At 48.6% G+C, this 1,153,433-nt stretch overlaps 4 protein-coding genes and 1 long non-coding RNA gene across 6 annotated transcripts; 2 read left to right on the plus strand and 3 right to left on the minus strand.

Annotated features, from left to right (window-relative positions):
* Positions 1 to 27,714: 27,714 nt before the first annotated feature.
* Positions 27,715 to 140,229, minus strand: LOC141074885 (dual specificity testis-specific protein kinase 2-like). The gene is made up of 11 exons (XM_073562193.1): positions 139,934 to 140,229; positions 137,588 to 138,507; positions 94,065 to 94,186; positions 87,023 to 87,071; positions 85,533 to 85,679; positions 85,340 to 85,422; positions 49,902 to 49,983; positions 49,337 to 49,420; positions 46,575 to 46,664; positions 46,322 to 46,445; positions 27,715 to 32,092 (listed from the first exon to the last, which is right to left on the minus strand). Exons 2-11 carry the CDS (start codon positions 137,765 to 137,767, stop codon positions 30,534 to 30,536), a joined length of 2,520 nt encoding a protein of 839 aa, XP_073418294.1. The 5' UTR covers positions 137,768 to 138,507; positions 139,934 to 140,229; the 3' UTR covers positions 27,715 to 30,533.
* A 92,395-nt stretch (positions 140,230 to 232,624) lies between these two features.
* Positions 232,625 to 538,413, plus strand: LOC141074887 (uncharacterized). 2 transcript variants are annotated; one of them, XM_073562194.1, is made up of 10 exons: positions 232,625 to 232,808; positions 442,356 to 442,439; positions 442,800 to 442,938; positions 448,226 to 448,276; positions 499,770 to 499,820; positions 500,917 to 500,985; positions 530,815 to 530,906; positions 530,993 to 531,033; positions 533,814 to 533,939; positions 535,034 to 538,413. In XM_073562194.1, exons 1-10 carry the CDS (start codon positions 232,766 to 232,768, stop codon positions 535,148 to 535,150), a joined length of 813 nt encoding a protein of 270 aa, XP_073418295.1. In that variant the 5' UTR covers positions 232,625 to 232,765; the 3' UTR covers positions 535,151 to 538,413. The 2 variants fall into 2 exon arrangements, with proteins under 2 accessions (XP_073418295.1, XP_073418296.1); XM_073562195.1 differs by having other exon boundaries at positions 442,845 to 442,938.
* A 19,720-nt stretch (positions 538,414 to 558,133) lies between these two features.
* On the minus strand, positions 558,134 to 767,893 carry LOC141074888 (C-type lectin domain family 12 member B-like). Its single transcript, XM_073562196.1, has 7 exons — positions 767,793 to 767,893; positions 760,523 to 760,651; positions 733,236 to 733,319; positions 704,890 to 705,171; positions 699,024 to 699,169; positions 566,282 to 566,379; positions 558,134 to 560,551 (listed from the first exon to the last, which is right to left on the minus strand). Exons 1-7 carry the CDS (start codon positions 767,860 to 767,862, stop codon positions 560,344 to 560,346), a joined length of 1,017 nt encoding a protein of 338 aa, XP_073418297.1. The 5' UTR covers positions 767,863 to 767,893; the 3' UTR covers positions 558,134 to 560,343.
* LOC141074889 (uncharacterized) lies at positions 565,915 to 575,928 on the plus strand. Its single transcript, XR_012227239.1, has 2 exons — positions 565,915 to 566,524; positions 574,574 to 575,928. It is a non-coding gene; the product is annotated as an uncharacterized lncRNA (long non-coding RNA).
* Positions 767,894 to 976,666: 208,773 nt separating the features above from the next.
* LOC141074890 (uncharacterized) lies at positions 976,667 to 1,019,742 on the minus strand. Its single transcript, XM_073562197.1, has 7 exons — positions 1,019,639 to 1,019,742; positions 1,006,715 to 1,006,837; positions 998,482 to 998,571; positions 997,157 to 997,459; positions 989,039 to 989,184; positions 988,746 to 988,840; positions 976,667 to 979,072 (listed from the first exon to the last, which is right to left on the minus strand). Exons 1-7 carry the CDS (start codon positions 1,019,706 to 1,019,708, stop codon positions 978,886 to 978,888), a joined length of 1,014 nt encoding a protein of 337 aa, XP_073418298.1. The 5' UTR covers positions 1,019,709 to 1,019,742; the 3' UTR covers positions 976,667 to 978,885.
* Between the last annotated feature and the right edge of the window lie 133,691 nt (positions 1,019,743 to 1,153,433).

Consider the following 1,153,433-nt stretch of genomic DNA (forward strand, 5'->3'; position numbering starts at 1 on the left):
GAAAAGAAAGATGGTGGTCTCAGACCTTGCATTGATTACCGTGAATTAAATGATATCACTGTGAAAAACCAGTATCCGCTTCCACTCATCCCTGATCTTTTTAATCAGCTGTTGGGAGCCCGTTGGTTTAATAAGCTTGACCTCCGAGGAGCATATAATCTTGTTCATATAGGAAAGGGAGATGAGTTGAAAACCGCATTTAACACGCCCCTAGGCCACTTTGAGTACCTCGTAATGCCATTCGGGCTCAGTAACGCACCTGTAGTGTTTCGGAATTTTGTGAACGATATCTTCAGAGACATCTGTGGGGTATAAGTAGTCATTTATTTGGATGACATCCTGATTTATTCTGCTGACCTTATGACACACGTCCAACATGTCTGTTCTGTCCTCCAGAGACTTAGAGAGCATTCTTTATTCGTCAAACTAGAGAAATGTGTTTTCATGACTGAGGAGGTACAGTTTCTGGGATACATTGTCTCAGCTAAAGGGTTTCACATGGATCCTGCTAAGATCCAACCCATTAAGGAGTGGGCACAACCCATGTCTCTAAAGGCGCTGCAGCGATTTCTATGTTTCACCAACTACTATCGCAAATTCATTAAAGGTTTTTCTAAGATAGCCAAACCACTCACTGATTTGACTCGGAAAGGGGTGGATGTGGTTAACTGGAAGCCTGAAGCATTTCATGCATTTTCTGTATTAAATGAATGTTTTTCCTCTAACCCGATACTGGTTCAGCCTGATCTGGACCGCCCCTTTATTGTAGAGGTAGATGCCTCTGAAGTTGGAGTAGGAGCAGTGCTATCGCAAGGCACTGCATCCCTCACTCAACTTCGTCCATGTGCCTTCTTTTCCTGAAAATTCTCTTCCACCGAGTGGAATTATGATATAGGTAGACAAGAATTACTGGCAATCAAATGGGCCTTCGAGGAATGGCGCCACTTCCTCGAAGGTGCCAAACATAAGATCACCCACCGTGTGACAATTAAGAGCAGGGTATGTCCGAGAGTGGACCCTCTGGATCGTGGATCTGGAGCCCCTGGGGCGAGCACGCCAGGTGAAGACCGACCCCTATACAGGGATCGTTAGGGGCAGGACCACAGGGGGCAGAAGCGCGACAGCCGGAACCAAGAGCGGCGGCTCAGGACAGCAAGGCTGAGGGAGACAGATGGAACTTAAGGAACCAGAGCAGGAGTACCTGGGCAGGGAAGGAGAAGCAATAACAACAGCAGGGAAGGTACAGAAGGACTTGCGGAGAGGAACAAACACAGCTGACAGACTGGGAGGACACTGGGGGACACACAGACAGAGCAGGGCAAGGCAGGGAAGAGGAGGCACCGGAACAGGGATAGAGGCAGAACCAACGGAAGACAGGAATGCTCGGAAAGAGTAAACTACAGAGAACTGTAGCGGCCAGAAACGTGCAGGGTTAGCACACGATCACCAGGCGCCCTCCACATAGAGAGGACGCCTGAAATATCCTAGAGGCAGGAAGTACGTCCTCCAGCCCCGCCCCTCAGCAACGCCCCCCACCAGAGGAAGAGAGCGGATGGGCGTGCGCCCGCGACCTAAGGCTGGCGCGTGTGCCCGCAGCCGGGCGGAAAGCAGAGCGGGTGTGCATGTGGCCGTGCAGGTGAGGAGACGCTGCGGCGGGCGCCGCCGCTGAAGGTGCATCGGCGGTCACGGCCGCCGATGTCACAGTACCCCCCTCCTTATGTCCTCCCCTTCTGAGATTGGCCAGAAATCTTTTCATGATAAGGGGGGCATTGACATTCTCTCGAGGCTCCCAGGACCTCTCCTCGGGACCAAAACCCCTCCAATCGATAAGGAAAAGGGTTTTTCCCCTGACTCTTTTCATGGCCAAAATGTTTTTTACTTCAAAGATGTCGTCCAAGCCAATTGGTGAAGGAGAGGCAGTGGAAGCTGGTTGGAACCGATTCAGAACCACAGGTTTCAGGAGCGAGACATGGAAGGCGTTGGGAACCCGGAGCGAAGCAGGCAACCTCAGTTTATAAGCCACTTCATTAATGCGTACAATCATTTCAAAAGGTCCGATATAACGGGGGCTTAACTTGTAAGAAGGGACTTTCAAGCGGATATGTTTGGTTGAAAGCCAGACTTTGTCACCAGGATGGTACGGAGGAACATCCTTCCGTCTCTTGTCCGCATGTTTCTTGATTCGGGCACTGGCATTCTCGAGCGCCTCCCTGGTTTCCTTCCAAATTTGCAAAAATCCCTTGGCAAGAGTATCTGCTGCGGGCACTCCTGATGAAGTGGAAAAGGGCAGCGGAATACCAGGATTCTGACCTGTTACCACAAAAAATGGTGATTTGGCAGTTGATTCGCTGGGATGGTTATTATGCGAAAATTCAGCCCAGGGTAGGAGAGCGACCCAATTGTCTTGATGGGCATTGGAAAAGTGACGTAAGAAGGTAGTCAATACTTGATTAATTCGCTCCACTTGCCCGTTGGTCTGAGGATGATATGCAGAGGAAAAATCAAGAGATGTACCCATAAGCCGACAGAGAGCCCTCCAGAATCAAGAGGTAAACTGGACCCCTCGATCCGACACGATCCGCTGAGGAAGACCATGCAGCCTGAAGATCTGGTGGATGAAGATCTCGGCCAACCTCGGGGCAGATGGCAGTCCGGGCAAGGGAATGAAATGGGCCATCTTGGAGAAGCGATCTGCTACAACTAAGATGGTGGTACATCCAGCTGAGCGGGGGAGATCTGTCACGAAATCCATAGCAATTTGCTGCCAAGGAGTTTCTGGAACTGGTAATGGGTGAAGAAATCCGGAGGGCAGAGTTCTTGCAACCTTGGTCTGGGCACAGGTCATGCACGAGGCTACATAGTCCATAACATCCTGGCGAAGAGCGGGCCACCAATAATAACGGGAAAGCAGCAAGAGGGTCTTTTTAGTCCCAACGTGCCCAGCAACTTTGGAGGAATGCCCCCAGTGCAGCACCTCCGAACGTTTGTCTTGAGGAACGAAGGTTTTGCCTGGTGGAGGAGTAGAGAAATTCACGGGAGCCACGGTGATAACTTTAGCAGGCTTGATAATATACGATGGATCCTCATCCTTCTCAGGCGACTGCAAAGACCTGGAGAGTGCATCCGCTTTGATGTTCTTATTGCCAGGTCGGGAGTGAAGCTTAAAATCAAAACGGGAAAAGTACAGAGCCCATCTGGCTTGCCGGGAATTGAGTCTTTGGGCGGACTGCAGGTAGGACAAATTCTTGTGGTCTGTGAAGATGGTGAAAGGGTGTACTGCCCCTTCAAGTAAATATCGCCACTCTGCCAAGGCCATCTTAATGGCCAGTACTTCCCGGTCTCCAATGCAGTAATTGCAGTCCGCAGACGAAAAGGTTTTTGAAAAAAACCCGCAAGGCACCAGACGTCCAGATGAAGCCTGCTGGGAAAGAACCGCTCCATCTCCGGTAGAAGAGGCATCCACTTCTAGCCTGCTGGCTACTGGACGATGTAAGATTGGTGCTGATGCAAAAGAACGTTTCAGAGCAAGGAAGGCGTCTTCAGCTTCGGGGGACCAGCTGTTTGACTTTGTCCCTTTACGTGTCAGGGCTGTGATGGGTTTGGTGACTGTGGAAAAATGAGGCACAAATTGTCGGTAATAGTTAGCGAATCCGAGGAAACGCTGGATGGCTTTTACACCAACGGGATGAGGCCACTTGAGTACTGCAGAGAGTTTCTCTGGATCTATCTTCAGGCCGGAATCTGTGACGATTAGTGTTGAGCATTCCGATACCGCAAGTATCGGGTATCGGCCGATACTTGCTGTATCGGAATTCCGATACCGACTTCCGATATTTTTTCAATATCGGAATTCGGCATCGGAATCGGAAGTTCAGTTGATTGACGGCCTGATGTCATCATGATGCGCGGTGTGTGCGCATCATGATGCGCCGTCATTTCGGGCCTTCCGGGGGTCTCTGCCGGCCTGCCGGGGGGCTGTGCCGGCCTGCCGGGGGGCTGTGTGGACTGCCCGGGGTCTGTACCGGCCTGCCGGGGGGCTGTGCCGGCCTGCCGGTGGTCTGTGCACCCTGTGGGGGTCTGTACCGGCCTGCCGGGGGGCTGTGCCGGCCTGCCGGGGGGCTGTGCTGATGTCCGGGGGTCTGTGCAAGCATCGTCCGATGGGACTACAAGTCCCATCGGGCGATGCATGCTACCATGACAGTGATTGACACATTAGCCAATGATGGGACAGTAGTAGTCCCATCATCCGGCTAATGTGTTAAATGTTAAAAAAAAAAAAAAAAAAAAAAAAAAATACTACATACATACTACATGCATGCTACATACATACTACATGCTACATACATACTACATATATACTACATACATACTACATACATGCTACATACATACTACATGCATGCTACATACATACTACATACATACTGCATGCTACATACATACTACATACATACTACATATATACTACATGCATGCTACATACATACTACATGCTACATACATACCACATACATACTACATATATACTACATGCATGCTACATACATACTACATGCTACATACATACCACATATATACTACATACATACTACATATATACTGCATGCTACATACATACTACATATATACTACATGCATGCTACATACATACTACATGCTACATACATAACACATATATACTACATACATACTACATACATACTACATGCTACATGCATACTACATGCTACATACATACTACATATATACTACATGCATGCTACATACATACTACATATATACTACATGCATGCTACATACATACTACATGCTACATGCATGCTACATACATACTACATACATACTACATGCTACATACATACCACATATATACTACATACATACAATACATTCATACCACATATATACTACATACATACAATACATTCATACAATACATACATAGACATACAGTACATATAACATAGAGTAACATACTTACCAATACTTGTCACATTGTTCCCCGAAGCCATTGTCGTCTACGGAATAAATATTAACATAACAAACCACAAAAATACTCACCCACGATCCGAAGCAGTCCACGAGTGTGTCCCACGACGATCTTGGGTAGAGAACTGCAGCATCAGATGATGCTGCCGTTCTCTACGGGCTGCAGGAATCCAATGACGGAAGGTAGGTATCCTTCCGCACTGTATTCCTCCGCCACTTAAAAAAAAAAAAGTCCCTAGTCTCACTTTATGCCATTGCTGTGTGGGAAATTCCCACGCAGCAATGGCATAAAGTGAGACTAGGGACTTTTTTTTTTTAAGTGGCGGAGGAATACAGTGCGGAAGGATACCTACCTTCCGTCATTGGATTCCTGCAGCCCGTAGAGAACGGCAGCATCATCTGATGCTGCAGTTCTCTACCCAAGATCGTCGTGGGACACACTCGTGGACTGCTTCGGATCGTGGGTGAGTATTTTTGTGGTTTGTTATGTTAATATTTATTCCGTAGACGACAATGGCTTCGGGGAACAATGTGACAAGTATTGGTAAGTATGTTACTCTATGTTATATGTACTGTATGTCTATGTATGTATTGTATGAATGTATTGTATGTATGTAGTATATATGTGGTATGTATGTAGCATGTAGTATGTATGTAGTATGTATGTAGCATGCATGTAGCATGTAGTATGTATGTAGCATGCATGTAGTATATATGTAGTATGTATGTAGCATGCAGTATATATGTAGTATGTATGTAGTATATATGTGGTATGTATGTAGCATGTAGTATGTATGTAGCATGCATGTAGTATATATGTAGTATGTATGTGGTATGTATGTAGCATGTAGTATGTATGTAGCATGCATGTAGTATATATGTAGTATGTATGTAGTATGTATGTGGTATGTATGTAGCATGCAGTATGTATGTAGCATGCATGTAGTATATATGTAGTATGTATGTAGCATGTATGTAGTATGTAGTATGAATGTAGCATGTATGTAGTATGCATGTTGTATGTATGTAGCATGTAATTTTTTTTTTTTTTTTTTTTTTTTTTTACATTTAACACATTAGCCGGATGATGGGACTACTACTGTCCCATCATTGGCTAATGTGTCAATCACTGTCATGGTAGCAGGCATCGCCCGATGGGACTTGTAGTCCCATCGGACGATGCCTGCACAGACCCCCGGAGCCTGCACAGCCCCCCGGCAGGCCGGCACAGCCCCCCGGCAGGCCGGCACAGCCCCCCGGAGCCGGCACAGCCCCCCGGCAGGCCGGCACAGCCCCCCGGCAGGCCGGCACAGCCCCCCGGAGCCTGCACAGACCACCGGCAGGCCGGCACAGACCACCGGAGCCTGCACAGACCCCCTGGCAGGCCGGCACAGCCCCCCGAAAGGCCCGTACAGACCCCAGAGAGGCTGTACAAGGGCAGGAAAGGGTTTTTCTTATTCCGATACCGGAAGTCCCATAGACTTGAATGGGACTTCCGGTATCGGAATCGGCGATACCGATACTTTTTTTAAAGATCGGCCGATACCATCCGATACGATACTTTGAAGTATCGGACGGTATCGCTCAACTCTAGTGACGATATATCCCAAGAAGGGTAACGATGTTTGCTCCAAGAGGCATTTTTCGATTTTTGCGTAGAGTTGATTCTCTCGAAGCCGATGCAGGACCATGCGCACGCTCCTCCGATGAGAGGGCAGATCGGGCGAGAAGAATATCATCTAAGTACACCACCACGCAGGAGTAGAGTAGATCCTGGAACACCTCGTTAACGAATTCCTGAAACACAGCCGGAGCATTGCAGAGACCAAATGGCATGACTAGATACTCATAATGCCCATCACGGGTATTGAAGGCCGTTTTCCACTCATCCCCCACGCGGATCCGGATCAGATTGTAGGCTCCTCGCAGATCCAACTTTGTGAAGATCCGGGCCCCTCTCAACCGGTCGAAGAGTTCTGGAATCAGCGGGAGCGGATATCGATTCTTAACGGTGATGTTGTTCAGGCCCCGGTAATCTATGCATGGTCGCAGTGATCCATCCTTTTTCCGGACAAAGAAAAAACCTGCACCGACAGGGGATGAGGATTTCCAAATAAACCCCTTGGCCAGGTTTTCTTGTATGTACACTGTCATAGCCGTGGTCTCTGCTGGGGAGAGAGGATACGTTCTTCCTCTGGGGGGGAACAGCTCCAGGAATCAGGTCGATAGGGCAGTCATAGGACTGATGTGGCGGTAGAGACTCCGCTTCCTTCTTGCTGAAAACATCGGCGTATGCGTGATATGGTGCAGGAAGGCCTGGGCGATCGACTGGCCTAGGCGGAAAATGGGGACGAACTAGGACCCGCAGACATCGTTCATGACAGGAGTGCCCCCAACGCAAAATCTCTCCTGAGCGCCAGTCGATAACTGGCTCATGCAGCCTGAGCCAGGGTAGCCCTAGGAGAACAGCATGGGACAACTGAGGCAGGACATAGAAAGCTATTCTCTCGAGGTGGAGTGCACCAATTTGCAGGTCAATTTCGGCGGTAACCGTGGTGATAAGTTCGGGTATAGGCTTGCCGTCGATGGAAGTGATGGCCCGCGGATTTCTTAGGAAGACCACCGGAATCTGGAGTTTGTCAACCTCTTCTTGGCGAATGAAATTACCTGCCGCGCCCGAGTCCACATACGCCTCCACAGATCCGCGCCCCTGACCTGTAATAATCAGAGCTGAAAGGGTAAGTGGTAGAGAGGAGTTATGATCACCTAGGAGGTCCTCTCTTACCTGGCCTAGGTGGAGGCGTTTCCCTACTTCTCAGGACAGGTGCGTACAAAATGGTTGGCTCCACCGCAGTACAAACAGAGCCCATTTGTCATCCTCTCCCGTTGCTGGGAGAGCTTGATACGATCTATCTGAATGGGCTCGGGAACAGAGCTAATAGGAGGTGCGGAAGAACGCGGAATGGGAGCTTGATACAACCTAAAGGGCCTTCTCTCTCTGGCCGACTCTCTGGCGCGTTCTAAAAAACGCAGATCAATACGAGTAGCCAGAGAGATGAGATCTTCCAGGGTAGTGGGAGTATCTCGCCCGGTAAGCTCGTCTTTGATTTTACTGGAAAGGCCTCTCCAGAAGGCACCCACAAGGGCTTCATTATTCCACCCCAGCTCCGAAGACAGGGTCCGAAAGCGGATGACGTATTGCCCTACCGCAAGGGATCCCTGGCAAAGGTTAAAAAGGGCCTCCGTAGTGAAAGCTAGGCGCCCGGGTTCATCAAACACCTTGCGGAACGTCTCCAAAAAATTCTGGATAGTGGAGACCACGGGATCATCCCTCTCCCATAACGGATTCACCCAAGTTAGCGCCTCTCCCTCGAGATGGGACACTATAAACGCCACTTTGGCGCGATCAGTGGGGTATTGTTGGGGCAGAAGCTCAAAGTGCAGTCTGCACTGGTTTAAAAAGCCCTACATAACTTAGGGTCCCTGCTATACCTGGGAGGTTTTCCCAGGCGGGGAGGTGGAGAAGAAACAGCGTCCCGGGCTTGGGTAGAAGCGGTCGCGGAGGACTGCAAAGCAAGCAGTCGATCGTCAACGGACGCCATATAACCCAAAATGTGAGATTGGGCATCACACTGCTGCGTGAGCTCCTGCTGGAGGCTGGCTAAGAGAGAGGCATGCCCTGGGTCAGTGGTTTGCAGGGCGGACAGCCGGGTGTCCATGGATTTCATGAAAGACATTATCCGGGACTGATTTTCCCGTAAGAAAAGCAGCTCTTTCTGTGTAGTAGCCGTGGCACCGGCGGGGTCCATGGCCTGGTGATACTGTGACAATTCGGAGCAGGTTATGTCCGAGAGTGGACCCTCTGGATCGCGGATCTGGAGCCCCTGGGACGAGCACGCCAGGTGAAGACCGACCCCTATACAGGGATCGTTAGGGGCAGGACCACAGGGGGCAGAAGCGCGACAGCCGGAACCAAGAGGGGCGGCTCAGGACAGCAAGGCTGAGGGAGACAGATGGAACTTAAGGAACCAGAGCAGGAGTACCTGGGCAGGGAAGGAGAAGCAATAACAACAGCAGGGAAGGTACAGAAGGACTTGCGGAGAGGAACAAACACAGCTGACAGACTGGGAGGACACTGGGGGACACACAGACAGAGCAGGGCAAGGCAGGGAAGAGGAGGCACCGGAACAGGGATAGAGGCAGAACCAACGGAAGACAGGAATGCTCGGAAAGAGTAAACTACAGAGAACTGTAGCGGCCAGAAACGTGCAGGGTTAGCACACGATCACCAGGCGCCCTCCACATAGAGAGGACGCCTGAAATATCCTAGAGGCAGGAAGTACGTCCTCCAGCCCCGCCCCTCAGCAACGCCCCCCACCAGAGGAAGAGAGCGGAAGGGCGTGCGCCCGCGACCTAAGGCTGGCGCGTGTGCCCGCAGCCGGGCGGAAAGCAGAGCGGGTGTGCATGTGGCCGTGCAGGTGAGGAGACGCTGCGGCGGGCGCCGCCGCTGAAGGTGCATCGGTGGTCACGGCCGCCGATGTCACAGTACCCCCCTCCTTATGTCCTCCCCTTCTGAGATTGGCCAGAAATCTTTTCATGATAAGGGGGGCATTGACATTCTCTCGAGGCTCCCAGGACCTCTACTCGGGACCAAAACCCCTCCAATCGATAAGGAAAAGGGTTTTTCCCCTGACTCTTTTCATGGCCAAAATGTTTTTTACTTCAAAGATGTCGTCCAAGCCAATTGGTGAAGGAGAGGCAGTGGAAGCTGGTTGGAACCGATTCAGAACCACAGGTTTCAGGAGCGAGACATGGAAGGCGTTGGGAACCCGGAGCGAAGCAGGCAACCTCAGTTTATAAGCCACTTCATTAATGCGTACAATCATTTCAAAAGGTCCGATATAACGGGGGCTTAACTTGTAAGAAGGGACTTTCAAGCGGATATGTTTGGTTGAAAGCCAGACTTTGTCACCAGGATGGTACGGAGGAACATCCTTCCATCTCTTGTCCGCATGTTTCTTGATTCGGGCACTGGCATTCTCGAGCGCCTCCCTGGTTTCCTTCCAAATTTGCAAAAATCCCTTGGCAAGAGTATCTGCTGCGGGCACTCCTGATGAAGTGGAAAAGGGCAGCGGAATACCAGGATTCTGACCTGTTACCACAAAAAATGGTGATTTGGCGGTTGATTCGCTGGGATGGTTATTATGCGAAAATTCAGCCCAGGGTAGGAGAGCGACCCAATTGTCTTGATGGGCATTGGAAAAGTGACGTAAGAAGGTAGTCAATACTTGATTAATTCGCTCCACTTGCCCGTTGGTCTGAGGATGATATGCAGAGGAAAAATCAAGAGATGTACCCATAAGCCGACAGAGAGCCCTCCAGAATCAAGAGGTAAACTGGACCCCTCGATCCGACACGATCCGCTGAGGAAGACCATGCAGCCTGAAGATCTGGTGGACGAAGATCTCGGCCAACCTCGGGGCAGACGGCAGTCCGGGCAAGGGAATGAAATGGGCCATCTTGGAGAAGCGATCTGCTACAACTAAGATGGTGGTACATCCAGCTGAGCGGGGGAGATCTGTCACGAAATCCATAGCAATTTGCTGCCAAGGAGTTTCTGGAACTGGTAATGGGTGAAGAAATCCGGAGGGCAGAGTTCTTGCAACCTTGGTCTGGGCACAGGTCATGCACGAGGCTACATAGTCCATAACATCCTGGCGAAGAGCGGGCCACCAATAATAACGGGAAAGCAGCAAGAGGGTCTTTTTAGTCCCAACGTGCCCAGCAACTTTGGAGGAATGCCCCCAGTGCAGCACCTCCGAACGTTTGTCTTGAGGAACGAAGGTTTTGCCTGGTGGAGGAGTAGAGAAATTCACGGGAGCCACGGTGATAACTTTAGCAGGCTTGATAATATACGATGGATCCTCATCCTTCTCAGGCGACTGCAAAGACCTGGAGAGTGCATCCGCTTTGATGTTCTTATTGCCAGGTCGGGAGTGAAGCTTAAAATCAAAACGGGAAAAGTACAGAGCCCATCTGGCTTGCCGGGAATTGAGTCTTTGGGCGGACTGCAGGTAGGACAAATTCTTGTGGTCTGTGAAGATGGTGAAAGGGTGTACTGCCCCTTCAAGTAAATATCGCCACTCTGCCAAGGCCATCTTAATGGCCAGTACTTCCCGGTCTCCAATGCAGTAATTGCAGTCCGCAGACGAAAAGGTTTTTGAAAAAAACCCGCAAGGCACCAGACGTCCAGATGAAGCCTGCTGGGAAAGAACCGCTCCATCTCCGGTAGAAGAGGCATCCACTTCTAGCCTGCTGGCTACTGGACGATGTAAGATTGGTGCTGATGCAAAAGAACGTTTCAGAGCAAGGAAGGCGTCTTCAGCTTCGGGGGACCAGCTGTTTGACTTTGTCCCTTTACGTGTCAGGGCTGTGATGGGTTTGGTGACTGTGGAAAAATGAGGCACAAATTGTCGGTAATAGTTAGCGAATCCGAGGAAACGCTGGATGGCTTTTACACCAACGGGATGAGGCCACTTGAGTACTGCAGAGAGTTTCTCTGGATCTATCTTCAGGCCGGAATCTGTGACGATATATCCCAAGAAGGGTAACGATGTTTGCTCCAAGAGGCATTTTTCGATTTTTGCGTAGAGTTGATTCTCTCGAAGCCGATGCAGGACCATGCGCACGCTCCTCCGATGAGAGGGCAGATCGGGCGAGAAGAATATCATCTAAGTACACCACCACGCAGGAGTAGAGTAGATCCTGGAACACCTCGTTAACGAATTCCTGAAACACAGCCGGAGCATTGCAGAGACCAAATGGCATGACTAGATACTCATAATGCCCATCACGGGTATTGAAGGCCGTTTTCCACTCATCCCCCACGCGGATCCGGATCAGATTGTAGGCTCCTCGCAGATCCAACTTTGTGAAGATCCGGGCCCCTCTCAACCGGTCGAAGAGTTCTGGAATCAGCGGGAGCGGATATCGATTCTTAACGGTGATGTTGTTCAGGCCCCGGTAATCTATGCATGGTCGCAGTGATCCATCCTTTTTCCGGACAAAGAAAAAGCCTGCACCGACAGGGGATGAGGATTTCCAAATAAACCCCTTGGCCAGGTTTTCTTGTATGTACACTGTCATAGCCGTGGTCTCTGCTGGGGAGAAAGGATACGTTCTTCCTCTGGGGGGGAACAGCTCCAGGAATCAGGTCGATAGGGCAGTCATAGGACTGATGTGGCGGTAGAGACTCCGCTTCCTTCTTGCTGAAAACATCGGCGTATGCGTGATATGGTGCAGGAAGGCCTGGGCGATCGACTGGCCTAGGCGGAAAATGGGGACGAACTAGGACCCGCAGACATCGTTCATGACAGGAGTGCCCCCAACGCAAAATCTCTCCTGAGCGCCAGTCGATAACTGGCTCATGCAGCCTGAGCCAGGGTAGCCCTAGGAGAACAGCATGGGACAACTGAGGCAGGACATAGAAAGCTATTCTCTCGAGGTGGAGTGCACCAATTTGCAGGTCAATTTCGGCGGTAACCGTGGTGATAAGTTCGGGTATAGGCTTGCCGTCGATGGAAGTGATGGCCCGCGGATTTCTTAGGAAGACCACCGGAATCTGGAGTTTGTCAACCTCTTCTTGGCGAATGAAATTACCTGCCGCGCCCGAGTCCACATACGCCTCCACAGATCCGCGCCCCTGACCTGTAATAATCAGAGCTGAAAGGGTAAGTGGTAGAGAGGAGTTATGATCACCTAGGAGGTCCTCTCTTACCTGGCCTAGGTGGAGGCGTTTCCCTACTTCTCAGGACAGGTGCGTACGAAATGGTTGGCTCCACCGCAGTACAAACAGAGCCCATTTGTCATCCTCTCCCATTGCTGGGAGAGCTTGATACGATCTATCTGAATGGGCTCGGGAACAGAGCTAATAGGAGGTGCGGAAGAACGCGGAATGGGAGCTTGATACAACCTAAAGGGCCTTCTCTCTCTGGCCGACTCTCTGGCGCGTTCTAAAAAACGCAGATCAATACGAGTAGCCAGAGAGATGAGATCTTCCAGGGTAGTGGGAGTATCTCGCCCGGTAAGCTCGTCTTTGATTTTACTGGAAAGGCCTCTCCAGAAGGCACCCACAAGGGCTTCATTATTCCACCCCAGCTCCGAAGACAGGGTCCGAAAGCGGATGACGTATTGCCCTACCGTAAGGGATCCCTGGCAAAGGTTAAAAAGGGCCTCCGTAGTGAAAGCTAGGCGCCCGGGTTCATCAAACACCTTGCGGAACGTCTCCAAAAAATTCTGGATAGTGGAGACCACGGGATCATCCCTCTCCCATAACGGATTCACCCAAGTTAGCGCCTCTCCCTCGAGATGGGACACTATAAACGCCACTTTGGCGCGATCAGTGGGGTATTGTTGGGGCAGAAGCTCAAAGTGCAGTCTGCACTGGTTTAAAAAGCCCTACATAACTTAGGGTCCCTGCTATACCTGGGAGGTTTTCCCAGGCGGGGAGGTGGAGAAGAAACAGCATCCCGGGCTTGGGTAGAAGCGGTCGCGGAGGACTGCAAAGCAAGCAGTCGATCGTCAACGGACGCCATATAACCCAAAATGTGAGATTGGGCATCACACTGCTGCGTGAGCTCCTGCTGGAGGCTGGCTAAGAGAGAGGCATGCCCTGGGTCAGTGGTTTGCAGGGCGGACAGCCGGGTGTCCATGGATTTCATGAAAGACATTATCCGGGACTGATTTTCCCGTAAGAAAAGCAGCTCTTTCTGTGTAGTAGCCGTGGCACCGGCGGGGTCCATGGCCTGGTGATACTGTGACAATTAGGAGCAGGTTATGTCCGAGAGTGGACCCTCTGGATCGCGGATCTGGAGCCCCTGGGGCGAGCACGCCAGGTGAAGACCGACCCCTATACAGGGATCGTTAGGGGCAGGACCACAGGGGGCAGAAGCGCGACAGCCGGAACCAAGAGGGGCGGCTCAGGACAGCAAGGCTGAGGGAGACAGATGGAACTTAAGGAACCAGAGCAGGAGTACCTGGGCAGGGAAGGAGAAGCAATAACAACAGCAGGGAAGGTACAGAGAGACTTGCGGAGAGGAACAAACAGCTGACAGACTGGGAGGACACTGGGGGACACACGGACAGAGCAGGGCAAGGCAGGGAAGAGGAGGCACCGGAACAGGGACAGAGGCAGAACCAACGGAAGACAGGAATGCACGGAAAGTGTAAACTACGGAGAACTGTAGCGGCCAGAAACGTGCAGGGTTAGCACACGATCACCAGGCGCCCTCCACAGAGAGAGGACACCTGAAATATCCTAGAGGCAGGAAGTACGCCCCCCACCAGAGGAAGAGAGCGGGAGGGCGCGCGCCCGTGACCTAAGGCCGGCGCGTGTGCCCGCAGCCGGGCGGAAAGCAGAGCGGGTGTGCACGTGGCTGTGCAGGTGAGGAGACGCTGCAGCGGGCGCCGCCGCTGAAGGGGCATCAGTGGTCACGGCCGCCGATGTCACACACCGTAATTACTGACCACAAGAACCTGACCTACTTGGAGTCAGCAAAAAGACTGAATCCTAGACAGGCAAGGTGGGCCTTGTTCTTCTCTAGATTTGATTTTGTGATCACTTTCCTACCAGATACTAAGAACGTAAGGGCTGATGCCCTTTCTCGAAGTTTTTGCCCTTCACAGGTCGAGGACTCTGAACTGACTCCCATATTAGCTAAGGGGATTGTTATTTCGGCTGTATCTTTGGATCTTCTGGAATAAATCCGTAGATCCCCAGAACAAGCCCCTGAGACTACTCCTCCCCAAAAATTATTTGTCCCGCCACATTCTGCCTTCAAGTTCTGAAGGAATCGCGTGATTCTGTCCTTGCAGGGCATCCAGGTATCAATAACACCATCAGACTTGTAACCAGGAATTTTTGGTGGCCAACTATAATAAAGGACTGTAAGGACTATGTACTGGCTTGTGAAACCTGTGCTCGCGCTAAGCCCCCCCCATAAATTACCTGCCGGGTGGCTCCAGTCCTTGCCTACCCCTGAGGATCCTTGGATTCATATCTCCATGGACTTTATTACTGACTTACCGCTCTCAGAAGGGAAGACGTGTATCTGGGTGGTGGTGGATAGATTCAGCAAGCAGTGTCATTTTGTTCCTCTGTCTGGATTGCCTAACTCTGAGACCCTGAGCAAACTGTTCATTTCTCATGTTGTACGAATGCATGGTGCTCCTGTGAATATTGTGTCTGACAGGGGTAGCCAGTTCGTTTTGAAATTTTGGAGGGCATTCTGTAAACGGATTGGAATTGATTTGTCCTTCTCCTTTGCCTATCACCCTAAAACCAATGGTCAAACCGAGCGCACCAACCAAGCTCTTGTGCAGTATCTCTATTGTAATGTCTCTGAGCATCAGTCCGATTGGGTGGAACACATGCCATTAGCAGAGTTTGCCATGAATAACCAGTACCAGGAGTTCATCAAGACTACACCTTTTTACTGTAATCATGGACTGCACCCGCGCTTTGGTTCATTCTCTTCTAAGATGTCAGAGTTCCCTGGGGTAGAAAGATCCATACATCAGTTAAAAACTATCTGGTCAGGAGTCAACATAAACTTAAGGGGCTCAGACTAGACAAGCTTCTTCTGCTAATAGACGGCGCTCCAAGGGCCCGCACCTGGGAGTTGGAGACAAAGTCTGGCTTTCTACCAGGAATATTAAGCTTAAAGTGCCGTCTGCCAAACTGGGTCCCAGGTTTATTGGTCCATATGAAATTATTGAGGTGATTAACCCAGTAGCCTTTCGTCTGAAATTCCTTCAATCATTTAAACGGCCTAATGTATTCCATAAGTCCCTTCTCAAATTGCACCTCTCCGATTTGTCCTGTCCAGTCCCCTCCTCCGATTTTGGTCGGGGGTGCCTTGGCATACGAAGTCCAAAGAATCCATGACTCCCGCTTAGTGAGAGGATCCCTGCAGTATCTGGTGCACTGGAAGATCTATGGTCCGGAGGAAAGGTCCTGGGTGCCTGCCAATAACGTTCATGCCAAGGGTTTGATCAAGAAGTTTCATCTCCTTCATCCCAACAAACCAGGTTTTGAGGGTCCGGAGGACCCTATTAGAAGGGGGGTACTGTCACGGCGCCATTGGACTCAGGGGCTGGCGTTCCTGTCTCAGCCACTGGGAGCTGTCGGACTCAGGGGCTGGTGTTCCTGCTTCGGCAACTGGGAGGCGCCAGACTCCTTCGACTGGTGGTGCCGGCAATAGAAGGGCTATGTCCTCATGTGGTCCCACTCCTTTAATGCATGCCTCTTTCATTGGGCATCTCCGTATTTCTCCTGTGGGTGATGGTGGTGACAGAGAAGGGGCCCCTGCGCAGGAGTCTGGTGGGCACAGGCTTCGTTCTTCTGTCAGAGGTGATGGGGTTGGTGCATCGCCATCTGGCCTGGTTCTGGGGGCGGTCCAGATTAGGTCATTAGGGTGTGAGCCTGTGAGAGATAGCCGTATCCTTCAAATACTTTGGAGCCTGTCCTGCAGGCCACCAGAGATAGTCTTGGTTTCCCCAATGTTCTAGTGTTTAATTGCTACTTGACTCTGACCTTTGCCTGGATTTCTGACTCTGCTATAGCCTGCCGATTTTGTACCTCTGCTGCTCTCCCGGTTTTTCGACTCTGACCTGAGCCTGGATTTTGACTCTGCTACTGCCTGCCGATTTTTGTACCTCTGTTGCCCGCCCGTTTTGTGACTTTTGACTCCTCACTACGCTTTCGGTCCCGGTTTTTAGTCCCTTCCTGGCGACCGTCCTACTCTGGTCCACTGCTCTCATAGGCAGCTACCTCTTGGGCTCCGCTGTAATTCCAGATCCCCGTGTGGGGGTAAAGGGTCTCGGGGTTTCTCGGGGTGCTGTCTTACGTGCAGCTCAGACTTGCAACTGACGGACGTCACACCAAATTAATAAGTGGATAGCCATGTGTGGTTGTGAAGAGGTGCATAATACACCTCCACAAAAAAGAATGTATTTGAGGTTATGTTTTGCTGTGTTCATTCGGTGGTGTACAGAAGTCTTGCACAATCCAGTCCTTGTTCATTTTTATAAGAGTCAGCCTGTCAGCATTGTCAGTTGACAGGCGGATGCGTTTATCTGTTATAATTCCACCAGCGGCACTAAAAACCTGCTCTGACAGAACGCTAGTAGCAGGGCAGGCCAGGACCTCCAAGGTGTAGAGAGTCAGTTCATGCCACGTGTCCAGCTTGGATACTCAATAATTAAAAGGCACAGAGGAATCCCAGAGGATGTTTGTACAATCTGCAAGGTTCTCTCTCACCATCTTCCCAAACATTGAACTTCTTGTGACACACCCCTTGCCTATGTGGCGTCACAATGGGAGGGTCTGAGAAAACTGTCCCAGAACTTTGCCATTGTTCCCCTGCCTGAGCTGGATTGTACTTCTGTCTCTCTTGCTTGGACTCCTTGGTCGTACAACAAACTCTGACGTCTGCTGCCAGCGTTCTCACATGGGAATTTTTTCTGTAATTCCGCTACAATATAAATAGATTATTATTATTATTACTACAAGGGCCCTCTGGTACTGCCACATTTTTGTACACCTCTGCCTCTGGAAGAGATTGAAAGTTCTCCTTGTAGTGTGGGTCTAGAAGTGTCACCAGCCAGTAATAAGTGTCACCAAAAATTTTTAGAATGCAAGGGTCACAGGAAACGCAGTGCAACAAAGTCAGCCATGTGTGCCAGACTGCTAACAGGCAAGACTTCCGTGTCCTCACCAACAGGACAACTGAACATGCTGTCCTCCTCCTCATCCTCAGGCCATCCCCACTGAACAGACGGTATGAGAGCTGTGCTTGTAGTACCATCTATAGCGCATGAAAGTAGCTCCTGTTCTTCCTCCTCCTCATTGTCTAGCAATCCATGTTGCGACGACATGAGCCTGGGCTGAGTGTATTCACCCTGTATGGTTCCTTGCTCCATGTCCTCGTGCTCTGCCTGCAATGCATCCTCTTTAACTGTGAGCAGAGAGGTTTTCAGAATGCTAAGAAGCGGGATGATGCTAATTATGGCCCTTTTATGCTCACAAATCCTTTCCAACATATGCAGTGTAGAGTTCCAACGCGTGGGGACATCACACACCAGTCAGTGAGCCAGAAGCTGCAAACACTGCTGAAGCACGGCAAGGGCGGCTGAAGCTGTAGCTGACTTTCTAAAATGGGCAGACAGATGGCGTACTTTCACTAGCAGATCTGGCAGCTCTGAGTAGCTTTTGAGAAAACGTTAAACCATGAGGTTAAGCACATGGGCCAGGAAAGGTACATGTGTGAGCTGACCTTGCCTCAGGGCCGCCACCAGGTTCTGGCCATTGTCACACACGACCATGCCTGACTGTAGGTTCAGTGGTGTCATCCAAATATCTGCTCTTTCAGTGCTGTCCACAACTGTTCTGCATTGTGCGGTTTGTCACCTATGCAGATTAGCTTCAGCACAGCCTGTTGCCGCTTGACAGTCAGTGCTGCAGTGCTTCCAGCTTCTGACTGATGTGTTCATTTCAGAGATGGAGGCTGAAGAGGAGGTGCAGGAGCTGTAGTCTATGGGCGCAACCCTGACTGACATAGGGCTCGCAATTCTCGGCGTGGGGAGGATATGTTCCATCCCAAGGTCCAACTGGGTCCCGGCTTCCACTATGTTAATACAGTGTGCCGTCAGTGAGATGTACCGTCCCTGCCCACAAGCACTTTTCCATGTGTCCGTGGTTAGGTGGACTTTTCCAGTAACAGCATTGTTGAGGGCACGAGTAATATTGTGGGATACATGCTGGTGTAATGCCGATACGGCATAACGGGAGAAATAGTGGTGACTAGGGACTGAGTACCTTGGGACGGCCGCCGCCATCAGGTTGCAGAAAGCTTCCATCTCAATGAGCCTAAAAGGCAACATTTCGAGAGCAAGCAGATGAGAAATGTGTAAATTAAGTACTGTGGCCTGTGGGGCATTAGCTGCGTATTTCTGCTTGCGTTCCAATGACTGGGGTATAGACAACTGAAGGCTGGGCTGGGACAAGGACGTGACAGGCTTGATGATAGTGCTGGTTGACTGTGGGCAACAACAGGTGCAGGGCCCAAGGCATCTTGACAGGCACGGTGAACTGGGAATTGATTGGCTTGTGCGCAAAACAGTGGAAGAAGTGTTGTCACCTGCAGAGTGTTCCTGGAGCCTGGGGTTCGGCCCACAAAGTCAGGTGCTTTGCTGCCATGTGCCTAATCATGCTGGTGGTGGTCAAGCTGGTAGTTTTGCTACCCCTGCTGATGAGGGCATGGCAAGTGCTGCAAATGGCCTGTTTGGGGTTATCAGCAGAGTCTTTAAAAAATAACCAGACTCAGGAAGATCTAATCGAAGGAATAGCCACTTCTGTCCTGTTGGTGTTACGGGGAACGGATGCACGCCTTCTGTCTGCGGCCATCACACTGCTTCTTCCTGCCTGTTGGGGCAATATGCCTTCTTCTCCATGTGTGCTGCTTTCCTTGCTCTGCATGTCCTCCTGCCAAGTTTGGTCAGTCACTATGTCATCCATCACCTCGTCTTCCACATCTGCACCCTGCTCCTCCTCCTGACTTTCCGTCAATTGTCTCATCATCGTCCACCACTTGTGACCGTGGCTGCTGAAAGATTTGTGCATCGCTACATGGAATATCATCTTGACCCGCGTTAAGAGGAGTGGGCGAGAGGCACTAATTTCCAAATGGAAAACTAAACAACTCTTCGGAGTGTCCAAGTGTGGGATCAGTTGTCTCAGGGCACTCGGCATGGTGGAAGGAGGATCAGGGTAATATCCGGTCCACACTCACGGCTACTCGGACTTGACAGGGTGGAAGACATGGTGGTGGTGGATAAGTGACTGGAAGCATTATCAGCTATCCAACCAACAACCGTTTCACACTGCTCTGGCTTCAATAGTGATGTGGTGCGGTCCCATAGAAACTGGGACAGGAAGGTCGAGCGCGAAGATGTGGGTCTTTGCTGTGGCCCACTTTCAGCTTGGCCACGGCCTCGTCCTCTGCAGCATCACGTCCACTTCCCTTGCCCATTTTAAATGGACTACTGAAATATTTTAAAAGCTCAATACAATTGGATTTATTTGGAGAAAAATTATGTGATCAGTATGCCTGCAAAGTGAACATTTTTCCAACACAGATACACCAGGCCTCAGCCTGAGATAACAGACTGTATTAATTTTTTTTTTTTTTTTTTTTACATTTTTTGGCTAAATAGTTTTGTACATAAGTACAGTTTCACCCAGGACAAAAAAAGAAAACAGCCGTAAACCGGCCAAACTTGGAGCACGCACAGATATGAGCTGACACGGAGATACCACACCAAAAAAATGTGTGGCCTGTATTTCAATTACACCTGGGACTAGCTATATATGGCTAATATATCCCACAAGTAGCAGCAGCACCAGAATACAGGAAGGGAATGGACCTTCTTGATGTTTGCAATGATCTATATACATACAGTGCCTGCAGGCCTTACACTGATGTGTATACAGTGACGTACAGTACCCTGCCTAACACTGGAACCTATATACTCCGGAATTAGTCCTTAGAAGGACTGTTGGTTTAGCTGGATGTGAGTATTTAGGATGGTAGACCCCACACTAAGAAATCCCCAATTCTGACCCTATCTCGGCAGCCGCTCTCCCTACACTCTCTCACAACAGAACTGAATGCGCCAAGCAGGGCCGCATCCAGTCTCATACCTGTTGTGAGTTCATTTTTCCCTTCACCAGTGAGGTCTGATGAACTCCCTCTTCTGGCGAAGGAAGGTAGTGAGGCTGATTACCAAACAGCTGAGCAGGTAGATGATGACTGGGTCACAGGAACTGATGACTGGATATAAGGCAGCCGACGCCCTGCTGCCTTGTTGGTGATTTTCCTGCTGGATTCTTGGAGACCAGTCTGATTTCTGCTTCTCAAAGCTAAGTTTTGCTCTGCCTTTTGTACACTTTAGTTCTGGTTTTGTTTGCCTTTTTTTTTGGAGTTCAGCCATCCCCAGCCGGGGGTGAGCTGAATTCCATTTTTGTCTCTGATCTGTTGATCTCTGGCTCTGTCTTCAGAATATACCTGAGTGCTGATATAGTCTTTTTGAAGCCTAGCGACTTCAGGGCCTGTTTTTCCTATCAGTCTGTTGGTACATTTTTGGATAGGGTTTTTGCGGATTGCAGACAGCAGCTTTTCTATCCTGTCCTATTCAGTTAGCTTGGGCCCCATCATTTGCTCAACCTATCTTTCTGTGTTAGTGTTTTCATCTTGTTTCAGTCATTATATGTTGGGGGCTGCCTATTGCTTTGGGGTCTGCTCTGGGGCAGTTTAGATTTCCCCTTTCTGTCTTTAGGCTAATTTAGTTCTCCGGCTGTGATCGAGGGGTCTAGGGCACCGTAGGAACCCGCTACTGCTAGTTGTTGTGGATAGGTTCAGGGGTTTGCAATCCGATAGCTGACAACTTCTATGGTTTTCTGGACTTAGCTATTATTTTTGTTTTTTCCTCCTTCGGTGACTCATCCATAACACATACCCCTGATGATGCTGTGCGGCTAGCCAATCACTGCACGACCACAACCAAGATGGCTGCAGCATTTCATAGTCTGGCAGACAATGCCTGCAGTGTGATTGGGCCTCTAAAGTCTGCCAAAAATGCTGGGTGGAGATCCGAGTTCCCGCCGAGTAATCCCGGAAATGCTCGGTGCTCGCCGAGTACAGTGGTACTCGGGCGAGTACCGAGTAGTGGCGAACACGTTCGCTCATCACTAGTAAAGAGCACAACATTTAAGGGATACTTGACTAGGACATTTGTGGGAGGCTTCCTAAAGGTAAGCCAAGGAAATCAAATTAGGCATTTTCTTACAAATGGAGAGGCAGTGGGAATGATGTTTAGTTAGCTGGAGTCCTTCTGGTGAATTGTATCCATGCAGTGAGTCATAAATCCAGGTGTTAAATTGAGTCCTAGTGTTAACCCCTTAGTGACGGGGCCAATTTTTTAAATTCTGACCAATGTCACTTTGTGATAACTGGAACGCTTCAACAAATCCCATTGATTTTGAGATTGTTTTTTCGTGGCACATTATAATTTATGACAATGGTAAATTTAGGTTGATATGTTTTGTGTTCATTTACAAAAAAAAAAAAAATCAGAAACTTTACAAAAATGTAAAAAAAAATTGCAATTTTAAAACTTTGAATGATTATCCCTTTATCCAGATAGCCATACCACACAAAAACATTAATAACATTTCCCACATGTCTGCCTTACATCAGCACCATTTTAAAAATGCTAATTTATTTTGTTAGCCTTTTAGGAGGTTTAAAAATGTAGCAGTAATTTTTCATGGAAAGTTACAAAATTTATTTTTTGAGGGACCTATCCAGGTTTGAAGTGACTTTAGGGGTCCTATATATTGGAAAACTCCAAATGTGATACCATTTTAAAAACAGCGCCCCTCAACATATTGAAAACTTCTGTCAGATAGTTTATTAACCCTTCAGGTGATTTTCAGGAATTAATGGAAAGTGGTATAGCAGGAATGAAGAAGTGTTTGTTTAATTACCACCTAAATGTCACTAACTTCTGGACTGACCGCTATAGCCGGGAGATTCTAAGGCCGCTATTTGGCCATGAACTGCTATGGCAAACATCAGGATCACACAATCATAATCTCGGTGTGTCAGTTAGATTAAAGCAGAAGCCCCCACAATCTATTAACCATTTATTTGATGTAGTTTGATCTTTGTGATACAGCATGTTGTCAGCTATAGTGTACAGCCGACAGCTGCTGGATTGTCACCTGTATGGGGATGATATTCTCTTATATCTCAGGTCAGTAAAAAAACGTATTGGCTGTCATTAAGGGGTTAAAGAATTGAACATCTTCATTAGTTTAAATTCCCCAAATTTTCTCTCTCAGTCATCCTTAAAATGACATTTTAGTATTAAGACTTTCAAATCTGTCATACTGTGTCCAGGTCCAGAGAAATGTATTCCCACTTGCGCCCATTTTATTCCTAATTGTGTCGGTGTAGATTCACCCTTTTTTTTGTTACATGGGAATGTGCCAGTCACTGATGGTGATGAGAGGGCACTTCTAACATGGAGATTCCTTAAGTTAGGGGGTTGTTTATAGGAGAGAAGTGGCAGTTCTGGGAATATGTCTTTCAAATTGTGAAAGACATGTAAAAATTGGCAACAGACCCCTGCACTATTGACTGCTATGATATAGGAGATGGGGAATCCCCAAGGATAGTCTGATCGCTCGGAGGGTGGAAGCCACATCTGAAAATACCTTTAGGAGCCACTCCCATGCCCACTCATTTCACAAGGGTTCATCCTGCACTTATCCTTCTCAGATCACACCCACCGCATACCAGCAATGTTGCCCCTCCATTTTGAGGAACATGACCCTGGTTCCAACCATCAGCTCTTGCAGCCTTCGAGGTAAGTGTTCCGCCTCTACTACCCGCTGTTCTATGGACCCCCCAAACTCTTTTCAAACTCTTCTATGGACCCCCTTTTCCGTTGCCGGTCGTATGTAATGACCTCCCCCCAGGATGCTAACTCTACGTACCTTGCGGCTTACAGACCCACTAGCATGTGTCCAACCCCGATACTGGCCTGCCTCATTTTCTCTTCCAACCAGCCTAGGCCCCGCAGAATGCTCAATAGTTGCTGGATCTAAGTTCTCCTGTCTGCAGTCCGCAAGAACCCCAGCAGTGAAAGTTGCTGCCTGGGTTCGTGCCTTGGTGGTTCCAGTAAAGCGTCCGGTTCCGAACCACAGGTTCCTGCCACCTCTGATGTCGCGCCAGCTTGGTCTTTTTCCGATATTCCTCTGGTCACTGCTTTTGGAGTCTCGTGGGATTCTGCCATCTTTGTCACCCACTAAGTATGTAATACTCTATGGATGACTAATTGAATTGAGAAACATTGTGTTTTTTTGGATTGCTATATACCACCAAAATGTACCACAAAGAACATAATGTTCTATGGATGACTAATACATGGATCTCTCTCGATAGTTCTGTTTCTTACCCACCCGAAAAACGGACATGTGAAAGGGGGATAACAGATTTCCCTTTATAACAGATCTGATTTGGGGCACAGCTCTGAACTGAGAATAGCACTGATGTCTGTGTACAATGTGACCTATTAACTCATTTTCTGTACCATCATTAATAAAAGTCACATATCTGAGGTGATGAACGCCATTATCACACAGAACACATCGGTTCAAGGAGCTAGTTATTTTCTTAAAATGGAAAAAATTGAGGACTCAGAGTTGGTATAGTTTTATCACTTTAGCACTAGGTGGGAAATAATTGGATACCCTGAATTAAGTGGAAACCTTCCATCAGGAAGACCAGTGATGCATGTTAGCATCCTTCCCCTTTATATGTTCTGAAGATTTTTATATGACATGGCCTGATTTTTCTAGCTCAGTCAATACGTCAATATTCATCTTCTTCGCTAACACTGTGGTCCATGTATGGATGGCACTGCTCCCACTACAGAACCTAGTGTTTTTCATCTCTCCCAGTACAGAATCTTGTGGCCTACTCTACTCCCAGTAGAGAAACTTGTGTTCTCCACTTCCCCTAGTATAGATCCCTGTGGTTTTCCCTGCTTCCCGTTTAGATTATTATGATTTCCTCCTCTCCCAGTACAGAACCAAATGTTGACTACTCTTCCCAGTAGAGAAATTGTAGTCTTCCAGTTCAGACCCTGGTGTACTCCTCTGCTCCCGATGCAGATCCTTGTGGCCTTCAGCTTTGCTCTTGGTACAGATCCTTGTGGTCTGCTCTGCTCCAGATACAGATCCTTAGTAGTCTCCTCTCTAATCCTGGTACAGATCCTTAGTGGTCTCCTCTCTATTCCCGGTACAGATCCTTAGTGGTCTCCTCTCTATTCCCGGTACAGATCATTAGTGGTCTCCTCTCTATTCCCTCCAGGTACAGATCCTTAGTGGTCTTCTCTCTATTTGCGGTACAGATCCTTAGTGGTCTCCTCTCTATTCCTGGTACAGATCCTTAGTGGTCTCCTCTCTATTCCCGGTACAGATCCTTAGTGGTCTCCTCTCTATTCCCGGTACAGATCCTTAGTGGTCTCCTCTCTATTCCCTCCCGGTACAGATCCTTAGTGGTCTCCTCTCTATTCCCTCCCGGTACAGATCCTTAGTGGTCTCTCTATTTGCGGTACAGATCCTTAGTGGTCTCCTCTCTATTCCTGGTACAGATCCTTAGTGGCCTCCTCTCTATTCCCGCTACAGATCCTTATTGGTCTCCTCTCTATTCCCGCTACAGATCCTTGTGGTCTCCTCTCTATTCCCGGTACACATCCTTAGTGGTCTTCTGTCTATTCGCGGTACAGATCCCTAGTGGTCTCTCTATTCCAGGTACAGATCCTTAGTGGCCTCCTCTCTATTCCCGCTACAGATCCTTAGTGGCCTCCTCTCTATTCCCGCTACAGATCCTTAGTGGCCTCCTCTCTATTCCCGCTACAGATCCTTAGTGGCCTCCTCTCTATTCCCGCTACAGATCCTTGTGGTCTCCTCTCTATTCCCGCTACAGATCCTTAGTGGTCTTCTCTGTAGTCGTGGTACAGATCCTTGTGGTCTCCTCTGCTCCCATTACAGAACCTTATCGACTCCTCTGTTTCCAGTACAGGTCCATATTTTTCTTGTTGCTAATTTTCATTTTTTTTTTTAGCTACTACTTGCATTTAGCTACACATTTCATATTACCAGTGACATGCCAACAGCAAATCATTAATCACTCTCTTTACTTTGCTACCTTTCTCCCCAAGATCCTTCTTTTACATCTTTGCGACCCTTCCATTCTTTTCCCAGCAAAGAAAGCCGCCTCATTATTTTAACGCAGCCCTTCGCTAGTCGAGTCTGCAACCCAGTTCTCTAAATGTTAGGTTTCATCTGTGCCTCATATGTCCTTATATTATACAAGTAGAAAGCCACCATCCAGACAAAAAGTCCATTCACTGCTCACACCTACAATGGATTTATAGGCCTAAAGACAAAAGGACTCTGTTCAGAGAGTAAATGTCAGACGCGGTCCTCTGCATTAACCCACTATGGACAGAAAGAGCCCATGTGACACCTAGGAGCAGAAAGTCATTCACATTAACTCCACATTCTTCATACTGTTTCTTAAAGATTCACTGCTCTACTAACCTAATGGAAGCTGCAATAATCAGATATCATGACCATGAGAAGCAGCCAGCCTGTGGCAAGTCCTCCAGAATGGGCTAGATATTATATTTTCTATATGCTGAATTATGCAACTAAATTGAAAGATTTATTGATACTTTAGTGCCTTCGTCTACTATTATGTCGAGATTTGACCCCTACCCCTGAGAACCACCATCACCGGGGAGCAAGAAAAAAAAAAAAAAAAAAAAAAAAAAAAAAAAAAAAGAGTATAAAGGAACCACAGCACGGCATCACAGCTGACTCTTTTTGTGAAGTAAAACATTTCACTGCTTGTTTTTTTTTAAAAAAAAGCTTTACATCAAAGAAATTTGTAATTCCGTGCTGTAATGTCTGTCTATGATAACACTAGGCACGGATCTATAATACTAGGCACGGATCTATAACACTAGGCACAGATCTATAACACTAGGCACGGATCTATCATAACCCTAGGCGCGGGTCTATGATAACACTAGGCACGGATCTATAATACTAGGCACGGATCTATAACACTAGGCACAGATCTATAACATTAGGCACGGGTCTATGAAAATCCTAGGCACGGGTCTATGATAACCCTAGGCACGGATCTATAACACTAGGCACGGGTCTATGAAAATCCTAGGCACGGGTCTATGATAACCCTAGGCACGGGTCTATGATAACCCTAGGCACGGGTCTATGATAACCCTAGGCACGGGTCTATGATAACCCTAGGCACGGGTCTATGATAACCCTAGGCACGGGTCTATGATAACCCTAGGCACGGGTCTATGATAACCCTAGGCACGGGTCTATGATAACCCTAGGCACGGGTCTATGATAACCCTAGGCACGGGTCTATGATAACACTAGGCACGGGTCTATGATAACACTAGGCACGGATCTATAACACTAGGCACGGGTCTATGATAATCCTAGGCATGGGTCTATGATAACACTAGGCACGGATCTATAATACTAGGCACGGGTCTATAACACTAGGCACGGTTCTATAATAACCCTAGGCACGGGTCTATGATACCAATAGGCACGGGTCTATGATAAGCCTAGGCACGGGTCTATGATAACACTAGGCACGGATCTATAATACTAGGCACGGATCTATAACACTAGGCACGGATCTATAACACTAGGCACGGGTCTATGATAACCCTAGGCACGGGTCTATGATAACACTAGGCACGGATCTATAATACTAGGCACAGATCTATAACACTAGGCACGGGTCTATGATAATCCTAGGCAAGGGTCTATGATAACACTAGGCACGGATCTATAATACTAGGCACGGATCTATAACACTAGGCACGGGTCTATGATAATCCTAGGCACGGGTCTATGATAACACTAGGCACGGGTCTATGATAACCCTAGGCACGGTTCTATGTTAACCCTAGGCGTGGGTCTATGAAAATCCTAGGCACGGATCTATAACACTAGGCACAGTTCTGGAATAACACACAACACCTCAGTCTTTTGTAATATATAATTTTATTGAACATTTTAAATAAGCTTGGTATATATTACTCGCATTCTTTTTGGGTACCATTTCAAAAATAAAATCAAAGAAAATAAACACAAATCGGCAGTGCATCGTTACAAGGTCAGGGGTCAGGACAAAAACCTTTATTTACATGGGAAGGGATTACGGAAAAGAGATTTTTAAGGAAAGAATAAGCTGCAAAAATTTCAAGAGCGAACACCATTGCGGATTGTTATGATGAACAGAAGGCGTGGGGTGCAGATGCAATGCAGATACAAAAAGCCCTTAATGGTCAAAGGCAAAAACATCAGAGGGGTCCGACTATTCCAGAACTGGATGTTTATGGGGGAGAAGTAGATGGGTGAGCGCCCACTTACTGGGGCTATGTGTGGGGGCTGACTACACCCGTTCAGCTGGGTACATTGAAGCCCTTTTTTTTTTTTGAGGGGGTGGTTGCTACAAATCTATTGTGTCAATGGGGGTCAATCAGCCTGTTGCAGGGGAAATTAGAGCAGATACTGAAGATCGGCATCTGGAGGGATCGGGGTATGGGTCAGCGCAAAACACTGCCTCAGGAATGACCGATTGCATAGAAGGGGGGATCTTCCTATCTGCCCCTTAATATTGCTCTGAAAGGATATTTACTCAGACCCATCTGTGATCACCGATCAATGGAGATACTTAGAGAACTGAAGGGAAACCCAAAGAGTAAAGATGCACAAATAAATACCATGGCTGGACTCTCCCGCTATATGGGGCAGGGTCAACCAGTTTGCGGGTTTTTGCAGAGTTTATAAGTTACAGAAAAAAACATAAAGGTTACAGAATGTTCTAGATAATACAGTGCGGGGATCAGTGTTACATGCATTGAGGTAGTACAAAGCAATGTGAACCGGACGCAAGGGTGAGTGGGTGACACTGGCACCAGGGTATGCAGTGTGCGGCTTGGATGGGTCATTGGGGAGGTTAAGTGCTTTAGTTCACCAAAAGTTTCAGTAGCAAAACCAGGAACAAGACGACATAGTGCAGGTCATTGAAAAAGGACCGGGTCATTGCCAACACGGTCACAACCACCATCGTTGTGACCCTCATCATCACCACCATGGTCACGACCACCAACCATCGTCGTGATCCTCATCATGACCACCATCGTCGTGACCCACATTATCACCACCATGGTCACGACCACCATCGTCGTGACCCTCATCATCACCACCATGGTCACGACCACCATCGTCGTGACCCTCATCATCACCACCATGGTCACGACCACCATCTTCGTGACCCTCATCATCACCACCACCGTCACAAACTTCATCATCACCAAAGTTTTCATCAAGGCAAAACCGTTGTACAAAATCCAGTGATGGGACATAAAGTGCTTCACGCTGGTGACTGGACCGGGCAGCAGGAAAGTCCATGTGGGATAAAGTGCTTGTTTAGGGGGAAACAGTGAAGAACCTAAAAATGCAGATGATTGGACAGAAGATTGTCGAAAGTGCTGAAGATTGCAGGAGCTGGGCGCTCTGAAGCCGCAGATCAACTGAATAGTTCACCTGTCTTATGCTCCTGTCGCATCCAGACTCCATTTACAGATCCACCTCTCACTTCCCTGCTGCCGCATGCTAATGCAGTGTGCTGCAGTGCATCGTGGGAGATGTAGTGTTTAAAGGGCACTGAACCAAAGCTCCCGCTAAGCATTGCAGCAGAGCGCTGAGGACTGAGTGACTGCAGTATAAAGCAGTGGGGATTACGCAGACACTCAGCGTTTACATGGAGATATGGTATCGTATGGTGAAGTGTGTGTCATGGAAATGGCAGGGGTCACTCAACCGGCCGAGCATCCTTACATCAGTATCATCACCTCCATTCACCCACGATCTATCCATAAGTGTCTCCATCTCTTACCTCATGTGGAGGAAGCAATTATCTGCCCGAACATAGCAGCATTTCTGCCATTTCTGAGACACTTGGGTGCCAAACATCACAGATCATTTCAAAATAAACTGACAGAAAGATGTCTACCTCCAACAGGCAACAGGAACAAATTACCCAGACTTCACTTCAAGGAATAACAAATAGCAAGCAGTCATTGTGTCACATTTTCTCAAATCCCATTTATATTTCATCTAGGTTTAGCACCCAGCAGTTTTATTAATACTTGGAAACTGCTTCATACCTTACAAACTGCTGCAGTGTTGTGCAAGGTAAGCTCCGGCTGCAGTGTGCAAGACCAGCTGGAGCATGCAAGACGAGCAGCCGCTGCAGCGTGCAACACCAGCTGCAGCATGCAAGACCAGCTGCAGCGTGCAAGACGAGCAGCCGCTGCAGCGTGCAAGACGAGCAGCCACTCTGCTCCAGTGACATAGATAGGCTGCTGATAGTTGTGCAAGACTGTTGCGCATTGGCCTTTCGGCCATGACAAGCACATATGGATTCAATAACACTCCAGCAGATCTCATTCGGAGGTCTAGAAATTTCTATGTATTAGACTCATGGACCTGCAGACTGCATGCCAATCATTCCTGCCGTTAATATACTGATATAAGAGCTAGTGGAGAGGGATGAGGGTCAGCGTCCCAGAATGTACTAGACAAAAACATGCCGGGAAGACCCATAGATCGTAGCCAAGCTTGTGCCTCATGCTCATGACATTGTTTGTACATTTTGTCTATTCCTCGTTTGCACTGGTCGTAGGTAAAGCTGAGAGAAATTCTCGAGTAAAGACGTCAACCGGATACTGTAAACATAGCCACCACAGGGCACATGGCTGTATAGGATTTCAGGCATCAGTTCATGAGCACACCACTAAGTCTGTGCTTCCGGCAGCTTCCTACTGGGTCCTGGACGTGGAGAGCTGAGCCTCGGTGCTGTGTGAATAAGTCCTCGGCTCGCCTCACAGTTTAGGTTCTGATAGCGTGATGTGTCTGGGGGTGACCTTCGGCATATGGATATAAAACTAAATCCCCCCAAACAGCAGGTGGGACAAGACACCGTGTCCTCATGGTCCAGGACAGAGCTGGAAGACGCGTGGAGAGGAGCCATGCTATCGCTCTCCACACCTTCACAGCCGAGGCCAGGTAAGCTTCCTTCCCATAAATTACCCTCCAGAGAACCCACTGGGTGTGGATTGAGCAGGCCGACCCACCTTATGGGTTTACTGCCTACTACATTGTTGTTGTCTGAGACGCTCAATCTGTTCGGGACACTTTGTGCCTCTAGTTGCCAGGTGCTGACTGGAGGGGATGGGGAACGGGAAGATGAGGGTGTGGAAGATGTCGAGGATTGAGGAGAAGAGGAAGCAGCCAGAAGAGATCCATTGTTTTGTAAGAATGGTGGTCTTTTGCAGAAAGTATTCTCTTCTGTACTCTCAGGACTACTTGAGCAATCCATGGGTTCTCCTGTCCCAGAGTGATTCATGTCTGGATGTACCCCTGATGAACCTCCAATGGGTTTCAACTTTCTACTCCAGTCCTTCAATCTGTCTTGAAGTTTCCGGCCTCCTGAATCAGAAATTTTTTGGAAACGATCATCCTTCCATTCATGGACACGAGTAGAAGAATCTAAAGTTTCCTGCTCTGGCAACATGTTACCTCCACATGGAGGACTTCTTGTGGTCTTGTCTACATTATACTGTGGGATGCTGCCTTCTGTAGGGATCTCTTTCACATCGCCCATTATTGTCTGCAGGTCAATAGGCTGCATTGCTCTCCCTTGGGGGTAGCCAGGTTGAGTAATGGGGTTCAAAGTCAAGTCTTTATCTAACCGAGAGCTGGAAATCCCATTGGATTGCAGATTGTCGGGAGAGTTCTCCTGGGGAAGACAATTTTGAAAATGGTCTGGTAAGAAACCATTCAATGTCCGGGTGTCTGTGCTGCCTGGCGTGTGCCAGTAGTTGCCGCTTTCTCCATTATCTCGATGACTTCTTTGCACTGGGGTAGTGACGGGGCACGAATTCTCTCTACGTACAATTTCAGGTGAGGAAGGAAGGGATCTGCACCGTCTCGGCCTTGTCATCATGTCAGAAAATTCACACTGGGCATCTACCATGGGCTCAGGCGTTACTGGACTGCTCAACCGGTAAGACATTGGTGGGGGAAGGTCAAACGTTAGCGAAATCACTGATTTGCTTGGGGTGTCGTAGAGTTTGATTCTTCCACCTTTCAGATCTTCTCGTTGTGAGAAGGGATTGAAGCGGGCTGGAGTGTCAGGTAAGAAGTCAGAGTAGGGACCATGAGAGCGGAGAGCCAGTGGTGTCTGAGGAGAGAACATGTCGGACTGACTTCTGGACAAGCGCTGGTCTGGTGAGGTGGGAAGATCCCAGGTCCGCGCCTCATTGTCTGAGGGATCAGAATATCTTCCTCCATCTATATGAGAAATAAAAACTTTTTATAATGATATAATACTTTGTTTCTTCAAAAATAAGACAGGATCTTATATTACATTTTGCTGATTTTCAGGAGAGATCTTATTTTTTTTTTTCCCACACGAACAACAACCTACATTTATACTGTAACAAAAATATCAACTGGTATTCAAATATCATGTCATCACATTCTGCATAACTCTCCAAACCTTGAATTTTATTAAGAACGACATGAGATCCTATTTCCTTTTTTTCACGTACCACAATCTCCTCTTTACACTGGCTGATGAAGAACAATGGGCTTAGAACGATCACTAATAGTTCACTCTGTCCCCAAACATGTCATCGGCAGCACATCTCCTGTTTACAGCGGGCGATGTGCTGCCGAGAACAGTGGCCGTGATACATTGAGAGACGTTGTGCAGGCGCATTCTGAATAAACGGGACCACTGGAGTAAGATGCCCCCTATTCATTAAAAGGCGCACACCACCTAATAAATCAGGAATCTTACAAGGGCTGCGCGCCTCTGGCAAAAATGTACATACACATGAATATACACACACACTGCATATACACATTTTTATTTATATATATATTCATATACACACACACCGCACATACACATGAATATACATACATTGCGTATATTCACACACACCAGCGGGGATCTCACCCAGGTCACCGCAGTTCAGCCCAGCTGGGAACGGAGCCTCAGTGACCGGACATAACTTCGACAATGTCAGTATTGATCACTGAGGCTGCGCTCGTAGCAGCTCATTTACCAGTGGTTCTCAGCCTGGACGGTTGCATCTTGGCACCATCCAAGGTTGAAAACGGTTTATTCCCCAGACACGGATTACTGCGTGGGACAGAACAACGGACAGGTAGGGTATATTGTTATTTTTTTAGTTTACTTTTATTACAGGAGATCAAGGGCTTCGGTGGAATTAGGCGAGGTTGTAAGTATGGTTTAATTAAGATTATTAAAGGAGTCTGCTTCATTCTTTCAATTAAAGGACTTTTTTCTGGGTGTCTGTGTTTTTTTACAATGTGACTATAGGATTAGTAATGGATGGGTGTCTTATAGACGTCTCTCCATTACTAATCCGTGGGCTTGATGTCACCAGACAATACAAAGGAGACATCAACCCGACAAATATGAAACCCACTGGCCACAGCTAAAGGGCAAGTGGGAAGAGCCGGGCAAAGCGCTAGACTTGGCACATCTAATAGATGTGCCTTTTCTGGGCAGCTACAGACTGCTATTTTTAGGCTAGTGGGGGGGGGGGATTTCCATGGCCCCTTACCAGCCTGAGAATGCCAGTCCCAAGCTGTTTGCTTTAGCAAGGCTGGTTGTAAAAAAATGGGGCCGAACCCCACACCGTTTTTTTAATTATTTATTTAAATGATTAAATACAGCGTGGGGACCCCTCTATGCTTGATAACCAGCCTTGCTGAAGCTGAGGGTTGCAGCCCCCAGCTGTGAGTTTTGCCTGGCTAGTTAGCAAAAAATACAGGAGAACCTACACCAGTTTTTCTTAATTATTATTTTATTATATCCCAATATGGCAATTGGTGAACTTCCTTGTGTGAAAAAGTGTTTGCTCCCTTTCTAAATTCCTATTCTTTTGCATGTTTCTTACACTTAAATGTTCCTGATCACCAAAAAATGTAAATATTAGATAGAGATAACACAAATAATCACAAAATGCGGTTTATAAATGAAGGTCTTCATTATTAAGGGGAAAAGAAATCCAAACCTACAGGGTCCTGTGTAAAAAAGCAATTACCCCCTCCCCCCTTAAAACATAAATTAACTGTGATTTATCACATCTTTGGAAAGCTTAGTTCAATTTATGTAGCCATGCCCTGACCTGATTACTGACACACCTGTTCTCAATCAAGAAACCAGTTAAATAGGACCTGTCTGACAAAGTAAAGAAGAGCAAGAGCTCCTCAAAAACTAGACATCATGCCGCAAGCCAAAAAATTTATTTATGAAACAAATGAAAAACAAAGTAATTGAGATCTATCAGTCTGGAAAAGGTTCTAAAGCCATTTCTAAAGCTTTCAGACCCCATCAAACCACACCATTATCCTCAAATAGCAAAAACATGGAACAGTGGACAACCTTCCCAGGAGTGGCAATCTGACCAAAATTATCCCAAGAGCGCAGCGATGACTCATCCAAGAGATGAAAAACACCCCACAACAACATCCAGTTTTGCCAGAAAACATCTTGATTATCCTCAAGACTTTTGGGAGAATACTCTGTGGACTAAAGAGACAAAATCTGAACTTTTTCGAAGGGGTATGTACCATTACATCTGGCGTAGAAGTAACACAACATTTCAGAAAGGGAACATCATACCAACAGTAAAATATGGTGGTGGTAGTGTGATGGTCTGGGGCTGTGTTGCTGCTTGAGGACATGGAAAGACTTGCTGTGGTAAATAGAACCATGAATTCTCTTGTCTACCAAAAAATACTGAAGGAGAATGTCCGGCCATCTCTTCATGACCTCAAGTCCTGAAGCAGGATGATTCAAAACACACTGACAAGTCCACCTCTGAATGGCTTAAAGCGAACCTGTCAGCAGGAACTCCAGACAGTGTCAGGTCGGCGCCATTATGCTGATTATAATGAAACCATGGGTGATGAAATCAGTCTTGTGGTTGTTGTTTAATCTGTATTTGTAATTATTGGACTTTGGGGCAGCCTGTGGGCGGGGCTTTATGTGGTGCTCTGCTTACGTACGCATGCTTATGGGCTCCTGCCCCTGGTTTTACATACTGCATAGAATATTATGGTGGAAAAAAAATGCTAAAGCGCAGGCACCGGTGTAATGAATGTTAATTTTTTTCTTTCCCAACACAATATTCTATGTAGTATGTAGTATGTAAAATAGGGGGCAGGTCCCTGAAGGATCAGAGACGTGTCATAAGCCCATAAACATGCATACATAAGAAGATCACCACATAAAACCCCGCCCACAGGCCCAACCGAAGCCCGAGAATCTCACTAACTGAAAACTACAAATAAAGATTAAACAACAACCACAAGACGGATTTCATCACCCATGGTTTCATTGTAATCAGTATAACTGTGCCGACCTGACACTGCCTGTAGTCACTGAGCACAAAAATCCTGATCACAGGGCATTTTATGAAAAACAAAATTAAGATTTTGGAGTGACCTAATCAAAGTCTTGACCTTAATCCGATCGAGACACTGTGACATGACCACCTTAAAAGGCGGTTCATGCTCGGAAACCTCCAATGTGGCTGAATTACAACAATTCTGCAAAATTCCTTCATTGCAGTTGTTGCTGACAAGGGCGGCCCAACCAGTTATTAGGTTTAGGGGGCAATCACTTTTCACACAGGGCCCTGTAGGTTTGGATTTCTTTATCCCTTAATAATAAAGACCTTCATTTAAAAACTGCATTGTGTTATCATTGTCCAATATTTACATTTGTTTGGGGATCTGAAACATTTAAGTGACAAATATGCAAAAGAATAGGAAATCGGGAAAGAGAAAAGACTTTGTGTGTGTGTATATAATATATATACACACACACACACAAAGTGTTCAACCCCCTCATACAGTTATGGCCAAAAGTATTGACACCCCTGCAATTTTGTCAGATAATATTCAGTTTCTTCCTGAAAATGATTGCAAACACAAATTCTTTGGTATTATCTTCATTTAATTTGTCTTAAATGAAAAAACACAAAAATAATTGTCCTAAAGCCAAATTGGATATAATTCCACACCAAACAGAAAAAAGAGGGTGGACAAAAGTATTGGCACTGTTCGAAAAATCCTGTGATGCTTCTCTAATTTGTGTAATTAGCAGCACCTGTAACTTACCTGTGGCACCTAACAGGTGTTGGCAATAACTAAATCACACTTGCAGCCAGTTGACATGGATTAAAGTTGACTCCACCTCTGTCCTGTGTCCTTGTGTGTACCACATTGAGCATGGAGAAAAGAAAGAAGACCAAAGAACTGTCTGAGGACTTGAGAAACCAAATTGTGAGGAAGCATGAGCAATCTCAAGGCTACAAGTCCATCTCCAAAGACCTGAATGTTCCTGTGTCTACCGTGCGCAGTGTCATCAAGAAGTGTAAAGCCCATGGCACTGTGGCTAACCTCCCTAGATGTGGACGGAAAAGAAAAATTGACAAGAGATTTCAACGCATGGATGTATACAGACTGTGCCCTGCTACCTGCCACCATCGCACTCTAACAAGCATCTCTATTCTTCCGACAGGTATGTCCATCCACCCAGCTCTCCTGCTCTCCTGCTGTCTGTCTATGAAGGACACACAGTGCGTCACCCAGCTTTGCACATAGACTTGCCTCTGCACCTAGCATTCACATGGTATGTCCATCCACCCAGCTCTCCTGCTCTCCTGCTGTCTGTCTATGAAGGACACACAGTGCGTCACCCAGCTTTGCACATAGACTTGCCTCTGCACCTAGCATTCACATGGTATGCCTTTCAGCTAACCCCAGCTTACCCCAGTGTTATTTATGACCTTGTTTACTCTGGCTTGATCATATACATCTGGTCCACTCTTAATTGTCTGGCCAAGATGAGCAGAGACCACTCCTCTCTGCTTCACACCTGACTGCACTTAGTTGTACATATATTGCAGAGTACAAGTCTGCATTGTGATTGCTATAAGTGTGTGCTAGAAGTGTGAAGATTAATTTAAGAATTAAAACCAGAAGGATGAATACAGACTGTGCCCTGCTACCTGCCACCATCGCACTCTAACAAGCATCTCTATTCTTCCGACAGGTATGTCCATCCACCCAGCTCTCCTGCTCTCCTGCTGTCTGTCTATGAAGGACACACAGTGCGTCACCCAGCTTTGCACATAGACTTGCCTCTGCACCTAGCATTCACATGGTATGTCCATCCACCCAGCTCTCCTGCTGTCTGTCTATGAAGGACACACAGTGCGTCACCCAGCTTTGCACATAGACTTGCCTCTGCACCTAGCATTCACATGGTATGTCCATCCACCCAGCTCTCCTGCTCTCCTGCTGTCTGTCTATGAAGGACACACAGTGCGTCACCCAGCTTTGCACATAGACTTGCCTCTGCACCTAGCATTCACATGGTATGTCCATCCACCCAGCTCTCCTGCTGTCTGTCTATGAAGGACACACAGTGCGTCACCCAGCTTTGCACATAGACTTGCCTCTGCACCTAGCATTCACATGGTATGTCCATCCACCCAGCTCTCCTGCTCTCCTGCTGTCTGTCTATGAAGGACACACAGTGCGTCACCCAGCTTTGCACATAGACTTGCCTCTGCACCTAGCATTCACATGGTATGTCCATCCACCCAGCTCTCCTGCTCTCCTGCTGTCTGTCTATGAAGGACACACAGTGCGTCACCCAGCTTTGCACATAGACTTGCCTCTGCACCTAGCATTCACATGGTATGTCCATCCACCCAGCTCTCCTGCTCTCCTGCTGTCTGTCTATGAAGGACACACAGTGCGTCACCCAGCTTTGCACATAGACTTGCCTCTGCACCTAGCATTCACATGGTATGTCCATCCACCCAGCTCTCCTGCTCTCCTGCTGTCTGTCTATGAAGGACACACAGTGCGTCACCCAGCTTTGCACATAGACTTGCCTCTGCACCTAGCATTCACATGGTATGTCCATCCACCCAGCTCTCCTGCTCTCCTGCTGTCTGTCTATGAAGGACACACAGTGCGTCACCCAGCTTTGCACATAGACTTGCCTCTGCACCTAGCATTCACATGGTATGTCCATCCACCCAGCTCTCCTGCTCTCCTGCTGTCTGTCTATGAAGGACACACAGTGCGTCACCCAGCTTTGCACATAGACTTGCCTCTGCACCTAGCATTCACATGGTATGCCTTTCAGCTAACCCCAGCTTACCCCAGTGTTATTTATGACCTTGTTTACTCTGGCTTGATCATATACATCTGGTCCACTCTTAATTGTCTGGCCAAGATGAGCAGAGACCACTCCTCTCTGCTTCACACCTGACTGCACTTAGTTGTACATATATTGCAGAGTACAAGTCTGCATAGACTTCAGTCTGCATTGTGATTGCTATAAGTGTGTGCTAGAAGTGTGAAGATTAATTTAAGAATTAAAACCAGAAGTGAACCAGAAGGGAACTGAAGGTAACTGGACACAGTCACTGTAAACAATGTTTCTGTTTGTTTTCACTTTCACCCCAATAATCCTTCACTTTCTGCTAATTCCCCTAATCCCTACTCCTAGTAAGGAACTGTTCATCTCTTCTTCAATCCTCCCCATCCACCTCACCTCCGCCTCAAAACTGTTCCTTAACATACAATCCTCTGTCTCCAAACACAGACAGCCCCCTCATGCCCTCTCCTGCTCCCACCTGGTAACACTTTCTCTGCTCCTTCTCACTGCTGGTGATATCTCTCCAAATCCTGGTCCTCCTCACCACATTCCCACAGTCATTTCTACCTCCCATCCACGCTCTATCACAACCTTCCGTAACCTCTCCAACCTTATACCCATTCACCCAGCCCCCGCTTCCCCAGTCCCACTAACAGGAGCTCTGTGGAACGCTCGCTCTGTCTGCAACAAGCTTTCCTACATCCATGATCTTTTCGTTACTACCAAACTCTCCTTCCTCGCCATCACCGAAACCTGGCTCACCCCTTCTGACACAGCCTCTCCTGCTGCACTTTCGTATGGCGGCTTCCACCTTTCTCACACCCCCCGCCCCAGCAGCAAACATGGTGGAGGAGTTGGTTTTCTCCTGTCAGATACCTGCTCCTTCACCCCAATCCCACTGCCACCCTCTGTTACCCTCCCTTCCTTTGAGGTGCACTCTGTGCGCATCTACTCCCCCTCCAACCTCCAACTGGCTGTCATCTACCGCCCCCCAGGGCCAGCCACCACCTTCTTTGACCACTTCACCACCTGGTTACTTCATTTCCTTTCCGCGGACATCCCTACTATCATCATGGGCGACTTCAACATCCCCATTGACACTTCCCTCTCAGCTGCCACTAAACTTCTATCTCTCACTTCCTCCTTCGGCCTCACTCAATGGTCTTCTACAGCCACCCACAAAGATGGCCACACACTGGACCTCATCTTCACCCGCATCTGCTCCCTATCTAACCTCTCTAACTCACCTCTTCCTCTCTCTGACCACAACCTGCTCACATTCTCTTCCCTCTTCACTCCATGTCTACAATCCCCACCCCACAAACTTTCACACCCTCGCAGGAATCTTAAACACCTTGACCTACACTCATTCTCCGAATCCCTCCTCCCTCTTACAGATATAAGTTCCTTACACAATGCGGATGACGCTGCCGCTCTATATAACACCACAATAGCTGTAGCTTTGGAATCCGCTGCCCCACTTACACATACCAAAACTCGCAAAATCAACAGACAGCCCTGGCACACCAGCCTGACCAAAGAGCTGAGGCGAGCTTCCAGGGCTGCTGAGCGCAGATGGAAAAGATCCCACTCCAACGAGCATTTCATCGCATTCAAACAGTCCCTCACTACTTTCAAGACCACACTCGCCACAGCTAAACAAACCTACTTCTCATCTCTCATATCCTCCCTGTCTCACAACCCTAAACAGTTATTCAACACCTTCAATTCTCTCCTCCGCCCCCCAGCACCTCCTCCCTCCCCACTCATCTCAGCTGAAGACTTTGCCTCATTTTTCAAGCAGAAAATTGATAACATCAGGGACAGTTTTGGTCAACAACCCCCAGAGCCCTTCCTCCCGACTTCCCAGCCCTCCACCTTCAAAACCAACTTCTCCACCATTACAGAAGATCGACTCTCCACTCTACTCTCAAGATCACATCTCACCACCTGTGCACTCGACCCGATCCCATCCCACTTCATCCCGAACCTCACCACAGTCTTCATCCCAACCCTAACCCATCTCTTCAACCTATCACTAACAACTGGTGTTTTCCCCTCAAGCTTTAAACATGCCTCCATCACACCTATCCTCAAAAAGCCCTCTCTTGACCCATCCTCTGTATCTAGCTATCGCCCTATATCACTTCTCCCATACGCCTCCAAGCTACTGGAACAACACGTCTACCTTGAACTGTCCTCCCATCTCTCTTCTTGCTCCCTCTTCGACCGCTTACAATCTGGCTTCCGGTCACACCACTCCACTGAAACTGCCCTTACTAAGGTCACCAATGACCTCTTAACTGCCAAGAGCAAGCGACACTACTCTGTCCTCCTCCTCCTGGACCTGTCGGCTGCCTTTGACACAGTGGACCATTCCCTATTATTACAGACCCTCTCATCCATCGGCATCACAGACTTGGCCCTCTCCTGGATCTCATCATACCTAACAGACCGGACATTCAGCGTCTCCCACTCACACACCACCTCCTCACCTCGCCCCCTATCTGTCGGAGTCCCACAAGGTTCAGTCCTAGGGCCCCTGCTGTTCTCTATTTACACCTTTGGCCTGGGACAGCTCATAGAATCTCATGGCTTTCAGTATCATCTTTATGCTGATGACACACAGATCTACATCTCTGGACCAGATATCACCTCCCTACTAACCAGAATCCCTCAATGTCTGTCCACTATTTCATCCTTCTTCTCCACTAGATATCTGAAACTCAACATGGACAAAACAGAATTCATCATCTTTCCCCCATCTCACGTGACCCCCCCTACGAACCTATCAATTACAGTAAATGACTGCCCACTCTCCCCAGTCCCACAAGCTCGCTGCCTCGGAGTAATCCTTGATGCTGATCTCTCCTTCAAACCACATATCCAAACCCTTTCCACTTCCTGCCGACTTCAACTCAAAAATATTTCACGCATCCGTTCATTCCTCACCCAAGAATCTGCAAAAACCATAGTCCATGCCCTCATCATCTCTCGCCTTGACTACTGCAACCTCATGCTCTGCGGCCTCCCCTCAAACACTCTCACACCCCTCCAATCTATTCTAAACTCTGCTGCCCGACTAATCCACCTGTCCCCCCGCTATTCCCCAGCTTCTCCCCTCTGTCAATCCCTTCACTGGCTCCCAATTGCCCAGAGACTCCATTACAAAACCCTAACCATGACATACAAAGCCATCCACAACTTGTCTCCTCCATACATCTGTGACCTCGTCTCCCGGTACTTTCCTGCACGCAACCTCCGATCCTCACAAGATCTCCTTCTCTACTCCCCTCTTATCTCCTCTTCCCACAATCGCATACAAGATTTCTCTCGCGCATCACCCCTACTCTGGAACTCTCTACCACAACATATCAGACTCTCACCTACCATCGAAACCTTCAAAAAGAGCCTGAAGACCCACCTCTTCCGACAAGCCTACAACCTGCAGTAACCACCGATCGACCAAACCGCTGCACGACCAGCTCTACCCTCGCCTACTGTATTATCACCCATCCCTTGAAGATTGTGAGCCCTCGCGGGCAGGGTCCTCTCTCCTCCTGTACCAGTTATGACTTGTATTGTTTAAGATTATTGTACTTGTTTTTATGTATACCCCCCTCACATGTAAAGCGCCATGGAATAAATGGCGCTATAACAATAAATAATAATAATAATAATAACGCAAGATTGTGCAGATGTTGGATAAAGAACCTCGACTAACATCCTAACAAGTTCAAGCTGCCCTGCAGTCCGAGGGTACAACAGTGTCAACCCGTACTATCCGTCAGCGTCTGAATGAAAAGGGACTGTATGGTAGGAGACCCAGGAAGACCCCACTTCTTACCCCGAGACATAAAAAAGCCAGGCTGGAGTTTGCCAAAACTTACCTGAAAAAGCCTAAAACGTTTTGGAAGAATGTTCTCTGTTCAGATGAGACAAAAGTAGAGCTTTCTGGGCAACGGCATCAACATAGAGTTTACAGGAGAAAAAAAGAGGCATTCAAAGAAAAAAACACGGTCCCGACAGTCAAACATGGCGGAGGTTCCCTGATGTTTTGGGGTTGCTTTGCTGCCTCTGGTACTGGACTGCTTGACCGTGTGCATGGCATTATGAAGTCTGAAGACTACCAACAAATTTTGCAGCATAATGTAGGGCCCAGTGTGAAAAAGCTGGGTCTCCCTCAGAGGTCATGGGTCTTCCAGCAGGACAATGACCCAAAACACACTTCAAAAAGCACTAGAAAATGGTTTGGGAGAAAGCACTGGAGACTTCTAAGGTGGCCAGCAATGAATCCAGACCTGAATCCCATAGAACACCTGTGGAGAGCTCTAAAAATGGCAGTTTGGAGAAGGCACCCTTCAAATATCAGGGACCTGGAGCAGTTTGCCAAAGTAGAATGGTCTAAAATTCCAGCAGAGCATTGTAAGAAACTCATTGATAGTTACCGGAAGCGGTTGGTCGCAGTTATTTTTGCTAAAGGGTGTGCAACCAAGTATTAGGCTGAGGGTGCCAATACTTTTGTCTGGCCCATTTTTGGAGCTTTGTGTGAAATGATCAATGTTTTGCTTTTTGCTTCATTCAAGACAAATTAAATGAAGATAATAATACCAAAGAATTTGTGTTTGCAATCATTTTCAGGAAGAAACTGAGTATTATCTGACAAAATTGCAGGGGTGTCAATACTTTTGGCCACAACTGTATATATATACTAGCTGAAGAGCCCGGCGCTGCCCGGGCATAGTAACTAACTGTGCTGTGGTTAGTTATAGCAAATTATAATAATCCTCCATCCCATAGTCCCGTGCCCATATACCCATCATACATATCCTCCATCCCATAGTCGAGTGCCCATATACCCATCACATCCTCTATCCCATAGTCCCCTGCCCATATACCCCTCACATCCTCCATCCCATAGTCCCCTGCCCATATACCCATCACATCCTCCATCCCATAGTCCCCTGCCCATATACCCATCATACATATCCACCATCCCATAGGCCAGTGCCCATATACCCATCATACATATCCTCCATCCCATAGTCGAGTGCCCATATACCCATCACACATCCTCCATCCCATAGTCCCATGACAATATACCCATCATACATATTCGCCATCCCATAGTCGAGTGTCCATATACCCATCACAATCCTTCATCCCATAGTCCCGTGCCCATATACCCGTCATACATATCCTCCATCCCATAGTCCCGTGCCCATATACCCGTCATACATATCCTCCATCCCATAGTCCCGTGCCCATATACCCATCATACATATCCACCATCCCATAGGCCAGTGCCCATATACCCATCATACATATCCTCCATCCCATAGTCCCATGCCCATATACCCATCACACATCCTCCATCCCATAGTCCCATGACAATATACCCATCATACATATTCGCCATCCCATAGTCGAGTGTCCATATACCCATCACAATCCTTCATCTCATAGTCCCTTGCCCATATACCCATCATACATATCCTCCATCCCATAGTCCCGTGCCATATACCCGTCATACATATCCGCCATCCCATAGTCCCGTGCCCATATACCCATCACACATCCTCCATCCCATAGTCCCGTGCCCATATACCCATCATACATATCCTCCATCCCATAGTCCAGTGCCCATATACCCATCATACATATCCTCCATCCCATAGTCGAGTGCCCATATACCCATCATACATATCCTCCATCCCATAGTCCGGTGCCCATATACCCGTCATATATATCCTCCATCCCATAGTCCCGTGCCCATATACCCATCACATATCCGCCATCCCATAGTCCCGTGCCCATATACCCATCATACATATCCTCCATCCCATAGTCCCGTGCCTATATACCCATCACACATCCGCCATCCCATAGTCCCGTGCCCATATACCCATCATACTTATCCTCCATCCCATAGTCCCATGCCCATATACCCATCATACATATCCTCCATCCCATAGGCCCGTGCCAGTATACCCATCACACATCCTCCATCCCATAGTCCCGTGGCCATATACCCGTCATACATATCCGCCATCCCATAGTCCCATGCCCATATACCCATCATACATATCCTCCATCTCATAGGCCCGTGCCCATATACCCATCACACATCCTCCATCCCATAGTCCCGTGCCCATATACCCGTCATACATATCCGCCATCCCATAGTCCCGTGCCCATATACCCATCATACATATCCTCCATCCCATAGTCCCATGCCCATATACCCATCACACATCCTCCATCCCATAGTCCCATGACAATATACCCATCATACATATTCGCCATCCCATAGTCGAGTGTCCATATACCCATCACAATCCTTCATCTCATAGTCCCTTGCCCATATACCCATCATACATATCCTCCATCCCATAGTCCCGTGCCATATACCCGTCATACATATCCGCCATCCCATAGTCCCGTGCCCATATACCCATCACACATCCTCCATCCCATAGTCCCGTGCCCATATACCCATCATACATATCCTCCATCCCATAGTCCAGTGCCCATATACCCATCATACATATCCTCCATCCCATAGTCGAGTGCCCATATACCCATCATACATATCCTCCATCCCATAGTCCGGTGCCCATATACCCGTCATATATATCCTCCATCCCATAGTCCCGTGCCCATATACCCATCACATATCCGCCATCCCATAGTCCCGTGCCCATATACCCATCATACATATCCTCCATCCCATAGTCCCGTGCCTATATACCCATCACACATCCGCCATCCCATAGTCCCGTGCCCATATACCCATCATACTTATCCTCCATCCCATAGTCCCATGCCCATATACCCATCATACATATCCTCCATCCCATAGGCCCGTGCCAGTATACCCATCACACATCCTCCATCCCATAGTCCCGTGGCCATATACCCGTCATACATATCCGCCATCCCATAGTCCCATGCCCATATACCCATCATACATATCCTCCATCTCATAGGCCCGTGCCCATATACCCATCACACATCCTCCATCCCATAGTCCCGTGCCCATATACCCGTCATACATATCCGCCATCCCATAGTCCCGTGCCCATATACCCATCATACATATCCGCCATCCCATAGTCCCGTGCCCATATACCCATCATACATATCCACGATCCCATAGTCCCTTGCCCATATACCCATCATACATATCCTCCATCCCATAGTCCCGTGCCATATACCCGTCATACATATCCGCCATCCCATAGTCCCGTGCCCATATACCCATCACACATCCTCCATCCCATAATCCCGTGCCCATATACCCATCATACATATCCTCCATCCCATAGTCCCGTGCCCATATACCCATCATACATATCCACGATCCCATAGGCCCGTGCCCATATACCCATCACACATCCTCCATCCCATAGTCAAACATTATGACATCATAATGAGCGGCGGGGCTTGCAACCTATGACATCAGCGTCGCCATGGCAACCATTGTGACATCATAATGAGGGGCGGGGCTTGATACGCATACACTGTTTCTCTATTATGTAGATAGGGGCACATCATAATGAGGGGCGGGGCTTGACACGCACACACTTTTTCCCCAGTATGTAGATAGGGGCAAAATTGTTTGGTGAATTGGAACGCGCGGGGTTAAAATTTCATCTCACAACATAGCCTAGGACGCTCTCGGGGTCCAGACGTGTGGCTGTGCCAAATTTTGTGGTTGTAGCTGCGACGGTGTGGATGCCTATCCCGGACATACACACATACACACACATATACACACATACACACACATATACACACATATACACACATACACACTTTGAGCTTTATATATTATATATATATATATATATATATATCACACCAGCTTGTCTTCTCCAGATTCCTGCATTTGAGAGACCTTTGCTGGCATCATGGTCACATGACTAAAGTCACCAAAGGTCCTCAAGCAGGCTTCACATCAGAACACTGGGGGCATCTAAGAGACTTGGGGCCCTGGGCACCTGCCCAGTTTGATGCCCCCCTAACGCCAGCCTTGACTGTAACTACCGTAGGTCTTAGGTTTGGAGTTGGACTTATATTTTAAGCATACTCCAAAAATCCTGTAAAACCATGTTAGGGCTTATTTTCAGGGTAGGTCTTATTTTTGTGGAAACAAGGGGAGATGAGTACATGGCATAGGAAGTCACAGCTGCTGCATCCAGAAACAATCTTGGAGGGGTTCGCAGGAGGGGAAACTATAAAATACGATAAATGGTAATAGGTGAAAGGAAATCCAAGGGCTACTTATGACTCACCTCTTCCTGGCTTTTTCTGCTCAAAAACCTTGATCTGGGGGGAAATTTGGGCATCCATACTGTCCAGGATGACCTCGAGTCGCTGACTAACCTCGCAGCAAGACGGCCTGGACTCAGGCGTCATCTATAAGAAAAAGAGAAAAGGCTTCACTCAAAACTATTCAAGAGAGATGCAGAGGTTACATCACAACGTACACTCCAGTCACACCCGGAGCTGCTGTCATTAATGGACCAATCACACAGCAGCTCGTACCCAGCAGCAGTGGAATGCCAACTGTACGAAGGCAGGTGGGCAGTCCGGAGGCACCATGTCCCGGAACGCTGTGATGTCCAAGCCAAAGTCCTGCAGAAACCAAAGCAGCAAATGAGAGAAGATTACAAGAGTCGAGACGCCCCCACAACGCAAACATGTATAGAAGTTAACCCAGCCCCTCGTAACCAGAACTCACCTTGTAATGTAAAGGAACCCACCTCCTTGTATAAGATAACCCGTCGCTCCATCCAAAGGAACCTGCCTCCCCGTATAAGATAACCCGTCGCCCCATCCAAAGGAACCCACCTCCTCATATAAGATAAGCCTTCTCCCCGTGTAAAGCAACCCGCCTCCCCATTTAAAGGAAACCGCCTCCCCGTCCAAAGGAACCCACCTCCTCGTATAAGATAAGCCTTCACCCTGTCCAAAGTAACCCACCTCCGCGTATGAGATAACCCGTCTCCATCCAAAGGAACCCACCTCCTCGTATAAGATAAGTCTTCTCCCCGTGTAAAGCAACCCGCCTCCCCATTTAAAGGAAACCATCTCCCCGTCCAAAAGAACCCACCTCCTCGTATGAGATAAGCCTTCTCCCCGTCCAAAGGAACCCACCTCCTCATATAAGATAAGCCTTCTCCCCGTGTAAAGCAACTCTCCTCCCCATTTAAAAGAAACCGTCTCCCCGTCCAAAGGAACCCACCTCCTCGTATTAAGATAAGCCTTCTCCCTATCCAAAGGAACTCACTTCCCCGTATAACATCACCCGTCGCCCCATCTAAAGGAACCCACCTCCCCGTCCAAAGGAACCCACCTCCTCGTATAAGATAAGCCTTCTCTCCGTGTAAAGGAACCCACCTCTCCGTATAAGAAAAGCCTTCTCCCCATGTAAAGGAACCCACCTCCCCGTATAAGATAAGCCTTCTCCCCGTCCAAAGGAACCCACCTCTCCGTATAAGATAAGCCTTCTCCCCGTCCAAAGGAACCCACCTCCTCGTATGAGATAAGCCTTCTCCCCGTAAAACATAAGACTTCTCGCCGTCCAAAGGAACCCACCTCCTCATATAAGAAAAGCCTTCTCCCTGTGTAAAGGAACCCGCCTCCCCGTATAAGGTAACCCATTGCCCCCTCCAAAGGAACCCACCTCCCCGTATAAGAAAAGCCTTCTCCCCGTGTAAAGGAACCCACCTCCCCGTATAAGATAAGCCTTCTCCCCGTCCAAAGGAACCCACCTCTCCGTATAAGATAAGCCTTCTCCCCGTCCAAAGGAACCCACCTCTCCGTATAAGAAAAGCCTTCTCCCCATGTAAAGGAACCCACCTCCCCGTATAAGATAAGCCTTCTCCCCGTCCAAAGGAACCCACCTCTCCGTATAAGATAAGCCTTCTCCCCGTCCAAAGGAACCCACCTCTCCGTATAAGAAAAGCCTTCTCCCCGTCCAAAGGAACCCACCTCTCCGTATAAGAAAAGCCTTCTCCCCGTCCAAAGGAACCCACCTTTCCGTATAAGATAACCTGTTTCCCCATCCAAAATGAACCCATCTCCCTGACCAAAGGAACCCGCCTCCCCACCCAAAGGATCCCACCATACCAAGTAAGGTTACATTTACACATCCGTGTAACACATCCTAGTGCTGAACGTGTTTTTCTCGCCAGCACACTGTCCAATAGTTTCACTGTTCCATACAGACATCGCTTTTATCAATGTCTCTGTGTTTCCGGTCCCCGAGACTCAGGCGCCTCCCACCATCACCCACTTTGCAGGTCGAACTCGAACAAAGTCTATGTGGTCCCAGGAGACCCGGATGACTCACAGAAGACGGTGATCCACTTATAACGGATAAATTGCTAATATTGCAATTGTTAATGGATAAAAAAGTTCAGAAAGTTTCTACCTGCTCCAGTGAAAAAAGAGCAGAGAAAAAAAACACCCGAGAAAAAACAATTGGTGCGTTTCTCTCGGATGCGAGAATATGGCCTAATGAGGGTAGAGTGCGACAGATGATCACGGGAGACGCCCGAGACATGAGTATCGCATCGTCTTCGCACATTTGAGTCTAATAAAGATGGACACTGCCGGAAAAGAAGCAAACAGACCCATCTGCCTCATCAGGATGAGTGGCCGCGAATTAGGACTAAAGCTGTGCTGCCGCCATGACACCCAGAAACCGCTGCATGTAAAACCCAAGTGTGACCACAAGATGTCACCAAAACACAGACGGTAATTGGCCAGAGTCCGTAGTAGAGCCCCATGTTATAAGAAGCGGGGGGCTCACGCTTTGCTCACTCCCCTGAAAGAGGCAAAAAAAACAAAATTTCCTGCAGTTCTCTGAGCGGGGGGGATAGAGAGGGTCCACAAGAGTCACCTCAGTGTGGGTGTGACAGTGAAGGACCGCAGGACTCGCCTCACTGCGGGGGGATAGTGAGGAACTGCAAGAGTCACCTCAGTGCAGGGAGATAGTGAGGGTCCGCAAGAGTCACCTCAGTGCAGGGAGAGAGTGAGGGTCCGCAAGAGTCACCTCAGTGCAGGGAGATAGTGAGGGTCCGCAAGAGTCACCTCAGTGCAGGGAGAGAGTGAGGGTCCGCAAGAGTCACCTCAGTGCCGGGATGTGGGGGGTGGGAGGGATAATGAAGGTCCAAAGGACTCATCTCACTGTTGGGGGATAATGACGGTCCGCAAGAGTCACCTCAGTGCGAAGGTGGATTGCGAGAGTCCGCAAGACTCACCTCAGTGCATGCGGGATATCGATGTTCTGGAGGACTCACCTCAGTGCGAGGAAGATAGTCAGGGTCTGCAGGAATCCGAGCAATTATCTCACACAATATGATTCCAAAGGCAAATACATCGGCCTAGAGGGTGAGACAAGAGTGGAGTGAGTGGGAGCCATGGGCGGGGTGAATGGGAGCCAAGGGCAGGGTGAGGGGGAGCCAAGGGCAGGGTGAGGGGGAGCCATGGGCGGGGCAAGGGGAGCCATGGGCGGGGCAAGGGGGAGCCATGGGCGGGGCGAGGGGAGCCATGGGCAGGGTGAGCGGGAGGCATGGGCAGGCGAGGGGAGCCATGGGCGGGGTGAACGGGAGGCATGGGCAGGGCGAGCGGGAGGCATGGGTGGGGTAAGTGGGATTTATGGGTGGGGTGAGCAGGGGACAAGGGCGGGGTGCGTAGGGCACATGGGCGTGGTGAGCAGGAGACAAGGGCGGGGTGAGCAGGAGACAAGGGCGGGGTGAGCAGGAGACAAGGGCGGGGTGAGCAGGAGAGAGGAGTAGGGTGAGGGGAGAAGAGCGGGGATCACCAAAATTCTTCACATAAAAGGAAACAGCTGCAGCTTCTCACCTTCTCGTTGTACACATCCCCCCGCAGGACCTCAGGGGCCATCCAATATGGCGAGCCCACTACTGATAGTGGCTCCGTCTGACTGCAAAAGCAAGAGAAAGGGTCACCAGGAGGAGGAATCCTGCATGCTGCTCCTGCAGGTGTCTGCGCTGTATTGTGCTGCTGCGTGATGTCTGTGTGCTATGCCGGTATCTGCCAGAGGTGTGCTTACCTAAGGTGTGTTCTGTGCTGCCTAGGTGTCTGTCGAGGTGTGCGCTGTCTAGGTTAGTGATGGTTGACCCCTGGATGTTAGGTGCACACTATGACAGGTTGAGCAGTAAAGGCTGACAACCGGTGCAGTAAAGTGATGGTCAGCCGGCGAGCGTTCCACGCTGGAACGCACCTGAAGTGCTGCCGCGTCATTTCCTGCACCGCCCCTTAGATACTCAGGAGAGACCGTCTATCAGTACTCCAAGCATCCTCGTACGGTCTATCCAACACCTGGCAGGGATAGCCCCTCTGAATCTACGATAAGGTCCGCCTATAGCGGATATCTGGACTGATGTGGAACCTTATAGCGCACAAACCCTAATGACATCGAGGCTTTAACGGTGGTCCGGCATTGAATGCACACCAGCCATTACTGCACATAGCCGGAGTATCTAATGGAATTCACAGGAAATGATGCGGCGGCACGTCCGGCGTGGACTGCACACCGACTAACCACTGCTTTACTGCGCACGTGCGGGTTACTGACCTTTAGTGCACATTACTTTATAGCAGACAGAGAAGCCCAGTGAACAAATTGTTTCTTTTATTAGGTGGGTGGATTGAGCGATTTTGATCACTGGATATTTAAAGCCCACAGATTCGACCCACAGGTGTGCGGACAGTATCAGCATACTGCAGCTTTGGCATCCCCATTATCCACCATGTGGACGGTGAAACGCGTTAAGGCGCAGATTACTTCCATTAATTTATGAGCCAGCAGTGTGATTTATCTGTCCAAGACTAAAGAGTCCTTCTGTCATTTGCAGTTTGGGGTTCATCTTCCATCTATGTTCATCCACTACTGTCCACAATAAGGCTGGGAGGGAAAGACGCGTGGAGCCGCTGACAAGTAATACTTGTTCACAAGGAGCTCACCCTTACCATCACCTATAGGAGTCATTCGCGGGTCAACACAAAAAAATCACCAGCAAAGGTAATATGTCTGTTTCATGGAGTATGAGGTGCTGATTCCATCACATAAAAGTTTCTGAGATATAAATATTTTTATTACGTTATTTCTGCATTTTCAATGTATGTGGTTTTTCCTATGTTATTCCCATTTCTATGCTTCTCAGAAAGTCACACTTTATGGGAGAAGCTAACTGTTATGTGGCGGTAATATATGAGAAGCTGTTATGTAGCGGTAAGATGAGAAGCTAACTGTTATGTGGCGGTAAGTTGTGAGAAGCTAACTGTTATGTAGCGGTAAGATATGAGAAGCTAACTGTTATGTGGCGGTAAGATATGAGAAGCTAACTGTTATGTGGCGGTAAGATATGAGAAGCTAACTGTTATGTAGCGGTAAGATATGAGAAGCTAACTGTTATGTGGCGGTAATATATGAGAAGCTAACTGTTATGTGGCGGTAAGATGTGAGAAGCTAACTGTTATGTGGCGGTAAGATATGAGAAGCTGTTATGAAGCGGTAAGATATGAGAAGCTAACTGTTATGAGGCGGTAAGATATGAGAAGCTAACTGTTATGAGGCGGTAAGATATGAGAAGCTAACTGTTATGTGGCGGTAAGATATGAGAAGCTGTTATGTGGCGGTAAGATATGAGAAGCTAACTGTTATGTGGCGGTAAGATATGAGAAGCTAACTGTTATGTGGCGGTAATATATGAGAAGCTAACTGTTATGTGGCGGTAAGATGTGAGAAGCTAACTGTTATGTGGCGGTAATATATGAGAAGCTAACTGTTATGAGGCGGTAAGATATGAGAAGCTAACTGTTATGTGGCGGTAAGATATGAGAAGCTAACTGTTATGTGGCGGTAAGATATGAGAAGCTAACTGTTATGTGGCGGTAATATATGAGAAGATAACTGTTATGTGGCGGTAAGATGTGAGAAGCTAACTGTTATGTGGCGGTAAGATGTGAGAAGCTGTTATGTGGCGGTAAGATGTGAGAAGCTAACTGTTATGTGGCGGTAAGATATGAGAAGCTAACTGTTATGTAGCGGTAAGATATGAGAAGCTAACTGTTATGTGGCGGTAAGATATGAAAAGCTAACTGTTATGAGACGGTAAGATATGAGAAGCTATCTGTTACAAGGCGGTAAGATATGAGAAGCTAACTGTTATGTGGCGGTAAGATATGAGAAGCTAACTGTTATGTGGCGGTAAGATATGAGAAGCTAACTGTTATGTGGTGGTAAGATATGAAAAGCTAACTGTTATGAGACGGTAAGATATGAGAAGCTAACTGTTATGTGGTGGTAAGATATGAGAAGCTAACTGTTATGTAGCGGTAAGATATGAAAAGCTAACTGTTATGAGACGGTAAGATATGAGAAGCTATCTGTTACAAGGCGGTAAGATATGAGAAGCTAACTGTTATGTGGCGGTAAGATATGAGAAGCTAACTGTTATGTGGCGGTAAGATATGAAAAGCTAACTGTTATGAGACGGTAAGATATGAGAAGCTATCTGTTACAAGGCGGTAAGATATGAGAAGCTAACTGTTATGTGGCGGTAAGATATGAGAAGCTAACTGTTATGTGGCGGTAAGATATGAGAAGCTAACTGTTATGTGGCGTTAAGATATGAGAAGCTAACTGTTATGTAGCGGTAAGATATGAGAAGCTAACTGTTATGTGGCGGTAAGATATGAGAAGCTAACTGTTATGCGGCGGTAATATATGAGAAGCTAACTGTTATGTAGCGGTAAGATATGAGAAGCTAACTGTTATGAGGCGTTAAGATATGAGAAGCTAACTGTTATGTGGCGGTAAGATATGAAAAGCTAACTGTTATGAGACGGTAAGATATGAGAAGCTATCTGTTACAAGGCGGTAAGATATGAGAAGCTAACTGTTATGTGGCGGTAAGATATGAGAAGCTAACTGTTATGTGGCGGTAAGATATGAGAAGCTAACTGTTATGTGGCGGTAATATATGAGAAGCTAACTGTTATGTAGCGGTAAGATATGAGAAGCTAACTGTTATGTGGCGGTAAGATATGAGAAGCTAACTGTTATGCGGCGGTAATATATGAGAAGCTAACTGTTATGTAGCGGTAAGATATGAGAAGCTAACTGTTATGAGGCGTTAAGATATGAGAATATAACTATTATGTGGCGGTAAGATATGAGAAGCTAACTGTTATGTGGCGGTAAGATATGAGAAGCTAACTGTTATGCGGCGGTAATATATGAGAAGCTAACTGTTATGTAGCGGTAAGATATGAGAAGCTAACTGTTATGTGGCTTTAAGATATGAGAATATAACTATTATGTGGCGGTAAGATATGAGAAGCTAACTGTTATGCGGCGGTGAGATATGAGAAGCTAACTGTTATGTGGCGGTAATATATGAGAAGCTAACTGTTATGTGGCGGTAAGATGTGAGAAGCTAACTGTTATGTGGCGGTAATATATGAGAAGCTAACTGTTATGAGGCGGTAAGATATGAGAAGCTAACTGTTATGTGGCGGTAAGATATGAGAAGCTAACTGTTATGTGGCGGTAAGATATGAGAAGCTAACTGTTATGTGGCGGTAATATATGAGAAGATAACTGTTATGTGGCGGTAAGATGTGAGAAGCTAACTGTTATGTGGCGGTAAGATGTGAGAAGCTGTTATGTGGCGGTAAGATGTGAGAAGCTAACTGTTATGTGGCGGTAAGATATGAGAAGCTAACTGTTATGTAGCGGTAAGATATGAGAAGCTAACTGTTATGTGGCGGTAAGATATGAAAAGCTAACTGTTATGAGACGGTAAGATATGAGAAGCTATCTGTTACAAGGCGGTAAGATATGAGAAGCTAACTGTTATGTGGCGGTAAGATATGAGAAGCTAACTGTTATGTGGTGGTAAGATATGAAAAGCTAACTGTTATGAGACGGTAAGATATGAGAAGCTAACTGTTATGTGGTGGAAAGATATGAGAAGCTAACTGTTATGTAGCGGTAAGATATGAAAAGCTAACTGTTATGAGACGGTAAGATATGAGAAGCTATCTGTTACAAGGCGGTAAGATATGAGAAGCTAACTGTTATGTGGCGGTAAGATATGAGAAGCTAACTGTTATGTGGCGGTAAGATATGAAAAGCTAACTGTTATGAGACGGTAAGATATGAGAAGCTATCTGTTACAAGGCGGTAAGATATGAGAAGCTAACTGTTATGTGGCGGTAAGATATGAGAAGCTAACTGTTATGTGGCGGTAAGATATGAGAAGCTAACTGTTATGTGGCGTTAAGATATGAGAAGCTAACTGTTATGTAGCGGTAAGATATGAGAAGCTAACTGTTATGTGGCGGTAAGATATGAGAAGCTAACTGTTATGCGGCGGTAATATATGAGAAGCTAACTGTTATGTAGCGGTAAGATATGAGAAGCTAACTGTTATGAGGCGTTAAGATATGAGAAGCTAACTGTTATGTGGCGGTAAGATATGAAAAGCTAACTGTTATGAGACGGTAAGATATGAGAAGCTATCTGTTACAAGGCGGTAAGATATGAGAAGCTAACTGTTATGTGGCGGTAAGATATGAGAAGCTAACTGTTATGTGGCGGTAAGATATGAGAAGCTAACTGTTATGTGGCGGTAATATATGAGAAGCTAACTGTTATGTAGCGGTAAGATATGAGAAGCTAACTGTTATGTGGCGGTAAGATATGAGAAGCTAACTGTTATGCGGCGGTAATATATGAGAAGCTAACTGTTATGTAGCGGTAAGATATGAGAAGCTAACTGTTATGAGGCGTTAAGATATGAGAATATAACTATTATGTGGCGGTAAGATATGAGAAGCTAACTGTTATGTGGCGGTAAGATATGAGAAGCTAACTGTTATGCGGCGGTAATATATGAGAAGCTAACTGTTATGTAGCGGTAAGATATGAGAAGCTAACTGTTATGTGGCTTTAAGATATGAGAATATAACTATTATGTGGCGGTAAGATATGAGAAGCTAACTGTTATGCGGCGGTGAGATATGAGAAGCTAACTGTTATGTGGCGGTAAGATATGAGAAGCTAACTGTTATGTGGTGGTAAGATATGAGAAGCTAACTGTTATGTGGCGGTAAGATATGAGAAGCTAACTGTTATGTGGCGGTAAGATATGAGAAGCTAACTGTTATGTGGCGGTAGGATGTGAGAAGCTAACTGTTAAAAGGCGGTAAGATATGAGAAGCTAACTGTTATGAGGCGATAAGATATGAGAAGCTAACTGTTATGTGGCGGTAAGATATGAGAAGCTAACTGTTATGTGGCGGTAAGATATGAGAAGCTAACTGTTATGTGGCGGTAAGATATGAGAAGCTAACTGTTATGAGGCGGTAGGATGTGAGAAACTAACTGTTACAAGGCGGTAAGATATGAGAAGCTAACTGTTATGAGGCGGTAAGATATGAGAAGCTAACTGTTATGAGACGGTAAGATATGAGAAGCTATCTGTTACAAGGCGGTAAGATATGAGAAGCTAACTGTTATGTGGCGGTAAGATATGAGAAGCTAACTGTTATGTGGCGGTAAGATATGAGAAGCTAACTGTTATGTGGCGGTAGGATGTGAGAAGCTAACTGTTATGTGGCGGTAAGATATGAGAAGCTAACTGTTATGTGGCGGTAAGATATGAGAAGCTAACTGTTATGAGGCGATAAGATATGAGAAGCTAACTGTTATGTGGCGGTAAGATATGAGAAGCTAACTGTTATGTGGCGGTAAGATATGAGAAGCTAACTGTTATGTGGCGGTAAGATATGAGAAGCTAACTGTTATGAGGCGGTAGGATGTGAGAAACTAACTGTTACAAGGCGGTAAGATATGAGAAGCTAACTGTTATGAGGCGGTAAGATATGAGAAGCTATCTGTTACAAGGCGGTAAGATATGAGAAGCTAACTGTTATGTGGCGGTAAGATATGAGAAGCTAACTGTTATGTGGCGGTAAGATATGAGAAGCTAACTGTTATGTGGCGGTAAGATCTGAAAAGCTAACTGTTATGTAGCGGTAAGATATGAAAAGCTAACTGTTATGAGACGGTAAGATATGAGAAGCTATCTGTTATGAGGCGGTAAGATATGAGAAGCTAACTGTTATGAGACGGTAAGATATGAGAAGCTATCTGTTATGAGGCGGTAAGATATGAGAAGCTAACTGTTATGAGGCGGTAAGATATGAGAAGCTAACTGTTATGAGGCGGTAAGATATGAGAAGCTAACTGTTATGAGACGGTAAGATATGAGAAGCTATCTGTTACAAGGCGGTAAGATATGAGAAGCTAACTGTTATGTGGCGGTAAGATATGAGAAGCTAACTGTTATGTGGCGGTAAGATATGAGAAGCTAACTGTTATGAGACGGTAAGATATGAGAAGCTAACTGTTATGTGGCGGTAAGATATGAGAAGCTAACTGTTATGTGGCGGTAAGATATGAGAAGCTAACTGTTATGTGGCGGTAAGATATGAGAAGCTAACTGTTATGAGACGGTAAGATATGAGAAGCTAACTTATGTGGTGGTAAGATATGAGAAGCTAACTGTTATGTAGCGGTAAGATATGAAAAGCTAACTGTTATGAGACGGTAAGATATGAGAAGCTATCTGTTACAAGGCGGTAAGATATGAGAAGCTAACTGTTATGTGGCGGTAAGATATGAGAAGCTAACTGTTATGTGGCGGTAAGATATGAAAAGCTAACTGTTATGAGGCGGTAAGATATGAGAAGCTATCTGTTACAAGGCGGTAAGATATGAGAAGCTAACTGTTATGTGGCGGTAAGATATGAGAAGCTAACTGTTATGTGGCGGTAAGATATGAGAAGCTAACTGTTATGTGGCGTTAAGATATGAGAAGCTAACTGTTATGTAGCGGTAAGATATGAGAAGCTAACTGTTATGTGGCGGTAAGATATGAGAAGCTAACTGTTATGTAGCGGTAAGATATGAGAAGCTAACTGTTATGTAGCGGTAAGATATGAGAAGCTAACTGTTATGTGGCGGTAAGATATGAAAAGCTAACTGTTATGTGGCGGTAAGATATGAGAAGCTAACTGTTATGAGACGGTAAGATATGAGAAGCTATCTGTTACAAGGCGGTAAGATATGAGAAGCTAACTGTTATGTGGCGGTAAGATATGAGAAGCTAACTGTTATGTGGCGGTAAGATATGAGAAGCTAACTGTTATGTGGCGTTAAGATATGAGAAGCTAACTGTTATGTAGCGGTAAGATATGAGAAGCTAACTGTTATGTGGCGGTAAGATATGAGAAGCTAACTGTTATGTAGCGGTAAGATATGAGAAGCTAACTGTTATGAGGCGTTAAGATATGAGAAGCTAACTGTTATGTGGCGGTAAGATATGAAAAGCTAACTGTTATGAGACGGTAAGATATGAGAAGCTAACTGTTATGTAGCGGTAAGATATGAGAAGCTAACTGTTATGCGGCGGTAATATATGAGAAGCTAACTGTTATGTAGCGGTAAGATATGAGAAGCTAACTGTTATGAGGCGTTAAGATATGAGAAGCTAACTGTTATGTGGCGGTAAGATATGAAAAGCTAACTGTTATGAGACGGTAAGATATGAGAAGCTATCTGTTACAAGGCGGTAAGATATGAGAAGCTAACTGTTATGTGGCGGTAAGATATGAGAAGCTAACTGTTATGTGGCGGTAAGATATGAGAAGCTAACTGTTATGTGGCGGTAATATATGAGAAGCTAACTGTTATGTAGCGGTAAGATATGAGAAGCTAACTGTTATGTGGCGGTAAGATATGAGAAGCTAACTGTTATGCGGCGGTAATATATGAGAAGCTAACTGTTATGTAGCGGTAAGATATGAGAAGCTAACTGTTATGAGGCGTTAAGATATGAGAATATAACTATTATGTGGCGGTAAGATATGAGAAGCTAACTGTTATGTGGCGGTAAGATATGAGAAGCTAACTGTTATGCGGCGGTAATATATGAGAAGCTAACTGTTATGTAGCGGTAAGATATGAGAAGCTAACTGTTATGTGGCGTTAAGATATGAGAATATAACTATTATGTGGCGGTAAGATATGAGAAGCTAACTGTTATGCGGCGGTGAGATATGAGAAGCTAACTGTTATGTGGCGGTAAGATATGAGAAGCTAACTGTTATGTGGCGGTAAGATATGAGAAGCTAACTGTTATGTGGCGGTAGGATGTGAGAAGCTAACTGTTAAAAGGCGGTAAGATATGAGAAGCTAACTGTTATGAGGCGATAAGATATGAGAAGCTAACTGTTATGTGGCGGTAAGATATGAGAAGCTAACTGTTATGTGGCGGTAAGATATGAGAAGCTAACTGTTATGTGGCGGTAAGATATGAGAAGCTAACTGTTATGAGGCGGTAGGATGTGAGAAACTAACTGTTACAAGGCGGTAAGATATGAGAAGCTAACTGTTATGAGGCGGTAAGATATGAGAAGCTAACTGTTATGAGGCGGCAAGATATGAGAAGCTAACTGTTATGAGGCGGTAAGATATGAGAAGCTGTTATGTGGCAGTAAGATATGAGAAGCTAACTGTTATGTGGCGGTAATATATGACAAGCTAACTGTTATGTAGCGGTAAGATATGAGAAGCTAACTGTTATGTAGCGGTAAGATATGAGAAGCTAACTGTTATGTGGCGGTAAGATATGAGAAGCTAACTGTTATGCGGCGGTAATATATGAGAAGCTAACTGTTATGTAGCGGTAAGATATGAGAAGCTAACTGTTATGTGGCGGTAAGATATGAGAAGCTAACTGTTATGTGGCGTTAAGATATGAGAAGCTAACTGTTATGTGGCGGTGAGATATGAGAAGCTAACTGTTATGTGGCGGTAAGATATGAGAAGCTAACTGTTATGTGGCGGTGAGATATGAGAAGCTAACTGTTATGTGGCGGTAAGATATGAGAAGCTAACTGTTATGTGGCGGTAAGATATGAGAAGCTAACTGTTATGTGGCGGTAAGATATGAGAAGCTAACTGTTATGTGGCGGTAAGATATGAGAAGCTAACTGTTATGTGGCGGTAGGATGTGAGAAGCTAACTGTTAAAAGGCGGTAAGATATGAGAAGCTAACTGTTATGAGGCGGTAAGATATGAGAAGCTAACTGTTATGTGGCGGTAAGATATGAGAAGCTAACTGTTATGTGGCGGTAAGATATGAGAAGCTAACTGTTATGAGGCGGTAGGATGTGAGAAGCTAACTGTTACAAGGCGGTAAGATATGAGAAGCTAACTGTTATGAGGCGGTAAGATATGAGAAGCTAACTGTTATGAGGCGGCAAGATATGAGAAGCTAACTGTTATGAGGCGGTAAGATATGAGAAGCTGTTATGTGGCAGTAAGATATGAGAAGCTAACTGTTATGTGGCGGTAAGATATGAGAAGCTAACTGTTATGAGGCGGTAGGATGTGAGAAGCTAACTGTTATGAGGCGGTAAGATATGAGAAGCTAACTGTTATGAGGCGGCAAGATATGAGAAGCTAACTGTTATGAGGCGGTAAGATATGAGAAGCTGTTATGTGGCAGTAAGATATGAGAAGCTAACTGTTATGTGGCGGTAAGATATGAGAAGCTAACTGTTACAAGGCGGTAGGATGTGAGAAGCTAACTGTTATGAGGCGGCAAGATATGAGAAACTAACTGTTACGAGGCGGTAGGATGTGAGAAGCTAACTGTTATGAGGCGGTAGGATGTGAGAAGCTGTTATGTGGCAGTAAGATATGAGAAGCTAACTGTTACAAGGCGGTAGGATGTGAGAAGCTAACTGTTATGAGGCGGCAAGATATGAGAAACTAACTGTTATGAGGCGGCAAGATATGAGAAACTAACTGTTACGAGGCGGTAGGATGTGAGAAGATAACTGTTATGAGGCGGCAAGATATGAGAAGCTGTTATGTGGCGGTAAGATATGAGAAGCTAACTGTTATGAGGCGGCAAGATATGAGAAGCTAACTGTTATGAGGCGGTAAGATATGAGAAGCTGTTATGTGGCAGTAAGATATGAGAAGCTAACTGTTATGTGGCGGTAATATATGACAAGCTAACTGTTATGTAGCGGTAAGATATGAGAAGCTAACTGTTATGTAGCGGTAAGATATGAGAAGCTAACTGTTATGTGGCGGTAAGATATGAGAAGCTAACTGTTATGCGGCGGTAATATATGAGAAGCTAACTGTTATGTAGCGGTAAGATATGAGAAGCTAACTGTTATGTGGCGGTAAGATATGAGAAGCTAACTGTTATGTGGCGTTAAGATATGAGAAGCTAACTGTTATGTGGCGGTGAGATATGAGAAGCTAACTGTTATGTGGCGGTAAGATATGAGAAGCTAACTGTTATGTGGCGGTGAGATATGAGAAGCTAACTGTTATGTGGCGGTAAGATATGAGAAGCTAACTGTTATGTGGCGGTAAGATATGAGAAGCTAACTGTTATGTGGCGGTAAGATATGAGAAGCTAACTGTTATGTGGCGGTAAGATATGAGAAGCTAACTGTTATGTGGCGGTAGGATGTGAGAAGCTAACTGTTAAAAGGCGGTAAGATATGAGAAGCTAACTGTTATGAGGCGGTAAGATATGAGAAGCTAACTGTTATGTGGCGGTAAGATATGAGAAGCTAACTGTTATGTGGCGGTAAGATATGAGAAGCTAACTGTTATGAGGCGGTAGGATGTGAGAAGCTAACTGTTACAAGGCGGTAAGATATGAGAAGCTAACTGTTATGAGGCGGTAAGATATGAGAAGCTAACTGTTATGAGGCGGCAAGATATGAGAAGCTAACTGTTATGAGGCGGTAAGATATGAGAAGCTGTTATGTGGCAGTAAGATATGAGAAGCTAACTGTTATGTGGCGGTAAGATATGAGAAGCTAACTGTTATGAGGCGGTAGGATGTGAGAAGCTAACTGTTATGAGGCGGTAAGATATGAGAAGCTAACTGTTATGAGGCGGCAAGATATGAGAAGCTAACTGTTATGAGGCGGTAAGATATGAGAAGCTGTTATGTGGCAGTAAGATATGAGAAGCTAACTGTTATGTGGCGGTAAGATATGAGAAGCTAACTGTTACAAGGCGGTAGGATGTGAGAAGCTAACTGTTATGAGGCGGTAGGATGTGAGAAGCTGTTATGTGGCAGTAAGATATGAGAAGCTAACTGTTATGAGGCGGCAAGATATGAGAAACTAACTGTTACGAGGCGGTAGGATGTGAGAAGCTAACTGTTATGAGGCGGTAGGATGTGAGAAGCTGTTATGTGGCAGTAAGATATGAGAAGCTAACTGTTATGAGGCGGCAAGATATGAGAAACTAACTGTTACAAGGCGGTAGGATGTGAGAAGCTAACTGTTATGAGGCGGCAAGATATGAGAAACTAACTGTTATGAGGCGGCAAGATATGAGAAACTAACTGTTACGAGGCGGTAGGATGTGAGAAGATAACTGTTATGAGGCGGCAAGATATGAGAAGCTGTTATGTGGCGGTAAGATATGAGAAGCTAACTGTTACAAGGCGGTAGGATGTGAGAAGCTAACTGTTATGAGGCGGCAAGATATGAGAAACTAACTGTTACGAGGCGGTAGGATGTGAGAAGATAACTGTTATGAGGCGGTAAGATGTGAGAAGCTATCTGTTATGAAGCGGTAAGATATGAGAAGCTAACTGTTATGAGGCGGTAAGATGTGAGAAGCTAACTGTTATGAAGCGGTAAGATATGAGAAGCTAACTGTTATTGTCAGGAACACCGCACTGTACTTGCTCACTGAGCCAGTGCGCGTGTCCTGAGTGTCAGGATCCTGTCAGCGCCGGTGTGCAGCCTCCGCTGAGCAGGGACTCACCCGCACTGTAGGGGTACCGGGGTCAGGTACAGCCAGAAAGTACCGATGCACAGGACCTGTGGATGCTGAAGTTTAGCAAGCAGACACGGGACCTATGGTCATATGACTGCAAGGGGGCAGGGCTTACCGTCCTGCTTAGTGAGATGGAAAGACACTATACAGAATTACTCAGAGTCAGGCAAAACGGGGTTCACACACAGAGATAGCCGTAACGTACCAAGGATGACACAGAACGGAGAGTCGGGGCCAAGCAGAAGTCAAAACCAAAGACATAGAAGGTACCAAGCAGAATCCAAAGCGATATCCAGAGAACAGACCGAGTCATACACAGAGAATCAAGCAACCAGAACACAGCAAAAACATACTCAGGGGTCACCACACTATGCCAAGGGCAAGAGTATAACTGACAGGGATGGGAGCGTCCTGAGGCTATAACAAGCCTCTCCCAGAACCAGGGAGAGGCCACAATCATAGCCCCAGGTGTGCAGGTAAGCCTGCACCGGGATCACAACCTTTAACTCCAGAAATGCCAGTCATCAGCACTGGCTCGACATTAACCCCACGTGTGCGTGTCAAACCAGCACTGAGATCATGACAGTACCCCCCTCTCAATGGGGGCCTCTGGACCCCCAGGCTTACCCGGGTACTTAGCATGGAAAGCCCGCACCAGGCGATCAGCATGCATCAACCGGGCTGGTACCCAGGACCTGTCTTCTGGTCCATACCCCTTCCAATGAACCAGGTACTGTACCGACCGCCGTACCAACCTGGAATCTACGATATGACCAACCTCGTACTCCACCTGCCCCTCGACCAAAAAAGGAGAAGCAGCAGACTCGGAGTCTCCCTGGACTGCTTCAAAAGGTTTCAGTAGAGATTTGTGGAAGACGTTGGGGATCTTGAAAGAGGGTAGAAGGCACAGTCTATACGCCACTGGATTGATTTTTTTCCACAATCTTGTATGGGCCAATGAATTTGGGCCCCAACTTGGCTGAAGGAACCTTCAACTTAATGTTTCGAGTGGAGAGCCAAACCTTGTCTCCAACCTGAAACGTGGGCCCTGGTGTTCGTTTCCTGTCCGCGAAAAACTTATACCTGCCCTGAGACCTAGATATACTCCGTTGAACTTCTGCCCACGAATTCTGTAATCGCCGAATAGAGCCCTCAGCCCCGGGACACCCCGAGTCCAGACGAGAAAACTCACCAAAATGAGGACTGAACCCATAATTGATCAAAAAAGGAGTCATACCCGTGGATTGACTCACCCGACTATTGAAGGCAAATTCAGCCAACGGCAGTGCATCGCACCAGTTATTCTGTCTAGCAGAGGTTAGACACCTGAGGATCTGTTCCAGGGACTGGTTAGTGCACTCCGTCTGACCATTGTTCTCAGGATGGTATGCAGACAAAAAGGACAGAGACATCCCTAATTTCTTGCAGAAAGCACGCCCAAACTTAGCCACAAACTGCACACCACGATCAGACACCACATTCAGGGGCACTCCATGCAACCGCAACACATGCTGCACAAACAACCTGGACAACGTCTCAGCTGACGGTAGTGCGGACAGGGGTACAAAATGAGCCTGCTTAGAAAACCTGTCCACCACTACCCATACCACTGTATTACCCTTTGATGGAGGGAGATTGGTAACAAAATCCATGGATAAGTGAGTCCATGGTCTTTCGGGCACTGCCAAGGGCATCAGCTCCCCTGCCGGCCGGCTATGAGAGCTTTTAGAACGAGCGCAGACCCCACAACCAGCAATGAATTTTTTTATGTCCGAACCAAGGGTAGGCCACCAAAAGATCCTAGCTACCGCCAGACGTGTGGCTGAAATACCAGGGTGAGCACTCAGCTTGGATTCATGGAACTCGTGCAAGAGTTTCAGGCGAAGTTGCTCTGGGACAAACAACTTCCCCTCCGGCTTGGCCGCCGGGGCCCGCGACTGGGCCCTCTGAATCTCCCGTTCCAATTCAGATGAGACCTCTGCTATCACAACCCCAGGGTGAAGAATGGAGGACGGTGGCTCAGGGGGCGACACCGGCTGAAAACTGCGCGATAAGGCGTCAGCCTTGACATTCTTAGACCCTGGACGAAATGTAATCGTAAACTGAAAACAGGAAAAAAAAAGTGACCAACGGGCCTGTCTGGGCGTTAGTCTTTTAGCAGACTCAATTTATGCCAAATTTTTGTGATCCGTGATCACCGTAACCGGGTGACTGGCCCCCTCCAAAAAGTGCCTCCATTCTTCAAACGCCAATTTGACCGCAAGAAGCTCTCTTTTGCCTACGTCGTAATTTCTTTCCGCAGCAGAGAACTTCTTGGAAAAGAAAGCACATGGCCTGAGGTTGGTTAGAGCAGCAGGCCCTTGGGACAACACCGCCCCCACCCCCACCTCAGAGGCGTCCACTTCCGCGACGAATGGTTTGGACGGATATGGCTGTGCTAACACAGGAGCAGACATAAAGCTTCTTTTCAGGGTCGCAAAGGCCTCTTTTGCGAGCGAGGACCAGTTTCTCACATCCGCACCTTTACAAGTAAGATCTGTGAGTGGTTTGACCACCTGTGAAAACTCCCGAATAAATTTGCGGTAATAATTGGCGAACCCCAAGAAGCGCTAAAGACCCTTAAGGTCTCGGGGTTGCACCCAATCCGCAATGGCCTGCACCTTCTTGGGGTCCATGCGAAAACCCTCGTATAAGTAAATGACAACAAAACGACCAATAAGATCCGAGAATACCACGTTGATGAAATTCTAAAATATGGCTGGGGCACTGGTAAGACCAAACGGCATGACTAAATTTTCAAACAGTCCCTCGGTCGTGAGGAACGCGGTTTTCCATTCATCCCCCTCCCGGACCCTTATCAAATTATATGCCCCCCTAAGATCCAGTCAGGAGAACCATTTTGCCCCTGAAAGTTGGTTACACAAATCGACAATCAACGGAAGGGGGTACGTATTTCGTACAGTAATCTTGTTCAGCTAATGAAAATCGAGGCAGGGACATAAACCACCATCTTTTTTCTTAACAAAAAAAAAAAAAACCTGCCGCCACAGGTGAGACTGAGGGACGTATGTGTCCTTTGCGAAGACTCTCAGCAATGTAATCTTTCATGGCCAAGCGCTCAGGGCCAGATAAATTAAACAGACGGGCTTTAGGCAATTTAGCCCCCGGGACTAACTCGATAGCGCAGTCAAAGGGTCTATGTGGCGGCAACGTCTCGGCCTCGCTTTCAGAGAACACATCTTCGAATTCTTTCAGGTACTCCGGAATACCTTCCAGCTCGACAGATGACACAGATACAGATTTAACAGGTTCAACCAATAGTGCAGACTTATCACATAACATCGAATCATTAAACCCCCACTGAACAATCTCCCCCGTTTTCCAGTTAATGACTGGGTTATGGCGTTGTAACCAGGGCATGCCCAACACCAATCCTGCTGGTAGATTGTCCAGAACCAAGCAACTTAATTTTTCCACATGGATAGCGCCCACTTTGAGTGAAAACAAGTCAGACATAAAGAGAATTCCCTCTTTAGTGAGGGGGGAAGAGTCAATGGCCACCACTTTGATCGGAACCTTAAGTCTAACTGTCCCTATCTTACAGCGTGTGATCAATTGGGAGTCAATGAGATTGATGGATGATCCGCAGTCCACGAAAGCTGTAGAGGGAAAACAACAATCGTCCACTAACAGTTCCACATGAAGCAACGCCTTAGAAAACGAGGAAAAGGGTACCTGAGGGTCAGAGTAGTCTCCCCGCTGACTACCCAGACCTAGTCGTTTCCCATCGACCGGGTTGAGGATGGACAATCAGGACACTCCCTTTTCCAATGTCCCGTTTTACCACAGTAGAAGCATAACTGCTTTTCTCTCCGGCGTTGTCTCTCCTTTTCCTTCAGGGAGAGAGCCCCTACTCCCATGGGTACAGAAACAGTCTCTTTTCCACTAGGGAACAATGGAGTCTCCGCCTGCATCACCCCCCTGGCCCGCAGCCTGCGGTCCATCAGGACGGCCTGGGTCATGGCGTCCTCGAGAGAGTTAGGTGGGGGATGTAATGCCAAGGCATCCTGTAACCGCTCAGACAAGCCTCTGCGAAAGAGTCCTCGGAGTGTGGCGTCGTCCCAAGAGACCTCTGCGGCCCAGCGACGGAATTCTGTGCAAAACCACTCAGCCGAGTGTTTCCCCTGACAGACACTCATCACCATGTCCTCTGCCAATCGCACTCGGTCCGGCTCATCATATACAGTGGGGCAAAAAAGTATTTAGTCAGTCAGCAATAGTGCAAGTTCCACCACTTAAAAAGATGAGAGGCGTCTGTAATTTACATCATAGGTAGACCTCAACTATGGGAGACAAACTGAGAAAAAAAAATCCAGAAAATCACATTGTCTGTTTTTTTTTCCATTTTATTTGCATATTATGGTGGAAAATAAGTATTTGGTCAGAAACAAGCAATCAAGATTTCTGGCTCTCACAGACCTGTAACTTCTTCTTTAAGAGTCTCCTCTTTCCTCCACTCATTACCTGTAGTAATGGCACCTGTTTAAACTTGTTATCAGCATAAAAAGACACCTGTGCACACCCTCAAACAGTCTGACTCCAAACTCCACTATGGTGAAGACCAAAGAGCTGTCAAAGGACACCAGAAACAAAATTGTAGCCTGCACCAGGCTGGGAAGACTGAATCTGCAATAGCCAACCAGCTTGGAGTGAAGAAATCAACTGTGGGAGCAATAATTAGAATATGGAAGACATACAAGACCACTGATAATCTCCCTCGATCTGGTGCTCCACGCAAAATCCCACCCCGTGGGGTCAGAATGATCACAAGAACGGTGAGCAAAAATCCCAGAACCACGCGGGGGGACCTAGTGAATGAACTGCAGAGAGCTGGGACCAATGTAACAAGGCCTACCATAAGTAACACACTACGCCACCATGGACTCAGATCCTGCAGTGCCAGACGTGCCCCACTGCTTAAGCCTGTACATGTCCGGGCCCGTCTGAAGTTTGCTAGAGAGCATTTGGATGATCCAGAGGAGTTTTGGGAGAATGTCCTATGGTCTGATGAAACCAAACTGGAACTGTTTGGTAGAAACACAACTTGTCGTGTTTGGAGGAAAAAGAATACTGAGTTGCATCCATCAAACACCATACCTACTGTAAAGCATGGTGGTGGAAACATCATGCTTTGGGGCTGTTTCTCTGCAAAGGGGCCAGGACGACTGATCCGGGTACATGAAAGAATGAATGGGGCCATGTATTGTGAGATTTTGAGTGCAAACCTCCTTCCATCAGCAAGGGCATTGAAGATGAAACGTGGCTGGGTCTTTCAACATGACAATGATCCAAAGCACACCGCCAGGGCAACGAAGGAGTGGCTTCGTAAGAAGCATTTCAAGGTCCTGGAGTGGCCTAGCCAGTCTCCAGATCTCAACCCTATAGAAAACCTTTGGAGGGAGTTGAAAGTCCGTGTTGCCAAGCGAAAAGCCAAAAACATCACTGCTCTAGAGGAGATCTGCATGGGGGAATGGGCCAACATACCAACAGTGTGTGGCAACCTTGTGAAGACTTACAGAAAACGTTTGACCTCTGTCATTGCCAACAAAAGATATATCACAAAGTATTGAGATGAAATTTTGTTTCTGACCAAATACTTATTTTCCACCATAATATGCAAATAAAATTAAAAAAAAAACAGACAATGTGATTTTCTGGATTTTTTTTTCTCAGTTTGTCTCCCATAGTTGAGGTCTACCTATGATGTAAATTACAGACGCCTCTCATCTTTTTAAGTGGTTGAACTTGCACTATTGCTGACTGACTAAATACTTTTTTGCCCCACTGTATGTGCCCGAGGGCCTCAAAATACGCATCCACAGACACTCTCTCAGGGGCAGTGGGAGGAAGGGAGAAAGCCCAAGCTTGTGGGGACCCTCTTAACAGAGACATAATGACCCCTACCTTCTTGACTTTCGTCCCCAGAGGAACGTGGCCTCAAACTAAAGAAGAGTTTGCACCCCTCCATGAAGACCCTGAACTCCTTTTTGTTCCCAGAAAAAAAATCAGGCAGTTTAACAGGTGGTTCCGGGGACACCAAAACAACATCACTCGCCCCAGCCCCCAGAGACCCAGCAGCTAAAGCTCCCCGCACTGTCTTAGAAACCTGCTGCTGAGAACGAGCCGGAGCTGGCTGCTCCAGAGATAAACCCTGAAACATCTGACTCAGACTTTTCATTTGCTCAGCAAGAGATTGTATGGGATCCATAACTCTCAGCAGAGGAAAAAAAAAAACCCAAAAACTTAATGGTCAGTTATAATGTCAGGAACACCGCACTGTACTTGCTCACTGAGCCAGTGCGCGTGTCCTGAATGTCAGGATCCTGTCAGCGCCGGCGTGCAGCCTCCGCTGAGCAGGGACTCACCCGCACTGTAGGGGTACCGGGGTCAGGTACAGCCAGAAAGTACCGATGCACAGGACCTGTGGATACTGAAGTTTAGCAAGCAGACACGAGACCTACGATCATGTGACTGCGAGGCGGGGCTTAGCGTCCTGCTTATTGAGATGGAAAGACACCATACAGGATTACTCAGAGTCAGGCAAAACAGAGGTCATCCACAGAGATAGCCGTAACGTACCAAAGATGAGACAGAGCGGATAGTCAGGGACAAGCAGAAGTCAAAACCAAACAGACATAGAAGGTACCAAGCAGAATCCAAAGCAATATCCAGAGAACAGGCCGAGTCATACACAGAGAATCAAGCAACCAGAACACAGCACTAACACACTCAGGGGTCACCACACTATGCCAAGGGCGAAAGTATAACTGACGGGGATGGGAGCGTCCTGAGGCTATAAGAAGCCTCCCCCAGAACCAATGAGAGGCCACAATCATAGCCCCAGGTGAGCAGGTAAGCCTGCACCGGGATCACAACCTTTAACCCCAGAAATGCCAGTCATCAGCACTGGTTCCAGACATTAACCCCACGCGTGCGAGTCAAACCCGCACTGAGATCACGACACTTATGTGGCGGTAAGTTGTGAGAAGCTAACTGTTATGTGGCGGTAGGATGTGAGAAGCTAACTGTTATGTGGCGGTAAGTTGTGAGAAGCTAACTGTTATGAGGCGGTAGGATGTGAGAAGCTAACTGTTATGTGGCGGTAGGATGTGAGAAGCTAACTGTTATGTGGCGGTAAGTTGTGAGAAGCTAACTGTTATGAGGCGGTAGGATGTGAGAAGCTAACTGTTATGTGGCGGTAGGATGTGAGAAGCTAACTGTTATGTGGCGGTAAGTTGTGAGAAGCTAACTGTTATGAGGCGGTAGGATGTGAGAAGCTAACTGTTATGAGGCGGTAAGATATGAGAAGCTAACTGTTATGTGGCGGTAAGATATGAGAAGCTAACTGTTATGTGGCGTAAGATATGAGAAGCTGTTATGTAACGGTAAGATATGAGAAGCTAACTGTTATGTGGCGGTAAGATATGAGAAGCTGTTATGTAACGGTAAGATATGAGAAGCTAACTGTTATGTGGCGGTAAGATATGAGAAGCTAACTGTTATGTAGCGGTAAGATATGAGAAGCTAACTGTTATGAGGCGGTAAGATATGAGAAGCTAACTGTTATGTAGCGGTAAGATATGAGAAGCTGTTATGTGGCGGTAAGATATGAGAAGCTAACTGTTATGTAGCGGTAAGATATGAGAAGCTAACTGTTATGAGGCGGTAAGATATGAGAAGCTGTTATGTAACGGTAAGATATGAGAAGCTAACTTATGTGGCGGTAAGATATGAGAAGCTAACTGTTATGTGGCGGTAAGATATGAGAAGCTAACTGTTATGTAGCGGTAAGATATGAGAAGCTAACTGTTATGAGGCGGTAAGATATGAGAAGCTAACTGTTATGTGGCGGTAATATATGAGAAGCTAACTGTTATGTGGCGGTAATATATGAGAAGCTAACTGTTATGTGGCGGTAAGACATGAGAAGCTAACTGTTATGTGGCGGTAAGATATGAGAAGCTAACTTATGTGGCGGTAATATATGAGAAGCTAACTGTTATGTGGCGGTAAGATATGAGAAGCTAACTGTTATGAGGCGGTAAGATATGAGAAGCTAACTGTTATGTGGCGGTAATATATGAGAAGCTAACTGTTATGAGGCGGTAAGATATGAGAAGCTAACTGTTATGAGGCGGTAAGATATCAGAAGCTAACTGTTATGAGGCGATAAGATATGAGAAGCTAACTGTTATGAGGCGGTAAGATTTGAGAAGCTAACTGTTATGAGGCGGTAAGATTTGAGAAGCTAACTGTTATGTGGCGGTAATATATGAGAAGCTAACTGTTATGAGGCGGTAAGATATGAGAAGCTAACTGTTATGAGGCGGTAAGATATCAGAAGCTAACTGTTATGAGGCGATAAGATATGAGAAGCTAACTGTTATGAGGCGGTAAGATTTGAGAAGCTAACTGTTATGAGGCGGTAAGATATGAGAAGCTAACTGTTATGTGGCGGTAATATATGAGAAGCTAACTGTTATGAGGCGGTAAGATATGAGAAGCTAACTGTTATGAGGCGGTAAGATTTGAGAAGCTAACTGTTATGAGGCGGTAAGATACCAGAAGCTAACTGTTATGAGGCGATAAGATATGAGAAGCTAACTGTTATGAGGCGGTAAGATATCAGAAGCTAACTGTTATGAGGCGGTAAGATATGAGAAGCTAACTGTTATGAGGCGGTAAGATACCAGAAGCTAACTGTTATGAGGCGATAAGATATGAGAAGCTAACTGTTATGAGGCGGTAAGATATCAGAAGCTAACTGTTATGAGGCGATAAGCTATGAGAAGCTAACTGTTATGAGGCGGTAAGATATGAGAAGCTAACTGTTATGAGGCGGCAGGATGTGAGAAGCTAACTGTTATGAGGCGGTAAGATATGAGAAGCTAACTGTTATGAGGCGGTAAGATATGAGAAGCTAACTGTTATGAGGCGGTAAGATATGAGAAGCTAACTGTTATGAGGCGGTAAGATATGAGAAGCTAACTGTTATGAGGCGGTAAGATATGAGAAGCTAACTGTTATGTGGCGGTAAGATATGAGAAGCTAACTGTTATGTGGCGGTAAGATATGAGAAGCTAACTGTTCTGAGGAGGTAAGATATGAGAAGCTAACTGTTATGTGGCGGTAAGATGTGAGAAGCTAACTGTTATGTGGCGGTAAGATGTGAGAAGCTAACTGTTATGTGGCGGTAAGATATGAGAAGCTAACTCTTATGTGGCGGTAAGATATGAGAAGCTAACTGTTATGAGGCGGTAAGATATGAGAAGCTAACTGTTATGAGGCGGTAAGATATGAGAAGCTAACTGTTATGTGGCGGTAAGATATGAGAAGCTAACTTATGTGGCGGTAATATATGAGAAGCTAACCGTTATGAGGCGGTAAGATATGAGAAGCTAACTGTTATGAGGCGGTAAGATATCAGAAGCTAACTGTTATGAGGCGATAAGCTATGAGAAGCTAACTGTTATGAGGCGGTAAGATATGAGAAGCTAACTGTTATGAGGCGGCAGGATGTGAGAAGCTAACTGTTATGAGGCGATAAGATATGAGAAGCTAACTGTTATGAGGCGGTAAGATATGAGAAGCTAACTGTTATGAGGCGGTAAGATATGAGAAGCTAACTGTTATGTGGCGGTAAGATATGAGAAGCTAACTTATGTGGCGGTAATATATGAGAAGCTAACCGTTATGAGGCGGTAAGATATGAGAAGCTAACTGTTATGAGGCGGTAAGATGTGAGAAGCTAACTGTTATGTGGCGGTAAGATATGAGAAGCTAACTGTTATGAGACGGTAAGATATGAGAAGCTAACTGTTATGAGGCGGTAAGATGTGAGAAGCTAACTGTTATGAGACGGTAAGATATGAGAAGCTAACTGTTATGAGGCGGTAAGATGTGAGAAGCTAACTGTTATGTGGCGGTAAGATATGAGAAGCTAACTGTTATGAGACGGTAAGATATGAGAAGCTAACTGTTATGAGGCGGTAAGATGTGAGAAGCTAACTGTTATGTGGCGGTAAGATATGAGAAGCTAACTGTTATGAGGCGGTAAGATATGAGAAGCTAACTGTTATGTGGCGGTAAGATATGAGAAGCTAACTGTTATGTGGCGGTAAGATATGAGAAGCTAACTGTTATGAGACGGTAAGATATGAGAAGCTAACTGTTATGAGGCGGTAAGATGTGAGAAGCTAACTGTTATGTGGCGGTAAGATGTGAGAAGCTAACTGTTATGAGGCGGTAAGATGTGAGAAGCTAACTGTTATGTGGCGGTAAGATATGAGAAGCTAACTGTTATGAGGCGGTAAGATATGAGAAGCTAACTGTTATGAGGCGGTAAGATGTGAGAAGCTAACTGTTATGAGGCGGTAAGATGTGAGAAGCTAACTGTTATGTGGCGGTAAGATATGAGAAGCTAACTGTTATGAGACGGTAAGATATGAGAAGCTAACTGTTATGAGGCGGTAAGATGTGAGAAGCTAACTGTTATGTGGCGGTAAGATATGAGAAGCTAACTGTTATGAGGCGGTAAGATATGAGAAGCTAACTGTTATGTGGCGGTAAGATATGAGAAGCTAACTGTTATGTGGCGGTAAGATATGAGAAGCTAACTGTTATGTGGCGGTAAGATATGAGAAGCTAACTTATGTGGCGGTAATATATGAGAAGCTAACCGTTATGAGGCGGTAAGATATGAGAAGCTAACTGTTATGAGGCGGTAAGATGTGAGAAGCTAACTGTTATGTGGCGGTAAGATATGAGAAGCTAACTGTTATGAGGCGGTAAGATATGAGAAGCTAACTGTTATGAGGCGGTAAGATATGAGAAGCTAACTCTTATGTGGCGGTAAGATATGAGAAGCTAACTGTTATGAGGCGGTAAGATATGAGAAGCTAACTGTTATGAGGCGGTAAGATATGAGAAGCTAACTGTTATGTGGCGGTAAGATATGAGAAGCTAACTGTTATGTGGCGGTAAGATATGAGAAGCTAACTGTTATGTGGCGGTAAGATGTGAGAAGCTAACTGTTATGAGGCGGTAAGATGTGAGAAGCTAACTGTTACAAGGCGGTAGGATGTGAGAAGCTAACTGTTATGAGGCGGTAAGATATGAGAAGCTAACTGTTACCCCACGCGTGCGAGTCAAACCCGCACTGAGATCATGACACTTATGTGGCGGTAAGTTGTGAGAAGCTAACTGTTATGTGGCGGTAGGATGTGAGAAGCTAACTGTTATGAGGCGGTAAGTTGTGAGAAGCTAACTGTTATGAGGCGGTAGGATGTGAGAAGCTAACTGTTATGTGGCGGTAAGTTGTGAGAAGCTAACTGTTATGAGGCGGTAAGTTGTGAGAAGCTAACTGTTATGAGGCGGTAAGATATGAGAAGCTGTTATGTAACGGTAAGATATGAGAAGCTGTTATGTGGCGTAAGATATGAGAAGCTGTTATGTAACGGTAAGATATGAGAAGCTAACTGTTATGTGGCGGTAAGATATGAGAAGCTAACTGTTATGTAGCGGTAAGATATGAGAAGCTAACTGTTATGAGGCGGTAAGATATGAGAAGCTAACTGTTATGTGGCGGTAAGATATGAGAAGCTGTTATGTAACGGTAAGATATGAGAAGCTAACTGTTATGTGGCGGTAAGATATGAGAAGCTAACTGTTATGTGGCGGTAAGATATGAGAAGCTAACTGTTATGAGGCGGTAAGATATGAGAAGCTAACTGTTATGTGGCGGTAAGATATGAGAAGCTAACTGTTATGAGGCGGTAAGATATGAGAAGCTAACTGTTATGAGGCGGTAAGATATGAGAAGCTAACTGTTATGAGGCGATAAGATATGAGAAGCTAACTGTTATGAGGCGGTAAGATGTGAGAAGCTAACTGTTATGAGGCGATAAGATATGAGAAGCTAACTGTTATGAGGCGGTAAGATGTGAGAAGCTAACTGTTATGTGGCGGTAAGATATGAGAAGCTAACTGTTATGTGGCGGTAAGATATGAGAAGCTAACTGTTATGAGACGGTAAGATATGAGAAGCTAACTGTTATGTGGCGGTAAGATATGAGAAGCTAACTGTTATGAGGCGGTAAGATATGAGAAGCTAACTGTTATGAGGCGGTAAGATATGAGAAGCTAACTGTTATGAGACGGTAAGATATGAGAAGCTAACTGTTATGTGGCGGTAAGATATGAGAAGCTAACTGTTATGAGGCGGTAAGATATGAGAAGCTAACTGTTATGAGGCGGTAAGATATGAGAAGCTAACTGTTATGAGACGGTAAGATATGAGAAGCTAACTGTTATGTGGCGGTAAGATATGAGAAGCTAACTGTTATGAGGCGGTAAGATGTGAGAAGCTAACTGTTATGAGACGGTAAGATATGAGAAGCTAACTGTTATGTGGCGGTAAGATATGAGAAGCTAACTGTTATGAGGCGGTAAGATATGAGAAGCTAACTGTTATGAGGCGGTAAGATATGAGAAGCTAACTGTTATGAGGCGGTAAGATATGAGAAGCTAACTGTTATGTGGCGGTAAGATATGAGAAGCTAACTGTTATGTGGCGGTAAGATGTGAGAAGCTAACTGTTATGAGGCGGTAAGATATGAGAAGCTAACTGTTATGAGGCGGTAAGATATGAGAAGCTAACTGTTATGAGACGGTAAGATATGAGAAGCTAACTCTTATGTGGCGGTAAGATATGAGAAGCTAACTGTTATGAGGTGGTAAGATATGAGAAGCTAACTGTTACAAGGCGGTAAGATGTGAGAAGCTAACTGTTATGAGGCGGTAAGATGTGAGAAGCTAACTTTTATGTGGCGGTAAGATATGAGAAGCTAACTGTTATGTGGCGGTAAGATGTGAGAAGCTAACTGTTATGAGACGGTAAGATATGAGAAGCTAACTGTTATGTGGCGGTAAGATGTGAGAAGCTAACTGTTATGTGGCGGTAAGATATGAGAAGCTAACTGTTACAAGGCGGTAAGATATGAGAAGCTAACTGTTATGAGGCGGTAAGATGTGAGAAGCTAACTGTTATGTGGCGGTAAGATATGAGAAGCTAACTGTTATGTGGCGGTAAGATGTGAGAAGCTAACTGTTATGAGACGGTAAGATATGAGAAGCTAACTGTTATGTGGCGGTAAGATGTGAGAAGCTAACTGTTATGAGGCGGTAAGATATGAGAAGCTAACTGTTATGTGGCGGTAAGATATGAGAAGCTAACTGTTATGTGGCGGTAAGATGTGAGAAGCTAACCGTTATGAGGCGGTAAGATATGAGAAGCTAACTGTTATGTGGCGGTAAGATATGAGAAGCTAACTGTTATGTGGCGGTAAGATATGAGAAGCTAACTGTTATGTGGCTGTAAGATGTGAGAAGCTAACTGTTATGAGACGGTAAGATGTGAGAAGCTAACTGTTATGTGGCGGTAAGATATGAGAAGCTAACTGTTATGTGGCTGTAAGATATGAGAAGCTAACTGTTATGAGACGGTAAGATGTGAGAAGCTAACTGTTATGAGGCGGTAAGATGTGAGAAGCTAACTGTTATGTGGCGGTAAGATATGAGAAGCTAACTGTTATGAGGCGGTAAGATACGAGAAGCTAACTGTTATGAGGCGGTAAGATATGAGAAGCTAACTGTTATGTGGCGGTAAGATATGAGAAGCTAACTGTTGTGAGACGGTAAGATATGAGAAGCTAACTGTTATGAGGCGGTAAGATGTGAGAAGCTAACTGTTATGAGACGGTAAGATATGAGAAGCTAACTGTTATGTGGCGGTAAGATATGAGAAGCTAACTGTTATGAGGCGGTAAGATATGAGAAGCTAACTGTTATGAGGCGGTAAGATATGAGAAGCTAACTGTTATGAGGCGGTAAGATATGAGAAGCTAACTCTTATGTGGCGGTAAGATATGAGAAGCTAACTGTTATGAGGTGGTAAGATATGAGAAGCTAACTGTTATGTGGCGGTAAGATATGAGAAGCTAACTGTTATGTGGCGGTAAGATATGAGAAGCTAACTCTTATGAGGCGGTAAGATGTGAGAAGCTAACTGTTATGTGGCGGTAAGATATGAGAAGCTAACTGTTATGTGGCGGTAAGATGTGAGAAGCTAACTGTTATGAGGCGGTAAGATATGAGAAGCTAACTGTTATGTGGCGGTAAGATATGAGAAGCTAACTGTTATGAGACGGTAAGATGTGAGAAGCTAACCGTTATGAGGCGGTAAGATATGAGAAGCTAACTGTTATGTGGCGGTAAGATGTGAGAAGCTAACTGTTATGTGGCGGTAAGATATGAGAAGCTAACTGTTATGTGGCGGTAAGATATGAGAAGCTAACTCTTATGTGGCGGTAAGATATGAGAAGCTAACTGTTATGTGGCGGTAAGATGTGAGAAGCTAACTGTTATGTGGCGGTAAGATGTGAGAAGCTAACTGTTATGTGGCGGTAAGATATGAGAAGCTAACTGTTATGAGGCGGTAAGATGTGAGAAGCTAACTGTTATGTGGCGGTAAGATATGAGAAGCTAACTGTTATGTGGCGGTAAGATATGAGAAGCTAACTGTTATGTGGCGGTAAGATATGAGAAGCTAACTGTTATGTGGCGGTAAGATATGAGAAGCTAACTGTTATGAGGCGGTAAGATATGAGAAGCTAACTCTTATGTGGCGGTAAGATATGAGAAGCTAACTGTTATGAGGCGGTAAGATATGAGAAGCTAACTGTTATGTGGCGGTAAGATGTGAGAAGCTAACTGTTATGTGGCGGTAAGATATGAGAAGCTAACTCTTATGTGGCGGTAAGATATGAGAAGCTAACTGTTATGAGGCGGTAAGATGTGAGAAGCTAACTGTTATGTGGCGGTAAGATATGAGAAGCTAACTGTTATGTGGCGGTAAGATATGAGAAGCTAACTGTTATGTGGCGGTAAGATATGAGAAGCTAACTGTTATGAGGCGGTAAGATATGAGAAGCTAACTCTTATGTGGCGGTAAGATATGAGAAGCTAACTGTTATGAGGCGGTAAGATATGAGAAGCTAACTGTTATGTGGCGGTAAGATGTGAGAAGCTAACTGTTATGAGGCGGTAAGATGTGAGAAGCTAACTGTTATGTGGCGGTAAGATGTGAGAAGCTAACTGTTATGTGGCGGTAAGATATGAGAAGCTAACTCTTAAGTGGCGGTAAGATATGAGAAGCTAACTGTTATGAGGCGGTAAGATGTGAGAAGCTAACTGTTATGTGGCGGTAAGATATGAGAAGCTAACTGTTATGTGGCGGTAAGATATGAGAAGCTAACTCTTATGTGGCGGTAAGATATGAGAAGCTAACTGTTATGTGGCGGTAAGATGTGAGAAGCTAACTGTTATGTGGCGGTAAGATGTGAGAAGCTAACTGTTATGTGGCGGTAAGATATGAGAAGCTAACTCTTATGTGGCGGTAAGATATGAGAAGCTAACTGTTATGTGGCGGTAAGATGTGAGAAGCTAACTGTTATGAGGCGGTAAGATGTGAGAAGCTAACTGTTATGTGGCGGTAAGATATGAGAAGCTAACTGTTATGAGGCGGTAAGATATGAGAAGCTAACTGTTATGAGGCGGTAAGATATGAGAAGCTAACTGTTATGTGGCGGTAAGATATGAGAAGCTAACTGTTATGAGGCGGTAAGATGTGAGAAGCTAACTGTTATGTGGCGGTAAGATATGAGAAGCTAACTGTTATGTGGCGGTAAGATATGAGAAGCTAACTGTTATGTGGCGGTAAGATATGAGAAGCTAACTGTTATGAGGCGGTAAGATATGAGAAGCTAACTCTTATGTGGCGGTAAGATATGAGAAGCTAACTGTTATGAGGCGGTAAGATATGAGAAGCTAACTGTTATGTGGCGGTAAGATGTGAGAAGCTAACTGTTATGAGGCGGTAAGATGTGAGAAGCTAACTGTTATGTGGCGGTAAGATGTGAGAAGCTAACTGTTATGTGGCGGTAAGATATGAGAAGCTAACTCTTAAGTGGCGGTAAGATATGAGAAGCTAACTGTTATGAGGCGGTAAGATGTGAGAAGCTAACTGTTATGTGGCGGTAAGATATGAGAAGCTAACTGTTATGTGGCGGTAAGATATGAGAAGCTAACTCTTATGTGGCGGTAAGATATGAGAAGCTAACTGTTATGTGGCGGTAAGATGTGAGAAGCTAACTGTTATGTGGCGGTAAGATGTGAGAAGCTAACTGTTATGTGGCGGTAAGATATGAGAAGCTAACTCTTATGTGGCGGTAAGATATGAGAAGCTAACTGTTATGTGGCGGTAAGATGTGAGAAGCTAACTGTTATGAGGCGGTAAGATGTGAGAAGCTAACTGTTATGTGGCGGTAAGATATGAGAAGCTAACTGTTATGAGGCGGTAAGATATGAGAAGCTAACTGTTATGAGGCGGTAAGATATGAGAAGCTAACTGTTATGTGGCGGTAAGATATGAGAAGCTAACTCTTATGTGGCGGTAAGATATGAGAAGCTAACTGTTATGAGGCGGTAAGATATGAGAAGCTAACTGTTATGAGGCGTTAAGATATGAGAAGCTGTTATGAGGCGGTAAGTTTTGAGTCAGTCAGAAAAGGATGGTGATAGCAGCGAGGACTGGTGTGTGAGACAGACAGGAGACAGGCCTGTACAGGGATCTGAGCCCTGCCTCAGGGAATAGAAGGGAAGGCAGCGGACAGCCACCATAGTGAGAGGATCTTCACTGCATTTCTGGGAGGACAATTTGCCTCAGAGGGAAGAAAACAGCTCCGCCACCGAGGTGTAACTGAGAGAGGGTCTCCACAGAGAGAGAACCTGAGAGCAGCCAGTATCACCCTGAGAAGCTGCCTGTCTGCAAGTGTCCATCTGTAAGGAACAGGCTGAGCCGTTTACCTCACGACAGTATATAGTTATCTCCCAGATTACCGCCATCAGCGCTAAATACAAGCTGCCTCTGTCATCTCTGGGGAAACATCTACATGTAGTCGCCCGGCTCATCACATTTTTCTTTTTGTTTGTCATCACCATTGACCTGAACTTACTCTATTGTTTGCCCCGATAGTGGCTCAATCATCCAAGCAGATTCTGTGTGTGGTTCTTTTACACCAAAAGGCCAAGTACCTTCAATCACTCATGACATTAAGATGAAGTAACAGATGGACTGTAAGTGTCCACTTGGTGATGAAGACAAAAGCAGGCCCCCTCATGTGACAGGCTCAAGATGTTCAGGTGGTCATCATGACTGGCTGAATATGAGGACAGTGGCTATGCCATTCGCTGTTCCCATGATTTGGAGAGAACCCAGAAATCATAGTGATGACTGCTAATTGTTTTAGGCCTGTTTCACACATCTGTTTGTCACCATCAGTCAAAATCCGCCGTTTTGCAAAAAAATGGATTCGTCATTTTTCTTGGCGGATCCGCTTTTTTCCTCATTGACTTGCATTAGCGGCGGATTTTGACTGACGGTCGTCCGTTGCATCTGCATTTCTGAGGATCCGCCAAAATTTCGGCGTCCGCTGACATCATCGGACGGACAATGCAACGTTGTTTTGGGAGCCGGATCCGCATTTTTGACTCTTGCTACATACTTAACCCTAAATCCAATCTGGCTGCTGGAGAATTTCTCTCTCTCCTCACCGCGAGTTTGCCGGATCTCTCCTCCAGACCCCGCGAGTTTGCCGGATCTCTCCTCCAGACCCCGTGAGATTGCCCGATCTCTCCTCCAGACCCTGCGAGCTTCACCGATCTCTCCTCCAGACCCAGCGGGCTTCACAGATCTCTCCTCCAATCCCCGCGACATTGCCCGATCTCAAAGATGCCTGCGGTGATCGAGACCCGCACTCGTTCATGGAGGTACTCTTGCAGTCCTGCGATATCGCGGCGATACTTTAAAAGGACCGCGGTCACTTTAATTTCCGGCGCTTTCCTCCTTCCATGGATCCGTAGTCCGCTGTCATCCGATCTTCGCTGAATGGCGACGGATCAGTTTTTCCCCCTTTAGCGGATTTCAGCTGACCGCCGACTACGGATGTGTGAAAGAGGCCTTACCAAACTGAAGGGCAACAAAGAACATAGATGAATTACCCTGAGCTTGAATCTTAGGCCAGTTTCATGTGACAGTACCTTGCCAGTTCCTGTACCACCGTTGTCTGGACTGGATGAAAATGAAGTGGAATATGAAGACTATGGAGCTGAAGCTACTGGAGAAGACATGGAGACCTCAGGTCAAGATGAGAATGTACCTGGCGGAGCAGCCGGAACACTTCACTAAACATGAATTAAATGATCCATCAGAGACCTTTCATTGTCAAAACATAAAGCTGAACTTCTAGGTTGAAACAGGAGAATCTTCTTCATGATGATGTCAAAGTGTGTTATTACCGAAACAGACGTAACACTTTTACACAATTGTTCACAGCTGATGGACCAACGGTGTGCTGTAGCAATGTGAATGGCCTCTTTTAAGAACTGAAGAGTGTTTTGTTGCAGTTTGGCGATTGTTTACGGACTCATCCCACAGAAGTTTGAAAGCAGTGCTGCTTCACAATGGAAACATGAATCACTATTGCTCACTCATGTCATCTAAAGGAAAGTTATGAAGATCTGTCAGTTTTGGATTCTATACACAATATAAGCATCATCAATGGAATATCTGGAGATTTGAAAGTGATTGGTCTGCTATTGACAAATTGAGAATGCAAGGAGGTTTCACAAAATATTGTTGCTTCTTGTGTTTATGGGACGGTAGAAATACAGTAGAGCATTATATTCATCGTGATTGGGGACAGAGAAACATCTATGCTCCAGGTAGAGACAATGTCCAGCAGAATCCTGGAGTTGCTCCTACAAAAATCTTTCTTTTCCCACTGCATATAAAGATGAGATTGATTACAAACTTTGTGAAAGCCATGGCAAAGACAAATTCACAAAGGATCCAGTACACTTCACAGAAATTCTCCAGTATTTCACCATCAGAACTGAAGGAAGGGGCATTTGCTGGTCCTCAGATGTGGGAGCTTATGAGAGATGATGTGTTTGGAGGAACTTGTAAGTGATAAGCAATTGAGATCTTGGAAAACCTTCAAGTGGATCTGTGAAAACGTCTTAGGAAAAAAAAAAAATCTCCAGCAAAGGTGCTGAGGAACCGCTAAATGCATCCCAGGGTCCCGGATGTCGCAGGTCTCTGAACATGCACTTTCTGCATTCACATTTACATTTCTTCCCTCACAATCTTGGGGATGTAAGCGATGAACAAGGCGAGCGGTGTCACCAGGACATTACAGTAATGGGGCACCGCTACCAGGAGTGACTCAATGATGGCAGATTACTGTTGGATGTTATATAGGGACAACCCTGACAAATCATATCAGCGACAGTCTAATGTCAAGCACTTTAATTTCTGCTCATATTTTGGTTTCTATTTTGCATGAGAAATTATTCTGGGTCAATAAAAGCTGTTCTGTAAGGTGAAGCATATATTCCTGATCTGTAGATTACGGTTTACTTTAATGTCGCCAGTATATTTCCTACACCTTATAATAATGATGCTGCTCCATGAAAACTACCGGTATATGTGCTACAGAAAAACTATAGACATTTCTGGGATGTGCGCTACGCCGCTGTCAATATGGGACGTGCACTATGCCGCTGTCAGCATGGGACGTGCGCTGTGCCACTATCAGCATGGGACGTGCGCTGTGCCGCTGTCAGCATGGGACGTGCGCTGTGCCGCTGTCAGCATGGGACGTGCGCTACGCCGATGTCAGCATGGGACGTGCGCTACGCCGATGTCAGCATGGGACGTGCGCTGTGCCGCTGTCAATATGGGACGTGCGCTATGCCGCTGTCAGCATGGGACGTGCGCTGTGCCGCTGTCAGCATGGGACTTGCGCTGTGCCGCTGTCAGCATGGGACGTGCGCTACGCCGATGTCAGCATGGGACGTGCGCTACGCCGCTGTCAGCATGGGACGTGCGCTGGGCCGCTGTCAGCATGGGACGTGCGCTGGGCCGCTGTCAGCATGGGACGTGCGCTGGGCCGCTGTCAGCATGGGACGTGCGCTGGGCCGCTGTCAGCATGGGACGTGCGCTGGGCCGCTGTCAGCATGGGACGTGCGCTGGGCCGCTGTCAGCATGGGACGTGCGCTGGGCCGCTGTCAGCATGGGACGTGCGCTGGGCCGCTGTCAGCATGGGACGTGCGCTGGGCCGCTGTCAGCATGGGACGTGCGCTGGGCCGCTGTCAGCATGGGACGTGCGCTGGGCCGCTGTCAGCATGGGACGTGCGCTGGGCCGCTGTCAGCATGGGACGTGCGCTGGGCCGCTGTCAGCATGGGACGTGCGCTGGGCCGCTGTCAGCATGGGACGTGCGCTGGGCCGCTGTCAGCATGGGACGTGCGCTGGGCCGCTGTCAGCATGGGACGTGCGCTGGGCCGCTGTCAGCATGGGACGTGCGCTACGCCGCTGTCAGCATGGGACGTACGCTGGGCCGCTGTCAGCATGGGACGTGCGCTTGGCCGCTGTCAGCATGGGACGTACGCTGGGCCGCTGTCAGCATGGGACGTGCGCTGGGCCGCTGTCAGCATGGGACGTGCGCTGGGCCGCTGTCAGCATGGGACGTGCGCTGGGCCGCTGTCAGCATGGGACGTACGCTGGGCCGCTGTCAGCATGGGACGTACGCTGGGCCGCTGTCAGCATGGGACGTACGCTGGGCCGCTGTCAGCATGGGACGTACGCTGGGCCGCTGTCAGCATGGGACGTACGCTGGGCCGCTGTCAGCATGGGACGTGCGCTGGGCCGCTGTCAGCATGGGATGTGCGCTGGGCCGCTGTCAGCATGGGACGTACGCTGGGACGCTGTCAGCATGGGACGTACGCTGGGCCGCTGTCAGCATGGGACGTGCGCTGGGCCGCTGTCAGCATGGGATGTGCGCTGGGCCGCTGTCAGCATGGGATGTGCGCTGGGCCGCTGTCAGCAAGGGACGTGCGCTACGCCGCTGTCAGCATGGGACGTACGCTGGGCCGCTGTCAGCATGGGATGTGCGCTGGGCCACTGTCAGCATGGGATGTGCGCTAAGCTGCTGTCAGCATGGGACGTGCGCTGGGCCGCTGTCAGCAAGGGACGTGCGCTACGCCGCTGTCAGCATGGGACGTACGCTGGGCCGCTGTCAGCATGGGATGTACGCTGTGCCGCTGTCAGCATGGGATGTGCGCTGGGCCGCTGTCAGCATGGGACGTGCGCTGGGCCGCTGTCAGCATGGGATGTGCGCTGGGCCGTTGTCAGCATGGGACGTACGCTGGGACGCTGTCAGCATGGGACGTACGCTGGGCCGCTGTCAGCATGGGACGTACGCTGGGCCGCTGTCAGCATGGGACGTACGCTGGGCCGCTGTCAGCATGGGACGTACGCTGGGCCGCTGTCAGCATGGGACGTACGCTGGGCCGCTGTCAGCATGGGACGTGCGCTGGGCCGCTGTCAGCATGGGATGTGCGCTGGGCCGCTGTCAGCATGGGACGTACGCTGGGACGCTGTCAGCATGGGACGTACGCTGGGCCGCTGTCAGCATGGGACGTGCGCTGGGCCGCTGTCAGCATGGGATGTGCGCTGGGCCGCTGTCAGCATGGGATGTGCGCTGGGCCGCTGTCAGCAAGGGACGTGCGCTACGCCGCTGTCAGCATGGGACGTACGCTGGGCCGCTGTCAGCATGGGATGTGCGCTGGGCCACTGTCAGCATGGGATGTGCGCTAAGCTGCTGTCAGCATGGGATGTACGCTGTGCCGCTGTCAGCATGGGATGTGCGCTGGGCCGCTGTCAGCATGGGACGTGCGCTGGGCCGCTGTCAGCATGGGATGTGCGCTGGGCCGTTGTCAGCATGGGACGTACGCTGGGACGCTGTCAGCATGGGACGTACGCTGGGCCGCTGTCAGCATGGGACGTGCGCTGGGCCGCTGTCAGCATGGGATGTGCGCTGGGCCGCTGTCAGCATGGGACGTGCGCTAAGCTGCTGTCAGCATGGGATGTGCGCTATGCCGCTGTCAGCATGGGACGTGCGCTAAGCTGCTGTCAGCATGGGATGTGCGCTAAGCTGCTGTCAGCATGGGATGTGCGCTGTGCCGCTGTCAGCATGGGACGTGCGCTGTGCCGCTGTCAGCATGGGATGTGCGCTGGGCCACTGTCAGCATGGGATGTGCGCTGGGCCACTGTCAGCATGGGATGTGCCCTGGGCCACTGTCAGCATGGGATGTGCGCTGGGCCACTGTCAGCATGGGATGTGCGCTGGGCCGCTGTCAGCATGGGATGTGCGCTGGGCCGCTGTCAGCAAGGGACGTGCGCTACGCCGCTGTCAGCATGGGACGTACGCTGGGCCGCTGTCAGCATGGGATGTGCGCTGGGCCACTGTCAGCATGGGATGTGCGCTGGGCCACTGTCAGCATGGGATGTGCGCTAAGCTGCTGTCAGCATGGGATGTACGCTGTGCCGCTGTCAGCATGGGATGTACGCTGGGCCACTGTCAGCATGGGATGTGCACTGGGCCGCTGTCAGCATGGGATGTGCGCTGGGCCGCTGTCAGCATGGGATGTGCGCTGGGCCGCTGTCAGCAAGGGACGTGCGCTACGCCGCTGTCAGCATGGGACGTACGCTGGGCCGCTGTCAGCATGGGATGTGCGCTGGGCCACTGTCAGCATGGGATGTGCGCTGGGCCACTGTCAGCATGGGATGTGCGCTAAGCTGCTGTCAGCATGGGATGTACGCTGTGCCGCTGTCAGCATGGGATGTACGCTGTGCCGCTGTCAGCATGGGATGTGCGCTATGCCGCTGTCAGCATGGGACGTGCACTGGGCCGCTGTCAGCATGGGATGTGCGCTAAGCTGCTGTCAGCATGGGATGTGCGCTAAGCTGCTGTCAGCATGGGATGTACGCTGTGCCGCTGTCAGCATGGGATGTGCGCTGGGCCGCTGTCAGCATGGGATGTGCGCTAAGCTGCTGTCAGCATGGGATGTGCGCTAAGCTGCTGTCAGCATGGGATGTGCGCTAAGCTGCTGTCAGCATGGGATGTGCGCTGTGCCGCTGTCAGCATGGGACGTGCGCTAAGCTGCTGTCAGCATGGGATGTGCGCTATGCCGCTGTCAGCATGGGACGTGCGCTAAGCTGCTGTCAGCATGGGATGTGCGCTAAGCTGCTGTCAGCATGGGATGTGCGCTGTGCCGCTGTCAGCATGGGACGTGCGCTGCGCTGTTCCCTCATCTCTATCCCCCGCGTTCAGTCACATGACACTGCGCTCTTACCTGTGGTCAGGAATTTTCTCAGCCAATCCGAAGTCTGCCACCACGGCGGTGTATCCGCTGTCATCACAGCGCACCAGGCAGTTCTGGGGGAGAGAAGCAGAGAGGGCGAGCAGCGGGTTACTGGACGTCGCTGTATATGGAGGATGTTAGTCTTCATCTCTGTTGATGGTGCTCGCAGTACACGGGTCATTACCTTGGAGGTGAGGTCACGGTGGAAGACACCCTTTGCGTGCAGGTAGCGCAGGCCAAGGGCGATATCCAGGCTTAGCTTGACACGTACGGACCAGGACAGCAGCTCCGCGCTCTGCAGCAGCTGCTCCAGGTTACCTCCATTAATGTACTGAAAGAAGAGGAGATGGAAATACCCAGAATGCAATGAGTGACGGCTGCAGGCACGACTGTCCAGCAAGCTCAGAGTGACGGTTGCAGGCACGACTGAACAGCATGCTCAGGGCGATGGCTGCAGGCATGACTGAACAGCATGCTCAGGGCGACGGCTGCAGGCACGACTGTCCAGCACGCTCAGAGTGACGGCTGCAGGCACGACTGTCCACACACTCAGGGCGACGGCTGCAGGCACAACTGTCCAGCACGCTCAGAATGACGGCTGCAGGCACAACTGTCCAGCACGCTCAGGGTGACGGCTGCAGGCATGACTGACCAGCATGCGCAGGGCGACGACTGCAGACATGTCTGATCAGTACACTCATGATGACGGCTGCAGGCACGACTGACCAGCAAGCTCAAGGCGATGGCTGCAGGCACGACTGACCAGCACTCTCAGGGCGATGGCTGCAGGCATGACTGATCAGCACGCTCAGGGAGACGGCTGCAGGCACGACTGCCCAGCATGCACAGGGCGACGGCTGCAGGCACGACTGACCAGCACACTCAGGGCGACGGCTGCAGGCACGACTGACCAGCACGCTCAGGGCGACGGCTGCAGGCACGACTAACCAGCACGCTCAGGGCGATGGCTGCAGGCACGACTAACCAGCACGCGCAGGGCGATGGCTGCAGGCACAACTAACCAGCACGCGCAGGGCGATGGCTGCAGGCACGACTAACCAGCACGCGCAGGGCGATGGCTGCAGGCACGACTAACCAGCACGCGCAGGACGATGGCTGCAGGCACAACTGACCAGCATGCACAGGGCGACGGCTGCAGGCACGACTGACCAGCACGCTCAGGGCGATGGCTGCAGGCACGACTGGCCAGCACACGCAGGGCGACGGCTGCAGGCACGACTGGCCAGCACGCTCAGGGCGATGGCTACAGGCACGACTGACCAGCATGCACAGGGTGACGGCTGCAGGCACGACTGACCAGCACGCTCAGGGCGATAGCTGCAGGCACGACTGACCAGCACGCTCAGGGCGATGGCTGCAGGCACGACTGACCAGCACGCTCAGGGCGATGGCTGCAGGCACGACTGACCAGCACGCTCAGGGCGATGGCTGCAGGCACGACTGACCAGCACGTGCAGGGCGATGGCTGCAGGCACGACTGACTAGCACGCTCAGGGCAACGGCTGCAGGCACGTCTGATCAGTACGCACGTAGTTGTGGTTAAATTCTACAGCATTTACATAATCTTTGCTTTGTTTCAGGGAATGTGAACGTTCATAACGGACCCCAGGAGAGAGGGAAGCACCAGACCCACCGCGTGTGCACCCCACTTACCTCAGTGAGGGCGTGAAGCTGTCCCTGATGCACACAAACACCCATGAACCTAAAGAGAAAGAACAAAGAGAATAAAAGCTGCGCCCATCACCGGGTGTAATCACATCCCGCCCATGAGGTGCACAGTGACGATGTGAAGGTCTGGGTTATAATACTCAACTAGGCAGGAGAACAATGAAACTGTTTTTATTCCTTACATCCACGGTTTTACAACAATTTCAGGTGTCAGGATACATGGCTCCCAGTCCACAAGATCCCCTCCTTGGGGCCGATGGTGGGTATTGCTTGGTACGGGAGCAGTGGCACTGACTGCCAGCGTTTGGTTGGCCCACAGATTTCGTATCTCCGGCCAGAACAGTCTGTAGTCACAGTCCAGGCTCCTCCAGACGTCCATGTGTTCAGGAGAAGCAATCCTTAAGGCTTGTGAAATCCAGACAGATAATACAACCGTAGCAGAGAGATCCAGTCCAGCCGGCAACCGATCTCCAACACTCCAAAGGCCATCCATCCAGGACCCCAGCCTGGATCTTGTCCCCTCAACGTCACTCCAACAACTCCCAACTCAACATGGGGCTTTTTTTCCTCCCCCCAAACCCCCGAAGCTTTTAAGGGGTTTTGCGTTTTTGTTTTTTTGCTCCCCTTCTTCCTAGAGCTATAACTTTTTTATTTTTCCATCAATATGGCCGTGTGAAGGCTTATTTTTTGCGTGATGAGTTGTACTTTTGAACAACATCATTGGTTTTACCATGTCGTGTACTCGAATACGGGGATAAAAAATTCCAATTGTGGTGAAATTGCAAAAAAAAAGTGTAATCCCACACTTGTTTTTTGCTTGGCTTTTTTCTGCTAGTTTCACTAAATGCTAAAACTGACCTGCCATTATGATTCCCCAGGTCATTACGAATTTCTAGACACCAAACACGTCTAGGTTCTTTTTTATCTAAGTGGTGAAAAAAAATTCCAGACTTTGTTAAAAAAAATCAAGGACATAAAGTACAGAAGAAGAAGGCACAGCGCCGAAACGCGCGTTGGGGCGGGTGGCACCAGAGTCTCGGGTAACCTATCAGGCTTTTTTTAGTACTATCTATCTTTAATTCTTTTGCTCTGTACATTATGTCCTTGATTTCGGTATACAACCTTTCTGGACATTTGTGCTTATTCCGTGGTCAGGAGACACTGTTTTTCCAGGCTATACTATTGGGTGTATTTTTTATTGCACATATGCACTGGCACTTTTTGAGCAAAATTATTTACTGTTTACATGCCTGTTGGTTTGTCTGACTCCATCTGTGGCTCCTCTCTTTCTGGCATACCTCTGTCACATTCCTATTCATTTTTGCTTTATATAAATAATACTTTGCTGTCTTTAATAAAGTTTTGTATTTTTTTACTTGGTCTTTTTTGGTGCTTTTCCTTAGGTGATATCTCAGCATTATAGAATGCTGTAGATAAGCCCCGAAAGACAGTGGCCGCATCTTATATCAGCCAAAACAGCTGACAGGTTCCCCTTGTGTCTTTTTATTTTGCCTTACATACAAGTCATTATACAGATAAGAATGTTTCCGAACACTTTTCCCTGTAAACTCCATTTTATCATCAGTTTTGTATGTTTTATTGTCAGACCATAAAAGTGGAGTAATACTCTGACAACATTGATTCCAGCAGCGACCTGGGACTCAGATACACGATTTCAGCAAGTTTCCGCTCCTCCCCCCGCCCTCATCTTAGGGTCTCCTCCTCCCCCGCCCCCATCTTAGGGTCTCCTCCCCCCGCCCTCATCTTAGGGTCTCCTCCCCCCACCCTCATCTTAGGGTCTCCTCCCCCCCGCCCTCATCTTAGGGTCTCCTCCCCCCCGCCCTCATCTTAGGGTCTCCTCCCCCCCGCCCTCATCTTAGGGTCTCCTCCCCCCGCCCTCATCTTAGGGTCTCCTCCCCCCCGCCCCCATCTTAGGGTCTCCTCCCCCCGCCCTCATCTTAGGGTCTCCTCCCCCCCGCCCTCATCTTAGGGTCTCCTCCCCCCCGCCCTCATCTTAGGGTCTCCTCCTCCCCCGCCCCCATCTTAGGGTCTCCTCCCCCCGCCCTCATCTTAGGGTCTCCTCCCCCCGCCCCCATCTTAGGGTCTCCTCCCCCCGCCCTCATCTTAGGGTCTCCCCCCCCCCGCCCTCATCTTAGGGTCTCCCCCCCCGCCCTCATCTTAGGGTCTCCTCCCCCCCGCCCTCATCTTAGGGTCTCCTCCCCCCCGCCCTCATCTTAGGGTCTCCTCCCCCCCGCCCTCATCTTAGGGTCTCCTCCCCCCCGCCCTCATCTTAGGGTCTCCTCCCCCCGCCCTCATCTTAGGGTCTCCTCCCCCCGCCCTCATCTTAGGGTCTCCTCCCCCCCGCCCTCATCTTATGGTCTTGCTGGAAAAATGCTGGAGCTTCCCACTGACTTCCATTACACTCAGCCCATCCAGGCGACCGACCTGGTTGATTCGAGTACCGAGCACTCAAACATTTTAGTGCCCACTCATTACTAATGGGGCGGACCTTTACCTAAGAATATTGAGGCATTCAGTTGAATGAGGACGACCTTTACCTCAGGATATAAAAATTATGGTGCAAAACATAGGATGAGGGCGACCTTCATCTTATGTTATTGGGGTAAAACATGGCTGAGGTGGTCCTTTATTACAGAATATTGGGGTGATGATGTAAAACATGGATGAGGCTGTCCTTTACTACAGAATATTGGGGTAATGGGGTAAAACATAGGATGAGAGCGACCTTTACCTCAGGATAGGGAGGTGATGGGTTAAAACATAGGATGAGGGCAACCTTTACCTCTGGATATTGGGATGATGCTGTAAAACATAGGATGAGTTTAACCTTTACCTCAAGATTTTGGGGTGTGGGGGTAAAACATAGGATGAGCGTGACTTTTACCTCAGGATATTGGGGTGATGGGGTAAAACATAGGATGAGAGCGACCTTTACCTCAGGATATTGGGGTGATGGGGTAAAACATAGGATGAGAGCAATCTTTACCTCAGGATAGTGGGGTGATGGGGTAAAACATAGGATGAGAGTGACCTTTACCTCAGGATAGTGGGGTGATGGCGTAAAACATATGATGAGAGCGACCTTTACCTCAGGATAGTGGGGTGATGGCGTAAAACATGATGAGAGCGACCTTTACCTCAGGATATTGGGGTGATGGGGTAAAACATAGAATGAGAGCGACCTTTACCTCAGGATAGTGGGGTGATGGGGTAAAACATAGAATGAGAGCGACCTTTACCTCAGGATAGTGGGGTGATGGGGTAAAACATAGGATGAGAGCGACCTTTACCTCAGGATATTGGGGTGATGGGGTAAAACATAGGATGAGAGCGATCTTTACCTCAGGATAGTGGGGTGATGGGGTAAAACATAGGATGAGAGCGACCTTTACCTCAGGATAGTGGGGTGATGGGGTAAAACATAGGATGAGTTTAACCTTTACCTCAGGATAGTGGGGTGATGGGGTAAAACATAGGATGAGAGCGACCTTTACCTCAGGATAGTGGGGTGATGGGGTAAAACATAGGATGAGAGCGATCTTTACCTCAGGATAGTGGGGTGATGGGGTAAAACATAGGATGAGAGCGACTTTTACCTCAGGATAGTGGGGTGATGGGGTAAAACATAGGATGAGAGCGACCTTTACCTCAGGATAGTGGGGTGATGGGGTAAAACATAGGATGAGAGCGACCTTTACCTCAGGATAGTGGGGTGATGGGGTAAAACATAGGATGAGTTTAACCTTTACCTCAGGATAGTGGGGTGATGGGGTAAAACATAGGATGAGAGCGACCTTTACCTCAGGATAGTGGGGTGATGGGGTAAAGCATAGGATGAGAGCGACCTTTACCTCAGGATAGTGGGGTGATGGGGTAAAACATAGGATGAGTTTAACCTTTACCTCAGGATATTGTGGTGATGGGGTAAAACATAGGATGAGAGCGACCTTTACCTCAGGATAGTGGGGTGATGGGGTAAAACATAGGATGAGCGATCTTTACCTCAGGATAGTGGGGTGATGGGGTAAAACATAGGATGAGAGCGACCTTTACCTCAGGATAGTGGGGTGATGGGGTAAAACATAGGATGAGAGCGACCTTTACCTCAGGATAGTGGGGTGATGGGTAGAGTTGAGCGATACCGTCCGATACTTCAAAGTATCGGATCGGAATGGATCGGCCGATCTTAAAAAAAAGTATCGGTATCGCCGATTCCGATACCGGAAGTCCCATTCAAGTCTATGGGACTTCCGGTATCGGAATAAGAAAAATCCTGTTTTTCCCTTGTACAGCCTCTCTGGGGTCTGTACGGGCCTTTCGGGGGGCTGTGCCGGCCTGCCAGGGGGTCTGTGCAGGCTCCGGTGGTCTGTGCCGGCCTGCCGGGGGGCTGTGCCGGCCTGCCAGGGGGGCTGTGCAGGCTCCGGGGGGCTGTGCCGGCCTGCCGGGGGGCTGTGCAGGCTCCGGGGGGCTGTGCCGGCCTGCCGGGGGGCTGTGCAGGCTTCGGGGGTCTGTGCAGGCATCGTCCGATGGGACTACAAGTCCCATCGGGCGATGCCTGCTACCATGACAGTGATTGACACATTAGCCAATGATGGGACAGTAGTAGTCCCATCATCCGGCTAATGTGTTGAATGTAAAAAAAAAAAAAAAAAAAAAAAATTACATGCTACATACATACAACATGCATACTACATACATGCTACATTCATACTACATACTACATACATGCTACATTCATACTACATATATACTACATGCAACATACATACTACATGCAACATACATACTACATATATACTACATGCAACATACATACTACATATATACTACATGCATGCAACATGCATACTACATATATACTACATGCAACATACATACTACATATATACTACATGCATGCTACATACATACTGCATGCTACATGCATGCTACATACATACTACATACATACTACATGCTACATATATACCACATATATACTACATACATACTACATACAATACATTCATACAATACATACATAGACATACAGTACATATAACATAGAGTAACATACTTACCAATACTTGTCACATTGTTCCCCGAAGCCATTGTCTTTTACGGAATAAATATTAACATAACAAACCACAAAAATACTCACCCACGATCCGAAGCAGTCCACGAGTGTGTCCCACGACGATCTTGGGTAGAGAACTGCAGCATCAGCTGTTGCTGTCGTTCTCTACGGGCTGCAGGAATCCAATGACGGAATAATAATAAATAATAATAAATTTTATTTTTATAGCGCCGACATATTCCGCAGCACTTTACATTTCAGAGGGGATTTGTACAGACAATAGACATTACAGCATAACAATAATCACATACAGTAGATTATAACAAATACCAAGAGGAGTGAGGGCCCTGCTCGCAAGCTTACAGTCTATGAGGAAAGAGGTAGACACGAAAGGTGGGTGGTAACAGTGTGGGTGGTGTGGGAAATTCCCAAGCAGCAATGGCATAAAGTGAGACTAGGGACTTTTTTTTTTTTTTAAGTGGCGGAGGAATACAGTGCGGAAGGATACCTACCTTCCGTCATTGGATTCCTGCAGCCCGTAGAGAACGGCAGCAACAGCTGATGCTGCAGTTCTCTACCCAAGATCGTCGTGGGACACACTCGTGGACTGCTTCGGATCGTGGGTGAGTATTTTTGTGGTTTGTTATGTTAATATTTATTCCGTAAAAGACAATGGCTTCGGGGAACAATGTGACAAGTATTGGTAAGTATGTTACTCTATGTTATATGTACTGTATGTCTATGTATGTATTGTATGAATGTATTGTATGTAGTATGTATGTAGTATATATGTGGTATGTATGTAGCATGTAGTATGTATGTAGTATGTATGTAGCATGCATGTAGCATGCAGTATGTATGTAGCATGCATGTAGTATATATGTAGTATGTATGTAGCATATAGTATGTATGTAGTATGTATGTAGTATGTATGTAGTATGTATGTAGCATGTAGTATGTATGTAGCATGCATGTAGTATATATGTAATATGTATGTAGTATGTATGTAGTATATATGTGTTATGTATGTAGTATGTATGTAGTATGTATGTAGTATGTATGTAGTATGTATGTGGTATGTATGTGGTATGTATGTGGTATGTATGTGGTATGTATGTGGTATGTATGTAGTATGTATGTAGTATGTATGTAGTATGTATGTAGCATGTAGTATGTATGTAGCATGCATGTAGTATGTATGTAGTATTTTTTTTTTTTTTAACATTTAACACATTAGCCGGATGATGGGACTACTACTGTCCCATCATTGGCTAATGTGTCAATCACTGTCATGGTAGCAGGCATCGCCAGATGGGACTTGTAGTCCCATCGGACGATGCTTGCACAGACCCCCGGACATCAGCACAGCCCCCCGGCAGGCCGGCACAGCCCCCCGGCAGGCCGGCACAGACCCCCACAGGGTGCACAGACCACCGGCAGGCCGGCACAGCCCCCCGGCAGGCCGGTACAGACCCCCACAGGGTGCACAGACCACCGGCAGGCCGGCACAGCCCCCCCGGCAGGCCGGCACAGCCCCCCCGGCAGGCCGGTACAGACCCCCACAGGGTGCACAGACCACCGGCAGGCCGGCACAGCCCCCCGGCAGGCCGGTACAGACCCCGGGCAGTCCACACAGCCCCCCGGCAGGCCGGCAGAGACCCCCGGAAGGCCCGAAATGACGGCGCATCATGATGCGCACACACCGCGCATCATGATGACGTCAGGCTGTCAATCAACTTTGAACTTCCGATTCCGATGCCGACTTCCGATATTGAAAAAATATCGGAAGTCGGTATCGGAATTCCGATACAGCAAGTATCGGCCGATACCCGATACTTGCGGTATCGGAATGCTCAACACTAGTGATGGGGTAAAACATAGGATGAGTTTAACCTTTACCTCAGGATAGTAGGGTGATGGGGTAAAACATAGGATGAGAGCGACCTTTACCTCAGGATATTGGGGTGACACAGTCGATTCATTAGTTGCACCTCTCGGAGCATGTTGGCGCGGTTGCTCATCATCTTGTTCATCTTGAGCACCATGATTTGGCCGGACTGGCGGTGCCGCACCTGGAGACACCAATAAAAGGAGAGAATCAGTCATTGGGCCTTCACATGATCTCTGTGTCCATGCCAGTCTGTTTCCCTGTCTGTTAGACGCCATGAAGCGGAGACACCTGCTGACCGGACAAGATAACTTGTAATGCAGGGAGGACGCACATCATGGCACCTCTCCATTGCGTGCAGCGAGATCTGATAACAGGGGCTCTTACCACTGACAATGGATGTAAAGTCTACACACTCCTATTAACAGCCCAGGTTTTCATTATGTGAAGAATCATTTCAGAACTTTTCTCCCTTTAATGACATCCATAATTGGTGCAAATCCAGTGAAAACTAAACGGAAATCTTTTCGACAGAAAAAATAAAAATGAGTGCAATAATGTGGTTGCATAAATTTGTACACGCTTACACTAATACTTTGCTGCAGTCCCCTGTGAGTTTCTGACAGCATTCAGTCTCTTTGGGTTGAGATCTATCTAGAATGGTCGACGTTTGCTCCTCCTTGCAGCAGCTCCATATCGGTCCGACTGTGGGAGCATCTCCTGGGTATAGAGCTCTCTTCACGTCACCGCAGAGCCACAGATTGTCATTGGGTTCAGGTCTGGGCGCGGCTATTCCAGAACTTCCATCTTCCTCTGGAGAAGCCTTTCTTCTGGAGATTCGGAGGTCGCTGAAATGTGAAATTCCTCCTCATCTTCAGCCGGAGGCTGGCAAGTTCTGAGGTAAAATTGCTGTGCTGAAGTGAAAGCTCCCACCTCGGCTTATAAATGAGTCAATTGTCCCAGAAATCCGGCGGGAGAGGGGGAGTGCCGGGTGACAGAGGCAGGAGACGGCGGCTGTGGCTAAAGCCTGTGCTGCTGCTAAAGAGAAATGAATATTCATTTCTTTTATAGCACGCAGTGACAGCCGCCGGCTTCCTGAAGACATCCTACTCACCCTCCTGCGCTCCCTCGCAGCATCTCATTGGTCCCAATGCCAACAGCTCTTCCTGTGCCGAGCAATCACATGGCCCCGCTCATTAAGGTAATGAATATGCGTAACTCTCCACTCCCATAGGCGTGGAGGGAATATTCATTACCTTAATGAGTGGGGCCCCATGTTCGCTCGGAACAGGAAGAGCTGTCGGCGCTGGGACCAATGAGATACTGCGAGGGCGCCGGGACCAACGAGATGCTGGTGGAAGGTGAGCGATGGGGGAGCCATGCATACAAGGACAGCGATGGGGGAGCCATGCATTCAAGGACAGCGATGGGGGAGCCATGCATACCAGGACAGAATGGGGGAGCCATGCACACCAGGACAGGATGGAGGAGCCATGCATACCAGGACAGGATGGAGGAGCCATGCATACCAGGACAGGATGGAGGAGCCATGCATACCAGGACAGGATGGAGGAGCAATGCATACCATGACAGAATAACAGATCTGCAGGTGGTCGGGCATCTAGGAAATAGCGACCACAATATTGTACATTGTCACGTGTGTTTCGCTAGGGGGACTTGTCAGGGAGTCACAAAAACACTGAACTTTAGGAAGGCAAAGTGTGCCCAGCTTAGAGACGCCCTTAATCTGGTGACTGGGACAATGTCCTCAGAAATAAGAATACAGATAATAAATGGGAAATGTGTAAGAACATCCTTAATAGGCGCTGTAAGCGGTTTATACCTTGTGGGAATAAAAGGACAAGAAATAGGAAAAACCCAATGTGGCTAAACACAGAAGTAAGAGGGGCGATTACCAGTAACAAGAAAGCATTTACTACTAAAGCAGGACGGCCCCGCTGAGGATCTAACAACTATAGGGAGAAAAATACTTTATCTAACAAACTAATTAAAGCTGCCAAAAAGGAGACAGAGAAGCACAAAGGAGAGTAACACTAATCCCAAGCTGTTCTTCACCTATATCAATAGTAACAGAATCATAAGTGACAGTGTAGGAGCCTTATAAAACTGTGAGGGAAGAATGGTTGTAGATGACGAGGAAAAAGCGAATATATTACACACCTTCTTCTCCACGGTATTCACGGTGGAAAATGAAATGCCGAGAGACAAAGAAAACCCGATATTAAGGGTCACCAATCTAACCCAAGAAGAGGGGCGAAACCGGCTACATAAGATTACAATAGATAACTCTCTGGCTCCGGATGGCATACACCCACGAGCACTAAGAGAACTAAGGAATGGAATAGACAAGCCATTATTTCTTATATTTAGAGACTCTATAGCGACGGGGGTCTGTTCCACAGGCGGCGCATAGCAAATGTGGCACCAATATTCAAAAAGGCTCTAAAAGTGACCGGGAAATTATAGGCCAGTAAGTCTAACCTCTATTGTTGGTGAGATATGTGAAGGGTTTCTGAGGGATGTTATTCTGGATGATCTCACTGAGAATAACTGTGTAACGCCATATCAGCATGGGGTTATGAGGAATCGCTCCTGTCACACCAATCTAATCAGCTTTTATGAAGAGGTAAGCTATAGACTGGACCAAGGTGAGTCATTGGATGTGGTAGATCTTGATTTTTCCAAAGCATTCGATCCCATGCCACACAAGAGGTTGGTACACAAAATGAGAATGCTGGGTCTGGGGGAGAATGTGTGTAAATGGGTAAGTAACTGGCTGAGTGATAGAAAGCAGAGGGGGGTTATAAATGGTATATTCTCTAACTGGGTCGCTGTGACCAGTGGGGACTGCAGGGGTCGGTGTTGGGACCTCTTCTCTACAACATATTTATTAACGATCTGGTAGAAGGTTTACACAGAAAAATATCGATATTTGCAGATGACACAAAACTATGTAAAGCAGTCAGTACGAGAAGATAGTATTCTGCTACAGATGGATCTGGATAAGTTGGGAACTTGGGCCGGAAGGTGGCAGATGGGGTATAACAATGATAAATGTAAGGTTATACACATGGGAAGAAGGAATCAATATCACCATTACACACTGAACGGGAAACCACTGGGTAAATCTGACATGGAGAAGGACTTGGGGATCCTAGTTAATGATAAACTTACCTGGAGCAGCCAGTGCCAGGCAGCAGCTGCCAAGGCAAACAGGATCATGGGGTGCATTAAAAGAGGTCTGAATACACATGATGAGAGCATTATACTGCCTCTGTACAAATCTCTGGTTATACCGCACATGGAGTACTGTGTACAGTTTTGGGCACCGGTGCTCAGGAAGGATATAATGGAACTAGAGCGGGTACAAAGGAGGGCAACAAAATTAATAAAGGGGATGGGGGAACTACAATACCCAGAGAGATTCGCAAAATTAGGATTATTTAGTCTAGAAAAAAGACGACTGAGGGGCGATCTAATAACCATGTATAAGTATATAAGGGGCCAATACAAATATCTCTCCGAGGATCTGTTTATACCAAGGAAAGTGACGGTCACAAGGGGGCATTCTCTGCGTCTGGAGGAGAAAAGGTTTTTCCACCAACATAGAAGATGATTTTTTACTGTTAGGGCAGTGAGAATCTGGAATTCCCTGCCTGAGGAGGTGGTGATGGCAAACTCAGTCGAGGGGTTCAAGAGAGGCCTGGATGTCTTCCTGGAGAGTAACAATATTGTATCTTACAGTTATTAGGTTCTTTGGAAGGACGTAGATCTGGGGATTTATTCTGACAGAATTTTATAGGCTGAACTGGATGGACTAATGTCTTTTTTCGGCCTTACTATGTTACTATGACAGGACGAGGGAGCCATGCATTCCAGGACAGGGCGAGGGAGCCATGTATACCAGGACAGGACAGGGGAGCCATGCATACCAGGACAGGACAGGGGAGCCATGCATACCAGGACAGGACAGGGGAGCCATGCATACCAGGACAGGAAGGGGGAGCAATGCATAGAAGGACAGGACTGGGGAGCCACGCATACCAGAACAGGACGGGGGAGCCATGTATACCAGGACAGGATGGGGGAGCCACGCATACCAGGACAGGACGGGGGGAGCCACGCATACCAGGACAGGACGGGGGAGCCATGCATACCAGGACAGGACGGGGGAGCCATGCATACCAGGACAGGAAGGGGGAGCCATGCATAGAAGGACAGGACTGGGGAGCCATGCATAGAAGGACAGGACTGGGGAGCCATGCATACCAGGACAGGATGGGGGAGCCATGCATACCAGGACAGGAAGGGGGAGTCATGCATAGAAGGACAGGACTGGGGAGCCATGCATACCAGGACAGGAAGGGGGAGTCATGCATAGAAGGACAGGACTGGGGAGCCATGCATACCAGGACAGGACGGGGGAGCCATGCATACCAGGACAGGACGGGGGAGCCATGCATACCAGGACAGGATGGGGGAACCATGCATACCAGGACAGGACGGGGGAGCCATGCATACCAGGACAGGACGGGGGAGTCATGCATAGAAGGACAGGACTGGGGAGCCACGCATACCAGGACAGGATGGGGGAGCCATGCATAGAAGGACAGGACTGGGGAGCCATGCATACCAGGACAGGATGGGGGAGCCATGCATACCAGGACAGGATGGGGGAGCCATGCATACCAGGACAGGAAGGGGGAGTCATGCATAGAAGGACAGGACTGGGGAGCCATGCATACCAGGACAGGAAGGGGGAGTCATGCATAGAAGGACAGGACTGGGGAGCCATGCATACCAGGACAGGATGGGGGAGCCATGCATACCAGGACAGGACGGGGGAGTCATGCATAGAAGGACAGGACTGGGGAGCCACGCATACCAGGACAGGATGGGGGAGCCATGCATAGAAGGACAGGACTGGGGAGCCATGCATACCAGGACAGGATGGGGGAGCCATGCATACCAGGACAGGATGGGGGAGCCATGCATACCAGGACAGGAAGGGGGAGTCATGCATAGAAGGACAGGACTGGGGAGCCATGCATACCAGGACAGGAAGGGGGAGTCATGCATAGAAGGACAGGACTGGGGAGCCATGCATACCAGGACAGGATGGGGGAGCCATGCATACCAGGACAGGATGGGGGAGCCATGCATACCAGGACAGGAAGGGGGAGTCATGCATAGAAGGACAGGACTGGGGAGCCATGCATACCAGGACAGGAAGGGGGAGTCATGCATAGAAGGACAGGACTGGGGAGCCATGCATACCAGGACAGGACGGGGGAGCCATGCATACCAGGACAGGACGGGGGAGCCATGCATACCAGGACAGGATGGGGGAACCATGCATACCAGGACAGGCCGGGGGAGCCATGCATACCAGGACAGGACGGGGGAGTCATGCATAGAAGGACAGGACGGGGGGAGCCACGCATACCAGGACAGGACGGGGGAGCCATGTATACCAGGACAGGATGGGGGAGCCATGTATACCAGGACAGGATGGGGGAGCCACGCATACCAGGACAGGACTGGGGAGCCACGCATACCAGAACAGGACGGGGGAGCCACGTATACCAGGACAGGATGGGGGAGCCACGCATACCAGGACAGGACGGGGGAGCCACGCATACCAGGACAGGACGGGGGAGCCATGCATACCAGGACAGGAAGGGTGAGCCATGCATAGAAGGACAGGACTGGGGAGCCATGCATAGAAGGACAGGACTGGGGAGCCATGCATACCAGGACAGGATGGGGGAGCCATGCATACCAGGACAGGATGGGGGAGCCATGCATACCAGGACAGGAAGGGGGAGTCATGCATAGAAGGACAGGACTGGGGAGCCATGCATACCAGGACAGGAAGGGGGAGTCATGCATAGAAGGACAGGACTGGGGAGCCATGCATACCAGGACAGGATGGGGGAGCCATGTATACCAGGACAGGATGGGGGGAGCCATGCATACCAGGACAGGAAGGGGGAGCCATGCATAGAAGGACAGGACTGGGGAGCCACATACCAGGACAGGACATCGGAGCCATGCATACCAGGACAGGACGGGGGGGAGCCATGTATACCAGGACAGGGATGAGGGGACAATGCATACCCGGCTTATACTCAAGTCAACAAGCTTACCCAGTTTTCCTTGGTAAAATGAGGTGCCTCGGCTTATACCCGGGTCGGCTTATACTCAAATATAAACGGTATGTTAATATTCAAATTTACTTTAGTCGTGTCTCTACTATATAGGTATATTAATCTTCGTTCACACGACAATTATTATTGGTAGTTCTATTTATTACTCTCCTGATGTGTGTAGCAAGGCAGCTACCAAATATATGTTTTCCTGTGTTCGTAAGATCAAACCCATCTCTAACAAGGAGTCCATTATACAGGCAATTCTCTCCAGGGTCAAGAAAGCCAAAACGTTGCTCACGGCACCATCCATGTAGGCAGTTGTTCACCTGTAGAATACTATTCTCCTTGGTCCGTATCCTATGATTTCTAAGCAATGTCACTGTTGCAACACATTTCAGACCCTTCTTGATGACATCTTCACATTGTCCATTATTGATCTAATGCCTGGTGGTAATGTCTTTGTACCTTCTCCTGAATGACAACTTACCACAATCAGATCCCTTGCTGTGTTATCAGCTGTTTATGGACCAGAAAATGCAAGAAAAATACAAACCTCTCTCTGGGTTTATTCAGAATCACTATAATTGATGGCAGCTGTGTACGGACTATGTAACAAGAGGGGAAATGTGACTGGCTAAAATCTGAAAACAACCCACAGGTTCAATTATAAGAGCGTGCTCTCACTCATTCAACCACATCAGTATAGCTATTTTTACATTTTTTCCCTCAAAATAATTTCAGTTTGTTTCTCAACGGATTTGTAGAGTAAGGGCGACATTAATGGTGGAAAAAGAAGTGAAATGATTATTCTTGGTGTAAGAATCAGAAGCGAGAACCAGGATCAGCGCCGTCTCTTGGTAACCACGTTTGAATCGAGGACAAGGTCTGGTAGATTGCATTTTTTCCCTTTGCTGTTTTCGGTGTTAGATTATCTTATGTAATTTAAAAAAAATAAAGGTTCTCTGTGCATAAATTGGCCAATTCATGTAGGCCCAACGACAACAGCAAGGTCACCTCCCTCTGATGGGTAAGGCAAATGGGAAAAAATGCAGCCTACCAGACCTTGTCCTAGATTCAAATGTGGTTCCCAAAAGACAGCGCTGATCCTGGTTCTCACTCCTGATTCTCTCACCGTGGGAAACTCCTGGAGGCGATTTCCCCATCATTCGGGCAGTGGCCGCAGTCTATTACATTTGAATCCAAAGTAAAGCGGGAGTTGTGCCTCAATCAGTTACATTTACTACACCAGGTGAGCTTTACTACACCAGGTGAGCTTTACTACACCAGGTGAGCTTTACTACACCAGGTGAGCTTTACTCTACCAGGTAGCTTTACTACACCAGGTGAGCTTTACTACACCAGGTGAGCTTTACTGCACCAGGTAGTTTTACTACACCAGGTGAGCTTTACTACACCAGGTGAGCTTTACTACACCAGGTGAGCTTTACTACACCAGGTGAGCTTTACTACACCAGGTGAGCTTTACTACACCAGGTGAGCTTTACTACACCAGGTGAGCTTTACTGCACCAGGTGAGCTTTACTGCACCAGGTGAGCTTTACTGCACCAGGTGAGCTTTACTACACCAGGTGAGCTTTACTACACCAGGTGAGCTTTACTACACCAGGTAGCTTTACTACTCGCTTTATATTATTGGACACAAAGTTACTGTGCTTAGATAGCACCACAGCTTCTTTTTCTTTGTTAGCATATTTCCATACAAATATTCTTGGTGTAAGTTTTTTACATTACAAATAACTGGCATTTTAACAGGGGCGTGTAGAGTTTTTATATCTAGTATACACAGTTGTGTTCAAAAGTGCTGGCACCCTTGAAGTTTTTCCAAAAAATTAAGTATTTCTCCCAGAAAATTATTACAATTCCACACGTTTTGTTATACAGAAGTTCATTTCCTTTGTGCGTATTGGAACAACGCAAAAAAAAAGATGTCTAAAAAGGCAAAATTTACATTATTTCACACAAAACCCCCAAAGTGTGCAGGTCAAATTTGTTGGCACTCTCAACTTTATATTTGGTTGCACACCCTTTGGAATAAATTAATGCAATCGCTTCCTATAACCATCCACAAGCTGCTTACACCTCTCAGCTGGGATTTTGGAGCACTCTTCTTTTGCAAACTGCTCCAGGTCTCTCTTATTTGAAGGCGCCTTCTCCCAATAGCAATTTTCTAAGATCTCTCCACAGGTGATCAATGCGATGCCACTTCAGAACTCTCTCTGGGGGCTTATTGAAGTATGTTTAGGGTCACTGCCCTTTTGGAAGACCCATGACCTAAGGCACAAACCTAGCTGTCTGACACTAGGCACTTGTCAGAAGTGGCAAGACACAATGAGCACCTACCCGATCCCTCGAGCTTGGGGCACCCTAGATTATCCCGGGGGGTGTAGATGCCAGGGACTCGTACCTTGCCATGCTCCTATCTTAGCTGTTATCTGTTTCCTCCACCACCCAAGGAGGTGTGGGAACAGAGTGTTATGGAAAACACAAACCAGACAGACAGGGGTAGACAGACAGAGATAAAAGAAAACTACTATCATACAAATACACTCACAAAACAAAGTGGGAATCAGGGGAGGAATAGAAGGGATAAATGGGAGAGGATGAGGATAAAGACGCAAACAAGCTCTCCTGAAAAACTGTCCTACCACCTACTCCAAAAACTGCACTCTCTTCTTCAACTCCAAACCAGGAAGTAGAACAATCACTGGCAACTCCCAAGTGCCAGCATATGTACCAGAGGGGAGTGGCCAACACAGAACAGCTGAGACAATTCAGAATGTAGAGCTCCAGGACAGCAACAGAGCTGATTAATCCTTGCAATGGCAGGGAAAGGAAAACATGCACTATTAATAGGAAGATGAAGCAGTTCTAATCAGAGCAGAAGTTTGTGCAACCAGATGCCGCAATCTTCTAGCCCTTCTCTGTTGCAGTATTCCCGTGATAGAACAACATTGCAACCCAAAATATTTTGGTAATCTTCAGATTTCATGATGCCTTGCACACAGTCAAGGCACCCCAGTGGCAGAGGCAGCAAAACAACCCAAAAACATCTGTAAGCCTCCACCATATTTGACTACAGGTACTGTGTTCTTTTCTTTGTAGGCCTCATTCAGTTTTCGGTAAACAGTAGAATGATGCACTTTTCCAAAAAGCTCCATCTTGGTCTCATCTGTTGACAAGACACTTTCCCAGAAGGACATTTACCGTACTTACTAGCCTACATTTTGGCAAACTGCTGTCTAGCTTTTCTATACCTCTGCGTCAACAGTTGGGTCCTCATGGGTCTCCTACCATAGTGTTTAATTTCATTCAAATGTTGACAGATGGTTCACACTGACACTGAAGCACCCTGAGCCTACAGTTTGAATTTCTTTGGAACTTGAATGGGACTGTTTATCCACCATCCGGGCTATCATGCGTTGCAACAATTTATCGATTTTTCTATGCCTTCCATGTCCAGGGAGATTAGCTACAGTGCCATGGGTTGTAAACTTCATGGCTATGTTGCATACCTTCGATAAAGGAGCATCATAGTAACATAGCAACATAGTATTTAAGGTTGAAGGCCATGTGCACACGATGCATTTTTCCTGCGGATCAGCAGCGGATTTTACCCTAGTTCACCCCATAGCCTAACATCAACATCTCTGAAGATGGGCTTGTAGCCTTTAAGGTATGTGCACACGGTGCAGAATCTGGTGCAGTTCTGTGAGGAGCCGGTATACACACAGGCGCGGTGAGGAGCCGGTATACACACAGGCACGGTGAGCAGGGGCATATACCTAGGTGCGATGCAGAGGCAGTATACACACAGGTGCGGTGAGCAGGGGCATATACCTAGGTGCGATGCAGAGGCAGTATACACACAGGCGCGGTGATGAGGCAGTATACACACAGGTTCGGTGAGGAGGCGGTATACACACAGGCACAGTGAGGAGCCGGTATACACACAGGCGCGGTGAGGAGCGGGTATACACACAGGCGCAGTGAGCAAGGGCATATACCTAGGTGAAATGCGGAGGCAGTATACACAGGCGCGGTGAGCAGGAGCATATACCTAGGTGCGATGCAGAGGCAGTGTACACACAGGCGCGGTGAGGAGGCGGTATACACACAGGCGTGGTGAGGAGGCAGTATACACACAGGCGCGGTGAGGCGCCGGTATATACACAGGCTGGGTGAGGAGGCAATATACACACAGGTGCCGTGAGGAGCCGATATATACACAGGCGCAGGGAGGAGGCAGTATACACACTGGTGCGGTGAGGAGGAGGTATACACACAGGCGCGGTGAGGAGGCAGTATACACACAGGCGCCGTGAGGAGCTGGTATATACACAGGCTGGGTGAGAAGGCAGTATACACACAGGTGAGGTGAGGAGGCGGTATACAAACAGGCGCGGTGAGGAGCCAGTATATACACAGGCTGGGTGAGGAGGCAGTATACACACAGACACCGTGAGGAGCCGGTATATACACATGCTGGGTGAGGAGGCAGTATACACACAGGTGCGGTGAGGAGCCCGTATACACACAGGTGCGGTGAGGAGCCGGTATACACACAGGCACGGTGAGTAGGGGCATATACCTAGGTGTGATGTGGAGGCAGTATACACACAGGTGCGGTGAGGAGGCGGTACACACACAGGTGCGGTGAGGAGGCGGTATACCCACAGGTGCGGTGAGGAGGCAGTATACCCACAGGTGTGGAGGCGGTATACACACAGGCACGGTGAGGAGCCGGTATACACACAGGCACAGTGAGGAGGAGGCGGTATACATACAGGTGCGGTGAGGAGTCAGTATACACACAGTTGTGGTGAGGAGGCAGTATACACACAGGTGCGGTGAAGAGCCGGTACACACAGGCGCGGTGAGATGGTGGTATACACACACAGGCACGGTGAGCAGGGGCATATACCTAGGTGCGGTGAGGAGGAGGTATACACAGAGGCACAGTGAGGAGGGGGGTATACACAGAGGTACCATGAGGAGGCGACATACACAGCGGTACAGTGAAGAGGGGGTATACACAGAGGCACAGTGAGGAGGGGGTATACACAGAGGTACCATGAGTAGGCGACATACACAGCGGTACAGTGAGGAGGGGGTATACACAGAGGCACAGTGAGTACTGGGTATACACAGAGGCACAGTGAGTACTGGGTATACACAGAGGCACAGTGAGGAGGGGGTATACACAGAGGCACAGTGAGGAGGAGGTATACACAGAGGCACAGTGAAAAGACAGTGAGACTGTGGCACAGTGAGGAGGCGGTATACACACATGTATTGTGAGGAGACGGTATACACAGAGGTACAGTGAGAAGGGGGTATAAACAGAGGCACAGTGATGAGGGTGTGTACACAGAGGCACAGTGAGGAGGGGGTATACACAGAGGCAATGTGAGAAGGGGATATACACAGAGACACAGTGAGGAGGGGGTATACACAGAGGCACAGTGAGGAGGGGATATACACAGAGGCACGGTGATGAGGGGGTATACACAGAGGCACAGTGAGGAGGGGTTATACACAGAGGCACAGTGAGGAGGGGGTATACACAGAGGCACAGTGAGGAGGGGGTATACACAGAGGCACAGTGAGGAGGAGGTATACACAGAGGCACAGTGAGGAGGAGGTATACACAGAGGCACAGTGAGGAGGGGGTATACACAGAGGCACAGTGAGGAGGGGTATACACAGACACAGTGAGGGGGTATACACAGAGGCACAGTGAGGAGGGGGTATACACAGAGGCACAGTGAGGAGGGGGTATACACAGAGGCACAGTGAGGAGGGGTTATACACAGAGGCACAGTGAGGAGGGGGTATACACAGAGGCACAGTGAGGAGGGGGTATACACAGAGGCACAGTGAGGAGGGGTATACACACAGGAACAGTGAGGAGGGGGTATACACAGAGGCACAGTGAGGAGGGGGTATGCACAGAGGCACAGTGAGAAGGGGGTATACACAGAGGCACAGTGAGGAGGGGATATACACAGAGGCACAGTGAGGAGGGGGTATACACAGAGGCACAGTGAGGAGGGGGTATACACAGAGGCACAGTGAGGAGGGGGTATACACAGAGGCACAGTGAGGAGGGGGTATACACAGAGGCACAGTGAGGAGGGGTATACACACAGGAACAGTGAGGAGGGGGTATACACAGAGGCACAGTGAGGAGGGGGTATGCACAGAGGCACAGTGAGAAGGGGGTATACACAGAGGCACAGTGAGGAGGGGATATACACAGAGGCACAGTGAGGAGGGGGTATACACAGAGGCACAGTGAGGAGGGGTATACACAGACACAGTGAGGGGGTATACACAGAGACACAGTGAGGAGGTATACACACAGAGGCACAGTGAGGAGGGGTATACACACAGAGGCACAGTGAGGAGGGGGTATATACACAGAGGCACAGTGAGGAGGGGGTATGCACAGAGGCATAGTGAGGAGGGGCTATACACACAGAGGCACAGTGAGGAAGGGGTATACACAGAGGCACAGTGAGGAGGGGGTATACAGAGGCATAGTGAGGAGGGGGTATACAGAGGCACAGTGAGGAGGGGGTATACACAGAGGCACAGTGAGGAGGGGGTATACAGAGGCACAGGGAGGAGGGGGTATACAGAGGCATAGTGAGGAGGGGGTATACAGAGGCATAGTGAGGAGGGGGTATACACAGAGGCACAGTGAGGAGGGGGTATACACAGAGGCACAGTGAGGAGGGGGTATACAGAGGCATAGTGAGGAGGGGGTAAACACACAGAGGCACAGTGAGGAGGGGGTAAACACACAGAGGCACGGTGAGGAGCCGGTATACACACTGGCGCGGCGAGGAGAGTGCGGTGCACTTTGCTCTGTGTGACGCTCCCCCAGCTCCCGAGGGTGGTTACACACAGGTACTTTGGCCGGTCACATGAGGCGTTGGCTCCACTGATAACGCTGGAATGTGCTGCGGCATCCAAAGCCAACAGTATATGAAAAAAAGTCATGATCAGCCATAACAATAATACCACACTACAGTAATTATGTGGTGGTAATGGCGTTTCCTGCGCACGGTGATTCTTGTAAGGTGTCCCCAAAATACAGCAGCTCTTGAGGGGTCTTCTCTCACACACACACACATTATATACACACTAGATGTGTGCCGGATGCTACCGCATCGGGAGGGCAGTGACATCACAATGGGGGCAGCTCTGTGGCGGCCCACCCACCTCCGTGCATTCACAGCCGCACCCCATCTCCAGCACAGGCTGTGACTGCACGGAGGTGGGTGGGTGGGCAGCGGCGGGATCCGGCGCGTGTAGTCAGGCGGCGGGTCCTAGCGGCACCCCTCTCATTATTCCCCCCCCCATTACACTCCCCTCATTATACCCCCTCATTACCCCCCTCTCATTACACACCCTCATTACACCCCTCTCATTATTCCCCCTTCATTATACCCCTCTCATTACACCCCCCTCATTACACCCCTCTCATTATTCCCCCCATTACACTCCCCTCATTACACCCCCTCATTACCCTCATTACACCCCTCATTACACCCCTCTCATTACACCCCCCTCATTACCCTCATTACACCCCCTCATTACACCCCTCTCATTACACCCCCCTCATTACCCTCATTACACCCCCTCATTACACCCCCCCATTACACTCCCCTCATTACACCCCCTCATTACCCTCATTACACCCCCCTCATTACCCTCATTACACCCCCTCATTACACCCCTCTCATTACACCCCCCTCATTACCCTCATTACACCCCCTCATTACACCCCCCTCATTACACCCCTCATTACACCCCCTCATTACCCTCCCTCATTACACCCCCCTCATTACACCCCCCTCATTACACCCCCCTCATTACCCTCCCTCATTACACCCCTCTCATTACACCCCCCATTACACTCCCCTCATTACCCTCATTACACCCCTCTCATTATACTCCCCTCATTACCCTCATTACACCCCCCTCATTATTCCCCTCATTACACCCCCCTCATTACACCCCTCAATACCACCCCTCATTACACTCCCCTCATTACCCCCCTCTCATTACACCCCTCTCATTATTCCCCCCTCATTACACCCCCCTCATTACACCCCCTCATTACCCCCCTCTCATTATTCCCCCCTCATTACACCCCCCTCATTACACCCCCCTCATTACCCCCATCTCATTACACTCCCCTCATTACACCCCCCTCATTATACCCCCTCATTACACCCCCCCATTACACCCCCCTCATTACCCCCCCTCATTACCACCCATTACACCCCCCTCATTACACCCCCCTCATTACACCCCCCTCATTACACCCCCTCGACTGTGACTGCACAGAGGTGAGTGGGCAGGCAGCGGCGGCGGCAGGGCCAGCAGCGGCGGGTCCAGCAGCGGGTAGCCGGCAGGAAAGACGTTGGTTTGTGGCCTATGCTGGAGATGGGGTGCGACGCCACCAGAGGGCGTCCGCTCCCCATCTCCAGCACAGGCCGCAAGCCGCGGTCTTTTCTGCCGGCTGTGACTGCACGGAGGTGGGTGGGCAGGCAGCGGCGGGTCCAGCAGCTTTCCGGCGGTGTCCCACTGGTGGTACTGTGGAAGGGCCTGGTACCACCAGCGGGTGCCATATTGGAATAACCATCACTTGGGTATTGCAATATGGTGGCCGGACTGCGCCTGTCTCTGACTGGTCGCGCCCGGCCGGCAGCGACCAACCAGCCACGTGGGATTTCGCGGGATTTCCGTTACAGACAGAATTAGATGATTATATAGTAGAGAGAGAGGCGCCACCTGCAGGTCATTGTGTCTTTCTGCAGGTTTATGAACATGAATGTCTAAACTGTATTTAGTGATAAAATCGTGGATGTGTGATTTGTTTGGCTATTTTCTTGCTGAAGGGAGCAAGTTTGCCTTTCAAATGGTGTATCATGTGTGTGTGGGTGCAGTATGAACGGGAATACAAAGGAATCACCGAATAACAAGGTTTAGGAATAATAGAATATATACTGTATGTATTAGTCAATTTCAAACTGTCCTCCCACCTCTCTTCTTATTTCCCCTTCGACCGCGTCACTCCACTGAAACTGACCGGACTAATGTCACCAATGACCTACTGACGGCCAAAGCCAAACGACACTGCTCTGTCCTCCTCCTGGACCTGTCCTCTTCCTTCTACACTACTCTGTCCTCCTCCTCCTGGACCTGTCCTCTGCCTTCTACACTACTCTGTCCTCCTCCTCCTGGACCTGTCCTCTGCCTTCTACACTACTCTGTCCTCCTCCTCCTGGACCTGTCCTCTGCCTTCTACACTACTCTGTCCTCCTCCTCCTGGACCTGTCCTCTGCCTTCTACACTACTCTGTCCTCCTCCTCCTGGACCTGTCCTCTGCCTTCTTCACTACTCTGTCCTCCTCCTCCTGGACCTGTCCTCTGCCTTCTACACTACTCTGTCCTCCTCCTCCTGGACCTGTCATCTGCCTTCTACACTACTCTGTCCTCCTCCTCCTGGACCTGTCCTCTGCCTCCTACACTACTCTGTCCTCCTCCTCCTGGACCTGTCCTCTGCCTTCTACACTACTCTGTCCTCCTTCTCCTGGACCTGTCCTCCTCCTCCTGTACCTGTCCTCTGTTTTCTACACTACTGTCCTCCTCCTCCTGAACCTGTCCTCTGCCTTCTACACTACTCTGTCCTCCTCCTCCTGGACCTGTCCTCTGCCTTCTACACTACTCTGTCCTCCTTCTCCTGGACCTGTGCTATGCCCTCTACACTACTCTGTCCTCCTTCTCCTGGACCTGTCCTCTGCCTTCTACATTACTCTGTCCTCCTCCTCCTGGACTTGTCCTCTGCTTTCTACACTACTCTGTCTTCCTCCTCCTGGACCTGTCCTCTGCCTTCTACACTACTCTGTCCTCCTCCTCCTGGACCTGTCCTCTGCCTTCTACACTACTCTGTCCTCCTCCTCCTGGACCTGTCCTCTGCCTTCTACACTACTCTGTCCTCCTCCTCCTGGACCTGTGCTATGCCCTCTACACTACTCTGTCCTCCTTCTCCTGGACCTGTCCTCTGCCTTCTACATTACTCTGTCCTCCTCCTCCTGTACCTGTCCTCTGCTTTCTACACTACTGTCCTCCTCCTCCGGGACCTGTCCTCTGCCTTCTACACTACTCTGTCCTCCTCCTCCTGGACCTGTCCTCTGCCTTCTACACTACTGTCCTCCTCCTCCTGGACCGGTCCTCTGCCTTCTACACTACTCTGTCCTCCTCCTCCTGGACCTGTCCTCTGCCTTCTACACTACTGTCCTCCTCCTCCTGGACCTGTCCTCTGCCTTCTACACTACTCTGTCTTCCTCCTCCTGGACCTGTCCTCTGCCTTCTACACTACTCTGTCCTCCTCCTCCTTGACCTCTCCTCTGCCTTCTACACTACTCTGTCCTCCTCCTCCTGGTCCTGTCCTCTGCTTTTGACACAGTGGACCATTCCCTATTACTGCAGACCCTCTCATCTCTTGGTATCACAGACTTGGCCCTATCTTGGATTGCGTCATACCTAACAGACTGGACATTCAGCGTCTCCCACTCACACACCACCTCCTCACCGCGCCCCCTATCTGTCAGAGTCCCGCAAGGTTCAGTTCTAGGGCCCCTGCTCTTCTCCGTTTACACCTTCGGCCTCGGACAGCTCATAGAGTCTCATGGCTTTCAGTATCATCTCTATGCTGATGACACACAGATCTACATCTCTGGACCAGATATCACCTCCCTGCTAACCAGAATCCCTCAATGTCTGTCCACTATTTCATCCTTCTTCTCCGCTAGATTTCTAAAAGTTAATATGGACAAAACAGAATTCATCATCTTTCCCCCATCTCACGTGACCCCCCAACAGACCTATCCATTAAAGTAAACGGCTGCCCACTCTCTCCAGTCCCACAAGCTCGCTGCCTCGGGGTTATCCATGACACTGATCTCTCTTTCAAACCACATATCCAAGCCCTTTCCGCTTCCTGCCGACTTCAACTCAAAAATATTTCACGGATCCGTACATTCCTCAACCAAGAATCTGCAAAAACCCTAGTCCATGCCCTCATCATCTCCCGCCTTGACTACTGCAACCTCCTGCTCTGTGGCCTCCCCTCTAACACTTTCGCACCCCCCAATCTATTCTAAACTCTGCTGCCTGACTAATCCACCTGTCCCCCCGCTATTACCTGGAGACTCCAGTTCAAAACCCTAACCATGGCATACAAAGCTATCCACCACCTGAGTCCTCCATACATCTGTGACCTCGTCTCCTGGTATCTACCAGCACGCACGCAAACTCCGATCCTCACAAGATCTCCTTCTGTACTCCCCTCTTATCTCCTCTTCCCACAATCGTATACAAGATTTCTCCCGTGCATCCCCCTACTCTGGAACTCTCTACCACAACATATCAGACTCTCACCTACCATGGAAACCTTCAAAAAGAGCCTGAAGACCCACCTCTTCCGACAAGACTACAACCTGCAGTAACCACCGATCCACCAAACCGCTGCACGACCAGCTCTACCCTCGCCTACTGTTTCCTCACCCATCCCTTGTAGATTGTGAGCCCTCGCGGGCAGGGTCCTCTCTCCTCCTGGACCAGTCGTGACTTGTATTGTGTAAGATTACTGTACTTGTTTTTATTATGTATACCCCCCCTCACATGTAAAGCGCCATGGAATAAATGGCGCTATAGTAATAAATAATAATATTTATTTGGGAAAATAAGTATTTGATAAGCTGCCGATTTTGCAAGTTTTCCCATCTACAAAGAATGGGAGAGGTCTAATTTTTATCATAGGTACACCTGCGAGAGACAGAATCTAAAGATACCAATCAGAAAACCACATTGCAGGATTGTTACATAATTAATTAGCATTTTATTGCATGAAATAAGTATCTGATACAATAGAAAATCAGAACTTAATATTTGGTGCAGAAACCTTTGTAATTACAGAGGTCGGACGTTTCCTGTGGTTCTTGACCAGGTTTGCTCACACCGCAGCAGGGATATTGGCCCCCTCCTCCATACAGATGTTCTCCAGATCTTTCAGGTTTCGGGGCTGCTGCTGGGTAACATTGAGTTTCAGCTCCTCCACAGATTTTCTATTGGGTTCAGGTGGAGAGGTTGGAGTGTGAGTGAGGGTGTGGATAGGTGTCTTTTCTACAGGTAATGATGAGTGGGGAGTAGGAGGCCTCTTACAGAAAAACTAACTGTGAGAGCCTGAATTCCTGCTGGTTGGTCGGTGATCAAATACTTATTTCGTGCAATAAAATGCAATTTAATGAGATTTTCTGGTTTTTATTCTTAGAGTCTGTCTCTCACAGGTGAAGTGTACCTGCGATTACAGACCTCTCTAGTCTTTGTAGGTGAGAAAACTGCAAAATCAGCCATGTATCAAATACTTATTGTCCTCACTGTATATAAAAATTGTGAGGTGGTCATGGGATACATATCGAGCATTGTGAGGAGTTCCCAGTATAGATATTCAGCATTTTGGGGTGTTCCCAGTATATATCGAGCCTTAGGGGCGTTTCTGGTACATATACACTGGGGCTTCTCACAAAATGAGAATATCAAAGTGAATTTATTTCAGTTCTTCAATACAAAGTGACTCTCCTGTATTCTATAGAGTCATTACACCCAGAGGGATCTATGTCACGGGTTTATCTCTGGTGATGTTGATGATTGTGGCTTACAGCCAATGAGAACCCAAAAGTCATTATCTCAGGAAATTAGAATAATTAACAATAAACACCTGTAAAGGAGGCTCCTAAGTGTTTATAAAGGTCCTTAGTCTGTTACAGTAGCTCCACAATCATGGGGAAGACTGCTGACCTGACAGATGTCCAGAAGGCAGTCACTGACACACTCCACAAGGAGGGGAAGCCACAAAAGGTCATTGCTAAGGAAGCCGGCTGTTCACAGAGCGCTGTATCCGAGAATATTAATGGAAAGTGGAGTGGAAGGAAAAAGTGTGGTAGAAAAAGGTGTACAAGGCACCGGGATAACTGCAGCCTGGAAAGGATTGTTAAGAAAAGGCCATTCAGTAATGTGCGGGAGATTCACAACGAGTGGACTGCTCCTGGAGTCATTGCTTCACACCACACACAGACGTGTCCAGGACATGGGCTACAAGTGTCACATTCCTTGTGTCAGCCACTCATGACCGATAGACAACGCCAGAAGCGTCTTACCTGGGCCAAGGAGAAGGAGACCTGGACTGTGGTCAGTGGTCCCAGAGTTTGGAAGAAGAGTGGAGAGGCCACAATCCAAGCTGCTGGAGGTCTAGTGTGAAGTCTCCACCATCAGTGATGGTTTGGGGAGCCATGTCATCTGCTGGTGTAGGTCCACTGTGTTTTATCAAGACCAAAGTCAGCGCAGCCGTCTACCAGGACATGTTAGAGCTCTTCATGCTTCCCTATGCCGACAAGCTTTATGGAGGTGGAAATGTCATTCTCCAGCAGGACTTGGCCCCTGTCCACACTGCCAAAAGTACCAATACCTGGTGTACACACAACAGTATCACTGGGCTTGATTGGCAGCAAACTCGCCTGACCTTAACCCCATAGAGAATCTATGGAGATTGTCAGGAGGAAGATTAGAGACACCAGACCCAACAATGCAGACGAGCTGAAGGCTGCTATCAAAGCAACCTGGGCTTCCATAACCCCTCAGCAGTGCCACAGGCTGATCGCCTCCATGCCACGCCGCATTGATGCAGAAATTGATGCAGAAGGAGCCCCGACCAAGTATTGAGGGCATTTACTGATCATACATTTCAGGAGGACGACATTTCAGATTTTACAATCATTTTTCCAGCTGGTGTTATAAAGTATTCTAATTTACTGAGATAATGACTTTTGGGTTCTCATTGGCTGTAAGCCATAATCATCAACATTACCAGAAATAACACGTGAAATAGATCACTCTGTGTGTAATGGCTCTATAGAATAGAGGAGAGTCACTGTCTGTAGTGAAGAACTGAAATTCACTTTTTGATGATATTCTAATTTTGTGAGAAGCCCCTGTGTATCGAGTCTCGTGGGGGCTTCCCAGTGTAGATATCGAGTCTCGTGGGGGCTTCCCAGTGTAGATATTGAGTCTCGTGGGGGCTTCCCAGTGTAGAGATCGAGTCTCCTGGGGGCTTCCCAGTGTAGAGATCGAGTCTCGTGGGGGCTTCCCAGTGTAGACATCGAGTCTCGTGGGGGCTTCCCAGTGTAGACATCGAGTCTCGTGGGGGCTTCCCAGTGTAGACATCGAGTCTCGTGGGGGCTTCCCAGTGTAGACATCGAGTCTCGTGGGGGCTTCCCAGTGTAGATATCGAGTCTCGTGGGGGCTTCCCAGTGTAGACATCGAGTCTCGTGGGGGCTTCCCAGTGTAGACATCGAGTCTCGTGGGGGCTTCCCAGTGTAGACATCGAGTCTCGTGGGGGCTTCCCAGTGTAGATATCGAGTCTCGTGGGGGCTTCCCAGTGTAGATATCGAGTCTCGTGGGGGCTTCCCAGTGTAGATATCGAGTCTCGTGGGGGCTTCCCAGTGTAGATATCGAGTCTCGTGGGGGCTTCCCAGTGTAGATATCGAGTCTCGTGGGGGCTTCCCAGTGTAGATATCGAGTCTCGTGGGGGCTTCCCAGTGTAGATATCGAGTCTCGTGGGGGCTTCCCAGTGTAGATATCGAGTCTCGTGGGGGCTTCCCAGTGTAGATATCGAGTCTCGTGGGGGCTTCCCAGTGTAGATATCGAGTCTCGTGGGGGCTTCCCAGTGTAGATATCGAGTCTCGTGGGGGCTTCCCAGTGTAGAGATCGAGTCTCGTGGGGGCTTCCCAGTGTAGATATCGAGTCTCGTGGGGGCTTCCCAGTGTAGATATCGAGTCTCGTGGGGGCTTCCCAGTGTAGACATCGAGTCTCGTGGGGGCTTCCCAGTGTAGATATCGAGTCTCGTGGGGGCTTCCCAGTGTAGATATCGAGTCTCGTGGGGGCTTCCCAGTGTAGACATCGAGTCTCGTGGGGGCTTCCCAGTGTAGACATCGAGTCTCGTGGGGGCTTCCCAGTGTAGATATCGAGTCTCGTGGGGGCTTCCCAGTGTAGATATCGAGTCTCGTGGGGGCTTCCCAGTGTAGACATCGAGTCTCGTGGGGGCTTCCCAGTGTAGATATCGAGTCTCGTGGGGGCTTCCCAGTGTAGATATCGAGTCTCGTGGGGGCTTCCCAGTGTAGATATCGAGTCTCGTGGGGGCTTCCCAGTGTAGATATCGAGTCTCGTGGGGGCTTCCCAGTGTAGATATCGAGTCTCGTGGGGGCTTCCCAGTGTAGATATCGAGTCTCGTGGGGGCTTCCCAGTGTAGATATCGAGTCTCGTGGGGGCTTCCCAGTGTAGATATCGAGTCTCGTGGGGTGTTCCAGATATATGTTAGAACGCCAAGAAAAGCAGCCTGCGGTCTATGGTGCTGGGCGATCAATCAGGTGATGGTGAAAGTGATAAATTGTGCGTGAGACGGATTCGGAATGATGGTAACGACACTGCGTGTTTGGGATTCTGAGCTCCTGTGATCAGGGGTGATGCGAGCAATGTGGTGTGTGTGACACTAGTAGGGACCTGCAGCCAGAAGTTTATTTTTCTGAAGTCGGAGCAGCATTCAGAGCGTCCTCTCCGGCCCTCGCTCCATATTTGTCCGTCTCTCCCAGCAGCAGCTGCCGCTGACGTCACTGCCCTCAGACTCAGCCATCAGGTTCCCTTCAGACTCCCCCTACATCGGACACATGGCGTGCGCAGGACTGGCTAGGAATGTCCTGGAGCGGCCGAGTCACAGCCCACACCTCAAAACCAGAGTCTGCGGCCTGGACTGGTGACAGCTCAGCACAGGCCTCAAAGGCCAACAACAGAAAAATGGTGGAACTGCCTATGCACAGCGCCCCTCCAGCCCATGGTGGTGTCCAGTACTACAGGCCAGCTCCACTCATGTGAATATCAGACACACAGCCAGAATTCCTTCCAATCCCTAAATTGTGCAATCTGTGCGGTGCCTCCACCACAGACGGGTCTGAGGACGAGGAGAGTTACGCATCGGGCTGTTTTTGAAATCTCTTTGAAGAAAATAGTTTCATGTTAAGGATCTGGCCTCTCCGCACCTTAAGGCTGCGTTCACACGTCACTTTTTTTCGCGTTTTTGTGGCGGTTTTTAATGTGCGATTTTTCCTCGAAAACGCAAAAAAAACAGCGTACCATGCAATCCTATGGGATTCCCCAATGCTGCACTAATGCTGCGGATTTTCCCGCGGCGGAATTGCATCACGAAAAAATCCGCAGCATGCTCATTAATTTGAGGCATCGCGGCGATTCCACCCACATAGGAATGCATTGTTCTGCTTACTTTCCGCACGGGGCTGAGCGGATCATGTGCGGATGGTACCCACGGTCCGGAGGAGAGGAGACTGTCCTCCGGGCTCTGGGCACCATATCCCTGTAAAAAAAAAAATTAAAATAAAAATCGGGTTATATTCACCGTCCGGCGTCCCGCGCAGCCTTCCCAGGCCTCCGCGATGCTCCCGGCAGCTCCTGTTCCCAGTAATGCATTGCGATAATGACCTTTGCTGACGTCGCTGTCTCGCGATGCTGTAGCCGTCTCGTGAGATCGCGACGTCATCAAAGGTCATTGCCACAAGGCATCGCTGGGAACGGGAAGGTGAGAATAACAATATTATTTTATTATTATTTTTAACATCCTATCTTTTACTATTGATGCCGCATAGGCCGCCTCAGTAGAAAAAAGTTGGTCACACTAGTCAAACACTGTGTATAACGAGTGTGACCAACCTGTCAATCAGTTCTCTCTAATTGCGCTTCCAAATCGCTAGTTTTTCTGCAGGAAAATTGCGGGAATTTAAAATGCGATTTTCCCGCGGAATGGAATTCCAGAATTCTCGCTGTAAATTCTGCGGGAATTCCGCAACATGTGAACCCAGCCTAAAAGAGCAACAATGTTAAAGTTGCAGAGTCGTGGATTAGCATTCTCCCTCTGTACACAGCCAGGGTGTGCGGTTACCTGCCAGTCCTTGGAAGCTCCAGAACGATTTACGACATGGCTGTTGAGGTTCCTGACAATTTATTTATTTTACTCACTTATATAGCGCCATTAATTCCGCAGCGCTTTACAGACATTATCATCACTGTCCCCGATGGGGTCACAATCTAAGTTTCCTATCAGTATGTGTTTGGAGTGTGAGAGGAAACCAAAAGAACCTGGAGGAAGCCCACGCAAACATAGGGAGCACATACAATTAAGACTTAAAGGGGTTGTCCACTACTTTAAGTTAACCCCCCCATATATCCCCCCAGGGCCCCTAATGAATTTTGTAGCTACCTTATGTTGCCTATACTGCCTGTGAGCGGCGCTATCTGTGGCCGCTCACAGGTAGCACGTGACCCTGTTGACATCACAACAAGTGAGGCGTGACTCAGCGCTGGGTCCCCATGGTGGCTGCTGGGTTGTGGGCGGGGTTACCCCTGCACCACGCCCAGCATCCACCGCATGCTCTCTCAATGAATAGGCGCGCAGTGAATGTTGGGTGTAACACGGGGGGAAAACCCGGCCCACAGTCTGGCAGCCAGCACGGAAGGAGGAAGAGGGACCCCCGGCTGCTGCCAGCATTTGAAGGGACGTCACCGGAAGCAAGAGCCGGCTGCAGCCGGGGGTCACGTGCTGCCTGTGAGCAGCCAGCGATAGCAATCACAGGACCAGGACTACTGCACTGATCACAGGATGGACGGAGACAATGACAGGACCAGGACTACTGCACTGATCACAGGATGGACGGAGACAATGACAGGACCAGGACTACTGCACTGATCACAGGATGGATGGAGACAATGACAGGACCAGGACTACTGCACTGATCACAGGATGGACGGAGACAATGACAGGACCAGGACTACTGCACTGATCACAGGATGGATGGAGACAATGACAGGACCAGGACTACTGCACTGATCACAGGATGGACGGAGACAATGACAGGACCAGGACTACTGCACTGATCACAGGATGGACGGAGACAATGACAGGACCAGGACTACTGCAATGATCACAGGATGGACGGAGACAATGACAGGACCAGGACTACTGCACTGATCACAGGATGGACGGAGACAATGACAGGACCAGGACTACTGCACTGATCACAGGATGGACGGAGACAATGACAGGACCAGGACTACTGCACTGATCACAGGATGGACGGAGACAATGACAGGACCAGGACTACTGCACTGATCACAGGATGGACGGAGACAATGACAGGACCAGGACTACTGCACTGATCACAGGATGGACGGAGACAATCACAGTATCAGGACTACTGCACTGATCACCGGATGGACGGAGACAATCACAGGACCAGGACTACTGCACTGATCACAGGATGGACGGAGACAATCACAGGACCAGGACTACTGCACTGATCACAGGATGGACGGAGACAATCACAGTATCAGGACTACTGCACTGATCACAGGATGGACGGATACAATCACAGGACCAGGACTACTGCACTGATCACAGGATGGACAGGGACAATGACAGGACCAGGACTACTGCACTGATCACAGGATGGACGGAGACAATCACAGTATCAGGACTACTGCACTGATCACAGGATGGACGGAGACAATGACAGGACCAGGAATACTGCACTGATCACAGGATGGACGGAGACAATCACAGGACCAGGACTACTGCACTGATCACAGGATGGACGGAGACAATCACAGGACCAGGACTACTGCACTGATCACAGGATGGACGGAGACAATCACAGGACCAGGACTACTGCACTGATCAAAGGATCAGTGCAGACAATGACAGGACTACTGCACTGATCACAGGATGGACTGATACAATCACAGGACCAGGACTACTGCACTGATCACAGGATGGACGGAGACAATCACAGGACTACTGTTCTTATTGGGGGGATAGAGATAATCACAGGACCAGGACTACTGCACTGATCACAGGATGGACGGAGACAATGACAGGACCAGGACTACTGCACTGATCACAGGATGGACGGAGACAATCACAGTATCGGGACTACTGCACTGATCACAGGATGGACGGATACAATCACAGGACCAGGACTACTGCACTGATCACAGGATGGACGGGGACAATGACAGGACCAGGACTACTGCACTGATCACAGGATGGACGGAGACAATCACAGGACCAGGACTACTGCACTGATCACAGGATGGACGGAGACAATCACAGGACTACTGTTCTTATTGGGGGGATAGAGATAATCACAGGACCAGGACTACTGCACTGATCACAGGATGGACGGAGACAATCACAGGACTACTGTTCTTATTGGGGGGATGGAGACAATCACACGATCAAGATTATTGCACTGATCTAGGACTCTCAAAACTCCATCAACAGGAAAAAAACAAGACGTCCCTCACACGTCTTCACTGGTCGTGGAGCTTTCCGATTCTGTATATTCCTTATAAATTTATATGGCAGACAAACAATCAGGATCCACTTTACTTCAAAGCAGACGATACCCTAAGGCTGTGTGCCCACGTAGCGATTTTTAAGCGTTTTTGCCGCGATTTTCGGCGCGAAAACGTTTAAAAATCGTGTACAGAACGCCCCCCATGCATTCCTATGGCATTCCGCACATGCTGTGCTAATGCTGCGCTTTTTTCCGCGGCGGAATCGCATCGCGGAAAAAATCGCAGCATGCTCATTCTTTTGTGCGGAATCGCAAAGAATTGCCGCGATTCCGCACCCATAGGAATGCATGAGAACCGCTTCCCGCATGTGGCTATGCCCACCATGCAGGAAGTTAAGCGTCTCATGTGCGGTTGGTACCCATGGTGTGGAGGAGAGGAGACTGTCCTCCAGGCCCTGGGTACCATACTCCTGTAAAAAAAAGAATAAAAAATAAAAAAATTGGGGTATATTTACCTTCCGGCGTCCCGCGCTGCATTCCCGGCCTCAGCGTTCCCAGTAATGCCTTGCGGCAAGGTCCTGTGATGACGTGGTCTCGCGAGATCGCTATAGCAACGCGAGACCAACGTCATCACAGGTCTCGCAAGGCATCGCTGGGAACGCTGAGGCCGGGAATGCAGCGCGGGACATCGGAAGGTAAATATACCCCGATTTTTTAATTTTTTTTTAGCATTTTAACATTCTATCTCTTACTGCTGATGCCACATAGGCGGCCTCAATAGTAAAAACCTGGTCGCACTTGTCAAACACTATGTATGACGAGTGTGACCAACCTGTCAATCACTTTCCAAGCGATGCTTCAAATCGCTTGGAAAGTGCTTGAATATCGCGGCAAAAATCGCGGTGAAATCTGCGCGATTTCTGGGAAGGAGTCCGGTTTTTAGTGAGCGTTTTAAAACGCTACGTGGGCACATAGCCTAAATGCTGCTGCTCCTCGGTGTCGTTCTCATAACTTTCAGCTCATCCATAATTCATTATCATTACAAGGTGACACCCAGAAACAACAACATGACCTGTAGGCCATGAACTATAATACCCTGCACCCACACTCCTCCAGCTTCTCACAGACACATCTCTAACAAGTTTCCAATATGGAGAGTTTTCACCCCATCATTCAGTAAATCCCTCCCTGCACCCCATCTTCCTCCGCACACGGCTCCTATGACATACACCTCTCCGTGGTGCTATGATTAAGAAGGTGTGGTGTGTATGAAGGGTGCAGACTATAGACAACACCAGGAGTGATAAGAGCCAAATGTGGCCCTGTTTGTGTACAGGGAGAGGTGAATGGAGCAGGGTGGGGTTCACTAGGGTCACACGCAGTCAGCACTGCCAGTAGTAGACATCTGGTTGGAGCAAGCAATCTAAGATCCACCCGACTACGTCATTACAAATCCCAGCAGTTCAATCATAGCTACACGGTCTATCACTTCCCAAATACAGATCTGTCCTTAATACGAGGGGTCTGTAACTGGAGATCCCAGATACAAACCACGAACACGTGACTTAAGGTATCTGGATGCCCGAACCACAGCCAGACCTCTAAAATACCACGAAGTGTGGGAATCTTCAATTATTTGATAGGACCCCTGCAACCACATACTGGTGACTACACAAGACCCCAACAATCAACTATCACTACATGAGACCCAACAACTACAGTGGGGCAAAAAAGTATTTAGTCAGTCAGCAATAGTGCAAGTTCCACCACTTAAAAAGATGAGAGGCGTCTGTAATTTACATCATAGGTAGACCTCAACTATGGGAGACAAACTGAGAAAAAAAAATCCAGAAAATCACATTGTCTGTTTTTTTTTTTCATTTTATTTGCATATTATGGTGGAAAATAAGTGTTTGGTCAGAAACAAGCAATCAAGATTTCTGGCTCTCACAGACCTGTAACTTCTTCTTTAAGAGGCTCCTCTGTCCTCCACTCATTACCTGTAGTAATGGCACCTGTTTAAACTTGTTATCAGTATAAAAAGACACCTGTGCACACCCTCAAACAGTCTGACTCCAAACTCCACTATGGTGAAGACCAAAGAGCTGTCAAAGGACACCAGAAACAAAATTGTAGCCCTGCACCAGGCTGGGAAGACTGAATCTGCAATAGCCAACCAGCTTGGAGTGAAGAAATCAACTGTGGGAGCAATAATTAGAAAATGGAAGACATACAAGACCACTGATAATCTCCCTCGATCTGGTGCTCCACGCAAAATCCCTCCCCGTGGGGTCAGAATGATCACAAGAACGGTGAGCAAAAATCCCAGAACCACGCGGGGGGACCTAGTGAATGAACTGCAGAGAGCTGGGACCAATGTAACAAGGCCTACCATAAGTAACACACTACGCCACCATAGACTCAGATCCTGCAGTGCCAGACGTGTCCCACTGCTTAAGCCTGTACATGTCCGGGCCCGTCTGAAGTTTGCTAGAGAGCATTTGGATGATCCAGAGGAGTTTTGGGAGAATGTCCTATGGTCTGATGAAACCAAACTGGAACTGTTTGGTAGAAACACAACTTGTCGTGTTTGGAGGAAAAAGAATACTGAGTTGCATCCATCAAACACCATACCTACTGTAAAGCATGGTGGTGGAAACATCATGCTTTGGGGCTGTTTCTCTGCAAAGGGGCCAGGACGACTGATCCGGGTACATGAAAGAATGAATGGGGCCATGTATCGTGAGATTTTGAGTGCAAACCTCCTTCCATCAGCAAGGGCATTGAAGATGAAACGTGGCTGGGTCTTTCAATATGACAATGATCCAAAGCACACCACCAGGGCAACGAAGGAGTGACTTCGTAAGAAGCATTTCAAGGTCCTGGAGTGGCTTAGCCAGTCTCCAGATCTCAACCCTATAGAAAACCTTTGGAGGGAGTTGAAAGTCCGTGTTGCCAAGCGAAAAGCCAAAAACATCACTGCTCTAGAGGAGATCTGCATGGAGGAATGGGCCAACATACCAACAACAGTGTGTGGCAACCTTGTGAAGACTTACAGAAAACGTTTGACCTCTGTCATTGCCAACAAAGGATATATCACAAAGTATTGAGATGAAATTTTGTTTCTGACCAAATACTTATTTTCCACCATAATATGCAAATAAAATGAAAAAAAAAACAGACAATGTGATTTTCTGGATTTTTTTTTCTCAGTTTGTCTCCCATAGTTGAGGTCTTACCTATGATGTAAATTACAGACGCCTCTCATCTTTTTAAGTGGTGGAACTTGCACTATTGCTGACTGACTAAATACTTTTTTTCCCCACTGTATATGTTCCCCACTACACAAAACCCGTAGCCATCTATCCAATCTACACGAGACACCACAACTATTTATTTTTTATACACAAGACCCCACATCTACCTGTCCTCCACTACACAAGACCCCACATCTACCTGTCCTCCACTACACAAGACCCCACATCTACCCGTCCTCCACTACACAAGACCCCACATCTACCTGTCCTCCACTACACAAGACCCCACATCTACCTGTCCTTCACTACACAAGACCCCACATCTACCTGTCCTCCACTACACAAGACCCCACATCTACCTGTCCTCCACTACACAAGACCCCACATCTACCTGTCCTCCACTACACAAGACCCCACATCTACCTGTCCACCCCACAGCCACATAGCCGCACTTCACGAGACCCGCAACCACCTGTCTTCAATACACAAGAGCTTGAAATCTTCTATGCCACCACACAAGATCCAACAACCTCCTGTTCCATCTACACAAGACCCCCAAACCACCTGTCCTGCACTACACAAGACCCCACAATCACCTATTCTCCACAAGACCCCACAGCTACAATTGAAACGAGAAGTTTCCATCCACTATATAAAGACATATCTGAATGTTTTTCTCAATATCTGACATGAAATCAGAATAAACCTTTTCAGTTTTAGGTTAATCAGGATTACCATAGTTATTAATATTTGCCAAATACTAGAATAATGAGAGAGAGAGAATGTTTTAAGACGCTGACGTCACTGAGGCTGCGTTGAGTCCCTGGTTGACTGGAGGTGAACTAATGAGTGTGGGAAAAAGTTCAGAAACTTTCCCACGCTCATTAGTTCATCTCCGGTCAGAACTCATTCATTCTGCAGTGGTTTACAGCGGGGCTGGTCACATTAGCACCGGTCCCCGTTGTAAACCACTTAACCCCTTGTGGTGGATAGCAGTGGGGGACCTGACTGAACGGCGGAGAGGTATGTATATTGTTGCTTTTTTATTTTATTTTTTTTACAGAACATGGCTTTTTTATGGATTATCTGAATAATAAATTTTGTCAAAAACTTGGTGTGATTATTTCATTAAAAGAATTTTTAATTAATATGTGTGTCTTTTTTTACCCCTTTACTATTCTAGGGTTAATAATGGATAGGTGTCTGCCTATGCAGCATCAGAAGTAAAAGACAGGATGTAAAAAATAATAAAAAAAATAAAAAGTCTTAGTTACTCACCGGTTAACGGTATTTTTAGGAGTCCATGACAGTACCACCTGAGAGAGGGGATCCGCCCTTCAGGAACAGGAAATCCTACAGATACATAAGGGCGGCACCTCTCCCATGCATCAGTTGGTTTACAGAGCACAAATAGGACCACCAAGGTTAATAGCATAATTTATGTACAATACTCTACTCAAATATTTATTACCAGTGTACATATAAGAGGAAGAAGTGCACACCCAAATTTAAACTAAAGGGAGGGAATATACGGGTGTTGTCATGGACTCCGAAAAATACCGTTAACCGGTGAGTAACTAAGACTTTATTCGGTCGTCCATGACAACACCACCTGAGAGAATTACAGAGAGTAATAATTACTTAGGGAGGGACTACAGCCTGCAGCACCCTGACACCAAAGGAGAGGTCTGAGGAAGCACCCAGGCCTAGTCTATAATGGTTGTAAAAGGTGCTTGGAGAGGACCAAGTAGCTGCCTTACATATTTGGTCGATCGAGACTTCCGATCTCTCTGCCCACGAGGTCGCCATGGCCCTGGTGGAATGCGCCCTCAGCTTGCCAGGAGCCGATCTGCCCTTTGAGGTGTATGCTAACGAAATGGCCTCCCTAATCCACCTCGCTAGTGAGCTTTTTGAAGCCCTAAGGCCCTTCCTAGTGCCCTGATAGGAGATAAACAAGGCATTATCTTTTTTCCAGGGGTTGGTAACCGCCAGGTACTCTAGGAGACATCTCCTAACATCTAGAGTGTGTAGTTTCCTTTCCTTTTCGTTCGTTGGATTAGGGAAGTAGGATGGAAGGACTATCTCCTGTGTTCTATGGAAACTGGAGGCTACCTTAGGCAAGTATGCTGGATCGGGTGTAAGTATTACCCTGTCGTCCCTGAATTGTATGTAAGGAGGAAGTCTAGATAACGCCTGGATGTCACTTACTCTACGGGCTGATGTCAACGCTACCAGAAGAGCCACTTTAAGAGGGAGATTTTTTGTAGACGCTGATGAGATAGGTTCAAACGGGGCCTCTGTCATGGCCGTGAGGACTAGGTTTAGATCCCATGGCAAAAATTTATTTCTTACTACCGGTCTGGACCTGCCTGTTGCCTTAATAAATCTACTGATCCAATAGTTACTGGCGATGTTGTAGTTAAAAAGGGTCCCTAAGGCTGACACCTGTACTTTAAGGGTGCTGGTGGAAAGCCCCATGTCCAGACCTCTTTGTAAGAATTCTAGGATCTGCGCTATCGGTGTGGACTGCCTGGCTACTACCCCTGAAACCTGAAGGAATCTTTTCCAGATCCTAACGTAGCTTTTGGTTGTAATTGGTTTTCTGCTCTTAAGCAGGGTGTTAATTAGGTCTGGTGAGAAACCTTTCTGTAGTGCCCGTTCAAAATCCACGCCGTCAGATGTAGGCCAGCCACCTGAGGATGGTAAACTGGGCCCTGGGATAGGAGATCTGGGATGTCTGGTAGGACCCATGGGTCGGACACCGACATGGTCCTGAGGCATGAGAACCATGCCCTCCTGGGCCAAAACGGGGCGATCACTATAATCTTTGCCTTGTCCTTCCTGACCTTCCTCATCACCAAGGGTAGAAGAGACAGGGGAGGGAAGGCATATGCTAGCCTGAAGTCCCGTTTTATCAGAAGAGCATCTACTGCCAGAGGCCCTTCTCTGGGATTTAGAGAGCAAAACTGAGACACCTTCCTGTTCTCCCTGGTGGCGAAGAGGTCCACTTCTGGCTGCCCCCATTTTTGTACGATCAGGTCAAAGATGGAGGTTTTCAAGGACCATTCCCTTTTCTTAGAAGGTTGCGGCTTAGGAAGTCCGCCGTGGTGTTTTCTCTTCCTTTTATGTGCAGAGCTGTTAAAGACAGAAGATGTTGCTCTGCCAATTGGAACAGCCGCTCTGGTACCTTCATCAGGGGTCTGGAACGAGTCCCTCCTTGGTGATTGATGTAAGCCACGGTGACCTGATTGTCGGAGAATATTCGAACATGGTAACCCTGTAGATACACAAGAAGGTTTTTAACTGCGTGCTCTACGGCTGTTAGCTCTTTCAGGTTGGAGGACATTTCCATCTGATGGTAAACCCATAGGTCCTGGATTAAGACCTCCCCCATGTGGGCCCCCCAACCAGTATGGCTTGCGTCCGTGGTGACTACTCGGGTTACGTTATATTCCCAGGGCACCCCACTGGCTAGATTGTTTTCCTCTAGCCACCAACCAAGGGATTTTATAGTATGTTGGGACAAAGTCAACTGGCCCTCTAGGTAACCCCCCAGGATTTTTTGATGAAGTAAAACCTCGCCCTGTAGAACCCTTGTATGGAACTGGGCCCACCGGACCGCGGGGATGCAGTACAAGAGAGAACCTAGGAGGGACATTGCTTTCCTAAGAGACATGGTGGGGTTATTGGAGGCATTCAAGACCTGATGACGTAGGCGAACTAATTTTTCGGGTGGCAGACGACACTCCTGATTCTGCAAATCTAGGATTAGGACCAAGAACTGCTGAACTTTCATGGGCTGTAGATGGGACTTCTTAATGTTTAGTAGCCACCCTAACCGTTCCAGAGCCGATTTTGCTTTTTGCAATTGGTCCCGACAATGGTCTGCTGTTTTGCCTACAATAAGGAAGTCATCCAGATAGGGGATTACCATGATATCTGCTTCGCGTAGATGGGCCATAACCTCCACTATAACTTTAGTGAACACTCGGGGGGTGACCGCAATACCAAAGGGAAGGGCGACATAATGGAAATGCTGTACCTCTAAATGAACCTCCACTCTGAGGAAACGAACGCTGATGAGACGCATGGATGGGTATATGGTAGTAGGCGTCCTTTAAATTCAACACCACCATAAAGCAGTTTTCAAACAGTAACTTTATTGTGGAATTAATCATTTCCATTTTAAATGGGCGAATGATCAGGAATTTATTGAGTGCCTTCAGGTTGATTATGGTCCTGTAAGAGCCATCCGGCTTACAGACCAGGAATAGAGGGGAGTAGAAGCCTTTGCCCTTCTCTGCCTCTGGTACCTTTATCAGTACCTTTTTATAGCATAGGTCACGGATTTCGGTCTCTAGGGCAGCTTGTTCCGATAGGGAAGACCTGAGCGGGGTGACCTTAAAACTGTTCCGGGGGTACAGGAAAATTCTAGAATTAGACCTGAGGCTACCAACCCCAGGATCCAGTTACTGTTTGAAATCCGTGACCAGGCTTGGTAGAAGGCCGATAGTCTACCTCCCACCGGAGCCGCTAGTCATTGGGGAGGCTTCTTGGTTTCACGGGATGCTTCCTGGCATCCCCCTCCAAACATAAACCTGGTACCTTTCTTCTTCTTATCTTCCCATCTGCCTCGGTCTCTGGATGACCTTCTACGGAAAAATCTCTTCCTAGCGAAGGGACGTCTATAGGAAGGGTAGGGGATTTCTTTTTATCGTCCCCGACTTTCTCCAGAAGTTCATCTAGAACTGGACCGAAGAGATATTCTCCCTCACATGGGATGGAGCAAAGCCGGGATCTGGCCTGGATATCCCCGGGCCAGCATTTCAGCCATATAGCCCTTCGGGCTGCATTCGATAGACTTGCGGCTTTGGCCTCCATCCTTGCAGAATCTGCCAAAGCGTCGGCTAAAAAGGCTACAGCATTCTGGATGGTAGGCAGGGTCTTCAAGATAGATACTCTCGAGGCTCTGTCCTCTAACTGTGACTCAAGCTGGTCCAGCCAGACCATCATAGATCTGGCTGTGCAGATAGCCGCTACTGCAGGCCTTAGGGCGCCAGCTGACATTTCCCATGTCCCTTTCAGGTAGGAGTCTGCTTTTTTGTCCAGCGGATCTTTCAAGGAAGCCATGTCGTCAAAGAGAATAGCAGATTTTTTGAACGCTTTAGCCACTACTGCGTCCAATTTCGGGGCTTTATCCCATCTGTTCACCAAGGGGTCCTCAAAGGGATATCATTGCTTAAAAGCCGGTGGTAGGGAGCCCTTTGTTTCTGGTTTCTTCCATTCCCTACTGATCAGGTTTTGGACCTTGTCGTTTAATGGGAACGATTTACGTTTCCTGGGGTCTAATCCGCCGAACATCAGGTCTTGCGCTCACCGTTCTGGTTTTGCGTCTGTTACCCCCTTGGTGGCCCTAACTGCCTTGACCAACTTATCCACCTGTTCTAGACTCAAGCAGAAATGACTGGAGTCCTCCTCTGAAGAGGACGCAGAAGAAGAGGTTGAGGGCTCTGGGGAACCTTCATTTCCTCTAGGGCCAGCTGAGGAGTCCGACCCTGAGAAAATCGCTCTCTTTCTTTTCTTAGATGATTCCCCTTGGGATACGGACTTTAGAGCTTTAGCTTCCGTCCTAATAATTTCCCTTAGACTCGTAGCGAAGTCAGGGGTTTTTCTGCCACCTGCAGAAGTGGGGAGAGTGTAAGGAAGTATGTTTGTTAAATTTGGCTACCCCTTTTTTTTTTTCACCCCTACCGTCTGCCGTATACATGATTGACACAGTTTTTTAGGGTAGACGTCTGGCAAGGGACAACTGCAAAAGGCGCACTCCCTGTTTTTCACTTTATCAGCACACTTCTTCCTCTATAGGAGAAAAAAATATAAGGGGAACACTGCATCAGGGCACATTCACGAAGATCTCTTACCCGAGCAGTAGGAGTAGTTACCGGATCACGGGGGGGGGGACGAGCTGGATCCTTCAGCCTGGAGGAACTTCTGTGGCTGGATTGTCCAGTTTGTTTTTTCTGCTGGGAGCTTGTCTGGGACCTCTCTGAGGTACGTTCCTGCTCTCGGTCCAGCTGGGCCAAGGTAGCTTCCGGTTCATCCATTGCTGCAAATGGGCCAAAAGCAGCCCTGCAGCATTTCTGTGGCCTTTTATGCTCCTCCCCCTGGAAATCCGGGTCTGCAGGCGATATGCCAGGGGTTCCATTTTCCTCCCTCCACGCCTCTCCGCCGCCATGCCGGCACCTGTGCCGCCGCCACCCAGCGGAGAACAACAGAGAAAAGCCGGCCGGCATCCGACTTCCGGCCCGGCGGCACGAAAAAGGACAGCGGCGCCATGGCCCGACCCGCTCCGTGCCTGCCACCACGCCACGCCAGTCGGCCCCGGATGACGGAGGAGGAGACCAGGATGGGGGTTCGGGGGCAACATACTCATGTGTCGTCGCTGGCCCTGGAGACGGGCATCCTCCGGACCCCGCTCCGCACACTGTCGTGGAGCCCTACCCGGCCCCATTGTGGCGCCTCCAGGGACCCCGCACTGACCGAGGTAGGCGACCCACCCCGCTACCTGAGTCGGTCAGTCGGCCTGGGGACTCCTCGTCCATGATGATACGATCTGTAGGGAATCCTGTCCTTTTAGGAACAGGAAACCAACTGATGCGTGGGAGAGGTGCCGCTCTTATGTATCTGTAGGATTTCCTGTTCCTGAAGGGCGGATCCCCTCTCTCAGGTGGTGCTGTCATGGACGACAGAATAAAATATTGTTATTCTCACCTTCCAGTGTCCCGCGCAGCCTTCCCGCCTCTCTCCACGCTCCCGGTCCCAGTAATCCTTTGCGTGAATGACAGCGAGACATTGCGCACCCGCGAGATCTCGACGTCATTCTCGCAAAGGTTTACTGGGACCGGGAGCGTGGAGAGAGGCGGGAAGGCTGCGCGGGACGCTGGAAGGTGAGAATTACAATATTTTTTATTTTAACTATATTTTTTACAGGGATATGGTACCCACAGCCCAGAGGACAGTCTCCTCTCCTCCGGACAGTGGGTACCATTCGCAAATGTTCTGCTTACTTTTCGCATTGGTGGGCACAGCCACATACGGAAAGTAAGCGGAACAATGCATTCCTATGGGTGTGGGATCGCCGCGATTCCACTAAATTAATGAGCATGCTGCGTTTTTTACCGCGAAGCGATTCCGCCGCGTAAAAAAACGCAGCATTAGCACAGCATTGCGGAATCTCATAGGATTGCATGGGATGCTTATTTTTCGCGTTTTCGGGGCAAAATCGCGCGTTTAAAACCGCCGCGAAAACAACGCGACGTGTGAACTCAGCCGTATAAAAACATTTAGAGCACGTCCGGCATTGTACTACTGCACCCAATGTATTATATATGTTAGGAGTTAGAATTGCTCCATTTTATACTGACTCCAACTCCCGACTCTACAGCGCTGCCGATGATCAGCTGCTCGGCGCCGCAGATGCATGTGTCACAGCTGTTGTGACGGTCACAGCAGACGCATGCAGAGCCTGTCTATTGTGACTATCACACGGCCGTGACACATGCAGCTGCGGCGTCGAGCAGCCGATCATCGGCAGCGCTCCAGGTATCCGGGCTACTCGGTAAGCACTATAGCTATTCGGTTAAGGTCTTATCTGAAGCTATTCGATCAACCCTAGTTGTAACCATGGATATTCAAGGTCCTGCAATTCCTGCACATGAGGAAAAAGACAGGGGAAACTATATGACATTTCTAATTTGAGACATTGGCTAATATTATTGTTATTACACCTTCTATATATTGGGGTAGGATCGTGGAAATGGGAATGGCCCTTTAAGTGATCCTCTGAATGAACATCTCTAAACCATGATTCAATAACAGAGAGGCGGTTGGCATGGCTTGCGGGATTCTCTGCTGCTTTACTCAATAAACACAAGCACAATATTAGAAAAACACTGATCAAGAATGGTGGAAGCAACCACGGAGGAGGACGACCGAAAAAACCATTGCAAACCCAGACACTTGGCACATCCACAATGCTTGTGGAAAAATGTGCAGCAAGAACGTGAATCAGGAGCAACAGGGTAGTGGGAGAACGATAAAGGAGGAAGACCATAGTGGAGGAAGCAAGATGACAGATGGAGCATGATGGTGGAAAAAGTGACATGGTTTGGACTGCATTCCTGCAGAGTCTGGATGTCTTTTAGTTATTAAACACTTTCATCATCAAACCACGGGCTAATGCTCATCTTTAGGAACCTTCGCCAACTACTCTCGCAGATCATCTGCACCTTAATCACCATCATACCACGTGCTCAGCTCCAGGAACCTTCGCCAACCAACATCGCAGATCATCTGCACCTTCATCACCGTCATACCAAGTGCTCAGCTCCAGGAACCTTCGCCAACTATTATTGCAGATCGACTATCGACTGCACCTTCATCACCGTCATACCACGTGCTCAGCTCCAGGAACCTTCGCCAACCAACATCGCAGATCATCTGCACCTTCATCACTGTCATACCACGTGCTCAGCTCCAGGAACCTTCGCCAACCAACACCGCAGATCATCTGCACCTTCATCACCGTCATACCAAGTGCTCAGCTCCAGGAACCTTCGCCAACCAACATTGCACATCATCTGCACCTTCATCACCATCATACCAAGTGCTCAGCTCCAGGAACCTTCGCCAACCAACATCGCAGATCATCTGCACCTTCATCACTGTCATACCACGTGCTCAGCTCCAGGAACCTTCGCCAACCAACATCGCAGATCATCTGCACCTTCATCACCATCATACCAAGTGCTCAGCTCCAGGGACCTTCGCCAACCAACATTGCACATCATCTGCACCTTCATCACCATCATACCAAGTGCTCAGCTCCAGGGACCTTCGCCAACCAACATTGCACATCATCTGCACCTTCATCACCATCATACCAAGTGCTCAGCTCCAGGAACCTTCGCCAACCAACATCGCAGATCATCTGCACCTTCATTACCATCATACCAAGTGCTCAGCTCCAGGGACCTTCGCCAACCAACATCGCAGATCATCTGCACCTTCATCACCATCATACCAAGTGCTCAGCTCCAGGGACCTTCGCCAACCAACATCGCAGATCATTTGCACCTTCATCACCGTCATACCAAGTGCTCAGCTCCAGGAACCTTCGCCAACTATTATTGCAGATCGACTATCGACTGCACCTTCATCACCGTCATACCACGTGCTCAGCTCCAGGGACCTTCGCCAACCAACATCGCACATCATCTGCACCTTCATCACCATCATACCAAGTGCTCAGCTCCAGGGACCTTCGCCAACCAACATCGCAGATCATCTGCACCTTCATCACCGTCATACCAAGTGCTCAGCTCCAGGAACCTTCGCCAACTATTATTGCAGATCGACTATCGACTGCACCTTCATCACCGTCATACCACGTGCTCAGCTCCAGGGACCTTCGCCAACCAACATCGCACATCATCTGCACCTTCATCACCATCATACCAAGTGCTCAGCTCCAGGGACCTTCGCCAACCAACATTGCACATCATCTGCACCTTCATCACCATCATACCAAGTGCTCAGCTCCAGGGACCTTCGCCAACCAACATTGCACATCATCTGCACCTTCATCACCATCATACCAAGTGCTCAGCTCCAGGAACCTTCGCCAACCAACATCGCAGATCATCTGCACCTTCATTACCATCATACCAAGTGCTCAGCTCCAGGAACCTTCGCCAACCAACATCGCAGATCATCTGCACCTTCATCACCATCATACCAAGTGCTCAGCTCCAGGGACCTTCGCCAACCAACATCGCAGATCATTTGCACCTTCATCACCGTCATACCAAGTGCTCAGCTCCAGGAACCTTCGCCAACTATTATTGCAGATCGACTATCGACTGCACCTTCATCACCGTCATACCACGTGCTCAGCTCCAGGGACCTTCGCCAACCAACATCGCACATCATCTGCACCTTCATCACCATCATACCAAGTGCTCAGCTCCAGGGACCTTCGCCAACCAACATCGCAGATCATCTGCACCTTCATCACCGTCATACCAAGTGCTCAGCTCCAGGAACCTTCGCCAACTATTATTGCAGATCGACTATCGACTGCACCTTCATCACCGTCATACCACGTGCTCAGCTCCAGGGACCTTCGCCAACCAACATCGCACATCATCTGCACCTTCATCACCATCATACCAAGTGCTCAGCTCCAGGAACCTTCGCCAACCAACATCGCACATCATCTGCACCTTCATCACCATCATAACAAGTGCTCAGCTCCAGGAACCTTCACCAACCAACATCGCAGATCATCTGCACCTTCATCACCATCATACCAAGTGCTCAGCTCAAGGGACCTTCGCCAACCAACATCGCACATCATCCGCACCTACATCACCATCATATCAAGTGCTCAGCTCCAGGAACCTTCGCCAACCAACATCGCAGATCATCTGCACCTTCATCACCATCATACCAAGTGCTCAGCTCCAGGGACCTTCGCCAACCAATATCGCACATCATCTGCACCTTCATCACCATCATACCAAGTGCTCAGCTCCAGGAACCTTCGCCAACCAACATCGCACATCATCTGCACCTTCATCACCATCATACCAAGTGCTCAGCTGCAGGAACCTTTGCCAACCAACATCGCAGATCATCTGCACCTTCATACCAAGTGCTCAGCTCCAGGAACCTTCGCCAACCAATATTGCAGATTATCTGCACCTTCATCACCATCATACCAAGTGCTCAGCTCCAGGAACATTGATCCCCACCATTCTTTCTTCCCTGCAGTTTTACTCCTATGGTTCCTCGTGGCTTCCGGTGGAACAAGTTATTATTATTATTATTATTATTATTTATTGTTATAGCGCCATTTATTCCATGGCGCTTTACATGTGAGGGGGGTATACATAAAAACAAGTACAATAATCTTAAACAATACAAGTCATAACTGGTACAGGAGGAGAGAGGACCCTGCCCGCGAGGGCTCACAATCTTCAAGGGATGGGTGATAATACAGTAGGCGAGGGTAGAGCTGGTCGTGCAGCGGTTTGGTCGATCGGTGGTTACTGCAGGTTATAGGCTTGTCGGAAGAGGTGGGTCTTCAGGCTCTTTTTGAAGGTTTCGATGGTAGGTGAGAGTCTGATATGTTGTGGTAGAGAGTTCCAGAGTAGGGGTGATGCGCGAGAGAAATCTTGTATGCGATTGTGGGAAGAGGAGATAAGAGGGGAGTAGAGAAGGAGATCTTGTGAGGATCGGAGGTTGCGTGCAGGAAAGTACCGGGAGACGAGGTCACAGATGTATGGAGGAGACAAGTTGTGGATGGCTTTGTATGTCATGGTTAGGGTTTTGTAATGGAGTCTCTGGGCAATTGGGAGCCAGTGAAGGGATTGACAGAGGGGAGAAGCTGGGGAATAGCGGGGGGACAGGTGGATTAGTCGGGCAGCAGAGTTTAGAATAGATTGGAGGGGTGCGAGAGTGTTTGAGGGGAGGCCGCAGAGCATGAGGTTGCAGTAGTCAAGGCGAGAGATGATGAGGGCATGGACTAGGGTTTTTGCAGATTCTTGGGTGAGGAATGAACGGATGCGTGAAATATTTTTGAGTTGAAGTCGGCAGGAAGTGGAAAGGGTTTGGATATGTGGTTTGAAGGAGAGATCAGCATCAAGGATTACTCCGAGGCAGCGAGCTTGTGGGACTGGGGAGAGTGGGCAGTCATTTACTGTAATTGATAGGTTCGTAGGGGGGGTCACGTGAGATGGGGGAAAGATGATGAATTCTGTTTTGTCCATGTTGAGTTTCAGATATCTAGTGGAGAATTAGGATGAAATAGTGGACAGACATTGAGGGATTCTGGTTAGTAGGGAGGTGATATCTGGTCCAGAGATGTAGATCTGTGTGTCATCAGCATAAAGATGATACTGAAAGCCATGAGATTCTATGAGCTGTCCCAGGCCAAAGGTGTAAATAGAGAACAGCAGGGGCCCTAGGACTGAACCTTGTGGGACTCCGACAGATAGGGGGCGAGGTGAGGAGGTGGTGTGTGAGTGGGAGACGCTGAATGTCCGGTCTGTTAGGTATGATGAGATCCAGGAGAGGGCCAAGTCTGTGATGCCGAGGGATGAGAGGGTCTGTAATAATAGGGAATGGTCCACTGTGTCCTGATGTCTCAGTGTATTAACTCAGGTTTCGGAGGTTCCAGATGTAAATCTTCCGAGTCTGACCTAAGCCCCTTATTACAGCATTATGACGCCTTGAAGTTAGTGCTCAGCGTGAATTAACCCAGTCATATCCAGAAGAATAGGACTGCACTGCCACTCACGGAAACCTCAGGCTTCATTCACATCACAGACAATAAAATACCTCGTGCCTCAGGAGTGACAAAACGCGAGGTCAACAATGCTGTATATGAGAGATTTGATCCAGAGGAACGATACATTACTGAGTCCACATTAATGTTCTCTCTACGTCCCCCACCACTAAAGTACTCCAGTCTGAACCAGGCCTTGTAATCTACGTTACGTGAAGAGCAATATTCTATATCCTGCATTTCTACACATCCAACATAGAAGAGGTGGTATACACGTCCTACACCGTGTGTGTTACAGGAGTGCTCTCTATGGGCAGTGAGGGGATAGACCTGTGTGTGTTACTGGAGTGGTCTCTATGGGGAGTGAGGGGATAGACCTGTGTGAGTTACTGGAGTGCTCTCTATGGGCAGTGAGGGGATAGACCTGTGTGTGTTACTGGAGTGCTCTCTATGGGCAGTGAGGGGATAGACCTGTGTGTGTTACTGGAGTGCTCTCTATGGGCAGTGAGGGGATAGACCTGTGTGTGTTACTGGAGTGCTCTCTATGGGGAGTGAGGGGACAGACCTGTGTTTTTGGCTCTTAGCCTGGAATCCTGAAACGACTTTATTAAAAGCTGACCTCAAACTGATAACGAGGGGAAAATAACCAGAAGCAGGTGATCCAGCCAGAGAGAACACGCCGATACTGGCCAAGACGACCTCCATATGTGGACCGGGGGGGCGTCTTCCACATCGTGTCCACAATCAGTGGGGGCACTCTCCACATCATACCAATATACGCTGGAGGCGCCCTCCACAATAAGTCCATACATGAGGGGGCACCCTCCCCATCGCACCCACACAAGCAGGGGACGTCTTCCCCATCGCACCCACACAGGCGGGGGACGTCTTCCCCATCGCACCCACACAGGCGGGGGACGTCTTCCCCATCGCACCCACACAAGCAGGGGACGTCTTCCCCATCGCACCCACACAGGCGGGGGACGTCTTCGCCATCGCACCAACACAGGCGGGGGACGTCTTCGCCATCGCACCAACACAGGCGGGGGACGTCTTCCCCATCGCACCCACACATGCGGGGGACGTCTTCCCCATCGCACCCACACATGCGGGGGACGTCTTCCCCATCGAATCCACACAGGCGGGGGACGTCTTCCCCATCGCACCCACACATGCGGGGGACGTCTTCCCCATCGCACCCACACATGCGGGGGACGTCTTCCCCATCGAATCCACACAGGCGGGGGACGTCTTCCCCATCGCACCCACACAGGCGGGGGACGTCTTCCCCATCGCACCCACACAGGCGGGGGACGTCCTCCCCATCGCACCCACACAGGCGGGGGACGTCTTCCCCATCGCACCCACACAGGCGGGGGACGTCTTCCCCATCGCACCCACACAGGCGGGGGACGTCTTCCCCATCGCACCCACACAGGCGGGGGACGTCTTCCCCATCGCATCCACACAGGCGGGGGACGTCTTCCCCATCGCACCCACACAGGCGGGGGACGTCCTCCCCATCGCACCCACACAGGCGGGGGACGTCCTCCCCATCGCACCCACACAGGCGGGGGACGTCCTCCCCATCGCACCCACACAGGCGGGGGACGTCCTCCCCATCGCACCCACACAGGCGGGGGACGTCCTCCCCATCGCACCCACACAGGCGGGGGACGTCCTCCCCATCGCACCCACACAGGCGGGGGACGTCTTCCCCATCGCACCCACACAGGCGGGGGACGTCTTCCCCATCGCACCCACACAGGCGGGGGACGTCCTCCCCATCGCACCCACACAGGCGGGGGACGTCCTCCCCATCGCACCCACACAGGCGGGGGACGTCCTCCCCATCGCACCCACACAGGCGGGGGACGTCCTCCCCATCGCACCCACACAGGCGGGGGACGTCCTCCCCATCGCACCCACACAGGCGGGGGACGTCCTCCCCATCGCACCCACACAGGCGGGGGACGTCCTCCCCATCGCACCCACACAGGCATGGCTTACACTGAACCCTCTATAGACAGGGATCAATCACCCTCTGCTACATATGGGATGCGGAGCTCAAACATCACAACTAGGAGGAAACTACTTCTCCCACAATTCATCACCGCACAAACTACTGCACCCAGACACCGGAGATCCTGCAGACTGAGGACCAGCAGGAAACAGCAGGATTGTCAAAGCAGCTCTGGATGTGACCAGAGGTTAACCAGTGCATGTGAAGCTCTGGATGTGACAGGAGGACAAGCCACTGTATGTGCAGCTCTGAATGTGACTAGAGTCTTACCTTGAAGACTTCAGAGAAGAATCCGGACCCGATTTTTTCACAGTAGAAGTCGTCAATGCGGGCGAGGTTGGAGACCGCGCTGCGTAGGGCCCGGTAGGATGAAGGTCGCAGACGGCATGAGCCCTGACTGCTCAGCATCGCCCCATCACCATCACCCTCCACTTCTCCTGCCGATTCCATATCCAAGGACTGGTCACATGTATACTGGCACCACAGGGGAGGGGCCCCTGGTACTCAGCAGGGGCCACAGTCCATACACCAGATTCAGCCACTAAATGCAGCAGGGTTATCCCCATGTGCAGCTGGTTATCGACAATCCAAGGTGGACACCCCCGGTCACTGACAATCCAAGGTGGACGCTCCCAGTCACTAATAATCCAAGGTGGACACCCTCTGGTCAACGACAATCCAAAATGGACACCCTCAGGTCAACGACAATCCAAGGTGGACACCCTCAGGTCAACGACAATCCAAGGTGGACACCCTCAGGTCAACGACAATCCAAGGTGGACACCCTCAGGTCAACGACAATCCAAGGTGGACACCCTCAGGTCAACGACAATCCAAGGTGGACACCCTCAGGTCAACAACAATCCAAGGTGGACACCCTCAGGTCAGCGACAATCCAAGGTGGACACCCTCAGGTCAGCAATAATCCAAGGTGGACACCCTCAGGTTAACGACAATCCAAGGTGGACACCCTCCGGTCAACGACAATCCAAGGTGGACACCCTCCGGTCAACGACAATCCAAGGTGGACACCCTCCGGTCAACGACAATCTAAGGTGGACACCCTCCGGTCAACGACTATCCAAGGTGGACACCCTCAGGTCAACGACAATCCAAGGTGGACACCCTCAGGTCAACGACAATCCAAGGTGGACACCCTCTGGTCAACGACAATCCAGGGTGGACGCCCCCTGGTCAACGACAATCCAAGGTGGACGCTCTCCAATCAATGGCAATCCAATGTGTATACCTCCTGGTCACAGACAATCCCAGGAGGACACCCTATTGGAACTTTCACTTAGCCTTTCACTCCTATAACACCCTCCTGTCACCATAATAACACTCTCCTGACCAGAGATCACGCTAATAACACCCTTTTGTCACCCAACCCCTTCCTAACCACATATGACCCCAATAACACCTGCCTGACCAGATTGCCCTAACACCCTCCTGGCCAGAGATCGTCCCAATGACACCCTCCTGACCAGATGTCGCCCAAATAACACCCTCAGGACCAGAGATCGCCCCAATATCACCCTCCTGACCAGATGTCGCCCAAATAACACCCTCCTGACCAGAGATCGCCCCAATATCACCCTCCTGACCAGAGATCGCCCCAATATCACCCTCCTGACCAGAGATCACACCAATATCACCCTCATGACCAGAGATCGCCCCAATAACACCCTCCTGACCAGAGATCGCCCCAATATCACCCTCCTGACCAGAGATCACCCCAATAACACCCTCCTGACCAGATGTTGCCCGAATAACACCCTCCTGACCAGAGGTTGCCCCAATATCACCCTCCTGACCAGATGTTGCCCCAATAACACCCTCCTGACCAGAGGTCACCCCAATATCACCCTCCTGACCAGAGATCGCCCCAATATCACCCTCCTGACCAGAGATCGCCCCAATATCACCCTCCTGACCAAAGGTCGCCCCAATATCACCCTCCTGACCAGATGTCGCCCCAATATCACCCTCCTGACCAGAGATCACCCCAATAACACCCTCCTGACCAGAGATCGCCCCAATATCACCCTCCTGACCACAGATCACCCCAATAGCACCCTCCTGACCAGAGATCGCCCCAATATCACCCTCCTGACCAAAGGTCGCCCCAATATCACCCTCCTGACCAGAGATCGCCCCAATATCACCCTCCTGACCAGATGTTGCCCGAATAACACCCTCCTGACCAGAGGTCGCCCCAATATCACCCTCCTGACCAGAGGTCGCCCCAATATCACCCTCCTGACCAGAGATCGCCCCAATATCACCCTCCTGACCAGAGATCGCCCCAATATCACCCTCCTGACCAGAGATCGCCCCAATATCACCCTCCTGACCAGAGATCGCCCCAATAACACCCTCCTGACCAGAGATCGCCCCAATATCACTCTCCTGACCAGAGATCGCCCCAATAACACCCTCCTGACCAGAGATCGCCAAAATATCACCCTCCTGACCAGAGATCACCCCAATATCACCCTCCTGACCAGAGATCACCCCAATAACACCCTCCTGACACCCAATACCTTCCTAACCACACATCACTTCATTAACACCCGCCTGACCAGACATTACCCGCTGCCTCCCGGTCTCCCTCACCTCCGGTAAACCTTCCCTTATTCCGCCGTCTTCGTTCCTCTGCAACGACACCAGCTCCAGGCCGCCGGACACTGAGCAGCGAGAGCCGAGGCCGAGGCGGGGGCGGAGCTGAGAGACGAGCAGCGACAGAAGGGCGGAGACAAGAGGAAACCCCTCCCATCTCACACCGGAAGACCGGAGGTAACAGAGGTCATGTGATCCGTTACCAGGGAGACAGAGTGAGAGCTAGGAGAGGGAAGAAGATACCGGGACAGAGGACGGGAGAGAGGAGGAGATACCGGGGACAGAGGGTCTGACGGGAGAGAGGAGGAGATACCGGGGACAGAGGGTCTGACAGGAGAGAGGGGGAGATACCGGGGACAGAGGGTCTGACGGGAGAGAGGAGGAGATACCGGGGACAGAGGGTCTGACGGGAGAGAGGGGGAGATACCGGGGAGAGAGGGTCTGACGGGAGAGAGAAGGAGATACCGGGGACAGAGGGTCTGACAGGAGAGAGGGGGAGATACCGGGGACAGAGGGTCTGACAGGAGAGAGGGGGAGATACCGGGGACAGAGGGTCTGACAGGAGAGAGGAGGAGATACCGGGGACAGAGGGTCTGACGGGAGAGAGGAGGAGATACCGGGGACAGAGGGTCTGACGGGAGAGAGGAGGAGATACCGGGGACAGAGGGTCTGACGGGAGAGAGGAGGAGATACCGGGGACAGAGGGTCTGACGGGAGAGAGGAGGAGATACCGGGGACAGAGGGTCTGACGGGAGAGAGGAGGAGATACCGGGGACAGAGGGTCTGACGGGAGAGAGGGGGAGATACCGGGGACAGAGGGTCTGACGGGAGAGAGGAGGAGATACCGGGGACAGAGGGTCTGACGGGAGAGAGGAGGAGATACCGGGGACAGAGGGTCTGACGGGAGAGAGGAGGAGATACCGGGGACAGAGGGTCTGACGGGAGAGAGGAGGAGATACCGGGGACAGAGGGTCTGACGGGAGAGAGGAGGAGATACCGGGGACAGAGGGTCTGACGGGAGAGAGGAGGAGATACCGGGGACAGAGGGTCTGACGGGAGAGAGGAGGAGATACCGGGGACAGAGGGTCTGACGGGAGAGAGGAGGAGATACCGGGGACAGAGGGACTGACGGGAGAGAAGAGGAGATACCGGGGACAGAGGGTCTGACGGGAGAGAGGAGGAGATACCGGGGACAGAGGGTCTGACGGGAGAGAGGAGGAGATACCGGGGACAGAGGGTCTGACGGGAGAGAGGAGGAGATACCGGGGACAGAGGGTCTGACGGGAGAGAGGAGGAGATACCGGGGACAGAGGGTCTGACGGGAGAGAGGAGGAGATACCGGGGACAGAGGGTCTGACGGGAGAGAGGGGGAGATACCAGGGACAGAGGGACTGACGGGAGAGAGGGGGAGATACCGGGGACAGAGGGTCTGACGGGAGAGAGGAGGAGATACCGGGGACAGAGGGTCTGACGGGAGAGAGGAGGAGATACCGGGGACAGAGGGACTGACGGGAGAGAGGGGGAGATACCGGGGACAGAGGGACTGACGGGAGAGAGGAGGAGATACCGGGGACAGAGGGACTGACGGGAGAGAGGGGGAGATACCGGGGACAGAGGGACTGACGGGAGAGAAGAGGAGATACCGGGGACAGAGGGTCTGACGGGAGAGAGGAGGAGATACCGGGGACAGAGGGACTGACGGGAGAGAGGAGGAGATACCGGGGACAGAGGGTCTGACGGGAGAGAGGAGGAGATACCGGGGACAGAGGGTCTGACGGGAGAGAGGAGGAGATACCGGGGACAGAGGGTCTGACGGGAGAGAGGGGGAGATACCGGGGACAGAGGGACTGACGGGAGAGAGGAGGAGATACCGGGGACAGAGGGACTGACGGGAGAGAGGAGGAGATACCGGGGAGAGAGGAGGAGATACCGGGGACAGAGGGTCTGACGGGAGAGAGGGGGAGATACCGGGGACAGAGGATCTGACGGGAGAGAGGAGGAGATACCGGGGACAGAGGGTCTGACGGGAGAGAGGAGGAGATACCGGGGACAGAGGGTCTGACGGGAGAGAGGAGGAGATACCGGGGACAGAGGGTCTGACGGGAGAGAAGAGGAGATACCGGGGACAGAGGGTCTGACGGGAGAGAGGAGGAGATACCGGGGACAGAGGGTCTGACGGGAGAGAGGAGGAGATACCGGGGACAGAGGGTCTGACGGGAGAGAGGAGGAGATACCGGGGACAGAGGGTCTGACGGGAGAGAGGAGGAGATACCGGGGACAGAGGGTCTGACGGGAGAGAGGGGGAGATACCGGGGACAGAGGGACTGACGGGAGAGAGGGGGAGATACCGGGGACAGAGGGTCTGACGGGAGAGAGGAGGAGATACCGGGGACAGAGGGTCTGACGGGAGAGAGGAGGAGATACCGGGGACAGAGGGACTGACGGGAGAGAGGGGGAGATACCGGGGACAGAGGGACTGACGGGAGAGAGGAGGAGATACCGGGGACAGAGGGACTGACGGGAGAGAGGGGGAGATACCGGGGACAGAGGGACTGACGGGAGAGAAGAGGAGATACCGGGGACAGAGGGTCTGACGGGAGAGAGGAGGAGATACCGGGGACAGAGGGACTGACGGGAGAGAGGAGGAGATACCGGGGACAGAGGGTCTGACGGGAGAGAGGAGGAGATACCGGGGACAGAGGGTCTGACGGGAGAGAGGAGGAGATACCGGGGACAGAGGGTCTGACGGGAGAGAGGGGGAGATACCGGGGACAGAGGGACTGACGGGAGAGAGGAGGAGATACCGGGGACAGAGGGACTGACGGGAGAGAGGAGGAGATACCGGGGAGAGAGGAGGAGATACCGGGGACAGAGGGTCTGACGGGAGAGAGGGGGAGATACCGGGGACAGAGGATCTGACGGGAGAGAGGAGGAGATACCGGGGACAGAGGGACTGACGGGAGAGAGGAGGAGATACCGGGGACAGAGGGACTGACGGGGGAGAGGAGGAGATACCGGGGACAGAGGGACTGACGGGAGAGAGGAGGAGATACCGGGGACAGAGGGTCTGACGGGAGAAAGGAGGAGATACCGGGGACAGAGGGTCTGACGGGAGAGAAGAGGAGATACCGGGGACAGAGGGTCTGACGGGAGAGAGGAGGAGATACCGGGGACAGAGGGACTGACGGGGGAGAGGAGGAGATACCGGGGACAGAGGGACTGACGGGAGAGAAGAGGAGATACCGGGGACAGAGGGTCTGACGGGAGAGAGGAGGAGATACCGGGGACAGAGGGACTGACGGGAGAGAGGGGGAGATACCGGGGACAGAGGGTCTGACGGGAGAGAGGAGGAGATACCGGGGACAGAGGGTCTGACGGGAGAGAGGAGGAGATACCGGGGACAGAGGGTCTGACGGGAGAGAGGAGGAGATACCGGGGACAGAGGGACTGACGGGAGAGAGGAGGAGATACCGGGGAGAGAGGGTCTGACGGGAGAGAGGAGGAGATACCGGGGACAGAGGGACTGACGGGAGAGAGGAGGAGATACCGGGGACAGAGGGTCTGACGGGAGAGAGGAGGAGATACCGGGGACAGAGGGTCTGACGGGAGAGAGGAGGAGATACCGGGGACAGAGGGTCTGACGGGAGAGGGGAGGAGATACCGGGGACAGAGGGACTGACGGGAGAGAGGAGGAGATACCGGGGACAGAGGGTCTGACGGGAGAGAGGAGGAGATACCGGGGACAGAGGGTCTGACGGGAGAGAGGAGGAGATACCGGGGACAGAGGGTCTGACGGGAGAGAGGAGGAGATACCGGGGACAGAGGGTCTGACGGGAGAGAGGAGGAGATACCGGGGACAGAGGGACTGACGGGAGAGAGGAGGAGATACCGGGGACAGAGGGTCTGACGGGAGAGAGGAGGAGATACCGGGGACAGAGGGTCTGACGGGAGAGAGGAGGAGATACCGGGGACAGAGGGTCTGACGGGAGAGAGGAGGAGATACCGGGGACAGAGGGTCTGACGGGAGAGAGGAGGAGATACCGGGGACAGAGGGTCTGACGGGAGAGAGGAGGAGATACCGGGGACAGAGGGTCTGACGGGAGAGAGGAGGAGATACCGGGGACAGAGGGTCTGACGGGAGAGAGGAGGAGATACCGGGGACAGAGGGTCTGACGGGAGAGAGGAGGAGATACCGGGGACAGAGGGTCTGACGGGAGAGAGGAGGAGATACCGGGGACAGAGGGTCTGACGGGAGAGAGGAGGAGATACCGGGGACAGAGGGTCTGACGGGAGAGAGGAGGAGATACCGGGGACAGAGGGTCTGACGGGAGAGAGGAGGAGATACCGGGGACAGAGGGTCTGACGGGAGAGAGGGGGAGATACCGGGGACAGAGGGACTGACGGGAGAGAGGGGGAGATACCGGGGACAGAGGGTCTGACGGGAGAGAGGAGGAGATACCGGGGACAGAGGGTCTGACGGGAGAGAGGAGGAGATACCGGGGACAGAGGGACTGACGGGAGAGAGGGGGAGATACCGGGGACAGAGGGACTGACGGGAGAGAGGAGGAGATACCGGGGACAGAGGGACTGACGGGAGAGAGGGGGAGATACCGGGGACAGAGGGACTGACGGGAGAGAAGAGGAGATACCGGGGACAGAGGGTCTGACGGGAGAGAGGAGGAGATACCGGGGACAGAGGGACTGACGGGAGAGAGGAGGAGATACCGGGGACAGAGGGTCTGACGGGAGAGAGGAGGAGATACCGGGGACAGAGGGTCTGACGGGAGAGAGGAGGAGATACCGGGGACAGAGGGTCTGACGGGAGAGAGGGGGAGATACCGGGGACAGAGGGACTGACGGGAGAGAGGAGGAGATACCGGGGACAGAGGGACTGACGGGAGAGAGGAGGAGATACCGGGGAGAGAGGAGGAGATACCGGGGACAGAGGGTCTGACGGGAGAGAGGGGGAGATACCGGGGACAGAGGATCTGACGGGAGAGAGGAGGAGATTGTGATGTACAATGTCTGTGAGGTATGGGGTTTTGTCTACAAAATATGTTTTCTGTTGTAACTTTCCAGAAAGATCCGGCACATATGACAATCCAGGCTGCTAGCTCTGCAGCTTCACCCCTCCTCCCTTCACACACACACAGAGCAGTGCCACCCCCCTCCTCTACAGCCTGTGTTCGCACTAGTAATAGGAGACCCCCTGCTGTTACAACCATTTGTTTCCTCTCCACAGCTGAGAGAAAAAAGTGCGGGATGGTTCTTTGTTTGAAACAAAGAGGTTTGAATAAAACTATAAGAGCCTGCCCTGCGAAAACCGTACCAAGCAGAGATATGAAAATCATATTTTTGTAACCTGAGCGGTCCCAGCTTCGATACCGCGTATGTTTCGAAGTTCTACCCTGTCCAGAACATGAGATAGGATTTGCGCCCAAATGGACGGTCATATCGCATAGATGTTTGATGTTTTCTTGATGGGCTCATTACGCTGGGAAACATGATACCACTGATGAGTCCATACCAGCTTCTCCCATAAAGTTATAGCTAATCTAAGTTTTGTAGCCAAAACATAACTTGGATAAGAGAGGTGGGATCAACCCAGAATGCACCTCTCTGTGATGTCACATAGGAAAGTCTATAAGGCATTCCCTGGCAGAACCAGCTCAGAACAGCTGCAGAATCCGTGCTGACAAGAACTCCAGATGAGTGGAGACGTGTGGCTCCTCCCCCCTTAAAGCCGCATGGTCTGCCTAAGGAACAATATGGAACTGTGAGTGTAATCTCTTTGTTTTCTCCACTTTTATTTGATACCTGTACTGTACATATTTTATGTCTCAATTTTATAGCAACTTTTATCTGTAATCACTGTCCTCTTTCGGAAAATAAATGAAATAATTATTTAGATCTGTCTCCATGCTCTAAGAATCGAACTATACGCCTTTGATAGATAATCGCTACTAATTCAAGGGGTTTGCCACGGACCCTCTTAATTTAACACTGTGAATTAAGTAACCGTGACTGGTGGCAGCGCGTTGTGTACGGCTATTACGGCTTGCTGGCAGTACAGAAGGGTCTTATATTGCTGAATAAGGGTCTGCAGCCACAGCATTGATAATTCCCTTACTGCAGAAGCCTAATTGCCGGTTCACAACAGGCAGCCCGTCCGGCGACCAATTATCCTAGGTGCAGTTCCCTGACTGACCTGAGGGTAAGGGGGGCGCCGGAGAGCTGTGAGTTCCAAAGTGGAACTGGGAAAGTGGGATATACATAAATCCCCGCAGTACTTGGAAGATTGATAGCAGTGGTGGGGCATCCAAATTAAACTCCCCCTGCGGCAAATTGTAGAGCGAGATTAGCTTGCTGGATATTTTTGGTCACATGGTGCCAGTGTTGGGATAACTAAGATAAGCCCCACTGCGCCTGTGATAGCCGTGTGCCGGCATTGTGTCACGCCCCTCCGTCCGCTGATACACCCGTGTCAGTGGTGGGACTGTGACATAGTGGTGACACAGGGTCCGCTGTCCGTCGCGTTTTGGTGGCAGCGGGACCCCCGTTAGTGTCGCCCGTAAGTGGACGAACGGCGGTGGGCTGTTCGTCACATATTGGTGGCAGAGCGGTGGGATAATCCTAGAGCATTAGTGATTTGGTTTGAGCAATCATTCCTCTCACTAAAAACCTGCACGGTTCCTGCGGGAATCCTGCATCATAGGTTTTGGAGAACAGACTCAGTGGTTACTAGTTCTGAGACATTAGTGTGTACTTGCAAGTATCCCCCTCCCATTTCTTCGTTTTTCTTTTTCTATCTTTTATTTGGCAACCATGGCGGCAAAAGGAGAACCTTGGTACAACCGGCAGACAAAGGAAGTTCTTGCTGGGTTATGCACGTACCAAGGCCTTGACGCCACGAACAAAAACAGAGCTCAAATGATCGCGGCTCTAGTGCAGCTGGACAACGACCAGAATCCAGCGAGCGCAGAAGTTGGCCCAAGTGGCAATGGGGCTGCAGCAGAGGCTCCACTCCTGAGCGCTGGCCCCACATTCAACCAGGACGGGGTGGACCCCTATCTGCAAATGGCCTTGGACGCACTCCCCGCCGAAGACAGTGATGGGCGGGTGAGGCTGATCCAGCAATATCGGCAGGAGGCCCAAGCCGAGCGTCAAGCCCAGGCTGAGAGAGCTGAGCGCCGAGCGGAGGCTGAGAGAGCCGAGCGCCAGGCGCAGAGGGCCCATGAACTGGAGGTACTCCAGCGGGGTGGGAATGCCCCCACAGCCCGAAGCAGTGAGCCCAGCAGCGTCCAGACTCCTAAACCCCGGCCAGAGCATTTTCCCGTGATGGAAAAGGATGGGGACTTGGACACATTTCTGCGAGCCTTTGAGAAAGCCTGCAGACAGTACCAGCTGCCTAGAGACCAATGGGCAAGGTACTTGACCCCAGGGCTAAAAGGCAAAGCCCTGGAGGCATTTGCTTCTCTTCCGCCAGAAGCCGATGACGACTATGACGCCATAAAGCAGGCGCTGATCGCCAAATACCGGCTGACACCTGAGGTATACCGAAAGAAGTTCCGACACCTCCAACGTGGCCCACACGATAGCTACAGTGATGTGGTGCAAGGACTCAGGACCCACTTTGACCAGTGGATCCATGGACTGTCCGTTGAAACCTTTGAGCAGCTACGGGACCTGATGATCAAAGACCAGTTCCTGCATCTCTGCCCAGCTGAGGTCCGACAGTTCATCCTGGACCGCGAACCAACGAACGCGGACAAAGCGGCGCAGATCGCCGACAACCACGAGGCCAACCGGAAGCCCGAGACGCGGAGGCCAGTCGCCACCAGCTGGAAAGGGGGTAAGCCAGCAACCAACCCCAATGCCCCAGCTAGCCGTCCCTCCGGAGGCCCTGTCCCTGTTGCCAACAACAGGCCGGCTACTGACAGTCGCCTGTGTCACCACTGCAAGCGGCCTGGTCACTTCTCTTACACCTGTCCGGATAGGCCGAAGAACCCCCCAGCCAAGGCCCCCGGGCCCAACGCCTCTGTTCTTTTGGTGGGAGGTGTGGTTGGGAGGGCTGACGACAACGTTCAACCTGTTCAGGTGGGGGCCCGTCTTGCTACAGGCCTCAAGGACACCGGGGCTGAACGAACCCTCATCCGTCCTGGACTGGCGGCCCCTGAAGAGTTTGTTGAGGGGAAAACCCTGACTGTCACCGGGATTGGAGGCACCCGTTGTCCCTTGCCAGTGGCACGAGTTTTTCTTGATTGGGGTGCCGGGAGCGGGTTGAGGGAGGTGGGAGTGTCTGAAAATTTGCCCACTGATGTTTTATTGGGGACTGACTTGGGGAGGATGGTTGCATACTATGTCCCTGACACCCTTCCCCGAACTGATAATAAGGGTAACGTTAACCCTGATGATGTTGATGATGGGAAACTGAATGTGTTACCTGCTAATGCCTTGATGAGTAATGATGCAACTAACAACCATTCTTTCCCCAGGTACGATGCTGATGCTGATGTGAATGTACCAAAGCAAACTGATAACCATTCTTCTCCTAGGAAGGATGATGATGATGTTGATGTATCTGTGCCGACTGAACCCGTTAACCCTTTCTTTGAAGCGGTAGATGTGTCCACAGGTACCGAAGTGCTCAGCCCCGTCACTCTGCGGAGTGAGACGGCTGAGGAACCCCTGGCAGGAGCAAGCAACGGTGCTCAAGAGGATGGGGAGGTGCATGGGGACCATGAGGAAGGTAATGCCATGCAGCTGACCAGTGCCACCGAGGAAGGTAACTGGCCCATAAGTAGCACTGCTCCTAAAGTGTTGGGGGTGGATGGGGAGGTAGAGCCCAGGGCAGCACCAGCTGGTGGGTCTGCAGAAATCCCCAGGGAGACAGCATACATAGCAGCTGTCACACGCAGTCAGAGTGCCCAGATCGCAGGTAACGCACTGTCTTCTGGACCCTCTGCTGTTACAGGAGAGACTGAACCAGAGGTGAACCCAGAGCCGGTTCCAGAGGGTCCCAGTAAAGAGGGGACCCTGACGTCACTTCTGGCAGCCTCCAGCATGGAGTTCCAGGCTGCTCTGCACTCAGATGCCAGCCTGGAGAAATTGAGAGGTCTCGCCGAGACGCCCACCTCCAAGTCTGATAAGGAGAGGGTGTTCTGGGAACGAGGAAGGTTGTACCGGGAGACAGTACCCGGAGATCCTAAAAAGGAGTGGTTGAGGGAAAGACAGCTGGTCGTCCCCTATCAGTTCAGAACTGAGTTGTTGCGGATTGCCCATGAGATTCCACTCGCTGGACACTTGGGGATCAGCAAAACAAAGGCACGGCTGTCTCAACACTTCTATTGGCCCAAGATGGGGACAGATGTAACACACTACTGCCGCTCCTGTGCCACCTGTCAAAAAGTGGGTAAGGCGGGGCCTGCTCTTAAGGCTCCCCTTATTCCTTTGCCGGTGATAGAGGAGCCTTTCCAGAGAATCGCGGTGGACATTGTAGGACCGCTGTCCGTCCCCAGCAGCTCCGGAAAGCGATACATTCTCACCGTGGTAGACTACGCTACCCGGTACCCAGAGGCAGTAGCTCTGTCTTCAACCAGGGCAGATAAGGTGGCTGACGCACTGGTGACCATCTTTTCAAGAGTAGGATTTCCCAGGGAGATGCTTACCGATCAAGGGCCCCAATTCATGTCTCGCCTAATGGAGGCTCTCTGTGAGAAAATGCAGGTGACGCAGCTGGTATCGAGTCCGTATCACCCACAGACTAATGGTTTGTGTGAACGTTTCAACGGTACCCTCAAACAGATGCTCCGCATACTGGTTGAGACCCAAGGGCGCGACTGGGAGCGGTACCTCCCACACCTGCTGTTCGCTTACAGAGAAGTTCCGCAGGCCTCGACCGGGTTCTCCCCCTTCGAGCTCCTGTATGGCAGGCGAGTCCGGGGACCCCTTGGGTTGATAAGAGAATCCTGGGAAGATGAGCCAAACCCCACAGAAGTGTCCATCGTGGATTATGTCATGCGCTTCCGTGACAAGATGCAGACCTTGACGCAGTTGGTGCATGACAACATGACGCAGGCTCAGGCTGACCAGAAGCACTGGTACGACCAGAACGCCCGGGAGCGGACCTACCAGGTGGGTCAAAAGGTGTGGGCGCTGGTCCCTGTACCAACGGATAAGCTTCAGGCAGCCTGGGAAGGCCCGTACGTCGTCCACCAACAGCTCAACCCGGTCACCTACGTGGTCACGCTTGACCATGCTCGGGGTAGGCGCAAGGCCTTTCACGTCAACATGCTGAAGGCGCACTACGAACGTGAAGCTTGCGTCCTACCGGTCTGCAATCTGCCAGAGGATGGGGAGGAAGATTCCCTCCTGGACATGCTGGCCCAGGCCAAGGCCAATGGGTCCATTGAGGACATGGAGATAAGTGGTTCGCTCACCGTGTCCCAGCGGTTGCAGTTGATGGCCACCCTGGAACTCTTCCGGCCCGTGTTCACCAACCGTCCTGGGAGGACGGAGTTAGCGGTTCATGAGGTGGACACCGGGAATCACGCCCCATTACGGCGAACACCTTATCGGATCTCTGAAACGGTGCAACAAGTCATGCGCCGAGAGGTCGATGAGATGTTAAGGCTGGGAGTGATTCGACGGTCAAAAGGTGCGTGGGCTTCACCTGTAGTCCTCGTGCCTAAAAAGGATCGAACCACCCGGTTCTGCGTGGACTACAGGGGGCTCAACGCCATCACAACCTCTGATGCCCACCCGATGCCGCGCATCGAGGATCTGCTCGAGCGGTTGACAAACGCCAACTACATATCCATCATGGATTTGAGTCGGGGATACTGGCAGATTCCCCTGAGCCCTGAGGCGCAGGAGAAATCCGCCTTTATCACCCCCTTTGGACTGTACGAGTCCACGGTCATGCCCTTCGGCATGAAGAATGCCCCTGCCACTTTCCAGCGGATGGTCAACCACCTGCTTCGGGGACTGGAGGAGTACGCCGTGGCGTACTTAGACGATATTGCCGTCTTCAGTTCCACCTGGGAGGAACACCTTCAGCACCTCCAGGAGGTGCTCAAGCGTCTTCACCAGGCAGGCCTGACCATCAAGCCGGGGAAGTGCCAGATAGGCATGCGCAAGGTCCACTACCTGGGGCACCGGGTAGGCGGGGGTTCCATGAGTCCGGAGCCAGGAAAAGTGGACGCAATCGTGTCCTGGCCCACCCCCAGGACCAAGAAACAGGTGAAGTCCTTCTTGGGCACTGCAGGGTACTATAGGCGGTTCGTACAGGACTATAGCGCCCTTGCCAAACCCTTGACTGACCTCACCAAGCAGAGGCTACCCCAAACAGTCAACTGGACAGATGACTGTGAGGCGGCTTTCCAAGCTTTGAAAGCAGCCCTGTGCAACTCTCCAGTGTTGAGAGCAGTCGACAGCAGTCGCCCGTTTCTGGTACAGACCGACGCCAGCGAGTTTGGCCTCGGTGCTGTGCTTAGCCAGGTCGACTCGGGGGACCAAGAGCACCCCGTGTTGTACCTGAGCCGGAAACTTTTGCCGAGGGAAGTGGCATACTCGACCATCGAGAAGGAGTGTCTGGCCATGGTGTGGGCACTGCAGCGTTTGCAGCCCTACCTGTATGGGCGCGCCTTCACGGTGGTAACCGACCACAACCCACTGAGCTGGTTGCACACCGTGTCGGGAACCAATGGAAGATTGCTCCGCTGGAGCCTTGCCCTTCAACAGTACGATTTTACTGTAAAACACAGGAAGGGCAGTGAAAACGGCAATGCCGATGGGTTGTCCCGCCGGGGCGAACCCGCTGAGGTGCGCATGGCCGATTACCGAGAGGTAATGCCTCCTTAGCGCCCTCTTAAGGGGGGAGGTGTGATGTACAATGTCTGTGAGGTATGGGGTTTTGTCTACAAAATATGTTTTCTGTTGTAACTTTCCAGAAAGATCCGGCACATATGACAATCCAGGCTGCTAGCTCTGCAGCTTCACCCCTCCTCCCTTCACACACACACAGAGCAGTGCCACCCCCCTCCTCTACAGCCTGTGTTCGCACTAGTAATAGGAGACCCCCTGCTGTTACAACCATTTGTTTCCTCTCCACAGCTGAGAGAAAAAAGTGCGGGATGGTTCTTTGTTTGAAACAAAGAGGTTTGAATAAAACTATAAGAGCCTGCCCTGCGAAAACCGTACCAAGCAGAGATATGAAAATCATATTTTTGTAACCTGAGCGGTCCCAGCTTCGATACCGCGTATGTTTCGAAGTTCTACCCTGTCCAGAACATGAGATAGGATTTGCGCCCAAATGGACGGTCATATCGCATAGATGTTTGATGTTTTCTTGATGGGCTCATTACGCTGGGAAACATGATACCACTGATGAGTCCATACCAGCTTCTCCCATAAAGTTATAGCTAATCTAAGTTTTGTAGCCAAAACATAACTTGGATAAGAGAGGTGGGATCAACCCAGAATGCACCTCTCTGTGATGTCACATAGGAAAGTCTATAAGGCATTCCCTGGCAGAACCAGCTCAGAACAGCTGCAGAATCCGTGCTGACAAGAACTCCAGATGAGTGGAGACGTGTGGCTCCTCCCCCCTTAAAGCCGCATGGTCTGCCTAAGGAACAATATGGAACTGTGAGTGTAATCTCTTTGTTTTCTCCACTTTTATTTGATACCTGTACTGTACATATTTTATGTCTCAATTTTATAGCAACTTTTATCTGTAATCACTGTCCTCTTTCGGAAAATAAATGAAATAATTATTTAGATCTGTCTCCATGCTCTAAGAATCGAACTATACGCCTTTGATAGATAATCGCTACTAATTCAAGGGGTTTGCCACGGACCCTCTTAATTTAACACTGTGAATTAAGTAACCGTGACTGGTGGCAGCGCGTTGTGTACGGCTATTACGGCTTGCTGGCAGTACAGAAGGGTCTTATATTGCTGAATAAGGGTCTGCAGCCACAGCATTGATAATTCCCTTACTGCAGAAGCCTAATTGCCGGTTCACAACAGGCAGCCCGTCCGGCGACCAATTATCCTAGGTGCAGTTCCCTGACTGACCTGAGGGTAAGGGGGGCGCCGGAGAGCTGTGAGTTCCAAAGTGGAACTGGGAAAGTGGGATATACATAAATCCCCGCAGTACTTGGAAGATTGATAGCAGTGGTGGGGCATCCAAATTAAACTCCCCCTGCGGCAAATTGTAGAGCGAGATTAGCTTGCTGGATATTTTTGGTCACATGGTGCCAGTGTTGGGATAACTAAGATAAGCCCCACTGCGCCTGTGATAGCCGTGTGCCGGCATTGTGTCACGCCCCTCCGTCCGCTGATACACCCGTGTCAGTGGTGGGACTGTGACATAGTGGTGACACAGGGTCCGCTGTCCGTCGCGTTTTGGTGGCAGCGGGACCCCCGTTAGTGTCGCCCGTAAGTGGACGAACGGCGGTGGGCTGTTCGTCACAGAGATACCGGGGACAGAGGGACTGACGGGAGAGAGGAGGAGATACCGGGGACAGAGGGACTGACGGGGGAGAGGAGGAGATACCGGGGACAGAGGGACTGACGGGAGAGAGGAGGAGATACCGGGGACAGAGGGTCTGACGGGAGAAAGGAGGAGATACCGGGGACAGAGGGACTGACGGGAGACAGGAGGAGATACCGGGACAGAGGGTCTGACGGGAGAGAGGGGGAGATACCGGGGACAGAGGGTCTGACGGGAGAGAGGAGGAGATACCGGGGACAGAGGGTCTGACGGGAGAGAAGAGGAGATACCGTGGACAGAGGGTCTGACGGGAGAGAGGAGGAGATACCGGGGACAGAGGGACTGACGGGAGAGAGGGGGAGATACCGGGGACAGAGGGTCTGACGGGAGAGAAGAGGAGATACCGGGGACAGAGGGTCTGACGGGAGAGAGGAGGAGATACCGGGGACAGAGGGACTGACGGGGGAGAGGAGGAGATACCGGGGACAGAGGGTCTGACGGGAGAGGGGAGGAGATACCGGGGACAGAGGGTCTGACGGGAGAGAGGGGGAGATACCGGGGACAGAGGGTCTGACGGGAGAGAGGAGGAGATACCGGGGACAGAGGGTCTGACGGGAGAGAGGAGGAGATACCGGGGAGAGAGGGGGAGATACCGGGGACAGAGGGTCTGACGGGAGAGAGGAGGAGATACCGGGGACAGAGGGTCTGACGGGAGAGAGGGGGAGATACCGGGGACAGAGGGTCCGACGGGAGAGAGGAGGAGATACCGGGGACAGAGGGACTGACGGGGGAGAGGAGGAGATACCGGGGACAGAGGGTCTGACGGGAGAGGGGAGGAGATACCGGGGACAGAGGGTCTGACGGGAGAGAGGGGGAGATACCGGGGACAGAGGGTCTGACGGGAGAGAGGGGGAGATACCGGGGACAGAGGGTCTGACGGGAGAGAGGGGGAGATACCGGGGACAGAGGGTCTGACGGGAGAGGGGAGGAGATACCGGGGACAGAGGGTCTGACGGAAGAGAGGAGGAGATACCGGGGACAGAGGGACTGACGGGAGAGAGGAGGAGATACCGGGGACAGAGGGTCTGACGGGAGAGAGGAGGAGATACCGGGGACAGAGGGACTTACGGGAGAGAGGAGGAGATACCGGGACAGAGGGTCTGACGGGAGAGAGGGGGAGATACCGGGGACAGAGGGTCTGACGGGAGAGAGGGGGAGATACCGGGGACAGAGGGTCTGACGGGAGAGAGGAGGAGATACCGGGGACAGAGGGTCTGACGGGAGAGAGGAGGAGATACCGGGGACAGAGGGTCTGACGGGAGAGAGGGGGAGATACCGGGGACAGAGGGTCTGACGGGAGAGAGGGGGAGATACCGGGGACAGAGGGTCTGACGGGAGAGAGGGGGAGATACCGGGGACAGAGGGTCTGACGGGAGAGAGGAGGAGATACCGGGGACAGAGGGTCTGACGGGAGAGGGGGAGATACCGGGGACAGAGGGTCTGACGGGAGAGAGGAGGAGATACCGGGGACAGAGGGTCTGACGGGAGAGAAGAGGAGATACCGGGGACAGAGGGTCTGACGGGAGAGAGGGGGAGATACCGGAGACAGAGGGTCTGACGGGAGAGAGGGGGAGATACCGGGGACAGAGGGTCTGACGGGAGAGAAGAGGAGATACCGGGGACAGAGGGTCTGACGGGAGAGAGGAGGAGATACCGGGGACATAGGGTCTGACGGGAGAGAGGAGGAGATACCGGGGACAGAGGGTCTGACGGGAGAGAGGGGGAGATACCGGGGACAGAGGGTCTGACGGGAGAGAAGGGGAGATACCGGGGACAGAGGGTCTGACGGGAGAGAGGAGGAGATACCGGGGACAGAGGGTCTGACGGGAGAGAGGAGGAGATACCGGGGACAGAGGGTCTGACGGGAGAGGGGAGGAGATACCGGAGACAGAGGGTCTGACGGGAGAGAGGAGGAGATACCGGGGACAGAGGGTCTGACGGGAGAGAGGAGGAGATACCAGGGACAGAGGGTCTGACGGGAGAGAGGAGGAGATACCGGGGAGAGAGGGGGAGATACCGGGGACAGAGGGTCTGACGGGAGAGGGGAGGAGATACCGGGGACAGAGGGTCTGACGGGAGAGGGGAGGAGATACCGGGGACAGAGGGTCTGACGGGAGAGGGGAAGAGATGCCGGGGACAGAGGGTCTAACGGGAGAGAGGAGGAGATACCGGGGACAGAGGGACTGACGGGAGAGAGGAGGAGATACCGGGGACAGAGGGTCTGACGGGAGAAAGGAGGAGATACCGGGGACAGAGGGTCTGACGGGAGAGAGGAGGAGATACCGGGGACAGAGGGTCTGACGGGAGAGAAGAGGAGATACCGTGGACAGAGGGTCTGACGGGAGAGAGGAGGAGATACCGGGGACAGAGGGACTGACGGGAGAGAGGGGGAGATACCGGGGACAGAGGGTCTGACGGGAGAGAAGAGGAGATACCGGGGACAGAGGGTCTGACGGGAGAGAGGAGGAGATACCGGGGACAGAGGGACTGACGGGGGAGAGGAGGAGATACCGGGGACAGAGGGTCTGACGGGAGAGGGGAGGAGATACCGGGGACAGAGGGTCTGACGGGAGAGAGGGGGAGATACCGGGGACAGAGGGTCTGACGGGAGAGAGGAGGAGATACCGGGGACAGAGGGTCTGACGGGAGAGAGGAGGAGATACCGGGGAGAGAGGGGGAGATACCGGGGACAGAGGGTCTGACGGGAGAGAGGAGGAGATACCGGGGACAGAGGGTCTGACGGGAGAGAGGGGGAGATACCGGGGACAGAGGGTCCGACGGGAGAGAGGAGGAGATACCGGGGACAGAGGGACTGACGGGGGAGAGGAGGAGATACCGGGGACAGAGGGTCTGACGGGAGAGGGGATGAGATACCGGGGACAGAGGGTCTGACGGGAGAGAGGGGGAGATACCGGGGACAGAGGGTCTGACGGGAGAGAGGGGGAGATACCGGGGACAGAGGGTCTGACGGGAGAGGGGAGGAGATACCGGGGACAGAGGGTCTGACGGAAGAGAGGAGGAGATACCGGGGACAGAGGGACTGACGGGAGAGAGGAGGAGATACCGGGGACAGAGGGTCTGACGGGAGAGAGGAGGAGATACCGGGGACAGAGGGACTTACGGGAGAGAGGAGGAGATACCGGGACAGAGGGTCTGACGGGAGAGAGGGGGAGATACCGGGGACAGAGGGTCTGACGGGAGAGAGGGGGAGATACCGGGGACAGAGGGTCTGACGGGAGAGAGGAGGAGATACCGGGGACAGAGGGACTGACGGGAGAGAGGAGATACCGGGGACAGAGGGACTGACAAGAGAGAGGAGGAGATACCGGGGACGGAGGGTCTGACGGGAGAGGAGGAGATACCGGGGACAGAGGGACTGACGGGAGAGAGGAGGAGATACCGGGGACAGAGGGTCTGATGGGAGAGAGGAGGAGATACCGGGGACAGAGGGTCTGACGGGAGAGAGGAGGAGATACCGGCGACTGACGGGAGAGAGGGGGAGATACCGGGGACAGAGGGTCTGACGGGTGAGGAGGAGATACCGGGGACAGAGGGACTGACGGGAGAGAGGGGGAGATACCGGGGAGAGAGGAGGAGATACCGGGGACAGAGGGACTGACGGGAGAGAGGGGGAGATACCGGGGACAGAGGGTCTGACGGGGGAGGAGGAGATACCGGGGACAGAGGGACTGACGGGAGAGAGGGGGAGATACCGGGGAGAGAGGAGGAGATACCGGGGACAGAGGGTCTGACGGGAGAGAGGAGGAGATACCGGGGACAGAGGGTCTGACGGGAGAGAGGAGGAGATACCGGGGACAGAGGGTCTCACGGGAGAGAGGAGGAGATACCGGGGACAGAGGGTCTGACGGGAGAGAGGAGGAGATACCGGGGACAGAGGGTCTGACAGGAGAGAGGGGGAGATACCGGGGAGAGAGGAGGAGATACCGGGGACAGAGGGTCTGACGGGAGAGAGGAGGAGATAACGGGGACAGAGGGTCTGACGGTAGAGAGGAGGAGATACCGGGGACAGAGGGTCTGACGGGAGAGAGGGGGAGATACCGGGGACAGAGGTTCTGACGGGAGAGAGGAGGAGATACCGTGGACAGAGGGTCTGACGGGAGAGAGGAGGAGATACCGGGGACAGAGGGACTGACGGGAGAGAGGGGGAGATACCGGGGACAGAGGGTCTGACGGGAGAGAAGAGGAGATACCGGGGACATAGGGTCTGACGGGAGAGAGGAGGAGATACCGGGGACAGAGGGACTGACGGGGGAGAGGAGGAGATACCGGGGACAGAGGGTCTGACGTGAGAGGGGAGGAGATACCGGGGACAGAGGGTCTGACGGGAGAGGGGAGGAGATACCGGGGACAGAGGGTCTGACGGGAGAGAGGAGGAGATACCGGGGACAGAGGGTCTGACGGGAGAGAGGAGGAGATAGCGGGGAGAGAGGGGGAGATACCGGGGACAGAGGGTCTGACGGGAGAGGGGAGGAGATACCGGGGACAGAGGGTCTGACGGGAGAGGGGAGGAGATACCGGGGACAGAGGGTCTGACGGGAGAGGGGAGGAGATACCGGGGACAGAGGGTCTGACGGGAGAGAGGAGGAGATACCGGGGACAGAGGGACTGACGGGAGAGAGGAGGAGATACCGGGGACAGAGGGACTGACGGGAGAGAGGAGGAGATACCAGGGACAGAGGGTCTGACGGGAGAGAGGAGGAGATACCGGGGACAGAGGGTCTGATGGGAGAGAGGAGGAGATACCGGGGACAGAGGGACTGACGGAAGAGAGGGGGAGATACCGGGGACAGATGGTCTGACGGGGGAGGAGGAGATACCGGGGACAGAGGGTCTGACAGGAGAGAGGAGGAGATACCGCGGACAGAGGGTCTGACGGGAGAGAGGAGGAGATACCGGGGACAGAGGGTCTGACGGGAGAGAGGAGGAGATACCGGGGACAGAGGGTCTGACGGGAGAGAGGGGGAGATACCGCGGACAGAGGGTCTGACGGGAGAGAGGAGGAGATACCGGGGACAGAGGGTCTGACGGGAGAGAGGAGGAGATACCGGGGACAGAGGGTCAGACGGGAGAGAGGAGGAGATACCGGGGACAGAGGGTCTGACGGGAGAGAGGAGGAGATACCGGGGAGAGAGGAGGAGATACCGGGGAGAGAGGAGGAGATACCGGGGACAGAGGGTCTGACGGGAGAGAGGGGGAGATACCGGGTACAGAGGGTCCGACGGGAGAGAAGAGGAGATACCGGGGACAGAGGGTCTGACGGGAGAGAGGAGGAGATACCCGGGACAGAGGGTCTGACGGGAGAGAGGAGGAGATACCGGGGACAGAGGGACTGACGGGGGAGAGGAGGAGATACCGGGGACAGAGGGTCTGACGGGAGAGGGGAGGAGATACCGGGGACAGAGGGTCTGACGGGAGAGAGGGGGAGATACCGGGGACAGAGGGTCTGACGGGAGAGAGGGGGAGATACCGGGGACAGAGGGTCTGACGGGAGAGGGGAGGAGATACCGGGGACAGAGGGTCTGACGGAAGAGAGGAGGAGATACCGGGGACAGAGGGACTGACGGGAGAGAGGAGGAGATACCGGGGACAGAGGGTCTGACGGGAGAGAGGAGGAGATACCGGGGACAGAGGGACTTACGGGAGAGAGGAGGAGATACCGGGACAGAGGGTCTGACGGGAGAGAGGGGGAGATACCGGGGACAGAGGGTCTGACGGGAGAGAGGGGGAGATACCGGGGACAGAGGGTCTGACGGGAAAGAGGAGGAGATACCGGGGACAGAGGGACTGACGGGAGAGAGGAGATACCGGGGACAGAGGGACTGACAAGAGAGAGGAGGAGATACCGGGGACGGAGGGTCTGACGGGAGAGGAGGAGATACCGGGGACAGAGGGACTGACGGGAGAGAGGAGGAGATACCGGGGACAGAGGGTCTGATGGGAGAGAGGAGGAGATACCGGGGACAGAGGGTCTGACGGGAGAGAGGAGGAGATACCGGCGACTGACGGGAGAGAGGGGGAGATACCGGGGACAGAGGGTCTGACGGGTGAGGAGGAGATACCGGGGACAGAGGGACTGACGGGAGAGAGGGGGAGATACCGGGGAGAGAGGAGGAGATACCGGGGACAGAGGGACTGACGGGAGAGAGGGGGAGATACCGGGGACAGAGGGTCTGACGGGGGAGGAGGAGATACCGGGGACAGAGGGACTGACGGGAGAGAGGGGGAGATACCGGGGAGAGAGGAGGAGATACCGGGGACAGAGGGTCTGACGGGAGAGAGGAGGAGATACCGGGGACAGAGGGTCTGACGGGAGAGAGGAGGAGATACCGGGGACAGAGGGTCTCACGGGAGAGAGGAGGAGATACCGGGGACAGAGGGTCTGACGGGAGAGAGGAGGAGATACCGGGGACAGAGGGTCTGACAGGAGAGAGGGGGAGATACCGGGGAGAGAGGAGGAGATACCGGGGACAGAGGGTCTGACGGGAGAGAGGAGGAGATAACGGGGACAGAGGGTCTGACGGTAGAGAGGAGGAGATACCGGGGACAGAGGGTCTGACGGGAGAGAGGGGGAGATACCGGGGACAGAGGTTCTGACGGGAGAGAGGAGGAGATACCGGGGACAGAGGGTCTGACGGGAGAGAAGAGGAGATACCGTGGACAGAGGGTCTGACGGGAGAGAGGAGGAGATACCGGGGACAGAGGGACTGACGGGAGAGAGGGGGAGATACCGGGGACAGAGGGTCTGACGGGAGAGAAGAGGAGATACCGGGGACATAGGGTCTGACGGGAGAGAGGAGGAGATACCGGGGACAGAGGGACTGACGGGGGAGAGGAGGAGATACCGGGGACAGAGGGTCTGACGTGAGAGGGGAGGAGATACCGGGGACAGAGGGTCTGACGGGAGAGGGGAGGAGATACCGGGGACAGAGGGTCTGACGGGAGAGAGGAGGAGATACCGGGGACAGAGGGTCTGACGGGAGAGAGGAGGAGATAGCGGGGAGAGAGGGGGAGATACCGGGGACAGAGGGTCTGACGGGAGAGGGGAGGAGATACCGGGGACAGAGGGTCTGACGGGAGAGGGGAGGAGATACCGGGGACAGAGGGTCTGACGGGAGAGGGGAGGAGATACCGGGGACAGAGGGTCTGACGGGAGAGAGGAGGAGATACCGGGGACAGAGGGACTGACGGGAGAGAGGAGGAGATACCGGGGACAGAGGGACTGACGGGAGAGAGGAGGAGATACCAGGGACAGAGGGTCTGACGGGAGAGAGGAGGAGATACCGGGGACAGAGGGTCTGATGGGAGAGAGGAGGAGATACCGGGGACAGAGGGACTGACGGAAGAGAGGGGGAGATACCGGGGACAGATGGTCTGACGGGGGAGGAGGAGATACCGGGGACAGAGGGTCTGACAGGAGAGAGGAGGAGATACCGCGGACAGAGGGTCTGACGGGAGAGAGGAGGAGATACCGGGGACAGAGGGTCTGACGGGAGAGAGGAGGAGATACCGGGGACAGAGGGTCTGACGGGAGAGAGGAGGAGATACCGGGGACAGAGGGTCTGACGGGAGAGAGGGGGAGATACCGCGGACAGAGGGTCTGACGGGAGAGAGGAGGAGATACCGGGGACAGAGGGTCTGACGGGAGAGAGGAGGAGATACCGGGGACAGAGGGTCTGACGGGAGAGAGGAGGAGATACCGGGGACAGAGGGTCTGACGGGAGAGAGGAGGAGATACCGGGGAGAGAGGAGGAGATACCGGGGAGAGAGGAGGAGATACCGGGGACAGAGGGTCTGACGGGAGAGAGGGGGAGATACCGGGTACAGAGGGTCCGACGGGAGAGAAGAGGAGATACCGGGGACAGAGGGTCTGACGGGAGAGAGGAGGAGATACCGGGGACAGAGGGTCTGACGGGAGAGAGGAGGAGATACCGGGGAGAGAGGGTCTGACGGGAGAGAGGAGGAGATACCGGGGACAGAGGGTCTGACGGGAGAAAGGAGGAGATACCGGGGACAGAGGGACTGACGGGAGAGAGGAGGAGATACCGGGACAGAGGGTCTGACGGGAGAGAGGAGGAGATACCGGGGACAGAGGGTCTGACGGGAGAGAGGAGGAGATACCGGGGACAGAGGGTCTGACGGGAGAGAGGGGGAGATACCGCGGACAGAGGGTCTGACGGGAGAGAGGAGGAGATACCGGGGACAGAGGGTCTGACGGGAGAGAGGAGGAGATACCGGGGACAGAGGGTCTGACGGGAGAGAGGAGGAGATACCGGGGAGAGAGGGTCTGACGGGAGAGAGGAGGAGATACCGGGGACAGAGGGTCTGACGGGAGAGAGGGGGAGATACCGGGTACAGAGGGTCCGACGGGAGAGAAGAGATACCGGGGACAGAGGGTCTGACAGGAGAGAGGAGGAGATACCGGGGACAGAGGGTCTGACGGGAGAGAGGAGGAGATACCGGGGAGAGAGGGTCTGACGGGAGAGAGGAGGAGATACCGGGGACAGAGGGTCTGACGGGAGAGAGGAGGAGATACCGGGGACAGAGGGTCTGACGGGAGAGAGGGGTAGATACCGGGTACAGAGGGTCCGACGGGAGAGAAGAGGAGATACCGGGGACAGAGGGTCTGACGGGAGAGAGGGGGAGATGCCGGGGACAGAGGGTCTGACGGGAGAGAAGGGGAGATACCGGGGACAGAGGGTCTGACGGGAGAGAGGAGGAGATACCGGGGACAGAGGGTCTGACGGGAGAGAGGAGGAGATACCGGGGACAGGGTCTGACGGGAGAGAGGGGGAGATACCGGGGACAGAGGGTCTCACGGGAGAGAGGGGGAGATACCGCGGACAGAGGGTCTGACGGGAGAGAGGAGGAGATACCGGGGACAGAGGGTCTGACGGGAGAGAGGAGGAGATACCGGGGACAGAGGGTCTGACGGGAGAGAGGAGGAGATACCGGGGACAGAGGGTCTGACGGGAGAGAGGAGGAGATACCGGGGAGAGAGGAGGAGATACCGGGGAGAGAGGAGGAGATACCGGGGACAGAGGGTCTGACGGGAGAGAGGGGGAGATACCGGGTACAGAGGGTCCGACGGGAGAGAAGAGGAGATACCGGGGACAGAGGGTCTGACAGGAGAGAGGAGGAGATACCGGGGACAGAGGGTCTGACGGGAGAGAGGAGGAGATACCGGGGAGAGAGGGTCTGACGGGAGAGAGGAGGAGATACCGGGGACAGAGGGTCTGACGGGAGAAAGGAGGAGATACCGGGGACAGAGGGACTGACGGGAGAGAGGAGGAGATACCGGGACAGAGGGTCTGACGGGAGAGAGGAGGAGATACCGGGGACAGAGGGTCTGACGGGAGAGAGGAGGAGATACCGGGGACAGAGGGTCTGACGGGAGAGAGGGGGAGATACCGCGGACAGAGGGTCTGACGGGAGAGAGGAGGAGATACCGGGGACAGAGGGTCTGACGGGAGAGAGGAGGAGATACCGGGGACAGAGGGTCTGACGGGAGAGAGGAGGAGATACCGGGGACAGAGGGTCTGACGGGAGAAAGGAGGAGATACCGGGGAGAGAGGAGGAGATACCGGGGACAGAGGGTCTGACGGGAGAGAGGGGGAGATACCGGGTACAGAGGGTCCGACGGGAGAGAAGAGATACCGGGGACAGAGGGTCTGACAGGAGAGAGGAGGAGATACCGGGGACAGAGGGTCTGACGGGAGAGAGGAGGAGATACCGGGGAGAGAGGGTCTGACGGGAGAGAGGAGGAGATACCGGGGACAGAGGGTCTGACGGGAGAGAGGAGGAGATACCGGGGACAGAGGGTCCGACGGGAGAGAGGGGGAGATACCGGGTACAGAGGGTCCGACGGGAGAGAAGAGGAGATACCGGGGACAGAGGGTCTGACGGGAGAGAGGGGGAGATGCCGGGGACAGAGGGTCTGACGGGAGAGAAGGGGAGATACCGGGGACAGAGGGTCTGACGGGAGAGAGGAGGAGATACCGGGGACAGAGGGTCTGACGGGAGAGAGGAGGAGATACCGGGGACAGAGGGTCTGACGGGAGAGAGGGGGAGATACCGGGGACAGAGGGTCTGACGGGAGAGAGGGGGAGATACCGCGGACAGAGGGTCTGACGGGAGAGAGGAGGAGATACCGGGGACAGAGGGTCTGACGGGAGAGAGGAGGAGATACCGGGGACAGAGGGTCTGACGGGAGAGAGGAGGAGATACCGGGGACAGAGGGTCTGACGGGAGAGAGGAGGAGATACCGGGGACAGAGGGTCTGACGGGAGAGAGGAGGAGATACCGGGGAGAGAGGAGGAGATACCGGGGAGAGAGGAGGAGATACCGGGGACAGAGGGTCTGACGAGGAGAGAGGGGGAGATACCGGGTACAGAGGGTCCGACGGGAGAGAAGAGGAGATACCGGGGACAGAGGGTCTGACAGGAGAGAGGAGGAGATACCGGGGACAGAGGGTCTGACGGGAGAGAGGAGGAGATACCGGGGAGAGAGGGTCTGACGGGAGAGAGGAGGAGATACCGGGGACAGAGGGTCTGACGGGAGAAAGGAGGAGATACCGGGGACAGAGGGACTGACGGGAGAGAGGAGGAGATACCGGGACAGAGGGTCTGACGGGAGAGAGGAGGAGATACCGGGGACAGAGGGTCTGACGGGAGAGAGGGGGAGATACCGCGGACAGAGGGTCTGACGGGAGAGAGGAGGAGATACCGGGGACAGAGGGTCTGACGGGAGAGAGGAGGAGATACCGGGGACAGAGGGTCTGACGGGAGAGAGGAGGAGATACCGGGGAGAGAGGGTCTGACGGGAGAGAGGAGGAGATACCGGGGAGAGAGGAGGAGATACCGGGGACAGAGGGTCTGACGGGAGAGAGGGGGAGATACCGGGTACAGAGGGTCCGACGGGAGAGAAGAGATACCGGGGACAGAGGGTCTGACAGGAGAGAGGAGGAGATCCCGGGGACAGAGGGTCTGACGGGAGAGAGGAGGAGATACCGGGGAGAGAGGGTCTGACGGGAGAGAGGAGGAGATACCGGGGACAGAGGGTCTGACGGGAGAGAGGAGGAGATACCGGGGACAGAGGGTCTGACGGGAGAGAGGGGGAGATACCGGGTACAGAGGGTCCGACGGGAGAGAAGAGGAGATACCGGGGACAGAGGGTCTGACGGGAGAGAGGGGGAGATGCCGGGGACAGAGGGTCTGACGGGAGAGAAGGGGAGATACCGGGGACAGAGGGTCTGACGGGAGAGAGGAGGAGATACCGGGGACAGAGGGTCTGACGGGAGAGAGGAGGAGATACCGGGGACAGAGGGTCTGACGGGAGAGAGGGGGAGATACCGGGGACAGAGGGTCTGACGGGAGAGAGGGGGAGATACCGGGGACAGAGGGTCTGACGGGAGAGAGGAGGAGATACCGGGGACAGAGGGTCTGACGGGAGAGAGGGGGAGATACCGGGGACAGAGGGTCTGACGGGAGAGAGGAGGAGATACCGGGGACAGAGGGTCTGACGGGAGAGAAGAGGAGATACCGGGGACAGAGGGTCTGACGGGAGAGAGGGGGAGATACCGGGGACAGAGGGTCTGACGGGAGAGAGGGGGAGATACCGGGGACAGAGGGTCTGACGGGAGAGAAGAGGAGATACCGGGGACAGAGGGTCTGACGGGAGAGAGGAGGAGATACCGGGGACATAGGGTCTGACGGGAGAGAGGAGGAGATACCGGGGACAGAGGGTCTGACGGGAGAGAGGGGGAGATACCGGGGACAGAGGGTCTGACGGGAGAGAAGAGGAGATACCGGGGACAGAGGGTCTGACGGGAGAGAGGAGGAGATACCGGGGACAGAGGGTCTGACGGGAGAGAGGAGGAGATACCGGGGACAGAGGGACTGACGGGGGAGAGGAGGAGATACCGGGGACAGAGGGTCTGACGGGAGAGGGGAGGAGATACCGGAGACAGAGGGTCTGACGGGAGAGAGGTGGAGATACCGGGGACAGAGGGTCTGACGGGAGAGAGGAGGAGATACCAGGGACAGAGGGTCTGACGGGAGAGAGGAGGAGATACCGGGGAGAGAGGGGGAGATACCGGGGACAGAGGGTCTGACGGGAGAGGGGAGGAGATACCGGGGACAGAGGGTCTGACGGGAGAGGGGAGGAGATACCGGGGACAGAGGGTCTAACGGGAGAGAGGAGGAGATACCGGGGACAGAGGGACTGACGGGAGAGAGGAGGAGATACCGGGGACAGAGGGTCTGACGGGAGAGAGGAGGAGATACCGGGGACAGAGGGACTGACGGGAGAGAGGAGGAGATACCGGGACAGAGGGTCTGACGGGAGAGAGGGGGAGATACCGGGGACAGAGGGTCTGACGGGAGAGAGGAGGAGATACCGGGGACAGAGGGTCTGACGGGAGAGAAGAGGAGATACCGTGGACAGAGGGTCTGACGGGAGAGAGGAGGAGATACCGGGGACAGAGGGACTGACGGGAGAGAGGGTGAGATACCGGGGACAGAGGGTCTGACGGGAGAGAAGAGGAGATACCGGGGACAGAGGGTCTGACGGGAGAGAGGAGGAGATACCGGGGACAGAGGGACTGACGGGGGAGAGGAGGAGATACCGGGGACAGAGGGTCTGACGGGAGAGGGGAGGAGATACCGGGGACAGAGGGTCTGACGGGAGAGAGGGGGAGATACCGGGGACAGAGGGTCTGACGGGAGAGAGGAGGAGATACCGGGGACAGAGGGTCTGACGGGAGAGAGGAGGAGATTCCGGGGAGAGAGGGGGAGATACCGGGGACAGAGGGTCTGACGGGAGAGGGGAGGAGATACCGGGGACAGAGGGTCTGACGGGAGAGGGGAGGAGATACCGGGGACAGAGGGTCTGACGGGAGAGGGGAGGAGATACCGGGGACAGAGGGTCTGACGGGAGAGAGGAGGAGATACCGGGGACAGAGGGACTGACGGGAGAGAGGAGGAGATACCGGGGACAGAGGGTCTGACGGGAGAGAGGAGGAGATACCGGGGACTGACGGGAGAGAGGAGGAGATACCGGGGACAGAGGGTCTGACGGGAGAGAGGGGGAGATACCAGGGAGAGAAGGTCTGACAGGAGAGAGGGGGAGATACCGGGGACAGAGGGTCTGACGGGAGAGAGGGGGAGATACCAGGGAGAGAAGGTCTGACGGGAGAGAGGGGGAGATACCGGGGACAGAGGGACTGACGGGAGAGAGGAGGAGATACCGGGGACAGAGGGTGTGACGGGAGAGAGTGGGAGATACCGGGGACAGAGGGTCTGACGGGAGAGAGGGGGAGATACCGGGGACAGAGGGTCTGACGGGAGAGAGGAGGAGATACCGGGGACAGAGGGTCTGACGGGAGAGAGGGGGAGATACCGGGGACAGAGGGTCTGACGGGAGAGAGGAGGAGATACCGGGGAGAGAGGGGGAGATACCGGGGACAGAGGGTCTGACGGGAGAGGGGAGGAGATACCGGGGACAGAGGGTCTGACGGGAGAGGGGAGGAGATACCGGGGACAGAGGGTCTGACGGGAGAGGGGAGGAGATACCGGGGACAGAGGGTCTGACGGGAGAGAGGAAGAGATACCGGGGACAGAGGGACTGACGGGAGAGAGGAGGAGATACCGGGGACAGAGGGTCTGACGGGAGAGAGGAGGAGATACCGGGGACAGAGGGACTGACGGGAGAGAGGAGGAGATACCGGGGACAGAAGGTCTGACGGGAGAGAGGGGGAGATACCAGGGAGAGAAGGTCTGACAGGAGAGAGGGGGAGATACCGGGGACAGAGGGTCTGACGGGAGAGAGGGGGAGTTACCAGGGAGAGAAGGTCTGACGGGAGAGAGGGGGAGATACCGGGGACAGAGGGACTGACGGGAGAGAGGAGGAGATACCGGGGACAGAGGGTCTGACGGGAGAGGGGAGGAGATACCGGGGACAGAGGGTCTGACGGGAGAGAGGGGGAGATACCGGGGACAGAGGGTCTGACGGGAGAGAGGGGGAGATACCGGGGACAGAGGGTCTGACGGGAGAGAGGGGGAGATACCGGGGACAGAGGGTCTGACGGGAGAGGGGAGGAGATACCGGGGACAGAGGGTCTGACGGGAGAGTGGAGGAGATACCGGGGACAGAGGGACTGACGGGAGAGAGGAGGAGATACCGGGGACAGAGGGTCTGACGGGAGAGAGGAGGAGATACCGGGGACAGAGGGACTTACGGGAGAGAGGAGGAGATACCGGGACAGAGGGTCTGACGGGAGAGAGGGGGAGATACCGGGGACAGAGGGTCTGACGGGAGAGAGGGGGGGATACCGGGGACAGAGGGTCTGACGGGAGATAGGAGGAGATACCGGGGACAGAGGGACTGACGGGAGAGAGGAGATACCGGGGACAGAGGGACTGACAAGAGAGAGGAGGAGATACCGGGGACGGAGGGTCTGACGGGAGAGGAGGAGATACCGGGGACAGAGGGACTGACGGGAGAGAGGAGGAGATACCGGGGACAGAGGGTCTGATGGGAGAGAGGAGGAGATACCGGGGACAGAGGGTCTGACGGGAGAGAGGAGGAGATACCGGCAACTGACGGGAGAGAGGGGAAGATACCGGGGACAGAGGGTCTGACGGGTGAGGAGGAGATACCGGGGACAGAGGGACTGACGGGAGAGAGGGGGAGATACCGGGGAGAGAGGAGGAGATACCGGGGACAGAGGGACTGACGGGAGAGAGGGGGAGATACCGGGGACAGAGGGTCTGACGGGGGAGGAGGAGATACCGGGGACAGAGGGACTGACGGGAGAGAGGGGGAGATACCGGGGAGAGAGGAGGAGATATCGGGGACAGAGGGTCTGACGGGAGAGAGGAGGAGATACCGGGGACAGAGGGTCTGACGGGAGAGAGGAGGAGATACCGGGGACAGAGGGTCTGACGGGAGAGAGGAGGAGATACCGGGGACAGAGGGTCTCACGGGAGAGAGGAGGAGATACCGGGGACAGAGGGTCTGACGGGAGAGAGGAGGAGATACCGGGGACAGAGGGTCTGACAGGAGAGAGGGGGAGATACCGGGGAGAGAGGAGGAGATACCGGGGACAGAGGGTCTGACGGGAGAGAGGAGGAGATAACGGGGACAGAGGGTCTGACGGTAGAGAGGAGGAGATACCGGGGACAGAGGGTCTGACGGGAGAGAGGGGGAGATACCGGGGACAGAGGGTCTGACGGGAGAGAGGAGGAGATACCGGGGACAGAGGGTCTGACGGGAGAGAAGAGGAGATACCGTGGACAGAGGGTCTGACGGGAGAGAGGAGGAGATACCGGGGACAGAGGGACTGACGGGAGAGAGGGGGAGATACCGGGGACAGAGGGTCTGACGGGAGAGAAGAGGATATACCGGGGACATAGGGTCTGATGGGAGAGAGGAGGAGATACCGGGGACAGAGGGACTGACGGGGGAGAGGAGGAGATACCGGGGACAGAGGGTCTGACGGGAGAGGGGAGGAGATACCGGGGACAGAGGGTCTGACGGGAGAGAGGAGGAGATACCGGGGACAGAGGGTCTGACGGGAGAGAGGAGGAGATAAAGGGGAGAGAGGGGGAGATACCGGGGACAGAGGGTCTGACGGGAGAGGGGAGGAGATACCGGGGACAGAGGGTCTGACGGGAGAGGGGAGGAGATACCGGGGACAGAGGGTCTGACGGGAGAGAGGAGGAGATACCGGGGACAGAGGGACTGACGGGAGAGAGGAGGAGATACCGGGGACAGAGGGTCTGACGGGAGATAGGAGGAGATACCGGGGACAGAGGGACTGACGGGAGAGAGGAGGAGATACCGGGGACAGAGGGTCTGACGGGAGAGAGGAGGAGATACCGGGGACAGAGGGACTGACGGGAGAGAGGAGGAGATACCGGGGACAGAGGGACTGACAAGAGAGAGGAGGAGATACCGGGGACGGAGGGTCTGACGGGAGAGGAGGAGATACCGGGGACAGAGGGACTGACGGGAGAGAGGAGGAGATACCAGGGACAGAGGGTCTGACGGGAGAGAGGAGGAGATACCGGGGACAGAGGGTCTGATGGGAGAGAGGAGGAGATACCGGGGACAGAGGGACTGACGGAAGAGAGGGGGAGATACCGGGGACAGATGGTCTGACGGGGGAGGAGGAGATACCGGGGACAGAGGGACTGACGGGAGAGAGGGGGAGATACCGGGGAGAGAGGAGGAGATACCGGGGACAGAGGGACTGACGGGAGAGAGGGGGAGATACCGGGGACAGAGGGTCTGACGGGGGACGAGGAGATACCGGGGACAGAGGGACTGACGGGAGAGAGGGGGAGATACCGGGGAGAGAGGAGGAGATACCGGGGACAGAGGGTCTGACGGGAGAGAGGGGAAGATACAGGGGAGAGAGGGTCTGACGGGAGAGAGGGGGAGATACCGGGGACAGAGGGTCTGACGGGAGAGAGGAGGAGATACCGGGGACAGAGGGTCTGACAGGAGAGAGGAGGAGATACCGGGGACAGAGGGTCTGACGGGAGAGAGGGGGAGATACCGGGGACACAGGGTCTGACGGGACAGGGAGATACCGGGGACAGAGGGTCTGACGGGAGAGAGGAGGAGATACCGGGGACAGAGGGTCTGACGGGAGAGAGGGGGAGATACCGGGGACAGAGGGTCTGACGGGAGAGAGGAGGAGATACCGGGGACAGAGGGTCTGACGGGAGAGAGGAGGAGATACCGGGGACAGAGGGTCTGACAGGAGAGAGGGGGAGATACCGGAGACAGAGGGTCTAATGCGAGAGAGGAGGAGATACCGGGGACAGAGGGTCTGACGGGAGAGAGGAGGAGATACCGGAGACAGAGGGACTGACGGGAGAGAGGAGGAAATACCGGGGACAGAGAGACTGACGGGAGAGAGGAGGAGATACCGGGGACAGAGGGTCTGACGGGAGAGAGGAGGAGATACCGGGGACAGAGGGTCTGACGGGAGAGAGGAGGAGATACCGGGGACAGAGGGTCTGACGGGAGAGAGGGGGAGATACTGGGGAGAGAGGAGGAGATACCGGGGACAGAGGGTCTGTCGGGAGAGAGGGGGAGATACCAGGGAGAGAAGGTCTGACGGGAGAGAGGGGGAGATACCGGGGAGAGAGGAGGAGATACCGGGGACAGAGGGTCTGACGGGAGAGAGGAGAAGATACCGGGGACAGAGGGCCTGACGGGAGAGAGGAGGAGATACCGGGGACAGAGGGTGTGACTGAAGAGAGGAGGAGATACCGGGGACAGAGGGTCTGACGGGAGAGAGGAGGAGATACCGGTGACAGAGGGTCTGACGGGAGAGAGGAGGAGATACCGGGGACAGAGGGTCTGACGGGAGAGAGGGGGAGATACCGGAGACAGAGGGTCTGACTGGAGAGAGGAGGAGATACCGGGGACAGAGGGTCTGACGGGAGAGAGGGGGAGATACCGGGGACAGAGGGACTGACGGGAGAGAGGAGGAGATACCGGGGACAGAGTGTCTGACGGGAGAGAGGCGGAGATACCGGGGACAGAGGGTCTGACGGGAGAGAGGAGGAGATACCGGGGAGAGAGGGTCTGACGGGAGAGAGGAGGAGATACCGGAGACAGAGGGTCTGACGGGAGAGAGGGGGAGATACCGGGGAGAGAAGAGGAGATACCGGGGACAGAGGGTCTGACGGGAGAGAGGAGGAGATACCGGGGACAGAGGGTCTGACGGGAGAGAGGAGGAGATACCTGGGACAGAGGGACTGACGGGGGAGAGGAGGAGATACCGGGGACAGAGGGTCTGACGGGAGAGAGGAGTCGATACCGGGGAGAGAGGGTCTTACGGGAGAGAGGAGGAGATACCGGGGACAGAGGGTCTGACGGGAGAGAGGAGGAGATACCGGGGAGAGAGGGTCTGACGGGAGAGAGGTGGAGATACCGGGGAGAGAGGGTCTGACGGGAGAGAGGAGATACCGGGGACAGAGGGTCTGACGGGAGAGAGGGGTAGATACCGGGGAGAGAGGAGGAGATACCGGGGACAGAGGGTCTGACGGGAGAGAGGGGTAGATACCGGGGAGAGAGGAGGAGATACCGGGGACAGAGGGTCTGACGGGAGAGAAGAGGAGATACCGGGGACAGAGGGTCTGACGGGAGAGAGGGGGAGATACCGGAGACAGAGGGTCTGACGGGAGAGAGGGGGAGATACCGGGGACAGAGGGTCTGACGGGAGAGAAGAGGAGATACCGGGGACAGAGGGTCTGACGGGAGAGAGGAGGAGATACCGGGGACATAGGGTCTGACGGGAGAGAGGAGGAGATACCGGGGACAGAGGGTCTGACGGGAGAGAGGGGGAGATACCGGGGACAGAGGGTCTGACGGGAGAGAAGGGGAGATACCGGGGACAGAGGGTCTGACGGGAGAGAGGAGGAGATACCGGGGACAGAGGGTCTGACGGGAGAGAGGAGGAGATACCGGGGACAGAGGGACTGACGGGGGAGAGGAGGAGATACCGGGGACAGAGGGTCTGACGGGAGAGGGGAGGAGATACCGGAGACAGAGGGTCTGACGGGAGAGAGGTGGAGATACCGGGGACAGAGGGTCTGACGGGAGAGAGGAGGAGATACCGGGGACAGAGGGTCTGACGGGAGAGAGGAGGAGATACCGGGGAGAGAGGGGGAGATACCGGGGACAGAGGGTCTGACGGGAGAGGGGAGGAGATACCGGGGACAGAGGGTCTGACGGGAGAGGGGAGGAGATACCGGGGACAGAGGGTCTGACGGGAGAGGGGAGGAGATGCCGGGGACAGAGGGTCTAACGGGAGAGAGGAGGAGATACCGGGGACAGAGGGACTGACGGGAGAGAGGAGGAGATACCGGGGACAGAGGGTCTGACGGGAGAAAGGAGGAGATACCGGAGACAGAGGGACTGACGGGAGACAGGAGGAGATACCGGGACAGAGGGTCTGACGGGAGAGAGGGGGAGATACCGGGGACAGAGGGTCTGACGGGAGAGAGGAGGAGATACCGGGGACAGAGGGTCTGACGGGAGAGAAGAGGAGATACCGTGGACAGAGGGTCTGACGGGAGAGAGGAGGAGATACCGGGGACAGAGGGACTGACGGGAGAGAGGGGGAGATACCGGGGACAGAGGGTCTGACGGGAGAGAAGAGGAGATACCGGGGACAGAGGGTCTGACGGGAGAGAGGAGGAGATACCGGGGACAGAGGGACTGACGGGGGAGAGGAGGAGATACCGGGGACAGAGGGTCTGACGGGAGAGGGGAGGAGATACCGGGGACAGAGGGTCTGACGGGAGAGAGGGGGAGATACCGGGGACAGAGGGTCTGACGGGAGAGAGGAGGAGATACCGGGGACAGAGGGTCTGACGGGAGAGAGGAGGAGATACCGGGGAGAGAGGGGGAGATACCGGGGACAGAGGGTCTGACGGGAGAGAGGAGGAGATACCGGGGACAGAGGGTCTGACGGGAGAGAGGGGGAGATACCGGGGACAGAGGGTCCGACGGGAGAGAGGAGGAGATACCGGGGACAGAGGGACTGACGGGGGAGAGGAGGAGATACCGGGGACAGAGGGTCTGACGGGAGAGGGGAGGAGATACCGGGGACAGAGGGTCTGACGGGAGAGAGGGGGAGATACCGGGGACAGAGGGTCTGACGGGAGAGAGGGGGAGATACCGGGGACAGAGGGTCTGACGGGAGAGGGGAGGAGATACCGGGGACAGAGGGTCTGACGGAAGAGAGGAGGAGATACCGGGGACAGAGGGACTGACGGGAGAGAGGAGGAGATACCGGGGACAGAGGGTCTGACGGGAGAGAGGAGGAGATACCGGGGACAGAGGGACTTACGGGAGAGAGGAGGAGATACCGGGACAGAGGGTCTGACGGGAGAGAGGGGGAGATACCGGGGACAGAGGGTCTGACGGGAGAGAGGGGGAGATACCGGGGACAGAGGGTCTGACGGGAGAGAGGAGGAGATACCGGGGACAGAGGGACTGACGGGAGAGAGGAGATACCGGGGACAGAGGGACTGACAAGAGAGAGGAGGAGATACCGGGGACGGAGGGTCTGACGGGAGAGGAGGAGATACCGGGGACAGAGGGACTGACGGGAGAGAGGAGGAGATACCGGGGACAGAGGGTCTGATGGGAGAGAGGAGGAGATACCGGGGACAGAGGGTCTGACGGGAGAGAGGAGGAGATACCGGCGACTGACGGGAGAGAGGGGGAGATACCGGGGACAGAGGGTCTGACGGGTGAGGAGGAGATACCGGGGACAGAGGGACTGACGGGAGAGAGGGGGAGATACCGGGGAGAGAGGAGGAGATACCGGGGACAGAGGGACTGACGGGAGAGAGGGGGAGATACCGGGGACAGAGGGTCTGACGGGGGAGGAGGAGATACCGGGGACAGAGGGACTGACGGGAGAGAGGGGGAGATACCGGGGAGAGAGGAGGAGATACCGGGGACAGAGGGTCTGACGGGAGAGAGGAGGAGATACCGGGGACAGAGGGTCTGACGGGAGAGAGGAGGAGATACCGGGGACAGAGGGTCTCACGGGAGAGAGGAGGAGATACCGGGGACAGAGGGTCTGACGGGAGAGAGGAGGAGATACCGGGGACAGAGGGTCTGACAGGAGAGAGGGGGAGATACCGGGGAGAGAGGAGGAGATACCGGGGACAGAGGGTCTGACGGGAGAGAGGAGGAGATAACGGGGACAGAGGGTCTGACGGTAGAGAGGAGGAGATACCGGGGACAGAGGGTCTGACGGGAGAGAGGGGGAGATACCGGGGACAGAGGTTCTGACGGGAGAGAGGAGGAGATACCGGGGACAGAGGGTCTGACGGGAGAGAAGAGGAGATACCGTGGACAGAGGGTCTGACGGGAGAGAGGAGGAGATACCGGGGACAGAGGGACTGACGGGAGAGAGGGGGAGATACCGGGGACAGAGGGTCTGACGGGAGAGAAGAGGAGATACCGGGGACATAGGGTCTGACGGGAGAGAGGAGGAGATACCGGGGACAGAGGGACTGACGGTGGAGAGGAGGAGATACCGGGGACAGAGGGTCTGACGTGAGAGGGGAGGAGATACCGGGGACAGAGGGTCTGACGGGAGAGGGGAGGAGATACCGGGGACAGAGGGTCTGACGGGAGAGAGGAGGAGATACCGGGGACAGAGGGTCTGACGGGAGAGAGGAGGAGATAGCGGGGAGAGAGGGGGAGATACCGGGGACAGAGGGTCTGACGGGAGAGGGGAGGAGATACCGGGGACAGAGGGTCTGACGGGAGAGGGGAGGAGATACCGGGGACAGAGGGTCTGACGGGAGAGGGGAGGAGATACCGGGGACAGAGGGTCTGACGGGAGAGAGGAGGAGATACCGGGGACAGAGGGACTGACGGGAGAGAGGAGGAGATACCGGGGACAGAGGGACTGACGGGAGAGAGGAGGAGATACCAGGGACAGAGGGTCTGACGGGAGAGAGGAGGAGATACCGGGGACAGAGGGTCTGATGGGAGAGAGGAGGAGATACCGGGGACAGAGGGACTGACGGAAGAGAGGGGGAGATACCGGGGACAGATGGTCTGACGGGGGAGGAGGAGATACCGGGGACAGAGGGTCTGACAGGAGAGAGGAGGAGATACCGCGGACAGAGGGTCTGACGGGAGAGAGGAGGAGATACCGGGGACAGAGGGTCTGACGGGAGAGAGGAGGAGATACCGGGGACAGAGGGTCTGACGGGAGAGAGGAGGAGATACCGGGGACAGAGGGTCTGACGGGAGAGAGGGGGAGATACCGCGGACAGAGGGTCTGACGGGAGAGAGGAGGAGATACCGGGGACAGAGGGTCTGACGGGAGAGAGGAGGAGATACCGGGGACAGAGGGTCTGACGGGAGAGAGGAGGAGATACCGGGGACAGAGGGTCTGACGGGAGAGAGGAGGAGATACCGGGGAGAGAGGAGGAGATACCGGGGAGAGAGGAGGAGATACCGGGGACAGAGGGTCTGACGGGAGAGAGGGGGAGATACCGGGTACAGAGGGTCCGACGGGAGAGAAGAGGAGATACCGGGGACAGAGGGTCTGACGGGAGAGAGGAGGAGATACCGGGGACAGAGGGTCTGACGGGAGAGAGGAGGAGATACCGGGGAGAGAGGGTCTGACGGGAGAGAGGAGGAGATACCGGGGACAGAGGGTCTGACGGGAGAAAGGAGGAGATACCGGGGACAGAGGGACTGACGGGAGAGAGGAGGAGATACCGGGACAGAGGGTCTGACGGGAGAGAGGAGGAGATACCGGGGACAGAGGGTCTGACGGGAGAGAGGAGGAGATACCGGGGACAGAGGGTCTGACGGGAGAGAGGGGGAGATACCGCGGACAGAGGGTCTGACGGGAGAGAGGAGGAGATACCGGGGACAGAGGGTCTGACGGGAGAGAGGAGGAGATACCGGGGAGAGAGGGTCTGACGGGAGAGAGGAGGAGATACCGGGGAGAGAGGAGGAGATACCGGGGACAGAGGGTCTGACGGGAGAGAGGGGGAGATACCGGGTACAGAGGGTCCGACGGGAGAGAAGAGATACCGGGGACAGAGGGTCTGACAGGAGAGAGGAGGAGATACCGGGGACAGAGGGTCTGACGGGAGAGAGGAGGAGATACCGGGGAGAGAGGGTCTGACGGGAGAGAGGAGGAGATACCGGGGACAGAGGGTCTGACGGGAGATAGGAGGAGATACCGGGGACAGAGGGTCTGACGGGAGAGAGGGGGAGATACCGGGTACAGAGGGTCCGACGGGAGAGAAGAGGAGATACCGGGGACAGAGGGTCTGACGGGAGAGAGGGGGAGATGCCGGGGACAGAGGGTCTGACGGGAGAGAAGGGGAGATACCGGGGACAGAGGGTCTGACGGGAGAGAGGAGGAGATACCGGGGACAGAGGGTCTGACGGGAGAGAGGAGGAGATACCGGGGACAGGGTCTGACGGGAGAGAGGGGGAGATACCGGGGACAGAGGGTCTGACGGGAGAGAGGGGGAGATACCGCGGACAGAGGGTCTGACGGGAGAGAGGAGGAGATACCGGGGACAGAGGGTCTGACGGGAGAGAGGAGGAGATACCGGGGACAGAGGGTCTGACGGGAGAGAGGAGGAGATACCGGGGACAGAGGGTCTGACGGGAGAGAGGAGGAGATACCGGGGAGAGAGGAGGAGATACCGGGGACAGAGGGTCTGACGGGAGAGAGGGGGAGATACCGGGTACAGAGGGTCCGACGGGAGAGAAGAGGAGATACCGGGGACAGAGGGTCTGACAGGAGAGAGGAGGAGATACCGGGGACAGAGGGTCTGACGGGAGAGAGGAGGAGATACCGGGGAGAGAGGGTCTGACGGGAGAGAGGAGGAGATACCGGGGACAGAGGGTCTGACGGGAGAAAGGAGGAGATACCGGGGACAGAGGGACTGACGGGAGAGAGGAGGAGATACCGGGACAGAGGGTCTGACGGGAGAGAGGAGGAGATACCGGGGACAGAGGGTCTGACGGGAGAGAGGAGGAGATACCGGGGACAGAGGGTCTGACGGGAGAGAGGGGGAGATACCGCGGACAGAGGGTCTGACGGGAGAGAGGAGGAGATACCGGGGACAGAGGGTCTGACGGGAGAGAGGAGGAGATACCGGGGACAGAGGGTCTGACGGGAGAGAGGAGGAGATACCGGGGAGAGAGGGTCTGACGGGAGAGAGGAGGAGATACCGGGGAGAGGAGGAGATACCGGGGAGAGAGGGGGAGATACCGGGTACAGAGGGTCCGACGGGAGAGAAGAGATACCGGGGACAGAGGGTCTGACAGGAGAGAGGAGGAGATACCGGGGACAGAGGGTCTGACGGGAGAGAGGAGGAGATACCGGGGAGAGAGGGTCTGACGGGAGAGAGGAGGAGATACCGGGGACAGAGGGTCTGACGGGAGAGAGGAGGAGATACCGGGGACAGAGGGTCTGACGGGAGAGAGGGGGAGATACCGGGTACAGAGGGTCCGACGGGAGAGAAGAGGAGATACCGGGGACAGAGGGTCTGACGGGAGAGAGGGGGAGATGCCGGGGACAGAGGGTCTGACGGGAGAGAAGGGGAGATACCGGGGACAGAGGGTCTGACGGGAGAGAGGAGGAGATACCGGGGACAGAGGGTCTGACGGGAGAGAGGAGGAGATACCGGGGACAGAGGGTCTGACGGGAGAGAGGGGGAGATACCGGGGACAGAGGGTCTGACGGGAGAGAGGGGGAGATACCGCGGACAGAGGGTCTGACGGGAGAGAGGAGGAGATACCGGGGACAGAGGGTCTGACGGGAGAGAGGAGGAGATACCGGGGACAGAGGGTCTGACGGGAGAGAGGAGGAGATACCGGGGACAGAGGGTCTGACGGGAGAGAGGAGGAGATACCGGGGAGAGAGGAGGAGATACCGGGGAGAGAGGAGGAGATACCGGGGACAGAGGGTCTGACGAGGAGAGAGGGGGAGATACCGGGTACAGAGGGTCCGACGGGAGAGAAGAGGAGATACCGGGGACAGAGGGTCTGACAGGAGAGAGGAGGAGATACCGGGGACAGAGGGTCTGACGGGAGAGAGGAGGAGATACCGGGGAGAGAGGGTCTGACGGGAGAGAGGAGGAGATACCGGGGACAGAGGGTCTGACGGGAGAAAGGAGGAGATACCGGGGACAGAGGGACTGACGGGAGAGAGGAGGAGATACCGGGACAGAGGGTCTGACGGGAGAGAGGAGGAGATACCGGGGACAGAGGGTCTGACGGGAGAGAGGGGGAGATACCGCGGACAGAGGGTCTGACGGGAGAGAGGAGGAGATACCGGGGACAGAGGGTCTGACGGGAGAGAGGAGGAGATACCGGGGACAGAGGGTCTGACGGGAGAGAGGAGGAGATACCGGGGAGAGAGGGTCTGACGGGAGAGAGGAGGAGATACCGGGGAGAGAGGAGGAGATACCGGGGACAGAGGGTCTGACGGGAGAGAGGGGGAGATACCGGGTACAGAGGGTCCGACGGGAGAGAAGAGATACCGGGGACAGAGGGTCTGACAGGAGAGAGGAGGAGATCCCGGGGACAGAGGGTCTGACGGGAGAGAGGAGGAGATACCGGGGAGAGAGGGTCTGACGGGAGAGAGGAGGAGATACCGGGGACAGAGGGTCTGACGGGAGAGAGGAGGAGATACCGGGGACAGAGGGTCTGACGGGAGAGAGGGGGAGATACCGGGTACAGAGGGTCCGACGGGAGAGAAGAGGAGATACCGGGGACAGAGGGTCTGACGGGAGAGAGGGGGAGATGCCGGGGACAGAGGGTCTGACGGGAGAGAAGGGGAGATACCGGGGACAGAGGGTCTGACGGGAGAGAGAAAGAGATACCGGGGACAGAGGGTCTGACGGGAGAGAGGAGGAGATACCGGGGACAGAGGGTCTGACGGGAGAGAGGGGGAGATACCGGGGACAGAGGGTCTGACGGGAGAGAGGGGGAGATACCGGGGACAGAGGGTCTGACGGGAGAGAGGAGGAGATACCGGGGACAGAGGGTCTGACGGGAGAGAGGGGGAGATACCGGGGACAGAGGGTCTGACGGGAGAGAGGAGGAGATACCGGGGACAGAGGGTCTGACGGGAGAGAAGAGGAGATACCGGGGACAGAGGGTCTGACGGGAGAGAGGGGGAGATACCGGGGACAGAGGGTCTGACGGGAGAGAGGGGGAGATACCGGGGACAGAGGGTCTGACGGGAGAGAAGAGGAGATACCGGGGACAGAGGGTCTGACGGGAGAGAGGAGGAGATACCGGGGACATAGGGTCTGACGGGAGAGAGGAGGAGATACCGGGGACAGAGGGTCTGACGGGAGAGAGGGGGAGATACCGGGGACAGAGGGTCTGACGGGAGAGAAGAGGAGATACCGGGGACAGAGGGTCTGACGGGAGAGAGGAGGAGATACCGGGGACAGAGGGTCTGACGGGAGAGAGGAGGAGATACCGGGGACAGAGGGACTGACGGGGGAGAGGAGGAGATACCGGGGACAGAGGGTCTGACGGGAGAGGGGAGGAGATACCGGAGACAGAGGGTCTGACGGGAGAGAGGTGGAGATACCGGGGACAGAGGGTCTGACGGGAGAGAGGAGGAGATACCAGGGACAGAGGGTCTGACGGGAGAGAGGAGGAGATACCGGGGAGAGAGGGGGAGATACCGGGGACAGAGGGTCTGACGGGAGAGGGGAGGAGATACCGGGGACAGAGGGTCTGACGGGAGAGAGGAGGAGATACCGGGGACAGAGGGTCTGACGGGAGAGAGGAGGAGATACCGGGGACAGAGGGTCTGACGGGAGAGAAGAGGAGATACCGTGGACAGAGGGTCTGACGGGAGAGAGGAGGAGATACCGGGGACAGAGGGACTGACGGGAGAGAGGGTGAGATACCGGGGACAGAGGGTCTGACGGGAGAGAAGAGGAGATACCGGGGACAGAGGGTCTGACGGGAGAGAGGAGGAGATACCGGGGACAGAGGGACTGACGGGGGAGAGGAGGAGATACCGGGGACAGAGGGTCTGACAGAAGAGGGGAGGAGATACCGGGGACAGAGGGTCTGACGGGAGAGAGGGGGAGATACCGGGGACAGAGGGTCTGACGGGAGAGAGGAGGAGATACCGGGGACAGAGGGTCTGACGGGAGAGAGGAGGAGATTCCGGGGAGAGAGGGGGAGATACCGGGGACAGAGGGTCTGACGGGAGAGGGGAGGAGATACCGGGGACAGAGGGTCTGACGGGAGAGGGGAGGAGATACCGGGGACAGAGGGTCTGACGGGAGAGGGGAGGAGATACCGGGGACAGAGGGTCTGACGGGAGAGAGGAGGAGATACCGGGGACAGAGGGACTGACGGGAGAGAGGAGGAGATACCGGGGACAGAGGGTCTGACGGGAGAGAGGAGGAGATACCGGGGACTGACGGGAGAGAGGAGGAGATACTGGGGACAGAGGGTCTGACGGGAGAGAGGGGGAGATACCAGGGAGAGAAGGTCTGACAGGAGAGAGGGGGAGATACCGGGGACAGAGGGTCTGACGGGAGAGAGGGGGAGATACCAGGGAGAGAAGGTCTGACGGGAGAGAGGGGGAGATACCGGGGACAGAGGGACTGACGGGAGAGAGGAGGAGATACCGGGGACAGAGGGTCTGACGGGAGAGAGTGGGAGATACCGGGGACAGAGGGTCTGACGGGAGAGAGGGGGAGATACCGGGGACAGAGGGTCTGACGGGAGAGAGGAGGAGATACCGGGGACAGAGGGTCTGACGGGAGAGAGGGGGAGATACCGGGGACAGAGGGTCTGACGGGAGAGAGGAGGAGATACCGGGGAGAGAGGGGGAGATACCGGGGACAGAGGGTCTGACGGGAGAGGGGAGGAGATACCGGGGACAGAGGGTCTGACGGGAGAGGGGAGGAGATACCGGGGACAGAGGGTCTGACGGGAGAGGGGAGGAGATACCGGGGACAGAGGGTCTGACGGGAGAGAGGAAGAGATACCGGGGACAGAGGGACTGACGGGAGAGAGGAGGAGATACCGGGGACAGAGGGTCTGACGGGAGAGAGGAGGAGATACCGGGGACAGAGGGACTGACGGGAGAGAGGAGGAGATACCGGGGACAGAAGGTCTGACGGGAGAGAGGGGGAGATACCAGGGAGAGAAGGTCTGACAGGAGAGAGGGGGAGATACCGGGGACAGAGGGTCTGACGAGAGAGAGGGGGAGTTACCAGGGAGAGAAGGTCTGACGGGAGAGAGGGGGAGATACCGGGGACAGAGGGACTGACGGGAGAGAGGAGGAGATACCGGGGACAGAGGGTCTGACGGGAGAGGGGAGGAGATACCGGGGACAGAGGGTCTGACGGGAGAGAGGGGGAGATACCGGGGACAGAGGGTCTGACGGGAGAGAGGGGGAGATACCGGGGACAGAGGGTCTGACGGGAGAGAGGGGGAGATACCGGGGACAGAGGGTCTGACGGGAGAGGGGAGGAGATACCGGGGACAGAGGGTCTGACGGGAGAGTGGAGGAGATACCGGGGACAGAGGGACTGACGGGAGAGAGGAGGAGATACCGGGGACAGAGGGTCTGACGGGAGAGAGGAGGAGATACCGGGGACAGAGGGACTTACGGGAGAGAGGAGGAGATACCGGGACAGAGGGTCTGACGGGAGAGAGGGGGAGATACCGGGGACAGAGGGTCTGACGGGAGAGAGGGGGGGATACCGGGGACAGAGGGTCTGACGGGAGATAGGAGGAGATACCGGGGACAGAGGGACTGACGGGAGAGAGGAGATACCGGGGACAGAGGGACTGACAAGAGAGAGGAGGAGATACCGGGGACGGAGGGTCTGACGGGAGAGGAGGAGATACCGGGGACAGAGGGACTGACGGGAGAGAGGAGGAGATACCGGGGACAGAGGGTCTGATGGGAGAGAGGAGGAGATACCGGGGACAGAGGGTCTGACGGGAGAGAGGAGGAGATACCGGCAACTGACGGGAGAGAGGGGAAGATACCGGGGACAGAGGGTCTGACGGGTGAGGAGGAGATACCGGGGACAGAGGGACTGACGGGAGAGAGGGGGAGATACCGGGGAGAGAGGAGGAGATACCGGGGACAGAGGGACTGACGGGAGAGAGGGGGAGATACCGGGGACAGAGGGTCTGACGGGGGAGGAGGAGATACCGGGGACAGAGGGACTGACGGGAGAGAGGGGGAGATACCGGGGAGAGAGGAGGAGATACCGGGGACAGAGGGTCTGACGGGAGAGAGGAGGAGATACCGGGGACAGAGGGTCTGACGGGAGAGAGGAGGAGATACCGGGGACAGAGGGTCTCACGGGAGAGAGGAGGAGATACCGGGGACAGAGGGTCTCACGGGAGAGAGGAGGAGATACCGGGGACAGAGGGTCTGACGGGAGAGAGGAGGAGATACCGGGGACAGAGGGTCTGACAGGAGAGAGGGGGAGATACCGGGGAGAGAGGAGGAGATACCGGGGACAGAGGGTCTGACGGGAGAGAGGAGGAGATAACGGGGACAGAGGGTCTGACGGTAGAGAGGAGGAGATACCGGGGACAGAGGGTCTGACGGGAGAGAGGGGGAGATACCGGGGACAGAGGGTCTGACGGGAGAGAGGAGGAGATACCGGGGACAGAGGGTCTGACGGGAGAGAAGAGGAGATACCGTGGACAGAGGGTCTGACGGGAGAGAGGAGGAGATACCGGGGACAGAGGGACTGACGGGAGAGAGGGGGAGATACCGGGGAAAGAGGGTCTGACGGGAGAGAAGAGGATATACCGGGGACATAGGGTCTGATGGGAGAGAGGAGGAGATACCGGGGACAGAGGGACTGACGGGGGAGAGGAGGAGATACCGGGGACAGAGGGTCTGACGGGAGAGGGGAGGAGATACCGGGGACAGAGGGTCTGACGGGAGAGAGGAGGAGATACCGGGGACAGAGGGTCTGACGGGAGAGAGGAGGAGATAAAGGGGAGAGAGGGGGAGATACCGGGGACAGAGGGTCTGACGGGAGAGGGGAGGAGATACCGGGGACAGAGGGTCTGACGGGAGAGGGGAGGAGATACCGGGGACAGAGGGTCTGACGGGAGAGAGGAGGAGATACCGGGGACAGAGGGACTGACGGGAGAGAGGAGGAGATACCGGGGACAGAGGGTCTGACGGGAGATAGGAGGAGATACCGGGGACAGAGGGACTGACGGGAGAGAGGAGGAGATACCGGGGACAGAGGGTCTGACGGGAGAGAGGAGGAGATACCGGGGACAGAGGGACTGACGGGAGAGAGGAGGAGATACCGGGGACAGAGGGACTGACAAGAGAGAGGAGGAGATACCGGGGACGGAGGGTCTGACGGGAGAGGAGGAGATACCGGGGACAGAGGGACTGACGGGAGAGAGGAGGAGATACCAGGGACAGAGGGTCTGACGGGAGAGAGGAGGAGATACCGGGGACAGAGGGTCTGATGGGAGAGAGGAGGAGATACCGGGGACAGAGGGACTGACGGAAGAGAGGGGGAGATACCGGGGACAGATGGTCTGACGGGGGAGGAGGAGATACCGGGGACAGAGGGACTGACGGGAGAGAGGGGGAGATACCGGGGAGAGAGGAGGAGATACCGGGGACAGAGGGACTGACGGGAGAGAGGGGGAGATACCGGGGACAGAGGGTCTGACGGGGGACGAGGAGATACCGGGGACAGAGGGACTGACGGGAGAGAGGGGGAGATACAGGGGAGAGAGGAGGAGATACCGGGGACAGAGGGTCTGACGGGAGAGAGGGGAAGATACAGGGGAGAGAGGGTCTGACGGGAGAGAGGGGGAGATACCGGGGACAGAGGGTCTGACGGGAGAGAGGAGGAGATACCGGGGACAGAGGGTCTGACAGGAGAGAGGAGGAGATACCGGGGACAGAGGGTCTGACGGGAGAGAGGGGGAGATACCGGGGACACAGGGTCTGACGGGACAGGGAGATACCGGGGACAGAGGGTCTGACGGGAGAGAGGAGGAGATACCGGGGACAGAGGGTCTGACGGGAGAGAGGGGGAGATACCGGGGACAGAGGGTCTGACGGGAGAGAGGAGGAGATACCGGGGACAGAGGGTCTGACGGGAGAGAGGAGGAGATACCGGGGACAGAGGGTCTGACAGGAGAGAGGGGGAGATACCGGAGACAGAGGGTCTAATGCGAGAGAGGAGGAGATACCGGGGACAGAGGGTCTGACGGGAGAGAGGAGGAGATACCGGAGACAGAGGGACTGACGGGAGAGAGGAGGAAATACCGGGGACAGAGAGACTGACGGGAGAGAGGAGGAGATACCGGGGACAGAGGGTCTGACGGGAGAGAGGAGGAGATACCGGGGACAGAGGGTCTGACGGGAGAGAGGAGGAGATACCGGGGACAGAGGGTCTGACGGGAGAGAGGGGGAGATACCGGGGAGAGAGGAGGAGATACCGGGGACAGAGGGTCTGTCGGGAGAGAGGGGGAGATACCAGGGAGAGAAGGTCTGACGGGAGAGAGGGGGAGATACCGGGGAGAGAGGAGGAGATACCGGGGACAGAGGGTCTGACGGGAGAGAGGAGAAGATACCGGGGACAGAGGGCCTGACGGGAGAGAGGAGGAGATACCGGGGACAGAGGGTGTGACTGAAGAGAGGAGGAGATACCGGGGACAGAGGGTCTGACGGGAGAGAGGAGGAGATACCGGTGACAGAGGGTCTGACGGGAGAGAGGAGGAGATACCGGGGACAGAGGGTCTGACGGGAGAGAGGGGGAGATACCGGAGACAGAGGGTCTGACTGGAGAGAGGAGGAGATACCGGGGACAGAGGGTCTGACGGGAGAGAGGGGGAGATACCGGGGACAGAGGGACTGACGGGAGAGAGGAGGAGATACCGGGGACAGAGTGTCTGACGGGAGAGAGGCGGAGATACCGGGGACAGAGGGTCTGACGGGAGAGAGGCGGAGATACCGGGGACAGAGGGTCTGACGGGAGAGAGGAGGAGATACCGGGGAGAGAGGGTCTGACGGGAGAGAGGAGGAGATACCGGAGACAGAGGATCTGACGGGAGAGGGGGAGATACCGGGGAGAGAAGAGGAGATACCGGGGACAGAGGGTCTGACGGGAGAGAGGAGGAGATACCGGGGACAGAGGGTCTGACGGGAGAGAGGAGGAGATACCTGGGACAGAGGGACTGACGGGGGAGAGGAGGAGATACCGGGGACAGAGGGTCTGACGGGAGAGAGGAGTCGATACCGGGGAGAGAGGGTCTTACGGGAGAGAGGAGGAGATACCGGGGACAGAGGGTCTGACGGGAGAGAGGAGGAGATACCGGGGAGAGAGGGTCTGACGGGAGAGAGGTGGAGATACCGGGGAGAGAGGGTCTGACGGGAGAGAGGAGATACCGGGGACAGAGGGTCTGACGGGAGAGAGGGGTAGATACCGGGGAGAGAGGAGGAGATACCGTGGACAGAGGGTCTGACGGGAGAGAGGTGGAGATACCGGGGACAGAGGGTCTGACTGGAGAGAGGAGGAGATACCGGGGACAGAGGGACTGACGGGGGAGAGGAGGAGATACCGGGGACAGAGGGTCTGACGGGAGAGAGGAGGAGATACCGGGTAGAGAGGGTCTGACGGGAGAGAGGAGGAGATACCGGGGACAGAGGGTCTGACGGGAGAGAGGAGGAGATACCGGGGACAGAGGGTCTGACGGGAGAGAGGAGGAGATACCGGGGACAGAGGGTCTGACGGGAGAGAGGGGGAGATACCGGAGACCGAGGGTCTGACTGGAGAGAGGAGGAGATACCGGGGACAGAGGGTCTGACGGGAGAGAGGAGGAGATACCGGGGACAGAGGGTCTGACGGGAGAGAGGGGGAGATACCGGGGACAGAGGGTCTGACGGGAGAGAGGAGGAGATACCGCGGACAGAGGGACTGACGGGAGAGAGGAGGAGATACCGGGGACAGAGGGTCTGACGGGAGAGAGGAGGAGTTACCGGGGACAGAGGGTCTGACGGGAGAGAGGAGGAGATACCGGGGACAGAGGGTCTGACGGGAGAGAGGAGGAGATACCGGGGAGAGAGGGTCTGACGGGAGAGAGAAGGAGATACCGGGGACAGAGGGTCTGACGGGAGAGAGGAGGAGATACCGGGGACAGAGGGTCTGACGGGAGAGAGGAGGAGATACCGGGGACAGAGGGTCTGACGGGAGAGAGGGGGAGATACCGGAGACCGAGGGTCTGACTGGACAGAGGAGGAGATACCGGGGACAGAGGGTCTGACGGGAGAGAGGAGGAGATACCGGGGACAGAGGGTCTGACGGGAGAGAGGGGGAGATACCGCGGACAGAGGGTCTGACGGGAGAGAGGAGGAGATACCGGGGACAGAGGGTCTGACGGGAGAGAGGAGGAGATACCGGGGACAGAGGGTCTGACGGGAGAGAGGAGGAGATACCGGGGACAGAGGGTCTGACGGGAGAGAGGAGGAGATACCGGGGACAGAGGGTCTGACGGGAGAGAGGAGGAGATACCGCGGACAGAGGGTCTGACGGGAGAGAGGAGGAGATACCGGGGACAGAGGGTCTGACGGGAGAGAGGAGGAGATACCGGGGACAGAGGGTCTGACGGGAGAGAGGAGGAGATACCGGGGACAGAGGGTCTGACGGGAGAGAGGGGGAGATACCGCGGACAGAGGGTCTGACGGGAGAGAGGAGGAGATACCGGGGAAAGAGGGTCTGACGGGAGAGAGGGGGAGATACCGGGGACAGAGGGTCTGACGGGAGAGAGGAGGAGATACCGGGGACAGAGGGTCTGACGGGAGAGAGGAGGAGATACCGGGGACAGAGGGTCTGACGGGAGAGAGGGGGAGATACCGGGGACAGAGGGACTGACGGGAGGGAGGGGGAGATACCGGGGACAGAGTGTCTGACGGGAGAGAGGAGGAGATACCGGGGACAGAGGGTCTGACGGGAGAGAGGAGGAGATACCGGGGACAGAGGGTCTGACGGGAGAGAGGGGGAGATACCGGGGACAGAGGGTCTGACGGGAGAGAGGAGGAGATACCGGGGACAGAGGGTCTGACGGGAGAGAGGAGGAGATACCGGGGACAGAGGGTCTGACGGGAGAGAGGAGGAGATACCGGGGAGAGAGGGTCTGACGGGAGAGAGAAGGAGATACCGGGGACAGAGGGTCTGACGGGAGAGAGGAGGAGATACCGGGGACAGAGGGTCTGACGGGAGAGAGGAGGAGATACCGGGGAGAGAGGGTCTGACGGGAGAGAGAAGGAGATAACGGGGACAGAGGGTCTGACGGGAGAGAGGAGGAGATACCGGGGACAGAGGGTCTGACGGGAGAGAGGAGGAGATACCGGGGACAGAGGGTCTGACGGGAGAGAGGAGGAGATACCGGGGACAGAGGGTCTGACGGGAGAGAGGAGGAGATACCGGGGACAGAGGGTCTGACGGGAGAGAGGAGGAGATACCGGGGACAGAGGGTCTGACGGGAGAGAGGAGGAGATACCGCGGACAGAGGGTCTGACGGGAGAGAGGAGGAGATACCGGGGACAGAGGGTCTGACGGGAGAGAGGAGGAGATACCGGGGACAGAGGGTCTGACGGGAGAGAGGAGGAGATACCGGGGACAGAGGGTCTGACGGGAGAGAGGGGGAAATACCGCGGACAGAGGGTCTGACGGGAGAGAGGAGGAGATACCGGGGAAAGAGGGTCTGACGGGAGAGAGGGGGAGATACCGGGGACAGAGGGTCTGACGGGAGAGAGGAGGAGATACCGGGGACAGAGGGTCTGACGGGAGAGAGGAGGAGATACCGGGGACAGAGGGTCTGACGGGAGAGAGGGGGAGATACCGGGGACAGAGGGACTGACGGGAGGGAGGGGGAGATACCGGGGACAGAGTGTCTGACGGGAGAGAGGAGGAGATACCGGGGACAGAGGGTCTGACGGGAGAGAGGAGGAGATACCGGGGACAGAGGGTCTGACGGGAGAGAGGGGGAGATACCGGGGACAGAGGGTCTGACGGGAGAGAAGAGGAGATACCGGGGACAGAGGGTCTGACGGGAGAGAGGAGGAGATACCGGGGACATAGGGTCTGACGGGAGAGAGGAGGAGATACCGGGGACAGAGGGTCTGACGGGAGAGAAGGGGAGATACCGGGGACAGAGGGTCTGACGGGAGAGAGGAGGAGATACCGGGGACAGAGGGTCTGACGGGAGAGAGGAGGAGATACCGGGGACAGAGGGACTGACGGGGGAGAGGAGGAGATACCGGGGACAGAGGGTCTGACGGGAGAGGGGAGGAGATACCGGAGACAGAGGGTCTGACGGGAGAGAGGTGGAGATACCGGGGACAGAGGGTCTGACGGGAGAGAGGAGGAGATACCAGGGACAGAGGGTCTGACGGGAGAGAGGAGGAGATACCGGGGAGAGAGGGGGAGATACCGGGGACAGAGGGTCTGACGGGAGAGGGGAGGAGATACCGGGGACAGAGGGTCTGACGGGAGAGGGGAGGAGATACCGGGGACAGAGGGTCTAACGGGAGAGAGGAGGAGATACCGGGGACAGAGGGACTGACGGGAGAGAGGAGGAGATACCGGGGACAGAGGGTCTGACGGGAGAAAGGAGGAGATACCGGGAACAGAGGGACTGACGGGAGAGAGGAGGAGATACCGGGACAGAGGGTCTGACGGGAGAGAGGGGGAGATACCGGGGATAGAGGGTCTGACGGGAGAGAGGAGGAGATACCGGGGACAGAGGGTCTGACGGGAGAGAAGAGGAGATACCGTGGACAGAGGGTCTGACGGGAGAGAGGAGGAGATACCGGGGACAGAGGGACTGACGGGAGAGAGGGGGAGATACCGGGGACAGAGGGTCTGACGGGAGAGAAGAGGAGATACCGGGGACAGAGGGTCTGACGGGAGAGAGGAGGAGATACCGGGGACAGAGGGTCTGACGGGAGAGAGGGGGAGATACCGCGGACAGAGGGTCTGACGGGAGAGAGGAGGAGATACCGGGGACAGAGGGTCTGACGGGAGAGAGGAGGAGATACCGGGGACAGAGGGTCTGACGGGAGAGAGGAGGAGATACCGGGGACAGAGGGACTGACGGGAGAGAGGAGGAGATACCGGGGACAGAGGGTCTGACGGGAGAGGGGAGGAGATACCGGGGACAGAGGGACTTACGGGAGAGAGGAGGAGATACCGGGGACAGAGGGTCTGACGGGAGAGAGGAGGAGATACCGGGGACAGAGGGACTGACGGGAGAGAGGAGATACCGGGGACAGAGGGACTGACAAGAGAGAGGAGGAGATACCGGAGACGGAGGGTCTGACGGGAGAGGAGGAGATACCGGGGACAGAGGGACTGACGGGAGAGAGGAGGAGATACCGGGGACAGAGGGTCTGATGGGAGAGAGGAGGAGATACCGGGGACAGAGGGTCTGACGGGAGAGAGGAGGAGATACCGGCGACTGACGGGAGAGAGGGGGAGATACCGGGGACAGAGGGTCTGACGGGTGAGGAGGAGATACCGGGGACAGAGGGACTGACGGGAGAGAGGGGGAGATACCGGGGAGAGAGGAGGAGATACCGGGGACAGAGGGACTGACGGGAGAGAGGGGGAGATACCGGGGACAGAGGGTCTGACGGGGGAGGAGGAGATACCGGGGACAGAGGGACTGACGGGAGAGAGGGGGAGATACCGGGGAGAGAGGAGGAGATACCGGGGACAGAGGGTCTGACGGGAGAGAGGAGGAGATACCGGGGACAGAGGGTCTGACGGGAGAGAGGAGGAGATACCGGGGACAGAGGGTCTCACGGGAGAGAGGAGGAGATACCGGGGACAGAGGGTCTGACGGGAGAGAGGAGGAGATACCAGGGACAGAGGGTCTGACAGGAGAGAGGGTGAGATACCGGGGAGAGAGGAGGAGATACCGGGGACAGAGGGTCTGACGGGAGAGAGGAGGAGATAACGGGGACAGAGGGTCTGACGGTAGAGAGGAGGAGATACCGGGGACAGAGGGTCTGACGGGAGAGAGGAGGAGATACCGGGACAGAGGGTCTGACGGGAGAGAGGAGGAGATACCGGGGACAGAGGGTCTGACGGGAGAGAGGAGGAGATACCGGGGACAGAGGGTCTGACGGGAGAGAGGGGGAGATACCGCGGACAGAGGGTCTGACGGGAGAGAGGAGGAGATACCGGGGACAGAGGGTCTGACGGGAGAGAGGAGGAGATACCGGGGACAGAGGGTCTGACGGGAGAGAGGAGGAGATACCGGGGAGAGAGGGTCTGACGGGAGAGAGGAGGAGATACCGGGGAGAGAGGAGGAGATACCGGGGACAGAGGGTCTGACGGGAGAGAGGGGGAGATACCGGGTACAGAGGGTCCGACGGGAGAGAAGAGATACCGGGGACAGAGGGTCTGACAGGAGAGAGGAGGAGATACCGGGGACAGAGGGTCTGACGGGAGAGAGGAGGAGATACCGGGGAGAGAGGGTCTGACGGGAGAGAGGAGGAGATACCGGGGACAGAGGGTCTGACGGGAGAGAGGAGGAGATACCGGGGACAGAGGGTCTGACGGGAGAGAGGGGGAGATACCGGGTACAGAGGGTCCGACGGGAGAGAAGAGGAGATACCGGGGACAGAGGGTCTGACGGGAGAGAGGGGGAGATGCCGGGGACAGAGGGTCTGACGGGAGAGAAGGGGAGATACCGGGGACAGAGGGTCTGACGGGAGAGAGGAGGAGATACCGGGGACAGAGGGTCTGACGGGAGAGAGGAGGAGATACCGGGGACAGAGGGTCTGACGAGAGAGAGGGGGAGATACCGGGGACAGAGGGTCTGACGGGAGAGAGGGGGAGATACCGCGGACAGAGGGTCTGACGGGAGAGAGGAGGAGATACCGGGGACAGAGGGTCTGACGGGAGAGAGGAGGAGATACCGGGGACAGAGGGTCTGACGGGAGAGAGGAGGAGATACCGGGGACAGAGGGTCTGACGGGAGAGAGGAGGAGATACCGGGGAGAGAGGAGGAGATACCGGGGAGAGAGGAGGAGATACCGGGGACAGAGGGTCTGACGAGGAGAGAGGGGGAGATACCGGGTACAGAGGGTCCGACGGGAGAGAAGAGGAGATACCGGGGACAGAGGGTCTGACAGGAGAGAGGAGGAGATACCGGGGACAGAGGGTCTGACGGGAGAGAGGAGGAGATACCGGGGAGAGAGGGTCTGACGGGAGAGAGGAGGAGATACCGGGGACAGAGGGTCTGACGGGAGAAAGGAGGAGATACCGGGGACAGAGGGACTGACGGGAGAGAGGAGGAGATACCGGGACAGAGGGTCTGACGGGAGAGAGGAGGAGATACCGGGGACAGAGGGTCTGACGGGAGAGAGGGGGAGATACCGCGGACAGAGGGTCTGACGGGAGAGAGGAGGAGATACCGGGGACAGAGGGTCTGACGGGAGAGAGGAGGAGATACCGGGGACAGAGGGTCTGACGGGAGAGAGGAGGAGATACCGGGGACAGAGGGTCTGACGGGAGAGAGGAGGAGATACCGGGGAGAGAGGGTCTGACGGGAGAGAGGAGGAGATACCGGGGAGAGAGGAGGAGATACCGGGGACAGAGGGTCTGACGGGAGAGAGGGGGAGATACCGGGTACAGAGGGTCCGACGGGAGAGAAGAGATACCGGGGACAGAGGGTCTGACAGGAGAGAGGAGGAGATCCCGGGGACAGAGGGTCTGACGGGAGAGAGGAGGAGATACCGGGGAGAGAGGGTCTGACGGGAGAGAGGAGGAGATACCGGGGACAGAGGGTCTGACGGGAGAGAGGAGGAGATACCGGGGACAGAGGGTCTGACGGGAGAGAGGGGGAGATACCGGGTACAGAGGGTCCGACGGGAGAGAAGAGGAGATACCGGGGACAGAGGGTCTGACGGGAGAGAGGGGGAGATGCCGGGGACAGAGGGTCTGACGGGAGAGAAGGGGAGATGCCGGGGACAGAGGGTCTGACGGGAGAGAGGAGGAGATACCGGGGACAGAGGGTCTGACGGGAGAGAGGAGGAGATACCGGGGACAGAGGGTCTGACGGGAGAGAGGGGGAGATACCGGGGACAGAGGGTCTGACGGGAGAGAGGGGGAGATACCGGGGACAGAGGGTCTGACGGGAGAGAGGAGGAGATACCGGGGACAGAGGGTCTGACGGGAGAGAGGGGGAGATACCGGGGACAGAGGGTCTGACGGGAGAGAGGAGGAGATACCGGGGACAGAGGGTCTGACGGGAGAGAAGAGGAGATACCGGGGACAGAGGGTCTGACGGGAGAGAGGGGGAGATACCGGGGACAGAGGGTCTGACGGGAGAGAGGGGGAGATACCGGGGACAGAGGGTCTGACGGGAGAGAAGAGGAGATACCGGGGACAGAGGGTCTGACGGGAGAGAGGAGGAGATACCGGGGACATAGGGTCTGACGGGAGAGAGGAGGAGATACCGGGGACAGAGGGTCTGACGGGAGAGAGGGGGAGATACCGGGGACAGAGGGTCTGACGGGAGAGAAGAGGACATACCGGGGACAGAGGGTCTGACGGGAGAGAGGAGGAGATACCGGGGACAGAGGGTCTGACAGGAGAGAGGAGGAGATACCGGGGACAGAGGGACTGACGGGGGAGAGGAGGAGATACCGGGGACAGAGGGTCTGACGGGAGAGGGGAGGAGATACCGGAGACAGAGGGTCTGACGGGAGAGAGGTGGAGATACCGGGGACAGAGGGTCTGACGGGAGAGAGGAGGAGATACCAGGGACAGAGGGTCTGACGGGAGAGAGGAGGAGATACCGGGGAGAGAGGGGGAGATACCGGGGACAGAGGGTCTGACGGGAGAGGGGAGGAGATACCGGGGACAGAGGGTCTGACGGGAGAGGGGAGGAGATACCAGGGACAGAGGGTCTAACGGGAGAGAGGAGGAGATACCGGGGACAGAGGGACTGACGGGAGAGAGGAGGAGATACCGGGGACAGATTGTCTGACGGGAGAGAGGAGGAGATACCGGGGACAGAGGGACTGACGGGAGAGAGGAGGAGATACCGGGACAGAGGGTCTGACGGGAGAGAGGGGGAGATACCGGGGACAGAGGGTCTGACGGGAGAGAGGAGGAGATACCGGGGACAGAGGGTCTGACGGGAGAGAAGAGGAGATACCGTGGACAGAGGGTCTGACGGGAGAGAGGAGGAGATACCGGGGACAGAGGGACTGACGGGAGAGAGGGTGAGATACCGGGGACAGAGGGTCTGACGGGAGAGAAGAGGAGATACCGGGGACAGAGGGTCTGACGGGAGAGAGGAGGAGATACCGGGGACAGAGGGACTGACGGGGGAGAGGAGGAGATACCGGGGACAGAGGGTCTGACGGGAGAGGGGAGGAGATACCGGGGACAGAGGGTCTGACGGGAGAGAGGGGGAGATACCGGGGACAGAGGGTCTGACGGGAGAGAGGAGGAGATACCGGGGACAGAGGGTCTGACGGGAGAGAGGAGGAGATTCCGGGGAGAGAGGGGGAGATACCGGGGACAGAGGGTCTGACGGGAGAGGGGAGGAGATACCGGGGACAGAGGGTCTGACGGGAGAGGGGAGGAGATACCGGGGACAGAGGGTCTGACGGGAGAGGGGAGGAGATACCGGGGACAGAGGGTCTGACGGGAGAGAGGAGGAGATACCGGGGACAGAGGGACTGACGGGAGAGAGGAGGAGATACCGGGGACAGAGGGTCTGACGGGAGAGAGGAGGAGATACCGGGGACTGACGGGAGAGAGGAGGAGATACCGGGGACAGAGGGTCTGACGGGAGAGAGGGGGAGATACCAGGGAGAGAAGGTCTGACAGGAGAGAGGGGGAGATACCGGGGACAGAGGGTCTGACGGGAGAGAGGGGGAGATACCAGGGAGAGAAGGTCTGACGGGAGAGAGGGGGAGATACCGGGGACAGAGGGACTGACGGGAGAGAGGAGGAGATACCGGGGACAGAGGGTCTGACGGGAGAGAGTGGGAGATACCGGGGACAGAGGGTCTGACGGGAGAGAGGGGGAGATACCGGGGACAGAGGGTCTGACGGGAGAGAGGAGGAGATACCGGGGACAGAGGGTCTGACGGGAGAGAGGGGGAGATACCGGGGACAGAGGGTCTGACGGGAGAGAGGAGGAGATACCGGGGAGAGAGGGGGAGATACCGGGGACAGAGGGTCTGACGGGAGAGGGGAGGAGATACCGGGGACAGAGGGTCTGACGGGAGAGGGGAGGAGATACCGGGGACAGAGGGTCTGACGGGAGAGGGGAGGAGATACCGGGGACAGAGGGTCTGACGGGAGAGAGGAAGAGATACCGGGGACAGAGGGACTGACGGGAGAGAGGAGGAGATACCGGGGACAGAGGGTCTGACGGGAGAGAGGAGGAGATACCGGGGACAGAGGGACTGACGGGAGAGAGGAGGAGATACCGGGGACAGAAGGTCTGACGGGAGAGAGGGGGAGATACCAGGGAGAGAAGGTCTGACAGGAGAGAGGGGGAGATACCGGGGACAGAGGGTCTGACGGGAGAGAGGGGGAGTTACCAGGGAGAGAAGGTCTGACGGGAGAGAGGGGGAGATACCGGGGACAGAGGGACTGACGGGAGAGAGGAGGAGATACCGGGGACAGAGGGTCTGACGGGAGAGGGGAGGAGATACCGGGGACAGAGGGTCTGACGGGAGAGAGGGGGAGATACCGGGGACAGAGGGTCTGACGGGAGAGAGGGGGAGAAACCGGGGACAGAGGGTCTGACGGGAGAGAGGGGGAGATACCGGGGACAGAGGGTCTGACGGGAGAGGGGAGGAGATACCGGGGACAGAGTGTCTGACGGGAGAGTGGAGGAGATACCGGGGACAGAGGGACTGACGGGAGAGAGGAGGAGATACCGGGGACAGAGGGTCTGACGGGAGAGAGGAGGAGATACCGGGGACAGAGGGACTTACGGGAGAGAGGAGGAGATACCGGGACAGAGGGTCTGACGGGAGAGAGGGGGAGATACCGGGGACAGAGGGTCTGACGGGAGAGAGGGGGGGATACCGGGGACAGAGGGTCTGACGGGAGATAGGAGGAGATACCGGGGACAGAGGGACTGACGGGAGAGAGGAGATACCGGGGACAGAGGGACTGACAAGAGAGAGGAGGAGATACCGGGGACGGAGGGTCTGACGGGAGAGGAGGAGATACCGGGGACAGAGGGACTGACGGGAGAGAGGAGGAGATACCGGGGACAGAGGGTCTGATGGGAGAGAGGAGGAGATACCGGGGACAGAGGGTCTGACGGGAGAGAGGAGGAGATACCGGCAACTGACGGGAGAGAGGGGAAGATACCGGGGACAGAGGGTCTGACGGGTGAGGAGGAGATACCGGGGACAGAGGGACTGACGGGAGAGAGGGGGAGATACCGGGGAGAGAGGAGGAGATACCGGGGACAGAGGGACTGACGGGAGAGAGGGGGAGATACCGGGGACAGAGGGTCTGACGGGGGAGGAGGAGATACCGGGGACAGAGGGACTGACGGGAGAGAGGGGGAGATACCGGGGAGAGAGGAGGAGATACCGGGGACAGAGGGTCTGACGGGAGAGAGGAGGAGATACCGGGGACAGAGGGTCTGACGGGAGAGAGGAGGAGATACCGGGGACAGAGGGTCTCACGGGAGAGAGGAGGAGATACCGGGGACAGAGGGTCTCACGGGAGAGAGGAGGAGATACCGGGGACAGAGGGTCTGACGGGAGAGAGGAGGAGATACCGGGGACAGAGGGTCTGACAGGAGAGAGGGGGAGATACCGGGGAGAGAGGAGGAGATACCGGGGACAGAGGGTCTGACGGGAGAGAGGAGGAGATAACGGGGACAGAGGGTCTGACGGTAGAGAGGAGGAGATACCGGGGACAGAGGGTCTGACGGGAGAGAGGGGGAGATACCGGGGACAGAGGGTCTGACGGGAGAGAGGAGTCGATACCGGGGAGAGAGGGTCTTACGGGAGAGAGGAGGAGATACCGGGGACAGAGGGTCTGACGGGAGAGAGGAGGAGATACCGGGGAGAGAGGGTCTGACGGGAGAGAGGTGGAGATACCGGGGAGAGAGGGTCTGACGGGAGAGAGGAGATACCGGGGACAGAGGGTCTGACGGGAGAGAGGGGTAGATACCGGGGAGAGAGGAGGAGATACCGTGGACAGAGGGTCTGACGGGAGAGAGGTGGAGATACCGGGGACAGAGGGTCTGACTGGAGAGAGGAGGAGATACCGGGGACAGAGGGACTGACGGGGGAGAGGAGGAGATACCGGGGACAGAGGGTCTGACGGGAGAGAGGAGGAGATACCGGGTAGAGAGGGTCTGACGGGAGAGAGGAGGAGATACCGGGGACAGAGGGTCTGACGGGAGAGAGGAGGAGATACCGGGGACAGAGGGTCTGACGGGAGAGAGGAGGAGATACCGGGGACAGAGGGTCTGACGGGAGAGAGGGGGAGATACCGGAGACCGAGGGTCTGACTGGAGAGAGGAGGAGATACCGGGGACAGAGGGTCTGACGTGAGAGAGGAGGAGATACCGGGGACAGAGGGTCTGACGGGAGAGAGGGGGAGATACCGCGGACAGAGGGTCTGACGGGAGAGAGGAGGAGATACCGGGGACAGAGGGTCTGACGGGAGAGAGGGGGAGATACCGGGGACAGAGGGTCTGACGGGAGAGAGGAGGAGATACCGCGGACAGAGGGACTGACGGGAGAGAGGAGGAGATACCGGGGAAAGAGGGTCTGACGGGAGAGAGGAGGAGTTACCGGGGACAGAGGGTCTGACGGGAGAGAGGAGGAGATACCGGGGACAGAGGGTCTGACGGGAGAGAGGAGGAGATACCGGGGAGAGAGGGTCTGACGGGAGAGAGAAGGAGATACCGGGGACAGAGGGTCTGACGGGAGAGAGGAGGAGATACCGGGGACAGAGGGTCTGACGGGAGAGAGGAGGAGATACCGGGGACAGAGGGTCTGACGGGAGAGAGGGGGAGATACCGGAGACCGAGGGTCTGACTGGACAGAGGAGGAGATACCGGGGACAGAGGGTCTGACGGGAGAGAGGAGGAGATACCGGGGACAGAGGGTCTGACGGGAGAGAGGGGGAGATACCGCGGACAGAGGGTCTGACGGGAGAGAGGAGGAGATACCGGGGACAGAGGGTCTGACGGGAGAGAGGAGGAGATACCGGGGACAGAGGGTCTGACGGGAGAGAGGAGGAGATACCGGGGACAGAGGGTCTGACGGGAGAGAGGAGGAGATACCGGGGACAGAGGGTCTGACGGGAGAGAGGAGGAGATACCGCGGACAGAGGGTCTGACGGGAGAGAGGAGGAGATACCGGGGACAGAGGGTCTGACGGGAGAGAGGAGGAGATACCGGGGACAGAGGGTCTGACGGGAGAGAGGAGGAGATACCGGGGACAGAGGGTCTGACGGGAGAGAGGGGGAGATACCGCGGACAGAGGGTCTGACGGGAGAGAGGAGGAGATACCGGGGAAAGAGGGTCTGACGGGAGAGAGGGGGAGATACCGGGGACAGAGGGTCTGACGGGAGAGAGGAGGAGATACCGGGGACAGAGGGTCTGACGGGAGAGAGGAGGAGATACCGGGGACAGAGGGTCTGACGGGAGAGAGGGGGAGATACCGGGGACAGAGGGACTGACGGGAGGGAGGGGGAGATACCGGGGACAGAGTGTCTGACGGGAGAGAGGAGGAGATACCGGGGACAGAGGGTCTGACGGGAGAGAGGAGGAGATACCGGGGACAGAGGGTCTGACGGGAGAGAGGGGGAGATACCGGGGACAGAGGGTCTGACGGGAGAGAGGAGGAGATACCGGGGACAGAGGGTCTGACGGGAGAGAGGAGGAGATACCGGGGACAGAGGGTCTGACGGGAGAGAGGAGGAGATACCGGGGAGAGAGGGTCTGACGGGAGAGAGAAGGAGATACCGGGGACAGAGGGTCTGACGGGAGAGAGGAGGAGATACCGGGGACAGAGGGTCTGACGGGAGAGAGGAGGAGATACCGGGGAGAGAGGGTCTGACGGGAGAGAGAAGGAGATAACGGGGACAGAGGGTCTGACGGGAGAGAGGAGGAGATACCGGGGACAGAGGGTCTGACGGGAGAGAGGAGGAGATACCGGGGACAGAGGGTCTGACTGGAGAGAGGAGGAGATACCGGGGACAGAGGGTCTGACGGGAGAGAGGAGGAGATACCGGGGACAGAGGGTCTGACGGGAGAGAGGGGGAGATACCGCGGACAGAGGGTCTGACGGGAGAGAGGAGGAGATACCGGGGACAGAGGGTCTGACGGGAGAGAGGAGGAGATACCGGGGACAGAGGGTCTGACGGGAGAGAGGAGGAGATACCGGGGACAGAGGGACTGACGGGAGAGAGGAGGAGATACCGGGGACAGAGGGTCTGACGGGAGAGAGGAGGAGATACCGGGGACAGAGGGTCTGACGGGAGAGAGGAGGAGATACCGGGGACAGAGGGTCTGACGGGAGAGAGGAGGAGATACCGGGGAGAGAGGGTCTGACGGGAGAGAGGAGGAGATACCGGGGACAGAGGATCTGACGGGAGAGAGGGGGAGATACCGGGTACAGAGGGTCCGACGGGAGAGAAGAGGAGATACCGGGGACAGAGGGTCTGACGGGAGAGAGGAGGAGATACCGGGGACAGAGGGTCTGACGGGAGAGAGGAGGAGATACCGGGGAGAGAGGGTCTGACGGGAGAGAGGAGGAGATACCGGGGACAGAGGGTCTGACGGGAGAGAGGAGGAGATACCGGGGACAGAGGGTCTGACGGGAGAGAGGGGGAGATACCGGGTACAGAGGGTCCGACGGGAGAGAAGAGGAGATACCGGGGACAGAGGGTCTGACGGGAGAGAGGGGGAGATGCCGGGGACAGAGGGTCTGACGGGAGAGAAGGGGAGATGCCGGGGACAGAGGGTCTGACGGGAGAGAGGAGGAGATACCGGGGACAGAGGGTCTGACGGGAGAGAGGAGGAGATACCGGGGACAGAGGGTCTGACGGGAGAGAGGGGGAGATACCGGGGACAGAGGGTCTGACGGGAGAGAGGGGGAGATACCGGGGACAGAGGGTCTGACGGGAGAGAGGAGGAGATACCGGGGACAGAGGGTCTGACGGGAGAGAGGGGGAGATACCGGGGACAGAGGGTCTGACGGGACAGAGGAGGAGATACCGGGGACAGAGGGTCTGACGGGAGAGAAGAGGAGATACCGGGGACAGAGGGTCTGACGGGAGAGAGGGGGAGATACCGGGGACAGAGGGTCTGACGGGAGAGAGGGGGAGATACCGGGGACAGAGGGTCTGACGGGAGAGAAGAGGAGATACCGGGGACAGAGGGTCTGACGGGAGAGAGGAGGAGATACCGGGGACATAGGGTCTGACGGGAGAGAGGAGGAGATACCGGGGACAGAGGGTCTGACGGGAGAGAAGGGGAGATACCGGGGACAGAGGGTCTGACGGGAGAGAGGAGGAGATACCGGGGACAGAGGGTCTGACGGGAGAGAGGAGGAGATACCGGGGACAGAGGGACTGACGGGGGAGAGGAGGAGATACCGGGGACAGAGGGTCTGACGGGAGAGGGGAGGAGATACCGGAGACAGAGGGTCTGACGGGAGAGAGGTGGAGATACCGGGGACAGAGGGTCTGACGGGAGAGAGGAGGAGATACCAGGGACAGAGGGTCTGACGGGAGAGAGGAGGAGATACCGGGGAGAGAGGGGGAGATACCGGGGACAGAGGGTCTGACGGGAGAGGGGAGGAGATACCGGGGACAGAGGGTCTGACGGGAGAGGGGAGGAGATACCGGGGACAGAGGGTCTAACGGGAGAGAGGAGGAGATACCGGGGACAGAGGGACTGACGGGAGAGAGGAGGAGATACCGGGGACAGAGGGTCTGACGGGAGAAAGGAGGAGATACCGGGAACAGAGGGACTGACGGGAGAGAGGAGGAGATACCGGGACAGAGGGTCTGACGGGAGAGAGGGGGAGATACCGGGGACAGAGGGTCTGACGGGAGAGAGGAGGAGATACCGGGGACAGAGGGTCTGACGGGAGAGAAGAGGAGATACCGTGGACAGAGGGTCTGACGGGAGAGAGGAGGAGATACCGGGGACAGAGGGACTGACGGGAGAGAGGGGGAGATACCGGGGACAGAGGGTCTGACGGGAGAGAAGAGGAGATACCGGGGACAGAGGGTCTGACGGGAGAGAGGAGGAGATACCGGGGACAGAAGGTCTGACGGGAGAGAGGGGGAGATACCAGGGAGAGAAGGTCTGACGGGAGAGAGGGGGAGATACCGGGGACAGAGGGTCTGACGGGAGAGAGGGGGAGATACCAGGGAGAGAAGGTCTGACGGAAGAGAGGGGGAGATACCGGGGACAGAGGGACTGACGGGAGAGAGGAGGAGATACCGGGGACAGAGGGTCTGACGGGAGAGGGGGAGATACCGGGCACAGAGGGTCTGACGGGAGAGAGGGGGAGATACCGGGGACAGAGGGTCTGACGGGAGAGAGGAGGAGATACCGGGGACAGAGGGTCTGACGGGAGAGAGGGGGAGATACCGGGGACAGAGGGTCCGACGGGAGAGAGGAGGAGATACCGGGGACAGAGGGACTGACGGGGGAGAGGAGGAGATACCGGGGACAGAGGGTCTGACGGGAGAGGGGAGGAGATACCGGGGACAGAGGGTCTGACGGGAGAGAGGGGGCGATACCGGGGACAGAGGGTCTGACGGGAGAGAGGGGGAGATACCGGGGACAGAGGGTCTGACGGGAGAGGGGAGGAGATACCGGGGACAGAGGGTCTGACGGAAGAGAGGAGGAGATACCGGGGACAGAGGGACTGACGGGAGAGAGGAGGAGATACCGGGGACAGAGGGTCTGACGGGAGAGAGGAGGAGATACCGGGGACAGAGGGACTTACGGGAGAGAGGAGGAGATACCGGGACAGAGGGTCTGACGGGAGAGAGGGGGAGATACCGGGGACAGAGGGTCTGACGGGAGAGAGGGGGAGATACCGGGGACAGAGGGTCTGACGGGAGAGAGGAGGAGATACCGGGGACAGAGGGACTGACGGGAGAGAGGAGATACCGGGGACAGAGGGACTGACAAGAGAGAGGAGGAGATACCGGAGACGGAGGGTCTGACGGGAGAGGAGGAGATACCGGGGACAGAGGGACTGACGGGAGAGAGGAGGAGATACCGGGGACAGAGGGTCTGATGGGAGAGAGGAGGAGATACCGGGGACAGAGGGTCTGACGGGAGAGAGGAGGAGATACCGGCGACTGACGGGAGAGAGGGGGAGATACCGGGGACAGAGGGTCTGACGGGTGAGGAGGAGATACCGGGGACAGAGGGACTGACGGGAGAGAGGGGGAGATACCGGGGAGAGAGGAGGAGATACCGGGGACAGAGGGACTGACGGGAGAGAGGGGGAGATACCGGGGACAGAGGGTCTGACGGGGGAGGAGGAGATACCGGGGACAGAGGGACTGACGGGAGAGAGGGGGAGATACCGGGGAGAGAGGAGGAGATACCGGGGACAGAGGGTCTGACGGGAGAGAGGAGGAGATACCGGGGACAGAGGGTCTGACGGGAGAGAGGAGGAGATACCGGGGACAGAGGGTCTCACGGGAGAGAGGAGGAGATACCGGGGACAGAGGGTCTGACGGGAGAGAGGAGGAGATACCAGGGACAGAGGGTCTGACAGGAGAGAGGGGGAGATACCGGGGAGAGAGGAGGAGATACCGGGGACAGAGGGTCTGACGGGAGAGAGGAGGAGATAACGGGGACAGAGGGTCTGACGGTAGAGAGGAGGAGATACCGGGGACAGAGGGTCTGACGGGAGAGAGGGGGAGATACCGGGGACAGAGGGTCTGACGGGAGAGAGGAGGAGATACCGGGGACAGAGGGTCTGACGGGAGAGAAGAGGAGATACCGTGGACAGAGGGTCTGACGGGAGAGAGGAGGAGATACCGGGGACAGAGGGACTGACGGGAGAGAGGGGGAGATACCGGGGACAGAGGGTCTGACGGGAGAGAAGAGGAGATACCGGGGACATAGGGTCTGACGGGAGAGAGGAGGAGATACCGGGGACAGAGGGACTGACGGGGGAGAGGAGGAGATACCGGGGACAGAGGGTCTGACGGGAGAGGGGAGGAGATACCGGGAACAGAGGGTCTGACGGGAGAGAGGAGGAGATACCGGGGACAGAGGGTCTGACGGGAGAGAGGAGGAGATACCGGGGAGAGGGGGAGATACCGGGGACAGAGGGTCTGACGGGAGAGGGGAGGAGATACCGGGGACAGAGGGTCTGACGGGAGAGGGGAGGAGATACCGGGGACAGAGGGTCTGACGGGAGAGGGGAGGAGATACCGGGGACAGAGGGTCTGACGGGAGAGAGGAGGAGATACCGGGGACAGAGGGACTGACGGGAGAGAGGAGGAGATACCGGGGACAGAGGGACTGACGGGAGAGAGGAGGAGATACCGGGGACAGAGGGTCTGACGGGAGAGAGGAGGAGATACCGGAGACAGAGGGTCTGATGGGAGAGAGGAGGAGATACCGGGGACAGAGGGACTGACGGAAGAGAGGGGGAGATACCGGGGACAGATGGTCTGACGGGGGAGGAGGAGATACCGGGGACAGAGGGTCTGACAGGAGAGAGGAGCAGATACCGCGGACAGAGGGTCTGACGGGAGAGAGGAGGAGATACCGGGGACAGAGGGTCTGACGGGAGAGAGGAGGAGATACCGGGGACAGAGGGTCTGACGGGAGAGAGGAGGAGATACCGGGTACAGAGGGTCTGACGGGAGAGAGGGGGAGATACCGCGGACAGAGGGTCTGACGGGAGAGAGGAGGAGATACCGGGGACAGAGGGTCTGACGGGAGAGAGGAGGAGATACCGGGGACAGAGGGTCTGATGGGAGAGAGGAGGAGATACCGGGGACAGAGGGTCTGACGGGAGAGAGGAGGAGATACCGGGGAGAGAGGAGGAGATACCGGGGACAGAGGGTCTGACGGGAGAGAGGGGGAGATACCGGGTACAGAGGGTCCGACGGGAGAGAAGAGGAGATACCGGGGACAGAGGGTCTGACGGGAGAGAGGAGGAGATACCGGGGACAGAGGGTCTGACGGGAGAGAGGAGGAGATACCGGGGAGAGAGGGTCTGACGGGAGAGAGGAGGAGATACCGGGGACAGAGGGTCTGACGGGAGAAAGGAGGAGATACCGGGGACAGAGGGCCTGACGGGAGAGAGGAGGAGATACCGGGACAGAGGGTCTGACGGGAGAGAGGAGGAGATACCGGGGACAGAGGGTCTGACGGGAGAGAGGAGGAGATACCGGGGACAGAGGGTCTGACGGGAGAGAGGGGGAGATACCGCGGACAGAGGGTCTGACGGGAGAGAGGAGGAGATACCGGGGACAGAGGGTCTGACGGGAGAGAGGAGGAGATACCGGGGACAGAGGGTCTGACGGGAGAGAAGAGGAGATACCGGGGACAGAGGGTCTGACGGGAGAGAGGAGGAGATACCGGGGAGAGAGGAGGAGATACCGGGGACAGAGGGTCTGACGGGAGAGAGGGGGAGATACCGGGTACAGAGGGTCCGACGGGAGAGAAGAGATACCGGGGACAGAGGGTCTGACAGGAGAGAGGAGGAGATACCGGGGACAGAGGGTCTGACGGGAGAGAGGAGGAGATACCGGGGACAGAGGGTCTGACGGGAGAGAGGAGGAAATACCGGGGACAGAGGGTCTGACGGGAGAGAGGAGGAGATACCGGGGACAGAGGGTCTGACGGGAGAGAGGGGGAGATACCGGGTACAGAGGGTCCGACGGGAGAGAAGAGGAGATACCGGGGACAGAGGGTCTGACGGGAGAGAGGGGGAGATGCCGGGGACAGAGGGTCTGACGGGAGAGAAGGGGAGATACCGGGGACAGAGGGTCTGACGGGAGAGAGGAGGAGATACCGGGGACAGAGGGTCTGACGGGAGAGAGGAGGAGATACCGGGGACAGAGGGTCTGACGGGAGAGAGGGGGAGATACCGGGGACAGAGGGTCTGACGGGAGAGAGGGGGAGATACCGCGGACAGAGGGTCTGACGGGAGAGAGGAGGAGATACCGGGGACAGAGGGTCTGACGGGAGAGAGGAGGAGATACCGGGGACAGAGGGTCTGACGGGAGAGAGGAGGAGATACCGGGGACAGAGGGTCTGACGGGAGAGAGGAGGAGATACCGGGGAGAGAGGAGGAGATACCGGGGAGAGAGGAGGAGATACCGGGGACAGAGGGTCTGACGGGAGAGAGGGGGAGATACCGGGTACAGAGGGTCCGACGGGAGAGAAGAGGAGATACCGGGGACAGAGGGTCTGACAGGAGAGAGGAGGAGATACCGGGGACAGAGGGTCTGACGGGAGAGAGGAGGAGATACCGGGGAGAGAGGGTCTGACGGGAGAGAGGAGGAGATACCGGGGACAGAGGGTCTGACGGGAGAAAGGAGGAGATACCGGGGACAGAGGGACTGACTGGAGAGAGGAGGAGATACCGGGACAGAGGGTCTGACGGGAGAGAGGAGGAGATACCGGGGACAGAGGGTCTGACTGGAGAGAGGAGGAGATACCGGGGACAGAGGGTCTGACGGGAGAGAGGGGGAGATACCGCGGACAGAGGGTCTGACGGGAGAGAGGAGGAGATACCGGGGACAGAGGGTCTGACGGGAGAGAGGAGGAGATACCGGGGACAGAGGGTCTGACGGGAGAGAGGAGGAGATACCGGGGAGAGAGGGTCTGACGGGAGAGAGGAGGAGATACCGGGGAGAGAGGAGGAGATACCGGGGACAGAGGGTCTGACGGGAGAGAGGAGGAGATACCGGGTACAGAGGGTCCGACGGGAGAGAAGAGATACCGGGGACAGAGTGTCTGACAGGAGAGAGGAGGAGATACCGGGGACAGAGGGTCTGACGGGAGAGAGGAGGAGATACCGGGGAGAGAGGGTCTGACGGGAGAGAGGAGGAGATACCGGGGACAGAGGGTCTGACGGGAGAGAGGAGGAGATACCGGGGACAGAGGGTCTGACGGGAGAGAGGGGGAGATACCGGGTACAGAGGGTCCGACGGGAGAGAAGAGGAGATACCGGGGACAGAGGGTCTGACGGGAGAGAGGGGGAGATGCCGGGGACAGAGGGTCTGACGGGAGAGAAGGGGAGATACCGGGGACAGAGGGTCTGACGGGAGAGAGGAGGAGATACCGGGGACAGAGGGTCTGACGGGAGAGAGGAGGAGATACCGGGGACAGAGGGTCTGACGGGAGAGACGGGGAGATACCGGGGACAGAGGGTCTGACGGGGGAGATACCGGGGACAGAGGGTCTGACGGGAGAGAGGAGGAGATACCGGGGACAGAGGGTCTGACGGGAGAGAGGGGGAGATACCGGGGACAGAGGGTCTGACGGGAGAGAGGAGGAGATACCGGGGACAGAGGGTCTGACGGGAGAGAAGAGGAGATACCGGGGACAGAGGGTCTGACGGGAGAGAGGGGGAGATACCGGGGACAGAGGGTCTGACGGGAGAGAGGGGGAGATACCGGGGACAGAGGGTCTGACGGGAGAGAAGAGGAGATACCGGGGACAGAGGGTCTGACGGGAGAGAGGAGGAGATACCGGGGACATAGGGTCTGACGGGAGAGAGGAGGAGATACCGGGGACAGAGGGTCTGACGGGAGAGAGGGGGAGATACCGGGGACAGAGGGTCTGACGGGAGAGAGGGGGAGATACCGGGGACAGAGGGTCTGACGGGAGAGAAGAGGAGATACCGGGGACAGAGGGTCTGACGGGAGAGAGGAGGAGATACCGGGGACAGAGGGTCTGACGGGAGAGAGGAGGAGATACCGGGGACAGAGGGACTGACGGGGGAGAGGAGGAGATACCGGGGACAGAGGGTCTGACGGGAGAGGGGAGGAGATACCGGAGACAGAGGGTCTGACGGGAGAGAGGTGGAGATACCGGGGACAGAGCGTCTGACGGGAGAGAGGAGGAGATACCGGGGACAGAGGGTCTGACGGGAGAGAGGAGGAGATACCGGGGAGAGAGGGGGAGATACCGGGGACAGAGGGTCTGACGGGAGAGGGGAGGAGATACCGGGGACAGAGGGTCTGACGGGAGAGGGGAGGAGATACCGGGGACAGAGGGTCTAACGGGAGAGAGGAGGAGATACCGGGGACAGAGGGACTGACGGGAGAGAGGAGGAGATACCGGGGACAGAGGGTCTGACGGGAGAAAGGAGGAGATACCGGGGACAGAGGGACTGACGGGAGAGAGGAGGAGATACCGGGACATAGGGTCTGACGGGAGAGAGGGGGAGATACCGGGGACAGAGGGTCTGACGGGAGAGAGGAGGAGATACCGGGGACAGAGGGTCTGACGGGAGAGAAGAGGAGATACCGTGGACAGAGGGTCTGACGGGAGAGAGGAGGAGATACCGGGGACAGAGGGACTGACGGGAGAGAGGGTGAGATACCGGGGACAGAGGGTCTGACGGGAGAGAAGAGGAGATACCGGGGACAGAGGGTCTGACGGGAGAGAGGAGGAGATACCGGGGACAGAGGGACTGACGGGGGAGAGGAGGAGATACCGGGGACAGAGGGTCTGACAGGAGAGGGGAGGAGATACCCGGAACAGAGGGTCTGACGGGAGAGAGGGGGAGATACCGGGGACAGAGGGTCTGACGGGAGAGAGGAGGAGATACCGGGGACAGAGGGTCTGACGGGAGAGAGGGGTAGATACCGGGGAGAGAGGAGGAGATACCGGGGACAGAGGGTCTGACGGGAGAGAGGAGGAGATACCGGGGACAGAGGGTCTGACAGGAGAGAGGGGGAGATACCGGAGACAGAGGGTCTAATGCGAGAGAGGAGGAGATACCGGGGACAGAGGGTCTGACGGGAGAGAGGAGGAGATACCGGAGACAGAGGGACTGACGGGAGAGAGGAGGAAATACCGGGGACAGAGAGACTGACGGGAGAGAGGAGGAGATACCGGGGACAGAGGGTCTGACGGGAGAGAGGAGGAGATACCGGGGACAGAGGGTCTGACGGGAGAGAGGAGGAGATACCGGGGACAGAGGGTCTGACGGGAGAGAGGGGGAGATACCGGGGAGAGAGGAGGAGATACCGGGGACAGAGGGTCTGTCGGGAGAGAGGGGGAGATACCAGGGAGAGAAGGTCTGACGGGAGAGAGGGGGAGATACCGGGGAGAGAGGAGGAGATACCGGGGACAGAGGGTCTGACGGGAGAGAGGAGAAGATACCGGGGACAGAGGGCCTGACGGGAGAGAGGAGGAGATACCGGGGACAGAGGGTGTGACTGAAGAGAGGAGGAGATACCGGGGACAGAGGGTCTGACGGGAGAGAGGAGGAGATACCGGGGACAGAGGGTCTGACGGGAGAGAGGAGGAGATACCGGGGACAGAGGGTCTGACGGGAGAGAGGGGGAGATACCGGAGACAGAGGGTCTGACTGGAGAGAGGAGGAGATACCGGGGACAGAGGGTCTGACGGGAGAGAGGGGGAGATACCGGGGACAGAGGGACTGACGGGAGAGAGGAGGAGATACCGGGGACAGAGTGTCTGACGGGAGAGAGGCGGAGATACCGGGGACAGAGGGTCTGACGGGAGAGAGGAGGAGATACCGGGGAGAGAGGGTCTGACGGGAGAGAGGAGGAGATACCTGGGACAGAGGGTCTGACGGGAGAGAGGGGGAGATACCGGGGAGAGAAGAGGAGATACCGGGGACAGAGGGTCTGACGGGAGAGAGGAGGAGATACCGGGGACAGAGGGTCTGACGGGAGAGAGGAGGAGATACCTGGGACAGAGGGACTGACGGGGGAGAGGAGGAGATACCGGGGACAGAGGGTCTGACGGGAGAGAGGAGTAGATACCGGGGAGAGAGGGTCTGATGGGAGAGAGGAGGAGATACCGGGGACAGAGGGTCTGACGGGAGAGAGGAGGAGATACCGGGGAGAGAGGGTCTGACGGGAGAGAGGAGGAGATACCGGGGAGAGAGGGTCTGACGGGAGAGAGGAGGAGATACCGGGGACAGAGGGTCTGACGGGAGAGAGGGGTAGATACCGGGGAGAGAGGAGGAGATACCGGGGACAGAGGGTCTGACGGGAGAGAGGTGGAGATACCGGGGACAGAGGGTCTGACTGGAGAGAGGAGGAGATACCGGGGACAGAGGGACTGACGGGGGAGAGGAGGAGATACCGGGGACAGAGGGTCTGACGGGAGAGAGGAGGAGATACCGGGGAGAGAGTGTCTGACGGGAGAGAGGAGGAGATACCGGGGACAGAGGGTCTGACGGGAGAGAGGAGGAGATACCGGGGACAGAGGGACTGACGAGGGAGAGGAGGAGATACCGGGGACAGAGGGTCTGACGGGAGAGAGGAGGAGATACCGGGGACAGAGGGTCTGATGGGAGAGAGGAGGAGATACCGGGGACAGAGGGTCTGACTGGAGAGAGGAGGAGATACCGGGGACAGAGGGTCTGACGGGAGAGAGAAGGAGATACCGGGGACAGAGGGTCTGACGGGAGAGAGGGGGAGATACCGGAGACCGAGGGTCTGACTGGAGAGAGGAGGAGATTCCGGGGATAGAGGGTCTGACGGGAGAGAGGGGGAGATACCGGGGACAGAGGGACTGACGGGAGAGAGGAGGAGATACCGGGGACAGAGTGACGGGAGAGAGGCGGAGATACCGGGGACAGAGGTTCTGACGGGAGAGAGGAGGAGATACCGGGGAGAGAGGGTCTGACGGGAGAGAGGAGGAGATACCGGGGACAGAGGGTCTGACGGGAGAGAGGGGGAGATACCGGGGAGAGAGGAGGAGATACCGGGGACAGAGGGTCTGACGGGAGAGAGGTGGAGATACCGGGGACAGAGGGTCTGACTGGAGAGAGGAGGAGATACCGGGGACAGAGGGACTGACGGGGGAGAGGAGGAGATACCGGGGACAGAGGGTCTGACGGGAGAGAGGAGGAGATACCGGGGAGAGAGGGTCTGACGGGAGAGAGGAGGAGATACCGGGGACAGAGGGTCTGACGGGAGAGAGGAGGAGATACCGGGGACAGAGGGTCTGACGGGAGAGAGGAGGAGATACCGGGGACAGAGGGACTGACGGGGGAGAGGAGGAGATACCGGGGACAGAGGGTCTGACGGGAGAGGAGGAGATACCGGGGAGAGAGGGTCTGATGGGAGAGAGGGGGAGATACCGGGGACAGAGGGACTGTCGGGAGAGAGGAGGAGATACCGGGGAGAGAGGGTCTGACGGGAGAGAGGAGGAGATATCGGGGAGAGAGGGTCTGACGGGAGAGAGGAGATACCGGGGACAGAGGGTCTGACGGGAGAGAGGGGTAGATACCGGGGAGAGAGGAGGAGATACCGGGGACAGAGGGTCTGATGGGAGAGAGGTGGAGATACCGGGGACAGAGGGTCTGACTGGAGAGAGGAGGAGATACCGGGGACAGAGGGACTGACGGGGGAGAGGAGGAGATACCGGGGACAGAGGGTCTGACGGGAGAGAGGAGGAGATACCGGGGAGAGAGGGTCTGACGGGAGAGAGGAGGAGATACCGGGGACAGAGGGTCTGACGGGAGAGAGGAGGAGATACCGGGGACAGAGGGACTGACGAGGGAGAGGAGGAGATACCGGGGACAGAGGGTCTGACGGGAGAGAGGAGGAGATACCGGGGACAGAGGGTCTGATGGGAGAGAGGAGGAGATACCGGGGACAGAGGGTCTGACTGGAGAGAGGAGGAGATACCGGGGACAGAGGGTCTGACGGGAGAGAGAAGGAGATACCGGGGACAGAGGGTCTGACGGGAGAGAGGGGGAGATACCGGAGACCGAGGGTCTGACTGGAGAGAGGAGGAGATTCCGGGGATAGAGGGTCTGACGGGAGAGAGGGGGAGATACCGGGGACAGAGGGACTGACGGGAGAGAGGGGGAGATACCGGGGACAGAGGGACTGACGGGAGAGAGGAGGAGATACCGGGGACAGAGTGACGGGAGAGAGGCGGAGATACCGGGGACAGAGGGTCTGACGGGAGAGAGGAGGAGATACCGGGGAGAGAGGGTCTGACGGGAGAGAGGAGGAGATACCGGGGACAGAGGGTCTGACGGGAGAGAGGGGGAGATACCGGGGAGAGAGGAGGAGATACCGGGGACAGAGGGTCTGACGGGAGAGAGGTGGAGATACCGGGGACAGAGGGTCTGACTGGAGAGAGGAGGAGATACCGGGGACAGAGGTACTGACGGGGGAGAGGAGGAGATACCGGGGACAGAGGGTCTGACGGGAGAGAGGAGGAGATACCGGGGAGAGAGGGTCTGACGGGAGAGAGGAGGAGATACCGGGGACAGAGGGTCTGACGGGAGAGAGGAGGAGATACCGGGGACAGAGGGTCTGACGGGAGAGAGGAGGAGATACCGGGGACAGAGGGACTGACGGGGGAGAGGAGGAGATACCGGGGACAGAGGGTCTGACGGGAGAGGAGGAGATACCGGGGAGAGAGGGTCTGATGGGAGAGAGGGGGAGATACCGGGGACAGAGGGACTGTCTGGAGAGAGGAGGAGATACCGGGGACAGTGGGTCTGACGGGAGAGAGGGGGAGATACCGGGGACAGAGGGTATGAAGGGAGAGAGGGGGAGATACCGGGGACAGAGGGTCTGACGGGAGAGAGGAGGAGATACCGGGGACAGAGGGTCTGACGGGAGAGAGGGGGAGATACCGGGAACAGAGGGTCTGACGGGAGAGAGGAGGAGATACCGGGGACAGAGGGTCTGACGGGAGAGAAGAGATACCGGGGACAGAGGGTCTGACGGGAGAGAGGAGGAGATTCCGGGGACAGAGGGACTGACGGGAGAGAGGAGGAGATACCGGGGACAGAGGGTCTGACTGGAGAGAGGAGGAGATACCGGGGACAGAGGGTCTGACGGGAGAGAGGGGGAGATACCGGGGACAGAGGGTCTGACGGGAGAGAGGAGGAGATACCGGGGACAGAGGGTCTGACGGGAGAGAAGAGGAGATACCGGGGACAGAGGGTCTGACGGGAGAGAGGAGGAGATACCGGGGACAGAGGGATTGACGGGAGAGAGGAGGAGATACTGGGGACAGAGGGTCTGACGGGAGAGAGGAGGAGATACCGGGGACAGAGGGACTGACTGGAGAGAGGAGGAGATACCGGGGACAGAGGGACTGACGGGAGAGAGGAGGAGATACCGGGGACAGAGGGTCTGACGGGAGAGAGGGGGAGATACCGGGGACAGAGGGTCTGACGGGAGAGAGGGGGAGATACCGGGGACAGAGGGTCTGACGGGAGAGAGGAGGAGATACCGGGGACAGAGGGACTGACGGGAGAGAGGAGGAGATACCGGGGACAGAGGGACTGACGGGAGAGAGGAGGAGATACCGGGGACGGAAGGTCTGACGGGAGAGGAGGTGATACCGGGGACATAGGGACTGACGGGAGAGAGGAGGAGATACCGGGGACAGAGGGTCTGACGGGAGAGAGAAGAAGATACCGGGGACAGCGGGTCTGACGGGAGAGAGGAGGAGATACCGGGGACAGAGGTACTGACGGGAGAGAGGGGGAGATACCGGGGACAGAGGGTCTGACGGGGGAGGAGGAGATACCGGGGACAAAGGGACTGACGGGAGAGAGGGGGAGATACCGGGGAGAGAGGAGATACCGGGGACAGAGGGACTGACGGGAGAGAGGGGGAGATACCGGGGACAGAGGGACTGACGGGAGAGAGGGGGAGATACCGGGGAGAGAGGAGGAGATACCGGGGACAGAGGGTCTGACGGGAGAGAGGAGGAGATACCGGGGACAGAGGGTCTCACGGGAGAGAGGAGGAGATACCGGGGACAGAGGGTCTGACGGGAGAGAGGAGGAGATATCGGGGACATAGGGTCTGACAGGAGAGAGGGGGAGATACCGGGGAGAGAGGAGGAGATACCGGGGACAGAGGGTCTGACGGGAGAGAGGGAAAGATACCGGGGAGAGAGGGTCTGACGGGAGAGAGGGGGAGATACCGGGGACAGACGGTCTGACGGGAGAGAGGAGGAGATACCGGGGACAGAGTGTCTGACGGGAGAGAGGGCGAGATACCGGGGAGAGAGGACGAGATACCGGGGACAGAGGGTCTGACGGGAGAGAGGGGGAGATACCGGAGACAGAGGGTCTGACTGGAGAGAGGAGAAGATACCGGGGACAGAGGGTTTGACGGGAGAGAGGGAGATACCGGGGACAGAGGGACTGACGGGAGAGAGGAGGAGATACCGGGGACAGAGGGTCTGATGGGAGAGAGGGGGAGATAACGGGGACAGAGGGTCTGACGGGAGAGAGGAGGAGATACCGGGGACAGAGGGTCTGACGGGAGAGAGGAGGAGATACCGGGGACAGAGGGTCTGACGGGAGAGAGGAGGAGATACCGGGGACAGAGGGTCTGACGGGAGAGAGGAGGAGATACCGGGGACAGGGTCTGACGGGAGAGAGGGGGAGATACCGGGGACAGAGGGTCTGACAGGAGAGAGGGGGAGATACCGGGGACAGAGGGTCTGACGGGAGAGAGGAGGAGATACCGGGGACAGAGGGACTGACGGGAGAGAGGAGGCGATACCGGGGACAGAGGGTCTGACGGGAGAGAGGAGGAGATACCGGGGACAGAGGGACTTACGGTAGAGAGGGGGAGATACCGGGGACAGAGGGTCTGACGGGAGAGAGGAGGATATACCGGGGAGAGAGGAGGAGATACCGGGGACGAAGGTCTGACGGGAGAGAGGAGGAGATACCGGGGACAGAGGGCCTGACGGGAGAGAGGGGGAGATGCCGGGGACAGATTGTCTGATGGGAGAGAGGAGGAGATACCGGGGACAGAGGGACAGACGGGAGAGAGGAGGAGATACCGGGGACAGAGGGTCTGACGGGAGAGAGGGGGAGATACCGGGAACAGAGGGTCTGACGGGAGAGAGGAGGAGATACCGGGGACAGAGGGACTGACGGGAGAGAGGAGGAGATACCTGGGACAGAGGGTCTGACGGGAGGGAGGGGGAGATACCGGGGACAGAGGGTCTGACGGGAGAGAGGGGGAGATAGCGGAGACAGGGTCTGACGGGAGAGAGGGGGAGATACCTGGAACAGAGAGTTTGACTGGAGAGAGGAGTAGATACCAGGGACAAAGGGTCTGACGGGAGAGAGGGGGAGATACCGGGGACAGAGTGTCTGATGGGAGAGAGGGGGAGATACCGGGGACAGAGGGACTGACGGGAGAGAGGAGGAGATACCGGGGACAAAGTGTTTGACGGGAGAGTGGAGGAGATAACAGGGAGAAAGGGTCCGACGGGAGAGAGGGGGAGATACCGGAGACAGAGAGTCTGACGGGAGAGGGGGAAATACCGGTGACAGAGGGTTTGACGGGAGAAAGGGGGAGATATCGGGGACAGAGGGTCTGACTGGAGATACCAGGGACAGAGGGTCTGACCGGGGAGAGAAGGAGATACCGGGGACAGAGGGTCTGACGGGGGAGAGAAGGATATACCGGGGACAGAGGGTCTTTCTGGAGAGAGGAGGAGATACCGGGGACAGAGGGTCTGACGGGAGAGAGGGGGCGATACCGGGGACATAGTGTCTGACGGTAGAGAGGGGGAGATACCGGGGACAGAGGGTCTGACGGGAGAGAGGGGGAGATACCGGGGACAGAGGGTCTGACGCAAGAGAGGGGGAGATACCGGGGACAGAGGGTCCGACGGGAGAGAGGGGGAGATACCGGGGACAGAGGGTCTGACGGTAGAGAGGAGGAGATACCGAGGACAGAGGGTCTGACGGGAGAGAGGAGGAGATACCGGGGACAGAGGGTCTGACCTGGGAGAGGAGGAGATACCGGGGACAGAGGGTCTGACGGGAGAGAGGGGGCGATACCGGGGACAGAGGGTCTGACGGGAGAGAGGGGGCGATACCGGGGATAGAGGGTCTGACGGGAGAGAGGGGGAGATACCGTGGACAGAGGGTCTGACGGGAGAGAGGGGGAGATACCGGGGACAGTGTGTCTGACGGAAGAGAGGGGGAGATACCGGGGACAGAGGGTCTGACGGGAGAGAGGAGGAGATACTGGGGACAGAGGGTCTGACGGGAGAGAGGAGGAGATACCGGTGACAGAGGGTCTGACGGGAGAGAGAGGGAAGATACCGGGGACAGAGGGTCTGACGGGAGAGAGGGGGAGATACCGGGGACAGAGAATTTGACGGGAGAGAGGAGTAGATACCGGGGACAGAGGGTCTGACGGGAGAGAGTGTGAGATACCGGGGACAGAGGGTCTGACGGGAGAGAGGGGGAGATACCAGGGACAGAGGGACTGACGGGAGAAAGGAGGAGATACCGGGGACCAAGTGTTTCACGGGAGAGAGGAGGAGATACCAGGGACAGAGGGTCCGACGGGAGAGAGGGGGAGATACCGGAGACAGAGAGTCTGACGGGAGAGGGGGAAATACCGGGGACAGAGGGTTTGACGGGAGAGAGGAGGAGATATCAGGGACAGAGGGTCTGACGGGAGAGGGGGAGATACCGGGGACAGAGGGTCTGACGGGGGAGAGGAGGAGATGCCGGGGACAGAGGGTCTGACGGGAGAGATGAGGAGATGCCGGGGACAGAGGGTCTGACGGGAGAGAGGGGGAGATACCGGGGCCAGAGGGTCTGACGGGAGAGAGGGGGAGATACCGGGGACAGAGGGTCTAATGCGAGAGAGGAGGAGATACCGGACTTCTTTCACGTTTAAGTGCCGAGTGCATTAACACCTTTATATTTGCTGGGCTCCTACACTTTAGTGCTGTGTGCGTGCTCATTCTTAGTATCGTAGGACTGCCTCATTAAATGTGGTGCGCTTACTTACGTACTTTCTGCTGGACTCCTACGTGTAGTGCCTTGTACACACTTGTGTTATATTACTGTTGAACTGGTTATATTAGCAGTCGTCCCCCGCTCTTCAGTTACTCTGGACATTTCTACATTGAGCTGTGTTTTTATTACAATTGCAAAATATCGTTACAATATATTGATATTTTACTGTGTAAACCTACCAGATCGTTAATAAATATATTGAATAGGTCCCAACACCGACCCATGCGGTCCCCACTGGTCACAGCTACCCAGTTAGAGAATATACCATTTACAGTTAGGTCCATATATATTTAGACATAGACAACATTTTTCTAATTTTGGTTCTAGACATTACCACAGTGTATTTTCAACTAAACAATTCAGATGCAGTTGAAGTTCAGACTTTCAGCTTTCATTTGAGGGTATCCACATTGACATTGGATGAAGGGTTTGGGGGTTTCAGCTCCTTAACATGTGCCACCCTGTTTTTAAAGAGACCAAAAGTAATTGGACAATTGACTCCAAAGCCATTTCATGGACAGGTGTGGGCAATCCCTTCGTTATGTCATTCTCAATTAGGCAGATAAAAGGCCTGGAGTTGATTTGAGGTGTGGTGCTTGCATTTGGAAGGTTTTGCTGTGAAGGAAACCTCGGTCAAAGGAGCTCTCCATGCAGGTGAAACAAGCCATCCTTAAGCTGCAAAAACAGAAAAACCCTTCCGAGAAATTGCTACAACATTATGAGTGGCAAAATCTACAGTTTGGTACATCCTGAGAAAGAAAGAAAGAAAGCACTGGTGAACTCATCAATGCAAAAAGACCTGGGCGCCCACGGAAGACAACAGTGGTGGATGATCGCAGAATAATCTCCATGGTGAAGAGAAACCCCTTCACCACAGCCAGCCAAGTGAACAACACTCTCCAGGAGGCAGGCGTATCAATATCCAAATCTGCCATAAAGAGAAGACTGCATGAAAGTAAATACAGAGGGTTCACTGCACGGTGCGAGCCACTCATAAGCATCAAGAATCAAAAGGCTAGACTGGACTTTGCTAAAAAAAAACATCTAAAAAAGCCAGCACAGTTCTGGAAGAACATTCTTTGGACAGATGAAACCAAGATCTACCTCTACCAGAATGATGGAAAGAGAAAAGTATGGCGAAGGCGTGGTACGGCTCATGATCCAAAGCATACCACATCATCTGTAAACACGGCGGAGGCAGTGTGATGGCTTGGGCATGCATGGCTGCCAGTGGCACTGGGTCACTAGTGTTTATTGATGATGGGACACAGGACAGAAGCAGCCAAATGAATTCTGAGGTATTCAGAGCCATACTGGGTGCTCAGATCCAGCCAAATGCAGCCAAACTGATTGGTCGTCGTTTCACACTACAGATGGACAATGACCCAAAACATAAAGCCAAAGCAACCCAGGAGTTTATTAAAGCAAAGAAGTGGAATATTCTTGAATGGCCAAGTCAGTCACCTGAGCTCAACCCAATTGAGCATGCATTTCACTTGTTAAAGACTAAACTTCAGACAGAAAGGCCCACAAACAAACAGCAACTGAAAACCACCGCAGTGAAGGCCTGGCAGAGCATCAGAAAGGAGGAGACACAGAGTCTGGTGATGTCCATGAGTCCAAGACTTCAGGCAGTCATTGCCAACAAAGGGTTTTCAACCAAGAACTAGAAATCAACATTTTATTTACAATTATTTAATCTGTCCAATTTTGGTCCCTTTAAAAACAGGGTGGCACATGTTAAGGAGCTGAAACTCCTAAACCTTTCATCCAATTTTAATGTGGACACCCTCAAATGAAAGCTGAAAGTCTGAACTTCAACTGCCGCTGAACTGTTTTGTTTAAAATTCATTGTGGTAATGTCTAGAACCAAAATTAGAAAAATGTCTCTATCCAAATATATATGGACCTAACTGTATAACCACCCTCACATGAAGTCATTATTGCCCTCTACTCCTCTTTGGTCAAACCTCATCTGGAATACTGTGTCCAGTTTTGGACGCCACGTTTTAAAAAAGACATCAACAAACTGGAGCAAGTTCAGAAAAGAGCGACCAGAATGGTGACCGGTCTGCAAGCCCTGTCCTACGAGGAACAGTTAAAGGATCAGGGAATGATTAGCTGCAAAAGAGAAGACTGAGAGGAGACTTAATAGTGGTCTACAAATATCTCACCGGCTGTCACATTGTAGAAGGATCAACTTTATTCTCATTCAAACAAGGAAAGACTAGAAGCAATGGGATGAAACTGGGAGGAGACACAGATTAGATATTAGAGAAAACTTTTTGACAGAGTGATCAATGAGTGGAACAGACTGCCACGAGAGGTGGTGAGTTCTTCAATAGAAGTCTTCACACAGAGGCTGGACAGACATCTGTCTGGGATGATTTAGCGAATCCTGCTTTGAGCAGGGGGTTGGACCAGATGGCCCAGGAGGTCCCTTCCTACTCTACCATTCTATGATTCTATGAGTATCGAAACACGCTTGTAAACTATCTTGTATTTCCCCAAGACAGCAGTGAGGCACACAGTGTACATCTCAGTTGTAGACTTCCAACCCCAGGAACGTCGAGTCGTCAACGCAAAAACATTAGCAGCCATGTAAGTGGAAGGTCCTGAGTCCAAACCCCAGCAAGAACAACATCTGCAGAGTTTGTATATTCTTCCCGTGTTTGCTCTGGTTTTCTGTGGTTACTTCAGTTTTCTCCCACACTCCAAAGACATACTGATAGGAAATTTAGGTTGTGAGCCCCAGTGGGGACAGTGCCGAAAATGTGTGTGAAGTGCTGTGTAATTAATGGTGCTATATGAATGACTAAAGTAAAAAAAATGCAATTTCTGTGAGTAGTTTCACACATTTTTTAGACCATCTCATGCACCAGCAGAACAGAGTACAAGTATGAAACGTAGTGAACGACTGGAGAAGATGGTTCAGGAGTATCTCGAGCTCAAAGTGCCATCGGGGGAGGGGGGTTGCACTTTTGCATTTTGGTCTTCAAAAATGGAAGAGTGGCCTGCGCTCGCCTGTCGTCACGTCTTGGAGGTTTTATCGTGCCCGGCAGCCACAGCGTTCTCTCAGAATGTGTCTTCAGAGCTTCTGGTGGTGTCCTGATAGATAAGCGCAGCCGGCTGTCCCCTGAAAGTGTAGACCGCCTCACTTTCATCAAAATGAACAAGTCATGGATCTTCAATAGCAAAGGAAAGAGAAAAGTTCCAGCACCAGGCGTCTCTTCATTAAAATCTTCAATATTATATTTTCATGTCAAGGATAAAAGATCATGCGAGGACGCAGCCCCTAAACGCCTGACGCGTTTCGAGCAAAGTTCTTAATCATGAGCATATGAACAATGCATGAAAACATCCTTATATACCTGTTCCATTAAGTGAGACCATGTACACCTGTTACTTGACATGATTGGGTTACCTTCATTACAAATTCACATGAGAGACAGCCGACCAAAAATCACGGCTCCTGCATAGAATGTCACCTCCTTATCCACACAAAATAAGTTTGTAAAAGATAAATCAACAACTTTATGTATATTTTATATAAATGATGAAAATATAACAGTGTAAAGCAAAAATGAAAGAAAGAAAAAGCTGCAGTGTAAAGCAAAAAGGAAAGAAAGAAAAAGCTGCAGTGTAAAGCAAAAAGGAAAGAAAGAAAAAGCTGCAGTGTAAAGCAAACAGGAAAGAAAGAAAAAGCTGCAGTGTAAAGCAAACAGGAAAGAAAAAGCTGCAGTGTAAAGCAAACAGGAAAGAAAAAAAGCTGCAGTGTAAAGCAAACAGGAAAGAAAGAAAAAGCTGCAGTGTAAAGCAAACAGGAAAGAAAGAAAAAGCTGCAGTGTAAAGCAAACAGGAAAGAAAGAAAAAGCTGCAGTTTAAAGCAAACAGGAAAGAAAGAAAAAGCTGCAGTGTAAAGCAAAAAGGAAAGAAAGAAAAAGCTGCAGTGTAAAGCAAAAGGAAAGAAAGAAAATGCTGCAGTGTAAAGCAAAAAGGAAAGAAAGAAAAAGCTGCAGTGTAAAGCAAAAAGGAAAGAAAGAAAATGCTGCAGTGTAAAGCAAAAAGGAAAGAAAGAAAAAGCTGCAGTGTAAAGCAAAAAGGAAGGAAAGAAAAAGCTGCAGTGTAAAGCACAACATAGTTCCCAGCTAGTCTCCATATTGGCTTATCCTATCTAAATGCAAACTCCCAACCATTTCATACCGCAGGAAAAGCATATGCGGTTTTCATGGTAAAACTTTACATCCATCACCAATATTGCTACTCTCCATTAATGTCAAATTTCATGGAAAACTAGTTAAATTAACCCAGACGCAAAAATATTAATAAATATTAATAAAAATAGCTCATCTTGCGGCAATAATTTAACCCTATGGGGGATCTGGCGCCGAACTCTACTGTCCAATAAACCTAGCGGCACCTCAAAGTGCGCTCCCAGTCCCCGCCCCGGGCCGGCTTCTCGACTCTATGCCTTTAGCCCTAAGGGAACTTACATCTCCATTATGAATCTCCCGAAAATGTTTGGAAAGTCCCGACAATCCCCGTTAAGTGACAGTACTGTCAGGCTTGGCAGCCGTAATATGCTCCCCTTTTCTTAAGGGGTCTCACAGTGCACCCTATGGAGTACTTACTGCACACCAAACATGTCGCCATATAAACCACATGTGGGGTGTTGCAATTAACAAAGGCGTCAGGCGTTTAGGGGCTGCGTCCCCGCATGATGTTTTATCCTTGACATGAAAATATAATATTGAAGATTTTAATGAAGAGACGCCGGTGCTGGAGCTTTTCTCTTTCCTGGTTTCCAGCCACTTGTGTTCATCCGGATTCCAGTGAGGCACCGCTTATCCCCTTCCATGCTCCCAGTATGATGTTTGGCAACCCAGTCACAGACTGGGAAGACTTGGCGATGATCTTTTCAGTGTGCTGCATTGATCTCGCGTTTTTGCAGTCTGTCACACCTTTGATAATGTCTGTAAAGCGATATGGAATTAATGGCGCGATAACAGTGAGTAAAATAAATTGATGCCACTTTAGTGGTGTCTGCCCCTAATTTTTGGACTCCAAGCTGGCTCTCCTTCATATGTCTTGCCTGTAGTGATGAGCGAGTATGTCAGAGACACCGCACTGAACTTGCTCACTGAGCCAGTGCGCATGCCCTGAGTAAAGCGAAAGCGTGCTCAAAGCTACCTGTGGAGCGGGCAGCAACCGAATAGATGCGTACTTCAGAGCCACAGGACCTGAAGCACGTGACTGCTAGAGGTGTGGCCTAAACTCCACAGAGCTAGGAGCTGCAAGACAATTCCTAGCAGGGTAACTGCGAGACAAAGTTACCAAGGGGCATAGACAGGGAGAATAGTCAAGACGTAGCCAATGAGTCACACACAGAGATAGCTGCAAGGTACCAGAGGGGCGAGCAGAGAGTAGTCAGGTCACAGGCAATGAGTCATACACAGATAGCTGCAAGGTACAAGAGGGGCGAGCAGAGAGTTGTCAAGTCACAGGCAATGAGTCATACACAGATAGCTGCAAGGTACAAGAGGGGCGAGCAGAGAGTAGTCAGGTCACAGGCAATGAGTTATACACAGATAATAACGCAGTACAAGAACAACAGGCAAACTCACAATGGGAAACAGAGCCGGGTCAGAACCATATAAACAAGCTATAGCAACAAACAGGCACACGGGGGTCAGCACACTAGGCCAAAGTATAACTGGCAGGGATTGAAGCTACCAGAGGTTTATGAAGCTCTCCCAGAACCAGAAAGAGGCCACAATCATTAACCCCAAGTGTGCAGGTCAAAACCTGCACAGAGCTCCAGACATTAACCCCCGGTGTGCAGCTCAAGAACCTGCACTGGGATCATGACAGAGTATACTCGTTCCTCAGGTTTTCCCTAGCATGCTCGGGTGTCCTCCTCTTATTTTGGCGTACTCGGAGATTTAGTTTTCCTCATCTCCGCTGCATGATTTGCGGCTGCTAGACAGCTTGAATAAATGTGGAGATTTCCTAACAAACAGGCATTCCACACATGTATTCAGGCTGTCTAGCAGCCACAAATCATGCAGCTGAGACGACGAAAACTAAATCTCCGAGTGCAACAAAATACTCGGAGGACACCCGAGCAACGAGTATACTCGCTCATCACTACTTGCCTGAAATTGGCAGGGCTCTCAGACCACCAGGCCTACGTTTGACACTCATCCACCTTTTACTGATCAATGTTTAAGCTAGGAATGCCCGTCCACACCCTGTCACATGCACAGGGGATTCAGATCCTGAAATGCAGTCTGCTTTCTGGAGTATGCCATTAGTACATTCAATTTAGATTGAAAAATGTGGACTCCGGGCTGGAGAAAAACTAGTAGCGCTAAATATCTGCCTACTGAAATGTGGATGCCTTGTTTCAGGGTCATGGCATTAGCACAAAGAATTAATATTTTGAAATGTGGACTCGGGCCTATGCCTAAATATTACCAGTCCATTTTTCTACAGAAATGTGGTCTTGTTTCAAATCTACAGATAATCCAACGTGTTCGGAAAATATTCGCAAATTTCAGATTCGGTGCGAACGTAGAACATTCGGATTCGTGTTCACTTTCACAAGAATTTTTGCTCAGTCAGCAAAATTTGGTCACAGTTCAGTAAATCATTGTTTCCACTATTGCTTTTTTTATTACTTTGGTTAGGATAGTGCTACTACATGATGAAGCGGGGGGATGTGTTTGATGAGGAGAGGAGGTGTGGACAGGTTAGAGGAGCAGCCATCAGGGCTCAGAAACTATTCACAACATCATGACACAAGGCCTTCTGGGATTGGCTGCCAAAGTCACGTCCCTGGCCATAAATAAAGAGGACATCTTGTTTTGCTGGCGCCATTGTCTCAGTGTCAGCTGCAGCTGACAGTGAACTTGTCAGTGAAAAAGATAAGATCCTGTCCTTTGTGAAGTCGATCTTCCAGCATAAACTGTGTGGCCGCCTCCGGAGGTCTCATTGGCTACTCCACATCATTTGTGATAAGACTGTGTTTCAGAGACAAATCACAAGGCCAGATTTCCACTTAAAAATCATTAGCTATAACATGCTGTACATGAGAAGGGGTTACATACAAATTACAGAAATCACTGACAGTAAACTAACAATCACAGACTGATACAGAGGGGAGAGAACCCTGCCCTTGCGGGCTTACATTCTACAGGATGGTGGGGAAGGAGACAGTAGGTTGGGGGGTTGCAGCAGCTCCAGTGATGGTGAGGCGGTGGCTCCAGTAGTGGTGAGGAGGCAGCGGAGATCATTGCAGGCTGTAAGCTTTCCTGAAGAGATAGGTTTTCAGGTTCTGTCTGAAGGATCCGAGTGTGGTTGATAGCCGGACGTGTTGGGGTAAAGAATTCCAGAGAATAGGGGCAATTCGGGTGAAGTCTTGGAGGCGGTTGGGTGAGGAGCGAATAAGTGTGGAGGAGAGAAGGAGGTCTTGGGAGGATCGGAGATTACGTGAGGGAAGGTATCGGGAGATTAATTCAGAGATATATGGAGGAGACAGGTTATAGATGGCCTTGTAGGTCAGTATTAGTAATTTGAATTGGATACGCTGAGGGAGCGGGAGCCAGTGAAGAGATTTGCAGAGGGGAGAAGCGGAGGAGTAGCGAGGAGAGAGATGAATTAGTCGGGCGGCAGAGTTAAGGATGGACTGGAGAGGTGCGAGGGTGTAAGCAGGGAGGCCACAAAAAAGGATGATGCAGTAGTCGAGACGGGAGATGATGAGGGCGTGCACCAGCATTTTAGTAGAGTGAGGGTTGATGAAGGGACGGATTCTGGAAATATTTTTGAGCTGGAGGCGGCAGGAGGTGGAGAGAGCTTGGATGTGCGGTTTGAAGGACAGGGCAGAGTCAAGGGTTACTCCGAGGCAGCGGACCTCCGGTACGGGGGAAAGCGTGATGTAGTCCATTGTTATAGAGAGATCAGGTAAGGAAGATCTGTGAGATGGGGGAAAGATGATCAGTTCAGATTTGTCCACATTCAGTTTGAGGAAGCGGGAGGAGAAGAAGGAGGATATGGCTGATAGACACTCCGGGATTTTTGAGATCAGAGTGGTGACGTCTTGGCCAGAGAGGTAGATCCGAGTATCATCGGCATAAAGGTGGTACTGGAATCCATGGGACTTTGAGTTGGCCCAGGCTAAGTGTATAGATTGAGACGAGTAGGGGTCCTAGAACAGAGCCTTGGGGGACTCCAACAGAGAGAGGTTGGGATGAGGAGGTGGTGTGGGAGTAGGAGATGCTGAATGTGCGGTTGGAGAGGTATGAGGAGATCAAGGATAGGGCAAGGTCTTTGATGCCAAAGGAAGAGAGGATCTGTAGTAGGAGGCAATGGTCAACTGTGTCGAAGGCAGAGGACAGGTCTAGAAGGAGGAGTATAGAGTATTGTCCGTTCGCTTTGGCTGTAAGTAGGTCGTTAGTAATTTTGGTCAGGGGTGTCTCAGTGGAGTGATGGAGGCAGAAACCAGATTGTAGATTGTCAAAGAGCAGGTTAGATGAGAGATGGGAGGAAAGTCCAGCGTGGACATGCTGCTCCAGGAGTTTGGAAGCGAATGGGAGCAGCGATATTGGGCGATAGCTGGACATAGCGGTTGGGTCGAGGGTTGGCTTTTTGAGGATAGGCGTGATTGTAGCATGTTTGAAAGCAGAAGGGAAGGTACCGAAAGTTAGTGATAGGTTGAAGAGGTGGGTTAGAGATGGGATAAGAGTGGTGGCGAGGTTTCGGAGGAGGAGGGATGGGGTCAGGTGCACAAGTGGTGAGGTGTGATTTGGAGAGAAGATGAGCAAGCTCTCCTTCAGTGATGTTAGATAGGGAGGTTATGGGGTTTGGGCATTGGTCTGGTATACATAGGGGTTGTAGCTGAATAATAAAGAGTTGCCGTGTTTGGTCTGTCTTGTTTTTCAAGTGCATGGCGAAGTCCTCAGCAGAGATTAGGGAAGTTGGAGGGGCAGTGGTGGGAGGAGGAGGGAGTTAAAAGTATTGAACAACTGTTTAGGGTTTTGGGATAAGGAAGATACAAGGGATGTAGAGTAGGCCTGTTTAGCAGAGGTGAGAGCAGATTTGAATGCAAGTGTTGCTTGTTTGAGTGCAGTGAAGTCGTCTTGCGAATGCGTTTTCTTCCAGCGCCGTTCTGCAATTCTGGATGCTTGCCGAAGCTTTTTAGTGATGTTATTGTGCCAGGGTTGTCTGTTGATTCTTCGCACTCTGTTATGCATGACAGATATTCGTATAAAGCATCGTCAATGATATTTTGTTGTTTTGCTTCATCTAATACGATTTTAATTTTTTTGTCTATCTCAAATTTAGGATCCCCCGGTAATTTACAATAGACATTTACATCAGATGATTGACGTTTAATTTCAGCTTCATATTTACATGTCTCCATGATGACGACACCACCACCCTTGTCAGCTGTATTGATGGTGATGTCATCGTCATGAACCAACTCCAAGAAGGCCAAGTGCTCTTCACGGGTCAAGTTTGGTTTTTTAAAAATATCTTTGGCATAAATCTGTTTAAGATGATCGATATCTTTGGTCACAGCAGCAATATGAGCATCAATGACAGGGACATTAATGACAGGTATGAAGTCTTATTATAAAGCATAAGCCTTCGTGAACTACGGTAAATTCAACATTTACAGAGGTCAATTCACCTGGATTATGCGCAAACCAATACTTCAGTTTAATTGTCCCGAAAAAAACATTCTGGGCAAATCTGAATCACCACTCAGTGTGGTCATGATAAAAATCAATATAAAAAAAGCAAAAAATGAAAAGCAAAAAATGTGCAAGCTTCTATTGGTTTTATAAATACAAAAGAGAAAAATTAGAGCAGCACAAAAGAAGATAGAGCAGAGCTCCCCAGGCAAAAACTCAATTCTAGGAGTTCAAAAATCAGGGGCAGCACACCGATTTCAGTGAACAAAAGCTATCATATTTAGCCCATAGCAGCAAAGTTTCGGTCCAAGAAGGTGTGAACCTTTTTCACGCAGTGAACATGTGCAAATGCTAGATATCTACAGGGTGCACAGAACTGCAGTATTTAACAATAATATCATAAGAAAAAGTATGTCTTTTTGTACCAAAAAAGAGATACTTAACCATTTTTGCACTTAACCATTACACTGTACCAGCCACTAAATATATATAGTGTATGTGCATATATGTACCTCAGTTCACATTACCCAATAACAACATATCCATTTTTAATATGTAATTGTTTGTGCTTAGCACTTCAAGGTATTTCATCTACACAGTTGTGACATAGCATAGAATCACAGTTGTGACATAGCATAGAATCACAGTTGTGACATAGCATAGAATCACAGTTGTGACGTACAGTTGTGGCCAAAAGTATTGACACCCCTGAAATTCTGTCAGATAATGCTCAGTTTCTTCCTGAAAATGATTGCAAACACAAATTCTTTGGTATTATTATCTTCATTTAATTTGTCTTAAATTAAAAAATGGGTCGCCCTCGCAGGGCTGTGGGGTACTCGGTACCGGGCTGGTGTCAGGGGGGATGTGCAGCGTGACCCGGTCCGTGGCCCTGGGCGCCAAAATCAATGGTGGTTTTTAATGTAATAGTTCGTGACGCCACCTGTGGTGTTTGGCAAGTAAGATGTTAAGCCAACGCTGCATGCAGATCCACTGGGACTGATGGTGTGTGCAGCATAGATGGTGTAGCTCCCCACAGGTGGAGCTGTAGTCCCAGGGCAGTATAGTTGTAATGAATGGCGCAGGTGGTGTGGAGGATGGTACCCAGATCTAGTGGTGCTGAGTGGGTTGGTGAGAGAATGAATGGAGGACACCAGGGCTTGCAGTTTCAAAGCTTTACTCACAGTTCGTGGTACACACTGGTGCCTGCCTCCGTGCCGTGTTCTCCAGGGCAGAGACTCAATCAACCTCCCGGGCAAGTCAGGGCTCTCCTCTCCAACACTCCGCCAACATGTACCTTTCCTGAAATACTCCGCCAATGCGCCTTCTGGTGTGAAGTACTCCAGTACTAAGTTACCCTGGAATGCCTCCTGACAGATGTTCCTAAGAACCTTACTTGCACGGCAGACAGCTGTAGCCTGCTTCGGGGACACCTCACTCCCGGCTCTCTATCCGTTTTTCTGTTGTGCCTCAAGTCTTAGATGGGAGTAGTGCATTTACAGCCAACTACTCCACCGGTGTCTGCTGCGGAACCATAAGTGTCCATACAACCTCGGGGACCGGGCCCCGGCCTTGCGCTGAGAACCAATAGGCAGGGTTCCTCTTCCAACCCACGTCTCCTCTCTGTTCTCTCTACTCCTTCGTTCCGTACTTGTCTTTCTTTCCTATGGAAGCTTAGGTTGCAGTTCTACGTCTTTCTCCTTCTGTTCTTTTTCCCGTGCCAGCTGGCTCAGATCACTGAGGCAGCTGCAGCACTCCTTCTTCTAGTCCTCTTCCAGGGAGCTCCTTCCTCTCAGACCTGTCCTCAGACTCTCCTGACTGACTGTCTTCCCCCGCCTGACCTCCCGTCAGACTGACCTGTAATTCTAAACCTTCCCAATCTTTTATATGGATCTGAACTCCACCCACCTCCCAGCACATCCAGTGTTCCAAGCAGGGAACCACCAAAGGTGTTCTGCTACTCTCTAAGCACTGAGCCACTATATGGTTGTGCAGAACTACCCTGTTGTGTGGGGTGCGAGTGTTGGAGCGTGGAAAGGAGTTCCCAACTTACCAGGATGGTGGGGCACCACACCTTAGCAGAAGATGCAGTACCTCTGTGGCGACTGAGCCTCAGGGGCAACACAAAAGAGACCATTCTTCTTTGGCAAACTGCTCCAGGTCCCTGATATTTGAAGGGTGCCTTCTCCAAACTGCCATTTTTAGATCTCTCCACAGGTGTTCTATGGGATTCAGGTCTGGACTCATTGCTGGCCACCTTAGAAGTCTCCAGTGCTTTCTCTCAAACCATTTTCTAGTGCTTTTTGAAGTGTGTTTTGGGTCATTGTCCTGCTGGAAGACCCATGACCTCTGAGGGAGACCCTGCTTTCTCACACTGGGCCCTACATTATGCTGCAAAATTTGTTGGTAGTCTTCAGACTTCATAATGCCATGCACACAGTCAAGCAGTCCAGTGCCAGAGGCAGCAAAGAAACCCCAAAACATCAGGGAACCTCCGCCATGTTTGACTGTAGGGACCGTGTTCTTTTCTTTGAATGCCTCTTTTTTTCTCCTGTAAACTCTATGTTGTTGCCTTTGCCCAAAAAGCTCTACTTTTGTCTCATCTGACCAGAGAACATTCTTCCAAAACGTTTTAGGCTTTTTCAGGTAAGTTTTGGCAAACTCCAGCCTGGCTTTTTTATGTCTCGGGGTAAGAAGTGGAGTCTTCCTGGGTCTCCTACCATACAGTCCCTTTTCATTCAGACGCCAACGGATAGTTCGGGTTGACACTGTTGTACCCTCGGACTGCAGGGCAGCTTGAACTTGTTTGGATGTTAGTCGAGGTTCTTTATCCAACATCCGCACAATCTTGCGTTGAAATCTCTTGTCAATTTTTCTTTTCCATCCACATCTAGGGAGGTTAGCCACAGTGCCATGGGCTTTAACCTCTTAAGGCCCAAGGGTGGTTTTAACGTTCATGACCAGGCCAATTTTTACAATTCTGACCACTGTCCCATTATGAGGTAATAACTCTGGAACGCTTCCATGGATCCTGGTGATTCTGACAATGTTTTCTCGTGACATATTGTACTTCATGTTAGTGGTAAAATTTCATTCAAATAACTTGCGTTTATTTGTGAAAAAAGCGGAAATTTGGTGAAAATTTTTAAAATTTTGCAATTTTCCAACTTTTAATTTTTATGCCCTTAAATCACAGAGATATGGCACACAAAAAACTTAATAAGTAACATTTCCCACATGTTTACTTTACATCAGCACAATTTTGTAACCAAAATTTTTTTTTGTTAGGAAGTTGTAAGGGTTAAAAGTTGACCAGTGATTTCTCATTTTTGCAACACCATTTTATTTTTACCGACCACATCACATTTGAAGCCACTTTGAGGGGTCTATATGATAGAAAATACCCAAAAGTGACACCATTCTAAAAACTGCACCCCTTAAGGTGCTCAAAACCACATTCAAGAAGTTTATTAACCCTTCAGGTGCGTCTCAGGAATTTTTTGAATATTTAAAAAAAAAATGAACATTTAACTTTTTTTCACAAAAAAAATACTTCAGGTTCAATTTTTTTTTTTCCCAAGGGTAATAGGAGAAGCTGGACTGCAAAAGTTATTGTGCAGTTTGTCCTGAGTACGCTGATACCTGATATGTGGGGGGAACGACTGTTTCGGCACATGGCAGAGCTCAGAAGGGAAGGAGCGCCGTTTGACTTTTTCAATGCAAAATTGGCTGGAATTCAGATCGGACGGCATGTCACGTTTGGAGAGCCCCTGATGTACCTAATCAGTGGAAACCCCCCCAAGTGACCCCATTTTGGAAACTAGACCCCCCAAGGAACTTATCTAGATATGTGGTGAGAACTTTGAACCCACAAGGGCTTCACAGAAGTTTATAATGTACAGCGGTACAATTAAAAAATCATATTTTTTCCACAAAAATGATCTTTTCACCTCCAATTTTTATTTTTCCAAGGGTAACAGGATCCTAAAAGTTATTGTGCAATTTGTCCTGAGTACGCTGATACCCCACATGTGGGGGTAAACAACTATTTGGGCGCATGGCAGAGCTCGGAAGGGAAGCAGCGCCATTTGACGTTTTTGCCTGGAATTGAGATCGGACACCATGTCGCGATTGGAAAACCCCTAATGTACCAAAACAGTGGAAACCCCCCACAAATGACACCATTTTGGAAATTAGACCCCCCATGGAACTTATCTAGATGTGTGGTGAGCACTTTGAACCCCCCCCGTGCTTCACAGAAGTTTATAACGCCCGGGCGTGAAAAGAAAAAAATCGTATTTTTTCCACAAACATGATCATTTAGTCCCCAATTTTTTTATTTTCCCAAGGGTACCAGGAGAAATTGGACCCCAAAAGATATTGTCCACTTTGTCCTGAGTACGCTGATACCCCAAATGTGGGAGAAAACTACTGTATGGACACACGTCGGGGCTCGGAAGGGAAGTAGTGACGTTTTGGAATGCAGACTTTGATGGAATGCTCTGCAGGTGTCATGTTGCCTTTGGAGAGCCCCTAATGTACCTAAACAGTGGAAACCCCCCACAAATGACCCCATTTTGGAAACTAGACCACCACGGAACTTATCTAGATCACTTTGAATAACGCCCGGGCGTGAAAATAAAAAAATCATTTTTTTCCACAAACATGATATTTTTGCCTCCAATGTTTTATTTTCCTAAGGGTAACAGGAGAAATTGGACCCCAAAAGTTGTTTTGCAATTTGTCCTGAGTACGCTGATACCTCATATGTGGGGGTAAAACACTGTTTGGGTGCATGGCAGAGCTCGGAAGGGAAGGAGCACCGTTTGACTTTTTTAACGCAGAATTGGCTGGAATTTAGATCAGACGCCATGTTGCATTTGGAGAGCCCCTGATGTGCCCAAACAGTGGAAACCCCCAATTCTAACTCCAACCTGAACCCCAACACACCCCTAACCCTAATCTCAGCCCTAACCCTAACCCTAATGGGAAAATGGAAATATATACATTTTTTTAATTTTATTATTTTTCCCTAACTAAGGGGGTGATAACGGGGGGTTTGATTTACTATTTATGGCGGTTTTTATGTTTGGCAGCTGTCGCACGCTAAGACGCTTTTTATTGTAAAAATAGTTTTTGCATCACCACATATTGAGAGCTATAATTTTTCCGTATTTTGACCCACCGAGTCATGTGAGGTCTTATTTTTTGCGGGACGAGTTGACGTTTTTATTGGTACCATTTTCGGGCACGTGACATTTTTTGATCGCTTTTTATTCTGATTTTTGGGACGCAGAATGAACAAAAACCAGCGTTTCATGAATTTCTTTTGGGGGGGTGCGTTTACACCGTTCCGCGTGCGGTAAAATTGATAAAGCGGTTTTATTCTTCGGGTCAGTACGGTTACAGCGATACCTCATTTAGGTCTTTTTTTATGTTTTGTCGGTTTTATGCAATGAAAACAATTTTATATAAAAAATAATTATTTTTGCATCGCTTTATTCTGCGAGCTATAACTTTTTTATTTTTTCGCTGATGATTCTGTGTGGCAACTCGTTTTTTGCGGGACAAGATGATGTTTTCAGCGGTACCATGGATATTTATATGTGTCTTTCTAATCGCGCGTTATTACACTTTTTGTTTGGCGGTATGATTATAAATCATTATTTTTTGCTTAGTTTTTTATTTTTATTTTTTAAGGGGTTCGCTAAAGGGGTTAACTAGTGTGAAAGTTTTATAGGGTGGGTCGTTATGGACACGGCGATACCAAATATGTGTACTTTTGTTTTTTTGTTTTTTTATTTCCAAAAAATGAATTTATTAGGGAATTTTTTTTTTTTTTTAATTTATTTAGCGATTTTTTTAAAATTATTTTTACACTTTTTTTTTTAACTTTATCACATTGTCCCAGGGGGGACATAGCTGTCATGTGACAGATCAGCAATCTGTCACAGGCACTGCACAGGCTTTCCCCATGCCTGCGCTTTGCAGGCACTGAGGAAGCCGGCTCCCTGCAGGCCCCCGAAGGTCCCCGTCGCAATCTTGGATTCGGGGACCTGTCCACGTGGGCGCCGCTGATCGCTGTGACATACTATCCCGTCCCTGGGAATTAAGTCCCAGGTCACATGGACGGGATAGTATGTCACATGACAGAAAGGGGTTAAGCTTCTTGATGACACTGCGCACGTTAGACACAGGAACATTCAGGTCTTTGGAGATGGACTTGTAGCCTTGAGATTGCTCATGCTTCCTCACAATTTGGTTTCTCAAGTCCTCAGACAGTTCTTTGGTCTTCTTTCTTTTCTCCATGCTCAATGTGGTACGCACAAGGACACAGGACAGAGGTGGAGTCAACTTTAATCCATGTCAACTGGCTGCAAGTGTGATTTAGCTATTGCCAACACCTGTTAGGTGCCACAGGTAAGTTACAGGTGCTGTTAATTACACAAATTAGAGAAGCATCACATGATTTTTCGCACAGTGCCAATACTTTTGTCCACCCTCTTTTTTATGTTTGGTGTGGAATTATATCCAATTTGGCTTTAGGACAATTCTTTTTGTGTTTTTTCATTGAACACAAATTAAATGAAGATAATAATACCAAAGAATTTGTGTTTGCAATCATTTTCAGGAAGAAACTGAGTATTATCTGACAGAATTGCAGGGGTGTCAATACTTTTGGCCACAACTGTAGCATAGAATCACAGTTGTGACATAGCATAGAATCACAGTTGTGACATAGCATAGAATCACAGTTGTGACATAGCATAGAATCACAGTTGTGACATAGCATAGAATCACAGTAGTGACATAGCATAGAATCACAGTTGTGACATAGCATAGAATCACAGTTGTGACATAGCATAGAATCACAGTTGTGACATAGCATAGAATCACAGTAGTGACATAGCATAGAATCACAGTTGTGACATAGCATAGAATCACAGTTGTGACATAGCATAGAATGACAGTTGTGACATAGCATAGAATCACAGTTGTGACATAGCATAGAATCACAGTTGTGACATAGCATAGAATCACAGTTGTGACATAGCATAGAATCACAGTAGTGACATAGCATAGAATCACAGTTGTGACATAGCATAGAATCACAGTTGTGACATAGCATAGAATCACAGTTGTGACATAGCATAGAATCACAGTAGTGACATAGCATAGAATCACAGTTGTGACATAGCAAAGAATCACAGTTGTGACATAGCATAGAATCACAGTTGTGACATAGCATAGAATCACAGTAGTGACATAGCATAGAATCACAGTTGTGACATAGCATAGAATCACAGTTGTGACATAGCATAGAATCACAGTTGTGACATAGCATAGAATCACAGTTGTGACATAGCATAGAATCACAGTTGTGACAGCATAGAATCACAGTTGTGACATAGCATAGAATCACAGTTGTGACATAGCATAGAACTTTGTTTCTACACTTCAGTAAACATTGTCTGTAAATTATCCTGCTCTGCAAGCTACACTTTGTGAGTCCCAAGTCCCTCTTTTCTTTTTATCTACACCTTTCTTGATTTTAACCAATTGTTTTACCTTGTCATCAATAAAAATTATTTTTTTAAACTTAAACATTGGTAGCACTTCGTGTACCTGCGGTAAGTCATGCCCCTAGGGTAAAATGTTATATTGCTGTTATTGAGCAGAGGTAAATCTCAGGGGGCAGTAACGTAACTGAAGACACATTGGGCCTTATTATAGGGGGAGTGATGGCGATGATCATACGCCCCCCGGACTGGATTCGTGGAGACTCCGCTGATGCCGCTTCCTGTGCTGTCTCAGAATCAGATGTCCTTTCTGTGTTTCTTCACTCATCCTCGATGTGTCATTTGCTTCTTGTATTTTGAAACTTCTGTTTCCTCATCAATTTCCTGGCTCTATGAAGAAAATATAACTAAAATCTGAAAGAAGATGATTTATGAGTCTGAGCAGCACAGACAAAGCGCGAGGAGATGAAGAGATTCTATGTAGTGGCTCTTCTGGTCGTACACCTGAGTAAGTCAGTCATCAGTGTTCCTCCCTCGCGTACCTTCATTCTATGGAGAGCTTTCCTGTTTGTTGTCCATTCTCTTGTGGTCCATACGTGGCATCAGTGTGGGTCCCAGGGACTGAACCTCACTAATTGGTGTGTTTGATGGCTAGGTGTAAGTGCATGAACCCCAACAATCAGTGAGGGTGATGTCTCAGGGGGTCGAAGTTATAAATCTAACCAATCTCACCAGTGTGTGACATGTGGGTCCCAGTGGCTTAACCTCACCAATGAGTGTGTGTGATGTTGGGGTCCATGTTGTTTAGACCCACTAGTGCCAAAGAATCCCTCCATATAGTGACCAAATAACAGTCCCACACAATGACTACACAATGCCACCATACTTCCAATATTAATGGTGGGTACTTCTATCAGTAGAGTCAGAATATATTACATTTATGATGAACCTGTCATCCCTTGAATATGTAGTATAAGTTTCTAAGTGACCCACTCTTCTATCATCACCCCCCCCCACATCTGTGGGGCATAAAGGGATTTTTGTCTCCATTACATATCTTCAGTTCTTTTACCCACTGTGGTGTAGTAACCACTGTGTCCGCTAGGGGGCGCTGTATGGATGTCCCAAGAGAGAGGATGAGTGGCAGAATCCTGAAGGACCGTTATGTATCTCAAGGAGGGTGGCCTTGAGATGGAGACTTATGTGTGTGTTGATCAGCAATGATATTGCTGAGGTGTTGCTTCAATGTGTCAGGGAGAAGTCTCCAGGTAACTAGGAAGATGGGGGGTGTGTTTAAAGAACACTGTTGTAAAGAGTGTGAGTGGTTGAAGGACCTGTGATGAGGTCATAGCCATGTGACCTGGTGGGCGTGGCTACAGACCATTTATGGTGGCCAGGATAGGTCACATGTGGTGAATGCTGGGACCCGGTTGGTCCAGTGTGGAAGGTCCCGCTGAGATGGAGCTTCCTGGCTAACAGCCTGTGAAGCGGCTGTGGTGAATGGCTGCACGTGTCTGAGAATTCCCATGGGAGGGAATGAACGTCTGCAGTATGGAGAAGCAGCCATGAGGAGACCCGGATGTGGGTGAGATAAGTGAGGCTAAGAGAGCCTGTATGCTGGACATGGTACAACCTGTGTGAACACAGGGTTTACAGAGTGAAGCTCTGGCATGGACGCTCTGCTGTTTATATGAAGTTTTGTTGCTGCTGTGGGTTTATGATGTTGAATAAACCGCATGGACTATGCTTGCTTTATGGAAAACCCGTGCCGGATCTGTTTTCTTGTGGCTGCAAGCGAGTGATCCCCTAACTGAATGACAGCGATACCTCACACCACCAATGGAGAGACTTCCTGGTCTACATATTTATACTACACATAGCTTAGTTCCCTCGAATCAGGGACAAGAACTTCAATAGTTTTTATTTTTCATTAGTTTCTGCAAATTATAAACCAAACTGAAGCCATTCCTCCTCTCTTCTGCTGTGATAGGTTCATAGGTAATCAGAGCTGTTGTTTCCTCCATTGGTTTGATAGCTAATCAAAAAGATCAAGGTGGATCCTAATGTTCTCCAAATAACGAGCACCTTCCCTACGCGACGCTGTTCGCACAACGCCACACGCTGCCACGTGCAGGCTCTGTCCGGCATCTAAGCTACCTGAAATTCTTCCTGAGATGCTACAGGATTTCCTTACCGGTATATAGCATCCTTCCACCTTCTCCACTGAACCGGTTCTGATGAAGGTCCAGGTGTGAACCGAAAATGTTTAACTGTTATTACTGGATGCATAATAAAAGGAACCTTTTCTTCTCATACCGAATTACTCTCTGAGTGCCAAGTTGTTTTTCGATATTTAATGTTCCCCAAGTCAGGTCCATTAATGATCATTTTGTGCGGGAGATGTAATAATAACTGTCCTTCGAGCAGTCTCTCCGTAAAAAGCAGAAGTTCCAAATGAATTATGGACTTAAGTCACTTGGTATTTCATTGTCTGCGTGGCCCCATCACCCACTGCTGCTGCAGTTCATGTAATTTCCTTCTATTTTTTGTGGCTTTCTTTTTGCATTTTCGTAACTGTCACATTAGTTTTCTTCTTCATCCCATCATAAAGGTCTTAAACATATCACAATGGAATATGGGTTTGGGACGCCTCGCTTTTTGTGACACTGGTCATCCACTTTATCTGTTCCCAGATCCCTCATTAGCAGACACAGGTCAGAGAGCTTCCCTGATAGGTACAGTAGATCACCGTACAAAAATCACTGAAAATTACATTTGTTCTAAATCGAGCGTTGACATCAGGGAGAGGAAGCCTGTGCAGGAGTGATGGAGCAAGGTCTTATGGGGAGGGCTTGTGACATCAGAGAGGGGAATATGCACGCTTGCATCCCTGGGCCAAAATATTGACTAATACCTCACATTTTTATATGTATTTTTCAGGGTGCAGCTGGGCCCATTTGGTCTTGGTCTGTTCACACGGTAGGCATTTGGATAGCGCTGGGCAGCCCGCCTGATCGAATAGTATGGGCGTCACTAGTAGGCTGCTAGCTTGTGTGAACAGCGCCCCATGCAAGCCTCTATTGTGCATCAATATACCATGTAACCACCCCTCCATGGATTGGTAGGCCGTGAGTGGTCGTCTCGTCATCGGTATTTTTGCACCTGTGTTGCCGCCATCTTAACAACATGCGTCCGCTGCACCCGGATAGTGCATCTGCTTGGAGGCCTGGGCTGGTAAACATCGCTGCCTTTTTATTTACTGTTTTTGAATTTTTGGAGGATATTTAAGTCCTTTTTTATAGTGATGAGCGAATTTGTTTGGAAAACGATCGCCAAAACATAAATTCGGCACGAATATGGCACATTCGGATTCGTGATCGGAAACCCGAGCAAAATTTTATAAAATCAGTAAGAGTGCAGAAAATATTTACGTTGCCACAAAAATATTTTCAGTACTTTAGCAGCGATAGTGGTGGTGTATCTGACCATTGGGCATGTGCTTGATGAGGGGAGGGGGTCAGCAGAGCTCAGAGGTGCCGCGGTCTTCTCAGCACAGCAGTCATTTTTTTCTCCAAACTTTATGTGTGCACATTGCGGCTAGCCAATCAGGGCGCAGGAAACACCCACAACTTCCTGACACAGCGGCTTGTGTCATTGACTTGCTGGCGGCTCATTTTGTCTCTTGTAGGTTCTGTATACTTTATGGCCAATGTGAACATGCGTTTATGTGCTGCGTGTATACCAAATCAAACCAAGCTCAGTTTTTGTGTTTTTTCTTTCTATTTTTGCATTCTGTGTGAGCCGGGGTGTGGCCTCCCTCTCCGGAGCAGGAAATTGCATTTAAAGGCTTCCCCTGACTGGTGTCCACTGGTTGGGACCCGGTTCTTTCGTCTGCCCTTATTCACACACTGAGGTCAACTCTGACACTTGGTAAGGTTTTTAATATTAGACAGCATAGGACCATCGCAATCAGAGTCACCTTGTCGGCGGCTTTTATGCTATTTTTGATCAAAAACAGAATTACTAAGAACTCTGTTATTTAAATGCTCTTTTGCTTTTTGCTTATGTAGGGAAGGTGACCTGACGGACGGACGGACTAGTCAGAGTGAAGAAAGATAGGTTTGCACAGTGTACGTAGGTGTCAGTTATTACAGTGGGGAAACAGCTAGGAAAGTGTAGTGGACGTGCAGTACCTTGGGTTGACCATTAGATGGCAGGGAGGAGTGTGAGCAAAGGACTTGACAACAGCTTAGGGCTTTAGAAACCGTTGGTCATGGGGGGCGTGGTTACAGTGACAGTTTCAAGGAATCGGGTTAACTATAAATACTGAGGGAGGGTTCCAGAAAGTTCCAGTCCCCAGGGGGAGCTCCAGTGACAGGAGGACTGCTACAGTCTGTGCGCTGTGAGGAGAATCCAGACCAGGGAGACTGAGGAGAGAGAACGTCAGGGGGGTGATCCTGTCAGATATACCGCAACAGAGACGAGTTAAAGAGAATAGGCACACCGTGTAAAGAACGACGTTTGACCAGTGAACGGACTGTTGGTGATTAGGCCTAGGGCAGCCACAGTGTCGGAAGCTGTCAGTGCATCAGGACAGGACGTATATATACGTCCCAGGCGAGAAACACGGTGTGTGAAGCGGCTCTGGATACAGAGGGCCATGAGTGAGGTACTGTGCTGTATTGTGAAGCGGCTCTGGATGCGGAGGGCCGAGAGAGAGAGATATGGCGATGTGCTGCGAGGGCCGTCAGGCGGACGGCGAGCGAAAATAAACTTGGACCTGTTACACCCAGAATCTGCCTCCATTTCGTCTCTGTTTCGTCTCTGCGCGGTAAGAAGAGGGACCACCCCCCCCAGCTCGCCCCACTAAACCTACATTTGGCGTAGTCGGCAGGATCGCCGCCGCTAATATGTCATCTTCTGCGGCAGACCTGCCTCAAAGAATGGAAAAGGACTTGGACTACTCTGTTTGGATTACAATTACCTGTGGAATACAAATGGGGAGCGCTGTGGCGGATCTGAGTGGCCAGCAGAGGATCCGGGGCGGTACCAGGTACTGTGCAGTATGGCAGTATTGCTTCAGCGCAGAGGAGAGGTCCGGGTGTTCGCAGTTGTTCAGAATGGACTGGGACCCCCTCCAACGTACCCCAAAAAGAAGCAGTATGTGCATGGAGATCGACGCTTCCATATATTGGACCCTGACAGGTGGGTGGAGAGGCCTGCCGACACCCCACCTCACAGAGGGAGTGGCACAGAAGAAAAACTTGGCTGCGGCTGTCTGACGCCATTCGAGTGCTGCACACCCGACGGTATGAGATGCTGCGGGTGTCGGGGCATTGGCCGCCTAGAGTGGCAATGGCGGCAGGAGATGGAGCTGCACCAGAAGTCATCTGTAGAACCACGGGCAGGCAGCGGGATGCTGAGCCGGGGAGCGGAGCTTGAGCAGAGTCAGCGAGAACGGCCGCCACCAATACCAGCAGAGGACTTCTCAGCGGAGCCCCCGAGTCCGGAGGGAAGGCCCGCAGGACAGTGGAGCAAGGAACGGAGGCTGCGGGGGAAACAGCGTGATGATGGGACGGAGGCCGCAGCGCCGGGGAAGGTGAGAGTACCCCCGGCCCTACCAGTGCCTCCGCAAGCGGCCCCCACCATCCTGTCACAGCACGCGGCCCCCTGTGCACCGGAAGGCCTTGTTACATCGGGCCCTGTGGTGTATGCAGAACTGAGCGAGGCCCCCGCTCATGTCCCCGAACTACCCCGCCCAGAGTCACCATTGCAGAGCTCACCCAAAGAAGACGCTGCTGCGCTTCCCCTGCTAATAGCAGCTGCATCGTTGAAATCGTCCGTTACTCCGGCTAAGTGTGGAACCTGCCCCACACTCAAGGAGAGGCCGACATGGAAAAGAAGAGGACTTGAATGGACACCCTCAGTATCCCCGGGGGCTCCACGGCTGTGGGGTCCCTCACTACTAGCCACTGCGTAGTGAAGTAGACTGTCGAGAGTTCGGTGCACTGTAGTGCAGGTTCTGGAGAACAGTTCTAGTTTAGAAAAAAAAATGTTTGATATGCTGAGTTTGTTTTTAGTATGTTCCTCTTACAGGATGTTATTTGCTGATTTGAAACTTGACTGAACGGGGATACGGAGAAGTGGAGGAGTGTCCAGGTCCAAGGAAGGGGGGGAGGAAGAAAGAGGATCTGCAATGTTATGTTGTTATATGTTGGTTTTAAAAGCAAAGGAAAATGAAAAAAAAAATATAAAAATGGGTATTTGTGCTATTATAAAGTTGTTTATTGTATAATATGCCAAAGTAAAATGCAACAGGTCCGGGTAAGGGAAGATCTGCGGGACCAAAGGAAAGTGTGAGATCCGGTAGGGATCTAAGAGTTGAGGAGGTCTGGGAGACCGGGACGCCAACCATGACATAAAATTGAAAGAAGGGAAAATGAGTTGGAAGATGTGAGAGTGACAGCCGTCCTAGGTCAGGTCCCCAACACCACGGACACCCCTGAAGGAGGAAGGTGGGCGCTGGTAATGATCTGGAAGGTATGAGACCTCGACCATGGCGTACCGAATAGTGGAAGGTGACAGTAGGGGAGAGTAGGGGAAGGTACACGCCATAGAGAGAATGTGGGTGTACCTAGCCTAATTTGAAAGACGTTGTCATGTGGCGTGCGCGCTGGTGAGTAGCAGTAGGCTGCTCAGAGCATAGTGCTCCCAGTATGGTTCGTCCCCCGCAGATAGTGGGTTTGGCTCAACAGCTGGTCCGAAAACAGAATGTAGGTGTAGCTTACGAACGACGAAGGCAGGGATGACGATTGTCGTGGACGACAACGGACAAAGGAAGGGGAGTGTAGGGAAGGTGACCTGACGGACGGACGGACTAGTCAGAGTGAAGAAGGAAAGGTTTGCACAGTGTAGGTAGGTGTCAGTTATTACAGTGGGGAAACAGCTAGGAAAATGTAGTGGACGTGCAGTACCTTGGGTTGACCATTAGATGGCAGGGAGGAGTGTGAGCAAAGGACTTGACAACAGCTTAGGGCTTTAGAAAACGTTGGTCATGGGGGGCGTGGTTACAGTGACAGTTTCAAGGAACCGCGTTAGCTATAAATACTGAGGGAGGGTTCCAGAAAGTTCCAGTCCCCAGGGGGAGCTCCAGTGACAGGAGGACTGCTACAGTCTCTGCGCTGTGAGGAGAATCCAGACCAGGGGGACTGAGGAGAGAGAACGTCAGGGGGGTGGTCCTGACAGATATACCGCAACAGAGACAAGTTAAAGAGAATAGGCACACCGTGTAAAGAACGACGTTTGACCAGTGAAAGGAATGTTGGTGATTAGGCCTAGGGCAGCCACAGTGTCGGAAGCTGTCAGTGCGTCAGGAAAGGAAAAAGGACAGGACGTATATATACGTCCCAGGCGAGAAACACGGTGTGTGAAGCGGCTCTGGATACAGAGGGCCATGAGTGAGGTACTGAGCTGTATTGTGAAGCGGCTCTGGATACGGAGGGCCGAGAGAAAGAGATATTGCGGTGTGCTGCGAGGGCCGTCAGGCGGACGGCGAGCGAAAATAAACTTGGACCTGTTGCACCCAGAATCTGCCTCCATTTCGTCTCTGTTTCGTCTCTGCGCGGTAAGAAGAGGGACCACCCCCCAGCTCGCCCCACTAACCCTACACTTATTCACCCCGTTTCCCCACAAATAGGGCGCCCCCCGAAAGTAAGGCATGCTAGGGGGAGCACTGTGCCTGCTAATATAAGGCACCCCCCGAAAATAAGGCATACCTTGTTCTGTGCATGGGGCATGCTGTCCCCGCTGTCCGGTGCCCTCCGGTGCCCGCCACTGCAGCCGCGCTGTTCGCAGGAGTTAATCACAGCCTCGGAGCTGTGTGCCGATCTCTGCCAATGAGCCCTGCGCCAATCACAGCGCAGGAACCATGGGCCAGCTGACGTCATCCATAGCCTCTGATTGTTCCTGGGCTGTGATTGGCCCAGGGCTCCTGCGCTCTGATTGGCCCAGGGCTTCTGCACCACCAAAGCACTGAAAGCAGCACCGCGGAGGAAACCAGTAAGAAAGTGAAAGTGTGTGTGTGTGTCTGCGTAATGGTATGTGTGTAAGGGTGTGTGTGTATCTGTGTATGGGTGTATGTCTGTGTAAGGGTGTGTGTGTGTCTGCATAAGGGTGTGTGTGTGGGTGTGTGTGTGTCTGTGTATGGGTGTGTGTGTAAGGGTGTGTATGGTGTGTGTCTGTGTAAGGATGTGTGTGTGTCTGTGTAAGGGTGTGTGTGTATGGGTGTGTGTGTCTGTGTATGGGTGTGTGTCTGTGTAAGGGTGTGTGTGTCTGTGTAAGGGTGTGTGTGTGTATGGGTGTGTATGTCTGTGTAAGGGTGTGTATGGTGTGTGTCTGTGTAAGGGTGTGTGTGTCTGTGTAAGGGTGTGTGTGTCTGTGTATGGGTGTGTGTGTCTGTGTATGGGTGTGTGTTTGTGTAAGGGTGTGTGTGTCTGTGTATGGGTGTGTGTCTGTGTATGGGTGTGTGTCTGTGTATGGGTGTGTGTGTGTGTCTGTGTATGGATGTGTGTCTGTGTATGAGTGTGTGTGTCTGTGTAAGGGTGTGTGTGTCTGTGTATGGGTGCGTATTGGTGTGTGTCTGTGTATGGGTGTGTGTGTCTGTGTATGGGTGTGTGTGTCTGTGTATGGGTGTGTGTGTGTCTGTGTATGGGTGTGTGTGTGTCTGTGTAAGGGTGTGTCTGTGTATGGGTGTGTGTGTGTGTCTGTGTATGGGTGTGTGTCTGTGTATGGGTGTGTGTGTGTCTGTGTATGGGTGTGTGTCTGTGTATGGGTGTGTATGGGTGTGTGCCTGTGTACGGGTGTGTGTCTGTGTAGGTGTGTGTGTGTCTGTGTATGGGTGTGTGTGTGTCTGTGTATGGGTGTGTGTGTGTGTGTCTGTGTATGGGTGTGTGTGTGTCAGTGTATGGGTGTGTGTCTGTGTATGGGTGTGTGTCTGTGTATGGGTGTGTGTCTGTGTATGGGAGTGTGTGTGTCTGTGTAAGGGTGTGTGTGTGTGTGTCTGTGTATGGGTGTGTGTGTGTGTCTGTGTATGGGTGTGTGTCTGCGTATGGGTGTGTGTCTGTGTATGGGTGTGTGTCTGTGTATGGGAGTGTGTGTGTGTGTCTGTGTAAGTGTGTGTCTGTGTATGGGTGTGTGTGTGTGTCTGTGTATGGGTGTGTGTCTGTGTAAGGGTGTGTGTGTGTGTCTGTGTATGGGTGTGTGTGTGTGTCTGTGTATGGGTGTGTGTCTGTGTATGGGTGTGTGTCTGTGTATGGGTGTGAGTCTGTGTATGGGTGTGTGTGTGTGTGTGTCTGTGTATGGGTGTGTGTCTGTGTATGGGTGTGTGTGTGTGTCTGTGTATGGGTGTGTGTCTGTGTATGGGTGTGTGTCTGTGTATGGGTGTGTGTCTGTGTATGGGTGTGTGTGTGTGTGTCTGTGTATGGGTGTGTGTCTGTGTATGGGTGTGTGTGTCTGTGTATGGGTGTGTGTGTGTCTGTGTATGGGTGTGTGTCTGTGTATGGGTGTGTGTCTGTGTATGGGTGTGTGTGTGTCTGTGTATGGGTGTGTGTGTGTGTCTGTGTATGGGTGTGTGTCTGAGGGTGTGTGTGTACGGTACACACATGGGAGGCTACAGTGGGACACCGGGATGATGGGAGGCTGCAGTGGGATGATGTGGGATGATGGAAGGCTGCAATACTGTACTGTAGAATGATGGTGGTGCTGTATTGGGGACTGTAAAGGGATGATGAGGGCTGCAATGGGATGATGGGAATATTTGGGGCTGCAAAATGATGATGGGGCTGCTACGGTAAAGGAACTGCTGTGGGTGATTGTTACGGTAGCGGTACAGCGTCCAGAGAGTGTGTGGGAGCCATTTTAGAGCCCTTATGTTTTGTGGCCCTGTGTGGGAATTACAGTACCGTACCGTAGTGTGTTACTTTGATTTGTTGTCTGCTTTTCTGCTGAACGGTCTACCGTAAAGTACCGTACTGTAAAAGAAATACCGTAAACAATGGTGATACGGTATAGTTTTACCCCTAGACATGAGCACTAAAAGAAAGAGCTGTTCCGTCAAGTACAAAAAGGAATCATGGAAGAATCTTGGGGCAAAAATCTTACTGAATTCTGCAAAGAGAAAATGTTGAGTGTCCGATTGGTCCAAAAATGGCGAACAGACTACGGTAACCTCAGTCAACAAGTGGACAGCGGAAATGCAAAAAAGCGCAAGGTTGGATCTGGTCGGCAACCATTATATTCCGAGCTGGAAGACCTGATCTGTGAGTGGGTTGCTGACAGGAGAGCAAAGACATTGGTTGTGACTAGGGCTCAGATTCAAGAATTTGCCCTTGCAATGGCACCACAGTTTGAAATTGCCCCTGAAGAATTCAAGGCATCACAACACTGGCTGGAAAACTTCCTTCAATGAAGTGAACTGTCTTTGAGAAGATACACAACACTCATTAGGCTGGAAGATGCTGAAATTATTAAACACGGATTTGAGTTCAAGACCTTTGTTGATGACGCTGACTTCTCTAAATACAATCTTTCTAACATGATTGCCATGGATGAAACTGCAGTGTTTATGGGCCAAGGATCACAAACGACGATTGAACAACGAGGTGCCTCCTCAGTGTGCGTTCCCTCCACTGCTTATGAAAGTGCACGTGTTACCTGTATTTTGGTGATGCATCTGGATGGCACTAAAGTCCCACCTTTACTCATTTCAAAGGGCAAGAAAGACAAGATTGAACGTGTTTCAGGTATTTATATTCTTGAAACTGAAAAAGCCTGGGCCACACAAGCAGTTATAAGGAAATGGGTCGATTTAATGCTGCCGCTTGTTATGCGAGGGAGCCAAAGAGGAATGCTGATCTGGGATGCAGCCAGCACACACCGCGCCAAAGACATGAAGAATAGATCAAATAATGATTCCTGCAGGAATGACTGCCTATCTCCAGTCTCTTGATATCGCCATTAACAAGCCTTTCAAGGACAAGTTACATGTGGAAATCAATGACTACATTGAAAATAGAATGGAGAGAAATCAACGTGGAAACTTTGTGAAACCTAAACTGCCAGAGATTGTGACTTGGGTGAAGAATTCATGGGAGAAAATCACTGACACTTGCATTGCAAATGCACTACGAGCAGGCTACCTTGACAAGAAGTGCTCATTTAAGGACAGTGCTATTGCTAGACATGAGAGATATGGGCCAATGATTCTGAAAGGCAACAGAGTCACAAGAAATTCCACAGGAACTTCAGAGTTTGGATTGTTATGATGATGTTCCAGAAGATGATGACATGGTTGTCATTGAATAAATCTTGTTTTGTGTTATTACATATTGAGATCAGTAAATGAACCATTGTTCGTTGTTTTACATGTTGTACATGGAAACACCGTAATTAAACGGTAGTAGCAAGAAATTCTTGATACGATTCACAGTTTATTTGATTCTACTGTTTTGTGGTGACTACTGTTCAGCATACGCTGGTATGTTAATAAATGTTAATTTTTTTGTTCAAAAAAAATTTGTCATTTCTTTTTCTTGAGAAAATAAGACACCCCCCTGAAAATAAGACATGGTGCAACTTTCGGAGCAAAAATTCATAAAAGACGGTGTCTTATTTTCGGGGAAACAGGGTAGTTACAGCAGGGTTGCTGCTTATTTTGTCTCTTGTAGGTTTTGTATGTTTAAAAATAGTTTGTAGCTTCTACTGTTATAGAGGCCTGATCCAGAGGCCACAACAAAGTTGTTAACATCACACAGTATGGGACATGATTTTAAAATTGTTTGTAGCATAACTTCTTTGACATACAGGCCTCATCCACACTCAAACAATTTGTTTTTCTGTCACTAACACGATACAGCACGCCATATTTCAACTGTGAATTTACTGTCACTGAAATTCAGCTGTTTGCAGAGCTGGTGCAGAGTTTAAAATCTATTTTTTGGTTGCTAATACTGTGCTTCTACCACACATATGAGCAACATGACTGGGAAAAACCAAGGCCGTGGTGGAAGCGGAATTAGGCTTGGTGTTCAAGGTGTACATGGGGTAGATGGTAATGTTTGTGAAAGCACTAGCAAAGCAATATCATGTCCTATGCAAAGACAACTAACAACTTGTTTTACTGGACAGGCTACACCATTACCTTTTTTTGGCAGACTGACAGCGGTACGCCTTGTCAATGATGCCCAGAAAGAGCATGTACTCAAGTGGATGGCAAGTTCAGCTTCAAGTGGCCACTCCTCCTCTTCCTCCACCTCAACATTACACCCAGTACAGTCCACAGATGTGGCACCCAAATTTCTCTTGCTTCCCCCCACATCCCAACTATCCAACCATTCAATTGACTGTACGAAACCACAGATGAATGATTCTGAAGAGCTGTTCACACATTCTATGCCATGTTCATCAGAAGTGTACTCAAAAGCTTTGCAGAGACAAGAGGAGGAAATCTGCACTGATGCCCAAATTTTTTTGAGCTTGGATCCGGGGGCATGACAAAGTATGGTCTGAACAGAATCCTGATCCTCATCATCAGATGTTAACCCCTAGGGTCAAGGTGATCCTGATGAGACTCAGATATCTAAAGTTCGCGCAGACTGTACTGTGCTGTCAGGGCAAGAAGAGGAGGAGGGTAACTCCAAGGGTAAGGAATGTGATAACACTGAGGATGATGATGAGGAGGTGTTAGATCCCAGTTGGCATGAACATAGAGGCACACAGCTGAGTAGGTCACCTGAGGAGGAAGATGAGGAGGTTAAGTTGTGACATCCGTCGCAGACACGTAGTGATGCAGCCACGATGAGTGATGCATCCTCAGCCACAACTGTGACTCTGACCAGCAGCGTCCACGGGACTTCAGCTAGCATTGGTGGCAAGGATAGCCTAGCCTGGGCATTTTTTGACAATGCAAAGGATGAGCCAACTCACGTAATCTGCCAGCTTTGCAAAAAATGACTGAGTCGAGGTAAAAACTGCAATAATTTGACTACTACATGTGTGGCGCCCCTGAGGGTTCAGTCGCCACAGAGGTACTGCACCTCCTCCTGAGGTGTGGTACCCCACCATCCAGGTAAGGTGGAGACACCTGACCATGCTCCAACACCTGCATCCCAGTGTAGCAAAGCACCCTTTGGTGGCTCCCTGCTTGGAACACGAAGCATGCTGGGAGGCGGGTGGAGTTTAGTCTGCACCAAAAGAGCGGGAAGAGTTGAGGATTTAGTCAGTCTGATAGAGTCAGTGGAAGAGTGAAGATCCCCTAAGTGGGATGGATGAAGGAAGTGCTGCAGCCGACCTCAGTGACCTGGGTCCGCTGGCACAGGAAAGAGACATTGATGGGAAGCCTGACTCTCTCCATAAGAAGGAAGGATTAGTACGGAACGTAAGGAGAGGAGGACTAAGGATCAGGGTTAGAGCAGAACCCTTCCCAAGTTCACAGCGTAAGGCTGGGGTCCGGTCCCCGAGGTTGTACGGATACTAATGGTCCTGCAGCAAACACCGGAGGAATAGAAGTTGTCACCACTTTATTCCCACACAAGACTTGGGGGCACAACAGCAACAATAGTGAGCCGGGACTAGGTAGCAAGGGGGTCCCCGAAGCAGGCTACAGCTGTCTGCCGTACAAGTAGAGTTCATAGGAACATCTGACAGGAGGAACTCCAGTGTAACTCAGTACTGAGAGTACTTCACTATAGGCGCAAAAGGGAGTCGTTCAGAAAAGGCACTTATGTTGGCGGAGTGTTGGAACAGAGTACTTCATCTTGTCTGGTGGTTGGCTGAGCCCCTGACCTGGAGGACGCGGCACCGAGGCAGGCACCTGTATGCCTCACAGACTGTGAGTAAAGCTTTGGAACTACATGCCCTGGTGTCCTCCAGTTATTCCTGCGCCAACATACTCAGCACTGCTACATCGCTGTGCCTGACACTGCACCATCTACGTCTCCTCCCTATCTCTTCACCTACACTGCCCTGGGACTACAGCCCTACCTGTGGAGGGCTACAACATCATTGCTGCACCACACCATCTGTCCCAGAGGATCTGTTTGCAGCGTCGGCTTAACACCTTCCTTGCCGAACACCACAGGTGGCGTCACAAATCATTCACTAATAAACTTTAACCCCTTCCTGACATGAGACGTACTATCCCATCCATGGGACCCGGGCCCCTATGCCCATGGACGGGATAGTACGTCTACCGCGATCAGCGGCGCTCACGTGGTGAGCATCGCTGATCGCGGCTGGGTGTCAGCTGATTATCACAGCTGACACCCGGCACAAGGTGTCAGGGGTGGTCACGGACCGCCCCCGACACGTTAACCCCTTGTACACCGCGATCAAACACGATCGCGGTGTACCGGGAGTTAAAGGGAAGCATCGGCAGGGAGGGGGCTCCCTCCGTGCTTCCCTGAGCCCCCCATGGCAGCGCAATGTGCAGCGCTGCTGCGGGGGGCTCCTTTCCTGCAGGCCCCCGAATCCAAGATGGCGACGGGGGCCTTCGGGGGCCTGCAGGAAGCTGGCTTCCTCAGTGCCTGCAAAGCGCAGGCATGAGGAAGCCTTCTGCAGTGCCTGTGTCAGATCACTGATCTGTCACAGTGATCTGTGATGTGACAGATCAGCAATCTGTCACAGGACAGTGATGTCCCACCTGGGACTATTTAATAAAGTAAAAAAAAAATAAAAAAAAGTGTTAAAATAATTTTAAAAAAATCGCCAATTAGAAAAAAAAAAAATATTCCCCCAAATAAATCCATTTTTTAAAAATAAATAAATAAAAAAAACAATAAAAGTACACATATTAGGTACCGCCGCGTCCGTAACGACCCGCCCTATAAAACTGTCCCATTAGTTAACCCCTTTAGAGAACCCCTAAAAAAATAAAAATAAAAAACGAAGCAAAAAATAATGATTTATTATCATACCGCCAAACAAAAAGTGTAATAACGCGCGATCAAAAAGACGCATATAAATATCCATGGTACCGCTGAAAACGTCATCTTGTCCCGCAAAAAACGAGCCGCCACACAGCATCATCCGCAAAAAAATAAAAAAGTTATAGCTCGCAGAATAAAGCGATGCAAAAATTATTATTTTTTATATAAAATAGTTTTCATTGCATAAAACCGACAAAACATAAAAAAACGACCTAAATAAGGTATCTCTGTAAGCGTACTGACCCGAAGAATAAAACCGCTTTATCAATTTTATCGCAAGCGGAACGGTGTAAACGCACCCCCCCAAAAGAAATTCATGAAACGCTGGTTTTTGTTCATTCTGCGTCCCAAAAATTGGAATAAAAAGCGATCAAAAAATGTCACGTGCCCAAAAATGGTACCAATAAAAACGTCAACTCGTCCCGCAAAAAATAAGACCTCACATGACTCGTGGGTCAAAATACGGAAAAATTAGAGCTCTCAATATCTGGTGATGCAAAAACTATTTTTACAATAAAAAGCGTCTTTTAGCATGTGACAGCCGCCAAACATAAAAACCGCCATAAATAGTAAATCAAACCCCCCGTTATCACCCCCTTAGTTAGGGAAAAATAATAAAATAAAAAAAATGTATTTATTTCCATTTTTCCATTAGGGTTAGGATTAGGGCTAGGGTTAGGGTTAGGGTTAGGGCTAGGGTTAGGGTTAGGGTTAGGGTTAGGGCTGAGATTAGGGTTAGGGGTGTGTTGGGGTTCGGGTTGGAGTTAGAATTGGGGGTTTCCACTGTTTGGGCACATCAGGGGCTCAATTCCAGCCAATTCTGAGTTGAAAAAGTCAAATGGTGCTCCTTCCCTTCCAAGCTCTGCCATGCGCCCAAACAGTGTTTTACCCCCACATGTAGGGTATCAACCTACTCAGGTCAAATTGCAAAACAATTTTTGGGGTCCAATTTCTCCTGTTACCCTTAGGAAAATAAAAAATTGGGGGCAAAAATATCATTTTTGTGGAAAAAAATGATTTTTTTATTTTCACGCCCGAGAGTTATAAACTTCTGTGAAGCACTTGGGGGTTCAAAGTGCTCACCACACATCTAGATAAGTTCCGTGGGGGGCCTAGTGTCGAAAATGGGGTCACTTGTGGGGAGTTTCAATAGTTTAGGTACATCAGGGGCTCTCCAAATGCACATGACACCCGCAGACCATTCCATCAAAGTCTGCATTCCAAAACATCACTACTTCCCTTCTGAGCCCTGACGTGTGTCCATACAGTAGTTTTCTCCCACATATGGGGTGTCAGCGTACTCATGACAAATTGGACAACAACTTTTGGGGTCCAATTTCTCCTGTTACCCTTGGGAAAATGAAAAAAATTGGGGACTAATTGATCATGTTTGTGGAAAAAATACGATTTTTTTATTTTCATGCCCGGGCATTATAAACTTCTGTGAAGCCCTTGGGGGTTCAAAGTGCTCACCACACATCTAGATAAGTGATCCACATGTATGAACCTTCACATGAGCAATCAACCTGCTTTACTGTGGGAATTCCACTGCACAAAAATGCGGACCAGCGGACCTCAGCAACGGTCAGCTGCCCCATCAATTGCATCTGCTGCTTCTTCCTCCTCTTTTATCGTGCCAACTATTGAGACGCAGGTCTTCGACCGCAGAACCTCGGGTTCTTTACCCGTTCCAGTCACGCTGACTGAGAGGCTGCTTTCAGCTGTATATGAAGTGGACATGCCTGCTGTTTTTGACCGATCTCAGAGAACGAGTACACCACAAGTTTCTCAATCCACAGTAACATCTCCGCCTGCACCTCTCTCACGGTCCAGCAGTTTGTCTGTCTGGTCCACCGTACTGCGCCCTCTTTCAGCACTGCAGCCAGCCCATGGTTCTGCAGTTGTGGTCACGTAAAATATTGTTTCCTCCTACACATGACAAAGCTAAGGGGTTGCACTCCACCATCTCCAATTTGTTGGCCACGGAAATGCTGCTTTTCCGCCTGGTAGATTCAGACGGTTTATGAAAGCTGATGGTCGCAGTCCCCCAGTAGTAACAATTATCCTGCTGCTGCTCCCACAAGTCTTGTAATCCCCAAGTGAGGGTGGATTACAGCAATTGCAGGGGGCTGGTGATAACAGACAAAGGAAGAGGTGATGGGTGAGCAACTGTCTAATGAAGAGGATAATCCTCCCCTCTCTGATTTTCTTGGTTGGTGTGAGGGGACAGAGGAAATGAGCCTCAGTGTTACCCAGCCACTAACACAGCATGGGTTCGGACCTCATGGTACAGCCCAATATATGAATACCTTTCTGCTGCACTATCTGCAACATGATCCCTGTATAGTTATGATTAGGAATACTGCTGACTACTGGGTTGCCACTTTGTTAGATCCACGTTTTAAAACCAGGTGCCAGGTGCCAGGTGATTCCTTCCCTGGAAAGAGACATGCGAATGCTGCAGTATCGAAACACACTTTTATACAACCTTAAGAGAGCTTTTCCCCAAGACAGTAATGAAGCACACAGTTCGCATTGCAGCTGTAGACTTCCAACCTCCAGCACGTCAATTCGTCAATGCCAAAACATTAGTGGCAGCAGCAGCAGTGGTGGAGGTGGATGAAGCAACTTCTTTGAGTCCTTTGACACTTTTCTTTAGAACAACTCGTGCACCAGCTCAACAGAGTCCAAGTCTTACACGTGGTGTATGAAAGGAGAGAATGGTGCAGGAGAATCTAGAACTGAATATGAATACCATCATAGAGGGTTTGGACCCTTTCACATTTTTGGTCTTCCAAAATGGATGAGTGGCCTGAGCTTGCCTCACATGCCTTGGAGGTTTTATCATCCCCGGCAGCCAGCGTTCTCTGAGAATGTGTCTTCAGCGCTGCTGGTGGTGTCCTGATGGATAAATGATGCCGGCTGTCCCCTGAAAGTGTAGACCGCCTTACTTTCATTAAGATGAACAAGACATGGATCTCCAAGAACTTAGGCACACAAATCGCTGACTGTACAGACTAGGTGATATTGCATTTTGTAATATGATGCATCAATGTCATGCAACTGCACTCTGTGATATCTTTAGTGTGGCTTCTGTAGAACATGTAGAACAGTCCCAGATGGTTCAAATTATGGAGTCTCACCCTTGCCGGGTAAAGAGCAGTTGTTACTTCAAAGCTTCCAGGGCCGACTACCTACAGTGAAGAGGTAATGACAAGCTTAGGAAGATGATAGTCCACTGAGGTATGTGGCCAGGTGAATGGATGGCCCAAACCTGGCTTCTCTGAACATCTCCATGGAGTCAGGTGACCTGTTGGTCCCATTCTTGGCTTTCACAAATGTATACATGGGGCTCAGGTGACTGCTGGGTCCAAATTCTTACTACCTCAAACATATCCAAGGTTCAGTGATGACCAATGGAGTAGATCTGTATTCCTTCAGCCAAGGTCATGGTCCCTTAAGCTGACATCCTGCAGAATGTCAAATCTGTGATCCTCGTGATGAAGCCATAATGTCTTGGCTACTGTCTTGTAAAGAGTCTGTGGTTCTTTGGCTCTCTGGGTCTTTTGGCTGTTTGGATGTCTCTTTGTAAATCTGTATATGGAGTTATCTCTTACAGAGGTGCATATATCCTCTTTTTATAGTTAACAACTGTCCTTAAAGCCAGCATCCAGAGGTAAAAGAAGAATGGTGGCAAGATCAACTCACATTATTTAATTATTTAATCTATTTGCATAGTTTTTCCTCCTCTGTTTTTCAAGTCAACAAGCTAGCTGACCTGGACAGTGAGTAATCAATGTATCAGCAAACATCATTGTTCAATTATCCTGTGCCTCTAGTCATCCAGGAAAAAATCACAATGTTACATCAAGTGTCAACTTACAAGTCAATATTCAGTCTTATACTACCAAAAGACTATGCTTTCTTGATCAAATGAAAGAAACACAAATTCAAAAGTTATCAAATAGATAACAGTACAGTGGGTACGGAAAGACTTCAGACCCCTTTAAATTTTTCACTCTGTTTCATTGCAGCCATTTGGTAAATTCAAAAAATTTCATTTTTTTCTCATAAACATACACTCTGCACTCCATCTTGACTGAAAAAAGCAGAAATGTAGAAATTTTTGCAAATTTGTTAAAAAAGAAAAACTGAAAGACCCACTGTATATTCCTCCTGGTCTGCTGAGAATAGATGTCTGGATAATTAAAATAAAAGGCTGTGTCATCACATTACTCCCCTATCTTAATTAGCCAGACATAGTAGGATTCCAGTCATCCTTCTCCACTTCTCAGGGACAGTCAACAGCATGTCTTTAAGCACAGACATGAATTTAAGAGATCTCATCTTCATGACAACAAAACTTTGTATCATCCAGATTCCTCAGAGCATAGCCCGTGTGTGACAGCCTAGTACTTTATCTTAATTAACCAGATGTCTATTTTCAGCAACCAAGGAAGAATATACTGTTATCTATATGTTGACTTTTGAATTTATGTGATCCTTTCTGATTGGTCACGAAAACACAGATTTTTGTTAGTGTAGATGTCTGGTTAATTGAGATAAAATGCTGTGTAATCACATTGCTCCCCCATCTGAATTAGCCAGACATGATAGAATTCCAATCATCCTTCTTCGCTTATCAGAGATAGTCCACAGCATGTCTTTAAGCACAGACACGAATTTAAGAGAGAACGAAACATGAGAAAAATAAGACCAAAACATTCATGAGAACAAAACTTTGTGTCATCCAGTTTCCCAGAGCATACTCCATGCCTTCCTTGCAAATAAACTCCCCACGTAATTGATGAGAACCGACTTGTATCTATTGTATCCACACATGGCGTCCTCCACATGCCAAAGTTACTGGATTAAATCCCATTCAATCTGTCGAAGCGGGCACAGCTCCTGTAGTTGCCATTTCTTGTTGAGGTTATACATACACTCTAGTCCTCTTCCCAAGGCAGAGTTGATGTACTTGGACATAGTTGCATCCAAAACCTGCTGGGCATGCCTCATGAGTGGTCTGCAGGGCCTGTCTGTATGCCGCCCTGGTTGTGGAGCTCTTGATGATGTCTGAGGACACCAGTACCCTGCAGCTCCCCCTGATCCACTGGGCTGAGTAGTATCCCACTGCTACCACCCAAATTTGGAGACACGGGGATCATAGGGTGCCCTGATCTGCTAGTCAAAACCGCATGGACCAGGGATCATTCCACCGAATGCACACTCTGCTTTCAGCGTGTAGTACTACTCAGATAATACAGAGTGATGGTAAAACAGAGTGCCAATACTTTATTGAACCACAAAAAAGGCAAATAACACTTAGAATAGTCCCAGCAAAATACCCAAGATGGTGCACATTACAGAGTCTCACCCTTATGCTGACTCCCCAGGATAAAAGCAACTGTGACTTCAGACCTTCCAGTGCCAACAACCCCACCTGTGGCATGCACAAAGAGGAGGTAACAACAAACTTAGAAGGCTAACTGTCCATTGTGATACAAGGCCAGTTGAGTGAGGGACACAAACTGGCTTCTGCGAACATTTCCATGGAGCCAGTTGACAGTCCCATTTCTGGCTTTCACAAACATATCTGTTGTGAACTCATTTTCTGGTCTGCCTCTGGTTTCTGGTGAGGGAGCTGGTTGTGCTGACAGAGGAGTTGTGAGGTCTCTCTCCGGGCTCCCTCTGGTGGTGGCAGGAGGTAGTGAAGCTGATCTAATTAACAGAGACCTGCCACCTGATAATGAGAATGACAATTGGACATCTGGAGTCTCAGACTGGATTTAAGACAGCCGACTCCCTATTCCCATGCTTTTGATTTTTTCCTGCCTCCTGAGGTCTTAGTTTCCAGCTTAGTTCCTGCCTTCTCAAGCTAAGTTATCTTTGCTAATGTTCACATTTGATTTGGTTTGGTCTATTCAGTTTTTTTTGTGTTCAGCCAGTCCCGGCTGGGGCTGTGCTGAATTTCCACTCTTATGTCACTGTATGTGCCTGTTTGCTTTTTGTCCCTTATTAGATTGGCCTCTTTTTGCTCTGTTCTCAGAATATGCCAGAGTGCTGATATAGTGGGAGAAGTCTAGTGACCTCAGGGTATTTTTTGCTATCAGAAGTGTTGGACATTTTTGCAGGGTTTTTTGGTGTGATTGCAGACAGTATCTTTCCTTTCCTATCCTTTCTAGCTAGTGTGGGTCCCATAGTTTGCTCAGCCTATTTTCCTACCTGTGTTCATGTTTTCATCTTGTCTCACCATCAATACATGTGTGGGGGCCGTCTATTCCTTTGGGGTCTGCTCTGGGGCAGTTTTAGATTTCCCCTTTTCTTGCCTTAGGCTTATTTAGTCCTCCGGCTGTGACGAGGCATCTAGAATCATCATAGGTACGCTCCACGGCTGCTGTTAGTTGTGTGGTTAAGATCAGGGGTCTGCAATTCGCGTAGTTACCAACCTCTCTGGTTTTCTGTGACTTGGCTTGGTCTTGTTTTCCTCCTCGGTGACCCATTCATAACACATATCAATGGGGCTCAGGTGACTGATGAATCCAAATCCTGACTACCCAAATGTACAGTGGGGAAAAAAAGTATTTAGTCAGTCAGCAATAGTGCAAGTTCCACCACTTAAAAAGATGAGAGGCGTCTGTAATTTACATCATAGGTAGACCTCAACTATGGGAGACAAACTGAGAAAAAAAAATCCAGAAAATCACATTGTCTGTTTTTTTTTTCATTTTATTTGCATATTATGGTGGAAAATAAGTATTTGGTCAGAAACAAGCAATCAAGATTTCTGGCTCTCACAGACCTGTAACTTCTTCTTTAAGAGTCTCCTCTTTCCTCCACTCATTACCTGTAGTAATGGCACCTGTTTAAACTTGTTATCAGTATAAAAAGACACCTGTGCACACCCTCAAACAGTCTGACTCCAAACTCCACTATGGTGAAGACCAAAGAGCTGTCAAAGGACACCAGAAACAAAATTGTAGCCCTGCACCAGGCTGGGAAGACTGAATCTGCAATAGCCAACCAGCTTGGAGTGAAGAAATCAACTGTGGGAGCAATAATTAGAAAATGGAAGACATACAAGACCACATACAAGATGTCTTTAAAAAAAAGACATCAACAAACTGGAGCAAGTTCAGAAAAGAGCGACCAGAATGGTGACCGGTCTGCAAACCCTGTCTTATGAGGAAAGGTTGCAGGATTTGGGAATGTTTAGTTTGCAAAAGAGAAGACTGAGAGGAGACTTAATAGCTGTCTACAAATATCGAAAGGGCTGTCACATTGTAGAAGGATCAACTTTATTCTCATTTGCACAAGGAAAGACTAGAAGCAATGGGATGAAACTGAATGGGAAGAGACACAGATTAGATATTAGAAAAAACTTTTTGACAGTTAGAGTGATCAATGAGTGGAACAGGCTGCCACGAGAAGTGGTGAGTTCTCCTTCAATGGAAGTCTTCAAACAGAGGCTGGACAGACATCTGACTGGGATGATTTAGCGAATCCTGCTTTGAGCAGGGGGTTGGACCAGATGGCCCAGGAGGTCCCTTCCAACTCTACGATTCTATGATTCTATGATTCTACTGATAACCTCCCTCGATCTGGTGCTCCAAGCAAAATCCCACCCCGTGGGGTCAGAATGATCACAAGAACGGTGAGCAAAAATCCCAGAACCACGCGGGGGGACCTAGTGAATGAACTGCAGAGAGCTGGGACCAATGTAACAAGGCCTACCATAAGTAACACACTACGCCACCATGGACTCAGATCCTGCAGTGCCAGACGTGTCCCACTGCTTAAGCCTGTACATGTCCGGGCCCGTCTGAAGTTTGCTAGAGAGCATTTGGATGATCCAGAGGAGTTTTGGGAGAATGTCCTATGGTCTGATGAAACCAAACTGGAACTGTTTGGTAGAAACACAACTTGTCGTGTTTGGAGGAAAAAGAATACTGAGTTGCATCCATCAAACACCATACCTACTGTAAAGCATGGTGGTGGAAACATCATGCTTTGGGGCTGTTTCTCTGCAAAGGGGCCAGGACGACTGATCCGGGTACATGAAAGAATGAATGGGGCCATGTATCGTGAGATTTTGAGTGCAAACCTCCTTCCATCAGCAAGGGCATTGAAGATAAAACGTGGCTGGGTCTTTCAACATGACAATGATCCAAAGCACACCGCCAGGGCAACGAAGGAGTGGCTTCGTAAGAAGCATTTCAAGGTCCTGGAGTGGCCTAGCCAGTCTCCAGATCTCAACCCTATAGAAAACCTTTGGAGGGAGTTGAAAGTCCGTGTTGCCAAGCGAAAAGCCAAAAACATCACTGCTCTAGAGGAGATCTGCATGGAGGAATGGGCCAACATACCAACAACAGTGTGTGGCAACCTTGTGAAGACTTACAGAAAACGTTTGACCTCTGTCATTGCCAACAAAGGATATATCACAAAGTATTGAGATGAAATTTTGTTTCTGACCAAATACTTATTTTCCACCATAATATGCAAATCAAATGAAAAAAAAACAGACAATGTGATTTTCTGGATTTTTTTTTCTCAGTTTGTCTCCCATAGTTGAGGTCTACCTATGATGTAAATTACGGACGCCTCTCATCTTTTTAAGTGGTGGAACTTGCACTATTGCTGACTGACTAAATACTTTTTTTCCCCACTGTATCTATGGGCTCAGTGGTGGTCATTGGGGCAGATCTGCATTCTTTCAGCCGAGGCTTTGGTACCATAAGCTGGCATCCTATAGAATATCAAATCTGTGTCCCTTGTGATGGAGCTGTGATCTGGCAGCTATCGTTCTGAGTGTTCCTGGCTGTGGTTATATAAAGAGTCTGATTTTCTGGATCTCTTTGCTGTCTGGATGTCTTGTCTGCATAATGACAGAGGCGCATATCTTATTTTTTAAGTTAAAAACTGTCCTTCAAACCAGCATCCAGAGATAAAGGGGAAGAATGGTGAGGATTATTTGATTATTTAATCTATTCGCATAGTTTTTCCTCCTCTGTTTTGCATTCAACAAGCTAGCTGGCCTGGACAATGTGTAATCAACATATCAGCAAACATCATTGCTCAATTATCCTGTGTCTCTAGTCATCCAGGATAACAGCACAATATGTTACATCAAATGTAAATTTACAAGTCAATATTATAGGTTTATAATAATGAAAATCAATGTTTTTTTGACCAATAGAAAGAAACACATAAATTCAAAAGTCATCATATAGATAAGTCTATTCCTCCTGGATTGCTGAAAAAGGACATCAGGTTAATTAAGATAAAAAGCTGTGTTGTGAAAACAGGTGACATGGGCTTAAGTAGATTAGGCGTAAAGATGAGTTTAGACACCTCTCCATTACTATCCTGTGGGCTTGATGTCAGCTGTCATAAAACAGGATACATCAACCCTACAATTATTCTCCTATTAGCCACCGCACCATGGCAAGGGGGGAGAGTGCGGCTAAGTGCCAGATTTGATGCATCTTATTGTGCCATTTCTGGGGCAGCAGATAACTGATGTCTTTAGTCTGGGAGAGGACCTATGCTATTACTATCAGCCCACAGCGGTCTGCATAGCCTTTGCTTTGCTGGTTATTGAGTGAAGGGAGGATCCAAAGTCATTTTTCATTCCTATAATAATGAGTAAAGGCTAAGCCAACAGCTGTGAGCTGATATTAATAGCCTGGGAACCTTTTTGGCAACTGGCTCATTCCCAGTGTTAGGAACGGCAGAACGCACTAAATAAAAATAATAATAAAGTGCGTTTGCCGCTCGGGGTCCACTATGCAGTAGATGATATGACTGCTGCTAAGTGGTGGCAGGCAAGCAATATGGCGGAAATGCGCACGTGGGTTAAACGTGTTGTGAGTTCATTTTTCCCTTCACCATTGAGGTCTGATGAACTCCCTCCTCTGGTGAAGAAAGGTAGTGAGGCTGATTATCAAACACCTGGGCAGCTAGATGATGACTGGGTGGCTGGAATTGATATACTGGATATAAGGCTGCCGACGCCCTTCTTCCTGGCTGGTGAGTTTCCTGCTGGATTCTTGGAGATCAGTCTGATTTCTGCATCTCAAAGCTAAGTTTTTCTGCTCTGCTTTGTACTCTTCAGTTTTGTTTTTGTTTTGCCTTGTTTTTGGGAGTTCTGCCATCCCCGGCCGGGGGTGAGCTGTATTCCATTTTTGTGTCTGATCTGTTGATCTTTTGCTCTGTCCTCAGAATATACCTGAGTGCTGATATAGTCTTTTGAAGCCTAGCGACTTCAGGGCCTGTTTTTCCTATCAGTCAGTTGGCTCATTTTGATAGGGTTTTTGCGGATGGCAGACAGCAGCTTTCCTATCCTGTCTTATGTAGTTAGCTTGGGCCCCATCATTTGCTCAACCTATCTTTCTATCTGTGTTAGTGTTTTCATCTTGCTTCACCGTCATTATATGTTGGGGGCTGCCTATTGCTTTGGGGTCTGCTCTGGGGCAGTTTAGTTTTTCCCCTTTCTGTCTTTAGGCTATGTAGTTCTCCGGCTGTGATCGAGGGGTCTAGGGCACCGTAGGAACCCTCCACGGCTACTGCTAGTTGTTGTGGATAGGTCCAGGGGTCTGCAATCCAATAGCTGCCAACCTCTCTGGTTTTTCTGGACTTAGCTGGTATTTTGTTTTTTCCTCCTTCGGTGACTCATCATAACATAAACGTCACCCAGGTGCGTAGAGCAATCTCTGTTAAGTCACAGAGGTGCCAACAAAGACAAGTATAATAAGGCTGAGCCTGTTGGAGTCACAGTACTCAGAGTAAATGCACACACGGTATGTGGTCACAGGAGCAGAGCCAAAGACAACGGAACTGCATCCGTCTAGACCTACCGTGCGTGCGACGTCGCAACTGCGGATGTCAAGGAGGGCTGCAATTGCAGCGCGGCGTAGGACACTGCCGCTAGATGCCAATGCTAGTACGCAAGCGCAATGTTGGACGCTAGCAACTGTGGATGACGTAGTAGTGGCGCGCTGGTGCTGACTCTAAGCTTAGTCCCTGTCCACATATGTAATAACAGAGGGAAGGGGTTTCAAATAGGTCATTCACCAGAATCATATATCCATCATCATTCACACAGTAGCAACTAGAGACTATACTAGCGCATGGCGGAATGGCCATGCGCTCTTTTTAAAGCAGCCGGGACCTTCCGGAAACTTCCAGATCTCCGAGATGGACCAATGAGATCTGGAGCAGGACCTGAGCAGATGACACCCGATCTCCAATGGGAAATTGTCTCATGAGCATGCTCAGTAGGAGGACAGAGGGACTTAGCCCCTGGAGAGATTTGCTGCAAGGCAATCTCCTCTGCGGTAGATAAACAGCAAGAGAGCGCAGAATGTAAGGGTCTGGATTCCTGCAGAGCAGACACAGAAACCTGATGCCTAACACCCAGAATATTAACATCAGCCATGTGGCTTTCCACCTACTGCTTCTGAAAAAGACTGGAAACCCAATGCTATTTTTTTTTTTCATTTTTTAAAGTTATTAACAAGTACAGTGAAATAGAGACCTAAGGTAACCTTAGTTCACAGCCTACAGATATTCCAGCAGCTGGAAACTCCAGTAACTTAAAATGTCCCTCAACGCTTCCCATGAGGTTTCTGGGTCTCTCAACTGCCGGGAGACCTGGTGTTCATCAAATCTTTTAACCTGAAAGGCTACCCAAGTTCATGCTGCCGAGTCTGCAAGATAGCTCGCGTGCCGGATTGTTGAATGCCGGAGTTTCGAATGTCAGACTTGCGGCGTTCATCAGTCCGGCACTAGCACTTGCAAATCAAGAGAAACAGCTACTATTATGTGACCTTACTGTGACTCTACATTATACCAAGTGCAGACTCTTCCTCGGTCCTCTCCTCATTATACTGTGTGCAGACTCTTCCTCCGTCCTCTCTACATTATACCAAGTGCAGACTCTTCCTCCATCCTCTCTACATTATACCAAATGCAGACTCTTCCTCCATCCTCTCTACATTATACCAAGTGCAGACTCTTCCTCCATCCTCTCTACATTATACCAAATGCAGACTCTTCCTCCATCATCTCTACATTATACCAAGTGCAGACTCTTCCTCCGTCCTCTCTACATTATACCAAGTGCAGACTCTTCCTCCGTCCTCTCTACATTATACCAAGTGCAGACTCTTCCTCCATCCTCTCTACATTATACCAAATGCAGACTCTTCCTCCATCCTCTCTACATTATACCAAATGCAGACTCTTCCTCCGTCCCCTCTACATTATACCAAGTGCAGACTCTTCCTCCGTCCTCTCTACATTATACCAAGTGCAGACTCTTCCTCCGTCCTCTCTACATTATACCAAGTGCAGACTCTTCCTCCGTCCTCTCTACATTATACCAAATGCAGACTCTTCCTCCGTCCTCTCTACATTATACCAAGTACAGACTCTTCCTCCGTCCTCTCTACATTATACCAAGTGCAGACTCTTCCTCCGTCCTCTCTACATTATACCAAATGCAGACTCTTCCTCCATCCTCTCTACATTATACCAAGTACAGACTCTTCCTCCGTCCTCTCTACATTATACCAAGTGCAGACTCTGCCTCCATCCTCTCTACATTATACCAAATGCAGACTCTTCCTCCGTCCTCTCTACATTATACCAAGTACAGACTCTTCCTCCGTCCTCTCTACATTATACCAAGTGCAGACTCTTCCTCCATCCTCTCTACATTATACCAAGTGCAGACTCTTCCTCCTTCCTCTCTACATTATACCAAGTGCAGACTCTTCCTCCGTCCCCTCTACATTATACCAAGTGCAGACTCTTCCTCCGTCATCTCTACATTATACCAAGCACACTCATCCTCCGTCCTCTCTACATTATACCAAGTGCAGACTCTTCCTCCGTCCTCTCTACATTATACCAAGTGCAGACTCGTCCTCTGTCCTCTCTACATTATACCAAGTGCAGACTCTTCCTCCATCCTCTCTACATTGTTCCAAGTGCAGACTCCTCCTCAATCCTCTCTACATTATACCAAGTGCAGACTCTTCCTCCGTCCCCTCTACATTATACCAAGTACAGACTCTTCCTCCGTCCTCTCTACATTATACCAAGTACAGACTCTTCCTCCGTCCTCTCTACATTATACCAAGTGCAGACTCTTCCTCCGTCCTCTCTACATTATACCAAGTACAGACTCTTCCTCCGTCCTCTCTACATTATACCAAGTGCAGACTCTTCCTCCATCCTCTCTACATTATACCAAGTGCAGACTCTTCCTCCGTCCTCTCTACATTATACCAAGTACAGACTCTTCCTCCGTCCTCTCTACATTATACCAAGTGCAGACTCTTCCTCCGTCCTCTCTACATTATACCAAGTACAGACTCTTCCTCCGTCCTCTCTACATTATACCAAGTACAGACTCTTCCTCCGTCCTCTCTACATTATACCAAGTACAGACTCTTCCTCCGTCCTCTCTACATTATACCAAGTGCAGACTCTTCCTCCGTCCTCTCTACATTATACCAAGTGCAGACTCGTCCTCTGTCCTCTCTACATTATACCAAGTGCAGACTCTTCCTCCGTCCTCTCTACATTATACCAAGTGCAGACTCCTCCTCCATCCTCTCTACATTATACCAAGTGCAGACTCCTCCTCCATCCTCTCTACATTATACCAAGTGCAGACTCCTCCTCCATCCTCTCTACATTATACCAAGTGCAGACTCTTCCTCCCTCCTCTCTACATTATACCAAGTAAAGACTCTTCCTCCATCCTCTCTACATTATACCAAGTGCAGACTCTTCCTCCGTCCTCTCTACATTATACCAAGTGCAGACTCCTCCTCCATCCTCTCTACATTATACCAAGTGCAGACTCCTCCTCCATCCTCTCTACATTATACCAAGTGCAGACTCCTCCTCCATCCTCTCTACATTGTTCCAAGTGCAGACTCTTCCTCCCTCCTCTCTACATTATACCAAGTACAGACTCTTCCTCCATCCTCTCTACATTATACCAAGTGCAGACTCTTCCTCCGTCCTCTCTACATTATACCAAGTGCAGACTCCTCCTCCATCCTCTCTACATTATACCAAGTGCAGACTCTTCCTCCGTCCTCTCTACATTATACCAAGTGCAGACTCTTCCTCCGTCCTCTCTACATTATACCAAGTGCAGACTCTTCCTCCATCCTCTCTACATTATACCAAGTACAGACTCTTCCTCCATCCTCTCTACATTATACCAAGTGCAGACTCTTCCTCCGTCCTCTCTACATTATACCAAGTGCAGACTCGTCCTCTGTCCTCTCTACATTATACCAAGTACAGACTCTTCCTCCATCCTCTCTACATTATACCAAGTGCAGACTCTTCCTCCGTCCTCTCTACATTATACCAAGTGCAGACTCGTCCTCTGTCCTCTCTACATTATACCAAGTACAGACTCTTCCTCCATCCTCTCTACATTATACCAAGTGCAGACTCTTCCTCCGTCCTCTCTACATTATACCAAGTGCAGACTCGTCCTCTGTCCTCTCTACATTATACCAAGTACAGACTCTTCCTCCATCCTCTCTACATTATACCAAGTGCAGACTCTTCCTCCGTCCTCTCTACATTATACCAAGTGCAGACTCGTCCTCTGTCCTCTCTACATTATACCAAGTACAGACTCTTCCTCCATCCTCTCTACATTATACCAAGTGCAGACTCTTCCTCCGTCCTCTCTACATTATACCAAGTGCAGACTCTTCCTCCGTCCTCTCTACATTATACCAAGTGCAGACTCTTCCTCCATCCTCTCTACATTATACCAAGTACAGACTCTTCCTCCATCCTCTCTACATTATACCAAGTGCAGACTCCTCCTCCATCCTCTCTACATTATACCAAGTGCAGACTCTTCCTCCATCCTCTCTACATTGTTCCAAGTGCAGACTCTTCCTCCCTCCTCTCTACATTATACCAAGTACAGACTCTTCCTCCATCCTCTCTACATTATACCAAGTGCAGACTCTTCCTCCGTCCCCTCTACATTATACCAAGTGCAGACTCTTCCTCCGTCCTCTCTACATTATACCAAGTGCAGACTCTTCCTCCGTCCTCTCTACATTATACCAAGTGCAGACTCGTCCTCTGTCCTCTCTACATTATACCAAGTGCAGACTCTTCCTCCATCCTCTCTACATTGTTCCAAGTGCAGACTCTTCCTCCGTCCTCTCTACATTATACCAATTACAGACTCCTCCTCCATCCTCTCTACATTATACCAAGTGCAGACTCTTCCTCCGTCCTCTCTACATTATACCAAGTGCAGACTCGTCCTCTGTCCTCTCTACATTATACCAAGTGCAGACTCTTCCTCCGTCCTCTCTACATTGTTCCAAGTGCAGACTCCTCCTCCATCCTCTCTACATTGTTCCAAGTGCAGACTCCTCCACCATCCTCTCTACATTATACCAAGTGCAGACTCTTCCTCTGTCCCCTCTACATTATACCAAGTGCAGACTCTTCCTCCGTCATCTCTACATTATACCAAGTACACTCATCCTCCGTCCTCTCTACATTATACCAAGTGCAGACTCTTCCTCCGTCCCCTCTACATTATACCAAGTACAGACTCTTCCTCCGTCCTCTCTACATTATACCAAGTGCAGACTCGTCCTCTGTCCTCTCTACATTATACCAAGTGCAGACTCTTCCTCCGTCCTCTCTACATTATACCAAGTGCAGACTCTTCCTCCGTCCCCTCTACATTATACCAAGTGCAGACTCTTCCTCCGTCATCTCTACATTATACCAAGTACACTCATCCTCCGTCCTCTCTACATTATACCAAGTGCAGACTCTTCCTCCGTCCTCTCTACATTATACCAAGTGCAGACTCGTCCTCTGTCCTCTCTACATTATACCAAGTGCAGACTCTTCCTCCATCCTCTCTACATTGTTCCAAGTGCAGACTCCTCCACCATCCTCTCTACATTATACCAAGTGCAGACTCTTCCTCCATCCTCTCTACATTATACCAAGTGCAGACTCATCCTCTGTCCTCTCTACATTATACCAAGTGCAGACTCTTCCTCCGTCCTCTCTACATTGTTCCAAGTGCAGACTCCTCCTCCATCCTCTCTACATTATACCAAGTGCAGACTCTTCCTCCATCCTCTCTACATTATACCAAGTGCAGACTCTTCCTCCGTCCTCTCTACATTATACCAAGTGCAGACTCGTCCTCTGTCCTCTCTACATTATACCAAGTGCAGACTCTTCCTCCATCCTCTCTACATTGTTCCAAGTGCAGACTCCTCCACCATCCTCTCTACATTATACCAAGTGCAGACTCTTCCTCCATCCTCTCTACATTGTTCCAAGTGCAGACTCCTCCACCATCCTCTCTACATTATACCAAGTGCAGACTCTTCCTCCGTCCTCTCTACATTGTTCCAAGTGCAGACTCCTCCTCCGTCCTCTCTACATTATACCAAGTGCAGACTCTTCCTCCATCCTCTCTACATTGTTCCAAGTGCAGACTCCTCCACCATCCTCTCTACATTATACCAAGTGCAGACTCTTCCTCCGTCCTCTCTACATTATACCAAGTGCAGACTCGTCCTCTGTCCTCTCTACATTATACCAAATGCAGACTCTTCCTCTGTCCCCTCTACATTATACCAAGTGCAGACTCTTCCTCCGTCCTCTCTACATTGTTCCAAGTGCAGACTCTTCCTCCATCCTCTCTACATTGTTCCAAGTGCAGACTCCTCCACCATCCTCTCTACATTATACCAAGTGCAGACTCTTCCTCCGTCCTCTCTACATTATACCAAGTGCAGACTCGTCCTCTGTCCTCTCTACATTATACCAAATGCAGACTCTTCCTCTGTCCCCTCTACATTATACCAAGTGCAGACTCTTCCTCCATCCTCTCTACATTGTTCCAAGTGCAGACTCCTCCACCATCCTCTCTACATTATACCAAGTGCAGACTCCTCCTCTGTCCCCTCTACATTATACCAAGTGCAGACTCGTCCTCTGTCCTCTCTACATTATACCAAATGCAGACTCTTCCTCTGTCCCCTCTACATTATACCAAGTGCAGACTCTTCCTCCATCCTCTCTACATTGTTCCAAGTGCAGACTCCTCCACCATCCTCTCTACATTATACCAAGTGCAGACTCTTCCTCTGTCCCCTCTACATTATACCAAGTGCAGACTCTTCCTCCGTCATCTCTACATTATACCAAGTACACTCATCCTCCGTCCTCTCTACATTATACCAAGTGCAGACTCTTCCTCCGTCCCCTCTACATTATACCAAGTACAGACTCTTCCTCCGTCCTCTCTACATTATACCAAGTGCAGACTCGTCCTCTGTCCTCTCTACATTATACCAAGTGCAGACTCTTCCTCCGTCCTCTCTACATTATACCAAGTGCAGACTCTTCCTCCGTCCCCTCTACATTATACCAAGTGCAGACTCTTCCTCCGTCATCTCTACATTATACCAAGTACACTCATCCTCCGTCCTCTCTACATTATACCAAGTGCAGACTCTTCCTCCGTCCTCTCTACATTATACCAAGTGCAGACTCTTCCTCCGTCCTCTCTACATTATACCAAGTGCAGACTCTTCCTCCGTCCTCTCTACATTATACCAAGTGCAGACTCTTCCTCCGTCCTCTCTACATTGTTCCAAGTGCAGACTCCTCCTCCATCCTCTCTACATTATACCAAGTGCAGACTCTTCCTCCATCCTCTCTACATTATACCAAGTGCAGACTCTTCCTCCATCCTCTCTACATTATACCAAGTGCAGACTCTTCCTCCGTCCTCTCTACATTATACCAAGTGCAGACTCGTCCTCTGTCCTCTCTACATTATACCAAGTGCAGACTCTTCCTCCATCCTCTCTACATTATACCAAGTGCAGACTCGTCCTCTGTCCTCTCTACATTATACCAAGTGCAGACTCTTCCTCCATCCTCTCTACATTATACCAAGTGCAGACTCTTCCTCCGTCCTCTCTACATTATACCAAGTGCAGACTCTTCCTCCGTCATCTCTACATTATACCAAGTACAGACTCCTCCTCCATCCTCTCTACATTATACCAAGTGCAGACTCTTCCTCCATCCTCTCTACATTATACCAAATGCAGACTCCTCCTCCATCCTCTCTACATTATACCAAGTGCAGACTCTTCCTCCATCCTCTCTACATTATACCAAATGCAGACTCCTCCTCCATCCTCTCTACATTATACCAAGTGCAGACTCTTCCTCCGTCCTCTCTACATTATACCAAGTGCAGACTCGTCCTCTGTCCTCTCTACATTATACCAAGTACAGACTCCTCCTCCATCCTCTCTACATTATACCAAGTGCAGACTCTTCCTCCATCCTCTCTACATTATACCAAATGCAGACTCCTCCTCCATCCTCTCTACATTATACCAAGTGCAGACTCGTCCTCCGTCCTCTCTACATTGTTCCAAGTGCAGACTCTTCCTCCGTCCTCTCTACATTATACCAAGTGCAGACTCGTCCTCTGTCCTCTCTACATTATACCAAGTGCAGACTCTTCCTCCGTCCTCTCTACATTATACCAAGTGCAGACTCGTCCTCTGTCCTCTCTACATTATACCAAGTACAGACTCCTCCTCCATCCTCTCTACATTATACCAAGTGCAGACTCTTCCTCCATCCTCTCTACATTATACCAAGTGCAGACTCTTCCTCCATCCTCTCTACATTGTTCCAAGTGCAGACTCCTCCTCCATCCTCTCTACATTATACCAAGTGCAGACTCTTCCTCCATCCTCTCTACATTATACCAAGTGCAGACTCTTCCTCCATCCTCTCTACATTATACCAAGTGCAGACTCTTCCTCCGTCCTCTCTACATTATACCAAGTGCAGACTCGTCCTCTGTCCTCTCTACATTATACCAAGTGCAGACTCTTCCTCCGTCCTCTCTACATTATACCAAGTGCAGACTCGTCCTCTGTCCTCTCTACATTATACCAAGTACAGACTCCTCCTCCATCCTCTCTACATTATACCAAGTGCAGACTCTTCCTCCATCCTCTCTACATTATACCAAATGCAGACTCCTCCTCCATCCTCTCTACATTATACCAAGTGCAGACTCTTCCTCCATTCTATCTACATTATACGAAGTGCAGACTCTTCCTCCGTCCTCTCTACATTATACCAAGTGCAGACTCGTCCTCTGTCCTCTCTACATTATACCAAGTGCAGACTCTTCCTCCATCCTCTCTACATTATACCAAGTGCAGACTCTTCCTCCATCCTCTCTACATTATACCAAGTGCAGACTCTTCCTCTGTCCTCTCTACATTATACCAAGTGCAGACTCTTCCTCCGTCCTCTCTACATTATACCAAGTGCAGACTCTTCCTCCATCCTCTCTACATTGTTCCAAGTGCAGACTCTTCCTCCATCCTCTCTACATTATACCAAGTGCAGACTCTTCCTCCGTCCTCTCTACATTATACCAAATGCAGACTCTTCCTCCATTCTCTCTACATTGTTCCAAGTGCAGACTCTTCCTCCGTCCCCTCTACATTATACCAAGTGCAGACTCTTCCTCCGTCCTCTCTACATTATACCAAGTGCAGACTCTTCCTCCGTCCTCTCTACATTATACCAAGTGCAGACTCTTCCTCCGTCCTCTCTACATTATACCAAGTGCAGACTCTTCCTCCATCCTCTCTACATTATACCAAGTGCAGACTCTTCCTCCGTCCTCTCTACATTATACCAAGTGCAGACTCTTCCTCCGTCCTCTCTACATTATACCAAGTGCAGACTCTTCCTCCGTCCTCTCTACATTATACCAAGTGCAGACTCTTCCTCCATCCTCTCTACATTATACCAAGTGCAGACTCTTCCTCCTTCCTCTCTACATTATACCAAGTGCAGACTCTTCCTCCGTCCTCTCTACATTATACCAAGTACAGACTCTTCCTCCGTCATCTCTACATTATACCAAATGCAGACTCTTCCTCCGTCCTCTCTACATTATACCAAGTGCAGACTCTTCCTCCGTCCTCTCTACATTATACCAAGTACAGACTCTTCCTCCTTCCTCTCTACATTATACCAAGTGCAGACTCTTCCTCCGTCCTCTCTACATTATACCAAGTGCAGACTCATCCTCCGTCCTCTCTACATTATACCAAGTACAGACTCTTCCTCCGTCATCTCTACATTATACCAAGTGCAGACTCTTCCTCCGTCCTCTCTACATTATACCAAATGCAGACTCTTCCTCCTTCCTCTCTACATTATACCAAGTACAGACTCTTCCTCCTTCCTCTCTACATTATACCAAGTGCAGACTCTTCCTCCTTCCTCTCTACATTATACCAAGTACAGACTCTTCCTCCTTCCTCTCTACATTATACCAAGTGCAGACTCTTCCTCCGTCCTCTCTACATTATACCAAATGCAGACTCTTCCTCCTTCCTCTCTACATTATACCAAGTACAGACTCTTCCTCCTTCCTCTCTACATTATACCAAGTGCAGACTCTTCCTCCGTCCTCTCTACATTATACCAAATGCAGACTCTTCCTCCTTCCTCTCTACATTATACCAAGTGCAGACTCTTCCTCCTTCCTCTCTACATTATACCAAGGGCAGACTCTTCCTCCGTCCTCTCTACATTATACCAAGTACAGACTCTTCCTCCTTCCTCTCTACATTATACCAAGTGCAGACTCTTCCTCCGTCATCTCTACATTATACCAAGTGCAGACTCTTCCTCCGTCCTCTCTACATTATACCAAGTGCAGACTCTTCCTCCGTCATCTCTACATTATACCAAGTGCAGACTCTTCCTCCGTCCTCTCTACATTATACCAAATGCAGACTCTTCCTCCGTCCTCTCTACATTATACCAAGTGCAGACTCTTCCTCCCTCCTCTCTACATTATACCAAATGCAGACTCTTCCTCCGTCCTCTCTACATTATACCAAGTGCAGACTCTTCCTCCGTCCTCTCTACATTATACCAAGTGCAGACTCTTCCTCCCTCCTCTCTACATTATACCAAATGCAGACTCTTCCTCCCTCCTCTCTACATTATACCAAGTGCAGACTCTTCCTCCGTCCTCTCTACATTATACCAAGTGCAGACTCTTCCTCCCTCCTCTCTACATTATACCAAGTGCAGACTCTTCCTCCGTCCTCTCTACATTATACCAAGTGCAGACTCTTCCTCCCTCCTCTCTACATTATACCAAATGCAGACTCTTCCTCCGTCCTCTCTACATTATACCAAGTGCAGACTCTTCCTCCGTCCTCTCTACATTATACCAAGTGCAGACTCTTCCTCCCTCCTCTCTACATTATACCAAGTGCAGACTCTTCCTCCCTCCTCTCTACATTATACCAAGTGCAGACTCTTCCTCCGTCCTCTCTACATTATACCAAGTGCAGACTCTTCCTCCCTCCTCTCTACATTATACCAAGTGCAGACTCTTCCTCCCTCCTCTCTACATTATACCAAGTGCAGACTCTTCCTCCCTCCTCTCTACATTATACCAAGTGCAGACTCTTCCTCCCTCCTCTCTACATTATACCAAATGCAGACTCTTCCTCCGTCCTCTCTACATTATACCAAATGCAGACTCTTCCTCCGTCCTCTCTACATTATACCAAGTGCAGACTCTTCCTCCCTCCTCTCTACATTATACCAAATGCAGACTCTTCCTCCGTCCTCTCTACATTATACCAAATGCAGACTCTTCCTCCGTCCTCTCTACATTATACCAAGTGCAGACTCTTCCTCCCTCCTCTCTACATTATACCAAATGCAGACTCTTCCTCCGTCCTCTCTACATTATACCAAGTGCAGACTCTTCCTCCCTCCTCTCTACATTATACCAAATGCAGACTCTTCCTCCGTCCTCTCTACATTATACCAAATGCAGACTCTTCCTCCGTCCACTCTACATTATACCAAGTGCAGACTCTTCCTCCCTCCTCTCTACATTATACCAAGTGCAGACTCTTCCTCCGTCCTCTCTACCTTATTGCAAGTGCAGACTCTTCCTCCGTCCTCTCTACATTATACCAAATGCAGACTCTTCCTCCGTCCTCTCTACATTATACCAAGTACAGACTCTTCCTCCGTCCACTCTACATTATACCAAATGCAGACTCTTCCTCCCTCCTCTCTACATTATACAAAGTGCAGACTCTTCCTCCGTCCTCTCTACCTTATTGCAAGAGCAGACTCTTCCTCTGTCCTCTCTACATTATACCAAGTACAGACTCTTCCTCCCTCCTCTCTACATTATACCAAGTGCAGACTCTTCCTCCGTCCTCTCTACCTTATTGCAAGTGCAGACTCTTCCTCCGTCCTCTCTACATTATACCAAGTACAGACTCTTCCTCCGTCCTCTCTACCTTATTGCAAGTGCAGACTCTTCCTCCGTCCACTCTACATTATACCAAGTGCAGACTCTTCCTCCCTCCTCTCTACATTATACCAAATGCAGACTCTTCCTCCGTCCTCTCTACATTATACCAAGTACAGACTCTTCCTCCATCCACTCTACATTATACCAAGTGCAGACTCTTCCTCCCTCCTCTCTACATTATACCAAGTGCAGACTCTTCCTCCGTCCTCTCTACCTTATTGCAAGTGCAGACTCTTCCTCCGTCCTCTCTACATTATACCAAATGCAGACTCTTCCTCCGTCCTCTCTACATTATACCAAGTACAGACTCTTCCTCCGTCCACTCTACATTATACCAAATGCAGACTCTTCCTCCCTCCTCTCTACATTATACAAAGTGCAGACTCTTCCTCCGTCCTCTCTACCTTATTGCAAGAGCAGACTCTTCCTCTGTCCTCTCTACATTATACCAAGTACAGACTCTTCCTCCCTCCTCTCTACATTATACCAAGTGCAGACTCTTCCTCCGTCCTCTCTACCTTATTGCAAGTGCAGACTCTTCCTCCGTCCTCTCTACATTATACCAAGTACAGACTCTTCCTCCGTCCACTCTACATTATACCAAATGCAGACTCTTCCTCCCTCCTCTCTACATTATACAAAGTGCAGACTCTTCCTCCGTCCCCTCCTCATTATACCAAGTGCAGACTCTTCCTCCGTCCTCTCTACCTTATTGCAAGAGCAGACTCTTCCTCTGTCCTCTCTACATTATACCAAGTACAGACTCTTCCTCCCTCCTCTCTACATTATACCAAGTGCAGACTCTTCCTCCGTCCTCTCTACCTTATTGCAAGTGCAGACTCTTCCTCCCTCCTCTCTACATTATACCAAGTACAGACTCTTCCTCCGTCCCCTCTACATTATACCAAGTACAGACTCTTCCTCCGTCATCTCTACATTATACCAAGTGCAGACTCTTCCTCCGTCCTCTCTACATTATACCAAGTACAGACTCTTCCTCCGTCCACTCTACATTATACCAAGTGCAGACTCTTCCTCCCTCCTCTCTACATTATACCAAGTGCAGACTCTTCCTCCGTCCTCTCTACCTTATTGCAAGAGCAGACTCTTCCTCTGTCCTCTCTACATTATACCAAGTGCAGACTCTTCCTCCTTCCTCTCTACATTATACCAAGTGCAGACTCTTCCTCCGTCCTCTCTACATTATACCAAATGCAGACTCTTCCTCCGTCCTCTCTACATTATACCAAATGCAGACTCTTCCTCCGTCCTCTCTACATTATACCAAGTGCAGACTCTTCCTCCGTCCTCTCTACATTATACCAAGTGCAGACTCTTCCTCCGTCCTCTCTACATTATACCAAATGCAGACTCTTCCTCCGTCCTCTCTACATTATACCAAATGCAGACTCTTCCTCCGTCCTCTCTACATTATACCAAGTACAGACTCTTCCTCCGTCATCTCTACATTATACCAAATGCAGACTCTTCCTCCGTCCTCTCTACATTATACCAAATGCAGACTCTTCCTCCGTCCTCTCTACATTATACCAAATGCAGACTCTTCCTCCGTCCTCTCTACATTATACCAAGTACAGACTCTTCCTCCGTCCACTCTACATTATACCAAGTGCAGACTCTTCCTCCGTCCTCTCTACATTATACCAAGTACAGACTCTTCCTCCATCCTCTCTACATTATACCAAGTACAGACTCTTCCTCCGTCCTCTCTACATTATACCAAATGCAGACTCTTCCTCCGTCCTCTCTACATTATACCAAGTGCAGACTCTTCCTCCGTCCTCTCTACATTATACCAAGTGCAGACTCTTCCTCCGTCCTCTCTACATTATACCAAGTACAGACTCTTCCTCCATCCTCTCTACATTATACCAAGTGCAGACTCTTCCTCCGTCCTCTCTACATTATACCGAATGCAGACTCTTCCTCCGTCCTCTCTACATTATACCAAATGCAGACTCTTCCTCCGTCCTCTCTACATTATACCAAATGCAGACTCTTCCTCCGTCCTCTCTACATTATACCAAGTACAGACTCTTCCTCCGTCCACTCTACATTATACCAAGTGCAGACTCTTCCTCCGTCCTCTCTACATTATACCAAGTACAGACTCTTCCTCCATCCTCTCTACATTATACCAAGTACAGACTCGTCCTCTGTCCTCTCTACATTATACCAAGTGCAGACTCTTCCTCCGTCCTCTCTACATTATACCAAGTACAGACTCTTCCTCCGTCCACTCTACATTATACCAAGTGCAGACTCTTCCTCCGTCCTCTCTACATTATACCAAATGCAGACTCTTCCTCCGTCCTCTCTACATTATACCAAATGCAGACTCTTCCTCCTTCCTCTCTATATTATACCAAGTGCAGACTCTTCCTCCGTCCTCTCTACATTATACCAAATGCAGACTCTTCCTCCGTCCTCTCTACATTATACCAAGTGCAGACTCTTCCTCCGTCCTCTCTACATTATACCAAGTGCAGACTCTTCCTCCTTCCTCTCTACATTATACCAAGTGCAGACTCTTCCTCCTTCCTCTCTACATTATACCAAGTGCAGACTCTTCCTCCGTCCTCTCTACATTATACCAAGTACAGACTCTTCCTCCTTCCTCTCTACATTATACCAAGTGCAGACTCTTCCTCCTTCCTCTCTACATTATACCAAGTGCAGACTCTTCCTCCGTCCTCTCTACATTATACCAAGTGCAGACTCTTCCTCCGTCCTCTCTACATTATACCAAGTGCAGACTCTTCCTCCTTCCTCTCTACATTATACCAAGTGCAGACTCTTCCTCCGTCCTCTCTACATTATACCAAGTACAGACTCTTCCTCCGTCCACTCTACATTATACCAAGTACAGACTCTTCCTCCGTCCACTCTACATTATACCAAGTGCAGACTCTTCCTCCGTCCTCTCTACATTATACCAAGTGCAGACTCTTCCTCCTTCCTCTCTACATTATACCAAGTGCAGACTCTTCCTCCGTCCTCTCTACATTATACCAAGTACAGACTCTTCCTCCGTCCTCTCTACATTATACCAAATGCAGACTCTTCCTCCGTCCTCTCTACATTATACCAAGTACAGACTCTTCCTCCATCCTCTCTACATTATACCAAGTGCAGACTCTTCCTCCGTCCTCTCTACATTATACCAAATGCAGACTCTTCCTCCGTCCTCTCTACATTATACCAAATGCAGACTCTTCCTCCGTCCTCTCTACATTATACCAAGTACAGACTCTTCCTCCGTCCACTCTACATTATACCAAGTGCAGACTCTTCCTCCGTCCTCTCTACATTATACCAAGTACAGACTCTTCCTCCATCCTCTCTACATTATACCAAGTACAGACTCTTCCTCTGTCCTCTCTACATTATACCAAGTGCAGACTCTTCCTCCGTCCTCTCTACATTATACCAAGTACAGACTCTTCCTCCGTCCACTCTACATTATACCAAGTGCAGACTCTTCCTCCGTCCTCTCTACATTATACCAAATGCAGACTCTTCCTCCGTCCTCTCTACATTATACCAAATGCAGACTCTTCCTCCTTCCTCTCTATATTATACCAAGTGCAGACTCTTCCTCCGTCCTCTCTACATTATACCAAATGCAGACTCTTCCTCCGTCCTCTCTACATTATACCAAGTGCAGACTCTTCCTCCTTCCTCTCTACATTATACCAAGTGCAGACTCTTCCTCCGTCCTCTCTACATTATACCAAGTACAGACTCTTCCTCCGTCCACTCTACATTATACCAAGTGCAGACTCTTCCTCCGTCCCCTCCTCATTATACTGTGTGCAGACTCTTCCTCCCTCCTCTCTACATTATACCAAGTGCAGACTCTTCCTCCCTCCTCTCTACATCATACCAAGTACAGACTCTTCCTCCGTCATCTCTACATTATACCAAGTGCAGACTCTTCCTCCGTCCTCTCTACCTTATTGCAAGAGCAGACTCTTCCTCTGTCCTCTCTACATTATACCAAGTGCAGACTCGTCCTCTGTCCTCTCTACATTATACCAAGTGCAGACTCTTCCTCCGTCCTCTCTACATTATACCAAGTACACTCAACCTCCGTCCTCTCTACATTATACCAAGTGCAGACTCTTCCTCCGTCATCTCTACATTATATCAAGTGCAGACTCATCCTCCGTCCTCTCTACATTATACCAAGTGCAGACTCGTCCTCTGTCCTCTCTACATTATACCAATTACAGACTCTTCCTCCGTCCTCTCTACATTATACCAAGTGCAGACTCTTCCTCCGTCCTCTCTACATTATACCAAGTGCAGACTCTTCCTCCGTCCTCTCTACATTATACCAAGTGCAGACTCTTCCTCCGTCATCTCTACATTATACCAAGTGCAGACTCATCCTCCGTCCTCTCTACATTATACCAAGTGCAGACTCTTCCTCCGTCCTCTCTACATTATACCAAGTGCAGACTCTTCCTCCGTCATCTCTACATTATACCAAGTGCAGACTCTTCCTCCATCCTCTCTACATTATACCAAGTGCAGACTCATCCTCCGTCCTCTCTACATTATACCAAGTGCAGACTCTTCCTCCGTCCCCTCTACATTATACCAAGTGCAGACTCTTCCTCCGTCATCTCTACATTATACCAAGTGCAGACTCTTCCTCCGTCCCCTCTACATTATACCAAGTACAGACTCTTCCTCCTTCCTCTCTACATTATACCAAGTACAGACTCTTCCTCCATCCTCTCTACATTATACCAAGTGCAGACTCTTCCTCCGTCCTCTCTACATTATACCAAGTGCAGACTCTTCCTCCGTCCCCTCTACATTATACCAAGTGCAGACTCTTCCTCCGTCATCTCTACATTATACCAAGTGCAGACTCTTCCTCCGTCCCCTCTACATTATACCAAGTACAGACTCTTCCTCCTTCCTCTCTACATTATACCAAGTACAGACTCTTCCTCCATCCTCTCTACATTATACCAAGTACAGACTCTTCCTCCGTCCTCTCTACATTATACCAAGTGCAGACTCTTCCTCCATCCTCTCTACATTATACCAAGTGCAGACAATTCCTCCGTCCCCTCTACATTATACCAAGTACAGACTCTTCCTCCTTCCTCTCTACATTATACCAAGTACAGACTCTTCCTCCATCCTCTCTACATTATACCAAGTACAGACTCTTCCTCCATCCTCTCTACATTATACCAAGTGCAGACTCTTCCTCCGTCCCCTCTACATTATACCAAGTGCAGACTCTTCCTCCGTCATCTCTACATTATACCAAGTGCAGACTCTTCCTCCGTCCCCTCTACATTATACCAAGTACAGACTCTTCCTCCTTCCTCTCTACATTATACCAAGTACAGACTCTTCCTCCATCCTCTCTACATTATACCAAGTACAGACTCTTCCTCCGTCCTCTCTACATTATACCAAGTGCAGACTCTTCCTCCATCCTCTCTACATTATACCAAGTGCAGACTCTTCCTCCATCCCCTCTACATTATACCAAGTGCAGACTCTTCCTCCGTCATCTCTACATTATACCAAGTGCAGACTCTTCCTCCGTCCCCTCTACATTATACCAAGTACAGACTCTTCCTCCTTCCTCTCTACATTATACCAAGTACAGACTCTTCCTCCATCCTCTCTACATTATACCAAGTACAGACTCTTCCTCCGTCCTCTCTACATTATACCAAGTGCAGACTCTTCCTCCATCCTCTCTACATTATACCAAGTGCAGACAATTCCTCCGTCCCCTCTACATTATACCAAGTACAGACTCTTCCTCCTTCCTCTCTACATTATACCAAGTACAGACTCTTCCTCCATCCTCTCTACATTATACCAAGTACAGACTCTTCCTCCATCCTCTCTACATTATACCAAGTGCAGACTCTTCCTCCGTCCCCTCTACATTATACCAAGTGCAGACTCTTCCTCCGTCATCTCTACATTATACCAAGTGCAGACTCTTCCTCCGTCCCCTCTACATTATACCAAGTACAGACTCTTCCTCCTTCCTCTCTACATTATACCAAGTACAGACTCTTCCTCCATCCTCTCTACATTATACCAAGTACAGACTCTTCCTCCGTCCTCTCTACATTATACCAAGTGCAGACTCTTCCTCCATCCTCTCTACATTATACCAAGTGCAGACTCTTCCTCCGTCCCCTCTACATTATACCAAGTACAGACTCTTCCTCCTTCCTCTCTACATTATACCAAGTACAGACTCTTCCTCCATCCTCTCTACATTATACCAAGTGCAGACTCTTCCTCCATCCTCTCTACATTATACCAAGTGCAGACTCTTCCTCCATCCTCTCTACATTATACCAAGTGCAGACTCTTCCTCCGTCATCTCTACATTATACCAAGTGCAGACTCATCCTCCGTCCTCTCTACATTATACCAAGTGCAGACTCTTCCTCCGTCCTCTCTACATTATACCAAGTGCAGACTCTTCCTCCGTCATCTCTACATTATACCAAGTGCAGACTCTTCCTCCATCCTCTCTACATTATACCAAGTACAGACTCTTCCTCCATCCTCTCTACATTATACCAAGTGCAGACTCTTCCTCCATCCTCTCTACATTATACCAAGTGCAGACTCTTCCTCCATCCTCTCTACATTATACCAAGTGCAGACTCTTCCTCCGTCATCTCTACATTATACCAAGTGCAGACTCATCCTCCGTCCTCTCTACATTATACCAAGTGCAGACTCTTCCTCCGTCCTCTCTACATTATACCAAGTGCAGACTCTTCCTCCGTCATCTCTACATTATACCAAGTGCAGACTCTTCCTCCGTCCTCTCTACATTATACCAAGTGCAGACTCTTCCTCCGTCCCCTCTACATTATACCAAGTGCAGACTCTTCCTCCGTCATCTCTACATTATACCAAGTGCAGACTCTTCCTCCGTCCCCTCTACATTATACCAAGTACAGACTCTTCCTCCATCCTCTCTACATTATACCAAGTACAGACTCTTCCTCCATCATCTCTACATTATACCAAGTACAGACTCTTCCTCCATCCTCTCTACATTATACCAAGTGCAGACTCTTCCTCTGTCCTCTCTACATTATACCAAGTACAGACTCTTCCTCCGTCATCTCTACATTATACCAAGTGCAGACTCGTCCTCTGTCCCCTCTACATTATACCAAGTGCAGACTCATCCTTTGTCCTCTCTACATTCTACCAAGTACACTCATCCTCCGTCCTCTCTACATTATACCAAGTACAGACTCTTCCTCCGTCATCTCTACATTATACCAAGTGCAGACTCGTCCTCTGTCCCCTCTACATTATACCAAGTGCAGACTCATCCTTTGTCCTCTCTACATTATACCAAGTGCAGACTCATCCTCCGTCCTCTCTACATTATACCAAGTACAGACTCTTCCTCCGTCCTCTCTACATTATACCAAGTGCAGACTCATCCTCTGTCCTCTCTACATTATACCAAGTACAGACTCTTCCTCCATCCTCTCTACATTATACCAAGTGCAGACTCTTCCTCTGTCCTCTCTACATTATACCAAGTACACTCATCCTCTGTCCTCTCTACATTATACCAAGTACAGACTCTTCCTCCGTCATCTCTACATTATACCAAGTACACTCATCCTTTGTCCTCTCTACATTATACCAAGTACACTCATCCTCCGTCCTCTCTACATTATACCAAGTACAGACTCTTCCTCCATCATCTCTACATTATACCAAGTGCAGACTCGTCCTCTGTCCTCTCTACATTATACCAAGTGCAGACTCTTCCTCCGTCATCTCTACATTATACTAAGTGCAGACTCATCCTCCATCCTCTCTACATTATACCAAGTGCAGACTCTTCCTCCGTCATCTCTACATTATACTAAGTGCAGACTCATCCTCCATCATCTCTACATTATACCAAGTGCAGACTCGTCCTCTGTCCTCTCTACATTATACCAATTACAGACTCTTCCTCCGTCCTCTCTACATTATACCAAGTGCAGACTCTTCCTCCGTCCTCTCTACATTATACCAAGTGCAGACTCTTCCTCCGTCATCTCTACATTATACCAAGTGCAGACTCTTCCTCCGTCCTCTCTACATTATACCAAGTGCAGACTCTTCCTCCGTCCTCTCTACATTATACCAAGTGCATACTCTTCCTCTGTCCTCTCTACATTATACCAAGTGCAGACTCGTCCTCTGTCCCCTCTACATTATACCAAGTGCAGACTCTTCCTCCGTCCTCTCTACATTATACCAAGTACACTCATCCTCCGTCCTCTCTACATTATACCAAGTGCAGACTCTTCCTCCGTCCTCTCTACATTATACCAAGTGCAGACTCTTCCTCCGTCATCTCTACATTATACCAAGTGCAGACTCGTCCTCTGTCCCCTCTACATTATACCAAGTGCAGACTCATCCTTTGTCCTCTCTACATTATACCAAGTACAGACTCTTCCTCCATCCTCTCTACATTATACCAAGTGCAGACTCTTCCTCTGTCCTCTCTACATTATACCAAGTACAGACTCTTCCTCCGTCATCTCTACATTATACCAAGTACACTCATCCTTTGTCCTCTCTACATTATACCAAGTACACTCATCCTCCGTCCTCTCTACATTATACCAAGTACAGACTCTTCCTCCGTCATCTCTACATTATACCAAGTGCAGACTCGTCCTCTGTCCCCTCTACATTATACCAAGTGCAGACTCATCCTTTGTCCTCTCTACATTATACCAAGTACAGACTCTTCCTCCGTCCTCTCTACATTATACCAAGTGCAGACTCATCCTTTGTCCTCTCTACATTATACCAAGTGCAGACTCATCCTCTGTCCTCTCTACATTATACCAAGTACAGACTCTTCCTCCATCCTCTCTACATTATACCAAGTACAGACTCATCCTCTGTCCTCTCTACATTATACCAAGTACAGACTCTTCCTCCGTCATCTCTACATTATACCAAGTACACTCATCCTCCGTCCTCTCTACATTATACCAAGTACAGACTCTTCCTCCATCCTCTCTACATTATACCAAGTGCAGACTCATCCTCCGTCCTCTCTACATTATACCAAGTGCAGACTCTTCCTCCGTCCTCTCTACATTATACCAAGTGCAGACTCTTCCTCCGTCATCTCTACATTATACTAAGTGCAGACTCATCCTCCATCCTCTCTACATTATACCAAGTACAGACTCTTCCTCCGTCCTCTCTACATTATACCAAGTGCAGACTCTTCCTCTGTCCTCTCTACATTATACCAAGTGCAGACTCGTCCTCTGTCCTCTCTACATTATACCAAGTGCAGACTCATCCTCCGTCCTCTCTACATTATACCAAGTGCAGACTCATCCTCCGTCCTCTCTACATTATACCAAGTGCAGACTCTTCCTCCGTCATCTCTACATTATACTAAGTGCAGACTCATCCTCCGTCTTCTCTACATTATACCAAGTGCAGACTCATCCTCTGTCCTCTCTACATTATACCAAGTGCAAACTCCTCCTCCATCCTCTCTACATTATACCAAGTGCAGACTCTTCCTCCGTCCTCTCTACATTATACCAAGTGCAGACTCATCCTCCGTCCTCTCTACATTATACCAAGTGCAGACTCTTCCTCCGTCCTCTCTACATTATACCAAGTGCAGACTCTTCCTCCGTCCTCTCTACATTATACCAAGTGCAGACTCTTCCTCCGTCCTCTCTACATTATACCAAGTGCAGACTCAACCTCCGTCCTCTCTACATTATACCAAGTGCAGACTCTTCCTCCGTCCTCTCTACATTATACCAAGTGCAGACTCATCCTCTGTCCTCTCTACATTATACCAAGTGCAGACTCTTCCTCCGTCATCTCTACATTATACCAAGTGCAGACTCTTCCTCCTTCCTCTCTACATTATACCAAGTGCAGACTCTTCCTCCGTCCTCTCTACATTATACCAAGTGCAGACTCATCCTCCGTCCTCTCTACATTATACCAAGTGCAGACTCATCCTCCGTCCTCTCTACATTATACCAAGTGCAGACTCATCCTCTGTCCTCTCTACATTACACCAAGTGCAGACTCTTCCTCCGTCATCTCTACATTATACCAAGTGCAGACTCTTCCTCCTTCCTCTCTACATTATACCAAGTGCAGACTCTTCCTCCGTCCTCTCTACATTATACCAAGTGCAGACTCTTCCTCCGTCCTCTCTACATTATACCAAGTACAGACTCTTCCTCCGTCCTCTCTACATTATACCAAGTACAGACTCTTCCTCCGTCCTCTCTACATTATACCAAGTGCAGACTCTTCCTCCGTCATCTCTACATTATACCAAGTGCAGACTCTTCCTCCGTCATCTCTACATTATACCAAGTGCAGACTCGTCCTCTGTCCTCTCTACATTATACCAAGTGCAGACTCTTCCTCCATCCTCTCTACATTATACCAAGTGCAGACTCTTCCTCCATCCTCTCTACATTATACCAAGTACAGACTTTTCCTCCGTCCTCTCTACATTATACCAAGTGCAGACTATTCCTCCGTCCTCTCTACATTATACCAAGTGCAGACTCATCCTCCGTCCTCTCTACATTATACCAAGTGCAGACTCTTCCCCGTCATCTCTACATTATACCAAGTGCAGACTCTTCCTCCTTCCTCTCTACATTATACCAAGTGCAGACTCTTCCTCGTCATCTCTACATTATACCAAGTGCAGACTCTTCCTCCTTCCTCTCTACATTATACCAAGTGCAGACTCTTCCTCCATCCTCTCTACATTATACCAAGTGCAGACTCTTCCTCCGTCATCTCTACATTATACCAAGTGCAGACTCTTCCTCCTTCCTCTCTACATTATACCAAGTGCAGACTCTTCCTCCTTCCTCTCTACATTATACCAAGTGCAGACTCTTCCTCCGTCCCCTCTACATTATACCAAGTGCAGACTCTTCCTCCTTCCTCTCTACATTATACCAAGTGCAGACTCTTCCTCCTTCCTCTCTACATTATACCAAGTGCAGACTCATCCTCTGTCCTCTCTACATTATACCAAGTACAGACTCTTCCTCCGTCATCTCTACATTATACCAAGTGCAGACTCGTCCTCCGTCCCCTCTACATTATACCAAGTGCAGACTCATCCTCCGTCCCCTCTACATTATACCAAGTGCAGACTCTTCCTCCGTCCTCTCTACATTATACCAAGTGCAGACTCTTCCTCCGTCATCTCTACATTATACCAAGTACACTCATCCTCCGTCCTCTCTACATTATACCAAGTGCAGACTCTTCCTCCGTCCCCTCTACATTATACCAAGTGCAGACTCTTCCTTCGTCATCTCTACATTATAACAAGTACACTCATCCTCCGTCCTCTCTACATTATACCAAGTGCAGACTCTTCCTCCTTTCTATCTACATTATACGAAGTGCAGACTCTTCCTCCGTCATCTCTACATTATATCAAGTGCAGACTCATCCTCCGTCCTCTCTACATTATACCAAGTGCAGACTCGTCCTCTGTCCCCTCTACATTATACCAAGTGCAGACTCTTCCTCCATCCTCTCTACATTATACCAAGTACAGACTCTTCCTCCGTCCTCTCTACATTATACCAAGTGCAGACTCATCCTCTGTCCTCTCTACATTATACCAAGTACAGACTCTTCCTCCATCCTCTCTACATTATACCAAGTGCAGACTCTTCCTCTGTCCTCTCTACATTATACCAAGTACAGACTCTTCCTCCGTCATCTCTACATTATACCAAGTACACTCATCCTTTGTCCTCTCTACATTATACCAAGTACAGACTCTTCCTCCGTCATCTCTACATTATACCAAGTGCAGACTCGTCCTCTGTCCCCTCTACATTATACCAAGTGCAGACTCATCCTTTGTCCTCTCTACATTATACCAAGTACAGACTCTTCCTCCGTCCTCTCTACATTATACCAAGTGCAGACTCATCCTCTGTCCTCTCTACATTATACCAAGTACACTCATCCTCCGTCATCTCTACATTATACCAAGTACACTCATCCTTTGTCCTCTCTACATTATACCAAGTGCAGACTCTTCCTCCATCCTCTCTACATTATACCAAGTACAGACTCATCCTCCGTCATCTCTACATTATACCAAGTACACTCATCCTTTGTCCTCTCTACATTATACCAAGTACAGACTCTTCCTCCGTCCTCTCTACATTATACCAAGTGCAGACTCATCCTCTGTCCTCTCTACATTATACCAAGTACAGACTCTTCCTCCATCCTCTCTACATTATACCAAGTACAGACTCTTCCTCCGTCATCTTTACATTATACCAAGTACACTCATCCTTTGTCCTCTCTACATTATACCAAGTACACTCATCCTTTGTCCTCTCTACATTATACCAAGTACACTCATCCTTTGTCCTCTCTACATTATACCAAGTACAGACTCTTCCTCCGTCATCTCTACATTATACCAAGTGCAGACTCGTCCTCTGTCCCCTCTACATTATACCAAGTGCAGACTCATCCTTTGTCCTCTCTACATTATACCAAGTACAGACTCTTCCTCCGTCCTCTCTACATTATACCAAGTGCAGACTCATCCTCTGTCCTCTCTACATTATACCAAGTGCAGACTCATCCTCTGTCCTCTCTACATTATACCAAGTGCAGACTCGTCCTCTGTCCTCTCTACATTATACCAAGTGCAGACTCATCCTTTGTCCTCTCTACATTATACCAAGTACAGACTCTTCCTCCGTCCTCTCTACATTATACCAAGTGCAGACTCATCCTCTGTCCTCTCTACATTATACCAAGTACAGACTCTTCCTCCATCCTCTCTACATTATACCAAGTACAGACTCTTCCTCCGTCATCTCTACATTATACCAAGTACACTCATCCTTTGTCCTCTCTACATTATACCAAGTACAGACTCTTCCTCCATCATCTCTACATTATACCAAGTGCAGACTCATCCTCCGTCCTCTCTACATTATACCAAGTGCAGACTCGTCCTCTGTCCTCTCTACATTATACCAAGTGCAGACTCTTCCTCCGTCATCTCTACATTATACTAAGTGCAGACTCATCCTCCATCCTCTCTACATTATACCAAGTGCAGACTCATCCTCTGTCCTCTCTACATTATACCAAGTGCAGACTCGTCCTCTGTCCTCTCTACATTATACCAAGTGCAGACTCATCCTCCGTCCTCTCTACATTATACCAAGTGCAGACTCATCCTCCGTCCTCTCTACATTATACCAAGTACAGACTCTTCCTCCATCATCTCTACATTATACCAAGTGCAGACTCATCCTCCGTCCTCTCTACATTATACCAAGTGCAGACTCGTCCTCTGTCCTCTCTACATTATACCAAGTGCAGACTCTTCCTCCGTCATCTCTACATTATACTAAGTGCAGACTCATCCTCCATCCTCTCTACATTATACCAAGTGCAGACTCATCCTCTGTCCTCTCTACATTATACCAAGTGCAGACTCGTCCTCTGTCCTCTCTACATTATACCAAGTGCAGACTCATCCTCCGTCCTCTCTACATTATACCAAGTGCAGACTCGTCCTCTGTCCTCTCTACATTATACCAAGTGCAGACTCGTCCTCCGTCCTCTCTACATTATACCAAGTGCAGACTCTTCCTCCGTCATCTCTACATTATACCAAGTGCAGACTCATCCTCCATCCTCTCTACATTATACCAAGTGCAGACTCATCCTCCGTCCTCTCTACATTATACCAAGTGCAGACTCATCCTCCGTCCTCTCTACATTATACCAAGTGCAGACTCTTCCTCCGTCATCTCTACATTATACTAAGTGCAGACTCATCCTCCGTCTTCTCTACATTATACCAAGTGCAGACTCTTCCTCCGTCCTCTCTACATTATACCAAGTGCAAACTCCTCCTCCATCCTCTCTACATTATACCAAGTGCAGACTCTTCCTCCGTCCTCTCTACATTATACCAAGTGCAGACTCATCCTCCGTCCTCTCTACATTATACCAAGTGCAGACTCTTCCTCCGTCCTCTCTACATTATACCAAGTGCAGACTCTTCCTCCGTCCTCTCTACATTATACCAAGTGCAGACTCATCCTCTGTCCTCTCTACATTATACCAAGTGCAGACTCTTCCTCCGTCATCTCTACATTATACCAAGTGCAGACTCTTCCTCCTTCCTCTCTACATTATACCAAGTGCAGACTCTTCCTCCGTCCTCTCTACATTATACCAAGTGCAGACTCTTCCTCCGTCCTCTCTACATTATACCAAGTACAGACTCTTCCTCCGTCCTCTCTACATTATACCAAGTGCAGACTCTTCCTCCGTCATCTCTACATTATACCAAGTACAGACTCTTCCTCCGTCATCTCTACATTATACCAAGTACAGACTCTTCCTCCGTCCTCTCTACATTATACCAAGTGCAGACTCTTCCTCCGTCATCTCTACATTATACCAAGTGCAGACTCTTCCTCCGTCATCTCTACATTATACCAAGTGCAGACTCGTCCTCTGTCCTCTCTACATTATACCAAGTACAGACTTTTCCTCCGTCCTCTCTACATTATACCAAGTGCAGACTCTTCCTCCGTCCTCTCTACATTATACCAAGTGCAGACTCATCCTCCGTCCTCTCTACATTATACCAAGTGCAGACTCTTCCTCGTCATCTCTACATTATACCAAGTGCAGACTCTTCCTCCTTCCTCTCTACATTATACCAAGTGCAGACTCTTCCTCGTCATCTCTACATTATACCAAGTGCAGACTCTTCCTCCTTCCTCTCTACATTATACCAAGTGCAGACTCTTCCTCCATCCTCTCTACATTATACCAAGTGCAGACTCTTCCTCCGTCATCTCTACATTATACCAAGTGCAGACTCTTCCTCCTTCCTCTCTACATTATACCAAGTGCAGACTCTTCCTCCTTCCTCTCTACATTATACCAAGTGCAGACTCTTCCTCCTTCCTCTCTACATTATACCAAGTGCAGACTCTTCCTCCTTCCTCTCTACATTATACCAAGTGCAGACTCTTCCTCCTTCCTCTCTACATTATACCAAGTGCAGACTCATCCTCTGTCCTCTCTACATTATACCAAGTACAGACTCTTCCTCCGTCATCTCTACATTATACCAAGTGCAGACTCGTCCTCCGTCCCCTCTACATTATACCAAGTGCAGACTCATCCTCCGTCCCCTCTACATTATACCAAGTGCAGACTCTTCCTCCGTCCTCTCTACATTATACCAAGTGCAGACTCTTCCTCCGTCATCTCTACATTATACCAAGTACACTCATCCTCCGTCCTCTCTACATTATACCAAGTGCAGACTCTTCCTCCTTTCTATCTACATTATACGAAGTGCAGACTCAACCTCCGTCCTCTCTACATTATACCAAGTGCAGACTCATCCTCCGTCCTCTCTACATTATACCAAGTGCAGACTCTTCCTCCGTCCCCTCTACATTATACCAAGTGCAGACTCTTCCTCCGTCCTCTCTACATTATACCAAGTGCAGACTCTTCCTCTGTCCTCTCTACATTATACCAAGTGCAGACTCTTCCTCCTTCATCTCTACATTATACCAAGTGCAGACTCTTCCTCTGTCCTCTCTACATTATACCAAGTACACTCATCCTCTGTCCTCTCTACATTATACCAAGTGCAGACTCTTCCTCCGTCATCTCTACATTATACCAAGTGCAGACTCTTCCTCTGTCCTCTCTACATTATACCAAGTGCAGACTCTTCCTCTGTCCTCTCTACATTATACCAAGTGCAGACTCTTCCTCCGTCATCTCTACATTATATCAAGTACAGACTCTTCCTCTGTCCTCTCTATATTATACCAAGTGCAGACTCTTCCTCTGTCCTCTCTACATTATACCAAGTGCAGACTCTTCCTCCTTCATCTCTACATTATACCAAGTGCAGACTCTTCCTCTGTCCTCTCTACATTATACCAAGTACACTCATCCTCTGTCCTCTCTACATTATACCAAGTGCAGACTCTTCCTCCGTCATCTCTACATTATATCAAGTACAGACTCTTCCTCTGTCCTCTCTACATTATACCAAGTGCAGACTCTTCCTCTGTCCTCTCTACATTATACCAAGTGCAGACTCTTCCTCCTTCATCTCTACATTATACGAAGTGCAGACTCTTCCTCCGTCCTCTCTACATTATACCAAGTGCAGACTCTTCCTCCGTCATCTCTACATTATACCAAGTGCAGACTCTTCCTCTGTCCTCTCTACATTATACCAAGTGCAGACTCTTCCTCCGTCATCTCTACATTATACCAAGTACAGACTCTTCTTCTGTCCTCTCTACATTATACCAAGTGCAGACTCTTTCTCCGTCATCTCTACATTATACCAAGTGCAGACTCTTCCTCCGTCCTCTCTACATTATACCAAGTGCAGACTCTTCCTCTGTGCTCTCTACATTATACCAAGTGCAGACTCTTCCTCCGTCCTCTCTACATTATACCAAGTGCAGACTCTTCCTCCGTCCTCTCTACATTATACCAAGTGCAGACTCTTCCTCCATCCTCTCTACATTATACCAAGTGCAGACTCTTCCTCTGTCCTCTCTACATTATACCAAGTGCAGACTCATCCTCCATCCTCTCTACATTATACCAAGTGCAGACTCTTCCTCCGTCCTCTCTACATTATACCAAGTACAGACTCATCCTCCATCCTCTCTACATTATACCAAGTACAGACTCTTCCTCTGTCCTCTCTACATTATACCAAGTGCAGACTCATCCTCCATCCTCTCTACATTATACCAAGTGCAGACTCTTCCTCCGTCCTCTCTACATTATACCAAGTGCAGACTCTTCCTCCGTCATCTCTACATTATACCAAGTGCAGACTCTTCCTCTGTCCTCTCTACATTATACCAAGTGCAGACTCTTCCTCTGTCCTCTCTACATTATACCAAGTGCAGACTCTTCCTCCGTCATCTCTACATTATACCAAGTACAGACTCTTCTTCTGTCCTCTCTACATTATACCAAGTGCAGACTCTTTCTCCGTCATCTCTACATTATACCAAGTGCAGACTCTTCCTCTGTGCTCTCTACATTATACCAAGTGCAGACTCTTCCTCCGTCCTCTCTACATTATACCAAGTGCAGACTCTTCCTCTGTGCTCTCTACATTATACCAAGTGCAGACTCTTCCTCCGTCCTCTCTACATTATACCAAGTGCAGACTCTTCCTCCGTCCTCTCTACATTATACCAAGTGCAGACTCTTCCTCCATCCTCTCTACATTATACCAAGTGCAGACTCTTCCTCCGTCCTCTCTACATTATACCAAGTGCAGACTCATCCTCCATCCTCTCTACATTATACCAAGTGCAGACTCTTCCTCCATCCTCTCTACATTATACCAAGTGCAGACTCTTCCTCTGTCCTCTCTACATTATACCAAGTGCAGACTCTTCCTCCGTCCTCTCTACATTATACCAAGTGCAGACTCTTCCTCCATCCTCTCTACATTGTTCCAAGTGCAGACTCTTCCTCCATCCTGTCTACATTATACCAAGTGCAGACTCATCCTCCGTCATCTCTACATTATACCAAGTGCAGACTCTTCCTCCGTCCTCTCTACATTATACCAAGTGCAGACTCATCCTCCGTCCTCTCTACATTATACCAAGTGCAGACTCTTCCTCCGTCATCTCTACATTATACCAAGTGCAGACTCTTCCTCCTTCCTCTCTACATTATACCAAGTGCAGACTCTTCCTCCGTCATCTCTACATTATACCAAGTGCAGACTCTTCCTCCATCCTCTCTACATTATACCAAGTGCAGACTCATCCTCCGTCCTCTCTACATTATACCAAGTGCAGACTCTTCCTCCATCCTCTCTACATTATACCAAGTGCAGACTCTTCCTCCGTCATCTCTACATTATACCAAGTGCATACTCTTCCTCCGTCCTCTCTACATTATACCAAGTGCAGACTCTTCCTCCGTCATCTCTACATTATACCAAGTGCAGACTCTTCCTCCGTCCTCTCTACATTATACGAAGTGCAGACTCTTCCTCCGTCCTCTCTACATTATACCAAGTGCAGACTCTTCCTCCGTCCTCTCTACATTATACGAAGTGCAGACTCTTCCTCCGTCCTCTCTACATTATACCAAGTGCAGACTCTTCCTCCGTCATCTCTACATTATACCAAGTGCAGACTCTTCCTCCATTCTATCTACATTATACGAAGTGCAGACTCTTCCTCCTTCCTCTCTACATTATACCAAGTGCAGACTCTTCCTCCGTCCTCTCTACATTATACCAAGTGCAGACTCTTCCTCCGTCCCCTCTACATTATACGAAGTGCAGACTCATCCTCCGTCCTCTCTACATTATACCAAGTGCAGACTCTTCCTCCTTCCTCTCTACATTATACCAAGTGCAGACTCTTCCTCCGTCCTCTCTACATTATACCAAGTGCAGACTCTTCCTCCGTCCCCTCTACATTATACGAAGTGCAGACTCTTCCTCCGTCCCCTCTACATTATACGAAGTGCAGACTCTTCCTCCGTCCTCTCTACATTATACCAAGTGCAGACTCTTCCTTCTTCCTCTCTACATTATACCAAGTGCAGACTCTTCCTCCGTCCTCTCTACATTATACCAAGTGCAGACTCTTCCTCCGTCCCCTCTACATTATACGAAGTGCAGACTCTTCCTCCGTCCTCTCTACATTATACCAAGTGCAGACTCTTCCTCCTTCCTCTCTACATTATACCAAGTGCAGACTCTTCCTCCGTCCTCTCTACATTATACCAAGTGCAGACTCTTCCTCCGTCCCCTCTACATTATACGAAGTACAGACTCTTCCTCCGTCCTCTCTACATTATACCAAGTGCAGACTCTTCCTCCGTCCCCTCTACATTATACGAAGTGCAGACTCTTCCTCCGTCCCCTCTACATTATACGAAGTGCAGACTCTTCCTCCGTCCTCTCTACATTATACCAAGTGCAGACTCTTCCTCCGTCCCCTCTACATTATACGAAGTGCAGACTCTTCCTCCGTCCCCTCTACATTATACCAAGTGCAGATTCTTCCTCCGTCCCCTCTACATTATACCAAGTGCAGACTCTTCCTCCGTCCCCTCTACATTATACGAAGTACAGACTCTTCCTCCGTCCTCTCTACATTATACCAAGTGCAGACTCTTCCTCCGTCCTCTCTACATTATACCAAGTGCAGACTCTTCCTCCGTCCCCTCTACATTATACGAAGTGCAGACTCTTCCTCCGTCCCCTCTACATTATACGAAGTGCAGACTCTTCCTCCGTCCTCTCTACATTATACCAAGTGCAGACTCTTCCTCCGTCCCCTCTACATTATACCAAGTGCAGACTCTTCCTCCGTCCTCTCTACATTATACCAAGTGCAGACTCTTCCTCCGTCCCCTCTACATTATACCAAGTGCAGACTCTTCCTCCGTCATCTCTACATTATACCAAGTGCAGACTCTTCCTCCATTCTATCTACATTATACGAAGTGCAGACTCATCCTCCGTCCTCTCTACATTATACCAAGTGCAGACTCATCCTCCATCCTCTCTACATTATACCAAGTGCAGACTCTTCCTCTGTCCTCTCTACATTATACCAAGTGCAGACTCATCCTCCGTCCTCTCTACATTATACCAAGTGCAGACTCTTCCTCCGTCCTCTCTACATTATACCAAGTGCAGACTCTTCCTCCGTCCTCTCTACATTATACCAAGTGCAGACTCTTCCTCCGTCATCTCTACATTATACCAAGTGCAGACTCTTCCTCTGTCATCTCTACATTATACCAAGTGCAGACTCTTCCTCTGTCCTCTCTACATTATACCAAGTGCAGACTCTTCCTCCGTCCTCTCTACATTATACCAAGTGCAGACTCTTCCTCCGTCATCTCTACATTATACCAAGTGCAGACTCTTCCTCCGTCCTCTCTACATTATACCAAGTGCAGACTCTTCCTCTGTCATCTCTACATTATACCAAGTGCAGACTCTTCCTCTGTCCTCTCTACATTATACCAAGTGCAGACTCTTCCTCCGTCCTCTCTACATTATACCAAGTGCAGACTTCCTCCGTCATCTCTACATTATACCAAGTACACTCATCCTCTGTCCTCTCTACATTATACCAAGTGCAGACTCATCCTCCGTCCTCTCTACATTATACCAAGTGCAGACTCTTCCTCCGTCCTCTCTACATTATACCAAGTGCAGACTCTTCCTCCGTCATCTCTACATTATACCAAGTGCAGACTCTTCCTCCGTCCTCTCTACATTATACCAAGTGCAGACTCTTCCTCCGTCCTCTCTACATTATACCAAGTGCAGACTCTTCCTCCGTCATCTCTACATTATACCAAGTGCAGACTCTTCCTCCGTCCTCTCTACATTATACCAAGTGCAGACTCTTCCTCTGTCATCTCTACATTATACCAAGTGCAGACTCTTCCTCTGTCCTCTCTACATTATACCAAGTGCAGACTCTTCCTCCGTCCTCTCTACATTATACCAAGTGCAGACTCTTCCTCCGTCATCTCTACATTATACCAAGTGCAGACTCTTCCTCTGTCCTCTCTACATTATACCAAGTGCAGACTCTTCCTCCGTCCTCTCTACATTATACCAAGTGCAGACTCTTCCTCCGTCATCTCTACATTATACCAAGTACACTCATCCTCCGTCCTCTCTACATTATACCAAGTGCAGACTCATCCTCCATCCTCTCTACATTATACCAAGTACAGACTCATCCTCCGTCATCTCTACATTATACCAAGTGCAGACTCTTCCTCCGTCATCTCTACATTATACCAAGTACACTCATCCTCTGTCCTCTCTACATTATACCAAGTGCAGACTCTTCCTCCGTCATCTCTACATTATACCAAGTACACTCATCCTCTGTCCTCTCTACATTATACCAAGTGCAGACTCTTCCTCTGTCCTCTCTACATTATACCAAGTGCAGACTCTTCCTCCGTCCTCTCTACATTATACCAAGTGCAGACTCTTCCTCCGTTCTCTCTACATTATACCAAGTGCAGACTCTTCCTCCGTTCTCTCTACATTATACCAAGTGCAGACTCATCCTCCGTCATCTCTACATTATACCAAGTGCAGACTCTTCCTCCGTCATCTCTACATTATACCAAGTACACTCATCCTCTGTCCTCTCTACATTATACCAAGTGCAGACTCTTCCTCTGTCCTCTCTACATTATACCAAGTGCAGACTTCCTCCGTCATCTCTACATTATACCAAGTACACTCATCCTCTGTCCTCTCTACATTATACCAAGTGCAGACTCTTCCTCTGTCCTCTCTACATTATACCAAGTGCAGACTCTTCCTCCGTCATCTCTACATTATACCAAGTGCAGACTCTTCCTCTGTCCTCTCTACATTATACCAAGTGCAGACTCTTCCTCCATCCTCTCTACATTGTTCCAAGTGCAGACTCTTCCTCCGTCCTCTCTACATTATACGAAGTGCAGACTCTTCCTCCATCCTGTCTACATTATACCAAGTGCAGACTCATCCTCCGTCATCTCTACATTATACCAAGTGCAGACTCTTCCTCTGTCCTCTCTACATTATACCAAGTGCAGACTCTTCCTCCGTCCTCTCTACATTATACCAAATGCAGACTCTTCCTCCATCCTCTCTACATTGTTCCAAGTGCAGACTCTTCCTCCATCCTCTCTACATTGTTCCAAGTGCAGACTCTTCCTCCGTCATCTCTACATTATACCAAGTGCAGACTCTTCCTCCGTCCTCTCTACATTATACCAAATGCAGACTCTTCCTCCATCCTGTCTACATTATACCAAGTGCAGACTCTTCCTCCGTCATCTCTACATTACACCAAGTGCAGACTCTTCCTCCGTCCTCTCTACATTATACCAAGTGCAGACTCTTCCTCCGTCCCCTCTACATTATACCAAGTGTAGACTCTTCCTCCGTCCTCTCTACATTATACCAAGTGCAGACTCATCCTCCGTCCTCTCTACATTATACCAAGTGCAGACTCTTCCTCCGTCATCTCTACATTATACCAAGTGCAGACTCTTCCTCCGTCATCTCTACATTATACCAAGTGCAGACTCTTCCTCCGTCATCTCTACATTATACCAAGTGCAGACTCATCCTCTGTCCTCTCTACATTATACCAAGTGCAGACTCTTCCTCTGTCCTCTCTACATTATACCAAGTGCAGACTATTCCTCCGTCATCTCTACATTATACCAAATGCAGACTCTTCCTCAGTCCTCTCTACATTATACCAAGTGCAGACTCTTCCTCCGTCATCTCTACATTATACCAAGTGCAGACTCTTCCTCCGTCATCTCTACATTATACCAAGTACACTCATCCTCTGTCCTCTCTACATTATACCAAGTGCAGACTCTTCCTCTGTCCTCTCTACATTATACCAAGTGCAGACTCTTCCTCCGTCATCTCTACATTATACCAAGTGCAGACTCTTCCTCCGTCCTCTCTACATTATACCAAGTGCAGACTCTTCCTCCGTCCTCTCTACATTATACCAAGTGCAGACTCTTCCTCCGTCCTCTCTACATTATACCAAGTGCAGACTCATCCTCCGTCCTCTCTACATTATACCAAGTACAGACTCATCCTCCGTCCTCTCTACATTATACCAAGTGCAGACTCTTCCTCCGTCCCCTCTACATTATACCAAGTGCAGACTCTTCCTCCGTCCTCTCTACATTATACCAAGTGCAGACTCTTCCTCTGTCCTCTCTACATTATACCAAGTGCAGACTCTTCCTCCTTCATCTCTACATTATACCAAGTGCAGACTCTTCCTCTGTCCTCTCTACATTATACCAAGTACACTCATCCTCTGTCCTCTCTACATTATACCAAGTGCAGACTCTTCCTCCGTCATCTCTACATTATACCAAGTGCAGACTCTTCCTCTGTCCTCTCTACATTATACCAAGTGCAGACTCTTCCTCTGTCCTCTCTACATTATACCAAGTGCAGACTCTTCCTCCGTCATCTCTACATTATATCAAGTACAGACTCTTCCTCCGTCATCTCTACATTATATCAAGTACAGACTCTTCCTCTGTCCTCTCTACATTATACCAAGTGCAGACTCTTCCTCTGTCCTCTCTACATTATACCAAGTGCAGACTCTTCCTCCTTCATCTCTACATTATACGAAGTGCAGACTCTTCCTCCGTCCTCTCTACATTATACCAAGTGCAGACTCTTCCTCCGTCATCTCTACATTATACCAAGTGCAGACTCTTCCTCTGTCCTCTCTACATTATACCAAGTGCAGACTCTTCCTCTGTCCTCTCTACATTATACCAAGTGCAGACTCTTCCTCCGTCATCTCTACATTATACCAAGTACAGACTCTTCTTCTGTCCTCTCTACATTATACCAAGTGCAGACTCTTTCTCCGTCATCTCTACATTATACCAAGTGCAGACTCTTCCTCCGTCCTCTCTACATTATACCAAGTGCAGACTCTTCCTCTGTGCTCTCTACATTATACCAAGTGCAGACTCTTCCTCCGTCCTCTCTACATTATACCAAGTGCAGACTCTTCCTCCATCCTCTCTACATTATACCAAGTGCAGACTCTTCCTCTGTCCTCTCTACATTATACCAAGTGCAGACTCATCCTCCATCCTCTCTACATTATACCAAGTGCAGACTCTTCCTCCGTCCTCTCTACATTATACCAAGTACAGACTCATCCTCCATCCTCTCTACATTATACCAAGTACAGACTCTTCCTCTGTCCTCTCTACATTATACCAAGTGCAGACTCATCCTCCATCCTCTCTACATTATACCAAGTGCAGACTCTTCCTCCGTCCTCTCTACATTATACCAAGTGCAGACTCTTCCTCCGTCATCTCTACATTATACCAAGTGCAGACTCTTCCTCTGTCCTCTCTACATTATACCAAGTGCAGACTCTTCCTCTGTCCTCTCTACATTATACCAAGTGCAGACTCTTCCTCCGTCATCTCTACATTATACCAAGTGCAGACTCTTCCTCTGTCCTCTCTACATTATACCAAGTGCAGACTCTTCCTCTGTCCTCTCTACATTATACCAAGTGCAGACTCTTCCTCCGTCATCTCTACATTATACCAAGTACAGACTCTTCTTCTGTCCTCTCTACATTATACCAAGTGCAGACTCTTCCTCCATCCTCTCTACATTATATCAAGTACAGACTCTTCCTCCGTCCTCTCTACATTATATCAAGTACAGACTCTTTCTCCGTCATCTCTACATTATACCAAGTGCAGACTCTTCCTCTGTGCTCTCTACATTATACCAAGTGCAGACTCTTCCTCCGTCCTCTCTACATTATACCAAGTGCAGACTCTTCCTCTGTGCTCTCTACATTATACCAAGTGCAGACTCTTCCTCCGTCCTCTCTACATTATACCAAGTGCAGACTCTTCCTCCGTCCTCTCTACATTATACCAAGTGCAGACTCTTCCTCTGTCCTCTCTACATTATACCAAGTGCAGACTCTTCCTCCATCCTCTCTACATTATACCAAGTGCAGACTCTTCCTCCGTCCTCTCTACATTATACCAAGTGCAGACTCATCCTCCATCCTCTCTACATTATACCAAGTGCAGACTCTTCCTCCATCCTCTCTACATTATACCAAGTGCAGACTCATCCTCCATCCTCTCTACATTATACCAAGTGCAGACTCTTCCTCTGTCCTCTCTACATTATACCAAGTGCAGACTCTTCCTCCGTCCTCTCTACATTATACCAAGTGCAGACTCATCCTCCATCCTCTCTACATTATACCAAGTGCAGACTCTTCCTCCATCCTCTCTACATTATACCAAGTGCAGACTCATCCTCCATCCTCTCTACATTATACCAAGTGCAGACTCTTCCTCCATCCTCTCTACATTATACCAAGTGCAGACTCTTCCTCCGTCCTCTCTACATTATACCAAGTGCAGACTCATCCTCCATCCTCTCTACATTATACCAAGTGCAGACTCTTCCTCCATCCTCTCTACATTATACCAAGTGCAGACTCTTCCTCCATCCTCTCTACATTATACCAAGTGCAGACTCTTCCTCTGTCCTCTCTACATTATACCAAGTGCAGACTCTTCCTCCGTCCTCTCTACATTATACCAAGTGCAGACTCTTCCTCCATCCTCTCTACATTGTTCCAAGTGCAGACTCTTCCTCCGTCATCTCTACATTATACCAAGTGCAGACTCATCCTCCGTCATCTCTACATTATACCAAGTGCAGACTCATCCTCCGTCATCTCTACATTATACCAAGTGCAGACTCTTCCTCCGTCCTCTCTACATTATACCAAGTGCAGACTCATCCTCCGTCCTCTCTACATTATACCAAGTGCAGACTCTTCCTCCGTCATCTCTACATTATACCAAGTGCAGACTCTTCCTCCTTCCTCTCTACATTATACCAAGTGCAGACTCTTCCTCCGTCATCTCTACATTATACCAAGTGCAGACTCTTCCTCCATCCTCTCTACATTATACCAAGTGCAGACTCATCCTCCGTCCTCTCTACATTATACCAAGTGCAGACTCTTCCTCCATCCTCTCTACATTATACCAAGTGCAGACTCTTCCTCCGTCATCTCTACATTATACCAAGTGCATACTCTTCCTCCGTCCTCTCTACATTATACCAAGTGCAGACTCTTCCTCCGTCATCTCTACATTATACCAAGTGCAGACTCTTCCTCCGTCCTCTCTACATTATACGAAGTGCAGACTCTTCCTCCGTCCTCTCTACATTATACCAAGTGCAGACTCTTCCTCCGTCCTCTCTACATTATACGAAGTGCAGACTCTTCCTCCGTCCTCTCTACATTATACCAAGTGCAGACTCTTCCTCCGTCATCTCTACATTATACCAAGTGCAGACTCTTCCTCCATTCTATCTACATTATACGAAGTGCAGACTCTTCCTCCTTCCTCTCTACATTATACCAAGTGCAGACTCTTCCTCCGTCCTCTCTACATTATACCAAGTGCAGACTCTTCCTCCGTCCCCTCTACATTATACGAAGTGCAGACTCATCCTCCGTCCTCTCTACATTATACCAAGTGCAGACTCTTCCTCCTTCCTCTCTACATTATACCAAGTGCAGACTCTTCCTCCGTCCTCTCTACATTATACCAAGTGCAGACTCTTCCTCCGTCCCCTCTACATTATACGAAGTGCAGACTCTTCCTCCGTCCCCTCTACATTATACGAAGTGCAGACTCTTCCTCCGTCCTCTCTACATTATACCAAGTGCAGACTCTTCCTTCTTCCTCTCTACATTATACCAAGTGCAGACTCTTCCTCCGTCCTCTCTACATTATACCAAGTGCAGACTCTTCCTCCGTCCCCTCTACATTATACGAAGTGCAGACTCTTCCTCCGTCCTCTCTACATTATACCAAGTGCAGACTCTTCCTCCTTCCTCTCTACATTATACCAAGTGCAGACTCTTCCTCCGTCCTCTCTACATTATACCAAGTGCAGACTCTTCCTCCGTCCCCTCTACATTATACGAAGTACAGACTCTTCCTCCGTCCTCTCTACATTATACCAAGTGCAGACTCTTCCTCCGTCCCCTCTACATTATACGAAGTGCAGACTCTTCCTCCATCCTCTCTACATTATACCAAGTGCAGACTCTTCCTCCGTCCCCTCTACATTATACGAAGTGCAGACTCTTCCTCCTTCCTCTCTACATTATACCAAGTGCAGACTCTTCCTCCGTCCTCTCTACATTATACCAAGTGCAGACTCTTCCTCCGTCCCCTCTACATTATACGAAGTGCAGACTCTTCCTCCGTCCTCTCTACATTATACCAAGTGCAGACTCTTCCTCCGTCCCCTCTACATTATACGAAGTGCAGACTCTTCCTCCGTCCCCTCTACATTATACCAAGTGCAGACTCTTCCTCCGTCCCCTCTACATTATACCAAGTGCAGACTCTTCCTCCGTCCCCTCTACATTATACGAAGTACAGACTCTTCCTCCGTCCTCTCTACATTATACCAAGTGCAGACTCTTCCTCCGTCCTCTCTACATTATACCAAGTGCAGACTCTTCCTCCGTCCCCTCTACATTATACGAAGTGCAGACTCTTCCTCCGTCCCCTCTACATTATACGAAGTGCAGACTCTTCCTCCGTCCTCTCTACATTATACCAAGTGCAGACTCTTCCTCCGTCCCCTCTACATTATACGAAGTGCAGACTCTTCCTCCGTCCCCTCTACATTATACCAAGTGCAGACTCTTCCTCCGTCCTCTCTACATTATACCAAGTGCAGACTCTTCCTCCGTCCCCTCTACATTATACCAAGTGCAGACTCTTCCTCCGTCATCTCTACATTATACCAAGTGCAGACTCTTCCTCCATTCTATCTACATTATACGAAGTGCAGACTCATCCTCCGTCCTCTCTACATTATACCAAGTGCAGACTCATCCTCCATCCTCTCTACATTATACCAAGTGCAGACTCTTCCTCTGTCCTCTCTACATTATACCAAGTGCAGACTCATCCTCCGTCCTCTCTACATTATACCAAGTGCAGACTCTTCCTCTGTCATCTCTACATTATACCAAGTGCAGACTCTTCCTCTGTCCTCTCTACATTATACCAAGTGCAGACTCTTCCTCCGTCCTCTCTACATTATACCAAGTGCAGACTCTTCCTCCGTCATCTCTACATTATACCAAGTGCAGACTCTTCCTCCGTCCTCTCTACATTATACCAAGTGCAGACTCTTCCTCTGTCATCTCTACATTATACCAAGTGCAGACTCTTCCTCTGTCCTCTCTACATTATACCAAGTGCAGACTCTTCCTCCGTCCTCTCTACATTATACCAAGTGCAGACTTCCTCCGTCATCTCTACATTATACCAAGTACACTCATCCTCTGTCCTCTCTACATTATACCAAGTGCAGACTCATCCTCCGTCCTCTCTACATTATACCAAGTGCAGACTCTTCCTCCGTCCTCTCTACATTATACCAAGTGCAGACTCTTCCTCCGTCATCTCTACATTATACCAAGTGCAGACTCTTCCTCCGTCCTCTCTACATTATACCAAGTGCAGACTCTTCCTCCGTCCTCTCTACATTATACCAAGTGCAGACTCTTCCTCCGTCATCTCTACATTATACCAAGTGCAGACTCTTCCTCCGTCCTCTCTACATTATACCAAGTGCAGACTCTTCCTCTGTCATCTCTACATTATACCAAGTGCAGACTCTTCCTCTGTCCTCTCTACATTATACCAAGTGCAGACTCTTCCTCCGTCCTCTCTACATTATACCAAGTGCAGACTCTTCCTCCGTCATCTCTACATTATACCAAGTGCAGACTCTTCCTCTGTCCTCTCTACATTATACCAAGTGCAGACTCTTCCTCCGTCCTCTCTACATTATACCAAGTGCAGACTCTTCCTCCGTCATCTCTACATTATACCAAGTACACTCATCCTCCGTCCTCTCTACATTATACCAAGTGCAGACTCATCCTCCATCCTCTCTACATTATACCAAGTACAGACTCATCCTCCGTCATCTCTACATTATACCAAGTGCAGACTCTTCCTCCGTCATCTCTACATTATACCAAGTACACTCATCCTCTGTCCTCTCTACATTATACCAAGTGCAGACTCTTCCTCCGTCATCTCTACATTATACCAAGTACACTCATCCTCTGTCCTCTCTACATTATACCAAGTGCAGACTCTTCCTCTGTCCTCTCTACATTATACCAAGTGCAGACTCTTCCTCCGTCCTCTCTACATTATACCAAGTGCAGACTCTTCCTCCGTTCTCTCTACATTATACCAAGTGCAGACTCTTCCTCCGTTCTCTCTACATTATACCAAGTGCAGACTCATCCTCCGTCATCTCTACATTATACCAAGTGCAGACTCTTCCTCCGTCATCTCTACATTATACCAAGTACACTCATCCTCTGTCCTCTCTACATTATACCAAGTGCAGACTCTTCCTCCGTCATCTCTACATTATACCAAGTGCAGACTCTTCCTCCGTCATCTCTACATTATACCAAGTGCAGACTCTTCCTCTGTCCTCTCTACATTATACCAAGTGCAGACTCTTCCTCCGTCCTCTCTACATTATACCAAGTGCAGACTCTTCCTCCGTCATCTCTACATTATACCAAGTACACTCATCCTCCATCCTCTCTACATTATACCAAGTACAGACTCATCCTCCGTCATCTCTACATTATACCAAGTGCAGACTCTTCCTCCGTCATCTCTACATTATACCAAGTACACTCATCCTCTGTCCTCTCTACATTATACCAAGTGCAGACTCTTCCTCCGTCATCTCTACATTATACCAAGTACACTCATCCTCTGTCCTCTCTACATTATACCAAGTGCAGACTCTTCCTCTGTCCTCTCTACATTATACCAAGTGCAGACTCTTCCTCCGTCCTCTCTACATTATACCAAGTGCAGACTCTTCCTCCGTTCTCTCTACATTATACCAAGTGCAGACTCTTCCTCCGTTCTCTCTACATTATACCAAGTGCAGACTCATCCTCCGTCATCTCTACATTATACCAAGTGCAGACTCTTCCTCCGTCCTCTCTACATTATACCAAGTACACTCATCCTCTGTCCTCTCTACATTATACCAAGTGCAGACTCTTCCTCTGTCCTCTCTACATTATACCAAGTGCAGACTTCCTCCGTCATCTCTACATTATACCAAGTGCAGACTCATCCTCTGTCCTCTCTACATTATACCAAGTGCAGACTCTTCCTCTGTCCTCTCTACATTATACCAAGTGCAGACTCTTCCTCCGTCATCTCTACATTATACCAAGTGCAGACTCTTCCTCTGTCCTCTCTACATTATACCAAGTGCAGACTCTTCCTCCATCCTCTCTACATTGTTCCAAGTGCAGACTCTTCCTCCGTCCTCTCTACATTATACGAAGTGCAGACTCTTCCTCCATCCTGTCTACATTATACCAAGTGCAGACTCATCCTCCGTCATCTCTACATTATACCAAGTGCAGACTCTTCCTCTGTCCTCTCTACATTATACCAAGTGCAGACTCTTCCTCCGTCCTCTCTACATTATACCAAATGCAGACTCTTCCTCCATCCTCTCTACATTGTTCCAAGTGCAGACTCTTCCTCCATCCTCTCTACATTGTTCCAAGTGCAGACTCTTCCTCCGTCATCTCTACATTATACCAAGTGCAGACTCTTCCTCCGTCCTCTCTACATTATACCAAATGCAGACTCTTCCTCCATCCTGTCTACATTATACCAAGTGCAGACTCTTCCTCCGTCATCTCTACATTACACCAAGTGCAGACTCTTCCTCCGTCCTCTCTACATTATACCAAGTGCAGACTCTTCCTCCGTCCCCTCTACATTATACCAAGTGTAGACTCTTCCTCCGTCCTCTCTACATTATACCAAGTGCAGACTCATCCTCCGTCCTCTCTACATTATACCAAGTGCAGACTCTTCCTCCGTCATCTCTACATTATACCAAGTGCAGACTCTTCCTCCGTCATCTCTACATTATACCAAGTGCAGACTCTTCCTCCGTCATCTCTACATTATACCAAGTGCAGACTCATCCTCTGTCCTCTCTACATTATACCAAGTGCAGACTCTTCCTCTGTCCTCTCTACATTATACCAAGTGCAGACTATTCCTCCGTCATCTCTACATTATACCAAATGCAGACTCTTCCTCAGTCCTCTCTACATTATACCAAGTGCAGACTCTTCCTCCGTCATGTCTACATTATACCAAGTGCAGACTCTTCCTCTGTCCTCTCTACATTATACCAAGTGCAGACTCTTCCTCCGTCCTCTCTACATTATACCAAGTGCAGACTCTTCCTCCGTCATCTCTACATTATACCAAGTGCAGACTCATCCTCTGTCCTCTCTACATTATACCAAGTGCAGACTCTTCCTCTGTCCTCTCTACATTATACCAAGTGCAGACTCTTCCTCCGTCATCTCTACATTATACCAAGTGCAGACTCTTCCTCCGTCCTCTCTACATTATACCAAGTGCAGACTCTTCCTCAGTCCTCTCTACATTATACCAAGTGCAGACTCATCCTCTGTCCTCTCTACATTATACCAAGTGCAGACTCTTCCTCTGTCCTCTCTACATTATACCAAGTGCAGACTCTTCCTCCGTCATCTCTACATTATACCAAGTGCAGACTCTTCCTCTGTCCTCTCTACATTATACCAAGTGCAGACTCTTCCTCCGTCCTCTCTACATTATACCAAGTGCAGACTCTTCCTCCGTCCTCTCTACATTATACCAAGTGCAGACTCATCCTCCGTCCTCTCTACATTATACCAAGTACAGACTCATCCTCCGTCCTCTCTACATTATACCAAGTGCAGACTCTTCCTCCGTCCTCTCTACATTATACCAAGTACAGACTCTTCCTCTGTCCTCTCTACATTATACCAAGTACAGACTCATCCTCCGTCCTCTCTACATTATACCAAGTGCAGACTCTTCCTCCGTCATCTCTACATTATACCAAGTACACTCATCCTCTGTCCTCTCTACATTATACCAAGTGCAGACTCTTCCTCTGTCCTCTCTACATTATACCAAGTGCAGACTCTTCCTCCGTCCTCTCTACATTATACCAAGTGCAGACTCTTCCTCCGTCCTCTCTACATTATACCAAGTGCAGACTCATCCTCCGTCCTCTCTACATTATACCAAGTGCAGACTCTTCCTCCGTCCTCTCTACATTATACCAAGTGCAGACTCATCCTCCGTCCTCTCTACATTATACCAAGTACAGACTCTTCCTCTGTCCTCTCTACATTATACCAAGTACACTCATCCTCTGTCCTCTCTACATTATACCAAGTGCAGACTCTTCCTCCGTCATCTCTACATTATACCAAGTGCAGACTCTTCCTCCGTCCTCTCTACATTATACCAAGTGCAGACTCATCCTCCGTCCTCTCTACATTATACCAAGTACAGACTCATCCTCCGTCCTCTCTACATTATACCAAGTGCAGACTCTTCCTCCGTCCTCTCTACATTATACCAAGTGCAGACTCTTCCTCCTTCCTCTCTACATTATACCAAGTGCAGACTCTTCCTCCGTCCTCTCTACATTATACCAAGTGCAGACTCTTCCTCCTTCCTCTCTACATTATACCAAGTACAGACTCTTCCTCTGTCCTCTCTACATTATACCAAGTGCAGACTCTTCCTCCGTCCTCTCTACATTATACCAAGTGCAGACTCTTCCTCCGTCCTCTCTACATTATACCAAGTGCAGACTCTTCCTCCGTCCTCTCTACATTATACCAAATGCAGACTCTTCCTCCGTCCCCTCCTCATTATACTGTGTGCAGACTCTTCCTCCTTCCTCTCTACATTATACCAAGTGCAGACTCTTCCTCCTTCCTCTCTACATTATACCAAGTGCAGACTCTTCCTCCTTCCTCTCTACATTATACCAAGTGCAGACTCTTCCTCCGTCCTCTCTACATTATACCAAATGCAGACTCTTCCTCCGTCCTCTCTACATTATACCAAGTACAGACTCATCCTCCGTCATCTCTACATTATACCAAGTGCAGACTCATCCTCTGTCCTCTCTACATTATACCAAGTGCAGACTCTTCCTCTGTCCTCTCTACATTATACCAAGTGCAGACTCTTCCTCCGTCATCTCTACATTATACCAAGTGCAGACTCATCCTCTGTCCTCTCTACATTATACCAAGTGCAGACTCTTCCTCTGTCCTCTCTACATTATACCAAGTGCAGACTCTTCCTCCATCCTCTCTACATTATACCAAGTACAGACTCTTCCTCCGTCATCTCTACATTATACCAAGTGCAGACTCATCCTCTGTCCTCTCTACATTATACCAAGTGCAGACTCTTCCTCTGTCCTCTCTACATTATACCAAGTACAGACTCTTCCTCCGTCATCTCTACATTATACCAAGTGCAGACTCATCCTCTGTCCTCTCTACATTATACCAAGTGCAGACTCTTCCTCTGTCCTCTCTACATTATACCAAGTGCAGACTCTTCCTCCATCCTCTCTACATTGTTCCAAGTGCAGACTCTTCCTCTGTCCTCTCTACATTATACCAAGTGCAGACTCTTCCTCCGTCCTCTCTACATTATACCAAGTGCAGACTCTTCCTCTGTCCTCTCTACATTATACCAAGTGCAGACTCTTCCTCCGTCCTCTCTACATTATACCAAGTGCAGACTCTTCCTCCGTTCTCTCTACATTATACCAAGTGCAGACTCTTCCTCCGTCCTCTCTACATTATACCAAGTGCAGACTCTTCCTCTGTCCTCTCTACATTATACCAAGTGCAGACTCTTCCTCCGTCCTCTCTACATTATACCAAGTGCAGACTCTTCCTCCGTCCTCTCTACATTATACCAAGTGCAGACTCATCCTCCGTCATCTCTACATTATACCAAGTGCAGACTCTTCCTCCGTCATCTCTACATTATACCAAGTACACTCATCCTCTGTCCTCTCTACATTATACCAAGTGCAGACTCTTCCTCTGTCCTCTCTACATTATACCAAGTGCAGACTCTTCCTCCGTCATCTCTACATTATACCAAGTGCAGACTCTTCCTCTGTCCTCTCTACATTATACCAAGTGCAGACTCTTCCTCCATCCTCTCTACATTGTTCCAAGTGCAGACTCTTCCTTCGTCCTCTCTACATTATACGAAGTGCAGACTCTTCCTCCATCCTGTCTACATTATACCAATTGCAGACTCATCCTCCGTCATCTCTACATTATACCAAGTGCAGACTCTTCCTCTGTCCTCTCTACATTATACCAAGTGCAGACTCTTCCTCCGTCCTCTCTACATTATACCAAATGCAGACTCTTCCTCCATCCTCTCTACATTGTTCCAAGTGCAGACTCTTCCTCCATCCTCTCTACATTGTTCCAAGTGCAGACTCTTCCTCCATCCTGTCTACATTATACCAAATGCAGACTCTTCCTCCATCCTGTCTACATTATACCAAGTGCAGACTCTTCCTCCGTCATCTCTACATTATACCAAGTGCAGACTCTTCCTCCGTCCTCTCTACATTATACCAAGTGCAGACTCTTCCTCCTTCCTCTCTACATTATACCAAGTGCAGACTCTTCCTCCGTCCTCTCTACATTATACCAAGTGCAGACTCTTCCTCCTTCCTCTCTACATTATACCAAGTACAGACTCTTCCTCTGTCCTCTCTACATTATACCAAGTGCAGACTCTTCCTCCGTCCTCTCTACATTATACCAAGTGCAGACTCTTCCTCCGTCCTCTCTACATTATACCAAGTGCAGACTCTTCCTCCGTCCTCTCTACATTATACCAAATGCAGACTCTTCCTCCGTCCCCTCCTCATTATACTGTGTGCAGACTCTTCCTCCTTCCTCTCTACATTATACCAAGTGCAGACTCTTCCTCCTTCCTCTCTACATTATACCAAGTGCAGACTCTTCCTCCTTCCTCTCTACATTATACCAAGTGCAGACTCTTCCTCCGTCCTCTCTACATTATACCAAATGCAGACTCTTCCTCCGTCCTCTCTACATTATACCAAGTACAGACTCATCCTCCGTCATCTCTACATTATACCAAGTGCAGACTCTTCCTCCGTCATCTCTACATTATACCAAGTGCAGACTCATCCTCTGTCCTCTCTACATTATACCAAGTGCAGACTCTTCCTCTGTCCTCTCTACATTATACCAAGTGCAGACTCTTCCTCCATCCTCTCTACATTGTTCCAAGTGCAGACTCTTCCTCTGTCCTCTCTACATTATACCAAGTGCAGACTCTTCCTCCGTCCTCTCTACATTATACCAAGTGCAGACTCTTCCTCTGTCCTCTCTACATTATACCAAGTGCAGACTCTTCCTCCGTCCTCTCTACATTATACCAAGTGCAGACTCTTCCTCCGTTCTCTCTACATTATACCAAGTGCAGACTCTTCCTCCGTCCTCTCTACATTATACCAAGTGCAGACTCATCCTCCGTCATCTCTACATTATACCAAGTGCAGACTCTTCCTCCGTCATCTCTACATTATACCAAGTACACTCATCCTCTGTCCTCTCTACATTATACCAAGTGCAGACTCTTCCTCTGTCCTCTCTACATTATACCAAGTGCAGACTCTTCCTCCGTCATCTCTACATTATACCAAGTGCAGACTCTTCCTCTGTCCTCTCTACATTATACCAAGTGCAGACTCTTCCTCCATCCTCTCTACATTGTTCCAAGTGCAGACTCTTCCTTCGTCCTCTCTACATTATACGAAGTGCAGACTCTTCCTCCATCCTGTCTACATTATACCAATTGCAGACTCATCCTCCGTCATCTCTACATTATACCAAGTGCAGACTCTTCCTCTGTCCTCTCTACATTATACCAAGTGCAGACTCTTCCTCCGTCCTCTCTACATTATACCAAATGCAGACTCTTCCTCCATCCTCTCTACATTGTTCCAAGTGCAGACTCTTCCTCCATCCTCTCTACATTGTTCCAAGTGCAGACTCTTCCTCCATCCTGTCTACATTATACCAAATGCAGACTCTTCCTCCATCCTGTCTACATTATACCAAGTGCAGACTCTTCCTCCGTCATCTCTACATTATACCAAGTGCAGACTCTTCCTCCGTCCTCTCTACATTATACCAAGTGCAGACTCTTCCTCCGTCCCCTCTACATTATACCAAGTGTAGACTCTTCCTCCGTCCTCTCTACATTATACCAAGTGCAGACTCATCCTCCGTCCTCTCTACATTATACCAAGTGCAGACTCTTCCTCCGTCATCTCTACATTATACCAAGTGCAGACTCTTCCTCCGTCATCTCTACATTATACCAAGTGCAGACTCTTCCTCCGTCATCTCTACATTATACCAAGTGCAGACTCATCCTCTGTCCTCTCTACATTATACCAAGTGCAGACTCTTCCTCTGTCCTCTCTACATTATACCAAGTGCAGACTCTTCCTCCGTCATCTCTACATTATACCAAATGCAGACTCTTCCTCAGTCCTCTCTACATTATACCAAGTGCAGACTCTTCCTCCGTCATCTCTACATTATACCAAGTGCAGACTCTTCCTCTGTCCTCTCTACATTATACCAAGTGCAGACTCTTCCTCCGTCCTCTCTACATTATACCAAGTGCAGACTCTTCCTCCGTCATCTCTACATTATACCAAGTACACTCATCCTCTGTCCTCTCTACATTATACCAAGTGCAGACTCTTCCTCTGTCCTCTCTACATTATACCAAGTGCAGACTCTTCCTCCGTCCTCTCTACATTATACCAAGTGCAGACTCTTCCTCCGTCCTCTCTACATTATACCAAGTGCAGACTCATCCTCCGTCCTCTCTACATTATACCAAGTACAGACTCATCCTCCGTCCTCTCTACATTATACCAAGTGCAGACTCTTCCTCCGTCCTCTCTACATTATACCAAGTACAGACTCTTCCTCTGTCCTCTCTACATTATACCAAGTACAGACTCATCCTCCGTCCTCTCTACATTATACCAAGTGCAGACTCTTCCTCCGTCATCTCTACATTATACCAAGTACACTCATCCTCTGTCCTCTCTACATTATACCAAGTGCAGACTCTTCCTCTGTCCTCTCTACATTATACCAAGTGCAGACTCTTCCTCCGTCCTCTCTACATTATACCAAGTGCAGACTCTTCCTCCGTCCTCTCTACATTATACCAAGTGCAGACTCATCCTCCGTCCTCTCTACATTATACCAAGTGCAGACTCTTCCTCCGTCCTCTCTACATTATACCAAGTACAGACTCTTCCTCTGTCCTCTCTACATTATACCAAGTACACTCATCCTCTGTCCTCTCTACATTATACCAAGTGCAGACTCTTCCTCCGTCATCTCTACATTATACCAAGTACACTCATCCTCTGTCCTCTCTACATTATACCAAGTGCAGACTCTTCCTCTGTCCTCTCTACATTATACCAAGTGCAGACTCTTCCTCCGTCCTCTCTACATTATACCAAGTGCAGACTCTTCCTCCGTCCTCTCTACATTATACCAAGTGCAGACTCATCCTCCGTCCTCTCTACATTATACCAAGTACAGACTCATCCTCCGTCCTCTCTACATTATACCAAGTGCAGACTCTTACTCCGTCCTCTCTACATTATACCAAGTGCAGACTCTTCCTCCTTCCTCTCTACATTATACCAAGTGCAGACTCTTCCTCCGTCCTCTGTACATTATACCAAGTGCAGACTCTTCCTCCTTCCTCTCTACATTATACCAAGTACAGACTCTTCCTCTGTCCTCTCTACATTATACCAAGTGCAGACTCTTCCTCCGTCCTCTCTACATTATACCAAGTGCAGACTCTTCCTCCGTCCTCTCTACATTATACCAAGTGCAGACTCTTCCTCCGTCCTCTCTACATTATACCAAGTGCAGACTCTTCCTCCGTCCTCTCTACATTATACCAAGTGCAGACTCTTCCTCCGTCCCCTCCTCATTATACTGTGTGCAGACTCTTCCTCCTTCCTCTCTACATTATACCAAGTGCAGACTCTTCCTCCTTCCTCTCTACATTATACCAAGTGCAGACTCTTCCTCCTTCCTCTCTACATTATACCAAGTGCAGACTCTTCCTCCGTCCTCTCTACATTATACCAAATGCAGACTCTTCCTCCGTCCTCTCTACATTATACCAAGTACAGACTCATCCTCCGTCATCTCTACATTATACCAAGTGCAGACTCTTCCTCCGTCATCTCTACATTATACCAAGTGCAGACTCATCCTCTGTCCTCTCTACATTATACCAAGTGCAGACTCTTCCTCTGTCCTCTCTACATTATACCAAGTGCAGACTCTTCCTCCGTCATCTCTACATTATACCAAGTGCAGACTCTTCCTCAGTCCTCTCTACATTATACCAAGTGCAGACTCTTCCTCCGTCATCTCTACATTATACCAAGTACACTCATCCTCTGTCCTCTCTACATTATACCAAGTGCAGACTCTTCCTCAGTCCTCTCTACATTATACCAAGTGCAGACTCTTCCTCCGTCCTCTCTACATTATACCAAGTGCAGACTCTTCCTCAGTCCTCTCTACATTATACCAAGTGCAGACTCTTCCTCCGTCCTCTCTACATTATACCAAGTGCAGACTCTTCCTCCGTCCTCTCTACATTATACCAAGTGCAGACTCTTCCTCCGTCCTCTCTACATTATACCAAGTGCAGACTCTTCCTCTGTCCTCTCTACATTATACCAAGTGCAGACTCTTCCTCCGTCCTCTCTACATTATACCAAGTGCAGACTCTTCCTCCGTCATCTCTACATTATACCAAGTGCAGACTCTTCCTCCGTCATCTCTACATTATATCAAGTACAGACTCATCCTCTGTCCTCTCTACATTATACCAAGTGCAGACTCTTCCTCTGTCCTCTTTACATTATACCAAGTGCAGACTCTTCCTCCATCATCTCTACATTATACCAAGTGCAGACTCTTCCTCCGTCCTCTCTACATTATACCAAGTGCAGACTCTTCCTCCGTCCTCTCTACATTATACCAAGTGCAGACTCTTCCTCCGTCCTCTCTACATTATACCAAGTGCAGACTCTTCCTCCATCCTCTCTACATTATACCAAGTGCAGACTCATCCTCCGTCCTCTCTACATTATACCAAGTGCAGACTCATCCTCCATCCTCTCTACATTATACCAAGTACAGACTCATCCTCCGTCCTCTCTACATTATACCAAGTGCAGACTCTTCCTCCTTCCTCTCTACATTATACCAAGTGCAGACTCTTCCTCCGTCCTCTCTACATTATACCAAGTGCAGACTCTTCCTCCTTCCTCTCTACATTATACCAAGTGCAGACTCTTCCTCCGTCCTCTCTACATTATACCAAGTGCAGACTCTTCCTCCGTCCTCTCTACATTATACCAAGTGCAGACTCTTCCTCCGTCCCCTCTACATTATACCAAGTGCAGACTCTTCCTCCATCCTCTCTACATTATACCAAGTGCAGACTCATCCTCCGTCCTCTCTACATTATACCAAGTGCAGACTCATCCTCCATCCTCTCTACATTATACCAAGTGCAGACTCATCCTCCGTCCTCTCTACATTATACCAAGTGCAGACTCATCCTCCATCCTCTCTACATTATACCAAGTGCAGACTCATCCTCCGTCCTCTCTACATTATACCAAGTGCAGACTCATCCTCCATCCTCTCTACATTATACCAAGTACAGACTCATCCTCCGTCCTCTCTACATTATACCAAGTGCAGACTCTTCCTCCTTCCTCTCTACATTATATCAAGTGCAGACTCTTCCTCCGTCCTCTCTACATTATACCAAGTGCAGACTCTTCCTCCGTCCTCTCTACATTATACCAAGTGCAGACTCATCCTCCGTCCTCTCTACATTATACCAAGTGCAGACTCATCCTCTGTCCTCTCTACATTATACCAAGTGCAGACTCTTCCTCCTTCCTCTCTACATTATACCAAGTGCAGACTCATCCTCCGTCCTCTCTACATTATACCAAGTGCAGACTCATCCTCTGTCCTCTCTACATTATACCAAGTGCAGACTCTTCCTCCTTCCTCTCTACATTATACCAAGTGCAGACTCTTCCTCCGTCCTCTCTACATTATACCAAGTGCAGACTCTTCCTCCGTCCTCTCTACATTATACCAAGTACAGACTCTTCCTCCGTCCTCTCTACATTATACCAAGTGCAGACTCTTCCTCCGTCATCTCTACATTATACCAAGTGCAGACTCTTCCTCCGTCATCTCTACATTATACCAAGTGCAGACTCTTCCTCCGTCCTCTCTACATTATACCAAGTACAGACTCTTCCTCCGTCCTCTCTACATTATACCAAGTGCAGACTCTTCCTCCGTCATCTCTACATTATACCAAGTGCAGACTCATCCTCCGTCATCTCTACATTATACCAAGTGCAGACTCTTCCTCCGTCCTCTCTACATTATACCAAGTACAGACTCTTCCTCCGTCCTCTCTACATTATACCAAGTGCAGACTCTTCCTCCGTCATCTCTACATTATACCAAGTGCAGACTCTTCCTCCATCCTCTCTACATTATACCAAGTGCAGACTCATCCTCCGTCCTCTCTACATTATACCAAGTGCAGACTCATCCTCCATCCTCTCTACATTATACCAAGTACAGACTCATCCTCCGTCCTCTCTACATTATACCAAGTGCAGACTCTTCCTCCTTCCTCTCTACATTATACCAAGTGCAGACTCTTCCTCCGTCCTCTCTACATTATACCAAGTGCAGACTCATCCTCCGTCCTCTCTACATTATACCAAGTGCAGACTCATCCTCTGTCCTCTCTACATTATACCAAGTGCAGACTCTTCCTCCTTCCTCTCTACATTATACCAAGTGCAGACTCATCCTCCGTCCTCTCTACATTATACCAAGTGCAGACTCATCCTCTGTCCTCTCTACATTATACCAAGTGCAGACTCTTCCTCCTTCCTCTCTACATTATACCAAGTGCAGACTCTTCCTCCGTCCTCTCTACATTATACCAAGTGCAGACTCTTCCTCCGTCCTCTCTACATTATACCAAGTACAGACTCTTCCTCCGTCCTCTCTACATTATACCAAGTGCAGACTCTTCCTCCGTCATCTCTACATTATACCAAGTGCAGACTCTTCCTCCGTCATCTCTACATTATACCAAGTGCAGACTCTTCCTCCGTCCTCTCTACATTATACCAAGTACAGACTCTTCCTCCGTCCTCTCTACATTATACCAAGTGCAGACTCTTCCTCCGTCCTCTCTACATTATACCAAGTGCAGACTCATCCTCCGTCCTCTCTACATTATACCAAGTGCAGACTCTTCCTACGTCATCTCTACATTATACCAAGTGCAGACTCTTCCTCCTTCCTCTCTACATTATACCAAGTGCAGACTCTTCCTCCATCCTCTCTACATTATACCAAGTGCAGACTCTTCCTCCGTCCTCTCTACATTATACCAAGTGCAGACTCATCCTCCGTCCTCTCTACATTATACCAAGTGCAGACTCTTCCTCCTTCCTCTCTACATTATACCAAGTGCAGACTCTTCCTCCTTCCTCTCTACATTATACCAAGTGCAGACTCTTCCTCCATCCTCTCTACATTATACCAAGTGCAGACTCTTCCTCCGTCCTCTCTACATTATACCAAGTGCAGACTCTTCCTCCGTCCTCTCTACATTATACCAAGTGCAGACTCTTCCTCCGTCCTCTCTACATTATACCAAGTGCAGACTCATCCTCCGTCCTCTCTACATTATACCAAGTGCAGACTCTTCCTCCTTCCTCTCTACATTATACCAAGTGCAGACTCTTCCTCCATCCTCTCTACATTATACCAAGTGCAGACTCTTCCTCCATCCTCTCTACATTATACCAAGTGCAGACTCTTCCTCCGTCCCCTCTACATTATACCAAGTGCAGACTCTTCCTCCATCCTCTCTACATTATACCAAGTGCAGACTCTTCCTCCGTCCTCTCTACATTATACCAAGTGCAGACTCTTCCTCCGTCCTCTCTGCATTATACCAAGTGCAGACTCTTCCTCCTTCCTCTCTACATTATACCAAGTGCAGACTCTTCCTCCTTCCTCTCTACATTATACCAAGTGCAGACTCTTCCTCTGTCCTCTCTACATTATACCAAGTGCAGACTCTTCCTCCGTCCCCTCTACATTATACCAAGTACAGACTCTTCCTCCATCCTCTCTACATTATACCAAGTACAGACTCTTCCTCCATCTTCTCTACATTATACCAAGTGCAGACTCTTCCTCCTTCCTCTCTACATTATACCAAGTGCAGACTCTTCCTCTGTCCTCTCTACATTATACCAAGTGCAGACTCTTCCTCCGTCCCCTCTACATTATACCAAGTACAGACTCTTCCTCCATCCTCTCTACATTATACCAAGTGCAGACTCTTCCTCCATCCTCTCTACATTATACCAAGTGCAGACTCTTCCTCCGTCCTCTCTACATTATACCAAGTGCAGACTCTTCCTCCGTCCTCTCTACATTATACCAAGTGCAGACTCTTCCTCTGTCCTCTCTACATTATACCAAGTACAGACTCTTCCTCCGTCCTCTCTACATTATACCAAGTGCAGACTCTTCCTCCGTCCTCTCTACATTATACCAAGTGCAGAATCATCCTCCGTCCTCTCTACATTATACCAAGTGCAGACTCTTCCTCCGTCCTCTCTACATTATACCAAGTGCAGAATCATCCTCCGTCCTCTCTACATTATACCAAGTGCAGACTCTTCCTCCGTCCCCTCTACATTATACCAAGTACAGACTCTTCCTCCATCCTCTCTACATTATACCAAGTGCAGACTCTTCCTCCGTCCTCTCTACATTATACCAAGTGCAGACTCTTCCTCCGTCCTCTCTACATTATACCAAGTACAGACTCTTCCTCCGTCCTCTCTACATTATACCAAGTGCAGACTCTTCCTCCGTCCTCTCTACATTATACCAAGTGCAGAATCATCCTCCGTCCTCTCTACATTATACCAATTACAGACTCTTCCTCCTTCCTCTCTACATTAGACCAAGTGCAGACTCTTCCTCCTTCCTCTCTACATTATACCAAGTGCAGACTCTTCCTCCGTCCTCTCTACATTATACCAAGTGCAGAATCATCCTCCGTCCTCTCTACATTATACCAATTACAGACTCTTCCTCCTTCCTCTCTACATTATACCAAGTGCAGAATCATCCTCCGTCCTCTCTACATTATACCAATTACAGACTCTTCCTCCTTCCTCTCTACATTATACCAAGTGCAGAATCATCCTCCGTCCTCTCTACATTATACCAATTACAGACTCTTCCTCCTTCCTCTCTACATTAGACCAAGTGCAGACTCTTCCTCCTTCCTCTCTACATTATACCAAGAGCAGACTCTTCCTCCGTCCTCTCTACATTATACCAAGTACAGACTCTTCCTCCGTCCTCTCTACATTATACCAAGTGCAGAATCATCCTCCGTCCTCTCTACATTATACCAATTACAGACTCTTCCTCCTTCCTCTCTACATTAGACCAAGTGCAGACTCTTCCTCCTTCCTCTCTACATTATACCAAGTGCAGACTCTTCCTCCGTCCTTTCTACATTATACCAAGTACAGACTCTTCCTCCGTCATCTCTACATTATACCAAGTGCAGACTCGTCCTCCGTCCCCTCTACATTATACCAAGTGCAGACTCTTCCTCCTTCCTCTCTACATTATACCAAGTACAGACTCTTCCTCCGTCCTCTCTACATTATACCAAGTGCAGAATCATCCTCCGTCCTCTCTACATTATACCAATTACAGACTCTTCCTCCGTCCACTCTACATTATACCAAGTGCAGACTCTTCCTCCTTCCTCTCTACATTATACCAAGTGCAGACTCTTCATCCGTCATCTCTACATTATACCAAGTGCAGACTCGTCCTCCGTCCCCTCTACATTATACCAAGTGCAGACTCTTCCTCTGTCCTCTCTACATTAGACCAAGTGCAGACTCTTCCTCTGTCCTCTCTACATTAGACCAAGTGCAGACTCTTCCTCCTTCCTCTCTACATTATACCAAGTGCAGACTCTTCCTCCGTCCTTTCTACATTATACCAAGTACAGACTCTTCATCCGTCATCTCTACATTATACCAAGTGCAGACTCGTCCTCCGTCCCCTCTACATTATACCAAGTGCAGACTCTTCCTCCATCCTCTCTACATTATACCAAGTACAGACTCTTCCTCCTTCCTCTCTACATTATACCAAGTGCAGACTCTTCCTCCCTCCTCTCTACATTATACCAAGTACAGACTCTTCCTCCGTCATCTCTACATTATACCAAGTGCAGACTCGTCCTCCGTCCCCTCTACATTATACCAAGTGCAGACTCTTCCTCCTTCCTCTCTACATTATACCAAGTGCAGACTCTTCCTCCTTCCTCTCTACATTATACCAAGTGCAGACTCTTCCTCCATCCTCTCTACATTATACCAAGTGCAGACTCTTCCTCCGTCCTCTCTACATTATACCAAGTGCAGACTCATCCTCTGTCCTCTCTACATTATACCAAGTGCAGACTCATCCTCCGTCCCCTCTACATTATACCAAGTGCAGACTCTTCCTCCTTCATCTCTACATTATACCAAGTGCAGACTCTTCCTCCATCCTCTCTACATTATACCAAGTACAGACTCTTCCTCCATCCTCTCTACATTATACCAAGTGCAGACTCTTCCTCCGTCCTCTCTACATTATACCAAGTACAGACTCTTCCTCCGTCATCTCTACATTATACCAAGTGCAGACTCTTCCTCCTTCCTCTCTACATTATACCAAGTGCAGACTCTTCCTCCTTCCTCTCTACATTATACCAAGTACAGACTCTTCCTCCGTCATCTCTACATTATACCAAGTGCAGACTCTTCCTCCGTCCTCTCTACATTATACCAAGTGCAGACTCTTCCTCCGTCCTCTCTACATTATACCAAGTGCAGACTCATCCTCCGTCCTCTCTACATTATACCAAGTGCAGACTCATCCTCCGTCCTCTCTACATTATACCAAGTACAGACTCTTCCTCCGTCATCTCTACATTATACCAAGTGCAGACTCTTCCTCCGTCCTCTCTACATTATACCAAGTGCAGACTCTTCCTCCTTCCTCTCTACATTATACCAAGTACAGACTCTTCCTCCGTCATCTCTACATTATACCAAGTGCAGACTCTTCCTCCGTCCTCTCTACATTATACCAAGTGCAGACTCTTCCTCCGTCATCTCTACATTATACCAAGTGCAGACTCATCCTCCGTCATCTCTACATTATACCAAATGCACACTCTTCCTCCGTCCTCTCTACATTATACCAAGTGCAGACTCTTCCTCCGTCCTCTCTACATTATACCAAGTGCAGACTCTTCCTCCGACCTCTCTACATTATACCAAATGCAGACTCTTCCTCCATCCTCTCTACATTGTTCCAAGTGCAGACTCTTCCTCCATCCTCTCTACATTGTTCCAAGTGCAGACTCTTCCTCCATCCTGTCTACATTATACCAAATGCAGACTCTTCCTCCATCCTGTCTACATTATACCAAGTGCAGACTCTTCCTCCGTCCCCTCTACATTATACCAAGTGCAGACTCTTCCTCCTTCCTCTCTACATTATACCAAGTGCAGACTCTTCCTCCATCCTCTCTACATTATACCAAGTACAGACTCTTCCTCCGTCATCTCTACATTATACCAAGTGCAGACTCGTCCTCCGTCCCCTCTACATTATACCAAGTACAGACTCTTCCTCTGTCCTCTCTACATTATACCAAGTGCAGACTCTTCCTCCGTCATCTCTACATTATACCAAGTGCAGACTCATCCTCCGTCATCTCTACATTATACCAAATGCACACTCTTCCTCCGTCCTCTCTACATTATACCAAGTGCAGACTCTTCCTCCGTCCTCTCTACATTATACCAAGTGCAGACTCTTCCTCCGACCTCTCTACATTATACCAAATGCAGACTCTTCCTCCATCCTCTCTACATTGTTCCAAGTGCAGACTCTTCCTCCATCCTCTCTACATTGTTCCAAGTGCAGACTCTTCCTCCATCCTGTCTACATTATACCAAATGCAGACTCTTCCTCCATCCTGTCTACATTATACCAAGTGCAGACTCTTCCTCCGTCCCCTCTACATTATACCAAGTGCAGACTCTTCCTCCTTCCTCTCTACATTATACCAAGTGCAGACTCTTCCTCCATCCTCTCTACATTATACCAAGTACAGACTCTTCCTCCGTCATCTCTACATTATACCAAGTGCAGACTCTTCCTCCGTCATCTCTACATTATACCAAGTACAGACTCTTCCTCTGTCCTCTCTACATTATACCAAGTGCAGACTCTTCCTCCTTCCTCTCTACATTATACCAAGTGCAGACTCTTCCTCCATCCTCTCTACATTATACCAAGTACAGACTCATCCTCCGTCATCTCTACATTATACCAAGTGCAGACTCGTCCTCCGTCCCCTCTACATTATACCAAGTGCAGACTCTTCCTCCATCCTCTCTACATTATACCAAGTACAGACTCTTCCTCCGTCCTCTCTACATTATACCAAGTACAGACTCTTCCTCTGTCCTCTCTACATTATACCAAGTGCAGACTCTTCCTCCTTCCTCTCTACATTATACCAAGTGCAGACTCTTCCTCCATCCTCTCTACATTATACCAAGTACAGACTCATCCTCCGTCATCTCTACATTATACCAAGTGCAGACTCTTCCTCCATCCTCTCTACATTATACCAAGTACAGACTCTTCCTCCGTCCTCTCTACATTATACCAAGTACAGACTCTTCCTCTGTCCTCTCTACATTATACCAAGTGCAGACTCTTCCTCCTTCCTCTCTACATTATACCAAGTGCAGACTCTTCCTCCATCCTCTCTACATTATACCAAGTACAGACTCATCCTCCGTCATCTCTACATTATACCAAGTGCAGACTCTTCCTCCTTCCTCTCTACATTATACCAAGTGCAGACTCTTCCTCCATCCTCTCTACATTATACCAAGTACAGACTCATCCTCCGTCATCTCTACATTATACCAAGTGCAGACTCTTCCTCCGTCATCTCTACATTATACCAAGTACAGACTCTTCCTCTGTCCTCTCTACATTATACCAAGTGCAGACTCTTCCTCCTTCCTCTCTACATTATACCAAGTGCAGACTCTTCCTCCATCCTCTCTACATTATACCAAGTACAGACTCATCCTCCGTCATCTCTACATTATACCAAGTGCAGACTCTTCCTCCTTCCTCTCTACATTATACCAAGTGCAGACTCTTCCTCCTTCCTCTCTACATTATACCAAGTGCAGACTCTTCCTCCATCCTCTCTACATTATACCAAGTGCAGACTCGTCCTCCGTCCCCTCTACATTATACCAAGTGCAGACTCTTCCTCTGTCCTCTCTACATTATACCAAGTGCAGACTCTTCCTCCTTCCTCTCTACATTATACCAAGTGCAGACTCTTCCTCCGTCATCTCTACATTATACCAAGTACAGACTCTTCCTCCATCCTCTCTACATTATACCAAGTACAGACTCATCCTCCGTCATCTCTACATTATACCAAGTGCAGACTCTTCCTCCGTCCTCTCTACATTATACCAAGTGCAGACTCTTCCTCCGACCTCTCTACATTATACCAAATGCAGACTCTTCCTCCATCCTCTCTACATTGTTCCAAGTGCAGACTCTTCCTCCATCCTCTCTACATTGTTCCAAGTGCAGACTCTTCCTCCATCCTGTCTACATTATACCAAATGCAGACTCTTCCTCCATCCTGTCTACATTATACCAAGTGCAGACTCTTCCTCCGTCCCCTCTACATTATACCAAGTGCAGACTCTTCCTCCTTCCTCTCTACATTATACCAAGTGCAGACTCTTCCTCCTTCCTCTCTACATTATACCAAGTGCAGACTCTTCCTCCATCCTCTCTACATTATACCAAGTACAGACTCATCCTCCGTCATCTCTACATTATACCAAGTGCAGACTCTTCCTCCTTCCTCTCTACATTATACCAAGTGCAGACTCTTCCTCCATCCTCTCTACATTATACCAAGTACAGACTCTTCCTCCGTCATCTCTACATTATACCAAGTGCAGACTCGTCCTCCGTCCCCTCTACATTATACCAAGTGCAGACTCTTCCTCTGTCCTCTCTACATTATACCAAGTGCAGACTCTTCCTCCTTCCTCTCTACATTATACCAAGTACAGACTCATCCTCCGTCATCTCTACATTATACCAAGTGCAGACTCTTCCTCCTTCCTCTCTACATTATACCAAGTGCAGACTCTTCCTCCTTCCTCTCTACATTATACCAAGTGCAGACTCTTCCTCCATCCTCTCTACATTATACCAAGTGCAGACTCTTCCTCTGTCCTCTCTACATTATACCAAGTGCAGACTCTTCCTCCTTCCTCTCTACATTATACCAAGTACAGACTCATCCTCCGTCATCTCTACATTATACCAAGTGCAGACTCTTCCTCCTTCCTCTCTACATTATACCAAGTACAGACTCATCCTCCGTCATCTCTACATTATACCAAGTGCAGACTCTTCCTCCTTCCTCTCTACATTATACCAAGTGCAGACTCTTCCTCTGTCCTCTCTACATTATACCAAGTGCAGACTCTTCCTCCATCCTCTCTACATTATACCAAGTACAGACTCATCCTCCGTCATCTCTACATTATACCAAGTGCAGACTCTTCCTCCTTCCTCTCTACATTATACCAAGTGCAGACTCTTCCTCCTTCCTCTCTACATTATACCAAGTGCAGACTCTTCCTCCATCCTCTCTACATTATACCAAGTGCAGACTCTTCCTCCGTCCTCTCTACATTATACCAAGTGTAGACTCATCCTCTGTCCTCTCTACATTATACCAAGTGCAGACTCATCCTCCGTCCCCTCTACATTATACCAAGTGCAGACTCTTCCTCCTTCATCTCTACATTATACCAAGTGCAGACTCTTCCTCCATCCTCTCTACATTATACCAAGTACAGACTCTTCCTCCATCCTCTCTACATTATACCAAGTGCAGACTCTTCCTCCGTCCTCTCTACATTATACCAAGTACAGACTCTTCCTCCGTCATCTCTACATTATACCAAGTGCAGACTCTTCCTCCTTCCTCTCTACATTATACCAAGTGCAGACTCTTCCTCCTTCCTCTCTACATTATACCAAGTACAGACTCTTCCTCCGTCATCTCTACATTATACCAAGTGCAGACTCTTCCTCCGTCCTCTCTACATTATACCAAGTGCAGACTCTTCCTCCGTCCTCTCTACATTATACCAAGTGCAGACTCTTCCTCCGTCCTCTCTACATTATACCAAGTGCAGACTCATCCTCTGTCCTCTCTACATTATACCAAGTGCAGACTCATCCTCCGTCCTCTCTACATTATACCAAGTACAGACTCTTCCTCCGTCATCTCTACATTATACCAAGTGCAGACTCTTCCTCCGTCCTCTCTACATTATACCAAGTGCAGACTCTTCCTCCTTCCTCTCTACATTATACCAAGTACAGACTCTTCCTCCGTCATCTCTACATTATACCAAGTGCAGACTCTTCCTCCGTCCTCTCTACATTATACCAAGTGCAGACTCATCCTCCGTCATCTCTACATTATACCAAATGCACACTCTTCCTCCGTCCTCTCTACATTATACCAAGTGCAGACTCTTCCTCCGTCCTCTCTACATTATACCAAGTGCAGACTCTTCCTCCGTCCTCTCTACATTATACCAAATGCAGACTCTTCCTCCATCCTCTCTACATTGTTCCAAGTGCAGACTCTTCCTCCATCCTCTCTACATTGTTCCAAGTGCAGACTCTTCCTCCATCCTGTCTACATTATACCAAATGCAGACTCTTCCTCCATCCTGTCTACATTATACCAAGTGCAGACTCTTCCTCCGTCATCTCTACATTATACCAAGTGCAGACTCTTCCTCCGTCCTCTCTACATTATACCAAGTGCAGACTCTTCCTCCGTCCCCTCTACATTATACCAAGTGTAGACTCTTCCTCCGTCCTCTCTACATTATACCAAGTGCAGACTCATCCTCCGTCCTCTCTACATTATACCAAGTGCAGACTCTTCCTCCGTCATCTCTACATTATACCAAGTGCAGACTCTTCCTCCGTCATCTCTACATTATACCAAGTGCAGACTCTTCCTCCATCATCTCTACATTATACCAAGTGCAGACTCATCCTCTGTCCTCTCTACATTATACCAAGTGCAGACTCTTCCTCTGTCCTCTCTACATTATACCAAGTGCAGACTCTTCCTCCGTCATCTCTACATTATACCAAGTGCAGACTCTTCCTCAGTCCTCTCTACATTATACCAAGTGCAGACTCTTCCTCCGTCATCTCTACATTATACCAAGTGCAGACTCTTCCTCTGTCCTCTCTACATTATACCAAGTGCAGACTCTTCCTCCGTCCTCTCTACATTATACCAAGTGCAGACTCTTCCTCCATCCTCTCTACATTATACCAAGTGCAGACTCTTCCTCTGTCCTCTCTACATTATACCAAGTGCAGACTCTTCCTCCGTCCTCTCTACATTATACCAAGTGCAGACTCTTCCTCCGTCCTCTCTACATTATACCAAGTGCAGACTCTTCCTCCGTCATCTCTACATTATACCAAGTACACTCATTGTCTGTCCTCTCTACATTATACCAAGTGCAGACTCTTCCTCCGTCATCTCTACATTATACCAAGTGCAGACTCTTCCTCTGTCCTCTCTACATTATACTAAGTGCAGACTCTTCCTCCGTCCTCTCTACATTATACCAAGTGCAGACTCTTCCTCCGTCCTCTCTACATTATACCAAGTGCAGACTCATCCTCTGTCCTCTCTACATTATACCAAGTGCAGACTCTTCCTCTGTCCTCTCTACATTATACCAAGTGCAGACTCTTCCTCCGTCATCTCTACATTATACCAAGTGCAGACTCTTCCTCAGTCCTCTCTACATTATACCAAGTGCAGACTCTTCCTCCGTCATCTCTACATTATACCAAGTGCAGACTCTTCCTCTGTCCTCTCTACATTATACCAAGTGCAGACTCTTCCTCCGTCCTCTCTACATTATACCAAGTGCAGACTCTTCCTCCGTCATCTCTACATTATACCAAGTACACTCATCCTCCGTCCTCTCTACATTATACCAAGTGCAGACTCATCCTCCATCCTCTCTACATTATACCAAGTACAGACTCATCCTCCGTCATCTCTACATTATACCAAGTGCAGACTCTTCCTCCGTCATCTCTACATTATACCAAGTACACTCATCCTCTGTCCTCTCTACATTATACCAAGTGCAGACTCTTCCTCCGTCATCTCTACATTATACCAAGTACACTCATCCTCTGTCCTCTCTACATTATACCAAGTGCAGACTCTTCCTCTGTCCTCTCTACATTATACCAAGTGCAGACTCTTCCTCCGTCCTCTCTACATTATACCAAGTGCAGACTTCCTCCGTCATCTCTACATTATACCAAGTACACTCATCCTCTGTCCTCTCTACATTATACCAAGTGCAGACTCTTCCTCTGTCCTCTCTACATTATACCAAGTGCAGACTCTTCCTCCGTCATCTCTACATTATACCAAGTGCAGACTCTTCCTCTGTCCTCTCTACATTATACCAAGTGCAGACTCTTCCTCCATCCTCTCTACATTGTTCCAAGTGCAGACTCTTCCTCCGTCCTCTCTACATTATACGAAGTGCAGACTCTTCCTCCATCCTGTCTACATTATACCAAGTGCAGACTCATCCTCCGTCATCTCTACATTATACCAAGTGCAGACTCTTCCTCCGTCCTCTCTACATTGTTCCAAGTGCAGACTCTTCCTCCATCCTCTCTACATTGTTCCAAGTGCAGACTCTTCCTCCGTCCTCTCTACATTATACGAAGTGCAGACTCTTCCTCCATCCTGTCTACATTATACCAAGTGCAGACTCTTCCTCCGTCATCTCTACATTATACCAAGTGCAGACTCTTCCTCCGTCCTCTCTACATTATACCAAGTGCAGACTCTTCCTCCGTCCCCTCTACATTATACCAAGTGTAGACTCTTCCTCCGTCCTCTCTACATTATACCAAGTGCAGACTCATCCTCCGTCCTCTCTACATTATACCAAGTGCAGACTCTTCCTCCGTCATCTCTACATTATACCAAGTGCAGACTCTTCCTCCGTCATCTCTACATTATACCAAGTGCAGACTCTTCCTCCGTCATCTCTACATTATACCAAGTGCAGACTCATCCTCTGTCCTCTCTACATTATACCAAGTGCAGACTCTTCCTCTGTCCTCTCTACATTATACCAAGTGCAGACTCTTCCTCCGTCATCTCTACATTATACCAAATGCAGACTCTTCCTCAGTCCTCTCTACATTATACCAAGTGCAGACTCTTCCTCCGTCATCTCTACATTATACCAAGTGCAGACTCTTCCTCTGTCCTCTCTACATTATACCAAGTGCAGACTCTTCCTCCGTCCTCTCTACATTATACCAAGTGCAGACTCTTCCTCCGTCATCTCTACATTATACCAAGTACACTCATCCTCTGTCCTCTCTACATTATACCAAGTGCAGACTCTTCCTCCATCCTCTCTACATTATACCAAGTGCAGACTCTTCCTCCGTCCTCTCTACATTATACCAAGTGCAGACTCTTCCTCCGTCCTCTCTACATTATACCAAGTGCAGACTCATCCTCCGTCCTCTCTACATTATACCAAGTGCAGACTCATCCTCCATCCTCTCTACATTATACCAAGTACAGACTCATCCTCCGTCCTCTCTACATTATACCAAGTGCAGACTCTTCCTCCTTCCTCTCTACATTATACCAAGTGCAGACTCTTCCTCCGTCCTCTCTACATTATACCAAGTGCAGACTCTTCCTCCTTCCTCTCTACATTATACCAAGTACAGACTCTTCCTCTGTCCTCTCTACATTATACCAAGTGCAGACTCTTCCTCCGTCCTCTCTACATTATACCAAGTGCAGACTCTTCCTCCGTCCTCTCTACATTATACCAAGTGCAGACTCTTCCTCCGTCCTCTCTACATTATACCAAATGCAGACTCTTCCTCCGTCCCCTCCTCATTATACTGTGTGCAGACTCTTCCTCCTTCCTCTCTACATTATACCAAGTGCAGACTCTTCCTCCGTCCTCTCTACATTATACCAAGTGCAGACTCTTCCTCCGTCATCTCTACATTATACCAAGTGCAGACTCATCCTCTGTCCTCTCTACATTATACCAAGTGCAGACTCTTCCTCTGTCCTCTCTACATTATACCAAGTGCAGACTCTTCCTCCGTCATCTCTACATTATACCAAGTGCAGACTCTTCCTCAGTCCTCTCTACATTATACCAAGTGCAGACTCTTCCTCCGTCATCTCTACATTATACCAAGTACACTCATCCTCTGTCCTCTCTACATTATACCAAGTGCAGACTCTTCCTCTGTCCTCTTTACATTATACCAAGTGCAGACTCTTCCTCCGTCATCTCTACATTATACCAAGTGCAGACTCTTCCTCCGTCCTCTCTACATTATACCAAGTGCAGACTCTTCCTCCGTCCTCTCTACATTATACCAAGTGCAGACTCTTCCTCCGTCCTCTCTACATTATACCAAGTGCAGACTCTTCCTCTGTCCTCTCTACATTATACCAAGTGCAGACTCTTCCTCCGTCCTCTCTACATTATACCAAGAACACTCATCCTCTGTCCTCTTTACATTATACCAAGTGCAGACTCTTCCTCCATCATCTCTACATTATACCAAGTGCAGACTCTTCCTCCGTCCTCTCTACATTATACCAAGTGCAGACTCTTCCTCCGTCCTCTCTACATTATACCAAGTGCAGACTCTTCCTCCGTCCTCTCTACATTATACCAAGTGCAGACTCTTCCTCCATCCTCTCTACATTATACCAAGTGCAGACTCATCCTCCGTCCTCTCTACATTATACCAAGTGCAGACTCATCCTCCATCCTCTCTACATTATACCAAGTGCAGACTCTTCCTCTGTCCTCTCTACATTATACCAAGTGCAGACTCTTCCTCCGTCCTCTCTACATTATACCAAGTGCAGACTCTTCCTCCGTCATCTCTACATTATACCAAGAACACTCATCCTCTGTCCTCTTTACATTATACCAAGTGCAGACTCTTCCTCCATCATCTCTACATTATACCAAGTGCAGACTCTTCCTCTGTCCTCTCTACATTATACCAAGTGCAGACTCTTCCTCTGTCCTCTCTACATTATACCAAGTGCAGACTCTTCCTCCGTCATCTCTACATTATACCAAGTGCAGACTCTTCCTCTGTCCTCTTTACATTATACCAAGTGCAGACTCTTCCTCCATCCTCTCTACATTATACCAAGTGCAGACTCTTCCTCTGTCCTCTCTACATTATACCAAGTGCAGACTCTTCCTCTGTCCTCTCTACATTATACCAAGTGCAGACTCTTCCTCCGTCATCTCTACATTATACCAAGAACACTCATCCTCTGTCCTCTTTACATTATACCAAGTGCAGACTCTTCCTCCATCATCTCTACATTATACCAAGTGCAGACTCTTCCTCCGTCCTCTCTACATTATACCAAGTGCAGACTCTTCCTCCGTCCTCTCTACATTATACCAAGTGCAGACTCTTCCTCCGTCCTCTCTACATTATACCAAGTGCAGACTCTTCCTCCATCCTCTCTACATTATACCAAGTGCAGACTCATCCTCCGTCCTCTCTACATTATACCAAGTGCAGACTCATCCTCCATCCTCTCTACATTATACCAAGTGCAGACTCTTCCTCTGTCCTCTCTACATTATACCAAGTGCAGACTCTTCCTCCGTCCTCTCTACATTATACCAAGTGCAGACTCATCCTCCATCCTCTCTACATTATACCAAGTACAGACTCTTCCTCTGTCCTCTCTACATTATACCAAGTGCAGACTCTTCCTCCGTCCTCTCTACATTATACCAAGTGCAGACTCATCCTCCATCCTCTCTACATTATACCAAGTGCAGACTCATCCTCCGTCCTCTCTACATTATACCAAGTGCAGACTCTTCCTCCTTCCTCTCTACATTATACCAAGTGCAGACTCTTCCTCCGTCCTCTCTACATTATACCAAGTGCAGACTCTTCCTCCTTCCTCTCTACATTATACCAAGTGCAGACTCTTCCTCCGTCCTCTCTACATTATACCAAGTGCAGACTCTTCCTCCGTCCTCTCTACATTATACCAAGTGCAGACTCTTCCTCCGTCCTCTCTACATTATACCAAGTGCAGACTCTTCCTCCATCCTCTCTACATTATACCAAGTGCAGACTCATCCTCCATCCTCTCTACATTATACCAAGTACAGACTCATCCTCCGTCCTCTCTACATTATACCAAGTGCAGACTCTTCCTCCTTCCTCTCTACATTATATCAAGTGCAGACTCTTCCTCCGTCCTCTCTACATTATACCAAGTGCAGACTCTTCCTCCGTCCTCTCTACATTATACCAAGTGCAGACTCTTCCTCCTTCCTCTCTACATTATACCAAGTGCAGACTCTTCCTCCGTCCTCTCTACATTATACCAAGTGCAGACTCTTCCTCCGTCCTCTCTACATTATACCAAGTGCAGAATCTTCCTCCGTCCTCTCTACATTATACCAAGTGCAGACTCTTCCTCCATCCTCTCTACATTATACCAAGTGCAGACTCATCCTCCATCCTCTCTACATTATACCAAGTACAGACTCATCCTCCGTCCTCTCTACATTATACCAAGTGCAGACTCTTCCTCCTTCCTCTCTTCATTATATCAAGTGCAGACTCTTCCTCCGTCCTCTCTACATTATACCAAGTGCAGACTCTTCCTCCTTCCTCTCTACATTATACCAAGTGCAGACTCTTCCTCCGTCCTCTCTACATTATACCAAGTGCAGACTCTTCCTCCGTCCCCTCTACATTATACCAAGTGCAGACTCTTCCTCCGTCCCCTCTACATTATACCAAGTGCAGACTCTTCCTCCTTCCTCTCTACATTATACCAAGTGCAGACTCTTCCTCCGTCCCCTCTACATTATACCAAGTGCAGACTCTTCCTCCTTCCTCTCTACATTATACCAAGTGCAGACTCTTCCTCCTTCCTCTCTACATTATACCAAGTGCAGACTCTTCCTCCTTCCTCTCTACATTATACCAAGTGCAGACTCTTCCTCCTTCCTCTCTACATTATACCAAGTGCAGACTCTTCCTCCGTCCTCTCTACATTATACCAAATGCAGACTCTTCCTCCGTCCCCTCCTCATTATACCAAGTGCAGACTCGTCCTCTGACCTCTCTACATTATACCAAGTGCAGACTCTTCCTCCGTCCTCTCTACATTATACCAAGTGCAGACTCTTCCTCCATCCTCTCTACATTATACCAAGTGCAGACTCTTCCTCCATCCTCTCTACATTATACCAAGTACAGACTCTTCCTCCATCCTCTCTACATTATACCAAGTGCAGACTCTTCCTCCGTCCTCTCTACATTATACCAAGTGCAGACTCTTCCTCCCTCCTCTCTACATTATACCAAGTGCAGACTCTTCCTCCGTCCTCTCTACATTATACCAAGTGCAGACTCTTCCTCCGTCCTCTCTACATTATACTGTGTGCAGACTCTTCCTCCCTCCTCTCTACATTATACCAAGTGCAGACTCTTCCTCCTTCCTCTCTACATTATACCAAGTGCAGACTCTTCCTCCGTCCTCTCTACATTATACCAAGTGCAGACTCTTCCTCCGTCCTCTCTACATTATACCAAGTGCAGACTCTTCCTCCCTCCTCTCTACATTATACCAAGTGCAGACTCTTCCTCCCTCCTCTCTACATTATACCAAGTGCAGACTCTTCCTCCGTCCTCTCTACATTATACCAAGTGCAGACTCTTCCTCCCTCCTCTTTACATTATACCAAGTGCAGACTCTTCCTCCGTCCCCTCTACATTATACCAAGTGCAGACTCTTCCTCCCTCCTCTCTACATTATACCAAGTGCAGACTCTTCCTCCGTCCTCTCTACATTATACCAAGTGCAGACTCTTCCTCCGTCCCCTCCTCATTATACTGTGTGCAGACTCTTCCTCCCTCCTCTCTACATTATACCAAGTGCAGACTCTTCCTCCCTCCTCTCTACATTATACCAAGTGCAGACTCTTCCTCCGTCCTCTCTACATTATACCAAGTGCAGACTCTTCCTCCGTCCTCTCTACATTATACCAAGTGCAGACTCTTCCTCCGTCCTCTCTACATCATACCAAGTACAGACTCTTCCTCCATCCTCTCTACATTATACCAAGTACAGACTCTTCCTCCGTACACTCTACATTATACCAAGTGCAGACTCTTCCTCCGTCATCTCTACATTATACCAAGTACAGACTCTTCCTCCGTCCACTCTACATTATACCAAGTGCAGACTCTTCCTCCGTCATCTCTACATTATACCAAGTACAGACTCTTCCTCCGTCCTCTCTACATTTTACCAAGTGCAGACTCTTCCTAAGTCCTCCCTACATTATACCAAGTGCAGACTCTTCCTCCGTCCCCTCTACATTATACCAAGTGCAGACTCTTCCTCCCTCCTCTCTACATTATACCAAGTGCAGACTCTTCCTCCGTCCCCTCCTCATTATACTGTGTGCAGACTCTTCCTCCCTCCTCTCTACATTATACCAAGTGCAGACTCTTCCTCCCTCCTCTCTACATCATACCAAGTACAGACTCTTCCTCCATCCTCTCTACATTATACCAAGTACAGACTCTTCCTCCGTCCACTCTACATAATACCAAATGCAGACTCTTCCTCCGTCCTCTCTACAATATACCAAGTGCAGACTCTTCCTCTGTCCTCTCTACATTTTACCAAGTGCAGACTCTTGCTAAGTCCTCCCTACATTATACCAAGTGCAGACTCGTCCTCTGTCCTCTCTACATTATACAAAGTGCAGACTCTTCCTCCTTCCTCTCTACATTATACAAAGTGCAGACTCTTCCTCCTTCCTCTCTACATTATACCAAGTGCAGACTCGTCCTCTGTCCTCTCTACATTATACCAAGTGCAGACTCTTCCTCCGTCCTCTCTACATTATACAAAGTGCAGACTCTTCCTCCTTCCTCTCTACATTATACCAAGTGCAGACTCGTCCTCTGTCCTCTCTACATTATACCAAGTGCAGACTCATCCTCCGTCCTCTCTACATTATACCAAGTACAGACTCTTCCTCCGTCATCTCTACATTATACCAAGTGCAGACTCGTCCTCCGTCCTCTCTACATTATACCAATTACAGACTCTTCCTCCTTCCTCTCTACATTATACCAAGTGCAGACTCGTCCTCTGTCCTCTCTACATTATACCAAGTGCAGACTCTTCCTCCGTCATCTCTACATTATACCAAGTGCAGACTCGTCCTCCGTCCTCTCTACATTATACCAATTACAGACTCTTCCTCCTTCCTCCCTACATTATACCAAGTGCAGACTCGTCCTCCTTTCTCTCTACATTATACCAAGTGCAGACTCTTCCTCCGTCCTCTCTACATTATACCAAGTGCAGACTCGTCCTCTGTCCTCTCTACATTATACCAATTACAGACTCTTCCTCCGTCCTCTCTACATTATACCAAGTGCAGACTCGTCCTCTGTCCTCTCTACATTATACCAAGTACAGACTCTTCCTCCGTCATCTCTACATTATACCAAGTGCAGACTCGTCCTCCGTCCTCTCTACATTATACCAATTACAGACTCTTCCTCCTTCCTCCCTACATTATACCAAGTGCAGACTCGTCCTCCTTCCTCTCTACATTATACCAAGTGCAGACTCTTCCTCCGTCCTCTCTACATTATACCAAGTGCAGACTCGTCCTCTGTCCTCTCTACATTATACCAATTACAGACTCGTCCTCCGTCCTCTCTACATTATACCAAGTGCAGACTCGTCCTTTGTCCTCTCTACATTATACCAATTACAGACTCTTCCTCCATCCTCTCTACATTGTACCAAGTGCAGACTCTTCCTCTGTCCTCTCTACATTATACCAAGTGCAGACTCTTCCTCCGTCATCTCTACATTATACCAAGTGCAGACTCGTCCTCCGTCCTCTCTACATTATACCAAGTGCAGACTCCTCCTCCATCCTCTCTACATTATACCAATTACAGACTCTTCCTCCTTCCTCTCTACATTATACCAAGTGCAGACTCGTCCTCCGTCCTCTCTACATTATACCAAGTGCAGACTCGTCCTCCGTCCTCTCTACATTATACCAATTACAGACTCTTCCTCCTTCCTCTCTACATTATACCAAGTGCAGACTCGTCCTCTGTCCTCTCTACATTATACCAAGTGCAGACTCTTCCTCCGTCATCTCTACATTATACCAAGTGCAGACTCGTCCTCCATCCTCTCTACATTATACCAATTACAGACTCTTCCTCCTTCCTCTCTACATTATACCAAGTGCAGACTCGTCCTCTGTCCTCTCTACATTATACCAAGTGCAGACTCATCCTCCGTCCTCTCTACATTATACCAAGTGCAGACTCTTCCTCCGTCCTCTCTACATTATACCAAGTGCAGACTCATCCTCTGTCCTCTCTACATTATACCAAGTGCAGACTCTTCCTCCGTCCTCTCTACATTATACCAAGTGCAGACTCTTCCTCCGTCATCTCTACATTATACCAAGTGCAGACTCTTCCTCCGTCCTCTCTACATTATACCAAGTGCAGATTCTTCCTCCTTCCTCTCTACATTATACCAAGTGCAGACTCTTCCTCCGTCCTCTCTACATTATACCAAGTGCAGACTCTTCCTCCGTCATCTCTACATTATACCAAATGCAGACTCTTCCTCCGTCCCCTCTACATTATACCAAGTGCAGACTCGTCCTCTGTCCTCTCTACATTATACCAAGTGCAGACTCATCCTCCGTCCTCTCTACATTATACCAAGTGCAGACTCTTCCTCCGTCCTCTCTACATTATACCAAGTGCAGACTCTTCCTCCGTCCTCTCTACATTATACCAAGTGCAGACTCTTCCTCCATCCTCTCTACATTATACCAAGTGCAGACTCTTCCTCTGTCCTCTCTACATTATACCAAGTGCAGACTCTTCCTCCATCCTCTCTACATTATACCAAGTGCAGACTCATCCTCCGTCCTCTCTACATTATACCAAGTGCAGACTCTTCCTCCGTCCTCTCTACATTATACCAAGTGCAGACTCTTCCTCCGTCCTCTCTACATTATACCAAGTGCAGACTCTTCCTCCATCCTCTCTACATTATACCAAGTGCAGACTCTTCCTCTGTCCTCTCTACATTATACCAAGTGCAGACTCTTCCTCCGTCCTCTCTACATTATACCAATTACAGACTCTTCCTCCTTCCTCTCTACATTATACCAAGTGCAGACTCGTCCTCTGTCCTCTCTACATTATACCAAGTGCAGACTCTTCCTCCGTCCTCTCTACATTATACCAAGTGCAGACTCATCCTCTGTCCTCTCTACATTATACCAAGTGCAGACTCGTCCTCCGTCCTCTCTACATTATACCAATTACAGACTCTTCCTCCTTCCTCTCTACATTATACCAAGTGCAGACTCTTCCTCCGTCATCTCTACATTATACCAAGTGCAGACTCGTCCTCCGTCCTCTCTACATTATACCAATTACAGACTCTTCCTCCTTCCTCTCTACATTATACCAAGTGCAGACTCGTCCTCTGTCCTCTCTACATTATACCAAGTGCAGACTCATCCTCCGTCCTCTCTACATTATACCAAGTGCAGACTCTTCCTCCGTCCTCTCTACATTATACCAAGTGCAGACTCATCCTCTGTCCTCTCTACATTATACCAAGTGCAGACTCTTCCTCCGTCCTCTCTACATTATACCAAGTGCAGACTCTTCCTCCGTCATCTCTACATTATACCAAGTGCAGACTCTTCCTCCTTCCTCTCTACATTATACCAAGTGCAGACTCTTCCTCCGTCCTCTCTACATTATACCAAGTGCAGACTCTTCCTCCGTCATCTCTACATTATACCAAATGCAGACTCTTCCTCCGTCCCCTCTACATTATACCAAGTGCAGACTCGTCCTCTGTCCTCTCTACATTATACCAAGTGCAGACTCATCCTCCGTCCTCTCTACATTATACCAAGTGCAGACTCTTCCTCCGTCCTCTCTACATTATACCAAGTGCAGACTCTTCCTCCGTCCTCTCTACATTATACCAAGTGCAGACTCTTCCTCCATCCTCTCTACATTATACCAAGTGCAGACTCTTCCTCTGTCCTCTCTACATTATACCAAGTGCAGACTCTTCCTCCGTCATCTCTACATTATACCAAGTGCAGACTCTTCCTCCTTCCTCTCTACATTATACCAAGTGCAGACTCTTCCTCCGTCCTCTCTACATTATACCAAGTGCAGACTCTTCCTCCGTCCTCTCTACATTATACCAAGTGCAGACTCTTCCTCCTTCCTCTCTACATTATACCAAGTGAAGACTCTTCCTCCGTCCCCTCTACATTATACCAAGTGCAGACTCTTCCTCCTTCCTCTCTACATTATACCAAGTGCAGACTCTTCCTCCGTCCTCTCTACATTATACCAAGTGCAGACTCTTCCTCCTTCCTCTCTACATTATACCAAGTGCAGACTCTTCCTCCTTCCTCTCTACATTATACCAAGTGCAGACTCTCTTCCTCCTTCCTCTCTACATTATACCAAGTGCAGACTCTTCCTCCTTCCTCTCTACATTATACCAAGTGCAGACTCTTCCTCCGTCCTCTCTACATTATACCAAGTGCAGACTCTTCCTCCTTCCTCTCTACATTATACCAAGTGAAGACTCTTCCTCCGTCCTCTCTACATTATACCAAGTGCAGACTCTTCCTCCGTCCTCTCTACATTATACCAAGTACAGACTCTTCCTCCGTCCCCTCTACATTATACCAAGTGCAGACTCTTCCTCCTTCCTCTCTACATTATACCAAGTGCAGACTCTTCCTCCGTCCTCTCTACATTATACCAAGTACAGACTCTTCCTCCGTCCCCTCTACATTATACCAAGTACAGACTCTTCCTCCGTCCCCTCTACATTATACCAAGTGCAGACTCTTCCTCCTTCCTCTCTACATTATACCAAGTGCAGACTCTTCCGCCTTCCTCTCTACATTATACCAAGTGCAGACTCTTCCTCCGTCATCTCTACATTATACCAAGTGCAGACTCTTCCTCCTTCCTCTCTACATTATACCAAGTGAAGACTCTTCCTCCGTCCTCTCTACATTATACCAAGTGCAGACTCTTCCTCCGTCCTCTCTACATTATACCAAGTACAGACTCTTCCTCCGTCCCCTCTACATTATACCAAGTGCAGACTCTTCCTCCTTCCTCTCTACATTATACCAAGTGCAGACTCTTCCTCCGTCCTCTCTACATTATACCAAGTGCAGACTCTTCCTCCTTCCTCTGAACATTATACCAAGTGCAGACTCTTCCTCCTTCCTCTCTACATTATACCAAGTGCAGACTCTTCCTCCTTCCTCTCTACATTATACCAAGTGCAGACTCTTCCTCCTTCCTCTCTACATTATACCAAGTGCAGACTCTTCCTCCGTCCTCTCTACATTATACCAAGTACAGACTCTTCCTCCGTCCCCTCTACATTATACCAAGTGCAGACTCTTCCTCCTTCCTCTCTACATTATACCAAGTGCAGACTCTTCCTCCGTCCTCTCTACATTATACCAAGTGCAGACTCTTCCTCCTTCCTCTCTACATTATACCAAGTGCAGACTCTTCCTCCTTCCTCTCTACATTATACCAAGTGCAGACTCTTCCTCCTTCCTCTCTACATTATACCAAGTGCAGACTCTTCCTCCTTCCTCTCTACATTATACCAAGTGCAGACTCTTCCTCCGTCCTCTCTACATTATACCAAGTACAGACTCTTCCTCCGTTCCCTCTACATTATACCAAGTGCAGACTCTTCCTCCTTCCTCTCTACATTATACCAAGTGCAGACTCTTCCTCCGTCCTCTCTACATTATACCAAGTGCAGACTCTTCCTCCGTCCCCTCTACATTATACCAAGTGCAGACTCTTCCTCCTTCCTCTCTACATTATACCAAGTGCAGACTCTTCCTCCTTCCTCTCTACATTATACCAAGTGCAGACTCTTCCTCCTTCCTCTCTACATTATACCAAGTGCAGACTCTTCCTCCTTCCTCTCTACATTATACCAAGTGCAGACTCTTCCTCCGTCATCTCTACATTATACCAAGTGCAGACTCTTCCTCCTTCCTCTCTACATTATACCAAGTGAAGACTCTTCCTCCGTCCTCTCTACATTATACCAAGTGCAGACTCTTCCTCCGTCCTCTCTACATTATACCAAGTACAGACTCTTCCTCCGTCCCCTCTACATTATACCAAGTGCAGACTCTTCCTCCTTCCTCTCTACATTATACCAAGTGCAGACTCTTCCTCCGTCCTCTCTACATTATACCAAGTGCAGACTCTTCCTCCTTCCTCTCTACATTATACCAAGTGCAGACTCTTCCTCCTTCCTCTCTACATTATACCAAGTGCAGACTCTTCCTCCTTCCTCTTTACATTATACCAAGTGCAGACTCTTCCTCCTTCCTCTCTACATTATACCAAGTGCAGACTCTTCCTCCGTCCTCTCTACATTATACCAAGTGCAGACTCTTCCTCCGTCCTCTCTACATTATACCAAGTGCAGACTCTTCCTCCGTCCCCTCTACATTATACCAAGTGCAGACTCTTCCTCCTTCCTCTCTACATTATACCAAGTGCAGACTCTTCCTCCGTCCCCTCTACATTATACCAAGTGCGGACTCTTCCTCCGTCCTCTCTACATTATACCAAGTGCAGACTCTTCCTCCGTCCCCTGTACATTATACCAAGTGCAGACTCTTCCTCCTTCCTCTCTACATTATACCAAGTGCAGACTCTTCCTCCGTCCTCTCTACATTATACCAAGTGCAGACTCTTCCTCCGTCCCCTCTACATTATACCAAGTGCAGACTCTTCCTCCCTCCTCTCTACATTATACCAAGTGCAGACTCTTCCTCCTTCCTCTCTACATTATACCAAGTGCAGACTCTTCCTCCTTCCTCTCTACATTATACCAAGTGCAGACTCTTCCTCCTTCCTCTCTACATTATACCAAGTGCAGACTCTTCCTCCTTCCTCTCTACATTATACCAAGTGCAGACTCTTCCTCCGTCCTCTCTACATTATACCAAGTGCAGACTCTTCCTCCGTCCCCTCTACATTATACCAAGTGCAGACTCTTCCTCCGTCATCTCTACATTATACCAAGTGCAGACTCTTCCTCCGTCCCCTCCTCATTATACTGTGTGCAGACTCTTCCTCCCTCCTCTCTACATTATACCAAGTGCAGACTCTTCCTCCCTCCTCTCTACATCATACCAAGTACAGACTCTTCCTCCCTCCTCTCTACATCATACCAAGTACAGACTCTTCCTCCGTCCCCTCCTCATTATACTGTGTGCAGACTCTTCCTCCCTCCTCTCTACATTATACCAAGTACAGACTCTTCCTCCGTCCACTCTACATTATACCAAGTGCAGACTCTTCCTCTGTCCTCTCTACATTTTACCAAGTGCAGACTCTTCCTAAGTCCTCTCTACATTATACCAAGTGCAGACTCGTCCTCTGTCCTCTCTACATTATACCAAGTGCAGACTCTTCCTCCGTCATCTCTACATTATACCAAGTGCAGACTCGTCCTCCGTCCTCTCTACATTATACCAAGTGCAGACTCGTCCTCTGTCCTCTCTACATTATACCAATTACAGACTCTTCCTCCTTCCTCTCTACATTATACCAAGTGCAGACTCGTCCTCTGTCCTCTCTACATTATACCAAGTGCAGACTCATCCTCCGTCCTCTCTACATTATACCAAGTGCAGACTCTTCCTCCGTCCTCTCTACATTATACCAAGTGCAGACTCTTCCTCCGTCATCTCTACATTATACCAAGTGCAGACTCTTCCTCCGTCATCTCTACATTATACCAAGTGCAGACTCTTCCTCCGTCCTCTCTACATTATACCAAGTGCAGACTCTTCCTCCGTCATCTCTACATTATACCAAGTGCAGACTCTTCCTCCTTCCTCTCTACATTATACCAAGTGCAGACTCTTCCTCCGTCCTCTCTACATTATACCAAGTGCAGACTCTTCCTCCGTCATCTCTACATTATACCAAATGCAGACTCTTCCTCCGTCCCCTCTACATTATACCAAGTGCAGACTCGTCCTCTGTCCTCTCTACATTATACCAAGTGCAGACTCATCCTCCGTCCTCTCTACATTATACCAAGTGCAGACTCTTCCTCCGTCCTCTCTACATTATACCAAGTGCAGACTCTTCCTCCGTCCTCTCTACATTATACCAAGTGCAGACTCTTCCTCCATCCTCTCTACATTATACCAAGTGCAGACTCTTCCTCTGTCCTCTCTACATTATACCAAGTGCAGACTCTTCCTCCGTCATCTCTACATTATACCAAGTGCAGACTCTTCCTCCTTCCTCTCTACATTATACCAAGTGCAGACTCTTCCTCCGTCCTCTCTACATTATACCAAGTGCAGACTCTTCCTCCTTCCTCTCTACATTATACCAAGTGAAGACTCTTCCTCCGTCCCCTCTACATTATACCAAGTGCAGACTCTTCCTCCTTCCTCTCTACATTATACCAAGTGCAGACTCTTCCTCCGTCCTCTCTACATTATACCAAGTGCAGACTCTTCCTCCTTCCTCTCTACATTATACCAAGTGCAGACTCTTCCTCCTTCCTCTCTACATTATACCAAGTGCAGACTCTCTTCCTCCTTCCTCTCTACATTATACCAAGTGCAGACTCTTCCTCCTTCCTCTCTACATTATACCAAGTGCAGACTCTTCCTCCGTCCTCTCTACATTATACCAAGTGCAGACTCTTCCTCCTTCCTCTCTACATTATACCAAGTGAAGACTCTTCCTCCGTCCTCTCTACATTATACCAAGTGCAGACTCTTCCTCCGTCCTCTCTACATTATACCAAGTACAGACTCTTCCTCCGTCCCCTCTACATTATACCAAGTGCAGACTCTTCCTCCTTCCTCTCTACATTATACCAAGTGCAGACTCTTCCTCCGTCCTCTCTACATTATACCAAGTACAGACTCTTCCTCCGTCCCCTCTACATTATACCAAGTACAGACTCTTCCTCCATCCCCTCTACATTATACCAAGTGCAGACTCTTCCTCCTTCCTCTCTACATTACACCAAGTGCAGACTCTTCCGCCTTCCTCTCTACATTATACCAAGTGCAGACTCTTCCTCCGTCATCTCTACATTATACCAAGTGCAGACTCTTCCTCCTTCCTCTCTACATTATACCAAGTGAAGACTCTTCCTCCGTCCTCTCTACATTATACCAAGTGCAGACTCTTCCTCCGTCCTCTCTACATTATACCAAGTACAGACTCTTCCTCCGTCCCCTCTACATTATACCAAGTGCAGACTCTTCCTCCTTCCTCTCTACATTATACCAAGTGCAGACTCTTCCTCCGTCCTCTCTACATTATACCAAGTGCAGACTCTTCCTCCTTCCTCTGAACATTATACCAAGTGCAGACTCTTCCTCCTTCCTCTCTACATTATACCAAGTGCAGACTCTTCCTCCTTCCTCTCTACATTATACCAAGTGCAGACTCTTCCTCCTTCCTCTCTACATTATACCAAGTGCAGACTCTTCCTCCGTCCTCTCTACATTATACCAAGTACAGACTCTTCCTCCGTCCCCTCTACATTATACCAAGTGCAGACTCTTCCTCCTTCCTCTCTACATTATACCAAGTGCAGACTCTTCCTCCGTCCTCTCTACATTATACCAAGTGCAGACTCTTCCTCCTTCCTCTCTACATTATACCAAGTGCAGACTCTTCCTCCTTCCTCTCTACATTATACCAAGTGCAGACTCTTCCTCCTTCCTCTCTACATTATACCAAGTGCAGACTCTTCCTCCTTCCTCTCTACATTATACCAAGTGCAGACTCTTCCTCCGTCCTCTCTACATTATACCAAGTACAGACTCTTCCTCCGTCCCCTCTACATTATACCAAGTGCAGACTCTTCCTCCTTCCTCTCTACATTATACCAAGTGCAGACTCTTCCTCCGTCCTCTCTACATTATACCAAGTGCAGACTCTTCCTCCGTCCCCTCTACATTATACCAAGTGCAGACTCTTCCTCCTTCCTCTCTACATTATACCAAGTGCAGACTCTTCCTCCTTCCTCTCTACATTATACCAAGTGCAGACTCTTCCTCCTTCCTCTCTACATTATACCAAGTGCAGACTCTTCCTCCTTCCTCTCTACATTATACCAAGTGCAGACTCTTCCTCCGTCATCTCTACATTATACCAAGTGCAGACTCTTCCTCCTTCCTCTCTACATTATACCAAGTGAAGACTCTTCCTCCGTCCTCTCTACATTATACCAAGTGCAGACTCTTCCTCCGTCCTCTCTACATTATACCAAGTACAGACTCTTCCTCCGTCCCCTCTACATTATACCAAGTGCAGACTCTTCCTCCTTCCTCTCTACATTATACCAAGTGCAGACTCTTCCTCCGTCCTCTCTACATTATACCAAGTGCAGACTCTTCCTCCTTCCTCTCTACATTATACCAAGTGCAGACTCTTCCTCCTTCCTTTCTACATTATACCAAGTGCAGACTCTTCCTCCTTCCTCTCTACATTATACCAAGTGCAGACTCTTCCTCCTTCCTCTCTACATTATACCAAGTGCAGACTCTTCCTCCGTCCTCTCTACATTATACCAAGTGCAGACTCTTCCTCCGTCCCCTCTACATTATACCAAGTGCAGACTCTTCCTCCTTCCTCTCTACATTATACCAAGTGCAGACTCTTCCTCCGTCCCCTCTACATTATACCAAGTGCAGACTCTTCCTCCGTCCTCTCTACATTATACCAAGTGCAGACTCTTCCTCCGTCCCCTGTACATTATACCAAGTGCAGACTCTTCCTCCTTCCTCTCTACATTATACCAAGTGCAGACTCTTCCTCCGTCCTCTCTACATTATACCAAGTGCAGACTCTTCCTCCGTCCCCTCTACATTATACCAAGTGCAGACTCTTCCTCCCTCCTCTCTACATTATACCAAGTGCAGACTCTTCCTCCTTCCTCTCTACATTATACCAAGTGCAGACTCTTCCTCCTTCCTCTCTACATTATACCAAGTGCAGACTCTTCCTCCTTCCTCTCTACATTATACCAAGTGCAGACTCTTCCTCCTTCCTCTCTACATTATACCAAGTGCAGACTCTTCCTCCGTCCTCTCTACATTATACCAAGTGCAGACTCTTCCTCCGTCCCCTCTACATTATACCAAGTGCAGACTCTTCCTCCGTCATCTCTACATTATACCAAGTGCAGACTCTTCCTCCGTCCCCTCCTCATTATACTGTGTGCAGACTCTTCCTCCCTCCTCTCTACATTATACCAAGTGCAGACTCTTCCTCCCTCCTCTCTACATCATACCAAGTACAGACTCTTCCTCCCTCCTCTCTACATCATACCAAGTACAGACTCTTCCTCCGTCCCCTCCTCATTATACTGTGTGCAGACTCTTCCTCCCTCCTCTCTACATTATACCAAGTACAGACTCTTCCTCCGTCCACTCTACATTATACCAAGTGCAGACTCTTCCTCTGTCCTCTCTACATTTTACCAAGTGCAGACTCTTCCTAAGTCCTCTCTACATTATACCAAGTGCAGACTCGTCCTCTGTCCTCTCTACATTATACCAAGTGCAGACTCTTCCTCCGTCATCTCTACATTATACCAAGTGCAGACTCGTCCTCCGTCCTCTCTACATTATACCAAGTGCAGACTCGTCCTCTGTCCTCTCTACATTATACCAATTACAGACTCTTCCTCCTTCCTCTCTACATTATACCAAGTGCAGACTCGTCCTCTGTCCTCTCTACATTATACCAAGTGCAGACTCATCCTCCGTCCTCTCTACATTATACCAAGTGCAGACTCTTCCTCCGTCCTCTCTACATTATACCAAGTGCAGACTCTTCCTCCGTCATCTCTACATTATACCAAGTGCAGACTCTTCCTCCGTCATCTCTACATTATACCAAGTGCAGACTCTTCCTCCGTCATCTCTACATTATACCAAGTGCAGACTCTTCCTCCTTCCTCTCTACATTATACCAAGTGCAGACTCTTCCTCCGTCCTCTCTACATTATACCAAGTGCAGACTCTTCCTCCGTCATCTCTACATTATACCAAATGCAGACTCTTCCTCCGTCCCCTCTACATTATACCAAGTGCAGACTCTTCCTCCATCCTCTCTACATTATACCAAGTGCAGACTCTTCCTCCGTCCTCTCTACATTATACCAAGTGCAGACTCTTCCTCCGTCCTCTCTACATTATACCAAGTGCAGACTCTTCCTCCGTCATCTCTACATTATACCAAGTACAGACTCTTCCTCCTTCCTCTCTACATTATACCAAGTGCAGACTCATCCTCCGTCCTCTCTACATTATACCAAGTGCAGACTCTTCCTCCGTCCTCTCTACATTATACCAAGTGCAGACTCTTCCTCCGTCCTCTCTACATTATACCAAGTGCAGACTCTTCCTCCGTCCTCTCTACATTATACCAAGTGCAGACTCTTCCTCCGTCCTCTCTACATTATACCAAGTGCAGACTCTTCCTCCGTCCTCTCTACATTATACCAAGTGCAGACTCTTCCTCTGTCCTCTCTACATTATACCAAGTGCAGACTCTTCCTCCGTCATCTCTACATTATACCAAGTGCAGACTCTTCCTCCGTCATCTCTACATTATACCAAGTGCAGACTCTTCCTCCGTCATCTCTACATTATACCAAGTACAGACTCTTCCTCCTTCCTCTCTACATTATACCAAGTGCAGACTCTTCCTCCGTCATCTCTACATTATACCAAGTGCAGACTCTTCCTCTGTCATCTCTACATTATACCAAGTGCAGACTCGTCCTCTGTCCTCTCTACATTATACCAAGTGCAGACTCATCCTCCGTCCTCTCTACATTATACCAAGTGCAGACTCTTCCTCCGTCCTCTCTACATTATACCAAGTGCAGACTCTTCCTCCGTCCTCTCTACATTATACCAAGTGCAGACTCTTCCTCCGTCCTCTCTACATTATACCAAGTGCAGACTCTTCCTCCGTCCTCTCTACATTATACCAAGTGCAGACTCTTCCTCTGTCCTCTCTACATTATACCAAGTGCAGACTCTTCCTCCGTCATCTCTACATTATACCAAGTGCAGACTCTTCCTCCGTCATCTCTACATTATACCAATTGCAGACTCTTCCTCCGTCATCTCTACATTATACCAAGTACAGACTCTTCCTCCTTCCTCTCTACATTATACCAAGTGCAGACTCTTCCTCCGTCATCTCTACATTATACCAAGTGCAGACTCTTCCTCCTTCCTCTCTACATTATACCAAGTGCAGACTCTTCCTCCGTCCTCTCTACATTATACCAAGTGCAGACTCTTCCTCCGTCCTCTCTACATTATACCAAGTGCAGACTCTTCCTCTGTCCTCTCTACATTATACCAAGTGCAGACTCTTCCTCCGTCCTCTCTACATTATACCAAGTGCAGACTCTTCCTCCGTCATCTCTACATTATACCAAGTGCAGACTCTTCCTCCTTCCTCTCTACATTATACCAAGTGCAGACTCTTCCTCCGTCCTCTCTACATTATACCAAGTGCAGACTCTTCCTCCGTCCTCTCTACATTATACCAAGTGCAGACTCTTCCTCCGTCCCCTCTACATTATACCAAGTGCAGACTCTTCCTCCGTCCCCTCTACATTATACCAAGTGCAGACTCGTCCTCTGTCCTCTCTACATTATACCAAGTGCAGACTCTTCCTCCGTCATCTCTACATTATACCAAGTGCAGACTCTTCCTCCGTCCTCTCTACATTATACCAAGTGCAGACTCTTCCTCTGTCCTCTCTACATTATACCAAGTGCAGACTCTTCCTCCGTCCTCTCTACATTATACCAAGTGCAGACTCTTCCTCCGTCATCTCTACATTATACCAAGTGCAGACTCTTCCTCCGTTATCTCTACATTATACCAAGTGCAGACTCTTCCTCCGTCCTCTCTACATTATACCACGTGCAGACTCTTCCTCCGTCATCTCTACATTATACCAAGTGCAGACTCTTCCTCCGTCATCTCTACATTATACCAAGTGCAGACTCTTCCTCCGTCATCTCTACATTATACCAAGTGCAGACTCTTCCTCCGTCCTCTCTACATTATACCAAGTGCAGACTCTTCCTCCGTCCTCTCTACATTATACCAAGTGCAGACTCTTCCTCCGTCCTCTCTACATTATACCAAGTGCAGACTCTTCCTCCATCCTCTCTACATTATACCAAGTGCAGACTCTTCCTCCGTCATCTCTACATTATACCAAATGCAGACTCTTCCTCCGTCCCCTCTACATTATACCAAGTGCAGACTCGTCCTCTGTCCTCTCTACATTATACCAAGTGCAGACTCTTCCTCCGTCATCTCTACATTATACCAAGTGCAGACTCTTCCTCCGTCCCCTCTACATTATACCAAGTGCAGACTCTTCCTCCGTCCCCTCTACATTATACCAAGTGCAGACTCTTCCTCCGTCCCCTCTACATTATACCAAGTGCAGACTCTTCCTCCATCCTCTCTACATTATACCAAGTGCAGACTCTTCCTCCGTCCTCTCTACATTATACCAAGTGCAGACTCTTCCTCCATCCTCTCTACATTATACCAAGTGCAGACTCTTCCTCCATCCTCTCTACATTATACCAAGTGCAGACTCTTCCTCCGTCCTCTCTACATTATACCAAATGCAGACTCTTCCTCCGTCCCCTCTACATTATACCAAGTGCAGACTCTTCCTCCATCCTCTCTACATTATACCAAGTGCAGACTCTTCCTCCATCCTCTCTACATTATACCAAATGCAGACTCTTCCTCCGTCCTCTCTACATTATACCAAGTGCAGACTCTTCCTCCATCCTCTCTACATTATACCAAGTGCAGACTCTTCCTCCGTCCTCTCTACATTATACCAAGTGCAGACTCTTCCTCCATCCTCTCTACATTATACCAAGTGCAGACTCTTCCTCCATCCTCTCTACATTATACCAAGTGCAGACTCTTCCTCCGTCCTCTCTACATTATACCAAGTGCAGACTCTTCCTCCATCCTCTCTACATTATACCAAGTACAGACTCTTCCTCCATCCTCTCTACATTATACCAAGTACAGACTCTTCCTCCGTCCCCTCTACATTATACCAAGTGTAGACTCTTCCTCCGTCCTCTCTACATTATACCAAGTACAGACTCTTCCTCCGTCCTCTCTACATTATACCAAGTGTAGACTCTTCCTCCGTCCTCTCTACATTATACCAAGTGCAGACTCTTCCTCCGTCCTCTCTACATTATACCAAGTGCAGACTCTTCCTCCGTCATCTCTACATTATACCAAGTGCAGACTCTTCCTCTGTCCTCTCTACATTATACCAAGTGCAGACTCTTCCTCCGTCCTCTCTACATTATACCAAGTGCAGACTCTTCCTCTGTCCTTTCTACATTATACCAAGTGCAGACTCTTCCTCTGTCCTCTCTACATTATACCAAGTACAGACTCATCCTCCGTCATCTCTACATTATACCAAGTGCAGACTCTTCCTCCGTCCCCTCTACATTATACCAAGTGCAGACTCGTCCTCTGTCCTCTCTACATTATACCAAGTGCAGACTCTTCCTCCGTCATCTCTACATTATACCAAGTGCAGACTCTTCCTCCGTCCACTCTACATTATACCAAGTGCAGACTCTTCCTCTGTCCTCTCTACATTATACCAAGTGCAGACTCTTCCTCTGTCCTCTCTACATTATACCAAGTGCAGACTCTTCCTCTGTCCTCTCTACATTATACCAAGTGCAGACTCTTCCTCCGTCCCCTCTACATTATACCAAGTGCAGACTCGTCCTCCGTCCTCTCTACATTATACCAAGTGCAGACTCTTCCTCCGTCATCTCTACATTATACCAAGTGCAGACTCTTCCTCCGTCCCCTCTACATTATACCAAGTGTAGACTCTTCCTCCGTCATCTCTACATTATACCAAGTGCAGACTCTTCCTCCGTCCCCTCTACATTATACCAAGTGTAGACTCTTCCTCTGTCCTCTCTACATTATACCAAGTGCAGACTCTTCCTCCGTCCCCTCTACATTATACCAAGTGCAGACTCTTCCTCCGTCCTCTCTACATTATACCAAGTGCAGACTCTTCCTCCATCCTCTCTACATTATACCAAGTGCAGACTCTTCCTCCGTCCTCTCTACATTATACCAAGTGCAGACTCTTCCTCCGTCCCCTCTACATTATACCAAGTGTAGACTCTTCCTCCGTCCTCTCTACATTATACCAAGTGCAGACTCTTCCTCCGTCCTCTCTACATTATACCAAGTGCAGACTCTTCCTCCGTCATCTCTACATTATACCAAGTGCAGACTCTTCCTCTGTCCTCTCTACATTATACCAAGTGCAGACTCTTCCTCCGTCCTCTCTACATTATACCAAGTGCAGACTCTTCCTCTGTCCTTTCTACATTATACCAAGTGCAGACTCTTCCTCTGTCCTCTCTACATTATACCAAGTACAGACTCATCCTCCGTCATCTCTACATTATACCAAGTGCAGACTCTTCCTCCGTCCCCTCTACATTATACCAAGTGCAGACTCGTCCTCTGTCCTCTCTACATTATACCAAGTGCAGACTCTTCCTCCGTCATCTCTACATTATACCAAGTGCAGACTCTTCCTCCGTCCACTCTACATTATACCAAGTACAGACTCATCCTCTGTCCTCTCTACATTATACCAAGTGCAGACTCTTCCTCCGTCCTCTCTACATTATACCAAGTGCAGACTCTTCCTCCGTCATCTCTACATTATACCAAGTGCAGACTCTTCCTCCGTCATCTCTACATTATACCAAGTGCAGACTCTTCCTCCGTCCCCTCTACATTATACCAAGTGCAGACTCTTCCTCTGTCCTCTCTACATTATACCAAGTGCAGACTCTTCCTCTGTCCACTCTACATTATACCAAGTACAGACTCATCCTCCGTCATCTCTACATTATACCAAGTGCAGACTCTTCCTCTGTCCACTCTACATTATACCAAGTACAGACTCATCCTCCGTCATCTCTACATTATACCAAGTGCAGACTCTTCCTCCGTCCCCTCTACATTATACCAAGTGCAGACTCTTCCTCTGTCCACTCTACATTATACCAAGTACAGACTCATCCTCCGTCATCTCTACATTATACCAAGTGCAGACTCTTCCTCCGTCCCCTCTACATTATACCAAGTGCAGACTCGTCCTCTGTCCTCTCTACATTATACCAAGTGCAGACTCTTCCTCCGTCATCTCTACATTATACCAAGTGCAGACTCTTCCTCCGTCCCCTCTACATTATACCAAGTGCAGACTCTTCCTCTGTCCTCTCTACATTATACCAAGTGCAGACTCTTCCTCTGTCCTCTCTACATTATACCAAGTGCAGACTCTTCCTCTGTCCTCTCTACATTATACCAAGTGCAGACTCTTCCTCCGTCCCCTCTACATTATACCAAGTGCAGACTCGTCCTCCGTCCTCTCTACATTATACCAAGTGCAGACTCTTCCTCCGTCATCTCTACATTATACCAAGTGCAGACTCTTCCTCCGTCCCCTCTACATTATACCAAGTGTAGACTCTTCCTCCGTCCTCTCTACATTATACCAAGTGCAGACTCTTCCTCCATCCTCTCTACATTATACCAAGTGCAGACTCTTCCTCCGTCCCCTCTACATTATACCAAGTGCAGACTCTTCCTCCGTCATCTCTACATTATACCAAGTGCAGACTCTTCCTCCGTCCTCTCTACATTATACCAAGTGCAGACTCTTCCTCCGTCATCTCTACATTATACCAAGTGCAGACTCTTCCTCCGTCCTCTCTACATTATACCAAGTGCAGACTCTTCCTCCGTCATCTCTACATTATACCAAGTGCAGACTCTTCCTCCGTCCACTCTACATTATACCAAGTGCAGACTCTTCCTCTGTCCTCTCTACATTATACCAAGTGCAGACTCTTCCTCTGTCCTCTCTACATTATACCAAGTGCAGACTCTTCCTCTGTCCTCTCTACATTATACCAAGTGCAGACTCTTCCTCCGTCCCCTCTACATTATACCAAGTGCAGACTCTTCCTCCGTCATCTCTACATTATACCAAATGCAGACTCTTCCTCCGTCCCCTCTACATTATACCAAGTGCAGACTCGTCCTCTGTCCTCTCTACATTATACCAAGTGCAGACTCATCCTCCGTCCTCTCTACATTATACCAAGTGCAGACTCTTCCTCCGTCCTCTCTACATTATACCAAGTGCAGACTCTTCCTCCGTCCTCTCTACATTATACCAAGTGCAGACTCTTCCTCCGTCCTCTCTACATTATACCAAGTGCAGACTCTTCCTCCGTCCTCTCTACATTATACCAAGTGCAGACTCTTCCTCTGTCCTCTCTACATTATACCAAGTGCAGACTCTTCCTCCGTCATCTCTACATTATACCAAGTGCAGACTCTTCCTCCGTCCTCTCTACATTATACCAAGTGCAGACTCTTCCTCCGTCATCTCTACATTATACCAAGTGCAGACTCTTCCTCCTTCCTCTCTACATTATACCAAGTGCAGACTCTTCCTCCGTCCTCTCTACATTATACCAAGTGCAGACTCTTCCTCCGTCCTCTCTACATTATACCAAGTGCAGACTCTTCCTCTGTCCTCTCTACATTATACCAAGTGCAGACTCTTCCTCCGTCCTCTCTACATTATACCAAGTGCAGACTCTTCCTCCGTCCTCTCTACATTATACCAAGTGCAGACTCTTCCTCCGTCCTCTCTACATTATACCAAGTGCAGACTCTTCCTCCTTCCTCTCTACATTATACCAAGTGCAGACTCGTCCTCTGTCCTCTCTACATTATACCAAGTGCAGACTCTTCCTCCGTCATCTCTACATTATACCAAGTGCAGACTCTTCCTCCGTCCTCTCTACATTATACCAAGTGCAGACTCTTCCTCCGTCATCTCTACATTATACCAAGTGCAGACTCTTCCTCTGTCCTCTCTACATTATACCAAGTGCAGACTCTTCCTCCGTCCTCTCTACATTATACCAAGTGCAGACTCTTCCTCCGTCCTCTCTACATTATACCAAGTGCAGACTCTTCCTCCTTCCTCTCTACATTATACCAAGTGCAGACTCGTCCTCTGTCCTCTCTACATTATACCAAGTGCAGACTCTTCCTCCGTCATCTCTACATTATACCAAGTGCAGACTCTTCCTCCGTCCTCTCTACATTATACCAAGTGCAGACTCTTCCTCCGTCATCTCTACGTTATACCAAGTGCAGACTCTTCCTCCGTCCTCTCTACATTATACCAAGTGCAGACTCTTCCTCTGTCCTCTCTACATTATACCAAGTGCAGACTCTTCCTCCGTCCTCTCTACATTATACCAAGTGCAGACTCTTCCTCCGTCCTCTCTACATTATACCAAGTGCAGACTCTTCCTCCGTCATCTCTACATTATACCAAATGCAGACTCTTCCTCCGTCCCCTCTACATTATACCAAGTGTAGACTCTTCCTCCGTCCTCTCTACATTATACCAAGTGCAGACTCTTCCTCCGTCATCTCTACATTATACCAAATGCAGACTCTTCCTCCGTCCCCTCTACATTATACCAAGTGTAGACTCTTCCTCCGTCCTCTCTACATTATACCAAGTGCAGACTCTTCCTCTGTCCTCTCTACATTATACCAAGTGCAGACTCTTCCTCCGTCATCTCTACATTATACCAAGTGCAGACTCTTCCTCCGTCATCTCTACATTATACCAAGTGCAGACTCTTCCTCCGTCATCTCTACATTATACCAAGTGCAGACTCGTCCTCTGTCCTCTCTACATTATACCAAGTGCAGACTCTTCCTCCGTCCCCTCTACATTATACCAAGTGCAGACTCTTCCTCCGTCCCCTCTACATTATACCAAGTGCAGACTCTTCCTCCGTCCCCTCTACATTATACCAAGTGCAGACTCTTCCTCCGTCATCTCTACATTATACCAAGTGCAGACTCTTCCTCCGTCCTCTCTACATTATACCAAGTGCAGACTCTTCCTCCGTCATCTCTACATTATACCAAGTGCAGACTCTTCCTCTGTCCTCTCTACATTATACCAAGTGCAGACTCTTCCTCCGTCCTCTCTACATTATACCAAGTGCAGACTCTTCCTCCGTCATCTCTACATTATACCAAGTGCAGACTCTTCCTCCATCCTCTCTACATTATACCAAGTGCAGACTCTTCCTCCGTCCCCTCTACATTATACCAAGTGCAGACTCTTCCTCCGTCCCCTCTACATTATACCAAGTGCAGACTCTTCCTCCGTCCCCTCTACATTATACCAAGTGCAGACTCTTCCTCCGTCCCCTCTACATTATACCAAGTGCAGACTCTTCCTCCGTCATCTCTACATTATACCAAGTGCAGACTCTTCCTCCGTCCTCTCTACATTATACCAAGTGCAGACTCTTCCTCCGTCATCTCTACATTATACCAAGTGCAGACTCTTCCTCCGTCATCTCTACATTATACCAAGTGCAGACTCTTCCTCCATCCTCTCTACATTATACCAAGTGCAGACTCTTCCTCCGTCCCCTCTACATTATACCAAGTGCAGACTCTTCCTCCGTCATCTCTACATTATACCAAGTGCAGACTCTTCCTCCATCCTCTCTACATTATACCAAGTGCAGACTCTTCCTCCGTCCCCTCTACATTATACCAAGTGCAGACTCTTCCTCCGTCATCTCTACATTATACCAAGTGCAGACTCTTCCTCCATCCTCTCTACATTATACCAAGTGCAGACTCTTCCTCCGTCCCCTCTACATTATACCAAGTGCAGACTCTTCCTCCGTCATCTCTACATTATACCAAGTGCAGACTCTTCCTCCATCCTCTCTACATTATACCAAGTGCAGACTCTTCCTCCGTCCCCTCTACATTATACCAAGTGCAGACTCTTCCTCCGTCATCTCTACATTATACCAAGTGCAGACTCTTCCTCCGTCCCCTCTACATTATACCAAGTGCAGACTCTTCCTCCGTCCCCTCTACATTATACCAAGTGCAGACTCTTCCTCCGTCATCTCTACATTATACCAAGTGCAGACTCTTCCTCCGTCCTCTCTACATTATACCAAGTGCAGACTCTTCCTCCGTCATCTCTACATTATACCAAGTGCAGACTCTTCCTCTGTCCTCTCTACATTATACCAAGTGCAGACTCTTCCTCCGTCCTCTCTACATTATACCAAGTGCAGACTCTTCCTCCGTCATCTCTACATTATACCAAGTGCAGACTCTTCCTCCATCCTCTCTACATTATACCAAATGCAGACTCTTCCTCCGTCCCCTCTACATTATACCAAGTGCAGACTCTTCCTCCGTCATCTCTACATTATACCAAGTACAGACTCTTCCTCCGTCCCCTCTACATTATACCAAGTGCAGACTCTTCCTCCGTCATCTCTACATTATACCAAGTGCAGACTCTTCCTCCGTCCTCTCTACATTATACCAAGTGCAGACTCTTCCTCCGTCATCTCTACATTATACCAAGTGCAGACTCTTCCTCCGTCCTCTCTACATTATACCAAGTGCAGACTCTTCCTCCATCCTCTCTACATTATACCAAGTGCAGACTCTTCCTCCGTCATCTCTACATTTTACCAAGTGCAGACTCTTCCTCCGTCCTCTCTACATTATACCAAGTGCAGACTCATCCTCTGTCCTCTCTACATTATACCAAATGCAGACTCGTCCTCTGTCCTCTCTACATTATACCAAGTGCAGACTCTTCCTCCGTCATCTCTACATTTTACCAAGTGCAGACTCTTCCTCCATCCTCTCTACATTATACCAAATGCAGACTCGTCCTCTGTCCTCTCTACATTATACCAAGTGCAGACTCTTCCTCCGTCCCCTCTACATTATACCAAGTGCAGACTCTTCCTCCGTCCTCTCTACATTATACCAAGTGCAGACTCTTCCTCCATCCTCTCTACATTATACCAAGTGCAGACTCTTCCTCCGTCATCTCTACATTATACCAAGTGCAGACTCTTCCTCCATCCTCTCTACATTATACCAAGTGCAGACTCTTCCTCCGTCATCCCTACATTATACCAAGTGCAGACTCTTCCTCCGTCATCTCTACATTATACCAAGTGCAGACTCGTCCTCTGTCCTCTCTACATTATACCAAGTGCAGACTCTTCCTCCGTCCCCTCTACATTATACCAAGTGCAGACTCTTCCTCCGTCCTCTCTACATTATACCAAGTGCAGACTCTTCCTCCGTCCTCTCTACATTATACCAAGTGCAGACTCTTCCTCCTTCCCCTCTACATTATACCAAGTGCAGACTCTTCCTCCATCCTCTCTACATTATACCAAGTGCAGACTCTTCCTCCGTCCCCTCTACATTATACCAAGTGCAGACTCGTCCTCCGTCCTCTCTACATTATACCAAGTACAGACTCTTCCTCCGTCCTCTCTACATTATACCAAGTGCAGACTCTTCCTCCTTCCCCTCTACATTATACCAAGTGCAGACTCTTCCTCCATCCTCTCTACATTATACCAAGTGCAGACTCTTCCTCCGTCCCCTCTACATTATACCAAGTGCAGACTCTTCCTCCATCCTCTCTACATTATACCAAGTGCAGACTCATCCTCTGTCCTCTCTACATTATACCAAGTGCAGACTCGTCCTCTCTCCTCTCTACATTATACCAAGTGCAGACTCTTCCTCCGTCCTCTCTACATTATACCAAGTGCAGACTCGTCCTCTGTCCTCTCTACATTATACCAAGTGCAGACTCTTCCTCCGTCCTCTCTACATTATACCAAGTGCAGACTCGTCCTCCGTCCTCTCTACATTATACCAAGTGCAGACTCTTCCTCCGTCATCTCTACATTATACCAAGTGCAGACTCGTCCTCTGTCCTCTCTACATTATACCAAGTGCAGACTCTTCCTCCGTCCCCTCTACATTATACCAAGTGCAGACTCTTCCTCCGTCCTCTCTACATTATACCAAGTGCAGACTCTTCCTCCGTCCCCTCTACATTATACCAAGTGCAGACTCTTCCTCCGTCATCTCTACATTATACCAAGTGCAGACTCGTCCTCTGTCCTCTCTACATTATACCAAGTACAGACTCTTCCTCCGTCCTCTCTACATTATACCAAGTGCAGACTCGTCCTCCGTCCTCTCTACATTATACCAAGTGCAGACTCGTCCTCTGTCCTCTCTACATTATACCAAGTGCAGACTCTTCCTCCGTCATCTCTACATTATACCAAGTGCAGACTCGTCCTCTGTCCTCTCTACATTATACCAAGTGCAGACTCTTCCTCCGTCCTCTCTACATTATACCAAGTGCAGACTCGTCCTCCGTCCTCTCTACATTATACCAAGTGCAGACTCTTCCTCCGTCATCTCTACATTATACCAAGTGCAGACTCGTCCTCTGTCCTCTCTACATTATACCAAGTGCAGACTCTTCCTCCGTCCCCTCTACATTATACCAAGTGCAGACTCTTCCTCCGTCCCCTCTACATTATACCAAGTGCAGACTCGTCCTCTGTCCTCTCTACATTATACCAAGTACAGACTCTTCCTCCGTCCCCTCTACATTATACCAAGTGCAGACTCTTCCTCCGTCATCTCTACATTATACCAAGTGCAGACTCGTCCTCCATCCTCTCTACATTATACCAAGTGCAGACTCTTCCTCCGTCCTCTCTACATTATACCAAGTGCAGACTCTTCCTCCGTCCTCTCTACATTATACCAAGTGCAGACTCTTCCTCCGTCATCTCTACATTATACCAAGTGCAGACTCGTCCTCTGTCCTCTCTACATTATACCAAGTGCAGACTCTTCCTCCTTCCTCTCTACATTATACCAAGTGCAGACTCTTCCTCCGTCATCTCTACATTATACCAAGTGCAGACTCGTCCTCTGTCCTCTCTACATTATACCAAGTGCAGACTCTTCCTCCGTCATCTCTACATTATACCAAGTGCAGACTCTTCCTCCGTCATCTCTACATTATACCAAGTGCAGACTCGTCCTCTGTCCTCTCTACATTATACCAAGTGCAGACTCTTCCTCCGTCATCTCTACATTATACCAAGTGCAGACTCTTCCTCCGTCCCCTCTACATTATACCAAGTGCAGACTCTTCCTCCGTCCCCTCTACATTATACCAAGTGCAGACTCGTCCTCTGTCCTCTCTACATTATACCAAGTACAGACTCTTCCTCCGTCCCCTCTACATTATACCAAGTGCAGACTCTTCCTCCGTCATCTCTACATTATACCAAGTGCAGACTCTTCCTCGATCCTCTCTACATTATACCAAGTGCAGACTCTTCCTCCATCCTCTCTACATTATACCAAGTGCAGACTCTTCCTCCGTCCTCTCTACATTATACCAAGTGCAGACTCGTCCTCTGTCCTCTCTACATTATACCAAGTGCAGACTCTTCCTCCATCCTCTCTACATTATACCAAGTGCAGACTCTTCCTCCATCCTCTCTACATTATACCAAATGCAGACTCTTCCTCCGTCCCCTCTACATTATACCAAGTGCAGACTCTTCCTCCGTCCTCTCTACATTATACCAAGTGCAGACTCTTCCTCCATCCTCTCTACATTATACCAAGTGCAGACTCTTCCTCCATCCTCTCTACATTATACCAAGTGCAGACTCTTCCTCCATCCTCTCTACATTATACCAAATGCAGACTCTTCCTCCGTCCCCTCTACATTATACCAAGTGCAGACTCTTCCTCCGTCCTCTCTACATTATACCAAGTGCAGACTCTTCCTCCATCCTCTCTACATTATACCAAATGCAGACTCTTCCTCCGTCCTCTCTACATTATACCAAGTGCAGACTCGTCCTCCATCCTCTCTACATTATACCAAGTGCAGACTCTTCCTCCGTCCACTCTACATTATACCAAGTGCAGACTCTTCCTCCATCCTCTCTACATTATACCAAGTACAGACTCTTCCTCTGTCCTCTCTACATTATACCAAATGCAGACTCTTCCTCCGTCCCCTCTACATTATACCAAGTGCAGACTCTTCCTCCGTCCTCTCTACATTATACCAAGTGCAGACTCTTCCTCCGTCCTCTCTACATTATACCAAGTGCAGACTCTTCCTCCATCCTCTCTACATTATACCAAGTGCAGACTCTTCCTCCGTCCTCTCTACATTATACCAAGTGCAGACTCTTCCTCCGTCCACTCTACATTATACCAAGTGCAGACTCTTCCTCCATCCTCTCTACATTATACCAAGTACAGACTCTTCCTCTGTCCTCTCTACATTATACCAAATGCAGACTCTTCCTCCGTCCCCTCTACATTATACCAAGTGCAGACTCTTCCTCCGTCCTCTCTACATTATACCAAGTGCAGACTCTTCCTCCATCCTCTCTACATTATACCAAGTGCAGACTCTTCCTCCGTCCTCTCTACATTATACCAAGTGCAGACTCTTCCTCCGTCCACTCTACATTATACCAAGTGCAGACTCTTCCTCCATCCTCTCTACATTATACCAAGTACAGACTCTTCCTCTGTCCTCTCTACATTATACCAAATGCAGACTCTTCCTCCGTCCTCTCTACATTATACCAAGTGCAGACTCTTCCTCCGTCCACTCTACATTATACCAAGTGCAGACTCTTCCTCCATCCTCTCTACATTATACCAAGTACAGACTCTTCCTCTGTCCTCTCTACATTATACCAAATGCAGACTCTTCCTCTGTCCTCTCTACATTATACCAAGTGCAGACTCTTCCTCCATCCTCTCTACATTATACCAAGTGCAGACTCTTCCTCCGTCCACTCTACATTATACCAAGTGCAGACTCTTCCTCCATCCTCTCTACATTATACCAAGTACAGACTCTTCCTCTGTCCTCTCTACATTATACCAAATGCAGACTCTTCCTCCGTCCCCTCTACATTATACCAAGTGCAGACTCTTCCTCCGTCCTCTCTACATTATACCAAGTGCAGACTCTTCCTCCGTCCTCTCTACATTATACCAAGTGCAGACTCTTCCTCCATCCTCTCTACATTATACCAAGTGCAGACTCTTCCTCCGTCCTCTCTACATTATACCAAGTACAGACTCTTCCTCCGTCCTCTCTACATTATACCAAGTACAGACTCTTCCTCCGTCATCTCTACATTATACCAAATGCAGACTCTTCCTCCGTCCCCTCTACATTATACCAAGTGTAGACTCTTCCTCCGTCCTCTCTACATTATACCAAGTGCAGACTCTTCCTCCGTCATCTCTATATTATACCAAGTGCAGACTCTTCCTCCGTCATCTCTACATTATACCAAATGCAGACTCTTCCTCCGTCCCCTCTACATTATACCAAGTGCAGACTCTTCCTCTGTCCTCTCTACATTATACCAAGTGCAGACTCTTCCTCTGTCCTCTCTACATTATACCAAGTGCAGACTCTTCCTCCGTCATCTCTACATTCTACCAAGTGCAGACTCTTCCTCCATCCTCTCTACATTATACCAAGTGCAGACTCTTCCTCCGTCCTCTCTACATTATACCAAGTGCAGACTCTTCCTCCGTCCTCTCTACATTATACCAAATGCAGACTCTTCCTCCGTCATCTCTACATTATACCAAGTGCAGACTCTTCCTCCCTCCTCTCTACATTATACCAAGTGCAGACTCTTCCTCTGTCCTCTCTACATTATACCAAATGCAGACTCTTCCTCTGTCCTCTCTACATTATACCAAGTACAGACTCTTCCTCCGTCCTCTCTACATTATACCAAATGCAGACTCTTCCTCCGTCCTCTCTACATTATACCAAGTGCAGACTCTTCCTCCGTCATCTCTACATTATACCAAGTGCAGACTCTTCCTCCGTCATCTCTACATTATACCAAGTGCAGACTCTTCCTCCGTCATCTCTACATTATACCAAGTGCAGACTCGTCCTCTGTCATCTCTACATTATACCAAGTGCAGACTCTTCCTCCGTCATCTCTACATTATACCAAGTGCAGACTCTTCCTCCGTCATCTCTACATTATACCAAGTGCAGACTCTTCCTCAGTCATCTCTACATTATACCAAGTGCAGACTCTTCCTCCGTCATCTCTACATTATACCAAGTGCAGACTCTTCCTCCGTCATCTCTACATTCTACCAAGTGCAGACTCTTCCTCCATCCTCTCTACATTATACCAAGTGCAGACTCTTCCTCCGTCCTCTCTACATTATACCAAGTGCAGACTCTTCCTCTGTCCTCTCTACATTATACCAAATGCAGACTCTTCCTCCGTCATCTCTACATTATACCAAATGTAGACTCTTCCTCTGTCCTCTCTACATTATACCAAATGCAGACTCGTCCTCTGTCATCTCTACATTATACCAAGTGCAGACTCTTCCTCCGTCATCTCTACATTATACCAAGTGCAGACTCTTCCTCCTTCCTCTCTACATTATACCAAGTGCAGACTCTTCCTCCGTCCTCTCTACATTATACCAAGTGCAGACTCTTCCTCCTTCCTCTCTACATTATACCAAGTGCAGACTCTTCCTCCGTCCTCTCTACATTATACCAAGTGCAGACTCTTCCTCCTTCCTCTCTACATTATACCAAGTGCAGACTCTTCCTCCATCCTGTCTACATTATACCAAGTGCAGACTCTTCCTCCGTCCTCTCTACATTATACCAAGTGCAGACTCTTCCTCCGTCATCTCTACATTATACCAAGTGCAGACTCTTCCTCCGTCATCTCTACATTATACCAAGTGCAGACTCTTCCTCCGTCCTCTCTACATTATACCAAGTGCAGACTCTTCCTCCATCCTCTCTACATTATACCAAGTGTAGACTCTTCCTCCGTCCTCTCTACATTATACCAAGTGCAGACTCTTCCTCCGTCATCTCTATATTATACCAAGTGCAGACTCTTCCTCCGTCATCTCTACATTATACCAAGTGCAGACTCTTCCTCCGTCATCTCTACATTATACCAAATGCAGACTCTTCCTCTGTCCTCTCTACATTATACCAAGTGCAGACTCTTCCTCCGTCCTCTCTACATTATACCAAGTGTAGACTCTTCCTCCGTCCTCTCTACATTATACCAAGTGCAGACTCTTCCTCCGTCCTCTCTACATTATACCAAGTGCAGACTCTTCCTCTGTCCTCTCTACATTATACCAAGTGCAGACTCTTCCTCCATCCTCTCTACATTATACCAAATGCAGACTCTTCCTCCGTCATCTCTACATTATACCAAGTGCAGACTCTTCCTCCGTCCCCTCTACATTATACCAAGTGCAGACTCTTCCTCCGTCCTCTCTACATTATACCAAATGCAGACTCTTCCTCCGTCCTCTCTACATTATACCAAGTGCAGACTCTTCCTCCATCCTGTCTACATTATACCAAGTGCAGACTCTTCCTCCGTCCTCTCTACATTATACCAAGTACAGACTCTTCCTCCGTCCTCTCTACATTATACCAAGTGCAGACTCTTCCTCCGTCCTCTCTACATTATACCAAGTACAGACTCTTCCTCCGTCCTCTCTACATTATACCAATGCAGACTCTTCCTCCGTCCTCTCTACATTATACCAAGTGCAGACTCTTCCTCCGTCCTCTCTACATTATACCAAGTACAGACTCTTCCTCCGTCCTCTCTACATTATACCAAGTGCAGACTCTTCCTCCGTCCTCTCTACATTATACCAAGTACAGACTCTTCCTCCGTCCTCTCTACATTATACCAAGTGCAGACTCTTCCTACGTCATCTCTACATTATACCAAGTGCAGACTCTTCCTCCGTCATCTCTACATTATACCAAGTACAGACTCTTCCTCCGTCCTCTCTACATTATACCAAGTGCAGACTCTTCCTCCATCCTCTCTACATTATACCAAGTGCAGACTCTTCCTCCGTCCTCTCTACATTATACCAAGTGCAGACTCTTCCTCCGTCCTCTCTACATTATACCAAGTGCAGACTCTTCCTCCGTCATCTCTACATTATACCAAGTACAGACTCTTCCTCCGTCCTCTCTACATTATACCAAGTGCAGACTCTTCCTCCATCCTGTCTACATTATACCAAGTGCAGACTCTTCCTCCGTCCTCTCTACATTATACCAAGTACAGACTCTTCCTCCGTCCTCTCTACATTATACCAAGTGCAGACTCTTCCTCCGTCATCTCTACATTATACCAAGTGCAGACTCTTCCTCCGTCCTCTCTACATTATACCAAGTGCAGACTCTTCCTCCATCCTCTCTACATTATACCAAATGCAGACTCTTCCTCCGTCCCCTCTACATTATACCAAGTGTAGACTCTTCCTCCGTCCTCTCTACATTATACCAAGTGCAGACTCTTCCTCCGTCATCTCTATATTATACCAAATGCAGACTCTTCCTCCGTCCCCTCTACATTATACCAAGTACAGACTCTTCCTCCGTCCTCTCTACATTATACCAAGTGCAGACTCTTCCTCCGTCATCTCTACATTATACCAAGTGCAGACTCTTCCTCCGTCCTCTCTACATTATACCAAGTGCAGACTCTTCCTCCATCCTCTCTACATTATACCAAGTGCAGACTCTTCCTCCGTCCCCTCTACATTATACCAAGTGTAGACTCTTCCTCCGTCCCCTCTACATTATACCAAGTGTAGACTCTTCCTCCGTCATCTCTACATTATACCAAATGCAGACTCTTCCTCCGTCCCCTCTACATTATACCAAGTGTAGACTCTTCCTCCGTCCTCTCTACATTATACCAAGTGCAGACTCTTCCTCCGTCCTCTCTACATTATACCAAGTGCAGACTCTTCCTCTGTCCTCTCTACATTATACCAAGTGCAGACTCTTCCTCCATCCTCTCTACATTATACCAAGTGCAGACTCTTCCTCCGTCCTCTCTACATTATACCAAGTGCAGACTCTTCCTCCGTCCCCTCTACATCATACCAAATGCAGACTCTTCCTCCGTCATCTCTACATTATACCAAGAGCAGACTCTTCCTCCGTCATCTCTACATTATACCAAATGCAGACTCGTCCTCTGTCATCTCTACATTATACCAAGTGCAGACTCTTCCTCCGTCCTCTCTACATTATACCAAGTGCAGACTCTTCCTCCGTCCTCTCTACATTATACCAAGTGCAGACTCTTCCTCCGTCCTCTCTACATTATACCAAGTGCAGACTCTTCCTCCGTCATCTCTACATTATACCAAGTGCAGACTCTTCCTCCGTCCTCTCTACATTATACCAAGAGCAGACTCTTCCTCCGTCATCTCTACATTATACCAAATGCAGACTCTTCCTCTGTCCTCTCTACATTATACCAAGTGCAGACTCTTCCTCCGTCCTCTCTACATTATACCAAGTACAGACTCTTCCTCCGTCCTCTCTACATTATACCAAGTGCAGACTCGTCCTCTGTCATCTCTACATTATACCAAGTGCAGACTCTTCCTCCGTCATCTCTACATTATACCAAGTGCAGACTCTTCCTCCGTCCTCTCTACATTATACCAAATGCAGACTCTTCCTCTGTCCTCTCTACATTATACCAAGTGCAGACTCTTCCTCCGTCCTCTCTACATTATACCAAGTACAGACTCTTCCTCCGTCCTCTCTACATTATACCAAGTGCAGACTCTTCCTCCGTCCTCTCTACATTATACCAAGTGCAGACTCTTCCTCCGTCCTCTCTACATTATACCAAGTGCAGACTCGTCCTCTGTCATCTCTACATTATACCAAGTGCAGACTCTTCCTCCGTCCTCTCTACATTATACCAAGTGCAGACTCTTCCTCCGTCCTCTCTACATGATACCAAGTGCAGACTCGTCCTCTGTCCTCTCTACATTATACCAAGTGCAGACTCTTCCTCCGTCATCTCTACATTATACCAAGTGCAGACTCTTCCTCCGTCCTCTCTACATTATACCAAGTGCAGACTCTTCCTCCTTCCTCTCTACATTATACCAAGTGCAGACTCTTCCTCCGTCCCCTCTACATTATACCAAGTGCAGACTCTTCCTCCGTCCTCTCTACATTATACCAAGTGCAGACTCTTCCTCCGTCCTCTCTACATTATACCAAGTGCAGACTCTTCCTCCATCCTGTCTACATTATACCAAGTGCAGACTCTTCCTCCGTCCTCTCTACATTATACTAAGTACAGACTCTTCCTCCGTCCTCTCTACATTATACCAAGTGCAGACTCTTCCTCCGTCATCTCTACATTATACCAAGTGCAGACTCTTCCTCCGTCCTCTCTACATTATACCAAGTGCAGACTCTTCCTCCGTCCTCTCTACATTATACCAATTACAGACTCTTCCTCCTTCCTCTCTACATTATACCAAGTGCAGACTCTTCCTCCGTCATCTCTACATTATACCAAATGCAGACTCTTCCTCCGTCCCCTCTACATTATACCAAGTGTAGACTCTTCCTCCGTCCTCTCTACATTATACCAAGTGCAGACTCTTCCTCCGTCATCTCTATATTATACCAAGTGCAGACTCTTCCTCCGTCCTCTCTACATTATACCAAGTGCAGACTCTTCCTCCGTCATCTCTATATTATACCAAGTGCAGACTCTTCCTCCGTCCCCTCTACATTATACCAAGTGTAGACTCTTCCTCCGTCCTCTCTACATTATACCAAGTGCAGACTCTTCCTCTGTCCTCTCTACATTATACCAAGTGCAGACTCTTCCTCCGTCATCTCTACATTCTACCAAGTGCAGACTCTTCCTCCATCCTCTCTACATTATACCAAGTGCAGACTCTTCCTCCGTCCCCTCTACATTATACCAAATGCAGACTCTTCCTCCGTCATCTCTACATTATACCAAATGCAGACTCTTCCTCTGTCCTCTCTACATTATACCAAATGCAGACTCGTCCTCTGTCATCTCTACATTATACCAAGTGCAGACTCTTCCTCCGTCCTCTCTACATTATACCAAGTGCAGACTCTTCCTCCGTCATCTCTACATTATACCAAGTGCAGACTCTTCCTCCGTCATCTCTACATTATACCAAGTGCAGACTCTTCCTCCGTCCTCTCTACATTATACCAAGTGCAGACTCTTCCTCCATCCTCTCTACATTATACCAAGTGCAGACTCTTCCTCGGTCCCCTCTACATTATACCAAGTGCAGACTCTTCCTCCGTCCCCTCTACATTATACCAAGTGCAGACTCGTCCTCTGTCCTCTCTACATTATACCAAGTGCAGACTCTTCCTCGGTCCCCTCTACATTATACCAAGTGCAGACTCTTCCTCCGTCCCCTCTACATTATACCAAGTGCAGACTCGTCCTCTGTCCTCTCTACATTATATCAAGTGCAGACTCGTCCTCCATCCTCTCTACATTATACCAAATGCAGACTCTTCCTCCGTCATCTCTACATTCTACCAAGTGCAGACTCTTCCTCCATCCTCTCTACATTATACCAAGTGCAGACTCTTCCTCCGTCCCCTCTACATTATACCAAATGCAGACTCTTCCTCCGTCATCTCTACATTATACCAAATGCAGACTCTTCCTCTGTCCTCTCTACATTATACCAAATGCAGACTCGTCCTCTGTCATCTCTACATTATACCAAGTGCAGACTCTTCCTCCGTCCTCTCTACATTATACCAAGTGCAGACTCTTCCTCCGTCATCTCTACATTATACCAAGTGCAGACTCTTCCTCCGTCATCTCTACATTATACCAAGTGCAGACTCTTCCTCCGTCCTCTCTACATTATACCAAGTGCAGACTCTTCCTCCATCCTCTCTACATTATACCAAGTGCAGACTCTTCCTCGGTCCCCTCTACATTATACCAAGTGCAGACTCTTCCTCCGTCCCCTCTACATTATACCAAGTGCAGACTCGTCCTCTGTCCTCTCTACATTATACCAAGTGCAGACTCTTCCTCGGTCCCCTCTACATTATACCAAGTACAGACTCTTCCTCCGTCCCCTCTACATTATACCAAGTGCAGACTCTTCCTCCGTCATCTCTACATTATACCAAGTGCAGACTCGTCCTCTGTCCTCTCTACATTATACCAAGTGCAGACTCATCCTCTGTCCTCTCTACATTATACCAAGTGCAGACTCTTCCTCCATCCTCTCTACATTATACCAAATGCAGACTCTTCCTCCGTCCCCTCTACATTATACCAAGTGCAGACTCTTCCTCCGTCCTCTCTACATTATACCAAGTGCAGACTCTTCCTCCATCCTCTCTACATTATACCAAGTGCAGACTCTTCCTCCATCCTCTCTACATTATACCAAGTGCAGACTCTTCCTCCATCCTCTCTACATTATACCAAATGCAGACTCTTCCTCCGTCCCCTCTACATTATACCAAGTGCAGACTCTTCCTCCGTCCTCTCTACATTATACCAAGTGCAGACTCTTCCTCCATCCTCTCTACATTATACCAAATGCAGACTCATCCTCCGTCCTCTCTACATTATACCAAGTGCAGACTCTTCCTCCGTCCTCTCTACATTATACCAAGTGCAGACTCTTCCTCCATCCTCTCTACATTATACCAAGTGCAGACTCTTCCTCCGTCCTCTCTACATTATACCAAGTGCAGACTCTTCCTCCATCCTCTCTACATTATACCAAGTGCAGACTCTTCCTCCATCCTCTCTACATTATACCAAGTACAGACTCTTCCTCCATCCTCTCTACATTATACCAAGTACAGACTCTTCCTCCATCCTCTCTACATTATACCAAGTGCAGACTCTTCCTCTGTCCTCTCTACATTATACCAAGTGCAGACTCTTCCTCCATCCTCTCTACATTATACCAAGTGCAGACTCTTCCTCCATCCTCTCTACATTATACCAAGTACAGACTCTTCCTCCATCCTCTCTACATTATACCAAGTGCAGACTCTTCCTCCGTCCTCTCTACATTATACCAAGTGCAGACTCTTCCTCTGTCCTCTCTACATTATACCAAATGCAGACTCTTCCTCCGTCCCCTCTACATTATACCAAGTGTAGACTCTTCCTCCGTCCTCTCTACATTATACCAAGTGCAGACTCTTCCTCCGTCATCTCTACATTCTACCAAGTGCAGACTCTTCCTCCATCCTCTCTACATTATACCAAGTGCAGACTCTTCCTCCGTCCCCTCTACATTATACCAAGTGCAGACTCTTCCTCCGTCATCTCTACATTATACCAAATGCAGACTCTTCCTCTGTCCTCTCTACATTATACCAAATGCAGACTCTTCCTCTGTCCTCTCTACATTATACCAAGTGCAGACTCTTCCTCCGTCATCTCTACATTCTACCAAGTGCAGACTCTTCCTCCATCCTCTCTACATTATACCAAGTGCAGACTCTTCCTCCGTCCCCTCTACATTATACCAAATGCAGACTCTTCCTCTGTCCTCTCTACATTATACCAAATGCAGACTCGTCCTCTGTCCTCTCTACATTATACCAAGTGCAGACTCTTCCTCCGTCATCTCTACATTCTACCAAGTGCAGACTCTTCCTCCGTCATCTCTACATTCTACCAAGTGCAGACTCTTCCTCCATCCTCTCTACATTATACCAAGTGCAGACTCTTCCTCCGTCCCCTCTACATTATACCAAATGCAGACTCTTCCTCTGTCCTCTCTACATTATACCAAATGCAGACTCTTCCTCTGTCCTCTCTACATTATACCAAGTGCAGACTCTTCCTCCGTCATCTCTACATTCTACCAAGTGCAGACTCTTCCTCCATCCTCTCTACATTATACCAAGTGCAGACTCTTCCTCCGTCCCCTCTACATTATACCAAGTGCAGACTCTTCCTCCATCCTCTCTACATTATACCAAGTGCAGACTCTTCCTCCGTCATCTCTACATTATACCAAATGCAGACTCTTCCTCTGTCCTCTCTACATTATACCAAATGCAGACTCGTCCTCTGTCATCTCTACATTATACCAAGTGCAGACTCTTCCTCCGTCATCTCTACATTATACCAAGTGCAGACTCTTCCTCCGTCATCTCTACATTATACCAAGTGCAGACTCTTCCTCCGTCCTCTCTACATTATACCAAGTGCAGACTCTTCCTCGGTCCCCTCTACATTATACCAAGTGCAGACTCTTCCTCCGTCCCCTCTACATTATACCAAGTGCAGACTCGTCCTCTGTCCTCTCTACATTATACCAAGTGCAGACTCTTCCTCGGTCCCCTCTACATTATACCAAGTGCAGACTCTTCCTCCGTCCCCTCTACATTATACCAAGTGCAGACTCGTCCTCTGTCCTCTCTACATTATACCAAGTGCAGACTCGTCCTCTGTCCTCTCTACATTATACCAAGTGCAGACTCTTCCTCGGTCCCCTCTACATTATACCAAGTGCAGACTCTTCCTCCGTCCCCTCTACATTATACCAAGTGCAGACTCGTCCTCTGTCCTCTCTACATTATACCAAGTGCAGACTCTTCCTCCATCCTCTCTACATTATACCAAGTGCAGACTCTTCCTCTGTCCTCTCTACATTATACCAAGTACAGACTCTTCCTCCGTCCCCTCTACATTATACCAAGTGCAGACTCTTCCTCCGTCATCTCTACATTATACCAAGTGCAGACTCGTCCTCTGTCCTCTCTACATTATACCAAGTGCAGACTCATCCTCTGTCCTCTCTACATTATACCAAGTGCAGACTCTTCCTCCATCCTCTCTACATTATACCAAGTGCAGACTCTTCCTCCATCCTCTCTACATTATACCAAATGCAGACTCTTCCTCCGTCCCCTCTACATTATACCAAGTGCAGACTCTTCCTCCGTCCTCTCTACATTATACCAAGTGCAGACTCTTCCTCCATCCTCTCTACATTATACCAAGTGCAGACTCTTCCTCCATCCTCTCTACATTATACCAAGTGCAGACTCTTCCTCCATCCTCTCTACATTATACCAAATGCAGACTCTTCCTCCGTCCCCTCTACATTATACCAAGTGCAGACTCTTCCTCCGTCCTCTCTACATTATACCAAGTGCAGACTCTTCCTCCATCCTCTCTACATTATACCAAATGCAGACTCATCCTCCGTCCTCTCTACATTATACCAAGTGCAGACTCTTCCTCCGTCCTCTCTACATTATACCAAGTGCAGACTCTTCCTCCATCCTCTCTACATTATACCAAGTGCAGACTCTTCCTCCGTCCTCTCTACATTATACCAAGTGCAGACTCTTCCTCTGTCCTCTCTACATTATACCAAGTGCAGACTCTTCCTCCATCCTCTCTACATTATACCAAGTACAGACTCTTCCTCCATCCTCTCTACATTATACCAAGTGCAGACTCTTCCTCCGTCCTCTCTACATTATACCAAGTGCAGACTCTTCCTCTGTCCTCTCTACATTATACCAAATGCAGACTCTTCCTCCGTCCTCTCTACATTATACCAAGTGCAGACTCTTCCTCCGTCCTCTCTACATTATACCAAGTGCAGACTCTTCCTCCATCCTCTCTACATTATACCAAGTGCAGACTCTTCCTCCGTCCTCTCTACATTATACCAAGTACAGACTCTTCCTCCGTCCTCTCTACATTATACCAAGTGCAGACTCTTCCTCCGTCATCTCTACATTATACCAAATGCAGACTCTTCCTCCGTCCCCTCTACATTATACCAAGTGTAGACTCTTCCTCCGTCATCTCTATATTATACCAAGTGCAGACTCTTCCTCCGTCATCTCTACATTATACCAAGTGCAGACTCTTCCTCCGTCATCTCTATATTATACCAAGTGCAGACTCTTCCTCCGTCATCTCTACATTATACCAAATGCAGACTCTTCCTCCGTCCCCTCTACATTATACCAAGTGCAGACTCTTCCTCTGTCCTCTCTACATTATACCAAGTGCAGACTCTTCCTCTGTCCTCTCTACATTATACCAAGTGCAGACTCTTCCTCCGTCATCTCTACATTCTACCAAGTGCAGACTCTTCCTCCATCCTCTCTACATTATACCAAGTGCAGACTCTTCCTCCGTCCTCTCTACATTATACCAAGTGCAGACTCTTCCTCCGTCCCCTCTACATTATACCAAATGCAGACTCTTCCTCCGTCATCTCTACATTATACCAAATGCAGACTCTTCCTCTGTCCTCTCTACATTATACCAAATGCAGACTCGTCCTCTGTCATCTCTACATTATACCAAGTGCAGACTCTTCCTCCGTCATCTCTACATTATACCAAGTGCAGACTCTTCCTCCGTCCTCTCTACATTATACCAAGTGCAGACTCTTCCTCCTTCCTCTCTACATTATACCAAGTGCAGACTCTTCCTCCGTCCTCTCTACATTATACCAAGTGCAGACTCTTCCTCCGTCCCCTCTACATTATACCAAGTGCAGACTCTTCCTCCGTCCTCTCTACATTATACCAAGTGCAGACTCTTCCTCCGTCCTCTCTACATTATACCAAGTGCAGACTCTTCCTCCATCCTGTCTACATTATACCAAGTGCAGACTCTTCCTCCGTCCTCTCTACATTATACCAAGTACAGACTCTTCCTCCGTCCTCTCTACATTATACCAAGTGCAGACTCTTCCTCCGTCATCTCTACATTATACCAAGTGCAGACTCTTCCTCTGTCCTCTCTACATTATACCAAGTGCAGACTCTTCCTCCGTCATCTCTACATTCTACCAAGTGCAGACTCTTCCTCCATCCTCTCTACATTATACCAAGTGCAGACTCTTCCTCCGTCCTCTCTACATTATACCAAGTGCAGACTTTTCCTCCGTCCCCTCTACATTATACCAAATGCAGACTCTTCCTCCGTCATCTCTACATTATACCAAGTGCAGACTCTTCCTCCGTCCCCTCTACATTATACCAATTACAGACTCTTCCTCCATCCTCTCTACATTATACCAAGTGCAGACTCTTCCTCCGTCCTCTCTACATTATACCAATTACAGACTCTTCCTCCATCCTCTCTACATTATACCAAATGCAGACTCTTCCTCTGTCCTCTCTACATTATACCAAATGCAGACTCGTCCTCTGTCATCTCTACATTATACCAAGTGCAGACTCTTCCTCCGTCATCTCTACATTATACCAAGTGCAGACTCTTCCTCCGTCCTCTCTACATTATACCAAGTGCAGACTCTTCCTCCTTCCTCTCTACATTATACCAAGTGCAGACTCTTCCTCCGTCCTCTCTACATTATACCAAGTGCAGACTCTTCCTCCGTCCCCTCTACATTATACCAAGTGCAGACTCTTCCTCCGTCCTCTCTACATTATACCAAGTGCAGACTCTTCCTCCGTCCTCTCTACATTATACCAAGTGCAGACTCTTCCTCCGTCCTCTCTACATTATACCAAGTGCAGACTCTTCCTCCATCCTGTCTACATTATACCAAGTGCAGACTCTTCCTCCGTCCTCTCTACATTATACCAAGTGCAGACTCTTCCTCCATCCTCTCTACATTATACCAAGTGCAGACTCTTCCTCCGTCATCTCTACATTATACCAAGTGCAGACTCTTCCTCCGTCATCTCTACATTATACCAAGTACAGACTCTTCCTCCGTCCTCTCTACATTATACCAAGTACAGACTCTTCCTCCGTCCTCTCTACATTATACCAAGTACAGACTCTTCCTCCGTCATCTCTACATTATACCAAGTGCAGACTCTTCCTCCGTCATCTCTACATTATACCAAGTACAGACTCTTCCTCCGTCCTCTCTACATTATACCAAATGCACACTCATCCTCCGTCCTCTCTACATTATACCAAGTGCAGACTCTTCCTCCGTCCTCTCTACATTATACCAAGTGCAGACTCTTCCTCCATCCTCTCTACATTATACCAAGTGCAGACTCTTCCTCCGTCCCCTCTACATTATACCAAGTGCAGACTCTTCCTCCGTCCTCTCTACATTATACCAAGTGCAGACTCTTCCTCCATCCTGTCTACATTATACCAAGTGCAGACTCTTCCTCCGTCCTCTCTACATTATACCAAGTGCAGACTCTTCCTCTGTCCTCTCTACATTATACCAAGTACAGACTCTTCCTCCGTCCTCTCTACATTATACCAAGTGCAGACTCTTCCTCCGTCATCTCTACATTATACCAAGTGCAGACTCTTCCTCCGTCATCTCTACATTATACCAAGTACAGACTCTTCCTCCGTCCTCTCTACATTATACCAAATGCACACTCATCCTCCGTCCTCTCTACATTATACCAAGTGCAGACTCTTCCTCCGTCCTCTCTACATTATACCAAGTGCAGACTCTTCCTCCATCCTCTCTACATTATACCAAGTGCAGACTCTTCCTCCGTCCCCTCTACATTATACCAAGTGCAGACTCTTCCTCCGTCCTCTCTACATTATACCAAGTGCAGACTCTTCCTCCATCCTGTCTACATTATACCAAGTGCAGACTCTTCCTCCGTCCTCTCTACATTATACCAAGTACAGACTCTTCCTCCGTCCTCTCTACATTATACCAAGTGCAGACTCTTCCTCCGTCATCTCTACATTATACCAAGTGCAGACTCTTCCTCCGTCATCTCTACATTATACCAAGTACAGACTCTTCCTCCGTCCTCTCTACATTATACCAAATGCACACTCATCCTCCGTCCTCTCTACATTATACCAAGTGCAGACTCTTCCTCCGTCCTCTCTACATTATACCAAGTGCAGACTCTTCCTCCATCCTCTCTACATTATACCAAATGCAGACTCTTCCTCCGTCCCCTCTACATTATACCAAGTGTAGACTCTTCCTCCTTCCTCTCTACATTATACCAAGTGCAGACTCTTCCTCCGTCATCTCTATATTATACCAAGTGCAGACTCTTCCTCCGTCATCTCTACATTATACCAAGTGTAGACTCTTCCTCCTTCCTCTCTACATTATACCAAGTGCAGACTCTTCCTCCGTCATCTCTATATTATACCAAGTGCAGACTCTTCCTCCGTCCCCTCTACATTATACCAAGTGTAGACTCTTCCTCCTTCCTCTCTACATTATACCAAGTGCAGACTCTTCCTCCGTCATCTCTATATTATACCAAGTGCAGACTCTTCCTCCGTCATCTCTACATTATACCAAGTGTAGACTCTTCCTCCTTCCTCTCTACATTATACCAAGTGCAGACTCTTCCTCCGTCATCTCTATATTATACCAAATGCAGACTCTTCCTCCGTCCCCTCTACATTATACCAAGTGTAGACTCTTCCTCCTTCCTCTCTACATTATACCAAGTGCAGACTCTTCCTCCGTCATCTCTATATTATACCAAGTGCAGACTCTTCCTCCGTCCCCTCTACATTATACCAAGTGTAGACTCTTCCTCCGTCCTCTCTACATTATACCAAGTGCAGACTCTTCCTCCGTCATCTCTATATTATACCAAGTGCAGACTCTTCCTCCGTCATCTCTACATTATACCAAGTACAGACTCTTCCTCCGTCCCCTCTACATTATACCAAGTGTAGACTCTTCCTCCGTCCTCTCTACATTATACCAAGTGCAGACTCTTCCTCCGTCCTCTCTACATTATACCAAGTGCAGACTCTTCCTCCGTCCTCTCTACATTATACCAAGTGCAGACTCTTCCTCCGTCCTCTCTACATTATACCAAGTGTAGACTCTTCCTCCGTCCTCTCTACATTATACCAAGTGCAGACTCTTCCTCTGTCCTCTCTACATTATACCAAGTGCAGACTCTTCCTCCATCCTCTCTACATTATACCAAATGCAGACTCTTCCTCCGTCATCTCTACATTATACCAAATGCAGACTCTTCCTCTGTCCTCTCTACATTATACCAAATGCAGACTCTTCCTCCGTCCTCTCTACATTATACCAAGTACAGACTCTTCCTCCGTCCTCTCTACATTATACCAAGTGCAGACTCTTCCTCCGTCCTCTCTACATTATACCAAGTGCAGACTCTTCCTCCGTCATCTCTACATTATACCAAGTGCAGACTCTTCCTCCGTCCTCTCTACATTATACCAAGTGCAGACTCTTCCTCCTTCCTCTCTACATTATACCAAGTGCAGACTCTTCCTCCGTCCTCTCTACATTATACCAAGTGCAGACTCTTCCTCCTTCCTCTCTACATTATACCAAGTGCAGACTCTTCCTCCGTCCTCTCTACATTATACCAAGTGCAGACTCTTCCTCCATCCTGTCTACATTATACCAAGTGCAGACTCTTCCTCCTTCCTCTCTACATTATACCAAGTGCAGACTCTTCCTCCGTCCTCTCTACATTATACCAAGTACAGACTCTTCCTCCGTCCTCTCTACATTATACCAAGTGCAGACTCTTCCTCCGTCCTCTCTACATTATACCAAGTGCAGACTCTTCCTCCGTCCTCTCTACATTATACCAAGTACAGACTCTTCCTCCGTCCTCTCTACATTATACCAAGTGCAGACTCTTCCTCCATCCTCTCTACATTATACCAAATGCAGACTCTTCCTCCGTCCCCTCTACATTATACCAAGTACAGACTCTTCCTCCGTCATCTCTACATTATACCAAGTGCAGACTCTTCCTCCGTCATCTCTATATTATACCAAGTGCAGACTCTTCCTCCGTCCTCTCTACATTATACCAAATGCAGACTCTTCCTCCGTCCCCTCTACATTATACCAAGTGTAGACTCTTCCTCCGTCCTCTCTACATTATACCAAGTGCAGACTCTTCCTCCGTCATCTCTACATTATACCAAGTACAGACTCTTCCTCCGTCCTCTCTACATTATACCAAGTGCAGACTCTTCCTCCATCCTGTCTACATTATACCAAGTGCAGACTCTTCCTCCGTCCTCTCTACATTATACCAAGTACAGACTCTTCCTCCGTCCTCTCTACATTATACCAAGTGCAGACTCTTCCTCCGTCATCTCTACATTATACCAAGTGCAGACTCTTCCTCCGTCCTCTCTACATTATACCAAGTGCAGACTCTTCCTCCATCCTCTCTACATTATACCAAATGCAGACTCTTCCTCCGTCCCCTCTACATTATACCAAGTGTAGACTCTTCCTCCGTCCTCTCTACATTATACCAAGTGCAGACTCTTCCTCCGTCATCTCTATATTATACCAAGTGCAGACTCTTCCTCCGTCATCTCTACATTATACCAAATGCAGACTCTTCCTCCGTCCCCTCTACATTATACCAAGTGCAGACTCTTCCTCCGTCCTCTCTACATTATACCAAGTGCAGACTCTTCCTCTGTCCTCTCTACATTATACCAAGTGCAGACTCTTCCTCCATCCTCTCTACATTATACCAAGTGCAGACTCTTCCTCCGTCCTCTCTACATTATACCAAGTGCAGACTCTTCCTCCGTCCCCTCTACATTATACCAAGTGCAGACTCTTCCTCTGTCCTCTCTACATTATACCAAGTGCAGACTCTTCCTCCATCCTCTCTACATTATACCAAGTGCAGACTCTTCCTCCATCCTCTCTACATTATACCAAGTGTAGACTCTTCCTCCGTCCTCTCTACATTATACCAAGTGCAGACTCTTCCTCCATCCTCTCTACATTATACCAAATGCAGACTCTTCCTCCGTCCCCTCTACATTATACCAAGTGTAGACTCTTCCTCCGTCCTCTCTACATTATACCAAGTGCAGACTCTTCCTCCGTCATCTCTATATTATACCAAGTGCAGACTCTTCCTCCGTCATCTCTACATTATACCAAATGCAGACTCTTCCTCCGTCCCCTCTACATTATACCAAGTGCAGACTCTTCCTCCGTCCTCTCTACATTATACCAAGTGCAGACTCTTCCTCTGTCCTCTCTACATTATACCAAGTGCAGACTCTTCCTCCATCCTCTCTACATTATACCAAGTGCAGACTCTTCCTCCGTCCTCTCTACATTATACCAAGTGCAGACTCTTCCTCCGTCCCCTCTACATTATACCAAATGCAGACTCTTCCTCCGTCATCTCTACATTATACCAAGTGCAGACTCGTCCTCTGTCATCTCTACATTATACCAAGTGCAGACTCTTCCTCCGTCCTCTCTACATTATACCAAGTGCAGACTCTTCCTCCGTCCACTCTACATTATACCAAGTGCAGACTCTTCCTCCGTCCTCTCTACATTATACCAAGTGCAGACTCTTCCTCCGTCCTCTCTACATTATACCAAGTGCAGACTCTTCCTCTGTCCTCTCTACATTATACCAAGTGCAGACTCTTCCTCCATCCTCTCTACATTATACCAAGTGCAGACTCTTCCTCCGTCCTCTCTACATTATACCAAGTGCAGACTCTTCCTCCGTCCCCTCTACATTATACCAAATGCAGACTCTTCCTCCGTCATCTCTACATTATACCAAATGCAGACTCGTCCTCTGTCATCTCTACATTATACCAAGTGCAGACTCTTCCTCCGTCCTCTCTACATTATACCAAGTGCAGACTCTTCCTCCGTCCACTCTACATTATACCAAGTGCAGACTCTTCCTCCGTCCTCTCTACATTATACCAAGTGCAGACTCTTCCTCCGTCCTCTCTACATTATACCAAGTGCAGACTCTTCCTCCGTCATCTCTACATTATACCAAGTGCAGACTCTTCCTCCGTCCTCTCTACATTATACCAAATGCAGACTCTTCCTCTGTCCTCTCTACATTATACCAAGTGCAGACTCTTCCTCCGTCCACTCTACATTATACCAAGTGCAGACTCTTCCTCCATCCTCTCTACATTATACCAAGTGCAGACTCTTCCTCCGTCATCTCTACATTATACCAAGTGCAGACTCTTCCTCCGTCCTCTCTACATTATACCAAATGCAGACTCTTCCTCCGTCCTCTCTACATTATACCAAGTGCAGACTCTTCCTCCGTCCACTCTACATTATACCAAGTGCAGACTCTTCCTCCATCCTCTCTACATTATACCAAATGCAGACTCTTCCTCCATCCTCTCTACATTATACCAAGTGCAGACTCTTCCTCTGTCCTCTCTACATTATACCAAGTGCAGACTCTTCCTCCGTCCTCTCTACATTATACCAAGTGCAGACTCTTCCTCCGTCCTCTCTACATTATACCAAGTACAGACTCTTCCTCCGTCCTCTCTACATTATACCAAGTGCAGACTCTTCCTCCGTCCCCTCTACATTATACCAAGTGCAGACTCTTCCTCCGTCCCCTCTACATTATACCAAGTGCAGACTCTTCCTCTGTCCTCTCTACATTATACCAAGTGCAGACTCTTCCTCCGTCCCCTCTACATTATACCAAGTGCAGACTCTTCCTCCGTCCTCTCTACATTATACCAAGTACAGACTCTTCCTCCGTCCTCTCTACATTATACCAAGTGCAGACTCTTCCTCCGTCCCCTCTACATTATACCAAGTGCAGACTCTTCCTCCGTCCCCTCTACATTATACCAAGTACAGACTCTTCCTCCATCCTCTCTACATTATACCAAGTGCAGACTCGTCCTCCGTCCTCTCTACATTATACCAAGTGCAGACTCTTCCTCCGTCATCTCTACATTATACCAAGTGCAGACTCTTCCTCCGTCATCTCTACATTATACCAAGTGCAGACTCTTCCTCCGTCCTCTCTACATTATACCAAATGCAGACTCTTCCTCTGTCCTCTCTACATTATACCAAGTGCAGACTCTTCCTCCGTCCTCTCTACATTATACCAAGTACAGACTCTTCCTCCGTCCTCTCTACATTATACCAAGTGCAGACTCTTCCTCCGTCCTCTCTACATTATACCAAGTGCAGACTCGTCCTCTGTCATCTCTACATTATACCAAGTGCAGACTCTTCCTCCGTCCTCTCTACATTATACCAAGTGCAGACTCTTCCTCCGTCCTCTCTACATTATACCAAGTGCAGACTCGTCCTCTGTCCTCTCTACATTATACCAAGTGCAGACTCTTCCTCCGTCATCTCTACATTATACCAAGTGCAGACTCTTCCTCCGTCCTCTCTACATTATACCAAGTGCAGACTCTTCCTCCTTCCTCTCTACATTATACCAAGTGCAGACTCTTCCTCCGTCCCCTCTACATTATACCAAGTGCAGACTCTTCCTCCGTCCTCTCTACATTATACCAAGTGCAGACTCTTCCTCCGTCCTCTCTACATTATACCAAGTGCAGACTCTTCCTCCATCCTGTCTACATTATACCAAGTGCAGACTCTTCCTCCGTCCTCTCTACATTATACCAAGTGCAGACTCTTCCTCCGTCATCTCTACATTATACCAAGTGCAGACTCTTCCTCCGTCCTCTCTACATTATACCAAGTGCAGACTCTTCCTCCTTCCTCTCTACATTATACCAAGTGCAGACTCTTCCTCCGTCCCCTCTACATTATACCAAGTGCAGACTCTTCCTCCGTCCTCTCTACATTATACCAAGTGCAGACTCTTCCTCCGTCCTCTCTACATTATACCAAGTGCAGACTCTTCCTCCGTCCTCTCTACATTATACCAAGTGCAGACTCGTCCTCTGTCCTCTCTACATTATACCAAGTGCAGACTCTTCCTCCGTCATCTCTACATTATACCAAGTGCAGACTCTTCCTCCGTCCTCTCTACATTATACCAAGTGCAGACTCTTCCTCCTTCCTCTCTACATTATACCAAGTGCAGACTCTTCCTCCGTCCCCTCTACATTATACCAAGTGCAGACTCTTCCTCCGTCCTCTCTACATTATACCAAGTGCAGACTCTTCCTCCGTCCTCTCTACATTATACCAAGTGCAGACTCTTCCTCCATCCTGTCTACATTATACCAAGTGCAGACTCTTCCTCCGTCCTCTCTACATTATACCAAGTGCAGACTCGTCCTCTGTCATCTCTACATTATACCAAGTGCAGACTCTTCCTCCGTCCTCTCTACATTATACCAAGTGCAGACTCTTCCTCCGTCCTCTCTACATTATACCAAGTGCAGACTCGTCCTCTGTCCTCTCTACATTATACCAAGTGCAGACTCTTCCTCCGTCATCTCTACATTATACCAAGTGCAGACTCTTCCTCCGTCCTCTCTACATTATACCAAGTGCAGACTCTTCCTCCTTCCTCTCTACATTATACCAAGTGCAGACTCTTCCTCCGTCCCCTCTACATTATACCAAGTCCAGACTCTTCCTCCGTCCTCTCTACATTATACCAAGTGCAGACTCTTCCTCCGTCCTCTCTACATTATACCAAATGCAGACTCTTCCTCTGTCCTCTCTACATTATACCAAGTGCAGACTCTTCCTCCGTCCTCTCTACATTATACCAAGTACAGACTCTTCCTCCGTCCTCTCTACATTATACCAAGTGCAGACTCTTCCTCCGTCCTCTCTACATTATACCAAGTGCAGACTCGTCCTCTGTCATCTCTACATTATACCAAGTGCAGACTCTTCCTCCGTCCTCTCTACATTATACCAAGTGCAGACTCTTCCTCCGTCCTCTCTACATTATACCAAGTGCAGACTCGTCCTCTGTCCTCTCTACATTATACCAAGTGCAGACTCTTCCTCCGTCATCTCTACATTATACCAAGTGCAGACTCTTCCTCCGTCCTCTCTACATTATACCAAGTGCAGACTCTTCCTCCTTCCTCTCTACATTATACCAAGTGCAGACTCTTCCTCCGTCCCCTCTACATTATACCAAGTGCAGACTCTTCCTCCGTCCTCTCTACATTATACCAAGTGCAGACTCTTCCTCCGTCCTCTCTACATTATACCAAGTGCAGACTCTTCCTCCTTCCTCTCTACATTATACCAAGTGCAGACTCTTCCTCCGTCCTCTCTACATTATACCAAGTACAGACTCTTCCTCCGTCCTCTCTACATTATACCAAGTGCAGACTCTTCCTCCGTCATCTCTACATTATACCAAATGCAGACTCTTCCTCCGTCCCCTCTACATTATACCAAGTGTAGACTCTTCCTCCGTCCTCTCTACATTATACCAAGTGCAGACTCTTCCTCCGTCATCTCTATATTATACCAAGTGCAGACTCTTCCTCCGTCATCTCTACATTATACCAAGTGCAGACTCTTCCTCCGTCATCTCTATATTATACCAAGTGCAGACTCTTCCTCCGTCATCTCTACATTATACCAAATGCAGACTCTTCCTCCGTCCCCTCTACATTATACCAAGTGTAGACTCTTCCTCCGTCCTCTCTACATTATACCAAGTGCAGACTCTTCCTCCGTCATCTCTACATTATACCAAGTGCAGACTCTTCCTCCGTCCTCTCTACATTATACCAAGTACAGACTCTTCCTCCGTCCTCTCTACATTATACCAAGTGCAGACTCTTCCTCCGTCATCTCTATATTATACCAAGTGCAGACTCTTCCTCCGTCCCCTCTACATTATACCAAGTGTAGACTCTTCCTCCGTCCTCTCTACATTATACCAAGTGCAGACTCTTCCTCTGTCCTCTCTACATTATACCAAGTGCAGACTCTTCCTCCGTCATCTCTACATTCTACCAAGTGCATACTCTTCCTCCATCCTCTCTACATTATACCAAGTGCAGACTCTTCCTCCGTCCTCTCTACATTATACCAAGTGCAGACTCTTCCTCTGTCCTCTCTACATTATACCAAGTGCAGACTCTTCCTCCGTCATCTCTACATTCTACCAAGTGCAGACTCTTCCTCCGTCCCCTCTACATTATACCAAATGCAGACTCTTCCTCCGTCATCTCTACATTATACCAAATGCAGACTCTTCCTCTGTCCTCTCTACATTATACCAAATGCAGACTCGTCCTCTGTCATCTCTACATTATACCAAGTGCAGACTCTTCCTCCGTCCTCTCTACATTATACCAAGTGCAGACTCTTCCTCCGTCATCTCTACATTATACCAAGTGCAGACTCTTCCTCCGTCCTCTCTACATTATACCAAGTGCAGACTCTTCCTCCGTCCTCTCTACATTATACCAAGTGCAGACTCTTCCTCCGTCATCTCTACATTATACCAAGTGCAGACTCTTCCTCCATCCTCTCTACATTATACCAAGTGCAGACTCGTCCTCCGTCCCCTCTACATTATACCAAGTGCAGACTCTTCCTCCTTCCTCTCTACATTATACCAAGTGCAGACTCATCCTCCGTCATCTCTACATTATACCAAGTACACTCATCCTCTGTCCTCTCTACATTATACCAAGTGCAGACTCTTCCTCCGTCCTCTCTACATTATACCAAGTGCAGACTCTTCCTCCGTCCTCTCTACATTATACCAAGTGCAGACTCTTCCTCCGTCCTCTCTACATTATACCAAGTGCAGACTCTTCCTCCGTCCTCTCTACATTATACCAAGTGCAGACTCGTCCTCCGTCCCCTCTACATTATACCAAGTGCAGACTCATCCTCCGTCCTCTCTACATTATACCAAGTGCAGACTCTTCCTCCGTCATCTCTACATTATACCAAGTGCAGACTCATCCTCCGTCCTCTCTACATTATACCAAGTGCAGACTCTTCCTCCCTCCTCTCTACATTATACCAAGTACACTCATCCTCTGTCCTCTCTACATTATACCAAGTGCAGACTCTTCCTCCGTCCTCTCTACATTATACCAAGTGCAGACTCTTCCTCCGTCCCCTCTACATTATACCAAGTGCAGACTCTTCCTCCGTCCTCTCTACATTATACCAAGTGCAGACTCTTCCTCCGTCCTCTCTACATTATACCAAGTGCAGACTCGTCCTCCGTCCCCTCTACATTATACCAAGTGCAGACTCATCCTCCGTCCTCTCTACATTATACCAAGTGCAGACTCTTCCTCCGTCATCTCTACATTATACCAAGTGCAGACTCATCCTCCGTCCTCTCTACATTATACCAAGTGCAGACTCTTCCTCCGTCATCTCTACATTATACCAAGTGCAGACTCTTCCTCCGTCCTCTCTACATTATACCAAGTGCAGACTCTTCCTCCTTCCTCTCTACATTATACCAAGTGCAGACTCTTCCTCCGTCATCTCTACATTATACCAAGTGCAGACTCTTCCTCCGTCCTCTCTACATTATACCAAGTGCAGACTCGTCCTCCGTCCCCTCTACATTATACCAAGTGCAGACTCTTCCTCCTTCCTCTCTACATTATACCAAGTGCAGACTCTTCCTCCTTCCTCTCTACATTATACCAAGTGCAGACTCATCCTCCGTCATCTCTACATTATACCAAGTACACTCATCCTCTGTCCTCTCTACATTATACCAAGTGCAGACTCGTCCTCTGTCCTCTCTACATTATACCAAGTGCAGACTCTTCCTCCGTCCTCTCTACATTATACCAAGTGCAGACTCTTCCTCCGTCCTCTCTACATTATACCAAGTGCAGACTCTTCCTCCGTCCTCTCTACATTATACCAAGTGCAGACTCGTCCTCCGTCCCCTCTACATTATACCAAGTGCAGACTCTTCCTCCTTCCTCTCTACATTATACCAAGTGCAGACTCTTCCTCCTTCCTCTCTACATTATACCAAGTGCAGACTCATCCTCCGTCATCTCTACATTATACCAAGTGCAGACTCATCCTCCGTCATCTCTACATTATACCAAGTACACTCATCCTCTGTCCTCTCTACATTATACCAAGTGCAGACTCTTCCTCCATCCTCTCTACATTATACCAAGTGCAGACTCATCCTCCGTCCCCTCTACATTATACCAAGTGCAGACTCGTCCTCTGTCCTCTCTACATTATACCAAGTGCAGACTCTTCCTCCGTCCCCTCTACATTATACCAAGTGCAGACTCTTCCTCCGTCATCTCTACATTATACCAAGTGCAGACTCTTCCTCCATCCTCTCTATATTATACCAAGTGCAGACTCGTCCTCTGTCCTCTCTACATTATACCAAGTGCAGACTCTTCCTCCGTCATCTCTACATTATACCAAGTGCAGACTCTTCCTCCATCCTCTCTATATTATACCAAGTGCAGACTCGTCCTCTGTCCTCTCTACATTATACCAAGTGCAGACTCGTCCTCTGTCCTCTCTACATTATACCAAGTGCAGACTCTTCCTCCGTCCCCTCTACATTATACCAAGTGCAGACTCGTCCTCTGTCCTCTCTACATTATACCAAGTGCAGACTCTTCCTCCGTCCCCTCTATATTATACCAAGTGCAGACTCGTCCTCCGTCCCCTCTACATTATACCAAGTGCAGACTCGTCCTCTGTCCTCTCTACATTATACCAAGTGCAGACTCATCCTCCGTCCTCTCTACATTATACCAAGTGCAGACTCATCCTCCGTCCTCTCTACATTATACCAAGTGCAGACTCATCCTCTGTCCTCTCTACATTATACCAAGTGCAGACTCTTCCTCCGTCCCCTCTACATTATACCAAGTGCAGACTCGTCCTCTGTCCTCTCTACATTATACCAAGTGCAGACTCTTCCTCCGTCCCCTCTACATTATACCAAGTGCAGACTCGTCCTCTGTCCTCTCTACATTATACCAAGTGCAGACTCATCCTCCGTCCTCTCTACATTATACCAAGTGCAGACTCTTCCTCCGTCCTCTCTACATTATACCAAGTGCAGACTCTTCCTCCATCCTCTCTACATTATACCAAATGCAGACTCTTCCTCCGTCCCCTCTACATTATACCAAGTGCAGACTCTTCCTCCGTCCTCTCTACATTATACCAAGTACAGACTCTTCCTCCGTCCCCTCTACATTATACCAAGTGCAGACTCATCCTCCGTCCTCTCTACATTATACCAAGTGCAGACTCTTCCTCCATCCTCTCTACATTATACCAAATGCAGACTATTCCTCTGTCCCCTCTACATTATACCAAGTGCAGACTCTTCCTCCGTCCTCTCTACATTATACCAAGTGCAGACTCTTCCTCCGTCCTCTCTACATTATACCAAGTGCAGACTCTTCCTCCGTCCTCTCTACATTATACCAAGTACAGACTCTTCCTCCGTCCCCTCTACATTATACCAAGTGCAGACTCTTCCTCCGTCCTCTCTACATTATACCAAGTGCAGACTCTTCCTCCATCCTCTCTACATTATACCAAGTACAGACTCTTCCTCCGTCCACTCTACATTATACCAAGTGCAGACTCTTCCTCCATCCTCTCTACATTATACCAATTACAGACTCTTCCTCCGTCCTCTCTACATTATACCAAGTGCAGACTCTTCCTCCGTCCCCTCTACATTATACCAAGTGCAGACTCTTCCTCCGTCCTCTCTACATTATACCAAATGCAGACTCTTCCTCCCTCCTCTCTACATTATACCAAGTGCAGACTCTTCCTCCCTCCTCTCTACATTATACCAAGTGCAGACTCTTCCTCCGTCCTCTCTACATTATACCAAGTGCAGACTCTTCCTCCATCCTCTCTACATTATACCAAGTACAGACTCTTCCTCCGTCCACTCTACATTATACCAAGTGCAGACTCTTCCTCCATCCTCTCTACATTATACCAAGTACAGACTCGTCCTCCGTCCTCTCTACATTATACCAAATGCAGACTCTTCCTCCGTCCTCTCTACATTATACCAAGTGCAGACTCTTCCTCCGTCCCCTCCTCATTATACCAAGTGCAGACTCTTCCTCCGTCCTCTCTACATTATACCAAGTGCAGACTCTTCCTCCGTCCACTCTACATTATACCAAGTACAGACTCTTCCTCCATCCTCTCTACATTATACCAAGTACAGACTCTTCCTCCATCCTCTCTACATTATACCAAGTGCAGACTCTTCCTCCGTCCACTCTACATTATACCAAGTGCAGACTCTTCCTCCGTCCCCTCCTCATTATACCAAGTGCAGACTCTTCCTCCATCCTCTCTACATTATACCAAGTGCAGACTCTTCCTCCGTCCACTCTACATTATACCAAGTACAGACTCTTCCTCCATCCTCTCTACATTATACCAAGTACAGACTCTTCCTCCATCCTCTCTACATTATACCAAGTGCAGACTCTTCCTCCGTCCACTCTACATTATACCAAGTGCAGACTCTTCCTCCGTCCCCTCCTCATTATACCAAGTGCAGACTCTTCCTCCCTCCTCTCTACATTATACCAAGTGCAGACTCTTCCTCCGTCCACTCTACATTATACCAAGTACAGACTCTTCCTCCGTCCTCTCTACATTATACCAAATGCAGACTCTTCCTCCCTCCTCTCTACATTATACCAAGTGCAGACTCTTCCTCCCTCCTCTCTACATTATACCAAGTGCAGACTCTTCCTCCGTCCCCTCTACATTATACCAAGTACAGACTCTTCCTCCATCCTCTCTACATTATACCAAGTACAGACTCTTCCTCCATCCTCTCTACATTATACCAAGTGCAGACTCTTCCTCCGTCCACTCTACATTATACCAAGTGCAGACTCTTCCTCCGTCCCCTCCTCATTATACTGTGTGCAGACTCTTCCTCCCTCCTCTCTACATTATACCAAGTGCAGACTCTTCCTCCGTCCACTCTACATTATACCAAGTACAGACTCTTCCTCCATCCTCTCTACATTATACCAAGTGCAGACTCTTCCTCCATCCTCTCTACATTATACCAAGTACAGACTCTTCCTCCATCCTCTCTACATTATACCAAATGCAGACTCTTCCTCCGTCCTCTCTACATTATACCAAGTGCAGACTCTTCCTCCGTCCCCTCCTCATTATACTGTGTGCAGACTCTTCCTCCGTCCTCTCTACATTATACCAAGTGCAGACTCTTCCTCCATCCTCTCTACATTATACCAAGTGCAGACTCTTCCTCCGTCCTCTCTACATTATACCAAGTGCAAACTCGTCCTCCGTCCTCTCTACATTATACCAAGTGCAGACTCTTCCTCCGTCCTCTCTACATTATACCAAGTGCAGACTCATCCTCCGTCCTCTCTACATTATACCAAGTGCAGACTCTTCCTCCGTCCTCTCTACATTATACCAAGTGCAGACTCTTCCTCCATCCTCTCTACATTATACCAAATGCAGACTCTTCCTCCATCCTCTCTACATTATACCAAGTGCAGACTCTTCCTCCATCCTCTCTACATTATACCAAATGCAGACTCTTCCTCCGTCCTCTCTACATTATACCAAGTGCAGCCTCTTCCTCCATCCTCTCTACATTATACCAAGTACAGACTCTTCCTCCGTCCCCTCTACATTATACCAAGTGCAGACTCTTCCTCCGTCCTCTCTACATTATACCAAGTGCAGACTCTTCCTCCGTCCTCTCTACATTATACCAAGTGCAGACTCTTCCTCCGTCCCCTCCTCATTATACTGTGTGCAGACTCTTCCTCCCTCCTCTCTACATTATACCAAGTGCAGACTCTTCCTCCATCCTCTCTACATTATACCAAGTGCAGACTCTTCCTCCATCCTCTCTACATTATACCAAGTGCAGACTCTTCCTCCATCCTCTCTACATTATACCAAATGCAGACTCTTCCTCCGTCCTCTCTACATTATACCAAGTGCAGACTCTTCCTCCGTCCCCTCCTCATTATACTGTGTGCAGACTCTTCCTCCCTCCTCTCTACATTATACCAAGTGCAGACTTTTCCTCCGTCCTCTCTACATTATACCAAGTGCAGACTCTTCCTCCCTCCTCTCTACATTATACCAAGTACAGACTCTTCCTCCCTCCTCTCTACATTATACCAAGTGCAGACTCTTCCTCCGTCCCCTCTACATTATACCAAGTGCAGACTCTTCCTCCGTCCTCTCTACATTATACCAAGTGCAGACTCTTCCTCCGTCCTCTCTACATTATACCAAGTGCAGACTCTTCCTCCGTCCCCTCCTCATTATACTGTGTGCAGACTCTTCCTCCCTCCTCTCTACATTATACCAAGTGCAGACTCTTCCTCCATCCTCTCTACATTATACCAAGTGCAGACTCTTCCTCCATCCTCTCTACATTATACCAAGTGCAGACTCTTCCTCCATCCTCTCTACATTATACCAAATGCAGACTCTTCCTCCGTCCTCTCTACATTATACCAAGTGCAGACTCTTCCTCCGTCCCCTCCTCATTATACTGTGTGCAGACTCTTCCTCCCTCCTCTCTACATTATACCAAGTGCAGACTCTTCCTCCGTCCTCTCTACATTATACCAAGTGCAGACTCTTCCTCCCTCCTCTCTACATTATACCAAGTACAGACTCTTCCTCCCTCCTCTCTACATTATACCAAGTGCAGACTCTTCCTCCGTCCCCTCTACATTATACCAAGTGTAGACTCTTCCTCCGTCCTCTCTACATTATACCAAGTGCAGACTCTTCCTCCGTCCTCTCTACATTATACCAAGTGCAGACTCTTCCTCCGTCATCTCTACATTATACCAAGTGCAGACTCTTCCTCTGTCCTCTCTACATTATACCAAGTGCAGACTCTTCCTCCGTCCTCTCTACATTATACCAAGTGCAGACTCTTCCTCCGTCATCTCTACATTATACCAAGTGCAGACTCTTCCTCCGTCCCCTCTACATTATACCAAGTGCAGACTCTTCCTCCGTCCTCTCTACATTATACCAAGTGCAGACTCTTCCTCCATCCTCTCTACATTATACCAAGTGCAGACTCTTCCTCCGTCCTCTCTACATTATACCAAGTGCAGACTCTTCCTCCGTCCCCTCTACATTATACCAAGTGTAGACTCTTCCTCCGTCCTCTCTACATTATACCAAGTGCAGACTCTTCCTCCGTCCTCTCTACATTATACCAAGTGCAGACTCTTCCTCCGTCATCTCTACATTATACCAAGTGCAGACTCTTCCTCTGTCCTCTCTACATTATACCAAGTGCAGACTCTTCCTCCGTCCTCTCTACATTATACCAAGTGCAGACTCTTCCTCCGTCATCTCTACATTATACCAAGTGCAGACTCTTCCTCCGTCCCCTCTACATTATACCAAGTGCAGACTCTTCCTCCGTCCTCTCTACATTATACCAAGTGCAGACTCTTCCTCCATCCTCTCTACATTATACCAAGTGCAGACTCTTCCTCCGTCCTCTCTACATTATACCAAGTGCAGACTCTTCCTCCGTCCCCTCTACATTATACCAAGTGCAGACTCTTCCTCCGTCCCCTCTACATTATACCAAGTGCAGACTCTTCCTCCGTCCTCTCTACATTATACCAAGTGCAGACTCTTCCTCCGTCATCTCTACATTATACCAAGTGCAGACTCTTCCTCTGTCCTCTCTACATTATACCAAGTGCAGACTCTTCCTCCGTCATCTCTACATTATACCAAGTGCAGACTCTTCCTCCGTCCCCTCTACATTATACCAAGTGCAGACTCTTCCTCCGTCATCTCTACATTATACCAAGTGCAGACTCTTCCTCCGTCATCTCTACATTATACCAAGTACAGACTCTTCCTCCCTCCTCTCTACATTATACCAAGTGCAGACTCTTCCTCCGTCCCCTCTACATTATACCAAGTGTAGACTCTTCCTCCGTCCTCTCTACATTATACCAAGTGCAGACTCTTCCTCCGTCCTCTCTACATTATACCAAGTGCAGACTCTTCCTCCGTCATCTCTACATTATACCAAGTGCAGACTCTTCCTCTGTCCTCTCTACATTATACCAAGTGCAGACTCTTCCTCCGTCCTCTCTACATTATACCAAGTGCAGACTCTTCCTCCGTCATCTCTACATTATACCAAGTGCAGACTCTTCCTCCGTCCCCTCTACATTATACCAAGTGCAGACTCTTCCTCCGTCCTCTCTACATTATACCAAGTGCAGACTCTTCCTCCATCCTCTCTACATTATACCAAGTGCAGACTCTTCCTCCGTCCTCTCTACATTATACCAAGTGCAGACTCTTCCTCCGTCCCCTCTACATTATACCAAGTGCAGACTCTTCCTCCGTCCCCTCTACATTATACCAAGTGCAGACTCTTCCTCCGTCCTCTCTACATTATACCAAGTGCAGACTCTTCCTCCGTCATCTCTACATTATACCAAGTGCAGACTCTTCCTCTGTCCTCTCTACATTATACCAAGTGCAGACTCTTCCTCCGTCATCTCTACATTATACCAAGTGCAGACTCTTCCTCCGTCCCCTCTACATTATACCAAGTGCAGACTCTTCCTCCGTCCTCTCTACATTATACCAAGTGCAGACTCGTCCTCCGTCCTCTCTACATTATACCAAGTGCAGACTCTTCCTCCGTCATCTCTACATTATACCAAGTGCAGACTCGTCCTCCGTCCTCTCTACATTATACCAAGTGCAGACTCGTCCTCCGTCCTCTCTACATTATACCAAGTGCAGACTCGTCCTCCGTCCTCTCTACATTATACCAAGTGCAGACTCTTCCTCCGTCCTCTCTACATTATACCAAGTGCAGACTCATCCTCCGTCCTCTCTACATTATACCAAGTGCAGACTCGTCCTCCGTCCTCTCTACATTATACCAAGTGCAGACTCTTCCTCCGTCATCTCTACATTATACCAAGTGCAGACTCTTCCTCCGTCCTCTCTACATTATACCAAGTGCAGACTCTTCCTCCGTCCTCTCTACATTATACCAAGTGCAGACTCTTCCTCTGTCCTCTCTACATTATACCAAGTGCAGACTCTTCCTCCGTCATCTCTACATTATACCAAGTGCAGACTCTTCCTCCGTCATCTCTACATTATACCAAGTGCAGACTCTTCCTCCGTCATCTCTACATTATACCAAGTGCAGACTCTTCCTCCTTCCTCTCTACATTATACCAAGTGCAGACTCTTCCTCCGTCCTCTCTACATTATACCAAGTGCAGACTCTTCCTCTGTCCTCTCTACATTATACCAAGTGCAGACTCTTCCTCCGTCCTCTCTACATTATACCAAGTGCAGACTCTTCCTCCGTCATCTCTACATTATACCAAGTGCAGACTCTTCCTCCTTCCTCTCTACATTATACCAAGTGCAGACTCTTCCTCCGTCCTCTCTACATTATACCAAGTGCAGACTCTTCCTCCGTCCCCTCTACATTATACCAAGTGCAGACTCGTCCTCTGTCCTCTCTACATTATACCAAGTGCAGACTCTTCCTCCGTCATCTCTACATTATACCAAGTGCAGACTCTTCCTCCGTCCTCTCTACATTATACCAAGTGCAGACTCTTCCTCCGTCATCTCTACATTATACCAAGTGCAGACTCTTCCTCCGTCCTCTCTACATTATACCAAGTGCAGACTCTTCCTCTGTCCTCTCTACATTATACCAAGTGCAGACTCTTCCTCCGTCCTCTCTACATTATACCAAGTGCAGACTCTTCCTCCGTCATCTCTACATTATACTAAGTGCAGACTCTTCCTCCGTCCTCTCTACATTATACCAAGTGCAGACTCTTCCTCCGTCATCTCTACATTATACCAAGTGCAGACTCTTCCTCCGTCATCTCTACATTATACCAAGTGCAGACTCGTCCTCTGTCCTCTCTACATTATACCAAGTGCAGACTCTTCCTCCGTCCCCTCTACATTATACCAAGTGCAGACTCTTCCTCCGTCATCTCTACATTATACCAAGTGCAGACTCTTCCTCCGTCCCCTCTACATTATACCAAGTGCAGACTCTTCCTCCGTCCCCTCTACATTATACCAAGTGCAGACTCTTCCTCCATCCTCTCTACATTATACCAAGTGCAGACTCTTCCTCCGTCATCTCTACATTATACCAAGTGCAGACTCTTCCTCCATCCTCTCTACATTATACCAAATGCAGACTCTTCCTCCGTCCCCTCTACATTATACCAAGTGCAGACTCTTCCTCCGTCATCTCTACATTATACCAAGTACAGACTCTTCCTCCGTCCCCTCTACATTTTACCAAGTGCAGACTCTTCCTCCGTCCTCTCTACATTATACCAAGTGCAGACTCTTCCTCCGTCATCTCTACATTATACCAAGTACAGACTCTTCCTCCGTCCTCTCTACATTATACCAAGTGCAGACTCTTCCTCCGTCCCCTCTACATTATACCAAGTACAGACTCTTCCTCCGTCATCTCTACATTATACCAAGTGCAGACTCTTCCTCCGTCCTCTCTACATTATACCAAGTGCAGACTCTTCCTCCATCCTCTCTACATTATACCAAGTGCAGACTCATCCTCCGTCATCTCTACATTATACCAAGTGCAGACTCTTCCTCCGTCCTCTCTACATTATACCAAGTGCAGACTCTTCCTCCGTCATCTCTACATTATACCAAGTGCAGACTCTTCCTCCGTCCTCTCTACATTATACCAAGTGCAGACTCTTCCTCCATCCTCTCTACATTATACCAAGTGCAGACTCTTCCTCCATCCTCTCTACATTATACCAAATGCAGACTCTTCCTCCGTCCCCTCTACATTATACCAAGTGCAGACTCTTCCTCCGTCATCTCTACATTATACCAAGTACAGACTCTTCCTCCGTCCCCTCTACATTATACCAAGTGCAGACTCATCCTCCGTCATCTCTACATTATACCAAGTGCAGACTCTTCCTCCGTCCTCTCTACATTATACCAAGTGCAGACTCTTCCTCCGTCATCTCTACATTATACCAAGTGCAGACTCTTCCTCCGTCCTCTCTACATTATACCAAGTGCAGACTCTTCCTCCATCCTCTCTACATTATACCAAGTGCAGACTCTTCCTCCGTCATCTCTACATTTTACCAAGTGCAGACTCTTCCTCCGTCATCTCTACATTATACCAAGTGCAGACTCTTCCTCCATCCTCTCTACATTATACCAAGTGCAGACTCTTCCTCCGTCATCTCTACATTATACCAAGTGCAGACTCGTCCTCTGTCCTCTCTACATTATACCAAGTGCAGACTCTTCCTCCGTCCCCTCTACATTATACCAAGTGCAGACTCTTCCTCCATCCTCTCTACATTATACCAAGTGCAGACTCTTCCTCCGTCATCTCTACATTATACCAAGTGCAGACTCTTCCTCCATCCTCTCTACATTATACCAAGTGCAGACTCTTCCTCCGTCATCTCTACATTATACCAAGTGCAGACTCTTCCTCCGTCATCTCTACATTATACCAAGTGCAGACTCGTCCTCTGTCCTCTCTACATTATACCAAGTGCAGACTCTTCCTCCGTCCCCTCTACATTATACCAAGTGCAGACTCTTCCTCCATCCTCTCTACATTATACCAAATGCAGACTCTTCCTCCGTCCCCTCTACATTATACCAAGTGCAGACTCTTCCTCCGTCCTCTCTACATTATACCAAGTGCAGACTCTTCCTCCGTCCTCTCTACATTATACCAAGTGCAGACTCTTCCTCCTTCCCCTCTACATTATACCAAGTGCAGACTCTTCCTCCTTCCCCTCTACATTATACCAAGTGCAGACTCTTCCTCCATCCTCTCTACATTATACCAAGTGCAGACTCTTCCTCCGTCATCTCTACATTATACCAAGTGCAGACTCTTCCTCCATCCTCTCTACATTATACCAAGTGCAGACTCTTCCTCCGTCATCTCTACATTATACCAAGTGCAGACTCTTCCTCCGTCATCTCTACATTATACCAAGTGCAGACTCGTCCTCTGTCCTCTCTACATTATACCAAGTACAGACTCTTCCTCCGTCCTCTCTACATTATACCAAGTGCAGACTCTTCCTCCTTCCCCTCTACATTATACCAAGTGCAGACTCTTCCTCCATCCTCTCTACATTATACCAAGTGCAGACTCTTCCTCCGTCCCCTCTACATTATACCAAGTGCAGACTCTTCCTCCGTCCTCTCTACATTACACCAAGTGCAGACTCATCCTCTGTCCTCTCTACATTATACCAAGTGCAGACTCGTCCTCTGTCCTCTCTACATTATACCAAGTGCAGACTCTTCCTCCGTCCTCTCTACATTATACCAAGTGCAGACTCGTCCTCTGTCCTCTCTACATTATACCAAGTGCAGACTCTTCCTCCGTCCTCTCTACATTATACCAAGTGCAGACTCGTCCTCCGTCCTCTCTACATTATACCAAGTGCAGACTCTTCCTCCGTCATCTCTACATTATACCAAGTGCAGACTCGTCCTCTGTCCTCTCTACATTATACCAAGTGCAGACTCTTCCTCCGTCCCCTCTACATTATACCAAGTGCAGACTCTTCCTCCGTCCTCTCTACATTATACCAAGTGCAGACTCTTCCTCCGTCATCTCTACATTATACCAAGTGCAGACTCTTCCTCCGTCCCCTCTACATTATACCAAGTGCAGACTCTTCCTCCATCATCTCTACATTATACCAAGTGCAGACTCTTCCTCCATCCTCTCTACATTATACCAAGTGCAGACTCGTCCTCTGTCCTCTCTACATTATACCAAGTGCAGACTCTTCCTCCATCCTCTCTACATTATACCAAGTGCAGACTCTTCCTCCATCCTCTCTACATTATACCAAATGCAGACTCTTCCTCCGTCCCCTCTACATTATACCAAGTGCAGACTCTTCCTCCGTCCTCTCTACATTATACCAAGTGCAGACTCTTCCTCCATCCTCTCTACATTATACCAAGTGCAGACTCTTCCTCCATCCTCTCTACATTATACCAAGTGCAGACTCTTCCTCCATCCTCTCTACATTATACCAAATGCAGACTCTTCCTCCGTCCCCTCTACATTATACCAAGTGCAGACTCTTCCTCCGTCCTCTCTACATTATACCAAGTGCAGACTCTTCCTCCATCCTCTCTACATTATACCAAATGCAGACTCTTCCTCCGTCCTCTCTACATTATACCAAGTGCAGACTCTTCCTCTGTCCTCTCTACATTATACCAAGTGCAGACTCTTCCTCCATCCTCTCTACATTATACCAAGTGCAGACTCATCCTCTGTCCTCTCTACATTATACCAAGTGCAGACTCTTCCTCCGTCCTCTCTACATTATACCAAGTGCAGACTCTTCCTCCATCCTCTCTACATTATACCAAATGCAGACTCTTCCTCCGTCCTCTCTACATTATACCAAGTGCAGACTCTTCCTCTGTCCTCTCTACATTATACCAAGTGCAGACTCTTCCTCCATCCTCTCTACATTATACCAAGTGCAGACTCTTCCTCCATCCTCTCTACATTATACCAAATGCAGACTCTTCCTCCGTCCCCTCTACATTATACCAAGTGCAGACTCTTCCTCCGTCCTCTCTACATTATACCAAGTGCAGACTCTTCCTCCGTCCTCTCTACATTATACCAAGTGCAGACTCTTCCTCCATCCTGTCTACATTATACCAAGTGCAGACTCTTCCTCCGTCCTCTCTACATTATACCAAGTACAGACTCTTCCTCCGTCCTCTCTACATTATACCAAGTGCAGACTCTTCCTCCGTCATCTCTACATTATACCAAATGCAGACTCTTCCTCCGTCCCCTCTACATTATACCAAGTGTAGACTCTTCCTCCGTCCTCTCTACATTATACCAAGTGCAGACTCTTCCTCCGTCATCTCTACATTATACCAAATGCAGACTCTTCCTCCGTCCCCTCTACATTATACCAAGTGTAGACTCTTCCTCCGTCCTCTCTACATTATACCAAGTGCAGACTCTTCCTCTGTCCTCTCTACATTATACCAAGTGCAGACTCTTCCTCCGTCATCTCTACATTCTACCAAGTGCAGACTCTTCCTCCATCCTCTCTACATTATACCAAGTGCAGACTCTTCCTCCGTCCTCTCTACATTATACCAAGTGCAGACTCTTCCTCCGTCCACTCTACATTCTACCAAGTGCAGACTCTTCCTCCATCCTCTCTACATTATACCAAGTGCAGACTCTTCCTCCGTCATCTCTACATTATACCAAATGCAGACTCTTCCTCCGTCATGTCTACATTATACCAAGAGCAGACTCTTCCTCCATCCTCTCTACATTATACCAAATGCAGACTCGTCCTCTGTCATCTCTACATTATACCAAGTGCAGACTCTTCCTCCGTCCTCTCTACATTATACCAAGTGCAGACTCTTCCTCCGTCATCTCTACATTATACCAAGTGCAGACTCTTCCTCCGTCCTCTCTACATTATACCAAGTGCAGACTCTTCCTCCTTCCTCTCTACATTATACCAAGTGCAGACTCTTCCTCCGTCCCCTCTACATTATACCAAGTACAGACTCTTCCTCCGTCCTCTCTACATTATACCAAGTGCAGACTCTTCCTCCGTCCTCTCTACATTATACCAAGTGCAGACTCTTCCTCCATCCTGTCTACATTATACCAAGTGCAGACTCTTCCTCCGTCCTCTCTACATTATACCAAGTACAGACTCTTCCTCCGTCCTCTCTACATTATACCAAGTGCAGACTCTTCCTCCGTCCTCTCTACATTATACCAAGTGCAGACTCTTCCTCCATCCTGTCTACATTATACCAAGTGCAGACTCTTCCTCCGTCCTCTCTACATTATACCAAGTGCAGACTCTTCCTCCGTCCTCTCTACATTATACCAAGTGCAGACTCTTCCTCCATCCTGTCTACATTATACCAAGTGCAGACTCTTCCTCCGTCCTCTCTACATTATACCAAGTACAGACTCTTCCTCCGTCCTCTCTACATTATACCAAGTACAGACTCTTCCTCCGTCATCTCTACATTATACCAAGTGCAGACTCTTCCTCCGTCCACTCTACATTATACCAAGTACAGACTCGTCCTCTGTCATCTCTACATTATACCAAGTGCAGACTCTTCCTCCGTCCTCTCTACATTATACCAAGTGCAGACTCTTCCTCCGTCCCCTCTACATTATACCAAGTACAGACTCTTCCTCCGTCCTCTCTACATTATACCAAGTGCAGACTCTTCCTCCGTCCTCTCTACATTATACCAAGTGCAGACTCTTCCTCCATCCTGTCTACATTATACCAAGTGCAGACTCTTCCTCCGTCCTCTCTACATTATACCAAGTACAGACTCTTCCTCCGTCCTCTCTACATTATACCAAGTGCAGACTCTTCCTCCGTCCTCTCTACATTATACCAAGTGCAGACTCTTCCTCCATCCTGTCTACATTATACCAAGTGCAGACTCTTCCTCCGTCCTCTCTACATTATACCAAGTACAGACTCTTCCTCCGTCCTCTCTACATTATACCAAGTGCAGACTCTTCCTCCGTCCTCTCTACATTATACCAAGTGCAGACTCTTCCTCCATCCTGTCTACATTATACCAAGTGCAGACTCTTCCTCCGTCCTCTCTACATTATACCAAGTACAGACTCTTCCTCCGTCATCTCTACATTATACCAAGTGCAGACTCTTCCTCCGTCCACTCTACATTATACCAATTACAGACTCTTCCTCCGTCATCTCTACATTATACCAAGTGCAGACTCTTCCTCCGTCCTCTCTACATTATACCAAGTGCAGACTCTTCCTCCGTCCTCTCTACATTATACCAAGTGCAGACTCTTCCTCCATCCTCTCTACATTATAACAAATGCAGACTCTTCCTCCGTCCTCTCTACATTATACCAAGTGCAGACTCTTCCTCCGTCATCTCTATATTATACCAAGTGCAGACTCTTCCTCCGTCATCTCTACATTATACCAAGTGCAGACTCTTCCTCCTTCCTCTCTACATTATACCAAGTGCAGACTCTTCCTCCGTCATCTCTACATTATACCAAATGCAGACTCTTCCTCCGTCCCCTCTACATTATACCAAGTGTAGACTCTTCCTCCGTCCTCTCTACATTATACCAAGTGCAGACTCTTCCTCTGTCCTCTCTACATTATACCAAGTGTAGAATCTTCCTCCGTCCTCTCTACATTATACCAAGTGCAGACTCTTCCTCTGTCCTCTCTACATTATACCAAGTGCAGACTCTTCCTCCGTCCTCTCTACATTATACCAAGTGCAGACTCTTCCTCCGTCCCCTCTACATTATACCAAATGCAGACTCTTCCTCCGTCATCTCTACATTATACCAAGAGCAGACTCTTCCTCCGTCATCTCTACATTATACCAAATGCAGACTCGTCCTCTGTCATCTCTACATTATACCAAGTGCAGACTCTTCCTCTGTCCTCTCTACATTATACCAAGTGCAGACTCTTCCTCCGTCCTCTCTACATTATACCAAGTGCAGACTCTTCCTCCGTCATCTCTACATTATACCAAGTGCAGACTCTTCCTCCGTCCTCTCTACATTATACCAAGAGCAGACTCTTCCTCCGTCATCTCTACATTATACCAAATGCAGACTCTTCCTCTGTCCTCTCTACATTATACCAAGTGCAGACTCTTCCTCCATCCTCTCTACATTATACCAAGTGCAGACTCGTCCTCTGTCCTCTCTACATTATACCAAGTGCAGACTCTTCCTCCGTCCTCTCTACATTATACCAAATGCAGACTCTTCCTCCGTCATCTCTACATTATACCAAATGCAGACTCTTCCTCTGTCCTCTCTACATTATACCAAGTGCAGACTCTTCCTCCGTCCTCTCTACATTATACCAAGTGCAGACTCTTCCTCCATCCTCTCTACATTATACCAAGTGCAGACTCTTCCTCCGTCCTCTCTACATTATACCAAGTGCAGACTCTTCCTCCGTCCACTCTACATTATACCAAGTGCAGACTCTTCCTCCGTCCTCTCTACATTATACCAAGTGCAGACTCTTCCTCCGTCCTCTCTACATTATACCAAGTGCAGACTCTTCCTCCGTCATCTCTACATTATACCAAGTGCAGACTCTTCCTCCGTCCTCTCTACATTATACCAAATGCAGACTCTTCCTCTGTCCTCTCTACATTATACCAAGTGCAGACTCTTCCTCCGTCCACTCTACATTATACCAAGTGCAGACTCTTCCTCCATCCTCTCTACATTATACCAAGTGCAGACTCTTCCTCCGTCATCTCTACATTATACCAAGTGCAGACTCTTCCTCCGTCCTCTCTACATTATACCAAATGCAGACTCTTCCTCCGTCCTCTCTACATTATACCAAGTGCAGACTCTTCCTCCGTCATCTCTACATTATACCAAGTGCAGACTCTTCCTCTGTCATCTCTACATTATACCAAGTGCAGACTCTTCCTCCGTCCTCTCTACATTATACCAAGAGCAGACTCTTCCTCCGTCATCTCTACATTATACCAAATGCAGACTCTTCCTCTGTCCTCTCTACATTATACCAAGTGCAGACTCTTCCTCCGTCATCTCTACATTATACCAAATGCAGACTCGTCCTCTGTCATCTCTACATTATACCAAGTGCAGACTCTTCCTCTGTCCTCTCTACATTATACCAAGTGCAGACTCTTCCTCCGTCCTCTCTACATTATACCAAGTGCAGACTCTTCCTCCGTCATCTCTACATTATACCAAGTGCAGACTCTTCCTCCGTCCTCTCTACATTATACCAAGAGCAGACTCTTCCTCCGTCATCTCTACATTATACCAAATGCAGACTCTTCCTCTGTCCTCTCTACATTATACCAAGTGCAGACTCTTCCTCCATCCTCTCTACATTATACCAAGTGCAGACTCGTCCTCTGTCCTCTCTACATTATACCAAGTGCAGACTCTTCCTCCGTCCTCTCTACATTATACCAAGTGCAGACTCTTCCTCCGTCATCTCTACATTATACCAAATGCAGACTCTTCCTCTGTCCTCTCTACATTATACCAAGTGCAGACTCTTCCTCCATCCTCTCTACATTATACCAAGTGCAGACTCTTCCTCCGTCATCTCTACATTATACCAAGTGCAGACTCTTCCTCCGTCATCTCTACATTATACCAAATGCAGACTCATCCTCTGTCCTCTCTACATTATACCAAGTGCAGACTCTTCCTCCGTCCTCTCTACATTATACCAAATGCAGACTCTTCCTCCGTCATCTCTACATTATACCAAATGCAGACTCTTCCTCTGTCCTCTCTACATTATACCAAGTGCAGACTCTTCCTCCATCCTCTCTACATTATACCAAGTGCAGACTCTTCCTCCGTCCTCTCTACATTATACCAAGTGCAGACTCATCCTCTGTCCTCTCTACATTATACCAAGTGCAGACTCTTCCTCCGTCCTCTCTACATTATACCAAGTGCAGACTCTTCCTCCGTCCTCTCTACATTATACCAAATGCAGACTCTTCCTCTGTCCTCTCTACATTATACCAAGTGCAGACTCTTCCTCCGTCCACTCTACATTATACCAAATGCAGACTCTTCCTCCGTCATCTCTACATTATACCAAATGCAGACTCTTCCTCTGTCCTCTCTACATTATACCAAGTGCAGACTCTTCCTCCGTCCTCTCTACATTATACCAAATGCAGACTCTTCCTCCGTCATCTCTACATTATACCAAATGCAGACTCTTCCTCTGTCCTCTCTACATTATACCAAGTGCAGACTCTTCCTCCATCCTCTCTACATTATACCAAGTGCAGACTCTTCCTCCGTCCTCTCTACATTATACCAAGTGCAGACTCTTCCTCCGTCATCTCTACATTATACCAAGTGCAGACTCTTCCTCCGTCCTCTCTACATTATACCAAATGCAGACTCTTCCTCTGTCCTCTCTACATTATACCAAGTGCAGACTCTTCCTCCGTCCACTCTACATTATACCAAGTGCAGACTCTTCCTCCATCCTCTCTACATTATACCAAGTGCAGACTCTTCCTCCGTCATCTCTACATTATACCAAGTGCAGACTCTTCCTCCGTCCTCTCTACATTATACCAAATGCAGACTCTTCCTCCGTCCTCTCTACATTATACCAAGTGCAGACTCTTCCTCCGTCCACTCTACATTATACCAAGTGCAGACTCTTCCTCCATCCTCTCTACATTATACCAAGTGCAGACTCTTCCTCCGTCATCTCTACATTATACCAAGTGCAGACTCTTCCTCCGTCCTCTCTACATTATACCAAGTACAGACTCTTCCTCCGTCCTCTCTACATTATACCAAGTGCAGACTCTTCCTCTGTCCTCTCTACATTATACCAAGTGCAGACTCTTCCTCCGTCCTCTCTACATTATACCAAGTGCAGACTCTTCCTCCGTCATCTCTACATTATACCAAGTGCAGACTCTTCCTCCGTCCTCTCTACATTATACCAAGTGCAGACTCTTCCTCCGTCATCTCTACATTATACCAAGTGCAGACTCTTCCTCCGTCCTCTCTACATTATACCAAGTACAGACTCTTCCTCCGTCCTCTCTACATTATACCAAGTGCAGACTCTTCCTCTGTCCACTCTACATTATACCAAGTGCAGACTCTTCCTCCATCCTCTCTACATTATACCAAGTGCAGACTCTTCCTCCGTCATCTCTACATTATACCAAGTGCAGACTCTTCCTCCGTCCTCTCTACATTATACCAAGTACAGACTCTTCCTCCATCCTCTCTACATTATACCAAGTGCAGACTCTTCCTCCGTCATCTCTACATTATACCAAGTGCAGACTCTTCCTCCGTCATCTCTACATTATACCAAGTGCAGACTCTTCCTCCGTCATCTCTACATTATACCAAGTGCAGACTCTTCCTCCGTCCTCTCTACATTATACCAAGTGCAGACTCTTCCTCTGTCCTCTCTACATTATACCAAGTGCAGACTCTTCCTCCGTCCTCTCTACATTATACCAAGTACAGACTCTTCCTCCGTCCTCTCTACATTATACCAAGTGCAGACTCTTCCTCCGTCCCCTCTACATTATACCAAGTGCAGACTCTTCCTCCGTCCCCTCTACATTATACCAAGTACAGACTCTTCCTCCATCCTCTCTACATTATACCAAGTGCAGACTCGTCCTCCGTCCTCTCTACATTATACCAAGTGCAGACTCTTCCTCCGTCATCTCTACATTATACCAAGTGCAGACTCTTCCTCCGTCATCTCTACATTATACCAAGTGCAGACTCTTCCTCCGTCCTCTCTACATTATACCAAATGCAGACTCTTCCTCCGTCATCTCTACATTATACCAAGTGCAGACTCTTCCTCCGTCCTCTCTACATTATACCAAATGCAGACTCTTCCTCCGTCATCTCTACATTATACCAAGTGCAGACTCTTCCTCCGTCCTCTCTACATTATACCAAGTACAGACTCTTCCTCCGTCCTCTTTACATTATACCAAGTGCAGACTCTTCCTCCGTCCTCTCTACATTATACCAAGTGCAGACTCGTCCTCTGTCATCTCTACATTATACCAAGTGCAGACTCTTCCTCCGTCCTCTCTACATTATACCAAGTGCAGACTCTTCCTCCGTCCTCTATACATTATACCAAGTGCAGACTCGTCCTCTGTCCTCTCTACATTATACCAAGTGCAGACTCTTCCTCCGTCATCTCTACATTATACCAAGTGCAGACTCTTCCTCCGTCCTCTCTACATTATACCAAGTGCAGACTCTTCCTCCTTCCTCTCTACATTATACCAAGTGCAGACTCTTCCTCCGTCCCCTCTACATTATACCAAGTGCAGACTCTTCCTCCGTCCTCTCTACATTATACCAAGTGCAGACTCTTCCTCCGTCCTCTCTACATTATACCAAGTGCAGACTCTTCCTCCATCCTGTCTACATTATACCAAGTGCAGACTCTTCCTCCGTCCTCTCTACATTATACCAAGTGCAGACTCGTCCTCTGTCATCTCTACATTATACCAAGTGCAGACTCTTCCTCCGTCCTCTCTACATTATACCAAGTGCAGACTCTTCCTCCGTCCTCTCTACATTATACCAAGTGCAGACTCGTCCTCTGTCCTCTCTACATTATACCAAGTGCAGACTCTTCCTCCGTCATCTCTACATTATACCAAGTGCAGACTCTTCCTCCGTCCTCTCTACATTATACCAAGTGCAGACTCTTCCTCCTTCCTCTCTACATTATACCAAGTGCAGACTCTTCCTCCGTCCCCTCTACATTATACCAAGTGCAGACTCTTCCTCCGTCCTCTCTACATTATACCAAGTGCAGACTCTTCCTCCGTCCTCTCTACATTATACCAAATGCAGACTCTTCCTCTGTCCTCTCTACATTATACCAAGTGCAGACTCTTCCTCCGTCCTCTCTACATTATACCAAGTACAGACTCTTCCTCCGTCCTCTCTACATTATACCAAGTGCAGACTCTTCCTCCATCCTCTCTACATTATACCAAGTGCAGACTCTTCCTCCGTCCTCTCTACATTATACCAAGTGCAGACTCTTCCTCTGTCCTCTCTACATTATACCAAGTGCAGACTCTTCCTCCGTCCTCTCTACATTATACCAAGTACAGACTCTTCCTCCGTCCTCTCTACATTATACCAAGTACAGACTCTTCCTCCGTCCTCTCTACATTATACCAAGTGCAGACTCTTCCTCCGTCCTCTCTACATTATACCAAGTGCAGACTCGTCCTCTGTCATCTCTACATTATACCAAGTGCAGACTCTTCCTCCGTCCTCTCTACATTATACCAAGTGCAGACTCTTCCTCCTTCCTCTCTACATTATACCAAGTGCAGACTCTTCCTCCGTCCCCTCTACATTATACCAAGTGCAGACTCTTCCTCCGTCCTCTCTACATTATACCAAGTGCAGACTCTTCCTCCGTCCTCTCTACATTATACCAAATGCAGACTCTTCCTCTGTCCTCTCTACATTATACCAAGTGCAGACTCTTCCTCCGTCCTCTCTACATTATACCAAGTACAGACTCTTCCTCCGTCCTCTCTACATTATACCAAGTGCAGACTCTTCCTCCATCCTCTCTACATTATACCAAGTGCAGACTCTTCCTCCATCCTCTCTACATTATACCAAGTGCAGACTCTTCCTCTGTCCTCTCTACATTATACCAAGTGCAGACTCTTCCTCCATCCTCTCTACATTATACCAAGTGCAGACTCTTCCTCCGTCCTCTCTACATTATACCAAGTACAGACTCTTCCTCCGTCCTCTCTACATTATACCAAGTACAGACTCTTCCTCCGTCCTCTCTACATTATACCAAGTGCAGACTCTTCCTCCGTCCTCTCTACATTATACCAAGTGCAGACTCGTCCTCTGTCATCTCTACATTATACCAAGTGCAGACTCTTCCTCCGTCCTCTCTACATTATACCAAGTGCAGACTCTTCCTCCGTCCTCTCTACATTATACCAAGTGCAGACTCGTCCTCTGTCCTCTCTACATTATACCAAGTGCAGACTCTTCCTCCGTCATCTCTACATTATACCAAGTGCAGACTCTTCCTCCGTCCTCTCTACATTATACCAAGTGCAGACTCTTCCTCCTTCCTCTCTACATTATACCAAGTGCAGACTCTTCCTCCGTCCCCTCTACATTATACCAAGTGCAGACTCTTCCTCCGTCCTCTCTACATTATACCAAGTGCAGACTCTTCCTCCGTCCTCTCTACATTATACCAAGTGCAGACTCTTCCTCCTTCCTCTCTACATTATACCAAGTGCAGACTCTTCCTCCGTCCTCTCTACATTATACCAAGTACAGACTCTTCCTCCGTCCTCTCTACATTATACCAAGTGCAGACTCTTCCTCCGTCCTCTCTACATTATACCAAGTGCAGACTCTTCCTCCGTCATCTCTACATTATACCAAATGCAGACTCTTCCTCCGTCCCCTCTACATTATACCAAGTGTAGACTCTTCCTCCGTCCTCTCTACATTATACCAAGTGCAGACTCTTCCTCCGTCATCTCTATATTATACCAAGTGCAGACTCTTCCTCCGTCATCTCTATATTATACCAAGTGCAGACTCTTCCTCCGTCATCTCTACATTATACCAAGTGCAGACTCTTCCTCCGTCATCTCTATATTATACCAAGTGCAGACTCTTCCTCCGTCATCTCTACATTATACCAAATGCAGACTCTTCCTCCGTCCCCTCTACATTATACCAAGTGTAGACTCTTCCTCCGTCCTCTCTACATTATACCAAGTGCAGACTCTTCCTCCGTCATCTCTACATTATACCAAGTGCAGACTCTTCCTCCGTCCTCTCTACATTATACCAAGTACAGACTCTTCCTCCGTCCTCTCTACATTATACCAAGTGCAGACTCTTCCTCCGTCATCTCTATATTATACCAAGTGCAGACTCTTCCTCCGTCCCCTCTACATTATACCAAGTGTAGACTCTTCCTCCGTCCTCTCTACATTATACCAAGTGCAGACTCTTCCTCTGTCCTCTCTACATTATACCAAGTGCAGACTCTTCCTCCGTCATCTCTACATTCTACCAAGTGCATACTCTTCCTCCATCCTCTCTACATTATACCAAGTGCAGACTCTTCCTCCGTCCCCTCTACATTATACCAAATGCAGACTCTTCCTCCGTCATCTCTACATTATACCAAATGCAGACTCTTCCTCTGTCCTCTCTACATTATACCAAATGCAGACTCTTCCTCCGTCATCTCTACATTATACCAAATGCAGACTCTTCCTCCGTCATCTCTACATTATACCAAGTGCAGACTCTTCCTCTGTCCTCTCTACATTATACCAAGTGCAGACTCTTCCTCTGTCCTCTCTACATTATACCAAATGCAGACTCGTCCTCTGTCATCTCTACATTATACCAAGTGCAGACTCTTCCTCCGTCCTCTCTACATTATACCAAGTGCAGACTCTTCCTCCGTCATCTCTACATTATACCAAGTGCAGACTCTTCCTCCGTCCTCTCTACATTATACCAAGTGCAGACTCTTCCTCCGTCCTCTCTACATTATACCAAGTGCAGACTCTTCCTCCGTCATCTCTACATTATACCAAGTGCAGACTCTTCCTCCATCCTCTCTACATTATACCAAGTGCAGACTCGTCCTCCGTCCCCTCTACATTATACCAAGTGCAGACTCTTCCTCCTTCCTCTCTACATTATACCAAGTGCAGACTCATCCTCCGTCATCTCTACATTATACCAAGTACACTCATCCTCTGTCCTCTCTACATTATACCAAGTGCAGACTCTTCCTCCGTCCTCTCTACATTATACCAAGTGCAGACTCGTCCTCCGTCCCCTCTACATTATACCAAGTGCAGACTCTTCCTCCGTCCTCTCTACATTATACCAAGTGCAGACTCTTCCTCCGTCCTCTCTACATTATACCAAGTGCAGACTCGTCCTCCGTCCCCTCTACATTATACCAAGTGCAGACTCATCCTCCGTCCTCTCTACATTATACCAAGTGCAGACTCTTCCTCCGTCATCTCTACATTATACCAAGTGCAGACTCATCCTCCGTCCTCTCTACATTATACCAAGTGCAGACTCTTCCTCCGTCATCTCTACATTATACCAAGTGCAGACTCTTCCTCCGTCCTCTCTACATTATACCAAGTGCAGACTCTTCCTCCTTCCTCTCTACATTATACCAAGTGCAGACTCTTCCTCCGTCATCTCTACATTATACCAAGTGCAGACTCATCCTCCGTCCTCTCTACATTATACCAAGTGCAGACTCTTCCTCCGTCCCCTCCTCATTATACCAAGTGCAGACTCTTCCTCCGTCCTCTCTACATTATACCAAGTGCAGACTCTTCCTCCGTCCACTCTACATTATACCAAGTACAGACTCTTCCTCCATCCTCTCTACATTATACCAAGTACAGACTCTTCCTCCATCCTCTCTACATTATACCAAGTGCAGACTCTTCCTCCGTCCACTCTACATTATACCAAGTGCAGACTCTTCCTCCGTCCCCTCCTCATTATACCAAGTGCAGACTCTTCCTCCATCCTCTCTACATTATACCAAGTGCAGACTCTTCCTCCATCCTCTCTACATTATACCAAGTACAGACTCTTCCTCCGTCCTCTCTACATTATACCAAATGCAGACTCTTCCTCCCTCCTCTCTACATTATACCAAGTGCAGACTCTTCCTCCCTCCTCTCTACATTATACCAAGTACAGACTCTTCCTCCGTCCTCTCTACATTATACCAAATGCAGACTCTTCCTCCCTCCTCTCTACATTATACCAAGTGCAGACTCTTCCTCCCTCCTCTCTACATTATACCAAGTGCAGACTCTTCCTCCGTCCACTCTACATTATACCAAGTACAGACTCTTCCTCCATCCTCTCTACATTATACCAAGTACAGACTCTTCCTCCATCCTCTCTACATTATACCAAATGCAGACTCTTCCTCCCTCCTCTCTACATTATACCAAGTGCAGACTCTTCCTCCGTCCACTCTACATTATACCAAGTACAGACTCTTCCTCCGTCCTCTCTACATTATACCAAATGCAGACTCTTCCTCCCTCCTCTCTACATTATACCAAGTGCAGACTCTTCCTCCCTCCTCTCTACATTATACCAAGTGCAGACTCTTCCTCCGTCCACTCTACATTATACCAAGTACAGACTCTTCCTCCATCCTCTCTACATTATACCAAGTACAGACTCTTCCTCCATCCTCTCTACATTATACCAAGTGCAGACTCTTCCTCCGTCCACTCTACATTATACCAAGTGCAGACTCTTCCTCCGTCCCCTCCTCATTATACTGTGTGCAGACTCTTCCTCCCTCCTCTCTACATTATACCAAGTGCAGACTCTTCCTCCGTCCACTCTACATTATACCAAGTGCAGACTCTTCCTCTGTCCTCTCTACATTATACCAAGTGCAGACTCTTCCTCCATCCTCTCTACATTATACCAAGTACAGACTCTTCCTCCATCCTCTCTACATTATACCAAATGCAGACTCTTCCTCCGTCCTCTCTACATTATACCAAGTGCAGACTCTTCCTCCGTCCCCTCCTCATTATACTGTGTGCAGACTCTTCCTCCGTCCTCTCTACATTATACCAAGTGCAGACTCTTCCTCCGTCCTCTCTACATTATACCAAGTGCAGACTCTTCCTCTGTCCTCTCTACATTATACCAAGTGCAGACTCTTCCTCCATCCTCTCTACATTATACCAAGTGCAGACTCTTCCTCCGTCCTCTCTACATTATACCAAGTGCAAACTCGTCCTCTGTCCTCTCTACATTATACCAAGTGCAGACTCATCCTCCGTCCTCTCTACATTATACCAAGTGCAGACTCTTCCTCCGTCCTCTCTACATTATACCAAGTGCAGACTCTTCCTCCATCCTCTCTACATTATACCAAATGCAGACTCTTCCTCCATCCTCTCTACATTATACCAAGTGCAGACTCTTCCTCCATCCTCTCTACATTATACCAAATGCAGACTCTTCCTCCGTCCTCTCTACATTATACCAAGTGCAGCCTCTTCCTCCATCCTCTCTACATTATACCAAGTACAGACTCTTCCTCCGTCCCCTCTACATTATACCAAGTGCAGACTCTTCCTCCGTCCTCTCTACATTATACCAAGTGCAGACTCTTCCTCCGTCCTCTCTACATTATACCAAGTGCAGACTCTTCCTCCGTCCCCTCCTCATTATACTGTGTGCAGACTCTTCCTCCCTCCTCTCTACATTATACCAAGTGCAGACTCTTCCTCCATCCTCTCTACATTATACCAAGTGCAGACACTTCCTCCATCCTCTCTACATTATACCAAGTGCAGACTCTTCCTCCATCCTCTCTACATTATACCAAATGCAGACTCTTCCTCCGTCCTCTCTACATTATACCAAGTGCAGACTCTTCCTCCGTCCCCTCCTCATTATACTGTGTGCAGACTCTTCCTCCCTCCTCTCTACATTATACCAAGTGCAGACTTTTCCTCCGTCCTCTCTACATTATACCAAGTGCAGACTCTTCCTCCCTCCTCTCTACATTATACCAAGTACAGACTCTTCCTCCCTCCTCTCTACATTATACCAAGTGCAGACTCTTCCTCCGTCCCCTCTACATTATACCAAGTGCAGACTCTTCCTCCGTCCTCTCTACATTATACCAAGTGCAGACTCTTCCTCCGTCCTCTCTACATTATACCAAGTGCAGACTCTTCCTCCGTCCCCTCCTCATTATACTGTGTGCAGACTCTTCCTCCCTCCTCTCTACATTATACCAAGTGCAGACTCTTCCTCCATCCTCTCTACATTATACCAAGTGCAGACTCTTCCTCCATCCTCTCTACATTATACCAAGTGCAGACTCTTCCTCCATCCTCTCTACATTATACCAAATGCAGACTCTTCCTCCGTCCTCTCTACATTATACCAAGTGCAGACTCTTCCTCCGTCCCCTCCTCATTATACTGTGTGCAGACTCTTCCTCCCTCCTCTCTACATTATACCAAGTGCAGACTCTTCCTCCGTCATCTCTACATTATACCAAGTGCAGACTCTTCCTCCGTCCCCTCTACATTATACCAAGTGCAGACTCTTCCTCCGTCCTCTCTACATTATACCAAGTGCAGACTCTTCCTCCATCCTCTCTACATTATACCAAGTGCAGACTCTTCCTCCGTCCTCTCTACATTATACCAAGTGCAGACTCTTCCTCCGTCCCCTCTACATTATACCAAGTGTAGACTCTTCCTCCGTCCTCTCTACATTATACCAAGTGCAGACTCTTCCTCCGTCCTCTCTACATTATACCAAGTGCAGACTCTTCCTCCGTCATCTCTACATTATACCAAGTGCAGACTCTTCCTCTGTCCTCTCTACATTATACCAAGTGCAGACTCTTCCTCCGTCATCTCTACATTATACCAAGTGCAGACTCTTCCTCCATCCTCTCTACATTATACCAAGTGCAGACTCGTCCTCCGTCCTCTCTACATTATACCAAGTGCAGACTCTTCCTCCGTCATCTCTACATTATACCAAGTGCAGACTCTTCCTCCGTCCTCTCTACATTATACCAAGTGCAGACTCTTCCTCCGTCCTCTCTACATTATACCAAGTGCAGACTCTTCCTCCGTCATCTCTACATTATACCAAGTGCAGACTCGTCCTCCGTCCTCTCTACATTATACCAAGTGCAGACTCTTCCTCCGTCATCTCTACATTATACCAAGTGCAGACTCTTCCTCCGTCCTCTCTACATTATACCAAGTGCAGACTCTTCCTCCGTCCTCTCTACATTATACCAAGTGCAGACTCTTCCTCTGTCCTCTCTACATTATACCAAGTGCAGACTCTTCCTCCGTCATCTCTACATTATACCAAGTGCAGACTCTTCCTCCGTCATCTCTACATTATACCAAGTGCAGACTCTTCCTCCGTCATCTCTACATTATACCAAGTGCAGACTCTTCCTCCTTCCTCTCTACATTATACCAAGTGCAGACTCTTCCTCCGTCCTCTCTACATTATACCAAGTGCAGACTCTTCCTCCGTCCTCTCTACATTATACCAAGTGCAGACTCTTCCTCTGTCCTCTCTACATTATACCAAGTGCAGACTCTTCCTCCGTCCTCTCTACATTATACCAAGTGCAGACTCTTCCTCCGTCATCTCTACATTATACCAAGTGCAGACTCTTCCTCCTTCCTCTCTACATTATACCAAGTGCAGACTCTTCCTCCGTCCTCTCTACATTATACCAAGTGCAGACTCTTCCTCCGTCCCCTCTACATTATACCAAGTGCAGACTCGTCCTCTGTCCTCTCTACATTATACCAAGTGCAGACTCTTCCTCCGTCATCTCTACATTATACCAAGTGCAGACTCTTCCTCCGTCCTCTCTACATTATACCAAGTGCAGACTCTTCCTCCGTCATCTCTACATTATACCAAGTGCAGACTCTTCCTCCGTCCTCTCTACATTATACCAAGTGCAGACTCTTCCTCTGTCCTCTCTACATTATACCAAGTGCAGACTCTTCCTCCGTCCTCTCTACATTATACCAAGTGCAGACTCTTCCTCCGTCATCTCTACATTATACCAAGTGCAGACTCTTCCTCCGTCATCTCTACATTATACCAAGTGCAGACTCTTCCTCCGTCATCTCTACATTATACCAAGTGCAGACTCGTCCTCTGTCCTCTCTACATTATACCAAGTGCAGACTCTTCCTCCGTCCCCTCTACATTATACCAAGTGCAGACTCTTCCTCCGTCATCTCTACATTATACCAAGTGCAGACTCTTCCTCCGTCCCCTCTACATTATACCAAGTGCAGACTCTTCCTCCGTCCTCTCTACATTATACCAAGTGCAGACTCTTCCTCCGTCATCTCTACATTATACCAAGTGCAGACTCTTCCTCCATCCTCTCTACATTATACCAAATGCAGACTCTTCCTCCGTCCCCTCTACATTATACCAAGTGCAGACTCTTCCTCCGTCCTCTCTACATTATACCAAGTGCAGACTCTTCCTCCGTCATCTCTACATTATACCAAGTGCAGACTCTTCCTCCATCCTCTCTACATTATACCAAATGCAGACTCTTCCTCCGTCCCCTCTACATTATACCAAGTGCAGACTCTTCCTCCGTCCCCTCTACATTATACCAAGTACAGACTCTTCCTCCGTCCCCTCTACATTATACCAAGTGCAGACTCTTCCTCCGTCCTCTCTACATTATACCAAGTGCAGACTCTTCCTCCGTCCTCTCTACATTATACCAAGTGCAGACTCTTCCTCCGTCCCCTCTACATTATACCAAGTGCAGACTCTTCCTCCGTCATCTCTACATTATACCAAGTACAGACTCTTCCTCCGTCCTCTCTACATTATACCAAGTGCAGACTCTTCCTCCGTCCCCTCTACATTATACCAAGTACAGACTCTTCCTCCGTCATCTCTACATTATACCAAGTGCAGACTCTTCCTCCGTCCTCTCTACATTATACCAAGTGCAGACTCTTCCTCCATCCTCTCTACATTATACCAAGTGCAGACTCATCCTCCGTCATCTCTACATTATACCAAGTGCAGACTCTTCCTCCGTCCTCTCTACATTATACCAAGTGCAGACTCTTCCTCCGTCCTCTCTACATTATACCAAGTGCAGACTCTTCCTCCATCCTCTCTACATTATACCAAGTGCAGACTCTTCCTCCATCCTCTCTACATTATACCAAATGCAGACTCTTCCTCCGTCCCCTCTACATTATACCAAGTGCAGACTCTTCCTCCGTCATCTCTACATTATACCAAGTACAGACTCTTCCTCCGTCCCCTCTACATTATACCAAGTGCAGACTCATCCTCCGTCATCTCTACATTATACCAAGTGCAGACTCTTCCTCCGTCCTCTCTACATTATACCAAGTGCAGACTCTTCCTCCGTCATCTCTACATTATACCAAGTGCAGACTCTTCCTCCGTCCTCTCTACATTATACCAAGTGCAGACTCTTCCTCCATCCTCTCTACATTATACCAAGTGCAGACTCTTCCTCCGTCATCTCTACATTTTACCAAGTGCAGACTCTTCCTCCGTCATCTCTACATTATACCAAATGCAGACTCGTCCTCTGTCCTCTCTACATTATACCAAGTGCAGACTCTTCCTCCATCCTCTCTACATTATACCAAGTGCAGACTCTTCCTCCGTCATCTCTACATTATACCAAGTGCAGACTCGTCCTCTGTCCTCTCTACATTATACCAAGTGCAGACTCATCCTCTGTCCTCTCTACATTATACCAAGTGCAGACTCTTCCTCCGTCATCTCTACATTTTACCAAGTGCAGACTCTTCCTCCGTCCTCTCTACATTATACCAAATGCAGACTCGTCCTCTGTCCTCTCTACATTATACCAAGTGCAGACTCTTCCTCCATCCTCTCTACATTATACCAAGTGCAGACTCTTCCTCCGTCATCTCTACATTATACCAAGTGCAGACTCGTCCTCTGTCCTCTCTACATTATACCAAGTGCAGACTCTTCCTCCGTCCCCTCTACATTATACCAAGTGCAGACTCTTCCTCCATCCTCTCTACATTATACCAAGTGCAGACTCTTCCTCCGTCATCTCTACATTATACCAAGTGCAGACTCTTCCTCCATCCTCTCTACATTATACCAAGTGCAGACTCTTCCTCCGTCATCTCTACATTATACCAAGTGCAGACTCTTCCTCCGTCATCTCTACATTATACCAAGTGCAGACTCGTCCTCTGTCCTCTCTACATTATACCAAGTGCAGACTCTTCCTCCGTCCCCTCTACATTATACCAAGTGCAGACTCTTCCTCCATCCTCTCTACATTATACCAAATGCAGACTCTTCCTCCGTCCCCTCTACATTATACCAAGTGCAGACTCTTCCTCCGTCCTCTCTACATTATACCAAGTGCAGACTCTTCCTCCGTCCTCTCTACATTATACCAAGTGCAGACTCTTCCTCCTTCCCCTCTACATTATACCAAGTGCAGACTCTTCCTCCTTCCCCTCTACATTATACCAAGTGCAGACTCTTCCTCCATCCTCTCTACATTATACCAAGTGCAGACTCTTCCTCCGTCATCTCTACATTATACCAAGTGCAGACTCGTCCTCTGTCCTCTCTACATTATACCAAGTACAGACTCTTCCTCCGTCCTCTCTACATTATACCAAGTGCAGACTCTTCCTCCTTCCCCTCTACATTATACCAAGTGCAGACTCTTCCTCCATCCTCTCTACATTATACCAAGTGCAGACTCTTCCTCCGTCCCCTCTACATTATACCAAGTGCAGACTCTTCCTCCGTCCTCTCTACATTACACCAAGTGCAGACTCATCCTCTGTCCTCTCTACATTATACCAAGTGCAGACTCGTCCTCTGTCCTCTCTACATTATACCAAGTGCAGACTCTTCCTCCGTCCTCTCTACATTATACCAAGTGCAGACTCGTCCTCTGTCCTCTCTACATTATACCAAGTGCAGACTCTTCCTCCGTCCTCTCTACATTATACCAAATGCAGACTCGTCCTCTGTCCTCTCTACATTATACCAAGTGCAGACTCTTCCTCCATCCTCTCTACATTATACCAAGTGCAGACTCTTCCTCCGTCATCTCTACATTATACCAAGTGCAGACTCGTCCTCTGTCCTCTCTACATTATACCAAGTGCAGACTCTTCCTCCGTCCCCTCTACATTATACCAAGTGCAGACTCTTCCTCCATCCTCTCTACATTATACCAAGTGCAGACTCTTCCTCCGTCATCTCTACATTATACCAAGTGCAGACTCTTCCTCCATCCTCTCTACATTATACCAAGTGCAGACTCTTCCTCCGTCATCTCTACATTATACCAAGTGCAGACTCTTCCTCCGTCATCTCTACATTATACCAAGTGCAGACTCGTCCTCTGTCCTCTCTACATTATACCAAGTGCAGACTCTTCCTCCGTCCCCTCTACATTATACCAAGTGCAGACTCTTCCTCCATCCTCTCTACATTATACCAAATGCAGACTCTTCCTCCGTCCCCTCTACATTATACCAAGTGCAGACTCTTCCTCCGTCCTCTCTACATTATACCAAGTGCAGACTCTTCCTCCGTCCTCTCTACATTATACCAAGTGCAGACTCTTCCTCCTTCCCCTCTACATTATACCAAGTGCAGACTCTTCCTCCATCCTCTCTACATTATACCAAGTGCAGACTCTTCCTCCGTCATCTCTACATTATACCAAGTGCAGACTCTTCCTCCGTCATCTCTACATTATACCAAGTGCAGACTCGTCCTCTGTCCTCTCTACATTATACCAAGTACAGACTCTTCCTCCGTCCTCTCTACATTATACCAAGTGCAGACTCTTCCTCCTTCCCCTCTACATTATACCAAGTGCAGACTCTTCCTCCATCCTCTCTACATTATACCAAGTGCAGACTCTTCCTCCGTCCCCTCTACATTATACCAAGTGCAGACTCTTCCTCCGTCCTCTCTACATTACACCAAGTGCAGACTCATCCTCTGTCCTCTCTACATTATACCAAGTGCAGACTCGTCCTCTGTCCTCTCTACATTATACCAAGTGCAGACTCTTCCTCCGTCCTCTCTACATTATACCAAGTGCAGACTCGTCCTCTGTCCTCTCTACATTATACCAAGTGCAGACTCTTCCTCCGTCCTCTCTACATTATACCAAGTGCAGACTCGTCCTCCGTCCTCTCTACATTATACCAAGTGCAGACTCTTCCTCCGTCATCTCTACATTATACCAAGTGCAGACTCGTCCTCTGTCCTCTCTACATTATACCAAGTGCAGACTCTTCCTCCGTCCCCTCTACATTATACCAAGTGCAGACTCTTCCTCCGTCCTCTCTACATTATACCAAGTGCAGACTCTTCCTCCGTCATCTCTACATTATACCAAGTGCAGACTCTTCCTCCGTCCCCTCTACATTATACCAAGTGCAGACTCTTCCTCCATCATCTCTACATTATACCAAGTGCAGACTCTTCCTCCATCCTCTCTACATTATACCAAGTGCAGACTCGTCCTCTGTCCTCTCTACATTATACCAAGTGCAGACTCTTCCTCCATCCTCTCTACATTATACCAAGTGCAGACTCTTCCTCCGTCCTCTCTACATTATACCAAATGCAGACTCTTCCTCCATCCTCTCTACATTATACCAAATGCAGACTCTTCCTCCGTCCCCTCTACATTATACCAAGTGCAGACTCTTCCTCCGTCCTCTCTACATTATACCAAGTGCAGACTCTTCCTCCATCCTCTCTACATTATACCAAGTGCAGACTCTTCCTCCATCCTCTCTACATTATACCAAGTGCAGACTCTTCCTCCATCCTCTCTACATTATACCAAATGCAGACTCTTCCTCCGTCCCCTCTACATTATACCAAGTGCAGACTCTTCCTCCGTCCTCTCTACATTATACCAAGTGCAGACTCTTCCTCCATCCTCTCTACATTATACCAAATGCAGACTCTTCCTCCGTCCTCTCTACATTATACCAAGTGCAGACTCTTCCTCTGTCCTCTCTACATTATACCAAGTGCAGACTCTTCCTCCATCCTCTCTACATTATACCAAGTGCAGACTCATCCTCTGTCCTCTCTACATTATACCAAGTGCAGACTCTTCCTCCGTCCTCTCTACATTATACCAAGTGCAGACTCTTCCTCCATCCTCTCTACATTATACCAAATGCAGACTCTTCCTCCGTCCTCTCTACATTATACCAAGTGCAGACTCTTCCTCTGTCCTCTCTACATTATACCAAGTGCAGACTCTTCCTCCATCCTCTCTACATTATACCAAGTGCAGACTCTTCCTCCATCCTCTCTACATTATACCAAATGCAGACTCTTCCTCCGTCCCCTCTACATTATACCAAGTGCAGACTCTTCCTCCGTCCTCTCTACATTATACCAAGTGCAGACTCTTCCTCCGTCCTCTCTACATTATACCAAGTGCAGACTCTTCCTCCATCCTGTCTACATTATACCAAGTGCAGACTCTTCCTCCGTCCTCTCTACATTATACCAAGTACAGACTCTTCCTCCGTCCTCTCTACATTATACCAAGTGCAGACTCTTCCTCCGTCATCTCTACATTATACCAAATGCAGACTCTTCCTCCGTCCCCTCTACATTATACCAAGTGTAGACTCTTCCTCTGTCCTCTCTACATTATACCAAGTGCAGACTCTTCCTCCGTCATCTCTACATTCTACCAAGTGCAGACTCTTCCTCCATCCTCTCTACATTATACCAAGTGCAGACTCTTCCTCCGTCCTCTCTACATTATACCAAGTGCAGACTCTTCCTCCGTCCCCTCTACATTATACCAAATGCAGACTCTTCCTCCGTCATGTCTACATTATACCAAGAGCAGACTCTTCCTCCGTCATCTCTACATTATACCAAATGCAGACTCTTCCTCCGTCATGTCTACATTATACCAAGAGCAGACTCTTCCTCCATCCTCTCTACATTATACCAAATGCAGACTCGTCCTCTGTCATCTCTACATTATACCAAGTGCAGACTCTTCCTCCGTCCTCTCTACATTATACCAAGTGCAGACTCTTCCTCCGTCATCTCTACATTATACCAAGTGCAGACTCTTCCTCCGTCCTCTCTACATTATACCAAGTGCAGACTCTTCCTCCTTCCTCTCTACATTATACCAAGTGCAGACTCTTCCTCCGTCCCCTCTACATTATACCAAGTGCAGACTCTTCCTCCGTCCTCTCTACATTATACCAAGTGCAGACTCTTCCTCCGTCCTCTCTACATTATACCAAGTGCAGACTCTTCCTCCATCCTGTCTACATTATACCAAGTGCAGACTCTTCCTCCGTCCTCTCTACATTATACCAAGTACAGACTCTTCCTCCGTCCTCTCTACATTATACCAAGTGCAGACTCTTCCTCCGTCATCTCTACATTATACCAAGTGCAGACTCTTCCTCCGTCATCTCTACATTATACCAAGTGCAGACTCTTCCTCCGTCCTCTCTACATTATACCAAGTGCAGACTCTTCCTCCGTCCTCTCTACATTATACCAAGTGCAGACTCTTCCTCCATCCTCTCTACATTATAACAAATGCAGACTCTTCCTCCGTCCTCTCTACATTATACCAAGTGCAGACTCTTCCTCCGTCATCTCTATATTATACCAAGTGCAGACTCTTCCTCCGTCATCTCTACATTATACCAAGTGCAGACTCTTCCTCCTTCCTCTCTACATTATACCAAGTGCAGACTCTTCCTCCGTCATCTCTACATTATACCAAATGCAGACTCTTCCTCCGTCCCCCCTACATTATACCAAGTGTAGACTCTTCCTCCGTCCTCTCTACATTATACCAAGTGCAGACTCTTCCTCTGTCCTCTCTACATTATACCAAGTGTAGAATCTTCCTCCGTCCTCTCTACATTATACCAAGTGCAGACTCTTCCTCCGTCCTCTCTACATTATACCAAGTGCAGACTCTTCCTCCGTCATCTCTACATTATACCAAGTGCAGACTCTTCCTCTGTCCTCTCTACATTATACCAAGTGCAGACTCTTCCTCCGTCCTCTCTACATTATACCAAGTGCAGACTCTTCCTCCGTCCCCTCTACATTATACCAAATGCAGACTCTTCCTCCGTCATCTCTACATTATACCAAGAGCAGACTCTTCCTCCGTCATCTCTACATTATACCAAATGCAGACTCGTCCTCTGTCATCTCTACATTATACCAAGTGCAGACTCTTCCTCTGTCCTCTCTACATTATACCAAGTGCAGACTCTTCCTCCGTCCTCTCTACATTATACCAAGTGCAGACTCTTCCTCCGTCATCTCTACATTATACCAAGTGCAGACTCTTCCTCCGTCCTCTCTACATTATACCAAGAGCAGACTCTTCCTCCGTCATCTCTACATTATACCAAATGCAGACTCTTCCTCTGTCCTCTCTACATTATACCAATTGCAGACTCTTCCTCCATCCTCTCTACATTATACCAAGTGCAGACTCGTCCTCTGTCCTCTCTACATTATACCAAGTGCAGACTCTTCCTCCGTCATCTCTACATTATACCAAATGCAGACTCTTCCTCTGTCCTCTCTACATTATACCAAGTGCAGACTCTTCCTCCGTCCTCTCTACATTATACCAAGTGCAGACTCTTCCTCCGTCCTCTCTACATTATACCAAATGCAGACTCTTCCTCTGTCCTCTCTACATTATACCAAATGCAGACTCTTCCTCCGTCATCTCTACATTATACCAAATGCAGACTCTTCCTCCGTCCTCTCTACATTATACCAAATGCAGACTCTTCCTCCGTCCCCTCTACATTATACCAAATGCAGACTCTTCCTCCGTCCTCTCTACATTATACCAAGTGCAGACTCTTCCTCCGTCCTCTCTACATTATACCAAATGCAGACTCTTCCTCTGTCCTCTCTACATTATACCAAATGCAGACTCTTCCTCCGTCATCTCTACATTATACCAAATGCAGACTCTTCCTCCGTCCTCTCTACATTATACCAAATGCAGACTCTTCCTCCGTCCTCTCTACATTATACCAAATGCAGACTCTTCCTCCGTCATCTCTACATTATACCAAATGCAGACTCTTCCTCTGTCCTCTCTACATTATACCAAATGCAGACTCTTCCTCCGTCCTCTCTACATTATACCAAATGCAGACTCTTCCTCCGTCCTCTCTACATTATACCAAGTGCAGACTCTTCCTCCGTCCTCTCTACATTATACCAAATGCAGACTCTTCCTCCGTCCTCTCTACATTATACCAAATGCAGACTCTTCCTCCGTCATCTCTACATTATACCAAATGCAGACTCTTCCTCTGTCCTCTCTACATTATACCAGGTGCAGACTCTTCCTCCGTCCTCTCTACATTATACCAAGTGCAGACTCTTCCTCCGTCCTCTCTACATTATACCAAGTGCAGACTCTTCCTCCGTCATCTCTACATTATACCAAATGCAGACTCTTCCTCTGTCCTCTCTACATTATACCAAGTGCAGACTCTTCCTCCGTCCTCTCTACATTATACCAAGTACAGACTCTTCCTCCGTCATCTCTACATTATACCAAATGCAGACTCTTCCTCTGTCCTCTCTACATTATACCAAGTGCAGACTCTTCCTCCGTCCTCTCTACATTATACCAAATGCAGACTCTTCCTCTGTCATCTCTACATTATACCAAATGCAGACTCTTCCTCTGTCCTCTCTACATTATACCAAGTGCAGACTCTTCCTCCGTCCTCTCTACATTATACCAAGTACAGACTCTTCCTCCGTCATCTCTACATTATACCAAATGCAGACTCTTCCTCTGTCCTCTCTACATTATACCAAGTGCAGACTCTTCCTCCGTCCTCTCTACATTATACCAAGTGCAGACTCTTCCTCCGTCCTCTCTACATTATACCAAGTGCAGACTCGTCCTCTGTCATCTCTACATTATACCAAGTGCAGACTCTTCCTCCGTCCTCTCTACATTATACCAAGTGCAGACTCTTCCTCCGTCATCTCTACATTATACCAAGTGCAGACTCTTCCTCCGTCCTCTCTACATTATACCAAGTGCAGACTCTTCCTCCTTCCTCTCTACATTATACCAAGTGCAGACTCTTCCTCCGTCCCCTCTACATTATACCAAGTGCAGACTCTTCCTCCGTCCTCTCTACATTATACCAAGTGCAGACTCTTCCTCCGTCCTCTCTACATTATACCAAGTGCAGACTCTTCCTCCATCCTGTCTACATTATACCAAGTACAGACTCTTCCTCCTTCCTCTCTACATTATACCAAGTACAGACTCTTCCTCCGTCCTCTCTACATTATACCAAGTGCAGACTCTTCCTCCGTCATCTCTACATTATACCAAATGCAGACTCTTCCTCCGTCCCCTCTACATTATACCAAGTGTAGACTCTTCCTCCGTCCTCTCTACATTATACCAAGTGCAGACTCTTCCTCCGTCATCTCTACATTATACCAAATGCAGACTCTTCCTCCGTCCCCTCTACATTATACCAAGTGTAGACTCTTCCTCCATCCTGTCTACATTATACCAAGTACAGACTCTTCCTCCTTCCTCTCTACATTATACCAAGTACAGACTCTTCCTCCGTCCTCTCTACATTATACCAAATGCAGACTCTTCCTCCGTCCCCTCTACATTATACCAAGTGTAGACTCTTCCTCCGTCCTCTCTACATTATACCAAGTGCAGACTCATCCTCCGTCCTCTCTACATTATACCAAGTGCAGACTCTTCCTCCGTCCTCTCTACATTATACCAAGTGCAGACTCTTCCTCCATCCTGTCTACATTATACCAAGTGCAGACTCTTCCTCCGTCCTCTCTACATTATACCAAGTGCAGACTCTTCCTCCGTCATCTCTACATTATACCAAATGCAGACTCTTCCTCCGTCCCCTCTACATTATACCAAGTGTAGACTCTTCCTCCGTCCTCTCTACATTATACCAAGTGCAGACTCTTCCTCCGTCATCTCTATATTATACCAAGTGCAGACTCTTCCTCCGTCATCTCTACATTATACCAAGTGCAGACTCTTCCTCCGTCCTCTCTACATTATACCAAGTGTAGACTCTTCCTCCGTCCTCTCTACATTATACCAAGTGCAGACTCTTCCTCTGTCCTCTCTACATTATACCAAGTGCAGACTCTTCCTCCATCCTCTCTACATTATACCAAGTGCAGACTCTTCCTCTGTCCTCTCTACATTATACCAAGTGCAGACTCTTCCTCCATCCTCTCTACATTATACCAAGTGCAGACTCTTCCTCCATCCTCTCTACATTATACCAAGTGCAGACTCTTCCTCCGTCCTCTCTACATTATACCAAGTGCAGACTCTTCCTCCGTCATCTCTACATTATACCAAGTGTAGACTCTTCCTCCATCCTCTCTACATTATACCAAGTGCAGACTCTTCCTCTGTCCTCTCTACATTATACCAAGTGCAGACTCTTCCTCCATCCTCTCTACATTATACCAAGTGCAGACTCTTCCTCCGTCCTCTCTACATTATACCAAGTGCAGACTCTTCCTCCGTCCCCTCTACATTATACCAAATGCAGACTCTTCCTCCGTCATCTCTACATTATACCAAGAGCAGACTCTTCCTCCGTCATCTCTACATTATACCAAATGCAGACTCTTCCTCTGTCCTCTCTACATTATACCAAATGCAGACTCGTCCTCTGTCATCTCTACATTATACCAAGTGCAGACTCTTCCTCCGTCCTCTCTACATTATACCAAGTGCAGACTCTTCCTCCGTCATCTCTACATTATACCAAGTGCAGACTCTTCCTCCGTCCTCTCTACATTATACCAAGTGCAGACTCGTCCTCCGTCCCCTCTACATTATACCAAGTGCAGACTCTTCCTCCTTCCTCTCTACATTATACCAAGTGCAGACTCATCCTCCGTCATCTCTACATTATACCAAGTACACTCGTCCTCTGTCCTCTCTACATTATACCAAGTGCAGACTCTTCCTCCGTCCTCTCTACATTATACCAAGTGCAGACTCGTCCTCCGTCCCCTCTACATTATACCAAGTGCAGACTCTTCCTCCATCCTCTCTACATTATACCAAGTGCAGACTCTTCCTCCGTCATCTCTACATTATACCAAGTGCAGACTCTTCCTCCGTCCTCTCTACATTATACCAAGTGCAGACTCTTCCTCCTTCCTCTCTACATTATACCAAGTGCAGACTCTTCCTCCGTCATCTCTACATTATACCAAGTGCAGACTCTTCCTCCGTCCTCTCTACATTATACCAAGTTCAGACTCTTCCTCCTTCCTCTCTACATTATACCAAGTGCAGACTCTTCCTCCGTCATCTCTACATTATACCAAGTGCAGACTCTTCCTCCGTCCCCTCTACATTATACCAAGTGCAGACTCTTCCTCCTTCCTCTCTACATTATACCAAGTGCAGACTCTTCCTCCTTCCTCTCTACATTATACCAAGTGCAGACTCATCCTCCGTCATCTCTACATTATACCAAGTACACTCATCCTCTGTCCTCTCTACATTATACCAAGTGCAGACTCGTCCTCTGTCCTCTCTACATTATACCAAGTGCAGACTCTTCCTCCGTCATCTCTACATTATACCAAGTGCAGACTCTTCCTCCGTCCTCTCTACATTATACCAAGTGCAGACTCGTCCTCCGTCCCCTCTACATTATACCAAGTGCAGACTCTTCCTCCTTCCTCTCTACATTATACCAAGTGCAGACTCTTCCTCCTTCCTCTCTACATTATACCAAGTGCAGACTCATCCTCCGTCATCTCTACATTATACCAAGTACACTCATCCTCTGTCCTCTCTACATTATACCAAGTGCAGACTCGTCCTCTGTCCTCTCTACATTATACCAAGTGCAGACTCTTCCTCCATCCTCTCTACATTACACCAAGTGCAGACTCTTCCTCCGTCATCTCTACATTATACCAAGTGCAGACTCTTCCTCCGTCCCCTCTACATTATACCAAGTGCAGACTCTTCCTCCATCCTCTCTACATTATACCAAGTGCAGACTCATCCTCCGTCCCCTCTACATTATACCAAGTGCAGACTCGTCCTCTGTCCTCTCTACATTATACCAAGTGCAGACTCTTCCTCCGTCCTCTCTACATTATACCAAGTGCAGACTCTTCCTCCATCCTCTCTACATTATACCAAGTGCAGACTCTTCCTCCGTCCTCTCTACATTATACCAAGTGCAGACTCTTCCTCCGTCCCCTCTACATTATACCAAGTGCAGACTCTTCCTCCGTCCTCTCTACATTATACCAAGTGCAGACTCTTCCTCCATCCTCTCTACATTATACCAAGTGCAGACTCTTCCTCCGTCCCCTCTACATTATACCAAGTGCAGACTCTTCCTCCATCCTCTCTACATTATACCAAGTGCAGACTCTTCCTCCGTCATCTCTACATTATACCAAGTGCAGACTCTTCCTCCATCCTCTCTACATTATACCAAGTGCAGACTCTTCCTCCATCCTCTCTACATTATACCAAGTGCAGACTCTTCCTCCGTCATCTCTACATTATACCAAGTGCAGACTCTTCCTCCATCCTCTCTACATTATACCAAGTGCAGACTCTTCCTCCGTCCCCTCTACATTATACCAAGTGCAGACTCGTCCTCTGTCCTCTCTACATTATACCAAGTGCAGACTCGTCCTCTGTCCTCTCTACATTATACCAAGTGCAGACTCTTCCTCCGTCCCCTCTACATTATACCAAGTGCAGACTCTTCCTCCGTCCTCTCTACATTATACCAAGTGCAGACTCTTCCTCCATCCTCTCTACATTATACCAAGTGCAGACTCTTCCTCCGTCATCTCTACATTATACCAAGTGCAGACTCTTCCTCCATCCTCTCTACATTATACCAAGTGCAGACTCTTCCTCCGTCCCCTCTACATTATACCAAGTGCAGACTCGTCCTCTGTCCTCTCTACATTATACCAAGTGCAGACTCGTCCTCTGTCCTCTCTACATTATACCAAGTGCAGACTCTTCCTCCGTCCCCTCTACATTATACCAAGTGCAGACTCGTCCTCTGTCCTCTCTACATTATACCAAGTGCAGACTCATCCTCCGTCCTCTCTACATTATACCAAGTGCAGACTCATCCTCCGTCCTCTCTACATTATACCAAGTGCAGACTCTTCCTCCGTCCTCTCTGCATTATACCAAGTGCAGACTCATCCTCTGTCCTCTCTACATTATACCAAGTGCAGACTCTTCCTCCGTCCCCTCTACATTATACCAAGTGCAGACTCGTCCTCTGTCCTCTCTACATTATACCAAGTGCAGACTCTTCCTCCGTCCCCTCTACATTATACCAAGTGCAGACTCTTCCTCCGTCCCCTCTACATTATACCAAGTGCAGACTCGTCCTCTGTCCTCTCTACATTATACCAAGTGCAGACTCTTCCTCCGTCCCCTCTACATTATACCAAGTGCAGACTCGTCCTCTGTCCTCTCTACATTATACCAAGTGCAGACTCATCCTCCGTCCTCTCTACATTATACCAAGTGCAGACTCTTCCTCCGTCCTCTCTACATTATACCAAATGCAGACTCTTCCTCCGTCCCCTCTACATTATACCAAGTGCAGACTCTTCCTCCGTCCTCTCTACATTATACCAAGTGCAGACTCTTCCTCCGTCCTCTCTACATTATACCAAGTACAGACTCTTCCTCCGTCCCCTCTACATTATACCAAGTGCAGACTCTTCCTCCGTCCTCTCTACATTATACCAAGTGCAGACTCTTCCTCCGTCCTCTCTACATTATACCAAGTGCAGACTCTTCCTCCATCCTCTCTACATTATACCAAGTGCAGACTCTTCCTCCGTCCCCTCTACATTATACCAAGTGCAGACTCGTCCTCTGTCCTCTCTACATTATACCAAGTGCAGACTCGTCCTCTGTCCTCTCTACATTATACCAAGTGCAGACTCTTCCTCCGTCCCCTCTACATTATACCAAGTGCAGACTCGTCCTCTGTCCTCTCTACATTATACCAAGTGCAGACTCATCCTCCGTCCTCTCTACATTATACCAAGTGCAGACTCATCCTCCGTCCTCTCTACATTATACCAAGTGCAGACTCTTCCTCCGTCCTCTCTGCATTATACCAAGTGCAGACTCATCCTCTGTCCTCTCTACATTATACCAAGTGCAGACTCTTCCTCCGTCCCCTCTACATTATACCAAGTGCAGACTCGTCCTCTGTCCTCTCTACATTATACCAAGTGCAGACTCTTCCTCCGTCCCCTCTACATTATACCAAGTGCAGACTCTTCCTCCGTCCCCTCTACATTATACCAAGTGCAGACTCGTCCTCTGTCCTCTCTACATTATACCAAGTGCAGACTCTTCCTCCGTCCCCTCTACATTATACCAAGTGCAGACTCGTCCTCTGTCCTCTCTACATTATACCAAGTGCAGACTCATCCTCCGTCCTCTCTACATTATACCAAGTGCAGACTCTTCCTCCGTCCTCTCTACATTATACCAAGTGCAGACTCTTCCTCCATCCTCTCTACATTATACCAAGTGCAGACTCTTCCTCCGTCCTCTCTACATTATACCAAGTACAGACTCTTCCTCCGTCCCCTCTACATTATACCAAGTGCAGACTCTTCCTCCGTCCTCTCTACATTATACCAAGTGCAGACTCTTCCTCCGTCCTCTCTACATTATACCAAGTACAGACTCTTCCTCCGTCCCCTCTACATTATACCAAGTGCAGACTCTTCCTCCGTCCTCTCTACATTATACCAAGTGCAGACTCTTCCTCCATCCTCTCTACATTATACCAAGTACAGACTCTTCCTCCGTCCACTCTACATTATACCAAGTGCAGACTCTTCCTCCATCCTCTCTACATTATACCAAGTACAGACTCTTCCTCCATCCTCTCTACATTATACCAAGTACAGACTCTTCCTCCATCCTCTCTACATTATACCAAGTACAGACTCTTCCTCCATCCTCTCTACATTATACCAAGTGCAGACTCTTCCTCTGTCCTCTCTACATTATACCAAGTGCAGACTCTTCCTCCGTCCTCTCTACATTATACCAAGTGCAGACTCTTCCTCCATCCTCTCTACATTATACCAAGTGCAGACTCTTCCTCCATCCTCTCTACATTATACCAAGTGCAGACTCTTCCTCCGTCCCCTCTACATTATACCAAGTGCAGACTCTTCCTCCGTCCTCTCTACATTATACCAAGTGCAGACTCTTCCTCCGTCCTCTCTACATTATACCAAGTACAGACTCTTCCTCCGTCCCCTCTACATTATACCAAGTGCAGACTCTTCCTCCGTCCTCTCTACATTATACCAAGTGCAGACTCTTCCTCCATCCTCTCTACATTATACCAAGTACAGACTCTTCCTCCGTCCTCTCTACATTATACCAAGTGCAGACTCTTCCTCCATCCTCTCTACATTATACCAAGTACAGACTCTTCCTCCATCCTCTCTACATTATACCAAGTACAGACTCTTCCTCCATCCTCTCTACATTATACCAAATGCAGACTCTTCCTCCGTCCCCTCTACATTATACCAAGTGCAGACTCTTCCTCCGTCCTCTCTACATTATACCAAGTACAGACTCTTCCTCCGTCCTCTCTACATTATACCAAGTGCAGACTCTTCCTCCGTCCCCTCTACATTATACCAAGTGCAGACTCTTCCTCCGTCCTCTCTACATTATACCAAGTGCAGACTCTTCCTCCATCCTCTCTACATTATACCAAGTACAGACTCTTCCTCCGTCCACTCTACATTATACCAAGTGCAGACTCTTCCTCCATCCTCTCTACATTATACCAAGTACAGACTCTTCCTCCATCCTCTCTACATTATACCAAGTGCAGACTCTTCCTCCGTCCTCTCTACATTATACCAAGTACAGACTCTTCCTCCATCCTCTCTACATTATACCAAATGCAGACTCTTCCTCCGTCCCCTCTACATTATACCAAGTGCAGACTCTTCCTCCGTCCTCTCTACATTATACCAAGTGCAGACTCTTCCTCCGTCCTCTCTACATTATACCAAGTGCAGACTCTTCCTCCGTCCTCTCTACATTATACCAAGTGCAGACTCTTCCTCCGTCCTCTCTACATTATACCAAGTGCAGACTCTTCCTCCATCCTCTCTACATTATACCAAGTACAGACTCTTCCTCCGTCCACTCTACATTATACCAAGTGCAGACTCTTCCTCCATCCTCTCTACATTATACCAAGTACAGACTCTTCCTCCATCCTCTCTACATTATACCAAGTACAGACTCTTCCTCCATCCTCTCTACATTATACCAAGTACAGACTCTTCCTCCGTCCCCTCTACATTATACCAAGTGCAGACTCTTCCTCCGTCCTCTCTACATTATACCAAGTGCAGACTCTTCCTCCGTCCTCTCTACATTATACCAAGTGCAGACTCTTCCTCCGTCCTCTTTACATTATACCAAGTGCAGACTCATCCTCCGTCCTCTCTACATTATACCAAGTACAGACTCTTCCTCCGTCCACTCTACATTATACCAAGTGCAGACTCTTCCTCCATCCTCTCTACATTATACCAAGTACAGACTCTTCCTCCATCCTCTCTACATTATACCAAGTGCAGACTCTTCCTCCGTCCTCTCTACATTATACCAAGTACAGACTCTTCCTCCGTCCTCTCTACATTATACCAAGTACAGACTCTTCCTCCGTCCACTCTACATTATACCAAGTGCAGACTCTTCCTCCATCCTCTCTACATTATACCAAGTACAGACTCTTCCTCCATCCTCTCTACATTATACCAAATGCAGACTCTTCCTCCGTCCTCTCTACATTATACCAAGTGCAGACTCTTCCTCCATCCTCTCTACATTATACCAAATGCAGACTCTTCCTCCGTCCTCTCTACATTATACCAAGTGCAGACTCTTCCTCCGTCCTCTCTACATTATACGAAGTGCAGACTCTTCCTCCGTCCCCTCCTCATTATACTGTGTGCAGACTCTTCCTCCGACCTCTCTACATTATACCAAGTGCAGACTCTTCCTCCGTCCCCTCCTCATTATACTGTGTGCAGACTCTTCCTCCGACCTCTCTACATTATACCAAGTGCAGACTCTTCCTCCGTCCCCTCCTCATTATACTGTGTGCAGACTCTTCCTCCGTCCTCTCTACATTATACCAAGTGCAGACTCTTCCTCCATCCTCTCTACATTATACCAAGTGCAGACTCTTCCTCCGTCCTCTCTACATTATACCAAGTGCAGACTCTTCCTCCATCCTCTCTACATTATACCAAGTGCAGACTCTTCCTCCGTCCTCTCTACATTATACCAAGTGCAGACTCTTCCTCCGTCCCCTCTACATTATACCAAGTGCAGACTCTTCCTCCGTCCTCTCTACATTATACCAAGTGCAGACTCTTCCTCCGTCCTCTCTACATTATACCAAGTGCAGACTCTTCCTCCGTCCTCTTTACATTATACCAAGTGCAGACTCATCCTCCGTCCTCTCTACATTATACCAAGTACAGACTCTTCCTCCGTCCACTCTACATTATACCAAGTGCAGACTCTTCCTCCATCCTCTCTACATTATACCAAGTACAGACTCTTCCTCCATCCTCTCTACATTATACCAAGTGCAGACTCTTCCTCCGTCCTCTCTACATTATACCAAGTACAGACTCTTCCTCCGTCCTCTCTACATTATACCAAGTACAGACTCTTCCTCCGTCCACTCTACATTATACCAAGTGCAGACTCTTCCTCCATCCTCTCTACATTATACCAAGTACAGACTCTTCCTCCATCCTCTCTACATTATACCAAATGCAGACTCTTCCTCCGTCCTCTCTACATTATACCAAGTGCAGACTCTTCCTCCGTCCCCTCCTCATTATACTGTGTGCAGACTCTTCCTCCGACCTCTCTACATTATACCAAGTGCAGACTCTTCCTCCGTCCCCTCCTCATTATACTGTGTGCAGACTCTTCCTCCGACCTCTCTACATTATACCAAGTGCAGACTCTTCCTCCGTCCTCTCTACATTATACCAAGTGCAGACTCTTCCTCCGTCCTCTCTACATTATACCAAGTGCAGACTCTTCCTCCATCCTCTCTACATTATACCAAGTGCAGACTCTTCCTCCATCCTCTCTACATTATACCAAGTACAGACTCTTCCTCCGTCCACTCTACATTATACCAAGTGCAGACTCTTCCTCCATCCTCTCTACATTATACCAAGTACAGACTCTTCCTCCATCCTCTCTACATTATACCAAATGCAGACTCTTCCTCCGTCCTCTCTACATTATACCAAGTGCAGACTCTTCCTCCGTCCCCTCCTCATTATACTGTGTGCAGACTCTTCCTCCGTCCTCTCTACATTATACCAAGTGCAGACTCTTCCTCCGTCCTCTCTACATTATACCAAGTGCAGACTCTTCCTCCATCCTCTCTACATTATACCAAGTGCAGACTCTTCCTCCGTCCTCTCTACATTATACCAAGTGCAAACTCGTCCTCTGTCCTCTCTACATTATACCAAGTGCAGACTCATCCTCCGTCCTCTCTACATTATACCAAGTGCAGACTCTTCCTCCGTCCTCTCTACATTATACCAAGTGCAGACTCTTCCTCCATCCTCTCTACATTATACCAAATGCAGACTCTTCCTCCATCCTCTCTACATTATACCAAATGCAGACTCTTCCTCCGTCCCCTCTACATTATACCAAGTGCAGACTCTTCCTCCGTCCTCTCTACATTATACCAAGTGCAGACTCTTCCTCCGTCCTCTCTACATTATACCAAGTGCAGACTCTTCCTCCATCCTCTCTACATTATACCAAATGCAGACTCTTCCTCCGTCCTCTCTACATTATACCAAGTGCAGACTCTTCCTCCGTCCCCTCCTCATTATACTGTGTGCAGACTCTTCCTCCCTCCTCTCTACATTATACCAAGTGCAGACTCTTCCTCCATCCTCTCTACATTATACCAAGTGCAGACTCTTCCTCCGTCCTCTCTACATTATACCAAGTGCAGACTCTTCCTCCGTCCCCTCCTCATTATACTGTGTGCAGACTCTTCCTCCCTCCTCTCTACATTATACCAAGTGCAGACTCTTCCTCCATCCTCTCTACATTATACCAAGTGCAGACTCTTCCTCCATCCTCTCTACATTATACCAAGTGCAGACTCTTCCTCCGTCCTCTCTACATTATATCAAGTACAGACTCTTCCTCCTTCCTCTCTACATTATACCAAGTGCAGACTCTTCCTCCATCCTCTCTACATTATACCAAGTGCAGACTCTTCCTCCATCCTCTCTACATTATACCAAGTGCAGACTCTTCCTCCGTCCTCTCTACATTATACCAAGTGCAGACTCTTCCTCCGTCCCCTCCTCATTATACTGTGTGCAGACTCTTCCTCCCTCCTCTCTACATTATACCAAGTGCAGACTCTTCCTCCATCCTCTCTACATTATACCAAGTGCAGACTCTTCCTCCATCCTCTCTACATTATACCAAGTGCAGACTCTTCCTCCCTCCTCTCTACATTATACCAAGTGCAGACTCTTCCTCCGTCATCTCTACATTATACCAAGTGCAGACTCTTCCTCCATCCTCTCTACATTATACCAAGTGCAGACTCTTCCTCCATCCTCTCTACATTATACCAAGTGCAGACTCTTCCTCCATCCTCTCTACATTATACCAAGTGCAGACTCTTCCTCCATCCTCTCTACATTATACCAAGTGCAGACTCTTCCTCCGTCCTCTCTACATTATACCAAGTGCAGACTCTTCCTCCGTCCCCTCCTCATTATACTGTGTGCAGACTCTTCCTCCATCCTCTCTACATTATACCAAGTGCAGACTCTTCCTCCGTCCTCTCTACATTATACCAAGTGCAGACTCTTCCTCCATCCTCTCTACATTATACCAAGTGCAGACTCTTCCTCCATCCTCTCTACATTATACCAAGTGCAGACTCTTCCTCCGTCCTCTCTACATTATACCAAGTGCAGACTCTTCCTCCGTCCCCTCCTCATTATACTGTGTGCAGACTCTTCCTCCCTCCTCTCTACATTATACCAAGTGCAGACTCTTCCTCCATCCTCTCTACATTATACCAAGTGCAGACTCTTCCTCCATCCTCTCTACATTATACCAAGTGCAGACTCTTCCTCCATCCTCTCTACATTATACCAAGTGCAGACTCTTCCTCCATCCTCTCTACATTATACCAAGTGCAGACTCTTCCTCCATCCTCTCTACATTATACCAAGTGCAGACTCTTCCTCCATCCTCTCTACATTATACCAAGTGCAGACTCTTCCTCCGTCCTCTCTACATTATACCAAGTGCAGACTCTTCCTCCGTCCCCTCTACATTATACCAAGTGCAGACTCTTCCTCCGTCCTCTCTACATTATACCAAGTGCAGACTCTTCCTCCGTCCTCTCTACATTATACCAAGTGCAGACTCTTCCTCCCTCCTCTCTACATTATACCAAGTGCAGACTCTTCCTCCGTCCTCTCTACATTATACCAAGTACAGACTCTTCCTCCCTCCTCTCTACATTATACCAAGTGCAGACTCTTCCTCCGTCATCTCTACATTATACCAAGTGCAGACTCGTCCTCTGTCCTCTCTACATTATACCAAGTGCAGACTCGTCCTCTGTCCTCTCTACATTATACCAAGTGCAGACTCTTCCTCCGTCCCCTCTACATTATACCAAGTGCAGACTCTTCCTCCGTCCCCTCTACATTATACCAAGTGGAGACTCTTCCTCCGTCCCCTCTACATTATACCAAGTGCAGACTCGTCCTCTGTCCTCTCTACATTATACCAAGTGCAGACTCATCCTCCGTCCTCTCTACATTATACCAAGTGCAGACTCATCCTCCGTCCTCTCTACATTATACCAAGTGCAGACTCATCCTCCGTCCTCTCTACATTATACCAAGTGCAGACTCATCCTCCGTCCTCTCTACATTATACCAAGTGCAGACTCATCCTCCGTCCTCTCTACATTATACCAAGTGCAGACTCATCCTCTGTCCTCTCTACATTATACCAAGTGCAGACTCATCCTCCGTCCCCTCTACATTATACCAAGTGCAGACTCATCCTCTGTCCTCTCTACATTATACCAAGTGCAGACTCTTCCTCCGTCCCCTCTACATTATACCAAGTGCAGACTCTTCCTCCATCCTCTCTACATTATACCAAGTGCAGACTCATCCTCCGTCCTCTCTACATTATACCAAGTGCAGACTCATCCTCTGTCCTCTCTACATTATACCAAGTGCAGACTCTTCCTCCGTCCCCTCTACATTATACCAAGTGCAGACTCGTCCTCTGTCCTCTCTACATTATACCAAGTGCAGACTCTTCCTCCGTCCCCTCTACATTATACCAAGTGCAGACTCGTCCTCTGTCCTCTCTACATTATACCAAGTGCAGACTCATCCTCCGTCCTCTCTACATTATACCAAGTGCAGACTCTTCCTCCGTCCTCTCTACATTATACCAAGTGCAGACTCTTCCTCCATCCTCTCTACATTATACCAAATGCAGACTCTTCCTCCATCCTCTCTACATTATACCAAATGCAGACTCTTCCTCCGTCCCCTCTACATTATACCAAGTGCAGACTCTTCCTCCGTCCTCTCTACATTATACCAAGTGCAGACTCTTCCTCCGTCCCCTCTACATTATACCAAGTGCAGACTCTTCCTCCGTCCTCTCTACATTATACCAAGTGCAGACTCTTCCTCCATCCTCTCTACATTATACCAAATGCAGACTCTTCCTCCGTCCCCTCTACATTATACCAAGTGCAGACTCTTCCTCCGTCCTCTCTACATTATACCAAGTGCAGACTCTTCCTCCATCCTCTCTACATTATACCAAGTGCAGACTCTTCCTCCGTCCTCTCTACATTATACCAAGTGCAGACTCTTCCTCCGTCCTCTCTACATTATACCAAGTGCAGACTCTTCCTCCATCCTCTCTACATTATACCAAGTACAGACTCTTCCTCCATCCTCTCTACATTATACCAAGTGCAGACTCTTCCTCCGTCCCCTCTACATTATACCAAGTGCAGACTCTTCCTCCATCCTCTCTACATTATACCAAGTGCAGACTCTTCCTCCGTCCCCTCTACATTATACCAAATGCAGACTCTTCCTCCATCCTCTCTACATTATACCAAATGCAGACTCTTCCTCCGTCCCCTCTACATTATACCAAGTGCAGACTCTTCCTCCGTCCTCTCTACATTATACCAAGTGCAGACTCTTCCTCCGTCCCCTCTACATTATACCAAGTGCAGACTCTTCCTCCGTCCTCTCTACATTATACCAAATGCAGACTCTTCCTCCATCCTCTCTACATTATACCAAATGCAGACTCTTCCTCCGTCCTCTCTACATTATACCAAGTGCAGACTCTTCCTCCGTCCTCTCTACATTATACCAAGTGCAGACTCTTCCTCCATCCTCTCTACATTATACCAAGTGCAGACTCTTCCTCCGTCCTCTCTACATTATACCAAGTGCAGACTCTTCCTCCGTCCTCTCTACATTATACCAAGTACAGACTCTTCCTCCATCCTCTCTACATTATACCAAGTGCAGACTCTTCCTCCGTCCCCTCTACATTATACCAAGTGCAGACTCTTCCTCCATCCTCTCTACATTATACCAAGTGCAGACTCTTCCTCCGTCCCCTCTACATTATACCAAATGCAGACTCTTCCTCCATCCTCTCTACATTATACCAAGTGCAGACTCTTCCTCCGTCCCCTCTACATTATACCAAGTGCAGACTCTTCCTCCGTCCTCTCTACATTATACCAAGTGCAGACTCTTCCTCCATCCTCTCTACATTATACCAAGTGCAGACTCTTCCTCCGTCCCCTCTACATTATACCAAGTGCAGACTCTTCCTCCATCCTCTCTACATTATACCAAATGCAGACTCTTCCTCCGTCCCCTCTACATTATACCAAGTGCAGACTCTTCCTCCGTCCTCTCTACATTATACCAAGTGCAGACTCTTCCTCCATCCTCTCTACATTATACCAAGTGCAGACTCTTCCTCCGTCCTCTCTACATTATACCAAGTGCAGACTCTTCCTCCGTCCTCTCTACATTATACCAAGTACAGACTCTTCCTCCATCCTCTCTACATTATACCAAGTGCAGACTCTTCCTCCGTCCCCTCTACATTATACCAAGTGCAGACTCTTCCTCCATCCTCTCTACATTATACCAAATGCAGACTCTTCCTCCATCCTCTCTACATTATACCAAATGCAGACTCTTCCTCCGTCCCCTCTACATTATACCAAGTGCAGACTCTTCCTCCGTCCTTTCTACATTATACCAAGTGCAGACTCTTCCTCCGTCCCCTCTACATTATACCAAGTGCAGACTCTTCCTCCGTCCTCTCTACATTATACCAAGTGCAGACTCTTCCTCCATCCTCTCTACATTATACCAAGTGCAGACTCTTCCTCCCTCCTCTCTACATTATACCAAGTGCAGACTCTTCCTCCGTCCCCTCTACATTATACCAAGTGCAGACTCTTCCTCCGTCCTCTCTACATTATACCAAATGCAGACTCTTCCTCCATCCTCTCTACATTATACCAAGTGCAGACTCTTCCTCCATCCTCTCTACATTATACCAAGTGCAGACTCTTCCTCCGTCCCCTCTACATTATACCAAGTGCAGACTCTTCCTCCGTCCTCTCTACATTATACCAAGTACAGACTCTTCCTCCATCCTCTCTACATTATACCAAGTGCAGACTCTTCCTCCGTCCCCTCTACATTATACCAAGTGCAGACTCTTCCTCCATCCTCTCTACATTATACCAAATGCAGACTCTTCCTCCGTCCTCTCTACATTATACCAAGTGCAGACTCTTCCTCCGTCCCCTCTACATTATACCAAGTGCAGACTCTTCCTCCATCCTCTCTACATTATACCAAGTGCAGACTCTTCCTCCGTCCCCTCTACATTATACCAAATGCAGACTCTTCCTCCATCCTCTCTACATTATACCAAATGCAGACTCTTCCTCCGTCCCCTCTACATTATACCAAGTGCAGACTCTTCCTCCGTCCCCTCTACATTATACCAAGTGCAGACTCTTCCTCCGTCCTCTCTACATTATACCAAATGCAGACTCTTCCTCCATCCTCTCTACATTATACCAAGTGCAGACTCTTCCTCCATCCTCTCTACATTATACCAAGTGCAGACTCTTCCTCCGTCCCCTCTACATTATACCAAGTGCAGACTCTTCCTCCATCCTCTCTACATTATACCAAATGCAGACTCTTCCTCCGTCCTCTCTACATTATACCAAGTGCAGACTCTTCCTCCGTCCCCTCTACATTATACCAAGTGCAGACTCTTCCTCCGTCCCCTCTACATTATACCAAATGCAGACTCTTCCTCCATCCTCTCTACATTATACCAAATGCAGACTCTTCCTCCGTCCTCTCTACATTATACCAAGTGCAGACTCTTCCTCCGTCCCCTCTACATTATACCAAGTGCAGACTCTTCCTCCGTCCTCTCTACATTATACCAAATGCAGACTCTTCCTCCATCCTCTCTACATTATACCAAGTGCAGACTCTTCCTCCATCCTCTCTACATTATACCAAGTGCAGACTCTTCCTCCGTCCCCTCTACATTATACCAAGTGCAGACTCTTCCTCCGTCCTCTCTACATTATACCAAGTACAGACTCTTCCTCCATCCTCTCTACATTATACCAAGTGCAGACTCTTCCTCCATCCTCTCTACATTATACCAAGTGCAGACTCTTCCTCCGTCCTCTCTACATTATACCAAGTACAGACTCTTCCTCCATCCTCTCTACATTATACCAAGTGCAGACTCTTCCTCCGTCCCCTCTACATTATACCAAGTGCAGACTCTTCCTCCATCCTCTCTACATTATACCAAATGCAGACTCTTCCTCCGTCCTCTCTACATTATACCAAGTGCAGACTCTTCCTCCGTCCCCTCTACATTATACCAAGTGCAGACTCTTCCTCCATCCTCTCTACATTATACCAAGTGCAGACTCTTCCTCCGTCCCCTCTACATTATACCAAATGCAGACTCTTCCTCCATCCTCTCTACATTATACCAAATGCAGACTCTTCCTCCGTCCCCTCTACATTATACCAAGTGCAGACTCTTCCTCCGTCCTCTCTACATTATACCAAGTGCAGACTCTTCCTCCGTCCCCTCTACATTATACCAAGTGCAGACTCTTCCTCCGTCCTCTCTACATTATACCAAATGCAGACTCTTCCTCCATCCTCTCTACATTATACCAAGTGCAGACTCTTCCTCCATCCTCTCTACATTATACCAAGTGCAGACTCTTCCTCCGTCCCCTCTACATTATACCAAGTGCAGACTCTTCCTCCGTCCTCTCTACATTATACCAAGTGCAGACTCTTCCTCCATCCTCTCTACATTATACCAAGTGCAGACTCTTCCTCCATCCTCTCTACATTATACCAAGTGCAGACTCTTCCTCCGTCCTCTCTACATTATACCAAATGCAGACTCTTCCTCCATCCTCTCTACATTATACCAAATGCAGACTCTTCCTCCGTCCTCTCTACATTATACCAAGTGCAGACTCTTCCTCCGTCCCCTCTACATTATACCAAGTGCAGACTCTTCCTCCGTCCTCTCTACATTATACCAAATGCAGACTCTTCCTCCATCCTCTCTACATTATACCAAATGCAGACTCTTCCTCCGTCCTCTCTACATTATACCAAGTGCAGACTCTTCCTCCGTCCCCTCTACATTATACCAAGTGCAGACTCTTCCTCCGTCCTCTCTACATTATACCAAGTGCAGACTCTTCCTCCATCCTCTCTACATTATACCAAGTGCAGACTCTTCCTCCATCCTCTCTACATTATACCAAGTGCAGACTCTTCCTCCGTCCTCTCTACATTATACCAAATGCAGACTCTTCCTCCATCCTCTCTACATTATACCAAGTGCAGACTCTTCCTCCGTCCTCTCTACATTATACCAAGTGCAGACTCTTCCTCCGTCCTCTCTACATTATACCAAGTGCAGACTCTTCCTCCGTCCTCTCTACATTATACCAAATGCAGACTCTTCCTCCATCCTCTCTACATTATACCAAGTGCAGACTCTTCCTCCATCCTCTCTACATTATACCAAGTGCAGACTCTTCCTCCGTCCCCTCTACATTATACCAAGTGCAGACTCTTCCTCCGTCCTCTCTACATTATACCAAGTACAGACTCTTCCTCCATCCTCTCTACATTATACCAAGTGCAGACTCTTCCTCCGTCCCCTCTACATTATACCAAGTGCAGACTCTTCCTCCATCCTCTCTACATTATACCAAATGCAGACTCTTCCTCCGTCCTCTCTACATTATACCAAGTGCAGACTCTTCCTCCGTCCCCTCTACATTATACCAAGTGCAGACTCTTCCTCCATCCTCTCTACATTATACCAAATGCAGACTCTTCCTCCGTCCTCTCTACATTATACCAAGTACAGACTCTTCCTCCGTCCTCTCTACATTATACCAAATGCAGACTCTTCCTCCATCCTCTCTACATTATACCAAGTGCAGACTCTTCCTCCATCCTCTCTACATTATACCAAGTGCAGACTCTTCCTCCGTCCTCTCTACATTATACCAAGTGCAGACTCTTCCTCCGTCCTCTCTACATTATACCAAGTACAGACTCTTCCTCCATCCTCTCTACATTATACCAAGTGCAGACTCTTCCTCCGTCCCCTCTACATTATACCAAGTGCAGACTCTTCCTCCATCCTCTCTACATTATACCAAATGCAGACTCTTCCTCCGTCCTCTCTACATTATACCAAGTGCAGACTCTTCCTCCGTCCCCTCTACATTATACCAAGTGCAGACTCTTCCTCCCTCCTCTCTACATTATACCAAGTGCAGACTCTTCCTCCGTCATCTCTACATTATACCAAGTGCAGACTCTTCCTCCATCCTCTCTACATTATACCAAATGCAGACTCTTCCTCCGTCCTCTCTACATTATACCAAGTGCAGACTCTTCCTCCGTCCTCTCTACATTATACCAAGTACAGACTCTTCCTCCATCCTCTCTACATTATACCAAGTGCAGACTCTTCCTCCCTCCTCTCTACATTATACCAAGTACAGACTCTTCCTCCCTCCTCTCTACATTATACCAAGTGCAGACTCTTCCTCTGTCCTCTCTACATTATACCAAGTACAGACTCTTCCTCCATCCTCTCTACATTATACCAAGTGCAGACTCTTCCTCCCTCCTCTCTACATTATACCAAGTACAGACTCTTCCTCCCTCCTCTCTACATTATACCAAGTGCAGACTCTTCCTCCGTCCCCTCTACATTATACCAAGTGCAGACTCTTCCTCCCTCCTCTCTACATTATACCAAGTGCAGACTCTTCCTCCGTCCTCTCTACATTATACCAAGTGCAGACTCTTCCTCCGTCCCCTCTACATTATACCAAGTGCAGACTCTTCCTCCCTCCTCTCTACATTATACCAAGTGCAGACTCTTCCTCCGTCCTCTCTACATTATACCAAGTGCAGACTCTTCCTCCATCCTCTCTACATTATACCAAGTACAGACTCTTCCTCCCTCCTCTCTACATTATACCAAGTGCAGACTCTTCCTCCCTCCTCTCTACATTATACCAAGTGCAGACTCTTCCTCCGTCCTCTCTACATTATACCAAGTGCAGACTCTTCCTCCGTCCCCTCTACATTATACCAAATGCAGACTCTTCCTCCGTCCTCTCTACATTATACCAAGTGCAGACTCTTCCTCCCTCCTCTCTACATTATACCAAGTGCAGACTCTTCCTCCCTCCTCTCTACATTATACCAAGTACAGACTCTTCCTCCCTCCTCTCTACATTATACCAAGTGCAGACTCTTCCTCCGTCCTCTCTACATTATACCAAATGCAGACTCTTCCTCCGTCCTCTCTACATTATACCAAATGCAGACTCTTCCTCCCTCCTCTCTACATTATACCAAGTGCAGACTCTTCCTCCCTCCTCTCTACATTATACCAAGTGCAGACTCTTCCTCCCTCCTCTCTACATTATACCAAGTACAGACTCTTCCTCCCTCCTCTCTACATTATACCAAATGCAGACTCTTCCTCCGTCCTCTCTACATTATACCAAGTGCAGACTCTTCCTCCCTCCTCTCTACATTATACCAAGTGCAGACTCTTCCTCCCTCCTCTCTACATTATACCAAGTACAGACTCTTCCTCCCTCCTCTCTACATTATACCAAGTGCAGACTCTTCCTCCCTCCTCTCTACATTATACCAAGTGCAGACTCTTCCTCCCTCCTCTCTACATTATACCAAGTACAGACTCTTCCTCCATCCTCTCTACATTATACCAAGTGCAGACTCTTCCTCCGTCCTCTCTACATTATACCAAGTGCAGACTCTTCCTCCGTCCCCTCCTCATTATACTGTGTGCAGACTCTTCCTCCCTCCTCTCTACATTATACCAAGTGCAGACTCTTCCTCCATCCTCTCTACATTATACCAAGTACAGACTCTTCCTCCATCCTCTCTACATTATACCAAGTGCAGACTCTTCCTCCGTCCACTCTACATTATACCAAGTGCAGACTCTTCCTCCTTCCTCTCTACATTATACCAAGTGCAGACTCTTCCTCCATCATCTCTACATTATACCAAGTGCAGACTCTTCTTCCATCCTCTCTACATTATACCAAGTGCAGACTCTTCCTCCATCCTCTCTACATTATACCAAGTACAGACTCTTCCTCCGTCCCCTCTACATTATACCAAGTGCAGACTCTTCCTCCGTCATCTCTACATTATACCAAGTGCAGACTCTTCCTCCGTCCACTCTACATTATACCAAGTGCAGACTCTTCCTCCGTCCTCTCTACATTATACCAAGTACAGACTCTTCCTCCGTCCACTCTACATTATACCAAGTGCAGACTCGTCCTCCGTCCTCTCTACATTATACCAAGTACAGACTCTTCCTCCGTCCACTCTACATTATACCAAGTGCAGACTCTTCCTCCGTCCTCTCTACATTATACCAAGTGCAGACTCTTCCTCCGTCCACTCTACATTATACCAAGTGCAGACTCTTCCTCCGTCCTCTCTACATTATACCAAGTACAGACTCTTCCTCCGTCCACTCTACATTATACCAAGTGCAGACTCTTCCTCCTTCCTCTCTACATTATACCAAGTGCAGACTCTTCCTCCGTCCACTCTACATTATACCAAGTGCAGACTCTTCCTCCGTCCACTCTACATTATACCAAGTGCAGACTCTTCCTCCTTCCTCTCTACATTATACCAAGTACAGACTCTTCCTCCGTCCACTCTACATTATACCAAGTGCAGACTCTTCCTCCTTCCTCTCTACATTATACCAAGTGCAGACTCTTCCTCCGTCCACTCTACATTATACCAAGTACAGACTCTTCCTCCGTCCACTCTACATTATACCAAGTGCAGACTCTTCCTCCTTCCTCTCTACATTATACCAAGTACAGACTCTTCCTCCATCCTCTCTACATTATACCAAGTGCAGACTCGTCCTCTGTCCTCTCTACATTATACCAAGTGCAGACTCATCCTCCGTCCTCTCTACATTATACCAAGTGCAGACTCATCCTCCGTCCTCTCTACATTATACCAAGTGCAGACTCTTCCTCCGTCCCCTCTACATTATACCAAGTGCAGACTCGTCCTCTGTCCTCTCTACATTATACCAAGTGCAGACTCTTCCTCCGTCCCCTCTACATTATACCAAGTGCAGACTCTTCCTCCGTCCCCTCTACATTATACCAAGTGCAGACTCATCCTCCGTCCTCTCTACATTATACCAAGTGCAGACTCTTCCTCCGTCCCCTCTACATTATACCAAGTGCAGACTCATCCTCCGTCCTCTCTACATTATACCAAATGCAGACTCTTCCTCCGTCCCCTCTACATTATACCAAGTGCAGACTCGTCCTCTGTCCTCTCTACATTATACCAAGTGCAGACTCTTCCTCCGTCCCCTCTACATTATACCAAGTGCAGACTCGTCCTCTGTCCTCTCTACATTATACCAAGTGCAGACTCTTCCTCCGTCATCTCTACATTATACCAAGTGCAGACTCATCCTCCGTCCTCTCTACATTATACCAAGTGCAGACTCTTCCTCCGTCCTCTCTACATTATACCAAGTGCAGACTCATCCTCCGTCCTCTCTACATTATACCAAGTGCAGACTCTTCCTCTGTCCTCTCTACATTATACCAAGTGCAGACTCTTCCTCCGTCATCTCTACATTATACCAAGTGCAGACTCTTCCTCCGTCCTCTCTACATTATACCAAGTGCAGACTCATCCTCCGTCCTCTCTACATTATACCAAGTGCAGACTCTTCCTCCGTCCTCTCTACATTATACCAAGTGCAGACTCTTCCTCCATCCTCTCTACATTATACCAAATGCAGACTCTTCCTCCATCCTCTCTACATTATACCAAATGCAGACTCTTCCTCCGTCCCCTCTACATTATACCAAGTGCAGACTCTTCCTCCGTCCTCTCTACATTATACCAAGTGCAGACTCTTCCTCCGTCCCCTCTACATTATACCAAGTGCAGACTCTTCCTCCGTCCTCTCTACATTATACCAAATGCAGACTCTTCCTCCATCCTCTCTACATTATACCAAATGCAGACTCTTCCTCCGTCCCCTCTACATTATACCTAGTGCAGACTCTTCCTCCGTCCTCTCTACATTATACCAAGTGCAGACTCTTCCTCCGTCCTCTCTACATTATACCAAGTACAGACTCTTCCTCCTTCCCCTCTACATTATACCAAGTGCAGACTCTTCCTCCATCCTCTCTACATTATACCAAATGCAGACTCTTCCTCCGTCCTCTCTACATTATACCAAGTGCAGACTCTTCCTCCGTCCCCTCCTCATTATACTGTGTGCAGACTCTTCCTCCCTCCTCTCTACATTATACCAAGTGCAGACTCTTCCTCCCTCCTCTCTACATTATACCAAGTACAGACTCTTCCTCCCTCCTCTCTACATTATACCAAGTGCAGACTCTTCCTCCCTCCTCTCTACATTATACCAAGTGCAGACTCTTCCTCCATCCTCTCTACATTATACCAAGTGCAGACTCTTCCTCCGTCCCCTCTACATTATACCAAGTGCAGACTCTTCCTCCGTCCTCTCTACATTATACCAAGTGCAGACTCTTCCTCCGTCCTCTCTACATTATACCAAGTACAGACTCTTCCTCCTTCCCCTCTACATTATACCAAGTGCAGACTCTTCCTCCATCCTCTCTACATTATACCAAATGCAGACTCTTCCTCCGTCCTCTCTACATTATACCAAGTGCAGACTCTTCCTCCGTCCCCTCCTCATTATACTGTGTGCAGACTCTTCCTCCCTCCTCTCTACATTATACCAAGTGCAGACTCTTCCTCCCTCCTCTCTACATTATACCAAGTACAGACTCTTCCTCCCTCCTCTCTACATTATACCAAGTGCAGACTCTTCCTCCCTCCTCTCTACATTATATCAAGTGCAGACTCTTCCTCCATCCTCTCTACATTATACCAAGTGCAGACTCTTCCTCCGTCCCCTCTACATTATACCAAGTGCAGACTCTTCCTCCGTCCTCTCTACATTATACCAAGTGCAGACTCTTCCTCCGTCCTCTCTACATTATACCAAGTACAGACTCTTCCTCCTTCCCCTCTACATTATACCAAGTGCAGACTCTTCCTCCATCCTCTCTACATTATACCAAATGCAGACTCTTCCTCCGTCCTCTCTACATTATACCAAGTGCAGACTCTTCCTCCGTCCCCTCCTCATTATACTGTGTGCAGACTCTTCCTCCCTCCTCTCTACATTATACCAAGTGCAGACTCTTCCTCCCTCCTCTCTACATTATACCAAGTGCAGACTCTTCCTCCCTCCTCTCTACATTATACCAAGTACAGACTCTTCCTCCCTCCTCTCTACATTATACCAAGTGCAGACTCTTCCTCCCTCCTCTCTACATTATACCAAGTGCAGACTCATCCTCCGTCCTCTCTACATTATACCAAGTGCAGACTCTTCCTCCCTCCTCTCTACATTATACCAAGTGCAGACTCTTCCTCCCTCCTCTCTACATTATACCAAGTACAGACTCTTCCTCCATCCTCTCTACATTATACCAAGTGCAGACTCTTCCTCCGTCCACTCTACATTATACCAAGTGCAGACTCTTCCTCCATCCTCTCTACATTATACCAAGTGCAGACTCTTCCTCCCTCTTCTCTACATTATACCAAGTACAGACTCTTCTTCCATCCTCTCTACATTATACCAAGTGCAGACTCTTCCTCCATCCTCTCTACATTATACCAAGTACAGACTCTTCCTCCGTCCCCTCTACATTATACCAAGTGCAGACTCTTCCTCCGTCATCTCTACATTATACCAAGTGCAGACTCTTCCTCCGTCCACTTTACATTATACCAAGTGCAGACTCTTCCTCCGTCCTCTCTACATTATACCAAGTACAGACTCTTCCTCCGTCCACTCTACATTATACCAAGTGCAGACTCTTCCTCCTTCCTCTCTACATTATACCAAGTGCAGACTCTTCCTCCCTCCTCTCTACATTATACCAAGTACAGACTCTTCCTCCGTCCTCTCTACATTATATCAAGTGCAGACTCTTCCTCCATCCTCTCTACATTATACCAAGTGCAGACTCTTCCTCCGTCCCCTCTACATTATACCAAGTGCAGACTCTTCCTCCGTCCTCTCTACATTATACCAAGTGCAGACTCTTCCTCCGTCCTCTCTACATTATACCAAGTACAGACTCTTCCTCCTTCCCCTCTACATTATACCAAGTGCAGACTCTTCCTCCATCCTCTCTACATTATACCAAATGCAGACTCTTCCTCCGTCCTCTCTACATTATACCAAGTGCAGACTCTTCCTCCGTCCCCTCCTCATTATACTGTGTGCAGACTCTTCCTCCCTCCTCTCTACATTATACCAAGTGCAGACTCTTCCTCCCTCCTCTCTACATTATACCAAGTGCAGACTCTTCCTCCCTCCTCTCTACATTATACCAAGTACAGACTCTTCCTCCCTCCTCTCTACATTATACCAAGTGCAGACTCTTCCTCCCTCCTCTCTACATTATACCAAGTGCAGACTCATCCTCCGTCCTCTCTACATTATACCAAGTGCAGACTCTTCCTCCCTCCTCTCTACATTATACCAAGTGCAGACTCTTCCTCCCTCCTCTCTACATTATACCAAGTACAGACTCTTCCTCCTTCCTCTCTACATTATACCAAGTGCAGACTCTTCCTCCCTCCTCTCTACATTATACCAAGTGCAGACTCTTCCTCCTTCCTCTCTACATTATACCAAGTGCAGACTCTTCCTCCATCATCTCTACATTATACCAAGTGCAGACTCTTCTTCCATCCTCTCTACATTATACCAAGTGCAGACTCTTCCTCCATCCTCTCTACATTATACCAAGTACAGACTCTTCCTCCGTCCCCTCTACATTATACCAAGTGCAGACTCTTCCTCCGTCATCTCTACATTATACCAAGTGCAGACTCTTCCTCCGTCCACTTTACATTATACCAAGTGCAGACTCTTCCTCCGTCCTCTCTACATTATACCAAGTACAGACTCTTCCTCCGTCCACTCTACATTATACCAAGTGCAGACTCTTCCTCCTTCCTCTCTACATTATACCAAGTGCAGACTCTTCCTCCCTCCTCTCTACATTATACCAAGTACAGACTCTTCCTCCATCCTCTCTACATTATACCAAGTGCAGACTCTTCCTCCATCCTCTCTACATTATACCAAGTGCAGACTCTTCCTCCCTCCTCTCTACATTATACCAAGTGCAGACTCTTCCTCCATCCTCTCTACATTATACCAAGTGCAGACTCTTCCTCCGTCATCTCTACATTATACCAAGTGCAGACTCTTCCTCCGTCCTCTCTACATTATACCAAGTACAGACTCTTCCTCCGTCCACTCTACATTATACCAAGTGCAGACTCTTCCTCCTTCCTCTCTACATTATACCAAGTGCAGACTCTTCCTCCATCCTCTCTACATTATACCAAGTGCAGACTCTTCCTCCATCCTCTCTACATTATACCAAGTACAGACTCTTCCTCCATCCTCTCTACATTATACCAAGTACAGACTCTTCCTCCATCCTCTCTACATTATACCAAGTACAGACTCTTCCTCCATCCTCTCTACATTATACCAAGTGCAGACTCTTCCTCCATCCTCTCTACATTATACCAAGTGCAGACTCTTCCTCCATCCTCTCTACATTATACCAAGTACAGACTCTTCCTCCATCCTCTCTACATTATACCAAGTGCAGACTCTTCCTCCGTCCACTCTACATTATACCAAGTGCAGACTCTTCCTCCGTCCTCTCTACATTATACCAAGTGCAGACTCTTCCTCCGTCCACTCTACATTATACCAAGTGCAGACTCTTCCTCCGTCCTCTCTACATTATACCAAGTACAGACTCTTCCTCCGTCCCCTCTACATTATACCAAGTGCAGACTCTTACTCCGTCCTCTCTACATTATACCAAGTACAGACTCTTCCTCCGTCCACTCTACATTATACCAAGTGCAGACTCTTCCTCTGTCCTCTCTACATTATACCAAGTGCAGACTCTTCCTCCGTCCACTCTACATTATACCAAGTGCAGACTCTTCCTCCTTCCTCTCTACATTATACCAAGTGCAGACTCTTCCTCCATCCTCTCTACATTATACCAAGTACAGACTCTTCCTCCATCCTCTCTACATTATACAAAGTGCAGACTCTTCCTCCGTCCACTCTACATTATACCAAGTGCAGACTCGTCCTCCGTCCACTCTACATTATACCAAGTGCAGACTCTTCCTCCTTCCTCTCTACATTATACCAAGTGCAGACTCTTCCTCCTTCCTCTCTACATTATACCAAGTGTAGACTCTTCCTCCGTCCTCTCTACATTATACCAAGTACAGACTCTTCCTCCGTCCACTCTACATTATACCAAGTGCAGACTCTTCCTCCTTCCTCTCTACATTATACCAAGTGCAGACTCTTCCTCCATCCTGTCTACATTATACCAAGTACAGACTCTTCCTCCGTCCTCTCTACATTATACCAAGTACAGACTCTTCCTCCGTCCTCTCTACATTATACCAAGTGCAGACTCTTCCTCCTTCCTCTCTACATTATACCAAGTGCAGACTCTTCCTCCATCCTGTCTACATTATACCAAGTACAGACTCTTCCTCCGTCCTCTCTACATTATACCAAGTGCAGACTCTTCCTCCGTCCCCTCCTCATTATACTGTGTGCAGACTCTTCCTCCATCCTCTCTACATTATACCAAGTGCAGACTCTTCCTCCTTCCTCTCTACATTATACCAAGTGCAGACTCTTCCTCCGTCCTCTCTACATTATACCAAGTACAGACTCTTCCTCCGTCCTCTCTACATTATACCAAGTGCAGACTCTTCCTCCTTCCTCTCTACATTATACCAAGTGCAGACTCTTCCTCCGTCCCCTCCTCATTATACTGTGTGCAGACTCTTCCTCCATCCTCTCTACATTATACCAAGTGCAGACTCTTCCTCCCTCCTCTCTACATCATACCAAGTACAGACTCTTCCTCTGTCCTCTCTACATTATACCAAGTGCAGACTCTTCCTCCGTCCCCTCTACATTATACCAAGTACAGACTCTTCCTCCATCCTCTCTACATTATACCAAGTGCAGACTCTTCCTCCATCCTCTCTACATCATACCAAGTACAGACTCTTCCTCCGTCCCCTCTACATTATACCAAATGCAGACTCTTCCTCCATCCTCTCTACATTATACCAAGTGCAGACTCTTCCTCCGTCCACTCTACATTATACCAAGTGCAGACTCTTCCTCCGTCCACTCTACATTATACCAAGTGCAGACTCTTCCTCCGTCCCCTCCTCATTATACTGTGTGCAGACTCTTCCTCCATCCTCTCTACATTATACCAAGTGCAGACTCTTCCTCCCTCCTCTCTACATCATACCAAGTACAGACTCTTCCTCCGTCCCCTCTACATTATACCAAATGCAGACTCTTCCTCCATCCTCTCTACATTATACCAAGTGCAGACTCTTCCTCCCTCCTCTCTACATCATACCAAGTACAGACTCTTCCTCCGTCCCCTCTACATTATACCAAATGCAGACTCTTCCTCCATCCTCTCTACATTATACCAAGTGCAGACTCTTCCTCCATCCTCTCTACATTATACCAAGTGCAGACTCTTCCTCCGTCCTCTCTACCTTATTGCAAGAGCAGACTCTTCCTCTGTCCTCTCTACATTTTACCAAGTGCAGACTCTTCCTAAGTCCTCTCTACATTATACCAAGTGCAGACTCGTTCTCTGGCCTCTCTACATTATACCAATTACAGACTCTTCCTCCTTCCTCTCTACATTATACCAAGTGCAGACTCGTCCTCTGTCCTCTCTACATTATACCAAGTACAGACTCTTCCTCCGTCCTCTCTACATTATACCAATTGCAGACTCTTCGTCCGTCCTCTCTACATTATACCAAGTGCAGACTCTTCCTCCGTCCTCTCTACATTATATAAAGTGCAGACTCTTCCTCCATCCTCTATACATTATACCAAGTGCAGACTCTTCCTCCGTCCTCTCTACATTATGGCAAGTGCAGACTCGTCCTCTGTCCTCTCTACATTATACCAAGAGCAGACTGTTGTGAGCTCATTTTCTCGTTCACCTTTGATGTCCGATGAACTCCCTCTGCTGGTGAAAGGAGGTGGTGAAACTGATTTGGATGGGAGAAACCTGTCACCTGAACAGGTGGATTGCGATTGGACATCCGGAATCTCTGAGTGGATATAAGGCAGCCGACGCCCTGTAGGGTTGCTGGTGATTTCTCTGCTCTGAGCTCTGGCCTCCAGTTCAGTTCCTGTCTTCTAAAGCTAAGTTTTGCTCTGTTATTGTTCCATGAGATTTTTTGTCTGATTTGCTTAGTTTTGTATTCTGCCAGCCCCGGCTGTGGCTCTGCTGAATTTCCATTTTTGTCCCTGATCGGTTAAATCTCTTTTGCTCTGTCTTCAGAATATATCGGAGTGCTGATATAGGGATTTTGAAGTCTAGGGACTTCAGGGCCGTTTTTCCTATCAGACGCGTTGGGACATTTTTGGTAGGGTTTTTGCGGATTGCAGCCAGCATCTTTTCTGTCCTTTCCTATCTAGTTAGTTGGGCCCCATCGTTTGCTCTGCCTGTCTTTCTGTCTGTCTTTGTGTTTTCATCTGTTTTCACCGACAATACATGTTGGGGGCTGTCTATTGCTTTGGGCCAGTTTAGATTTCCCCTTTCTTTCTTTAGGCTTATTTAGTTCTCCGGCTGTGAAGAGGCATCTAGGACCACCGTAGGAACGCTCCACGGCTACTGTTAGTTGTTGTGAATAGGATCAGAGGTCTGCAATCCGAGAGCTACCAACCTCTCCGGTTTTCTGGACTTAGCCTGCATTTTTGTTTTTTCCTCCTCCGGTGACTCATTCATATCAGCAGACTCTTCCTCCGCCCTCTCTACATTATGGCAAGTGCAGACTCATCCTCTGTCCTCTCTACATTATACCAATTACAATTCTTCTATACACTGAATGCAGAACATGTTCTCAGGCCATAAATATATGGTGTTTCCAGTGATATAACCGACACCCTGGCCACCATTGACCTTCAGTATGTACAGGAGGAACATTGGTTACATCCTGGGGACATCAATTGCAGACATCTGTCGGTTCTTATTAGATCATTCTGGGTGATCTTTCATGTTAGATACAAGTATTAGGGCTGAATGATTTGTGTCTAATAACTTAGTAATATGGTTTCTGTTCTCAGGTTTCTTTGCACTGGGCGCCACCATAGACCGTGGTGAATGTGATGAAAACGATAGTGATGAAAATGAAATCAGCAGTGATGAGGGTAATAATGAAACCATGTTGTTTTGTTGATAACTGTGATGATAATGTTGATGTTGGGATGATGAGGACATGGGTGCCTGTTTGGATAATGATGAGTATATGGATGATGTCTGTGATAAGGTGAATGAAAGTGATAAAGATGAAGTTGTGAGAAGATGATGATCATCATCGTGATGTTGATAATTATCTTGATGATGTGAGTGATGATGATGAGTATAATGATATTTTTTTTTTTAGAATGCTTTTATTAAAAACATTTTCTTTCTAAGGATGTGTTGGACGTGACATAATCATGATCTTTGTGTTTCTTTTGTTCCCTGGGACTGGGATCTTTCACTTAATTAAAAAAAATAATTAACAGGAAGAGCTATTCTTGAATCTTTACTTTCACTGATACCACTCCCAGATATGTCCACGAGACCCATAAACAAATGTAAGGAGAAAAAACAAAATAAATGTCAAGGTGGAAGAAACCCTGGTGAGGGCTCGCTGATCACAAGGTACGTACAGCAGCGAGGCTGTCATCCATTGCTTTGACGTCATGTATTTGTATCACTATGTCACCCATCTCTGACTATGGCTACTGAGGTTATTAGCATCAACTATAAGATATCTTCGTAATATTGAAAATATGAGACTTTTCTGATCACAACTTCCGTATGTGATGATCCCGTGATTACACCTTTGTATGTAATGATATTGTGATCACACCCTCTGTGTGTAAGGATCCTGTAATTTCACCTTTCATATGAAAGGATCTTGTAATTACACCTTCCATGTGTAAGGTTCCTGTGATTACTCCTTCCATATGTAAGGATCCTGTGATTACACCTTCCATGTGTAAGGTTCCTGTGATTACTCCTTCCATATGTAAGGATCCTGTGATTACACCTTCCATGTGTAAAGATCCTGTGATTACACCTTCCATATGTAAGGTTCCCGTGCTTAGCCCTTTCATGTGTAAGGATCCTGTGATTACACCTTCCATGTGTAAGGTTCCTGTGATTAGCCCTTCCATGTGTAAGGTTCCTGTGATTAGCCCTTTCATGTGTAAGGTTCCTGTGATTACACCTTCCATGTGTAAGGTTCCTGTGATTAGCCCTTTCATGTGTAAGGATCCTGTGATTACACCTTCCATGTGTAAGGTTCCCATGATTAGCCCTTCCATGTGTAAGGTTCCTGTGATTACACCTTCCATATGTAAGGATCCTGTGATTACACCTTCCATGTGTAAGGTTCCTGTGATTACACCTTCCATATGTAAGGATCCTGTGATTACACCTTCCATGTGCAAGGTTCCTGTGATTACACCTTCCATATGTAAGGATCCTGTGATTACACCTTCCATGTGCAAGGTTCCTGTGCTTAGCCCTTTCATGTGTAAGGATCCTGTGATTACACCTTCCATGTGCAAGGTTCCTGTGCTTAGCCCTTTCATGTGTAAGGATCCTGTGATTACACCTTCCATGTGTAAGGGTACCGTTACACCTAGCGACTCACCAGCGATCCCAACCAGCGACATGACGCGGTCAGGATCGCTGGTGAATCGCTGGGTGGTTGCTAGTGAGCTGCCACACAGGCAGATCTCACCAGCGACATCGCAGGGGATGGGGATCGCTACTTACCTGTCAGACGCGGTGATCCTGCGTCCTCCCGCCCGGCTCCACGCGCCGCTCGTCCTCACAGCAGGAAGCGCCGCAGGAAGTGACCGACGAGGAATGATCCAGCAGCTTCTCGCGCGATCAGCGATAACCAGAGGGGGAGCCGGTCGTAGGTAAGTATCACATGCAGCGATATCGCTAGTAATATCGCTGTAACGTCACAAAATCGGTGACTTTACAGCGATACTGCTAGCGATATCGCAGTGTGTATCAGGGGCTTAAGGTTCCCGTGATTAGCCCTTCCATGTGTAAGGTTCCCGTGATTAGCCCTTCCATGTGTAAGGTTCCCGTGATTAGCCCTTCCATATGTAAGGATCCCGTGATTACACCTTCCATGTGTAAGGTTCCCGTGATTAGCCCTTCCATGTGTAAGGTTCCCGTGATTAGCCCTTCCATGTGTAAGGTTCCCGTGATTAGCCCTTCCATATGTAAGGATCCCGTGATTACACCTTCCATGTGTAAGGTTCCCGTGATTAGCCCTTCCATGTGTAAGGTTCCCGTGATTAGCCCTTCCATGTGTAAGGATCCTGTGATTACACCTTCCATGTGTAAGGTTCCCGTGATTAGCCCTTCCATGTGTAAGGTTCCCGTGATTAGCCCTTCCATATGTAAGGATCCCGTGATTACACCTTCCATATGTAAGGATCCTGTGATTAGCCCTTTCATGTGTAAGGATCCTGTGATTACACCTTCCATGTGTAAGGTTCCCATGATTAGCCCTTCCATGTGTAAGGATCCTGTGATTACACCTTCCATGTGTAAGGTTCCTGTGATTACACCTTCCATGTGTAAGGATCCTGTGATTACACCTTCCATGTGTAAGGTTCCCATGATTAGCCCTTCCATGTGTAAGGTTCCCGTGATTAGCCCTTTCATATGTAAGGATCCTGTGATTACACCTTCCATGTGTAAGGATCCTGTGATTAGCCCTTCCATGTGTAAGGATCCTGTGATTACACCTTCCATGTGTAAGGTTCCTGTGATTACACCTTCCATGTGTAAGGTTCCCGTGATTAGCCCTTCCATGTGTAAGGTTCCCGTGATTAGCCCTTTCATATGTAAGGATCCTGTGATTACACCTTCCATGTGTAAGGATCCTGTGATTACATCTTCCATGTGTAAGGTTCCTGTGATTACACCTTCCATGTGTAAGGTTCCCGTGATTACATCTTCCATGTGTAAGGTTCCCGTGATTAGCCCTTCCATATGTAAGGATCCTGTGATTACACCTTCCATGTGTAAGGATCCTGTGATTACATCTTCCATATGTAAGGATCCTGTGATTACATCTTCCATGTTTAAGGTTCCTGTGATTAGCCCTTCCATATGTAAGGATCCTGTGATTAGCCCTTCCATATGTAAGGATCCTGTGATTACACCTTCCATATGTAAGGATCCTGTGATTACACCTTCCATATGTAAGGATCCTGTGATTACACCTTCCATATGTAAGGATCCTCTGATTACACCTTCCATATGTAAGGATCCTGTGATTACACCTTCCATGTGTAAGGTTCCTGTGATTAGCCCTTCTATATGTAAGGATCCTGTGATTAGCCCTTCTATATGTAAGGATCCTGTGATTAGCCCTTCCATGTGTAAGGTTCCCGTGATTACACCTTCCATATGTAAGGATCCTGTGATTACACCTTCCATATGTATAGTATAACAAAAATTCCGGCACTCAAAAGAAATATATGCAGAAGAAATTTATTTGTACTACAGATTCTCCCAAAATTATATGATGTTTCGGTCTACAACTCAGACCTTCATCAGACTAGAGGTATGGAGATATATGTGAGCATGGAAAGTCCATGGAAGGCAGCCACGATAAGTAGCAATATTCTCCTTTCTGGAGGGGAGGAGAGAGATATCAAGGTCTTGGGAAAAAGGGAGAGAGTCCCTGTGGGCACATAGTCAGGCGTGCACGCAGTGCTGGCAGGGGGGCTGGGTCGCCCCGTGGTAAAGCCTTATTGTGGCTGCCTTCCATGGACTTTACATGCTCACATATATCTCCATACCTCTAGTCTGAAGAAGGTCTGAGTTGTAGACCGAAACGTCATATAATTTTGGGAGAATCTGTTGTACAAATAAATTTCTTCTGCATATATTTCTTTTGAGTGCTGGAATTTCTTATGCTATACATTTTGAGGAGTGGTATCCTTTTCCGTGCACCTCGAAGACGGAGTGACGTGTACTCTATTCTTGTTTGACCTTCCATATGTAAGGATCCTGTGATTACACCTTCCATGTGTAAGGTTCCTGTGAATACACCTTCCATATATAAGAATCCTGTTATTACACCTTCTGTCACGGTATCTCTGGCTTTGTGTGACGTGACCTTACGATCGGTCGGTCACAAAACAATAAGACAGACAAGGGGACACCGGGGAAACAATTACAACGGTGGGCCCTATGATAGGGAACGGGGAAGTGGACACCTCCTGCACTCTCCTAAGGAAGAGCCCTGACTCTCCTCACGTTCCCTATACAGGTTCTTTCAACTTGTTGCCAACCAGGATACCTGAGTCCCTCACTTGCCCTTCACCTATCCCTTACTAGGGAACTGGCAAGTGCGGACACTGGTCCTCACCACCATACTAATAAACACCAGGGAAGATAACAGACAGGGAAAAATAAACAAACTTAGCTTGCTCTACAGTCATGCACAGGACCGCAGAGTAAGGCACCTGGACACAGCTTCCAGCAGAAACACCAAGGCTCCAGAAAGCTGCAACAGCACTGCTCCAGGACACTCCTCTCTTCAGACGGTTGGCTTCCAAATGACCAGTATTACCAACAGCTAGTTGGTGGATCAGGTGACCTTATATAGGAAGGAGTGAGTGGTCACCAGCAGTTGACTAATCTTAACATGCAGTAACACCAGCGGCCACCGGGGGGGCAAAAACCCACACGTAGACCAACTACAGTTGCAGTAAAACCAGCGGCCACTGGGGGGAAAAAAGTTATATCAGATAATCCAGAATCTGACAGATCCAAAAATGGATCGTGACACCTTCCATTTGTAAGGATCCTGTGATTACACCTTCCATGTGTAAGGATCCTGTGATTAACTCTTCCTTGTGTAAGGTTCCTGTGCTTAGCCCTTCCTTGTGTAAGGTACCTGTGATTACACCTTCCGTGTGTAAGGTTCCTGTGATTAGCCCTTCCTTGTGTAAGGTTCCTGTGATTAGCCCTTCCTTGTGTAAGGTTCCTGTGATTACATCTTCCCTGTGTAAGGTTTTTTTGACTCTCATTTTTTAATAGTGAACGTACCAAACATTTATTGTGACACAGATCAATCCTTCTCCCGAGCTTCAGAAGGTCATTCACCGCCAACAATTCTAACCTTCAAAATCACTTGTGGGTGATGGATGTTTGGGGTTGTTCATATCAAGTCCCTAAATCCCATCATACACTGTGGATAATCATTGGCTGAACTCAGCTGACTTTCCCATACATACGTTGATGTGCGACCTATGATCTCTATGAAAGAGCTGCTGTCAGACATTTCTGGTGGTGGCTTATCTCTGACCTAAAGGATCAGCAAGCAAAATAAGTCATTCAGATCTTTATCTCTTGTAACATTATTTGTTGGGGGCCCCACACACATTAGATTGTTGGCCGAACCCATCGATATTGGCAAGTTCATCTGACTTTGGTATAATGTGCATGTAGACAATAAGCTTCTGGAATGTCCCCGATCAAATGATGGAGAAAAGTGTATGAAGTCCTACTCCTCCTCCAGTCCACTCTGGGAAGTCACCTCTCACCATGTTAACCATCTATTGGAATCCGGTTATCTCTGCATGAAATTTCCAGGTCAGGTCATACCGTCTGTAGGCTTCAGTCATCAGTAACGCCCTCTCGAAGGACATAACCATGCTACCAACCTTTCTCCTCACAATGTACCCTATACACAATGGACCTCACCAGGTTTCTTATTGAGCCCTTGTAAGTCCTAGATAAAGGGTTTGTGAGTCATAACAATGGAAGCAGAGGTGCTGCACCCTCACAACACTCGCAGCATTTTGTACAGCTACCTTTTCATTCCTTTGTTTGCTCAGATATAAGTCTGCGGCCGGTGTTTGAATCTCATAACGTTTTCATCTAATATTTTATATAGACCAACATCAAGAACAACTACAGTGACGTCGCCAGCTGCCCCATTGAGCAGGTCAGGATGGCTTCTTCTTGTCGTAGAGCTCTGTGTCCTGATTTGTAAATGTTTTATTCTAAGATCGATCAATAGTCATAAACAAGACGGTAACTATTATTATATTATAAGTAATAAAGAATGACTAAAATAAAAATAATATTAAAATCAATACAGAGAAATAAAATGGAAGGAAAAACAGTGACTGTATTCTTATCAAGAACTAACACCGTCTTCATGATAGAAATCCGGGATTTGTTACATGTTTCTTGTTGTACATCATATTGGCTATAAAAACATGTAAAACAACGCAACACTGAAATATTAATACCGCCAGCAACATGATGCTGCGATATATCACCTGTTCATTGCTGTAGCAATATGACGATCCAATATATCCTACGAACGATTCACTGCTGAATCCAGTGGTAATAATCTAACGATTGGCCTCACCCTTGTGACGCAGCCCTGCTATTCTATGCATGCACTTCACCGATCACAGCACTTTACCATGGGGACAGCATGCGACAGCTCCACTCATGCACTTCACCGATCACAGCACTTTACCATGGGGACAGCATGCGACAGCTCCACTCATGCACTTCACCGATCACAGCACTTTACCATGGGGACAGCGTGCGACAACTCCACTCATGCACTTCACCGATCACAGCACTTTACCGTGGGGACAGCGTGCGACAGCTCCACTCATGCACTTCACCGATCACAGCACTTTACCATGGGGACAGCATGCGACAGCTCCACTCATGCACTTCACCGATCACAGCACTTTACCATGGGGACAGCATGCGACAGCTCCACTCATGCACTTCACCGATCACAGCACTTTACCATGGGGACAGCGTGCGACAACTCTGCTCATGCGCTCCACCGATCACAGCACTTTACCATGGGGACAGCATGCGACAGCTCCACTCATGCGCTCCACCGATCACAGCACTTTACCATGGGGACAGCGTGCGACAACTCCACTCATGCGCTCCACCGATCACAGCACTTTACCATGGGGACAGCGTGCGACAGCTCCACTCATGCGCTCCACCAATCACAGCACTTTACCATGGGGACAGCGTGCGACAACTCCGCTCATGCGCTCCACCGATCACAGCACTTTACCATGGGGACAGCATGCGACAGCTCCACTCATGCACTTCACCGATCACAGCACTTTACCGTGGGGACAGCGTGCGACAACTCTGCTCATGCGCTCCACCGATCACAGCACTTTACCATGGGGACAGCATGCGACAGCTCCACTCATGCGCTCCACCGATCACAGCACTTTACCATGGGGACAGCGTGTGACAGCTCCACTCATGCGCTCCACCGATCACAGCACTTTACCATGGGGACAGCATGCGACAGCTCCACTCATGCGCTCCACCGATCACAGCACTTTACCATGGGGACAGCGTGCGACAGCTCCACTCATGCGCTCCACCAATCACAGCACTTTACCATGGGGACAGCATGCGACAGCTCCACTCATGCACTTCACCGATCACAGCACTTTACCATGGGGACAGCGTGCGACAACTCTGCTCATGCGCTCCACCGATCACAGCACTTTACCATGGGGACAGCATGCGACAACTCCACTCATGCGCTCCACCGATCACAGCACTTTACCATGGGGACAGCGTGCGACAACTCTGCTTATGCGCTCCACCGATCACAGCACTTTACCATGGGGACAGCATGCGACAACTTCACTCATGCGCTCCACCAATCACAGCACTTCACCATGGGGACAGCGTGCGACAACTCTGCTCATGCGCTCCACCGATCACTCCACTTTACCATGGGGACAGCATGCGACAACTCCACTCATGCGCTCCACCGATCACACCACTTCACAGTGGGGACAGCATGCGACAACTCCGCTCATGCACTCCACCGATCACAGCACTTCACCATGGGGACAGCGTGCGACAACTCCGCTCATGCGCTCCACCAATCACAGCACTTCACCATGGGGACAGCGTGCGACAACTCCGCTCATGCGCTCCACCGATCACAGCACTTTACCATGGGGACAGCATGCGACAACTCCACTCATGCGCTCCACCAATCACAGCACTTCACCATGGGGACAGCATACGACAACTCCGCTCATGCACACCACCAATCACTCCACTTTACCGTGGGGACAGCATGCGACAACTCCGCTCATGCACACCACCAATCACTCCACTTTACCGTGGGGACAGCATGCGACAACTCCGCTCATGCGCTCCACCGATCACACCACTTCACAGTGGGGACAGCATGCGACAACTCCGCTCATGCGCTCCACCGATCACACCACTTCACCGTGGGGACAGCATGCGACAACTCCGCTCATGCGCTCCACCGATCACAGCACTTCACCATGGGGACAGCGTGCGACAACTCCGCTCATGCGCTCCACCAATCACAGCACTTCACCATGGGGACAGCGTGCGACAACTCCGCTCATGCGCTCCACCGATCACAGCACTTTACCATGGGGACAGCGTGCGACAACTCTGCTCATGCGCTCCACCGATCACAGCACTTCACCATGGGGACAGCATGCGACAGCTCCACTCATGCGCTCCACTGATCACAGCACTTCACCATGGGGACAGCATGCGACAGCTCCACTCATGCGCTCCACCAATCACTCCACTTTACCGTGGGGACAGCATGCGACAGCTCCACTCATGCGCTCCACCAATCACTCCACTTTACCGTGGGGACAGCATGCGACAACTCCACTCATGCGCTCCACCGATCACAGCACTTTACCATGGGGACAGCATACGACAACTCCACTCATGCGCTCCACCAATCACAGCACTTCACCATGGGGACAGCATACGACAACTCCGCTCATGCACACCACCAATCACTCCACTTTACCATGGGGACAGCATGCGACAACTCCGCTCATGCACACCACCAATCACTCCACTTTACCGTGGGGACAGCATGCGACAGCTCCACTCATGCGCTCCACCGATCACACCACTTCACAGTGGGGACAGCATGCGACAACTCCGCTCATGCGCTCCACCGATCACACCACTTCACAGTGGGGACAGCATGCGACAACTCCGCTCATGCGCTCCACCGATCACACCACTTCACCGTGGGGACAGCATGCGACAACTCTGCTCATGCACTCCACCGATCACAGCACTTCACCATGGGGACAGCGTGCGACAACTCCGCTCATGCGCTCCACCAATCACAGCACTTCACCATGGGGACAGCGTGCGACAACTCCGCTCATGCGCTCCACCGATCACAGCACTTTACCATGGGGACAGCGTGCGACAACTCTGCTCATGCGCTCCACCGATCACAGCACTTCACCATGGGGACAGCATGCGACAGCTCCACTCATGCGCTCCACTGATCACAGCACTTCACCATGGGGACAGCATGCGACAGCTCCACTCATGCGCTCCACCAATCACTCCACTTTACTGTGGGGACAGCATGCGACAACTCCGCTCATGCGCTCCACCGATCACAGCACTTTACCATGGGGACAGCGTGCGACAACTCTGCTCATGCGCTCCACCGATCACAGCACTTCACCATGGGGACAGCATGCGACAGCTCCACTCATGCGCTCCACCAATCACTCCACTTTACCGTGGGGACAGCATGCGACAACTCTGCTCATGCGCTCCACCGATCACACCACTTCACCGTGGGGACAGCATGCGACAGCTCCACTCATGCGCTCCACCAATCACAGCACTTCACCGTGGGGACAGCATGCGACAACTACGCTCATGCACTCCACCGATCACACCACTTCACCGTGGGGACAGCGTGCGACAGCTCCACTCATGCGCTCCACCAATCACAGCACTTCACCGTGGGGACAGCGTGCGACAACTCCGCTCATGCACTCCACCGATCACACCACTTCACCGTGGGGACAGCGTGCGACAGCTCCACTCATGCGCTCCACCAATCACAGCACTTCACCATGGGGACAGCATGCGACAACTCTGCTCATGCGCTCCACCGATCACAGCACTTCACCATGGGGACAGCATGCGACAACTCCGCTCATGCACACCACCAATCACTCCACTTTACCGTGGGGACAGCATGCGGCAACTCCGCTCATGCGCTCCACCAATCACAGCACTTCACCCTGGGGACAGCATGCGACAGCTCCACTCCTGCGCTCCACCGATCACAGCACTTCACCATGGGGACAGCATGCGAATACTCCACTCATGCACTTCACCGATCACAGCACTTTACCATGGGATCAGCGTGCGACAGCTCTACTCATGCGCTCCACCAATCACAGCACTTCACCGTGGGGACAGCATGCGACAGCTCCACTCATGCACTCCACCGATCACAGCACTTTACCGTGGGGACAGCATGCGACAGCTCCACTCATGCGCTCCACCAATCACTCCACTTTACCGTGGGGACAGCATGCGACAACTCCGCTCATGCGCTCCACCGATCACACCACTTCACCGTGGGGACAGCATGCGACAGCTCCACTCATGCGCTCCACCAATCACAGCACTTCACCGTGGGGACAGCATGCGACAACTCCGCTCATGCGCTCCACCGATCACACCACTTCACCGTGGGGACAGCATGCGACAACTCCGCTCATGCACTCCACCGATCACACCACTTCACCGTGGGGACAGCGTGCGACAGCTCCACTCATGCGCTCCACCAATCACAGCACTTCACCGTGGGGACAGCGTGCGACAACTCCGCTCATGCACTCCACCGATCACACCACTTCACCGTGGGGACAGTGTGCGACAGCTCCACTCATGCGCGCCACCAATCACAGCACTTCACCATGGGGACAGCATGCGACAACTCTGCTCATGCGCTCCACCGATCACAGCACTTCACCATGGGGACAGCATGCGACAACTCCGCTCATGCACACCACCAATCACTCCACTTTACCGTGGGGACAGCATGCGGCAACTCCACTCATGCGCTTCACCAATCACAGCACTTCACCCTGGGGACAGCATGCGACAGCTCCACTCATGCGCTCCACCGATCACAGCACTTCACGATGGGGACAGCATGCGAATACTCCACTCATGCACTTCACCGATCACAGCACTTTACCATGGGATCAGCGTGCGACAGCTCTACACATGCGCTCCACCAATCACAGCACTTCACCGTGGGGACAGCATGCGACAGCTCCACTCATGCACTCCACCGATCACAACACTTCACCGTGGGGACAGCATGCGACAGCTCCACTCATGCACTCCACCGATCACAGCACTTTACCGTGGGGACAGCATGCGACAGCTCCACTCATGCGCTCCACCAATCACTCCACTTTACCGTGGGGACAGCATGCGACAACTCCGCTCATGCGCTCCACCGATCACACCACTTCACCGTGGGGACAGCATGCGACAGCTCCACTCATGCGCTCCAGCAATCACAGCACTTCACCGTGGGGACAGCATGCGACAACTCCGCTCATGCGCTCCACCGATCACACCACTTCACCGTGGGGACAGCATGCGACAACTCCGCTCATGCACTCCACCGATCACACCACTTCACCGTGGGGACAGCGTGCGACAGCTCCACTCATGCGCTCCACCAATCACAGCACTTCACCGTGGGGACAGCGTGCGACAACTCCGCTCATGCACTCCACCGATCACACCACTTCACCGTGGGGACAGCGTGCGACAGCTCCACTCATGCGCTCCACCAATCACAGCACTTCACCATGGGGAAAGCATGCGACAACTCTGCTCATGCGCTCCACCGATCACAGCACTTCACCATGGGGACAGCATGCGACAACTCCGCTCATGCACACCACCAATCACTCCACTTTACCGTGGGGACAGCATGCGGCAACTCCGCTCATGCGCTCCACCAATCACAGCACTTCACCGTGGGGACAGCATGCGACAGCTCCACTCATGCGCTCCACCGATCACAGCACTTCACCATGGGGACAGCATGCGAATACTCCACTCATGCACTTCACCGATCACAGCACTTTACCATGGGATCAGCGTGCGACAGCTCTACTCATGCGCTCCACCAATCACAGCACTTCACCGTGGGGACAGCATGCAACAGCTCCACTCATGCACTCCACCGATCACAACACTTCACCGTGGGGACAGCATGCGACAGCTCCACTCATGCACTCCACCGATCACAGCACTTTACCGTGGGGACCGCATGCGACAGCTCCACTCATGCGCTCCACCAATCACTCCACTTTACCGTGGGGACAGCATGCGACAACTCCGCTCATGCGCTCCACCGATCACACCACTTCACCGTGGGGACAGCATGCGACAGCTCCCCTCATGCGCTCCACCAATCACAGCACTTCACCGTTGGGACAGCATGCGACAACTCCGCTCATGCGCTCCACCGATCACACCACTTCACCGTGGGGACAGCATGCGACAACTCCGCTCATGCGCTCCACCGATCACACCACTTCACCGTGGGGACAGCATGCGACAGCTCCACTCATGCGCTCCACCAATCACAGCACTTCACCGTGGGGACAGCGTGCGACAAGTCCGCTCATGCACTCCACCGATCACACCACTTCACCGTGGGGACAGCATGCGACAGCTCCACTCATGCGCTCCACCAATCACAGCACTTCACCATGGGGACAGCATGCGACAACTCTGCTCATGCGCTCCACCGATCACAGCACTTCACCATGGGGACAGCATGCGGCAACTCCGCTCATGCGCTCCACCAATCACAGCACTTCACCGTGGGGACAGCATGCGACAGCTCCACTCATGCGCTCCACCGATCACAGCACTTCACCATGGGGACAGCATGCGAATACTCCACTCATGCACTTCACCGATCACAGCACTTTACCATGGGATCAGCGTGCGACAGCTCCACTCATGCGCTCCACCAATCACAGCACTTCACCGTGGGGACAGCATGCGACAGCTCCACTCATGCACTCCACCGATCACAACACTTCACCGTGGGGACAGCATGCGACAGCTCCACTCATGCACTCCACCGATCACAGCACTTTACCGTGGGGACAGCATGCGACAGCTCCACTCATGCACTCCACCGATCACAACACTTCACCATGGGGACAGCATGCGACAGCTCCACTCATGCACTCCACCGATCACAGCACTTTACCGTGGGGACAGCATGTGATGACTCCGCTCATGCGCTCCACCGATCACAGCACTTTACCGTGGGGACAGCATGCGACAGCCCAACTCATGCTATCCACCGATCACAGCACTTCACAGTGGGGACAGCATGTGACAACTCCGCTCATGCGCTCCACCGATCACAGCACTTCACCGTGGGGACAGCATGCGACAGCTCCACTCATGCGCTCCACCAATCACAGCACTTCACAGTGGGGACAGCATGCGACAACTCCGCTCATGCGCTCCACCGATCACAGCACTTCACAGTGGGGACAGCATGTGACAACTCCGCTCATGCGCTCCACCGATCACAGCACTTCACCGTAGGGACAGCATGTGACAGCTCCACTCATGCGCTCCACCAATCACAGCACTTCACCGTGGAGACAGCGTGCGACAACTCCGCTCATGCACTCCACCGATCACAGCACTTCACCGTGGGGACAGCATGCGACAGCTCCGCTCATGCGCTCCACCGATCACAGCACTTCACCATGGGGACAGCATACGAATACTCCACTCATGCACTTCACCGATCACAGCACTTTACCATGGAATCAGCGTGCGACAGCTCCACTCATGCGCTCCACCAATCACAGCACTTCACCGTGGGGACAGCATGCGACAGCTCCACTCATGCACTCCACCGATCACAGCACTTCACCGTGGGGACAGCATGTGACAACTCCGCTCATGCACGCCACCGATCACAGCACTTCATCGTGGGGACAACGTGCGACAGCTCCACTCATGCGCTCCACTGATCACAACACTTCACCGTGGGGACAGCATGCGACAGATCCACTCATGCTATCCACCGATCACAGCACTTCACAGTGGGGACAGCATGTGACAACTCCGCTAATGCGCTCCACCGATCACAGCACTTTACCTTGGGGACAGCATACGACTACTCCGCTCATGTGCACCACCAATCACAGCACTTCACCGTGGGGACAGCATGCAACAACTCCGCTCATGCGCTCCACCGATCACAGCACTTCACCATGGGGACAGCATGCGACAACGCCGCTCATGTGCTCCACCAATCACAGCACTTCACCGTGGGGACAGAATGCGACAACTCCGCTCATGCGCACCCCCAATCACTCCACTTCACCGTGGGGACAGAATGCGACAACGCCGCTCATGCGCACCCCCAATCACTCCACTTCACCGTGGGGACAGCATGCGACAACTCCGCTCATGCGCTCCACCGATCACAGCACTTCACCATGGGGACAGAATGCGACAACTCCGCTCATGCGCACCCCCAATCACTCCACTTCACCGTGGGGACAGAATGCGACAACTCCGCTCATGCGCACCCCCAATCACTCCACTTCACCGTGGGGACAGAATGCGACAACGCCGCTCATGCGCACCCCCAATCACTCCACTTCACCGTGGGGACAGCATGCGACAACTCCGCTCATGCGCTCCACCGATCACAGCACTTCACCATGGGGACAGAATGCGACAACTCCGCTCATGCGCACTCCCAATCACTCCACTTCACCGTGGGGACAGAATGCGACAACTCCGCTCATGCGCACCCCCAATCACTCCACTTCACCGTGGGGACAGAATGCGACAACGCCGCTCATGCGCACCCCCAATCACTCCACTTCACCGTGGGGACAGCATGCGACAACTCCGCTCATGCGCTCCACCGATCACAGCACTTCACCATGGGGACAGAATGCGACAACTCCGCTCATGCGCTCCACCAATCACAGCACTTCACCGTGGGGACAGAATGCGACAACTCCGCTCATGCGCACCCCCAATCACTCCACTTCACCGTGGGGACAGAATGCGACAACTCCGCTCATGCGCACCCCCAATCACTCCACTTCACCGTGGGGACAGAATGCGACAACGCCGCTCATGCGCACCCCCAATCACTCCACTTCACCGTGGGGACAGCATGCGACAACTCCGCTCATGCGCTCCACCGATCACAGCACTTCACCATGGGGACAGAATGCGACAACTCCGCTCATGCGCACTCCCAATCACTCCACTTCACCGTGGGGACAGAATGCGACAACTCCGCTCATGCGCACCCCCAATCACTCCACTTCACCGTGGGGACAGAAAGCGACAACTCCGCTCATGCGCACCCCCAATCACTCCACTTCACCGTGGGGACAGCATGCGATAACTCCGCTCATGCGCTCCACCGATCACAGCACTTTACATTTCTACTCTTGTTCTGTGGATACCAAGTAGCGATTCATGGCTTTTATTTATTAGTGGCTCGTCACTACTGAGGAATAATTGATCACTCTCCTTTTAATATTACATTTAATATTACATTTGTTACATCTGTTAATCTTCGCATTAGCTTGCATATTGCACACACTTTTTGAACCGTTTTTATGTAATAATATTATTGGCTTAGGATGAGGACGGCCACTCTTTCGTTGGTGCTCTTTCTTAATGTATTTATCAGATTTCGGATACTCTTTGTGCACCTATCGCTATCTCTTGGTGGACTGCTACGCAACGTAAAAAAGACAAAGATATTGACTACTGCCGAGCATGACCGGGATACATTTCAGATGGACTGCGACAAAATGGAAGTCGTAAAGGACCTCAAATTTTTATATAAATGATCACTCAAGGTGCAACAATGACAACAGAAGTTTATAGGAGATTAGCCATGGGCGGCCAATCAACAATGAAGTCACTGGACAAGGTCTTCAAATCCAGGAACATTTCACTGGTGATGAAGAATCTGCTCGTATACATAGTCTAGTCTTTTCTGTTGTAGCATATGGATACGAAACCTGGTCAATAAAGAAACAAGACAGAAGAAGAATCAAAGCTTTGTGGTGCTGGAGAATGATGATATCAATACCATGGATGGCAAGAAGAACAAACAAATTCATTTGGAAACAAGTCAAGCCAGGCCAGACATATCACTCGAAGCAAGGATCGCCAAGCTATGACTTGCCTACTTTGGACACATCATACAAGGAGAGCAATCACTGGAGAAGACATCATGGTCGGAAGAATAGAAGGAAGAAGATGAAGATGAAGACAAGCAATCCAGTTGCTTGATACTATCAAGATAACAGTATAGAAAATCCTGGTGGACTTATCTAGGCTGCACAAGGTCAATTGTTATACAGAGCGTTCATCCATCAAGTCGCCATAGCTCTATATCGAGCTGAAGACCGCTAAATTATAAAATAATAATAATAGAATGCTCTTTGGGTACATATCTCTTTCACCTGATAAATGAACCTCTAGCCCTGAAACGCGTTGCGTATTTCAGATTACAGAATAAATGAGATTTTTATCCATTTTGCACCAGGATCTGTTTTTTTCAGTTTATTTGGACAACGTTCCACAAACCTTTATCTTTTCTATCATTGCCTCTCTGCGTCATTTGATATCCACAACCTTGGGAGAAGGACAGTAGCTGCATTGCCTTATGCATTTTAAAGCATTTAATGACGTTGTGCTCAATTTTTACAACCCCACAAGTTGATTACCTAAACAAGTTCTGTTTTATTCCATAATTGTCATGACTTATTCACCTTGTGGTTCTCTTCTATTTGTTTTTATGCCATCCACCTACTTATGTACCTGAGAAAACATTCAGGGCACCAATGACCCTATTGGAGATCCTCCCTCCTGGTCTTAATCACAGTGCCTATCCATGATTGACGTTACCATGTGGCATCCCTCAGGCTGGCCACTGAAGCCGAGTGTGATCACCACCATGATGTTTTACATCCTCTAGTAGATATAAATAGTCACCTGTGACTGGCATGCAACTTCCACCTGCCTTCTAAACCTCCATTAGAAGGACCTTAAATGGATTCAACCATCAACAACCCTAATTAAAAAAAACAAAGCACTAACAGTTGTTATTTTTCAGTAGGTCAGGATACATAGACCATTATTTATATGAGCCTGAACGTTGACTCTTGAATTGCTGTTTAGCCTTGGGAGAGAGGGACGCAGTGTAACTGAACAATCAATATTTGCTAAAATGTGGATTACGCATTGTGTCAGTCCATGCAGCTTGTTGACCTGAAAACATTGACGGACAAACTATGCAGATTGATTGAATAATTGAACAGTGAGAGTTGACCTCATCCCATCTTAACCCCTGACCTATGAATGGTGTCCTGAAGGACAGGTGTGGGTATAAAAAGGACCTCTATCCTTCTGGAGAGAAACTCTACAGAACAACAGCCAGGGTAGCATGGCTCCAACTGGAGGAATACAGATTAGATACACTCTACAGGATGCCAGCTTAAGAGACCATGGCCCCAGCTGAAGGGATACAGATCGGATTCATTGACCATCACTGATCCAATGGAGTCTTTGGGAGAAGCTAGGTTGGGACAATCAGGTCACCTGGCCCCATGGAGTCGTTCAGAGAAGCCAGATCGGTACCATCCGGTCGCTTTGCCCCATGTAGGTGTTTGGAGAAGCCATATTGCGATCATCCGATCACCTGGCCCCTTTTTGAGAAGTCAGGTTGAAACAATAAGGTCTCCTTGCCCCAAAGAGACGTTTAGAGAAGCCAGGTTGGGACAATCGGGTCACGTGGCCACGTACCTCAATGGACCGTCAGCATCCTAAGCTATTTTTCATATTTTATTTCAGTATTTTTTAATTTAAACATTAATACTTTACATTTTTTTAATTGTTGAAAAAAAAAATTGATGCCACTTTCCCTGTAAAACACCAAGAGGAAGCGAGAGGTACAACAGGAAGCTAAAGCAGGATCCCCTTACTTAAAATCTAAACAGCTATGGAAAGTGAAGGCATTATTGGTCCCCTCCCACTGTCATGTCTGCCTTTGCTCAGTGCTGTGGTGTAAATCTACCTCTCATATTCAGGGCTGCGAGCTCTCATCACCTAGGAAGATGGATATGACAGGGTGGACTTGGTTCAACCTCTCCCCTGTAGTCACGGAGTGACTGACCAGTGCGACATGACCCAACGATTGGTCGGTCACCAACCAGCAAACAAACAAGGGAACATCGGGGACACAATTACAACAATGGGCCCTGCAATAGGGAACGGGGAATGAACACCTCCTGCACTCTCCTAGAGCTGTGCCCTGGTCTATCCTGACGTCTCTATACAGCGTCTTTTAAACCGTCACTGAGCAGGATTCCTTAGCCCTCACTTGCCCTGCATCTATCCCTAAGTAGGGAATTGGCAAGTGAGGACACTGGTCCCACCGCTGCACTAATACAACACCAAGGGAAGATATGACAAACAAGATAAAAACAAACAACACTTAGCATTCTGCTTTAAAGCACCGTACAGCAGGATCATGACACAAATTCACCATGAACAGCTGAGGCAAGCTCCTTCTCCCAGAGTGGTCTCTGCAGAATGACCTCTAACACCGACGGTCAACTGATGCATCAGGTGACCTTTTAAAGGATGGTGGAAGTGGTCACCACCTGGATCAGCAAATTCAGCAGCAATGTAATTACACCAGCGGCCACGGTGAGGAAAAACAGACATTAACCCCCAATGTCCTGAAAGGAAAAAAGTTTATATGTGAGAATCCAGATCTGCCACGGATCCAAAAATGGATCGTGACAGTACCTTTCCCTCAATGAGGGGCCTCTGGACCCTCAACACTGGACCTCACCTGAAAGCAACCTATCGTGAGGACGCCTCAATCCACCAGAGTTCACCTCGGCAGTCACCTGACTCTCAAGTTTATGACAAACGCGGACTGATGGAAGTGACAACATATGCTCCAGAGGTGCCACAAATCTCCAGAGTGCCCACCTTGGGAATGAGTTGTGTATGGGCATTACTGGGGGTAACTCCAGCTGGTAAGTCCCCAGTCCAAGAATGGCCAACACCTGATACGGCCCGATCACCGAAGAACTCCAGGCCCCAGCAGCACCCTTCCACCGGATGTTTTTGGTTGACACCCATATGAACTCGTTCACACACAAGTCCAGACCTGAACGTTAATTGCCACTCACACATTTGTCACAAGATGGTGAACTCTTTACAGAACCGACAACAGAGGCGTCCCCCTGTGTCATCACACTCACACCCCCCACTATGCACAGAGGCAACCACCACTCTCCTCGGACCGCTCCTCCTACGAGGACTCTGACACACAGGGTTAGCTTGTGGTGAGGGTTGCGACTTGCCCCTACTCCCTGGCAGCACCTCTGCTGCTCCCACCAGAGAAAAAGGGGTAGGTTGTAGAAAGACAGAGGAAATATACACTCCCTGGTCGCCTCCACCCACATGACCAAGTGGACGCGGCTTCTTAGATGGTACAGATAATTTGACGCATGCTGGGTAGACCCCGATAAAATGCCCAGTCTGCCCACAGTAAAAACATGCCCCCACACCAAGACAAACCACAGGCAACACCGTTTGGAAACCAACTCCTCCCACCTGCATGGGCACCTCCAACTGCACCGCTGTGTCCTCCTCCCTAGCAAGGACTACAGGGGGCACATTCGCCAAAGCCACGAAAAACTTGTCCACTGACCGTAGAGATGGTGAATCGGCCGGCAGGGAGAAGGCCCAGGATTGGGGATCACACTTAAGGCCTCTTTCACACATCAGTTTTTTGCCTTCAGGCGCGATCCGGCTTTTTTTTGTAAAACCGGATCCGGCAAAATGCAATGCCGGATCCGGTTTTTCCCCATTGACTTGCATTAGCGCCGGATCGTGCCGGATGGCATTGCGTTTCATCCGTTTTTTGCCGGATCCGGCAACTTGTCTCATTCCGGCGTCTGGAAAAAACGGCTACTGTAACGTTTTTTGTCTCCGGCGAAAAAGCCGGAAGCGCCGGATCCGGCGCTTCCAGCTTTTTGCTACAATGAAAGTCTATGGGCGCCGGAATGCGCCGGATCCAGAAAAAGACGGATCCAGCCACCAAATCCGGTTTTTTTAAGTCTGCGCATTCTCAGATCCAATTGGCCAGCCCCCAGGAACAGAGACGGATCCAGCAAAAAAAACGGATCCGTTTCTACAGTTCTCCAAAATTTATGTCGGATCCGTTTTTTCTAAAAAAAGCCGGATCCTGCCTGACGGCAAAAAACTGATGTGTGAAAGTAGCCTAAGAAGGGATATGATGAATCCCACCCGTTGTTCCTCACTCCCTGATGAACGAGGGTGGGGCTTGCAGGCCTCCTGAAAAAATGAAAATGTATCTCTGCCACCAGAACACCTGTCTGGGAGAGCTATCTTGGGTCCTGGATGAGCCTGCACCTGAGCTGAGGCCACAAACCCCACCAATGGCTGAAACAGCTGCACCACCTCACCACGCAACACTCTAAGCTCATCGGTGAGGGTCTGAAGCAGTTGCGCAAAAACCTGCATTTCGGCCATGGCTCACCCGAAAAAAAAAATGTTTGGTCAGTGTTAATGTCACAGAGTGACTGACCAGTGCGACACGACCCAATGATTGGTCTGTCACCAACCAGCAAACAAACAAGAGAACACCGGGGACACAATTACAATGTTGGGCCCTGCAATAGGGAACGGGGAATGGACACCTCCTGCACTCTCCTAGGGCTGTGCCCAGGTCTATCCTGACATCCCTATACGGCTTCTTTCCAACCGTCGCCAGCAGGATACCTTAGCCCTCGCATGTCCTGCACCTATCCCTAAGTAGGGAATTGGCAAGTGCGGACAGTGGTCCCACTACTGCACTAATACAACACCAAGGGAAGATATGACAGACAAGTTAAAAACAAACAACACTTAGCTTTCTGCTGTAAAGCACCGCACAGCAGGATCACGGCACCAAATTCACCATGAACAGCTGAGGCACCACTGCTCCCAGCAATTTCCTTCTCCCAGAGTGGTCGCTGCAGAATGTCCTCTAACACCAACGGTCAGCTGATGCATCAGGTGACATTTTAAAGGATGGTGGGAGCGGTAACCACCAGCATCAGCAAATTCAGCAGGAATATAATTACACCAGTGGCCACCGTGGGGAAAAACAGACATTAACCCCAGCTGGCCTGAAAGGAAAAAATTTATATGTGAGAATCCAGATCTGCCACGGATCCAAAAATGGATCGTGACACCTGTATTCAGTACAGTACAGGCAAGTTATGATGATGAACAGAGACAAAGTCTTTCTGGAGAGCAGGAAAATTAAAAGCATGGAAGACGGAGTGCAAAAAAGGGATTTTCCAATTTTATTAAAGTGGTTCCTAAACACTTTCTTTATGTAACACAACAGGCACTCACCCGCTTCAGGTTCAGTGCTGGCCCTCTGGTCTCTATATGTTTGGCTGCAGCAGTTATGTCATGACCAAAGCAGCCAAACACTGGAGTCAGTGGCTTTGACAATGTAGACATGATGAGCTGCTGACCTCGGTGATTAGCTGCAGCAGTGATCTCTGCAGTCATCATGATGTCACTGCTGCAGTCTGTCATGATCCAGGCCAGGTTTTGGTCTTGTCTCTCCTTTCCCAGTCAGGTCATGTCAGGGGTTAATTTTCCCTGCCTCGTTCCTGTGTTCAGTCTGCTATATCTCTGCAATGCAACCTGTGTCCAGTGCCAGTTATATTGCTTACCTTTGGCATGTTTAGATAGCTCTGGTGAGTTCCTGATCTGTTCTGATGCATTGATCTGACCCTACCCGTGTCTGTTGACCTTCCTCTTACCTGTCCATGCTCCTTATTTCCCTGTGTGTTTGGATTTCCCGGTATTTGACTTAAGCTCGTCTCTGACCTGATCCTGTCTCTCCCATCAGTTAGCTCAGCTATTGACTGGCACTGATCTTTTGGTCTCTTCTGACTCTTCATTATTCCCTGGTATCGACTCGGCTCCCTAACTATTCTGCTGCCACCTAGTGGTTGTTTTGCTGTATTTCCGCTGTTCTGCTTCATTGCAGAATATTCAGCTCATTCTCCACTCTGCTGCCATCTAGTGGAGTTCATGTTACTCTGCAAAGATGGTAACACATAGCAGCTTTCGAGACTACTCAGGTCTCTTCATCAGGCTTGACTAATAGAACATCTGAATAATCACATAATTATGCACAATACAGCACAGAAATAACGCAGTAGATAAGACAAGTGATGAGACGCAGTCACTTGTCTCATCTATTGCATTTTTTCTGTGCTGTATTGTGCATAAATATGTGACTTCAGATTGTGTATTAGTCTAGCCTGATGAAGAGACCTGAGTAGTCTCGAAAGCTGCAATGTGTTACCATCTTTTCAGTTCACCATTAAAAGGTATCAACCACTGAGGACTCTCAATTCTGAATATTCTTCTATTTACTGGCTAAGGCTGGTTTCACATTTGCGTTTTTTAGCGCTGGAAAAAAACGCATATGTGCGCATGCGTTTTTTCCCCTATATTTAACATGGGTGCGCATACCTGCGCGCTTGTAAGCGCATGTATGCGATTTTCATGCGCTGCGTTTTTTTGGGGTGTGCGTTTGTATTTTCCAGACGCAGCATGTTGCATTTTTTGGCCCTGCAAAAAAGCGCATGCGCACATATGCGCACGTTTTGCGCTAAAAATGGCCATTATAGCCTATGGATGCGCATATGTGCGCACTGGCATGCTCATGTATGCGTTTTTTTGCATATGCGTTTTTTTTTTTAACCATGGAATTTAGGGGTTTGGGTTAGAGTTAGGGTTAGTTAAGGGGGTTTAGGGTTAGGGTCAGGGTTAGGGTTGGGGTTTGGGTCAGGGTTAGGGTTAAGTATGGTTTGGTTAAGGGTTAGGGTCAGGGTTAGGGTTAAGTATGGTTTGGTTAAGGGTTAGGGTCAGGGTTAGGGTTAGGGTTGGGGTTTGGGTCAGGGTTAGGGTTAAGTATGGTTTGGTTAAGGGTTAGGGTCAGGGTTAGGGTCAGGGTTAGGGTTAAGTATGGTTTGGTTAAGGGTTAGGGTCAGGGTTAGGGTTAGGGTTAGGGTCAGGGTTAGGGTTAGGGTCAGGGTTAGGGTTAGGGTCAGGGTTAGGGTTAAGTATGGTTTTGTTAAGGGTTAGGGTCAGGGTTAGGGTCAGGATTAGGGTTAAGTATGGTTTGGTTAAGGGTTAGGGTCAGGGTTAGGGTTAGGGTTAGGGTTAGGGTCAGGGTCAGGGTTAGGGTTAGGGTCAGGGTTAGGGTTAGGGTCAGGGTTAAGTATGGTTTTGTTAAGGGTTAGGGTCAGGGTTAGGGTTAGGGTTAGGGTCAGGGTTAGGGTTAGGGTCAGGGTTAGGGTTAGGGTTAGGGTCAGGGTTAGGGTTAGGGTTAGGGTCAGGGTTAGGGTTAGGGTTAGTTAGGGTTTAGGGTTTGGGTTAGGGTTAAGTATGATTTGGTTAAGGGTTAGGGTCAGGGTTAGGGTTAGGGTTAGGGTCAGGGTTAGGGTTAGGGTTAGGGTCAGGGTTAGAGTTAGTAAAGTCATGGTTTGGGTTAGTGTGAGGGGCCACCTAATGTTGGAAAAAAACGCAAACGCGGTAAAAACGCACTAAAAACGCATACAAACGCATAAAAACGCTGCGTTTTATTCATGCATGCTCATAAAAATGCTTGAAAAAACGCAGCAGTTGTATGCTTTTGTATGCGTTTTTTCAATGCGATTTTTTTGCGGGAAAAACGCGCTGCAAAAAAAAGCAAGTGTGAAACTAGCCTAAAACGGTACAAAGATATACAACTTTCCTGTTACTCTGCAGTAACCCTCAGCTTTACAGCGTGACCCAGACAAAACACAGAGATGGGAGCAATGTTGCGTAGCTGGTGATGGCCCCGGTGAGCCCCGGTGTTTCTCATGCTACATGCAGGGACAGTTTTGGCCAGTGGGGCCCTGGGTAACCCCTTCCTGACATCAGACGTACTATCCCGTCCATGGGACCCGGGCCCCTATGCCCATGGACGAGATAATGCGTCTACCGCGATCAGCGGCGCCCACGTGGTGAGCGCCGCTGATCGCGGCCGGGTGTCAGCTGATTATCACAGCTGACACCCGGCACAATGTGTCACGGACCGCCCCCGACACGTTAACCCCTTGCACACCGCGATCAAACATGATCGCGGTGTACCGGGGGTTAAAGGGAAGCATCGGCAGGGAGGGGGCTCCCTCCGTGCTTCCCTGAGCCCCCCACGGCAGCGTAATGTGCAGCGCTGCTGCTGGGGGCTCCTTTCCTGCAGGCCCCCGAATCCAAGATGGCGACGGGGGCCTTCGGGGGCCTGCAGGAAGCTGGCTTCCTCAGTGCCTGCAAAGCGCAGGCATGAGGAAGCCTTGTGCACTGCCTGTGACAGATTGCTGATCTGTCACAGTGATCTGTGATGTGACAGATCAGCGATCTGTCACAGAACAGTGATGTCCCACCTGGGACTATTTAATAAAGTAAAAAAAGAATTAAAAAAAGTGTTAAAATAATTTTAAAAAAATCGCCAAATAAATTACAAAAAAAAAAAAAATATTCCCCCAAATAAATCCATTTTTTGAAAAAAAAAAACCAAACAATAAAAGTACACATATTAGGTATCCCCGCGTCCGTAACGACCCGCCCTATAAAACTGTCCCATTAGTTAACCCCTTTAGCGAACCCCTTAAAAAATAAAAATAAAAAACAAAGCAAAAAATAATGATTTATTATCATACCGCCAAACAAAAAGTGTAATAACGCGCGATCAAAAAGACACATATAAATAGCCATGGTACCGCTGAAAACGTCATCTTGTCCCACAAAAAACGATCTGCCACACAGCATCATCAGCGAAAAAATAAAAAAGTTATAGCTCGCAGAATAAAGCGATGCAAAAATAATTATTTTTTATATAAAATAGTTTTCATTGCATAAAACCGACAAAACATAAAAAAAGACCTAAATGAGGTATCGCTGTAACCGTACTGACCCGAAGAATAAAACCGCTTTATCAATTTTACCGCACGCGGAACGGTGTAAACGCACCCCCCCAAAAGAAATTCATGAAACGCTGGTTTTTGTTCATTCTGCGTCCCAAAAATCGGAATAAAAAGCGATCAAAAAATGTCACGTGCCCGAAAATGGTACCAATAAAAACGTCAACTCGTCCCGCAAAAAATAAGACCTCACATGACTCGGTGGGTCAAAATACGGAAAAACTATAGCTCTCAATATGTGGTGATGCAAAAACTATTTTTACAATAAAAAGCGTCTTTTAGCGTATGACAGCCGCCAAACATAAAAACCGCCATAAATAGTAAATCAAACCCCCCGTTATCACCCCCTTAGTTAGGGAAAAATAATAAAATAAAAAGAAAATGTATTTATTTCCATTTTTCCATTACGGTTAGGGTTAGGGCTAGGGCTAGGGTTAGGGCTAGGGTTAGGGCTAGGGTTAGGGCTGAGATTAGGGTTAGGGGTGTGTTGGGGTTCGGGTTGGAGTTAGAATTGGGGGTTTCCACTATTTGGGCACATCAGGGGCTCTCCAAATGCAACTTGGCGTCTGATTTCAATTCCAGCCAATTCTGAGTTGAAAAAGTCAAATGGTGCTCCTTCCCTTCCAAGCTCTGACATGCGCCCAAACAGTGTTTTACCCCCACAAGTAGGGTATCAGCCTACTCAGGACAAATTTTTGGGGTCCAATTTCTCCTGTTACCCTTAGGAAAATAAAAAATTGGGGGCAAAAATATCATTTTTGTGGAAAAAAATGATTTTTTTATTTTCACGTCCGAGCGTTATAAACTTCTGTGAAGCACTTGGGGGTTCAAAGTGCTCACCACACATCTAGATAAGTTCCGTGGGGGGTCTAGTGTCCAAAATGGGGTCACTTGTGGGGAGTTTCAATAGTTTAGGTACATCAGGGGCTCTCCAAATGCACATGACACCCGCAGACCATTCCATCAAAGTCTGCATTCCAAAACATCACTACTTCCCTTCTGAGCCCTGACGTGTGTCCATACAGTAGTTTTCTCCCACATATGGGGTGTCAGCCTACTCAGGACAAATTGGACAACAACTTTTGGGGTCCAATTTCTCCTGTTACCCTTGGGAAAATAAAAAAAATTGGGGACTAATTGATCATGTTTGTGGAAAAAATACGATTTTTTTATTTTCATGCCCGGGCATTATAAACTTCTGTGAAGCCCTTGGGGGTTCAAAGTGCTCACCTCACATCTAGATAAGTTCCTTAGGGGGTCTAGTTTTCAAAATGGGGTCATTTGTGGGGGGTTTCCACTGTTTAGGTACATTAGGGGCTCTCCAAAGGCAACATGACACCCGCAGACCATTCCATCAAAGTCTGCATTCCAAAACGTCACTACTTCCCTTCCGAGCCCTGACGTGTGTCCATACAGTAGTTTTCTCCCACATATGGGGCGTCAGCGTACTCAGGACAAATTGGACAACAACTTTTGGGGTTCAATTTCTCCTGTTACCCTTGGGAAAATAAAAAAATTGGGGACTAATTGATCATGTTTGTGGAAAAAATACGATTTTTTTATTTTCATGCCCGGGCATTATAAACTTCTGCGAAGCCCTTGGGGGTTCAAAGTGCTCACCTCACATCTAGATAAGTTCCTTAGGGGGTCTAATTTTCAAAATGGGGTCATTTGTGGGGGGTTTCCACTGTTTAGGTACATTAGGGGCTCTCCAAAGGCAACATGACACCCGCAGACCATTCCATCAAAGTCTGCATTCCAAAACGTCACTACTTCCCTTCCGAGCCCCGACGTGTCCCCATACAGTAGTTTTCTCCCACATATGGGGTATCAGCATACTCAGGAAAAATTGGACAACAACTTTTGGGGTCCAATTTCTCCTGTTACCCTTGGGAAAATAAAAAAATGGTGACTAAAAGATCATGTTTGTGGAAAAAATACGAATTTTTTATTTTCACGCCCGGGCGTTATAAACTTCTGTGAAGCACTGGGGGGTTCAAAGTGCTCACCACACATCTAGATGCGTTCCTTGGGGGGTCTAGTTTACAAAATGGTGTCATTTGTGGGGGGTTTCCACTGTTTTGGTACATCAGGGGTTTTCCAATCGCGACATGGTGTCCGATCTCAATTCCAGCCAAAAACGTCAAATGGCGCTGCTTCCCTTCCGAGCTCTGCCATGCGCCCAAATAGTGGTTTACCCCACATGTGGGGTATCAGCATACTCAGGACAAATTGCACAATAACTTTTAGGGTCCTGTTACCCTTGGGAAAATAAAAATTGGGGTGAAAGGATCATTTTTGTGGAAAAAATATGATTTTTTAATTGTACCGCTGTACGTTATAAACTTCTGTAAAGCCCTTGTGGGTTCAAAGTTCTCACCACATATCTAGATAAGTTCCTTGGGGGGTCTAGTTTCCAAAATGGGGTCATTTGTAGGGGGTTTCCACTGTTTAGGTACATCAGGGACTCTCCAAACGTGACATGGTGTCCGATCTGAATTCCAGACAATTTTGCATTGAAAAAGTCAAATGGCGCTCCTTCCATTCTGAGCTCTGCCATGCGCCGAAACAGTCGTTCCCCCCCACATATCAGGTATCAGTGTACTCAGGACAAATTGCACAATAACTTTTGCAGTCCAATTTCTCCTGTTACCCTTGGTAAAATAAAAAAAATTGAACCTGAAGTATTTTTTTTGTGAAAAAAAGTTAGATGTTCATTTTTTTTTAAATATTCAAAAAAAATTCCTGTGACGCACCTAAAGGGTTAATAAACTTCTTGAATGTGGTTTTGAGCACCTTAAGGGGTGCAGTTTTTAGAATGGTGTCACTTTTGGGTATTTTCTATCATATAGACCCCTCAAATTGGCTTCAAATGTGATGTGGTCCGTAAAAATAAAACGGTGTTGTAAAAATGAGAAATCGCTGGTCAACTTTTAACCCTTATAACTTCCTAACAAAAAAAAATTTTGGTTCCAAAATTGTGCTGATGTAAAGTAAATATGTGGGAAATGTTATTTATCAAGTTTTTTGGGTACCGTATTTCTGTGATTTAAGGGCATAAAAATTCAAAGTTGGAAAATTGCGAAATTTTCGCCAAATTTCCATTTTTCTCACAAATAAATGCAAGTTATTTGAATGAAATTTTACCAATAACATGAAGTACAATATGTCACGAGAAAACAATGTCAGAATCACCGGGATCCATGGAAGCGTTCCAGAGTTATGACCTCATAAAGGGTCAGTGGTCAGAATTGTAAAAATTGGCCCGGTCATGAACGTGCAAACCACCCTTGGGGGTGAAGGGGTTAAAGTGAGGACCAAGATGCTGACATATTGGATATCACACTCACACATTTTACTTGTATTTACAGGCGCTGAGTTTCGGCCATTAAACGAGTGTAATTGACAATATTGAAGTCGTCTGACGCTGGTTTCATGGCCACTTTACACCGTGTGAGGAAGAATCACGCTGACAGAACGATCACTAGTCGATCAGTCTGTTATCAGCAGCACATCTACTGTTTACAACGGTGATGGGCTGAGAACAATCCAATCACCTGATGAACAGGCAGCATTTTGGTCATTCTTTGAGTGATTGCCGACATGTTTACACCTATGAGCTCTCGTCCGTGCTAATAAATGTGGATGCTCCATACACAGCATTGACACACACACACGTATACACAGAGCACATACACACACGTATACACAGAGCACACACACACACGTATACACAGAGCACATACACACACGTATACACAGAGCACACACACACACGTATACACAGAGCACATACACACACGTATACACAGAGCACATACACACACGTATACACAGAGGACATACACACACGTATACACAGAGCACATACACACACGTATACACAGAGCACATACACACACGTATACACAGAGCACATACACACACGTATACACAGAGCACATACACACACGTATACACAGAGCACATACACACACGTATACACAGAGGACATACACACACGTATACACAGAGCACATACACACACGTATACACAGAGCACATACACACACGTATACACAGAGCACATACACACACGTATACACAGAGCACATACACACACGTATACACAGAGCACATACACACACGTATACACAGAGCACATACACACACGTATACACAGAGCACATACACACACGTATACACAGAGCACATACACACACGTATACACAGAGGACATACACACACGTATACACAGAGCACATACACTCGTATACACAGAGCACATACACACACGTATACACAGAGCACATACACACACGTATACACAGAGCACATACACTCGTATACACAGAGCACATACACACACGTATAAACAGAGCACATACACACAAGTATACACAGAGCACATACACACACGTATACACAGAGCACATACACACACGTATACACAGAGCACATACACACACGTATACACAGAGCACATACACACATGTATACACAGAGCACACACACTCGTATAAACAGAGCACATACACACACGTAAACACAGAGCACATACACTCGTATACACAGAGCACATACACACACGTATACACAGAGCACATACACTCGTATACACAGAGCACATACACACACGTATACACAGAGCACATACACACACGTATACACAGAGCACATACACTCGTATACACAGAGCACATACACACACGTATACACAGAGCACATACACACACGTATACACAGAGCACATACACACATGTATACACAGAGCACACACACTCGTATACACAGAGCACATACACACACGTATACACAGAGCACATACACTCGTATACACAGAGCACATACACACGTATACACAGAGCACATACACTCGTATACACAGAGCACATACACACACGTATACACAGAGCACATACACACACGTATACACAGAGCACACACACTCGTATACACAGAGCACATACACACACGTATACACAGAGCACATACACACATGTATACACAGAGCACATACACACATGTATACACAGAGCACATACACACACGTATACACAGAGCACATACACACATGTATACACAGAGCACATACACACACGTATACACAGAGCACATACACACACGTATACACAGAGCACATACACACACGTATACACAGAGCACATACACACATGTATACACAGAGCACATACACACAAGTATACACAGAGCACACACACACACGTATACACAGAGCACATACACACACGTATACACAGAGCACATTCACACACGTATACACAGAGCACATACACACACACGTATACACAGAGCACATACACACACGTATACACAGAGCACATACACACACGTATACACACACGTATACACAGAGCACATACACACACGTATACACAGAGCACATACACACACGTACACACAGAGCACATACACACACGTATACACAGAGCACATACACACACGTATACACAGAGCACATACACACACGTATACACACAGCACATACACACACGTATACACAGAGCACATACACACACGTATACACAGAGCACATACACACACGTATACACAGAGCGCATACACACACGTATACACAGAGCGCATACACACATATACACAGAGCACATACACACACGTATACACAGAGCACATACACACAGGTATACACAGAGCACACACACGTATACACAGAGCACATACACACACGTATACACAGAGCACATACACACACGTATACACAGAGCACATATACACAAGTATCCACAGAGCACATACACACACGTACACACAGAGCACATACACACACGTATACACACAGCAAATACACACACGTATACACAGAGCACATACACACATGTATACACAGAGCACATACACACACACGTATACACAGAGCGCATACACACACGTATACACAGAGCACATACACACGTATACACAGAGCACATACACACACGTATACACAGAGCACATACATACACATGTATACACACAGCACATACACAAACGTATACACAGAGCACATACACACACGTATACACAGAGCACATACACACACGTATACACAGAGCACATAGACACACGTATACACAGAGCACACACACACGTATACACAGAGCACACACAAACGTATACACAGAGCACATACACACACGTATACACAGAGCACATACACACATGTATACACAGAGCACATACGCACACTTATACACAGAGCACATACACACACGTATACACAGAGCGCATACACACACACGTATACACAGAGCACATACACACACGTATACACAGAGCACATACACACATGTATACACAGAGCACATACACACACGTATACACAGAGCACATACACACACGTATACACAGAGCACATACACACATGTATACACAGAGCACATACACACACGTATACACAGAGCACATACACACACGTATACACAGAGCACATAGACACACGTATACACAGAGCACATAGACACACGTATACACAGAGCACATACACACAGGTATACACAGAGCACATACACAAACGTATACACAGAGCACATACACACACGTATACACAGAGCACATACACACACGTATACACAGAGCACATACACACACGTATACACAGAGCACATACACACATGTATACACAGAGCACATACACACACGCATACACAGAGCACATACATACACATGTATACACACAGCACATACACACACATATACACAGAGCACATACACACACATATACACAGAGCACATACACACATGTATACACAGAGCACATACACACACGTATACACAGAGCACATACACACACGTATACACAGAGCACATACACACATGTATACACAGAGCACATACACACACGTATACACAGAGCACATACACACACGTATACACAGAGAACATATACACACGTATACTCAGAGCACATACACACACGTATACACAGAGCACACACGTATACACAGAGCACATACACACACGTATACACAGAGCACATACACACACGTATGCACAGAGCACATACACACACGTATACACAGAGCACATACACACACGTATACACAGAGCACATACACACACGTATACACAGAGCACATACACACACGTATACATAGAGCACATACACACATGTATACACAGAGCACATACACACACGTATACACAGAGCACATACACACACGTATACACAGAGCACATACACACACGTATACTCAGAGCACATACACACACGTATACACAGAGCACACACGTATACACAGAGCACATACACACACGTATACACAGAGCACATACACACACGTATGCACAGAGCACATACACACATGTATACACAGAGCACATACACACACGTATACACAGAGCACATAGACACACGTATACACAGAGCACATAGACACACGTATACACAGAGCACATACACACAGGTATACACAGAGCACATACACACACGTATACACAGAGCACATACACACACGCATACACAGAGCACATACACACACGTATACACAGAGCACACACACACACGTATACACAGAGCACACACACACACGTATACACAGAGCACACACACACGTATACACAGAGCACACACACGTATACACAGAGCATGCACACACACATATACACAGAGCACATACACACACGTATACACAGAGCACATACACACACGTATACACAGAGCACATACACACACGTATACACAGAGCACATACACACACGTATACACAAAGCACATACACACACGTATACACAGAGAACACACGTATACACAGAGCACATACACACACGTATACACAGAGCACATAAACACACGTATACACAGAGCACATACACACACGTATACACAGAGCACATACACACACACGTACTGTATACACAGAGCACATTCACACACGTATACACAGAGCACACACACACGTATACACAGAGCACATTCACATACGTATACACAGAGCACACACACACACGTATACACAGAGCACATACACACACGTATACACAGAGCACATACACACACACGTATACTCAGAGCACATAGACACACACGTGTACACAGAGCACACACACGTATACACAGAGCACATACACACACGTATACACAGAGCACATACACACACGTATACACAGAGCACACACACACACGTATACACAGAGCACATAGACACACGTATACACAGAGCACATACACACACACGTATACACAGAACACATACACACACGTATACACAGAGCACATACACACACGTATACACAGAGCACATACACACACGTATACACAGGTCACATACACACGTATACACACAGCACATACACACACGTATACACAGAGCACACACGTATACACAGAGCACATACACACACGTATACACAGAGCACATAGACACATGTATACACAGAGCACATACACACACGTATACACACAGCACATACACACACACGTATACACAGAGCACATACACACACGTATACACAGAGCACATACACAGACGTATACACAGAGCACACACACGTATACACAGAGCACATACACACATGTATACACAGAGCACATACACACACGTATACACAGAGCACATACACACATGTATACACAGAGCACATACACACACGTATACACAGAGCACATACACACACGTATACACAGAGCACACACACACACGTATACACAGAGCACATAGACATATGTATACACAGAGCACATACACACACACGTATACACACAGCACATACACACACGTATACACACAGCACATAGACACACGTATACACACACGTATACAAACATGTATACACAGAGCACATACACACACGTATACACAGAGCACATACACATACGTATACATAGAGCACATACACACACGTATACACAGAGGACATACACACACGTATACACAGAGGACATACACACACGTATACACAGAGCACATACACACACGTATACACAGAGCACATACACACACGTATCCACAGAGCACATACACACACGTATACACAGAGCACACACACGTATACACAGAGCACATACACACACGTATACAGAGAACACATACACACACGTATACACAGAGCACATACACACACGTATACACAGAGCACACACACACGTATACACAGAGCACACACACACACGTATACACAGAGCACACACACACACATATACACAGAGCACATACACACACGTATACACAGAGCACATACACACACGTATACACAGAGCACAAACACACACGTATACACAGAGCACATACACACACGTATACACAGAGCACATACACACACGTATACACATAGCACACACGTATACACAGAGCACATACACACACGTATACACAGAGCACATACAACACGTATACACAGAACACATACACAAACGTATACACAGAGCACATACACACACACGTATTGTATACACAGAGCACATTCACACATGTATACACAGAGCACACACACACACGTATACACAGAGCACATACACACACACGTATACACAGAGCACACACACACATGTATACACAGAGCACACACACGTATACACAGAGCACATACACACACGTATACACAGAGCACACACACACGTATACACAGAGCACATACACACACGTATACACAGAGCACATACACACACGTATACTCAGAGCACATACACACACGTATACACAGAGCACATACACACACACGTATACGCAGAGCACATGCACACACGTATACACAGAGCACATACACACACGTATACACAGAGCACATACACACACACGTACTGTATACACAGAGCACATACACACACGTATACACAGAGCACGTACACACATGTATACACAGAGCACATACACACACGTATACACAGAGCACATACACACACGTATACACAGAGCACATACACACACGTATACACAGAGCACATACACACACGTATACACAGAGCACATACACACACACGTACTGTATACACAGAGCACACACACATGTATACACAGAGCACACACACACGTATACACAGAGCACATACACACACACGTGTACACAGAGCACACACACACATGTATACACAGAGCACACACACGTATACACAGAGCACATACACACACGTATACACAGAGCACACACACACGTATACACAGAGCACATACACACACGTATACAGATAGCACACACGTATACACAGAGCACATACACACATGTATACACAGAGCACATACACACATGTATACTCAGAGCACATACACACACGTATACACAGAGCACATACACACACACGTATACACAGAGCACATGCACACACGTATACACAGAGCACATACACACATGTATACACAGAGCACATACACACACACGTACTGTACACACAGAGCACATACACACACGTATACACAGAGCACATACACACACGTATACACAGAGCACATACACACGTATACACAGAGCACACACACACGTATACACAGAGCACATAGACATATGTATACACAGAGCACATACACACACGTATACACACAGCACATACACACACGTATACACACAGCACATAGACACACGTATAAACACACGTATACACACATGTATACACAGAGCACATACACACACGTATACACAGAGCACATACACATACGTATACATAGAGCACATACACACACGTATACACAGAGGACATACACACACGTATACACAGAGGACATACACACACGTATACACAGAGCACATACACACACGTATACACAGAGCACATACACACACGTATACACAGAGCACATACACACACGTATACACAGAGCACACACACGTATACACAGAGCACATACACACACGTATACACAGAGCACATACACACACGTATACACAGAGCACACACACACACGTATACACAGAGCACATACACACACGTATACACAGAGCACATACACACACATATATACAGAGGACATACACACACGTATACACAGAGCACACACACACGTATACACAGAGCACATACACACATGTATACACAGAGCACATACACACACGTATACACAGAGCACATACACACACGTATACACAGAGCACATAGACACACGTATACACAGAGCACATAGACACACGTATACACAGAGCACATACACACAGGTATACACAGAGCACATACACAAACGTATACACAGAGCACATACACACACGTATACACAGAGCACATACACACACGTATACGCAGAGCACATACACACACGTATACACAGAGCACATACACACATGTATACACAGAGCACATACACACACGTATACACAGAGCATATACATACACATGTATACGCACAGCACATACACACACATATACACACAGCACATACACACACGTATACACAGAGCACATACACACATGTATACACAGAGCACATACACACGTATACACAGAGCACATACACACACGTATACACAGAGCACATACACACATGTATACACAGAGCACATACACACACGTATACACAGAGCACATACACACACACGTATACACAGAGCACATACACACACGTATACTCAGAGAACATACAAACACGTATACACAGAGCACACACGTATACACAGAGCACATACACACATGTATACACAGAGCACATACACACACGTATGCACAGAGCACATACACACATGTATACACAGAGCACATACACACACGTATACACAGAGCACATAGACACACGTATACACAGAGCACATAGACATACACGTATACACAGAGCGCATACACACACACGTATACACAGAGCACATACACACGTATACACAGAGCACATACACACACATATACAGAGAGCACATACATACACATGTATACACACAGCACATACACACACGTATACACAGAGCACATACACACACGTATACACAGAGCACATACACACACGTATACACTGAGCACATAGACACACGTATACACAGAGCACATAGACACACATATACACAGAGCACACACACACATGTATACACAGAGCACACACAAACGTATACACAGAGCACATACACACATGTATACACAGAGCACATACACACACTTATACACAGAGCACATACACACACTTATACACAGAGCACATACACACACGTATACACAGAGCGCATACACACACACGTATACACAGAGCACATACACACACGTATACACAGAGCACATACACACATGTATACACAGAGCACATACACACACGTATACACAGAGCACATACACACACGTATACACAGAGCACATACACACATGTATACACAGAGCACATACACACACGTATACACAGAGCACATACACACACGTATACACAGAGCACATAGACACACGTATACACAGAGCACATAGACACACGTATACACAGAGCACATACACACAGGTATACACAGAGCACATACACAAACGTATACACAGAGCACATACACACACGTATACACAGAGCACATACACACACGTATACACAGAGCACATACACACACGTATACACAGAGCACATACACACATGTATACACAGAGCACATACACACACGTATACACAGAGCACATACATACACATGTATACACACAGCACATACACACACATATACACAGAGCACATACACACACGTATACACAGAGCACATACACACATGTATACACAGAGCACATACACACACGTATACACAGAGCACATACACACACGTATACACAGAGCACATACACACATGTATACACAGAGCACATACACACGTATACACAGAGCACATACACACACGTATACACAGAGCACATACACACACGTATACTCAGAGCACATACACACACGTATACAAAGAGCACACACGTATACACAGAGCACATACACACACGTATACACAGAGCACATACACACACGTATGCACAGAGCACACACAAACACGTATACACAGAGCACATACACACACGTATACACAGAGCACATACACACACGTATACACAGAGCACATACACACACGTATACACAGAGCACATACACACACGTATACACAGAGCACATACACACACGTATACACAGAGCACACACACACACACGTATACACAGAGCACATAGACACACGTATACACAGAGCACATACACACACACGTATACACAGAACACATACACACACGTATACACAGAGCACATACACACACGTATACACAGAGCACATACACACACACGTATACTCAGAGCACATAGACACACACGTATACACAGAGCACACACACGTATACACAGAGCACATACACACACGTATACACAGAGCACATACACACACGTATACACAGAGCACACACACACACGTATACACAGAGCACATAGACACACGTATACACAGAGCACATACACACACACGTATACACAGAACACATACACACACGTATACACAGAGCACATACACACACGTATACACAGAGCACATACACACACGTATACACAGGTCACATACACACGTATACACACAGCACATACACACACGTATACACAGAGCACACACGTATACACAGAGCACATACACACACGTATACACAGAGCACAAAGACACATGTATACACAGAGCACATACACACACGTATACACACAGCACATACACACACACGTATACACAGAGCACATACACACACGTATACACAGAGCACATACACAGACGTATACACAGAGCACACACACGTATACACAGAGCACATACACACATGTATACACAGAGCACATACACACACGTATACACAGAGCACATACACACATGTATACACAGAGCACATACACACACGTATACACAGAGCACATACACACACGTATACACAGAGCACACACACACACGTATACACAGAGCACATAGACATATGTATACACAGAGCACATACACACACACGTATACACACAGCACATACACACACGTATACACACAGCACATAGACACACGTATACACACACGTATACACACATGTATACACAGAGCACATACACACACGTATACACAGAGCACATACACATACGTATACATAGAGCACATACACACACGTATACACAGAGGACATACACACACGTATACACAGAGGACATACACACACGTATACACAGAGCACATACACACACGTATACACAGAGCACATACACACACGTATCCACAGAGCACATACACACACGTATACACAGAGCACACACACGTATACACAGAGCACATACACACACGTATACAGAGAACACATACACACACGTATACACAGAGCACATACACACACGTGTACACAGAGCACACACACACGTATACACAGAGCACACACACACGTATACACAGAGCACGCACACACACATATACACAGAGCACATACACACACGTATACACAGAGCACATACACACACGTATACACAGAGCACAAACACACATGTATACACAGAGCACATACACACACGTATACACAGAGCACATACACACACGTATACACATAGCACACACATATACACAGAGCACATACACACACGTATACACAGAGCACATACAACACGTATACACAGAACACATACACAAACGTATACACAGAGCACATACACACACACGTATTGTATACACAGAGCACATTCACACATGTATACACAGAGCACACACACACACGTATACACAGAGCACATACACACACACGTATACACAGAGCACACACACACATGTATACACAGAGCACACACACGTATACACAGAGCACATACACACACGTATACACAGAGCACACACACACGTATACACAGAGCACATACACACACGTATACACAGAGCACATACACACACGTATACTCAGAGCACATACACACACGTATACACAGAGCACATACACACACACGTATACGCAGAGCACATGCACACACGTATACACAGAGCACATACACACACGTATACACAGAGCACATACACACACACGTACTGTATACACAGAGCACATACACACACGTATACACAGAGCACGTACACACATGTATACACAGAGCACATACACACACGTATACACAGAGCACATACACACACGTATACACAGAGCACATACACACACGTATACACAGAGCACATACAAAACGTATACACAGAGCACATACACACACGTATACACAGAGCACATACACACACACGTACTGTATACACAGAGCACACACACATGTATACACAGAGCACACACACACGTATACACAGAGCACATACACACACACGTGTACACAGAGCACACACACACATGTATACACAGAGCACACACACACACGTATACACAGAGCACATACACACACGTATACACAGAGCACACACACACGTATACACAGAGCACATACACACACGTATACAGATAGCACACACGTATACACAGAGCACATACACACATGTATACACAGAGCACATACACACATGTATACTCAGAGCACATACACACACGTATACACAGAGCACATACACACACACGTATACACAGAGCACATGCACACACGTATACACAGAGCACATACACACATGTATACACAGAGCACATACACACACACGTACTGTACACACAGAGCACATACACACACGTATACACAGAGCACATACACACACGTATACACAGAGCACATACACACACGTATACACAGAGCACATACACACGTATACACAGAGCACACACACACGTATACACAGAGCACATAGACATATGTATACACAGAGCACATACACACACGTATACACACAGCACATACACACACGTATACACACAGCACATAGACACACGTATAAACACATGCATACACACATGTATACACAGAGCACATACACACACGTATACACAGAGCACATACACATACGTATACATAGAGCACATACACACACGTATACACAGAGGACATACACACACGTATACACAGAGGACATACACACACGTATACACAGAGCACATACACACACGTATACACAGAGCACATACACACACGTATACACAGAGCACATACACACACGTATACACAGAGCACACACACACGTATACACAGAGCACATACACACACGTATACACAGAGCACATACACATACGTATACACAGAGCACACACACTCACGTATACACAGAGCACATACACACACGTATACACAGAGCACATACACACACGTATATACAGAGGACATACACACACGTATACACAGAGCACACACACACGTATACACAGAGCACATACACACATGTATACACAGAGCACATACACACACGTATACACAGAGCACATACACACACGTATACACAGAGCATATAGACACACGTATACACAGAGCACATACACAAACGTATACACAGAGCACATACACACACTTATACACAGAGCACATACACACACGTATACGCAGAGCACATACACACACGTATACACAGAGCACATACACACATGTATACACAGAGCACATACACACACGTATACACAGAGCACATACATACACATGTATACGCACAGCACATACACACACATATACACAGAGCACATACACACACGTATACACAGAGCACATACACACATGTATACACAGAGCACATACACACGTATACACAGAGCACATACACACACGTATACACAGAGCACATACACACATGTATACACAGAGCACATACACACACGTATACACAGAGCACATACACACACACGTATACACAGAGCACATACACACACGTATACTCAGAGAACATACAAACACTTATACACAGAGCACACACGTATACACAGAGCACATACACACATGTATACACAGAGCACATACACACACGTATGCACAGAGCACATACACACATGTATACACAGAGCACATACACACACGTATACACAGAGCACATAGACACACGTATACACAGAGCACATAGACATACACGTATACACAGAGCGCATACACACACACGTATACACAGAGCACATACACACGTATACACAGAGCACATACACACACGTATACACAGAGCACATACATACACATGTATACACACAGCACATACACACACATATACACAGAGCACATACACACACGTATACACAGAGCACATACACACACGTATACACAGAGCACATAGACACACATATACACAGAGCACACACACACATGTATACACAGAGCACACACAAACGTATACACAGAGCACATACACACACGTATACACAGAGCACATACACACATGTATACACAGAGCACATACACACACTTATACACAGAGCACATACACACACGTATACACAGAGCGCATACACACACACGTATACACAGAGCACATACACACACGTATACACAGAGCACATACACACATGTATACACAGAGCACATACACACACGTATACACAGAGCACATACACACACGTATACACAGAGCACATACACACATGTATACACAGAGCACATACACACACGTATACACAGAGCACATACACACACGTATACACAGAGCACATAGACACACGTATACACAGAGCACATAGACACACGTATACACAGAGCACATACACACAGGTATACACAGAGCACATACACAAACGTATACACAGAGCACATACACACACGTATACACAGAGCACATACACACACGTATACACAGAGCACATACACACACGTATACACAGAGCACATACACACATGTATACACAGAGCACATACACATACGTATACACAGAGCACATACATACACATGTATACACACAGCACATACACACACATATACACAGAGCACATACACACACGTATACACAGAGCACATACACACATGTATACACAGAGCACATACACACACGTATACACAGAGCACATACACACACGTATACACAGAGCACATACACACATGTATACACAGAGCACATACACACGTATACACAGAGCACATACACACACGTATACACAGAGCACATACACACACGTATACTCAGAGCACATACACACACGTATACAAAGAGCACACACGTATACACAGAGCACATACACACACGTATACACAGAGCACATACACACACGTATGCACAGAGCACATACACACACGTATACACAGAGCACATACACACACGTATACACAGAGCACATACACACACGTATACACAGAGCACATACACACACGTATACACAGAGCACATACACACACGTATACACAGAGCACATACACACACGTATACTCAGAGCACATACACACACGTATACACAGAGCACACTCGTATACACAGAGCACATACACACACGTTTACACAGAGCACATACACACACGTATGCACAGAGCACATACACACATGTATACACAGAGCACATACACACACGTATACACAGAGCGCATAGACACACGTATACACAGAGAACATAGAAACACGTATACACAGAGCACATACACACAGGTATACACAGAGCACATACACACACGTATACACAGAGCACATACACACACGTATACACAGAGCACATACACACACGTATACACAGAGCACATACACACACGTATACACAGAGCACATAGACACACGTATACACAGAGCACATACACACAGATATACACAGAGCACATACACACACGTATACACAGAGCACATACACACACACGTATACACAGAGCACACACACACGTATACACAGAGCACATACACACACGTATACACAGAGCACATACATACACGCATACACAGAGCACATACACACACGTATACACAGAGCACACACACACATATACACAGAGCACATACACACACGTATACACAGAGCACATACACACACGTATACACAGAGCACATACACACACGTATACACAGAGCACATACACACACGTATACACAGAGCACACTCGTATACACAGAGCACATACACACACGTATACACAGAGCACATACACACACGTATACACAGAGCACATACACACACGTATACACAGAGCACACACACACGTATACACAGAGCACACACACACGTATACACAGAGCACATACACACACACGTACTGTATACACAGAGCACATACACACACGTATACACAGAGCACAAACACACACGTATACACAGAGCACACACACGTATACACAGAGCACATACACACAGGTGTACACAGAGCACATACACACACGTATACACAGAGCACATACACACACGTATACACAGAGCACATACACACACGTATACACAGAGCACATACACACACACGTATACACAGAGCACACACACACGTATACACAGAGCACACACACACGTATACACAGAGCACATACACACACGTATACACAGAGCACACACACATGTATACACAGAGCACACACACACGTATACACAGAGCACATACACACACGTATACACAGAGCACACACACACACGTATACACAGAGCACATACACACGTATACACAGAGCACACACGTATACACAGAGCACATACACACACGTATACACAGAGCACATACACACACGTATACACAGAGCACATACACACACGTATACACAGAGCACATACACACACGTATACACAGAGCACATACACACACATGTATACACAGAGCACATACACACACACGTATACACAGAGCACATACACACACGTATACACAGAGCACATACACACAAATACTGTATACACAGAGCACATACACACACGTATACACAGAGCACATACACACACGTATACACAGAGCATATACACACACGTATACACAGAGCACATACACACACGTATACACAGAGCACATACACATACGTATACACAGAGCACATACACACACGTATACACAGAGCACACGCACACACGTATACACAGAGCACATACACACACGTATACACAGAGCACATACACACACGTATACACAGAGCACACACGTATACACAGAGCAAATACACACACGTATACACAGAGCACATACACACACGTATACGCAGAGCACATACACACACGTATACACAGAGCACACACACACGTATACACAGAGCACACACACACACGTATACACAGAGCACACACACGTATATACAGAGCACATACACACACGTATACACAGAGCACATACACACATGTATACACAGAGCACATACACACATGTATACACAGAGCACATACACACACGTATACACAGAGCACATACACACACACGTATACACAGTGCACATAGACACACACTTATACACAGAGCACACACACGTATACACAGAGCACATACACACACGTATACACAGAGCACATACACACACATATACACAGAGCACACACACGTATACACAGAGCACATAGACACATGTATACACAGAGCACATACACACACGTATACACAGAGCACATGCACACACGTATACACAGAGCACATACACACACGTATACACAGAGCACACACACACGTATACACAGAGCACATACACACATATACACAGAGCACATACACACACGTATACACAGAGCGTATACACACAGCACATACACACACGTATACACACAGCACATACACACACGTATACACAGAGCACACACGTATACACAGAGCACATACACACACGTATACACAGAGCACATAGACACATGTATACACAGAGCACATACACACACGTATACACACAGCACATACACACACACGAATACACAGAGCACATACACACACGTATACACAGAGCACATACACACACGTATACACAGAGCACACACACGTATACACCGAGCACATACACACATGTATACACAGAGCACATACACACACGTATACACAGAGCACATACACACATGTATACACAGAGCACATACACACACACGTATACACAGAGCACATACACACACATATACACAGAGCACACACACACGTATACACAGAGCACATAGACACATGTATACACAGAGCACATACACACACGTATACACACAGCACATACACACACGTATACACACAGCACATAGACACGTATACACACACGTATACAAACATGTATACACAGAGCACATACACACACGTATACACAGAGCACATACACATACGTATACATAGAGCACATACACACACATATACACAGAGCACATACACACACGTATACACAGAGGACATACACACACGTATACACAGAGCACATACACACACGTATACACAGAGCACATACACACACGTATACACAGAGCACATACACACACGTATACACAGAGCACACACACACACGTATACACAGAGCACATACACACACGTATACACAGAGCACATACACACACGTATACACAGAGCACATACACACACTTTTACAAAGAGTAGATACACACACGTATACACAGAGCAAACACACACACGTATACACAGAGCACACACACACGTATACACAGAGCACACACACACACGTATACACAGAGCACGCACACACACATATACACAGAGCACATACACACACGTATACACAGAGCACATACACACACGTATACACAGAGCACATACACACACGTATACAAAGAGCACACACGTATACACAGAGCACATACACACACGTATACACAGAGCACATACACACACGTATACACAGAGCACATACACACACGTATACACAGAGCACATACACACACACGTACTGTATACACAGAGCACATTCACACACGTATACACAGAGCACACACACAAACATATACACAGAGCACATACACACACGTATACACAGAGCACATACACACACGTATACACAGAGCACATACACACACGTATACACAGAGCACATACACACACGTATACACAGAGCACATACACACACACGTATACACAGAGCACACACACATGTATACACAGAGCACACAAAAACGTATACACAGAGCACATACACACACGTATACACAGAGCACACACACGTATACACAGAGCATATACACACACGTATACACAGAGCACACACGTATACACAGAGCACATACACACACGTATACACAGAGCACATACACACACATATACTCAGAGCACATACACACGTATACACAGAGCACATACACACACACGTATACACAGAGCACATACACACACGTATACACAGAGCACATACACACACACGTACTGTATACACAGAGCACATACACACACGTATACACAGAGCACATACACACACGTATACACAGAGCACATACACACACGTATACACAGAGCACACACACACGTATACACAGAGCACACACACACGTATACACAGAGCACACACACACGTATACACAGAGCACGCACACACACATATACACAGAGAACATACACACACGTATACACAGAGCACATACACACACGTATACACAGAGCACATACACACATGTATACACAGAGCACATACACACACGTATACACAAAGCACATACACACACGTATACACAGAGCACACACGTATACACAGAGCACATACACACACGTATACACAGAGCACATACACACACGTATACACAGAGCACAAACACACACGTATACACAGAGCACATACACACACACGTACTGTATACACAGAGCACATTCACACACGTATACACAGAGCACACACACATATACACAGAGCACATTCACACACGTATACACAGAGCACACTCACACACGTATACACAGAGCACATACACACACGTATACACAGAGCACATACATATACACAGAGCACATAGACACACACGTATACGCAGAGCACATGCACACACGTATACACAGAGCACATACACACACGTATACACAGAGCACATACACACACGTATACACAGAGCACACACACACACGTATACACAGAGCACATAGACACACGTATACACAGAGCACATACACACACACGTATACACAGAGCACATACACACACGTATACACAGAGCACATACACACACGTATACACAGAGCACATACACACACGTATACACAGAGCACATACACACGTATACACACAGCACATACACACACGTATACACAGAGCATACACGTATACACAGAGCACATACACACACGTATACACAGAGCACATAGACACATGTATATACAGAGCACATACACACACGTATACACACAGCACATACACACACACGTATACACAGAGCACATACACACACGTATACACAGAGCACATACACACACGTATACACAGAGCACACACACGTATACACAGAGCACATACACACATGTATACACAGAGCACATACACACACGTATACACAGAGCACATACACACATGTATACACAGAGCACAAACACACACGTATACACAGAGCACATACACACACGTATACACAGAGCACACACACACACGTATACACAGAGCACATAGACATATGTATACACAGAGCACATACAAACACGTATACACACAGCACATACACACACGTATACACACAGCACATAGACACACGTATACACACACGTATACACACATGTATACACAGAGCACATACACACACGTATACAAAGAGCACATACACATACGTATACATAGAGCACATACACACACGTATACACAGAGGACATACACACACGTATACACAGAGGACATACGCACACGTATACACAGAGCACATACACACACGTATACACAGAGCACATACACACACGTATACACAGAGCACATACACACACGTATACACAGAGCACACACACGTATACACAGAGCACATACACACACGTATACACAGAGCACATACACACACGTATACACAGAGCACATACACACACGTATACACAGAGCACATACACACACGTATACACAGAGCACACACACACGTATACACAGAGCACACACACACGTATACACAGAGCACACAAACACACGTATACACAGAGCACGCACACACACATATACACAGAGCACATACACACACGTATACACAGAGCACATACACACACGTATACACAGAGCACATACACACACGTATACACAGAGCACATACACACACGTATACACAGAGCACATACACACATGTATACACATAGCACACACGTATACACAGAGCACATACACACACGTATACACAGAGCACATGCAACACGTATACACAGAACACATACACACACGTATACACAGAGCACATACACACACACGTACTGTATACACAGAGCACATTCACACATGTATACACAGAGCACACACACGTATACACAGAGCACATACACACACACGTATACATAGAGCACACACACACATGTATACGCAGAGCACACACACGTATACACAGAGCACATACACACACGTATACACAGAGCACACACACACGTATACACAGAGCACATACACACACGTATACACAGAGCACACATGTATACACAGAGCACATACACACATGTATACACAGAGCACATACACACACGAATACTCAGAGCACATACACACACGTATACACAGAGCACATACACACACACGTATACACAGAGCACATACACACACGTATACACAGAGCACATACACAAACACACGAGCTCAACGATCACTGGGTTTTGGCGGTTGCAGCTGAAAAGAGGAAATCGGAAAACCAGGGGAAGAGTCTTGAGGAGATCATTTGCATATTCCCAGTGCCTTCTGGGATAAGTGAAGAGTCTCCGCGAGCTCAACGATCACTGGGTTTTGGCGGTTGCAGCTGAAAAGAGGAAATCGGAAAACCAGGGGAAGAGTCTTGAGGAGATCATTTGCATATTCCCAGTGCCTTCTGGGATAAGTGAAGAGTCTCCGCGAGCTCAACGATCACTGGGTTTTGGCGGTTGCAGCTGAAAAGAGGAAATCGGAAAACCAGGGGAAGAGTCTTGAGGAGATCATTTGCATATTCCCAGTGCCTTCTGGGATAAGTGAAGAGTCTCCGCGAGCTCAACGATTACTGGGTTTTGGCGGTTGCAGCTGAAAAGAGGAAATCGGAAAACCAGGGGAAGAGTCTTGAGGAGATCATTTGCATATTCCCAGTGACTTCTGGGATAAGTGAAGAGTCTCCGCGAGCTCAACGATCACTGGGTTTTGGCGGTTGCAGCTGAAAAGAGGAAATCGGAAAACCAGGGGAAGAGTCTTGAGGAGATCATTTGCATATTCCCAGTGCCTTCTGGGATAAGTGAAGAGTCTCCGCGAGCTCAACGATCACTGGGTTTTGGCGGTTGCAGCTGAAAAGAGGAAATCGGAAAACCAGGGGAAGAGTCTTGAGGAGATCATTTGCATATTCCCAGTGCCTTCTGGGATAAGTGAAGAGTCTCCGCGAGCTCAACGATTACTGGGTTTTGGCGGTTGCAGCTGAAAAGAGGAAATCGGAAAACCAGGGGAAGAGTCTTGAGGAGATCATTTGCATATTCCCAGTGCCTTCTGGGATAAGTGAAGAGTCTCCGCGAGCTCAACGATCACTGGGTTTTGGCGGTTGCAGCTGAAAAGAGGAAATCGGAAAACCAGGGGAAGAGTCTTGAGGAGATCATTTGCATATTCCCAGTGCCTTCTGGGATAAGTGAAGAGTCTCCGCGAGCTCAACGATCACTGGGTTTTGGCGGTTGCAGCTGAAAAGAGGAAATCGGAAAACCAGGGGAAGAGTCTTGAGGAGATCATTTGCATATTCCCAGTGCCTTCTGGGATAAGTGAAGAGTCTCCGCGAGCTCAACGATCACTGGGTTTTGGCGGTTGCAGCTGAAAAGAGGAAATCGGAAAACCAGGGGAAGAGTCTTGAGGAGATCATTTGCATATTCCCAGTGCCTTCTGGGATAAGTGAAGAGTCTCCGCGAGCTCAACGATCACTGGGTTTTGGCGGTTGCAGCTGAAAAGAGGAAATCGGAAAACCAGGGGAAGAGTCTTGAGGAGATCATTTGCATATTCCCAATGCCTTCTGGGATAAGTGAAGAGTCTCCGCGAGCTCAACGATCACTGGGTTTTGGCGGTTGCAGCTGAAAAGAGGAAATCGGAAAAACCGCGCGCCTATCGGTGCGCGAAATTTGGCTCATCTTTCATCGTTTTTAAGAAATCTCAAGATGGAAGAGGCCAGGAGCCATTTGGTGAGCTGCATTTCTTGCTACATGTTCACAGATTTACCAGTGGAAAAGCCAAACTTCACATGCCACAAATGCAAGCTTGTGTCCCTGTTGGAGGAAAAGTTGCAAAATCTCGAAGAGAGGTTAGCTACGTTGAAGATCATTAAGGAAGGTGAAGAGTTCTTGGACAGAGCAGAATTATCTCTTCATGTTACAGAAAGAGAAGAAATTCGAAGTGCACCTGAAGAAACAGAGGAATGGAGACATGTGACCCAGAGAAGCAGGAGGATCAGGAGGCAGTCAGCACCCATACTGCTCAGGAACCAGTACCAGGCTCTCACGCAGGAAAACGATGAAGAAATACATCAGGATAAGACTTTGCCAACAAACAGCAACCTTGTACGCCCTCAGAGTCCTCCTGGATGGAGAAAGAAAAATGTTGTGAAGAAGAAACGGAGAGTGGTGGTCATGGGGGATTCCCTGCTGAGAGGAACAGAGGCCGCTATCTGCAGACCGGATATAACTACAAGAGAAATGTGCTGTCTTCCAGGTGCAAAAATTAAAGATGTGTCTGACAGGATATCAGGACTCTTCAGACCTACAGATGACTACCCATTCCTGCTACTACATGTGGGGACAAATGACACCGCAAGAAACGACCTGGAAATCATCTGCAGAGACTTTGAAGACTTAGGCAAGAAAGTGAAAGAACTGGGAGCGCAGGTGGTCTTCTCTTCCATCCTCCCAGTGGATGGCCATGGAACAAGGAGGTGGAATAAGATTCTGCAGGTGAACAACTGGCTACGTCGATGGTGCCGTCAGCAACGATTTGGATTTCTGGATCACGGAGTGAACTACTTATACGATGGACTACTTGCTAGAGATGGGGTGCACCTTACGAAGACTGGAAAGCATGTATTTGGAAGTCGCCTTGCTACACTTGTAAGGAGAGCTTTAAACTAGAACAACATGGGAAGGGAAGCAAAAGACCAGAAAAAGCCATACACCTGACAAATGCTATTGAGAACTCTGCTATTAGAAGTGGAAAGGAAGAACAAAGACGAAAGAATCTAATTAATAAAAATATTGGAGAAAGAGAAACCAATCACAAACTAAAATGTTTCTATACTAATGCACAAAGCATGGGCAACAAACAAGGAGAATTGGAACTACTAACACAGGAACAGAAATATGATGTAATTGGAATCACTGAAACTTGGTGGGACAATACACATGATTGGAATACAAGACTAGAAGGATACAACTTATTTGCAAGAAACAGACTTGATAAACGAGGAGGGGGTGTCGCATTGTATGTTCGAAACGCGTATATCTGCACAGAGATTGAAGCTTCAGAGACTGGGAGTTCTGTGGAAACTGTTTGGGTAAGAATACAAGGACAGAACAATGGAAAGGACACCATTGTAGGCATTTACTACAGGCCGCCTGTGCAAGCCGAATATATAGATGAACTCTTTATGCATCAGATGGCCAAGTTCTCCAAAAAATATGACATAGTTGTCATGGGAGATTTCAACTATCCAGACATTTGTTGGGAATCTCTCTCAGGCAAAACTAACAGGTCAAGGAAATTCTTATCCTCTCTTGCTGACAACTTTATCTTCCAAAAGGTAAGGGAGAAAACAAGGGGAACTGCTACCTTGGATCTAATCCTTATAAACAGGGAGGAAATGGTTGAGGAGGTAAAAGTGGCTGGGACCCTTGGAGGTAGCGACCATGCTATTTTAGAATTTTGGATTACTAGAGGTGGAAGACCTGTGAAGACTCAGACGTCAAGGTTAGATTTCAGAAAGGCAGATTTTAAGGGATTCAGAAAGAGAATTGGAGGGATCCAATGGCTGGATATCCTTAAAGACAAAAATGTCCAGGAAGGATGGGAAATCTTGAAAAATGAAATTCTCAAAGCACAGTTGTTAACAATTCCGAAAAGAGGGAAGAATAGGAAGCATTTAAGGAAACCAGGATGGATGAACACAGAACTTAAGCACATGCTAAAAAGGAAGAAAAAAATGTTTATAAAATGGAAAGAGGGAGGCATATCTAAAGAAGAATATAATGCTGTCTGCAGAACCTGCAGGGCCCAAATCAGATTATCTAAAGCTGAAAATGAACTGAGGCTTGCAAGAGATGTCAAAAGCAATAATAAAGGATTTTGGGGATATGTCAAAAGTAAAAGAAAAGTCAAAGATGCTATAGGATTTTTACAGTATGAAAATGATGAAATGGTAAGACAGGATGTTGAGAAGGCTGAACTTTTAAATTCCTATTTTGCATCTGTTTTCTCTCAGAAAGGAAATGCAACATCAACTGTTATTCACTGTCCTATTAAGGGAATAGAAGAATCCAGGATATCTATAAACAGAAAGATAGTGAGGAAACACTTAGCTAACCTAAATGAATTCAAGTCTCCAGGTCCAGATGAATTACACCCCAGAGTACTGAAGGAGATAGCAGAAGAAATTTTTGAACCCCTCTCCATAATCTCTGAAAATTCTTGGAGAACAGGAGAAGTGCCAGAAGACTGGAGAAGAGCAAATGTTGTTCCTATCTTCAAAAAGGGGAAGAAGGTGGACCCAGGCAACTATAGGCCGGTGAGTCTGACTTCTATACCAGGAAAGATCTTTGAACAAATTATTAAACAACATGTATGTCAATACCTGGATAAGAATGAAGTGATTAAACAGAGTCAGCATGGGTTTCTAACTAATAAGTCATGTCAGACTAACTTAATTTCCTTCTATGACGGTATCACTGATGGATCAAGGAAATGCTGTAGATATAGTATATCTTGACTTCAGCAAAGCATTTGACAAAGTCTCTCATACAATCCTTATTGAAAAAATGACTAAGTATGGAATGGACAAGGCAACTGTTAGGTGGATTCATAACTGGCTTAGTGATCGGACCCAAAGAGTGGTCGTAAATGGCTGCACATCCAGTTGGAAGAATGTCTCAAGTGGGGTACCACAGGGCTCTGTCCTGGGCCCTGTATTGTTCAACATCTTTATCAACGATTTAGATGAAGGAATTGAGGGTAAACTGATTAAATTTGCTGATGACACAAAGCTAGGAGGGATAGCTAATACTAGAGAAGAGAGAGAGAGGATTCAAAAAGATTTAAATAAACTGGAGAAGTGGGCAGCAACTAACAGAATGGTTTTTAACAGGGAGAAATGCAAAGTACTACATCTGGGCAATAAAAATGAAAAAAGCATATATAGAATGGGAGGAATAGGGCTAAGTGACAGCACATGTGAAAAAGACTTGGGTATACTAATAGATCACAGACTGAATATGAGTCAACAGTGTGATGCAGCAGCAAAAAAGGCAAATGCAATTCTAGGATGTATTAACAGAAGCATACAGTCTAGATCACGTGAAGTCATTATTTCCCTCTATTCCTCTTTGGTCAGACCTCATCTGGAATATTGTGTCCAGTTTTGGGCACCACATTTTAAAAAAGACATCAACAAACTGGAGCAAGTTCAGAAAAGAGCGACCAGAATGGTGACCGGTCTGCAAACCCTGTCTTATGAGGAAAGGTTGCAGGATTTGGGAATGTTTAGTTTGCAAAAGAGAAGACTGAGAGGAGACTTAATAGCTGTCTACAAATATCTAAAGGGCTGTCACATTGTAGAAGGATCAACTTTATTCTCATTTGCACAAGGAAAGACTAGAAGCAATGGGATGAAACTGAATGGGAAGAGACACAGATTAGATATTAGAAAAAACTTTTTGACAGTTAGAGTGATCAATGAGTGGAACAGGCTGCCACGAGAAGTGGTGAGTTCTCCTTCAATGGAAGTCTTCAAACAGAGGCTGGACAGACATCTGACTGGGATGATTTAGCGAATCCTGCTTTGAGCAGGGGGTTGGACCAGATGGCCCAGGAGGTCCCTTCCAACTCTACGATTCTATGATTCTATGATTCCACAAGATAGTAGCAGAGTGGAGGGAAGGCTGAAAAACTGCACAGAGCAGATCATCAGCACTGCAGCGAGGCTACCACCTGGTGGCACCAGAATAGTCATACAAGCTGGGTCAGTACCAAGGGAAATACCAAAACACACAGTCAGAGGAACGACAAAAAGGTAAGTACCAGTCAGAAGCAGAAATACCAGAAGCAAGAGACAGGAGCAGGTCAGAGCAAAAGTAGAGTCGGGTGCTGGGGAATCCAAACACACACAGTGCCTTGCGAAAGTATTCGGCCCCCTGGAACTTTTCAACCTTTTCCCACATATCATGCTTCAAACATAAAGATACCAAATGTAAATTTTTGGTGAAGAATCAACAACAAGTGGGACACAATTGTGAAGTTGAATGAAATTTATTGGTTATTTTTAATTTTTGTGGAAATTCAAAAACTGAAAAGTGGGGCGTGCAATATTATTCAGCCCCTTTAACGTAATACTTTGTTGCGCCACCTTTTGCTGCAATTACAGCTGCAGTCGCTTGGGGTATGTCTCTATCAGTTTTGTACATCGAGAGACTGAAATTCTCGCCCATTCTTCCTTGACAAACAGCCCGAGCTCAGTGAGGTTGGATGGAGATCATTTGTGAACAGCAGTTTTCAGCTCTTTCCACAGATTCCCGATTGGATTCAGGTCTGGACTATGACTTGGCCATTCTAACACCTGGATACATTTATTTGTGAACCATTCCATTGTAGATTTTGCTTTATGTTTGGGATCATTGTCTTGTTGGAAGACAAATCTCCGTCCCAGTCTCAGGTCTTTTGCAGACTCCAACAGGTTTTCTTCAAGAATGGTCCTGTATTTGGCTCCATCCATCTTCCCATCAATTTTAACCATCTTCCCTGTCCCTGCTGAAAAAAAGCAGGCCCAAACCATGATGTTGCCACCACCATGTTTGACAGTGGGGATGGTGTGTTCAGGGTTATGAGCTGTGTTGCCTTTACACCAAACATATCGTTTGGCATTGTTGCCAAAAAGTTCGATTTTGGTTTCATCGACCAGAGCACCTTCTTCCACATGTTTGGTGTGTCTCCCAGGTGGCTTGTTGCAAACTTTAAACGACACTTTTTATGGATATCTTTTGAGAAATGGCTTTCTTCTTGCCACTCTTCCATAAAGGCCAGATTTGTGCAGTGTATGACTGATTGTTGTCCTATGGACAGACTGTCCCACCTCAGCTGTAGATCTCTGCAGTTCATCCAGAGTGATCATGAGCCTCTTGGCTGCATCTCTGATCAGTCTTCTCCTTGTTTGAGATGAAAGTTTAGAGGGACGGCCGGGTCTTGGTAGATTTGCAGTGGTAGGATACTCCTTCCATTTCAATATGATCGCTTGCACAGTGCTCCTTGGGATGTTTAAAGTTTTGGAAATCATTTTGTATCCAAATCCGGCTTTAAACTTCTCCACAACAGTATCACGGACCTGCCTGTGGTGTTCCTTGGTCTTCATGATGCTCTCTGTGCTTCAAACAGAACCCTGAGACTATCACAGAGCAGGTGCATTTATACAGAGACTTGATTACACACAGGTGGATTATATTTATCATAATTAGTCATTTAGGACAACATTGGATCATTCAGAGATCCACAATGAACTTCTGGAGTGAGTTTGCTGCACTGAAAGTAAAGGGGCAGAATAATATTGCACGCCCCACTTTTCAGTTTTTGAATTTCCACAAAAATTTAAAATAACCAATAAATTTTGTTCCACTTCACAATTGTGTCCCACTTGTTGTTGATTCGTCACCAAAAATTTACATTTGGTATCTTTCTTATTGAAGCATGATATGTGGGAAAAGGTTGAAAAGTTCAAGGGGGCCGAATACTTTCGCAAGGCACTGTAGAGACAGGACAGCCAGGGACGGAAAACACAGACACAAGCAAAGGCAGCTAATCGCAGCAGGACAAACCAGGGGTTCTCCAGAGTCAGCTACACAAGCCCTAAACGGGAAATATAACTGACACTGCCTACAGGATGCATCGCAGAGAAATAGCCGTCCTGACACCAGAACGAGGCAGAGAAAAGCTAACCCCTGAATGAGTAGGCTGGGAAATAGAGAGACAGAAAAAACCCGGTCTGGATCATGACAAAAACAATTTGCCTTTGTCTCCATTTTCCAAACCCGTAATGTTTTTTGGTATATTGGGCCGTGTGAGGTTTATTTTTGCAACCTGAGCTGAAGTTTTTACTGATACAATTTTTAGGCAGATATGATGTTTTAATCTCCTATAATTGCAGTTTATTGTAATGTTGCTGCGGCCAAAAAGCACAATTCTGGAATTTTGATTTTTTTTCCTCATTGCGCCGTTTACCAATTGACCTAATTTACTTTATATTTTGATAGATCAGACTTTAGCAAATGCAACGATACCAAATATGAGTATTTTTAGAAATTGTTTTAATGCTATTTTCAGTGTAGCTCCTGTCGTAGAGGTTGGAGGCCCCCAAGGGTCTGGGGTCACTGGGCAACACCGACCCTGGTTACATCTATTTGGGAATCATGTCTATTAAAGTGGAAAACCCCTTTGAATGTCCCACTGCTTTGTTGTCCGTGATGCCCATTGGAAGCCCCCTTGTAGTAGTTTTATGCAGTCTGACATTTGAGTCGAATATTAAGTTTTCAGCAGGAGTTAAAGTTGTTTGACTTGCTTTTTGTTTTGTTCTTTAGTCCAGCATTGAGAACAACTAGCAAGTCATCATCTCCAGCCTTACCGAGCAGGTCAGAATTACTACTTTACAGCTCTATATGGAAAGATATGTTGTAAAATAGATGGATGTATCTTCATATAATAAATCTCTCCAATGTCCGGTCCCATATCAGAAATACCAGTGTCTCTAGCTGTGGTGTGGAAATTTCACCTTACAGTAAACGTAGAATCTGACGGACAAGGCGGCAGTTGTAGACTGAAGTCATCAGTTGGGTGTAGAACAAGTCACACCAGGAAAAATACTATATAAAGGGTCAAAGCAATAATCAGATTCCAGGAGCGAAGCGAGGTGAGGAATGGCAAAGAAGAAACATGTCTGATGATCCTCGGGCTCCATGTGACTGAGCCGGCAGTTATGTAGCAGACCTCTGAGCATCTGACATCTGCTCAGGACCTCCAGAGTTCAGACCGGTCAGGGAGAACTTCATTGTTACTAGCTTTGAGTCATAAAGGATATTATATTTCTCTCTAGAATCTTGATGAGAATGCTTCGATGCCTAAAGAGTTTAGTAGGAGTTGACCCCTTCCGTTTGTGGGATGTTGGTGGGACATGACAAAACGGCTCAGAGACTTACCCAGAAGGATGTGCACCCTGAATGGATTTAGCTTGGGGCTAAACAAGGGACTAGAGACTTAGGGATTCCTCGGGATTTAGCATATAGAGTTCTAGGCTTGGATGCAAACCATCGTCGGGCTGTAACTTCCAATATGTGATACCGAGCAGAGAAAATGTGAAGTCAGCTAGACCATAGTCAGGGCAGGTGGAGTTCTTCCACATTAGTAGGCTGAGAAATGGTTATGGTAGGCGACTTTTCGAAAAACGAGGCCTAGAGACAAGCCAGATGTGTTACAAAGTAATCAAAACTGAAAACCATCTTGACTTGACAGGACGAAAGAACAGGGTCCAAACACAAGCTATGGCCGCGACAGTGAATGATTGTGACCAAACTTCTGATCTGTGAGCATCCTGTGTCCATGAGTGTTTTAGGTTACAATATGTCCCTTTCATCACCCTCTTGTAGCATTTTTAATTTTACTTTTCATAACCTTGTTGGGTCAGACATGTGTTTGTTTCCTTATATCATTTCATTTGATTTTTATTCGTAGACCTGCAATCGGCACAACTGCAGAGCCGCTGTCGCCGCCGCCGTCGTCATCAGCACCCCTATCGAGCAGGTCTGGATTGCTTCTTCTTGTCATAGCTCTGATTTCTGCTTTCATTGTAGGACGGATGAATATTCACATTCACTTCAATTCATTCCATTTCAAAACTTCAGTGGTCATGTAACTGTCCCGTTCACACCAGTAATTTGGGAACCAGTAACATCTCGGTCTTTAGCTCTGGATGGATACCACGAATTGGGGGGCAGGGGAGTAATAATACTGACTGTCATTCGGAGCCCCCAGTTATTTTATTCTCCTCCGCTAATGCTGCTATCCTTTATGCACATCATTACTTAGAGAAGAGCTAGAAATGTGAATGTAAGGTAGAATTTTCCATATTTGCTGTGTGACCCATTTACAGGTGCTTTGAGGCTCCATGGTGGCTCAGTGGTTAGCACTGCAGCCTTGCAGCGCTGGGTCCCACTAAGCACAACACGAGCAAAGAGTTTGTATGTTCTCCCCATGTTTGCGTGGTTTTCTCCGGGTTTTCTGTTTCCTCCCACATTCCAAAACCAAAGTGATACGGAATATAGCGGTGAAAATGTCCATAAAATACTTGTGAAATATGATGGCGCTATATAAGAAACACATGAATAAGTAATAATAAATCCTTGACCTGACACAACAGCCCAGATTCACAATGATTGAAACATGGAAACATACGAAGGTCCTGGAGTGACCAAACCAGTCTCCAGATCTCAACCCCATAGAAAACCTTTGGAGGGATTTGAAAGTCCGTGTTGCCAGGCAACAGGCCGAAAACATGACTGATCTGCATGGAGGAATTGGCCAACATACCACCAACAGTGTGTGCCAACCTTATCTCCCAGACATGGATTACGACGTGGGTCAGAACAACAGACAGGTATGGTATATTGCTGTTTTTTTAGGTTTATTACAGGAGATGAGGACTTGGGTGGAATTAGGCGTTTGATGGTTATAACTGTGTTTGTTATTTTTAAATAAAAAAGTAAAAGTGCATTTTGTTTGATTTCTAATAAAAGACTTTATTCTGGCTGTGTGTTTATTTACAATACAACTATAGAATTAGTAATGGAAAGGTTCTTATAGACGCCTCTCCATTACTAATCCGTGGGCTTGATGTCACCTGACAATACAAAGGTGACATCTACCCCACGAATATGTACCCCACTTTCCACCGCTACAGGGCAAGTGGGAAGAGGCGAGTAAAGCGCCATAATTGGCGCATCTAACAGATGTGCCTTTTCTGGGCAGCTGCAGGCTGCTATTTTAAGCTGGGGGGAAATATCCACAGACCACTGCCAGGTACAACCGGGACACGTTTTAGATTGATGGTGACAAACTGTAAGTTGCCAAGGACTTCAATGATCACTCAAGATGCAGTGATGACACCAGAAGTGAATAGGAGAATAGATATGGGCAAATCAACAATGAAGTCATTGGACAAGGTCTCATTCATAGAAAAATTACAATCTCCAAAAGGAGCAAGAGCTTACAACCTAAACCCTTTTAGAAATAGGACCACATGCTTAATATATGGTGTAACAAGGAAATTATGTGAAGCTAGGATGTGAGAAAAACCCATTAAAACACCCAGTAAAGCTAGGATCAACTGGTGTGAACAGGTAAATAAGAGTGGTATGTTTACAGGGAATACACATGAAGTCTGGGGTTTGCGTAATAAAAGGTGGAGAAGTAGGCTCTTCTCAGTGATAAAGGCACTGTCACACTTAGCGATGCACCAGCGATCCCAACCAGCGATATGACGCGGTCAGGATCACTGGTGCATCGCTAAGTGGTCGCTAGTGAGCTGCCACACAGGCAGATCTCACCAGCGACATAGCAGTGGTCGGGGGTCGCTACTTACCTGTCAGACGAGGCGATCCTGACGTCCTCCCGCCCGCGTCCACGCGTCGCTCGTCGGCGCCACAGGAAGCCCAGCAGGAAGCTGACGACGAGAAACAGTCCAGGACGTTCTCGCACGATCAGCGATAATCAGCGGGGGAGCCGGTCGGAAGTATCAGACATAGCGATATCGCAAAATCAGTGACGTTATAGCGATATTGCTAGCGATATTGCTTAGTGTGACAGGCCCCTAAGCTGCTATGATGAAAGAACCTCCCCTGTCTCCAATGTATGAAAATTGGGATTATTACATTTTCAACTTCAGGTCTAATGGGGAAGAATATGCATATTTTTCATAACTGTGAGACCCGCCTATCAGCCCCAAATCGATAATAGCCAGATACCTGACAACAGCCAGGCCATATTTTTTGTCTATGAAAAGGTAACATCCCAATAAAAAATATGACGGTGATATCGAATGCCTGCTAACCTCCGGAGCGAAGATATTGTGAATGTTGGGAATAGCCCTGTTATGAATTATCAAGGAGAGGTGCTTGGGTATAACTTAGGTGCTTATAGATAGACAAGGCAAATTGTGATCTGTGTTCAATGCCATAAAATACATTGTTGTGTAGGCTTGATCTACGCTTATAGACTTTTTCGTTAGGAGCACTTCCCTCCATAGATCTGAAGCCATTGCAGTGACATCAGGTTTAGTAAGTTTCGTTTGTTAATCCCTTTTATTTTATGTAATTGTACATGCTGTATTGTTTTGTCCCCTTTGTAAAATCTTTTGTATATTTTTTATAAACACTGCCAATCGTTTTGTATTAAATATAAAATGTAATAGCTCTGTGCCTTTTGTTCAGGAAACCGCAACCCTGAAGCCATATGCTACCTGTCAGGTGTCCAATCAGCCTGTATAAATGATTGGTGGTGGCAGCGTGTAGTTACTTCTGATATTGTGGAGCTGGCAGTGACAGTAATGGAGGTATATACACATATTCCATGCGTTGGAATCGGAGGTGTATTAACCATGCATTCACTGTTAGTTCTCCAATAACCACTTATTAATGAAAACAGCCTGCGGCCTCCTCCGTTAATCATCTGTCAATTACATATTTATCCTGATAATAGGGGGCAGCAGAGGGCTGTTTGTGACAAAAATGTCACAGCATGGTGGGTTCAGCGTGCCCCCTGCCAGGCTGTGGGCTTTGACAGTCTTTAAATTGAGGAACTTCACTGATGACGAAGACACGGCTCATACATAGTCTGGTCTTTTCTGCAGTGACATAGATGTGAAACCTGGATGATAAAAAAACAAATCAGTAGAAGAATCAACACCTTCAAAATGTGGTGCTGGAGAAAGATGTTATCATTACCGTGGATGGCAAGAAGAACAAATCAATTTTAGAACAATTCAAGCCAAACATGTCACTTGAATAAAAGATCACCAAGCTACAACTGGCCTACTGTGGACACATGATACGAAGAGAGCAATCACTGGAGAGGACATCATGGTCGGAAGAGTAGACGGAACAAGGCGAAGAGGAAGACCAGCAACCCAATGGCTGTCTGCTATCAAGATAACGGAGGAGAAAACCCTGGTGGACCCATCTAAGCTGCACAAGATTGATCTTCATACAGAGCATTCCTCAATCAAGTCCCCATGGCCCGAGATCGAGATGAAGGCCGGTAAATAATAATAATAATGTGCTACAATGGTGATGCAGACTTTTAACCCCTGATAGGCTAGATAATGTGTCAGTCACACATATATCTTAAAACAGGACTCAAGCACAGCTTCCTTCACCTCAGAAGAAGCTGGCAATCTGGCGAAACACGTTTTGGGATTTTTATGTCCTGACTAATAACAGCGATAGAACTGATAACCCCACAGAGGGATGGATGACATAAGCTCTGCAGTATCTGTACCCAATAAGGAGCAGCTTTACAGAAGTTATTTGGGTGGCACTCAGTTATGTGATTATACCCAGCCATTCCTGCAGCCTGCGGAGCAGCGAGACCTACCTTCTGGTGTCTCATTATTGCTGTCCTGTGTACTGTGTCTATACACACGACAGCATCTATAGGGCTCCATACATTGTGTCCTTATCCCCACTTCTTGGTATATAGTATAGAGATTATTAGCTCAGCTGTCGATAACGGGCGTCAGATGTTCTCCCAACCTTGGTCCTGTCCTGGGCTGCGCGGTTAGTGTCAGGACAAGGAGCCTCAATGGCAACGATGACACACGGGATTTTATTCCTCCAGATGTAATAAGTTATATTTACCTTCACATTTCTTTGTCTTCTCTAAGTAATAATATGTTACGGAAGTGGAGAGCACAAAACGTGAGCAGCAAGAAGAAAAGAGAATAAAATAATGTGTGGGGGGGGTCTTAATTCTACAAAATATTATTAATTCTCCTCCTATCGATTCCCGGCATCCATCCAATGTTATAGACAGAGATATTACTGGATATGGTTCCGGATTAGTGGTGCGAACAGGACAGCTTGTGTGATTTCTGTATGGTGTGATCCACAATGTGAACTGTGTGCGGTAAGATCAGTCAGGTGATAATTACATTGGATGCATCAATAATTGTCAGAACATCAATGTCCATCATCTGAGACAAGTCTGGTCCTGTACAGGAATTGTCCATGCTTTATCTGTAGGTTGGAAATGGCTTCTTACAGTCACATGTGGTGTTTGATGGTCAATTCAAAATAGTCTGGAGTAGACCTGCATGTAGTCGGGAGTAGACCTGCATGTAGTCGGGAGTAGACCTGCATGTAGTCGGGAGTAGACCTCTATGTAGTCGGTAGTAGACCTCTATGTAGTCTGGAGTAGACCTCTATGTTGTCTGGAGTAGACCTGCATGTAGTCGGGAGCAGACCTGTATGTAGTCTGGAGAAGACCTGCATGTAGTCGGGAGTAGACCTGCATGTAGTCGGGAGTAGACCTGCATGTAGTCGGGGGTAGACCTGCATGTAGTCGGGAGTAGACCTGCATGTAGTCGGGAGTAGACCTCTATGTAGTCTGGAGTAGACCTCTATGTAGTCTGGAGTAGACCTGCATGTAGTCGGGAGTAGACCTCTATGTAGTCTGGAGTAGATCTGCATGTAGTCGGGAGTAGACCTGCATGTAGTCGGGAGTAGACCTGCATGTAGTCGGGAGTAGACCTCTATGTAGTCTGGAGTAGACCTCTATGTAGTCTGGAGTAGACCTCTATGTAGTCTGGAGTAGAACTGCATGTAGTCGGGAGCAGACCTGGATGTAGTCTGGTGTAGACCTGCATGTAGTCTGGAGTAGACCTGCATGTAATCGGGAGTAGACCTCTATGTAGTCAGGAGTAGACCTGCATGTAGTCGGGAGTAGACCTGCATGTAGTCGGGAGTAGACCTGCATGTAGTCGGGAGTAGACCTGCATGTAGTCGGGAGTAGACCTCTTTGTAGTCGGGAGTAGACCTGCATGTAGTCAGGAGTAGACCTGTATGTAGTCAGGAGTCGTTGGGAGTAGAAAGGAGCCGACCTGAATGTAGTCGGGAGTAGTTGGAAGTAGTTGAGAGTAGTTGGGAGTAGACCTGTATGTAGTCAGGAGGAGTTTGTTGTTGTTAGGAGTAGTCAGAAGCAGACCTATATGTAGTTATGAATAGTCGGGAGCAGACCTGTATGTGGTTGGGAGCAGTTGGGAGTAGTTCAGAGTAGTCAGGAGTAGACCTGTATGTAGTTGGGAGTAGTCGAGAGTAGACCTGTTTGTAGTCAGGAGTAAACCTGTATGTAGTCGGGAGTTGTTGGGAGTAATCGGGAGCAGGCCTGTATGTAGTTGTGAGTAGTTGAGATTAGTTGGGAGTAGACCTGTATGTAGTCGGGAGTAGTTGGGAGCGGACCTGAGTGTAGTCGGGAGAATATGGGAGTATTCGGGAGCAGACCTGAATGTAGTCGGCAGAAGTTGGGAGTAGTCGGGAGCAGACCTGTATGTAGTCGGGAGTTGTGGGAAGCAGTGGGGAGCAGACTTGTATGTAGTCAGGAGCAGACCTGTATGTAGTCTGGTGTAGCTGGGTGTAGTCAGGAGCAGACCTGTATGTAGTCTGGAGTAGTTGGGTGTAGTCGGGAGCAGAACTGTATGTAGTTGGGAGTAGACCTGTATTTAGTCTGGAGTAGTTGGGAGCAATCAGGAGCAGACCTGTATTTAGTCTGGAGTAGTTGGGAGTAGTCAGGAGTAGACCTGTGTGTAGTTGGGAGCAGTTGGGAGCAGTTAGGAGTAGACCTGTATGTAGTTGGGAGTAGACCTGTATGTTGTCTGGAATAGTTGGGTGTAGTCGGGAGCATAGAATCATAGAATCATAGAATCGTAGAGTTGGAAGGGACCTCCTGGGCCATCTGGTCCAACCCCCTGCTCAAAGCAGGATTCGCTAAATCATCCCAGACAGTTGTCTGTCCAGCCTCTGTTTGAAAACTTCCATTGAAGGAGAACTCACAGGCAGTAGTTGGGAGCAGTCAGGAGCAGACCTGTATGTAGTTGGGAGTAGACCTGTATTTAGTCTGGAGTAGTTGGGAGCAATCAGGAGCAGACCTGTATGTAGTTGGCAGTAGTTGGGAGTAGTCGGGAGCAGTCCTGTATGTAGTCTGGAGTAGTTGGGTGTAGTTGGGGGCAGACCTGTATGTAGTCAGGAGTAGTTGGGATTAGTCAGGAGTAGTGTTGAGCATTCCGATACCGCAAGTATCGGGTATCGGCCGATATCAGCGGTATCGGAATTCCGATACTTAATTCCGATACTTTTTTCATATCGGATTCCGGGATCGGAATCGGAATAGGAAGTTCCCATCATGCTATGAGCCTGCTTGCTTTGATTAAGCCAATGGGAATCCTCCGAAGTGTGGGCACATCCTGTTAGGCATGTAGGCATGTTAACTATTGGCATGGCTGTGATTGGCTGCCGAAATGATGTCATGATGCACTATAAAAGCCACCGCAGCCGCCATTTCTGGTCACTCTGCTGTGAATTCAGTTAGGGACAGGCTGCTGTAGAAGACTGTGAGGGACAGTTAGAAATAGCGATTCTAAAAACAATATTGTGCTTTACCCAGGCTACATAAACCACCACTGTAGCTTGCTTTTCCCTAGCAGCGCTGTTTTCACAGCTGTCTGCAAGGGCTGTGTGAGTGCAGCTCACGCTGTGGAGTGGGTCCTGCAGCCACGTCAGGCTGTAGGCCACCCAGTGTGATCACTGCTGCCTCATACATCTTTTATTTTTTGAGCTGCATTTTTTAAATAATTTCAATCTAGTGTGCTTCCATCCGTATCCATATACGTTGGTTGCAAACACTAGTAGTAGACAGCGGAGCCTTTCTGCAGCCTTTCAGTGCTAGTGTCCACTTTGCTGCACTGTTCACGGCTGTCTGAGAGGTCTCTGACTGTGTGTGAGTGCAGCTCATGCTGAGTAGTGTGTCCTGCAGCTACGTCTGGCTGTAGGACGCTCAGCGTGCGTCACTGCCTCACACATATTTTTATTTGAGTGCAGCTCATTTTTTCTTCTATTAGTGTGCATCCATCCGTCTCCATCTACGGTGGTTGCAAACACTATATAGGAGTACACAGCGGAGCCTTTCTGCAGCCTGTCAGTGCCAGTGCCCACTTAGCTGCACTGTTGACGGCTGTCTGAGAGGTCTCTGACTGTGTGTGAGTGCAGCTCACGCTGAGTAGAGTGTCCTGCAGCTACGTCTGGTTGTAGGACGCTCAACGTGCGTCACTGCCTCACACATATTTGTCTCTGAGTGCAGCTCATTTTTTCTTCTCCTATTAGTGTGCATCCATCCGTATCCATCAACATTGGTTGGTTGCAAACACTATATAGGAGTAGATAGAGGAGCCTTTTTTTCTGGCTTGTGCCCTGCCGGCGCAGCCAGATTAGTATTACCCAATTTTTTTGGAGCCTCATCTTTTGCATTGTAGGTTACCTGCCTGCATTGTAATAGCTCCAAAAAGTTGGTGATACTATCAGTTTCAATTCTTTGTTCTCATACTTTGAGTTTGTTTCAAACAAAGAAACCACATAAAAAGTTCACCAAACACTACATTTTGAACTTGTGTAGGCCACATCAGCTCCTATTAAAGTCTAGTCCACACACACACACTTCATAAAATTAGTGTTTCTTGTACCTGTAACCAGCTGTTCAGGAATAAGCACACTAAGGCCCCCCTTTGTCCTTTTTTGCCTATCTTAAGCAGTCTTGCAAGATGAAGAAGGCAGGGAGTAAGGCGCGGGGGCGTGGGCGTGGGCGTGGAGTTTCAGCAGGGAGAGGACGTGGGGATTCTGCAGGGAGAGGACGTGGGGATTCTACAGGTAGAGGACGTGGGGATTCTGGGCCTGCTGCGGGCACCAGTGGATCAGCATCCCCCAGTTTTAGCAGGCAACAGTCCTTTATGCGCAGCTTTGTAGGACCTCAACGTACCCCACTGCTGCGGGAGGAACAAATTGAAGCCGTTGTCGGATGGATGGCAGCTAACGCATCGACTTCAATTACTTCCGCATCCTCTCAGGGTCAGAGCACCGAAGAGCAACCATCTGTCTCTTCACCACCTGCCAAAGTGCCCAGGCAGTCAGAGAGACATGGACAGGAGCCATCACAATCTCTACTTCTGTTCTCGGAATCTGTTGGCTTGGAAAGAGGGGGCCAGCCAAGCAGCATTCCTGAATGTGAAGAAGAGGGAGTATGCAGTGATGCGCAACTTCTTTGTCCCTCTGAATCTGAAGAGGCGAGTGGGCCAGTGCCTATGGTCAGCACACCTCAGTACGCATCAGATGATGACGAGACTCAGTTGCCACTTTCTGGTGCGTACGGTGCTGGCGAGACAACCCCGGAGAAGCAGCTGTTTGAAGAGGGGAGGGAAGATGATGAGGTCCTTGACCCATCATGGCGTGAGCAACAGGAAGGTGGTGGGAGCAGCTCGGAGGAAGAGATTCCCCTACCGGCCAAAACAGGAGGCAGAGGGAGGGGGAAGACTTGGTTGCCTGTACCCTCCACTTCGGCACCCGTTAGGAGCATTCCTCCTTCCAAAGGCAAACCGGGCGCTCACAAGAGTTGCAGTGCGTGGTCCTTTTTTGACACAGTTGCAGATGACATTTGCTTTGTCAAATGCAAGCTGTGTCATCAGAGAGTCAAAAGAGGGAGAAATGTCAGCAACCTCAATACCACAAATATGTGGAAACATGTGCGCACCAAGCACGAGTTGGAGTTGCATAGACACCCTCAAGACGTAGGCCAACGTACAGCACCACCTACCACCTCTTCAGTTCGTGTTGGGCCCTCTTCCTCCAGCTCACACACTGCTGGTTCGGCTTCCTCACAGGATCGCCAAGGAAGAACCTCTGCCACTGTTGTCCGGAGACCCTGTCAGATTCCACCCATAACAGCACGTTCCCATCCATCACAGCCATCGGTAGCACAGGCATGGGATAAAAGGCGCCCTTACTCGGCAAACCATCCCCGAGCACAGTCTCTGAATGCTGGCATTGCCAAACTTCTGGCAGTTGAAATGCTGTCATTCAGGCTGGTGGACACTGACACCTTCCGGGACTTAATGGCATTGGCAGTCCCCCAATACAACGTGCCCAGCCGCTTTTATTTCAGCAGGCGAGCCGTCCCTGCCCTGCAGAAACATGTTGAGGGCAAAATAAAACATGCGCTACTAAACGCCGTTAGTAGCAAGGTCCACCTGACCACCGATGCGTGGACCAGTAACCATGGACAGGGACGATACCTTTCCCTCACTGCCCACTGGGTCAATGTTGTGGAGCCGGGTACGGATCTGGAGAGTGGCGCTGTACGTGTTCTTCCAACGCCACGGATTGCAGGACTCCAGTCTGTACACATAGACTCCTCCTCCTACTCAAGTTCCTCAGAAACAGCAGAGCAGGAGCCTGTTACGACCGATATGAGCACAGCCGTGGCCAAACGTCAACAGGCTGTACTCAAATTAATTTCTTTGGGGAATCGAAGCCACACAGCGCAGGAGCTCTGGAATGCTATCAAGCTGGAGAGCGATGTGTGGTTTGGGCCAGCGAATCTCCAGCCGGGCTTGGTAGTGTGTGACAATGGCCGAAATCTGGTGGCAGCTCTTGGCCTAGGCAACCTCACACACATCCCATGTCTGGCACATGTTCTTAACTTGGTCGTGCAGAGCTTTCTGAGGGACTATCCGGATCTTGATGCACTGTTGCACAAGGTCCGCATAGAGTGCGCTCACTTGCGACGTTCCAGCACGGCAAGATCGCGCCTCGCTGCTCTGCAGCGACGATTTGGCCTTCCAGAACATCGCATCATATGTGACCTACCCACCCGGTGGAATTCAACGTTACATATGTTGGAGCGGTTGTGTGAGCAGCAGGCAGCAGTCATGGAGTACCAGCTGCATCAGGCGCAAACAAGTCGCACTGTGCGCCGTTCACACTTCAGCACCATTGAGTGGGCCTCTATGAAGGACATCTGCCTCGTTTTGCGTGCCTTCGATGAATCCACGCGGATGGCGAGTGCAGATGATGCACTAGTCAGCATGACTGTCCCCCTTATCTGCCTGCTTCAACAAACACTGCAAGCACTAAGGGATGAGGTTTCAGAAGAGGTGGAGGATGAGGAGTCCCAAATGCCATCTGCTTCTGGACAGTCTGCGCTACGTGTTTCCTCACAAAGGCCTAGGCAGGGGACACTTTGTGAGGAGGATGAGGAGGAGTCGATGGAGGAGGAAGACATCTCTCCAGAGGAGGGAGGTACACAAACCTCTACTCAGTATGTACAGCGAGGGTGGGGTGATGCAGAGCAGGTCGAGGTCACGCCTCAAACAGGGGACAGCGGTTCTTTGGCAGTTGGGAGTCTGCAGCACATGGTTGATTTCATGGTGCAGTGCCTGAGAAACGACCGCCGCATCGCCCACATTCTCGTCTCGGCTGATTATTGGGTGTACACCCTCCTAGATCCTCGCTACCGGGACAGCGTACAAAGGCTCATACCAACGTTGAACCGGGAGCGTAAAATGCGGGAGTACGAAGAGTCACTGGTGCAGTCCATAATGTTTTCCATTCCACCCGACAGCATTGTTGCAAGTGCTTTACAAAGCAGCTCTGTGCGTCGAGGCAGTGGAGGAAACTCTGCACAAAGAGGGAGCAGAGGCAGTGCCGCAGCACAAGGCAAGACCACTATGGCCCAAATGTGGCAAAGTTTTGTGTGTCCACCACAATTGTCTACACCATCAGCGACGCCTCGAGTCAGCAGGAGGCAACGCTTCCGTCAGATGGTGTCAGACTACATGTCTTGCCCTGTCGCTGTACTCCCAGATGGCTCTTCCCCCTTCAAGTTTTGGGTCTCTAAGCTGGATACATGGCCAGAGCTTAGCCAGTATGCATTGGAGGTGCTGGCTTGCCCTGCTGCCAGTGTATTATCGGAACGTGTCTTTAGTGCCGCAGGTGGTGTACTAACAGACCGTCGCACGCGACTATCTTCCGATAATGTTGACCGGCTGACTTTTCTGAAAATGAACAAGGCCTGGATCTCCAAAGACTTTGCCATTCCTCTTACAGACTAAATTAGTGGTTGGCAACTGTATCCAGGTCTGCTGGTGTGTTCATTTTTCTACCACCTGAACTATAATCCCTGTGCTTCAACACAGCCAGTTGTCGCTCAGATGTGTCGTCTGCACAGAGAAACACACTAGCTCCTGTGTTACTGGGGTTCAGTAATGCCAGCTGATCCCCTGCTGTGTGGACGGCAGAGTCACCAGCTCCATCAACATTCAAACCACTACTGATTTTTAACCGTGCCCAACTTAGGTCTCTGGCTCCACTGTCTCTACTATTTCCCCTGACCTCCAACCCCGCCATCTACATCTCTGAAGTGGCGTCAGCACAATCTACACTTGTTCCTGTGTTCCTGTGGCTCAGTCCCATCAGTTTATCCCCTGATGTGTGTCCGGCAAGGTCTCCTGCTCTGTCCACATTCCCATAACCAGTAGTGGGAATGAGGACAGAGCTGGCGAACTTGCCGGACAAACATCAGGGGATCAACTGATGGGACTGAGCACCAGTAACACAGGAACAAGTGTAGATTGTGCTGACGCCACTTCAGAGATGTAGCTGGCGGGGTTGGAGGCCAGGGTAAATAGTAGAGACAGTGGAGCCAGAGGCCTAAGTGGAGCATGGTTAGAATCAGTAGTAGTCCACAACCTCCATAAAAACCGCTGCCCATTGGCCTCTGCATGCGGCATGCGTAATCCTGGGCACCAACAGCGTCAGTTGGTGTTCAGAAGTGTCGTCTCCACAGAGCCAAACACATTCGTTCAAGTGTTAGTGGGGTTCAGCACTGCCAGCTGTTCCCCTGCTGTGGAGATGGCAAGTCTCCTGCTGCCTTCACCTGCCCAAATCCAGTAGGCCCCAGCCTGCTCCTCGCCTAATCCTGGGCTCCAACAGCGTCAGTTGGTGTTCAGAAGTGTCGTCTCCACAGAGCCAAACACATTCGTTCAAGTGTTAGTGGGGTTCAGCACTGCCAGCTGTTCCCCTGCTGTGGAGATGGCAAGTCTCCTGCTGCATTCACCTGCCAAAATCCAGTAGGCCCCAGCCTGCTCCTCGCCTAATCCTGGGCTCCAACAGCGTCAGTTGGTGTTCAGAAGTGTCGTCTCCACAGAGCCAAACACATTCGTTCAAGTGTTAGTGGGGTTCAGCACTGCCAGCTGTTCCCCTGCTGTGGAGATGGCAAGTCTCCTGCTGCCTTCACCTGCCAAAATCCAGTAGGCCCCAGCCTGCTCCTCGCCTAATCCTGGGCTCCAACAGCGTCAGTTGGTGTTCAGAAGTGTCGTCTCCACAGAACCAAACACATTCGTTCAAGTGTTAGTGGGGTTCAGCACTGCCAGCTGTTCCCCTGCTGTGGAGATGGCAAGTCTCCTGCTGCCTTCACCTGCCAAAATCCAGTAGGCCCCAGCCTGCTCCTCGCCTAATCCTGGGCTCCAACAGCGTCAGTTGGTGTTCAGAAGTGTCATCTCCACAGAACCAAACACATTCGTTCAAGTGTTAGTGGGGTTCAGCACTGCCAGCTGTTCCCCTGCTGTGGAGATGGCAAGTCTCCTGCTGCCTTCACCTGCCAAAATCCAGTAGGCCCCAGCCTGCTCCTCGCCTAATCCTGGGCTCCAACAGCGTCAGTTGGTGTTCAGAAGTGTCGTCTCCACAGAGCCAAACACATTCGTTCAAGTGTTAGTGGGGTTCAGCACTGCCAGCTGTTCCCCTGCTGTGGAGATGGCAAGTCTCCTGCTGCCTTCACCTGCCAAAATCCAGTAGGCCCCAGCCTGCTCCTCGCCTAATCCTGGGCTCCAACAGCGTCAGTTGGTGTTCAGAAGTGTCGTCTCCACAGAGCCAAACACATTCGTTCAAGTGTTAGTGGGGTTCAGCACTGCCAGCTGTTCCCCTGCTGTGGAGATGGCAAGTCTCCTGCTGCCTTCACCTGCCAAAATCCAGTAGGCCCCAGCCTGCTCCTCGCCTAATCCTGGGCTCCAACAGCGTCAGTTGGTGTTCAGAAGTGTCGTCTCCACAGAACCAAACACATTCGTTCAAGTGTTAGTGGGGTTCAGCACTGCCAGCTGTTCCCCTGCTGTGGAGATGGCAAGTCTCCTGCTGCCTTCACCTGCCAAAATCCAGTAGGCCCCAGCCTGCTCCTCGCCTAATCCTGGGCTCCAACAGCGTCAGTTGGTGTTCAGAAGTGTCGTCTCCACAGAGCCAAACACATTCGTTCAAGTGTTAGTGGGGTTCAGCACTGCCAGCTGTTCCCCTGCTGTGGAGATGGCAAGTCTCCTGCTGCCTTCACCTGCCAAAATCCAGTAGGCCCCAGCCTGCTCCTCGCCTAATCCTGGGCTCCAACAGCGTCAGTTGGTGTTCAGAAGTGTCGTCTCCACAGAGCCAAACACGTTCGTTCAAGTGTTAGTGGGGTTCAGCACTGCCAGCTGTTCCCCTGCTGTGGAGATGGCAAGTCTCCTGCTGCATTCACCTGCCAAAATCCAGTAGGCCCCAGCCTGCTCCTCGCCTAATCCTGGGCTCCAACAGCGTCAGTTGGTGTTCAGAAGTGTCGTCTCCACAGAACCAAACACATTCGTTCAAGTGTTAGTGGGGTTCAGCACTGCCAGCTGTTCCCCTGCTGTGGAGATGGCAAGTCTCCTGCTGCCTTCACCTGCCAAAATCCAGTAGGCCCCAGCCTGCTCCTCGCCTAATCCTGGGCTCCAACAGCGTCAGTTGGTGTTCAGAAGTGTCGTCTCCACAGAGCCAAACACATTCGTTCAAGTGTTAGTGGGGTTCAGCACTGCCAGCTGTTCCCCTGCTGTGGAGATGGCAGTCTCTCCTGCTGTCTCCGCATTACAAAGACAGTAGGCCTCTGCCTACACCCTCCTATTTCCTGGGCTTCAACACAGCCAGTTGTAGTTCGGAAGTGCCGTCCACACGGAAAGAGATACTTGCTCCCGTGTCTCAGTGGGGTTCAGTAACGTCAGCTGATCCCCTGCTGTGTGGATGGCAGTCTCTCCTGCTGTCACCTCATTCAAAATTCAGTAGGCCTCTGCCTACACCCTCCTATTTCCTGGGCTTCAACACAGCCAGTTGTAGTTCGGAAGTGCCGTCCACACGGAAAGAGATACTTGCTCCCGTGTCTCAGTGGGGTTCAGTAACGTCAGCTGATCCCCTGCTGTGTGGATGGCAGTCTCTCCTGCTGTAAACTCATTCAAAATACAGTAGGCCTCTGCCTACACCCTCCTATTTCCTGGGCTTCAACACAGCCAGTTGTAGTTCGGAAGTGCCGTCCACACGGAAAGAGATACTTGCTCCCGTGTCTCAGTGGGGTTCAGTAACGTCAGCTGATCCCCTGCTGTGTGGATGGCAGTCTCTCCTGCTGTCACCTCATTCAAAATTCAGTAGGCCTCTGCCTACACCCTCCTATTTCCTGGGCTTCAACACAGCCAGTTGTAGTTCGGAAGTGCCGTCCACACGGAAAGAGATACTTGCTCCCGTGTCTCAGTGGGGTTCAGTAACGTCAGCTGATCCCCTGCTGTGTGGATGGCAGTCTCTCCTGCTGTAAACTCATTCAAAATACAGTAGGCCTCTGCCTACACCCTCCTATTTCCTGGGCTTCAACACAGCCAGTTGTAGTTCGGAAGTGCCGTCCACACGGAAAGAGACACTTGCTCCCGTGTCTCAGTGGGGTTCAGTAACGTCAGCTGATCCCCTGCTGTGTGGATGGCAGTCTCTCCTGCTGTCACCTCATTCAAAATTCAGTAGGCCTCTGCCTACACCCTCCTATTTCCTGGGCTTCAACACAGCCAGTTGTAGTTCGGAAGTGCCGTCCACACGGAAAGAGATACTTGCTCCCGTGTCTCAGTGGGGTTCAGTAACGTCAGCTGATCCCCTGCTGTGTGGATGGCAGTCTCTCCTGCTGTCACCTCATTCAAAATTCAGTAGGCCTCTGCCTACACCCTCCTATTTCCTGGGCTTCAACACAGCCAGTTGTAGTTCGGAAGTGCCGTCCACACGGAAAGAGACACTTGCTCCCGTGTCTCAGTGGGGTTCAGTAACGTCAGCTGATCCCCTGCTGTGTGGATGGCAGTCTCTCCTGCTGTCACCTCATTCAAAATTCAGTAGGCCTCTGCCTACACCCTCCTATTTCCTGGGCTTCAACACAGCCAGTTGTAGTTCGGAAGTGCCGTCCACACGGAAAGAGATACTTGCTCCCGTGTCTCAGTGGGGTTCAGTAACGTCAGCTGATCCCCTGCTGTGTGGATGGCAGTCTCTCCTGCTGTCACCTCATTCAAAATTCAGTAGGCCTCTGCCTACACCCTCCTATTTCCTGGGCTTCAACACAGCCAGTTGTAGTTCGGAAGTGCCGTCCACACGGAAAGAGATACTTGCTCCCGTGTCTCAGTGGGGTTCAGTAACGTCAGCTGATCCCCTGCTGTGTGGATGGCAGTCTCTCCTGCTGTAAACTCATTCAAAATACAGTAGGCCTCTGCCTACACCCTCCTATTTCCTGGGCTTCAACACAGCCAGTTGTAGTTCGGAAGTGCCGTCCACACGGAAAGAGATACTTGCTCCCGTGTCTCAGTGGGGTTCAGTAACGTCAGCTGATCCCCTGCTGTGTGGATGGCAGTCTCTCCTGCTGTCACCTCATTCAAAATTCAGTAGGCCTCTGCCTACACCCTCCTATTTCCTGGGCTTCAACACAGCCAGTTGTAGTTCGGAAGTGCCGTCCACACGGAAAGAGATACTTGCTCCCGTGTCTCAGTGGGGTTCAGTAACGTCAGCTGATCCCCTGCTGTGTGGATGGCAGTCTCTCCTGCTGTAAACTCATTCAAAATACAGTAGGCCTCTGCCTACACCCTCCTATTTCCTGGGCTTCAACACAGCCAGTTGTAGTTCGGAAGTGCCGTCCACACGGAAAGAGACACTTGCTCCCGTGTCTCAGTGGGGTTCAGTAACGTCAGCTGATCCCCTGCTGTGTGGATGGCAGTCTCTCCTGCTGTAAACTCATTCAAAATACAGTAGGCCTCTGCCTACACCCTCCTATTTCCTGGGCTTCAACACAGCCAGTTGTAGTTCGGAAGTGCCGTCCACACGGAAAGAGATACTTGCTCCCGTGTCTCAGTGGGGTTCAGTAACGTCAGCTGATCCCCTGCTGTGTGGATGGCAGTCTCTCCTGCTGTCACCTCATTCAAAATTCAGTAGGCCTCTGCCTACACCCTCCTATTTCCTGGGCTTCAACACAGCCAGTTGTAGTTCGGAAGTGCCGTCCACACGGAAAGAGATACTTGCTCCCGTGTCTCAGTGGGGTTCAGTAACGTCAGCTGATCCCCTGCTGTGTGGATGGCAGTCTCTCCTGCTGTCACCTCATTCAAAATTCAGTAGGCCTCTGCCTACACCCTCCTATTTCCTGGGCTTCAACACAGCCAGTTGTAGTTCGGAAGTGCCGTCCACACGGAAAGAGACACTTGCTCCCGTGTCTCAGTGGGGTTCAGTAACGTCAGCTGATCCCCTGCTGTGTGGATGGCAGTCTCTCCTGCTGTCACCTCATTCAAAATTCAGTAGGCCTCTGCCTACACCCTCCTATTTCCTGGGCTTCAACACAGCCAGTTGTAGTTCGGAAGTGCCGTCCACACGGAAAGAGATACTTGCTCCCGTGTCTCAGTGGGGTTCAGTAACGTCAGCTGATCCCCTGCTGTGTGGATGGCAGTCTCTCCTGCTGTCACCTCATTCAAAATTCAGTAGGCCTCTGCCTACACCCTCCTATTTCCTGGGCTTCAACACAGCCAGTTGTAGTTCGGAAGTGCCGTCCACACGGAAAGAGATACTTGCTCCCGTGTCTCAGTGGGGTTCAGTAACGTCAGCTGATCCCCTGCTGTGTGGATGGCAGTCTCTCCTGCTGTAAACTCATTCAAAATACAGTAGGCCTCTGCCTACACCCTCCTATTTCCTGGGCTTCAACACAGCCAGTTGTAGTTCGGAAGTGCCGTCCACACGGAAAGAGATACTTGCTCCCGTGTCTCAGTGGGGTTCAGTAACGTCAGCTGATCCCCTGCTGTGTGGATGGCAGTCTCTCCTGCTGTCACCTCATTCAAAATTCAGTAGGCCTCTGCCTACACCCTCCTATTTCCTGGGCTTCAACACAGCCAGTTGTAGTTCGGAAGTGCCGTCCACACGGAAAGAGATACTTGCTCCCGTGTCTCAGTGGGGTTCAGTAACGTCAGCTGATCCCCTGCTGTGTGGATGGCAGTCTCTCCTGCTGTAAACTCATTCAAAATACAGTAGGCCTCTGCCTACACCCTCCTATTTCCTGGGCTTCAACACAGCCAGTTGTAGTTCGGAAGTGCCGTCCACACGGAAAGAGACACTTGCTCCCGTGTCTCAGTGGGGTTCAGTAACGTCAGCTGATCCCCTGCTGTGTGGATGGCAGTCTCTCCTGCTGTAAACTCATTCAAAATACAGTAGGCCTCTGCCTACACCCTCCTATTTCCTGGGCTTCAACACAGCCAGTTGTAGTTCGGAAGTGCCGTCCACACGGAAAGAGATACTTGCTCCCGTGTCTCAGTGGGGTTCAGTAACGTCAGCTGATCCCCTGCTGTGTGGATGGCAGTCTCTCCTGCTGTCACCTCATTCAAAATTCAGTAGGCCTCTGCCTACACCCTCCTATTTCCTGGGCTTCAACACAGCCAGTTGTAGTTCGGAAGTGCCGTCCACACGGAAAGAGATACTTGCTCCCGTGTCTCAGTGGGGTTCAGTAACGTCAGCTGATCCCCTGCTGTGTGGATGGCAGTCTCTCCTGCTGTCACCTCATTCAAAATTCAGTAGGCCTCTGCCTACACCCTCCTATTTCCTGGGCTTCAACACAGCCAGTTGTAGTTCAGAAGTGCCGTCCACACGGAAAGAGACACTTGCTCCCGTGTCTCAGTGGGGTTCAGTAACGTCAGCTGATCCCCTGCTGTGTGGATGGCAGTCTCTCCTGCTGTCACCTCATTCAAAATTCAGTAGGCCTCTGCCTACACCCTCCTATTTCCTGGGCTTCAACACAGCCAGTTGTAGTTCGGAAGTGCCGTCCACACGGAAAGAGATACTTGCTCCCGTGTCTCAGTGGGGTTCAGTAACGTCAGCTGATCCCCTGCTGTGTGGATGGCAGTCTCTCCTGCTGTAAACTCATTCAAAATACAGTAGGCCTCTGCCTACACCCTCCTATTTCCTGGGCTTCAACACAGCCAGTTGTAGTTCGGAAGTGCCGTCCACACGGAAAGAGATACTTGCTCCCGTGTCTCAGTGGGGTTCAGTAACGTCAGCTGATCCCCTGCTTTGTGGATGGCAGTCTCTCCTGCTGTAAACTCATTCAAAATACAGTAGGCCTCTGCCTACACCCTCCTATTTCCTGGGCTTCAACACAGCCAGTTGTAGTTCGGAAGTGCCGTCCACACGGAAAGAGATACTTGCTCCCGTGTCTCAGTGGGGTTCAGTAATGTCAGCTGATCCCCTGCTGTGTGGATGGCAAAGTCTCCTGCTGCCTACACAGTCGTACCACTACTGATTTTTAACCGTGCTCCAATTAGGCCTGTGGCTCCACTGTCTCTCGTATTTCCCCTGTCCTCCAACCCTGCCAGTTACAGCTCCGAAGTGGCGTCTGCACAATCCACACTTGTTCCTGTGTTACAGGTGTTCAGTCCGGTCAGTTAATCCCCTGATGTGTGTCCGGCAATGTCGCCTGCTCTGTCCACATTCCCATTATGGGAATGTGGACAGAGCAGGCGACATTGCCGGACACACATCAGGGGATTAACTGACCGGACTGAACACCTGTAACACAGGAACAAGTGTGGATTGTGCAGACGCCACTTCGGAGCTGTAACTGGCGGGGTTGGAGGACAGGGGAAATACGAAAATCAGTGAAGCCACAGGCCTAAGTGGAGCTTGGTTCAAATTAGTAGTCTACAACCGATCTTAAAATTTCTTCAATGCAGCCTAAGCCTGCTCCGTGCTTGTCCCTGGGCTTCAACACAGCCAGTTGTTGCTCGGAAGTGCCGTCTTCACAGAGTAAAACACTAGCTCCTGTGTTTGTGGGGTTCAGTAACGTCAGCTGTTCCCCTGCTGTTTTGATGGCAATCTGTCCTGCTGCCTCCCAATTGACAGCACATCAGGCCTCAGCCTGCTAAGTGCTTGTCCTGGGCTCCAACATCGCCAGTTGCTGCTCATAACTGACTTTGGCACGGGTACTCCCTCCTGCCCAGCTTGGTTCCAGCCCTGCCTGCTGTTTCCGGGAAGTGTCAATGTCAGTTTGCCACCCCAAGTTGCCATGTCGTGTTGCGGTTGGGTTAGCCGAGGCTAGGGTGCCAGCAGTTTAGGTGCTTCCTATGTGGACTGCGGGTTCTGGTAAGAAAGGTTTGTTCCATAGTGCCAGTAGGACAAGCACCCCCTGTAGGACTGTGTGATTCGGTAACTGCGGCCAGCTTGCGGCATGCCAACTTTGCTTTTCAGGGGTAACTTCTGATACCCCTCCGGGTTCCAGCACCGTCAGCTGGTTCTCATCAGAGCCTTTGGCCTAGGTGCCTCCATCTCGGTATCCGAGTTCCAGCAACGTCTGCTGGTCCTTGGTAGTGCTTTGTAGCACAGGTACCTCCTGCTTAGTAACCGGGTTCCAGCACCGTCAGCTGGTCCTCGGTTGTGCCATTGGCTCTTATTCCTTCTGCTGCCCCTCCGGGTGCCAGCACTGTCAGCTGGTCCTCGCTATTTCCATTTGCTCTTGCAGCTTATGCTACCCCTCCGGGTTCCAGCACCGTCAGCTGGTTCTCGTCAGAGCCTTTGGCCTAGGTGCCTCCATCTCGGTATCCGAGTTCCGGCAACGTCTGCTGGTCCTTGGTAGTGCTTTGTAGCACAGGTACCTCCTGCTTAGTAACCGGGTTCCAGCACCGTCAGCTGGTCCTCGGTTGTGCCATTGGCTCTTATTCCTTCTGCTGCCCCTCCGGGTGCCAGCACTGTCAGCTGGTCCTCGCTATTTCCATTTGCTCTTGCAGCTTATGCTACCCCTCCGGGTTCCAGCACCGTCAGCTGGTTCTCGTCAGAGCGTTTGGCCTAGGTGCCTCCATCTCGGTATCCGAGTTCCGGCAACGTCTGCTGGTCCTTGGTAGTGCTTTGTAGCACAGGTACCTCCTGCTTAGTAACCGGGTTCCAGCACCGTCAGCTGGTCCTCGGTAGTGCCATTGGCTCTTGTTCCTTCTGCTGCCCCTCCGGGTGCCAGTACCGTCAGCTGGTTCAAGAGGACAAAGAACAGGAAGACAACCACCAAGATGCAGAACAACAAGAGAGAGAAGACAAAGAAGCATAAAAAAAACAAAGCAGAAGAACATTAAGCATAAGACTAATACTCTGAGCAAATGATATTATCTTATTTATAAGCAGAAGAAGACTAAGCAGTGTATGGGGGTGAGTCCGTTCCTCCTCGTGGTGCCCCTGGAAAAGGCCTGCTTCTGCAGGCCAAACTGAACGCGGACAAATCCTGTTGTAAATCTTTTGTGACAGGCAGAACGGAAGGTGTAAACTTCTAACTTTTCTAGATAACAACTACAGGAATGCCTGACACAAACAAGAATATGATGAAGAAGAATAGGAAGAAGATGAAGAAGCTGAATATGTAGAATAATAATTGTTGAATAAGAAGAATATGAAGAATGTAAGAAAAGGAAGAAGAAGAAGAAGAAGAAGAAGAAGAAGAAGAAGAAGAAGAAGAAGAAGAAGAAGAAGAAGAATGTAAAAAAAGGAAGTAGAAGAAGAAGAAGAAGAATGTAAAAAAAGGAATAAGAAGAAGAATGTAAAAAAAGGAAGTAGAAGAAGAAGAAGAAGAATGTAAAAAAAGGAAGTAGAAGAAGAAGAAGAAGAATGTAAAAAAAGGAAGTAGAAGAAGAAGACATACATGTCTGGCAAAATATAAATGAGGCTAACATAGTCAATATCTTTGTAACTCCTAACATCTTTAAAAAAAAAAGTTTAATTCCTGCTATTCCATTTGATTGGGCTAAACCTCTATGGCTTTAATGTCTCCTCCACCTCCCACAATACATTCTACATTATTCTTAGTTGTTTTTCTTCATGTAGAATTAACCTACAAGGAAAGAAAGGTTTTTTTTTAATTCCGATATTTTGGCCCCATTGACTTGCATTGGTTCCCGGTATCGGAATCGGCGATACCGATACTTTTTTTTAAGATCGGCCGATCCATTCCGATCCGATATTTTCAAGTATCGGCTGGTATCGCTCAACTCTAGTCAGGAGCAGACATCTATGTAGTCTGAAGCAGTTGGGAGCAGTCTGGAGCAGACCTGTATTTAGTCTGAAGTAGTTGGGAGCAGTCAGGAGTAGACCTGTGTGTAGTCGGGAGCAGTTGGGAGCAGTTAGGAGTAGACCTGTATGTAGTTGGGAGTAGACCTGTATGTTGTTGGCAGTAGTTGGGAGTAGTCGGGAGCAGTCCTGTATGTAGTCTGGAGTAGTTGGGTGTAGTTGGGGGCAGACCTGTATGTAGTCAGGAGTAGTTGGGATTAGTCAGGAGCAGACATCTATGTAGTCTGAAGCAGTTGGGAGCAGTCTGGAGCAGACCTGTATTTAGTCTGAAGTAGTTGGGAGCAGTCAGGAGCAGGCCAGTATTTAGTCTGGAGTAGTTGGGAGTAGTCAGTAGCAGACCTTTGTGTAGTTGGGAGCAGTTGAGAGTAGTCGGGAGTAGACCTGTATGTAGTCAGGAGGAGTTGAGTGTAGTCGGGAGCAGACCTGTATGTAGTTGGGAGAAGACCTGTATGTAGTCTGAAGCAGTTAGGAGCAGTCAGGAGCAGACCTGTATGTAGTCGACAGTAGTTGGGAGCAGTCAGGAGCAGACCTGTATGTAGTCGGCAGTAGTTGGGAGCAGTCAGGAGCAGACTTGTATGTAGTCGGCAGTAGTTGGGAGCAGTCAGGAGCAGACCTGTATGTAGTCGGCAGTAGTTGGGAGCAGTCAGGAGCAGACCTGTATGTAGTCGGCAGTAGTTGGGAGCAGTCAGGAGCAGACCTGTATGTAGTCGGCAGTAGTTGGGAGCAGTCAGGAGCAGACCTGTAAGTAGTCGGCAGTAGTTGGGAGCAGTCAGGAGCAGACCTCTATGTAGTCGGCAGTAGTTGGGAGCAGTCAGGAGCAGACCTGTATGTAGTCAGCAGTAGTTGGGAGCAGTAAGGAGCAGACCTGTATGTAGTCGGCAGTAGTTGGGAGCTGTCAGGAGCAGACCTGTTATGGATGAGTCACCGAAGGAGGAAAAAACAAAAATAATAGCTAAGTCCAGAAAACCAGAGAAGTTGGCAGCTATCGGATTGCAGACCCCTGAACCTATCCACAACAACTAGCAGTAGACGTGGGGGGTTCCTACGGTGCCCTAGACCCCTCGATCACAGCCGGAGAACTAAATTAGCCTAAAGACAGAAAGGGGAAATCTAAACTGCCCCAGAGCAGACCCCAAAGCAATAGGCAGCCCCCAACATATAATGACTGAAACAAGATGAAAACACTAACACAGAAAGATAGGTTGAGCAAATGATGGGGCCCAAGCTAACAGAATAGGACAGGATAGAAAAGCTGCTGTCTGCAATCCGCAAAAACCCTATCCAAAAATGTACCAACAGACTGATAGGAAAACAGGCCCTGAAGTCGCTAGGCTTCAAAAAGACTATATCAGCACTAAGGTATATTCTGAAGACAGAGCCAGAAATAAACAGATCAGAGACAAAAATGGAATTCAGCTCACCCCCGGCCGGGGATGGCTGAACTCCAAAAAACAAGGCAAACAAAACCAGAACTAAAGTGTACAAAAGACAGAGCAAAACTTAGCTTTGAGAAGCAGAAATCAGACTGGTCTCCAAGAATCCAGCAGGAAAAGCTCCGGCAAGGCAGCAGGGCGTCGGCTGCCTTATATCCAGTCATCAATTCCTGTGACCCAGTCATCATCTACCTGCTCAGCTGTTTGGTAATCAGCCTCACTACCTTCCTTCGCCAGAAGAGGGAGTTCATCAGACCTCACTGGTGAAGGGGAAAAATGAACTCACAACACAGACCTGTATGTAGTCGACAGTAGTTGGGAGCAGTTAGGAGCAGACCTGTATGTAGTCAGCAGTAGTTGGGAGTAGTCAGGAGAAGACCTGTATGTAGTCAGCAGTAGTTGGGAGCAGTCAGGAGCAGACTTGTATGTAGTCGCCAGTAGTTTGGAGCAGTCAGGAGCAGACCTGTATTTAGTCTGAAGTAGATGGGAGCAGTCAGGAGCAGACCTGTATGTAGTCGGAAGTAGTTGGGAGCAGTCAGGAGCAGAACTGTATGTAGTCGGCAGTAGTTGGGAGCAGTCAGGAGCAGACCTGTGTGTAGTTGGGAGTAGACCTGTATGTAGTCGGCAGTAGTTGGGAGTAGTCAGGAGCAGACCTGTATGTAGTCAGGAGTAGTTGGGTGTAGTCGGGAGCAGAACTGTATGTAGTTGGGAGTAGACCTGTATATAGTCTGGAGTAGTTGGGAGCAATCAGGAGCAGACCTGTATTTAGTCTGGAGTAGTTGGGAGTAGTCGGGAGTAGACCTGTGTGTAGTCGGGAGCAGTTGGGAGCAGTCAGGAGTAGACCTGTATGTAGTTGGGAGAAGACCTGTATGTAGTCTGGAATAGTTGGGAGTAGTCGGGAGCAGACCTGTATGTAGTCAGGAGTAGTTGGGTATAGTCGGGAGCAGACCTGTATGTAGTTGGTAGTAGACCTGTATTTAGTCTGGAGTAGTTGGGAGCAATCAGGAGCAGACCTGTATGTAGTTGGCAGTAGTTGGGAGTAGTCGGGAGCAGTCCTGTATGTAGTCTGGAGTAGTTGGGTGTAGTCGGGGACAGACCTGTATGTAGTCAGGAGTAGTTGGGATTAGTGAGGAGCAGACCTCTATGTAGTCTGAAGCAGTTGGGAGCAGTCAGGAACAGACCTGTATTTAGTCTGAAGTAGTTGGGAGCAGTCAGGAGCAGACCAGTATTTAGTCTGGAGTAGTTGGGAGTAGTCAGTAGCAGACCTTTGTGTAGTCGGGAGCAGTTGGGAGTAGTCGGGAGTAGACCTGTATGTAGTCAGGAGGAGTTGGGTGTAGTCGGGAGCAGACCTGTATGTAGTTGGGAGAAGACCTGTATGTAGTCTGAAGCAGTTAGGAGCAGTCAGGAGCAGACCTGTATGTAGTCGGCAGAAGTTGGGAGCAGTAAGGAGCAGACCTGTATGTAGTCGGCAGTAGTTGGGAGCAGTCAGGAGCAGACCTCTATGTAGTCAGCAGTAGTTGGGAGCAGACCTGTATGTAGTCAGCAGTAGTTGGGAGCAGTAAGGAGCAGACCTGTATGTAGTCGGCAGTAGTTGGGAGCAGTCAGGAGCAGACCTGTATGTAGTCAGCAGTAGTTGGGAGCAGTCAGGAGCAGACCTGTATGTAGTCGGCAGTAGTTGGGAGTAGTCGGGAGCAGATCTGTATGTAGTCAGGAGGAGTTGGGTGTAGTCGGGAGCAGACCTGTATGTAGTCGGCAGTAGTTTTGAGCAGTCAGGAGCAGACCTGTATTTAGTCTGAAGTAGTTGGGAGTAGCAGGAGCAGACCTGTGGGTAGTCGGGAGCAGTTGGGAGTAGTCGGGAGCAGACCTGTATGTAGTCAGGAGGAGTTGTGTGTAGTCGGGAGCAGACCTGTATGTAGTTGAGAGTAGACCTGTATGTAGTCTGAAGCAGTTGGGAGCAATCAGGAGCAGACCTGTATGTAGTCGGCAGTAGTTGGGAGCAGTCAGGAGCAGACCTGTATGTAGTCGGCAGTGGTTGGGAGCAGTCAGGAGCAGACCTGTATGTAGTCGGAAGCAGTTGGGAGCAGTCAGGAGCAGACCTGTATGTAGTCGGCAGTAGTTGGGAGCAGTCAGGAGCAGACCTGTATGTAGTCGGAAGTATTTGGGAGCAGTCAGGAGCAGACCTGTATGTAGTCGGCAGTAGCTGGGAGCAGTCAGGAGCAGACCTGTATGTAGTCAGGAAGAGTTGGGAGTAGTCGGGAGAAGACATGTGTGTAGTCGGGAGCAGTCGGGAGCAGAACTGTATGTAGTTGGGAGTAGACCTGTATTTAGTCTGCAGTAGTTGGGAGCAATCAGGAGCAGACCTGTATGTAGTCGGCAGTAGTTGGGAGCAGTTAGGAGCAGACCTGTATGTAGTCGGAAGCAGTTGGGAGCAGTCAGGAGCAGACCTGTATGTAGTCGGCAGTAGTTGGAAGCAGTCAGGAGCAGACCTGTATGTAGTCGGCAGTAGTTGGGAGCAGTCAGGAGCAGACCTGTATGTAGTCGGAAGTATTTGGGAGCAGTCAGGAGCAGACCTGTATGTAGTCAGGAAGAGTTGGGAGTAGTCGGGAGAAGACATGTGTGTAGTCGGGAGCAGTCGGGAGCAGAACTGTATGTAGTTGGGAGTAGACCTGTATTTAGTCTGCAGTAGTTGGGAGCAATCAGGAGCAGACCTGTATTTAGACTGGAGTAGTTGGGAGTAGACCTCTGTGTAGTCGGGAGCAGTTGGGAGCAGTCAGGTGTAGACCTGTATGTAGTCTGGAATAGTTGGGAGTAGTCAGGAGCAGTCCTGTATGTAGTCTGGAGTAGTTGGGTGTAGTCGGGAGCAGACCTGTATGTAGTTGGGAGTAGATCTGTATTTTGTCTGGAGTAGTTGGGAGCAATCATGAGCAGACCTGTATGTAGCTGGCAGTCGTTGGGAGTAGTCGGGAGCAGTCCTGTATGTAGTCTGGAGTAGATGGGTGTAGTCGGGGGCAGACCTGTATGTAGTCGGGAGAGGAGTAGTTGGGAGCAGTCAGGAGAAGACCTGTATGTAGTCGGAAGTAGTTGGGAGCAGTCAGGAGCAGACCTGTATGTAGTCGGCAGTAGTTGGGAGCAGTCAGGAGCAGACCTGTATGTAGTCGGCAGTAGTTGGGAGCAGTGAGGAGCAGACCTGTATGTAGTCGGCAGTAGTTGGGAGCAGTTAGGAGCAGACCTGTATGTAGTCGGAAGTAGTTGGGAGCAGTAAGGAGCAGACCTGTATGTAGTCAGCAGTAGTTGGGAGCAGTCAGGAGCAGACCTGTATGTAGTCGGCAGTAGTTGGGAGCAGTTAGGAGCAGACCTGTATGTAGTCGGCAGTAGTTGGGAGCAGTCAGGAGCAGACCTGTATGTAGTCGGCAGTAGTTGGGAGCAGTGAGGAGCAGACCTGTATGTAGTCGGCAGTAGTTGGGAGCAGTTAGGAGCAGACCTGTATGTAGTCGGAAGTAGTTGGGAGCAGTAAGGAGCAGACCTGTATGTAGTCAGCAGTAGTTGGGAGCAGTCAGGAGCAGACCTGTATGTAGTCGGCAGTAGTTGGGAGCAGTCAGGAGCAGACCTGTATGTAGTCGGCAGTAGTTGGGAGCAGTCAGGAGCAGACCTGTATGTAGTCGGCAGTAGTTGGGAGCAGTTAGGAGCAGACCTGTATGTAGTCGGCAGTAGTTGGGAGCAGTCAGGAGCAGACCTGTATGTAGTCGGCAGTAGTTGGGAGCAGTGAGGAGCAGACCTGTATGTAGTCGGCAGTAGTTGGGAGCAGTTAGGAGCAGACCTGTATGTAGTCGGAAGTAGTTGGGAGCAGTAAGGAGCAGACCTGTATGTAGTCAGCAGTAGTTGGGAGCAGTCAGGAGCAGACCTGTATGTAGTCGGCAGTAGTTGGGAGCAGTTAGGAGCAGACCTGTATGTAGTCGGCAGTAGTTGGGAGCAGTCAGGAGCAGACCTGTATGTAGTCGGCAGTAGTTGGGAGCAGTGAGGAGCAGACCTGTATGTAGTCGGCAGTAGTTGGGAGCAGTTAGGAGCAGACCTGTATGTAGTCGGAAGTAGTTGGGAGCAGTAAGGAGCAGACCTGTATGTAGTCAGCAGTAGTTGGGAGCAGTCAGGAGCAGACCTGTATGTAGTCGGCAGTAGTTGGGAGCAGTTAGGAGCAGACCTGTATGTAGTCGGCAGTAGTTGGGAGCAGTCAGGAGCAGACCTGTATGTAGTCGGCAGTAGTTGGGAGCAGTGAGGAGCAGACCTGTATGTAGTCGGCAGTAGTTGGGAGCAGTCAGGAGCAGACCTGTATGTAGTCGGCAGTAGTTGGGAGCAGTTAGGAGCAGACCTGTATGTAGTCGGCAGTAGTTGGGAGCAGTCAGGAGCAGACCTGTGTGTAGTCAGGAGTAGTTGGGAGTAGGCCTGTGTGTAGTCGGGAGTAGTTGTGAATACTTGGGAGTAGTCGGGAGTAGATATGGGTGGAGGACAAGTCACAGCAGGTATATCCATAGACAGCAGTATCACGAAACAATCACTGACCTCAGGGAGACCAGTCAAAGAAAACACTGCGGCAGCTGGCAAAGGCGCTCAATCACAGTGAAATCCTAGGTGCATTGCTCCCTGGGAAATACGAATATGCAAATAAAGTCCGTGGAGCCTCATTTAAGAGTCTCAAACACGGGACTAGCCAGATCTTCCTCCAGGGAAGGACCCAGCCAAGGGGTGGTTCTTTTCGGAAACCACCATTACCACCATATTAAGTGGCCCTTTAAGTCAATATCCAGCTCTTTACATAGACAGCAGTAGGCAGAGTCAGGGTGCATTGTCATGGGCACCAGGAGCAGTTTGGCTCAACCACTTTTGCAATGGACAAGTATTGGGAAGACGTGAGACAAAAACCACTGAGTCAAAGCATGATGGTCTGGACAAGATGCTCGACATGCTGATCACAAGTCTTTATGGCTGTTTTCCATTCCTCACTCTCACAGATACAGATTACATTGTAAGCCATTGAGGATCCATGAGGTTCAATCACTGGGACCAGTACAAATCCAGAGGACTAAGCTCTTAAATGCAGCACATCCATTCTCTATGGGGCTGCTGGAGATAAGTGAATACAGTCCCTAGACAGTGAATGGAGCGATGTCATGCATGATTGGCCAATGGCCAGCACTTCATTCTGATGGGGCATTTCAGAGACTATTCTCAGGATTGGTGGGGGTCCCAGACTTTGCCCCCATTGATCCTTTGGATGGTTGATAACTTTTACTGTTCCTTAGGTTTGGGTGAGAGTGATCAGATGACCGGCAGACTACAGGAGTATTTTTTCTGCAACTAGGAATCTTGCTGGAGATCCAGTTTTTGACTGTTGTGCCTCTGAAACCACAGTTGTCCTTAGAGATGGCGGCTCATGGACCTTTGCAGGACATAAAACATCTGCTGGTTGTGACCCTACATGCAGAAACATTGCCGAAGTACAGTGATGAAGCACATGACTTTAAGAAGAACTTCACCATCATCAGGGCAATAAAGAGACTTTGTTTCCAGCCGCCTAATCGAAGTCCAATAACAGTTGTCCAAGAATTGGTGTAGAACATTTTCTGCAGACCCAGAATCCAGCAGAAAAGGTGACTTCAGGAAAACTCAAGGTATCGGGCATGGAGAGGTGAATGACCTGCTCTCCTACTTTCCCTGAATGCCAGGACTTCCCGGCTTTGCTGGACAACACCAAAGGAAATGACAAGTATCTGCACAATATAGGGATGGTGACGTTCTATGGAAAGTTTATGACTTTCCTTCTGCACAGCGTCTACAGAGTGGATAGGAACAGGACTTGGCAGAGTGGAAGAGAAATAATAGTTAGGAAAATAAGCTCATCCCAAGTTTGGTGCAGATCACATCCAGCTAACTCGTGTTATAGATGACGTGATAGTCCTTTTCAAAATGTGGCTACCGGAGCATCACTCTTCTTGTTAAAGGGAATCAATCAGCAGGTCTTTGCTATAGAATCTGAGAGCAGCATGATGTAGGCCTGGAGACCCTGATTCCAACAATGTGTCACTTACTGGGCTGCTTGATGTAAATGTAGCAGTACTCAAATGCTGAGCCCTGTATAACCCCTCCCACATCCATGTTTGGCAGCTTCCTATGTACATTGTCAGCAAGCTGCCAATCAATGGTGGGGATGGGGCTGGACTGCCAGGCACAAAACACCTAGTCCTGCCATCATAAGCTTCTCCTGATAAAAGACTGATTGCATTGAAACAACAGCACACATCCTAATAAGTGACCCATCCCTGGAATCAGCATCACTTGCCCTATATTACGCTCCTCTCAGATTACATAATAAAAACCTGCTGATAGATTCCCTTTAAGTTCAGAAGTCCCCCATGGTATTGGTTCCCTGCTATGCTTTCTTCTGGAATGAACAGGAGGTTTGTGATGATGATGACATTGTAAGCCAGGCTATCCTTGGTGGCCTAAGATGACGCAGTCTTCTTCTGATGGCACAGCACAGTCACTGGTTGAGGAAGAATACAAATCTCTACATGTCCTCATTATCCTGGAATGGGATGTCCGACAAGCTCATATCCTTGTGATAGGCATTCCACGCTTTTGGCCATGTAGTCTACATGTATTTCAGTATATTTCTTACCATGTGTCTTCTTCTCCCTCAGGGCCACCATCTTTGTTCCAGTAGCCATCCTCTTGTTCCTCCTGGTTCTTCTCTCTGCTTTTCTCCTGTGGAAATATTCTCACTGCTTCCAATGTAAGACATTTGCCCGTGTATATAGGTAACCGGTGACCAGATACTTTCTTTTGCCTGATATTCAAATATTTTCAAAATAATTCCAGGTTGTAGAAGACTCGGAGGAAAAGATGAGGATACAGTAAAAGTAAGTTCCCTACAAGAGATCCAATACCTTCTTGATGTTAGTCCTTAGGGTTGGTCATGTGAACAGGACGTCACCACAATGTCCTGTCAGAGCAGAACCAGAAAATTCTAAATATCTTCTGGGTAGAGAGAAGAGACGAGCCAGACTCTATCCGCCCCGAAAAGCCATGGCCTCCTGCCTTCTAAGCTCCAACAATTTCTATTTCATTTCCATTGTAAAACCATTTGGCTGGTCGTACATTCAGTATTCCGAGTGTTTATTTTTCCAACTCAGGATTTGAAAAATGCCTTTTTGGAGAAAAGAAAGTTCATGGCGCTTTGTGACCCGGCTCCCGCCAGGGCACACGAATGGCGTGTGTTCTCGTCTTAGTTGTCTGCCGCCAAATCGCATCTTGGAGGTTTACGGCCGGAGAAATCATAAGACAAAGACAGAGTTGTGTCTCAGATGTATTCTGGTTTATTGGTGGAAATGTACAGTATTTATAGAGAGAAATCGGGGGTATTCTCACATATTACCGCATTGCCTTATCTCACCATTATTGCTAGTCATTGCTGATTTCTGTCGCCCACCTCATCTATATTACCCTAATGCAGGGGTCCCCAACTCCGGTCCTCAAGAGCCACCAACAGGTCATGTTTTCAGGATTTCCTTAGTATGGCCCACCTAATCGTTGCATCACCTGTGCAATAATGAGGAAATCCTGGAAACATGACCTGTTGGTGGCTCTTGAGGACCCGAGTTGGGGAACCCTGCCCTAATGGTTAATCAGTTAGGTCAGTCTGACATCTGGCTTGCACACGGCATGTCGATAATTGATTAACATGAGGGGCGTGGGTCCCTGGTACACCCTGGTACAGCCATATTTAGTGTTCTCGATAAGCTCAGTAGATGACACCATTATATCAGAGTCCACCTGAGGTTTGTGTAACCTGCTGACAGGCATGAACATAAGCACATCATCTAATACATATTCAGCAAAGCGTCCATTTTGAATACAAGCGTCCATGATTGTATATCTTCATAATGAAATTTCAAATACATATCCTTAAAGGGAATCTGTCGCCCCATTTCAGCCCTATCAGCTGCCGGCACCACCATCAGGGGCTTCTCTACAGCATTCTGTAATGCATTCTGTCATGCTGTAGATAAGCCCCCGATGTAACCTGAAAGAGAAGAAAAACGAGTTATATTATACTCACCCGGGGGAGGTCCGGGTCCGGCCCATTGGGTGTCACGGTCCGGTCTGGAGCCTCCCATCTTCATACGATGATGTCCTCCTCCTTGCTTCTCCCTCGGCTCCTGCGCAGGTGTACTTTATCTGTCCTGTTGAGGGCAGAGCAGAGTACTGCAGTGCGCAGGCGCAGGACCTCTCTGACCTTTCCCAGCACTTGCGCACTGCAGTACTCTGCCCTCAATAGGGCTGATAAAGTACGCCTGCGCAGGAGCCGAGGGAGAAGTAAGAAGGAGGACAGCATCGTATGAAGATAGGAGGCGCCGGACTGCAACACCCATCGGACCGGACCGGACGCCCGGATGAGTATAATCCAACTCTTTTTTCTTATCTTTCAGGTTTCATCGGGGGCTTATCTATAGCATTACAGAATGCGGTGGCCGCAGCTTATAGGCCGAAAATGGGGTGACAGATTCCCTTTAACACCAGAATATGCTCCATAGTTGGCAGTATCCAATATACAGGCTGCAAATAATGCTCCACAAAAAATGCCACGAAAATCACTTCAGAAAACAAAAACTCAGAGAAGAAACATCTTCTGTGGACAAAACAAAATCCAAGAGCACATAGCCTGAAGAGTCAAATTTGAGGAGACCTTGGGGGAACTCTTGTAGATTCCTCTGATGCTTCCGGCAATCAAGGAATGGTGCATGGATAGAGCTATAAGACCAGCTCCGGCTGACAGCTAGTGGGGCCCTTTCTTTAGTAGTGACGATTCACTCTCTTCTGGTCTGTTTGTAGAATATAAGTGATTGGGAGGATATCGGGGGAGCCGGAGTGAACACCACAACCTCTTCTACCAGGACACGTAAACTGTAGGTGGTCACTATGCCAGAGCTGGCAAATGCTTGTAATCCAATGAAGGAGGAGGAACCAGGTGCCGTATCATTGCAGCCTTTGTTCTGACTGCATGCGGCCAGGGGCAAGTGATGGCGGGAAGGAGGAACTGTCCACACGTAATGCTATCCACCATCTTGTCTTCCACCACTCTTGACTAGTCCCAGGATGCGCACATACTTCTTTCTATGGTATCTAAAAGATGTGGACAACACGAAGGGCAATTTTTGTTTATTTAACCGCATGTAGTTTTGGCTAAAACTCATTTTGCTAATTGAGTTTTTTCCTGTTGCGCTGTGTACTGGTGGCTCCAGAATCAGGCGGCCGAGCACCAACAGTGAGCTTCTGCTGACAGGAGGGGTTACAACCATTATCATCCTTCTTCTTAACGCCTATCAGCTAGTTAATGACTACATGAAAGAGGAGCTGTACTTTGTGGTCATAAGAAGCTCAAAGTTATAAACTCTCTCGTCAGAACAAGACCACTGACAGAGGCTTGATATAATCATTCTTCAACCATTAATAGGCATTATATAAGGCAAAAAGTGAAAAATATTTTCATGAAACTCAATTGCGAAATTACATTTTTATACAAAATTACCTGCATTTAAGTGAAAATAAAATGCCCGGAAGGAGTTCGAGTCCTTTAGTCTTGCTCTGTGTCACTTAATTCTATGGATTCTCATTGCTATTTTTCTGTTGCTCTTGAAAGATGAAGCCTGAGAATAATGAAGTCACCATCCTCCCTCCGGTCAGTCATCTACCGGCCAGTGAAGACCAAGCACAGCTCCCACCATCTGGACACTTCTACCAGGAAATCTCTGATGTCCGCGTGGGGGTAAGATCTCAACATGGTTGCATCATCTTCAGATGGTTACAGGGGGCACAATCCCCAAATCTCAGCCACACTGATCAAGAGGAGGCGGAAAATGATGTGTGCAGGATGGAGGCAAATTAACCAATTGAGGGCCCATAGTTACCAGAATTCTGTTTGGTTATCCTCAAAAATAAACCGGTCCGGACCTCAAGGAGCGGACGTCTTTTTCTGCAGAGCAGTTAATAAAAATGGGCATCTTGTGCTTAATAGGAATCCAGTAAGTAGTCAGACCTGCAGTCATAAACTAGCTACTGGGTTATCTTGGTCATCATTATGGCCAAGTGTGAGAAACTAGTGTGTCGGCACACCCCTATGTCACGTCTCACCCTCTAATGCCCAGCGCACAAGCGGTAAGTGAAGGGAATCTGAGAGCAGGAGCAGTGACCGGGGTGGGTTCTGGTATCTGGTCTCCAGAATTATTTCAAGGGTCTGGATCAATTTTAACCTGTAGTTGGGTGTCTGAATTTAATCTGAGTCTATTTTATGTGTCTTCCTGTTGTTTTTTTGTCTTTTTTTTATTGCCATCCGGGATGCAGTTTAGGGGTTTCCAGAAACTTTCAGCTGATTTATGATTTAAAAAGTTGCAAGATTTTTGCTTCAATGAATTCCATTTCCAGGATGTGATTTTATGTACATCTGGAATTTTTGCTCAAGTTTTGTTACTTTTTAGCAGTATATGAACTTTTAGATTTTTTTTTGCTAAATTTATGAACCACATGCGCCATTTTGAAGAATTTGGCACAAAAAACATCAACAAATACCACAACATAAAAGTAGAAAAATAATAAAAAATGCAAATGATGAATTAGGCCTTGATTCTGGCTTTTGATGCCTTCCTTGCCCCCATCCTGCCTTTCCTACATGGTACCAAGCATTGTGAATCTGCGCCCCAAGCAAGTGATCCATTGTCAGGAAATGTTGCTTTCCAGATCTCTGCTGGAATCATCAATCATCTGGTTGTGAGAGTTGTGTCTCATCCTGACATGGATAGAAACTCAGGAGTGAAACTCAGTCTCCTGCTGCAGACGAATGATAGGTGATTTTTTTGATTCCAGGTGCCTGGTCCAGATGCATCGTACTCTACTGTTGGGTTTCCATATCATGATCAGAAGGCGGCAGACAAGCAACCACCTGATGGACAATATAGTCTACTAGGATTATCCAGCCAGTGATATGTAAAGAATCACAGTGAATAATGAGACGGTCTGCATATTATCCAGGGTGATAGTCTGACCAAGGGGTTACATTATCAAATGCTTGACATCATATGCTGTAATGCATATCAAGCTGTAAGAGAAAGGACTATGAATGGTATTGGGAAGTTATAGACTGTACTATAGTCTATAGCACAGCGCTGGAAGAAAATGCATTCCAAAAACAACTTCACTGCACTCAAGCAAGCAACACTCGCATTCAAATCTGCCCTCACATCTGCTAAACAGGCCTACTCTACATGCCTTGTATCTTCCTTATCTCACCTCCGCCCACCACTGCCCCCCCTGTCTTCCCTAATCTCTGCCGAGGACTTTGCCACACACTTCAAAAACAAGATATGGCAAGTCTTTATTGCTCAACCACCACAACCCCTTTGCACACCAGACCAATGCACAAATCCCATAACCTCCCTATCTAACATCACTGAAGGAGAGCTTGCTCATCTTCTCTCCAAATCACACCTCACCACCACTTTTGCACTCGACCCCATCCCATCCCACCTTCTCCCCAACATCACCCCCACTCTTATCCCATCTCTAACCCACCTCTTCAACCTATCACTAACTTCTGGTACCTTCCCTTCTGCTTTCAAACATGCAACAATCATGCCTATCCTTAAAAAGCCAAGCCTTGACCCAACAGCCATGTCCAGCTATCGCCCAATATCGCTGCTCCCATTCGCTTCCAAACTCCTGGAGCAGCATGTCCACACTGAACTTTCCTCCCACCTCTCATCTAACTTGCTCTTTGACAATCTACAATCTGGTTCCCATCCCCATCACTCCACTGAGACAGCCCTGACCAAAATTACTTCAACCTACTCACAGCCAAAGCTAACGGACAATACTCTATACTCCTGCTTCTAGACCTGTCCTCTGCTTTCGACACAGTTGACCACTGCCTCCTACTACAGATCCTCTCCTCCTTTGGCATCAAAGATCTCGCCCTGTCCTGGATCTCCTCATAGCTTTCCAACCACACATTCAGCGTCTTCCACTCCCACACTACCTCCTCATCCCACCCTCTCTCTGTTGGAGTCCCCCAAGGCTCTGTTCTCGAACCCCTACTCTTCTCAATCTATACACTTGGCCTGGGGCAACTCATAAAGTCCCATGGATTCCAGTAACACCTTTAAGCTGATGACACTCATATGTACGTCTCTGGCCCAGACGTCAACTCTCTGCTGTCCAGAATCCCGGAGTGTCTATCAGCCATATCCTTTTTCTTCTCTAGTTTCCTCAAACTCAATGTGGACAAATCTGAACTGATCATCTTTCCCCCATCTCACAGATCTTCCTTACCAGACCTACCTATAACAATTAACGATACCACACTTTCCCCCGTACCAGAGGTCCGCTGCCTCGGAGTAACCCTTGACTCTGCCCTGTCCTTCATACTGCACATCCAAGCTCTCTCCGCCTCCTGTCACCTCCAGCTCAAAAATATTTCCAGAATCCGTCCCTTCCTCCACCCTCAATCTACTATAAAATGCTTGTCCATGCCCTCATCATCTCCCACCTCGACTATTGCAACATTCTTTTCTGTGGCCTCCCTGTTAACACCCTCACATCTTTCCAGTCCATCCTTAACTCTGCTGCCCGACTAATTCATCTCTCTCCTCGCTACTTCTCCGCTTCTCCCCTCTGCAAATCTCTTCACTGGCTTCCATTCCCTCAGCGCATCCAATTCAAATTACTAATACTGACCTACAAGGCCATCTATAACCTGTTTCTTCCATATATCTCTGAACTAATCTCCCAAAATCTTCCCTCACGTAATCTCCGGTCTTCCCAAGACCTCCTTCTCTCCTCCAAACTTATTCGCTCCTCATCCAACCTCCTCCAAGACTTCTCCCGAACATCCTACATGCACTGGAATTCTTTTCCCCAACACATCCGACTATCAACCACACTCGGATCCTTCAGACGGAACCTGAAAACCCATCTCCTCAGGAAAGCCTACAGCCTGCAATGATTCCCGCTGCCTCCTCACCACTACCGGTGATATCACCTCACCATCACTTGAGCTGCTGCAACCCCCCAACCTACTGTCTCCTTCCCCACCATCCTGTAGAATGTAATCCTGAAAGGGCAGGGTCCTCTCTCCCCTCTATATCAGTCTGTGATTGTTAGTTTGTTTACTGTAAGTGATATCTGTAATTTGTATGTAACCCCTTCTCATGTACAGCACCATGGAATCAATGGTGCTTTATAAATAGATAATAATAATACTATACTTCAGAGCTGTGCTCATTATTCTAAAAAATTATTTTTCTCTTCTCTTCTCCTTTACTCTTCATCTTCCTTACTATTCTTGTCTTTTCCATATCTTTTCTTGTCTTTTTTTATCTCCTCTCGTCTTCCCCTTGTCTCCATTCATTTTCCCCTTGTCTCCACTCGTCTTCCCCTTGTCTCCACTCGTCTTCCCCTTGTCTCCACTCATCTTCCCTAGTCTCCTCTCGTCTTCCGCTTGTCTCCTCTCGTCTTCCCCTCGTCTCCACTCGTCTTCCCCTCGTCTCCACTCGTCTCCACTCGTCTTCCCCTCGTCTCCACTCGTCTTCCCCTCGTCTCTACTCATCTTCCCCTTGTCTCCTCTCGTCTTCCCCTTGTCTCCTCTCGTCTTCCCATTGTCTCCTCTTGTCTTTCCCTTGTTTCTACTCATCTTCCCCTTGTCTCTACTCGTCTTCCCCTTGTCTCCTCTCATCATTCCCTTGTCTCCTCTCGTCTTCCCCTTGTCTCTACTCATCTTCCGCTTGTCTCCTCTCTTCTTCCCCTTGTCTCCTCTCTTCTTCCCCTTGTTTCCTCTCATCTTCCCCTTGTCTCCTCTCGTCTTTCCCTTGTCTCCTCTCGTCTTTCCCTTGTCTCCTCTCGTCTTTCCCTTGTCTCCTCTCGTCTTTCCCTTGTCTCCTCTAGTCTTCCCCTTGTCTCCTCTAGTCTTCCCCTTGTCTCTACTCGTCTTCACCTTGTCTCATCTCGTCTTCCCCTTGTCTCCTTTCAGGCAAGCAACCAACAGAGGGACAATATAGTCTACTAGGATTAACCAGTCATTGATACGTAAAGACCCAGTGAATAATGAGACGGTCTGCATATTATTCAGGGTGATAGTCTGACCAGGGGGTTACATTATCAAATGCTTGATATCATATGCTGTAGTGCTTATTATGCTGTAAGAGAAAGGACTAAGAATGGTATTGGGAAATTATAGACTGTATTATACTCCAGAGCTGTGCTCATTATTCTAAAAATTTATTTTTCTCTTCTCCTCTTCTTTGCTCTTCATCTTCCTTACTATTAATTAATCTCCTCTCCTCTAATCTTCGCCTTGACCTTTTTAATCTTTCCCTTGTTTCCTCTAGTATTACCCTTGTCTCCACTTGTCTTCCTCTTGTTTCCTTTTAGTCTTCTCCTTGTCTCCATTTGTCTTCCACTTGTCTCTACTTGTCTTCCCCTTGTCTCCACTCATCTTCCCCTTGTCTCCACTCATCTTCCCCTTGTCTCCAATCGTCTTCCCCTTGTCTCCTCTCTTCTTCCCATTGTCTTCTCTCATCTTCCCCTTGTCTCCTCTCATCTTCCCCTTGTCTCTACTCATCTTCCCCTTGTCTCTACTCATCTTCCCCTTGTCTCTACTCGTCTTCCCCTTGTCTCTACTCGTCTTCTCCTTGTCTCCTCTCATCTTCTCCTTGTCTTGTTTTCCCATTTTCTCCTCTCGTCTTCCCCTTGTCTCCTCTCGTCTTTCCCTTGTCTCCTCTCGTCTTTCCCTTGTCTCCTCTCGTCTTTCCCTTGTCTCCTCTCGTCTTCCCCTTGTCTCCTCTCGTCTTCCCCTTGTCTCTACTCGTCTTCCCCTTGTCTCTACTCGTCTTCCCCTTGTCTCTACTTGTCTTCCCCATGTCTCTACTCGTCTTCACCTTCCTCCTCATCACGTCTTCCCCTTGCCTCCTCTCAGCTTACCTTTTCTCCTTTTGTCTCCTCAGCCTCCACTTTTACTCTGTGTCTCTGTTCTTTTCATCTTCATCTCCTCATCTTTTCCTTATTGCCACTCATCTCCTCCTTGTCTCCTCTTGTCTTTTCTTTTCTCCGTATCTCATTGCCTCTTTCTTGTTTTCTTTGTTCCTTTTTCATTATCTCTCCTCCGCTCTCAGATCCCAAGATCATAAGGCCAGAGGGCCTGAATGGCCATTGAGCGCTTTGTGCCTAAACATAATGTGTGCACTTCAGACACAAGTAGATGAACAGCCCCAAATGCCCATATCTTCACACATCTACAGTTTGACATAATACAATTCTGCTTTCCTGCTGCTGCCAGAACGAGAGCTCTCTGAGCAGGAAATTATACAGCTGTTGCCGGATTCATTCATTACACAGATCTCTAAATCAACATCAGAATGATGTGTAATCATTTGATAGTTTTAGTCATTTTCTACCCCATCTACTGATCGAAAGCTCCTTAGTGTCTCTCTTCCATGCTGCTCCTGTGATCTCATACTGCTCAAAATAAGTTGTCAGTCAGACATGTTGGGCAGAAACTGAGTAAATGTAATACTAAGTGTGAGGAGAATAATTAGCTGTGAATTACGCTTGGTGGGTGGAGACTGAAGTGCTGTCAGTCAGATTAGATGGGTAGAGACTGAAGTGCTGTCAGTCAGATTAGGTGGGTGGAGACTGAAGTGCTGCCAGTCAGATTAGGTGGGCGGAGACTGAAGTGCTGTCAGTCAGATTGGGTGGGTGGAGACTGAAGTGCTGTCAGTCAGATTAGGTGGGCGGAGACTGAAGTGCTGTCAGTCAGATTAGGTGGGCGGAGACTGAAGTGCTGTCAGTCAGATTGGGTGGGTGGAGACTGAAGTGCTGTCAGTCAGATTAGGTGGGCGGAGACTAAAGTGCTGTCAGTCAGATTGGGTGGGTGGAGAGACTGAAGTGCTGTCAGTCAGATTTTGTGAGCGGAGACTGAAGTGCTGTCAGTCAGATTAGGTGGGCGGAGACTAAAGTGCTGTCAGTCAGATTGGGTGGGTGGAGAGACTGAAGTGCTGTCAGTCAGATTTTGTGAGCGGAGACTGAAGTGCTGTCAGTCAGATTAGGTGGGCGGAGACTGAAGTGCTGTCAGTCAGATTAGGTGGGCGGAGACTAAAGTGCTGTCAGTCAGATTGGGTGGGCAAAGATTTAATATCTGTCTGTAAAGCTGAATGAGTGGAGACGCAATATGCTCAGAATCATAAGTTCTCTTAAAATTATCATCTTAATATCAGGACTGTTCAGCCATTGTGACATGTAAACTCAAAGTAAGTACAGCAGTCTTACCAGGTCTAAAATCTATGTATGTAAGCAGCTTTTATTGTGAATTCTAGTGACAGATTCACCACAAACTCGTTAATATAGTAAATCCATCAGCAGATTGGAATCTTAACCATTTGATTTGCGATGTTCTGACACAGTGGAATTCCATTCTGCATATGTTGCAACACACAGGCGCAATAGCCTGATGTCAGTTCTCGGGCAGGGCGCACTGCGCATGCCCGAGAACTCTTGTCACAGCGCAGGCGCCGGCATTCAAATCAGGAGGAGGCCGTGATGCACAAGGGCATCATGATGGACGGATGGTGGGCGGCGCCGAGACCACATGACAGGCATGATGGACGGATGGTAGGCGGCTGATACAGGGGGACACACCATACCCATGGGACACATTACAGGTATGAGGAGCTAGTTATAAAAGTCGATATTTCAGCGTTACTAGGGGTCAGAAAAAGAAGAGCCACCTTGACAGAATGCAGCCTTAGTGCTGCTGAAGGTGGCTCTTTAACTGAAAAACGCCCTGGGGGGGTGACAGGTTCCCTTTAAGCCCAGGTGCAGTATGTCCTTTTGCATAGCCTGGGCCAACGCAGTACGGACGTGTAACATATCACACTTGCTGAGTGGCCACAGATGAAGGACCTCTGCAACCCTCTACACAGTTTTGAAATGGCTACTAAGATGGTTAGTGCTGATGAAGCCATCATCAGCATCACTATTCCGGTCACCTACATGCTGGAGCACACATTGAATAGTCTGCTGGAGGAGGTGGTGGTCCCAGAGGAAGAGGAGGATGTCGAAGTGATAATATTTCTAAGTTCCATGCCATAACTGGGGGGCTTATGGTACCGGACAAACGGTTAGTGAAGGTGCAGGAGCTGAGAAACAAATTCAAGAGGAAGAGTAGGAGAAGGTGATGGATGCACAACAGTGAAGAGATGAGGAGGATAATGATCCCCTCCCTGTTATCCGTGGCTGTCAGGAGGGGACGGAGGAAGCAACCTTGAGGCTATGTGTCCACGTATGCAGAATTTTCCTGAGTAAAAACCGGACTCCTTCCCAGGAAAAACGCATTTTTTATCGCGTTTTTACACGCTTTTTTCCGGAGCATCCACATTCTCATTGAATATAGTTGGAAATGCATTTTTTTCCGCAAAATTAATGAACATGCTGCATTTTTTTACGGAAAAAAACGCATCATGTGCGCAAAAATTGCAGAATGCATTAGAAGAATGGGATCCTTAATGTATGCGTTTTTTAAGCAGTTTTGCAGGGAAGAAAGACTTAAAAAATGCAGAAAAACGCTTACGTGGGCACACAGCCTCAGTGTTACCCCACCACCAACACACCATGGACTTGGACCTCATGGAAACGCCCGACACATGAGAGCCTTTTTGCTGCGTTATCTTCAACATGATGCCCATATTTGAGTTAGAAATAGTTCTGACAACTAGGTTGCCACTCTGTTAGATTCACGGTACAAAATTTACCAGATGCTTCCCCCCCCTGGAGTAACAAAACACACTTGTAGACAATCTTCGGAGTGGTTTTCCCTGGGACACCAGTGAGGCACACAGTGTGCAGTGCAGTTCTAGACGTCCAACCCCGTAACGTCAAGGCATCACTGCAAAAAACATTAGCAGCAGCTGCAGTGTAAGTGGCATAAGCAATTTCTGAGAAATTTCCCCCTCTTTTAGACCAACCCATGCACCAGCAGAACAGAGTACAAGTCTGACATATTGTGAATAAAAAGAAATAAAACTTGGCACTTAATATGAAAATCAAGAAGTATTTTTAATGCAGTCCATTCAATAAGACAGAAACGTTCCGGTCTCACGTGGCCTTCGTCAGTCCGACTGCTTAAAGGAGAAGATATCGGAGGTGAGTATACATTATCTCGTTACAGCATGCCTGTAGCATTGACAGGTAGGTGTGGGTCAGAGGAGCCCTACAGAGTGACAATGGATATGTGAAGTAGGGAGAGCCCTGCCTGCACCAACGCGGCGTCCACCGCTTGTTTTCATAGTAAGTTGAGTGGCAAGTTGAGTGGCAAGCTTTATTTCTTTATATACTGGCCTGGGAACCTACTTGTGCACCACTACACGGTTGTGCTATGATATAGACTATATGACATGTTGTGAATGACTTGAGAGGATGGTGCAGGAGTTTCTGGAGCTCAATATCAATGCCATCAGGGGGAATTTGGACCCTTTTGCATTTTGGTCTTTAAAAATGGAAGAGTGGTCTGAGCCCGCCTGTCACACCTTGGAGGGTTTATTATGCCCAGCAGCCAGAGTTCTCTCCGACCATGTCTTCAACATTGCTGGAGGTGTCCTGACGGATAAGCACAACTGTCTGTCCCTCTAAAAGTGTAGACCGCCTAACTTTCATCACAATGAACAAGTCATGGCTCTCCAGTGACTTTTGCACCCCAGTACTGGGTGATGATGTCGTTTTTAATGTCATGTAATGATCTTGTGTTATTGCCGTCTGTGACATCGTTGTGGTGTCTTCTGTGACTGCTGTTGCTACTGCTGCTGTTACAAACAATTTTTTGAAATGTGGAGACTCCAGGTGGTGTCTCCATCGAGTGAGTTGTCTGTAGTAGAAGGTATGTCAGAGGCCTATTATACTGTTTCTACTCTGTGGAAGCTGATGTCACTTTAGTGGTCTGTGACAATAATTTTTTGAAATGTGGAGACTCCCAGTTGGGTCACCATCTGGTGTGTTGTCTGTGTAAGTAGGTTTCCCAGACATGCAGACCTGCACTTACTTTTAGTCAACTACCTGTGTTACTTTCCTTACATTTTCTACTAATAATACTGTATAAAACTAATATTTAAGCCATCTGAGTGTGGCTGGAACAAAAATAAAAAATTGGACGTGTTGCATGAGGTATCGGGTCTCCCAACTAAGAAGGCTTACACCACTCCCTTAACCATCAGGTATTCATTGAAACTTCAATTCCAAGCTGTAATTTGATGTTTTCGACAAACATCGGGATGTTTGGTGAACTGAACACAACGTTGGAAGGTTCGCTCATCTATATTAATTAGGTCGGGTTTACATCATGTTTTTGCCACACATCAGTGGCACATCTGCCAACAGGGCCAAAAGCAAAAAAACAAGTGTTTTTCGCCTGCTTGAAAAAAGGCAGATCCTGCCAAAAAGGAGGTCGGACACAGCAGAAACTAACTCAGTCTGCTTTATTACAGTCAGAGGCCCCATCAGCGGATATACCTGATTTTTATTTTTCTGGGCTTCAAATAGAAGCCGTGTCAGAGGCACTGACATATGGCAAAAATGTGATGTGAGCATTCTATTGATGGGGGAACCATAAACGACAAGTACCTTTTACTTCTTTTAGTCCCCCTTACTCCTTATAGATTGTAGCTTGTGAGCAGGACCCTCACTCCTCTTGGTAATTTTATAAGTAGCGCCTGACAGGTTTCGCCTTATTAGGCTTTCTCAAGAGGGAAACTTCTTATCAGCATTAAAAACCCATAGGACTAATCTCCTTAAATGTTCAACTAAAGAGTGTATATATGCTCCCCTATAATACAGAGCATGGAGGCTATTGAAAGATAGAAACAAATGGGTAGTCATTAATAGTATACTGTATTAATAAGCAATAATCATACAAAAATATATAGAAAAAGTGACAAAAATGTGTGAGACTGGTAAAAAGAGACATAGAGTGGGGAAAAAAGTATTTAGTCAGCCACCAATTGTGCAAGTTCTCGCACTTAAAAAGATGAGAGAGGCCTGTAATTGACATCATAGGTAGACCACAGCTATGAGAGACAAAATGAGAAAACAAATCCAGAAAATCACCTTGTCTGATTTGGGAAGATTTATTTTGCAAATTATGGTGGAAAATAAGTATTTGGGCAGCTAAAAACATGCAAGATTTCTGGCTCTCACAGACCTGTAACTTCTTCTGTAAGAGGCTCCTCTGTCCTCCACTCATTACCTGTAGTAATGGCACCTGTTTGACCTTGTTATCAGTATAAAAGACACCTGTCCACAACCTCAAACAGTCACACTCCAAACTCCACTATGGTGAAGACCAAAGAGCTGTGGAAGGACACCAGAAACAAAATTGTATCCCTGCACCAGGCTGGGAAGACTGAATCTGCAATAGGCAAGCAGCTTGGTGTGGTGAAATCATCTGTGGGAGCAATAATAAGAAAATGGACGACTTACAAGACCACTGATAATCTCCCTCAATCTGGGGCTCCACACAAGATCTCACCCCGTGGGGTCAAAATGATCACAGGAACGGTGAGCAAAAATCCCAGAACCACACGGAGGGACCTAGTGACTGACCTGCATAGGGCTGGGACCACCGTAACAAAGTCTACCATCAGTAACATGGTATGCCACCAGGGACTTAGATCCTGCTGTGCCAGACATGTACCCCTGCTTGAGCCAGTACATGTCCGTGCCCATCTGAAGTTTGCTAGAGAGCATCTGGATTATCCAGAAGAGTATTGGGAGAATGTCATATGGTCTGATGAAACCAAAGTAGAACTGTTTGGTAGAAACCAAACTCATGGTACTTGGAGGAGACTGAATGTTGAGTTGCATCCAAAGAACACCATACCTACTGTGAAGCATGGGGGTGCCAACATCATGCTTTGGGGCTGTTTCTCTGCAAAGGGACCAGGACGACATGAAAGAATGAAAGTGGCAATGTAACAGGAGATTTTGAGTGCAAACCTTCTTCCATAAGCAAGGGCATTGAAGATGAAAGGTGATTTTCTGGATATGTTTTCTCATTTTGACTCTCATAGTTGTGGTCTACCTATGATGTCAATTACAGGCCTCTCTTATCTTTTTAAGTGGGAGAAATTGCATAATTGATGGCTGACTAAATACTTATTTTCCCACTGCATAGAGACAATCAGGGCTGAGCGGTGAGAAAAAAAGATCACGTTCAACCCAACCTGTACTGCTCCGGGACTGGAACTGTCGAGGCTGCGTCCCATGTTGTCCGGAGGAAAGAATAGGGAACCGGACAGACCTCATCACCCAGAAGCAGGGGGCGCAGCAAATAGAAAAGTGCATGCAGCGACGGCCAGTTCCCTGCGGGCACTGACAGAGCAGGTGTGTGTGCAGCGTGCTCCGTTTAGTGTGCAGCAGCACTGCAACGTACCGCGGTTGGCTACACACCGGCACGCCATTGAGACCAGCAGCAGAGAAAAGTCCTTTTTATTGAATTGTTCATCATGGTTACTTGCTCCTATCTTTGGGGATGATATTCTCTCCGCTCCATTTCATTTTGCTATATATGACCTATGGCATTGGTCGGGCTTTGTGCAATATAATGGAGGTTGATGTATAATTAACCCTTAGTTATTAGGATTTAAAGGGCAAGTACCCAGTGCTTTGTGACTTCTGATATTGGTGTGTTTAAAGGAGCCTATAGCCTTTTTGAGCCCCACTACAGAGGTTACCTTTGCTTGTTCCTTTGCTTGTTATTATTTTTGTTATTTTTTGTTTTATAATCTTTCAATGTGGAGCAATAAAACTATTTGTGCTCTTTTCTGTTCACTGTTTCCTATCTATGGAAGAACAGAGGGGTTTAATAATATTGTGTGTGGATCTTTTTTTGATTATAATACTTATGTCTGTATCTTTAAATACAACCATCTAGAGAGTAAATTCTAAGCCAAGACGAAGCTGATCAAGCTGGCATGTGACAGTGTCGGTATGTCACACAGTGGGCAGTCTGCCTGCGTGGAGAGGAATGGAGGCTGAGCAATTCCAATACTATAAGAACCTGATTTGCTTTTTTTTCCCAACATTCCCTGAAGGATATTATATCAATTCCTACCTGGTGGCAAATAGTTGGTAAATGTGCAAAAAAGTTTTTTCTATTTACAGTACAAATCTATCCAATTGCATGTCTCACTTTTCCCTGTGTATTGACCGCGCTTTTCTTCTCACGGCTCAGCCCTGGTTGTCTCTATGTCTCTTTTTAGCAGTCTCACCGGCACTCTGGAGTGGCGCGTGCAGCTCCCTGTATTGCTGTGCGGCTGCACGCTCCGCTCCGGAGTGCCGGCGCCAGAGCTTGGTTTTAACCTGCGAGACTCGGCCGTATCTCGCTGTGTGTGATCCCGGCCTAAGGCTGATCCATCAATGCTTTCAGACATTTTTTGTTTGAACCATATTTATTTTTTCATTTGCATTTTTTTAAGTCACTTTTTAATGCGTTGGCCTCTTTTTTTCAGTTTGCCATTGTAGGCAAGGTTTCCAAATATGTTTGCCTGAATTTGGATTTGTGACTTTTCAAAAAGTCACATAGTTTCGGTACAAATTTACTCCAGCTCCATCTCCCACTCCCCCCACTGGAGAGATATTATGTAGAGAAATTTTAGTTGTGCAATTTTTACAACATTTTGCAAAATGTGAAACTTTTTTGTGCTAAAATGTCACAAAAAAAAAGTTAAAGACAAAAAATACAAACATATCGTCAAGCCCAAAATTAGTGAAGAGAGTGCACAATTGTAAAACGAACACCACAACTATCAGAGAGGATTGTTAGGCCACATTCACACTTTCAGTATTTGTGTAACACCATGGCCACTGGGGCGTAGCCTCCTCGGACGCTCCAGTACTCACTGTGCTGGAGGCTGTTCCTTCTCCGGAATGCTGTTCACTTTTGAGACTCAAATGACTGCAGACGGAGGCTGGAACCATCTTAAACAGCTCAACTTTATTCTCTTCAGAGCACAGCACGTCCACAACGGCTACAGGACTCTCTACTTGGTACCAGCAGTACATCTTCATCTACAGCAGCACGTCACTTCTTCTTCTGTTACACACAGGTGGACCACACAAACAAGTGAGCACAACACACGGAACACGGTGAACTCGACACTTCAGCCCACGAAGGTTCCTGTCTACTCCATTACAGCTCACCCCTTTACGGCACTGTTGCTCCTGTACTAGGCTTGCAGCTCACTAGACTCTTCACACAGCTCCTGTACTCCAGCTGCCACGTCCACAGGGGGCTCACTCACTGACTTCTCTGGCTTGACCAATTCCAGACACGGGCTGGTTTCCACAGACTGGCTTCACTGTCACTTCAGCTCCTCGGCTCAGGCTGACTTGACTCCAGAGGCTCTCCTGTTAGTCTCCCTAGTCCTTCAGCTACCGGTCTCTAGCTAAAGGACCTCCAGTGACCCTGCTCACTGGCTGCTGCTGTAGGTCTTATCTTCACTCTTCTGCTCAGAATGGCTGCTTAGGCCTGTTTCACACTTCCGTTTGTCTCCATCAGTCAAGATCCGCCGCTTTGCAAAAAAAACAGATCTGCCATTTTTCTTGGCGGATCCGTTTTTTTCCCCATAGACTTGCTTTACCGGCCGATCTTGACGGATGGCCATCCGTTGGATCCATTTTTTTGCGGATCCACCAAGATTTTGGCGTCCGATGACAAGACTGGACGGACAATGCAACGTTTTTCTGGCTGGCCGGATCCGCACTTTAGACTGCGCATGCCGAGCAGAATTGCCTTTGCAGTAAATTTAACCCTAAATCCCGATCTGGTGGCTGAGGAAAATTCTCTCTCTCTCTCCCCCCTGACAGCGGTTCCTTTAAATTTCTTCCTTCGCCAGATCCGTTAAAAAAAAACCGTCCGGTGGCACGCGTTGATCTCTGTACGTAGGCGGATCCGTTTTCTGCCATTTTGGCGGATTACAACTGACAGAAAAAGCTGATGCGTGAAACAGGCCTTAACTGACCCAAGCAGGAAATCAATCTCGGATAGCCACTCCTCTCATTAACCCTTCTAATGGCTCTCATATAGTTGAGCTCAGTGCCCCCATCTAGTGTCCCTTTTCTAATACTACACTTAGCACTAAATATCTATCTAACTAATGTCATGTCGCCACAAACACACACATACACATGACATACATACTGCAAATAGATATGTAAGGAATACAACAAATATACACTACTATGGGGCTATGCCCTGACCTCCTTACATTTGGTCAGTATCTCACATCAGTATTTGTAGCCAAAACCAGGAGAGGAACAATCAGAGGAAAAGTCTAATAGAAATGTAACGTGGCGCGGGCCGGTAACCGAGTGTGAGGTCCTCGTCTCTTACACACCTGATGGGGTCCTGGCTGGGCGTGAGGACTTGTGCTGTGCCCATGCGCCCGATGACACTGGTTTACCAGGACCCGATGTTTTACAGTTTTAATTTGGCAAGGGTTACCTACGAGGGATAGCGGGTACACACCTTGATAAACATTTCCTTCATAACTTTTCACCCAGTTTCAATCCCTTCCTCTTTACTTCCTTGTCCTCTGTATCCACAGTTCCTCACTACTTTACCACAACCCACCTCAACACTGCAGGTCAGATTAGCAAGAGTCCTCTCATCAACCCGCGACGTCTTTCCCCTTCTGGGAGCTGTGGTGCCAGTACGGTCACTACTTATTTTCTCTAGTTCTGCCAGGGACACTTTACCTGCCTCCCATACTCAGTCCTGTCTAGGCTGTTAACTTCGAGAGTTATAAACTTTGGTCCTTACTGCTAGTTGTCCTCTCCCAGGACCTGTCTTTGGAGAAGCACTCTAGGTCTCACTCACTTTTCCTCTTACTCCATTGGCTCATGCTATCCGACCTCTTGATCTCCTCTCACTTTAGAGATACCACCTTAGGTCCTTTCTCTATACCCCCTGGACCCTATCTGATGTCTTCACAGGAGACTGTCACTTGCCCCTTCAGCTTAGTCTCATCCACTGTGGGCTAGTCCCAAACATTATATCTCACTATCCCTACTGTCACACTACACACATCCTTAGTGTGATGGACACCGTATCAGACTCACCACCAGAGACTATGCATGTCCAAAGACATGCTGGGGAAACCTGAGGACTCTTGCAGTGGCATGTGAACACAGCTGAAAGTGTGCTGCAGGAGGAATAGGAACTGCAACACGTGACCACTGGGGGAGTGACTGGGGGAGGAGCTAGGTCCTGAACTCCTAGCAGGGAAAGTGGAACCCAGCAGAGCTGGGAGAATAATCAGTAAAGCCGAGGTCAGACCAGAAGGCAGCGCAGTAACAAGCGGGTAGCACGAATAGAGTGGTAAGATGCAAGACGGGAGTCAGAAGCCAGAGAGAGCGACGCAGAACCAGGGGAACAGGCAGACGGGAAGTCAGGGACATAGCCGGGGTAGAACCAAGAGTAACACAGAAAGTACAGAATCAGCAGGCGAATATCAAATGGGAAACAGAACGGGTCATATACAGAGCAATCATACAGATGCAGGCAATATACACAGGTATACAAAGGTCAACTACTCAGCCAGGAACGGACGTATCACTGACAACGAGCATAGCACCAGTGCGGTTACTTATAGCCCTCTGCAAACCAAAGAGAGGCCATGTAGGATTAACCCTAGAAGGACCATAACAGAAATTCCAGGCAGACCATGACAGTACCCCCAGGCTTCTCAGGGTGCCTGGCATGAAACGCCCAGACCAGACAATCAGCGTGTACCAAATGAACCGGGACCCACAACCGATCCCCTGCACCATATCCCCTCCAGTGTACCAGATACTGCAAGTTACGGCGCACCCGTTGGGAATCTACAATGCGTGCCACCTCAAACTCCATGTGACCCTCCACCAACACCGGGTGAAAAGTAGACAAAGAATCCTCTTCAACAGTTCCCAAGGGTTTTAACATGGACTTGTGGAACATGTTGGAAATTTTGAATGAAGCTGGAAGACGTAAGCTACAGGCTATTGGATTAATAATCTCCGCAATTTCATACGGACCAATGAACTTCGGAGCCAACTTGGCAGAGGGAACCTTGAGCCTTATGTTGTGTGTGGATAACCAGACCTTCTCCCCAACCTGAAACATAGGACCTGAGACCCTTTTTTTGTCTGCAAAAACTTATATCTTCCCTTAGCCTTGGAGATGTTTCGACGGACCTCAGCCCAGAGACCTTTCAAAAGCTGCACAGACCCTTCAGCCGCAGGACAACCAGAGTCCAAGCGAGAGAACTCCCCAAAATGCAGATTAAACCCATAGTTAACAAGGAAGGGAGACATACCAGTGGACTGACTCACACGACTGTTGAAAACAAACTCAGCCAAAGGCACCAATCATTCTGCCTGGTAGAGGCCAAACACCTCAGAATTTGCTCCAGGGACTGCTTAGTATGTTCAGTTTGCCCATTAGACTCAGGGTGATAAGCCGAGGAAAAAGACAAAGCAATCCCAAATTTTTTACGAAATGCCCTCCAAAACTTGGCCACAAACTGCACACCTCTGTCAGATACCACATTCATCGGCACAGCATGCAGACGGACCACGTGTTGCACAAACAGCCTGGACAAGGTTTCAGCCGAGGGCAAAGCGGATAAGGGTATGAGATGAGCTTGTTTAGAAAATCTGTCCACCAGGACCCACACAAATGGTATTACCCCTGGATGAAGGGAGATTGGTGATAAAATCCATGGACACATGAGTCCATGGTCTATCAGGAATTGGCAAAGGCACCAATTCCCCGGCTGGCCAGCAATGAGAGCTTTTAGAACTTTTAGAAGGGGCACAAACCTCACATGCAGACACAAAATTTCTGACATCATCAGCAACTAATGAGGGCCACCAAAAATCCCTTAACACAGCCTCCTGAGTTGCTGAAATTCCCGGATGGGCACTCTACACTTATTCATGGAACTCCCGAAGGTGCCTAAGATGAAATTCTTCTGGGACAATTTCCCAACCAGCTTAGAACTAGGAGCAAGAGGCTTGGCCTGAAAAATCTCTGATGAAATCTCAGCCACAACCACCCCAGGTTGAAGAATGGAGGATGGAGGCTCGGGAGGAGACACTGGATCAAATCTTCGGGCGAAATGTAATAGAGAATTGAAGCTGGGAAAAAAAAAGCGACCACCGAGCCTGCCTTGGAGTTAATCTTTTTGCAGACTCAATGTGGGCTAAATTTTTATGATCCGTGATGACAGTAATAGGATGAGCCGCCCCCTCCAAAAAATGCCTCCACTCCTCAAAAGCCAACTTGAAAGCAAGAAGTTCTCTATTGCCCACATCATGATTTTGCTCTGCTAAAGAGAACTTCTTGGAAAAGAAAGCACATGGTTTGAGATTAGTCAAAGTGGCGAGTCTCTGGGACAAAACTGCCCCCACCCCCACCTCAGAAGCGTCAATCTCCACAATAAAAGGTTCAGATGGATTCAGCTGAACCAACACCAAGGCTGTCATAAAACACTCTTTCAACTTCAAAAAAGATTCTACAGCAGACGTGGACCAATTTTTTACATCTGTCCCCTTCACCGTGAGATCAATAAGCGGCTTAACCACAAGAAAAACCCCTGATGAGCTTCCCGTAGTAGTTTGCAAACCCCAAGAAGCATTGCAAACGCTTCAAATCCTGGGGCTGAACCCAATCCCTAATAGCCTGCACCTTCTTGGGATCCATGCGAAACCCCTCATTAGAAACAATTGAACCCAAAAATGACAGTTCTTGTACAAAAAATTTACATTTTTCCAATATTGCAAAGAGTCAGTTCTCCCTGAGTCTCTGAAGAACAATACGTAACTGTTACAAAATGGGTCTGACCATCAGAGGAGTAGGAAGAAAAAAATGGATAGCACTCGACTTTTTGTGAAACGGTGCTAGTGAAAGGAACCTGAGGTTCCATAAGCATAAGTTCAGAGAAAATCACTGCACTCGTACAAGAAAAATAATGCTTCAGGTGAGTATTTATTTGATGCTGATAGGTGAAGCAACAATTTAAACGACGTTTCGGCCAATCATTGGCCTTTATCATATAGTTGCCCTTTGAAAAAAGCATCATGGGAAAACCAGGTAAGTAGTGTCACCGCAGGGACACAGGAGTGTCTGCATCCTCCACTGCGCCACCAATGAATCAAGCCCATACTCCCTGGAGACCGGCTCCTCCTGAACTCATTGCTTACACAATTGGCATTAACTCAAAACTGGACCCAATAGGCTCAAGTAGTGTCAACGCAGGGACACAGGAGTGTCTGCATCCTCCACTGCGCCACCAATGAATCAAGCCCATACTCCCTGGAGACCGGCTCCTCCTGAACTCATTGCTTACACAATTGGCATTAACTCAAAACTGGACCCAATAGGCTCAATGTCATATTTCTTTGCGGTGACACTACTTACCTGGTTTTCCCATGATGCTTTTTTCAAAGGGCGACTATATGATAAAGGCCAATGATTGGCCGAAACGTCGTTTAAATTGTTGCTTCACCTATCAGCATCAAATAAATACTCACCTGAAGCATTATTTTTCTAGTACGTGTGCAGTGATTTTCTCTGAGCTTATCAGAGGAGTAAACTAAGATGTTGTCAAGGTAAATAACCACAAAGCGACGGATAAGGTCCGCCAACACCACATTAATAAAATTTTGGAAAATGGCCTGGGCATTTGTCAGGCCGAAAGGCATAACCAGATTTTCAAAAAGACCTTCTGATGTGAGAAATGCTGTTTTCCACTCGTCCCCCTCTCGAACCCTTATCAAGTTATAGGCTTCCCGTAAATCCAATTTAGAAAACCACTTCGCCCCCGATAATTGGTTACAAAGATCAGGGATGAGAGGGAGTGGGTAAGTTTCTCACAGTGATTTTGTTAAGTTCCAGAAAGTCAAGGCAAGGACGCAAACCACAATCTTTTTTTTCACAAAGAAAAAGTCAGCCGCCACAGGAGAAAGAGAAGGATGGATAGGCCCCTTATGGAGACTCTCAGCAATATACTCCTTCATGGCCAGCCATTCAGGACCAGACAGATTATACAACCGGGCCTTGGGCAACTTAGCCCCAGAGATAAAATCAAAAGATTGATGTGGCGGTAGAACCTCAGCCTCGCTTTTGGAGAACACATCTTCAAAGTCTTTCAGGTACTCGGGAATACCTTCCAGACCAACATACGACACAGATACAGATGTCAAGGGTTTAGCTAAGGACACAGATTTACAACATTTGTTGGTACAGTTTGACCCCCATCGAACAATTTCCCTGGTTTCCCAATTAATAACAGGGTTATGACGTTGTAACCAAGGCATTCCCAAAACCAACCCCACAGGTAAATTGTCCAGCACAAAGCAACTTATATTTTTGACATGAACTGGGCCCACCTTGAGTGAGAAGACCTCTGAGACAAAGAGAATCCCCTTCATGGTGAGAGGAGAGAAGTCACTGGCCATAATTTTGTCTGTAGTCTCAAGCCTAACTGTCCCTATCTTACATTGAGTCATCAAGTGAGAGTAAATCAGGTTGATGGTAGAGCGACAATCAACCAAGGCCGTGGTGATAAACAGATCACCGCCTACCCCCAGCTCCACTTTGAGTAGAATCCTTGAGAATGAGGAAAATTGTACCTGAGGGTCTGGGTAACTTCCTCGACCACTACCCAGACCTAGACATTTCCCGATGGCTTGACAGATGAAGGGCAAGAAGGACAGTCCGTTTTCCAGTGACCTGGAGCTTCACAGTAGAAACATAGCTGTTTTTCCCCTGCAGCGCCTCCTCTCCTCCTTGAATGAAAGGGCTCCCACGTCCATGGGTTCTGTAACCGACGATGTATCTATCATCTTGCTGGAATATATAGGGGTTTGCATCATCCCCTGGCACAAAGCCTACGGTCAGCCTGTGTCATGGCGTCCTCAAGGGAGTCAGGAGAAGGACGTCCTTCAGGCGTTCAGATAGGCCCCGGGGGAACAAACCCCTGAGGGCTGCATCATCCCATGATACTTCTGCAGCCCAACGTCTGAACTCTGAACAGAACCATTCTGCTCAGTGCTTTCCCTGTGCCATACTCATAACCATGTCCTCAGTCAAATGCACACGATCAGGCTCATCATAAATGTACCTGAGGGCCTCAAAAAAAATCGATCTACAGACACTCTTTCGGGGGCCATAGGAGAGAGAAAGCCCAAGCCTGCGGAGCCTCCCTTAATAACGAAATAATGACTCCCACCCTCTGACTCTCATCCTCCAAAGAACGGGGTCGCAGTGAAAAAAAACAACTTACACCCTTCCCTGAAAGCCCCCACCCCCAAAAATGTGTGTCCCGAGAGAAGGTGTCAGGTAATTTAACCAGTGGTTCAGGAGTGATAAGAGAGACATCACCGTCACCCCGAGCCCCAGAGGAGAAAGCACTCTGCACGGCAGCAGCAACCTCCCTCTGCACTTGTTGCTGAGACTGAGCCAGGGTTCTCTGCTCAACAGACAGCTTTTGCATCACCTGAGTGAGATTGCTAACCTGTTCAGGTAGAGCACGCAGAGGATCCATAACACACACAAATGTCCCAAAAAACCACACACAGAAAGAGGGAAAAACTTTTAGAGGTCAGTGATAAAGTGATGGGCACCGTATCAGACTCACCAACAGAGACTGTGGTTTTCGTGATTCCTACAACCCAGGTGTAATTTCCCAATGGGGAACTACGAAAGTGACAAAAATAATAAAAGTCAATGAAAATAATATTATTAAACCACCTGTATTTTATGTTTTTCATGGACCGGGGTGTAACAAAGGCGCCAAGAGCTGTAGACGGAGAACGACGGATATACGTGCAAAATGAAAAACTTCACTAATGGGACAAGAAAAGAGAATAAATTATGAGAAGTAAAAAAAGGCTGGTTTTATTAGAGAATAGTCATAAAAGATAAAATCTCACAGACATAGAATATTAATGCCCAAGGTAACAATTGTACAATAATGTAACAGCGTGTTCCTCATACTGTACCATGAAGGCTAGAAGAAGACCGAGCAGATGCTACACGACTTCCATTCCACCCCTAAAAGTAGCAGATGCCACTTCTGTCCCTTCTCAGGGAGCTCCCCTTATGTAGACCTGGGTTCCCAATCCCCTTCTGACCTCACAAGGGCCACCGGCTGCATCCAAGTCCACTATGATAGGGGTTATGGAGGCAGCTGAGCACACTCACACATGTATGATCACCGCTCAGGTTTATTCCTTGTGATTGATTGCAGTCAGAAGCAAATATGCTCATTGTCTATGTGCAGGGGTCATAAAATAAGGTCCTACGTGGGAAAGGGAGGAGATCATGGCGCTGACACCCTCCTGTAGATGACGCTAGCAGTTTAACCCCTTAGAAGCAGCTACCTTGGCATCTAAGCGGTTAGATACCTACGAGATGCAGAGGAATTGTGAGGGCCGCTGGGGGATGATTACACTGTGTTCCAAATTATTATGCAAAAAATATTTCCTCATATTTTCTCTAAATTACCTCTATGAATTGCAGTCATTGTTACTTTCCAGTCATCTACTATTCTAGTATAATTGCAATGTTTTTGAACAAACTGCCTATGAAAACAGTATATTTTTACAAATAATAAACACTCACAATGCATGTTCCAAGTTATTATGCACAGCAGAGTTTTCAACCTTATTATTTTTATTTTGAACAAAAAAATGGTCACTTGTGACATTAGAAGCATTATCAGCTTATTACACAATGACATCAAACAGTTTTCAAGTCAAAACTTTCTTCTCGGTGATGTTCCAATTGGACATAGGAGCCCTTGTTGGAAAGAAGCTTCTGAACTCTCTCATCCATTGAATTTGTCAGTTTTTGGATGGTTTGTGCTTCAGTTGTTTTGCCTGTGGACAGAATCCCCTCCCAGAGCTGTTGCTTAGATGTGAGCTGCCTCCCGCCATCATAGACGCTCCTTTTGATGATGCTCCAGAGGTTCTCAATGGGGTTGAGGTCAGGGGAAGATGGTGGCCACACCATAAGTTTGTCCTCTTTTATGCCCATAGCAGCCAGAGATGCAGATGTGTTATTTGCAGCAGGAGACGGTGCATTATCAGGCATGACAATGGTCTTGCTGCGGAAAGCACGGTTCTTCCTCTTGAACCATGGCAGGAAGGGCTGTTTTAGAAACTCCACATAGATTATGGAGTTCATCTTTACCCCTTCCGGGATCCTAAAGGGGCCGACAATCTCTCTCCCCATGATTCCAGCCCAAAACATTACTCCACCTCCTCCTTGTTGGCGCCTTAGCCATGTTTTCATGGGGTGTCCATCAACCAGCCATCCTCCACTCCATCCATCCTCTTTGGTCAGACCTCATCTGGAATATTGTGTCCAGTTTTGGGCGCCACATTTTAAAAAAGACATCAACAAACTGGAGCAAGTTCAGAAAAGAGCGACCAGAATGGTGACCAGTCTGCAAACCCTGTCTTATGAGGAAAGGTTGCAGGATTTGGGAATGTTTAGTTTACAAAAGAGAAGACTGAGAGGAGACTTAATAGCTGTCTACAAATATCTAAAGGGCTGTCACATTGTAGAAGGATCAACTTTATTCTCATTTGCACAAGGAAAGACTAGAAGCAATGGGATGAAACTGAATGGGAGTTAGAGTGATCAATGAGTGGAACAAGCTGCCACGAGAAGTGGTGAGTTCTCCATCAATGGAAGTCTTCAAACAGAGGCTGGACAGACATCTGACTGGGATGATTTAGCGAATCCTGCTTTGAGCAGGGGGTTGGACCAGATGGCCCAGGAGGTCCCTTCCAACTCTATGATTCTATGATTCTATGACCATCGAGCATTGCACGGCACTCATCGGTGAACAAAACAGTTTGGAAGTCAGTCTTCATGTATCGTTTGGCCCACTGGAGCCGTTTCTGCTTGTGTGCAGTGGATAGAGGCGGGCGACAGGATGGCTTACGCACAGCTGCAAACCCCTGAAGGACCCTGCATCTTGTTGTTTGGGGGACAGTGGAGGCACCAGCAGCTTCAAAAACTTGTCTGCTGCTATGACAAGGCATTTTTGCAGCTGCTCTTTTAACCTGACGCAATTGCCTGTTGGAAAGAGTCCTCAATTTTTCCTTATCACCACGCACACGTGTGTGCTGGGAATCCGCGACATACTTCTTGATTGTGCGATGATCACGATGAAGTGTCTCGGCAATGTTGATTGTAGTCATGCCTTGATCTAAATACTCCACAATTTGTTGCTTCTCAGCAGCCGACACATCCTTTTTCTTTCCCATTTTGGCAAAAAATGTAGACTGCTTAAAGGGAATCTGTCACCCTTTTTAGCCCCTATTAGCTGCCGGCATAGACATCGGGGACTTATCTACAGCATTCTGTAATGCTGTAGATAAGCCCCCGATATAACCTGAAAGAAAAGAAAAACACATTATATTATACTCACCGAGGTGGGCGGTCCGGTCCGATGCGTGTCGCCATCCCGTCCAGCGCCTCCCTTCTTCATGCAATGATGTCCTCTTCTCCCATCCTGTAATGGCTCTGGCGCAGGCGCATTGCTCTGCCCTGTTGAGGGCAGAGCAGAATTCTGCACTGCGCAGGCGCCAGACCTCTCCCGACGCCTGCGCACTGCAGGACTCTGCTCTGCCCTCAACAGGGCAGAGCAATGCACCTGCGCCAGAGCCATTACAGGACGGGAGAAGAGGACGGGATCGCATGAAGAAGGGAGGCGCTGGACGGGATGGCGACACGCATCGGACCGGACCGCCCACCTCGGTGAGTATAATATAATGTGTTTTTCTTTTCTTTCAGGTTATATCGGGGGCTTAGCTACAGCATTACAGAATGCATTACAGAATGCTGCAGATAAGCCTTCGATGTCTATGCCGGCAGCTAATAGGGGCTAAAAAGGGTGACAGATTCCCTTTAATAATGTGGCACAGACTTCTTAAGTAGTCTTGCCTTTATTTGGACACACCTGCCAAACTAATCTGCACAGGTATCTGCAATTGCTTTCAGTGATATAAAGAGCCCTGACACACATCACCATCAATGAGTTTAAATGACAAACAAAAAAATTCTAACCTTATCACTCCGAAACTCTTTTTGCATAATAGTTTGGAACACAGTTTAGAATTCTCCTACTGGGACTAACAAAATGTTAGAAACTATTTATAAACATATAAAAATAAAACATAAACATTTTCCATTGGTTAAAAAAAAAATCTTAAAATGAATTCAAAAAATATTTGCACTGCGCATAATTTGTCTTGCTGCATCTTTAATCGTGCAAGTTATGAAAGTATTGTGATATTTATGCCACGCAATGAATCGGGTCAGAAGACTAAGGAAAAAGACAAGAATGGCCCAATTTTTGTCATATTGCCTCCACACATCCCCAAAAATGATCAAAAAACTGTATGCGCCTACTATGACAACCGCGGCTTCTCCAGCAAAAACAGCGCCATGTGCCGGATGATCGGACGCTATGAGGCGCAGAACGTGGCCGCACCGAACCATTGGTGACTGTTGAAAGTCTTCTTTCTGAGCCACAGAGGAAATTCTCCGGCTAGAGATGAGCGGATCTGACAAGATTCAAATTTTCCTAATCGTGCAGATTTTATATGGAGACAAGATTCGTATTCTCTGTGAATTGAGTGTGACTTATGTCAGAGGTCTCGCCAGACCACACAGTGATATAAATGTAGGATGTAAAAAAACTAACTCTCAAAGCCCATCTTCACGGCTCAGCTGATCTGTGGCCCCTGCAGCCCGCTGCCTGGTCCTTGGCGCCTCTTCTTTTCAGCTCCTGGTGCGGCCATTGTCACTGAGGTGATATATGATGTCATACTGTGATGTCACACCGTGTGCTGCAACGGCTCGGTGCACAGTGATGGCGGGGATCACTGCACCAGGTCCAAGGCTTACAGTAAAGGAGCCAAAGAATATGTGTGCGACAGGGCAAGAAGAAAGGATCAACACCGAGGCCCAAGCAGCAGACGGCGGGGATAGCGGGACCGGTGAGTATCCTCGAGATCTTATTCTTCATTATTTTCCTTGTCCTCTGCGATTCAGCACGATGCACCCAGAGTGAAGCGCAAAAATCCACAATCTGGAGATAAATATGGATTTATGTAAAGATGAGACTTCAGTTCCACCTAAACGTTCTCATCTGTAATATTCTCATCCAGATCATTCTCTCCACACGGTGGACGTTGCAAAGACTTTGCGGCCTTGTTCACACATGCAAACGTGCTGCTTTTTACACTATGATATTTTTTACAGGAGTTGGCACCTAAATAGAAAATAACCGTCTGCCCTGATTATTGCATCTACTGTTTTTCATGTGTTTTTGGGGAATTCTGCATATAAAATCGTATCTGTGTATTTTCAGACTCCCCATAAAAGTCTGGTGGAAAAACTCCTTAAAAGCCCCCCCCCGATGAGCAGCGTCTGTCTCCGCAGAGTGGGCCGCGGCGCCCGACAAATCACCTCCGCTTTGCATGAATTGCTGAACGCAGCTGATTTTCTGCACTAAAAGTACAGAGGAAATAATGCGACATTTAGGTTACGTGAGGACTTACTGCTTCCTGGTTTTTTATCACCCTGAAAATATTTTTTTTTTCTTATTTTTCAAAACATTATGTACCATAATAAAAAAACACAAAGAGAGAAAAAAACAACACATCAAGCCCTGTGTGAGGAGAAAAATATAAAAAGCAGAAACAAACAAAGCAGAAAAATTAAATCTGTCTGCCCCCTTGTGGGTTATGGGGTTTGGCTTATAGGACCCCCCACTGTCTTATATGGATGTGCAGGTGAGCGGCATACGCTGTACTGCTGTTATACGGCTATAGAGTGCAGACGTGAAGCTTTGTGGTGCCACACATCTCTCCTGTTCCTCAGGATCGGGTGATGCCACTGTCACCTGACGATTATTATTACAGTTTACTCCCCTCATTCTGGTTTAGGGCAGCGTTCTCTCCTGATTGTGGCTTTATTATGTAGTTTCTTTTGGATTTTCTTTATTTCATTAATAGAAGAGAAATGTTTGTGATGTTCTCAAGGCGCCGGTGTCCGACACAGCGATGGTCTGCTGGGGTTAGTATGATTTCTCATGTTTACATTGATACTCCACGTCCCACAAAGAAAAGATGAAAGAGTAATATTTTTTAGAATTATGATATGAGGATTCAGTCTTCATGGAGGTCAGTAAGAGATTCTTTTCACATATCCATTTATTCGAGGACCAACACCTTTCTGAGTATAATTGTCCATTGCTCAGTTTCCAGCAATAATCTTTCTTCGATCTGGAAAACACAAGTGACAAAATGGAAAACGTCAGTGAACGTTCCTGTACAGTCCTCAGGTTGTGACACATTGCTCTGCTCATCCCAATAATCTCTACAGGATCCATAAAGGAACCATGCATGTTGTCTGCAGTGGGACTCGCAGCAGGCACATGGGGGGCTTCCTCCCACCGCCGTAACCTGCCTATCCTTCTCTCGTCATAGGCTTGTCATGAGGGCTTGTGTTACCACCTTGCATTTTACCATACAATGGACTGAAAAATTGGGAAAAGAGATTCCAAGTGCCCTGAAATGAGAAAAACTCTGCACTTCCCTCATTGTTTTTTGGGCTTTGCTTTTGTCATTAGCAGTGATCTTCCTTTAGCGGGCGTGTATTTGCATTGCGGTCTAACATTATGGATCTGTACCTGCATTCTCTTATTGTCAGTGCAACCACTGGTTAATGTTGTATGAAATGGGTGGCATGTTACATGGAAAATTGTGTTTGATATTAATATTTAATGCCCCCATTTTCTATACGGTGTGCTATTAGAGCATTATATTTATAATGTATGGTTCTATCTTTTTCCATGATCAGCAGCTGTTCCATATTCCTTAATTCAGGTGGTATTATCCTGTCTGGGCTCTGTACTTCCATGTAGGACAAGTCCTTATAGCTGCATTGGCACGTTGCAGGTGTTTTATATTTGATATCATTAATACATTTGTATTATTTTGTTGGATCATATTGTTCCTTCGTTATCTGTATTAGTTTATATACTAGAGGGAGATTCAAAAGCTGTGGGACAAGCAGAAGTTGGGAGACAGTGGGCATCGCCGGGTTTGGGGGCAGTAGAATTTCCAGTCCCTGGTTGGGATCTTGTGGACTAGCGGCATCTCATTGTGGCCACCTACCTGGAGTTGCTTTAAGACAGTGAACAGAATGAATAAAGCTAATTGAGTCGTTAGCCTGTCTAGGTGATTAATACAACCCTCAACCTCAGATCTTCACAGAACGTATGGGGGAAGAGACCAAATTGGATTTAGTAACAGATATTCTCACAAAATGAGAATATCAACAAAAAGTGAGTTTATTTCCGTTCTTCACTACAGACAGTGACTCTCCTCTATTCTCTAGAGTCATTACACACAGAGTGATCTATGTCATGTGTTTATTCCTGGTAATGTTGATGATTATGGCTTACAGCCAATGAGAACCCAAAAGTCATTATCTCAGGAAATTACAATACTTTATAACAGTGGTCCCCAACCTTTTTTGCATCAGGGACCGGCTTCCAGCAAGACCATTCATCCATGGCCCAGCGGGGTGGAGGTGGGGCGGGGGGGGGTGGGCATATATATATATATATATATATATATATATATATACAGCTGTGGCCAAAAGTATTGACACCCCTGCAATTCTGTTAGATAATACTCAGTTTCTTCCTGAAAATTATTGCAATCACAAATTCTTTATTATTATTATCTTCATTTAATTTTTCTTAAATGAAAAATCAGAAAAAGAATTGTCCTAAAGCCAAATTGGATATAATTCCACACCAAACATAAAAGAGGGTGGAAAAAAGTATTGGCACTGTTCGAAAAATCATGTGATGCTTCTCTAATTTGTGTAATTAACAGCACCTGTAACTTACCTGTGGCACCTAACAGGTGTTGGCAATAACTAAATCACACTTGCAGCCAGTTGACATGGATTAAAGTTGACTCAACCTCTGTCCTGTGTCCTTGTGTGCACCACATTGAGCATGGAGAAAAGAAAGAAGACCAAAGAACTGTCTGAGGACATGAGAAACCAAATTGTGAGGAAGCATGAGCAATCTCAAGGCTACAAGTCCATCTCCAAAGACCTGAATGTTCCTGTGTCTACCGTGCGCAGTGTCATCAAGAAGTGTAAAGCCCATGGCACTGTGGCTAACCTCCCTAGATGTGGACGGAAAAGAAAAATTGTAAAGAGATTTCAACGCGAGATTGTGCGGATGTTGGATAAAGAACCTCGACTAACATCCAAACAAGTTCAAGCTGCCCTGCAGTCCGAGGGTACAACAGTGTCAACCCGAACTATCCGTCGGCATCTGAATGAAAAGGACTGTATGGTAGGAGACCCAGGAAGACCCCACTTCTTACCCCGAGGCATAAAAAAGCCAGGCTGGAGTTTGCCAAAACTTACCTGAAAAAGCCTAAAACGTTTTGGAAGAATGTTCTCTGGTCAGATGAGACAAAAGTAGAGCTTTTTGGGCAAAGGCATCAACATAGAGTTTACAGGAGAAAAAAAGAGGCATTCAAAGAAAAGAACACAGTCCCTACAGTCAAACATGACGGAGGTTCCCTGATGTTTTGGGGTTGCTTTGCTGCCTGTGGCACTAGACTGCTTGACCGTGTGCATGGCATTATGAAGTCTGAAGACTACCAACAAATTTTTCAGCATAATGTAGGGCCCAGTGTGAGAAAGCTGGGTCTCCCTCAGAGGTCATGGGTCTTCCAGCAGGACAATGACCCAAAACACACTTCAAAAAGCACTAGAAAATGGTTTGAGAGAAAGCACTGGAGACTTCTAAGGTGGCCAGCAATGAGTCCAGACCTGAATCCCATAGAACACCTGTGGAGAGATCTAAAAATGGCAGTTTGGAGAAGGCCCCCTTCAAAAATCAGGGACCTGGAGCAGTTTGCCAAAGAAGAATGGTCTAAAATTCCAGCAGAGCATTGTAAGAAAATCACTGATGGTTACCGGAAGCGGTTGGTCGCAGTTATTTTGGCTAAAGGTTGTGCAACCAAGTATTAGGCTGAGGGGGCCAATACTTTTGTCTGGCCTATTTTTGGAGTTTTGTGTGAAATGATCAATGTTTTGCTTTTTGCTTCATTCTCTTTTGTGTTTTTTCATTTAAGACAAATTAAATGAAGATAATAATACCAAAGAATTTGTGTTTGCAATAATTTTCAGGAAGTAACTGAATATTATCTGACAGAATTGCAGGGGTGTCAATACTTTTGGCCACAACTGTATATACACATACATACACACACAGATACACACACATAGATACACACATGCACAGATAGAAACACACACACATAAACATATACAAAAAAAATACCTCTCTTCCTCTATTAATTCACCGCTACTTCACTTGGGCCACGACTGCAGAGTTACTATGGCCACGGGCAGGAAAGCAGAGGGCTTGCTCCCTGCCCACATACAGCGCTGACACATAACAATGTCAGCGTGTTCCCGCCTGCAGCCACACATGCGTTGCAGTGTTCACATGTGGTGAGCGCTGCGTGCCTCTACGCGCGACTCGCCCCGGTGATAATGAACAGCTAGGGCAGGCATCTGCAGTGTGCTCTGAGCCGCCGCAGAGCACACTGTCAGTGTTTACTGCTGGTCTGTGGCAGCTCCGCGGACCGGCAAAAGAACCCCAATGGCCCGGTGGTTGGGGACCCTTGCTTTAGAACACCAGCTTGAAAAATGATTGCAAAATCTGAAATGTTGTCCTCCTGAAATGTATGTCCAGTAAATGCACTCAATACTTACTCGGGGCTCCTTCTGCATCAATTACTGCATCAATGCGGCATGGCATGGAGGCGATCAGCCTGTGGCACTGCTGAGGGGTTATGGAAGCCCAGGTTGCTTTGATAGCAGCCTTCAGCTCGTCTGCATTGTTGGGTCTGGTGTGTCTCATCTTCCTCTTGACAATACTCCATAGATTCTCTATGGGGTTAAGGTCAGGCAAGTTTTCTGGAGAATGACATTTCCATCTCCATAAAGCTTGTCGGCAGAGGGAAGCATGAAGAGCTCTAACATCTCCTGGTAGACGGCTGCACTGACTTTGGTCTTGATAAAACACAGTGGACCTACACCAGCAGATGACATGGCTCCCCAAACCATCACTGATGGTGGAGACTTCACACTGGACCTCCAGCAGCTTGGATTGTGGCCTCCACTCTTCCTCCAGACTCTGGGACCACTGACAACAGTCCGGTTCTTCTTCTCCTTGGCCCAGGTAAGACGCTTCTGGCGTTGTGTATTGGTCATGAGTGGGTGACACAAGGAATGTGACAATTGTAGCCCATGTCCTGGAGACGTCTGAGTGTGGTGTGAAGCATTGGCTCCAGCAGCAGTCCACTCCTTGTGAATCTCCCCCAAATTTTTGACTGGCCTTTTCTTACCAATCTTTTCAAGGCTGCAGTTATCCCGGTTGCTTGTGCACCTTTCTCTACCACACTTTTTCCTTACACTCAACTATATGCTTGGATACAGCACTCTGTGAACAGCCAGCTAAGCAGCGACCTTTAGCAATGACTGCAATTCTAATTTTGTGAGAAGCATCTGTATGTGTGGGGTGGCTGCAGACTACTATTTTTAGGCTAGGGGCCAATATCCATGGCCACTTACCAGCCTGAGAATAGCAGCCCACAGCTGTCTGCCCGAGCTTAGCTGGTTGTCAAAAATGGGGGGACCCCACATCATTTTTTTTAAATTATTTATTTAAAGTATGGGGACCCCTCTATTCTTAATAATCAGCCTTGCTAACACTGACAGTTGAAGGTTGAAGCCCGCAGCTGTTGGATTTGCCTGGCTGGTTAACAAAAATACAGGGGAACCCATGCTGTTTTTTTTCTTATTTATTTAAAGCGCAGGTGCCGGCTGATGAATACTCCCATCAGCCGGTGCCTGCTCTCTGTTATCAGTTGAATATAACTCTCAACATTTGTCTTCTGCTTGTGCTGATCGCTTCGCAAGCAGGGGACAATGATGAGAGCCGTCTTCAGCACCCAGCGTTGAGGAACAGCGAGAACAGTCCCGCTGATTCCCAGGTTCCGGTACGTGTGATACTGATGCGACACATGGATGGAACACAGTTGTCACACATATGACACATGTATGAAACACATATACACACGGACATGGATATCTGCAGGACTGTTTTTTCCAGTACCGGATACATCAGGATGTGTGAAAGAACCCTTAGGCTGATGTGAGATCAGTCAGAGAGGAAGCAGTCAACACCTCCAATAGTATACTGCGAAAGCAAAGAACTGACTAGCACCTCCAAACTGAACAAAGCAAGTGTGAACAGGTGCAAGATTATATGACTGCATAATATACAAACAATAGAACATGTCTGCCTCTGTAAGTCCTAAGATGTCTGCAAACATTAAATGTAAGAAATGGGCACACATGAATTTGCAAATTTGTCCTCTAAGTACCTTCATTTTGATAAGGATATTCCATATAGCAGGAATGCTGTTCACATTTCATAAGTTCCACTTTTGCAGACATCTTAGCGCTGACAGAGGCGGGCGTGTTCTCTTGATTGTATATTATGTAGTCATGTCAGCTTGCACCCATTCACACTTGCTTTGTTCTGTTTGAAGGTGCTGGTCAGTTTTTTTGTTTTGTTTGTAACACCTGGGCTGTGGTGCTGGTGCTATGGGTAAGCCAAGACTGAACAATCCAGGAGGTGGCCCACGCCAGTAGAGGTAAGTCTGACTATCACCTTGTTCCTGTGCGGCCGGTCAGTCACCACCGGGGTCATGCTTCTACTTGTCACATACTCAACTGTATACTGATATAATGTCACAATATAATAATGGACGACCACATTATAATCAACTGCGGCCGTATCTGTGATGACTCGAGGAAGAGTCTATGAGAGACAGGTGTAGCGGTGTACCTCCTAAGTAGACTGTGGTATCTACAGAAGTAACAAAGGCCAGCATAAAACTCACGTGTCGTAGCTTTTTGGCCATTTCCACTCGTGATTCCAGTAGTATCCTTTTAATTCTTTGCCGACCCAGAAATCTTCTTTTTCCTCAGCAATAAAACTCTGAAAGATATACGAATGTAAAGATGATCGAAAAGAGAATCAGAGGAGGAGAGACATCGACTGCAGCTTCTGGAGAGTGACTGATGGTGATCAGTGCGGAGGATGGAGGGACGTCACTGTAAAGAGAGGGATCCTCACCTGTCCGGTAAGGCTCAGAGGCTCCTGTGGGGAGATTGTATGTAGCAGACATCTCCAGACTATGGAAAGTATCTCCGGCCCCCCACTGACCGGACACCAGCCCAGTTTACATTGACACAGCATAGTTTACATTGCTATTCCCCACAGAGGTCTCCAGTAATCCAGCTCCCATTCCTTTAGAGTGTGAGTCACACATTCTGTTTAGGAAAACTGTTAGACCCCACGTTTTAATGATTAAGTTACATTTCCTCATCCAGCTCCATTACTCACATGTAACATAAGGCCCCTAGCCACTCGGTGTATAACTTCCGGCCCCCTCATTCCCGGTGTATAACATCTGGCCCCCAAGTGTATAACCTTTGACTCCTTACCCATGGTGTATAACCTCCGAAACCTCACCCCCCAGGTGTATAACATATGACCCTCTCGCCAACGGTGTATAATATCAGACCGACCCAGTGTATAATCTCTGACCTCCTCACCTCCCATGGATAATATCCATCTCCTCGCCCCTGATGTATAACCTCCTACCCCTCCCCATGGTGCATAACCTCCAGCCCTTTGCCTCCCCATGTATTACCTCTGTTCTCTCGCCTCTGGTGTATAACTTCAAGCCCCACAGAGTATAAGATCCTTGCTCCCTGATGTATAACCTGTGGCACTTGGTGAATAACTTCCAGGCCCTCACTCCTCGGTGTATAAACTCTAGCCCCTCACCCGTGGTGTATAGCTTCCGGCGACTTGCACCCCTGGTGTATAAACTCCAGCCTCTCGCCTCTAATGTATAACACCTGCCCCCTGGACCTTCACTTCCTGATGTATAACATCCAGCCCCTCACCCCCCCGGGGTATAACATCCTGCCCCTCGTCCCATGGTGTATAATCTCCAGCCCCTCTCTCTAAATGGAAGGAGAAAAGCATGGGGAAGACTACTGGAAGTTTCTCTGCCCCCTAGATCGCTGCTGAGCGCTGCTGTTGACAATGGTGTCACACTTTTACTCCACTTTAGGGACTGATAATAAAACATTCCAAATCAATGAGAAATTGGAGTTTACATGAAAAAACATGTTAAGAAACATTCTTTCCTGTATAGTGACTTGTATATAAGGCAAAATTTAAAAAGCTTTTTTTCAATAATTTAAGTAAACCAAAATTTAATTTTTTAGTAAAAAATAGGAAATTGCACTGTAATTTATAAAGGAAGTAAGAACTTCCAAAAATGTGATGTAAAAGGGAATCAGATACCCTCTGTATGAGACCGAAAGAAGGAGGGCCTTATACACATTCTGTTAAAATTGTCATGTAGTGGTTTTCCTAGGCTTATAACAGCTATACACTAAGTGCAAAGCCTTCCAAAAATTACAAGCAGGGTCATCCATACACCCTTGAAGGGACCAACTGTAGTGCATCATACAAATATTGTGAGAAAATTATAGTTGTGGTATTTCTACACTCATAATAGTTCTGCACTGTGCAAAGACTTCCAAAAATTACAAGCAGGGTCATCCATACAACCCTGAAGGCACCAACTGTAGTATCATACAAATATTGTCAGAAAAGTATAGTTGTGTTACTCATAGACTCACAAAAGTTCTGCACAATGCAAAGTCTGCCAAAAATTACAAGCAGGGTCATCAATACACCCTGGATGGCCTCATTAAAATATTAAGAAAGTGTACACCTATAGCATGCCAATTTTGTTTTCTTATTTCAAACCAATGACATTTCACACAAACCAAGTTCTACATTATATATGACAATAGTACATTTTTTGACCAAAAATATTTTGTGAACTGCACCAGGCCAAGCGACTTTTAAAAATTTTAACCAACGGTAATTTTACACTAAGCACGTTAAACTGTATGGATGAATCATTGAATGCATAAAATGTTTTGAAAGGTTTTTTTTTTGGAGTGTAATACATCAGTGAAATGTAACAAGAACCATGGTACTGTCTACAGATGAATCATTGATCCATAAACATTTTTTCAAGATTTTGTTTAGTTTTAAATAACAACGAAATGTAACAGCACATAATACTGTATGGATGAGTAACTGAATCCAGACCAATTTCTTACTGCTTTTTTGTAGTGTTATGTACCACAGCACAGAATGCAATATGGATCAGTAATTGAATCCAGACAAATTTTCAAATGCTTTTTTCCATTTTATACACAACCAAAATGTACCACAGTGCACGTAATACTGTATGGATGAGTAATTCGAATAGGAATAATTTTTAAAATGCTCTTTGTAATATATAACCAAGGAAATATACCCCAAAACATGTAATACTCTATGGATGAGCAATTTAATACTGAAACATTTCTGAACAATATTTTTGAAGGTTAGATACCACCGAAACTTACCCAAGAAGATGTAATACTCTACGGATGAGCAATATAATACCAATACATTTTTTAACAATTTTGTGCAGGGTAAGGCCAGGTTCACATTGCGTTATGGCAGTCCGTTTAACGCATGCGTTACAAAGCAGCATTAACGCGATGTAACGCAACCGTTAACGCACCCATAGACTGCCATAACCTAGTGCATCGCTAAAGCATGCGTTAGCGATGTCCCGTTATGCTGTGATGGACCCTCGGACGCGGTCTACCGCGTTCGAGGGTCCATCACGGCTAGTGCAGAAGGAACAGTTGCGCTGACATGATTGCTCAAATGCGATCAAAAGAAGACTAGCGTTAGCGCAGTCCGTTTATCGCATCCGTTAAATGGACTGCCATAACGCAATGTGAACCTGGCCTTATACACCACTGAAATGTACTCCACAGGACATAATACTCTGTGGATGAGTAATTGATTCCAGATAACTCTTTTCAATGCCTTGTTGAAGGGCTTGGTTGGTTTGAGACAAAGTGGGGCCCTGGGTCAAAGTTTAAAGTAGTGCCCCAAATGCTAACATATTGCACCATTAAACAGAGATATTTTGGTTGTATTTGCATGTGTTGAGTTCAGGCTGTTAAACTAGCATGATCGACAATATTTAAGTCGTTTGACACTTGTTTCCTGGCTTCTTTACACCAGCTGAGGAAGAATGATGGTCACAGAACGATCAGTAATATATCAATCTGTCCCCATACAGTACCATGCTATCAGCAGCATATGTGCAGTTTTCACTAGGCAATGTGCTGCTGAGTACTATGAATATTGTTCCGGCATAAACATTCTAATCACTCGATAAATGAACAGCATTTTGCTCATTTAGTATAACACTCCATATTCCTCAATATAGTATAATGCACTCCATAGTTCTCCACATAGCATAATGTGCCCCATAGTCCTCCATATAGTATAATGCATTCCCCATAGTTCTCCACATAGTATATTGCACTCCCCATAATCATCAATATAGTGTAATGTATCCCATAGCCTTCCAAATAGTATAATGCACTCTCAATAGTCCTCCATATTGTACAATGCACTCCCCATAGTCCTCCATATAGTACAATGCATACCCCATTGTCCTCCATAGGAGTATAATACAGCCCCACATGAGTATAATACAGCCTCAAAGAGTATAATACAGCCCTATGGAGTATAATGCAGCCCCATAGAGTACCCCAAGGAGTATAATGCAGGACCATAGTGTATAATGCAACCCCACATGAGTACAATGCAGTCACCATAGAGTGTAATGCATCCCCCACAGGAGTATAATGCAGCCCTCACAGGAGTATAATGCAGCCCCATATAGTATAATGCAACCCCACAGGAGTATAATACAGACCACAGGATTATAATGCAGCTCCATATAGTATAATGTGGCTCCAGAGGAGTATAACGCAGCCCCCCATAGACTACAACCTTGCCCCAATAGAGTATAATGCAGCAGCCATAAAGTATATATTAGAACCCAACCCCCACAGAGTATAATGCAGCCCCACTGGAGTATAATGCACCCCCATAGAGTATAATGCAGCCACTCAAAGTATTATGCAGCCACATAGCGTATAATTCAGCCTCATATAGTATAATAAAGTCCTACAGGAGTATAATACAGCCCCCCCATAGGAGTAATGAAGCTCCATATAATATAATGCAGCCCCAGAGGAGTAGAATGCAACTCCACCAGTGTATAATGCAGCACCACAGGAGTATAATGCAGCCCAATAAAGTTTAATGCAGCCCCACAGGAGTATAATGCTCTTCCCATAGCGTATAATGCAGCCCCCATATAGTATAAAGCAACCCCCAAAGAGTATAATGCAGCCCCCATAGAGTATAATGCAGCCCTTATATAGTATAATGCAGCCCCATAGTCCTCCAGTATTATGTCCACCATGTACTCACTGATTTAAAAAAAAAAAATACTCACCTCTCCACCTTGTTCCCCCGCTGCTCAGATAGCTGAAGCATGTCTTCAAACGTCAGCAGCTTCACTGCCCATGACAGTGTAGTATGTGATGAACTGATATCTTCTCACCTGCTGTGTAGGAGGCACATGAAAGAGGGAGTGGCACGCCACTGGTTGGGGGGTCCCTGGAGGGAGCAGGGGGCCTAGGCAAATGCCTAGTTTGCCTACCCCTAACACAGACCCTGTTGAAGTGTTATATACTAATGAAATTTACCCCAGAACACATAATACTCTATGGATGAGTAATTGCATTCATAAATGTTTGTCAACGCTTTTTTGTAGTTTTACATACCAGTGTAATGTAATAATAACCACATTCAACTGTATGGATGACTAATTGAATGCATAAAAAATTTGAAAAATATTCAGAATTGAGAGTCCTCAGTGGTTGATACCTTTTAATGGCTAACTGAAAAGATGGTGACACATTGCAAGCTTTCGAAACTGCTCAGGTCTCTTCTTCAGGCTTGACTAATACAAAATCTGAAGAGTCACATATTTATGCACAATACAGCCTAGAAAAAATGCAATAGATGAGAAAAGTGACGTGAAGCAGAACTATCAATATGGGAGAGGGAGAAACATAAATATTGGACCAGTACATAGATAAGGAATCCGGATGTTTTATAGTCCTCTGATTGGGGTCTCCTAATGTGTTGTGATGCCCCCACCAGGTCTTGAAAGCAATATTTATGTTTCTCCCTCTCCCATATTGATAGTTCTGCTTCACGTCACTTGTCTTATCCATTGCATTTTTTCTATGCTGTATTGTGCATAAATATGTGACCTGATGAAGACCTGATGAAGAGACCTGAGGAGTCTGGAAAGCTGCAATGTGTTACCATCTTTTCTGTTAGCCATTAAAAGGTATCAACTACTGAGGACTCTCAATTCTGAATATTTTTCTATCTACTGGCAAACACGGTACAAAGATATACATCTTTCCTGTATCAAAATGGAGGAGACCAGAATGTACCGCATCTTTATGGAACTAAAACCACTTCTGAAGAAACGTGCACAAATGGACAGCAACATTTTTTTCTTATCTAAATGCAAAAAGGAGAATCTAATTCCCAAAGGACTCTGGATTACAAACCCAATTCTTCATACCTACAATACCCATTATGCACAAAACCTTTGTCACAGGACTTCTGAGAGACTAAGGAACCACCTTTTACATGTCTGCTACAGCATAAGGAGTAAAGTCCAGGGGCAATTTGAAACTCTGAGGAAAACACTTACAGAAAGCACAGAGCAAAAATTACAACAATACTACAACAAACTATGGACCTTTCTGGTTCATAATAAGATCCGTTCCTCGTACACCAAGAGTTAAATCGTTTTTACCGCTCTTTGAGACTTAAGGTACATTTTGACAAAGATGGCGGAGACATAAACACCAACCAGGTACCTTTCTCCTCGGGAACCAGCACCCAAGAGACGTTTATTCTCAAAGATCTCGGACTCAAGATCCCGAGCACGTTTCAACCACCTCGCCTCTATCATCCTGTCGAGACGTATATTTCACTTGTTAATGCTTCTGTGGATAAGTATATAGATGAAATCAAACATGGTAAATACCACCTTAAGCATAACCTTAATAGAGAAGAATCATTAGCACTGAAAAGTCTTAAAAACAACAAGGACATTGTCATAAAGCCTGCTGATAAAGGTGGCTCCATTGTAGTACTGGATAAGAAATACTATCTGTCTGAAATCCAGAGACAACTCTCTGACGTCACGACATACAGACCCATCCCCACGAATCCTATCTACTCCATAGACAGAAAGATAGACAATTTGATCAACTTCCACTTAAATTTGGGTACAATTGATTCTAAACTGGCAGAGTATTTGCACAAACAAAGTCCCATAACTCCAGTCATTTATATACTCCCCAAAATACATAAAAATTTGGAAAAGCCCCCCGGTAGACCCATAGTGGCATCTACCGACTCTATCCTCTCACCCCTGTCAATAACCTTGGAAAAGATCCTCACTCCACTAGTACCAAAAATTCCATCTTATCTCAAAGACACCGGTGATTTTCTGAACCACGTTAGAACCCTCCATGACATTCCTTCCTTTTGTTTATTAGCCAGCCTAGACGTCAACAGCCTATATACTAGTATAGATCACGATCTTGGCATCGAGGCTGTCAGATGGTTCCTAGATTTACAATCCTCTCTTAGCGAACCCCAGAAATTGTTCTGTACCGATACACTCAAATTGGTCCTCAACAACAACTATTTCCTCTTTGAGGACCAATTCTACCTTCAGACACGGGGTACCGCGATGGGGGCGAATGTAGCCCCCCCGTACGCTAACATCTTCATGTGTAAATTTGAGGCTGACTTTGTCTACACACATCATCTATATAGAAAACATGCTCTTACCTGGCTCAGATACATAGACGACATCTTTTGTGTATGGACAGGTGACACCAATAGCCTCACAGATTTTGTACATGACCTCAACCAGAGTATACCGAACCTAACCTTTACCTCACATTCCAACACACAGTCTGTCAGTTTCCTTGACACCATGATCTCTAAAACTGACTCTGGCACCCTTACAAGTGACCTTTACGTCAAACCTACAGACCGTAATAGTCTACTACACTGGTCCAGTTGTCACCCAAGACACGTGAAGATAGCTCTACCTAAATCCCAACATGACAGAATTGACCGCATAGTCTCAAAACCTGATATCAGGCAAATGAGACATGACGAGATGACTGAAAAGTTTCAAACAAGAGGATACCCCAAAATTAACGCTGAACAACAAACCAGAATTACCCAACGTGACTGTGGTGTAGAGAATAGGGTTAAGTTCATCAACACCTATCACCCGTTCTCTCCTCTGATCAAAAAAGCAGTCCTTGAACACTGGCCCCTACTAGAAAAGGCTTACCCGGGGATTGAAAATTTCCAAAATCCTCCTCTCATCTGCCATAAGCGGGCTCAGAACCTAAAAAACACTTTGGTTAGAGCCGACGTGGGCTCCCACTTCAAGACATTCAGGCAGAAGACATTTAGCACGGTGCGCAACGGAACCTTCCCTTGTTTGGGTTGCGCACAATGCACGAATGTTAGTAAAGGCGATACATTCACCCATCCGAGGTCCGGCAAACGGTACAAGATCAATGGCTATTTTACCTGCAACTCAAATTTTGTCGTCTATTTAATCAAATGCCCATGCGGCCTAGGATACGTTGGGGAAACCACCCAGCATGTGAAAGACCGCATCTCCAAACATAAATCAACCATCCGGTGTGAGAACACACTTTTACCAATTCCTGCCCATTTTGTGGAGAATAGACACTCTGTAAGCCAACTGAAATTTCAGGTTATCGAACAAATCCCTGTACCCAGACGAGGGGGTAATAGAATCCAAACGCTCAAAGAGCGTGAAGCGTATTGGATGTATCACCTAAATACCCTCCATCCACACGGTCTCAACAGAGAATCTGAAATGTATTATTAATCCCTTCTAAATTCCACTTCATAGTGAATTAGTTTTGTTTTTCATCAGGAGTTTAAAATCACTACCAAATAAGTTCTTTTCCTACACAAGGTTTTTTGGTTTATAGGAGATATTTCTGACATAAGTGTGTTAATATGAACGCCATTTTACTCTTTGTATGTAAACCTTGCTCTAATTACCTTTCTTTGTTTTTAGGCAGGAAAAGGAAGTTTCTCTGAAACCTGATAGGCACAACCAGCACTGAAATTATCACCGTGCATGAATTCAGCACAGTCCCACCGTTAAAATGGCCGCCTGTATGCATGTGACATTTCCTCACAACCCTCCCTTTTTTACTTCACTTCCTGGATGGCTCGCACCTGCTCAGTACATTCATTCTGACAATTTTGACCTCACCAAGATGGCGACTGCCACCATCTCTTCCTGTCAAGTCAAAACATGCTCATTCTCTATCCCCGCCCTGCACATGCTCAGTACATTCATTCTGACATTTTTTGACCTTACCAAGATGGCGACTGCCACCATCACTTCCTGTCAAGTCAAAACATGTTCATTCTCTATCCCCGCCCTGCACATGCTCAGTACATTCATTCAGACATTTTTGACCTCACTAAGATGGCGATGGCCCTTCCCCCCATTCCCGCCCCTTCCCCACCCAATCAGGAAGTGCTTGACAGTATTTAACATCACTGCACTAAGCCACATGCACTTCCGGCCTCCTCCACACCTGACTAGATTTAGGACACAAGGTAATGGTGCCCTACAGTCTTCATAGACTGGGTTTCCTTTCTCCATCTCAGCTTATTGACCTGCTTTTTTGTCCTTAGGACGGGAGTCACGTGCTGACCCTACACATCGGTATGTGATCCCTAAAACTGTCTTTTATATCTTTTCTTTCTATATACCTTGCTATTCCTTAACCTATACCCTTTCTCAGTGGTTACTATAGGTACCGTTCCAGCAGCTGGATTACAAAGGCAAACCTATACCACTTATACACACAGCTCAAATCCAAGGATCTAGGTATTTATACCTTATGCCTTAACATTTCCAAGAGCACCCCTTACACACTGCCTCCTTAGATGACCTCACCTTTATTCCCACTCCACTTCACTGTCCCCTAATGCCCTTTCTCAACACTACCTACACATTCATGCTTTTCAACTCCTTACACCTTCACTCTATTCCTCTGTTCAACCTCTCACATGTTCACCGTATCACACCACAATACATACTCACTGGCCTCACATCATTATAGATCCATACACACCTTCACAAAGGATGTTTGACACTGTCCCCACCTTATGTATCACCTATCACTAGATTTTTGGTTTTATAATACTTTATAAAGTTTATTTATTGATTTTTGTTCTTTTATTGTATATATTGTAGTCATATCCCTGATGAAAGCTCGAGATGTAGAGCTGAAACGTTGGATTGTAACACCACCCTTTTTTGGATTGTAACACCACCCTTTTTTGGATTGTAACACCACCCTTTTTTTTCACAATCAATAAAATCACAACAATTAAAGACTGTCGTTGAGAAGACTTTACTTTCATGTTATTAGTGTGCCGGGGTTACTCCTATACCTGAGGGAATATTTCAATGATACAGAAGATTCAGAAAACACTCAGACCGAAGGAAAAGGGATCCTCACAACTAGGAAAGGTCAGACTGGGCACCTCCACCTGGACGCAACCCTCATTTGGATAAATATATAGACTCCTTCAGACATTTGATAAAATCCACAATCATAGACACTAACAGGAGACAAGCATCCAACATGAGTGCCCAGGAGAGAAAGGCCATACAGTCTTTAAAAACCAACAAAGAAATCATCATTAAACCTGCTGACAAGGGAGGTGCAATAGTCATGATGAACACGTCAAACTACATGAAGGAAGCAGACAGGCAACTTATGGACACATGCTACTATAGAAAATTGGAGTCGGATCCTACACAGGACTATTACAAGGAACTAAACAAGTTGGTATCTTGTCTGCCTGACCTGTCCATAAGAGCCGGTGATGACCTGATACCAGAGACTCCAAGAATAGGGACATTCTACATGCTTCCCAAAATCCACAAGTCTGGAAATCCAGGAAGACCAATTATTTCGTGTATGGGCACCCTCACTGAGCAGGTATCTGGATGGGTAGAGGGTATTCTTAAACCACTGGTGAAGGATACATCCAGCTACATTCAGGACACAACTGACCTGTTGAATAAACTAGCAGCAATAGGTCCTCTACCAGAAGGAACCATCCTGGCCACCATGGATGTGGAATCTTTGTACTCCAATATCCCCCACCAAGATGGATTAAATGCCTGCAAATTCTTTATGGAAAACACAGGGACTTACACACTTCTGGACACTGATGTATTGTGTCAGGCCAGTGTATTTCACACCGCTGTATGACAGGCTGAATTTGGCTGGTGTGTAAAATGTGATATATGACTGGAGAAATGGATTGTCCTTACACACTTCTGGACACTGATGTGTTATGAACGAGTCACCGTAGGAGGCAGACACAAAAATAGAAGCTACGTCCAGAAAACCGGAGAAGTTGGCGACTATCAGATTACAGACCCCTGAACCTATCAACAAAACTAGCAGTAGCCGTGGGGGGTTCCTACGGTGCCCTAGACCCCTCGATCACAGACGGAGAGCTAAATAACCCAAAGACAGAAAAGGAAATCTAAACTGCCCCAGAGCAGACCCCAAAGTAAAAGGCAGCCCCCAACATATAATGACGGTGAAGCAAGATGAAAAAACACTCACACAGGTAGAAAGATAGGCTGAGCAAACAATGGAGCCCAAGCTAACTATACAGGACAGGAAAGGACGGTTGCTGTCTGCAATCTGCCAAAACCCTATCAAAGACATAAGCCAACAGGCTGATATGGAAAAAGGCCCTGAAGCAGCTAGGCTTCAAAAACTAAATCAGCACTCAGGTAACTTCTGAAGACAGAGCTAAAGGAATTCAGCTCACCCCAGCAGGGAATGGCAGAAATCCAGCAAAACAAAGTCAAAGCACAAATGCAAAAGGCAGAGCAGAAAACTTAGCTTTAGAAGAGCAGGAATTCAGACTGGTCTCCAAGGATCCCACAGAGAAATCACCCGCAGGGCAGAAGGGCATCGGCAGCCTTATATCCAGTCAGTAACTCCACTCAGCCAGTCATCATTAGGCTCAGATGCTTGATAATGAGGCTCACTACCTTTCTTTACCAGAAGAGGGAGTTCAGCGGGCCTCAGTGGTGAAGGGGAAAATGAACTCACAACACTGATGTATTGTGTGAGGCCCAATGTATATCACACCGCTGTATGACAGGCTGAATTAGGCTGGTGTGAAAAATGTGACATAGGACGGCAGAAATGGATTGTCCTTACACACTTCTGGACACTGATGTATTGTGTGAGGCCCAATGTATATCACACCGCTGTATGACAGGCTGAATTTGGCTGGTGTGAAAAATGTGACATAGGATGGCAGAAATGGATTGTCCTTACACACTTCTGGACACTGATGTATTGTGTCAGGCCCAATGTATATCACACCGCTGTATGACAGGCTGAATTTGGCTGGTGTGAAAAATGTGACATAGGACAGCAGAAATGTATTGTCCTTACACACTTCTGGACACTGATGTATTGTGTTAGGCCCAATGTATATCACACCGCTGTATGACAGGATGAATTTGGCTGGTGTGAAAAATGTGACATAAAACAGCAGAAATGGATTGTCCTTACACACTTCTGGACACTGATGTATTGTGTGAGGCCCAATGTATATCACACCGCTGTATGACAGGCTGAATTTGGCTGGTGTGTAAAATGTGATATATGACAGGAGAAATGGAATGTCCTTACACACTGCTGGACACTGATGTATTGTGTCAGGCCAGTGTATATCACACCGCTGTATGACAGGCTGAATTTGGCTGGTGGGTAAAATGTGATATATGACGGGAGAAATGGAATGTCCTTACACACTTCTGGACACTGATGTATTGTGTCAGGCCAGTGTATATCACACCGCTGTATGACAGGCTGAATTTGGCTGGTGTGCAAAAAATGTGATATAGGATGGGAGAAATGGAATGTCCTTACACACTTCTGGACACTGATGTATTGTGTGAGGCCCAATGTATATCACACCGCTGTATGACAGGCTGAATTTGGCTGGTGTGTAAAATGTGATATATGACAGGAGAAATGGATTGTCCTTACACACTTCTGGACACTGATGTATTGTGTGAGGCCCAATGTATATCACACCGCTGTATGACAGGCTGAATTTGGCTGGTGTGAAAAATGTGACATAGGACGGCAGAAATGGATTGTCCTTACACACTTCTGGACACTGATGTATTGTGTCAGGCCAGTGTATATCACACCACTGTATGACAGGCTGAATTTGGCTGGTGTGAAAAATGTGACATAGGACAGCAGAAATGGATTGTCCTTACAAACTTCTGGACACTGATGTATTGTGTGAGGCCCAATGTATATCACACCACTGTATGACAGGCTGAATTTGGCTGGTGTTAAAAATGTGACATAAAACAGCAGAAATGGATTGTCCTTACACACTTCTGGACACTGATGTATTGTGTGAGGCCCAATGTATATCACACCGCTGTATGACAGGCTGAATTTGGCTGGTGTGTAAAATGTGATATATGACAGGAGAAATGGAATGTCCATACACACTTCTGGACACTGATGTATTGTGTGAGGCCCAATGTATATCACACCGCTGTATGACAGGCTGAATTTGGCTGGTGTGCAAAAAATGTGATATAGGATGGGAGAAATGGAATGTCCTTACACACTTCTGGACACTGATGTATTGTGTGAGGCCCAATGTATATCACACCGCTGTATGACAGGCTGAATTTGACTGGTGTGTAAAATGTGATATATGACGGGAGAAATGGAATGTCCTTACACACTTCTGGACACTGATGTATTGTGTCAGGCCAGTGTATATCACACCGCTGTATGACAGACTGAATTAGGCTGGTGTAAAAAATGTGACATAGGACAGCAGAAATGGATTGTCCTTACACACTTCTGGACGCTGATGTATTGTGTGAGGCCCAATGTATATCACACCGCTGTATGACAGACTGAATTAGGCTGGTGTGAAAAATGTGACATAGGACGGCAGAAATGGATTGTCCTTACACACTTCTGGACACTGATGTATTGTGTGAGGCCCAATGTATATCACACCGCTGTATGACAGGCTGAATTTGGCTGGTGTGTAAAATGTGATATATGACAGGAGAAAAGGAATGTCCTTACACACTTCTGGACACTGATGTATTGTGTCAGGCCAGTGTATATCACACCGCTGTATGACAGACTGAATTAGGCTGGTGTAAAAAATGTGACATAGGACAGCAGAAATGGATTGTCCTTACACACTTCTGGACACTGATGTATTGTGTGAGGCCCAATGTATATCACACCGCTGTATGACAGACTGAATTAGGCTGGTGTGAAAAATGTGACATAGGACGGCAGAAATGGATTGTCCTTACACACTTCTGGACACTGATGTATTGTGTGAGGCCCAATGTATATCACACCGCTGTATGACAGGCTGAATTTGGCTGGTGTGTAAAATGTGATATATGACGGGAGAAAAGGAATGTCCTTACACACTTCTGGACACTGATGTATTGTGTGAGGCCCAATGTATATCACACCGCTGTATGACAGGCTGAATTTGGCTGGTGTGTAAAATGTGATATATGATGGGAGAAATGGAATGTCCTTACACACTTCTGGACACTGATGTATTGTGTCAGGCCAGTGTATATCACACCGCTGTATGACAGGCTGAATTAGGCTGGTGTGAAAAATGTGATATATGACGGGAGAAATGGAATGTCCTTACACACTTCTGGACACTGATGTATTGTGTCAGGCCAGTGTATATCACACCGCTGTATGACAGGCTGAATTTGGCTGGTGTGTAAAATGTGATATATGACGGGAGAAATGGAATGTCCTTACACACTTCTGGACACTGATGTATTGTGTGAGGCCCAATGTATATCACAGCGCTGTATGACAGGCTGAATTTGGCTGGTGTTAAAAATGTGACATAAAACAGCAGAAATGGATTGTCCTTACACACTTCTGGACACTGATGTATTGTGTGAGGCCCAATGTATATCACACCGCTGTATGACAGGCTGAATTTGGCTGGTGTGTAAAATGTGATATATGACAGGAGAAATGGAATGTCCATACACACTTCTGGACACTGATGTATTGTGTCAGGCCAGTGTATATCACACCGCTGAATGACAGGCTGAATTTGGCTGGTGTGCAAAAAATGTGACATAGGACAGCAGAAATGGATTGTCCTTACACACTTCTGGACACTGATGTATTGTGTGAGGCCCAATGTATATCACACCGCTGTATGACAGGCTGAATTTGGCTGGTGTGTAAAATGTGATATATGATGGGAGAAATGGAATGTCCTTACACACTTCTGGACACTGATGTATTGTGTCAGGCCAGTGTATATCACACCGCTGTATGACAGGCTGAATTAGGCTGGTGTGAAAAATGTGATATATGATGGGAGAAATGGAATGTCCTTACACACTTCTGGACACTGATGTATTGTGTCAGGCCAGTGTATATCACACCGCTGTATGACAGGCTGAATTTGGCTGGTGTGTAAAATGTGATATATGACGGGAGAAATGGAATGTCCTTACACACTTCTGGACACTGATGTATTGTGTGAGGCCCAATGTATATCACACCGCTGTATGACAGACTGAATTAGGCTGGTGTGAAAAATGTGACATAGGACTGCAGAAATGGATTGTCCTTACACACTTCTGGACACTGATGTATTGTGTGAGGCCCAATGTATATCACACCGCTGTATTACAGACTGAATTAGGCTGGTGTGAAAAATGTGACATAGGACGGCAGAAATGGATTGTCCTTACACACTTCTGGACACTGATGTATTTTGTGAGGCCCCATGTATATCACACCGCTGTATGACAGACTGAATTAGGCTGGTGTGAAAAATGTGACATAGGATGGCAGAAATTGATTGTCCTTACACACTTCTGGACACTGATGTATTGTGTGAGGCCCAATGTATATCACACCGCTGTATGACAGGCTGAATTTGGCTGGTGTGAAAAATGTGACATAGGACGGCAGAAATGGATTGTCCTTACACACTTCTGGACACTGATGTATTGTGTCAGGCCAGTATATATCACACCACTGTATGACAGGATGAATTTGGCAGGTGTGAAAAATGTTATATAGGACGGCAGAAATGGATTGTCCTTACACACTTCTGGACACTGATGTATTGTGTCAGGCCAGTGTATATCACACCGCTGTATGACAGGATGAATTTGGCAGGTGTGAAAAACGTGACATAGGACGGCAGAAATGGAATGTCCTTACACACTTCTGGACACTGATGTATTGTGTCAGGCCAGTGTATATCACACCGCTGTATGACAGGATGAATTTGGCAGGTGTGAAAAATGTTATATAGGATGGGAGAAATGGAATGTCCTTACACACTTCTGGACACTGATGTATTGTGTGAGGCCCAATGTATATCACACCGCTGTATGACAGACTGAATTAGGCTGGTGTGAAAAATGTGACATAGGATGGCAGAAATTGATTGTCCTTACACACTTCTGGACACTGATGTATTGTGTGAGGCCCAATGTATATCACACCGCTGTATGACAGGCTGAATTTGGCTGGTGTGAAAAATGTGACATAGGACGGCAGAAATGGATTGTCCTTACACACTTCTGGACACTGATGTATTGTGTCAGGCCAGTATATATCACACCACTGTATGACAGGATGAATTTGGCAGGTGTGAAAAATGTTATATAGGACGGCAGAAATGGATTGTCCTTACACACTTCTGGACACTGATGTATTGTGTCAGGCCAGTGTATATCACACCGCTGTATGACAGGATGAATTTGGCAGGTGTGAAAAATGTTATATAGGATGGGAGAAATGGAATGTCCTTACACACTTCTGGACACTGATGTATTGTGTGAGGCCCAATGTATATCACACCGCTGTATGACAGACTGAATTAGGCTGGTGTGAAAAATGTGACATAGGATGGCAGAAATTGATTGTCCTTACACACTTCTGGACACTGATGTATTGTGTGAGGCCCAATGTATATCACACCGCTGTATGACAGGCTGAATTTGGCTGGTGTGAAAAATGTGACATAGGACGGCAGAAATGGATTGTCCTTACACACTTCTGGACACTGATGTATTGTGTCAGGCCAGTATATATCACACCACTGTATGACAGGATGAATTTGGCAGGTGTGAAAAATGTTATATAGGACGGCAGAAATGGATTGTCCTTACACACTTCTGGACACTGATGTATTGTGTCAGGCCAGTGTATATCACACCGCTGTATGACAGGATGAATTTGGCAGGTGTGAAAAACGTGACATAGGACGGCAGAAATGGAATGTCCTTACACACTTCTGGACACTGATGTATTGTGTCAGGCCAGTGTATATCACACCGCTGTATGACAGGATGAATTTGGCAGGTGTGAAAAATGTTATATAGGATGGGAGAAATGGAATGTCCTTACACACTTCTGGACACTGATGTATTGTGTGAGGCCCAATGTATATCACACCGCTGTATGACAGGCTGAATTTGGCTGGTGTGAAAAATGTGACATAGGACGGCAGAAATGGATTGTCCTTACACACTTCTGGACACTGATGTATTGTGTCAGGCCAGTGTATATCACACCGCTGTATGACAGGCTGAATTAGGCTGGTGTGAAAAATGTTATATATGACGGGAGAAATGGAATGTCCTTACACACTTCTGGACACTGATTTATTGTGTGATGCCCAATGTATATCACACCGCTGTATGACAGACTGAATTAGGCTGGTGTGAAAAATGTGACATTGAACGGCAGAAATGGATTGTCCTTACACACTTCTGGACACTGATGTATTGTGTGAGGCCCAATGTATATCTCACCGCTGTATGACAGGCTGAATTTGGCTGGTGTGAAAAATGTGACATAGGACGGCAGAAATGGATTGTCCTTACACACTTCTGGACACTGATGTATTGTGTGAGGCCCAATGTATATCACACCGCTGTATGACAGGCTGAATTTGGCTGGTGTGAAAAATGTGATATAGGACGGCAGAAATGGATTGTCCTTACACACTTCTGGACACTGATGTATTGTGTCAGGCCAGTGTATATCACACCGCTGTATGACAGGATGAATTTGGCAGGTGTGAAAAATGTTATATAGGACGGGAGAAATGGAATGTCCTTACACACTTCTGGACACTGATGTATTGTGTCAGGCCCAGTGTATATCACACCGCTGTATGACAGGATGAATTTGGCAGGTGTGAAAAATGTTATATAGGACAGGGCAGAATTGGAATCTCCCTAGAGTGTAGGTCTGTAAGAACGGAACAACTCCTCGACTTATCCTTACAGAGTCACACCCTTAGCTTCACTGTGGCCGTGATAACAGCCGTTACACGATACCGAGAGAGCAGCGTGCACATACACTGCTGTCCGGTGTATGTTAAATTGTCAAGCTCCGTGTTTTTTTAGTATACGGACTGACACACGCTGTCTCTCTATAGTTTTGAATGTAATCAAACAGCAAATAGACTAGACTGTTTGAAAAACAGACAAAACTATAAGGTGTAGGTCTGTAAGAACGGAACAACTCCTCAACTTATCCTTACAGAGTCACACCCTTAGCTTCACTGTGGCTGTGATAACAGCCGTTACACGGTACTGAGAGAGCAGCGTACACTGCTGTACGGTGTGAAAAAATGCACGCTCAGTATCTCACCAGGACAAAAAAAAAAAAAAGGATTGCTTTTAAAAAAGCAGTTTGCAAAGCAGTGTGAAACCAGCAATGCAGCTATCAGGTAGCCTTATAAGGCAGCCTAACAACCAACAGAGCTGATCCACCAAAATATAGCCTCCCCTTGCACTGCACAGTGACTGGTGTGTTGTACAGGCAAAATCGCTAGCAGCAGCAGCTGATTTTTTTTCTTCTTCCCTGCCTAACGCTCTCCCTACAGAATCTGCAGCAGCAGCAGCATCTCTCCCTATACTGAGATCAGAAGTAAGATGGCGGCCGGCGTGCACGCCCTTTTATACCCCCTGTGACGCCCCCCAAAGCAAGCCAATCACTTGCATGCCCTTCTCAAAGATGGTGGGGACTGCTGCCTATATCATCACGTTGCCCACAGTGTCCGTTCTTCCTCATTGGCTGAAAAAGGGAGCTGAAGCATGTTTTGAAACGCGACTTTGGCGCTAAAGTCGCCGACCTCGTGGCCGACCTCACGCTGAGGGCGGGTTTTGTTTAATGAAACCCGACTTTGGCGAAAGTCGTCGACTTTTGAATTTTTTCGACCCGTTTCGCTCAACTCTACTGGCAACTACTGTGAGTTCATCACTTGGGCCGCGAGTAAGTTCAGAATCAGCCCAATACCGCTTGTAAAGGATATAGGGCATAGCTGTCACTTGGGAGCCAGTGTCCAGCAAAGAGCTCATGGGGATACCGTCAATCACCACTGGGAGGATCGGTCTCCCTCCAACAAACTTGGCTCACCAGTTCTTTGGGCCTTGTGGTCCTACTCCTGGGGGTTGGACCTCTGCCCCAGGGGTTGCTCGTTTAAATAACAGAACCTTGCAATGTGGCCTGCCTTGTGGCAGTGACGACAGATGGGACATCCATCCAGGTCATAGCGATCGTTGTTCCTTCCTCGGAGTGGCGGGATCCTCTTCTTCTTTAGCCACGGGACATCCTCTGGACTGGAGGCGAGCTGGATCTTCTCCTTGGAGGATACCTGCAGGGACTGCACAGTTTTAGCAAGTGCAGCCATAGCCTTGGTCACCTCCTGGACCTGAAGACGCAGTTCTGCCGATGGATCTTTGTCCAGAGTCTGTGCATCAGCCTCCACAGGGATGGAAGGGAAAGATGTTGCTTCCTGGTGGTATGTAATCGCTGAGCGCCTAGGGGGCGCTGGACGGCTGACATTTGGTTCATGCAGCACCCGGATAGCCCTGTCTTTGAAATCAGCAAAGTCTAGATCAGGGTTCTGTAGGGCTATGATGCGCAGCTGTGCTCTGTGGGTACTGGATTGGAGTCCCTCAATGAATTGCTCCTTTAACAGTCCGTCTCCATCTTTCACACTGTCTGGATCAATCTGCTTGATGGCTCGCAGCGCCTCTTGCAGGTTAAGAGCATAGTCCCGTATACTGTCCTGTGCTCTCTGCTTACACCCAAAGAATCTCATCTTGATCTCAGCTGCAGGGTGGGTGTCAAAGGTGCTTCTTAGCTTGGCCAGAATCTTTGTAACAGTCTCTTTATCAGTGTCCTGTCAGGCTTTTACTTCCCTCTGTGCTACATCTGTTAGCTGCCCAATAAGGATGTTCACTTTCTGGATTTCAGACAGAGGATACACTTCAAACAAACTGCACAGTCTGTCTTTGAAGTCACTCAGGGTATGTGACTCCCCTGAATACTGCGGTAGCCATGCTGCTCCCAGTATGTAAGGCATAGACAGCGGCATTATGGGGACCTCTGCGGTGGGAGCTATTGGAGCCGCAGCCGCATTGGGCCCTGCATCTTGCGGCGCTGAGGGGTTGGCGGGGGCGTCCGCCGCTGCATCAGCGCGTGCCTCCGACATTCTCCCCCCCCAGTTAACGTTAGCCAGGCCCCGTGGTTGAGCAGGCTTACCGGCTGCAGGCCTCAGCTCCTCACTTCTCGCACGCTGGTCTCTTCCCGCGCGGAACTTCACTGTTTCGCACTCCTTGGCAGGCTCCACCCACGAAGGCCTGCCTCTTTGGGTTCCCGTGCGCGCCAAGCAGCGGGATAATGGCGGCAATGGTACAAACAGTCTAATGCACGCAACACAGTCTCTGGCACACAGAACCCGGGGACACCGGGTTCTGTAAATCCTGTTTGTGACGCCAAAATGGGTCGCCCTCCCAGGGCTGTGGGGTACTCGGTATCGGGCCGGTCTCTCAAAGGGGAATGTCACAGCAGCGGTGACCCAGTCCATGGCCCTGGATGCCCATGTTAAAGGGGTTGAGTGGTGGAATAAAGTTTATGAGTGATTTGTGACGCCACCTGTGGTGTTTGGCAAGGGAGGTGTTAAGCCGTCGCTGCAGACAGATCCTCTGGGACAGATGGTGGGGTGCAAAAGTGATGTTTATAGCCCTCCACAGGCAGGGCTGTAGTCCCAGGGCAGAGTAGATGAAGAGAATAGGTGTTGAGGAAGAGGGTGCAGTGTATGGCACAGAGATGTAGCAGTGCTGAAGAAGTTGCAGAAAGAAGGCAAGGACACAACAAAGTGTAGTTTCTTTACCTTTACTTTGTAAGTGCAGTCCAGGGTCCAGATTACAGATGGCACAGGAGCTGATTAGCCTGGAAGCAACTTAGGAATCTGTCAGATGGGTTGTGTAGTCTCCTCTCTAGCGCTTACTTGAGGTACATGTAGTACAGTGTTACACTGACGTTCCTCCTTCTTCCCTTTTGGATCTACCTCGTATGGCAGACAGCTGTAGCCTTCTATCTCCTTTGGCTCACACGTCGCTGTTGTGCCTCTGAGTCTTAGATGGGAATAGAGCATTTACAGCTTCCTATTCCTCTGGATTCTGTTGCAGGACCATCCGTATCCATACAACCATGGAGACCAGGCTCCAGATCATGCGCTCCAGCTGGGAATGAGCTTCAACTCTCCGCTTAATCCCCCAGCTCCTCTCTCCACGTCCACATCACCCTCCTCATAGAACTGACTAATTTCCCCTCCTGGCCCCCAGAGAGAAGCTCTTCCCCTTAGGATTGGTTCAGAGCTCCCTCTGCTGGCCTGGAGTGGGAACTGTGTTGTATGTAGAGATTAACTGTCAGAGAGACCCTTCATTGCTTCCAGGCATGACATCACATTCCTTAGGAGGAAGGTAATGCCATTGTGGCGACCATACTCCTGGGGGCGCCACATATGTACAGACATATGAAGTTGTTAGGAATCTGGGTTCTACAATGCCTATGCAGGAATCCAGATTCTCACATTTGCCTCCAGAGGCTAAGTCCTTCATCCCTTCTTCTGTGCATGCTCATGGGATGAGCTCCCATTGGAGTTAGGGAGTCAGGTGCTCAGGTCCTGCTCCTGATTCCATTGGTTATGCTCAGGGCTCTGGGGATTTCCGGCAGGTCCCGTACGCTATAAAAAGTGCGCATGGCCATTCCGCCATGCGCTAGTATTTTCATACTGCTGTTGTATGTATGGTGATGGATGCTTGGACTGGTGACTGACTTATTATGAAACCCCTTCCCTCTGATAATACGTTTGTGTGAGTGATTGGGCATCAGCCAGTATTAGCGCCAGCGCGCTCAAGCTTCATCTTTGCCAGCAGCTAGCGTCCTGCATCATGCTTGCAGCATAGCGGTGCTTTTCCTGCGGCCCAGTTATCGCCGCGCTGCGGTTTCAGTTTGTTGGACGTTCGCAGTTGCGACGTTCCACTTTTCAGTTTACGGTAGGTCTAGATGGAGTAGTCCTGACGTCTAAGGCTACTCCTGTGACTTTTAAATACCGTGTCTGCTCCGCTAAAGTCTGTGACCTAGAACAGACTCAGCGGTTTTGCATGCTTTAAAGCTTGCAGCTCTGTGTCTCTAACAGAGCTTGCTTTAGTGCACTGGGTGCAGTTAAAACCCTGTGCACATTACCGCCCTTGTGCTCTGCCTCTCTAGCAGCGACTTTTACACCTGCCGCACGGTGGACCCCGGTCGGCTATTTTTATTTAGCGTGTTCCGCCGTCCCTAACATAATACTAGCGCCAGGGTCTGGCTAGAGATGACAGACCAGCAGCAACTAGTGCAGTGCGTGCGACAGCTCGAGGCTCGCCTGGCTACGCTTGAGAGGGCTCTCACAGCTGCGCAGGCCACTGATGCTGCGGTACAGGCACTCACAGATGCGGTAGGGCGTATGTCCATGTCCGCCCTTGTGCCGACAGTTACCCACCTCCCGTTGCCCGAAAAATATTCTGGGGATGGCGCCTCCTGCAGGGGTTTTATTAGCCAGTGCTCGATCCACCTGGAGCTGCTGGCTGCCCAATTCCCTATAGCGCGGGCCAAGGTGGCCTTTATTATATCCCTACTGTCAGGCAAGGCGCTGGAGTGGGCTACGCCTCTGTGGGAGCGCGGTGACCCCGAGATTCGGACCGCTGCCCACTTGCTCACGGCTATCAAGCAAGTTTTCCTTAGTCCGCGGGTCACCCATGATAGCTCCCTCCAATTGCTTGCCTTGTCTCAGGGATCACTCCCAGTTAGCCAGTACGCCGTCCATTTTCGGACATTGGCGTCTGAGTTGGAGTGGTCTGACAAGGCACTTATTCCAGTCTTTTGGAGAGGACTAGCGGAGCACGTTAAGGATGCTCTCTCCACTAGAGAGATCGCTACCACTCTGGAGGAGCTAATCTCCATCTCTTCCCGTATCGATCTCCGTTTTTCGGAGCACGGTATGGAGCGTGCGCACTCCAAATGTAGAAATACTCCGGCTCCCAAATTTTTTGAGCCTCTTTAGCTGCCCGAGCCAGAGGTTCTACCTCCCGAGCCCATGGAGGTGTCTCGCGCCATATCTGAGACACGCCCGGCTCCAGAGTCCATGTGCGGTTGTCATCATCTCCTTGCTGCTTCCCCGGAAGACAGCGCCCCGCCATGGTCTGACTGTGAGTCGGTCAGTGACATTTTTGTCCCTCCTCGCCAGCGACCTAAAATTCTTGCGTGGGCACACGCGTCCAATGCGGACGGCCATCGTGGATATATGCAGACCACGAAGTCCCTGGCCGGTTCGTATTGGTGGCCGCACAGGGCTCGGGACGTGAAGAAATTCATTTGGGCATGTGTGGCGCCCCTGAGGCTTCAGTCGCCACAGAGGTACTGCACCTTCTCCTAAAGTGTAGTGCCCCACCATCCAGGTAAGGTGGGAACTCCTGACCACGCTCCACACCTGCATTCCACACACAGGATAGTTCAGTGGGGCCACCTAACAGCTTCAGGAAGGGGGTTAGCAGAGCACCCCTCGTGGAACCCTGCTTCGTAACACGAGATGTGCTGGGAGGTGGGTGGAGTTAGATGATATAAAAGAGAGGGAGAGTGTAGGATTTCAGTTCAGTCTGGGAGAGACTCAGAGAGGAGTCTGGGAGAGACCCAGAAGGGGTCAGTCTGAGGAGAGACCCAGAGAAGAGAGCAGGCTGACAGCAGGTCAACCTTGAGAGGAGCTCAAGGCGGAGGAAGGCAGTCTGACATTAGAGGCTGAGGACTGGTCTTAGTGGAACGAGCTTCTCAGGGAAGGAAGAGAAGGAGAAAGAGACGTAGACTGAAGACTACAGATTCCATAAGAGAGAGATAGAACAGATTGGAACGAAGGAGAAGGAGAACAGAGAGGAGGTGTGGGTTGGATAGGAACCCTGCCTATAGGTTCTCAGCGCAATGGCCGGGGCCCGGTCCCCGATGTTGATTGGATCTTTATATCCGGCAACAGACACCGGAGGAGTAGTGAGCCACTGACGCCTTACTCCCACCATAGACTTGGGACACAACAGCGAAACGGATAGAGAGCCGGGACTCAGGAGAGGAGTCCCCGAAGCAGGCTACAGCTGTCTGTCATACAAGTAAAGACTAGGAACATCTAGAGAGAGGCATTCCAGGGTAACTAAGTACTGGAGTGCTTCGCACCTAAAGGCGCATTTGAGGAGTCGTTCAGGGAAGGTACATATTGGCGGAGTGTGGAAGGGAGAATCCTATCCTGCCTGGAGGTTGGCTGGAGCCCTGACCTGGAGAGCACACTATGGAGGCAGGCAGTGGTGTGAACTGCAAACAGTGAGTAAAGATTTGGAACCGCATACTCTGGTGTCCTCCAGTTATTCCCGCATCGCTATACCTGGGTAACAACATCTACACCATCCTGTGCCTCTCCTCATCCATTGCACCTACACTGCCCTGGGACTACAGCTCCACCTGTGGGGAGCTATACCATCTCTGCTGCACCACACCATCAGTCCCAGAGGATCTGTACGCAGCGTTGGCTAACACCTCACTTGCCAAATACCACGGGTCACTACCTTCACAAAAAGGTCTACTGCACTGCAGTTGGAGAGAGGGGGAAATTTCTTAGAGCGTGTCCTCAAAGAGGGAGGTATCTTACCTCCCTCAGGAGTTGAATGTTCCTCAGATAGATCCTCAAGTATTCTCAGTGCCGATTGTTCTTCCTCTGTAGGAAACAATTTATTTAAATTATCATCAAAGAAGAATCGCTTAAAAAGGAGAGATCTGGCAAAGATATTCAAATCTTTGATAGCTGTAAACCTATCAAAGCCCGCCACAAGGGAAAAAGATAAACCCTTGTGTAACAGGGTACAATCCGCTCGTGTGAGCAGGTGACTGCTGAGATTAATTACCTTGGAATCACTGCCAGGGCCCTCTAACAGACCCAGTTATTGCTAAAATTATACCTGATACACCTCAAATTACGTTCAGGAGGGCTAGAAATCTGGGTGACCACTTGGTACTCAGTCACTATGTCGGGGTCCCTCCTGGGACTTTTTTAGAAAATTTTGCTCATAACAGGGGCGGTGGCAGTGCCCCCTGTGGTCATTGTGTGGCATGTGTTAACATGGTGAGAGAGGACACATTTGTAGATTCCTCGGGTAATAAGGTATACAAAATATTGAAATCTATTACGTGTACGTCTTGCAACGTGGTCTATTATGCCACATGTCCCTGTTCCCTAATCTATGTTGGGTTGACCACCTGACAACTCAAGATTAGGGTCAGGGAACATGTTTTAGGCATAGAGGCCGTGGTTAATGAAACAGACACACATTTGTTAAAAACCCTTCCGAGACATTTTAAAATCTTTCATGACTGTAACAGTAAAGACCTTAAAGTCAGGGGAATCGAGATGGTGGATTTGGGGATACGGGGTGGGAAAATTTCCCAACGCCATGCCCAGAAAGAGACATGGTGGATTTGGGCCCTCAATACGGTTCATCCACATGGGCTGAATGAAAACTTGTCTTATGTTCCATTCTTGTGACATCTTTTCCTCTGTGGGGCAATGTTGCGGTGGACATATGTGCTGCAGAGCTGTCATTGGTTTTAATCATTTAACTTTCATTGTTTTCTCAATTATTTTTAGATTGATGTCTTGCACTTGTACTGGACCTGGTGATTGTGATTCTTTAGCCTCTGTTTCCCCTCGGGGTGGAAGACCTTTGAATTTTTCTAAAGATGCTCTTGGAATATGGACTATACAGAAGACATTTATATTTATTTTTTGGAGACCATTGATTCCACCTTTCAGCTCAGGTGAAGGCCTTGTTATTCTGTAATGGTCCTTTTCCATCAGGAACCTATGGGGCTGAATTCTTGTTTATCCCCATTAGTTTTTCACATTATGAGCGGTTTCTATCATTTTGTTGAAGCATGCATGTCTTATTTGTTTGCTAACAGGTGAGAAATGGATGCCTTGTAGGTGATATAGTTGTAGCTCAATAATAATGTGTTTCTCTTTTTTGTAATATGCCATCTAACAATGTTTTCGATATATTGTCTACTATGTATATATTTATAGTGGTTTGAAAAAACCACTATATTGTAATCCGAACGCTGCTAACTTATTCTTCTTCTTCTTATTATTATTAAGTTGATTTCCGCAATTAATGCGGCCCGAACCGCTACACGCACAGACTCCGTTGAGGTGTCGTTTCGAAGCCAGCGTCCACGAGAGGTGTGCTAAGTATTTTTCGTGTCGATCGGATTTGTAGTTTTTGCGCAATTTGCGTTTGAAAATTTTTTTTCCCGTCATTGGAATGCATTGTCTCAATGCTTTTCAATGGGGAAATGGCAAAACGTGCCCTGAGGCGATTGAAATGGCAGTTGAGCTCATTGATATGCGCAGGCAGACCCAGTTACTATGCCAACGCCTACGAACGTCACATGACATCTCCAGAACAGAGCTTTTGCCACATAATATCAGCTCTTAAAGCTAAACCCACGGCACAAATGCAAATCTAGCTTCATCACATGATGTATGCCCCTGAGAGAGAATGTGTGCGCCAAAGTGGATTTAGAAGCCCAGTGAGCCACCCTGGCTCTTAAAGGGCCGACGCGCCAAAGTGATTCTTAAAGAGCCGGCGCACCAAAATGAGTCTTAAAGGGCCGGCGTGCCAAATCGAAAGCTGAGTGACCCAAGGCTCCAAATCGGAGGCTGATAGACCCTGGCCTACAAAAAGGAGGCTGAGCAACCCTGGCATCCAAATCGGACCCAGAGTGGCCCCGCCCACGAAATCGGACCCAGAGTGGCCCCGCCCACCAAATCAGACCCAGAGTGGCCCCGCCCACCAAATTGGACCCTGAGGAGCCCCACCCACAAAATCGGACCGTGAAGGCCCCACCCACAAAATCGGACCCTGAGGGGCCCCACCCACAAAATCGGACCCTGAGGGGCCCCGGCCACAAAATCGGACCCTGAGAGACCCCGGCCACAAAATCGAACCCAGAGGGGCCCCACCCACAAAATTGGACCCTGAGCGCCCCCAACCACAAAATCGGACCCTGAGGGGCCCCAACCCCAAAATCGGACCCTGAGGGGCCCCGGCCACAAAATCGGACCCTCAGGGGCCCCGCCCTCAAAATCGGACCCTGAGCTGCCCCTCCCTCAAAAATCGGACCCTGAGAGGCCCCGCCCACCAAATCAGACCCTGAGGGGCTCCGCCAACCAAATCGGACTCTAAAGGGCCCCACCCACAAAATCAGACCCTGAGGGCCCCCAACTACAAAATAGGACCCTAAGGGGCCCCACCCTCAAAATCGGACCCTGAGTAGACCCGGCCACAAAATCGGACACTGAGGGGCCCCACCCACAAAATCGGACCCTGAGGGGTCCCAACCACAAAATCAAATCCTGAGGGGCCCCACCCTCAAAATCGGACCCTGAGGAGCCCAACCAACAAAATCGGACCCTGAGGGGCCCCGGCCACAAAATTGGAACCTGAGGGGCCCCGGCCACAAAATCGGACCCTGAGGGGTCCCAACCACGAAATCAGACCCTGAGGGGCCCCGGACTCAAAATCGGACCGTGAGGGCCCCCAACCACAAAATCGGACCCTGAGGGGCCCCAACCACAAAATCGGACCCTGAGAGACCCCGGCCACAAAATCGGACCCTGAGGGGCCCCACCCTCAAAATCGGACCCTGAGGGGTCCAACCAAGAAAATCGCCACAAAATCGGACCATGAGGGGCCCCGGCCACAAAATCGGAGCCTGAGGGGCCCCGGCCACAAAATCGGACCCTGAGGGGTCCTGGCCACAAAATCAGGCCCTGAGGGGCCCCACCCACAAAATCGTACCCTGAGGGGCCCCGGCCATAAAATCGTACCCTGAGGGGCCCCGGCCATAAAATCGTACCCTGAGGGGCCCCGGCCACAAAATCGTACCCTGAGGGGCCCCACCCACAAAATCAGACCATGAGGGGCCCCACCCACAAAATCGGACCCTGAGGGGCCCCACCCATAAAATCGGACCCTGAGGGGACCCACCCACAAAATCGGACCCTGAGGGTCCACACCCACAAAATCGGACCCTGAGAGGCCACACCCACAAAATCAGACCCTGAGGGGCCCCACCCACAAAATTGGACCCTGAGGAATCCCGGCCACTAATTCAAATCCTGAGGAGCCCAGGCCACTGAATCGGATCCTGAGGGGCCCCACCCACCAAATCAGACCCTGAGGCCAAAGTGGCCCCTGAGAGGCACCCACATTTAAAACGGATACTGAGTTGAAAGTCTTGCAGGGGCAGCAGCCAAGTCTCTCTTAAAGGGGCAGCCCAGGCACCATTTCAAACCACTATCTGTACTTCCTTCAGGAAATACACATCTAGTATTAATGTTGTAATCCGAACGCTGCTAACTTATTCGTATTATTCAGTTGATTTCCGCAATTAATGCGACCCGAACCGCTAAACGCACAGACTCCGTTGAGGTGTCGTTTCGAAGCCAGCATCCATGAGAGGTGTGCTAAGTAATTTTCGTGTCGATCGGATTTGTAGTTTGTGCAATTTGCGCTAGAAAAATTTTTTTCCCCGTCATTGGAAAGTATTGTCTCAATGCTTTTCAATGGGGAAATTTTGCCATAGAGAAAACATGCCCTGAGGTGATTCAAATGGCAGTTAAGCTCATTGATATGCACAGGCAGACCCAGTTACTATGCCAACGCCTACGAACTTTACATGACGCCCCCAGGACACAGTTTCTGGCAGATAATATCAGCTCTTAAAGCGAAACCCACAGCACAAATGCAAATCTAGCTTCATCACATGACGCATGTCCCTGAGAGAGAATGTACGCCAAAGTGGATTTAGAAGCCCAGTGCGCCAAACTAACTCTTAAACAGCCGACGAGCCTAAGTGATTCTTAAAGGGCCGGGGCACCAAAATGAGCCTTAAAGGGCGGGCGCGCCAAATCGAAAGCTGAGTGACCCATCATTAATGCGGCCCGAACCGCTACATGCATAGACTCCGTTGAGGTGTCGTTTCAAAGCCAGCGTCCACGAGAGGTGTGCTAAGTATTTTTCGTGTCGATCGGATTTGTAGTTTTTGTGCAATTTGCGTTTGAAAATTTTTTTTCCTGTCATTGGAATGCACTGTCTCAATGCTTTTCAATGGGAAACTTAAACCGTGCCCTGAGGTGATTGAAATGGCAGTAAAGCTCATTGATATGCGCAGGCACACCCAGTTACTATGCCAACGCCTACTAACGTCACATGACGCCCCCAGGACACAGATTCTGCCACATAATATCAGCTCTTAAAGCGAAACCCACAGCACAAATGCAAATCTAGCTTCATCACATGACGCATGCCCCTGAGAGAGAATGTGCGCCAAATTGCGCCCCCACCCACCAAATCGGACCCTGAGGGGCCCCGCCCACCAAATCGGACCCTGAGGGGCCCCACCCACAAAATCAGACCCTGAGGGGCCCCAGCCACAAAATCGGACCCTGAGGGGCCCCACTCACAAAATCGGACCCTGAGGGGCCCCACCCACAAAATCAGACCCTGAGGGGCCCCACCCACCAAATTAGACCCTGAGGGGCCCCACCCTCAAAATCGGTCCCTGAGGGGCCCCACCCTCAAAATTGGTCCCTGAGGGGCCCCGGCCACAAAATCGGACCCTGAGGGGCTCCGGCCACAAAATCGGACCCTGAGGGGCTCCGGCCACAAAATCGGACCCTGAGGGGCTCCGGCCACAAAATCGGACCCTGAGGGGCCCCACCCACCAAATCGGACCCTGAGGGGCCCCGGCCGCAAAATCGGACCCTGAGGGGCCCCGGCCACAAAATCGGACCATAAGGGGCCCCACCCACAAAATCGGACCCTGAGGGGCACCGCCCACTAAATCGGACCGAGAGTGGCCCCGCCCACTAAATCGGACCCCAAGGGGCACCGCACACTAAATCGGACCGAGAGTGGCCCCGCCCACCAAATCGGACCCTGAGGAGCCCCGCCCACCAAATCAGACCCCAAGGGGCCCCGCCCACCAAATCGGACCCAGAGTGGCCCCCCACCAAATTGGACCCAGAGTGGCCCCGCCCACCAAAATGGACCCAGGGTGCTCCGCCCACAAAATCAGACCCTAGGGGGCCCCATCCACAAAATCGGACCCTGAGTGGACCCGGCCACAAAATCGGACCCTGAGGGGCCCCGGCCACAAAATCAGACCCTGAGGGGCCCCACCCACAAAATCGGACCCTGAGGGGCCCCAGCCACAAAATCAGACCCTGAGGGGCCCCGGCCACAAAATCAGACCCTGAAGGGCCTCGGCCACAAAATCGGACCCTGAGGGGCCCCATCCACAAAATCAGACCCTGAGGGGCCCCAACCACAAAATCGGACCCTGAGGGGACCCAGCCACAAAATTGGACCCTGAGGGGCCCCAGCCGCAAAATCGGACCCTGAGGGTCCCCGGCCACAAAATTGCACCCTGAGGGTCCCCGGTAACAAAATCGAACCCTGAGGGGCCCCACCCACAAAATCGGACCCAGAGAGGCCACACCCACAAAATCGGACCCTGAGGAATCCCGGCCAGCAATTCAAGGCCTGAGGAGCCCAGGCCACCGAATCAGATCCTGAGGGGCCCCACCCACCAAATCAGACCCTGAGGCCAAAGTGGCCCCTGAGAGGCACCCACAGTTAAAACAGATCCTGAGTTGAAAGTCTTGCAGGGGCAGCAGGCAAGTCTCTCTTAAAGGGGCAGCCCGGGCACCATTTCAAACCACTATCTGTACTTCCTTCAGGAAATACACATCTAGTTCTTCTTCTTATTATTATTTTCCAGTTGATTTCCGCAATTAATGCGGCCCGATCCGCTACACGCACAGACTCCGTTGAGGTGTCGTTTCGAAGCCAGCGTCCACGAGTGGTGTGCTAAGTATTTTTCGTGTCGATCGGATTTGAAGTTTTTGCGCAATTTGCGTTTGAAAAAACATTTTCTTGTCATTGGAATGCACTGTCTCATTGTATTTTAATGGGAAAATGTTGCCATAGGGAAAACACGGTGCAGTCGTGAGGTGGCAGTTATGCTCATTGATATGCGTAGGCCAGGGCCGGCGTCAGCACCCGGGCAAGTGCCGGGGCCCTGGCGAGATGGGAGGACCCACTCGCGCTGTCTGGGATACCCGCCGGCCGCTGCCACGCCCCCATGTACTGACCCCAACCTGCGCCCTCCGCGAGGGACCCACGCAGTGACGCAGCCCCTTAGGCTGAGTGCAGACGACTTTTTAGCCCTGCGGATTTCTTCCATTTTTCCTGCGGTTTTCTGTGGTTTTCCTCCTGCGGATTTGGTGACAGGGGAGATGGAAAACCGCACAAAAGAAGTAACATGCTGCGGATTTTGTACCGCAGGAAAACTGCACAGAAAAATCTGCAGCGTCTGCTGTACGTTTTTTTTTTTTCATTGATGTTAAGGCTACTGTACATCACAATGCGGATATGCAACGTTTCTGCGCGGTAAAATCCGCTGCGGATCCGCTGCAAATCTGCATCGTGTGCACACAGCCTTAGGGCCAGCAATTGTCATCGCTTCCTTCGGCTGTAATCTTGTGTGCGGTGTTGACACAGGACCTGTGATGAGGTCACAGGAGGGGAGGAGTCAGGGGTCACATGATCAGGGCGGCTGCAGGACTCTGCTGTGCTGGTCGCTTATCATTACGGTGCTGGTCTGGATGGATGAGGTAACATTTATGTGTGGGACAGTGGGGTCAGGGAGGTGTTTTACAAGGTGGATGTAGCAGAGCCGTGTGTGTACTTGTGTGGGGTCAGGAGGGTTTTACAAGGTGGATGTAGCAGTGCCGCGTGTGTACTTGTGTGGGGTCAGGAGGGTTTTACAAGGTGGATGTAGCAGTGCCGCGTGTGTACTTGTGTGGGGTCAGGAGGGTTTTACAAGGTGGATGTAGCAGAGCCGCGTGTGTACTTGTGTGGGGTCAGGAGGGTTTTACAAGGTGGATGTAGCAGTGCCGCGTGTGTACTTGTGTGGGGTCAGGGAGGGGTTTTACAAGGTGGATGTAGCAGAGCCGTGTGTGTACTTGTGTGGGGTCAGGGAGGGGTTTTACAAGGTGGATGTAGCAGAGCCGTGTGTGTACTTGTGTGGGGTCAGGGAGGGGTTTTACAAGGTGGATGTAGCAGTGCCGCGTGTGTACTTGTGTGGGGTCAGGAGGGTTTTACAAGGTGGATGTAGCAGAGCCGCGTGTGTACTTGTGTGGGGTCAGGAGGGGTTTTACAAGGTGGATGTAGCAGAGCCGTGTGTGTACTTGTGTGGGGTCAGGAGGTGTTTTACAAGGTGGATGTAGCAGAGCCGCGTGTGTAATTGTGTGGGGTCAGGGAGGGGTTTTACAAGGTGTATGTAGCAGAGCCATGTGTGTACTTGTGTGGGGTCAGGGAGGGGTTTTACAAGGTGGATGTAGCAGAGCCGCGTGTGTACTTGTGTGGGGTCAGGGAGGGGTTTTACAAGGTGGATGTAGCAGAGCCGTGTGTGTACTTGTGTGGGTCAGGAGGAGGGGTTTTACAAGGTGGATGTAGCAGAGCCGTGTGTGTACTTGTGTGGGGTCAGGAGGGTTTTACAAGGTGGATGTAGCAGAGCCGTGTGTGTACTTGTGTGGGTCAGGGAGGTGTTTTACAAGGTGGATGTAGCAGAGCCGTGTGTGTACTTGTGTGGGGTCAGGGAGGGGTTTTACAAGGTGGATGTAGCAGTGCCGCGTGTGTACTTGTGTGGGGTCAGGAGGTGTTTTACAAGGTGGATGTAGCAGAGCCGCGTGTGTAATTGTGTGGAGTCAGGGAGGGGTTTTACAAGGTGTATGTAGCAGAGCCATGTGTGTACTTGTGTGGGGTCAGGGAGGGGTTTTACAAGGTGGATGTAGCAGAGCCGCGTGTGTACTTGTGTGGGGTCAGGGAGGGGTTTTACAAGGTGGATGTAGCAGTGCCGCGTGTGTACTTGTGTGGGGTCAGGGAGGGGTTTACAAGGTGGATGTAGCAGAGCCGCGTGTGTACTTGTGTGGGGTCAGGAGGGTTTTACAAGGTGGATGTAGCAGAGCCGTGTGTGTACTTGTGTGGGGTCAGGAGGGGTTTACAAGGTGGATGTAGCAGAGCCGTGTGTGTACTTGTGTGGGGTCAGGAGGGGTTTTACAAGGTGGATGTAGCAGAGCCGCGTGTGTACTTGTGTGGGGTCAGGAGGGGTTTACAAGGTGGATGTAGCAGAGCCGCGTGTGTACTTGTGTGGGGTCAGGGAGGGGTTTACAAGGTGTATGTAGCAGAGCCGCGTGTGTACTTGTGTGGGGTCAGGAGGGTTTTACAAGGTGGATGTAGCAGAGCCGTGTGTGTACTTGTGTGGGGTCAGGAGGGGTTTACAAGGTGGATGTAGCAGAGCCGTGTGTGTACTTGTGTGGGGTCAGGAGGGGTTTTACAAGGTGGATGTAGCAGAGCCGCGTGTGTACTTGTGTGGGGTCAGGAGGGGTTTACAAGGTGGATGTAGCAGAGCCGTGTGTGTACTTGTGTGGGGTCAGGAGGGTTTTACAAGGTGGATGTAGCAGAGCCGCGTGTGTACTTGTGTGGGGTCAGGAGGGTTTTACAAGGTGGATGTAGCAGAGCCGCGTGTGTACTTGTGTGGGGTCAGGGAGGGGTTTACAAGGTGTATGTAGCAGAGCCGCGTGTGTACTTGTGTGGGGTCAGGAGGGTTTTACAAGGTGGATGTAGCAGAGCCGTGTGTGTACTTGTGTGGGGTCAGGAGGGGTTTACAAGGTGGATGTAGCAGAGCCGTGTGTGTACTTGTGTGGGGTCAGGAGGGGTTTTACAAGGTGGATGTAGCAGAGCCGCGTGTGTACTTGTGTGGGGTCAGGAGGGGTTTTACAAGGTGGATGTAGCAGAGCCGCGTGTGTACTTGTGTGGGGTCAGGAGGGTTTTACAAGGTGGATGTAGCAGAGCCGTGTGTGTACTTGTGTGGGGTCAGGAGGGGTTTTACAAGGTGGATGTAGCAGAGCCGTGTGTGTACTTGTGTGGGGTCAGGAGGGGTTTTACAAGGTGGATGTAGCAGTGCCGTGTGTGTACTTGTGTGGGGTCAGGAGGGGTTTTACAAGGTGGATGTAGCAGAGCCGCGTGTGTACTTGTGTGGGGTCAGGAGGGGTTTTACAAGGTGGATGTAGCAGGGCCGCGTGTGTACTTGTGTGGGGTCAGGAGGGGTTTTACAAGGTGGATGTAGCAGAGCCATGTGTGTACTTGTGTGGAGTCAGGAGGGGTTTTACAAGGTGGATGTAGCAGAGCCGTGTGTGTACTTTATGTGGGGTTAGGAGGGGTTTACAAGGTGGATGTAGCAGAGCCGTGCGTGTACTTGTGTGGGGTCAGGAGGGGTTTTACAAGGTGGATGTAGCAGAGCCGCGTGTGTACTTGTGTGGGGTCAGGAGGGGTTTACAAGGTGGATGTAGCAGAGCCTTGTGTGTACTTGTGTGGGGTCAGGAGGAGTTTTACATGGTGGATGTAGCAGGGCCGTGTGTGTACTTGTGTGGGGTCAGAAGGGGTTTACAAGGTGGATGTAGCAGAGCCGTGTGTGTACTTGTGTGGGGTAAGGGAGGGGTTTTACAAGGTGGATGTAGCAGTGCCGTGTGTGTACTTGTGTGGGGTCAGGGAGGGGTTTACAAGGTGGATGTAGCAGAGCCTTGTGTGTACTTGTGTGGGGTCAGGGAGGGGTTTTACAATGTGGATGTAGCAGAGCCGTGTGTGTACTTGTGTGGGGTCAGGGAGGGGTGTTACAAGGTGGATGTAGCAGGGCCGTGTGTGTTCTTGTGTGGGGTCAGGAGAGGTTTTTCAAGGTGGATGTAGCAGAGCCATGTGTGTACTTGTGTGGGGTCAGGTGGGTTTTACATGGTGGATGTAGCAGTGCCGTGTGTGTACTTGTGTGGGGTCAGGAGGGGTTTACAAGGTGAATGTAGCAGAGCCGTGTGTGTACTTGTGTGGGGTCAGGGAGGGGTTTTACAATGTGGATGTAGCAGAGCCGTGTGTGTACTTGTGTGGGGTCAGGGAGGGGTTTTTCAAGGTGGATGTAGCAGGGTCGTGTGTGTTCTTGTGTGGGGTCAGGAGGGGTTTACAAGGTGAATGTAGCAGAGCCATGTGTGTACTTGTGTGGGGTCAGGAGGAGGGGTTTACAAGGTGGATGTAGCAGAGCCATGTGTGTACTTTGTGTGGGGTTAGGAGGGGTTTACAAGGTGGATGTAGCAGAGCCGTGTGTGTACTTGTGTGGGGTCAGGAGGGGTTTTACAAGGTGGATGTATCAGAGCTGTGTGTGTACTTGTGTGGGGTCAGGAGGTGTTTTACAAGGTGGATGTAGCAGAGCTGTGTGTGTACTTGTGTGGGGTCAGGAGGGGTTTTTCAAGGTGGATGTAGCAGAGCCGTGTGTGTACTTGTGTGGGGTCTGGAGGGGTTTTACATGGTGGATGTAGCAGAGCCATGTGTGTACTTGTGTGGGTCAGGAGGTGTTTTACAAGGTGGATGTAGCAGAGCTGTGTGTGTACTTGTGTGGGTCAGGAGGTGTTTTACAAGGTGGATGTAGCAGAGCCGTGTGTGTACTTGTGTGGGGTCAGGAGGGATTTTACAAGGTGGATGTAGCAGAGCCGTGTGTGTACTTGTGTGGGTCAGGAGGGGTTTTACAAGGTGGATGTAGCAGAGCCGTTTGTGTACTTGTGTGGGTCAGGAGGGGTTTACAAGGTGGATGTAGCAGAGCTGTGTGTGTACTTGTGTGGGGTCAGGAGGGATTTTACAAGGTGGATGTAGCAGAGCCGTGTGTGTACTTGTGTGGGTCAGGAGGGGTTTTACAAGGTGGATGTAGCAGAGCCGTGTGTGTACTTGTGTGGGTCAGGAGGGGTTTACAAGGTGGATGTAGCAGAGCCGTGTGTGTACTTGTGTGGGGTCAGGAGGGGTTTACAAGGTGGATGTAGTAGAGCCGTGTGTGTACTTGTGTGGGGTCAGGAGGGGTTTTACAAGGTATATGGAGCAGAGCCGTGTGTCTACGAGGTGTACGGAGCAGAGCCGTGTGTGTACGAGGTGTACGGAGCGGAGCCGTGTGTGTACGAGGGGTACGGAGGGGAGCTGAGTGTTTATGAAGCAGAGCCGTGTGTTTATGGAGCGGAGCAGAGCCGGGGGTGTACGAGGTGTATGGTGGGGAGCATTTATACCTCCCGTGTCCCAACTGTCCCGGATCCAGCGAGACAGTCCCGATTTTGAGAGAGAGACTGCCCCAGCCGGGAGCATACTTTCCCCGCGAGACACAGGAGTACACAGCGGAGCCCCAAGGAGCAATTTAAAACTTACACGTAACTTTCTACCGGAAGTGACGTGCTGGAAGCTGACCAGAAATGAGGTAATTTCGGGAGGAGATTGTGACGGAACCATGGAGGCACCTCAGGGAATGCTTCAGATCCATTACCATGTCCTCCTCTGATAGCGCGGACAGTGGATCGCCTTGGAATCGGGGATGTCGGCCATGTGAGCGGATCATGATATGTCCTGCACCAGGAGGCTCAGGTGGGCACTACAATGGGAGCTGGGCTGCTATAGTATCTTTATAGAATTTTTCTTTCTCTGTTTCTCTCTCTCTGTTCTCTTTCTTTCTTTCTCTCTCTCTGGCCCCGCCCACCAAATCGGCCCCCGAGTGGCCCCCACAGTTAAAACGGATCCTGAGGTGAAAGTCTTGCAGGGGCAGCAGGCAAGTCTCTCTTAAAGGGGCAGCCGGGTACCATTTCAAACCACTATCTGTACTTCCTTCAGGAAATACACATCTAGTTATTAAGTTGATTTCCGCAATTAATGCGGCCCGAACCGCTACACGCACAGACTCCGTTGAGGTGTCGTTTCGAAGCCAGCGTCCTTGAGAGGTGTGCTAAGTATTTTTCGTGTCGATCGGATTTGTAGTTTTTGCGCAATTTGCATTTGAAAATTTTTTTTCCCGTCATTGGAATGCATTGTCTCAATGCATTTGAATGGGAAATGGCAAAACATGCCCTGAGGCGATTGAAATGGCAGTTAAGCTCATTGATATGCGCAGGCAGACCCAGTTACTATGCCAACGCCTACGAACGTTACATGACACCCCAAGGACAGAGCTTCTGCCACATAATATCAGCTCTTAAAGCAAAACCCACAGCACAAATGCAAATCTAGCTTCATCACATGACGCATGCCCCTGAGAGAGAATGTGCGCCAAAGTGGATTTAGAAGCCCAGTGAGCCACCCTGGCTCTTAAAGGGCCGACGCGCCAAAGTGATTCTTAAAGGGCCGGCGCGCCAAATCGAAAGCTGAGTGACCCAAGGCTCCAAATCGGAGGCTGATAGACCCTGGACTACAAAAAGGAGGCTGAGCCACCCTGGCATCCAAATTGGACCCAGAGTGGCCCCGCCCACCAAATCGGACCCAGAGTGGCCCCGCCCACCAAATCAGACCCAGAGTGGCCCCACCCACCAAATTGGACCCTGAGGGGCCCCACCCACAAAATCGGACCCTAAGGGTCCCCACCCACAAAATCGGACCCTGAGGGGATCCGGCCACAAAATCAGACCCTGAGGGGCCCCACTCACAAAATCGGACCCTGAGGGGCCCCAACCACAAAATCGGACCCTGAGGGGCCCCAACCACAAAATCGGACCCTGAGGGGCCCCAACCACAAAATCGGACCCTGAGGGACCCCGGCCACAAAATCGGACCCTCACGGGCCCCGGCCACAAAATCGGACCCTGAGGGGCCCCACCCACAAAATCGGACCCTGAGGGGCCCCGCCTACAAAATTGAACCCTGAGGGGCCCCAACCACAAAATCAGATCCTGAGGGGCCCCACCCACAATATCGGACCCTGAGGGGCCCCACCCACAATATCGGACCCTGAGGGGCCCCACCCACAAAATCAGACCCTGAGGGCCCCGGTCACAAAATTGGATCCTGAGGGGCCCCAACCACAAAATCGATCCCTGAGGGGCCCAACCACAAAATCGGACCCTGAGGGGCCCCACTCACAAAATTGGACCCTGAGGGGCCCCACCCACAAAATTGGACCCTGAGGGGCCCCGGCCAAAAAATTGGACCCTGAGGGGCCCCACCCACAAAATTGGACCCTGAGGGGCCCCGGCCACAAAATCGGACCCTGAGGGACCCCGGCCACAAAATCGGATCCTGAGGGGCCCCAACCACAAAATCGGACCCTGAGAGGCTCCGGACACAAAATCGGACCCTGAGGGGCCCCAACCACAAAATTGGACCCTGAGAGGCACCGGCCACAAAATCGGACCCTGAGGGGCCCCGGACACAAAATCGGACCCTGAGGGGCCTAACCAACAAAATCGGACCCTGAGGGGCTCAACCCACCAAATCGGACCCTGAGGGGCCCCGCCCACCAAATCGGACCCTGAGGGGCCCCGGACACAAAATCGGACCCTGAGGGGCCCCGGACACAAAATCGGACCCTGAGGGGCCTAACCCACAAAATCGGACCCTGAGGGGCCCAACCCACCAAATCGGACCCTGAGGGGCCCCGCCCACCAAATCGGACCCTGAGGGGCCCCGCCCACCAATTCAGACCCAGAGGGGCCCCGCCCACTAAATCGGATTCTGAAAGGCCCCAACCACAAAATCGGACCCTGAGGGGCCCCACCCACAAAATCGGACCCTGAGGGGCCCCGCTGACCAAATTGAACTCTGAGGGGGCCCACTCACCAAATCTGACCCTGAGTGGCCCCGCCCACCAAATCGGACCCTGAGTGGCCCTGTCCACCAAATCGGACCCCAAGGGGCCCCACCCACTAAATTATTATTATTATTATTATTATTTATTGTTATAGCGCCATTTATTCCATGGCGCTTTACATGTGAGGAGGGGTATACATAAAAACAAGTACAATAATCTTAAACAATACAAGTCATAACTGGTACAGGAGGAGAGAGGACCCTGCCCGCGAGGGCTCACAATCTTCAAGGGATGGGTGATAATACAGTAGGCGAGGGTATCGGACCCTGAGGGGCCCCGCTGACCAAATTGAACTCTGAGGGGGCCCACTCACCAAATCTGACCCTGAGTGGCCCTGTCCACCAAATCGGACCCCAAGGGGCCCCACCCACTAAATCGGACCCAGAGGGGCCCCACCCACAAAATCGGGCCCTGAGGGGTCCCACCCACAAAATCGGACCCTGAGGCCAAAGTGGCCCCTGAGAGGCACCCACAGTTAAAACGGATCCTGAGTTGAAAGTCTTGCAGGGGCAGCAGGCAAGTCTCTCTTAAAGGGGCAGCCCGGGCACCATTTCAAACCACTATCTGTACTTCCTTCAGGAAATACACATCTAGTTCTTCTTCTTATTATTATTATTTTCCAGTTGATTTCCGCAATTAATGCGGCCCGAACCGCTACACGCACAGACTCCGTTGAGGTGTCGTTTCGAAGCCAGCGTCCACGAGAGGTGTGCTAAGTATTTTTCTTGTAGTTTTTGCGCAATTTGCATTTGAGAAAACATTTTCCTGTCATTGGAATGCATTGACTCAATGCATTTTTACCTGAAAATGTTGCCATAGGGAAAACATGGGGCAGTCGTGAGGTGGCAGTTATGCTCATTGATATGCGTCAGCACCCGGCGCACCCGGGCAAATGCCGGGGCCCTGGCGAGATGGGCGGGCCCACTCACGCTGTCTGGGATACCCGCCGGCCGCTGCCACGCCCCCCATGTACTGACCCCATCCTGCGCCCTCCGCGGAGGGACCCACGCAGTGACGCAGCCCCTTAGGCTGAGTGCAGACGACTTTTTAGCCCTGCGGATTTCTTCCATTTTTCCTGCGGTTTTATTGTGTGGTTTTCCCCCTGCGGATTTGGAGACAGGGGAGATGGAAAACTGCACAAAAGTAGTAACATGCTGCGGATTTTGTACCGCAGGAAAACCGCGCAGAAAAATCTGCAGCGTCTGCACAGCTGTTTTTTTTTTTCCATTGATTTTAAGGCTACTGTACATCACAATGCGGATATGCAACGTTTCTGCGCGGTAAAATCCGCTGCGGATCCGCTGCAAATCTGCATCGTGTGCACACAGCCTTAGGGCCAGCAATGATCATCGCTTCCTTCGGCTGTAATCTTGTGTCTTGTGTGCGGTGCAGGCACAGGACCTGTGATGAGGTCACAGGAGGGGAGGAGTCAGGGGTCACATGATCAGGGCGGATGCAGGACTCTGCTGTGCTGGTCGCTTGTCATACTCATTATGGTGCTATTCTGGATGGATGAGGTAACGTTTATGTGTGGGACAGTGGGGTCAGGGAGGTGTTTTACAAGGTGGATGTAGCAGAGCCATGTGTGTACTTGTGTGGGGTCAGGAGGGGTTTACAAGGTGGATGTAGCAGAGCCGTGTGTGTACTTTGTGTGGGGTTAGGAGGGGTTTACAAGGTGGATGTAGCAGAGCCATGTGTGTACTTGTGTGGGGTCAGGAGGGGTTTACAAGGTGGATGTAGCAGAGCCGTGTGTGTACTTTGTGTGGGGTTAGGAGGGGTTTACAAGGTGGATGTAGCAGAGCCGTGTGTGTACTTGTGTGGGGTCAGGGAGGTGTTTTACAAGGTGGATGTAGCAGAGCCGTGTGTGTAATTGTGTGGGGTCAGGAGGGGTTTACAAGGTGGATGTAGCAGAGCCGTGTGTGTAATTGTGTGGGGTCAGGAGGTGTTTTACAAGGTGGATGTAGCAGAGCCATGTGTGTACTTGTGTGGGGTCAGGAGGGGTTTACAAGGTGGATGTAGCAGAGCCATGTTGTCACGCGGCGGCTGCCGCGCGCTCCTCTCTCTGCCTCCTCCCGGCCGCAGCTTACCCTTCCTCCGGCATCCTGCTTCCCTCTGCGCCGGCGTCCGCGGTCTTCTCCACGGTCCTCCCCGGCTCCTCTTCTCCGTCCGGCGGTCCCCTTCGTCCGGTCTTCCGGACCGCGCCGGGTGCACGCCCCCGCCCCTCCTGCTCGGCGGGCGCGCGCACATACTGTGCCTGGGCACGCGCGCGCCTCCCCCTCCTCCTCCTACTGAGGACGCGCGCCTGCTCTCTCTCCTTTAGGTCACGACCCGGAAGTCCTCCTACCAGTCCCTATATCTGGCCGCCTCTCCCTGCCAGCGGTGCCTGAGTATCACTGTTCTTTCCTAGTGATTCTGGCCGTCCTCTTTGCACGCCTTCGCGCCCTGTCCATCCGTTGCTCGTTCACCTCTCCATTTTCCTCTCTCCTAGGTCCTGTGTCTTCCAGCCGTGCCCGCCTATCCTGTGTCTCCCAGCTGTGCCCGCCTATCCTGTGTCTCCCAGCCGTGCCCGCCTATCCTGTGTCTCCTAGCCGTGCCGCCAGTTCTGTGTCTCCCAGGCCGTATCCACCTGTCTCGTGTCTCTAAGCCGTGGCTGTCTGTCCTGTGGTTCCCAGCCGGTACCGTCAGTCCTGTATCCCCAACTCGGCTCTAGCAGTCTGTCTGTCGTTACCTCCCAGGGTACCAGCTGCCGTGGTAATAGTTACCAGCGGGCTTGCCCCAAACGCTCCCTGTATAGGGGGTGGTCCACCTGGTCAGCTCGCCCCCGGGAGGTTCGTTGCCACGGTCTAGCGGGTCCACCCCAGGTGTACCTTACAGAATACTCAGGCCATGGATTCCGCTGGTACCCCGACCCCGACCCAAAAGGAACTTTTGTTCCTTCGTGAGAATCAGGCGAGGATCATGTCGTTCCTCAAGTCAATGGAGTCCAGACTTTCATCTCTACAAACCTCCGATCCGGGGATTGCCTCCCAAATCTCCGGCTTACAGCAGGAGCTTGCTCAGCAGCGCGACACCCAGGCCCATATTTTAAACTACATAGCCTCTGTAGATAACCGCCTTCTAGCTCTACAGACGGCGGCCGCTGTCCCTGCGCCTGCGGCAGCTTCCCAGTCCTCGCCCCGCTTGGCTAAACCCCCACGCTATAGTGGGGATCCCAAGCTCTGTCGGGGGTTCATTAACCAGTGTCAGTTGCACTTCGAGCTGGCATCCCTGCAGTATCCCTCCGACCGGGCCAAGGTGGCCTTTATGATTTCCCACTTAGAGGGTGAGGCATTGGCTTGGGTGAATCCTTTGTGGGAGCGAGATGACCCGATAGTCTCCCAGCTCGCAACCTTCTTGGAGACATTCCGCAAGGTCTTTGATGAGCCCGGGCGTCTGGTCTCCGCTACCGAGTCCTTATTTTGCCTTCGCCAGGGTGCTCTCTCTGTGGGACAGTACGCCATCCAGTTCCGTACGTTGTCTTCTGAACTAGGATGGAACAATGAGGCTTTAGTAGGGGCTTTTTGGCGTGGCTTGTCGCCCCGAATCAAAGATGAGTTGGCAGGCAGGGATACACCTACGTCTTTGGAAGATCTCATCTCGCTGGCAACGCGAATTGACTTGCGTTTCCGGGAGCGTTCCCGCGAGGCCGTCAGGGAGAGAAGACCCACTCGGTTCTCTCCTCCGATGCGCAGTCCTCCCCGCGCTCGGCCTTCCACCTCGGCGTCAGCCCCTGAACCCATGCAGGTTGACCGACTCAGGCCCGCAGAGCTACGCCGCCAGGAGAGACTCACTCATGGTCTCTGTCTCTATTGTGGCAGTGCCTCCCACCTTCTACGTTCCTGCCCTGTGAGGCCGGGAAACTCCTCCGCCTAGGACAGGTAAGAGAGGCCTCCCTAGGTGCCTTCGACACCTCTCTACCTTTGACCCTTCCTGTTTTGTTTGTCCAGGGATCCAAACGTTTCTCGGAGCTAGCCTATATTGACTCAGGGGCTGCTGGTAATTTCATCCAACTCGAGGCGGTGAAGAGATTGGGGATACCTGTTAGGTCCTTGGAGGTTCCCCGGCAGTTAGCCTCAGTCGACGGGATTCCCTTGCGCGAGACCGTAACGTTGGTCACTGAAGAGCTGGAATTACAGATCGGGGTCCTGCACCGTGAGAGAATAACCTTCTTCGTGCTGCCGTCTCTATCCCACACCTTGCTCCTGGGCCTTCCGTGGTTGAGGATGCATGAACCTGTCCTGGATTGGCGGACCGGAGACATCCTTCGCTGGGGCTGCGTTTGCCAGACTAGATGTCTTCGTCCAGTACAACCCCTCAAATGCTCGTCTCCTGTCTCGGGTCCTGCGGATTTGCCCTCGGCCTATTGGGCTTTTTCAGATGTCTTTGATAAGAAAGAGGCAGAGGCTCTTCCACCTCACCGGCAATATGATTGCCCCATCGAGTTTGTACCCGGCTCGACTCCGCCCCGGGGGCGAATCTATCCGTTGAGTCCACTCGAGTCCCAGGCCATGTCTGAATATGTACAAGAGAATTTGGCCAAAGGCTTCATCCGAAAGTCTTCTTCTCCCGCTGGGGCTGGCTTCTTTTTTGTTAAGAAAAAGGACGGGTCTCTCCGCCCCTGTATTGACTATCGAGGTCTTAACCTGATTACCATCAAGAACAGATATCCTCTGCCTCTCATCCCCGAGCTGTTCGACCGGCTGCGAGGTGCGCGAATCTTCTCTAAATTGGATCTCCGTGGAGCCTATAATCTTGTCCGTATTCGCTCCGGAGATGAATGGAAGACCGCCTTCAACACCAGGGATGGACACTACGAGTACCTCGTCATGCCCTTCGGGTTGTGCAACGCTCCCGCAGTTTTTCAAGAATTCGTGAACGACATCTTCCGAGACCTTCTGTACTCCAGTGTGGTTGTATACCTTGACGATATCCTGATCTTCTCTCCCGATCTGTCCACCCACAGAAGAGATGTCCGCCGAGTGCTGTTCCGATTGAGGGAGAATCGCCTGTACGCCAAATTGGAGAAGTGCGTCTTTGAACAGTCCTCCCTTCCATTTTTGGGATATATCATCTCCGACTTCGGCCTGCGTATGGATCCGGTGAAGGTGTCTGCCATGCTCAACTGGCCACGTCCCCAAGGGGTGAAAGCCGTTCAGCGATTTCTCGGCTTCGCAAATTATTATCGGCAGTTCATCCCTCATTTTTCCTCATTGGCCGGCTCTATCTCATCTTTGATTCGTAAAGGAGCCAACCCGCACGTCTGGACCCCTGAAGCAGAGGAGGCCTTCCTATCTCTAAAACGAGCTTTTACCACGGCTCCCGTACTCCATCGTCCTGAGGTCAACAAACCGTTCGTCCTCGAAGTGGATGCATCAGCAACTGGAGCCGGAGCGGTTTTGTCTCAAAAATCTTCTTCCGGTAAACTCGTCACGTGCGGCTTCTTTTCCAAGTCCTTTTCCACCCCAGAGCGGAATTATTCCATAGGGGACCGAGAACTGCTGGCCATCAAGTTAGCTCTAGAAGAGTGGAGATACTTATTGGAGGGCGCCGCACATCCCTTCACAATCTTCACAGATCATAAGAATCTAGCTTATCTTCGGTCTGCGCAGAGACTCAACCCACGCCAGGCCAGGTGGTCTCTGTTCTTCGCTCGATTCGATTTTGATCTACATTTTCTCCCAGGCAACAAGAACCTCAAAGCTGACGCCTTGTCCAGGTCCTTCCTTCCCGCAGATGTCGAAGAAGAACCCACGCATATCTTGGATCCATCCCGGCTCATCACGGTGGCACCACTTTCTCTTCTCTCACCTCCACCTGGCAAGACTTTTGTGCCGGAGAAGGACCGAGGACGAATCCTCCACTGGGGACATGCTTCCAAGCTGGCTGGCCATCTCGGGCTTAAGAAGACACTTCACCTGGTATCCCGCTACTACTGGTGGCCGACTCTTCCCCAGGATGTCTGGGATTTCGTCGCCTCCTGTCTCTCCTGTGCCAAGATCAAGGTGCCTAGGCAGCTGCCTTCTGGGCTTCTACACCCGCTTCCTATACCCTCGTCCCCCTGGCAACACATTGCCATGGACTTTATTACGGACCTACCCCACTCTGCCAACTGTACAGTCGTCCTAGTGGTGGTTGATAGGTTTTCTAAGATGGCACACTTCGTTCCCCTTTCCGGCTTGCCATCGGCCCCAGCCTTGGCGAAGATCTTTGTTCAGCACATCTTCCGTCTTCATGGACTGCCCCAACATATTGTTTCTGACAGAGGAGTCCAATTTACCTCTCGCTTCTGGAGAGCCCTATGCAGATCAATGGATGTCACTCTCGACTTCTCCTCATCTTACCACCCCCAGTCCAACGGTCAGGCCGAACGGACAAATCAGTGCTTGGTGAACTACCTCCGGCATTTTTCCAATGTCCACCAGAACGACTGGGCTGAACTTCTCCCGTGGGCTGAGTTCGCCTATAATAACCACGCCAGCGAGTCTTCAGGCAAGTCCCCTTTCTTTATCGTCTATGGGCAACATCCTGGTGTACCTCTACCGGTTCCTCCTGCCTCGGGTGTACCGGCGGCTGACCTTCTGACCGGGGAATTCTCCAGGATCTGGCAGGAGACCAAGGCCGCTCTCGAGTTGGTACGTAACAGAGTTAAGAGACACGCCGACAAAAGACGCCTGGATGCTCCGCCATATCACCCTGGTGATAAAGTTTGGCTGGCCTCCAAGTTTATTCGCCTCAAGATCCCTTCCCATAAACTGGGTCCCCGTTATATTGGACCTTTTGAGATCTTGTCCCGTATTAATGATGTCTCCTATAAACTACGGCTTCCTGCCTCTCTCCGTATCCCTAATGCCTTTCATGTGTCCTTGCTAAAACCAGTCGTCTTCAATCGTTTCCTTTCTAAGGCCCCTCACTCACCTCCGCCTGTCTCCGCAGACGATGTATTTGAGGTTAAAGATATTTTGGCCATGAGGAAGCAAAAGGGGAGAACCTTTTTCTTGGTTGATTGGAAGGGCTTTGGTCCCGAGGAGAGGTCCTGGGAGCCCCAAGAGAACATCCAGGCCCCTCGAATCTTGGCCAAATTCTTTTCCGGACTGCGGAGGGGGGCGCGTAAGGAGGGGGGTACTGTCACGCGGCGGCTGCCGCGCGCTCCTCTCTCTGCCTCCTCCCGGCCGCAGCTTACCCTTCCTCCGGCATCCTGCTTCCCTCTGCGCCGGCATCCGCGGTCTTCTCCACGGTCCTCCCCGGCTCCTCTTCTCCGTCCGGCGGTCCCCTTCGTCCGGTCTTCCGGACCGCGCCGGGTGCACGCCCCCGCCCCTCCTGCTCGGCGGGCGCGCGCACATACTGTGCCTGGGCACGCGCGCGCCTCCCCCTCCTCCTCCTACTGAGGACGCGCGCCTGCTCTCTCTCCTTTAGGTCACGACCCGGAAGTCCTCCTACCAGTCCCTATATCTGGCCGCCTCTCCCTGCCAGCGGTGCCTGAGTATCACTGTTCTTTCCTAGTGATTCTGGCTGTCCTCTTTGCACGCCTTCGCGCCCTGTCCATCCGTTGCTCGTTCACCTCTCCATTTTCCTCTCTCCTAGGTCCTGTGTCTTCCAGCCGTGCCCGCCTATCCTGTGTCTCCCAGCTGTGCCCGCCTATCCTGTGTCTCCTAGCCGTGCCGCCAGTTCTGTGTCTCCCAGGCCGTATCCACCTGTCTCGTGTCTCTAAGCCGTGGCTGTCTGTCCTGTGGTTCCCAGCCGGTACCGTCAGTCCTGTATCCCCAACTCGGCTCTAGCAGTCTGTCTGTCGTTACCTCCCAGGGTACCAGCTGCCGTGGTAATAGTTACCCGCGGGCTTGCCCCAAACGCTCCCTGTATAGGGGGTGGTCCACCTGGTCAGCTCGCCCCCGGGAGGTTCGTTGCCACGGTCTAGCGGGTCCACCCCAGGTGTACCTTACAGATGTGTGTACTTGTGTGGGGTCAGGAGGGGTTTACAAGGTGGATGTAGCAGAGCCGTGTGTGTACTTTGTGTGGGGTTAGGAGGGGTTTACAAGGTGGATGTAGCAGAGCCATGTGTGTACTTGTGTGGGGTCAGGAGGGGTTTACAAGGTGGATGTAGCAGAGCCATGTGTGTACTTGTGTGGGTCAGGAGGTGTTTTACAAGGTGGATGTAGCAGAGCCGTGTGTGTACTTGTGTGGGGTCAGGAGGGGTTTACAAGGTGGATGTAGCAGAGCCATGTGTGTACTTGTGTGGGTCAGGAGGTGTTTTACAAGGTGGATGTAGCAGAGCCGTGTGTGTACTTGTGTGGGGTCAGGAGGGGTTTACAAGGTGGATGTAGCAGAGCCATGTGTGTACTTGTGTGGGTCAGGAGGTGTTTTACAAGGTGGATGTAGCAGAGCCGTGTGTGTACTTGTGTGGGGTCAGGAGGGGCTTACAAGGTGGATGTAGCAGAGCCATGTGTGTACTTGTGTGGGGTCAGGGAGGGGTTTACAAGGTGGATGTAGCAGAGCCATGTGTGTACTTGTGTGGGGTCAGGAGGGGTTTACAAGGTGGATGTAGCAGGGCCGTGTGTGTACTTGTGTGGGGTCAGGAGGGGTTTACAAGGTGAATGAAGCAGAGCCGTGTGTGTAATTGTGTGGGGTCAGGAGGGGTTTTACAAGGTGGATGTAGCAGAGCCGTGTGTGTACTTGTGTGGGGTCAGGAGGGGTTTACAAGGTGGATGTAGCAGAGCCGTGTGTGTACTTGTGTGGGGTCAGGAGGGGTTTACAAGGTGGATGTAGCAGAGCCATGTGTGTACTTGTGTGGGGTCAGGAGGGGTTTACAAGGTGGATGTAGCAGAGCCGTGTGTGTACTTTGTGTGGGGTTAGGAGGGGTTTACAAGGTGGATGTAGCAGAGCCATGTGTGTACTTGTGTGGGGTCAGGAGGGGTTTACAAGGTGGATGTAGCAGAGCCATGTGTGTACTTGTGTGGGTCAGGAGGTGTTTTACAAGGTGGATGTAGCAGAGCCGTGTGTGTACTTGTGTGGGGTCAGGAGGGGTTTACAAGGTGGATGTAGCAGAGCCATGTGTGTACTTGTGTGGGTCAGGAGGTGTTTTACAAGGTGGATGTAGCAGAGCCGTGTGTGTACTTGTGTGGGGTCAGGAGGGGCTTACAAGGTGGATGTAGCAGAGCCATGTGTGTACTTGTGTGGGGTCAGGGAGGGGTTTACAAGGTGGATGTAGCAGAGCCATGTGTGTACTTGTGTGGGGTCAGGAGGGGTTTACAAGGTGGATGTAGCAGGGCCGTGTGTGTACTTGTGTGGGGTCAGGAGGGGTTTACAAGGTGGATGAAGCAGAGCCGTGTGTGTAATTGTGTGGGGTCAGGAGGGGTTTTACAAGGTGGATGTAGCAGAGCCGTGTGTGTACTTGTGTGGGGTCAGGAGGTGTTTTACATGGTGGATGTAGCAGAGCCGTGTGTGTACTTGTGTTGGGTCAGGAGGGGTTTACAAGGTGGATGTAGCAGAGTCGTGTGTGTACTTGTGTGGGGTCAGGAGGTGTTTTACAAGGTGGATGTAGCAGAGCCACGTGTGTACTTGTGTGGGGTCAGGAGGGGTTTTACAAGGTGGATGTAGTAGTGCCGTGTGTGTACGAGGTGTACAGAGCGGAGCTGTGTGTTTATGGAGCGGAGCAGAGCCGGGGGTGTACGGAGTGAAGCCGCGTGTGTACAAGGTGTACGAAGCGGAGCTGTGTGTGTACGAGGTGTATGGTGGGGAGCATTTATACCTCCCGAGTCCCAACCGTCCCGGATCCAGCGAGACAGTCCTGATTTTGAGAGAGAGACTGCCCCAGCCGGGAGCTTACTTTCCCCGCGGGACACAGGAGTACACAGCAGAGCCCCAAGGAGCAATTTAAAACTTGCACATAACGTTCTGCCGGAAGTGACGTGCTGGAAGCTGACCAGAAATTAGGTAATTTCAGTAGGAGATTGTGACGGAACCATGGAGGCACTTCAGGGAATGCTTCAGATCCATCACTGTGTCCTCCAACAGCACGGATAGCGGGATCGCCTTGGAATCGGGGATGTCGGCCATGTGAGCGGATCATGATATGTCCTGCACCAGGAGGCTCAGGTGGGCACTACAATGGGAGCTGGGCTGCTATAGTTATAGTGGTTTGAAAAAACCACTATATTGTAATCCGAACGCTGCTAACTTATTCTTCTTCTTATTATTAAGTTGATTTCCGCAATTAATGCGGCCCGAACCGCTTCACGCACAGACTCCGTTGAGGTGTCGTTTCGAAGCCAGCGTCCATGAGAGGTGTGCTAAGTATTTTTCGTGTCGATCGGATTTGTAGTTTTTGCGCAATTTGCGTTTGAAATTTTTTTTTCCCGTCATTGGAATGCACTGTCTCCAATGCTTTTCAATAGGAAATGGCAAAACGTGCCCTGAGGCGATTGAAATGACAGTTGAGCTCATTGATATGCGCAGGCAGACCCAGTTACTATGCCAACGCCTACGAACGTCACATGACATCTCCAGAACAGAGATTCTGCCACATAATATCAGCTCTTAAAGTGAAACCCACAGCACAAATGCAAATCTAGCTTCATCACATGACACATGCCCCTGAGAGAGAATGTGTGCGCCAAAGTGGATTTAAAAGAAGCCCAGTGAGCCAAACTAGCTCTTAAAGGGCCAACGCGCCAAAGTGATTGTTAAAGGGCCAGCGCACCCAAATGAGTCTTAAAGGGCCGACACACCAAATCGGAGACTGAGCCACCCCGGCCTCCAAATCGGAGGCTGAGCCACCCCGGCCTCCAAATCGGAGGCTGAGCCACCCCGGCCTCCAAATCGGAGGCTGAGCCACCCCGGCCTCCAAATCGGACGCTGAGCCACCCCGGCCTCCAAATCGGAGGCTGATCGACCCTGGCCTCCAAATCGGAGGCTGAGCCACCCCGGCCTCCAAATCGGAGGTTGATCCACCCCGGCCTCCAAATCGGAGGTTGATCCACCCCGGCCTCCAAATCGGAGGTTGATCCACCCCGGCCTCCAAATCGGAGGCTGAGCCACCCCGGCCTCCAAATCGGAGGCTGAGCCACCCCGGCCTCCAAATCGGAGGCTGAGCCACCCCGGCCTCCAAATCGGAGGCTCATCGACCCCGGCCTCCAAATCGGAAGCTCAACGACCCCTGCCTCCAAATCGGAGGCTCTTTGACCTCGGCCTCCAAATCGGAAGCTCAACGACCCCGGCCTCCAAATCTTACCCAGAGTGGCCCCACCCACCAAATCAGACCCAGAGAGGCCCTGCCCACCAAATCGGACCCTGAGGGGCCCCGCCCACCAAATCGGACCCAGAGGGGCCCCACCCACAAAATCGGACCCAGAGGGGCCCCTGCCACAAAATCGGACCCAGAGGGGCCGCGGCCACAAAATCGGACCCTGAGGGGCCCCAACCACAAAATCGGACCCTGAGGGGACCCAACCACAAAATCGGACCCTGAGGGGCCCATGACACAAAATCGGACCCTGAGGGGCCCCGGCCACAAAATCGGACCCTGAGGGGCCCAACCCACAAAATTGGACCCTGAGGGGCCCTGCCCACCAAATTGGACCCTGAGGGGCCCCGCCCACCAAATCGGACCCTGAGAGGCCCCACCCACAAAATCGGACCCTGACGGGCCCCGGCCACAAAATCGGACCCTGAGGGGCCCCACCCACAAAATTGGACCCTGAGGGGTTTCGGCCACAAAAATCGGATCCTGAGTGGCCCCGGCCGCAAAATCGGACCCTGAGGGGCCCCAGCCACAAAATCGGACCTTGAGTGGCCCCACCCACCAAATCAGACCCTGAGGGGCCCCGGCCACCAAATCGGACCCTGAGGGGCCCCGGCCACCAAATCGAACCCTGAGTGGCCCCGGCCACAAAATCGGACCCTGAGTGGCCCCGGCCACAAAATCAGACCCTGAGGGGCCCCACCCACAAAATCGGACCCTGAGGGGCCCCACCCACAAAATCAGGCCATGAGGGGCCCCACCCACAAAATCAGGCCATGAGGCCAAAGTGGCCCCTGAGAGGCACCCACAGTTAAATCGTATCCTGAGTTGAAAGTCTTGCAGGGGCAGCAGGCAAGTCTCTCTTGAAGGGGCAGCCTGGGCACCATTTCAAACCACTATCTGTACTTCCTTCAGGAAATACACATCTAGTATTATTATAGTGGTTTGAAAAAACCACTATATTGTAATCCGAACGCTGCTAACTTATTCTTCTTCTTCTTATTATTAAGTTGATTTCCGCAATTAATGCGGCCCGAACCGCTACACGCACAGACTCCGTTGAGGTGTCGTTTCGAAGCCAGCGTCCATGAGAGGTGTGCTAAGTATTTTTCGTGTCGATCGGATTTGTAGTTTTTGGGCAATTTGCGTTTGAAAATTTTTTTTCCCGTCATTGGAATGCACTGTCTCCAATGCTTTTTAATAGGAAATGGCAAAACGTGCCCTGAGGCGATTGAAATGACAGTTGAGCTCATTGATATGCGCAGGCAGATCCAGTTACTATGCCAACGCCTACGAACTTCACTTGAACCCCAGCACAGAGCCTCTGCCACATAATATCAGCTCTTAAAGCGAAACTCACAGCACAAATGCAAATCTAGCTTCATCACATGACACATGCCCCTGAGAGAGAATGTGTGCGCCAAAGTGGATTTAAAAGAAGCCCAGTGAGCCAAATAGCTCTTAAAGGGCCAACGCGCCAAAGTGATTGTTAAAGGGCCAGCGCACCCAAATGAGTCTTAAAGGGCCGACACACCAAATCGGAGACTGAGCCACCCCGGCCTCCAAATCGGAGGCTGAGCCACCCCGGCCTCCAAATCGGAGGCTGAGCCACCCCGGCCTCCAAATCGGAGGCTGAGCCACCCCGGCCTCCAAATCGGAGGCTGAGCCACCCCGGCCTCCAAATCGGAGGCTGAGCCACCCCGGCCTCCAAATCGGAGGCTGAGCCACCCCGGCCTCCAAATCGGAGGCTGAGCCACCCCGGCCTCCAAATCGGAGGCTGATCGACCCCGGCCTCCAAATCGGAGGCTGAGCCACCCCGGCCTCCAAATCGGAGGCTGAGCCACCCCGGCCTCCTAATCGGAGGCTGAGCCACCCCGGCCTCCTAATCGGAGGCTGATCCACCCCGGCCTCCAAATCGGAGGCTGAGCCACCCCGGCCTCCAAATCGGAGGCTGAGCCACCCCGGCCTCCAAATCGGAGGCTGAGCCACCCCGGCCTCCAAATCGAGGCTGAGCCACCCCGGCCTCCAAATCGGAGGCTCATCGACCCCTGCCTCCAAATCTGAGGCTCTTTGACCTCGGCCTCCAAATCGGAAGCTCAACGACCCCGGCCTCCAAATTGGAGGCTGAGCAACCCCAGCCTCCAAATCTTACCCAGAGTGGCCCCACCCACCAAATCAGACCCAGAATGGCCCCGCCCACCAAATCGGACCCTGTGGGGCCCCGCCCACCAAATCGGACCCTGTGGGGCCCCGCCCACCAAATTGGACCCTGAGAGGCCCCGCCCACCAAATTGGACCCAGAGTGGTCCCGCCCACCAAATTGGACCCAGAGTGGTCCCGCCCACCAAATTGGACCCAGTGGGGCTCCGCCCACAAAATCAGACCCAGAGGGGCCCTTGCCACAAAATCAGACCCTGAGGGGCCGCGGCCACAAAATCGGACCCTGAGGGGCCCCAACCACAAAATCGGACCCTGAGGGGACCCAACCACAAAATTGGACCCAGAGTGGTCCCGCCCACCAAATTGGACCCTGAGGGGCCCCACCCACAAAATCAGACCCTGAGGCACCCACAGTTAAATCGTATCCTGACTTGAAAGTCTTGCAGGGGCAGCAGGCAAGTCTCTCTTAAAGGGGCAGCCCGGGCACCATTTCAAACCACTATCTGTACTTCCTTCAGGAAATACACATCTAGTTCTTCTTATTATTATTATTAAGTTGATTTCCGCAATTAATACAGCCATAACCGCTACACGCACAGACTCCGTTGAGGTGTCATTTCGAAGCCAGCGCCCATGAGAGGTGTGCTAAGTATTTTTCGTGTCGATCAGATTTGTAGTTTTTGCGCAATTTGTGTTTGAAAATTTTTTTTCCCGTCATTGGAATGCACTGTCTCCAATGCATTTGAATGGGGAAATGGCAAAACGTGCCCTGAGGCGATTGAAATGGCAGTTGAGCTCATTGATATGCGCAGGCAGACCCAGTTACTATGCCAACGCCTACGAACGTCACATGACATCACCAGAACAGGGCTTCTGCCACATAATATCAGCTCTTAAAGCGAAACCCACAGCACAAATGCAAATCTAGCTTCATCACATGACACATGCCCCTGAGAGAGAATGTGCGCCAAAGTGTATTTAGAAGCCCAGTGAGCCAAACTGGCTCTTAAAGGGCCGAAGTGCAAAAGTGACTGTTAAAGGGCCGGCGCACCGAAATGAGTCTTAAAGGGCCAACACGCCAAATCGAAAGCTGAGTGACCACAGGCTCCAAATGGGAGGCTGATCGACCCCCCGGCCTCCAAATCGGAGGCTGAGCCACCCCGGCCTCCAAATTAGAGGTTGAGCCACCCCGGCCTCCAAATCGAAGGCTGAGCCACCCCGGCCTCCAAATCGGAGGCTGAGCCACCCCGGCCTCCAAATCGGAGGCTGAGCCACCCCGGCCTCCAAATCGGAGGCTGAGCCACCCCGGCCTCCAAATCGGAGGCTGATCGACCCCGGCCTCCAAATCGGAGGCTGATCGACCCCGGCCTCCAAATCGGAGGCTGAGCCACCCCGGCCTCCAAATCGGAGGCTGAGCCACCCCGGCCTCCAAATCGGAGGCTGAGCCACCCCGGCCTCCAAATCGGAGGCTGAGCCACCCCGGCCTCCAAATCGGAGGCTGAGCCACCCCGGCCTCCAAATCGGAGGCTGAGCCACCCCGGCCTCCAAATCGGAGGCTGAGCCACCCCGGCCTCCAAATCGGAGGCTGAGCCACCCCGGCCTCCAAATCGGAGGCTGAGCCACCCCGGCCTCCAAATCGGAGGGTCTTTGACCTCGGCCTCCAAATCGGAAGCTCATCGACCCCGGCCTCCAAATCTTACCCAGAGTGGTCCCGCCCACCAAATCTTACCGAGTGGCCCCGCCCACCAAATTGGACCCAGAGAGGCCCTGCCCACCAAACCGGACCCTGAGGGGCCCCACCCACCAAATCAGACCCTGTGGGGCCCCGCCCACTAAATCAGACCCAGAGTGGTCCCGCCAACCAAATCTGACCCAGAGTGGCCCCGCCAACCAAATCGGACCCAGAGGGTCTCCGCCCACAAAATCAGACCCTAAGGGGCCCAACCCACCAAATCTGACCCTGAGGGGCCCCAACCACAAAATCGGACCCTGATTGGTCCCAACCACAAAATCAGACCCTGAGGGGCCCCGGCCACAAAATCGGACCCTGAGGGGCCCCGGCCACAAAATCGGACCCTGAGGGGCCCTGGCCACAAATCGGACCCTGAGGGGCCCAACCCACATAATCGGACCCTGAGGGGCCACGGCCAGAAAATCGGACCATGAGGGGATCCGGCCACAAAATCAGACCCTGAGGGGCCCCACTCACAAAATCAGAACCTGAGGGGCCCCACCCACAAAATCGGACCCTGAGGGGCCACACCCACAAAATCGGAGCCTGAGAGATCCCCGCCAACAATTCAAGCCCTGAGGAGCCCAGGCCAAGGAATCAGATCCTGAGGGGCCCCACCCACCAAATCAGACCCTGAGGCCAAAGTGGCCTCTGAGAGGCACTCACAGTTAAAACGGATCCTGAGTTGAAAGTCTTGCAGGGGCAGCAGGCAAGTCTCTCTTAAAGGGGCAGCCCGGGCACCATTTCAAACCACTATCTGTACTTCCTTCAGGAAATACACATCTAGTTATAGTGGTTTGAAAAAACCACTATATTGTAATCCGAACGCTGCTAACTTATTCTTCTTCTTATTATTCAGTTGATTTCCGCAATTAATGCGGCCCGAACCGCTACACGCACAGACTCCGTTGAGGTGTCGTTTCGAAGCCAGCGTCCATGAGAGGTGTGCTAAGTATTTTTCGTGTCGATCGGATTTGTAGTTTTTGCACAATTTGCGTTCGAAAATTTTTTTTCCCGTCATTGGAATGCACTGTCTCCAATGCATTTGAATGGGGAAATTTTGCTATAGACAAAACGTGCCCTGAGGCGATTGAAATGGCAGTTAAGCTCATTGATATGCGCAGGCAGACCCAGTTACTATGCCAACGCCTACGAACGTCACATGACCTCTCCAAGACAGAGCTTCTGCCACATAATATCAGCTCTTAAAGCAAAACCCACAGCACAAATGCAAATCTAGCTTCATCACATGACGTATGCCCCTGAGAGAGAATGTGCGCCAAAGTGGATTTAGAAGCCCAGTGAGCCACCCTGGCTCTTAAAGGGCCGACGCGCCAAAGTGATTCTTAAAGAGCCGGCGCACCAAAATGAGTCTTAAAGGGCCGGCGCGCCAAATCGAAAGCTGAGTGACCCAAGGCTCCAAATCGGAGGCTGATAGACCCTGGCCTACAAAAAGGAGGCTGAGCCACCCTGGCATCCAAATTGGACCCAGAGTGGCCCCGCCCACCAAATCAGACCCAGAGTGGCCCCGCCCACCAAATCAGACCCAGAGTGGCCCCACCCACCAAATCGGACCCTGAGGGGCCCCGGCCACAAAATCGGACCCTGAGGGGCCCCAGCCACAAAATCGGACCCTGAGGGGATCCGGCCACAAAATCAGACCCTGAGGGGCCCCGGCCACAACATCGGACCCTGAGGGGCCCCACCCACAAAATCGGACCCTGAGGGGCCCCAACCACAAAATTGGACCCTGAGGGGCCCCAACCACAAAATTGGACCCTGAGGGGCCCCGGCCACAAAATCGGACCCTCACGGGCCCCGGCCACAAAATCGGACCCTGAGGGGATCCGGCCACAAAATCAGACCCTGAGGGGCCCCGGCCACAACATCGGACCCTGAGGGGCTCCACCCACAAAATCGGACCCTGAGGGGCCCCGGCCACAAAATTGAACCCTGAGGGGCCCCGCCTACAAAATCGGATCCTGAGGGGCCCCACCCACAAAATCGGATCCTGAGGGGCCCCAACCACAATATCGGACCCTGAGGGGCCCCACCCACAAAATCAGACCCTGAGGGCCCCGGTCACAAAATTGGATCCTGAGGGGCCCCAACCACAAAATCGAACCCTGAGGGGCCCCAACCACAAAATCGAACCCTAAGGGGCCCCACCCACAAAATTGGACCCTGAGGGGCCCCACCCACAAAATTGAACCCTGAGGGGCCCCGGCCAAAAAACTGGACCCTGAGGGGCCCCACCCACAAAATTGGACCTGAGGGGCCCCGACCACAAATTCGGACCCTGAGGGGCCCCAACCACAAAATCGGACACTGAGGGGCCCCGGCCACAAAATCGGACCCTGAGGGGCCCAACCCACAAAATCGGACCCTGAGGGGCCCCAACCACAAAATCGGACCCTGAGAGGCACCGGCCACAAAATCGGACCCTGCGGGGCCCCGGACACAAAATCAGACCCTGAGGGGCCCCGGCCACAAAATCGGACCCTGAGGGGCCCAACCCACAAAATCAGACTAAGTGTCCCCACCCTCCAAATTGGACTCTGAAGTGCCCGCCCCAAAATAGGACCCAGAGTGGCCCCGCCCACCAAATCAGACCCAGAGTGGCCCGGCCCACCAAATTGGACCCTGAGGGACCCCGCCCACCAAATCGGACCCTGAGGGGCCCCGCCCACCAAATCAGACCCTGAAGGGCCCCGCCCACCAAATCGGACCCTGAGGGGCTCCGCCCACCAATTCAGAACCTGAGGGGCCCCGCCTACTAAATCGGATTCTGAAAGGACCCAACCACAAAATCGGACCCTGAGGGGCCCCACCCACAAAATCGGACCCTGAGGGGCCCCGCTGACCAAATTGAACTCTAAGGGGCCCCACTCACCAAATCAGACCCTGAGTGGCCCCGCCCACCAAATTAGTCCCTGAGTGGCCACGCCCACCAAATTGGACCCTGAGTGGCCCTGCCCACCAAATTGGACCCTGAGGGGCCCCACCCACAAAATTGGACCCTGAGGGGCCCCACCCACAAAATTGGACCCTGAGGGGCCCCACCCACAAAATTGGACCCTGAGGGGCCCCGGCCAAAAAACTGGACCCTGAGGGGCCCCACCCACAAAATTGGACCTGAGGGGCCCCGGCCACAAATTCGGACCCTGAGGGGCTCCGGCCACAAAATCGGATTGAGGGGCCCCAACCACAAAATCGGACCCTGAGGGGCCCCGGCCACCAAATCGGACCCAGAGTGGCCCCGCCCACCAAATCCGACCCAGAGTGGCCCTGCCCACCAAATCGGACCCTGAGGGCCCCCGCCCACCAAATCGGACCCTGAGGGCCCCCGCCCACCAAATCAGACCCTGAGGGCCCCCGCCCACCAAATCGGACCCTGAGGGGCCCCACCCACCAAATCGGACCCTGAGGGGCCCCACCCACCAAATCGGACCCAGAGTGGTCCCGCCCACCAAATCAGACCCTAAGGAGTCCCACCCACAAAATCGGACTCTGAGGGGCCCCTGCCACAAAATCAGACCCTGAGGGGCCCCAACAAAATCAGACCCTGAGAGGCCTCGGCCAGAAAATCGGACCCAGAGGGGCCCCGCCCACCAAATATAGACCCAGAGGGGCCCCGCCCACCAAATTGGACCCAGAGGGGCCCCACCCACCAAATCAGACCCTGTGGTGCCCCGCCCATCAAATCGGACCCTGTGGTGCCCCACCCACCAAATCGGCCCACCAATTCAAGCCCTGAGGATGGGCTGAATCGGATCCTGAGGGGCCCCACCCACCAAATCAGACCCTGAGGGGCCCCACAGGCCAAAGTGGCCCCTTAGAGGCACCCACAGGTAAAACGGATACTGAGTTGAAAGTCGTGCAGGGGCAGCAGGCAAGTCTCTCTTAAAGTCGCAGCCCGGGCACCATTTCAAACCACTATCTGTACTTCCTTCAGGAAATACACATCTAGTTATAGTGGTTTGAAAAAACCACTATATTGTAATCCGAACGCTGCTAACTTATTCTTCTTCTTATTATTATTATTATTAAGTTGATTTCCGCAATTAATGCGGCCCGAACAGCTACACGCACAGACTCCGTTGAGGTGTCGTTTCGAAGCCAGCGCCCATGAGAGGTGTGCTAAGTATTTTTCGTGTCAATCAGATTTGTAGTTTTTGCGCAATTTGCGTTCAAAATTTTTTTTTCCCATCATTGGAACGCACTGTCTCCAATGCATTTGAATGGGGAAATGGCAAAACGTGCCCTGAGGCGATTGAAATGGCAGTTGAGCTCATTGATATGTGCAGGCAGAACCAGTTACTATGCCAACGCCTACGAACATCACATGACATCTCCAGAACAGAGCTTCTGCCACATAATATCAGCTCTTAAAGCGAAACCCACAGCACAAATGCAAATCTAGCTTCATCACATGACACATGCCCCTGAGAGAGAATGTGCGCCAAAGTGTATTTAGAAGCCCAGTGAGCCAAACTGGCTCTTAAAGGGCCGAAGTGCAAAAGTCACTGTTAAAGGGCCGGCGCACCGAAATGAGTCTTAAAGGGCCAACACGCCAAATCAAAAGCTGAGTGACCACAGGCTCCAAATGGGAGGCTGATCGACCCCCCGGCCTCCAAATCGGAGGCTGAGCCACCCCGGCCTCCAAATCGGAGGGTGATTGACCCCGGCCTTCAAATCGGAGGCTGAGCCACCCCGGCCTCCAAATCGGAGGCTGAGCCACCCCGGCCTCCAAATCGGAGGCTGAGCCACCCCGGCCTCCAAATCGGAGGCTGAGCCACCCCGGCCTCCAAATCGGAGGCTGAGCCACCCCGGCCTCCAAATCGGAGGCTGAGCCACCCCGGCCTCCAAATCGGAGGCTGAGCGACCCCGGCCTTCAAATCGGATGCTAAGCGACCCCGGCCTCCAAATCGGAGGCTGAGCCACCCCGGCCTCCAAATGGGAGGCTGAGCCACCCCGGCCTCCAAATGGGAGGGTGATTGACCCCGGCCTTCAAATCGGAGGCTGAGCCACCCCGGCCTCCAAATCGGAGGCTGAGCCACCCCGGCCTCCAAATCGGAGGCTGAGCCACCCCGGCCTCCAAATCGGAGGCTGAGCCACCCCGGCCTCCAAATCGGAGGCTGAGCCACCCCGGCCTCCAAATCGGAGGCTGAGCCACCCCGGCCTCCAAATCGGAGGCTGAGCCACCCCGGCCTCCAAATCGGAGGCTGAGCCACCCCGGCCTCCAAATCGGAGGCTGAGCCACCCGGGCCTCCAAATCTGAGGCTGAGCCACCCCGGCCTCCAAATGGGAGGCTGATCGACCCCGGCCTCCAAATGGGAGGCTGATCGACCCCAGCCTCCAAATGGGAGGCTGATCGATCCCGGCCTCCAAATGGGAGGCTGAGCCACCCCGCCCACCAAATCGGACCCTGTGGGGCCCCGCCCACTAAATCGGACCCAGAGTGGTCCCGCCAACCAAATCGGACCCAGAGTGGCCCCGCCGACCAAATCGGACCCAGAGGGTCTCCGCCCACAAAATCAGACCCTAAGGGGCCCAACCCACCAAATCTGACCCTGAGGGGCCCCAACCACAAAATCGGACCCTGATTGGTCCCAACCACAAAATCAGACCCTGAGGGGCCCCGGCCACAAAATCGGACCCTGAGGGGCCCCGGCCACAAAATCGGACCCTGAGGGGCCCCGGCCACAAAATCGGACCCTGAGGGGCCCAACCCACATAATCGGACCCTGAAGGGCCACGGCCAGAAAATCGGACCCTGAGGGGATCCGGCCACAAAATCGGACCCTGAGGGGCCCCGGCCACAAAATCGGACCCTGAGGGGCCCCACTCACAAAATCGGAACCTGAGGGGCCCCACCCACAAAATCGGACCCTGAGGGGCCACACCCACAAAATCGGAGCCTGAGAGATCCCCGCCAACAATTCAAGCCCTGAGGAGCCCAGGCCAAGGAATCGGATCCTGAGGGGCCCCACCCACCAAATCAGACCCTGAGGCCAAAGTGGCCTCTGAGAGGCACTCACAGTTAAAACGGATCCCGAGTTGAAAGTCTTGCAGGGGCAGCAGGCAAGTCTCTCTTAAAGGGGCAGCCCGGGCACCATTTCAAACCACTATCTGTACTTCCTTCAGGAAATACACATCTAGTTATAGTGGTTTGAAAAAAACCACTATATTGTAATCCGAACGCTGCTAACATTCTTCTTCTTATTATTATTATTAAGTTGATTTCCGCAATTAATGCGGCCCGAACCGCTACACGCACAGACTCCGTTGAGGTGTCGTTTCGAAGCCAGCGTCCATGAGAGGTGTGCTAAGTATTTTTCGTGTCGATCGGATTTGTAGTTTTTGCGCAATTTGCGTTTGAAAATTTTTTTTCCCGTCATTGGAATGCACTGTCTCCAATGCTTTTCAATAGGAAATGGCAAAACGTGCCCTGAGGCGATTGAAATGACAGTTGAGCTCATTGATATGCGCAGGCACACCCAGTTACTATGCCAACGCCTACGAACTTCACTTGAACCCCAGCTCAGAGCCTCTACCACATAATATCAGCTCTTAAAGCGAAACCCACAGCACAAATGCAAATCTAGCTTCATCACATGACACATGCCCCTGAGAGAGAATGTGTGCGCCAAAGTGGATTTAAAAGAAGCCCAGTGAGCCAAACTAGCTCTTAAAGGGCCAACGCGCCAAAGTGATTGTTAAAGGGCCAGCGCACCCAAATGAGTCTTAAAGGGCCGACACACCAAATCGGAGACTGAGCCACCCCGGCCTCCAAATCGGAGGCTGAGCCACCCCGGCCTCCAAATCGGACAATGAGCCACCCCGGCCTCCAAATGGGAGGCTGATCCACCCCGGCCTCCAAATCGGAGCCTGATCCACCCCGGCCTCCAATTCGGAGCCTGATCGACCCAGGCCTCCAAATCAGAGGCTGAGCCACCCCAGCCTCCAAATCGGAGGCTGATCGACCCCGGCCTCCAAATCGGAGGCTGATCGACCCCGGCCTCCAAATCGGAGGCTGATCCACCCCGGCCTCCAAATCGGAGGCTGATCCACCCCGGCCTCCAAATCGGAGGCTGATCCACCCCGGCCTCCAAATCGGAGGCTGAGCCACCCCGGCCTCCAAATCGGAGGCTGAGCCACCCCGGCCTCCAAATCGGAGGCTGAGCCACCCCGGCCTCCAAATCGGAGGCTGAGCCACCCCGGCCTCCAAATCGGAGGCTGAGCCACCCCGGCCTCCAAATCGGAGGCTGAGCCACCCCGGCCTCCAAATCGGAGGCTGAGCCACCCCGGCCTCCAAATCGGAGGCTGAGCCACCCCGGCCTCCAAATCGGAGGCTGAGCCACCCCGGCCTCCAAATCGGAGGCTGAGCCACCCCGGCCTCCAAATCGGAGGCTGATCCACCCCGGCCTCCAAATCGGAGGCTGATCCACCCCGGCCTCCAAATCGGAGGCTGATCCACCCCGGCCTCCAAATCGGAGGCTGAGCCACCCCGGCCTCCAAATCGGAGGCTGAGCCACCCCGGCCTCCAAATCGGAGGCTGATTCACCCCGGCCTCCAAATCGGAGGCTGATTCACCCCGGCCTCCAAATCGGAGGCTGATTCACCCCGGCCTCCAAATCGGAGGCTGATTCACCCCGGCCTCCAAATCGGAGGCTGAATCACCCCGGCCTTCAAATCGGAGGCTGATTCACCCCGGCCTCCAAATCGGAGGCTGATCCACCCCGGCCTCCAAATCGGAGGCTGATCCACCCCGGCCTCCAAATCGGAGGCTGAGCCACCCCGGCCTCCAAATCGGAGGCTGAGCCACCCCGGCCTCCAAATCAGAGTCTCATCGACCCCGGCCTCCAAATCAGAGGCTTTTTGACCCCGGCCTCCAAATTGGAGGCTGAGCGACTCCAGCCTCCAAATCTTACCCAGAGTGGCCCCGCCCACCAAATCGGACCCTGTGGGGCCCCGCCCACCAAATCGGACCCTGAGAGGCCCCGCCCACCAAATCGGACCCAGAGTGGTCCCGCCCACCAAATTGGACCCAGAGGGGCTCCGCCCACAAAATCAGACCCAGAGGGGCCCCTGCCACAAAATCAAACCCTGAGGGGCCGCGGCCACAAAATCGGACCCTGATGGGCCCCAGTCACAAAATTGGACCCTGATGGGCCCCGGCCACAAAATCGGACCCTGAGGGGCCCCAACCACAAAATCGGACCCTGAGGGGACCCAACCACAAAATCGGACCCTGAGAGGCCCCGCCCACCAAATTGGACCCAGAGTGGTCCCGCCCACAAAATCGGACCCTGAGGGGCCCCACCCACAAAATCGGACCCTGAGGGGCCCCTGCCACAAAATCGGACCCTGAGGGGCCCCTGCCACAAAATCGGACCCTGAGGGGCCGCGGCCACAAAATCGGACCCTGAGGGGCCGCGGCCACAAAATCGGACCCTGAGGGGCCGCGGCCACAAAATCGGACCCTGAGGGGCCCCGGCCACAAAATCGGACCCTGAGGGGCCCCTGACACAAAATCGGACCCTGAGGGGCCCCTGACACAAAATCGGACCCTGAGGGGCCCCTGACACAAAATCGGACCCTGAGGGGCCCCGGCCACCAAATTGGACCCTGAGGGGCCCCGGCCACAAAATCGGACCCTGAGGGGACCTGCCCACCAAATTGGACCCTGAGGGGCCCCGCCCACCAAATCGGACCCTGAGAGGTCCCACCCACAAAATCGGACCCTGACGGGCCCCGGCCACAAAATCGGACCCTGAGGGGCCCCACCTGCAAAATTGGACCCTGAGGGGTTCCGGCCACAAAAATCGGATCCTGAATGGCCCCGGCCACAAAATCGGACCCTGAGGGGCCGCGGCCACAAAATCGGACCCTGAGGGGCCGCGGCCACAAAATCGGACCCTGAGGGGCCCCAGCCACAAAATCGGACCCTGAGGGGCCCCTGACACAAAATCGGACCCTGAGGGGCCCCTGACACAAAATCGGACCCTGAGGGGCCCCTGACACAAAATCGGACCCTGAGGGGCCCCGGCCACCAAATTGGACCCTGAGGGGCCCCGGCCACCAAATCGGACCCTGAGGGGACCTGCCCACCAAATTGGACCCTGAGGGGCCCCGCCCACCAAATCGGACCCTGAGAGGTCCCACCCACAAAATCGGACCCTGACAGGCCCCGGCCACAAAATCGGAACCTGACGGGCCCCGGCCACAAAATCGGACCCTGAGGGGCCCCACCTGCAAAATTATACCCTGAGGGGTTCCGGCCACAAAAATCGGATCCTGATTGGCCCCGGCCACAAAATCGGACCCTGAGGGGCCCCAGCCACAAAATCGGACCTTGAGGGGCCCCACCCACCAAATCGGACCCTGAGGGGCCCCGGCCACCAAATCGGACCCTGAGGGGCCCCGGCCACCAAATCGGACCCTGAGTGGCCCCGGCCACAAAATCGGACCCTGAGATGCCCCACCCAAAAAAATCGGACCCTGAGGGGCACCACCCACAAAATCAGGCCCTGAGGGGCCCCACCCACAAAATCAGACCATGAGGCCAAAGTGGCCCCTGAGAGGCACCCACAGTTAAATCGTATCCTGAGTTGAAAGTCTTGCAGGGGCAGCAGGCAAGTCTCTCTTAAAGGGGCAGCCCGGGCACCATTTCAAACCACTATCTGTACTTCCTTCAGGAAATACACATCTAGTTATAGTGGTTTGAAAAAACCACTATATTGTAATCCGAACGCTGCTAACTTATTCTTCTTCTTATTATTATTATTAAGTTGATTTCCGCAATTAATGCGGCCCGAACAGCTACACGCACAGACTCTGTTGAGGTGTCGTTTCGAAGCCAGCGTCCATGAGAGGTGTGCTAAGTATTTTTCGTGTCAATCAGATTTGTAGTTTTTGCGCAATTTGCGTTCGAAATTTTTTTTTCCCGTCATTGGAATGCACTGTCTCCAATGCATTTGAATGGGGAAATGGCAAAACGTGCCCTGAGGCGATTGAAATGGCAGTTGAGCTCATTGACATGCGCAGGCAGAACCAGTTACTATGCCAACGCCTACGAACATCACATGACATCTCCAGAACAGAGCTTCTGCCACATAATATCAGCTCTTAAAGCGAAACCCACAGCACAAATGCAAATCTAGCTTCATCACATGACACATGCCCCTGAGAGAGAATGTGCGCCAAAGTGTATTTAGAAGCCCAGTGAGCCAAACTGGCTCTTAAAGGGCCGAAGTGCAAAAGTCACTGTTAAAGGGCCGGCGCACCGAAATGAGTCTTAAAGGGCCAACACGCCAAATCGAAAGCTGAGTGACCACAGGCTCCAAATGGGAGGCTGATCGACCCCCCGGCCTCCAAATCGGAGGCTGAGCCACCCCGGCCTCCAAATCGGAGGGTGATTGACCCCGGCCTTCAAATCGGAGGCTGAGCCACCCCGGCCTCCAAATCGGAGGCTGAGCCACCCCGGCCTCCAAATCGGAGGCTGAGCCACCCCGGCCTCCAAATCGGAGGCTGAGCGACCCCGGCCTTCAAATCGGATGCTGAGCGACCCCGGCCTCCAAATCGGAGGCTGAGCCACCCCGGCCTCCAAATGGGAGGCTGAGCCACCCCGGCCTCCAAATGGGAGGCTGAGCCACCCCGGCCTCCAAATGGGAGGGTGATTGACCCCGGCCTTCAAATCGGAGGCTGAGCCACCCCGGCCTCCAAATGGGAGGCTGAGCCACCCCGGCCTCCAAATGGGAGGCTGAGCCACCCCGGCCTCCAAATCGGAGGGTGATTGACCCCGGCCTTCAAATGGGAGGCTGAGCCACCCCGGCCTCCAAATCGGAGGCTGAGCCACCCCGGCCTCCAAATCGGAGGCTGAGCCACCCCGGCCTCCAAATCGCAGGCTGAGCCACCCCGGCCTCCAAATCGGAGGCTGAGCCACCCCGGCCTCCAAATCGGAGGCTGAGCCACCCCGGCCTCCAAATCGGAGGTTGAGCCACCCCGGCCTCCAAATCGGAGGCTGAGCCACCCCGGCCTCCAAATGGGAGGCTGATCGACCCCGGCCTCCAAATGGGAGGCTGATCGACCCCAGCCTCCAAATGGGAGGCTGATCGATCCCGGCCTCCAAATGGGAGGCTGAGCCACCCCGCCCACCAAATCGGACCCTGTGGGGCCCCGCCCACTAAATCGGACCCAGAGTGGTCCCGCCAACCAAATCGGACCCAGAGTGGCCCCGCCGACCAAATCGGACCCAGAGGGTCTCCGCCCACAAAATCAGACCCTAAGGGGCCCAACCCACCAAATCTGACCCTGAGGGGCCCCAACCACAAAATCGGACCCTGATTGGTCCCAACCACAAAATCAGACCCTGAGGGGCCCCGGCCACAAAATCGGACCCTGAGGGGCCCCGGCCACAAAATCGGACCCTGAGGGGCCCTGGCCACAAAATCGGATCCTGAGGGGCCCAACCCACATAATCGGACCCTGAAGGGCCACGGCCAGAAAATCGGACCCTGAGGGGATCCGGCCACAAAATCGGACCCTGAGGGGCCCCGGCCACAAAATCGGACCCTGAGGGGCCCCACTCACAAAATCGGAACCTGAGGGGCCCCACCCACAAAATCGGACCCTGAGGGGCCACACCCACAAAATCGAAGCCTGAGAGATCCCCGCCAACAATTCAAGCCCTGAGGAGCCCAGGCCAAGGAATCGGATCCTGAGGGGCCCCACCCACCAAATCAGACCCTGAGGCCAAAGTGGCCTCTGAGAGGCACTCACAGTTAAAACGGATCCCGAGTTGAAAGTCTTGCAGGGGCAGCAGGCAAGTCTCTCTTAAAGGGGCAGCCCGGGCACCATTTCAAACCACTATCTGTACTTCCTTCAGGAAATACACATCTAGTATTATTATTACTATTCAGTTGATTTCCGCAATTAATGCGGCCCGAACCGCTACACGCACAGACTCCGTTGAGGCCTCGTTTCGAAGCCAGTGTCCACGAGTGGTGTGCTAAGTATTTTTCGTGTCGATCGGATTTGTAGTTTTTGCGCAATTTGCGTTTGAAAAAACATTTTCCTCAATGCATTTCAATGGGAGAATGTTGCCATAGGGAAAACATGGGACAGTCGTGAGGTGGCAGTTAAGCTCATTGATATGTGCAGGCACACCCAGTTACTATGCCAACGCCTACGAAATTCACATGACCTCTCCAGGACAGAGTTTCTGGCAGATAATTTCTGCTCTTAAAGCGAAACCCACAGCATAAATGCAAATCTAGCTTCATCACATGACGCATGCCCCTGAGAGAGAATGTGCGCCAAAGTGGATTTAGAAGCCCAGTGAGCCAAACTGGCTCTTAAAGGGCCGACGCGCCAAAGTTATTCTTAAAGGGCCGGCGCACCGAAATGAGTCTAAAAGGGCCGGCGCGCCAAATCGAAAGCTGAGTGACCCCAGGCTCCAAATCGGAGGCTGAGCCACCCTGGCCTCCAAATCGGACCCAACGTGGCCCTGCTCAAAAAGTCAGACCCTGAGTGACCCCACCCACCAAAACGGACCCAGAGTGGCACAGCCCACCAAATCGGACCCTGAGGGGAACCGCCCACCAAATTGGACCCTGAAGGGCCCCACCCACCAAATCAGACCCAGAGTGGCCCCGCCCACCAAATCGGACCCTGAGGGACCCCGCTCAACAAAACGGACCCAGAGTGGCCCCACCCACCAAATCGGACCAAGAGCGGTCCCACCCACAAAATCGGAACCTGAGGGGCCCCAACCACAAAATCGGACCCTGAGGAGCCCCGGCTACAAAATCGGGCCCTGAAGGGCCCCACCCACAAAATTGGACCCTGAAGGGCCCCGGCCACAAAATCGGACCCTAAGGGGCCCCACCCACAAAATCAGACCCTGAGGGGATCCGGCCACAAAATTAGACCCTGAGGGGCCCCGGCCACAAATCGGACCCTGAGGGGCCCCAACCACAAAATCGGACCCCGAGGGGCCCCACCCACGAATTAGGAGCCTGAGGGATCCCGGCCAACAATTCAAGCCCTGAGGAGCCCAGGCCAAGGAATCAGATCCTGAGGGGCCCCACCCACCAAATCAGACCCTGAGGCCAAAGTGGCCCCTAAGAGGCACTCACAGTTAAAAAGGATCCTGAGTTGAAAGTCTTGCAGGGGCAGCAGGCAAGTCTCTCTTAAAGGGGCAGCCCGGGTACCATTTCAAACCACTATCTGTACTTCCTTCAGGAAATACACATCTAGTTATAGTGGTTTGAAAAAACCACTATATTGTAATCCGAACGCTGCTAACTTATTCTTCTTCTTATTATTATTATTAAGTTGATTTCCGCAATTAATGCGGCCCGAACCGCTACACGCACAGACTCCGTTGAGGTGTCGTTTCGAAGCCAGCGTCCATGAGAGGTGTGCTAAGTATTTTTCGTGTCGATCGGATTTGTAGTTTTTGCGCAATTTGCGTTTGAAAATTTTTTTTCCCGTCATTGGAATGCACTGTCTCCAATGCTTTTCAATAGGAAATGGCAAAACGTGCCCTGAGGCGATTGAAATGACAGTTGAGCTCATTGATATGCGCAGGCAGACCCAGTTACTATGCCAACGCCTACGAACTTCACTTGAACCCCAGCACAGAGCCTCTGCCACATAATATCAGCTCTTAAAGCGAAACCCACAGCACAAATGCAAATCTAGCTTCATCACATGACACATGCCCCTGAGAGAGAATGTGTGCGCCAAAGTGGATTTAAAAGAAGCCCAGTGAGCCAAACTAGCTCTTAAAGGGCCAACGCGCCAAAGTGATTGTTAAAGGGCCAGCGCACTCAAATGAGTCTTAAAGGGCCGACACACCAAATCGGAGACTGAGCCACCCCGGCCTCCAAATCGGAGGCTGAGCCACCCCGGCCTCCAAATCGGAGGCTGAGCCACCCCGGCCTCCAAGTCGGAGGCTGAGCCACCCCGGCCTCCAAATCGGACGCTGAGCCACCCCGACCTCCAAATCGGAGGCTGATCCACCCCGGCCTCCAAATCGGAGGCTGATCCACCCCGGCCTCCAAATCGGAGGCTGATCCACCCCGGCCTCCAAATCGGAGGCTGATCCACCCCGGCCTCCAAATCGGAGGCTGATCCACCCCGGCCTCCAAATCGGAGGCTGATCGACCCAGGCCTCCAAATCGGAGGCTGAGCCACCCCGGCCTCCAAATCGGAGGCTGAGCCACCCCGGCCTCCAAATCGGAGGCTGAGCCACCCCGGCCTCCAAATAGGAGGCTGAGCCACCCCGGCCTCCAAATCGGAGGCTGAGCCACCCCGGCCTCCAAATCGGAGGCTGAGCCACCCCGGCCTCCAAATCGGAGGCTGAGCCACCCCGGCCTCCAAATCGGAGGCTGAGCCACCCCGGCCTCCAAATCGGAGGCTGAGCCACCCCGGCCTCCAAATCGGAGGCTGAGCCACCCCGGCCTCCAAATCGGAGGCTGAGCCACCCCGGCCTCCAAATCGGAGGCTGAGCCACCCCGGCCTCCAAATCGGAAGCTCATCGACCCCGGCCTCCAAATCGGAGGCTCTTTGACCTCAGCCTCCAAATCGGAAGCTCAACGACCCCAGCCTCCAAATCTTACCCAGAGTGGCCCCACCCACCAAATCAGACCCAGAGAGGCCACACCCACAAAATAGGAGCCTGAGAGATCCCGGCCAACAATTCAAGCCCTGAGGGGCCCCACCCTCAAAATCGGACCCTGAGGGGCCCAATCAACAAAATCGGACCCTGAGGGGCCCCAGCCACAAAATCAGACCCTGAGGGGCCCCACCCACAAAATCGGACCCTGAGAGGCCCCACCCGCAAAATCAGACCCTGAGGGGCCCCGGCCATAAAATCAGACCCTGAGGGGCCCCGGCCATAAAATCGGACCCTGAGGGGCCCCGGACACAAAATCATACCCTGAGGGGCCCCACCCACAAAATCAGACCATGAGGGGCCCCACCCACAAAATCAGACCCTGAGGGTCCCCACCCATAAAATCGGACCCTGAGGGGACCCACCCACAAAATCGGACCCTGAGGGGCAAACACCCACAAAATCCGACCCTGAGGGGCCACACCCACAAAATTGGACACTGAGGAATCCCGGCAACTAATTCAAATCCTGAGGAGCCCAGGCCACCGAATCGGATCCTGAGGGGCCCCACCCACCAAATCAGACCCTGAGGCCAAAGTGGTCCCTGAGAGGCACCCACATTTAAAACGGATCCTGAGTTGAAAGTCTTGCAGGGGCAGCAGGCAAGTCTCTCTTAAAGGGGCAGACCGGGCACCATTTCAAACCACTATCTGTACTTCCTTCAGGAAATACACATCTAGTATTAATGTTGTAATCCGAACGCTGCTAACTTATTCTTATTATTCAGTTGATTTCCGCAATTAATGCGGCCCGAACCGCTACACGCACAGACTCCGTTGAGGTGTCGTTTCGAAGCCAGCGTCCACGAGAGGTGTGCTAAGTAATTTTCGTGTCGATCGGATTTGTAGTTTTTGCGCAATTTGCACTAGAAAATGTTTTTTCCTGTCATTGGAATGTATTGTAATGCTTTTCAATGGGGAAATTTTGCCATACAGAAAACATGCCCTGAGGCGTTTCAAATGGCAGTTAAGCTCATTGATATGCACAGGCAGACCCAGTTACTATGCCAACGCCTACAAACTTTACTTGACGCCCCCAGGACACAGTTTCTGGCAGATAATAACAGCTCTTAAAGCGAAACCCACAGCACAAATACAAATCTAGCTTCATCACATGACGCATGCCCCTGTGAGAGAATGTACGCCAAAGTGGATTTAGAAGCCCAGTGCGCTAAACTAGCTCTTAAACGGCCGACGCGCCTAAGTGATTCTTAAAGGGCCGGCGCACCAAAATGAGCCTTAAAGGGCCGGCGCGCCAAATCGAAAGCAGAGTGACCCCAGACTCCAAATCGGAGGCTGAGCCACCCAGGCCTCCAAATCGGACCCAGAGTGGCCCCGCCCACCAAATCGGTCCCTGAGGGGCCCTGCCCACCAAATCGGACCCTGAGGGGCCCCGCCCACCAAATCTGACCCTGAGGAACCCCTCCCACCAAATCAGACCCCGAGGGAACCCGCCCACCAAATCGGACCCAGAATGGCCCCCCCACCAAATTGGACCCAGAGTGGCCCGCCCACCAATATGGACCCAGGGGTCTCCGTCCACAAAATCAGACCCTAAGGGACCCCACCCACAAAATTGGACCCTGAGTGGACCCGGCCACAAAATCAGACCCTGAGGGGCCGCACCCACAAAATTGGACCCTGAGAAGCCACACCCACAAAATCGGACCCTGAGGGATCCCAGCCACCAATTCAAGCCCTGAGGAGCCCAGGCCACCGAATTGGACCCTGAGGTGCCACGGCCACAAAATCAGATCCTGAGGGGCCCCACCCATCAAATCAGACCCTGAGGCCAAAGTGGCCCCTGAGAGGCACCCACGGTTAAAACGGATCCTGAGTTGAAAGTCTTGCAAGGGCAGCAGGCAAGTCTCTTTTAAAGGGGCAGCCCGGGCACCATTTCAAACCACTATCTGTACTTCCTTCAGGAAATACACATCTAGTTATAGTGGTTTGAAAAAACCACTATATTGTAATCCGAACGCTGCTAACTTATTCTTCTTCTTCTTCTTATTATTATTATTAAGTTGATTTCCGCAATTAATGCGGCCCGAACCGCTACACGCACAGACTCCGTTGAGGTGTCGTTTCGAAGCCAGCGTCCATGAGAGGTGTGCTAAGTATTTTTCGTGTCGATCGGATTTGTAGTTTTTGCGCAATTTGCGTTTGAAAATTATTTTTTCCAGTCATTGGAATGCACTGTCTCCAATGCTTTTCAATAGGAAATGGCAAAACGTGCCCTGAGGCGATTGAAATGACAGTTGAGCTCATTGATATGCGCAGGCAGACCCAGTTACTATGCCAACGCCTACGAACTTCACTTGAACCCCAGCACAGAGCCTCTGCCACATAATATCAGCTCTTAAAGCGAAACTCACAGCACAAATGCAAATCTAGCTTCATCACATGACACATGCCCCTGAGAGAGAATGTCCACCAAATTTGATTTAGAAGAAGCCCAGTGAGCCAAACTAGCTCTTAAAGGGCCAACGCGCCAAAGTGATTGTTAAAGGGCCAGCGCACCCAAATGAGTCTTAAAGGGCCGACACACCAAATCGGAGACTGAGCCACCCCGGCCTCCAAATCGGAGGCTGAGCCACCCCGGCCTCCATATCGGAGGCTGATCGACCCCGGCCTCCAAATCGGAGGCTGAGCCACCCCGGCCTCCAAATCGGAGGCTGAGCGACCCCGGCCTCCAAATCGGAGGCTGAGCGACCCCGGCCTCCAAATCGGAGGCTGAGCCACCCCGGCCTCCAAATCGGAGGCTGAGCCACCCCGGCCTCCAAATCGGAGGCTGAGCCACCCCGGCCTCCAAATCGGAGGCTGAGCCACCCCGGCCTCCAAATCGGAGGCTGAGCCACCCCGGCCTCCAAATCGGAGGCTGAGCCACCCCGGCCTCCAAATCGGAGGCTGAGCCACCCCGGCCTCCAAATCGGAGGCTGAGCCACCCCGGCCTCCAAATCGGAGGCTGAGCCACCCCGGCCTCCAAATCGGAGACTGAGCCACCCCGGCCTCCAAATCGGAGACTGAGCCACCCCGGCCTCCAAATCGGAGACTGAGCCACCCCGGCCTCCAAATCGGAGGCTGAGCGACCCCGGCCTCCAAATCGGAGGCTGAGCCATCCCGGCCTCCAAATCGGAGGCTGATCCACCCCGGCCTCCAAATCGGAGGCTGAGCCACCCCGGCTTCCAAATCGGAGGCTGATCCACCCCGGCCTCCAAATCTTACCCAGAGTGGCCCCACCCACCAAATCAGACCCAGAGAGGCCCCGCCCACCAAATCGGACCCTGAGGGACCCCGCCCACCAAATCGGACCCTGTGGTGCCCCGCCCACCAAATCGGACCCTGAGAGGCCCCGCCCACCAAATTGGACCCAGAGTGGTCCCGCCCACCAAATTGGACCCAGAGTGGTCCCGCCCACCAAATTGGACCCAGAGGGGCCCCACCCACAAAATCGGACCCAGAGGGGCCCCTGCCACAAAATCGGACCCAGAGGGGCCGCGGCCACAAAATCAGACCCTGAGGGGCCGCGGCCACAAAATCGGACCCTGAGGGGCCCCAACCACAAAATCGGACCCTGAGGGGCCCCAACCACAAAATCGGACCCTGAGAGGCCCCGCCCACCAAATTGGACCCAGAGTGGTCCCGCCCACCAAATTGGACCCAGAGGGGCCCCACCCACAAAATCGGACCCAGAGGGGCCCCTGCCACAAAATCAGACCCAGAGGGGCCGCGGCCACAAAATCAGACCCTGAGGGGCCGCGTCCACAAAATCAGACCCTGAGGGGCCGCGGCCACAAAATCGGACCCTGAGGGGCCCCAACCACAAAATCGGACCCTGAGGGGCCCCAACCACAAAATCGGACCCTGAGGGGCCCCTGACACAAAATCGGACCCTGAGGGGCCCCGGCCACAAAATCGGACCCTGAGGGGCCCAACCCACAAAATCGGACCCTGAGGGGCCCTGCCCACCAAATTGGACCCTGAGGGGCCCCGCCCACCAAATCGGACCCTGAGAGGCCCCACCCACAAAATCGGACCCTGAGAGGCCCCACCCACAAAATCGGACCCTGAGGGGCCCCACCCACAAAATTGGACCCTGAGGGGTTTCGGCCACAAAAATCGGATCCTGAGTGGCCCCGGCCGCAAAATCGGACCCTGAGGGGCCCCAGCCACAAAATCGGACCTTGAGGGGCCCCACCCACCAAATCAAACCCTGAGGGGCCCCGGCCACCAAATCGGACCCTGAGGGGCCCCGGCCACCAAATCGGACCCTGAGCGGCCACAAAATCGGACCCTGAGGGGCCCCACCCACAAAATCGGACCCTGAGGGGCCCCACCCACAAAATCAGGCCCTGAGGGGCCCCACCCACAAAATCAGACCCTGAGGCCAAAGTGGCCCCTGAGAGGCACCCACAGTTAAATCGTATCCTGAGTTGAAAGTCTTGCAGGGGCAGCAGGCAAGTCTCTCTTAAAGGGGCAGCCCGGGCACCATTTCAAACCACTATCTGTACTTCCTTCAGGAAATACACATCTAGTATTACAATTATAATGCGCCAATCACAAGTTATTCAGTTGATTTCCGCAATTAATGCGGCCCGAACCACTACACGCACAGACTCCGTTGAGGTGTCGTTTCGAAGCCAGCATCCACGAGAGGTGTGCTAATTATTTTTCGTGTCGATCGGATTTGTAGTTTCTGTGCAATTTGCGTTTGAAATTTTTTTTTCCCGTCATTGGAATGCACTGTCTCAATGCTTTTCAATGGGAAACTTAAAACGTGCCCTGAGGCGATTGAAATGGCAGTAAAGCTCATTGATATGCGCAGGCACACCCAGTTAATATGCCAACGCCTACGAACGTCACATGACGCCCCCAGGACAGAGTTTCTGCCACATAATATCAGCTCTTAAAGCGAAACCCACAGCACAAATGCAAATCTACCTTCATCACATGACGTATGCCCCTGAGAGAGAATGTGCGCCAAAGTGGATTTATAAGCCCAGTGAGCCACCCTGGCTCTTAAAGGGCCGACGCGCCAAAGTGATTCTTAAAGAGCCGGCGCACCAAAATGAGTCTTAAACGGCCGGCGCGCCAAATCGAAAGCTGAGTGACCCAAGGCTCCAAATCGGAGGCTGATAGACCCTGGCCTACAAAAAGGAGGCTGAGCCACCCTGGCATCCAAATTGGACCCAGAGTGGCCCCGCCCACCAAATCGGACCCAGAGTGGCCCCGGCCACAACATCAGACCCTGAGGGTCCCCAGCCACAAAATCGGACCCTGAGGGGCCCCACCCACAAAATCGGACCCTAAGGGGCCCCACCCACAAAATCGGACCCTGAGGGGCCCCAGCCACAAAATCGGACACTGAGAGACCCCGGCCACAAAATCGGACCCTGAGGGGCCCCAACCACAAAATCGAACCCTGAGGGGCCCCACCCACAAAATCAGACCCTGAGGGACCCCAGCCACAAAATCAGACCCTGAGGGGCCCCAGCCACAAAATCGGACCCTGAGGGGCCCCACCCACAAAATCGGACCCTGAGGGGCCCCGCCCACCAAATTAGACCCTGAGGGGCCCCACCCTCAAAATCGGTCCCTGAGGGGCCCCGGCCACAAAATCGGACCCTGAGGGGCCCCGGCCAAAAAATCGGACCCTGAGGGGCCCCAACCACAAAATCGGACCCTGAGGGGCCCCAACCACAAAATCGGACCCTGAGAGACCCCGGCCACAAAATCGAACCCAGAAGGGCCCCACCCACAAAATTGGACCCTGAGGGGCCCCGCCCACAAAATCGGACCCTGAGGGGCTCCGCCCACAAAATCGGACCGAGGGGCCCCGCCCTCAAAATCGGACCCTGAGAGGCCCCGCCCACCAAATCGGACCCTGAGGGGCCCCGCCAACCAAATCGGACTTGGAGGGGCCCCACCCACAAAATCGGACCCTGAGGGCCCCCAACCACAAAATCGGACCCTAAGAGGCCCCGGCCAAAAAATCGGACCCTGAGAGACCCCGGCCACAAAATCGAACCCAGAGGGGCCCCGCCCACAAAATCGGACCCTCAGGGGCCCCGCCCTCAAAATCGGACCCTGAGGGGCCCCGCCCTCAAAATCGGACCCTGAGGGGCCCCGCCTACCAAATCGGACCCTGAGGGGCCCCGCCAACCAAATCGGACTCTGAGGGACCCCACCCACAAAATCGGACCCTGAGGGGCCCCACCCTCAAAATCGGACCCTGAGGTGCCCCGCCCTCAAAATCGGACCCTGAGGGGCCCCGCCTACCAAATCGGACCCTGAGGGGCCCCGCCAACCAAATCGGACTCTGAGGGGCCCCACCCTCAAAATCGGACCCTGAGGGGCCCAACCAACAAAATCGGACCCTGAGCGGCCCCAGCCACAAAATCGGGCCCTGAGGGGCCCCGGCGACAAAATCGGGCCCTGAGGGGCCCCGGCCACAAAATCGGACCCTGAGGGGCCCCAGCCACAAAATCGGACCCTGAGGGGCCCAGACCACAAAATCGGACCCTGAGGGGTCCCGGCCACAAAATCGGACCCTGAGGGGTGCCACCCACAAAATCAGACCCTAAGGGGCCCCGGCCATAAAATCAGACCCTGAGGGGCCCCGGCCATAAAATCGGACCCTGAGGGGCCCCACCCACAAAATCGTACCCTGAGGGGCCCCACCCACAAAATCAGCCATGAGGGGCCCCACCCACAAAATCGGACCCTGAGGAGCCCCACCCACAAAATCGGACCCTGAGGGGACCCACCCACAAAATCGGACCCTGAGGGGCCCCACCCACAAAATTGGACCCTGAGGAATCCCGGCCACTAATTCAAATCCTTATTAGCCCAGGCCACCGAATCGGATCCTGAGGGGCCCCACCCACCAAATCAGACCCTGGGGCCAAAGTGGCCCCTGAGAGGCACCCACATTTAAAACAGATCCTGAGTTGAAAGTCTTGCAGGGGCAGCAGGCAAGTCTCTCTTAAAGGGGCAGCCCGGGCACCATTTCAAACCACTATCTGTACTTCCTTCAGGAAATACACATCTAGTTCTTCTTCTTCTTCTTATTAAGTTGATTTCCGCAATTAATGCGGCCCGAACCGCTACACGCACAGACTCCGTTGAGGTGTCGTTTCGAAGTCAGCGTCCATGAGAGGTGTGCTAAGTATTTTTCGTGTCGATCGGATTTGTACTTTTTGCGCAATTTGCGTTTGAAAATTTTTTTTCCCGTCATTGGAATGCACTGTCTCCAATGCTTTTCAATAGGAAATGGCAAAACGTGCCCTGAGGCGATTGAAATGGCAGTTGAGCTCATTGATATGCGCAGGCACACCCAGTTACTATGCCAAAGCCTACGAACTTCACTTGAACCCCAGCTCAGAGCCTCTGCCACATAATATCAGCTCTTAAAGCGAAACCCACAGCACAAATGCAAATCTAGCTTCATCACATGACACATGCCCCTGAGAGAGAATGTGCGCCAAAGTGGATTTAAAAGAAGCCCAGTCAGCCAAACTAGCTCTTAAAGGGCCAACGCGCCAAAGTGATTGTAAAAGGGCCAGCGCACCCAAATGAGTCTTAAAGGGCGACACACCAAATCGGAGGCTGATCCACACCGGCCTTCAAATCGGAGGCTGATCCACCCCGGCCTCCAAATCGGAGGCTGATCCACCCCGGCCTCCAAATCGGAGGCTGATCCACCCCGGCCTCCAAATCGGAGGCTGATCCACCCCGGCCTCCAAATCGGAGGCTGATCCACCCCGGCCTCCAAATCGGAGGCTGATCCACCCCGGCCTCCAAATCGGAGGCTGAGCCACCCCGGCCTCCAAATCGGAGGCTGAGCCACCCCGGCCTCCAAATCGGAGGCTGAGCCACCCCGGCCTCCAAATCGGAGGCTGAGCCACCCCGGCCTCCAAATCGGAGGCTGATCCACCCCGGCCTCCAAATCGGAGGCTGATCCACCCCGGCCTCCAAATCGGAGGCTGATCCACCCCGGCCTCCAAATCGGAGGCTGATCCACCCCGGCCTCCAAATCGGAGGCTGATCCACCCGGCCTCCAAATCGGAGGCTGAGCCACCCCGGCCTCCAAATAGGAGGCTGAGCCACCCCGGCCTCCAAATCGGAGGCTGAGCGACCCCGGCCTCCAAATCGGAGGCTGAGCGACCCCGGCCTCCAAATCGGAGGCTGATCCACCCCGGCCTCCAAATCGGAGGCTGATCCACCCCGGCCTCCAAATCGGAGGCTGAGCCACCCCGGCCTCCAAATCGGAGGCTGAGCCACCCCGGCCTCCAAATCGGAGGCTGAGCCACCCCGGCCTCCAAATCGGAGGCTGAGCCACCCCGGCCTCCAAATCGGAGGCTGAGCCACAAAATCGGACCCAGAGGGGTCCCGCCCACCAAATTGGACCCAGAGTGGTCCCGCCCACCAAATTGGACCCAGAGGGGCCTCACCCACAAAATCAGACCCAGAGGGGCCCCTGCCACAAAATCGGACCCTGAGGGGCCGCGGCCACAAAATCAGACCCTGAGGGGCCGCGGCCACAAAATCGGACCCTGAGGGGCCCCAACCACAAAATCGGACCCTGAGGGGACCCAACCACAAAATCGGACCCTGAGGGGCCCTGCCCACCAAATTAGACCCTGAGGGGCCCCGCCCACCATATCGGACCCTGAGAGGTCCCACCCACAAAATCGGACCCTGACGGGCCCCGGCCACAAAATTGGACCCTGAGGGGTTCCGGCCACAAAAATCGGATCCTGATTGGCCCCGGCCACAAAATCGGATCCTGAGGGTCCCCAGCCACAAAATCGGACCTTGAGGGGCCCCACCCACCAAATCAGACCCTGAGGGGCCCCGGCCACCAAATCGGACCCCGAGGGGCCCCGGCCACCAAATCGGACCCCGAGGGGCCCCGGCCACAAAATCGGACCCTGAGGGGCCCCACCCAAAAAATCGGACCCTGAGGGGCCCCACCCACAAAATCAGGCCCTGAGGGGCCCCACCCACAAAATCAGACCATGAGGCCAAAGTGGCCCCTGAGAGGCACCCACAGTTAAATCGTATCCTGAGTTGAAAGTCTTGCAGGGGCAGCAGGCAAGTCTCTCTTAAAGAGGCAGCCCGGGCACCATTTCAAACCACTATCTGTACTTCCTTCAGGAAATACACATCTAGTTATAGTGGTTTGAAAAAACCACTATATTGTAATCCGAACGCTGCTAACTTATTCTTCTTCTTCTTATTATTATTATTAAGTTGATTTCCGCAATTAATACAGCCCGAACCGCTACACGCACAGACGCCGTTGAGGTGTTGTTTCGAAGCCAGCGTCCACGAGAGGTGTGCTAAGTATTTTTCGTGTCGATCGGATTTGTAGTTTTTGCGCAATTTGCGTTTGAAATTTTTTTTTCCCGTCATTGGAATGCACTGTCTCCAATGCTTTTCAATGGGTAATGGCAAAACGTGCCCTGAGGCGATTGAAATGGCAGTTGAGCTCATTGATATGCGCAGGCAGACCCAGTTACTATGCCAACGCCTACGAACGTCACATGACATCCCAAGGACAGAGATTCTGCCACATCAGCTCTTAAAGTGAAACCCACAGCACAAATGCAAATCTAGCTTCATCACATGACACATGCCCCTGAGATAGAATGTGCGACAAAGTGGATTTAGAAACCCAGTGAGCCACCCTGGCTCTTAAAGGGCCGACGTGCCACAGTGATTCTTAAAGGGCCGGCGCACCGAAATGAGTCTTAAAGGGCCGGCGCGCCAAATCGGAGGCTGAGCCACCCCGGCCTCCAAATCGGAGGCTGAACCACCCCGGCCTCCAAATCGGAGGTTGAGCCACCCTGGCCTCCAAATCGGACCCAGTGTGGCCCCGCCCACCAAATCAGACTCCGAGTGGCCCCGCCCACCAAATCGGACCCTGAAGGGCCCCGTCCACCAAATCGGACCCTGAGGAGCCCCGCCCACCAAATCAGACCCTGAGAAGCCCCGCCCACCAAATCGGACCCAGAGTGACCCCGCCCACCAAATCGAACCCAGAGGGGCCCCGCCCATCAAATCGGACCCTGAGGGGCCCCGCCCACCAAATCGGAACCTGAGGGGCCCCGCCCACCAAATCGGAACCTGAGGAGCCCCGCCCACCAAATCGGACCCAGATTGACCCCGCCCACCAAATCGGACCCCGAGGAGCCCCGCCCACCAAATCGGACCCAGATTGACCCCACCCACCAAATCAGACCCTGAAGGGCCCCGCCCACCAAATCGGACCCTGAAGGGCCCCGCCCACCAAATCGGTCCCAGGGGGCCCCGCCCACCAAATCGGACCATGAGGGGCCCCGCCCACCAAATCAGACCATGAGGGGCACCGCCCACTAAATCGGACCATGAGGGGCACCGCCCACCAAAATGGACCCAGGGGGCTCAACCCACAAAATCAGACCCTAAGGGGCCCCACCCACAAAATCGGACCCTGAGTGGGCCCGGCCACAAAATCAGACCCTGAGGGGCCCCAACCACAAAATCGGACCCTGAGAGACCCCGGCCACAAAATCGAACCTAGAGGGGCCCCAGTCACAAAATCAGACCCTAAGGGGCCCAGGTCACGAAATCGGACCCTGAGGGGCCCCATCCACAAAATCAGACCCTGAGGGGCCACACCCACCAAATTAGACCCTGAGGGGCCCCACCCTTAAAATCAGACCCTGAGGGGCCCCAGCCACAAAATCAGACCCTGAGGGGCCCCAGCCACAAAATCGGACTCTGAGGGGCCCCACCCACAAAATCGGACCCTGAGGGCCCCCACCCACAAATCCAGACCCTGAGGGGACCCGGCCACAAAATCGGACCCTGAGAGACCCCGGCCACAAAATCGGACCCTGAGGGGCCCCAACCACAAAATCAGACCCTGAGGGGCCCCAGTCACAAAATCGGACCCTGAGGGGCCCCACCCACAAAATCAGACCCTGAGGGACCCCAGCCACAAAATCAGAACCTGAGGGGCCCCAACCACAAAATCAGAACCTGAGGGGCCCCACCCACAAAATCAGACCATGAGGGACCCCACCCACAAAATCGGACCCTGAGGGGCCCCGCCCACCAAATTAGACCCTGAGGGGCCCCACCCTCAAAATCGGTCGCTGAGGGGCCCCACCCACAAAATCGGACCCTGAGAGACCCCGGCCACAAAATCGAACCCAGAGGGGCCTCAGTCACAAAATCAGACCCTAAGGGGCCCCGGCCACAAAATTGGACCCTGAGGGGCCTCACCCACAAAATCAGACCCTGAGTGACCCCAGCCACAAAATCGGACCCTGAGGGGCCACACCCACAAAATCAGACCCTGTGGGGCCCCAGTCACAAAATCGGACCCTGATGGGCCCCAGCCACAAAATCAGACCCTGAGGGGCCCCAGCCACAAAATCGGACCCTGAGGGGCCCCACCCACAAAATCAGACCCTGAGGGGCCCCACCCACAAAATCGGACCCTGAGGGGCCCCGCCCAGCAAATTAGACCCTGAGGGGCCCCACCCTCAAAATCAGACCCTGAGGGGCCACAGCCACAAAATCAGACCATGAGGGGCCCCAGCCACAAAATCGGACCCTGAGGGGCCCCACCCACAAAATCTGACCCGGATGGGCCCCACCCACAAATCCAGACCCTGAGGGGCCCCAGCCACAAAATCAAACCCTGAGAGACCCCGGCCACAAAATCGGACCCTGAGGGGCCCCAACCACAAAATCAGACCCAGAGGGGCCCCGGTCACAAAATCGGACCCTGAGGGGCCCCACCCACAAAATCAGACCCTGAGGGACCCCAGCCACAAAATCAGACCCTGAGGGGCCCCAGCCACAAAATCGGACCCTGAGGGGCCCCAGCCACAAAATAGGACCCTGAGGGGCCTCACCCACAAAATCGGACCCTGAGGGGCCCCACCCACAAAATTGGACCCTGAGGGGTTTCGGCCACAAAAATCGGATCCTGAGTGGCCCCGGCCGCAAAATCGGACCCTGAGGGGCCCCAGCCACAAAATCGGACCTTGAGGGGCCCCACCCACCAAATCAAACCCTGAGGGGCCCCGGCCACCAAATCGGACCCTGAGGGGCCCCGGCCACCAAATCGGACCCTGAGCGGCCACAAAATCGGACCCTGAGGGGCCCCACCCACAAAATCGGACCCTGAGGGGCCCCACCCACAAAATCAGGCCCTGAGGGGCCCCACCCACAAAATCAGACCCTGAGGCCAAAGTGGCCCCTGAGAGGCACCCACAGTTAAATCGTATCCTGAGTTGAAAGTCTTGCAGGGGCAGCAGGCAAGTCTCTCTTAAAGGGGCAGCCCGGGCACCATTTCAAACCACTATCTGTACTTCCTTCAGGAAATACACATCTAGTATTACAATTATAATGCGCCAATCACAAGTTATTCAGTTGATTTCCGCAATTAATGCGGCCCGAACCACTACACGCACAGACTCTGTTGAGGTGTCGTTTCGAAGCCAGCATCCACGAGAGGTGTGCTAATTATTTTTCGTGTCGATCGGATTTGTAGTTTCTGTGCAATTTGCGTTTGAAATTTTTTTTTCCCGTCATTGGAATGCACTGTCTCAATGCTTTTCAATGGGAAACTTAAAACGTGCCCTGAGGCGATTGAAATGGCAGTAAAGCTCATTGATATGCGCAGGCACACCCAGTTAATATGCCAACGCCTACGAACGTCACATGACGCCCCCAGGACAGAGTTTCTGCCACATAATATCAGCTCTTAAAGCGAAACCCACAGCACAAATGCAAATCTACCTTCATCACATGACGTATGCCCCTGAGAGAGAATGTGCGCCAAAGTGGATTTATAAGCCCAGTGAGCCACCCTGGCTCTTAAAGGGCCGACACGCCAAAGTGATTCTTAAAGAGCCGGCGCACCAAAATGAGTCTTAAACGGCCGGCGCGCCAAATCGAAAGCTGAGTGACCCAAGGCTCCAAATCGGAGGCTGATAGACCCTGGCCTACAAAAAGGAGGCTGAGCCACCCTGGCATCCAAATTGGACCCAGAGTGGCCCCGCCCACCAAATCGGACCCAGAGTGGCCCCGCCCACCAAATCAGACCCAGAGTGGCCCCACCCACCAAATAGGACCCTGAGGGGCCCCACCCACAAAATCGGACCCTAAGGGGCCCCACCCACAAAATCGGACCCTGAGGGGCCCCGGCCACAAAATCGGACCCTGAGGGGCCCCACCCACAAAATCGGACCCTGAGGGAGATCCGGCCACAAAATCAGACCCTGAGTGGCCCCGGCCACAACATCGGACCCTGAGGGGCCCCACTCACAAAATCGGACCCTGAGGGGCCCCACCCACAAAATCGGACCCTAAGGGGCCCCAACCACAAAATCGGACCCTGAGGGGCCCTGGCCACAAAATCGGACCCTCACGGGCCCCGGCCACAAAATCGGACCCTGAGGGGCGCCGGCCACAAAATCGGACCCTGAGGGGCCCCGCCTACAAAATTGAACCCTGAGGGGCCCCAACCACAAAATCGGACCCTGAGGGGCCCCACCCACCAAATCAGACCCTGAGGCCAAAGTGGCCCCTGAGAGGCACTCACAGTTAAAACGGATCCTGAGTTGAAAGTCTTGCAGGGGCAGCAGGCAAGTCTCTCTTAAAGGGGCAGCCGGGTACGATTTCAAACCACTATCTGTACTTCCTTCAGGAAATACACATCTAGCATTATTATTACTATTCTGTTGATTTCCGCAATTAATGCGGCCCGAACCGCTACACGCACAGACTCCGTTGAGGTGTTGTTTTGAAGCCAGCGTCCACGAGTGGTGTGCTAAGTATTTTTCGTGTCGATCGGATTTGTAGTTTTTGCGCAATTTGCGTTTGAAATTTTTTTCCCGTCATTGGAATGCACTGTCTCAATGCATTTGAATGGGAAATGGCAAAACGTGCCCTGAGGCAATTGAAATGGCAGTTAAGCTCATTGATATGCGCAGGAACACCCAGTTACTATGCCAACGCCTACGAACGTCACATGACGCCCCCAGGACAGAGCTTCTGCCACATAATATCAGCTCTTAAAGCGAAACCCACAGCACAAATGCAAATCTAGCTTCATCACATGACGCATGCCCCTGAGAGAGAATGTGCGCCAAAGTGTGCCCCCGCCCACCAAATCGGAACCTGAGGGGCCCCACCCACCAAATCAGACCCTGAGGGGCCCCGCCCACCAAATCGGACACAGAGGGGCCCCGCTCACCAAATCGGACCATGAAGGGCCCCGCTCACCAAATTGAACTCTGAGGGGCCCCGCTCACCAAATCGGACCCTGAGGGGCCCCGCCCACCAAATCGGACCCTGAGGGGCCCCGCCCACCAAATCGGACCCTGAGGGGCCCCGCCCACCAAATCGGACCCTGAGGGGCCCCGCCCACCAAATCGGACCCTGAGGGGCCCCGCCCACCAAATCGGACTCTGAGAGATCCCACCCACCAAATCGGACCATGAGTGGCCCTGCCCACCAAATCAGACGCTGAGGGGCCCCGCTCACCAAATCGGACCCTAAGGGCCCCGCTCACCAAATCGGACCCTGAGGGGCCCCACTCACCAAATCGGATTCTGAAAGGCCCCGACCACCAAATAGGACCCTGAGGGGCCCCACCCACCAAATAGGACCCTGAGGGACCCCACCCAGCAAATCGGACCCTGAGGGTCCCCGCCCACCAAATCGGACCCTGAGGGGCCCCACCCACCAAATAGGACCCTGAGGGACCCTGCCCACCAAATCGGACCCCGAGTGGCCCCGCCCACCAAATCGGACCCTGAGGGGCCCCGCCCACCAAATAGGACCCTGAGGGGCCCAGCCCACCAAATCAGACCCTGAGGGGCCCAGCCCACCAAATCGGACCTTGAGTGTCCCCGCCCACCAAATCGGACCCTGAGGGGCCCCAGCCACCAAATCGGACCCTGAGGGGCTAAACCCACAAAATCGAACCCTGTGGGGCCCCGGCCACAAAATCGGACCATGAGGGTCCCCAATCACAAAATCGGACCCTTAGGGGCCCTGGTCACAAAGTCAGACCCTGAGGGGCTCCAACCACCAAATCGGACCCTGAGGGGCACCGGCAACAAAATCGGACCCTGAGGGTCCCCACCCACCAAATCAGACCCTGAGGGGCCCCGGCCACTAAATCGGACCCTGAGGGGCCCCACCCACCAAATCGGACCCTTATGGGCCCTGGCCACTAAATCGGACCCTGAGGGGCCCCACCCACAAAATCGGACCCTGAGGCCAAAGTGGCGCCTGAGATGCACTCACAGTTAAAACGAATCCTGAGTTGAAAGTCTTGCAGGGGCAGCAGGCAAGTCTCTCTTAAAGGGGCAGCCCGGGCACCATTTCAAACCACTATCTGTACTTCCTTCAGGAAATACACATCTAGTATTAATGTTGTAATCCGAACGCGGCTAACTTATTCTTATTATTCAGTTAATTTCCGCAATTAATGCGGCCCAAACCGCCACACGCACAGACTCCGTTGAGGTGTCGTTTCGGAGCCAGCGTCCACGAGAGGTGTGCTAAGTAATTTTCGTGTCGATCGGATTTGTAGTTTTTGCGCAATTTGCATTTGAAAAAACATTTTCCTCAACGCATTTCAATGGGGAAATGTTGCCACAGACAAAACATGCCCTGAGGCGATTGAAATGGCAGTTGAGCTCATTGATATGCGCAGGCAGACCCAGTTACTATGCCAACGCCTACGAACGTAACATGACCTTTCCAGGACACAGTTTCTGGCAGATAATTTCTGCTCTTAAAGCGAAACCCACAGCACAAATGCAAATCTAACTTCATCACATGACGCATGCCCCTGAGAGAGAATGTGCGCCAAAGTGGATTTAGAAGCCCAGTGAGCCAAACTGGCTCTTAAAGGGCCGACGCACCAAAGTGATTCTTAAGGGGCTGGCGCACCGAAATGAGTCTTAAAGGGCCAGCGTGCTAAAGCGAAAGCTGAGTGACCCCAGGCTCCAAATCGGAGGCTGAGCCACCCCGGCCTCCAAATCGGAGGCTGATCGACCCTGGCCTACAAATCGGAGGCTGAGCCACCCTGGCGTCCAAATCGGACCCTGAGTGGCCCCGGTCACCAAATCGGACCCTGAGGTGCTCCGCCCACCAAATCGGACCCTGAGGGGCCCCACCCACCAAATTGGACCCAGAGTGGCCCCGCCCACAAAATCGGACCCAGGGGGGCCCCGGCCACAAAATCAGACCCTGAGGGGCCCCGCCCACCAAATCGGACCCTGAAGGGCCCCGCCCACCAAATCGGACCCGAGGGGCCCCGCTCACCAAATCGGACCCTGAGGGGCCCCACCCACCAAATCGGACCCTGAGTGGCACCGCCCCCCAAATCGCACCCTGAGGGGCCCCGCCCCACCAAATCGGACCTTGAGGGGCCCCACCCACAAAATCGGACCCTGAGAGGCCCCGCCCCACCAAATCGGACCCCGAGGGGCCCGGCCCACCAAATCGGACCCTGAGGGGCCCCGCTCACCAAATGAGACCCTGAGGGGCCCGCCCACCAAATTGGACCCTGAGGGGCTCCACCAACAAAATTGGACCCTGAGGGGCCCCGGCCACAAAATTGGACCCTGAGGGGCCCGGCCACAAAATCGGACCCTGAGGGGCCCCACCCACAAAGTTAGACCCTTAGGGGCCCCGGCCACAAAATCGGACCGTGAGGGGCCCCACCCACAAAATCAGCTTTGAGGGGCCCCAAACACAAAATCGGACCCTGAGGGGCCCCACCCACAAAATCAGACCCTGAGGGGCCACACCCACCAAATCAGACCCTGCGGGATCCCGGCCACCAATTCAAGCCATGAGGAGCCCAGGCCACTGAATCGGATTCTTAGGGGCCCCACCCACCAAATCAGACACTGAGGCCAAAGTGGCCTCTGAGAGGCACCCACAGTTAAAACAGATCCTGAGTTGAAAGTCTTGCAGTGGCAGCAGGCAAGTCTCTCTTAAAGGGGCAGCCCGGGCACCATTTCAAACCACTATCTGTACTTCCTTCAGGAAATACACATCTAGTATTATTTTTACTATTCAGTTGATTTCCGCAATTAATACGGCCCGAACCGCTACACGCACAGACTCCGTTGAGGTGTCGTTTCGAAGCCAGCGTCCATGAGAGGTGTGTTAAGTATTTTTCGTGTCGATCGGATTTGTAGTTTTTGCGCAATTTGCGTTTGAAATTTTTTTTTCCCGTCATTGGAATGCACTGTCTTAATGCATTTGAATGGGAAACTTAAAACGTGCCCTGAGGCGATTGAAATGGCAGTAAAGCTCATTGATATGCACAGGCACACCCAGTTACTATGCCAACGCCTATGAACGTCACATGACGCCCCCAGGACAGCACATAATATCAGCTCTTAAAGCGAAACCCACAGCACTCATGCAAATCTAGCTTCATCACATGACGCATGCCCCTGAGAGAGAATGGGCGCCAAAGTGCGCACTCGCCCACCAAATCGGACCCTGAGGGGCCCCTCCCACCAAATCAGACTCTGGGGGACCCCGCCCACCAAATCGGACCCTGAGGGGCCCGCCCACCAAATCGGACTCTGAGAGATCCCGCCCACCAAATCGGACCCTGAGGGGCCCCGCCCACCAAATCGGACCCTGAAGGGCCCTGCCCACCAAATCGGACCTGAGGGGCCCCGCTCACCAAATCGGACCCTGAGGGGCCCCGCCCACCAAATCGGACCCTGAGTGGCACCTCCCCCCAAATCGCACCCTGAGGGGCCCCGCCCCACCAAATCGGACCTTGAGGGGCCCCACCCACAAAATCGGACCCTGAGAGGCCCCGCCCCACCAAATCGGACCCTGAGGGGCCCGGCCCACCAAATCGGACCCTGAGGGGCCCTGCTCACCAAATGAGACCCTGAGGGGCCCGCCCACCAAATTGGACCCTGAGGGGCTCCACCAACAAAATTGGACCCTGAGGGGCCCCGGCCACAAAATTGGACCCTGAGGGGCCCCGGCCACAAAATTGGACCCTGAGGGGCCCCGGCCACAAAATCGGACCCTGAGGGGCCCCGGCCACAAAATCGGACCTTGAGGGGCCCCACCCACAAAGTTAGACCCTTAGGGGCCCCGGCCACAAAATCGGACCGTGAGGGGCCCCACCCACAAAATCAGCTTTGAGGGGCCCCAAGCACAAAATCGGACCCTGAGGGGCCCCACCTACAAAATCAGACCCTGAGGGGCCACACCCACCAAATCAGACCCTGAGGGATCCCGGCCACCAATTCAAGCCATGAGGAGCCCAGGCCACTGAATCGGATTCTTAGGGGCCCCACCCACCAAATCAGACACTGAGGCCAAAGTGGCCTCTGAGAGGCACCCACAGTTAAAACAAATCCTGAGTTGAAAGTCTTGCAGTGGCAGCAGGCAAGTCTCTCTTAAAGGGGCAAAACAGAAGCCGCAGAGACACCATCACGTGTTTCTCAACGCAAGCAATGACCAGCCAGGTCTTTGTCCGGGAAGGAACAACCACGGGAAGGGCAGTCTCCAATGAAGGAAACCACCTATGCCAAAACATGGTATCCATCCACATACAGCTGTTTCGGGGTATTGCCCCTCATCAGTGTGGAGTAGGAAACTGGCTGGTAGGAGCAATGCCTAGTAAAAAGACTATGAAGAGGAGGAGAAACACGTGATGGTGTCTCCGCAGTGTCGGATGTTGATCTCCATGAGTTCATTCAGAACTCATGGAGATCAACATCCGACACTGCGGAGACACCATCACGTGTTTCTCAACGCAGTGATTCTAAAACGGATCCTGAGTTGAAAGTCTTGCAGGGGCAGCAGGCAAGTCTCTCTTAAAGGGGCAGCCCGGGCACCATTTCAAACCACTATCTGTACTTCCTTCAGGAAATACACATCTAGTTATAGTGGTTTGAAAAAACCACTATATTGTAATCCGAACGCTGCTAACTTATTCTTCTTCTTCTTCTTCTTCTTATTATTAAGTTGATTTCCGCAATTAATACAGCCCGAACCGCTACACGCACAGACTCCGTTGAGGTGTCGTTTCGAAGCCAGCGTCCATGAGAGGTGTGCTAAGTATTTTTCGTGTCGATCGGATTTGTAGTTTTTGCGCAATTTGCGTTTGAAAATTTTTTTTCCCGTCATTGGAATGCACTGTCTCAATGCATTTGAATGGGGAAATGTTGCTATAGACAAAACATGCCCTGAGGATTGAAATGGCAGTTGAGCTCATTGATATGCGCAGGCAGACCCAGTTACTATGCCAACGCCTACGAACGTCACATGACCTCTCCAAGACAGAGCTTCTGCCATATAATATCAGCTCTTAAAGCAAAACCCACAGAACAAATGCAAATCTAGCTTCATCACATGACGTATGCCCCTGAGAGAGAATGTGCGCCAAAGTGTATTTAGAAGCCCAGTGAGTCACCCTGGCTCTTAAAAGGCCGACGCGCCAAAGTGATTCTTAAAGAGCCGGCGCACTAAAATGAGTCTTAAAGGGCCGGCGCGCCAAATCGAAAGCTGAGTGACCCAAGGCTCCAAATCGGAGGCTGATAGACCCTGGCCTACAAAAAGGAGGCTGAGCCACCCTGGCATCCAAATTGGACCCAGGGTGGCCCCGCCCACCAAATCGGACCCAGAGTGGCCCAGCCCACCAACTCAGACCCAGAGTGGCCCCACCCACCAAATCGGACCCTGAGGGGCCGCACCCACAAAATCGGACCCTGAGGGGCCCCGGCCACAAAATCGGACCCTGAGGGGCCCCACCCACAAAATCGGACCCTGAGGGGATCCGGCCACAAAATCAGACCCTGAGGGGCCCCGGCCACAACATCGGACCCTGAGGGGCCCCACTCACAAAATCGGACCCTGAGGGGCCCCACCCACAAAATCGGACCCTGAGGGGCCCCGCCCACCAAATTAGACCCTGAGGGGCCCCACTCTCAAAATCAGACCCTGAGGGGCCACAGCCACAAAATCAGACCCTGAGGGTCCCCAGCCACAAAATCGGACCCTGAGGGGCCCCACCCACAAAATCGGACCCTAAGGGGCCCCACCCACAAATCCAGACCCTGAGGGGCCCCAGCCACAAAATCGGACACTGAGAGACCCCGGCCACAAAATCGGACCCTGAGGGGCCCCAACCACAAAATCGAACCCTGAGGGGCCCCAACCACAAAATCAGACCCTGAGGGACCCCAGCCACAAAATCAGACCCTGAGGGGCCCCAGCCACAAAATCGGACCCTGAGGGGCCCCACCCACAAAATCGGACCCTGAGGGGCCCCGCCCACCAAATTAGACCCTGAGGGGCCCCACCCTCAAAATCGGTCCCTGAGGGGCCCCGGCCACAAAATCGGACCCTGAGGGGCCCCGGCCAAAAAATCGGACCCTGAGGGGCCCCAACCACAAAATCGGACCCTGAGGGGCCCCAACCACAAAATCGGACCCTGAGAGACCCCGGCCACAAAATCGAACCCAGAAGGGCCCCACCCACAAAATTGGACCCTGAGGGGCCCCGCCCACAAAATCGGACCCTGAGGGGCTCCGCCCACAAAATCGGACCGAGGGGCCCCGCCCTCAAAATCGGACCCTGAGAGGCCCCGCCCACCAAATCGGACCCTGAGGGGCCCCGCCAACCAAATCGGACTTGGAGGGGCCCCACCCACAAAATCGGACCCTGAGGGCCCCCAACCACAAAATCGGACCCTGAGAGACCCCGGCCACAAAATCGAACCCAGAGGGGCCCCGCCCACAAAATCGGACCCTCAGGGGCCCCGCCCTCAAAATCGGACCCTGAGGGGCCCCGCCCTCAAAATCGGACCCTGAGGGGCCCCGCCTACCAAATCGGACCCTGAGGGGCCCCGCCAACCAAATCGGACTCTGAGGGACCCCACCCACAAAATCGGACCCTGAGGGGCCCCACCCTCAAAATCGGACCCTGAGGTGCCCCGCCCTCAAAATCGGACCCTGAGGGGCCCCGCCTACCAAATCGGACCCTGAGGGGCCCCGCCAACCAAATCGGACTCTGAGGGGCCCCACCCTCAAAATCGGACCCTGAGGGGCCCAACCAACAAAATCGGACCCTGAGCGGCCCCAGCCACAAAATCGGACCCTGAGGGGCCCCGGCCACAAAATCGGACCCTGAGGGGCCCCAGCCACAAAATCGGACCCTGAGGGGCCCAGACCACAAAATCGGACCCTGAGGGGTCCCGGCCACAAAATCGGACCCTGAGGGGTGCCACCCACAAAATCAGACCCTAAGGGGCCCCGGCCATAAAATCAGACCCTGAGGGGCCCCGGCCATAAAATCGGACCCTGAGGGGCCCCACCCACAAAATCGTACCCTGAGGGGCCCCACCCACAAAATCAGCCATGAGGGGCCCCACCCACAAAATCGGACCCTGAGGAGCCCCACCCACAAAATCGGACCCTGAGGGGACCCACCCACAAAATCGGACCCTGAGGGGCCCCACCCACAAAATTGGACCCTGAGGAATCCCGGCCACTAATTCAAATCCTTATTAGCCCAGGCCACCGAATCGGATCCTGAGGGGCCCCACCCACCAAATCAGACCCTGGGGCCAAAGTGGCCCCTGAGAGGCACCCACATTTAAAACAGATCCTGAGTTGAAAGTCTTGCAGGGACAGCAGGCAAGTCTCTCTTAAAGGGGCAGCCCGGGCACCATTTCAAACCACTATCTGTACTTCCTTCAGGAAATACACATCTAGTTCTTCTTCTTCTTCTTATTAAGTTGATTTCCGCAATTAATGCGGCCCGAACCGCTACACGCACAGACTCCGTTGAGGTGTCGTTTCGAAGTCAGCGTCCATGTGAGGTGTGCTAAGTATTTTTCGTGTCGATCGGATTTGTACTTTTTGCGCCACCCCGGCCTCCAAATCGGAGGCTGAGCGACCCCGGCCTCCAAATCGGAGGCTGAGCGACCCCGGCCTCCAAATCGGAGGCTGATCCACCCCGGCCTCCAAATCGGAGGCTGATCCACCCCGGCCTCCAAATCGGAGGCTGAGCCACCCCGGCCTCCAAATCGGAGGCTGAGCCACCCCGGCCTCCAAATCGGAGGCTGATCCACCCCGGCCTCCAAATCGGAGGCTGATCCACCCCGGCCTCCAAATCGGAGGCTGATCCACCCCGGCCTCCAAATCGGAGGCTGAGCCACCCCGGCCTCCAAATCGGAGGCTGAGCCACCCCGGCCTCCAAATCGGAGGCTGAGCCACCCCGGCCTCCAAATCGGAGGCTGAGCCACCCCGGCCTCCAAATCGGAGGCTGAGCCACAAAATCGGACCCAGAGTGGTCCCGCCCACCAAATTGGACCCAGAGTGGTCCCGCCCACCAAATTGGACCCAGAGGGGCCTCACCCACAAAATCAGACCCAGAGGGGCCCCTGCCACAAAATCGGACCCTGAGGGGCCGCGGCCACAAAATCAGACCCTGAGGGGCCGCGGCCACAAAATCGGACCCTGAGGGGCCCCAACCACAAAATCGGACCCTGAGGGGACCCAACCACAAAATCGGACCCTGAGGGGCCCTGCCCACCAAATTAGACCCTGAGGGGCCCCGCCCACCATATCGGACCCTGAGAGGTCCCACCCACAAAATCGGACCCTGACGGGCCCCGGCCACAAAATTGGACCCTGAGGGGTTCCGGCCACAAAAATCGGATCCTGATTGGCCCCGGCCACAAAATCGGATCCTGAGGGGCCCCAGCCACAAAATCGGACCTTGAGGGGCCCCACCCACCAAATCAGACCCTGAGGGGCCCCGGCCACCAAATCGGACCCCGAGGGGCCCCGGTCACCAAATCGGACCCCGAGGGGCCCCGGCCACAAAATCGGACCCTGAGGGGCCCCACCCAAAAAATCGGACCCTGAGGGGCCCCACCCACAAAATCAGGCCCTGAGGGGCCCCACCCACAAAATCAGACCATGAGGCCAAAGTGGCCCCTGAGAGGCACCCACAGTTAAATCGTATCCTGAGTTGAAAGTCTTGCAGGGGCAGCAGGCAAGTCTCTCTTAAAGAGGCAGCCCGGGCACCATTTCAAACCACTATCTGTACTTCCTTCAGGAAATACACATCTAGTTATAGTGGTTTGAAAAAACCACTATATTGTAATCCGAACGCTGCTAACTTATTCTTCTTCTTATTATTATTATTATTAAGTTGATTTCCGCAATTAATACAGCCCGAACCGCTACACGCACAGACGCCGTTGAGGTGTTGTTTCGAAGCCAGCGTCCACGAGAGGTGTGCTAAGTATTTTTCGTGTCGATCGGATTTGTAGTTTTTGCGCAATTTGCGTTTGAAATTTTTTTTTCCCGTCATTGGAATGCACTGTCTCCAATGCTTTTCAATGGGTAATGGCAAAACGTGCCCTGAGGCGATTGAAATGGCAGTTGAGCTCATTGATATGCGCAGGCAGACCCAGTTACTATGCCAACGCCTACGAACGTCACATGACATCCCAAGGACAGAGATTCTGCCACATCAGCTCTTAAAGTGAAACCCACAGCACAAATACAAATCTAGCTTCATCACATGACACATGCCCCTGAGATAGAATGTGCGACAAAGTGGATTTAGAAACCCAGTGAGCCACCCTGGCTCTTAAAGGGCCGACGTGCCACAGTGATTCTTAAAGGGCCGGCGCACCGAAATGAGTCTTAAAGGGCCGGCGCGCCAAATCGGAGGCTGAGCCACCCCGGCCTCCAAATCGGAGGCTGAACCACCCCGGCCTCCAAATCGGAGGTTGAGCCACCCTGGCCTCCAAATCGGACCCAGTGTGGCCCCGCCCACCAAATCAGACTCCGAGTGGCCCCGCCCACCAAATCGGACCCTGAAGGGCCCCGTCCACCAAATCGGACCCTGAGGAGCCCCGCCCACCAAATCAGACCCTGAGAAGCCCCGCCCACCAAATCGGACCCAGAGTGACCCCGCCCACCAAATTGAACCCAGAGGGGCCCCGCCCATCAAATCGGACCCTGAGGGGCCCCGCCCACCAAATCGGAACCTGAGGGGCCCCGCCCACCAAATCGGAACCTGAGGAGCCCCGCCCACCAAATCGGACCCAGATTGACCCCGCCCACCAAATCGGACCCCGAGGAGCCCCGCCCACCAAATCGGACCCAGATTGACCCCACCCACCAAATCAGACCCTGAAGGGCCCCGCCCACCAAATCGGACCCTGAAGGGCCCCGCCCACCAAATCGGTCCCAGGGGGCCCCGCCCACCAAATCGGACCATGAGGGGCCCCGCCCACCAAATCAGACCATGAGGGGCACCGCCCACTAAATCGGACCATGAGGGGCACCGCCCACCAAAATGGACCCAGGGGGCTCAACCCACAAAATCAGACCCTAAGGGGCCCCACCCACAAAATCGGACCCTGAGTGGGCCCGGCCACAAAATCAGACCCTGAGGGGCCCCAACCACAAAATCGGACCCTGAGAGACCCCGGCCACAAAATCGAACCTAGAGGGGCCCCAGTCACAAAATCAGACCCTAAGGGGCCCAGGTCACGAAATCGGACCCTGAGGGGCCCCATCCACAAAATCAGACCCTGAGGGGCCACACCCACCAAATTAGACCCTGAGGGGCCCCACCCTTAAAATCAGACCCTGAGGGGCCCCAGCCACAAAATCAGACCCTGAGGGGCCCCAGCCACAAAATCGGACTCTGAGGGGCCCCACCCACAAAATCGGACCCTGAGGGCCCCCACCCACAAATCCAGACCCTGAGGGGACCCGGCCACAAAATCGGACCCTGAGAGACCCCGGCCACAAAATCGGACCCTGAGGGGCCCCAACCACAAAATCAGACCCTGAGGGGCCCCAGTCACAAAATCGGACCCTGAGGGGCCCCACCCACAAAATCAGACCCTGAGGGACCCCAGCCACAAAATCAGAACCTGAGGGGCCCCAACCACAAAATCAGAACCTGAGGGGCCCCACCCACAAAATCAGACCATGAGGGACCCCACCCACAAAATCGGACCCTGAGGGGCCCCGCCCACCAAATTAGACCCTGAGGGGCCCCACCCTCAAAATCGGTCGCTGAGGGGCCCCACCCACAAAATCGGACCCTGAGAGACCCCGGCCACAAAATCGAACCCAGAGGGGCCTCAGTCACAAAATCAGGCCCTAAGGGGCCCCGGCCACAAAATTGGACCCTGAGGGGCCTCACCCACAAAATCAGACCCTGAGTGACCCCAGCCACAAAATCGGACCCTGAGGGGCCACACCCACAAAATCAGACCCTGTGGGGCCCCAGTCACAAAATCGGACCCTGATGGGCCCCAGCCACAAAATCAGACCCTGAGGGGCCCCAGCCACAAAATCGGACCCTGAGGGGCCCCACCCACAAAATCAGACCCTGAGGGGCCCCACCCACAAAATCGGACCCTGAGGGGCCCCGCCCAGCAAATTAGACCCTGAGGGGCCCCACCCTCAAAATCAGACCCTGAGGGGCCACAGCCACAAAATCAGACCATGAGGGGACCCAGCCACAAAATCGGACCCTGAGGGGCCCCACCCACAAAATCTGACCCGGATGGGCCCCACCCACAAATCCAGACCCTGAGGGGCCCCAGCCACAAAATCAAACCCTGAGAGACCCCGGCCACAAAATCGGACCCTGAGGGGCCCCAACCACAAAATCAGACCCAGAGGGGCCCCGGTCACAAAATCGGACCCTGAGGGGCCCCACCCACAAAATCAGACCCTGAGGGACCCCAGCCACAAAATCAGACCCTGAGGGGCCCCAGCCACAAAATCGGACCCTGAGGGGCCCCAGCCACAAAATAGGACCCTGAGGGGCCTCACCCACAAAATCGGACCCTGAGGGGCCCCGCCCACCAAATTAGACCCGGAGGGGCCCCACCCTCAAAATCGGTCCCTGAGGGGCCCCGGCCAAAAATCGGACCCTAAGGGGCCCCACCCGCAAAATCAGACCCTAAGGGGCCCCGGCCACAAAATCGGACCCTGAGGGGCCCCATCCGCAAAATCGGACCCTGAGGGGCCCCGGCCACAAAATCGGACCCTGAGGGGCCCCACCCACAAAATCGGACCCTGAGGGGATCCGGCCACAAAATCAGACCCTGAGGGGCCCCGGCCACAACATCGGACCCTGAGGGGCCCCACTCACAAAATCGGACCCTGAGGGGCCCCACCCACAAAATCAGACCCTGAGGGGCCCCAACCACAAAATCGAACCCTGAGGGGCCCCGGCCACAAAATCGGACCCTCACGGGCCCCGGCCAAAAAATCGGACCCTCACGGGCCCCGGCCACAAAATCGGACCCTGAGGGGCCCCGCCTACAAAATTGAACCCTGAGGGGCCCCAACCACAAAATCGGATCCTGAGGGGCCCCACCCACAAAATCGAATCCTGAGGGGCGCCAACCACAATATCGGACCCTGAGGGGCCCCACCCACAAAATCAGACCCTGAGGGCCCCTGTCACAAAATTGGATCCTGAGGGGCCCCAAACACAAAATCGAACCCTGAGGGGCCCCAACCACAAAATCGGAACCTGAGGGGCCCCACCCACAAAATTGGACCCTGAGGGGCCCCACCCACAAAATCGGGCCCTGAGGGGCCCAACCCACAAAATCAGATTCAGTGTCCCCACCCACCAAATTGGACCCTGAAGTGCCCCGCCCACCAAATCGGACCCAGAGTGGCCCCGCCCACCAAATCAGACCCAGAGTGGCCCCAACCACAAAATCGGACCCTGAGGGGCCCCACCCACAAAATCGGACCCTGAGGGGCCCCGCTGACCAAATTGAACTCTGAGGGGCCCCACTCACCAAATCGGACCCTGAGTGGCCCCACCCACCAAATTGGACCCTGGGTGGCCCCACCCACCAAATCGGACCCTGAGTGGCCCCGTCCACCAAATCGGACCCTAAGGGGCACCACCCACAAAATCGGACCCTGAGGTGCCCCGGCCACAAAATCGGACCCAGAGGGGCCCCACCCACAAAATCGGGCCCTGAGGGGTCCCACCCACAAAATCGGACCCTGAGGCCAAAGTGGCCCCTGAGAGGCACCCACAGTTAAAACGGATCCTGAGTTGAAAGTCTTGCAGGGGCAGCAGGCAAGTCTCTCTTAAAGGGGCAGCCCGGGCACCATTTCAAACCACTATCTGTACTTCCTTCAGGAAATACACATCTAGTATTATTTATAGTGGTTTGAAAAAACCACTATATTGTAATCCGAACGCTGCTAACTTATTCTTCTTCTTATTATTATTATTATTAAGTTGATTTCCGCAATTAATGCGGCCCGAACCGCTACACGCACAGACTCTGTTGAGGTGTCGTTTCGAAGCCAGCGTCCACGAGAGGTGTGCTAAGTATTTTTCGTGTCGATCGGATTTGTAGTTTTTGCGCAATTTGCGTTTGAAAATTTTTTTTCCCGTCATTGGAATGCACTGTCTCCAATGCTTTTCAATAGGAAATGGCAAAACATGCCCTGAGGCGATTGAAATGACAGTTGAGCTCATTGATATGCGCAGGCAGACCCAGTTACTATGCCAACGCCTACGAACTTCACTTGAACCCCAGCACAGAGCCTCTGCCACATAATATCAGCTCTTAAAGCGAAACCCACAGCACAAATGCAAATCTAGCTTCATCACATGACACATGCCCCTAAGAGAGAATGTCCGCCAAATTTGATATAGAAGAAGCCCAGTGAGCCAAACTAGCTCTTAAAGGGCCAACGCGCCAAAGTGATTGTTAAAGGGCCAGCGCACCCAAATGAGTCTTAAAGGGCCGACACACCAAATCGGAGGCTGAGCCACCCCGGCCTCCAAATCGGAGGCTGAGCCACCCCGGCCTCCAAATCGGAGGCTGATCGACCCAGGCCTCCAAATCGGAGGCTGATCGACCCAGGCCTCCAAATCAGAGGCTGATCGACCCCGGCCTCCAAATCGGAGGCTGATCGACCCCGGCCTCCAAATCGGAGGCTGATCCACCCCGGCCTCCAAATCGGAGGCTGATCCACCCCGGCCTCCAAATCGGAGGCTGATCCACCCCGGCCTCCAAATCGGAGGCTGATCCACCCCGGCCTCCAAATCGGAGGCTGATCCACCCCGGCCTCCAAATCGGAGGCTGATCCACCCCGGCCTCCAAATCGGAGGCTGATCCACCCCGGCCTCCAAATCGGAGGCTGAGCCACCCCGGCCTCCAAATCGGAGGCTGAGCCACCCCGGCCTCCAAATCGGAGGCTGAGCCACCCCGGCCTCCAAATCGGAGGCTGAGCCACCCCGGCCTCCAAATCGGAGGCTGATCGACCCCGGCCTCCAAATAGAAGGCTGAGCCACCCCGTCCTCCAAATCGGAGGCTGATTGACCCCGACCTCCAATTGGAGGCTGAGCCACCCCGGCCTCCATATCAGAGGCTGATCGACCCCGGCCTCCAAATCGGAGGCTGATCGACCCCGGCCTCCAAATCGGAGGCTGATCGACCCCGGCCTCCAAATCGGAGGCTGAGTCACTCCGGCCTCCAAATCGGAGGCTGAGCCAAACCGTCCTCCAAATCGGAGGCTGATCGATCCCAGCCTCCAATTTGGAGGCTGAGCCACCCCGGCCTCCAAATCGGAGGCTGAGCCACCCCGGCCTCCAAATCGGAGGCTGAGCCACCCCGACCTCCAAATCGGAGGCTGAGCCACCCCGACCTCCAAATCGGAGGCTGAGCCACCCCGACCTCCAAATCGGAGGCTGAGCCACCCCGATCTCCAAATCGGAGGCTGAGCCACCCCGACCTCCAAATCGGAGGCTGAGCCACCCCGGGCTCCAAATCGGACCCTGAGGGGACCCGCCCACCAAATCGGACCCTGAGTAGCCCCGCCCACCAAATCTGACCCAGAGTGGCCCCACCCACCAAATCGGACCCAGAGTAGCCCCAACCACAAAATCGGACCCTGAGGGGCCCCATCCACAAAATAGGACCCTGAGGGGCCCCACCCACAAAATCGGACCCTGAGGGGATCCGGCCACAAAATCAGACCCTGAGGGGCCCCAGCCACAAAATCGAACCCTGAGGGGCCCCACTCACAAAATCGGACCCTGAGGGGATCCGGCCACAAAATCAGACCCTGAGGGGCCCCAGCCACAAAATCGAACCCTGAGGGGCACCACTCACAAAATCGGACTCTGAGGGGGCCCAACCCACAAAATCGGACCCTGAGGGGCCACACCCACAAATTCGGAGCCTGAGGGATCCCCGCCAACAATTCAAGCCCTGAGGAGCCCAGGCCAAGGAATCAGATCCTGAGGGGACCCACCCACCAAATCAGACCCTGAGGCCAAAGTGGCCCCTGAGAGGCACTCACAGTTAAAACGGATTCTGAGTTGAATGTCTTGCAGGGGCAGCAGGCAAGTCTCTCTTAAAGGGGCAGCCCGGGCACCATTTCAAACCACTATCTGTACTTCCTTCAGGAAATACACATCTAGTTATAGTGGTTTGAAAAAACCACTATATTGTAATCCGAACGCTGCTAACTTATTCTTCTTCTTCTTATTATTATTAAGTTGATTTCCGCAATTAATACAGCCCGAACCGCTACACGCACAGACTCCGTTGAGGTGTCGTTTCGAAGCCAGCGTCCATGAGAGGTGTGCTAAGTATTTTTCGTGTCGATCGGATTTGTAGTTTTTGCGCAATTTGCGTTTGAAAATTTTTTTTCCCGTCATTGGAATGCACTGTCTCAATGCATTTGAATGGGGAAATGTTGCTATAGACAAAACATGCCCTGAGGCGATTGAAATGGCAGTTGAGCTCATTGATATGCGCAGGCAGACCCAGTTACTATGCCAACGCCGACGAACGTCACATGACCTCTCCAAGACAGAGCTTCTGCCACATAATATCAGCTCTTAAAGCAAAACCCACAGAACAAATGCAAATCTAGCTTCATCACATGATGTATGCCCCTGAGAGAGAATGTGCGCCAAAGTGTATTTAGAAGCCCAGTGAGTCACCCTGGCTCTTAAAAGGCCGACGCGCCAAAGTGATTCTTAAAGAGCCGGCGCACTAAAATGAGTCTTAAAGGGCCGGCGCACCAAATCGAAAGCTGAGTGACCCAAGGCTCCAAATCGGAGGCTGATAGACCCTGGCCTACAAAAAGGAGGCTGAGCCACCCTGGCATCCAAATTGGACCCAGGGTGGCCCCGCCCACCAAATCGGACCCAGAGTGGCCCAGCCCACCAAATCAGACCCAGAGTGGCCCCACCCACCAAATTGGACCCTGAGGGGCCGCACCCACAAAATCGGACCCTGAGGGGCCCCGGCCACAAAATCGGACCCTGAGGGGCCCCACCCACAAAATCGGACCCTGAGGGGATCCGGCCACAAAATCAGACCCTGAGGGGCCCCGGCCACAACATCGGACCCTGAGGGGCCCCACCCACAAAATCGGACCCTGAGGGGCCCCGCCCACCAAATTAGACCCTGAGGGGCCCCACCCTCAAAATCAGACCCTGAGGGGCCACAGCCACAAAATCAGACCCTGAGGGTCCCCAGCCACAAAATCGGACCCTGAGGGGCCCCACCCACAAAATCGGACCCTAAGGGGCCCCACCCACAAATCCAGACCCTGAGGGGCCCCAGCCACAAAATCGGACACAGAGACCCCGGCCACAAAATCGGACCCTGAGGGGCCCCAACCACAAAATCGAACCCTGAGGGGCCCCACCCACAAAATCAGACCCTGAGGGACCCCAGCCACAAAATCAGACCCTGAGGGGCCCCAGCCACAAAATCAGAACCTGAGGGGCCCCAGCCACAAAATCGGACCCTGAGGGGCCCCACCCACAAAATCGGACCCTGAGGGGCCCCGCCCACCAAATTAGACCCTGAGGGGCCCCACCCTCAAAATCGGTCCCTGAGGGGCCCGGCCACAAAATCAGACCCTGAGGGGCCCCGGCCAAAAAATCGGACCCTGAGGGGCCCCAACCACAAAATCGGACCCTGAGGGGCCCCAACCACAAAATCGGACCCTGAGAGACCCCGGCCACAAAATCGAACCCAGAAGGGCCCCACCCACAAAATTGGACCCTGAGGGGCCCCGCCCACAAAATCGGACCCTGAGGGGCCCCGCCCACAAAATCGGACCCTGAGGGGCCCCGCCCTCAAAATCGGACCCTGAGAGGCCCCGCCCACCAAATCGGACTTGGAAGGGCCCCACCCACAAAATCGGACCCTGAGGGCCCCCAACCACAAAATCGGACCCTAAGAGGCCCCGGCCACAAAATCGGACCCTGAGAGACCCCGGCCACAAAATCGAACCCAGAGGGGCCCCGCCCACAAAATCGGACCCTCAGGGGCCCCGCCCTCAAAATCGGACCCTGAGGGGCCCCGCCCTCAAAATCGGACCCTGAGGGGCCCCGCCTACCAAATCGGACCCTGAGGGGCCCCGCCAACCAAATCGGACTCTGAGGGGCCCCACCCACAAAATCGGACCCTGAGGGGCCCCGCCTACCAAATCGGACCCTGAGGGGCCCCGCCAACCAAATCGGACTCTGAGGGGCCCCACCCACAAAATCGGACCCTGAGGGGCCCCACCCTCAAAATCGGACCCTGAGGGGCCCCGCCTACCAAATCGGACCCTGAGGGGCCCCGCCAACCAAATCGGACTCTGAGGGGCCCCACCCTCAAAATCGGACCCTGAGGGGCCCAACCAACAAAATCGGACCCTGAGCGGCCCCAGCCACAAAATTGGGCCCTGAGGGGCCCCGGCCACAAAATCGGACCCTGAGGGGCCCCGGCCACAAAATCGGACCCTGAGGGGCCCAGACCACAAAATCGGACCCTGAGGGGTCCCGGCCACAAAATCGGACCCTGAGGGGCGCCACCCACAAAATCAGACCCTGAGGGGCCCCGGCCATAAAATCAGACCCTGAGGGGCCCCGGCCATAAAATCGGACCCTGAGGGGCCCCGCCCTCAAAATCGGACCCTGAGAGGCCCCGCCCACCAAATCGGACCCTGAGGGGCCCCGCCAACCAAATCGGACTTGGAGGGGCCCCACCCACAAAATCGGACCCTGAGGGGCCCCGCCCACAAAATCGGACCCTGAGGGGCCCCGCCCTCAAAATCGGACCCTGAGAGGCCCCGCCCACCAAATCGGACCCTGAGGGGCCCCGCCAACCAAATCGGACTTGGAGGGGCCCCACCCACAAAATCGGACCCTGAGGGCCCCCAACCACAAAATCGGACCCCAAGAGGCCCCGGCCACAAAATCGGACCCTGAGAGACCCCGGCCACAAAATCGAACCCAGAGGGGCCCCGCCCACAAAATCGGACCCTCAGGGGCCCCGCCCTCAAAATCAGACCCTGAGGGGCCCCGCCCTCAAAATCGGACCCTGAGGGGCCCCGCCTACCAAATCGGACCCTGAGGGGCCCTGCCAACCAAATCGGACTCTGAGGGGCCCCACCCACAAAATCGGACCCTGAGGGGCCCCACCCTCAAAATCGGACCCTGAGGTGCCCCGCCCTCAAAATCGGACCCTGAGGGGCCCCGCCTACCAAATCGGACCCTGAGGGGCCCCGCCAACCAAATCGGACTCTGAGGGGCACCGCCCTCAAAATCGGACCCTGAGGGGCCCAACCAACAAAATCGGACCCTGAGCGGCCCCAGCCACAAAATCGGGCCCTGAGGGGCCCCGGCCACAAAATCGGACCCTGAGGGGCCCCGGCCACAAAATCGGACCCTGAGGGGCCCAGACCACAAAATCGGACCCTGAGGGGTCCCGGCCACAAAATCGGACCCTGAGGGGTGCCACCCACAAAATCAGACCCTGAGGGGCCCCGGCCATAAAATCAGACCCTGAGGGGCCCCGGCCATAAAATCGGACCCTGAGGGGCCCCACCCACAAAATCGTACCCTGAGGGGCCCCACCCACAAAATCAGCCATGAGGGGCCCCACCCACAAAATCGGACCCTGAGGAGCCCCACCCACAACATCGGACCCTGAGGGGACCCACCCACAAAATTGGACCCTGAGGAATCCCGGCCACTAATTCAAATCCTTATTAGCCCAGGCCACCGAATCGGATCCTGAGGGGCCCCACCCACCAAATCAGACCCTGAGGCCAAAGTGGCCCCTGAGAGGCACCCACATTTAAAACAGATCCTGAGTTGAAAGTCTTGCAGGGGCAGCAGGCAAGTCTCTCTTAAAGGGGCAGCCCAGGCACCATTTCAAACCACTATCTGTACTTCCTTCAGGAAATACACATCTAGTATTAATGTTGTAATCCGAACGCTGCTATCTTTTTCTTTTTATTCAGTTGATTTCCGCAATTAATGCGGCCTGAACCGCTACACGCACAGACTCCATTGGGGCATCATTTCGAAGCCAGCGTCCACGAGAGGTGTGCTAAGTATTTTTCGTGTCGATCGGATTTGTAGGTTTTGCGCAATTTGCGTTTGAAATTTTTTTTCCCGTCATTGGAATGCATGTCTCAATGCTTTTCAATGGGCAACTTAAAACGTGCCCTGAGGCAATTCAAATGGCAGTAAAGCTCATTGATATGCGCAGGCACACCCATTTACTTTGCCAACGCCTACGAACATCACATGACACCCCCAGGACAGAGCTTCTGGCACATAATATCAGCTCTTAAAGCAAAGCCCACATCACAAATGCAAATCTAGCTTCATCACATGAAGCATGACCCTGAGAGAGAATGTGCGCCAAAGTGGATTTAGAAGCCCAGTGAGCCACCCTGTCTCTAAAACGGCCGACGCGCAAAAGTGATTCTTAAAGGGCCAGCGCGCCAAATCGAAAACTGAGTGACCCCAGGCTCCAAATCGGAGGCTTAGCCACCCCGGCCTCCAAATTGGAGGCTGATCGACCCGGGCCTCCAAATCGGACCCAGCGTGGCCCCGCTCAAGAAATCGGACCCAAAGGGGCTCCGCTCACCAAATCAGACCCAGAGTGGCCCAGCCCAGCAAATCGGACCCAGAGTAGCCCCGCCCAACAAAAGCGCCCCCCCGAGTGACCCCGCCCACCAAATAGGCCCCCAAGTGGCCCCGCCCACCAAATCGGCCCCGAGTGGCCCCGCCCACTATGTCGGCCCCCGAGTGGCCCCACCCACCACATCGGGCCCCTAGTGGCCCCACCCACCAAATCGGCCCCTGAGTGGCCCCGCCCACCAAATCGACCCCCGAGTGGCCCCACCCACCAAATAGACCCCCAAGTGGCCCCGCCCACCAAATCGGCCCCCGAGTGGCCCCGCCCACCAAATTGGACCCAGCGTGGTTCCGCCTACCAAAATGGACCCAGAGTGGTCCCGCCCACCAAATTGGACCCAGAGGGGCTCCGCCCACAAAATCAGACCCTAAGGGCCCCACCCACAAAATCGGACTCTGAGGGGCCCCGGCCACAAAATCAGACCCTAAGGGCCCCACCCACAAAATCGGACTCTGAGGGGCCCCGGCCACAAAATCGGACTCTGAGGGGCCCCGGCCACAAAATCAGACCCTGAGGGGCCCCAACAAAATCAGACCCTGAGGGGCCTCGGCCACAAAATCGGACCCTGATGGGCCCCGGTCACAAAATCAGACCCTGAGGGGCACCGGCCACAAAATCGGACCCTACAGGGCCCCAACCACAAAATCGGACCCTGAGGGGTCCCAACCACAAAATCGGACCCTGAGGGGCCCCGGCCACAAAATCAGACCCTGAGGGGCCCAACCCACAAAATCGAACCCTGAGGGGCCCTGGCCAGAAAATCGGACCCTGAGAGGCCCCGCCCACCAAATCAGACCCAGAGTGGCCCCAACCACAAAATCAGACCCTGAGGAGCCCCGGCCACAAGATCGAGCCCTGAAGGGCCCCACCCACAAAATTGGACCCTGAGGGGCCCTGGCCACAAAATCGGACCCTAAGGGGCCCCGCCCACCAAATCGGACCCTGAGGGGCCCCACCCAGAAAATCGGACCCTGAAGGGTTCCGGCCACAAAATCGGATCTTGAGGGGCCCCGGCCACAAAATCGGACCCTGAGGGGCCCCAACCACCAAATCAGACCCTGAGGGGCCCCGGCCACAAAATCGGACCCTGAGAGGCCCCACCCACCAAATCAGCCCCTGAGGGGCCCCGGCCACCAAATCAGACTCTGAGGGGCCCCACCCACCAAATCGGACCCTGAGGTGCCCCGGCCACAAAATCGGACCCTGAGGGGCCCCGGCCACAAAATCGGGCCCTGAGGGGCCCCACCCACAAAATCGGACCCTGAGGCCAAAGTGGCCCCTGAGAGGCACCCACAGTTAAAACGGACCTTGAGTTCAAAGTCTAGCAGGGGCAGCAGGCAAGTCTCTCTTAAAGGGGCAGCCCGGGCACCATTTCAAACCACTATCTGTACTTCCTTCAGGAAATACACATCTAGTTATTATTATTAAGTTGATTTCTGCAATTAATGCGGCCCGAACAGCTACACGCACAGACTCCTTTGAGGTGTCGTTTCAAAGCCAACGTCAACGAGAGGTGTGCTAAGTATTTTTCGTGTCGATCGGATTTGTAGTTTTTGCGCAATTTGCGTTAGAAATTTTTTTTTCCCGTCATTGGAATGCATTGTCTCAATGCATTTGAATGGGGAAATTTTGCCATAGACAAAACATGCCCTGAGGCGATTGAAATGGCAGTTGAGCTCATTGATATGCGCAGGCACACCCAGTTACTATGCCAACGCCTACGAACGTCACATGACGCCCCAAGGACAGAGCTTCTGCCACATACTATCAGCTCTTAAAGCAAAACCCACAGCACGAATGCAAATCTAGCTTCATCACATGACGCATGCCCCTGAGAGAGAATGTGCGCCAAAGTGGATTTAGAAGCCCAGTGAGCCAAACTGGCTCTTAAAGGGACGAACCGCCAAAGTGATTCTTAAAGGGCCGGCCCACCGAAATGAGTCTTAAAGGGCCGATGCGCCAAATCGAAAGCTGAGTGACCCCAGGCTCCAAATTGGAGGCTGAGCCACCCCGGCCTCCAAATCGGACCCAGAGTGGCCCCGCCCACCAAATCAGACTCAGAGTGGCCCCACCCACCAAATCGGACCCTGAAGGGCCCCGCCCATCAAATCGGACCCTGAGGAGCTCCGTCCACCAAATCGAACCCAGAGTGACCATGCCCACCAAATCGGACAATGAAGGGCCCCGCCCACCAAATCGGACCCAGAGGGGCCCCGCCCACCAATTCGGACCCTGAGGGGCCCCGCCCACCAAATCGGACCCTCAGGGGCACTGCCCACTAAATCGGGCCGAGAGAGGCCACGCCCACCAAATCGGACCCTGAGGAGCGCCGCCCACCAAATCAGACCCTGAGGGGCCCCGCCCACCAAATCAGACCCTGAGGGGCCCTGCCCACCAAATCGGACCCATAGTGGCCCCGCCCACCAAAATGGACCCAGGGGGCTCCACCCACAAAATCAGACCCTAAGGGGCCCCACCCACAAAATCGGACCCTGAGTGGACCCGGCCACAAAATCAGACCCTGAGGGGCCCCACCCACAAAATCGGACCCTGAGGGGCCCCACCCACAAAATCGGACCCTGAGGGCCCCCGGCCACAAAATCGGACCCTGAGCGGCCCAACCACAAAATCAGACCCTGAGGGGCCCCGGCCACAAAATCCGACCCTGAGGGGCCCCGGCCACAAAATCGGACCCTGAGGGGCCCCAGCCACAAAATCAGACCCTGAGGGGCCCCGGCCAAGAAATCGGACCCTGAGAGGCGCTGGCCACAAAATCGGACCCTGAGGGGCCCCAACCACAAAATCAGACCCTGAGGGGCCCCGGCCATAAAATCGTACCCTGAGGGGCCCCGGACACAAAATCGTACCCTGAGGGGCCCCACCCACAAAATCAGACCATGAGGGGCCCCACCCACAAAATCGGACCCTGATGGGCCCCACACATAAAATCGGACCCTGAGGGGACCCACCCACAAAATCGGACCCTGAGGGGCCCCACTCACAAAATCGGACCCTGAGGGGCCACACCCACAAAATCAGACCCTGAGGGGCCCCACCCACCAAATCGGACCCTGAGGCCAAAGTGGCCCCTGAGAGGCACCCACATTTAAAACGGATCCTGAGTTGAAAGTCTTGCAGGGGCAGCAGGCAAGTCTCTCTTAAAGGGGCAGCCCAGGCACCATTTCAAACCACTATCTGTACTTCCTTCAGGAAATACACATCTAGTTCTTCTTATTATTATTTTCCAGTTGATTTCCGCAATTAATGCGGCCCGAACCGCTACACGCACAGACGCCGTTGAGGTGTCGTTTCGAAGCCAGCGTCCACGAGAGGTGTGCTAAGTATTTTTCATGTCGATCGGATTTGTAGTTTTTGCGCAATTTGCGTTTGAAATTTTTTTTTCCCGTCATTGGAATGCACTGTCTCCAATGCTTTTCAATGGGAAATGACAAAACATGCCCTGAGGCGATTGAAATGTCAGTTAAGCTCATTGATATGCGCAGGCACACCCAGTTACTATGCCAACACCTACAAACGTCACATGACGCCCCAAGGACAGAGCTTCTGCCACATAATATCAGCTCTTAAAGCGAAACCCACAGCACAAATGCAAATCTAGCTTCATCACATGACACATGCCCCTGAGAGAGGATGTCCGCCAAAGTTGATTTAGAAGAAGCCCAGTGAGCCAAACTAGCTCTTAAAGGGCCGACACGCCAAATCGAAGGCTGAGCCACCCGGCCTCCAAATCGGAGGCTGAGCCACCCCGGCCTCCAAATCGGAGGCTGAGCCACCCCGGCCTCCAAATCGGAGGCTGAGCCACCCCGGCCTCCAAATCGGAGGCTGAGCCACCCCGGCCTCCAAATCGGAGGCTGAGCCAATCCGTCCTCCAGATCGGAAGCTGATCGACTCTGGGGTCCAAATCGGAGGCTGAGCGACCCCGGCCTCCAAATCGGAGGCTGAGTCACTCCGGCCTCCAAATCGGAGGCTGAACCAAACCGTCCTCCAGATCGGAAGCTGATCGACCCCGGGGTCCTAATCGGAGGCTCAACGACCCCGGCCTCCAAATCGGAGGCTCAACGACTCCGGCCTCCAAATCGGAGGCTCAACGTCCTCGGCCTCCAAATCGGAGGCTCGACGACCCCGGCCTCCAAATCGGAAGCTCATCGACCCCGGCCTCCAAATCGGAAGCTCATCGACCCCGGCCTCCAAATCGGAAGCTCATCGACCCCGGCCTCCAAATCGGAGGCTATTTGACCTCGGCCTCCAAATCGGAAGCTCATCGACCCCGGCCTCCAAATCGGAGGCTGAGCAACCCCTGCCTCCAAATCTTACCCAGAGTGACCCCACCCACCAAATCAAACCCAGAGAGGCCCTGCCCACCAAACCGGACCCTGAGGGGCCCCGCCCACCAAATTGGACCCCGTGGGGCCCCGCCCAATAAATCGTACCCAGAGTGGCCCCGCCCACCAAATCGGACTCTGAGAGGTCCCGCCCACCAAATTGTACCCAGAGTGGTCCCGCCCACCAAATCGGACCCAGAGTGGTCCCGCCCACCAAATCATACCCTAAGGGGCCCCGCCCAACAAAACGGACCCAGAGTGGCACCACCCACCAAATCGGACCCAGAGTGGCCCCACCCACAAAATCGGATCCAGAGTGGCCCCACCCACAAAATTGGACCCTGAGGGGCCCTGGCCACAAAATTGGACCCTGAGGGGCCCCACCCACAAAATCGGACCCTGAGGGGATCCGGCCACAAAATCAGACCCTGAGGGGCCCCACCCACAAAATCGGAGCCTGAGGGATCCCCGCCAACAATTCAAGCCCTGAGGAGCCCAGGCCAAGGAATCAGATCCTGAGGCTCCCCACCCACCAAATCAGACCCTGAGGCCAAAGTGGCCCCTGAGAGGCACTCACAGTTAAAACGGATCCTGAGTTGAAAGTCTTGCAGAGGCAGCAGGCAAGTCTCTCTTAAAGGGGCAGCCCGGGCACCATTTCAAACCACTATCTGTACTTCCTTCAGGAAATACACATCTAGTTATTATTATTCAGTTGATTTCCGCAATTAATACGGCCCGAACCGCTACACGCACAGACTCCGTTGAGGTGTCGTTTTGAAGCCAGCGCCCATGAGAGGTGTGCTAAGTATTTTTCGTGTTGATCGGATTTGTAGTTTTTGCGCAATTTGCATTTGAAATTTTTTTTTCCCGTCATTGGAATGCACTGTCTCCAATGCTTTTCAATGGGAAATGTCAAAACGTGCCCTGAGGCGATTGAAATGTCAGTTAAGCTCATTGATATACGCAGGCACACCCAGTTACTATGCCAACACCTACGAACGTCACATGACGCCCCCAGGACAGAGCTTCTGCCACATAATATCAGCTCTTAAAGCGAAACCCACAGCACAAATGTAAATCTAGCTTCATCATATGACACATGCCCCTGAGAGAGAATGTGCGCCAAAGTTGATTTAGAAGAAGCCCAGTGAGCCAAACAAGCTCTTAAAGGGCCGACGCGCCAAAGTGATTGTTAAAGGGCCCGAAATGAGTCTTAAAGGGCCGACACGCCAAATCGAAAGCTGAGCCACCCCGGCCTCCAAATCGGAGGCTGGTCGACCCCGGCCTCCAAATCGGAGGCTGAGCTACCCCGGCCTCCAAATCGGAGGCTGAGCTACCCCGGCCTCCAAATCGGAGGCTGAGCCACCCCGGCCTCCAAATCGGAGGCTGAGCCACCCCGGCCTCCAAATCGGAGGCTGAGCCACCCCGGCCTCCAAATCGGAGGCTGAGCCACCCCGGCCTCCAAATCGGAGGCTGAGCCACCCAGGCCTCCAAATCGGACGCTGATCGACCCCGGCCTTCAAATCGGAACCTGAGCCACCCCTGCCTCCAAATCGCAGGCTGATCGACCCCGGCCTCCAAATCGGAGGCTGATTGACCCCGGCCTCCAAGTCGGAGGCTGATTGACCCCGGCCTCCAAGTCGGAGGCTGATCGACCCCGGCCTCCAAATCGGAGGCTGAACGACCCTGGCCTCCAAATCGAAGGCTGATCGACCCCGGCCTCCAAATTGGAGGCTGAGCCACCCCGGCCACCAAATCGGAGGCTGATCGACCCCAACCACAAAATCGGACCCTGAGGGGCCCCGGACACAAAATCGGACCCTGAGGGGCCCCACCCACAAAATCAGACCCTGAGGGCCCCAACCACAAATTCAGACCCTGAGGAGCCCCGCCCAGCAAATCGGACCCTAAGGTGCCCCGCCCACCAAATCGGACCCTGAGGGGCCCCGCCCACCAAATCGGACCCTGAGGGGCCCCGCCCACCAAATCAGACCCTGAGAGGCCCTCACCAAATTGGACCTAGAGTGGCTCCGCCCACCAAATCAGACCCAGGGGGCCCCACCCACAAAATCGGGCCCAGAGAGGCCCCGGCCAACAAATCGTACCCTTGGGAGCCCCGACCACAAAATTGGACCCTGAGGGGCCCCGGCCGCAAAATCAGACCTTGAGGGGCCCCACCCACCAAATCGGACCCTGAGGGGCCCCACCCACAAAATCGGACCCTGAGGGACCCCGGCCACAAAATCGGACCCAAAGGGGCCCCACCCACCAAATCGGACCCTGAGGTGCCCCGGCCACAAAATCGGACCCTGAGGGGCCCCAACCACAAATTCGGACCCTGAGGAGCCCCACCCACCAAATCGGACCCTAAGGGGCTCCGCCCACAAATCGGACCCTGAGGGGCCCCACCAAATTGAACTCTGAGAGGCCCCGCTCACCAAATTGGGCACTGAGGGGCCCCACCCACCAAATCGGACCCTAAGGCCAAAGTGGCCCCTGAGAGGCACCCACAGTTAAAACGGATCCTGAGTTGAAAGTCTTGCAGGGGCAGCAGGCAAGTCTCTCTTAAAGGGGCAGCCCGGGCACCATTTCAAACCACTATCTGTACTTCCTTCAGGAAATACACATCTAGTATAACATGCTGCCTCTTTTTTGTAATATGCCATCTAATAATGTTTCTGATATTGTATATATAATAACATGTCTGATAATTACTGCAATGTTTCCCTATTATGAGGCACCCATGGGGTTAATACCCTCATTATCTATTACACATTGCGGTCCTCTCAGGGGCAATGATTTACATGCCATGACTGTGTCCCTGTACGCGTCCCTGTACACGTGCGCACCATACCCTAGGTGTGTATGGTGACCGCGGCATCTCTATGCATGCGGTGGACATCAGTATTTTTTCCGGTGCCTCCCATTGCATGACACGGTGTGCACCTTGCGTCCTGGGTAGTTATGGTGATGTGCGCGTCACTTCCGATACGCGTCAGCGGCCTTCCGGTCCAGCGCTATTTTTATCTGCACCCTTCCCTCACTACCACGTCCCCTGATGGAGCCTCGCTCCAAAACGCGCGTCGGGGAGACGCGCCACCCACTTGCCTGACCGCACCAGTACCCACACAGGTAACTATTGAGATTTGCTCTCCTCTCCCTTTTCATCCTCCTCCTCTATTTGGGGATGTTCTGTGAGAGCTTACGGTACTCTCGCAAGTGGGGGATGTCCACTGGTCACATGTAGCCATACACTCATATTTGGCATGTTCTTGATTTCACTATGGACAATGGACATTATGGCAGCTAGGTCTGTGAGTGGTGATAATTATATTACCCTCTCATCTTTACGCCCTGTGCAGTATTAACAAAACATTTGGGTGCCTTATACTTTCATAGGTGTCGCCCAATTATATCAGGCACATAGAAAGAGTGAGTTCCAGGGTTTAAAGCTTATGTGAGTCAATTCATTCTATCCCTATGCATGAGCACTATGGGTACTTCATATGTCTGTACATACATATGTGGAGACCATTATAGGTCTGATTGAGGCGGCACTTGTTAATCTAATTCTACATTGCTGTGTTTCTATTTTGATATTGTGCAAGTCTTGCCAGTTTTAGGCGCGTCTTTCAGCACTGTTGCACTTTATTGTCCCCTGCACTTGCTCCCCCATTTTCCCTGTTCTGTCCATGTTTTCTAATAAAGTAATTTTTGCTGATAATTTGGATCTGGACGTTGTGTTTTGTGTGGTTTTCCACACCTCTCCTTCATGTCATATAACGACGGGTCCGGAGTTGTCCATTATTCAAACTGCGTATATACACGGATATTCATTTATAGGATGCTGTTTTTTACCTTTGTTGTAATTTTATACTGGGACTGTGAGCAGAGACAGGGCCATGGGCTCGGGTAAGTTTGGGGCCGCGCTCGTGTATAGAAGCGTGGGCCGCGTACAGGCCCTGGCGTTGAGGTCCCCCTTGCTGACGAGCACACCACAGAACTCACTTGATACCGGGGTTTTTGCAGCACCCTTAAATTTGTCTGTACGAGTTTATGGACTATGGGCTCAAAGGGTGAAACCGGAGACCGCCCGTTGCAGCTAATAGTTGGACCGTGAGCTGTAGAGCCCCATCTGAGGACATTTCAGTGGCCGTTGCTGGTACTACAGCCCTCAACGGATCCTCTGCGGCAGAGGAAATCACAGATGCGATAAGTTTACTAAGTGAACTGTTGCTATGTTGCCATTTTTTCTTACTCCATTACCAATTTAACTGTTTAACTCCTTGCAAGGAGTATCTTTACTGTTTAATTAAATTGTTAACCCTTTCTCTGCCTACCTTGTGTCGCTGCATCCTGCAACCTGCTTACAGTGATACAAACAATTCGCCCTTTGAAGGGCTGTTAGTATGATGGTTCAGCTTCAGCACCAGTACCTACACTACAGGCCTTTGATTCGGTATACTGTGCACTCAGATTATACTGTGCCTAGACAAGCACGCTCTCCCTCCAATACGACGTTATGAAGTGTCACAGAGCTGCACTGGCGTTGTAAGGAGATAGACCGGAGCGTGGGTACCTGCATGCCGGGTCCGGAACTAGAAAGGCTGCATTCTTTGTTCCCAGGGAGAAGCCTGAGTGGGGCGGACCTTCCCGTGCAGCCTGAGGGAAGGCTGAGGGGGAGGGACCTTCCTGCAGACCCAGTGAGGCTGGGATAGCCAGAAAAGGGTGCACAGCAGCAGAAGCATAAAAGGAAAAAGCATGTGAAGCTGGGCAATACGGCACCGTCGGGGAGCAGTGCGCAGAGCGGTGAGCAGAGCGCTCTTCTGTCTACAGCCGGAACTCACCCGTAGTACCCTGAAGGAGCTAGAGAAATTCCTGGAAGAGATCTATGGTGAGACTGCTAGCGCGGGACACCTCCGCGCCAAATGTTTCTCTAGACTGCAGCAGGAAGAAGGGATCTCTTCCTCCATCAGAGAGTACCAGTGTGGCGGTGGGCCATATAGAAGGAGCCCCCGTCACCTGCAGAGAGAGCTGTGCAGAGCAGATTCATGCCTGCAGAGCAGAACCATGTAGAGCCATGTCAGCAGAGCAGAGCCGTGCACACAGAGCAGAGCTGAGCAGGGTGTTGCAGCAGCGAGAGAGAGAAGTGCTCCGTCCGGGGAGCACCAGACCCACACAGACCAGCGACCACTGTCACCCGCCTTCTGGTCTCTGTGGGGACCAGAGAGAGAGAGAGAGACTGGCAGTGTGTGCCTGGTGGCCGACATAAAGTCAGGAGCCAGACACTTCAGGATCGTGAGTTCCGAGCGTGTGCCGCCTAAAAGAGACCGGTAGCATGACTGTAACCTACACCCTGACTGTGCTAGTAAATCTCAGCCCCAGACACTTGTGACTTGACTTGGCCTTTGAATACTTTCAGAGCCACACTGGGCTCGTACAGGACTGTGGCACTTACTGTTATTTAGCCACTATAGTATATGGACTAGGGAAAGTGTAAGGTACCGGAGACCGACCACTGTCACCAGAAGACGGGGTATTGTCATTTACTTGGTCCCACTAGAAAAGACATCCTACCAGCAGCTGTCGGTGCAAATGAGTATGTAAGGGGCTGACATTGCTATGGACAGCAGAGACACGCTGCCCCTTTAAGAGACAGCACCCCCTGATGTGATGGTACATTCTATTCTACCCTTCAAAAGACTGCTTTGGTTTGCTCTTCCAGCTATGGAGAGGGGAGAGGCTGTTTTCCCAGTGAGTGTTTGGAGCTGGGAGTCTGCAGGAGACTGACGTGAGGAGAAAAACGTGCAGCTTGTAACTGACTGAACTTGTGGATTGTGTATACCCTTCTGGGGAAAACAAAGATGGTTTTCCTGTGATACTGCGAGGAGCCACGAAGATCTACAAGGAAGGAATTCAAAAGAGGGAGTTCACAGTTTCTAGGAACAGGCTTGGAATCTTCACACAAGGACCACGTTGCACAGAGCTGCGAGGGAGGACATCGCATCATCTTGCAGAGAACTGCAGGGGGCCCCCAGGAAGGAACTGAGACACCAACTTTACCATGAGTGTTAACCCCATGTGCGCACATGTTTAGGGCTTAGGATAGGCTGCAATAGACAGAGCACGGTAGCCGTGCGGCCGAAGTAGCAGCGGCCAGTCAGGCTATAGTTGAGTAGCAGCTGTCATGATCTGCTTAGTTCATGGGATTAGGTAGTTCAGAGGTTAATCTGGAAGGCCTCCTCTCGCCTCTGGTCCCAGGGGATGCACTGGGTCTTCGGCACTCCGGCGGTCCCCCTCAGCCATTCATTCAGAGGACCCGTCACCTTTGCGAAATCTTTGACAAACCGTCGGTAGTACCCGGCGAGTCCATGGAAGGCCTGGAGTTCCCGCTCAGTTCGAGGAACTGATCACTTCTGGATAGCAGCCACTTTTTCTGGTGAAGGCAGAACTCCGTCTTGTGACACTATGTGGCCCAGGTACTCGATCTCTCTCTTGAAGAGGTGGCACTTCCTTGGCTTCACCTTCAGGTTATGAGCCCGCAGTCTTCCAAGTACCTGTCCAAGCCGGGCAAGATGGTCTTCGATCGAGGCAGAGAACACAATGATGTCATCCAGGTAGATCAGGGTAGCCTCAAAGTTTAAGTCTCCCAAACACTTTTCCATCAGCCGTTGAAACGTGCCCAGAGCATTGGAGAGGCCGAAGGGCATCCGGTTAAACTCGAACAATCCCATAGGGAGGATGAAGGCAGCTTTTTCCTTGTCTTTCTCGGCCACGGCCACTTGCCAGTATCCGCTTGCTAGATCCAAGGTGGAGGGTTGTACAGGCAAGGAATGCAGTGTTTGGAAAGTGTAAACGGGTATGCAATGACATAAAACAATTTACAAAAGTGATATTCTCTAGCTGGGCCATACAAATGGCACGGTGCACCAACTATTACAGATCAGTGTATTCTTTCAAAAGGCAAAATAATACAATAAAGTACAGTATGCTGCTATCAGGATCCTGTCAGCGCCGGCGGACTGCCGCGGCTGAGCAGGGTCACTCACCCAGACTATGGGAGGGTCAGAAACTGCAGGGAAAGTTCTGAGCACGGGACCTGCGACACTAAAGGTAGTATAGAGTACCAGGACCTACAATCATGTGACCACAGGGGGCGTGGCTTAGCATCCTGCTGCAGTAGATGACTGTAGAAAAGAGCGACCAGAATGGTGACCGGTCTGCAAACCCTGTCTTATGAGGAAAGGTTGCAGGATTTGGGAATGTTTAGTTTGCAAAAGAGAAGACTGAGAGGAGACTTAATAGCTGTCTACAAATATCTAAAGGGCTGTCACATTGTAGAAGGATCAACTTTATTCTCATTTGCACAAGGAAAGACTAGAAGCAATGGGATGAAACTGAATGGGAGGAGACACAGATTAGATATTAGAAAAAACTTTTTGACCGTTAGAGTGATCAATGAGTGGAACAAGCTGCCACGAGAAGTGGTGAGTTCTCCTTCAATGGAAGTCTTCAAACAGAGGCTGGACAGACATCTGACTGGGATGATTTAGCGAATCCTGCTTTGAGCAGGGGGTTGGACCAGATGGCCCAGGAGGTCCCTTCCAACTCTACGATTCTATGATTCTATTACAGGAATCCTGGAGTGAAGATTAGGGGAACTCAGGTCAGACAAGCGGGGGGGTCATGCAAAGAGAAGGCAGAGTGGTACCAGAGGAGCAAGCAGAGAATAGTCAGAACGTAAGCAATGAGTCATACACAGAGATAGCAACATGGTACAAGGGAGGCAGTCAGAGAGTAATCAGGTCCAAGGCAAAAGAGTCATACACGGAAATAGCAGAGCAGTACAAAAGGAACAGGCAGAACTCGTAACGGGGACAGAACCGGGTCAAAACCAAACAAGCATAAAGTATCACAGTCACAAAGCACACTAGGGTCACAAACACTTGGCCAAAGATCAGAGTATAAGCAACGAAGAATGAGTCCACAATGAAGCTATAAAAAGCCTTCCAGAATCTCAGAGTGAGGCCGTCCAGGCTATAAAGAATGCTCTTACTTCAGCCCCGATTTTGGCCTATGCAGATTTTGATCAAGTGGTCATGTTGTACACAGGTGGTAGCCTTCATGGACTCGGTGCAGTACTTTCCCAAATACAGGATGGACATGAGAGAATCATCGGGTATGCCAGTAGGTCCCTGCAAGACAGTGAAAGAAACCCCCATAATTACAGCTCTTTCCGGTTAGAGCTCCTGGCCCTCGTGTGGGCCATGACAGAGAAGTTTGCGGGCTTCCTGGCAGGGACCAAGATTCAAGTTCAAACGGACAATAATCCCCTGGCCCACCTTGAGAATGCTAAATTGGGGGCCTTAGAACAACGGTGGGAGGCTCGCCTGGCCAAGTTTGACTTTACCATCCGTTATCGCTCTGCTACTGAAAATGCAAATGCCGATGGCCTGTCACGAGTGACGGTGGAAAGTCCAGTGGGGGATCTCGATGAACAACTTGAAGAGGAAGAAACCCCAGACTTCCGTAAGTTCAAGACCCCAGTGGTTGCGGTCCAGTCAAGTAGGGATGACTGCGCACTACCCCGATCTCTGGGGAGAACCAATGAAGAGTGGGGAAATGTTCAAGATGAAGACGGAGGGCTGAGACAGATGAAATGCTAGGTAGCGCAGAAGCGGAAGCCAGGCAAACAAGAGAGAGATAGTCTGGACGCTGAGATGAAGAGTGTCTTACAAAAGTGGGATAAGCTGGAGGTGTGAGAATCGGTGCTATATCGCAAGAGGCAACAGCCGAAAGATACTGAAGTAAGGTGGCAGGTGGTCATCCCAGGAGGAATGGCCCAAGAATTGGCTAAAGATGCCCACGAATTCGGAGCCCACTTCGGGTCCACAAAGACCTACCAGTGGTTACAGCGGCACGTATAATGCCCCCGGTTGGGGTCCGTGGTAGAAGAGGTTTGCCGGCAATTTTGGGTATGCGACCTCATTAAGAGTACTGAACAAAGGGCATCCATCCAGACCATACATACTAAGCAACCACTAGAAGTCTTGATGATCGACTATCTCCTCGTGGGACACTCAGCCCGGGGTCCACAGTACTGTTTGGTGATGACCGACCATTTTTCCAAGTTCGCGGTAGTCACCCCGACTAGAGATCAGACTGCCGAGTCGGCAGCACAGGCCATCTGTCAAGACTTCATCAGAGTGTATGGGTGCCCAAACCGCATCCACTCTGACCAAGGTGCATGTTTCCAAGGCAAGGAGATGGAAGAACTGTATCGTTTTACGGCATCGAGCAGTCCCGGACCACCCCTTAGCATCCTCAAGGCAACGGAGTATGTGAACGCTTCAACCGAACCTTACTTCAAATGCTGAGGACGTTGGAAGATGACAAGAAGGCATGCTGGCCAGATTTCCTGCCAGAGTTTGTCTGGACCTACAACAATCGGGTCCATTCCACCACGGGTTACACCCCCTATCTGCTGCTGTTTGGAAGAGCTGGACGAGAGATCATTGAATTGAAGTTGGAACAGCCAGAGGAGCTGGTGGAGTGAAGCGTCACTTCATGGGTGAAAGAACATCGGAAACGACTGCATACAATTCGACTGTTGGTGAGTCAGCAGCTACAGGACAAAGAACATACGGGCCGTAAACCGATTCAAGAGATACCGCTTCTGCCCGTGGACCAAGTATTAGTCAGGGAGAAACGCACCAAGGATAAACTAAGCGAGAGATGGGAAGTACAGCCTTACAAAGTCATCAAGTGAGTGTATGCTGACAGTCCGGTCTACAAGGTGCAGGTTGTGAATGGGGCATCTGCCCCCAGAGTGCTCCACAGAAATAAGCTGCGGCCATGCTGGTCTAAGGCCCGTTCTGTACCATTGCTGCCCGAAGGCGCTGCCCCACTTCCTGAACCTGTCTTGCCTGCTAATGAAATCAATGATGAATGGTGGACGGTCCTGACACCATGGGGGGTCCTCAGGCGCACAGAGAAGGTAATCTTCTGGATGTACCACTACCACCACGTGACAACAAATCCCGAAAAGAACCTATTATAACTCCTGCAGCAAGTGTTCCTCTGGAAGATAGTCAAGAGCTCCAGAGATCCCAGTGGTCTACTGCAGGGGTTCCACCAGTCTGATACGTAGAACAGTGTTCACTGTCTGTTTTACCGATTTTGTTGCCTCCTCTATAGGTGCTGTTCCCGCTTTGCAAGTTTCTTAATTTCACTGCAACCTTGATGCTGTGATGACTGAGGGCGACCATCTTTAAGTAGGGAGGCATGTAAGGGGCTGACATTGCTATGGACAGCAGAGACATGCAGCTCCTTTAAGAGACAGCACCCCCTTGCCTGATACGATGGTACATTCTATTCTACCCTTCAAAAGACTGCTTTGGTTTGCTCTTCCAGCTATGGAGAGAGGAGGGGCTGTTTTCCCAGTGAGTGTTTGGAGCTGGGAGTCTGCAGGAGACTGACGTAAGGAGAAAAACGTGCAGCTTGTAACTGACTGAACTTGTGGATTGTGTATACCTTTCTGGGGATAACGAAGGTGGTTTTCCTGTGATGCTGCGAGGAGCCACGAAAATCTACAAGGAAGGAATTCAGAACAGGGAGTTCACCGTTTCTAGGAACAGGCTTGGAATCTTCACACAAGGGCAGGACCATGTTGCACAGAGCTGCGAGGGAGGACATCCCATCATCTTGCAGAGAACTGCAGGGCGCCCCCAGGAAGGAACTGAGACACCAACTTTACCATGAGTGTTAACCCCGTGTGCGCACATGTTTAGGGCTTAAGATAGGCTGCAATACACAGAGCATGGTAGCCCTGCGGCCAGAGTAGCAGCGGCCAGTCAGACTATAGTTAGAGTAGCAGCATACTGTACTTTATTGTATTGTTTTGCCTTTTGAAAGAATATAATGATCTGTAATAGTTGGTGCACCATGCTGTTATGATTGGGTAACCGAGGAAGAGAGCAAGACCAAACTAAGCCACTGAAAACCAGAGAGGTTGGTAACTAAGCGGATTGCAGACCCATTATGCTATCCACACAACTAGCAGTAGCCGTGGAGCGTGCCTACAATGATCCTAGATGCCTCGGCACAGCTGGAGCGCTAACTAAGCCTAAAGCAAGAAAGGGGAAATCTAAACTGCCCCAGAGCAGACCCCAAAGGAATAGATAGCCTCCAAACATATATTGTCGGTAAGACAAGATGCAAACACAAACGCAGGTAGAAAAATAGACTGAGCAAACGATGGGGCCCACACTGACAAGACAGGAAAGGAAAGACACTGTCTGCAATCACGCAAAAAATTCTGCAAAAAAGTCCCAACATGTATGATAGAAAAATACTGAAGTCGCACGACTTCGCCCACTATATCAGCACTCTGGTATATTCTGAAAGGAGAGCAAAAGGAGGCCAATCTAATAAGGGACAAAAACAAACTGGCACAAGCAGTAACATATGGATGGTGCACAGCCCCAGCCGGAGCTGGCTGACCCACACAAAACTGAAATAGACAAAACCAGATCAAATGTGAACAATAGCAAAAGAACACTTAGTTGAGCATGCAGGGACTGAGCTGGAAACTAAGACCTCAAGAGGCAGGAAAAATCACCAACAGGGATAGAGGGAGTCGGCTGTCTTAAATCCAGTCTGAAACCCCAGATCTCCAATCGTCATCCTCATTATCAGGGGGCAAGCCTCTGTTAATCAGATCAGCTCCATTACTTCTAGTCACCACCAGAGGGAGCCTAGAAAGAGAACTCGCAACCCCTCTGTCAATTTGACCAGCTCCACTACCTTCAGTAGTAACCATAGGTAGGCCAGAAAGCGAATTCACAACAGTACCCCCCTTGAGGAGGGGTCACCGAACCCTCATCCACGCCACCAGGCCGATCAGGATGGGCCCGGTGAAAAGCATGAACCAATCTATCGGCATGAATGTCAGAAGCAGAGACCCAAGAATTATCCTCCAGGCAATAACCCTTCCATTTGACCAAGTACTGTAGTCTCCGTCTAGCCAACGAGAATCCAATATTTTCTCTACCTCATATTCCACATTGCCTTTAACCAATACAGGGTGAGGAGACACCACCATAGGAACTACTGGCTCCACCAACCTCTTCAACAGAGATTTATGAAACACGTTATGGATCTTAAACGTAACTGGAAGAGACAATCGAAAAGAAACAGGATTAAGAATCTCCAAAATCTTATAAGGTCCAATGAATCTTGGCTTGAACTTTGGAGACGCAACCTTCATAGGAATATTCTTTGACGACAACCAAACCATATCACCCACTTTAAACAGGGGACCAATGGTCCTATGCCGGTTGGAAAACCGTTGGGCTTTTTCCTGAGCGAGGGACAACTTATCCACCACTTGGTCCCAAATCTGCTGCATTCTCTCTACCACAGTGTTCACACTTGGGCAGGTCGAAGATTCCACTTGCCCTGAAGAAAATCGAGGATGAAACCCAAAGTTACAGAAAAAGGGCGACATCAAAGTGGCAGAACTAGCTGTATTGTTTGTTTTGCCAAGGGTAAAAATGAGACCCAGTCATCCTGATCAGCAGATATAAAACATCTCAAATAGGACTCCAAAGTCTGGTTTGTTCTCTCAGTCTGCCCATTGGTCTGAGCATGAAATGCAGAGGAGAAAGATAACTGAATTCCCAGTTTGGAACAAAAAGCTCTCCAAAATCTGGAAACAAACTGGACTCCTCTGTCCAACACAATGTTCTCAGGAAACCGGTGCAACCGAACCACCTGTTGTAAAAACAAGGGCACCAACTCAGAAGAAGATGGCAAATTTGGGAGTGGTACAAGATGGATCATCTTAGAAAATCTATCACAAATCACCCAGATAACAGTCATTCTCTGAGAGACAGGAAGATCGGAAATAAAATACATTGACATATGGGTCCATGGCCTCTTGGGCACCGGCAGGGGCATCAACAACCCACTAGAACGAGAACAGGGTTTGGACCGAGAACAAGTCCCACAGGACTGCACAAAATTCCTGACATCACGAGATAAGGCAGGCCACCAAAAAGACTGACTCACCAAATCTCTGGTAACAAAAATACCTGGATGACCAGCCAAAGCGGAGCAATGAATTTCAGACATTACTCTCTTCCTCCACTGGTCAGGAACATACAATTTTCCCATAGGGCAACGTTCAGGTTTGTCCTCCTGAAATTCCTCCAGGGCACGTCTCAAATCGGGTGAGATGGCGGAAAGAACTACACCCTCATTTAGAATGGTAGTAGGCTCGGTCACAATAAGAGAATCCGCATGGAAACTCCTAGAAAGGCGTCCGCCTTAACATTTTTAGTGCCCGAAAGAAAAAAGAGACCACAAAATTAAAACGCATGAAAAACAAGGCCCACCTAGCCTGTCTAGGATTCAAGCGTTTGGCTGATTCAAGATAAATCAAATTCTTGTGGTCAGTGAGGACCACAACTTCATGTCTAGCTCCTTCCAACCAATGTCTCCACTCTTCAAATGCCCATTTCATGGCCAACAACTCCAGATTCCCCACGTCATAGTTACGTTCAGATGGGGAGAATTTTCAAGAAAAGAAGTCACAGGGATTCATCTTAGAAGTCACAGTGTCTTTTTGGGACAAAACGGCTCCTGCATCAATCTCAGAAGCATCTACCTCCACCTGAAATGGGAGTGAGACATCAGGTTGCCGTAGAACTGGAGCAGAAGTGAATCTCCGCTTAAGCTCCTGAAATGCCAAGACTGCCTCTGGAGACCAATTCACCACATCAGATCCCTTTTTGGTCAGATCAGTCAGTGGTTTGACAATACCAGAAAAATTACTTATACATTTACGGTAGAAATTAGCAAAACCCAAAAACTTCTGGAGAGCCTTCAAAGAAGTAGGCTGAACCCAATCATAAATGGCCTGTACCTTGGCCGGGTCCATTTCAATAGTCGACGGGGACAAAATGAATCCCAAAATTGAAATCCTCTGTACACCAAAGAGGCACTTCGATCCCTTAACATACAGAGTATTTTCCCTCAGAATCCGGAACACAGTCCGGATATGTTCCACATGAGAATCCCAATCACTGGAAAAGATCAAAATATCATCCAGATAAATGATCAAAAACTTATCCACAAAAGATTGGAAGACAGAAGGGGCATTAGTGAGCCCAAAAGGCATCACCAGGTACTCAAAATGTCCCTCCGGAGTGTTAAACGCCGTCTTCCATTCATCCCCGTGCTTGATGCGAATAAGATTATACGCCCCCCTGAGGTCAAGCTTGGTAAACCAGCAGGCACTTTTAACTCTGGAAAATAGATCAGACATCAGGGGTAACGGGTACTGATATTTAACAGTGATTTTGTTAAGGGAACGATAGTCAATACAAGGCCTTAATGAACCATCTTTCTTGGCCACAAAAAAAACAGCACCTAAAGGTGAAGAGGAAGGTCTAATATGACCCTTCTCCAATGACTCCTTGATATAAGATCGCATAGCATCATGTTTGGGTACCGATAAGTTGAAAAGCCGACCCTTGAGAAATTTACACCCGGCATTAATTGCACAGTCATAACTCCTATGAAGAGGCAAAGACGCCGACTTACTCTCACTAAATACATCAGAAAAATCAGCCAAATAATCAGGAATATCATGAGACTGAGGAGAGGTGGAGAAAACAGGAGTGTCACTAAGAACACACTGACAACCCCAACTCACCACACAGATTTCCAATCTAAAACAGGATTATGAGTTTGCAACCAGGGAAAACCCAGAACAATAGTATCATGCAAATTGTGCAACACCAAAAATTTACCATTTTCTTGGTGGTCCGGGGCGACCCGCATTATTACCTGGGTCCAAAACTGGGGTTTATTCTCTGCCAAAGGAGTAGCATCAATACCTCTCAAAGGGATAAGAGTCCGCAGGGGTATCATGGGAAAACCACAACAGTTAGCAAAGTCTAAATCCATCAGATTCAAAGCTGCTCCTGAATCTGCAAAAGCCTTAGCGGAAAATGTAGACAAGGAGCAGATCAGAGTAATTGCCAAAAGGAACTTAGGCTGTACTCTGCCTACGGCAAATGTGTGAGCAAAACATTTTTCTCATTTAGGGCAGACAGAAATAGCATGAGAGGCATCTCCACAGAAAAAACACAGCTTATTACGCCTTCTAAACTCCTGACGTTGTGCCCTAGACGAAACCCTATCACATTGCATGGGTTCAGACGTTCGTTCAAAAGGCGGCGACGCCTCTCGTGTAGTTTTACGTTCACGTAAACGCTGATCAACTTGAATGGCTAATGACTAGAGTTGAGCGACTTTTGGTTTTTTAGGGTCGCGTTTCGTTTCGTGAAACCCGACTTTTCCAAAAGTCGGGTCGAGCAAGATCGTCCGATTATAGGGAAAAGTCGGGGTCGTCCCGAAACACGAAACCCAATGTAAGTCAATGGGGAATAAAAGTCGGCAGTGAGAGGAGGACAGGAAACACACCTACAGTGCCCATTTGAATGCCAAAAGCATCAATTCTTCTTACTTAAGCTTGTCAACCTTAATTAACTTCATAATACAAGTTACGCACTGAAAAATGGGGGATATTTGGCTAAATTTGTGGGGGGGGGAGGGCTGGCTGCAGGTTTTCATGTGCCCTGGGCGAAAGAGCGCCCCTTTAACACATACCACAACTCATCATGCTCCGATACGGCAGAGAAATAGCGGTATAGTATAATGAAAAATACCTCACTTTTTACATCTCATGACGAGGCCCATCTATTTCTCCATACAAAATCATTGGTCCCATATAATGTTTGAAACAGTATATGATGAGCTCCACATAATGCTACAGTATATGTTGGTCCCCATGGATGAAGCTCCACTGTCTTATGGGCCCAAATAATGCTCCAAACATAATGGGCCCCATTTCTAATGCTCTAGTGTATAATGGGCCCTGTAAATGCTGCTCCAGTGTCTGATGTCCACCTTTGGAATGTTCCAGTGTATGGTGGGCCCCATCTATCATTCTCCAGAGTATAGTGCTCCCCAAAAATTGCTGTCCCAACATAGAAAACAATCAAATAAGTCTCCTCGCTAGGGAATCCCTGTACTTGTCTGGACAGGTGCTGTAGCTTGCTTAACAGCTCGCCAGCCGTTCTCACGCCCAGTATGGATTGCACGTGATTGCACAAAGGTTAGAAAGGGTACCGTATCCCTGGATAACATGTATGGATAGCGTACACATTCAAAATATATGTCTATACAGCATGAGGCAGGCTCAGACGGTGTTAGGCCCAGTATGGATTGCACGTCATTGCACAAAGGTTAGAAGGGGTACCGTATCCCCGGATAACATGTATGGATAGCGTACACATTCAAAATATATGTCTATACAGCATGAGGCAGGCTCAGACGGTGTTAGGCCCAGTATGGATTGCACGTCATTGCACAAAGGTTAGAAAGGGTACCGTATCCCCGGATAACATGTATGGATAGCGTACACATTCAAAATATATGTCTATACAGCATGAGGCAGGCTCAGACGGTGTTAGGCCCAGTATGGATTGCACGTCATTGCACAAAGGTTAGAAGGGGTACCGTATCCCCGGATAACATGTATGGATAGCGTACACATTCAAAATATATGTCTATACAGCATGAGGCAGGCTCAGACGGTGTTAGGCCCAGTATGGATTGCACGTCATTGCACAAAGGTTAGAAAGGGTACCGTATCCCCGGATAACATGTATGGATAGCGTACACATTCAAAATATATGTCTATACAGCATGAGGCAGGCTCAGACGGTGTTAGGCCCAGTATGGATTGCACGTCATTGCACAAAGGTTAGAAGGGGTACCGTATCCCCGGATAACATGTATGGATAGCGTACACATTCAAAATATATGTCTATACAGCATGAGGCAGGCTCAGACGGTGTTAGGCCCAGTATGGATTGCACGTCATTGCACAAAGGTTAGAAGGGGTACCGTATCCCCGGATAACATGTATGGATAGCGTACACATTCAAAATATACTGTATGTCTATACAGCATGAGGCAGGCTCAGACGGTGTTAGGCCCAGTATGGATTGCACGTCATTGCACAAAGGTTAGAAGGGGTACCGTATCCCCGGATAACATGTATGGATAGCGTACACATTCAAAATATATGTCTATACAGCATGAGGCAGGCTCAGACGGTGTTAGGCCCAGTATGGATTGCACGTCATTGCACAAAGGTTAGAAGGGTACCGTATCCCTGGATAACATGTATGGATAGCGTACACATTCAAAATATATGTCTATACAGCATGAGGCAGGCTCAGACGGTGTTAGGCCCAGTATGGATTGCACGTGATTGCACAAAGGTTAGAAAGGGTACCGTATCCCTGGATAACATGTATGGATAGCGTACACATTCAAAATATATGTCTATACAGCATGAGGCAGGCTCAGACGGTGTTAGGCCCAGTATGGATTGCACGTCATTGCACAAAGGTTAGAAGGGGTACCGTATCCCCGGATAACATGTATGGATAGCGTACACATTCAAAATATATGTCTATACAGCATGAGGCAGGCTCAGATGGTGTTAGGCCCAGTATGGATTGCACGTCATTGCACAAAGGTTAGAAGGGGTACCGTATCCCCGGATAACATGTATGGATAGCGTACACATTCAAAATATATGTCTATACAGCATGAGGCAGGCTCAGACGGTGTTAGGCCCAGTATGGATTGCACGTCCTTGCACAAAGGTTAGAAGGGGTACCGTATCCCCGGATAACATGTATGGATAGCGTACACATTCAAAATATATGTCTATACAGCATGAGGCAGGCTCAGACGGTGTTAGGCCCAGTATGGATTGCACGTCATTGCACAAAGGTTAGAAAGGGTACCGTATCCCTGGATAACATGTATGGATAGCGTACACATTCAAAATATATGTCTCAAGAGGCAGGCTCAGACGGTGTCAGGCACAGTATGGATTTGACGGCCCAGATTACACAGCGGAGGAGCAGGGAGAGGTAAAGATTGCAAATGCTGGGGCCCTGGCCAAGCAAGGGGGGCCCACTCGTGGGCGTCGGTACTGGCACTGGGCCCCTCATAGTACAGCGGTGTGTCTGACGGCGGGTGTGCACCACCACCGTCAGAGACACTTGATTGCACTATGAGGGACCCTGTGCCAGTGCCCGCGCCCAAGAGTCGGCCTACCCACCTGTCCAGGGCAACGGCACTCGCACGGTGTCGTGCGGTAGGTGGTGACCCCGGCCATGGGGGGGGAGGCAGCGCAGTTAGGGAGTTTTAGAAAGTGGCATATGTTGATGTTGGACATTCAGCTGATGCAAAAGGCGAAATAGGTGAAGTACCAGGAAGAGGTGGACCAAAGCAAGCCATTTTTCTGTCACCCTATGTGTCATCAGGGGAAGGTGGGACAAAATCCTTGGAAACCCATGCGTGGTTCATTTTAATGAAGGTTAGATCATCCACATTTTGGGTTGACAGACGGGTCCTTTTTTCTGTCAGGATTGATCCAGCTGCACTGAAGACTCTTTCCGTTAGCACACTTGCAGCTGGGCAAGCGAGCTCCTGTAAGGCATATTGTGCCAATTCAGGCCAGGTGTCCAGTTTAGCGGCCCAATAGTCAAAGGGGAATGACCTGTGTGGGAGAACATCGATATGGGAGGAAAAGTAGTTTGTAACCATAGTTGACAACTGCTGTCTCCTGTCACTTTCCATCGATGCAGTATTACCAGTTGTGTGAGCGGTACTTGAAAAATCAGTCCACAACATTGTCATGAAACCCCTGTCTCCAAAGCCACTTCTGCTGTGTGCACCACGAACACCTCTGCCAAGCTGCCCCCGGCCCGTACGGCTCGTGTGAGAACCATCACCGCTGCTGTGTGCTGGGAATGCCTCAAGCAACCGATTTACCAGAGTTGCTTGTTTATTAGCCAATATTAGGTCAAGGTTCTCCTGTGGCATGATGTTTTGTAATTTGCCTTTATAGCGTGGATCCAGGATGCTGGCCAACCAGTAGTCGTCATCGTTCATCATTTTGGCAATGCGGGGGTCCCTTTTTAGGATCCGCAAGGCATAATCTGACATGTGGGCCAATGTTCCCGGTGTCAATGATGCACTGAGAGTGCTGGGTGGAGGAGCACTTTCTGGCAAATCCACATCCCTCCAGTCACGCACAAACCCTGTACCAGACCTTGCCACGCCAACATTTTCACTTGCCCCACGAGATGCATCCTCCTCCCCTAAGTAATCATCCCCATCATCATCCTCCTCCTCCTCCTCTTCTTCCTCCACCTCGTCCAGGAGAGGTCCCTGAGCAGACAATGGCTGAATGTCATCAAGGATTCCCTCCTCCTCTTCCTCCTCATCAACAATGGCTGCAGACGCCTGCTCCTTAAGGTGCGTCAAAGTTTGCATGAGCAGATGCATAAGTGGGATGCTCATGCTTAGGATGGCGTTGTCTGCGCTTACCAGCCGTGTGCATTCCTCAAAACACTGAAGGACTTTACAAAGGTCTTTCAGCTTCGACCACTGCACGCCTGTCAACTCCATGTCTGCTCTCAAAGTGCCTGGCCGTGTATCCTCCCACAAATGCATTATGGCCTACCTCTGCTCGCACAGCCGCTCCACCATGTGCAGGGTGGAGTTCCACCTTGTTGCAATGTCGATAATGAGGCGGTGGTTGGGAAGGTGGAGCAATCGTTGCAGCTTCTGCATACGAACGGAGTGTACAGGCGACCGGCGGATGTGCGCGCACAGTCTTCGCACCTTCTGGAGCAGGGCTGTTAACTCCGGATAATTTTTGAGGAAGCACTGCACCACCAGGTTCAAGGTGTGAGCCAAGCAAGGTATGTGGCTGAGTTTTGAAAGGGCTATGGCTGCCACAAAATTACGGCCGTTATCACTAACTACCTTGCCTGCCTCAAAATGTACACTGCCCAGCCATGACTCAGTTTGTCGCTTCAAGTACTCGGCCAGCACCTCGGCGGTGTGTCTGTCGCCCAAACACATCATCTGCAACACAGCCTGCTGACGCTTTCCACTAGCTGCTCGATAGGGGGACACATCGTGTGCAACAGTGGCAGCTGCAGATGGAGTGCTCGTACGACTGCGCTCTGTGGACGAGCTGTCGCTTCTGGAGGAGGAGGAGGAGGGTCGAACGCCTACAGCCAACTGTTTCCTATACCGTGGGCTAGGCAGCACTGTCCCACCACCGCTGTCCCCTGTGGACCCTGCATCCACCACATTAACCCAGTGCGCAGTGATGGACACGTAACGGCCCTGGCCATGCCGACTGGACCATGCATCAGTTGTGAGGTGCACCTTTCCGCTCACTGACTGCTTGAGTGCATGGACAATGCGGTCTTTCACATGATGGTGGAGGGCTGGGATGGCTTTGCGAGAGAAGAAGTGGCGACTGGGTAGGTCATAGCGTGGTACTGCATAGGCCATGAGTTCGCGGAAAGCTGTGCTTTCCACCAACCGAAAGGGCATCATCTCAAACGAGATTAGTTTGGCAATGTGGGCGTTCAAACCCAGTGTACGCGGATGAGAGACTGAGTACTTTCTTGACCTACTCATAGTGTCTGGGAGGGTGAACTGGACTTGAGAGCTGCATATGGTGGAAGTAGCGGTGGACAGGGCGGACTGAGAGAGGGTTGATGATGGTGATGGAGTTGTTGTTCTTTCTGATGGCCTAGAATCAGTCTTTCGTTGATATAACAGTGGGATTCCCTGACTGCTGTGGCCTTGCAACGACACCTCAACATTTGCTGCTGTGCTAACCGGTGGGCTTACAGTGAGGGAAACAATGTAGCGTTGCTGACTACCTTCGTTGTGATCAGTTGCACATGTGGCACTTGAGGTTTGGTGTTGTGTCCACGCTTGCAAGTGCATGCTGGTTAAATGTCTAAGCATGCAACTGGTATTCAAATTTTTCAGATTTTTCCCTCGGCTAAAGGTCTTTGCGCACTTCTTACAGATAACCTTGGCCTGATCATGAGGATTTTGTTCAAAAAACTGCCACACTGCACTCTTCCTACTTTGGCAGACATTTTGCGGCCTAGCACGCTGTGATCTTTTGACCCTCTGGACAAGCTGTCCAGCAACTCTTTTGATGTTTGGAACCTGTCTTTGGAGTGCTCCGGGCCTGCCAGATAACAACTGTTGCGATGTCGATGTCTGCTGTGGATGCTCCTCATCTGAGCTACTGGAAGCAGCACCCTCTTCCCCCAATGGATGCCAATCTGGGTCAACAACTGGGTCATCCATCACCTCCTCTTCTATGTCATGTGCACCTTTCTCTGTGTCACCGTGTATGGTGGTATAGTGTGCGGGAAGGGGCACCTGAGTCTCATCAGGGTCAAAATCTGGCTCTGTACACTGCGAGGACAATGTAGTGCTCTGAGTGAATGTACCAGCAGAATCATCCATCAGCGGCTGTGCATCAGTGCACTCCATGTCAGATTCATCTTGGCCTGGGTAATTCACCATTTGACTTGATAATCCAGGCATGGTATGTGAAAACAGCTCCATGGAGTAATCAGTAGTATGACCTGCGTCATCCTTCAATCTTGGTTGGGGTGAAGGACACAAGGAAAGGTGTGGTTCATGAACATGAGCCTCCAATGACGACTCAGTGCTTTTACTTTTTACAACTGAAGAAGAGGAGGCGATAGAGCTGGAGGCTGAGTCAGCAATGTAAGACAAAACTTTTTCCTGATGCTCTGCCTTTAAAAGCGGTTTGCCAACTCCTAGAAAACTAAGCGTTCGAGTCCTTATGTAGCCAGACGATGACGCAGGGTCAGCACCTCCTGCATTCGGTCCTATTTTGCTCTTGCCACTACCATCAGATCCACCACCAACACCATCATTACCAGCTGCCAACCCCCGCCCAATTCCACGGCCTCTTCCACCAGCCTTCCTCATTTTTGGTAGAAATGTAGACAAAATCCAACAAACTATATAGTAATGTAAAACAAGGTACAAGGTGTCTATAGGACAGGGGAGATTTAGAATTTCTGCACACACTTGTGGACAGTGGACACTTTTGGATTGTGTGCGGCCCACTGATATCTGAGCGCTATGTGACAGGCTCGATGGCACAGCTGCCTGTGACCAAAGTGACGAGAGGATAATGGAGATTTTGAATCTCTGCGTACACTTGTGGACACTGGACACTTGTGGATTGTGTGCGGCCCACTGATATCTGAGCGCTATGTGACACGCTCGATGGCACAGCTGCCTGTGACCAAAGTGACGAGAGGATAATGGAGATTTTGAATCTCTGCGTACACTTTTGGACACTGGACACTTGTGGATTGTGTGCGGCCCACTGATATCTGAGCGCTATGTGACACGCTCGATGGCACAGCTGCCTGTGACCAAAGTGATGAGAGGATAATGGAGATTTTGAATCTCTGCGTACACTTTTGGACACTGGACACTTGTGGATTGTGTGCGGCCCACTGATATCTGAGCGCTATGTGACACGCTCGATGGCACAGCTGCCTGTGACCAAAGTGACGAGAGGATAATGGAGATTTTGAATCTCTGCGTACACTTTTGGACACTGGACACTTGTGGATTGTGTGCGGCCCACTGATATCTGAGCGCTATGTGACAGGCTCGATGGCACAGCTGCCTGTGACCAAAGTGACGAGAGGATAATGGAGATTTTGAATCTCTGCGTACACTTTTGGACACTGGACACTTGTGGATTGTGTGCGGCCCACTGATATCTGAGCGCTATGTGACACGCTCGATGGCACAGCTGCCTGTGACCAAAGTGACGAGAGGATAATGGAGATTTTGAATCTCTGCGTACACTTTTGGACAGTGGACACTTGTGGATTGTGTGAGGCCCACTGATATCTGAGCGCTATGTGACACGCTCGATGGCACAGCTGCCTGTGACCAAAGTGACGAGAGGAAAATGGAGATTTTGAATCTCTGCGTACACTTGTGGACAGTGGACACTTGTGGATTGTGTGCGGCCCACTGATATCTGAGCGCTATGTGACAGGCTCGATGGCACAGCTGCCTGTGACCAAAGTGACGAGAGGATAATGGAGATTTTGAATCTCTGCGTACACTTTTGGACACTGGACACTTGTAGATTGTGTGAGGCCCACTGATATCTGAGCGCTATGTGACACGCTCGATGGCACAGCTGTGACCAAAGTGACGAGAGGATAAGGGAGATTTTGAATCTCTGCGTACACTTGTGGACACTGGACACTTGTGGATTGTGTGCGGCCCACTGATATCTGAGCGCTATGTGACAGGCTCGATGGCACAGCTGCCTGTGACCAAAGTGACGAGAGGATAATGGAGATTTTGAATCTCTGCGTACACTTTTGGACACTGGACACTTGTGGATTGTGTGCGGCCCACTGATATCTGAGCGCTATGTGACACGCTCGATGGCACAGCTGCCTGTGACCAAAGTGACGAGAGGATAATGGAGATTTTGAATCTCTGCGTACACTTTTGGACACTGGACACTTGTGGATTGTGTGAGGCCCACTGATATCTGAGCGCTATGTGACACGCTCGATGGCACAGCTGCCTGTGACCAAAGTGACGAGAGGATAATGGAGATTTTGTATCTCTGCGTACACTTGTGGACAGTGGACACTTGTTGATTGTGTTCGGCCCACTGATATCTGAGCGCTATGTGACACGCTCGATGGCACAGCTGCCTGTGACCAAAGTGACGAGAGGATAATGGAGATTTTGAATCTCTGCGTACACTTTTGGACACTGGACACTTGTGGATTGTGTGCGGCCCACTGATATCTGAGCGCTATGTGACACGCTCGATGGCACAGCTGCCTGTGACCAAAGTGACGAGAGGATAATGGAGATTTTGAATCTCTGCGTACACTTTTGGACACTGGACACTTGTGGATTGTGTGCGGCCCACTGATATCTGAGCGCTATGTGACACGCTCGATGGCACAGCTGCCTGTGACCAAAGTGACGAGAGGATAATGGAGATTTTGAATCTCTGCGTACACTTTTGGACACTGGACACTTGTGGATTGTGTGCGGCCCACTGATATCTGAGCGCTATGTGACACGCTCGATGGCACAGCTGCCTGTGACCAAAGTGACGAGAGGATAATGGAGATTTTGAATCTCTGCGTACACTTTTGGACACTGGACACTTGTGGATTGTGTGCGGCCCACTGATATCTGAGCGCTATGTGACATGCTCGATGGCACAGCTGCCTGTGACCAAAGTGACGAGAGGATAATGGAGATTTTGAATCTCTGCGTACACTTTTGGACACTGGACACTTGTGGATTGTGTGCGGCCCACTGATATCTGAGCGCTATGTGACACGCTCGATGGCACAGCTGCCTGTGACCAAAGTGACGAGAGGATAATGGAGATTTTGAATCTCTGCGCACACTTTTGGACACTGGACACTTGTGGATTGTGTGCGGCCCACTGATATCTGAGCGCTATGTGACACGCTCGATGGCACAGCTGCCTGTGACCAAAGTGACGAGAGGATAAGGGAGATTGGATTGCTTTTAAAAAAGCAGTTTGCGGAGCAATGGGTAAACAGCAATGCCAGCGTGTCAGGAAGCCTTAAAAGGCAGCCCAACAACCAACACCACTGATACACCACAATATAGCCTCCCCTTTCACTGCACACACAGTGACTTGTGTGTTGTGCAGGCCAAATCGCTAGCAGCAGAAGCAGTTTGTCTTCTTCCCTGCCTAACGCTCTCCCTACAGAATCAGCAGCAACCTCTCCCTATACTAAGATCGGCAGAAGTAAGATGGCGGTCGGCGTGCACGCCCTTTTATACCCCCTGTGACGCCCACCAAAGCAAGCCAATCACTTGCATGCCCTTCTGAAAGATGGTGGTGACCCGTGCCTATGTCATCACGTTGCCCACAGTGTCCGTGGATCCTGATTGGCTGAAAAAGAGCGCAAAACAAACTTTTGAATTGCGACTTTGGCACGTAATATCGCCGACCTCGTGGCCGACCTCATCCTAGGGTCGGGTTTCGTTTCATGAAACCCGACATTGCCAAAAGTCGGCGACTTTTGAATTTTTTCGACCCGTTTCGCTCAACTCTACTAATGACATAGAATCGTCTAGACCAGAGGGAACAGGAAATCCCACCATAACATTTTGTACGGTTTATGCCAAACCCTTACGAAAGAGAGATGCTAGGGCATCATCATTCCATTTAGTAAGGACCGCCCACTTTCTGAATTTTTGACAATATAACTCTGCAGAATCCTGACCCTGGTTCAATGCTAATAAGGTTTTCTCAGCTTGATAAATAGCATTAGGTTCATCATACAACAACCCCAAGGCTTGAAAAAATGCGTCCACATTAGCCAGAACAGGATCTTTGGGTATCAGAGAAAAAGCCCAATCCTGGGGATCGCCGCGTAGCAGGGAGATGACAATTTTAACCTGCTGCACAGAGCTCCCCGATGAGTTAGGCTTCAAGGCAAGAAATAGTTTACAATTATTCTTAAAATTCAAAAATTTAGACCGATCCCCAAAAAACACATCAGGAGTAGGGATTTTTCGTTCAACAGCAGATGATTGAGCGAGAAAGGCAGAAATTCCCCGCACTTCAGCTGCGAGCTGCTGAACACGATCAGACAATTGCTTAATCTCCATTAAAGAAAAAAAAATCCTCCAACGGCCCCAGAGAAAAAGAGGAAAAAATATATAAAAAAATTCTGACACTCGAGCGAGCAACGAATAGTGACGAGCATGCTCACTCATCACTAATTCTATTCTGTGTGTTATAGATTACAGTCAGGGTTCGGTTATAATCTATTGATATCACTCAGTGTTATATATCAGTCACCAGTGTTAGTTATTACTTTGCTTTCTTCCATGTCCTTTATGTTATAAGTGCAGTTTATTATTTTCCATATGATCCACAATCAGGAATGAAGGACAATTCTCAGCAGATCTGCGATCCTGTGGGCGTTACCTTCAGTGTGGTGTCATCCTCTTGTACCACCACCATATGGGACCTCTCGTCCTCACATTCTCGTCGGCTCTCTTCCCACGATTGTTCGTGATTAGAAAAGTATAAACATTTTGTGCCAAACAATTTCCAGTTTTCTGGGCAGAATCCTGAAATAGAGGGAAGTGCAGCAGTACATGGAAGTTATTATCTACGCCATACAGAGATAAATCCACACAATCCTCAGTTTACGTATACACCCGTATAACATATGAGCAGAACAGTGGATCAGTGGTTAGCACTATTCTATACAGTATATAGGGAAACACGGTGGCTCAGTGGTAGGCAAATCCCACCAAGGACGACATCTGCCAGTTTATACCTTCGCCCCATGTTTGCTGGGGTTTCCTCGGGGTTCTCCGGTTTCCTCCCATATATTTCACATTCTAGGAAGCCGCTGCTATCCTCCTCATCACCTATATATGAGTGCATGCATTTGGCCACGTGCTGACATAACATGAAGCCGGAGCAGCTTCCCGTGGACTCTACAGACCACGGCTGGCACCGATGTCAGCTGGATCATGAGAAGGATCGAGGTTATTCCCATCCATCAGTGGCAGGTTTCCTGTTCAGTCATGTTGGTCTCTGAGAATCTGAGGGCCCATATAATGCTTTTGTGCAAGGGCCCTTTCTTGTCCTTTTTCTCCCTTGCACCCAGCACTGTTATTGCTGCCCAATAGCACTGGGGGATGAATACAAAATGTTCCTTTCTTTCACCACTTAAAGGGAATCTGTCACCCGTTTGAAGGTGTAAGGAGGAAGACCGGGCTGCCGGAACCTGTGCAATGCCTGGTCCAGAACAACCGAGGCTGTGTCCAGTGTTGCAGGAGGGAGGAAATGGGAGCCGGACAGGACCCATGACCAGGAGAGAAGGGGCGTGGTAAGCAGGGGGAAGAGAGAGAGTGTAGAGGGAGAAAAGCCAGAGAGTTCCCGCCAGAGGAAGGAGAAGGCAGGGTCCGACTGCGCTCTGCGAAGTGAGGTGAAGCGGGGAGCAGAGACCCGGGAGGGGTTCAGTGAGGGCTCCCGAGTAGCAGTGAGTGCACAGAGAGTCGAGTACCGAGCGAAGCAGCGCGGCACGGGTGCACTGAGGAACGAGCACAGGAGCAGTATTGTGGGGTGTGTATCCAGCTATCGGCAGCAGAGCACATGCCGAGTAGAGACTTGTGTAGAGCTTCACACTCCGTCTCTGCAGATTAATGGACTAGGGGCTCAACGGGCAAAACCAGTGACTGCCCGTTGCGGTTAGAAGCAGTACCGTTTGTTGGGCGGGGAAGCCTGAAGCCGCAGTGTCGGCCTTTGCCGGCATTCCAACACTCATCAGACCGCACACAACTAAAGGACAGCGGAGTCATGATAAGTTGAATTTGATAGCAAGACTGTTGTGTTTTATCGCAATTACAATGTTTTCACCTTCTTTCCCCTCCCTGTTACCTCCCTGTTACCTCCCTGTCATCTCCCTTCGAGGAGTTTATTGCTATAAAATAAACCACACTCTTGTTAACCCTTGCTCTGCATCCCTGAATTACTGCATCCTCTTACCTGCTTACACACGCACCTAAGCTAATAGTAAGGGCATACAGGTTCTAGAATACTTACCATAGTCCATCCTGTATGACTCATATCTAGGTCTTGTTCTTCAGGGATCATCTTTCAATCCTTTATATAATGTGCTCCTCCAAGCTGTGGGTCGTGCGGTGCCTGGAGGAAAACTTCTGCTTATGGTCTTCATTTGCATGCCTGATGCCTCCAATCAGGGTCACAGGGCCCTGTGACATCTAGTGGTTGTCCCGTGTCTGCACCGTGCAATTGCGATATTCCACCCTTCTATGGGCATTGGCCTTGTGTTTCTTCTGTGCAGGCACCTCTATCCGAAGCCCTTCTTTTAGTTTCTGTGCCTGTAGAATTTCAGGTAGGAATATTGCACTGGGATAAGATCTCCTTTTATGTGCTAAGTCTGTCCCATCCTCTGCTCCTTGGCCTGCCATGACTATGAGTAGAGATGAACAAACTTATTCGGAAAATGTTCACCAATCTCAAATTTTGCACGAACGCCGCACAGTCGGAATCGTGTTCAGATTCACAAGCATTTTCCTTAAAATTGGCCAAATTTGTTCAAAGTTCAGTAAATGATCGCGTTTCCACTAATGCTTTTGTTAGGACTTTGGCTAAGATAATGGTGCTGTATGATGACTATTTGATGAGGGGAGGATGTGGGGAGAGGTTGGCGGCCAATCAGCGAACAGGAACCATCCACAATGTCGAGACAAAAGGACTTGTGCAATTGGCTGCTGAAGTCACATGTCCCTCTTCATATAAAAAGCGGACGTGTGCTTTTGGCGCCATTTCATGACTGTAACAGCGCAGAGAGGCTGCTGCTGCAAGTAGTCAGATAGTTAGCTAGGTGGTTTATTCTCAGCTAGCTCAGATAGATAGGATCCTGTGTCAAATCAACCTTCCAGCATCTAAATTCATTGTGCTAATTCTTTTTTCCCACCACCAGTCCACATTTCAACATAGAAATCTTTTGTGCTCATTCTTTTGTCCCGCCATCAGTCCACATTTTATCATCTAAATCCTTCATGCTAATTTTATGGTACAGCCATACTATCTCATCCAATAAATACTGATTGTTAATTTAGTAACATGTGACTGATAGGTCTGGCCTAGGGTTGTGAAACAGGTGGCTAAAAGAGGTGAAAGGTTCATCCAACATGAATGGGAAAAAGAGAGGTCATGGTGGAAGGGTGAATAGACTTGATATTCAAGGTGTTTGTGGGGTAGGTAGTAATGTTACTGAAAGCTCTGTTGAACAAAATTGTTCTATCCAAAGACAACGGACAGCTTCTGTAACTGGTTGGATAGGCTACTCGACTCCCTTTCTTTGGTAGCTGCAGAGCGGTACGCCTTTGTAGATTACCTTTGTTTCCCCTTGTGTCATAACCTTTGCGTCATAACCTTTGTCATAACCCCTCGCGCCTTTGTAGATTACCCCTGTTTCCCCTTGCATCATAACTCTTCAATCGCCCAACTAACTGTGGGGAATCACAGATGGCTGAGTCTGCAGAGGTGTTCACACATTCTATTCCATGGGCATCAGAGGTCTGCTCCAAAGATTCACAGACTCAAGAAGAGGAATGCATCTGCGCTAAGTCCAACATTTTTTCATGTTGGATATGGGGCAAGTTGGGTACGAGCTGAATCCAGACCCTTGTTAACATCCGGGGAGTGGAGGTGATCCTGCTGAGACTCAGATACCTAAGGTGCATGAGGACTGTACTGTGCAGTTAGGGTAAGAAGAGAAGGAGGATGACTCTGAGAGTGAGGAGTGGGAGAACATAGAGGATGCTGATGAGGATGAAGATCCAACTTTGTGTGAGCCCAGAGGCATGCAGCTGAGTAGCTCTGCAGAGGAAGTAGAAGTGAAAGTGGTTACATTGTGGATTGCTACATAGGCACGGAGTGATGCAACCACGAAAAGCAATGCATCCTCAGCCACAACTCTTGCTGTGGCCAGCAGCAGTTGCTGGTCTGCAGTTCGCAAGGGCAATATAGGTTGCCTAACCAGGTCCGTTTTTGAGACTGCAAAGGATGACCCAACTCATGTTATCTGCCAACTTTGCAAAAAATGACTTATTAGTGGCAAAAATTCCAATAATTGAACTACCACAAGCATGAACCAGCACATACGTGATCAACATGCATCAGTCTGGGAATCTCACTGCACTAAAATGCAGAATAGCGGTCCTCGCCAACCATCGGCTGCCCCATCAATCACATCTGCTGTTTCTTCCTCCTCCGTCACCATAGCAAGTGTTCTCACACAGTCTCCGGCCGCAGAACCTCCATATTTTTACTCGCTACAGTTGGAGTGAATGAAAGACCATCAGCTGTTTAGGAAGTGGACATGCTTGCTGTTTTTGACCGATCTCAGACACCCAGCAAACCACATCTTTCTCAATCCACCATAACATCTCCGCCTGCAAGTCACTCACAGTCCAACAGTTTGTAGTGTACACCCTACTCCACCCTTTCTCAGCACAGCAGCCAGCCCTCAGTCCTTCAGTTGTGGTCACATAACAGAATGTTTCCTCCTACACATGACAAAGGTAAGAGCTTGAACTTCACCATCTCCATTCTTTTGGCCACTGAAATGCTGCCTTTCTGCCTGGTGAATACAGACGGTTTCCAAAAGTTGATGGCCATTACCATTACTTCTCTAAAAAAAACTATGCCCACACTACACCAGCATGTCACAGACAACATCACCCATTACTTGAAAAATCTATGTCTGCCAGGGTACATTTCACTACTGACACCTGGAGTGTCATCAAGTTCAACCTTTCTCCACCAATTGTTCATTTTGTCACTAAATTATCTATAACCCACAATGTTATGTGACAAAATCATCCGGCCCTTGTTATAGTTATAATGTTGGCCATTACTACCTCCTGTGGTCAGCATTCCACAGTCTGACTGCTCTAACTAAAGAACCTTTTCCTATTTAGCTGTTCGGAGTTGCCTTTCTTCCACCAGTAATGAGTGCCCCCTAGTCCATAGTATGGTCTTTGGAAGGGATAAGTTGTTTGCCAACCTCTGTACTGACCACACATATATTATACATGTAAATGAGACCTCTTCTGAGATGTCTGTATTCTAAGCTAAACAAGCCCAACTTTTCCAACCTCTTCATCATATGAGAGGCCCCCATCACTTGTAATAGTCTAGTTGCCTGCCCTTAAACTGACTCTAATTTCTGAACATCCTTTTTAAAATGTGGAGCCCAAAACTGGATCCCATGTTCTAGATGTGGCCTCACATCATAGGTGCTAGATGTTCCCCTCTCTATAATAATTGCCTCCTGTACTGTGAACTGAGCTGTGGTGAGTGCTTGCTTTAGGCCCTGGAATGAAGTTTGGGCTTGTGGTGGTCAGTGGTGGTCTCTTTACATCCTGTGTTTTGGGACTGTTGTTTCATGGCAGTGGTGGTCTTCTCTTGTCAGCCCCATGTAGATGTCATGTGAACCCTTCTCTTTAATGTGACTCCAGTAGGGCTAACAACAACCTGGAGGATGGTATTCTGGCATTTAGACATCTCTTCCAGGATTGTTCTGGGAGTGTTGTTCTTGGGTAATGATGTATTTTTCGCAATGGCCCATATGAGACTTCCTCCACCATCTTTGCTCTTCCTGTAACTGCTCTTCTTCCGGACAATGGAAGGATTCATGAAAATTGATAACGAATTCTCCTTAGGCCTCGAAATAAGAAGCTTTCCATCTAGGTTCTACTCATTACAAATGTTCTGATCTTTAAGAAGATGACAAATGTCAGGAATAAATCATTGTTCCTTATAAGGGAAATGCAGATATGTGAATCAGCATATTAGTGCTTATATAGAACAGAATGTAAGAAATGTGGAGGGTTATCTAAGATGGCTGCTTTCCATCAGAAACACGTAGTCCATGTCAGAGTATTGTCTGGCACTGCAGCTCAGGTCCATGGGAATGAATACGACTAAGCTGCAATACCAGATAAAACCTGAGAATTGATGTTGCACCATTTCTGGAAGAAAGCAGACATGATTTTCCAATCTTGGTCACCCGTTTAAAAAAATCTTCAGATACTTCATCATTGTCTCCACCCAGATGTATATTACTGCTGCCATGCACTGATAGCCTCATCATACTTGTACATTTACAATTAATTTTACTTTCTACTGGTACTTATAGTCCAGTCGCATAAAAAGCTGCAACCACAGTGCTGCATGTCTTTGGCAGTGATGTGACTGGGTTATAAGATGCGATATTATGAAGTGCGCTGAGGACACCTTATACCTTTCTCCTGCTCTTCTTGTTGGGACAACACCTCTTTCAGACGTCTCTCTGCTGTTTCCTTATTGTCTACAGAATTCCTGGCTGTCTGCTGACACTCCAGTAAAGATGTGTTAAAGTCCTGGACACCTAAAACTAATGCTTCCTTCTCCATCCGGACTTTTTCCATACTGCTCTCTGCGATGACCAGGTCCTCCTCTTTTTTCTGAAGCATCTCAGTCAGACGTCTGCTCGACTCCATGTGACTCTCCGAAAGATGATCGAACTGATGGCACAAGTCGATGTCTGGAAATTAATAAGTCACTGATATGTAATAAGGAAAATTAGAGAGGAAATGTGTCACCCATGGGTGAGGAGGAGATAGGTAATAATGATAAGACTAGAGAGGAGTAAGGGAATGTGTCACCCATGTGTGAGGAGGTGATATGTAATAATGATAAGACTAGAGAGGAGTAAGGGAATGTGTCACCCATGGGTGAGGTGCTGATATGTAATAATGATAAGACTAGAGAGGAGTAAGGGAATGTGTCACCCATGGGTGAGGTGCTGATATGTAATAATGATAAGACTAGAGAGGAGTAAGGGAATGTGTCACCCATGGGTGAGGTGCTGATATGTAATAATGATAAGACTAGAGAGGAGTAAGGGAATGTGTCACCCATGTGTGAGGAGGTGATATGTAATAATGATAAGACTAGAGAGGAGTAAGGGAATGTGTCACCCATGGGTGAGGAGCTGATATATAATAATGATAAGTATGGAGAGGAGTAAGGGAATGTGTCACCCATGGGTGAGGAGCTGATATGTAATAATAATAAGCCTAGAGAGGAGTAAGGGAATGTGTCACCCATGGGTGAGGAGCTGATATGTAATAATGATAAGACTAGACAGGAGTAAGGGAATGTGTCATCCATGTATGAGGAGCTGATATGTAATAATGATAAGACTAGACAGGAGTAAGGGAATGTGTCACCCATGGGTGAGGAGCTGATATGTAATAATGATAAGACTAGACAGGAGTAAGGGAATGTGTCACCCATGGGTGAGGAGCTGATATGTAATAATGATAAGACTAGAGAGGAGTAAGGGAATGTGTCACCCATGGGTGAGGAGCTGATATGTAATAATGATAAGACTAGAGAGGAGTAAGGGAATGTGTCACCCATGGGTGAGGAGGTGATATGTAATAATGATAAGACTAGAGAGGAGTAAGGGAATGTGTCACCCATGGGTGAGGAGCTGATATGTAATAATGATAAGACTAGAGAGGAGTAAGGGAATGTGTCACCCATGGGTGAGGAGCTGATATGTAATAATGATAAGACTAGAGAGGAGTAAGGGAATGTGTCACCCATGTGTGAGGAGCTGATATGTAATAATGATAAGACTAGAGAGGAGTAAGGGAATGTGTCACCCATGGGTGAGGAGGTGATATGTAATAATGATAAGACTAGAGAGGAGTAAGGGAATGTGTCACCCATGGGTGAGAAGCTGATATGTAATAATGATAAGACTAGAGAGGAGTAAGGGAATGTGTCACCCATGGGTGAGGAGGTGATATGTAATAATGATAAGACTAGAGAGGAGTAAGGGAATGTGTCACCCATGGGTGAGAAGCTCATATGTAATAATGATAAGACTAGAGAGGAGTAAGGGAATGTGTCACCCATGTGTGAGAAGCTGATATGTAATAATGATAAGACTAGAGAGGAGTAAGGGAATGTGTCACCCATGGGTGAGGAGGTGATATGTAATAATGATAAGACTAGAGAGGAGTAAGGGAATGTGTCACCCATGGGTGAGAAGCTGATATGTAATAATGATAAGACTAGACAGGAGTAAGGGAATGTGTCACCCATGGGTGAGGAGCTGATATGTAATAATGATAAGACTAGAGAGGAGTAAGGGAATGTGTCACCCATGGGTGAGGAGCTGATATGTAATAATGATAAGACTAGAGACGAGTAAGGGAATGTGTCACCCATGTGTGAGGAGCTGATATGTAATAATGATAAGACTAGAGAGGAGTAAGGGAATGTGTCACCCATGGGTGAGGATCTGATATGTAATAATGATAAGACTAGAGAGGAGTAAGGGAATGTGTCACCCATGGGTGAGGAGCTGATATGTAATAATGATAAGACTAGAGAGGAGTAAGGGAATGTGTCACCCATGGGTGAGAAGCTGATATGTAATAATGATAAGACTAGAGAGGAGTAAGGGAATGTGTCACCCATGTGTGAGAAGCTGATATGTAATAATGATAAGACTAGAGAGGAGTAAGGGAATGTGTCACCCATGGGTGAGGAGGTGATATGTAATAATGATAAGACTAGAGAGGAGTAAGGGAATGTGTCACCCATGGGTGAGAAGCTGATATGTAATAATGATAAGACTAGAGAGGAGTAAGGGAATGTGTCACCCATGGGTGAGAAGCTGGTATGTAATAATGATAAGACTAGAGAGGAGTAAGGGAATGTGTCACCCATGGGTGAGGAGGTGATATGTAATAATGATAAGACTAGAGAGGAGTAAGGGAATGTGTCACCCATGGGTGAGGAGGTGATATGTAGTAATGATAAGACTAGAGAGGAGTAAGGGAATGTGTCACCCATGGGTGAGAAGCTGATATGTAATAATGATAAGACTAGAGAGGAGTAAGGGAATGTGTCACCCATGTGTGAGGAGGTGATATGTAATAATGATAAGACTAGAGATGAGTAAGGGAATGTGTCACCCATGGGTGAGGAGGTGATATGTAATAATGATAAGACTAGAGAGGAGTAAGGGAATGTGTCACCCATGGGTGAGAAGCTGATATGTAATAATGATAAGACTAGAGAGGAGTAAGGGAATGTGTCACCCATGGGTGAGGACCTGATATGTAATAATGATAAGACTAGAGAGGAGTAAGGGAATGTGTCACCCATGTGTGAGGAGCTGATATGTAATAATGATAAGACTAGAGATGAGTAAGGGAATGTGTCACCCATGGGTGAGGAGGTGATATGTAATAATGATAAGACTAGAGAGGAGTAAGGGAATGTGTCACCCATGTGTGAGGAGCTGATATGTAATAATGAAAAGACTAGAGAGGAGTAAGGGAATGTGTCACCCATGTGTGAGGAGGTGATATGTAATAATGATAAGACTAGAGATGAGTAAGGGAATGTGTCACCCATGGGTGAGGAGGTGATATGTAATAATGATAAGACTAGAGAGGAGTAAGGGAATGTGTCACCCATGGGTGAGAAGCTGATATGTAATAATGATAAGACTAGAGAGGAGTAAGGGAATGTGTCACCCATGGGTGAGGACCTGATATGTAATAATGATAAGACTAGAGAGGAGTAAGGGAATGTGTCACCCATGTGTGAGGAGCTGATATGTAATAATGATAAGACTAGAGATGAGTAAGGGAATGTGTCACCCATGGGTGAGGAGGTGATATGTAATAATGATAAGACTAGAGAGGAGTAAGGGAATGTGTCACCCATGTGTGAGGAGCTGATATGTAATAATGATAAGACTAGAGAGGATTAAGGGAATGTGTCACCCATGGGTGAGAAGCTGATATGTAATAATGATAAGACTAGAGAGGAGTAAGGGAATGTGTCACCCATGGGTGAGGAGCTGATATGTAATAATGATAAGACTAGAGAGGAGTAAGGGAATGTGTCACCCATGTGTGAGGAGCTGATGTGTAATAATGATAAGACTAGAGAGGAGTAAGGGAATGTGTCACCCATGTGTGAGAAGCTGATATGTAATAATGATAAGACTAGAGAGGAGTAAGGGAATGTGTCACCCATGTGTGAGGAGCTGATATGTAATAATGATAAGACTAGAGAGGAGTAAGGGAATGTGTCACCCATGTGTGAGGAGGTGATATATAATAATGATAAGACTAGAGAGTAGTAAGGGAATGTGTCACCCATGGGTGAGGAGCTGATATGTAATAATGATAAGACTAGAGAGGAGTAAGGGAATGTGTCACCCATGTGTGAGGAGCTGATATGTAATAATAATAAGACTAGAGAGGAGTAATGGAATGTGTCACCCATGTGTGAGGAGCTGATATGTAATAATGATAAGACTAGAGATGAGTAAGGGAATGTGTCACCCATGGGTGAGAAGCTGATATGTAATAATGATAAGACTAGAGAGGAGTAAGGGAATGTGTCACCCATGGGTGAGAAGCTGATATGTAATAATGATAAGACTAGAGAGGAGTAAGGGAATGTGTCACCCATGGGTGAGGACCTGATATGTAATAATGATAAGACTAGAGAGGAGTAAGGGAATGTGTCACCCATGTGTGAGGAGCTGATATGTAATAATGATAAGACTAGAGATGAGTAAGGGAATGTGTCACCCATGGGTGAGGAGGTGATATGTAATAATGATAAGACTAGAGAGGAGTAAGGGAATGTGTCACCCATGTGTGAGGAGCTGATATGTAATAATGATAAGACTAGAGAGGATTAAGGGAATGTGTCACCCATGGGTGAGAAGCTGATATGTAATAATGATAAGACTAGAGAGGAGTAAGGGAATGTGTCACCCATGGGTGAGGAGCTGATATGTAATAATGATAAGACTAGAGAGGAGTAAGGGAATGTGTCACCCATGTGTGAGGAGCTGATGTGTAATAATGATAAGACTAGAGAGGAGTAAGGGAATGTGTCACCCATGTGTGAGAAGCTGATATGTAATAATGATAAGACTAGAGAGGAGTAAGGGAATGTGTCACCCATGTGTGAGGAGCTGATATGTAATAATGATAAGACTAGAGAGGAGTAAGGGAATGTGTCACCCATGTGTGAGGAGGTGATATATAATAATGATAAGACTAGAGAGTAGTAAGGGAATGTGTCACCCATGGGTGAGGAGCTGATATGTAATAATGATAAGACTAGAGAGGAGTAAGGGAATGTGTCACCCATGTGTGAGGAGCTGATATGTAATAATAATAAGACTAGAGAGGAGTAATGGAATGTGTCACCCATGTGTGAGGAGCTGATATGTAATAATGATAAGACTAGAGATGAGTAAGGGAATGTGTCACCCATGGGTGAGAAGCTGATATGTAATAATGATAAGACTAGAGAGGAGTAAGGGAATGTGTCACCCATGTGTGAGGAGCTGATATGTAATAATGATAAGACTAGAGAGGAGTAAGGGAATGTGTCACCCATGTGTGAGGAGCTGATATGTAATAATGATAAGACTAGAGAGGAGTAATGGAATGTGTCACCCATGTGTGAGGAGCTGATATGTAATAATGATAAGACTAGAGATGAGTAAGGGAATGTGTCACCCATGGGTGAGAAGCTGATATGTAATAATGATAAGACTAGAGAGGAGTAAGGGAATGTGTCACCAATGGATGAGGAGCTGATATGTAATAATGATAAGACTAGAGAGGAGTAAGGGAATGTGTCACCCATGTGTGAGAAGCTGATATGTAATAATGATAACACTAGAGAGGAGTAAGGGAATGTGTCACCCATGGGTGAGAAGCTGATATGTAATAATGATAAGACTAGAGAGGAGTAAGGGAATGTGTCACCCATGTGTGAGAAGCTGATATGTAATAATGATAAGACTAGAGAGGAGTAAGGGAATGTGTCACCCATGTGTGAGGAGGTGATATATAATAATGATAAGACTAGAGAGTAGTAAGGGAATGTGTCACCCATGGGTGAGGAGCTGATATGTAATAATGATAAGACTAGAGAGGAGTAAGGGAATGTGTCACCCATGGGTGAGGAGCTGATATGTAATAATGATAAGACTAGAGAGGAGTAAGGGAATGTGTCACCCATGGGTGAGAAGCTGATATGTAATAATGATAAGACTAGAGAGGAGTAAGGGAATGTGTCACCCATGTGTGAGGAGCTGATATGTAATAATGATAAGACTAGAGAGGAGTAAGGGAATGTGTCACCAATGGGTGAGGAGCTGATATGTAATAATGATAAGACTAGAGAGGAGTAAGGGAATGTGTCACCCATGGGTGAGAAGCTGATATGTAATAATGATAACACTAGAGAGGAGTAAGGGAATGTGTCACCCATGTGTGAGGAGCTGATATGTAATAATGATAAGACTAGAGATGAGTAAGGGAATGTGTCACCCATGGGTGAGGACCTGATATGTAATAATGATAAGACTAGAGAGGAGTAAGGGAATGTGTCACCCATGTGTGAGGAGCTGATATGTAATAATGATGAGACTAGAGAGGAGTAAGGGAATGTGTCACCCATGGGTGAGGAGCTGATATGTAATAATGATAAGACTAGAGATGAGTAAGGGAATGTGTCACCCATGTGTGAGAAGCTGATATGTAATAATGATAAGACTAGAGAGGAGTAAGGGAATGTGTCACCCATGGGTGAGAAGCTGATATCATTATTACATAAGACTAGAGAGGAGTAAGGGAATGTGTCACCCATGGGTGAGGAGCTGATACGTTATAATGATAAGACTAGAGAGGAGTAAGGGAATGTGTCACCAATGGATGAGGAGCTGATATGTAATAATGATAAGACTAGAGAGGATTAAGGGAATGTGTCACCCATGTGTGTGGAGGTGATATGTAATAATGATAAGACTAGAGAGGAGAAAGGGAATGTGTCACCCATGGGTGAGGAGCTGAAATGTAATAATGATAAGACTAGAGAGGAGTAAGGGAATGTGTCACCAATGTGTGAGGAGCTGATATGTAATAATGATAAGACTAGAGAGTAGTAAGGGAATGTGTCACCCATGTGTGTGGAGGTGATATGTAATAATGATAAGACTAGAGAGGAGTAAGGGAATGTGTCACCCATATGTGAGGACCTGATATGTAATAATGATAAGACTAGAGAGGAGTAAAGGAATGTGTCACCCATGGGTGAGAAGCTGATATGTAATAATGATAAGACTAGAGAGGAGTAAGGGAATGTGTCACCCATGGGTGAGGAGCTGATATGTAATAATGATAAGACTAGAGAGGAGTAAGGGAATGTGTCACCAATGGATGAGGAGCTGATATGTAATAATGATAAGACTAGTGAGTAGTAAGGGAATGTGTCACCAATGGGTGAGGAGCTGATATGTTATAATGATAAGACTAGAAAGGAGTAAGGGAATGTGTCACCCATGTGTGAGAAGCTGATATGTAATAATGATAAGACTAGATAGTAGTAAGGGAATGTGTCACCTATGGGTGAGGAGCTGATATGTAATAATGATAAGACTAGAGAGTAGTAATGGAATGTGTCACCTATGGGTGAGGAGCTGATATGTAATAATGATAAGACTAGAAAGGAGTAAGGGAATGTGTCACCCATGTGTGAGGAGGTGATATGTAATAATGATAAGACTAGAGAGGAGTAAGGGAATGTGTCACCAATGGATGAGGAGCTGATATGTAATAATGATAAGACTAGAAAGGAGTAAGGGAATGTGTCACCCATGGGTGAGGAGCTGATATGTAATAATGATAAGACTAGAAAGGAGTAAGGGAATGTGTCACCCACGGGTGAGGAGCTGATATGTAATAATGATAAGTATGGAGAGGAGTAAGGGAATGTGTCACCCATGGGTGAGGAGCTGATGTGTAGTAATGATAAGACTAGAGAGGAGTAAGGGAATGTGTCACTCATGGGTGAGGAGCTGATATGTAATAATGATAAGACTAGAGAGGAGTAAGGGAATGTGTCACCAATGGATGAGGAGCTGATATGTAATAATGATAAGACTAGAGAGTAGTAAGGGAATGTGTCACCAATGGGTGAGGAGCTGATATGTAATAATGATAAGACTAGAAAGGAGTAAGGGAATGTGTCACCAATGTGTGAGGAGGTGATATGTAATAATGATAAGACTAGAGATTAGTAAGGGAATGTGTCACCAATGTGTGAGGAGCTGATATGTAATAATAATAAGACTAGAGAGGAGTAAGGGAATGTGTCACCCACGGGTAAGGAGCTGATATGTAATAATGATAAGACTAGAGAGGAGTAAGGGAATGTGTCACCCATGTGTGAGGAGCTGATATGTAATAATGATAAGTATGGAGAGGAGTAAGGGAATGTGTCACCCATGTGTGAGGAGCTGATATGTAATAATGATAAGACTAGAGAGGAGTAAGGGAATGTGTCACCCATGTGTGAGGAGCTGATATATAATAATGATAAGTATGGAGAGGAGTAAGGGAATGTGTCACCCATGTGTGAGGGGCTGATATGTAATAATGATAAAACTAGAGAGGAGTAAGGGAATGTGTCACTAATGTGTGAGAAGGAGATATGTAATAATGATAAGACTAGAGAGGAGTAAGGGAATGTGTCACCCATGTGTGAGGAGCTGATATGTAATAATGATAAGACTAGAGAGGAGTAAGGGAATGTGTCACCCATGGCTGAGAAGCTGATATGTAATAATGATAAGTATGGAGAGGAGTAAGGGAATGTGTCACCCATGTGTGAGGAGCTGATATGTAATAATGATAAGACTAGAGAGGAGTAAGGGAATGTGTCGCCCATGGGTGAGGAGCTGATATGTAATAATTTTAAGTATGGAGAGGAGTAAGGCAATGTGTCACCAATGTGTGAGGAGCTAATATGTAATAATGATAAGTATGGAGAGGAGTAAAGGAATGTGTCACCCATGTGTGAGGAGCTGATGTGTAATAATGATTAGACTAGAGAGGAGTAAGAGAATGTGTCACCCATGGGTGAGGAGCTGATATGTAATAATGACAAGACTAGAGAGTAGTATGAGAATGTGTCACCCATGGGTGAGGAGCTGATATGTAATAATGATAAGACTAGAGAGGAGTAAGGGAATGTGTCACCCATGGCTGAGAAGCTGATATGTAATAATGATATGACTAGAGAGGAGTAAGGGAATGTGTCACCCATGGGTGAGGAGCTGATATGTAATAATGATAAGTATGGAGAGGAGTAAGGGAATGTGTCACCAATGTGTGAGGAGCTAATATGTAATAATGATAAGACTAGAGAGGAGTAAGGGAATGTGTCACCCATGGGTGAGGAGCTGATATGTAATAATGATAAGACTAGAGAGGAGAAAGAGAATGTGTCACCCATGGGTGAGGAGCTGATATGTAATAATGACAAGACTAGAGAGGAGTAAAGGAATGTGTCACCCATGGGTGAGGAGCTGATATGTAATAATGATAAGACTAGAGAGGAGTAAAGGAATGTGTCACCCATGGGTGAGGAGCTGATGTGTAATAATGATAAAACTAGAGAGGAGTAAGGGAATATGTCACCCATGGGTGAGGAGCTGATGTGTAATAATGATAAGACTAGAGAGGAGTAAGGGAATGTGTCACCCATGGGTGAGGAGCTGATATGTAATAATGATAAGACTAGAGAGGAGTAAAGGAATGTGTCACCCATGGGTGAGGAGCTGATATGTAATAATGACAAGACTAGAGAGTAGTAAGGGAATGTGTCACCCATGGGTGAGGAGCTGATATGTAATAATGATAAGACTAGAGAGGAGTAAAGGAATGTGTCACCCATGGGTGAGGAGCTGATATGTAATAATGACAAGACAAGAGAGTAGTAAGGTAATGTGTCACCCATGTGTGAGGAGCTGATATGTAATAATGATAAGACTAGAGAGGAGAAAGAGAATGTGTCACCCATGGGTGAGGAGCTGATATGTAATAATGACAAGACTAGAGAGTAGTAAGGGAATGTGTCACCCATGTGTGAGGAGCTGATATGTAATAATGATAAGACTAGAGAGGAGTAAGGGAATGTGTCACCCATGTGTGAGGAGCTGATATGTAATAATGATAAGACTAGAGAGGAGTAAGGGAATGTGTCACCCATGTGTGAGGAGCTGATATGTAATAATGATAACACTAGAGAGGAGTAAAGGAATGTGTCACCCATGGGTGAGGAGCTGATGTGTAATAATGATAAAACTAGAGAGGAGTAAGGGAATATGTCACGCATGGGTGAGGAGCTGATATGTAATAATGATAAGACTAGAGAGGAGTAAGGGAATATGTCACCCATGTGTGAGGAGGTGATATGTAATAATGATAAGACTAGAGAGGAATAAGGGAATGTGTCACCCATGTGTGAGAAGCTGATATGTAATAATGATAAGGCTAGAGAGGAGTAAGGGAATGTGTCACCCATGTGTGAGGAGCTGATATGTAGTAATGATAAGACTAGAGAGTAGTAAGGGAATGTGTCACCCATGGGTGAGGAGCTGATGTGTAATAATGATAAGACTAGAGGAGTAAGGGAATGTGTCACCCATGGGTGAGGAGCTGATATGTAATAATGATAAGACTAGAGGAGAAAGGGAATGTGTCACCCATGGGTGAGGAGCTGATATGTAATAATGATAAGACTAGAGAGGAATAAGGGAATGTGTCACCCATGTTTGAGGAGGTGATATATAATAATGATAAGACTAGAGAGGAGCAAGGGAATGTGTCACCCATGGGTGAGGAGCTGATATGTAGTAATGATAAGACTAGAGAGGAATAAGGGAATGTGTCACCCATGTGTGAGGAGCTGATGTGTAATAATGATAAGACTAGAGGAGTAAGGGAATGTGTCACCCATGGGTGAGGAGCTGATATGTAATAATGATAAGACTAGAGGAGTAAGGGAATGTGTCACCCATGGGTGAGGAGCTGATATGTAATAATGATAAGACTAGAGAGGAATAAGGGAATGTGTCACCCATGTTTGAGGAGGTGATATATAATAATGATAAGACTAGAGAGGAGCAAGGGAATGTGTCACCCATGGGTGAGGAGCTGATATGTAGTAATGATAAGACTAGAGAGTAGTAAGGGAATGTGTCACCCATGGGCGATGAGCTGATGTGTAATAATGATAAGACTAGAGAGGAGAATGGGAATGTGTCACCCATGTGTGAGGAGCTGGTATGTAATAATGATAAGACTAGAGAGTAGTAAGGAAATATGTCACCCATGGGTGAGGAGGTGATATGTAATAATGATAAGACTACAGATGAGTAAGGGAATGTGTCACCCATGGGTGAGGAGGTGATATGTAATAATGATAAGACTAGAGAGGAGTAAGGGAATGTGTCACCCATGGGTGAGGAGCTGATATGTAATAATGATAAGACTAGAGAGGAGAAAGGGAATGTGTCACCCATGTGTGAGGAGCTGATATGTAATAATGATAACACTAGAGAGGAGTAAGGGAATGTGTCACCCATGGGTGAGGAGCTGTTATGTAATAATGATAAGACTAGAGAGGATTAAGGGAATGTGTCACCCATGTGTGTGGAGGTGATATGTAATAATGATAAGACTAGAGAGGAGTAAGGGAATGTGTCACCCATGTGTGAGGAGCTGATGTGTAATATTGATAAGACTAGAGAGGAGTAAGGGAATGTGTCACCCATGTGTGTGGAGGTGATATGTAATAATGATAAGACTAGAGAGGAGTAAGGGAATGTGTCACCTATGGGTGAGGAGCTGATATGTAATAATGATAAGACTAGAGAGTAGTAAGGGAATGTGTCACCCATGTGTGTGGAGGTGATATGTAATAATGATAAGACTAGAGAGGAGTAAGGGAATGTGTCACCTATGGGTGAGGAGCTGATATGTAATAATGATAAGACTAGAGAGGAGTAAAGGAATGTGTCACCCATGGGTGAGAAGCTGATATGTAATAATGATAAGACTAGAGAGGAGTAAGGGAATGTGTCACCAATGGATGAGGAGCTGATATGTAATAATGATAAGACTAGAGAGTAGTAAAGGAATGTGTCACCCATGGGTGAGAAGCTGATATGTAATAATGATAAGACTAGAGAGGAGTAAGGGAATGTGTCACCAATGGATGAGGAGCTGATATGTAATAATGATAAGACTAGAGAGGAGTAAGGGAATGTGTCACCAATGGGTGAGGATCTGATATGTAATAATGATAAGACTAGAGAGGAGTAAGGGAATGTGTCACCAATGGGTGAGGAGCTGAAATGTAATAATGATAAGACTAGAGAGGAGTAAGGGAATGTGTCACCAATGTGTGAGGAGGTGATATGCAATAATGATAAGACTAGAGAGGAGTAAGGGAATGTGTCACCAATGGATGAGGAGCTGATATGTAATAATGATAAGACTAGAGAGGAGTAAGGGAATGTGTCACCCATGGGTGAGAAGCTGATATGTAATAATGATAAGTATGGAGAGGAGTAAGGGAATGTGTCACCCATGTGTGAGGAGCTGATATGTAATAATGATAAGACTAGAGAGGAGTAAGGGAATGTGTCACCCATGGGTGAGAAGCTGATATGTAATAATGATAAGACTAGAGAGGAGTAAGGGAATGTGTCACCAATGGATGAGGAGCTGATATGTAATAATGATAAGACTAGAGAGGAGTAAGGGAATGTGTCACCAATGGGTGAGGATCTGATATGTAATAATGATAAGACTAGAGAGGAGTAAGGGAATGTGTCACCAATGGGTGAGGAGCTGAAATGTAATAATGATAAGACTAGAGAGGAGTAAGGGAATGTGTCACCAATGTGTGAGGAGGTGATATGCAATAATGATAAGACTAGAGAGGAGTAAGGGAATGTGTCACCAATGGATGAGGAGCTGATATGTAATAATGATAAGACTAGAGAGGAGTAAGGGAATGTGTCACCCATGGGTGAGAAGCTGATATGTAATAATGATAAGTATGGAGAGGAGTAAGGGAATGTGTCGCCCATGGGTGAGGAGCTGATATGTAATAATGATAAGTATGGAGAGGAGTAAGGGAATGTGTCACCAATGTGTGAGGAGCTAATATGTAATAATGATAAGTATGGAGAGGAGTAAAGGAATGTGTCACCCATGTGTGAGGAGCTGATGTGTAATAATGATTAGACTAGAGAGGAGTAAGAGAATGTGTCACCCATGGGTGAGGAGCTGATATGTAATAATGACAAGACTGGAGAGTAGTAAGGGAATGTGTCACCCATGGGTGAGGAGCTGATATGTAATAATGATAAGACTAGAGAGGAGTAAGGGAATGTGTCACCCATGGCTGAGAAGCTGATATGTAATAATGATATGACTAGAGAGGAGTAAGGGAATGTGTCACCCATGGGTGAGGAGCTGATATGTAATAATGATAAGTATGGAGAGGAGTAAGGGAATGTGTCACCAATGTGTGAGGAGCTAATATGTAATAATGATAAGTATGGAGAGGAGTAAAGGAATGTGTCACCCATGTGTGAGGAGCTGATGTGTAATAATGATAAGACTAGAGAGGAGAAAGGGAATGTGTCACCCATGTGTGAGGAGGTGATATGTAATAATGATAAGACTAGAGAGTAGTAAGGGAATGTGTCACCCATGGGTGAGGAGCTGATATGTAATAATGATAAGACTAGAGAGGAGTAAAGGAATGTGTCACCCATGGGTGAGAAGCTGATGTGTAATAATGATAAAACTAGAGAGGAGTAAGGGAATATGTCACCCATGGGTGAGGAGCTGATATGTAATAATGATAAGACTAGAGAGGAGTAAGGGAATATGTCACCCATGTGTGAGGAGGTGATATGTAATAATGATAAGACTAGAGAGGAGTAAGGGAATGTGTCACCCATGTGTGAGAAGCTGATAAGTAATAATGATAAGACTAGAGAGGAGAAAGAGAATGTGTCACCCATGGGTGAGGAGCTGATATGTAATAATGACAAGACTAGAGAGTAGTAAGGGAATGTGTCACCCATGGGTGAGGAGCTGATATGTAATAATGATAAGGCTAGAGAGGAGTAAGGGAATGTGTCACCCATGTGTGAGGAGCTGATATGTAGTAATGATAAGACTAGAGAGTAGTAAGGGAATGTGTCACCCATGTGTGAGGAGCTGATATGTAGTAATGAAAGACTAGAGAGTAGTAAGGGAATGTGTCACCCATGGGTGAGGAGCTGATGTGTAATAATGATAAGACTAGAGAGGAGTAAGGGAATGTGTCACCCATGGGTGAGAAGCTGATATGTAATAATGATAAGACTAGAGGAGTAAGGGAATGTGTCACCCATGGGTGAGGAGCTGATATGTAATAATGATAAGACTAGAGAGGAATAAGGGAATGTGTCACCCATGTTTGAGGAGGTGATATATAATAATGATAAGACTAGAGAGGAGCAAGGGAATGTGTCACCCATGGGTGAGGAGCTGATATGTAGTAATGATAAGACTAGAGAGTAGTAAGGGAATGTGTCACCCATGGGCGATTAGCTGATGTGTAATAATGATAAGACTAGAGAGGAGAAAGGGAATGTGTCACCCATGTGTGAGGAGCTGGTATGTAATAATGATAAGACTAGAGAGTAGTAAGGGAATATGTCACCCATGGGTGAGGAGGTGATATGTAATAATGATAAGACTAGAGAGGAGTAAGGGAATGTGTCGCCCATGGGTGAGGAGCTGATATGTAATAATGATAAGACTAGAGAGGAGAAAGGGAATGTGTCACCCATGTGTGAGGAGCTGACATGTAATAATGATAACACTAGAGAGGAGTAAGGGAATGTGTCACCCATGGGTGAGGAGCTGATGTGTAATAATGATAAGACTAGAGAGGAATAAGGGAATGTGTCGCCCATGGGTGAGGAGCTGATATGTAATAATGATAAGACTAGAGAGGAGAAAGGGAATGTGTCGCCCATGGGTGAGAAGCTGATATGTAATAATGATAAGACTAGAGAGGAGTAAGGGAATGTGTCACCCATGGGTGAGGAGCTGATGTGTAATAATGATAAGACTAGAGAGGAGAAAGGGAATGTGTCACCCATGTGTGAGGACCTGATATGTAATAATGATAACACTAGAGAGGAGTAAGGGAATGTGTCACCTATGGGTGAGGAGCTGATATGTTATAATGATAAGACTAGAGAGGAGTAAGGGAATGTGTCACCCATGTGTGAGGAGCTGATATATAATAATGATAAGACTAGAGAGGAGTAAGGGAATGTGTCACCCATGTGTGAGGAGCTGATATGTAGTAATGATAAGACTAGAGAGGAGTAAGGGAATGTGTCACCCATGGGTGAGAAGCTGATATGTAATAATGATAAGACTAGAGAGGAGTAAGGGAATGTGTCACCAATGTGTGAGGAGCTGATATGTAATAATGATAAGACTAGAGAGGAGTAAGGGAATGTGTCACCCATGTGTGAGGAGCTGATATGTAATAATGATAAGACTAGAGAGGAGTAAGGGAATGTGTCACCCATGTGTGAGGAGCTGATATGTAATAATGATAAGACTAGAGAGTAGTAAGGGAATGTGTCACCCATGTGTGAGGAGATGATATGTAGTAATGATAAGACTAGAGAGGAGTAAGGGAATGTGTCACCCATGGGTGAGGAGCTGATATGTAATAATGATAAGACTAGAGAGGAGTAAGGGAATGTGTCACCCATGTGTGAGGAGCTGATATGTAATAATGATAAGACTAGAGAGGAGTAAGGGAATGTGTCACCCATGTGTGAGGAGCTGATATGTAATAATGATAACACTAGAGAGGAGTAAGGGAATGTGTCACCCATGGGTGAGAAGCTGATATGTAATAATGATAAGACTAGAGAGGAGAAAGGGAATGTGTCACCCATGTGTGAGGACCTGATATGTAATAATGATAACACTAGAGAGGAGTAAGGGAATGTGTCACCCATGTGTGAGGAGCTGATATGTAATAATGATAAGACTAGAGAGGAGTAAGGGAATGTGTCACCAATGTGTGAGGAGCTGATATGTAATAATGATAAGACTAGAGAGGAGTAAGGGAATGTGTCACCCATGTGTGAGGAGCTGATATGTAATAATGATAAGACTAGAGAGGGGTAAGGGAATGTGTCACCCATGGGTGAGGAGCTGATATGTAATAATGATAAGACTAGAGAGGAGTAAGGCAATGTGTCACCCATGTGTGAGGAGCTGATATGTAATAATGATAAGACTAGAGAGGAGTAAGGAAATGTGTCACCCATGTGTGAGGACCTGATATGTAATAATGATAACACTAGAGAGGAGTAAGGGAATGTGTCACCCATGTGTGAGGAGCTGATATGTAATAATGATAAGACTAGAGAGGGGTAAGGGAATGTGTCACCCATGTGTGAGGAGCTGATATGTAATAATGATAACACTAGAGAGGAGTAAGGAAATGTGTCACCCATGTGTGAGGAGCTGATATGTAATAATGATAAGACTAGAGAGGGGTAAGGGAATGTGTCACCAATGTGTGAGGAGCTGATATGTAATAATGATAAGACTAGAGAGGAGTAAGGGAATGTGTCACCCATGTGTGAGGAGATGATATGTAGTAATGATAAGACTAGAGAGGAGTAAGGGAATGTGTCACCCATGGGTGAGGAGCTGATATGTAATAATGATAAGACTAGAGAGGAGTAAGGGAATGTGTCACCCATGTGTGAGGAGCTGATATGTAATAATGATAAGACTAGAGAGGAGTAAGGGAATGTGTCACCCATGTGTGAGGAGCTGATATGTAATAATGATAACACTAGAGAGGAGTAAGGGAATGTGTCACCCATGGGTGAGAAGCTGATATGTAATAATGATAAGACTAGAGAGGAGAAAGGGAATGTGTCACCCATGTGTGAGGACCTGATATGTAATAATGATAACACTAGAGAGGAGTAAGGGAATGTGTCACCCATGTGTGAGGAGCTGATATGTAATAATGATAAGACTAGAGAGGAGTAAGGGAATGTGTCACCAATGTGTGAGGAGCTGATATGTAATAATGATAAGACTAGAGAGGAGTAAGGGAATGTGTCACCCATGTGTGAGGAGCTGATATGTAATAATGATAAGACTAGAGAGGGGTAAGGGAATGTGTCACCCATGGGTGAGGAGCTGATATGTAATAATGATAAGACTAGAGAGGAGTAAGGCAATGTGTCACCCATGTGTGAGGAGCTGATATGTAATAATGATAAGACTAGAGAGGAGTAAGGGAATGTGTCACCCATGTGTGAGGACCTGATATGTAATAATGATAACACTAGAGAGGAGTAAGGGAATGTGTCACCCATGTGTGAGGAGCTGATATGTAATAATGATAAGACTAGAGAGGGGTAAGGGAATGTGTCAGCCATGTGTGAGGAGCTGATATGTAATAATGATAACACTAGAGAGGAGTAAGGGAATGTGTCACCCATGTGTGAGGAGCTGATATGTAATAATGATAAGACTAGAGAGGGGTAAGGGAATGTGTCACCAATGTGTGAGGAGCTGATATGTAATAATGATAAGACTAGAGAGGAGTAAGGGAATGTGTCACCCATGTGTGAGGACCTGATATGTAATAATGATAAGACTAGAGAGGAGTAAGGGAATGTGTCACCCATGTGTGAGGACCTGATATGTATTAATGATAAGACTAGAGAGGAGTAAGGGAATGTGTCACCCATGGGTGAGGAGCTGATATGTAATAATGATAAGACTAGAGAGGAGTAAGGGAATGTGTCACCCATGTGTGAGGAGCTGATATGTAATAATGATAAGACTAGAGAGGAGTAAGGGAATGTGTCACCCATGTGTGAGGAGCTGATATGTAGTAATGATAAGACTAGAGAGGAGTAAGGGAATGTATCAACCATGGGTGAGGAGCTGATATGTAATAATGATAAGACTAGAGAGTAGTAAGGGAATGTGTCACCCATGGGTGAGGAGCTGATGTGTAGTAATGATAAGACTAGAGAGGAGTAAGGGAATGTGTCACCCATGTGTGAGGACCTGATATGTAATAATGATAACACTAGAAAGGAGTAAGGGAATGTGTCACCCATGTGTGAGGAGCTGATATGTAATAATGATAAGACTAGAGAGGAGTAAGGGAATGTGTCACCCATGGGAGAGAAGCTGATATGTAATAATGATAAGACTAGAGAGGAGTAATGGAATGTGTCACCCATGTGTCAGGAGCTGATATGTAATAATGATAAGACTAGAGAGGAGTAAGGGAATGTGTCACCCATGGGTGAGAAGCTGATATGTAATAATGATAAGACTAGAGAGGAGTAAGGGAATGTGTCACCCATGTGTGAGGAGCTGATATGTAATAATGATAAGACTAGAGAGGAGTAAGGGAATGTGTCACCCATGGGCGATGAGCTGATATGTAATAATGATAACACTAGAAAGGAGTAAGGGAATGTGTCACCCATGTGTGAGGAGCTGATATGTAATAATGATAAGACTAGAGAGGAGTAAGGGAATGTGTCACCCATGTGTGAGGAGCTGATATGTAATAATGATAAGACTAGAGAGGAGTAAGGGAATGTGTCACCCATGGGCGATGAGCTGATATGTAATAATGATAACACTAGAAAGAAGTAAGGGAATGTGTCACCCATGGGTGAGGAGCTGATATGTAATAATGATAAGACTAGAGAGGAGTAAGGGAATGTGTCACCCATGTGTGAGGAGCTGATGTGTAATAATGATAAGACTAGAGAGGAGTAATGGAATGTGTCACCCATGGGCGATGAGCTGATATGTAATAATGATAACACTAGAAAGGAGTAAGGGAATGTGTCACCCATGTGTGAGGAGCTGATATGTAGTAATGATAAGACTAGAGAGGAGTAAGGGAATGTGTCACCCATGTGTGAGGAGCTGATATGTAATAATGATAAGACTAGAGAGGAGTAAGGGAATGTGTCACCCATGTGTGAGGACCTGATATGTAATAATGATAAGACTAGAGAGGAGTAAGGGAATGTGTCACCCATGTGTGAGGAGCTGATATGTAATAATGATAACACTAGAGAGGAGTAAGGGAATGTGTCACCCATGGGTGAGAAGCTGATATGTAATAATGATAAGACTAGAGAGGAGTAATGGAATGTGTCACCCATGTGTCAGGAGCTGATATGTAATAATGATAAGACTAGAGAGGAGTAAGGGAATGTGTCACCCATGGGTGAGAAGCTGATATGTAATAATGATAAGATTAGAGAGGAGTAAGGGAATGTGTCACCCATGTGTGAGGAGCTGATATGTAATAATGATAAGACTAGAGAGGAGTAAGGGAATGTGTCACCCATGGGCGATGAGCTGATATGTAATAATGATAACACTAGAAAGGAGTAAGGGAATGTGTCACCCATGTGTGAGGAGCTGATATGTAATAATGATAAGACTAGAGAGGAGTAAGGGAATGTGTCACCCATGTGTGAGGAGCTGATATGTAATAATGATAAGACTAGAGAGGAGTAAGGGAATGTGTCACCCATGGGCGATGAGCTGATATGTAATAATGATAACACTAGAAAGAAGTAAGGGAATGTGTCACCCATGGGTGAGGAGCTGATATGTAATAATGATAAGACTAGAGAGGAGTAAGGGAATGTGTCACCCATGTGTGAGGAGCTGATGTGTAATAATGATAAGACTAGAGAGGAGTAATGGAATGTGTCACCCATGGGCGATGAGCTGATATGTAATAATGATAACACTAGAAAGGAGTAAGGGAATGTGTCACCCATGTGTGAGGAGCTGATATGTAGTAATGATAAGACTAGAGAGGAGTAAGGGAATGTGTCACCCATGTGTGAGGAGCTGATATGTAATAATGATAAGACTAGAGAGGAGTAAGGGAATGTGTCACCCATGTGTGAGGACCTGATATGTAATAATGATAAGACTAGAGAGGAGTAAGGGAATGTGTCACCCATGTGTGAGGAGCTGATATGTAATAATGATAACACTAGAGAGGAGTAAGGGAATGTGTCACCCATGGGTGAGAAGCTGATATGTAATAATGATAAGACTAGAGAGGAGTAAGGGAATGTGTCACCCATGGGTGAGAAGCTGATATGTAATAATGATAAGACTAGAGAGGAGAAAGGGAATGTGTCACCCATGTGTGAGGACCTGATATGTAATAATGATAACACTAGAGAGGAGTAAGGGAATGTGTCACCCATGTGTGAGGAGCTGATATGTAATAATGATAAGATTAGAGAGGAGTAAGGGAATGTGTCACCAATGTGTGAGGACCTGATATGTAATAATGATAAGACTAGAGAGGAGTAAGGGAATGTGTCACCCATGTGTGAGGAGCTGATATGTAATAATGATAAGACTAGAGAGGGGTAAGGGAATGTGTCACCCATGTGTGAGGAGCTGATATGTAATAATGATAAGACTAGAGAGGAGTAAGGGAATGTGTCACCCATGTGTGAGGACCTGATATGTAATAATGATAACACTAGAGAGGAGTAAGGGAATGTGTCACCCATGTGTGAGGAGCTGATATGTAATAATGATAAGACTAGAGAGGGGTAAGGGAATGTGTCACCCATGTGTGAGGAGCTGATATGTAATAATGATAACACTAGAGAGGAGTAAGGGAATGTGTCACCCATGTGTGAGGAGCTGATATGTAATAATGATAAGACTAGAGAGGGGTAAGGGAATGTGTCACCCATGTGTGAGGAGCTGATATGTAATAATGATAAGACTAGAGAGGAGTAAGGGAATGTGTCACCCATGTGTGAGGACCTGATATGTAATAATGATAAGACTAGAGAGTAGTAAGGGAATGTGTCACCCATGTGTGAGGACCTGATATGTATTAATGATAAGACTAGAGAGGAGTAAGGGAATGTGTCACCCATGTGTGAGGACCTGATATGTAATAATGATAACACTAGAAAGGAGTAAGGGAATGTGTCACCCATGTGTGAGGAGCTGATATGTAATAATGATAACACTAGAAAGGAGTAAGGGAATATGTCACCCATGTGTGAGGAGCTGATATGTAATAATGATAAGACTAGAGAGGAGTAAGGGAATGTGTCACCCATGGGTGAGAAGCTGATATGTAATAATGATAAGACTAGAGAGGAGTAAGGGAATGTGTCACCCATGGGTGAGGAGCTGATGTGTAGTAATGATAAGACTAGAGAGGAGTAAGGGAATGTGTCACCCATGTGTGAGGACCTGATATGTAATAATGATAACACTAGAAAGGAGTAAGGGAATGTGTCACCCATGTGTGAGGAGCTGATGTGTAATAATGATAAGACTAGAGAGGAGTAAGGGAATGTGTCACCCATGGGTGAGAAGCTGATATGTAATAATGATAAGACTAGAGAGGAGTAAGGGAATGTGTCACCCATGGGTGAGGAGCTGATATGTAATAATGATAAGACTAGAGAGGAGTAAGGGAATGTGTCACCCATGTTTGAGGAGGTGATATATAATAATGATAAGACTAGAGAGGAGTAAGGGAATGTGTCACCCATGGGTGAGGAGCTGATATGTAATAATGATAAGACTAGAGAGGAGTAAGGGAATGTGTCACCCATGGGTGAGGACCTGATATGTAATATTGATAAGACTAGAGAGGAGTAAGGGAATGTGTCACCCATGTGTGAGGAGCTAATGTGTAATAATGATAAGACTAGAGAGGAGTAATGGAATGTATCACCCATGGGTGAGGAGCTGATATGTAATAATGATAAGACTAGAGAGGAGTAAGGGAATGTATCACCCATGGGTGAGGAGCTGATATTTAATAATGATAAGACTAGAGAGGAGTAAGGGAATGTATCACCCATGGGTGAGGAGCTGATGTGTAATAATGATAAGACTTCAGTGGAGTAAGGGAATGTGTCACCCATGTGTGAGGAGCTGATATGTAATAATGATAAGACTAGAGAGGAGTAATGGAATGTGTCACCCATGGGCGATGAGCTGATATGTAATAATGATAACACTAGAAAGGAGTAAGGGAATGTGTCACCCATGTGTGAGGAGCTGATATGTAGTAATGATAAGACTAGAGAGGAGTAAGGGAATGTGTCACCCATGTGTGAGGAGCTGATATGTAATAATGATAAGACGAGAGGAGTAAGGGAATGTGTCACCCATGTGTGAGGAGCTGATATGTAATAATGATAACACTAGAGAGGAGTAAGGGAATGTGTCACCCATGGGTGAGAAGCTGATATGTAATAATGATAAGACTAGAGAGGAGTAAGGGAATGTGTCACCCATGGGTGAGAAGCTGATATGTAATAATGATAAGACTAGAGAGGAGAAAGGGAATGTGTCACCCATGTGTGAGGACCTGATATGTAATAATGATAACACTAGAGAGGAGTAAGGGAATGTGTCACCCATGTGTGAGGAGCTGATATGTAATAATGATAAGACTAGAGAGGAGTAAGGGAATGTGTCACCAATGTGTGAGGAGCTGATATGTAATAATGATAAGACTAGAGAGGAGTAAGGGAATGTGTCACCCATGTGTGAGGAGCTGATATGTAATAATGATAAGACTAGAGAGGGGTAAGGGAATGTGTCACCCATGTGTGAGGAGCTGATATGTAATAATGATAAGACTAGAGAGGAGTAAGGGAATGTGTCACCCATGTGTGAGGACCTGATATGTAATAATGATAACACTAGAGAGGAGTAAGGGAATGTGTCACCCATGTGTGAGGAGCTGATATGTAATAATGATAAGACTAGAGAGGGGTAAGGGAATGTGTCACCCATGTGTGAGGAGCTGATATGTAATAATGATAACACTAGAGAGGAGTAAGGGAATGTGTCACCCATGTGTGAGGAGCTGATATGTAATAATGATAAGACTAGAGAGGGGTAAGGGAATGTGTCACCCATGTGTGAGGAGCTGATATGTAATAATGATAAGACTAGAGAGGAGTAAGGGAATGTGTCACCCATGTGTGAGGACCTGATATGTAATAATGATAAGACTAGAGAGGAGTAAGGGAATGTGTCACCCATGTGTGAGGACCTGATATGTATTAATGATAAGACTAGAGAGGAGTAAGGGAATGTGTCACCCATGAGTGAGGAGCTGATGTGTAGTAATGATAAGACTAGAGAGGAGTAAGGGAATGTGTCACCCATGGGTGAGGAGCTGATATGTAATAATGATAAGACTAGAGAGGAGTAAGGGAATGTGTCACCCATGTGTGAGGACCTGATATGTAATAATGATAACACTAGAAAGGAGTAAGGGAATGTGTCACCAATGTGTGAGGAGCTGATATGTAATAATGATAAGACTAGAGAGGAGTAAGGGAATGTGTCACCCATGTTTGAGGAGGTGATATATAATAATGATAAGACTAGAGAGGAGTAAGGGAATGTGTCACCCATGGGTGAGGAGCTGATATGTAATAATGATAAGACTAGAGAGGAGTAAGGGAATGTGTCACCCATGGGTGAGGAGCTGATATGTAATAATGATAAGACTAGAGAGGAGTAAGGGAATGTGTCACCCATGTTTGAGGAGGTGATATATAATAATGATAAGACTAGAGAGGAGTAAGGTAATGTGTCACCCATGGGTGAGGAGCTGATATGTAATAATGATAAGACTAGAGAGGAGTAAGGGAATGTGTCACCCATGGGTGAGGACCTGATATGTAATATTGATAAGACTAGAGAGGAGTAAGGGAATGTGTCACCCATGTGTGAGGAGCTAATGTGTAATAATGATAAGACTAGAGAGGAGTAATGGAATGTATCACCCATGGGTGAGGAGCTGATATGTAATAATGATAAGACTAGAGAGGAGTAAGGGAATGTATCACCCATGGGTGAGGAGCTGATATTTAATAATGATAAGACTAGAGAGGAGTAAGGGAATGTATCACCCATGGGTGAGGAGCTGATGTGTAATAATGATAAGACTTCAGTGGAGTAAGGGAATGTGTCACCCATGTGTGAGGAGCTGATATGTAGTAATGATAAGACTAGAGAGGAGTAAGGGAATGTGTCACCCATGTGTGAGGAGCTGATATGTAATAATGATAAGACTAGAGAGGAGTAAGGGAATGTGTCACCCATGTGTGAGGAGCTGATATGTAATAATGATAACACTAGAGAGGAGTAAGGGAATGTGTCACCCATGGGTGAGAAGCTGATATGTAATAATGATAAGACTAGAGAGGAGTAAGGGAATGTGTCACCCATGGGTGAGAAGCTGATATGTAATAATGATAAGACTAGAGAGGAGAAAGGGAATGTGTCACCCATGTGTGAGGACCTGATATGTAATAATGATAACACTAGAGAGGAGTAAGGGAATGTGTCACCCATGTGTGAGGAGCTAATGTGTAATAATGATAAGACTAGAGAGGAGTAAGGGAATGTGTCACCCATGTGTGAGGAGCTGATATGTAATAATGATAAGACTAGAGAGGAGTAAGGGAATGTGTCACCCATGTGTGAGGAGCTGATATTTAATAATGATAAGACTAGAGAGGAGTAAGGGAATGTATCACCCATGGGTGAGGAGCTGATGTGTAATAATGATAAGACTTCAGTGGAGTAAGGGAATGTGTCACCCATGGGTGAGGAGGTGATATGTAATAATGATAAGACTAGAGAGGAGTAAGGGAATGTATCAACCATGGGTGAGGAGCTGATGTGTAATAATGATAAGACTACAGTGGAGTAAGGGAATGTGTCACCCATGGGTGAGGAGGTGATATGTAATAATGATAAGACTAGAGAGGAGTAAGGGAATGTGTCACCCATGGGTGAGGACCTGATATGTAATAATGATAAGACTAGAGAGGAGTAAGGGAATGTGTCACCCATGTGTGAGGAGCTGATATGTAATAATGATAAGACTAGAGAGGAGTAAGGGAATGTGTCACCCATGGGTGAGGACCTGATATGTAATAATGATATCACTAGAGAGGAGTAAGGGAATGTGTCACCCATGTGTGAGGAGCTGATATGTAATAATGATAAGACTAGAGAGGAGTAAGGGAATGTGTCACCCATGGGTGAGAAGCTGATATGTAATAATGATAAGACTAGAGAGGAGTAAGGGAATGTGTCACCCATGGGTGAGGAGCTGATATGTAATAATGATAAGACTAGAGAGGAGTAAGGGAATGTGTCACCCATGGGTGAGGACCTGATATGTTATAATGATAAGACTAGAGAGGAGTAAGGGAATGTGTCACCCATGTGTGAGGAGCTAATGTGTAATAATGATAAGACTAGAGAGGAGTAATGGAATGTGTCACCCATGTGTGAGGAGCTAATGTGTAATAATGATAAGACTAGAGAGGAGTAAGGGAATATATCACCCATGGGTGAGGAGCTGATATGTAATAATGATAAGACTAGAGAGGAGTAAGGGAATGTATCACCCATGGGTGAGGAGCTGATATTTAATAATGATAAGACTAGAGAGGAGTAAGGGAATGTATCAACCATGGGTGAGGAGCTGATGTGTAATAATGATAAGACTACAGTGGAGTAAGGGAATGTGTCACCCATGGGTGAGGAGCTGATATGTAATAATGATAAGACTAGAGAGGAGTAAGGGAATGTGTCACCCATGGGTGAGAAGCTGATATGAAATAATGATAAGACTAGAGAGGAGTAAGGGAATGTGTCACCCATGGGTGAGAAGGTGATATGTAATAATGATAAGACTAGAGAGGAGTAAGGGAATGTATCACCCATGGGTGAGGAGCTGATATGTAATAATGATAAGACTAGAGAGGAGTAAGGGAATGTGTCTCCCATGGGTGAGGAGCTGATGTGTAATAATGATAAGACTAGAGTGGAGTAAGGGAATGTGTCACTCATGGGTGAGGAGCTGATGTGTAATAATGATAAGACTAGAGTGGAGTAAGGGAATGTATCACCCATGTGTGAGGAGCTGATATGTAATAATGAAATGACTAGAGAGGAGTAAGAGAATGTGTCACCCATGGGCGATGAGCTGATATGTAATAATGATATGACTAGAGAGGATTAAGAGAATGTGTCACCCATGGGCGATGAGCTGATATGTAATAATGATAAGACTAGAGAGGAGTAAGGGAATGTGTCACCCATGGGTGAGGAGCTGATATGTAATAATGATAAGACTAGAAAGGAGTTAGGGAATGTGTCACCCATGTGTGAGGAGCTGATATGTAATAATGATAAGACTAGAGAGGAGTAAGGGAATGTGTCACCAATGGGTGAGGAGCTGATATGTAATAATGATAAGACTAGAGAGGAATAAGGGAATGTGTCACCCATGTGTGAGGAGCTGATATGTAATAATGATAAGACTAGAGAGGAGTAAGGGAATGTGTCACCCATGTGTGAGGAGCTGATATGTAATAATGATAAGACTAGAGAGGAGTAAGGGAATGTGTCACCCATGTGTGAGGAGCTGATATGTAATAATGATAAGACTAGAGAGGAGTAAGGGAATGTGTCACCCATGTGTGAGGAGCTGATATGTAATAATGATAAAACTAGAGAGGAGTAAGGGAATGTGTCACCCATGGGTGAGGAGCTGATATGTAATAATGATAAGACTAGAGAGGAGTAAGGGAATGTGCCACCCATGTGTGAGGAGCTGATATGTAATAAGGATAAGACTAGAGAGGAGTAAGGGAATGTGTCACCCATGTGTGAGGAGCTGTTATGTAATAATGATAAGACTAGAGAGGAGTAAGGGAATGTGTCACCCATGTGTGAGGAGCTGATATGTAATAATGATAAGACTAGAGAGGAGTAAGGGAATGTGTCACCCATGTGTGAGGAGCTGTTATGTAATAATGATAAGACTAGAGAGGAGGAAGGGAATGTGTCACCCATGGGTGAGGATCTGATATGTAATAATGATAAGACTAGAGAGGAGTAAGGGAATGTGTCACCCATGTGTGAGGAGCTGATATGTAATAATGATAAGACTAGAGAGGAGTAAGGGAATGTGTCACCCATGGGTGAGGAGCTGATATGTAATAATGATAAGACTAGAGAGGAGTAAGGGAATGTGTCACCTATGGGTGAGAAGCTGATATGTAATAATGATAAGACTAGAGAGGAGTAAGGGAATGTGTCATCCATGGGTGAGGATCTGATATGTAATAATGATAAGACTAGAGAGGAGTAAGGGAATGTGTCACCCATGGGTGAGGAGCTGATATGTAATAATGATAAGACTAGAGAGGAGTAAGGGAATGTGTCACCCATGTGTGAGGAGCTGATATGTAATAATGATAAGACTAGAGAGGAGTAAGGGAATGTGTCACCCATGGGTGAGGAGCTGATATGTAATAATGATAAGACTAGAGAGGAGTAAGGGAATGTGTCACCCATGTGTGAGGAGCTGATATGTAATAATGATAAGACTAGAGAGGAGTAAGGGAATGTGTCACCCATGGGTAAGGAGCTGATATGTAATAATGATAAGACTAGAGAGGAGTAAGGGAATGTGTCACCCATGGGTGAGGAGTTGATATGTAATAATGATAAGACTAGAGAGGAGTAAGGGAATGTGTCACCCATGTGTGAGGAGCTGATATGTAATAATGATAAGACTAGAGAGGAGTAAGGGAATGTGTCACCCATGTGTGAGGAGGTGATATGTAATAATGATAAGACTAGAGAGGAGTAAGGGAATGTGTCACCCATGTGTGAGGAGCTGATATGTAATAATGATAAGACTAGAGAGGAGTAAGGGAATGTGTCACCCATGGGTGAGGAGCTGATATGTAATAATGATAAGACTAGAGAGGAGTAAGGGAATGTGTCACCCATGGGTGAGGAGGTGATATGTAATAATGATAAGACTAGAGAGGAGTAAGGGAATGTGTCACCCATGGGTGAGGAGCTGATATGTAATAATGATAAGACTAGAGAGGAGTAAGGGAATGTGTCACCCATGTGTGAGGAGCTGATATGTAATAATGATAAGACTAGAGAGGAGTAAGGGAATGTGTCACCCATGGGTGAGGAGCTGATATATAGTAATGATAATATATTAGTATTGTATAAAAGTATTATTTGTTCAATGAATTGTAGCAATATGTGGAGTAAGACGAGTCCTGGAGGGGAGATATGTGTCATTTCGGCTGGTAGCTGTGGTTATGTGAGCTCGGAGGTATGCTCCAGCACAGATTGTGCTGAGAGAGTTATTAGGCCAATCCTGGACTGGGTTTATCGAGCGGTCATAAGAGATGGGTGGGAATGACGGCTCACATATCCCCTCCCCAGGGCAGTGGTTTGGCAGATGAAATGGAGGCCACTTGCCTCATTCAGTGTCTGTGGCTGCAGGTGAGGAGACCTCCATGTGTGTGTTGGTGAAGGCACTGACCCATCGGGCGGACCCGCAGTGCTGTACGGACTGTGGATTTTCTGCTTGTGACTTTGTGACGGATGCGGCTGCTCATTTGGTTTTTTTTTTCTATCCAGAGCAGCTTACGCCGTTTAATAAACTTGCTTGGACATTCCAGTTATTCCATATACATCTTTTCATCAGTGAAACGTTACTTACACTTTACTGCAAGTCCAATACTGGAGGCCAATAACAGGAGAGACAAGAGGAGCAGCGACAGGAGCAGGGCCCGGGCCTGAAATCCTAATGGGGAGAGAGCAGTCAGTGCCAGTGACTGTAGGTGACTCGTCCTATCTGCTTCACAGTCTAGTGTGTGTGTGTGTATATATATATATACTGTATATATATTTATATATATATATATATATATATTTATGTATATATATATGTGTGTGGGGGGGCTGCATTATACTCTGTGTAGGGGACTGCATTATACTGTGTGTGACTTTATTATACTCTATGTGTGTGGGGCTGTATTATACTCTGTGTGGGTGGCTGCATTATACTCTGTGTGTGATGGGGCTGCATTATACTCTGTGTGTGGGGCGGTATTATACTCTGTGTGTGGGGGGACTGGATTATAGTCTGTGTGTGACAGCATTATACTCAGTGGTTGGGGGGTCTGCATTATACACTGTATGTTACCGTATTATACTCTGTGTGTGGGGTTCTGCTTTATACTCTGTGTGGGGGAGCTGTATTATACTTTGTGTGTGGGGGTTGCATTATAATCTGTGTGTGACTGTTTTATACTCTATGTGTGTGGGGGGCTGCATTATACTCTGTGTAGGGGGCTGCATTATACTGTGTGTGACTGTTATACTCTGTGTGTGGGGCTGTATTATACTCTGTGTGGGTGGCTGCATTATACTCTGTGTGTGATGGGGCTGTATTACACTCTGTGTGTGGCTGCATTATACTCTGTGTGTGATGGGGCTGTATTATACTCTATGTGTGTGTGGGGCTGCATTATACTCTGTGTGTATGTGTGGGGGGCTGCATTATACTCTGTGTGTGATGGGGCTGGATGGGGCTGTATTATACTCTGTGTGTGATGGGGCTGTATTATACTCTATGTGTGTGGGGCTGTATTATACTCTGTGTGTGGGTGGCTGCATTATACTCTATGTGTGTGGGGCTGTATTATACTCTATGTGTGTGGGGTTGTATTATACTCTGTGTGTGGGGTTGTATTATACTCTGTGTGTGGTGCTGTATTATGCTCTGTGTGTGATGGGGCTGTATTATACTCTGTGTGTGGGTGGCTGCATTATACTCTGTGTGTGATGGGGCTGTATTATACTCTATGTGTATGTGGGGCTGTATTATACACTGTGTGTGGGTGGCTGCATTTATACTCTGTGTGTGATGGGTGTTGTGAGTTCATTTTTCCCTTCACCATTGAGGTCTGATGAACTCCCTCCTCTGGTGAAGGAAGGTAGTGAGGCTGATTACCAAACACATGGGCAGCTAGATGATGACTGGGTGGCTGGAATTGAGGACTGGATATAAGGCTGCCGACGCCCTTCTTCCTGGCTGGTGATTTTCCTGCTGGATTCTTGGAGACCAGTCTGATTCCTGCATCTCAAAGCTAAGTTTTTCTGCTCTGCTTTGTACTCTTCAGTTTTGTTTTGTTTTGCCTTGTTTTTTGGGAGTTCTGCCATCCCCGGCCGGGGGTGAGTTGAACTCCATTTTTGTCTCAGATCTGTTGATATTTTGCTCTGTCTAAAGAATATACCTGAGTGCTGATATAGTCTTTTGAAGCCTAGCGACTTCAGGGCCTGTTTTTCCTATCAGTCGGTTGGCTCATTTTGATAGGGTTTTGCGGATGGCAGACAGCAGCTTTCCTATCCTGTCCTATGTAGTTAGCTTGGGCCCCATAATTTGCTCAACCTATCTTTCTATCTGTGTTAGTGTTTTCATCTTGCTTCACCATCATTATATGTTGGGGGCTGCCTATTGCTTTGGGGTCTGCTCTGGGGCAGTTTAGTTTTTCCCCTTTCTGTCTTTAGGCTATATAGTTCTCCGGCTGTGATCGAGGGGTCTAGGGCACTGTAAGAACCCCCCACGGCTACTGCTAGTTGTTGTGATAGGTTCAGGGGTCTGCAATCCGATAGCTGCCAACCTCTCTGGTTTTTCTGGACTTAGCTGGTATTTTGTTTTTTCCTCCTTCGGTGACTCATCATAACAGAATCACCAGCCATACCGCAGATCCTAGGGTACTCAATAGCAGGAGAGAATTGTAAAAAAAAAAAAAAAAAAAAAAAAAGAAAGGTGTCAGAATTTTTTTTTTTTGTGTGCATATTTTTTCCTCTATATCTCTGAGGCCGTAGGAGGAATTTTTCTCTCAATGGAGATGAAGCAATTGTCTGATCGTGTGGAGCAGCTCGCTGCTGAAGTGCGGGGAATTTCCACCTATCTTGCTCATTCACATGCTGCTGAACCAAAGATTCCTACTCCTGATGTATTTTTGGGGGATCGGTCTAAATTCTTGAATTTCAAGAATAATTGTAAATTATTTTTTGCCTTGAAGCCTAACTCGTCGGGGAACTCCACGCAGCAGGTTAAAATTGTCATCTCTTTGCTGCGATCCCCAGGATTGGGCGTTTTCTTTAAAACCTGATGATCCTATTCTGACTAATGTGAACGCATTTTTTCAAGCCTTGGGGTTGTTGTATGATGAACCTAATGCTATTGATCAGGCTGAAAAGACCCTGTTGGCATTAAGCCAAGGTCGGGATTCGGCAGAGTTGTACTGTCAAAAATTCCGAAAGTGGGCGGTGGATCGGCGGTTACGTGAACGCAGGGCTGCACGAGAGGTGTTGCCACCTGTTGAATAAATGTCTGAACCTATGCAATGTGATAGAGTTTTGTCCAGGGAGCAGCGTCAGGAGTTCAGAAGGCGTAATAAGCTGTGTTTTTTTTGTGGAGATGCCTCGCATATTATTTCTGTCTGTCCTAAACGAGAGAAACGTTGTGCACACACGTTTTCTGTGGGTGGTGTTCAACCTAAGTTTCTTCTGGCAATTACTCTGATCTGCTCCCTGTCCACATTTTCCGCCAAGGCTTTTGTGGATTCAGGAGCAGCTCTTAACCTGATGGACTTGGATTTTGCTAAACGTTGTGGATTTCCTATGACACCTCTGCGGACGCCTATCCCTTTGAGGGGTATTGATGCTGCTCCTTTGGCAAAGAATAAACCTCAGTTTTGGACCCAGGTGGTAATGCGGGTCGCCCCAGACCATCAAGAAAATTGCAGATTTTTGGTGTTGCATAATTTGCATGATACCATTGTTCTGGGGTTTCCCTGGTTACAAATTCATAATCCAGTTCTGGATTGGAAATCTTTGTCTGTGGTGAGTTGGGGTTGTCGGTGTGCCCTTAGTGATGCTCCTGTTTTCTCCACCTCTCCCCTGTCGCATGATGTTCCTGACTATTTGGCGGACTTTTATGATGGATTTAGTGAGAATGAGTCTGCGTCTTTGCCTCCTCATAGGAGTTATGACTGTGCAATTGAGCTGAACCCGGGGTGTAAATTCCCCAAGGGTCAGCTTTTCAATTTATCTGTACCCGAGCACGAGGCTATGCGATCCTATATTAAGGAGGCATTGGAGAAGGGTCATATTAGACCATCCTCTTCTCCCTTAGGTGCTGTTTTTTTTTTCGTGGCTAAAGAGGATGGTTCATTAAGGCCTTGTATTGACTATCATGCCCTCAACAAAATTACTGTTAAATATCAGTATCCGTTACCCCTGATTTCTGATCTATTCTCCAGAGTTAAAGGTGCTTGCTGGTTTACCAAGCTTGACCTCAAGGGGGCGTATAATCTGATTCGCATTAAGCATGGGGATGAATGGAAGACGGCGTTTAATACTCCGGAGGGACATTTTGAGTACCTGGTGATGCCTTTTGGGCTCACTAATGCACCTTCTGTCTTCCAGTGCTTCATGAACGATATATTCCCAGACTTTGTGGATACATTTTTGATTATCTATCTGGATGATATTTTGATCTTCTCCAAGAATTGGGACTCTCATGTGGAACATGTTCGGACTGTGTTCCGGATTTTGAGGGAGAATTCCCTGTATGTCAAGGGATCGAAATGCCTTTTTGGGGTACAGAGGATTTCATTTTTGGGATTTATTTTGTCTCCTTTAACTATTGAAATGGACCCGGCCAAGGTACAGGCCATTTATGATTGGGTTCAGCCCACTTCTTTGAAGGCCCTCCAGAAGTTTTTGGGTTTTGCTAATTTTTATCGGAAATTTATAGCTAATTTTTCTGGTATTGCCAAGCCATTGACGGATTTGACTAGGAAGGGTGCTGATGTGCTGAATTGGTCTCCGGAGGCTGTTTCTTCCTTTCAGGAGCTGAAGCGAAGATTCACTTCTGCTCCGGTTTTGCGGCAACCTGATGTCTCACTCCCGTTTCAGGTGGAGGTGGACGCTTCTGAGATTGGTGCAGGAGCGGTGTTGTCCCAAAAAGATCCTGTGACATCTAAAATGAATCCTTGTGCTTTCTTTTCCCGAAAGTTCTCCCCATCCGAACGTAACTATGATGTGGGGAATTGGGAACTGTTGGCCATGAAATGGGCATTTGAGGAGTGGAGACATTGGTTGGAGGGAGCCAAACACCAAGTTGTGGTCCTTACTGACCACAAGAATTTGATTTACCTGGAGTCGGCCAAGCGCTTGAATCCTAGACAGGCTAGGTGGGCCTTGTTTTTCACACGTTTTGATTTTGTGGTCTCTTTTCTTCCGGGCACTAAGAATGTCAAGGCAGACATCCTCTCTAGGAGTTTCCTTGCTGATTCTCCTGTTGTGACTAAGCCTGCTACCATCTTAGGCGAGGGGGTAGTTCTTTCTGCCATCTCGCCCGATTTGAGACGTGCTCTGGAAGAGTTTCAGGAGGACAAACCTGAGCGTTGTCCCAGTGGAAAGTTGTATGTTCCTGACCAGTGGAGGAAGAGAGTGATGTCTGAAGTTCATTGCTCTGCATTGGCTGGTCATCCAGGTATTTTTGGTACTAGAGATCTGGTGAGTCAGTCTTTTTGGTGGCCCGCCTTGTCTCATGATGTCAGGAATTTTGTGCAGTCCTGTGGGACTTGCTCCCGGTCTAAACCTTGTTCTCGCTCTAGTGGCTTGTTGATGCCTTTGCCGGTGCCCAGGAGGCCATGGACCCATATTTCAATGGATTTTATCTCTGATATGCCTATCTCTCAGAGAATGACTGTTATTTGGGTGATTTGTGATAGATTCTCTAAGATGGTCCATCTTGTACCACTCCCTAAGTTGCCATCTTCCTCTGAGTTGGTGCCCTTGTTTTTGCAACAGGTGGTTCGCTTGCACGGGATTCCTGAGAACATTGTATCTGACAGAGGAGTTCAGTTTGTGTCTAGATTTTGGAGGACTTTCTGTTCCAAGCTGGGAATTCAGTTGTCCTTCTCCTCTGCATTTCACCCTCAGACCAATGGGCAGACGGAGAGAACAAACCAGACTTTGGAGTCGTATTTGAGATGTTTTATTTCTGCCAATCAGGATGATTGGGTTTCATTTTTGCCCTTGGCCGAATTTGCTTTAAATAATAGAGCTAGTTCTGCCACTTTGATGTCACCTTTTTTTTGTAACTTTGGTTTTCACCCTCGATTTTCTTCAGGGCAGGTGGAGCCTTCTGCCTGCCCAGGTGTTGACACTGTGGTGGAGAGAATGCACCAGATCTGGGACCAAGTAGTGGATAAGTTGTCTCTCTCCCAGGAAAAGGCCCAGCAGTTTTCCAACCGGCATAGGACCGTTGGTCCCCAGTTTAAGGTGGGTGATATGGTTTGGTTGTCATCAAAAAATATCGCTATGAAGGTGGCTTCTCCTAAGTTTAAGCCTAGATTTATTGGACCTTACAAGATTTTGGAGATTATTAATCCGGTCTCTTTTCGGTTGGCTCTTCCTGTCACATTTAAAATTCATAATGTGTTTCATAAGTCCTTGTTGAAGAGGTTTGTTGAACCAGTAGTTCCTGTGGTGGCACCTCCTGACCCTATATTGGTTGAAGGTAACATGGAATATGAGGTAGAGAAGATACTGGATTCCCGTCTGGCTAGACGGAGACTCCAGTATTTGGTTAAGTGGAAGGGTTATGGTCAGGAGGATAATTCCTGGGTCTCTGCCTCTGATATTCATGCCGAAAGATTGGTGCGTGCCTTTCATTGGGCTCACCCGGATCTCCCTGGTGGCATGGATGAGGGTTCGGTGACCCCTCCTCAAGGGGGAGGTACTGTTGTGAGTTCATTTTTCCCTTCACCATTGAAGTCTGATGAACTCCCTCCTCTGGTGAAGGAAGGTAGTGAGGCTGATTACCAAACACATGGGCAGCTAGATGATGACTGGGTGGCTGGAATTGAGGACTGGATATAAGGCTGCAGACGCCCTTCTTCCTGGCTGGTGATTTTCCTGCTGGATTCTTGGAGACCAGTCTGATTCATGCATCTCAAAGCTAAGTTTTTCTGCTCTGCTTTGTACTCTTCAGTTTTGTTTTTGTTTTGCCTTGTTTTTTTGGGAGTTCTGCCATCCCCGGCCGGGGGTGAGCTGAACTCCATTTTTGTCTCTGATCTGTTGATATTTTGCTCTGTCTTCAGAATATACCTGAGTGCTGATATAGTCTTTTCAAGCCTAGCGACTTCAGGGCCTGTTTTTCCTATCAGTCGGTTGGCTCATTTTGATAGGGTTTTTGCGGATGGCAGACAGCAGCTTTCCTATCCTGTCCTATGTAGTTAGCTTGGGCCCCATCATTTGCTCAACCTATCTTTCTATCTGTGTTAGTGTTTTCATCTTGCTTCACCGTCATTATATGTTGGGGGCTGCCTATTGCTTTGGGGTCTGCTCTGGGGCAGTTTAGTTTTTCCCCTTTCTGTCTTTAGGCTATATAGTTCTCCGGCTGTGATCGAGGGGTCTAGGGCACCGTAGGAACCCCCCACGGCTACTGCTAGTTGTTGAGATAGGTTCAGGGGTCTGCAATCCGATAGCTGCCAACCTCTCTGGTTTTTCTGGACTTAGCTGGTATTCTGTTTTTTCCTCCTTCGGTGACTCATCATAACAGATGGGGCTGTATTATACTCTGTGTGTGTGGGGCTGCATTTTACTCTGTGTGTATGTGTGGGGGGCTGCATTATACTCTGTGTGTGATGGGGCTGGATGGGGCTGTATTATACTCTGTGTGTGATGGGGCTGTATTATACTCTGTGTGTGGGGCTGTATTATACTCTGTGTGTGGGGTTGTATTATACTCTGTGTGTGGGGTTGTATTATACTCTGTGTGTGGGTGGCTGTATTATACTCTATGTGTGTGGGGTTGTATTATACTCTGTGTGTGGGTGGCTGCATTATACTGTGTGTGACTTTATTATACTCTATGTGTGGGGGGCTGTATTATACTCTGTGTGTGATGGGGCTGTATTATACTCTGTGTGGGTGGCTGCATTATACTCTGTGTGTGATGGGACTGTATTATACTCTATGTGTGTGGGGGCAGAATTAGACTGTGTGTGGGTGACTACATTATTATTTATCAAATTATCATTTGTTTGAAACCAAACATGACACGTCTGCATGTCACTGGGGGCAGAAACTGTTTTCTTGATTTCTGATGGGCGCACAGGCTGCAAAACATTGCTATGTGTAGCCTAAATTCTACTGATTCTGAAAATATGTTTCCTGTCTCTAGGATTAATGTGTGTTATACAATCCGAGTTTGAGTAGACAAAGGAAATTCTAAATCAATGGTGGGAGAATCTGCTCTGGGTAATGACCAGCTGCAGGAGGGGGGAAGAGGGGATAGAATTACACAGAGCAGAGAGGGGAAAAGGATGCTGAGAGGGGGAATCGCTTGTGAAGCATGTCATTCACAAACCAAGGAGAGGCAACAGGCAGCTCTGGATGGGTACTTCAGTTATTTAGAAAATAACTCATATTTTCCTGACACTGGTAATCGAGCCCAGATTATATAGGCAGAAGGAGTGGCTAACCAAGCACAGCCCACTTTAGGAGTTTTCCAATATAGCTGATTATCCCCTGTTCTGCTGGAAGAAATAAACACATCTTATACACTGACAAAGTGCCTCCTCTCAGCGTAGTAGGAGCAACCAGATGCTGCGGTCTTTTGGCTTCGCTCCGTTGCGGTAACCCCATGACATATTACCCCCTCTTCTATGAGGGACCTCCCGAACTTCAGGACCAGGTTTTATCTGGGTGTGCAACATGAAAATCCCAAACCAGTCTGGCCGCATGGATGTCAGAGGTCAGTACCCAAATCCTCTCCTCAGGACTGTATCCCTTCCAATGTACTATGTATTGAAGCGACTGACAAACAAGAGGAGAGTCTAAGACCTTTGCTAGCTAGAACTGTAGATTACCATCGATAATGACAGGAGAAGGTGGTAGAGGCGAAGGTACTACAGATGCCTCGTACCTTTTGAGAAGCGAATGGTGAAAAACATTATGAATACTGAAGGTAGGTGGTAAAGCAAGGCGGAATGCTACAAGATTGATGGTGTTTAAGATCCTTTAAGGACCAATAAACCTGGGACCCAGTTTCCAAAACAGAATCTTCAGCTTAATTTTCCTCGAGGACAGCCATACCAAGTCACCAATACATAGGTCCGGACCCACCACGTGTCTCCGATCAGCCACACTCTTATTTAGAACCCATGTTTCTCAAATTATTAGTCGCCCCCTGCCATATTGTAGAGATGGAAGATGAAAACCGCTCTTCCTCCGGTAATCCGGAAGGGTAATTACCATTGAAAGAACTAAACTTCGGCTGTAACACATATGCCCCGAAAAACGAGGACTTACTAGTTGATTCCTAACGATTATTTACTGCGAATTCAGCCAACTGGAAGTAGGTATCCCAGTCATCCTGATTTTCAGACACAAAACATCTGAGATATTGTATGTCTCCAAATTCTGATTAACTTGTTCAGTCTGCCCATTAGACGGCGGGTGAAATGCAGAAGAAAAAGACATTGAATCCCCAGACGGGTGCAAAATGCTCCCCAAAATTTGGAGATAAACTGCACCATCCAATCATAAACTATCGGTAGGAATCCCATGCAGTATAATAATTTCCATGACAAAAATTTGCGCCAGAAATGTGGCGTTAGGCAAAGCAGGTAAAGCAATAAAATGACACATTTTACTGAATCTGTCCAACACCACCACAGGATTACAATGTTCCCTGCAGACACGGGTAGATCCATAATAAAATCGACTTATAAGCGAGTCCAAGGTCTGCTGGAAATCTCCAGTGGTTGGAGAGCCCCTGATGGACAAGTATGTAAGGTTGTAGAACGTGCACAGATATTTGTAGGCAGCTACATATTCCTGAACATCCTTATGAGCAACTGGCCACCAAAAATGCCAAGTAAGTAGATCGGAGGTGGCCTTATTCCCAGGATGTCCAGCCAACACACCGTATCGTGATATTCGCTGAGGGCTCTAAGGCGTAGATTGACTGGAACGAACAGTTTACCAAGCGTACAGGTAGCAGGGGCATCCCCCTGAGCATCAACCACCTCTCTTTCAAAATTTAAGCATATACAGTAGACGTCATCATCACAGCCTTTTGGAGAATAGGAACCGGTTTGCACTTATCTTCTCCCCCAGGAAAGCAATGAGACAGGGCATCTGCCATAACGTTTTTACTCCCCGGCCTAAAAGTAACAAAAAAGTTAAACCTGGTAAAAAAATAATGCCCATCTCGTCTGTCATGGTGTAAGACGTTTCGCCGATTCCAAATATACCAAATTCTTATGATCTGTGATAACCATCACTGAGTGAACCGCTCTCTCCAAGGAATGATGCCACTCCTCAAATGCCCATTTGATAGCTGAGAGTTACCTATTATCAATATCGTAATTTTTCAGCTGGTGACAGTTTTTCGGAAAAATAAGTACACGGTTGCCATTTACCAGGAGACACAACTTGCGATAATGCAGTCCCCACTCCCACCTCAGATGCATCGACCTCCACAATGAAAGGCTGTGAGATGTCAGGCTGTACAATAATTGGCACAGAAGCTAAATACCTTTTCAGTGTGTTGAATGCCTCCCTAGCAGGACTGGACCACTTGGAGAAGTCTGTCCCCTTCTTGGCCATATATGTGTCTAGTAGTTAAGGCAAGGATAAGGAATTTGCAAGCGTACAAACCAGGCATCAGTCGATAATAAATTGCTCCAGCACTCCTTCATAAAACCATAGAAGACTAACTTAATTTCCTTCTATGACAGAATCACTGACTGGGTGGATCAGGGAAATACTGTAGATATAGTATATTCTTCAGCAAAGCATTTGACAAAGTATCTCACACCATCCTTATTGAAAAACTGACAAAGTATGGAATGGACAAGGCAACTGTTAGGTGGATTCATAACTGGCTTAGTGATCGGACCCAAAGAGTGGTCATAAATGGCTGCACATCTAGTTGGAAGAATGTCTCAAGTGGGGTACCACAGGGCTCTGTCCTGGGCCCTGTATTGTTCAACATCTTTATCAATGATTTAGATGAAGGAATTGAGGGTAAACTGATTAAATTTGCTGATGACACAAAGCTAGGATGGGTAGCTAATACTAGAGAAGAGAGGGAGAGGATTCAAAAAGATATAAATAAACTGGAGCAGTGGGCAGCAACTGACAGAATGGTTTTTAACGGCAAAATGCAAAGAACTACATATAAATGAAAAAAGCATGGGAGGAATAAGGCTAAGCAACAGCACATGTGAAAAAAACTTGGGTAGACTAATAAATCACAGACTGAACAGGAGTCAACAGTGTGATGCAGCAGAAAAAATGGCAAATACATTTCTGGGATGTATTAACAGAAGCATACAGTCTAGATCACGTGAAGTCATTATTTCCCTCTACTCCTCTTTGGTCAGACCTCATCTGGAATATTGTGTCCAGTTTTGAGTGCCACATTTTAAAAAAGACATCAATAAACAGGAGCAAGTTCAGAGAAGAGCGACCAGAATGGTGACCGGTCTGCAAACCCTGTCTTATGAGGAAAGGTTGCAGGATTTGGGAATGTTTAGTTTGCAGAAGAGAAGACTGAGAGGAGACTTAATAGCTGTCTACAAATATCTAAAGGGCTGTCACATTGTAGAAGGATCATCTTTATTCTCATTTGCACAAGGAAAGACTAGAAGCAATGGGATGAAACTGAATGGAAGGAGACAGATTAGATATTAGAAAAAACGGTAATCAATGAGTGGAGCAGGCTGCCACGAGAGGTGGTGAGTTCTCCTTCAATAGAAGTCTTCAAACAGAGGCTGGAAAGACATCTGACTGGGATGATTTAGCGAATCCTGCTTTGAGCAGGGGGTTGGACCAGATGGCCCAGGAGGTCCCTTCCAACGCTACGATTCTAGTGTAATGTTGTGTGCACATTTATTCAACTGCAATATTTTAGCTGTTTATTTTTCTTTTTCCACCTGAAAACATTTCAGTATATTTTTCTCTTGCATTGTTCAGATTACTGGGGCGTGCTGAGCTGTCAGTGTTTTGATTGACAGCTAGACTAGCCAATCTGTGACTGGGAGGCATCGTCTGTCTCAGGTGTTCACTATCCCGGGTAATTGCAATGCTTATTTAACTGAGCAGCTTCTCCTAGACCACTGACAGACATACATTCATCTTGTGAGGTTAGTGCTCTGTGATCTCCTGTGCCTTGTGTTCTGTTTGCTTGATCTGTTGCCAGACTTTGGACTTTATTCTGACTATCCGCCTGTTTAACCCCTTCAGCTGTGATCCATTAACCTCCCAGTACGCTGACCTCGGAACATTACCTGACTACGCCTTTGTCTCTTTCTTCTGTTTATGACGTACCCTCCTGGCTTCTGACCTTTGGACTCCATGACCACTGCGACTTACGGCTTGGCCGTGAGAAGTAACTGGCGTCACGTTACATCTGGCCACTGTTAGGCGTCAGGTTCCTGCCACTGCACAGCAGGAATCCAGAGCCTTGCACCCAGCGGTCTCCCATTCTTCTTCGGCCGCAGTGGAGCCTGCTCAGCAGATTCGTCGGTCCCGGCGCTCTGCCCACGCCAACTCCGTGGGTTTGCTTGCTGCTGCCACCTCTGGCACAGCTATGACAATGTATGCTGCTCAGCAGCGAGATTCTCCAGGGACTAAGTCCTCATGTCGGGCCACTGAACATGCCCGTGGAATGATCTCCCATTGGAGATCAAGGGTCACGTGCTCAGGTCCTGCTCGTGTTCGGATTGGCCCATCCGAGAAGCCAGGAAGGTCCCGGACGCCCGTGGCTATAAAAGGTTCGCATGGCTGCTGTCATGTCGGACACTGTTCGCACCAGGGTGTCCTGCAGACAGCGGTAATAACCCATCCTACCACTTGGTTCTCAGCGGCACTGGTTGGTCTTCTGATCCGGCTTGGATTGGGTTAACCAGGTTGTCATTCTGGCTGAGGGCTTAGCCACGCCCTCTGTCTTTAAATTGCCCTGTGTGACTATGGGCGTCACCGACTATAGCTCTTGCCTTGTGCTAAGCGATACCGGTCTGGAGTGGTGGTCTAAGGAGCATACGGTTTCTGGTGTAGTATATTCCATTGTTGCCATTTTGCCTCCCTGTGTTGTATTTTTTGGTTGCCCTTGCACATTATTGTATTCCCCTGTGTGTACGCGGTGTGGTGCATTTCCGTTATCCCTGTCCATACTTATTTGTGGGGTCTGGTGTTTGGTCTCCTCACTGGGTGGAGGGTGGTGGGTTCAGCTTTGGGCTGGACAGGAGACAAGGACAGGGTGGAGGCCCAGGCAGGCACACCTTCAGTGTAAACCCTGGGTTGAGGGACAGACAGACAGGGTTTCCCCTAGTCTGAGGGACATCGCAGGGGCCCCGGGGTTTCAGCCTAAAGTTACCTAGGCTTCCCATGACATTATAGTCGGCCCAAAAAAAAAAAAAGGATTATTTACCATGGATCCTATAGTCTCCATAACCAAGCAGCTGGAGGCTCTGTCCATACAGGTCACTGAACTGAGGGGGGCGCTCCAGCAACAAGGCCTGTCAGTTCCTGCTGTGCAAACTGAGGCAGCAGTCAGGGCAGCTGAGCCCAAGTTACCTCTTCCTGAACGATTTTCTGGTGATCGCTGTAAGTTCGTTGTATTTCGTGAATCCTGCAAATTGTATTTTCGCATGCGTCCACTCTCCTCAGGAAATGAGGCTCAGCATGTGGGATAGGTAATTTCCTTGCTGAGTGGTGACCCACAAGCATGGGCTTTTTCACTACCTTCTGATTCACCAGCATTTGAGTCCATGGACTTTTTTTTTCTGCTCTTGGTTTAATCTATGACGATCCTGACAGACTGGCGTTAGCAGAGTCTAAAATACGCTCTATACTCCAGGGTGAGCGACTGGCGGAGGATTATTGTACGGAATTTCGTCGCTGGGCTGTGGACACTCAATGGAATGACCCTGCACTAAGGAGTCAATTTTTGCATGGGGTTTCTGGAAGGGTTAAACAAGCTCTGCTAATGTATGAGACTCCCGCCTCTCTGGAGGCTGCTATGGTGCTTGTAGTACGCATTGATCGCCGCTTTCGTCAGAGGTCGCAGGAGACATTGCCTGTGGGGGGAGTGCTCTGGTGAGGTCGCCTCAGGTGAATCCGTGGAACCTTTGCAGATCGCTGGTATATCACATACACATAATAACAAGCATAAATGTCCCTTGCCCAGAAAGCAAGGGGTCTGTTTTTTGTGGCAGAAAAGGACATTTTATTAATGCTTGCCCCCTGGTACCTAAGAAAGACGTGCCGGCGGAAAACTGCTAGGCTCAGAGGGTTTGGAGGAGTCTAGTATGAGCCTTTGCATATCCTCCGTGGTGGTCTCCCAGTGTATGCTCCCTGCCAAGGTAGTAGTCGGGGGCCAAGAGCTGTCGATTACTGTATTTGTAGATAGTGGTTCAGCCGCTAATCTCATTGATGAAAAGTTTGTGCGTACAGCGGGATTTAAGGTGGAGATGCTGCCTAATCCTATCCAGGTGGTTACCATCAATGCCTCCCCTCTCTCACAAGGGGAGATTAAAGAGTTTGTGGCTGATGTACAACTCCACATTGGGGTCCTACACTTTGAGCGGGTAACATGTAAGGTACTCAGTTATTTACCTGCTCAGGTAGTTCTGGGGTTTCCATGGTTGTCTATGCACAATCCGGTGATTGATTGGAAAACCCAGGACATAATCCAGTGGAGCAGATATTGCCAGGAGAGTTGTCTGGCCACATGTATCTCCGCTGTGACTCCCAGCATCCCGGAGCCACTGCTGGACTTTGCTGATGTATTTTCTAAAAGAGGTTGTTCAGAGCTGCCACCGCACCGACCCTATGACTGTGCTATTAGGTTAAAACCGGGGGCCAAGTTACCGAAAGCCAGGATGTTTAATATCTCAGGTCCTGAGAGGCAAGCTCTCAAAGAATACATTGCAGAAAGTCTAAGCAAAGGGCACATCAAGCCTTCATCATCTCCATTGGCGGCGGGGTTCTTCTTTGTCAAGAGAAAGATGGCGGATTACGCCCGTGTCTGGATTTCAGGGAACTCAACCAGATTACAGTTCCTGACCCATACCCGATGCCACTGATACCCGATTTGTTCAACCAGGTGTCTGGTGCCAAATGGTTTTCCAAGCTTGACCTCAGGGGGCGTACAATCTCATAAGAGTCCGTCAAGGGGATGAATGGAAGACGGCATTTAATACCCCTGAGGGTCATTTTGAGAATTTGGTGATGCCATTTAGGTTGACGAGCGCGCCAGCAGTATTTCAACATTTCATAAATGATGTCTTTTCTCATCTCTTGGGGAAATTTGTTATTATATACCTTGATGACATTCTTATTTACTCACGCGACCGTGATGCACACATAGAGCATGTTAGGCAGGTATTGCAGTTGCTCAGGGAGAACAAGCTGTATGCCAAGCTTGAGAAATGTGTATTTGTCGTCCAACAATTACCTTTTTTGGGTTGTGTAATTTCCACCTCAGGGTTTAAAATGGACACTGCTAAGGTGCAAGCGGTGCTGCAGTGGGATCGGCCTGATAATCTCAAGGCGCTTCAGCGATTCCTGGGCTTTTCCAACTTTTATAGGAAATTTATTAAGAATTTTTCTATGATTGCTAAACCGCTCACCGACATGACTAAAAAAGGTACCAATTTTTCTGACTGGTCTGAGGTTGCTGTGCGCGCGTTTGAATTCCTCAAAAACAGTTTTGCTTCAGCTCCCATCCTGGTTCAGCCTGATGTCTCCCTACCATTTACCGTGGAGGTGGATGCATCTGAGGTTGGAGTGGGGGCGGTACTGTCTCAGGGTCTATCCTTGGGCAAATTGCACCCGTGTGCCTACTTCTCCAAGAAGCTGTCGCCTGCCGAGCGTAATTACAATATTGGTAACAGGGAATTGTTGGCCATCAAGTTGGCATTTGAGGAATGGCGACACTTCTTGGAGGGGGCTGTCCATCAGATTACTGTTATAACAGACCATAAAAATCTGCTTTATTTAGAGTCTGCTAAACGCCTGTCCCCCAGACAGGCTCACTGGGCGTTATTCTTCACCCGGTTCAATTTTTTTGTGACATACCAACCAGGTTCTAAGAATACTAAGGCGGACGCCTTGTCCAGATGTTTTCCGGGTGGAGAGCCACGTGAGGATCCAGTGCCTATCCACCAAAAGGGAGTTGTGGTCTCGGCTCTCACGATAGAAGTTGAGGCAGAGATTGCGGAGGCTCAGGAGGAGGTACCGCCGGATCTGCCTCCTAATAAATCGTTTGTGCCACTACACCTACTCTTAAAGGTGTTAGGGGAATATCACGATACTGTCCTGGCGGGCCACCCAGGGGTTAAGAGCACTCTGGAACTTGTATCACGTCGTTTTTGGTGGCCCAAAATCCGGCAGGACGTGGCCTCATATGTGTCAGCCTGTACCACGTGCGCACGGGCCAAGACACCACGCTCCTGTCCTGCTGGCACATTGCATCCTCTCTGTGTGCCCAGTAAGCCATGGACTGAGATTTCCATGGATTTCATTACGGATTTGCCCTCCTCGGCTGGGAACACTGTCATTCTGGTAATAGTTGATCGGTTCTCTAAAATGTCGCATTTCGTTGCTTTGCCATCTTTGCCCAATGCGAAGACCCTTGCTCAGGTTTTTATTCGCGAGGTGGTCAGACTTCATGGTGTCCCGTCTGACATTGTATCTGATAGAGGTACACAATTTGTGGCAAAATTTTGGAGAGCTTTTTGTTCACGCCTAGCGATTAAATTGTCTCATTCATCGGCTTTCCATCCTCAGTCGAATGGGCAGACTGAGCGTATGGACCAAAACCTGGAACAATACTTACACTGTTTTGTGTCTGACAATCAGGAAGTGTGGTCGGCGTTTCTTCCTCTGGCTGAATTCGCGATAAACAATGATTGTCAGGAATCGTCTGGGGAATCTCCTTTCTTTTGTGTTTATGGTCAACATCCCCAATTCTGTACCTTGCGCCAAGGGTGCTCTGCGGGCGTCCCTAAGGAGGACCAGTTGGGAGCACAATTGTCATCCGTTTGGAGGAGAGTAAAGTAGCGCTTGCTGAATGTAGGTTCTAGGTACAAACATGTGGCTGACGGTAGATGTGTGCCAGGTCCGGACCTGTGTGTGGGTGATTGGGTGTGGTTGTCTACAAGGAACATTAAACTCAAAATACCATCGCTTAAATTGGGTCCCAGGTTCATTGGTCCGTTTAGGATCTCCACAATTATCAACCCTGTGGCATTTCATTTGGAGTTACCTGCCGTATACAAGATACATAATGTGTTTCACGAGGTGTTACTTAAGAAAGTCGTGGGTGCTGTTGATGTTTCTCCCGTGCCACCACCTCCCGTCTTGGTGGATGGCACTTTGGAGTTTGAGGTGTCCAAGGTGGTTGACTCTCGGGTAGTGCGTCACACTCTACAGTACCTGGTCCACTGGCGTGGCTATGGTCCTCAGAAGAGGACTTGGGTGCCGGCTTCGGACATACATGCGGACCGACTGATTACAGGGTTTCATCGCCGCCATCCGGACAAGCCGGGTCCTCGACATTGTGAGGTTCCTGGGGTCCCTCATAGAAGGCGGGGTACTGTCATGTCGGGCACTGTTCGCACCAGGTGTCCGGCAGACAGCGGTAATACCCCATCCTACCACTTGGTTCTCAGCGGCGCTGGTTGGTCTTCTGATCCGGCTTGGATTGGATTAACCAGGTTGTCATTCTGGCTGACGGCTTAGCCACGCCCTCTGTCTTTAAATTGCCCTGTGTGACTATGGGCGTCGCCGACTATAGCTCTTGCCTTGTGCTAAGCGATACCGGTCTGGAGTGGTGGTCTAAGGAGCATACGGTTTCTGGTGTAGTATATTCCGTTGTTGCCATTTTGCCTCCTTGTGTTGTATTTTTTGGTTGCCCTTGCACATTATTGTATTCCCCTGTGTGTACGCGGTGTGGTGCATTTCCGTTATCCCTGTCCATACTTATTTGTGGGGTCTGGTGTTTGGTCTCCTCACTGGGTGGAGGGTGGTGGGTTCAGCTTTGGGCTGGACAGGAGACAAGGACAGGGTGGAGGCCCAGGCAGGCACACCTTCAGTGTAAACCCTGGGTTGAGGGACAGACAGGGTCTCCCCTAGTCTGAGGGACATCGCAGGGGCCCCGGGGTTTCAGCCTAAAGCTACCTAGGCTGCCCATGACAGCTGCTCGCCCATGTGCTAGTATAGACTGAAATAATTTGGAGTGTATGATGATGGATGCATGTATCTGGTGACTGACTCATTATGAAACCCCTCCCCTGTGATAATACGAATGTGGTTAGGGTTTAGAGTCCGAGTCAGCGCCTGTCAGTGGCTAGTCTATAGGCCACAGTGCATACCAGCCATCTGCACACTAGAGTCTGATGGTGTCGCCCACTGCAGGGCACTATCGAACTGCGGCAAGTGGCAGCCACGCCGGTGCAACGCCTTGCGCAACCTGTGCGCTTACCTGGCCCAACCCAGGGCGATTAGTGGCGTCCACCTGAGTGACACTGTGCACACTTGCACACGTGATTTAACCCTTGCTGGCATCGCAGTCGCGGTGCCGAGCGCTAGCGGTCTAGAGGGACTTCAGTCCTGCGGTCTAAGGGCTGAGTTCTGTGACTATATGCTAGTGCTCACACTGCCGAGCTCTGTGAGAAATAACAGGCTACGGCATTTATTATTTGGTGGTTGTGCGACTCTGAAAGATAAGAGTCCGTCTCTGTACACATTGGGTGAGGTTAACCCCGTGTGTCCCGTTATTATACCGCCATATAGCGTCCGCCATTACCAAGCAGCAGTTAACACCTCTACACGGTGGACCCCGGGCTGCGAACGCACCTAAATACCATCTTTATTATTTGGTGCGTTCCGCCAGCCCGTAACAGCCACTATGTTTTTCTTTTTCGCCAGTATGAATCCTGTTCATACGCTTTGATGCAGATGACTCAGGATCTGGAGATGGATTGCCAGAGCCTGGAGTCATTGCAATATCAGTTGCAGGGTCAGATAAATAGCTTGATGTGAAGACTTCCCATAGCCCCCCACCAGTGGCGTAGCGTGGGGGGGGCGGGGGGGGCGGTCCGCCCTAGGCGGCAAGTATGTGGGGGCGGCGCCGCGTGGCAGCAGCAGTTCCTCTTCTCTCCTCTGCCGTGGAAGAAGCGCGGACTCCGCGGAGGCACAGTGCAGGCGCAGCTCAGCCTCAGGCGCTTTCTACCTTGCTCTGCTGAACTCGGACTCGGAGCCCCGGCTGCTGTCCGCTCCTGAGCCGGTGCTGGGCGCACTCAGGTGAACGCCCATCCGCTCCTGGAGCCTGGACGTCGGAGGAGGTGTTGGCCGCGGGTCGGAGCTGCCCGAAGAACACGTGGCTGCTGAGCTGAGGTGACGCAGGAGCAGATCCCGGGACACAGGAGCCGGTGAGTGAGGGGGACGGCGGGAAGCGCTGCCCAGCCTGCCCGGGATATCTGTGAGGGCCCTGAGGGGAGACACTCAGACTGTGACACCTGCTGTGAGGGCCCTGAGGGGAGACAGACTGTGACACCTGCTGTGAGGGCTCTGAGGGGAGACACTCAGACTGTGACACCTGCTGTGAGGGCCCTGATGGGAGACACTCAGACTGTGACACCTGCTGTGGGGGCCCTGAGGGGAGACACTCAGACTGTGACACCTGCTGTGAGGGCCCTGAGGGGAGACACTCAGACTGTGACACCTGCTGTGAGGGCCCTGAGGGGAGACACTCAGACTGTGACACCTGCTGTGGGGGCCCTGAGGGGAGACACTCAGACTGTGACACCTGCTGTGGGGGCCCTGAGGGGAGACACTCAGACTGTGACACCTGCTGTGAGGGCTCTGAGGGGAGACACTCAGACTGTGACACCTGCTGTGGGGGCCCTGAGGGGAGACACTCAGACTGTGACACCTGCTGTGGGGGCCCTGAGGGGAGACACTCAGACTGTGACACCTGCTGTGGGGGCCCTGAGGGGAGACACTCAGACTGTGACACCTGCTGTGGGGGCCCTGAGGGGAGACACTCAGACTGTGACACCTGCTGTGGGGGCCCTGAGGGGAGACACTCAGACTGTCTGTAACACCTGCTGTGGGGGCCCTGAGGGGAGACACTCAGACTGTGACACCTGCTGTGGGGGCCCTGAGGGGAGACACTCAGACTGTGACACCTGCTGTGGGGGCCCTGAGGGGAGACACTCAGACTGTGACACCTGCTGTGGGGGCCCTGAGGGGAGACACTCAGACTGTGACACCTGCTGTGGGGGCCCTGAGGGGAGACACTCAGACTGTGACACCTGCTGTGAGGGCCCTGAGGGGAGACACTCAGACTGTGACACCTGCTGTGAGGGCCCTGAGGGGAGACACTCAGACTGTGACACCTGCTGTGGGGGCCCTGAGGGGAGACACTCAGACTGTGACACCTGCTGTGGGGGCCCTGAGGGGAGACACTCAGACTGTGACACCTGCTGTGAGGGCCCTGAGGGGAGACACTCAGACTGTGACACCTGCTGTGGGGGCCCTGAGGGGAGACACTCAGACTGTGACACCTGCTGTGGGGGCCCTGAGGGGAGACACTCAGACTGTGACACCTGCTGTGAGGGCCCTGAGGGGAGACACTCAGACTGTGACACCTGCTGTGGGGGCCCTGAGGGGAGACACTCAGACTGTGACACCTGCTGTGAGGGCCCTGAGGGGAGACACTCAGACTGTGACACCTGCTGTGAGGGCCCTGAGGGGAGACACTCAGACTGTGACACCTGCTGTGAGGGCCCTGAGGGGAGACACTCAGACTGTGACACCTGCTGTGAGGGCCCTGATGGGAGACACTCAGACTGTGACACCTGCTGTGAGGGCCCTGAGGGGAGACACTCAGACTGTGACACCTGCTGTGGGGGCCCTGAGGGGAGACACTCAGACTGTGACACCTGCTGTGAGGGCCCTGAGGGGAGACACTCAGACTGTGACACCTGCTGTGGGGGCCCTGAGGGGAGACACTCAGACTGTGACACCTGCTGTGGGGGCCCTGAGGGGAGACACTCAGACTGTGACACCTGCTGTGGGGGCCCTGAGGGGAGACACTCAGACTGTGACACCTGCTGTGAGGGCCCTGAGGGGAGACACTCAGACTGTGACACCTGCTGTGGGGGCCCTGAGGGGAGACACTCAGACTGTGACACCTGCCACACCGGCTGTATTATACACCGGGGTCCATCAACCCCAAATGTTCTGCTTTGTGTGGTCGGATCAGTTACTCATTTTCCTTTTTCTGGTTGCTCCAATGCTGACACTAAGGCCTTGAGTCCTGGAGATTGGCGTCTTCTGCTCCAGCTGTAATGTAGTCAGCGCTGGATACAAACGCCTCGAGAGCAGATATCAGCGTCCTAAAAAAATGCCACAACTTTTCAACTGCTCTGGACTCCACCGGTCACGTACGCGGCACGCCTGTCATATTCGCCAGTCATGTACGCCAGTCATGTAGGCCCATCATGAAAGACAGTCATGAATGCCAGTCATTTATGCCAGTCATGTGCACAATGTATGTACGCCAGTCATAAACGCCAGTCATGTAAGCCAGTCAGGTAAGGTAAGCCAGTCATTTACGCAAGTCATGTATGCCAATCATTTATGTCAGTCTTGTAAGCCAGTTATGCAACCCAGTCATGTATGCAAGTCAGTGAGCCTTTTATAGAAGCTATGTACACCTGTATACACCTCTGGAAGCCACCTATCGAAGCTATATACAGGTATACACCCCTGGGAACACCTATATATGCTATATACCCATATATAAGTCTAGAAATTTAGAAATAATAACAGAAGAGTTAGTAGCAGACTAAAAATTAGATCTTTGAGTGTAGTGTGGGCTCTTCGGATGCTTCCGGATTATCAACGACCAAAGGGGCGGCAAATTTTTCGACCGCCCCGGGCGCCACAAACAGTTGCTACGCCACTGCCCCCCACTGCCGCAGTGGCTGTGACGTCAGTGCTTTCTGATGTGCAGTTGGTCTCTTCCGAACCTGTTATATCCCTTCCTGATAAATTTTCAGGAGAGAAAGACCAGTTTAGGGTATTCAGGGAGAGCTGCAATTTATTTTTTACCCTGTGTCCCCCGTTGTCAGGGGAGTAGTTCCAGTGGGTGGGAATAACCATGTCCCTACTGCGAGGGGTCCTCAGACCTGGGCATTTTTTTATCCCCAAAAGCCCCAGAACGGTTTTCCATTGAAGCCTTTTTTGACAGTTTAGGTCTGATATATGACGAACCCGGCAGAATCGCAGAGGCTAAGATCATGAACCTGGCACAGGGGGGGTCGCACAGCTGAGGACAACTATACTGAGTTCCAGCAGTGGTCCACAGAAGTATGGAATGATGCTCTCAGGTGCCAGTTCCAAAGAGGCCTTTCCGAGAAACTCAAGGATGCCCTGGTCCTCCATGACGCCCCTTGTTTTCTGATGGAGGCCATGACTCAGGCCATACAAATGGACGGCAGAATCCATGAGAGACTTGGTAAACAGCAGGCCACATGTACTACTCCCTCGGAGCAGGTCCATTTAGCTGAGGTTAAAGTTGCCAATCTTCGAGTTGCAGAGAGAAGACAGAGACAAGATCTTGGACTTTATCTATACTGTGGTCTCTCTGGACATTTTCTTAAGAATTGCTCAACTCGTCCTCAAGCTATCAAACCATCGGGAGAACGTTTGAGTCTGGCTGATAGCCGAGGAGGTCACCCAGACTCCCAGGTAACTTTTTCTTCCTCTGATAAAGTACTGATAAATTTGATGATTTCCTTCAAGATTCAGGTTTTATCAACATTGGTGTTCATTGATTGTAGGTCTTCTGCTAACTTTATTGATTCAGGACTGGTTCTGAAATTAGGCTTAGGGACAATTAGATTGAAAAGATCCATTCAAGTCATCGCCCTTGACAAGACACCATAAGCTCACAACGTGGTCGAGAGAGCAACAGTGGATTTCACTGTCCAAGTGTGAGCTCTCCACTCTGAATCCATCTCCTGTTTTGTGTTGGATAATTTACCTGCTGGATTGTTACTGGGGTTTCCATGGCTGTAGATTCACAATCCAGTTATTGATTAGTGTCAGAAGGAGATTATGAAATGGAGCCCCAAGTGTTACAAAACATGTCTAAAAAATGTACAAATATGCTCTGCTAGTCTGGAGGGTCTTCCGGGGTACCTGAAAGACTTCAGAGATGTGTGTACGGAAAAAGAGGTGGAGATACTACCTCTCCATCGTCCCTATGATTGTGCTATTGATCTTATTCCTAGCGCCAAGTTGCCAAAAGCTCGCCTCTACAATTTGTCAGGGCCTGAACGAGCCGCCATGAAAGAATATGTTAGCAAAAGTTTACAGAAGGGTCATATCCGTTCTTCCTCCTCCCCTATAGCTGCTGGATTTTTCTTTGTTAAAAAGAAAGATGGGGGTCTCCATCTTTGCCTTGATTTCCGAGAACTAAACAAGAGCGCGGTTAAAAATACCCACTTCCACTCATCCCCGACCTATATAATCAGCTTCTGGGGGCGAGGGTGTTTTCTAAACTTGATCTTAGAGGGGTTAACAATTTGATATGCATCCGGAAGGGTGATGAGTGGAAAAACGCGTTTTTAACGACGGAGGGTCGTTTTGAAAACCTTGTCATGCCTTTTGAATTATCTAATGTACCCGCTGTTTCAAAATTTTATGAATTATATTTTCTCTGATTGCATTGGAAGATTTGTTGTGATTTACCTCAATGACATTTTAATTTTCTCGCCAGACTTGGACACTCACAGGAACATGTCCGTGTTGTGATACAGAGGCTAAGGGAGAAACTCTCTGTTTGCCAGATTAGAGAAATCTGTTTTTTTCTGTGCCAGAAATCTCTTTCTTGGGGTTTATCTTGTCAGCAGAAGGGTTTAAGATGGACCCTGGGAAGGTGCAGGCCATAATTGATTGGGTTTAACCTTGTGATCTTAAGGCTTTGCAGCGTCTTTTTGGGATTCGCCAACTATTACAGAAAATTTATCAAGGGGTTTTCACAGATTGCTAAACCACTTACTGACCTTACACGTAAGGGGCGAATCTCAAGATTTGGTCGCCGGCTGCTATCAGGGCTTTTGAAAGATTAAAAGAGTCTTTTATGTCAAAACCCACTTGGATCCAGCCTGATCTTCAAGAACCGCTCATTGTAGAGGTGGATGCTTCGGAGATCGGAGTGAGGGTAGTCTTATCGCAGGGGCCCAAAACTCTGACTAACCTGCGTCCATGTGCTTTTCTTTCTAAAAAATTTTCACCGGCAGAGAGAAATAATGATGTGGGTAATCGGGAGTTACTTGCTGTCAAATTGGCCTTTGAGGAATGGAGGCATTTTTTGGAGGGGGTGGTTCATCCAGTTAAGGTGATCACGGATCCCAAGAATTTAGCTTACATTGAATCGCATAAAAGGTTAACTCCTAGAGAGGTCTGATGGTCCTTGTTTTTCTCTCAATTTAATTTTTCTATTAAATTCAGGCCTGGGTAAAAGAATGTGAAAGCTGATGCTTTATCTCGTAGTCTAGATTCCATTTCTCCTCCAGAACCCCCATCCTCCATTATTCCTCAGGGTATTGTGGTGTCTACGGTAATTTTGGAATTGGAAGAGGAGATTCGTAAAGTCCAGTCATTGGCTCCTTCCATTTTTCTGGAGTCCAAATTATTTGTGCCTGTGTACCTAAGATTGCGGGTTACAGGAATTTCATGATTTCGTTTTAAGTGGCCATCCTGGGATTACTGCCACAAGGAAAAGCCATCGACAGACTTTTTTGGTGGCCATCAATGCATAAGGATATTAAGGATTTGTATCTGCTTGTGAAGTCTGCACACGCGCCAAAGTCAGTCATAGCTAGCTGGCTGGGGAATTAGCTCCATTGCCTATTCCAGAAAGACCATGAACTCATTTGTCCATGGATTTCATTGCAGATTTGCCTTTGTCTGATGGTAAAGCTGCTATTTTGGTGGAAAGTTGATCGATTCAGCAAAGAAGCTCATTTTATTCCTTTGTCAGGATTGCCTAATGCTGAGACCCTCTCCAGGTTGTTTATTTCTCATATTGTAAGGTTACATGAGATCACTCTGAACATTGTGCCTGATAGGGGAGTACAATTTGTCTCTAAATTTTGAAGAGCTTTTTGCAGTAAACTAGGGATTGACTTGTCATTTTCATCTGCTTATCACCCTGAAATCAATAGTCAGACTGAGAGGACAAATCAATCTTTGGAACAAATTTTAAGGTTCTTTGTGGCAGCGTGACAGGAGGACTGGTCTTCCTTTTTACCTCTAGCTGAGTTTGCTTTTAACAGTCGAATAAATCAATCTACCGGAACTAGAATCAGTTCTTAATGTCCTGGGGTGGAGGTCGCCGTACAGAGACTTGGAGATGTCTGGAGGGAGGTTCAGAAGAAAATTGGGACTACTCAGATTTGCCAAAAATGAAAGGCCGATAGAAGACGTTTGGTGGGTCCTGTTTTTAAGATTGGGGATAAGGTTTGTCGTCTAGGAACATTAAACTTAAAGTGCCGTCAGCGAAGTTGGGTCCAAAGTTTATTGGTCCATATGAGATCCTAGAGGTGGTCAATCCTGTGACATTTAGATGAAAGCTTCCTCCATCCCTTCGCATCTCCATAAATCCCTATTAAAGGAGTATGTCCCTTCTGCATTGTCTTCTTCATCCCCACCTCCTCCGCTTTCAGTAAACGGTGGCCTGGAGTATGAGGTTCAGAGGGTTGTAGATTCTCAGAGGGTCCGTAATTCCCTCCATTACCTCATCCACTGGAGGTGATACGGACCAGAGGAGAGATCCTGGGTCCCTGCTTGAGATGTGAAGGCCGATCGGTTAGTCAGGGCTTTCGATCTAAAATTTCCTGGGAAGCCTGGGGGTCCGGTGGCCCCCCTAGAAGAGGGAGTACTGTCACAGTTCCACCCCTCAGGGTGTCTGGGATGCAGTTACTGACAACTCGGTCGTCCAATCCAGTACAGGGGCGTGCTGAAGCTGTCAATACTTTGATGGACATCATGGCCATCCAATCTGGTACTGGGGCGTACCGAGCTGTCAGTGTGTTGATTGACAACTCGACTAGCCAATCTGACTGGGAGGCATCGGCTGTCTCAGGTGTTCACTATCCCGGGTAATTGCAATGCCTACTTAACTGAGCAGCTTTTGCTAGACCTCTGCCAGATGTACATTCATCTTGTGAGGTTTGTGCTCCCTGTACCTTGTGTTCTGTTTGCTTGATCTGTTGCCTGACTTTGGACTTCGTTCTTTGTTCTGACCATTCACCTGTTTAACCCCTTCAGCTCTGATTCATTAACCTTCCGGTACTCTGACCTCAGAACATTACCTGACTACACTTTTGCCTCTTCCTTCTGTGTTTATGATGCACCCTCCTGGCTTCTGACCTTGGACTCCTTGACCCCTGCGACTCACGGCTTGGCCGTGAGAAGTGACTAGCGTCACAGTTTATACCTTAAATTGAGGAATACCTTTAAAAAAATGTGAAGAGCTGAAAAAATAAATAAAATTTTAGATTTTTATCAAAATTTCCATTAAAACACAATTAATGAACAAATAATGTCAGACACATAAATGGAGAAGAAGGTGATCGATAAAACCACTCTAGTAGTGATGTATATATCTTCATTGAAAACAGATACAGAGAAAGACAAGAGAGGAAGGAGAACTTTGCACATGACATTCACAGAGGTTTGGGTACTTAATGTGCGCTTCACATTAGGCTTCGTCAGAGGACTTTACCCACAACACTGAGTCTGTACTCTGTCAGGTGCAAATTGCTCCCACCTCTCTTGCGTCTCCTCACACATTGTTTATTTTGGGCTCTTTGATATCTCTGCATTGAAAATGGAAGAATATGAATCAATTAGTGCCAATAGTTAATGTTATGTGCAATGTCTGTTTTGTGGATTTTTTGCTCTCCAGTTACGTGTCTTACCTTGTCGGTTCAGTCATTGATTTCTAATGATATTTCACTAATTGTGTCTATCTCTTCAGCTCTCACAGTCTTTGTGTCAGGAACACCGCACTGCACTTGCTCACTGAGCCAGGGCGCGTGTCCTGAGTACAAAGACTGTGCACAAAGATACCTGCAGAGCGAGCAGCAGTGGTGACAATGCATGCTCCAGGACCTGAATCACGTGACTGCTGGGGGCGTGGCCTAAGGTCCACAGAGCTAGGAGGTGCTGTGAAACTCCTAGAAGGGTAACTACAGGACAATGTTACCAAGGAGCATAGACAGAGACAGAAACCAAATCAAGCCGAGGTCAAAGCACGAGATAGCAGGACAGTACCAAAGGGCTTAGACAGAAAGAATAGTCAGGACGTAGCAATAGATCAGAAAACCAGAACGGGCATTAGACAGTACAATAGGGACAAACTGTAACGGAGTAACAATAGCCAAGCCAGGAGGTCAGAACCAGAAAAGACAATGGTACCAAAAACGAGAGACGGAGTACAGAGTGAAGGAACAAGCCGGGTCATACACGGGAAGCAAACAAACAATGCAGAGTACACACATACCAGGGGTCAGACACACCAGAATAGCAGTATAACTGACAGAGAATGCCAGTATGGAGTGAGCATAAATACTCCTCCCAGATCCAAAGAGAGGCCGGCAATGTTAACCCTGTCAGAACAGGACATTAACCATGTCCTGACCATGACACTTTGCATTCCATTGCTAGCTTATATTGTGGATGTATATATTTTTGTATTTAGGACACTGATGTGGATTTTAGTCTTCAAATTAGTTTCAATTGGATCTGCATATAATCTGGATGTAAACTTTACCTACGTCACACGCACTTCTAAAACTAACACTGATACTGCAATACCTGTCCTGAGTCGCTCCACCGGGCCGGATGGTTGAATTGATGGTTTTGTTCTTATTTTCGGTGGGTTTGGTCCATTGATGTTCTCATACATAACATCCCCATACTCCGCATCATTCTCCTCTAAGTCACCTGAAAGCAAAATGGAATAATTCTCAGATACAAATCTAATCAGGAACACGAGCTAAATATTTGCATCTGGTCAGGAGTCAGACTTTTTGGGTTTGGCCTATATAAAAGAGCTTACAGAAACTTTATGTAAAGTGTAAGTTAGTGTCAGAAATGTGGGCTATCCATTCTCTGTGTTTTATGCTGGAAATCTCATCCTCGTGACAAGCTATGACCCAACCAAACTGCCAACTCATCTGGTTGGATGAGTTACATCCAACCAAACTCCATCTAATCACAAGTTGCACCCAAACAATACCTGCCCCATCACAAGAGACACCCAACAAACCTTGTCCCATAACATACCACACCCAAACATGCTTATCTAATGACAAGACATGAACAAACTCTGTCCCATCACAGGACACACCCAATAAATTCTGCCCCATAACATACCCCACCCAAACATGCTCATCCAATGTTAAGGTATGTCCAATCTATGCCCCATCACAGGACACACCCAATAAACCCTGCCCCATAACATACCACACCCAAACATGCTCATCCAATGTTAAGGTATGTCCAAATTGCGCCATCACAGGGCACACCCAATAAACCCTGCCCCAGAACATACCACAGCCACACATGCTCATCCAATGACAAGGCATGTCCAAATTGCCCCATCACAGGACACACCCAATAAACCCTGCCCCATAACTTACCACACCCAAACATGCTCATCTAATGACAAGGCATGTCCAAACTCTGCCCCATCACAGGACACACCCAATAAATCCTGCCCCATAACATACCATACCCAAACATGCTCATCTAATGACAAGACATGTCCAAATTGCCCCATAACAGGACACACCCAATAAACCCTGCCCCATAACATACCATACCCAAACATGCTCATCTAATGACAAGACATGTCCAAATTGCCCCATAACAGGACACACCCAATAAACCCTGCCCCATAACTTAGTAAGAAAAATATGTCACAGAAAATAGTTAATACATAACATTTCCCACATGTCTACTTTACATCAGCACAATCTTTTTAAACAGATTTTTTTTTTGTTAGGACGTTATAAGGGTCAAAGGTTCCAACAAAATTTACAGTGGGGAAAAAAGTCTTTAGTCAGCCACCAATTGTGCAAGTTCTCCCACTTAAAAAGATGAGAGCGGCCTGTAACTGACATCATAGGTAGACCACAACTATGAGAGTCAGAATGAGGAAACAAAGCAGAAAATCACTTTGTCTGATTTGGGAAGATTTATTTTACAAATTATGGTGGAAAATAAGTATTCGGTCAGCTAAAAACATGGACGATTTCAGGCTCTCACAGACCTGTAACTTCTTTAAGAGGCTCCTCTGTCCTCCACTCATTACCTGTAGTAATGGCTCCTGTTTGACCTTGTTATCCGTATAAAAGACACCTGTCCACAACCTCAAACAGTCACATTCCAAACTCCACTATGGTGAAGACCAAAGAGCTGCTCGAAGGACACCAGAAACAAAATTGTAGCTCTGCACCAGGCTGGGAAGACTGAATCTGCAATAGGCAAGCAGCTTGGTGTGATGAAATCAACTGTGGGAGCAATAATAAGCAAATGGAAGACATACAAGACCAGTGATAATCTCCCTCGATCTGGGGCTCCACGCAAGATCTCACCCCGTGGGGTCAAAATGGTCACAAGAATGGTGAGCAAAAATCCCAGAACCACACGGGGTGAATGACCTGCATAGAGCTGGGACCACCGTAACAAAGGCTACCATCAGTAACACACTACGTCGCCAGGAACTCAGATCCTGCAATGCCAGACGTGTCCCCCTGCTTAAGCCAGTACATGTCCAGGCCCATCTGAAGTTTGCTAGAGCGCATTTGGATTATCCAGAAGAGTATTAGGAGAATGTCAAATGATCTGAGGAAACCAAAGTAGAACTGTTTGGTAGAAAAAAACTCGTCATGCTTGGAGGAGGTAGAATGCTGAGTTGCATCCAAAGAACACCGTACCTACTGTGAAGCAAGAGGGTGGCAACATCATGCTTTGGGGCTATTTCTCTGCAAAGGGACCAAGACAACTAATCTGTGCACATGAAAGAATGAATGGGGCCATGTATCGTAAGATTTTGGGTGCAAACCTCCTTCCATCATCAAAGGCATTGAAGATGAAACGTGGATAGGTCTTTCAGCATGATAATGATCCCAAGCACACCACCAGGGCAACGAAGGAGTGGCTTCATAACCACTAACCACTATAGAGGTCCAGGATAATATCCTGTGTAAATGGGCCTAATGAAGGCAATAGATCTACTCTGAAACGCGTTGTCTGAAATAAAACCTCGGTTTCTCCCTATCATCACTCATTTGTGGTTCATCTGGTGTTGCCTGTCATTAGCCATTCCTTTTTTCTGTTGAATATTTCCATATCCATTGCTGGACTCTTGCGCCCTGGAAGTAGTGGTTGGCGCTGTAGCCAGTCACAAGGGAATCAATCCTGGCCTTCCTCAGTGATGTCTGTCCTAGCACAACTCAAGCTGGGGAGCAGCTTTATAATAAATGCACCGAAGTTTCATGTCTCACTGATCCACACTATGAACCACCTCTATTACTGGGAGTCGGCCATTCTCTGTGTCGGATGTCAAGCTGACAGCCGGCACAGAGAAGCTGCAGCACGCTGGCTCCTAGGGATCAATTGTACTGGTGTCTATACAGATGCCAGTACAATTGAAGCTCTGACTGCCGGGTCAGAACAACGCCAACAGCGTGATCAGGTCATGTGATTAAGCTGCTGACGTCACTCACTGGCGCCCAGAAGGGCGAACACTGGTGGTAAGTCAGTGCTCCTGTGGAGCTGAAGAAACCACAAAATATGAGAGATATGAGAGATGGGGGGTACATAATGTGTGTGGGGACTTGGAGTGTGGGGGGTACATAATTTGTGGAGGGATGTGGAGTGGGGATGGGGGTTATTTAATGTGTGGGGGGATTTGGAGTAGGGATGGCGGGTACTTAATGTGTGGGAGGAATTTAGAGTGGGGATGGGGGTTATTTAATGTGTGAGGAGATTTGGAGTAGGGATGGAGGTACTTAATGTGTGAAAGGATTTGGCATGGGGATGGGGGGATTTAATGTGTGTGGGGGGATTTAGAGTGGGGATTTAATGTGTGTGGAGGGATTTGGAGTGGTGATGGGGGGATTTTAATGTGGGTGGAGGGATTTGGAGTGGTGATGTGGGGATTTAATGTGTGTAGGGGACACAAAATGAGTATATATTAGTGATGAGCGAGTATACTGGTTGCTCGGGTTTTCCCGAGCAAGCTCGGGTGTCCTCCAAGTCTTTTGGTGTGCTCGGAGATTTAGTCTGTGTCGATGCAGCTGCATGATTTGCGACTGCTGAACAACCTTAATACATGTAAGGAATGCCTGTTTGTTAGGGAATTCCCACATGTATTCAGGCTGTCTAGGAGCCACAAATCATGCAGCTACTTCGACACAAAGTAAATCTCCAAGCACACCAAAATACCCGAGCATGCTCGTAAAAACCTGAGCAACGAGTATACTTGCTCATCACTAGTATATATGTATGAGGAAACAGTATGGGGGATGGGTGCAGACACGGGTAAATGTATGTGGACACAGTATGAGTAGCGATGGGAAAAATGTATGTGGACACAGTATGGGGAGTGAGGTTGATGGGATGTATGTGGACACAGTATGGGGAGTCGGGGGTATGTGTGAGCAGACAGTATAGAGAGTGAGGGGGTAAATATATGAGGAGACAGTATGGTGAACAGATGGGATGTTAGAGGAGACCGTATGAGGAAGGAGAGGAATAGTGTGAGGTGACAGTATATTGCAGACATTTTTATTTAGGAGCATTATAATGACACGTCTATCTTTAAGGGGATCATGTGGAGATTTGCTGCAGAAGACCGGAGAAGATGGATGGCTACAGAGACAGCTGTGGATGCGAAAACTCATCATGGGGTCTGGACAAGAAGAAGAAAAGGAGACCGACTGCAGAGATGACATCATCTATAAGGTACCTGGATGTAAATATTATTTGTGATACTGACTAATTCTCATGTTTTTATTTGTTAGGAGCATTACAGGGGTTGTCCAGGTCTGTGATGAATGTCACGGTCACGTGTGTCTGGACGCAGCGAGTACCGCAAGGCGAACCCATATGACACATGTGACCCTGGATACACCGCCTCCAGTTGGGCGAATTTAAATAATAAGATGTGCAGCTGGATACACCGCCTCCAACTGGCGAATTTAGGTATTACACATATGTATACAATTGTCTGGAAACCCCGCCTCCAGTAAGGTGAATTTAAATAATAAAGGGGAACCTTGGGTAACATTAACAATGATGGGCCCTGCGATAGGGAATAGGGATGTGGAGACCTCCTGCACTCCCCTAAGGCAGAGTCCCTGCACTCCCAATGTTCCCTATGCTGTTCCACACCGGGCGACGCACAGGAACCTTAAAACCCTGACTTGCCCTGACCCTAAACCCTCACTAGGGAATTGGTCGGTGCGGAAACTAATCCCACCACTGCACTAAACACACACAAGGGAAAATGACAATACAGGGGGAACACCACTTAGCTTTGCTCTTTTGCATACGCTCCTAGCAAGAGCCCACCACCTGCGTGCATCTTCTCCTCCACCCGGATCCATCACCATAACCGAATCCATCACCATAGTGCAGCCTTGGAGCAGAGTCCACCACCAGTTGCAGCTGCCCAGTAAACAGAGTCCCAAAGATGAGTCCAGCTTCTGCCAAAAAGTCCTGCATGCTTGAGTCCAGTTTTCAGCAACCAAGTCCAGCATGCTGAGTGCAACTCTCACCATCATCGCCACTCCACCAAGCCATGCAAGCACCTCCTGCTGACACCATAAACTGCAACTCCACCATGCCTTGCCAGCCCTCCATGCAGACTCCATAGCTGACTCAACCCCTCTGGCTGGGCTGCCCAGGACTCTCATTCAGCTCCTTCTTTCACCCAGGCTTCCTTGAGAATGACTCTCACAATATCACCAACAGTGATTGAACACACCTGACTCTCTTTTATAGAGCCTCACACCTGATTTATAATTACGTGCACATTAAACCAAAGAAACTAAAGTGCACTACCGCTCACCACCACCGGGGCAACTTAGAATGAACGACACCAACGGTAGTAATTCTAATGGCCACCGGGGGCAATCACACCACTTTGGCACCAAGCCAAAGGAAAAAAGTTCACTTTGTCCATTTAGGCTAAGTGCACACGTACCGGAACTCTTGCGGAAATTACCGCGAGAATTCCGGAATTCCAGTCCGCGGGAAAATCGCATTTTAAATTCCCGCGATTTTCCCGCGGAAAAACTAGCATTTTCCAAGCGTAATTAGCTTGCAAAATGCTAGCGTTTTCCAAGCGATCTGTAGCATCGCTTGGAGAACTGATTGACAGGTTGGTCACACTCGTCAAACACATTGTTTGACGAGTGTGACCAACTTTTTACTACTGAGGCTGCCTGTGCGGCATCAGTAGTAAAAGATAGAATGTAAAAAAAAAAAATAAAAAACGGTGTTATTCTCACCCTCCGACGTCCCACGCAGCCGTTCCCAGTCCTTTGCGAAAATGCCCGCGATGACGTCAGTTCTCGCGGGATTGCGACGTCTCGCGGTAATTCGCGATGACGTCGCGCGAATGACCGCGAGACTTCGCGATCCCGCGAGAAGGGACGTCATCGTGAGCATTTTCGCAAAGGACTACTGGGACCGGGAGCGTGAAGAGAAGCGGAAAGGCTGCGTGGGACGTCGGAGGGTGAGAATAACAATATTTTTTATATTAAATTCTATTTTTTGCAGGGATATGGTGCCCAAAGCCCGGAGGACAGTCTCCTCTCCTCCGGACCATGGGTACCATCCGCAATTGTTCTGCTTACTTTCCGCATGGTGTGCACAGCCACATGCGGGAAATAAGCGGAACAATGCATTCCTATGGGTGCGGGATCGCCGCGATTCCGCAAATTAATGAGCATGCTGCGGTTTTTACCGCGAAGCGATTCCGCCGCGGTAAAAACCGCAGCATTAGCACAGCATTGCGGAATCCCATAGGAATGCATGGGATGCTTATTTTTCGCGGCAAAATCGCGTGGTTAAAACCGCTGCGGAAACGCGAAAAAAACGCCACGTGTGAACTCAGCCTTACTTGTCAGATCCACCTTGGATCATGACAATGAGTCTGCAGACATTCTATGTGACTGCAGACTTCTGAATTCTCACAGTGCTCACTGCACGCTGTCAGGATTCTCTCATGCCGGTAATTTACAAATTTACATACATGCGGTCACATGCTGACTAGACATGTGTGGCCTCACTCAATGATAATGAACCAAGCGAGGCCGGGCACGTCTAGTCGGAATGTGGCCAGAAGTATATAAAGCACATGCTTGTGCTGACATGACCGTGTACTCTTGCCACCGGTACGGGAGAATCCTAAAAGTGTGCAGTGCATTCGTTGTGAGAATTCAGAAGCTGCAATGTCAGGATTCAGCTCTGCAGGTTCCAGTACTCATCACACGGACACTTCACTCATATGCGATTTTCATAGTTATGGTCCTGTGACAACGAGCTTCTCTTCCTGCTTCTCTCAGATTCTCACTGAACATTGAGAGCATTAGGGAGAGCAGCTCGTGGGTACATGACTAAGTGTGCAGATCGCATGTGTGCGGGGGGGGGGGGGGGGGCGTGAACTGAATTCTTGCCCAGAAAGCCGAGATACACCTCTGCATTCACCAGTGTCTCAGTTGGCAGCTTTCTCATGGAGAGCCCAGGAGCACTTAGCCGAACCAGCATTCCTGCGCTATGGGGAGTCTGCTGAGATGGGTTACAATATAATTTTTTTCATCTAATGGCCATGTATTGTGGGTGACACACTGTAGTCTTGTGAATGACAGATTTCCTAATCTAAGGTTATTTTACTGACAATAAAATTTCTTACAAAAATGTGCCGTGGCTGGCATAAAAACACCAAAAATGTGCCAAAACTACATGATGAATCTGGGTGTAGAAAAGATATTTAGAATAACGTCTAATACAAGTCTCATCTATGAGTCTACAGAAATCCAGCCCAGTCCCCAAGAAGACGGGATGTTACCTGAAGCATCCATCATCTTCAGTGGAATCTCAGCGAATCTCAGGTCGGCGTAAGTCACAGCCTCGGCCATGTGCGTCCTGATCACCGGGGGAGAATAGAGAAGGAATTACTGTAACAGCAAATGTATGAAGAAGAAAGAGGAAGGAAGCTGACAAATAGAATAATGAATATATTATACAGCCCACAGATATCACAGGACTCGTACAGCCTACGTGTCTCCACCGATAGACCGACAATTATATTTTGTATGTTGTATTGTACCTGTATGGGGCGACTGGTGATGGAATGTTCCTTTCAAATTGTCATGATCCATGCTGGATCATGACAAATAAAAGCACATGTAACCTTTTTTTTTTCCCTTAAGCTGTGTGCTTAAGTTTGGTTTTGCCCCCCGTGGCCATTAGGATTATTACACAGAGGTGTTTTTTGTTCTATTTTGCCCCCGGTGGTGGTGAGCATCATTGCAATCTAGTTTCTTTAGTTTAGTGCATGTGATGTAAAGCAAGTGTGATTGCTGGCTCTTACCTATAAAAGAGTGTCAGGTGTTGCAATCACTGTCAGTGATAGTGTTCATTTCAACCATCCTTGGTGGAGGAAGGAGCTGGAGAATGTTCCTTGCAGCACTGTCTTAGCCCTGGTGTGAAAGGAGTCATAGGGGATTTCTTTGTAGCTCTGACAGAGCTTGGTGGCAGCGATTCAGGATGAGAGCTGCATGCTGGTGGTGGACTCTGTTGCCAGGAGCAAATGCAACAGAGTAAAGCTAAGTGGTGTTTCCCTGTTTGTGTTTTTCCTTAGTGTGCATTAGTACAGCGGTGGGGCAGTGCCTGCGCCATCCAGCACCCTAACAAGGGATAGGTGTAGGGTGCCCTGGGGTGACAGGTATCCTGATTGGCGCCCGGTGCGGAACCGGCGGAGGGAACGTTAGGAGTGTGAGGGACACTGACTCAGGGGAGTGCAGGAGGTCTCCAAGTCCCCGCTCCCTATCACAGGGCCCACAGTTGTAACTGTTGCCCCTTTCCCCGTGCCTTGTTGTTTTAGTACCGGCCTGCGTGCCCTGTCACACAGGACAGTTACACGTGCCATGTCTTGTTGTCTGAGTTATCGGCCTACGGGTCGTGTCACACAGGATGGGTTCACGTGACATTATCACCAACCATAACATTTTTCTCTGTTGAGCCATGGGCCAAGTGCAGACCAGTGAGCAGTTGCTGCTGGCCCTCACTGAGGTTAGTGAGGAGCTGAATTATGTGTTTCAGCAGCACCTGCAGCAGAATTATAGGTCTGAGGCTTATCCTCTGCCTCAACTAGAGGGGCCATATACGGCTTTGCCTAAGATGTGCCGTGGAGTCCCGGTGGGGAGCAGGACTTGCTTATACAGGCGGACATACACAGGCAGGTGGGTGGAGTCGATGTCCCCATGGTGCTGCCTGGTGTTCCCCAAGGTGAAGTGGTAGTGCCCTGTAGTGAGTAGACTAATGATTTAGTCCTTGGCACTGATGCCGAAATTTCTGTACTATCAGAGAAGCTGTGTTCCTCTGGTCGTGTGGAGGAAGACGACCTGTGAGTGTATATTTCCATGATTAAGCCCTTTCAGGGTGAAACGCGTAGGAAAGTGCTCCCCTCCATATGCCTCTTTATGTTGTTTTTACTTGATGGTAAGAAGATTTTATATTTTCAATAAAGCAATTGTTATTTTATCTCCTGGAGACCCTGGAAAATCTTTTTCTATGTTGTGCATATATTTCCTCCTCGCCCTCAGAAGGTACTATGTCAGCAGAGGTGATGGTTGGCGAGGTACCTGAGGGCATACTGGTGCTTGTTAACAGTGGAGCAGAAGTCAGACTGGTGGATGCTCAGGTTGTCCAGACTCATAGTCTGAGGTGTTAGACGCTGGACAAACCCATAAGTGTCCAGGCCATTAACTCTGTCCCACTGAGCCAGGGGGGGTTAAACCAAGTCGTAGAAGACATTGAGCTGCATAGCGGACATCAGGATGTGTCCCAGCCATACTACGTCTTGGAGGGAAATCCAGCACCTATCGTTGTGGGCCCCCCTTGGTCTAAAAAACACAACCCGGTCTTAGATTGGCGGACTAGGGAAGTAGTCAGCTGGGAGCAGTCGTGTGAGGGCTGCTGCCTAGGGGCTACTGTTTCCGCCATCTCTCTACTAACGTCCCCTTCCTCTCCTGTGAGAGCAGCGGAGGGGCTGCAGGAGAGTAGGGGCAAGGCTCAACCCTCGCCATTAGCCAACCCTGGGAGGCGCAGACCTCGTGGTGGAAGGGGTTGGAGGGTGGTGTTTCCCTTGGTGAATTGCGGGGGTGTGAGTGTGGTGACACATGGGGACGCATCTGTTGTCAGTGCCAGAAAGAGTTCACCCTATTTTGACAAACGAATGTGTGGCAATAAATGTTCAGGTCCGGACCTGTGTGTGAACGAGCATGTATGGGTGGCCACCAAAAACATCCAGTGGAAGTGTGTTGTGGGGGTCTGGAATTCTCAGGTGATTGGGCTGTATCTGGTGTCGGCTATCCAGGGCTCGGAGACTTACCAGCTGGAGTTACCCACATACTTGCCCATACACCTCTCGTTCCCCAGATCGGTGCTTTGGAGATGGGTGGTGCCTCCGAAACATACTTTGCCAATACCAGCGGTGCTCGTTTGTCACCAACTTGACATGCAGGTAGTTGCAGGGGTGAACTCTGGTTCTGGGCATTCCTGCTGTAGGTGGTTCCCTGATGAGGAGCGGTCTTGAGGGTCCAGAGGCCCCTCATTAAGGGGAGGGTACTGTCATGATCCATGCTGGATCATGACAGATAAAAGCACATGTAAACTTTTTTTTTTCCTTAAGCTGTGTGCTTAAGTTTTGTTTTGCCCCGGTGGCCATTAGGATTATTACACAGTGGTGTTTTTTGTTCTATTTTGCCCCCGGTGGTGGTGAGTGTCATTGCACTCTGGTTTCTTTAGTTTAGTGTATGTGATGTAAAGCATGTGTGATTGCTGGCTCTTACCTATAAAAGAGTGTCAGGTGTTGCAATCACTGTTGGTGATAGTGTTCATTTCAACCATCTTTGGTGGAGGAAGGAGCTGGAGAGCGTTCCTTGCAGCACTGTCTTAGCCCTGGTGTGAAAGGAGTCATAGAGGATTTCCTTGTAGCTCTGACAGAGCTTGGTGGCAGCGATTCAGGAGGAGAGCTGCATGCTGGTGGTGGATTCTGTTGCCAGGCGCAAGTGCAGCAGAGTAAAGCTAAGTGGTGTTTCCCTGTTTGTGTTTTTCCTTAGTGTGTATTAGTACAGTGGTGGGGACAGTGCCTGCGCCACCCAGCTCCCTAGCAAGGGATAGGTGTACGGTGTGCTAGGGCGACAGGTTCCTGATCGGTGCCCGGTGCGGAACCAGCATAGCGAACGTTAGGAGCGTTAGGGACACTGACTCAGGGGAGTGCAGGAGGTCTCCACGTCCCCTTTCCCTATCGCAGGGCCCACCGTTGTAACTGTTTCCCTTCCCTTTGTCTTGTTTTAGTTACCGGCTTGCGAGCCGTGTCACACAAGACAGTATCACGTGCCGTATCCTGTTGTTCTAGTTACCGGCCTGCTGGTCGCGTCACACAGGACGGGTCCACGTGACACAAATATATTATATGATGAGCAATTATTGGTGGTAGAGACTGGGATGGGTTTTAGACAGAGTGGGGTCTTGGCAAAACTTTAAAGTGGAGCCACAAATGCTCACATATTGTATCATCACACAGAAACCTTTTGGCTGTATTCACATGCGCTGAGTTCAGGCGGTTAAACAAGTGTGATTGACAATTTTGAAGTCATTCAATACTTGTTTCCTGACCTCTTTACACTGGTTGAGGAAGAATCATGGGGACAGAAGAATCACTAGTAGATCTAATAATAATAGTAGTAGTCCTCCATATAGTATACTGTGTCCCATAGTTCTCTATACAGTATAATGTGCCCTTTAGTTCTCCATATAGTATACTGTGTCCCATAGTTCTCCATACAGTATAATGTGCCCCATAGTTCTCCATATAGTATAATGTGCCCCATAGTTCTCCATATAGTATAATGTGCCCCATAGTCCTCCATATAGCATACTGTGTCCCATAGTCCTCCATATAGCATACTGTGTCCCATAGTTCTCCATATAGTATACTGTGTCCTATAGTCCTCCATATATTCTAATGTGCCCCATAGTTTTCCATATAGTATACTGTGTCCCATAGTTCTCCATATAGCATACTGTGTCCCATAGTTCTCCATATAGTATACTGTGTCCCATAGTTCTGCATATAGTATACTGTGTCCTATAGTCCTCCATATATTATAATGTGCCCCATAGTTTTCCATATAGTATACTGTGTCCCATAGCCCTCCATATAGTATACTGTGTCCCATAGTTCTCCATATAGTATACTGTGTCCCATAGTCCTCCAAATAGTATAACGTGCCCCATAGTTCTCCATATAGTATACTGTGTCCCATGGTCCTCCATATAGTATAATGTGCCCCATAGTCCTCCATATAGTATACTGTGTCCCATAGTTCTCCATATAGTATAATGTGCCCCATAGTCCTCCATATAGTACAGTGTGCCCCATAGTCCTCCATATAGTATACTGTGCCCCATAGTTCTCCATATAGTATAATGTGCCGCATAGTTCTCCATATAGTATACTGTGTCCCATAGTTCTGCATACAGTATACTGTGTCCCATAGTCCTCCATATAGTATACTGTGTCCTATAGTTCTCCCTATAATGTGCCCCATAGTCCTCCATATAGTATAATGTGCCCCATAGTCCTCCATATAGTATAATGTGCCCCATAGTTCTCCATATAGTATAATGTGCCGCATAGCTCTCCATATAGTATACTGTGTCCCATAGTTCTCCATATAGTATACTGTGTCCCATAGTTCTCCATATAGTATACTGTGTCCCATAGTTCTCCATATAGTATACTGTGCCCCATAGTTTTCCATATAGTATACTGTGTCCCATAGTTCTCCCTATAGTATACTGTGTCCTATAGTCCTCCATATAGTATAATGTGCCCCATAGTTTTCCATATAGTATACTGTGCCCCATAGTCCTCCATATAGTATAATGTGCCCCATAGTCTTCCATATAGTATACTGTGCCCCATAGTTCTCTTTATAGTATAATGTGCCGCATAGTTCTCTTTATAGTATAATGTGCCGCATAGTTCTCCATATAGTATACTGTGTCCCATAGTCCTCCATATAAAATAATGTGGCTCATAGAATAGACAGGCTTTATTTAAAGGAAGAAGCCGTCTCTTCAGCAGTGTCTGTTGTTCAGGTGGCGTTCTCTGACCACTTTTTAATTTTGCTTTCTCTGAATACTACAAACAGGAGTTATGGAAAATGTTCAAGAAAAGGGTGGTGAGATTCTTACTCCAGCTCTTGAGCTTCAGGAGCCTGAGCAGGTACCGCCTGTATTAGAGCCAGAGGAGGAAACATGAGCATCTGATCTTGACTGAAGGTAGCCACTAAGAGATCTCCAGTTCCAGTATAAAATCTTTGCTTATGGGGTGTGGGCATGATAGACATGCATCTTTCGATTTTGAGAGGGATTATGGGAATTACTGCTCATAGGACTAGTTGACGCTATGGAGTCCCTGAAAGGTTCCAGACCGGTAACCCTGGACATTGTCAGATCCTTCTACAACTATGTGAAGGGCTGTCACAGTGTAGAGAGATCATCCTTATTCTCATTTGCACATGGAAACACGAGAAGCAATGGGATGAAACTGAATGGGAGGAGACACAGATTAGATATTAGAAAGAACTTTTTGATCAATGAGTGGAACAGGCTGCCACGGGAGGTGGTGAGTTCTCCTTCAATGGAAGTCTTCAAGCAGAGGCTGGACAGACATCTGTCTGGGATGATTTAGCGAATCCTTCATTGAGCAGGGGGTTGGACACGAGGACCCTGGAGGTCCCTTCCAACCAGGCCCGGATTGATAACCTGGCGAGCCGGGCAGATTCCCGCTGGGCCGGCGGCTCTGAACTACAAAATGGACCACCAGCCCTTTAAAACTTCTGACTAGGCTTTGTGTGCGCTTGCGCTCTCTTGGTGCACGCTCTGATAAGGGCCGCAGCGGCCTGCCTCAGTGTGGGCAAGCAGGAGAGTGCACGCACACAGAGGTCAGGTCACAAATTTGAAAAGGCCGCCTGGGCCGCACAGGACGTCTCTCTGCTCTCCTCCAGGGGCGTCGCTATGAAAGCTCCGGGGCTGTTGTCCTCCTGTGCAGCTCGCTCTGAGGGAGACAGCCAGCGCAGCGATCAAGATGAAACGTCAGCAAAAGGTCAGCATAGGCGGCTGCTCCCAGGGAGAGATCCTGTCAGCAGGTGACAGCTCCCCCTGCTCTCATCGAGACCGGGGGATGTGCGGACAGAGCTGCTGTGAGCAGGAGAAGCTGAAGAGCTGCACATGGACACCAGCCTCCCCTGCACCACAGAGGAGAGAGTGTGTGAGGCTGTGTGTATGTGTGAGGCTGTGTGTATGTGTGACACGGCTGTGTGTATGTGTGACACGGCTGTGTGTATGTGTGACACGGCTGTGTGTATGTGTGACACGGCTGTGTGTATGTGTGAGGCTGTGTGTATGTGTGAGGCTGTGTGTATGTGTGAGGCTGTGTGTATGTGTGAGGCTGTGTGTATGTGTGAGGCTGTGTATGTGTGACACGGCTGTGTGTATGTGTGAGGCTGTGTATGTGTGACACGGCTGTGTGTATGTGTGACGAGGCTGTGTGTATGTGTGACACGGCTGTGTGTGTGACACGTGTGTGAGTGTGAGCTGTGATACATGTGTGAGCTGTGCGTGTGTGAGCTACTTGTGTGTGTGAGCTGTGTGATATATGTGTGTGAGCTACGTGTGTGCGTGAGCTGTGTGTGTGAGCTGTGTGATACATGCGTGTGTGTGAGCTACTTGTGTGTGATACTTGTGTGTGATACATGTGTGATACGTGTGAGCTGTGTGTGTGAGCTACGTGTATGTGTGACCGTGAGCTGTGATACATGCATATGTAATATGTGTGTGAGCTACGTGTGTGTGTGAGATGTGTGATACGTGTGGGTCGCCCTCCCAGGGCTGTGGGGTACTCGGTACTGGGCCGGTCTCTCAGAGGGGATTGTCACAGCAGCGGTGACCCGGTCCGTGGCCCTGGGCGCCCATGTAAAAGGGATTGAGTTGGGAATAAAGTTTATAAGTGATTCGTGACGCCACCTGTGGTGTTCGGCAAGGGAGGTGTTAAGCCGACGCTGCGGACAGGTCCTTTGGGACAGATGGTGTAGTGCAGCAATGATGGTGTAGCCCTCCACAGGCAGGGCTGTAGTCCCAGGGCAGTGTAGCGGAATATTTAGGAAGAGGGTGCATTGTTTGGCACAGAGATGTAGCAGTGCTGAAGATGTTGCAGGAAGGAGGCAAGGACACAACAGGGTGCAGTTTCTTTACCTTTAATTGGCAAACGCAGTCCAGGGTCCTGATTACAAATGGCACAGGAGCAGGCTAGCCTGGAAGCAACTCAGGGATCTCTCTATCAGATGGGTTGTGTAGTCTCCTTCCTAGCGCTGGCTTGAGATACGTGCAGTACAGTGTTACACTGAAGTTCCTCCTTCTTATCTTCTCTTAGAACTACCTCGTATGGCAGACAGCTGTAGCCCTCTATCTCTCTTGGCTCACCCATCGCTGTTGTGCCTCCGAGTCTTAGTTGTAGAGCATTTACAGCTTCCTATTCCTCTGGTTTCTGTTGCAGGACCTTCAGTATCCATACAACCGTGGAGACCAGGCTCCAGATCATGCGCTATCACTGGGAGGGAGCTCTCTTTCCTCAGCTCAACCTCCAGTTTCTCTCCACATGTCTACACTCTTTGCCCTCCTCACACTAACTCCTCATTTCCCCTCCTGGCCCTCAGAGAGCACTCCTCCCCCAATCCTGGTTCAGAGCTCCCTCTGCTGGCCTGGAGTGGGAACTGTGTTGCATGACATGGTTAACTGTTAGAGAGACCCTTCATTGCCTCCAAGCCTGACATCACCCTCCCTGGAGGAAGGCAATGCCACTGTGGCAACCATACTCCTGGGGGCGCTACATTCCCCCCTAGTGAAAGTCAGTACTCCTGGACTGATAAAAGAAAAACATGAAAAACAAACATGTAAACAATATGAAGGTTACAAGATTTAAGAAAAATGAAAAATTTACAAAAACCAAATGCTCCAAAAATAGTCCTATGATAAGTCCAAGCCTCAATGTCCATGGTCCCTTCCTGGGCAAAGGGTGAACTATTTACAAGGGTAGTGACCACACAAGTCCTGTGGTCCAATTTCCATCAAAACATGAAACAAGAACTTCAAAAAGGCTTCTTACAGATTATCTGTAGGCACAAAGCTTGAGAATAGTTACATATATACACAATTTCAACATTCACATAAACTTATCTATACACGATATCTGATGGGCGGTATACCTTGTGTAGTACGGGTAGACCTGCGTAACTCTGGTGTGGGTAAACTAGGTAGTATTCTCCTACCGACTCTTAGTTTCACCATGGGTATGACAGATTCACCACTGGCAGGGCGAGGGTTCTCTGGCTCCACTGCTGGTATGGCATCTGCTACCCGAACTTCTTGATTTTCAGAGTTCTCATGAGTCACTTCTTCTTGTACTACCAGTTGGGGAAATGTCAACACTGGCACCACTATGGCATCATTTACTTTAGTCCAATTGGCAGGGAATTCTCCAAGTATGGTGCTGACCTTTTCTTCTTCTATGGGTTGGATGTTATTTTGTTCTTCCATTCTTTCCTTTAGCTGGTCAGGACATAATTTCAAATGATCCCTTGATATGGCTGCTGAGGTTTCTCCTCCATCTTTACTAATAAGGCACACCTTGGTATTGTCAAAATTTGTGGGTGGAATGGTGTAGGGTTCAGCTTCCCATTGGTCATCCAATTTATGCAGTCTTCTTTTCCTCTTGAGGACTTGTTCTCCTGGTGACAAGGGGACTGCAGGTGCATGCTGATTGTAGTTCCTCTCTTGTTTTTGTCTTGCTTGAGCTAGACTCTTTTCCACACACTCTTGTACTCTTCTGTACTGTTGCTGCCTCTCTGTATCCCAGTCAGCATCTGGTGACATCACCTCAGGTGTCAGGACTCCCATATCCAAATCAATAGGCAGTTTACCAGGCCTCGCTCTCATTAGGTAGGCTGGAGTGCAGTTGGTGGAATTCACAGGAATGTGGTTGTAGAGGTCTACAAGATCTGGCAACTTTTCTGGCCACAGATTCCTCTCTTCCAAGGGCAAGGTCTTCAGTAGATCGATCACCACCTGGTTCATCTTTTCACACATGCCATTGGTATGTGGATGGTACGGGGTTGTCCTGATCTTCTTACAGCCGTACAAGTTACAGAATTCCTGGAACACTTCTGCCTTAAAAGCTGGACCTTGATCTGTAAGCACTCGCTCAGGGTATCCATGTGGTCTACAGAAGTGCTGTTGGAATGCTCTGGCTGCTGTCTTGGCTGTTTGGCACTACTACCAGGAATCTCGAGTAGTGGTCAACGATGGTAAGAGCATAAATGTAGCCGGAACGGCTTGGGACCAGCTTCACATGGTCTGGGGCGACCAACTCAAATGGCTGTTTGGTTATTATTGGCTGTAGAGGAGCTCTCTTGCTGTTTCAATCCTTTCTGCGCAGGTTACATTGTCCACACTCTCGGCACCACTTTTCAATTGCTTTCCTCATACCAGCCCAGTAGAATCTCTGCCGGAGCAAGGCTTCCAACTTCTTCCATCCGAAATGGCCAGCTCCATTGTGGTATGCTCCCAGGACCATTGATGCCTCTCTCTTTGGGACTACCACCTGCCAGACCAACTCATGAGTGTGGGCATTGATACTCCTCCGACACAGCTTTCCTTCATAAATGAACAGCTGGCCTCTCTCCTTCCACAACTGTTGAGTTTCTTCAGGAGCACCCGACTCTGGGCGTGAATCAGCTTGTGTCAGTAGCTCCTTCACCAGGTGGACTGCGGGGTCACTATCCTGCGTTTTTGCCCAGTCGTGATGGGGCAATGGATTTAGGGTAACCTCTTTCAAGCCAGACCGTCTGTTTCTCACTCCTTGAGCACGTTGGGCCGCAATTGGCCAGTGGAAGGAAGGTAACTCTATTTCTTCAAGAGCCTCAGGGTCTTCTCCTGCATCTGGCAGATTAGGCATTCTGGACAGCGCATCAGCATTGGCGTTCTTGTGCCCCGCTCGGTACTTGATGGTAAACTCATAGTTAGACAGCCGAGTCATCCATTGCTGCTCCAGTGCACCTAGTTTTGCAGTTTCCAAGTGAGTGAACAGGTTGTTATCCGTGAAGATGGCAAACTTGGCCGAAGCTAGGTAATGCTTGAATCTTTCAGTCACAGCCCAGACTATGGCGAGGAACTCCAGCTTGAAGGAACTGTAGTTGTCAGAGTTCCTTTCAGTGGGACGAAGCTTCCTGCTGGCGTAGGAGAACACTCTTTCTTTGACATTCTGTACCTGTGACAGTACTGCTCCAAGTCCCACGTTGCTGGCATCAGTATACAACACAAAGGGTTGGTCATAATCTGGGTAGGCCAGAACTTCATCTCCTGTAAGAGCCATCTTCAGTCGGGTGAAGGACCTCTCCAACTCCTCAGTCCATTCAAAGGTGGAACTTTTTTGTTTGGCCTTCTTGGACTGCCCCACCAGAAGATTTTGCATAGGAGTGGCTATTTCAGTGAAGCCTTTGATGAACCTTCGGTAGTAGCCTACCAACCCGAGGAATTGGCGTACTTCATGGAGGTTGCTGGGCTTCGACCAGTCCCGGATGACTGTGACTTCAGATGGTCTTCATAAGTCTTGGAGAAAACAATGACATCATCAAGGTACAACAGGACCGTCTCGAAGTTCTTGTGTCCCAGACAGGACTCCATCAGCCGTTGAAATGTTCCTGGGGCGGTGCAGAGCCCAAATGGCATATAGTTTCACAGAGACCCATTGGGGTGGTAAAAGCTGTTTTCTCCTTGTCTGCCTCTGCCACGGGAACCGGCCAATACCCACTAGTGAGATCTAAGGTGGAGAAATAGTTAGCAGTTTTAAGTGCAGCTAATGACTCCTCAATTCTAGGTAATGGGTAGGCATCTTTATGTGTAATGCTGTTAATTTTCCTGTAATCACACATTCTCATGGTACCATCCTTTTTCTTTACAAAAACTATTGGAGCTGCCCAGGGGCTACAACTGTCTCTGATAACGCCTGCTTCCTTCATATCTCTCATCATACCTTTGGCACATTGGTATTGTGTTGGGGGTATAGGCCGGTACCTTTCTTTTATGGGTGGATGATCTATTCTCCAGTGGGGATATGGTGTTGAACCCCTTTTGCCTTCCCAAAATCTAGAGGGTGTTTACTGAATACCCGCTCATACTCCTAGGTCACCCTGTAAACCCCATTTTTCTGATATGAAGGTGTGGAGTCAGTTCCCACCTGCAGTTGCTGACACTACTCCTCCAGCTGCTTGACAGAGCCATTGTCCTCCACCTGGTCGGATGAGACCAAGGGCTCTGCTGCCTGCATTGCATTGCTACTGACAGTCAGCAGCTTAGCAACTGTGGCATACTGAGGTATGGTGGCCTCCTCCTCCCCACAATTCAAAAGGCGTACAGGTACTCTCCCTTTACGTACATCAACTACCCCTCTGGCTGTCAGGACAGTGGGCCTGCTATCAGAGTACACTGGCTCTACCATTGCCTGGTAATCTTTTCCTCTGAGGCCTATGGATGCCCGACACCAAATCAACATTTCACATCTGGGGGGTATTGCAATGGGGAAAGCATCACGCACTCTGACGCTGCCAATCTCTCCGCCAGAGAGTTCTACCTGCTGTCTTTGCATCAGGGCCTTGATCTCATTCTGCAGGACTCGTTGTTCACTGGAACCAGCAGTCTCAGCCACCTGTTGCAACAAGACAATAACCTTGGAAAGACAATTTTCAATTACATTTGTACCAAGAGTCATCATGGGATTACATTCTCATCGATCAATATCCACAACTATTAGACCTTGAGATTTTAACTCCACCCTCCCCACTTTAACAGTAATTTCTTTACATCCCACTTGTGATAAAGACTGACCATTACTGGCAACTACTGTTAGTTCATCACTTGGGCCACGGGTGAGTTCAGAGTCAGCCCAATACCACTTGTAGAGGATATAGGGCATAGTGGATACCTGGGAGCCAGTGTCCAGCAAAGCGTTCATGGGGATGCCGTCAATCACCACTGGAAGGATCGGTCTCCCTCCAACATACTTGGCTCGCCAGTTCCTTGGGCCTTGTGGTCCTACTCCTTGGGGTTGGCCTTCTGCCCCAGGGGTTGCTCGTTTAAAGGACAATATCTTGCAAGATGGCCTGCCTTGTGGCAGTGACGACAGATGGGACGTCCGTCTTGGTCATAGCGATCGTTGTTCCTCCCTCGGAGTGGCGGGGTTCTCCTCTTCCGGAGCCACGGGACATCCTCTGGACTGGAAGCAAGCTGGATCTTCTCCTTGGAGGACACCTGCAGGGACTGCACGGTTTTAGTAAGTGCAGTCATACCTTTGGTCAACTCCTGGACCTGAAGACGCAGTTCTTCAGTTGGATCTTTATCCAGAGTCTGTGCATCAGCCTCCACAGGGATGGAAGGGAAAGATGTTGCTTCCTGGTGGTAGGTTATCGCTGGGCGTCTAGGGGGCGCAGGACGGCTGACAGTTGGTTCATGCAGCACCCAAATAGCCCTGTCCTTGAAGTCTGCAAAATCCAGGTCAGGGTTCTGCAGGGCTATGATGCACAGCTGTGCTCTGTGGGTACTGGATAGGAGTCCTTCAATAAACTGCTCCTTTAACAGTCTGTCTCCGTCCTGCACACTGTCTGGATCCATCTGCTTTATGGCTCGCAGCGCCTGCTGCAGGTTAAGAGCATAGTCCCGTATACTGTCCTGCGCTCTCTGCTTACATCCAAAGAATCTCATCTTTATTTCAGCTGCAGTGCGGGTGTCAAAGGTGCTTCTGAGGTTAGCCAGGATCTTTTTAACAGTCTCTTTTTCAGTGTCCTGCCAGGCTTTTACTTCTCTCTGTGCTGCACCTGTTAGCTGCCCAATAAGGATGTTCACCTTCTGGCTTTCAGATAGAGGATACACCTCAAACAAACAGCACAGTCTCTCTTTAAATTCACTCAGGGTATGTAACTCACTCGAGTACTGCGGTAGCCAGGCGGCTCCAGGTATGTAGGGCATGGACAGCGGCATTAAGGGGACCGCTGCGGTGGGCGCTGATTCTTGCGGTGCCCTGGAGGCAGCGCTGGCTGCCGGGTTCAGTGGCGCTGTTGGAGCCGCAGCTGCGCTGGACCCTGCATCTGGCGGTGCTGAGAGGTTAGCGGGAGCATCTGCCGCTGCATTGGCGTTGTCCTCAGACATTTTCTCTCCCCCTAGTTAACGTGGGCCAGGCCGCAGGGTTGCGCTGGCTTACCGGATGCCGCTCCTCGGTTGGATCAGGGGACGCTGGAACTGAAGGCCTCAGCTTTTCACTTCCCGCGCACTCTTCTCCTTTCGCGCTTCTTGGCTGGCTCCGCCCACGAAGGCCTGCCCCCTTTTCTTCCCGCACGTGCCAATCAGCGGGACAATGGCGGCAATGGTGCCAATTTCGCACACAGTCTATAGCACTAAACATAGTCTCTGGCACACAGGACCCGGGGACACCTGGCTCCGTAATCCTGTTCATGATGCCAAAATGGGTCACCCTCCCAGGGCTGTGGGGTACTCGGTACCGGGCCGATCTCTCAGAGGGGTTTGTCACAGCAGCGGTGACCCGGTCCTTGGCCCTGGGCACCCATGTAAAAGGGGTTGAGTTGGGAATAAAGTTTATAACGATTCGTGACGCCACCTGTGGTGTTCAGCAAGGGAGGTGTTAAGCCGACGCTACAAGCAGATCCTCTAGGACAGATGGTGTAGTGCATCAATGATGTTGTAGCGCTCCACAGGTAGGGCTGTTGGTCCCAGGGCAGTGTAGCGGAATGTTTAGGAAGAGGGTGCAGTGTTTGGCATAGAGATGTAGCAGTGCTGAGGATGTTGCAGGAAGGAGGCAAGGACACAACAGGGTGCAGTTTCTTTACCTTTACTTGGCAAGCGCAGTCCAGGGTCCTGATTACAGATGGCACAGGAACAGGCTAGCCTGGAAGCAACTCAGGGATCTCTCTATCAGATGGGTTGTGTAGTCTCCTTCCTAGCGCTGGCTTGAGGTACATCCAGTACAGTGTTACGCTGAAGTTCCTCCTTCTTACTGTATCTTCTCTTAGAACTACCTCATATGGAAGACAGCTGTAGCCCTCTATCTCTCTTGGCTCACCCATCGCTGTTGTGCCTCAGAGTCTTAGTTGTAGAGCATTTACAGCTTCCTATTCCTCTGGTTTCTGTTGCAGGACCTTCAGTATCCATACAACCGTGGAGACCAGGCTCCAGATCATGCGCTATCACTGGGAGGGAGCTCTCTTTCCTCAGCTCAACCTCCAGTTTCTCTCCACATGTCTACACTCGTTGCCCTCCTCACACTAACTCCTCATTTCCCCTCCTGGCCCTCAGAGAGCACTCCTCCCCCAATCCTGGTTCAGAGCTCCCTCTGCTGGCCTGGAGTGGGAACTGTGTTGCATGACATGGTTAACTGTTAGAGAGACCCTTCATTGCCTCCAAGCCTGACATCACCCTCCCTGGAGGAAGGCAATGCCACTGTGGCGACCATACTCCTGGGGGTGCCACACGTGTGTGTGAGCTACTTGTGTGTGTGTGAGATGTGCGATACGTGTGTGTGAGCTACTTGTGTGTGCGAGCTGTGTGTGCGTGACCTGTGTGATACATGCATGTGTGATGCGTGTGACTGTGAGCTATGTGTGTGTGTGTGTGAGTGTGAGCTGTGTGTGTGCTATGCGATATATATGTGTGTGTGTGTGTGTGTGTGTGTGTGTGTGAGCTAAAGCAAAAGTTGGCACAACCCGCCAATGTTCTATGATTTGGGTGAGGACATTCATTGTATGTGGGCTGGTGATTTTCTTTTGTGCCAGGGCTGCTTTTTGATCTCAGTTCGGCCCTGCTTCCAACTGTAACATTCTATGATTCTATGATTCCACTCGCACCACTTGGGGAAGGGCGAACTGGATTGAGATGATATGTCGGCTTTCCTAATTGAAAATGTCCCTGAACCAAGGATAGACCCCTCTCTTTATGTGTTTATGGAGATAGGAGTTAGATTGGAAATTGAAAGACTTGCAATGAAAAAATTTCAAGCTCTAGATGGCTTAATATCTGAATTCTATAAGATCTTTAACGATGCCTTGAGTGTCTTTCGTCGGGAACTCTGACAAGGCCAATTAGGAGGTCTGCCCAGTTTATCTTGTCAAAGAGTAAGACATCCCATAGTGCTTCTTAATGCAGGTTTTGGCAATAGGAGTTGTTTAATCGACTGGTGACATTGTGCTAAGGCTCCTTTTGAGGTCCCAGCAAATCTCTGTTCCAGGTTGCATTACTGCGCTCTATGTCCGAGAGGCGATGGAGCAGAGTAGAGCTTGTCACTGGAAGGAGTACTCTCTGCCATTGGATCGGGTTAACTACATGTATCATGGTCTGAAGAGACTGGGGGGGACAATTCGAACACAAAAGGGTCTAATCCAATAGACCAGTGGAAATTGAAAAATAAATCCATAACTGCTCACATTGTGAGGTTATGTACCACAGCTCTAGGATAAGCTCTTTAGAAAGGAGAGGCAGCAGCTGCTACACCATCAACAAGTTGTAGAAGCCAGTTTTGGGCACCACATTTTAAAAAAGACATCAACAAACTGGAGCAAGTTCAGAAAAGAGCAACCAGAATGGTGACCGGTCTGCAAACCCTGTCTTATGAGGAAAGGTTGCAGGATTTGGGAATGTTTAGTTTGCAAAAGAGAAGACTGAGAGGAGACTTAATAGCTGTCTACAAATATCTCAAGGGCTGTCACATTGTAGAAGGATCATCTTTATTCTCATTTGCACAAGGAAAGACTAGAAGCAATGGGATGAAACTGAATGGGAGGAGACACAGATTAGGTATTAGAAAAAACTTTTTGACAGTTAGAGTGATCAATGAGTGGAACAAGCTGCCACGAGAAGTGGTGAGTTCTCCTTCAATGGATGTCTTCAAACAGAGGCTGGACAGACATCTGACTGGGATGATTTAGCGAATCCTGCTTTGAGCAGGGGGTTGGACCAGATGGCCCAGGAGGTCCCTTCCAACTCTACGATTCTATGATTCTATGAATATGATAATGGATTTGTGGAAAAGAAGGTGATCTATGCTGATGGGTTGATGCCCACAATAAAATTCCAATATGCAGTATCAGGGTGTCTATGTGGTTTATTCTCAATACAGTTTGAAGTTGGCAAACTTTTTCTTCAGCGGAACCACAAAAGGTTATTGTTTTCCTGAAGAAGTTTGCCAACTTCAAAACACATTAAGAATAAACGACAATGACTCCCTGACACTACATTTTGGATCTATATTGTGGACATAAAACCAACAGCACATATCACATTGTTTTCCGCATATCAATGTACCCTGGTCTATCATTCTGAGGTATGACCTGCCTGGGTGGTTTGTTTATTGGCTTAAGACCTTGTACGTTGGGGCAGAGACTTTCCAACTTGTGAATGGTTGGATTAGCAGCTCTTTTGAGGTTGGGTCTGGTGTTTGCCAGGGTTGTTCATTGAGCCCTCCACTATACGTCTTTGCAATTGACCCACTTCTTAGGAGGGCATAGTGTGGACCACTGGCCAGGATCGGGATGGATCGGGCAGCACCACAAGCTGCTCTGAGGGTGGTGGTGTATACCGATGACGTCATCATTTTCATTTCTTCGGATGTGAAGGCAGAGTAGCTGAGGTCAGAGGTAGATCATGATTTGAAGACATCTGGGTCCAAGATCAACCAGAATAAGAATGAGAGTCTCTGGCTCGGAGGAGATCCTTGTTTTGATCTCTCAGAGATATTTCCAGGGCCCGAAGTCTCTGCAAAAGTCCCAGGAATCAAATATGGCTAGGAGAATTACCTCAAACAAAACTGGCACCGCAGGCTAGAGATCGGCACTCAGAAGGTGAACCAATGGAAGGGTTGGTCTTTGGCCCTACGGGCTCACTGACACGAGCATATAACATGGCCGAGTGCTATCCCATAGCAATCGGCCCAGTGTTATACTATTGGTCAGTACAGATCAGTGATTATTTTCTTATACTGATTCTGCATGAGAAAATAATCACAGCATGCGGTGAATGCATCCGAGTCTATGGGTGTGAGTGAAACACCGGACTGCATTCTGATGTGATCAAAGTGCAGTCCGATTACTGCGGACGTTGACAATGGAGGAGATAGAGAAATTACTTTCTCCGTCTCCTCTGCACTAGTGCTGTGCTTTTCTCATGCAGTAGAATCAGAACACAGTGCACTGACACTGGGAACAAACTCTGACAGTGTTTGAGCCAATTGTCATTTGCATATTTGGCCCCATTCTCTCACATGAAAATACGTGCTTGTGCAACCCCGGCCTAAGAAAAAGGTTAAACCTGAAAAAAAACCTACCTGCTCCCTTTACTGATTTATCTGGGTAGTGTGTGCATCTTGCCGGAGTCTCTCTGGACTCGGGTCTACAGTTTGTTTTTCCAACTGTTATGGTGGAATAGACTGAACCTGGTCAAGAGGGAGGTCATGTAATGTATAAGGAGACTAGGAGGGTTGGGTATGGTCAGTCTTGTGGTATTCTTTGTGGATATCTTCATTAAGATCAATATTGCAACCGCTCTGTAAAGAGAGGGCTCCTCCGTGGGTATTCTGTAGGAGATGGGTTCTTTTAGGAATTGGAGAAAAGTGAAGGATCTTCATATACCACATGGACATCTTCTTGCTTATGCTACCTTGGTTCTGAAGGTAATTCACCTGTTGGGTCTGAAAATGTGGGAAATCAGGACTCTGGCAAGGTACCTTCTTAACAAAAACGTTTTGTTGGCCCACTTTCAGAAGTCTCTGGGGCTCAAATATTGCTGAACATAAAATCTTGAGGTGGGTTTACATCTTTTTGAATTCTATAAGGATCCCCTTGATGTTTTTGGACTTGGCTTGGTTCTGCTTCCATTGGAAACTGTGTGTAAGGGACAAACTGAAGTGCAGGAGCTCCGAGGACAGGAACTGGAGGAGTGAGTGTGGTACCTTGCTAGAAAGCACTTCCAGCTTCAGTGTCCATTTAACCAGGGTCATATTTGGTGTTTATGCTGCCCTAGGAAATTTAAGTCTTCAGGCCCTTGACTGGCATGTCTGACTAAGGGTATGTGCATGTCTTTTTCAGGAAGATTCACTCTTTAACCCTCCTCAACGAATCCTAAATAAACTCTAAAAATAATGTAAATATGAATTGCAATATGAAAACTACTTTGTATGCATATATTGCATCTTTTGAGTTTCTTTTCTGATTCAGGCTTCCAAAGACGCAAAGTGGTTAAAAGAAGTGACCTGACCCTTCTTCAGGAGGCTTCTACTCAGAAGCCACTCATTTGATTGTTGAATACAATTTCAATAAAATCTGGTGGCCAAAAGAAGTTGTAAGAAACACCCAAAAAGTAGAAAAGACGCAGCGTGTCCTGGAGAGTCTTTTGCTTGAAAAACTCATGGAATTCGAAGGCATCTAAAAGACGTTGTGTGCGCAAACTCTGAGTTTCCTCAAACTTTTAGAAAGTATATTGGAAAAGTTCTAGTAGAACATCACAGCTTCCTAACTCTAATATTATTAGTTAGCCCACAAAAATGTAACGACTCGATCAAATATGAAAATACTGTAAACACTGAGTCCATGCTATTTAGTAAAAATAGCCTTTTATTTAACATGTTTATTAAAAACAAGCGTCATGCAATTCGTATAGGTTCAAGTGAAGAAAAAAAAGAACTGTATTAGGGCTAAGAGGACTGTCAGTCCGCAAGAAAACAATTGGGAAAATCGCAGTTTCATAATGGATTATGTGCTCTGATATCAGCTGACAATCACATCAATGCTTGTGCTTAGGGAAAGAAATCAAGTGATGACGACACCAAAGTCAGTGGTTTAAAGTATGTACTAAATGATATCAATCTCCCTCCTAGCACCCCACTAGAGCATGTGCAGAAAGAGTGTGGTGCGGCAGCACCACAAGTAATAGAAATACATTTCATTGTTATTGCATAGTGATGAATAAGCAGTAAAATGCTCGAGCGCTCGTTACTGGAGCTGAGCAAATCATAATGCTCGGGCACTCGACCCAAGCAACGAGTATAATGAAAGTCAATGGGAAACGCGAGCATTTTTCCAGCGATCCCTGCTTTGCAGTCATATATCGCTGCTGCAGTAGAATTTATCCGTCTAGGCAAATTTTCTTTTTCGTATTAATGCTGTAAAGTTTGAAACTTGGAGGGCAAACAGACCTCCTTCACAATTTATGGAGGCCCAGAAAGCTGACTGATAGAATGAGGCATACAAATCAAAGAACACAGTAGTTACAGTCAAATATGGTGGAGGTTCAAAGATATTTTGGGGTTGTTTTGCTGACTATGGCACTGAGTGTGTAAGGAGGTGGCAGAGACCCTCAACTGCCTTCTCCCACCTAAATGTCAGGCAAGTGTGTCTCGTGGCACCCTGTTGGTTCACCCATGTGTTAAAGTGTAATGTCATGTATTAATGTTTTACCAATGTAATGTGCTGTGTTTGGATGTATTTTCTTGTATTGTTTAAACTATACTGAATATGTTATCTGGTTGCATATGTTGAGCTTAGGAATAGGAGGGATAGAAGGGGTTAAGAAATGGGCTGGTACAGAATGCTGACAGGGCAGGAATTTCCTGCTTCTGCAGCAGAGCCCCCGGCAGGTTTGCCCAGGGCAGATGCTCTTCATCACCCGGAAAAGTGAGTACCCCAATCGGGTGAATACAAGCTGCCAAGGACTGCCGGGCAGTGTGGACAGGTCCTAGCATTTTGGGACTGTCCTCAGAAGGACTTTTTGTGGCTTTCAGATTGGATGGGAGCTAGTGCTGCTGGACAGGTTCATGGAGTTGCAGGGACAGAGCAGGAAGCATTATATTATATTATATTATTAAGTTTTCCCGTTGGAACAGAAATGTGCCTGTGGTGTTTTCCTTTGGGCTCAACCACAGCGGCTGAAATTAGCAAGTGAGAAAGGTAACTGACTGTCTTGCAGGACTGGGAATTCACTTGTCTGTGCTTGTGCAAGGGTCTGGGGTGCTCACTGACTGTCTTAGTCAACGCGGCCATGACTACCACTCCGTGCCACCTTGTTACAAGTGCCTTGACTGCGTGCAGAGCATCAGGAAATGTGAAGACTCCCAAAGGATTTAGGGTCAAAATTTAGTGTCCAGTGTCAAAAAGCTGGGTTCTCATCCTAGATCATGGGTCATCCAGCAGTACAATGGCACCAAACACACTTTAAGAAGCCCCCAGGAATGTATGGATGCTAAAGCACTGGAGAGTTCAGAAGTGGTAATTCCAGCTCCAGTAGCTGGAGCTCCCACCACTACCACTTACATACAGATGCTACAGTGAAATTGCGGATGGACACATTAAATCAGTTAACTTTGCCTGCTTTGATGAATTTCTGAGTACAGATCACGGTAAAAAATACAAATCGGTCAATCAGTGTAAAGAAAAAAGTAGCAGCAAAGATTAAAATTTGTAGTGCAATAATCCCTGAATGGATGGCTGTAATAAGCTAGCCCTTCTGCCATAACTCACCGTAGATGAATTGCAGATAAGAGCAGTATTATTGTAGAATATAGAAGAGATTTGAACCGGCCCTGAAAAAAATTTTCTCTTGTAGATGGGAGCAACAAACTATTGAGGAACACAAACACTGTCAGCTCAGATGAATTAGTACAGATCACCATAATAAGCATGAACCTGTTAGGAGTCAGATTTCTTCCTCTCCTATGATGAAAACTGGACCCTTACATTCTGCAGTCTCCTGCGCTTCATCTGCTGCAGAGGAGATTGCAGAGGAGAGTGCCTTGCGGCAACTCTCTCCAGAGGCTAAGTCCTTTGTTCCCTCTACTGAGCATGCTCATGGGATGAACTCCCATTGGAGTTCGGGAGTCAGGTGCTCAGGTTCTGTGTCGAATCCTATTGGCTCCTCCTGGAGCCTTGGATATTTCCAGAAGGTCCCGTTGGGTATAAAAAGCGCGCATGGCTGTTCCGCCATGCGCTAGTATTTCATACTTGCTGCTGTATGTATGGCGATGGATGCTTGGACTGGTGACTGACTTATTATGAAACCCCTTCCCTCTGATAATACGTCTGTGTGAGTGTTTGGGTATTAGCCAGTAGCAGCGCTAGCGCCAGCGTGCCTAGCTCCATCTTGCTCAGCAGCTTAGCATCTGCATTGCGCCAGCGTTATTGCAGTGCCTTGCCAGCGGCTCAGTCCTTGCCGCACTGCAGTTGCAGCTTTTCTCCGAGTCCGCAGTTGCGACGCTACGCACCTTATTTTACGGTAGGTCTAGACGGAGTAGTCCTAACATCTAAGGCTACTCCTGTGACCCTGAATACCGTGTCCACATCGCTGGGGTCTGTGACCTTGATCAGGCTCAGCGTTTTCTGTATGCTGTATGCCTGCAGCTCTGTGAATTTAACAGAGCTTGCTTCAGTGCACTGGGTGTAGTTAAACGCTGTGCACATTACCGCCATAGTGCTCTGCCTCTTCTAGTTGCGGTTTTTCCATCCACCGCACAGTGGACCCCGAGTGGCGAAGGCACTTTATTTTTTATTTAGTGTCTTCCGCCACTCCTAACAGAACCTATCAAGGAGTGTATGAAAAAAGCAGCAGCACGGATTAAAATTTATAAGGCAACCCTGACTAAATGACTGTACTACACTAGCTGTTATGGACTGACCTGGTTTGGAGTAGTGATACTGCAACCACTAGGGGCAGCACCAGCAGGTAGCATAGTCAGGGCAGCCAGAGGTCGATATCAGTAGCAGCAATGTCGTTTGTAGAAGCAGCAGGTGAAGGAAGCTTGTCTAGAGGCTGGTAGCTTAATAATCAAGCAAGGAAGAAGAGAAGGCAAGGTTTAAATAGGGTGTGCAATCAGGATGCGCCAATCTTGAACTCAGGGTGCTGAACAACAAGAACTCATGGTGGAGACCATCAGCAACAAAATATGTACAAGAATTTGGGTTAGCACAGAACTGTCCAGCGAGCTGAATAGCTCAGAGGGAAGAGCTGCCATCTAGTGCACAGGAGCTGCTGGGCTTGAATCCTGACACTAACCCTACTGCCACACCTCGCCCTAGAAGAATTGCAGAAAAGAGCAGTATTATTAGAGAATAGACTCTGAATAAACCTTGAAAAAAGCAATCAGTTTAGCATAGCAGCATCAATGACTATTTCATCAATCTGCAGGGGAATATAGTGGAGCGTATCGCATCTATTCAGCCTGATATGAGGAGACCACAATCTTCTGTACTTACTGTATAAAGTCTCCTGCCACAGCTGTAAAATCCTGTATGAAGTGGGAGAACTCCGTATTTGACGACCACATGAGAACAACCGAAACAAGGCCCAGGATCATATACTAAGAACACACCTGCTCTTTTGGTTTCCAAAAAAATTCCCTCAACTAGATGCTGTAGCCTCAGAAAATCATTTCATCCCACTAGTAAGGAGTGGGTCGCCTACACTGGCTAAGTGCATGTACTACAGTAAGTACAAGTGGTGGCAAAAATTAGAATATGGCACTCCAATATCCCTTTGAGTTCAAGAGAGCCTCCATCTGGTACCCACTGATGAGTATCTGGCACAGTTGAGTTCGCTGCATGTAGCGCCTGTACATGCAGTGCAGACTAAAGGCCCCTTTACATGCACCAGCGATCCAACCAGCGATCCGACCCGTCAGGATCTCTGGTGCATCGCTAAATGATCACCAGTGAGCTGTCACACTGGCAGACCTCACAGAGATGCAGCAGCGACGCAGCGCATGATACTCACCTTTCACACACAGCGATCCTAACGTCCTCCCGCCCGCCTCCATGCGTCGCTCGTCGGCGCCAGCAGGAAGCCCAGCAAAAAGCGCCTGATGAGTAATGGAGCCGGACATTCTCACGCGATCAGCGATGGACAGCGGGGGAGCCGGTCGGAGGTAAGTATCACACATAGCAATATCGTTATAATGTCACAAAATCGGTGACGTTATAGCGATATCGCTATGTGGAAAACCCCCTTAACTGGGCGCACATAGAGACTATGCACATAAACCTGCAGTCCATGGGTTCAGCCAACAGGGCGCAGTTGGCAGCCAAATAAAAGCCCTTGCCGTCGCCAGCACCTGATAGTGGAGGCACCGTTAGTTTTTGAGCCCATTTTGGGGGAAACTGGTCTCCTGCCATTTTCGCTCTGGGGTATCCCCTCGGGGCCGACTGTCCCCAACAAGGGAACACGACCCCTTCCCCGGCTCTTGGGCTTGCAGAGTTCGGTGTGACAACCGCACTAGGGCAGAGTCCCATTTAAAGTTTTGAGTGGCTGTGTACCACTCGATCAGTCCAACCACCTGGACTAGAGTGCCTGTATGGCTGCTGGCAGAGCTCTCACCAGCTGGATGACCACCACCCTCTCCACCATCTGGGCCAGAGTCAAGGTCTCAGATTGGAGCTACCTTTTCACAAGCTGCAGTAAATCATAAACCTGAGACCGGGTGGGCTAGGCCTTCACAAAAGTCCATGAAAACACCCATTGGGCTCTCACATAAGTATTAACCCCCAGTCGGGAAAGGATCTCACCTTTTAGCTTTGCATAGTCCTGGTCATCCTCCCGACTGAGATCAAAGCAGGTTTAGCGCGTCACCCCTAAGGAACGGAGCTGATCGCAGTTTTTGCCAGATACATAGGGAGTCATCTCTTGTGTGGGATGTCTGGGGTCAAGGGAGGTCTGTACTGAGGTAACTGTGGAACCCATGGAGGTGGGGGCGGCATCTTCTTCTAGTAAGTTGTCTGTTGTCTGACGTAAGGGGTTTAGGGTTTTGCAGTCTGTTGCTAAATATACACCTGCAGCAGTTTACCACATTCTTTTTTTGTGTGAAAAAATTTATTATTATTGTGATCCATAGAGTATTAGGCACTTTGTGATACATTTTGGTGTTATATAACACTCCAAAAGTGTTGATAGATTTTTCTGTGCTCTGATGTACATTTCTGTGGCATATACAGTAACACTCCAAAAAAGTGTTGGAAACGCTTTTTATTCACCTTCTCATCCATAGAGTATTCCATGCTCTGGCCTACATTTCTGTGGCATATAACACTCCACAAAAAAGAGTTTAGTTTTTTTCTGGATGCATTTACTCATCCATAGAGTATTCCGTGCTATTTGGTACATTTCTATGGTATAACACACTCCAAAAAGCATAGTTACTTACTGTTAACAGTATTTCTGAGCCCATGACGGCACCACGTAGAGAGGGGATCTGCCCCACAGGGACAGAAAACCTACAGATAAAAAGGCGGTACCTCTCTCCCGCATCAGTTGTTTTACAGAGCATTAATGGAACTTTGCCTCATAATATGAACAACTTTTGGAAAAAAAAAACCCTTTACTATAATCATTATACTACATAGAGGAGACACTGCGTGACTATTTGACTAAACTGTATTTACAATAAGTGCGCACCCCACACGAATAGGGAGGGAATATACGGGTGCCGTCATGTGCTCAGAGAAATACCATTAATGGTAAGTAACTACGCTTTTCTCTTTCCCCCATGACTGCACCATAGAGAGAATTGCAGAGGCTATCTATTGGCGGGGGGGGGGACCACTGCCTCCAGCACCCTTCTACCAAAGGTTAGATCTGAAGAGGTGGCTAGGTCCAGACGATAGTGGTTGAAGAAAGTTGAAGGGTTAGGGTTAGGTTCCTGCTCTCTCCACCCAGGAAGTTGACACCGCTCTTGTAGAATGGGCTGTTACTCTCTCTGGGATGTCAGCCCCTTGTGAAGATTACGACAAGGTGTTGGCGTCTCTTATCCACCTTGCCAGCGTGCTCTTTGATGCTTTCAGCCCCTTTCTTGGACCCTGGAAGCAGACAAAAAGAGACCTATCCTTTCTACACTCCCTAGTGGCCGCTAGGTACTCAATTAGACATCTCCTAACATCTAGTGTGTGTAGAGATTCTTCCCCACTGTTTTGGGGATTAGGGCAAAAGGAGGGGAGGGAGATTTCTTGAGATTTGTGGAAATGAGATGCCACCTTCGGGAGGTAGACTGGGTCTGTCCTAAGTACCAACCTGTCATCCAAGATTTGCGTAAATGGAGGGAAAGCTGACAGGGCCTGGATATCACTGATTCTACGAGCCAATGTCAGGGCTATCAGGAGGGAGGTCTTAAGTGATATCAACTTTAGTGGTGCTTCTGATAATGGCTCAAATGGAGGCTTGGTTAGAGCTGAGAATACCAAGTTTAGATCCCATGGGGGAGTGTTTAGAGAAGACATAGGCCTGGATCTACTGGCTGCCTTAATGAACCTTGACACATAACGGTTCCCTGCCAAGTCATAGTTGTATAAGGCCCCTAGGGCCACCACCTGAACATTTAATGTGCTGGTAGCTAGACCTTGCTCTAAGACCTTTTGCAGGAACTCTTTAAGATCTTTGATAGGGGAACACTCCCCCTCGAACTGGCCCCTGGCACCGAAAGGACCTTCCTCCAGATTCTCCCATACAATCTAGTGGTTACCGGTTTTTTACTCCGTAGTAGAGTAGACACTAAATTTTTGGAGAAACCTCTGCTGCTCAAAAGCGCCCTTTCAATTTCCAGGCCGTCATATGTTGGTTCTCCACCTGAGGGTGCAGCACTGAACCTTGTGAGAGTAAGTTTGGGATATCCGGGAGGACCCAAGGGTTGGAGATGTACATTCTCCTCAACCAAGAGAACCAAGTTCTTCTTGACCAGAAGGGAGCTATTAAGATCACCCTTGCTTTGTCCTCCCGAATCTTCCTCAGAACTGATTGAATGAAGGCTATTGGTGGGAACGCATAGGCAAGGGGAAAGTGCCAGGGGATCATAAGGGCATCCAGGGCTACTGGGTTCCCGGAGGGGTCTATGGAGCAGAAGGTTTTCACCTTCCGATTCATCCTGTTGGCAAATAGGTCTATATTGGGTTTCCCCCATAGTTTTGCGATCTGATTGAAAATTTCCTGGTTCAACTCCCACTCACCGTCTCAACTGTGTGTGACTTGGGAAGTCCGCCGTCACATTGTCTGCCCCTTTTATGTGTAGTGCTGTCAGTGAACCCAGGTTTCCCTCTGCAAACTGGAAAATTGACTTTGTCACATCCATAAGGGTGCAGGATCTCATACCCTCCTGATGGTTCATGTAAGCAACTACTGTGCGGTTGTCCAAGAACACTCTTATGTGGTTGGTTCTGAGGGAGTTCAGAAAGTACAGGAGGGCGAGCTTCACCGCTAACAGCTCCTTCATATTCAAGGAGGCTGCATTCTCGTCCTCTGTCCAGACCCCTTGTGCTACCTGGTTGTCAAACTGAGCCCACACTCCCTGGGGCTTGCATCTTTAGTAAGACTCGAGAGTCCGGTACCACCCAAGGGAGCTCCTGGAAAGGTTGGATGGCTCTGTCCACCACTGCAGTGAATGAGCTGTTTCGGGTGAGATGTCTAACCGCCCTTCTAAATCTCCATCAAGAGAAATTTCTACCGCTAGTATTTCCCACTGGAGATCCCTTGCATGACCTTGAGTCCACTGAACAGCTGGCAAACAGGTAGTCATTGAGCCGAGCAGGTACATGGCCTTCCTCAGTGTTGTTACTGTATGAGCTATTGCCCCTGCTGCTATCTGTTTTATGTGTAGGACTTTCTCTTCCGGGAGACGACACTCTTGCCTGAGGGAATCTATGGCTATGCCCAAGTATTCTTGTACTTGGCTCAGAATTATCCGCGATTTTGGCAGATTTAGTAGCCAGCCTAGGTTGGACAATGATTCCATAGTCCAGTTCAACTGGTCTCTGCAGTGAGAGGGGGAGTTGCCTATCACTAGGAAGTCGTCCAAGTATGGAACTATTAGGATGTCCTGCTCTCTTAAATGTGCCATGACCTCTGCTATAATCTTTGTGAAAACTCTCGGGGCGATGGCCAGTCCGAATGGGAAAGCTTTGAATTGATAGTGCTTTATTTCTCCACCTATAGTGACTGCTATCCTGAGAAATCGGTGGTAGCCCGTATGTATGGGGATGTGGTAGTACGTGTCTTTTAAGTCACATACCGTCATGTAACAGGATGGAAACAGCATTTTTACTGCAGATTTTATTGTTTCCATTTTGAATGGATGGATTATCAGGCACTTGTTTAATTTTTTCAGGTTCACTATCATCCTGAAAGTCCCATCTGGTTTCTTCCGCAGGAAGATAGGGGAATAGAAGCCTTCTCCTTTTTCTTGGTGGGGAACCTTCTGCAATACCGTTTTCTCCACCATGGTCTGAATCTCTTGTTGTACTGCAGCTTGCTCTTCCATCGACTGCCTTTGCGGGTCACTACGAAAGAGGGTTTGGGTGAGGTGTGGAAATTTAATTTGAGGCCTGTTTTTATGATGCTTAGGATCCAGGAACTGCTTGATATCCTTTCCCAGGTTGGGAAGAAGAGGCCCAATCTTCCCCCTACCTGGGAGACACCTTGATTGGGGTTGCTTTTTGTCTGCCGGTTTCCGAACATGAACCCTTTTCCTTTTCCACTCCTGTCCTCCCACTTATCCTGGGAGTTTTTAGGCGGCTTCCTCTGGATGAATTTCCTGCTCCGAAAATATTTGAAGGGGAAATTGGATGGGTTAGGGAAAGACTTCTTTTTATCCTCTGCTGTTGTGAATTCCCTGGCTCAGACTTCTGAGCCGAAGCTCCCCCTGCTCCCTCCGGTGGTTACTGGAGGTAGTGGAGCTGGACAGCAGAGGTACAGAATCGTTAGGCAGTAGCAGAGTCAGAATCAAGGCAAAAGTCAGAATCATAAATCAGGAGGATGGCAAAGGTACAGAATCGTTAGGCAGTAGCAGAGTCAGAATCAAGGCAGAGGTCAGAATCAAAGATAGCAAATAACAACTAGCACACTGGGGAAACCAAGACTATATCCGGCAGCTTGCAAGCCCAGTCCCAAAGTATTTGAGGGATCAGGTCATCTCTCGCAGACTCCCGGCCTGCTGATGTCATCAGGACCGCCCCCAGGACCAGACCCGATGATGATGCACCAATCCCTTCATGACTGACAGAGGAACGGAGTCTGCGTCCACTAGACGTCTGCGCAGAAGCCCTTTCACTGTTGCCGCGATCACTCGGGCGTGAACCACGGCGCCTCCCAGTGACCGAGGCAGGAACAGCAGGCCCCGAGTTTGACGGCGATGTGTCAGTCTGGCGCCTCCTGGTGGCCGAGGCCTGGACAGCATGCCCCGAGCCCGAGGGCAGCGTGACAGTCCGTCGCCTCCTAGTGACTGAGGGCGGAACAGCAGGCCTCGCGTCTGACAGTACCCCCCTCTCCAGGAGGGGCCTCCGGACCCTCAAAACCCGGTTTGTCAGGGTAAAGGAGATGAAATTTCCTAATTAATGCCTTGGCATGGATGTTCCCCGCAGGGACCCAGGACCTTTCCTCTGGGCCGTAGCCCTTCCAGTGTACAAGATACTGTACTGAGCCCCTGACAAGGCGGGAGTCAAGGATACCCTGGACTTCATACTCCAAGGTACCCCCGACCGAAAAATGAGGAGGGGGGGACTGGACAGGGTGAACTGGGGAGAGATACAGCTTGAGGAGAGACTTGTGGAACACGTTAGGCAATTTGAATGACTGCGGAAGTTTTATACGGAAGGCTACCGGATTAACCACCTCTATGATTTCATACGGGCCGATAAACCTGGGACCCAGTTTGGCAGATGGTACCTTAAGCTTAATGTTTTTAGTAGAGAGCCAAACCTTGTCCCCAACTCCCAGGTGCGGCCCCTTAGATCGTCGTCTGTTTGCAGCCGAAGCCTGTCTAACCTGAGCTCCTTTCAAATTCGAATTCACCTCAGACCAAATTGTTTTCAGGTGATGTATATTTTCCTCTACCCCCAGGGAGCTCCGACATACTGGCCGAGAATGACCCAAAGCGCGGATGCAGTCCATAGTTACAGAAAAAGGGGGTAGTCTTAATGGAGTCCTGGTATTGATTATTTAGCGCAAACTCAGCCAACGGCAGATGTTCCACCCAATCGGACTGATGTTCTGACACATACCAGCGGAGGTATTGCTCCAGAGCCTGGTTAGTACTTTCAGTTTGACCATTGGTTTCGGGGTGGTAGGCCGAGGAAAAGGACAACTCAACACCAATGCGTTTACAGAACGCCCTCCAGAATTTTGAGACGAACTGGGTACCCCTGTCGGACACAATATTTGCCGGAATGCCGTGAAGACGTACAATATGCACAATGAACAATTTACTCAGGGATTCCGGAGTTAGGTAACCCGGACAGGGGAATAAAATGACACTGTTTGCTGAACCTGTCTACTACCACCTAGATACACGTTTTTTCCATCTGAGGGCGGCAGGTCTGTAATGAAGTCCATGGAGATGTGGGTCCATGGACTCTCAGGGGTGGGCAAGGACTGAAGCCAGCCAGCAGGGCGATTATAGGGGGACTTGGCACGGGCACAGACCTCACATGCTGAAACATAGTCCTTACTAGAGTTGAGCGAAACGGGTCGAAAAATTTCAAAAGTCGCCGACTTTTGGCAAAGTCGGGTTTCATGAAACGAAACCCGACCCTAGGATGAGGTCGGCGACTTACGGGCCAAAGTCGCGTTTCAAAAGTTTGTTTTGCGCTCTTTTTCAGCCAATCAGGATCCACGGACACTGTGGGCAATGTGATGACATAGGCAGGGGTCACCACCATCTTTCAGAAGGGCATGCAAGTGATTGGCTTGCTTTGGTGGGCGTCACAGGGGGTATAAAAGGGCGTGCACGCCGACCGCCATCTTACTTCTGCCGATATCAGTATAGGGAGAGGTTGCTGCTGATTCTGTAGGGAGAGCGTTAGGAAGGGAAGAAGACAAAAAAACTGCTTCTGCTGCTAGCGATTTGGCCTGCACAACACACCAGTCACTGTGTGTGCAGTGCAAGGGGAGGCTATATAGTGGTGTATCAGTGGTGTTGGTTGTTGGGCTGCCTTCTAAGGCTTCCTGACATTCCTGCATTGCTGTTTACCCACTGCTCCGCAAACTGCTTTTTTAAAAGCAATCCCAATTTTTTTTTTTTGTCCTGCTGAGAAGAAAAAAAAACTGCTTCTGCTGCTAGCGATTTGGCCTGTACAACACACCAGTCACTGTGTGTGCAGTGCAAGGGGAGGCTATATAGTGGTGTATCAGTGGTGTTGGTTGTTGGGCTGCCTTTTAAGGCTTCCTGACAGGCTGGTATTGCTGTTTACCCACTGCTCTGCAAACTGCTTTTTTAAAAGCAATCCAATCTCCCTTATCCTCTAGTCACTTTTGTCACAGCTGTGCCATCGAGCCTGTGACATAGCGCTCAGATATCAGTGGGCCTCACACAATCCAAAAGTGTCCAGTGTCCACAAGTGTGTGCAGAAATTCAAAATCTCCTTTATCCTCTAGTCACTTTTGTCACAGCTGTGCCATCGAGCCTGTCACATAGCGCTCAGATATTCATTGGGCCTCACACAATCCAAAAGTGTCCAGTGTCCACAAGTGTGTGCAGAAATTCAAAATCTCCTTTATCCTCTCGTCACAGCTGTGCCATCGAGCCTGTCACATAGCGCTCAGATATTCATTGGGCCTCACACAATCCAAAAGTGTCCAGTGTCCACAAGTGTGTGCAGAAATTCAAAATCTCCTTTATCCTCTAGTCACTTTGGTCACAGCTGTGCCATCGAGCCTGTCACATAGCGCTCAGATATCAGTGGGCCTCACACAATCCAAAAGTGTCCAGTGTCCACAAGTGTCTGCAGAAATTCAAAATCTCCCTTATCCTCTCGTCACTTTTGTCACAGCTGTGCCATCGAGCCTGTCACATAGCGCTCAGATATCAGTGGGCCTCACACAATCCAAAAGTGTCCAGTGTCCACAAGTGTCTGCAGAAATTCAAAATCTCCCCTGTCCTATAGACACCTTGTACCTTGTTTTACATTACTATATAGTTTGTTGGATTTTGTCTACATTTCTACCAAAAATGAGGAAAGCTGGTGGAAGAGGCCGTGGAATTGGGCGGGGGTTGGCAGCTGGTAATGATGGTGTTGGTGGTGGATCTGATGGTAGTGGCAAGAGCAAAATAGGACCGAATGCAGGTGGTGTTGAGCCTGCGTCATCGTCTGGCTACATAAGGCCTCGAACGCTTAGTTTTCTAGGAGTTGGCAAACCGCTTTTAAAGCCAGAGCATCAGGAAAAAGTTTTATCTTACATTGCTGACTCAGCCTCCAGCTCTATCGCCTCCTCTTCTTCAGTTGTAAAAAGTAAAAGCACTGAGTCGTCATTGGAGGCTCATGTTCATGAACCACACCTTTCCTTGTGTCCTTCACCCCAACCAAGATTGAAGGATGACGCAGGCCATACTACTGATTACTCCATGGAGCTGTTTTCACATACCATGCCTGGATTATCAAGTCAAATGGTGAATTACCCAGGCCAAGATGAATCGGACATGGAGTGCACTGATGCACAGCCGCTGATGGATGATTCTGCTGTTACATTCACTCAGAGCACTACATTGTCCTCGCAGTGTACAGAGCCAGATTCTGACCCTGATGAGACTCAGGTGCCCCTTCCCGCACACTATACCACCATACACAGTGACACAGAGGAAGGTGCACATGACATAGAAGAGGAGGTGATGGATGACCCAGTTGTTGACCCAGATTGGCATCCATTGGGGGAAGAGGGTGCTGCTTCCAATAGCTCAGATGAGGAGCATCCACAGCAGACATCGACATCGCAACAGCTGTTATCTGGCAGGCCCGGAGCACTCCAAAGACAGGTTCCAAACATCAAAAGAGTTGCTGGACAGCTTGTCCAGAGGGTCAAAAGATCACAGCGTGCTAGGCCGCAAAATGTCTGCCAAAGTAGGAAGAGTGCAGTGTGGCACTTTTTTGACCAAAATCCTCATGATCAGGCCAAGGTTATCTGTAAGAAGTGCGCAAAGACCTTTAGCTGAGGGAAAAATCTGAAAAATTTGAATACCAGTTGCATGCTTAGACATTTAACCAGCATGCATTTGCAAGCGTGGACACAACACCAAACCTCAAGTGCCACATGTGCAACTGATCACAACGAAGGTAGTCAGCAACGCTACATTGTTTCCCCCACTGTAAGCCCACCGGTTAGCACAGCAGCAAATGTTGAGGTGTCGTTGCAAGGCCACAGCAGTCAGGGAATCCCACTGTTATATCAACGAAAGACTGATTCTAGGCCATCAGAAAGAACACCAACTCCATCACCATCATCAACCCTCTCTCAGTCCGCCCTGTCCACCGCTACTTCCACCATATGCAGCTCTCAAGTCCAGCTCAACCTCCCAGACACTATGAGTAGGTCAAGAAAGTACTCAGTCTCTCATCCGCGTACACTGGGTTTGAACGCCCACATTGCCAAACTAATATCTCGTTTGAGATGATGCCCTTTCGGTTGGTGGAAAGCACAGCTTTCCGCGAACTCATGGCCTATGCAGTACCACGCTATGACCTACCCAGTCGCCACTTTTTCTCTCGCAAAGCCATCCCAGCCCTCCACCATCATGTGAAAGACCGCATTGTCCATGCACTCAAGCAGTCAGTGAGCGGAAAGGTGCACCTCACAACTGATGCATGGTCCAGTCGGCATGGCCAGGGCCGTTACGTGTCCATCACTGCGCACTGGGTTAATGTGGTGGATGCAGGGTCCACAGGGGACAGCGGTGGTGGGACAGTGCTGCCTAGCCCACGGTATAGGAAACAGTTGGCTGTAGGCGTTCGACCCTCCTCCTCCTCCTCCTCCAGAAGCGAAAGCTCGTCCACAGAGCGCAGTCGTACGAGCACTCCATCTGCAGCTGCCACTGTTGCACACGATGTGTCCCCCTATCGAGCAGCTAGTGGAAAGCGTCAGCAGGCTGTGTTGCAGATGATGTGTTTGGGCAACAGACACACCGCCGAGGTGCTGGCCGAGTACTTGAAGCGACAAACTGAGTCATGGCTGGGCAGTGTACATCTTGAGGCAGGCAAGGTAGTTAGTGATAACGGCCGTAATTGTGTGGCAGCCATAGCCCTTTCAAAACTCAGCCATATACCTTGCTTGGCTCACACCTTGAACCTGGTAGTGCAGTGCTTCCTAAAAAATTATCCGGAGTTAACAGCCCTGCTCCAGAAGGTGCGAAGACTGTGCGCGCACATCCGCCGGTCGCCTGTACACTCCGTTCGTATGCAGAAGCTGCAGCGATTGCTCCACCTTCCCAACCACCGCCTCATTATCGACATTGCAACAAGGTGGAACTCCACCCTGCACATGGTGGAGCGGCTGTGCGAGCAGAGGCAGGCCATAATGCATTTGTGGGAGGATACACGGCCAGGCACTTTGAGAGCAGACATGGAGTTGACAGGTGTGCAGTGGTCGAAGCTGAAAGACCTTTGTAAAGTCCTTCAGTGTTTTGAGGAATGCACACGGCTGGTAAGCGCAGACGACGCCATCCTAAGCATGAGCATCCCACTTATGCGTCTGCTCATGCAAACTTTGACGCACCTTAAGGAGCAGGCGTCTGCAGCCAATGTTGATGAGGAGGAAGAGGAGGAGGGAATCCTTGATGACATTCAGCCATTGTCTGCTCAGGGACCTCTCCTGGATGAGGTGGAGGAAGAAGAGGAGGAGGAGGATGATGGGGATGATTACTTAGGGGAGGAGGATGCATCTCGTGGGGCAAGTGAAAATGTTGGCGTGGCAAGGTCTGGTACAGGGTTTGTGCGTGACTGGAGGGATGTGGATTTGCCAGAAAGTGCTCCTCCACCCAGCACTCGCAGTGCATCATTGACACCGGGAACATTGGCCCACATGTCAGATTATGCCTTGCAGATCCTAAAAAGGGACCCACGCATTGCCAAAATGATGAACGATGACGACTACTGGTTGGCCAGCATCCTGGATCCACGCTATAAAGGCAAATTACAAAACATCATGCCACAGGAGAACCTTGACCTAATATTGGCTAATAAACAAGCAACTCTGGTAAATCGGTTGCTTGAGGCATTCCCAGCACACAGCAGCGGTGATGGTTCTCACACGAGCCGTACGGGCCGGGGGCAGCTTGGCAGAGGTGTTCGTGGTGCACACAGCAGAAGTGGCGTTGGAGACAGGGGTTTCATGGCAATGTTGTGGACTGATTTTTCAAATACCGCTCACACAACTGGTAATACTGCATCGATGGAAAGTGACAGGAGACAGCAGTTGTCAACTATGGTTACAAACTACTTTTCCTCCCATATCGATGTTCTCCCACACAGGTCATTCCCCTTTGACTATTGGGCCGCTAAACTGGACACCTGGCCTGAATTGGCCCAATATGCCTTACAGGAGCTCGCTTGCCCAGCTGCAAGTGTGCTAACGGAAAGAGTCTTCAGTGCAGCTGGATCAATCCTGACAGAAAAAAGGACCCGTCTGTCAACCCAAAATGTGGATGATCTAACCTTCATTAAAATGAACCATGCATGGGTTTCCAAGGATTTTGTCCCACCTTCCCCTGATGACACATAGGGTGACAGAAAAATGGCTTGCTTTGGTCCACCTCTTCCTGGTACTTCACCTATTTCGCCTTTTGCATCAGCTGAATGTCCAACATCAACATATGCCACTTTCTAAAACTCCCTAACTGTGCTGCCTCCCCCCCCCCATGGCCGGGGTCACCACCTAGCGCACGACACCGTGCGAGTGCCGTTGCCCTGGACAGGTGGGTAGGCCGACTCTTGGGTGCGGGCACTGGCACAGGGTCCCTCATAGTGCAATCAAGTGTCTCTGACGGTGGTGGTGCACACCCGCCGTCAGACACACCGCCGTACTATGAGGGGCCCAGTGCCAGTACCGACGCCCATGAGTGGGCCCCCCTTGCTTGGGCAGGGCCCCAGCATTTGCAATCTTTACCTCTCCCTGCTCCTCCGCTGTGTAGTCTGGGCCGTCAAATCCATACTGTGCCTGACACCGTCTGAGCCTGCCTCCTGATGTATAGACATATCTTTTGAATGTGTACGCTATCCATACATGTTATCCGGGGATACGGTACCCTTTCTAACCTTTGTGCAATCACGTGCAATCCATACTGGGCCTAACACCGTCTGAGCCTGCCTCCTGATGTATAGACATATATTTTGAATGTGTACGCTATCCATACATGTTATCCGGGGATACGGTACCCTTTCTAACCTTTGTGCAATCACGTGCAATCCATACTGGGTGTGAGAACGGCTGGCGAGCTGTTAAGCAAGCTACAGCACCTGTGGTTTGCACACGTAAGTTTTTCATTTTTTCAGGAATGACGGTTAGGCCTAATTCCGGAACTGCGGTTGACCTGCACTTACTGGGAAATCATTGTTCGCGGGTAATAATTGTCATCAGTGATCCCCATCACTAACGTTGTTCAGAGGGTTATCTGCACCTGTAAGCGACAAACGCTGGCCTTTTCAGTGTAGCGCACATGCAGCCACGGACATGTAATGGCATGACACACCAGTTATTGGCCAATCTCATGTGCCAGAGCCTCACGTGTCCCTCTAGTAAGCCGGACTCGGACCGCGGGGCATGACGGAGTCTCGTTCGTTAACGGAATTAAGCTTGCAATGTGTGCATCTGTTCTGTAGCTGGCATGGTTGAGGTTTCCCAGGTGGAGTCGAATTTAACCGTAGGCTCCACTCCTGGTGGTGCCCTTCTGGACATTCCTTTAAGGTTCAGCTTTGCAACCATACTGCCCACGTAAAACAAACACTTTGCCTTCATGAACGCTGTTTGGAGGGTCATGACTCGTGGGAATAACGCCGCCCAATCAGTTAACCTGCTAGAGAGATCGTTCATTGCTCCCAAGCATGACATCACACTCCCTAGGAAGAAGGTAATGCCACTGTGGCGACCGTACTCCTGGGGGCGACACAAGTGCACTGATGCCCAGCCACTGCTCGATGAATCTGCTGGTACATTGACCCAGACCACTACATTCCCCTCGCACGCTACTCGGCCTGAATCTGACCCTGATGAAACTCAGGTTACCCTTCCCATACACAGTTCCATCTTACACGGTGACAAAGAGGAAGCTGCAGATGAAAGTGCAGGTTCGGCCCACCCGCCATCAGACACACCACCATACTATCAGGGGCCCTGTGCCAGTGCCGTCGCCAACGAGTGGGCCCCCCCCTGCTTGCTCAGGATCACAGCACTTGCAAAGTTGAAATACTGTGCAGTGAGATGGAAGATGGGGACGACGAGGAGTCCAGACAAGTACAGGGATTCCCTAGCGAGGAGTCTTATTTGATTGTTTTCAATGTTGGGACAGCAATTTTTGGGGAGCACTATACTCTGGAGAATGATAGATGGTGCCCACCATACACTGGAACATTCCAAAGGTGGACATCAGACACTGGAGCAGCATTTACAGGGCCCATTATACACTAGAGCAGTAGAAATGGGGCCCATTATGTTTGGAGCATTATTTGGGCCCATAAGACAGTGGAGCTTCATCCATGGGGACCAACATATACTGTAGCATTATGTGGAGCTCATCATATACTGTTTCAAACATTATATGGGACCAATGATTCTGAATGGAGAAATAGATGGGCCTCGTCATGAGATGTAAAAAGTGAAGTATTTTTCATTGTACTATACCGCTATTTCTCTGCCGTATCGGAACATGATGAGTTGTGGTATGTGTTAAAGGGGCGCTCTTTCGCCCAGGGCACATGAAAACCTGGAGCCAGCCCTACCCCCCACAACTTTAGCCAAATAACCCCCATTTTTCTGTGCGTAACTTGTATTATGAAGTTAATTAAGGTTGACAAGCTTAAGTAAGAAGAATTGATGCTTTTGGCATTCAAATGGGCACTGTAGGTGTGTTTCCTGTCCTCCTCTCACTGCCGACTTTTATTCCCCATTGACTTACATTGGGTTTCGTGTTTCGGGACGACCCCGACTTTTCCCTATAATCGGACGATCTTGCTCGACCCGACTTTTGGAAAAGTCGGGTTTCACGAAACGAAACGCGACCCTAAAAAACCAAAAGTCGCTCAACTCTAGTCCTTACAGTCCTTGACCACCGTCGGCGACCAATAGTTCTTAGTTACCATCCTGGTGGTATTATTGAGACCAGGATGGCCTGCCAGAACAGAGTCATGTGATTCTTTAATAACTTGTAGACGAAAGGTAGCCGGAACGAACAATTTTTTTTGGGGGGTGCAGTGTCAGGAGCTTGTTCTGGAGACCTACAGATCTCCTCCAGAAGGTCCAAGGACACTGCGGACACGACAATCCCATTGGCCAATATCGGGACTGGTTCACAGTCCTCGGTTTGTGTGGGACACAAACTGCGAGAGAGGGCATCGGCCCTCACATTTTTAGTACCAGGGCGAAAGGTGATTAAAAAAATCAAACCTAGAGAAGAACAAAGCCCACCTGGCCTGCCTGGAATTTAGTCTTTTCGCTGACTTCAGGTAGGTCAGGTTCTTGTGGTCTGTAATGACAGTGACCTTGTGTTTGGCGCCTTTGAGAAAGTGGCACCATTCCTCGAAGGCCCATTTAATTGCCAATAATTCCCGATTACCGATATAGTTTTTCTCCGTGGCAGAGAATTTGCGGGAAAAAAAAAAAAGCACACGGGCAAAGCTGAGTGAGGGATGCAGTGCCTTGCGATAGCACTGCTCCCACTCCGACTTCGGAGGCATCCACTGCTACAATAAATGGGCGGTTTAAGTCAGGTTGAACCAAAACCGGGTTGGCCACAAAGCACTCCTTTAGTGTAGAAAATACCTGAATTGCCTCAGGATTCCAATTGGCCACGTCCGCCCCTTTCCGGGTCAGATCCGCGAGTGGCTTGGCAATCTCCGAGAAACCCCTGATAAACTTGCGGTAGTAATTCGCAAACCCCAAAAATCGCTGCAGCGCTTTCAGCGATTTGGGTTGCACCCAAGCCTTAATGGGTTGGATCTTGGCAGGATCCTTGCGGAACCCTCTGCCTGAGACCATGTACCCTAAAAACTGTACCTCCTCAGCAAAAAAAAAACAAAACACTTTTCTCCAGTTTAGCAAACAAAGAGTTTTCTCGCAGTCTCTGGAGTACCGAACGGACGTGTCAAGCGTGTGTCACAGGGTCAGCAGAGTAAATCAAAATGTCATCTAAATACACGACGACATACACCCCACAAATGTCTCTGAAAAGGTCATTGACAAAGTGCTGAAACACTGCAGGTGCGTTACTGAGTCCGAACGGCATTACCAGGTACTCAAAATGGCCAAGAGGTGAATTAAAGGCCGTTTTCCACTCATCCCCGTCTCTTATGCGGACTAGATTGTATGCCCCCCGGAGGTCGAGTTTAGTAAACCAGCAGGCTCCCGTTAGCTGATTAAAAAGATCAGGGATGAGTGGAAGCGGATACTGGTTCTTTATAGTGATTGCGTTTAATTCCCGGTAGTCAATACAGGGTCTGAGACCACCATCTTTCTTCTCTATAAAGAAGAACCCAGCCCTGACTGGTGAAATGGACGGTCTAATAAACCCTTTTTTTAGGCTGTCTGTTATATAGTCGTTCATGGCCTGACGCTCTGGGCCAGAGAGATTAAATATTCTCCCTTTTGGAAGACGGGCACCCGGAATCAGATCTATGGGGCAATCATACTCTCTGTGGGGGGTAACTTCTCAGACTCTATAACAGAAAAAACATCCTCATAGCCCCTGAAAGCAAATGGTATGCGGCGGGTTTTAACCTTAACTTGGTTTGCTGCCAAGGATATGCAATTTTCTTGACACTGTGGGCTCCAGCGTACAACGTCACCCAAGTGCCAGTTGATGACAGGATTGTGCTGGCGTAACCATGGCATACCCAGAATAAATGCAGAAGATAAATTATCCATCACAAAAAATGACACCAGCTCAGTGTGTAAGGCTCCCACAGACATAGCAACTTTGGCAGTAACAAACTTAACCCCCTCCTGAATTATAGATGTGCCATTAATAGCCGTGGTTTTAATAGGGGCGTTAAGTTTTAGTAGTGGTACACCCAGATTCCTAGCAGCCAAAGAATCCCTAAAATTTCCTTCAGATCCACTATCCACATAAGCTTTTAAACACAGAGATTTCTGACCAAAAGAAAGAGAGATAGGTAATAAAACTTTAGCCGCATCGGCGGGCAGTACCTGAGCCCCTGGGTAACCATAGCCAGAGTTGCCCAGCGGCCAATGTCCCAGTAGTATGGATCTCTGACGTGCAGCTCTCTCCCTGGAGGCTCCAGACTGCAGCATGCTGGTGCAGGAAGATGAAAGTGATCCTTCAGGCTGTGCACTGAAACAGGTGTTTAGGCCAAAAATCAGCTCAGGAGAAGAGAAAAAAAAGTTCAGGGAAACTGCTTTTATATATGTTGGGTAAATATACAAGAAGCAGTTTTATTTGGGCCGGATATAATGTAACGTCCGTCTGCAAGTCTGGGCTGCAGTAAGACAGCACCCCGAGAAACCCCAATACCCTTTACCCCTATACAGGGATCTGGATTTACAGCAGAGCCCAGGGGGCGCTGTCTGAATATGAGCAGCGGCCAGAGCAGGACAGTCGCCAGAGAGGGGTTAAAAAACGGGACCAAAAGCGAAGTCAGGAATCCGAGTCTTAACCAGGCGGACAGCAAAGGTACAAAAAACGGCAGGCAATAGCAGAGTCAAATTCAGGCCAAGGTCAGAATCATAAACCAGGAGGACGGCAGAGGTATGGAATCTGTATAGATAAATGAATTACTACTGCGCTTAGAGTCACTGGTATCTATTGTCTTACTCAAATGGATTTGAAGAGAAAAAAAAAAAAATCAAAGTCCAGAGCACAATAAAAGAACCAGGTTTGGACAGAGAACAACAATAAGTAACACTAAAAAAAGTCATATATATCCCTTTGGATGCTTACTGCCAATTGTAGAGCAAGAAACCAAGATTACCTTGTAAAGCAGTAGGGGTTAACAGCCACAGAGGGGGAGGGCGGGCTCAGCTGATTCTGTGTTTGGAGATCCCAAAAGTCCTTCTGTAAGTAATACCACTCCTCTGGTGGGGTGCTGATTAAATGCTTCTTGCTTAAGAACTGCAGTAATCCTGTTAGCGATGCTCCCCCGGCCGGTGGCAGCAGTCGCTCTAATGGCAGGCTGGGTGGGAAAACACACTGAACTAGGTGCCTGAACTTCACACTATGCTCGTCAGCACAGGACCCGTGTGAAGTCAGAGACACCTGATGCACTGGGCTGCAGCCTAGAGTTCGCAATGAGGACCAAAAAGCTAGTCTACATGTTTCCGAGACTCCTGTCTCCTTCCTCAGGGATGTCCTCACACAAGTCGTGTGACTTCAGTGTTTTTGTGTGCATCAGATGTGTTGGATTTTTCAGGGCTTTTTGCATGATTGTAGACAGTGTCTTTTCTTTCCTGTCCTGTCTAGTTAGTTTGGGCCCCATCTTTTGCTCAGTCTATTTTTTCTGCCTGTGTTTGTGTTTCATCTTGTCTCACTGACAATTTATGTTTGGGGGCTATCTATTCCTTTGGGGTCTGCTCTGGGGCAGTTTAGATTTCAGCTTTCTTGCTTTAGGCTTAGTTAGCTCTCCAGCTGTGCTGAGGTGTCTAGGGCATCGTAGGTACGCTCCACAGCTACTGCTAGTTGTGTGGATAGGATCAGGGGTCTGCAATCCGCTTAGTTACCAACCTCTCTGGTTTTCTGGTGGCTTAGTCTGTTCCTGCCATCCTCCTCAGTGATCCATTCATAACACTCTGCTTTGTCAAGTATATTGTCCAGTGTAGGCCCAAAAAGGAATTTGCCTTCACAGGGAATGGAGAAAAGTTTTGTTTTTGTTTGCAGGTCTCCTGTCCAGCACTTGAGCCATAGTGCTCTTCTAGCTGCGTTCGAAAATGAGGCTGCCCTGGCTGTCAGTCTGATTTAATCTGCAGATGCATCTGCCAGAATGGCCGCCGCTCCTCTCATTAATTGAGTCTAGAATTGCGTCCCTTGGGGTTTTGTTCTTTAGTTGGTCCTCCAACTGATCTAACCACACTATCCGGGCTCTAGCTGTGCAAGTGGTGGCAATAGTGGGTTTTAGTCCTCCTCCGGCTGCCTCCCAGGAACCTTTCAGGAACGTATCTGCTTTTTTGTCCATGGGATATTCCAATGTCCCCATGTCTTCAAACGGCAAGGAGAATTTTTTTGAGGCTTTTGCTATGGCTACGTCCACTTTTGGGGCTTTGTCCCAAAATGAACAGCTTGGGTCTTCGAAGGGATATTTTCTTTTAGGAGCTAGGAGGCCCTTTTTCTCCAGCTTTTTCCACTCCCTCTGTATTAGCTCCTGAATTTTATCGTTCATAGGGAATGATCTCCTCTTCTTCTGCTCTAACCCACTGAACATGGCATCCTGGATGGTTCTTTAGGGCCTGGTGTCTACCAGTCCCATAGTGCTTCTAATTGCCTTTACTAAGTTATCCATTTCCTCTATAAGGAAACAGCTGCGACCCCAATCCGCAGAGGAAGAGGAGTTGGATGACGGGCTGTCTGTGCCTGACGAAGAAGATTTGCTCTCCCTATTGCTGTGGTCTGACTCGGGTCCTTGCCTTTAGGCTTCCTAAGCTTTTTATTTTCTCCGTGAAGGGATTTGAAGGTGTTCTCTACTTGATGTTTAATTAGGGCCCTAAGATCAGAGGCGAAACTTGGGGATTCCTTGCATATTGTGTGCTGAATTCAGGCTTGGCAGAGCCTTTTCACCCACGCTGTGGGTAGCTCCTCTTTACAAAGTGGGCAAATCTTGTGGTTGGCCTTTTGTGTGCACTTCTTCCCCTATAAGAGAAGGAGGACAGGCTCTAGTTACAGTATATACATTCACGTATTCACTTACCCACCAGGCCGAAGAAGGATATCGAATTTGAAGAGGGCCCCAGATCTGCAAGAGCCTTGTCTTTTGGGACCCCTGTCCCGCTGGACTCTTTGCTGCGTCGGCACTCTGAGCGGCTGCTGCTGCGTCGCTGTGACTGGTTCCCCTTGGAATCCTTCTTATGGTGCTGTTGCTACGATTGCCGTGGTTGCTGCTGGTGTCCTGTGTCAGAGGACATGTCTAGCAGCGATTGCTCTTCTGGAGGCTCAGTACTCAAGGTTCCAGGAAAGAGGCGTTGTGCCACCTGCGTGCCTTTAAGTACTACCATGCCACATGGGGGGGCGGTTTGTTATTTTTTTTCCTCCCCCCCTCCCCCCAGGCGCTTGACTCCTTTCCATCTCCCAGCCGAGCCCTAGGCTCCCAGAGATGCTTGCGACGCCGGCCCGACATCATCCGGTGGCGACCCGTGCGTGCGCACTGGCGCCGTCCACGGGGCTCCCAGAGATACCTTGCGCCGCTCCGACGTTATTTGTCGGCGCCCCACGCGTGTGCACTGTCGCCATCCACGGTCCTAGTAATGCTTTGCGCCGAGGCTGGCGGCGCCCTGCTTCATGCTTGCTGCCGGCGCGTTTGGAGATCCCGGCGCCTGCTGACACTCTACCCACCCAGGTACCTGCCCGGCCCAGGCCCAGCGTCGGACGTCTCAGGGCACGCATCTGAGGGAGGACGCAATTGCACCCGGGAGTGACGGTCTTCTGGAACAGCTTCTGCCGCCTCTCCCCTGCACACCCTGGAGGCCCGCTGACTCCAGTGGTGGCGCCTCAGGTAACCGCCCCAGCTGGAACAGGGAATCCCCACTGTCATCCTCCAGACTGGTCGGCCCCGGCATCCCTCGACGATGGTAAGTTTGTAGGTTCCCTATGGGGACAGGAAACCAACTGATGTGGGAGAGAGGTACTGCCTTTTTATCTGTAGGCTTCCAGTCCCCGTGGGGTGGATCCCCTCTCTCTGTGGTGCCGTCATGGGGGAAAGAGAAAAAACATTAATTTTTTTCTGGATTCATTTACTCCTCAATAAAGTATTTTGTGCACTTAGTTACATTTCTGTGGCACATAACAATTTAAGAAAGCATTGGAAAATTTTCTGTATTCACTTACTCATCCATACAGTATTACGTGCTCTTGGGGTACATTTCTGTGGCTGATAACACTCCAAAAAAGCGTTTAAAAATGTTTCTGGATTCAATTAGTCATCCATACAGTGTAACATGCTTAGTGGGAAACAATGAAGGCCGAATTAAACTAGACTCCTGAGGGAGTGACCAGAGAAAAGTTGGAGCCAGAGTAATCTGGAATAACAGCGGAGGTATCAGGAGCCTGTGGTCCACAACCGGCCTCTTTCCCGGAACCACCAAGGACTGAACCCAGGCTGCCGCCTGTACTGTTTGGGTTCTTGCAGACTACGAATGGGAGAACCAGGATCCAGGAACTGGTGAGTGCACTGTGGGGCTTATGCTGGATGGAAGAGGCAAGGAGGCGAGCAGGAACCAGAGCTGGAAAAATGCTAAAGGCTCACTAGCCACATGGCACCGACAGTTTACTGTACATCCAGGAGGAGGTCGTATTGTGCCACCCCTGAGGGTTCAGTCACCACAGAGGTACTGCATCTCACCCAGAGGTGTGATATCACACAAACCGGTAAGATGGAGGCACCTGACCACATTCCACACCTGCATCCCACACATCTGTAGAATAGCAGAGCACCCTTTATGGCCCCTGCTTGGAACACGAAGGGTGTTGGGAGGTGGGCGGAGTTTTAGGTGAAGAGCAGGAGAATTGTAGGTTGGGAGGAGTTCCCTCAGGGAGGGAAGGAGACAAGATATGTTCAGAGCAGCTCCAGTCAGCAGGAGTTGCTGGACAGATTGGCTTATATGGAAAGCTCCTTGGAAGGAAAAGTGGTTCTTCTGGAGGCACGGGAGGAGTGTACTCCCCGTGGGCTCATTACACACTGACAGACGTCAGGTTGAGGAAGAACCAGGTCGCAAAAGGGACTCAGCCCCCAGCCTAGTGGGGTGGACACCAAACTCAACTAGCAAGCTGACAGTTGTGGTCACTATGGGCCACAGCAACTTACCACAGTTATTCCTACCAGAAAGGCAGCTATATAGGATCAAAGAAACGGAGGGCACATGTTGTCTGACAGAATTCGCAGCTGCTGGCTTGGGACATTAACTGTGAAGTGCTGGAAAGGAAGGAAAGTGGAAAGCAGCATTGTGGAGATGGCCAGGGAAGGTACATACTGACAGGGAGTGCTGGAAGGGTGTACTTCATTTTACCTGTAAGTTGGCTGGACCCCTCACCTGGAGAACACAGCACTGAAGCGGGCATCTGTGTGCACCAGACAAGTAAGTAAAGCTTTGGAACTGCATGCAACTGTGTCATCTGCCTTCATTCTGCGTCTCTCTTGCAGCACTGCTACATCCTCAACTCCACACTACATCACCATCTTCAAATTACTCTCAACTGCCCTGCGACTACAGCTCTACCTGTGGAGAGCTATTACACCTCAACTGCATCATACCATCTGTCCCAGAGGATCTGCACTTCAGCGCTGGTCACCTCTGACCAGATACCACACGTGGCGTCACAAATTTATTCATACAAACTCTATTCCTATTCAATTCTACCTATTTACATGAACGCCTGGGGCAACCGACCAGGTCACTGCCACCGAGACACTTCCCCTTTAAGACTCTGGACCGGTAACCTGGGGCGCTTCAGTAACGCATGACAGGCAGCGGAGATTGGAGTCCATAGAAGAATTTGGGACCCATCATCACATCTCGTTAAACTGGCCGGCAATAGTGATGGAACAGTAGCCTCGAGGGCTGAAAAAGCTGATGGCTGGAACTAGGGTCATGTTCCTCAAAATGGAGGGGTAACATCGCTGGTATGAGGTGGATGTGATTCGAGCAGGAATGGAGCAGGATGAACCCTTCTTGAGGAATGAATGGGCCTGGGAGCCGCTCCTTGAGACAGGAATTCTACCACCCCAAAGAGATTGTCCTTTCCTTGGGGTTCACAGGTAACACAGGGGGCTGTTACCCATTTCTATATGTTGGGCTTTCCGCAAGGCCCCCCCAGAATGTATGCTATAATGAGCAGAGCAAAACTTCTCTTCAATATAAAGGGACAAATGACTCCACACACGCTCAACACCTACTCTGGTTGTATTGAGACTTCTGGCAGAAGAGCATCTGGGTACATTGTCTCTTCAATCACAGGGAACGTGCACATACTGTTGCCAACATTAATGGAATGTTATCAAATACCTGATAACATGGTAGAAATTTCTACTCCGGAAGACGCGCTTCATTATCATTACTTAAGGCACCTAACTAACCAGATTCCTCCTTTGGACACGACTGTTGATATTCTAATCCTACTCGTTAGAGACATCTTGAAGGTCCACAAGGTGCGCCAACAATGCAACAGCCCAGATCATGTTCCATATGCCCAAAGACATGATCTAAGCTGGGTAATTGTGGGTGATGTATGTCTGGATAAGAGTCGAAAGGCATCTGAATTCAACTCCTTTAAAACGTATGTACTTCAAAATGGTCGCACAACTCACTTCATACTATGCTCTCATCACTACGAAGTGAAAGAAAAGTTCACAGCGTCATTCAAGAGCCTGACATCATTCCAACTCCCTATAGTTCGCTTCACACAACACAAGAGGACAACAAAATTGCCTTATTCATAAAAGAGAAGGAATTTATTAAAATAATGGACAGTGGATTCTTCAAGAATGAATCTGACCACTGGGTTGCTCCCTTACCCTTCAAGCTTACAAGGACCAAACTTCCTAACTACTGAGGACAGGTCTTATGCAGATTCATCTCACTGCAGACAACATTAAGAAACAAGCCTGGAATGAAGGACCATTTTGTAGTCTTTATGGACAAGATATTTCGCAATGACCCTGCCGAGCCAGCTCCATCCTTGCAAGAGAATCAAGAATGCTGGTACAGTATCTACCTTATTTTGGACTATATCATCCAAGAAAATCTAAACAAATCAGAGTGGTGTTCGATTCAAGCACCAAGCATCATGGTGTATCTCTGAACGATGCTCTCACTGGTCCCAACCTGACTAATAACCTGGTGGGAGGATTCATGAGATTCAGAAAAGAACCAGTCGCTATTACTGCTGACATTGAACAAATGTTCCATTGTTTCATCATGCGACAAGACCACAGATATTATCAACGTTTTTTATGGCACCAATACAACGACACTGACAAGGAAAAGGTACTACCTATACAGCCTATGTAGGACTGCCTCTGATGGCGAATCAGCGTTTGAGAAGAATTCCCTATAGTTCGTTGAAAGACTTCTACATGGGCAACGGTGTTGTGAATTTGCTTTCTGGCCTACCTCTGGTTACTAGTGAAGGTAGTGGAGCTTGTTTTCTTTCCAGGCTCCCTCTGGTGGTTACTGGAGGTAATGGAGCTGATCTAATTAACAGAGCCTGCCACCTGTTGATGAGGAAGATGACTGGAGATCTGGAGTTTCTGACTAAGACAGCCGACTCTCTCTATCCCTGCTGATGATTTTTTCCTGCCTCCTGAGGTCTTAGTTTCCAGCTCAGTCCCTGCATGCTCAAGCTAAGTGTTCTTTTGCTATTGTTCACATTTGATTTGGTTTTGTCTATTTCAGTTTTGTGTGGTCAGCCAGCTCCGGCTTGGGCTGTGCTGAATTTCCATCCTTATGTTACTGTTTGTGCCAGTTTGTTTTTGTCCCTTATTAGATTGGCCTCTTTTTGCTCTGCTTTCAGAATATACCAGAGTGCTGATATAGTGGGCGAAGTCTAGTGACTTCAGTATTTTTCTATCAGACGTGTTGGGCATTTTTTGCAGGGTTTTTTGCGTGATTGTATACAGAGTCTTTCCTTTCCTGTCCTGTCTAGTTAGTGTGGTCCCCATCGTTTGCTCAGTCTATTTTCCTTCCTGCGTTTGTGTTTTCATCTTGTCTCACCGACGATATATGTTTGGGGGCTATCTATTCCTTTGGGGTCTGCTCTGGGGCAGTTTAGATTTCCCCTTTCTTGCTTTAGGCTTATTTAGTTCTCCGGCTGTGTCGAGGCATCTAGGATCATCATAGGTACGCTCCACGGCTACTGCTAGTTGTGTGGATAGGATCAGGGGTCTGAAATCCGCTTAGTTACCAACCCCTCTGGTTTTCTGTGGCTTGGCTTGGTCTTGCTTTCCTCCTCGGTGACCCAATCATAACACAATGGTCTCAAATCCCTGCACACACCGGAAGAAGCCATAGACCTGCTCAAATGGACACCAGGTTTGCTTTCTAAAGCTCATTTAAGATTCCATAAAATTGCCTCCAATAGTGCTGCTGTCATGAAGGCCTTTCACCCTAATGATCATGCTGCAGAATTCAGGGACTTGAATCTAAGCTCAGACAATCTCCAGTACAGGGAAGTCTGGGCTTGAGCTGGAACTTGATAAAGGACTCCTTCAGCTTTCAGGTTAGTGGTGCAGAAAAACCATTTACTAAGCGTGGGGTTCTGTCAGTGATGAACAGTCTGTACAATCCTCTCGGGTTTTTTGCAGCCATGGCTATACGAGGCAAACTTCTATTAAGACAACTCTCAGAGTCTATTAAGGACTGGGTTGTACCACTCTCTGGCGACAAACTAAAGTGGAAGTCATGGAGGGAATCTTTGTGCCTTGGATAAGATCCACTTACCTCGTTGTTACACGCCAGTGTCCCTTGCTACGAGTCAAAGGAAAGATATCCATGTATTCTCTGATGACTCTACTGAAGGTATTGCAGCTGTTGCCCATTTGAAGAACATAGGCTCTAACAATGAAGTTCATGTTGGATTTCTTTTAGCAACAGCAAAATTGGCTCCTAAACCCGAGCACACCATACCCAGACTTGAACTCTGTGGGGCTGTGCTAGCTATAGAGATTGCAGATTTCATACAGAGCGAACTAACTGTTCATGTGGATGACACAAGATTCTACACAGACAGCAAGGTTGTTCGGGCTATATATACAACCAGACTAAACGCTTCTATGTCTATGTCAGTAACGGCGTTGAAAAGATCAGCAAATCTTCTAAACCTGAGCAATGGCAGTATGTTCCATCCCATCTTAACACTGCTGACCTTGCTACTAGCCTTGTGTCTGTTGGTGCTTCGCAAACTCTTCTTGGTTAACAGGACCTGAGTTCCTTCGCGGCCAGCGTGGACAGACTGCTGTTGAAGATAGCTTCAGCCTTCAGGATCCAGACATTGACCTAGAGGTCCACCCTGATGTCAACACCCTCATCACCAAATCCAAAGAGAAGGTTGGTTTGAGCTGTCAGCGATTTGATCGCTTCTCCAGATGGACAAGGCTTGTTCGTGGCATTGCAAATTTAGTCCACATCGCACACTGCTATCGCAATAAGGACAGTAAGGCCGGGGTCACACTAGAGAGAAATATGGACGAGTGCTATGCAAGAAAAAATCGCATCGCACTCGGACCAATGCTAACCTATTCCTGAGCTCCCATCAGCCGTTTTTTTCCTCACCCGTATTATACGTGCGGGTGAAATCACAGCTGGTTGCGATTTGCACCGTATTACGCCCGAGACTCGCCAATGCAAGTCTATGGGTGTGAGGAAAAAAAAAGGATTACACACGGACCATGCGTGTGACTTGCGAGAAATACACACCGGTGTCCTTTAGAAAAGCCGGCAATTCATTGCGCGATGCAGTAAAACCACACTGACAGGTTAAAATAGAATAGATAGAATACATGTATACACATAGTATAGGTATATATATTTCTATAATTGCCTTGTAATGTTTTCCTTTTTACTGTTCTGTCCAGATGTCACCATATCCCAGAATTCCAAGTGGAGGAAGTTCACCAAGCGCCATATTGGGACACCCAAGTGATGGGTGTCTCAATATGGAAACTGCTGCTGGTACCAACCTATTGCATGGCACCACCAGCGGAACACCATCACACCACACACACACACACTAACTCTATATGCCGTACGCACCACACACACTCACATTCACACTCTCACACTCTCATTCACAATCACACTCACACACTCACAGTCACACTCACACACACTCACATTAACACACACACACACATTCACACTCACACACTCATGCCCTCACACTCACACACTCACGCAGCCTCTTGCAGCAGAACACCATCGCACTGCGCCTGCATGAATTCTGCGCACGCGCAGTGAATCATTCCGCTGTTCCCGGCGGCAGATGCGTGACGTGTCTACAGGCAGAGGAAGCCGGTCACATTAAAGGGGTTTTCCCACAAACGAAAGTTAATTTTAAAAATTGTCCATGTCTGACCGTGTACGGAGCATACCACATCTCCTGGGCAGGGGAGGAAGCAAAAGACAATACTGACATTACAGCAGGAGAACGCAGAGGATTCATTTTGTGAAGTAAAATATTTCACTGACTGTTGTTAAACAATATTTTACCTCACAAAATGTATCCTCTGCGATCTGCTGTAATGTCAGTATTGTGTTTTGCTTCCTCCCCTGCCCAGGAGCTGTGGATTGTTCTGTACACGGTCAGACACAGGGGTGAGAGAGACAGAGCACAGGGGGGAGACAGCTCAAACAGGACAGCACATGAGGGGAGAAAACAGCACAGGAAGGAGAGAGACGGAAGACAAGGGGGATAGCACATGGGGTAGACAGGTCAAGGAAGAGAGCACAGACGGGAGAAGTCAGCACATGGGGAAAGAGAGAGTGATAGGTGGGTGAGCACATGGGGGGAGAGATTCTCAATGCTGCAAAGCGTGCCCCCATTGTGACATTACCGCCCTCCCGATGTGATTGCATCGGGCCTTCATCTATTGTACTAAATAATTGCCTTAAATTGTCTGTCATCCACTTCCGTCTGGATGTTCTCGAATCTCACAATCCACCATGCCGCACCGGAAGTACGCCGACCGCCATATTGGAATACCCAAGTGATGGGTCTTACAATATGGCACCCGCTGGTGGTACCAACCCTTGTGCAGTACCACCAGCGGGACCCCTGCCAGGACACCCGCCGCCACCGGACCTCCCCTGGACCCCCGCCGCCGCTGGACCCCCGCTGGGGCACCTGCCACCTCCGGACCCCCACCAGGACACCCAACGCCGCCGCTAGACCCCCGCCGAGACACCCCCCCCCGCTGGACCCCCGCCACTGCATTCTGCAGCTGCCTGCCCACCCACCTCCGTGCAGTCACAGCCAGCAGGAAAGACCGTGGCTTGCGGTCTGTGCTGGAGACGGGGTGCGGGCGCCCTTTGGTGGTGCCGCACCCCATCTCCAGCACAGGCCGCAAATCACCGTCTTTCCTGCCGGCTGTGATTGCACGGAGGTGGGTGGGCAGGCAGCGGTGGGACACACACCCCATACACACACACACTACAGACATGAATGTACACACACACATACATACATGTACTCACATATATACATGTGCTTATATATATATATATATATATACACACATAGACATGCATACATATACACACACAGTATAATATCCCCACACGCACTTACACACAAACACACGCATACACAGACTCATACATACACAGAGTATAATGTCCCACATACACACACATACACTCACGTGCATACATACATGCATATATAAACATGCAGATACACATATACGCACACACACAGTGTAACGTCCCCACACACACATTCATGTGCACGCACATACACACATGCAAGCATGCACCTACAAACAAACACACATACACATGCATACATACAGTATAATGAAACCACACACACATGCCCGTGCATACACACACGCAGATATACACATGTAGATACACACACGCACATACAAACATGCATGCACACACAGTATGATGTCCCCACACACACAGTATAATGTCCCCACATACTCATACACACACGCACATGCACGCACATACACAAGCACAAACATACACACGTAAGCGCATACATGCCTGTGCATATCCACACGCAGATACGCACATACACACGCACACATATACATACATGAATATGCATACACACAGTATAATATCCCCATACACACAAAAAAAATGCCCGTGCATACACACAGATACACATGCATTCACAAACACGCATACGCACGCGTATACACACAGTATAATGTCCGCACATACACATGCACGCACATACACAAATGCACGCACGAACATACAAACATATACACACAGTATTATGTCCCCACACATGCAGAAACACAGATGCACATAAACAAGCAAGCATGCACATACATGCATACGCACACACAGACACATACACACAGTATAATGTCCGCACACATATATACGCACATACACACAAACACGCAGATACACGCACACATACATGCATACACATGCACACACAAAAACGCATATACACAAGCAAGCATGCACACATACACACAAACATGCACATGCACACAGACATGCATATATGCATGCAGATACATGCATACATACACAAACACGCTTACGCACGTGCATACATACACACACACACACACACGCAGATACGCACATACACAAACATGCACATACACACAAACACATGCACGTGCAAACACTCGCAGAAGTACGCACACACATGCATACACAAACATGCATACACAGAAAAAACGCATGTATTGATGCACATGCACATACACACCCACATACATGCACATACATTCACATATCCACATACACAAGTACACACAAACATACAGACACATACATACACACATATGCATACATACACATGCACATACATACACGTTACACATACGCATGCACACGCGGACGCCTTCTTTGGACACTCAGGTATACCCCCAGCGCCACAGAGCTGCCCCCATCATGATGTCACTGCCCTCCCAATGCAATAGCATCAGGCCCACATCTAGTATATATATATATATATTGTGAGGTGCCAAGGGGAGAGGTACTAGAAAACAGGTATGTTTCTCCCCGTTTCATTTCATATGTCTCCCTGTACTGATGATGAAGCCAGTTTATTTCACTGTAATCCAGTCCTGGTTTCCTTAGTGATCAGCATGGAAAGGACTGGTAGTTCCCCCTCCACTAATTCAATCCAGGTTTTGGTTTCCTGACTGGTCCAGCTGATATAATCAGGAGGAGCTGGAATCTCTCAGTCTATTGTCTGCTGAGCTGGGAGCTGACACAGTAAGATTACATGGACTCGTTTGCTGTTATATAGGTTTATTTTGTAGTTAGCCTGCTATTGTTAGTTAGTGGCCAGACGGCCTTAGATGTTTTATTTCATGTTTGGCATGTGTAACATTGAGTAACAAGTGTGCACAATAAATATGCCGTGTCCATATTCATGTGGCACTTGCTAGTCTGCTGAAGTGACTTCATAGCCACATGCTTGTGCCAAAGCAAAGATCCCAGCTGAGCTATCTATTCCCCACAAAATATATATATATATATGTCATTGACACACACACATATATGTTTATATTTCTTAGAGATATAGATAGCATAATACGTGAAAAATCAAATGTCGGCATCTGTAAAATCATTACAGAATACAACAGGATATGAGACATGGGTTACATACAGTAAACCATTGCATAGCCATTATATTTTTATATGTCCTTCACTAATAATATTACTAGTGTGTGTGCGTGTGTGTAAAATTTTGGAGCTGTAGGTGTTAAATTAAAGGATTATTTCACGGAAAAATCTTGCGTGGGCTCACGTACAGTTTTCTCCGCCATAGAGGGCAAGCCAGTGACTGAGGGCAGAAATTAATAGCCTAGAGAGGGACCATTGTTTTTGGCCCCCCCTGGCTAAAAAAATCTGCCCCAGCCACCCCAGAAAAGGCGCATCTGTAAGATGCATCAATTTCGGCACTTACCCGCTCTCTTCCCATTGGGATAATAAAGGGTTAATGTCACCTTGCTATTGTAAGGTGACATTAAGTCTGGTTAATAATGGAGAGGTGTCAATAAGACACCTCTCCATTATTAATCCATTAGTCTGAAAGGGGTTAAAAAAACACACACATTAAGAAAAAAGACTTTTAATGAAATAAATAAACACACAGTTTTTCCATCTTTATTTCACTCCCAATTCAATCAAAGCCATCGTTCTCCCGTAAAAAATCCAAAATAAAAAAGCAACAATATCCCATACCTGTCCGACATACAGTCAAGTCCCATGCTGCAATCCATTTGAAGGGGTTAAATAGTTTACAACCGGGGGCGGAGCTCATGCGACTGGCCCGGCAGTAAACCATGGAGGAATGAATGAAAAGCTGCCTGCACAGCCTCCCCGCCTGACCGGAAATGAACTGATTAGCGTGAGAAAGTTTCTGAATATTCTCCCACGCTGTCAGTTCACCGTGGGTCAGGCGGGGAGTCTGCGCACCCTATTTTTCATAGCCAGCCAATGTAAAGCAGACAGCTGTGAGCTGGTCTTATAAGACTGGGAAAGTCCATAGTTATTGGACCCTTCCCAGCCAAAAGTATCAGCCCACGGCCACTCCAGAAGTGGCACATCACATTACATGTCTTGACTTAATTTTTTAAAAAATTTTTTTCATGCTTCCATTAGTGGACTACGTGCTGATCCACCTAACCTGCAAAACCTGACATGGAGCACAACAAAAGGCTGTAGACTGAGGTGAAGGAAGTGTGGGTGTAGATACCTGGGACAGGTGTGTAACAGGCGGTCCCCAGATACTGATAATGGAGGTACATGCGGTCCCTAGATTCCGATGATGGAGGTGACGGACAGTTATCAGATACTAATGATGGAGGAGATGGGCAGTCACCAGATACTGATGATGGAGAAGAGGGGAAGTTACCAGATACTGATGATGGAGGAGATGGATGGTCACCAGATACTGAGAATCGAGGTGACAGCCGCTCACGACATACTTCTGATAGAGGTCATTGGATACTCATGTTGTAGGTGAAAAGCAGTCACCAAATACTGTAAGAGCGCTTACTGCATGTGTTGGAAGACACTCGCTTGGGAAAGGGATGAAGGCACACAGGCACGTTCTTCTTACAAAACAGTCTATTCATTATTATTATTATTATTATTATTATTTATTATTATTATTATAGCGCCATTTATTCCATGGAGCTTTACATGTGAGGAGGGGTGTACATAATACATACAAGTACAGTAATCTCAATACAAGTCACGACTGGTACAGGAGGAGAGAGGACCCTGCCCGCGAGGGCTCACAATCTACAAGGGATGGGTGAGGATACAGTAGGCGAGGGTAGAGCTGGTCATGCAGCGGTTTGGTGGATCGGTGGTTACTGCAGGTTATAGGCTTGTCGGAAGAGGTCGGTCTTCAGGTTCTTTTTGAAGGTTCCATGGTAGATGATAGTCTGATATATTGTGGTAGAGAGTTCCAGAGTAGGGGGGATGCGCGGGAGAAATCTTTTATGCGATTGTGGGAAGAGGAGATAAGAGGGGAGTACAGAAGGAGTTCTTGTGAGGATCGGAGATTGCGTGCAGGTAAGTACCGGGAGATGAGGTCACAGATGTATGGAGGACTCAGGTTGTGGATGGCTTTTTATGTCATGGTTAGCGTTTTGAACTGGAATCTCTTAGTATTAGGGAGCCAGTGCAGGGATTGACAGAGGGGAGAGGCCGGGTAATAGCGGGGGGACATGTGGATTAGTTGGGCAGCAGAGTTTAGAATAGATTGGAGGGGTGCGAGAGTGTTAGAGGGGAGGCCACAGAGCAGGAGGTTGCAGTAGTCAAGACAGGAGACGATGAGGGCATGGGCTAGGGTTTTTGCAGATTCTTGGTTGAGGGTTGTACGGATCCGTGAAATGCTTTTGAGTTGAAGTCGGCAGGAAGCAGAAAGGGCTTGGATATGTGGTTTGAAAGAGAGATCAGTGTCAAGGATAACCCCGAGGCAGCAAGCTTGTGGGACTGGAGAGAGTGGGCAGCTGTTTACTTTAATGGATAGGTCTGTTGGGGGGGTCACGTGAGATGGGGGAAAGATGATGAATTCTGTTTTGTCCATATTAAGTTTTAGAAATCTAGCGGAGAAGAAGGATGAAATAGCAGACAGACATTGAGGGATTCTGGTTAGTAGGGAGGTGATATCTGGTCCAGAGATGTAGATCTGTGTGTCATCAGCATAGAGGTGATACTGAAAGAAGTGAGATTCTATGAGCTGTCCGAAGCCAAAGGTGTAAATGGAGAAGAGCAGGGGCCCTAGAACTGAACCTTGTGGGACTCCGACAGATAGGGGGCGCGGTGAGGGGTGATGTGGTAGTGTGCAAGTGGGAGACGCTGAATGTCTGATCTGTTAGGTATGACGCAATCCAAGATAGGGCCAAGTCTGTGATACCAAGAGATGAGAGAGGCTGTAGTAATAGGGAATGGTCCACTGTGTCAAAGGCAGAGGACAGGTCCAGAAGAAGGAGGACAGAGTAGTATCGCTTGGCCTTGGCGGTTAATAGGTCATTGGTGACCTTAGTTAGGGCAGTTTCAGTGGAGTGGTGTGGCCGGAAGCCAGATTGTAAGTGGTCAAGGAGGGAGCAAGAAGAGAGGTGGGAAGACAGTTCAAGTTGGACGTGTTGTTCCAGTAGTTTTGAGGCATAGGGGAGAAGTGATATAAGGCGATAGCTAGATACAGAGGGTTGGTCAAGAGAGGGCTTTTTGAGGATAGGTGTGATGGAGGCATGTTTAAAGCTTGAGGGGAAAACACCAGTTGTTAGTGATAGGTTGAAGAGATGGGTTAGGGTTGGGATGAAGATTGTAGCGAGGTTTGGGATGAAGTGGGATGGTATCGGGTCAAGTGCACAGGTATTGAGATGTGATCTTGAGAGTAGAGTGGAGAGTCGATCTTCTGTAATGGTGGAGAAGTTGGTTTTGGAGGAGGAGGGCTGGGCAGTTAGGAGAAAGGGCTCTGGGGGTTGTCGACCAAAACTGTGTCTGATGTTATCAATCTTCTCCTTGAAAAATGAGGCAAAGTCTTCAGCAGAGATGAGTGGGGAGGGAGGAGGTGCTGGGGGGCGGAGGAGTGAATTGAAGGTGTTGAATAACTGTTTAGAGTTGTGAGACAGGGAGGATATGAGAGATGAGAAGTAGGTTTGTTTTGCTGCAGCGAGTGTGGCCTTGAAAGTAGTGAGGGACTGTTTGAATGCGATAAAGTCCTCATTGGAGTGGGATCTTTTCCATCTCCGCTCAGCAGCCCTGGAAACCCGCCTCAGTTCTTTGGTCAGGCATGTGTGCCAGGGCTGTATGTTGATTTTGCGAGCTTTGGTATGTGTGAGAGGGGCAACTGATTCCAAAGCTACAGCTATTGTGGTGTTCTATAGAGCGGCAGCGGCATCCGCATTGTGTAGGGAACTTATGACTATTTGGTTTATTTAGGCATCATAAACTGCACCGTAGGCCATGTTACACTTCACAGACCTAACAGATAGGTAAATAGCACTTCACAGTTCACGGCTTAACTCGCAGTCACTAAACACTTTGTCCTGTTACTGTGGGTGACTGAACTCCGAACAGTTCATTACATATATCAACGGAACATAATAAACACCAAAAGTCTGTTCTGATGGTAGATACTTCTCTGCCATTATTATAACTCCCTTTCCTGGAGTTACCTTCCAGGAGCTCCTGCTCCACACACTGACTCCTTGTCAGTCCTCACTCCTGCGGATGCTGCCTTACTAGGATCACCGTCCTTGTGACCAGGGCACTCCCGACAGTCCAGACCCTCAGAAGGACGGTAGCTCTCCCAACACAGTGCCGTCACAGACTCTGCCCATACATGGCCTCTCCATGGCAGCACGGTGGCTCAGTGGTTAGCACTGCAGCCTTGCGGCGCTGGGATCCTGGGTTCAAATCCCACCAAGGACAACATCGGCAAGGAGTTTGTATGTCCTTCCCATGTTTGCATGGGTTTCCTCCCACATGCCAAAGATACACTGGCAAGGAAATTAGATTGTGAGCCCCAATGGGGACAGCGATGATAATCTGTGTAAAGCGCTGCGGAATGAGATCGAGCTATATAAGCAAAAGCATAATAAATAAATAATAAATAATTTCATTTATCTCGACTTCTCTAAAGCATGTGACACTGTCCCACATAAAAGATTGGTAACAGGAGAAAGCTTGGGCTAGGGGAAAATGTGTGTAGATGGGTAGGCAGCTGGCTTAGTGATAGAAAACAAAGAGTGGTTATTAATGGGGCTTCCTCAGATTGGGCCAGGGTTACTAGTGGGGGACCACAGGGGTCTGTATTGGGCCCTCTACTATTTATTTATTAATGATCTAGTGGATGGCTTACACAGTAAAATATCAGTATTTGCAGATGATACAAAACTATGTAAGGGAGTTAACACAAAGGAGGACAGTTTGCAACTACAGACAGATTTGAGTAAATTGGAGAATTGGGCTGAAAATGGCAAATGAGGTTTAACCCAGATAAGTGTAAGGTTATGCACATGGGAAGGAGAAACAGATGCTACAATTACTGACTAAATGGGAAACTGCTGGGGAAATCAGACATGGAAAAAGAAATAGGCATCTTAGTCAATAAGCTAAATTGGAGTGCCCAGTGTCAGGCAGCTGCCACCAAAGCAAATAGGGTCATGGGATGCATTAGAAGAGGTTTGGGGACACGAAATGAAAACATAATTCTCCCTCTGTACAAATCACTTGTCAGACCACACTTGGAGGATTGTGTGCAATTTTGGATGCCGGTGCTCAAGAAAGACATTACTGAACTTGAAAGGGTTCAAAGGCGGGCTACTAAAATGATAAATGGAGTTGGTTCACTACACTACCCAGAAAGGTTATCAAAATTAGGTCTATTTACTCCAGAAAAGAGAAGACTTAGGGGAGACTTAATATATATGTACAAGTATATCAGAGGGCAATACAGAGATCTCTCCAATGAACTGTTTGTACCAAGGACTGTGACAAGAACAAGGGGGCATTCTCTTCGTTTGGAGGAAAGACAATTTCTGCACCAGCATAGAAGAGGGTTCTTCACGGTAAGAGCAGTGAGGCTCTGGAATTCTCTTCCTGAGGAAGTGGTGATGGCCAACTCACTGAATGAATGTAAGAAAGGAATGGAGGCTTTTCTTGTGAGTAACAGTATAGAAGGTTACGAATAACAGAATATTATAGGTAGATGGTTGACCCAGCTTAGGGGAAGGAATTTTTTCCCCTATAGAGAAAATTGGCTTCTACTCTGTGGGTTTTTTGCCTTCCCCAGGATCAACAATGCAGAACAGCTGCACTAAAAATAGGCTGAACAAGACATAAGGTCTTCCTTCAGCCTTCAAAACTATGTTACTATGTTACTATGTGCTCTTCAGGAAGTCCACTCCTAGGACCTCTCAACACACAGGCCTGTCCTGTCTTGCAGGACCTTAGAACACAAACCATGTGACCAGACCTCAGTCACATTATGTAGCTGTAAACACCCTAGTGATGGGCTCACTCAGCTCCGCTCACCAAAAAGAGCCGGCTCTTTTTGGCTCAAAAAGCGGCTCTTCTTGCAAAAAGTGCTACTTTCCCCACTTTTATCACTCCAGTCTCTTAACTATAAAGCCTGGGCCTCATTATACAGCTGTACAGGGGTCTAGTGAAGGCTTTTTAGTGATTTTCTCAGAGTGTAAGCTCCTGGGATCAGGCCCTCGCTCCTGTACGTATTGCTGATTTGTGTTCTCTAATATCTGAGATTTGTCCATCTGTTCTACATTAGTCAGTGCGGTGACATCTGCCGGCACTGATTATTCTAAGGCTATGTGCACACGTTGGTGATTTGCTGCGGATCCACAAGTGATTTACAGTACAATGTTATTCTATGGGGGAAAAACCCGCTGTGCACATGCTGCGGAAAAATCCAAGTGGAAACGCAGCCGTTTATTTTCCGCAGCATTTCTACACCCATTCCATTATAGGAATCCGCAGGTGTAAAAACAAAGGCGAAATCCGCACAAAATCCACAATAAATCTGCATAAAAACCGCACAGATTTAGACCTGCGGATTGTGCCAAGAGATGCAGATTCAGCACAGAAAATTCTACACAGCAATCCGCAACATGTGCACATCCCCTTATAAGTAAGTCCTTGGAGACATGTTCCAGGTTCTTACAGAGTAACTCTGATATCTGCACCATAAATGGCACCCCTTACCTACCAATTCTGGTATGCATGGTCACCTCACCCCCCCAATCATGGTATCCATGGTCCCCTCACCCTCCAATCCTGATATGCATGGTCCTCTCACCCTCCAATCCTGATATGCATGGTCCTCTCACCCTCCAATCCTGATATGCATGGTCCTCTCACCCTCCAATCCTGATATGCATGGTCCTCTCACCCTCCAATCCTGATATGCATGGTCACCTCACCCCCCCAATGATGGTATGCATGGTCCCCTCACCCCCCCCAATGATGGTATGCATGGTCCTCTCACCCCCCATTCCAGGTATGCATGGTCCCCCCTCATCCCCCAATCATGGTATCCATGGTCCTCTCACCCTCCAGTCCTGGTATGCATGGTCCCCTCACCCCCCCAATGATGGTATGCATGGTCCCCTCACCCCCCAATGATGGTATGCATGGTCCCCCCTCATCCCTATCATAGGATGTATGGTCCCCTCATCCCCAAACCTTGTATACATGGCACCCCTTACCTACCAATTCTGGTATGCATGATCCCCTCACCCCCCTATCCTGGTATGCATGGTCCCCTCACCCCCCTATCCTGGTATGCATGATCCCCTCACCCCCCTATCCTGGTATGCATGGTCCTCTCACCCCCCTATCCAGGTATGCATGGTCCTCTCACCCCCCAATCCTGGTATGCATGGTCCTCTCACCCCCCTATCCAGGTATGCATGGTCCTCACCCCCCAATCCAGGTATGCATGGTCCCCTCACCCCCCTATCCTGGTATGCATGATCCCCTCACCCCCCTATCTTGGTATGCATGGTCCTCTCACCCCCCTATCCAGGTATGCATGGTCCTCTCACCCCCCAATCCTGGTATGCATGGTCCTCTCACCCCCCTATCCAGGTATGCATGGTCCTCTCACCTCCCCTATCCTGGTATGCATGGTCACCTCATCCCCAAACCTTGTATACATGGCACCCCTTACCTACCAATTCTGGTATGCATGGAGCCCCTCACCCCCTATCCTGGTATGCATGCTACCTCTCACCCCCCTCTCCAGGTATGCATGGTCCTCTCACCCCCCAGTCCTGGTATGCATGGTCCCCTCACCCCCATATCCAGGTATGCATGGTCCCCTCACCCCCCCTATCCTGGTATGCATGGTCCTCTCACCCCCCTATCCTGGTATGCATGGTCCTCTCACCCCCCAATCCTGGTATGCATGGTCCCCTCACCCCCATATCCAGGTATGCATGGTCCCCTCACCCCCCCTATCCTGGTATGCATGGTCCTCTCACCCCCCTATCCTGGTATGCATGGTCCCCTCACCCCCATATCCAGGTATGCGTGGTCCTCTAACCCCCTATCAAGGTATGCATGGTGCCACAACCCGCCCCTGACTTCACGGCGAATACCCGATCGGTAATCTTTTGTGCCGTGATATGAGGAGAGGGCGGGTTGTTGGGCTGGAATTGGCGCCTGCACATTCCTCTCTTTCTGGCGCCATTTTCTTGAAGACACACTGCAGTGTGTCTTCCACAAAATGGCGCAGTAAAGCGCGGACTGCGCATGCGCTGATTCCGGCCCAACAACCCGCCCTCTCCTGTTATCACCGCCAGATGCAAGACCCAGCGAATCGGTAAGGTGTTGTGCCGGAGATCGCGGTATGCGTTCAGTGCTTATGCATACTGTGATCTCCTGGGGGGAGAGTCACTCTGTCTGGAGCCAGACTGCGCAGGTGCGTCGCATTTGCGCAGTCTATAAAGGCTTCAGAGTGATGCTTACAGCGTTATATTATAGATATTTATATTTATATTATTACTTTCCCACTGTAGAGCAGCAGGAACTACAGAAAATAATGAGAGGGATAAGATGGCTCTCAGTGCTCACCCTGCAGCTGCCGGACATCCACTGTTATGTCAGTGACAGTCTGGGTGACTGCACATTGGGATCTATCACAGATCGTGTGTGCACTCACTGCACTGAGCAGCCAATCACAGTTCAGCTATGTGTTCATGTGGGAGGAGCCCAGTCGTAAGTCAAAGCCTTGCCAGTCACTCCCCACTTGTGCTCACTGCTGTCAGTCTCCTCCTCAGCTCCTCCAAGCCCCCAGCCAGGCAGGAAGAAGCTACGCAAACAGCAGGGGAAAAAAAGTTTTGGCTCAGCTCCCAGTGGTGAGCCGACTCCTGTCGGTCACATGAAAGAGCCGGCTCTTTGTCTCGGCTCGTTCACGAGCGACACATCACTAGAACACCCCCATAGGTGAGAGGTGCATGTGTGGTTAGTCTCGCCCGGCTCTCCGACTAACCCTATAATCCCCCCTTATAAACTAAACAAAACTCATGGAACTACAAGTCCCAGCACATCAACATTATCTCGGGCTTACAGTGCAGAGAACCCCTACGACATATACCTGCCATTTACAATCATGCCGGTCTCTGTTTCACCATCACAGTCATGTCTCCATGCGAATCCTCAGAAGCACATACAGTGCCCCCTAGCTGTAACAGGGGTCACTGCCTCACAATACTGATGATGGAGGTGATGGACGGTCAGCAGATACTGATGATGGAGGTGACGGGTGATCACCAAATACTGATGATGGAGGTGATGGACAGTCAGCAGATACTGATGATGGAGGTGACGGGTGATCACCAAATACTGATGATGGAGGTGATGGACAGTCAGCAGATACTGATGATGGAGGTGACGGGTGATCACCAAATACTGATGATGGAGGTGATGGACAGTCAGCAGATACTGATGATGGAGGTGATCGGCGATCACCAAATACCGATGATGTAGATGATGGACGGTCAGCAGATACTGATGATGGAGGTGACGGGCGATCACCAAATACTGATGATGGAGGTGATGGACAGTCAGCAGATACTGATGATGGAGGTGACGAGTGATCACCAAATACTGATGATGGAGGTGATGGACAGTCAGCAGATACTGATGATGGAGGTGACGGGTGATCACCAAATACTGATGATGGAGGTGATGGACAGTCAGCAGGTACTGAGGACTGAGTTGACGTGCGGTTGTGGTAATAGCAGGTACGCAGGATGCAGTGACGAGACAGAAATGACTTTCAGGTGGTTGTGTGCCCACGTTGCGTTTTTGTAAGCGTTTCCGCAGCGTTTGAGCCAGATCAGACGCTGCAGAAACGCTTGCAAGATGCTTCTAATTAATTAGCATGCGTTTTTCGCTTTTTGTGCCAATGCATGCATTTTTAACCGCTCATGAATCGCTTAGCGGCTAAAAACGCAGCATGCTCATTAATTTCCGCATAGCTGAGCGTTTTTAGCCATCCCCCAATGTTCCCAGAAAACGCGTGTCAAAAACGCGCTGCTTTTTATCAAAAACCACGCAAGAATCGCGCGGAAAAAGACGCACGTTTTCTGGGAAAGGGGATGCGATTCCTGAGCGTTTAAAAGCGCTAGCGTGGGCACATAGCCTCAACGTTAACTTTTATAGATAAATGGCGTTAGGGCTATTGTTACGCAACCAACAGAATAACAGTAGTTGTCCTCGCAGGGAGCCAATACACATAAACAAGGATTAGGAGAACACGACTAATCCGGCAAAGACCGATCACTATATGGCCGCGGAATGGCCGACTACGGGTCCTTAGTCACTATGTATAACTTATCCATCCTGACGTCCCTCGGCGTTCTGTTCCACGGTGTGTCTGCGTTGCAGACACTGGGCCCAGCCGCTGAAGATCTGGCGTAGTCTTTGGGCGTTAGGACGCCCAGGAGCAGTAGGGGCACAACGGGCCCGCGGAGAGTTCTTTGGCAGGATGTCCCGCAGCGGAGGCAGTGGGAAACCGCCTGGGAGTGGGAGAGTGGAGGCCGCAACTCCCTGACAGGGACTGGCAGCGGCAGTGATAAGTGGCAGTTGATAAGCCACAGACGCAGTCTGAGGCCGCACTGGAGGATCCGCAGCAGGCACAGGCCCAGTCTCTACCGCGGACTGGAGCGGGGCGGTGGCAGGTGTGGGCAGCAAAGGAGGAGTCACCGCCGTGGTCAGGAGTGAAGCGGCGGTGGCTGCGGGCAGCAGCGAGGAGGCCACAGCCGTGAGCTGGAGTGAGGCGGCGTCGGCCGCGGACGGCTGTGAGTAGGCCACAGCCGAGAGCTGGAGTGAGGCAGCAGTCTTCTTTTGTCGGTAAGCTCGGCGCCGTCTCCCTGCGGTTCACCGAGAGTCTCCCTCCTGTCGCTGTCCTCCTCTATGGAAGCTGCTTGTGGCTCTCGCTCTCTGGCCCTCCCCAAGTCTCCACCTCCATCTCCCTTGTTCTGCTGACTCACACAGTCTGACCCTCTCCACCCCTCTTCTCTGGACTCCTCCCCCAACTGCCCTGTCAGTCTCAGCAGTCCTTCCCCTAGATCTGCTCCCTGGAAACAGATACCCCAGGAACATGGAAGATGGTCCCCTCGGTTCTGGCCCGGGTACTCTGCAGAGGCCTCTCCTCCTACACTCCCCCATCCTGTATGCTCACCAGTCCTCGGGCGAGAGTCTTGGTAGGCTCGAGTTGGCCTTTTGAGACAAAAGTTCCTGTTGCTATACGAACTGATCCTGTTCGTAGCGTTCAGGGGGTTTGCCAGCTGTTGACCGCTTGAAGTGTCTTAGATCGACTGTGGTGGAGCTTTCTGGGGTGGTGGCCGGTGGTGGACTGACCGATTCTGGTGGGCTAGCGTAACTTGCTGAGATATTGTTCCTTGGATGGCCCACTTGTACCGCTGGGCTATCTTCATCATCTAGGTCCCAGACCATGGGCATTGGTTCGGGGTCCTGAGGAGTGGATTCGGGTTGCACGGGATCGTTGGATGTACAGGGCCGCAACATATTACAGTGCACAGTACGAGTGGGAAGTGCCCCGTAACTTTCAGGTCGTATCTTGTACGCAGGCCCATCGTGGCTTTTTCAGCACAATACTCGGTAAGGACTCTCTTCCCACCGGGGTTCTAGCTTGTTCTGGGGGCGCTGGTCTAGTACGAGTACTCGATCCCCAGTCTGAAAGTCGGTGGGTGGAGGTAGAGTCCCCCCTGGGTGCTCTAGGTCCTGAAGTTTTGTCTGGATGATGCGGTGAAGGGTCTGTAGCCGGTGTCGGTGGTTTCGGACCCATGATGACACTCCAGACCAGGGTTGGGGTTCCTCCGGGTTTAGTTCTACCTCCGTGATCCCTTTGCCTTCTCGCCCAAATAGCAGTGAGTAGGGGGTATAGCCGGTAACTCGGTGCACCCGGTTGTTATAGACCCACACTAGTTCAGGGACATACTCAAGCCAGCGGGCCTTCCGGTCACTTTCCAGGGTATGCAACATTTGAATTAGTGTCTGATTAAAGCGCTCGCAGGCCCCGTTTCCCTGTGGGTGGTATGGTGTGGTCCGAGATTTATTGATACCATAGAGACGATATAGCTCCTCCACGACCTTCCCCAGGAAGCATTCTCCCTGATCTGAATGTATCCGTTGAGGGCAGCCATACACTTGGATAAAGTTCTTGCAGATTGCATAGGCTGCTGACTCCGCAGTTTGATCTCGGGTGTGGGTTACCACGGCAAATTTGGTGAAGTGATCCACCATGACGAGACAATGCTCATACCCCTGGTATGCAGGGCCAATGGTCACATAGTCCACCGTCAAGAGCTCGAGGGGTGCTGATGTCATTATCGTTTGCACCGGTGCCCGTTGTGCGGGTGGTTTAGCTAGTTCGCATAGGCGGCAGGACTGACAAGTTTCTTCCACAGCAGCGTGCAAGCGCGGATGGTAAACTATCTGCTGCAACCATTGCAAGGTTTTCTGGACTCCGAAGTGAGCCCCCTTTTCGTGGGCTTCCCGTGCCAGTTCACTGAGTTGGGCTCTGGGCACGACTACCTGTCAAGTTGTTGCAGACGTCGCCCGTGACACTGTCTTACGATATAACAGTCCTTTCTTGATGACTAGTTTCTCCCATTGGCGTAGCATCAGCAACATATCCTGAGATGAAGTCTATCTCTGGGCATAAGTGGGTAGTCTGCCGGTGGTCACCCATTGGCGTAGGAGCCCAATTTCTTCATCTTCTTGCTGCTGTTGGATCCATCTGTCACGTGATTGCTCCAGCACACCCCTTGGGGGTCCTTCTTGCGTGGCAGCCGTGAGCACGGCGGTGGTGAGGGCATACGGTGTCTCTTCTCCTTCCAATTCGTCGTCTCGTCTTTTCCCTGGCGTTGCCCTGGAGAGGGCATCTGCGTGCACATTTTCTGCTCCTCTTTTGTAGATGATCTTGTAGTTGAGCTTGGCCATCCGGGCCATCCATCGCTGCTCCAGAGCCCCCAATTTGGCATTTTCCAGGTGGGCCAGCGACATGTTGTCGGTCCGCACCACTACTTCGGAGCCAGCCAGGTACTCTGCAAACCGCTCCGTCATGGCCCACACTACCGCGAGGAGCTCGAGCTTAAAGGAGCTGTAATTGTCAGGGTTTCGCTCGGAGTCATGAAGTGATCGGCTACCATACGCGATCACTCTCTCCCGGCCATCCTGAACTTGTGACAACACAGCCCCTAGCCCATGTAGGCTCCTGTCGGTGTGTAGTATGAACGGTTGCGAGAAATCCGCATAAGCTAACACTGGGGCACCCGAGAGTGCAGCCTTAAGGGCTTGGAAGGCCTCTTCTTGCGGTTGTTGCCACAGGATTTTCCGTCCATTCACTCCAGCAGGAGCCCCCTTTAGCACGTCCTGCAGGGCTCGGGCCCGGCGTGCAAAATTCTTTATGAAACGACGATAGTATCGAGCCATCCCCAGGAACGCCACACACCTTTTATCGTCACGGGGGTAGGCCATCCCTGAATGGCAGCAACCTTTTCCAGGGACGGTCTACCACCCTCGGCAGAGGGCATATTCAATCTGGGTGCGAAACGTGTGGCATTTCTAGGGCTTCACCTTCAACCCGTACTTCTGCAGCCGGCCGAGCACCTGCCCCAACTGCCGCAGGTGGTCCTCAAACGTGGCGGCATAGATGATTATGTCGTCCAGGTATATCAGCGTGGCCTCGAAGTTGAGATCCCCCAGACACCGCTTCCTCACCCGCTGAATGGTCCCCGGGGCATTGGCCAGCCCGAACGGCATTCGATTGAACTCGAACAGTCCCATAGGAAGAATGAACGCCGTCTTAGCCCTGTCTTCTTCCGACATCGGCACCTACCAATACCCGCTGGCCAGATCTAACGTTGAAAAGTACTTCGCCTTCCCCAAGGCGGACAGGGATTCTTCTATACGAGGCAACGGGTACGAGATTTTGATGGTACAGGCATTCAGCTTTCTATAGTCCAGGCACAACCGCAGGGTGCCATCCTTTTTGTGGACCAACACGATGGGAGTCGCCCAGGGGCTCTGGCTCTCTCGTATGACCCCCTTCCGCAGCATTTGGGCCAGTAAAGTTTTTACCTCCTGGTATAGTTGTGGGGGAATTTGTCTGTATCGTTCCCGTATGGGGGCCGTTCCTGCCTGGGAATTCTGTGCGTGATGGCTGTGGTGCATCCAAAATCATCCTCGTGGCTAGCGAATACCCCGTGATACTGTCCTAGTAGTGTTTCTACCTGGAGAAGTTGGGCAGGAGCCAGGCCAGAGAGTTCAGCCCGCTTCTTTCCAGAATGTTTCAGCCCTTTTCCTGATTCGAGGACTCGGCAGCCTTCAGAGTTCGAATAGTCACTGCCCAAGGGTCCTCGGGTTGCACCTTCAATTGGACCGTAGGGGCTGGCAGCACCTCTTCCAACGGCATCACCAGCTTGGCCATCTCGACCCGGGGCCTTAAGACGATGTCTTGGTCTTCTAATTTGACACAGCGCACCAGGACTTTCCCTCTCCGCACAGTGGCCAGGGAGCGGGCCACCAGTATGCCAGGAGGCAGGCGTTCCGAGTAGCATGGCTCCACCTGCATCTCCACGCACTCCAAAGGCACCGGGGCCCGGATGGGCAGGGCCACCACTGTCTGCCCGGGGGGGGCAGTGTTGTGAGTTCATTTTCCCCTTCACCATTGAGGTCTGATGAACTCCCTCTTCTGGTGAAGGAAGGTAGTGAGGCTGATTACCAAGCACCTGGGCAGGATGATGATGACTGGGTGACGGGAATCACTGACTGGATATAAGGCAGCCAACGCCCTTCTGCCTTGCTGGTGATCTCTCTGAGGGATTCTAGGACACCAGTCTGATTCCTGCTCCTCAAAAGCTAAGTTTTCTGCTCTACTTTTTGCATTTGTGTTTTGGTTTTGGTTTGCATTGTTTTCCTTGATTTCTGCCATTCCCTGCTGGGGTGAGCTGAATTCCTTTTTGCTCTGTCTTCAGAAAATACCTGAGTACTGATATAGTCTTTTTGAAGCCTAGCGTCTTCAGGGCTTTTTTCCCTATCAGCTGTTGGCTCTTGTTTTGATAGGGTTTTGGCGGATTACAGACAGCAGCTTTTCTATCCTGTCCTATCTAGTTAGCTTGGGCCCCATCATTTGCTCAGCCTATCTTTCAATCTGTGTGAGTGTTTTTCATCTTGCTTCACCGTTATTATATGTTGGGGGCTGCCTATTTCTTTGGGGTCTGCTCTGGGGCAGTTTAGATTTCCCTTTCTGTCTTTAGGCTATGTAGTTCTCCGGCTGTGATCGAGGGGTCTAGGGCTCCGTAGTAACCCCCCACGGCTACTGCTAGTTGTTGTTGATAGGTTCAGGGGTCTGCAATCGGATAGCTGCCAACTTCTCTGGTTTCCTGGACTTAGCTAGTATTTCTGTTTTTGCCTCCTACGGTGACTCATTCATAACAGGGCAGTATGAGCGGGGGAGCCGCTGGCCCAATGACTTTGCCCAGTGCCTCGCCCTCCTGGCAGTCCTTGAGAACTCGCACTGTTATGAATGGGTCACCGAGGAGGACAACAAAAAGCTAAGTCCCAGAAAACCAGAGAGGTTGGTAACTATGCAGTTTGCAGATCCCTGATCTTAACCACACAACCAGCAGCAGTCGTGGAGCGTACCTATGATGAACCTAGACGCCTCGTCACAACCGGAGAGCTAAATAAACCTAAAGCAAGAAAAGGGGAAAACTAACTGCCCCAGAGCAGACCCCAAAGGAAAGACAGCCCCCCACATGTATTGATGGTGAAACAAGATGAAAACACAAACACAGGCAGGAAAATAGGCTGAGCAAACGACGGGGCCAAACTAACTAGAAAGGACAGGAAAGGAAAGACACTGTCTGCAATCTGCCAAAAACCCTACCAAAATAATGTCCAACACTTCTGATAGCAAAATTAACCCTGAAGTCACTAGACTTCTCCCACTATATCAGCACTCTGAAATATTCTGAGACAGAGCAAAAAGAGGCCAATCTAATAAGGGACAAAAAAGGCAAATTGGCAAATACAGATAAACAAGAGCAAGTGTGAACATTAGCAAAAACAAACTTAGCTTGAGAATACTGGAACAGAACTGAAGTCCAAGACCTGAGAAGCAGACTGAATCACCAGCCCCAGGATAGGGCATCGGCTGTCTTATATCCAGTCTGATACTCCTCATCAGGTGGCAGATCACTACCAATTAAACTAACCTCACTACCTCCTGTCACCACCAGAGGGAGAACGGAAGGAGAACTCTCAACTGGTGGAGCAGAAAATGAGTTCACAACATCGCACCTCCAGCACCAACTGCTGGAAGACCTGCCCTTGGGTCGTGCAAGAACCCCACTGGTTCAGAGTCTCTTGCGTGGGGTCATTGAGGAGTAAATTGCCAAACTCCCGCAGGATGTTCATACCCAGGATAACTGGATGTTTGTCATTGGTTTCTCCATGAGTCAGGACCATTCCCTGGCATCCGAGGGATTTGCCACACAGCGTCATCTGCACCCAAACCACCCCGGCGACAGGGACAGGTAATTGATTGGCGGCTACCAGTTTTATCATGGGTCCCCTCTGGGGTCTCACTGCCTCAGGGAAATGCTGCCGAAAGTAAGTTGCAGGTGGAGCGCCCTCACTCACCAGGGCTGTGGGGTACTCGGTAACGGGCCGGTTGATCATCTTAACGGGAGTTGTCACGGCAGCAGTGACCCGGTCCGTGGCCCTGGGGCTCCATTACAAAAGGGGTTGTTTCAGTATGCTTATGAAAGTTTATAAGTGATTCGTGACGCCACCTGTGGTGTTCGGCAATTGTTAAGCCGACGCTGCAGACAGATCCTCTGGGACAGATGGTGTAGTGCAGCAATGATGTTATAGCCCTCCACAGGCAGGGCTGTAATCCCAGGGCAGTGTAGATGAAGTGACACTTAGATGGTGTAGTGTCGAGCGCAGAAGGGATGTAGCAGTGTCGGACAGGATGACGCAGGAATAAGTGGAGGACACCGGGGCATGTAGTTCCAAAGCTTTACTCACAGTCTGTTGTGGTACAGGTGCCCGCATCAGTGCCGTGTCCTCTGGGTCAGGAGCTCAGCCAACCTCCAGGTAAGATGAAGCACTCCTTTCCAACACTCCGCCAACATATGTGCCTTTTCTGAACGTCTCCCTCTTAGCGCCTTTGAGTGAAGTACTCACAGTACTGAGTTACACTGGAGTTCCTCCTGTCAGATGTTCCTAAGAATTCTACTTGTACGGCAGACAGCTGTAGCCTGCTTCGGGGACTCCTTCTACCTAGTCCTGGCTCACTATTGTTGCTGTTGTGCCCCCAAGTCTGGTGTGGGAATAAAGTGGTCACTACTTCTATTCCTTCGGTGTCTGCTGCAGGACCATTAGTATCCATACAACCTCGGGGACCGGACCCCGGCCTTGCGCTCAGAACTTGGGAAGGGTTCTTCTCTAACCCTGGTCTTTGTTCTCTAATTCTCCTCACGTTCTGTACTAATCCTTTCTTTCTTATGGAGAGTCAGGCTTTCTATCAATGTTCCTTTCTTGTGCCAGTGGATCCAGATCACTGAGGTCGGCTGCAGCACTTCCTTCCTCCATCCCACTCAGGGGATCTCCTTTCACAGACTGAACTCGTCAGACTCCTGTGACTAACTAACTACATCCTATCCTCTTCCCGCTCTTTTTATGTAAACTCAGCTCCACCCACCTCCCAGCACGTTTCGTGTTCCAAGCAGGGAGCCACCAAGGGGTGCTTTGCTATGCTCCAAGCAGAGAGCCGCCGAAGGTGCTTTGCTACACTACTTTGTGGTGTGGGGTGCAGGAGTTGGAGTGGGGTCAGGTGTCTCCACCTTACCAGGATGGTGGGGTACCACACCTCAGGAGGAGGTGCAGTACCTCTGTGGTGACTGAACCCTCAGGGGTGCCACACAGGCATGGTCGTTATTTGCAACCCCATGTCCACTAGGCACTGTCCAGCACGGCCCTCGACTTCTGCCCATACCACCGGACACTTTGCGACCAGATCTTCGTGACTTCCACCACCCCATGTCGTGGCTTCTGGCTCCGAGCGGCGTCCCTCCAGCCCTGAGCCCTCTAGTTTAATGGTGGTCGGGGTGGGCGCCTCCCACGCCGAGGACACTCTCGTGCGAAGTGGCCCAGCTCCCCGCACTCTTAGCACTGGGGCTGTGAGGGCCGGCCGCTCCGAGCATTGCGAGGCCCCCAGGGCCCGGGATTGAAACTAAGCTGCCCGGACGTGACCTCGGTTCTTCTCTTCACTTCGGCCAACTCGCCCTTGATGTTCTTCAGCTCTTGTTTTATCTCTTTATCTATCCATTGGGGCTCTCCGACAGCAGTCACAGCGGCCTCCACACTCTGTACCTGCTCCCGTAGTGCCTGATTTATCAAAGGGTCTTGGAGTCCTGTCACTAACAAGTCGCATAGGGCAATGTCGATGGGTCCTACCCCTACGCCGTCCTTCCGCTCGATGGACGTGTATAACTCTTGGTGGACTTTCATATACTGGGTGATAGTCTCCCCCTCTCCCTGCATTCGACTGAACAACCGGGACCTCAACTCTCCCACATCTGTCGGATCCCCATGGGTCTCTTCCAGTATCCGCAAGACCCTAGCAAAGGTGTTGCGGTGTCCCGGGGGCATCAACATTACTGAATCCCGGGCCTCCCCTTCTAATGCCATGAGAGCTACCTCGGCTTCCAGGTCAGGGGTCATTATTATAATTATTATTATTATTATTATTATTATTATTATTATGCATTTATATAGCGCCATTTATTCCATGGCGCTTTACATGTGAAAAGGGGAAATATAGACAAGTATAGTAAACATGTGTAAGACAAGGGACACACAAGTACATAAGGAGAGGGGACCCTGCCCGCGAGGGCTCACAGTCTACATCGGATGCATTCGGAAGAGGCCTCGCATTCACTCTGCCCAGCTCCACAGAATGGTGTTGGAGCCTGAGAACCTGGGCAGGTTGTTTAGCATAGCCCCCAGAGAAATGCTGGACCGGGGTCCCTGGTTGCTTGCTGTGTCTATGGCCCCGCTCTTGCCTGGGGTGCCACTGTCCATGCTCGGAGACTGCATCCTGCCGACTATGCCAAATGTGGTAATAGCAGGTATGCAGGATGCAGTAACGAGATGCGAGACAGAAATGACTTTAAACGTTAACTTTTATAGATAAATGGTGTTAGGGCTATTGTTACGCAACCAAAAGAATAACAGTAGTTGTCCTCGCAGGGAGCCAATACACATAAACAAGGATTGGGAGAACACGACTAATCCGGCAAAGACCTGTCACTATATGGCCGCGGAATGGCCGACTACGGGTCCTTAGACACTATGTATCACTTATCCGTCCTGACGTCCCTCGGCGTTCTGTTCCACGGTGTGTCTGCGTTGCAGCCACTGGGCCCAGCCGCTGAAGATCTGGCGTAGTCTTTGGGCGTTAGGACGCCCAGGAGGAGTAGGGGCACAACAGGAGAATTCTTTGGCGGGATGTCCCCCAGCGGAGGCAGCGGGATACCACCTGGGAGTGGGAGAGTGGAGGCCGCAACTCCCTGAGAGGGACTGGCAGCGGCGGTGATAAGTGGCGGTTGATAGGCCACACACTCAGTCTGAGGCCGCACTGGAGGATCCGCAGTGGGCACAGGCCCAGTCTCTACTGCGGACTGGAGCAGGGCTGTGGTAGCTGCGGGCGGCAAAGGAGGAGTCACCGCCGTGGTCAGGAGTGAAGCAGCGGTGGCTGCGGGCAGCAGCGAGGAGGCCGCAGCCGCGCGCTGGAGTGAGGCAGCAGTTTTCTTTTGTCGGTAAGCTCGGCGCCATCTCCCTGCGGTCCACCGAGAGTCTCCCTCCTGTCGCTGTCCTCTCTGGAAGCTTCTCGAGGCTCTCGCTCTCTGGTCCTCCCCAAGTCTACACCTCCTTCTCCCTCGTTCTGCTGACTCACACAGTCCGGCTCTCTCCGCCCCTCTTCTCTGGACTCCTCCCCCAACTGCCCTGTCAGTCTCAGCAGTCCATTCCCTAGCTCTGCTCCCTGGAAACAGATACCCCAGGAACCTGGAAGACGATCCCCTCGGTTCCGGCCCGGGTACTCGGCGGAGGCCTCTCCTTCTACACGGTCACCAGATGCTGATTATGGAGACGATAGGCAGTCATTAGATACTGATGGGATTTACATTTCTCTTCTTTATTCGCTTTGTATTCTATCAATTGATATAAGTAATCTATTGATTCTTCTGTTTTTTTAAATCATTTTTACTTTGCAGCATTTTTTCTGCATTTGCACAGCGCTGCATATCTATATAAAGATGGAAGAGGAACAACCTTCAGTGGGTTTTTTGATCTGACGATTACCAGCATTACTATTTTTTCACATTCATTTGCATTTCAACTTCCAGTAAAAGTTATTGAAACAAGATAAAGATTTCTTGTGTGAGCGGCCATCGGGGGAGGGTTGACAATTTTCCTATTAAGCTTTAATACATTAGTGTTGTTACATCTAATTACAGCTTTGGTTTTCAGTATTTAATGTGCGACTTTTAGAGATGAGATCAGGTAAAACTTTTTTTCCTGAGAAATTACATTCTCCGCAAATGTACTCTTCTTCGTTATGTGCTTCGGTCTTGTTAGACCGCAGATAATAATAAACTAAATAAGTGAATAATAAAATATATTGTTGTACTGTGTTCCCCACACCACCGTCCTCTCTGCTATTCACTGCCATGTGTCCTTCCCGCATCTTCTGATCCCTGCCGATGATGTTGTGATTTTCGGTCCTCTTGCTTGCGCTCTGCTGTACTTTCAGATGTCATGGCAGGCAAGAGGCAATGGCGTCATGACAGCACAACATGTGCCTGTGACCTTTACCCGGACCTGCACAGAACCCTGCAGGCGCCATGACATCCTAAAAGCATGAGAGGACTGAAGATTCCTTTGCAAGCGTCACTGGATCAGTAGATGCGGCGAGGACCAGACAAGTGACAGGTGAACAGAATGATGTAAAAAAAATGTTTTTGAACCTTTGATGGTTGGTTGTGGTTTAGAAGAATGGCTGCTGCTGCCCTTGTTCTGAATCTGCAGGGAAGCAAATCACAAAAATATGCTGTGAAGACACTGGCGTCAGTGGGTGCCCTAGTCCGCTAGTAATTCATTCCATCATCCATGTGTGCTGTCTGACAAGTGTGAACTGCATCATATATTGCCAGATATTTTTATGGTAATTCATTCCATCACTCCTGTGGTGGGTCTTTCTTTTTTATCTATTTGGTTTCTGCTTTGAAGTGTAGAAAGGTGTTTTTTTTTTTTTTTCCCTTTCTCTGTTTGATGGCCTTGTCCAGCATTAGTTATTTACCCTGCATAGTAATGCCTGCTCTGGCCTTGTGCTAATTGGTTAATTACTGATTGTGGCCTTTTGGTGGCTGAAGCTAGCAGACATTTCATTTCATATATATTTAGCTCTGGCTGGGATAGCACGCGTGCGGGCTCACGCGTGCAACAGATATTAAGTGCAACAGGATCAAGTGTTTTGCAGTTAGACAATGCAGTGCAACAGGATCAAGTGTTTTGCAGTTAGACAATGCAGTGCAACAGGATCAAGTGTTTTGCAGTTAGACAATGCAGTGCAACAGGATCAAGTGTTTTGCAGTTAGACAATGCAGTGCAACAGGATCAAGTGTTTTGCAGTTAGACAATGCAGTTGGACAGGGCAGGAGACAGGTAAGGTGCATAAGTTTTTCATGCACGCATGCTTCTTGGTCAGTCGTACTACATATGCATTGATCATATCAACCTGCTGCTTTTTTGTCTTCACCTCTGCTTTCTAACAACTCGCCTGCCCTTTTGCACATTCTGTGCACTCTCTGCATATCCACCCCTCCCTTTTCCCCTCTCCCATGTATAACTCTGAGGGTCTATTGACATTTCTTACCCACACCAAACCATCCAAAACCACCATGCAGCACTCAAAACGTTCATACAAATCATCCCACCACCTGCTTTTTCTGTTTTATCTCCTTGTAATAGCTGCAGGTGACATCTCCCCCAACCCTGGGCCTCCCTCCACCAGCATACGTTACTCTCCTCCAGCTGCATATTGAAACCCTGCTAATATTATTAACATTCAGTGCATGCCTTCTCCTCTCACTTTCCAATGTGCTCTCTGGAATGCACGGTCTGTGTGTAACAAACTGACTTACATTCACGATCTTTTTCTCTCTAATTCCCTTAACCTTCTGGCTATTACAGAAACCTGGATCCAGCATTCAGACACCACCGCTGCTGCCGCTCTCTCGTTTGGTGGGCTGAAATTTTCACATACCCCCAGACCTGAGAACAGACAGGGTGGAGGTGCTGGTTTGCTCCTTTCATCACAATGTGCTTTCCAGGTCATCCCCCCCGGTTCCCTCACTTACATTTCCTTCCTTTGAAGTCCACGCCGTCAGACTCTTTAAGCCTTTCTCCTTACGAGTGACGGTTGTTTATCGCCCTCCAGGCTCCTCCCGCCAGTTTCTAGACCACTTCACCACCTGGCTTACTCACTTTCTATCCTGTGACATCCCCACACTCATCATGGGAGACTTTAACATCCCCATCAATGATCCACTCTCCCAGTCTGCCTCTCATCTTCTTTCTCTAACTTCTTCATTCGACCTCTCACAGTTTACTAATTCTCCTACACATGAGGACGGGAATACTCTGGACCTGGTTTTCTCACGTCCCGGCTCGCTGCACGACTTTACTAACTCGCCTCTCCCGCTCTCGGACCATAACCTTCTTTCCTTCTCTGTCAAGAATTGTCTCCTCACCCAGGACACCCCCACTTACCACACTTATCGGAATACACGTACCATTAATACCCAACAGCTTAGGGACAATCTCCACACATCTTTAGCCCCCATCTCCACCCTTTCCTGTCCAGACATAGCATTGTCACACTTCAATAATACACTGAAGAATGCCCTAGATGAAGCAGCACCTTCTATACGCAGAAAGACCCGACACAGACAATGGCAGCCTTGGCACACAACGCAAACACGCTTTCTTCAGCGCTGCTCGAGGTGTGCAGAGCGGCAGTGGAGAAAATCTCTCTTAGCAGAAGACTTCATCCACTATAAGTTCATGCTCAAAACCTATAACTCTGCCCTTCATCTGGCCAAACAATCCTACTTCACCACCCTCATCACCTCACTATCCAACAACCCAAGACGACTTTTTGAAACCTTAAACTCCCTCCTGAAACCTAAAGTACAGGCCCCCATCACCAACCTCAGTGGTGAGGATCTGGCCACTTATTTCCTAGAAAAAATCAACCACATACATCAGGATATCTCAGCCCTATCTCCTCAGTGCCTGGATCCCCTTCCCTGCCGCACCTCAAGCTCACTAGACATCTTTGAGCCTGTTTCAGAAGAAGAAGTTTCCAAGCTCCTCGCTTCTGCTCGGCCTACAACCTGCAACAGTGACCCTATTCCTTCACAGCTCCTGCAGTCTCTCTCACCAGTGGTCACCACTCACCTGACTAAAATATTTAACCTCTCTCTTTCTTCAGGTATATTTCCCTCCTCATTTAAACATGCCATCATAACCCCTTTACTTAAAAAGCCATCCCTGGACCAGAACTGCACTGCTAACTACAGACCTGTCTCTAACCTTCCCTTCATCTCTAAACTCCTGGAACGCCTGGTCCACTCCCGTCTAATCCGCTATCTCTCGGATAACTCTCTTCTCGACCCCTTACAATCTGGTTTCCGCTCTTTACACTCTACTGAAACTGCCCTCACTAAAGTCTCTAATGATTTAATAACAGCTAAATCGAAAGGTCATTGCTCCCTGCTGATTCTTCTGGATCTCTCTGCCGCATTTGACACTGTGGATCACCAGCTCCTCCTCACTATGCTCCGCTCTATAGGCCTCAAGGACACAGCCCTCTCCTGGTTCTCCTCCTACCTCTCTGACCGCTCCTTCACTGTATCTTTTTCCGGCTCCTCTTCCTCCTCTTGTCCCCTTACTATCGGGGTCCCGCAGGGCTCAGTCCTAGGCCCCCTCCTCTTCTCTTTATACACTGCCCCTATTGGACAAACAATCAGCAGATTTGGGTTCCAGTATCATCTCTATGCTGATGACACCCAATTATACACTTCTTCCCCTGACATCACCCCTACCCTAATTCAAAATACCAAGGATTGTCTGTCTGCTGTCTCTAGCATCATGTCCTCCCTCTATCTGAAACTAAATCTCTCTAAAACTGAACTTCTTGTGTTTCTCCCCTCTACTAACCTCACTCTACCTAACATCGAAATAACCCTGGAGGGTTCAACCATAACTCCCAAGCAGCATGCCCGCTGTCTTGGGGTCATATTCGACACTGAACTTTCCTTTACTCCGTACATCCGATCACTCAGTCGCTCTTGTCACCTGCATCTTAAAAACTTCTCCAGAATCCGACCTTTTCTCACCTTTGAAACTGCTAAGACTCTTACTGTCGCTCTTATTCATTCTCGTCTGGACTACTGCAACTCTCTTCTGATCGGTCTCCCTCTTACCAAACTTTCTCCTCTCCAATCCATCTTGAATGCGGCAGCCAGGGTCATATTTCTGTCCAGCCGCTTCACCGATGCCTCCATCTTGTGCCAGTCATTACACTGGCTACCTATTCGCTACAGGGTCCAGTATAAACTCATCTCTCTCACCCACAAAGCTCTCCACTGTTCTGCACCGCCTTATATCTCCTCTCTCGTCTCTGTCTATCGCCCTACACGTGCCCTCCGTTCTACAAATGACCTAAGACTAACATCCCCCGTAATCCGAACCTCGCACCTCCGTCTCCAAGACTTCTCTCGTGCTGCTCCAGCTCTCTGGAATGCACTTCCCCAGACGATCAGACTGATACCTAGCCCCGACCTATTAAAGCGCGCTTTGAAAACCCATCTCTTCAAACAAGCCTACCACATCAACTACTCAGCAAGCTAACTTTGCCCTGTTCCCTCCTTCCAAATATTATTCTGAATCTGCACCCTACTATTCATCTGTCTCCACACCCTTCATGCACATGATAACTGCACTTGATACTTGTCTATTGCACTTAAACACACGGGCTGATGACCGGATCATGCAGCTTTATATGAAAATCCCTATTATAATTGCCAGACCTGAATTAACAAGCATTTCTCACCTACTGTGTCCCCCCATCTCCTTGTAGATTGTAAGCTTGCGAGCAGGGACCTCACTCCTAATGTCACTGTTTGAATTGTCTTAACTTGTATTGAATTTATTGTCTGTACATGTCCCCGCTTAATTGTAAAGTGCTGCGGAATATGTTGGCGCTATATAAATAAAAATTATTATTATTATTATTATTAGCCAAAACCGCATGGGCAAGGGGTCACCCCACTGAACGCCCTCTCTCCTTTCACCGTGGGCATAATACTGCTCAGACAACACAGGGTGAGGGTAAAACAGTGTGGCAATACTTTATTGAACCATAAAACAGGCAGATAACACATAGAACAGTCCCAGCAAAGTACCCCAAGATGGTGCACATTCACATAGAGGTGTATCTAGGCTTCCTGGCACCCGGGGCAAGAATCTGGTTCGGCGCCCCCCCCCCCCCACACCAAGTACATATGCGACTTGCACAGTTAGTCATGTACCCACGAGCTGCTCTCCCTAATCCTCTCAATGTTCAGTAAAAAACTGAAAGCAGGAAGAGAAGCTCGTTGTCACAGGACCATAACTATGAATGAGTGAAGTGTCTATGTGATGACTACTGGAACCTGCAGAGCTGAATCCTGACATTGCAGCTTCTGAATTCTCACAACTAATGCACTGCACACTTTTAGGATTCTCCCTTGCCGATGTACAGTCATGTCAGCACAAGTATGTGATTTGTATACTTTTGGCCACATTCCAACTAGACGTGCCCGGCCTCGCTCTGTTCATTTTCATTGAGTGAGGCCACACATGTCTAGTCAGCATGTGACCGCATGTATGTAAGTTACCGGCACGAGAGAATCCTGACAGCATTCAGTGCGCACTGTGTGAATTCAGAAGTCTGCAGTCACAAGGAATGACTGCAGACTCAGCATATACCTGGACAACCCCTTTAATGTTCCTAACTAGTGTTGAGTGATACCACCCAATACTGAAAAATATCGGATCGGGATGGATCGGCCGATCTAAAAAAAGTATCGGGTATCGCCGATTCCGATCCCGGAAGTCCCATTCAAGTCAATGGAACAGAAATATCGGAATTAAAAAAAACCCTTTCTTTCCCTGTTGGTTAATTCTACATGGAGAAAAACAACTAATAATAATGTAGAATGTATTGTGGGAGGTGGAGGAGACATTAAAGCCATAGAGGTTTAGCTCAATCAAATGGAATAGCAGGAATTTTTTTTTTTTAAAGACGTTCGTAGTTACAAAGATATTGACTATGTTAAAGTCTTTAATTTTTTGTCAGATATGTATGTTTCACTACTTCCATGCTCTTCACCTACTTTTTTACTTCTCCCACACTTTCTCCTTCATCATCTTCAGCAGCAGCAGTATCTTCTTCTTCTTCTTCTTCTATTCTTCTTTTATTCTTCTTCTTTTATTCTTCTTCTTTTATTCTTCTTATTCAACTATTATTCTTCTTCATATTCTACTTCTTCATCTTCTTCCTATTCTTCTTCATCATATTCTTATTTGTGTCAGGCATTCCCTGTAGTTGTTATCTATAAAAGTTTGAAGATTACACCTTCCGTTCAGCCTGTCACAAAAGATTTACAACAGGATTTGTCCGCATTCCTTTTCCAGGTGCACCACGAGGAGGAACGGACTCACCCCCATACATTGCTTAGTCTTCTTCTGCTTATAAATTAGATAATATCATTTGCTCTGATTTTTAGTCTTATGCTTAATGTTCTTCTGCTTTTGGTTTTTATGCTTCTTGGTCTTCTGTCTCTTGTTGTTCTGCATCTTGGTGGTTGTCTTCCTGTTCTTTGTCCTCTTGGTCATCTTCTTCAGGGTCATCTTTTAGGTATTCTTCTGTGTGGTCTTCAGGGTTGTCGTCTTCAGGGTCATTGTCAGGGACATCCAGAGTGAGAATCAAAAACCATTTCCACAAGCTTGAACTTGGAAAAGTAGCAGAAGGTACAAGAAGGCTGAGGAACTGCCGAGAACCAGCTGACGGTACTGGAACCCGGAGGGGCAGCAGAATGAACAAGAGCCACTGGCACAACTGTGGACCAGCTGACATTGCTGGAACACGGTTACTATGCAGGAGGTACCTGTGCTCCAAAGCACTACCAAGGACCAGCAGATGATGCTGGAACTCGGATACCAAGAAGGAGGCACCTAGGCCAAAGGCACTGCCGAGAACCAGCTGACGGTGCTGGAACCCGAGAAAACAAAAAGCAAAAAACACAAATATCCTGAACTAAAAGTAAAAAATATACTGCAAATAATGCATAAAGGTAATAATAATAATAAGGGTATTTAGTAAACATAATTTTGATCAAAATAATGTACAAGCCATCCCGCCACGTCACGGCAACCCTTGTGGGACAGTCCCTACTCTAGTATTTAAAACCTTTTCACTTGCCAAGTGGCGTGAATGTGAATAAGGGTCGAGCGGCTGAACCACTTGTAACAGCTTAGGCCAGACTGGATGGCTTTCCCAGCTCAGAAAGAGGGGAATCAAAAACCATTTCCACAAGTTTGAACTTGGAAAAGTAGCAAAAGGTACAAGAAGGCTGAGGAACTGCCGAGAACCAGCTGACGGTACTGGAACCCGGAGGGGCAGCAGAATGAACAAGAGCCAATGGCACAACTGTGGACCAGCTGACATTGCTGGAACACGGTTACTATGCAGGAGGTACCTGTGCTCCAAAGCACTACCAAGGACCAGCAGATGATGCTGGAACTCGGATACCAAGAAGGAGGCACCTAGGCCAAAGGCACTGCCGAGAACCAGCTGACGGTGCTGGAACCCGGATGGGTAGCAGGAGCTGCAAGAGCAAATGACACTAGCGAGGACCAGCTGACGGTGCTGGAACCCGGTGGGGCAGCAGAAGGAACAAGTGCCAGTGGGAGAACCGTGGACCAGCTGACGGTGCTGTAACACGGTTTCTAAGCAGGAGGTACCTGTGCTACAAAGCACTACCAAGGACCAGGAGACGTTGCTGGAACTCGGATACCAAGAAGGAGGCACCTAGGCCAAAGGCTCTGCCGAGAAACAGCTGACGGTGCTGGAACCCGGATGGGTAGCAGAAGGTACCCAGGAAAAAAACAAAGTTGCAAGGCCATGAGCCGGCCGCAGTTACCGAAACCCACAGTCCTACAGGGGGTGCTTGTTGCTTGTCCTATTAGCACTACGGAACCAGCCTTTATTACCAGAACCCGCAGCCCACATAGGAAGCACCAAAACTGCAGGCACCATAGACTCGGCTAACACGACCGCAACACGACAGGACAACGTATTGGTGGCAAAGTGACGTTGACACTACCCGGAAACAGCAGGCGTGCTGGAACCAGGCTGGGCAGGAGGGAGTGCCCGTGCCAAAGACACTTCCGAGAACCAGCTGACGGTGCTGGAACCCGGATGGTAGCATTAGCTACAAGAGTCAATGGAACTACCGAGAACCAGCTGACGGTGCTGGAACCCGGAGGGGCAGCAGAAGGAACAAGAGCCAATGGCACAACCGTGGACCAGCTGACGGTGCTGGAACACGGTTACTAAGCAGGAGGTACCTGTGCTCCAAAGCACTACCAAGCACCAGCAGACGTTGGTGGAATTTGGATACCGACAAGGAGGCACCTAGGCCAAAGGCTCTGCCGGGAACCAGCTGACGTTGCTGGAACCCGGATGGGTAGCAGAAGGTACCCATGATTAACAAAGTGTTGCGTCTGCGAGCAGGCTGCAGTTACCGAAACCCACAGTCCTACAGGGGTTGCTTTTCCTATTGGCACTATGGAACCAGCCTTTGTTACCAGAACCCGCAGTCCACATAGGAAGCACTGAAACTGCAGGCACCATAGACTTGGCTAACCCGACCGCAACATGACAGGACAACGTATCAGTGGCAAAGTGATGTTGACACTACCCGGAAACAGCAGGCGTGCTGGAACCAGGATGGGCAGGAGGGAGTACCCATGCCAAAGACACTTCCGAGAACCAGCTGACGGTGCTGGAACCCGGATGGGTAGCATTAGCTACAAGAGTCAATGGAACTACCGAGAACCAGCTGACGGTGCTGGAACCCGGAGGGGCAGCAAAAGGAACAAGAGCCAATGGCACAACCGTGGACCAGCTGACGGTGCTGGAACACGGTTTCTAAGCAGGAGGTACCTGTGCTAAACAGCACTACCAAGGACCAGCAGACGTTGCTGGAACTCGGATACCAAGAAGGAGGCACCTAGGCCAAAGGCTCTGCCGAGAAACAGCTGACGGTGCTGGAACCCGGCTGGGCAGGAGGGAGTACCCGTGGCAAACACACTTCTGAGCAACAACATGCGATGTTGAAGCCCAGGGATCAATCATGCAGCAGGCTGAGGCCAACTTGGAGCGAGTTTTATATTGGTTGTACACAACTACTGATTGTAACCGTGCTCCACTTTGGCCTCTGGCTCTACTGTCTCTAGTATTTACCCTGGCCTCCAACCACGGCAGTTGCTGCTCTGCAGAGTTGTCTGCACAATCCACACTTGTTCCTGAGTTACTGGGGCTCAGTCACGTCAGTTGATCCCCTGATGTGTGTCCGGCAAGGTGTCCTGCTCTGTCCACATTCCCACAACTATTAATGGGAATGGGGACAGAGCAGGAGACATTGCCGGACAAACATCAGGGGATCAACTGACGTGACTGAGCCCCAGTAACACAGGAACAAGTGTGGATTGTGCAGACGGCACATCAGAGCAGCGACTGGCGGGGTTGGAGGCCAGGGGAAATACTAGAGACAGTACAGCCAGAGGCCTAGGTGGACCACGGTTAAAAGTCAGTAGTAGTGTGATGTTGGAGGCAGCAGGAGACTTTGCCATCCGCACAGCAAGGGAACAGCTGGCGTTACTGAACCCCACAGACACAGGAGCGAGTGTTTCTATCTGTGCGGACGGCACTTCCAAGCTACAACTGGCTGTGTTGAAGCCCAGGATCAATGCTCCGAGCAGGCTGAGGCCTACTTGGAGCAAGTGGAAAATAACATGTAGTGTGATGTTGGAGGCAGCAGGAGACTTTGCCATCCGCACGGCAGGGGAACAGCTGGCATTACTGAACCCCACTAACACAGGAGCTAGTGTGTGTTTCCCTGTTAAGAAGGCACTTCTGAACACCAACTGGCATTGTTGGAGCCCAGGATGAGGCATGGAGTTGGCTGAGGCCAACTTGCAGCACGTTTTATAGAGGTTGTAGACTACTACTGATTGTAACCATGCTCCACTTAGGCCTCTGGCTCCACTGTCTCTAGTATTTCCCCTGGCCTCCAACCCCGCTAGTGACAGCTCTGAAGTGGCGTCAGCACAATCCACACTTGTTCCTGTGTTACTTGGCCTCAGTCCCGTCAGTTGATCCCCCCGATGTGTGTCCGGCAAGGTCTCCTGCTCTGTCCTCATTCACACTACTAGTAATGGGAATGTGGACAGAGCAGGAGACCTTTTACGGACACACATCAGGGGATCAACTGACGTGACTGAGGCCAAGTAACACAGGAACAAGTGTGGATTGTGCAGACGCCACTTCAGAGCTGTCATTGGCGGGGTTGGAGGCCAGGGGAAATACTAGAGACAGTGGAGCCAGAGGCCTAAGTGGAGCAGGGTTAAAAATCAGTAGTAGTTTGAATGTGGATGGAGCAGGAGACTTTGCCGTCCACACAGCAGGGGAGCAGCTGGCATTACTGAACCCCACTAACACAGGAGCGAGTGTTTATATCTGGGCGGACGGCACTTCCAGGCTACAACTAGCTGTGTTGTAGCCCAGGATCAATGCTCCGAGCAGGCTGAGGCCTACTTGGAGAGAGGAGAAAAAGTGTTGTAGTGTGAGTTTGGAGGCAGCTGGAGACTTTGCCGTCCACACAGCAGGGGAACAGCTGGCATTACTGAACCCCACTAACACAGGAGCGAGTGTTTATATATGTGCGGACGGCACTTCCAGGCTACAACTGGCTGTGTTGTAGCCCAGGATCATTGCTCCGAGCAGGCTGACGCCTGATGGTGTTGGCATGTGGAGGCAGCAGGAGACTTTGTCGTCCACACAGCAGGGGAACAGCTGGCATTACTGAACCCCACTAACACAGGAGCTAGTGTGTTTTTCTCTGTGAAGACGGCACTTCTGAACACCAACTAACATTGTTGGAGCCCAGGATGAGGCATGGAGCTGGCTGAGGCCAACTTGCAGCACGTTTTATATAGGTAGTAGACTACAACTGATTGTAACCGTGCTCCACTATGGCCTCTGGCTCCACTGTCTCTAGTATTTCCCCTGGCCTCCATCCCCGCCAGTGACCGCTCTGAAGTGGCGTCAGCACAATCCACACCTGTTCCTGTGTAACTGTGGCTCAGTCCCATCTGTTGATCCCCTGATGTGTGTCTGGCAAGGTCTCCTGCTCTGTCCTCATTCACACTACTAGTAATGGGAATGTGGACAGAGCAGGAGACCTTGCTGGACACACATCAGGGGATCAACTGACGTGACTGAGGCCAAGTAACACTGGAACAAGTGTGGATTATGCAGACGCCACTTAAGAGCTGTCACTGGCGGGGTTGGAGGCCAGGGGAAATACTAGAGACAGAGGAGCCAGAGGCCTATGTGGAGCAGGGTTAAAAATCAGTAGTAGTTTGAATGTGGATGGAGCAGGAGACTTTGCCGTCCACACAGCAGGGGAGCAGCTGGCATTACTGAACCCCACTAACACAGGAGCTAGTGTTTTTCTCTGTGCAGACGACACATCTGAGCGACAACTGGCTGTGTTGAAGCCCAGGGATTATAGTTCAGGTGGTAGAAACATGAACACAACAGGAGACCAGGATACAGTTGCCAACCAATTATTTAGTCGGGAAGAGGACTGGCAAATTCTGGGGAGATCCAGGCCTTGTTCATTTTCAGAAAAGTATGCCGGTCGACGTTATCGGAAGAAAGTCGCGTGCGACGGTCTGTTAGTACACCACCTGCGGCACTAAAGACGCGTTCCGATAATACACTGGCAGCAGGGCAAGCCAGCACCTCCAATGCATACTGGCTAAGCTCTGGCCATGTATCTAGCTTAGAGACCCAAAACTTGAAGGGGGAAGAGCCATCTGGGAGTACACTCACAGGGCAAGACATGTAGTCTGTCACCATCTGACAGAAACGTTGCCTCCTGCTGACTGGAGCCGTCAGTGATGGTGTAGACAATTGTGGCGGACACACAAAACTTTGCCACATTTGGGCCATAGTGGTCTTGCCTTGTGCTGAGGCGCTGCCTCTGCTCCCTCTTTGTGCCGAGTTTCCTCCACTGGCTCGACGCACAGAGGTGCTTTGTAAAGCACTAGCACCACTGCTATCGGGTAGAATGGAAAACATGATGGACTGCACCAGTGTGTCTTGGTACTCCCGCAGTTTACGCTCCCGGTTCAACGTTGGTATGAGGGTTTGCAAGTTGTCCCGGTAGCGAGGATCTAGGAGGGTGTACACCCAATAATCAGCCGTGTAGAGAATGTGGGCGATGCGGCGGTCGTTTCTCAGGCACTGCAGCATGAAGTCAACCATGTGCTGCAGACTCCCAACTGCCAAAGAACCGCTGTCCCCTGCTGGAGGCGTGATCTCTGCCTGCTCTGCATCACCCCACCCTCGCTGTACATACTGACTAGAGCTTTGTGTACCTCCCTCCTGTGGAGAGATGTCTTCTTCCTCCATCGACTCCACCTCATCCTCCTCACAAAGTGTCCCCTGCCTAGGCCTTTGTGAGGAACCACGTAGCGCAGACTGTCCAGAAGCAGATGGCATTTGGAACTCCTCATCCTCCACCTCTTCCAAAACCTCATCTCTTAGTGCTTGCAGTGTTTTTTGAAGCATGCAGATAAGGGGGACAGTCATGCTGACTAGTGCATCATCTGCACTCGCCATCCACGTGGAATCATCGAAGGCACGCAAAATGAAGCAGATGTCCTTCATAGAGGCCCACTCAGTGGTGCTGAAGTGTGATCGGCGCACATTGCGACTTGTTTGCGCCTGATGCAGCTGGTACTCCATGACTGCTGACTGCTGCTCACACAACCGCTCCAACATATGTAACGTTGAATTCCACCTGGTGGGTAGGTCACATATGATGCGATGTTCTGGAAGGCGTAATCGGCGCTGCAGAGCAGCAAGGCGCTATCTTGCCGTGCTGGAACGACGCAAGTGAGCGCACTCTATGCGGACCTTGTGCAGCAGTGCATCAAGATCCGGTTAGTCCCTAAGAAAGCTCTGCACGACCAAGTTCAGCACATGTGCCAGACATGGGATGTGAGTGAGGTAGCCTAGGCCAAGAGCTGCCACCAGATTTCGGCCATTGTCACACACTACCAAGCCCGGCTGGAGATTCGCTGGCACAAACCACACGTCGCTCTCCTGCTTGATGGCATTCCAGAGCTCCTGCGCTGTGTGGCTTCGATTCCCCAATGAAATTAATTTCAGTACGGCCTGTTGACGTTTGGCCATGGCTGTGCTCATATCGGTCGTAACAGGCTCCTGCTGCGCTGTTTCAGAGGAACTGGAGTAGGAGGAGGAGTCAATATGTACAGACTGGATTCCTGGAATCCGTGGAGTTGGCAGAACACGTAGAGCGCCACTCTCCATATCTGTACCCGGCTCCACAACATTGACCCAATGGGCAGTGAGGGAAAGGTATCCTCCCTGTCCATGGTTACTGGTCCACGCATCAGTGGTCAGGTGGACCTTGCTACTGACGGCGTTTAGTAGCTCATGTTTTATGTTTGCCTCCACATGTTTCTGCAGGGCAGGGACGGCTCGCCTGCTGAAATAAAAGCGGCTGGGCACGGTGTATTGTAGGACTGCCAATGCCATGAAGTCCCGGAAGGTGTCAGTCTCCACCAGCCTGAATGACAGTATTTCAAGGGCCAGTAGTTTGGCAATGCCAGCATTCAGAGCCTGTGCTCGGGGATGGTTTGCCCAGTATGGCCGCCTTTTCTCCCATGCCTGTGCTACCGATGGCTGCCGAGTGGCCTGGGAGTGTGAGGATGACTTTGAATGTGGTGCTGTGGGTGGAATGTCACAGGGTCTCCAGACAACAGTGCCAGAGGTTCTTCCTTGGCGATCCTGTGAGGAAGCCAAACCAGCTGTGTGTGAACTGGAGGAAGAGGCCCCAACACGAGCTGAAGAGGTGGTAGGTGGTGCTGTACGTTGGCCTACGTCTTCAGTGTGTCTGTGTAACTCCAGCTCGTGCTTGGTCCGCACATGTTTCCACATATTAGTGGTATTGAGGTTGCTGACATTTTTCCCTCTTTTGACTCTCTGATGACACAGCTTGCATTTGACAAAGCAAATGTCATCTGCAACTGTGTCAAAAAAGGACCACACACTGCAAGTCTTGGGAGCACCCGTTTTGCCTTTTGAAAGTGGAATGCTCCTAACGGGTGCCGAAGTGGAGGCTACAGGCAACCAAGTCTGCCCCCTCCCTCTCCCTCCGGTTTTGGCCGTTCGGGGAATCTCTTCCTCAGAGCTGCTCCCACCACCTTCCTGTTCCTCATGCCATGATGGGTCAAGGACCTCATCATCTACACTCCCCTCTTCAAACACCTGCTTCTCCTGGGTTGTCTCGCCAGCACCGTACGCACCAGAAAGTGGTAACTGAGTCTCGTCATCATCTGATGCGTACTGAGGTGTGCTGACCATAGGCACTGGCCCACCCGCCTCTTCAGATTCAGAGGGACAAAGAAGTTGCGCATCACTGCATACTCCCTCTTCACATTCTGGAATGCTGCTTGGCTGGCCCCCTCTTTCCAAACCAACAGATTCCGAGAACAGAAGTAGAGACTGTGATGGCTCCTGTCCAGGGCTCTCTGACTGCCTGGGCACTTTGGCAGGTGGTGAAGAGACAGATGGTTGCTCTTCGGTGCTCTGGCCCTGAGAGGACGTGGAAGTAATTGAAGTCGATGCGTTAGCTGCCATCCATCCGACAACGGCTTCAATTTGTTCCTCCCGCAGCAGTGGGGTACGGTGAGGTCCTACAAAACTGCGCATAAAGGACTGTTGCCTGCTAAAACTGGGGGATGCTGACTCACTGGTGCCAACAGCAGGCACAGAATCCCCACGTCCTCTCCCTGCAGAATCCCCACATCCTCTCCCTGCAGAATCCCCACGTTCTCTCCCTGCTGAAACTCCACGCCCACGGCCACATGCCTTACTCCCTGCCTTCTTCATCTTGCTAGACTGAGAAAGATAGGCAGAAAAGTACAAAGGGGGGCCTTAGTGTGCTTATTCCTGAACAGCTGGTTACAGGTATAAGAAACACTAACTTTATGAAGTGTGTGTGTCGACTACACTTTAATGGGAGCTAATGTGGCCTACACAACATTCAAATGTAATGTTTGGTGAACTTTGTTGTTTTTTATGGGGGGAAAAAAACTAAAAGGATGTGACCAAAGATTTGAAAGTCAGAGTATCACCAACTTTCTTGAGCTATTACAATGCAGGCAGGTAACCTACAATGCAAAAGATGAGGCTCCAAAAAAATTGGGTAATACTAATCTGGCTGCAGCTGAAGGGCACAAGCCAGAAAAAAAGCTCCTCCATCTACTCCTATATAGTGTTTGCAACCAACCAATGTAGATGGATACGGATGGATGCACGCTAATAGGAGAAGAAAAAATGAGCTGCAATTGAAGAAAAATATGTGTGAGGCAGTGACGCACGCTGAGCGGCCTACAACCAGACGTAGCTGCAGGACACACTACTCAGCGTGAGCTGCACTCACACACAGTCAGAGACCTCTCAGACAGCCGTGAACAGTGCAGCTAAGTGGGCACTAGAACTGACAGGCTGCAGAAAGGCTCCGCTGTGTACTCCTAGAGTGTTTGCAACCACCGTATATCAATACGGATGGATGCACACTAGATAGAATTTTTTAAAAATAAGCAGCTCAAAAAGAAAAATATGTATGAGGCAGCAGTGAGGCACGCTGGACGACCTACAACCAGACGTGGCTGCAGGACCCACTCCACAGCGTGAGCTGCACTCACACAGCCCTTGCAGACAGCTGTGAACACTGCTGCTAGGGCAAAGAAAGCTACAGTGGTGGTTTATGTAGCCTTTTGTTTTGAGAATCGCTATTTCTAACTGTCCCTCACAGTCTTCAACAGCAGCCTGTCCCTAACTGAATTCACAGCAGAGTGACCAGAAATGGCGGCGGTGGCTTTTATAGTGCATCATGACATCATTTCAGCAGCCAATCACAGCCATGCCAATAGTTAACATGCCTACATGCCTAACAGGATGTGCCCACACTTCTGAGGATTCCTATTGGCTGAATCAAAGCGAGCGGGCTGATAGCATTATGGGAACTTCCGCTTCCGGTATCCGATATGAAAAAAGTATCGGAAGTCAGTATCGGAATTCCGATACAGTTAATATCGGCCGATACCCGATACTTGCGGTATCGGAAAGCTCAACACTATTCCTAACAAATAAAAACATGAGAATAAGTCAGTGTCACAAATAAGATTTACATCCAGGAACCTTATAGATGACGTCGTCTCTGCAGTCGGTCCCCTTTTCTTCTTCTTGTCCAGACCCCATGATGAGTTTTCTCATCCACATCCACAGACTTCCATCTTCTCCGGTCTTCTGCAGCAAATCTCCACACGATGCCCTTAAAGATAGAAGTGTCATTATAATGCTCCTAAATAAAAATGTCTGCAATATACTGTCGCCTCACACTATTCCCCCTCCTTCCTAATACTGTCTCCTCTAACATCCCTCCTGTTCACCATACTGTCTCCTCATATATTTACCCCCTCACTCTCTATACTGTCTGCTCACACATACCCGACTCCCAATACTGTGTCCACATACATTAACCCATTCGCTCCCCATACTGTCTGCACCCATCCCCCATACTGTTTCCTCATACATACTCTTCATTTTGTGTCCTCAAATCTCCCCACACACATTAAATCCTCCATCCCCACTCCAAATCCCCATCCCCAATCCCTCACACATATTAAATAACCCCCCATCCCCACTCCAAATCCCCCCTACACATTAAATCCCCCATCCACACTCCAAATCCCCCCTACACACTAAATCCCCCATCCCCACTCCAAATCCCTCTCACACATTAAATAATCCCCCATCCCCACTCCAAACCCCCCCACATTAAATAACCCCATCCCCACTCCAAATCCCCCACATTAAATCCCCCATCCCCACTCAAAATCCCTCACACACATTAACCCCCCATCCCCACTCCAAATCCCTGACACCTTAAATCCCCCATCCCCACTCCAAATCCCTCACACACATTAAATAACCCCATCCCCACTCCAAATCCCACCACTTTAAATAACCCCCCATCCCCACTCAAAATCTCCCCACATTAAATAACCCCCATCCCCACTCATTAATCCCCCCACACACATTAACCCCATCCCCACTCATTAACCCCCACACATTAACCCCTATACCCACTCATTAACCCCCCACACATTAACCCACATCCCCACTCATTAACCCCCACACACATTAACCCCCATCCCCACTCATTAACCCCCATCCCCACTCATTAACCCCCCACACACATTAACCCCCATCTCCACTCATTAACCCCCCATCCCCACTCATTAACCCCCCACACATTAACCCCCATCCCCACTCATTAACCCCCTTCCCCACATTAACACCCCCCTATCTCCCATCTTCGGTGTCTTCAGCTCCACAGTGGAGCACTTACCACCAGCGCTGAGCGTTCACTCTGGGCGCCGGTGAGTGACGTCAGCAGCGTGATCACATGATATGTCACGCTGCTGACGTCGCTCTGACCCAGTGGTCAGAGCTTCATTTGTACTGGCGTCTGTATAGACGCCACTACAATTGTTCCCTGGGAGCTGGCACGCGCACCTTCTCTGCGCCAGCTGTCAGCTTGACAGCTGACACAGAGAACCGCCGACTCTCAGGCCCGGGGGGTGGCAGAAAGCAGCCGCCAGGGAGGACACTGCAGACTGCTGCATTAGGCAGCCCGAGTGCGCCCCCTGCCGGCTGCGCCCCGGGCAAATGCCACGGCTGCCCCCCCTAGATACGCCCCTGTGCACATTACAGAGCCTCACCCTTCCGCTGACCACCGGGATTAGCGCAGCTGTTACTTCAGAGCTTCCAGGGCTGACTACCCCACCTGTGGCACGTACAGAGAGAAGGTAGCGACAAGCTTAGGAAGATGACAGTCCATTGAGGTACAAGACCAGGTGACCAGAGGGGCGCAACCTGACTTCTCTGAACATCTCCATGGAGCCAGGTGACCGGTGAGTCCAAATCCTGACTACCCCAAGCGTTTCCATGATTCAGTGATCGTCGATGAAGCAGATCTGTATTCTTTCAGAAGTGGCCGTGATCCCCTTAGCTGGCATACTGGAAAATGCCAAATCTGTGTCCTCGCAATGGAGCCGTGATATTCTGGCTGCTGTTCTGTAGCGTGTTTCTGTCTGTGATTTTATAAAGTGCCTCTGGTTCTCTTGGATCTCTGGATCCCTTGGTTGTCTGGATCTCTTGGCTGTCTGGATGTATGGTTATATCCTCACAGAGGCATATAGCCCCTTTTTTTAGTCTACAACTGTTCTTCAAGCCATCATTCCCAGGTAAAGGGGAAAAAAGGTGACGAGATCAACTCAAATTGTTTGATTATTTAACCCCTGAGGTATTTTTGGTTTTGCATTTTCATCTTTTGCTCCTCTGCTTCCCAGAGCCATAACTTTTTTATTTTTTGGTCAAAATGGCCATGTGAGGGCTTGTGGGATGAATTGTTACTTTTGAATGACACCATTGGTTTTACCATATTATGTACTGGAAAATTGGAAAAAAATTCTATGTGCTCTGAAAGTTCATAGACACCAAACATGTCTAGGTTCTTTTTTATCTAAGTGGTGAAAAAAAATTCCAAAGTTTGTTAAAAAATAAAATAAAAAATTGTGCCTTTTTCAGATACCCGTAGCGTCTCCATTTTTCGTGATCTCGGGTCGGGTAAGGGCTTATTTTTTATGCGCCAAGCTGACGTTTTTAAAGATATCATATTGTTGCAGATACGATCTTTTGATCGCCCGTTATTGCATTTTAATGCAATGTTGCGGCGACCAAAAAAACCTATTTCTGGTGTTTTGACTTTTTTCTCGTTATGCTGTTTTGCTATTGGGTTAATTCTTTTTTAAGTTGATAGATCGGGCGATTCTGAATGCAGCGATACCAAATATGTGCATGTTTGATTTTTTTTTTACTGTTTTATTTTGAATGGGGAAAAGGGGGGTGATTTAAACGTTTATATATTTTTTATTCTTTTAATTTTTTTTTTAGATTTGTTTTTACTTTTGTCATGCTTCAATAGTTTCCATGGGAGACTAGAAGCTGCCAAAACCCAATCACCTCTGCCACATAAAGGCGATGATCAGATCGCCTGTATGTAGCAGAATTTTTGACTTGCTATTAGTGCCTACCACCGGGAGGCGCTCATAGCATTCCGGCAGTGACAACCATAGAGGTCTGTTGGAGGTCTCTGGTTGTCAGGCCAACTGATCTGCGACCTGCGGTTATGTGACACAGGTGCAGATAGACGGTATTTCCATCGTGCTTGCCATAAGCGAGTGTTAAATGTCGCTGTCAGAGTTAACGGGTTAACAGCCGCGGGTGGATCGTGATTCCACCCACGGTTGTTAGAGGCACATGTCAGCTGTTCAAAACAGCGGATATGTGCCGGAAAAGATGTGTGCTCCACCGCTGGAGCCCACATCAAAAGGAGTGTGTTGGCAAGGGGTTAATCTATGTGCATAGTTTTTCCTTCTCTGTTTTGCAAGTCAACAAGCTAGCTGGCCTAGACAATGTGTAGTCTACACATCAGCAAACATCATTGTTCAATTACCCTGCATCTCTGTCATCCAGGATAACAGCACAATACTGTGGGTATGGAAAGTATTCAGGCCCCTTTACATTTATCACTCTTTGTTTCATTGCAGCCATTTGGTGAATTCAAAAAAGTTCATTTTTTTCTCATTAATGTGCACTCTGCACAAGGAAATGGACAGCATGTGACTTACATATGAGTGTCTGAGCAAAGGGGCTGAATACTTATGGCCATGTGAGATTTCAGTTTTTCTTTTTTAATACATTTGCAAAAATCTCTACATTTCTGTCTTTTTTCAGTCAAGATGGGGTGCAGAGTGCACATTAATGAGAAAAAAATGAAATTTGTTTAATTTACCAAATTGCTGCAATGAAACAAAGAGTGAAAAATTTAAAGGGGTCTGAATACTTTCTGTACCCACTGCATGTTGCACCAAATGTCAACTTACAAGTCAATATCACAGGCTTATACGTCTGTGTTTTCTTTACCAACCAAAGAACAAATACAAAAGTCAACATATAGATAACTGTCTATGCCTCCTGTCTTACTGAAAATAGATGTCTGGTTAACTAAGATAAAACGCTGTCTCATCACATTCAAGGAAATGCAGGTAGCGAGTTGATTAGGAGCGTCTACCTGGTCTGTAGGAACCAGAACGCTTAATGGTTGGTAGGGGATCAAATACTTATTTCTCACTGCAAAATGCAAATTATACAATTTATACAATGTGATTTTCTGGATTTTATTTTTGATATTCGATCTCTCAAGGTTAAAGTTAACCTACCATTAAAATTCTAGACTGTTCTTGTCTTTGTCAGTGTGCAATAAACATAAAAGGTAGCATACAAATATGAAAACTGAATTGCATTACTGTGTGAGCATGTTGCGGGATGCAGTGACAGACAGGAGGCAGAGCAAGGGTTAACAATTTTAATTAACAGTGGGATACTCCACGCAGGGAGGTAAACAGTTAAATGGGGGAATAGACAGTTCAATTTGCAAAGGATATGCAGAGTTAAAGAACAAAGGATCAGGAAACTGCAGTTCGGGTGAATCCTGTAGGAAAGTCCGTAGCACCAACAACGGCTGGCGCTGCATTGGTCCAATTAGGTCCTGTAAACAACGAAGGTCTGTCTTCTAGCGGCAGTGGTTGCTGTCTGGTACCTTCCGCAGAGCCCTTAGTCCATATGCTGCAGTGGCTGACAAGGGTGCAGGCCACAGCACTGTACGAGCCCAACACTGGCAAAATCAGGGCGCAAGAGTCTGTCCCGTACCCGGTCACTCTTATGTGGCCCATGCACTGTACTAATGGATATGGAGTGTACGGCGCCTTGCTCTCTGGTAGTCACCAGGCACACTGCACCTCTCTCTGTCTCTCTCTAGTCCCCACTGTTGGCGGCAGGAGGCGACGGACGCTGGCCTGCGCGATGCTGGTGCTCCCAGGACGGAACACTCCTCTATCTGGTCTGCTGCAGATCGCACGGCTCCTCTCAATGTAGCGGCCCCTCTGCAGACGGCGGGGCCTGTTGCAACGCCGGTACTCGGTGGGGAGAAGCGGAGCACGACTCTCAACTGACTGCGCACTGCCCAGGGTTGGCTCCAAACTCCCCGCTGCTGCGCATGCTTTATCTTTTATAGAACCCCGCCTTCCCGGGTCTAGAGGTTGGTCTGACTTCTTTCTTCCCCCAGGCAACAGGGGATGCAGCCTCAACAGTTCCATACTCGGCAAGCAGGTACATACGGTCCAGTCGTCCCCCTTACAACTGTACTAGAAATATGAAAAATTGAGAATGATTAGTGCATAAATTTGCCAATTCATGTGTACCTGGCAGCCACATTAAGGTGATTCTCGTTTGTCAGGACCTAATACCAATCCTCTCTTAGACAGTCTCCCTTTCTTCTGGGAACCTAATATGAATCCTCTCCTAGACTAACATCTAAATCTCAATGGAGGGGTATGATCCTGTTGCAAATAAAAACGCCTGAGGCTATAGGGTGGAGTGCTCAGAATCTGTTTGGATGTGACGGTCAGTTTTTTGATATTTGTATTAGCCTTCTGACTGAGCACTCTGACCTTTAGCCTCAGGCATTTTTAATTGTAACAGGATCATACTCCTCCATTGAGATTTAGGCATTAGTCAAGGAGAGGATTCATATTAGTTTCCCAAAGAAAGGTAGACTGTCTATGAGAGGACTGGCATTAGAATGAGAATCGCCTTACCGTGGCTGCCAGGTACACATGAATTGGCCAATTTTTGTGCTAAGCATTCCTAATTTTTCATATTTCTAGTGCAGTAATGCAATTCAATTTTCATATTTCGTATTTGCATGCTATGGCGCTACACAGTGCTGCCTTTTATGTTTATTGTAAATGAGTGGGTGACTCTAGGTAAGCACCTGTTCACACCAGATTTATGTTTGGATGTGACGGTCAGTTTTTTGATATTTGTCAGTGGCAAACTTACAAAATCAGCAAGGGATCAAATACTTATTTCCTTCACTGTATGCATTTTGGCGAACTCAGGTGTTTGTAAAATTGAAATAAAATTCTCTTCTGCTTGAATTTCTTTGCTCATCTTTAGTGACTATAGATGAAGTCCGCAGAGCTCTGCACTGAGGGAACATGAGAGGAGGATCCTGCTCCTAACTGCGGGCAGCATGGAACAGAAATCGGCTGCGTTATTGCTGCGGTTTCATAGAAGACTTACTCTGAAAAGACGACCGGGAACCAATTCTGCCAGAAGTGCAGTCCAAGAGGCAGAACCCTGGTGGTTTCTCACTCCCCACTTCCCTAGACTGACAGGTCCCTGCTATACATGCTAGTCTAGAGGAGCGAGCTGGGGAAGCTTCCGAGGATCGGCCTCATCTAATCTGAGACATACAGGGTTAGGTTAATTGAGATTGGTGCTGTAAACACCAGTCTTAAAAGGAATCTGTCAGCAGGTTTTTGCAATGTATGCATGATATAGGAGCAGAGAACTTGATTCCAGTGATATATCACTTACAGAGCTGTGTTACTGGAGCGCCCCGTGGGGCCTGGGGGTACTCGGTACCGGGCCCGACGACTTCCAGGGGGACGGTGTCACGGCGGCGGCGACCCGGTCCGTGGCCCAGAGGCGTCCAGTAATAAAATAGGGGAAAGTTGTGTGGTATTTATGTGGTAAAAATGAAGATAAAGTTTATAGATGTTAAATACGTGACGCCACCTGTGGTATTCTGGTCAGAGGTGACCAGCGCTGCGGTGTTGTTCCTCTGGGATGGATGTTGGGCGCAGCTATGATGTTGTAGCCTCCACAGGTAGAGCTGTAGTCCCAGGGCAAAGATGCTAAATTAATAGTAAAAGTGGCTGTGAATGTTGGGGTGCAGAGAAATGAGAGGAGGACACAGAGAGGTGCAGTTTCTTTACCTTTTACTGGTAGTAGGTTGCAGTCCGGAGTACCACATACAGGTGATGGGATGAGTCCGGCTCACCTGGAGGCATTCAGGGGATCCACCTTGCCAGGTGAGGATTTAGGACCTTCCTTCTGTGCTTTGTGTGTGGGTCTCCGCTGTATATAACTATGCTGCGACCCTCTATTCATGATGGTTTCACTAACCTGTACGGCTGTCAGCGTGAGCCTATTCCACGGGTACCGTCCTTTTCACCGTCGGCCCCGGGCTCCTTATCCGCTGCCGTGCCCTCAGGTGTTCAATGTGCACAGGAATTTACAATCCCCTGCACTTTCAGATTCAGCCATCAGGACATACAGCTCCTGTCAGCCTAGGACTCTGATGTCCCTTTTCTCTTTATTAGCGCTTCACTCAGGGGTCTGCTATATGCAGTATTTTAGCTTCCCTAGAGTCTCTCAGTTTCTGCTCTTGTCCTTTCCCTCTTCACAGATCAGCTCTGCCTATCGAGCTCCTCACCAATCAACTCCCTGTCTTGAACTGACAGGATCTTCCAGAAAGATCTTTTTACCTCACATTTAACTGTCATTATCATTTTCCTCACAGCTCACAGCTGTTTCGCTTCCATGACAACTCCCTCAGCTGATTTCTAGCTGACTCACCAACCCCCTCTGCTGGCCAGAATTTATAAGGCATCTCCCTTTTCTGACCTGCAGCAGGAAATTGTGATTTTTAATGTATTACCTGGCATGGAGGTCCCTTTTCTGCCTCCAAGCATGACTTTACCCATTAGAGGGAGGCGATGTCACTGTTACAACCGGACTCTGGGTGTCACATTACCGTTTCAATAATACAGTATCTGTGTTTCAGCAGGAGATTATCACCAGAGGACTTGCTGCCTTGTGTCATGTACTCCTCTTGCTTTCTGTAGCCCTCTCCTCCCTCAATACTGATTGGCAGCCATCTGCCTCTGCACAGCGTAAACAGAAATCTGCCAATCAGTGGTGTGGATGGTGTTACACAGCGCTCAGCATTCCAAGCTCTGCTAGATCTGTAGCAGAGAAATTAGTGATTTTATCATAACTGCTGCACCCAGTAAACTAAGTGACACATCGCTGGAATCAGGGTCTCTGCCCCAACATCATGCTGCTGTCAGATGGGTTAGCAAAAACCTAGCAACGGATTGTCTTTAATGACGGCTAGTGAGTAAAATGCATTTCATTCAGAGGCCGCCATGCGCCTCGTCAGAAGAGTCACTTGAGTCAGAGACTGGAGGACATTTCTGGCACAAGTTATGTCACTAAGGTAGCATAATCTCTGAGGATTTGCTGTGTAGTAGTAACTCCATTCTGTTCCACCCACTGTGATGGAACTGGCGACTTTTCAGATGTTTTATGACAGAATTCAGGTGAAATATTTTGATGTATCTGCGCCATGGTCCCGGCTGGCTTAGAGGTATGTATTCTCAGAAACGCTGCAGCATAAAACATTCCTGCAATGCGGCTGCTGTCCGGAGTCCCATGACCGGTTCTGTGTGATAATCGCAGAGGATCTCGTGAGAAGACCTCCCTGGAGATTGTGGACCAGCACCGCACCGTGCCATCTACCCCAGGTGACAATCACCACCAGTATCTTCTCCATGTCACGTGGATTATGCAGCAAGAACCCCATGACTAGTTCTGTATGATAATTAAACTGGAGTCTGAACTGAGAAGGTAAGTTAATGTGTATGCACAATGTAAGTGCATGTTAACACATGACCATTAACCAGAGAAAACAAAAAGCAAAAAACACAAATATCCTGAACTAAAAAGTAAAAAATAAACTGCATATTATGCATAAAGGTAATAATAATAATAAGGGAATTTGGTAAGCATAATTTTGATCAAAATAATGTACAAGCCATCCCGCCACGTCACGGCACAAACCCCATGGCCGATTCTGTGTTATAATTGCAGAGGATCCCATGAAAGGTCTCCCCTGGAGATTGTGGTCCTGCACCGCACCGTGCCATCTACCCCAGTTGACAATCACCACCAGTATCTTCTCCATGCCACATGGATCATGCAGCACGAACCCCATCACCGGCTCTGTGTTATAATCGCAGAGGATCCCATGAGAGGACCGCTGGAGATTGTGGACCAGAACCGCACCGTGCCGTCTACCCCAGGTGACAATTACCACCAGTATCTTCTCCATGTCACATGGATCATGCAGCATGAACCCCATGACCGGTTCTGTGTTATAATCGCAGAGAATCCCATGAGAGGACCCCTGGAGATTGCGGACCAGAACCGCACCGTGCCGTCTACCCCAGGTGACAATTACCACCAGTATCTTCACCATGTCACGTGGATCATGCAGCATGAACCCCATGACCGGTTCTGTGTTATAATCGCAGAGAATCCCATGAGAGGTCTCCCCTGGAGATTTTGGTCCAGCATCACACCGTGCGTCTACCCCAGGTGACAATCACCACCAGTATCTTCTCCATGTCACGTGGATCATTCAGCATGAACCCCATGACCGGTTCTGTGATATAATCACAGAGGATCCCATGAAAGGTCTCCCCTGGAGATTGTGGTCCAGCACCGCACCGTGCCATCTACCCCAGGTGACAATCACCACCAGTATCTTCTCCATGTCATGTGGATCATGGAGCACGAACCCCATGACTGGTTCTGGGTTATAATCACAGTGGATCCCATGAGAGGACTCCCATGGAGATTGTGGTCCAGCACCGCACCGTGTCATCTACCCCAGATGACAATCACCACCAGTATCTTCCCCATGTCACGTGGATCATGGAGCACGAACCCCATGACCGGTTCTGTGTGATAATAACAGAGAATCCCATGAGAAGACTCCGCTGGAGATTGTGGTCCAGCACCGTACAGTGCCACCTACCCCAGGTGACAATCATCACCAGTATCTTCTCTATGTCACGTGGATCATGCAGCATGAACCCCATGACCGGTTCTGTATTATAATCACAGAGGATCCCATGAGAAGACTCCCCTGGAGATTGTGGTCCAGCACAGCAACGTGCCATCTACCCCAGGTGACAATCACCACCAGTATCTTCTCCATGTCACGTGGATCATGGAGCACGAACCCCATGACCGGTTCTGTGTGATAATCACAGAGGATCCCATGAGAGGACTCCCCTGGAGATTGTGGTCCTGCACCGCACCGTGCCGTCTACCCCAGGTGACAATCACCACCAGTATCTTCTCCATGTCACATGCACAATTTCTGCATGATACAAACCCTGCTTCGATAGGGGTTATCTTGACGTGGTGGAGCAGCTTGGTGTACATTTTTTTGCGCAAAAAACATATCGACTAAATACCCTGTATTTGTTATCCAGCACTTGCTGATTACTGCCACTTTTTATTGCAGAGTATTTTTGCATATCTGTTATTCTGTGTTTTCTTATGATACAAACCCTCCGTAACCAAGTAGAAGGTTCTGCTCGATGTGAGGAAGGAAGTTGCTGAGGTCTAGTTCTACATTAGCCTTGCCTACCGTCTGGCCTCTTGCCCCCTCCCCGAGCTGCGGTTTGTAGGTTCAGTGCCCTCATCAGCCGTTGACAAAGCAGGAACATATGAGAAAAATACACTTTATAGTAAATAAGGAAATGAACAGTAAGTTTTATAAAGTTTAATGAAAATTCACATTTTGATTCTTTATTACTCAAAAAGCCCAATCTAAGAAGGAAGAAGATTCCATGTAAAGTGACACAGCCGCCTCCGTACTCACATAGATGTCTGCAACACTGGATGTATGGAATATCCCCGGGGTTACTGCTATGAAGTGAAGGGTCTTACCAATTCATGAAAGCCCACCAGCCATGACACGGTGACCACTCACTGACAGGATCCTAAACCTAATATTCATTCTCCTCTGGGATATAAGGGCCGGTAGGATCCAGTACTGATGACACACAGCCCAAGACAGATAGGCGGGGAGCAGTCAGTACGTGTATTCTGTACAGCAGTAATGCAGTCTGGCTTTCATATATTTATTGTTTGCAGATATCTCCGCACTAGAGATGAGCGAACTCAAACTGTAAAGTTCGGGGTTTATACCAGACTCCTAGCATCCATGCATGGACCACGACACACGGACCTGTTGTGAGTTCATTTTCCCCTTCACCATTGAGGTCTGATGAACTCCCTCTTCTGGTGAAGGAAGGTAGTGAGGCTGATTACCAAGCATCTGGGCAGGATGATGATGACTGGGTGACGGGAATTGCTGACTGTATATAAGGCAGCCGACGCCCTTCTGCCTTGCTGGTGATCTCTCTGAGGGATTCTAGGAGACCAGTCTGATTCCTGCTCCTCAAAAGCTAAGTTTTCTGCTCTGTTTTTTGCATTTGTGTTTTGGTTTTGTTTTTCCTTGTTTTTCTGGATTTCTGCCATTCCCTGCTGGGGTGTGCTGAATTCCTTTTTGCTCTGTCTTCAGAAAATACCTGAGTACTGATATAGTCTTTTTGAAGCCTAGCGTCTTCAGGGCTTTTTTCCCTATCAGCTGTTGGCTCTTGTTTTGATAGGGTTTTGGCGGATTGCAGACAGCAGCTTTTCTATCCTGTCCTATGTAGTTAGCTTGGGCCCCATCTTTTGCTCAGCCTATCTTTCTATCTGTGTGAGTGTTTTTTCATCTTGCTTCACTGTCATTATATGTTGGGGGCTGCCTATTGCTTTGGGGTCTGCTCTGGGGCAGTTTAGATTTCCCTTTCTGTCTTTAGGCTATGTAGTTCTCCGGCTGTGATCGAGGGGTCTAGGGCACCGTAGGAACCCCCCACGGCTACTGCTAGTTGTTGCTGATAGGTTCAGGGGTCTGTAATCCAATAGCTGCCAACTTCTCTAGTTTTCTGGACTTAGCTAGTATTTCTGCTTTTGCCTCCTACGGTGACTCATTCATAAGAGAATCACCAGCCATACCACAGATCCTAGGGTACTCAATAGCAGGAAAGAATTTAAAAAAAAAAAAGTGTGTATATTTTTTCCTCTATATCTCTGAGGCCGTAGGGGAAATTTTTTTTTTCTCTCAATGGAGATAAAGCAATTGTCTGATCGAGTGGAGCAGCTCGCTGCGGAAGTGCGGGGAATTTCCGCCTACCTTGCTCATTCACATGCTGCTGAACCAAAGATCCCTACTCCTGATGTGTTTTTTGGGGACCGGTCTAAATTTTTGAATTTCAAAAATAATTGTAAATTATTTTTTGCCTTGAAGCCTAACTCGTCAGGGAGCTCCACGCAGCAGGTTAAAATTGTCATCTCTGCTGCGTGGCGATCCCCAGGATTGGGCATTTTCTTTGAAACCAGATGATCCTATTCTGACTAATGTGAACGCATTTTTTCAAGCCTTGGGGTTGTTGTATGACGAACCTAATGCTATTGATCAGGCTGAAAAGACCTTGCTGGCATTACTACCTGGAATGATAATGCCTTGGCAGTAGAGTTGAGCGACTTTTGGTTTTTTAGGGTCGCGTTTCGTTTCGTGAAACCCGACTTTTCCAAAAGTCGGGTCGAGCAAGATCGTCCGATTATAGGGAAAAGTCGGGGTCGTCCCGAAACACGAAACCCAATGTAAGTCAATGGGGAATAAAAGTCGGCAATGAGAGGAGGACAGGAAACACACCAACAGTGCCCATTTGAATGCCAAAAGCATCAATTCTTCTTACTTAAGCTTGTCAACCTTAATTAACTTCATAATACAAGTTACGCACTGAAAAATGGGGGTTATTTGGCTAAAGTTGTGGGGGGGGGAGGGCTGGCTGCAGGTTTTCATGTGCCCTGGGCGAAAGAGCGCCCCTTTAACACATACCACAACTCATCATGCTCCGATACGGCAGAGAAATAGCGGTATAGTACAATGAAAAATACCTCACTTTTTACATCTCATGACGAGGCCCATCTATTTCTCCATACAGAATCATTGGTCCCATATAATGTTTGAAACAGTATATGATGAGCTCCACATAATGCTACAGTATATGTTGGTCCCCATGGATGAAGCTCCACTGTCTTATGGGCCCAAATAATGCTCCAAACATAATGGGCCCCATTTCTAATGCTCTAGTGTATCATGGGCCCTGTAAATGCTGCTCCAGTGTCTGATGTCCACCTTTGGAATGTTCCAGTGTATGGTGGACCCCATCTATCATTCTCCAGAGTATAGTGCTCCCCAAAAATTGCTGTCCCAACATTGAAAACAATCAAATAAGTCTCCTCGCTAGGGAATCCCTGTACTAGTCTAGACTCCTCGTCGTCCCCATCTTCCATCTCACTGCACCTGGGAAACCTCAACCATGCCAGCTACAGAACAGATGCACACATTGCAAGCTTAATTCTGTTAACGAACGAGACTCCGTCATGCCCCGCGGTCCGAGTCCAGCTTACTAGAGGGACACGTGAGGCTCTGGCACATGAGATTGGCCAATAACTGGTGTGTCATGCCCTTACATGTCCGTGGGTGCATGTGCGCTACACTGAAAAGGCCAGCGTTTGTCACTTACAGGTGCAGATAACCCGCTGAACAACGTTAGTGATGGGGATCACTGATTACAATTATTACCCGCGAACAATGATTTCCCAGTAAGTGCAGGTCAACCGCAGTTCCGGAATTAGGCCTAACCGTCATTCCTGAAAAAATGAAAAACTTACGTGTGCAAACCACAGGTGCTGTAGCTTGCTTAACAGCTCGCCAGCCGTTCTCACGCCCAGTATGGATTACACGTGATTGCACAAAGGTGAGAAAGGGTACCGTATCCCCGGGTAACATGTATGGATAGCGTACACATTCAAAATATATGTCTCAGGAGGCAGGCTCAGACGGTGTTAGGCCCAGTATGGATTGCACGTGATTGCACAAAGGTTAGAAAGGGTACCGTATCCCCGGATAACATGTATGGATAGCGTACACATTCAAAATATATGTCTATACATCAGGAGGCAGGCTCAGACGGTGTTAGGCCCAGTATGGATTGCACGTGATTGCACAAAGGTGAGAAAGGGTACCGTATCCCCGGATAACATGTATAGATAGCGTACACATTCAAAATATATGTCTCAGGAGGCAGGCTCAGACGGTGTTAGGCCCAGTATGGATTGCACGTGATTGCACAAAGGTTAGAAAGGGTACCGTATCCCCGGATAACATGTATGGATAGCGTACACATTCAAAATATATGTCTCAGGAGGCAGGCTCAGACGGTGTTAGGCCCAGTATGGATTGCATGTGATTGCACAAAGGTTAGAAAGGGTACCGTATCCCCACATAACATGTATGGATAGCGTACACATTCAAAATATATGTCTCAGGAGGCAGGCTCAGATGGTGTTAGGCCCAGTATGGATTGCACGTGATTGCACAAAGGTTAGAAAGGGTACCGTATCCCCAGATAACATGTATGGATAGCGTACACATTCAAAATATATGTCTATACATCAGGAGGAAGGCTCAGACGGTGTCAGGCACAGTATGGATTTGACGGCCCAGATTACACAGCGGAGGAGCAGGGAGAGGTAAAGATTGCAAATGCTCGGGCCCTGCCCAAGCAAGGGGGGCCCACTCGTGGGCGTCGGTACTGGCACTGGGCCCCTCATAGTACAGCGGTGTGTCTGACGGCGGGTGTGCACCACCACCGTCAGAGACACTTGATTGCACTATGAGGGACCCTGTGCCAGTGCCCGCACCCAAGAGTCGGCCTACCCACCTGTCCAGGGCAACGGCACTTGCACGGTGTCGTGCGCTAGGTGGTGACCCCGGCCATGGGGGGGGAGGCAGCACAGTTAGGGAGTTTTAGAAAGTGGCATATGTTGATGTTGGACATTCAGCTGATGCAAAAGGCGAAATAAGTGAAGTACCAGGAAGAGGTGGACCAAAGCAAGCCATTTTTCTGTCACCCTATGTGTCATCAGGGGAAGGTGGGACAAAATCCTTGGAAACCCATGCATGGTTCATTTTAATGAAGGTTAGATCATCCACATTTTGGGTTGACAGACGGGTCCTTTTTTCTGTCAGGATTGATCCAGCTGCACTGAAGACTCTTTCCGATAGCACACTTGCAGCTGGGCAAGCGAGCTCCTGTAAGGCATATTGGGCCAATTCAGGCCAGGTGTCCAGTTTAGCGGCCCAATAGTCAAAGGGGAATGACCTGTGTGGGAGAGCATCGAAATGGGAGGAAAAGTAGTTTGTAACCATAGTTGACAACTGCTGTCTCCTGTCACTTTCCATCGATGCAGTATTACCAGTTGTGTGAGCGGTATTTGAAAAATCAGTCCACAACATTGTCATGAAACCCCTGTCTCCAACGCCACATCTGCTGTGTGCACCACGAACACCTCTGCCAAGCTGCCCCCGGCCCGTACGGCTCGTGTGAGAACCATCACCGCTGCTGTGTGCTGGGAATGCCTCAAGCAACCCATTTACCAGAGTTGCTTGTTTATTAGCCAATATTAGGTCAAGGTTCTCCTGTGGCATGATGTTTTGTAATTTGCCTTTATAGCGTGGATCCAGGATGCTGGCCAACCAGTAGTCGTCATCGTTCATCATTTTGGTAATGCGGGGGTCCCTTTTTAGGATCTGCAAGGCATAATCTGACATGTGGGCCAATGTTCCCGGTGTCAATGATGCACTGCGAGTGCTGGGTGGAGGAGCACTTTCTGGCAAATCCACATCCCTCCAGTCACGCACAAACCCTGTACCAGACCTTGCCACGCCAACATTTTCACTTGCCCCACGAGATGCATCCTCCTCCCCTAAGTAATCATCCCCATCATCATCCTCCTCATCCTCTTCTTCCTCCACCTCGTCCAGGAGAGGTCCCTGAGCAGACAATGGCTGAATGTCATCAAGGATTCCCTCCTCCTCTTCCTCCTCATCAACATTGGCTGCAGACGCCTGCTCCTTAAGGTGCGTCAAAGTTTGCATGAGCAGACGCTTAAGTGGGATGCTCATGCTTAGGATGGCGTCGTCTGCGCTTACCAGCCATGTGCATTCCTCAAAACACTGAAGGACTTTACAGAGGTCTTTCAGCTTCGACCACTGCACGCCTGTCAACTCCATGTCTGCTCTCAAAGTGCCTGGCCGTGTATCCTCCCACAAATGCATTATGGCCTGCCTCTGCTCGCACAGCCGCTCCACCATGTGCAGGGTGGAGTTCCTCCTTGTTGCAATGTCGATAATGAGGCGGTGGTTGGGAAGGTGGAGCAATCGCTGCAGCTTCTGCATAAGAACGGAGTGTACAGGCGACCGGCGGATGTGCGCGCACAGTCTTCGCACCTTCTGGAGCAGGGCTGTTAACTCCGGATAATTTTTGAGGAAGCACTGCACCACCAGGTTCAAGGTGTGAGCCAAGCAAGGTATGTGGCTGAGTTTTGAAAGGGCTATGGCTGCCACAAAATTACGGCCGTTATCACTAACTACCTTGCCTGCCTCAAGATGTACACTGCCCAGCCATGACTCAGTTTGTCGCTGAAAGTACTCGGCCAGCACCTCGGCGGTGTGTCTGTCGCCCAAACACATCATCTGCAACACAGCCTGCTGACGCTTTCCACTAGCTGCTCGATAGGGGGACACATCGTGTGCAACAGTGGGAGCTGCAGATGGAGTGCTCATACGACTGCGCTCTGTGGACGAGCTTTCGCTTCTGGAGGAGGAGGAGGAGGGTCGAACGCCTACAGCCAACTGTTTCCTATACCGTGGGCTAGGCAGCACTGTCCCACCACCGCTGTCCCCTGTGAACCCTGCATCCACCACATTAACCCAGTGCGCAGTGATGGACACGTAACGGCCCTGGCCATGCCGACTGGACCATGCATCAGTTGTGAGGTGCACCTTTCCGCTCACTGACTGCTTGAGTGCATGGACAATGCGGTCTTTCACATGATGGTGGAGGGCTGGGATGGCTTTGCGAGAGAAGAAGTGGCGACTGGGTAGGTCATAGCGTGGTACTGCATAGGCCATGAGTTCGCGGAAAGCTGTGCTTTCCACCAACCGAAAGGGCATCATCTCAAACGAGATTAGTTTGGCAATGTGGGCGTTCAAACCCAGTGTACGCGGATGAGAGACTGAGTACTTTCTTGACCTACTCATAGTGTCTGGGAGGGTGAGCTGGACTTGAGAGCTGCATATGGTGGAAGTAGCGGTGGACAGGGCGGACTGAGAGAGGGTTGATGATGGTGATGGAGTTGGTGTTCTTTCTGATGGCCTAGAATCAGTCTTTCGTTGATATAACAGTGGTATTCCCTGACTGCTGTGGCCTTGCAACGACACCTCAACATTTGCTGCTGTGCTAACCGGTGGCCTTACAGTGGGGGAAACAATGTAGCGTTGCTGACTACCTTCGTTGTGATCAGTTGCACATGTGGCACTTGAGGTTTGGTGTTGTGTCCACGCTTGCAAGTGCATGCTGGTTAAATGTCTAAGCATGCAACTGGTATTCAAATTTTTCAGATTTTTCCCTCGGCTAAAGGTCTTTGCGCACTTCTTACAGATAACCTTGGCCTGATCATGAGGATTTTGTTCAAAAAAGTGCCACACTGCACTCTTCCTACTTTGGCAGACATTTTGCGGCCTAGCACGCTGTGATCTTTTGACCCTCTGGACAAGCTGTCCAGCAACTCTTTTGATGTTTGGAACCTGTCTTTGGAGTGCTACGGGCCTGCCAGATAACAGCTGTTGCGATGTCGATGTCTGCTGTGGATGCTCCTCATCTGAGCTATTGGAAGCAGCACCCTCTTCCCCCAATGGATGCCAATCTGGGTCAACAACTGGGTCATCCATCACCTCCTCTTCTATGTCATGTGCACCTTCCTCTGTGTCACTGTGTATGGTGGTATAGTGTGCGGGAAGGGGCACCTGAGTCTCATCAGGGTCAGAATCTGGCTCTGTACACTGCGAGGACAATGTAGTGCTCTGAGTGAATGTACCAGCAGAATCATCCATCAGCGGCTGTGCATCAGTGCACTCCATGTCAGATTCATCTTGGCCTGGGTAATTCACCATTTCACTTGATAATCCAGGCATGGTATGTGAAAACAGCTCCATGGAGTAATCAGTAGTATGGCCTGCGTCATCCTTCAATCTTGGTTGGGGTGAAGGACACAAGGAAAGGTGTGGTTCATGAACATGAGCCTCCAATGACGACTCAGTGCTTTTACTTTTTACAACTGAAGAAGAGGAGGCGATAGAGCTGGAGGCTGAGTCAGCAATGTAAGACAAAACTTTTTCCTGATGCTCTGGCTTTAAAAGCGGTTTGCCAACTCCTAGAAAACTAAGCGTTCGAGGCCTTATTTAGCCAGACGATGACGCAGGCTCAACACCTCCTGCATTCGGTCCTATTTTGCTCTTGCCACTACCATCAGATCCACCACCAACACCATCATTACCAGCTGCCAACCCCCGCCCAATTCCACGGCCTCTTCCACCAGCCTTCCTCATTTTTGGTAGAAATGTAGACAAAATCCAACAAACTATATAGTAATGTAAAACAAGGTACAAGGTGTCTATAGGACAGGGGAGATTTTGAATTTCTGCAGACACTTGTGGACACTGGACACTTTTGGATTGTGTGAGGCCCACTGATATCAGAGCGCTATGTGACAGGCTCGATGGCACAGCTGTGACCAAAGTGACTAGTGGATAAGGGAGATTTTGAATCTCTGCACACACTTTTGGACACTGGACACTTTTGGATTGTGTGAGGCCCACTGATATCTGAGCGCTATGTCACAGGCTCGATGGCACAGCTGTGATCAAAGTGACTAGAGGATAAGGGATATTTTGAATCTCTGCACACACTTTTGGACACTGGACACTTTTGGATTGTGTGAGGCCCAATGAATATCTGAGCGCTATGTGACAGGCTCGATGGCACAGCTGTGACCAAAGTGACTAGAGGATAAGGGAGATTTTGAATCTCTGCACACACTTTTGGACACTGGACACTTTTGGATTGTGTGAGGCCCAATGAATATCTGAGCGCTATGTGGCAGGCTCGATGGCACAGCTGTGACCAAAGTGACTAGAGGATAAGGGAGATTTTGAATCTCTGCACACACTTTTGGACACTGGACACTTTTGGATTGTGTGAGGCCCACTGATATCTGAGCGCTATGTCACAGGCTCGATGGCACAGCTGTGACAAAAGTGACTAGAGGATAAGGGAGATTTTGAATCTCTGCACACACTTTTGGACACTGGACACTTTTGGATTGTGTGAGGCCCAATGAATATCTGAGCGCTATGTGACAGGCTCGATGGCACAGCTGTGACCAAAGTGACTAGAGGATAAGGGAGATTTTGAATCTCTGCACACACTTTTGGACACTGGACACTTTTGGATTGTGTGAGGCCCAATGAATATCTGAGCGCTATGTGACAGGCTCGATGGCGCAGCTGTGACCAAAGTGACTAGAGGATAAGGGAGATTTTGAATCTCTGCACACACTTTTGGACACTGGACACTTTTGGATTGTGTGAGGCCCAATGAATATCTGAGCGCTATGTGACAGGCTCGATGGCGCAGCTGTGACCAAAGTGACTAGAGGATAAGGGAGATTTTGAATCTCTGCACACACTTTTGGACACTGGACACTTTTGGATTGTGTGAGGCCCAATGAATATCTGAGCGCTATGTGACAGGCTCGATGGCACAGCTGTGACCAAAGTGACTAGAGGATAAGGGAGATTTTGAATCTCTGCACACACTTTTGGACACTGGACACTTTTGGATTGTGTGAGGCCCAATGAATATCTGAGCGCTATGTGGCAGGCTCGATGGCACAGCTGTGACCAAAGTGACTAGAGGATAAGGGAGATTTTGAATCTCTGCACACACTTTTGGACACTGGACACTTTTGGATTGTGTGAGGCCAACTGATATCTGAGCGCTATGTGACAGGCTCGATGGCACAGCTGTGACCAAAGTGACTAGAGGATAAGGGAGATTTTGAATCTCTGCACACACTTTTGGACACTGGACACTTTTGGATTGTGTGAGGCCCAATGAATATCTGAGCGCTATTTGACAGGCTCGATGGCACAGCTGTGACCAAAGTGACTAGAGGATAAGGGAGATTTTGAATCTCTGCACACACTTTTGGACACTGGACACTTTTGGATTGTGTGAGGCCCACTGATATCTGAGCGCTATGTCACAGGCTGCATGGCACAGCTGTGACAAAAGTGACTAGAGGATAAGGGAGATTGGATTGCTTTTAAAAAAGCAGTTTGCGGAGCAGTGAGTAAACAGCAATGCAGGAATGTCAGGAAGCCTTAGAAGGCAGCCCAACAACCAACACCACTGATACACCACTATATAGCCTCCCCTTGCACTGCACACACACAGTGACTGGTGTGTTGTGCAGGCCAAATCGCTAGCATTAGAAGCAGTTTTTTTGTCTTCTTCCCTGCCTAACGCTCTCCCTACAGAATCAGCAACCTCTCCCTATACTGAGATCGGCAGAAGTAAGATGGCGGTCGGCGTGCACGCCCTTTTATACCCCCTGTGACGCCCACCAAAGCAAGCCAATCACTTGCATGCCCTTCTGAAAGATGGTGGTGACCCCTGCCTATGTCATCACGTTGCCCACAGTGTCCGTGGATCCTGATTGGCTGAAAAAGAGCGCAAAACAAACTTTTGAAACGCGACTTTGGCGCGTAAGTCGCCGACCTCGTGGCCGACCTCATCCTACGGTCGGGTTTCGTTTTATGAAACCCGACTTTGCCAAAAGTCGGCGACTTTTGAAATTGTTCGACCCGTTTCGCTCAACTCTACCACTGATATCTGAGCGCTATGTCACAGGCTCGATGGCACAGCTGTGACAAAAGTGACTAGAGGATAAGGGAGATTGGATTGCTTTTAAAAAAGCAGTTTGCGGAGCAGTGGGTAAACAGCAATGCAGGAATGTCAGGAAGCCTTAGAAGGCAGCCCAACAACCAACACCACTGATACACCACTATATAGCCTCCCCTTGCACTGCACACACAGTGACTGGTGTGTTGTGCAGGCCAAATCGCTAGCAGCAGAAGCAGTTTTTTTGTCTTCTTCCCTGCCTAACGCTCTCTCCCTACAGAATCAGCAACCTCTCCCTATACTGAGATCGGCAGAAGTAAGATGGCGGTCGGCGTGCACGCCCTTTTATACCCCCTGTGACGCCCACCAAAGCAAGCCAATCACTTGCATGCCCTTCTGAAAGATGGTGGTGACCTCTGCCTATGTCATCACATTGCCCACAGTGTCCGTGGATCCTGATTGGCTGAAAAAGAGCGCAAAACAAACTTTTGAAACGCGACTTTGGCGCGTAAGTCGCCGACCTCGTGGCCGACCTCATCCTAGGGTCGGGTTTCGTTTCATGAAACCCGACTTTACCAAAAGTCGGCGACTTTTGAAATTGTTCGACCCGTTTCGCTCAACTCTACTTGGCAGCTCTCTTTCGGAAGGGTTTGTCAGAAGCCGTAAAAGATACTATGGTGGGATTTCCTGTTCCCTCTGGTCTTGACGATTCAATGTCATTAGCCATTCAGGTTGATCGGCGTTTACGTGAACGCAGGACTGCACGAGAGGTGTTGCCACCTGTTGAACAAGTGTCTGAACCTATGCAATGTGATAGAGTTTTGTCCAGGGAGCAATGTGAGGAGTTCAGAAGGCGTAATAAGCTGTGTTTTTTTTGTGGAGATGCCTCGCATATTATATCTGTCTGTCCTAAACGAGAGAAATGTTTTGCACACACGTTTTCTGTGGGTGGTGTTCAACCTAAGTTTCTTCTGGCAATTACTCTGATCTGCTCCCTGTCCACATTTTCCGCCAAGGCTTCTGTGGATTCGGGAGCAGCCCTGAACCTAATGGACTTGGATTTTGCTAAACGTTGTGGATTTCCGATGTCACCTCTGCGGACGCCTATCCCTTTGAGGGGGATTGATGCTACTCCTTTGGCGAAAAATAAACCTCAGTTTTGGACCCAGGTGGTAATGCGGGCCGCCCCAGACCATCAAGAAAATTGCAGATTTTTGGTGTTGCATAATTTGCATGATACCATTGTTCTGGGGTTTCCCTGGTTGCAAATTCATAATCCAGTTTTGGATTGGAAATCTGTGTCTGTGGTGAGTTGGGGTTGTCGGTGTGCCCTTAGTGAGGCTCCGGTTTTTCCACCTCACCTCAGTCGCATGATGTTCCTGACTATTTGGCGGATTTTTATGATGTATTTAGTGAGAATGAGTCTGCGTCTTTGCCTCCTCATAGGAGTTATGACTGTGCAATTGAACTGAGCCCGGGGTGCAAATTTCCCAAGGGTCGGCTCTTCAATTTATCTGTACCCGAGCACGAGGCTATGCGATCCTATATTAAGGAGGCGTTGGAGAAGGGTCATATTAGACCATCCTCTTCACCTTTAGGTGCTGGGGTTTTTTTTCGTGGCCAAAAAGGATGGTTCATTAAGGCCTTGTATTGATTATCGTGCCCTCAACAAAATTACTATTAAATATCAGTATCCGTTACCCCTGATTTTGGATCTATTCTCCAGAGTTAAAGGTGCTTGCTGGTTTACCAAGCTTGACCTCAGGGGGGCATATAATCTTATCCGCATTAAGCATGGGGATGAATGGAAGACGGCGTTTAATACTCCGGAGGGACATTTTGAGTACCTGGTGATGCCTTTTGGGCTCACTAATGCCCCTTCTGTCTTCCAGTGCTTCATGAACGATATTTTCCGAGACTTTGTGGATAAATTTTTGATTATCTATCTGGATGATATTTTGATCTTCTCCAAGGATTGGGATTCTCATGTGGAACATGTTCGGACTGTGTTCCGGATCTTGAGAGAGAATTCCCTGTATGTCAAAGGATCGAAATGCCTTTTTGGGGTACAGAGGATTTCTTTTTTGGGATTTATTTTGTCTCCGTCAACTATTGAAATGGACCCGGCCATGGTACAGGCCATTTATGATTGGGTTCAGCCCACTTCTTTGAAGGCCCTCCAGAAGTTTTTGGGTTTTGCTAATTTTTATCGGAAATTTATAGCAAAATTTTCTAGTATTGCCAAGCCATTGACTGATCTGACTAAGAAGGGTGCTGATGTGTTGAATTGGTCTCTGGAGGCTGTTTCTTCCTTTCAGGAGCTGAAGCAAAGATTCACTTCTGCCCCGGTTTTGCGGCAACCTGATGTCTCACTCCCGTTCCTGGTAGAGGTGGACGCTTCTGAGATTGGTGCAGGAGCTGTTTTGTCCCAAAAGGATCCTGTAACATCTAAAATGAATCCCTGTGCTTTCTTTTCCCTAAAGTTCTCTCCATCTGAACGTAACTATGATGTGGAGAATCGGGAACTGTTAGCCATGAAATGGGCATTTGAGGAGTGGAGACATTGGTTGGAGGGAGCTAAACATCAAGTCATGGTCCTCACTGACCACAAGAATTTGATTTACCTGGAGTCAGCCAAACGCTTGAACCCTAGACAGGCTAGGTGGGCCTTGTTTTTTACACATTTTGATTTTGTGGTCTCTTTTCTTCCTGGCACTAAGAATGTTAAGGCTGACGCGCTCTCTAGGAGCTTCTTTGCTGATTCTCCTGTGGTGACCAAGCCTGCTACCATCTAAGGCAAAGGGGTAGTTCTTTCTGCCATCTCGCCCGATTTGAGACGTGCTCTGGAAGAGTTCCAGGAGGACAAACCTGAGCGTTGTCCCAGTGGGAAGTTGTATGTTCCTGACCAGTGGAAGAAGAGAGTGATGTCTGAAGTTCATTGCTCTGCTTTGGCTGGTCATCCAGGTATTTTTGGTACTAGAGATCTGGTGAGTCTGTCTTTTTGGTGGCCCTCCTTGTCTCGTGATGTCAGGAATTTTGTGCAGTCCTGTGGGACGTGCTCCCGGTCTAAATCGTGTTCTCACTCTAGTGGGTTGTTGATGACTTTGTCTGTCCCCAAGAGGCCATGGACCCATATTTCAATGGATTTCATCTCTGATATGCCTGTCTCTCAAAGGATGACTGTTATTTGGGTGATTTGTGATAGGTTCTCTAAGATGGTTCATCTTGTACCACTCCCTAAGTTGCCGTCTTCCTCTGAGTTGGTGCCCCTGTTTTTGCAACAGGTGGTTCGCTTGCACGGGATTCCTGAGAACATTGTATCTGACAGAGGAGTTCAGTTTGTGTCTAGATTTTGGAGAACTTTCTGTTCCAAGCTGGGAATTCAGTTGTCCTTCTCCTCTGCGTTTCACCCTCAGACCAATGGGCAGACAGAGAGAACAAACCAGACCTTGGAGTCGTATTTGAGATGTTTTATTTCCGCTAATCAGGATGATTGGGTTTCATTTTTGCCCTTGGCCGAATTTGCTTTAAATAATAGAGCTAGTTCTGCCACTTTGATATCACCTTTTTTTTGTAACTTTGGGTTTCATCCTCGATTTTCTTCAGGGCAGGTGGAGCCCTCTGCCTGCCCAGGTGTTGACACTATGGTGGAGAGAATGCACCAGATCTGGGACCAAGTGGTGGATAAGTTATCTCTCTCCCAGGAAAAGGCCCAGCGGTTTTCCAACCGACATAGGACCATTGGTCCCCAGTTTAAGGTTGGTGATATGGTGTGGTTATCATCAAAAAATATTGCTATGAAGGTGGCTTCTCCTAAGTTTAAGCCTAGATTTATTGGACCTTACAAGATTTTGGAGATTATTAATCCAGTCTCTTTTCGTTTGGCTCTTCCTGTCACATTTAAAATCCATAATGTGTTCCATAAGTCTTTGTTGAAGAGGTTTGTTGAACCTGTTGTTCCTGGGGTGGCACCTCCAGACCCTGTATTGGTTGAAGGTAACATGGAATATGAGGTAGAGAAGGTACTGGATTCCCGTCTGGCTAGACGGAGACTCCAGTATTTGGTTAAGTGGAAGGGTTATGGTCAGGATGATAATTCCTTGGTCTCTGCCTTTGATATTCATGCCAAAAGATTGGTGCGTGCCTTTCATCGGGCTCACCCTGATCGCCCTGGTGGCGTGGTTGAAGGTTCGGTGACCCCTCCTCAAGGGGGACGTACTGTTGTGAGTTCATTTTCCCCTTCACTACTGAGCCCCGAGGAACTCCCTCTTCTGGTAAAGAAAGGTAGTGAGCCTGATTATCAAACACCTGAGCCTAATGATGATGACTGGCTGAGTGGAGTTACTGACTGGATATAAGGCTGCCAACGCCCTTCTGCCCTGCGGGTGATTTCTCTGTGGGATCCTTGGAGACCAGTTTGAATTCCTGCTCTTCTAAAGCTAAGTTTTCTGCTCGGCTTTTTGCATTTGTGCTTTGACTTTGTTTTGCTTTGTTTTTCTGGATTTCTGCCATTCCCTGCTGGGGTGAGCTGAATTCCTTTAGCTCTGTCTTCTGAAAATACCTGAGTGCTGATTTAGTTTTTGAAGCCTAGCTGATTCAGGGTCTTTTTCCATATCAGCTTGTTGGCTTATGTTTTTGATAGGGTTTTGGCAGATTGCAGACAGCAACCTTCCTTTCCTGTTCTGTTTAGTTAGCTTGGGCCCCATCGTTTGCTCAGCCTATCTTTCTATCTGTGTGAGTGTTTTTTCATCTTGCTTCACCGTCATTATATGTTGGGGGCTGTCTTTTACTTTGGGGTCTGCTCTGGGGCAGTTTAGATTTCCTTTTCTGTCTTTGGGCTATTTAGCTCTCCGGCTGTGATCGAGGGGTCTAGGACACCGTAGGAACCCCCCACAGCTACTGCTAGTTGTGTTGATAGGTTCAGGGGTCTGCAATCTGATAGTTGCCAACTTCTCTGGTTTTCTGGACGTAGCTTCTATTTTTGTGTCTGCCTCCTACGGTCACTCTATCATAACACAACGCGTTTCGAGGTCCATTCCATGACCTCTTCCTCAGGTCGTATGTTCAAGGATCCTTATACATCCGATCTGAGGAAGAGGTCATGGAATGGACCTCGAAACGCGTTGTCTTTGTATGTACCATGAAATAAAGCATTGATATTGGAACCTACTCCTAGAATCGACTGGATTTCCTCCATTTGATGGTTGAAGTATAGCCGCGCGGGAACCAGGTGTTTTTTTTTTTTTCCCTTTTGGGATCTCCTCTTTGAGTGCTAACTAGGCCTGGCGTCTTTCCTTCCTTGAGCGCTCAATAAGACTCTGTCTAATTAGGACAGGCCGCAGCACACACAGAGATTTATATCTATATCAATCAAAAATCCATAACAATTGTATCCTGTGAGGGTTTTCGCATGGACCCCAAGAAGGTGCAGGCCATTGCAGATTGGGTGCAACCCCCGAGATCTTAAGGGTCTTCAGCGCTTCTTGGGGTTCGCCAATTATTACCGCAAATTTATCCGGGGGTTTTCGCAGGTGGTCAAACCTCTCACTGATCTAACATGCAAAGGTGCGAATGTGAGAAATTGGTCCTCGCTCGCAAAAGAGGCCTTTGCGACGCTGAAAAAATGTTTTATGTCTGCTCCTGTCTTGGTACAGCCAGATCCTTCCAAACCATTTGTGGTGGAGGTGGATGCCTCCGAGGTGGGGGTGGGGGCAGTGTTATCCCAAGGGTCTGCCACTCTAACCAACCTCAGGCCATGTGCTTTCTTTTCCAGGAAGTTCTCTGCTGCTGAAAGAAATTATGATGTAGGCAATAGAGAGCTTCTTGCGGTCAAGTTGGTGTTTGAGGAGTGGAGGCACTTTTTGGATGGGGCCAGTCACCCAGTTACTGTGATCACTGATCACAAAAATTTGTCATACATTGAGTCTGCTAAAAGATTAACGCCCAGACAGTCCCGTTGGTCACTTTTTTTTCTCGTTTCCAGGTTACTATTACATTCCGTCCAGGGTCAAAGAATGTCAAGGCTGACGCCTTATCTCGTAGTTTTCACCCTGTGTCTGCCCCTGAGCCACCGTCCTCCATTCTGCACCCTGGGGTAGTGTTAGCAGGGATCTCATCTGAATTGGAACGGAAAATTGAGGGGGCCCAGTCGCTGGCTCCTGCGGCCAAGCCAGGGGGCAAGTTGTTTGTCCCAGAGCAACTTCGCCTTAAACTCTTGCAAGAGTTCCATGAATCCAAGTTGTGTGCTCACCCTGGTATATTAGCCATGCAGCTAGCGGTGGCTAGGATCTTCTGGTGGCCTACCCTTGGTTCTGATATAAAGAAATTCATTTCTGGTTGTGGGGTCTTCGCTCGTTCTAAAAGCTCCCATAGCCGGCCGGTGGGGGAGCTGATGCCCTTGGAAGTTCCCAAAAGACCATGGACCCACCTGTCCATGGATTTTATTACCAATCTTCCCTCTTCCAGCGGTAATACAGTGGTATGGGTAGTGGTGGACAGATTTTCAAAGCAGGCTCATTTTGTTCCCCTGTCCACATTACCTTGAGCTGAGACCTTATCCAGATTGTTTGTGCAGCATGTGGTCCGCTTGCATGGGGTACCCCTGAATGTGGTGTCTGATCGTGGTGTGCAGTTGGTGGCTAAGTTTTGGCGTGCTTTCTGCAAAAAAGTAGGGATATCTCTGTCCTTTTCGTCCGCATACCATCCTGAGAGTAATGGTCAGACGGAACGCACTAATCAGTCTCTGGAACAGATCCTCAGATGTCTGACTTCTGCTAGACAGAATGACTGGTGTGATATACTGCCATTGGCTAAATTTGCCTTCAATAGTCGGGTGAGTCAATCTACTGGTATGTCCCCTTTCTTGATCAACTATGGGTTCAGTCCTCATTTTGGTGAGTTTTCTCGTCTGGATTCGGGGTGGCCCGGGGCTGAGGACTCTGTTCAGCCGTTAAAAGATACATGGGCAGAAGTCCAGCGGCGTATATCTAGGTCTCAAGGCAGGTATATGTTTTTCGCGGACAGGAAACGAACACCTGGTCCCATGTTTCAGGTTGGAGAGAAAGTTTGGCTCTCCATGCGAAACATTAAGTTAAAGATTCCGTCAGCCAAGTTGGGCCCCAAATTCATTGGCCCGTACAAGATTGTGGAAAAAATTAACCCAGTAGCGTACAAGCTGTGCCTTCCACCCTGTTTCAAGATCCCTAAGGTCTTCCACAGATCTCTACTGAAGCCTTTTGAAGCAGTACGGGGAGAATCCGAGTCCGCTGCTCCTCCGGTTTTGGTTGAGGGACTTGTGGAATATGAGATTGGTCACATCATAGATTCTAGGTTGGTACGGCAGTCAGTACAGTACCTAGTTCATTGGAAGGGGTATGGGCCGGAGGACAGGTCATCGGTGCCGGCCCGGTTGCATGCGGATCGCCTGGTTCTGGCTTTCCATGCTAGGTACCCGGGCAAGCCTGGGGGTCCAGAGGCCCCCCATTGAGAGGGGGGTACTGTCATGATACCAGTGCTGGATTGACTGGCACTTCTGCGGTTAATGTTTTGAACTCAGTGCAGACTCTTACCTGCACACCTGGGACCTATTATGGTGGCCTCTCTTTGGTTCTGGGAATGCTTCTTATAGCCTCAGGAAGCTCCCATCCCCCCTCAGTTATACTTTCGCCCTTGGCATACTGTGGTGACCCCTGAGTGTGTTAGTGCTGTGTTCTGGTTGCTTGATTCTCTGTGTATGACTCGGTCTGTTCTCTGGATATTGCTTTGGATTCTGCTTGGTACCTTCTATGTCTGTTTTTTTCTGACTTCTGCTTGGCCCTGACTATCCGTTCTGTCTCATCCCTGGTACTTTACCAATATCTCTGTGTATGACCTCCGTTTTGCCTGACTCTGAGTATTTCTGTATAGTGTCCTGCCATATCGGAAAGCAGGACGCTAAGCCTCGCAGCCTTGCAGTCACATGAAAGTAGGTCCTTCACTGCTTGCTAAGCTTCAGCGTCCACAGGTCCTGTGTATCTGTACTTTCCGGCTGTACCTGACTCGGGGGCCCCCCTACTGTGCGGGTAAGTCCCTGCTCAGCGGAGGCTGCACGCCGGCGCTGACAGGTTGCTGACACCACTATTAACTTCTTCACCAGCACCTCACCTGACAACTCCACCTCTTCTTCCAGCATTCATCTGCCACTGTTACCTTCTCTGCTAGCACTTTCTCTACCACCATTACCTTCTTCACCAGCACCTCACCTTCCACCTCCACCTCTTCTTCCAGCATTCATCTACCACTGTTACCTTCTCTTCTAGCACTTTCTCTACCACCATTACCTTCTTCACCAGCACTTCACCTACCACTTCCACCTCTTCTTCCAGCATTCATCTACCACTGTTACCTTCTCTGCTAGCACTTTTTCTACCACCATTACCTTCTTTACCAGCACCTCACCTGCCACCAACACCTCTTCTTCCAGCATTCATCTACCACTGTTACCTTCTCTACTAGCACTTTCTCTACCACCATCACCTTCTTCACCAGCACCTCACCTGCCACCTCCATCTCTAATTCCAGCATTCATCTACCACTGTTACCTTCTCTACTAGCACTTTCTTTACCACCATTATCTCCTTCACCAGCACCTCACCTACCACCTCCACCTCTTCTTCCAGCATTCATCTAACACTGTTACCTTCTCTACTAGCACTTTCTTTACCACCATTATCTCCTTCACCAGAACCTCACCTACCACCTCCACCTCTTCTTCCAGCATTCATCTACCACTGTTGCCTTCTCTACTAGCACTTTCTCTACCACCATTATCTTCTTCACCAGCACCTCTCCTGCCACCTGCACCTCTGCTTCCAGCATTCATCTACCACTGTTACCTTCTCTACTAGCACTTTCTTTACCACCATTATCTCCTTCACCAGCACCTCACCTACCACCTCCACCTCTTCTTCCAGCATTCATCTACCACTGTTACCTTCTCTACTAGCACTTTCTCTACCACCATTATCTTCTTCACCAGCACCTCACCTCCCACCTCCACCTCTTCTTCCAGCATTCATCTACCACTGTTACCTTCTCTACTAGCATTTTCTTTACCACCATTATCTCCTTCACCAGCACCTCACCTACCACCTCCACCTCTTCCAGCATTCATCTACCACTGTTACATTCTCTACTAGCACTTTCTCTACCACCATTATCTTCTTCACCAGCACCTCACCTACCACCTCCACCTCTTCTTCCAGCATTCATCTACCACTGTTACCTTCTCTACTAGCATTTTCTTTACCACCATTATCTCCTTCACCAGCACCTCACCTACCACCTCCACCTCTTCCAGCATTCATCTACCTCTGTTACATTCTCTACTAGCACTTTCTCTACCACCATTATCTTCTTCACCAGCACCTCACCTACCACCTCCACCTCTTCCAGCATTCATCTACCTCTGTTACCTTCTCTACTAGCACTTTCTCTACCACCATTATCTTCTTCACCAGCACCTCACCTACCACCTCCACCTCTTCCAGCATTCATCTACCAATGTTACATTCTCTACTAGCACTTTCTCTACCACCATTATCTTCTTCACCAGCACCTCACCTACCACCTCCACCTCTTCTTCCAGCATTCATCTACCACTGTTACCTTCTCTATTAGCACTTTCTTTACCACCATTATCTCCTTCACCAGCACCTCACCTACCAACTCCACCTCTTCTTCCAGCATTCATCTACCACTGTTGCCTTCTCTACTACCACTTTCTCTACCACCATTATCTTCTTCACCAGCACCTCACCTGCTACCTCCAACTCTTCTTCCAGCATTCATCTACCACTGTTGCCTTCTCTACTACCACTTTCTCTACCACCATTATCTTCTTTACCAGCATCTCACCTGCCACCAACACCTCTTCTTCCAGCATTCATCTACCACTGTTACCTTCTCTACTAGCACTTTCTCTACCACCATCACCTTCTTCACCAGCACCTCACCTGCCACCTCCATCTCTTCTTCCAGCATTCATCTACTCTGTTACCTTCTCTACTAGCACTTTCTCTACCACCATCACCTTCTTCACCAGCACCTCACCTGCCACCTCCATCTCTTCTTCCAGCATTCATCTACCACTGTTGCCTTCTCTTCTAGCACTTTCTCTACCACCATTATCTTCTTCACGAGCACCTCACATACCACCTCCACCTCTTCTTCCAGCATTCATCTACCAGTGTTGCCTTCTCTACTACCACTTTCTCTACCACCATTATCTTCTTCACCAGCACCTCACCTACCACCTCCACCTCTTCTTCCAGCATTCATCTACCACTGTTACCTTCTCTACTAGCACTTTCTTTACCACCATTATCTCCTTCACCAGCACCTCACCTACCACCTCCACCTCTTCTTTCAGCATTCATCTACCACTGTTACCTTCTCTACTAGCACTTTCTTTACCACCATTATCTCCTTCACCAGCACCTCACCTACCACTTCCACCTCTTCTTCCAGCATTCATCTATCACTGTTAAAATCTTTACTAGCACTTTCTCTACCAACATTATCTTCTTCACCAGCACCTCACCTACCACCTCCACCTCTTGTTCCAGCATTCAAGTACCACTGTTTCCTTCTCTACCAGCTCTTTCTTTACTACCATTCTCTTCTTCACCAGCACCTCACCTACCACCTCCACCTCTTCTTCCAGCATTCATCTACCACTGTTACATTCTCTACTAGCACTTTCTCTACCACCATTACCTTCTTCACCAGCACTTCACCTACCACCTCCACCTCTTCTTCCAGCATTCATCTACCACTGTTAACTTCTCTGCTAGCACTTTCTCTACCACCATCACCTTCTTCACCAGCACCTCACCTGCCACCTCCATCTCTTCTTCCAGCATTCATCTACCACTGTTGCCTTCTCTACTAGCACTTTCTCTATCACCATTACCTTCTTCAACAGCACCTCACCTGCCACCTGCACCTCTTCTTCCAGCATTCATCTACCACTGTTACCTTCTCTACTAGCACTTTCTTTACCACCATTATCTCCTTCACCAGCACCTCACCTACCACCTCCACCTCTTCTCCAGCATTCATCTACCACTGTTACATTCTCTACTAGCACTTTCTCTACCACCATTATCTTCTTCACCAGCACCTCACCTACCACCTCCACCTCTTCTTCCAGCATTCATCTACCACTGTTACCTTCTCTACTAGCACTTTCTTAACCACCATTATCTCCTTCACCAGCACCTCACCTGCCACCTCCACCTCTTCTTCCAGCATTCATCTAACACTGTTACCTTCTCTACTAGCACTTTCTTTACCACCATTATCTCCTTCACCAGCACCTAACCTACCACCTCCACCTCTTCTTCCAGCATTCATCTACCACTGTTGCCTTCTCTACTAAAACTTTCTCTACCACCATTATCTTCTTCACCAGCATCTCACCTGCCACCTCCACCTCTTCTTCCAGCATTCATCTAACACTGTTACCTTCTCTACTAGCACTTTCTTTACCACCATTATCTCCTTCACCAGCACCTAACCTACCACCTCCACCTCTTCTTCCAGCATTCATCTACCACTGTTACCTTCTCTACTACCACTTTCTCTACCACCATTATCTTCTTCACCAGCATCTCACCTGCCACCTCCAACTCTTCTTCCAGCATTCATCTACCACTGTTGCCTTCTCTACTACCACTTTCTCTACCACCATTATCTTCTTCACAAGCATCTCACCTACAACCTCCAACTCTTCTTCCAGCATTCATCTACCACTGTTGCCTTCTCTACTACCACTTTCTCTACCACCATTATCTTCTTCACCAGCACCTCACCTACCACCTCCACCTCTTCTTCCAGCATTCATCTACCACTGTTACCTTCTCTACTAGCACTTTCTTTACCACCATTATCTCCTTCACCAGCACCTCACCTACCACCTCCACCTCTTCTTTCAGCATTCATCTACCACTGTTACCTTCTCTACTAGCACTTTCTTTACCACCATTATCTCCTTCACCAGCACCTCACCTACCACTTCCACCTCTTCTTCCAGCATTCATCTATCACTGTTAAAATCTTTACTAGCACTTTCTCTACCAACATTATCTTCTTCACCAGCACCTCACCTACCACCTCCACCTCTTGTTCCAGCATTCAAGTACCACTGTTTCCTTCTCTACCAGCTCTTTCTTTACTACCATTCTCTTCTTCACCAGCACCTCACCTACCACCTCCACCTCTTCTTCCAGCATTCATCTACCACTGTTACATTCTCTACTAGCACTTTCTCTACCACCATTACCTTCTTCACCAGCACTTCACCTACCACCTCCACCTCTTCTTCCAGCATTCATCTACCACTGTTAACTTCTCTGCTAGCACTTTCTCTACCACCATCACCTTCTTCACCAGCACCTCACCTGCCACCTCCATCTCTTCTTCCAGCATTCATCTACCACTGTTGCCTTCTCTACTAGCACTTTCTCTATCACCATTACCTTCTTCAACAGCACCTCACCTGCCACCTGCACCTCTTCTTCCAGCATTCATCTACCACTGTTACCTTCTCTACTAGCACTTTCTTTACCACCATTATCTCCTTCACCAGCACCTCACCTACCACCTCCACCTCTTCTCCAGCATTCATCTACCACTGTTACATTCTCTACTAGCACTTTCTCTACCACCATTATCTTCTTCACCAGCACCTCACCTACCACCTCCACCTCTTCTTCCAGCATTCATCTACCACTGTTACCTTCTCTACTAGCACTTTCTTAACCACCATTATCTCCTTCACCAGCACCTCACCTGCCACCTCCACCTCTTCTTCCAGCATTCATCTAACACTGTTACCTTCTCTACTAGCACTTTCTTTACCACCATTATCTCCTTCACCAGCACCTAACCTACCACCTCCACCTCTTCTTCCAGCATTCATCTACCACTGTTGCCTTCTCTACTAAAACTTTCTCTACCACCATTATCTTCTTCACCAGCATCTCACCTGCCACCTCCACCTCTTCTTCCAGCATTCATCTAACACTGTTACCTTCTCTACTAGCACTTTCTTTACCACCATTATCTCCTTCACCAGCACCTAAACTACCACCTCCACCTCTTCTTCCAGCATTCATCTACCACTGTTACCTTCTCTACTACCACTTTCTCTACCACCATTATCTTCTTCACCAGCATCTCACCTGCCACCTCCAACTCTTCTTCCAGCATTCATCTACCACTGTTGCCTTCTCTACTACCACTTTCTCTACCACCATTATCTTCTTCACAAGCATCTCACCTACAACCTCCAACTCTTCTTCCAGCATTCATCTACCACTGTTGCCTTCTCTACTAGCACTTTCTCTACCACCATTATCTTCTTCACCAGCATCTCACCTGCCACCTGCACCTCTTCTTCCAGCATTCATCTACCATTGTTACCTTCTCTACTAGCACTTTCTTTACCACCATTATCTCCTTCACCAGCACCTCACCTACCACCTCCACCTCTTCTTCCAGCATTCATCTACCACTGTTACCTTCTCTACTAGCACTTTCTTTACCACCATTATCTCCTTCACCAGCACCTCACCTACCACCTCCACCTCTTCTCCAGAATTCATCTACCACTGTTACATTCTCTACTAGCACTTTCTCTACCACCATTATCTTCTTCACCAGCACCTCACCTACCACCTCCACCTCTTCTTCCAGCATTCATCTACCACTGTTACCTTCTCTACTAGCACTTTCTTAACCACCATTATCTCCTTCACCAGCACCTCACCTGCCACCTCCACCTCTTCTTCCAGCATTCATCTAACACTGTTACCTTCTCTACTAGCACTTTCTTTACCACCATTATCTCCTTCACCAGCACCTAACCTACCACCTCCACCTCTTCTTCCAGCATTCATCTACCACTGTTGCCTTCTCTACTAGCACTTTCTCTACCACCATTATCTTCTTCACCAGCACCTCACCTACCACCTCCACCTCTTCTTCCAGCATTCATCTACCACTGTTACCTTCTCTACTAGCACTTTCTTTACCACCATTATCTCCTTCACCAGCACCTCACCTGCCACCTCCACCTCTTCTTCCAGCATTCATCTACCACTGTTGCCTTCTCTACTAGCACTTTCTCTACCACCATCACCTTCTTCACCAGCACCTCACCTACCACCTCCACCTCTTCTTCCAGCATTCATCTAACACTGTTACCTTCTCTACTAGCACTTTCTCTACCACCATCACCTTCTTCACCAGGACCTCACCTACCACCTCCACCTCTTCTTCCAGCATTCATCTAACACTGTTACCTTCTCTACTAGCACTTTCTCTACCACCATCACCTTCTTCACCAGCACCTCACCTACCACCTCCACCTCTTCTCCAGCATTCATCTACCACTGTTACATTCTCTACTAGCACTTTCTCTACCACCATTATCTTCTCCACCAGCACCTCACCTACCACCTCCACCTCTTCTCCAGCATTCATCTACCACTGTTACATTCTCTACTAGCACTTTCTCTACCACCATCACCTTCTTCACCAGGACCTCAGCTACCACCTCCACCTCTTCTTCCAGCATTCATCTACCACTGTTGCCTTCTCTACTACCACTTTCTCTACCACCATTATCTTCTTCACCAGCACCTCACCTGCCACCTCCACCTCTTCTTCCAGCATTCATCTACCACTCTTGCCTTCTCTAAAACCACTTTCTCTACCACCATTATCTTCTTCACCAGCACCTCACCTGCCACCTGCACCTCTTCTTCCAGCATTCATCTACCACTGTTACCTTCTCTACTAGCACTTTCTTTACCACCATTATCTCCTTCACCAGGACCTCACCTACCACCTCCACCTCTTCTCCAGCATTCATCTACCACTGTTACATTCTCTACTAGCACTTTCTCTACCACCATTATCTTCTTCACCAGCACCTCACCTACCACCTCCACCTCTTCTTCCAGCATTCATCTATCACTGTTACAATCTTTACTAGCACTTTCTCTACCAACATTATCTTCTTCACCATCACCTCACCTACCACCTCCACCTCTTCTTCCAGCATTCATCTACCACTGTTACATTCTCTACTAGCACTTTCTCTACCACCATCACCTTCTTCACCAGGACCTCACCTGCCACCTCCATCTCTTCTTCCAGCATTCATCTACCACTGTTGCCTTCTCTACTCGCAATTTCTCTATCACCATTACCTTCTTCAACAGCACCTCACCTACCACCTCCACCTCTTCTTCCAGCATTCATCTATCACTGTTACCTTCTCTACTAGCACTTTCTTTACCACCATTACCTTCTTCACCAGCACCTCACCTGCCACCTGCACCTCTTCTTCCAGCATTCATCTACCACTGTTACCTTCTCTACTAGCACTTTCTTTACCACCATTATCTCCTTCACCAGCACCTCACCTACCACCTCCACCTCTTCTCCAGCATTCATCTACCACTGTTACATTCTCTACTAGCACTTTCTCTACCACCATTATCTTCTTCAGCAGCACCTCACCTACCACCTCCACCTCTTCTTCCAGCATTCATCTACCGCTTTTACATTCTCTACTAGCACTTGCTTAACCACCATTATCTCCTTCACCAGCACCTCACCTACCACCTCCACCTCTTCTTCCAGCATTCATCTACCACTGTTACCTTCTCTACTAGCACTTTCTTTACCACCATTATCTCCTTCACCAGCACCTCACCTACCACCTCCACCTCTTCTTCCAGCATTCATCTAACACTGTTACCTTCTCTACTAGCACTTTCTTTACCACCATTATCTCCTTCACCAGCACCTAACCTACCACCTCCACCTCTTCTTCCAGCATTCATCTACCACTGTTGCCTTCTCTACTAGCACTTTCTCTACCACCATTATCTTCTTCACCAGCACCTCACCTGCCACCTGCACCTCTTCTTCCAGCATTCATCTACCACTGTTACCTTCTCTACTAGCACTTTCTTTACCACCATTATCTCCTTCACCAGCACCTCACCTACCACCTCCACCTCTTCTTCCAGCAATCATCTACCACTGTTACCTTCTCTACTAGCACTTTCTCTACCACCATTATCTTCTTCACCAGCACCTCACCTACCACCTCCACCTCTTCTTCCAGCATTCATCTACCACTGTTACCTTCTCTACTAGCACTTTCTTTACCACCGTTATCTCCTTCAACAGCACCTCACCTACCACCTCCACCTCTTCTTCCAGCATTCATCTACCACTGTTACCTTCTCTACTAGCACTTTCTCTACCACCATTATCTTCTTCACCAACACCTCACCTACCACCTCCACCTCTTCTTCCAGCATTCATCTACCACTGTTGCCTTCTCTACTAGCACTTTCTCTACCACCATTATCTTCTTCACCAGCACCTCACCTACCACCTCCACCTCTTCTTCCAGCATTCATCTACCACTGTTACCTTCTCTACTAGCACTTTCTCTACCACCATTATCTTCTTCACCAGCACCTCACCTACCACCTCCACCTCTTCTTCCAGCATTCATCTACCACTGTTACCTTCTTTACTAGCACTTTCTTTACCACCATTATCTCCTTCACCAGCACCTCACCTACCACCTCCACCTCTTCTTCCAGCATTCATCTACCACTGTTGCCTTCTCTACTAGCACTTTCTCTACCACCATTATCTCCTTCACCAGCACCTCACCTACCACCTCCATCTCTTCTTCCAGCATTCATCTACCACTGTTGCCTTCTCTACTAGCACTTTCTTTAGCACCATTATCTCCTTCACCAGCACCTCACCTACCACCTCCACCTCTTCTTCCAACATTCATCTACCACTGTTACCTTCTCTACTAGCACTTTCTCTACCACCATTATCTCCTTCACCAGCACCTCACATACCACCTCCACCTCTTCTTCCAGCATTCATCTACCACTGTTGCCTTCTCTACTAGCACTTTCTTTAGCACCATTATCTCCTTCACCAGCACCTCACCTACCACCTCCACCTCTTCTTCCAGCATTCATCTACAACTGTTACCTTCTCTACTAGCACTTTCTTTACCACCATTATCTCCTTCACCAGCACCTCACCTACCACCTCCACCTTTTCTTCCAGCATTCATCTACCACTGTTACATTCTCTACTAGCACTTTCTCTACCACCATTATCTTCTTCACCAGCACCCTACCTGCCACCTCCACCTCTTCTTCCAGCATTCATCTACCACTGTTACCTTCTCTACTAGCACTTTCTCTAACACCATTACCTTCTTCACCAGCACCTCACCTACCACTTCCACCTCTTCTTCCAGCATTCATCTATCACTGTTACATTCTCTACTAGCACTTTCTCTACCACTATTATCTTCTTCACCAGCACCTCACCTGCCACCTCCACCTCTTCTTCCAGCATTCATCTAACACTGTTACCTTCTCTACTAGCACTTTCTCTAACACCATTACCTTCTTCACCAGCACCTCACCTACCACTTCCACCTCTTCTTCCAGCATTCATCTACCACTGTTACATTCTCTACTAGCACTTTCTCTACCACCATTATCTTCTTCACCAGCACTTCACCTACCACCTCCACCTCTTCTTCCAGCATTCAAGTACCACTGTTACCTTCTCTACTAGCACTTTCTTTACCACCATTATCTCCTTCACCAGCACCTCACCTACCACCTCCACCTCTTCTTCCAGCATTCATCTACCACTGTTACATTCTCTACTAGCACTTTCTCTTCCACCATTACCTTCTTCACCAGCACTTCACCTACCACCTCCACCTCTTCTTCCAGCATTCATCTACCACTGTTAACTTCTCTGCTAGCACTTTCTCTACCACCATCACCTTCTTCACCAGCACCTCACCTTCCACCTCCATCTCTTCTTCCAGCATTCATCTACCACTGTTGCCTTCTTTACTAGCACTTTCTCTATCACCATTACCTTCTTCAACAGCACCTCACCTGCCACCTCCACCTCTTCTATCAGCATTCATCTACCACTGTTACCTTCTCTACTACCACTTTCTCTACCACCATTATCTTCTTCACCAGCATCTCACCTGCCACCTCCAACTCTTCTTCCAGCATTCATCTACCACTGTTGCCTTCTCTACTAGCACTTTCTTTACCACCATTATCTCCTTCACCAGCACCTCACCTACCACCTGCACCTCTTCTTCCAGCATTCATCTACCACTGTAACCTTCTCTACTAGCACTTTCTCTATCACCATTACCTTCTTCAACAGCACCTCACCTGCCACCTGCACCTCTTCTTCCAGCATTCATCTACCACTGTTACCTTCTCTACTACCACTTTCTCTATCACCATTATCTTCTTCACCAGCACCTCACCTGCCACCTGCACCTCTTCTTCCAGCATTCATCTAACACTGTTACATTCTCTACTAGCACTTTCTCTACCAACATTATCTTCTTCACCAGCACCTCACCTACCACCTCCACCTCTTCTTCCAGCATTCATCTACCACTGTTACCTTCTCTACTAGCACTTTCTTAACCACCATTATCTCCTTCACCAGCACCTCACCTACCACCTCCACCTCTTCTTCCAGCATTCATCTTACACTGTTACCTTCTCTACTAGCACTTTCTTTACCACCATTATCTCCTTCACCAGCACCTCACCTGCCACCTCCACCTCTTCTTCCAGCATTCATCTACCACTGTTGCCTTCTCTACTAGCACTTTCTCTACCACCATTATCTCTTTCACCAGCACCTCACCTACCACCTCCACCTCTTCTTCCAGCATTCATCTTACACTGTTACCTTCTCTACTAGCACTTTCTTTACCACCATTATCTCCTTCACCAGCACCTAACCTACCACCTCCACCTCTTCTTCCAGCATTCATCTACCACTGTTGCCTTCTCTACTAGCACTTTCTCTACCACCATTATCTCTTTCACCAGCACCTCACCTACCACCTCCACCTCTTCTTCCAGCATTCATCTACCACTGTTACCTTCTCTACTAGCACTTTCTTTACCACCATTATCTCCTTCACCAGCACCTCACCTACCACCTCCACCTCTTCTTCCAGCATTCATCTACCACTGTTACATTCTCTACTAGCACTTTCTCTACCACCATTATCTTCTTCACCAGCACCTCACCTGCCACCTCCACCTCTTCTTCCAGCATTCATCTACCACTGTTACCTTCTCTACTAGCACTTTCTTTACCACCATTATCTCCTTCACCAGCACCTCACCTACCACCTCCACCTCTTCTTCCAGCATTCATCTACCACTGTTACATTCTCTACTAGCACTTTCTCTACCAACATTATCTTCTTCACCAGCACCTCACCTACCACCTCCACCTCTTCTTCCAGCATTCATCTACCACTGTTACCTTCTCTACTAGCACTTTCTTAACCACCATTATCTCCTTCACCAGCACCTCACCTGCCACCTCCACCTCTTCTTCCAGCATTCATCTTACACTGTTACCTTCTCTACTAGCACTTTCTTTACCACCATTATCTCCTTCACCAGTACCTAACCTACCACCTCCACCTCTTCTTCCAGCATTCATCTACCACTGTTGCCTTCTCTACTAGCACTTTCTCTACCACCATTATCTCTTTCACCAGCACCTCACCTACCACCTCCACCTCTTCTTCCAGCATTCATCTACCACTGTTACCTTCTCTACTAGCACTTTCTTTACCACCATTATCTCCTTCACCAGCACCTCACCTACCACCTCCACCTCTTCTTCCAGCATTCATCTACCACTGTTACATTCTCTACTAGCACTTTCTCTACCACCATTATCTTCTTCACCAGCACCTCACCTGCCACCTCCACCTCTTCTTCCAGCATTCATCTACCACTGTTACCTTCTCTACTAGCACTTTCTCTAACACCATTACCTTCTTCACCAGCACCTCATCTACCACCTCCACCTCTTCTCCAGCATTCATCTACCACTGTTACCTTCTCTACTAGCACTTTCTTTACCACCATTATCTCCTTCACCAGCACCTCACCTACCACCTCCACCTCTTCTTCCAGCATTCATCTACCACTGTTACCTTCTCTACTAGCACTTTCTCTACCACCATCACCTTCTTCACCAGGACCTCACCTGCCACCTCCATCTCTTCTTCCAGCATTCATCTACCACTGTTACCTTCTCTACTAGCACTTTCTTTACCACCATTACCTTCTTCACAGCACCTAACCTTCCACCTCCACCTCTTCTCCAGCATTCATCTACCACTGTTACATTCTCTACTAGCACTTTCTTTACCACCATTATCTTCTTCACCAGCACCTCACCTACCACCTCCACCTCTTCTTCCAGCATTCATCTACCACTGTTACCTTCTCTACTAGCACTTTCTCTACCACCATCACCTTCTTCACCAGGACCTCACCTGCCACCTCCATCTCTTCTTCCAGCATTCATCTACCACTGTTACCTTCTCTACTAGCACTTTCTTTACCACCATTATCTTCTTCACCAGCACCTCACCTACCACCTCCACCTCTTCTCCAGCATTCATCTACCACTGTTACATTCTCTACTAGCACTTTCTCTACCACCATTATCTTCTTCACCAGCACCTCACCTACCACCTCCACCTCTTCTTCCAGCATTCATCTACCACTGTTACCTTCTCTACTAGCACTTTCTTAACCACCATTATCTCCTTCACCAGCACCTCACCTACCACCTCCACCTCTTCTTCCAGCATTCATCTACCACTGTTACATTCTCTACTAGCACTTTCTCTACCACCATTATCTTCTTCACCAGCACCTCACCTGCCACCTCCACCTCTTCTTCCAGCATTCATCTACCACTGTTACCTTCTCTACTAGCACTTTCTCTAACACCGTTACCTTCTTCACCAGCACCTCACCTGCCACCTCCACCTCTTCTTCCAGCATTCATCTACCACTGTTACCTTCTCTACTAGCACTTTCTCTAACACCGTTACCTTCTTCACCAGCACCTCACCTGCCACCTCCACCTCTTCTCCAGCATTCATCTACCACTGTTACCTTCTCTACTAGCACTTTCTTTACTACCATTCTCTTCTTCACCAGCACCTCACCTACCACCTCCACCTCTTCTTCCAGCATTCATCTACCACTGTTACATTCTCTACTAGCACTTTCTCTACCACCATCACCTTCTTCACCAGGACCTCACCTGCCACCTCCATCTCTTCTTCCAGCATTCATCTACCACTGTTACCTTCTCTACTAGCACTTTCTTTACCACCATTATCTCCTTCACCAGCACCTCACCTACCACCTCCACCTGTTCTCCAGCATTCATCTACCACTGTTACATTCTCTACTAGCACTTTCTCTACCACCATTATCTTCTTCACCAGCACCTCACCTACCACCTCCACCTCTTCTCCAGCATTCATCTACCACTGTTACATTCTCTACTAGCACTTTCTCTACCACCATTATCTTCTTCACCAGCACCTCACCTGCCACCTCCACCTCTTCTTCCAGCATTCATCTACCACTGTTACCTTCTCTACTAGCACTTTCTTAACCACCATTACCTTCTTCACCAGCACCTCACCTACCACTTCCACCTCTTCTTCCAGCATTCATCTACCACTGTTACATTCTCTACTAGCACTTTCTCTATCACCATTATCTTCTTCACCAGCACCTCACCTGCCACCTCCACCTCTTCTTCCAGCATTCATCTACCACTGTTACCTTCTCTACTAGCACTTTCTTAACCACCATTACCTTCTTCACCAGCACCTCACCTACCACCTCCACCTCTTCTTCCAGCATTCATCTATCACTGTTACCTTCTCTACTAGCACTTTCTCTATCACCATTATCTTCTTCACCAGCACCTCACCTACCACCTCCACCTCTTCTCCAGCATTCATCTACCACTGTTACCTTCTCTACTAGCACTTTCTCTATCACCATTATCTCCTTCACCAGCACCTCACCTACCACCTCCACCTCTTCTTCCAGCATTCATCTATCACTGTTACCTTCTCTACTAGCACTTTCTCTATCACCATTATCTTCTTCACCAGCACCTCACCTACCACCTCCACCTCTTCTCCAGCATTCATCTATCACTGTTACCTTCTCTACTAGCACTTTCTCTAACACCATTACCTTCTTCACCAGCACCTCACCTACCACCTCCACCTCTTCTTCCAGCATTCATCTATCACTGTTACCTTCTCTACTAGCACTTTCTCTATCACCATTATCTTCTTCACCAGCACCTCACCTGCCACCTCCATCTCTTCTTCCAGCATTCATCTACCACTGTTACATTCTCTACTAGCACTTTCTTTACCACCATTATCTTCTTCACCAGCACCTCACCTACCACCTCCACCTCTTCTTCCAGCATTCATCTACCACTGTTACCTTCTCTACTAGCACTTTCTTTACCACCATTATCTTCTTCACCAGCACCTCACCTACCACCTCCACCTCTTCTTCCAGCATTCATCTACCACTGTTACCTTCTCTACTAGCACTTTCTCTACCACCATTATCTTCTTCACCAGCACCTCACCTGCCACCTCCACCTCTTCTTCCAGCATTCATCTAACACTGTTACCTTCTCTACTAGCACTTTCTTTACCACCATTATCTCCTTCACCAGCACCTAACCTACCACCTCCACCTCTTCTTCCAGCATTCATCTACCACTGTTACCTTCTCTACTAGCACTTTCTTAACCACCATTACCTTCTTCACCAGCACCTCACCTACCACCTCCACCTCTTCTTCCAGCATTCATCTACCACTGTTGCCTTCTCTACTAGCACTTTCTCTACCACCATTATCTTCACCAGCACCTCACCTACCACTTCCACCTCTTCTTCCAGCATTCATCTACCACTGTTACATTCTCTACTAGCACTTTCTCTACCACCATTACCTTCTTCACCAGCACTTCACCTACCACCTCCACCTCTTCTTCCAGCATTCATCTATCACTGTTACCTTCTCTACTAGCACTTTCTCTATCACCATTATCTTCTTCACCAGCACCTCACCTACCACCTCCACCTCTTCTCCAGCATTCATCTACCACTGTAACCTTCTCTACTAGCACTTTCTCTAACACCATTACCTTCTTCACCAGCACCTCACCTACCACCTCCACCTCTTCTTCCAGCATTCATCTATCACTGTTACCTTCTCTACTAGCACTTTCTTTACCACCATTATCTTCTTCACCAGCACCTCACCTACCACCTCCACCTCTTCTTCCAGCATTCATCTACCACTGTTACCTTCTCTACTAGCACTTTCTTTACCACCATTATCTTCTTCACCAGCACCTAACCTACCACCTCCACCTCTTCTTCCAGCATTCATCTAACACTGTTACCTTCTCTACTAGCACTTTCTTTACCACCATTATCTCCTTCACCAGCACCTAACCTACCACCTCCACCTCTTCTTCCAGCATTCATCTACCACTGTTACCTTCTCTACTAGCACTTTCTCTACCACCATTATCTTCTTCACCAGCACCTCACCTGCCACCTGCACCTCTTCTTCCAGCATTCATCTACCACTGTTGCCTTCTCTACAAGCACTTTCTCTACCACCATTATCTTCTTCACCAGCACCTCACCTGCCACCTCCACCTCTTCTTCCAGCATTCATCTACCACTGTTGCCTTCTCTACTAGCACTTTCTCTACCACCATTATCTCCTTCACCAGCACCTCACCTGCCACCTCCACCTCTTCTTCCAGCATTCATCTACCACTGTTACATTCTCTACTAGCACTTTCTCTACCACCATTATCTTCTTCACCAGCACCTCACCTGCCACCTCCATCTCTTCTTCCAGCATTCATCTACCACTGTTGCCTTCTCTACTAGCACTTTCTCTACCACCATTATCTCCTTCACCAGCACCTCACCTGCCACCTCCACCTCTTCTTCCAGCATTCATCTATCACTGTTACCTTCTCTACTAGCACTTTCTTTACCACCATTATCTTCTTCACCAGCACCTCACCTACCACCTCCACCTCTTCTTCCAGCATTCATCTACCACTGTTACCTTCTCTACTAGCACTTTCTCTACCACCATTATCTTCTTCACCAGCACCTCACCTGCCACCTCCACCTCTTCTTCCAGCATTCATCTAACACTGTTACCTTCTCTACTAGCACTTTCTTTACCACCATTATCTCCTTCACCAGCACCTAACCTACCACCTCCACCTCTTCTTCCAGCATTCATCTACCACTGTTACCTTCTCTACTAGCACTTTCTTAACCACCATTACCTTCTTCACCAGCACCTCACCTACCACTTCCACCTCTTCTTCCAGCATTCATCTACCACTGTTACCTTCTCTACTAGCACTTTCTTAACCACCATTACCTTCTTCACCAGCACCTCACCTACCACTTCCACCTCTTCTTCCAGCATTCATCTACCACTGTTACATTCTCTACTAGCACTTTCTCTACCACCATTACCTTCTTCACCAGCACTTCACCTACCACCTCCACCTCTTCTTCCAGCATTCATCTATCACTGTTACCTTCTCTACTAGCACTTTCTCTATCACCATTATCTTCTTCACCAGCACCTCACCTACCACCTCCACCTCTTCTCCAGCATTCATCTACCACTGTTACCTTCTCTACTAGCACTTTCTCTAACACCATTACCTTCTTCACCAGCACCTCACCTACCACCTCCACCTCTTCTTCCAGCATTCATCTATCACTGTTACCTTCTCTACTAGCACTTTCTTTACCACCATTATCTTCTTCACCAGCACCTCACCTACCACCTCCACCTCTTCTTCCAGCATTCATCTACCACTGTTACATTCTCTACTAGCACTTTCTCTATCACCATTACCTTCTTCAACAGCACCTCACCTACCACCTCCACCTCTTCTCCAGCATTCATCTACCTCTGTTACATTCTCTACTAGCACTTTCTCTACCACCATTATCTCCTTCACCAGCACCTCACCTACCACCTCCAGCTTTTCTTCCAGCATTCATCTACCACTGTTACCTTCTCTACTAGCACTTTCTTTACCACCATTATCTTCTTCACCAGCACCTCACCTACCACCTCCACCTCTTCCAGCATTCATCTACCACTGTTACCTTCTCTACTAGCACTTTCTTTACCACCATTATCTTCTTCACCAGCACCTCACCTACCACCTCCACCTCTTCTTCCAGCATTCATCTACCACTGTTACCTTCTCTACTAGCACTTTCTTTACCACCATTATCTTCTTCACCAGCACCTCACCTACCACCTCCACCTCTTCCAGCATTCATCTACCACTGTTACCTTCTCTACTAGCACTTTCTTTACCACCATTATCTTCTTCACCAGCACCTCACCTACCACCTCCACCTCTTCCAGCATTCATCTACCACTGTTACCTTCTCTACTAGCACTTTCTTTACCACCATTATCTTCTTCACCAGCACCTCACCTACCACCTCCACCTCTTGTTCCAGCATTCAAGTACCACTGTTACCTTCTCTACCAGCTCTTTCTTTACTACCATTATCTCCTACACCAGCACCTCACCTACCACCTCCACCTCTTCCAGCATTCATCTACCACTGTTACCTTCTCTACTAGCACTTTCTTTACCACAATTATCTCCTTCACCAGCACCTCACCTACCACCTCCACCTCTTCTCCAGCATTCATCTACCACTGTTACATTCTCTACTAGCACTTTCTCTACCACCATTATCTCCTTCACCAGCACCTCACCTACCACCTCCACCTCTTCCAGCATTCATCTACCACTGTTACCTTCTCTACTAGCACTTTCTCTACCACCATTACCTTCTTCACCAGCACCTCACCTACCACCTCCACCTCTTCTCCAGCATTCATCTACCACTGTTACATTCTCTACTAGCACTTTCTTTACCACCATTATCTCCTTCACCAGCACCTCACCTACCACCTCCACCTCTTCTTCCAGCATTCATCTACCACTGTTACATTCTCTACTAGCACTTTCTCTACTACCATTATCTTCTTCACCAGCACCTCACCTACCACCTCCACCTCTTCTCCAGCATTCATCTACCACTGTTACATTCTCTACTAGCACTTTCTCTACCACCATTATCTCCTTCACCAGCACCTCACCTACCACTTCCACCTCTTCTTCCAGCATTCATCTACCACTGTTACATTCTCTACTAGCACTTTCTCTACTACCATTATCTTCTTCACCAGCACCTCACCTACCACCTCCACCTCTTCTCCAGCATTCATCTACCACTGTTACATTCTCTACTAGCACTTTCTCTACCACCATTATCTCCTTCACCAGCACCTCACCTACCACCTCCACCTCTTCTCCAGCATTCATCTACCACTGTTACATTCTCTACTAGCACTTTCTTTACCACCATTATCTCCTTCACCAGCACCTCACCTACCACCTCCACCTCTTCCAGCATTCATCTACCACTGTTACATTCTCTACTAGCACTTTCTCTACCACCATTATCTTCTTCACCAGCACCTCACCTACCACCTCCACCTCTTCTTCCAGCATTCATCTATCACTGTTACAATCTTTACTAGCACTTTCTCTACCAACATTATCTTCTTCACCAGCACCTCACCTACCACCTCCACCTCTTCTTCCAGCATTCATCTACCACTGTTACCTTCTCTACTAGCACTTTCTTTACCACCATTATCTCCTTCACCAGCACCTCACCTAACACCTCCACCTCTTCTCCAGCATTCATCTACCACTGTTACATTCTCTACTAGCACTTTCTCTACCACCATTATCTTCTTCACCAGCACCTCACCTACCACCTCCACCTCTTCTTCCAGCATTCATCTACCACTGTTGCCTTCTCTACTAGCACTTTCTCTACCACCATTATCTTCTTCACCAGCACCTCACCTGCCACCTGCACCTCTTCTTCCAGCATTCATCTACCACTGTTACCTTCTCTACTAGCACTTTCTTTACCACCATTATCTCCTTCACCAGCACCTCACCTAACACCTCCACCTCTTCTCCAGCATTCATCTACCACTGTTACATTCTCTACTAGCACTTTCTCTACCACCATTATCTTCTTCACCAGCACCTCACCTACCACCTCCACCTCTTCTTCCAGCATTCATCTATCACTGTTACAATCTTTACTAGCACTTTCTCTACCAACATTACCTTCTTCACCAGCACCTCACCTACCACCTCCACCTCTTCTTCCAGCATTCATCTACCACTGTTACCTTCTCTACTAGCACTTTCTTTACCACCATTATCTCCTTCACCAGCACCTCACCTAACACCTCCACCTCTTCTCCAGCATTCATCTACCACTGTTACATTCTCTACTAGCACTTTCTCTACCACCATTATCTTCTTCACCAGCACCTCACCTGCCACCTGCACCTCTTCTTCCAGCATTCATCTACCACTGTTACCTTCTCTACTAGCACTTTCTTTACCACCATTATCTCCTTCACCAGCACCTCACCTACCACCTCCACCTCTTCTTTCAGCATTCATCTACCACTGTTGCCTTCTCTACTAGCACTTTCTCTACCACCATTATCTTCTTCACCAGCACCTCACCTACCACCTCCACCTCTTCTTCCAGCATTCATCTACCACTGTTGCCTTCTCTACTAGCACTTTCTCTATCACCATTATCTTCTTCACCAGCACCTCACCTACCACCTCCACCTCTTCTTCCAGCATTCATCTACCACTGTTACCTTCTCTACTAGCACTTTCTTTACCACCATTATCTCCTTCACCAGCACCTCACCTACCACCTCCACCTCTTTTTCCAGCATTCATCTACCACTGTTACCTTCTCTACTAGCACTTTCTCTACCACCATTATCTTCTTCACCAGCACCTCACCTGCCACCTGCACCTCTTCTTCCAGCATTCATCTACCACTGTTACCTTCTCTACTAGCACTTTCTTTACCACCATTATCTCCTTCACCAGCACCTCACCTACCACCTCCACCTCTTTTTCCAGCATTCATCTACCACTGTTGCCTTCTCTACTAGCACTTTCTCTACCACCATTATCTTCTTCACCAGCACCTCACCTGCCACCTGCACCTCTTCTTCCAGCATTCATCTACCACTGTTACCTTCTCTACTAGCACTTTCTTTACCACCATTATCTCCTTCACCAGCACCTCACCTACCACCTCCACCTCTTCTTCCAGCATTCATCTACCACTGTTGCCTTCTCTACTAGCACTTTCTCTACCACCATTATCTTCTTCACCAGCACCTCACCTACCACCTCCACCTCTTCTTCCAGCATTCATCTACCACTGTTGCCTTCTCTACTAGCACTTTCTCTACCACCATTATCTCCTTCACCAGCACCTCACCTACCACCTCCACCTCTTCTTCCAGCATTCATCTACCACTGTTACCTTCTCTACTAGCACTTTCTTTACCACCATTATCTCCTTCACCAGCACCTCACCTACCACCTCCACCTCTTCTTCCAGCATTCATCTACCACTGTTGCCTTCTCTACTAGCACTTTCTCTACCACCATTATCTTCTTCACCAGCACCTCACCTACCACCTCCACCTCTTCTTCCAGCATTCATCTACCACTGTTGCCTTCTCTACTAGTACTTTCTCTACCACCATTATCTCCTTCACCAGCACCTCACCTACCACCTCCACCTCTTCTTCCAGCATTCATCTACCACTGTTACCTTCTCTACTAGCACTTTCTTTACCACCATTATCTCCTTCACCAGCACCTCACCTACCACCTCCACCTCTTCCAGCATTCATCTACCACTGTTATATTCTCTACTAGCACTTTCTCTACCACCATTATCTTCTTTACCAGCACCTCACCTACCACCTCCACCTCTTCTTCCAGCATTCATCTACCACTGTTACCTTCTCTACCAGCTCTTTCTTTACCACCATTCTCTTCTTCACCAGCACCTCACCTACCACCTCCACCTCTTCCAGCATTCATCTACCACTGTTATATTCTCTACTAGCACTTTCTCTACCACCATTATCTTCTTCACCAGCACCTCACCTACCACCTCCACCTCTTCTTCCAGCATTCATCTACCACTGTTGCCTTCTCTACTAGCACTTTCTCTATCATCATTACCTTCTTCACCAGCTCCTCACCTGCCACCTGCACCTCTTCTTCCAGCATTCATCTACCACTGTTACCTTCTCTACTAGCACTTTCTCTACCACCATTATCTTCTTCAACAGCACCTCACCTACCACCTCCACCTCTTCTTCCAGCATTCATCTACCACTGTTATATTCTCTACTAGCACTTTCTCTACCACCATTATCTTCTTCACCAGCACCTCACCTACCACCTCCACCTCTTCTTCCATCATTCATCTAACACTGTTGCCTTCTCTACTACCACTTTCTCTACCACCATTATCTTCTTCACCAGCACCTCACCTGCCACCTGCACCTCTTCCAGCATTCATCTACCACTGTTATATTCTCTACTAGCACTTTCTCTACCACCATTATCTTCTTCACCAGCACCTCACCTACCAGCTCCACCTCTTCCAGCATTCATCTACCACTGTTATATTCTCTACTAGCACTTTCTCTACCACCATTATCTTCTTCACCAGCACCTCACCTACCAGCTCCACCTCTTCTTCCATCATTCATCTAACACTGTTGCCTTCTCTACTACCACTTTCTCTACCACCATTATCTTCTTCACCAGCACCTCACCTACCAGCTCCACCTCTTCCAGCATTCATCTACCACTGTTATATTCTCTACTAGCACTTTCTCTACCACCATTATCTTCTTCACCAGCACCTCACCTACCAGCTCCACCTCTTCTTCCATCATTCATCTAACACTGTTGCCTTCTCTACTACCACTTTCTCTACCACCATTATCTTCTTCACCAGCACCTCACCTACCACCTCCACCTCTTCCAGCATTCATCTACCACTGTTATATTCTCTACTAGCACTTTCTCTACCACCATTATCTTCTTCACCAGCACCTCACCTACCACCTCCACCTCTTCTTCCATCATTCATCTAACACTGTTGCCTTCTCTACTACCACTTTCTCTACCACCATTATCTTCTTCACCAGCACCTCACCTGCCACCTGCACCTCTTCTTCCAGCATTCATCTACCACTGTTACCTTCTCTACTAGCACTTTCTTTACCACCATTATCTCCTTCACCAGCACCTCACCTACCACCTCCACCTCTTCTCCAGCATTCATCTACCACTGTTACATTCTCTACTAGCACTTTCTCTACCACCATTATCTTCTTCACCAGCACCTCACCTACCACCTCCACCTCTTCTTCCAGCATTCATCTACCACTGTTACCTTCTCTACTAGCACTTTCTTAACCACCATTATCTCCTTCACCAGCACCTCACCTGCCACCTCCACCTCTTCTTCCAGCATTCATCTAACACTGTTACCTTCTCTACTAGCACTTTCTTAACCACCATTATCTCCTTCACCAGCACCTCACCTGCCACCTCCACCTCTTCTTCCAGCATTCATCTACCACTGTTACCTTCTCTACTAGCACTTTCTTTACCACCATTATCTCCTTCACCAGCACCTCACCTACCACCTCCACCTCTTCTTCCAGCATTCATCTACCACTGTTGCCTTCTCTACTAGCACTTTCTCTACCACCATTATCTTCTTCACCAGCACCTCACCTACCACCTCCACCTCTTCTTCCAGCATTCATCTACCACTGTTGCCTTCTCTACTAGCACTTTCTCTACCACCATTATCTTCTTCACCAGCACCTCACCTGCCACCTGCACCTCTTCTTCCAGCATTCATCTACCACTGTTACCTTCTCTACTAGCACTTTCTTTACCACCATTATCTCCTTCACCAGTACCTCACCTACCACCTCCACCTCTTCTTCCAGCATTCATCTACAACTGTTACCTTCTCTACTAGCACTTTCTTTACCACCAATATCTCCTTCACCAGCACCTCACCTTCCACCTCCACCTCTTCTTCCAGCATTCATCTACCACTGTTACCTTCTCTACTAGCACTTTCTTTACCACCATTATCTTCTTCACCAGCACCTCACCTACCACCTCCACCTCTTCTTCCAGCATTCATCTACCACTGTTACCTTCTCTACTAGCACTTTCTTTAGCACCATTATCTCCTTCACCAGCACCTCACCTACCACCTCCACCTCTTCTTCCAGCATTCATCTACAACTGTTACCTTCTCTACTAGCACTTTCTTTACCACCATTATCTCCTTCACCAGTACCTCACCTACCACCTCCACCTCTTCTTCCAGCATTCATCTACAACTGTTACCTTCTCTACTAGCACTTTCTCTACCACCATCACCTTCTTCACCAGGACCTCACCTGCCACTTCCACCTGTTCTTCCAGCATTCATCTACAACTGTTACCTTCTCTACTAGCACTTTCTCTACCACCATTATCTTCTTCACCAGCACCTCACCTACCACCTCCACCTCTTCTTCCAGCATTCATCTACCACTGTTACATTCTCTACTAGCACTTTCTCTACCACCATCACCTTCTTCACCAGGACCTCACCTGCCACTTCCACCTCTTCTTCCAGCATTCATCTACAACTGTTACCTTCTCTACTTTCTGCTACCTTGGATCTAATCCTTATAAACAGGGAGGAAATGGTTGAGGAGGTAAAAGTGGCTGGGACCCTAGGAGGTAGCGACCATGCTATTTTAGAATTTTGGATAACTAGAGGCGGAAGACCTGTGAAGACTCAGACGTCAAGGTTAGATTTCAGAAAGGCAGATTTTAAGGGATTCAGAAAGAGAATTGGAGGGATCCAATGGCTGGATATCCTTAAAGACAAAAATGTCCAGGAAGGATGGGAAATCTTGAAAAATGAAATTCTCAAAGCACAGTTGTTAACAATTCCGAAAAGAGGGAAGAATAGGAAGCATTTAAGGAAACCAGGATGGATGAACACAGAACTTAAGCACATGCTAAAAAGGAAGAAAAAAATATTTATAAAATGGAAAGAGGGAGGCATATCTAAAGAAGAATATAATGCTGTCTGCAGAACCTGCAGGGCACAAATCAGAATAGCTAAAGCTGAAAATGAATTGAGGCTTGCAAGAGATGTCAAAAGCAATAATAAAGGATTTTGGGGATATGTCAAAAGTAAAAGAAAAGTCAAAGATGCTATAGGATTTTTACAGGATGAAAATGATGAAATGGTAAGACAGGATGTTGAGAAGGCTGAACTTTTAAATTCCTATTTTGCATCTGTTTTCTCTCAGAAAGGAAATGTAACATCAACTGTTATTCACTGTCCTATTAAGGGAATAGAAGAATCCAGGATATCTATAAACAGAAAGATAGTGAGGAAACACTTAGCTAACCTAAATGAATTCAAGTCTCCAGGTCCAGATGAATTACACCCCAGAGTACTGAAGGAGATAGCAGAAGAAATTTTTGAACCCCTCTCCATAATCTTTGAAAATTCTTGGAGAACAGGAGAAGTGCCAGAAGACTGGAGAAGAGCAAATGTTGTTCCTATCTTCAAAAAGGGGAAGAAGGTGGACCCAGGCAACTATAGGCCGGTGAGTCTGACTTCTATACCAGGAAAGATCTTTGAACAAATTATTAAACAACATGTATGTCAATACCTGGATAAGAATGAAGTGATTAAACAGAGTCAGCATGGGTTTGTAACTAATAAGTCATGTCAGACTAATTTAATTTCCTTCTATGACGGTATCACTGATTGGGTGGATCAAGGAAATGCTGTAGATATAGTATATCTTGACTTCAGCAAAGCATTTGACAAAGTCTCTCATACAATCCTTATTGAAAAAATGACTAAGTATGGAATGGACAAGGCAACTGTTAGGTGGATTCATAACTGGCTTAGTGATCGGACCCAAAGAGTGGTCGTAAATGGCTGCACATCCAGTTGGAAGAATGTCTCAAGTGGGGTACCACAGGGCTCTGTCCTGGGCCCTGTATTGTTCAACATCTTTATCAACGATTTAGATGAAGGAATTGAGGGTAAACTGATAAAATTTGCTGATGACACAAAGCTAGGAGGGATAGCTAATACTAGAGAAGAGAGAGAGAGGATTCAAAAAGATTTAAATAAACTGGAGAAGTGGGCAGCAACTAACAGAATGGTTTTTAACAGGGAGAAATGCAAAGTACTACATCTGGGCAATAAAAATTAAAAAAGCATATATAGAATGGGAGGAATAGGGCTAAGTGACAGCACATGTGAAAAAGACTTGGGTATACTAATAGATCACAGACTGAATATGAGTCAACAGTGTGATGCAGCAGCAAAAAAGGCAAATGCAATTCTAGGATGTATTAACAGAAGCATACAGTCTAGATCACGTGAAGTAATTATTTCCCTCTACTCCTCTTTGGTCAGACCTCATCTGGAATATTGTGTCCAATTTTGGGCACCACATTTTAAAAAAAACATCAACAAACTGGAGCAAGTTCAGAAAAGAGCGACCAGAATGGTGACCGGTCTGCAAACCCTGTCTTATGAGGAAAGGTTGCAGGATTTGGGAATGTTTAGTTTGCAAAAGAGAAGACAGAGGAGACTTAATAGCTGTCTACAAATATCTCAAGGGCTGTCACATTGTAGAAGGATCAACTTTATTCTCATTTGCACAAGGAAAGACTAGAAGCAATGGGATGAAGCTGAATGGGAGGAGACACAGATTAGATATTAGAAAAAACTTTTTGACAGTTAGAGTGATCAATGAGTGGAACAGGTTGCCACGAGAAGTGGTGAGTTCTCCTTCAATGGAAGTCTTCAAACAGAGGCTGGACAGACATCTAACTGGGATGATTTAGCGAATCCTGCTTTGAGCAGGGGGTTGGACCAGATGGCCCAGGAGGTCCCTTCCAACTCTACGATTCTATGATTCTATGATTCTATGATTCTACACTAGCACTTTCTTTACCACCATTATCTCCTTCACCAGCACCTCACCTACCGCCTCCACCTCTTCTTCCAGCATTCATCTACCACTGTTACATTCTCTACTAGCACTTTCTCTACCACCATTATCTTCTTCACCAGCACCTCACCTACCACCTCCATCTCTTCTTCCAGCATTCATCTACCACTGTTACCTTCTCTACTAGCACTTTCTTTACCACCATTATCTCCTTCACCAGCACCTCACCTACCACCTCCACCTCTTCTTTCAGCATTCATCTACCACTGTTACCTTCTCTACTAGCACTTTCTTTACCACCATTATCTCCTTCACCAGCACCTCACCTACCACCTCCACCTCTTCTTCCAGCATTCATCTACCACTGTTACCTTCTCTACTAGCACTTTCTTTACCACCATTATCTCCTTCACCAGCACCTCACCTACCACCTCCACCTCTTCTTCCAGCATTCATCTACCACTGTTACCTTCTCTACTAGCACTTTCTCTAACACCATTATCTTCTTCACCAGCACCTCACCTACCACCTCCACCTCTTCTTCCAGCATTCATCTATCACTGTTACCTTCTCTAATAGCACTTTCTTTACCACCATTATCTCCTTCACCAGCACCTCACCTACCACCTCCACCTCTTCTTTCAGCATTCATCTACCACTGTTACCTTCTCTACTAGCACTTTCTCTAACACCATTATCTTCTTCACCAGCACCTCACCTACCACCTCCACCTCTTCTTCCAGCATTCATCTACCACTGTTACCTTCTCTAATAGCACTTTCTTTACCACCATTATCTCCTTCACCAGCACCTAACCTACCACCTCCACCTCTTCTTCCAGCATTCATCTACCACTGTTACCTTCTCTAATAGCACTTTCTTTACCACCATTATCTCCTTCACCAGCACCTCACCTGCCACCTCCATCTCTTCTTCCAGCATTCATCTACCACTGTTACCTTCTCTAGTATCACTTTCTTTACCACCATTATCTCCTTCACCAGCACCTCACCTACCACCTCCACCTCTTCTTCCAGCATTCATCTACCACTGTTACCTTCTCTAATAGCACTTTCTTTACCACCATTATCTCCTTCACCAGCACCTCACCTGCCACCTCCATCTCTTCTTCCAGCATTCATCTACCACTGTTACCTTCTCTAGTATCACTTTCTTTACCACCATTATCTCCTTCACCAGCACCTCACCTACCACCTCCACCTCTTCTTTCAGCATTCATCTACCACTGTTACCTTCTCTACTAGCACTTTCTCTAACACCATTATCTTCTTCACCAGCACCTCACCTACCACCTCCACCTCTTCTTCCAGCATTCATCTACCACTGTTACCTTCTCTAATAGCACTTTCTTTACCACCATTATCTCCTTCACCAGCACCTAACCTACCACCTCCACCTCTTCTTCCAGCATTCATCTACCACTGTTACCTTCTCTAATAGCACTTTCTTTACCACCATTATCTCCTTCACCAGCACCTCACCTGCCACCTCCATCTCTTCTTCCAGCATTCATCTACCACTGTTACCTTCTCTAGTATCACTTTCTTTACCACCATTATCTCCTTCACCAGCACCTCACCTACCACCTCCACCTCTTCTTCCAGCATTCATCTACCACTGTTACAATCTCTTCTAGCACTTTCTCTACCAACATTATCTTCTTCACCAGCACCTCACCTACCACCTCCACCTCTTCTTCCAGCATTCATCTACCACTGTTACATTCTCTACTAGCACTTTCTCTACCACCATTATCTTCTTCACCAGCACCTCACCTACCACCTCCATCTCTTCTTCCAGCATTCATCTACCACGGTTACCTTCTCTACTAGCACTTTCTCTTCCACCATTACCTTTTTCAACAGCACCTCACATACCACCTCCATCTCTTCTTCCAGCATTCATCTACCACTGTTACATTCTCTACTAGCACTTTCTTTACCACCATTATCTCCTTCACCAGCACCTCACCTACCACCTCCACCTCTTCTTCCAGCATTCATCTAACACTGTTACCTTCTCTACTAGCACTTTCTCTACCAACATTATCTTCTTCACCAGCACCTCACCTACCACCTCCACCTCTTCTTCCAGCATTCATCTACCACTGTTACAATCTCTTCTAGCACTTTCTCTACCAACATTATCTTCTTCACCAGCACCTCACCTACCACCTCCATCTCTTCTTCCAGCATTCATCTACCACGGTTACCTTCTCTACTAGCACTTTCTCTACCACCATTATCTTCTTCCCCAGCACCTCACCTACCACCTCCACCTCTTGTTCCAGCTTTCATCTACCACTGTTACCTTCTCTACCAGCACTTTCTCTACCACCATTATCTTCTTCACCAGCACCTCACCTACCACCTCCACCTCTTCCAGCATTCATCTACCACTGTTACATTCTCTACTAGCACTTTCTCTACCACCATTATCTTCTTCACCAGCACCTCACCTACCAACTCCACCTCTTCTTCCAGCATTCATCTACCACTGTTACCTTCTCTACTAGCACTTTCTTTACCACCATTATCTCCTTCACCAGCACCTCACCTACCACCTCCACCTCTTCTTCCAGCATTCATCTACCACTGTTGCCTTCTCTACTAGCACTTTCTCTATCACCATTATCTTCTTCACCAGCACCTCACCTTCCACCTCCACCTCTTGTTCCAGCTTTCAAGTACCACTGTTACCTTCTCTACCAGCTCTTTCTTTACTACCATTCTCTTCTTCACCAGCACCTCACCTACCACCTCCACCTCTTCTTCCAGCATTCATCTACCACTGTTACCTTCTCTACTAGCACTTTCTCTACCACCATTACCTTCTTCACCAGCACCTCACCTACCACCTCCACCTCTTCTTCCAGCATTCATCTACCTCTGTTACCTTCTCTACTAGCACTTTCTTTACCACCATTATCTCCTTCACCAGCACCTCACCTACCACCTCCACCTCTTCTTCCAGCATTCATCTAACACTGTTACCTTCTCTACTAGCACTTTCTCTATCACCATTATCTTCTTCACCAGCACCTCACCTACCACCTCCACCTCTTCTTCCAGCATTCATCTACCACTGTTACCTTCTCTTCTAGCATTTTCTTTACCACCATTATCTCCTTCACCAGCACCTCACCTGCCACCTCCATCTCTTCTTCCAGCATTCATCTACCACTGTTGCCTTCTCTACTAGCACTTTCTCTATCACCATTATCTTCTTCACCAGCACCTCACCTTCCACCTCCACCTCTTCTTCCAGCATTCATCTACCACTGTTATGTTCTCTTCTAGCACTTTCTCTACCACCATTATCTTCTTCACCAGCACCTCACCTACCACCTCCACCTCTTCTTCCAGCATTCATCTACCACTGTTACCTTCTCTACTATCACTTTCTTTACCACCATTATCTCCTTCACCAGCACCTCACCTACCACCTCCACCTCTTCCAGCATTCATCTACCTCTGTTACATTCTCTACTAGCACTTTCTCTACCACCATTATCTTCTTCACCAGCACCTCACCTTCCACCTCCACCTCTTCTTCCAGCATTCATCTACCACTGTTACGTTCTCTTCTAGCACTTTCTCTACCACCATTATCTTCTTCACCAGCACCTCACCTACCACCTCCATCTCTTCTTCCAGCATTCATCTACCACTGTTACCTTCTCTACTACTATCACTTTCTTTACCACCATTATCTCCTTCACCAGCACCTCACCTACCACCTCCACCTCTTCTTCCAGCATTCATCTACCACTGTTACATTCTCTACTAGCACTTTCTCGACCACCATTACCTTTTTCAACAGCACCTCACATACCACCTCCACCTCTTGTTCCAGCATTCATGTACCACTGTTACCTTCTCTACCAGCACTTTCTTTACCACCACCTCACATATCACCTCCACCTCTTCTTCCAGCATCCATCTACCACTGTTACCTTCTCTACTATCACTTTCTCTACCACCATTATCTTCTTCTCCAGCACCTCACCTGCCACCTCCATCTCTTCTTCCAGCATTCATCTACCACTGTTGCCTTCTCTACTACCACTTTCTCTACCACCATTATCTTCACCAGCACCTCACCTGCCACCTGCACCTTTTCTTCCAGCATTCATCTACCACTGTTACCTTCTCTTCTAGCACTTTCTGTACCAACATTATCTTCTTCACCAGCACCTCACCTACCACCTCCACCTCTTGTTCCAGCTTTCATGTACCACTGTTACCTTCTCTACTAGCACTTTCTTTACCACCATTATCTTCTTCTCCAGAACATCACCTACCACCTCCACCTCTTCTTCCAGCATTCATCTACCACTGTTACCTTCTCTACTAGCACTTTCTCTACCACCATTATCTTCTTCACCAGCACCTCACCTACCACCTCCACCTCTTCTTCCAGCATTCATCTACCACTGTTACCTTCTCTACCAGCACTTTCTCTACCACCATTATCTTCTTCACCAGCACCTCACCTACCACTTCCACCTGTTCTTCAAACATTCATCTACCACTGTTACCTTCTCTACTAGCACTTTCTCTACCACCATTATCTTCTTCACCAGCACCTCACCTCCCACCTCCACCTCTTCTTCAAGCATTCATCTACCTGCTACCTTCAGCCTCAGCTTTTCTTCTAATCTTTCTACTGCTGCCCCATAAGCCATCTCCATATTCTAGTATTGAAATCTTTTTGATTTGGCCGCGTGTGGTGATTTACACAGCTGGGCCTCCCACGCTGGTGTGACACTGGTGTAAAGGCTGAGCGTTACGCTCTCCTGCCGGTGTGTCCTCTTTTTAGTAGGTTCCTCATTCTATAAACAGAAATTTTGCAAGTCTGTTTCTGCTGCTTATATATATACAGTGGTGTGAAAAAGTATTTGCTCCCTTCCTGATTTCTTATTCTTTTGCATGTTTCTCACACTTAAATGTTTGACATCACAGAACAAGAGTAAATATTAGACAAAGACCACAGAACGCCCCTGACAAAGCCGGTCGTATCTGGCGATAGGCGTGGGAGTCATCCTGTGCCCTTGTCTCCTCTCCACCTCCATTTGCAGTAGAGCCGCCATCGCCCACAGCTTACTTGTTCCTATGGTTTCTTTTTGGCCTGTCCACAAGTAATAAGTGGTCACGCAGCTCCGCTCCCGAGTGCCGGCAGCAGTGCCAGATATATGTGTTGCCGCCTCGGCCCCTCTCCTGTGAAATGTCATCCTGCAGTTATACTGTTCCTAGTTCTGCTGCTTGCCCAGATGAAACCGCCAGCTGACTGGCACGTGACCTGACGGCTCAGCTCGCGGACATCATCTGATCCCCCACAATGCACTGCTTTTCCTCTAACAGGAAGCCAGTAGAGTTCTACAGAGAAGAGAATGAGCTGCTGCTGGACTGAATGCTAGGGGTTCACAAACTTATTCACTATTCATCAGAGATCTCCAATGTGTTTACTTCTTTTAAAGCACAAAGTTGCAATACTTGATGTTTTTGCAATTAAAATACATCATGCATCAACTTAAAGGGATGTCCAGGACTATAAAGAATCTCTGCTTTATTCCTAAACAGCGCCACATTTACATACTGGTTTAGCATGGTAATGCAGCTCACTGCTGTTCTAAGCAATAAGACTGAGCTGCATTACCCCATACAAGCTGCTGGGAAGCAGTCATGTTTTTCCATCCTGGACCGCCTCTCGATGGTCAATTATATATATATATATATATATATATATACACTCACTGGCCACTTTATTAGGTACACCTGTCCAACTGTGTGTTAAGACTTAATTTCTAATCAGCCAATCACATGGCGGCAACTCAGTGCATTTAGGCATGTAGACATGGTCAAGACAATCTCCTGCAGTTCAAACCGAGCATCAGTATGGGGAAGAAAGGTGATTTGAGTGCCTTTGAACGTGGCATGATTGTTGGTGCCAGAAGGGCTGGTCTGAGAATTTCAGAAACTGCTGATCTACTGGGATTTTCACGCACAACCATCTCTAGGGTTTACAGAGAATGGTCCGAAAAAGAAAAAAAATCCAGTGAGCGGCAGTTCTGTGGCCGGAAATGCCTTGTTGATGCCAGAGGTCAGAGGAGAATGGGCAGACTGGTTCGAGCTGATAGAAAGGCAACAGTGACTCAAATTGCCACCCGTTACAACCAAGGTAGGCAGAAGAGCATCTCTGAACGCACAGTGCGTCGAACTTTGAGGCAGATGGGCTACAGCAGCAGAAGACCACACTGGGTACCACTCCTCTCAGCTAAGAACAGGAAACTGAGGCTACAATTTGCACAAGCTCATCGAAATTGGACAGTAGAAGATTGGAAAAACGTTGCCTGGTCTGATGAGTCTCGATTTCTGCTGCGACATTCGGATGGTAGGGTCAGAATTTGGCGTAAACAACATGAAAGCATGGATCCATCCTGCCTTGTATCAACGGTTCAGGCTGGTGGTGGTGGTGTCATGGTGTGGGGAATTTTTTCTGGGCACTCTTTGGGCCCCTTGGTACCAATTGAGCATCGTTGCAACGCCACAGCCTACCTGAGTATTGTTGCTGACCATGTCCATCCCTTTATGACCACAATGTACCCAACATCTGATGGCTACTTTCAGCAGGATAATGCGCCATGTCATAAAGCTCGAATCATCTCAGATTGGTTTCTTGAACATGACAATGAGTTCACTGTACTCAAATGGCCTCCTCAGTCACCAGATCTCAATCCAATAGAGCATCTTTGGGATGTGGTGGAACGGGAGATTCGCATCAGGGATGTGCAGCCGACAAATCTGCGCCAACTGTGTGATGCCATCATGTCAATATGGTCCAAAATCTCTGAGGAATGCTTCCAGCACCTTGTTGAATCTCTGCCACGAAGAATTGAGGCAGTTCTGAAGGCAAAAGGGGGTCCAACCCCTTACTAGCATGGTGTACCTAATAAAGTGGCCAGTGAGTGTGTATATATATATATATATATATATATATATATATATATATATATATTGTTTATACAAAGCTCCAAAACACCTGTATAGTCACAGTTAAAATATGCCAAATATCTTACTTCAGTCACCACTAGAGGGAACTAAGAAGCTTAATATATACTGTTAATACATTGAGCTCAAAAGGAGCAAGGCAGCAAACTGGCACAGTGGTTAGCACTGTTTGGTTGGCTTGTTGGTTAGCATTGTATGGTGGCTTGTTAGTTAGCACTCTATGGTGCTTTGTTGGTTAGCACTTTATGGTGGCTCGTTGGTTAACACTCTATGGTGGCTCATTGGTTAGCACCGTATGGTGGATTGTTGATTAGCACTCTATGGTGGCTTGTTTGTTAGCACTGAATGGTGGCTCGTTGGTTAGCACTGAATGGTGGCTCGTTGGTTAACACTGTATGGTGGCTTGTTGGTTAGCACTCTATGGTGGCTTGTTGATTAGCACTGTATGGTGGGTGGCTCATGGTTAACACTGTACAGTGGCTCATTGGTTAGCACTTTATGGTGGCTTGTTAGTTAGCACTCTATGGTGGTTCGTTGGTTAGCACTGTACGGTGGTGTAGTGATTAACATTGTATAATGGCTCACTGGTTAGCACTCTATGGTGGTTTATTGGTTAGCACTCTATGGTGGCTTATTGGTTAGCACTGTTTGGGTGGCTCGTTGGTTAGCACTGTATGGTAGGTGGCTCATTGATTAGCACTGTATGGTTGCTTGTTGGATAGCACTGTTTGGGTGACTCGTTGGTTTGCACTCTATGGTGACTCGTTGGTTAGCACTGTATGGTAGATGGCTCATTGGTTTGCACTGTATGGTGGCTCGTTGGTTTGCACTTTATGGTGGCTTGTTGGTTAGCCCTCTATGGTGGGTGGCTCATTGGTTAGCACTGTATGGTAGGTGGCTCGTTGGTTAGCTCTCTATGGTGGCTCGTTGGTTAGCACCCTATGGTGGCTTGTTGGTTAGCACTGTATGGTGGGTGGCTCATTGGTTAGCACTCTATGGTGGCTCATTGGTTAGCACTGTATGGTGAGTGGTTGATTGGTTAGCACTATATGGTGGCTTGTTGGTTAGCACTGTATGGTGGGTGGCTTGTTGGTTAGAAATGTATGATAGGTGGCTTGTTGGTTAGCACTGTATGGTGGCTCGTTGGTTAGTATTTTATGGTGGCTCATTGGTTAGCACACTTTGGTGGCTTGTTGGTTAGCACTGTATCATGGGTGGCTCATTGGTTAGCACTCTATAGTGTCTTGTTGGGTAGCACTGTATGGTGGGTGGCTCACTGATTAGCACTGTTTGGTAGGTGGTACGCTCATTAGCACTATATGGTGTCTTATTGGTTAATACTCTATGGTGGCTTGTTGGTTAGTATTGTATGGTGGGTGACGCTTTGGTTAGCACTATATTGTGGCTTATTCGTTAATACTATAGTGGCACTGTATGGTGGCTCGTTGGTTTGCACTGTATAGTAGATGGCTCGGTTAGCACTCTATGGTGGATCATTGGTTAGCACTCTGTCGTGGCTCGTTGGTTAACACTGCATCATGGGTGGCTCATTGGTTTGCACTGTATGGTGGCTCATTGATTAGCACTGTATGGTAGGTGACTCATTAGTTAGCACTGTATGGTGGGTAGCTTGTTGGTTAGAACTGTATAATAGGTGCCAAATGTCCAAATTTCTGTTGTTTTTTTTTCAGCCAAGATGGGTGCAGAGTAGAGTTGAGCGAAACGGGTCGAAAAAATTCAAAAGTCGCGTTTCAAAAGTTTGTTTTGCGCTCTTTTTCAGCCAATCAGGATCCACGGACACTGTGGGCAACGTGATGACCTAGGCACGGGTCACCACCATCTTTCAGAAGGGCATGCAAGTGATTGGCTTGCTTTGGTGGGCGTCACAGGGGGTATAAAAGGGCGTGCACGCCGACCGCCATCTTACTTCTGCCGATCTTAGTATAGGGAGAGGTTGCTGCTGATTCTGTAGGGAGAGCGTTAGGCAGGGAAGAAGACAAAAAAACTGCTTCTGCTGCTAGCGATTTGGCCTGCACAACACACAAGTCACTGTGTGTGCAGTGCAAGGGGAGGCTATATAGTGGTGTATCAGTGGTGTTGGTTGTTGGGCTGCCTTTTAAGGCTTCCTGACACGCTGGCATTGCTGTTTACCCACTGCTCCGCAAACTGCTTTTTTAAAAGCAATCCAATCTCCTTTATCCTCTAGACACTTTTGTCACAGCTGTGCCATCGAGCCTGTCACATAGCGCTCAGATATCAGTGGGCCTCACACAATCCACAAGTGTCCAGTGTCCAAAAGTGTGCGCAGAGATTCAAAATCTCCATTATCCTCTCGTCACTTTTGTCACAGGCAGCTGTGCCATCAAGCCTGTCACATAGCGCTCAGATATCAGTGGGCCTCACACAATCCACAAGTGTCCAGTGTCCAAAAGTGTGCGCAGAGATTCAAAATCTCCATTATCCTCTCGTCACTTTTGTCACAGGCAGCTGTGCCATCGAGCCTGTCACATAGCGCTCAGATATCAGTGGGCCTCACACAATCCACAAGTGTCCAGTGTCCAAAAGTGTGCGCAGAGATTCAAAATCTCCATTATCCTCTCGTCACTTTTGTCACAGGCAGCTGTGCCATCGAGCCTGTCACATAGCGCTCAGATATCAGTGGGCCTCACACAATCCACAAGTGTCCAGTGTCCAAAAGTGTGCGCAGAGATTCAAAATCTCCATTATCCTCTCGTCACTTTTGTCACAGGCAGCTGTGCCATCGAGCCTGTCACATAGCGCTCAGATATCAGTGGGCTTCACACAATCCACAAGTGTCCAGTGTCCAAAAGTGTGCGCAGAGATTCAAAATCTCCATTATCCTCTCGTCACTTTTGTCACAGGCAGCTGTGCCATCGAGCCTGTCACATAGCGCTCAGATATCAGTGGGCCTCACACAATTCACAAGTGTCCAGTGTCCAAAAGTGTGCGCAGAGATTCAAAATCTCCATTATCCTCTCGTCACTTTTGTCACAGGCAGCTGTGCCATCGAGCCTGTCACATAGCGCTCAGATATCAGTGGGCCTCACACAATCCACAAGTGTCCAGTGTCCAAAAGTGTGCGCAGAGATTCAAAATCTCCATTATCCTCTCGTCACTTTTGTCACAGGCAGCTGTGCCATCGAGCCTGTCACATAGCGCTCAGATATCAGTGGGCCTCACACAATCCACAAGTGTCCAGTGTCCAAAAGTGTGCACAGAGATTCAAAATCTCCCTTATCCTCTCGTCACTTTGGTCACAGCTGTGCCATCGAGCCTGTCACATAGCGCTCAGATATCAGTGGGCCTCACACAATCCAAAAGTGTCCACTGTCCACAAGTGTGTGCAGAAATTCTAAATCTCCCCTGTCCTATAGACACCTTGTACCTTGTTTTACATTACTATATAGTTTGTTGGATTTTGTCTACATTTCTACCAAAAATGAGGAAGGCTGGTGGAAGAGGCCGTGGAATTGGGTTGGCAGCTGGTAATGATGGTGTTGGTGGTGGATCTGATGGTAGTGGCAAGATCAAAATAGGACCGAATGCAGGAGGTGCTGACCCTGCGTCATCGTCTGGCTACATAAGGCCTCGAACGCTTAGTTTTCTAGGAGTTGGCAAACCGCTTTTAAAGGCAGAGCATCAGGAAAAAGTTTTGTCTTACATTGCTGACTCAGCCTCCAGCTCTATCGCCTCCTCTTCTTCAGTTGTAAAAAGTAAAAGCACTGAGTCGTCATTGGAGGCTCATGTTCATGAACCACACCTTTCCTTGTGTCCTTCACCCCATCCAAGATTGAAGGATGATGCAGGCCATACTACTGATTACTCCATGGAGCTGTTTTCACATACCATGCCTGGATTATCAAGTGAAATGGTGAATTACCCAGGCCAAGATGAATCTGACATGGAGTGCACTGATGCACAGCCGCTGATGGATGATTCTGCTGGTACATTCACTCAGAGCACTACATTGTCCTCGCAGTGTACAGAGCCAGATTCTGACCCTGATGAGACTCAGGTGCCCCTTCCCGCACACTATACCACCATACACGGTGACACAGAGGAAGGTGCACATGACATAGAAGAGGAGGTGATGGATGACCCAGTTGTTGACCCAGATTGGCATCCATTGGGGGAAGAGGGTGCTGCTTCCAATAGCTCAGATGAGGAGCATCCACAGCAGACCGACATCGCAACAGCTGTTATCTGGCAGGCCCGGAGCACTCCAAAGACAGGTTCCAAACATCAAAAGAGTTGCTGGACAGCTTGTCCAGAGGGTCAAAAGATCACAGCGTGCTAGGCCGCAAAATGTCTGCCAAAGTAGGAAGAGTGCAGTGTGGCACTTTTTTGAACAAAATCCTCATGATCAGGCCAAGGTTATCTGTAAGAAGTGCGCAAAGACCTTTAGCCGAGGGAAAAATCTGAAAAATTTGAATACCAGTTGCATGCTTAGACATTTAACCAGCATGCACTTGCAAGCGTGGACACAACACCAAACCTCAAGTGCCACATGTGCAACTGATCAAAACGAAGGTAGTCAGCAACGCTACATTGTTTCCCCCACTGTAAGCCCACCGGTTAGCACAGCAGCAAATGTTGAGGTGTCGTTGCAAGACCACAGCAGTCAGGGAATCCCACTGTTATATCAACGAAAGACTGATTCTAGGCCATCAGAAAGAACACCAACTCCATCACCATCATCAACCCTCTCTCAGTCCGCCCTGTCCACCGCTACTTCCACCATATGCAGCTCTCAAGTCCAGCTCACCCTCCCAGACACTATGAGTAGGTCAAGAAAGTACTCAGTCTCTCATTCGCGTACACTGGGTTTGAACGCCCACATTGCCAAACTAATCTCGTTTGAGATGATGCCCTTTCGGTTGGTGGAAAGCACAGCTTTCCGCGAACTCATGGCCTATGCAGTACGACGCTATGACCTACCCAGTCGCCACTTCTTCTCTCGCAAAGCCATCCCAGCCCTCCACCATCATGTGAAAGACCGCATTGTCCATGCACTCAAGCAGTCAGTGAGCGGAAAGGTGCACCTCACAACTGATGCATGGTCCAGTCGGCATGGCCAGGGCCGTTACGTGTCCATCACAGCGCACTGGGTTAATGTGGTGGATGCAGGGTCCACAGGGGACAGCGGTGGTAGGACAGTGCTGCCTAGCCCACGGTATAGGAAACAGTTGGCTGTAGGCGTTCGACCCTCCTCCTACTCCTCCTCCTCCTCCTCCAGAAGCGAAAGCTCGTCCACAGAGCGCAGTCGTACGAGCACTCCATCTGCAGCTGCCACTGTTGCACACGATGTGTCCCCCTATCGAGCAGCTAGTGGAAAGCGTCAGCAGGCTGTGTTGCAGATGATGTGTTTGGGCGACAGACACACCGCCGAGGTGCTGGCCGAGTACTTGAAGTGACAAACTGAGTCATGGCTGGGCAGTGTACATCTTGAGGCAGGCAAGGTAGTTAGTGATAACGGCCGTAATTTTGTGGCAGCCATAGCCTTTTCAAAACTCAGCCACATACCTTGCTTGGCTCACATCTTGAACCTGGTGGTGCAGTGCTTCCTCAAAAATTATCCGGAGTTAACAGCCCTGCTCCAGAAGGTGCGAAGACTGTGCGCGCACATCCGCCGGTCGCCTGTACACTCCGTTCGTATGCAGAAGCTGCACCGATTGCTCCACCTTCCCAACCACCGCCTCATTATCGACATTGCAACAAGGTGGATCTCCACCCTGCACATGGTGGAGCGGCTGTGCGAGCAGAGGCAGGCCATAATGCATTTGTGGGAGGATACACGGCCAGGCACTTTGATAGCAGACATGGAGTTGACAGGTGTGCAGTGGTCGAAGCTGAAAGACCTTTGTAAAGTCCTTCAGTGTTTTGAGGAATGCACACGGCTGGTAAGCGCAGACGACGCCATCCTAAGCATGAGCATCCCACTTATGCGTCTGCTCATGCAAACTTTGACGCACCTTAAGGAGCAGGCGTCTGCAGCCAATGTAGAGGAGGAGGGAATCCTTGATGACATTCAGCCATTGTCTGCTCAGGGACCTCTCCTGGACGAGGTGGAGGAAGAAGAGGAGGAGGAGGATGATGATGGGGATGATTACTTAGGGGAGGAGGATGCAACTCGTGGGGCAAGTGAAAATGTTGGCGTGGCAAGGTCTGGTACAGGGTTTGTGCGTGACTGGAGGGATGTGGATTTGCCAGAAAGTGCTCCTCCACCCAGCACTCGTAGTGCATCATTGACACCGGGAACATTGGCACACATGTCAGATTATGCCTTGCGGATCCTAAAAAGGGACCCCCGCATTGCCAAAATGATGAACGATGACGACTACTGGTTGGCCAGCATCCTGGATCCACGCTATAAAGGCAAATTACAAAACATCATGCCACAGGAGAACCATGACCTAATATTGGCTAATAAACAAGCAACTCTGGTAAATGGGTTGCTTGAGGCATTCCCAGCACACAGCAGCGGTGATGGTTCTCACACGAGCCGTACGGGCCGGGGGCAGCTTGGCAGAGGTGTTCGTGGTGCACACAGCAGAAGTGACGTTGGAGACAGGGGTTTCATGACAATGTTGTGGACTGATTTTTCAAATACCGCTCACACAACTGGTAATACTGCATCGATGGAAAGTGACAGGAGACCGCAGTTGTCAACTATGGTTACAAACTACTTTTCCTCCCATATCGATGTTCTCCCACACAGGTCATTCCCCTTTGACTATTGGGCCACTAAACTGGACACCTGGCCTGAATTGGCCCAATATGCCTTACAGGAGCTCGCTTGCCCAGCTGCAAGTGTGCTATCGGAAAGAGTCTTCAGTGCAGCTGGATCAATCCTGACAGAAAAAAGGACCCGTCTGTCAACCCAAAATGTGGATGATCTAACCTTCATTAAAATGAACCACGCATGGGTTTCCAAGGATTTTGTCCCACCTTCCCCTGATGACACATAGGGTGACAGAAAAATGGCTTGCTTTGGTCCACCTATTCCTGGTACTTCGCTTTTTTCGCCATTTGCATCAGCTGAATGTCCAACATCAACATATGCCACTTTCTAAAACTCCCTAACTGTGCTGCCTCCCCCCCATGGCCGGGGTCAACCCCTAGCGCACGACACCGTGCGAGTGCCGTTGCCCTGGACAGGTGGGTAGGCGACTCTTGGGCGCGGGCACTGGCACAGGGTCCCTCATAGTGCAATCAAGTGTCTCTGACGGTGGTGGTGCACACCCGCCGTCAGACACACCGCTGTACTATGAGGGGCCCAGTGCCAGTACCGACACCCACGAGTGGGCCCCCTTTGCTTGGGCAGGGCCCCAGCATTTGCAATCTTTACCTCTCCCTGCTCCTCCGCTGTGTAATCTGGGCCGTCAAATCCATACTGGGCCTAACACCGTCTGAGCCTGCCTCCTGAGACATATATTTTGAATGTGTACGCTATCCATACATGTTATCCAGGGATACGGTACCCTTTCTAACCTTTGTGCAATCACGTGCAATCCATACTGGGCCTAACACCGTCTGAGCCTGCCTCCTGAGACATATATTTTGAATGTGTACGCTATCCATACATGTTATCCAGGGATACGGTACCCTTTCTAACCTTTGTGCAATCACGTGCAATCCATACTGGGCCTAACACCGTCTGAGCCTGCCTCCTGAGACATATATTTTGAATGTGTATGCTATCCATACATGTTATCCAGGGATACGGTACCCTTTCTAACCTTTGTGCAATCACGTACAATCCATACTGGGCCTAACACCGTCTGAGCCTGCCTCATGCTGTATAGACATATATTTTGAATGTGTACGCTATCCATACATGTTATCCAGGGATACGGTACCCTTTCTAACCTTTGTGCAATCACGTGCAATCCATACTGGGCCTAACACCGTCTGAGCCTGCCTCCTGAGACATATATTTTGAATGTGTACGCTATCCATACATGTTATCCAGGGATACGGTACCCTTTCTAACCTTTGTGCAATCACGTGCAATCCATACTGGGCCTAACACCGTCTGAGCCTGCCTCCTGAGACATATATTTTGAATGTGTATGCTATCCATACATGTTATCCAGGGATACGGTACCCTTTCTAACCTTTGTGCAATCACGTACAATCCATACTGGGCCTAACACCGTCTGAGCCTGCCTCATGCTGTATAGACATATATTTTGAATGTGTACGCTATCCATACATGTTATCCAGGGATACGGTACCCTTTCTAACCTTTGTGCAATCACGTGCAATCCATACTGGGCCTAACACCGTCTGAGCCTGCCTCCTGAGACATATATTTTGAATGTGTACGCTATCCATACATGTTATCCAGGGATACGGTACCCTTTCTAACCTTTGTGCAATCACGTGCAATCCATACTGGGCCTAACACCGTCTGAGCCTGCCTCATGCTGTATAGACATATATTTTGAATGTGTACGCTATCCATACATGTTATCTGGGGATACGGTACCCTTTCTAACCTTTGTGCAATCACGTGCAATCCATACTGGGCGTGAGAACGGCTGGCGAGCTGTTAAGCAAGCTACAGCACCTGTCCAGACAAGTACAGGGATTCCCTAGCGAGGAGACTTATTTGATTGTTTTCAATGTTGGGATAGCAATTTTTGGGGAGCACTATACTCTGGAGAATGATAGATGGGGCCCACCATACACTGGAACATTCCAAAGGTGGACATCAGACACTGGAGCAGCATTTACAGGGCCCATTATACACTAGAGCATTAGAAATGGGGCCCATTATGTTTGGAGCATTATTTGGGCCCATAAGACAGTGGAGCTTCATCCATGGGGACCAACATATACTGTAGCATTATGTGGAGCTCATCATATACTGTTTCAAACATTATATGGGACCAATGATTCTGTATGGAGAAATAGATGGGCCTCGTCATGAGATGTAAAAAGTGAGGTATTTTTCTTTGTACTATACCGCTATTTCTCTGCCGTATCGGAGCATGATGAGTTGTGGTATGTGTTAAAGGGGCGCTCTTTCGCCCAGGGCACATGAAAACCTGCAGCCAGCCCTCCCCCCCCACAACTTTAGCCAAATAACCCCCATTTTTCAGTGCGTAACTTGTATTATGAAGTTAATTAAGGTTGACAAGCTTAAGTAAGAAGAATTGATGCTTTTGGCATTCAAATGGGCACTGTAGGTGTGTTTCCTGTCCTCCTCTCACTGCCGACTTTTATTCCCCATTGACTTACATTGGGTTTCGTGTTTCGGGACGACCCCGACTTTTCCCTATAATCAGACGATCTTGCTCGACCCGACTTTTGGAAAAGTCGGGTTTCACGAAACGAAACGCGACCCTAAAAAAACAAAAGTCGCTCAACTCTAGTGCAGAGTGCACATTAATGAGAAAAAGAATGAACTTTTTTGAATTTACTAAATGGCTGCAATGAAACAAAGAGTGAAAAATTTAAAGGGTCTGAATACTTTCCGTGCCCACTGTATCATACAGGTCTAACCTACAAGCCACCCACCATATAGTGCTAACCAACAAGCCACCACAGAGTGTTAATCAATGAGCCACCAGACAGTGCTAACCAACGAGCCACCCAACATACAGTTCTAACCAACGAGTCACTGTACCCACTGTAGGTTGCTGTAGGTGGCTCGTTGGTTAGCACTGTATGGTGGCTCGTTAGTTAGCACTCTATGGTGGCTCGCTGGTCAGCAGTGTATGCTGGGTGGCTCATTGGTTGGCACTGTATGGTGGCTTGTTTGTTATCACTCTTTGGTTGGTGGCTCATTAATTAGCACTTTATACTGGCTCGTTGGTTAACGCTGTATAGTGACTCGGTGGTTTACACTGTATGGTGGCTTGTTGGTTAGCACTGTACAGTAGTATAGTGAATAACACTGTAATGGTGGCTTTTAGTGTATGGCCATTACAAGTATAGGAGACCCGCTCCATTCTAATGTGAACATTTTTTTATGAGGCTCTCCTCCACATTTTTTACTAGGGGGATTGTTGCGCGTGCAAATTTGGGGTAGTTCTTACATTAAATGTATAGCCTGCAAACAGTATGGAAGTAACAAATTTTTAATAGTGGGAACTTTGGTTTCATGTAGCCATCCAGGACGTTGGTTCAAAGGGTTATTGGGATGCATGTGACTTTGTGGCAGGGCAGCCGTTGCATTCAAAACATAGGCAAACACTATGGGAGACCCACTTTCTTGTAATGGGAACATTTCTTCATGAGGCTCTCCTGTACGGCTCATCAAAGGGGTATTGGGGTGCGTCCTAATTTTTGCCAGCCCAGCCACTCACTGCATAGGCAATAACAGGATAGGAGACCCACTGTTTAATAATGGGAACAACAAAGCCTAGCCGGCCGTTGGTCCTATAAGAATATTAATGCCGCCTGATGCCCCTATAAAAATAGGCTTTGTGACTTTTCAGAGTCCCTCCTTCATAAATGAAGCAGGATGTGTCTGATGATGTGTCACGCTCCACATGGGCAGATAAGGTTGTTAAATGTTACAATGACAATTCCCAGTGAATGCATTTGTCTTGGTTGAAAGCAATGCTAAAGTTGAAAAATGCATCAAAATGCTGCGTGTTACAAAACAACAGTTTCAAAACACAAGTCATTTATTTTGCCTTACATACAAATCATTACCCTGGAAAGAATGCTCCTTAACATATTTCACAGGAAAATCCATTTTGGTTTCGTTTTTGTATGTTTTAGTGTGCCGCTGTAAAAGTGACGTAAAACTCTGACAACATTGTTTACAGCTGTGACCTGGGAGTGAGAAATGCTTCCAGGGGTCTTCCCCTTGATGTTCCCATGTTATTTCAGCACTGTTCCCATCGATTTGAGACCCTAAAAAGACCCGGGGGGGGGTCGCTGCAAAATTCTAATTTGCTCCACCCGAGCAACGAGCACCCGAGCATTTTAGTGCTCGCCCATCACTAGTCTCCAGATATTGTATGGACACACCTCACATATTATAAGGACATGCCCCCAAATATAGAAAGGACTCACTCCACATATTATAAGCATATATGCATATATGCATCAAATGGCCAACTTCTTCAAAAAATATGACATAGTTGTCATGGGAGATTTCAACTATCCAGACATTTGTTGGGAATCTCTCTCAGGCAAAACTAACAGGTCAAGGAAATTCTTATCCTCTCTTGCTGACAACTTTATGTTCCAAAAGGTAGGGGAGAAAACAAGGGGAACTGCTACCTTAGATCTAATCCTTATAAACAGGGAGGAAATGGTTGAGGAGGTAAAAGTGGCTGGGACCCTAGGAGGTAGCGACCATGCTATTTTAGAATTTTGGATAACTAGAGGAGGAAGACCTGTGAAGACTCAGACGTCAAGGTTAGATTTCAGAAAGGCAGATTTTAAGGGATTCAGAAAGAGAATTGGAGGGATCCAATGGCTGGATATCCTTAAGGACAAAAATGTCCAGGAAGGATGGGAAATCTTGAAAAATGAAATTCTCAAAGCACAATTGTTAACAATTCCGAAAAGAGGGAAGAATAGGAAGCATTTAAGGAAGCCAGGATGGATGAACACAGAACTTAAGCACATGCTAAAAAGGAAGAAAGACATATTTATAAAATGGAAAGAGGGAGGCATATCTAAAGAAGAATATAATGCTGTCTGCAGAACTTGCAGGGCACAAATCAGATTATCTAAAGCTGTCAATGAATTGAGGCTTGCAAGAGACATCAAAAGCAATAATAAAGGATTTTGGGGATATGTCAAAAGTAAAAGAAAAGTCAAAGATGCTATAGGATTTTTACAGGATGAAAATGATGAAATGGTAAGACAGGATGTTGAGAAGGCCGAACTTTTAAATTCCTATTTTGCATCTGTTTTCTCTCAGAAAGGAAATGTAACATCAACTGATCTTCATTGTCCTATTAAGGGAATAGAAGAATCCAGGAAATCTATATCAGAAAGATAGTGAGGAAACACTTAGCTAACCTAAATTAATTCAAGTCTCCAGGTCCAGATGAATTACACCCCAGAGTACTGAAGGAGATAGCAGAAGAAATTTTTGAACCCCTTTTTGACAGTTAGAGTGATCAATGAGTGGAACAGGCTGCCACGAGAAGTGGTGAGTTCTCCTTCAATAGAAGTCTTCAAACAGAGGCTGGACAGACATCTGTCTGGGATGATTCATTGAATCCTACTTTGAGCAGGGGGTTGGACCAGATGGCCCAGGAGGTCCCTTCCAACTCTAACTTCAAGAGAAATGTGCTGTCTTCCAGGTGCAAAAATTAAAGATGTGTCTGACAGGATATCAGGACTCTTCAGACCTACAGATGACTACCCATTCCTGCTACTACATGTGGGGACAAATGACACCGCAAGAAACGACCTGGAAACCATCTGCAGAGACTTTGAAGACTTAGGCAAGAAAGTGAAAGAACTGGAAGCGCAGGTGGTCTTCTCTTCCATCCTCCCAGTGGATGGCTATGGAACAAGGAGGTGGAATAAGATTCTGCAGGTGAACAACTGGCTACGTCGATGGTGCCATCAGCAACGATTTGGATTTCTGGATCACGGAGTGAATTACCTTTACGATGGACTACTTGCTAGAGATGGGGTGCACCTTACGAAGACTGGAAAGCATGTATTTGGAAGTCGCCTTGCTACACTTGTAAGGAGAGCTTTAAACTAGAAAAACATGGGAAGGGGAGCAAAAGACAAGAAAAAGCCATACACCTGACAAATGCTATTGAGAACTCTGCTATTAGAAGTGGAAAGGAAGAACAAAGACGAAAGAATCTAATTAATAAAAATAGTGGAGAAAGAGAAACCAATCACAAACTAAAATGTTTCTATACTAATGCACAAAGCATGGGCAACAAACAAGGAGAATTGGAACTACTAACACAGGAAAAGAAATATGATGGCATTGGAATCACTGAAACTTGGTGGGACAATACACATGATTGGAATACAAGACTAGAAGGATACAACTTATCTGCAAGAAACAGACTTGATAAACGAGAAGGGGGTGTCGCACTGTATGTTAGAAACGCGTATATCTGCACAGAGATTGAAGCTTCAGAGACTGGGAGTTCTGTGGAAACTGTTTGGGTAAGAATACAAGGACAGAACAATGGAAAGGACACCATTGTAGGCATTTACTACAGGCCGCCTGTGCAAGCTGAAGATATGGATGAACTCTTTATGCATCAAATGGCCAAGTTCTCCAAAAAATATGACATAGTTGTCATGGGAGATTTCAACTATCCAGACATTTGTTGGGAATCTCTCTCAGGCAAAACTAACAGGTCAAGGAAATTCTTATCCTCTCTTGCTGACAACTTTATCTTCCAAAAGGTAGGGGAGAAAACAAGGGGAACTGCTACCTTGGATCTAATCCTTATAAACAGGGAGGAAATGGTTGAGGAGGTAAAAGTGGCTGGGACCCTAGGAAGTAGCGACCATGCTATTTTAGAATTTTGGATAACTAGAGGAGGAAGACCTGTGAAGACTCAGACGTCAAGGTTAGATTTCAGAAAGGCAGATTTTAAGGGATTCAGAAAGAGAATTGGAGGGATCCAATGGCTGGATATCCTTAAAGACAAAAATGTCCAGGAAGGATGGGAAATCTTGAAAAATGAAATTCTCAAAGCACAGTTGTTAACAATTCCGAAAAGAGGGAAGAATAGGAAGCATTTAAGGAAACCAGGATGGATGAACACAGAACTTAAGCACATGCTAAAAAGGAAGAAAAAAATGTTTATAAAATGGAAAGAGGGAGGCATATCTAAAGAAGAATATAATGCTGTCTGCAGAACCTGCAGGGCACAAATCAGATTATCTAAAGCTGAAAATGAATTGAGGCTTGCAAGAGACGTCAAAAGCAATAATAAAGGATTTTGGGGATATGTCAAAAGTAAAAGAAAAGTCAAAGATGCTATAGGATTTTTACAGGATGAAAATGATGAAATGGTAAGACAGGATGTTGAGAACGCTGAACTTTTAAATTCCTATTTTGCATCTGTTTTCTCTCAGAAAGGAAATGTAACATCAACTGTTATTCACTGTCCTATTAAGGGAATAGAAGAATGCAGGATATCTATAAACAGAAAGATAGTGAGGAAATACTAAATTAATTCAAGTCTCCAGGTCCAGATGAATTACACCCCAGAGTACTGAGGGAGATAGCATAAGAAATTTTTGAACCCCTCTCCATAATCTTTGAAAATTCTTGGAGAACAGGAGAAGTGCCAGAAGACTGGAGAAGAGCAAATGTTGTTCCTATCTTCAAAAAGGGGAAGAAGGTGGACCCAGGCAACTATAGGCCGGTGAGTCTGACTTCTATACCAGGAAAGATCTTTAAACAAATTATTAAACAACATGTATGTCAATACCTGGATAAGAATGAAGTGATTAAACAGAGTCAGCATGGGTTTGTAACTAATAAGTCATGTCAGACTAACTTAATTTCCTTCTATGACGGTATCACTGATTGGGTGGATCAAGGAAATGCTGTAGATATAGTATATCTTGACTTCAGCAAAGCATTTGACAAAGTCTCTCATTCAATCCTTATTGAAAAAATGACTAAGTATGGAATGGACAAGGCAACTGTTAGGTGGATTCATAACTGGCTTAGTGATCGGACCCAAAGAGTGGTCGTAAATGGCTGCACATCCAGTTGGAAGAATGTCTCAAGTGGGGTACCACAGGGCTCTGTCCTGGGCCCTGTATTGTTCAACATCTTTATCAACGATTTAGATGAAGGAATTGAGGGTAAACTGATTAAATTTGCTGATGACACAAAGCTAGGAGGGATAGCTAATACTAGAGAAGAGAGAGAGAGGATTCAAAAAGATTTAAATAAACTGGAGAAGTGGGCAGCAACTAACAGAATGGTTTTTAACAGGGAGAAATGCAAAGTACTACATCTGGGCAATAAAAATGAAAAAAGCATATATAGAATGGGAGGAATAGGGCTAAGTGACAGCACATGTGAAAAAGACTTGGGTATACTAATAGATCACAGACTGAATATGAGTCAACAATGTGATGCAGCAGCAAAAAAGGCAAATGCAATTCTAGGATGTATTAACAGAAGCATACAGTCTAGATCACGTGAAGTCATTATTTCCCTCTACTCCTCTTTGGTCAGACCTCATCTGGAATATTGTGTCCAGTTTTGGGCACCACATTTTAAAAAAGACATCAACAAACTGGAGCAAGTTCAGAAAAGAGCGACCAGAATGGTGACCGGTCTGCAAACCCTGTCTTATGAGGAAAGGTTGCAGGATTTGGGAATGTTTAGTTTGCAAAAGAGAAGACTGAGAGGAGACTTAATAGCTGTCTACAAATATCTAAAGGGCTGTCACATTGTAGAAGGATCAACTTTATTCTCATTTGCACAAGGAAAGACTAGAAGCAATGGGATGAAACTGAATGGGAGGAGACACAGATTAGATATTAGAAAAAACTTTTTGACAGTTAGAGTGATCAATGAGTGGAACAGGCTGCCACGAGAAGTGGTGAGTTCTCCTTCAATGGAAGTCTTCAAACAGAGGCTGGACAGACATCTGACTGGGATGATTTAGCGAATCCTGCTTTGAGCAGGGGGTTGGACCAGATGGCCCAGGAGGTCCCTTCCAACTCTACGATTCTATGATTCTATGATTCTAGGACATGCCCCCACATATAGTAAGGACTCACTCTACATATTATAAGGACATGCCCCCACATATAGTAAGGACTCACTCTACATATTATAAGGACATGCCGCCACATATAGTAAGAACCCTGGCGTGGCTCCTAGCACGCACCCTGCCTTGAACCCTGGCGTGGCTCCTAGCACGCACCCTGCCTTGAACCCTGGCGTGGCTTCTAGCACGCACCCTGCCTTGAACCCTGGCGTGGCTCCTAGCACGCACCCTGCCTTGAACCCTGGCATGGCTCCTAGCACGCACCCTGCCTTGAACCCTGGCGTGGCTCCTAGCACGCACCCTGCCTTGAACCCTGGCGTGGCTCCTAGCACGCACCCTGCCTTGAACCCTGGCGTGTCTCCTAGCACGCACCCTGCCTTGAACCCTGGCGTGGCTCCTAGCATGCACCCTGCCTTGAACCCCGGCGTGGCTCCTAGCACGCACCCTGCCTTGAACCCTGGCGTGGCTCCTAGCACGCACCCTGCCTTGAACCCTGGCGTGGCTCCTAGCACGCACCCTGCCTTGAACCCTGGCGTGACTCCTAGCATGCACCCTGCCTTGAACCCTGGCATGGCCCCTAGCACGCACCCTGCCTTGAACCCTGACGTGGCTCCTAGCATGCACCCTGCCTTGAACCCTGGCGTGGCTCCTAGCACACACCCTGCCTTGAACCCTGGTGTGGCTCCTAGCATGCACCCTGCCTTGAACCCTGGCGTGGCTCCTAGCATGCACCCTGCCTTGAACCCTGGCGTGGCTCCTAGCACGCACCCTGCCTTGAACCCTGGCGTGGCTCCTAGCACGCACCCTGCCTTGAACCCTGGCGTGGCTCCTAGCACGCACCCTGCCTTGAACCCTGGCGTGGCTCCTAGCACGCACCCTGCCTTGAACCTTGGCGTGGCTCCTAGCACGCACTCTGTTTTGTACCTTGTGCTCTGGCGTGTCTCTACACACGCACCCTTTCTCGCTTTGAACCCTGGAGTGTCCCCTACACAAGCACCTTGCTTTGCACCTCACTTTGGACCCTGGCGTATCCCCTACACACACACCTTGCCTTGAACCCTGGCATGTCCCCTACACACGCACCTAGCCTTGGACCTTGGCGTGTTCCCTAACATGCACCATGCCTGGATATCTGTCGTGCCTCCTTGCCTGAACCCTGGTTTGCCTGCCGGATGCCTGGAACCTGCCGATCGCTGCCAGAGATCGTAAGCTGGATGACTGCGACCTGATGTCCGGAACTGATGTCCGCAGCCTGATGCCTTGATCATGTCGATCGTCGCCAACTGTCCAGAGTCCGATGCCATTGTGCCTTTACCTGTACCTAGGCGTGCCACCTGGCACATACTATGCTATGGACCTTGGCATGCCCACGCGCGCACCTTGCACGTTTTGCTTGTTTTCACGTTTGCACTGAATGTAATCCTGAAGATCATAATGAAGATACCTTGCACTTACGTTTTGTCTTGTCTTGCTTCCTGCTTGTCCCTGGTCGTCAGACACTCCCATAGTATCCCCCTGAGCCGGCCGTCTGGTCCCAGCAGTCGTGGTGGCTCACCCCCTTGGTCTTGCCCCTGACACTCCCTGTATAGGGGGTGGATTCTCACAAGGTCAGCTCGCCCTCGGTGGGTGGGTGCCACGACCCAGAGGGTCCACTCAAAACATGGGCTCAGCAGGAGCTGAGTCCGTCACACTGTCTGTGTGAGAGACACACGTGAATGAAAGCAGTGCCCACAGTAACTGTGGTTTGGCTGGACGGGAGTAGCCCGCCAGTTGGTAGTTAGGTTGTACCTTGTTTAGTTAGTGCCGGACAGGCAAGGATTTGTTTTATTTCTTTTATGCATTGCTTTCACCTCTAATAAACCTGACCCAGTGTCAGTTATACCCAGACCCCGGCTTTGCGCATGAGTTTCATGCTAACCGCACGTGACCTTTGACCCCAGCAAAGGCGATCCCGGAGTGTTTTATCACATTGTGGTGGAGAATGCGGGCATCACGTTGGAATCATGAGCATGGAGGACGTGGTGAAAGCGCTGGTACAGTCCACCGCCGTCCACCAAGAAGCTAATCGGGTGATGATGGCCCAGCTGAAGGAGTTGGTGGACATGACGGCTACCAATTGTTCGCTTCTCCAGCAGGTGTTGCAGTGCCTGGCAAGCTTAACTGAGGTTAACCTGGAAGCTAAGTCGAGAGTGATTCACATGAGTAGGTACTGGCAGAAGATGACGACCGAAGATGACGTCGGGGCATACCTGACCTCATTTGAACGGACGGCGGTGCGGGAAAAATGTCCGAAGGCACGATGGGCTGGCCTGATTGCCCCGTTTCTTTCCGGTGAGGCCCAAAAGGCTTATTATGACTTAGAACCTGAAGCCGCGCAGGACTTTGACAAACTGAAAGCCGAGATCTTGGCCCGGTTGGGAGTGATGACCGCTGTCCCTGCACAGAGAGTGCATCAATGGACTTATCAGCTGGATAAACCACCGCGGTCACAGATGTTCAACCTGATCCACGTGACGAAGAAGTGGCTACAACTGAGGTGCTCACAGCGCCAGAGATAATCCAGAGAGTCGTCATGGACAAGTACCTGAGAGCTCTACCCCCCAGCCCTGAGGAAGTGGGTAAGCCATGGAAATCCTACGACGGCAGATCAACTGGTGGATCTGGTTGAACGTTACTCCGTGGCGGAAGGACTCCGAGACGACGCTACCCCACCTCGTTCTTCATCATCTCCACGTGGAACCGGTAAGACTGTTCCAGGGAGTAGGGGAGAAGGAAAAATCCCTAAGACAGTGGGGGAGGAAAACGGGACTGCCCGCACTGCGAGGCCGAGAGTAACGAACTATGGTCTAAGCAAGGGGCCCGTTAGGTGTTTCCGCTGCCAAGAGATGGGCCACATTGCTGCGAACTGTCCGGTCACTGCTGTACCCATGCAGTGCGACGTCACAGACTCTAAAAACCGCATGTCTATGGTTGCACGGGTAGTGAGTGTGAATGCCTGTCAAAAGGATGTGGAAAAACACTTGTGTGATTTAACTATTGATGGCAAAAATGTGTTGTCATTGTTAGACTCAGGAAGTGTGGTGACTCTGGTGAAGGCCAGTCTGGTGTCAGCCCCGACTGGACCATCAGACAAATTTTCTGTAACGTGTGTGCATGGAGACACCTGTTCATACCACACCACCACAATATGCATTACTACTTCCTATGGGTCTGTGCAACATAAAGTGGGACTCGTCCCTGCGTTATTGCATGATGTTATTTTTGGCCGGGACTTTACCCACTTCTGACAATTGTGGGAGAATCAGTTGATGCCGCAGGGTAATAGTGTACATGGTTCTTCTCCCAGGGTACGTGTGGGTCCCGAACCCCTGGATGAGGTCTCCCCGGAAGACTCGGGGGAAGAGTTTGCTGGAAATGACCTGCAGTTCCCGTTTTCAGTCATGGCGGGTGATATGGAGGAGACCAGGGAAGAGGAGGAGGCCGACAACCATCCACCTCCCCGTTTGCCGGATTTGGAAGTTCAGAAAGATGACTTCCAAAGCGAGCAAATAAAGGATCCTACCCTTCCTCAGGCTAGGACAAATGTAAAAGTGATTAATGGGGTACCCATAGAACCTGGCTCTAGGCTTGCATATGCTTACATGGTCCTGGAGAATGATTTACTATATCAGATAGAGAAAAAGGGGGAAGACACGGTGCAACTATTAGTCATGCCAAAACCCTACCGGCGGCAGGTGCTGGACCTGGCCCACGGATATGTGATGGGAGGTCACCTGGGAGTCCAGAAAACCACCGAAAGGATATTACACTGTTTTGTTTGGCCAGGCATGCATCACGATATTCGTGTATATTGTGAGTCTTGTCCTGAATGCCAAGCCTCTGCACCTAAGCCACGGTTCTGTAGCCCTTTGGTAGCCCTACCTATTATTGAGGTCCCGTTTGAGAGGATTGGGATGGATTTAGTTGGGCCCCTTCCACGGTCTGCACGTGGACACCAACATATCCTGGTCCTCTTGGATTATGCCACTCGTTACCCGGAGGTCATCCCTTTGCGTAACACGGCCACCAAGACAATTGCCAAGGAACTGGTGCATGTGTTTAGTCGGGTCGGTATACCAAAACAGATACTCACTGACCAGGGGACCCCCTTTATGTCCAGGGTAATGAAGGAGCTCTGCCGGTTGTTACAAATCGAACCGTTACGCACATCCGTGCATCACCCTCAAACAGACGGGTTGGTCGAAAGGTTCAATAAAACTCTGAAGCAGATGCTGAGAAAGGTGATAGACAAGGATGGGAAGAACTGGGACTATTTACTTCCGTATTTGCTTTTTGCCATCAGGGAAATGCCCCAGTCTTCCACGGGATTCTCGCCTTTCGAGTTATTGTACGCCTGACGTCCTTGCGGACTGTTAGATGTCGCCAAAGAAACCTGGGAGGGTCAGGTCACTCCGTTTAAAACAGTGATAGATCACGTCACACAAATGCAGGACCGTATTGCAGCTGTTATGCCTATCGTCAAAAAACACATGATGCAGGCTCAAGGAGCCCAAAAAAGAATCTATGATAGGGGCGCCAAGATCCGTACGTTTGCACCCGGAGATAGGGTGTTGATCCTGGTCCCCACGGTGGACAGTAAGTTCCTAGCAAAGTGGCAGGGCCCCTTTGAGATTAAGGAAAGAGTTGGTGAAGTAAACTACAAAGTATACCAGGCAGGTAAACGGAAACCTGAACAGGTTTATCATGTAAATCTGATAAAACCCTGGAAAGATCGGTCTGCCTTGTCAGCGGAGCTGGCCCGTCCCGTCTGCTCGCATACCATACCGGAGGTACGGGTTGCAAAGACTCTCTCGGAGCGGCAAAAGACTGAGGTCAGGCAGTTTCTACTTCACAACCAAAAGTTTTTCTCAGAAAAACCCGGGCAGACTACGCTAATGAAACATGACATTGCAACGGAACCTGGTGTCACAGTTCACGTGAAACCCTACAGAATTCTGGAAGCGCGCTGTGAAGCTGTTTCCCGAGAAGTGAAGGCAATGTTAGAGTTAGGTGTCATTGAGGAATCGCACAGTGCTTGGTCCAGCCTGATTGTGTTAATTCCTAAACCGGACGGCACTATCCGGTTCTGCAATGACTTCAGGAAACTGAATGCGGTCTCAAAATTTGATACCTACCCTATGCCCCAGGTTGACGAGTTAATAGATCGGTTAGGAAAAGCCCGGTATATTACGACCCTAGACCTAACAAAGGGGAAAAGACGGCATTTGCTACGCCGGAAGGTTTATTGCAGTATGTGTATATGCTGTTTGGACTGCACGGAGCACCGGCGACCTTCCAGAGACTGATGGATCGAGTCCTGAGGCCACATAGGCAGTACGCTTCGGCCTATTTGGATGACATTGTCATTTACAGCTTGGACTGGGAGACTCATCTCCAGAAAGTACAAGCTGTGATTGACGACCTGTGGGAGGCAGGTCTAACCGCGAACCCCAAGAAATGTCACATCGGGCTAGAAGAAGCCCGGTATTTGGGGTATGTAATTGGGAGGGGTATTGTTAAACCCCAGGTCGATAAGATTCAAGAGGTTCAGGACTGGCAGCAACCTGTCAACAAGAAGCAGGTGCAAGTCTTTCTAGGGATCGCTGGCTATTATCGCCGGTTCATACCCAATTTTGCAGCCATCGCTACCCCCCTGATGGATCTTACCAAAGGGAAAGACTCTGTCATGATTAAATGGAATTTAGCGGCTGAAGAAGCCTTCCATAGCCTAAAACGGGCACTTTGCTCTCAACCCGTACTGGTGACTCCGGACTTCCGCAGTGAGTTTGTGGTACAAACGGATGCCTCTGATACCGGTATCGGGGCCTTACTGTCACAAGTGAGGGACGGAGTGGAACACCCGGTCCTCTATCTCAGCAGGAAGCTGAATACACATGAGCAAAAGTATGCAGTCGTAGAAAAAGAATGCCTAGCCATTAAGTGGGCTCTAGAGGCCCTCAAATATTACCTGGTGGGCCGAAAGTTCAGGCTGATCACTGACCATGCCCCTCTCAAGTGGATGCACTTGCACAAGGAACGGAATAGCCGGGTGGCCCGGTGGTTCCTTGCCCTGCAGGCCTACACTTTTACTGTGGAGCACCGCCCAGGGGCACAGATGGGGAATGCAGATGCCCTGTCCCGAGTGCACTGTTTGGCGGGTGTCATTGCTCGACCGGAGTGGTCTGAGCAGAGGGGGGGGATATGTGAGGATCATAGAATCATAGAATCATAGAATCATAGAATCGTAGAGTTGGAAGGGACCTCCTGGGCCATCTGGTCCAACCCCCTGCTCAAAGCAGGATTCGCTAAATCATCCCAGTCATATGTCTGTCCAGCCTCTGTTTGAAGACTTCCATTGAAGGAGAACTCACCACTTCTCGTGGCAGCCTGTTCCACTCATTGATCACTCTAACTGTCAAAAAGTTTTTTCTAATATCTAATCTGTGTCTCCTCCCATTCAGCTTCATCCCATTGCTTCTAGTCTTTCCTTGTGCAAATGAGAATAAAGTTGATCCTTCTACAATGTGACAGCCCTTTAGATATTTGTAGACAGCTATTAAGTCTCCTCTCAGTCTTCTCTTTTGCAAACTAAACATTCCCAAATCCTGCAACCTTTCCTCATAAGACAGGGTTTGCAGACCGGTCACCATTCTGGTCGCTCTTTTCTGAACTTGCTCCAGTTTGTTGATGTCTTTTTTAAAATGTGGTGCCCAAAATTGGACACAATATTCCAGATGAGGTCTGACCAAAGAGGAGTAGAGGGAAATAATGACTTCACGTGATCTAGACTGTATGCTTCTGTTAATACATCCTAGAATTGCATTTGCCTTTTTTGCTGCTGCATCACACTGTTGACTCATATTCAGTCTGTGATCTATTAGTATACCCAAGTCTTTTTCACATGTGCTGTCACTTAGCCCTATTCCTCCCATTCTATATATGCTTTTTTCATTTTTATTGCCCAGATGTAGTACTTTGCATTTCTCCCTGTTAAAAACCATTCTGTTAGTTGCTGCCCACTTCTCCAGTTTATTTAAATCTTTTTGAATCCTCTCTCTCTCTTCTCTAGTATTAGCTATCCCTCCTAGCTTTGTGTCATCAGCAAATTTTATCAGTTTACCCTCAATTCCTTCATCTAAATCGTTGATAAAGATGTTGAACAATACAGGGCCCAGGACAGAGCCCTGTGGTACCCCACTTGAGACATTCTTCCAACTGGATGTGCAGCCATTTACGACCACTCTTTGGGTCCGATCACTAAGCCAGTTATGAATCCACCTAACAGTTGCCTTGTCCATTCCATACTTAGTCATTTTTTCAATAAGGATTGTATGAGATCATGTGGGAATAGTGGATGAGGGCAGGTATATCTCGACCAGATGCCTTTCCTATGTGGCCTAGTCTTGTCAGTTATCACCTGGTTACTAATGAATAATGGGAGGCGGATATAAAAGGATGCCAGGTGGTTGTGTGAGTGTCTCAGCCTGGGAACACAGAGAGCCTGTCTGTGTGAGAGACACACGTGAGTGAAAGCAGTGCCCACGGTAACTGTGGTGTGGCTGGACGGGAGAAGCCCGCCAGTTGGTAGTTAGGTTGTACTTTGTTTAGTTAGTGCCAGACAGGCAAGGATTTGTTTTATGTTTTATTTCTTTTATGCATTGCTTTCACCTTTAATAAACCTGACCCAGTGTCAGTTATACCCGGAACCCGGCTGTGTGCCTGAGTTTCATGCTGAACGCACGTGACCTTTGACCCCAGCAAAGGCGATCCCGGAGTGTTTTATCACAGTAGCTACATAGTGGGCCTCAAGAATGATTTTCTCTGGTGGGCCCAAGGTGCTCCAGTCCGATGCTGACCATGATTAATCTGATCGCTGTGTTGTGCCGGTCATTACACTTACTGTGCAGGGACACAAATATTCCATGTTATTTGCTGATGTGTGATGTTATTATTTATATAAAAAGCCCAGTAATCCAGATATTATTGTAATTGTTTTTCATATTTTTAAGTAATTTTTTCTCTGAAATACTGGACCTAGAAATACACTGCTATGTACAGATGTGTCTCCATGTACCAGTACAATCTGCCTGTGGGTTTGGTGGCAGTGATGTGGCAGGCTGTGGCTCATACTTTTCGCTGCTGCCTTCAATGATAGAGGTTGTGGATTCGATGCCCAGTGACCGTCCTGTTATGCCTGGAACACTCAAGCCGAACTAGCATGTCTGTTGCATGGGGTCAGCTGCTAGTGTTCCAGACACAGCCCTGGAGTGGTACCTGGCAGCTCCCTGCCACACAAGCCTGACCTCACCATCAGAGGTTGCAGTGGATACAGGGTAGCTGCTCCAGGGTAAGCCCGGCCATAGGGCAGTGGTCCGCAATCCACAGACATTACATAGCATTTATTCCAAACCTGCCTAAAACTTATGCACAGTACTATACCTTCTCCACCTCATCTATCACTGCTCTCTTCTCAATCAACATTCTTATAACACAACCACTTCTTGCCCCAGCAATTTCCCGATCACCACGATCTACTGCACCTGGCGTCCTCTGCCACTGTTACCTTCTCTGCTATCACTTTCTCTACCACCATCACCTTCTTCACCAGCACCTCACATACCACCTCTACCTCTTCTTCCAGCATTCACCTACCACTGTTGCCTTCTCTACTAGCACTTTCTCTACCACCATTACCTTCTTCACCAGCACCTCACCTGCCACCTCCACCTCTTCTTCCAGCATTCATCTACCACTGTTACCTTCTCTACTAGCACTTTCTCTACCGCCATTATCTTCTTCATCAGCACCTAATCTACCACCTCCACCTCTTCTTCCAGCATTCATCTACCACTGTTATCTTTTCTACTAGCACTTTCCTTACCACCATTACCTTCTTCACCAGCACCTCACCTGCCACCTCCACATCTTCTTCCAGCATTCATCTACCACTGTTGCCTTCTCTACTACCACTTTCTCTACCACCTGTCATGCTACCAGTGCTGGGTTGACCGGCACTTCTGGGGTTAATGTTTTGATCTCAGTGCAGACTCTTACCTGCACCCTGGGACCTATTATGGTGGCCTCTCATTGGTTCTGGGAAAGCTTCTTATAGCCTCAGGAAGCTCCCATCCCCGTCAGTTATACTTTCGCCCTTGGCATTGTGTGGTGATCCCTTAGTGTGTTTGTGCTGTGTTCTGGTTGCTTGATTCTCTGTGTACGACTCGGTCTGTTCTCTGGATATTGCTTTGGATTCTGCTTGGTACCTTCTATGTCTGTTTGGTTTTGACTTCTGGTTGGCCCTGACTATCCGTTCTGTCTCATCCCTGGTACTTTACTGATATCTCTGTGTATGACCTCCATTTTGCCTGACTCTGAGTATTTCTGTATAGTGTCCTGCCATATCTGAAAGCAGGACACTAAGCCCCACCCCCTTGCAGTCACATGACCGTAGGTCCTTCACTGCTTTCTAAACTTCAGTGTCCACAGGTCCTGTGTATCTGTACTTTCCGGCTGTACCTGACCCGGGGCCCCCCTACAGTGCGTGTGAGTCCCTGCTCAGCGCAGGCTGCACACCGGCGCTGACAGGATCCTGATGTGATGTACAATGTCTGCAAGGTATGTTTTCTGTTGCAATGTGCTACAAATCCTCCATTTTGTAAGAAGCTGCCTGCCAGTGTCTCAGTTACATTGCACACTGCAGCAGCTTCCCTTCCCTTCCCCCCAGGTGTTATCAATCAAACTTCCTGCCACACCATTTGGCTTCTCTCAGCCTCAGCTGAAAGAGGGAAAAAAAAGTGCGGGAAGGGAAAAAGGTCTTTGTTTGAAATAAAGGTTAGCAGTAAACCTTTAAGAGCCTGCCCTGCGAAAACCGTACAACATAGAGATATGATGTGATCCGAGCGGTCCCAGCTCCGCTACAGTGTCACTTCCCAAGTCCTAACATGTCGAGAACATGAGATATGATTTGTCCCCAAATGGACGGTCATATCGCATAGATGTTTGATGTTTTCTTGATAGGCTCATTACGCTGGGAAACATGATACCACTGATGAGTCCATACCAGCTTCTCCCATAAAGTTACAGCTAATCTAAGTTTTGTAGCCAAAACATAACTTCGATGAGGTGGGATCAACCCAGAATGCACCTCTCTGTGATGTCACATAGGAAAGTCTATAAGGCATTCCCTGGCAAAACCAGCACACAAGAGCTCCAATCCTTGTGCTGAGCAGAACCCAGATGAGTGGAGATGTGCAGCTCCGCCTCCACCCACCTTAAAGCCACATGGGATGCCTAACAACAACTGACTAAATGTGAGTGTACCTTCTTCTTTCATCCACTTTGCTTTATACTTGTCTAATGTACATATTTTATGTCTCAATTTTATAGCAACTTTTATCTGTAATCACTGTCCTCTATCGGAAAATAAATGATTTAATATTTAGTTCTGTCTCCATGCTCTAAGAATCGAACTATACACCTTTGATAGATAATCGCTACTAATTCAAGGGGTTTGCCACGGACCCTCTTAATTTAACACTGTGAATTAAGTAACCGTGACTGGTGGCAGCGCGTTGTGTACGGCTATTGCGGCTTGCTGGCAGTACAGAAAGGTCTTATATTGCTGAATAAGGGGCTGCGGCCACAGCATTGATAATTCCCTTACTGCAGAAGCCTAATTGCCGGTTCACAACAGGCAGCCCGTCCGGCGACTAATTATCCTAGGTGCAGTTCCCTGACTGACCTGAGGGTAAGGGGGGCACCGGAGAGCTGCGAGTTCCAAAGTGGAACTGAGAAAGTGGGATAAACATAAATCCCCGCAGTACTTGGAAGATTGATAGCAGTGGCGGGGCACCCAAATTAAACACCCCTGCGGCAAATTGTAGAGCGAGAGTAGCTTGCTGGATATTTTGGTCACATGGTGCCAGTGGTAGGATAACTAAGATAAGCCCCAACTGTGCCTGTGATAGCGTGTGCCGGCAGTGTGTCTCGTCCCTCCGTCCGCTGATACACCCGTGTCAGTGGTCGGACTGTGACATAGTGGTGACACAGGGTCCGCTGTCCATCGCTTTTTGTTGGCAGCGGGACCCCCGTTAGTCGCCCGTATTTGGACGAACGGCCGTGGGCTGTTCGTCACACCTGACATTATAACTGACCATTAAGTTTTTGGGGTTTTTTTGTGCAGAGAGTTATGGATCCCATACAGTCTCTGGCTGACCAGATGAAAAGTCTGACTCAGATGTTTCAGGGTTTATCTCTGGAGCAGCAAGCTCTGGCTCGTTCTCAGCAGCAGGTTTCTGAGACAGTGCGAGGGGCTTTATCTGCTGGGTCTCTGGAGGCTGGGGCGAGGGATGTTGTTCTGGTGTCCCCTGAACCACCTGTTAAACTGCCTGACTTTTTTTCTGGGAACAAAAAGGAGTTCAGGGTCTTCAAGGAGGGGTGCTAACTTTTTTTTTAGTTTGAGACCACGTTCCTCTGGGGACGAAAACCAGAAGGTAGGGGTCTTTATGTCGTTATTAAGAGGGTCCCCACAAGCTTGGGCTTTCTCCCTTCCTCCCACTGCCCATGAGAGAGTGTCTGTGAATGCATTCTTTGAGGCCCTCGGGCACATTTATGATGAGCCTGACCGAGTGCGATTGGCAGAGGACATGGTGATGAGCGTCTGTCAGGGGAAACACTCGGCTGAGTGGTTTTGTACTGAATTCCGTCGCTGGGCTGCAGAGGTCTCTTGGGACGATGCCGCACTCCGAGGACTCTTTCGCAGAGCCTTGTCCGAGCGGCTGCAGGATGCTTTGGCGTTACATCCCCCACCTAACTCTCTCGAGGATGCCATGAGCCAGGCCGTCCGGATGGATCGCTGGCTGTGGGCCAGAGGGGTGATGCAGGTGGAGACTCCATTGTTCCCCAGTGGAAAAGAGACTGCCCCTGAGGTCACGGATGTAGGCACCCACTCCCTAAAGGATACGGAGAGGAAACGCCGGAAGGACAAGCAGTTATGCTTTTACTGCGGTAAAAGGGGATATTGGAAAAGAGAGTGTCCTGATTGCCCGTCTTCGACTCGGTCGGCGGGAAACGACTAGGTCTGGGTAGTCAACGGGGAGACTACTCAGACCCTCAGGTACCCTTTTCCTCGTTTTCTAAAGTGTTATTTCATGTGGAACTGTTTGTGGACGGTAGATCTTTTCCCTCTACAGCCTTCGTGGACTGCGGATCATCGATTAATCTCATTGACTCCCAATTGGTCACACACTGCAAGATAGTGACAGTTAGGCTCAAGGTTCCAATCAAGGTGGTGGCCATTGACTCCTCTCCCCTCACTAAGGAGGGAATTCTCTTTATGTCTGACTTGTTTTCGCTCAGAGTGGGCGCTACTCATGTGGAAAACCTAAGTTGTTTTGTTCTGGACCTGAAGGGTTGGTGTTGGGCATGCCCTGGTTACAACGCCATAACCCAGTTATTAACTGGAAAACGGAGGAGATTGTTCAATGGGGGTTTAATGATTTTAAGTTATGTGATAAATCCTCACAGCTGGTTGAACCTGTTAAATCTGTGTCTGTATCATCTGTCGAGCTGGAAGGTATTCTGGAATGCCTGAAGGACTTCGAAGATGTATTCTCTTAAAGCGAGGCTGAGACGTTACCGCCACATAGACCCTTTGACTGCGCTATCGAGCTGGTCCCGGGGGCTAAATTACCTAAAGCCCGTCTGTTTAATTTATCCAGCCCTGAGCGCTTGGCTATGAAGGAGTACATTGCTGAAAGTCTGCGCAAGGGACACATACGTCCTTCAGTCTCACATGTGGCGGCAGGTTTCTTTTTTGTAAAGAAAAAAGATGGCAGGTTACGTCCCTGTCTCGATTTTCGGGAGCTTAATCAGATTACTGTACAGAATACGTACCCCCTTCCGTTGATTCTTGACTTGTGTAACCAACTATCAGGGGCAAAGTGGTTTTCTAAAGTGGATCTTCGGGGGGCATATAATTTGACAAGGGTCCGAGAGGGGGATGAATGGAAAACTGCATTCCTCAAGTCCGAGGGACTGTTTGAAAATTTAGTCATGCCGTTTGGTCTTACCAATGCCCCCGCCATATTTCAGAATTTCATCAACGTGGTATTCTCGGATCTCATTGGTCGTTTTGTCGTTATCTATTTAGATGATATTTTGATATACTCCTCCGACAGGCATTCTCATCTGGAACATATAAGAACTGTTCTCCAAAGACTGAGAGAAAATCATCTGTATGCCAAATTGGAGAAATGTGCATTTTGTGTGCAAGAATTGTCTTTTTTGGGATTAATTGAGTTATGGAAATATATATGTACATGTATTTCATCTAGATCTCACTTGCCTGCTATAGGCTACAGTGGGGCAAAAAAGTATTTAGTCAGTCAGCAATAGTGCAAGTTCCCCCACTTAAAAAGATGAGAGGCGTCTGTAATTTACATCTTAGGTAGACCTCAACTATGGCAGACAAACTGAGAAAAAAAAATCCAGAAAATCACATTGTCTGTTTTTTTTTCATTTTATTTGCATATTATGGTGGAAAATAAGTATTTGGTCAGAAACAAAATTTCATCTCAATACTTTGTGATATATCCTTTATTGGCAATGACAGAGGTCAAACGTTTTCTGTAAGTCTTCACAAGGTTGCTGTCATGATCTGACAGTTTTAAATTGGACAAAGTGAATTTTTTTTACTTTGTCAAGTGCAAAGTGTGACGTGATTGCCCCCGGTGGCCATTAGAATTATCACACGTGGTGTCTTTCATTCTAAGTTGCCCGGTGGTGGGGAGTGGTATCGCACCTTAGTGTTAGGTTTAATTTGTAATTATAAATCAGGTGTTAGGCTCTATAAATGAGTCTCAGGGTAGGCAATCATGGTTGGTGATAGTTGTTCATTTGCAACCAACCTTGGTGGTGGAAGGAGCTGGAGAGATTGCTCAGCTCAATCTGAGTTCTGATGTGGAAGGAGTCACCGAAGGGAGTTCTTTGCAGCGCTGACTGAACTTGGTGGCAGCTATTCAGGAGGAAGGCTGCAGTCGGTTGCTGGACTCTGTGCTGGAGCATTTGCACAGAGAGAGCTAAGTTTTCTATTTCCCCTGTTTGTGACTTTCCTTATGTGTGATCTAGTGCAGTGGTGGGATTAGTTTCCGCACCAGCCAATGCCCTAGCGAGGGACTAGGTTCAGGGCGAGTCAGGGCATAAGGTTCGCGTGCGGCGACAGGTGCGGAGCCTGTTTAGGGAACGTAAGGAGTGCAAAGACGCTTCCTCAGGGGAGCTTAGGAGGTCTCCACTTCCCTATTTCCTATTACAGGGCCCACCACTGTAATTGTTCCTGTGTTTCCCCTTATTATTTAAATTCGCCAGCTGGAGGCGGGGTATCCAGTTTTACGTGTACTTTTTAAATTCGCCAGCTGGAGGCGGTGTATCCGGCTGCACGTTCCGGTATTATTTAAATTCGCCCCACTGGAGGCGCTGTATCCAGGGTCACGTGTGTCATAAATTCGCCCTGCTGGAGGCGCTGTGTCCAGTCACACGTTGATCATTACATTATCACCAACCTTAAAAAAAAATTTTCTGTTGAGCCATTGACCTAATGCAAACCTTTACCCAGGTACTGCAGACCTTTACTGAAGAGATCAGGGGGCTGCGCGGTGAGATGGTGCAGCAACTGCAGCTGTTGGTGGGCTTTGGAGGTTTGATTCAGGCACAGGCTCAGCCAGAACCCAAGATATCTCTCCCAGACCGGTTTTCTGGAGGGAGAGATCAATTCTTGGTATTTCAGCAAGCCTGTAAATTATATTTCAGGCTGCGCCCTCGTTCTTCAGGGAGCGAAGAGCAATGGGTGGGGATCATTATGTCCCTTTTGAAGGGGGATCCCCAGTCCTGGGCCTTCTCCCTGCCGGACGATTCACCATCTTTAGAGTCCGTGGACGAGTTTTTTGCGGCTTTGGCGCTTGTGTATGGGGATCCTGATGGCGTCTCTCTGGCGGAATCCCGACTCCATAGGTGTAAACAGGGAGCCCGGGTTGCTGAGGAGTACTGCTCCGAGTTTAGGAGATGGGCCACTAACACTCAGTGGAATGACCCTGCACTTAGGAGTCAATTTGCGCAGGGTCTGTCTCCAAAATTGCAGGACACTCTGGTGCAGTACGCTGCCCCCAGGTCGCTGGAGGCCGCCATGTCCCTCGCCATCCGGGTGGATAGACGCCTTAGGGAAAGACATACACAAAATGTGCCCCCTGTAGTCCTCTCCGGGGGGGAGGACCCCCCGGTACGGTTGGTGGAACCCAGGCAGCCCGGTGTTGTTGGTACAAATAGGGGGTTGCCTGGGGTTCACCGTGGTGGAGGGGTATGCTTTTCCTGTGGGAAGCCGGGCCATTTCATGGGAGCCTGCCCAGGGCGTGCCAAGTCTCCGGACGAACCGATGCAAGTAGGAGGTGTTAGGTTGTGTTCAGGCCTGCCTACGGTTCAGGGAGTGGTGTCGGCATGTTTTTTCTGTGGGCAGACTGGTCATTTCCTTAAGGCGTGCCCATTACGTGCCAAAATATCTGTGTCATCTCAAAAGCCGCAGACCCCTGGTCGTTTGGAGGAAGGCAACCACGGAGTGTACATTTCCTCCATTTTGCCCTCCCAAGGTATTATGTCAGCAGAAGTGTTTGCTGGCAGGGTACCGGAGGTGGTACCGGTGCTTGTGGACAGTGGAGCAGGGGTTAGTCTGGTGGATGCTCGTTTTGTCCACACTCATGGCCTGAAGTGTAGGACGCTGGCCCAACCTATAAGCGTCCAGGCCATTAACTCTGTTCCACTGAGCCAGGGGAGCCTTACCCAAGTCGTAGAAAACATCCATCTGCGTATAGGACATCATGAGGAGTCCTTGTCATGCTACGTCTTGGAGGGAATGCCAGTACCTATCGTTTTAGGCTTCCCCTGGCTGATAAAACACAACCCGGGGATAGATTGGCGAGCTAGGGAAGTAGTCAGCTGGGGGCAGTCGTGTGAGGGCTGCTGCCTTGGGACTACTGTCTCTGCCGTCTCTCTTCAGGGGACCCCTTCCTCCAGGGAGAGCAGTGATGGTGCGGCGGGAGACTAGGGGCAAGTTTCAGCCCTCGCCGCTACCAAACCCTGTGAGAGGCAGACCTCGTGGTGGAAAGGGTTGGAGTGTGGTGTACCCTATGGTGTAGTTCGGGGGTGTGAGTGTGGTGACACAGGGGGACGCCTCTGTTATCAGGTCCAGAATGAGTTCACCAATTTTATGACATAACGAATGTGTGCAATAAATGTTCAGGTCCGGACCTGTGTGTGAACGAGCGTGTATGGGTGCCATCAAAAAACATCTTGTGGAAGTGTGTTGTGGAGCCTGATCAGCTCATAACAAACATACACATACATAAACTCGTTCCCCAGGTTGGCGCTATGGAGATGAGTGATTCCTCCAAAATAAACTTTATTGCCAATACCAGCTGTGTGTTTGTCATAAATTTGAATTCAGGTGATGGTGGGGTGAACTCAGGGTCTGGCCGTCCCCGCTGTAGGGGTTTCCCTAATGAGGGGTGGTCTTGAGGGTCCAGAGGCCCCTCATTAAGGAGGGGGTACTGTCATGATCTGACAGTTTTAAATTGGACAAAGTGAATTTTTTTTACTTTGTCAAGTGCAAAGTGTGACGTGATTGCCCCCGGTGGCCATTAGAATTATCACACGTGGTGTCTTTCATTCTAAGTTGCCCGGTGGTGGGGAGTGGTATCGCACCTTAGTGTTAGGTTTAATTTGTAATTATAAATCAGGTGTTAGGCTCTATAAATGAGTCTCAGGGTATTCAATCATTGTTGGTGATAGTTGTTCATTTGCAACCAACCTTGGTGGTGGAAGGAGCTGGAGAGATTGCTCAGCTCAATCTGAGTTCTGATGTGGAAGGAGTCACCGAAGGGAGTTCTTTGCAGCGCTTACTGAACTTGGTGGCAGCTATTCAGGAGGAAGGCTGCAGTCGGTTGCTGGACTCTGTGCTGGAGCATTTGCACAGAGAGAGCTAAGTTTTCTATTTCCCCTGTTTGTGACTTTCCTTATGTGTGATCTAGTGCAGTGGTGGGATTAGTTTCCGCACCGGCCAATGCCCTAGCGAGGGACTAGGTTCAGGGCGAGTCAGGGCATAAGGTTCGCGTGCGGCGACAGGTGCGGAGCCTGTTTAGATAACGTAAGGAGTGCAGGGACGCTTCATCAGGGGAGCTTAGGAGGTCTCCACTTCCCTATTTCCTATTACAGGGCCCACCACTGTAATTGTTCCTGTGTTTCCCCTTATTATTTAAATTCGCCAGCTGGAGGCGGGGTATCCAGTTTTACATGTACTTTTTAAATTCTCCAGCTGGAGGCAGTGTATCCGGCTGCACGTTCCGGTATTATTTAAATTCGCCCCACTGGAGGCGCTGTATCCAGGGTCACGTGTGTCATAAATTCGCCCTGCTGGAGGCGCTGTGTCCAGTCACACGTTGATCATTACAGTTGCCACACACTGTTGTTGGTATGTTGGCCCATTCCTCCATGCAGATCTCCTCTAGAGCAGTGATGTTTTTGGCTTTTCACTTGGCAACACGGACTTTCAACTCCCTCCAAAGGTTTTCTATAGGGTTGAGATCTGGAGACTGGCTAGGCCACTCCAGGACCTTGAAATGCTTCTTACGAAGCCACTCCTTCGTTGCCCTGGTGGTGTGCTTTGGATCATTGTCATGTTGAAAGACCCAGCCACGTTTCATCTTCAATGCCCTTGCTGATGGAAGGAGGTTTGCACTCAAAATCTCACGATACATGGCCCCATTCATTCTTTCATGTACCCGGATCAGTTGTCCTGGCCCCTTTGCAGAGAAACAGCCCCAAAGCATGATGTTTCCACCACCATGCTTTACAGTAGGTATGGTGTTTGATGGATGCAACTCAGTATTCTTTTTCCTCCAAACACGACAAGTTGTGTTTCTGCCAAACAGTTCCAGTTTGGTTTCATCAGACCATAGGACATTCTCCCAAAACTCCTCTGGATCATCCAAATGCTCTCTAGCAAACTTCAGACGGGCCCGGACATGTACAGGCTTAAGCAGTGGGACACGTCTGGCACTGCAGGATCTGAGTCCATGGTGGCGTAGTGTGTTACTTATGGTAGGCCTTGTTACATTGGTCCCAGCTCTCTGCAGTTCATTCACTAGGTCCCCCCGCATGGTTCTGGGATTTTTGCTCACCGTTCTTGTGATCATTCTGACCCCACGGGGTGGGATTTTGCGTGGAGCACCAGATCGAGGGAGATTATCAGTGGTCTTGTATGTCTTCCATTTTCTAATTATTGCTCCCACAGTTGATTTCTTCACTCCAAGCTGGTTGGCTATTGCAGATTCAGTCTTCCCAGCCTGGTGCAGGGCTACAATTTTGTTTCTGGTGTCCTTTGACAGCTCTTTGGTCTTCACCATAGTGGAGTTTGGAGTCAGACTGTTTGAGGGTGTGCACAGGAGTCTTTTTATACTGATAACAAGTTTAAACAGGTGCCATTACTACAGGTAATGAGTGGAGGAAAGAGGAGACTCTTAAAGAAGAAGTTACAGGTCTGTGAGAGCCAGAAATCTTGATTGCTTGTTTCTGACCAAATACTTATTTTCCACCATAATATGCAAATAAAAGGAAAAAAAAAACAGACAATGTGATTTTCTGGATTTTTTTTTCTCAGTTTGTCTCCCATAGTTGAGGTCTACCTATGATGTAAATTACAGACGCCTCTCATCTTTTTAAGTGGTGGAACTTGCACTATTGCTGACTGACTAAATACTTTTTTGCCCCACTGTATATGCTATATACTCTTATATACTCATATGCACACAGATACATATTCACAGTTTGAACCTTGTAACTAGTTGGTGGAAATGACCTGCTACCCCCCCATGAGCCAGTCTGGGGAGCTGATGTTAACTCATGATAGAATTGTCTTGTGACATTTGTCCCAGACATACAGAAGAGGAAGTAACGACAGATGGTCCAAGCCGATATTGGAGTCTTGCTTACATTGCAAGACAAGGAACAGTAGATCATATGATGTCTAAGTCACCTCTGGTCGGACACCCATATATGTTCATGTATTTAAACTGACTAATTAGATAAGAAGTTCAGCCTTTATGTTAATGAGTAGCCACTTCTATGTACAAACTGATAAAACCAAGTATAGTCAATAAACTTCCAGAGTTCTGCTGGAAAGGATTGCTGCTAACTAGGCTTAAAGATAAAAGAAACCACAAAAGCGCGCCCATAGGGCTTTACCAGATATAGTAAGTAAAATTTGAATTGTTCAGGGTACTCACCCTCAGAGGTTGTGTAATGCCACAACTCCTAAATACGCTCAATCCCATATAATAAAGCTGCAGCAGGAGGGTGTAGACAGACAGTGTCTGCTTCCATTACTCAAAGAGGAGATCCCAAAAGGGAAAAAAAAAAAACCCACCTGGTTCTCGCACTGCTATACTTCAACCCTCAAATGGAGGAAATCCAGTCGATTCTAGGAGTAGGTTCCAATATCAGTGCATTATTTCATGGTACATACAAAGACAACGCGTTTCGAGGTCCATTCCATGACCTCTTCCTCAGGTCGGAGGGGATCTCCTCTTTGAGTGCTAACTAGGCTTGGCGTCTTTCTTTCCTTGAGCGCTCATAGAATCATAGAATCATAGAATCGTAGAGTTGGAAGGGACCTCCTGGGCCATCTGGTCCAACCCCCTGCTCAAAGCAGGATTCGCTAAATCATCCCAGTCAGATGTCTGTCCAGCCTCTGTTTGAAGACTTCCATTGAAGGAGAACTCACCACTTCTCGTGGCAGCCTGTTCCACTCATTGATCACTCTAACTGTCAAAAAGTTTTTTCTAATATCTAATCTGTGTCTCCTCCCATTCAGTTTCATCCCATTGCTTCTAGTCTTTCCTTGTGCAAATGAGAATAAAGTTGATCCTTCTACAATGTGACAGCCCTTTAGATATTTGTAGACAGCTATTAAGTCTCCTCTCAGTCTTCTCTTTTGCAAACTAAACATTCCCAAATCCTGCAACCTTTCCTCATAAGACAGGGTTTGCAGACCGGTCACCATTCTGGTCGCTCTTTTCTGAACTTGCTCCAGTTTGTTGATGTCTTTTTTAAAATGTGGTGCCCAAAACTGGACACAATATTCCAGATGAGGTCTGACCAAAGAGGAGTAGAGTCAATAAGACTCTGTCTAATTAGGACAGGCCGCAGCACACACAGAGATATATATCTATATCAATCAAAAATCCATAACAATTGTATCCTGTGAGGGTTTTCGCATGGACCCCAAGGAGGTGCAGGCCATTGCAGATTGGGTGCAACCCCTGAGATCTTAAGGGTCTTCAGCGCTTCTTGGGGTTCGCCAATTATTACTGCAAATTTATCTGGGGGTTTTCGCAGGTGGTCAAACCTCTCACGGATCTAACATGCAAAGGTGCGAATGTGAGAAATTGGTCCTCGCTCGCAAAAGAGGCCTTTGCGACGCTGAAAAAATGTTTTATGTCTGCTCCTGTCTTGGTACAGCCAGATCCTTCCAAACCATTTGTGGTGGAGGTGGATGCCTCCGAGGTGGGGGTGGGGGCAGTGTTATCCCAAGGGTCTGCCACTCTAACCAACCTCAGGCCATGTGCTTTCTTTTCCAGGAAGTTCTCTGCTGCTGAAAGAAATTATGATGTAGGCAATAGAGAGCTTCTTGCGGTCAAGTTGGCATTTGAGGAGTGGAGGCACTTTTTGGAGGGGGCCAGTCACCCGGATACTGTGATCACTGATCACAAAAATTTGTCAGACATTGAGTCTGCTAAAAGATTAACGCCCAGACAGGCCCGTTGGTCACTTTTTTTTTTCTCGTTTCCAGGTTACTATTACATTCCGTCCAGGGTCAAAGAATGTCAAGGATGACGCCTTATCTCGTAGTTTTCACCCTTTGTCTGCCCCTGAGCCACCGTCCTCCATTCTGCACCCTGGGGTGGTGTTAGCAGGGATCTCGTCTGATTTGGAACGGAAAATTGAGGGGGCCCAGTCGCTGGTTCCTGCGGCCAAGCCAGGGGGCAAGTTGTTTGTCCCAGAGCAACTTCGCCTTAAACTCTTGCAAGAGTTCCACGAATCCAAGTTGTGTGCTCACCCTGGTATATTAGCCACGCAACTGGCGGTGGCTAGGATCTTCTGGTGGCCTACCCTTGGTTCTGATATAAAGAAATTCATTTCTGGTTGTGGGGTCTGCGCTCTTTCTAAAAGCTCACATAGCCGGCCGGCGGGGGAGCTGATGCCCTTGGAAGTTCCCGAAAGACCATGGACCCACCTGTCCATGGATTTTATTACCAATCTTCCCTCTTCCAGGGGTAATACAGTGGTATGGGTAGTGGTGAACAGATTTCCCCGTTTTGTTCCCCATTCCCATTACCTTCAGCTGAGACCTTATCCAGATTGTTTGTGCAGAATGTGGTCCGCTTGCATGGGGTAAACCTGAATGTGGTGTCTGATCGTGGTGTGCAGTTTGTGGCTAAGTTTTGGTGTGCTTTCTTAAAAAAGTAGGGATATCTCTGTCCTTTTCGTCCGCATACCATCCTGAGAGTAATGGTCAGACGGAACGCACTAATCAGTCTCTGGAACAGATCCTCAGATGTCTGACTTCTGCTAGACAGAATGACTGGTGTGATATACTGCCATTGGCTGAATTTGCCTTCAATAGTCGGGTGAGTCAATCTACTGGTATGTCCCCTTTCTTGATCAACTATGGGTTCAGTCCTCATTTTGGTGAGTTTTCTCGTCTGGATTCGGAGTGTCCCGGGGCTGAGGACTCTGTTCAGCGGTTAAAAGATACATGGGCAGAAGTCCAGCGGCGTATATCTAGGTCTCAAGGCAGGTATAAGTTTTTCGCGGACAGGAAACGAACACCTGGTCCCATGTTTCAGGTTGGAGAGAAAGTTTGGCTCTCCATGCGAAACATTAAGTTAAAGATTCCGTCAGCCAAGTTGGGCCCCAAATTCATTGGCCCGTACAAGATTGTGGAAAAAATCAACCCAGTAGCGTACAGGCTGTGCCTTCCACCCTCTTTCAAGATCCCTAACGTCTTCCACAGATCTCTACTGAAGCCCTGGGAAGCAGTCCGGGGAGAATCCGAGTCCGCTGCTCCTCCGGTTTTGGTTGAGGGACATGTGGAATATGAGATTGGTCACATCGTAGATTCTAGGTTGGTACGGCGGTCAGTACAGTACCTAGTTCATTGGAAGGGGTATGGGCCGGAGGACAGGTCATCGGTGCCGGCCCGGTTGATGCATGCGGATCGCCTGGTTCGGGCTTTCCATGCTAGGTACCCAGGCAAGCCTGGGGGTCCAGAGGCCCCCCGTTGAGAGGAGGGTACTGTCATGATACCAGTGCTGGATTGACCGGCACTTCTGGGGTTAATGTCTTGATCTCAGTGCAGACTCTTACCTGCACACCTGGGACCTATTATGGTGGCCTCTCATTGGTTCTGGGAAAGCTTCTTATAGCCTCAGGAAGCTCCCATCCCCCGTCAGTTATACTTTCGCCCTTGGCATTGCGTGATGACCCCTGAGTGTGTTTGTGCTGTATTCTGGTTGCTTGATTCTCTGAGTAAGACTCGGTCTGTTCTCTAGATATTGCTTTGGATTCTGCTTGATACATTCTATGTCTGTTTGTTTTTGACTTCTGCTTGGCCCTGACTATCAGTTCTGTCTCATCCCTGGTACTTTACTGATACTGTATCTCTGTGTATGACCTCCGTTTTGCCTGACTCTGAGTATTTCTGTATAGTGTCCTGCCATATCTGAAAGCAGGATGCTAAGCCCCTTGCAGTCACATGACCGTAGGTCCTTCACTGCTTGCTAAGCTTCAGCGTCCACAGGTCGTGTGTATCTGTACTTTCCAGCTGTACCTGACCCGGGGCCCCCCTACAGTGCGGGTAAGTCCCAGCTCAGCGGACGCTGCACGCCGGCGCTGACAGGTTGCTGACACCACCATTACCTTCTTCACCAGCACCTCACCTGACACCTCCACCTCTTCTTCCAGCATTCATCTACCACTGTTACCTTCTCTGCTAGCACTTTCTCTACCACCATTACCTTCTTCACCAGCACCTCACCTGCCACCTCCACCTCTTCTTCCAGCATTCATCTACCACGGTCACCTTCTCTACTAGTACTTTCTCTACCACCATTACCTTCTTCACCAGCACCTCACCTACCACCTCCACCTCTTCTTCCAGCATTCATCTACCACTGTTACATTCTCTACTAGCACTTTCTCTACCACCATTATCTTCTTCACCAGCACCTCACCTACCAGCTCCACCTCTTCTTCCAGCATTCATCTACCACTGTTACCTTCTCTACTAGCACTTTCTCTACCAACGTTATATTCTTCACCAGCACCTCACCTGCCACCTCCACCTCTTCTTCCAGCATTCATCTACCACTGTTACCTTCTCTGCTAGCACTTTCTCTACCACCATTACCTTCTTCACCAGCACCTCACCTGCCACCTCCACCTCTTCTTCCAGCATTCATCTACCACGGTCACCTTCTCTACTAGCACTTTCTCTACCACCATTACCTTCTTCACCAGCACCTCACCTACCACCTCCACCTCTTCTTCCAGCATTCATCTACCACTGTTACATTCTCTACTAGCACTTTCTCTACCACCATTATCTTCTTCACCAGCACCTCACCTACCACCTCCACCTCTTCTTCCAGCATTCATCTACCACTGTTACCTTCTCTACTAGCACTTTCTCTACCAACATTATATTCTTCACCAGCACCTCACCTACCACCTCCACCTCTTCTTCCATCATTCATCTACCACTGTTACCTTCTCTACTAGCACTTTCTCTACCAACATTATATTCTTCACCAGCACCTCACCTGCCACCTCCACCTCTTCTTCCAGCATTCATCTACCACGGTCACCTTCTCTACTAGCACTTTCTCTACCACCATTATCTCCTTCACCAGCACCTCACCTACCACCTCCACCTCTTCTTCCAGCATTCATCTACCACTGTTACATTCTCTACTAGCACTTTCTCTACCACCATTATCTTCTTCACCAGCACCTCACCTACCACCTCCACCTCTTCTTCCAGCATTCATCTACCACTGTTACCTTCTCTACTAGCACTTTCTCTACCAACATTATATTCTTCACCAGCACCTCACCTACCACCTCCACCTCTTCTTCCATCATTCATCTACCACTGTTACCTTCTCTACTAGCACTTTCTCTACCAACATTATATTCTTCACCAGCACCTCACCTGCCACCTCCACCTCTTCTTCCAGCATTCATCTACCACTGTTACCTTCTCTGCTAGCACTTTCTCTACCACCATTACCTTCTTCACCAGCACCTCACCTGCCACCTCCACCTCTTCTTCCAGCATTCATCTACCACGGTCACCTTCTCTACTAGTACTTTCTCTACCACCATTACCTTCTTCACCAGCACCTCACCTACCACCTCCACCTCTTCTTCCAGCATTCATCTACCACTGTTACATTCTCTACTAGCACTTTCTCTACCACCATTATCTTCTTCACCAGCACCTCACCTACCACCTCCACCTCTTCTTCCAGCATTCATCTACCACTGTTACCTTCTCTTCTAGCACTTTCTCTACCAACATTATATTCTTCACCAGCACCTCACCTACCACCTCCACCTCTTGTTCCAGCATTCATGTACCACTGTTACCTTCTCTACTAGCACTTTCTCTACCACCATTATCTTCTTCACCAGCACCTCACCTGCCACCTCCACCTCTTCTTCCAGCATTCATCTACCACTGTTACCTTCTCTACTAGCACCTTCTTTACCACCATTATCTTCTTCTCCAGAACATCACCTACCACCTCCACCTCTTCTTCCAGCATTCATCTACCACTGTTACCTTCTCTACTAGCACTTTCTCTACCACCATTATCTTCTTCACCAGCAACTCACCTGCCACTTCCACCTGTTCTTCAAGCATTCATCTACCACTGTTACCTTCTCTACTAGCACCTTCTTTACCACCATTATCTTCTTCACCAGCACCTCACCTGCCACTTCCACCTCTTCTTCCAGCATTCATCTACCACTGTTACATTCTCTACTAGGACCTTCTTTACCACCATTATCTTCTTCACCAGCACCTCACCTGCCACTTCCACCTCTTCTTCCAGCATTCATCTACCACTGTTACCTTCTCTACTAGGACCTTCTTTACCACCATTATCTTCTTCTCCAGAACATCACCTACCACCTCCACCTCTTCTTCAAGCATTCTTTTATCTGCTACCTTCAGCCTCAGCTTTTCTTCTAATCTTTCTACTGCTACCCCATAAGCCATCTCCAAATTCTAGTATTGAAATCTTTTTGATTTGGCCGCGTGTGGTGATTTACACAGCTGGGCCTCCCACGCTGGTGTGACACTGGTGTAAAGGCTGAGCGTTACGCTCTCCTGCCGGTGTGTTTTCTTTTTAGTAGGTTCCTCATTCTATAAACAGAAATTTTACAAGTCTGTTTCTGCTGCTTATATATATATACAGTGGTGTGAAAAAGTATTTGCTCCCTTCCTGATTTCTTATTCTTTTGCATGTTTCTCACACTTAAATGTTTGACATCACAGAACAAGAGTAAATATTAGACAAAGACCACACAACACCCCTGACAAAGCCGGTCGTATCTGGCGATAGGCGTGGGAGTCATCCTGTGCCCTTGTCTCCTCTCCACCTCCATTTGCAGTAGAGCCGCCATCGCCCACAGCTTACTTGTTCCTATGGTTTCTTTTTGGCCTGTCCACAAGTAATAAGTGGTCACGCAGCTCCGCTCCCGAGTGCCGGCAGCAGTGCCGGGGTATATGTGTTGGCGCCTCGGCCCCTCTCCTGTGAAATGTCATCCTGCAGTTATACTGTTCCTAGTTCTGCTGCTTGCCCAGATGAAACCGCCAGCTGACAGGCACGTGACCTGACGGCTCAGCAGGAAGCCAGTAGAGTTCTGCAGAGAAGAGAATGAGCTGCTGCTGGACTGAATGCTAGGGGTTCACAAACTTACTCATTATTCATCAGAGATCTCCAATGTATTTACTTCTTTTGAAGCACAAAGTTGCAATACTTGATGGTTTTGCAATTAAAATACATCGTGCATCAACTTACAGGGATGTCCAGGACTATAAAGAATCTCTGCTTTATTCCTAAACAGCGCCACATTTACATACTGGTTTAGCATGGTAATGCAGCTCACTGCTGTTCTAAGCAATAAGACTGAGCTGCATTACCCCATACAAGCTGCTGGGAAGCAGTCATGTTTTTCCATCCTGGACCGCCTCTCGATGGTCAATTATATATATATATATATATACAGTGGGGAAAAAAAGTATTTAGTCAGTCAGCAATAGTGCAAGTTCCACCACTTAAAAAGATGAGAGGCGTCTGTAATTTACATCATAGGTAGACCTCAACTATGGGAGACAAACTGAGAAAAAAAAATCCAGAAAATCACATTGTCTGTTTTTTTTTCATTTTATTTGCATATTATGGTGGAAAATAAGTATTTGGTCAGAAACAAAATTTCATCTCAATACTTTGTGATATATCCTTTGTTGGCAATGACAGAGGTCAAACGTTTTCTGTAAGTCTTCACAAGGTTGCCACACACTGTTGTTGGTATGTTGGCCCATTCCTCCATGCAGATCTCCTCTAGAGCAGTGATGTTTTTGGCTTTTCGCTTGGCAACACGGACTTTCAACTCCCTCCAAAGGTTTTCTATAGGGTTGAGATCTGGAGACTGGCTAGGCCACTCCAGGACCTTGAAATGCTTCTTACGAAGCCACTCCTTCGTTGCCCTGGCAGTGTGCTTTGGATCATTGTCATGTTGAAAGACCCAGCCACGTTTCATCTTCAATGCCCTTGCTGATGGAAGGAGGTTTGCACTCAAAATCTCACGATACATGGCCCCATTCATTCTTTCATGTACCCGGATCAGTCTTCCTGGCCCCTTTGCAGAGAAACAGCCCCAAAGCATGATGTTTCCACCACCATGCTTTACAGTAGGTATGGTGTTTGATGGATGCAACTCAGTATTCTTTTTCCTCCAAACACGACAAGTTGTGTTTCTACCAAACAGTTCCAGTTTGGTTTCATCAGACCATAGGACATTCTCCCAAAACTCCTCTGGATCATCCAAATGCTCTCTAGCAAACTTCAGACGGGCCCGGACATGTACAGGCTTAAGCAGTGGGACACGTCTGGCACTGCAGGATCTGAGTCCATGGTGGCGTAGTGTGTTACTTATGGTAGGCCTTGTTACATTGGTCCCAGCTCTCTGCAGTTCATTCACTAGGTCCCCCCGCGTGGCTCTGGGATTTTTGCTCACCGTTCTTGTGATCATTCTGACCCCACGGGGTGGGATTTTGCTTGGAGCACCAGATCGAGGGAGATTATCAGTGGTCTTGTATGTCTTCCATTTTCTAATTATTGCTCCCACAGTTGATTTCTTCACTCCAAGCTGGTTGGCTATTGCAGATTCAGTCTTCCCAGCCTGGTGCAGGGCTACAATTTTGTTTCTGGTGTCCTTTGACAGCTCTTTGGTCTTCACCATAGTGGAGTTTGGAGTCAGACTGTTTGAGGGTGTGCACAGGTGTCTTTTTATACTGATAACAAGTTTAAACAGGTGCCATTACTACAGGTAATGAGTGGAGGAAAGAGGAGACTCTTAAAGAAGAAGTTACAGGTCTGTGAGAGCCAGAAATCTTGATTGCTTGTTTCTGACCAAATACTTATTTTCCACCATAATATGCAAATAAAATGAAAAAAAAACAGACAATGTGATTTTCTGGATTTTTTTTTCTCAGTTTGTCTCCCATAGTTGAGGTCTACCTATGATGTAAATTACAGACGCCTCTCATCTTTTTAAGTGGTGGAACTTGCACTATTGCTGACTGACTAAATACTTTTTTTCCCCACTGTATATATATATATATATATATATTTATATTTATTTATTTATATTGTTTATACAAAGCTCCAAAACACCTGTATAGTCACAAAGCTTCAAAACGCCTGTATAGTCACAGTTACAATATGCTAAATATCTTACTTCGGTCACCACTAGAGGTAGCTAAGGAGCTTAATATATACTGTTTATACATTGAGCTCAAAAGGAGCAAGGCAGCAAACTGGCACAGTGGTTAGCACTGTATGGTGACTTGTTGGTTAGCACTGTATGGTGGCTCATTGGTTAGCACCCTATGGTGGCTTGTTGGTTAGCTCTCTATGGTGGCTCGTTGGTTAGCACTGTATGGTGGCTTGTTGGTTAACACTGTATGGTGGATTGTTGATTAGCACTGTATGGTGGGTGGCTCGTTGGTTAACACTGTACAGTGGCTCATTGGTTAGCACTGTATGGTGACTTGTTGGTTAGCACCCTATGGTGGCTAGTTGGTTAGCTCTCTATGGTGGCTCGTTGGTTAGCACCCTATGGTGGCTCGTTGGTTAGCACTATATGGTGGCTTGTTGGTTAACACTGTATGGTGGATTGTTGATTAGCACTGTATGGTGGGTGGCTCGTTGGTTAACACTGTACAGTGGCTCATTGGTTAGCACTGTATGGTGACTTGTTGGTTAGCACTGTATGGTGGCTCATTGGTTAGCACTGTATGGTAGGTGGCTCGTTGGTTAGCACCCTATGGTGGCTTGTTGGTTAGCTCTCTATGGTGGCTCGTTGGTTAGCACCCTATGGTGGCTTGTTGGTTAGCTCTCTATGGTGGCTCGTTGGTTAGCACCCTATGGTGGCTCGTTGGTTAGCACTATATGGTGGCTTGTTGGTTAACACTGTATGGTGGATTGTTGATTAGCACTGTATGGTGGGTGGCTCGTTGGTTAACACTGTACAGTGGCTCATTGGTTAGCACTTTATGGTGGCTTGTTAGTTAGCACTCTATGGTGGCTCGTTGGTTAGCACTGTATGGTGGTGTAGTGATTAACATTGAATAATGGATCACTGGTTAGCACTCTAAGGTGGTTTGTTGGTTAGCACTCTGTGGTGGCTCATTGGTTAGCACTGTTTGGGTGGCTCGATGGTTAGCACTCTATGGTGGCTCATTGGTTAGCACTCTATGGTGGCTCATTGGTTTGCACTCTATGGAGGCTTGTTGGTTAGCCCTCTATGGTGGCTCATTGGTTAGCACTGTATGGTGGCTCATTGGTTAGCACTGTATGGTGGCTCATTGGTTTGCACTGTATGGTGGCTCATTGGTTTGCACTCTATGGTGGCTTGTTGGTTAGCCCTCTATGGTGGCTCATTGGTTATTATTATTATTATTATTATTTATTGTTATAGCGCCATTTATTCCATGGCGCTTTACATGTGAGGGGGGTATACATAAAAACAAGTACAATAATCTTAAACAATACAAGTCATAACTGGTACAGGAGGAGAGAGGACCCTGCCCGCGAGGGCTCACAATCTTCAAGGGATGGGTGATAATACAGTAGGCGAGGGTAGAGCTGGTCGTGCAGCGGTATGGTTAGCACTGTATGGTGGCTCATTGGTTAGCACTGTATGGTGGCTCATTGGTTTGCACTGTATGGTGGCTCATTGGTTTGCACTCTATGGTGGCTTGTTGGTTAGCCCTCTATGGTGGCTCATTGGTTAGCACTGTATGGTGGCTCATTGGTTTGCACTGTATGGTGGCTCATTGGTTTGCACTGTATGGTGGCTCATTGGTTTGCACTCTATGGTGGCTTGTTGGTTAGCCCTCTATGGTGGCTTGTGGGTTAGCACTGTATGGTGAATGGCTCATTGGTTAGCACTGTATGGTAGGTGGCTCATTGGTTAGCTCTCTATGGTGGCTCGTTGGTTAGCACCCTATGGTGGCTTGTTGGTTAACACTGTATGGTGGGTGGCTCATTGGTTAGCACTCTATGGTGGCTTGTTGGTTAGCACTTTATTGTGGCTCATTGGTTAGCACTGTATGGTGAGTGGCTGATTGGTTAGCACTGTATGGTGAGTGGCTGATTGGTTAGCACTGTATGGTGGCTTGTTGGTTAGCACTCTATGGTGGCTTGTTGGTTAGCACTGTATGGTGGGTGGCTTGTTGGTTAGAAATGTATGATAGGTGACTTGTTGGTTAGCACTATATGGTGGCTTATTGGTTAATACTCTATGGTGGCTTGTTGGTTAGTATTGTACGGTGGGTGACACGTTGGTTAGCACTATATTGTGGCTTATTCGTTAATACTATAGTGGCACTGTATGGTGGCTCGTAGGTTTGCACTGTATAGTAGATGGCTCGGTTAGCACTCTATGGTGGATCATTGGTTAGCACTCTATCGTGGCTCATTGGTTAGCGCTGTATGGGTTGTTTGCTGGTTAGCACTATATGGTGGCCTGTTGGTTAACACTGCATCGTGGGTGGCTCATTGGTTAGCACTCTATGGTGGCTCATTGGTTCGCACTGTATGGTGACTCATTGGTTAGCACTGTATGGTGGGTAGCTTGTTGGTTAGAACTGTATAATAGGTGCCAAATGTCCAAATTTCTGGGTTTTTTTCACCCAAGATGGGTGCAGAGTGCACATTAATGAGAAAAAGAGTGAACTTTTTTTTTTAATTTACCAAATGACTGCAATGAAACAAAGAGTGAAAAATTTAAAGGGTCTGAATACTTTCTGTGCCCACTGTATCATACAGGTCTAACCTACAAGCCACCCACCATATAGTGCTAACCAACAAGCCACCACAGAGTTCTAACCAATGAGCCACCAGACAGTGCTAACCAACGAGCCACCCAACATACAGTGCTAACCAATGAGCCACCATAGAGTGCTAACTAACGAGCCACCATAGAGTGCTAACCAACGAGCCACTGTACCCACTGTAGGTGGCTCGTTGGTTAGCACTGTATGGTGGCTCGTTAGTTAGCACTCTATGGTGGCTCGTTGGTCAGCAGTGTATGGTGGGTGGCTTGTTGGTTAGAAATGTATGATAGGTGACTTGTTGGTTAGCACTGTATGGTGGCTCGTTGGTTAGCACTGTATGGTGGGTGGCTTGTTGGTTAGAAATGTATGATAGGTGACTTGTTGGTTAGCACTGTATGGTGGGTGGCTTGTTGGTTAGAACTGTATAATAGGTGCCAAATGTCCAAATTTCTGGGTTTTTTTCACCCAAGATGGGTGCAGAGTGCACATTAATGAGAAAAAGAGTGAACTTTTTTTTTTAATTTACCAAATGACTGCAATGAAACAAAGAGTGAAAAATTTAAAGGGTCTGAATACTTTCTGTGCCCACTGTATCATACAGGTCTAACCTACAAGCCACCCACCATATAGTGCTAACCAACAAGCCACCACAGAGTTCTAACCAACGAGCCACCCAACATACAGTGCTAACCAATGAGCCACCATAGAGTGCTAACTAACGAGCCACCATAGAGTGCTAACCAACGAGCCACTGTACCCACTGTAGGTGGCTCGTTGGTTAGCACTGTATGGTGGCTTGTTAGTTAGCACTCTATGGTGGCTTGTTGGTTAGCACTGTATGGTGGGTGGCTTGTTGGTTAGAAATGTATGATAGGTGACTTGTTGGTTAGCACTGTATGGTGGCTCGTTGGTTAATGCTCTATGGTGGCTTGTTGGTTAGTATTGTACAGTGGGTGACGCATTGGTTAGCACTATATTGTGGCTTATTCATTAATACTATAGTGGCACTGTATGGTGGCTCGTTGGTTTGCACTGTATTGTAGATGGCTCGGTTAGCACTCTATGGTGGATCATTGGTTAGCACTCTATCGTGGCTCATTGGTTAGCGCTGTATGGGTTGTTTGCTGGTTAGCACTATATGGTGGCTTGTTGGTTAACACTGCATCGTGGGTGGCTCATTGGTTAGCACTCTATGGTGGCTCATTGGTTCGCACTGTATAGTAGGTGACTCATTGGTTAGCACTGTATGGTGGGTAGCTTGTTGGTTAGAACTGTATAATAGGTGCCAAATGTCCAAATTTCTGGGTTTTTTTCACCCAAGATGGGTGCAGAGTGCACATTAATGAGAAAAAGAGTGAACTTTTTTTTTTAATTTACCAAATGGCTGCAATGAAACAAAGAGTGAAAAATTGAAAGGGTCTGAATACTTTCTGTGCCCATTGTATCATACAGGTCTAACCTACAAGCCACCCACCATATAGTGCTAACCAACAAGCCACCACAGAGTTCTAACCAATGAGCCACCAGACAGTGCTAACCAACGAGCCACCCAACATACAGTGCTAACCAATGAGCCACCATAGAGTGCTAACTAACGAGCCACCATAGAGTGCTAACCAACGAGCCACTGTACCCACTGTAGGTGGCTCGTTGGTTAGCACTGTATGGTGGCTCGTTGGTCAGCAGTGTATGGTGGGTGGCTTGTTGGTTAGAAATGTATGATAGGTGACTTGTTGGTTAGCACTGTATGGTGGCTCGTTGGTTAATGCTCTATGGTGGCTTGTTGGTTAGTACTGTACAGTGGGTGACGCATTGGTTAGCACTATATTGTGGCTTATTCGTTAATACTATAGTGGCACTGTATGGTGGCTCGTTGGTTTGCACACTGTATAGTAGATGGCTCGGTTAGCACTCTATGGTGGATCATTGGTTAGCACTCTATCGTGGCTCATTGGTTAGCGCTGTATGGGTTGTTTGCTGGTTAGCACTATATGGTGGCCTGTTGGTTAACACTGCATCATGGGTGGCTCATTGGTTAGCACTCTATGGTGGCTCATTGGTTCGCACTGTATGGTAGGTGACTCATTGGTTAGCACTGTATGGTGGGTAGCTTGTTGGTTAGAACTGTATAATAGGTGCCAAATGTCGAAATTTCTGTTTTTTTTTCAGCCAAGATGGGTGCAGAGTGCACATTAATGAGAAAAAGAATGAACTTTTTTTTGAATTTACCAAATGGCTGCAATGAAACAAAGAATGAAAAATTTAATGGGTCTGAATACTTTCCGTGCCCACTGTATCATACAGGTCTAACCTACAAGCCACCCACCATATAGTGCTAACCAACAAGCCACCACAGAGTGCTAACCAATGAGCCACCAGACAGTGCTAACCAACGAGCCTCCCAACATACAGTGCTAACCAATGAGGCACCATAGAGTGCTAACTAACGAGCCACCATAGAGTGCTAACCAACGAGCCACTGTACCCACTGTAGGTGGCTGTAGGTGGCTCGTTGGTTAGCACTGTATGGTGGCTCGTTAGTTAGCACTCTATGGTGGCTCGCTGGTCAACAGTGTATGGTGGGTGGCTCATTGGTTGGCACTGTATGGTGGCTTGTTTGTTATCACACTATGGTTGGTGGCTCATTAATTAGCACTCTATGCTCGCTTGTTGGTTAACGCTGTATAGTGACTCGTTGGTTTACACTGTATGGTGGCTCAGTGGTTAGCACTGTATAGTGGCTTAGCATTATAGGTGGCTCATTGGTTATGAGTGCATGGTGGCTTGTTGGTTAGCACTGTATAGTTGTTCTTTGGTTAATACTGTATGGTGGCTCGGTGGTTAGCACTGTACAGTAGTATAGTGAACAACACTGTAATGGTGGCTCTTAGTGTATGGCCATTACAAGTATAGGAGACCCGCTCCATTCTAATGTAAAAAAAATTTATGAGGCCCTCCTCCACATTTTTTCCTAGGGGGATTGTTGCGCGTGCAAATTTGGGGTAGTTCCTACATTAAATGTATAGCCTGCAAACAGTATGGAAGTAACAAATTTCTAATAATGGGAACTTTGGTTTCATGTAGCCATCCAGGCTGTTGGTTCAAAGGGTTATTGGGATGCATGTGACTTTGTGGCAGGGCAGCCGTTGCATTTAAAACATAGGCAAACACTATGGGAGACCCACTTTCTTGTAATGGGAACATTTCTTCATGAGGCTCTCCTGTACGGCTCATCAAAGGGGTATTGGGGTGCGTCCTAATTTTTGTCAGCCCAACCACTCACTGCATAGGCAATAACAGTATAGGAGACCCACTGTTTAATAATGGGAACAGCAGAGCATAGCCGGCTGATGGTCCTATAAGAATATTAATGCCGCCTGATGCCCCTATAAAAATAGGCTTTGTGACATCTCAGAGTCCCTCCTTTATAAATGAAGCAGGATGTGTCTGATGATGTGTCACGCTCCACATGGCCAGATAAGGTTGTTAAATGTTACAATGACATTTCCCAGTGAATGCATTTGTCTTGGTTGAAAGCAATGCTAAAGTTGAAAAATGCATCAAAATGCTACGTGTTACAAAACACAGCAGTTTCAAAACACAAGTCATTTATTTTGCCTTACATACAAATCATTACCCTGGAAAGAATGCTCCTTAACATATTTCACAGGAAAATCCATTGTGGTTTCGTTTTTGTATGTTTTAGTGTGCCGCTGTAAAAGTGACGTAAAACTCTGACAACATTGTTTACAGCTGTGACTTGGGAGTGAGAAATGCTTCCAGGGGTCTTCCCCTTGATGTTCCCATGTTATTTCAGCACTGTTCCCATCGATTTCAGACCCTAAAAAGACCCCCGGGGGGGGGGGGGGTCGCTGCAAAATTGCACCGGTTTCCCATAGACTTACATTGGGCTCCTTGCTCGGGTCGAGCACTCGAATATTCCAATTTGCTCCACCCGAGCAATGAGCACCCGAGCATTTTAGTGCTCGCCCATCACTAGTCTCCAGATATTGTATGGACACACCTCACATATTATAAGAACATGCCCCCAAATATAGAAAGGACTCACTCCACATATTATAAGCATATATGCATATATGCATCAAATGGCCAAGTTCTTCAAAAAATATGACATAGTTGTCATGGGAGATTTCAACTATCCAGACATTTGTTGGGAATCTCTCTCAGGCAAAACTAACAGGTCAAGGAAATTCTTATCCTCTCTTGCTGACAACTTTATCTTCCAAAAGGTAAAGGAGAAAACAAGGGGAACTGCTACCTTGGATCTAATCCTTATAAACAGGGAGGAAATGGTTGAGGAGGTAAAAGTGGCTGGGACCCTAGGAGGTAGCGGCTAGAGTTGAGCGAAACGGGTCGAAAAACTTCAAAAGTCGCCGACTTTTGGCAAAGTCGGGTTTCATGAAACGAAACCCGACCCTAGGATGAGGTCGGCCACGAGGTCGGCGACTTACGCGCCAAAGTCGCGTTTCAAAAGTTTGTTTTGCGCTCTTTTTCAGCCAATCAGGATCCACGGACACTGTGGGCAACGTGATGACATAGGCACGGGTCACCACCATCTTTCAGAAGGGCATGAAAGTGATTGGCTTGCTTTGGTGGGCGTCACAGGGGGTGTAAAAGGGCGTGCACGCCGACCGCCATCTTACTTCTGCCGATCTTAGCATAGGGAGAGCTGCTGCTGCTGATTCTGTAGGGAGAGCGTTAGGCAGGGAAGAAGAAAAAAGAACTGCTTCTGCTGCTAGCGATTTTGCCTGTACAACACACCAGTAACTGTGTGTGCAGTGCAAGGGGAGGCTATATTGTGGTGTATCAGTGGTGTTGGTTGTTGGGCTGCCTTCTAAGGCTTCCTGACAGCTGCATTGCTGTTTACCCACTGCTCTGCAAACTGCTTTTTTAAAAGCAATCCCAATTTTTTTTTTGTCCTGCTGAGGTACTGAGCGTGCATTTTTTCACACCATACAGCGGTGTACGCTCCTCACACAGTACCGTGTAACGGCTGTTATCACAGCCACAGTGAAGCTATCTGTGTCACTCTGTGAGAATAAGTCGAGGACATGTTCCGTTCTTACAGACCTGCACCTACTAGTTTTGTCTAGCTTTCAAACAGTTAAATATATTTGCTGTTTGATCAAATTCAAAACTATAGAGAGACAGCGTGTGTCAGTCCGTATACTTCAAAAACACGGAGCTTGACAATTTTACGTACACCGGACAGCCGTGTACGTGCACGCTCCTCTCAGTACCGTGTAACGGCTGTTATCACAGCCACAGTGAAGCTATCTGTGTGTGACTGTGGAAGGATAAGTGGAGGACTTGTTCCATTCTTACAGACCTACACTCTAGGGAGATTCCTATCCTGCCCAATTCTATATACACCTTGTAGTTTGTGATACACTAGCCAATTTCTGCCTGTGACATAGCGCTGTGATATTCAGTGGGCCTCACACAATCCAAAATTGTCCAGTGTCCACAAGTGTCTGCAGAAATTCAAAATCTCCCTTACCTGTAGTCACTTTTTTCACACCTGTGCCATCGAGCCTGTGACATAGCGCTCTGATATTCAGTGGGCCTCACACAATCCGTAAGTGTCCATTCACTGCACAGGCACGGCGGTGCCTGCATCCACCACTGCCACCAACGATTGCGATGTACCTTGGGCACACTGGCATAATTGTGGATCCTCTAGAATCACTTATCTTAAAGGCAATTAGCTTTTGGCACATTCACACAGTTGTGGATCCCCTTGAACCAGGACCACTTGCTACAAAGGACAATCCATTTACTCTAAAAACATTGTCTAACAGTGAAACTATCTAACCGATGACTACAATCTTTCTTCTCGAAGGGCGACTATATGATAAAGGCCATTGTGAGGCCGAAACGTCAAAATAAGCTGTCGCTTCTTCACCGTCCAATAGAAATAAAGATTTTCCACTTTTGCAAAAATCCACGTGTGCAGTGACTTTATATTTGACTTATAGTGCTCTGATATTCAGTGGGCCTCACACAATCCATAAGTGTCAAGTGTCCACTAGTGTGTGCAGAAATTCAAAATCTCCCTTACCTGTAGTCACTTTTTTCACACCTGTGCCATCGAGCCTGTGACATAGCGCTCTGATATTCAGTGGGCCTCACACAATCCATAAGTGTCCAGTGTCCACAAGTGTGCAGAAATTCAAAATCTCCCCTGTCCTATAGACACCTTGTACCTTGTTTTACATTACTATATAGTTTGTTGGATTTTGTCTACATTTCTACCAAAAATGAGGAAGGCTGGTGGAAGAGGCCATGGAATTGGGCGGGGGTTGGCAGCTGGTAATGATGGTGTTGGTGGTGGATCTGATGGTAGTGGCAAAAGCAAAATAGGACCGAATGCAGGAGGTGTTGAGCCTGCATCATCGTCTGGCTCCACAAGGCCTCGAAGGCTTACTTTTCTAGGAGTTGGCAAACCGCTTTTAAAGCCAGAGCTGCAGGAAAAAGTTTTGTCTTACATTGCTGACTCAGCCTCCAGCTCTATCGCCTCCTCTTCTTCAGTTGTAAAAAGTAAAAGCACTGAGTCGTCATTGGAGGCTCATGTTCATGAACCACACCTTTCCTTGTGTCCTTCACCCCAACCAAGATTGAAGGATGACGCAGGCCATACTACTGATTACTCCATGGAGCTGTTTTCACATACCATGCCTGGATTATCAAGTGAAATGGTGAATTACCCAGGCCAAGATGAATCTGACATGGAGTGCACTGATGCACAGCCACTGATGGATGATTCTGCTGGTACATTCACTCAGAGCACTACATTGTCCTCGCAGTGTACAGAGCCAGATTCTGACCCTGATGAGACTCAGGTGCCCCTTCCCGCACACTATACCACCATACACGGTGACACAGAGGAAGGTGCACATGACATTGAAGAGGAGGTGATGGATGACCCAGTTGTTGACCCAGATTGGCATCCATTGGGGGAAGAGGGTGCTGCTTCCAATAGCTCAGATGAGGAGCATCCACAGCAGACATCGACATCGCAACAGCTGTTATCTGGCAGGCACGGAGCACTCCAAAGACAGGTTCCAAAAATCAAAAGAATTGCTGGACAGCTTGTCCAGAGGGTCAAAATATCACAGCGTGCTAGGCCGCAAAATGTCTGCCAAAGTAGGAAGAGGGCAGTGTGGCACTTTTTTGAACAAAATCCTCATGATCAGGCCAAGGTTATCTGTAAGAAGTGCGCAAAGACCTTTAGCCAAGGGAAAAATCTGAAAAATTTGAATACCAGTTGCATGCTTAGACATTTAACCACCATGCACTTGCAAGCGTGGACACAACACCAAACCTCAAGTACCACATGTGCAACTGATCACAAAGAAGGTAGTCAGCAATGCTACATTGTTTCACCCACTGTAAGCACACCAGTCAGCACAGCAGCAAATGTTGAGGTGTCGTTGCAAGGCCACAGCAGTCAGGGAATCCCACTGTTATATCAACGAAAGACTGATTCTAGGCCATCAGAAAGAACACCAACTCCATCACCATCATCAACCCTCTCTCAGTCCGCCCTGTCCACCGCTACTTCCACCATATGCAGTTCTCAAGTCCAGCTCACCCTCCCAGACACTATGAGTAGCTCAAGAAAGTACTCAGTCTCTCATCCGCGTACACTGGGTTTGAACACCCACATTGCCAAACTAATCTCGTTTGAGATGATGCCCTATCGGTTGGTGGAAAGCGCAGCTTTCCGCGAACTCATGGCCTATGCAGTACCACGCTATGACCTACCCAGTCGCCATTTCTTCTCTCGAAAAGCCATCCCAGCCCTCCACCATCATGTGAAAGACCGCATTGTCCATGCACTCAAGCAGTCAGTGAGTGGAAAGGTGCACCTCACAACTGATGCATGGTCCAGTCGGCATGGCCAGGGCCGTTACGTGTCCATCACTGCGCACTGGGTTAATGTGGTGGATGCAGGGTCCACAGGGGACAGCGGTGGTGGGACAGTGCTGCCTAGCCCACGGTATAGGAAACAGTTGGCTGTAGGCGTTCGACCCTCCTCCTCCTCCTCCTCCAGAAGCGAAAGCTCGTCCACAGAGCGCAGTCGTACGAGCACTCCATCTGCAGCTGCCACTGTTGCACACGAGGTGTCCCCCTATCGAGCAGCTAGTGGAAAGCGTCAGCAGGCTGTGTTGCAGATGATGTCTTTGGGCGACAGACACACCGCCGAGGTGCTGGCCGAGTACTTTCAGTGACAAACTGAGTCATGGCTGGGCAGTGTACATCGAGGCAGGCAAGGTAGTTAGTGATAACGGCCGTAATTTTGTGGCAGCCATAGCCCTTTCAAACCTCAGCCACATACCTTGCTTGGCTCACACCTTGAACCAGGTGGTGCAGTGCTTCCTCAAAAATTATCCGGAGTTAACAGCCCTGCTCCAGAAGGTGCGAAGACTGTGCGCGCACATCTGCCGGTCGCCTGTACACTCCATTCGTATGCAGAAGCTGCAGCGATTGCTCCACCTTCCCAACCACCGCCTCATTATCGACATTGCAACAAGGTGGAACTCCACCCTGCACATGGTTGAGCGGCTGTGCGAGCAGAGGCAGGCCATAATGCATTTGTGGGAGGATACACGGCCAGGCACTTTGAGAGCAGACATGGAGTTGACAGGTGTGCAGTGGTCGAAGCTGAAAGACCTCTGTAAAGTCCTTCAGTGTTTTGAGGAATGCACACGGCTGGTAAGCGCAGACGACGCCATCCTAAGCACTTATGCGTCTGCTCATGCAAACTTTGACGCACCTTAAGGAGCAGGCGTCTACAGCCGAGGAGGAAGAGGAGGAGGGAATCCTTGATGACATTCAGCCATTGTCTGCTCAGGGACCTCTCCTGGACGAGGTGGAGGAAGAAGAGGAGGATGATGATGGGGATGATTACTTAGGGGAGGAGGATGCATCTCGTGGGGCAAGTGAAAATGTTGGCGTGGCAAGGTCTGGTACAGGGTTTGTGTGTGACTGGAGGGATGTGGATTTGCCAGAAAGTGCTCCTCCAACCAGCACTCGCAGTGCATCATTGACACCGGGAACATTGGCCCACATGTCAGATTATGCCTTGCAGATCCTAAAAAGGGACCCCCGCATTGCCAAAATGATGAACGATGACAACTACTGGTTGGCCAGCATCCTGGATCCACGCTATAAAGGCAAATTACAAAATGGTGATCTCTCTGAGGGATTCTAGGAGACCAGTCTGATTCCTGCTCCTGAAAAGCTAAGTTTTCTGCTCTACTTTTTGCATTTGTGTTTTGGTTTTGTTTTGTATTGTTTTTCCTTGATTTCTGTCATTCCCTGCTGGGGTGAGTTGAATTCCTTTTTGCTCTGTCTTCAGAATATACCTGAGTACTGATATAGTCTTTTTGAAGCCTAGCGTCTTCAGGGCTTTTTTCCCTATCAGCTGTTGGCTCTTGTTTTGATAGGGTTTTGGTGGATTACAGACAGCAGCTTTTCTATCCTGTCCTACCTAGTTAGCTTGGGCCCCATCATTTGCTCAGCCTATCTTTCTATCTGTGTGAGTGTTTTTTCATCTTGCTTCACCGTCATTATATGTTGGGGGTTGCCTATTGCTTTGGGGTCTGCTCTGGGGCAGTTTAGATTTCCCTTTCTGTCTTTAGGCTATGTAGTTCTCCAGCTGTGATTGATGGGTCTAGGGCACCGTAGGAACCCCCCACGGCTACTGCTATTTGTTGTTGATAGTTTCAGGGGTCTGCAATCCGATAGCTGCCAACTTCTCTGGTTTTCTGGACTTAGCTAGTATTTCTGTTTTTGCCTCCTACGGTGACTCTTTCATAACAGGAAATGCTGTAGATATAGTATATCTTGACTTCAGCAAAGCATTGGACAAAGTATCTCACACAATCCTTATTGAAAAAATGACTAGGTATGGAATGGACAAGGCAACTGTTAGGTGGATTCATAACTGGCTTAGAGATCGGACCCAAAGAGTGGTCGTAAATGGCTGCACATCCAGTTGGAAAAATGTCTCAACTTGGGTACCACAGGGCTCTGTCCTGGGCCCTGTATTGTTCAACATCTTTATCAATGATTTAGATGAAGGAATTGAGGGTAAACTGATTAAATTTGCTGATGACACAAAGCTAGGAGGGATAGCTAATACTAGAGAAGAGAGAGAGAGGATTCAAAAAGATATAAATAAACTGGAGAAGTGGGCAGCAACTAACAGAATGGTTTTTAACAGGGAAAAATGCAAAGTACTACATCTGGGCAATAAAAATGAAAAAAGCATATATAGAATCGGAAGAATAGGGCTAAGCAACAGCAAATGTAAGAAAGACTTGGGTATACTAATAGATCACAGACTGAATATGAGTCAACAGTGTGATGCAGCAGCAAAAAAGGCAAATGCAATTCTAGGATGTATTAACAGAAGCATACAGTCTAGATCACGTGAAGTCATTATTTCCCTCTACTCCTCTTTGGTCAGACCTCATCTGGAATATTGTGTCCAGTTTTGGGCACCACATTTTAAAAAAGACATCAACAAACTGGAGCAAGTTCAGAAAAGAGCGACCAGAATGGTGACCGGTCTGCAAACCCTGTCTTATGAGGAAAGGTTGCAGGATTTGGGAATGTTTAGCTTGCAAAAGAGAAGACTGAGAGGAGACTTAATAGCTGTCTACAAATATCTAAAGGGCTGTCACATTGTAGAAGGATCAACTTTATTCTCATTTGCACAAGGAAAGACTAGAAACAATGGGATGAAACAGAATGGGAGGAGACACAGATTAGATATTAGAAAAAACTTTTTGACAGTTAGAGTGATCAATGAGTGGAACAGGCTGCCACGAGAAGTGGTGAGTTCTCCTTCAATGGAAGTCTTCAAACAGAGGCTAGACAGACATCTGACTGGGATGATTTAGCGAATCCTGCTTTGAGCAGGGGGTTGGACCAGATGGCCCAGGAGATCCCTTCCAACTCTACGATTGTATTATTTTATGATTCTAGGACATGCCCCCACATATAGTAAGGACTCACTCTACATATTATAAGGACATGCCGCCACATATAGTAAGGACTCACTCCACATATTGTAAGAACACACCTCCACAGTTAGTAAGGACACACCCCAACAGTTTGTTATGACACGCCCCCACATATTGTATGAACACGCCTCCTATTACTGTAGTCTACCTTTCTCACTAGTGACTATAGAAGGATCAGTCTTGACAACAGGCAGCGAGTTACAAACATTACACACCTCTGTATAGGAAAATGTTGGAATGGTTCTTTCAGATACAATATAAATAGAAATATTCTTTTTATTAGTATAAATCCATAAAAAATGTTTGTGAGACATCAATGAGCCATAAGTTTAGGGCGCCTTTCACCCAGATATCATTTCTAATAATTTACTTTTATCAGACTGTTCAGGACACGTCTGCTGGCGGTGACCCAGTGATTCTTTATGGGGTGAAGCTTCATTATTTTGGGATCTTTAATAATTGCCCGTGTGATCTTCACCATCCTTGTGAAGGAGGATCCTGCGCAGTCTGACGTCTTGCCTTTCTTCATCTTCTTCTGCACATGCTGTCAGGTAGGACTCTCAGTCATCCGGGCCCCCAGGGATAGATATCCTATGGATCAGATTCTTCTTGTGACAGGACTTTTATTAATATTTAATAGACAAACCTATTTGATTGCGTATATTCAGGTGCTGGTCTTCACCGTTGGTATATGAGGCTGGAGGTGACACCGGGGTGCGGGGGTGAGGCGCGCTCACTTACTGGATGCTTTCAGGTGCTGGTCTTCATCGTTGGTATATGAAGCTGGAGGTGACACCGGGGTGCGGGGGTGAGGCGCGCTCACTTACTGGATGCTTTCAGGTGCTGGTCTTCATCGTTGGTATATGAAGCTGGAGGTGACACCGGGGTGCGGGGGTGAGGCGCGCTCACTTACTGGATGCTTTCAGGTGCTGGTCTTCATCGTTGGTATATGAAGCTGGAGGTGACACCGGGGTGCGGGGGTGAGGCGCGCTCACTTACTGGATGCTTTCAGGTGCTGGTCTTCATCGTTGGTATATGAAGCTGGAGGTGACACCGGGGTGCGGGGGTGAGGCGCGCTCACTTACTGGATGCTTTCAGGTGCTGGTCTTCATCGTTGGTATATGAAGCTGGAGGTGACACCGGGGTGCGGGGGTGAGGCGCGCTCACTTACTGGATGCTTTCAGGTGCTGGTCTTCATCGTTGGTATATGAAGCTGGAGGTGACACCGGGGTGCGGGGGTGAGGCGCGCTCACTTACTGGATGCTTTCAGGTGCTGGTCTTCATCGTTGGTATATGAAGCTGGAGGTGACACCGGGGTGCGGGGTTGAGGCGCGCTCACTTACTGGATGCTTTCAGGTGCTGGTCTTCATCGTTGGTATATGAAGCTGGAGGTGACACCTGGGTGCGGGGGTGAGGCGCGCTCACTTACTGGATGCTTTCAGGTGCTGGTCTTCATCGTTGGTATATGAAGCTGGAGGTGACACCTGGGTGCGGGGGTGAGGCGCGCTCACTTACTGGATGCTTTCAGGTGCTGGTCTTCATCGTTGGTATATGAAGCTGGAGGTGACACCTGGGTGCGGGGGTGAGGCGCGCTCACTTACTGGATGCTTTCAGGTGCTGGTCTTCATCGTTGGTATATGAAGCTGGAGGTGACACCGGGGTGCGGGGGTGAGGCGCGCTCACTTACTGGATGCTTTCAGGTGCTGGTCTTCATCGTTGGTATATGAAGCTGGAGGTGACACCGGGGTGCGGGGGTGAGGCGCGCTCACTTACTGGATGCTTTCAGGTGCTGGTCTTCATCGTTGGTATATGAAGCTGGAGGTGACACCGGGGTGCGGGGGTGAGGCGCGCTCACTTACTGGATGCTTTCAGGTGCTGGTCTTCATCGTTGGTATATGAAGATGGAGGTGACACCGGGGTGCGGGGTTGAGGCGCGCTCACTTACTGGATGCTTTCAGGTGCTGGTCTTCATCGTTGGTATATGAAGCTGGAGGTGACACCTGGGTGCGGGGGTGAGGCGCGCTCACTTACTGGATGCTTTCAGGTGCTGGTCTTCATCGTTGGTATATGAAGCTGGAGGTGACACCTGGGTGCGGGGGTGAGGCGCGCTCACTTACTGGATGCTTTCAGGTGCTGGTCTTCATCGTTGGTATATGAAGCTGGAGGTGACACCTGGGTGCGGGGGTGAGGCGCGCTCACTTACTGGATGCTTTCAGGTGCTGGTCTTCATCGTTGGTATATGAAGCTGGAGGTGACACCTGGGTGCGGGGGTGAGGCGCGCTCACTTACTGGATGCTTTCAGGTGCTGGTCTTCATCGTTGGTATATGAAGCTGGAGGTGACACCGGGGTGCGGGGGTGAGGCGCGCTCACTTACTGGATGCTTTCAGGTGCTGGTCTTCATCGTTGGTATATGAAGCTGGAGGTGACACCGGGGTGCGGGGGTGAGGCGCGCTCACTTACTGGATGCTTTTGCTCCTCACTGTTTTCCCAAGCAGTAATACTCTGTGCCTGACAGGATCAGATACGGGAGCTGATAGTTATGAGAATATCTCCTTATTGTCGTCAGGACGAGATTCTTTTCGCAGACGCAGCTTTTCTTTTCTGAACAGTTCTCATACATTAATCCTCCTTTGCTGATTTTAAAACAATTTCCCTCTTGGATCCTGAAAAACAAAATAAAAAGTGTAAATGACAGTATTAGATCTCTGTGCATGCAATCACTGGAGACACTAGACGTGGGGTTAGAACTTAACACATCAGGGTCCAAATGCAAAACCTGTTTTGTTGGGCGCCAGTTTTAGTTATCCCGGTGTTTTCTAATGAGGCGGCGCTCTGTCGAAGCTGTGTGGGCGACCGCTCCAACCATACACGCTACGCTGCTTTCTTCTTCCCCAATCTTGCATCTTTCTCCATTGTTTCTTGTTACGTTTTCCTCCAGTCTCGCCTTTCTTTTCTCTCTCATCTCTTTCCTCTCATAACCTTTCTTACCTTTCCTTTCTCCTTCCTTCTTCACTCTTCTCTCTTTCATTGGTCTTGTCTCTTATTATTTCTGCCTTTCTTCTCATTTCATCTTTTCCCAAAATTAGAATATCATCAAAAATTGAATTTATTTCAGTTCTTCAATACAGACAGTGACTCTCCTCTATTCTATAGAGTCATTACACACAGAGTGATCTATCTCACGGGTTTATTTCTGGTTATGTCGATGATTATGGCTTACAGCCAATGAGAACCCAAAAGTCATTATCTCAGGAAATTAGAATAATTAACAATAAACACCTGTAAAGGCTCCTAAGTGTTTATAAAGGTCCTTAGTCTGTTTCAGTAGCTCCACAATCATGGGGAAGACTGCTGACCTGACAGATGTCCAGAAGGCAGTAACTGACACCCTCCACAAGGAGGGGAAGCCACAAAAGGTCATTTCTAAAGAAGCCGGCTGTTCACAGAGCGCTGTATCCGAGAATATTAATGGAAAGTGGAGTGGAAGGAAAAAGTGTGGTAGAAAAAGGTGCACAAGGCACCGGGATAACCGCAGCCTGGAAAGGATTGTGTCATACGATTATTACATAGTTCTGTGGAGATCGGTGACATGGGTCAGAGTGACACGATATTTCAGAATTCAATGTAATATATACAGTGGGGAAAAAAAGTATTTAGTCAGTCAGCAATAGTGCAAGTTCCACCACTTAAAAAGATGAGAGGCGTCTGTAATTTACATCATAGGTAGACCTCAACTATGGGAGACAAACTGAGAAAAAAAAATCCAGAAAATCACATTGTCTGTTTTTTTTTTCATTTTATTTGCATATTATGGTGGAAAATAAGTATTTGGTCAGAAACAAAATTTCATCTCAATACTTTGTGATATATCCTTTGTTGGCAATGACAGAGGTCAAACGTTTTCTGTAAGTCTTCACAAGGTTGCCACACACTGTTGTTGGTATGTTGGCCCATTCCTCCATGCAGATCTCCTCTAGAGCAGTGATGTTTTTGGCTTTTCGCTTGGCAACACGGACTTTCAACTCCCTCCAAAGGTTTTCTATAGGGTTGAGATCTGGAGACTGGCTAGGCCACTCCAGGACCTTGAAATGCTTCTTACGAAGCCACTCCTTCGTTGCCCTGGCGGTGTGCTTTGGATCATTGTCATGTTGAAAGACCCAGCCACGTTTCATCTTCAATGCCCTTGCTGATGGAAGGAGGTTTGCACTCAAAATCTCACGATACATGGCCCCATTCATTCTTTCATGTACCCGGATCAGTCGTCCTGGCCCCTTTGCAGAGAAACAGCCCCAAAGCATGATGTTTCCACCACCATGCTTTACAGTAGGTATGGTGTTTGATGGATGCAACTCAGTATTCTTTTTCCTCCAAACACGACAAGTTGTGTTTCTACCAAACAGTTCCAGTTTGGTTTCATCAGACCATAGGACATTCTCCCAAAACTCCTCTGGATCATCCAAATGCTCTCTAGCAAACTTCAGACGGGCCCGGACATGTACAGGCTTAAGCAGTGGGACACGTCTGGCACTGCAGGATCTGAGTCCATGGTGGCGTAGTGTGTTACTTATGGTAGGCCTTGTTACATTGGTCCCAGCTCTCTGCAGTTCATTCACTAGGTCCCCACTAGGTGGTTCTGGGATTTTTGCTCACCGTTCTTGTGATCATTCTGACCCCACGGGGTGGGATTTTGCGTGGAGCACCAGATCGAGGGAGATTATCAGTGGTCTTGTATGTCTTCCATTTTCTAATTATTGCTCCCACAGTTGATTTCTTCACTCCAAGCTGGTTGGCTATTGCATATTCAGTCTTCCCAGCCTGGTGCAGGGCTACAATTTTGTTTCTGGTGTCCTTTGACAGCTCTTTGGTCTTCACCATAGTGGAGTTTGGAGTCAGACTGTTTGAGGGTGTGCACAGGTGTCTTTTTATACTGATAACAAGTTTAAACAGGTGCCATTACTACAGGTAATGAGTGGAGGAAAGAGGAGACTCTTAAAGAAGAAGTTACAGGTCTGTGAGAGCCAGAAATCTTGATTGCTTGTTTCTGACCAAATACTTATTTTCCACCATAATATGCAAATAAAATGAAAAAAAAACAGACAATGTGATTTTCTGGATTTTTTTTTCTCAGTTTGTCTCCCATAGTTGAGGTCTACCTATGATGTAAATTACAGACGCCTCTCATCTTTTTAAGTGGTGGAACTTGCACTATTGCTGACTGACTAAATACTTTTTTTCCCCACTGTATATTGTCGAGAAACAAGCTTCAGGTAACAGATGGAAACAACAGTGGCTTAAAACATCAGGCAGAGTCAGGAATATGCGGGGTTATCAGTACAGAAAAAAAGGATTGGTAGTTCCAGCTGCGTTAAAAATTCTTTATCTTGCTTTATTCATTTTCAATTAAAAACAGACAGTCAGATGACAGATCTCTCCAGAAATGATGTCAATACACAAAGGACCGGCTTTACGCGTTTCGATCTATCCGATCTTTGTTGAAAGCTTTTGACAAAGATCGGATAGATTGAAACGCGTAAAGCTGGTCTGACTGTCTGTTTTTAATTGAAAATGAATAAAGCAAGATAAAGAATTTTTAACGCAGCTGGAACTACCAATCCTTTTTTTCTACATTGATTCTACGTCTGTCTGGACGAAGTTCCGAGGTCTCTGCGGTGGTTGCTGGTGAGCTGGCTATATTGTATTTTCTTGTTATCAGTATAGACCAATGATGCGAGTTCAAGTCTGGGAATGCAGGATCCAGAGGTCCGGAGGCTGGACTGGGCTCCTAGCGGAGAGCCGGTCGCAGTAGAGGTGGTGCAAAGCAGGTCCGAAGCAACAGATCCTTTCAGGTGGAACGTGAATCCGGAAGCAAGTGGGTATCCCGAAGAACCAAGCAAGATGCTAGTCCTTCTAGCTTGGTAGCAGGTGAGGTACAAGATACACAAGCACTGTATAGTGTGCAGAGTCCCTTTACATATCCAGCAGGCAGGAAACAAGATTGCCTCCATGAAGCCATTAACTCCATCTTAGGTAAGGGCAAAGTCCAGCAGAACTAAGGGCAAAACCAAGCAAACCAGAAACAAGATGGCCCCCGTGAAGACATTAATGCCATCTTAGATAAGGACAAAGTCCTACAGAACTAAGGGCAAAACAGGTACACAGTTCAGATCCTTACAGAAAGAAAAAAAGCCATTGAAAAATATGGTGGAGATTCACAAGGAGTGGACTGCTTCTGGACTCATTGCTACAAGAGCCACCACACACAGACGTATCCACGACATGGGCTACAAGTGTCACATTCCTTGTGTCAAGCCACTCATGACCAATAGACAACGCCAGAAGCGTCTTACCTGGGCCAAGGAGAAAGAGAACTGGACTGTGGTCAGTGGTCCCAGAGTCTGGAGGAAGAGTAGAGAGGCCACAATCCAAGCTGCTGGAGGTCTAGTGTGAAGTCTCCACCATCAGTGATGGTTTGGGGAGCCATGTCATCTGCTGGTGTAGGTCCACTGTGTTTTATCAAGACCAAAGTCAGCGCAGCCGTCTACCAGGACATGTTAGAGCTCTTCATGCTTCCCTCTGCCGACAAGCTTTATGGAGATGGAAATGTCATTCTCCAGCAGGACTTGGCCCCTGTCCACACGGCCAAAAGTACCAATACCTGGTGTACACACAACAGTATCACTGGGCTTGATTGGCAGCAAACTCGCCTGACCTTAACCCCATAGAGAATCTATGGAGTATTGTCAAGAGGAAGATGAGAGACACCAGACCCAACACTGCAGACGAGCTGAAGGCTGCTATCAAAGCAACCTGGGCTTCCATAACCCCTCAGCAGTACCACAGGCTGATCGCCTCCATGCCACGCTGCAGTGATGCAGGAATTAATGCAGAGGAGCCCCTAACAAGTATTGAGTGCATTTACTGATCATACATTTCAGGAGGACAACATTTCAGATTTTACAATCATTTTTCCAGCTGGTGTTATAAAGTATTCTAATTTCCTGAGATAATGACTTTTGGGTTCTCATTGGCTGTATGTCACAATCATCAACATTAACAGGAATAAACCCGTGACATAGATCACTCTGTGTGTAATGACTCTATAGAATAGAGGAGAGGCACTGTCTGAAGAACTGAAATAAATTCACTTTTTGATGATATTGTAATTTTGCGAGAAGCCCCTGTATCATCTTTCTTTTTTCCTCTTTGATGTCGATCTCTCCTCATTTCGTCTTGTCTCCCTTCCACCTTTCTTGCATCCTGTCCCCGCCTTCCTATCTTATCTCTTTTCTTACTTTCCTTTCCTTCTTTGTTTCCCGTCATCTCTAGTGTTTCTCTCATATTAGCCTCTTGTCTTTCCTCTCATCTCCATTTTCTTTTCTCTCTTCTCCTTTTCGCTTCTCTTCCTCTTCTCCTCTCCTCTCTTCTCTTCCTCTTCTCCTCTCCTCTCCTCTCTTCTCTTCCATGATTTCCTCTCCTTACCTCTTGTCTCTCTCTTCTTTTCCTCTCCCTTTTTCTTAGTCATCTCTGGTTATTTTGCTGCCCTTACCTAGGCCTCTTATTGCTGGTTACAGGTTCAGCTCCAGGGGAACGTTCCCGGAAACCTCTGAGTGTTGGAGTTGCTGCCTTGTGAAGTCTATGCATCAAGATGCCGTAATGACACGAGGGTCCTAGTAATGTGCACAAGAAGGCTGGACGCTGCTTTTAGTAGACTGACTACAGGGATATGGAGGGCACCATCAGGTAATGAGACTAATTAGAAGGGATCCAACCGCAGTATGTCAACATCTAATATATAAAGCTCAAAGTGTGTATGTGTGTATGTGTGTGTGTGTGTGTATGTGTGTATGTATGTGTGTGTGTGTATGTGTGTATGTGTATGTATGTATGTGTGTATGTGTGTATGTGTGTGTGTGTGTGGTGTGTGTGTGTGTATGTATGTATGTGTGTGTGGTGTGTGTGTGTGTATGTGTGTGTGTATGTGTGTATGTCCGGGATAGGCATCCGCACCGTCGCAACTACAGCCACAAAATTTGGCACAGTCACACGTCTGGACCCCGAGAGCGTCCTAAGCTATGTTGTGAGGCGAAATTTTAACCCCACGCGTTCCAATTCACCAAACAATTTTGCCCCTATCTACATAATGGGAAAAAAGTGTGTATCAAGCCCCGCCCCTCATTATGATGTCATAATGACCCTATCTAAATACTGGGGAAACAGTGTGTGCGCGTCAAGCCCCGCCCCTCATTATGATGTCACAATGGTTGCCATGGCGATGCTGATGTCATCATAGGTTGCAAGCCCTGCCGCCGCTCATTATGATGTCATAATGGTTGACTATGGGATGGAGGATGTGTGATGGGTATATGGGCACCGGACTATGGGATGGGGGATATGTATGATGGGTATATGGGCATGGGACTATGGGATGGAGGATATGTATGATGGGTATATGGGCACGGGACTATGGGATGGAGGATATGTATGATGGGTATATGGGCACGGGACTATGGGATGGAGGATGTGTGATAGGTATATGGGCACGGGACTATGGGATGGAGGATATGTATGATGGGTATATGGGCACGGGACTATGGGATGGAGGATATGTATGATGGGTATATGGGCACAGGACTATGGGATGGAGGATATGTATGATGGGTATATGGGCACGGGACTATGGGATGGAGGATATGTATGATGGGTATATGGGCACGGGACTATGGGATGGAGGATGTGTGATAGGTATATGGGCACGGGACTATGGGATGGAGGATATGTATGATGGGTATATGGGCACTGGACTATGGGATGGAGGATATGTATGATGGGTATATGGGCACGGGACTATGAGATGGAGGATATGTATGATGGGTATATGGGCACGGGACTATGGGATGGAGGATGTGTATGATGGGTATATGGGCACGGGACTATGGGATGGCGGATATGTATGATGGGTATATGGGCACGGGACTATGGGATGGAGGATGTGTGATGGGTATATGGGCACGGGACTATGGGATGGAGGATATGTATGATGGGTATATGGGCACGGGACTATGGGATGGAAGATATGTATGATGGGTATATGGGCACGGGACTATGGGATGGAGGATGTGTATGATGGGTATATGGGCACTCGACTATGGGATGGCGGATATGTATGATGGGTATATGGGCACGGGACTATGGGATGGAGGATATGTATGATGGGTATATGGGCACGGGACTATGGGATGGAGGATATGTATGATGGGTATATGGGCACGGGACTATGGGATGGAGGATATGTATGATGGGTATATGGGCACGGGACTATGGGATGGAGGATATGTATGATGGGTATATGGGCACGGGACTATGGGATGGAGGATATGTATGATGGGTATATGGGCACGGGACTATGGGATGGAGGATATGTATGATGGGTATATGGGCACGGGACTATGGGATGGGGGATATGTATGATGGGTATATGGGCACAGGACTATGGGATGGAGGATATGTATGATGGGTATATGGGCACGGGACTATGGGATGGAGGATATGTATGATGGGTATATGGGCACGGGACTATGGGATGGAGGATATGTATGATGGGTATATGGGCACGGGACTATGGGATGGAGGATATGTATGATGAGTATATGGGCACTGGACTATGGGATGGAGGATATGTATGATGGGTATATGGGCACGGGACTATGGGATGGAGGATATGTATGATGGGTATATGGGCACGGGACTATGGGATGGGGGATATGTATGATGGGTATATGGGCACTCGACTATGGGATGGCGGATATGTATGATGGGTATATGGGCACGGGACTATGGGATGGAGGATATGTATGATGGGTATATGGGCACGGGACTATGGGATGGAGGATATGTATGATGGGTATATGGGCACGGGACTATGGGATGGAGGATATGTATGATGGGTATATGGGCACGGGACTATGGGATGGAGGATATGTATGATGGGTATATGGGCACAGGACTATGGGATGGAGGATGTGTGATGGGTATATGGGCACGGGACAATGAGATGAAGGATGTGTGATGGGTATATGGGCACGGGACTATTGGATGGCGGATATGTATGATGGGTATATGGGCACAGGACTATGGGATGGAGGATGTGTGATGGGTATATGGGCACGGGACAATGAGATGAAGGATGTGTGATGGGTATATGGGCACGGGACTATTGGATGGCGGATATGTATGATGGGTATATGGGCACGGGACTATGGGATGGAGGATATGTATGATGGGTATATGGGCACGGGACTATGCGATGGCGGATATGTATGATAGGTATATGGGCACGGGACTATGGAATGGAGGATATGTATGATGGGTATATGGGCACGGGACTATGGAATGGAGGATATGTATGATGGGTATATGGGCACGGGACTATGGAATGGAGGATATGTATGATGGGTATATGGGCACGGGACTATGGAATGGAGGATATGTATGATGGGTATATGGGCACGGGACTATGGGATGGCGGATATGTATGATGGGTATATGGGCACGGGACTATGGGATGGTGGATATGTATGATGGGTATATGGGCACTGGACTATGGGATGGAGGATATGTATGATGGGTATATGGGCACGGGACTATGGGATAGAGGATAGGTATGATGGGTATATGGGCACGGGACTATGGGATGGAGGATATGTATGATGGGTATATGGGCACGGGACTATGGAATGGAGGATGTGTATGATGGGTATATGGGCACGGGACTATGGGATGGCGGATATGTATGATGGGTATATGGGCACTGGACTATGGGATGGAGGATATGTATGATGGGTATATGGGCACGGGACTATGGGATAGAGGATAGGTATGATAGGTATATGGGCACGGGACTATGGGATGGCGGATATGTATGATGGGTATATGGGTACTGGACTATGGGATGGAGGATATGTATGATGGGTATATGAGCACGGGACTATGGGATGGAGGATATGTATGATGGGTATATGGGTACTGGACTATGGGATGGAGGATATGTATGATGGGTATATGGGCACCGGACTATGGGATGGAGGATAATTATAATTTGCTATAACTAACCACAGTTAGTTACTATGCCCGGGCAGCGCCGGGCTCTTCAGCTAGTTACATATAAATCACAAAAAAGAACCAAGAAGACATACACCAATGCAGGGATCACCATAGAAAAAGTATCATTTTTATTACATAGGATTCACAAGACACCAAAAATTCAATTAAAAACATTTAAAATAGACAGCGCTTATTGAACATAACCTATAAATCTGGGAGCAATAACAAGCCCGGCATAGCATCACCCAACTGTATACACATAATGTGTGCAGCAAGTCCACATAACGAATATAATGGGTATAATACACTCAGCCCTACACAGAAAGACCTAAAGGAATCATGTTAATAAACGCATCAAGAAACATGTCCTGAATGCAGATTTTACAAATATATATATATATATATATCCAGGGGGAGCAAAGATGTAAAGACCACACAATGTGTGTAATATACTCAGCCCTATACCAGGACATCTGAATACATGATGTTACTATATGCACAAATTTAGGTATCTCCAAAAACCAAGTCCTGAGTGCAGATGTTTACAGATATGGATGGGGGAGCAAAGATATAAAAATGTGAAACGCACTCACAGTAGAATCATCACAGACACATTAAGGTATTGTGGCCTCAAATATTAGTCCAGGATAATGAGCTGTAGTATGGACCGCTGTAATATCCCGTGTGTTCAGTAAATAAAAAAGAAATATAGGGTTAAAGAAAGCCAAAATAGTTATCAAATAAGTCAGAAATAAACCTAATATTTTCAAGGATCGAATGGACCTATTGATATGGAGAGCGTTTGACAACAACATCTTAAATAGGAAAGAAGCCAACTGTTTGACTCCCCATCATCCGGTAATGCCAACTTTCTACATTCTACCGAAGGTGCATAAGTCGCCCACAAACCCTCCAGGTACCCTGTCAGGTATTGGGGGCTTGGTGGAGCGACCCTGTATATATTGACCACTTTCTCCAACCATTGGCCTCTTCCTTGGATTCTTTTGTTGGGGTTATGGGAGCAAGACCTGATCGCACCTATTCATTTATAATGGTCATTTGTATTCAGTGAGCATGTCTATTTTAAATGTTTTTAATTGAATTTTTGGTGTCTTGTGTATCCTATGTAATAAAATTGATGATTTTTCTATGGTGATCCCTGCATTTGGTGTATGTCTTCTTGGTTCTTTTTTGTGATTTTCGTAGACTGACGTCACATGACATTGCCTGACTTACCAGTACTCTTCTGGCCATTCCCAACTTCCATAATTCTTTGTCCATCTAAATTCCTTCCCGACCCAGAAATTGTCTGTTTTATTAGACAGAAATGCCTGAAATAAGTCATGAAAGGAAAAGTGTCATTCCTTGTACCAGAACCTTCATACACCACAATGATGGCTTCCTGGTGGACGTGTGACGGTTAAGAGGCTGAGGGATAACCGATGTGCTGGTGTTGAAGAAGCAGAGAGATGCTAACATCACGTCACATGGACCAGAATTTAGACCCTCATCAGACCATTGGACTTTACCTGAAGCGTCAGATCATTCCACAGGACGACAATGAGGTTGGTGCCTCTGTATTTACAATGCTCAACACATTCATTCCAGCTTCCTTTTACATCTGTGAGGAGGATACATTTGCTACCAACCAGAACCCAACCTTCTGGGCAAATATCTGCAAAGTATAGAAATATGGACACCATCACTCTACTGTAGAGAATTAGTTGCACCAGTTTTATCAGGAGGAATGGGTCCAAATTCCAATTAACTATTGTGAGAAGCTTGTGGAAGGAGATCCCAAACGTCTAACCCAAGTCATTCAGTGTAAGGACAATGGTACCAAATACTAATGAAAGGGATGGAAACTTCTGACTTTGCTTTAAGACATTTTATTACTTACTGCATTCTCTCTGTAATTATTCTGGCACTTGACAGATATTAATAATTATGGTAATCCTAATTGACCTAAAATGGAAAAGGTTTATTCTGATTTCATGTCAGATATTTATAGAAACCTACATATGTGTCTTTTTATATAGTGGATGTAAACTTCTAGTTTCAACTGTATATATATAAAATGGAGGAGCTTTAGATAGACACATACACAAAGGGGAGGAGTTAGAAACAGACATATAAAAGGGGAGGAGCTATAGACAGACACATGCACAAAGGGGAGGTGATAGAGGCAGACGCATATACAAAGGTGAGGCCATAACTTCAGACACAGACTTGGAGGGGGAGGATCTAGATACAAACCATATATACACTCACTGGCCACTTTATTAGGTACACCTGTCCAACTGTGTGTTAAGACTTAATTTCTAATCAGCCAATCACATGGCGGCAACTCAGTGCATTTAGGCATGTAGACATGGTCAAGACAATCTCCTGCAGTTCAAACCGAGCATCAGTATGGGGAAGAAAGGTGATTTGAGTGCCTTTGAACGTGGCATGATTGTCGGTGCCAGAAGGGCTGGTCTGAGTATTTCAGAAACTGCTGATCTACTGGGATTTTCACGCACAACCATCTCTAGGGTTTACAGAGAATGGTCCGAAAAAGAAAAAAAATCCAGTGAGCGGCAGTTCTGTGGCCGGAAATGCCATGTTGATGCCAGAGGTCAGAGGAGAATGGGCATACTGGTTCGAGCTGATAGAAAGGCAACAGTGACTCAAATTGCCACCCGTTACAACCAAGGTAGGCAGAAGAGCATCTCTGAACGCACAGTGCGTCGAACTTTGAGGCAGATGGGCTACAGCAGCAGAAGACCACACTGGGTACCACTCCTCTCAGCTAAGAACAGGCATCTGATGGCTACTTTCAGCAGGATAATGCGCCATGTCATAAAGCTCGAATCATCTCAGATTGGTTTCTTGAACATGACAATGAGTTCACTGTACTCAAATGGCCTCCTCAGTCACCAGATCTCAATCCAATAGAGCATCTTTGGGATGTGGTGGAACGGGAGATTCGCATCAGGGATGTGCAGCCGACAAATCTGCGCCAACTGTGTGATGCCATCATGTCAATATGGTCCAAAATCTCTGAGGAATGCTTCCAGCACCTTGTTGAATCTCTGCCACGAAGAATTGAGGCAGTTCTGAAGGCAAAAGGGGGTCCAACCCGTTACTAGCATGGTGTACCTAATAAAGTGGCCAGTGAGTGTATATTGTAATGTATAACGAGTTGACCTGTCTCTTTAAGAAAGGAAATCTTGTGACTGGAAGGATATAGACAGGAAGTGGGTTGGGAGAGTTTCAGTTTCAGTTTTAGTCTGAGGAGAGAAATGTGATGCTGTGTGCTGGAGGAAGAAGGAGAAGAATAAAATACAGCTAAAGCGTTCTCTCTTGAATTCCTTATACTGTGTGGACATTACAACAGTCGACGAGGATGGGATCCAATCACCTGCTGCTGTGAGTACTGACCCCTGCTTTACCGCTTCACACGCCAGCGCCACTGAGAGACTCCATCATGGCTGACTACTTACACACGTTCCCACAATTTGATATGACTGATGTCATTAATCTCTCCCATAACTGGAGAAAATGGCTAAACCAGTTTGAGAATTTCCTTGAAGTTATGGACATAAAAGAGGAGAAAAGAAAGAGAGCCGTGCTCCTGCACTGCGCGGGCACAGGAGTCTATGACATATACAGCACGTTACCTGCAGCAGAGACAGACACATACAGCAACTGCACCAAAGCTCTCACTGGCTACTTCAACCCCAAACAGAACATCAGATATGAGAGATACAAGTTCAGGATTGCTAAGCAGCTTCCAGAAGGATCCATAGACACCTATGTAGACACCTATGTCACAAGGCTAAAAGAGCTAGCCCATGGATGTGCATTTACGGATGTAGATGATGAAATCCTAACTCAAGTAATTGTCACCTGCTCGTCTAATAACATAAGGCGTAAAGCTCTGCAGCCGGATGTCTCCCTGCATGATTTACTCTAGATGGCCGTGCTATAGAGATAGCAGATCATCAGGCCACCGCAATGGAGAATGGGGATAATTCACATGTGCATAATCTCAAACATAAAAGTGTACAAGACAAGCGAGCCCCAAAACAGAAGAAATGCTACAGATGTGGACAAGATTCCCCTCACCACCTGGACAAATGTCCAGCTATAGGACAAACATGCAGTAAATGTGGAAAAGGGAACCATTTTGCAGCTGTCTGCAAGTCAGTGCACAAGTCTCCTCTGTCCATGACAAAGCCCGTGAATATAAAGATGGTAAATCAGGTGTGATGTAGTGACCACTGTGTCCGCTAGGGGGCGCTGTGTGGATGTCCGAGGAGAGAGGATGAATGGCATGAATGACTATTATGTATCTCAAGGTGGGGGGCCTTGAGATAGAGACTGATGTGTGTATTGATCAGCAGTGATATTGCTGAGGTGTTGTTTCAATGTGTCAGGGAGAAGTCTCCAGGTAACTAGGGAGACGGGCAACCTAGTTACCTACAAACCCACCCAGGGGGAGTGTTTAGTACACTATAGTAAAAGACTGTGAGTGGGTCAAGGACCTGTGATGAGGTCATAGTCATGTGACCCGGTGGGAGTGGCTACGGACCATATATGGTGGCCAGGGTAGATCACAGGTGGTGAATGCAGGGACCTGGTTGGTCCAGAGCGGAAGTTCCCGCTAGGAGAGGTGTCTCCTGGCCCACAGCATGTGAGGTGGCTGTGAGCAATGGCGATGTGTGCCTGAGAGTTCCCTGGAGGGAATGAACGTGTGCGGGATGGTGAAGCCGCATGAGGAACCCTGACGGGTGAGATAACACTGAGGCTGAAGAGCCTGCACAATGGACATTTGCATAACCTGTGTGACCACAGGATAACCAGAGTAAAGCTCTGTAATGGACGCTAAGCTGTTGTATATTGCTGCTGTGGGTTTATGATGGAGGAATAAACCGCATGGACTATGTTATGGTTTATGAAAACCCGGTACCGGATGTGTTTTATTCGCTGCCCAGTGAGTGATCCCCTAACTGAATGACAGCGCTACCTCACACAGGATACAGAAGAAATGTCTGTGGCTGAGAACTATGTGTTCACTACCTCTGTCACTGGCTCAGTGCAGTCTCCCTGCATCGCACTCACTATCTGCGACACGGATATCACCTTTACAATAGAGACGGGAGCGTCAGTGGATATCATAGACAGCAATGCATATGAGCAATTGAAAACAAAGCCAGTCTTACAGCAGGTGCATACTAAAATCTTTCCATATGGATCTAAAACACCTCTAATTACAATGGGACAATTTGACGCTGAATTTAGCTTTAAAGAAAACAGGCAGAAAACCACTTTTCACACATTACAAGGACCGGGAGGCTGTCTTCTCAGCTATCACACTGCCCTGAAACTAGGACTTATCCAGATTATTCATACTATAACTCAGGGTTCCCCAACTCCAGTCCTCAAGGCCCACCAACAGGTCATGTTTTCAGGATTGCCTAAGTATTGCTCAGGTGATAATTGCTTCACCTGTGCAATACAAAGGAAATCCTGAAAACATGACCTGTTGGTGGGCCTTGAGGACTGGAGTTGGGGAACCTTGTATAACTGACCCAGCAGATCTGGATGTACAGGCCATGGTGAACAGCTTTCCCTTCTTATTTAGTGGTTTGGGAAAACTAAAGAACTCTCAAGTGCATCTTCATGTAGATGACAATGTACGTCGAGTAGCCCAGGCTCACAGGCGTATTCCATTCCACCTGAGAAAGAAGGTAGAAAAGGAACTCCAATTGCTCATGGATGAAGCGTTATTGAAACTGTTACTGGTCCCACTCCATGGGTCTCTCCACATGTGGTAGTTCCAAAACCAAGACTCCAGAGCAGGTGAGACGGTGTGTTGACCTGCGCCTGCCCAACACCGCTGTTCAGAGAGAAAGACATATCTCACCTACAATTGATGACATCATTCATTTATTAAATGGAGCAACTGTTTTTTCAAAACTTGACCTCAATAGGGGCTATCATCAATTAGAATTGAGTCCTGAATCCAGATACTTGACAACATTTTCCACCCATGAGGGTCTCAGAAGATACAAAAGATTGACTTTTGGGGTCTGCTCAGCAGCGGAAATCTTTCAAGACACGATAAGGAGCGTCATTCAACACATTCCGAATGCCTTTAATTATAGTGATGACATACTGGTTTTTGGGAAAACTCAAGCTGAACACAGTCGTGCCCTATATGCTATCTTCGAATGCCTGCTCTCTGCTGGACTTACTTTAAACAAAGAGAAATGTGAATTTGATAAAAGTTCATTGGAACTCTATGGTCACATCTTCTCGACGGAATGAGTACGACCTGATCTCAAGAAAGTGGAATCCATCAGAGCAGCCTCAATTCCACAGAATGCCAGTGAAGTGCGCTCTTTTCTTGGGATAGCCAGCTACTGTGCTAGATACATTCCAAATTTTTCAACAATCAGCACTCCTTTAAGGGAACTTACAAAACAAAGTTGTGTCTTTCAATGGTCCCAGGACTGTCAGGCCTCTTTGGAAACAATAAAAAATGAACTCATCAACCACCCTGGCCTATTTTGATCCAGCTCTTTGAACTGAACTGATTGTGGATGCCAGTCCTGTGGGACTGGGTGCTATTTTAGCGCAATACAAGGATGACAATCAAAGTCCCCACATCATTTCTTATGCAAGCAAAAGCCTAACAAACACTGAAAGAAAATATTCACAACCTGAAAAAGAAAGCTTGGCAGTTGTCTGGGGATGTGAACACTTTCACTTACAGTATTTCTCTATGGAGCTCCCTTCACCATTGTCATTCTGGGATTGATCTGAAGGAATTAAAACTATTTTCAAATGTACGTGAGGAATTATCAGTCACTGAAGAGCACCTCATCCATCGAGGTACCAAACTGGTTGTACCTAAGGCCTTGCGCAATTTAGTCATACAGACGAAGGTCATCTAGGAATTGTTGGTACAAAAAAGTTACTCAGAGAAAAAGTGTGGTTCCCAAATATGGATCAATTTGTGGAAGAGGAGATTAGACGCTGCTCCACTTGTCAATTCATTACGCCATCACCAAGGTTAGAGCCGCTACAAATGTCTCCGTTACCCACTGCTGTCTGGGAGGAAGTGGCCATCGACATATATGGACCATTGCCAAATGTCCAACACATTCTAGTAACAATTGATGAATATTCTAGATACCTTGTTATTTTGTTCATCTCTTCAGCATCTGCTAATAGTGTCATACCAGAACTGGACGACATATTCTCTGCATATGGCATTCCAAGAGTGGGTAAAACAGACAATGGACCTCCATTCAATGGACATATGTTCACACAGTTTTCTGAATACTTAGGGTTCAGCCACAGGAAAATCACACCTTGCTGGCCGCAAGACAATGGAATTGTAGAGCGTTTCATGCGCACTATGGGGAAACGAATCAAGGCAGCGAGTCTGGAGCACACCCCACTGAAACCGTCACTATACAAATTCAATTACCGCAATGCGCCACATTCCACCACTAATGCTGCTCCATCTCATCTAATGTTCAGCAAAACTCTTCGTATACAGATCCCTGATGTGACCAGCCATCCCCTACCAAGTGACTCTTCAGTGCGATCAACAGATTTCTCTAACAAGCAAGCCATGAAACATTATGCAGACAGAAGGCGAAGGGCACAGCCAAGTGCCATCAAAAGAGGCGATATCGTTGTTGTGCGCCAAAGATCAACCAACAAAACCTCAGCTGTATATGGTCCAGCAAAATATAATGTTACTGAGAGAAGAGGCAACATGGTCACGGCTGAGCAAGATGGACACTCTGTAACCCGAAATTCCTCACATTTTAAAATCATACCGATGGACAATGGTAATGAACTCCCACCGGTAGAAGATTTGGTGCCCGATGGTGGAGAGGGCCAACAGGGGGTAGTTGATCCTTCAGCAATGGACTCCCCCAATGGACCCAGACATTACCCTACACGGGAAAGAAGGGCTCCATCGAGACTTATTGAAGAGATGTGATTAAAATGCCTGATTTGAAATGAACAAATAAGACAGTACAGACACATGTCTTTTCTTGGATGTTTTCTTCTTTTCTTTTGCTTCTTTTCACGTTGTTGCCTTTTCAATATTTTTTTTGAGGTTGTTAGTATATAAAAAAAAAAAAAAAGGGATGATGTAATGTATAACGAGTTGACCTGTCTCTTTAAGTAAGGAAATCTTGTGACTGGAAGGTTATATGGGTTGGGAGAGCTTCAGTTTTAGCCTGAGGAGAAAAATGTGATGCTGTGTGCTGGAGGAAGAAGGAGAAGAATAAAGTACAATTAAAGCGTTCTTTCTTGAATTCCTTATACCTTGTGGACATTACATATATGTACAAGGGATGGGCTATAGGCAGACACATACACAAAGGGGAGGAGCTATAGGCAGACATTATCCTGAAACCACAATTACAGTTCTCCATAGAGCTTTATAAGCACTAAATGTCATCTCCTATCACAGTAAGAGACACATTTTATCCATGAATCTCGAGAATGAATGAACAGTCCAGAGGCCGTAAGAAGGGAATTTCTCTGATCGGAAATAACAAAAAAGTTGCTTATTTGCATGTGTACAATATATTGATTGCTGAACAAAAAACAATGGATACTCTTTAATAGATTTGAGTCCCACTACGGAACAACCAGGAGGTTTTTGCCCTAAATGACTAGATAGGATTTTGGAACAATTAGCTGTTTAATAAATAATATATTTAGAAGTAAATTGTACAAAAAGTTTTCCTTTTTATTTTATGCAAGGTCAACCTATACATGTTGTTTGAGCGCTCCAGCAGTGAGCAATGGCCTCCTCCTACCATCTTCCCCCAAGCCTGTGGTGGAAGGACTGTACGAGAAGTTGTGATCTATAAAAATGAGGCCTGTGTTCAGAGAAACTCTACATTGTAGTAGCCATGGCATCATGGCTCCAACTGAAGAAACACAGATCTGCTTCACTGACCATCACTGAACCCTCAAAGATGTTTAGAGAATCCAAGATGGGACAATCAAGTCACCTTGCCTCGTACAGCAATGGACTGTCAGCTTCCTAAGCTTGTCCTTACCTCCTTACATCTCCAAGCTGAGGCATATATTCATACACTAAGTCTGAGGCGGGGCTCACATCACATCTATCTTCCCCTTCATGATTCAAACGTATCCCTAATGGAACCACTGAGTTCAGTCGTCAGGCTAAGTCTAAAATCTGAATCTTTGGACTTTGCTTGTCCTCTTTTCTGGAGGTATCCATCTTTTTAACTGAAGAGCCACAGGTTGGAGTTAAGCTAAGCGGGCAATAATTAAAAACTTATCTGTAACTTGTGACACTCAGATTTTCTAGTGTGAGTTTTAAGGTCTTGTGGTGAGGTGGACTTTTTTTTAGAAATGCTCTAGGGTGCTGAAGTTTTATGACTACTCTTGGGTGGTGCAGTTTTGTTAAAAGCTTTGATGTTGGGGAGTTTTTGGAGCTGCTCCTGTGAAGGAGAGTTTTGGAAGACAGTCTGATGTTTAGTTTTTGGAGATTCTCTGATGTAGTGGAGTTTTTGGATTTATGCATGATGCCCCATCATCTGCCATGTCATCAGGTGCATCTTCACTATAGAGTTGGTGTCTCGCTCGCCCCATACCTCTTTCCCTCTGACTTAGCTTTGCCTGCTCTTCACTCATCTTCTTCTCCGCTCTTTCCAGCTCCATCTGGGCTCTGTTTGTTATGGTTTTCTGGGCCTGCAGCTCATCTTCTGATCGTTGTAATGAGGAGGCCAGCCTCTCTGCCTCCTCCGTCAGTTGCTTGACTCTTTGCTCAGTAGTTTGCAGGTTTCTCTGAAGGGTGGTCAGGACGTGCTCCCTACTCTGTATATTCTGCATTAGACTTCTGTTTACTGCCTGGTGACTTGTAGAAAGAGCCTGAAGTTCACTGGACACTTGGAGGTCTGTAGGAGAAATACGACTGTCAAAATAATCACAACTTATCAAATCACCACTGATCTCACCATGATGTCCTAAACTCCAGCTCAACCCCTTATATATGGAATAAATTCATAACTAGGTTTTTGGCATACGCCAGGTTGGTAATTTATTAATAGACTTCGAGGAGGAATAACAGAGGATCGGCACCATACAGAGTTATAGGAAAAGTTTATTCAGAAGAGCGGACAGACCCTCTTATTTTGGGCAGCATGGTGGCTCATTGGTTAGCACCGCAGATTTGCTGCACTTGAATCCTGGGTTCAAATCCCACCAAGGACAACATCTGCAAGGAGTTTGTATGTTCTCGCTGTGTTTGCGTGGGTTTCCTCCAGGTTCTCCGGTTTCTTCCCACATTCCGAATACATACTGATAGGGAATTTAGATTGTGAGCCCCATTGGGGACAGCGATGATAATGTGTGTACAGCGCTGTGGAATTAATAGCACTGTATAAATAAAAAGATTATTATTATTCTGTAAGATTAGATGGGGGGGATCACTAAAACTTAGAGATCTCATGGAAAAATCTGCAACCTCCATTGCTGTAGACTCAGTAAGGGCTCATACTCACTTGCAAGAAATACGGCCAAGTCTCGCATGGTAATACCCGGCACTGCCGCTGGCACTCGGGAGGGGAGCGTGAGGCTGCGCTCTTGAGTGCCGGCGGCAGTGCTGGGTATTACCATGTGAGACTCGGCCGTGTTTCTCGCAAGTGAGTATGAGCTCTAAGCTGCAGGAACATGGGTGGTCCTTGACAGTAACACATAACATTCGCTCCATCCTCCTCCTCGCTCTTGAAGCCATATGGTTTGGGGGCTCAAATTCAAAAGACCACCAAAACCACACAGCGCTCTCCAGATGTGCCCTAGTGTGAGTTTTGCCTGTCACGACTGGTGTCATGTGGCCTCCAATCCGCCCATTCACGCCAACACATAAGTCTGAAATGTTTTGTGGGTTTTTGCAGAGATTTCTGTGAATTTTACTCACATTTTATTGTCCTTTCGATGATGATTGTGGAAAGAATAAGACTGAGCAGCAGGAACAGAAGAGCCAAGTGGGGAGCCCAACGTCTGAACCCTAAATAACAGAGAGGGTTACAGGTTGCTGAGGACAGAGAAGGGTCACATTGAGCTACGGAGTAAAGTCAGGAGCAGAGTGGAGGAAATTCCGCAGAGAAGACTCGCTCCTCAGTACTGTTAGGCTATGTGCCCACCATCAGGAAGAGCAGCGTTTTGGATGCTCTGCGATGCCATCCTGAGCCACCCACAACACAGACTTGTCTATGACCCAATGGTTTAGAAGAATGCAGCTGTCAAAAGGCACCAACTCCAAACAAAATTCAGTCATTACATGACTATCCATCCTCTCCTCCCAACAGTGATCCTAGATGTCAATGCTGGTCATTTGTGGACACCTCACGGAGCCACGAGCAATGCAGGAGCTGGGACAGGTAAGCACTAATGTTGGCGCTGGCATTAGTAATGATGGGCACTGTCTAGAATGCAGATATAGTGATCAATCTCTGGTAATATCACCCTCCGGGGGTGTAACTTTCTGAAAGGTGTCACCTTCTGATAGTGACCCCTCTAGTAGTGTCACTCTCTGGTGGTGTCAATCTATACTAGTGTCACCCTATGGTGGTGTCACCCTCTGATGGTGACCCCTCTGGCAGTGTCACTCTCTGGTGGTGTCTATACTAGTGTCACCCTCTGATAGTGACCCCTCTAGTAGTGTCACTCTCTGGCGGTGTCAGTCTATACTGGTGTCACCCTATGGTGTTGTCATCCTCTGATAGTGACCCCTCTAGTAGTGTCTCTCTATGGGGTGTCAGTCTATACTGGTGTCACCCTATGGTGGTGTCACCCTCTGATAGTGAACCCGCTAGTAGTGTCACTCTCTGGGGGGGTCAGTCTATACTGGTGTTACCCTATGGTGGTGTCACCCTCTGATGGTGACCACTCTGGTAGTGTCACTCTCTGGGGGTGTCAGTATATACTGGTGTTACCCTATGGTGGTGTCACCCTTTGATGGTGACCCCTCTGGTAGTGTCACTCTCTGGGGTGTCAGTCTATACTGGTGTCACCCTATGTTGGTGTCACCCTCTGATAGTGACCCCTCTAGTAGTGTCACTCTCTGGCGGTGTCAGTCTTTACTGGTGTCACCCTATGGTGGTGTCACCCTCTGATAGTGACCCCTCTAGTAGTGTCTCTCTATGGGGTGTCAGTCTATACTGGTGTCACCCTATGGTGGTGTCACCCTCTGATAGTGAACCCGCTAGTAGTGTCACTCTTTGGGGGGGGTCAGTCTATACTGGTGTTACCCTATGGTGGTGTCACCCTCTGATGGTGACCCCTCTGGTAGTGTCACTCTCTGGGGGTGTCAGTCTATACTAGTGTAACCCTATGGTGGTATCACCCTCTGATAGTGACCCCTCTAGTAGTGTCACTCTCTGGTGGTGTCAGTCTATACTAGTGTCACCCTATGGTGGTGTCACCCTCTGATAGTGACCCCTCTAATAGTGTCAGTATATACTGGTGTCACCCTATGGTGGTGTCACCCTCTGATAGTGACCCCTCTAGTAGTGTCACTATCTGGGGTGTCAGTCTATACTGGTGTCACCCTATGGTGGTGTCACCCTCTGATGGTGACCCCTCTGGTAGTGTCACTCTCTGGCGGTGTCAGTCTATACTGGTGTCACCCTATGGTGGTGTCACACTCTGATAGTGTCCCCTCTAGTTGTGTCAGTCGATACTGGTGTCACCCTATGGTGGTGTCACCCTCTGATAGTGACCCCTCTAGTAGTGTCTCTCTCTGGGGTGTCAGTCTATACTGGTGTCACCCTATGGTGGTGTCACCCTCTGATAGTGACCCCTCTAATAGTGTCACTCTCTGGGGTGTCATTCTATACTGGTGTCACCCTATGGTGGTGTCACCCTCTGATAGTGACCCCTCTAATAGTGTCACTCTCTGGTGGTGTTAGTCTATACTAGTGTCACCCTATGGTGGTGTCACCCTCTGATAGTGACCCCTGTAGTAGTGTCACTCTCTGGGGTGTCATTCTATACTGGTGTCACCCTATGGTGGTGTCACCCTCTGATGGTGACTCCTCTGGTAGTGTTACTCTCTGGGGGTATCACTCTATACTGGTGTTACCCTATGGTGGTGTCACACTCTGATGGTGACCCCTCTGATATTGTCACTCTCTGGGGTGTCACTCTATACTGGTGTTACCCTATGGTGCTGTCACCCTCTGATAGTGACCCCTCTAGTAGTGTCAGTCAACACTGGTGTCACCCTATAGTGGTTTCACCCTCTGATTGTGACCCCTCTAGCAGTGTCACTGTCTGGGGGTGTCAGTCTATACTGGTGTCAACCTATGGTGGTGTCACCCTCTGATGGTGACCCCTCTGGTAGTGTCACTCTCTGTGGGTGTCACTCTATACTGGTGTCACCCTATGGTGGTGTCACCCTCTAATAGTGGCCCCTCTAGTAGTGTCACTCTGGGGGTGTCAGTCTATACTGGTGTCACCCTATGGTAGTGTCACCCTCTGATAGTGACCCCTCTAGTAGTGTCACTCTGGGGGTGTCAGTCTATACTGGTGTCACCCTATGGTAGTGTCACCCTCTGATGGTGACCCCTCAGGTAGTGTCACTCTCTGGCGGTGTCAGTCTGTACTGGTGTTACCCTATGGTGGTGTCACCCTCTAATAGTGGCCCTCTAGTAGTGTCACTCTCTGGGGGTGTCAGTCTATACTGGTGTCACCCTATGGTAGTGTCACCCTCTGATGGTGACCCCTCAGGTAGTGTCACTCTCTGGCGGTGTCAGTCTGTACTGGTGTTACCCTATGGTGGTGTCACCCTCTAATAGTGGCCCTCTAGTAGTGTCACTCTCTGGGGGTGTCAGTCTATACTGGTGTCACCCTATGGTGGTGTCACCCTCTGATAGTTACCCCTCTAGTAGTGTCACTCTCTGGCGGTGTCAGTCTGTACTGGTGATACCCTATGGGGGTGTCACCCTCTAATAGTGGTCCCTCTAGTAGTGTCACTCTCTGGGGGTGTCAGTCTATACTGGTGTCACCCTATGGTGGTGTCACCCTCTGATAGTGACCCCTCTAGTAGTGTCACTCTCTGGTAGGTGTCAGTCTGTACTGGTGATACCCTATGGTGGTGTCACCCTCTAATAGTTGTCCCTCTGGTAGTGTCACTCTCTGGGGGTGTCAGTCTATACTGGTGTCAACCTATGGTGGTGTCACCCACTGATAGTGACCCCTCTAATAGTGTCAGTCTATACTGGTGTCACCCTATGGTGGTGTCACCCACTGATAGTGACCCCTCTAGTAGTGTCACTCTCTGGGGGTGTCAGTCTATACTGGTGTTACCCTATGGTGGTGTCACCCTCTAACAGTGACCCCTGTAGTAGTGTCTCTCTCTGGGGGTGTCAGTCTATACTGTTGGCACCCTATGGTGGTGTCACCCTCTAACAGTGACCCCTCTAGTAGTGTCACTCTCTGGGGGTGTCAGTCTATACTAGTGTCACCCTATGGTGGTGTCACCCTCTGATAGTGACCCCTCTAGTTGTGTCAGTCTATACTGGTGTTACCCTATGGTGGTGTCACCCTCTGATAGTGACCCCTCTAGTTGTGTCACTCTGTGGTGGTGTCAGTCTATACTGGTGTCACCCTATGTTGGTGTCACCCTCTGATAGTGACCCCTCTAGTAGTGTCACTCTCTGGCGGTGTCAGTCTATACTGGTGTCACCCTATGTGGGTGTCACCCTCTGATAGTGACCCCTCTAGTAGTGTCTCTCTCCGGAGGTGTCAGTCTATACTGTTGGCACCCTATGGTGGTGTCACTCTCTAACAGTGACCCCTTTAGTAGTGTCACTCTCTGGGGGTGTCAGTCTATACTAGTGTCACCCTATGGTGGTGTCACCCTCTGATAGTGACCACTCTAGTAGTGTCACTCTCTGGTGGTGTTAGTCTATACTAGTGTCACCCTATGGTGGTGTCACCCTCTGATAGTGACCCCTCTAGTTGTGTCAGTTTATACTGGTGTTACCCTAAGGTGGTGTCACCCTCTGATAGTGACCCCTCTAGTAGTGTCACTCTGTGGTGGTGTCAGTCTAAACTGGTGTCACCCTATGGTGGTGTCACCCTCTGATGGTGACTCCTCTGGTAGTGTTACTCTCTGGGGTGTCAGTCTATACTGGTGTTACCATATGGTGGTGTTACCCTCTGATGGTGACCCCTCTGGTAGTGTCACTCTGTGGTGGTGTCAGTCTATACTGGTGTCACCCTATGGTGGTGTCACCCTCTGATGGTGACTCCTCTGGTAGTGTTACTCTCTGGGGTGTCACGCTATACTGGTGTTACCCTATGGTGGTGTCACCCTCTGATAATGACCCTTCTAGTAATGTCAGTCTATACTGGTGTCACCCTATGGCGGTGTCACCCTCTGATTGTGACCCCTTTAGCAGTGTCACTGTCTGGGGGTGTCAGTCTATACTGGTGTCAACCTATGGTGGTGTTACCCTCTGATGGTGACCCCTCTGGGAGTGTCACTCTCTGTGGGTGTCACTCTATACTGGTGTCACCCTATAGTGGTGTCACCCTCTGATGGTGACCCCTCTGGTAGTGTCACGCTCTGGCGGTGTCAGTCTGTACTGGTGTTACCCTATGGTGGTGTCACCCTCTAATAGTGGCCCCTCTAGTAGTGTCAGTCTATACTGGTGTCACCCTATGGTGGTGTCACCCTCTGATAGTTACCCCTCTAGTAGTGTCAGTCTATACTGGTGTCACCCTATGGTGGTGTCACCCTCTGATAGTGACCCCTCTAGTAGTGTCAGTCTATACTGGTGTCACCCTATGGTGGTGTCACCCTCTAATAGTGACCCCTCTAGTAGTGTCACTCTCTGGGGGTGTCAGTCTATACTGGTTTCACCCTATGTTGGTGTCACCCTCTGATAGTGACCCCTCTAGTAGTGTCACTCTCTGGCGGTGTCAGTCTATACTGGTGTCACCCTGTGTTGGTGTCACCCTCTGATAGTGACCCCTCTAGTAGTGTCACTCTCTGGCGGTGTCAGTCTATACTGGTGTTACCCTATGGTGGCATCACCCTCTGATAGTGACCCCTGTAGTAGTGTCACTCTCTGGTGGTGTCAGTCTATACTAGTGTCACCCTATGTGGGTGTCACCCTCTGATAGTGACCCCTCTAGTAGTGTCTCTCTCTGGTGGTGTCAGTCTATACTGTTGGCACCCTATGGTGGTGTCACCCTCTGATAGTGACCCCTCTAATAGTGTCATTCTCTGGTGGTGTTAGTCTATACTAGTGTCACCCTATGGTGGTGTCACCCTCTGATAGTGACCCCTGTAGTAGTGTCACTCTCTGGGGTGTCATTCTATACTGGTGTTACCCTATGGTGGTGTCACCCTCTGATGGTGACCCCTCTGATATTGTCACTCTCTGGGGTGTCACTCTATACTGGTGTTACCCTATGGTGGTGTCACCCTCTGATAGTGACCCCTCTAGTAGTGTCAGTCAACACTGGTGTCACCCTATAGTGGTGTCACCCTCTGATTGTGACCCCTCTAGCAGTGTCACTGTCTGGGGGTGTCAGTCTATACTGGTGTCAACCTATGGTGGTGTCACCCTCTGATGGTGACCCCTCTGGTAGTGTCACTCTCTGTGGGTGTCACTCTATACTGGTGTCACCCTATGGTGGTGTCACCCTCTGATAGTGACCCCTCTAGTAGTGTCACTCTCTGGGGTGTCAGTCTATACTGGTGTTACCCTATGGTGGTGTCACCCTCTAATAGTGACCCCTCTAGTCGTGTCACTCTCTGGGGTGTCAGTCTATACTGGTGTTATCCTATGGTGGTGTCACCCTCTGATAGTGACCCCTCTAGTAGTGTCACTCTCTGGGGGTGTCAGTCTATACTGGTGTCACCCTGTGGTGGTGTCACCCTCTAATAGTGGCCCCTCTAGTAGTGTCACTCTCTGGGGGTGTCAGTCTATACTAGTGTCACCCTATGGTGGTGTCACCCTCTGATAGTGACCCCTCTAGTAGTGTCACTCTGGCGGTGTCAGTCTGTACTGGTGTTACCCTATGGTGGTGTCACCCTCTAATAGTGGCCCTTCTAGTAGTGTCACTCTCTGGGGGTGTCAGTCTATACTGGTGTCACCCTATGGTGTTGTCACCCTCTGATAGTTACCCCTCTAGTAGTGTCAGTCTATACTGGTGTCACCCTATGGTGGTGTCACCCTCTGATAGTGACCCCTCTAGTAGTGTCAGTCTATACTGGTGTAACCCTATGGTGGTGTCACCCTCTAATAGTGTCACTCTCTGGGGGTGTCAGTCTATACTGGTTTCACCCTATGGTGGTGTCACCCTCTAACAGTGACCCCTCTAGTAGTGTCACTCTCTGGGGGTGTCAGTCTATACTGGTGTTACCCTATGGTGGTGTCACCCTCTAACAGTGACCCCTCTAGTAGTGTCACTCTCTGGGGTGTCAGTCTATACTGGTGTTACCCTATGGTGGTGTCACCCTCTAATAGTGACCCCTCTAGTAGTGTCACTCTCTGGGGGTGTCAGTCTATACTGGTTTCACCCTATGGTGGTGTCACCCTCTAACAGTGACCCCTCTAGTAGTGTCACTCTCTGGGGGTGTCAGTCTATACTGGTGTTACCCTATGGTGGTGTCACCCTCTAACAGTGACCCCTCTAGTAGTGTCACTCTCTGGGGGTGTCAGTCTATACTGGTTTCACCCTATGGTGGTGTCACCCTCTAACAGTGACCCCTCTAGTAGTGTCACTCTCTGGGGGTGTCAGTCTATACTGGTGTTACCCTATGGTGGTGTCACCCTCTAACAGTGACCCCTCTAGTAGTGTCACTCTCTGGGGTGTCACTCTATTCTGGTGTGACCCTATGGTGGTGTGACATTCTGAAAGGTAACAGAAAAACTGCCTGAAACGAGAACTAGTCCGAACAGGTGCATACCAAAAACTACTTACATATCAAATTACGATAATGGTTGCACTCAATCATGTTACAGCATGTCAACGTGAAATACATGAAGTGTGAATAGCAAAATAGCTTTTGAAATTTAGGAAAAGTACACGAGATGCTTAGCACAAAATCTGGCCAAATAATGTGAGCCCATCTACCATCGTCAAGGTAATCTCATGAATCGGATGGGTCCCTGACCTAACTGCCCAGTGGGAAAACTTACCTATGGCTAATCTGCTAATTCATGGGTGAATATAAACACCTCTCTTGGTAAATCATGAGATTACCTTGACCATGGTGGATGGGCTCACATTATTTGGCCAAATTGTGGGCGAAGTGTCTCGTGTATTTTTCCTAAATTTCAAAAGCTATTCTGCTGTTCACACTTCATGTATTTTACATTGACATGCTTGAACACTATTGAGTGCAACCATTTTTGTAATTTGACATTCTGAAAGGTGTCAACCTCTCATGGTGACCCCTGTGGTAGTGTCACTCTCTGGCAGGGTCAGTCTATACTGGTGTCACCCTCTGGTGATGTTCAATCCTTACTGGTGTTAATCTCTGGTAGTGATCTCTCTCTGGTGGTATCCCTCTCTACTGGTGTGGTGTAACCTTCTGATAGGTACTGTGATGGTCATCCTGTGATGGTCACCCCTCTGACCGTGTCAATTGATACTGGTGTCCCTCTGAGGCAGTGTCACTCTCTGGTCATGTCACAGCCCCTCTATTTATGGCCTCTCTTGTGGGGACATTCTCTACTGGTAGCCTCTCTGGTAATGTCACCCTCTGCCCTCTGGTAGTGTTACTCTCTGGAGGTGTAACTTTCTGAAAGGTGTAACCCTCTGATGGTGACCCCTTTGGTCGTGTGACTCTCTCACGGTGTCACCTTCTAGTGGTGATCTCTTTGGTGGTGTCACTCTCGGTCAATATCACTCTCTGGTCGTGTCACACTCTGATAGCAGCCCCTCAATTTATGGCCCCTCTGGTGGTGACATGTTCTAGTGGTAGCCTTCACTTTCTGGTATTGTGATCCTCTGTTTGATGTCACTCTCTGGTGATGGTCCTGACGGTGGTCTTGATGCTAAAACTGCCGACATACAGATATTGGTAATTGATAGATTGCCCATTTATGCAGCAGAGATGGATTTTTCTCGGCGTCTCATTGATACTCGTGACCCATTGAACCTCGATGCTCACAGTTCTGACTTACCTGTTAGAAGGGGGTGCCATCTTCTACTAGGGGGCACTTTGGGGACTTTTTCCTCTCTTGGTGGTTTATCAACATTTTCATAGGTGTCATCCAAGAAATCACTGTCTCTGTCATGTGGGGTCTCTGTAACACAGGAGGGAATTGATCACAAAAAGGGGCTTATCTCCATCTGGTATTTATTGCGATGGACATAGGAAAAGGAATCCACCAAAGTCATATAGACAAATGATGATAATAATAATAATAATTTTATTTCTATAACGCCGACATATTCCGCAGCACTTTACATTATAGAGGGGACTTGTACAGACGATAGACAATACAGCATAGCAATAAACACATAGATCAAAACAGATACCAAGAGGAGTGAGGGCCCTGCTCGCAAGCTTACAGTCTATGAGGGAAAAGGGAGACACAAAAGGTGGATGGTAACAATTGCTTTTATTGTTTTTATGGTTTGGACCTTCCCAAGTGTAAGAATCGTGTGTTCCTGTTGCTGCCTGAACCAGTTAACAGTCTAAATATGTAACAGTACAGACACAGAGGGCTATTAAATGCAAAAAGCATGTGAGAACATGATGCAAGGAACCTGGTTATGGTAAAAAAATTTAGAAATGAGCCACACAGGGATATTTACGTTAATGCGTTGAGGCGATAGGCCAGTCTGAACAAATGAGTTTTTAAGACACGCTTAAACTGTGGGGTTTAGGGATTAATCGTACTAGCCTGGGTAGTGCTTTCCAAAGAATGATTTTCTCCACAGACATTCGGCGCACCTGGAGCACCGGTGCAGGAAGAGTGTTTGCAGCGTGTGCCAGGGTTGTCGCCGTCTGTGCCTAGTTGTTCTATGTATAGGAGGTGCAGTTTTATCCAGGGCACTTTGAAGTGTTTCATTGTAATGATTCAGTGCAGAATCAGGACATGAGAGGGAGGAGATAGGGGCCAATGATGACTGCAAGTTCTTCATAAGTTTCTGGGTGTTAATGGCCTGTATGTTTCTATAAGTATGGACAGTGGGGGTGACCTGAGCAGCCTGGCAGTTCTTGATAGAGAATGAAAGAAGATTGTGGTCAGAGAGCGGGAGAGGGGAGTTTGCGAAATCATCCACTGCACAAAGCCGAGAGAATACCAAGTCGAGGGAGTTTACGTCTTCATGCGTGGGGGGAGTTAGTATGCTGCGAGTGACAGAAAGAGGAGGTTAGAGATAAAAGGTGAGAAGCAAATGTTGAGAGGGGAAGGGCAATGGGAATGTTGAAGTCTCCCATGATGAGGGTGGGGATGTCACAGGAGAGATAGTGTGGAAGCCAGGTGGCAAAGTGATCCATAAACTGATGGGAGGGGCCGGGAGGACGATACACCACCGCCACTCGCATGGAGAAGGGGACATAGAGTTTGACAGCATGGACCTCAAAAGAAGGGAAGAACTCTAAGTGGGACCTATGGAACCAAAAATTTTCCTAGTTTAAAGTTACTTACTATTTGAGTTATGGTATTTACTGCTTCTCTGATTGTCTGTTTGCCTTAAAAGTATTGCAGAAAGGTAGCAAAGTCTTCATCATTTGTCCTAACTCACTATTTGTCTTCTCTAATTTTAATTTATTTTATGTGTGATGTAACACTGTAGAGTAGAGTTCTCTACTTTTTATTTTTTTTCCTATGTTTACCCTTCCTTCCTTCCTTCCCTGTAATATTATTATGAAAATTTAATAAAAATTATATAAACAAAAAAAGAAGGGAAGACAAGTGAGGGTAGTTGAGGGATAACCTGAAAGGTACATTTGGGTGATAGGAGCAGACCAACACCTCCACCTGCTCTATTGTCTGATCTTGGGGTATGAGAGAAGTGTAATCCCCCATATGAAAGAGCAGCAGCAGCGGTAGTGTCTGACTGCTGGATCCAGGTTTCAAAAACAAACAAAGAAAGAAGGGAGTCTATATCCACCTATAAAATTCCATCATTATTTATTGGTACTCACAAAATACTGTATAAAAATCCATAGACAAAATTACACAACCACATGTATGACAAATGCATTACAAAGAGACCAAGGTGCAACTATGTGCAGGGTCGCTAAAAGCAAACATAATTAGCATATCTACAGCAAGTGCCATTATGTCCCAGAGGCCCCATAGGATACTGAATAGCGTAAGTGAAGTAATCCGCCAGTGATGTGTGAATTTCAAACAAGGGCCCTGCTACCAGTCCTCAGGTCATAACCTCCATATCATTGCTCACCCATTTGCTGTCAGGAACGCCACACACTACGGCCCTACGCGCGTTTCGCGTAGGCTTCTTCCAGGGGCTGCTGCAGTGCCTACTGTCAAAAGGTTTTTCCACCCCCTGTACTCTCTAGATCCACCACGTTCCCCCCTCTGTCTCTCTGTCCACAGGTTGAAATCTTTACACGATTGGTAACCGAGGAATTCAAACAAATTAAAAACAGCAGAGGTAGAGATAACCTCACTCCACAACAACGGAGTGCATTGGAGGAATTGAAGAGATTGGATGATGTTGTCATCAAGCCAGCTGACAAGGGGGGGAACGTGGTGGTTTGGCCAGTGGAGGGTTACAAAATAAAGGCCTTTAGACAACTTAGAGAGGAGACTTATTCCCAGTTGACACACAATCCTTTGGGTGAGTTTAAGGATAAGCTGCTGTCTATATTTGAAATATTTCAATGTGATGCGAAAAAAGGGGAAATATGCAGCACTCACCAATACAGCTGAAAAACTGTGCGTCTTTATTTCACTTGAATTCCATCAATAGATATGTGGACATGCAGGACATTAGAGGAATGCTAGTTGAGGGAGGTGCCGGACAACCGCCATTTCGCGATTACTCGCTTCTATGGGTCCAGGACCTGGACCCGTAGAAGCGAATAATCGCGAAACGGCCGGGAGGACCTGGACCCGTAGAAGCGAGTAATCGCGAAACGGCTGTTGTCCGGCACCTCCCTCCCCTAGCATTCCTCCACGTCCTGCATGTCCACATATCTATTGATGGAATTCATGTGAAATAAAGACGCACAGTTTTTCAGCTATATTGGAGAGTGCTGCATATTTCTCCTTTTTTTCGCTTCACATTGAAATATTCATGTTTTTTCATGCAAGCACCTCCGTTTTTTGACTGAAATATATACTGCAATACTTCAGATAAATAGCTCCGTCTGGTAATGTGGTGATTTGTGTGCCTTAGTATGCCGTTCATCAGTTTGCTCTTTGCTGGGACCACTATACTTGAAATAGCATGTGAAAGAGGAATTATTTCCAAAAAGATTCTTGAGGGTCTCATTGTCAAATTTCCTGTTGTGCCCACGCTCTACCTCCTGCCCAAGGTTCACAAGGAGCTTATCTTCCCCCCCCCCCCCGGTCGTCCGATTGTCTCTGGCATAGGAGGGCTTTGCGACCCGGTATGCAAGTTTATTGATCATTATCTAAAACCACAGGTGGAGTCGCTTCCCTCCTATGTCAGGGTCACCACGGACGTCCTATGGAGGGTGGATGGTTTATTTCTTGATGCGGACACATTGCTCGTGGTAGCGGATGTTGAATCGCTCTATACGAGCATACATCATGAGGATGGCATGCGAGCTGTGCAATTTTATCTAGAATCCAGTAATATGGATGCTGATTTACGTGGACCGGTGTTGGACTTGTTGTGATTCATTCTGACACATAATTTTTTCACCTTCAAGGACCGTTTTTTCCTGCAAAAGCGGGGGACTGCGATGGGAGCGGCGTGTGCGCCATCTTATGCAAATTTATTTCTTGGTTATTGGGAGCGGAGCATACTGATGGATGGCGCACATGCCGTTCCCCAGATCCTTGGGTGGTTTCGGTTTATTGATGATGTTTTGTTTTTTTGGCAGGGTACTGTTGAGGTGTTACATTTGTTTATGGCGGGATTGAATCGCAACGAGTCCAACATTAAATTAGCATGTAACTTTCATCAGCAGAAAATAACATTTCTGTATATAGAATTAAATGTACAGGCAGATGGATCTATCCATACTGATCTATATCGGAAGGAAACGTCTGTAAATGCTCTGCAGCATTCATCATCCTCGCATCCGCGTTCCATGATCAATGCGATCCCCATTGGGCAATTTCTCCGGGCTCGGAGAATTTGCACCTCGGATGACTTCTTTGAAGGTCAGGCATGTGACCTTGGGTGGAGGTTTGAGGATCGTGGGTACAGCAGACGGAGTATCAAAGAGGCTACACTAGGGCGAGAAAGGTGGGGAGAGACGAGTTGCTTAGGATGACTGCACAGACCAAGAAAAAGGGTAGTGGTCAGACACGGTACATATCTGTGTTTAATCAGCAATGGGAGACCATGCGGGGGATACTTAATAAACACTGGCCGATATTGATGATGGATCCAGTTTTAAAGGACCGTCTATCATCTTCCCCCTTGATGACTGCAAGAAGGAGTAGAAACTTAAGGGACATGTTGGTGAAAAGCCATTATGTCAGTAAACCGTCCTCCTTTTGGGATTGTATTCAGAAGGAAAGGTTTCTTCCCTTGTGGCGCATGTCTGGCGTGTCGAAATCATGAGCGATCCACGTCGTTGTCGTCATCAGATGGCCTAACTAAATACAACATCAATGAATATATCACGGGCACTACAACTCATGTTATATATTATGCCACATGTGGCTGTAATTTAATATACGTAGGACTAACTTCTCGTGAGTTGCGAGTGCGTACGAGAGAACACGTGAGAGACATTGAGGCGTCTCATGAGGAAGATGACGTGGAGGCTCTGAAACCGATTCCTAGACATTTTTGTCTTAACCATAGATCTAATCCTGCAACCCTTAGGATTAGGGGAATTGATCGGATCAGGTTAGGGATTCGTGGTGGGGATGCTATGCGCTCCCTCCTCCAGAGGGAATGCAAATGGATTGTCTCTTTAAACACCCTTTCACCGGCGGGGTTAAATGAACAATTAAGTTTCTCCCCCTTTTTATGAGCTTTTATGTTAACTGTAGAGTTGAGCGACTTTTGTTTTTTTAGGGTCGCGTTTCGTTTCGTGAAACCCGACTTTTCCAAAAGTCGGGTCGAGCAAGATCGTCCGATTATAGGGAAAAGTTGGGGTCGTCCCGAAACACGAAACCCAATGTAAGTCAATGGGGAATAAAAGTCGGCAGTGAGAGGAGGACAGGAAACACACCTACAGTGCCCATTTGAATGCCAAAAGCATCAATTCTTCTTACTTAAGCTTGTCAACCTTAATTAACTTCATAATACAAGTTACGCACTGAAAAATGGGGGTTATTTGCCTAAAGTTGTGGGGGGGGAGGGCTGGCTGCAGGTTTTCATGTGCCCTGGGCGAAAGAGCGCCCCTTTAACACATACCACAACTCATCATGCTCCGATACGGCAGAGAAATAGCGGTATAGTACAATGAAAAATACCTCACTTTTTACATCTCATGACGAGGCCCATCTATTTCTCCATACAGAATCATTGGTCCCATATAATGTTTGAAACAGTATATGATGAGCCCCACATAATGCTACAGTATATGTTGGTCCCCATGGATGAAGCTCCACTGTCTTATGGGCCCAAATAATGCTCCAAACATAATGGGCCCCATTTCTAATGCTCTAGTGTATAATGGGCCCTGTAAATGCTGCTCCAGTGTCTGATGTCCACCTTTGGAATGTTCCAGTGTATGGTGGGCCCCATCTATCATTCTCCAGAGTATAGTGCTCCCCAAAAATTGCTGTCCCAACATTGAAAACAATCAAATAAGTCTCCTCGCTAGGGAATCCCTGTACTTGTCTGGACAGGTGCTGTAGCTTGCTTAACAGCTCGCCAGCCGTTCTCACGCCCAGTATGGATTGCACGTGATTGCACAAAGGTTAGAAAGGGTACCGTATCCCTGGATAACATGTATGGATAGCGTACACATTCAAAATATATGTCTCAGGAGGCAGGCTCAGACGGTGTTAGGCCCAGTATGGATTGCACGTGATTGCACAAAGGTTAGAAAGGGTACCGTATCCCTGGATAACATGTATGGATAGCGTACACATTCAAAATATATGTCTATACAGCATGAGGCAGGCTCAGACGGTGTTAGGCCCAGTATGGATTGCACGTGATTGCACAAAGGTTAGAAAGGGTACCGTATCCCTGGATAACATGTATGGATAGCGTACACATTCAAAATATATGTCTATACAGCATGAGGCAGGCTCAGACGGTGTTAGGCCCAGTATGGATTGCACGTGATTGCACAAAGGTTAGAAAGGGTACCGTATCCCTGGATAACATGTATGGATAGCGTACACATTCAAAATATATGTCTATACAGCATGAGGCAGGCTCAGACGGTGTTAGGCCCAGTATGGATTGCACGTGATTGCACAAAGGTGAGAAAGGGTACCGTATCCCTGGATAACATGTATGGATAGCGTACACATTCAAAATATATGTCTCAGGAGGCAGGCTCAGACGGTGTTAGGCCCAGTATGGATTTGACGGCCCAGATTACACAGCAGAGGAGCAGGGAGAGGTAAAGATTGCAAATGCTGGGGCCCTGCCCAAGCAAGGGGGGCCCACTCGTGGGCGTCGGTACTGGCACTGGGCCCCTCATAGTACAGCGGTGTGTCTGACGGCGGGTGTGCACCACCACCGTCAGAGACACTTGATTGCACTATGAGGGACCCTGTGCCAGTGCCCGCGCCCAAGAGTCGGCCTACCCACCTGTCCAGGGCAACGGCACTCGCATGGTGTCGTGCGCTAGGTGTTGACCCCGGCCATGGGGGGGGGAGGCAGCACAGTTAGGGAGTTTTAGAAAGTGGCATATGTTGATGTTGGACATTCAGCTGATGCAAAAGGCGAAATAAGTGAAGTACCAGGAAGAGGTGGACCAAAGCAAGCCATTTTTCTGTCACCCTATGTGTCATCAGGGGAAGGTGGGACAAAATCCTTGGAAACCCATGCATGGTTCATTTTAATGAAGGTTAGATCATCCACATTTTGGGTTGACAGACGGGTCCTTTTTTCTGTCAGGATTGATCCAGCTGCACTGAAGACTCTTTCCGATAGCACACTTGCAGCTGGGCAAGCGAGCTCCTGTAAGGCATATTGGGCCAATTCAGGCCAGGTGTCCAGTTTAGCGGCCCAATAGTCAAAGGGGAATGACCTGTGCGGGAGAACATCGATATGGGAGGAAAAGTAGTTTGTAACCATAGTTGACAACTGCTGTCTCCTGTCACTTTCCATCGATGCAGTAATACCAGTTGTGTGAGCGGTATTTGAAAAATCAGTCCACAACATTGTCATGAAACCCCTGTCTCCAACGCCACTTCTGCTGTGTGCACCACGAACACCTCTGCCAAGCTGCCCCCGACCCGTACGGCTCGTGATAGGCCATGAGTTCGCGGAAAGCTGTGCTTTCCACCAACCGAAAGGGCATCATCTCAAACGAGATTAGTTTGGCAATGTGGGCGTTCAAACCCAGTGTACGCGGATGAGAGACTGAGTACTTTCTTGACCTACTCATAGTGTCTGGGAGGGTGAGCTGGACTTGAGAGCTGCATATGGTGGAAGTAGCGGTGGACAGGGCGGACTGAGAGAGGGTTGATGATGGTGATGGAGTTGGTGTTCTTTCTGATGGCCTAGAATCAGTCTTTCGTTGATATAACAGTGGGATTCCCTGACTGTTGTGGTCTTGCAACGACACCTCAACATTTGCTGCTGTGCTAACCGGTGGGCTTACAGTGGGGGAAACAATGTAGCGTTGCTGACTACCTTCGTTGTGATCAGTTGCACATGTGGCACTTGAGGTTTGGTGTTGTGTCCACGCTTGCAAGTGCATGCTGGTTAAATGTCTAAGCATGCAACTGGTATTCAAATTTTTCAGATTTTTCCCTCGGCTAAAGGTCTTTGCGCACTTCTTACAGGTAACCTTGGCCTGATCATGAGGATTTTGTTAAAAAAAGTGCCACACTGCACTCTTCCTACTTTGGCAGACATTTTGCGGCCTAGCACGCTGTGATCTTTTGACCCTCTGGACAAGCTGTCCAGCAACTCTTTTGATGTTTGGAACCTGTCTTTGGAGTGCTCCGGGCCTGCCAGATAACAGCTGTTGCGATGTCGATGTCTGCTGTGGATGCTCCTCATCTGAGCTATTGTAAACAGCACCCTCTTCCCCCAATGGATGCCAATCTGGGTCAACAACTGGGTCATCCATCACCTCCTCTTCTATGTCATGTGCACCTTCCTCTGTGTCACCGTGTATGGTGGTATAGTGTGCGGGAAGGGGCACCTGAGTCTCATCAGGGTCAGAATCTGGCTCTGTACACTGCGAGGACAATGTAGTGCTCTGAGTGAATGTACCAGCAGAATCATCCATCAGCGGCTGTGCATCAGTGCACTCCATGTCAGATTCATCTTGGCCTGGGTAATTCACCATTTCACTTGATAATCCAGGCATGGTATGTGAAAACAGCTCCATGGAGTAATCAGTAGTATGGCCTGCGTCATCCTTCAATCTTGGTTGGGGTGAAGGACACAAGGAAAGGTGTGGTTCATGAACATGAGCCTCCAATGACGACTCAGTGCTTTTACTTTTTACAACTGAAGAAGAGGAGGCGATAGAGCTGGAGGCTGAGTCAGCAATGTAAGACAAAACTTTTTCCTGATGCTCTCGCTTTAAAAGCGGTTTGCCAACTCCTAGAAAACTAAGCGTTCGAGGCCTTATGTAGCCAGACGATGACGCAGGGTCAGCACCTCCTGCATTCGGTCCTATTTTGCTCTTGCCACTACCATCAGATCCACCACCAACACCATCATTACCAGCTGCCAACCCCCGCCCAATTCCACGGCCTCTTCCACCAGCCTTCCTCATTTTTGGTAGAAATGTAGACAAAATCCAACAACCTATATAGTAATGTAAAACAAGGTACAAGGTGTCTATAGGACAGGGGAGATTTAGAATTTCTGCACACACTTGTGGACAGTGGACACTTTTGGATTGTGTGAGGCCCACTGATATCTGAGCGCTATGTGACAGGCTCGATGGCACAGCTGTGACCAAAGTGACGAGAGGATAAGGGAGATTTTGAATCTCTGCGCACACTTTTGGACACTGGACACTTGTGGATTGTGTGAGGCCCACTGATATCTGAGCGCTATGTGACAGGCTCGATGGCACAGCTGCCTGTGACAAAAGTGACGAGAGGATAATGGAGATTTTGAATCTCTGCGCACACTTTTGGACACTGGACACTTGTGGATTGTGTGAGGCCCACTGATATCTGAGCGCTATGTGACAGGCTCGATGGCACAGCTGCCTGTGACGAGAGGATAATGGAGATTTTGAATCTCTGCGCACACTTTTGGACACTGGACACTTGTGGATTGTGTGAGGCCCACTGATATCTGAGCGCTATGTGACAGGCTCGATGGCACAGCTGCCTGTGACAAAAGTGACGAGAGGATAATGGAGATTTTGAATCTCTGCGCACACTTTTGGACACTGGACACTTGTGGATTGTGTGAGGCCCACTGATATCTGAGCGCTATGTGACAGGCTCGATGGCACAGCTGCCTGTGACAAAAGTGACGAGAGGATAATGGAGATTTTGAATCTCTGCGCACACTTTTGGACACTGGACACTTGTGGATTGTGTGAGGCCCACTGATATCTGAGCGCTATGTGACAGGCTCGATGGCACAGCTGCCTGTGACAAAAGTGACGAGAGGATAATGGAGATTTTGAATCTCTGCGCACACTTTTGGACACTGGACACTTGTGGATTGTGTGAGGCCCACTGATATCTGAGCGCTATGTGACAGGCTCGATGGCACAGCTGCCTGTGACAAAAGTGACGAGAGGATAATGGAGATTTTGAATCTCTGCGCACACTTTTGGACACTGGACACTTGTGGATTGTGTGAGGCCCACTGATATCTGAGCGCTATGTGACAGGCTCGATGGCACAGCTGTGACAAAAGTGACTAGAGGATAAGGGAGATTGGATTGCTTTTAAAAAAGCAGTTTGCGGAGCAGTGGGTAAACAGCAATGCCAGTGTGTCAGGAAGCCTTAAAAGGCAGCCCAACAACCAACACCACTGATACACCACTATATAGCCTCCCCTTGCACTGCACACACAGTGACTTGTGTGTTGTGCAGGCCAAATCGCTAGCAGCAGAAGCAGTTTTTTGGTCTTCTTCCCTGCCTAACGCTCTCCCTACAGAATCAGCAGCAACCTCTCCCTATACTAAGATCGGCAGAAGTAAGATGGCGGTCGGCGTGCACGCCCTTTTATACCCCCTGTGACGCCCACCAAAGCAAGCCAATCACTTGCATGCCCTTCTGAAAGATGGTGGTGACCCGTGCCTAGGTCATCACGTTGCCCACAGTGTCCGTGGATCCTGATTGGCTGAAAATATATATATATGTGTGAGTGTGCAATATATCTATACATATATACACTTAATCCCTTAAAAATGCATATATATATTTTCTTCTTGCTATTTATGGCACCGTCACTTTATATGATTGCAGTGTTATTAATAATATTTAAATATTGGTACCGCTGGGTATCTTTATCTAACATGAGGTGTGCGGTGTATGTTCCTCAATAGAACGGGATGATAAGCCTATGTGAATCCTCCATCAATACGCTGTGATTTATCCCCCAATGATGTGTGTATTTACGATCTTTATCGCTAGTGCGCATGTCTGCGGTGACGCTGGGCTGGAGGCGTCCAACAGGCGCCGCTGGATGACGTGCACGTGTCAATTACATCACCAGGGAAACCCTGTGACACGCGCGATCTCACTGGCGCCGGGTGTGACGTCACTTCCGGTTCACAAACCCGGAAACATGTGCCACTGATTAGCGCATGATCGGGCACCTGTGAGTGGCCTATAAGATGAGGACCTTTAGACAGTAGACACTGCAGCAGCCCCCGGAAGAAGCCTACGCGAAACGCGCGTAGGGGCGTAGTGTGTGGCGTTCCTGACAGCAAATGGGTGAGCAATGATATGGAGGTTATGACCTGAGGACTGGTAGCAGGGCACTTGTTTGAAATTCACACCTCACTGGAGGATTACTTCACTTACGCTATTCAGTATCCTATGGGGCCTCTGGGACATAATGGCACTTGCTGTAGATATGCTAATTATGTTTGCTGTTAGCCACCCTGCACATAGTTGCACCTTGGTCTCTTTGTAATGCATTTGTCATACATGTGGTTGTGTAATTTTGTCTATGGATTTTTATACAGTATTTTGTGAGTACCAACAAATAATGGTGGAATTTTATAGGTGGATACAGACTCCCTTCTTTCTTTGTTTGTTTCTATATATATTGGAGTTTTCCATGGGCTAATGTGTGTAGGTGGTGTTCAGTACTAAGTAATCACCGCTATTTGTGATTATCTCTGCGACTGGGATTTTGCATTATCTGGACCCAGGTTTCAGTAAGAGCTAGAAGGTTAAGAGAATCGGAAAGGAAGAGGTCAGGGATGAAGGAGAGTTTATTACACACTGAGCGAGAATTCCAAAGGGCACAATTAAAAGAGACAGAAGGCATGCAGGGAATATTAATAAGATGGTATATCAGACTGTCAGAGCTCTGGCAAAGAACACTACCAGTGTTCGAAATGCGTTGCTGTTGTCATGGATACTCTACCATTTTAACCTCTTCACCCCTGGGCGAGTTTCTGATTTTGCGTTTCTGTTTTTCGCTCCCCTTCTTCCCAGAGCCATATCATTTTTATTTTTTTTGTCAATATGGCAATGTGAGGGCTTGTATTTTGCAGAACTAATTGTACTTTTCAATGATACCATTGGTTTTACCATATAATGTACTGGAAAACAGGAGAAAAATTCCAAGTGCAGTGAAATTGCAAAAAAAGAGATGTGAGAACTTATTGTTTTGTAATCAATATTGCCCAAGTGCCCCCTGACCCACACATCTGATATTTTGTCCTCCTATTGATTAATATTTGATCTAGTAGTCATGATTCAGCTGTCTGGTGATCCGGGACCAGGGGCTTCTTCCCTGTCCCTAAAATTGGGGGCACCCTAGCTCACCCAATTCCCCAGGATATTTCTGTAGGTGAAGATGCCGGGGCCGTCACCCAAGCCTTATCTCCTGAATCAGCCGTTCATCTGTTCTCTTCCCTCACCCAGGGAAGAGGGGCGTTACCGTGCACCATAGTACACCAACCAAACGAACAAGGCAACATGAACAAGGGTAACTGAGAATACCAGGCATACAAATATTCACTCACATATAACAGAGGAATGCACTGGGGAGTGGAGGATGGGGAAAAACCAAAATAAGAGGCGGGAAGATATTTACCACACTTACAAACCACACAACAGTCACTGATAACTCCTCCATCACTCCTCATAAAAGCACCAAAACACCTCTCCTCCAAGCCATGCCACATAAGCTATCTCTGACAATGTGTGTCAGTCAGGATCCAGATTATATAGGGTATAGGAGTGGCTAACCGAGCTCAGCTGAGAGCTCAGACCAACAGAGCTCCTAACATGGCGATTAACCCCTGTTCTGACATAAGAAATTAACACCCTTTAAAAAAAAAGGTGTAGTACTTCTTTTCAGGAGTAGGAGCAATCAGACGCTGCGGTCTTCTGGCTCCTCTCTGTTTGGTATCCCTGTGACACTAGTATTATATTTTCTTCCACTTCCATGAGATTTGGAGACTTAACACAATCCAGAATGTAATTATTCTTTCTCATTCCCCGTACCTCCGCAGTATGTGACTTTTAGAGGGTGTACCTGACTGTATGTGAGTTGTACCTGACCCTTTTGTGTCTGTATGAGGGTATATACTGTATTATTGTATCCAATTGTGTGATGGTGACCACTGTACAAGGTTGTGTCTGACAGGATCTAAGTCTGTAGAGAAAAAAATAGCTTACCAGAAAGTTTCTTCTCCCTTTGCAGGACTTCAACAAATCTCAAGTCTGCGTAAGTCACAGCATGGGCCATATCTGTCCTGATCACCGGCTGAGAATGGAGAGCTCACTGCATGAAAAGAGGAAGGAAAGTAACAAAAATATTATTATAATGAACCTAGAAACACGAAACAGAAAATAATAAGAGAAAATGACAGGAAATGCAAAATACCAGAAACCAACATCTAGAAAAATTAGTGAAAGAGCGAGAATTAGAAGAACTCCTCACTATTTATTATTATTATTATTATTATTATTATTATTATTATTATTATTATTATGTAAAAATCAAAGGGTGAAATCTTTTTAATGAAACTAATTTTTAGACAAAAAAAGTATGTTTAAAAAAGACACAAACATAAAAATTAGCAAGTATAGAATTTCAAACAATGTTATCAAAAATAAAAAATGTATAAAAAAATATAAAAAGTTATTTAAAAAATACATAAACATTATACGAGTAAAATAGAAAATTAAAAAGGCTTTAAATCAGCCTCCAGGATTTAATCTGGGGAGCCCCAATATGTCTTATAACACCCAGACGTCATCCTACGAGAGCAATTTTAGCATCTACATGCCACAGGACAATCCGGGCTCCACTGTTCTTTGTCTGGCACAAAAACCTACTGAAATGAATCTTAAACCATCCAGTTAATATCCAAATGTAAAAATGCTTTATTAATTCATACAAAATTACACCGGAATTTAAAACTTTAATGCCACTTAAGATATAAAAAAAATAGGATATGACTGGAAATAAAACAGGTTATAGCAAGTAGCTATGACATGGGCTTAGAAGTACAAGCAGCAGCAAATTGCCTGGATAACTACACTCCCCAACATCAAAACTGCAACAACAAGAAGGAAAAGCCATGAAAATATGGGCAGGAGCGGTAGATGTCCTACATTATCACCATCCCTGGAGTTCTCTAGTCTGGAGTCTGAACCATGAGCAGAAATCCCGTCACTTTCAGGCTTCATTGCTGACATTGAGGTTATTAATGGTCTGAGGAAAGTTCTGCCTCTGAACGCACTTGTACAAATCATCAGGATCCACTGGCGATCACTGACCAATGACGTCCCCGATGTACTCGATGGAGACAAGGCTGGAGATGCTGCAGCTACAGACGCAGGTTTATACCATGCAGGCTGCCCACAGCAGTATGATGAACATGTTAGCTGGTGATGTTGTGAAGACCTGAGGTTGTGGGTTGTAATAATATCCTAGGCAGGTTAATGATGCAATTAGATAATTTCTTTCGCCCAATGTCATACAACAATTCCATGTAGATGGCCAAAATAAAATGCCCTCAGTCCACAAGATTCCAACCCAAGATCGATAGCCCCACTGCCCCTGTACCAAGTGATATCAACTGTGTCCCAACTTTTGGTTGGCCCACAGCTTTTGGTATCTCCTGAAATAGTCTGCAGTCACAGCCTATGTTCCTTCAAATGACAGATATCATAACTGTAGCACGTTCATCCCACTCCAGCCAGCAACCTCCTCTCCATTTCCTCATCAGTGTCCTAAATTATTATTATTTATTTATATATCACCATTGGTTCCATGGTGCTGTATGGGTCGCCCTCACACCCAGGGCAGCGGGGTACTCGGTACCAGGCCGGTGTCAAGGGGGAATGTGTCACAGCAGCGGTGACCCGGTCCATGGCCCTGGGCGCCCAATATCAATGGCGGTGATGTTAATGGTGTTAAAGTTTATTTGAATAGTACGTGACGTCACCCGTGGTGTTTGGCAAGGGAGATGGTAAGCCAACGCTGCATGCAGATCCGCTGGGACTGATGGTGTGGTGCAGCAAAGGTGGGGTAGCTCCCCACAGGTGGAGCTGTAGTCCCCTTGCAGTGTAGGTGCAATGGATGAGGAGAGGCGCAGAATGGTATAGATGCTGGTACCCAGATGTAGCGGTGCTGAAGGTGTTAGCGGCGAATGAATGGAGGACCCCAGGGCTTTCAGTTTCAAATCTATTCACAGTTCGTGGTACCCACTGGTGCCTGCCTCCGTTCCGTGTCCTCCGGGGTAGAGACTCAATCAACCTCCCGGGCAAGTCAGGGTTCTCCTCTCCAACACTCCGCCAACATGTGCCTTTCCTGAACGACTCCTCTATTGCGCCTTTTAGTGTGAAGAACTCCAGTACCGTAGTTCTCTGGAATTCCTCCTGTCAGATGTTCCTAGAACCTCACTTGTATGACAGACAGCTGTAGCCTCTATCGGGACTCCTCTCAGAGTCCTGGCTCGCAAATCGGTTGCTGTTGTGTCCCAAGTCTTAGATGGGAGTAGTGCATTTACAGCCAACTACTCCATCGGTGTCTGCTGCAGAACCATAAGTGTCCATACAACCTCGGGGACCGGGCCCCGGCCTTGCGCTGAGAACCTATAGGCAGGGTTCCTCTTCAAACCCACAACTCCTCTCTGTTCTCCTACTCCTTCGTTCCGCGCTGTTCCTTCTCTCTCTTATGGAAGCTTAGGTTGCAGGTCTATGTCTTTCTCTTTCTCTTCTCTTTCCCGTGCCAGCTGGCTCAGATCACTGAGGCAGCTGCAGCACTCTCTCTAAACTAAACTCAAACTGAACTCAAAACTGAACTTCAGAACTGAACTTCTCTGGGACTCACCCCAGACTGACCTTCTGTCAGACTGACCTCCTATCCTCAACTTTCCCTCTCTTTTATACTAACTCCACCCACCTCCCAGCAAATCTCGTGTTACGAAGCAGGGTTCCACGAAGGGTGCTCTGCTACCCCCAGCCTGAAGCTGCTAGGCGGACCTACTGAAATATGCTGTGTGTGGGATGCAGGTGTTGGAGTGTGGAAAAGGAGTTCTAAACTTACCTAGGCGGTGGGGCACTACACCTTAGGAGAAGGTGCAGTACCTCTGTGGCGACTGAGCCTCAGGGGCGCCACACTGTACATGAGACGGGATTACATACAAATTACAGATATCACTTAGAGTAAACAAACTAACAATCACAGACTGATATAGAGGGGAGAGAGGACTCTGCCCTTTTGGGCTTACATGCTACAGGATGGTGGGAAAGGAGGCAGTAGGTTGGTGGGTTGCAGCAGCTCCAGTGATGGTGAGGAGGCAGCGGGGTCATTGCAGGCTGTAAGCTTTCCTGAAGAGATGGGTTTTCAGGTTCCGTCTGAAGGATCCGAATGTGGTTGATAGTCGGACATGTTGGGGCAAAGAATTCCAGAGGATGGGGGCTATTCGGGAGAAGTCTTGGTGGCTGTTGGGTGAGGAGCGAATAAGTGTGGAGGAGAGAAGGAGGTCTTGGGATGACTGGAGATTACGTGAGGGAAGCTATCGGGAGATTAGTTCAGAGACATATGTGAGAGACAGGTTATGAATGGCTTTGTAGGTCAGTATTAGTAATTTGAACTGGATACGCTGAGGGAATGGGAGCCAGTGAAGAGATTTGCAGAGGGGAGAAGCAGGGGAGTAGCGAGGAGAGAGATGAATTAGTCGGGCAGCAGAGTTAAGGATGGACTGGAAAGGTGCAAGGGTGTTAGCAGGGAGACCACAGAAAAGGATGTTGCAGTAGTCGAGCTGGGAGTTGATGAGGGCATGCACAAGCATTTTAGCAGATTAAGGGTTGAGGAAAGGATGGATTCTGAAAATATTTTTGAGCTGGAGGCGACAGGAGGTGGAAAGAGCTACCCCCCCAGAATTGAGCCCAGGCCTAGGGAACCACCCCTGCAAAGCTAACTGTGCATTGGTGCAGGTATTTTCCTTAGGCTGAGCCCCATCACCTGGGACTGCATGTGAGACTCTCTGTGGTGATGACTCTGTTGGGTCTATTATCCCCATCTACACAATGGGACTAGTGACTGGGAGAACAATGCCTTGAGGCCCCCGAGACACTGATGAGAGTAATGATTGATTGCTTTATATAAGATCCAACCCGCATGTTTTCCTCTGCTTACTGTAACTGAATGGAAACATTGATTCCTGAGGCTGAACTGATGAACAAGCAAATCTGTAATAAAAGACAGGAAGCACAACAATAAAAATCAAAGTGATTTTGATATTGCCCACACCTGTTACTTGCCACAGGTGAGTTTGAACGAGCATAACATGCTTGAAGCAAAGTTGTTAACCCACAATTTTGTTCAGCCCTCTTTTGGGATTTTGTGTTAAATTATGTACAATTTGCCTTTTTTCTTATTTTTTTTTTGTATTCTTCCAATATACACAAAGAAAACAAACATGTATAAAAAAATGCATAATTGCAATTCTGGGAGAAAAACTTCATTTTCCAGAACAACATCATGCTGATTTGTTCTCATTTGTATCATCTTGTATATTTTTATAAACACTGCCTACATTACTGGATTAAATATATTATATATATATATATATATATATATATATATATATACACAGTTGTGGCCAAAAGTATTGACACCCCTGCAAATCTGTCAGATAATACTCAGTTTCTTCCTGAAAATGATTGCAAACACAAATTCTTTGGTATTATTATCTTCATTTAATTTGTCTTAAATGAAAAAACACAAAAGAGAATGAAGAAAAAAGCAAAACATTGATCATTTCACACAAAACTCCAAAAATGGGCCATACAAAAGTATTGACACCCACAGCCTAATACTTGGTTGCACAAGCTTTAGCCAAAATAACTGCGACCAACCGCTTCCGGTAACCATCAATGAGTTTCTTACAATGCTCTGCTGGAATTTTAGACCATTCTTCTTTGGCAACCTGCTCCAGGTCCCTGATATTTGAAGGGTGCCTTCTCCAAACTGCCATTTTTAGATCTCTCCACAGGTGTTCTATGAGATTCAGGTCTGGACTCATTGCTGGCCACCTTAGAAGTCTCCAGTGCTTTCTCTCAAACCATTTTCTAGTGCTTTTTGAAGTGTGTTTTGGGTCATTGTCCTGCTGGAAGACCCATGACCTCTGAGGGAGACCAAGCTTTCTCACACTGGGCCCTACATTATGCTGCAAAATTTGTTGGTAGTCTTCAGACTTGATAATGTCATGCACAGGGTCAAGCAGTCCAGTGCCAGAGGCAGCAAAGCAACCCCAAAACATCAGGGAACCTCCACCGTGTTTGACTGTAGGGACTTTGTTCTTTTCGTTGAATGCCTCTTTTATTCTCCTGTAAACTCTTTGTTGATGCCTTTGCCCAAAAGCTCTACTTTTGTCTCCTCTGGCCAGAGAACATTCTTCCAAAACGTTTTAGGCTTTTTCAGGTAATCTTTGGCAAACTCCAGCCTGGCTTTTTTATGTCTCGGAGTAAGAAGTGGGGTCTTCCTGGGTCTTCTACCATACAGTCCCTTTTCATTCAGACGCCGACGGATAGTACGGGTTGACACTGTTGCACCCTCGGACTGCAGGGCAGCTTGAACTTGTTTGGATGTTAGTCGAGGTTCTTTATCCAACATCCGCACAATCTTGCGTTGAAATCTCTTGTCAATTTTTCTTTTCTGTCCACATCTAGGGAGGTTAGCCACAGTGCCATGGGCTTTAAACTTCTTGATGACACTGCGCACGGTAGACACAGGAACATTCAGGTCTTTGGAGATGGACTTGTAGCCTTGAGATTGCTCATGCTTCCTCACAATTTGGTTTCTCAAGTCCTCAGACAGTTCTTTGGTCTTCTTTCTTTTCTCCATGCGCAATGTGGTACATACAAGGACACAGGACAGAGGTTGAGTCAACTTTAATCCATGTCAACTGGCTGCAAGTGTGATTTAGTTATTGCCATCACCTGTTAGGTGCCACAGGTAAGTTACAGGTGCTGTTAATTACACAAATTAGAGAAGTGTCACATGATTTTTCGAACAGTGCCAATACTTTTGTCCACCCTCTTTGTTATGTTTGGTGTGGAATTATATCCAATTTGGCTTTAGGACAATTCTTTTTGTGTTTTTTCATTTAAGACAAATTAAATGAGGATAATAATACCAAAGAATTTGTGTTTGCAATCATTTTCAGGAAGAAACTGAGTATTATCTGACAGAATTGCAGGGGTGTCAATACTTTTGGCCACAACTGTATATAAATAAATATATATATATATATATATATATATATATATATACATTTAATAGCTCTGTTCATCTTGTTCTGTAAACCGCACCCTGAAGCCATACGCTACCTGTAACAGGCTTCCAATCAGCCTGTATAAATGATTGATGGTGGCAGCTAGTTCATTTTGTTACTATGGAGTTAGCAGTGATCGTACTGGTATATATATAAACAAAACCTTCCTTCTCACCCCCACTGGGGGTGGTCTTTGTTGTCCTTTCTCATTCTCAGGTCTTCTACCATAGGCCTGAGGGTTTGAGGGTTCTGCGCAGGATTTAAGTTGTTCCTAGCATTGCGCTTTTCTGGACAGAGAGCTCAGATGTTGCTCCTGGGATCAGTTGTAGCCATTTAGGGGTCACTGCTCCAAGTGCTCACATCACCACTGGAATCACTGTTGCCTTCACCTTCCACATCTTCTCCAGTTCTCCTTTGAGGCCCTGATAATTCTCCAGGTTCTCATACTCTTTCTTTCTGATGGTAACATCAGTCACTTGGCACTGCCACATCTAATATCATTGCTGTCTTCTGATTCTTTACTACTATCACATGGTTGGTTAGCCAACATCTGCTTATCCATATGGATCTTGAAGTCCCACAGGATTTTAGCCCTTTCATTCTCCACTACTTTTTCTGGGGTATCCCACCTGGACTTAGGAGGGCTTAGCCCATGTGCTGTGCAGATGTTCCTGTATACAATTCCCGCTACTTGGTTGTGGCATTCAGTATACATAGTTCCTGCTTGCATTTCGCATCCTGCCATGGCGCTTCATGTTCCTGTTCTTCCTTCCAGATCTGTTGTTGTTACTGCCTTAGGCTTTCTCGCAGCATCTCATCTTCTGGCACCATTCTTCTGATGTATTCCTGGATACTCCTTGTTTCATCCGTGATGGTGGCTGGATGCATATCAAGCCTCCACCACCCTCCTTTCTGTTGGTATACAATCTTTGGGTGGTAGACTTAGGATGGAGACCTCCATGCATTGTGAGGAGCTCTCTTTACATCTGCAGCTTCCATCTCTTCTTTTGGCCAGCACACTATGCCAGCAGGGTCTCTGATAACTGGCAGGACATATGTATTGATGGCGCGGATTTTATTCTTCCCATTGAGCTGGCTCTTCAGGACCTGTCTTACCCTTTGATGGTATTTGGATGTTGCTTCTTTCCTTGCCTCCTCATTATGGTTACTGTATCCCTGTGGGATGCCGAGGTACTTGTAGCATGTCTGTACATCTGCTATGTGCGCTGCTGGTAATTCCACTCCATCAGTCTTCACTACCTTGCCTCTCTTTATTACCAACAGGCCGCACTTCTCCAGTCTGGAAGAGATCCTGATGTCTTCACTGTAGTTCCATGTCAGATGGATCAGTGAATCGATGTCTCATTTGTTTTTCGCATACAGCTTGGTGTCATGGATGTAGAGAAGGTGGCTGATGGTGCTTTCACTCTTGAACTTGTATCCATAGGCAGACTCTGTAATTATCTGACTGAGGGGGTTCAAGCCTATGCAGAACAGCAATGGGGACAGTGCATCACCTTGGTATGTGCCGCATTTGATGGTCACCTGTGCTAGTTGTCGTGAGATGACTTCCAATGTTGTTCTCCATAGCTCCATTGAGTTTCTGAGGAAGGTTCTTAATTTCCTGTTGACATTGTAGAGAGCCAAGCATTCACAGATCCATGTGTGTGACATTGAGTCATAGGCTTTCCTATAGTCAATCCAGGTTGTGCTGAGATTGGTCTGTCTGTATCTTGAGTCTTGAATGACTGCTCTATCTTTTTTTTTTTTAATCAGATAAATTTTTATTAAGGAAAACAATTATAACATATATGACATCAAGCTATTGTTCACATATAATCATATATTTTTATGAACAAAACTCCCCCCCCCTTTTTCCCCCCTATCCCCCCTTCGAGACCCCCTCAGTGTCTTCCTCATTTCCCTTCCGATATTCTTTCCCCAATCCATATACAATTGTATAGTATGAACATCATCTATAACATAATGCATCCTCCCCTCAAATCTAATTCCATTCTATCCATGGCTGCCATATCTTTTGAAATACGTCGAGTTTATTTCTCTTAGTATAAATACTTTTTTCCAATAAAATTATATGATCCGCTTGCGTGAGAAAGTCTCGTCTAGTCGGAGGCTCTTCTCTGATCCAGAACCGAGCTATCAATTTCCTTGCTATGAATAGCAATCTAGCAATCGCCAGTTTGACCATAGATACCGCTGCTAATTCTTCTACATAACCTAATATACAGACCAAAGGGTCTCTGGGGATTACACACCTATATATCAATTCAATCCGATTCAATACTACTGTCCAGAAGGTAGACAATCTAGGGCAATGCCACAGCATGTGTAACATGTCTGCCCGTTCCTGCGAACATCGTGGACACTCGGAATAGGACCTCAAACCCATCCTGAACAGTCTATCGGGAGTTCTGTAAGCTCTATGAATCACGTATAGTTGAGACATCCTCCCAGGTTCGCTCATAGAGATTTTAGGCACATATTCTAAAATAGATTCCCATCTATCATCATTTATCACTCCCAATTCAGCTTCCCATTTCACTCTAGACTTGATGGGATGATTGACTAGAAAGGTGAATAATAAATCTCTATACACTTCTGAGATTGCCCCCCTTGTCACGCTGTTCTCCAAAATGGAAGCCAGCGTGATATCAATCTGGATCTCAATAAGTTTTCTCCGACATTGCGACCGATACGCATGCTGAATTCTTTTATAATGATATAAATTTAAATGTGATAACTGGAATTCTGTTTGTAACTCCACGAATGACTTAAGTCTCCCTTGACCATTACCTGACCCATCCTTCTAATTCCTGCCTCTCTCCAGGGCCCAAATTCTTCCATTTGCTTAAATTCTTGTAAATTTATATTATCCCATACAGGAGAGTATTTGGTAAAGCCCGTGACACCCCTTATCTGTTCAACTTTTTCCCATACCTTATGAATTAGGAGAACAGTAGGAAACCGAGAGCCCAGTTTTAAAAATTGCTCCCCTTACAAACTCTCACCCAGAGGCCATTTTCCAATCAAATATCTCAAACTACTGGGCGATTGTCCCTTTCCCGTCTCCTCCCCCCATCCTCCAATATGCTGGCATTGTGCTGATAAAAAATATACCCAGGGGTTAGGGAGCGCTAAGCCTCCTTCCTCTCTTGGCCTCTGCAAAGTTTCTTGTTTAAACCTTGGGCTTCCACCCCCCCCCCCCCCATATTAGTTCGCCAAACAGCGATTTAATTTTGCGGAACCTACTCTGCGGGATCCAAATTGGAGAACTATGCAGTACATATAACAGCTGTGGCATCACAATCATCTTTAAAAGGTTCACCTTTCCAATTACAGAAAGATGTAATTTATTCCACGCCAAAATTTTGGTACATATTTTTTGTAAGAGAGGGCTTAAATTAATTTCTTCAAACCTCGTCAGAGGAAGGGCGATTTGTATCCCCAAATATTTAAATTTCGAAACTACCTTCAATTTTGCTGACATTTCCACCTCCTCCGTACCCCTATCAACCTCATTAATGGGCATAATGCATGATTTGTCCCAATTGATTTTGAGTCCAGAAAATTCCCCGAATTCCTCAATTAAAGCCACCGCGTTATCCAGATTCTCCCCTGAGTCCTCCAAAAATAACAAAATATCGTCGGCATACAAAGACACCTTCTCCTCCTTCATTCCATAGAAAAATCCTTTTATCTCTCGTGCATCCCTTATTTTAGCGGCCAGGGGCTCCACGGCTAAGGCAAACTGCAAAGGAGACAACAGGCACCCCTGCCTCGTACCCCTATGTAATGAGAAACTATCAGATAATTTATTATTTACTCTAATTTTTGCCGTTGGAGAGGAGTATAGCAACCCCACCCACGATATAAACCTGGGCCCGAACCCAAGGCCCATCAAAACCGACCACAAGTACTTCCATTCTACACAATCAAAGGCCTTATGGGCATCCAAAGACACGACTACTCTCTTTCCAGCATTTTTGGCTGGAATTTGCATATTTAAATATAGCCTCCTTAAATTGATTGCTGTAGATTTATTGGGCATAAATCCAGATTGATCTGGGTGGATTACTTTATCAATCACACTGGTCAGTCTGCTGGCCAAGGCCTTCGCCAAAATCTTTATATCCGCCGTAAGGAGTGAGATTGGTCTGTAGGACTCCGGATTCAATGGATCCTTCTCAGCTTTAGGAATGACCACAACAATGGCCTCTCTCATAGATGTAGGTAACATTCCCCTCTCCAACGACTCATTAAATACCTTCTCCAATTCAGTTATTACTTCTTCATTAAAAATTTTATACACCTCTGCCGGGATGCCATCCGCCCTCGGGGCCTTACTACCCGCCATGTCCGCCAGTGCCACCCTCAACTCCTCCACTGCAAGCGGCCTATCCAACCATTCTCTGTCTTCATCCCCTAGTCTAGGAAGCTTACTTGCACTCATATACCTGTCCATCTCCTCTTGACCTTTATGTATCTTTGAGGAGTATAGCTCACTGTAAAATTATTTAAATACATCCAAAATTTGATCCCCCTGTGTAACCACATTACCTTCCTTAGTTTTAATTGCATACACATGTGAGGATTCCCGTTGAGCCGAAGGTACCACTGAGAGCAGGTGCCCCACTTTTTCACCCTCCGCATAGAATGTCTCTTTCTGAAATGCCCGCAGTCTCTCTGCCTTACGGATGTGAAGTTTATTAACTTCCGACTTGGCCACTCTCATGCGGGTCTGTGTAGCTTTTGAACACTGCGCACCCAATGCCTCCTCCGCTGCCCTCAATTCCTCCATCACTGCTTTGTCTAGATTTTGAGACCTAGTCTTATATCGAGATACTTCTCAGAATAAAATCCCTCTCAAAAACGCCTTCATAGTATCCCAGACTATATGACCCTCTACACTACCTTCGTTTATCCTAAAGAATTCTCCCAATTCCTCTCCTATCTTTCCCATATCCAGCAACCGTAACCAAAAGGGGTGAATTTTCCATCCCATACCTGCCAACCTCCCCCGTTCTCCCAATTGTAGAGATACCACCAGTGGACAATGATCCGATAGGACTCTGGGCAAACATTCCACTTCCTGTACCAAGTTATCCATCCCCTCATTTCCCAAAGCCACATCAATGCGAGACAAGGAACCATACGTCGCCGAGTAGCACGAGTAAGTGTAGCTCTCCATATTCTGAACTCTCCACAAGTCTATCCAACCAATTTCCCTCATGTAGTTTCCAAAAGGTGTCACATTCCTTTCCTCTCTGTTCCCTGTATGTTTACCCTTATCCCAGTGATCATTTGCAATATTATTCACATCGCCTATTACAAGCAACGGGGCCCCAGTCCATTTCCCCGATATGTCCAAAATTTCCTGTATCTTTTTTCCAGAAAACGGTGGAGGGATATACAAAGACACAATACATAATAATCTATTCAATATCTTACATACAATAAACACGTATTGCCCATCCTTGTCTATTATAACCTCCACTTCTTCATATGGAGAAGAAGTGTGGATTAACACCGACACTCCCCTAGCATAGGCTGAGTACGTCGAGTGATAAGCCTTCCTCACCCATCTTTTTTGTAACATAGCTACTTTATCTTCTACCAGGTGTGTTTCTTGAAGGCAAATCACAGAGGGCCTCAGCTTCAGCAAATATTGTAAAATTGCAGCCCGCTTTGAGACTTTAGCTAGACCCCTAACGTTCCAGCTTAGAATTTTAATTCGACCCCCCCATGATATGTTACAATACCAAACGTTTGACTCGTTATAACTGAGATCTCGACCCCCCCCCCCACCTTCCCGCCTCTACCCCCTGTCCCAACCTTCCAACTGAAATAACTCCCATCCTTCCCTTCCTGAAAAATTGATTGTCTCCCACAACTTTTAAGCTGGTAAGAATTCTCTCTCCCTCTCTATTTGAGATCTAGGAGGGCGTTTTTACAGCCTAACAATACAAGCTTTATACTCCAACTACTCTCCCGTCCACATTTATCAAACTGCAATAACCGTTGCGCCGCCGAACACAACCCACATATACCAACATAGCATTACGTCATCTCGGAGATGACCATTAGCTTATCAAATTCAAACTGAATCACAGTTAGTCACTGTTTCAACATCACTCAGAGTATGCTTCAACGGGACCGTCCTGCTCTGATATTTTTAATGTTAGAGTCAAGCCAGTGTGTCACCTCCTCTGGATTTTGAAAAAAGTGCACCCGATCCAAGGCTACGACTCTCAGCTAAGCTGGGTAAATCATTGAATAGCGCAAATCCATGTCCCGTAGTCGTCCTTTAACTTCTCCAAACGTCATCCGGAGCTTTTGGACCGCTGCAGAATAATCTGGATATATAGAGATGCGATTGCCATCTATGGTTAGTTCCGCACAGTTCCTGGCTTTCCTCAGCAGAGTATCCCGGTCCCGATAATTCAAAACTTTAGCCAAGATGACTCTTGGGGCTGATCCTGGGGGCAGGGGTCTAGTGGGCACACGATGTGCCCTTTCAAAGGAAAACATTTTAGTGAGACCATCCCCTCCTACAGTATTTTTCAGCCATGACTCAATGTACTCAGTGGGGTTATTTCCTTCCGCTTTTTCTGGCACTCCCACAATCCTCAGGTTGCTCCTGCGGGAGCGGTTCTCAAGATCATCGGTTTTAAATTCCAATTCAGCTATATGCTGCACATACTTTTTTCCCTTTTCAACAGTTCATTCACCTGGTCTTCAGCGCTTCCCACCCGTTCTTCCACCACCTCCACTCTCTGTTCAACTTTGCGCACTGCAGCATTAATCGCAACCATCTCTCCCTTTAAATCATCCACACGACTGTTCAGAGCCGCAAGGGCAGACTTGTTGTACATTACCACAGAGAATATATCTTTGAGCGTCGGCTCTGCTATATCTATTGTGTCCGGCTGTTCAAGCTGGACAGCACGTGCAGCCACATCAGAGGATCTCTGCTCCTCCCCACCGCTCCGCAGCTGGCCCCCTTCTTCCTGCTGTTTCCCAGGGACATGTGTTGTTTCAGGTCTCTCACCTTCAGTCGCTGACCGCTCATTAGCAGCCTCCTCTGACCTCGCAAAGCGCTCCAGCAGAGCGATCACCTCCATCTTTCTTTGATATGCCTCGCTCGCCCTTGCCGCCTCCTCTGCAGTCTCGGCGCCATCTTGGGCCTGAGAGCTTCCCGACACTGCCGGCTCCTTCTGTCTCCTGCGCGTCATCCTCGTGCGGGACTCCTCTCCACCAGACCGCACTCCGCTCACTGCTGCTCCCCGGGTCTCTGCACACTCCTTAGAGTGATTTCAGCGTTCGGCTGCACCTCAGGTACCAATATTAAGGGAGATTGTGGCAGGAGAGCTCCACCGCACGTCTTCTCACCAACGACTGCTCTATCTAATAGGAGCTGGTGCTTAGAGCCTCTGGTGTCGGTCCCGATGCCTTTCTGAGCTGGATTCATGTACTGGTTCATATGGTTCTGTAGCTTGATGGCCATGATGCCTGAAAGGCGTTTCCATGTTGCTATAAGGCAGGTTATTGGGCAGTAGTGGGATGGAACTGTTCCTTTGTGAGGGTCCTTCATGATCAGAATTGTTCTTCCTTGTGTTAGCCAAGCTGGGTGGTGGCCTGCTTCTAGCAGTTGGTTCATCTGCTTTGCCATGCATTCATTTACCGCTGTGAATTTCTTTAGTCAGTATGTGATGATCATGCCTGGGCCAGGTGCTGTCCAGCTCTTCATGTTCTTGACCCACTGCTGGATGTCTACTTCTGTAATGGTGACTGGTTCTTGCTCTAAGTGGTTGCTTTGTTTCATTCTCAGATCTTGCAGCCATGTTGCACTTGTGTTGTGTGTTTTTTCTTCTCCCATATGTTCCTCCTGTATTGTTCAGTCTCTGCTATTGATGGGGTTGCTGCCTTTGTGTTGGAATATATTTGGTGCAACAAATCCTTTCTTGTCTATGAGTGTTTAGTTGCTAGATTTGTATTCTGTTTATAAACTTAGAACCAAAAGAAAACCTCCCGGGGGCTCACACAGGGAGAGCATGTGACTGTATTTCCTCTTTTTCCTGTGTCTGTGTATGAAAGATGAAGCATCCTGCTGTAGATTCTGCACAGATAGAGACACAGAAATGATTTGTTCCTGGTCTATTAAGCTTATCATATATTGTTCCTGATTGTTCCTGAATAAACAAGTTCTGTTGTCACACGCTTGGAGAGGATCCTGAATAATCCGATGCCAACAGGTTATGGGCCCAGAGTGACAGAGAACCCCAGAGTAACATAGCAACACAAGCCCAAAGAACAAGCTGCACAGAGCAACAGAGAAGAAGTCCACTAGCAGCAATCCTGTCAAGTTCTCAGTGCCAAGCCTCACTAACCAGAACTACAAGTCTTGGAAATTCATGGTGTAGATGCTGCTCATAAGAGAAGGCTCGTGGAAATATACTCAGGAACAAGTGCCTCATCCATTACCAGATGATTGGCTAGAGAAGGATCAGAAAGCACAAAGCTTGATTTCCCTCAGTGTAGATGATAATCAGATTGTGCATATATGCAAGTGTGCAACTGCAAAGGAGATGTGGGATGAGCTACAGAAAGTGCATGAAAGATCAAATATCCGCAATAAGCCAGAAGGCTGTATCAGTCTTAGCTAAGTGATGGACAGAATATGCAGGGCTATATAAGAAACACTCTAGAGATTGTGGAGCATCTCAGGGGTGTGGGAGAAGAAATTAAAGATTTTCATGTTGCTGCACTTCTATTAACTGGTGTTCCAGAAAGTTATGACACACTTGTGACTGCACTAGATGCACAGCCAGATGATGAGATGACATTAGAGTATGTTAAAGGCAAACATGTGGATGAATTCAAGAGAAAAACTCAGCATGTAAGCAGCAGTAATGAATACAGAGCAGAAACAGCATTGAAGACACAGAATTTCCCTCAATAAAAGAAACAAATCCAAAGTGGAAAAAAGAGCCGGGCTGAATAAACCGCGCTGACCAGAAAAAAACGCACCTTCGTGAGTCCATATGATAAAAAACTTCTTTAATAAGCCTACGCGTTTCGTGGCAAAACAAGCCACTTCATCAGGGCATGTTTTTGCCACGAAACGCGTAGGCTTATTAAAGAAGTTTTTTATTATATGGACTGCCGAAGGTGCGTTTTTTTCTGGTCAGCGCGGTTTATTCAGCCCGGCTCTTTTTTCCACTTTGGATTTGTTTCATTTACTACCAGCAGGATACCAGCGACGACCGGACCTTTATGAGTGATTCCCAGTTTGTTGTGACTCACACAACTTCAGCAGGTGAGTCTAACTGATTGGGCTTGCTTGCTATTGTGGTTCTTCTAGACAATACACCCTATGCGCGCTTTCCATTTTTGTTTTTTCCCTCAATAAAAGAGCAATCTAAGAGAAACTCGTGAATGTTTTGTCTGTAAAAAGCCCAGCTCCCCTAAAGCAGACTGCAGAATTTGGAAAGCAAGAATGAGTCACTCTAAAAAGCAGAACAGTCATCAAAGAGTTAAACAGCTGTAAAGGAAGATTCTGCATGTGTTGAAGCTGTATTTAATGCCAGTACAAGCCCATCTGCAAAATATATATGGTGTATAGCTTCTGTTGCAAGCAGTCATATGACAAATAACAAGGATTTATTCACTGACCAGTGACCATAATGAAAGCATATCAGGAGAGGTCATCTTAGCTAATGGTCACTATATCACTTCAGAAGGAGTAGGAGAAGGGTACCTCCACTGTCCAGTTTCCTCAGCACAAAGCAGAAAGATCCCAATAAAGGATGTCCTCTATGTTTGCAGCCTTAAAAACAATCTTCTGTCAGTAAAGAAACTCACACAGAAGGGGAATGTAGTTACTTTTAGAGATAACAGCTGCATCATCTCATAGAAGGGTCACACTCTTGCAGAAGGAAAAATCTAAGATCATCTTTATCAGCTGAAATGCAAAGAAAGAGTGTACACTGCTAGACAAGATCTGCATAAGAACTGTATCCATGTATGGCACAGACGTCTTGGGCACAGTAAGGAAGCCAACTCAACTTACAAATGGTATTGAAATCAACCAGTGTAGTCAAATGATGAAGTGCACAAGTTGTCTTAAAGGGAAAATGTCCAGAAAATCCTTTCTTAAAATAAGCACCACTAGGTCTGCACAGCCTCTGGATCAGATACATACAGATGTATGTGGTCCAATGAGTGTTCAAACTCCTAGCAGGAAGAGATATTTTCTCACAATTATTGATGACTACTTCAGATATACAATGAAATGAAGAAGAGCAGCATCCGATCCAGGTGAGAAATGTATAAATTTATTCAGCCATGCAGAAATGCAACGTTTCAACCACCAAGTGGTCTTTTTCAAGCATACAAAACAGCATAGAGGGCGGTCTTATATAGGCCCAAATGGCCAATCAAAATCAGATAGCCGCCCAATAGACAAAAAACAACAGTAATACATATAAAATACAATAACATACAGTGTGTATAGAAAAATAATGTTACATATAAAACATCATTAAAAACACTAATGGTAATGACGCAGTGTAAAGAAACATATACCCACTCACTTTTCTAAAGAGGCCAATCAACAAGTCGCATCCTCAGTTGTCCTAGCAACCCCCGACCAATGAATCACAAGCTGACAACTGGTAATATCAGTCACGGTGTATAGCCAATTATATCACCTCATTGAAATCAGCGCCAAAGCAAATAGCCTATAATAGTTACCAGCACATTACCTCATATTCCCAGCATTCCCAAAGTCTTTACCAGCCTAAAGGAGTTGCTAAAATGCATCGATGCCGTGACATAGAAAAACGGCGCAGGAATCAAAATCCCACGATACAATGCCACCAAGGTCTCGCACACGCGCATTAGCGCTTAACAGATTCCTAAAAGACCGCATCAACCACAAATCTCGCGATACTATATCGTTCAACTCCCGCGTCTGCGCAATCGCGCATAATGGATACCATAGTAACTAGCGTCACTGAACTTACCGCGCCTGCGCAGAAACACACAGGAAGTTCAACAAAACCAGGAGAGCGGTCGCATAGCCAGCACCGTCGCGCACAATGGATACCATAGTAACTAGCGTCACTGAACTTTCCGCGCCTGCGCAGAAGCACACAAAACGTTCAACAAAACCAAGAGAGCGGTCACATAGCCAGCACCTTTATACATCCCATAATAGTGCAGATATCAAATCTGTACAGTAGCGTTTTCAATATAGTAACATAGGGAATCTAGCATATTTAAATATAATTTATCTATAAGATAATGTTCAGGCGATCACATGACTGATCCCAACACTGAAATATCATCGGTCACCAATCACATGATAACATCATATGATCCCATATTGAAAAAAACAACAGCAAGGCCATCATGATGTTCTATCAGACCCTGATGAAACTCAGGTGCCCCTTCCCTTCCCTAACACGGTGGCACAGAGGAAGGTGCACCTGAAATGGAAGAGGTGGTGATGGATGACCCAGTTGTTGACCCAGATTGGCATCCATTGGGGGAAGAGGGTGCCGCTGCCAATAGCTCAGAAGAGGAGGAGGAGGATCCGCAGCAGACATCGACATCGCAACAGCTGTTATCTGGCATGACCGTAGCAGTCCAAAAACGTGTTGCAAAAACCAAAAGAGTTGCAGGACAGCTTGGCCAGAAGGTCAAATTAGCACAGCGTGCAAGGTCTCAAAATGTCTTCCATAGTAGGAAGAGTGCAGTGTGGCACTTTTTTGTACAAAATCCTAATGATCAGGCAAAAGTAATCTGTAAGAAGTGCGCAAAGACCTTTAGCCGAGGGAAAAATCTGAAAAATTTGAATACCAGTTGCATGCTTAGACATTTAACCACCATGCACTTGCAAGCGTGGACAGACTACCAAACCTCACGTACCACATGTGCACCTGCTCCAAATGAAGGCAGTCAGCAACGCTACATCGCTTCCCCCACTGTAAGGCTACCGGTTAGCACACCACCAGCAGCAAATGTCGAGGTGTCGTCACAAGGGCAAATCAGTCAGGGAATCCCACTGTTATTGCTACGAAAGACTGAATCTAGGCCATCAGCAACACCATCAACACCATCAACATCACCAACCCTCTCTTAGTCCGCCATGTCCACCGCTAGTTCCACCATATGCAGCTCTCAAGTCAAGCTCACCCTACGAGAGTAGGACAAGAAAGTACTCATCCTCTCATCCGTGTACACTGGCTTTGAACGCCCACATTGCCAAACTAATCTCGTTACAGATGATGCTCTACCGGTTGGTTGAAAGCAAAGCTTTCCGCGAGCTCATGGCCTACGCAGTACCACGCTATGACCTACCCAGTTGGCACGTCTTTTCGCGAAAAGCAATCCCAGCCCTCCATGTGCATGTGAAAGACCGCATTGTCCATGCACTCAAGCAATCAGTGAGTGGAATGGTGCACCTCACAACAGATGCATGGTCCAGTAGGCATGGTCAGGGCCGTTACGTGTCCATCACTGCGCGCTGGGTTAATGTGGTGAATGCAGGATCCACAGGGGACACCGGCGGTGGGACAGTGCTGCCTAGCCCACGGTATAGGAAAAAGTTGGCTGTAGGCGTTCGACCCTCCTCTTCCAGAAGCGAAAGCTCGTCCACAGAGCGCAGTCGCATGAGCACTCCATCCGCTGCTGCCAGTGTTGCACACGAGGTGTCCCACTATCAAACAGCTAGTGGTAAGCATCAGCAGGCTGTGTTGAAGATGATGTGTTTGGGCGACAACAGACACACCGCGGAGGTACTGGCCGACTACTTGCAGCGACAAACTGTGTCAATGCTGGGCAGTCTACATCTTGAGGCAGGCAAAGTAGTTAGTGATAACGGACGGAATTTTGTGGCAGTCCTAGCCCTTTCAAAACTCAGACACATGCCTTGCCTGGCTCACACCTTGAACCTGGTGGTGCAGTGCTTCCTCAATAATTATCCGGAGTTAACACCCCTGCTCCATAAGGTGCGAAGACTGTGCTCGCACAACCGCCGGTCGCCTGTACACTCCAGTCATATGCAGAAGCTGCAGCGATTGCTCCACCTTCCCAAGCACCCCCTAATTATCGACGTTGCAACAAGGTGGAACTCCACCCTGCACATGGTTCAGAGGCTGTGCGAGCAGAGGCAGGCTGTAATTCATTTGTGGGAGGATACACGGGCAGGCAGTTTGCAGGCAGACATGGAGTTGACAGGTGTGCAGTGGTCGAAGCTGAAAGACCTCTGTAAAGTCCTTCAGTGTTTTGAGGAATGCACACGACTGGTAAGCGCAGACGACGCCATAATAAGCATGAGCATCCCACTTATGCGTCTGCTCATGCAAACTTTGGCGCACATTAAGGAGCAGGCGTCTGCAGCTGAGGAGGAAGAGGAGGAGGGAAGCCTTGATGACAGTCAGCCATTGTCTGCTCAGGGAAGTCTCGTGGACGAGGTGGAGGAAGAAGAGGAAGAGAAGGAGGAGGAGGAGGATGATGGGGATGATTATTTTGGGGAGGAGGATGCTTTTCAGGGGGCAAGAAAAAATGTTGGCGTGGCAAGGTCGGGTACAGGGTTTGTGCGTGACTGGAGGGATGTGGATTTGCCAGAAAGTGCTCCTCCACCCAGCACTCGCAGTGCATCATTGACACCTGGAACATTGGCCTACATGTCTGATTATGCCTTGCAGATCCTAAAAAGGGACCCCCACATTGCTAAAATGATGAACGATGATGACTACTGGTTGGCCAGCATCCTGGATCCACGCTATAAAGGCAAATTACAAAACATCATGCCACAGGAGAACCTAGAGCTAATATTGGCTAACAAACAAGCAACTCTGGTAAACCGTTTGTTTGAGGCATTCCCAGCACACAGCGGCGGTGATTGTTCTCACACGAGCCGTAGGGGCTGGGGGCAACTTGGAAGAGGTGTTGGTGGTGCACACAGCCGAAGTGGCGTTGGACACAGGGGTTTCATGACCATGTTGTGGACTGATTTTTCAAGTACCGCTCACACGACTGGTAATACTGCATTGATCGAAAGTGACAGGAGACAGCAGTTGTCAACTATGGTAACAAACTACTTCTCGTCCCATATCGATGTTCTCCCGCACAGGTCATTCCCCTTTGACTATTGGGCCAGTAAACTTGACACCTGGCCTGAATTGGCACAATATGCCTTACAGGAGCTCGCTTGCCCTGCTGCTAGTGTGTTATCTGAACGAGTCTTCAGTGCTACTCGATCAATCCTGACAGAAAAAAGGACCCGTCTGTCGACCCAAAATGTTGATGATCTAACCTTCATTAAAATGAACCATGCATGGGTTTCAAAGGATTTTGTCCCACCCTCCCCTGCTGACACGTAGGTTGCCAGAAAAATGGCTTGCTTTTGTCCTCCTCTTCCGCGGACTTCTCCAATTACTCCATTTGCAGCTGCTGAATGTCCAACATCAACATATGCCAATTTTTCCACCTCCCTAACTGGGCTGCCTCCCCCCCAGGGCCGGGGTCACCACCTGGCGCACGCACCCGTGCGAGTGCCGTTGCCCTGGACAGATGGGTGGGCACACTCTTTGGCAACGGCACTGGCACAAGGTCCCTCATAGTAGAATCAAGTGTCTCTGACAATGGGGGTGCACACCCGCCGTCAGACACACCGGCGTACTATCAAGGGCCCTGTGCCAGTACTGCTGTCCACGAGTGGGCCCCCCCCTGCTTGCTCAGGGCACCAGCACTTGCAATACTTACGTCTCCCTGCTCCACCACTGTGTAGTCTGGCCGGTTAAATACTTCACTGGGACTGCCAATACAAATTTGGTGAAATGATAGATGATGGTTAAGACGTAGCTATGCCCTGTCCTGCTGGGCTCTATCTTCAGATGATCAATGACTTCCATTTGTTATGGACGTCGACTCACAATGAGATGCAGTGGTGGTTTATCATCAGCTTTCACGGTTTTCCGACTCACAGACGTGTGACATTCCTGCCCACATTTTTAAATGTGTCCTCTCATGCCAATCCAATAAAATCTCCTATGGCCTGTGGCTTGTGTCTTTTGCACTCCAAAGTTTCCTGACAGATCATGATAGGCAGTGAGGACAATGTCTACATCTGTCCCTGTGATCACAATTTGATGGAGATGAGTAACGGTGATGGGTTCCACGGTACTGCGATACAGCAAACCTTTCTTCACAAGAACTGTTTTCGCTGTCTCCACAGACAAAGTAAATGAGGGTCAGCATCGCCTCTGAGAATTCTACCTGGAGTTTTTAGCGTGATTAGTAATTCCAAAATTTCAGCAATCACTCAACTTTCCGTCTGTACTTGTATCCATCTCGTTACCTCTTGCGGAGAGTCCTTACTGTCTTACTGAGACTGAAATATATATGAAGATTGAAAAAATACTCCAGTGTATAACAGTGTATACTGGTGTATGATTCGAATACATAACCCTTTTTCTACTTTTTAGATTCTTGTCTAATCCATACTGAGGCTGTGAGTGTCTTTGTCGGACTCCGGAAATATACACGCAGACGTTTAATGTTTAAACTATGCTATATATACCTGTTATCCGGTGATACTGTACCTTTTCTCAACTTTCTACAGTCTTGTCGAATCCATACTGGGCCTGAGACCGTCTGAGTCTGCCTCCTGATATATAGACATAGGTTTTTAATGTGTAAACTATGCTATATATACCTGTTATCTGGTGATACTGTACCCTTTCTCAACTTTCTACATTCTTGTCGAATCCATACTGGGCCTGGGAACGTCTGAGTCTGCCTCCTGATTAGAGATGAGCGGTGTTGAGTCGACCTGTTCGCCAAGTTAAAATTCCAGCTGTTTTGGGCGGTGTTCGAGCCGTTCGTCGAACTCGAACACTTTGCTTAAAATTCGGGTGTTCGAGGTTCCGTTCGAGAATGGTTCGTTCATCAAAAGCGTAACTTCATTTTCTCATTAATAATGGTTTTCAATGTTAATAGACTGTTTCATGGCATAGTAGCGGTGTGTGGTAGCCAGCGGTGTAGTACACCTGTCAAGGAGCTACACTGTGTGTGTTTCTAATTATTTTTTACCGCATCTTGTCCAGAAAATCCTTTTGGGCCTTGTAGCACTGTCTGCTACTCAGCAGAGGAGCCCACTAGTGAACCAAGCTATGCCGCCTGTTTATGTAAGAACTGCGTGCTACTCAGCATAGGAACCCAGCTGTTAAGCAAGCTACAGCACCTGTGGTTTGGACACTTAATTTTTTCATTTTTTTCTGGAGTGCCAGTTAGGCCTAATTCCGGAATTCCAGTTGACCTGCACTTACTGGGAAATCCTCGTTCGCGGGGAAGAATTGTAATCCCAGATCCCCATCACTAACGGGGTTCAGCGGATTATCCGCACCTGTAAGCGACACACGCTGGTCCTTTCAGTGTAGTGCACATGCAGCCCCGGACATGTAAGGGCATGACAGACCTGTTATTGATCGATCTTGTGTGCCAGAGCCTCGTGTGTCCCTCTAGTAAGCTTGACGCGTACCGCGGGGGCATCCCGGAGTCTCGTTTGTTAACGGAATTAAGCTGACAAATCGCTAGCACAACTACAAACGGACATACCACACCACACACAGAATCAACAAAGCTTGCAATCCATAAATCTTTTCTGTAGCTGGCATGGTTGAGGTTTCCCGGGTGTAGTCGAATTAAGCCGCAGGCTCCACTCCTGGTGGTGCCCTTCTGGACATTCCTTTAAGGTTCAGCTTTGCAACCATACTGCCCCCGGAAACCAAACACTTTGCCTTCATGGACGCTGTTCGGAGGTTCGTGGGAATAACGCTGCCCGATCAGCAGTTGGCCTAATTTATGGTGGGAAGTCCGACGGTATATGATCGTCTTCAATTTCAGAATTTTACTGTTTTTTGGTATTTTACATTTTTATTCCAGCCTTTCTTGACTTTATAAGGGCATGACATGCCTATATCTGTGTCTCCTCCTCCTCCTTTTACTCCTCCACCTTTTTTCTATATGTAGTTGCCGTTTTCCATATGTTATTTTTGTATTCTGAGCATTTCGTCTGCTTTGGGACACCTTTTAAGGTGTTTTGTAATTGTTTTCTATGTGTTTGTGTTTGCCTGCCATTGTTTTCAATGGTGTTCGACGTTGTTCGTCGAACGTTCGACAAACATTCGACGAACTTGCCTTGTGTTCGACAAACCAAAATGAACTGGAACACTAGCGGGGTGGCTCATCACTACTCCTGAATGTATAGACGTACATTTTTAATGTTTAAACTATGCTATATATGTGGCGCCCATGAGGCTTAGTCGCCACAGAGGTACTGCACCTTCTCCTAAGGCGTGGTGCCCCACCATCCAGGTAAGTTGGGGGCTCCTGACCACTCTCCAACACTCGCACCCCACACAATAGAGTAGTTCAGCAAAACCACATTGCAACTCCTTGCTTAGAGAGAAGCAGAGCACCTTTGGTGGTTCCCTGCTTGGAACACTAGACGTGCTGGGAGGTGGGTGGAGTTGAGAATACATAAAAGAGCGGGATGGCTTAGGATTACAGGTTAGTCAGTCAGTCAGAAGGAGAGTGGGAGAGAGGAAGCCACTCAGAGAGGAGTGGGGATCCCTGGAAGAGGGATGGAGGAAAGAGTGCTGCAGCTGCCTCAGTGACCTGAGCCAGCTGGCACAGGAAAGGAAAGAAGGAGAAAGACATTGAACTGAAGCCTGAGCTTCCATAGGAGAGAAAGACAAGTACGGAACGTAGGAGTAAAAGGGAACACTGAGGACGTGGGTTAGATGAAGAACCCTGCCTAGAAGTTCTAAGCGCAAGGCCGGGGCCCGGTCCCCGAGGTTGTATGGACACTAATGGTTCTGCAGCAGACACCGGTGGAGTAGTAGGCTGTAAATGCACTACTCCCATCTAAGACTTGAGGGCACAACAGCAACCGGATAGTGAGCCGGGACTTAGGAGTAGAGTCCCCGAAGCAGGCTACAGCTGTCTGCCATGCAAGTAGAGTTCTTGGGAACATCTGTCAGGAGGAACTCCAGTGTAACTCAGTACTAGGAGATCTTCACACTTAAAGGCGCTACAGAGGAGACGTTCAGAAAAGGCACATAAGTTGGCGGAGCGTGGAAGGGAGCACTCCATCTTGCCTGGGGGTTGACTGAGTCCCTGACCCGGAGGACATGGCACAGAAGCGGGCACTACAGACTGTGAGTAAAGCTTTGGAACTACATGCCCTGGTGTCCTCCATTCCTTCCGGCATCCGTCCGCCTGGCACTGCTACATCCCCTGCGCAGCACATTGAAAATGTAGATGCACCACGGTTGTCGCTCAGAGTTGAAAGAAAGTAGAAAATGTGTTCTAGAGATGGAAAGATGAAGAATACTGATGAAGTGGTAGTGAGTAACAGACAATAGCACTGTGAATTATGTATTGTATGGAAAATTGCAATTTGACTTAGGATTTTAGATAGATAATTAAGAATTGTTGGTAACGTTCAAGAATGAGTGCCTCTCACATTGGGAAGTTTAGTTTAAGAAATGTTTATTCAGCATTGCAAAAATTTGTATGTTCCTGTGTTGTCAACTTTGTTTACCTTGCAGCCCGCGGACGTGCTGTGTTTAACGGGGGGGTATGTGGCACCCCTGAGGCTGTCGCCACAGAGGTACTGCACCTTCTCCTAAGGTGTGGTGCCCCACCATCCAGGTAAGTTGGGGGCTCCAGAGCACGCTCCAACACTCGCACCCCACACAATAGAGTAGTTCAGAAAAACCACATTGCGGCTCCTTGCTTAGAGAGAAGCAGAGCACCTTTGGTGGTTCCCTGCTTGGAACACTAGACATGCTGGGAGGTGGGAGGAGTTGAGAATACATAAAAGAGCGGGATGGTTTAGGATTACAGGTCAGTCGGTCAGAAGGAGAGTGGGAGAGAGGAAGCCACTTGGAGAGGAGTGGGGATCAAATTCAAATTCAAATAGGCTTTATTGGCAGGACCAAAATACAATTTGTGTTGCCAAAGCAAGAAAAGAAGTGTGGCAGGGGAGTGGATTAGGGTAGTGGGGATGGGGTGTTGGGGGCAAAATTTGGGGAGTGATTGTCCATTTGGAGGTCTTTAGTTCCTCTCATCTTATGACATGTGGTGACATATTGGGCGGCGACCTCCACCATTGATTCTTCTTCCCCCAGTAGGATGCAGAGTTTCCTCTCCTCATCCATGGATGGGAAGTCTGGGGTATGGGTGGTAAGTTTCTGGAAGTGGGAGTCCCTCACTGCTGAGTATTTGTTGCAGTGCAGCAGGAAATGCACCTCATCTTCCAGAGCCCCCTGCTGGCAGTGCTGGCACAGTCTGTTCTCTCGTGGCTTGTATGTCTGTCGGTGCCGCCCTGTTTCCACCTCTAGGTTGTGGGCGCTTAATCTGTATATACTCAAGGTCTGCCTGTCTTTGGGGTGGCGTAGCCTTTCCAGGTATGGAGCCAGTGTGTAGTCCCTCCGCAGTGACCGGTAGATGGTGAGTTTCTGGGAGTTCCCCAATTCACTCTTCCAACCCTCTATGTATTGCATCTTGCAGCTCTCTGAGATCTCTTTTATTTGGGCTTTAGTTAGGGTGTGTTGCTGACTTTGGTTGAGCTGGCTGCCGAGTTTCCTGGCTTGCTCTTGGCTCTGGCTCAGCAGGGCTTTATGATGGTAGGAGCTGGGGTTGCTGTTCTGTATATGCGCCTGGTGTGATAGTGCCCTCTTGTGTATAGTGAGCCATAAGGGGAATCGGCCCAGCTCTGCCCGACAGGCTATGTTTGAGGTGCTGCGATGTACCTGGAGGAGATATTTGCAGAACTCCAGATGGAAGACTTCGGTTGGGCTGGAATCCCACTTTTTCTGGTCTGGATAGGTCGCTGGACCCCATACCTCGCTGCCATATAGCAGTATAGGTGTGATGACGCTGTTGAATATCTTGAGCCAGACTCTCACCGGTGGTTTGAGGTGGTACATTTGTCTTCTGATGGCATAGAAGGTTCTGCATGCTTTCCCTTTCAGGGTCTCTGCTGCTTGCTTGAGGCTCCCGATTTGGCTTAGCTCCAGACCGAGGTAGGTATAGCTGCTTGTCTTCTCTAGCGTGGCACCATTTAGTGTGAGGGAGGAAGTGGAGGTTTCTTTAGAACTCCTCTTTTGAAACACCATGACTTTGGTCTTCTTTTGGTTGATGGGCAGCGCCCATGTGGTGCTGAATGTTTCCAGCACGGCCAAGCTATCTTGGAGGCCTCTCTCGGTTGGGGAAAGCAGCAGGAGGTCATCTGCATACAGCAGGATCTTCACCTCTCGGTCGTGCAGGCTGAGACCTGGGGCAGAGGAGGATTCCAGGGCCGCTGCCAGTCCATTTATGTAGATTTTAAATAGAGTTGGGCTCAGGCTGCAGCCCTGTCTTACCCCACGGCACTGCCGGAAGAAGGCCGTCCTCCGGCAGTGCCGTGGGGTAAGACAGGGCTGCAGCCTGGGATCTCTGGAAGAGGGATGGAGGAAGGAAGAGGAGTGGGGATCTCTGGAAGAGGGATGGAGGATGGAGGATGGAGTGCTGCAGCTGCCTCAGTGACCTAAGCCAGCTGGCATGGGAAAGGAAAGGAGAAAGACATTGAAATGAAGCCTGAGCTTCCATAGGAGAGAAAGACAAGTACGGAACGTAGGAGTAAAATGGAACACAGAGGATGTGGGTTAGAGGAAGAACCCTGCCTAGAAGTTCTAAGCGCAAGGCCGGGGCCCAGTCCCCAAGGTTGTATGGACACTAGTGGTTCTGCAGCAGACACCGGTGGAGTAGTAGGCTGTAAATGCACTACTCCCATCTAAGACTTGAGGGAACAACAGCAACATGGATAGAGAGCCGGGACTTAGGAGTAGAGAGTCCCCGAAGCAGGCTACAGGTGTCTGCCGTGCAAGTAGAGTTCTTGGGAACATATGTCAGGAGGAATTCCAGTGTAACTCAGTACTAGGAGTTCTTCACACTTAAAGGCGCTACAGAGGAGACGTTCAGAAAAGGCACATAAGTTGGCGGAGCATGGAAGGGAGCATTCCATCTTGCCTGGGGGTTGACTGAGTCCCTGACCCGGAGGACATGGCACAGAAGCGGGCACTACAGACTGTGAGTAAAGCTTTGGAACTACATGCCCTGGTGTCCTCCATTCCTTCCTGCGTCCGTCCGCCTGGCACTGCTACATCCCCTGCGCCACACACTACACCATCTAAGCGTCTCCACATTTACACTGCCCTGGGAGAACAGCCCTGCCTGTGGAGGGCTATAACATCATTGCTGCACTATACCATCTGTCCCGGAGGATCTGTCTGCAGCGTCGGCTTAACACCTCCCTTGCCGAACACCACAGGTGGCATCACGAACTATTCATCTAACTACATTCTACCATTCACAACTTCCCCTATTACTTGGGCGCTCAGGGCCACGGTCCGGGTCACCGCTGCTGTGACACATCCCACTGATACTTGCCCGGTACCGAGTACCACACAGCCCTGGGAGGGCGACCCATATATACCTGGTATCTGGTGATACTGTACCCTTTCTGCCAGGAAGTCCTCCTCCACCCACCACTCTAAGTGTATCATTGACACCTGGAACATTGTCCCACATGTGTGACTATTTCTTGCGGATCTTCTTGTTATATTGTGGTGTGATCCATCCTGAGCGTGTGACAGTCTGTGGGTTACTCTTGCAATTTATATGTAGAGTTAAAAATTACCCCAACACTGTATACAGCTCTACGCTTGTGATACATTACCCATTTACTGCTTTTTATATTATGGTCTAATCCAAACTGACCAAGTGAGAGTTATTTTCTGACTGTGGAAATAAATACTGAGATTGACAACAATGACCCCTACACTGTGTACAGCTGTACTCTTCAGATCCATTACCATTTTACGGCTTTTTATATTGTGTTGTAATCCGTACTGAGCCTGAGAGCGTCTGTGTCTGCCTCCTGAAATATCTACGGATATTTAGAATGTTTAAACTATACTATATATACCTGCTATCTGATGATACTGTACAGTTTTTCTACTTTTTATATTCTTGTCTAATCCATACTGAGCCTGTGAGCATCTCTGTGTGACTGATGGTATATATAGGGAGATTGACAATCATCCTTTCACTGTATAGAGCAGTACGCTTGTGATACAGTACCATATATCTGATGTTATTTTGGGTTCATTTTCTGCAACATTTTGAAGTTTGGTGGAAGAGGACATGGGCGTGGGGGGGCCAGCTGGTGCTGATGGTGGTGGTGCATCTGCTGGTAGTGGCAAAAACACAATAGCAGCTAAGGCAGGAGGTGTTGAGCCTGCGTTATGGTTTGGCTCCGGAACGCCTGGATGGCTACCTTTTCTGGGAGTAGGTTAACCGCTTTTAAAGCCGGAGCATCAGGAACTGGTTTTGGCTTACATTGCCGAAACAGACTCCAGCTAATATGCCCTCCTCTTCTGAAGTTTCAAAACATGCAAGCACTGAGTTGTCAAGTGCTGGCTCCTGGTCAGGAAGAGCCCCTTTCCATGTGTCCTTCACCCCCACCAAAAGTGAATGATGCAGCAGGCCACACTTCACATTAGTCCATGTAGCTCTTTCTATCATACCATGCCTGGGTTATCAAGTCAAATCTTGAATTCCCCAGTGCAAGATGAATCTGACATGGAGTGTGGGTGGCCAGCCAGGGCAGTGGGGTTAATCAGTACCGGGCCAGTGTCTCAGAGGGATGTGTCACGTTGGTGGTGATGACCAGTTCCGTGGCCCTTGGCGTCCATGCAAAGGGGTGAATAACGTTTATAGGTGAATGATACGTGACACCGCCTGTGGTTTCTGATCAGGTTGACCTGTGCTGCAGTTTTGCTTCTCTGGGATAGATGTTGTGGTGCAGTGGAACCTCACGGACGGAGAACAACAGATACGGTAAGAGACAGTCCCAGTCACTACCATCTTTATCTATGGCTTTCTGCAGCATGCTTTTCAGTGTTTCATTAAATCTCTCAACAAGGCCATCTGTCTGAGGATGGTACACTGAAGTCCTCAACTGGGAGATTTGCAGGACCTTGTATAACTCCTGTTACAGAACCCCCCAGCACCCCGAATAGGAGATGCATGTATGATAGGTGCAATGTGACATGCATTTCCCTAAATGCATCAACCGACCGGCTGCGACCCCTGGGCAGAGGTAAACAAGATATCCCACTACTGACCTCCCCCCACCTTTGTAAATCCCACGGCTATTGTAATGTACGTCTGGCGTCTTAATTGGAGCCTGTTATCTACTGGCCCGACACATATTGATTATCCTGTCCTTTGTATGTATATATATTCTGAGACCGGTGAGTAAAATGTTGTCACACTGGAAATACGTGGAGAAGCAGTGATCTTTTATATGTTCCCATGTTACAAAGCCTTTCGAGCCAGCGTCCTTCATTCAGAAGTCAGGAAATGCAGAGTGGACCTCCTGAAACACGGGGTGGTAATGTAAGAGGTATTACCGCACAGAAGACCCTGTTACAACTCCCTCATCACTTTACTCATAAAACGTGATCTCCTTTGGTAAACCTGTCCGAGGAAACACATGGACTAATTTGCAGGCTATACACTTCGCGGAGGAGTTTCTAAGGGGAATTGCTTCAGGATAGCGTGTAGCATAGTCCAGGATGCCCGATATATATTGATTCCCAAGAGCTGATTTAACCAGGGGACCGACCAAGTCCATAGCAATTCTCTCGAATGGCACTTCAATAATGAGCAATGGCACGAAGGGACTCTGAAAATGAGAGGTGGGGGCAGTTAACTGACAGGACCTGCAATAGTTAATATTTCCCAGTGACACACAGGCCAATAGAACCTCTGCACAATCCTTTCCTGCGTTTTTTCCACTCCCAGATGTCCTGTTGGAAGAGATTTTGTGCAACCTCAAATTGGACAAAGCAAGCATTTCCTGTGCAATTTTTAGGAGGATGACTGCCGACTCATTCGTGGGTATGGATTTCAAGCAGTCATCCACGTAGAAATCCTTCTCCACAAACGACAGCAGGGGAAGTGCCATTCCTGAAGATGTGCACTCTCATCCGGTACTCCACGATGTCTTTGTAGGGGTCATTTGTAAGGGGGTGAAGCACCGAAGGAGCCGAGGGGGAGTTGCCTTCCTAGCTCCGTGCCCGGAACCATTGAGCAGGGCATTAGGTTCCCCAGGGGATGCTTTAGTGGACTGCGCGAGCACCAGGAACAGGAAGAGGGCAGGACGGAGAGCGGGAGAATTGGGCGCGCTTTCAGCAGAGCAGCGCAGGGACGGGAGCAGAGAGGACGCTGACAGAGGAGAGGACAGGAGACAGGCGCAGCGACTGAACACTGAGGGACCGCAGACACAGGCGGTGAGCACTGAGTACGAGAAGCCTCTTACTGCAACACCTGGAGGGCTGGTCGCTCCCCTCCTGTTAGAGACTTTGTCACACTGCCAGACTGCGCGCCATAAGACGCTCCCCTGCAGTGAGACCCTGCTTTATCCTGAGACGCTTCACTGTGACCGAGGAACATACTGTAACGTGACACTGACCTGCCAAGAGAGACTGTCCCAGGCAGAGCCCCTGACCCTGGTGAGGGAACGCCGCTGCCGCAGCAGAGGGAAGAACCTTGCATACAGGGGGATACTGCCATCCGCATACCCCTTGAGCTCCCAGGTTAACCCCCCATACGCCAGTTGGACTATACCTAGGACCCCAGAGACAGACAACATCAAGCACCCCTGGTGCCTGTGCCTACGTGGGAGAAGAGTGATCCCTACAAGCAAGATCTCCAGGAACTGATAAGCTTCATCCCCATAATAGTATAACTGTCTGTTGTTTTGCACTTCTGTTATTTCTTTAGTCTCTGATATCACCTGTTACAGCATTTTATCTGTTATATTATATGTTCACCAGATATTCTCCCTGTAAATAAACCCCCCCTTTTACTGTTGGTCTGCCTGCTCCGTGGTGACATATATTCCTCCTGCATGTTATTACACATTATCGCGGTACCAGAAGAGCCTCAAGTAGTTTCTATGTTCTTCTTTGACAAGGAAGCAGTGAAACATTTGTTGTATGTCAGGCATGAATGCCACTGCATCTCTACGGAAGCAAAGAATTACTCCTATAAGTCTGTTATTGAGGTCTGGGCAAGACAGAAAAACGTCGTTTAGTGAGACACCTTCGTATCTGGTGCTTGAGTCAAATACTAGAATACTAGTCTTATCTGACCAGCTTTCTTAGGATGATACACACCGAAAATGGGTAAGCACCAACATTCCTCAGAATCTTGACGTACAGGTGCAAATTCTGCCTGGCCATTCTGGAATATTCTCTCCATGAAAGTAAAGAAGTGTTCTCTTGTTTCTGGTGCTTTCTGCAGTTTGCATTTGAAGGAGACAAAACAACAGTAGACAAGTTCACTGTTGATGGGTAAGCATTGCCTCTGGAGTTAAAATGGTAGAGGTGCAACCCAACTCTTTGACTCATCTCTTACTAATATCTCTCGATTCATGATGTCCAAAAACAGTTTGTCTTCTATGGACATTGTTGTCTTCTCTTGTCCTGTGGAAAACTGTGCACCCTATGTGATCTTGGTCACTGTCACATGTGTGGTCTCCACAGGAAGGATCAGCTAATGGACAAGTTAGAGGAGCATTCCGTGGCAATTCTTATATCAGGAAGCTACTATTACATGGCTGGAAGAGAGACGGATGTTGATTTTCAAGAGTATTGGTGAGCAAACTTTTGACTGAGGTCGGCTTTTGTGCTCCACCTAAACAGACGTCTCCTATAATGACCCATCCCAAGTCAAGTCTCTCTGCATATGGGGCGCTCTGTAGGCTGTTAATCTGCCCTATAGCTTTATGGACTTGTAGTATGTCTATCCAGAGGAGTCTCGAAAGCTTGCAATTTGTTACCATCTTTTCAGTTAACCATTAAAAGGTATTAACCACTGAGGACTCTCAATTCTGAAAATTTTCCTATCCAGAGGAGTAAAACAATCAGAGCTTCTTGATTCAGTTCTGGAATCAGGTGGGGTATGCGCTTCAGATGGGAATGGTGAGCTCCTACCTCTGGCGTAGGTATCTCAGACCTATTTCAGGAATCTGGTTGCACTCCAGTATTGATGGCAATGCTAGCAGGTTTGACCGTCTATAGACTCTACCTTTAATCCAGTTGCTTTTCTCCCGCCATCTCCACAGTACCCAAACATGTATAAACATAGTAACAGAGTTTTGAAGGCTGAAGGAAGACCTTATGTCCATCTAGTTCAGCCTATTTTTAGTGCAGCTGTTCTGCATTGTTGATCCTGGGGAAGGCAAAAAACCCACAGAGTAGAAGCCAATTTTCTCCATAGGGAAAAAAATTCCCTCCCCTATGCTGGGTCACCCATCTACCTATAATATTCTGTTATTCGTAACCTTCTATACTGTTACTCACAAGAAAAGCCTCCATTCTTTTCTTAAATTCATTCAGTGAGTTGGCCATCACCACTTCCTCAGGAAGAGAATTCCAGAGCCTCACTGCTCTTACCGTGAAGAACCCTCTTCTATGCTGGTGCAAAAATTGTCTTTCCTCCAAACGAAGAGAATGCCCCCTTGTTCTTGTCACAATCCTTGGTACAAACAGTTCATTGGAGAGATCTCTGTATTGCCCTCTGATATACTTGTACATATATATTAGGTTTCCCCTAAGTCTTCTCTTTTCTAGAGTAAATAGACCTAATTTTGATAACCTTTCTGGGTATTGTAGTGAACCAACTCCATTTATCATTTTAGTAGCCGCCTTTGAACCCTTTCAAGTTCAGTAATGTCTTTCTTGAGCACCGGCGTCCAAAATTGCACACAATCCTCCAAGTGTGGTCTGACGAGTGATTTGTACAGAGTGAGAATTATGTTTTCATCTCGTGTCCCCAGACCTCTTCTAATGCATCCCATGACCCTATTTGCTTTGGTGGCAGCTGCCTGACACTGGGCACTCCAATTTAGCTTCTTATTGACTAAGATGTCCAAGTCTTTTTCCATGTCTGATTTCCCCAGCAGTTTCACATTTAGTAAGTAATTGTAGCATCTGTTTCTCCAAGGAGTAAGGAGAACCGCTGCCAGCAATGTTGAAGGTGTCGAAGAGAAAGGACTTGGCTAGAGACCTGTTGGTCTGATTGTCCAAGATTGCATATACCTTGGCTTGCTGGGTAGACTCTGACAAGGCAGATCTTCGAGCAGGATCTTCCTGCTACAAGTTCTTTACAGATCTCTGTACACTGAGAAATGACTACAGGGGTGTGTATGTCAGTGTCCATCTGCCTTTTACCACTCTCTTCTACTTGCGATGATACCCCTGAGGGCGGTCCAGGGTGTAAGGCTGTGTTGTGCTCAACGCTACCATTCTGCACATTTCACAATGGTTTCACAGTTCATGCAAGATGTGAGGTCGCCGTGCAGCATCTGAAACATATCTTGTTTTCTTTGAGGAAACCTTTGCGGTCTTCTAGAGACTTCTCTCTGAAGGCTCTACATTTTAAAAGAATTTTCAAAATGAACATAATTGTCACAAGTGGCCAGGAACCAATTTAACAACAATAGTAGTTCCCCCACCCAAAATGAGGACGGACCAGTAACAGTGGAGTACTCCCAACAGCATGCAAAAATAGGAGAGAAATTGGAGTAGCCATAAACCACAAAGGCAGAAATATAAAGCATGTAAAACCAAATTTTGGCTCATCTATCATCGTTTTTAAGAAATCTCAATATGGAAGAGGCCAGGAGCCATTTGGTGAGCTGCATTTCTTGCTACATGTTCACAGATTTACCAGTGGAAAAGCGAAACTTCACATGCTATAAATGCAAGCTTGTGTCCCTGTTGGAGGAAAAGTTGCAAAATCTCGAAGAGAGGTTAGCTACGTTGAAGATCATTAAGGAAGGTGAAGAGTTCTTGGACAGAGGAGAATTATCTCTTCATGTTACAGAAAGAGAAGAAATTCGAAGTGCACCTGAAGAAACAGAGGAATGGAGACATGTGACCCAGAGAAGCAGGAGGATCAGGAGGCAGTCAGCACCCATACTGCTCAGAAACCAGTACCAGGCTCTCACGCAGGAGAACGATGAAGAAATACATCAGGATAAGACTTTGCCAACAAACAGCAACCTTGTACGCCCTCAGAGTCCTCCTGGATGGAGAAAGAAAAATGTTGTGAAGAAGAAACGGAGAGTGGTGGTCATGGGGGATTCCCTGTTGAGAGGAACAGAGGCCGCTATCTGCAGACCGGATATAACTTCAAGAGAAATGTGCTGTCTTCCAGGTGCAAAAATTAAAGATGTGTCTGACAGGATATCAGGACTCTTCAGACCTACAGATGACTACCCATTCCTGCTACTACATGTGGGGACAAATGACACCGCAAGAAACGACCTGGAAACCATCTGCAGAGACTTTGAAGACTTAGGCAAGAAAGTGAAAGAACTGGGAGCGCAGGTGGTCTTCTCTTCCATCCTCCCAGTGGATGGCCATGGAACAAGGAGGTGGAATAAGATTCTGCAGGTGAACAACTGGCTACGTCGATGGTGCCGTCAGCAACGATTTGGATTTCTGGATCACAGAGTGAACTACTTATACGATGGACTACTTGCTAGAGATGGGGTGCACCTTACGAAGACTGGAAAGCATGTATTTGGAAGTCGCCTTGCTACACTTGTAAGGAGAGCTTTAAACTAGAACAACATGGGAAGGGAAGCAAAAGACCAGAAAAAGCCATACACCTGACAAATGCTATTGAGAACTCTGCTATTAGAAGTGGAAAGGAAGAACAAAGACGAAAGAATCTAATTAATAAAAATATTGGAGAAAGAGAAACCAATCACAAACTAAAATGTTTCTATACTAATGCACAAAGCATGGGCAACAAACAAGGAGAATTGGAACTACTAACACAGGAAAAGAAATATGATGTCATTGGAATCACTGAAACTTGGTGGGACAATACACATGATTGGAATACAAGACTAGAAGGATACAACTTATTTACAAGAAACAGACTTGATAAACGAGGAGGGGGTGTCGCATTGTATGTTAGAAATGCGTATATCTGCACAGAGATTGAAGCTTCAGAGACTGGGAGTTCTGTGGAAACTGTTTGGGTAAGAATACAAGGACAGAACAATGGAAAGGACACCATTGTAGGCATTTACTAAAGGCCGCCTGTGCAAGCTGAAGACATGGATGAACTCTTTATGCATCAAATGGCCAAGTTCTCCAAAAAATATGACATAGTTGTCATGGGAGATTTCAACTATCCAGACATTTGTTGGGAATCTCTCTCAGGCAAAACTGAAAGAAAAAGAGCGCAATAGGGTCTTACCCGAGAAAATGAGAAAGTAAAACAATAAGTTATACTCACCCTGTGTAGGAGAGCATTAAGCATAAAGGAACAAAGTCAGCTTGCTGCACATCCAAATGACCACGCCGTGGCCATAAATCATCAGATTCAAAGAAGGAATTTTTATGGATTAGCCGTGCGCTGCCAGACCATCACTCCTCACAAGTTGTGTGCTTTAAAACATTTATTTCCCAACGCGTTTCAAAGTTAAAAACTTCTTCCTCAGGGGATGACATGTACAGACAGGTATAGACATTGCCGGTTTTATATACACACGGTTCAAAAATTGGCGCCAAGGGTCACATGTTGCGAGAGAGACAGAAGTCAAAGTTCATCAGTGTTGCAATGTCAAAGGTAATTAAAAGCTTATTACTTCAAACGAAATTAATTCTTATAATATATTTCCAGGTAAAAAGAAAGAAAAAAAGAGGAAAAAAGAAACGAAAAAAACGAAAAAAAGAGAAAAGAAGAAGGAAAAAAGGAAGAGGAATTGAACAGAACCAGAAAAACGGAGTCAGAAGAGAGAAATGGCCAGTGCATAGACCACTACTCTAGTGAACAGATTACGTATTGAAAGGAAAAAAACGAAGGGAAGGGAGGGAAGGAAAAGGGAATGAAAAACTTTGTATGAAATATATAAATATAAAATATTTTGTAAAACTATTAATACTAATTAATTCCATTAAATCCGTTTTTACTACAGTTTTTAAATCCATTAATTCCACATACTTTTTATACTTCTATTAATATTTATATATTTCATACAAAGTTTGAGGAAACAGTTAGCTAACCTAAATGAATTCAAGTCTCCAGGTCCAGATGAATTACACCCAGAGTACTGAAGGAGATAGCAGAAGAAATTTTTGAACCCCTCTCCATAATCTTTGAAAATTCTTGGAGAACAGGAGAAGTGCCAGAAGACTGGAGAAGAGCAAATGTTGTTCCTATCTTCAAAAAGGGGAAGAAGGTGGACCCAGGCAACTATAGGCCGGTGAGTCTGACTTCTATACCAGGAAAGATCTTTGAACAAATTATTAAACAACATGTATGTCAGTACCTGGATAAGAATGAAGTGATTAAACAGAGTCAGCATGGGTTTCTAACTAATAAGTCATGTCAGACTAACTTAATTTCCTTCTATGACGGTATCACTGATTGGGTGGATCAAGGAAATGCTGTAGATATAGTATATCTTGAATTCAGCAAAGCATTTGACAAATTTTCTCATACAATCCTTATTGAAAAAATGACTAAGTATGGAATGGACAAGGCAACTGTTAGGTGGATTCATAACTGGCTTAGTGATCGGACCCAAAGAGTGGTCGTAAATGGCTGCACATCCAGTTGGAAGAATGTCTCAAGTGGGGTACCACAGGGCTCTGTCCTGGGCCCTGTATTGTTCAACATCTTTATCAATGATTTAGATGAAGGAATTGAGGGTAAACTGATTAAATTTGCTGATGACTCAAAGCTAGGAGGGATAGCTAATACTAGAGAAGAGAGAGAGAGGATTCAAAAAGATATAAATAAACTGGAGAAGTGGGCAGTAACTAACAGAATGGTTTTTAACAGGGAGAAATGCAAAGTACTACATCTGGGCAATAAAATGAAAAAAGCATATATAGAATGGGAGGAATAGGGCTAAGTGACAGCACATGTGAAAAAGACTTGGGTATACTAATAGATCACAGACTGAATATGAGTCAACAGTGTGATGCAGCAGCAAAAAAGGCAAATGCAATTCTAGGATGTATTAACAGAAGCATACAGTCTAGATCACGTGAAGTCATTATTTCCCTCTACTCCTCTTTGGTCAGACCTCATCTGAAATATTGTGTCCAGTTTTGGGCACCACATTTTAAAAAAGACATCAACAAACTGGAGCAAGTTCAGAAAAGAGCAACCAGAATGGTGACCGGTCTGCAAACCCTGTCTTATGAGGAAAGGTTGCAGGATTTGGGAATGTTTAGTTTGCAAAAGAGAAGACTGAGAGGAGACTTAATAGCTGTCTACAAATATCTAAAGGGCTGTCACATTGTAGAAGGATCAACTTTATTCTCATTTGCACAAGGAAAGACTAGAAGCAATGGGATGAAACTGAATGGGAGGAGACACAGATTAGATATTAGAAAAAACTTTTTGACAGTTAGAGTGATAAATGAGTGGAACAAGCTGCCACGAGAAGTGGTGAGTTCTCCTTCAATGGAAGTCTTCAAACAGAGGCTGGACAGACATCTGACTGGGATGATTTAGCGAATCCTGCTTTGAGCAGGGGGGTTGGACCAGATGGCCCAGGAGGTCCCTTCCAACTCTACGATTCTATGATTCTATGAAATCTTTATTATATCATATTAAAAAGATATCAAACATTTATGAATACTGTATATATGAGGTGATTAGGAAAAGCGTTCCAGATACAAAGCAAGAGATCGCACCTGTAGGTAATAGGTAGGACAAAGAAAAGGAGATCACCACATCCATGAATAATATCGCTGCAAAGCAACCCCTAAGGTGTATTAAATTATGATATGCCAGAACTATATCTATGTGCAAAAACACAAGGGTGCTACATGCAAGCAGTATCAGCATCGACAGCAATGTGCGGCTCCAAAGTAAACCGAATCAGACCAGGATAATACCCAAAATCCTTAAAGTACCATTGTCACTCACCCATGATGGAAATGCAGGAGTAGGGGGGGACACCTCACTCTACCCCGACGCACGTTTTGCCACAGCTTTCTCAAGGGGAAGATTTGCTTTTACATACTTTATATTTCTGCCTTTGTGGTTTATGGCTACTCCAATTTCTCTCCTATTTTTGCAGGCTCTACATTTTAGCTAAGTGTTTGCTGAGATCCTGAGGTTTGTCATCCTTTGGAGAGGACTTGCTTGCCCTGTAAGGAAACCCTGTGTAGGTAACATTACTTTTTTGGACTGTCACTGGGGTTTTACAGGGTTTGACACCAGGGGCAGTGATCCATGACATAGTAAAATAAAAATTGAGGTAATCTCAAACTCTTGCCTGCTGAGCGACAAAGTCTACAAACACCCTGAAAGGGGAAAATGATACCTTATAAGTGTGTTTCTACTGGGACCCGAGACTGATCCATTTCTCTTGTAGGTAGTAAGGGAGCTTTTGAATAATTGGGTTGACACCTCTAGCAGTGTCCAGGAATGCCAGCCCGGGTAGGTCCCCTTCTGCCTGAGCAACCTGTACCTCCATTAACAAGTCACTCAGTTCCCTGAGCTTTTGATAACCCTTATTCACTATTTTGGGAAAATCATCAATTCTTTTATACAAAGCATTTTCTATAGCTTTTATTGACCCATAACATTCATCAAGTCTCTCCCACACCATACGGAGGCCTGTGTGTGGGTGCTTTATATTAATGTTTCTGATTCTTTTGGCGTGGTCCGCAAACTTATTTCCAAGCCACTTTACCATTAGACCTAATTGCTCACTACTGGAAAGATCCAAGTCTGTGATGGCGTTCCGGAAGGAGGTTCGTTATGCTCTATAGCTCTTATCTCAATCAGTGAATTTTACAAGCCCCTTGGTCACCAGCTCCCGGCAAGCAAAGAATTTCTCAGAGATCATAGTGGCTGGGTCAGTGCCAACATGAGCTGGTGCGCTGTTGTCATGCGGTGTGTGTGGTGCATCCTAATACCTGGCAGGAGCTTCTTGCTTAGGATAGTCTATATAATACCATTCTGATGCAAAGGGTGTCCCTCTCAGTCTGGGTGGAGGCTGTACCTTCTGTTCTGTAGGTCAATAGTTGTGGTCGACGTCATTTTGTAGCATCCTGTCGATCTAGGTCTGGTCCAAGTACGTCGCTGCCTCTCTCAGATTCAGGAAACTCCACGGATTCTAAGAACTCGGCCTTGGCTATCGCAGTTGCTGCCTATTTTTCTATGGAAAAGTCTTTCCAAAGTCGCTTGCAGGTGTGCTCGATGAGCTTCTCGATATCCTTGCAGGTGTAAGGAAGTGAAATGTGATGTTTTCTTGTTTCCTTCCTCAGAGTGATCCCTCCTATGTTATTATGTATATATTGCTGTATTATAATATTTCTGATTAACGTCTGAGGTACTGCTACATAGAAATATGTATTATCGCCAGTCTTTAATGGTATTGCCACATGTAAGTGTTACTATTGTGTATTGTATAATATTTTGTGTCTGTTGTCTACGTATAGTTAGGGTAAGCTAGTGCATCCTTCTGGGGACATTAGAGGAGGGCACTCTTAGTACATAGTTCCCCCATTGACCGGGTAGATGTAATTATGTTGCAGGCCACTAGATGGGGTATACTAGTGGGTCCTGATAGGATGTTCAAAGAGGGTTAATTGTAGGAGGGGCTGCTGGGAGTTAAGGTTAGTGCTGAAGAGCAGTTTAGTCAGACGGGGCCAGGGCGCCCAAGTGTCCACATGGGCTATAAGCCTGGACAGCCACGTAACGTTAAGTCGTTATATCCCACGTTACCCACGGCCACTGTGGGTCTTAGCAGTGGGCCAGAACAGGAATGGAAAATGTGGCGTCTCATCGCCTGGGCCAATGCTTTTAGGGCAGAAGTTGGCTGGACTAAGGAGATGAAGAGAGTTGTAGCTTCGACGAGATTGGTACAGACGGGCCAGATGCTTCACAAGGGGCCACCAAATGTAGTGGTTGATGAATTCATTCCTGGGGCGAAACAGGCTGAAGGAAATGTCATTATAGCGAGGTCAGGCCAGGAAGAAACTGGGAAGCAGTCTACGACGGTCCGGTTCGGGCGTGTACTGCACAGAAGTGACAGCGAGCAAGGGAAAGATGAGGAAGCAAGCAAATGCAAAATCCTAAGTAAAGAAAGTGTTAAAGTTGTTTCAGACTGTGTCTCTATTGATGGGGGATGCCTAGAAGAGGGACCGTTATGGCCTGGGAAGTGTCCAGATGAAGATGAGACTGGAGATGCAGGTATGACGAGGAGAAGAGTATCGTTTCATATAGAGGAAGGACTGGACACAGCTGCCACCGGAATACAGGTCACGACTACAGTCCTGTCCCTCCCTTACACAGGCGTGCTCGATCTGCTTCTTGATCTGCTTGCAAGTGTAGGAGAGAGAGACCCCACTGTGTAACCAGGCCAGAACTAAGGGGACTGTCACTTAGGTTCCCAGGGGGTATATTCCCGGGGAAAGTAGTTACAGGCTGGGACAGAGACTTTTCTGAAAAGTGCGGGGGTGGGACGACTATAAAAGGAACACAGGAGACCAGCAGGGGCACTCGACGAGGAGAAAGACAAGAGGCAGGAAGGAGGAACCTAGGTGGTGCTGGAGAGCAGAAGAGAGCCAGTGTCTTCCAGAGAGACAAGATGGGAGCCCACCTGATCCAGGGAGAGGACAGTACCGAGCGACGCGAGGAAGAGACACAGTGCTGACACCCGCGGCCGCCACTGTCCGCTCCTCACCGCGGCTGCAGCCCAGACACCGAGACCTGCGGCTGCCACTGCCCCGCTCCATCCTGTGGCTGCAGCCTGTACGCTGCCACCCGCGGCCGCAACTGCCTCGCTCCATCCTGCAGCTGCGGCCTGACGCTGCCACCCGCGGCCGCCATTGCCCCGCTTCATCTCATAGCTGCAGCCTGTACGCTGCCACCCGCGGCCGCTACTTCCACGCTCCACACCGCGGCTGCAGCTCAGACACTGAGACCTGCGGCCACCGCTGCCTGGCTTCATCCCTCAGCTGCGGCCTGTACGTCAAGGTCCATGGCTGCCACTACCTCGCCTCCGAGAGGGGCAGTCTCGACTCTGGGAAACCCTTCTTGGGCCTGTTGTGCCCCCTCTCCTCGTCGGCTGGGCCCAGCGGCCGAGACGCCGAACGGACACCTCCCGGACAACAACTCTGCAGGATGTCAGAGAAGGATAAGTGACACTCCGTTGGTTGTTAATTATAGTTTCAGGTGCGTCTACTCAATACTGAGGAAAGGGTCTGAATACTTATGACTAGAGTTGAGCGACTTTTGGTTTTTCTCCATATGGAATCATTGATCCCATATAATGCTTCAAACCGTATATGATGAGCTCCACATAATGCTATAGTATATGTTGGTCCCAATGGATGAAGCTCCAGTGTCTTATGGGCCCAAATAATGCTCCATATATAATGGGCCCCATTTCTACTGCTCTAGTGTATAATGGACCCTGTAAATGCTGCTCCAGTGTCTGATGTCCACCTTTGGAATGCTCCAGTGTATGGTGGGCCCCATATATCATTCACCAGAGTATAGTGCTCCCCTTCTTGGGCCTGTTGTGCCCCCTCTCCTCGTCGGCTGGGCCCAGCGGCCGAGACGCCGAACGGACACATCCCGGACAACAACTCTGCAGGATGTCAGAGAAGGATAAGTGACACTCCGTTGGTTGTTAATTATAGTTTCAGGTGCGTCTACTCAATACTGAGGAAAGGGTCTGAATACTTATGACTAGAGTTGAGCGACTTTTGGTTTTTCTCCATATGGAATCATTGATCCCATATAATGCTTCAAACCGTATATGATGAGCTCCACATAATGCTATAGTATATGTTGGTCCCAATGGATGAAGCTCCAGTGTCTTATGGGCCCAAATAATGCTCCATATATAATGGGCCCCATTTCTACTGCTCTAGTGTATAATGGACCCTGTAAATGCTGCTCCAGTGTCTGATGTCCACCTTTGGAATGCTCCAGTGTATGGTGGGCCCCATATATCATTCACCAGAGTATAGTGCTCCCCAAAAATTGCTGTCCCAACATTGAAAACAATTACATAAGTCTCCTTGCTAGGGAATCCCTGCACTACTCTGAGCTCCTTGTCGTCCCCATCTTCCATCTCACTGCACTTGGCTGTTTAGGCCCTCCCACTGGCAGAAACACTTTTGCGTACTATGCGGTGCCCTGTGCCAGTGCCATCGCCCATGAGTATGCCCCCCCCACCTGCTCAAGGAACCTGCACTTTCATCTGCACCTTCCTCTTTGTCACCGTGTAAGGTGGCATAGTATGTGGGAAGGGGAACCTGAGTTTCCTCTGGGTCAGATTCTGGCAGTGTAGAGTGCGAGGGGAATGTAGTGGTCTGGGTCAATGTACCAGCAGCATCATCCAGCAGTGGCTGGGCCTCAGTGCACTTGTGGCGTCCCCAAGAGTACAGTCGACACTGCGGCATTACCTTCCTCCTAGGGAGTGTGTTGTCAAGCTTGGGAGCAACGAAGGATCTCTCTAGCAGTGAAACCAACACACAACACATTTCCCACTCCAGGCTAGCAGGGAGACCTCTGAACCTGACTGCTGAGGAGCTGCTCTCTGTCGTCAGGACAAGGTAAGTTAGGGCACTTTGTGCAGGGAAGGGGAAGTGTGTGGACGTGAGAAGGGGAGCTGGAGGATAAGCAGAGTTAAGGCTCACTCCTAGCTGGAGCGCATGGTCCCGATTCCAGTCTCCGAGTTTGTAGGGACACTGACGTTCCTGCAGCAGAAACCGGGGGAAGTAGCAGCTATAAATGCTCTGTACCCAACTAAGGCTTGGAGGCCCCAGCATCGAAGTGTGGGAGCCAGAAGGAAAAGGCTACAGCTGTCTGCCATACAAGTAAAGTCTGAGGAACATCTGTTAGACAGGAGGCGCTTCAGTGAACCACGGTCCTGTGAGTGCTTCCCCCACAAGCGCTAGAAAGGAGACATTCAGGAAGGTACATGTTGGTGGAGTGTTGGAAGGGAGCTTTCCATTTTGGTCCCGGAGGTTGGCTGAGGTCCTGACCCGGAGGACACAGCACGGAGGCAGGCATCTGTGTAACCTGCAGACTGTGAGTAAAGCTTTGGAACTGCACGCTCTGGTGTCTTACAGTTATTCCAGCACCGCTACATCTAGGTACCAGCACCTACACCACCTGTGCCTTTCCCCATCACTACATCTACACTTCCCTGGGACTCCAGCTCCACCTGTGGGGAGCTTCACCATCTTTGCTGCACAACACCATCAGTCCCAGAGGATCTGCATGCAGCATCTGCCTAACATCTATGTTGCTGAACACGACAGGTGGTGTCAAACTATCTATATAAACTCTTTACCATTCTACCACGCCATTTCCATGGGCGCCCAGGGCCACCGTCCGGGTCACCGCTGCTGTGACACATCCCACTGACACCGGCCCGGTACCGAGTACCCCACAGCCCTGGGAGGGCGACCCATATGCCGACTGCTGATCGGGCGGCGTTATTCCCACGAATCTCCAAACAGCATCCATGAAGGAAAAGTTTTTGGTTTCCGGAGGCAGTATGATTGCAAAGCTGAACCTTAAAGGAATGTCCGAAAGGGCACCACCAGGAGTGGAGCCTGTGGCTTAATTGGACTCCACCCGGGAAACCACAACCATGCCACCTAAAGAAAAGATGCACACTTTGAAAGCTTTGTCGATTCTGTGTGTGGTGTGGTATGTGTGTTTGTAGTTGTGCTAGCGATTTCTCAGCTTTATTCCATTAACAACCGAGACTCCGGCATGCCCCCGCAGTACGCGTCAAGCTTACTAGAGGGATACGCGAGGCTGTGGCACGTGAGATCGAGCAATAACAGGTCTAGCATTCCAGTACATGTCCAGGGCTGCATGCACGCTACACTGAAAGGACCAGCTTTTGTCGCTTACAGGTGCAGATAACCTGCTGAACTCCGTTAGTGATGGGGATCTGGGATTCAGATTGTTCCCCGCGAACGATGATTTCCCAGTAAGTTCAGGTCAACCGCAATTCCGGAGTTAGGCCTAACCGTCATTCCTGAAAAAATTACGTGTCCAAACCACAGGTGCTGTAGCTTGCTTAACAGCTCGGCAGCCGTTCTCAGGCCCAGTATGGATTCAACAACATTGTAGAAAGTTGATAAAGGGTACAGTTTCACCGGATAACATGTATATATGTAGCCTAGTTTACACATTAAAAATATATGTCTATAGATCAGGAGGCAGACTCAGATGTTCTCAGGCCCAGTATGGATTTGACCAGATTGTACAAAGTTGAGAAAGGGTACTTTATCACTGGATAGCAGGTATATATAGCATAGTTTAAACATGTAAAATCTCCGTGTTCTCAGTATGGATTACACAGCAATCTAAAAAGTGGAAAAAAGGAAATGCATTTGAGGTGTACACAACTACAGTATATACTTTTGGTGTTATTTTTAAATCTTCATATATATTTCTGTCTCAGTAATACAGTCCAGCCTCTAAGCAATAGGAAATGAGATGCATACAATTACTGACATAAAGGCTAGTGATTGCAGAAATCTAGGAATTACTATTCACGGGAAAAACTTCCGTCACAATTCTCATAGGCGATGCTGACCCTCAATTAATTTGTGTGTTGAGACAGTGAAAACATTTTTTTGTGAATAAAGTCTTGCTGTATCGCACTTCCGTTGATTCCATCACTGTTACTCATCTCAATCCAATTTTTATCACAGGGAGCGATGTAAACATGGTGCTCACTGGCTATCATGATATGTCACGTAACTTTGGAGTGCAAAAGACAGAAGCCACAGGCCGTAGGCGATTCTATTTGATTGGCATGAGAGGGCACATTTTAAAATGTGCGCCGAAATGTCACACGTTTGTGAGTAGGAAAACAGTTGGAAGAATGTCTCAAGTGGGGTACCACAGGGCTCTGTCCTGGGCCCTGTATTGTTCAACATCTTTATCAAAGATTTAGATGAAGGAATTGAGGGTAAACTGATTAAATTTGCTGATGACACAAAGCTAGGAGGGATAGCTAATACTAGAGAAGAGAGAGAGAGGATTCAAAAAGATTTAAATAAACTGGAGAAGTGGGCAGCAACTAACAGAATGGTTTTTAACAGGTAGAAATGCAAAGTACTACATCTGGGCAATAAAAATGTAAAAAGCATATATAGAATGGGAGGAATAGGGCTAAGTGACAGCACATGTGAAAAAGACTTGGGTATACTAATAGATCACAGACTGAATATGAGTCAACAGTGTGATGCAGCAGCAAAAAAGGCAAATGCAATTCTAGGATGTATTAACAGAAGCATACAGTCTAGATCACGTGAAGTCATTATTTCCCTCTACTCCTCTTTGGTCAGACCTCATCTGGAATATTGTGTCCAGTTTTGGGCACCACATTTTAAAAAAGACATCAACAAACTGGAGCAAGTTCAGAAAAGAGCGACCAGAATGGTGACCGGTCTGCAAACCCTGTCTTATGAGGAAAGGTTGCAGGATTTGGGAATGTTTAGTTTGCAAAAGAGAAGACTGAGAGGAGACTTAATAGCTGTCTACAAATATCTAAAGGGCTGTCACATTGTAGAAGGATCAACTTTATTCTCATTTGCACAAGGAAAGACTAGAAGCAATGGGATGAAACTGAATGGGAGGAGACACAGATTAGATATTAGAAAAAACTTTTTGACAGTTAGAGTGATCAATGAGTGGAACAGGCTGCCACGAGAAGTGGTGAGTTCTCCTTCAATGGAAGTCTTCAAACAGAGGCTGGACAGACATCTGACTGGGATGATTTAGCGAATCCTGCTTTGAGCAGGGGGTTGGACCAGATGGCCCAGGAGGTCCCTTCCAACTCTACGATTCTATGATTCTATGATGATAAACCACCACTGCATGTCATTGTGAGTCGACGTCCATAAGAAATGGAAGCCATTGATCATCTGGAGCTAGAGCCCGGCCAGCAGGACAGGGCATAGCTACATCTTAACCATCATCTTTCAGTTCAATCAATTTGTAGTGGCACTCCCAGTGAAGGATTTAACAGCCCAGACTACACAGCGGAGGAGCAGGGAGAGGTAAACATTGCAAATGCTGGGGCCCTGCCCAAGCAAGGGGGGCACACTCGTGGGTGTCGGTACTGGCACTGGACCCCTCATAGTCTGGCAGTGTGTCTGATGGCGGATGTGCACCACCACCGTCAGAGACACTTGATTGCACTGAGGGACCCTGTGCCAGTGCCCGCGCCCAAGAGTCGGCCTAATCACCTGTCCAGGGCAACGGCACTAGCACGGTTTCGTGCGCTAGGTGGTGACCCCGGCCATGGGGGGGGCAGCCCAGTTAGGGCGGTTTACAAACTGGCATATGTTGATGTGGGACATTCAGCTGCTGCAAAAGGCGAAATAGGTCAAGTTCGCGGAATAGGAGGAGGACCAAAGCAAGCCATTTTTCTGGCAACCTATGTGTCATCAAGGGAAGATGGGACAAAATCCTTGGAAACCCATGCATGGTTCATTTTAATGAAGGTTAGATCATCCACATTTTGGGTTGACAGACGGGTCCTTTTTTCTGTCAGGATTGATCCAGCTGCACTGAAGACTCTTTCCGATAGCACACTTGCAGCTGGGCAAGCGAGCTCCTGTAAGGCATATTGTGCCAATTCAGGCCAGGTGTCCAGTTTAGAGGCCCAATAGTCAAAGGGGAATGACCTGTGCGGGAGAACATCGATATGGGAGGAAAAGTAGTTTGTAACCATAGTTGACAACTGCTGTCTCCTGTCACTTTCCATCGATGCAGTATTACCAGTTGTGTGAGCGGTACTTGAAAAATCAGTCCACAACATTGTCATGAAACCCCTGTCTCCAAACCCACTTCTGCTGTGTGCACCACGAACACCTCTGCCAAGCTGCCCCCGGCCCGTACGGCTCGTGTGAGAACCATCACCGCTGCTGTGTGCTGGGAATGCCTCAACCAACCGATTTACCAGAGTTGCTTGTTTATTAGCCAATATTAGGTCAAGGTTCTCCTGTGGCATGATGTTTTGTAATTTGCCTTTATAGCGTGGATCCAGGATGCTGGCCAACCAGTAGTCGTCATCGTTCATCATTTTGGCAATGCGGGGGTCCCTTTTTAGGATCTGCAAGGCATAATCTGACATGTGGGCCAATGTTCCCGGTGTCAATGATGCACTGCGAGTGCTGGGTGGAGGAGCACTTTCTGGCAAATCCACATCCCTCCAGTCACGCACAAACCCTGTACCAGACCTTGCCACGCCAACATTTTCACTTGCCCCACGAGATGCATCCTCCTCCCCTAAGTAATCATCCCCATCATCTTCCTCCTCCTCCTCTTCTTCCTCCACCTCGTCCAGGAGAGGTCCCTGAGAAGACAATGGCTGAATGTCATTAAGGATTCCCTCCTCCTCTTCCTCCTCGTCAACATTGGGCTGCAGACGCCTGCTCCTTAAGGTGCGTCAAAGTTTGCATGAGCAGATGCATAAGTGGGATGCTCATGCTTAGGATGGCGTCGTCTGCGCTTACCAGCCGTGTGCATTCCTCAAAGCACTGAAGGACTTTACAGAGGTCTTTCAGCTTCGACCAGAGCACACCTGTCAACTCCATGTCTGCTCTCAAAGTGCCTGGCCGTGTATCCTCCCACAAATGCATTATGGCCTGCCTCTGCTCGCACAGCCGCTCCACCATGTGCAGGGTGGAGTTCCACCTTGTTGCAATGTCGATAATGAGGCGGTGGTTGGGAAGGTGGAGCAATCGCTGCAGCTTCTGCATATGACTGGAGTGTACCGGCGACCGGCGGATGTGCGCGCACAGTCTTCGCACCTTCTGGAGCAGGGCTGTTAACTCCGGATAATTGTTGAGGAAGCACTGCACCACCAGGTTCAAGGTGTGAGCCAAGCAAGGTATGTGGTTGAGTTTTGAAAGGGCTATGGCTGCCACAAAATTACGGCCGTTATCACTAACTACCTTGCCTGCCTCAAGATGTATACTGCCCAGCCATGACTCAGTTTGTTGCTGAAAGTACTCAACCAGCACCTCCGCGGTGTGTCTGTCGTCTAAACACATCATCTGCAACACAGCCTGCTGACGCTTTCCACTAGCTGCTCGATAGGGGGACACCTCGTGTGCAACAGAGGCAGCTGCAGATGGAGTGCTCGTACGACTGCGCTCTGTGGATGAGCTTTCGCTTCTGGAGGAGGAGGAGGGTCGAACGCCTACAGCCAACTGTTTCCTATACCGTGGGCGAGGCAGCACTGTCCCACCACTGCTGTCCCCTGTGGACCCTGCATCCACCACATTAACCCAGTGCGCAGTGATGGACACGTAACGGCCCTGACCATGCCGACTGGACCATGCATCTGTTGTGAGGTGCACCTTTCCACTCACTGACTGCTTGAGTGCATGGACAATGCGGTCTTTCACATGATGGTGGAGGGCTGGGATGGCTTTGCGAGAGAAGAAGTGGCGACTGGGTAGGTCATAACGTGGTACTGCATAGGCCATGAGTTCGCAGAAAGCTGCGCTTTCCACCAACCGATAGGGCATCATCTCTAACGAGATTAGTTTGGCAATGTGGGCGTTCAAACCTAGTGTACGTGGATGAGAGACTGAGTACTTTCTTGACCTACTCATAGTCTCTGGGAGGGTGAGCTGGACTTGAGAGCTGCATATGGTGGAACTAGCGGTGGACAGGGCGGACTGAGAGAGGGTTGATGATGGTGATGGAGTTGGTGTTCTTTCTGATGGCCTAGATTCAGTCTTTCGTTGATGTAACAGCGGGATTCCCTGACTGCTTTGGCCTTGCAACGACACCTCAACATTTGCTGCTGCGCTAACCGGTGGGCTTACAGTGGGGGAAACAATGTAGCGTTGCTGACTACCTTCTTTGTGATCAGTTGCACATGTGGTACTTGAGGTTTGGTGTTGTGTCCACGCTTGCAAGTGCATGCTGGTTAAATGTCTAAGCATGCAACTGGTATTCATATTTTTCAGATTTTTCCCTCGGCTTAAGGTCTTTGCGCACTTCTTACAGATAACCTTTGCCTGATCATGAGGATTTTGTTCAAAAAAGTGCCACACTGCACTCTTCCTACTTTGGAAGACATTTTGCGGCCTAGCACGCTGTGCTATTTTAACCATCTGGACAAGCTGTTCAGCAACTCTTTTGATTTTTGGAACCTGTCTTGGAGTGCTCCGGGCCTGCCAGATAACAGCTGTTGCGATGTCGATGTCTGCTGTGGATGCTCCTCATCTGAGCTATTGGAAGCAGCACCCTCTTCCCCCAATGGATGCCAATCTGGGTCAACAACTGGGTCATCCATCACCTCCTCTTCAATGTCATGTGCACCTTCCTCTGTGTCACCGTGTATGGTGGTATAGTATGCGGGAAGGGGCACCTGAGTTTCATCAGGGTCAGAATCTGGCTCATTACACTGCGAGGACAATGTAGTGCTCTGAGTGAATGTACCAGCAGAATCATCTATCAGTGGCTGTGCATCAGTGCACTCCATGTCAGATTCATCTTGGCCTGGGTAATTCACCATTTCACGTGATAACCCAGGCATGTTATGTGAAAACAGCTCCATGGAGTAATCAGTTGTATGGCCTGCGTCATCCTTCAATCTTGGTTGAGGTGAAGGACACAAGGAAAGGTGTGGTTCATGAACATGAGCCTCCAATGACGACTCAGTGCTTTTATTTTTTACAACTTCAGAAGAGGAGGCGATAGAGCTGGAGGCTGACTCAGCAATGTAAGCCAAAACTTTTTCCTGAAGCTCTGGCTTTAAAAGCGGTTTGCCAACTCCTAGAAAACTAAGCCTTCGAGGCCTTGTGGAGCCAGACAATGACGCAGGCATGAATATCACACCGCAGGTGTGAAAAATGTCACCATAGGACAGGGGAAATGTAGAATTTCTGAACACACTTATGGACACTGTTGGATTGTGTGAGGCCCAGTGAATATCACACCGCTATGTCACAGGCTCAATGTCGTAGGTGTGAAAAATGTCACTATAGGACAGGGGAGATGTAGAATTTCTGAACACACTTGTGGACACTGTTGGATTGTGTGAGGCCCAGTAAATATCACACCGCTGTTGTGAGTTCATTTTCCCCTTCACTACTGAGGCCCGGTGAACTCCCTCTTCTGGTAAAGAAAGGTAGTGAGCCTGATTATCAAACACCTGAGCCTAATGATGATGACTGGCTGAGTGGAGTTACTGACTGGATATAAGGCTGCCAACGCCCTTCTGCCCTGCGAGTGATTTCTCTGTGGGATCCTTGGAGACCAGTCTGAATTCCTGCTCTTCTAAAGCTAAGTTTTCTGCTCGGCTTTTTGCATTTGTGCTTTGACTTTGTTTTGCTTTGTTTTTCTGGATTTCTGCCATTCCCTGCTGGGGTGAGCTGAATTCCTTTAGCTCTGTTTTCTGAATATACCTGAGTGCTGATTTAGTTTTTGAAGCCTATCTGCTTCAGGGTCTTTTTCCATATCAGCTTGTTGGCTTATGTCTTTGATAGGGTTTTGGCAGATTGCAGACAGCAACCTTCCTTTCCTGTTCTGTTTAGTTAGCTTGGGCCCCATCGTTTGCTCAGTCTATCTTTCTATCTGTGTGAGTGTTTTTTAATCTTGCTTCACCGTCATTATATGTTGGGGGCTGCCTTTTACTTTGGGGTCTGCTCTGGGGCAGTTTAGATTTCCTTTTCTGTCTTTAGGCTATTTAGCTCTCTGGCTGTGATCGAGGGGTCTAGGGCACCGTAGGAACCCCCCACGGCTACTGCTAGTTGTGTTGATAGGTTCAGGGATCTGCAATCTGATAGTTGCCAACTTCTCTGGTTTTCTGGACGTAGCTTCTATTTTTGTGTCTGCCTCCTACGGTGACTCTTTCATAACAGAATCACCCGCCATACCGCAGATCCTAGGGTACTCAATAGCAGGAAAGAATTGTTAAAAAAAAAAAAAAAGTGTGTATTTTTTCCTCTATATCTCTGAGGCCGTAGGGGGAATTTTTTTTTCTCTCAATGGAGATAAAGCAATTGTCTGATCGTGTGGAGCAGCTCGCTGCGGAAGTGCGGGGAATTTCCGCCTACCTTGCTCATTCACATGCTGCTGAACCAAAGATTCCTACACCTGATGTATTTTTTGGGGATCGGTCTAAATTTTTGAATTTCAAAAATAATTGTAAATTATTTTTTGCCTTGAAGTCTAACTCGGCAGGGAGCTCCGTGCAGCAGGTTAAAATTGTCATCTCTTTGCTGCGTGGCGATCCCCAGGATTGGGCGTTTTCTTTGAAACCTGATGATCCTATTCTGACTAATGCGAACGCATTTTTTCAAGCCTTGGGGTTGTTGTATGACGAACCTAATGCCATTGATCAGGCTGAAAAGACCCTGCTGGCATTGAACCAGGGTCGAGATTCTGCAGAATTGTACTGTCAAAAATTCCGAAAGTGGGCGGTCCTTACTACCTGGAATGATGGTGCCTTGGCAGCCCTCTTTCGGAAGGGTTTGTCAGAAACTGTAAAAGATACTATGGTGGGATTTCCTGTTCCCGCTGGTCTTGACGATTCTATGTCATTAGCCATTCAGGTTGATCGGCGTTTGCGCGAACGCAAAACTGCACGAGAGGTGTTGCCACCTGTTGAACAAATGTCTGAACCTATGCAATGTGATAGAGTTTTGTCCAGAGAGCAGCGTCAGGAGTTCAGAAGGCGTAATAAGTTGTGTTTTTTCTCTGGAGATGCCTCGCATATTATTTCTGTCTGTCCTAAATGAGAGAAACGCTTTGCACACACGTTTTCTGTTGGTGGTGTTCAACCTAAGTTTCTTCTGGCTATTACTCTGATCTGCTCCCTGTCCACATTTTCCGCCAAGGCTTTTGTGGATTCGGGAGCAGCCCTAAACCTAATGGACTTGGATTTTGCTAAACGTTGTGGATTTCTGATGACACCTCTGCAGACGCCTATCCCTTTGAGGGGGATTGATGCTACTCCTTTGGCTAAAAATAAACCTCAGTTTTGGACCCAGGTGGTAATTCGGGTCGCCCCAGACCATCAAGAAAATTGCAGATTTTTGGTGTTGCATAATCTGCATGATACTATTTTTCTGGGGTTTCCCTGGTTACAAATTCATAATCCAGTTTTGGATTGGAAATCTGTGTCTGTGGTGAGTTGGGGTTGTCGGTGTGCCTTTAGTGAGGCTCCGGTGTTTTCCACCTCTCCTCAGTCGCATGATGTTCCTGATTATTTGGTGGACGTTTATGATGTATTTTGTGAGAATGAGTCTGCGTCTCTGCCTCCTCATAGGAGTTATGACTGTGCAATTGAACTGAGCCCGGGGTGTAAATTTCCCAAGGGTCGGCTCTTCAATTTATCTGTACCCGAGCACGAGGCTATGCGATCCTATATTAAGGAGGCATTGGAGAAGGGTCATATTAGACCATCCTCGTCACCCTTAGGTGCCGTTTTTTTTTTTGTAGCCAAAAAGGATGGATCATTAAGACCTTGTATTGATTATCGTGCCCTCAACAAGATTACTGTTAAATATCAGTATCCGTTACCCCTGATTTCTGATCTATTCTCCAGAGTTAAAGGTGCTTGCTGGTTTACCAAGCTTGACCTCAGGGGGGCGTATAATCTTATTCGCATTAAACATGGGGATGAATGGAAGACGGCGTTTAATACTCCGGAGGGACATTTTGAGTACCTGGTGATGCCTTTTGGGCTCACTAATGCCCCTTCTGTCTTCCAATGCTTCATGAACGATATTTTCCGAGATTTTGTCGATAAATTTTTGATTATCTATCTGGATGATATTTTGATCTTCTCCAAGGATTGGGATTCTCATGTGGAACATATTCGGACTGTGTTCCGGATCTTGAGGGAGAATTCCCTGTATGTCAAAGGATCTAAATGCCTTTTTAGAGTACAGAGGATTTCTTTTTTGGGATTTATTTTGTCTCCGTCAACTATTGAAATGGACCCGGCCAAGGTACAGGCCATTTACGATTGGGTTCAGCCCACTTCTTTGAAGGCCCTCCAGAAGTTTTTGGGTTTTGCTAATTTTTATCGGAAATTTATAGCAAAATTTTCTAGTATTGCCAAGCCATTGACTGATTTGACTAAGAAGGGTGCTGATGTGTTAAATTGGTCTCCGGAGGCTGTTTCTTCCTTTCAGGAGCTGAAGCGAAGATTCACCTCCGCCCCAGTTTTGCGGCAACCTGATGTCTCACTTCCGTTCCAGGTAGAGGTGGATGCTTCTGAGATTGGTGCAGGAGCTGTTTTGTCCCAAAAGGATCCTGTAACATCTAAAATGAATCCCTGTGCTTTCTTTTCCCGAAAGTTCTCTCCATCTGAACGTAACTATGATGTGGGGAATCGGGAACTGTTGGCCATGAAATGGGCATTTGAGGAGTGGAGACATTGGTTGGAGGGAGCTAAGCATCAAGTCTTGTCCCTCACTGACCACAAGAATTTGATTTACCTAGAGTCGGCTAAGCGCTTGAACCCTAGACAGGCTAGGCGGGCCTTGTTTTTTACACGTTTTGATTTTGTGGTTTCTTTTCTTCCTGGAACTAAGAATGTCAAGGCAGACGCCCTCTCTAGGAGCTTCTTTGCTGATTCTCCTGTGGTGACCAAGCCTGCTACCATCTTAGGCGAAGGGGTAGTTCTTTCTGCCATCTCGCCCGATTTGAGACGTGCTCTGGAAGAGTTCCAGGAGGACAAACCTGAGCGTTGTCCCAGTGGAAAGTTGTATGTTTCTGACCAGTGGAAGAAGAGAGTGATGTCTGAAGTTCATTGCTCTGCTTTGGCTGGTCATCCAGGTATTTTTGGTACTAGAGATCTGGTGAGTCGGTCTTTTTGGTGGCCCTCCTTGTCTCGTGAGGTCAGGTATTTTGTGCAGTCCTGTGGGACGTGCTCCCGGTCTAAATCGTGTTCTCGCTCTAGTGGGTTGTTGATGCCTTTGCCAGTCCCCAAGAGGCCATGGACCCATATTTCAATGGATTTCATCTCTGATATGCCTGTCTCTCAAAGGATGACTGTTATTTGGGTGATTTGTGATTGGTTCTCTAAGATGGTTCATCTTGTACCACTCCCTAAGTTGCCGTCTTCCTCTGAGTTGGTGCCCCTGTTTTTGCAACAGGTGGTTCGCTTGCACGGGATTCCTGAGAACATTGTATCTGACAGAGGAGTTCAGTTTGTGTCTAGATTTTGGAGAACTTTCTGTTCCAAGCTGGGAATTCAGTTGTCCTTCTCCTCTGCTTTTCACCCTCAGACCAATGGGCAGACAGAGAGAACAAACCAGACCTTGGAGTCATATTTGAGATGTTTTATTTCTGCTGATCAGGATGATTGGGTTTCATTTTTGCCCTTGGCCGAATTTGCTTTAAATAATAGAGCTAGTTCTGCCACTTTGATGTCACCTTTTTTTAGTAACTTTGGGTTTCATCCTCGATTTTCTTCAGGGCAGGTGGAGCCCTCTGCCTGCCCAGGTGTTGACACTGTAGTGGAGAGAATGCACCAGATCTTGGACCAAGTGGTGGAAAAGTTATCTCTCTCCCAGGAAAAGGCCCAGCGGTTTTCCAACCGACATAGGACCATTGGTCCCCAGTTTAAGGTTGGTGACATGGTGTGGTTATCATCAAAAAATATTGCTATGAAGGTGGCTTCTCCTAAGTTTAAGCCTAGATTTATTGGACCTTACAAGATTTTGGAGATTATTAATCCTGTCTCTTTTCGTTTGGCTCTTCCTGTCACATTTAAAATCCATAATGTGTTCCATAAATCTTTGTTGAAGAGGTTTGTTGAACCCGTTGTTCCGGGGGTGGCACCTCCAGACCCTGTATTGGTTGAAGGTAACATGGAATATGAGGTAGAAAAAGTACTGGATTCCCGTCTGGCTAGACGGTGACTCCAGTATTTGGTTAAGTGGAAGGGTTATGGTCAGGAGGATAATTCCTGGGTCTCTGCATCTGATATTCATGCCAAAAGATTGGTGCGTGCCTTTCATCGGGCTCACCCTGATCACCCTGGTGGCGTGGTTGAGGGTTCGGTGACCCCTCCTCAAGGGGGAGGTACTGTTGTGAGTTCATTTTCCCCTTCACTACTGAGGCCCGGTGAACTCCCTCTTCTGGTAAAGAAAGGTAGTGAGCCTGATTATCAAACACCTGAGCCTAATGATGATGACTGGCTGAGTGGAGTTACTGACTGGATATAAGGCTGCCAACGCCCTTCGGCCCTGCGGGTGATTTCTCTATGGGATCCTTGGAGACCAGTCTGAATTCCTGCTCTTCTAAAGCTAAGTTTTCTGCTCGGCTTTTTGCATTTTTGCTTTGACTTTGTTTTGCTTTGTTTTTCTGGATTTCTGCCATTCCCTGCTGGGGTGAGCTGAATTCCTTTAGCTCTGTTTTCTGAAAATACCTGAGTGCTGATTTAGTTTTTGAAGCATAGCTGCTTCAGGGTCTTTTTCCATATCAGCTTGTTGGCTTATGTCTTTGATAGGGTTTTGGCAGATTGCAGACAGCAACCTTCCTTTCCTGTTCTGTTTAGTTAGCTTGGGCCCCATCGTTTGCTCAGTCTATCTTTCTATCTGTGTGAGTGTTTTTTAATCTTGCTTCACCGTCATTATATGTTGGAGGCTGCCTTTTACTTTGGGGTCTGCTCTGGGGCAGTTTAGATTTCCTTTTCTGTCTTTAGGCTATTTAGCTCTCCGGCTGTGATCGAGGGGTCTAGGGCACCGTAGGAACCCCCACGGCTACTGCTAGTTGTGTTGATAGGTTCAGGGATCTGCAATCTGATAGTTGCCAACTTCTCTGGTTTTCTGGACGTAGCTTCTATTTTTGTGTCTGCCTCCTACGGTGACTCTTTCATTACACACCGCTATGTCACAGTCTCAATGTCGCAGGTGTGAAAAATGTCACTATAGGACAGGGGAGATGTAGAATTTCTGAACACACTTGTGGACACTGTTGGATTGTGTGAGGCCCAGTGAATATCACACCGCTATGTCACAGGCTCAATGTCGCAGGTGTGAAAAATGTCACTATAGGACAGGGGAGATGTAGAATTTCTGAACACATTTGTGGACACTGTTGGATTGTGTGAGGCCCAGTGAATATCACACCGCTATGTCACAGGCTCAATGTCGCAGGTGTGAAAAATGTCACTATAGGACAGGGGAGATGTAGAATTTCTGAACACATTTGTGGACACTGTTGGATTGTGTGAGGCCCAGTGAATATCACACCGCTATGTCACAGGCAGAAATTGGCTAGTGTATGACAAACTACAAGGTGTATATAGAATTGGGCAGAAGAGGAATCTCCCTAGAGTGTAGGTCTGTAAGAACGGAACAAGTCCTTGACTTATTCTTACAGAGTCACACACAGCTTCACTGTGGCCGTGATAACAGCCGTTACACGGTACTGAGAGAGGAGCGTGCACGTACACCGCTGTCCGGTGTCCGTAAAATTGTCAAGCTCCGTTTTTTTTAGTATACGGACTGACACACGCTGTCTCTCTATAGTTTTGAATGTGATCAAACAGCAAATATACTGAACTGTTTGAAAAGCAGGCAAAACTAGAAGGTGCAGGTCTGTAAGAACGGAACATGTCCTCGACTTATTCTCACAGAGTGACACACAGATAGCTTCACTGTGGCCGTGATAACAGCCGTTACACGGTACTGTGTGAGGAGCGTACACCGCTGTATGGTGTGAAAAAATGCACGCTCAGTACCTCAGCAGGACAAAAAAAAAAATTTGGATTGCTTTTAAAAAAGCAGTTTGCAGAGCAGTGGGTAAACAGCAATGCAGCTGTCAGGAAGCCTTAGAAGGCAGCCTAACAACCAACACCGCTGATCCACCACAATATAGCCTCCCCTTGCACTGCACACACAGTGACTGGTGTGTTGTACAGGCAAAATCGCTAGCAGCAGAAGCAGTTTTTGGTGTCTTCTTCCCTGCCTAACGCTCTCCCTACAGAATCAGCAGCAGCAGCTCTCCCTATTCTGAGATCAGCATGAGTAACATGGCGGTCGGCGTGCACGCCCTTTTATACCCCCTGTGACGCCCACCAAAGCAAGCCAATCACTTGCATGCCCTTCTGAAAGATGGTGGTGACCCCTGCCTATGTCTTCACGTTGCCCACAGTGTCCATGGATCCTGATTGGCTGAAAAAGGGCAGAAAACAAACTTTTGAAACGCGACTTTGGCGCTAAAGTCGCCGACCTCGTGGCCGACCTCCCCCTAGGGTCGGGTTTCGTTTCATGAAACCCGACTTTACCAAAAGTCGGAGACTTTTGAAATTTTTAGACCCGTTTCGCTCAAGTCTACTTATGACCATGTGATATTTCAGTTTTTCTTTTTTAATAAATTTCCAAAAATTTCAATATTTCTGTTTTTTTTCAGTCAAGATGGGGTGCAGAGTGCACATTAATGAGGAAAAAATGAACTTTTTGGCATTTACCAAATGGCTGCAATGAAATGAGTGAAAAATGTAAAGGGGTGTGAATACTTTCCGTACCCACTGTATTTGCTGCTAAAGACACAGGTTATATATTCAGCCACCACTAGATGGTGCTATAACACAACAAACCAGCACAGCTGTGCCAGACCGCATCACATAAACAGGAACCATTTTGCCCTTTACTCAATTGGGCAGAACAATGTACATGTATGATCCGGTCATCAGCCAGGATCTGTCTGAGTGCCGTTACCTTGTGCTATTGAGTGCATGGAGGATGTGGAGACAGATGAATAGGAGGCAGCAGATTATGATTAGCATTTAAGTGGGAACAAGGATTCATCCAGACTTAGAAACACATTTGCTAGATATTAGTCGGATCATTGGGGTAGTGCATTCCAGTAGACTGGTGCAGCACGAGACAAGTGTTGGAGACGGAGAAATAATAATAAATAATTTATACAGTACGTACACTAATGGATGCCTATGAACATAATATAGACATGAACTTGCTAATAAAACATATATACATAACTAACACTAAATTCAGGAGAAGTCTAAAACAATGGAATTCAAAACCTAACGTCTGACAAATGCAAAATATGGATATATTAAAAACACAAATGTATATATAAAGTACAAAAACATAGAGGGGTGACCAAAAGTTTTGCATTTTTTCTTTCAAGTGTGATTCCTTCTGTCTGGTTGTTGCCATTTTCCTGGAAGCAAATAGTTGTCAGGCTATAAGGATGAGAATTGTGTGTGACGTTGTTTTCTCCCTTTATGTGTTAGGTTTCAACATTTGCTGGGTCAAGTGTTTTGCATATATGGTTATGGATAGTCGAATTTTGGCTAAAATAGTTTTTTCCTATTTTTTGGTTGTTTTTCGGATAAAACTTGGCAAAGACTAAGATACATTTATCCCCAGATGTCAGGAAGCTTATTATTCTGCGAGTGAAGTCAGGCAAAAGCCAGAAAGAGGAACGACGGTCAACACCTGCTCTCAGACACAAGGGGCTTGTATAATAAAGAAAGAAGAAGAAGGGAATGGAGCAGCTGACACCCAGAAGAGGACGACCACGGAAAACCTCCTCCAAAGGTGGTCACATTATTAACCCATTAATGACCGCCGATACGTCTGCTAACGGCGGTACTTAAACCACAACACTGTGAATTCACGGCGCTGCTGAAAAAGTGTATAGCGCCCCCCAGAGTCAAATTTTATCTGGGGTCTCGGCTGCCGGGGGTAGCCGAGACCCCAGAGAACATGGTTCGGGTCAGGTTTTACCGACCCCACTTTTGCGATCGCCGTTATTAACCGTATAACGGCGACAGCAAAAAAAAAAAGTCCAATGTGCCATTTAATTTCTCTCTCCTCTGATGTGTGGTCACATCAGAGGAGAGAGAAGTAGGGTCCCCAATCCCCTCCGGTATCCCCTGGTGGTCCTCGGCCCACATATTTGTCCCCAGGGGCGCCGCCATCTTCCAGGAAGCAAATGGCGGGTGCATGCGCAGTGCGCCCACCGAGATCTGCCAGCCAGCACCCGTCTACAGTAGGAAGATTTTTCCTATTGGTTCATTTTGGTCACTGTGATAGATCCTATCACATTGATCAAAATAAAAAAATAGTAAATAAAACCCCCCGTTTATCACCCCCATAGTTTGGGAAAAATAATGAAATGAAGAAAATATATTTATTTTCATTTTTCCATTAGGTTTAGGGTTAGAGTTAGAATTAGGGTTAGGATTAGGGTTAGGGTTGGGATTAGGTTTAGGGTTGGGATTAGGGTTAGGGGTGTGTTGGGGTTAGGGTTGTTGTTAGAGTTATGGTTAGGGTTGGGATTAGGGTTAGGGGTGTGTTGTGGCTAGGGTTGGAGTTAGAATTGAGGGGTTTCCACTATTTAGGCACATCAGGGGGTCTCCAAACACGACATGGGCCCACCATTGATTTTAGCCAATTTTGCGTTCAAAAAGTCAAACGGTGCTCCCTCCCTTCCAAACTCTGCCATGCGCCCAAACAGTGGTTTACTCCCACATATGGGATATCAGCCTACTCAGGATAAATTGCACACCAACTTTGGGGGTCTAATTTCTGTTACCCTTGTGAAAATAAAAAATTGGGGGCTAAAAAATCATTTTTGTGGAAAAAAACAATTTTTTATTTTCACTGCTCTGCGTTATAAACTTTAGTGAAACACTTGGGGGTTCAAAGTTCTCACAACACATCTAGATACATTCCTTGGGTGGGTCTAGTTTCCAAAATGGGGTCACTTGGGGGTTTCTACTGACCATTCCATCAAAGTCTGCATTCCAAAACGGCACTCCTTCCCTTCTGAGCCCTGCCGTGCGACCAAACAGTGGTTCAGCCCACATATGGGGTATCGGTGTACTCAGGACAAATTGCACAACAACTTTTGTGGTCCAATTTCTCCTGTTAGCCTTGTGAAAATAATAACAGCGGGCTAAAAAGTCCTTTTTGAGGAAAAAAAATGATTTTTTATTTTCACGGCTCTGCCTTATAAACTTCTGTGAAGCACTTGGGGGTTCAAAGTGCTCACCTTACGGGGTCTAGTTTCCAAAATGGGGTCACTTGTGGGGGGTTTCCACTGTTTGGGCACATCAGGAGCTCTGCAAATGTGACATGGCGTCCAATCTCAATTCCAGCCAATTCTGCATTGAAAAAGTCAAACGGCGCTCCTTCCGTTCCAAGCTCTGCCGTGCACCGAAACAGTGGTATACTCCCACATATGGGTATCAGCGTACTCAGGAGAAATTGCACAACAGATTTTGTGGTTCATTTTCTCTTTTTACACTTGTGAAAATAAAAAAAAATGGTTCTAAAGTAAAATGTTTGTAAAAAAAAGTTAATAGTTATTTTTTTCCTCCCACGTTGCTTCAGTTCCTGTGAAGCACGTAAAGGGTTAATAAACTTCTTGAATGTGGTTTTGAGCACTTTGAGGGGTGCAGTTTTTAGAATGGTGTCACTTTTGGGTATTTTCTGTCATATTGACCTCTCAAAGTGACTTCAAATGTGATATGGTCCGTAAAAAACTGGGTTTGTAAATTGTGTTGTAAAAATGAGAAATCGCTGTTTTAACCCTTATAAAGTCCTAACCAAAAAAAAATTGTTTCCAAAATTGTGCTGATGTAAAGTAGACATGTGGGAAATGTTATTTATGAAGTATTTTGTGTGCCATACCTCTGTGATTTAAGGGCATAAAAATTAAAAGTTTGAAAATTGCAAAATTGTAAAAATTTTCGCCATATTTCCATTTTTTTCATAAATAAACACAAGTCATATCGAGCAAATGTTCCCACTAACATGAAGGATAATATGTCATGAGAAAACAATGTCAGAATCACCGGGATCCATGGAAGCTCCAGAGTTATTACCTCATAAAGGGACAGTGGTCAGAGTTGTAAAAATTGGCCCGGGCATTAAGCTGCAAAATGGCTCCATCATTAAGGGGCAGAGGCGTATCCAGGGGGGGCAGCCGGGGCATGTGCCTCGGGGACAGCCGGCAGGGGGGGCGCAGTCTCCTCTTGCGGCTGCATTCTGCCACCCCCCGGACTGGGAGTCGGCCGTTCTCTGTGTCGGCTGTACAGACGCCAGTACAATTAAAGCTCTGACCGCCGGGTCAGCGCGACGCCAGCAGCGTGATCAGGTCATGTAATCACGCTGCTGACGTCACTCACCGGTGCCCAGAGCGAACACTGGTGGTAAGTCAGTGCTCTACTGTGGAGCTGAAGAAACCACCGAAGATTAAGGGGGGGGATTTGGATTGGGGATGGGGGGAACATAATGTTGTGGGGGGTATTTAGAGTGTGTTGGGGGTTATTTAATGTGTGGGGGAGGATTTGGAGTGGGGATGGGGGTTTATTTAATGTGTGGGGGAGGATTTGGAGTGGGGATGGGGGGTTATTTAATGTGTGGGGGGATTTAGAATGGGGATGGGGGTTTATTTAATGTGTGTGGGGATTTGGAGTGGGGATGGGGGAACATAATGTGGGGGGATTTGGAGTGGGGATGGGGGGTTATTTAATGTGTGTGGGGGATATAGAGTGGGGATGAGGGTGCCTAATATGTGGGGGGATTTGGAGTGGGGATGGGAGGGTTATTTAATGTGTGGGGGGATTTGTAGTGGGGATGGGGGATTTAATGTGTGTGGGGAGATTTGAGGACACAATGAAGAGTATGTATACTGTATGAGGGCATGTATGAGGAAACAGTATGGGGGATGGGTGCAGACATTATGGTGAGTGGGGGGATGGGTGCAGACAGTATGGGGAGCGAATGGGTAAATATATGTGGACACGGTATGGGGAGTGAGGGTGATGGGATGTGTGCAGACACAGTATGGGGAGTCGGGGGTATGTGTGAGCAGACAGTATGAGAGTGAGGGGGTAAATATATGAGGAGACAGTATGGTGAACAGAGGGGATGTTAGAGGACACAGTATGAGGAGGGAGGGGAATAGTGTGAGGCGACAGTATATTACAGATATTTTTATTTAGGAGCATTATAATCAGGGGTGAACCTAGCCTATCTACTGCCTGAGGCGAACAGCAAACTGACCCCCCCCTTCCCCCGCACACAAAGTAAATTCTCATATCTATCCTGTAAAACTGAGTACAATAGTGGACATTTTGATTTAGATAAATAGGAAAAAAAGGTGTCCAAACACAAGGATGTCAGCGCCATCAAACGCACATACAAGAACAACACAGAAGTATCCAGAACAACGGTCATTAATGGCAATGGTAGGCCTGGAACAGGGCCGGACTGGGACAAAAATGCAGCCCTGCCACACAAATCCCACCAGCCCACAAACTATAGCACTCCTCACCCCGATCAGTGAATTTTTGCTATACTTTGTCGTCCCCTCATCACTCTCTTTAAGGAGTTATTTGAAGAGCCACATGTGAATAGCACCACAGTGTGTATGACTGACCACAGCTCCATTTACATGGTGCTTTTCAAAGCTACGTTTCCTAGGATCATGGACGTCCCAGCTGTCAGATCCACAACAAACAGAAAGTCATCCCCTATCCCCACGTAATGCACTATACAGTATTATGGGCCCCATATATTACTGCATACAGTATTATGGGCCCCATATATTACTTCTTACAGTATAATGGGCCCCATATATGACTTCATACAGTATAATGGGCCCCATATATGACTTCATACAGTATAATGGGCCCCATATATGACTTCTTACAGTATAATGGGCCCCATATATGACTTCATACAGTATAATGGGCACCATATATTAATCCATACAGTATAATGGGCCCCATATATTACTTCATACAGAATAATAGGCACCATATATTACTTAATACAGTATAATGAGCCCCATATATGACTTCATACAGCATAATGGGCCCCATATATTACTTCTTACAGTATAATGGGCCCCATATATTACTGCATACAGTATTATGGGCCCCATATATTACTTCATACAGTATAATGGGCCCCATATATTCCTTCATATAGTATAATGGGCCACATATATTACTTCATACAGTATAATGGGCCCCATATATTACTTCATACAGTATAATGGGCCCCATATATTACTTCATACAGTATAATGGGCACCATATATTACTTCATAAAGTATAATGGGCCCCATATATTACTTCATACAGTATAATGGGCCCCATATATTACTTCATACAGTATAATGGGCCCCATATATTACTTCGTACAGCATAATGGGCACCATACGAGCATACAGTATTATGAGCACCATATATTACTGCATACAGTATAATGGGCCCCATATATTACTTCATACAGTATAATTGGCACCATATATTACTTGATACAGTATAATGTACACCATATATTACTTCATACAGCATAATGGGCACCATATATTACTGCATACAGTATAATGGGCACCATATATTACTTCATACAGCATAATGGGCCCCATATATTACTTCGTACAGCATAATGGGCACCATACGAGCATACAGTATTATGAGCACCATATATTACTGCATACAGTATAATGGGCCCCATATATTACTTCATACAGTATAATTGGCACCATATATTACTTGATACAGTATAATGTACACCATATATTACTTCATACATCATAATGGGCACCATATATTACTGCATACAGTATAATGGGCACCATATATTACTTCATACAGCATAATGGGCCCCATATATTACTTCATACAGTATAATGAGCCCCATATATTACTGTATACAGTATAATGGGCCCCAAATATTATTTCATACAGCATAATGGGCCCCATATATTACATCATACAGTATAATGGGCCCCATATATTACTGCATATAGCATAATAGGCCCCATATATGACTTCATACAGTATAATGGGCCACATATATTACTTCATAAAGTACAATGGGCCCCATATATTACTTCATACAGTATAATGGGCCCCATATATTACTTCATACAGTATAAGGGGCCACGTATATTACTTCATAAAGTATAATGGGCCCCATATATTACTTCATACAGTATAATGGGCCCCATATATTACTTCATACAGTATAATGGGCCACATATATTACTGTTATGATGAGTCACCGAAGGAGGAAAAAACAAAATACTAGCTAAGTCCAGAAAAACCAGAGAGGTTGGCAGCTATCGGATTGCAGACCCCTGAACCCATCCACAACAACTAGCAGTAGCCGTGGGGGGTTCCTACGGTGCCCTAGACCCCTCAATCACAGCCGGAGAACTACATAGCCTAAAGGCAGAAAGGGGAAAAAACTAAACTGCCCCAGAGCAGGCCCCAAAGCAAGAGGCAGCCCCCAACATATAATGACGGTGAAGCAAGATGAAAACACTAACACAGATAGAAAGATAGGTTGAGCAAATGATGGGGCCCAAGCTATCTAAAATAGGACAGGATAGGAAAGCTGCTGTCTGCCATCCGCAAAAACCCTATCCAAAATGTGCCAACCGACTGATAGGAAAAGACAGGCCCTGAAGACGCTAGGCTTCAAAAGACTATATCAGCACTCAGGTAAATTCTGAAGACAGAGCAAAAGATAAACAGATCAGAGACAAAAATGGAATTGAGCTCACCCCCAGCCGGGGACGGCAGAATTACCAAAAAACAAGGCAAAACAAAAACAAAACTGAAGTGTACAAAGCAAAGCAGAAAAACTTAGCTTTGAGACGCAGGAATCAGACTGGTCTCCAAGAATCCAGCAGGATCACCAGCAAGGCAGAAGGGCGTCAGCTGCCTTATATCCAGTCCTCAATTCCAGCCACCCAGTCATCATCTAGCTGCCCAGGTGTTTGGTAATCAGCCTCACTACCTTCCTTCACCAGAGGAGGGAGTTCATCAGACCTCAACGGTGAAGGGAAAAATGAACTCACAACACATTACTTCATAAAGTATAATGGGCCCCATATATTACTTCATACAGTATAATGGTCCCCATATATTACTTCATACAGTATAATGGGCACCATATATTACTTCATAAAGTATAATGGGCCCCATATATTTCTTCATACAGTATAATGGGCACCATATATTACTTCATAAAGTATAATGGGCCCCATATATTTCTTCATACAGTATAATGGGCCCCATATATTACTTCATACAGTATAATGGGCACCATATATTACATCATACAGTATAATGGGCCTCATATATTACTTCATACAGTATAATGGGCACCATATATTACTTGAAACAGTATAATCTACACCATATATTACTTCATACAGCATAATGGGCACCATATATTACTGCATACAGTATAATGGGCACCATATATTACTGTATACAGTATAATGGGCCCCAAATATTATTTCATACAGCATAATGGGCCCCATATATTCCTTTTTAAAGTATAATGGGCCCCATATATTACTTCATACAGTATAATGGGCCCCATATATTACTTCATACAGTATAGTGGGCCCCATATATTACTTCATACAGTATAATGGGCCCCATATATTACTTCGTACAGCATAATGGGCACCATATATTACTTCATACAGTATTATGAGCACCATATATTACTGCATACAGTATAATGGGCCCCATATATTACTTCATACAGTATAATGGGCACCATATATTACTTGATACAGTATAATGTACATCATATATTACTTCATACAGTATAATGGGCCCCATATATTACTTCATACAGTATAATGGGCCCCATACTTCATACAGTATAATGGGCCCCATAGAAAAGCAGATTTTAAGGGATTCAGAAAGAGAATTAGAGGGAATTGGAGGGCCCCATACTTCATACAGTATAAAGGGCCCCATAGAAAAGCAGATTTTAAGGGATTCAGAAAGAGAATTGGAGGGATCCAATGGCTGGATATCCTTAAAGACAAAAATGTGCAGGAAGGATGGGAAATCTTGAAAAATGAAATTCTCAAAGCACAATTGTTAACAATTCCGAAAAGAGGGAAGAATAGGAATCATTTAAGGAAACCAGGATGGATGAACACAGAACTTAAGCACATGCTAAAAAGGAAGAAAAAAAGTTTATAAAATGGAAAGAGGGAGGCATATGTAAAGAAGAATATAATGCTGTCTGCAGAACCTGCAGGGCACAAATCAGACGATCTAAAGCTGACAATGAATTGAGGCTTGCAAGAGACGTCAAAAGCAATAATAAAGGATTTTGGGGATATGTCAAAAGTAAAAGAAAAGTCAAAGATGCTATAGGATTTTTACAGGATGAAAATGATGAAATGGTAAGACAGGATGTTGAGAAGGCCGAACTTTTAAATTCCTATTTTGCATCTGTTTTCTCTCAGAAAGGAAATGTAACATCAACTGTTCTTCACTGTCCTATTAAGGGAATAGAAGAATCCAGGATATCTATAAACAGAAAGATAGTGAGGAAACACTTAGCTAACCTAAATGAATTCAAGTCTCCAGGTCCAGATGAATTACACCCCAGAGTACTGAAGGAGATAGCAGAAGAAACTTTTGAACCCCTCTCCATAATCTTTGAAAATTTTTGGAGAACAGGAGAATTCCCAGAAGACTGGAGAAGAGCAAATATTGTTCCTATCTTCAAAAAGGGGAAGAAGGTGGACCCAGGCAACTATAGGCCGGTGAGTCTGACTTCTATACCAGGAAAGATCTTTGAACAAATTATTAAACAACATGTATGTCAGTACCTGGATAAGAATGAAGTGATTAAACAGAGTCAGCATGGGTTTGTAACTAATAAGTCAGGTCAGACTAACTTAATTTCCTTCTATGACGGAATCACTGATTGGGAGGATCAAGGAAATGCTGTAGATATAGTATATCTTGACTTCAGCAAAGCATTTGACAAATTATCTCATACAATCCTTATTGAAAAAATGACTAAGTATGGAATGGACAAGGCAACTGTTAGGTGGATTCATAACTGGCTTAGTGATCGGACCCAAAGAGTGGTCGTAAATGGCTGCACATCCAGTTGGAAGAATGTCTCAAGTGGGGTACCACAGGGCTCTGTCCTGGGCCCTGTATTGTTCAACATCCTTATCAACGATTTAGATGAAGGAATTGAGGGTAAACTGATTAAATTTGCTGATGACACAAAGCTAGGAGGGATAGCTAATACTAGAGAAGAGAGAGAGAGGATTCAAAAAGATTTAAATAAACTGGAGAAGTGGGCAGCAACTAACAGAATGGTTTTTAACAGGGAAAAATGCAAAGTACTACATCTGGGCAATAAAAATGAAAAAAACATATACAGAATGGGAGGAATAGGGCTAAGTGACAGCACATGTGAAAAAGACTTGGGTATACTAATAGATCCCTTACTGAATATGAGTCAACAGTGTGATGCAGCAGCAAAAAAAGCAAATGCAATTCTAGGATGTATTAACAGAAGCATACAGTCTAGATCACGTGAAGTCATTATTTCCCTCTACTCCTCTTTGGTCAGACCTCATCTGGAATATTGTGTCCAGTTTTGGGCACCACATTTTAAAAAAGACATCAACAAACTGGAGCAAGTTCAGAAAAGAGCGACCAGAATGGTGACCAGTCTGCAAACCCTGTCTTATGAGGAAAGGTTGCAGGATTTGGGAATGTTTAGTTTGCAAAAGAGAAGACTGAGAGGAGACTTAATAGCTGTCTACAAATATCTAAAGGGCTGTCACATTGTAGAAGGATCAACTTTATTCTCATTTGCACAAGGAAAGACTAGAAGCAATGGGATGAAACTGAATGGGAGGAGACTCAGATTAGATATTAGAAAAAACTTTTTGACAGTTAGAGTGATCAATGAGTGGAACAAGCTGCCATGAGAAGTGGTGAGTTCTCCTTCAATGGAAGTCTTCAAACAGAGGCTGGACAGACATCTCAATGGGATGATTTAGCGAATCCTGCTTTGAGCAGGGGGTTGGACCAGATGGCCCAGGAGGTCCCTTCCAACTCTACGATTCTATGATACTATGATTCTATGATATATTACTTCATACAGTATTATGAGCACCATATATTACTGCATACAGTATAATGGGCCACAAATATTATTTCATACAGCATAATGGGCCCTATATATTACTTCATACAGTATAGTGGGCACCATATATTGCTTCATGCAGCATAATGGGCACCATATATTACTTCATACAGCATAATGGGCACCATATATTACTTCATACAGCATAATGGGCACCATATATTGCTTCATACAGTGTAATGGGCCCCATATAATTCTTCTGCCCAAACCCTGCTGTTCTGGTCTCAGTGTATTTTGATCCTCCACAGTGCTTGGCACAGGGACAACATTAACTTTACCTATATAATTGTCCACTTGGACTGATAGTAATAGTGATTGGTTTGTACCCTGTTGTGGGCGCTGGCCCACTTTATGGGGGTGCTCAGGGCATATGATTATACACCAGTAAAAAGTATGAGAGGCTCAATGTGCCCAGTGCCACCTAGTTTCCTACCCCCCTTATTCTACTGGAACTGTGGGCACACTGACTGTTACTGAGGAAAAGAAAGAAAGAACAGAGAGAAAAAGAAAACAGAGAGAGAAAGAAAGAAAGAACAGAGAGAGAAAGAAAGAGGGGAAAGAAATAACAGAGAAAGAAACAGAGAGAGAAAGAAAGATTCTATAAAGATACTATAGTAGCCTGGCTCCCACTGTAGTGCCCACCTGAGCCTCCCGATGCAGGACATATCATGATCCGCTCACATGGCCTGCATCCCCGAGTCCAAGGAGATCCTGCTGTCCGCGCTGTTGGGGGAGGACATGGTGATAGAGCTGAAGCATTCCCTGAAGTGCCTCCATGGTTCCGTCACAATCTCCTACCGAAATTTCCTCATTTCCAGTCAGCTTCTAGCATGTCACTTCCGGTGGAATGTCACGTGCGAATTTTAAAGTGCTCTTCGGGGCTCCGCCGTGTACTCCTGTGTCTGCGGGAAAAGTAAGCTCCCAGCCGGGGCAGTGGGGCAGAATCTCTCTCAAAATCGGGACTGTCCCGCTGGGAGGTATGAATGCTCCCCACCATTGAATGCTCCCCACCATACACCTTGCACACGTATGGCTCCGCATACATCATGCACACATGGTTCCACTTTTTATGCCTCATACACGGCTCTGTTCTGTACACCTTGCGCACACACGGCTCCACTCAGTGCACACATGGCTCCACTCCGTAAACCTCGTACACATGCGGCTCTGCTCCGTACACCTTGTACACATGTGGCCACGCTCTGTAAACCTTATACACAAATGACTCCACTCCGTAAACCTTGTACACATGCGGCTTTGCTCCATACACCTCGTACACACGCGGTTCCGCTCCATACACCTCACACACACGCGGCTCCGCTCCATACACACACGTGCGACTCTGCTCCATACACCTCGTACACGTGCGGCTCTGCTCCGTACACCTCGCACATGCGCTGCTCTGCTCTGTACACCTCGCAGACGCGCTGCTCCGCTCCGTACACCTCGCACACGTGCTGTTCTGCTCCGTACACTCAGCTCCGCTCCACGTACACACACGGCTCCGCTCCTTACACATGTCTGCTCCGTACACCTCGCACACATGCGGCTCCGTTCCTTACATCTCGTACAGACGCGGCTCCACTCCATACACCTCGCACACATGCGTCTCCGCTCCGTACACCCCACACACTCGCGGCTCTACTCCGTACACCTTGTACACACACACGCATCCTCTCCGGGTACACACACAGCTCCACTCCGTACACATCTCTGCTCCGTACACCTCGTACACACACGGCTCCGCTCCGAACACACACAGCTCCACTCCGTACACATCTCTGCTCCATACACCTCGTACATGTGCAGCTCTTCTCCGTACACCTTGTACACACACCCGGCTCTGCTCCGTACACGTCGTACACACGCGGCTCTGCTCCTTACACCTCGTACACATGCGGCTCTGCTCCTTACACCTTGTACACACGCAGCTCTGCTCCTTACACCTCGTACACACGGCTCCGCTCCGTACACCTCGCGCACACACACAGCTCCACTCCGTACACCCCACACACTCGCGACTCTGCTCTGTACACCTCGTACACATACACGGCTCTGCTCCATACACACACACAGCTCCACTCCATACACATCTCTGCTCCGTACACCTCGTACACGTGCAGCTCTACTCCGTGCACCTCCCACACGCACAGCTCCGCTCCGTACACCTTGTGCACACACACACAGCTCTGCTCCGTACACCTTGTACACACACGCGGCTACGCTCCTTACACCTCTTACACACGCGGCTCCGCTCCGTACACCTCTTACACACGCGGCTCCGCTCCGTACACCTCTTACACATGCGGCTCCGCTCATTACACCTCTTACACACGTGGCTCCGCTCCTTACATCTCGTACACATGTGGCTCCGCTCCATACACCTCGTACACACGCGGCTCCGCTCCATACACCTCACACACTCGAGGCTCTGCACCGTACACCTCGTACACACACACGGCTCCACTCCGTACACCTCGTACACGTGCGGCTCTGCTCTGTACACCTTGTACACGTGCAGCTCTGCTCTGTGCATCTCCCACACACGCGGCTACGCTCCTTACACCTCGCACACACGGCTCTGCTCCTTACACCTCGTACACACACGGCTCCGCTCCGTACACCTCGCACACACACAGCTCCGCCCCGTACACCTCACACACTCGCGGCTCTGCTCCGTACACCTCGTACACACACACGACTCCACTCCGTGTACACACACAGCTCCACTCCGTACACCTCTCTGCTCCGTACACCTCGTACATGTGCAGCTCTGCTCCGTACACCTCACACACTCGCGGCTCTGCTCCGTACACCTCGTACACACACGGCTCCACTCTGTACACCTCGTACACACGTGGCTCTGCTTATTACACCTTGTACACACATGGCTCCGCTCCGTACACCTCGCACACACACAGCTCCACTCCGTACACCTCACACACTCGCGGCTCTGCTCTGTACACCTCGTACACATACACGGCTCCACTCCGTACACCTCGTACACACGTGGCTCTGCTCCTTACACCTCGTACACACACGGCTCCGCTCCGTACACCTCGCACACACACAGCTCCGCTCCGTACACCTCACACACTCGTGGCTCTTCTCCGTACACCTCGTACACACACACGGCTCCACTCCGTGTACACACACAGCTCCACTCCGTACACATCTCTGCTCCGTACATCTCGTACATGTGCAGCTCTGCTCCGTACACCTCACACACTCGAGGCTCTGCTCCGTACACCTCGTACACGTGCGGCTCTGCTTCGTACACCTCGAACACATGCAGCTCTGCTCCGTGCACCTCCCACACACGCGGCTCCGCTCCGTACACCTCGGTTCTCGTACACATGCGGCTCTGCTCCTTACACCTTTTACACATGCGGCTCTGCTCTGTACACCTCGTACACACACGGCTCCGCTCCGTACATCTTGTACACACGCGGCTCCGCTCCGTACACCTCGTACACATGCGGCTCCACTCCATACACCTCGCACACACGCGGCTCTGCTCCTTACACCTCGTACACACGCGGCTCTGCTCTGCACACCTCGTACACACACGGCTCCGCTCCGTACACCTCGCACACACAGCTCCGTACACCTCACACACTCGCGGCTCTGCTCTGTACACCTCGTACACACACAGCTCTACTCCGTGTACACACACAGCTCCACTCCGTACACATCTCTGCTCCGTACACCTCGTACATGTGCAGCTCTGCTCCATAAACCTCACACACTCGAGGCTCTGCTCCGTACACCTCGTACACACACACGGCTCCACTCCGTACACCTCGTACACGCGCGGCTCTGCTCCGTACACCTCGTACACGTGCAGCTCTGCTCCGTGCACCTCCCACACACGCGGCTGCGCTCCGTACACCTCGGTCCTCGTACACACGCGGCTCCGCTCCGTACACCTCATACACACGCGGCTCTGCTCTCTACACCTCGTACACACACAGCTCCATTCCGTACACATCTCTGCTCCGTACACCTCGTACACACACACGGCTCTACTCCGTACACTTCGTACACGTGCAGCTCTGCTCCGTGCACCTCCCACACACGCGGCTGCGCTCCGTACACCTCGGTCCTCGTACACATGCGGCTCCGCTCCGTACACCTCATACACACGTGGCTCTGCTCCTTACACCTTGTACACACACGGCTCCACTCCATACACCTCGCACACACACAGCTCCGCTCACCTCACACACTCGCGGCTCTGCTCCGTTCACCTCGTACACACACACGGCTCCGCTCCGTACACACACAGCTCCACTCCGTACACCTCTCTGCTCCGTACACCTCGTACATGTGCAGCTCTGCTCCATACACCTCACACACTTGCGACTCTGCTACATCCACCCTGTAAACCCCCCTGACCCCCCAAATAAACTTCCCTCATCCAGGATGATGACAGCCAGCACAGACAGCAGAGTCCTGAATAAACAAGGGCTGATGCGCACAGGACCTGTAATGAGGTCATAGGAGGGGAGGAGTCAGGGGGTCACATGATATCCGGAGTGAAGACGCTACAGATGAGGAGAGGAGCGATTACAGGACCTGTGATGAGGTCACTGGAAGGGAGGAGTCAGGGGTCACATGATCAGGGGGCCCTGACTCCTTCCCTTCTGTGATCTCATCAATTACAGCCTCTTGCACGACCGCAGCACCAGCGTGCAGAGGCTAAATTGTAGGTGCTGCGGGTAGAGGAGCGCATAATGCCGCCCCCTGCTGCCTGCCGCTTCAGCACCTGACTCAACTTGCCTCATTATAGCTGCGGCCCTGATTATAATGACACCTCTATCTTTAAGGGCGTCATGTGGAGATTTGCTGCAGAAGACCAGAGAAGATGGACGTCTGCAGAGACGGCTGTGGATGAGAAAACTCATCATGGGGACTGGACAAGAAGAAGAAAAGGAGTAGAACGACTCCAGAGACGACGTCATCTATGAGGTACCTGGATGTAAATGTTATTTGTGATACTGACTTATTCTCATGTTTTTATTTATGTTAGGAGCATTACAGGGGTTCTCCAGGTCTGTGATGAGTCTGCAGTCATTCTATGTGACTGCAGACTTCTGAATTCTCACAGTGCGCACTGCACACTGTCAGGATTCTCTCATGCCAGTGATTTACATACATGCGGTCACATGCTGACTAGACATGTGTGGCCTCATGTCATAATTTTGTAGTTTTGCCTTGTCCTGTATTTTGTATTTGCTGTAAATTAACCATGTCTCCTTCCCCCAATACTTTGCAATGTCTTGTGATGTACCTGGACCATAATCTAATTTAGGCTTGTGTCAACAGCTAGTAGAACTGTGGCTATTGTTTTCCTAAGCAGAAGATAACCTACAATACACATCCTGTAGACTCAGTGGAGCCCTTACATTTCTAGAATCTTCTGATGGACCAAACCATTGAATAGTAGGTGTGACCCCTACCCCCCTTCAGATGGGCTGATCCCAGGAGCTCTGACAATACATTCTTTTTTAAGTTCAGTGTGATTTGAGTGCGGACCTGGAAGGAGTCACGAACTGAGTTGAGGCCAGCGCGTGACATCCGTGGGATTGTGTGGAATCCTGTGGACTATTGCAAGGATTATTGTTATCGAACCCGGCACAAGGACTATCGTGGGGTGCCCGGATTTGTTTCCATTGTGCGGACTTATTGTGGACTTCTCATGGACTCTAAGGACCATATGGATATTTGATTTGTATGCTCCCTGCCTTAATAAATCTCGTTGGAACGTCCCTCGGCCTGTTGTCCCTTCTCGCTCTGTCGTATACCCCGTCACACCTCACTCAATGATAATGAACCAAGCGAGGCCGGGCACGTCTAGTCGGAATGTGGCCAGAGGTATACAAATCACATGCTTGTGCTGACATGACCGTGTACTCTTGCCACCGGTACGGGAGAATCCTAAAAGTGTGCAGTGCATTCGTTGTGAGAATTCAGAAGCTGCAATGTCAGCACTCAGCTCTGCAGGTTCCAGTGTCATCACATGGACACTTCACTCATATGCGACTCTCATACTTATGGTCCTGTGACAACGAGCTTCTCTTCCTGCTTGTGGGTACATGACTAAGTGTGCAGATCGCATGTGTGCGGGGGGGGGGGCGTGAACTGAATTCTTGCCCCGGGTGCCAGAAAGCCTAGAAACACCTCTGCTCAGGGGTTGACAAAAAGACAGTATCTGATGATCATAAAGTGCTGTACAGATGTCACACAAAATAAACCAAGAATATGAGGCCAAAGTGAGTCGCCAAACTGTCGGGCGACGGCTAAGAGCAGTAGGGCTGAATGCACAAAGTCCAGTCAAGAAGACTTTCATCTCTGCAAGGAACCAGAAGGTCTGACTTGCATTTGCCAAAGAACACAACCAATGGAAAGAGAAAGATTGGTCTAAGGTGTTGTGGTCGGATGAATTCAAGCACTATATATACCGCTCAATAGGAAAACATAATGATGTGAGGTATCAAACGCCTTCAGTGAAACATGGTGGGGGCAATGTCATGATATGGGCTGCTTTTATGTATCTGCCATTGGTCCTCTGCATAGAATTGATGGAAATATGAATGCTACCATGTACAAGGTATTACTGGAGAATGTAATGCTGCCACATGGTAAAACCAGAATAGGCAGGGGCTGGAAACTCCACCAGGACAATGATCCTAAGCACACATCCAATGTAGTAAAAAAAAATGTCTGCCTGTTACAATGGGCGAGCCAGTCACCTGATTTCCACCCTCTAGAGCAGCTTTGTGATGAGTTACAGCCATGAGTTTGGGACCCAGATCAATAAAGATGGATTGTTTGTAGATTAGTAAATGGAATGAGGAAGATCCCTCAGGATGTCTTATACCCGAGTGGCTTCAATACTAGAGATGAGCGACTTTGCCTTTTTTCGGGTCGAGTCGGGTTTCATGAAACCCGACTTTCTCAAAAGTCGGGTCAAACGAAATCGGCCGATTATCGTGAAAAGTCGAAGGCCAACTGAAACACGAAACCCAAAGCAAGTCAATGGGGAAGCAAAGTCGGCAGTGAGTGGAGGACAGTAAACACACCTACAGTGCCCATTTTAATGCCAAAAACATCAATTTTTATTACTAAAGCTTGTCAACCTTAATTTACTTCATAATAATAGTTACGCACTGAAAACTGGGGGTTATTTGGCTAAAGTTGTGGGGGGGGGTAGGGCTGGCTCTAGGTTTTCATGTGCCCTGGGCCAAAGAGCGCCCCTTTAACACATACCACAACTCATGATGCTCCGATACGGCAGAGAAATAGCGGTATAGTACAATGAAAAATACTTCACTTTTTACATCTCATGACTGATATCCATTTTAAATTCTCCAATAGCTCCAAAAACGGACAGTATATAACTCCATACAGTATTATGGGCACCGCATAGTGCGCTATACAGAGTAATGAGGCCCATATATTTATCCATACAGAATCATTGGTCCCATATAATGTTTGAAACAGTATATGATGAGCTCCACATAATGCTACAGTATATCTTGGTCCCCATGGATGAAGCTCCACTGTCTTATGGGCCCAAATAATGCTCCTTATATAATGGGCCCCATTTCTAATGCTCCAGTGCATAATGGGCCCTGTAAATGCTGCTCCAGTGTCTGATGTCCACCTTTGGAATGCTCCAGTGTATGGTGGGCCTCATATATCATTCTCCAGAGTATAGTGCTCCCCATAAATTGCTGTCCCAACATTGAAAACAATTAAATAAGTCTCCTCGTTAGGGAATCCCTGTACTAGTCTGGACTCCTCATTGCCTCCATCTTCCATCTCACTGCACTTGGCTGTTTAGGCAGAGGGCGTACAGATGTGATGTCATTGCGCTGTCTGATCAGAATATCACTGTCAGAACACGCGGATAACGTCATGGCGGTGGAGCAGGGAGAGGTAAGTATTTCAACTTTGCAAGTGCTGTGATCCGGAGCAAGCAGGGGGGCTCACTCGTTGGGGACTGCACTGACACAGGGCCCCTCATAGTACGGCAGTGTGTGGCGGTGTGTCGGATGGCCCGGGTGGGCCCACCGGCAGAGACACTTTTGCGTACTATGAGGGGCCCTGTGCCAGTGCCATCGCCCATGTGTATGCCCCCCACCTGCTCAAGGAACCTGCACTTTCATCTGCACCTTCCTCTTTGTCACCGTGTACGGTGGTACAGTATATGGGAAGGGTAACCTGAGTTTCCTCAGGGTCAGATTCTGGCTATGTAGAGTGTGAGGGGAATGTAGTGGTCTGGGTCAATGTACCAGCAGAATCATCTAGCAGTGGCTGGGCATCAGTGCACTTGTGGCGTCCCCAGGAGTACGGTTGCCACAGTGGCATAACCTTCCTCCTAGTGAGTGTGATGTCATGCTTGGGAGCAACGAAGGATCTCTCTAGCAGTTAAACCAACACACAACACATTTCCCACTCCAGGCCAGCAAGAAGACCTCTGAACTTGACTGCTAAGGAGCTGCTCTCTGTGGTCAGAAGGAGGTAAGTTAGGGCACTCTGTGCAGGGAAGGGGAAGTGTGTGAACGTGAGAAGGGGAGCTGGAGGATGAGCAGAGTTATGGCTCACTCCTAGCTGGAGCGCATTGTCCAAATTCCGGTCTCCGAGTTTGTAGGGACACTGACGTTCCTGCAGCATAAACCGGAGGAAGTAGCAGCTGTAAATGCTCTGTACCCAACTAAGGCCGAAGGCCCCAGCATCGACGTGTGGGAGCCAGAAGGAAAAGGCTATGGCTGCCTGCCATATGAGAAAGTTCCAAAAGAGAGTCAACAGGGGGAACTTCATTGAACTCAGCACTGCGAGTACCTCAGATAAGCTCTAGAACAGAGGCCACACTACCTATCTGCAGAGAGAGAATTTGAAATTGGCTTCCAGGCTGACCAACTCCTTCTCCATCTGTACTCTGGGTCCTGGACGGCACTTACCAAGTACAGGTAAAGGAACTGCACGACTGTGTCTGTCATCTTTCTCCTGCGCCTGGCACACGGCTCTGCTACATCCTGCACTGCACACCATCTACCAACTCTTTCATCTGCCCTGCGACTACGGCCCTACCTGTGCAGGGCTTCTACATCTTAGCTGCACCACAACATCTGTCCCAGAGAAGCGACACTGCAGCACTGGTCAATCTAATCAGAAACCACAGGTGGCGTCACGTATCATTCACCTATAAATGTAATTCACCCCTTTGCATGGACGCCCAGGGCCACGGACCGGGTCACCACCACCGTGACACATCCCTCTGAGACACCGGCCCGATACCGATTAACCCCACTGCCCTGCCTGGCCACCCACACTCCATGTCAGATTCATTTTGGACTTGGGAATTCACAATTTGACTTGATAACCCAGGCATGGTATGATAGAATGAGCTACATGGACTAATGTGAAGTATGGCCTGCTGCATCATTCACTTTTGGTGGGGGTGAAGGACACAAGGAAAGGGGTTCTTCCTGACCAGGAGCCAGCACTTGACGACTCAGTGCTTGCATTTTTTGAAACTTCAGAAGAGGAGGGCATATTTGCTGGAGTCTGTTTCGGCAATGTAAGCCAAGACCAGTTCCTCATGCTCCGGCTTTAAAAGCGGTTAACCCACTCCCAGAAAAGGTAGCCTTCCAGGCGTTCCGGAGCCAGAGCATGATGCAGCCTCAACACCTCCTGCCTTAGCTGCTATTGTGCTTTTACCACTACCAGCAGATGCACCACCACCATCAGCACCAGCTGGCCCCCCCACGCCCACGTGCGCGTCCTCTTCCGCCAAACTTCCAAATTTTGCAGAAAATAGACCCAAAATAACATCACATATATGGCACTGTATCAGAAGCGTACAGCTCTATTCAGTCAAAGGATAATTGTCAATCTCCCTATATATTACATCAGTTACACAGAGACGCTCACAGGCTCAGTATAGATTAGACAAGAATATAAAAATTAGACAAAGTGTACAGTATCATCAGATAGCAGGTAGATACAGTATAGTTTAAACCAGTGGTCCCCAACCTTTTTTGCACCAGGGACCGGTTTCAAGCAAGACCATTCTTCCATGCCCCGGCAGGGCGGGGATGGAGGTGTGGCAGGCGCGGGGCTTTGGTCATAAGGGGGCGGGGCTATGGACACGGTTGTAGTGTAGCAGTGCATACTTATAATTAAATGATAACATTTATAATGTGACTCAACTCACCATAGGTTTTGAATGAGTGCTCCATCACCCCCATCCTTGCCTGCTCCATCACCCCATCATTGCCTTCACCCCATCACTCCCTTCTCCCCATCATTGCCTTCACCCCAACACTGCCATCTCTCCATCATTCCCATCATTGCCTTCTCCCCATCACTCCCATCAATGCCTTCTCTCCATCACCCCAATCATGGCCTTCTCCCATCACCCCAGGTATCATGGCCTTCTCTCCCCATCACAGTCTTCTCCTCATGTCCCCATCTCCTCCAGGGTCAGGCTAACCTACACAAACACAGACAAACACACAGACATACATATACACACACAGACAGACATACATACACACACATTATATATACACACACACAGACACCACCTCTCTCCTCTCACCTGTCCGCAGCATTGCCCGCGCTTCCTCGCTCTGACACAGCAGCGGCCGCTGAATGATGACGTCATTCAGTGGCGCGCTCCTCTCTGTGTCAGTCAGAGACAGGAAGCGTGGGCGGCGGGCAGGAAGCTGGACGGGTCCTTGCAGCTCCGCTCCTGCTATTCCCTCTTGCAGGCAGCAGAGCTGCTTGGATCGCTCCCTGGCCACCGCTACACATGAGTGCAATCTAGGAATTGCTGCGCACTGCCCCCGCTATGCCACTGACCGCCCCTGGCTCCACTTGTGTCCGTGGACCGGCAAGGACACTGCTGGGCCACGGACCGGCGGTTCGGGACCCCTGGTTAAAACATTCTAAATCTCCGTAGATATTTGAGGAGGCACACACAGATGCTCTCAGGCTCAGTATTGGATTACAACACAATCTAAAAAGCCGTAAAACGGTAATGGATCTCAAGAGTACAGCTGTACACAGTGTAGGGGTCATTGTTGTCAAGCTCAGTATTTATTTCCACAGTCAGAAAATAACTCTCACTTGGTCAGTTTGGATTAGACCAGAATATAACAAGCAGTAAATGGGTAATGTATCACAAGCGTAGAGCTGTATACAGTGTTGGGGTAATTTTTACATCTACATCTAAATTGCAGGATGGATCACACCACAATATAACAAGAAGATCCGCAAGAAATAATCACATGTGGGACAATGTTCCAGGTGTCAATGATACACATAGAGTGTTAGTTGGAGGAGGACTTCCCGGCAGAAAGGGTACAGTATCACCACATACCAGGTATATATAGCATACTTTAAACATTAACAATGTACGTCTATATATCAGGAGTAGTGTTGAGCCACCCCGCTAGTGTTTTGGTTCGTCGCACAGGAGGCAAGTTCGTCGAATGTTCGTCGAACGTTCGAAGAACACCGTCGAACCCCTTTGAAAACAATGGCAGGCAAACACAAACACATACAAACACATAGAAAACAATTACAAAACACCTTTAAAGGTGTCCCAAAGCAGACAAAATTTTCAGAAGACAAAAATAACATATGGAAAAGGGCAACTACATTTAGAAAAGAGGTGGAGGAGTAAAAGGAGGAGGTGGAGGAGACACAGATATAGGCTTGTCATGCCCTTATGAAGTCAAGAAAGGCTGGAATAAAAATGTAAAATACAAACCAAAACAAAACAAAAAATTCTGAAATCGAACATGATCATATACCGTCGGACTTTCCACCAATAAATTAGGCCAACTGGCGATGGGGCGGTGTTATTCCCACGAACCTCCAAACTGCGTCCATGAAGGCAAAGTGTTTGATTTCCGGGGGCTGTATGATTGCAAAGCAGAACCTTAAAGGAATGTCCAAAAGGGCACCACCAGGAGTGGCGCCTGTGGCTTAATTGGACTCCACCCGGGAAACCACAACCATACAAGCTACAGAAAAGATGCACACATTGAAAGCTTTGTCGATTCTGTGTGTGGTGTGGTATGTCCAGTTGTAGTTGTGCTAGCGATTTCTCAGCTTTATTCCATTAACGACCGAGACTCCGGCATGCCCCCGCAGTATGCGTCAAGCTTACTAGAGGGATACGCGAGGCTCTGGCCCGCGAGATCGAGCAATAACAGGTCTATCATGCCCTTACATGCCGGGGCTGCATGCGCGCTACACTGAAAGGACCAGCTTTTCTCGCTTACAGGTGCTGATTACCCACTGAACACCGTTAGTGATGGGGATCTGGGATTCCAATTATTCCCCGCGAACGATGATTTCCGAGTAAGTGCAGGTCAACCGCAATTACGGAATTAGGCCTAACCGGCATTCCTGACAAAATGAAAAAGTTACGTGGGGGCACACTCGTGGGCATCGGTACTGGCACTGGGCCCCACATAGTACAGCGGTGTGTCTGACGGCGGGTGTGCACCCCCACCATCAGAGACACTTGATTGCACTATGAGGGACCCTGTGCCAGTGCCCGTGCCCAAGAGTTGGCCTACCCACCTGTCCAGGGCAACGGCACTCGCACGGTTGCGTGCGCTAGCTGGTGACCCCGGCCATGGGGGGAGGCAGTCCAGTTAGAGAGGTTTACAAAATGGCATATGTTGATGTGGGACATTCAGCTGCTGCTAAAGGCGAAATTGGTCAAGTCCGAGGAAGAGGAGGACCAAAGCAAGCCATTTTTCTGGCAACCTATGTGTCATCAGGGTAAGGTGGGACAAAATCCTTGGAAACCCATGCATGGTTCATTTTAATGAAGGTTAGATCATCCACATTTTGGGTCGACAGACGGGTCCTTTTTTCTGTCAGAATTGATCCAGCTGCACTGAAGACTCTTTCCGATAGCACACTTGCAGCTGGGCAAGCGAGCTCCTGTAAGGCATATTGTGCCAATTCAGGCCATGTGTCCAGTTTAGCGGCCCAATAGTCAAATGGGAATGACCTGTGAGGGAGAACATCGATATGGGACGAGAAGTAATTTGTAACCATAGTTGACAACTGCTGTCTCCTGTCACTTTCCATCGATGCAGTATTACCAGTCGTGTGAGCGGGACTTGAAAAATCAGTCCACAACATTGTCATGAAACCCCTGTCACCAACACCACTTCTGCTGTGTGCACCACGAACACCTCTTCCAAGCTGCCCCTGGCCCCTACGGCTCGTGTGAGAACTATCACCACTGCTGTGTGCTGGGAATGCCTCAACCAACCGGTTTACGAGAGTTGCTTGTTTGTTAGCCAATATTAGGTCAAGGTTCTCCTGTGGCATTATGTTTTGGAATTTGCCTTTATAGCGTGGATCCAGGATGCTGGCCAACCAGTAGTCATCATCGTTCATCATTTTGGCAATGCGGGGGTCCCTTTTTAGGATCTGCAAGGCATAATCTGACATGTGGGCCAATGTTCCCGGTGTCAATGATGCACTGCGAGTGCTGGTTGGAGGAGCACTTTCTGGCAAATCCACATCCCTCCAGTCACGCAAAAAGCCTGTACCAGACCTTGCCACGCCAACATTTTCTCTTGCCCCACGAGAAGCATCCTCCTCCCCTAAATAATCATCCCCCTCCTCCTCCTCCTCTTCCTTTTCTTCCTCCACCTCGTCCAGGAGAGGTCTTGGAGCAGACAATGGCTGACTGTCATCAAGGCTTCCCTCCTCCTCTTCCTTCTCATTAACCTCGGCTGCAGACGCCTGCTCCTTAATGTGCGTCAAAGTTAGCATGAGCAGACGCATAAGTAGGATGCTCATGCTTATGATGGCGTCGTCTGCGCTTACCAGCCGTGTGCATTCCTCAAAACACTGAAGGACTTTACAGAGGTCTTTCAGCTTCGACCACTGCACACCTGTCAACTCCATGTCTGCCCTCAAAGTGCCTGCCCGTGTATCCTCCCACAAATGCATTACGGCCTGCCTTTGTTCGCACAGCCGCTCAACCATGTGCAGGGTGGAGTTCCACCTTGTTGCAACGTCGATAATTAGGCGGTGCTTGGGAAGGTGGAGCAATCGCTGCAGCTTCTGTATACGACTGGAGTGTACCGGCGACCGGCAGATGTGCGAGCACAGTCTTCGAACCTTAAGGTGCAGGCCTTTTAAATCCAGATAATTAGTGAGGAAGCACTGCACCACCAGGTTCAAGGTGTGAGCCAAGCAAGGTATGTGTCTGAGTTTTGAAAGGGCTATGGCTGCCACAAAATTCCGGCCGTTATCACTAACTACCTTGCCTGCCTCAAGATGTAGACTACCCAGCCATGACTCAGTTTGTCGCTGCAAGTAGTCGGCCAGTACCTCCGCGGTGTGTCTGTCGCCCAAACACATCATCTTCAACACAGCCTGCTGACGCTTTGCACTAGCTGATAGGGGGACACCTCGTGTGCAACACTGGCAGCTGCGGATGGAGTGCTCGTGTGACTGCACTCTGTGGACGAGCTTTCTCTTCTGGAAGAGGAGGAGGAGGGTCGAACGCCTACAGCCAACTGTTTCCTATATGGTGGGCTAGGCAGCACTGTCCCACCACCGCTGTCCCCTGTGGACCCTGCATCCACCACATTAACCCAGTGTGCAGTGATGGACACGTAACGGTCCTGGCCATGCCTACTGGACCATGCATCAGTTGTGAGGTGCACCTTTCCACTCACTGATTGCTTGAGTGCATGGCCAATGTGGTCTTTGACATGAAGGTGGAGGGCTGGGATGGCTTTGCGAGAAAAGAAGTGCCAACTGGGTAGGTCATAGCGTGGTACTGCGTAGGCCATGAGTTCACGGAAAGCTGCACTTTCAACCAAGCGATAGGGCATCATCTCTAACAAGATTAGTTTGGCAATGTGGGCGTTCAAACCCAGTGTACGCGGATGAGAGGATGAGTACTTTCTTGTCCTACTCATAGTCTCTGGTAGGGTGACCTGGACTTTAGAGCTGCATATGGTGGAGCTAGCGGTGGACATGGCAGACTGAGAGAGGGTGATGATGTTGATGGAGTTGGTGTTCTTTCTGATGGGCTAGATTCAGTCTTTCGTTGATATAACATTGTGATTCCCTGACTGCTTTGGCCTTGCGACGACACCTCAACATTTGCTGCTGTGCTAACTGGTGGGCTTACAGTGGGGGAAACAATGTAGCGTTGCTGACTACCTTCTTTGGGAGCAGTTGCACATGTGGTACGTGAGGTTTGGTAGTCCGTCCACACTTGCAAGTGCATGGTGGTTAAATGTCTAAGCATACAACTGGTATTCAAGTTTCTCAGATTTTTCCCTCGTCTAAAGGTCTTTGCGCACTTCTTACAGATAATCTTGGCCTGATCATTAGGATTTTGTTCAAAAAAGTGCCACACTGCACTCTTCCTACTATGGAAGACATTTTGAGGCCTTGCACGCTGTGCTAATTTGACCGTCTGGCCTAGAGGTCCTGCAACTCTTTTGGTTTTTGTAGCCCATTTTCAGACTGCTCCGGGCCTGCCAGATAACAGCTGTTGCAATGTCGATGTCTGCTGCGGATGCTCCTCCTCCTCTTCTGAGCTATTGGCAGCAGCACCCTCTTCCCCCAATGGATGCCAATCTGGGTCAACAACTGGGTCATCCATCACCTCCTCTTCAATGTCATGTGCACCTTCCTCTGTGTCACCGTGTAAGGTGGTATAGTATGCGGGAAGGGGCACCTGAGTTTCATCAGGGTCAGATTCTGGCTCAGTACACAGCGAGGACTATGTAGTGCTCTGAGTGAATGTACAGTCATGGCCAAAAGTTTTGAGAATGACACAAATATTACATTTTCACATGATCTGCTGGCCTCTGGTTATTATGTGTGTTTGTCAGATGTTTTTATCACATACAGAAATATAATTGCAAACATATTATGAGTAGCAAAAGGTTATATTGACAGTTAGAATGAGTTAATACAGCAAGTCAATATTTGCAGTGTTGACCCTTCTTCTTCTAGACCTCAGCAATTCTCCCTGGCATGCTCTCAATCAACTTCTGGATCAAATCCTGACTGATAGCAGTCCATTCTTTGCAAAATTAATGCTTTTATTTTGTCTGAATTTGAAGGTTTTTGTTTGTCCACCCGTCTCTTGATGATTGACCACAAGTTCTCAATGGGATTAAGATCTGGGGAGTTTCCAGGCCATGGTCCCAAAATCTCTATGTTTTGTTCCCTGAGCCATTTAGTTATCACCTTTGCTTTATGGCAAGGTGCTCCATCATGATGAAAAAGGCATTGTTGATCGCCAAACTGCTCTTGGACGGTTGGGAGAAGTTGCTCTTGGAGGACATTCTGGTACCATTCTTTATTCATGTCTGTGTGTTTAGGCAAGACTGGGAGAGAGCCCATTCCCTTGGCTGAGAAGCAACCCCACACATGAATGGTTTCAGGATGCTTGACAGTTGGCATGAGACAAGACTGGTGGTAGCGCTCACCTGGTCTTCTCCGAATAAGCCATTTTCCAGATGTCCCAAACAATCGAAAAGGGGATTCATCAGAGAAAATGACTTTACCCCAGTCCTCAGCAGTCCACTCCCTGTACCTCTTGCAGAATATCAGTCTGTCCATGATGTTTTTTCTGGAGAGAAGTGGCTTCTTTGCTGCCCTCCTTGAGACCAGGCCTTGCTCCAAGAGTCTCCGCCTCACAGTGCGTGCAGATGCACTCACACCTGCCTGCTGCCATTCCTGAGCAAGCTCTGCACTGCTGGTAGCCCGATCCCGCAGCTGAAACACGTTTAAGACACGGTCCTGGCGCTTGCTGGTCTTTCTTGGGCGCCCTGGAGCCTTTTTGGCAACAAGGGAACCTCTCTCCTTGAAGTTCTTGATGATGCGATAGATTGTTGACTGAGGTGCAATCTTTCTAGCTGCGATACTCTTCCCTGTTAGGCCATTTTTGTGCAGTGCAATGATGACTGCACGTGTTTCTTTAGAGATAACCATGGTTAACAGAAGAGAAACAATGATGCCAAGCACCAGCCTCCTTTTAAAGTGTCCAGTGGTGTCATTCTTACTTAATCATGACAGATTGATCTCCAGCCCTGTCCTCATCAACACCCACACCTGTGTAAATGTAGCAATTACTGAAACGATGTTAGCTGGTCCTTTTAAGGCAGGGCTGCAATGATGTTGAAATGTGTTTTGGGGGATAAAGTTCATTTTCTAGGCAAATATTGACTTTGCAAGTAATTGCTGTTAAGCTGATCACTCTTTATAACATTCTGGAGTATATGCAAATTGCCATTAGAAAAAATGAAGCAGTAGACTTTGTAAAAATTAATATTTGTGTCATTCTCAAAACTTTTGGCCATGACTGTACCAGCAGATAAATCTAGCAGTGGCTGTGCATCAGTGCACTCCATGTCAGATTCATCTTGGCCTGGGGAATTCACGATTTGACTTGATAACCCAGGCATGGTATGAGAAAAGAGCTCCATGGAGTAATCTGTAGTGTGGCCTGCCGCATCCTTCACTTTTGGGAGGGGTGAAGGACACAAGGAAAGGTGTTGTTCCTGACCAGGAGCCTCCACTGATGACTCAGTGCTTTTATTTTTTGAAACTTCAGAAGAGGAGGCGATAGAGCTGGAGGCTGTGTCAGCAATGTAAGACAAAACTTGTTCCTGAAGCTCCGGTTTTAAAAGCGGTTTACCTACTCCCAGAAAATGGAGCCTACAAGGCCTTGTGGAGCCAGACGATGACGCAGGCTCAACACCTCCTGCCTTAGGTGCTATTGTGCTTTTGCCACTAGCAGCAGATGCAACACCAACACCACCACCATCAGGACCAGCTGGCTACCCCCGCCCACTTCCACGGCCTCTTCCACCATACTTCTTCATTTTTTTTGAACAAGGTACCCAAAATAACAACAGCTATATGGTACTGTAAAACAAGGTAAAGGGTCTACAGAGTATTGGTGAGAATTTGAATCTCACTGTAGATTGGAGGACGCTGAACTATTGTCTCAGGCCCAGTAGAGATTACACCGCAATGTGACAGGCAGAAATTGGCTGGTGTATGAGAAGGCAGAAGCTGTATATAGTATTGGTGAGAATTTGAAGCTCACTGTAGATTGGAGGACTCTGAACTATTGTCTCAGTCCCAGGACAGATTACACAGCAATGTAACAGGCAGAAATTGGCTGGTGTATGACAAACTACAAGGTGTATATAGAATTGGGCAGAATTGGTATCTCCCTAGAGTGTAGGTCTGTAAGAACGGACAAACTCCTCGTCTTTTTCTTACAGAGTCACACACAGCTTCAATTTGGCCGTGATAACAGCCGGTACATGGTACTGTGTGAGGAGCGTACACCGCTGTACGGTGTGTGAAAAAATGAACGCTCAGTAACGCACCAGGACAAAACAATAAAATTTGGATTTCTTTGAAAAAAGCAGTTTGCTCAGCAGTGTGAAAACAGCAATGCAGCCATCAGGTAGCCTTATAAGGCAGCCTAATAACCAACAGAGCTGATGCACCAAAACATAGCCTCCCCTTGCACTGCACAGTAACTGGTGTGTTGTACAGGCAAAATCGCTAGCAGCAAAAGCAGTTTTTGGTATCTTCTTCCCTGCCTAACGCCCTCCCTACAGAATCAGCAGCAGCAGCAGCTCTCCCTATTATGAGATCAGCAGAAGTAACATGGCGGTCAGCGTGCACGCCCTTTTATACCCCCTGTGATGCCACACAAAGCAAGCCAATCACTTGCATGCCCTTCTCAATCATGGTGGTGACCGCTGCCTATGTCATCATGTTGCCCACAGTGTCCGTTCTTCTTGATTGGCTGAAAAAGAGCGCTAAAGCATCTTTTGAAACGCGACTTTGGCGCTAAAGTCGCCGACCTCGTGGCCGAACTCACGCTAAAGTCGGGTTTAGTTTCATGAAACCCGACTTTGGCGAAAGTCGGCGACTTTTGAATTTTTTTGACCCAATTCGCTCAACTCTAGTTATCAGTGCCGGATTGCTATGAGCATCACTCAGTGGTCTATAAACTCGTAATGACCTGGAGAATCATAATGGCAGGGCAGTTTTAGCATTTAGTGAACCTAGCCAAAAAGCCAAACAAAAAACAAGTGTGGGATTGTACTTTTTTAGCAATTTCACCGCAGTTGGAATTTTTTTTCCCATTTTCTAGTACATGACATGGTAAAACCTATGATGTCGTTAAAAAGTACAACTCGTCCCGGAAAAATAAGCCTTCACATGGCCATATTGATGAAAAAATAAAAAAAGTTATGGCTCTGGGAGGGAGGGGAGCGACAAACAAAAACGCAAAACCGAAAAAAGCTTCTGGGGTTAAGGCTCCTGCTTCTCTGGTAGATATTCCTAAAAGATGTTTAACCCCTTTCTGACATCACACGTACTATCCCGTCCATGGGCCCCGGGCCCCTATGCCCATGGACGGGATAGTACGTCTACCGCGATCAGCGGCGCCCACGTGGTGAGCGCCGCTGATCGCGGCCGGGTGTCAGCTGATTATCTCAGCTGACACCCGGCACAATGTGTCAGGGGCGGTCACGGACCGCCCCCGACACGTTAACCCCTTGCACACCGCGATCAAACACGATCGCTGTGTACCGGGAGTTAAAGGGAAGCATCAGCAGGGAGGGGGCTCCCTCCGTGCTTCCCTGAGCCCCCCACGGCAGCGCAATGTGCAGCGCTGCTGCAGGGGGCTCCTTTCCTGCAGGCCCCCGAATCCAAGATGGCGACGGGGGCCTTCGGGGGCCTGTAGGGAGCTGACTTCCTCACTGCCTGCAAAGCGCAGGCATGAGGAAGCCTTCTTCAATGCCTGTGACAGATTGCTGATCTGTCACAGTGATCTGTGATGTGACAGATCAGCGATCTGTCACAGGACAGTGATGTCCCACCTGGGACTATTTAATAAAGTTAAAAAAAATAAAAAAAAAAGTGTTAAAATAATTTTAAAAAAATCGCCAAATAAATTAGAAAAAAAAAAAATATTCCCTCAAATAAATCCATTTTTTGGAAATAAAAAAAACAAAAAACAATAAAAGTACACATATTAGGTATCGCCACGTCCGTTAACCACCCGCCCTATAAAACTGTCCCATTAGTTAACCCCTTTAGCGAACCCCTTAAAAAATAAAAATAAAAAAACGAAGCAAAAAATAATGATTTATTATCATACTGCCAAACAAAAAGTGTAATAACGCGCGATCAAAAAGACGCATATAAATATCCATGGTACTGCTGAAAACGTCATCTTGTCCCGCAAAAAACGAGCCGCCACACAGCATCATCAGCGAAAAAATAAAAAAGTTATAGCTCGCAGAATAAAGCGATGCAAAAATAATTATTTTTTATATAAAATAGTTTTCATTGCATAAAACCGACAAAACATAAAAAAAGACCTAAATGAGGTATCACTGTAACCGTACTGACCCGAAGAATAAAACCGCTTTATCAATTTTACCGCACGCGGAACGGTGTAAACGCACTTCCCCAAAAGAAATTCATGAAGCGCTGGTTTTTGTTCATTCTGTGTCCCAAAAATTGGAATAAAAAGCTATCAAAAAATGTCACGTGCCCAAAAATGGTACCAATAAAAACGTCAACTCGTTCCGCAAAAAATAAGACCTCACATGACTCGGTGGGTCAAAATACGGAAAAATTATAGCTCTCAATATGTGGTGATGCAAAAACTATTTTTACAATAAAAAGCGTCTTTTAGCGTGTGACAGCCGCCAAAAATAAAAACCGCCATAAATAGTAAATCAAACCCCCCGTTATCGCCCCCTTAGTTAGGGAAAAATAATACAATAAAAAAATGTATTTTTTTCCATTTGGGTTAGGGCTTGGGTTAGGGCTTGGGTTAGGGTTAGGGTAGGGTTAGGGCTAGGGTTAGGGTTAGGGTTAGGGCTAGGGTTAAGGTTAGGGTTAGGGCTGAGATTAGGGTTAGGGGTGTGTTGGGGTTAGGGTTGGAGTTAGAATTGGGGGTTTCCACTGTTTGGGCACATCAGGGGCTCTCCAAATGCAACATTGCGTCTGATCTCAATTCCAGCCAATTCTGAGTTGAAAAAGTCAAATGGTGCTCCTTCCCTTCCAAGCTCTGCCATGCGCCCAAACAGTGTTTTACCCCCACATGTAGGGTATCAGCCTACTCAGGACAAATTGCAAAACAATTTTTGGGGTCCAATTTCTCCTGTTACCCTTAGGAAAATAAAAAATTGGGGGCAAAAATATCATTTTTGTGGAAAAAAAGATTTTTTTATTTTCACGTCCGAGCGTTATAAACTTCTAAGTTCCGTGGGGGGTCTAGTGTCCAAAATGGGGTCACTTGTGGGGAGTTTCAATAGTTTAGGTACATCAGGGGCTCTCCAAGCGCACATGACACCCACAGACCATTCCATCAAAGTCTGCATTCCAAAACGTCACTGCTTCCCTTCCGAGCCCCGACGTGTGTCCATACAGTAGTTTTCTCCCACATGTGGGGAGTCAGCGTACTCATGACAAATTGGACAACAACTTTTGGGGTCCAATTTCTCCTGTTACCCTTGGGAAAATGAAAAACTTGGGGACTAATTGATCATGTTTGTGGAAAAAATACGATTTTTTTATTTTCATGCCCTCGCATTATAAACTTCTGTGAAGCCCTTGGGGGTTCAAAGTGCTCACCTCACATCTAGATAAGTTCCTTAGGGGGTCTAGTTTTCAAAATGGGGTCATTTGTGGGAGGTTTCCACTGTTTAGGTACATTAGGGGCTCTCCAAAGGCAACATGACACCCGCAGACCATTCCATCAATGTCTGCATTCCAAAACGTCACTACTTCCCTTCCGAGCCCTGACGTGTGTCCATACAGTAGTTTTCTCCCACATATGGGGTGTCAGCGTACTCAGGACAAATTGGACAACAACTTTTGGGGTTCAATTTCTCCTGTTACCCTTGGGAAAATAAAAAAATGGTGACTAAAAGATCATGTTTGTGGAAAAAATACGAATTTTTTATTTTCACGCCCGGGCGTTATAAACTTCTGTGAAGCACTGGGGGGTTCAAAGTTCTCACCACACATCTAGATAAGTTCCTTGGGGGGTCTAGTTTACAAAATGGTGTCATTTGTGGGGGGTTTCCACTGTTTAGGTACATCAGGGGTTTTCCAATCGCAACATGGTGTCCGATCTCATTTCCAGCCAAAAACGTCAAATGGCGCTGCTTCCCTTCCGAGCTCTGCCATGCGCCCAAATAGTGGTTTACCCCCACATATGGGGTATCAGCGTACTCAGGACAAATTGCACAATAACTTTTAGGGTCCTGTTACCCTTGGGAAAATAAAAATTGGGGTGAAAAGATCATTTTTGTGGAAAAAATATGATTTTTTAATTGTACCGCTGTACGTTATAAACTTCTGTAAAGCCCTTGTGGGTTCAAAGTTCTCACCACATATCTAGATAAGTTCCTTGGGGGGTCTAATTTCCAAAATGGGGTCACTTGTAGGGGGTTTCCACTGTTTAGGTACATCAGGGACTCTCCAAACGTGACATGGCGTCCGATCTAAATTCCAGCCAATTTTGCATTGAAAAAGTCAAACGGCGCTCCTTCCATTCTGAGCTCTGCCATGCGCCGAAACAGTCGTTCCCCCCCACAAATCAGGTATCAGCGTACTCAGGACAAATTGCACAATAACTTTTGCAGTCCAATTTCTCCTGTTACCCTTGGTAAAATAAAAAAAATTGAACCTGAAGTATTTTTTTTGTGAAAAAAAGTTAGATGTTCATTTTTTTTTAAATATTCAAAAAAATTCCTGTGACGCACCTAAAGGGTTAATAAACTTCTTGAATGTGGTTTTGAGCACCTTAAGGGGTGCAGTTTTTATAATGGTGTCACTTTTGGGTATTTTCTATCATATAGACCCCTCAAAGTGGCTTCAAAGGTGATGTGGTCCTAAAAATAAAATGGTGTTGTAAAAATGAGAAATCGCTGGTCAACTTTTAACCCTTATAACTTCCTAACAAAAAAAAATTTTGGTTCCAAAATTGTGCTGATGTAAAGTAAACATGTGGGAAATGTTAGTTATCAAGTTTTTTGTGTGCCGTATCTCTGTGATTTAAGGGCATAAAAATTCAAAGTTGGAAAATTGCGAAATGTTCTAAATTTTTGCCAAATTTCCGTTTTTTTCACAAATAAACGCAAGTTATTTGAATGAAATTTTACCACTAACATGAAGTACAATATGTCACGAGAAAACAATGTCAGAATCACTGGGATCCATGGAAGCGTTCCAGAGTTATGACCTCATAAAGGTACAGTGGTCAGAATTGTAAAAATTGGCCCGGTCATGAACGTGCAAACCACCCTTGGGGGTGAAGGGGTTAAGGCGTCTGTGGGGACTTTTGTCCCTTCATCCAGAAGATCATTTGTGGGGTCAGACACTGATGTTTGGGGGAAATTGTTATGATGAGTCACCGAAGGAGGAAAAAACAAAATATCAGCCAAGTCCAGAAAAAACAGAGAGGTTGGAAGCTATCGGATTGCAGACCCCTGAACCTATCCACAACAACTAGCAGTAGCCGTGGGGGGTTCCTATGGTGCCCTAGACCTCTCGATCACAGCCGGAGAACTACATAGCCTGAAGACAGAAAGGGGAAAAACTAAACTGCCCCAGAGCAGACCCCAAAGCAATAGGCAGCCCCCAACATATAATGACGGTGAAGCAAGATGAAAACACTAACACAGATAGAAAGATAGGTTGAGCAAATGATGGGGCCCAAGCTAACTACATAGGACAGGATAGGAAAGCTGCTGTCTGCCATCCGCAAAACCCCTATCAAAATGAGCCAACTGACTGATAGGAAAAACAGGCCCTGAAGACGCTAGGCTTCAAAAGACTATATCAGCACTCAGGTATATTCTGAAGACAGAGCAAAAGATCAACAGATCAGAGACAAAAATGGAATTCAGCTCACCCCCGACCGGGGATGGCAGAACTCCCAAAAAACAAGGCAAAACAAAAACAAAACTGAAGAGTACAAAGCAGAGCAGAAAAACTTAGCTTTGAGATGCAGGAATCAGACTGGTCTCCAAGAATCCAGCAGGAAAATCACCAGCCAGGAAGAAGGGCGTCGGCAGCCTTATATCCAGTCCTCAATTCCAGCCACCCAGTCATCATCTAGCTGCCCATGTGTTTGGTAATCAGCCTCACTACCTTCCTTCACCAGAGGAGGGAGTTCATCAGACCTCAATGGTGAAGGGAAAAATGAACTCACAACAGGAAACTGTGCTCATAAGCTCCAATTTAGGTGTTGGATGGGGCTGAGGTCCGGGCTGTGTGTGGCCGCTTATGTTCTTCCATCCTTGTTTAATGAGTGATTCACTACTAGAATTTAAGAAGGGACTGGATGCCTTTCTTGAAAAGTATAATATTACAGGTTATATACACTAGATTCCTTGATATTGCGTTTGTAGTACGTGTGCCGACAGGGGGGTGGTCGATTTCGGCTGCGAGACAGACTGACAACAGATGCAGAAACAAGTTCAATCAGGTCCAACTTTATTGGGTGTCCTCTTGACATCCACAGCAAACACGACAGCTTCTGCACATTGGCCTGGGTACCTGTCACCTCCTCTTACTCCTGTCGGTGATGACCCTCTGGGTTCTTTTACCGTGGCTGCCGTTAGGCCCACGGCCACAACGCTCCCCCTGGTAGAGTCTGCCCGCTGCAACACTTACTGACCCTTCAATGTCCAGCCGACCGGTACCCCAGGCATCCTTTAATCAGCAGCTGTCTTGTCAGGGCCACCCCCTGGCTATCCGTCTCTCCCTTTCTCCTCTGTCTCTCTCTCTTCCTGAACTCTTCCTTCCTCCGTATTCTCCTGAGCTCTTCCCTCCTCTCTCTCCTCCGGGGTTCTGCCTGACCCTGGGACTCTCTTTCCTTTTATCCCCTGTCTTGGAAATTCCCCTCCTCAGTCCCGTAACTCCGCCCACCACGACACTGCGTTTCCCAGCTTCAGCTGCTGTTAGATTCCTTTTCTCACTATCCTATGTCTCCTTCTAGTGGCCAAAACTTGGTACTACACCACCCCTATCTAATTCTAGCTGTCTCCTTAGACATGTATACGATTCTCAGCAAACAGTGTACACAACATATTTTACATATTCCTTCTTCATCAGACAGGTCCACATGTCAGTCCACCCTCCTACACGTTGATCCAGGGAGCTAGTCTGATTGCCGTATGTGGAGTTTAGAAGCAATTTTTTTCCCCAATGTGGAGCTTAGTGTTTGCCACATGGGTTTTTTTTTCCTTCCTCTGGATCAACATGTTACGCTATGGGTTGAACTAGATGGACTTAAAGTCTCCCTTCAACCTTAAATACTATGTTGTTATGTTACTATGTTACTGTGTCTGCATATATCTTGTGCGCTGGGCAGTCATGGGGAATAAAAAAGGGCCTTCACCAAACAGTTCCCACAAAGTCAGAAACTACAATTGTCTACAATGTTTTGACTACTGAAGTATTAAGATTTATCTTCCTTTTGAACTACGGGGCCTCAGCCTATATGATGTGACCCAGTGAGACTTTCTCCAGAGTATAATACACAACATCACCCTGACTAAACCTCTATTGAGAAAGAGATCTGTGGACAGAAGAGTCAGTTATCTACACAGTCACCTTGTATGTGTCAGTTCTTATCACATTTCTGCAGAAAGGTTGGCAATAACAGATTTTCTGTAGAAAACACACAGTTATATAAATTCATATCCTAGAACTGCAATAGCAAGGCTCCACAGAAAAAAAAACTAAACTATACTCGCCCATTTACATGGCTTTACAGATCAGTCCATCTAAAGAGTTTTCCAAAATGACCGAAGCTATGCAAAATACCCATGTATCCCCAACACTACGGCTGAACATTTTTCCTGAATTCTTCTCCTACTGATCACTGTACATGATGTGTCCTCCTACCAACCACTGTCAATAATGAATCTTCCTACTGTCCACGTGTCCTTCTGCTGACAACGGTCCATGATGTGTCCTCCTGCTGACCACTGTTTATGATATGTGTTACGTGTTACGGAACCATTCAGCACCCAGAATATGTTGTGCAGTTATATGTATGTATAATAGGTTCCATGGGAGATGCATGTCCCTAATGCATCAGCCCACAGGCTGCGCACAGCCACCCCCCTCCCTCACTTTTGTAATTCCCACAGTAAATATCGGCAGGCTCCGGCCACCTGCGGCTTTTGTAATGTATGTCTGGCCTGCCACTTTTCTATTGGCCTGCCCTCTGTATCTGTGTGATATATTCTGTGTCCTGTTAGTAAAGTGTTCTCAGACTGGAAATACGTGGAGAAGCAGTGATCTTTTATATGCGCCCATGTAACCAAGGAATTCCAGCCAGCGTCCTTCATTCAGACTCCAGCCAAAGCAGAGTGGACCTCCGGAAACACGGGGGGGTACTGAAAGAGGTACCCGAGTTAGGAAGACCCCGTTACAATATGTCCTCCTGCTGACTGCTGTCTATGATGTGTCCTCCTGCTGACCACTGTTTGTGATGAGCGTCAGCTTGCGCTGAGTTGTTTTTCTTCTTAGAGTGGACCCTCTGGGCCGTGGCACCCACCCACCTAGGGCGAGCTGACCTAGTGAGAACCCTCCCCCTGTACAGGGAGTGTCAGGGGCAAGACCAAGGGAGTGAGCCACCATGGCAGCTGGACCAGACGGCCGGCTCAGGGAGACACTATTGAGTGTCTAGCAACAGGACGAACAGGATATGAAACATAAGCAAGGTCACAGGATTTCTTCAGCAAACGTGGTTACACACATTAATCAGATACAAGGCAAAAACAGAGAATCAGATGCAGGGCTCAAACGGTGAAACATGGCAAGGTGCGAGCAAGGGCACGCCAAATGTTCCAGACATAACACGTGCAGAAAACATACCAGAGTCCCGGGCAGGGTACGTGTTAGGGATCACACAAGAGTTCCTAGAAGGGATGCGTGCTAGGACACACCAGAGTCTAAGACAAGGTGCGTGCCGAGAGACACGCCAGAGTCCAAGGCAGAGTGCGTACAAGGAGACATGCCAGGGTTCAAAGCAGGTGCGAAAGCATCGGACTCCGGAAGACTGGCAAGGACTGACAGGATCCAGGCATCAGAGCAGAGTCCTGTGCATGCAAAAGAACACACCAGGGTCAGGTTAAAGGACTGAGGCCTGCGCGTGCAGAGGGACACGCCAGGGACAGATACAAGGATGGAGGCCTGCACGTGTAGAGGGACACACCAGGGACAGGTACAAGGACGGAGGCCTGCGCGTGTAGAGGGACACGCCAGGGACAGATACAAGGATGGAGGCCTGCACGTGTAGAGGGACACACCAGGGACAGGTACAAGGACGGAGGCCTGCGCGTGTAGAGGGACACGCCAGGGACAGGTTCAGAGCAGAGTCCTGCATGTGCAAACGAACACACCAGGGTCAGGTTCAAGGACCGAGGTCTGCGCATGCCGAGGGGCATGCCAGGGACAGAGTTTAAAAGCAGAGTCCTGCACGTGCAGAGAGGCACACCAGGGTCAGGGTTCGAAACAAGGTACAGACTAGGACCTGTGCGTGCTAGAGGGCACGACAGGGAACATGGCAAAACCTGCGCATACTTTTAGAGAAGCACAGGGAGGTATGCCAAGGGCAGGCAAGGACCTGCGCGTGCTATAGAGAGCACGTAGAGCGCAGTGCAGAAACAGCGTGAAGTGCAAGAAACAGCGTGAAGTGCAAGGAAGCACAGAGAGCACGGCTGGGGCACTGGCTAGCTGATCGGTCTGCAGCACTAACAGCCGGGCAAGACTCCAGCGAACCCGGCTGAGGCATAGCAGGCGACACAGCTGTCACTGACCGACGAGTACGGCTGAGGCCAAGCAGGCGGGCACGGCTAGGGCGGGCACGGCTGAGGCACAAGCAGGAGGCTAGGAAGGCCAGGCACATGCAAAGGGAACCCGAAGCAACAAAGCAAAGCAAGACAAGAAACAAGGCAGAGCTAGGCAGGTACGGAACACGGAGCGGAAACTTAGGCAGAGACACAGAGTAAGATCAGAGCGAGAACAGAGCTAGCAGCGGAGCATAGGCCGAAGCACAGAGCCGGACCAAGGCAGAGCCTTGGGACTAGTCAGAAAACATGCTAGAGAGCACCATAGATCAGAGCAAGGGAGAACAGGCAAGAACAGAGAACAGAGGAGGGAACACAAGACTGTGCAAAGCGAAGGCAAGACATGGCAGAAACGGGCAAGGCAGAGAACACAAGAAGGACAACAAGTCCAAGCAGGACAAGGACGAACATAGCACAACGGACAAACATAAGACAAGGCACGGGACAAGAGACGGAGTACTAGCAGAGAGCGTGTGCAGAGACGCACGACAAAGCAAAGTGCAGGGGCACAGAATACAGGGAGCGACCAAGCAGCCATGCAGGGAAGCAACACGATACTCAGGCCCTGACCATAGGGAGGGTCGGTCTGATATAGCACCATAGCACCAGTACTTCCGGGTCAGGACCAGGGAGGGACTTTGTGTTCAGATCCTCCAGGATCATAAATAGCATCGCTAGAACAGCCTGGGTAGAACCATAGAGGAGGTCACATGATCAGGGGTTTCCAGGAATACAGCGGATTGCAGAATCAGACCAGGACTGGAACATAGGAAGGGTCACATGATCAGGGGTTTCCAGGAATACAGTGGATTGCAGAGTCAGACAGAGACGGATGGTTACCCAGCAACATCGTGCAGCCATGAGGTAAGGCACGCGTGCACACTGCTCCAGGCATCTTGCGGCATGACAGACATGGCGAACATGACAGACATGGCGGACATGACACTGTTCATGATGTATCCTCCTACTGACCACTGTCCAAGATGTGTCCTCCTACTGACCACTGTCCGTGATGTGTCCTCCTACTGACCACTGTCCATAATGCGTCCTCCTACTGTCCACGTGTACTCCTGCTAACTGTACATTATGCGTCCTCCTAGTGACTAATGTCTTCAATTTGATCTCTTGCTGACCACTGTCCATAATGTGTCCTCCAGGTGACTACTGTCCATTTTTTGACCTCCTGCTGACAACTGTCTATGATTTGACCTTCTGCTGACCACTGTTCCTAATATGTCCTCCACCTGACCTCACTCTCCATGTGTCGTCCTTCTGACCACTATCCATGATATACATAGCCCCCAACCGTCCCGGATTCGGCGGGACAGGCCCGTTTTTTCCCCGCCCGCCCGCTGTCCATCCCAGGACTCTATTTTTCACACACTGCAGGGAGATAAGCCTCATGCCCCCCCATGCACCCCATCCTTGCCCTCCCAGAGACCCACCGCAGCCTCTCACAGCCTGCAATGACGTCGCTTGGCTGTTCTCTTCTGTGCGCACAGGACCTGTGATGAGGTCACAGGAGGGGAGGAGTCAGGGGTCACATGATCAGGGGCATCAGTGTGTGCAGGACTCTGCTGTGCTGGCCGTCATGGTGCTGAATGAGGGGAAGTTTATGTGTGGGGTCAGGAGGGGTTTACAGTGTGGATATAGCAGAGCCATGCGTGTGCAATGTGTATGGAGGGGAGCCAAGTGTGTGTGAGGTGTGCGGAGCCGTGTGTGTACGAGGTGTACGGAGTGGAGCCATGTGTGTACGAAGTGTATGGAGCGCAGCCATGTGTGTACGAGGTGTATGGAGCGGAGCTGTGTTTGTACAAGGTGTACGGAGTGGAGTCGTGTGTGTACAAGGTGTACGGAGCGGAGCCGTGTGTGTACGAGGTGTACGGAGCGGAGCCCTGTGTGTACAAAGTGTACAGAGCTGAGCCGTGTGTTTATGGTGCTGAGCAGAGCCGTGTGTGTACGGTGTGTACGAAGTGGAGCTGCGTGTGTATGGAGCGGAGCCGTGTGTGTACAGGGTGTATGGAGCGGAGCTGTGTGTGTACAAGATGTATGGTGGGGAGCTTTCATACCTCTCAACCATCCCGGATCCAGCAGGACAATCCCAATTTTGAGTCTGCCCCACTGTCCCGGCCAGGAGGTTACTTTTCCCACGGACAAAGGAGTGCACGGCGGACTCCTAGGAGCACTTTAAAATTTGCACGCGATGTTCCACCGGAAGTGATGTGCTGGAAGCTGACCGGAAATGAGGTAATTTCTGGAGGAGATTGTGACGGAACCATGGAGGCACTTCAGGGAATGCTTCAGATCCATCACTGTGTCCTCCTCCGACAGCGTGGACAGCGGCATCGCCTTGGACTCGGGGATGTTGGCCATGTGAGCGGATCATCATATGTCCTGCATCAGGAGGCTCAGGTGGGCACTAAAATGGGAGCCAGGCTGCTATAGTATCTTTATAGAATCTTTATTTCTCTCTCTGTTTCTTTCTTTCTCTCTGTTCTTTCTTTCTTTCTTTCCCTGCTTCCTTTCTCTCCCTCTGTTCTTTGTTTCTCTCTTTCTCTAATCTTTCTCTCTCTGTTCTTTCTTTCTCTCGGTTCTTCCTTTCTCTCTCTCTCTCTGTTCTTTCTTTCTTTCTTTCCTTCTCTGTTCTCTTTCTTTCCCCTCTTTCCTTCTCTCTCTGTTCTTTCTTTCCCTCTCTCTGTTCTTTCTTTCTTTCTCTGTTCTTTCTCTCTCTGTTCTTTTTTTCTGTCCTTTCTTTCTTTCTCTCTGTTCTTTCTTTCTTTCTCTGTTTCTTTCTTTCCCCTGTTTCTTTCTTTCTTTCCCCTCTTTCTTTCTCTTTCTCTTTGTTCTTTCTTTCGCTTCGTTCTTTCTTTCTTTTTCTTTCCCCTCTTTCTTTATCTCTCTGTTCTTTCTTCCTTTTTCTCTCTGTTCTTCCTTTCTTTCTCTCTGTTCTTTCTTTCTCTTTCTGTTCTCTTTCTTTCCCCTCTTTCTTTCTTTCTCTCTGTTCTTTCTCTCGCTCTGTTCTTTCTTTCTCTCTCTGTTCTTTCTTTCTTCTTTTTTCTCTCCCCTCTTTCTTTCTCTCTGTTCTTTCTTTCCCATATTTCTTTCTCTCTTCCTCTCTGTTCTTTCTTTCTTTCCCCTCTTTCCTTTTTTCTCTCTCTGTTCTTTTTTCTGTCCTTTCTTTCTTTCTCTCTGTTCTTTCTTTCCCGTTTCTTTCTTTCTTTCCCCTCTTTCTTTCTCTTTCTCTTTGTTCTTTCTTTCGCTCCGTTCTTTCTTTCGCTTTCTTTACCCTCTTTCTTTCTCTCTGTTCTTTCTTTCTCTCTCTGTTCTTCCTTTCTTTCTCTCTGTTCTTTCTTTCTCTCTCTGTTCTCTTTCTTTCCCCTCTTTCTTTCTTTCTCTCTGTTCTTTCTCTCGCTCTGTTCTTTCTTTCTTCTCTTTTTCTCTATGTTCTTTCTTTCTTTCCCCTTTTTCTTTCTCTCTCTGTTCTTTCTTTCCCCTCTTTCTTTTTTTCTCTCTCTCTGTTCTTTTTTCTGTCCCCTCTTTCTTTCTCTCTGTTGTTTCTTTCTCTCTGTTTCTTTCTTTCTCTCTCTGTTCTTTCATTCTTTCCCCTCTTTCTTTCTCTTTCTCTTTGTTCTTTCTTTTGCTCTGTTCTTTCTTTCTATTTCTTTCCCCTCTTTCTTTCTCTCTCTAATCTTTCTCTCTTTTCTTTCTTTCTCTCTCTCTCTGTTCATTTTTTCTGTCCCCTCTTCCTTTCTCTCTCTGTTCTTTCTTTCTCTCTGTTCTTTCTTTCCCATCTTTCTTTCTCTCTGTTCTTTTTTTCTGTCCCCTCTTTCTTTCTCTCTCTGTTCTTCTTTTCTCTCTGTTCTTTCTTTATTCCTTCCACCTATGTTCTTTCTTTCCCCTCTTTCTTTGTCTCTCCCTCTCTGTTCTTTCTTTCCCCTATGTCTTTTTTCTCTCTCTGTTCTTTTTTCTGTCCCCTCTTTCTTTCTCTCTGTTCTTTCTTTCTTTCTCTCTCTGTTCTTTCTTTCTTTCCCCTCTTTCTTTCTTTCTCTTTCTCTTTGTTCTTTCTTTTGCTCTGTTCTTTCTTTCTCTTTCATTCCCCTCTTTCTTTCTCTCTCTAATCATTTTCTCTCTCTCTGTTCTTTCTCTTTCTCTGTTCTTCCTTTCCTTCTCTCTCCCTTCTTTCTTTCTCTCTCTCTGTTCTCTTTCTTTCCCCTCTTTCTTTCTCTCTGTTCTTTCTTTCTCTCTCTGTTCTTTTTTCTGTCCCCTCTTTCATCTCTCTGTTTCTTTCTTTCCCCTCTTTCTTTCTTTCATTCTCTCTCTGTTCTTTCTTTCCTCTCTTTCTTTCTCTTTCTCTTTGTTCTTTCTTTCGCTCTGTTCTTTCTTTCTCTTTCCTTCCCCTCTTTCTTTCTCTCGCTAATCTTTTCTTTCTCGCTCTGTTCTTCCTTTCTTTCTCTCTGTTCTTTCCTTCTCTCTCTGTTCTCTTTCTTTCCCCTCTCTTTCTTTCTTTCTTTCTTTCTTTCTGTCTGTTCTTTCTTCCTTGTCTCTCTCTGTTCTTACTTTTTTCTCTTTTTTCTCTCTCTCTGTTCATTTTTTCTGTCCCCTCTTTCTCTCTATGTTCTTTCTTTCTCTCTGTTTCTTTCTTTCTATTTTTCTGTTCTTTCTTTCCCTTCTTTCTTTCTCTTTCTCTGTTCTCTCTTTCTTCCCCTCTTTTTTTCTTTCTTTCATTCTTTCTCTTTCTTTCTCTCTCTGTTCTTTCTTTCCCCTCGTTCTTTCTCTCTCTGTTCTTTCTTTCTTTCTCTGTTTTCCTTTTTCTCTTTCTGTTCTTTTTTTGCCTCAGTACCAGTCAAGGTGCCCATAATGCCAGTCACTGTGCCCATAATGCCAGCCACTGTGTCCTCAGTACCAGTCAGTGTGATCAGAAGTGCTAAATAGGTGCAGTTGGGGCATGGACATGAGTGTGACTAGTTGTGAAATGGGTGTGGTCAGGGCATGGCCTAAAATTTGCCACTGTGTGCGCCTCAACTTTTGTCCCTCTTTCCCTTCTTCAAAAGTTGGGAGGTATGGATACATCCTCCTGGCGAACACTGTCTACGATGTGATCTCTTTCTGACTACTGTTCATGATGTGTCATCTGGCAGACCACTGTCCAGCATGTATCTTTTTGCTGACCACTGTTCATGTTGTGACCTCCTGTTGGCCACGGTCTTTGATGTATCTTCCTGCTGACCATTGTCCATGATGTGTCTTTGTGCTGATCATGCTCGTTACGCCCAGGGCTGCCATCAGGGCATTACTGCCCTGACTGGCATATGGGGCCCAGTGAGCAGAGGGGGCCAGCATCGGGCCCCGTCACTTTCGCCGATCGGGCCCCACTGCCCATCAAATAACTGAACCTGTGTCTGAGACGCAGACTCAGTTACTCTATTGCCATGCGTGGTCACGCGCATGGCAATAGTTAAAGCTGCCAGCCAATCGGAGGCTGTCAGCTGACGTCATTGTCAGTCGCCGGCAGTGCGCGCTACAACAGAACTGATGGATCTTCGCCCCAGGACTGCGGCCAGGTAAGGAGAAAGTGTTTTTGTTTGTTTTTTGCTTTTTTTATTGAAAGCGGCGGCAAGCCGGGGGGGCAGAATGGACGACACAGGGGGAAAAATGGAGGCACGGGGGCAGAATGGACACAGGAGGACATAATGGACACAGGGGGGCAGAATGGACGACACAGGGGGCAAAATGGAGGCACGGGGGCAGAATGGACACAGGAGAGCAGAATGGACACAGGAGGGCAGAATGGACACAGGGGGCAGAATGGACACAGGAGGGCAGAATGGACATGGGGGCAAAATGGACACAGGAGGGCAGAATGGACACAGGGGGGCAGAATGGACACAGGGGGGCAGAATGGACACAGGAGGGCAGAATGGACACGGGGGCAAAATGGACACAGGAGGGCAGAATGGACACAGGAGGGCAGAATGGACACAGGAGGGCAGAATGGACACAGGGGGGCAGAATGGACACAGGAGGGCAGAATGGACACAGGAGGGCAGAATGGACACAGGAGGGCAGAATGGACACAGGGGGCATAATGGACACAGGAGGGCAGAATGGACACAGGAGGGCGGAATGGACACAGGGGGGCAGAATGGACACAGGGGGGTAGAATGGACACCAGGCAAAATGGACACTGGAGGGCAGAATGGAGACATGGGGCAAAATGGACACAGTGGGGCAGAATGGACATAGTGGGGCAGTTTGGACACAGTGGGGCAGAATGGACACAGGAGGGCAGAATGGACACAGGATGGCAGAATGGATGTACGGAGGCAGAATGGATACAAAGGGCAAAATGGAGGCACGAGGTTAGAATGAAGATGGGGCAGAATGGATAAATGGGGCAGGTTTGGAGACACGGGGGCAGAATGTGCGACACAGGAGGGGGCAGGATGGGAGACCCATGGTGCAGGATCATGGGGCAGAATGGAGACAGATGGTGTGGCAGAATCATGGGACAGATGGGTCAGGATCGGGAGATCATATGGGGCATAATGGATACTCATGAGGGCAGGACGGGAGAACATATGGCTGGAGCCAGAAATGAGATACACGGGGCCAGGATGGGGGATATTAGTACCATAGGGGCTAATTAAGGGATATTATTACTGCAATTATGTATTTATTTTATTTTTTTGAGGATGCTGTTTTAAATGGGGGGCGGTCCTGTTAATGTGCAGAGCAACACTGTCACCTTTTTTTCTTCATCTTGGTGTAGTGTAGAAGTTGGGAAAAAATTAAGTGATGTGTTCTGCAAGTGGAGCTCTAGATAGCTGTGTTATTTCCTGCAGAGACAAGCCCTGTCTGAAAGACGTGATGGCGTTATGTGCTGGATGAAAGATGAAAAGCGAAGATAAAGGACTTTACCTAGAAATGTCACTGGTGAGTCAGTGTGTTACCTGTACACTGACACTATACGCTGTATACAGAGTTCCTGTGTACAATGTCACCAGTGATCACTGTATTACCTGTACACTGGCACTATATACAGAGCACCTGTGTATGTCACTGGTGATCACTGTATTACCTGTGTACTGACACTATATACAGAGCTCCTGTGTACAATGTCATCAGTGATCACTGTATTTCCTATACACATACCAAGTAGAGATCTCATGTGTATAATGGCACTTATGGTGATAGTATTGTGTTTTTTTTAATTAATGATCAGTATTATAGTATTCAGTCACCATGTGTTGGTAATATGTGGTCTGGTCATGGTGTGGCTGTATTTGTTCTTTGTATGTGGTATTATAGGTCACTATGTGGTGGTAATATGTGGTCTGGACATGGTGTGGTGGTGTTTGTCCCTTTTGGATGTGATATTATTGGTAATTTTAAAAATTTAAAAATAAGGAAAAATATACATAAATTGTATTGGATATTATAACAAATGTTTAATAGGTTAGAGTAGAGTAGAGCTCAGCCAAAAGAGTCTACCTTGTGGTGGTGGATTTAAGAAATCTTTTGGCCAGAACAAGAGCTGTTGGCTATGTGTGTGATCTGGAGATGGGAACTGTTAATGTGTGATTGGGGAGAAGTGGAGTTTTTCCAAGAGAGAGCAGTGGGACTGTGGACAGTTCGAAAGGTGGAGGCAGGGCTGGGGTGGAGCCTGGGCAGAGTCTCAAGGGGGGCCCCGAAAATTTTGCAAGTATGGGGCCCCGAAAGTCCTAGTGGCAGCCCTGGTTACGCCCCTGTGTTGGATTGTAGTTAAGGCGTGGGCTCTGTGCATCTGATCATTTTCTTCCCACCAAACTCCCACAACCTTGTCTTTATTAGTCATGTTCACTGAGCACAATCATGGGAAACAGAAAAGGGCCTTCACCAAACAGTTCCCACAAAGTTAGAAGTTACAATTGTCTATAATGTTTTGACTACTGAAGTATTAAGATTTATTTTCCTTTGAACTACGGGCCTCAGCCTATATGATGTGACCCAGTTAGACAGAAGAGTCCGTTATCTACACAGTCACCTTGTCTGTGTGGTCAGTTCTTATCACAGTTCTGCCGGAAGGTTGGCAATAACAGATTTCTGCAGAAAATATACAATGATGTAAGGTTCATGTCCTAGAGCTGCAGTAGTAAGACTCCACAAAAATGTTCTAGACTGGACTGCACTCGCCCATTTACATTACAGGTCAGTCCATCTGCAGAGTTTTCCAGGATGACCAAACCTATGCATAAATAACTATATATACCTAACACCATTGCTGCAGACTGTTGTCCATTATGTGGCTTGTCCTGACCACTGTTCATGATGTGCCCCCCTGCAGACCACTGAGCATGATATTTACCCTACTGTCCACTGTCAATCATGTGGCCTCCTCCTGACTAATGTGGGTTATTTGACCTGCTGCTGACCACTGTCCATAATGTGGTATCCTGCTTACTAAAGTCCCTGATGTATTTATCTACTCAATGCTTTCTAAAATGTGGACTCCCGACGGGCACTGTACTTGATGTGTGTATGCTGCTGCTAATCATTGCCCATGATGTTGCCTTCTATTGACCACTGTCTATTATGTGGTCTGCCATTAGCCACTGTCCATGATGTGAAATCTTTCTGATTGCTGTCTGTGATGTGGCCACCTGCTGACCACTGTCCATGTTGTCACCACCAGTTGACCACTGGGCATTACGTGGTTTATCCTTATTGCTAATAAGTGGCCTCAGCCTTCAGGACATGACCCCGGTGACCTCCACCAGAGAATGATGCAGAACATGACCCTTGACTAATCCTTTATTGAGACAAAGATCTGTGGACATAACAGTCACTTATCTACACAGTCACCTCCTTGTATGGTGTTAATTCTTATCACAATTTAGCAAGAAGGTTGGCAATAACAGATTTCTATAGAAAACACACAATGATATAAAGTTCATTTGTAGTAGTAATACTCCAAAGAGATTTCCTAAACTAGATTACGCTCGCCCATTTACATTTCTTTATGGATCAGTCAATCTCCATAGTTTTCCAAGATGACCAAAGCTAAACTAAAATACCTACAGTATGTATCCCTAACACTACTGTTGCTGACTGTTGTTCATTATGTGACCTTCTGCCAATCAATGTCAAATAGTCAAATATGTGGCTCTGTGCTGAGCACTAGCCATGATGTATCCACCTGCTGATCACTGGCCAAGGTATATCCCCCTACTGACCACTAACCATGATGTTGCCTCCTGCTGACCATTGTGGATGATATGACCTGCTGCTGACCTCCGTCAATGATGTGGCAAACTGCTCTGCTTAAGCTGTGTGTCTATCTACTGACTATATTCCAAAATGGGGACTTCCACTGACTGTCCAATGTCAACGATGTGTGGATCCTACTGCTGACCACTTTTCATGATATGACCTTCTGCTGACAACCCTCCATGGTGGTACCTGCTGCTAATCACTGTTCTTGATGTGGTCACCTGCTGACTACTGTCAACTATGTGACCTTTTGTTAACCACTGGCCATTATGTGGTATCCCATTGACTATTGGGCCCATCCTATTGTCCATGATGGGCCCCACTTCTAAACGGCGTCCACAATTTTAAATCCTGCTGACAACTATCCAAGGAATGTCTTTCTGCTGTTTTATTGCCAATATGTGGTCCTCCATAGACCACTGTCCAAGGTGTGCCCTTTTTCTGACCACTGTCCATGATGTGGTCTCCTGCTGACCACTGTTCTTTGTGTGGACTTTTTCTGTTTGCTGTCCATAATGATCACTCCTACTGACCACAGTCCAAATTATTTCATACATCTGACCACTGTCCATGTTAAGGGTCTTAAAATCTGTAAAACCAGCTGCTGCACCACCAACAGGTTGGAGGCACCAATGTGGTTATCAAGTGGTGGAGGGACGCTGGTGATCTGTGTTGCTGGTGCTGCAATTCCAATAATAATCCAGAAGACGGTGTAGAGGATGTCCAGTGCAGTTTGTAATTGGGGGAACAGAATTTATAATATGCTCCAGGCATTGCTGGCATTTTGTTTAACTGGTTGCCCGAGCAAATTTTTTGATGACTGGATTGTGATGTAGATGATGGGAGCTGCTGTCCAGTTTTTGAGTAGTTTGTAGTCCGATGTGCTGCCTGTATTTACTGTGCGCGGTGACTATGTGTGTTCCAAACACATGGTACATGGTCAGGTGTAACAGGATGAAGTTGTGGATGTTGCAACGGTAGAACACTCATCTCTATTCACCAGGAGGAGCAGGATCTATTTTATGAATACCTGGCGCTAAGTGAGGTGTATGGAGATCCATCCTGCAGGACACCACCTCCCTCTGTGCCTCCATATACAGCCCCATTCTGCAGAACACCATGTTCCTCTGCCCATCTATATACAGCCCCATCTGTTATGATCGAGTCACCGTAGGAGGCAGACACAAAAATAGAAGCTAAGTCCAGAAAACCGGAGAAGTTGGCAACTATCAGATTGCAGATCCCTGAACCTATCAACACAACTAGCAGTAGCCGTGGGGGGTTCCTACGGTGCCCTAGACCCCTCGATCACAGCCGGAGAGCTAAATAGCCTAAAGACAGAAAAGGAAATCTAAACTGCCCCAGAGCAGACCCCAAAGTAAAAGGCAGCCCCCAACATTAAATGACGGTGAAGCAAGATGAAAAAACACTCACACAGACAGAAAGATAGGCTGAGCAAACGATGGAGCCCAAACTCACTAAAATAGGACAGGATAGGAGAGCTGCTGTCTGCAATCTGCAAAAACCCTATGAAATACAAAAGCCAACAGGCTGATATGGAAAAAGGCCCTGAAGCAGCTAGGCTTCAAAAACTATATCAGCACTCAGGTATTTTCTGAAGACAGAGCTAAAGGAATTCAGCTTACCCCAGCAGGGAATGGCAGAAATCAGCAAAACAAAAGTCAAAGCATAAATGCAAAAGGCAGAGCAGAAAACTTAGCTTTAGGAGAGCAGGAATTCAGACTGGTATCCAAGGATCCCACAGAGAAATCACCCACAGGGCAGAAGGGCGTCGACAGCCTTATATCCAGTCAGTGACTCCACTCAGCCAATCATCATCATTAGTCTCAGATGTTTGATAATCAGGCTCACTACCTTTCTTAACCAGCAGAGGGAGTTCATCGGGCCTGAGTAGTGAAGGGGAAAATGAACTCACAACAGTACCTCCCCCTTGAGGAGGGGTCACCGAACCCTCAACCAAGCCACCAGGGAGATCAGGGTGAGCCCGATGAAAGGCACGCACCAATCTTTTGGCATGAATATCAGAGGCAGAGACCCAGGAATTTTCCTCCTGACCATAACCCTTCCACTTAACCAAATACTGGAGTCTCCGTCTAGCCAGACGGGAATCCAGTATTTTCTCTACCTCATATTCCATGTTACCTTCCACCAATACAGGGTCTGGAGGTGCCACCCCCGGAACAACAGGCTCAACAAACCTCTTCAACAAAGACTTATGGAACACATTATGGATTTTAAATGTGACAGGAAGAGCCAAACGAAAAGAGACCGGATTAATAATCTCCAAAATCTTGTAAGGTCCAATAAATCTAGGCTTAAACTTAGGAGAAGCCACCTTCATAGCAAGATTTTTTGACGATAACCACACCATATCACCAACCTTAAACTGGGGACCCATGGTCCTATGTCGGTTGGAAAACCGCTGGGCCTTTTCCTGGGAGAGAGATAACTTATCCACCATATATTACTTCATACAGCATAATGGGCACCATATATTACTTCATACAGCATAATGGGCACCATATATTGCTTCATACAGTGTAATGGGCCCCATATAATTCTTCTGCCCAAACCCTGCTGTTCTGGTCTCAGTGTATTTTGATCCTCCACAGTGCTTGGCACAGGGACAACATTAACTTTACCTATATAATTGTCCACTTGGACTGATAGTAATAGTGATTGGTTTGTACCCTGTTGTGGGCGCTGGCCCACTTTATGGGGGTGCTCAGGGCATATGATTATACACCAGTAAAAAGTATGAGAGGCTCAATGTGCCCAGTGCCACCTAGTTTCCTACCCCCCTTATTCTACTGGAACTGTGGGCACACTGACTGTTACTGAGGAAAAGAAAGAAAGAACAGAGAGAAAAAGAAAACAGAGAGAGAAAGAAAGAAAGAACAGAGAGAGAAAGAAAGAGGGGAAAGAAATAACAGAGAAAGAAACAGAGAGAGAAAGAAAGATTCTATAAAGATACTATAGTAGCCTGGCTCCCACTGTAGTGCCCACCTGAGCCTCCCGATGCAGGACATATCATGATCCGCTCACATGGCCTGCATCCCCGAGTCCAAGGAGATCCTGCTGTCCGCGCTGTTGGGGGAGGACATGGTGATAGAGCTGAAGCATTCCCTGAAGTGCCTCCATGGTTCCGTCACAATCTCCTACCGAAATTTCCTCATTTCCAGTCAGCTTCTAGCATGTCACTTCCGGTGGAATGTCACGTGCGAATTTTAAAGTGCTCTTCGGGGCTCCGCCGTGTACTCCTGTGTCTGCGGGAAAAGTAAGCTCCCAGCCGGGGCAGTGGGGCAGAATCTCTCTCAAAATCGGGACTGTCCCGCTGGGAGGTATGAATGCTCCCCACCATTGAATGCTCCCCACCATACACCTTGCACACGTATGGCTCCGCATACATCATGCACACATGGTTCCACTTTTTATGCCTCATACACGGCTCTGTTCTGTACACCTTGCGCACACACGGCTCCACTCAGTGCACACATGGCTCCACTCCGTAAACCTCGTACACATGCGGCTCTGCTCCGTACACCTTGTACACATGTGGCCACGCTCTGTAAACCTTATACACAAATGACTCCACTCCGTAAACCTTGTACACATGCGGCTTTGCTCCATACACCTCGTACACACGCGGTTCCGCTCCATACACCTCACACACACGCGGCTCCGCTCCATACACACACGTGCGACTCTGCTCCATACACCTCGTACACGTGCGGCTCTGCTCCGTACACCTCGCACATGCGCTGCTCTGCTCTGTACACCTCGCAGACGCGCTGCTCCGCTCCGTACACCTCGCACACGTGCTGTTCTGCTCCGTACACTCAGCTCCGCTCCACGTACACACACGGCTCCGCTCCTTACACATGTCTGCTCCGTACACCTCGCACACATGCGGCTCCGTTCCTTACATCTCGTACAGACGCGGCTCCACTCCATACACCTCGCACACATGCGTCTCCGCTCCGTACACCCCACACACTCGCGGCTCTACTCCGTACACCTTGTACACACACACGCATCCTCTCCGGGTACACACACAGCTCCACTCCGTACACATCTCTGCTCCGTACACCTCGTACACACACGGCTCCGCTCCGAACACACACAGCTCCACTCCTTACACATCTCTGCTCCATACACCTCGTACATGTGCAGCTCTTCTCCGTACACCTTGTACACACACCCGGCTCTGCTCCGTACACGTCGTACACACGCGGCTCTGCTCCTTACACCTCGTACACATGCGGCTCTGCTCCTTACACCTTGTACACACGCAGCTCTGCTCCTTACACCTCGTACACACGGCTCCGCTCCGTACACCTCGCGCACACACACAGCTCCACTCCGTACACCCCACACACTCGCGACTCTGCTCTGTACACCTCGTACACATACACGGCTCTGCTCCATACACACACACAGCTCCACTCCATACACATCTCTGCTCCGTACACCTCGTACACGTGCAGCTCTACTCCGTGCACCTCCCACACGCACAGCTCCGCTCCGTACACCTTGTGCACACACACACAGCTCTGCTCCGTACACCTTGTACACACACGCGGCTACGCTCCTTACACCTCTTACACACGCGGCTCCGCTCCGTACACCTCTTACACACGCGGCTCCGCTCCGTACACCTCTTACACATGCGGCTCCGCTCATTACACCTCTTACACACGTGGCTCCGCTCCTTACATCTCGTACACATGTGGCTCCGCTCCATACACCTCGTACACACGCAGCTCCGCTCCATACACCTCACACACTCGAGGCTCTGCACCGTACACCTCGTACACACACACGGCTCCACTCCGTACACCTCGTACACGTGCGGCTCTGCTCTGTACACCTTGTACACGTGCAGCTCTGCTCTGTGCATCTCCCACACACGCGGCTACGCTCCTTACACCTCGCACACACGGCTCTGCTCCTTACACCTCGTACACACACGGCTCCGCTCCGTACACCTCGCACACACACAGCTCCGCCCCGTACACCTCACACACTCGCGGCTCTGCTCCGTACACCTCGTACACACACACGACTCCACTCCGTGTACACACACAGCTCCACTCCGTACACCTCTCTGCTCCGTACACCTCGTACATGTGCAGCTCTGCTCCGTACACCTCACACACTCGCGGCTCTGCTCCGTACACCTCGTACACACACGGCTCCACTCTGTACACCTCGTACACACGTGGCTCTGCTTATTACACCTTGTACACACATGGCTCCGCTCCGTACACCTCGCACACACACAGCTCCACTCCGTACACCTCACACACTCGCGGCTCTGCTCTGTACACCTCGTACACATACACGGCTCCACTCCGTACACCTCGTACACACGTGGCTCTGCTCCTTACACCTCGTACACACACGGCTCCGCTCCGTACACCTCGCACACACACAGCTCCGCTCCGTACACCTCACACACTCGTGGCTCTTCTCCGTACACCTCGTACACACACACGGCTCCACTCCGTGTACACACACAGCTCCACTCCGTACACATCTCTGCTCCGTACATCTCGTACATGTGCAGCTCTGCTCCGTACACCTCACACACTCGAGGCTCTGCTCCGTACACCTCGTACACGTGCGGCTCTGCTTCGTACACCTCGAACACATGCAGCTCTGCTCCATGCACCTCCCACACACGCGGCTCCGCTCCGTACACCTCGGTTCTCGTACACATGCGGCTCTGCTCCTTACACCTTTTACACATGCGGCTCTGCTCTGTACACCTCGTACACACACGGCTCCGCTCCGTACATCTTGTACACACGCGGCTCCGCTCCGTACACCTCGTACACATGCGGCTCCACTCCATACACCTCGCACACACGCGGCTCTGCTCCTTACACCTCGTACACACGCGGCTCTGCTCTGCACACCTCGTACACACACGGCTCCGCTCCGTACACCTCGCACACACAGCTCCGTACACCTCACACACTCGCGGCTCTGCTCTGTACACCTCGTACACACACAGCTCTACTCCGTGTACACACACAGCTCCACTCCGTACACATCTCTGCTCCGTACACCTCGTACATGTGCAGCTCTGCTCCATAAACCTCACACACTCGAGGCTCTGCTCCGTACACCTCGTACACACACACGGCTCCACTCCGTACACCTCGTACACGCGCGGCTCTGCTCCGTACACCTCGTACACGTGCAGCTCTGCTCCGTGCACCTCCCACACACGCGGCTGCGCTCCGTACACCTCGGTCCTCGTACACACGCGGCTCCGCTCCGTACACCTCATACACACGCGGCTCTGCTCTCTACACCTCGTACACACACAGCTCCATTCCGTACACATCTCTGCTCCGTACACCTCGTACACACACACGGCTCTACTCCGTACACTTCGTACACGTGCAGCTCTGCTCCGTGCACCTCCCACACACGCGGCTGCGCTCCGTACACCTCGGTCCTCGTACACATGCGGCTCCGCTCCGTACACCTCATACACACGTGGCTCTGCTCCTTACACCTTGTACACACACGGCTCCACTCCATACACCTCGCACACACACAGCTCCGCTCACCTCACACACTCGCGGCTCTGCTCCGTTCACCTCGTACACACACACGGCTCCGCTCCGTACACACACAGCTCCACTCCGTACACCTCTCTGCTCCGTACACCTCGTACATGTGCAGCTCTGCTCCATACACCTCACACACTTGCGACTCTGCTACATCCACCCTGTAAACCCCCCTGACCCCCCAAATAAACTTCCCTCATCCAGGATGATGACAGCCAGCACAGACAGCAGAGTCCTGAATAAACAAGGGCTGATGCGCACAGGACCTGTAATGAGGTCATAGGAGGGGAGGAGTCAGGGGGTCACATGATATCCGGAGTGAAGACGCTACAGATGAGGAGAGGAGCGATTACAGGACCTGTGATGAGGTCACTGGAAGGGAGGAGTCAGGGGTCACATGATCAGGGGGCCCTGACTCCTTCCCTTCTGTGATCTCATCAATTACAGCCTCTTGCACGACCGCAGCACCAGCGTGCAGAGGCTAAATTGTAGGTGCTGCGGGTAGAGGAGCGCATAATGCCGCCCCCTGCTGCCTGCCGCTTCAGCACCTGACTCAACTTGCCTCATTATAGCTGCGGCCCTGATTATAATGACACCTCTATCTTTAAGGGCGTCATGTGGAGATTTGCTGCAGAAGACCAGAGAAGATGGACGTCTGCAGAGACGGCTGTGGATGAGAAAACTCATCATGGGGACTGGACAAGAAGAAGAAAAGGAGTAGAACGACTCCAGAGACGACGTCATCTATGAGGTACCTGGATGTAAATGTTATTTGTGATACTGACTTATTCTCATGTTTTTATTTATGTTAGGAGCATTACAGGGGTTCTCCAGGTCTGTGATGAGTCTGCAGTCATTCTATGTGACTGCAGACTTCTGAATTCTCACAGTGCGCACTGCACACTGTCAGGATTCTCTCATGCCAGTGATTTACATACATGCGGTCACATGCTGACTAGACATGTGTGGCCTCATGTCATAATTTTGTAGTTTTGCCTTGTCCTGTATTTTGTATTTGCTGTAAATTAACCATGTCTCCTTCCCCCAATACTTTGCAATGTCTTGTGATGTACCTGGACCATAATCTAATTTAGGCTTGTGTCAACAGCTAGTGGAACTGTGGCTGTTGTTTCCTAAGCAGAAGATAACCTACAATACACATCCTGTAGACTCAGTGGAGCCCTTACATTTCTAGAATCTTCTGATGGACCAAACCATTGAATAGTAGGTGTGACCCCTACCCCCCTTCAGATGGGCTGATCCCAGGAGCTCTGACAATACATTCTTTTTTAAGTTCAGTGTGATTTGAGTGCGGACCTGGAAGGAGTCACGAACTGAGTTGAGGCCAGCGCGTGACATCCGTGGGATTGTGTGGAATCCTGTGGACTATTGCAAGGATTATTGTTATCGAACCCGGCACAAGGACTATCGTGGGGTGCCCGGATTTGTTTCCATTGTGCGGACTTATTGTGGACTTCTCATGGACTCTAAGGACCATATGGATATTTGATTTGTATGCTCCCTGCCTTAATAAATCTCGTTGGAACGTCCCTCGGCCTGTTGTCCCTTCTCGCTCTGTCGTATACCCCGTCACACCTCACTCAATGATAATGAACCAAGCGAGGCCGGGCACGTCTAGTCGGAATGTGGCCAGAGGTATACAAATCACATGCTTGTGCTGACATGACCGTGTACTCTTGCCACCGGTACGGGAGAATCCTAAAAGTGTGCAGTGCATTCGTTGTGAGAATTCAGAAGCTGCAATGTCAGCACTCAGCTCTGCAGGTTCCAGTGTCATCACATGGACACTTCACTCATATGCGACTCTCATACTTATGGTCCTGTGACAACGAGCTTCTCTTCCTGCTTGTGGGTACATGACTAAGTGTGCAGATCGCATGTGTGCGGGGGGGGGGGCGTGAACTGAATTCTTGCCCCGGGTGCCAGAAAGCCTAGAAACACCTCTGCTCAGGGGTTGACAAAAAGACAGTATCTGATGATCATAAAGTGCTGTACAGATGTCACACAAAATAAACCAAGAATATGAGGCCAAAGTGAGTCGCCAAACTGTCGGGCGACGGCTAAGAGCAGTAGGGCTGAATGCACAAAGTCCAGTCAAGAAGACTTTCATCTCTGCAAGGAACCAGAAGGTCTGACTTGCATTTGCCAAAGAACACAACCAATGGAAAGAGAAAGATTGGTCTAAGGTGTTGTGGTCGGATGAATTCAAGCACTATATATACCGCTCAATAGGAAAACATAATGATGTGAGGTATCAAACGCCTTCAGTGAAACATGGTGGGGGCAATGTCATGATATGGGCTGCTTTTATGTATCTGCCATTGGTCCTCTGCATAGAATTGATGGAAATATGAATGCTACCATGTACAAGGTATTACTGGAGAATGTAATGCTGCCACATGGTAAAACCAGAATAGGCAGGGGCTGGAAACTCCACCAGGACAATGATCCTAAGCACACATCCAATGTAGTAAAAAAAAATGTCTGCCTGTTACAATGGGCGAGCCAGTCACCTGATTTCCACCCTCTAGAGCAGCTTTGTGATGAGTTACAGCCATGAGTTTGGGACCCAGATCAATAAAGATGGATTGTTTGTAGATTTGTAAATGGAATGAGGAAGATCCCTCAGGATGTCTTATACCCGAGTGGCTTCAATACTAGAGATGAGCGACTTTGCCTTTTTTCGGGTCGAGTCGGGTTTCATGAAACCCGACTTTCTCAAAAGTCGGGTCAAACGAAATCGGCCGATTATCGTGAAAAGTCGAAGGCCAACTGAAACACGAAACCCAAAGCAAGTCAATGGGGAAGCAAAGTCGGCAGTGAGTGGAGGACAGTAAACACACCTACAGTGCCCATTTTAATGCCAAAAACATCAATTTTTATTACTAAAGCTTGTCAACCTTAATTTACTTCATAATAATAGTTACGCACTGAAAACTGGGGGTTATTTGGCTAAAGTTGTGGGGGGGGGTAGGGCTGGCTCTAGGTTTTCATGTGCCCTGGGCCAAAGAGCGCCCCTTTAACACATACCACAACTCATGATGCTCCGATACGGCAGAGAAATAGCGGTATAGTACAATGAAAAATACTTCACTTTTTACATCTCATGACTGATATCCATTTTAAATTCTCCAATAGCTCCAAAAACGGACAGTATATAACTCCATACAGTATTATGGGCACCGCATAGTGCGCTATACAGAGTAATGAGGCCCATATATTTATCCATACAGAATCATTGGTCCCATATAATGTTTGAAACAGTATATGATGAGCTCCACATAATGCTACAGTATATCTTGGTCCCCATGGATGAAGCTCCACTGTCTTATGGGCCCAAATAATGCTCCATATATAATGGGCCCCATTTCTAATGCTCCAGTGCATAATGGGCCCTGTAAATGCTGCTCCAGTGTCTGATGTCCACCTTTGGAATGCTCCAGTGTATGGTGGGCCTCATATATCATTCTCCAGAGTATAGTGCTCCCCATAAATTGCTGTCCCAACATTGAAAACAATTAAATAAGTCTCCTCGTTAGGGAATCCCTGTACTAGTCTGGACTCCTCATTGCCTCCATCTTCCATCTCACTGCACTTGGCTGTTTAGGCAGAGGGCGTACAGATGTGATGTCATTGCGCTGTCTGATCAGAATATCACTGTCAGAACACGCGGATAACGTCATGGCGGTGGAGCAGGGAGAGGTAAGTATTTCAACTTTGCAAGTGCTGTGATCCGGAGCAAGCAGGGGGGCTCACTCGTTGGGGACTGCACTGACACAGGGCCCCTCATAGTACGGCAGTGTGTGGCGGTGTGTCGGATGGCCCGGGTGGGCCCACCGGCAGAGACACTTTTGCGTACTATGAGGGGCCCTGTGCCAGTGCCATCGCCCATGTGTATGCCCCCCACCTGCTCAAGGAACCTGCACTTTCATCTGCACCTTCCTCTTTGTCACCGTGTACGGTGGTACAGTATATGGGAAGGGTAACCTGAGTTTCCTCAGGGTCAGATTCTGGCTATGTAGAGTGTGAGGGGAATGTAGTGGTCTGGGTCAATGTACCAGCAGAATCATCTAGCAGTGGCTGGGCATCAGTGCACTTGTGGCGTCCCCAGGAGTACGGTTGCCACAGTGGCATAACCTTCCTCCTAGTGAGTGTGATGTCATGCTTGGGAGCAACGAAGGATCTCTCTAGCAGTTAAACCAACACACAACACATTTCCCACTCCAGGCCAGCAAGAAGACCTCTGAACTTGACTGCTAAGGAGCTGCTCTCTGTGGTCAGAAGGAGGTAAGTTAGGGCACTCTGTGCAGGGAAGGGGAAGTGTGTGAACGTGAGAAGGGGAGCTGGAGGATGAGCAGAGTTATGGCTCACTCCTAGCTGGAGCGCATTGTCCAAATTCCGGTCTCCGAGTTTGTAGGGACACTGACGTTCCTGCAGCATAAACCGGAGGAAGTAGCAGCTGTAAATGCTCTGTACCCAACTAAGGCCGAAGGCCCCAGCATCGACGTGTGGGAGCCAGAAGGAAAAGGCTATGGCTGCCTGCCATATGAGAAAGTTCCAAAAGAGAGTCAACAGGGGGAACTTCATTGAACTCAGCACTGCGAGTACCTCAGATAAGCTCTAGAACAGAGGCCACACTACCTATCTGCAGAGAGAGAATTTGAAATTGGCTTCCAGGCTGACCAACTCCTTCTCCATCTGTACTCTGGGTCCTGGACGGCACTTACCAAGTACAGGTAAAGGAACTGCACGACTGTGTCTGTCATCTTTCTCCTGCGCCTGGCACACGGCTCTGCTACATCCTGCACTGCACACCATCTACCAACTCTTTCATCTGCCCTGCGACTACGGCCCTACCTGTGCAGGGCTTCTACATCTTAGCTGCACCACAACATCTGTCCCAGAGAAGCGACACTGCAGCACTGGTCAATCTAATCAGAAACCACAGGTGGCGTCACGTATCATTCACCTATAAATGTAATTCACCCCTTTGCATGGACGCCCAGGGCCACGGACCGGGTCACCACCACCGTGACACATCCCTCTGAGACACCGGCCCGATACCGATTAACCCCACTGCCCTGCCTGGCCACCCACACTCCATGTCAGATTCATTTTGGACTTGGGAATTCACAATTTGACTTGATAACCCAGGCATGGTATGATAGAATGAGCTACATGGACTAATGTGAAGTATGGCCTGCTGCATCATTCACTTTTGGTGGGGGTGAAGGACACAAGGAAAGGGGTTCTTCCTGACCAGGAGCCAGCACTTGACGACTCAGTGCTTGCATTTTTTGAAACTTCAGAAGAGGAGGGCATATTTGCTGGAGTCTGTTTCGGCAATGTAAGCCAAGACCAGTTCCTCATGCTCCGGCTTTAAAAGCGGTTAACCCACTCCCAGAAAAGGTAGCCTTCCAGGCGTTCCGGAGCCAGAGCATGATGCAGCCTCAACACCTCCTGCCTTAGCTGCTATTGTGCTTTTACCACTACCAGCAGATGCACCACCACCATCAGCACCAGCTGGCCCCCCCACGCCCACGTGCGCGTCCTCTTCCGCCAAACTTCCAAATTTTGCAGAAAATAGACCCAAAATAACATCACATATATGGCACTGTATCAGAAGCGTACAGCTCTATTCAGTCAAAGGATAATTGTCAATCTCCCTATATATTACATCAGTTACACAGAGACGCTCACAGGCTCAGTATAGATTAGACAAGAATATAAAAATTAGACAAAGTGTACAGTATCATCAGATAGCAGGTAGATACAGTATAGTTTAAACCAGTGGTCCCCAACCTTTTTTGCACCAGGGACCGGTTTCAAGCAAGACCATTCTTCCATGCCCCGGCAGGGCGGGGATGGAGGTGTGGCAGGCGCGGGGCTTTGGTCATAAGGGGGCGGGGCTATGGACACGGTTGTAGTGTAGCAGTGCATACTTATAATTAAATGATAACATTTATAATGTGACTCAACTCACCATAGGTTTTGAATGAGTGCTCCATCACCCCCATCCTTGCCTGCTCCATCACCCCATCATTGCCTTCACCCCATCACTCCCTTCTCCCCATCATTGCCTTCACCCCAACACTGCCATCTCTCCATCATTCCCATCATTGCCTTCTCCCCATCACTCCCATCAATGCCTTCTCTCCATCACCCCAATCATGGCCTTCTCCCATCACCCCAGGTATCATGGCCTTCTCTCCCCATCACAGTCTTCTCCTCATGTCCCCATCTCCTCCAGGGTCAGGCTAACCTACACAAACACAGACAAACACACAGACATACATATACACACACAGACAGACATACATACACACACATTATATATACACACACACAGACACCACCTCTCTCCTCTCACCTGTCCGCAGCATTGCCCGCGCTTCCTCGCTCTGACACAGCAGCGGCCGCTGAATGATGACGTCATTCAGTGGCGCGCTCCTCTCTGTGTCAGTCAGAGACAGGAAGCGTGGGCGGCGGGCAGGAAGCTGGACGGGTCCTTGCAGCTCCGCTCCTGCTATTCCCTCTTGCAGGCAGCAGAGCTGCTTGGATCGCTCCCTGGCCACCGCTACACATGAGTGCAATCTAGGAATTGCTGCGCACTGCCCCCGCTATGCCACTGACCGCCCCTGGCTCCACTTGTGTCCGTGGACCGGCAAGGGCACTGCTGGGCCACGGACCGGCGGTTCGGGACCCCTGGTTAAAACATTCTAAATCTCCGTAGATATTTGAGGAGGCACACACAGATGCTCTCAGGCTCAGTATTGGATTACAACACAATCTAAAAAGCCGTAAAACGGTAATGGATCTCAAGAGTACAGCTGTACACAGTGTAGGGGTCATTGTTGTCAAGCTCAGTATTTATTTCCACAGTCAGAAAATAACTCTCACTTGGTCAGTTTGGATTAGACCAGAATATAACAAGCAGTAAATGGGTAATGTATCACAAGCGTAGAGCTGTATACAGTGTTGGGGTAATTTTTACATCTACATCTAAATTGCAGGATGGATCACACCACAATATAACAAGAAGATCCGCAAGAAATAATCACATGTGGGACAATGTTCCAGGTGTCAATGATACACATAGAGTGTTAGTTGGAGGAGGACTTCCCGGCAGAAAGGGTACAGTATCACCACATACCAGGTATATATAGCATACTTTAAACATTAACAATGTACGTCTATATATCAGGAGTAGTGTTGAGCCACCCCGCTAGTGTTTTGGTTCGTCGCACAGGAGGCAAGTTCGTCGAATGTTCGTCGAACGTTCGAAGAACACCGTCGAACCCCTTTGAAAACAATGGCAGGCAAACACAAACACATACAAACACATAGAAAACAATTACAAAACACCTTTAAAGGTGTCCCAAAGCAGACAAAATTTTCAGAAGACAAAAATAACATATGGAAAAGGGCAACTACATTTAGAAAAGAGGTGGAGGAGTAAAAGGAGGAGGTGGAGGAGACACAGATATAGGCTTGTCATGCCCTTATGAAGTCAAGAAAGGCTGGAATAAAAATGTAAAATACAAACCAAAACAAAACAAAAAATTCTGAAATCGAACATGATCATATACCGTCGGACTTTCCACCAATAAATTAGGCCAACTGGCGATGGGGCGGTGTTATTCCCACGAACCTCCAAACTGCGTCCATGAAGGCAAAGTGTTTGATTTCCGGGGGCTGTATGATTGCAAAGCAGAACCTTAAAGGAATGTCCAAAAGGGCACCACCAGGAGTGGCGCCTGTGGCTTAATTGGACTCCACCCGGGAAACCACAACCATACAAGCTACAGAAAAGATGCACACATTGAAAGCTTTGTCGATTCTGTGTGTGGTGTGGTATGTCCAGTTGTAGTTGTGCTAGCGATTTCTCAGCTTTATTCCATTAACGACCGAGACTCCGGCATGCCCCCGCAGTATGCGTCAAGCTTACTAGAGGGATACGCGAGGCTCTGGCCCGCGAGATCGAGCAATAACAGGTCTATCATGCCCTTACATGCCGGGGCTGCATGCGCGCTACACTGAAAGGACCAGCTTTTCTCGCTTACAGGTGCTGATTACCCACTGAACACCGTTAGTGATGGGGATCTGGGATTCCAATTATTCCCCGCGAACGATGATTTCCGAGTAAGTGCAGGTCAACCGCAATTACGGAATTAGGCCTAACCGGCATTCCTGACAAAATGAAAAAGTTACGTGGGGGCACACTCGTGGGCATCGGTACTGGCACTGGGCCCCACATAGTACAGCGGTGTGTCTGACGGCGGGTGTGCACCCCCACCATCAGAGACACTTGATTGCACTATGAGGGACCCTGTGCCAGTGCCCGTGCCCAAGAGTTGGCCTACCCACCTGTCCAGGGCAACGGCACTCGCACGGTTGCGTGCGCTAGCTGGTGACCCCGGCCATGGGGGGAGGCAGTCCAGTTAGAGAGGTTTACAAAATGGCATATGTTGATGTGGGACATTCAGCTGCTGCTAAAGGCGAAATTGGTCAAGTCCGAGGAAGAGGAGGACCAAAGCAAGCCATTTTTCTGGCAACCTATGTGTCATCAGGGTAAGGTGGGACAAAATCCTTGGAAACCCATGCATGGTTCATTTTAATGAAGGTTAGATCATCCACATTTTGGGTCGACAGACGGGTCCTTTTTTCTGTCAGAATTGATCCAGCTGCACTGAAGACTCTTTCCGATAGCACACTTGCAGCTGGGCAAGCGAGCTCCTGTAAGGCATATTGTGCCAATTCAGGCCATGTGTCCAGTTTAGCGGCCCAATAGTCAAATGGGAATGACCTGTGAGGGAGAACATCGATATGGGACGAGAAGTAATTTGTAACCATAGTTGACAACTGCTGTCTCCTGTCACTTTCCATCGATGCAGTATTACCAGTCGTGTGAGCGGGACTTGAAAAATCAGTCCACAACATTGTCATGAAACCCCTGTCACCAACACCACTTCTGCTGTGTGCACCACGAACACCTCTTCCAAGCTGCCCCTGGCCCCTACGGCTCGTGTGAGAACTATCACCACTGCTGTGTGCTGGGAATGCCTCAACCAACCGGTTTACGAGAGTTGCTTGTTTGTTAGCCAATATTAGGTCAAGGTTCTCCTGTGGCATTATGTTTTGGAATTTGCCTTTATAGCGTGGATCCAGGATGCTGGCCAACCAGTAGTCATCATCGTTCATCATTTTGGCAATGCGGGGGTCCCTTTTTAGGATCTGCAAGGCATAATCTGACATGTGGGCCAATGTTCCCGGTGTCAATGATGCACTGCGAGTGCTGGTTGGAGGAGCACTTTCTGGCAAATCCACATCCCTCCAGTCACGCAAAAAGCCTGTACCAGACCTTGCCACGCCAACATTTTCTCTTGCCCCACGAGAAGCATCCTCCTCCCCTAAATAATCATCCCCCTCCTCCTCCTCCTCTTCCTTTTCTTCCTCCACCTCGTCCAGGAGAGGTCTTGGAGCAGACAATGGCTGACTGTCATCAAGGCTTCCCTCCTCCTCTTCCTTCTCATTAACCTCGGCTGCAGACGCCTGCTCCTTAATGTGCGTCAAAGTTAGCATGAGCAGACGCATAAGTAGGATGCTCATGCTTATGATGGCGTCGTCTGCGCTTACCAGCCGTGTGCATTCCTCAAAACACTGAAGGACTTTACAGAGGTCTTTCAGCTTCGACCACTGCACACCTGTCAACTCCATGTCTGCCCTCAAAGTGCCTGCCCGTGTATCCTCCCACAAATGCATTACGGCCTGCCTTTGTTCGCACAGCCGCTCAACCATGTGCAGGGTGGAGTTCCACCTTGTTGCAACGTCGATAATTAGGCGGTGCTTGGGAAGGTGGAGCAATCGCTGCAGCTTCTGTATACGACTGGAGTGTACCGGCGACCGGCAGATGTGCGAGCACAGTCTTCGAACCTTAAGGTGCAGGCCTTTTAAATCCAGATAATTAGTGAGGAAGCACTGCACCACCAGGTTCAAGGTGTGAGCCAAGCAAGGTATGTGTCTGAGTTTTGAAAGGGCTATGGCTGCCACAAAATTCCGGCCGTTATCACTAACTACCTTGCCTGCCTCAAGATGTAGACTACCCAGCCATGACTCAGTTTGTCGCTGCAAGTAGTCGGCCAGTACCTCCGCGGTGTGTCTGTCGCCCAAACACATCATCTTCAACACAGCCTGCTGACGCTTTGCACTAGCTGATAGGGGGACACCTCGTGTGCAACACTGGCAGCTGCGGATGGAGTGCTCGTGTGACTGCACTCTGTGGACGAGCTTTCGCTTCTGGAAGAGGAGGAGGAGGGTCGAACGCCTACAGCCAACTGTTTCCTATATGGTGGGCTAGGCAGCACTGTCCCACCACCGCTGTCCCCTGTGGACCCTGCATCCACCACATTAACCCAGTGTGCAGTGATGGACACGTAACGGTCCTGGCCATGCCTACTGGACCATGCATCAGTTGTGAGGTGCACCTTTCCACTCACTGATTGCTTGAGTGCATGGCCAATGTGGTCTTTGACATGAAGGTGGAGGGCTGGGATGGCTTTGCGAGAAAAGAAGTGCCAACTGGGTAGGTCATAGCGTGGTACTGCGTAGGCCATGAGTTCACGGAAAGCTGCACTTTCAACCAAGCGATAGGGCATCATCTCTAACAAGATTAGTTTGGCAATGTGGGCGTTCAAACCCAGTGTACGCGGATGAGAGGATGAGTACTTTCTTGTCCTACTCATAGTCTCTGGTAGGGTGACCTGGACTTTAGAGCTGCATATGGTGGAGCTAGCGGTGGACATGGCAGACTGAGAGAGGGTGATGATGTTGATGGAGTTGGTGTTCTTTCTGATGGGCTAGATTCAGTCTTTCGTTGATATAACATTATGATTCCCTGACTGCTTTGGCCTTGCGACGACACCTCAACATTTGCTGCTGTGCTAACTGGTGGGCTTACAGTGGGGGAAACAATGTAGCGTTGCTGACTACCTTCTTTGGGAGCAGTTGCACATGTGGTACGTGAGGTTTGGTAGTCCGTCCACACTTGCAAGTGCATGGTGGTTAAATGTCTAAGCATACAACTGGTATTCAAGTTTCTCAGATTTTTCCCTCGTCTAAAGGTCTTTGCGCACTTCTTACAGATAATCTTGGCCTGATCATTAGGATTTTGTTCAAAAAAGTGCCACACTGCACTCTTCCTACTATGGAAGACATTTTGAGGCCTTGCACGCTGTGCTAATTTGACCGTCTGGCCTAGAGGTCCTGCAACTCTTTTGGTTTTTGTAGCCCATTTTCAGACTGCTCCGGGCCTGCCAGATAACAGCTGTTGCAATGTCGATGTCTGCTGCGGATGCTCCTCCTCCTCTTCTGAGCTATTGGCAGCAGCACCCTCTTCCCCCAATGGATGCCAATCTGGGTCAACAACTGGGTCATCCATCACCTCCTCTTCAATGTCATGTGCACCTTCCTCTGTGTCACCGTGTAAGGTGGTATAGTATGCGGGAAGGGGCACCTGAGTTTCATCAGGGTCAGATTCTGGCTCAGTACACAGCGAGGACTATGTAGTGCTCTGAGTGAATGTACAGTCATGGCCAAAAGTTTTGAGAATGACACAAATATTACATTTTCACATGATCTGCTGGCCTCTGGTTATTATGTGTGTTTGTCAGATGTTTTTATCACATACAGAAATATAATTGCAAACATATTATGAGTAGCAAAAGGTTATATTGACAGTTAGAATGAGTTAATACAGCAAGTCAATATTTGCAGTGTTGACCCTTCTTCTTCTAGACCTCAGCAATTCTCCCTAGCATGCTCTCAATCAACTTCTGGATCAAATCCTGACTGATAGCAGTCCATTCTTTGCAAAATTAATGCTTTTATTTTGTCTGAATTTGAAGGTTTTTGTTTGTCCACCCGTCTCTTGATGATTGACCACAAGTTCTCAATGGGATTAAGATCTGGGGAGTTTCCAGGCCATGGTCCCAAAATCTCTATGTTTTGTTCCCTGAGCCATTTAGTTATCACCTTTGCTTTATGGCAAGGTGCTCCATCATGATGAAAAAGGCATTGTTGATCGCCAAACTGCTCTTGGACGGTTGGGAGAAGTTGCTCTTGGAGGACATTCTGGTACCATTCTTTATTCATGTCTGTGTTTTTAGGCAAGACTGGGAGAGAGCCCATTCCCTTGGCTGAGAAGCAACCCCACACATGAATGGTTTCAGGATGCTTGACAGTTGGCATGAGACAAGACTGGTGGTAGCGCTCACCTGGTCTTCTCCGAATAAGCCATTTTCCAGATGTCCCAAACAATCGAAAAGGGGATTCATCAGAGAAAATGACTTTACCCCAGTCCTCAGCAGTCCACTCCCTGTACCTCTTGCAGAATATCAGTCTGTCCATGATGTTTTTTCTGGAGAGAAGTGGCTTCTTTGCTGCCCTCCTTGAGACCAGGCCTTGCTCCAAGAGTCTCCGCCTCACAGTGCGTGCAGATGCACTCACACCTGCCTGCTGCCATTCCTGAGCAAGCTCTGCACTGCTGGTAGCCCGATCCCGCAGCTGAAACACGTTTAAGACACGGTCCTGGCGCTTGCTGGTCTTTCTTGGGCGCCCTGGAGCCTTTTTGGCAACAAGGGAACCTCTCTCCTTGAAGTTCTTGATGATGCGATAGATTGTTGACTGAGGTGCAATCTTTCTAGCTGCGATACTCTTCCCTGTTAGGCCATTTTTGTGCAGTGCAATGATGACTGCACGTGTTTCTTTAGAGATAACCATGGTTAACAGAAGAGAAACAATGATGCCAAGCACCAGCCTCCTTTTAAAGTGTCCAGTGGTGTCATTCTTACTTAATCATGACAGATTGATCTCCAGCCCTGTCCTCATCAACACCCACACCTGTGTAAATGTAGCAATTACTGAAACGATGTTAGCTGGTCCTTTTAAGGCAGGGCTGCAATGATGTTGAAATGTGTTTTGGGGGATAAAGTTCATTTTCTAGGCAAATATTGACTTTGCAAGTAATTGCTGTTAAGCTGATCACTCTTTATAACATTCTGGAGTATATGCAAATTGCCATTAGAAAAAATGAAGCAGTAGACTTTGTAAAAATTAATATTTGTGTCATTCTCAAAACTTTTGGCCATGACTGTACCAGCAGATAAATCTAGCAGTGGCTGTGCATCAGTGCACTCCATGTCAGATTCATCTTGGCCTGGGGAATTCACGATTTGACTTGATAACCCAGGCATGGTATGAGAAAAGAGCTCCATGGAGTAATCTGTAGTGTGGCCTGCCGCATCCTTCACTTTTGGGAGGGGTGAAGGACACAAGGAAAGGTGTTGTTCCTGACCAGGAGCCTCCACTGATGACTCAGTGCTTTTATTTTTTGAAACTTCAGAAGAGGAGGCGATAGAGCTGGAGGCTGTGTCAGCAATGTAAGACAAAACTTGTTCCTGAAGCTCCGGTTTTAAAAGCGGTTTACCTACTCCCAGAAAATGGAGCCTACAAGGCCTTGTGGAGCCAGACGATGACGCAGGCTCAACACCTCCTGCCTTAGGTGCTATTGTGCTTTTGCCACTAGCAGCAGATGCAACACCAACACCACCACCATCAGGACCAGCTGGCTACCCCCGCCCACTTCCACGGCCTCTTCCACCATACTTCTTCATTTTTTTTGAACAAGGTACCCAAAATAACAACAGCTATATGGTACTGTAAAACAAGGTAAAGGGTCTACAGAGTATTGGTGAGAATTTGAATCTCACTGTAGATTGGAGGACGCTGAACTATTGTCTCAGGCCCAGTAGAGATTACACCGCAATGTGACAGGCAGAAATTGGCTGGTGTATGAGAAGGCAGAAGCTGTATATAGTATTGGTGAGAATTTGAAGCTCACTGTAGATTGGAGGACTCTGAACTATTGTCTCAGTCCCAGGACAGATTACACAGCAATGTAACAGGCAGAAATTGGCTGGTGTATGACAAACTACAAGGTGTATATAGAATTGGGCAGAATTGGTATCTCCCTAGAGTGTAGGTCTGTAAGAACGGACAAACTCCTCGTCTTTTTCTTACAGAGTCACACACAGCTTCAATTTGGCCGTGATAACAGCCGGTACATGGTACTGTGTGAGGAGCGTACACCGCTGTACGGTGTGTGAAAAAATGAACGCTCAGTAACGCACCAGGACAAAACAATAAAATTTGGATTTCTTTGAAAAAAGCAGTTTGCTCAGCAGTGTGAAAACAGCAATGCAGCCATCAGGTAGCCTTATAAGGCAGCCTAATAACCAACAGAGCTGATGCACCAAAACATAGCCTCCCCTTGCACTGCACAGTAACTGGTGTGTTGTACAGGCAAAATCGCTAGCAGCAAAAGCAGTTTTTGGTATCTTCTTCCCTGCCTAACGCTCTCCCTACAGAATCAGCAGCAGCAGCAGCTCTCCCTATTATGAGATCAGCAGAAGTAACATGGCGGTCAGCGTGCACGCCCTTTTATACCCCCTGTGATGCCACACAAAGCAAGCCAATCACTTGCATGCCCTTCTCAATCATGGTGGTGACCGCTGCCTATGTCATCATGTTGCCCACAGTGTCCGTTCTTCTTGATTGGCTGAAAAAGAGCGCTAAAGCATCTTTTGAAACGCGACTTTGGCGCTAAAGTCGCCGACCTCGTGGCCGAACTCACGCTAAAGTCGGGTTTAGTTTCATGAAACCCGACTTTGGCGAAAGTCGGCGACTTTTGAATTTTTTTGACCCAATTCGCTCAACTCTAGTTATCAGTGCCGGATTGCTATGAGCATCACTCAGTGGTCTATAAACTCGTAATGACCTGGAGAATCATAATGGCAGGGCAGTTTTAGCATTTAGTGAACCTAGCCAAAAAGCCAAACAAAAAACAAGTGTGGGATTGTACTTTTTTAGCAATTTCACCGCAGTTGGAATTTTTTTTCCCATTTTCTAGTACATGACATGGTAAAACCTATGATGTCGTTAAAAAGTACAACTCGTCCCGGAAAAATAAGCCTTCACATGGCCATATTGATGAAAAAATAAAAAAAGTTATGGCTCTGGGAGGGAGGGGAGCGACAAACAAAAACGCAAAACCGAAAAAAGCTTCTGGGGTTAAGGCTCCTGCTTCTCTGGTAGATATTCCTAAAAGATGTTTAACCCCTTTCTGACATCACACGTACTATCCCGTCCATGGGCCCCGGGCCCCTATGCCCATGGACGGGATAGTACGTCTACCGCGATCAGCGGCGCCCACGTGGTGAGCGCCGCTGATCGCGGCCGGGTGTCAGCTGATTATCTCAGCTGACACCCGGCACAATGTGTCAGGGGCGGTCACGGACCGCCCCCGACACGTTAACCCCTTGCACACCGCGATCAAACACGATCGCTGTGTACCGGGAGTTAAAGGGAAGCATCAGCAGGGAGGGGGCTCCCTCCGTGCTTCCCTGAGCCCCCCACGGCAGCGCAATGTGCATCGCTGCTGCAGGGGGCTCCTTTCCTGCAGGCCCCCGAATCCAAGATGGCGACGGGGGCCTTCGGGGGCCTGTAGGGAGCTGACTTCCTCACTGCCTGCAAAGCGCAGGCATGAGGAAGCCTTCTTCAATGCCTGTGACAGATTGCTGATCTGTCACAGTGATCTGTGATGTGACAGATCAGCGATCTGTCACAGGACAGTGATGTCCCACCTGGGACTATTTAATAAAGTTAAAAAAAATAAAAAAAAAAGTGTTAAAATAATTTTAAAAAAATCGCCAAATAAATTAGAAAAAAAAAAAATATTCCCTCAAATAAATCCATTTTTTGGAAATAAAAAAAACAAAAAACAATAAAAGTACACATATTAGGTATCGCCACGTCCGTTAACCACCCGCCCTATAAAACTGTCCCATTAGTTAACCCCTTTAGCGAACCCCTTAAAAAATAAAAATAAAAAAACGAAGCAAAAAATAATGATTTATTATCATACTGCCAAACAAAAAGTGTAATAACGCGCGATCAAAAAGACGCATATAAATATCCATGGTACTGCTGAAAACGTCATCTTGTCCCGCAAAAAACGAGCCGCCACACAGCATCATCAGCGAAAAAATAAAAAAGTTATAGCTCGCAGAATAAAGCGATGCAAAAATAATTATTTTTTATATAAAATAGTTTTCATTGCATAAAACCGACAAAACATAAAAAAAGACCTAAATGAGGTATCACTGTAACCGTACTGACCCGAAGAATAAAACCGCTTTATCAATTTTACCGCACGCGGAACGGTGTAAACGCACTTCCCCAAAAGAAATTCATGAAGCGCTGGTTTTTGTTCATTCTGTGTCCCAAAAATTGGAATAAAAAGCTATCAAAAAATGTCACGTGCCCAAAAATGGTACCAATAAAAACGTCAACTCGTTCCGCAAAAAATAAGACCTCACATGACTCGGTGGGTCAAAATACGGAAAAATTATAGCTCTCAATATGTGGTGATGCAAAAACTATTTTTACAATAAAAAGCGTCTTTTAGCGTGTGACAGCCGCCAAAAATAAAAACCGCCATAAATAGTAAATCAAACCCCCCGTTATCGCCCCCTTAGTTAGGGAAAAATAATACAATAAAAAAATGTATTTTTTTCCATTTGGGTTAGGGCTAGGGTTAGGGCTTGGGTTAGGGTTAGGGTAGGGTTAGGGCTAGGGTTAGGGTTAGGGTTAGGGCTAGGGTTAAGGTTAGGGTTAGGGCTGAGATTAGGGTTAGGGGTGTGTTGGGGTTAGGGTTGGAGTTAGAATTGGGGGTTTCCACTGTTTGGGCACATCAGGGGCTCTCCAAATGCAACATTGCGTCTGATCTCAATTCCAGCCAATTCTGAGTTGAAAAAGTCAAATGGTGCTCCTTCCCTTCCAAGCTCTGCCATGCGCCCAAACAGTGTTTTACCCCCACATGTAGGGTATCAGCCTACTCAGGACAAATTGCAAAACAATTTTTGGGGTCCAATTTCTCCTGTTACCCTTAGGAAAATAAAAAATTGGGGGCAAAAATATCATTTTTGTGGAAAAAAAGATTTTTTTATTTTCACGTCCGAGCGTTATAAACTTCTAAGTTCCGTGGGGGGTCTAGTGTCCAAAATGGGGTCACTTGTGGGGAGTTTCAATAGTTTAGGTACATCAGGGGCTCTCCAAGCGCACATGACACCCACAGACCATTCCATCAAAGTCTGCATTCCAAAACGTCACTGCTTCCCTTCCGAGCCCCGACGTGTGTCCATACAGTAGTTTTCTCCCACATGTGGGGAGTCAGCGTACTCATGACAAATTGGACAACAACTTTTGGGGTCCAATTTCTCCTGTTACCCTTGGGAAAATGAAAAACTTGGGGACTAATTGATCATGTTTGTGGAAAAAATACGATTTTTTTATTTTCATGCCCTCGCATTATAAACTTCTGTGAAGCCCTTGGGGGTTCAAAGTGCTCACCTCACATCTAGATAAGTTCCTTAGGGGGTCTAGTTTTCAAAATGGGGTCATTTGTGGGAGGTTTCCACTGTTTAGGTACATTAGGGGCTCTCCAAAGGCAACATGACACCCGCAGACCATTCCATCAATGTCTGCATTCCAAAACGTCACTACTTCCCTTCCGAGCCCTGACGTGTGTCCATACAGTAGTTTTCTCCCACATATGGGGTGTCAGCGTACTCAGGACAAATTGGACAACAACTTTTGGGGTTCAATTTCTCCTGTTACCCTTGGGAAAATAAAAAAATGGTGACTAAAAGATCATGTTTGTGGAAAAAATACGAATTTTTTATTTTCACGCCCGGGCGTTATAAACTTCTGTGAAGCACTGGGGGGTTCAAAGTTCTCACCACACATCTAGATAAGTTCCTTGGGGGGTCTAGTTTACAAAATGGTGTCATTTGTGGGGGGTTTCCACTGTTTAGGTACATCAGGGGTTTTCCAATCGCAACATGGTGTCCGATCTCATTTCCAGCCAAAAACGTCAAATGGCGCTGCTTCCCTTCCGAGCTCTGCCATGCGCCCAAATAGTGGTTTACCCCCACATATGGGGTATCAGCGTACTCAGGACAAATTGCACAATAACTTTTAGGGTCCTGTTACCCTTGGGAAAATAAAAATTGGGGTGAAAAGATCATTTTTGTGGAAAAAATATGATTTTTTAATTGTACCGCTGTACGTTATAAACTTCTGTAAAGCCCTTGTGGGTTCAAAGTTCTCACCACATATCTAGATAAGTTCCTTGGGGGGTCTAATTTCCAAAATGGGGTCACTTGTAGGGGGTTTCCACTGTTTAGGTACATCAGGGACTCTCCAAACGTGACATGGCGTCCGATCTAAATTCCAGCCAATTTTGCATTGAAAAAGTCAAACGGCGCTCCTTCCATTCTGAGCTCTGCCATGCGCCGAAACAGTCGTTCCCCCCCACAAATCAGGTATCAGCGTACTCAGGACAAATTGCACAATAACTTTTGCAGTCCAATTTCTCCTGTTACCCTTGGTAAAATAAAAAAAATTGAACCTGAAGTATTTTTTTTGTGAAAAAAAGTTAGATGTTCATTTTTTTTTAAATATTCAAAAAAATTCCTGTGACGCACCTAAAGGGTTAATAAACTTCTTGAATGTGGTTTTGAGCACCTTAAGGGGTGCAGTTTTTATAATGGTGTCACTTTTGGGTATTTTCTATCATATAGACCCCTCAAAGTGGCTTCAAAGGTGATGTGGTCCTAAAAATAAAATGGTGTTGTAAAAATGAGAAATCGCTGGTCAACTTTTAACCCTTATAACTTCCTAACAAAAAAAAATTTTGGTTCCAAAATTGTGCTGATGTAAAGTAAACATGTGGGAAATGTTAGTTATCAAGTTTTTTGTGTGCCGTATCTCTGTGATTTAAGGGCATAAAAATTCAAAGTTGGAAAATTGCGAAATGTTCTAAATTTTTGCCAAATTTCCGTTTTTTTCACAAATAAACGCAAGTTATTTGAATGAAATTTTACCACTAACATGAAGTACAATATGTCACGAGAAAACAATGTCAGAATCACTGGGATCCATGGAAGCGTTCCAGAGTTATGACCTCATAAAGGTACAGTGGTCAGAATTGTAAAAATTGGCCCGGTCATGAACGTGCAAACCACCCTTGGGGGTGAAGGGGTTAAGGCGTCTGTGGGGACTTTTGTCCCTTCATCCAGAAGATCATTTGTGGGGTCAGACACTGATGTTTGGGGGAAATTGTTATGATGAGTCACCGAAGGAGGAAAAAACAAAATATCAGCCAAGTCCAGAAAAAACAGAGAGGTTGGAAGCTATCGGATTGCAGACCCCTGAACCTATCCACAACAACTAGCAGTAGCCGTGGGGGGTTCCTATGGTGCCCTAGACCTCTCGATCACAGCCGGAGAACTACATAGCCTAAAGACAGAAAGGGGAAAAACTAAACTGCCCCAGAGCAGACCCCAAAGCAATAGGCAGCCCCCAACATATAATGACGGTGAAGCAAGATGAAAACACTAACACAGATAGAAAGATAGGTTGAGCAAATGATGGGGCCCAAGCTAACTACATAGGACAGGATAGGAAAGCTGCTGTCTGCCATCCGCAAAACCCCTATCAAAATGAGCCAACTGACTGATAGGAAAAACAGGCCCTGAAGACGCTAGGCTTCAAAAGACTATATCAGCACTCAGGTATATTCTGAAGACAGAGCAAAAGATCAACAGATCAGAGACAAAAATGGAATTCAGCTCACCCCCGACCGGGGATGGCAGAACTCCCAAAAAACAAGGCAAAACAAAAACAAAACTGAAGAGTACAAAGCAGAGCAGAAAAACTTAGCTTTGAGATGCAGGAATCAGACTGGTCTCCAAGAATCCAGCAGGAAAATCACCAGCCAGGAAGAAGGGCGTCGGCAGCCTTATATCCAGTCCTCAATTCCAGCCACCCAGTCATCATCTAGCTGCCCATGTGTTTGGTAATCAGCCTCACTACCTTCCTTCACCAGAGGAGGGAGTTCATCAGACCTCAATGGTGAAGGGAAAAATGAACTCACAACAGGAAACTGTGCTCATAAGCTCCAATTTAGGTGTTGGATGGGGCTGAGGTCCGGGCTGTGTGTGGCCGCTTATGTTCTTCCATCCTTGTTTAATGAGTGATTCACTACTAGAATTTAAGAAGGGACTGGATGCCTTTCTTGAAAAGTATAATATTACAGGTTATATACACTAGATTCCTTGATATTGCGTTTGTAGTACGTGTGCCGACAGGGGGGTGGTCGATTTCGGCTGCGAGACAGACTGACAACAGATGCAGAAACAAGTTCAATCAGGTCCAACTTTATTGGGTGTCCTCTTGACATCCACAGCAAACACGACAGCTTCTGCACATTGGCCTGGGTACCTGTCACCTCCTCTTACTCCTGTCGGTGATGACCCTCTGGGTTCTTTTACCGTGGCTGCCGTTAGGCCCACGGCCACAACGCTCCCCCTGGTAGAGTCTGCCCGCTGCAACACTTACTGACCCTTCAATGTCCAGCCGACCGGTACCCCAGGCATCCTTTAATCAGCAGCTGTCTTGTCAGGGCCACCCCCTGGCTATCCGTCTCTCCCTTTCTCCTCTGTCTCTCTCTCTTCCTGAACTCTTCCTTCCTCCGTATTCTCCTGAGCTCTTCCCTCCTCTCTCTCCTCCGGGGTTCTGCCTGACCCTGGGACTCTCTTTCCTTTTATCCCCTGTCTTGGAAATTCCCCTCCTCAGTCCCGTAACTCCGCCCACCACGACACTGCGTTTCCCAGCTTCAGCTGCTGTTAGATTCCTTTTCTCACTATCCTATGTCTCCTTCTAGTGGCCAAAACTTGGTACTACACCACCCCTATCTAATTCTAGCTGTCTCCTTAGACATGTATACGATTCTCAGCAAACAGTGTACACAACATATTTTACATATTCCTTCTTCATCAGACAGGTCCACATGTCAGTCCACCCTCCTACACGTTGATCCAGGGAGCTAGTCTGATTGCCGTATGTGGAGTTTGGAAGCAATTTTTTTCCCCAATGTGGAGCTTAGTGTTTGCCACATGGGTTTTTTTTTCCTTCCTCTGGATCAACATGTTACGCTATGGGTTGAACTAGATGGACTTAAAGTCTCCCTTCAACCTTAAATACTATGTTGTTATGTTACTATGTTACTGTGTCTGCATATATCTTGTGCGCTGGGCAGTCATGGGGAATAAAAAAGGGCCTTCACCAAACAGTTCCCACAAAGTCAGAAACTACAATTGTCTACAATGTTTTGACTACTGAAGTATTAAGATTTATCTTCCTTTTGAACTACGGGGCCTCAGCCTATATGATGTGACCCAGTGAGACTTTCTCCAGAGTATAATACACAACATCACCCTGACTAAACCTCTATTGAGAAAGAGATCTGTGGACAGAAGAGTCAGTTATCTACACAGTCACCTTGTATGTGTCAGTTCTTATCACATTTCTGCAGAAAGGTTGGCAATAACAGATTTTCTGTAGAAAACACACAGTTATATAAATTCATATCCTAGAACTGCAATAGCAAGGCTCCACAGAAAAAAAAACTAAACTATACTCGCCCATTTACATGGCTTTACAGATCAGTCCATCTAAAGAGTTTTCCAAAATGACCGAAGCTATGCAAAATACCCATGTATCCCCAACACTACGGCTGA

The sequence above is a fragment of the Dendrobates tinctorius genome, unplaced genomic scaffold, assembly GCF_039654945.1.
Source record: "Dendrobates tinctorius isolate UK_male_01 unplaced genomic scaffold, ASM3965494v1 ptg000342l, whole genome shotgun sequence".
Lineage (NCBI taxonomy): Eukaryota > Metazoa > Chordata > Amphibia > Anura > Dendrobatidae > Dendrobates > Dendrobates tinctorius.

What these genes read in the sequence shown, in the direction of transcription:
- LOC141074885 (XM_073562193.1), bottom strand. Translation starts at nt 137,767, where the DNA reads ATGGAATCGGCAGGAGAAGTGGAGGGTGATGGTGATGGGGCGATGCTG. An exon ending in TGTCACCCCAATATCCTGAG is followed by an intron (nt 87,072 to 94,064) that starts GTAAAGGTCGCT and finishes CTTTCTCTTTAG; the next exon opens with GTTCATGGGTGTTTGTGTGC. An exon ending in ACTATCTTCCTCGCACTGAG is followed by an intron (nt 46,665 to 49,336) that starts GTGAGTCCTCCA and finishes TGGTTTCTGCAG; the next exon opens with GACTTTGGCTTGGACATCAC.
- LOC141074887 (XM_073562194.1), top strand. Translation starts at nt 232,766, where the DNA reads ATGAAGAGATTCTATGTAGTGGCTCTTCTGGTCGTACACCTGA. An exon ending in GAGGGCTCGCTGATCACAAG is followed by an intron (nt 442,939 to 448,225) that starts GTACGTACAGCA and finishes TATTTTATATAG; the next exon opens with ACCAACATCAAGAACAACTA. An exon ending in TCTCTGATGTCCGCGTGGGG is followed by an intron (nt 533,940 to 535,033) that starts GTAAGATCTCAA and finishes TTTTGATTCCAG; the next exon opens with GTGCCTGGTCCAGATGCATC.
- LOC141074888 (XM_073562196.1), bottom strand. Translation starts at nt 767,862, where the DNA reads ATGGCCGAGGCTGTGACTTACGCCGACCTGAGATTCGCTGAGATTCCA. An exon ending in GAAGATGATGGATGCTTCAG is followed by an intron (nt 760,652 to 767,792) that starts GTAACATCCCGT and finishes TTTTGCTTTCAG; the next exon opens with GTGACTTAGAGGAGAATGAT. An exon ending in AGGATGACACCACACTGAAG is followed by an intron (nt 566,380 to 699,023) that starts GTAACGCCCACA and finishes TATATCTTTCAG; the next exon opens with AGTTTTATTGCTGAGGAAAA.
- LOC141074890 (XM_073562197.1), bottom strand. Translation starts at nt 1,019,708, where the DNA reads ATGGCCCATGCTGTGACTTACGCAGACTTGAGATTTGTTGAAGTCCTG. An exon ending in AAGGGAGAAGAAACTTTCTG is followed by an intron (nt 1,006,838 to 1,019,638) that starts GTAAGCTATTTT and finishes CCTGTGTTACAG; the next exon opens with AGACCCCACATGACAGAGAC. An exon ending in ATGGCACCCCCTTCTAACAG is followed by an intron (nt 998,572 to 1,006,714) that starts GTAAGTCAGAAC and finishes TCTGTTATTTAG; the next exon opens with GGTTCAGACGTTGGGCTCCC.